Raw genomic sequence first — 1,133,046 nt, 5'->3', positions numbered from 1 at the left:
ATCGCGTGCCCTCCTTCGAGCCGTCACCCCGTTTCCCCACCCCCTACGCCCTCCCCTCCAGCAGCACTGTTTCCTGTGACTAAGAGCCCCTCATGGTTTGTCCTCTCTCTGATTTCATCTTGTTTCACTTTTCCCTCCCTCCCCCCATGATCCTCTGTTTTGGTTCTTAAATTCTACAGATGAGTGAGATCCTATGACGACTGTCTTTCTCCAACGGACTTATGACGCTTAGATGATGTTAGCCCTATTCTTACAGCATAGACAAGCCCTGCTACCTACAGATGATGGGACCAACCCGGCCTTAGCGTCTCCGGCCACCAGTCCAGGGACGGGTCTCCGGGTGTTAGAACGCACGTCACCATGGCAACACCCGCCTCGTGCTCAGCAAACACCGTCGCAGCATCATGACTGCCTTGCGTCCTAACAATGTGCGCCTGCACGCTCCCTACTCAGAGCCGTGAAGGGGTAGTTTAAACCTCGAGAAACCCCCGTGGGTGAGGTGAATGGGTCGCCGTCCTTCCGCGGGAACCTTCTGAAAATTCCATCGTGAGAGTCTGACCTTGTTCAGAGAAAGGAAATACCCTGTTTTCATCCCCAAGACATTCAACCAATGCTTCCCTGAGGTCCACTCATCCCACTGACCCACGAAACGGATGACTATCACGCAAAAAAACCTTCCCTTGTGTTTCGCGCCAAGTCCATCAAACACGGGTCCACACAAAGCCATGGCTTGGAGACGAGGGTTCATTGACCTACTCACGTTACTGCCACTTACGCATCCTCCCACGTCTGGCATTTTCAGGAGAAGTTAGGAAAAGAAATGCTGGATTTCCTTAAATTCCTTTTCTGTTTTTGACGTGAGCCTGCCCTTACTTTAGACTCTGGCGCCGCCCCCCGCGAGGCCGGTGTTGGTACGACGTACTCAACTTCCATCGCCAAGGGCGGGCTTCCAGGTTCACCACACCCCTGGCTTCTCCCTGCCACCTGCCACCCAGATCTGCACTCAGTAAAGGATGCCTGAAGTACCCAAGAAATGAGGCCAGAGATGTGAGAAACTCACCTGAGTTGACACAGTAGTTCATAGCGCGCAGAGCTTGACACAGCAGTTCATAGTGCACAGAGCCAGAGGAGAAATCCAGAGTTCACAAAGCGAGGCTCTGTTTGGCAATTCTCTGCTTCAACTTTATATAGAGAGATTTTAAAATTGATTCTTTACATCCATACATTAGTGTTTATGGAGCATCTACTACATCGCAAGACATCTGCTTGCTTTAATGCTCTCATTGACTCTACGTCGTGGGTAATACGGGATACGAGATGAGTGACGTTGACTTACACTGGTGTGCATGGGACCGGCTCTGTTACTCTCCCATCCACGACACAGCAGCTTCTGGTAGGACAAGTCTCTTACACAGAACAACTAGAAGTTCAGATAAAATGTAAATAAGAAAAGAGAGAGAAGATAAATGATAGACAGACAGGTAGGTATATGGGTGGGTGGGTGGGTGGATGGATAGACAGACAGACAGATCAGGCAGCCAGGATGTGAGGGACAAAGGCCCTAGAGGGAACTATGTCTTCCTGCTTTTCATTTTGGACATTGTCCAACTCTTGGCCAGACACACAGACCAGCTCTAAGTAGCAGAGAGAACAGTGGAGCTTTTCAGCAAGGTCACGGGGCTGCTGGAGCTGGAGCCAGAGGATGCATCCAGGATTTGCAAAGCCAGTATGAAGGAAAGGGGCACAGATGTGTGCCCGGGTCTCAGCGCCGACTTTCACCACCGAGCTCCGCCAGAGCAGAGAGCGAACGGTGACTCCATGAGACCAGTGTCACTCAGAACCGCACAGTATTTCTCAGGCAACATCAGTCATTCAAGCACAATTCATTAGGCGAGAAGATCGTTTGTTCCCACAGCCGTTGTGAATTATCTCAATCTTGGTGGCTTAAAACAATGGAAACTTAATCCCTCTCCGTTCTGGAGGCCAGATGTCAAAAATCAGGGTGCCAGGGGACTGCGCTCCTCTAGGAGGGACCCTTCCACATCTCCTCCAGCTTCTGAGGGACCCTGTTCTCCAGCGCTGCGGACCCCGTACTCCAGGCTCCGTCTGTCTTCACAGCATCTTGTCCATCTGTCTTCTCTGTCCCTCTTCAGGGCACTCACTGGGTTTAGGGCCCACTGTGATTAGTACGACCTTAGCACAATCCGTAATCATATCTGCAAAGACTTTATTTCCAAATGAGGTCACATTATTTGGGACCACGGGACCTGAATGCGGTGGGGGTGGGTGGTGCAGCCATTCAACCCAGTGCAGGGACCAAGAGGATAAAATAATAATCCAAAAGCTCACAGAGTCCCAAGTCACTGCAGTTATCATATACAATTTAAAATGTCTGCCGTGACTATGTTCAAGAAAAAAGACTCTAAGATGGGGAATTTCATCAGGGAATGGGACTTTTTTAAAGAATATCATAGATACTTTTTGTAATTTACTCCTTATTCTTCTGAAATACTTTATTTTTTAGATTGGTTTTAGGTTCACAGACAAATTCAAAGTACAGAGCATTCCCATGTGCCCCCTGTCCCTCCACACACAACCTCTGCCACCACCAGCACCCCCACGAGATGGTGCCCTTGTCACCACCGATGAGCCCATCGTCATCACCCAGGGCCCACTGTCTACACCAGGGACACTCTTGGTGTCATACACTCTGTGCATTCGCACAAACATGTGATCACAGGTACCCATTGTTGTGGTGTCACCCAGAACAACCTCACTGCTGAACCCCCTGGGTGCCACCTGCTTGTCCCTCCCTCCCTGCCTCCAACCACCCCCAGATGATCTTGTCCCATCTCTGTAGTTTTGCCTTTTCCAGGATGTCCGAGCTGGAATCAGACAGGAGGTTCTTTACTTCTTTGACTTTATGACACGGATTTAAGGTTCCGCTGTGTCTTCTCAAAGCCTGATGGCTTGTTCTAGGGCTGAATGATCTTCCATTTCCAGAGGGACCACAGCTTACCCAGCGCCCACTGGAGGACATCTTGGTGACTTCCGAGTTGTGGCAATTATGAATGAAGCTGTGGTAAACATCCATGTGCGGGCTCTTACGTCAACATAAATCTTCAACTCACGAAACCTATTTTCATGGGTTTTCAACTCATCAGCACCACTGCTGGTCACATGTAAGAGCGTGTTTCCTTTTGCGAGAAAGCACCAAACTGTCCTCCGAGGTGTCTGCTCCATTCTGCTCCCGCCAGCCGCGAGCGGGGTCTCCCGCCGACCCGCATCCTCGCCAGCACACGGCGTGGCCGGCCCTCTGGACCTGGGCCGTTCTCACAGGCATGCGGCGTGTCTCGCCATTGCCTTAATTTACATTTCCTTAATGACGCGTGACGTGGGGCATCACGTGCCATCTGTTGTTCTCTTTGGGGAGGTGTCCGAGGCTTCTGCCCATTTCTTAATCAGGTTTTTATCATTTTCTTATTGAGTTGTAAGAGTTCTTTATATATTTTAGATAATACAAATGTCTTGTGCAAATATTTGCCTCAAAATGTGACCTTCTGCCCAACCTCTTTAGCTGGTTCTTCCTGGAGCAGTTTTTAATTGTCATGAAATCCTGCTGATCGATTATTTCTGTCACGGATCATACGTTTGATGCTATGTCTAAATGCCATCGACCTACTCAAAGTCATCTTGATTTTCTCCTAGAATTGATCTTTTTAAAGGATAAAAGGAAAATTCTAGAACTGACAGATACAACCAACGGTAAGAACTTAAGAGCTTCAACAACTCGACAACATTCCCTCCTCTCCCTCCCCCACCACGACCCACATGCCCACTAGTGCGTGGACTCTGCTCCCTCTTATGCAGAAACCCCCGAGGTCACACAGGGTCAGGAGCGCTCCACCAGCCACCAGACAGGAGGGCCCGCTCCTCCCTCCCGAGGCCCACACTGACTCCGCCGTTGGTCAGAACCAGCCCATGTGGGAGGCTGTCCTCACGCACCTCAGGTCAAAGCCGGGCCCAGGCTCTCCATGCTTCCCGCCACCAGTGTCCCCTGCCCCTGGGGGGCCAAGCCGTCAGCCCTGCACACCCTGCTCAGCCCCCTCATCCCGAGCGTCATCCCTGCTGAGTCTCCCTGCACCTGCCACCTCCTTCCTGTGCAGCATCATGGTGTCAGAGCACCAGGCCGCCCCCAACCCTCGCCTACCGCCGCCTCTGCCCACAGGCTCAGGATCGTGGCCAGACCTTCTCCAACCCTGGTTGTGCCTAACTGTGCCCTGCAGAGCCACCCCAGTCCCACACACCACCCCGCCCGGCCCCGGGGTCTCCCGCTACATCACCTCCCGCACCAGCCGCCCGTCTCCTGGTGAACCCTTCAGCTCCACCTCAAACACCAGTTCCCCAGACACCTCTTCTGACCCCCGAGTTAAGTTAGGGCCCTCCGTCAAGACCCCAAAAGCCACGTTTCTTTCCTCCAGAGCCCTGGGTCGGCTGGTAACCACACGTTCCTTGTGGCAACCACCTGCTCATCCGTCTCACAGCCCACACCGTGGCCGCGCCTAGAGACACATTTCAAGAACCGTCCGCTTCCCGGGTGAATAAGCCCAACAGAGCCACTAATATGCCCGCGTCTGCGTTAACAAGAAACCGAGAATGACAAAACTGAGAGTCCTCCCAAACTTCAAAGCAACTAGATTGCTTGGTATTCGGGCGTTACTCAATGTCTCTGTAATGAAGCCCAAAGTTTTTCCATATTTTGCAGATCAAAACATAGCCTAGGAAACCTGGCAGGAGGCCCAAGCTGTGTGCCTCGCAGGTATCACATGTGCGTTCTGCCTGGCATGACCTCCACTGTGACCCTCAGGGAGATGGGGGTGTTGGGAGCCGCAGGCCAGAGCCACAGAAATGCAGAGCCCATGGACTGAGTGGGGACAAGTTCCTCTGTGACTCACAAGGCTCTTCTGGTCCAGTGACAGGACAGACATTGTGCCAGCAGAGAGGAAACCCCCGGGAGATACGAAGACCCCGGGCGTGCGAAGGGAAAGCTAAGACTGAGGTCACTCAGGCTGTATGGGCAACCGTGCATTTCCACGTCTCCATTCCCTTCCAGAGGAGCGTGAGCAACGGACAGAACTTCTGGGTCACTGCGTCGCAGACCTGAAGCCCACAGAACACAGTGTGTCAACTCTTGGTATTTTAAAAAGATTACAGTGTGGCCCTTCATGCTATCTTCATGCTTCCTATGAGAACTGCCCATCTGTGCGGGTCAAAACCACCCACCTGCCGTTTTTGTACACTGACCGTACCCGGGGCCAAAGGCTTGTGTAGACACAGAAGTGGGTTCAGACCCACCCCCAAGCCCGACTGAAATAGTGCCTTGCATGGGGGAGAAACACAAGAAGTGCCTTTTTTTACCCTGTAGATTCTATTTACAGGTTTCTATTTACAGACGTGGCCCTCCATTAATGGGAAGTTTATCTCGACGGTGTCATTAAGTAATCTCGAGGAGGCTAGCGCCGCTGAGATCTGGCCACAGCGCCCGGGGCGGGCATCAAGGGCACGGGCTCCAGGCCTGGCCGCTAAATTCGCTAATCTGCTGTCAAAGCTTCGTGACCCAGGCAGAATCTGTCCGACCGCCCCTGGCTTTGGCTTCCCCATCTGTAAAGCGAGAGTCTGGATGACATGATCCTGGTTTAAGCCCCCATAGGCTATGATTTCAATCCGGAACGCTCAGGCCCTGGGAAGGGAGCGTTACCGCACCGGGACAGGGTCACCAGCTGCTGGGCGCAGGACTGGATCCAGGAAACAGGCACCAGAGCCGCGGCCGGCCACGCCAAGAGGATTCCATTCTGAAAGCCCTTAATGGCTTCGAGATTACGGACAGTGCGGCCCAGCCATGTGGCTGAAAGAATGGTGGTTGTAATAAAATAAGAAAGGACGGAGGGCACGCGAGTCCATGAGGCTGGCAGGGCGGGCCCTGCCCTTGTGAGCAGGAGACAAGCCAAGTGCCCCTGGGCTCCAGCGGTGGGGGGGGGTGCCTGCTGCTGATAGGAAGTCGGCCAGCCCCCACCCCCCGCGGACTCTCAGCACTGGACGGAACAGTGACAATCGCCTGCCCCGTCCTCTGGCTTCGCCCCACACGTGCAGAGATCAAAGACCACACAGACTTAAAAAAACAAAGAACTCTCCAGCCTTACGTGGCTATGCAGGGAGTTTGAGCTAGAATTTAGAGATCTTGATGTCTAGCCCCTCTCTCTTTAGCCTTGAGGGAGAAGCGGTTCCCAGGTCAAGGTCAAGGTGAAGGCCATTGTCCAGTTCAGCACAGGACTGTGGCCAAACCCCCAGGGTGAGTGATGGGGTCATTTGCAGATGGGTCAGGTCAGCTGACAGGCTCACAGCAGAGGCTCTAGGGCCGAAGTCTTCAGTCCACAGGAGTCAGGAACAGCCACTAGAATCCAGTGTCTTCACTGGCATTTCTGGTCCCAGCCGTGGGGTCTGCCTGACTCTCGCACTTCAGAGGTACTGTAGAGGGGCAGGGGGCTTGGGCGATAAGATCTGGGCCTTTGCACAAGGCATGGAAACATGTCCCCAGGGGCGGGAGATCTTGACTTGAGATCAAGAGTCTGCTGGTGTTGGTTTTCCTCCGTCTTCCGCCGCTGGCCCACAAAACCTTTAAGACCTGCCATTAACAGATGTCCCCAGTTCTCCCAGCACAAGATCACGGCTTTGGCAGCCCACATGAAGATGTGGGATGAAGGAATTTTCTTCTCAGGGTTAAACAAAGGTCGAGACAGCACTGACCCGTGGTCCTCAGACAATGAGGCTCTGCAACATGCCCTGGCTTCGCACGAGGCCGGCCCGGCTGCCGAAGCCCGGCTCTCCCGCACTCTCAGGCACTGGGTCCTCACCACTCCCGGACTCTCGGGCTCCGTTTGGTGCGGTGGAACTTGCCGTCAGGGGCCTCTTATGCCAAGGGGTCCCCAGCACATGCACCTGCTCCCAGCAAGTCTGTCTGGGTTCACCGCTGTTCTGCCAAGCTGCTCATTCATCCACGGGCAAACTGACTAGAAGAACCAGATAATAACAACAAATGAATGGCCATATATTTGGTACAGGACTGATGGTCAAAGCGTGCACCCCAAAGACTGACATCGATGAGCTCTGTGACGTTGGCTAACACAGGAGTGCAGATTCCTAACCCATTAAAGTCAGGGAGAACAGAGTAGTCAAACAAATGAGTCACTAAGATCTATCTCACCTCCCAATGTCTGTGGCTCTGCTGGAATGCGGGGCCCATACAACTTAGGATCCAAACTGGGACCTATTAATAAATACCCTGGGGTCATAGACAGGTATCTACTGTCACCCCAGGAGGGGTAGTTTCCAGATGCCTGACCAGGCTCAGCAGGGGGAGCTGGTGAAACCCAACCTCTGGGGTGTCTGTGAATCAGGACACTGAGTAAAGACCCCCCCTTCTGGAAGGCAGGTGGCCATCAGGCAATCACTGAGGCCTGAACAGAACCACAGGAATGGCTGTCCTGGTGTAGACCATCAGCCTCGGATAGAGTTCCAGCACCAACTGGCCCGGCCATCCAGCTCACGGACAGCAGGTCCGGGGCTTCCCGGCCCCCACAATACCAGGGGCCAGTTCCTATGATAAATCTCTCACATAACCTGTCCATCTGCATCCGACCGGTTCTCTTCCTCCGCAAGACACGATCACACATCCCAGCTGTCATCCCCACACGAGAACCATCCAAGAACGGGAAGGCCTTGTCCCTGTGCTCTTTGAGGGACAGTGACCCAGGAGCCACAAGGCACAGACATGAGACACGGAAGGGGAAGGCTTTCTCTCAGTGACGCTGCTGTTCTGTCTCCAAAAAACGGTATTTTTGCTGAGTTCACGTCGTTCTGCCTCTTTTCCCCTTGGGCTCTGTACGTCGTTTTCTCTTATACACCACAGGTGGCTGCTTCCCTCCGATCATGTCACGGAACTCGAGCCTCTGTCACTCTTCTTTAAAAGCATTTCTCCTACGAGGATAGAACTTCCTCACTTACAGAAGACTCTGCCGGGGAAACACACATGATACACCAGCGACAAAGCATCCCACTAATGGATGGGCTATTTAGATAAAATTCTCCACGCGGCCCGTTGGGTATAAAACTGCAGATCCCAGTGCCTAAGGCCCAAGGGCACTGCGTTACTCATAAATTACAACACGACCTGTTAAATTTGGGAGTGATTTTCGAAAACTGGGCAATGTCTGAATGTGTACATAAACAAGTTGTTATGATTCCAGCCTAGGAGAGGCAGAAACTAGTCTCCTTCTCTTTGTAGAAGAGTTCTCCCTGGGCCTGGTGTAGAATAGACAGCCAGTAAGTACTCTTTGATTTGGTTGTTGAAAAGGAAGGAAAGAGGTAAGACATGTGGACAAGTAAGGTAAGACAAGTAAGACAAGTCAGGAACGGAACCTGCTTTAAAACTATGAAAAGTACAAATAGAAAGATCTGCCATGAACTGTTTTGATGTACAAATGAAATGGTATAAAGTATCAAAAATTAACCATAAATCAGTATTTATTATCCTCTGACTCAAATCATTCCAGTTCCTGAATTCAACACTACCTGTTGTTTTTAATTATCCGAGATTATCAAGTCTCATTCCGTCACTCTAAACTTCCTCGAGCTCTTGGGTCAGATCCGTCCGGAGCCCCGGCACCATTAAACATGACTGATCCCAAAGGGCTTTTATCTGTGTAGGCCATATCTACCCGTGCTTGCCACACTAGAAATTTAAGCCAGAACATTTTTACAATACGTATTTATGGATTCATTACAAAGTAACAAAAATGAAAGACCTGTTAGATGTTAACACAAACAACACGTCTGTGAAAAATGACGACATTTCTGGAAACAAGAAAACATCTAGAGAGGCAAGCTTTCACATTTTTGCAAACCTCCGCGATGCCCAGCTCAAGGAAAGAAGGTGGGCGCATGGGCCGCACGCGGCTGTGGCGGTCTAAGCTCGGGCTGTGTGTGGAGGAAAGCCAGCAGGCAGCCGTGGTCTGGCCCCCACACGCCCAGCCACACAGCGACATCCCAAGGGTGAGCCACGACCCCGATTTCAGAATCCGAAGCCACGCCAGCAGCGTTCTCACCCCGGCCACGTGTGCCTCTGAGCTCTGTCCCACACGTGGCTGGGTCCTCACCCTCCCGGAGCCTGGAACGTCACCCATGGGATGGTGCAAACCGTCCAATTCCACCCCTGGCTGCAAACACTCACATCACTGAAATGATCACTGATCTCACGAGTATTATGAAAATGGTTTCGATCCCTCGCCTCCCCAAGAACTATCAGAGGTCTCCTGGGGACCCCGGGTCACACCTCGAGCAGCACTGGGCAGCCTCCTGGGAAGCCCCGACCCTTCCCGGCCCTGGGAATCTTGCCGAAGGGAGACTTTGACCGGTAGCCACTAGGTGGCGCCACAAGCCACCGGAACCGTCCTTGCCCTTCTAAGGGGAAAAACCGATCAGTATCAGTAACTTTGAGAAGAAATCCAAAACCGCGTTATAAGACAGAGGGGAAAGATTATAAACACGTTTGAATAATTGTGTTGCCAACCATCTTTTGCAATTTTGGAAAAAAGATTATATTAACCCTAACTTGGCTCCACCTAGTCACAGTCACAGTATCTAACCGAGACGCATCCGTGTTAAAGACGTCGAGTCGAGTAACGGCAGGTTAGTCACTTGTAACAGCTCCTACAGCGAAAATAAGTTTTGGAATGTATGAAGGCACATGTATGCTGTGTATACACTGCGATGGTTAACTTTAATGTGTCAATTTGGCCGTCCCATGGTACCTAGATGCATGATCAAACAGCAGTGTAGATGTTGCTGTGAAGGTATTTTCTAGACGGGATTAACACTGAAATCCGTAGACTTGGAGTTAAGCAGATGAACCTGCCAGGTGTGGGTGGGCCTCATCCCATCAGGTGAAGGCACTGAGAGAGCAAAGACTGACTCCCTCAGAAGGAATTCTGCCGGTGGCTCACCTGCAGATTCAAACGGCAGCTTCTCTCTGGGGCTCCAGCCTGCCGCCCACCCTACAGATTTTGGACTTGCCAAACCCCTACAACTGTGGGCGAAGTTCCTTACAACAACTCTCTCTCCAGGCCTGGTTTTTATGTTTGATCTTGGTTTTACCTCCTGCTGATTCTGGGAACTCCCCCCCACCCCCTCACACACACACACACACACACACACACACACACACACACACTCACACACTGAAAACTGATGAGGAGTCCCATAAGGAATACCAGCCTGGAACAGAAAGGAATAATGAAGTCCTACAAGGTGAACGTGTAACCAGTTTTCCTCGAACAACTGTGATTTGACGGGCTCACTTCAGAGGGGGAAATTAAACTCCCATGGCTGAGGAAGGTGGGGGGTCAGGTGGGCGACCTCCCCACAGCCATCCAGGGGGTGCAGCTCGGGCTGGGAGCAGAGCTGGGGGCAAACCATCGGCGTCATCCGGGGAAGATTAAGGCTTGAGCTTGGCGCCAGGGCACCCCCGGAGTAAAGGTCCACCCACCAGACGCCATGAACCCTAATAATGTCCATGCACCCTGGAAACGGAACCCGATGGGTGGGAAAGAGTTTTCCCTACAGGGGATCTTCCAGACACAATACTAGGCTGTTGTCTAAGAGAAGGGACGACCCGTGGAAATGGCCCCTGCATAAGGAACAAAGGACCGGAGAGCAGGTTCGCAGAGACCTCCGTCACCGCCCACCGGACAAATCACAACGCAATAGTGTGTCCAGCACCACCGTCGGGGAAACACGGAACGCACAGCAAGGAAAGCCCCGCAGACCAACTGCAGGGCTGTGACGGCAAAGGCAGGAGGAAGAACCTGGAGCCCTCATGCACCACTGCTGGTGGGCGTTCCGTTCCAGCGAAGGCCGCACGTCGGGAAACAGCAGGTCCTGTGCACTGGAAGCCCAGAGCAATGCCCCAGCTCCACTCCCAGGCACGCACTCCAGAGAGAGAGAAGCAGGCGTCCACGCAAAACTGGTGCAGGAACCCAGCAGCATGGCACATGGCGCCCATGGAGGGGCAACTCCACTGTCCCGCCAGCTGGCAGCGGGAACTGTGAAATGCGGGGCATCGACAACACACTGGACAATGCCACTCAGTGAAATGTCCACGGTGGGGCAGGAGTGCTGGTGGGGACGTGGCTGCTTTTGGGGGTGACGAGGACGTGCTACAAGGGACCCCATGATGGGGGCCCAGCCACGGTGCTGTAAATCAGGGAACCCTATGCTTTGAACAGGTGAACGTACGGTTGGTGAGTTAGAGCTCCATGAAGCCTTTCCAGAGCTCAAATACATGCTGCCCCATTGAAATAAATAGAGGACAATCCCGACGGTGTCTAAGGAAACAGGAAGCCATAAATAGGTACAGATCAGATTTTTAAAGTAAGTAAACAGAGCTTTTAGAAACAAAAATGAGATAACCAAAATCAACAACAAAATGCAGGGATTTAACTGCCAATTCTGGCACAAAGCGAGATCCAGAATGTAAATCAGAATTCATGATCCGGAGACAAAAGTTACTAAGAACATAGAGAAAGACATAAGAGCTACAGAAGGCAGAGAGTAAGACATTCTAAAATATGCTTTATTAGAGAGTGTCACAGAGCCAAAACCTGAAAAGACAATGAAATGTTTCCAGAATGGATGAAAAATACCAAATCCACAGATTCCAGAATCCTAGCAAATTCCAAGCAGAAGATGCACAAAGAAATGCACACCTAAACTGGTCACACAAAGAAAAAGAAATCTGGAAAGCAAAGAAAGAGAGAAAACCTCTCCAAGAAGGCAGAAAGGAGTCCGGGCCAGGGGACAGCACAGTCCCCTGGCTGCCCCAGAGCAGTGACACGGGGGTGTGCCCGCCCCACTGGGACTGTCTCTGATACCCAGACAGCATCTCTCCCCAGACCAAAGGCAATGTTGTTGGTTTTTCAACAAGCAGAATCCTGGAGACTCTGCCACCAGCAGAAAGCACTAATGGGTGTGATTCGGACAGGAAAGTGACTCCAGGAGGGAAATCTGCAAGAGAAAAAAAAAATAAGCAAAGAAATTCACGAATGACCCCAATTCTATAGATATGTCGCTTCATGAAATTCATGGAAAATTGGTTTTCTTTGGGGTGAACTTTTTAAGACTTCCGTGATGTCCTAATGAGCTACTGATCACGGGTTATGGCACACTGCGCTGGAACCCCTCATCTGCAGGACTTATTTTGGGAAAAGAGGAGATGTGCACAGACTGATGAATTTTACTTGGGGCCAAATCCAAACATGGTTTTTTTGCACACAGCCCTCAGTCAAAATGGCATTTACAGCTTTAAAGGGCCATAAAAACAAAACCAAACATAAACAAAGAAAAACCCATGGTCTCCCCAAACCTAAAATATTAACTATGTGGCCCTTTCCAGAAAGAGTTTGCTGACTGCTGGTTTAGATTATCTAAATTACGGGGTGGTATTTGGCGGGGCGGGGGGGGTATTTCTTTTCTTCTCTGTTGTAGATGCAAAAACATGTTCAATTAAAAGAACAGTTTGTTTCTCAACGAAAAGCGCCTGTTTTCTCAGGCACAGACTATGCGCTCTCCGTGGGAGTGTGTGGGAGGGGCTGACTCGCAGATTCCACCCCAGGAACCGAGGGGGGAAGTGCTGTCCTTCCGCCTGCAGACATGGTCACCGGGCGCTCCCGGGAGGCTCCAGCTGCTGTCTCCCTGCCAGCAGCCGCGCTCCACCCAGCAAGGGAGCTTCTCCTTAGCACACCGAGCTCGGACGACAGGGTGGAACTGCTGGTGCGTGTGAACGTGTACGCGACAATTTCCAGTGGAAGTGCTTAGAGATCAGGACTTGTAAGATGCTCAGAATGTGACCTGAGAGTGCTCCGTGCACACACGCACACATACGTGCACGCACACACATGTGCACGCACACGTGCTCGCACACACGCACACGTGCACATACATGCACGCGCACACGTGCACGTACATATGCACACACGTGAACGCACATGCACACACACGTGCACACATGCGCACACACACATACACACATGTGCACACACACGCTGTAAATCAACTGAGGAACACGCCAATTCCCATGACACGTCAGCGTCTGTTTCTGGGGCTGCCACCAGGCTTTACTTTAAATCACCAGCCACCCCCCCATTTCCATCACGTGTCACACACGCGGTGTGCAGGCCCTGGCAGGGGAGAAAACAGATCCCGAATATTAACTCTTCTTTCTTCTCTCCAGAACCTCGATTCGACTCACTGTTCATTAGATTCCTGTAGCAAACAGTCTCGTGTCCATCTCCCTGACACGGATACTCCGCATACAAATATACACAAATGTATGCAAATTTATGCAAATATATGGACACACACACACACTCAGGGAACACCTTAGCTTGCTTTAGCCGCACAATTAGCTCGGACAAGCCCGCGGACTCACGCCACTGACCTGCCTCCTTCACACAGCACCAGCACCTGCGAGCGTGCCGCACGGTCCAGGGGCCGTGTCCCCGCTTGGTTATTCCTGCAGCAAAGGGAAAAGCTGGCTTGTTCCCTCGATTCTTCCAGCAGCAAATTCGGTTGGAACAGTCAAGTCATGCCGTCGGTGCTACCCCAAAACAGGACGCCCGTTTTATCTCCACGCTCACGTCGAGGCAATGGCGTTGTCAAAACCCGCGGGTCTTCCTGCTAAAGGCCGCCCGGGACGCCAGCAGGAAAAAACTAACCCAAGAGTTGGCTGGAGCCTATGTCCATGCAGACTGGGCAGCCAGCGTCCCCGGGGCCAAGCCCGGCTCACAGCTCGCCGCCCCACCTCAGCCTGGCTCAGCCTCCAGGAGAGCGAGGGGCCCAGGCCAGCTGCCCCGAGAGCCTCCCACTCTGACAACCGCCCCCCACCCAGGCTCCAGCCGTGCCTCTCCCAGGAGGACTCGGGCACACGCCCTGCTGGGTACTGGCCCTCCCGGTTCAGTGTCATCCACACGGCACAAGGGTCAGCCGTCGGAGCTGGGATGGCCGTGAGGGAAAAGCCTGCGGTGCGAGGACTGCAGGACAGGGGACCTTGGTTTAGGCTGGCCTCGAGACGGCCTCCGAGGGCCACCGTGAGACTCAACCCACAATCGTCCACACGAACCAGCCGTCACGGTTGGGCACCTGTGCTGTGCTGGGGACAGATAGGGAAGGCGCCCGGGAGCCTCTGGGGATGGGTGCGAACGAGATGCAGGCCTGTCTTCCTCAACACTGGGTGACACTGGCTGTGGGAAGTAACATTCTGCGCAGGCGTCCCCTCCGGCGGGTTGTTCGGTCGCCTGCACCGGGTGTAAGTTTTCTGGCCTGTTTCTAATAACCGGAGGCTGACAGCTGGCTTTTCCAAAAGGAATCCACTTACGTTCACTCACTAGAATGACTTCCAGTCCCTCCTCGCAGGCACACACAGAGGGGCCCCTCGCGTGTTAGGTCATTATCCCAAACACGTGTCGCCCCAGGACTTCGGTCACCCGTCCCAGGACACGCGTTACCTTTGAAAAGAAGCATGCATTGCCGTGCCTTCGTTGACAAGCACTTGTCGCATGATGCTACTTAAAATAATATGAAATGTACGGAAAAGAATTTGAAAACACATGACATGTGCTGGTTTGCTTTATAGTGGCTGTAACGTCATTTCAAATATTTTGCCGTTTACCTAACTCCGTGTCCCGAGTGTCACCGTTGTCCCCAGAGTGTAATGTCCCGAGTTGTCCAGCAGATGGTGGTGGTGCACGAGGACAGCCTGCCGCGGACCACGGGGTCCTGCCATTCTGGGGTGACCCTGGGGTCAAAGGGCCCTGCTGAGCACAGCATCCTGCCCACCCGTCCTGCCGTGAGAATCCAGACCCCAAAGCCGGCACTGATGGCCTCAGGGTCACCTGGACCGTGACGGAAACTGGAGAAGACAAAACCTCTCTCACGACCTCTTCAAGTCAGGGGCGGGCCCAGGTGTGCGAGTGTGCGCAGACACGGCCGTGGCACTCGGAACCAAGAAGCAAAACAGCAGCCCTGATGGAGCCACGGCGGCGGGGGACCCAGTGGGCCACACGGCCGAGCCCCGCTGGCCTGGGTCCCTGGGCCGCTCTGCAGCCACTGCCGTCCCGTCTGCTGTTTGCCTCCGTGGTGGTTGGTTTGCGTGTCAAGGTGACTGGGTCACAGGACGCCCAGATGAAACACGATTTCACGGAACAGCTAAGGGCATTTCCCTAAGGGCCCAGCACTGAATCAGAGACGAGTGAGGACGGTCGCCAGCGTGGGTGGGACGCACGCCGTCCACGGGAGCCCTTCTGCTCGGCTGGATCACGAACCCTCTGCCAACAGACGCCCGCTTCTGGGGCTTCGACCCGCACTCCTGGCCTCGGGCCTCCAGCCTGCAGGACAGGATCTCACGGCCGCCAGCACCTCCTCAGAAACTGCTTTCTAGAAATAGATGCTTCTTGCTGGTTCTGTGGCTCCACGGAGCCTACAGCAGCCTCCATCCTCGCCGGGCAGACTGGGAGGCGAGCCGGAGCACACCTCCAGATCCGGACAGGAGAGAAGACAGACTGACGCTGATGGCAGGCAGCACAGAGGTCAGACCCCCACCACCCGGCCCAGGCGGGGTCTCTGCTGTGACAGCAGCAGCTCCTCGACGGTTTGCACACCTGTGGTAAGGAACACACACTGCCTGCAGGCCAGGGTGCACACTGCGAGTGTGAGTGTGTGCACACGCACGTGCGCACGTGACCGTCATCCACCGTGCGTGCATGTATGCACGTGTGTGTGCACTGTCCGCTCTGTGCATGTACACGTGTGTCACCGTCCACCATGCACGTGTGTGTGCGAGTGTGTGTGCGCACGTGACAGTCATCTACCCTCACATCCTGGGCTAAGCTCGGGTGGTTTTTATTCTTCCATTCTGATTTATAATTGTAATTCCTTCCAGTCTGGCTCACAATCTAAGGGGCATCAGGGCAGCCTCCCCTGACTCTCAGGCCCTGTCCTGTCCATCCAGTCCCCGCTCACTGCCCGGGGAGGGGCGGTCCTCACATCTGTGCCCCCCCCCACCCCCAGCTGTGGCTTTGCATCTTCTCCTCAGCTCTCCCAGGACACACACCCAACGTCTGCTGGAGCGACAGCCGCGACGCTGCTGCGCCTTCTCTCCCTTCCGAGACCCTGCATCTCGGGTGCACGAAAACCAAGCATGGGGGCCTTTGAACTGTGCCAAATAAACAGTCAGTACCTAGCCGGCGAGAGACAGCTAGAGACCAAGACAGAGGCAGACGGAGACAGACAGGGCGGGGGCATCCACCCTTCAGGGCCAGGAATCAAAGACTGCCATGTCTCTAGTGAAAGATCATTCATACCTGCAGCTCTTTTGAAAAAAACACAGCGAGCAACATCAAAGAAAACTCTCTGTCAACATAAATGGTAGAGAATTAACAATAAATGTTCTTTTTCTCCAGTCCAGCGGCCTCCTTGAGCCACTGAGGCCACGAGTCTTCCCGTCTGTTCCTGGACAGCGGCCCGCCAGAAGGAGGGAACAGCGGGGAGAGTCAGAGCAGGGCCCGCGGGGAGAAAGGGCCTTTGTCCGCAGACTTCCACACAAACACACACACACAATGGACACTTGGCCTTCTGTGTCCCTGTTCCCAGGACATACAGAGGGAATCTGTGACAGGCAAGACAGGGGTGGAGAAACCAGCTTGTGCTCAGAACACTGCCTGGGAACTCAGTGATATCACGTATGAAATCCTTCCAGGAAAAGGAAGTGAGGGCAGAAGGGCCGAGAGCACACACAGCAGACAAGCGGCCACTGCCAAGGCCACGCCCATCCCCCCGGAACAAGCAGAGGCGGTGTGGTAGGCAGCCGGCCACCTCTCGGCGCTGCCTGCCTGCTCGCTGTCCCTACGGCGGCGTCCAAGGAGCTGGCAGGACTCTGCCGCCCAGACGGGAACTATGGAAACCAGGCCTGTGTGCTCATTCTGGCCCCGCAGGGGCCCTGGTCCCGTGGTGGCCAGCGGGGGCTGGGCACTGCACAGCACACTGCACACTTCCTCTTCAACACGGTTGGACAGACGGACGGACGGGAACACTGATTCTAGAGCCACACGGGGGCCCCCCTCAGGCTGTAAGTCAGACAGTTACCCCTAAAATCAGAAAAACCACCTGACATTTTGAGGAGTAAAAACATTTTCTAAACAGCAACAACCCCTGGGGCAGTCTTGACCGAAGGAGAACCGAGATCTTCCCTTCTCGGTCCTGGGGCTCAGGCAGGGATGAGGAGGCGGGAGCACTCCCGGGAGGACGGACACTGGGCCAGGACGTCGGAGAAGCTGCCGATGGCAGTCACGAGCATTCCGCCCCGACCTGCTGTCCACACGGGCGGGGACAGCCATGGCCCAAGCACACCACAGACCCCGGATCAGACCTCACTGCTTCCTGGTGCAGGGCCCGTCCTCACTCACTCACCCAGAATCTGCGGGCTCCCGGGTGCATCTGGCCTCAGAGCCAGGCAGGGCACCATCCCGGCTGCGGGGTGAGGGCCGCTCCTTCCCCATGGCTAGCTCTGGGAGGCGAGTCCCTCCACAGGACGGCGGCTCCGAGAAGGAGTGGTCGCTGCGATGGGCATTGTGTGTTGCAGGCAGTGGCCACAGGGTCCACACAAAGCACCAGGGGCGGCTCTTTTTTAAACGTGTAGAGACAGTGAGAAAAGACTGAGATGGATTAAACACACACCGAACACGTCCGTGCGTCTGCACGCGACGGGACATGCCCAGCGACACATGGGCGGAATGCCGAGGCTCTGCCAGGCCAAGTGGCGCCAGCAGGACGTAGCGGGAATTCCGAGCCCTGTGGTACGGTCACCCCGTGCCCCTCGGCGAGCGAGGGCAGCTGCGCACAGATGTAGAGAAACAGGCTGAGGGGAGAGCAACCCCCGGACGGAGACGGAGTTGGGTGTGGAGCAGGTTTTCCTACTGCTGGCTAAAATTGAGTGCTCTAAGGGTGCGGATGCTTCCTACAGATCGCCCTGATGATCTCCCCCGCTTGCGGAATATAACAAGCAAAACAAACTCGCAAAGGAAAACAGAGAGAGAGAGACAAACAGAAATAGACCCTTAACCGCAGAGAGCACCCTGCTGGTCCCCAGAGGGGAGGGGGTGGGGGGACAGTGGAAACGGGTGGGGGATGAAGGCACGCGCCGGGATGAAAAATAAAATAAAATAACTGAAAATAAATAAAAATTGCCCTGAAAGGAATACTGATTGGGATATACAAGGGCTAGAACGCGCACGTTCCGGGACGCGTCTGATGGTGCAGAGTGCTCCCCTGGGCCGCGCACGGGTCCTCTGAGACCAGCCCTCCGCTCTCTCGTGCGGGGTAATGGGGCTCACACCTGAGCTCCCCTGCAGGGCTCTCACCCGGTCCCCAGGGTTCTCCCAGCCACACACACATGGCTGAGCACCGGCCTGCTGCAGGTGCCAACGGAGAAGCTGGGACCAGGGCAAGGTAAGCCGGGCTGGCTCAGGGAGGACAGCCCTGCAGACACGCCCACGCGGGACAGTGATAAACACACAGTGAGAGAGCTCTAGCTGCACGCTGATAAGATCCATCAACGAAAGCAAAGCCTTCCAGCGAGGAGACGCAGCCTGGATGCAGGGGGAGGGAGTGGGCTGCAGTCAGAGGCCTTCTGAGGGAAGGGATGGAGGCCAGGAGCCCCAGGGAGACCAGGAGGCAGAGGCTCAGACAGAGGGGATCCCCAGTTCAGTGCTGTGTGGGGAACAGTGAGACAGCCAGAATGCCTGGAAAAGAGGAGGAAAGGCAGGAAGGAGGTGCAGAGGGCTTGGTGGGGACTAGATGTGGAGCCCCTCGGCCAGGGCCTGTGCTCCAGGCAAGGGTGTGGGCATGCACTGGGGACTCTGAGGGGACGATGAGTGGCCCTCCCAGGAAGGGCATCCCTCAGACAGGCGCTCAGTGTGACGACAGCAGAGGGTGAGGTGAACCCTCTCTGGGGATGTTTGAAGTCCTTGCCAGCCAGCCTTCCCATGCAGCACCACGGAGGCTCTAAGACAGCAGGGGAGCTTGTCGGGGGCGGGCAGGACGCTGCAAACCCGCACGAATGCCGCCAGAGGCCTGAACACCAGGCCAGGCCACCTCAGTGGAGCCCGGCTGGGTGCCCCGAGCAGTGCAGGGTAGGGTGGTGCCCCTGGGGTGTGCACACGGCCCGCCCGGAGAGGGGGCGGTGGGGGTGACAACTGTGTCCAGGGCTCGCGGACCGTGGGGTGGCCGTCATGCTGTCTGGCCTCAGACATGCTTACTCAGCCCCTGAGTAATAACCAAATGAAGCGGAAGCTTCTAGTTCACCTGCTCTCCGGGGTGTTGCTGAGTGTAGAGAACTCGGCATTACTGACGCCCAGATGCATGCGCCCTTGGGCATAGGAGCAGCAGGTCCACGACCGCTGGGCCACTTCCTAGGAAGGAGACCACCCCCCTTGGTGACGCAGGGGTTCCCTCTCTGTCTACCAGATGCTGGTCAAGGGGCGCTTTGGGCTGCTGGTGGGGTTCAGGGCGGTATCCCCACACCCAGAACAGACCTGGCCCTCACAAAGTGCCCCATCTTGCTGAATGCAACAGCTGGTCACCACGTGGACACGGTCTCAAGGCCCTCAGGTGGAGAGTCTGTCTTGGGTATGTCGGAACAAAGGCCACTCTGCTCGGGGCCTGCATCCGAGTGTGGGTTCTCTCACACCTGGATGGCGGGGCGGGAACAGATGTATGCAGGTGGGTGGGCTGTCCTGGGCAGGTGGGCTGTGGGGGCTCCCCCCCAGGAAAGGGCTGCTTTCCTAATCTCAGAAGTCAGGTGGCCCTGAAGGGGCCTTGCCATGTGAGTGTCCCCTTGGGGACCGGCCAACCCTACAACATGTCCATGAGGCCTGAATGAGACCCTGTGCGTGAGCTGCCCGGTGTGGCATCTGCCGTGGCCGCTCAGCCCGTGGAAGCTGTTTGTTCCCACAGCGGAGTGACAGGACTGGGTGCTTTGCAGTGCCTCTGAGTCTCAGTGATTTGCTTCGCAGGGACGGCCCAGATGAAACGTGAGCCGTGGCAACCTGTCTGGGGGGGGCGGTCACCTCAGCCGCAGCTCCCGAGTTCATTTACGAACTGGCTTGTGCCCCCTTTTATCCCAGAATGCTGTCGCCTACCTTTAAGGCTGACTACAACATGACAAAATTGCGTGAGTCCCACCCAAGCCAATGGAAGGGAAGGAACGAGAAGCCGGCAGGTGAGAGCCAACCGAGCAGCGGAAAGGCCCGCACGCTTTCCAGCACGGGAGGACCAAGTCAACCCCTGACGCCAGCCCAGGACTAGAACCCAACAAACCAACGGCCGGATTTGGGGGATTCTCAGAGGGAAGACCCAAATATCAACGTTGTCATTTACCAAACAATTTGCAAGAAATCTGGCTGGGGAAGTGGGCTGCCGCCGCTCGGAGAAGGCCATTCTAATTAACCCCGCGCTCGCGCTAATTACGCAGCAGTCCCTGCCGGCCACGGGGCTTTAAATACTGCATCTGCTTTGAGGAACAACCTTTAAAAACAATTTAATGAAAGAAAGAAAAAGGAAGAAAGAAAGAAAGAAAGAAAGAAAGAAAGAAAGAAAGAAAGAAAGAAAGAGAAAGAAAGAAAGAAAGAAAGAAAAAGAAAGGAAGGAAGGAAGGAAGGAAGACGAACGACTGATACACACAACACAGATCTCAAAACCATTGCATTGCCTGAAAAACCAGAAGGACAGAAAAAAGCAAATGCGGTGTGTTTCCACGTTTACGAAGTTGATCTCTAGTGACAAAGGCAGGATGGTGACCGCCCGGGGCCAGGATGTGGGGTCAGGCAGCAAAGGAGTCGGGTGAGGTCCGCAGGGAAGCACGTGCTCTGTATTTTGTACAGGAACTCAGGGTACCTGTATCCGGGCTCATAGGTATTTTGTCAGAAGTCATGGAACTGTATATGGAAAATGAGGCTATGTGGTTGTGTGTAAATTGTACCTGATAAAGTTGATCTAAAGTAATACATGAACTGAAAACTCATGTCCACACAAAAACCTGCACACTTTATCCATAGTTGCCAAAGCTTGGACCCAACCAAGTGTCCTTCAGCGGGTGGTTGAGTCAACTGTGGTGTGTTCAGACCCTGGAATAGTGGTTAATCCTAAAAAGAAATGAGCCACCCAACCATGAAGATACGGAGAAACCTCCAATGTGCTTCACCCAGTGGAGGAAGCCAGTCTGAGGGCTACTTACTCTGTGATTCCAACTCTGTGACCTTCTGGAAAAGGCAGAACTACAGACATAGTAAACAGATGAGTGGCTTCCAGGGGATGAGGATGGAGAGGGAGACTTGGGGATGGGAGGGGGATAGAGAGGGAGGGCTGGGGATGGAGAGGAGGGTTGGGGATGGAGAGGAGGGTTGGGGATGGAGAGGGAGGGCTGGGGATAAAGAAGGAGGGTTGGGGATGGAGAGGGAGGGTTGGGGATGGAGAGGAGGGTTGGGGATGGAGAGGGAGGGCTGGGGATAAAGAAGGAGGGTTGGGGATAAAGGAGGGTTGGGGATAAAGAAGGAGGGTTGGGGATGGAGAGGGAGGGCTGGGGATAAAGAAGGAGGGTTGGGGATAAAGGAGGGTTGGGGATAAAGAAGGAGGGTTGGGGATGGAGAGGGAGGGCTGAGGATGGAGAGGAGGGCTGGGGATGGAGAGGAGGGTTGGGGATGGAGAGGGAGGGCTGAGGATGGGGGTGGGAGAGGGGCAGGTGGAGCACAGAGGGTTTAGGGCAGTGAGACTACTCTGTGTGACCCTGTCATGGCAGGTAGGAGTCCCCACACATTGTGCAAACCCCTGAGTGTGCGACACCAACAGTGCCCCTGACGTGCACTGAGGATCTGGGGGATGAGGACGTGTCCATGGGGGCTCATCAGTGATGACAATGCCCCGACCAGAGGGGATGGTGGTAGTGGGGGGAGAGGAGATGGGGGAGGCTGTGCACGTCGGGTGGAGGGTGTACGGACTACTCCGTTCTGTGCTGCCTCCACAGCCGGAAGCCACACAGACCGGACCTGCAGGGAAGGGTCCCTGCTGTGCTCAGGTGCAGAAATTGCCTCTGATTTCCCAGCCCAAGGTCACTGGGTTGGACACTGCAAGCCTTGCTGAGTGTCTGGGTTCCCTCAGTAGCATGTAAGTGGCTTATAATAAAGAGCTCGTTCTTAGTGCCCTCCTTCACCCCACTCGGGGTGTGTGACAAACACAACCTCTCCAGGACGATCCAACTGGAGTAGCACAGGCAGCGTCTGCCACGACAGGTGCGGGACGAGAGGCGGCCCTGGAGACGTGTCAGCAGCGAGCACAGCACCACAGGGACCTGGGCTCTACAGGGACCATCACACCGTGCGGGCCCCCAGCAGGCAACGTGGCCGTGAGCACGGCATTACCTGCGGTGTTCGTGAAAACGCAAACTCCGGGCTCCCCGGGGTCAGCGTGAATGGAGCCGCTCATGTTGGGACCTAGGATTTTACATTTTTTAGGAGTTCCCAAAGTGCCTTTCCCGGACTCTGAGGTCTGAGAAGCCCCGACCCGGGGGTGCCTGCGGCAGGGTGTGCACGGCTGACCCGTCAGCGCTCCGATGGCATTGTTGATGATGCCAGCAATCCCGGGTTGGCAAGTACGGAAATGTGACCATTCGTGGAGTCGGGCGTCCGTACAGGTTCCAGTAGCAGGGGACAGACCCGCAACTCAGAATGGACGCAGACGACGTCCTGCCACTGCCTTAGTCCTACCTTTGCCAGCCAGCGCCAGGGGAAAGCTTTATGGAGTTTAATGACCTGCCGTCGGTGATCAGCGGTCAATGCCAGATCCCTCCCCGACACACTCCAGTGACTGCTTCTAGCAGGACTGCCTTGGGACACGGCTGCTCACTCCCTGTTGCTGGAATGTTTGGGGGCGTCTGCGGGAACCAGCAGGTCAGTCTAGGACAGCGCAGTGCCCAGGTCAATGTCCTGTTAGCGCCAAAGGGCAGGGTCACCAACCACCAGCAAAATGGTCCCCAAGGAAGGCGCTTGGTGGCCGCTGTGCTCTCTGAAGAATTGAGCACAAAAACTCTCCTTCACAAACACAGATGTCAATTCATCTGCTGCAAGTGGTTTTAAGAAAATCCTCCTTCCTCACAGGGCGAAAATCTCAGACCAGCGATGTGAGCTTTTCCCATACCCTCCGTGGGCCCCAACTTGTTATAAAGTTCATCACCTCCGTCTGCAAAGCCCCTGTGTTTTGTGGCATTACATCTAACTGAAAAGATGTGAAAGGCCAAGAAAATCATTCCAATCTATTATCAAAATCCCAAAACTCGGGGCGGGGGAGTGGGGGGAGGGAACTGCAGCTGTGCAAAAGTTCAGATTAAATTCTGTTTTTGCAGGGAAAAAAAGCCATAAGAAAACTAGAGATGGCAAGCTCGGGTCGGGGAGCTCCTGCGTCCCCCTAGCCTAAGTTACATCCCCCAGCCCCCCGCCCCATGAAACAATATTTTTAAGAGGAAAAGAAATAATTTCTTAAAGAGCCCCTACAAATTAACAATGGCACAGGCCCGTGATCCTGGGGAGTGCGAACTGTAAGAGATGTTTGGGTCTACAGACTTCCCTTTGTAGGAGTAAGTGACCGTGGAGACCCAGAGGTGTGGCCGGCATGGAAACCAACCCGTGCCGCCATGTGCAGGGGGAAGGGACAGGTGAGAGGGCGGAGGCATGGACAGGCGCCTTCTAAGTGTGAAGAGACCATCGAGCGTAAACGTGGGGGCTGGAAGGAGCCTCAGGAGTCATCATACCCTCACCCACCGAGGGGAGCCGCCAGCGCAGGCCTGGCAGGCAGGGCTGGCATCTCCGCGGCCCAGGTGAGGACGCTTCTGGTTTCCCAAGGGAGGGCACCTCACCCGGGGCTCCGCTCTGCCTGTCGGGGTGCGGGTGTGGGGCAGACAAGCAACTACGGCACAGATTCAGGAGCACTAGCATTTCCAATGATTTATTTCATCGTGGCATAAGCAGACACGGACAAGGCTTCACAGCAATTGCGCCCAGGCGCGAGAAACCGAAGCGGTAGCTCATTCCCTGCGCGTACAGCGTCCACGGGCCTAACCTGCGGGGAGCAGGGCTGGTGCGTCTCTACCCAATGCCCCCCTGTACTCTGTTCACGCTTGTTAGAGCCGTGGAGGGCTGAATCCTCCCAGGAGATGTGTCCAGCCTGTACTTCGGCTCCCCGCGAGCAGAGTCCCGGCGCGCGTCACAGCGGCACGCCCGGCACCAGAGCGCGGGGGCCTGGCCGTGCGTGCTGGCAGGTGCAGGGCGCAGGGGCAGAAAGGCGCGTGTGGCTGGAGCGTGTGCAGTCTCCCTTCCCAGCCCCATCACTTCTCATGAATACCACAGCCCAGGAACAGGGTAAGTGAGAATGTGAAATTTTTTTAATGCCCGACTACAACATTTCATAAGCTGCGAAGCGTCTAAAATAAAACACAAGCAGCCCATCGGCTGACATTTCGGCCCTGCAGGTGCTCCAGCGGGCTGTGGTCCCAACGGACCTCAGCTTTAGAAAATACAGCCAAGGACCTCAAACACAGGCCGTTTGAGAATCGCTCACAGGAAGTTACCCAAGAGCACACCCGAGGAGCCAGCATTACCAACGCCACCAGAAATGGCGCAGATGTGGCAGACGGCTGCGTTTCTTGAGTGTCTGCGGCAAAATGCACACGTAAGAGTTTGAACCGCAGCAGACGCGCAGCCACGGTGTCTGTGTGTCCTCTTAGAGGGCCCCCAGGGACGCAGAAACCCCACCAGCAAGGCCCAAGTCCAGCTTGAAAGCTGCCAAGGGTCGCTCGGGGCTCAGGTTGTTCCCAAGACCAAGAATAAACACGTAGAAGAAGACGTGGCCAGCCCCGTGTCTCTGTGGCTCAAGTGAACCTCCATGGACAAAGGGTGTAGGCTAGCCAAAGGCCGGACCTTTCTGTCCACGGCAGTCTCCCCGGACAAGCCCTCTGCTCGTTCGCATATGGGAAATGTCTGCGTGCAGGGGTCACCTGTGTGAGAGTTATGGGTGGTCCTACACACACCAGACTCGCTGGCCTCTGACAGATCAGTCTTTAGGAGTTTGCGGCAAAACGAGCAACCCCGGAATGAGAACAGTGAGGCATCCCTACATGGTGCTGGGTGCAGGCCTGAAGCGTCCCGTTGTCTATGCAAAGGCCCCTCCTTGGAGCATCAGCCATCAGGGGCACGTCTCGGCAGGGAATGCCCCCCAACAGCCCCTCCCCGCACCACGCAGTCCTCCACATCGTGGCCCCGGCCCCCACCTGCTTGCCTGACTGCTGCAAACCTTGTGGTTACAATTCCAAATACTGGCCCAAAAGCAAAATAAACTGATCCTAGTGGCATGTTTCTAGGAGGTATTTGTATTTAGAAATAAGATCCACGCTCTTCTATGTCCTCCCACCTATCCTTGCGTTTCCCTGGGCTTGCTCATGCATTCCACTGCAGCAAACCCTGGAACTCCAAGGCCAGTTCCCGTAGGAGTGATGCCAGGTCTGGGGCCGGCCTTTGTTAAATTAAATCATAAAACAACACACAGAACTCCAGCTGGGCACGGGACGCTGAGGCTGTCAGCACCCGCCAGCCAGCACTTCCCATGTGCCCCTGTAGGGACGAGCCTGCTTCGGAAATTCACTCCCACAGCATTTTGTTTTGAAACAGCAAACATCGCAGGAATGATTTCGTGAGCAAAATCACAGTGATAGTATTTCATGAATTTGAGAATTAAGGAATGAAAATATTGGCCTGGTTCCATTTCATATAAAAGCTTTAGCATAAATATAACTTTCTAGAGGGAAATGTGCTAGGACACAAGGCGCACATTTCTTTAAAAGAACATTGTTTCCTTTTGCTCTAACTTCCCTTTCTGCTACCGTTTCCGCGTTCTACTCCTATGGAAGGCCAGGCAAGGCGAAGTCTGTCCTTCTTTTCTAAGATGAAGAACCAGGCTGCCAAGATACCTTCTTGGCTCAGGAGCAGTCGTGAGTGAGCACACAGGTCACCAGAAGATACTCTAACAGAAATCCTAAACTCCATTCCTCTGGCTCGTGCATAATGACGCAAGCTAGTCATTTCCAAACACACTTAACCAGTCACTCCCATAACCACAGACTCTTTAGAAAGCATAACTTATTTCCCAATGACCCACTGTTGCCTCAGAGACGTCAACCCCCACCACTGGAGAAAGAAGGGAAAAGCAGTAAGGGGGTGCGTGATTTCCTCTGGTTAAGTGCCCGTGACTGTCAACATGCACTTTTCCTATTATAATTTTTTAAAATGGCCTTGATTCAGAATCCAGATCGGTTTGCCTCTATTTCTGAGCACACACTTTACCCTTAAATTCTTAATAAACAGTAAACTCTGTCTACACCTGTTTGGAAAGTAAAATGTAATAACAAATGAGCAATCACTTGGTTTCTTTTTAACGCTTGTGACCTCTCCAAGTACTGAAATTGATGTTAATTCTATTAGGGTTTTGGAATTTGATTAGAAAAAATGTAGTTTACCTGCTACTTACATTATAAATACACATTACCTCCGTCTTATGTCAGTATACTTCCTGTCACTGCCACATCTTCCTGCCACCATACTTGTAAAAATTAATCTCCCTCGTCAGAAAGGCCTAATACATCCTGCGAACATCGGTAACTAGTGGATTCCAAATGTGCCTACATGTTCGTCTTTAGAAGTGCCGAGAGGGGTTTCAACCTTCTTCTTGGGGGCGAGGGGAAGGGGCACCCGTTTCTTTGAGCCCGTTAGAGAACAGGAAGGTGGCTGCTCATGCAGAGGGCACCTGAGGAAGATTCCTTTCAAAACAGACAAGCATCCTTGGGGTCAGCTTTTGCTACTCATGGTCTGCTCTCTGAAGTAAGTCATTACTAGGACATCAGATATAATCATTAACACCCTTTAACTCAAAAATCTGTAAGCATTCTGGGTTGAAAGGTGAGATGGAGTGGCCCTTGAGAGGGGGTGAGGCCCATTCTGTGGGATCCGCAGCGGGCAGGGGCAATCCTTCCCTGCTTGCTGGACAGGAGACAGGGACAGATCCCACCTTTCATGCTTGGAACATCGGCAACTAACCCAACCCACACTTGAACCTAGGATGACATGAGCCTTTTCACTAAAGCAGAAGAAGTTTTAAGAGCTCTGCGTATGGGTTATGAGTGTAAACCTCAAGCCAAGAGAACTCACGGTGGCCTACTTCAGGGGCTCCCGGGGGGCGCGGTGGCCCTGAGCTATGTGCAGGGCCTTCTCCTGGCGCAGTTAGGAAGCTACTGTGCACACTCCCGTCTGCGATGCTCTCCATCCCACTCAGGAGCTCAAGCGCCCCTGAGCACCCCGGGACAACCAACGGGCACTCTGGGACCCACCCACTGATCCTGAGGCGTCATCTTCCACTTCCTCCTCCTTCTCCCTCCAATATCCCATGCCCTATTTGTAAGGTCACCTCTTTACACACACCTAACATATTGTGCCATTGACCCCGTCGAGCATAGCGGCGCAAAAGGGAATGCAGAATAGGGCAGCAGACCTTAAAACAGCATTGCAAAAAGTCTTCAAGGCCCCGAGACAAGCTTCCAACTTCAAAGGGTTTAAATGGGCCTCATGGACCGTGCCCCCCCCCGCCCCCTCCAGTTGGATCTCCGCCCACGGGGGCGTCCCTGAGGGAGATGCCCAGGTGGACCCCGGCCGCCCTACGCGGCACCCTCCTCGCCTCGGTCTGGCTTCTCCGGCAAGTTGAGCACGAACGGGAAGAGCGCGCCTCGCGCGTCCAAGGGGACTCGGAGCGGCGCGGGCTCGAAACTGCCGCCTTCGCCCGCGCCCACGTCCGCGCCCGGCTCGCTGTCCTGCGGGGGCACGAAGCGCCAGGTGCCTGCGCGGCTCACGCAGTAAATGGTGCCGTCCAGCGCCACGCAGCGGAAGGGCTGCAAGCTGGACGGCGCGCCCGGGGGCCGCAGGTGCGCGGCGCAGCGGCTCCACTGCTTGGCCAGGCAGTGGTAGCGGAACACGCTGACGCCTCTGGCCTCCGCCGCCTGCGAGTCGCCACGGCCCCCGCCCAGGTCGAAGCGGTAGATGAAGCCATCCAGGGCCACCATGGCCGCGGAGCGCTCCCGACTGCTGCTGCACGGGCACTCCTGCCACTCGTCGCGCCGCGGGTCGTACTTGAGCAAGCGGTAGAAGAGGGAGCCCCCGGACACGTAGATCTCGCCATTGCAGGTGGTGGCTTCGTGCGCCACAGCGAAGGCGCCGCGGGGCAGCGGGGCCACGGCGGCCCAGCGGTCGGCGCGCGGGTCGTAGCGCTCCACGCTGAGCAGGCACTCACCGCCCACGGCGTACAGGTGGCCGTCCAGGGCCAGCAGCTGCAGCTGCGAGCGCGCCTGGCGCAGCGGCCGCACGGTGCTCCAGCGCTCGGTGGCCGGGTTGTAGCAGAAGACCTGGTCCGAGGGGCGCGCGCGGCCGTCGGGACCCGCCGGCCCCACGCCGCCGGCCACGAAGAGGTAGTTGTAGAGCACGCACAGACCGCAGCCCCGCGCCGGCGCGCCCTCGGGCAGCCGCGTCAGCTCGCGCCACTCGCCGGCCACCTCATGCAGGTAGTAGACGGCGGCGTCGCTCCGGCCCTCCGCATCCCCCGACGGGCTCTGCGGGCGGCTGTCGGCGCGCTCCCCGGCCGGTCCGAGCGCGGCGGCCAGCAGGCGGGCCCGGCCGGCGCGCAGGCGGCGGCGCAGCAGCAGGTCGCGCTCGGCACCCGACAGGCGCCCGAACACCGAGGGCTCGCGCAGCACGTCCAGGTAGTGGTCGCTCATGAAGCGGTAGGCGGCGTCGCGCAGCTCGGACAGCCGCTGCTGCTTGGCCGCGCTCAGCACCTCGTAGCAGTTGGCCAGGCTCAGCTGCGGCGCCACGGCGTCGGTGGCGCGCTGCACGGCGCAGGGCAGCTGCAGGCGGCGCGCGCCCGCCACCACCTCAGCCACGTTGTCGGGTCGCACGCCCGCCATGCGCCCGCTGTACGCGTAGGCCAGGAGCAGCCGCAGCGCCGCCCAGCCCACGCCCTGCACCCGCAGCACGTCCCGGGACGCGCGCGCGCGGAAGTAGTCGCTGCGAGCCGCCAGCACCGCCTTGTGTGCCCGCAGCCGGCGGCCCGACACCTCGATGACCAGGTCAGGCTCCCCGTGCGCCGGCCCGACGCCCGGGGGCACTGGTGCGAGGTCCCCGGGCTCCTCAGGGGACACGGGCTCCTCGGGGGACACGAGCTCTTCCAGCGACGTGGGCTCCTCGGTGGACACGGGCTCCTCGGGAGACACGAGCTCTTCCAGGGACGTGGGCTCCTCGGTGGACACGGGCTCCCCGGGAGACGCGGGCTCTTCCGGGGACGCACGCTGTGCTAGGTCCCCGGGCTCCTCGGCGGACGCGGGCTCTTCCGGGGACACAGAATCCTCCGGGGACGCGCGCTGCGCTGGGTCCCTGGGCTGCTCGGCGGACGCGGGCTCTTCTGGGGACACAGAATCCTCCGGGGACGCGCGCTGCGCTGGGTCCCCGGGCTCCTCGGCGGACGCGGCGCAGGCGCTGCCGACCTCCCACTGCCGCTCCACCACCCGCTGGCCGCTGCGACGCGAGGGCGGGGAGGACGCTGCGCCTTCCGCCGCGGAGGCGCGAGACTGCGGCGGGGAGCCGTCCCCGGAGCTGAAGCACAGCGACGCGCGGAGACTGCAGGGTGTCTGCGCGTCGGGCGGCTGCAGGCTGCCCTCTCCCGGAGCCGCGGGTGCGCCGCCCTGGCCGCACGCTCCCTGCGCAAAGGCGCCCCCGGCCTCGGCCCCGCGGCCGCGGTCGTCCCCGGGGTAGAGTGCGCAGGAGGGCACCGGGTTCTCCATGGGGACGCTTGCTCGCGCCACCGCCGCAGCCGAACCCGCGCTCAGCAGCCCACCATGACCGCGCCCTGACTCGGGCTGCGCAAGGTCGCCCGTGCCTCCGGGGCTCTAGCTTCACGGGCTTTTCCTGGCCGGCGATCAGATTTCACTTGTGTGTGCACAGTTCCTTCGGCCCCCACACCGCTCCCCTCTGCCGCGAGGAGGAGTGCGTCAGCGCTGTGCAGTCTCAGCTGAATTTCTGAAGGAGGCACCGCGGCGTGGGCCAGCCCGGGGCCAGGGTCTCCGTGGCTTGGTCCCCCAGGCCGGCGCACCGATGCTTCCCCCCAGGTACGCGCCCACGGCCTCCGGGTGATCTGCAGCCCCTTCTCTGCAGCGCGGAGCTACCAAACCAGGGCAGGCCCTTTCTTCCTGGGCCAGCGTTCATCACTTTACTTTTCATCCCATCAGTCCCATCACTGCATCCCAGGACCAACACGTCCAAGGCCGCTGCCTCTAAACTTGAGAACCGGGATTTGAACTCCGTTCCCTGTGGAGTGCACCCCCGAGCTTGCTTTTATTTTTAAGACTCATTTGTGATCCGGATTTCGATTAGTCTCTATTAGTCTCCTGTCCGACTTCAGCAGCTCTGGTACGTCTGTATCCACACTGCTCACCCCCCCCCGGGGGAGAGGGTTGTCCATAAATCACTTGCCAGGTGGGTGTTAGAAAAACAGGATTCCTGCAGAAGCGGCCTTCCTCACTCATCCGTCCGGAGCCTCCTCCTTTGTTGGAACATCAGATGTTTCCAGACCGTGTCAGCACACTCTTGTTCCTGTTTGTGGGAGAGAGAGAGAGGGTGTTTGAGTGTGCACTCTGCAGCAGGGTCACCATGTGTCAGTGGGGTCTGCCACACTCCCCCACCAGTGCCACAGTAGGGGACCCACAGTGGGTGGGAAAGGGGACTGTGACTCGTCACTGCTGGAGAGTCGGATGAAGAAAATAAAGAGATCAACTTAGGGATTGTGTTCTCTCCTTATTCCTGCCCTGTTTGTGAGGTCAGGGAGGAGAACCCGGTTCAGGCAATGAGCTTTAAAAACATCGGGTTTCTCAGAGTTTGGAGGGGAGGGGTTGGGGGGATGGGTGAGCCTGGTGGTGGGTATTTAGGAGGGCATAGATTGCGCGGAGCGCTGGGTGTGGTGCATAAACAATGAATCTTGGAACACTGAAAAATAAAATAAAATTATTTTTAAAAAATAAAAACATCTGGTTGATCCAAACAAAACTCCCTTTTTTATGGGTAAAAAAAGGCAGTCAAAGGTCAACAAATTCCTATTTTCAGCCTAATGAGATGTGTATGTAAAGGACGTTCAGTGAGAAAGCACAATGAACCTTACTAATTTTACTAATACGTGACAGTTTTCCTACAGTCTTTTCCAGTTGGTTTAAAAACCAAATATTTGGAAAAGGAGCAGAGACACTTCTGCGGACTTGGCCTCGGAGGCTCAGCTCTGGAATCTGTTTGAACCCCTCGCTCTCAGAACGAGCCTCTGAAAAACCTCAGAGAAGCAGTTTTCCAAATAGCCCACATGCAGCCAAAGAAAAGCCAAACCAAAAAAAAGTATGTGTAAGGCAGATGTGAGCACCTGCAAGGGAATGATAACATATAATCTTCCCTAAACTGGCAAAACCCCAGCCTGAAAGGGGTCTTAGCAGTCTTACCATGAACATGAGGGGAAAGTCGAATTGTGTTCTAGCTTCCTAACGAAGGGAATACCAGCAAGAAAAACAGCAAACACAGCTTCGTTTTCCATTACTAGCTAGGATGTGTTAGCCTCTCGAACGAGATGGGCGGTTCTTAATCAGCTTCCCCCAATGTCTCCGGATTTCTGCCTGTCCTTCCGAACACTGTCCCCTGAGCCTGTCCTTCTGAAGATGGTCCCCTGAGCCTTGCAGAAGCTCGGAGTTGAGCATGTCTACCTTCTCGCCCTGAGCCTCCTGCTGCTGGGTTGCTAAAAACGCTTTCCCATTATTTTAGCAGACGTGTCTTCAAGTTGGAAATGCAAAACCTTGCATTCTCTCTGCCTCTCCTGTCCTCTGTCTTTTCCAGAAATCCTGTAGGGCAGCTTCCGTGGCAGAGCCACTGCACGGAAGGCCGTGGCCAGGGTGCACGGAAAGGCGGGGGGAGGAAGTGCTGAGCAAGCTGGATGCCTGGCCCACTGGGGCATGTGGGTCGCAGAGGAAGCCAGCAGGACAGACTCGCTCTGGTGTTTACTCAGCTGTGGCCTGGCCCCGCTGCAATGCAGTCTCTGGGCCGTCCACCCTGTCCCCAGCCGCCACGCCCAGCGAGGTGGCCATGGACATGAACACCAGAGCACAGCAAGGGAGAGCGGCAATGGGCCGGAACGCCGGGCACATGGCCCCCGGGAGGCAGCGGCACTCTGTCCGCGAGGTCATTCTGGGGAAGGTCTGATAAAACTAAGGTGTATTAACATATCTTACTAAAAACCGCATAAATACAAAGAAGAGACATTGTTCGAGTCAGGGGTGGGAGAGACGGGCGAGAGGGTCAAAGGGTGCGCGTGCATACGTGTGTGTGAACCCGGATGTCAGAAAATCGGAGAACCGGCTGTTAGGAGGCTCGTTCTTTATTTAACACGTCTGTGCACCGCCCAAGACGGTGGACCTCAGAGGACCAACCTAGTATTTTATTTCTTTCTGTGGCCTGAGAAAGGGTCCCAGAACTCCCTGGCTCTTTGGCTGACCTGACTCGTTAGACTGAATAAAAACCTAAGCCCTCAAGGTTGTCTTCATGTAAATCGTCACAGACCTAGAGAAGAGCTGTCGATGGGGACACCTCGCAAAGCTGACATCTGGCCCGCTGTGTTTGAAAAGCGAGACAGAATGAGGCCAATAACGGAGCGGGAGAGAAACCACCACAATCCCAAGTCGCCGGGGTCTGAGTTTTTAAAGTTTCTTTCCATGAATTTCTTGACTATTTTTAAAAATGATTGTATGATTTCCTAGGATGGACATTATTTATGTATCTAACATGGATATTAGTTTATTTAAAATTAAATAGGCTTCATTATAATATAGTTTGCTTAAAAGACTCTTGGTTTTCAATTTTTATGGTCGGCTTTTTGAAAAAACGTGTTTGTTTATAGACCCGGAGACGCATCTGAGCTTCTGCGACACGTGGCAGATTTCGTTGCTCGTAAGGAGTCCCTCTCCCATGTCGTCCGCATCCCAGCCAGCCTGTTCCACACACATCGCCATCCACCCCGTTAGGCCCGGAGTCCCCGGGGACGGCACCTGCACTAGGCCCACCGTGCACCTTCCCCAACACCAGAAAGACACCATTCTCCCAGGAAACAGCCAATCGTCAGCATGAGGTTCATGAACAGAGAAAGCTGTAAGTGCAGGAGCCCTCGTAGAGCCCCAGAAACCTGCAGGGAGCCTCGGGAATTCTATTTGGTTACAGAATGTGTTGATATGCGTCAGCTGTTCATACTAACACAGCTTTTCAAGATGATTTCGTCTTTGGGCCCCCGTTACAATGAGTGGGCAGGTCCGGAGGGGCCCAGAGCAGGCGGGTGGGGCGGGCGCCCAGGCTGCAGGCCGACCGACACTCTTCACCCTCAGGGCCCGGGTCCCCTTCCCTGGGTACCCGTCACGGTGCAGAAGAGACTTGCAGGAGGACCGTCCAAACGCCGGGAGCAGCATTTCCAAGGCCAGAGCTGGCCACGGGAAGCGTCATTCACAAAATACATCTTCATTCAGAAATGCGGCCCAGTAACACCTCCGGCCACGGTAAGTGAGTGGCGTGTGGGGTCTCAGAAGCGTGGGAAGTGGAGCCCGCGGAGTCCGCCTGCAAGAGATCTGTAATGTGCTCCAAGCAGGGAGAGACATGGAGAGTAAGAGGCCCTGAAGCCCAGGCCCGCCGTGTATCCTGTGGAGTTCAGAAGCGCCCGGAGCAGCTGGTGCCGGAGTCTGTGGGTAATTACATGAGTGTGGCTGCCCTTTGGTAGACCGAGTGACACCGATTAGGCTTTATTCCACCCAACAGTAATCTAGAATTCTGTTTTCACGAAGGACGTTTCTAAAAGACCAGATGAGCTGTGACATGGCCTGACTGCACAGGGGTAGTGAGAATGCGATAGCTAATGTCTCCATCCTGGGCGTGGGGCTGCCCCAGGCATGGTTCTGCTGGGTGAGCGACCTTACAAACACGCATAGGGCCTTGCTCTCATGAGCTCCGTTGTGCAGCAGAGGAAAGGAAAAGGGGGGCAGCCTCACCCACATGGCACGATGACGCCAGCACGCAGCTCCTAAGGGCCAGAGCCAGAACTGGAACCAGCACCTGGCTCACGGGCTCACACCGGGAGCCCAGGCCCGATGTCTCTGGAAGCGTTGGGTCCGTCGCTAGGGCTGACTGCGAGGGAGGTGACTTCAGCGGCATCCCCATGCTGGGTGGACTGAAGCCTCCACGTCTTCCCGAGCCCCGTCCGTGGCTCAGGACAACCGTCCACGGGGTCCTAGAAACTGGTGGCCCCGTCCCCCATGCTGGGAATAAAGCAGACAGAGGTGCACAGGCACCTGCGCTTTCGCGGGCGTTATTAGGGGAGTTACGATCTTTGTAATTTGAGGGGGTGAATCTTCAGCAGGAGGTGATGGGAACACGTAAACTCCTCGGGAATTTCCCAAATAAAAGCTTTACGTAAGAGCTATTCTTCAAGTCCAGAGTCCCAGGCCGGTGAAGCAGGCAGTGAGCTGCCTGTTCCAAGACACCAGATGCCCCGTGCCTTGTTCTGCAGAGCACGGCCTCAGGTCAGGTCTCTGGCTGCCGGGACATGGCAGCCTGCCAGCTGACGCAGGAGGAGGAAGGGCCCTGCCTCAGTGGGGCAGAAATCAAAGAAAGGCTTGTCTTCAGTTGAAGAAAAGGAAGCCAACTCACAGAGCACAACCTGGGAGATGGAAGGAGAGGCCCCTGGGTCGAGCCCTGCCTCCAGCCAGGTTCATTCTGGGGCTTCCGAGGTACGTGAGCTAATCAATTCCATTTGTAACATAAGCTGATTGCGTGGGACTCCCATCCCTGGAAACTGCAGTCTTCCTAACCGAAAATCAGAGCCTGCGTCACAGCACTGCGTGACCAGAACTCAGCACAGCACAATTCCTGCCCCCGGGAAGCGCGCACGAGTGAGCATTCCCACCATGGCCAGCAAGCATCGCAGACACCTGGACCAGGCCCGAACGAGCGCTGACAATCCCAGCCGTGTCCAGACAAGCCCTGTCACCAGCACGGCAACTCGGTGGTCCTCGCTCCTGACTCAGGACGAGGACTAGTAGGACAACCACCAGGGCCGTGATTTAGTAAAGGAGAAAGTGCTTGATGACCAGAAACCTGCAGTGACTAGTCTCATAAAACCAAAAACTTAGCAACAGATCCAAACAACGCCCAAGACCATTCTAGCTGTTCACCCTGTGAGCAGGCCACCCGAGTCCCCAGGGACTGCATCCTGCTGGGCAGGAATCCAAGAAAGCTGGTGGGAGCCTGGGATGGCAGCCCAAGGTGCCGCATTTGGCGGAGCTGTGCCCCCCACTCCCCAGGAAGCTCTTGCCTGCTGTGCCAAAGGCTGCGCAGCGAGGGGGTCTCTGTGTCCACACCCTTGACGTCCCCATTACCACCTGCTGGGAGGGAGTGAAGCGTTTAGAGAGATAAAATTTACAATAACCCAGGTGGACAGCTAGGTCAAAGTCTGTTTGAACGGATTTACTGTTCTGCTTTCTTCGTCAGATCATGGATTTTTTTTTTTTTTTTTTTCTAATTCAAGAGTTCAGAGATACACAGCACGTTAGAGCTCCAGGACGCACAAGACGTTCCTCTGCTGGTGATGTAATGACCACATGGGGGAGGGGAGCAGGAAAGGAAGAGCCACTACAGGCAGCTGAAGGGGGCGCCACGTCTTCCCCGCTGCAGCGAGAGCTGAGGTCTCTGGCCGCCATGCCCCTCCCGCCCCCCCGTCCTGTGTGCGCCCGAGTCACAGGCTTGCAGAACTGAACGGACGTGTCTGCGCGGTCCTTCCAGAAACCGTGGCCACCCCGGAGGAGCGCACCGTCTCCTCTAGGTTTCCGCAAGCGCCTTTGGACACACACTCAGAATATGTTGAAATAGAAGCGTTTGTCCCTGCAGGTCCAGATTCAAGAATTACAGATTTAGCCAAACACACAGCGTGAACACTAAAGTTACAGATAGAATCATGGAGCGTCTGGAAAGAGGCACGTGAATGGCAAGACCATGCTGCACTTTCTAGCTCTGAGATGCAATTCTGGGCAGTCTGTGTGGGTGGACTCAACTCTCCCGCAGTTAATCTGTTCTGCACATCTGCTGAAATCAAACTGAGTGTCCCCCAGTGATGGAAAGCTGGGGTCAGAAAGGGGCAATGACCTGAGCCAAATAAATCCCAGTTTTTCTCAATCACTCGACCTGTTAAATCCCCATGGATACCTCAACGTTGATAAATAATTAGCAATCTTCATTCCTTTCCCCATTTATTGGGCAGATGTATACAGAACTCCTACAATGTAGCAGGAAGCGTACCAGGTATCAGGAGGCATCCAGGAACCCAGCCGATGTGGTCCCAGCCCCCACCAAGGTCCCGGTCTAGGGAGGAAGGCAAGCCTGAAGCCATTCTCTGAATTCCAAGGGAATGAGAAACCTGTGCCATGAAGGAAACACACACAGTTCTGAAAGAGAATGATGGCTGGATTGTATTTTGAGTCTGGGATCAGGAGAGATTCATCTGAGAATAGGGAATGCACACTGAACCCCGAGAGGAGAGTCGGAGTCTCGTGAGACGGGAAGCACAAGAGAGGCTAGCAAAGGGGAAATTCTGCGATGGAAACAAGCTTGACCAGTTCTAGAAACAGGAGGAGGCTGGATGCACTGGGGGGCTCTGCAGGTCAGTGGACCTGTCACGCCCATGGAGCCACAAAGTCTCCATGACAGTGGAAATCCCTTGATAGCTGGTGGAGAAGGGAAGGAGGGTGACCTGGCGGTAACGTGATCAGTCCTGGGATTGAGAAAGATGGCTTTGTGTCCTTTTACACAGAAAGAATTCACTAAGTTGCTTTTAGACTGATTTTGCATCTGCCAAAATTACTCTACCTTAAAAAAGGAACTAGATTTACATGTATCTCTATGAATACATTTCAAAAACACAATTTTGAATTTTTGAGGGCTGGCGGTTTGTAGGAAGAGACTGTGTAATCCCATTTACACACATACACACACAAAAGAACACTATGTTTTGGGAAGAAGACAATGGCAGAGATCGGGTCTAGAGGTTACTTCCCAAGAAGGAAGGAAGGAATGGGGTCTCCCACCAAGTCAGTATCATTTGTTATTTTCCTTTAAACATAAAGCATAAAGGGCAAAAGGATAAGGTGTGACCTCTTTTTAGGATACTTCTGTAATTCTTATTACATTATTTATGATGTTTTGCTTTGTTTTTAAATTTAATTTACTTATTTATGTATTTGAAAGAGAGAGAGAGAGGGAACACAAGTAGGGGGAGCGGGAAGGGGAGAAGCAGGCCTCCCGCCGAGTGGGGAGCCCGATGCGGGCGGGGCTCGATCCCAGGACCCTGAGATCATGACCTGAGCTGAAGGCAGAGGCTTAATGACTGAGCCACGCAGGCGCCCCTTGTTTACGATGTTTGGAATATCTCACAATTGATAATTTGAGGTGTTATTCTGTGCGTTTAAATGGCTGTCAGTATTTATCAGTTAATGAGTCCAGCTTAGTCCTAAAAACTGATGGAAGCTGCAGCCTCACACATAAGTAATAGGTTCATCTGCAGGATAGGAATCCCCTTAAGTTGCTTGATTCCTAGTGCTGGGGTTAACTAACTTATTCATTACTCATTCGTTAAGTAACTTATTCAAGATGCTTAAAGTTCCAGTGGAATTGAAATATGGCAAAATTAAATAAAAGCTCACCTTTTGTCATCTTTAAAGTTAAGCCCTTGGTTTTATAAAGGAGCCTTGTCCAAGGTCACACCAGTTGCCTACAGAGTTTAATTAAAACCTGTGAAAGCCTGGGGCGTCTGGGCAGCTCAGTCCATGAAGCCAGCGGCTGCCTTCACCTCCGGTCCTGATCTCAGGGTCCAGGGATCGAGTACCGCCTCAGGCTCCCTGCTCAGCGGGAGTCTGCTTCTCCCGCTCCCTCTGCCCCCCCTCCCACACTCTCTCTCTCAAATAAAATCTTAAAAAAAAAAAAATGAAAGTCCCAACCCAGTGCCTTTTCCACTAACGTCATTTGTTATTTACTGCTGTTGGGACGAGCTGGAGAAGGAGGGACCCCTTCTCTCCCACGTTTGGCTTAGGCCTGGGGCAGAGGGTCCGTGACCCCTCCCACCGCGCCTGGGCACCAGCACGTCCGCACGGGCGCCGCACGGAGGCGGCTACTTCCCGGGAGCTTCGTCCTCAGCCGCAGCAGCCGCTGACCAGGAGCGCGGACTCCTCGAGGCCTGGGGACAAGGCTCACAGCGACCCGGCCAGACGTGCAGAACCGGCCTTTCTGTTGCAGGCCCTGCACGGTGCCAGGCAGAGATCGCGAAGAGGGACCACGCGGTGGATCCAAGTGCTCTCACCACGGGGTGTTTCCAGCCTCGGCGGGGCCGGCCTGGAGGAGAGGCAGCTGAACGGCTCGCTGACCTCGCAGAGGTGCCGCCGCTGTCCCTGAGGGCACCGAGACAGCGGTCTGTGCCCGAGCCCGGGGGCGCGGCAGTGACAGCTCCACATCCAGCGGTGCAGGATCTCCAGGAGAGCGCCCACGAGGAAGGTTCGCAGCTCCGTCCGGAGTCTGAACAAGGGCCCGTCTGGTCACCTGCTGTCTTTGCAAACCCTGACCATCACGAGGAATAGTGTTCATCAACGAGTCACCAACGTCTCCATTTGTGTGGCGTTTTCTCCGTGTGAGCTTGAGGCTAACGTGAGGGGAGTTCGGGGTGAGAGAGGAAACTGCAGCCTCGCAAAGATGGTGATTTGGGGGGAAAAACAAACAAATCCAGTCGCACTTGGCAAACGCCAACCACAGTGAGCCAACTGAGTTACTCTGGGGGGCTGCGGCTTCCCAGCAAGCCTGTGAGCCCCGGGCAGCGACCCCCGCCGTCTGCCCAGGGTTCGGAGTTCCGTGAAGATGTGGGAAGTTGCTGAGTGGAAAAGAGGGCTTTGAAGCACCGTGTATCCAACCTTGTAGACACGGGTCAGGCTGTAAGCACCTGCACGGTCCACTCTGTCCCCACGGCTCCCACATGATTGGCCACTTAGGTCATCCAGCCCTCATCCAGCATGGCCACGGTGCTCCACGTCTCGGACGGAAACTGCTCCAGAAAAGCAGAGATTTCAGGACGAGGACTTTCCAGAGCATCTCATTTGCAAAACATGGGAATAATAAACAGGGAATTTTACCACTAAATTACATATATTCCTACACCATCACTAAAAACCATTCTCAGGGTCTCCAAGCATTTGGGAAAAGGTCTCCCTCACGATGCTGAATTTAAAGACCGCGATCACAAGGTGGCTCATGCCATTTAAAGAGAGAGAGAGAGTACACAGGGGAAACACATGAAGAAAGACATGGAGAGGAGCGTCTGGTGGCACCTGGTGGCTCCGTCGTAAAGCACTTGCCTTCGGTTTACGACCCCAGGCTCCTGGGATGGAGTCCCACACTGGGCTCCCTGCTCAACAGGGAGCCTACTTCTCCCTCTGTCCCTCCCCCTGCTTATGTTCTCTTTCTCTCTCTGTCAAATGAATAAATAAAATCTTTAAAAAAACAAAGACACTGAGAAAAGTGCCAAAAAGTCTAAAAGCCTTGTTGATGTGTGACTTTTTTAATAATTTTAGGTGTCTTCGAACCGCCTCTCCTCAAGGTGTACTACCGTCAGGATTAGAAAACACACACACGCCGCTGTGTATATGTGTGTATGCATTCATGCCCGTGTGTGCACACTTCTGTGAGCACATGCACGTGCATGTGTGTGTGTCCATGTACAAAATAAAACCACGCTGGGTCTGGCCAGGCCCCTGAGAGGAAGGGCACTCGGGAAAGAAAGGAGCACACGCTCCTAACAGCCAGGATTTCAGGCACATTGTCCTGAAGATGATGCATCACTTTTAAGAGTCAAATTTTGCTAAATCTTAGGCGTGACTTGGGCCGCACATTTGCAGAGAAAACACGCAGACCTAAATCCTGCCAAACCTGACAGCCTCCAGCCCAGAACCTGTTCCCAGGCTCACCCAAGGGCACCAGCTCCCTGCCTTTCCCAGAAACAAGATAAACGGAGCCCACGGGGTCAAGCCACTGCGCAGGGCCCCATGGCCACGGAGCACGGTGCTGGGCTGCAGCCAGGATCCTGCCGTGCCCTCCTTACCCCCAGGCCCTATCTCAAGTCCAGGAATGTCTGAGCTCCAACTCTGTCAAGATGCCTACAAATCCCAGGACGCTGCCACAGACAGCCCGGATGACCGGTGGATGTGGTCTGCAGACTGGCGGTGTCAGCCTCGCAGCTCCCGGGTGCTCATCTGCTGAGAAAGGGGACAGCGGAGCAGCGGGCAAGGGTGCTGCCTCGCCCCCGAGCCTCGTGCTGCTTGCCGCTGAGTGCCACCCCGTGCGTCGGGGCTCCAGGCACAGGACAAGTGCCTCTCAGCTCACACTCCACAGCCCATGGCCACGTCCAAGCAGCATGAGACTCTGCACTGCAGTGCCCCAAGAAGGCCTGAACCCTGCATGGAGACACCACCTGAGCCAGGGGTCCCGTCGGTGGGTCACAGCCTTTGCTACATCAACTGGGCCTCTGTGTCCTCTCTCGGGATTTCTCCTCAAAATGTGGAACCCTTCCAGAAGGACTCAACAGTGGGGTAAATACGACGAGTGTTGGCACTAAGACACATCCTGGTGATGTCGGTCTGCACAAACGGAGGGAAGAGACTGTCCTTTCAGTCCTGCCTTCTTTAGAACATTAACTCCGGAGCTAGTACCATTTAGTCCGACGTCCATATTCAGTCCGAGGGACTCCTGTCTGCCCTGGAAGGGCAGGAGTGTGTACAGGGGTCAGCCTGTGCCCAGCGCCACAACGAGCCCGTAACGCAGTGTGACGTGAGCTGTTGCCCAGGCGCACTCCACATAGCTATGCTGCCCCAGGATGGGGGAGGAGAGTTCCCATCTGCACCACAAACCCCACCCCTGTGAGGACAGGGGAGCACCGTCCTCCTGGCAGACGAGGTTTCTACACCTGAGCTGCCCCATGCTCTTGATCAGGGTCAAGTTCTTTCTCATCATTTAGTCACGCAGTCATTCAACAAATATCTGATAATACAAGCCTACCAATGCCAGGCCCACGTGTAGGCCAAGCAGACCACAGGGAACAGGACACAAGGAATCCTGACACACAGGTTCCCGTCCCAGCAGGAACGCCTACCCCACATCAGCCCCCCACGCCCACCCAGTGTGAGTCAGGGGGAGGCAGGTGCGGAACCAGCTTCTTGGGGCTCCTAGTCCTGGCAGGGCGGTGACAGGCACACCCCAGCCATTAGAACCAGGGACCGAGGGAATGATCACAGACAGGGGACAGGTTGTAGGGGGACAGGCCTGCTCTGGCACACCGAGGGACCCTCCCCGTAGGAAGCCAGGTGTAGTTGGGGGCAAACAGAGCAGGACTTGAGAGGAAGCCGGGAGGACAGAACAGGCCCTGGGCCCCTCACGGAGGGAGCTGCCGGCGGACGGCGAGGAGCCGGAGCTGGATGGACGCACAGGCAGATTGCTGGGGCCTGTGGTCCCTCCCAAGGGGGCCATCGCTGCAGGTCATCCCACACTGTCCCCAGCAGGTGAGGCTGACTCCCCCAGCACCGGTCCTCCTGACCCGAAGCCACCACGGGGAAGGGAGCCCGTACGGCAAAGGGCAGTGCAGCTGGTCCAGGTTCTCCCCCCGGAGGACTCGCACCCCGGACCCCCGGCCCACCTTGCAGACGTGGGGTACACCGGAGGGCCCCGGGGAAGAGACCACACATACAACAGGCCATGACTCCTGTCGGGGCACCCCGCCCAGGGTTTGGAAACAGGAGCGCCCCTCGGTGAGGTCATCCGTGCTGCCCTTGGCTGAGCAAGGCCCAGAGAGCTGTCCCCGCATGACGCTGCCCAGATCTGGGAGCCGCAGACACACAGCTGTGCTGGTGGGGGACCGTCCGCAATGACCCGGGAGCGCCCGCGCGGGGGTGGCTGCAGCGCACACTGCCGCAGAGGTGGGTGGCAGGCTCGGCCGGAGGCGCCACCAGGAGCCGTGACTCCCACAGCTCCCACCGCTGTCAGGGTGCGTGGGGTGGCCAGGCCTGCGCTCCGGGACCCCCGCTCCGCCGGCACAGGGGCTCGCGGGCTGCTGCTGGGGTCGCCCTCATTGGCTCTGATCCAGTGAGAGGAGGCAGGGGTGAGGCAGGAGGTGTTCTGCCCTCAAGGGAGATGCGGGAGACACATACAGGAAGCAAGCCTTGCGGGGGCCGGGGTCAGAAGTAAAACCGGCTCCTGTTGGCGGGCCCTGCAGGGCTGTCGACCGGCAAAGGAGCTTCAGGGAAACGATCACATCCGGGGGGCACTCGCCATCTGTGAGGGCCTCCGAATATGGGGGGCTCAGCCAGAGTGAGGCCGCTTGGGCGCTCGAGGGCAGGCCCCGCAGACTGGGTCAACGACAGCTTTTAGAAATTTTCAGGACTTTCTACAGCAGTGGTGGAGAAAGGCAAGGCCCAGGGCCGCGACCTTTGTGGGCAGGCTGGCACGAGGCCAAGAGAGCCACGGAAAACCCACCAGGCCTGTCAGCCCATCACACTGGAGGAGCTACTGCGTGGGCCCCAGACAGCACTGGAGGAAAACAGGAAACGGGCTGAGAAAACCATCAGCGGCAAACACCAGCCACTTCTTATGGAAAAGAAAGGACGACTGGGAGGGGAGAGCCAGGAATCCAGAGGGCAGAGCCAAGAGTGCTGCAAAGTCATGGCCAGGAATGAGACTGGAGCCCGGTCCAGGAACCGCCCCGTCCGCCGGCTGCAGCGCACCTTCCCCGCCTGGCTTGGGAATAGGACAGTGCCCGCGCTGATGCATTTTCCGTGTCCACGTGGCTGGGAACTGCGGCCAGACACTCCCTCGAGCACCAGTCTCTACTTGCTGAGAACGTGACTGGCTAGAGGGGACTCACATTTAAATCCATAGGCTCAGCTAAGACAGATACCCCCCGATGCAGGGGGGCTCATCCAGTCGGTTGAAGGCTGGGGCAGAGGAAAGGTTGAGACCCCCAGGAAGAGAGAATCCTGCCTCTGGACGGCCTTAGGCTCCAGCGGCCACACCAGCTCTTCTGTGGAAGGGCTCTCGCCAGGAGCACAGCCTGTGGACTGCACACCAGCCACCCCGTGATCACAGGGGCCGATACCTGCCTGTAAGTGAACCTCTCTGTGCCCAAACACGGACATCCTGCTGGTTCCAACTCGAGGGTCCGCTGCTGTGGTCCAATCCCTGCCCATCACGGCTGCTGGATGTCTGGGGCAGACAGCGCCTCTCCTCGGTGTGTGGGTCTTCGTGTGACGAATGAGCTCAAGGACTAGGGCCCAGGGGGCCTGCTGTCCTCGATGAGATCCCGCGGTCTGAGCCTGAGCCATGGCAGGGTGAGATTTGGGGGCTGGATGCGGGAGTCATGCCACTGCACGTGGGAGGAATGTGGATTTAGTGGCGAGAGGATGGGCTGTGGCAGATGGTGTTTTCCAAAGATGGCCCCACGGACACGTCACACCCAGCATGATCTCCTCACAACAAGAGGGCATTCCTCCATGGAGGGGAGGGCCACGTTCCCCTCCCGTGATCGGGGCAGGCTGGGAACTGTGGGAAGTGCCGCAATGTGACTTCTAAGCCTCGTTTAGGAAAGGGCGTGCAGCTCACACAGCCCTATCTGCTTGGGACACAGTCCTGAGGAGCCGTGCCCCAAGATGGAAGAATTCCTGCACATAGACGCTGCTGGGAAGGGGAGGGCCCCCGGAGCGGCCACAGAGACAGACAGACAGGCTCCCGGGGCCCCAGCTGCTCCAGCCCCCACCTGATGGCTTGAGGCCGGTCTGGACCCCAGACACCAGAGACCAAGAGCCTCAGGGTGGTCCCAGCTCTCATCCTTCAGACTAGCCTATGTCCTGCAGAGTGGCACAGAGGTGAGCTGTCCCCACTGAGACCCACTCAGACTGTAGACCTGAGTAAATGGGTTTGAAGCCACTCCCTTAGTCTGCTCCAGCTGCTATCACAAACATACCATGGCTTTAATGGCTTGCAAACAACAGACTGATTTCTCACTGCTCTGGGGGCTGGGCAGTCCTAGATAGGGGGCCCGGCATGGCTGGGTGAGGGTCCTCCCCAGTGGCCGACTTCTCGCTGTGTTCTCACACAGCTGAGGGTAGAAAGAGGGCAGGCTCACACCTCTCTCTTCTCAATAGGGCACTAACCCCATTCAGGAGGGTACCATCCTCATGACCAAGTGGCCTCCCACAGGCCCCACCTCCAAATACCATTGCACAGGGGCTACAGTTTCACACGCCTTCATGGGGGACTTGAGAGACACCCCCAGTCACTGGAACAAGGCTCTCACAGCCCATATGGAGAACTGTGGGTTGCAGCTTTGACAACGGGAAGCCATTAAGCACCCCACGTCAGCTCTGTTTGTAAATGACCATTCTGACCGCGGCATGAGAAACTGACCAGAGGGGACAAGAGTGATGTCCAGTGACCCAGCAGGGGACAACTGCCACCGTGAAAGCAACAGGCAATGGTGGCTCCAAGGTAGCAGGGTCAGGGAGCACACACACAAAGGATTCGTGTCAGACTTTATCATACAACAGTAATAAGAGCGTTAAAATGGGCACTGATCATCCCACTTCATGATTTCCCTTTATGATTCAGTAGGTCTCAGTTCTGTAAATTTAATCCACATCCTACTCCAACAAATCCTAAAGCATAAAGCCCCATCAGTTTACTTAAAGGGAAAAACACAATTAATTTAGGATTAACATTATCTTAAGTTACAGATCATGACTCTCTGCTCTAGGTGCTCCTCCCTGGCTCTCCTTCAGTTTTTCTGTGTGTCCTGTTCCTCACCACAGGGCCTTTGCATATGATTTCCCCTGGAACTCTCCTTAGCCACTCTCATCCTTATGACCTGTGCTTTCATAGTTTATTCCTTTCCTTCAGAGCACTTGGTTTGTTACTACAGGTGAATTTACACGGTCCCATGCTTACCACCTTTCACCTTGTAGAGTCTCAGCCACAAGAAGTGGGGACTGAGTCTACCTCACTTGCCATTGTAGTCCTAGCACCTAGAATGGTGCCTGACCCACGGAGGCACTCAAAAAATATTTGCAAAAGAAGGAAATTAATTTTTAATTGGTCAACCATTGCACAAGAAATGGGATGGCTTCAACTTCCAAGGCACTATTTTAATATCCTTTCTAGCAGGAGCCAGGTTCTTGGCAAAAGATAAACTCCTAGAAGTTTTTATTTTATTCCAAAAGTTACTGCTGCTCTGTTTGAACTATATTGCAAATATGCACTGGGTACGGACACTATAATTTTAGCATAATTACAATAATTGCAAGAGAAAAACCCCAGTCAGGGCCACAGTGGAGACGGTAATCGCTTGAACTCCAGAGAAGAGCAGATATGACCCTGAGTCACCAGGGAAAGATGTGCAAAATGGCACAGTGGGTTTCTGATCTGCAAGCAGGAGGCCCCACAGGGCACCTCCGAAGCCCACTGAGGCAGCCATCCTCATGGGTCACACAGCTCAAATGTAGGGAAGCTTAGGGCACTGCAGCTGCCTAAGTGATTCCAGATGCCTTGCAAAGCTCTTCTTACTGAGCAATTTATGCTGTTGGCATTTAGAAAACAACAGAAATATGATTCCAGATGGAGGCGTTCAGAGCTTGGAGAGCCTCTGTTTTTTGGTACAGGAACAAAGACTCCAAAGGTGTATTTTAAGCTAAAAAGAGACCTTCACTTTCCCAGTGCCAAAGCTGCTGCTTGTATGGGGACCCATGGAAATAAAGTCAGAAGCAAGGGGGACTCTCTAGAAAGATGTTCAGAGACAATCGCTACAATTCCAGATCCTTCCATTCTCCTACTAACGCACAAAGTGCTCTGAGGGTTTTGTGCTCTGAGGGTCGAGGTAGGGCCTTTCCTGAATGAATGCCCAGATTATCAGAAAGGCAAGAGGGCCATATACACAGTCGCCCAGCCTGGAGGCTAAGATCCACAACATTCAACTTCTCTTCTCCCCTCCCAAACCAAGACTGCTTTAAATACAGGCAAAATCTTCTAACTCTTCTCATTGTGTTCTAATTATATTATCAGCAATGTCTGCACAGTTGACACTAAGAGCTCAAAAGACTTTTAATCTCATTAAAATTTTTGCTTAGTTATCCCCCCGAAGAGACAGTTGGAATAACAATTACCATAAATTTGCAGACAATGGCCGGTCTCTGGCAGAAATCTGAAGGCAGGGGGAGGCTGTCTTCTGTGGGTTTCGGAGTATGGAGAGGGGTATTCTAATAATAGGACGCCATTAGCTCAGGATAAAAGGCTCAAGGGCACCGTTGGCATCCATTAGGAGTTCCTAATTAGAGTCTGAGTAGCTACCACTTAATGAGATGGAGGGAAGTGGCCAGAGAACAGGCTGGGAACAGGGCGAACCCTTCATTCCCTCGATGCTCCAGCGGGATGAACAAGAATTTAAGACCTGCTGGTCACGAGCCTTTAGTGGTTTGAGCAGAAATGCAGCGTCTTACCAAACTGGCTTTTCTTTTTCTTTGCCCTTAGAATAAATATGGGGGGGGGGGGATAGAGTTTGAAAATATGGTTTTGTAAAAAATTAAGAGGTGGTAGAATTATCTAAAACTTTCCTGATTTAAGTTATGGAAATAGTCCCTCCAGAGCTGGGGACCCTCCCGCAAGAACTGCGCGGTCCTGTGCAGGAGGCAGGGGTCCCCAGCACGTGGGGGTGCCGACGGGGCGGGAAGCGAGGCTGGCACCGAAACTCCCTCCAGACGTGTTCTGAGCGATGGCGCGGGTGAGCCGGTTGCGCGCAGCCCGCATCCCCCGCCCCATCGTGATGTCGGGCACGTTCGCACAGGCCACCGGGCGCCCGGCTCCGTCCTGGGGTAAGGCCTGCGCCAGAAAAAAGCGCGCGCGGCGCACTGGCCCAGACCCCCGCCCCCCACCCCCACGAGCCGCGGCGGAGGCCGGCGAACCCAGGGGGGCTTGCGGTCCTCAAGTGCGGCCACAGGGCGCAGAGCGGCCGGAGGAAGAGAAAGGGCAACGCGCCGTGGACGTGGATCCCGTCCCTCCGCTTCCCCGCGTCCCGGTCCCGGAGAGACCTCTCTCCCGCCTCCTGCGGCCCCACGAACCGCGCGCTTCCGAGGCGCAGCGCGCAGGCCCGGGCCAGCCCCCAAGAACGCGCGGACCCCCGGCCGTGCCAGCCGCAAACGTGGCCACGGCGCCCCCCACCCAGCCCCTCCCCGAGCGACTGTTTCCCCGGTGGCGGTCACCGCGAGAGCAGCGCGGGGGCTCGTCGTCCTCGGGACGCAGCGCGGCTGCCGAGTCCCACCCGCCTCGCCCCACCACCGGCACGCCCCGCAGGCGGCGGCCACCCTCTTCCCGGGGGAGTCCTTGCGGATCGGCCTCCCACCTCCACGCCGGCGCCCCCGGGGACAAGACTGCCTCCCGCCCACCCCTCTGCCCACACCTCCACCGGGGGAGGGCCGCCCCCGGCCGCCTCCCCCACCTCGGCAGCCACCCCCTCTCCACCCCTGCTTCCCCAATCCTGCGCCTCCGGGGGCGTTTGGCCACCGCCTTCCGTCCTCGGGGCCCTCCCCTACCTCGCCGCTCTGCGACGCGCCCGCCACCCCCGCGCCCACCCGAGCGGGGACTAGGAGCCCCAGTCGGTGGTCTCCGGCGCGCATGCGCGCGGGCCTCTTCCCGCGCACCTGTGAGAGCGCCGGAGGCGGGGCGGCCGCCTCCCGCGCACCTGTGCGAGCGCCCGCGGGTTCGCCAGCATCCTCCCGCGCGCAGTCCAGCGCCCTGGGGGGTCTTCCGGCTCTTCCGGCGCCCCCGCGAGTGCCTCCGGGAGGGTCCTCCGCCGCTTCCCGCGCGCCAGCGAGCGCCCCGGGTCCCTCCGGCGCCTTCCCGCGCTCCCCAGAGTGCCCGGGGTGTTCCGGCGCCGCCAGGCCCGCCCGGCGAGTCCCCCTGCGCCCTCGCCCCCGGGAAGCGCGCTCCCCCAGCCCGCCGCGGAGCGGACGGCAGGGCCCAGGCACTGGGCACTCACCTCGGCCTTGGAGGCCCAGCCGCTCCGCCGAGCGCGCCCAGGCTTCGAGCCGCGGGGGCGGGAGCGGCCACAGCCTCCGCCGGGCGCGCGTGCACACGGGCGCGCAGCCTCCGGGCTGGAGCGCGAGCCCGCGCCGCCCCTGCCCGCTCCGGGGACGGGGCTGCGGCTCCGCGCGGGGCCCTCCTCCGCCCGCCCGCCCGCCGCCCGCCGCTCGCTTAACCCTTTCCGCAACCGCGGCAGTTCCTGCAGATGCGGGCGCTCCAGGCGTGGAGAGCGGCACCACCTGTGTACCCACGACGGCCCCACGCGGAGGGGCGCCGACGGCGAGCTGGACCCCGGCTGCACCTCGTGAATATTGCCTGAACCCCCCAGCCACCCCACAAGAAGCGAAGACCAGGTTTCCGCCAGCGCGCTGGGGTCTCTGCCAGAGGCCACACTCTTTTGGTCCAGCTGCCCCTCCCCCGCCCATCCTCTGCCAAACCGTGAGATAATGGGCTGTAGTGTGTATATATTTTGTGCGGGAAATTAGAGACGATGCATTGTTGACATATGTAGTGGTTGAAAACCTATCGCCTGCCTCCTTGTAGATTCCAGAATAAAAAAGAAAAACGTTCATCACGCTGTAGGAAACCCGGAAACTTGTTCTGTCCAGCAGTGTGGCCTCAAGCATCCCCAGCTCCCTTCAGTTCCGGCTGCGGGTGCAGCCACCGGGCCAGCCTGTCGGGGCCTCACGGAGAAGCGGACAGCAAGCTCCCCGGAGAGCTGCCCATGGACGGGGAAGACATTTCCACGGACTTCAGCGGCTTTTTATTCCTGCATACAGCTGCTTCCTGCTGGGGTCAGTTCTAGTTAACACCGGGCCCCCAGGGTCAATGCTATTTTTAAAGGTTTTGTGCAAAATAAGGTTGATTAGATTTCCACAGGCACAGAGGGCCTCAGACTCTGCTTTGTTTCAAGTGTTGCTTCTGACAGTCTTTGCCAGCTTACTGTGCTAGGAGGCTTTTGGATTTCAGGACCAGAGCTAAGACTATGAGAACATCCTTAATTCCTTCAGTGGCCAACCAGAACACACCCGGATTTGGATCCAAGGCAGCAGAAACCAAGCAAACCACTGGGGTATGTATTTTTACATCATTGGTTAACTCTAGCAGAAACATCTTCTGGGGACTGACATCATTCCCATCATGGCCCATGTGAATTTCGTTCTGTTCACTCCAGAAATACTCCAAAATCTCCTGGGATCTTTTCAGTGATGTCTCTTTACCTTCACGTGGAGCCCGTGTCACTAGCTCACCCTTCACCATTGACGCAGAGACGCCTGGAACACAGTTTAAACTCGTTTCCCCAGCTGTGCCTGCGGGCCTCGCTCCCATTCTTTCTCAGAGGAGCTTTAGGCCGACCCACAGAGTCAGAGCTCCGCGTGGCTTCCCCACCCACTTGTGTGGGTCAGTGTCCAGTGGCCGGCCACTAGCTTTCCCCAACCACTGGTACTCTTGCCAGTGAAGTACTGGCCCATCTCCTCCACCATTCGGCAAACTTCCAGGGGTCCGGTCATGTGTCATAATTAGTTTTTCTTTTCACTTCACAACGCTTGCCATATACTAGATTCTCGGTAAATGTTTATTGAATGAAAGAAAAAGTAAATGAATTAACTGAAAATATTCATCCATCCCCTACACCATCTGGCAGATAAGGTGTGTGGGGAGCCCCATCCATTTTCAGACTGTACATGTTTTATTTTAAAAAACATACTAGGGCCCCAGTATGGTCTATGGGAATTGTAGAGGAACGATCCATGCACTTAATGAGTTCCGTCAAACTACAGGGACCTGCAGAGTGCCTGAAACCGAACGTGGGACGTAACAACATCAAGAAGGACTTAACTTAAACATTAAATAACATCTATTTTAAGAGTACTTCAAGAATAGTATTTTACTATTTTCAATTTTCCACGGCTCAGAAAGAGCCAAATCGTGCATGGCCGATCTGAGGAAATGTACAAATACATCACTGCAGAGCTGTGGAGAATGTAAATGAAACTCGGAAATGTCCTGGGTAGGACGGTCTGCAACCCCCTGAATGCTGGGGTCTATAGCAGCCTGAGCTCCAGGCCTGGGGGACTCTGAGCCCCATTTGGAAGCTGCGTGGAGAAACCAAGAGAGCATGGTCTTGGAATTCGGCAGGTTGGATCTCAGAGCCCCATCCCACCATCTGCAAGTCTTGAGAATTTTGAACAAGAGACCTGACCTCTCCGTGCTCCGCTCTCCTCTTCTGTAGATCGGGGATATGATTGTTCCCTCCAATGGGGACAAACCGAGGTGATTCCGTCAGTGCTCTCGGTGCCGCGAGTCCTAAGTGCAGGCGCAGGCCAACTCCACTCCTCACTTCTGTTCTGAGTCTGTCCCCCCTCCTGGATGACTGTCAGCAAATGCACTCAAGCTCTCCAGTTCTGGGCTCCCCCAGACTGGGCTCATCATGCATGTGCAGGACTTAGACATAGACGAGGTACGTGGCTGTCACTGAGTCACCAGTTCTGAGCCCTGTTAGGACTTTAGATACCGTTTCCCTACTGGTGCTGATACCAGAAAGCATATAATTTCCCCAAAGGTTTTAATAACCCGTAAGAGTTTATGCATTCTTGCCTTCCAAAAAAAAAAAAAAAAAAAGGCAATTAAACTCCACTAACTGTCAGGAATCGATCCAATTGCTACAAACTACTTTGAGTCCCTTGGCATGAAAAATTAATTAGAATATCCTGCGTGGGTGTGGGAACAACACTCCGTGCTTCATGTAAAACGTCTGCCCACGTTGTACCAACGTGAGGCCATCTTCTCCACCAGGCTCCCTAAAATTCGCCTTTCCCCACCGCGACGGCCCCCTTCATCTCTGATGGACCGGGGGCCATTGGCACTGTTGGGAAAGCTACATCTTGAATATTGTGAAGTCCTTTCCCTCATGTCTTGAGTTTTCCCAAGCATCTAATTAGCCAGCGTCTGAGAAATTTACACTCGGGAGAGTATGCGCCTACGTCCCCCGAAATACTGCTGACGAGGGAGGAGGACTTATACGCACATACTGACAGCGTGCTGCTGACGTCACCCAGACTTTCATGTTACAGACTCCCCCCGCGTAGGATGATACCTGGAGCTCCTGATTTGAACGGGACAACCAAGACCCATCTTTTTCACCTTCTAGAGCAAGTTGTGACCACTGCTTGCCCATTCCACGGGAGGGTGATGCCTTGTTGTACTGAATGTCTCCCTCCCGCTGTCCTCCATCACACTCCGTGGGATGCTGGCGCCTGGCCTGTCCTTTCCTTCACTCGGCTGCAGGCCACCAGGAGGCCATGAATCTTTGTCACAGGAGTCGATACGGCAGCCACTAAGAGACCATTAAGCTCATGAGTGCTGATACTGGTAAACCTTCTTTTGGAAAAGATGTAAAAATTTAACAGTTATTTTAAAATATTTTCAAGGTATGTGTTCATAGTGTTAGAGCAAATTACTTGGAATGAAATCTGATTTCACCTAAGTCTACGTAGTAGTACATTCATGCACAAGCGTACGCATACTTGTGCAGAACACCTCGTGTAGATGAACACATGCACCACGTCAGAGCTGGGAATGTCTCCATTCTGCCGTGCAGGAAGGTGGCCTCCGGAGAGTTTAGCGTAACTCATTTGACGCGTGGTGGGTCAGGGATTCCCACCCCGTCCAGCCCCAAAGCCCTTCCTCACAGTGAAGCACGGTCTTCTCGAATGAATCAATCTAATCTTTGGAGTAAAAATCAAGAAGGCTGATGAGCACAAAGGTTCTTATGGGCTAGGTTGTGCCCCACTCCCCACAGAGATCTGCTGGAGTCCTAACCCCTTGGTAACTCAGAAGGGGACCCTATTTGGGGAAGGCAGCCAACCAAACATGAGGCCATCAGGGTGCCCTAGTGTGTGACGAGTGTCCTTCCAGGAGGAGGTTCAGTCACAGGTGTGGACGGGAATAGAGAAAGTGACAGACGCAGATAGGAATGACGGATGCCAGGGACACCAGGAACCCCGGAGGCCCAGGTTCTCTGACAGCCCTCAGACAGCGTGGCCCGTGACACAGGGGTGTCAGCCTAGCCTCAGAACGGCGGGAGCATCCAAATCTGTGGTCTACGTCCCTCCCCCACCCCTAGATGGTGCTGACTCAGGGCAGCCCCGGGAAACTGACACAAAGGTCTCGCGTCTTCTCTGTGCAGGCCGTGCCTTCCAAGCAGTCCGCCACGAGCAGTCAGGGGTTTTGGTTCTTATTTGAAATTGATTGTGGATGGTCCTTTCTAAAATACAGTAAAAATGAATTGGTAGAAAAAGGAGGATTTAGAAACGATGTACAAAATACGAAGCCATTTCCTTCATATGAAGCTAAAGGGGCCTAGACCCGGTCTGTGCCCAGCACACCGCACGCCACGTCCGGTGGGGGCTCTGGGAGGCGGCTGTGGCCCGGGCTGTCCCCTCCATCACGGACAACTCCAGAGCCCACCTGCCGACACGAGGGCGGCCAGCTGGTCCTTGCGAAGCCCCAGACCACAGCACTCAGAGTGGACGCGGGTGGACGTCTCCTGCCCACTTTTTCCAGACGATGTCTTATTCTGGAATCAGGCAATGCACTTGTGAAAAATTAGTCTGGGGCGAGGGGAGGGATGTCTGAACATGGTTCTCATCTCCGGTAAATCTTTGCAGAATCGAACAGCCTTCCACCAGACGGCTCTTCCCTGCTGCTCTCTGGGATTCAGCGGGCGCCGGGCAGCCACACCAGGAGAGCCTACCTGAAAGCTCTCAGGAAGCAGGATGCTCCTCAGTGTGTTTACAAAGTGCCGGACCCTGATGCTTGCCCTGCCGCTTCCCCTTGCCCGGCCGCTTCAGCCCTCAGCCTCCGGGGACACAGGCGGCAGCTTCTGCGGGAGGAAGGGTGGTGGGTGGAGGGAGCCCCCCTTCCTCTTGGCCGCCCCACCCACCACTCCTCGCTGTTTCCTTCTGCAGAGGGAGAGCCAGGCCACCAGAGGGCAGGGAGCAGGCGGCCGAGCTGGGGCAGGCCACCACCGGTCCAGCTCCACCTGCTTCCTGATGAGCTGCCTGCTGGGTCTCCCCACCCCCAGCAACCACAACCAGTGGGGTCCCACTCCGGAGTCTCGGTGGGAGAGGATCCCCGGGAAACCACTGGAATCATCAGAACGCGTGTGGCTCTGGACCCTTCTGGAGCCCCGCTGGGAGCCCCCAAGAGCCATCAGATGGGGTGGAGGGGGGTCCTGGTGTGGGAATGTCCGTGGCCCTCCCACAGAACGCTCCCCAGGTCCCGGGAGTGCTTCTGCCTGCACAGGGGCCCCCTGTCCCAAGCCGGTTCTGCCTCCTGCCCCAGGGTCTCTGCCAGGACTCTGCGGCTCAGTGGGTGCAAAGCTCCCAAAGCCGCTGGTTGGGGGTCTGTGTCCGCCTCCCTGCCGGGTTTCCTGTGCAGGGACAGCTTCCCGCATGTCTGCGCCTGAACGGACAGGAGCTGCATAGTTCTCTCCCGTCCTGCCACAGTCAGCCCGGCTGCCCTAGCAAATACCAGCCCTGCTTCCTTCCTTCGTTCCTCCGGCGTCTGGGGGCTGCGAAGTCCAGGGTCATCAGGGTGTGGCAGACCTGCCGACACAGGGAGGGAGGGTCCTTGGCTGTGTCCTCCTGTGGCAAGAGCGACCTCTGGGTCTCCTTCTCTGATAAGGACACTCATCCCGGCCCGGGCCCACCCTCAGGACCTCATCTGCCCTGACTTGCCCCCCAGAGACCCTTCTGCAGGCGCCGGGCTGCTGGGGTTAGGGCTTCAGCCGGTGAATCCGGGGCCCAGACCTGCAGTGCGTAGCAGGCCCTCGGAGAAGAAGGGAGGAAGACACACGCTGGCCTACCCCAAAACTAGCACTACTGGACTGTTCCGTTCTTTGTGCCTTTTATTTCCCCTTGAAAGTGTGCTGTTTTGCTCTTAAAACTGGAAAAAAAAAAAAAAAAAAAAACTAAACCAAAACTGCATGTGGTTACTTTGGACGAGTGTGTTAGGGAAGGAGCTCCACAGAGACTCTGCTGGCCACCCCGGCTCTACCGGCCCCTTGTTTCCAGCTGTCTCCTCTCTTCAGGGGCCCCCTGCTTCCCCCTACCCGGCCACAAGGTCAAGCCCCGGCCCCAGGCCTCTGCAGGGCAGGAGCGTTCTAGGAGGGTGCATTCTGAAGGGACAGTGCTCGCGCCCCGGGACCTACTGCCTCTGCCTTGTGCGAGGGTACAGGGTCCCCTGCAAGGACTCAGCAGGGGGAGCTCGGGCCGCTGAGCCGCTGGTGGACTCGAGAGCCGGTGCCTCCAAACCATGCCCCAGCTCCCTTAGAGAACAGTAACATATCCTGTGCACAAGGCCTCTGACCTGGGCTCAAGGGGCCTGCGTTTGGGGTCTTACCTGTGCCAAGTCCTTGGACATGGGAGACCCACCAGGCTGCAGGTGTGCTGTGGGAACACCTGGGTGGCTTAAGCTCTCAGAGCCCCCTGCTGAGATCAGGTCACCCTCACCCCTCCCACCGCCTGCTCTCGGCCAGCAAAGCAGACAGGACAGAGAAGAGGAGGTCAGAGAGCATGTCCCAGGCCTGGAGAAGTCCACCCTGGACCGCAGCCCCTCAGGGGAGAGAGGGGAGGCCGCGCCGTCGGGGAACCCTCTGGGGTCAGGCGGCACTGCGGTGATTCTGAACAGGGAGCTGCGCGCTGGGGAAGCTGCTGGGACACGGGCAGGCGGCTGGTGCGTGGGCTGCCGGTCACCCCCAACAGCAGGCTCTCTGCCCGAAGGAGGAGCCACCTTGTCCCCCACTCCCAGTGGTAAAAAGACCCTCCAGACTATTTTCCTGTGCTATCCTCCCCTTCTCCCTGAAAGGCCTTCATGGCCCACGACAGTGTGAGAAGGAAGCTGGAAGCCTTCTCAGAGACTCCCCGTGCGGCGGCCCGGCTGACCGCCCCTCTAGCAGGCCTAGTACTACACGCATCAACACTGGTGTTTTTAACCCACAGGACTGTGCAGGGTCCCTGTGGTTGCTGTGACAACTGGGGCCAGAAAACTGGGGCCATCAAACAATACCGATTTATTTCTTAGGAACCCAACCTGGGCCTTGCTGGGTAAAGTCTACCTGTTGGCAGGGCCGGGTCCTTCTGGAGACTTGAGGGGAGAACCTGTTTGGTCATGTTTGCAGTACTCGGAAGCCCTTTCCTCTGCTGTCACGGCCGGTGGCGGGCCACCTGCAGCCCCCTCCCAGGCCCGTCTGCTTCTCTGACCCGCCCGCCTCTCCCCAGCAAGGACCCTTAGGACAGTACCTGGGCCCCAATGATTCAGGCTCGTCCCCTCATCCCAAGATCCTTAATTGAGTCTCTGCTAAGTCCCTTTAGCTGCGTAAGTTAACACATTCATGGGAGCAGAGGGCGAGGATGTGGCCATCTGTGGGGGCCGTGACTCAGCCCGCCACCCGCACGCTGAGATGGGTGAGAGCTCCGGAGCCACCCGGCGCGGCGTGGACAGCGGCCAGGGGGAGCACAGGGTCCCAGCTGCGTGGGCGGCTCCCCGCAGTGTCCCCTGCAGGCAAGCAAGCCGCGCACTCGCTGGAAGACTGAACACAGTCAACAAGAAGTGGGGAAGCTGTGGGAGACGCAGAATGACCAGGGATGGCAGGGCTGCTTGCTGGACACGGAGTCCCGGGGGAAGAGGCGTCCATCAGGAGCCACTGCTGCAGGCCGGCCACACGCCAGGTATGGAGTGAGACCTTCACCATCACTTGGTTTAAATCCTGTCACCCTCGTGAGGCAGGAACTAAGTGCATTTCACAGATGACACAGGTGAGGCTCAAAGACACAATCTGCTCAAGGTTGGATGTTTAGCAAACCTATGTGGTAAAGCTCTTACTTGAACTTCAAAGCCCCTGGGGCGCCTTGGTAACGCAGTCATTAAGCATCGGCCTTCGCCTCAGGTCATGATCCTGGGGTCCTGGGATTGAGCCCCACAAGGGCTCCTTATTCAGCAGGGGACCTGCTTCTCCCTCTACCCCTCCCCTTGCTTATGCTCTTTCTCTCTCTTCCCCCTGCCTCTCTCTCTGACAAATAAATAAAAATAAATAAAATCCTGAATTTCAAACCCTCTGGTCTTAAACCCTTGTCTGTTCTTTCTTAAAAGTGAAAGGACGTCTCAGAATGCAGACACGGACCAGGCGGGTGGCTTCCAGCAATTTGCTGGTCAGTAACTTGGCCAGAAGGACGGTGGGAGCGCTTTCCTGGAGCAGGAAGTGCAGACACATATACCTCCCAGCACACCGCCTGCCTGTTCTTCCTGGAAATTCAGAGCCCCTGATGGTCAACCACGGCCCCTGGGGACCCCCCCAAACCCAGCCCGTGGATCCCCGTCTGAAGGGATTCTGTCCGGTGAGGAATTCCACAGCGGAGCCCCTCATGGCTCTCTGATTCCGTGGGAGGCCGAGCCCAAAGTTACCACGTGTATAGATCTGGTGTGCACGTGTGGACCGTGCCTAACACGGGGTGTGGCCAGCAGCAGCTTCTCTCTCTCTGAGTACAAATCCGTACCCGCTCTTGCTTCAATGAGCTCATTGCCCCGTTAGTCTGTATCAGGAGTTCCGGGTCGGGACCTAAACAAGGTATTTTTTAAATGTTTTTTAATCTTTTAATGTTTATTTTTAGAGAGAGAGTGTGTGAGCATGAGTGTGAGCTGGGGTGGGGGAGGTGTAGGGGAACAGCAAGAGACAGAGAGAGAGACAGAGAGAACCCCAAGCAGGCTCCACACCCAGCATGGATCCTGGTATGGGGCTTGATCTCAACCCTCAGATCATGACCAGAGCCAAAACCGAGAGTCTGGTGCTTAACCAACTGAGCCACTCAGGCCCCCTAAACAAGGTATTTTTATGTTCAAATTAGAGCAGCAGTGCTGAGGCGAGGCAGACACAGTGAGGAGCCTGGGACATCTGAGAACAGAGCAGGAATCCCATATGTTCACACCAAAAAAAGAAATCAACCAGCTGATCTCCAGGGGAGCACGAGAACACGGAGACCTGGTGTTCTGGCCACGGCACAGCAGACAAGGGGCTGTCCTGTGCTCCGGGGCATCCAGCAGCATCCCCGACCTCGGCCGGCCTGCTGCCCCGTCCAGTCCTCTGTCAGTGCCCCCCACAAGTAACGACAACGAACACGTCCCCAGACATGGGCAACTGTCCCTGGGGGGTGGGCAAATCGCCCCTGGTTGAGAACCACTGAGCTAGAGACGATCGGACAGGAATCCCACATATTGGGCACCACGGTGGGGAATAAAAAAGAAAAACAAGCAGTGATTATTTCCGATAAGCAGAAAAAAATAAACAACGCCTCCGTTACTTACCTACCCAGAACACAGCGCAGGGCGCTTTCCCGGGCCTGCCTGAGGGTGTGTGAGCCACACTTCCACACCCCCGCACCTCGGAACCTGTCAGAGTGGGGACGGAGCACTTACGGGTCATTTCTGATTCCTGTGCCCTCACTTCCCGGGGGCTGCCCCCGGCTCTGCGTGCAGCCACTGCCCCAAAGCAGCACCGGTGGGCAGCCAGGCACGCTCCCTCCTCCTCCGCCAGCATCTCCATGGGCCCGCCCCCTCTCGCCCCGCCCCCTCTCGCCCCGCCCCCACGCTCACCCCCCGCCCCTCCCCGCCCCAGGCTTTGCCTCCACCATCACGCGGCTTTCTGGAACACTGCACCTGCCCTACGGTTGGTCGTCCTCCTACGGCAGCTCGTTCTCGGGCTCAGCGGCGGCGCTCCACACAGGGTGATCCTTGGGAACCGAAGCCCCTGGAGACCCGCTGGGCCTCAGCTGGAGGTGACGGGGCGCAGACCCGCAGCCAGCAGGCCCCTCCTCCTGGTGATGCGTTACCATCACCCACAGTTTAGCACCGACACCGAGGGGGACATTCCCAGGTCACGTGAAACCTCTGATTTCTGTGGCCAGTCTCTATGTGGTTTTGCTTCCAACCCTTCTGTTTGCTCCGCGGCCTGGCCGGGTTCCAGGCAGCCTAGTTACACAATCCCGCCTTTGCGGAGCCCCAGCCAAGGGTCTGCGCCTCCCCCTCCTTCCCTGCAACCCCACCCCCCACCGGCCATCCCGGCGCCCGACGGTTCTGGTCATGGCCCTGGGCCGACTCTGATCAGGCCGTCCGTCACCAGCCACCGGTTTCTGCTGCTCCTGGCCAAGTCCCCTTCGGCCAGACTCCTGAGCTCCCTGAGCACACGGGACCTAGGCCATCTTCCTTGCACGGCAGTTGTCTTTAATAAAACCACAGAGTCAGACTCGGAATCTGCACGACAGGTCCAGAAAGCACACTGGAGCAGCAGGACAGCTCTGAGACACACACGTGGATGCCCTGTCACCGTGCGAGTTTGGCGGCAGTCGCAGCCCTCATGTGACAGGTGCTGAAGATGGCAGCCGCCCCTTTCCTGCCCTGGCTCTGCCCTTTCTCACGAGGGGACTAGGACTTGGCACCTTCGTAGGAGGAACAAGGGAACAAGTCACTGCTGCAGGTCCGGAGAGCAAGGGACACACCTGAATCCACCTGGAGGGACCAGTGTGATGTTCTCAGGCTGCAAAGAGGAGGCAGAAACGTGCCTTCAGGCCAGCAGGAGCTGTCAGATCCCAGAGAATCACCAGCCTGCTTCTCAGGGTTCATTCTCCCCGAGGATCTTCGGAGAGAAGCAGCGGGAACAGAGTGATGTCAGACCCAGAGGAGGGGCGGGCGGCGCCGGCTGTCCCTCTCTTCTTCCGCCCGGATCCACATTGCCCCAACCGCCCCTTGCAGGCAGGCGAGCATAGCTAGCACGGAGGAGGTATGCGAGCACGTGTGTGCGCGTGCATGAGCGTGTGCGGGAGCTGTGGGGGCGGGGTGTGAGAGAGAAGGGGTTTGGGAAAGCTTAAGAAGCGCTCAGTGCCCTGAATCGGAACCACGCAGGGCGGGGAAAGGGCAGTTACTGCCCAGTGCTCAGCAAAGTGCCTAGAGACGGTCCAAACACGGTGCCATCGGGGCGTCTTCCAAGGCGGTCTTCCTCGGAGACAGTAAGTGCAGCGGGTACAGCGCGCACACCGACCGCCTCCCTCAGGACCCCGCGGTGTAAAACGTCTCATAGAAACTTCCACATCAGCCGCAAGGCTAGCTGCTTCCGAACCACTTACCCGTAGAAAAACCCAGGTTTACGAAGAGATTTTGTGCACGTAAGATCCAGAAGTCACCAAAACTCTGCACGGTCTTTAGGGCCTAGATGATGTCCGTTTTACAGGGACTTTACAGGGACGAAACTGGCTGAAATGACCCCACCTCCCTCCGGATCTGGGACACGCTTACCGAACTGAGTATACAAAGTACCGATTGACAGAAAATGCTTCAGAACAGGACTTAGAAAATCAAATAGGATGACTGCAACTGCAGAAACCCCGTTTCTCGACAGCTGGTGGGAAATAGCACAGAAAGCAAGTCCAGTCGGCCACTCCTGGCCGGGGGAGCCCTTCCGTCTTGATGCGAGCTGTCCTGTGGCAAAGCCGAAAACTGCCCCCGCCCCAGCGGTTGCACAAAACCAGGAAGAGGACCCCGGGGTCTTGGAGGAAGACTCACCCGGGCCTTTGTGGCCAGTACGGTTGCTGGCTCCACACCTGGGGCTCACGAGGCTCTGAGGACATGTCCTCTCTCTGCCGGAACAGGGACCTCTGGCAGGCACCCCTCCTCCCCCCTCATCGCCCCCGTTCTGAAGCAGGGCCACAGAGGAAACGGTGATTTGGGAAAAATGCGTTCCCAAGGCTCGGACGGCGGGGAAGACTGTGCTCTCAGCCAAAGTGGCAGATACAGGAGGCCGTGCAGGAAGAGTCCAAGTGGATCAGGTCAAAACTGGGTCCCTGCAGAGGCTCTGGGACATGTGCAGGTCAGCACGGGGTGGGGGGGATCAGATCTGGCCACCCCAGACCAGCTGCTCCCTGACAAGTCACTGGGGGCAGAGACAGGAGGAGGTGGGGGTGCCCTGACCGGGATGGGGGGCAGGAGGAGGTGGACAGCAGAAGCAGAGGACAGCTGTAGGAAGACCTTCTCACTACCCCCAGGCGGCACCAGGACACCACCACCACAGGAGGCCTAATGTCCCCCTCGGGCGCTCTCCCAATGAGCCCCGTTACATGCGCACAGTTCCTGGCCTCAGGACGAGGTCTGCGCATCTCCCATCCCTGAAGCCCTCCAGGACATCCCCGTTTTCCAGACTTGCTGTCCTTGCTGCTTCTGGGGGTGCACCCAGCTGCTCCCTGAAGCAGCCGGGCCTCGTCCCATTCTGTCTGGTCTCCTCTCCACACGCCAAGTCAGTCCAGGTGGGCGCCCGCTCCCCGCAGCCAGGTTGGGGCGGCTCTTGTCTGGGCCAAGCTTATCAATGCTGTTTTCACCAGTAGGTACAATCACAGGCATCCAGAAGGCTGGGGCAGGGTGGGGGGAGCAGAGGGCCAGGGGGCAGGGAGGAGAGGCAGATAGGCCACTGCATAGGAGCAGGGGGAAGGCAGTTGGCCTGCACTCCTGTCGTACCCCAAGCTTCCCCAGCAGCCCATAATCTGCTGGGCCTTAGAGCTGGGCTACTCACCCCTGGACAGCTGCGGGAGCTGAGTCCCTCTTCAGGTTGGGTCCTGCAATATGGGGGCGGGGGCTGGGACCCCGAGGGCTCCCTACTGAGCAGGTGGCTGAATGCCCCAGGTGTCTGGGGACAGACCCGGGGCAACCCATAGATTTGCAGATGTGTTTGCGCCCCAATAGGATACCCAGCTCCCAGCCAACAGATGTTTCTAGGACCCAGATGCCCTCCCTTCTCCCCAGAAAGGGTGCAGACAGACCCATCCCACAGGCTCACCCTCTCCTGCCTCTCACCAGTTAGTCTAGCCCACGGGACGTGTCCACACTGCTCTGCTCCTTCAGGGGCTCAGAGCACCCACCTCCCAGCACGTGGAGAAGGCATGTGGACCTGCTCCTGCCCTCGCTGCTCCGGAGGTGACGGGAGGGTCTTGCCCTGCCCTGCACCCCGCCCACTCTGGATGGCCCTCCTCCTTGGCCAGGGCGCTGGCTGGCTTGGTGGGGCGAGCTGCCCGAACCTGCGGGGCTGTGGAGGCCGCCGCAGAGGACTGATCACAGACACGTACGAGCCTCCTCGGGGAGCCCTGCGTTCCGTTGCGGTTGGACCCTGGCTCCTTGTGGGCACCAGCGCCTGCCGCCAGCCCCGGCCAGGAGCCATTCTCTGCCTGCTGGATCGCTGCCCAGAGGGGCCCCATGTGGCACGGGGCAGGTCTGCTGCTTTGCTGGGAGTTTTTCCTTTGGAAACAAGACCTGAACTTCAGCAGCAGTGAAGGCTGGGAGATAAGAAGCACCGTCCCGGGGGAGGACATGGGAGGGACAGGGGCTGCTCTGAACTTTACCCCTCGGGGCTGCAAGTTCAGGGTTCGAGGCCCCACAGCCAGTGTCAGGTGAGGTCTCCCTAGCTCAGGAGGTCTTCTCACTGTGTCCTCACCCAGGGCAGGGCCAGGGCTCCCATCGCCCTCTGGACCTCATGACCTCCCACCTCCTAACACGGCCACCTCGGAGCCTGGGGTTTCAACACATGGATTTCGGGGGGTGCATCCAGCAAACAGCACTGGCCCAAACCCACCCCAGCTGTGGTCTGACACGGATGGTCCCAGGATGCCACAAGGGGGCCAACCCTGCATGGAGGCACGCAGACCCACCAGCTCAGGCCTTGGCCTTGAAGCCATCAAGGCTGCTGCCCCAGGGTCTGCGAGGGGCATGAGGGAGCCTGGCCTCGCCCCACGGCAGGGAATCCCAGCCTCCCCCCAAACATGGCAGGGGACAGACACCACATTAGGAGGAACTCAGGGCTCTGCAGGGGAGGTGCGTGAACAGAGAGACGACAACGTCCCCACGGGGGGGCCCTTCACCACACGAGCCCAACGCCGAGCCCAGCCAGGCTTCAGACACGGGAGTGTGACACATGGCGTCACACAAGGTTTGTCTAAATACGTCAACATCCGAACGCAGAGGTAAACCCTGGCTGGTACTATTTGGGGTTTACTATTGTTGTTTTTACTTATTTATGCCATAAGAAAACTTGGTGGTTTTGAGTTTTGAGATACTGAAGAAGACCAAACGCCTTTGGGTACCAAGGTTTCAATAAAGCGCACACGGGAGGGCTTGTGTTTTGTTCTGCCCGTGAACACACAGAGAAGCCCACGGTCTCACTCGGCGCGGATACCCGAAGCGGGTCTGCCCCCGATTCCTCTGCGGTTTACGTGGAATTCATTCCACTCGTGACATCACTCAAAGTGCAAACCGGCGTGTCCATGAGTCCTGGAGGGTCTCTCGGCACCTGCCCCAAACCACAACGTTCCCGCACACCTTGCACACCTCGTGGCTGTCTCTGGAATTCGCGCCAAACTCCCAAACCAGCAGGCAGTGCTCCCGAATTCCAAAGGGCCCCGCAGGCCACCCTCGACCGGCCGGACCAGAAGTGCCCCTCCACGTTTCAGGGCAAGAAAAGGCAATTCAAATAGTGTATGTTTACATAAAAAGACTTTATTGATGACTTAAGGTAGCAGCTAACAATTTAAGAAAGCTTGGGGAGATATTACTCTCCGGGGGGGTGTATATATGCACCTTGGAAAATATTTGGCTAAGTCATAAAATTAGCATTTTTAGTCATCTGTAAAGTGCTGAGAAATTTATCTCCAGTGACGCCTGCATTAATGGTTTTAAAGCACTAAGTACGACGCAGATACGTGAGCCCACGTGGCGCGTCATGGGTCTCAGCGCTCGGCCGCACACCTGGACATGATCCAAGTGATGGGGCACCTGGATGGCAGGGCTGCCCACCTCGGCCCGCGTCCTACAGCCACACTGACCCGCACCGGGGCAGAGCCGACCGGCGCCCCTTCCATGCGTTTCCTGCAACAGGGAGACACACGCCACTGCGGCGTCCGTGCCATCCGACGCGAGGAGGGAGGCAGAGTTTGGCGTTGACGCTCGAGTGTACACGTGGGGAAGGTACTAAGTGTTTTGGTTCAAAGCAAACATCATTCGTGAAACGTTACAGATCTCATTTTGACTAAAACGTTGACTGTTAATTTTTAATAGACAAAAATGCAATATAAAAATACTACTTTGTTAAAATATACAATACACACAGGACACCACTTTGGAAAACCCAGTTCACCTCAGAAAGCAAACCAGTGCCACAGACCGGGGTGTGTTCAGGCTTTCTTCATGGTTGCCAACTCCGGGCGGGAATTTACAGACAGTATAAATAGAAGCGGGGACTCCAAGCAAAGTCATTATTCTGAGGATTGTTACTAAGTGTCCACACTACTAACAGGCTGTATTTTGCCAGACGTTCTCAGTCCGCAAATTAAATTCTTGGGGTAATGGCACAGGGGTGGGTTGGGGGCCCCCGCGTGTCTGCGGCGGTCAGGAGTGCGGGCTGCTCTCCAGCAGCTCCCGACGGCCCCCCACGGGCCGCGCGGCTCTTCTCATCGTCCGCACCTGCTTCTGCTCCTGGAGGACGGGCACCAGCTCGCAGGAAACCACCACCACCGTGATACTGCACGCTTCTCCCCAAACACCCGCTTCCTCCTCAACCAGCGTGGACGAAGTCTGCGGCCCTGGTCACCGACCCGGCGGAACGCCACCCCCTCAATGGGCCCGGGGCTCAGGCACTCAGCAGGGGGATCTGCCAGACCATGACGGAGGCGGCCAGCTCCTCTGGGCGCTGCTGCCGGGCCTTCCTGCTCACCCGCCGGTGGCCCTGGCCCCCACATGCCACCAGCACCGAGCTGGCTTTCGCCCTCCTGGCCCGCCGCCCCCGGCTCGGCAGGACGCTGGGGAGACGCAGGAGGTCGTAGACCACACTCTCCTCCGATCTGGGCTCCAGGGAGCCGGAGCCCTGCGAGGCGGTCAGGGACCCGGACGATGAGGAGTAATCGCTTCTGTGAGTCCCAGAGCCCAATGAACCCCCCAGCCAGATGCCATCCACGCAGCTCTGACTTGGCCCGGGCCCCTCGCCAGGGGGTGCCTCCTTCTGCTCTTCCTCCGGGGCCTCCGCGCCGGGCGGTGGGCTGTCCGTGGGCTTGTCCTTGTCTGTCCTGACGGTGGCAGCGGCCATGACCAGGAACTTGACGGGCCCGTTGTGCGCGTGGTAGGAGACCATGCCTCTTCCTGAGCCATTCCGCACACGCCGCATGCAACAGACAGGGTCACAGGGCAATCAGCAAGCATCCCTCTCTCGTCCAAACCACGGAAACCCACGCAGACCTCGGATACCAACGGACAGCCTCAAACCAGAACAGCGCGTGGGCGTGTTCTCGTGGCCTTTTACTGAATGCCCACAATGCTTTCAGAGTGATGGTCGGGACTCCCGACACCCATGGTACAACAGTGGTCCCCCCACTCCCCGTACAGAGCTCCCCTCACCCGCACTTGAGAAACAGATGTGATTTTCCTAAGTCTTAATAGAAAAATAAAATGCCAGATATGTGTCTGTTTGAGGCACAAGATGCTTAAAGTGCCAGCAGCTTCCTGCGGTTTCTTGTTACACGAAGGCCCTGTGCTTTAGAGCAAGTTCCTTTCATGGTTTTAATTAAACTGGGGACTCTTCTTTCTAGCTATCTGATTTATTTACAGATGGGGCACTTTTCAACTTAAGAGTGGTGTGAAGTTAATTTTAAAATCTTCACCTAACCTAAGAGCACATGTCAGAAACTACCCAGAGGTCTATTCTGAAATAACGATTCTTCCCCATCCCCAAATGCCCTGACTCTACGGGTCATCAGGTGGGAACAGGGTGTCCACGTTTCAAGCGCTTCACAGGTCAGGTGACAGGGACATGGCTAGTGTGCACCCTTCTCTACCAGGTGCTTTAAGGCCCGAGGCCCATTCGTCAGTGAGCACAGTGGCAAGCTCGCAGGTACTGGGGGTGGGGGGGACCCGGAGGGGCAGGAAGGCTCAGACACCAGCGAGCAAGGTGTCCCTGATGTGACACCTGGGGGAAAACATGTCCGTGTCACCAAGGGAAGGTGAGCACATGCGTTTCCTACACGCCCATGACTCTGCGCCTGGCGTGTGCCCCAGAAGAATGCGGGCTGGTATCAGCAGAGGTGGCCAGGTGTACACGCGTGCAAAGGCGTCTCACTGCCAACAAGCATGCATCTTGGCAATAATGTTGAAACAAAAAAAGTCACGGAGGAATATGCATGTTAGGAGGCAATTCTAGAAAATGGGAAAAACAGCAAAAATACAATTTGGTTTTTGGGGGTAAAGACTGGCAAGACTTGAGAGATAAGTTGGTGATGGAATGAGGATACACAACTCAGGAGAAGGTTCTGTATGGCTCTGGGGGGAAGGGTGCCGAAGGGAGCACTGGCACATTATGCCCGGGGCGTGGGGTCGCTGGACAGGGACCCCTTCAGCAACTGCGGAACTGGACGTCGTCACCACCTGCGACTGTGTGTGTGCGCCATACACGGATCACAATAGAAACAGAAATGAGGACAAAGACAAACAAAAGGACTACTCAGCCCGACCAGGTGCCCCTGGATTCATGTAAAGATGTATTTACAACAGGCCCGCCACAGCTGACGGGAGGACAGAAGGGCGTCTGGAGCCAAGGAAACACTCTGCTGTTGTCATTAGGAAAAAACTGTAGGAACAGAATCTTCATTTCCATTCTGGGCAATTTCCTACAGATCTTTTTCTCTGAGACTTTTTTCTCCCATGGCTGACAGGACGTAATCAGTGTAAAATTTAAGATCTTGGTTTTACTCACAGAGCTCACGTTTCTCTGTATCGTTCATAGCTTTCCACAAACATCATTTTTACCGGCTTCGTTACCTTCTAAAACAGGAGCACAACCACTTTCTTAAATCTCTCTTCACCCCTGATTTTTAAGTTGTGTCCTGTTCTGTGCTAAGAAAAACTGAACACTTTGTCAAATATCTTTTTTGTATTTTGCTTTGTTCCTCGTCTCGGCTGCCTCCCGAGGCAGATTTCCGAACTGAAACATCGTGACTACAGACACACACACACACCATGTTCACGCTCATGTTCCCAAATCCCAGATTGCTTCCTGAAAAGACTGGACCCGTCTGATCTGCCAACACCGCAAACAAGCCTGTTTGGACGCTGAGCTTCCTTCTTTGTGATATAAAATGTAACAAGCATCCACGGCCACCAAGCAAAATCATCTCTAAATGACAGAGACTAATACGGGGCAATAAAGGGAACGTGCAAACACGTCCTGGGGTAAGAGTGTCCCTGGGCCGCTGAATAAGCACAGAACACAAGTGTGCACTGAGAACTCAAGTCTACACTGAAAGAAAACATATGAATTCCCACTGCATAAGCAGCTCCCAGCATGAGGAAGCATGAAGAGGGCTGAGTGACTGCCTGGGCGGGACAGAGGCCCGGGGGTATCTACTCACCAGTCACCTTGGGGATGCCCTGCAGACGTGGGACGGGCAAGGCCACGACGATGCCCAAGCTGGTGCCAACCATCAGCAAGCCGTGGCAGACGAGCAGGCTGGTCACCGACAGGCGCTGGTGCCCTGGACAGAGAGGGCAGTGGAGGGGGTCTCAGCAGCTGCGCAGTGCTGGGGGCAGGCGCTCGGTGCCCCACCTGGAAATGCCGCCGGCCTCAAGCCCGAATGCCCACCATGCCACCCGCGGCCTCCTAGGGCTCTCCGGCTACACACTGTGCTCACTTCCACTGCCGGGGAAGAGAGGGACCAGGGGCTGGGCTTCCGTCCCAGGCATGCCAGCAGCAGGAGCCACCAGGCCTTCCAGGAGAGAGGGGCTCCACTGCGCCCAGGACGTCCCCGCACATGACCCGCAGCCCCACTCAGCCATGGGGGACCTCCCGCAGCGTCTGCTGGAAGGGAGAAGGGCGCACCTGGGCTCAGCATGGGAAACGGTGTGGGAAATGTTCGCAGGGGACAGCAGAGTCACGGGGGCCAGCACGGCTTTGGCTGCTGGTCCAGTTTGGTTTTATGGCCACAGCCCCAAGGCCCAGAGACGCCGGACAGCTTGCCATGCGCAGGGCAGCCCGGAGGGTGCCGCTTGGCCGTGGGACTCGCCGGGACCATGCTAGGGCCACGCTTCCAAGGAGAGTCCCGAGGACTCCGCACGTCGCTCTGACGGCTCTAACACCCACATGCGGACAAGCACAGCTGTTTGCTCCCGAGAAGCGACCGCAGCATTCAAGACAATGTGCTGCCTCCCTCTGGAGACACGAAGGTCACCTCCAAGGGCTCTACGTCCCACCGAAGTCCATCTTGCAGAAAAAACACAGACACAAATGGTCTAACACCAAGACCCAAGGTAGATCGACACGACTATTTGTATGCACTTTCTTGCAACGACAAACACACACACACACACAATGAAAAACCAAACAAAAAACCCTAAGGCCCCCCCAAAAAAAAATCTACAAAAAAAAAAAAAAGATTTGGTTTTATTTCTCAATATAGACTTATATGTTGTTTTAAAAGCTAATAGTGTTTACATTCCCAGGAATTCTGGACATCTGCCTGTTTGAATGATGGTTTTGGAGACGGGTGGGCACCGTTTATTTTGCATACAAGTATAAAATGCCTATAAAACACACAGGTACAGGTGTGTGGGCACTTTCGGAAGCAAATGAGACCAACTCACAGCCAGTATGACTGAGTGACGCAGCACGTGTTGGAAGGCTTATCCGCAGGCTCCTAATAACACACCCCCGGAGGGAACAGAAGCAGCAGCGAGCCTCGCAGTGTGGGAGGACACGCACCAGCTGGGGCTCTCTCCAGCCCAGAAGAGAACCACAGCACGTGGGCAGGGCCCAGCTGCTGGCTAACCCGGGATCGGCCACCGACTGACCACTGCTGGCTAACCCGGGATTGCCTGTTCTGGCAACAGGTGAACTTGGCTTTGCTGCATGCCACCATAACCAGCACTCACCAAGCCCCAAACGTGTCACCCCGCCCCCCTGTTCCATATTCTTCTCTCCCCACATCCAACACATCCAACATGTTCCCCTTTCAGAGACCAGCCTTTCTAGAACTTGACCCCTTATCCTGTTTCTTCCGCATCAAAGGTAACTATTGCTCTCGCACCTGCTGCTGAAGCTGCTGACACTTTCAACCTTGTTATGAACCACCAACCACCACCAACCACCAATGAGCAAAACAAAACCTCCCACGGGTACCACCAGTCTCCCTCCCTTTAAACTATGGTTAAAGACATAAACACGTATACACAGGGTACCCGGCCAGAATCAACCTGCACTGAATTTGTGAGATTTTGACAACTTGCTTTACTGCCCACGTGGGCAGGGGACCCAGATAACTTCTCAGAGGTTTTCACCAGGCTTCTGGGCTTGCAGAATTTAAAATCCTATCAAACACATAAACTCAATTAAGAGGGAACTTGACTGGGTCAGTTTTTGCGGTTAGCTTTTCCAAACCAAAGTCTAATTTCAATCTCTTTACCTCCCTGGTTCCCACTGCTCTTCAAACGTCTGCAGCAAAGCTCCTCCCTCACGCATATGCACACATGTGTGCACACATGTATACACGCACACATGCACATGCGTGCACACGCGCTCACACACACTCACGTGCACACAGCTGCACCAACACATGCACACGCACACACCAGCACTTGGGCCTTGAGCTCGGCCGTGCCCTGCCTGCACACCTCCCTGCACGCGCACCCGAGGGCTCTCCTGGCTCCTGACACTGCTTCTTTCCAACTCCGCACACTCCTCTCACCTCCGAGGCTGGTGTCTGTGTTCTGACCCACACTTTCTGCCCTGCCTCCATCCCTCATCGCGCACCGGGAGGGACGCACTCCGCAACTGCAGCCCCTTTCCTGACCCCCCGTCCACGCCCCAGACCCTCCTTTTCTTTCCTACAGGCTGCGCTGCTCAGCAGCACCCAGTGTAGTGTCCTGGTTTTCCCAAACGAGCATTTTGTGACCCCATGTCTGTTGATGATTCTATGTTCTTCCCAGGAAACCCAGGTCCCAAATCTCAGATGTTCTGGCCCTTCCTCCCCTCATCAGTCTTGCCCCAGGGGACTCTGCTTCTCCCTGGGTTCTCACTGCTGCTTGCTCGCATGGGTCCCCACAGACCACAGGCGGGGCCCCACCGTCCTCCCCCACATCCTCCGCCGGCTGCTGCCAGGATGCTCCTTCCAGGCTCAGCCTTGCCAGACTCTTGCTTCTGTCCACCTTCCTCCCCCTGCACAGCTGCTGCCTGCTCGTGCACACACATGCGACACGCCTGCAGGTCCCAGCCACACGCTCACGTACATGAGCCACGAGCCTACAGGGGGTGGCCGGGGGCCTGCACACATCAGTGATGTGCTTACACGCAGTACCTACACGCATGCATACAGCAGCCACGCGTCTGCACGCACGCCGGCCAGTTGCTCACATTCAGCAGCTACTCACATGTATCAGCTCCATGTTCATATCTAACACACACTATCTACATCTCACACGCACCAGATACGGGAGAATATTCTAGCTACACACTCATATATACCAGCTCCGTGACACAGAAACACACACACGCTGGCCAGAAGCTCGAACAGACTGGCCACATGACCATATACTACCTCCAAGTGTATACCTGCTAGTGACACGCTCACACACCAGCTGCCTGCCAGTAATTCCTGGCTACAGCCTGAACACACACTAGCCACATGCTTCTGTATATGCAGCACACATGTGACACGCATGCATGTACAGATAGCTCCATGTTCACACATACCAGCCACGTGCGCACACTTGCTCCACGCATGTGCACACATCAATCTCATGCACGCACGCATTACCCACCCGCACACACACTAGCCGCATGCACACACACTAGCCACCTGCTGTCCCCACAGTCCCACTTCTGCACCCGCACCTGTTTTACCCCCTGTTGGGGCACCCTTCCCGCTCTGTGCCTGGGGGGCTCCCAGCCAAGATGCGGCATCTCTGGCTTCCCCCAAGAGCCCTCCCCGCCCCGGTGAGTCTTCTCCTTCTCTCTGTTCTTCCACGTGAGGTCCTTGTTCCCCTCGTCTGGTCTCATTGGGCTCAACTACAAGCAACGTCTATGGTAAAGGGCTTCTGACCTATAGGAACCGAACTGAGGCACAGACTCACCCTGTGTCCTTGCCCGGAAGGGGCCAGGCCTGCGCAGCATGCCCCTTTCTCCCCTGGGACCCCCCGGCCAGTCCAATTACCTGGCAGCATGTGGTGAACGGGGGTGGCTATGTTGACGTCCTGCAGGTGCTTGAGCGTCTCCGTGTGGAAGAGGCGAAGCGTGGACCCAGAGGTGAAGGCGATCCAGACGCCCACGCCAGCGATGACCATGTGAGCGACCACCATGCCCTCCTCCTGGTGGGCCTCCAGCTGGTTCTGGGGAAATCAAGGAGACGCGATGCTTGGGGCTCCGGGTACAGCCAGAGACTTACAACGGTGTCACCATCAGCCACCGCCAGCCCCCATACCACAACTCGACAGCCAGATGAGACAGCCGCCCTGTGAGCGTCCAGCTGGCACTCCAGAGGGGCCCAACGTGACCCCCAAGGACCTACGGCGAGGGGACCACCACTCCAAGGCCACAGACACCTCTGTCCCTGAGACACAAGGTAGCGACCAAACGGCACTCGTTCCGCTCCGAAGCAGTAGTCCTGTATTTCCCAGTGACCCTGACCCTCACAAGCTTCCGGAAGGCCTTCCCTCCATGGAGGTGGAGCCCAGGTCGCTGCCAGGTTGGCGAGCGCAGAAGAGCAGAGGAGCTGGAAGGTCAGAGATCATGAAGGCCAGCCTGCGCCCGGGGATGCTGGTGTGCAGCCCGTAGCCCCCTTCCCCAAACACGGAGCAGGGAGTGGAGGCCGTACCCCGGCCTCAGGAGAGCCCTGGGAAGGCCTGCCTGACCCCACTGCTCCGAGCGCTCATGGGTGGCCCACGGGTCTCTGGGTCTGCCCCCAGCCCTGGCCTGGTCCCCAAAGGCCACCTGCTACTTCCCTGTGGGACCAGGTCTTTCCCGAGCGTCTGGCCGAGCTCTGCCCCATGACCCCATCCTGACAGCCCTGAGCCACAAGGACCCATGAGAGGGGAACTCGGCCACAGCAGGGATGGGCCAGGCCTGGGCGGGTAGCGGGTGGCACCCTTGACAGGTCTGGAGGAAGGGCGAGCAGGGGTGAAGTTCGCAGAGTCGGCGTCAAGACGCGGCACCTTCAGAGCAGCCCCTAAGCCCCGCAGCCGATCAAATCCCACGCGACCCTGCAAAGGGCCGGGAAAGCAGACGGGCTCGCTTCTCTGATTGCTGGCCTGCTCCTGAGTGTCACGGAACGGGGGCTGCTCAGAGCCTGTCACCCTGCCGAGCAGGCGCGTTCACACGTGCTGTGTGCCTACCCCATGCAGAGAGGGGCCGCCGTGCTCTACCCCTCACCCACCCGCACCCTGCGAAGCCCTCCGGAAGCCCAGTGGAGGGCGAACATTTCCGCCGCAGTCGGGGGCAGAGCCCTTGTCACCTGTGGCCAGAGAGACCAAGACGGGGCGGGACCCCACTCTCTGTGCTGGCCTGGACCACGCCCATCACGGGAACAGACGCGGCCTCACCGTTGCGTGCACTTCTCAGGGAAGGAAGTTCCATTTCTATCTTTGGGGACCAGCACAGAATTCCTGAGGAAGCGGAGGGTCACTACACCCCACAGCCACATGTCTGCCCGTGGGGCTGATTAGTGGGACGGTGGCGGCGGGGGGGACCATGAGAGGCTGCAGAGACCGGCAGGCACCCCCGCATGTGCCCCCTCGCCCCTGCCAGGACAGGCCAGCCCTGCCCACCAGGACCCCCAGACATCACCACAGCACAGGCTGCTGGCCCTCAAGCGAAGCCAGCAGGCCCGGGGTGGGGCCCAGAACTATTTCTAGAATGTTCTCATGAGTGCTGGTGGGCCCTGTCCACCTTCAAGTTACTCATTTCCTGCTGTTGTCTTCCATCCTCTGTCTAATTGGTCACGTCACGCACCTCCGTGCCATGCTCCCTGAATGCCACGGGGGTGTCGGGGTGCGGGGGTCGCGCACGGTAACCACTGTGCTCCCTGAACGGTGCGGGAGAGCCGGGGTCGCCAGGGTCCGTGACGGCTGCCGCTACGCTTTCTGCACTTCGTGGCCAGTCACTCGTCTTCCCAGAGCTGTGCTCCCTGCAGGCCCGCGGGCCCTGTGGGGTTGGCCCCGCTGGCTCCTCCACGTGGGTGGTCTCCAGCAGCAGCTCCCAACACTGCTGGCAAACTGACCTTCAGAGAACACGAAGGTCAAAACGTCTTCACACATCAAATCCCTCAGCGGCTCGCCATCCTGCATGGCAGGGGCCGTCCCAACAGAAAGGACACGTGCGCCCCTGAATAAGCCAGCCAGACGCGCTGCCTCCCATGGGATCCCTCCAGTATGGTGACCCCGAGGGGCCTCCTCTGAGAGCTTCCAGGTTCGGGGGACAGAAGTCCCAACTCCTGGATGTTCCCACCACATCTGTGCCAACTGCACCTCCCACCGGGCCATCGGACGTGCCCACAGCCTTCTCCCACCCAAGATGCTCCAAGAACTTTCCTTTTAGGGATCCCTGCTCTGCTGGGACAGCCCGGCCTCGTGGGGGTTCTCGGGTGGGAATAATTTACATTGTTTCTGTCCTGCCCTCCATATTCTTGGCATCAAAGCCACAATTCCTCTCTTCCTGCCAACTGCCTGGCATGGCCAGAGCTCTGACCTGTCAGGCTTCAGGAGGCAGGGCTTGCGGGATGCTGGAGACGCACATCCAGAAGGAAACCCAGAAGAGCCACCTGTGACCAACGGGAGGCATCTGGACCTCGCGGGTCTGAGTGTGGCACCTGCTGACTTTCCTAGGGTCTCCCTTCCTCTGCCGCCGTCCTTGGGCTCACGCAGTCAGAGCCAATCTACCCTGGTCCGCACGGATCCACCACTCCCCTGACCACCGTCCGCCCGCCCTCCAGCTCACGTGGGGCTCCGGGCTGCAGGCTGACATCCCATCTTCTGAGACCCCAGAACACGCCGCCACGTGTGTCCCAGAACAGGCTTCACGCATGTCTTAAAACGCGTCTCAGTGAGCGCTGGCAAAACGGCTGAAGGTGCTACCCAGCTGCGCCGACGATCCTTCCCCAGGAGAGTGTGCACAGACGTCTTCCGAAGTCCACAATGTCTACGGCTTATGACGAGCTTGTGCAGGTTCCCACCAGTCACGGCAAGGTGCCCGCAGCGCTTGCACGGACGACGGGGGTCCTCCCCGAGCGGCCTCCTATCTCGAGGGCCGTTCACGTGCTGGTGGGATTTCCAGTCGGGACCTGACTCATTTCGTTGGCCGAAAGCAATACCTTTATTATCTGAGCTCACTGCGAGGGGAGGCGCGGAACTAGCACCGACGCCTCGGCTTCTCTGTCCTCTAGTAAGAACTCCTTCTCAGGACGTTAACTCTTGGTCACAGAGATGGACACTATTTTCTCCATTTGTCATTTACAAAACTTTTTTCTTGTACAAACACGTACACATACTAAACGGGAACAAAAAATGTTCTACAACTTTACTATATTCACTGTTTCTTTACTATGACAACTTCTAAGCATGGGTCATGCTCGGAAAACCTCCCCCACAGCAGAGTAATGAGAACATTCTACCGCTTTCCATCTAAGTTTGTGACTTTGTTTACGTTTTACAATTCCCTCCATCCAGAATGTGGAGAAGGATTAAGACCCGGGGCCTGCGCACGATCCCCTGCGTCCACGGGGCAGGATCTCTCCTGACCCTTCACTAACGCCAGCCTTGCACTGACCGGAACGGCCCCTGACCAGGGCCGATTTTCCCCATGTCCTCGAAGACCCTCTATTACGTTCATACTAAATGCATTTTTTGCAGTAGTGTCTGTGTCTGTTAGCAGCTCAGTAAAGCACCGTGCTCCCACGGACACACAGCTGCGCGGTATCTGCATCACCTGGTTAAGCAGACACATTTAGGGGACGTCCTCCTGGTGCGGGCCATGGGCCGGGGGTGCCCTGACCGCCAGCATCACAGCTCAACGGAAACGCATCCCTCCCGGGCCACAGACTCACCAAAAACGACTCACCTCTACTGTGTGCGTGTCGGTGCGGATCGTGAACACCAGGCCTCCGGAAGCCGCCCAGAGCGTGTCTTCTGCCATGACGAGGCTCCGAACTGGCAGGACGCCTAATTGTATCACTTCCTGAGGGTCGGAATTCCAGGATCCATCTTAAAAGAGAAAGTTAGTTTCATTCAGACTCCGCTATCCGTGCACAGGACCTGGGGGCAAGGATCACAGACCATATTTTGCTTGTCCTTTGGTGTTTTTAAGGAAGGCTTACACCCACCCTGGGGCTGGGACCCATGAGCCTGGGTCTCGGGTCACAGGCTCTACCAACCAAACCAGCCCGGCACCCCACAGACAGTTTTAAACAACAAGCAAAATACTGTCAGTAATTCTGAGGCTATCGCCTGGGTCTGAGTGTCCCAGGCTCGCAGAGCGGGCATCCTCGCCACGAGGCAACCAGAGGGACAGTGCACAGAGCAACGTTCGGACCCCGGCCTGGCCGCCCAGTAAGAACCACCCAACCCCGTCTTGGCTTCCTTCTCTGCAACACGGGGACAACTCTGCCACGCACCCCCAGGGCTGCGTGAGAGTGTGAGGGGCGACAAGGCGATCAGAGGCTCGGCACAGTGCCCGGCACACCCGTGTCCAGGGAGTCCTGTCATCTACAGTGACACGCACAGAACGACTCGGTCATCAGGAAGGCTCCACACCCGAGACAGCGTGGGACAGTGTTTACGTGTCCCCGTCACCGGCTCTCCCCTCTGAAATTCCCCTCGCCATGCATGATGTATCGAGACCGACCACGTTGTCACTGAATTTCAAAAAATAAAAAGCCAGAACTGAGGAGGCTTTCCTCTCTTCTCAGGAACTCCCTGCATTCCCAACACACAGGCAGGGATGAAATATTTTGGTTTGAAAATATTTTCAAAGACCTACTGAGGGAGGCTGTCCCACTGGACATGAAGTGTGAGTCGACGGGGACGGTAACAGAAAATATCAAAAGCCAGAGCTGACGCATGTTTTCAAAGTGATGGCGTAACTACCCTGGGAAACAGTAAAACGGATTCTTCAGTTCTTGAAGTAACCATCACTTAAGCCATCGTGCCTAAAAACACAACTACAGCTCTGAGTCCGGCCTCCCATCCTCCCGGAATAAGCCCTCTGAACACGGAAGGCAGCAAGGTCCCGGCTGCACACCGAGGGCTGCTCCTGGCTTCTGCAGGAACCACCGACCCTTCCAACCCGAACGCTGTTTGTGAGTGACCGTCCCGAGCCGAGCGCGCACATTCCAGGACGCCCCCAGGCACGTTCTGCATTTCGAGACGCACGTTCAAGTTATGACTCAGCGGCAGAGGAAACACTTCCACGCCGCGGTGCGTCCGAAAGATGCTCTTCTGCCGGATCCCCTGGGGCGTCGGGGAGGGCACAGCCTCGGGCCCTGGGCAGCAGGAGGCAGCTCTAGCCGACAGACCACCTGCCTGAGGACAGCCTCTTTCTGGAGTCTTCACCCCCCACCTGAGAGCTCCGCCGGGCTGCCCAACCGGCGGCCACAGGACATGCCGATGACATACTGAGCCGACACTTAAAAATCCAGCAATTTCCTACAGATTTCCAGATTTCAAGCTCCTTAAAAAGTTGAAGACTTGCAAGAGAGCTTGGCTGAGCAGCGGTGGAAGCATGAGGGCCTCCAGCCGGGCAAGCCTCCCCCCGCGGAGAACGGCTGTGTTCTGAGGCGGCTGTGAGGAGCCCTCCTTCCAAAGAGACGTGCAGCAGAGAAACGGGACCCGTGGGAACAGCCAGCCGCAGAAAGACAAGTCACGAGCGCTGGTGAGGCCGTGAGGGCAGGGAGCCCGTGGGCGCAGCCGGCCACGCCAGAGCCGACGGGGAAAGGAAACAGTGTCCCACGGTGACTATTCATTCGTACCTGAGTCAACAGGCACTTCTCCCTAAACGCCCCCGAGCCTGCACAGAAGCCGTGCGTCCCAGCTGCTGCACTCACTCCACGGGGCACGCCTGCTGTCCGCTGCCCACGGGAGGGCCACGGCCACCCCCACTCCTTCCCAGCTCCTTCCCACCTTCCCAGCTCCCCCTCCCGGGGGGCTGCAGTGGCCCTGGTGTCCTGGCAGGGCTCCCATTCCCCCGGACAACGGGCCCCCCTCAGGCTTGGCCCCATTGCCTCCCTGCAGAGGCTCCGACCCAGCGCCTCCCGGGGCTCCCTGGGCATCATGAGCACCCGAGGTGGGAGAAGTGGGACTCGCTCCCATCGACACCCACTGGTGATGAGCTCACGGTCACCAGAACCGAGCCAATAGTCAGGTTATCCCTGAGACGGTGACGGACAGCGGCCCAGCACCCGGAGGTCCCAGGGAGGGCCACGGGCAGGCAGACATCAGGAATGCAGGGGCCCAAGGGGAGCCGGGGAACCCACATTCCTTCAGGGGTTCAGCCCTCGGCTTCCACACACACCTGATCCTTGGGGTCTGCCGGGGCCGCCGCGGGACTGGGGAAAGGGAGGGTACCAATCACGGATGGCCACAGCGTCTGCAGGAACTCTGCCATGGGATTGGCGCCCCTGGAAGAGGAGCTCACGGTCTGTCGGCCAGGAGGACGCCGTCCTACCCTGAGGAAGTGCCCTCGGTGGCAAAGAGCAACTCCTGGGGACCGACCTGCTGCCCCGAGCCGGGGCTCCAGCCTCCAGAGCCAAAGTAAATGCCACGGCGCCCAGGCCAACCAGTCGCCACATCCGACCGCGGAGGCTGGAGGAGACGCTCAGAGAGGGGCGCGGGCTGGCCCGGGGAGCAGGTGGGGAATCCCGCACGGCCACGTCATCCCCAGAACGAGGGCGCAGGGAAGCCGGCTGCCACGGTGCGGTGAGCAGCAGGCGCTGGGGAATCGTAGCTCCCGGGCAGCAGGAGTGGGCCTGGGCAGGACGCAGAGCGGCTGGACGTCTCCGGCCTCCACCCCAGGAGCTGCGGCCTGGGGGCCCCAGGAGGCTACAGACCCGCTGTGCCCCTCTGGTGTCCCCGAACCCCCCGGAATGCTGGGCCACGCCTGAGACAAGAGGGAGCCTGAGGTGGGGGTGGGGGTGGGGGCGATGGCCAGTGCATGCGTCTCGGGGTTCCTGGCTGTAGGGCTGGTGCACACCAGCTCCAGCCACTCCCACGGGCGGCCTGCAGTTCCCCCCACCCAAGAAGACAAAGCCCCATGACCTGTGTGATGGCAGGGGCCACGAGGAGGCCGGGGTCCCGCCCATCGGGAGGACGCATGTGAATATCAGTACTTTGTGGAACAGGGACACGTCAGCCAGGAGACCCACGTCTGAAACCACTTCCCGCCTGGGCAGCTGGGGTGCTGGTGCTTCACACCGTCCGCTCGGGGTTGAGGAAGCCGCATGTGCCTTGGGACGCACGGTGACAGACATGGGGACGTGACCCAGGGACGTGAAGCTCTGTGCAGAGCAAACCCCCAGAAACACTATGAGAGTGGACGTGTAGACAGGCACACGGTGCAGACACGCTTACCTTCTGCCTTGGTGTAGACGGCTACGGCGCCATTGACCAGGCCAGCGTAGAGGCTCTGGGGAGTGCAGGCGAGGCTCATGACCGTGGACTTGTCCGGAGTGAAGAAATGCTGCAGACGCACCTTCTTGGAGCCTTGGCTGCTCTTGTACACGGAGATGCTGCGAGGGGGACCGGGAGCCGGTGAGCGTGTGCTCGGGGGACCGGCAGCTCCCACGGTGCCCAGCCCCGCCCCGCCCCAGCCTCCATGGGAACGCTGCTGCCACCGAGATCTCATCCCACTGCTGTGAAGGAGAAACCGTGGAAGAAACCACTTCTTCCGAGGTGACTTCACAGCAGGAAAACCCCTGTGGCGTGCTGTGAACGGGGGCAATGCTCCGCCCGCGTACGGCACAGACCACGGCCCTGTCCTACCCCAGATGTGAGCAGTCAGCTGCTTGGAAAACAGGAAGAGACAGGCAGGGGGAAACCGCCCGGTGGAACTAGAAGGTCCCCTGCGGTCACTCCCACGGGCGGCGACCTGGCCGTTCCTGCCGTGTGGCCTAAGCCCTAACAGATGGGCGGGTGACCCTCTGTCCCCGCTCCCCGAGCTCCTCCTCGGGGTGCTGGCAGCGGGCTCACCTCCCCTCCTCAGTCCCCAGGCAGACGGTGGGCACACCCGGCGCCCCCCGGGCCGCGGCCTCGGGCTGCACAGGCCGCTCCTCCGTGGGGACAAACACCATGCACAGGATTCGAGACTCCACGTTGAAGCACTCGATGACCTTGGGGGTGGAGTTTTGAAACGAGATGATGGCGATCTGGCCCATTTGGCTGGTGCAGCTTCCGATCTGGGTCGGGGGTTGGGGAGGAGAGAGGAACGCCTGGGCATCCACGGCACACCAACCCCTGCCTCCCGGACACCCAGTGCCAAGGGGACATTCCGGGTTGCCACGGGAACGGACACGCCTCCCAGACTGCAGAGCGGCTGACAGTCTGCTACCAGAGCCCGCCTCTTCTTTTCAACGAATGGGGTTACTTTCCCTTTTAATTTTCATAGCGAGAGCACAGTTCGGGTTTGTTTTTAATTCCTCTTTCTACCCTGGAGAAGCCACGTCCCAGCGCTGCGCAGCAGCGGAGGCCTGCTCGGCACAGCACGAAGGCTTCCAACCATGTGACAGTCGACCCCACGTCACACAGCGCTCACCCCAGGCAACAAGGACTTAAAAAGAGCACGTGTCACGTAGCCTCCCACATGGCCACCAGAGTAAGTAAGGCGGTGTGCCATGGCCCTGAGACCCTGGCTGGCCATGGGCACCCCCGTGAATCTATCTGCCAGGTCCCTAGGCACCCCACAGGCTTCGTGCCCAACATGAGGTCCAACCGTTTTCTCAGTGGGAAAGAGTCGGATCTGGTTAAGGGAAACATCGCCAGGACAGAGCGCTCAGGGTCCTGTAGGGAAAGCCGGCCTGGGGGCAAGGGCTCCCAGGTCCTGTTTCCTCTCGGGGTCCCACCCCCCTTACTCGTGCTATAATGTTTCCACGCTACAGAGATGCGTCCTGCCAGGGGAAGTGTGCCCACCCATGCAGCCCTGCTCTGGCTGGCGCGGACGCAGGTGGGGACAGTAACAGGAGAGGGAATGAGGCACCGACTACAGTCCCAGGATGGGAGGACTTCTCTGCTAAAATTCGAAAACCTCAGGGAAATAAGCCCATCCTCCTTCGCAGCTGGGCGCATGGAATGACCCAGTTACTCGGGCCGCTCCTTCTCGATGCTCGGGGAGGAGACCCGACCACAGAGGCTGGGGCTGTGGGAAGGTGGAGAGGTCACCCAAGGGCAGGGCACAGTGGTGGAGGACAGTAGGGCACCCATCAGGGAGCAGGTCCGGGGGCACCCCGGGAGACCTCAAAACACAGCACACAAGGACCATCTTCCTTTGGAAAGAACCAGAAATGCCCACTGGGATGGCAGCATAATTCCAATGTAGTATTTCATTTGGAACAAATTAATTTTAATTGCAAAGTTTCCAGTGTAAAAAGCCAGCACTGTCTTAGAAGGAGGAGAAGGTCCCATGCAATTCAACCACCCAAATTGAAGAAATACTTAAATTACTCTCATATTAGCTAAATTGGTTGTTTCTGGGCTGAGGCTACCCCACAAAGCTTTAGATGAAAAAGAAACATTTTAATTCCTGAGAATTGGACATTTTCCCAAAAGCATTCAGTCCCCTCGTGGGTGGTTTGGGACTTTCGTGTTTATAAACACAGCCCAGAGCACAGAGCGACCACCGCAGGGTCTGGGACCTTCTCAAGCCCACACCAGCTACGGCCACGGACTCCTCGGGAAGCCGCGCCCGACGCGCAGCGTCTTACCCACAGGAAGCCGTGCGCTGCGGCCAGAGAATCGAGCTGAGCCTCGCTGTTCGCGCAGGGTTCCGGGTTGTACGCCGCACACTCGATCTAACGGGGAGACATCAAACACCCACACGTCAAAAAGGGACCGGGAGGCATCCAGACGACAGTATCTTGAGTGGATGACAGACTTCTGACACTTAGTCACAGAAATGGCACATTATTACTTTTTAAAGGTTAAAACAGAAAAAAGAACAGATGTGGGTGTAAGCCTCAGAAATCAGCTTTTCAGAGGCAAACGTCAGTCTCCACTCTCGTATCTTCAGACTCCGGCAGGTGCCGCAGATGTCCGTCACGGGGCACACTGCCCCTTCCGCCCTCTGGCCTCCCGGGACCTCTGGGGCGGAGTGTCGGCCAGAGTCCAGGAAGGAGAAGTAGGAACAGAATGTCTTTGCTTATCCCGCACAGAAAGACACAGCCACGTGCCTCTGAACGCACCCTCCGCGATGCTGGGACAGACGGCCGGGAACACGGATAAACCCCGCGTCAGCCCAAGCCTGCTGTACTCCGGGCAAACATGAGGCCTCTCGCTGTGACCCACTGTGGACACTGAACACTGCCAGGCAAATGGCAGCAGAGTGGACAGGCTTGACACATGTGCCCTCATGTAACTAATAATGCCTGGACTGTCCCAGGTATGGCGCAGAGCCGCCACCTCCCAACGGCCGCTGGGCAGGAAAGCCGGCTTTCATCTCCACACTCTAGCAGTCTGAGTTCCTAAACAAATTCCCCCAGAGAAACGCGGACAGTGGTTGACTTGGGGAGACCATGAGGGACTCTGCCCAGACAAGGAGGCACTGTCTCCACACACAGTGGACCCCTCCTCCAGGCCCCCCGTCCATCACCTTGAACTCCTGCTGCTTGGCCACCGTCACTGGCATGTGTCCCACGAGGAGAGGGTGTCTTTCCTTCTTGATCTGATTCCCATCATCTTCCACACAGAACCACCCCATGTGGTTCTCCTCCTCTGCGGGTGTGTGAAGGAGAAACGGGGAAGGGCAGACCTGAGCCACCTGTGGGTCGACACGGCCCCGCAGGCCCCGGACGTGGACGTCACAGCCTACGCCAGCCCGCAGAGCTCAACGCTGTTGCAGGAGCACACTGTCCTCCCAAAGGCAGGCCTGGACGGTTACCGCTTTATTCTGAAAAGCATGTCCTGTCTCCTGTTTGCTGCCCCCGACTGCGAGGACGCGAAGGGCTGAGAACGTCCCATAAAGCAGCTAGAGCTGCTCGTCTTTGTCTTCAAAGCAACTGAGATGTTCAGATTCAAATACCATGGGCACAGCGAGAGCTGCCACGACATGCAGAAAACCATGGAATAAAACACGCAAGGGAGGCACGCCTGGCGGCTCTGTCGGTGACACATCTGCGGTGGACTCAGGTCATGATCCCGGGGTCCTGGGACCGAGCCCCTGGGACCGAGCCCCGTGTCGGGCTCCCTGCTCAGTGGGGACCCTGCTTCCCTTTCCCCCTTCTGCTCCCCTGCTTGTGCTGTCTCTCTCTGTGACAATAAAAATTAAAAAGAAAAAAGCACGAGGAAGCGAAGAGAAACTTTGCTCCAGAGCAAGTTGTCCATCTCGGCTCTGAAGGATGAAAGGAGTGGATTCTCGGGATTAGCTCGCCCTCATCAGAGAGTGCGCCGTTTCAGGCTCGCAGCCTCCAGTAAGAGCCTGACGTGACAAACCGTGAAATCGTCCCGGGAGACAGAGGGGTGCAGGCAGCGGTGGGAAGGCTCCCGTCCAGCAGGAAGGGCAGCCCTGGGGCCTGGGACGAGCAGCGGCTGGGCCATGTCCCCTCCGTATTTTATTTTCACTTAGTGACAACAGCACACGGGGCCTGTGTGTCACGGTGGGCTCGGGGTCACACACCGTGTATAAACGACATACGCGCAGGCCTATCTGACTCACGGCTCAACACACTGCAGGGCTGTGGACAAGCAGCGGAAACAGAATCACCAAGGCCCCTCGTGGCAGCGGGAACCGGGGACCTCCTGTCCGTGCGGGCAGGCTCTCCAGCGACCGCTCAGGGCTGCCCTGTGCGGTGGGGCGGGGAAGAAGGATGTCCCACCTGTGGGGCTGGGCCTCCCACTCAGCGGCCGCAGACCCGAGGGGCTGATCCGCACGTGGGGTCAGTGTCGTGGATGTCACCGTGTGGTTACAATCTGTTTTTCCTAGAATCCCTTAATTGTAATGTAGACATCGTAAAAACAACTGCTGCTGGGGGGCGGGGCACCTGTTGGCTCAGTGGGTGACGTGCCCCTCCTGATTTCGGCTCAGGTCCTAGATCAGCCCCGCATCGGGCTCCTCCCTTCCTCTCTCCCTCTGTCCCTCCCTGGCTCTCTCAATCAATCAATAAAATCTTTTAAAAACAACCACTCATGCTAGGGTTCATTTTTCCTGTTTGAGAACATTCTTCCAGGCTGTCTGGGGGGCTCTGTCGGTTCAGCACCCGACTGTGGATTTGGGCTCAGGTCGTAATTTCGGGGTTCTGGGATTGAGCCTGCATTGGGCACCCTGCTCCGCCGGTCTGCCGGTCTCCCCCTCCCTCTGCTCGCTCACATCGTCTCTCTCTCAAATAAATAAATAAATACTAAAAAACAAAAACAGAAGCAAACATTCTGCCGGGTGAGTGGGGACTCCACTGCCAGGGTCTTTCTCGTGCTGCTGTCCTCTTGGGCACGGACACCGCTAGCTGGAGAGAAGCAGCACCAGGATGCGCCCATGGCCCCCGCCTACACGTGCCCCCCGAGCGCCGTCGCCCCGTCTTACCCAGGGCGAGCTTGGCCATCTGCAAGCTGTTGAGCCAAGACTCTTTGATGGCGGGCGTGAAGGTGTTGAACACCGCTGTGAAGAACGTGGGCCGCCCCGACCTGCCGGGGGAGCGGAAAGGCATCGGTGCGCAGAACGCGGATCCCGTGACCAGCCCTGCCCACCCCACCCCTGACGATGCCCCAGAGCCGCTCTCTGAGCCCCGCCCGGGAGGCCGCCCACCGAGGGGCCACTGACTTGTCCTGCTTCCCCGGGAGCTGCAGCTGGATGCGGCAACAGTCCGCGGCGCGGATCTCCTCCTCCTTCTTCAGAATGAGCCTCTGTAACCCCGACGTCCAGTCGTGCGCCACGGACTGGTTCAGGTTCTGTGAAGGGACAGGCACGCGCGGTCAAGGTCTCACCAAGGCAGGACCCCAGGGAGGACGGAGTGCGGCTGGGGCAGGAGCCTGGGGGAGACCGACCTCCCATAGCTCCCTCCTAACACGACCCCCTATCCCGGGCTTGGGCGTCTCCAAAACGGGACAGAGGTTGAGTCCACTTGCGAGTGAGGTGACCCCCAAGGACGGTTCCCCCCCACCCACTGCCATCGCACTGGTTCTCAAGACCGGCCTGATTCTCACTCCGCGGGGAACCCGGAGGCCTGGCCTCGCCGTGACGGCGACCCAGATGTGGACGCGGAATTCTGCGCCGCGGGGCCCACTGGTTACCTGGTAGTTCCCTCGGAGGCTCCCGACGAGCTGCGAGATCTGCCCGACCACGTTCAGGTCATGCAGCAGATTCTGTAAGTCTTGATAGAGCTGGCCTGGCCCCACGTACACCTGGTCTGCAGACGAAGCAGCACACGGCACCAAATGAAGCCACACTCGTAGGCCGGAGGGTAAGACGCCGCGGGACCGAGAATGCCTAACAAGGGGCTCTTGCCAAGCATTCTGCGGTTTTTCCTTTTCTAACTTCTCATTTTGGAAGGACTTCAGACTCAGAAAACATTCCGAGCGTCCCCGTGTGCGCCCTTTTACGCCGCGTCCCGTGACGTTAGAATCTCACAGAACCACAGCACCGTCGTCAAACCCGCCAAGTCACGTGGACAGGACGCTGTTCGCTAGCCCGCATGCCATGTTCCAGTGTTGCCAGCTTCCCCGACCTCGTCCTCTGCTCCTGGACCCGACCCACAGCCCCGCACACACTTGCCTCCACTCCAGGCCAGGCCAGCTCCTGGGGCGCCCGTCTCCCAGGACCTGAACGTCGGGACCGAGGCAGCTGCGCTACCTCACAGAGCCTCTCACACTTTGGGTTCAGCTGACGTTTTGTCACTTGTATTTTTAACACTGCTGAGATGACATTTGACCGAAGCCAAATTTCCAATAACCGGTCCTCCAACACCAACACGAGCTCCCCAGTGCCCTTTCTCCAAGGGACAACAGGACACAGAGGAGAATAGCGACAGGCAGGGGAAGAGCCCCGTCCCCGCCTCGGGGCCACCTCTGCGTGGGGGGGAATAGTTCCTCACCCCTCAGGACTACGCCCCGTGCCCCTTTCTCCTGGCGAGGACACAGGCCCCACGCTGACACGCAGGCAGGACCCGATGCCAAGTCCCACGCGGAGCCCACCCTTTACGGAACACGCAGTCACAGCCACCTCCCCTTCCGCGTTCACGGAAACAGATGGCCTCAGGCCCCGGCCAGCGACCTGCAGGCCCAGGGAGCAGATCTGTCCACGTTGGATGAGGAGCGTCTCCTGGGTCTGTTTCCACGCGGCCAGTGTGACTGAAGCGGACGCCACCCTCAGAACTCAGCACCAGGCCGGGCTGGGGGGGTCGGCAATGGCTCCCGGACGAGAAGCAAGTACGCGTGCTACGAGCAGACGCTCTTCTAAGGGACAAACCCCCATTGAGAGAAAATAAAACTTAAAGCTGAAGCCCGTGATGGCTGGGATGGTTCTTGGGGCCGGCCCGGAGGAAACCAAGCCCCCCGGCCGGTTTCGGGCACCCCGTTGCGTGTCGGAACTCTCAACAGGGGTGCGCAAGGTGCCCTGCACGTTGGTCGTGCACATGGCCCAGCCAAGTACGCAGCTCCGTCTGTCCTCCCGTGTAGACTGTGTGCGGACACGCGTCTGCCTGCAAAACGGAGCCGTGCTTCCAACGCGAGCTTTCTACACGCGGACGCCGGACCACGGCAGTCCTCACTGCAGAAACGCCGTCTGAGCCATTTTTACCGGGATCTTTATGCCTCCCCCAGGCCTGATTTTTCAGGACTAATCTAGACAAATTCTATGACCGATTGCCTATCAAGTGCTTTGGTGACATTTCACAAGAGAGGGAGCAAGCTGGCCGGTGACCATCCGCTCATCACACGGCTTTTCCTTACCAGCACGTCCACATAACCTGAAGCGTCGGCGGTGGCCACACGTGTGCTTTCCTTATAAACCGCAGAATCCGTGAGCTCACCGGTGGCGAGGTCACTCCTGCTCCGTGGGCTGCGTCAATCTGCCCGCATCTAGCCTTTGGTTGAGTTGTTTAAACTGTCACACAGGAAAGCTGCCAACCCTCTCACCTTGAGCCCACGGCCCTTGAATTTTAACAGGGGCAGGTGTGGCTCACAGAACAGAGCCTTCTCCCCGAAGACCCCGGCCTGCCTGCCCTGTCCGGCAATCGCTGGTCTCTCCTCCAACATCTGTTTTGTCTTCTCAAGAATGTTGCGTCTGAGAGCACACGATATCCCACTTCTGCTTTTCATGGGCGTGAATAGGCAACTTCTGTGCACACAGAGGTCTGAGTTGCCTTGAGCTGGGGAGCCCAGCATCGAACCCGACTCGGGGCCTCGCAGGTTCAGTCCTGAGCCCGCCGCACTATCACGGGAGTGCGAGGAGAGCCAGGCCGCGCCGTAGGAGGCACGGAGACGCGGCCCAGCTCTGCAGTGCGACGTGAGCAGGGAGGCGGGCTCCAGCCCAGCACGCTGAGACTCTGACCTCGGTGTCTGCCCTGCAGACAGATGTTCCTCCCACGGAACTCCCACGTGCCCCGCGTGAAAGCACGTGTCTCAAGAGACAGAGACCACGGAACGCTAGGTCGGACGTGTCCACGGAATGCTAGGTCGGACGCGTCTCAGGGGCCAGGCTGTATTTTCCTTGTCGGATCTCACCACTGGGACTCGGGAGTCCCTCCAGGAGAACCCAGGGAGAAACTTGTGGGCACCTGGGCACAGGTGTGCCTTCCTGGCCACCTCAGGGCCACCCTGGGGCTAGAGGGGGTTGGCATGCAAGGCACGTGCAGCTGGCGTGTTACTGAGCTGCCTGTCATTCCCCACGACGCATGTGACATAACCCGGGGCCTGCTCGTTTCATTAGCTGCCGCTTCCAAAGCACTAGGCACCGGCTTGCTTCCTGTGTGTGGGCCACGACCGCCGTCTTCCAACAAGCAGACCCCCACGTGCCTCTCCTCCAGAGTCCGGGTCTTTCCTTTGTTGGGAAGTAGCACGCTCCCCCTGCTTTACCCAAGGGCGAGGAGAGTGGTGTTTTAAATCAGGAGAGCTTCCGGAGCTCCCCACACCTCCCCACCGGTGTGACCCCAGCTTTGGGGAGGAGTGGGCAAACAGTTAGCACGCAGACAGGCTAAAGCTGCAGGAGTGTTTCCACAGAACGTGTGTGCATGCTGGCAGTGCCACGTGAGAGAGGGACATGCCGATCTGGAAGTCCTCTGTGGTTGACACGGGTGCGCCACCTGGACGCCAAGAACTTGCCACAGCCTCCCCACCCCATACCTCCCAGAGACCCCGTGTCACTCCCGGATGCCGTCTCCGGCCACGACTCTGGACGGCGCACCAGCCCGGGATGCAGACACAGACCGTGGGAGTCTCCCTGAGGTCTTCGCAGCTTTCCAGGAGAGCAGACTTGGGGGAGCAGCCAGGCCGTCTCTGTGACGGGGGCCGGGGGCTCGGGGAGCCAGAGGCTCACACCATGCAGGGAAGTCAGTCATCCTGGAACCCCACAAGCACGCCACAGCTTCATGTGAAGGCCAGGGACCGCTGTCACCAAAGCAATCAGGGAGACGTTCCTCATCCTCTCCAGTCCCTCCCATGCAGCACCGGCCCCAAACAGTGCTGTGCTTTCCAAGTCACTATGGTCTCACTCGAGGCAGCTGCATCCCTCCCATCCTCTGACCTTGCGCACACCTCTGGCTCTCTTAGGAGGTGCTGTCCCTGTCCACAGGCCACGGCAAGCCCCAAGATGCTGGGGGAAGGCTCCCTGTCACCCAGGGCTCCCACGTGACAGACTTCCGAGGCCTGGTGAGTATTTCTAAAGTGCCCACAGCAAGTGGGGTGCTGCCTTCCGGGGTACCGGGGGCAGAGCTGGGGCTTCTGCTCCGCTGCCAACCAGCGCCTCTGTGCATCCCATTCTGGCTAAAACCTAACCCACAGCCACATCCCCCAAGCACGGCATCTGTGACTTGTCTACAGTTCACTTTCTGACCACAGCCCAGCCCTCTTCCCGCCCCAACTTCTCTCTCCAGGACCCTCCTCCTCTCCCTGCCCCTCCCCCTGCCCAGCTTCCCTCTCCAGGACCCTCCTCCTCTCCCTGCCCCTCCCCCTGCCCAGCCTCACCCTCTAGGACCCTCTAGAATCAAGGATGCCCAGGTCTCTGCCAGCTCATCTATAGCAATGACATGACTCCCTCCCTTATCCCTGACCCCTGGCACCCACCACCAGAGCCCCCACTTTGAAGCCGGACTGCAAAAGGAGGTCTGGACACTTTGAAAAGACTTGAACAAGAGTGGACACACTGGGCAGATGCTCTGGGGATGGGAGGGGACACTGGTCCAGCGGGGATGGTCAGGCTGGCTTTCTACTCCCCATACAGAGTTGCTGGTGGCGAGCAGGGGGCAGCTTTGCTCCTCAGAGCTGCGGTCCCTCACTGGGAGAGGGCAGGTCACCCCCGAGGCAGTCGCACCCTCTTCCCACAGCGGTTTGCTGGGGCACAGGGTGTGGCCGCTCCGGGAGCAGCAGATGCAGTTCCCACAGCCCCAGGAGCCAACAGCATGTGGTCCCCCAGCACAGTCCACCCGGCCAGGCTGACACCCACCACCCTCTTCCAGCACTAACTATGGGGAAGTGCTGGGCCTGGTCTCTACAGACCACAGGATCTGCTTGTGCACACGCACACTCGGCCACACCACTGTCCAGGCGTCTGCAGACCTCCTGCTCTCCTGGGGACCTGCTGAGAGGAGGCGATGATGGGTCTCTGCCAGGGAAGGCTCCTGAGGACAGGAGACCCACTTGCGTCCCCGCTCCAGCAGCACCGTCCCTGGAAACTGGGAGTGCTCCAGAGGCTGCCGCGGCCTAGGGCTGATCTGTACGGACCCTGCACGAGTCCGGCTGTGTCTGGCAAGAGGACAGTGTGTTTTCTGGTCAGCCCGGTCCCTGGGCAGGGTGTAGCACAGTGAGTGTGAACGTGGGGATCCCCGCCGGGCACCTCAGGTAAACCCACCTCACCACCGCGCTTGCCCTCCCCCAACCTGAGCCCCAACTCACAAAGAGGCCAAAAACAGGTCAGTCACTCCAGAAAGTAACACAGAATTTGGCGAAGGAATTCGGAAGGTCTGGAGGCTGAAACCAGCCATGGGCTCCCAGAGGGGCCTGGACAAGCCCGTGGACGCCAGCCTGCGGGCCGGCAAAGACAGCAAAGCACAGCACCAAGAAAGTGTCACAGCTCCGGCACGGACGCGGCCAGGCAGCTCCACGCTCCGCACGGGACTCTCCTGGGGAGGGGGTGGGGGGTGTTGGGGTGCAGACAGTGCCTCCTGCGTGCAGCTCCCGCGGGACCCACGGCAGTGGCCTCACCGGCTCCGGTCCCGGCTGCTAGGCTGTGACACCTGCGGTCTGTCTTCAGTGCTGATCAACAGACCGAATTCCCAAATGCTGAGCTCAGAGCTCAGTCATGCACACGGCAGAGAAGTCGCACAGCTGTTGAGGGAGCAACGACTCCTGCCTGACGTCTGCAACTAACCGACGGGTGACAAATGCAGAGAACCAGAAGGAACAGCAGCACTGTGGGGGCATCTGAAGCCCTTCTAGAAAACTCCGGAGACAGCGGAGACGCCCAGCTAGCCATGACTTGTGGAAAGACACGGTTTTATGCACGGAGCAGCACGGCTCGCTGTCCGTAGGCTGCTGGGAAGGAGACCCATGTTCTGGATTTGACGTGCAGAGAGCAGCTCGTGGTCTGGCCCCGACGACGCATGGACCCTCATTGCCGGAGGCGTGTGGGCGGGGCGGGACAGTCCTTCCCGCCAGTGAACCTGCCGTTGCCTGTCCCCCTGACCGGAAGCCCGAAAGCGCCCCACGGAGCTCTGGCTGGAGTTCAGTCTTCCAACACACAGAATTAGCACAGTTCAATTTGTTAAAGAAATTTTTTAACCGAGAAGGCATTTAGAGGGCCACATACTCCACACCCATCATTTCAGGAATTAGAGCTACAACTTGGATCCCCTCCACGGACAAGAAAACCAGGAGACAGAGGTCCGCACGGCTCAGGTGCAGCACTAAGGCAGGAACAAAGCAAACACTCGCTCCCACGGAGGCCGGGCACTGGGACCCCCCGACCCGCGGACTCGCTGCCCATGGGCCTCCCCGCTGCCTGCAGTTGTATGGCAACAGCTTGCTAAAACCCTGCACTTAAACAAGGATCGCGTCCGACACAGAGCTGAGATGAGTGACAGGTTCCGGAAGCGGGAACAGGAGCACGGGCCCAATGACAGCCTGAGGCTCAGGAAGGCACCCCTTCCTGGACTCTGGGGCCCAGAACACGGCTTCCCAGAGGCCTTCTCATCTGGAAAGCTGCGTCCGGACCATTCCCAATCCAACCCTTTCGTGGCCAGAGTCTGCTCATGATGGGGGATGAACAGCACGTTAATTCTCCCTCCCAGAAAGACCAGCATGACCAACGCATGACCAGTCCCCGTCATCCTGTCTTCATTTCTCCAGAAACAGTTGACGGAGTGATCAGCGATTATTCTATGTTCCTGCCCTGACTCCACACCTTGTTGTCCTGCATCCAGCCACGTGTGTCATGAAGCCATACGAGGAAGAGGATCTGCCAAGCGGCGTCTCAGTCTCTGGGGCCCACATGGCACTACACCACCCGGTCTGGGCCCTTCATTCCAGACAAAGCAGTGCCGCTGGCTGGAGAGCCACAGCGAGTGCCGCGCCATGGCCCCCTGCGATCCCGGGATAGCCTGGAAGGCTCTTGGAGTTCATGAGCCCGTGGGCGGCCCTGGACCCACAAACGGACCAGCGTCCATCCTCCAGAATCCCAAGGGAGCGCCACAGGCTGGAAGGATCCAGTCACAAAAACGCTCGGCGCTCCCCAGGCACAAGCTCCCTCCGTGCTCCAGGCGGGCGTCAGGCGAAGGCCAGTGGAAGGAACCAACGAGTCAACTGGCGCACATCGCCCGCCTCTGGCTCCTGAAATCCCGCTCCTCCTAACAACCAGCTCCAGAGGCGGCTCGGAGAAAACCGTCCCTTCTGACATCCCAAAGCATCCTGCACCCCGGGCTCTGTCGAGGACCGTATCCGAGCGCGTCAGCCGTGTTCTTGAATCCGTCTCCTCGGGCGTTGGAAGGCACCGTCGACTCCTTACTCATCAGGGGGTCGCCAGGACGCGGCGCTCGGTTTAGAATAGGACTTCGATAAACAGGTAGGTAGAAAGACGCAGTTTCATTAAAAATTTCATTAAACGGTGATTCCAATTTTCTCGTCATCTGCGCAACAAATACTCACGGGGCACCCACTGCACGCCCTGCCCCGAGGCGGGAGGGAAGCGATGGCAGCTCGGAGCCGCTGTAGTCTGCACACGCCCCTCAGTTACCAGGACCCCGAGTTCCTAACGCAAGGCACCGTGGTAATGGGCCGCACTTAAAGGGGGTGCACGCCTGCACCACGGGCCGCAGCATGGGCGGTGACACAGGTGACACCCACGTGTGGCCTCCACCCGCAACACGAAGCAGAACGCCACTCGATGGACGGCAGGCGGGTCTGGTCTTCAGCCCCCTCCTCAGGACAGGGTCCACACAGACGCCCCCGGACAACAGCGCTCACAAGGTTAGTGCTTGCTTCTTCGGAGGGACGGGAAAGGTCACGGCAAGTCAGAACGCAACTGTGTATGGCCCCAAGCACATTCCCAAGTCTCCTGAACTTAGGATGTCGCATCAAACTCCTCCTTAAACTGAAGAACGAAGAAAACCCGACACTCTCCCAAGGGACACATTTTCTTCTCGCCGACAACGAGAACTGCACCTGCCGTCACGGACGGAAGCTCGTGGGAACGTTTCCGGTGCCGTGTCCGATCTTCCGCGGCCGGTCCACTGTGAGCAGCTGTGCGGGTCTGTTCCTACGCAAGCTCCTCTGATAGACCCGCAGCCACACCAGGAATGTGTCATACCACATCCTCACTGACGTTGTGTGTCCCCTCGCTGATGACCTGTGAGAACACAGGGCAGGATCCATGTATCATGCGAAGTGTGTGCCAGCTGCTCCTGCTATCGCTGGGGCTTCCGCTCACAGCAGGTTTTCACTGTTAAGTTTTTGGAGAGTCAAATCACGTATGAGGATTTTCAACAGACAGGGTCGGTGCCCCTCACCCCGGAGTTGTTTCAGGGTCGACTGTATTTTAAAAATCGAGTCTCCCTCCCATATGCTTTTCCATGCTGCTAACGGATTCGAATCTCATTCTGCGTTAGCTCCATGGAAGTTACAAATAAAAACTCAATTAAGACAACGTAGCGATGCCGTGTACTGCCCAGTGTCCCTTCTACGACCAAAGCCGCGGGTCAGTGATTCTACGCAGGGACTCGAGCACAAGGAGGAAATCTCACTCGCGAATACCTTTTAACGTCGCTGCTGTTACAAACACAGGAAGGCACGGTGCTGTTTGCAAAACCAAAACGCATGTGGGATTTGCACCCGATTCTGCCAAGCAACTTACACAGACTTTTCCAAACATTCGAGATACACCAGTGGAATGTGAGTACATCCCAGAGACCCACGTCAGACTGGGAGAACCCCCTCCCCGCCCTGCCCGTTCAGCACATTCTCGCCGTGGAAACTCTGTGACTCACTCCGGGACTTTGATTATTTGCGGAGCCCATCGGCAATGCCTTTAAGGACTCAGCGGTCAGTGATTCAGGACTGCAGGACCCGTAACACGGGGCTTGGGGACGCGGTCTTCTAGGCTGATCCGCCACCCGAGGGACCAACGGCTACCGTCACACGAGCGAGAACAACGGGAGACCTCCCAGCCGATGAGACCTGATGCTCCTCAGGCCTGTTCTGTGAGTCCGAGCGGACGGGCACACGCGGCCGGGAGAGCTGCAGGCTTTAAAGGCACCTTCTTCTGAACACTCAGAAACAAAGTCATCTGAGAGGCTGTCCCATATATTTACAGCACGAACATTTAATATCAAGGCTCATTCCATGTATGAAAAGGCCGACTGCTGGTCCCCACTGTCTTGTGTGTTCCACGCCTGGGGCAGAGGCCGGCGACAGGGTGAAACTCAGCCAGGCTTTAATTGGATTAAAAGAGAGACAGGAGCACCTGGGTGGCTCAGTGGGTTAAAGCCTCTGCCTTCAGCTCAGGTCATGGTCCCAGGGTCCTGGGATCGACCCCCGCTTCGGGCTCTCTGCTCAGTAGGGAGCATGCTTCTCTCTCACTCTCTGTCTGCCTCTCTGCCTACTTGTGAACTATCTCTGTCAAATAAATAAAATTTTTAAAAATAAAATAAATTAAATTAAATTAAAAAGAGATGGAAAGAGGAAGTCACGAATACTGTAACACATTCAAAATCTCCAGTCCCAAGACCCTTCAGTAATTAAGACCACACACATCACACAGCTGTGAAGTCCTGCCAGTCCTGCCAGTGTCAGGACACCCTTGGCTCGTCTCGGCTGATCAGGACCCGGCACCCCCTCCCTGGGGAGATGGGGGAGAGCAGGAGCTGCACCATGCCAGGGTGCATGGCAGAGCCAAGCCCACGACCAAGGTCCCCACGCTGCTGGATGTCCATGCATGCTCGGGAGACGGGAGGCAGCGCCCTCCCTGCTGAGTGGGAAAACGCAGAACAGAAATCACAAACCTGGGGAGACGGCACGTCCCACAGGTTGCGGCTCCCCTGCCAACCCAAAGGGCACACGCCAGCAAGGTGGGCTCAGAGATGAGGGGCCAGTGGGCTCTCCGTCTACGTGTACCAGCCGACGTAAAACAGGGCTCCGAAGACGGTCTCGTCCAACAGCCCCACCATCCCCTGGGGGCCCCGGACACTGTGGAGGCCGAGAGAACAGGGGCTCTGAAGCTGGCGTTGACACGGCCCCAAGACACATGCACATGAGTCAAGTGTCACTTACTCGGCTTGGCGTTGGTGACCACCGCCAGGCTCTCCGGGGGGTGCACGGGGGGACACCTGTTTTCTCCAGTACCATCGCTGCTGCCATACTCTACCACGTCCACGTGTCCGAGAGGGACGCTCCACTTTAACAAGTACTTCCGGCCAGGGGACGCGATGGCGTTGCTGTCCGCAGTGCTGAAAGAGGAGGCCGCGGTGTCAGCATCCCTCCCCGCAGAAGTCAGGATACCTGTCATCCCTTGACACTCAGGCAAGAAACACGCCATTTGGTCCCACAGGAGACCTCCCAGGGGAGGGTAGGAACCCTTCACTGCCTAATCCAGGAGGACGGGGGAACACGGAAGGCTTATCTCCCAAAAGCTCTCGCGTTCCCACGAACGCTTAAAGGGGACAAGCTGGAGGCTCCCTGACGGACGGCTGGGCAGAGATGCTCCTGTGTTCTGGCAAAGGCTGCTATCAGGGGAAATGTCTGCTTCATATCAGAGCTCCTCTTTACTCCCGGTTAGAGCGAACCCAGTCTAATAAAGTCAAATCCTGCCATCAGGCTCTGTGATGAAAATACGTATGTAAAAATTAAATAAAACCATCCCATGACCTGTGCAGATTATTTTCTTCTTTGGCCACACAATGCGGTCTACATGCAGAGAACACACGAGTCACACCCACTCCGCAGGGGAAGATATAGCAGCAAACACCTGCGTGACCAGCACCGGTCAGGGCTGCCGGGCCACCAGCCACCTGAGGTCCTCCACGTGGCCAGGAAGCCCCCCTTCCCCCGCCAGGGGCAATCACTGCTCCTCATTTCTGGTCACTGTCTCAGTTTGCTTTCTGCAAGATGTATGTATCTTTTCCAGTCAAAATGTACACAGGAATAACCAAAAGGCCAGACGCTGTACTTTCAACTGAAACGCGGGACATGTTGGTGCCCGAGCTGCCCAACTTCCCTCTAACGTTGGAAGGCCTTACTTCTCCAAGTCTAGTCCGCGGAGGGAAGGGGAAAGAGGAGAAGGCAAAACTCAGACACTGTGTGCTCTAGGGGTTCTGCGGGCTCTGTACGTAAAAACGGGGAAGCCCATGAACTCGACCCCAATGTCTACTTATCCTGTTTGAATCTAGAACCTTCACTCCTGCTGAGGTTTGGGGGATCTTCCTATTCTGATAATCCTCGGGGCCGCTATAACATTTTGGCCTGACCGAGGTGGGTCCTCCCTGCACTGCCTCCCGGGAGTGTCGCTCAGAACATCTCAGTGGCCACGGAACAGCGTTCCCCTCTTTCCTCACTTTGTAGAAGGTTGTCGGAACCTGGGATCCCTGCCACAGCCCGGTTACTTTAAGGAAGAGCTAAATCTGTTTTTAAGGGTTTGTCCACTTCTTGCTCATCTTGAAAGTGTATTGTCAGCTTCAGGTGTTTAAAAATGACATAAAATTTTTCCAAAGACCCAAACTGAGCGAGGGGCATTTGCTGGAGCATACACCTGGGCCGCCCCCAGGACCCCGTAGGACAGCGAGCAGCCCTCCCGCTACATTCAGACAAAGCTTGCTTATGAACAGCAAACACGTGGGACAGGAAACACCCATGTCTGCACTGTGCTTCGCTGTCCACAAAGTCCTTTCACCGTGTGACCTCATCTTTCCAGTGTGTGCAGAGAGCTGACCGCTTCACCTGGAGGGGGGATGCTTCCTGCACAGTTAGGCCTGGAAACCAGTCTGTGCCATTAGCTTCCATGTGGCAGCAAGTGGCTCTCGGGATGGGAACACAGGGAGCAGAAGGCACTCCCTGCTGGGACGTACTGCTCAGACCTTTCCAGGGCCCCCAGGCTCGGCCCACGCCTCACTGACCTGCTCCTTTCCACAGGCGGGTGAAGGCAGTGGCCAAACCACGCTGAGCGTGGCTGCTTCCAGAGGTCTGAGTGTGGCCACGGCAAGTTCAACGATAAAGGCTGAGCCACGGATATGAATCAAGCAAATTCCTGACACGGGGCAGTGGTTAAAAATGGCACATTTTGGGGGGGGGACTGGGTGGCTCAGTCGGTTAAGCAACCGACTCTTGGTTCTGGCTCAGGTCATGATCTCGGGGTCGTGAGAGCAAGCTCTGCACCAGGCTCCACACTGAGCAAAGCGTCTCGAGATTCTCCTTCTGCCTCACCCCCACTCATGCTCTCTCCCCTCTCGCTGACAAACAAAACGTTAAAAAAAAAGGGCATATTTTCCAGACTTATTCTGCACCTGTCTCAGAGCTACTGAGGACGACGAGGAACCATAACAAACACTGACAGTTACCAGGCAGCCCCGTGCCGGGCGCCAGGCTGACAGGTCTGACGGTGGTCCTCAGCGGGATCCCCGGAGTCCCAGGCATCGCTGGCTTCCCCACCAGGACCCAACAGACTGTGCGCATGAGGCTCAGCGAGATGGAGCCCTGAGAAGGCGGGGCTGGAATCGTGCTGGGGCTGCACGGGACTGGGGGCCGGCCACCATGGGGGGACCACAGGCACCGTGCTGGCTCCCATCCGGGGGTGGGCTCATGGAGGCCCAGCACCCAGGCCCCCTGGGAGAGGGAGCCCTGACTCTCACAGGCCAGTTCCGTGCCGTTGCCACTCAGAGCACATGATGAGTTCAAGCTGCCCATGGTTTGGCACACACGTGGGAGCCCAGCGGACCCCCGAGTAAGGCCCCAGCTCACCGTGCACTGACCGTGGCACACATCAACACATCACTCAGCAGGAAGACACGGCGCTCCTTGGTTTTGACGATTTCTCCTCTGTCGTTGTACACAGTTTCGATCATGTCATCCGACCGCACGAGGTACCGATTCCCGCTGCTGAGAAGCTAAACATTCAAAGTCACGGTTGACACGCTCCCCACAACTGAGGTCATCAGAAGGACAGAAAGCATGAGCAGAAGTCTTGCAAAATACAGGAGCACAGAGCGTCAGAGCTTTGCCGGTTTCCCCTTTATGGAGAATTCCCGCACTTCCAATCACCCAGTATGCGTTCACCGCGTGGAATGCTGAGGGCGGATTTTATTATGTGCTCTCACAGTGTTTGGAGTTACCTAGAGTGAGGGGAGTCTGACCACCGCAGCCCTTGTACACACAGTTCCTCCAGCCAGGAGACACGGACCCAGGCACGGGGGGCCCACCTTTCTCACCCACAAGTCGTACACCTTCTCCTTAAATGACTTGCCCAAGTATCAGCCCCAGCCCTTACAGGCTCCTGTCCGCGGCTGGCCGTCCTCACTGTCAGCCTGTTCTCGACGTGCACACGGGGAGGACGAGGCCATGCGCACAGGTACGGGATCGCCAGCGAGGGACATGCAACCCTTCCTCGTCAGCCTTACTCTGGGTCCCACACACATCCCCAAGCGCTGTTACCAGAGCCAAGCAGGGTCCTAAACCACGTCCCCGGCTCTTAATGCCACATTCAGCTCACAGAAATTCCTAATCAAATTATTAAGAAAGTCAGGAAAAACCTGTTCCTCAAAATGCATTAAAGTTCTCGTCGTAATCCACAGAGGGTCACTGTCTGGGAGGACACTAGCCCTACAGACAGAAACGGAAATGACCTTAGCGATGTAAGTATGACACGGAATTACTCAACACCGGTTCTCACTGAACCTCTCCCCGTGGACCAGGGCCGTGAGCAGGTACGAAGTCCACGTCAACCCAGGCTGCTGTCCCAGGAGAGGGGCTCGCCAACGTAGAGCAGAAACACAGCTCTGCCCAGGAACTGCTTTCCCGCCGCGGCTCCCTCCCATTTTCGTGACACCCGCAGCTTAGTCCGAGCACAGACAGGTACAGGTGAGAACGAATGTGACACCCTCCGCTTTGGTCACGACCCTCTAAGAGGAAACACCGCATTTTGGCAGCGAGACTCAGACCCTGCGAGGGTGTCGTGAACGTGGGAGGCCCCTCCCCTGAGAAAGCGTGCCCGACCCGCCCGACGCACTCCATCGCCTTCTGAGGCAGGGCCTGGGCCGTGGCGTCCGCGCAAAGCTTCCAGAAGGTGAGTAGCGAGTGGCAGAAAGAAGGGCGCTTGTTAGTACACAGCACAGAGTCCCCGCACGGACCAAGGAGCCCGGTCAACCTTGTTCAGGTATCTCTCGTTTATGGCTTTGGCGACATGCTTGATCTCGCAGCGCTGGTCGGCGTCTCTCTTCCTCTCGTTCAGCTTCTCCGCTAAGGTTTCCAGCTCGGTCAGCGCCATCTGAAGGGGCAACCGGTCCGGGTGGCCTTTGGACGTGTTCTTCAGCATGTCCTGGGGGAGAAACACGGTCAAAGGAGTCATGGGACTGCCGGGGCGGGGGTGCGGACCACGGCCCACACGTGGTCTCAGCCAGAGGCCATGAGGCTCACACGCTCCGTCGGGGGAGGGTAAGATAAGCACGGGGAGAGAAGGAGAAGCTGAGTGACTCACGATCTGGCCACACACGGGAACGGCTCCTTTTGCACAAACAAAAGGAACTTATTAAATGGCTTTGCTAACGGAAAAAAATAGTATTTCCCAATAAAGGACACCATAAATATGAACGTGCCACATCTCAGAAACGCCCCGCCCTCCGTAACCATGCTCAAGGTCACTCCTAGCCTGCTTCTCTCCACCCGAGTTGGACCAACGGACCCAGGCCCCGGAAGTCAGCTTCCAAACACAGAGTCAGCGGCATCCCTCCCATGCCTTCACCCCGCACGCAGGACCCGACTCTCCCGGGGGCCGGACACCCTCTGTGCGCGTCCGCAGGCTCCCAGAGGGAAGAGGAGGCTGCAAGGAGGGGCCGACAGTCTGGTCACTGACAAAGTGGCACCACGCGCGTCAAACATGAGAGTCGGCTTTCAGGAGCAGCATCTGTGGGACAGTCACAGGCCGTCCCCTGCTCTGACACCGGACCCTGAGTGGGTCTCAGCTCACTCACGCAGGCCACGAATGGACTCTGCAGACAGAAACAGACGTGTCTGGAGGCACCCTTCTCACCTGGCCCCCCGATGCCGGAATTCGACGGTGCCTGCCTCACCTTTCCACCTGCTTTTCATCCGAAGGAAAAAACCTGCAGAAGCAACAACGTATTTCCACTCTGCGTGGGCTGTACAGACCCTGCTGCACGCCCGCGTCCCTACTTGTCACTTGAATCCTATCAAGGCAGCAGACTCCTCAGGAGAATGCCACCGGCTCCAACGGAACGAGCTGGCAGGGCTGGCCCCAGTGCCGACCACAGTCAGGACATGCATCACACAGCAGAGCCGTGGGATGATCCACCAACACCAGGACACAACCATGTAGGGAAAAAGGACGTCTGTCCTTCCGTCCAGACCGTGAGTCACACTTGTCCAACATGGGACAGATAACGGCATCGGGACACCTGAGACAAACATTCCTACGGGACCACGTGTCTCAACCCAGCAGGCCCAGAAAAGCCATTCAGCTTTACCATGGGTCAGGGAAGCCTGGGGGGTTCCAGCGCTACCAGTAACACGGCCCAGGAGAGCTGGGGTTGGCGCAAAGACAGGGAGAGCAGGTTGCCCAATGGGCCAGAAGAAGGGGTTGGAAGCACGCCAGTCGGCAGGCCATCCCTCCCCGCGTGCACAGAGCAGACTCAGAAGGGAGGGGACATGCCGTCTAGTCTTCCAGCCCGGCCGCCGGCCCCTGCAGTCTCCCAAGCAGCAGCTCCCGGGAGCATCCGTACTGGGAGTGGGGCCCCTGGACGACCCAGCCTCCCAGACTGCACACTCTGCGCCTGACCGTGCATTCTCCTGAGCCCCAGACCCACCCTGAGCCCCCCCAACCTGTCGGGGAGGTCTCAGGTCAGTCTCCTGAGTCCCAGGAGGACGGGGCGGGAGTCGGGGAGGAAGAACCATAGAGGGACTGAACTCACTCAGCCCAGGGTTACACGCAGTGTTCCTGGACCAGAATCAGAGAAATGTCACCCAAGACCACACCCTAGCTCTCAAGCACCATGAGGCACAGAGCCTGTCCTCTGGTGTTTTCGTTCTGTTCCCCATGGCCCTCCCACCTTTGCTAAAAATACCTATTTTGGTAATACCTGGGCCAAAGGTCTACTAGGACTTACTAACAGTTAACCAAAAGCTGACAAACGAGATTGGAAACCACATCCAGCTGTAACAAACAAAGAACAAAAACCTTCCGTGAGTGCGGCGTGAAGACCCAGCAGGGTCTCGGCACGCGCCGTGGACGGGGTGACCGTGGTGACCAGGGGTGACCAGGCACACACCAGCACACCACCAAGCGCAGTCTGCATGTGAGTTTGAACGCGCTCCACACGATCACAAGGCGGTCAGGTCTTTGCCCTTGGTCCCTGTGTCCCCCTCTAGCTAAAGAAGGAACTAATTGCTCCATCTTTCTTCCTCACCGAACTGCCCACCTGGGGCCTCCCACACGAGCAGCTGGAGGAATCAAACACATTTCCTGGGTATTCTGATGGCTTCTGTTATTAACCCTCTAGCACACACGGCGGAACCAGAACCTGGATCTGACACATACATACCACAACTGACGCTCGCTAGAACACGGACGTGGAAAACAGACAAAGACTAACTGCCCCACAAGACCAGCCACGGACACAGCGGATGTCAGCAGTCTGGGGTGCGTATTCTTCTTCTCACAGCTTTGTGACAACGCTGTCTGGGAGGTCACGTTCCACAGGGATCTGGTCGGTCACAGCAGTAGCTGTAACCTCAAGGGAAGGAGCCTGGGTGACGTCACCGAGGGCCAGGCCAGTCCACCTTCGCTGCGCCCCCAGACAGAAGCAATGCCGAGCCGCCTGACGAATTGGCGGAACCCACACCCGGGGGCTGGCGTGGGCTTTCCGCCTCCATGCGGCGGGGCCCCGGCTGTGGGGAGGGTGAGGTGTGTGCGCGGATGGAGCGTCCCACGGAATCGGTGCCTCACATCTGGCCTCAAAACCGGATTTGTTGGAAACAACACAGTCGGAATGTTCTTAGTTTTCAACCACGTCGGGTCCACGGGTGAGCCTCTCCACACGGGGTCTCTGCTCCCTACACAGTCTGTGGACCACGTTTACGACGGGCTCGGCTTGTCGGAGTCTGGACTCCGGCTCCCGAGTCTGCCTGTGCCCTCTGGCTGCAGAGGGTGGTTCTTTTCCACCTGACCCTAGACCCAGACCCTGACGGCAGCAGAAGGGGTCGGATTTCTTTCTGTCCCTGGAGAACCTGCATCCACCCCGTCTGCCCATGCAGGAGTGGGCCGGTGAGGGCCCGGGGCCGTGTCCACACTCGGGAGCCCCCGACCCTGCCCTCCCCCATAACCGCCCGGGGAGGGAGGAGCTCGGAGACGGGGCCGGGAGCACAGCGGCGGCGCACAGGCAGACGCTGGGAAGGGCGCATGTCCTTACCTGCAGCAGCAGAATGAACTGTGGGAACCTCTGTATGGGCTTCGTCATCAGACTGTAGAGCGTGACGCGGTCAGGGCTGGACTCCTGGCACTGCTGTGGGGAGAAGCGGATTCTCACACTGCGGCTAGCAGGGACCCCCACCCGGGGCCGTGGCTGCCCTTACCCAACGGAGACCGTGCGGCAGACCCCGTGCAGCAGACCGGCTGCAGAGCCCCACACCCGGCCCCGCCCGGGTGCTCGCGCCTCTGAGGGCCAGAGCATGCGGTAGCCGGTTCCGAGTGGAAATCTCCCGGGTTGGCATTCGATGCTCTCCGAGGGCGCCCAGTCCCCAGGCGGGGCTCGTCCCTCTACAGACACATCTCGGCCTTCTAGGGACTGACGGTTTCTGAGACGCTATAGCCACCCGAGAGTGCGCTGACAGAAAGGAAAAAAAGAGGCTCCTGGGGGGCTCAGTCAGTTGGACGTTCGCCTCCGGCTCACGTCCTGGTCCCGAGGTCCCGAATTGAGCCCCACATCAGGCTCCCTGCTCAGTGGGAGCCTGCTTCTCCCTCTCCCTCTCCCCCTGCTTGTGCTCTCTATTGCTCTCTCTTAAATAAATAAAATGTTAAGGAAAAAAAAAAGGAGAAGAAAAAAACCCTCACAGAACCCCAAACGAGAGACAGCAGGGCTCTTGAAGGCAGCCAGGCCCACGCTCTGGGCGAGTTCTCTACGGCAGCCACTGCTGGCCAGGCTTGGCTCTGGGGGGAGGGTCTCGGGGGAGGGTCTGGGGGTGGGGTGGGGAGGGGCAGGCTGTCCCTGAGTCTGTGTCCTGTGGAAGCTGCCCCAGGAGCAGCCACGGCAGAGGATCTCTGGTGTGAGGGCTGCCACCACCGTGCAGCAGGGGCCACCTAGTCCCTCGTCATGCCTCTGTGTGCCAGGGAGGGACGCGCCAAAGGCCAGACCACTGCACAGGGATGGGGTCTCCAGCTAGGGCAGCGGTGTGGCCGGATGGCAGAGTGAGGGCTCAGCCCCATCACCACCAAGGGCGACTCAGCCCTCTAAGACTGGTTCCCGGGTGGACCAGGACAACCCACACCTCGTCCCCAGGCCACCTGGCAAGCGGTCACCCAGCGGCGGGGGCTGCAGCCGCCCCCCCCCCCCCGGCGGACAACCTCCACAAGATAGTTACTACCTCCTCCAAGCAAGTGACCATCTGACCGTCTGTGTGTCCTTCCCCCAGAAGCTGCGTGGGATACGGAGAGACCACCGAGCGCTGAGACCCTCGAAGCGGGGACTGACAGGATCCCCCACTAATGCTGACGGGAGTGTAACCAGCTGGCGAGAATGGCACCCGCACCCGCTCACTGTGGTGGCAGGAGATCAAGAACTCAGTTCAAGGAAAGGAGCAAGCTTTGGCTCAGGGTTTATGGCGGGAGCTGGGGCCCCGTGCGCGTGAGGTCTGGGGTCGGTGGCTGGCCACGGTGAGGGGCCGTGGGCCAAATATCCCAGGTCAACTCCGAGTTGTCCACGTCAGAGGCACCTTGCCTCTCACTGGAGCAGGGACAGAGCCCATGGCTCACGGGGGGCTCATCCCTCGGGGATCAGCTCCCTGCTCAGACTCGAGGGGCCCGGGGGTCTCCACCCCAATCCTGAGGCAGCTTCCTCTGCGATCGGACCTTAGCTTTCCGTCTGCCCACCCCTCCGCACCCCTCCCGGGGTGTGCACATGGAGGTTATTTCCCGAGAGCCCTGCCACCCCTTAAGACTCACCTTCGCTTCCAGCTCTGCCCCAGCCCCTTGGTACCAAAGCTTGCGTGACCAATGGCACTCGAGCTTTACAGGCAACGTGCAGGAAAGCTTCACCACGAAGCATGTGCACACGGAACGCGTTATCAGAGGGTGTGAAAACCCAAAATGGGAAGAAAAACCAAGGGCTAACCTTTAAGAACTCGAGGAACGCAGGCTTCGTAGCACACGTTTTCTTGAGGATTGCCACCGCGGTGCTGAAATTATTCACGTACTCGCTGTAGGCGTCCAGCACCATGGACTTGGAAAACTGAAACACCAGAGAGAACGGAAAATCGTCAACGGCACGCAGAGCCCAGGGGCTCACACTTGTGGGACAGGAGAAAAGACTTGAGACCCGCGCCCCCACCCAAGACGGGACCTCTCAGTCGCTGGGATGTTTCCACAGGACGCACTTCCTTACGACCCCGTGTGATTTCCTTTCTTCTTTAAGCAAACTTGCTAGGACTTGTTTGAACAGCTGGTCGGTCTCCCCCCGCTCTGCCCGATGTGCTTGCGGGCACCCTTGCTCAGGCCCCCGACGGTCCAGCCTTCAGCTCAGCGGCAACCCTGACCAGACACCTGCCCTTGACGTCCGGCCGGTCCTCGCAACATGGATTTCACCTCTGGGGGGGCCGCCCCACAGGCCCCAACAGCCTGACTGGCGGGCCCCGAGGGTCCCCGGAGACGCTGTGGGGGAGGCAGGCCACCAATCCCCTCCTGCGCCCCTGGCTGACAGGCCATGCTGCTCCCTGTCCTGTTTCCCTAGAAACACCAAGCGGCCTCCCACTGGGATTCTCCTAAGATCCCACAAATTCTCAAGATACACAGTAAAATCCATCCGGGTATCTGACGCAACCATCGCTGACAGAAAGAAAAAATGCTTTCTGTATAAAAATCAACTACACTTTTTAAGGTTTTTCTTCCTTTTAAAGAAGTTACCAAGACAAATATTTCAAGAAGTGAGAGCAAATGCAGAGACCGACACGTACAACAGCCGGAAAACACAACTGCCGTACAACCACGCTGTCTCTCTTCTCTCTGTTCTCCGCGAGGACGCCTGCGGGGCACCAGGCAGACGCCGCAGGGAGAGCTCTGCTCCTGCGCGGTGCTCGAGGCGGCCTGTGACTCGCCCACGTCATCAAGCCCACGCTGTTCCACGGGAAGGACAAAGGCCTCCCGCATCCCAATGGCGGCGTGGGCTGCGGTCCACGGCTCCTGGACCCGCAGGCCTCCGACCGCCGCCGCCGGAAGCTGCCCGTCTACACAGAACACTCGCTAAGCCCAGCACACGGAGTTCACAAATGGACCAAGACAAAGGGTTTGGAACTGCCGGTGCACACCGGAAGCTGCTGGTTTCCAGGCAGCCGACCTCCTCCTCCCCCGCCACAAAATGTGAACGTGGACCGCCACGTCCCATGTCACCAGGGGCCTCAAGACTGCATCAGCGCCACAGGTCCCCAGGCCCTAGAGCACTGGCTGGAGGGAACATGTGGGGAGTTTCCACTGACCCTGATGGGGCAGGGAGCAGGGCGAGACCCAGCTGCCCTGGGGCTGGGTGGGAGAGAGCGGCACCCTGTCCACAGAGCCCTGGCTCGGCCACGAAAACCACACTCCAACTGCCTGGGGCTGCACTGGACAGAGCTGGTGGTGTTCCATGACACCCCGCCGGCCTCAGGACAGCGCCTGACCACGTGCCCCAGAGCCCCCCGCCACGGTGGCCACAGAGAGCAGCCAGGCCCACTGCCGATGTGGACCCCAGCACAAGTGTCCCCCAGGCACAGGCACGGGCGGGGCGCACCAGCCTACCGAGGCCACGAAGACATCCCCGATGGTTTCCACGGAGTCCCACTCGGCCACGCGGCTGGCCAGCGCGATCTGGAACATGCCGTGGCACTGCAGCAGCTCCTTGACGCGGTAGAACACTAGCCTCAGCTTCCTCTCGCTCAGCATCTTGGGCTCCATCTCAGACAGTGGCTTCTCGTATTGCTGACAAAGACACGTGGGGGCGGCACGGACACTGGAGGGTGCGTTGCAGACACGCGGAGAAACCCACTCACGGAAGTCACGGTTCATGCGAACCACGTGGCTCTCTGCATCTCCCAGGGGTCCTGCCACGCCAACCCCGTCCCGGCTCGTGTGTGCGCATGAACCCATGTGGGCGGACGAGGCCCGTGACACCCGCGTCCCCCGCGACACGACACGTCCATACCTCCAGAATCCTCTTCAGGGCGCCGACGTAGTTCTTCTCGCTGTCGACCACGGAGCCCAGGATGTACCTTCTCACAACCTGGTGATGCGCAGAAACACGGCAGTGAGCGGAGCACAGCAGGAAACGGAAATGTCACTTCTCGTGCAGGACAAGCTTTGCTTTGCTCCTGAGTCCTCAGAGCGGGAAGCAAAGGACACCGCCCTGGCCCTGAGGGTGCTGGATGGCACATTCCAGGCACAAAAACTCCTGGGCCCACTGCCACGGCCACGAGGTAGGTCCAGCCTCAAACTGTAAACGGTAGGGACAGCGGGACAGGCCACACTGCAGCCATGACATCAGCCGCCGGGAGCCGCAGGGCAGAGTCTCCTGGGCCTTGCGCTGGGCTGGGCTGCGGTAGCTCCCCAAGCGCATCAAGCCTGAGAGCCGCTCCGCCCTGACTCAAAGCCTGCGGGTGCTATCACAGGTCTAGGGACGTCGCTCCCGCAAACCGATCTAGGGACGTCGCTCCCGCAAACCTGTGGAAGCAGAATCGGCCTACGAAGTGAGAGGAGACCTTTCTGGCTCAAGAGCTCACAAGCGAGCACAGCCAGGCGGCAGAAGGCACGGCGAGGGGATGAAGGCCACCCCCCTCACCCTCACGGATCGGGTCAGTCGTGCCCGGGGGACAGCGCTCCGGCACGGTTCCTGGGAATGGCTGGACACCTGGCGGGGCCATCAAGCCTACACAGAGTCTAGCAAGTTCCTTTTGCCAATGAGTGAAGAATGAGCACAGAATCAGCAGGGCCTCTACACCCCGCGGCCCCACCCCGCCCTGCCCCTCACCCCGCAGCACCCGCACAACACCAGCAACAGAGCCCAGCGCCCCGCCGCGGCCGGACATGGCGTTGCCCACCATGGGGAGCTGGCAGTAGAGGACGTCCCAGGGCCGTACCGTCCCACAAAAGGTGACTGACAAGGGAGTGACCCTCCACAAAAAGGAACATTCAAACCCACAAAGCTAAGACAGAAACCAGTGCTCCTCGGGCACGCAAGGAGGTCAGGGACGCACTAAGTGCAGAAGGGTCTGCGGTGGAGAGAGGCCCCCGCGGTCAGGAGTCTGAGCGCCACGAGGAAGGCCAGACCCCACCGCCCAGTCACTCCCCAGACGAGCAGCGGCCTCTCTCCACCGTCCCTTCTCCTGAATTCAGATTCCCAGATGCTCCAAGTCTCCTCAGGTAGAACGTCTGGGGTCAAACCCAGGAAATTACAGACATTTGTAACAGTCCTGAGAGAACTCTGAGAGGCCAGGCCCCACGTCCTCTACACAGCTGTCCCCTGCTACGTCATGGTGTCCCACCTATGCCTGCCACCAGGGAAGGCCCTGCTTCATCCCTCACCACTGGACCCCATGTCCTCCGACAAGGGGACCCAAGTCCCAGTCACACTGTATCCCCCAGGAATGAGCACGGAGACCCCATCAGTGGTCAGAGCCCCACACAGCATAAGAGTGGGGTGAGGGGACCCAGGTAGACAGACCTCAAAGGGACATGGAGGGTGTTGTCAAGAACTCAAGTCCCCTTCTCCAGCTGGTGAGGCTGGACAGCGGCGGGTAAGCCACGAACAGGGACAGCCAGCACCCCGCTGCACGGGAATCGCAGCCGCTCGTCCCCAGGGAGCACCGGAGAGAGCAGGGCATTTACAGCTCACCCAACCAACAGACTCAGGATTTAAGATTTTAGGTTTGGGGATCAGAGACTTGGCCCAGGTGCGGGGCCATACTGTGCCGAGGGCATGGCGTAACCCCTACCACCGGCCTCCTGGGAGCCCCAGCGTCCTCCCGCGGGACGTGTACGTGACACGGATGGATGTGCGAGGACTTCATAACACCCAGCACGCCGCTGTCACCGGGTCTTCCTCCGCTGCCGACTCGCTCACAGAGCCGCACGACCCACGGACACGCCTCCTCAGCCTGCTAGCCCCGCACTCAGGCTCGCCTTCAACTCTGTGGGACGTTTGCTTCCTAGTCTGCAGACGGCTGATGGCCACAGACGTCCGCCCAGTGCGGCTCTCTGTCCAGGCTCCGACCCGAGCACGGTCACCACACTGCTCCGTCCCACACCACTGTCCACAAGTGTCTACCTCGCGCTGCGTGTTCCCACGACAGGCATCACACTGACCTCATGGAGAACAGCTCAGGGGCCCCCTGGAACCTCCAGCTCCACTCCTCACTCTGCTCCGGAGGTTTCTCTTCCTTTTACCCAGAGACCATTAACGGACACCACCGCGTTTTCTTCCCTCTGCTACCTGTTTCCAGAGGCTAAAATCGCAGACACCCCGTGGACTTCATCGGTTGTCGGAAATCTGCGTGCGGGGCCTGAGTACGCGCCATTTGCCAACGCTTGCCCAGCATCTCTAGCTAAAGTCGCCCTGTCAGGACCGGTATAAATCGTGCCCACACCCGTCTCCCGCTTACTCTGGCGGTGGTACCCCAAACACTCGTGGGCCAGGGAGCCCACGTCCAGGCCACACGGGGGCCGCAAGTGGGGGACGGCAGGGGTCTGACGGGGAGACACCGAGCTCCGTGAGCAGCCGGCACAGCCCCCATCCTACCTGCTGCTGAGACAGACCCTCAGGCATGGGCGTGAGGACAGCTTCTGGATGTTTGCAGTCAACATCAATAAATAAATTCTGCTCCTCTTCAAGACAGGATCTGTGATCTTAAAAGAAATCAGAAACGGTCATAACGCTACAGTGTGGTGACGACAACAAAACCCATTGAATTCCGGCTTTGGGAAGACACTTTGGTTTTCCGTGCTCAAGTTCCACCGGGCCATGGTTAAATGGAAACTTGGATGCGCCCAGAAAATACCCTTCCCACCCGAGGAACACAGTGTCCGTCGACACCTAAAATTTTCAATACTTGGAAGTTTAATTTTAAAAGGCAGGCGTGTCCTCTGAACACCTCCGAATCCTTCCACGTGTCGATCTATGCAACGCCGCACTCAGAACGAAGGCCAGCGGAGAGCCCACGCTTGGTCACCGGCAGAAGCTAAGGCAGACTCGGTGTCCTTCTGAACTCTGCCCTGCGCTCCGGGAAGCAGAGCTGCCACCACAGCAAGGTGCTGGGACCGGAACTCGGCGCATCTCTCAACACTCAGCTGTGCCGGCTGGAGACCAGAACAGCGAGGGTTCCACAGCAGCAGGAGCCCGGAAACCATCATACTCAGAGCTCCACACCGGGCTGCGCAGAAGTGTCTGTGAGGAGACTGTAAAAGCCCACGGTGACCACACCCCTGGGAGAAGGGCTCACGTCCGCAGCGAGGGCCTCACCCCGGGCCGGCCAGAGCGCAGAGCTGCGGGGCCCCCGTGAACGGCCACTTTGGAGGACAGTTGGGTGCCTTCTCACAGAAGGTGACAGTCCGACCCCGCAGTCCTCGGTCCTGACCCAAAGGACTTGAAAACGCGGGCACACACAGGCCTGCCATGGGTGCTCCTGGCAGCTGGCTCCTGACGGCCAGGGCTTGGCGCCACCAAGAATCCCTTCGGGAGCTGAGGGACACATTAACTGTGGTCCGCCCGGAGCGGGTGGTGTCCAGCGCTGCGGAGAAACAAGCCTTTGAGCCACAAACCGATGTGGGCACCGTACAGACATGTGCCACGCGAAGGGAGTCGGTTTGAGGTGTCTGCACGCAGCCGGGTTCCAACTCCGACAATCTGGGGATGCGAAGCCACAGAGACAGTGATGAGAGCAGAGGCCACCGGATGTGCGGCGCACGGAGGGACGAGCCAGCGGAGCACAGAAGATTCTTAGGGCGTGACGCTCCTCTGCGTGGCACGGTAACGGCGGGCACCTGCCACCGGCCCTATGTCCAAACCCACAGAACACGGCACATCGGACGGAAGCTGCGTAAACACGCCGCGTGGCCTCATCAGAAGTGACAAAGGCACCACGACGATGCAGGTGCTGGGGTCAGGGGTTTTGCGTGGGAGGAGGCTGTACACAGAAGATCTCTGCGCCCTCTGCTCAGTGCTGCTGTGAATCTAAAACTGACCTTAAATAATAAAGTCTTAACAAGAAATAGAAACGGAACCTTCTGGTATCCGGAACCCCCCCCCCTCGGGTTTCACGGATCAGTCCCAGGGCCACTGAGCCTGGGTGCGTGGGATGGGTTAAAAGCTCCACCTCCTTCACGACTACGCCCAGTGTAAGAACCACCAACTCAGTCCCGTCTTCCACTTCGCAGCTTGGGAAACTAAGGCCGTCAGGCTCAGGCATGCACCTGACCCACGGCCACCTGCCTCAGGGGTCCCTGTAGACCGTCTCCATGCCTGGCTCGGGGTATTCCACCTGTCCTGCGTGCTGGGGGCTGGCCTGCAGGTCCCGGGTCAGGGTGTAGGGTGGGCCCCTAAGCCCCGGCCTGGGCACCTGTCAGAACTGCCCATGGCGCCCCTCTCCCCCGGCGCAGGGGTTCATCCTGGGGGTGCCGGCAGGCTGCAGCCTCTCCCCAGGGCACATGCTGTATCAGAACCCAACCCCCAGCCATCGCCTTCCAGAGTAACCCACCGGGGCTCCTGACCCCCTTCCCGCATCTTGTTTCGAGATGCTGAAAACTTCACTAGGACTAGAACGCGTAGGAGGGTCAAGTGCGTGTTGACGCCGTGACATGCAGTCCCCGAGATATTCCTTAAGGAGACGCGGCTTCACGGTGCCCCCCAGGCACGGCGGTCAGCAAACGCTACCGTGCATTCGAACGCCTCTTAGAGCATCTGTGCAAGCAATAGGCTCCTGTTTGTGAAGGAATCCGTCAAGGTCCGGCGCCCGCTCCTGGAACGTGCACTCCCGGCCGCCAGGCAGGTAACCAGCTGCCTTGTAAGAGTGCACCGGTGCGAAGACATCTCATCCTCGGTCCACAGTGTCCACATGGCCGGTCCCATAGCTCCGGGGACGACTCACCCCCCACAGGGGCCTCCACATGCCGCCTCTCTCTCGGACGCAGAGAGGCTCCTACCCCCCCGGCTGAGAACCTCAGAAAACCTGAAACTTCAGGAATCATCCCCGATCTTTCCTCGCCGCCAAAAGGGTCCCTAAACTCCCAGCTTAGAACAAGTGCTCTCAGCCCGTGTCTTTGTGGAAATACACGTACACAGGAGAACCAACGCTCCGTGAACAGACCATCCGTTATCACACCTTGCTAAGAACAAACGACGGGGCGGCTGGATGGCTCAGGCAGTGATTCGTCTGCCTTCAGCTCGGGCCGTGATCCCAGGGTCCCGCGTCTGAGGCCTTTATCAGGCTCCTGGCTCAGGGGGATCCTGCTTCTCCTCTCCATCTGCTGCTCCCCTCCCCACCTCGCTCATATTCTCTTTCACCCACTCTCTCTCAAATAAATAAAATCTTAAAAAAAAAAAAAAGGAAAGAAAAGAAAAGAAAGGGAAAAAAAAAGAATAAAGTTGCGGAGAAGCCAGACTGACTGAGGTCGGACACTGAGGGAATTCTGGGGGCAGAGAGTGAAGCTCCAGGGCAGGGGTTCAGGAGGGGCTGGTGTGCTGAGAGGAGACCACAGAAAGAGAAGTGGAGTCCTCCGGCCACGAGAATTCACTCACCCTTCCGCTGCCTGCTGTCTGAGTGTGTGTCGGTCCCTGAGCTACTGCGCAGATCTGAGCACACCCTCCCCCGCCCCGGGAGGGGAGACCCAGGCGGCCTGGCTAAGTCAAACCCCAGCGACAAGCACAGGGCTGAGGCACCAAGTCGCTACAGGACGGAGGGGACCGGGAGGCCTGCGCATCGGCCCGAGCCGGGCCACACACCTGCAGCCATGAAGGACCTGGTCCGAATGAGGGAGCGGCCTCTCTTCACAGCAGCCTTCGTCTTCTCCAGCCCATCCTTCGTGCCCTCCCTGGCGGCCTTCATGAGCTTCTGCATCTGCAAGAGGAGGATAAACGTGAGAAGCAGCACCGTCGACAAAAATCTACTCGCTGCTTTTATTTTAAAAGAATACTGTCAAGTATTAAAACGTCCCCTCAGGTTGGCTTTGTGATCAGGGAGAGCTCGCTTGCTGTGCGTGTGCATGCGTGTGTGTGTGTGTGTGGCCTGGGCCATGTTTTGTGTGTTTAATAGAAAAGAAAGAAAAGCGAACTTAAACTAGCAGCCCCTCCTCCACCCACCGCAGGTAAGGCCGGTCCCATAGCTCCGGGGACGACTCACAGCCCCACAGGCATCAGAGGCACACAGAGTCACGCAGTGGGCCCGGGTCCCAGCGCACACACAGGACACGGCGCCCGGCTGCCTGCTGAGCTCCCTGGGAGGCAGGGCCATCGGCTCAGGGGTGCACACAGGCTGTGTGAGCGGTCACAGAAGGAGGACAGCCCGTGGGAACCCAGAACCCCACTTCCCACCAGAGTGCCGTGTAGGGGTTCCGGTTCGCTGAACCCAGAGCCCAGTGGCACACACCGGTCATCGGGGCGCCGGGCCACGACCAGCTGCTCTGGCTTCTCACCTTCCTTATTCTTGAAAACTCTGAGATCGGAGGTATTCACCATTGGGCTCCCAGGGATTCTTTCAGAGAAACCCAGATGTCCCCCTCCACACAAGCCAGCGTCCGGGCCAAGGGACCTCCACACTGCCCGCCACGCTGGTCCTCCCACCGATTCCCCCAACACTAGACACACTGCAACCCTGTCTCCACCTCCCTGCCCCCAGGGCCGGATCGGCACAGCCTGGGTCCCTCCCCAGGGGCATGCACTGGTGTCGGACACGCACTGTGACCCCGGCTGCCCCTGACTGTCTTCTAGTCCCCCAAGCCTCGACCAGCTGCAGCCAAGCCATGTCCACACTCACCGGGCGGGACCCTGCTCCAGCCTCCACAGGGCACGGCCACCGCAGCCCCTCTGACTCCTGCATCGGGCCTCTCCCTCCCGGGGACGTGCCCTTCACCGCCGCACCACCTCCCCTGCATCGGCTGCTGGGACCTCCTGCTCACAATCCCCACGGCTTGTCTGCCTGTGGGGCACCTCTGCTTCGTCTCCCGACCCAGCCCGCCTCCTTCTTACCCCATGCTGGACTGCTAAGCCTTCAACTTCACCAGACCCCAGTCAGGGGCCCCCGGACGAGAATTAGAGAACTGCAAACAGACGACCGAAGGGGACCAGCCTGCACGGCACCTAGTCCTCAAGCAGCAGCAAAGTCCCAGCACCTAGGGAACTGCAATGCCCGTCCCAGCAGCCAGGAAGCCGAGCCAGGGCCCTCAACCCGTCCTCACGTCTGCCTCTTTCTGGATGAAGGGGGTCAGCTTGGCCTGGCCCTAATTACATACCACGTTATCACTCCCTGCTCCCAAACACATTCTGCTCACCCGTGCCACTCCCTACCGGCGCACCTGCTTCCAAACTCCTCCACCAAGCTGGCTTCCGTCACGCCTCCCCCGTGACCAACGAATGAGCTCGCGATTCCCTGGGAAATCGCATCAGGCCCCAGACGCTCCCACGTGACCTGCTGCCTTGCATTGTGCACAGGAACCAGCCAGAGCTGAAAGGAGGGATGAGACTCCCAGAGTCCTGCTCCTGCTCCGAGAAGCCCAGGACACAAGGACACTCCGGAATCAAGCAGTGACTCTCATGGAAGACACTTCTAGGTGAACATCTGTTTTCGGTTAGACGCCACTTCACACACACGGACAAACCACAGGACATCGGCAGGACGTGGGACGTGGACCTGAGCAGCACTTGACACACACGGACAAACCACAGGACATCGGCAGGACGCGGGACGTGGACCTGAGCAGTACTTGACAGTGCCCTTTTAAAACACAGCTCCGGGGACGGCCGCCACCTCGCTCAAACCCCGCCGCTCCTGAGCCCCTGGGCCTTTGGGGCCCTTTAGACTCGTAAAAGTGCCAAGGGCCCCACGAGCTCTGTCCACCCGGCCTTCACGGGTCTACATTGACTGGATGGAGAGTTAACGTTGAGAAAAATATCAAGCTTCAATGAACACTCATTTAGAAATAATAAACCTGTTCTGGGTCATCGAAGTAGCATGTTCAGGGAAAATCCCTGTAGTTCCCAAACGGCCCGACAGGCGGCGCGGTTGCGCATGTGTGGGAATCTTCTGGGCATCTGAGAGACTGGATGCTGCAGGTGAGGCCGGGGGGTGACACCCCACAGAGCCTAGGGGACACTCCCGTCCGCGTGTAAGAGAACTAGACAGATGGGAGGGATGGTGAAGAGCGTCTCGCGAACAGTGGGAGCCGCTCCGCGGGCCGTGGTGACCTCTGGAAGCCGAGGACCACACTTAGGGAACCAGGATGGTTAGGACGGGCCAATGTCGCTGCCGTGTGGCCTCTCCGGGAAGCACGGCCTGTTTCCGAACACGCATGACCCACGCAGCTGGTCAAAGCACGAGCCGCCCTACCTTCCGTTCGTGCCTCTGCTTTAGCTGCTGAATCTCTGCGGCCCCCACCGCGGTGGCCATCAAAGCTCTCATCTTGCTCTCATAGTGCTCCTTGAAACGGGCTAGGTCATGGGAGAGCTACAGCACAAAGAGACACAAGCTGTTCACAAACGCGCGTCTTCCCGTCCTGAGACACAGCCTTACGCTGGCAGGATGCGGCAGCGGCATCTGGGGGACCCTGTGCCCCACGGGGAACCCTTAGTTCTGGCCCACCGACCCCAGGCGCTACAAAGGGGGAAGTCAAACGTGGGGGAAGAAGGAGCCAGACCGGGGACTTTTCTACGCCAGACAAAAGCGAACATGGGCACCGAAGCCTCTGGGACCTCATTCCCGTGCATTCTGAGGACATTAAAATGACCCAACATGTAAGTAGAAAAGGTATAAAATTATTCTTCTGTGTCAGCGCCAAGGCAGAAGGTACCCGAGTTCAAGACTGTCCCACATACAGGGTGTCGTGATTTGGGAACGAGCAGCACAGACTTCTCAGTCTCCAACTGACGTCACGTCGTCTCGGCCAGGGGAGGGCCGGACTCCTGCAGGCACTGCGCACGGGGTCGTGCGTCTCCGATAAGGAAACCGAGGCCTGGGGGCTTCTCCGCAAATGCTTCCCTTATTGACCCAGGAGAAGATGCTGATGCAAATGTTCACTAAAGCCTCCTTGAGCTGACTTGTCAAGCACAAGAGCACTCAGTGAGCCGTTCTAAAATCACGACTTAGAACGAGAACGCCTGGGCCTTCCCTCGGCCCGTCACTCCTGCTGGCCGTGCTGCCGGCCGCCCCAGGACGTGGCCAGGCTGGGGCAGGGGAGGGAGGAGGATGCCCCATGGTCACCTCGCACACAAGAGCCACCCTGTGGGCTGTCCACCTGCCGCGGAGCAGCCTCTCCCACGGTGCTTCGGGGCGTCTGCCCGGGAACCCAGTGGGCAAGGCAGGCAGTCTTGGCTCAGAAAGCGCGAGAGGCTCGTCGGCCAGCACCTGATCCAGCCACCGCCACTGGCAGGAAGATGCAGTGTGCTCCTCTCCTGACCCCAGCCCTAAGCCAGAGAGGCGGGTGCATGCACGGAATCCGGCCGCCTCCGCGTGCCTGCGGCCTGACGCGCGGCCTCACACGGGCAGCACCGGCAGCTGCGGACACGGCCATGAGCGCCCTTCACCCCCTTCCCCAACGGCACAGCCACGCACCATGGAGACCACGTGTCTCAGGAAGAGGGTCCGCCCAACCGAGTGCGTCCGGGGCCACCGCAGACCACCACCCAGCTCCGGATTTCACACTCCGGCCCCTGAAGCTCCTCCCCGACCCTCCAGGACGCACTCACACACGCGCACACGTGCACACATGCACACGCGCACACACCCCTCGGGACAGGAGGGGCCGCTCCGGGGTTCTGCCGTTCAGCAGCACGGGCCTCTCACAGACACCAAGGCCGTCCGCTCCACGAGCCCAGCGTGCCGTGACCGTCTGTGCACAACACAGGTGACACGGACAGTGGTCCCCGAGGCCGTCTCGGTGTGTCTCTAAGAACACCCGCCGCGGCTATGCTCACGACGCAAGCCGGGGCCCCCTTTGCTCCCGCTGCCCCTTCCCCACGCTAAGGGCCCCCGCATGGGAAGCAGCGACACGTGATGGGTGCAACGGCCCTCGTGCTCACGGCGCTAAGCTGCCCCCGCACAGCCCCAACACATACTTGCTTTCTGTGGCTGCTGCGCAGGAAGGACCTGGGGACCCCGTTCTTGCCCTCTGAGTCACTCTGCTCCTCATAGCTTTCGAACTCACTGGAGCTCCAGCCGCACTCCACAGAGCTGTTTCCGCCTTCCTCTCCGTTCTCCACGTCGTCATAAACCATCTCATCTGAGGGCGAAAAGGCCACAGCGAAATATGAAACGCAGAATTGGCTCGTTAGGGTCGGAGCGTGTGTGTGGCTTCACCCTAGCCTCGAGAGCTGGGTGGGAAGTGTGTCAGACCCCAGGGCCAGCGCAGCACCTCTGGGACGGGGCAGCGACATGAGGGGTCGTGAGCCCCCGTGAGCCCCCAGCCCCTGGTGCAAACTGAGGGCCACTGGTCTGTAAGAAGCTACCAGAACTGTCCCGAATGACCTGTCAGCCGTGCAAAGATAAATGCAGGGAACACAAACAGATAAGTGGATGACGGACGTATGGATGAGAGAGATTCAAATGGGACAAGGGAAGTTCACGGGAAACAAGTGAATCTTGCCTTGGTGCCAGCAATGGTTTAATAAATCTGCTTTTAAATGTTTAAAATGTTTAAAATTGCCTTTAAAATGTTGTAATTCTGTCTGCCATTTCAGAATTAGTAGAGACCAGAGGTCTGCGCCACCAAACACAGCGACGAGGGCTCTTTACCGCAACCATTCCCAAGGCTTTAATCTCCACCTTTCACTCTGTAATCTGTATTCTGCAAAAGGGAGCTCAGGGAGCCGAGCTGCCTCACGGGCATGCCCACGGCAAGGACAAAGTCTTGACATTCGTCGTGAATTAATGAATCCGCTTCCTTCCTAACAGACGCCAAGGCCACAGACTCACAGAAAGTGATCCTGTGATACGCCCTAACACAAAAATATGCAGATGGGATTCCTATTTCCAGTGCCGTGCTGCTGGGGACGGGAGTTTCTGGGAATGAAATGTCACTCTGCAGACTTCCAGGATGTCACGTCTCTCTGGTTTCTCTTATTAAACATGTGAGCATAAACAGTTATTTCAGACGAACATTCTCAAGCATAAATGACCCGTTAAGAGTAATTTCTGCTTAAATTATCACTGAAGGAGAGCTCTCACACCCTAGGCACAGTGGACTGCCTTTATCTTAGCAGTGTTAGCGCTCAGCGGTCAGGACGTGGGACAGCGACTCTGCTCCACGCTCTGCAACAGGCAGTGCTCTCTGGGCGTCCCCCGCGCACGGGAAGCTTCCAGGGCTCCACAGCGTCTCGTGAACGACAGAGGGTTGATGGTGGGTGAGCTGTAAGGCCCTCCAGAGTTCCCAGGTGCACAGAGGGACGCTTTCTGACCCTGGAGAGGAAACGCAGCCATGGGGCACGTGCTCCTCCACGGGCCAGTGAAGGGAGAGCTGGTCCACCGGCTGAGTTCTCCTGGGCCACAACCTCACTACCTGCCCCAGGCTGGGACTGTGCTGGGGGTGGCCACACCAGCCCGTGAATTCGCGTCATGCCACTAAACAGTGTACTCTACCCTGGTTAAAACAGTCAGTTTCCTGCAGTGTGCACTTGGCCGCAATTTAAAAATATGTAGATGCTCCCCACCGTACGGCGTGAGGGTCCGCTATCCTCCCAGGGCTGCGACGGAACTTCAAAGGCCATATTCCGCACAAAGCACGTGGGCCTCCGCTCTTCCTCGGACACATCTGTGTGTCCGCGGTTCACCAGACAGCCAAGGTCCCGGGCAGCCTGAATTCTGCAATTAGACTTCCAGGGAACCTCAAATATCTAGCGCCATCTTCACTGAACGTGTTTAATTACCAAACACTTTACGTGCACCAAAGAACACCATGGAGCCGGCAAGTCTGCGCGGCCCATCTACGCCACAGAGGCAGCAGCACAAAGCGACCCACGCGTGGCCGGAGCCCTGTGCCCTCCCCTAGATCAGCACAAAGCAGTCCCGGCCTGCGGCATCCAGTGACCTCGGAGGTGCCTGTCCAACGTCAAGGTACCTGCAGCCTACCCTGGGGGTCTTGCTTTTTGCTCAACCCTGCTTTTAAGCGTGCGTGTTTGTGAGTGTGTGTGTGTGTGTGTGTGTGTGTGTGTGTGTCATTTACTCATTTTTAACTGCAGCACAGCGTCTGCTGTAAGAATTCACAGTCCTATATGGATCCTTTCCCCAGGTGTGGGGCCACTGTGTTCCCCGCCTCTTCTGCTCTTTACAAATCGTGCCACAGACAAGCCCCCTTACACACGTGTCCTTGACATGGGCAAGAATTTCTCCAGGAGACACACCTGCCAGGGAACCACCAGTTTGTACCCCGTCTGCACGTTAGCTAGGTCTTGCTGAAGTGTTTTTTTCAGAATGCTCGTGCCACCAAACATCTCATAAGCAAGGAGCAAAGGCCACCGAGGGGACCAGGACCTTCTGTGATCCTAACAAGGGAGGGCGCTGGCTGACGTGGGAGTTGAAGCACACAGCATACACGTCGGCGCCCTGCACGGCACTGTCCTCACGGGGACACGGCTGGCTCTACCCAGAACGGCTGGCACCCTCACTAGGGAGACTACTGGTATACCTCTTGCTGGCATTTTGGTTTTGGGAGGCCCCTGATCACCCCGTCTGGGTTGGGAAGGGCCTACCTGGACGCACAAATTACCCCAAAATAAATTTCAAGTTTGTTTTTGCAGAAACTGGTCTTCAATCCCCACCTCATTTGCAGCGCACGCTTAAATAAAAGACCTGCGTGCACACTCCTCTAGAAACACTTCAGTGTGATTCCCGAAGAGGCCCAAATGTTACGTGTGTGTCTCCCTCGACGTGGGAACCTGGAGGGCAGGGACGAGTCTGTTAGCGGAACCTGCATCAGCGCCCAGCATGTGACAGCGTCCAAACACAGGGCGGAATGAATAAATTACCACGTGTTTTAACTCACCATTCAGTGCACTGGATGTAGATTACAAGGACACGTCCTGGATTAGCCTGAGGACGTTTCCTTCTATTAGGAGCCTGTAACACTGACTGAATCTTATCAAGTGCATTTTAAGCATGTCTTGAGATGAGAGTAAGGTTTATGTCCATTAGTCTAGTCCTGTGGAAAAGATGGTCAAAGAACCTGCTAACGTTAAGGGATCCATAAACCCCCGAGACAAATCCAAACGGCTAAGGTTGGCTTTTGCCTGTTTGTTGGGACACTACTGGATTTTGATTCTTCACATTTTCATTCGGATGTTCAGCATCACCCCTTTCGGTGAAGGGGGTTAAAAGCTTCTACTGAGACCCTCAGGAGTGACCTGCTCCTGTCCTCTACCGTCCATTGGAACTGTGTGTGGAGCAGAGGAACTGCCTGTCACCTGATGGTTCAGCCACTCTGAGACAAGGACACGGGTCTCAGTGGGCTGTCTGGCACATCAGTTAAGCAATTAATTCTAGATCGGGAATCATTATGCATTAATGTTTTCTAGGTCAGATGCAGGCCAAGTGTTTCAACTGAATGATACCACGTTGTTTCCAGAATCCCTTCACGGTGTTTATGAGTTTCTACTGATCCACTTTCCTTCCCTCCCTGCCTCTCTCCATCCAGTAACACCCTTTCTTCCCAACACTACCGGAGGCTTGTCTACTTTCATATTACTTTTACAGAACTGTTCTTTCGTTATGCTGATCACTTTCTATTCTTTGTTTTCTGTTTATCACTTCTGCTGCTACATTTTTTTAAAAAAAGATTTTACTTATTTATTTGAGAGAGAGAGAGATCACAAGTAGGCAGAGAGGCAGGCAGAGAGAAAGGAGGAAGCAGGCTTCCCACTGACCAGAGAGCCCAATGTGGGGCTCAATCCCAGGACCTGAGATCATGACCTGAGCCAGAGGCAGAGGCTTAACCCACCGAGCCACCCAGGTGCCCCTACCATTTTTATTTTCTTCTATTTTCTCTGAGTTCCCTCTGCTATTCTTTATATAATGGAGTTGGATGCTGGCTCATTATTTTCCTATCTTCTGTTATTAACAAATGCCATTGTGTCTATAATTCATTATTTTAAACTATCATAAAAATTTATGTAATGTTTTCACTATTATTCAAGTCAAATATTCTTAATTTCCATCCCGTGTTCAGCCTTGTCTATGAGCTAGATATTAGTGTTATTTTTTAATATTCAAGTGTTTCTTTTTATTGATTTTTTTTTAAATCAGAGAATGAGGCATGAACACTAATTCTTTGGCATTTGCTCACAATTGCTTTGAGGAATGCTATATAATTTTTACAAATATTCCATGCGTTGGAAAAAAAGCACGTTCTGAAATGATTAGCTTCAGGGTTCTATACGGGATCCTTCCGTAGACAGTATACCGTGCTCTTCTGTGGTTCACTAACTCTACATCCAGTATCCACAACCGTGGAAGGAGCTTTCTTAAAATCTCCCACTCTGATCACGTACTTAACTACAGCCGATTCCATCTCGGTCATGTTTTGCTTCATATGTTTGGAGACGGTCTTGTTAGGAGCACACAAGTTCAGAACGGTTACGGTTCTCTCTTGGGAAGGGCTCTACGCCTACCATTTTACAGACTAACGTCCAGTATATGAGAGTAATACTGGCTATTATATTTAGTTGGAACTGGCCTGTATTTCTCTTTCCATCCATTTACTTACAAATGTTTTGTATCTGTATTCAGCTGTCATTAAAATCTGTGCCTAGCTCTGTGAATTTATCCAACCCAAGATCTGGGTTTTTTCTTTTAGGGCCAATAGGACTCAATTTATCTTTACTATAAGTAGCAGTATCCTCAGACTAGCTCTGCCAGCTTTCCTCATACTATTCGCCGTCCTTTCTTATCCTATGTTCTCTTGCTCCTTACAACCCAGACTCAGGTTTTTTCCATTGGGTTAAATAACCTACTTCTATTCTCTTAGTGATCGCCCATAAATGCGGACCCAAACGATCACCGCAAAACACAGACAATCATCATTCACACCCTCTTCCTGAGAAACGCACAGAAGGCAGAAGCGAGCGTCAGCCCGCCTCCTCCTCAGATGGCTGGTGCCCTACCCAGGGCTTTAGCCCCACCCAGCGGCCACACTCAGGGATGGAACACCACCACGGGGCCGTCTTCCTCACTGCCTGCTTGGACTCTCTCACAGTCATTATCCGCTCTCTGTTCTCTCTACAGCTCATTAAGCTCAGTACCTTCTCCTTGGAATGCAACGTGAAATCGTTTTTAGAGTCTAGCAGTCAGTCTCCCCAATCTTTATCTGATATTGCCTTTGTTTCCCTCTTTTTACACACTCATGTTTTGGAATTAGGGGACTGAGCTGTGTGCGTGCCAGGGTATGGATTCAGGCTGGACCCGGCTTTAATTTTGTATTTCTGCAATCTGAGAACTTACGTCACTCTTTAATTCTGGATAAGTTTGAGGACTCATTTCTTCTATTTTCTCATTTAAGTCATTTATTATGTATATGCTGGTACTTAGAGCTTCCATGTTTTTTTACCTGTCCATTCCTATTTTTCACATCTTTAACTCTTTCTGCTCCTTTATGTTAATCAATCACCTCATTAAAGGCCTATAATAGAAGTACACACACCTGTGTGCACAGACCAATAATCCACTGCATGGCACCAAGGAGACGCTAGACAACGTACAAAACACGACCGTGAAACACACGTAAGCTGTGTGTCTGCACACTGTGTGCAGGCTAACTAGTGCCTTTTTTTTTTTTTTTAAGATTTTATTTATTTATTTGACAGAGAGATCACAAGCAGGCAGAGAGGCAGGCAGAGAGAGAGGAGGAAGCAGGCTCCCTGCTGAGCAGAGAGCCCGATGCGGGGCTCAATCCCAGGACTCCGAGATCATGACCTGAGCCGAAGGCAGCGGCTTAACCCACTGAGCCACCCAGGCGCCCCTAACTAGTGCTTTTTTATACCCAGAAGGAAACACTGATAACTGAACCCTCTAAAACTCGATCACAGACAATTCAAACCTGGTTCGGAGTCCGAATTCTCTCTTGGCACGTCATCATAAATGGCTTCTTCTGGATCTGGAATACAAAGAGGGAAACATGAAAACCTGACCCGACTCACCAAGTACAGTTTACACTGTTAGGACTGACCACAGTCTCCTATGATGCTATAATTATTCCAAAAGTCAGTTGGTAAGGGCTAATTCGTGAGACCTACGGGAGCACGACCATTGCTTTTGGGACAGGATGTTTTCTCGGGATGGAGGATGACCCGCTACTTGACCCAGCTGGGACTCTCACCGACAGGAAGTTTTGTGGTTTCCAGGCCAACACAGTCCATCATTTTGGGTCCATCTACGCATCTCCATGTGGCCCTTTAAAAATGTTTCTAAGTTTGAGAAGTTGATGTGTTCTGATACGCAAAAATACAACGGCGGTGTGCACAGTTTCAGAAATGAAGGGAGGCTCGAGCGGGGCTCTGTTGAAAGGAAGCTGTGAAAATAAACCGATCCTTCTGGGATATTCAGAACCACTGGCTAGGAAAAGCAGGCTTCGGCCAAGGGTGCGGAGGTTCGCCTGTTAGGATAAAATGTCTCCGACTGTATCATGTATCATGTGGACCATTCATCTCCTCCAAAACCGTAACAAGTTCTCTCAGGAAGAAGTGAGGCTTCTCCACGGGCAAACTCCTCACTGTGCACCGCGTGAGAAGGTCATGTGCAGGAGCCACGGTGAAACCGGAAATGCATTTACGTATGTGAGTGTGGCCTCACATGGAAACTGACCACACTACGGTGTTCCCGGCGACTAGACAACAACAAGAAAATGAGGCCGATACACTGAACCCCTCCTCTGACACGAGCCATTGTTCCTTTCCGGGGGGCGCCGGGGGGAGGTAATTCAGCGTGGTCCTTACTCTCCCGCTGCTACCAAGCCCCCACAGGACGGACGTTTGCCTCCTTGCAGTCGTATTAACTGCCATCGTGATGAGCATTTCTACACCATTAGAGAACACGAGGGACGCTCGTCTGCGGACCCCAAAACACCGCTGCGGGCTGCGCGAGCCCGCGTACGAGCAGGTTGTTCTTGACGTCTGTAGTACACACGGTGAACGTATCACGTACTTATGATTTCTCTAATAACGTTTTCTATTCTCTAGATTACTTTATTACAAAAATGCAGTAGGTAACACCCACATAGAATACAGGCATGCACTGTGTACGTGATCGGGAAGCTTCCCGTCAACAGGAGGCTGCTAGGTGAAGTTTTGGGGGAATCAAAAGTTATACCCAGATTCTTTTACTGTGGTAGAGTTTAGCGCACCTAACCTGTGTGTTATTCTAACTAGCTGCCTCTGATGTAATAAAACGAGTAACAGGAAAGTCAGACAAATTTTACTTTGGAAATAAATTCTCTAGAGAATTGGAAGATATTAATTTCATCCTGTAATGAACCCAATTTAGCAGCCCCCAGCAGAATCATCTACTTATGCTAAGTTCCTTGTTCGACAATGTCATAATTAAAACCAAAACAACACATTCTGGGAGATAATTTAACAATTAGGAGACAGTTAAGACAATTCTTCCTTGGAAGTCCATCATATAAAATAATGACACAGAAATTAGTGAGCCAGTGGATAATAAAGAGATAATTAGAAAAGCCATCTTTAGTTTTCTTTAAAAATTAAAAATCACACATAGTTAAAAATGCTGCGCTTTCTAAACCACACGTGGACCAGAAGATCTGGTCTGCCATCCGGACGGTGGGTTGGCTTACCCAGCCCCCCCCAGCCACCCATCCCCTTTTCAAAATGGTTGCACGAAGAAGCATCTTAGTGAGAATCCCGAAAAACCTATCTGGTTGATGTCCCACGGTGACTTGCTGACTATGGGCCCGGGTCAAAGCATCGGTCCCCAAACAGAGGACGGTCACAACACTGTGCGAGGAAGAAACCAATAAGGAACAACTACTTGCAGGGATGGGGTGAGCAGAGGGGTTCCAACGGGAGGAAAAGGAGGGCTGCAGAGAGCTGGGGACAGCACCAGTCAGTACTTGGGGTAAATGAAGATGTTTCTAAAGTGATTGACCTGAAGAGGCCCCGGGAATAATCAGCAGAACCTGACAGACACACACACCCCTCGGGGGGCCCCGCCCGGCTCTTGGTGGCTTTGGTACCTACTCTCCATCCACGCGGTGTTGGCTGGGTCTGCAACCCACCGGGCGAGGGCACTGTCTTCCTTGTGCGCCCGGTCATCGCTAAGAGAAAACAAACCACAAAATCACAACAGTGGACGCTTCCCATCATGAGGCCACAGGCTGTCCCCTCAGGATACCCCTGCTTCCCCGTCTGTACCCCTTCCGTTTCCCCGGATAGCATCACGGGTGCTCTGAGCTGAGCCTCATGTGTTCTGAGCTGCTGCCTGTGCATTTCATGGTGTGACACGCCTGTCCACACCCGCAGTCCGGACCTGTCAGAAGGACCCAAGTTTGGGATTCCCACCGTGCCATCCCACTCCACTTTCTCAGGGCACCTTGTAAAACCAACACTTAGAGTTAAGCCCTTAAAAAGCTAGTGACCTCTGTTCCACTCTCATCTAATAAGTGACAGGTGCTGGTGACCTTGCTCTGTATCTGCTGAGGCAGGGGACTCCCTCCCCCCAGCTCACACCCCCTGGGCCTAGGACGTGTCAGGGATAGATCTGATGACCCCACTGCCCTCGTGTGGGTAGCCCCAGCTGTGCCTTCCATCAAAGTCCCCCTGGGATTCTCAGTCCCCCAAACCAGTCACTGGGAGGCTGAGGGAGCTCCCATGGACACATGTAGGAGGCTTCTGCCCCCTCACTCAGTGGGTCCTAATCTGCACGTCCCCAGTTTAACACCCCAGCTGCGGCTTCTCAACACAGAGCCCAAGTTCGAACTTCCGCTCCATGCTACTGATGATGCCTCTGAAGGCTCACCATTCGTACGGCACAGGACCTGGCACCACAGACAGAAGACGACGTGATGTCCCTGCTCCAGAAGACCCCAGTGGTCTTCCTTTCCCTGCCAGGTCTTCCATTAGGTGCCATACATGGTGCCAACTGGAAAGCCACACCAGAGTGACCAACGGGCCTTCATGACCACCGGGAACAGGTTAGCGGGAGAAAGCAACACCACACCCGCCACCAGAAGTGAACACCGCTCACGGCACACCTGGCAATCCGCTCACTGCGCGGGGCCCCAGGGGCCAAGCCACGGGGTCTCACAGAGGGACGGCAATGTCATTTTGCAGGCGATGGAAGCCATGGCAATGCTTTACTTGGAAGAAGGAATCAGATTCCCTCAGCAGATGGAGGGCCACCTCGGGGAGAGGGACAGCTGTTGACAACACCGACGCAGCTGCGATCCGGGTCTCGGGGGCACGCGGTCTCGGGGGTATGCTGCGATCAAACACTCGGCGCCACGGAAAGCCCTTCACGGGACGGGACAGACACTGGAACGCGGGGTCAGCGCCCCGAGAGAACACGGGATGCGCTGGAGACCCTCCATATGGAAAAAAGAATCCGAGAGTTGATGCCACACTTCACAGTAAGTGACAGAGATGGGGGTGTCACTGCAGGACCGTCTCTTCCATTATCGTCACTTCTGTTTTGCTAAAAGGTTTCGTGAACGGTTCGATGTTTGCAAGACTGAGAGGCCTGGGGGGACGCCCTGTGGGTGCCTGTGAGGCTAGAACTTCAGTCAGTCCTGCACTCCGTTGAAGAATTTGTCACACTAAGAGAAAATTCTTACACCTTTTACATCTAAAATTACATCAGAATAACATTAAGCAAAAAAAGAGAAAACGTGAAGCAAGTACAGACAATATTTTAAACAATTCCTGAGTGTTTCCGTACGTTTAAACAAGGTCGCGCTTTGGTGAACAGGTCGGGGTTAGCCTCTCACGTCATTTCACACCCTTTTGGGTCTAACTCATCGTCCTTCGGCAGACGCACTCCCCAGAGTGAAGTTTACACAGCAGGGACAACGCGCCCCCCACGCGTTTTTCATCATACTCAGTCCTCATGAAGGGTCCTGGATGCAGCAGGCAACATTCTCGAGGTCATCCAGGTAGGAAGACCTTGCAGGTGTACACCTCTCTGCAGAGACCCCACTCGTCGGGGGAGGAGTGCGCCTACTCCAGAGGCCCGCCCCCTGCCCGACAGGAGAAGCCAAGTGCGCGTGAGCACCGCAGGCCAAGGCCACGGACACACGGCTGCACGCGCGATCGGGACGCCCTGGACAGGAGCCCGCGCTCTCACCGTCTGCTCTGCCGATGCCTGTGCGGACATTGGCTCACCTGCTCTCCCGTCTCCGATGCCCAGCACGTGCCGGGCACTCAGGAAATGCTGAGCAGAGGAAGATCCAAGTAACAAGTAAAGTGAACAAACAAGTAACGAGGCTACAGTGAACAAAAACGCACACCAGGGAGCAAACACAAACCAGGTAAGGTGGCAGACATGCCACCCCGTGGTGAACGCCGCTCAGACAAAAGGGCCCTTAACGCATCAAAGGTTCCAGAGGACAAAGGAGGAGACTGCAAATTGATAGAAGTTTCCATACCAGGAGATGTAACAATTAGAAACACATGCACCACCAACTAAGGGGCCCCAGTAAGTGAAGCAAAAATGCACAGAACTGAAGACCGAAAGGGGCTCACGAGGACAGCCGGAGACGTCGCCCTGGCAGCCCAGGGCTGGGACCGCCGAGCCGGAGAGCCGTAAGCACACCTCGAATCAGCCAGACCCGACCACCATCAGAACATCAGTCAGCCCTGTGGGCTAAACCACGGAGCTCCTGGGAGAAAACGTGGTGAGGCTGCAGCACGGCACTGACTGGCCGGCCCTTTACTGGGCAGGACGCCAGAAGCACAGGCAATACGAAAGGGAAAAATACGTAAGTTAGACTTTATCAAAATCGAAAACTTTTGTACAAAGGAAACTACCAAGAGAGGGAAAGGCAGCCCACAGAATGGGAGAAAACGTTCACAAATCACATGCCCAACAATGGATTAATGCTGAACATTAATGCTGAACAAATAAAGAACACCGAGAACTCAACAATAACCAAAAACCCAGGTCAGAGGTAAGTAAAGGACTTGAAGGCATCTCCCCAAAGGAGACACACAAACGGGCAAAAGGCATGCAGGGGGGCCCGTGTCGCTGCTCATCAAGGAAATGCACATCAAAACCACCACGAGGACCATTTCCCACTCAGTAGTACGACTATACTCTTTAAAAATGGAAAATCAGCTCCTGATCTTACGGAGAAGGCGGGACTGTCCATCGCTGATGGACATGTGACCGGCGCGGCCCCAGCAAAAGACGATTGGCTGTTCCTCAGGAAGTTACACACAGACTCACCCGAGACCCGGCTGTTCTGCCCACAGGTGCAGAGCCGAAGGGCCGGGAGCAGGCACTCGGGTGCTCAGGCCCCGGTGCCCACTTGAAGAGGAAGGCAGCCCTGACACATCCCGCAATACGGGGGAGCCTTGCGAACATGACCCAAAGGGAAATGAGCCCGACCCGGGGACAACAGCCGTGAGTCCAATTCCAGGAGGCAGCTCGATCATGCAAGCTCGTAGCCCAGCATGGAACGGACGCTCTCTGGGGCCGGGACAGGGGAACGGTAGATGACTACCCAGTGGGGAGTTTCTGTCTGAGAAGATGAAATATTCTGAAAGCAGACAGTAGTGACGCTTGTACAACAGCGTGAACACAAAAGAGGCCGCTGGCTTGTAGACTTAAAATGACAGAATACTACGTTATGTAGATTCTAACACAATTTTAGGACAGATGATGCAATGTGCCAAAACCCGCAGGACAGTACACTCGAAACAGGCACGGTGCGTGGTTCCCCCAGCACGGCTGCCCAGCAACTGCGCACGAGCACACCTACCACGCGCCCAGCACATTCCACGCTAAGCTTTGGTAAACCTGATCTTTATCTCTGAAAAACCCTTCGTCCAGCAGCAGAGGGGACACAGGAAATACGAGTGAGGGCACAAAGCAGTCTGCTGTATTGCAAGTGTGCTCGCACCGGGGTCCTGAAACAGGAGGAGGAGCTCGCCGGGAAGAGGGGATTTTCCCGGGCATCCATGCAGACGACAGCGTCTTTGAAGGCAAATGGCATGAAAGAAAGATCTACAATCAGATCAGTTTGGAGGACTCCAGATGCAAGGCGGGTCCCACGCGGTGAAAAGCCCCCCTCCCCCACAGGATGCTGGACCCTCTTTGACGCTAAAGCACACGGAGCCCAAGGAGGGCTGCAGCCTCCTGGTCAACCCGCCTGTGCCCCCATATGGCCTGTCTCCCCAGAACACAAGGGACAGCCTGTGGGGTCCTTGTATCCTGGAGAGCCCATCTTGGGAGCCCCGGGTGACACAGCAGGGGGCACAGAAGACACAGCCAGCGGTCCTGGACCTGGGAGGGAAGGTCTCGAGCTGGGGACGCGCCTGGCCGGTCACCTCACAGCACCGAGGACGGGCAGGCCAGCCCCCCATACGGCTGCATTCCACATCTCAGGAAAGGGGCATGAACTCAGAGCACGGATGGGAGTTAGTAAAGATACCTGCTTGCTGGATCCTCAGAACGTAAAGAAGTAAACTGGCTGTCTTCTGCTGCTTCCTGAGTTTCTGTGAGGAAAGAAAAAAACTCTATGGGTTTAGGCTTAGGGTAAAATGCTCAGGAAGTGGATTTTTATCCTTAAAATGCTTTTATATAATTTTTTCAATGACAAGCTTATCTTACCATAAAAATGATTAACTGACAGATTTAAAGGTTTTTCAGGTTTCAGATAAAATGTATTTAAAATAGGATTATAGTGAAAAGTGATACATAAAGGCCGTCTGAAACCGCTGGAATTAGCCGTGCCGCAAAAAAATCGAGTTTGAGCGACAAAGAAATCTGTTTCCTCTCAGTTCTTAACTTCTGCGTGGGAATCTGCGACTGTGATCTATTCATAGCAGCCTCCAAAGATCTCACAGGAGGAAGTCACTTCCATGGTATCTGACAGCCAACCTTTCATGTCCTCATGCACGTGCACACACACACTCACACACACGTGGGCACACGCACACACACACCGAGTCCATCACACGTGTCTCAGCCAACGGCTGTTCTCCCACCTCTGGGTCTGGTTTACCAAGAGGGTGATGAACTCAGGACAAAAGGCCATGAGCTCAACTGAGGATGGGCGCTAACAGCCCCACTGGGACACCGTCCACAAAAAGCCTTTAAGAGAGAAGCGACGGTGAGCTGCTATCCACGAAAGCAGGGCACAGTGTACTTAGCGTGGAGACCTCGGCCATAAATGGTCCCCTGGTCCTGCTCATTACTAACAAATGCCCTTCCTCGGTGGTGGGAACCCCCAGCAGTGCAGCCGGGGCCACATGGACACGGACTCGTGTTCTCAAGGCCACCGAATGGCAGTCATCTGCCACGGACCACGGGTCAGGTCAGAGGCAGGATCAGGATCTGAACTCAACCCTGCGCCCCCTTCCAAACACTGCTCTTCCACCACACCATACTGCCCCGAAGAATGACCCCCAGGACCTCCCAAAAGACAAAGCTACTAGACAGTGTGGAAGAAAGGACATGAACTGGCAGCAACCACGCTGCACACCATGATTGTTGCCCCATGGCTGGGCCAAGGGCATCACTCCCCACCCCCAAATGCACACCACCCAAGCTTCATCTCACTGCCCACCCAAAATGATATGTTCTTTCCCAGTGCTCCCCATTTCAAGAAAGGAGATGCACCCGGTTCACTGTGTGCTCAGACACGAGACCTTTGATGAGGAAAGCTCAGGAGAAGGTCTGCGCGCTCGGAAGTTCTCTCTCTGGCCACACTAACTGCTCATCTCTTGTTGTTCTGGAAAGATCTGGAAGCTCTTGCCGAGAAGCAGAGCCCTGTGAGTTTCTGGCCATTGGAGGACCACTAGTGAACAGAAGGGGAACCTCAGAGTCTTTTTTCAGAACAGGTTCGGGCAGCAGGGAAGAGAAGGGGTTCTGGTTCTTCCTGTTTCTGAGGGTCCAAATGGGGCAGCTTCCGTGCTAGGGGGCCTGAGCCTAGGCACAGCCAGGAGGCACCCCCAGGTCCATGGGAGAACCACAGGGTGCAAAGAGTTAAGAAGCTGGCCAGCTCACGGCAGGCCAGCAGCGCAGGTCCAGGCCTCGGACCCCAGCCCCCCCCCCCAAGTCCAGGCTTTCCCATGACCCCAACGGAGAGCCTGGTGCACCTGTTTGTCCTTGAAGGCTCAAGAGACAATCAGATCTGTCTTCCTGGCTCTGGGGACTTACCACAGTGTTTGTAATGATAGGGTTTTATTAACAGCTCTAGGAGGACGGCACGAAAAGCAGCCAATGGTTTTTAAATACACTAAGTTACTTAAAAATAAATTAGTATTTAATTATTAAAAATAACCAAACGATCTGAAAATAAGCAAATTAACACAAGAACATATTCCTTAATCTTTTTTTTTTTTTTAAGATTTTATTTATTTATTTGACAGACAGAGATCACAAGTAGGCAGAGAGGCAGGCAGAGAGAGAGAAAGGAGGAAGCAGGCTCCCCGCTGAGCAGAGAGCCCGATATGGGGCTCGATCCCAGAACCCTGGGATCATGACCTGAGCCGAAGGCAGAGGCTTTAACCCACTGAGCCACCCAGGCGCTCCATCCTTAATCTTTTTTTGACTGCATCGTCCACTTCCTTATTTTCAGATCGTTCTTAGTCTTTGGGCTATAAGATACGGACAGCATTGTGGATCATGGTGAACGAGATCACTGCCAATTAACACCAGGAAAACATACGGGGAAACATCAACCCTGAAAACCTCGTGCGTTTCCCAGTGTAAATTCGAGATTCTCTTTAAAGATGTTTTGTCTCCGTTGTGCATAACTGGGAAGGAAAGAACCCGTTTACTGAAACCTCACGTAATCCAAGTTATGATTCTGGGTCTAGGGGTGTCTCGTCCCTCAGAAGCCCTCTGCCTGTGTCCCCATGGCGTCTCCGGGACACAGAGCACAGAGTTCAAGGAGAGGAGACCTCAGCAGGCTGCGTTCACGGGGTCCGCTTTGCATAGAACACACCACACTTGCTGGGGGAGGGGGACAGTGCTGGGCCCTCAGGAGCGCCTGGACACCTGTGCCCGCGGCCGGGGTGGCAGGTGCCTGTGGCCTCAGCAGGAGCATGGACGGCTCTGCCTCGGTCCACTCTGGCAGCTCTCGCTGAGCACCCAGCACCGCGGCTCCCAGGGACAAGGCTAGTTCACGGCCCGCGGTGTGCAGAGAGGAGCGGGGGCGCTACCTTCCTCGTGCGGGGTCACAGCGCGGACGGCGACGGGGCTGGAGTAGGCGGGCAGGAGCAGCGGCAGGCTGCAGGGCACGGCGTAGCCACAGGGCACAGGCACCGAGTACCCGCTGGGCACAGGCTGGCTCCCGCTGTCATCCTCCGTGTCTGCACCCAGGGGCAGGGGCTGCTCATCCTGGAAGGGCGCGATGTCGATCACGGAGTAGGGGTTGACTCTCGCCGGGGCCTGGAGGGTGGCGGGTTCTGACGGGGCGTCCGTGTCTGTCCCCATCCCAACCTCACCTCCTGGAGGCAAACACACATGCATCAAGGTGTGGGCACCGCTGACCTGCCCCCCCGGGGCCCAGGCAACACTGGGCCGTCCAGGAGACGCCCACAGCTGGGGTGCTGAGGGGCGCCCCCAACTCTGGGGCATCGGAGAGGCGGGCGCCCACGGGGCCTGGTGGCTCCCAGCGCAGCCTCTACTGCGAGATGAGCAAGCGAGAAGCCGCTGAGCTCGGGGCCGGTCAGCGACGTGGAGAGGTTGCTGTGAGGGACGAAGACACGGAAGCCTTGCCCCACCCCGTCCTCCCGGTCAGGGAGTCCGAGCCGACGACGACCCCTCGGAGACCCAAGCGGGTTTCCCTCACCCGATGGCGCTGACCCCAGAACCATTCCACGTCCCCGCGGACTCGGCGTTGGGGCTGCTTTCACCTGCCAACACCCCCAGTGCCCCTGCGCACACAGACAGGAGCAGAAATGAGGGACACCCGGCCAGAGCCGAACCCGTGTCTCGGGTTCACACCCCAGAAAGGTCACGACCATCTCAGTCCCGGACGCCCACGGCCCCCGCGCCCATCCCACCGGCTGTGGGGCGAGGGAATCGCCAGGCTGTGCGTGCCGGTGGCCGTGGGGGGCCCACCTGAGCCGGAGGGGGCGTCTGTGCCCGCGTTCCTGGCCGGGGGGGCGCCCGCAGCCTGTCGGTCTGCTTCCGGAACCTCATCTCCGCTGTCGAAATCGAATTGCTCCCCCTCGTCGTCCTCGTTGCCGGCGAACTCGCGCTTCGCCACGTTGTCTGCGGATCAGAAGGACACGGTCAAGCCCGGAGGGAAGGAGAAGCGCTGGCAGCGACAGTGGACATCCGGGAGGCCATCCGGGAGGCCAGACAGCGGACATCCGGAAGACACCCATCTTCGCAGCAGGGCGAAGATGAAGGAGAGGGAAAATCCAGACACAGGGGCACCCATGACAGATGTTCAACCTCCTCACAGAACGGACGTGGCTCCCACCCCACGGGTCCCCAGAACCCCCAGTTCTGCCCACGCGGCCACCTGCAAAGTACATCAGAGGCAGGGGACCTCGTGCTCCCTGCGCACGTCAGACCACCCTGCAGACCTCTGGCCACACGTCCCTGGCCGAGGGTGTGCGGGGCAGGGAGGAGGGGGCTCGGCCTCACGGATGTCACTGAGGGGGTCTCTGGTGGGAACTGGGACAGGCATCGGAGACTGGCCATCGCAGGACTTATCCACCGGGATGAGGCCTGGACCCCCACGCTTGGCTCCAAAGCAGAGGGCAGGTGGACAGATGCCCAGGCAGCCTGTGAGGGGTCACAGCGCCCAAGCTACAGAGCTGGGGTAGGGGGAGGAGCAGGACGTGCAGGGGACAGCTCGGGAGGGAAGGGCCTTTTCCTCCTCACTGCACCCCAACTCTGGGGCACAAAGTCAGAACACAGAAAACCCCGAACTGGACATCCTTAACCACCAGCGCGCAATTCACTCGGTGACAACAAGACAGTCGGCTGGTGTCTGGTGCTCAGGCAAATCACAAAATATCAGAAAAAATCAGTCACTTTCCAGGGAGAAGCTCTGGGCCGTTCAGGTTACATTCCTGCACACTCACGGGAGGGGCCCCCCTGTGGGACTGAGGAACCCCAGACCCTAGAGGAATCTAGGGGGTTCCCTTATGAAGTAATGGGCAGTTTGGGGGGGGGGGACGTGACCTGCTGAGAGAGATGAGCTGAAGGTCAGCATGAGCAGAAATCACTCCCCAGCAAGCAAACCAGCACGCCCAGCGTGACCGGGTTTGCTCTGAGCGGCTGCTCAGAGGGCCCGAGGGACAGAGAGCTCCAGCTCTATGAGGCTGGGGAGGGATCTGCCGGGACAGGCACTAACTGCCCCAGGCCAGGTCCTTTCCAGATGGTTCCACCCCGACTTACCAGCCAAACGGCTGGTACACATGCCCAACTGTTTCCCAAGGCGCCTATGGGGAAACGTAGAGATCTGAACGTGGTTATTTTAGAACTGAAGACACGTGAACAGGATCAGAGGCCAGGGGTGGTGCATCTGCGGGCTGAGGTAACAGAGACATCAGGAACCTCGCCCTCCACACCCCTGGGCTGAAGCCGCAGGGCTCCCTTCCCTGTTCTGTCCCCGGGGCTGGGGTCCAGGTGGATTCCTGGGATGGCCTGGGGCCTTACAGACGATGGTAACGGGGTCACCTCCCCAGTCAGCAGGATGTGGGGTGAGGCCAGGCCGGGATGTCCCAGCACAATGGTGGGTTGTCTCCGCCCCTCCTGCTCTGCCCAGAGCCCCCTGAGCGCCCCTCGATCCCAGATCAGGGCCTGGGTCAGTAACAGACGAGCAGCATGGGTGCTGAGCAGGCTACGCAAACAAGCTTCCACGCCTCTGGGCCGCTGAAGGACACAGGCACCTGGCAGCTCCTGAGGGGGGGTGGGGGAGACTGGGGGGGGCGGGACAGTCCATATCAGGGTTTTAGGGTGGAGTCATTCCTAGGGAGGGAAGCTGACAGACGTGTGTCGACGCAGGAGTCAGCCTAGAAACTCTTTCCAGCTGGGGTCTCACTGTCCAGACGAACCACTGATGGTCCAAAAGAAAAAGTGGCTTTAAATACCAGATGTGTATTTTGTCCTTGAATCTTTGGAACCAGCAACACACTCTAAGGGGTCTTTCAGAGGAAATACTTTCTTATTGGTGATGAGAAACGGAGAACTCAGGCTGGCCCCTGCGAGGGGGCAGGCGGGAGGGACCTCTAGGCCAGAACGCCACGTCCATGCCACGTCCACAGCACACATGGGCCCCGCCCGGCATGCTGGGACTTCACCCTCATAGGCTAAAAGCAAGACAGTGGCAAATACTGACATGGAATCAAGGAAAGGCTTCAGAAAAATACGTCTTTAAAACATGTAATTCTGGGACGCCTGGGTGGGTCAGTTGGTTAAGCCACTGCCTTCGGCTCAGGTCATGATCCCAGCGTCCTGGGATCGAGTCCCGCATTGGGCTCCTTGTTCTGTGGGGAGCCTGCTTCTCCCTCTGCCTCTGCCTGCCACTCTGTCTGCCTGTGCTCTCTCTCTCTCTCTCTGACAAATAAATAAAATCTTAAAAAAAAAAAAAAAAACATGTAATTCTGATGAGTGTGCGCACTGGTGACCCTGTGGACGGTAGGTTGCCAATATTCACCGAAGCCTTCTAATTTTGTATATCCTCCATCTCAGAAATTCTACCATGAAATGTCTGCCTTGAGGAAATGATCAGAGGTCATCGGAATACTTACCCGCATGTCTTACAATAGAAGACAGAAGTCTCCAAATCATGACATGTTTACACAGTGCGTTACTACTGAAACCATTAAAATTATTTTGTTGAAGTTTATTCAGTAATTTGAAAAGAGGTTCCTGACACACTAATAGTGTTTTTAATTGGCCCTTTCATACTCACTTAATAGAAAATAACAAAGATTGGCGAGGACTGGAGAACTGGAACCCTGGTGTGCCACTGAAGGGGACGTGAACTGGAGCAGCCGGTGTGCACACCGTCCGGGCCAAACGTGGAGCTCCCCCACAGCCCAATACCTACTTCTAGGTGGGGATTCAGGTGGAAGCGTTAAAAATAGGCAATCAAGCAGGTACTTGTAGGCCCATGCAAATGTGCGACCACACATGTGTGCAACCATGCATGTATGCAACTGTACCAACATACAACCGCACACGTGTGCAATTGCACACACATGCAACCATAAGTGTGTAGTCATACATGTGTGCAACCATACATGCGTGTAACCCTAAGAATGTGCGACCACACCCATGTGCAACCATGTGTGCAACTCTTCAAGTGTGCAACCATACACTTCTGTAACCACAAGAATGTGTGACCACACGTGCAAACATGCACCATACAACCACACACGTGTAACCACACACGTGTACAACTGTACCAGCATGCAACTGTATACGTGTGACCACATGAATGTGCAATCACACACATATGCAACCACACCACTGTAAATGTATGAATGTGCAGCCGCACATGCATGCAACTGTACAAGTGTGCAATCACGAGTGTGCAGCCATACACATGTAACCGTATGAGTGTGCACCCACTCCAAGCAGCATTATTCACGACAGCCGAGAGATGGACACAACCCCAGAGTCTATGGCCAGATGAAAGGGTAAAGCAAATGTGGTTGACACAGACAACGGGACACACTCGGTCTTGAAACAGACAACCCTGGCCTCTCTGCGACATGGACAGACCTGAGGCCACCGCACCAAGTGAAACACGCCAGTCACCCAGGGGCGGCCACAGCGTGCCTCCCCTCACAAGCCGGCAGACACGCGGGCTGGGGAGGGCACAGGTGAGAGGCCACGGAGGACAGGCTTCAGCGTGGGAAGATGGACAGTTCTGGAGGCGGAGAGTGGTTGTGGAAGCACAACGTGGCTGAACTTCACGCCACTCAACAGGACACTGCACGACGCCGCAGGGGCACCTGGTGAGTAAAGCTCACCACCACGCAATCCCTTCGCGCAAAGACCAACCCAGGGCCCGTGCACTCTCGGGCCGCCATGAAGGACCTGCGTTTTCCTCTCTGCACTCCTGTGTTTGGCAAACTTTCTACAACAAGGACACTTCTTGTCTGTTCCACGGTGTACAAGTGAAACCACCAGACACCGTCCGGATTTGGGGGTGGACAGAACCTGTCCCCACGCACCAGTTGCGGTGACTTACGTACCAATTCCCAACCAATTCCGTCACGCGCCGAGCGAGGGGAAAGTACTCGCGGTCTGGGTTTTGGCTTTATCAGTAAGCGGTCAGCTTATTCACAGGAACAAATTGGTCACAACCTGTCTTGGGGCAATAAATCTCTTCAATGGAAAAACCAAAACTGACAACGTTTTCCAAATACCACTGTTTCCATCCCATAGGTTCCCGTTTGCCAGATCAACACGCAGGGAAATGACAACCAACTACACACACAAAGGCCAGGTGTGGGGTCGGGGGAAGCGATGGCCCCACTTAGCCACGAGAGAAATCACGCCGTGCACACATCCCACTCCGCAAGACAGACTCAGAATCACATGCCGGCTCTTCCCTTGGCCAATGCTCTCCTTGGAAGGGATATTCTATTACTGGGGCATGTTAAGAATTAGATAAAATACACCTACGTGACCTTGCAAACACTCCTATTAAAAAAGCCTTGGGGCGCCTGGGTGGCTCATTGGGTTGAGTCTCTGCCTTCGGTCATGATCTCAGGGTCCTGGGATGGAGCCCCGCATCGGGCTCTCTGCTCAGTGGGGAGCCTGCTTCCCCCTCTCTCTCTCTGCCTGCCTCTATGCCTACTTGGGATCTCTGTCTGTCAAATAAATAAAATCTTTAAAAAAAAAGCCTTATGACCTCTGACCCCATGGGCCTGAACCCCGGGCTCCCCCATGCAAGGAGAAAGGATTCCTGTTTAATGTGCTCAGGAAGGAAAGTGAGTGGCAAAGAGCTTTTCTTATGACCAACCCACACTGACAGGTCAATGTCACCCACAGTCTGCTGCTCCCGTCAGGGGCCATGCCCCTGATGGCTTTGGACAATGACTCATGTCCACCATGGCACGGTCACACACAGGGTCACACACAGGTCTCGCTGCCCTAAACCCTCTGTGTTCCACCTGCTCCTCCCTCCCCCACCACCCCTGCCGCCTCCCCACCACAGGGGAGACAGCTTCACAGGATGCTGGGGGATGTGTCCCCAAAGCCAACACCCATAGGTCATCCGCATCTGTCCCCTCCAGTCACTGGGCTGTTCCTCACTGCCACGTTTGGCATCAATGACGTTACACACTCCTGGCTTTCTCCCACCTATCCGTCTGCTACTTTCCACTGTTTCCTCTCAAAGACTGATTTGTGTCTCCCAAAACCCTATGCCGAAGGCCAAAGCCCCAGTACTCCGAACACGGCTCATGTGGAGGTCCCGACAGCGGGCCCTGGTGCCGCAGGACTGGGGTCCTCATAAGGAAAAGGGATCATGACACAGACACACATAGAAGGACGACACTGGAGGATACAGGGAGAGAAAGTAGGGAGGCCTCAGAGGAACCCGCCTTGCCCCCCCCCCGGACCCTGGGCCTCCTGCCTCCGGGCTCTAAGAGACGACATCCGTGGTCCTGTCCGCAGTAAGTGGCATGGCTGCCCAGGCAGGCTCTTCCTTGATGGACCCCTTCTTCTGCCCCCACGACGAGTGCTCCAGGGTAACCGACACGCTCCCCACGGGAGGCCAGGCCTGCCCGCAGCCTTGATCTTCATCGGCACAAAATCCACTGTCCACGTCAGACCTCCTGCTGGAGCTCTGGAGTCACATCCAAGGAGCTCTGCTTGGATTCCGGGAAGCCCCTCCAGCTCAGCCATTCCTTGGTCCCTCTCCATCCCTGGGGTGAGAGGTCCACAGCAGGAACCTGGGGATCCCCCCAGGCCCCGGGCCACTGCAGGGCCAAGAACCAACCCACGGAGGAGTCCCTTTGCTTTGGACTCTCCTCTTCCCGACCTCTGGCAACGTTCCTGATGTGTCCCGGGGCACCACCCAGAGTCCCGCCCACAGCGCTCCAGGCAGAGGAGCCCGGCCCCAACTCAGACCCCGTGCCAGGCAGGCCCTCTGGTCAATGCCCTGACAAGACAACAACCTTGTCAGCAAGTACAGCACCAGGGATACGGTCTGACCCGCAACCACCCTCCTCCCACAACTGAGCCCCCTGCCTCAGTCTAGCAGCAAACTGCACTGCTGGGGCCAGCGCACTTCCAAGGAAACGAGAGTTCACACTGGATTTCTCAGGTCAAAAAGGTCTTAGCATCTTCCCAAACTGCAACAAAGGCTAAGTCACTACAGGCTACAATGTTACATTTCCCACCAGGTACTTAGAGTCCTGAGCGGAGACAGGGAGGGAGACACTGCCTCCTCCCGCCAGGGCCGGCCGCCCTCTGCTCCTGGAACGCATCGGTCTACACAGCTGACACAGAGCCTGAGCTCAGGATGGGCTGGCTCGGGTCGCTCACCCCTCAGGGGAACGGAGGCTCCAGGGCTCAGGGACACGTAGACGCCCCTCCCAGGTCATCCCCTCTTCGAGCAGACAGCCCTCAGGGGCTGCTGAAAACCCACAAACAGGTCTGAAAGCCATGCCATGGAGGAACTAAGATGTTGAGGGAAAAAAATAAGAGAATATTCATTTTTAAGCTCAGAGATAAAGGCGACACATTTTGTCCCTGAGGCCAGTAAGACCACGTCTATTATGACACAAAAGCCTGATCCAAAATAAGATGTTTCTCTCATTTCGAAAGAAGACTATTTGTGCTCTATTTCTTACTATCATTAGAAAAAAAATAAAAGGGCTTTGCAAAGCAGCAGGCGCAAACAGCTCCCCCAACAAGGGGCCATTCACGGCCACCGTCCTTGTCGGCCTCCTCCTGGCTCCAGACATCCCTGGGGTGGCGGCTGCGTGTGCACAGCGGTGTCCCCAGAACAATGCCACCATCACAGGCCACCGCCCCTCCACCCTTCGCACACAGCTTCTGTTCTCTGTGTCCTGTTGGAGCCCCGACCCATCATCGGCAGGTGCTTGCCACCCGACTGTGGGTGAGGCCACGTTCCTCTGGCAACGGGACAACGGAGGGGTCCTCCTTCCCTACCATGGTGGGGGGGGGGTGCTAGGAGTCCTGGGAAGGCATCAGGAGACCACGATGCCTCCCAAGAGGCAAGACCATAAACTCAAGGCCCCGAGTGCCACAGCCAGCACAAGAGAAGGGACGGACAGGCTCTGGCCCCACATGGGTTCCTCCCAGACTCTGGCTCACTGCCCCTCAGGTCCTACGGCCTCCCAGCATGCTGGGGACACGCACATCTGTCCAGGGCACATGTCAAGGGAAGTCCCGGGGGACGGGAGCCCCAAGAAGACCGTGCCCTGTGAGCTGGGAGTGACAGCACCGGACCCTCCGCTGCCACGCCGTGGTCTCTGTGGTCTGGCCAGGACCCAGGATAGAGCCCCTCCCTCTCCATCCTCACATACAGAGCAGCCAGACAGGAAGGGTCCCTGCTCTCCCTGAGCGAGCCAAGCGCAAAAGGAGGCAGACCTGGAAACCATCCTGCTGCTCCACTCGCAGACGCCTGGGGCGGTGAGGAGCCTACCTGTGGTCTCTCAGTTAGGAGGTCTGCCTGTCCTCATCCCCACGTGGGTCTGCGATGGGTAGGGAGGAGTCAGACCTCACAGGACTCCAGGCAGGCGCTTGCCCCAAGGGGGTGCCCAAGGCCTGGCAGGAGGCTCAGACAGGGCACCCCAAGGTAAGGGAGGAGCACTGGGCAGGGAGGGGCTCAGAGTTCACCTCCTCGGGGCGTGTGGCCAGACCCTCCCCTTCTCCCCGAGGGCCTCCCCACGTTGGAAGGGGCCCTGCAAGACGACCGTTACCTTCAGGAGCAGGGGCAGGGCGGCTCTGGCTGGTCCATGGCGCAGCTGGGAAACCTCAGTCCTCGGATCCCTGTGGGAGGAAACCACGGTCACCACAGGTGAAGGGCTGACGTCAGCCCCAGTCACGGTGCTCACCAAGGGGCCAGCACCTACCCCCAAAGGATGGGCACTCGCCCCCAAAATCACACCTGTGAGCACGCAGAGTCCCCGGGGGCCTGATCTCCCCAGGGTCACAGCCAGGAGTTCCCTCCACACCCGGACTTGCTGGCAGACCCCTCCCAGCCTGGCACGAGGGTCGGGAGAAAGGCGCCTGGGGCAGACGGCTGCCCCTTCTCTTCCTTCAGCTTTGGCTTCGAATCAACAACTCACTGCCCAGGATCGCGGACCAGGCTGACGGTCCCCTAAGCCTTCAGTCGCTAAGCTCTGGGGTCTAGGCCAGGTCTCTGCACACCCAGCTTTATTCTTTTTCTTCTTCTTTACACTTTGTTTCCCGATGTGCTTTCGGAAGAAAATGAAGTCTGAGAATGTGAAACCAGCCACACTGTGAGGATGTTCGTGCCCAGCTCCCGAGGGGGCCGTCCTGTTGCCAGTTCCCTGGTTCGTAGGGGCTTACAGCACCGGACACCTGCCCGGCTCCTACGGCCAACGCCCAGGCTCTGAGGCGGCAAGGATAGCACCAAGGGCGGGTGCGGCGGTGACGATGCCCCAGCCCACACCTGCCCGTGGCGGGGTAAGCTGTGGGTCCCTTGCCAACACAGCTGCGGTGCCCACCATGCCGGCTCTCAGCCTGGACAGCACAAGGGAAGCTGGTGAGGGCCCCGACGGGGGCATGGCCCACACTGCCCGCACTGCTGCCCTCTGCACTGTGCTTCAGGCCTGTCCGCCAGCTTCGTCCCGTCTCTCCTCCAGGACACGGGCTCCCGTGCTAGCTCCAAAGTGAAGGAACGGAGGCGTGGAGGGCTTCTGGGAACCCACCCTGGGGGAGACCCAGGACACACGGACTTCCATGCTGGGGCTGCACCCCTGCCCTCCTACAGGCCACCAGGAGCACAGGGACAGCAGCGGGGGTGGCCTCGGCTGCTGCAGGGGTGAAACATCTGAACACAGGGGGTTGGGACAGGGCCCGGCACGCGGGGGCACCGGGTAGGTGGCAGCAGGCACACTGCGGTCCGTCATCTGTCCCACCATGCCCACCCCCGGCCCTCTCCAAGGATTCGATACAACATATATCCCGCGGGGGCCCACAGAGCCCACGGCAGAGTTCACCCTCCTGGCCAGAAACCATCGCTTGGTTCCCAAAGCAGAGAGACGCATGCAGACTGTGGCAGTTACAGGAAGAAATAATGCAGGTGGGAGCGCATCTCCCTGAGAAGCGGCGGCCTCGGGCTGCAGTGACCTGGTCCACAGGGAGAGGGACAGAGGCGCGGAGACCCTAACACTGAACTCCACAGCCACCACCCCAAGTCAGCCAGCAAATATTCAACCAACATCCACTGCATTCCAGGCACCAAGCGTGGTGTCTGCAGGGGTCACGGCCTGTGATGCAGCATGGACACAGGACGGGCATCTCTCCTGGGCAACGGGTGGCGGGAGGGACAGGGCGCATTTGTGCAGGGATCACATGGCCCTCGGAGCTGCATGGAGGGGAGTGCCTTCTCCTGCCACATCATCTCCCAAGGAAGTGAGTCCAAAAGTCTCCCATGCTTCTGTGTCCTACAGGTGAGCTTGCAAAGGGACGAGGACCCAGCCAGCAGTGACACGTTGCACTGCACACGAGCACGTCCAAGATGCCAAGGTTCCCACCGATGCTGGTCCCGCAAGGAAACGCCGGGCTGGTCCTCACCCTGGATCGGGCCCCGCCCGGCCGGTGCGCCTAGACCCCACAGGCACCTCGGGGAACAGGAAAGACGCGACATATCCGCAGGAAGAGGGGACAATGGACTCCACAGTCGCGAGAGGAAGTGAGGAAGAAGGGAAACGTATTTTTAGCCATCTGAGAGGTGAGGACCCGGGTGTGCAGCTACTCAGCGCTGTCACCACAGATGGGGTGTGGACACCCGGCATTTTTGGAGCCGCGTGGAGAACATCCCCAAACAACAGCACCCCAGGCAGCCAGAGGGGTCCTCAGGCTTTCAGGCAACTCACAGCTTTCTTAATGGTATGATCTCAGCACGGGTGCCCCTGGTGCGCGAGGTCAGCGGGGGACACGGGCATAGAAGACGTCCTTCCAGTCGGGGACAAAGGGTGGCGTTTCTGCCCCAGGCTCTTCCAGCAGGAGCTGGGACACACCAGCCGCCACGGCCACGTGGCTCCTCCTGTCTGAACACTGGTCACTCGTCCTCAACACTTTTCTTTCAAACCACAGAGCACAAATCTCACTAACGCCAGCTGTCCCTGAAACACCTGAGAACAGAGGCCAGCTGAGCACCCCGTTCCCCACTGGACGTGGACAGGACAGGACAGATGCCGCTGGGGTTCCGTTGCTCCAACGGCCACCTGCGCCACCGCGCCAATGCGCCCCACTCGCGAGGCCCCTGCAGGTGTGTGACCCGCTCCAGCTGCGGCGCAGGGACTGGAAGCCAGCCTCTGGCGCCACGATCTGTGTTCTGGACACTGGCGAGCGCCCAGCGGCTCGCAGCACGCTCTGTGACGCCGCTGTCCCCACAGCAGCGTCCATGGGAAGCTGCATTCCTGAGAAGAACCCGCAAACACACGCTTCTGCCCCCGGATTTCCGAGGCCAGCATGCACTCAACCCCGACAGCCTGCTCGGCACCCGGGAGGTGTCCTACCCCTCTGGGCCCTTCAGGCCACACCGAAAACCCCGCTTCCCCTGCAGTCACGCAGGGGCCAAAGCCACATCTCTGAGCCGTCTTCTGGTGGCACCTGACACGTGGCGCCCTCCCTGCGGACCCTCAGCGCTTGCAGACGGTGTTCTGGGGACCAAGCTGGACCTCAGCCGGCTCTGTCCAAGACTGACCTTGGCCAGAGCACGGAGCCTCGATGACATAACGTGGTCCTCCGACAGACGGCAGCAGGACATAATTCCAGTCTGGGCTGTGCGACTGCGGTCACTTTCCAATTTAAGCATCCTAATGAAAGACTGCATTGTGCACCCAGATCGCGGTTTTAAACAAAAAGATGACGTGTTCCATCAGAGCAAGAGCCCAGAGGCTGAGCCCCGCGGACCATTTCACAGGACTTGTCTGCAGGTGGTGTGGCTCTGCATCACAAGATGGTCTCTGAGGTCGGGGCAGCCCCCAGATACCCCACGTCACTTTTCTTGCTTTTTCCCATTGCAGAAATGCTCCCGAACCTTGGCTCCCACGGCATTTCTTTTGCATCTCATACCGTGTGTGGGACAGGCGAGCGAGCACCCAGGGCACGTGAGCGGAAGGACGCCGAGGCTCAGGAGGACAGACGCTTCTCACGGCCTGTGACCACAGCAACGCTCGGCATTCGGGGTTCTGAGGACAGCGGGACACTCCCAACCAGGCTCCCGTCCACAAAGAAGCAGCAGAGAGAACACGCGGAAGGGGGCGGGGGGCCTGGGCTCTGGGGACACCTGGCTCCCCAGACCTCCCCCAGCTGGACAGGGCTCTGCAGCTCCTGCCTGTGTCCTCAGCCACGAAACCCACCTGCGGGGGTCCAGCTGCAGGGCTGCCGGGGGTGAGGGGGGACTGCATCCCTGAGGCTGGAGCAGTGCCCCCAAGGGAACAGGCTCACTCACCGCACAGCAGGCTCAGCCCTTCTGAGCACACAACCTCTTGTGCACTGTGGCACCGGCGTGGGGGGGGGCTCCCTTACATCCACTTCACCAGTCTCCCCAGTCTGGGTCACGGAAAGATGAGTTGCAGGTAGCTGAGCCTGTGCCCAGCCCAGACCCATCAGAGCCCACCACCATCGCCAGAGCAAGAACCCACCTTGGCCTGTCCGAGTCACAGAGCGCCCAGCGTCCCAACCAAAGGGGCTGGCTCGGAGCACCGGCGTGGAAACTGCCTGGACAAGGAGCCTCGGACCCTCCTGCCTAAGAGGAGAGGACCCTAAGGACAGAACCCGGGGACGAGGGGACAGGGAGCTGGGCACTGAGCAGTGTGTGCCAGGAAACCCCAAGGGCCCACGGCAGGTGCACTCCCTCTGGGACTGCCTCTGGACAGACGTCACATCAGTAAGGCTCTTTACCCACAGAGACCGTGGAGGGACGAGGATAAGCACACAAGATTTCACGGCGCACATCTTGCCGGAATGGCACCAGCTAAGTTTAAATTCCACGGCAGACCAAACGCGCCAACCTCCCACACAGAACGTTTTCACAGTTAAGGTGACGTGCGAGGGAAAGGGAAGGACGGAGAATCTTCCCACACGCTTGCAGGGAGCTCAGCTGTCCGGGACTTCTAGCCCGTGAGCACCTGGGCTTTACCAGGGAGGCTGCGGTGAGGGTGAGGGTTAGGTTAGGGTTGAGGTTGGGGTTAGGGTCAGGGTTAGGGTCAGGACAGCTACGCGGGGCTGTCCGGTGTCCGCGTCTTTCCGACTTTAAGCAACGCACTCGTGTCAGACTGACGCCAACCCCAGTTCCCTTCCCGTCCTTTATTCGCTGGCCCCAGAAGACAAAAAACTAAGAGAAGCAAATTAATTCTGTGTCAACGGTATTAGAAAACCTATGGTTGCCAGCAGCTAAGCGGCTCTTTCCCAAACAGCCCAGGGTCCAGAGTACAAAGGTGAGGCCCCTGAGGTCGCATCCTCTAGCCGGAGGCTGGGCCGGGGCACCCCGTCTGCTGTGCTCAGCTCTCCACCTCCCTCGAAGCCCTGGCCCCTGGGTTGCCCACGCCCTGCACGCCCCTCCCCTGCACACTCCGACCTGGTCCTCTCTCAGCCTGCCCCCCACAGCTTCACCACCTTCCGCAGGCCCCATTCTGCCCCCAACCACGAGGGAAGGACACATCTTTCTCCTGGAAGCCTGTCCCTGTGGAAAAGGACAACACCCAGCCTCAGGAACAAAACCTCTGCACGACTAATCCTGAGTAGGAACGGCCCCCATTCATGGCCTGAGGAAACAGAATTCTGGGGTGTCCTGGGATGGAAAAGAATGACAGAGCGGTGACCGGTGGCTGGAGGGGCAAAGCAGGGACAGCCCAGTCGGGACAGTGGTCTGACTGAAAGTCTCAAGAAAAGGAGCCTCAGCTCATAAGAGAGGGAAGCTGGGGATGGACTGGGGGGGTGGGGGACGGGCTGAGGTGCTTCCCGCACCCACACTCTCCCTGACCTCCCTCCCTGTGGCCTGGCCTATGAAGCTCACCAAGCTGTGTGCTCCCCACAGTGCTCTGCACCCCTGCCTCCTTCCCCCTAGGACCACTACACCCCTGCTTCCCTCCTCCCCAGCGCCTCAAGCCTCTGCACCACTGCCTTCTTCCTCCCTGCCCCGGGCCTCCGCACTGGCTGAGATGAATCCGTCTGTACATCCACCTCCTTGTTTGCTGCTCTGCTCTCCAGCCCTCGCCAACCCTAAGTCAGGATGGGGCACCACTGCTTTCTTCTAGAGAGAGCGAAAGGAGAGCAAAGGGGCGCTGTCCCTCTCCACCCCTCCCTCGTGCCTACCCCACAGGGCCGGCTGCGGCTCCGGATGGGGCCACCGCACGAGGCCTCTCCAGACGGGGCTCCGTGTGGAGGCTGCGGGCGGCTGCATGCAGGTTGGAAAGAAGGAATGCACGTGACCTTCGAGGGATGCCCGCAAGCTCTGACGCAGGACTAACACCCGAGCCAAACCCTGCGTGTTTGTGGAGCTGAAACAGATACCTAATTGTGTACTTAGGGCTGCTAACAAGGCACAAAAGCCGGAGGTGGTTCACTTTCGAAACCTTGTAAGGAGGGAGGAGGAGGGAGGAAGGAGCAGGGAAGAGAAGGGGGAAGGGAAAAAGAGGGAGAGGGAAGGAAGGCAGGAAGGGGAGAGGCTGGGGAGGGAGGAGAAGGGGGGTAGGGGGAGGGGAAGAGGGGCAGCTGCAGGTGCTCCTGGTCTGGTCCTCATGTGGGCAGCTAGAGACTCAGGTGGGGAGGCCCCAGGACCCTGCAGACCTGTCCCCTCCCATGCTGTCCCTCCTCCCCTCACCTCTGCTTGGAGCATACTGCCTCTTCCCCCTCCTCCTCACCCCTCCTAGCCTCTTCTTCTACCCAAACTACAGAACTGGGATGTGGGGTGGGTGGGGGCTGCCCCCAGGGCTGGGGTCCATAAGGGCTCTGCCAGGATCCGAGAGGCAGCAATCCGCACCCTCTGGGAATGGGGGGACCAGATGAGACTCACAGATGGCAAGTGCTTCGGGACCACACAGCACATCCCCAGGGAAAGCTCCTGAGACGCCCGCCCACACGATGACCCCACCAACAGGGCTCAGCCAAGTCAGAACAACCTCGAGTTTTTTCCAAACCTCCCAATCACCTGGACAAAATTCCAATTGCTTCAAGTGACCACAACTTAGTGGGAAGTAAGTTAACTCTGTCTTTAACAGATAATGTTGCCCAGAAATGTTTTCATTAAGTGTCATGCTCACAAAACAAAACAACAAAAAGTTCCTCCTGGAGGGAAGAAAGCCTCCCCTTGCCTCCGCTCAAGTGAAGCCACCCACCCATCCCCACCCCCAGGCAGCCTGCCAGCAAGACGTCCCTATCTCTGATTAGTTCTGGTGCTGGTCCCCTTCCACAGCCTGCTAGGGCCACCCTGTCATTCCCCACACCCGCTGGGCCCCATCCAAAGATGGGGACGGAATACCCCAGGAAAGGGTCAGCTCAGGACGTGACCCCCAGTGAAATAGCAAGTCCCTCCCCTAAGACCACGTGCACAGAGATTTCCTGCAGAACGTGAATTCCAAGTTTAAGTACCACGTTGCAGACAAGGACACCAGGCCTCAGAATGGAAGTCTCTGGGGAGGCTCTGGGGCCAGAGTTCATGCCCCTGGTTGCCCGCTGTGGGCGGGGGGGGGGGGCTCCACATGGGGAGGGGCTGCCCCGTGCTCCCATTCCCACAGTGAGGGTGCCATGTACAGGAAGTATGCTGAGGGGCTCCCACAGAGAAGGGGCACCGTGCCGATGTGCCACTGCATCAGTCAGACCCAGAATAAGTACCATCACCCCATAGCACAGCAAGCCGCTCCTCAAACACCAAGGGCCAGCAGTTCTGCCGGGGGTGGGGAGGCCCAGCCCTACCTGCTTCCTCCTCGCAAGATGCGGCTCCCAACCCCGCCCTGGGGGTGCTGGGGCTGCCCACACACCCAACACCGGCTGGGGCCACACCGTGGACCCCAGGAAGAAGAAGAGCAGGGTGTCCAGATGGCACAGTCACTCTGCCACGCAGCAGGCCTGTGGCAGGGACGCAGACATAGAGCCAGCTAAGACTCCATGAGGCGAGAAGGAGCCCAGAGCGGGGAAGAAGGGACTGCTTCCTGGAGGAAGACTGAGAGGAGGAAGGCCCCAGGACGGAGGGAGAGGCAGCTCACTGGCTATGGGGACCTGCAGCTCCCCGCCAGGGCAGGGCCTCATCCTGGGCTCAGAGGGGACCCACAGAGGTGTCTGATCAGGTGACTGATGTGGCTGGAGCACCGGGGAGGACAGCCAATCAGATGGGAGGGCAACACTGGGGAGGCCACAGGGCAAGAGTGGAGGCTCATGACCATGAAGATGCTGATAACTGGGAGACTAGGGTCTCCATGACCAACAGCCCTCCAGAGTGGTGGGCATCTTCTCCTGGAGCCCCACCGAGTCTTTGGGTAGAGTTTGCATGACAGATGGTCCAGACAGAAAATAAGGAACATTGGCCTTCAGTGGTACATTAGACAAGACGGACTTAACACAGAACATTCACTCCCAAAGCAGAATGTATATTTTTCTCAGGTGCACACACATGTTCTCCGGAAGAAAGCACAGCTTAGGCAACAAAACAAGTCTCAACAAATCTAAGGAGACTGAAATCATATCAAGAACCTCCTCCAAACACAAGAGTATGTAACCAGAACTCAACCCCAAGAAAATGGGAAAAGACACAAATATGTGGAGATTAAATGATATCCTACTGAGCCACCAATAAGGGAAAGAAGAATCCAAAGAAAATCAGAAAAAATACCTTGAGGCAAATGAAAATGGAAACATTAACACCCAGAAAACCTATGGGATGCAGGAAAAGCAGTTCTAAGAGGGAAGTCTGTAGCAATAAATACCTACATTAAGAAACAAGAAAAATCTCCAATGAACAACCTAATTTTATACCTCAAGGAACTAGAAAATGAAGAACAAACTAAGCCCAAAGTTAGTAGAAGAAAGGAAATAACAAAGATCAGGGTGGAGGAAATAAAGACGAAAAGATGATAGAAAACCTCAGTGATATGAAGAGCTGTTTTTCTGAAAAGATAAAACTCGCAAACCTTTCACTAGACCTACTAAGAAAAAAAGGGAGAGGACTCAAAGAAAACCAAAACGACAAGAAGAACCATTCAAACGACACCACAGAAACACGAAGCACCATGAGACACTAACATGAACTATTATAAGCGAACAAATGGTCCAAACTAGAGTCCTTACAAACAACCTACAAAGACAGAATCACGAAGAAACAAAAAGTCTGAACAGACCAGTTACTAGTAAGGAGATGGAATCAATCATCAAAAACCTCCCCCAAAAAACAAATATCCAAGGCCAGACAGCTGCACTGATGAGATCTACCAAACATTAAAGTTAGAATGCCAATCCTTCCCAAACTCTTCAAGGAAAACAAAGAATGGGAAACACTTCTAAATGCATTTTAGGAGGCCAGCATTACCCTGACACTAAAACCAGACAAAGACATACAATGAAGGAAAATTACAGGCCAACAGCCTTGATAAAGCTGTAAAAACCCTCAACCAAAGAGTGCTAAGCCAAAACCAGCGCAACGATAAAAAGATCAAACACCATGATCAAGCGGGATTCATTCCAGGGATGCAAGGACGGCTCAACATCCCCAAAGCAATCAGTGAGACACGGCACTCACAGAAATGATAAGAATCAGATGATTATTACAATCAGTGCAGACAAATGCTGACAAAATTCAACATCCATTTATTAAAAACAAAACAAAACAAAACAAAACTCTCAACAAGTGGGTCTAGAGGGAACATCCTCCAACATAAAAAAGGGCCCCTGTGGTAAGCCTGCAGCTCACATGCCCTTCAATGAAAAGCTGAGAGCTTCCCCTGTAAGAGAAGGAACAAGACAAGGACGTCCTCTCACCACGTCTATTCAACATAGTACTGGAAGCCCTAGCCTCAGCAATTAGGCAAGAAAAGGAAAAAAAAAGGCATCTAAATTGGTAAGGAAGAAGAAAATCATCACTATTTGTAGACAACATGACACTACCTATAGAAAACCCTAAAGACTCCACCAAAAAAATGGCTAAAACTAATTTAGTACAGTTATAGAACACAAAATCAATATGTGAAAATCAGTTGCATTTCCATACAAAATAACAAATCATCAGAAAAATTAAGAAAACAATCCCACTTACAACCACATCAAAAAAAAATCTAAGCATAATTTCACCAAGGAGGTTAAAAACTTATACAATGAAATCTCTAAGACACTGATGAAGTAAATTGAAAGAGACACAAATTTAAAAAAAAAAAAAAGATATTCCATGTTCATGGATTGGAAGGATATTATTAAAATGTCCATGTGACCCAGAGCTATCTACAGATTGAACCCAATTCCTATTAAAATTCCAATGGTGTTTTTCACAACAATGAAACAATCCTAAAATTGGTAAAGAACCACAAACACCCCAAATAGCAAAGCGACCTCGAGCAAGAACAAAGCTGGAGGCATCACACTTCCTGACGTCAAACTACATGGCAAAGCTCCAGGAATCAGTAAAATGGTCTGGGAGCAGCATAAAAGCAGACACACAGAACAGAAGGGAGAGCTCAGAAATAAATCCACGCATGTTCACCTAATTTACAGCCAAGGAACCCAGAGTGCACACACGACAGTGTCTTCAGCAAATGGAGCCGGGAAAACTCAACAGACATGTGCAGTGTGTAAGAATGAAACTGAACGTTACATCACGACATACACAAAACTTAACTTGAAATAGATTAGAGACATTAACATATGGTCTGAAACTATAAACACCTAGAAGACAATAAATGCCTAGAAGAAAACACAGTAAGCTCCCGGACACCAGTGTTGGTGACAATTTTTTGAATTTGACATCAAAGGCAAAGGCAACAACAGCACATTTAAATGAATAAATAAATAAAGACTACTTAAAACTGAATGCTGCCACACAGCAAAGGAAACCATCATCAAAATATAAAGGTAACCTAACAAATGGGAGAAAATATTTGTACATCATGTATCACATAAAGGGTTAAATGCAAAATATATAAACAATTCATACAATGGTAGCCAAAAAACCACCTAACTAAACAATGGGCAGAGGATCTGAATAGCTTTCCGAAGAAAACCTACCGGTGCCCAAAAGGTATGTGAAAAGATGCTTAACATCACTGACCGTCAGGGAAATGGAAATCAAAACCACAATTCGATACTGCCTCCCACCTGTCCAAACGGCTAGTATCAAAAAGATGAGAGTCGATAAGTGTTGGCGAGGATGCGGAGAGAGGGGAGCCTCCCGTACTGCTGGTGGGAAGGCAAGCTGGTGCGGCCACTCTGGAAAACAGTGTGGTCCTCAAAAAACAAAAACTAGAACTACCATATGATTCAGCAACCCCCTTCTGGATATTTACCCTAAAAGAACAAAAACATGACTTTGAAAGGGTATGTGCACCCCCACGTCCACCGCAGCCTTATTCCCAACAGCGAACATGTGAACAACATCGGCGTCCACTGATGGCTGAACGGAAAGAGAAAATACAGCGTCTGACATGTGCAGGGGGTGCTCTCTGCTGTCAAGAGAAATTCTGCCATTTGCAACAACGTGGATGGCCCTGACGGCAAACTGAAATAAGAAAGACAAATCCCATATGATCTCATTTTATGTGGAATAAAAATGAGCTCGTAAGTACAAAGAACAGATCGGCGGTTGCCAGGGGTGGAGACTGGGCAAAATGAGCGAAGGGTGTAAGAAATCCAAAATTCCAAAGATACAATCCGTAAGTCATGGAATGTTCTGTGCAGCACAGAGACGAAAGCTAACCCTGCAGGATGGGGTACAGGTTCCCCAGCAAGCCAAAAGTAGAGTGCTCCTATGAAATCTTTCACAACAGAAATGGTGTAAACTGAAGAAGGAATGACCTTTCATTCATGTGGAAAAATGAGTGAGCATATCACACCCCAAAATTACTTCTCTCTGGCTCTTCTTAGGCCTCAGGACACAACATCCTACTGGATGCTCAAAATACATGGAGATAAAGGACAGCGGATGCTCACAGACACAGTTCAAAGCGCTGGTGGCCAGATGCGGAGAGCAGAGCCCAGGAAGGAGCTGGTTGGGGTGCATGCTGCCTATAGGGGTTCCCCACAAAACAGATACTGAATGCGATACCCACTTTTTAACTTTTTCATAAGAGGGAAATCCTCTTCAGGTTTCTTCCTGCTACTGGAACTTGGTAATAACATAGATCTTTGGAAAACACCATGAACTTTGAGAAGAGTGGGGGAGACTTGTAAACGAAAGTTGCTGAGGAGGTAGAAGTTCAGAGTTCCCCCAGACATAAGCATCAGCAGGTCCACTGCAAAAGGCACCTTCCTCAGCAGGTGGAACCCGGACTACCTCCTTCCCCCAGAAACCTCCTCCTTCGCCTTGCTCAGGACAACCCACAAGAGCTCGGACTTACCTCAATTCCTCCTTTCTCCCATTCCCAATATCGAACCCACCAGCAAGCCCTCTGAGCTCCATCTTCAACAGGTGCCCAGAACAGCACTAACCCCTCCTTCCAAGACCGCCTGTCTGGTCCACACTGGAGCCCATCTCTGCCTGAGTTCCTGGAAAAGCTTCATCATTGACCTCCCTTGCCCATCCTCAACCCTGTGTCATCTGAACTCAATACTGTAGCCAGGATGGCCCAGTGAAACAGGGTCCCACGGGGTCACAGCTCTGCAGTGGCTTTCTGTCACACTATTATCACCTCCCTGAGGTCATGTCCTAAGCTGTCTCCTGTGACCACAGGACCTTCTTGCTGCTCCTGCCCCAAGGCCTTTGCACATGCTTTCCCTTCCAATAGAAGGCTCTTGGTGTGATCTCACTCACCTTCTTTCAAACTTCACTCAAGCATCACCTTGCTAGTGAAGACCCACCTGGCCCCTATGTGACTATCAACCACCACCACCCTCCCCTCCTCAGCACCTCAGCCCTGTCTCTTGCTTTCCATTTCCAGACCAGTTATCACAGTCACCAGACCATCTCAGCAAGGGGGAAGTGGAGGCCTACTCAGATGGTTTCACCACGGACTCCCTCCAGTTTCCTAGAGCAGAGCCCTGGAGGAAAAGGTGACCAGAGCTCTTAAACAGTCAGGATGCCTGGGACAATGGGTCCACCTATGGCACCCTGAAGACCATCAGGAAAATAAGCCATAAGAGGAATCCACTTGGGGTGCCTGGGGACTCAAACGGTTAAGATACTGCCTTCGGCTCAGGTCATGATCCCAGGGTTCTGGGATCGAGTTCCACATCGGGCTCCTTGTTCAGCAGGGAGCCTGCTTCTCTCTACACCTCTGCCTGCCACTCTGCCTGCTTGTGTGCTCGCTCGCACTCTCTCTCTCTGACAAATAAATAAATAAATAAAATCTTTTAAAAAAAAAAAGAGGGATCCACTTGCACATGAAACCTTGAACCAGACACCTTCCTCGACTCCAGGGGAGCACACATACCTCCTCCCCTTGTGTGATGTGCTTATCTGGGAAAGCTGAGCAGAGAAGCATCCCAGGGTCCAAATCTCCCTCTGGCCAAGGTCCTGGGAAACAGACATCTCTCCTCCCTGCACCAGCCACCTGTGCTAGATGTCCGGCGTCCTCCTGTGCTGGGGCAGAATGACGCACCTGTCCTCTTTCCTGGGACGTCAACACAAACGAGGGTTTGCTGCACGGTTTTCAGGGAGGAGCCTGAAGCAGGAGCAGCCACCGCCCCCGATCGGTCTCAGTCTGGCTCGTGGAACCAGAGCTTGTGGAACGAGAACTCCAAGGAGACCGGTGTGCCCTGTGGCCTTGGAACCTAACAGCAGAAGCTGATATTTCAGTTCCAAATGAACACTGGCCTCTTCCACACAGCACAGCAAAGCGGAGAGAGGATTTCTCAGGGGTGTGGCTCTGGAAGAAGAGCTTCTGCCGGCAGAATTCGCAGAACCCACGCAGATGACATTTCGCAGCAGCTCCGCCCTGGGAGCAGGCGGGGCACACAGGGCATGGTCCACGCCGCCGTGGGCTGCTTCCCACCCCCGGCTGAGCCGCTGGCTTGAGAACCAAACAGGAAGCAACTTTCTTATCACTTGTGCAGCAAGAGGACGGGGCAGGCGGGAGCCCAGTCCCTGTCCTTGGGAGGGAGCAATCAACAGCCCACAACCTCCAGGCTGTCTGATCAGGCAACCCGGCCAGGCTCAGACCTGCTCACACGGGGAGTAAAAAGACACAGTGAATTCTTTCTACCCCAGCTCAAGGCTTCTCGTGGAGAAACGAACTCCGGCTCAGAAATGTGCTCATCATTAGCTCTGGAATTCCCTGGGTTGTGCCTACACTGGCCCACACAGGGGTCCCATCCAGACCGCTCAGCCAATGCCCTAGGGTTTCAAGCCACTCTCAAGCTGCCCTTAGAAAGGCAGGACCTGGTCCAATGAGGCAGACCAGCGGGGTGACTGTGTGTGCAGGAAACTCGGACCACATCCTCCCTGAACACCAATGCTTCCAAGTCCAGGCTTCCAACCTCCGCTCACTGGGCACAGAGCAAATCAGCGTGAACACGGCTCTTCCGTTCACTTGTCTCCTGTCCCTTCACATCAGCTCCAGTCCCCACTCCATTTTCCCTTGAGAGAAGTAAGGAAGAGGAGAGAATAGAGCGCTCCGCGTGCACAGCTCACTTCGATCCAAACAGAATGCCTTGGCCTTCCTCATCCGGGTAGCCCCAGGCTGCCCATACCAAGGAAAGAAACACAAGTTCTTACGTCTGCATGTGACTTTGCAGTTTTCCATTTGGTGTTTCTATCTCAAAGTAAATGTCCGTATTTCTTTCTTAAAAATAATAATGTCCATGTGTAAGGGTCTGGGTCTCCATAGCCAGACAGCACAGCTCTGGTTCAGATGAGGATGAAGACAGACCCTCTTCGCAGGAAGCAAAGCCCAGACCCTCAGGGATCCTGACACGCCTCACCGGTGATGGGTTCCTTTGCTCCGTGGAGCTATGCAAGGGCAAAGGATGCAGGCGCCCTCCACGGTTCATTCTGTTTTCTTCATGAATTCCCCAGGTCAAGTCACGAGTGATTCACTGGGTCAAGGTTTCAGAGCCCAAGACGGGCCACCAGGTGCGCAGCACCCCCACCCCACCCCCCACCGTGGGGCCTCAATTTCCTTTTTGAGCACAACGTGCCAATCCCCAAGCCCAACAGCAAGCACACTCCGTCTCCAGCTCTCCCCCCACAAAGGCCATGGGACCCTGTTACAGCTCTGAGGCTGTTTTACATTAAAAAATAATTTCTAATACTGGAAGAGGGTTCACGGAAGAGAAAAACATGAACACGCACAAAGGATTTTTAGTATTTCAAAAGATCATTTTCCCGTTAATTAAAATAGGAAATAAGGCACAGACACCCCTTCCCCTAGCAGGTACAATTCCCGGCGGTGACTTAGAGGAGAGCAGGAAATACAAGAGGAACAGAGGTTCTAATGACCCATCATTTCCATCATCGAGGTTTTGAAACTTCACACACACGCAAAGAAAGAAGCCCAAACCAGCATCTCGGCCTGGCAACGAGGAGCAGTCTGGACTGGAGGGACAGGGACAGACGGAGAACTAGTTTGTGTTGGCTGAGGCCGGTGGCACAGGAGAAGGGGCCCCGCCAGCTCTCCACCCAGGCCTCCCCTGTCCTCAGCCAGCAACCTGATCACAGCCCTGACCTGTCACAACTGTCACAGGGGGACACATGGCCACCCCCAGAGCCAGCCCTGCTCACACCCTCCTGCAGAACACACTCCGCTCTCCTGAAGGACCCCGGCAGCTCTCCGCAGACCTGGAATTCCACTGGTCCAAGGCTTTCATGAAAAAGGGAGAGGGCGACCTCCTGAATGGTTATCACCTCCTTTCCTCGTCTGTTGTATTTCTCTGCACTCACCTTCCTACCTGGGCAAACTGTGAGTCCCGGATCAACGGAACACGAAAGTGCTCGGAGACCTGAGTCTTTCCCTGCAGCCTTCTGAGGACTCCCTGTGCAATAAAATACTGTATCTCATGACGGGGTTTTAAAAGTATTATTCAAAGAATTATACATCCCAACTCACCTCGGTTTTAGTTGTTCTTCATTAGGCAGAAAGTTTCTGTGTAATAAGCCATAGGTACTACCTCCCAGCAATTTCACAAGGAGTAAACAGAAGCTCTGTGGGATAACCAGACTCACCCAGGGCTGGGCAAGCAGTTCCAGAACTCACCCCAGGGCTCCTCTAAAAGCCCCTTGAAGTCACCAGCGTGCCTCAATCCAAAAGAATTCCCAAAGACTCTCCTTCTGACTACACCACAAAAGAAACTACAGAGAAAATATGGCACTTAAGAATGTCTAGATGAGGGGCGCCTGGGTGGCTCAGTGGGTTAAGCCGCTGCCTTCGGCTCGGGTCATGATCTCAGGGTCCTGGGATCGAGTCCCACATCGGGCTCTCTGCTCAGCAAGAAGCCTGCTTCCCTCTCTCTCTCTCTCTGCCTGCCTCTCCGTCTACTTGTGATCTCTCTCTGTTAAATAAATAAATAAAATCTTTAAAAAAAAAAGAATGTCTAGATGATACAGACAGTAAATTTAGAGAAAGTCAAGCTCAACTTTTAAAAGGTAGAAGGCTATCCTGAATCAGTTTGAATTTTTCCTCTATCCTAATTCTAACCCTTTTGATGGAAAGACTAACCAGTTAGGAAAGAGCATCTTAGACAAATGACAAGACACCATCAAAGTCTGTATCTGATGACAAAAAGACATGATACACCGACCTAACCATGTTGGCCACTAAATCCTATCCCTGAGCCAGTCAGATGAATGCTGCCAGGTTAAGGAGCAAATGTTTTAAAACTACAAACAATAAATCTCATCTTCCTTCTCTAATAAAAGTTATTTCCTAAGAAACATGTTCAGATTACATTTTGTAAGCAATAAATGAACAGAGAAAACCACGCTCCCTGCAACGTTCAGCCTGTGGGGAAACTAAGTAACCCTTGCACCTGCGGAGGGGAAACTAACTCTTGCACCTACGGGGAAACTAAGTAACCCTTGCACAGGGTCCAGAATGCAGCAGGCTACTCCAGTTTTACTCTGTGGCTCAACTAGAGCCAAAAGAAAAGCCCCAGAGGTTTGGGGTTAATGAGAAGTTTTACCTCTAGCAAAACTGAGTCACGGCCATGAATAGTACATGACATCAAATATATCTGCTGTTGTTTTCTGAACGTTGATGCCCTGGGACAAGCTGAATCATTTACTCAAGTGTTTATGTTCAGAACTTCGGGTCCCACAGAGAAGCATGGCCAGGCGGGAAGAAGTAAGCGTCTCCCCACCAACGCCAGCACACCTGCTTCAGTTTCTGGGGGAAGGGGAAACACCTGTTTTTTAAGTAGCGTTTGCCTTCATCCTAAAGCAGGCCAATGACTTTGTCTTTGGAGGAAAAGGGAAATCACTCTTCCAAATAAACACCTCAACTCATCATTTCTCCTGCAGGATCCTGACAGCCCACTACCACCAACCCTGGGGACACGGGGACACAGGGCACAATGCTGAAGGTGGGGGCAGCCGCTCATGGGCTTCTTACTGCCACACCTGTGCGTGGCTGCGGGGGTTGGGGGGGAACGGCTGCTAAATTTGGGGGTGCTGCTCAGGGTCTGCTACCTGCACTGTCGTGCCAGGGGACAGAAGGCACCCCACTGAAGTTGCGAGGCTGCCTGTGATCCTTTACCCGCACTGTCTGTACCCAAGGGTGCAGGGGACACACTTCGGGAGCTGGGGGACTGCACTGGCCCATTACCTGCGCTGGCTTTGCGCAGGGGAGCTTGGAGATCGCCCCACTAAAGCTGCGTGGCCGCTCACGGCCCGTTACCTGCACTGTGCGCTGGGCAGAAGGCACAGGGAGCACCCCGCTGGAGCTGGGGCTGCACTGGGTCCGTTACCTGCACTGCTTCTGGGAACCAAAGGACACCTCGCGCCGTCTGCGCGCGGATCCGCAGACCTCAGGCGGCGGGCAGCCCGGGATTCACAGCCCGGCCGGACTGAGCGAACGCGCGAGTGTTCGGCAAAAGACAGGCTTTCAGAGGAAAAAACTCATCCGCGGCCCCGCGATTAACTCGCTGGACGCTCCCTCCAAGGACCCCCGCCTCCACCCGCCGGCCCGCAGCCTCCGCACCGCAAGCTCGCCTGCCCCTGCCCCCGGGACCCCTGCTCCCTCCGGCCGACACTCACGCCCCCACCCGGACCCCCGCTCCTGCCCGGGCCCGCATCGTCCCCCGGGATCCCCGCCTCCCGGCCCGATCCCGCCCCTCAAGAACCCCGGCCCGCCAGCCCGCACTCACCCTGCCGGGACCCCCGCCCGCCAGCCCGCACTCACCCTGCCGGGACCCCCGCCCGCCGTCCCTCTGAGCGCCCCTCACCCTGCCCCGCTCCTGCCGCCGGGGGATGCGCCCCGGCCCCGCCCATAGGGAGGCAGCTCCACCCCCACGCCCTGATTGGCCTGATCCGACGGTGCCGGGAGCCCATTGGATTCCGAGCCTGCCCGTCCTCGGCCGCGCTCCACCCTCACGCCCGCGCATTCCTGCGGGGCCACGTGGCCACCCTCGGCCCCTCCTAAGCCCAACGCCCCGCCTGGCTGCGCACGCGTGGGCGCGGGTGGCGGGGGGGCAACCTGGGGAGGGGCAGAGCCCTCCAGACACCCGCCCTTTCCTGCGGACCCCGCCGGCTTGCACGCGTGGGCGGGATGGCGGACAGAACCCCCACCCCCGACTCCTGGCCGTTCCTGCTGACCCTCGGGCTGTGCACGCGTGGGCGTGGGCGTGGGCAGGACCCCCCCACCCACTCACACAACACCGGGTCCCTGCCGCGGACCCTGGGGCTGTGCACACGTGGGTGGTGTCGGTAAGCAAGAACCCCCACCCCCACACGCACCCTTCCCCGCGGACCCTGGGGCTTACATGCGTGGGCGAGGGCGAGGTCGTGGGTAGGACCCCCCACAGACTCCTGACCCTTCCTGTGTCCCGCGGGTTTGCATGCGTGGGCGGGGTCGTGAGTGGGACCCCCCACACACACCTACCCTTCCCCCGCGGACCCGCTGGGGCTGCAGACTATGGGAGAGCACCGCCCCTTCCCTTCGGGAGCTCGTCCTGCCGGCAGGGGCGGTCCTGGCTCTGCAGAAAGTCAGCTGCTCCCAGGCCCAACGAGGCTTGGGCGTTAGGATACGCAAGGATCTCACACATTTACCAGGCAATTTTTTTTTTTAAGATTTATTTATTTACTTATTTGACAAAGAGAGATCATAAGTAGGCAAAGCAGGCAGAGAGAGGGGGAAGCAGGACCCCACCAAGCAGAGAGCCCAACTCCAGCTATGGGCTTGATCCCAGGACCCTGAGATCATGACCTGAGCTGAAGGCAGAGGCTTAACCCCCTGAGCCACCCAGGCCCCCCTTCCCAGGCAATTTTAAGAGCCTGAAACTAGTGCTTTGAGAGGGAAGAGCATCCCCTTCTGGTTCCACCCTTGGAATGGCTAAGTGCTTCTTAGGCTGTCAAAGCATCCTCATACTATGAGTCTGTGTGTGACTGGAGATGAACTCACAATGCTTGGGTTTGCGCCCAAGGGTCCAGCATGCACAAGAACGTCGTCCTCTGTGCTGTTGTTAACCAGCAGGATTTTTTTTTTAAAGATTTTATTTATTTATTTGACAGAGATCACAAGTAGGCAGAGAGACAGGCAGAGAGAGGAGGGGGGAAGCAGGCTCCCCACTGAGCAGAGAACTGAGATCATGACCTGAGCAGAAAGCAGAGGCTTAAACCACTGAGCCACCCAGGAGCCCCATTTTATAATTTAAAAAGAAAACAGATTATTGTTATAATTATGACTGAAGTGGGGGAACTTGGGACAATCTTTAGCAAGAATACAAAGAAACCACAGTGACACCTACAGAATGTTACCTGGTTACAGGTTAACAGAGGTGCTCCCAGCTGCTGGACTCCTCCCCTTCTTGCCCGAGTCTCTGAGTCATAGAAGTAATCTAAAGTCAGAATTTCAGAACTGCCAGACATCTTAGCGATCTCTGGCCCCATTCACTGGGCTTCTAGAACAGAACAAAGTAGCTAACTGTCACAGTTAATTTAAACATTAAGTACCCCTAAAGCTCAGATACTCTGTGTAAGTTCTTTCCCTGCAAATTTTGAGTGACATAAATCGTAGTCACAACATGTAAAGACTACAAGGGTTGGGAAGTAAATAACAGTAGGTAAGGGAATATTTTAGCGATATTTATTATTAGCATTTGCTCCTTTTGTGGAACAGGCTGAGCTATTTTTAAATACTGTTTCAGACTTGTCTTCCTGCTGTGAAGATACTGGGGGCTGAATCAATGAGAAAACTTATCTCCTTCCAATGACTGTAAAATCAGAAAAACATTACAATGTCTCTATTCCTAGGGTTATTTGAGTACCTTACTCAAAGGTCTTCCACCCAGATAATTATTTTAATAGACATAGGTTAAAAAAAAAGAAAAAAGAAAAAGGCCAGCTGAATTAATTCCAGCTAGCCACACGCTTGTTACATTTCCAGGTTACTAAGACCTGAGGTAAGAGGGAAAATAGCACCGTATGTAGAATAAACAGGGATTTGGGGTCCATTTGGGGACCCTACTTTGGTTTCTGACCCTGATAAAATTCTGTGTGACTTACATAGTCTCTAACCATATAAAAATGTGACTAATCATAGGCACATCTCCACTTAGGAGTTTGAAAGGGAGAACTCTACAAGGACTCCATGCGATGTATCACAGGAGCGAGCGCTCGGTAAGTCATAATCATGATTTGGGGCTGTTTATTGTCCCAGAAGAATGAAAACAGATTGAATCAACATTTCTAATAGATAGCTCACAAGCTTATTTTCAAAAACTTGAGGACAATATGACACATTGTTTTCACTCAAATTGTGTTTTGGGACCTATGAGGACAATACAGTAGCAGCATCGTAACTAGAAGTAGTTAAGACTGGCCTTCCCAATCCCATATGGCCATGCTGAGCCCCTTAGCTCAGGGCCACCAGAAAGGGCAGCTGCGGGTTGGTGGGGGGGAGCCACAGGCCAAGGCTGCAGGGTGTGGCTGGGGCGGGCAGAGCTCTGATTTGAGCCTTAATTCCTGTGCAGCCTCCAAGAGTGGGTGCCCTCTAGAGTGCCGTTGTCTCCGAGCCCTGGTGCGGTGAAGGTGGAGAATTCCCACTGCGAATCCCTCGCTGACTCTTGGGAGATAAAGAAAAGTTAGGTTCAATTTTAAACATTGAAAGACTTTCTGGTTTTCTTTTCATTATGTCTATGGTTCAATTCCCCTGTGGTCTAAGACTATAATCTATAGGGTTTCAGGTTTTTAAAATTTGTAGACTTCCTTCATGGCCCAGCAGACCGTGTATTTTGGTTAATGTTCTGTGAGCACTTGAATGCATTCTGTGTGTATTACGTAATGTTCTGTATAGGTCAGTTTGGTCGTATTTGTCACCAATGTTTTGTCTACGGTTTCTACCAAATATTGAGAAAGGTGTATTAGAATCTTCATACATCACTATTCTGTTCAAATTGTACTGGAGAATCTGCCCAGTGTTATGAGGCAAGAAAAAAAAAAGTGTGAGAATTGAGGAGGGAAGATATGACTATGCAGAGATAATAGGATTGTGTACATAGAAAACCCAAAATAAGCTACAAATAACTTATTAGCATTAAAGATGGAATTTAGAAATTTGAGATGGACCACAGCCTTAAACTATAAAATTCCTGGGAAAAATGTAGAAAATATCAATCTCAGGGTAGGACACAAAATGCACTAAGGACTTAAAGGGTTGAATCAGATCCATAAAAATGGGCCATTTCTGCTTATCTCATGAACATTAAGAAAATGAGAAGCACAGCACAGACTGGGAGTGAGGGTTTGCACACAAACTAAAGGACTTGCCAAGGAAGAGTTCCTACAAACCAACAAGAAAAAGTGTATTTAAAAACAAACATTTCACCAAAGATTCCCTGATGGCCAATTAGAACAGGAAAGGGGGCTCAACAGTAGAATGTTCAGGACGATCCAAGTGAAGTCCACAATGAGATACCATCACATGCAAACAAGAAAGTCTAAAATTAGACTGACCACAGCAAGAGATAATGAGGTTGTTGAGCAGCAGGAACGGGTCTACGAGCCAGGGTCCTCCACAGACAGAGAACCCAACAGACCCCTGTGCAGACTTAGAGGTTCAGCTCCCCCCTGAGAGCGCCACAGCCCCCCCGCTCCAGGGCTTTCTGACTCCCAGCCTTCCCCGGCATCCCACCAACCAAGCCCCTGCTTAAAACGTACCTCTCAAATCTGTCTCCTAGTGGCTCCATTTCTCTGGCTGACCCTGCCTCTAGACCTACTCACCGGATCTTGTCACTAGAATAGAGAGGAGCTGCTTAAGGAGATAGAGCCCTGGCTCCTGGGTGCGGGTCCTATGCTGCGTGGGAGGGCAGAACCAGCTTTTGGAACCCTATCCCCCAGGGCCAGGTCTCTGCTACCTCTCAGTGGGCGACCTTGGACATGTTACAAACTTCACTGAGGCCCCGTGTTCTCTTAGCTGCAACAGGCTGCTCCCAGCTCAGGGTGGGAGTGGAGATTAAATGTGGCCGCAGGCATGCACCTGCTTGGCACTCTACCCAGAGCCACAAGTGTGAGTGTTTGCTAAAGGCTCTGTCAGTGGTCAAGGGACAGTGTAGATGGTGTGATGGGAGAGTACTCAGCAAGCAGGATCCCAGCCAGTGCCACGCAACCAAGGACCACCGTGAAGCCTGGGGGCAGCAGACATGGCTCCAGGGAGGTCTCAGATGGACAGCAGCTCAGAGCACACAGCGCTGGGTTAAGGAAAGCTCCCCCGATGCCCTGGGCTGTGTGAGACCACTTAGAAGTCTCGGCCCCCAGTGTTCTCGTGTGTCTGGCTCTTCCTCTGCAGGTCTGAGCCATGGGAGTCCTCAAGCTTCCTCCGAGCCTCCCAACACCAAGTATAGGGCCAGACGCACATTGTGTGTTCAGTTAGTGTGGAACCCTACCCCAGTGGCCTGTCTTGCGGTCTGTCTGGCCCGCAGCCCTATCCCATTCCAACCCTCCAGCAGGTTTTCCATAAGCCCCTCTCCTCCTGTGCCATCCTTGACCCTTGAAGCCCTATCCCAGGGATGGTCCCCACTGTGTTTGGGTGCCATTCCCCACACAGCTTGCTGACCATGCCTGGCACAGGGTGGGTACACAGGACCTCCTAGGGGACGGTCCGGCCCACGTGGGCCACCAGGGGAGGGACTGGGCTGATCATAAGGGGCCGCAAAGGCCTTGGGGCACCACTCCCAGGGAAGTGCGTCCACCCTCTCTCCCTCCCCTCCCCTGTACCCCTTCCCAGTGCTCTGTCCCTGAGGACAGAGTCAAAGATGCACACTGGGGCAGAGCCACATGGTTCACTTCCCAGTGTGGCCTCCTTGCCAATCAATGGATCATTTTGTGTCTTGACAAAGTTCTCAGATTAAAAAAAAAACAAGCAAGTAGGTTAACAGGGACGCCATTCAAGAATCTGCCAGGAGGGGCTTCTGATGGGGCAGGTGGTCCTAAGTGGAGGAGGGTGGCCGCGCTCACTTTCTGAACCATGGTGATGGTCACACGTGTGCGCAGATGTCCACACTCAAGTACGCACGGTTCCTCGTATGTCAGTGGTATCTCAACAAAGCAGTTTGGAATGACTCAGAGAAAACGTGAACAGCCTGGGCCGCGACAACACAACCGGTCCTGAAACCACAGGCGCGCCCCCTCTGGTCCAGCCTCTCCGCATACCAGACCCTCCTCTCCTGGTGCTCAGGACTCTGCTCTGGGGAGCTCGTTTACATGCACACGTGTTGGACAGAGCTGGGTTTCAAGTCAGGTGGTTACAGAGCTGGGTTTCAAGGTCAGGCGGTTACAGACAGCTTCCTACTTAGAGCGGCCCAGTGGGACCCTGGTGGGCGGTGTGGCTGTGGACAAAGATGGCCTGCAGGACCGGGCTGGGAGTCATGAATTGCAGGGTGTCGAGCCCCCCCACCCTGTCTCCAGCTGCCAAACGCCCCAGAGGGACAGCGGGACACAAAGGACCGGAGGAGATGGTCTAGCTGCGTTAACTCAGTCCGGATCCCATCCACCGGATTGGAATGTGTGTCAGTCAGCGGAAAACAAGGGGCAGGAAAGTGGGGAGAGGGCAATCATCACGCAGGCGCCCTAAGTGCGGAGGCCGAGTTCTCTCCCTGTGCCCTTGTCACCACTCACCTCAAGCATGCGCATGTCCTGCCCACCCATGTCCCCTTGGAGGGATGGCAGGCTGCGTGGACAGCCGCTGTGGGGAGGGGAGAAAGCAGGCAGAAGAACTGGAGTGGAGTGTGGAGGGGCCTGGGGGAGATCAGGGGTTAACACTGCCCCTCTGTTTCAGAGGGATCACTAGAAGCTGGTGGGGAGAAGGAAGCATTGTTCCAGGCGGGAAACAGGGATGTTTTTGTTCCCAGAGCACTTGCAACAACGACTAAGCTGTTTTCTTGCTTTGCTCTGTGTCCAGTGGAAGGAGAGGCCGAGGGGGACAGCTCTAAGGACAGCAAGCAGCTTCTCAAGGAAACACCTGCGGCACGAGTGGGGGAGGAGGACAGAGGCTCCTTGAAGCCAGCGGGCTGAGACTTGGGGCTCTGAGAGCCATCGGAAGGGCTGCACCCCTCCTTACATGGGCACAGACAGCACAGCCTTTCCTCCCTACCCCCACCACCTCCCTATCCCCTCCTCCACCCTCTCCCAATCTCCTCCCTCTCTCCTTCTCCATCCCCTCCCCCAGCTCCCTCCCTATCCCCTCCCCCACACTCCCCCATCTCCCTCCCCCGTCCCTTTCCCCACCCTCCTCTCCTCCGGACCAAGCTTCTGGCAGAGCAGTTCCAAATTTGAGGAGCTGGAGCTGGGAAGAATTGTTAAAGAAAGGACAAAGGAAGAAGACTCCTATGGATGATCTAGAAGGTTCCTTTCTATTCCAAGAGCCCTTGTTCTACCCACAACAAGCTGCAGTTCTCAGTGCTGACAAGGACAGGTGTCATCCATGCCTAGCAAGACACACAGCCTGGAGCAGGCCACGACTCGAGGAGCACCTGTCCCCCAAACCTGTTCTCCATTAGTGAGAAGTTGGGCATCTGAGCCCCAGCCACACGTTGGAGGACAGCACTTGTTCTGATTCCATCGTCAACCACATCCCCCGTCCTCTGAGGACCACTAGGAGAAGCCCAGGGAGAGTGTCGTGAAGTACACCGGAGCACCCCGTGGGATGTGGGAATTCAGGTGCCCAGGGCTGCGGCTTTCCGCTCCCCGGGACAGGGCGGGGGGTGCGGCACTGGGCGCAGCACCAGCCGCCGACACAGAGCACGTTTGGGTCTTCCAGTTCACTGACGTTCCTCCCACAAGGATTCCAACCTCGAGCAACCCTGTGGGGCTGACCACCCACGCCTTCCCTCTCCTCCCATCTTAACTAAGTCCTGAGCCTGGGGGGGACCTCCCTCTGGCCCCTTCCTAGCTGCATGCAGAAGGACCTGTCGTCCTCAGCTCTTATCAGGGACAGGGTGTCCCTGCTCCAGCTCAACCCCATCTCTGAAACTTTCTTCCCCAGACCTCAGCCTCCTGGTTCAGCTTTATCTCAAAGCACCAGCAGGCCGATCCTCCTGACCCCATCAGACCCCCACCCAAACGGGCAGACACTCACACAGAGAGGACGGCTGGGGCTCCAGCTCTGTTCCCCAGAACCCTCCCAGGGAAGGCTGAACCCACCCCAAGATGCTCACATGTTCTAATTCCCCACTGCCGGGTCTGCCTCTCCACCTTCTACAACAGGTTCTCATCACACCTTTGTGATAAAATACAAAGCCTCCATTTCTCTGCTCCCAGTTCCTGACCTGGAGCCAGGACCCCCTTGCAATTTCCTGGGGGGCAGGAGCACATGTGATTGAATGAGGCGAAGAGGCATAGCTTCAGGTCAGGGCGGCTGGAGCTGGCATCAGAGGCGGGGCCCCTCCAGTCGCACCCCACATCCTCCGAGGAGCAGAGGGCTGGAGATGGATTTCGTGCTCCATCACGCCCACGTGAGGAATCCCCATGAAATTCCCAGCAGTGGGAACTCAGGGAGCCCCCGGGTCGGTGAACATGCGGGGTGTGGAGGGGGTGATGCCCCCCAGCCCCACGAGGGTCCTCCCAGACCTTGCCCTCTGTGCGTCTCCATCTGGCTGCTCATCTGCGTCCTTTACCCTATGCTGGGTTCTGGAATAAGCCGGCACGTGTCCGTGTTTTCCTGAGCTCTGTGAGCCACTGGAGCGAGTTCCTGAGCCCAAGGACAGGGCCGTGGGAGCCCGGGTGGAGAGCCACGCGGCCAGGAGTACCTGCGGCTGGTGTGGGGGCTTGGGCGGCCTGCAGGACGGAGCCCCTGGCCTGGGGACCATGACACTACCTGCGACACACAGTAGGACGCCCAGGGCTGCCTAGAGAACCTGCCGGTGCAGGAAATTCCCACGCGTGCCATGTCAGCAGTGCTGGGAGTGGCCCTTAACCTCACTTGGGGGACACATCTCGCTAAGGACACCAAGGAGTCTGGCCGCTCGCACCACCAAGGGCAGCGGGCGGGGCTGGTCTCCCTCTCGCTGGTCGAAACCGCTGCTCCCTCGGCCATGGCCGTGTGCCTTCCTGCTGAAAGCCTTCTGGTATCTGCCCTCCTCTGCCCCGGCCTCTCCTGCCCTGTGTGGAGCTTCCCTGAGTGCCAGCCCCCTTGTTCTCCAGCATCTTCCTTCCTCCAGGAAGGGGTACGCCCCATTCTCCGCCACCTGCAGGGCTTCTGGATGGCTTCTGGTGGAACCGAGGCTGGGCTCTGCCCTGTAGAAAGCTGAGGTCACCGGAGGAACAGAGGCCAAAGCAGGAGGGAGGCAGCCTGGGCTGTTACCCTGTCCCTGGTTGTCATCTATAGGCTTCGGAGACCAAGGGAAACACAGCTGTGGTGGCCCATCACACGACATTTTAAGCACTACAGTTACTCAAAAGCTTGTTCGTGAAAGAGGTGGTTCTCTCCGATTTCTAGGATGTGGGTCATTTCGGAGCAGAACGACCAGCCATTGATTCGATGAAGCCAAACCATCCCAAGGGACATTGCATTTGAGTTGCCCAAACAAACGGTCTCCTCTGGGCCCTGGCTCCCCCTCGGTGCACCTGCTCCCGGGAAGTCCCGCTCCCAGGCCAGCCGTCTATCCTGCTGAGCAGGGAGCCTGATGTGTGGCTCCATCCCGGGACCCCAGGATCATGAGCTGTGCGGAAGGCAGATGCTTAACCGACTGAGCCCCCCAGGCACACACACCCCCCAAAATTATTTCCGGCTGTGTTGTTTAACAAGCAGACCACCAGGTAAACAAAGAGCCCCACCCTTTCTAGCTCTAAGAAGCTGGCCCTTGCTGGGTTAGAACCAGCCAGGACTTGAAACCGCGGTAGAAGGGCTATGACTCAGTGTATGTTCATAATCTCGTTGTTTTAATTCCTTTTCTTTTTTTTTTTTAAGATTTTATTTATTTATTTGTCAGAGAGAGAGGGAGAGAGAGCAAGCACAGGCAGACAGAATGGCAGGCAGAGGCAGAGGGAGAAGCAGGCTCCCTGATGAGCAAGGAGCCCGATGTGGGACTCGATCCCAGGACGCTAGGATCATGACCTGAGCCAAAGGCAGCTGCTTAACCAACTGAGCCACCCAGGCGTCCCTTTAATTCCTTTTCTTATTCCCTTCCCAGATGAGACTTAGGTAAGGTGACTACGTTGTGGAAGATAATGCCGACCACATCATCGAGGGGGGAAACCTACCTTTTTCTAAAATCCCCTAAATATTCCCTCATCTGAAAACAGACACAATTAATTGAAGTAATAGGCCAATGGAATAGCATTCAGAAGCAGCAACATGCTGTGGTAATAAAATGTGCCCTGGCTGAAAGGAAAGGGACGTCTGTGTTCAGCTTAGTCGTGCTTCGGCTGGTCGGACGAGCCCACGAAGGACTGAGCTTCCCCGGTCTGCGAGCTGGCTGAGCTACCCCCGGCTCCTGCCCAGTCCATGGTGAGGGACCAATCTAAGAGTTAATGCAGGGAAGTGTGCTGCTTGGGTTGTCATCATTCCACAGGCGGCTCCCCAGAGGTGACTCAGCCTAACCCACAACCCAGTGCCCCGTCCCACCTGTCGTAGCATGTCGTGAGAATTGGGGTGGATTCCACTAACAGTACGCACAACAAAGGTGTGGATCGGAAGATCCAGTCACTGCCTGCTTCCTTACCACCCGGTTTAAGAAATAGGACGTGATTAGATCATATCCACGTCCCCATTTGTGTCTCCTTCCATTCCGAGGGGTAACAGGAATATCCCAAATTTCGTGTTTGTCATCCCTTTGCTTTAATTACCAACCTACTGTCGGTATCTTTCTCTCAAATGTGTTTTCTTCCATTTCCATGTTCTTGATCCTGGATGTAAGTAGAGTCACACTATATTTTTCTGAGACCTTTCTTACTTGAGACATGAAGTTCACTCGTCGTCAGCGCCCTGAAAGGATGAACCGATGAATGCACCAGAGACGGGTGCTCCGGCCGCTCGCGATGCTGCTGCTAGGAGCCACACGTCATGGACCTCCACAGGCGTGTCTGCCGGGGCACCCCTTCTGGCCTCCTAGGAGGGACACCCAGGACTGGAAATGCTGGGTCAAAAAGTGCACACACCTTCCGTGTCACTAGCTGACACCAGCTCCTTTGCAAATAGTTGGACCAACTTGAACCTCCACCCGCGGGGCTTACCTGCCTGTCTGACACGCGTGGAAACGCCCTTTGTCAGATAAGGAAGTTCGCACTCACTCCCACGTGCTGGGAGGTTTTCTTAATAAGGGGTTTGGCTTTTATGAAATGTCTTTCCTGCAGCTGTTGAATGAATGAATTACAGATTGAATGAATTACAGATTCCCAGCGCAGACTCAAAGGTCAGAGATTCTCGGACTTTGAAGGACTTTGGCTGGCTGCCATACGGGCTTCTTTCAATGACTGCTGATTCAGTTGCCTGATTTTTTGAAGGATTTTTTTCCTAAGTTCACAAGCGAGATTGTCATTTCCTTTCCCAGACTGTCCTTATCAAGTCTAAGCTAATCTCATCAACATGTGCAGGTTCTCTACTCCTGGGAGAGTTTGTCTAAAATCCGAGGCATGCTTGGCTGGCTTAGTTCAGGAAGCAGCCCTCAGACTCTGGGTTGGGGCTCCGGTCCTGATGTCAGGCTCCTGCTCAGCGGGGAGTCTGCTTCTCTCCTCCCTCTGCCTCCGCCCCTCTATGCGTGTGCTCTCTCTCTCTCAAATAAAAAAGTAAATATTTTAAGTAAAATAAAATTCGAATTCTCTCTCCCTTGAATAGTTGGTCGAATGAGCCCACAAAACCAAGTGCAGCTTCTGTCATCTTGCTGGGAAATTTTTACTTAATTTTTATGATGGTTTTTTGAACTCTCAGGTCAGTATTGGTAAGTTAGATGTTTCTGGGAATTTATCCAGGGATTCTAAGATTTCACCTTTATTACCATGGAGCTACTTCTGATATGGCGCTCTTACTGTCAGACTCTCTGCCCTTGGATGAAAGCGCCACAAACTCAGTCCAGAAACAACACCCGTTTATCCTCTGACACGTCCCTAGGTCAGAGTGAGGCACCGCTCTCACAAGGACAAAAGAAGACACGGGCAGGGCTGTGTTCCTTTCCAGAGGCTTCGGGGCAGATCTGCTCTGGGCATTGTGCAGAGTTAGACGGCATCGCCATTCCTTGACTTCATGCCCCCTCTCCTGTCCTTCAAGCCACCAGCTGTGAGCGGGGTGGTCCTCACAGCACCTAACTCCGAACACTGCTCCCTCAGCCCATACTAAGGACACTTGGGAACAGACGGGCCCTCCGAACAATCGAGGATGTCTCCATCTCCCGGCCCTTTTCCCACGTGAGGTCGCCATCACTGGTTCTGGGGACCGGGGGGATGGGCACACTTTGGGAGAACATTATTCTGCTACCACAGTCTCAAAGATGACTCATGTATTATGCCTCCTCTCTCCCTCCCTCCCTCTCCCACCTCCCACTGCCCTCTATTTTCTATTTTCCTTCGATCAATTTTGCCAGGGACTTTCATGCTCTCAATCTGTGCCAAATCTCTTTCATGTTCTATCTCTATAGTATCATTGTTTTCCACTTTATTAATTTCCACCTATCATTTTTACTTTCTCCCTTCTATTTACTTTTGGGTTGTTCTGTTATTCTATTTCTAATTTGCTAATGTTATGGAGCCAATAATCTTGACCCCTTTTTTATCTAATTATAGCATAGGAAGCTATAAACATCCCTGGAATTATTGCTTTAGCTGCCTCTCACACTTCTTTTTTTGTTTAATTAGCTTTCACTTGTAAGTATAATCCAATTTCAAAGAATGATTTATTCTAGAGTGTGAGTTTTAATAAGTATATTTTTTAAGATTTCTATAAATGTTTTTTAAATCACGTTTGTTGATTTCTGAGTTAATTGATCCACACTCAGAGAATATATTGATACAAAACCTTTCCTTGATGTTTGCTTTATGGTACATTATATCAACAGTTGTTTCAAATACTTTTAAAGCACTGCATTCTCAAAAGAAAAAAAAGAAATAAAACAATCCCATTTACAATTGCATCAAAAAGAATAAAATAACTAGGAAGAGATTTAATCAAGAAGATGAAAGATCTGTACATTGAAAACTGACATTGTTGAAAGAAGTTTAAAAGACACACATAAATGCAAAGATATTCTGTGCTCAAGGATTGTAAGAATCAATACTGTTAAAATGTCTATACTACCCACAGCAGTATACAGATGCTAGGCAAACCCTATCAAAATTGTAATGGCATTCTTTTTTTTAAAACATTTTATTTATTTATTTGACAGAGAGAGAGACAGAGAAAGAGGGAACACAAGCAGGGAGAGTGGGAGAGGGAGAAGCAGGCTTCCCCCTGAGCAGGGAGTCCAATGCAGGGCTTGATCCCAGGACCCAGGAATCATGACCTGAGCCAAAGGCAAACGCCTAACCACTGAGCCAGTCCGGGGCCCCTGGCATTCTTTATAGAAATCGAACAATCATAAAATTTATATGGAACCACAAAAGGCCCCAAATAGCCAAAGAAAGATTGAGAAAGAAGAACAAAGATGAAAGCGTGCACCCTGATGTGAAACCACCGCACAGATCTACACTACTCCAAAAAGAATGGCACTGGCATGAAAACAGACACATTGACCAATGGAACAGAACAGGGAGCCTAGAAATACACCCATACGTATATGATCAATTAACTGGAGGAAAAGGCCAGTCTATGAAATGGGGACAGTTGGCATCTTCATCAACAGTGCTGGGAAAACAGGACAGCCACATGCAGAAGAATGAAACCAGACCCTCTCTTACACTGTACGTGGAATCGACTCAAAGTGGATTAATGACCTGAAACCAAAAAACTCTCAGAAGAAAGCATATTGGGAAAGTTCCTGGACACTGTCTTTTCAATGATTTTTTGGATTGGACACCAAGAGAAAAGCAAAAATAAACAAGTGATACTGTATCCAATGAACCAAGTTCTGTACAGTCGAGGAATTAGTGAATGGAACGAAAATGCAGCTTTCCAAATGGGAGCAAACATTTCCAAAGCACAGACCTGCAAGTGGCTAATCTGTGAAATATATAAGGACCCAGACAACTCAAAAGCAAAAACCACAACAAAAACTCCCAATCTGATTGAAAAATGGGCCCAGGATCTAAACAGACATTTTCCTCAAAGAAAACATACAGGTGGCCAACAGGTGCATGAAAGGGTTCTCAGCGTCCCCCATCAGTGGGGAACTGCAAGCACCAGCCACAGGGAGGTCTCACCTTCCATGTCTTAGCTCGGCTATTACCAAGAACACAAGAGGTCACAAGTGTCGGTGAAGATGTGGAGAAGTGGGGGCCCCAGGGCACTGCTGGTCACCATGTAAATTGCTGCAGCCACTGTGGGAAACAGTTCCTTAAAAAATTAAAACTGGAGGCGCCTGGGTGGCTCAGGGGGTTAAGCCACTGCCTTCGGCTCAGGTCATGATCCCAGGGTCCTGGGATCAAGTCCGCATTGGGCACCTCGCTCAGCGGGGAACCTGGTTCTCTCTCTGCCTCTGCCTGCCTCTCTGCCTGCTTGTGTGTGCGCACTCTCTCTGACAAATAAATAAACAAAATCTTTAAGGAAAAATTAAAAATTGGACTATCATGTGATCCAGCAATTCTGCTTCTGCGAATACATCTGAATGGAACGAGAACACTAACTCGTAAAGTGGACCCTCCCCATGCTTACTGCAGCATTATTCACGGTCATCAAGCTACAGAAACAGCCTAAGTGACCGTCGATGGACAGATGGAGAAAGAAAACGGGGCCTAGACCCATAATGATATGTTAAGGAAAAATCTTGCCATTTGCAACCACACAGGTGGACCTCGAGGGCCTTAAGCTACATGAAATCGGTCAAAGACAAACACTTATACGTGGCATCTAAAAACCCCTGCGTAGGTACAGAGAACAGGTTAGTGGTCAGCAGAAGCCGGAGGGTGGAGGGAAGAACCACCCAGGTGGTCCCTCAGGGTCCCCAGCGCCAACGCTCGCCTGGGTCTGGGGTACCGGAGGGAGGTGGGCCAGGGTGCCCAGTCGGGAAGGGAGGTGGGCTCTGGGATCCAAGCGGGAGGTGGGCGGGGCTCTGGGGTCTGTGGGGATGCGCCGGGGGTCCAGGTCCAGGCTGGATGTGGGCCCGGGTCTGCGGTCTGGTCTGGAGTTGGGCGGGCGTCTCCAGTCTGGGGGTCCACGCCCGCTGCCCGCCTTCCGGTGCCCCCTCCCCCCGTCCCCAGACCCCGGAAGGGTCCCGCGACCGAAGCTCCACCTCCTTGGATCCCCTCCAGGGCTCATCCCGGCGGCGGCATTTCCGGGTTCAACCTCCCTAGGCCCGCCCACAGCATCAGCCGTGCCCAATCCGGATCCAAGGTCTCTCTGGAGGGATGCCAATCAGCCGCGCACCGGCTGCGGATTGGTTGCTGCACACGGTGGGCGTGGTCTGTGGGCACCGGGCTCTCCCAGCCTGCGCAGAGGACAGCGGTGAAAGCCCGTGACACAGATGACTGTCTTCCGAGAGGGTCATGGGGAGGGAACCATACGGAGGGGAGTCTGCGGGAGGGCGTCAGGGGGAAAGGGGGGAGGGGGTTGGACGGTAGGGGATCATGGGGGAGGGGGTCAGCAGCAGGGGGCACAGGGAGAGGAGGCACAGCAGGAGGGCACAGCCCAGAGGTGGCTTGGTGACCGCCCACGGTGTCACCTAGGGTTCCGGGGCGCCCCACATCAGGTGCCCTGGCGCTGCAGGGGTGGAGCAGTGCAGGGGCCTGCTTAGTGCCCACCCTGCACCGGGTGTCCTAAGGGACCCCAGAACTCGGGTGTGAAGGCCAAGGGGAAGAAGAGAGGCTGCCCACCGCCATGGCGAAGACCCCCGCCCTCCCCAGACCTCTTCCCCGCCGGTCCACGTCCCCCCGTGGGGGTTCTTCCCTGTGCGCCCCATCCAACCCCAGGGCACCTTCTCTGGGACCTTGACTTCTTGTTTGCTCCTTTCTTGAATATACTTCTTGGAAAATATATTTTCCCAGAGCCCAGAGACTGTCCATGTCAGGCACTGTTCAGGGTGCTGCGGACAGGTCGTGAACAGTCAGATGACGGGGGTGGGGGCAAATAGGGGGACACACAGCAGGTCATGGGACACGAGCGTGGGGAGGCAGGTGGTCAGGAAGTTTCCGCAGGAATGTCCTGAGGCCAGGCTAGCAGCAAACGGAGCAAGGCTTGGGGATAACGGGGCAGGGAGCACTCAGCAGCGGGGAGGCAGTGTGCCCTGAGGCTCCTGGGGGACGGTGTCTGCAGCAGGACCAGGGAGGGCAGACGCACAGATCCCGTCAGGCTGGAAACAGGCCTCCGTGTTGGGGCACGGGCCCAAAGGGGTTTAAGCGATGGAAGGTCACCAGCCTACGGGAGCAGAGGAGTGAGCCTCTCTGACCTCCATCTTAGAGAAGTCCCTTGAGGAAGCGGGGAGACCAGGTGAGTCCGTGGCTCCTAGAGAGACCTTGGCGGCCAGCGTCAGGACGGTGGCTTCCCAGGTGGTAGGAAGCAGCCCTCGGATTTCGGATGTATTTGACGACAAAGCAGAAGAGGTTTTCATGTTGGGCTCTGAAGAAGAGAAGTGTGGCCTGTGTCCACGGTGTTCTGGAAACCAGGGGATGGAGTTACACGGAGGAGACAGAAAGCCCTGAGAGGATGACCCCTGGGGTGGCATGCGGCACCCGCCCCATGAAGGTTGAGGGACCTACTGGACCCGGAAATGTAGGCGCCCATTCAACAGTGGACCGGGACTTAGAGTCCAGGGGACCGTGAGTCCGATAACCACTCACTTGTCCACACCCACAGACTCTCCTGCAATGAGAGTGAGCCCAGATGAGATTCATGCTGGACTCTGGGTGATGATGGGTCAGTGTGGGCTCAGTGTTGCAGCAGAGGTATGATCGGTGGGGACGTGGACGATGGCGGCCGAGTGTGGGGGAGAGGCAGGCGGTGTATGTGACGTCTCCGCACCTTCCCCTCAGTTCTGCCGTGAACCTGAAACCATTCTAGGAAGTTATGTAAAACATGTTAGTGCAAGAGGAGGGACTACTCGCTGGACTAATGTCCTCGATTAGGCTGGGTCTTGACCCTGTCCTTCCCTTCCGCCTTACCCCCCCCCCCCCAGCGTCCAAGCCCACTCTGGACTTGGCGGCTTCACAACAAAATCTTCCCAGAAACCTCAGAGTTTCCTCCTGCCCGAAGTCCTTACTCTCGATCAGACCAGAACTTGAAAGAATTGACTGCAAAGTCAGCCTCTACCTTGTCACCCGCGGCGCGTCTCCCTCTACCTTGTCACCCGCGGCGCGTCTCCCTCTACCTTGTCACCCGCGGCGCGTCTCCCTCTACCTTGTCACCCGCGGCGCGTCTCCCTCTACCTTGTCACCCGCGGCGCGTCTCCACCTTGTCACCCGCGGCGCGTCTCCCTCTACCTTGTCACCCGCGGCGCGTCTCCCTCTACCTTGTCACCTGCGGCGTGTCTCCCACCCCGACCTCCGTGTACCTGCTCCTATGTCACAGGACCTCACGTCCCCAGGTCCAGGGCAGGCTGACCAGTGTGCACCTGCCACCCGCTGTCTGCCCAGAAGGGCCACCTGCCCAGGTGCAGAGCCTGGCGAGCGATCCCTGTGCCTCCTGTCCACCCCCCCGCCCGCCCCTTGTAGCCTGCTCAGAAAAACCAGAGTTCTCCCTGCTGCATTCCTGGCCCCCACTGCCTTCCTCGTCTCTCACTAGAATTCCTCCAGGACTTTTAAAAAAGATTTTATTTATTTATTTGACACAGAAAGAGCAGGAGCAGGGCAGAGGGAGAGGGAGCAGACTCCTTGCTGAGCAGGGAGCCCCAACACCCAGGAGCCTGATGTGGGGCTCCATCCCAGGACCCCAGGGTCATGACCTGAGCCACAGGCAGACTTGTCGCCGACTGAGCCCCCCAGACGCCCCTCCTCCAGGCATGTTACTGAGCTCCCCACGTCCGCTCATGCTTCCTCACTCCCACCCCTTCCAGACTTCTCCTCGTTGTGGCCAAAATGTCTTTTAGAAATCTCAGTGCCGTTCAGAATCAGTGAAGTTAATCTGTCACTTTCAAGCTAAAGTGCAAAGTTGCAGGGACATATCAGTAGATGCGGAGGAGACGTTCGACGAAACCTAACACGTGCTCATGACAAAAACTGTCATCAGACTAGGAACAGAGGGGACTTCAGCTTGATAAAGGGGACCTACAAAAACCCTCTAGCTACCATCATGTTGACCCCGCATGTCATGCTGTCCCTCCCACCACTCTTTCCCACGTGGCCGCGAGTCCTGGCTCAAGTAACAAGGAAATTAAAGGTGTACAGATTGGGAAGGGAGACATGAAACGGTCCACAAATGTCATGATTGTCCCTGTTGGACACCTGCCTCCCTGCTCAGAACCCCACATCAGATTTTACTGAACACGAGGTACAACTCGGAGTCCTCCCGACGTCATGTAACCACGGACTGTTCTGCAGACACTTTCGTGCTGTCCCTTGCTCACTTTGTTCTGCTTAGTCGGACCCTCCCGAGCATGGAGGGTGGGCGTCCCACCTGCCCTTCCTTCCCCCCCCTCCCCCTGCCTGCATCCTCGTGCCGGCTCTCCCTTGTCCTACATCCCCTTCCCCACACCGCTCCTGTCTTGTCCGAATCCCAGCGCTTCTCCAGGGCTCTGGCAGAAGGTGCCCGCAGGGTTCCCTGTGGTTCCTTGTACGACCCCCTTGCACTCACCTGCTGCCCCCCAAAACAGGCTGGCTGGCCTTTCTAGAAGGTACAGGAGCTGCTCAGCCAGAAAACCTGCAGCGGGGAGTGGGGAAACATCTGTCAGTCTGGGGGGAGGAAGTCCGATGAGCACATGTCCAGCCCTCCAAACCTCGGCCAAGCCATTCTGAGGTGCAGTCTACATGGGTCCTTCAGGGACCCGAGCCAGACCGAGCACCCTTTGTTTACAGGGCGACCAGCGTGGTAGGGCATCTGATCAACTCTCCCTCCCTCCCTGTCCGACTCCTCCGGCTTCCTGGACTGACCTCCTGATGACACCACCTGCCCCCAGCTCCATGGCGCACGGAGTATTTTCACCAGCGACTCACTCTGCAGACGGAAAGCTCCCTGGTCCGGGGGCTGTTTCTCTGGCTCATGTGTTGAGAGACGTGACAGACACTCAGCACACTTTTGTTGTTTTTTATTGTGGCTGTGGTGTGAGTGAGTGAACCAGTGGATCTCAAAAAGATGGACAGGTGAGGACAGATATGGAAAGGAGGGAAGTGAGCTTTTAAATTAAAAAATGGACTAGAATCTGGATTTCTGGTTGAAGTCTGGCACACCCGATCCCTCGGTGTCTGACCACAGAGACAAATTGGAAGGTGCTAGAAACACCACAGAGAATGCGATCGTGGACAGGTTTCTGTGCTTCACCTTGTACCCACTCCCCTCAGCATTTAGAACTTTATTGTCAAATAAAATGCAGTTGATGAGCGAGAGTGGTCAGTTCTGTGAAGAACTCTCAGGGAGACTTTTGTCCAAAGACCTTGGAATTACTGAGGGCACCTGGATGGCTCAGGGGGTTAAGCAGCTGCCTTAGGCTGAGGTCATGATCCAGGGTCCTGGGTTCCAGCCCCGCCTTTGCCTCTCTGCTCAGCGGGGAGTCTGCCTCTCCCTCTGCCTCTGTCGTCCCCCTGTCCATGTGTGCTCTCGCTCTCTCTCGTCTAAATTAAATAAATAAAATCTTAAAAAAACAATTAAGGGCTTGTAATTTCTGAAAAAGTCCGTCTTGTCCATTCCAAATACTTTTGATCACCAGATTCCTATTCTAATCCCTCTCACTTCGCTGTAAACAAACCTTCATCCTGCGGCCTCACTTTTGCCAGCAGCTTCCTGGCATTTATCCCCCTTGGACTCCCCAGAACCCAGGTGGAGACTTGGGAGAGTCTGGTGTTGCGGGGAATTACAGGGGGGCTCCCCGCCCTGCCCCGGGCCGGGACCGCGAGGGGACAGCGGAATGAGAGCACCCGGAGTCTGGTTCCGGTAGAGCAGGCGTCACTCTGGCGGGTAACTTTGCTTCCCGGGCAGTCGGTCCTGGAAGGGCGTTCCCACGGATCTGAGGACGGTCCATCCCAGTCTGGCCCGGTGGGCTCGGTTGTCCAGATCGCTCAGGTGGTCGATGCAACCTGACTCAATTCCTTGGCTGGCGTCCTCTGTGTTGCTGAGAGCAAACGCATGGAGGCGGCCAGACCCCAGGGATGGCACTCGCTGCCTCTCCCCGCAGGTTTGCTGTTGAAAGGACGGCCGTTCCCCTGCCGCCATAGTGCACCCTTCCCTGCGCACACCACGCCTGTCCTCTATGGGAAAGTGCGCCCCTGGAAGGAGGAGGAGGCTGGGCAGCAGGATGGACAGAAGCGGGACACCTTTGCCGTGACATTCCCTCGCCAGCACCTGGCACATGCACGGTCTCCTGGGTCCTCTCTGGATAGGGACCATCTGGCTCCAGAGCCGACTTTTGCAGGTGCGTGGGTCCCTCGCAGCAATGCACAGTCACTACTTAGGATCCTGAGCCCGTGGTGCTGCTTCCCAGGCCTCGAGGGGCATGTGGAATCCCTGTGCTAACCTCCAAGCACTCTCAGCACCTGCTGGAGGAAGCGTGGGGGTGGGGCGGTGCCCTGGTGGCTCCAAGGGCCCCCAGGGTGTGCTCCAAATGCCTCCTGTCCCTCCCTATCCCTGCGTACCCAGCTGCGCCCCGCGGGACAGGTAGAACCTGCAGTGCAACAGGTGCACTCGCTGCCGCAGCAGGCGCCTTCCCACCTGCAGCCCCCTGTGCTCCACCCCGGCCCCACGCGGGGCGCGCACGCTCGGGCGGAAATATTACTAGCGCACAGACTGGCTGACCTGGGCAGCGCGGTGTCTTGCAGCATCGGCTAAACCCAGAGCCAGAGGATTTCTGCGCTGAGGTAGATGACAACCGCTGGGGCGGCGGAGGCGTGGCGTGGGGGGCGGGCGAGGATCCCAGGGCAGCCTGGGCAGGGGTCCCAGGCGGGGCAAGGGGTCTAGCCCCCTGCGTGGCTGCGCCTGTCTCTGACCCTGGCTGGGGGTCTCCGACCTACATCAACCCCGGGTGCGGGCGCAGACAGGGCTGGTGCGGCGGAGGCGGGACGGGCTGGTGCTGGGACGGCGAGCTGGAGTAGCTGGCAGAGACGAAGGAGGGGGCAGTGGAGGTGGAAGGAGCCACTCTCGGCTCCTCTGGGGCGGGCCCCTGCGAGGAGCCCAGCCTGGGGTGGGTTTACCTGTGCGGGGGACTCGGATTGGGGTGGATCTCAGGGTCCAGGAGCCCAAGCTGCGCGCGCAACTGGTGTGGGAGGGCGGAGGCACCACTTCTTCGGGGTCGGTCGCCGCCGCCCAGCTCTCCAAGAGGGAGCGCGAGCACCCGGCTTTTTTCCGGGGTGGTTGCTAAGCGCGGAGCTCCCGGCGCAGGGTTTTGTAACCAAGCCTCCCCCAGCAGCGGCTGTTCCTGTTCTCGGCTTGCTCGCTAACGATCGCAGAGAAATAATGAGGATGTAATTATTGCAGCCTGCGCTGCCAGGGGTGGGGGCGGCAGGCACGGGCTCTGCGTGCGCTAGCAGGTGAGGCCCGGCGGAGGACGGTGCCCCAGCCCACCTGGCCGCCCTCCTTGCGCGCACTGCGCCCAGAGCCTTGGAGCCAGCTGGACAGGGAACCTGGGGGTGCCAGTTAAGGGAAAGAGTTAGTTAGGAGAGGTCAGGAGGGGGCGAGGAGGCGAGGAAGGGAGGAGGCGGAGAGTCTCAGAGGTCAAGAGGGTCTGCAGGTGGAGAGGGGAGGAGGGCCCACGTGCCAAGGGGAGAGGGCGCAGGTGGGGAAGGGATAGGGCCCAAGGGGCGGCAGGAGAGGTCTGCAGATGGAGAGGGCGCAGGTGGAGAAGGGAGAGATCTGCAGGTGGAGAGGGCGCAGGTGGACGTGGGAGGGGGGCTCAGATGGACAGAGGAGAGAGCATGCCCAGGGGCTGGAGATTGGCGTGGGAAACTCGAGCAGCCTCTCTTCCTGTGACTCTTGCACACTTGTCAGCTGCTGTGATTCCAGCCGCCTCTGTTCTTTTCTTCCAAACCAATGGCGATTAGGGCTGGGTCTCGGAATTGGGAATCCGTGACTTCTCAGCACCGTGGTCTTGTATTGATGACCAATGAAGGATGGGTGGCGAGTTCTCCCTCGGTGGTGGTAATGCTGCCGGACTGGGCTGGCGTAGTTTTGGAGCGGCTTGGTCTGTCCCCTTGGATACAGGAGAGCTCAGGGCAGGACTTCAGACAAGGACTCTCCCTGGGGTCCTGGGCACTTGCTGGCTGTGTGTCCTTGGGGAGCACTGCGTGTGACGGGAACTGGCTGACCTGGTACTTATTTCAGATGGTGACTTAGTTCCGTTGGGGACTAGAACATCCCCAGGCTCTCAGCACAGCCTCTGGGAGGCTGTGTAGCACGTCCAGGGCCTCTCCCCCGCCCTGTCCCCCACAACTTGCAAGAAGCAACCCTGACTTCCGAGGTTCGCGTGCGTTACACCACCATTCTCGTTTTTCTTCCTTCGCATTCTCTGGGTGGGTCCTAGGTAACCAAAACATGACGAACTGATGAGAAAAACTGATTTTTTGGAGGTCAGGTTGTCACTCTGGTGTTCAAAAAAACTCAATCAGGATTTTCCAGTAGCCAAATTGCCTTGTGCAGGCACTGGGTGACTCACAGACTTGGCTCCAACACTCATTGTGGCGCGTGTGTACCGTTTCCTTTTAGATGATAAGACTTTTTCATGGCTTGGAAGAGAACAAGTTGGAATATTTGATGCCCCAGATCTGGCAACACGACAGCAGACTGGGGGCATATTGTCTGCTCAGGCACATCTGGGCAGAGTGGGGACCTAATGAACGAAAATGGGGAGAAAGTCCTGCCCTAAAGCTTGCTGCCCTTTTCAAGGTCAATGCAATGTCCTGTCATGGGCGAGGAGGTCCCGAAAGGCGGGATTAACCCCTTCATGAACTCTCCCCGGAAATCTCTGTTCTGGGTGAAGAAGTCAGTAAACCTTGGGTGACTTACTCTAGTGACCGGTCCTGTCCCAAATGCAGGATAATTGTAGGTTACAGGGCGAGCTCCATGAGCGACAGGAATGCAACCTCAAATCATCCAAAGTGCCAAAGTGCCCAAAATGAGAGTTTTCTCCCCGTGGAGATGTTTTCTCAGATAAGTGAGCTAAGACAAATTTTCACTGTGTTAATTCCTTTTCCATCCAAGAAACTTCACGTTTACAGTAGAGTTGTCCAAAGTGGTCCTGCCCAAGGCAGAAATAAACTTCTTTTTTTAATTATTTTAATTAACATATAATGTATTATTTGCCCCAGGAGCTCAGGTCTGTGAATCATCAGGCTTACACATTTCATAGCACTCACCATAGCACATATTCTCCCCAATGTCCATCACCCAGCCACCCTTTCCCTACCCCCTCCACTCCCCAGCAACCCTCCGTTTGTTTCCAGAGATTAAGAGTCTCTTATGGTTTGTCTCCCTCCTGATCCCTTCTTGTTTCATTTTATCCTTCCCTACCCCCCAAGTTCCCTGCCCTGCCTCTCACATTCCTCATATCAGAGCGATCATATGATAATTGTCTTTCTCTGATTGACTTATTTCACTCAGCATAATACCCTCTAATTCCATCCACGTCATTGCAAAAGGCAAGATTTCATTTCTGTTGATGGCTGCATAGTATTCCATTGTATATATACACTACCTCTTCTTTATCCATTCATCTGTTGATGGACTTCTAGGTTCTCTCCACAGTTTGGCTATTGTGGACATTGCTGCTATAAACATTCGGGTGCACGTGCCCCTTCAGATCACTACATATGTATCTTTAGGGTAAATACCCAGTAGTGCGATTGCTAGGTCATAGGGTACCTCTATTTTCAAGTTTTTGAGGAAACTCCATGCTGTTTTCCAGAGTGGCTGCACCAGCTTGCATTCCCACCAACAGTGTAGGATTTCTCCACATCCTCGCCAACAACTATTATTTCCTGACTTCTTAATTTTAGCCATTCTGACTGGTGTGAGGTGATATCTCATGGTGGTTTTGATTTGTATTTCCCTGATCATGAGCGATGTGGAGCACTTTTTCATGTGTCCGTTGGCCATCTGGATGTCTTCTTCACAGAAATGTCTGTTCATGTCTTCTGCCCATTTCTTGATTGGATTCTTTGTTCTTTGGGTGTTGAGTTTGATAAGTTCTTTCTAGATTTTGGATACTAGCCCTTTATCTGATATGTCATTTGCAAATATCTTCTCCCATTCTGTCAGTTGTCTTTTGGTTTTGTTGACTGTTTTCTTTGCTGTGCAAAAACTTTCAATCTTGATGAAGTCCCAATAGTTCATTTTTGCCCTTGCTTCCTTTGCCTTTGGCAATGTCTCTAGGAAGAAGCCACTGTGGCTGAGGTTGAAGAGGTTGATGCCTGTGTTCTCCCCAAGGATTTTGATGGATTCCTTTCTCACATTGAGGTCTTTCATCGATTTTAAGTCTATTTTCGTGTGTGGTGTAAGGAAATGGTCCAGTTTAATTCTTCTGCTTGTGGCTGTCCAATTTTCCCAACACCATTTGTTGAAGAGGCTGTCTTTTTTCCATTGGACATTCTTTCTTGCTTTTTCAAAGATTAGTTTGACCATAAAGTTGAGGGTCCATTTCTGGGCTCTCTATTCTGTTCCATTGATCTATGTGTCTGTTTTTGTGCCAGTACCATGCTGTCTTGATGATGACAGCTTTGTAATAGAGCTTGAAGTCCGGAATTGTGATGCCACCAACTTTGGTTTTCTTTTCAACATTCCTCTGGCTATTCAGGATCTTTTCTGGTTCCATATAAATCTTAGGATTATTTGTTCCATTTCTTTGAAAAAAGTTGATGGTCTTTTACAGGGATTGCATTAAACATGTAGATTGCTTTAGGTAGTGTAGACTTTTTCACAATATTTGTTCTTCCAGTCCATGAGCATGGAACATTTTTCCATTTCTTTGTGTCTTTCTCAATTTCTTTCATGATTACTTTATAGTTTTCTGAGTACAAATTCTTTGCCGCTTTGGTTAGGTTTATTCCTAGGTATCTTATGGTTTTGGGTACAACTGTAAATGGGATTGACTCCTTAATTTCTCTTTCTTCTGTCTTGTTGGTGTATAGAAATGCAACTGATTTCTGTGCATTGATTTTATATCCTGACACTTTCCTGAATTCCTGTATGAGTTCTAGAATTTTTGGAGTAGAGTCTTTTGGGTTTTCCATATATAATATCCTATCATCTGCAAAGAGTGATAGTTTAACTTTTTCTTTGCCAATTCGGATGCCCTTAATTTCTTTTTGTTGTCTGATTACTAAGACTAGGACTTCTAGTACTATGTTGAATAGCAGTGGTGATAGTGGACATCCCTGCCGTGTTCCTGACCTTAGGGGAAAAGCTCTTAGTTTTTCCCCATTGAGAATGATATTCATGGTGGGTTTTTCATAGATGGCTTTCATGATGTTGAGGTATATACTCTCTATCCCTACACTTTGAAGAAATTTGATCAAGAAAGGATGCTGTACTTTGTCAAGTGCTTTTTCAGCATCTGTTGAGAGTATCCTATGGTTCTTGTTCTTTCTTTTATTAATGTGTTGTATCACATGGATTGATTTGCAGATGTTGAACCATCCTTGCAACCCTGGAATAAGTCCCACTTGGTTGTGGTGAATAATCCTTTCAATGTACTGTTGTATCCTATTGGCTAGTATTTTGGTGAGAATTTTGGCATCCGTGTTCCTCAAAGATATTGGTCTGTAATTCTTTTCGGTGGGGTCTTTGTCTGGTTTGGGGATCAAGGTAATGCTGGCTTCATAAAATGAGTTTGGAAGTTTTCCTTCCATTTCTATTTTTTTGGAACAGTTTCAGGAGAATAGGTATTAATTCTTTAAATGTTTGGTAGATTTCCCCTGGGAAGCCGTCTCGTTCTGGGCTCTTGTTTGTTGGGAGATTTTTGACGACTGTTTCAATCTCCTTATTGGTTATGGGTCTGTTCCAGTTTTTTATTTCTTCCTGGTTCAGTTTGGGTAGTTTACATATCTCTAAGAATGCATCCATTTCTTCCAGATTGTCTAACGTGCTGGTGTATAGTTGCTCATAATGTGTTCTTATTTCTTTGGTGTCGGTTGTAATCTTCTCTTTCTTTCATGATTTTATTAATTTGGGTTCTCTCTCTTTTCTTTTGGATAAGTCTGGCCAGGGTTTTATCAATCTTACTAGTTCTTTCAAAGAACCATGTCCTAGTTTTGTTGATTTGTTCTACTTTTCTTTTGGTTTCTATTTCCGTGATTTCTGCTCTGATCTTTATGATTTCACTTCTCCTGTTGGGTTTAGGCTTTCTTTGTTGTTCTTTTTCCAGCTCCTTTAGGTGTAGGGTTAGGTTGTGTATGAGACCTTTCTTGTTTCTTGAGAAAGTCCTGTATCACTATATACTTTCCTCTCAGGACCACCTTTGCTGTGTCCCACAGATTTTGAACAGTTGTGTTTTCATTTTCATTTGTTTTCATGAATTTTTTCAATTATTCTTTAATTTCCTGGTTGACCCATTCATTCTTTAGTAGGATGCTCTTTAGCCTCCATGTATTTGAGTTCTTTTCAACTTTCCTCTTGTGACTGAGTTCTAGATTCAGAACATTGTCATCTGAAAATATGCAGGGAATGATCCCAATCTTTTGGTAATGGTTGAAACCTGATTTGTGATCCAGGTTGTGATCTATTCTGGAGAATGTTCCATGTGCACTAGAGAAGAATGTGTATTCTATTGCTTTGGGATGGAATGTTCTGAATATTTCTGTGGATGTCCATCTGGTCCAGTGTGTCATTTAAGGCCTTTATTTCCACCCAGGTGCCCCATAACTTTTTTTTATTTTAACTTGGTTAGATTTTAGTTCTTTTATTTCTCCAGAAAGGGATTTTATTTCTCTAGAAAGGGATTGTCTAATACCTTCCATGCCTTTTTCGAGCCCAGCTAGCACCTTGAGAATCGTTGTTCTGAGCTCTAGAGCTGACATATTACCAATGTCCATATTGATTAGGTCCCTGGCCCTCAGTACTGCCTCCTATTCTTTTTTTGTGGTGAGTTTTTCTGCCTTGTCATTTTATTCAGACGAGAATATATGAAAGAGAGAATAAAATACTAAAGGCGTGGCAAAGACTCCAGAAAAATATATGCTAACCAAATCAGAAGAGACCCAAAATTGGGGGGAGAATAAAGGGAGGAAAATACACACACATATATATATATATATATATATATATATATATATATATATATATATACACACACACACATATATATGTATATGTATACAAAGGGGGGGAAATATATATGTATATATGTATACAAAATACACACACACACACACACATATATATATATATATTAGACTGGTGAATAGAACAGAGACCCCCACTTGATTTTTGGTGTATTCTGATCTCTTAGAAGAAAGTACCTCCCAAAATTTTGAAGAAAGGAAAACCTGTATATACACAAAAATAAGGGTAAATACAATGAAGGGATGGGATATGTCTGTAAAGATGAAAATTTTTAAAAGTTTCTAAAAAAGGAATTGATACAATAAGTTGGTTGAAAAAAGAAAAAAACAAAAGAAGAGAATGTGATCAGATTGAAGACTAGAACAAAGCCATGTGCTAGATTTAGGGTATATTTTGATCTATTAGAAGAAATTGCATCTCAAAACTTTAAAGAAAAAAAGTATATGTATACAAAAAATAAGGTTAAATACAATGAAGGGATAAAATATGACTTTAACAATGAAAATTTTAAAAGATTTTTTAAAAAGGTATTGTTAAGATAAAATAGTTTAAAGATGTTAAAAGAGGAAGGAGGAAAAGTTAAAAAAGTAGAATAAGAAGAAAAGTAAACTTAGGGGTGTCTGGGTGGCTCAGTGGGTTAAGCCTCTGCCTTCAGCTCAGGTCATGATCTTGGAGTCCTGGGATCGAGCCCCTCCATCGGGCTTTCTGCTCAGCGGGGAACCTGCTCCCCCCGCCCCTGCCTGCCTACTTGTGATCTCTCTCTCTCTGTGAAATAAATAAAATCTTAAAAAAAAAAAAAAAGCAGAGAAAAGAGAAAAAAGTAAACTCAAAAATTTACCTTTCCAATACTAAAGGATGATGGGGAAAAAGCTATGAATTCTATGCGTTGCTTTCCCCGCGGGAGTTCCTCTGTTCTCCTCGATCGGTGCGCTCGGTCTGGCTGGATGGTGCTGCCGATCTCCTGCAGGAGGGGCCGTTGCCGTGTTTCTCAAGTGTCTTTGCCGGAGGCGGGATTGCGCCGCCCTTGCCGGGGCCGGGCTAAGTCACCTGCTCGGTTCGCTCTCGGGGCTTTTGTTCCCTGAGCGCTGCCCGTAGAGTCCGGAGGCCGGAACGAAGATGGCGGCCCCCAGTCTCCCACCGCAGAAGCCGAGAGCTCGGGCCGCTCCTCAGTGCGCCCTCGGGGATGAGCCGTCAGTCCCTCCCGTCTCCCTGGTCTCCGGCCACGCTCCGAGCTCCCCGGCCTGTGACGGAGCATTTCTGTCTCTGGCGCGCGGCCCGTTTGGAGTCTCCAAACCCCGCAGACTCCTGCCGTCCTCCCCCTCTACTCCCCTCCAGAGCAGGAAGGTGAGTCTCCCCGGATCTGCCACTTGTGTGGTCCCATCTCAAAGAGCAGTGGCCGGTGCCTCGGACCACGGTTTAGGGTAGCCTCCAACGGAGAGCTCACTCCTTGGCTCCATCTCTTGCCGTGGCTTCCTCACTCCCATACCTGGGGACTCTGCGACACTCAGACACCCCCGGTTCTTCTGTGACCCCGCGGGTCCTGAGACCACGCTGTCCCCGCGAGGGCCCCACCCCTGCTTAGCCTCAGGAGCGCCGTCCCTCTGTGGAGGTTCTGATTTTGTGCTCTGCGGCTCTACCGCTTGCCGGGAGCCGGCCCCTCCCCCCGCGGTCTGTCCTCCGGTCAGTTTGGATTCACGTCTCCGCACGTCCTGCCTTCCAGAAAGTGGTCGATTTTCTGTTTCTAGAATTGCTGCTCTTCTCTTCTATCTCCTGCTGAGTTTGTAGGTGCTCGAATGGTTTGATAACTATTTAGCTGAACTTCTGGGACCTGATGCTATTTCAATCGCTGCTCCTCCGCCATCTTGCTTCCTCCCCGCCTATATTCTTTTACCACTATTCGTCTGGTTGGGTTACCTGTGATTTAGATGAATTAATAAGGTTTCATTTTTCTAGAACTCCAGTTACTTTACATTATTTCTTCCTGGTGACACAAATATGTCCCCTGATGGAAATCTATTGCTTTCTTATTTGTGTCTACTTCATTTTTGAAATTGGGGGGCATTCCAAATTAAGTATTAAAAGCAAAAATATGCTTTGCAACATTTTGGCTACTTGGGATTCCAGATGCCCAGAATCCAACCACTTCTGAAATTAAGGGGTTCTAATCTGATCAATATTGTTAGAGGATTTCTCAGGTCGTGTGTCCGCACAATGAAATTGAAGAAATGGTGTTTTATGATTATATTTGAGGACAACTTCATGATTACCCGAGGAGTTGAAGGACGTACACTGTGAATATAGATCGTAAAGGGAAAACAAGCAAATGCATCACGTATTGACCCTTGGAAAGGATGTGCCGCGGTCATTCATTGGGTACAATAAAAATAGATATGATTCATGCCGTTGGACAGATGGGAGTCCTCCCAGAGCACTGCCAGGATGCCGGTTCAAAAAGCATTACAGGCTACTGTGCAGGAAGTTAGTAGGCAAAACATCTCAGGCAGTTAAAACTCCTCCTTCATCCCCCCAGTCTCATGCGCAAGCCCTTTGCACCCTGGGGCCCTGTCCTGGCTGATGTGCAGCCTTTCAGAGGTCTCGTTTTGCAGGTGCTCATGAACACACGGGATCAGCAGGGGGCCCGTGTTTCCTCATGACGGAAACACTCCTGCACAGGGAGCTGGGCCTGGGGTGGGTTTGTAGGGTGTCGAGATTCCGGTTCACGTCCTGCACTTTGGGGCGGAGCGCCTGCCTTTCCAGCACCCCCGCCCCCGTCCGGGACAGATCCCGTTGCTGTCCGCCTGCGGCTTCTCGCCAAGGGTGCCGGACACCATGTGCAGTCCCCGTTGTTCCCGCCCTTACCCTGCGCCCTGGCTCCATCTGCTTCTGAAGAAGCTGCTGGCGGTGAGCCTCTCATGGGCCCCGTCTTGGCCTGACTTGGTGCCCTGGGGCGGGGTGGGGGGGTGCCTGCCCAGCCCTGCCGCTATTCCGACAGCTCCTCCCGTGCGCCTCGGAGAACGTGCCTCCCCGAGTGGTTGCAGGAGGTTTTCCTTGCTGGGTGCAGGTCACACTGGTTCATGAGCTCTCGGCATTTCTGGGTGGGTCTTCGAGGAGAAGAACTCTCTAGGAACAGCTTGTTAGGCTTCTGTTGAATGTCCGGTGCAGCACGAATTCGCCCTTGGGTGACTGCTGATGTCCTTCCGATGGTCACCTGTGCCCACCATTAGCGCTCAGCTGTGGTTGGAGACCACTGGGTCCTGAGACCTCGTTGTGCCGAAGCGTCATTACTGCTCGAATTTTGCTTCTGTAAACCAAGAAATCTCCCCCAGTTTGAGCTGGCTTTTCTGTCCCTGAGAGTCAGGTGGAATATAGGGGTTTTAGTTCCCCCAGAATGTCCACATTAACATTTTCATTGTGGTGGGGGTGCCTGGGTGGCTCAGTTGGTTAAGCCTCTGACTTGTTCTCAGCTCAGGTGATGTTTTTATAGGGTCATGAGTGCAAGCTCTGCATGGGGTTGCCTGCTTGCTATTGGGCCTGTTTAAAACAAAACCAAAAAACCCCGATGTTCATTGTGGTAGAAGACTTGTCTAGAGGGAATATTTTTGTCCGATGCATCTTTGTGTATAGCCATAGAAAAAAATCATTGCTAAAAAGGAGTAAGTGTTTGCCATGAGCCTATCCATAAAATTAGAGCAAATGCTTTATTTTGTTTCTCCAAATTTTTATTTAAATTCTGGCTGGTGAACATATACTGTAATATTGGTTTCATGAGTAAAATTTGGTAATTCATCACTTATGTGTAACACCCAGTGCTCATCACAAGTCCACCTTAATACCCATCCCCCACCTAGCCCATCCCCCACAGCCCCTGATCAGGCCTCAGTGCTCTATAGGTAAGAGTCTTTATAGTTTGCTTCCCTCTCCCCTTCCTCCCCTTCTTCCCCTTCCAATATGTTCATCTGTTTTGTTTCTTATATTCCACATAGGAATGAAATCATATGGTATTTTTCTTTCTTTGACTGACTTCACTTAGTATAATACCCTGTAGCTCCATCCACATCATTGCAAATGGCAAGATTTCATTCTTTTTGATGACTGAGTAATATTCCATTGTATGTATTCATGCCACGTCTTTATCCATTCATCTGTCAACAGACATCTGGGCTCTTTCTAGAGTTTGGCTATTGTTGATAATGCTACTATAAACATTGGGGTGTAGGTATCCCCTTAGAATCTGTATTTTTATTTCCTTTTGGCAAATACCCAGTAGTGCAATTGCTGGGTTGTAGGGATCTCTATTTTCAACTTTCTGAGGAACCTCCATGCTGTTTTCCAGAGTGGCTGCACCAGCTTGCATTCCCACCAACAGTGTAGGAGGGTTCCCCTTTCTCCACATCCTCGCCAGCATCTGTCGTTTCCTGACTTGCTCATTTTAGCCATTCTGACTGGCATGAGGTGGTATCTCACTGGGGTTTTTTATTTGTATTTCCCTGATGCTGAGTGATGTGGAGCATCTTTTCATGTATTTGCTGGTCATTGTATGTCTTCTTTGGAAAAATGTCTGTTCATGTCTTATGCCCATTTCCTAGCTGGAGTATTTGTTTTTTGGGTGTTGCATTTGATAAGTTCTTTATAGATTTCAGATACTAGCCCTTTATCTGATACGTCATCCGCAAATATCTTCTCCCATTCCATAGGCTGCCTTTTAGTTTCGTTGACTGTTTCTTTGCTGTGCAAAAGTATTTTATCTTGATGAAGTCCCAGTAGTTCATTTTTGCTTTTGTCTCCCTTGCCTCCAGAGACATGTCTAGTAAGAAGCTGCTAGGGCCAAGGTCAAAGAGGTTAGACACTGTTCTCCTCCAGGATTTTGATGGATTCCTGTCTCACACTGAGGTCTTCCATCCATTTTGAGTTTATCTTTGTGTGCGGTGTAAGTGATCATCCAGTTCCATTCTTCCGCATGTTGCTGTCCAGGTTTCCCAACACCATTTGTTGAAGAGACAGTCTTTTTTCCATTGGACAGTCTTTCCTGCTTTGTCAAAGATTAGTTGACCATACAGTTGTGGGTCCATTTCTGGGTTTTTTATTCTGTTCCATTGATCTATGTGTCTGTTTTTGTCCCTTATGATTTTATCTCTTATGATGACAGCTTTGTAATGGAGCTTGAAGTCTGGAATTATGATGCGTCCAGCTTTGCTTTTCCTTTTCAAGATTGCTTTGGCTATTTGGGGTCATTTTTGGTTCCATACAAATCTTAGGTTTATTTCTTCTAGTTCTGTGAAAAATGCTGGTATTATTTTAATGAGGATTGCTTTGAATGTGTAGATTGTTTTGGGTAATACAGACATTTTAACAATGTTTGTCCTTCTAATCTATGAGCATGGGCTATTTTTTCCATTTTCTTTTGTCTTCTTCAATCTCTTTCATAACTGTTCTATAGTTTTCAGGGTACAGATTTTTACCTCTTGAGTTAGGTTTATTCCTAGGTACCTTATTGTTTTTGGTGCAATTGCAAAGAGGATTGATTCTTGGTTTCTCTTTTTACTGCTTCATTAGAGGTATATAAAAATGCAACAGATTTCTGTAGATTGATTTTATATCCTGTGACTTTACTGATCTCATGTACTACTTCTAGCAGTTTTTGGGTGGAGTCCTTTGAGTTTTCTACGTGTCGTCTGCAGATAGTGAAAGTTTCTTCTTGTTGATCTTGATGATGTTCTTTTTGTTTTCTGACTGCTCAACTAGGACTTCTAGTACTATGTTCTATAGCAGTGATGAGCATGGACATGTGTCCTGTTCCTGACTGTATGGGAAAAGCTCTCAGATTTTCCTCATTGAGGATGATATTAACTGTAGGTCTTTTGTATATGGCCTTCATGCTATTGAGGTGTGTCCATCTATCCCTATTTATTGAGGATTTTTAAAATCATGAATGGATGTTGTACTTCATGAAATGCTTTTTCTGCATCTATTGAGATTATATGGTTCCTTTTCTTTCTTTAACATGATGTATCATGTTGATTGATTTGCGAATATTGAACCATCCCTGAAGCTTGGGAGTAAATCCCACTTAATCATGGTGCATGATTCTTTTAATGTACTGTTGAATTTGATTTGCTAGTATCTTGTTAAGAATTTTTGCATCTGTATCTTTGGAATAAATATCCAGTAGTGCAATTGCAGGGTCATAGGTCTGTATTACCCAATTCCTTAATTTCTTAAGGAATCTCCACACTGTTTTCCAAAGTGGCTGCACCAACTTGCATTCCCACCAACAGTGGAAGAGGGTTCCCCTTTCTCCACATCCTCTCCAACACTTGTTTACTGTCTTGTTAATTTTGGCCATTCTAACTGGTGTAAGGTGGTATCTCCATCTGTATCCCAATGTTCATAGCAGCAGTGGCCACAGTTGCCAAACTGTGGAAAGAGCCAAGATGCCCTTCAACAGACAAATGATAAGGAAGATGTGGTCCATATACACTATGGAGTATTATGCCTCCCTCAGAAGGGATGAATACCCAACTTTCGTATCAACATGGATGTGACTGGAGATTATGCTGAGTGAAATAAGTCAAGCAGAGAAAGTCAATTATAAGGTTTCATTTACTTGTGGAGCAGAAGGAATAACATGTAGGACATTGGGAGATGGAGAGGAGAAGGGAATTGGGGGAAATCGGAGGAGGGAGATGAACCATGAGAGACTGTGGACTCTGAGAGACAAACTGAGGGTTTTGGAGGGGAGGGGGCTGGGGGATTGGGTGAACCTGGTGGTGGGTATTATGGAGGCCATGTATTGCATGGAGCACTGGGTGTGGTGCATATACAATGAATACTGGAACACTGAAAAGAGATTTTAAAAATAAAAATTTAAAAAAAATTTTGTATCTATGCTCATGAGGATATTGGTCTGTAATTCTCCTTTTTGGTGGGGTCTTTGGATTTGGGATCAAGGTAATGCTGGCCTACTAGGATGAGTTTGAAAGTTTTCCTTCCATTTCTATTTTTTGAAACAGTTTCAGAAGAATAGGTGTTAATTTTTCTATAAATGTTCAGTTTAATTCCCTTAGGAAGCCATCTGGTCCTGGACTCTGGTTTGTTGGGAGATTTTTGATGACTGCTTCAATTTCTTTGCTGGTTATCTGTTCAAGTTTTCTATTTCTTCCTGTTTCAGTTTTGGTAGTTTGTATGTTTCTAGGAAATTGTCCATTTCTTCCAGATTGTCTAGGTTGTTGGCATATAATTTTTCATAGTATTAAAATTGTTTGTGTTTCTTTGGTGTTGGTTGTGATCTCTCCTCTTTCATTTATGATTTTATTTATTTGGGTCTTTCTCTTTTCTTTTTGATGAGTCTGTCTAGAGGTTTATCAATTTTATAAATTCTTTCAAAGAACCAGCTCCTAGTTTCACTAATCTGATTTGTTTTGTTGTTGTTTCTATATTTTTATTTCTGTTCTTTTAAAAAATTTTTAAAATTTATTGTTTTAAAAATATTATTAAAATTCAAGTTAGTCAGCATATACTCTATTATTAGTGTCAGAGGCAGAATCTAGTGACTCATCAGTTGCATGTAACATCCGTGGCTCGTCCTATTCAGTGCACTTCTTCATGCCATCCCCATTACTCCAAACCCCCCACTCCCCTCCAGCAAAACTCTGTTCACTATAGTTAAGAATCTCTTGTGGTTTGCCTCCCTCTCTGTTACCATTTTATTTTTCCTTCCCTTCCCTTATGTTTATCTGTTTTGCTTCTTAAATTCCACACAGGAGAGAAATCATATGGTATTTTTCTGTCTCTGGCTTATTTTGCTTTCTGCTCTAATCTTTATTATTTCCCTTTTTCTGCTGGATTTAGGCTTTATTTGATGTTCCCTTTCTAGGTCCTTCAGGTATAAGGTAAGGTTGTGCATTTGAGACTTTTCTTGTTTGCTGAGGAAGCCCGTGTTACAGTGAATGTTCTTCCCTCTTAGAACCACCTTTGCTGCCTCACAAAGGTTTTGGACTGCCATGGTTTTGTTTTCATTCGTTTCCATGTATTTTTTTTATTTCTTCTTTAATTTCCTAGTTGACCCACTTATTGTTTAGTACAGTATTCTTTAACCTCCATGTATCTGTTGTCTTGCCAAATGTTTTCTTGTGGTTGACTTCAAGTTTCATAGCATTGTGGTCTGAAAATATGCATCATATGATCTCAGTCTTTTTGTACTTGTTGAGACCTGACTTGTGACCTAGTATAGGATTTATTCTGGAAAATGCTCCATATGCCCTCGAAAGGAATATGCAGTCTGCTGCTTTAGGATAAAATTTCTGAATATATCTATTATGTCTGTTTGGTCCAGTGTGTCATTCAAAACCCTTGTGTCCTTGTTGACTTTCTGCTTAGGTGATCTGTCCACTGCTGTGAGTAGCATGTTAAAGTCCCCTAATATTATTGTATTATCAATGAGCTTCTTTATGTTTGTTACTAATTGATTGATATGTTTCAGTGCTCCCCAGTTAGAGCATAAATATTTATAATTGTTAGAGCTTCCTTTTGGATAGACCCCGTGATTATAATATACTGCTGTTCTTTGTCTCTTGTTACAGTCTTTGATTTAAAATCTATTTTTTTCTGATATAAGCATCGCTCTCTGGTTTTCTTTCTCTTCTTTCTTTTTCCCCATCTCCTTATTTTCAATCTGGAGATGTCTTTGGGTCTAAAATGCATCTTTTGGGATGCCTGGGTGGCTCAGTGGGTTAAAGCATCTGCCTTTGGCTCGGGTCATGATCCCAGGATCCTGGGATCAAGTCCCACATCAGGCTCCTTGCTTGGCAGGGAGCCTGCTTCTCCCTCTGCCTCTGCCTGTTTGTGCGCACACTCTCTCTCTCTGACAAATAAAATCTTTAAAAAAAATGCATCTTTTGTAAGCAGTGTATAGATGGGTCTTGTTTTTTTATCCATTCTGATATCCTATGTCTTTTGATTGGAGCATTAGTCCATTTTCACCCAGAGTGATTATTGAAAGATATTAATTTAGTTCCATTGTGTTACCTATAAAGTCACTCTTTCCTGAGATTTTCTCTAGTTCTTTTTATTCTTTATTGCTTTTGGTCTCTCTTTCCCACTCAAAGAATCCCCTTTAATATTTCTTGCAGGGCTGGTTGAGTGGTCATAAACTCCTTTGGTTTTTGTTAGTCTGGGAAACTCTTTATCTCTCCTCCTAACTGGAATGACAGCCTTGCTGGGTAGAGCATTCTTGGCGGTAGACTTTTCCCTTCAGCATTATGAACTGTCTCCTGGCCTGCTAAGTGTCTGTGGAGAGATCTGCTACAAACCTGATCATTCTGACCTCGTAGGTTATGGACTTTGTTCTCTTTGCTGCTTTCAGGATTCTTTCCCTGTCTGTGTATTTTGTGAAATTGACTATGATAGGTCTTGGTGATGGCCAGCCTTTGATGAATTTGATGGGAGTTCTCTGTGCTCCTTGGATTTTTATGTCTGTTTCCTTCTCCAGATTAGGGAAGTTTTCAGCCATGATTTTTCTCAAATAAACCTTCTGTTCCTTTTTCTTTTCTTCTGGACTCCTATGATATGAATGTTATCATATTTTAAGGAAACACTGAGTTCCCTATGTCTGCATTCATGATCCAGTACCTTTCTTTCCCTCCTTTTTCTCAGCTTCATTATTTTCCATAATTTTATCTTCTCTGTTCCTGATTCATTCATTCCTCTGCTTCATCCATTCTTACTGTCAATGTATCCATTTGGTTTTGCCTCTATATTATAGCATTTTTTAGTTTGGTCTGCCTAGTTTCTAGGTCTTCTATCTCTGTGGTAGGGGACTCCCTGGTGTCTTCTGTGCTTTTTTCAAGCCCAGCTAGTATCCTTGTGATTATTGTTTTAACTTCTGGTTCAGACATATCACTTTTATCTGTATTGATTAAATCCCTGGTTGTGACTTCTTCTGTTCTTTCCTTTGAGGTGAATTCCTCTGTCTTGTCATTTTGTCTGGGTCTCTGCTATTTTTGTGTGTGATTGTTGGGAAAGCCTATTGTATTCCTGTTCCTGAGAGTATGTCTGTATTAAGAAGAGATAAAAAAAAAAAAAAAAAAAGGAAGCCAGAGCTTAGGTGTGATTTTTTTTTTTAAGATTTTATTTATTCATTTGACAGAGAGACAGATCACAAGTAGGCAGAGAGGCAGGCAGAATGAGAGGTGGAAGCAGGCTCCCTGCTGAGCAGAGAGCCTGATGTGGGGCTCAATCCCAGGACTCTGAGACCATGACCCAAGCCAAAGGCAGAGGTTTAACCCACTGAGCCACCCAGGCACCCCTTAGGTATGATTTCTTAAAAGAGGCTAAATCCTATCTCCCCTAGAGCTGAGGCTTCACAGGACGCTATGATGAGCAGACTTGGTGCCAGTTCTTCTTTCCCCCAAATCAACTCTCCACAGCTCCTACCTTCCACAGTGGGGCTGCTTTTCACCCTCTAGTTGTGCAGTTTTGCTCTCCCAGTCCTCAAATTGATTGATTTCTTAGGTCTGTAAAAGGATTTGATATTTATTTTGCTGTGTTTGAGGAAGGAGGCAAGCTCAGGGTCCCTCTATTCTTCCACCATTTTAACCCCTCTCCCACAGAAAATATTTAAAAAACTATCTTTATAAATGTAATCAGTCATTGGCATTAAAATGATGTACACCAGGGCACCTGGTGCTGCAGTCAGTTAAGCGTCCAACTCTTGGTTTTGGCTTAGGGCGTGATCTCAGGGTCCTGGGATCAAATGCCATATTGGGCTCTATACTCAATGGGGAGTCTGCTTGGAGTATCTCTGTTCCTCTGACCCTTGTCCCCATTCCCTGTCTCTAAAATAAATCTTTTTTTTTTTAAAGATTTTATTTATTTATTTGACAGACAGAGATCACAAGTAGGCAGAGAGGCAGGCAGAGAGAGAAAGAGGAGGAAGCAGGCTCCCTGCTGAGCAGAGAGCCCGATGTGGGGCTCGATCCCAGGACCCTGAGACCATGACCTGAGCCAAAGGCAGAGGCTTAACCCACTGAGCCACCCAGGCGCCCCAAAATAAATAAATCTTTAGAAAAATAATATATATTATACTGTGCACAAAAGTAAAAATATTGAAATGATTCCCACAGGGCCCCTGGAGTATACATTGTAAGCTGGGCAAAATAAAATGGTCCTCTTGTGCTAAATGAAACTCTGTCCTTCTGATTTTGCAGAGCCCTGGGCAGCAGGACCCATGTTGGCAGCGTAGGCGGTGACCAGAGTGTGGGCTCTGGAGTCACACCTGCGGGGAAGCCCGGGGGCCTCAGTTGCTTTCTCTTGGAGACATTTAATAGCCGAGTTGTAAGGTTTAAAGGACACCCGCACTTGCCTGGGTTTGCTGCTCTTCCCAGTCCTGGCGGTTAGCTCAGGCTTCACCCGACGTTCTCAAGCTTCTGTTTTCTGTGCGCCTGCCTCGCTGGTTCTCCTTTGTGACAGGGTCTGTGTCCGTCCCCCCTGCGGTCAGAAGGGACAGTGGCAGGCGGTCCTTGCCCTCCAGAGGTTCCTGTTCTGGCGGGAGCCATGGACATGGCAGAACCAAGCCGTTGGCCTCACCCAGCACTTAACAGTGGTGCCTGACGTGGGGACACGTGGAGCCGGGACCCAGGGGACCAGGGGTGCACGGGGCCTGGCTAGCCTCTGTCTGGGGTGCGTCTGACTCGGTCGTCCAGGAACAGGGGTTGAGGCCTTAGGTGGGGACTCAGAGCGCTGTCTCCTGCTAGTCTTCCCGCTGTCACACCCCAGGCCCGTTCATCAGCCTGAACACAGTGGATGCACCGTAAGGGGGTCCGGATCCCCCTGAAATGTACAAGTGACAGGCTGCCCAAGGTGGCCAGAGGCGTGGGGTGGGTGAAGACCCAGCCAGGCTCTGGCAGCGGACCCTGCAGGGCCCGGCAGACGTGGAGTTTGGTGGCCCCTTGTGACGAGGCCTCTGGGGAGTGGGGTGAGGCTGGCCCTGTCCCCTCGCCAGAGCAGCCCAGAGTCACCCCACGGTTGGCCCTCTTGGGTTTCCCAGGGCAGTCTTCCTCTCAACTGTTCTATTCCCTTGTCCGCCCAAGTAGGCTCCTGCTTATCTTGTTTCTCACGATTATTTTTAGAAATGTGGCAAAAGCCACGGTCCTTCTCCTATGATTGTTTTGTCCCAAACCCCCACCTTAGAAGAACACAGATTACAAGCTTATTTGGGTCAAGTGTTGTCCTGTCTCTCTTGCAAACATGCAAACAGTGGCCTTGAGAGTTTGGAAGACTCTACAGTGTGGGACACAAGCCAGGAGTAATGGCATCGCTGTCCACCTGTGATTCCTGGGACGGGAGGATGGTGGCCCCCTGTGCCGTGTCCCCTGGGTCCCCGAGCCTGGCTGTGACAAATGTCTCTTGGGAGCAGTAGTCACACTAGGGTACATTGGGAAGGCTCAGGGTTCTTTAGTGTTGTTTCTGGGCCACTATGGCCAGGATTTATTTATCCTGAAGCTTTGTCAGTAGGAAGATGGGGGCTTCAGTCACTCGGAAGAATAGAGGTTCTTTCGATCGTCACTGTGCTTAGTAAATACTTCCTCCTAGGAAAGAAGAGTCATGAATTTCTGTGAGGTAAGAGGTTTCACTGAAGGTCTTCAGATATTACGAGCTGATCCATGAGGAGTGAGATGTTCTAGCTGAGGCCACTCTAGAGGGATCAGGAGGGAGGGGGGCCTGCAAAATTGAAGGGAGTCACAGAGAGTAGAAGAACTAGCCAGTAGGTGCAGTCAGAGCCCAGAATCTTCTTTGTGTATTTGTTTAACTATTGCAGGCGTAAAGAACTTCGCAGTGCATCCAGTGGAAATATATCTATTTCTCAAATATGCTTGTGCGTCCTTATCCAAGATGATCCAAGGTCACAAGGTGAGATAAATAATCATTATTTTCCTTAAGGTATTTCTTTGTTTGTTTTTGTTTTTCTTGTTTTTTTTTTTTTTTTAAGATTTTATTTCTTTGACACAGAGAGAGAGAGAGATCACACGTAGGCAGAGAGGCAGGCAGAAGGGGAGGGGATGACCTAAGTTGAAGGCAGAAGCTTAATCCACTGAGCCACCCAGGTGCCTCTCCTTAAGGGGTTGTAAAAATACATACCAAGTAGGGTGTGTTTTACAGTTGGCCATGGACACTGGCCCTGTGCATGCACTTGTGTTGGGACAAGCATCTCCAATCCCTGAGAGAGCAGTGGAAACAGTGTCACATACAGAGTTGACCCTTGGGCGACATGGGGGTTGGGGTGCTCGTCCGTGGCCCATGTTCAGATAGCCCCCCCCCATATGAGTCCGGCCTGGGATGTTGTATGTGTGGGTACGCAGGTGATGACGTGACACAAAATCTTGCCACACAAAATCTTGCCCTCAAAGATTTTGCATCCCGTGATGAGATTTCCAAACAAAGACAGGGACACACACCTACACAACAGATGGGTTTATTAACTGTGTGGTGTGATGGTCATTTACTCCTCATGAAGTGGAAGGGGATTGTCATAAAGGTCTCCGTCCTTGTCTTTACACTGAGCAGGCTGGGTAGGAGAAGGGGCCAAGGAGGGGTTGGTTTTGCTGTCTTGGGTGGAAGAGGCAGGAGGCAGGAAACACAGTGTACTTGGTGAAAATTCACAGAAGCACATGGTCATTTCTGTCTGACTTTTTGCTTGTTCATGTCTCTCTAAATGTTTCTGGATGGGCCCAGTCCTCCCTCCACCATTCGCTCTAGTGTTGCTTGTCAGTCCCAGGGTCGTAGAAGGGTCCATGTTGTAAAAAGAGGCAGAAGCAGTCTTGGAGAATCAGGCCCCTTCTGCCAGATCGTCTGATGTCCGTTTATGACATCTCGTCTCCGTCAAGTTGTCTTCTGTTAATTGCCCTGGTGTGGTGTCCATTTGCTCTGAATTTCTTCAAGATCCAGATCTTAAAACCCTTCGCTCCTCAGTTTTCTTTTCCTTCTTCTCCTTCTCTCCCTCCTCCTCCTCCTTTTTGCCATATCCATAACCTCTTTCATGATTTCCTTGATTGGCCCTAACATAAATCCTATGAAGTCATACCCCAAATCTAGACCGTTCCCTCCCCACGGGAATTTGTTTGGGCTTGATGGTTTTCATGGCTGTTTCTGAAAACAATGACGGTGTCTTCAATGGTGTCATCCTTCCAGACCTTCATGATGTTCTACTGGGGCTCTCTTCCGTAGCCTTGTCCATCCTTTCCCTACAGTACCATGTATAATGACCCTTTTTAAGGTTCCTTATAACCCCCCAGTCTAGATGCTGAATTAGAGGTGTTTCTTCAAGGGCAAACTGAGCACTTCAGTGCCTTTGGTGTTGAACTCCTGGGGATCTGGGTGGCCAGGGGTGTTGATTAATATCAGAAGAGCTTTAAAATGCAGTCCCTTACTGGCAGGGAATTTCTGGCTTCAAGGATAGATCACTGGTGGAACCAGTCTGGGGAAAGGTTTCTTGTGTCCAGGCTGTCTTGTTGTACAACCGAAAGGACTAGCGGCTGGTGCTGATCTTTTCCCGTCAGGCCCCGGGGGTGACGGCAGCTTTATGGATAACGGCGAGCCTCAGCATTAACCCTAGTACATTTGCCCAGAACAGCAGAGTTGGCCTGTCCCTTCCTGCTTTAAATATGGCTGCTCGCTTCTCTTCCTTATAAATAAATGTCATTTACAGCACTTTTTTCCCCAGAATAGGATACTTTTGTCTGCACTAAAATCCTATTAAATATACTCTTTCTCCTCAATGATTTTTTTTTTTTTGGCAACTCTGTTGGGACCCCACAATGATATTTTAGTGGCATCTGGGAATCTGCCTAAGATTGTCTCTCTCCCTCTCCCCCCTGCCCCTGCCCTGTCTCTGTCTGAAATCTTAAAACAAACCTGTAAAATGAATAACAAAGGGGGTATAAAGACATGCCTAGTGAAAATTCCTTTTAACGTAAGTGAGCTAAACATTCCAATCAGAAGATGTGTGTGACCGAATGGATAAAAAATGGACACATCTGTCTGCTGCTACACGAGACCCGTTTCTGACTGAAACACACGTACGGACTGAAAGCGAAGGGATGGAGAAATGTTTGTGAAGCAAGTGGACGTGAGAAGGAAGCTGGGAGAGCAGTACTAAGACAAAACAGACTTTAAAGTGAAGACTGTAAGGAGAGACAAAGCAGGGCACTAGGTCATCCTAAAAGGCAGTCCAAGAAGATGTGAAAATTATATTTATCCACCCAGCAGGGGAGCACCCGGATACGTAAAGTGACTGTTCATAGACGAGAAGGAAGAGGTCGATGGAACTAAAATCATAGCAGGGGACGTCAACCCCTCACTTACATCAGTGGAGCTAGACCAGCCACAATCTACGAGGAAACTGGCCTTTAATGGCTCATTGCACCTGATGCATCTAACAGAGATATCTGAAACATTCCATCCCCAAACAGCAGAATTCACATTTGTTATTTCCAACTGCACATGGAACACTGTCCAGAACAGGTCACATATTAGACCATAGGCCATGTCTAAACAGATTTAAGAAATTGAACTCCGGTCATGCATCTTTTCTGACCACGATAGTATGGAACTAGACATCAGCCACAAGAAAAAAATCTGGACCAGAGATACACGTAGGCTAAATAACGTGCTACTAAAATATGATAAGGCCAGTCAGGAAATCAAATAGGAAATGAAAAATTCATGGAGACAAAAATGAAACACAGTCGTCCAAAATCTCTGGGATGCAGCCAGAAGCTATTCTGTGGGAAGACTGTTGCAGTAAGTGCCAGAAGGAAGCAGGAACGCGCGGGAAGCAAGAAAAAACTCAAACAACCTAACCTCACACGTGAAGGGCTGGGGGGAAAACGCCCAAAGCCAGGAGAAGGAAGAAAATCATAAACCTCAGAGCAGATAGAAATGAAATAGAGATGAAAAACATAGAGCATTGAAACCAGGAGCTGGTTCTTTGAAAAGATCAACAAAAATTACAAACCTTTAGCAGAATCATAAAAAAAAAAAAAGACAAGTAGATAACAGAAGTGAAGGGGGAGAGAGAAGAACCAACACCGCGGAAGTGCAAGGGATCCTAAGAGAATGTTGTAAAAAATGTGTACGCCAACACATTGGACGACCTAGAAGGAATGGATAAATTCCTGAAAACATACAACCTCCAAAACGGAATCGGGAGGAAACATAATTTGAACAGACCAATGAGTAGCTATGCAATTCAGTCCCTAGAAAACCAAACCAGAGCAGAAACAAAGAACAAAAACTCCCCAGAAACGGAAGTTCGGGACCAGAGGGCCTCCTGGGTGAGTTCCACCAGACAGTTAGGAAGCGCGGCCCGAGACGCCCCGCTCTTCCGGCCTCCAGGACAGGAGGGAACCTTCCAGGCTGGCCCCTGCGGCCGACCCACCCCGTCCTCAAACCGGACCGCAACGCCAGGAAGAGGAACACGGCCCAAAGCTCTGACGGATGCGACAATCCCCAACAGAAGCCAAGCGAAGCCGACGGCAGGGGTGCTCCAGCGCGCCGGTGGGTTCCTGGAGGCGCGTCGCCCCCGCCCTGTCTCTGCGGCCTGTCGCATCCTGCCTGGTGCTGTCCCTTCTCTGTCCTCCGTCCACCGCGTGACCCTCTGCTTCCCGCCCCTCCTGCTGTGCCGTACGGGGCATCTTACGTTTCTTTCACGGAGTTCCTCATTTCTGAGGTTCGGTGTCTTGTCGAGGGTCACCTTGGTGTCCCCACGCTTTCCCGAAGGCCCATGAGCACCTTCACGACCGTTCGCTATGGAGCACCCGCTGTTCTGTCCCTTCCATCTCCGGGACTGTCCTTTCCGTCGGGACAGCCATCGGCCCGCCTCTCGGGCCTGTCTCTGTGTTGGGAGACCCCCGGTCTTCTGCTCTTGGAAGCGGCGGCCTCCTGCAGCGGGCCGTGTCCCTGTCCCCCACAGCCTGGCGCTGGAGGGGAGCCCGTCTGCGGGTGGCTTGCGTCCGAGCGGCTTTTCCTTTCAGTCCACGTCTGCCCGTGCTGTCGGCCAGTTGTGGCTCTGCTCACAGCGTCTGTGCTGCTGGGGAGCCCCGGGCAGCGAGCGGGGGGGCAGGGGGGGACTAGGGCCGGACAGGGAGCTCTCGCCAGGGTGCCGCTGGTTACACAGGCTGGCCGGTGGGGCGTGGCACGTGGGGCGTGGCTGAGGCCGGTGGGCGTGGCCCGTGGGGGCGTGGCTGCGGCCCGTGGGGGCGTGGCTGCGGCCCGTGGGGGCGTGGCTGCGGCCCGTGGGGGCGAGGCTGCGTAGCGGCGGGAGGCAGGTGTTAGCAGAATCTGTGCTGACCCCCCGCGGGGCTCAGTGAGGCAGGGGTGACTACGGTGCCCAGACTCGGCTCCTGCCTGTTCTGCCGAGGTGGATGGTTAATGTAAACCGTGGTACTCACCAGGCCCTCTGACCCGGAAAGAATCCCAGCAGTTCCCATTTTGTGGATTTCTAGCTCTGGATCCTTTATATACTAGTTGCTCTTCTAAACCATGGTATTCCCCCTCCCCCCCCCCGCCCCCGGGCCCCAGGGCAGATGGATCTGTTCCCAGTCTCCCGTACCTCCCCTCCCGCTGCGGTTCACAGCACTGGGGGGCGGCCTCCCTTTACGATCGCGTCTCCATCTCTCTGTCTCTCCACTCTCCATGTGATGTCTGTGGACAGATCTCTCAGTTTTTCAGGAGGAATTTCTGTAAACATCCGTGTAGACCGGTGCGTCCGTGGGGGAGGGGAGGTCATGGTCCTCCTACGTTGCTGTCTGGCACTGGAACCGTGTTCATCTCTTGATTTTCAGAATTTGTTCCTGGGTCTGCTGAGACCCGGAGAAGCCCCCTCTCTCCCATGGGAGGGACTGGGCCCCTGGGAGAGGGGAGTTCTAGCACCAGAGAGGACTGGGAATGGCATCCCCCCTCCCAGGAACAGTAGGGAGCTGCTGACTGGGACCTGTGCCTTCAGGGAGAGGGAACTCATGAGCTGCCCCAAGGTAGGATCCTCAGGCCTGTCAGTGAGCACCACGCAGGGCCTCCTCTGTCCACGCAGGCGCACGACTGGGTAAGAGATGGTGTTTCTCCGAAGCAGAGGTGCGCAGGGTACCCCCAGGGCAACTACCAGCTGACGACCCGCCACAGATTCGCAGCGGCTGTTACCCTGCCCTAGGTCAATGCATGCCTGATTTACCCGATTGTAAGCTTTTTTTTTTTTTTTTTTGAAAAAAAATAGGATTATAGACAAAAGTTCTTCCTTTTGTTACAAATTAGAATGTGTCTACCAATGTAGGTGAACTTGACTGAATTCAGAAAAAAAATCAGGTTACTTTTCATGTGAGTAGATCTGTCAGCAATATGCGGCCGGGCTGACGTCCTCATCCCTGGTGTGACGGAGGGCACGACAGAGGATGGACCGTCATTCCTCAAGCACGAGGAGTGGTGGTCAGGATTTCTCTGACTGTTGCATTTTGTTTCCTGCAACAGACTTTGTCATGGGAAGTACTGGCTTGTGGTCCTTCAGACTCGCCAAAGAAATGGGGACTTCTACCAATTTGTCCTTGGTCTGTGATGCCCTGGAGGAGCCCTGGGCCGCAGTTGGGGGACCGCCACTGAGAGCCCTGACCTGCAGGTGGTGATTTGGGCTCAACCCCTTTTTCTCAGCGGGGGATGCATCCTTCAGTGGCACTGGGGTTTACCGTGACCTACTCCCAAACCCTCTTAACGTCACTGTTCACGATCTGGAAGACATCAGGTCTGCCTTCTCCCTGCGCAGCGTGTGGGCGTCACATGAACGCAGTGCAGCTTACTGTCTCCATCTCTGACCTCTGTCTTTTCATCCCTCCAAGTCTACTGGTTCTTGCAACACGTGATCACTCAGATTGTTCAAAATGCTTTTTATATCAAAATGCTCTTACCAGGGCGCCTGGGTGGCTTAGTGGGTTAAGCCTCTGCCTTCGGCTCAGGTCATGATCTCAGGGTCCTGGGATCGAATCCTGAATCGGGCTCTCTACTCAGCAGGGAGCCTGCTTCCCTCTCTCTCTCTCTCTCTCTGCCTGCCTCTCTGTCTACTTGTGATCTCTCTCTCTGTCAAATAAATAAATAAAATCTTTTAAAAAAATGCTCTTACCATTTTTTTAGTCACTAATTCAAATATTAAATAAAATAGAATAATTTATCTGGCACACACCATTACATCTCTTATGCTAATAAAAATACAACAATTATAACCCAATTTCAAATAAAAAACATAAATGCCTAATGCTCTGCCGTTTGGATCTCGTGCACAGCTCTTTGTCGCCTTTGGTTTTCAAAGTACATTCTGTAATGACGTTCATTACACCGTCCGTACACCGTCCATTGTTTTCTATAATTCTTATTCATGACACATGCCAGGTCATAGTTCTCTGTAGTTTTGTACACTAAGTATGTACAGTGCCATATTCTACGTGAGAATCAATTCTAAAAGCATATGGGTATTATTATCCCATTTTAAATTAATTTTTTAAACTGAAGATAGAAGAAGAAAATAGTTTACAGTGATTTGTGAATTGATTTCTTTGTCATGTACTTGGCTCTCTCCTGTCAGCCCGTGCAGGACTCAGCTGGTCTGAAACGTTTTGAGGCTGTGGTAACCCTGGCATTTTGGGGATATCGTAGATTTGGTTATAGATATTGCAATAGTGAATCAAATGCATTTTTTGGTTCTGCAGTGCATATAAAAATTATGTTTATAATACAGTGTAGCCTTGAAAGCAATGTAGAGGCCTTAGTTTAAAAATACGTGATTCAGAAAAATGTGAACCATCATTTAGTCTTCACTGGTAGAAACCCTGGTGTCGTGGCTGATGGCTGCCGACCAGGGTGGCAGTTGCCGAAGGTTCGAGGCTGTGGCAGCTTCTTTTTTTTTTTTTAAAGATCTTATTTATTTGACAGAGATCAGAAGTAGGCAGAGCAGCAGGCAGAGAGAGAAGGGGAAGCAGGCTCCCCGCTGAGCAGAGAGCCCGACGTGGGGCTCGATCCCAGGCCCCTGAGATCATGACCTGAGCCGAAGGCAGAGGCTTAACCCGCTAAGCCACCCAGGTGCCCCCTGTGGCAGCTTCTTAAAAGAAGACAACAATTAAGTTTGTAGCGTGTGATGCCATTTGATAGCACTTGACCCACAGAAGAACTTGTGTCAAAATCGAAGTTAATCCTCCCAAACCCCTGCTACTGCTGTTGTATCAACTTTTATGTGATATTTGAAATCGTCTGATGTCATTTCAACATCTTCACAAAGAATGGATTCCCTCTTGAGCAATCACTTTCTTTGCTCATCCAGAAGAAGCAACTCCTTACCCACGAGCCTTCTATCATGAGCCAGAAGCAGTTCCCTCCCATTCTCAGACCTCACTTCTAGCTCTTTCCATCACAGCTGTGGTTACTTCCTCCCTGGAATTCTTGAATCCCTTAAAGTCCTCCATGAGGATTGGAATCAACTTCCTCTGAAAATGCTGATGCTTTGACCCCTTGCCATGAATCATGAATGTTCTTAATGGCATCTGGAATGGTGGACCCTTTCTAGAAGGTTTTCCATGTGCATTGCCCAGATCCATGAGAGAAATGACTATCACCTTGAGCCTTATGACATACATTTTTTTCACCTTTTAAAAAAAGCTTTTAATTCCAGTTAACTTACAGATTTGTACTCTGAAAACTCTGAAAACACTTATGAAAGAAATTGAGGAAGACTCAAAGAAATGGAGAAACGTTCCATACTCATTGATTGGAAGAACAATTGGAAGAACAATTAAAATGTCTATGCTACCCAAAGCAATCCACACATTCAGTGCAATCCCTAACAAAATACCACCAACATTTTTCACAAAGCTGGGACAAGCAGTCCTAAAGTTTGTATGGAACCAGAAGAGACCCCGAATAGCCAAAGGAATGATGAAAAAAAAAAAAAAAAACCCAACAAACCCAAAGTTGGTGGCATCACAATTCCAGACTTCAAGCTCTATTACAAAGCTGTCATCATCAAGACAGCATGGTACTGGGACAAAAACAGACACATAGATCAATGGAACAGAATAGAGAGCCCAGAAATAGACCCTCAACTCTATGGTCAACTAATCTTTGACAAAGCAGGAAAGAACATTCAATGGAAGGAAGACAGCCTCTTCAACAAATGGTGTTGGGAACACAGGACAGCCACATGCAGAAGAATGAAACTGGACCATTTCCTTACACCACACACGAAAATAGACTCAAAATGGATGAAAAACCTCAATGTGAGAAAGGAATCCATCAAAATCCTTGAGGAGAACACAGGCAGCAACCTCTTCGACCTCAGCCACAGCAACTTCTTCCTAGAAACATCACTAAAGGCAAGGAAACAAAAGCAAAAATGAACTATTGGGATTTCATGAGGATAAAAAGCTTCTGCACAGCAAAGGAAACAGTAAACAAAACTAAAAGGCAACCTATAGAATGGGAGGAGATATTTGAAAATGACATGTCAGAGAAAGAGCTAGTATCCAAAATCCATAAAGAACTTCTCAAACTCAACACCCAAAAAACAAAAAAAAATCCTTTCAAGAAATGGTTTCACTCATTTGTGGAGCATAACAAATAGCATGGAGGACATGGGGAGATGGAGAGGAGAAGGGAGTTGAGGGGAATTGGAAGGGGAGGTGAACCGTGAGAGACTATGGACTCTGAAAAACAATATGAGGGGTTTGAAGGGGCGGGGGTGGGAGGTTGGGGGATCCAGGTGGTGGGTATTGGAGAGGGCACGGATTGCATGGAGCACTGGGTGTGGTGCAAAAACAATGAATTCTGTTATGCTGAAAATAAATTAAAAAAAAAAAAACGGGTGACAATAAAAATGACAACAATTAAAAAAAAATGGGCACAAGATATTAACAGACATTTCTGCAAAGAAGACATCCAGATGGCCAACAGACACATGAAAAAGTGCTCCACATCACTGGGCATCAGTGAGATACAAATCAAAACCACAAAAAGATCCCACCTCACACCAGCCAGAATGGCTAATATAAAAAACTCAGGAAACAAGAGATGTTTATATATTTATTTGAGAAATTTGTATGTATATTTTTCATCCATATCTATACATGTCATGTGAGTAATTCTTTTCACCGTGTTCAATTAGCCAACACAGAGCACATCATTAGTTTTTGACGTAGTGCTCAGTGATGGATTCGTTGAGTAGAATATTCTTTAATCTCCATGTATTTGTAGTCTTTCCATTTTTTTTTTCCTTGCGGTTGACTTCAAGTCTCATAATGTCATGGTCAGAAAATATGCATGGCATGATCTCAATCTTTTGTACTTACTGAGGCCTGATTTGTGATCCAGTATGTGATGTATTTTGGAAAACATCCTGTGTGCACTCGGAAGGAATGTGTATTCTGCCTTAGGATGAAATGTTCTGAGTATATCTGTCAAGTCCCTCTGGTCCGCTGTGTCATTCAAAGCCCTTGTGTCCTTGTTGACTTTCTGCTTAGATCATCAGTCCTTTGCTATGAATGGGGCGTTAAAGTCCCTACTATTGTTGTATTATTATCAGTGACTTTCTTTATGTTTATTTTTAATTGATTTATATATTTCAGTGCTCCCAGGTTGGGGGCATAAATTAATTATGATATGATGACTTCTTCATCTCTTGTTACAATTTTTATTTAAAATCTAGTTTGCCAGGTATAAGGATGGCTACTCCCGCTTTCTTTTGAAGTCTATGAGCTTGACAGATGGTTCTCCATCCCCTCCCTCTCAGTCTGCAGGGGTCTTCAGTCTATAATGAGTCTCTCGTTGGCAGCATATAAAAGGATTTTGCTCATTTTTAAAAAATCCATTCTGACAGCCTGTGTCTTTTGATTGGAACATTTAGTTCATTAACATGCAGAGTGATTATTGATAGATATGAATTACCACCACTGTATTACTTGGTCAGTTGTTTCTGGATACTTTCTCTGTTCTTCTCTAGGCTTTGTCACTTTTGGTCTTTCTCACCCCTCAAAGAGCCCCTCTAATATTTCCTGCGGGGCTTGCTTAGTGGTCATTGGTCATGAACTCCTTTAGTTTTTGTTTGTCTGGGAAGCTCTTTATCTCTCCTCCTGTTTTGAACAGTAGCCTTGCTGAATAAAGATTTCCTGGCACCATAATATTCCCTTTTAGTATGTTGACTATCTCATGCCACTGTCTTCTGGCCTGCCAAGTTTCTGTGGACAGATCTGCAGCTAACATTATTTGTCTTCCCTTGTAATTTAGAGAATTCTTTTCTCTTGCTGCTTTCCAGATTTTTCTTTATATTTTGCAAATTAAACTACAATATGCCTTGGTATTGGTCTGTTTTTGTTGATTTTGATGGGAAATGTCTGTGCCTCCTGGATGGATGTCTGTTGGATGTCTGTTTCCTTCCCCAGATTAGGGAATTTTTTTCAGCTATGATTTGCTCAAATAAACTTTCTGCCCCTTTCCCCTCTCTTCTTCTGAGACTCCTACGGTACGGATGTCATTACACTTTATGGAGTTGCTGTTTCCTAAGTCTACATTTGTATCCAATATCTTCTTCCCCTCTTCTTTCCAGCTTCATGATTTTTCCATAATTTTATCTTCTGTATCACTTATTTTTTCCCTCTGCTTCTTCTATCCTTATGGTCATTGCATCCGATCAGTTTTGCATCTCAGTTATAGGATTTTTTATTTTGCCTGCCTAGTTCGTTGGTCTTTTATCTCTGCAGCAAGGCACTCCCTGATATCGTCTATGTTTTTCTTAAGCCCAGCTAGTATCCATTTTATTGTTGCTTTAAATTCTGGAGCAGAATGGGAGATATTACTTATATCTGTTTCAGTTAGATCTCTGGCCCTGACTTTTTCTTTTGGGATGAATTCTTCCATCTTCGCATTTTGCCTAGGTCTCTGTCTTCTTTGTGTTAGAAAAGCCTGTTACGTTATGTAATGGCTTTATGAAGAAGAGGTCATATGCTGTCCAGGGCCTGGTGCCTCAGGAACTGTTCCTGGTTGTGCTGTGTGCACGCTGCAGCTGTGTTGTGGGTATAATTTGCCTCAGGTCGGTCGGCTGCAGAGTGTCTCCTGCCTGCCGTGGGGCGTGTGTGCACCTCGGCTAGACTGTGGTAAGTTCTAACTAGGCGTGTTCTGGTCTGCTTGCTGAAAGAGACCTGATGCTATTTCCACTGGAGCTGAAGCTTTGCGGCACTCTGCGGTCAGTGGACATGGTGTGTCTGGGCAGTGGGCGTGGTTTGTGTTGGTCCTCTTGGGGAGGGGCCGCTGCTCTGGTTCCCGTGCACGCCTGTCCTAGAAAAGGAGCACCTGCTGAGTGTGGGGGCGGAGGGGGCTTGGTGTAAACAGTTTAGGCCACCACTCTTGGCACTGTGCTGCTTACTAAAGTTAGTTTATGCTGAGGGGCAGGGGAGAGAAATGGCCCCATTCTCTTCCCTTGTCCCAGAGAGGGGAGTTTGTACCCATTGCTGTCTGAGAAGCGCCCCCTCCCAAAGAGCAAATAATTTCCCCTTCTGTGTCCCAGGCTTCCCTCAGATCCCTGCCTTCACCCTGTGTCCAGGCCATCTGTCCTCTGGGCAGTGCCATGCACCTGTGTTCTATCCCAGGAAGGCCAGTTGATTTTTAAAACTCAACTTAGGGACCTGGTGTAGTGGGGACCTATGCTGATCCTCTGGGGGATGGTCCCACTGTGCTGGGACTGGTGCAGTTCTGTCTCAGAAGGGCAGTTGCACCAAAGCACAAGGGGGTGATGTTGGAGTAAAGTACAGCAAAGAGCCAGTGTCCAGCTTCGGCCACCCTCAGCAGGCATCTCTGTGCGTATGTCTAGGGGTGGGGGATGGTAATGGCACCTGCTGGCTCTTGTCCCTGCAGAGCCGATGCCGCCACTCTGAGATGCACCCCAGGAAGGGGGAACCATCTCTCCCAGTGCCTCCCAGGGGACCCTTCGCTCACACCTACCATGGGCAAACTGCCCTCCTGCACTGGGGCAATGCAGTGCCCACAGGCTCACATGGGCCATGCTACGGGTCCCTAAACTCCTGTCGCTGATCCGCACTGTAAAAGCTCACAAAACTCGGCCCTTCTCATTTTCCCAGTCAGTGGCTTTGGGAAATGTTTTCCTTGTGCAGTCCTCTGTGCACTCCTCTCGCTCATGTCTCTGTCTCTTTTTCCTCGCTCCATGATCAGGGCTCCCTTCCCTCGACAGCATCTGTAGTCCTTTTCTCCCCCAAATCACATCTTAGCGCCTCCTACCATCCACGACGCGGCCTCTTGTCTCCGTCTGGTTGTGCATTTTGTTCTGTCAGTGTCAAGTCCATTTCTTGGGTGTTCAGAATGACTTGATATTGATCCCAGCTGTGTTTAAGGGATGAGGCAAGCCTAGGGTTCTCTTATCCCTCTGGTATCTTACTTCCTCTCTTTTTTCCCCATTTATAAAATTGTGCTATTGTATTCCTTTCCTTGTTGAAGGTTTGCTAACTAGTTGTCTCCTCTGCTTCTCTCTCACCCTCCTGTTTCCTGCTCGCCGGAAGCCCGGAGAATGAGATTACAGTTAAGATACGTCTGTGTTCTGTACAATCTGATCACCTGCCCCAAATCTAAAAGGCAGTTTCTTGGCCATCTCCGTTCAGTGGCACCTCTCTCCCTTGGAACATAGAGCTGCCTTTGAGATGAGAGGATCGTGGCCAGCGGGAAATGGAGGGGAAGAGGGAGGTGAGCGAGCGGCAGAAGACCGGGGAGGCGGAGACAGCTGGCGGAGAAGCTCGGGGGACGCTAAGAACTGGGTTTGTTGTACATTTAAACGCAGAGCCGATGGGTGACTTAGGTAATTTGGAATGTTAATGATTGACCTCGAAGTCCGGTCTGAGACGGAGTCCTGGCCATGGCCCCTGTAAGTTGTGTGGTTCACGCTGACCCACTCACGGGCGCCCGTCGCAGGGGGTAGAATTCCCGTGCCGTGGCCGGTGTGAGCTTAAGGGCAGGAAGGTGTTCCGTGGGGTGCCGTGGCGGGGAGATCCTCCGCGTGTCCATCACCGGGGTCCACGGATGGGATTTCCGTGGGTCGGATATCATCTCGGTGATGCGCGTGGGTGGGCGGGGACCGGTGTGGGAGGGTGTGACTCGCGTTTGGGCGGACAGATGTTAAAGGAAGGGCCTGCGTGTGGTGGCAGGTAAGTGACGGTGTCTTTCACGGAAGAAGGCGGGACCCAGAGTTTGGCATCTATGCGTCATATTCATTTCACTTATTATTTATTTTTTTACATTTCTCAGATACTTTTCTCTGAAAATGATTTTACCATCAAAATCTATGTACACGTGAATTAAACATCTTTATTATTAGGGTAGAGTTGACAGAATGTCCCATTAGTTTCGGGTGTACAGCACGGTGCTTCTAGAAGTCTACACTGTGTGCTCGCATCTGTCCCTGCCCCGTGCTGTCCCAACACAGCTGGCCACATCCCTACGCTGTATCTTTGATCCTCGTGACTTGCTCATTCCAGGACCAGAAGCCTGGCTCTCCCACTCCTCTTCGCTCATTTGCCCATCTGTGCAGCCCCGCTCCCTCCAGCAGCCATCAGTTCTGGGTGTGTAGAGGTCTGATTCTGTTCGTCTGTTCATTTGTTCTGTTTTTTTAGATTCCACGTACAAATGAAGTCTTACATTGTCGTTCACTGTCTGACTTATTTCACTTGGCCTAACGCCCTCTAGATCTATCCACTGCGTTGCAGAGAGTAGGCTGTCGTTCTCTTCTATGGCTGAGTATATCCCGTCGTGTGTGTGTGTGTGTGTGTGTGTGTCCGTCCCCTTACCCATGCCTCTGCCGAGAGACGTGTGGATTGCTTCCATTTCTTGACATGGTTAACAATACTGCAGTAAACAAGGAGTGCAGTATATTTTCGAATGAGTATTTTCATTTTCCTTTGGAAATACCAAGTAGTGGAATTGCTAAATCATATGGTATTTCTATTTTTAATTCTTTGAGAAGATTCTACACTGTTTTCCATGGCAGCTGCGCCAATGTGCATTCCCACCAACAGTGCACAAGGGTTCCTTTTTCTCCATATTATTGCCAACACTTGTATTTTCTTGTAAAATAAGATGTGCCAGGTATTCTCTCATTATATTAAAGAATATTCTTTATTTTTCTTTTTTAAAAAGATTTTTATTTATTTGAAAGAGGATCACAAGTAGGCAGAGAGAAAGGAGGAAGCAGGCTCCCCATTGACCAGAGAGCCCAATGTGGGGCTCGATCCCAGGACCCTGAGATCATGACCTGAGCCAAAGGCAGAGGCTTAACCCACAGAGCCCCCCAGGAGCCCCTTCTTTATTCTTTTTGATAGTGAGGTTGAGCATCTTTTCATGTATCTGTTGGCCACTTTATGTCTTCTTCAGAAGAATGCTCAGGACCTCAACCCACCTTTAATTAGATGGTTGGTTGGTTGTTGAGTTGTGTAAGTGCTCAATATATTTTGGATTAATCCCTTTTCATATATATTATTTGCAAATATATTCTCGCATTTAGTATGTTACCTTTTCGTTTTGTTGGTTTTCTTTGCTGTGCAAAAACTTAGGTGGTGGTGATAGTGTAGTCCCCATACTGTGTTTTTTGCCTTGTTTACCTTGCCTGAGGAGACATAGCTAGAAAAATGTTGCTTAGGCTAATGTCAGAAATTACTGTTTTTTTTGTTTTGTTTTTTTACTAGGATATTTATGGTTTTTGTCTAACATATACCTGAGTTAATGTGTGTCTAATGTAAGAAACTGATCCAGTTTTATTCTCTTGTATACACCCACTGGTCTTCCCAGCACCACTCATTACTGTCTACCCCATACTCTTTCTTCTTTGGGGTCCATTAAGTGGCCACACAAATGTGAACTTCTGGACTTGCTAGTCTGCTCTGCTGTTCTGAGTCTGTTTTTGTACCAGAACCATACTGTTTGGGTTATTACAGCTTTGTAATAGAACTTAAATCTGGGATTGTGTTACCTCCAGTTTTATTCTTCTTTCTCGAGAATGCTTTGGCTACTGGGGGGCTTTGGTGGTGCCATGCAAATTTTAGTATTATTCTCATTTTGTGAAGAAATGCTGTTGGGATTTTGATGGGGATTGCACTGAATCTGTGGGTTGCTTTGAGTAGTGTGGACACTTTGTCAATATTCACTTTCCAGTCTAGGAAGACGGAATACCTTTCTGTCCAGCTCTGTCATCTTCTAGTTCTTTAATGAACGTTTTGTTGTTTTCAGAGGACAGTCTTTCAACTTTTTGGTTAAGTTTATCTTGTTCTTTTTGGTGCAATTGCAAAGGAAATGGCTTTTTTTTTTTTTAAAGATTTTATTTATTTGAGAGACATAGATCACAAGCAGGCAGAGAGAGAGGAGGAAGCAGGCTCCCTGCTGAGCAGAGAGCGTGACACGGGGCTCAATCCCAGGACCCTGGGATCATGACCTGAGCTAAAGGCAGAGGCCCAACCCACTGAGCCACCCAGGCGCCCTGCCACTAACATTTCTCGAGAGGGAGAAACAGCAGATGGCACCTGTGAGAGGCCAGGGGGTCTGGATTTCTCCCAGGAAGTTGGAGGAGCAGGGGACTGCTTCTTCTTTGCGAGGTGACGTCTGCACACTGGTTCCCCAGCCACCAGGCGGTACCGAGAAGGCAACTGCTGGGAACACTACCTTTCAGGGAGACGTCAGACTCTAACCCCAGGGAACTGGGATGCACTGGGGCCCAGAGTCCCCTCGTGTCAGTGACAGACCAGCGCAGGAGATGGGGACAGGACGGTGGGCTCTCCTGCACCCGGCTCTGCTCAGGGCTCCCTTGAACTCTCGGGACCCTTCCCTGTCTTTCCATTGTTGGGTTTGCCGGAGGCCTGCAGAGTCCGCTGAGCCACAGTGCCCCCCTCCCCTCCCCTCCCCAGGCGTGGTCTGGCAGCCTGGCCCGCCTTCAGCAACATTCCTTTACCTTAGTGGGATGCCGCTGCTCTGCTCTGTCTTGTGGTTCCCCCAGAATCTGGATGTTTAATCCTAACCCCGCAGCATGCTCGTGTCAGGGTGGAGGGCCTTTGGCGGTCAAGGGTCCGAGAGGGCTCCCAGCCCCTCCTCCATTAGAGGACACGGGGAAGAGGCCTTCACGGCGCAGCGGATCAAGTCCCAAGAAGCCCTAGTCCGTGTGCGCAACAGTAGCCCAGACGCACTAGAACGGCCGAGTCCCGACGGCCCCTCTCGGTAACTCCACCTGTGACCCACTTGCCCCGGGCTGTGTCCCCAGTCATCCCTGCTGTATCACCCCCAGTCCTGCCGGTGCTCCTGCTGGGGAAGGCCTTTGTACCATCCTCAGCAGGTGTCCCAAGTCCCTCCTGGCTCAGTGGCAGGAGGCGACGGTGGGATGCAGCCGGGCTCGGGGCTTGGGTCCCGGGACCCTCGCTGTTCTCGACCCTGTGCTGGAGAATGCTCTGCCACGCTGACTGGGCTATGAAGTAAACGTGAGGCTACTTGAAAGCATTAATTCATTAAAAATAACATCCGTCACACGTTAGCAGTTTATTTCATGAAAAATAACTTTTCTAAAACCACAGCATCGTGAGCAAATCGCTGTCATCTCTGCCACTTTGTCACCATCCACTGCGGCTCCTGCTGTCCCTGCGCTGGCCCGTCCCGGCATCGGCAGTCCCTGGAAAACCAGACCGCGAGGGCCCGCGTGCAGACGGTGCACAACGCCCGAGTCTCTCGGGGACGGAGCTGCGGTCGTGCGAAGCCGGGATGTGTTCAGGATCCCACGGGGGACGTCAGAGGCTGGCAGCACTCAGGGCTGGGCTGCCGGTGAGCACAGATGTGGCTGGAACCCGAGGGACAGGTGAGCTCGTCCATGGACAGAACATGACAGAGGACAGGTTCTGAGGATCAAGAGGCCGACAGAAAAGAGGGAGAAAGGCAGGAGGGCCCCCTGTAGGAGGCGGCTCTGGAAGTGCTTACTCAGCCCTGGCTGGGTAGGGGATGGGGGAGGTCGGGGGCCTGGGGGTGCGGTGGAACAGGGGAGGGACGGCTGGCGCGGGTCTGGCTGGCACGGGTCTGAGGAGAACAGGACAGGAGGAAGCTGAGGAACCTTCTCCTGGAGATTTTCTTGCAAAGAGGAAGTGGCAGCTGCGAGGGATCAGGCCATGTAAGGACGTTTGGATGACGGGAGCCATCACTGCACGCTGGCTGCTGACTGGTGTCCTCCGGTGGGGAGGGAAGACGGCCCTGCGGGACCCCGTGTGCGGCGGGAACGGGTGAACGCAGCGGCCGCAGGTTCAAGGCCAGCATGAGAGGCCCCTCTGATGGTGAGAGCTGGACGTTCCCCGTGGATGCCTTTGGGTATCTGTTGTCCCGAAACTGCAGAGAACTCCAGAGGCAGCGTGGCCCTGGGAAAGGCCTGGATCGCTAGGCGGCGGGCCAGTGAGGGTATGACCGGGTGTTAAGGAAGACCCACCAGCAAGTGTGTGAGGACCACGCACGGCTGGGACCCCTCCCTGGGCTCAGTCCCTGGCTCTCCCCACATGTGCTCTTACGGGGTCACCCAGATCTGCCAAACGTGTCCTCCCCCAAAATGCTACGTTCCCAGCACCTGGTAATACTTGTTGGGCTACGTACTCCGTGCCCGTTACCACAAACTCAGATGGGATCCGTGAGCCACGAGGTACATGGACATCCTGGCGTGTGTACACACACGCACGCAGACAGGCTTCCAGTTGTGGGGCTCCCGTCCCATGCTCCGGAGAGACCACATGTCACGCACCGTCGGTCCCCACCGGGGGGAGAATGGCCAGCACGTAACCCCCCCAGGGGTTGTGATCTCCCAGTGGCAGTCTGGATGTCTCGGACGGCCTCATGCCTAGGCTGGGGGACTGAGGCGCGGGGCCAGGCCATCCGCAGGTGTGTGGTGGTGAGGCCGGGGGAGTCGGCCCAGGTCCCCACCGGCCTCATGGAGCTTCGGGACGGTTCGAGTGGGGTTTGCGCGTGAGCCCCTTGTGGTGCGGCCCACTGTGCTGTGGCTGGGGGTCACCCGTGGACCGCACAGGAGTCCCCGAGGTCTGCGATGGCTTCACACGGCCACAGACTACGTTCACAGGTTTATGAATTGCAGGAATTTAGTCCTATTGCTTATTCTTTCAGAATTTTGCAGTAAAAGCAAAATCAAGGCAAACGATAAACAACTCCGACCACCTACTACTAGTATTGGCTTTAATCGTGGTAAAACACATGTAACGTGAAATGTACTCTCGTAGCCGTTTTCAGGTGGACAGGACAGCAGCACGGAGCAGGCACACCGGGGCCCACGGTTGCCACTGCCCACCCCGGGACACGGTCCTCTTCCAGCCTAGCCATCTGTGCCCATGAGTCCCTGACTCTCCCTCCCCTGCCCTGTGCCCAACAGCTGGGCTCCACTGGGCTGAGCTGCACTGGGCTATACTGGGCTCCAGTGGGCTGGGTTATGCTGGGCTGGGCTGTACTAAACTGGGTCCTCTTGGGTTGTACTGGTCTGTACTCCCTGGGTCTGGCACTCACTGCTCCTCCACACGACCTCTCAGATGGCTCCCTTGGGCTTTCCACAGCTCGGTGGGGCCAGCAGTTGGCATGGAGGAAAGGCAAGGGGGTCCAAGGCCCCAGCGAGCTCCACAGGGAGAGGAAGTGAGGCCACCTCCAGGGGCACAGCACCAAGGCACCAGGAGGAAGAGGCCACGTGCACCTGTCTGGAGACCCCGTCCCTCCCAGGAGCAGAGCCAGATGGAGCCCATGTCCCTAATACCAGGCCACGGTGCAGCTGGGACGCTGGAGACGGTCCAGGCAGGTGGGTGTCTCCTGCGCTGGTTCTGGGAACAGGTATGCTAAGGGTCTGGAGTATGAGGGAGGAAGAAGGCAACGCTGGGGGATGGGGACCACAGTGGGAGGAAGCCATGGGCCAGGGCGTTCCTGATACCTGGTACAGGTGACCGCAGGTGCCTCCCAGCTCGTTCTGCCTGCCCAGGCGGAGCTCGTGGCCACGCGGGGGCCTGGCAAGGCGCGAGGGCAGGGGACCTGTCTCCCCCCACCCCCCGTGGGAGCGGGGAGGTGCACCTGCAGTGGGGGCTGGGAGGACAGCCCCGGGCTTCAGCTGAGGGAACTAAGAAGACGGTAAAGAGAATCCAGATGGCTGGAGAATGGCCGAAGGCTCTGCCATGTTTGGGGGTGAAGAGAAGGCGTCCTCCAACAGACGAACGTGAGGCCATGAACAGCCGGGCCGGGGGGACCGTCAGGAACACGCAGGTACCACACGGCACTTGGAACACATCAGGCAAAACCTGACAACTGTACAGAGAAGAGCACAAGTTGGCAGCTGTGGCTGGAGGTTTCTTATTCTCTTGTAAAAAGGAAACATTGCAGGGATATGAAGATTTAAACACATTTGTAAGGCTAAGCTGTTAGACCTACGTGGGACTCCGCATCCAACAGAGACGACGATTCTTAAAAGATGACGTGGGATGTTTATAAAACTGGATCTCGTGTCGCGAAGACTGTATTTAGCAACGAAGGAAAACCCAGTAAGTGCGAAGCAGCCAAGCGATCACATCCTCGCTTGCGCAGGACGGCGGTTTCCAGCATCAACACCAACAGGACGGATCTGTAAAACACCACATCTAGGGGAAGAAAATACTAAGTAATACTGGGGCCTAAAAGTAAAAACCTAACAGGGTTAAGAAATATTTAGAACTGAATGAAAATGAAAACAAATGTCAACACAAAGATAAAGCAGTTCTTCCAGGAAATTCTGTAATTTCAAAGTGCAGAAAACAAGAAAACTGCAAAAAAACCCAAATATTCAATACAAACATTTAGAAAAAAGAAACTGAATTAAGTCAAAGTAACAGGAGATAATAACAGAAATAAGTTGTTGAGAAAGTGAAAGGGTTAACAACAGGAAACTCCTACTACTTGGGAGCTTTACTAACATAAACAGACCCCGAGCAACACTATCAACAGCAGAAAACGGGGCGCTGGGGGCTCCGTCAGTTAAGTGTCCACCTTTGGCTCAAGTCATGATGCCTGGGTCCTGGGAAGGGTCCTTCCGCTGCTCCGTGGGGAGCCTGCTTCTCCCTCTGCCTCTGCTTGTGTTCCTCTCTCTCCCTCTCACATAAAAATCTTTATTTTTTGTTATTTTAAGATTTTACTTATTTATTTGACAGAGAAAGAAACAGCGAGAGCAGGAACACAAGCAGGGGCAGAGGCAGAGGGAGAAGCAGGCTTCCTGCCGCGCAGAGCGCCCGATGCAGGGCTCAGTCCCAGGACCCTGAGATCATGACCTGAGGCAAAGGCAGATGCCTAAGGACTGAGCCACCCAGGCGCCCTCAAATAAAAGTCTTAAAAACAACAAGAACAACAACTACAACCAGACAAGGAAGCGCAAATAAACAAAACCTACAACCCCAACAACTACGGACACGAGCTTTGCCAAAACAAGAACAACGTATTTTAAAGTTACACATTCCTCAGAAATGCAGCCGAAAGGCACGTTTTTGTGAAAACACAAACGCTACCACTGCAACAAGAACGAGACACAGAAGCCTCTGCACAGAGCAGTGAAATGGGAACGAGGTGGCCCTTTCCCGAGGGGAAATGGGCCATGATCGTGCAGGGGGAGGGCGTGCCGCCCAGGAAGGCAGGGAAAGGCGTCTGGTTCAAAGAGGGGCGGGAAAATGGAGTAAGAACAGGGACGGGCTTGGAGGGAGGCAGGGGCAATGGAGGAGGACAGACAGGCAGACAAGGGAAGACGGACCCACCCACGCCCACCCACACCATCAGTCTCCGTAAAGGCAGACGCACCCAGGGCCGCCTGCGGGCCACATGCTCCTTAGGTTGGAACAGAGCAGGACCCTGTGCTCGCTGTGCCAGGGACACGCTCGGGAAGGCGCCTGATGGGAAGTTACCCGAGCTCGGAGGCGGCAGCGGCCCCAGCCCAGCCTGAGGCTGGGTTAGTGGCCGCAAAGGAACGGGAGGCCGATCTGAGGGAGACAGGGCAGTGACGTGGCCACGTCTCGGTGGTCACCCAGCAGCCAGGGACCACGAGAACACAGAGGACTGGCCACGCTGCCGACAACCTTGCTTCCGTGGTGGCTGCCTTGGGCAAGGATGGATTTTTACCTTAAGTTAAGCTCCCAGCAATCCCTACGAGTCCCCCCACGGTGTTTGCCTGGGAAAACCGGCAGGTGCACATGGAGGGGCTGTGGTGGCGGCCGCGTGCCTCAGAGCCGGAAACTGCCCGTGACCCAGCAGCTGCGCGCGGCAGCCAGCATGCAGGCCGAGCGAGGCGCACGACACAGCGGGGGCAGAGACCCAGGGCTGTGCGCTCCTGAGACCCAGTCTGTGCACAGAGCCCACACGTGAGTTGGAGCAGCCAGGCCCCAAGGACGGAGCCTGCACGGTGTGGCTGAGGGACCTTCTAGAACAGGCCAAGCCGTTCTGAGCTGGAATGTGCAGTGGTTGCTGCGTTGGCCTCTGGGGACACAGGAAGCAGGGCCGACAGGGACGAGTCTAAGAGACTCTCCGTGAGGCGCGCACAGGGCACTCGAGGGCAGGACCTGTGGTGTTCAAGCTCCGTGATGGCCTGCGGGAGGGCCGCGGCCTTTCTCTACACAGACTGGGCATCGGAAAGGAAGTGGGACCCGATGACGACCTTGTTGCCCGGGCTCTGTGCTGTGGTATGGGCTGGCCGAGGCGCAAAGCAAACTCAGGAGAATAGCAAGGACGGAGGGACGGTGGGACAGGCCGGAACTCTGCAGAGAGATGGTCCGGGGACACCAGATATGCAGACCAGACCGACCGACGGGGCCCTGTGACACGTCCAGACACACGAGCGCAAGTGAACGCTGTCCGTGTTCCGGGGGAAGTTACTAACCGGCTGCTCAGGGAGGGCAGGGGGAGCTCTCCTCTCCGTGGGGACAGACTCAGAGCTGGCCAGTGTCCGACCCCGGCGTACACGTGGAGAAGCTTCTGGAGGATTCTAGCTCCCACCAGTGCAGAGCAGAAACAGGCCCCGTCTGCATCCCAAGGAGCCACACATACAGGAAAAAGAGTTGCTTACACCGCCAAGTTTCGGGGTGGTTTGTGACCCTGAAATACCATAAGACCCAGTCGTACCACAAACAAGGGTGAGTTCCAGGGGCACGGGGAAGAGGAAACTACAGGACTAACATCCGATGACACAGGGTGGCGTCTCTGGGACACAGAATGGGGAACCCCCCCCCAGTCGCCAGCAGCATAACCCGCGAGATCAAAGTTAACTTGATGACACCCGTGTGAACGGTTCATGCGACATGGGGTAAACCGTGAAACGAACAAGCGGCAGAAGACTGAACAAGGAGATCTGCAATTAAAAAACGTGCCTAGCACAGACAAGAAACTTTAGCACATCAACGTTCAGAAAAGGGACAGGAATTCCAGCGGAAAACCAGGCACATGACGTTATGACGGGCACAGACAATGGGGCCCCAAAGATGTCCCCATCCGAACCCCCTGGGGCTTGCACAGGTGTCCCCATCGTGGGGAAGGGGCTCTGCTGCGGTGTCCAACGGTCTGGCCCCGAGCACCAGGTGGATCCAGGGTGAACACAGACACCCTTGGAGGTGGGAGGCCTGCTCCCGGGGATCCTGGGAAGAGGGCCTGGACCGGAGGAGGCTGAGCAGGGCAAGGGCCGTGCAGCACACCCTGCGGGCAGCACACCCTGCGGGCAGCGCACCCTGCGGGCGGCAGTGGGGCCGGCCTGATAGTCGGCGGCGAGGGGTCTCTATCCCGCCACGGGGAGCAGCAGACTTCACCAACAACTCAAAGGGCCCCCCCACGGCCACCATGGATGACCCCGGCTCTGCCAACACCTGCGTTTTGCCCCTCGAGACCCCCCCCTGCACAGCAGAGCGTCGGGACCACAGTGCAGGCCCGTGCCGCTCGACACGCGAAGTAACAGCAGCAGCAGGACACCCACAGTGGTCTGGAGAAACCGGCCCGGGAGACTCGCTCGGTCATCAGGAGTCTGAGAAGCAGCTGCAGCGCGCGACACCGGTCCCCAGCCTCCAGTGCGCGGGGCAGAGTTTGACGTCTCAACCGCGCCAACCGTTCCTGTGAGCCGCCGGGCAGACCCAGAGTCTGCTGCCTGCCGACCCGGGCTCCCCGCTCCTGCAGACCCCGGCACGCCATCCCCGCTCTGGGGTCCGGAACAGGCGGACGGTGTGGGTCACCGGTACGGGGCCTGGCGGCCCCCGTGGGGTTGGCACGCTGGATGCCAGGCGGGGCTCAGAACCAGTGGAACGTCCTCACAGCTACTCGGTGCGTCTTGAAGCAAGTCCCGAGGGGAAGAAACACCCCGTGTCTGCACCCACCACCCCGGACGCGATCTGACCACCTGTCTTCGCGAGCACTTGTTCTGTGTTCCTCGCGGCTGCCACGGCAGGCGTCCGGACCACCGCGCCGGACAGCACTGCCCAGTGCCCGGGCCAGTCCCTGGGACCACCGTCTGCATCCCTTAGTCTGGAGAAACCACCCACACCAGAGCAGGACGGAGCGTGCTAGGACCCGACCGCCGCCTACAGCAGGTGCAGAGCCAGCCTCCACCGGAGCTACATGGAGGGAAACCCGTGCTCCCCGCAGTCTGTGCTTCTGGCGGGGTCCTCCGCCTGCCGTGCTGGCCGTGGACTGAGGACACCCTTGAGGCTGTTCCCCTTCTGCCTCTCACTGCCCCCCCACCCCGCCCCACCAGGAGCCTCCTGTGTCGGCTGCAAGGGCTCCTGCCCCCACGTCCTGTCTCAGAGGCTGCTGGTGAGGGAATCTCACTGGGGACAGAAGCAACCTCCTGGGAAACCGGGGAGTGGAAGTGACAGGGGGACTCTGATGGGGGCCACCAGAGACGTCCACCCACGGCCCAAGAGTGGGACGGGCTCCATCCCACACCGGACGTCTGAGAACAGAGACAAACCTCTAGCTGTTCTCCCCCAGGAAGGGGCCCAGGAGGAGGCCGCTGGCTTCAGTGTGAACTTTTAACAGAGAATGAGGACTGTGTAAAGCGCCGTTAACTCTGTCCCCACAGCCCCTACGCTGCAGCCTGCACAGCCTGCAGTGAACAATCAGCCCACGAGGCCGGGGGCCACATGGACGCTCTCGTTTCAGTCTCCTGCTGAAGCAGAGGCACGAGCCCTGGGCAGGGAACCGTGTGGCCTGGATGCTGAAGGCGACAGAGGTGGTATTATTTCCAGGACGGTCAGAACACCCACCCATGAGGCGACCGTGTTGAGAGCTAATGCGTCACAGACTGGGTTTGGTTTCCAGGTCCTGCATTTCACGCAAGGCGCATCAGAACACCTCGCTGCACTGGCACCAAGAAAGATGAGAAGGACGACTGTCGGCTCACAGTTCTGTGCTCAGCTGGGCGGACCCTGAAGCCCTCTTGGAAAATCAGAAATCTGATTATTCTGAGTCGCTTCAGAAACGTGTGAGCCCTCTACACACACACACACACACACAATCTAAAAAAAATGGTAGCTTAGATGAAATGAGTAATTTTCTAGGAAAAAAAATTTTCTAGGAAAACAAAAACAAAAAAACCAAGATCAACCCCAACAGAGAGAGAAAGCTTAAAGAGACCAATTTCCAGAGAAGAAAGTCGGAAATTCATCAGGGAGCTCCCCCACCCCAAAAAGCGCCACACGATGGTTTCACGAAAGACCTACCACATTTGCGCAGGCTGTAGAGAGCAGAGTTCAGTTTGCTTTTAGCAAGCACGTAAGCGCGTACAACATACGTAGAACTGACACAGACGGGGTGCCCGGGGCTCCGCTGGTGAAGCGTCTGCCTTCAACTGAGGTCATGATCGCTGGGTCCTGGGATCGAGTCCCACATCAGGCTCCTTGCTTGGCAGGGAGGCTGCTTGGCCCTCTCCGTCTGCCTCTCCCCCTGCTTGTGCTCTCTTGCACTGTCAAATAGATACATAAAATCTTTAAAAACACAAACACACACAAAAAACAAAAACTGATACAGACAAGCACCGATACGTACAAGAGAATTTTAGACCAGTATCGCTTATGAACATTAATGTAAATTTCAAAATACTGGCAAACAGATCCCAGCAGTCAGAGAATCACGGCCAACAACCACATGAGATTTTTACAGGAATACAAGGGTGGTTCGATCCTGGGAAATCTCTCAATATCCTATGATGCGTCTAAAATGAAAAACTATGCAATTACCTCCACAGATGCACCGGAGAAAAAAGAGAAAAACTAACAAAATTCAGCACTGTTGTAATTACAAGTGCTTTGGCTGACTGAAGGGCATGAACGCTCTCCAGTGTGAGGTCTGCCCCGACAGAGGCCGGCATGTCCGGAAGGGGCCCTCCTGAGGGATGCCCACGGCTTCCCAGCGGTCTCTGCTACTGCTGCATGTCAGCCAGTGTCACCACACAAGGGAAACACAACCACAGGCCTGAAAATTAGAAAAAAATCTTCTCCAGGGCAGATATACAAATGTCAATGAGCTAATGAAAGGATGTTAACCGCCAGGGAAAGGAAAATCATGGGCATCACAAGATCACTGCGCGCCCACCAGAATGGCTCCAGGGAGACCGGCCGACGAGGCCCAGGGCCAGGGGGAGCCTGGAGCCTCACAGCTGTTGGGGGGGAGCGCAGCTAGTGTGTCCACTCCCAGAAGCCGTCCTGGACTTCCACACAGAGAGACACGGTGTCCCAGCAGGTCCGTCCCCTGCTCACACCTGGGAGAAAGGAGACCACGTGTCCTCCCGAGCAAGTGTGCAGGAACGATCCAACAGTGTCGTCCACGATGGCTGAAGGTGGGCCACCCCCGAAGGGCGGAAATGTGCTCTACCCACAGAAGACAACCTCCCTGGCCATAACAGGGATGCCGCGTGGCCACACGGATGAGCCCAGAAGCCTCGCGCCCTGTGCAGGACACCATTCACAGAACACCACCAGCCGCGTCCAGAACTGGCCCACCTGCGGACAGAAAATAGATTCTTGGTTGCTGTGGCCGGGGGGCCACCAGTGGCCACAGGGAGCAGCTCCTGATGGTGTGGGGTTGCTCTGGGCGAGGACGGCGGTCAAACGCAGACATGGTGATGGCCGCACGGTCCTGTGAACATTACAACCCTGAAACACACACTTGAAATGAGTGCGCTGAAAGGGACGTGAGCTATGGCTCGAGACAGCTGTGAACGCAAATGGAATCAGTTACCGATGAGGAGGGGAGGACGCAGGGTGCAGGAGGGAGGGGGGCGCAGGGTGGAGGGAGGGGGGCTCAGGGTGCAGGAGGGAGGGGGGCGCAGGGCAGAGGGAGGAAGGGAAGGGCTCAGGGCGGAGGGAGGGAAGGAGGGAAGACACTGCTCAGCAAGGGTTTGAACAGGAACCATGACCGTGTTCTACTGATCCAAGCAGCAAAATCAACCCCAAGGACTCGAGAAGACTCAGACTGAGAGCAAACAAACAAAGCCGACCACCGTCTCTTCCTTTGTGATGTCGTGTTAGTCCCCACAGGGTCCGTCATCAGTTTGATGTCATTCGTGTCCCATGATGCAGTGTTTGCGTAGAACACCCAGTGCTCCGCGCAGTCCGCGCCGTCCTTAGTACCACCACCAGGCTCCCCCAACCCCCCACCCTCCCTCTGAAACGCTCGGTTTCCCAGGCTCCATAGTCTCGCACGGTTCATCTCCCTCCGACTCCCCCCTTCTCCTGTGGTCCTCCACGCTCTTCCTTACACCCCACAACTGAGTGACACCACGTGATAACGGACTTTCCCTGCTTGACGTACTTCCCCAGGCCTGTCCGTGTCGAGGCAAACGGTGGGCGTTCGTCCTTTCTGATGGCGGAGTCCTCCTCCACTGCGTCCGTGGACCACATCCTCTCTGTCCCTGTCTGTTGAAGGCATCTTGGCTCTCTCCACAGCTTGCTAGACAAGAAACGACAGATACCGGCGAGGATGTGGAGAAAGGGGAGCCTCCTGCACTGCTGCTGGGAGCGCAGGCTGGTGCGGCCACTCTGGAAAACGGCACGGAGGTTCCTCAGAAAGTTGAAAGTGGAGCCACCTTATGACCCAGCAATCGCACTACTGGGTATTTACCCTAGAGATACAAACGTAGTGACCTGAATGTTCACAGCAGCAGTGGCCACTGGCCAACTGTTCTCCAGAGAAGGACCCGATCATGGTGTGGGGAAGGGGACTGGATCTGGCCACTCTCGGGGAGACGCCCTCAGGCTGAGGCATAGAACACAAGCTACCACCCTGCGGCAGGGGTGCTTGGGCAGCCCCATAGATGAAGCGATCCCAAGCCTGGTTCGTACACACGGAAGGTTGGAGCGCATGTCACTGCTGATGCCGTGCGGCCGTGTTCACTGCCCGAGATGGGGCAGGGCTGGTGCTGCAGGCAGGAGGGTCTGACGTCGGGACAGTCTGCGCACAACCAGCACATCTCATCGCCTCATTTCCACGTACCAGCCCTCACTTAGAAGGAGCACGTCCTTGAAGGAACGGTGGAGTCCAGTGCAGGGACAGTACACAGAGGGGACACTGGGGAAGTACGGCAGTGGTCGGAAGCAACCGCGCCAACCGTTCCTGTGAGCCGCCGGGCAGACCCAGAGTCTGCTGCCTGCCGACCCGGGCTCCCCGCTCCTGCAGACCCCGGCACGCCATCCCCGCTCTGGGGTCCAGAACAGGCGGACGGTGTGGGTCACCGGTACGGGGCCTGGCGGCCCCCGTGGGGTTGGCACGCTGGATGCCAGGCGGGGCTCAGAACCAGTGGAACGTCCTCACAGCTACTCGGTGCGTCTTGAAGCAAGTCCCGAGGGGAAGAAACACCCCGTGTCTGCACCCACCACCCCGGACGCGATCTGACCACCTGTCTTCGCGAGCACCTGTTCTGTGTTCCTCGCGGCTGCCACGGCAGGCGTCCGGACCACCGCGCCGGACAGCACTGCCCAGTGCCCGGGCCAGTCCCTGGGACCACCGTCTGCATCCCTTAGTCTGGAGAAACCACCCACACCAGAGCAGGACGGAGCGTGCTAGGACGTCAGTCTGGCGGCAGTGGCAGCGGCTGGCGTGGGGGCTCCAGGGTCCCACAGACGCGGCTGCTGTACGGGGACCTCCCGCCCGTCCTGCAAGTTCACGGGAACTCCACTGGGAAGGGGCAGCAGGGTGCGGGCGGGAAACAACACGCACCTGGTTTGGGGGCCCCAAGCATGAAGGTGCTCTGATTGCGGCATGGGGGGAGGCCCTCAAGCTCAAGGCCGGCCCCACTCACCCCTGCAGCTCATCCTGGGGTAGGGGCTCTGTGTCCCGCCTGCCGAAGCCTGGGGTCAGGGGACCCATGCACCTGTCAGGACGTCTGACTGGTGCCGAGCCTGGGCCAGCCCGAGCAGGAGGCTACAGCACGATTACAGGGTCACGAAGGGATCCGCCACCACCCGGGAGCCCTGGCGGGTGACCGGCCAGTCAGGGGATGTCTTCACCATCCGATGGCATGAATGCAGAATGAGGCGGGCTTCTCCACTTTGCTGCTGGCCACACGCGTGTTCACTGGATGGAACAAAGAGCAGGCGGGTTCCTGGGAGGACAGAGACATCTAACGATACTTTCCGTAGTGTCACCCAAACTGACGGCACTGACGTTGGCACCCACAGGGCAGAGAGGCCTGAAGACTGTCACAAGCCCTGCCAGCAGCTCAGCCAGCTTCCAGGCACTCCGGTTCCTCACCAAGAACACCCCCCACGGCCACCCCCACCACGCCCCGTCCGGAACGATCTGTTTGCACATGTTGGCGAGTACCAGCTCTCTGAAGGGACCTTCTCCACGGCTGGCTCCAGACTCTGCGTCTGCTCGTCCCTCACCCGCTGTCCCACGCCAGGCACTGTGGCTATGCGGACCGGCAGACACAGACCCCGCCCTCAGCAACGCGGTCGTCTGGGAGCCCGGGCTGTCGCTCTGTCAGCGGGCAAGGACCTGCCAGTGGTCGTCCTGTGTCCTGAGCTGACGGTTGGCAACCTCAGCTCCGACACCAGAGGAGAAAGTCCCCGGGGACGCATGGCTGTCCCACGTCTCCCAGAGGCAGGTCAGGTTCCTGATGTCAGTCTGTGAAAACAGACCTGCAGGGTCCCCGGCATGGCGCCAAGCAGAGGCCTGCGGCCCAGAGCTGAGGCGTCAGCGGTGTGCGGGACACTTGGAGGGGCCCGGGATCTACAGAGAGAGACAGGGGCACGGCCCCCCGCCCGCAGAGTGCTCAGGAACAGGGGAGCAGGGGCGGGGGCAGAGAAAACGCGCTCCATCCCCTTGGCCGGGTTTGTGTCCCCACCTTGAACACCACAGCCTGGCTCCCAGGAGAAAGCTCGGGGCCGCGCGCTCATCCGGGACGCGTGACCTCCGCCTGAGGCCCAGCTGTTGAGCCCACGTCCTCGCTAGGGGCACAGCTTCCCCCCCGGACACCCGGGCCAGGGCAGTCCAGCTAATGCTGCCAGGCCCTCCCGACTCCCGAGTCCCCAGCGCCTCCAGCTGCCTTGTGCGCCCACCTGAGGGGGATACGCAAGTCGCTCACTGCCCGGGCCACAGGGGCCTTTCTGCTCAAAGCCTCAGCCTCGCACTAGCTAGCGCAGAGCCCGGGAGGGGCCGCATCCCCGGGAAGGCACTGCCAGTCCCTGCGCAGTGACGGCACGCGGTCCTCCATCCACTGGGTTCAGACGCCTCTTTCTGCACAGACAGGCTGCTTCTGTGTCCCTCACAGTGTCCCTGGTCGGAGGGAGCATGGACGTGGGGGTGGGGGGGGCGAGCTCCTGCGCTCCCTGGCCTCGCCCTGCACAAGAACAGCATCTCTGTGAAGATGCAGGGCGTCAAGGGGGAACCGGGGAAGGTCCAAGTCCTCATGCAGGTCAGACAAAAACGAAGGGGGCGCCTGCGGGGCTCAGTGGGTAAAGCATCTGCCTTTCTCGGCGTCCTGGAATCAAGCCCCGCATGGGGCTCCCTGCTCGGCGGGAACCCTACTTCTCCCCCTGCCCTCCCCTGCTCACGTGAGCTGTCAAATAAAATCTTCTTAAGAAAAAAGCTAAATACTTGGTACCGTAACCCAAATTCTTTTTTTTTTAAGATTTTATTTATTTATTTGACAGAGAGATCACAAGCAGGCAGAGAGGCAGGCAGAGAGAGAGGAGGAAGCAGGCTCCCTGCCGAGCAGAGAGCCCGATGTGGGGCTCGATCCCAGGACTCTGAGATCATGACCTGAGCCGAAGGCAGAGGCTTAACCCACTGAGCCACCCAGGCGCCCCCCGTAACCCAAATTCTGAGCAGAGATGGAGCACCCATCTGCCTCCCCCTGACGCAGGAGACCTGCACGGATGCGGACGGTATCGAGAGACGAGAACGGACATCCTTTCGAGTCTATAAACTTAAGTTACTTTATTACACTTCCGTCCTGTCAGAAAACACCAGTCGCACCAGCTCCACAAGACAGCGTGTGACCGCGGGCAGCAGGAACGCGGGCCTTCCCAGCAGTCTCTGCAGGGATGTGGCGCGCCGGGCACTGCCGAGCTCCACAGCATGTCTTACAAGGAGATAAATAGGTATTGCACATCTTAACCTAAGCCCGATCCGAGAATCGAGGCAGCAGCACTGAGGACACGGCCCTGTAAGCTGCGGGTCCCGGGTGAGCGCAGGTCGGGCATCCCCACGACCAAGAAACACGTGGTTTTTGCAAACTTGTCTAAGGGACTTCCGATAATAAATAAATTTTTAATTGCACGGTCATGGCCAGAAGGAGAAGCGTGTGTGGGCCCCCACATGTCATGAGCTGCAACGGCCCACCTTCCTAACGTCTGCACTAAGGCTTCGCAGACCTACTCTGTGCCTGTGTTCACGGCCTGACGGACACCCACTGGGGGCCGCCCCCCTGGAAGGAGGCGCTGCCGCGGGGACAGAGGTGTCTGGGAAAGGCAGAGAGGCTGGCGAGCTCCAGAAGTGGGATGCCCAGGTCTCCCCACACAGGTGCCAGGCTGCTGTAACTACCGCCGGGCGTGGCATGGACAAGGCGATGGCCTCGGGACCCACCTCCAGGCGCCCAGCAAGGGCTGCTGCACAGGGAGCCAGACCACCGGCCTTGCCGTCCAGCCCTCAGCGCACAGCAGAAGGCAATGGCTGCCCCGCCTGGACACCCGCAGAAACCAGCCACCAGCCACAGAACCCACCGGCAACTCGGTCTACTTGAGACGGTTCTCCGGTCCAGACAAACCTGATACCCACACACCTCCCTTGTTTGCCGAGAGCGCCACGGAGCATGCACACATACTTCCTGTCCTCCTACAGATGCCCTGACCTACAAGCCTTGCAGGCCTCGCTGTCTCGCACGCTCCTGTCAGGCTGGATCCAGTCCCAGGTGGAGGGCCCTCCCCGTGGTCTCCACGTGCTCTCACCTCCTGACATGCGTGTGCACAGCGGGCCGCGGGCTTCACGCAGGACGCTCTGACGAGAGGCACAAACAGGACACCCTACCAGCCCGGGGCCGGTCTCTCCAGCTAAGTGGGACACCATGACTGGACAGGACCTAGGACACGCCGACCGTGGGACCAGAAAGACCACACTGGCGGCCACAGCGCCATGGACGGGAGCCCATGGCCCGGCCTTCACCCGCCACCCCTCGTTGGTGCTGCTCAGGGCCCCACACAGGCAGGCGTGCAGGAACAGAGCACAGCAGGCAACCGGGTCAGAATGGCAAAACCCCGCCCCGGAAGCAAACTGCGCCTTCCAGAACACGCGGCAGCTGCGTGGCAATTTACACACACGCCACGGTGGCTCGGACCTGGAAACCATGCTGGGCTCAGAGTCTGTGCTGGGGGACCGTGGCGGGGTGGGGGCGCCAGTGGGCCCGGGGGCAGGAGCCGGAGTGCGCTGCGGTCTGGGCCCTGCGGCTACTGCCCCTTCTTGGGCGGCACCTGGCCGTCGGCCCCAGCAGGCCGGCTGCTCCTCGGTGCGGGCTGCGCGAAGTTCCAATCCACGGGGTGCAGCAGCTGCTGCGTCTTCTTGTGGGTCCAGTAGGGGTTGATGACGAGCGTGAGCAGGCTGAGCCCGACCAGGAAGAGCGCCAGGTGCAGCCGGTGCAGGCTGCCGAGCAGCCCGTCCCAGTGGCGCAGGCACACCCACCACATGTGGTAGGTCAGCACCATGCGGCAGTGAAACAGGTGCACCATCAGCCACTGGTTCAGCCTCCAGAGCCGCGAGTCCGACCAGCCAGCCTGTGGGCAGAACACACGCCGTCAGCGCTCCACCCCCGCGTCCCCGCACGTGCATGCCCTCCTCTCCCCGGGGTTCCTGGGGGATGGAGCCGCCCGCGTGGATGCACGGACGGTGGGGCCCTTCTGCTGTCCCTCCCATGAGCAGCGTCCGATCTTCTCTCCGGTCTGTCTCCCCGCAGAGCCCACATGTAACCCAACCACACTCCAACCAACGAGCTCCCACAGCACCGCAGCCGGGAGGAGGGACGTGGAGGGAGACACATGTATCCTGCCTGGAGTTCCCATGCTTTCTCCCCAGGGGCCCATGGACACAGGCAGACGCAGACTTTCCCTGAAACAATTAAATTTACACTCAATTGGTTTCCAAGAGTCGAAGCCAAAAGTGAACAGAGAACTTGACGATGGCCCATAAGATAGCAGATACGAAGGTGGGACCTCACCAGGACCAGGACAGCCGGGCACCGGGACAGCCACACACCACATTCCAGCACCCCCCAGACCTCCCACAAAGCAGCCTCTCCAGCCTTGTCTCTGCTGAACCCAAGCTACAAAACCTCCCCCAGGAGCTCCGTGCTGCAGGTGGCCCCCAGGGTGGGCAGGCAGCGTCTTTTTTGCAGAAGAAGCTCTGAGCGGGCCGCAGAGCATGGCCTCGGGAAAGGGAAGGGCTGCTCTTTAGGTGCGTCTGCCAAGTCCTGAAGAGGATGCAGAAAAGCCCGAAGACGTGGGAGGACTCCTGACCTCTCACGGCATGAAAATGCGTCCACGCGGCTCTGACCCGGGAAAACAAGAATCCATGGGCCTGATGACTCGGGAGAAATAAACTAATAAAAACAGAAACTCCCCTGTTGTCTGAAATACAGTGAACTTACCCAAAAATAACTGCACAAAACCTCCACGTGGTCCACTACCTCAGAGCAGACGTACCTGTGCATGTTTTCCAGTCGGCTGACGCCCCATCAGTGTGACACCCCACAGAGGCATCCTCCCACTCCGGCAGAGTGTAAACATGACAAGGACGGGAAGCGAGGACGGGAGGGCCCACAGAAAGGCCCGTGGAGGCTCCAACAGCGCGCTCCCTCTCCGGGCACGCGTCCTCGGACCTCCCGCGGGCAGCCCGCCATGGAGTCTGCAGCGATGGACACGGCTGTGCTCACGCAGCGCACCACCTTCAGACCCTGCGGGCAGCGTTTCCCATGATCACCAAGTACTTCATTTGCTCCAACCCTGTGTTTGGTGCCACTTAAGGGAGACCAGAGCCACGCGCTTCCCGTGGACCCTGCTCTGTGGGAGCGATAAACACGCAGGAGTCAGGGCCAAGGCACAAATCCAAAACAAGTGCGGCCCCTCCAGAACGAAGGGACAGGGAAGAAGCTGAGACCCGGAGATCTGTGTTCATCAGTCCTGACGGCCATGTGACAGGAGGACAAAACCAAATGTGTCTGCTAACTGGTCTGTAAAATCAGAGGGCGAGGCTACGGTTCTCTGAGGCTCCTGTCTGAAGGAGAAGCCACGACGGCCGTCAGCCCTCCATCAGCAAGAACCAGGTGTCCCAGCACTCCAGCATGCTCCAGTCTGGTGAGAAACAGTGCGGATGGACCCTGCCAAGTGGCCCCATCCCAGGTCCACAGGCGGCGATGGACAGCACCCGGCACTGGCATGGGCGCATTGTTCACGTGCCCTCCTCTGACACCTACTGGTGGCACCGGCTGTAGCCTGGACACACACAGGTGGGGACACCTGGCCTCAACTGCATGCATGGGCTCTGCTCACCTGTGTGAGCTCCACTGGACTTGGCTACACTGTTTCCCATGGGAACAAAGCATATGTCAGCCCCGCACGGACTGCACCTGCAGAGCTCAGTCCATTGCCCGCATCTCCTCCCCTGTGCCTGCCTGCAGCTGGCAGAGCACCTGATTCCTACCAACGAGAGTGTGTATCTTCTGTGGGGTTGTACAAGGAGACCATAGGTACACACTGCTCTAGCACAGAAACGCAGAAGGTTTGATGTTTCCCAAGTCAGATCGCTCCGTGGGAGAGAGGAGGCTTCCCGTATGCAAACTCTGGGGGACCCAGGACAGAGCACGCCTCCAGGCCACCTCCCCATCACTCCTCCTTCACACTGAGCAGCACGGACTCCGTCCCACTTCACCATTCCCCCCAAATTCACAGAACGAAGGTCTCTTCTCCGTTATTCCCCACTGCTAAAGTGGCCTTCTTAAAATTATTAACGTTCATATCACAAATACAAACTTGTCTGCATACAGTAATTAAGTTCCGAAAGCTCAGAGCTTGAAAACTGAGCCTTCTTCAGCATAACTCGGGCACCGTCAGCTCGCGTCCCGTGTTACCACGTGCTCTGAGCAGGGACAGGGACAAAGTCACCGGTGACGGCCCATACAGAGCCTGCTGGGGGCAGCTCTGGCTCCCGGGGCTAGAGTCGCATAGCACATGTGCCCAGATGCTGACAGGACCCCACTCACAGCACGGCCCGTCCTCTGTGGGCAAAAGTTACCCCGAGGTTCGAGTCCTGGGCCTTTCGTTCATTGACTCTAACCTTCCAGAATCAGTCAAGAAGGAAATGGCGGAGAACAAACCCCTGCTGGAGGAGAGCCGGTGGTGTTTGCTGACTCCGCGCCTGTCCTTTGCTATCTCAGCAAATCAGACCTGACGGTCCAGGATTTCCTGAACCCGGGAGCCCCGCTGCGCATGACTCTGGCAGCTTCATTAAAAGCTTAAAATGATTTCAATACTGTAGGCCCCATTTATTTACATGTAATAGGAGGAAAACCTCAACAAGAAACAGCACATCTAGAAACCTGCCCTAAGCTGCCCCAACTTGAGGTGCAGTTCTGGTGCTGGGGTCCGCTGGCTAGGCAGAGGGTGAGGGTGTTAGGAAGCGAGCAGAGATCCCTTCATCCATCCTGCACAAATAGCACCCAGCAAGCTGTAGAGACAGCAGAAAAATCCAAAACCAAGTCTCTCTCCCGTGCCCACATGCCGCTGGAGTCTGCCTTCGTCCCGAGGACACCGAGGACCAGAGGCTGGTGGCCATGCCTGTCCCAGGCGGAGTACATAGGAGAGATATCTGTGAAACCATTCAACGCTGATCACCACTAGGGACTGGCAGGAGACAGGGAGATTTTTTTCTCTCTCTTATAAGACGTTCCTTCCAAAAATAACAAGAATTCCATAAAACTAATCGTCCATTTTCTTGAACACATGTGTTACATCGCAGGCCCGTCTTAAGGCGCAGGTCCCTGCTGACCATGGCGGTCCAGCCCATCCCTGCGAGCAGGCCTACGGGGGCACATGGGAAAGGACCGAAGGACCACAGGCTGTCTGTCCGGCACGGCCCCGACCACAGCCGACCACGATGCTGGTGCTGTGCTCACGGCCAAAGAACACAGGGAAGTCACGAGCCCTGCTCTCCGTCCTCGGGAAGCCCCTCTCCGTGGGGAGGACACCCACAGGGAGAGAACGGGAAGCCGGAGGGCACAGGCAGGACACACTAGAGGTTCCCGAGTCACGGCTTCTTATCGCCACGACCCACCACTGGACCGGTAGCCTCCGTGGCCACTCAGAGGTTGGCTGGCTTGGCTTCCACTCCATTTACGGTCTCCAACCTTCCCCCAACCTTCACAGCCCAAGGACCTCAACCATCCCCAAACCCCGCATTCTGACGCTCTCTGCAGGGGCTCCATGGAGCGGCGGCTGCAGCTCCCAGCACGCGCCCGGGTTCGCGGGCCAGCCCCGGCACCCCCTGTGCCCGTGCTGCCCGGCCCGCCCACTCGCCACGGTGCCCGTCCCTGCCCTCGCACGTCCTCCTGCGGCACCGGGCAGAGCCACCCCAGTCAACAGCGGCGAGGCCAGACACCAGCCTCGTGCCCTGCAAGCGTCTGCTGCGTGGGAGGCGTCCGCCCACGGACATGGTAATTCACTCCACGTTCCCGAACCGCCTACCCCAGGAGACCTGAAGGCTCCGAGGAGTCTTCCCGCTTCTCAATTTTCTCCTGAAGCTCACCATGGCATTAGGGACTGCTCAGGGACCTGAGCCATCCATGGTGCCAGCATCAGACATCTGCTCAAGGAAAAGCAGCATTTCACGTTTCATACAAAACGCTCTGCAAACAGTGAGCCGAAAAAGACGGCAAGAAACGTGTGCTGGAGAAAGAACTCTGGAGTCTTGCCTGGACGCTTTGATATCAAAACGAGAACCAAGATTGGACGCAGGACCCACACAGGTTCCGAGAATACGCTTTCAGAAACAAACAGGCCACAGATGCCGCACAAGGGAGGGTGTGAGGGCCTGACGCCTGGGGCTGTAACACAACACTGCATCTGGAGACACAGAGCCACACGGCACGCGAGCGGGGACAGACGCCGGGACACGGCGGGCGGGAAGCCGGACCCAGCCGCCCGCAGGTGCCCCGGCTCGGCACAAAGCCGCTTTGTGACAAATCCGAAATCTGAGAGAGGCTTCTGCGTGCGAGGGGCCGTGGGCCACCCTCAACACAGGGGGGAGGGACCCTCCTGCAGCATAGGATCAGGAGATGACCCCAGAAGAGGGAGGAGCTGGTGCAGGTGTCCTGCATCCCAACTTCCCTGGGGGCTCGCGGAGGACTGGCCTCGGTCCGGTCGGTCCTGGAGTTCTGACAGGTCTGGCAGGGTCCAGCTGCCATAACCCACGGGAAAAGAGGCAGTGGCTGGGCTGGCAGACCCGCGGCTTCCGCCCCCCATTCCAGTTCCACATGGAGGGGGCACACGGCCCGGTGGCCCACAATCCCCCAGGAGGGACAGAGCCAGCAGAGAGCCCAGGACTTCCAGCCGGGCTGAGCAGCGGGGTCGGGTCTGCGTGGGGACAGCATGCAGAGCCTGAGAGACGGTCCGGCTTTGTCTGATGCACAGACAGCAACAGCCTCGGGCAAGCGTAGACTTGGGCCAAGGTCCACCTCCAAAAGCTGACCCCAAGGGACTGGGCGTAAATGTATCTGACAGAGAAGGACGAGTAACTGTCAGGAAGATACAGGTCACTGAAGTCACGAGAACGGCACACGAACAAAACGAGTTCAGCAGAGACAGAAGATGCTTAAAAAAAAAAAAAAAAAGTCCCAAAAGGAAATCAAGGAGCTGAGAACACAGTAAAGGAACTGAAAATTTTACTAAAAGGCTCACCAACAGAGCCCCAGTTCAACGCCATCTGTACCGAAATCACAGTGGCGCTCTCTGCGGAAACAGGAGAAACCATTCTAAAATTCACAGGAAACAGCAGAAAACCACAAACGGTCATCTGAGCCTTGAGAGAGAACACATGGAGGCACCACAAGTCCTGAGTTCTAACTGTACGACAGAGCTGCTCCCAACGGCACGGTGCTGGCGCGAACGCGGGCACCGAGGCCGGAGCCCGGAAGAAAGTCCACTGTGGACACTCAGCTCGTCGGCCACGAAGGGGCCAAGAACCTACAACAGGGAAAGGACTGTCCCTCCGAAGGTGGTGCTGGGAACACTGGGCCACGTTCCTACACCAGACGCTACAGTCAGGATGGGCCGAAAGCTCACACGAAGACCGAACACTAGCAGTCCCGGAAGGAGACAGGGACAGAGCTTCACGACCCTGGTCTGGGCAACGACTGCCCGGGCTCGACACCAAGGGCACGGGCGAGAGAGAGACGAGTAAACTCGGACTGTGTGAAGCTGAAAGGCCCCAGCGGGGGGAAGGTACCCACAAACCTCGTGAGCAGAACACGCGGCTCTCCATTGCGGGAAAAGGACTACAGGGCGCGAGGGGAGAGAAACCTCTGGTTCGAACACGGCCCAAGGCCGTGGACAGTTTGGAGGAGACACATGCACGGCCCACAGCCGCATGGAGGTGTCCAAGGGCACCGATCACCAGGGAGAAGCAAACAGAAGCCACAGGGGCCCGCCACACGCGGCCAGGATGGCCCGAATCCATGACACGCAGGAGACCAGGGCGGACGAGCATGCAGACGCCGGGACCGGCCGGCGTCGCGGGCACGGGAGGGGGCAGCTGGGGGCAGGACAGCACACAGGTCAGCATCTCGGAGAACCACCCCATCACCCGGTCATCCCACTTCCAAGCACTCTCCCCAAACAACACCTGCCCCCAGGACCTCGAGGAGTGGCGAATGCCTCCCCATCTCACAGCAGCGCTATTCGCCACGGCTAAGACGTGCCCCCACCCCGGGTTCCTGCAGCGGATGCACGGACACACCACATGGCTGCCCGGGCTGGGTGCAAGAGAGGCAGGGGACACTGATCCCCGGGCAGGGCTGGGAGCCTGTGAGATCCACAGCGATTACAGCGAGGGACACGGAGTTCAGCCGGGAGGAGCTACCCATGGACTCCGACACTGTGACTCAGTCTGGGGTGACCGCGGAGCACAGCACCCACAGAGCTGTCATCCAGGCATGCCACAGGCCAGGCCCCGCAAACCGCCGGGAATGCTCACCTTTAAGAGCATCCAGGACACGCAGGTGAAGGGGGTGCTGGCCTCCAGCAGCAGCGTGATCATTGCCAGGTAGTGGCCGGCTCCCAGGTTCACCACGGAGCCCAGAAAGCCAAGGAAGGCGAAGAGATGGTGGATGGCCAGGAACAAGTCAAAAGTGCGGAAGAGTGCATTGGACAGGTGAACCGCCACGTTCTCGAAGAAGAAGAAGCCGGTGGCCGTGGCGATGTGGAACCAGCACCAGTTCTGCTGGCCGCGGGCCTTGTCGGTGTGCAGCACGGGGTCCGCCAGCAGGGCCCACAGGCCCGCCGCCGTGCTCTGAACGCCAAACACCGCGCGCGTGGCCGCCAGGTCCCAGAAGACCTTCTCTCTCGCCGCCAGAGAGCGGTACGTGGCATTGAGGGAGGATGACAGCTGGTGACAGACCACGAAGACACCCAGGTAGAAGGCGAAGCCGGCGACTGCCAGCGTGGCGCGGACCTTCCAGGAGGTGTAGTCCAGGTCGAAGATGCTCTCTGCTGTTCCCCCCTCGCTCCCAGGAGTCATCGTCCTTGCGGAGTCTACCATGGGCATCCCAGGAACACAGTGTCAGTGTGGGGGCCTCGGCGGTCCGCATGAACTCACGGAAACCTGCAGAAAGGACAGGTCACTCCAAGTGGACGAGGCAGGAGCGAGCCCACAGCCGCCTCCAGCGTGACCGACATGCTGCTGTCGTGAAGATTTCCACACCCTCTTCCCCATAACTGAAGGCACACAGACCCCACAAGAGAACCCTGCCGGGGGCCCTGCACAAGGCCAGGGGCGGAGCCAACAGCATGCACCATCCCAGACCCGACCGCGGGCCCACCCAGGGTCACGCCACACTCCCGGGGGTGACATGCGTTCAGTCACGTGGCTGCTGGTTCCGCTGCAGCTTCCTGGCCAGGGTCATCTGCAGTCTGAAGGGCTGCTAGCATCTGTGGTGCCAGCGGGGGCATGGCCACGCGCCAGAGCCCCGTGTCCCACGGGCTAGCCTCCCATGCCTGTGGATTGTGGCAGGTGCTCACAGATGCTCCATCACGAGCACAGCCCTTACCATAACCCCAGGAGAGCCTGCATCCCTGATCTCGTCTGCTGACCTGCCACACAGCACCAAGTCCACCCTTGGTCCCCCGTGGGAAGCATGCGCAGGGCCTGGATCAGAGGGGGCGAGGGCAGCCGCACACGCCCATGCATGGACCGCAGGAAGGACCACGGAAACTGCTCTCCCCGCGGCTTGGTGCTGGGTTCCCACCCTGGACCACATCACCGTCAGGGTCACGTGTAGCTCTCCAACTCAAGTAACTCCACTTCTGACCATGAAAACAACTCCCTCCACTTCATCCGTAAAAACATGAACGGGGCACGTGACCCAAGGGCTGTGGGTAGAGATTATCACTGCCCTGTTTCCAAAACTCCTATTCTCCTACCAATGGCTGCCTGTGGGAAGAGAAAATGTCACGAACACGCTTACTGACCAAGAAATACGTTCAGCGGAAAACGCCGCTCACTATTCTCTGTAACAACGTGAACACAAAAGTTCATTCTTCCAATGCCCAGAAACATGAACTATCTCCTCTCACAACCAACCGTCTTCCTATCCCCACGCAGGTTCGACAAAACTTGGAGATCACGTGAAAAGGAACCTCAAATCTGATTTCCAGGAGCGTTAAGAAGTGTCCTGCCTCCGTGTTCGAAGACAGCTGTCATAGGGGTGACACTAGTTAGGAAGACAGACGGACCCCAGTTACCCCTGGAAGAACGTCGTGCAGGTCTGTGCTCCCGGCAGATCAAGTCTGAGCCCGGCGCTTTCAGGACCCCATGCTGCACCCCGCTCCCTGCTCCCGCCCTACTGAGGCTTCTGCTTCCTTGGAAGCCCGTCTCCCTTATTACTTCTGGGCTTCTGCTCCTCCTGGGTCCCCTACCTCAGAGTCCATCACCTCCCCACCCATCAGCCCCTCTAACCTTTCAGATCTCAGCATCCGTGCTGTTTCTCCAGAAGCCCTCTCAGACCAGAGCAAGTGCCACAGACCACCCACCCTCCGGCCCCTCCACCACTGTATCTAGACACATGTCTGACCACTGCTGCTGGGACCCCAACCTCCCCCAGACCAGCAGCTCTCAGAGCCCAGAGCCGTGCCCACCTGTCCATCTCTGCACCCCCACTGCCTGATCCAGCACTTGGCACAGAGGACGAGCTCAAGAAGCACTCATTGAACATGAGCACAGATTTCAAATTACGCGTACCAGTCAAATTTACCTAAGTTTGGACATGTTTTGTTTGTAAAAGCGCGAACGCCAGAGTCTCAAGTCTTCCAAACAAGCTCCCTATGTCGGACTTCAGAGAGGGGACCCCAGGATCAGGGGCTCACCAAGGGGCCTCAGGGGCCTGGCCTGCAGGCGCCCCCTGGGTCCCCCCAGCTCTGCAGGGGCTTGCCGTATTGGGCACTTCCCCGGGGAGCCGAGGGCTGTCCCCCACATCTGGCGAATGATGAGCTTTCAGGGGAATCGGGCTGCCCACAGCGCAGCCATGACCCTCTGACCTCGGGAGACACCATGTTGAGCGGAGCCTAGAGCCACAAGCATTAGACCAGCTGTCAATCTGTGACTACTCAGCAAAAAGCAGCAAAACGGCTCTTCTGCCCGGACAGTCACCACGACTAGTCAGGATGCAGAGAGTACTAGCTCGTTTAACCCAAACTACAAAGGAGCCATTTCTAACCACTGAATGCCTGGATTTGATAATGCTCCCAGAATCAAAGGCTAAAGCCACGGAAGTGTTCGTTTCCCTATTTCTCAGTGAACACGAGAACTCCTCCGGGAGCAGGAGTCTGATTCAGGGAGAAAAGACGAGACCACACTCATTCGCTGACTTTGCACAGGCTGGCGAGGGCACTTGGCTCTGGGTACCTGTGCACAGGTGTGTGCACGTCTCTCCCCCTGGATGTTCTGACATCTCAAAACCTCCCTGCCTGGGGAGACTGCCCGCCCAGGCCCAGCCCACTCTTAGGGAACAGTAAAGCAGGGAACGGACCCATCAGAGCCTGGCCTCCCTCACCCTCACCACACCAGGCGCAGCACCCTCTGCCCTGCCTCCCCACCGTCTGCACCAGGAGCAGCGTTCCTCTGCCTAGATCATCCCAGGCTGCCACCCCCATCGCCCAAAGCCACCGAAACTGTTCAAAGCAGCCAGTCCCGAATCATTCATCCCGTCCTGCCTGCCCATCCCATGAAAACCCCATCGGAGATCATGGTCTCAGTCCTCCCCTGCCTCTGGACCTAGTGCTTCCCCCGGCAGGGCCCAGCATGTAGGTGGCCCGGCGTGCCTTCCTCTCTAGGGCCCATGAGCGTGCTGACCTTGGTTTTCCGGAGCCCCTGCCCCGTGCCCTCCTGCAGCTGCACTGGCCCCAAAGGAGCACCCAGAACAATCTGGTTGTGCAGTACATCGCCGGCTCACCCCCGAGAGTGGGGAATACGACATGTACAGGCGCCGAGCCACTTCCGGCCAGCCGTCTCCAGGGCTCGGGAGCACAGTGACCAGCATAAGGCTGCCCTGGCAGAACCATCAACTCTGAGAAAACACAGACTCTGCCCAAGACTGCTTCTTGTACTTTTCCCCAAGTCAGTCACGAGATCCGGGCTACAGTTCCTACTTCACCACGATTGCATCAATGTGCTTTTAGCCAAGTCATCGAACTCCTGGGGCGCCTCGGCCTTGAAAGCGGAGGGGCCCCGTGACTCCAGGACTCAGGCTCGCCCCAGTGGAAGCGGCCAGGACAGGTGTTATTCAGGGAGCCCCGGGTCGGGAGTGAGGGACTCGGGGGGGCCAGGGCCCAAGGAACACAAACAGTGGGTTCTGATCTTGGTTCCACTACTCAGGCGCTAAGAAAACATGTTTCGCAACTGTCGTGGGCCCCGGTTTCTGACGAGAACAAAAAGCGTACACAGAAATGCAGGACAGCGGGACGGTGCTTACTAACACGAGGCGCCTATTACGTGCCAGGCACAACGCACTAGGTCATTTAGTTTTTGTTTCCAGTTTCCCTAGCAAGCCCAGGCCCAACCCCCTTGTTCTGGACTGGATCGGCACCTGTCAGGGGCCGCGCAGCTCCGGTCCCTGCGGCACGCAGATCACCGGCATAGGCTCTGCCAAGGGCGGGTGTCTCCCCTGCCTGTGCAACACATCCGGGACGGGGGCACCTCCAGACTCTGCCTTGACCGCCCTGGAGTGACGGTCTGCGTGGCCGGGTGCCTGCGGCAGGTGCAGAGCCGCTGTGCTGGCACGGTCTCCAGTCCCCGTCTGGTCACAGAAACCGTGGACTCGGCAGTGGGATGGGTGAGTATCTTCCTTCTCCCAAACAGATTAGCGGAACCTGTGTCCCATGTGCCTGAACGGTTTGACAAGCGAGCAGATGCAATTAAATCGCATTATCCTGCTGGAGAGAAACCCTGAAAGCAGGCCCCTGTGAGCCCCGGTCTCCTGCTGCCCCTCCTGCCGTCCCTGCTCCCCACCCAGCAGCAGGGGGACAGGAGGGGACCTAAAGCTCTGGGAGGGGAGCCCCCGTGCACCGTCCTGGGCGGTTATGGGGCAGGTGGCCGATAGCCAATCACGAAGGCTCCTGAGTGCTTAGGATGAGGCTGGAGCACAGGCTCGTTCCTTCGGCCACATGCGCTCGAGTCCCTAACAGTGCGACCCTGAGGCAAGGATGGGAGGAACAGGGCTCGGGGGAGGCCCACATAAAGCAGGCCGTGGGCGGCGCAAGCACTGCCCTGGGCAACGGGGACTGGCGGCAAGGGCTCAGGAACCCAGGAAAAGCCTCGGGCTCCAAAGGGCACACAGCGCACATGCGGCTGGCGGCCAGGTCTGCGAGCCTCCTGGACAGCGTTCTGGGACGGTCTCGGGTGGGAGCACAGAGCCGCAGACAGCCCGGAGCTGGCACAGACGCAACAGTGAGAGAAACGGGGACAGCTCACCAACACCCCGTTCTCTCCCCATTCTGATCCCCACGCCGGCTGCAAACCTGGCCTCATGGGCTCCGACACAGCTGCCACGTGGTGTCTCCCAGCAGCCGGCACCACGGGTGTCTCGGGGTCTGCTGAGCCGGGCCAGGAGGCTCCAGCGAGGGGAGCCACCATGCGACCACGGCCAGGCCGAGGGTCACAGGAACCTTCAGGGACCCAGTTGGGGCAGCAAGTCGGCCTCCCTGAGCCCTGGGGAGGTACTGCCATCCCTTCCACAGTGTCGCAACGTGACCCAAATCCCTGCACCCACAAAACCAGCCAAGCTCTGTTCCAGAAAGGCGGTGCAGACAGGGTGGGACAGAATGGCATTCCTCCTCTTATCTCCTATTGGCCTGCCAGCTGGACCACAACCCCCTGACGGCATCCCCCAGATGGCACGGGGGACACTGGGTCACCGCTGTACCACTGCCGCATGCCCACCCCTGAGGTGGGAGGGCTTCTCACGTGGCCTGGAGTGCAGGCGTCGTCACAGCTCCCTCCCGGGCACCCCAGGAGGCCCAGTGGCTCACACTCAGCCCTTCTTCTCCGTGGAAGGCTCCGGGGCCCGGGCACTCCAGCTCTGCCTCTCCGTGGTGGGAGAGCGGCAGCCGGGAGGTACTGGCTCCTGGAGGGCCGAGACTCCCGCTCCCGACGCTCTGAGGGCCTTCGCTGTCTTTGTGAAGAATCTACCTACAAACCACATCTTTGTCTCTTGTGTAAGATTCAGTGGATCCAGCAGACGCACTGCATGGAACCAGGCATTTTAAAAAAGAATTCCTGAGTGAGAGTTTCAGGGCTGTGGCGACCCGGCGGCCGCGTCTCCAGGGATGGGATCTGCCGCCACCAGGACCCCAGCAGCTCTATCTGACACCCACAGACGAGTTCATGGAGGACTAAAGCTACTGCACGGATACCAGCATTTTCCTATCTGACTGCGATAACTAATCAAAACTTGGAAAAGAAATAAAAAAGATGAAAGAAAAGTTGAATGCTTTCCTGTCCACCCCGAGGATCACCAGACTATGCGAGAGGTGATGGTCACTGGCCCCTGTGGACCAGCCATGTCAGCCGGCGGGGTGCTAGGTCCAAGGACGGCACCAAGGGGCTGTAATCTCCCTCCCTCTCCGCCCAGGGGGAAAGAGCCAATGCAAAGGCTGCGGTTCCACCAGCGCCCGCGAACCCCACGAGCTGATCCGGGCCCTCCCCTCCTTCACTGGCTTGACTGGCGTTGTCTGCCCGCCGGGTCCACCTTCCAGAGATCGAAGTAACTGACGTGGGCTCCCCATTTGTGTGAGAATTACGTTTGCAACATTTTGAGAATTGTACCTTGGCAGCGTGTAGAACTATCTCTTCCAAAAGCCAAAGAAACAGAGATTCAAGGAACAAAATTTAGGAACCATGAGCAGCGTAAAAACACAAAAATAAAACTCTGTAACCCCCTAAGGCAGCCCCGGGGCGCACGACTGCTCTGGGTTCGATCCTTCGCTGGTACAACCATTTCACTCAATACAAACCTCCCATTTTTCCCCATGAAAAGGGATCAGGCACACACACCCCACCTTGCTCCTGCGGCTTTCCTTTCTGCAGTCTGGGACTCAGTTTCCCCTGTGAATCAACCCTACTGTACAGAGCCTTTCCTCTGGTCCCCAGACCCGTCCCCGCCCAGAACTGCTCTGCTCCACCCCACGCCTCACGCTCAGCTTGTTTTTTAGGGACAGCAGGTGCTCAGCAAGAACCTGCACAGAAAACAGGGCCTGGAAGCTGCTCCTAGAAGGCTCACAGCTGCGGCCCGGCTCCTTCCCGACCCCCAGCACTGACCTGCACAGGGCTCCCCTGGACGCGGGGGGCTCCCCTGCACAGGAGTAACTCGCAAACCCGGTGGCTGGAGCCCTGCCCTGCGCGTCCCCGCCTCCCATTCCAAGCCGGGGCCTGCCCCGTGCCGCGCGCACCCACACAGCGCAGCACCGGAGGGGAGCACCGGCCCGACCCCGGCGGAGAGGAGGCCCACCCCGCGCGCTCGTCCCGTGACCCGCTCAGCCCCGCGCTCCCCGGTCGCGCACCGCTCTGGCACTCACCCGCTGCCGCCGCTGCCGCCTCCGTCACGACCCCGCCGCAAACACAACCGCGCAGGCGCACCTCCGCTGGGCGGGGCCTATGGCGGGGCCGGGCGGAACCACGCGCGGCGGGGGTGGGCGGACCGGACGAAACCACGCGCGGGGGGGACCGCCCCGGGGGAAGTTCGCGGACCGGAAGTACGGCCCCTGCCGGGCCTCCTGCCCTCTCTGGAGTGCGCTGATGCCGGGTACCCTTGTCAGGTCCCGGGATGACCCGGGGAGAAGGGAGTCTCTAGGGAGGAGGGGGAGTCTGAGCGGACCGCGCGGAGCCCCTGTTGGAACCCCACCGCGACCCTAGAAGCCCCCACCGGGACCCCACGGAGCCCCCAGCGGGACTCTGGAAGCGCAGGGCTGCGGCCTGGGAAGGGGAGGGGAGGGCTGCGCGGGAAGCCCCGGCCCGCCTGTGGCTGTGACCATCTGAACCCGCAACAAGGAGCTGAGGCCGTGAGCGCTCACGCCCAGTAGCACCTCCCCGGCTGCCCTGTGCTTGCTAAAGGCCAACCGCTCCCGACCTTCAGTCCGGCGCGGGGAGCGCCCGCAGCGTGCGGCCCAGGTGCGGGTCTCGGCGGCGCGAGCGTGAGTGTGAGCGCACACCCCGTGTGAGGCTTGCAGAGCCCGCCTCAGCGTCCTTTGGGGGGTCCCCTCCCCGGAGCAGGGGCTGTTACCTCCCCCGGACCCTGGACAAAGGAGACGAAGTTGTCTATACCGGCTCGGGGTTTCCAAAGCTTTTCAGGGTGCACGGCCTCAGAGGTCAGCTCTCGTCTCCTGGCCCTCAGAGTCCGCATCTGTGAAGCGGAAAACAGGCCGTGTCCACCTTGAACACGTCTCAGAGGTAGACGTTGGGACAGGAACAGCAGCTGGCATGAGCATTGGGCACCTGCTCCTTAATAACAAAAATAATCGTCAGATGATGCGTGGAAACAGGTTTATGAACTGTGAACTGGGTGCAAAACCTTAGGTGTCCTTGCGTCCACCTTCCAGCTAAGGAAGACTCTAGAATGAGACTTCTAGGGAAAAGGCAAAGTTTGCTGCCCTTGCCTGTGGCCCTGATTTCTTTCACGGTTCGCTGTACAAGGACCAGCCCCCAGAAGACAGAGTCGGGGGCTTCGAATTGGGGGTTTTGTCTTTGAGCATAGATGGCCAGGCTTTGGAGAGCCAGGAGCAGCCCGTGCGGTGTGTAAAACACCTGGCTCTGCAGTGAGACAGACCTGGGCTCCCGAACCCCCCGCTTCGAGAAGTTGGTGTGCACCCTTCGAACCTCAGAGCCGTGACCTCCCTACGGAAACGTGGTAGCGGCTGGTGGGTGCTCTGGGGTCTCCCCAGGGCTCTGACTCATGGGGCGCAGGGGCTCCCTGTACCATACAGCAGGGCCCTCACCCCTGAAAACCCCCACTGAAGCCTTTTCTTTCTTTACTGGCTTAACTCCCCAGACATTTTGTATTTTTATATGCTGATCTTACTTGTTATTTTCTGTGTCTCTGACCAAAATGTGACCTGCATGAAGGGGGACTTGGTTCTGTCCCCCTTCTATCCCCAGCACTTAGGGAAGTATAAGGAACAAGGATGGTGCCTTCTACTCTGCAGTCTTTAAAGTGTAGTGCCGTCGTGCCGAGGTCGGTGCTAAAAACTAGCCGCAAGGGATGCCTGGGGGGCTCAGTCAGTGCAGCATCTGCTTTCAGCTCGGGTCATGATCCCAGAGTCTTGGGATCAAGCCCCACATTGGGCTCTGCTCAGCAGGAGGCCTGCTTCTCCCTCTCCCTGCCACTCCCCCTGCTTGTACTCTCTCTCTCCCTCCCCGACAAATAAATAAAATCTTAAAAAAAAAAAAAAAAAGAGGCAGGTAAAGCTGGTAATAAATAACCAGGTGGAACCCCGAGACTGAATAAAATGCAGCCTGATTTCTGCGCACACACGACCCACGGGACTCTCCTCCCACGGGGCCCCCCATGTGTCCAGCCGGGTCCCTCACCTCCTCCCTCCCCTGGAGAGGACAACAGATGTACACGCGTGAGGCACCCGGGCAAGAGCGTTCCGAAATGGTTCACCTGGGCCCTGTGAGTCTGGCACATTCTCAGGGGCTCGTAGGCGGACCGGCATGTCTCCTCGGTAAGAAAACCAGTGCTCAGCACGGGTGAGGCCAAGGAACTTGTCTAACTACCCTCAGTGGCCGAACAAGAAAGCTGAGTTTTGAAACATGAGGCGATGAGGTGTTTGGAGGTGATAGAAATGGGCTCTTTGGGGGAAGGGGACTGTTGCAATGTTCCCTTTCTGTTCTGATGGTATAAGCAATACAGGCTTGGTTAAGCAAAAGACAGATTTTTAAAAGACAGCGGCAGAGAGCTGCTGAGCTCTCTCTTCTCCTGCCCATAAGCAGCAGCTGGGATGGCCGAGTTCTCACGGGGAGAAGTTCCCTGCTTTAGACCAAGGGCTTCTCACTGGAGAGCTCGGTCAGCTGTGTGGGAGACAGATTCCAAACAGGAATTCAAGCGTTGGACCCTGGTTCATGATCTGCAGACAACAGACACCCCCCCTGCCCCACAGGAGTCTCACGACATCGGTCCTTCCGGGGGTAGGTGCCCTCCCCAGCTCCATGGAGCTGCTCCCAGACGGGCTCTCCTGGGGGTCCTCTAACCCCAAGTCTCGGATCTAGGGCTCTGCTCTGGTCAGTCCTGCTAAGCGACCCCCGCCCGGCTGCTGTCACCCTGGCCTGCTTCTGCAAGAATGCTGTTCGGCTGGTCCAGCAAGAGAGGCCTGGCCTTGGTGTTGCCCAGCTGCCAGCGCCTGGACACACACCCGCTTGTGCCCGCTGGCCGCAAAGCCCACCAGAGAGGCACCCTACTTACAGTGCTAGTTTCCTGAATAAAATCCACATCAGCATTTTTAAACAAGTGTTATGGATAATATTTTCTTCTAATAAATATGGCGCCATGAAAGCATTTTCGAAGGAAAAAAACATTTGTCCAAGAAAACTGCATCTTGCTGGAATCACTCCTGCTTCAATGAGTACTCGCTATGTCCGCCTCTTTGTTCTGAGAAGTGTGATCTTGAACCACAAGCCACGGTGCCTGAGGCTCACGTCCAGGGTTTTCCGAGGGCTCAGAACCTGGCTCCCCCTGCCTCGGCTGGTGGTGTGACCTTGGAAGGGCTGAGTAATGTCTGAGCCACAGATGTAAAAAGCTGAGACTGATCTCAAGTCTCTTGGAACACCACGTCCTCTGCCGAGTGCCTGTTGGCTAAGGCAAGGCAGGCTCTCTCTGTGGAAAATGATGACCTGCGACCTAATGACTGTCATCCCCGGGGCACAAAGAATCTTTCCGTCTCGGTTGGCCAAACAGAAGACCACAACAGCCAACATTTAAAAAAAAAAAAAAATACCTTGATAAAGACTATGTTTGTTCAAGGGCCAGGAGACCAGGTTGTTCTTGAGGGCCTATCCAAGCAGGCCACTGTCTGCCCCACTTCTCCTGGGGGACATCGGGCAAGGTGGGCACCTTCAGTGTTCACAGCTGGTGAGGTGGGGGGAGGGGCCTGGAGATGCTGCCACCTTCCCACGCACATGGATCGGCAACAAGGAACATGACAGGGCCAGTGCAACCCCACAGAGAGCCTGGCCCAGCCCAGGGCACCGCCTCCAGTCACACACTCAGTCCCGAGGCAGAGAGGCTGCCTTCTCCCCCAAGCCGGTCTGGCCAGTTCCAGCCCCTGGCGTAGCTTCAGAAGGTACTCGGGGACCTGGAGAATGTGGGGAGCTCTGAGAAATGTGTAAGTCCTGTCGGCAGGGAGGTAGAAGCCCTTGGATTTCATTAACCTCAGATACTAGTTTCAGAACAAATTTACGTGCTCAGAACTTGCCCTCTCTCCCCCTACACAAAGTGTAATGTGATACGGAGTCAAATTCAGGGGACACCTGGGTGGCCCGGTTGGCTGAGCAGCGTCTGACTCTTGATTTCAGCGCAGCTCATGATCGCAGGGTCATGAAATTGAGCCCCACGCCTGCTCCCGCTCTCTCTACCAAATAAGTAAATCTTTAAAAAAAAAAAAAAAAAAGAAATCACGTATAGAGGCATATAAAAGAAAATAGAGATTCAGTGTCTTTAAAAAGGCGGGTAGAGGGGCACCTGTGTGGCTCAGTCGGTGAAGTGTCTGCCTTCAGCTCAGGTCATGATCCCAGGACCCTGGGACTGTCCTGGGATAGAGCCCTGCATCGGGCTCTCTGCTCAGCCGGGATCCTGCTTCTCCCTCTGCCTCTCCCCTCCCCCTGCTTCTGCTCTGTTTCTCTCAAATAAAATCTTTACAAAATAAAATAAAATAAAAAACAAACGCAGGTAGAATGTTATGAGGTTGGCGAGCCCACCAAGGGGGCTGGTTGGTGAACCTGCCCGACGAGGAGAACCTACCCGAGAGTCTCCTTTCCAGTCCAGCCCCCAGCAGCCTCGCAGAGGTCGGATGGAGAGGCAGGAGGGACACCTGGCAGAAACCTCCAGCGGCGATCAGGAAACACCCCTCCCCTCCAACCGCTGTTTCCTCCCCTCCTTGGAAGGAGCTGAATCAAGGCCAAGGCGAGGGAGGCGGCCCCAGCCCTGCCCTGCTCGTGGAGGGGCCCCAGGGGCCGGGTGACTTCCTGCTCGCTGGTCAGGGTGCTGACTCCTCACTGGACCAAAACAGAGCCTCTCTGACCGTCCTAGTGACCTGGCAGGCACGCACAGGACAAACCAGGCCTGAGTCACACGAGGAAGAGGGAGGAGTGAGGACCGTGGGCTCCCGCCGGCTCAGGATGCCCATCATCACAGCCTCGGGCTGCTGGGCGGGCCTCTGACCTGAGGGAGAGGTCTTACCAGCCGCAGGTGCCCCCGCACGCTGACCCGCCCCTCCCCCCATGCCGGTCTGCGGGGGAGGGGGGCGGGCTGCACCTGCTGGTCACAAGTGCCAACGAGGCTGCTTTATCCTGTGCACCTCAGAGAAGGCCTTTTGCTCGTTTCTACCGATAAAGGTCAGCCGTGAAGGTCAGTTAGCTCTGGCCTGCAGGCATGTAAGAGCGGAATTCTCGTCAGGACAGGATCTACTCGGAGAGATCACAGACGCCCAGACACCGGGGACTGACCTCAGAGCAGCCGCCCTGCTAGAGAGCCCGAGTCGCGCATACAAGCCTTTGTCGGAGCGCAGGTTTCCGGAGCGCGTTAGCGGGTAAACGTGAGGCTCCTGTTCCACTGCACGCATCCCCAAAGGGGCAGGATGTCGTCTACACCACGCCGTGTTCTCAAGGGAGCGAGGGAGCTCGCGAGTCGGCCGCTCCCTCCGAGTCACGTTTGCGGCCGGGCCCGGGGTTTCACTGTCCAGTCTCGGGACGCGGTGGCTGCGAGGCCTCGCTGGCCCCCGGGGGGCGGACCGCAGCCCCACCCAGCACTGCCCCGCGCCGCTCCCTGCTGGGCTCTAACCCGCCCGCTCAGGGCGACGCCAACCTCCGACAGCCGGGCCGCCCCGACAGCTGGGGCCGCGGAAACGACCCAAACCCGCTGGTCCCCCGTGGGCTCGCCGTTCCCCGCGAGCGCCGCGGACAGGCTTCGCCGCACACCCCGCCCGCAGCCCGCCCTCCCCGCACAGCCCGTGCTGCGGCCCCGGGACGGGGGCCTCCTGGGCCCAGACCTGCGGCTCCAGGCTCCGTCCCGCACGACCGTCGTCGCGGGGCCCGCGTGTCTCCGACCCGCCCAGAGCCACCCGGGGCGTCTTCGAGCAGAGTCCGCTCAACGCCACACCGACCCTTTCCGAGGAGCGCCCTGGGGTCTCGTGCCCGCGCCGGCCTGACGCGCAGAAAACGCAACCCGAAGCCGCGCAGGAGCGAGGGTCCCGGCGGCGCGATCGCAGCGCGGACCGTCGAGGCGCCCGCGCCGAAGCCTCCCGCGCTGCGTGTGGAGAAGGGCCGCGGCCGCTCTGTCCCGGCTGACGCACGGCCGAAGGCAGCACGTCTGAGAGTCGCACGTCGGTCCCCACGGGTGGTCCGCGCCACATCACGCGCCGCCGCGGGGGGGGACGAGACCGCGCGCGCCCGTGCCTCCGCCGCCCCGCGCCCTCCTGAGCGTCCCTGGCCTGGCCCGGGGCCCACAGGGCCGAGAGGGGCCTGCGCAGCTCCCCGCGACGGCGCGGACCCGTGTCTCCGGCCGGCGCTTCCCGCTCGCGGCCCAAGCCTGGCTCAGGCGCTCCGTGAGGAAGGGGCGAAGCTGCGCGCCCAGAAGAGCCCTTCCCCGGCGCCCGCGTCGGTTTTCCCGTTCACGCGACGGAGCCGGCGCCCTCGGGCTGCGCACTGAGCCGGGCTGGGCGCGGGCCGCTGCGCCTCCCAGTCCTTCCGCCTCCCGCTCCGCAGCCGCACGGGCCGGCGCGCCGAACTCCCGCGCCCGAGAGCCGAGCCGAGGCCGGGAGCTTGGCCGCCGGAGTCCCCGCGCCTGGCTTGCCCGCGGACCTTCTCTCCCCGGCACCGCAGGCCCCGGCCGCTGCGGGCGCCCACGCTGTCCCCACGACGCTCGGGCCGCCGGGGGCGGCGTGTGCGGAAGGCGGGACACCGGGGGCGCGGGCGGCCCGTCTCCGAAGTCGCGGCTGGGGGTTGCGGGAAGCCGGGGTCCCGCGCGCTTACCTCAGCTTGACGTGTGGCCTGAACCCAGGGTCGAGGCGGTTTCCCTGCGGCGACGACGCGAGCCTGTCAGCGCGCGCGCTCGGCTGCTGAGGGAATCGGAGTGGATCCGCCTCAGAGGGCCGCGGGCCTCACGGGCGCGCGACGAGCCGCGAGAGGAGGAGGCTGCGGGGTTGCAGGAGGGGGTTGGCGCCTCCGGGCTTCGCTCTGAACGCGCCCAGCAACATGCGCGAGCGCGTGACGAGGTCGAGCACGTCTGCGGGAGCGCGTGAGGGCGTGGGCGCGTGGGAACGTGCGCGAGGGCGTGGGCGCGTGAGCATGACGACGCGCACGTTTGCGGGAGCGCGTGTGGCGCGTGTGGGTGCGTGAGCGCGGGAAGGAGTCGCGCTCCAGGCACGGGGGAGTCTGCGGCGTGTGGCTCCGCCTGACGAGGAACAAGAGTCTCCCCTGAGGGCGCCGGGGCCGAGTCCGCCGAGCCTCTGACTCTGGGTCGCGGTCCCGAGTTCGAGCCCGCGCTGGGTCGGTGCCGGGTGCGGCGCCCACTTAGGCAAATGCAGTAAAAGTGAAGCTGAGGAACCAGTTCCGCGAATAGCTTCCACCGTCGCGGACAGGGGACCCGAGACCCCGCGCGGGGCGTCTCCAGGTCCCAACGGAAGACGAGGCCGCGCACCGGGTCGCAGACTGCGCTTCTCCGTCGGGAGGGCCCGGGGCTGCGGGCTCCATAGTGCCCGGCCGGGGGCCGCGCGGCCCCTCCTGCCCGAGCCAGGCCGCGAGGTGTGACCAGGGGCGGGACGTGTCCGAGCGCGCCCCAGCCAGCCCAGGGGCCGCTTCCCACGCACGAGGCGCCCCACCGCTGCCCCGCCCGCTGCCCTGTGGGTCTCCCGCGACTCGGGGGGACGGTCAAGCTCGCACGGTCAAGCTCGCACGCGGAGCGAGGCCCTCAGGACGGCCCGGTCCTAACAGGCGCCGCCAGGGGCGGGAAGGCTCTTCGTTTTCCCAAAGGTCGCGTGCGGTGTCCGCGTGTCTCAGCTGCGGGCCAGCGCGGGAGCGGGTCAGCGACAACCGGGGAGCGCGGTGAGGGTCGGCCGGACGCGCCGGTCCTCGCGGCCCAGACAGACTGGGAGCAGACGGTCCCCAACGAAGCCTGGCTGCGGGGTGCCCCGAGGCCCGTCCTGTGGGGCTGGGGATGTCGCCGCCCGTCTCCGTCCCGGCACTCGAGTGTCCACGACGGTTTTGGGAAGAGACGTCACATCCTCCCCAGCATTGGCGGGGACGCAGAAGATGCGGGGAGCACCGAGGCTGCCCTTTAGGTGGGTACGGGGCTGACCCACGTGGCTGGTCGGTGCAGTTCGGGGGCCTGGGGGGTTGTGGGGGCAGGACGAGAGGTCCTCTTTCAGGCCAGTCTGCGCTCCAGCGCGTGAGGTCAGCCTCAGGAACTTAAACGTCAGGTTGCAGTTCTGCGACAGAACGTCTGCAGGGCCTGAGAACCAGCATTGTGGGCATGGGGGTCACTAAGGCACCACGCGCGTCCACTCCACAAGCACTCACCCAGCGCCCACTGTGCGCCCAGGTTAGAGCCCCCCCTCCGCTGCCCCCCCCCCCCCCCAAGCGCCCAGCCCAGAAGCAGAAGAGTCCACTTGGCCAGGTTATCCCAGGCTGAACGTGTCCCGCCCAGACTGGAGGAGGTGGTGCAGGAGGTGGCCCTGGGAGGTGACCAGGGCCTGGGAGGGAGAGTCTCTCAATGGGACCAGCGTCCTTCTAAAGGACAGGACAGACCGTGCTTCCTCTCTCCGGGCTGTCTGCCCTGGGAGGGCACAAACCAGCCAGACACGGGCCCTGGTGGCATCTGGAGTTCAGACTTCGCCTCTGGAACGGTGATGGCCATCCCACGGGCGAAGGCACAGCTGCCTCCATCATCCCGTCCATGATGTGTGCGTAGGGCACGTGCGTTTCCCCGGAGAATAAGCTCAGAGGATTCCCTCGTGCACCCTGCTTGGAAGTGTCAGCGGTGGAATGTGTTTTCCGGGGTGGGGGGCGCAGTTCAACCCCTAAGAGGGCGTCAGGAAATCCAGACCCACGAAATCCCTCCGAGGCCACACGGCCCCTCCCGGGGCTGCTTCCACCACTCGCCACTGGGTGGTGCCAGCGCGAAGGCTTCTGGTCCAGCTGCCCACCCCAGAGCGGCTCCCGTGGTCGGTGGTCCGTGGTCCGTGGGGTTAGAAGCGTCGTTCCATATCTCAAGTTGTGATTTCATCGTCAGGACATTTAACTAAATACACCACGTGGGGAGTCCAGCCACAGCTGTGGGGGACAGCCAGGCAGGGAGCGCGTGGTCCTCTCTGCGCTACAAGAGGGAGGCTCACAGGTCACAAGCCTGGGGGTGGCGTGGAGGGGGACCCGCAGCCGGCCGCTCGCCGCTCCCCCCACCGTGATTCTCGGTGCTTGTGTCAATGGTGGGGGGCCGGGGGGCCCAGGCGGGGAACTCCTACAGATCCAGGCACAGAAAACAAGACACGTAACAACTTTGGGGAATGCAGGTGGGTCTTGCACTGTCCTCCTGCCCTCTGTACCCGCCGCAGCAGCCTTATTTCCTTCTTGGTTCTCTTCTTGTGTGTGGGGGGGGAAGCAAACACAAGGGGAGAAGGTGCACAGATGCTGAGAACTCATGGGTCAGGAGGCATCGTTCTGGAAAGTCCTTCTGCCAGGGACACAGAGGGAGCCTGCAGAGGCCCACGTTAGGAATGCCATGGGGAGCTCAGGGAGGGCTCCGCTCCGGTTGGTGGGGCTGACCTTCTAGGGGTGGCAGTCTCGCCCTGTGCAGGCATGTGGCCGTGACAAGCCCCATGGCCAGGCACCTTCTGTGGCCGGAAGGGCTGGGTCATGCTCAGGCTGAGAGCGCATCCGGAGTCCTAGCGACGACGTGGAACCATGATGGTGGCCGCCTTGCACACGGGGCATCTGGCGGTCAGGCACGGCCAGCTCGGACCCTGCTCTGCTGGACCACTTGGTGGCAGGGGGTCCTCGTGACGTTCTTCCATCACACAATGGGAACCATCACAGCCTGAAGATTTAAACATGCTCACGTGTCAGACAGTCCCCGGCAACACGGGAAGTCACCGCCATGGGTGACCCCTGGCCAGCACTTCCGAGGGCCGATCAGGGAACAGACTTCTGGCTGCAACAGCGTCCGTGCCCGGGATGCACGTATGGCGCACGGGGCCGGCAGGATTCGCCGTCTGAACCCTGGATGTGGGACAGAGAGCCCAGTGCGTGTGCCCTCAAGCACTGAGTGGCTGACACACTGTTTTCCCACCAGTGTCTGCTTTTTAGGAAACCAGTAAGGCCGGCATTTTCTTAAATGGCCTGGATCGGGGCGTCTCACCAGTAAGCTGCACCGAGCTCGGTTACGTGGGCTCAGGCAGTGTCTGCTCCAGTCTGCCTTTGCTCTGACGTCGACACTTGGATGAACTGTCCTCTCCTGACCCCCCCCCCGCCCGCGCGCAGCCCCGAGCCCCCCGCAGCCCCCCTGCCTGCACACAGGCTGGCTCTTCCCCAGTCGCAATTCGTCTTGTGGCCTGATTCAACTCCTCTTTTTGACAGTTTTGATCTCCACTCCGTTTACCTCCTCTTTAAGGTCAGTGACTGACTATCGTTCGCGATACTCTATTGTAGACTTGGAAGTCAGGTAGAGTTACGATCTTCAGTGTTTCTCGTCACAGATGTCACACGTGTCACTGAGTGTGGTGACACAGAGTAATGAAGCCAACAGTGGAGGTCATGCCTCAGTCCATACGGCACCTGATCCTTATGCCAGTACCCAAAGCCACCGTATCACACGTCCAAAGAAAGGAAGCAGAAGTCACCCACCGTATTAATTTCTTGACCGTGGTGCATCTTCGTGCTTGAGTCTCTGCCTGTGCGGCCTCGGGGCTGGGTGTGAGCATCACTGCTAGAACATTTCTGTCAGCGGCTGCCCACCTCGGACATGTGTCTTTGGGGAAGACATTTTCCGTCCTGGAAGGAATGGGTGAGTTTCATTCTCTAACTCATCAAGCCCTCGAGCGATGTTTACTGAGACCTCCACTGGGCTGGGCCAGCGCCGAGTGATGCTGCTGGGCTCGTGTTGGGATCCTTCCTCCCTAACACGTCAGGTGGATGTCTCTGTGCTCAGGGGTCTCTTCTGTTTATGGTACTCATTCTGTGCTGGGCCACGTGCTGGATGCTGAGGGTAATGACAGAGTGTCACCTGCATACAATTCAGTGCCCCCTCCCCATGGCCCTGAGGGTCCAGAGGTCATCCACTGTCCTGATCCTGCCACGCCACCTGGGCCACGGCTTCCCTGTCCCAATGGTGACCTTCACCCCGTGGGCTGGCTCATGTTACTGCCTTTCCTGGGGCCCTGCCACCACCAGGACCCAGCCCAGGGGCTGCCTTCTCCTGACCTTGTGGAGCTGTCATAATCTCAACTAGCACTATGCCCCCCCATCCAGCCAGGCGCAGACCCTGCCTGGGGGTCCTCGGTGTCTCCTGAGTTACTCCTCACGATTCTTTATTACCATTACTCATTGATCTTTTCTCTGGGGTGGCCGTGTTGTGTCAGTTTAGCTAAGCCAGAGCCACGTCTCTCAGACTTCCCTTCACGCTGGATCCCAACTCACACTGGGGATGTGGGGGACTCCCCTACCATCTGGAAGGCAGAAGCTGGAGCAGCCACTTTGGACAAACTGTTTTCATAATACTGCTTGAGAAGCACTGAGGCCCATGTGTCCCCTTCCACCATGCAGCCCTCCCAGGGCCCATCATGGCCTTGGGAGCCTTTCTCTCCATCCATCCCTCCATCCATGCATCCCTGATTGCTGCGTATGAAAAAATGCAGATACAATTTGCGGGTGTGGATGTATTATCCATGGGAAAAGCCTTTTCCTTCTCTCCGGCAGGTGTGTGGGTGGGGCCGAGTCTGCTAATCCAGTCAGGAACTGAGCGACCGGGAGCTGGAGTTTTGGTTTGGTTTTGTTTTGCTTTGGTTTCTTTGGGAAATTGCAGTGAAATCACATAGTGAATTTGTTTGTGTTGAAAATCAGGACCTAGAAGTTACTTCGCACCACCTGGCTCAACCTGCCTAGCGACTTGTGAGCTCAAAGCATAATGTTCTCAAATTGTGGCCACAAAGAAGTCAGTGAAAAACAGCACCCCCGGTCCTGCGGCGACCAGGGCCCACCTGCGGCCGCCGCCTGGTCCTGCGGCAAGGGCTGCTGGGTCTATAGATGGAGAGGTTTGGGTGAGGGAGGGGCGGGGGCAGGCTGGCTGCAAGAGGACAGGGGTGAGCCCTATATGGGGAGAACGGAGTCCTCGGGGACGATGGGAAGTTGAGGCTATATGGGGGAGAGCTGAGCCCTATGGGAGCAGAGTGAAGCCTGTGGGGGGGAGAGCTGAGCCGAGCCCTTTGAGGGGAGAGCTGAGTCCTATGGGGGGGTAGAGCTGAGCTTAATGGGGGGAGAGCTGAGCCCTTTGCAGGGAGAGACAAGAGCCCTCATAGTGGGTTAGTGCTGAGCACTATGGAGGTGGGACTTAAACCCTGGTGGGGGGACTGAACTGAGTCCAGTGGGTGGGAGAGCCGAGCCCCTGGGGGGTTGGTGAGAGCCGGCCTGAGGTGAGGTCGAGGCTCCTCAGCTTTGGCAAGTACAGTTCCCTATGAGTTTACTTTTCCCCTTTTATAAGAACAAAGCAACTGAATTAAACCTGAGATGCTCTTTGTTAATCTACTGCCTTGAGACCAGGCAGAGGCTGCGGCAAACGGGAACAGGATGAAATTTACCGTTTCTGCACCCAGCGCCCAGCTGACTGGGCTCCTCCTTTCTCCCTCGCACTCCGCTCCCGCGTTCCTTTCTTCCCCTCGTGTGCAGGTTTAGGTGTGTGAGACACGTAATGTGAAGTTGTCTGTGCATTAAAACCAGCATTAGATCTGTAATTTGCTGAGTCCGGAGCTAGTGCGGAGAACCTCCCGCCTGCATGGGACCCCATTGTGCCTGATGGGTGAATCCTCACGGTCTACACTAGCAGACGCCCAGCTTCCTGGCCGGGATGCTCGTCGTTTCTTGCTGGGGCGCTGGGCTGCAGTGGGGTGGAGGAGTCTGGGGGTCTGTGGATGGATGCGTGTGGGTGACCCCCTCTGTCCAGGCTCCCGCGTCAGCTGGTATTTTCACACAAACACTAGCTGGTTAGAGGCAACGATTGGCTGATTTTAACTAAGGATTAAAATGGAAGATCTGTGCCTCCTCCGTGTACGACGTTCACTTTCTTGGTAGAGTTTACAGTCGAGCCGTACCCCGCCGGCCAGGTCAGAAGGGAGCCGACAGTACACAATTACAGAAAACTGGTTTTGTCAGCTTGTGCCAAACTGGGCATAGTGTTGTCTTACCAATCCCTGTGCACTTAAATTTCTGAGCGAAAATCAATATGCAGAAACAACATCGACTCGATGTGTTCGTTAGCTCAAAACTCAGTGTTTCGTGGTGGTTGTCACACTCGTCATGGGCAGTCGGAGTGAAGGCCGGGAGGAACCTCGGCTTCATGGCCTGGGCGCCCTCCCCCTGCGTCCGATGGGAGTGGGGAGTCTCATTCCATTTGCCGGGAAGCCAAAAGGTCCCCAGGTAGCTCTAATTAAAGACGTTTCACCTTGGGAAGTCTGCTGGCCCCGGGCCGCTGCTCATTAATGCCCGAGTCCGCAGACAGGTTTGCCGGGTGTCCGTTTCCGAACTCAGATGAGGCTCTGCGCTCCACGTCTTCATGCGCGTCCCGGTGAGAGCAGGCTGGCGCTTCCGAATCCGGTGTGTCCGCGGATCCTGGGCCTTAAAATCTGGGTCTGTGTCTCACCTCCGGAAGCTTCCCTCAGTCTTGATTCCAGTGGAGGATGGGCTCTTTCTCAGGGAAACTGGTCACTTGAGATGAAGGATCCAAAAGCCTCTAGCATTTTGATTTGTTCAGAGCTTCTCAGGAAACCACCTTTTTCTTCGAATACAATGAAAACAAGCTCTTACTGAGAATCAACCATCTGACTCGTTTTGCAAATTTTTACGGAATTACAGACCAAATATCCTTAGTGGGTACAAGACGGCTGAGAAAGGGTGGGCAGGGAGAATTTGGCGGGTGCCAGAGAAGGTCGAAGATTCATCAGGATTCAGACCCAACGTCAAGAATGGAAAGTCACCTTCGAGCAGCGGGAGCCTGTGCCGGGTGCCTCTGTCCAGGAGGGGACTTGCCAGCCCCGTGTCCGCTGACCCGGCTGCGAAGTCCCCCGTCCTCCCTCCACATGGCTCAGCTCCCAGGGGCACTAACAGACCCCACGCTGAAGCGACTGCAGTGAGGGAATTGTGGAAATCACGGAGAGCACAGGACTTGGAAGCAGAAAGAGCGATGTTGACAGAGAGGTTAAGACAACCCTGCCCTCCCGAGGACCTCCTGGCACGTAGAGTCTCTGCTGTTCAGGGCAGAAGCTTACAGCTGCTGGGGAAAGCCATCCTCTGGGATCCTTCTTACGCCCGGTCTTGTCCAGTGTCCTGAGAAGGCAATGTCATACCTGTGACTTCCCCGGCCACCTCTCAGGCCAGCGCTCGCTGAACCCTGAGGAGGAAGGTCATGTCTCCCTCTGGGACCGAAATCAGGCCTCCTTACTGTTATCTGTACTGATGAGATCCCCCCGCCCCACCCCTGCTGAGACCCCCAGCTGTGCTACCCAACAAGTGCCACCAGCATCCGTCCCTGCTCCGGCTCCCAGGCCTTGGCAAGTCGGGGGTAAGATTTTCTGATTTCCCAGTTTCGCCCTTTGGCCAGCAGCCACCTAACAGTAATAGACCGGCTTGTGGGCTCATAAGTAAAACAGGAGCATCTGTGACTCTTCGCAGACCAAGAATGCTACTGGTAGTTAATGAAAGTGCACAGTCGTGACTCTCTCCAGCATAGCGCCCAGTACCTAAATGTTGTCCAATAACTACGTCATGAACCAGCGAATGATCAATGGGAACACAGAAGAGTTAGACGCATGGGTTCACCCGATGGTCACCCTCAAGTGTGTATAAGAGTATCGTGTGTGTTTACCGCCATGTGCTTTACTGGTTGCCAGAGACCCAAAAGCAATCCCGTATTGTCCCCGCGCTTGGGAGGCTCACAGTCGGGTCCCAGGCCTTAGTGTGACCCAGGACGACAGCTACAAGGAGGAACATCATTTCAGGGGAAGAAAGAAGAAAGCCATCATGTCGCTTGGGAGGGAGAAGGGCGGCACTCCAGGGTCACGGCTGAGGTCACGTGAAAGCTCAGCAGGATGAGTCCACGGGACCCGGGGCAGGGCAGGGGCCATGGCACAGCTGTGACGCAAAATGAGGCAGAAATTCGCAGCCGCTGGTGACTGTCATAGCAGGGACTCTGGTGCATGGTCAGTGGCGGGAGAGGGGTTCAGAGAACGCAAGGCCTGGGTGCTTGAACCCGGAGCAGCCGTTTGGGGATCGGGACTGTAGAAACAGCATTTTGGCAGTGGTGGGGGTCAGCTCAGTAGAACATGGTGCCGGGCCGGCAGGGAGCGAGGGCCCCAGAGGACTGCGTGACGGGTCTGAGCAGGGTCTCAGCTCCTAAGGAAATGTGCTTCAGGCCAAGGACCTGCATTTGGAGAGAGGAGGGAAGGGGCAAGGGAGAGGCCGGAGGAACGGGCCAGGGGAACATAGGGCCCTCTGAGAGGCCACCCAGGCTTCGCAGCCCAGTGGGGTGTCTGTCCCAGGAGCTTGGAAAAAGGACGTGCCTGTGGGGACGTTCACAAAGGTGTGTATGCTTTGAACGTGGCCCTCACGGTCACTGAACCTCTTCTTTGCAAAATATGTTGTTGGTAGAAAATAGGATTTTTCACACTCTAAGTTGCAAAAGACCATAGCAGTGTAATGAGATCACCTGGAAGTGGATTTTCTCTGGCACCGGATTTCACTGGCACTACTGGTTTGGAGTACGTCCATCTTGTCCATTTTAAACCATAGCAACGGCTGCATGAGGTGCGTTTGGGAATTCGAGGTGGTGCTACGGGGCGGGAGGCAAGGCCTGGAGTTGCGCCTGCGAAGTCGTGGCTTCCCTCCACGTCTGTGAAGTCGTGGCTTCCTTCCGTGTCTGAAGTCATGGCTCCTTCCCCGATAGGGTGTCCGCGCGTGGCCCTTCGCCATTACGAAGAATCAAGTGACATTGGTCTGGACACATTAAGTGTTGCCGACTTCCGAGCCACAGAGTAAACGTGGACTAAGTAAGATAAAGAGCAGAAATCTTTCCAGTGTCTGAGTTTTCAAAAGTAACTCACATACAATATTGGATGACGGAGAGCGAGCTGCGGAGGGGCAGACAGCTGCGCCGGACTCTTGCTAATCATGCTCCTTGCTTCGCCGCCGCTGCTGCTGCTCTTAACTGACAGGTCATTTCAGGGGAGCCTGTGGCTGACAGGACAGGGCCCCGTATATACCCGCCCCCGTCTTCCCTGGCACCGACACCGTATACTGGCCGGTCAGTCTGTTACAGCTGACAAGCCAGAAGTCACACATTTAAAATGAAAATCACATTCCTTGACGTGATTATCTGTTTTGTGTGTGTTGAGTTTGAGGAGTTCTTTATAGATCCTGGATATCAGCCTTTTGTCTGTACTGTCATTTGCAAATATCTTCTCCCATTCCGTGGGTGGCCTCTTTGTTTTGTTGACTGTTTCCTTTGCTGTGCAGAAGCTTTTGATTTTTATCAAGTCCCAAAAGTTTATTTTCGCTTTTGTTTCCTTTGCCTTTGGAGATGTGTCTTGAAAGAAGTTGCTGTGGCCGATGTCGAAGATGCCCATGTTCTCCTCTAGGATTTTGGTAGATTCCTGCCTCACGTTGAGGTCTTTCATCCGTTTTGAGCTGATCTCTGTGCGTGGTGTCAGAGAATGGTTGAGCGTCATTCTTCTGCCTGTGGTTGTTCAGTTTCCCCTGCACTGTTTGTTGGAATGCAAGCTGCTGCAGCCGCTCTGGAAAAGAGCGTGGAGGTTCCTCAAGACATTAAAAATAGAGCTTCCCTATGACCCAGCAACTGCACTACTTGGTATTTACCCTAAAGATACAGATGTGGTGAAAAGAAGGGGCACCTGCAGCCCAATGTTCATAGCAGCAACGGCCACAGTCGCCAAACTGTGGAAGGAGCTGAGATGCCCTTCAACAAATGAATGGATAGAAAAGATGTGGTCCATATACAGAATGGAGTATGACTCCGCTGTCAGAAAGGATGGATGCCCACCATTTACATCGACATGGACGGGACTGGAGGAGATTATGCTGAGTGAAGTAAGTCAAGCAGAGAGAGTCAATTATCATATGGTTTCACTCATATGTGGAACATAAGGAATAGTGGAGGACCACAGAGGAAGGGAGGGGAACTGAAGGGGAAGAAATCAGAGAGGGAGACAACCACGAGAGACTCTGGACTCCAGGAAACAAACTGAGGGTTTCAGAAGGGAGGGGGTCGGGGGAGGGGGGGACGGGCATTAAGAAGGCCATGTGTGCAATGAGCACTGGGTGTTCTGTGCCACGGATGGATCCCTGACCTCTGCCTCTGAAACCAGCGACGGACTACATGTTGGCTCATTGAATTTAAATAAATAAATAAATAAAAAGAATATCACCAAACTTTCTTTGCACTTTGGCTGACTTCTGGGAAAACAGCATTAAAATGTATGTGGATAAAAGTGTAAAATTTTCAGCGTAAAGCCAAAAAAATTAAAACTTTCCTGGAAGAATTATGGGATTAACAATGCGTATGTACAAAGCCTTCCTTTTGCTTTTTGCAAGTGTGTTATGGACAGTAACGGGGTAAGTGGAGAATACATCTGCTGGGTGTGTGTTCTCAGTGTCTTTTAGACATGGTTTCTCTCGGCCGAAACGTCTGTAAGTCAGGCTTGTCGCTGAGTGCGGTGCGAGGGAACGACCCCTGTACGGGTCCCCTCCCCGGACGGCCCTGTCTCACCACATGTCTGAAGCTTCTGCAGGACGCTCCACCCACTGGATTGCCCTCACTGCAGGCGATTGGAAATGAGACTCGGCGGTCCCAACCCTCACTGGAGGCTCTTCCTGTCCGTCTTGCCATGTCCATCGGAGCAGGTGGAGGGCAGGAAAGCGTACGAAGCGTGGTCCCCAGTGAGCACGGGGGCCAGGGCCTCCTGAGCTTGAGATCTTCTTCCTCAGGACCTCTGTTCTGATGTCCTCGGGGGTTGGAGGGACGGACTCAGGAAGGGAGCCCCTGCATGGACATCAGCAACAGACGAGAGAAGGAAGCCCAGGCGGGACCGATCACGTGGGTCGCAGGGGAACCAGCGCCTAACCAGCCTGGGGAACGGCCCATTCCAGTCCCCGAGAGATGAAGCACGTGGCACAGCTGTGCTGGCTGGTGGCAGCTGGAGCCTCCCCGTTCCGGGCGGGGCTGAGTTGCTGCAGGCACAGTACGGACCCTGCCTCCCTTAAGCCCGGGCCAAGACTTGGCGTCATGACCTGATGACGTGTCTCTTCTCAGTGCAACTTAAGAGAGTCTAAAACAACCATTAGCTAAATTCCGTAGTATTTATTAATTTCAAACTCATTTTAATCTGTGCATTTCTGCATACATATGAAATCTGTAGCCTTAATAAGTGTCCATTTCTTCTTAGTAGATAGACTGAGGATATTTCAACAATGAAATAAATCATGGGGGAAGGGTGCCATTGTTCTGTGATAAAACTCTTTGGTCTATATAATTTTTTCCGAGTTCAAAATAACACGAGAAGTCACTCCAATAAGAAGTAAACATTACTTTTCTCAAAAAATTTAATTGCAGAACTATTTACAAGAGGTGAGTGTCAGCAATACAGAAATCAAATGAGAGAGGCATCATCAGAGAGGCATTATGGAGAGGACGGCGGGCACGGTTTTCTCGGGATCGGCGGAGAGTGGAGAGTCATGGACACGGAGAACTGAAAGGACAGAACGCGGCAGAGCCTTAAAGAAGTGGCCCACATTCGGAGAAGGGGTTATTGACAGGAAGCAGGGAGGGGCAGCGATGGAAAGCATACATTGTACATTCACGTCTGGTATCCTGCATGCGACCGAAGAGAATTTATCAAAAGAACTGTAAAAGCATGAGAAAGAGAATTACATAAAATAGTTTAATTCCAGGGAGGGGAACCTTTGTACAGATGTTGAATATTTGGCACTCTGTTCACCGTCATTGTTGATATGGTTTCGTATGTGTATATATTTTTATATATTTATTTATATACTTTGTTTTTAAACTTTAACTAAACATCTAGTTTCCTGGTTCTAACATTCCTTGAATTTCTAGAGGAGGCATTGAGTTCAGTCCTTAGGCCACACCTGGGTATTTTGGCATGAAACATGGAGGCGGGTGGGTGAACGGGTCTCTCGACAAGAAGGGCCTGTCCGAGAGGAAAGTGGCTTAGCGTTTGGAAATCAGAGTTAGGAGTAGCCTAGGGTTCACGACTGGTGGTGGGGAGACCTCTGAGTTCAGCAAACCAGTGATAAGGTGGAGGGAGAGACACACGTGCTGAGCCCTTTTAACGTGATTTGATCCTAACGTTGGAATGGCGGGGGGTGGGTGTAGTTGGGGAACATCAGACAGTGGGTGCGTGGCCTCTGGAAGATGCCACCCCCACGGCCTTAGTGCTTCCGTCGTGCGTGTTAGCGGAGGGTGGAGGGCATGGCCTATGGAGACCACAGTCTCCTGGAGCAGATCAGTCTGTCCTTCAGTCGGAACACGAACGGGGCGCGCGTCTGTCGTCCTCAACCCCACCCCCCCGACCGAATACATGAGAGCTTGGACCCCAAGCTCTCAGATTCGGAATGAGCACCCATGATGAAGAGTCACATAAAATCTAAGAAAGTAGGGTGGTAACCCTCTGTTACCGTAGTTCGTGTACATACAAAATACTTTAAAAAGTAGGTTAGAGTAGTAACTGCCATTTCCTTGGCCAAGAAGTCGTCTGTCACGTGTCCAGGTTGACGCTCAACACGGTCTCTTATTTTGCTGCTGGGTGAGAAGGCCGGGGTTAGGGGAGCAAATCAGGAACGTATGGATGCTTTTCAACGCCACGGGGTGGAAAAGATGGTTATTTCTTGGAGTGTCCCCATGGACCACTTCTGCGTTCTCCAAAGAGTGAGGAAGAGTAGTCGTGAAATGCCAGGCTGTGAGGGCAGCTTCACGACCTGTGGCGGTCCTGCTGGTCTGCCCGACTGCGATCAGGCATGCCCCGGCCTCCACGACCTTCATCCCTGCCGTGCTTCCTGGACTCTCTCCCTGCATCTAGGGCACAACTGAGCCTGAGTGAGGGTGAAAAACCCACGGTCTAATTCTGGTTGGCGCTGGTCCTCTGACATATTCATGAAGGGGCCTGACGCAGGCAAGCATCGCATACCTGGCAGGGGGTTGTTGGCACGAGGGCCACGGCGGCTCAGCCGTCACTCCTGCTCACTCCTGCTCCCGAAGAGCTCGGAGGACATTAGAGCCCACGTAACCTCAGTCTTCACCACCGATCTGTGAAGGAGACAAGGGACAGGAGAAAACCGACGTGAAGTTTCGTCTGGCTGATGTATGACCTGGAGCTGGGGTATGGGAACAGCCGGCTGGCCATTCATTTCCAGAACATTCTGCAGCTGCTCTGCACCCAGGCATGGAGCAGGGGTGTGTGAGGCCCCCTCCTCCAGCGCTTCGCTCACTGCCCACGCCGTGCTGACCGTCAGCATGGCCTGGGCCCCGGACCAGGCAGGCTGCCAAGTCGGGGCGGCCGGGTTAGCCCTCAGCAACCAACCACGTTCTCCATCGCCTCCGCTCCTGGTTTTCTAATCTGTTTTCAAGGTTTGGACTCCTGTATTCGACCCAAACTTTCAAATAAGTGTAAACAAATGCGCAGATAAAAACAAGAGAGAACCCGCAGGAAGTTTCAAAGGAGTCCAGGGTGGGCACCCTGGCCCGCAGCTACCTGATTAGTAAGTTAAATTTGCAATAGAAAGAAAAATAAAATCCGCGGTCGAGGCTTGAGAAGAAAGCAGCACATGGCAACAGGTGGAATTTAGCCATTTAGGCCCGATTCTGGGGGGAGCAGAATCTGTGCTTGATGGCAGGAGCGTTCCCGTTTTCAGAAGCGGGGGTCCAAGGCCGTTCCCGGGTGCCCTCCCGCATGGGGGCATGCGGGCGGGACACGTCACGTGTCCATGCTTCCTGCTGCTGGCCCCACTGGGAGGTTGGGTCCCCATGCTCACGAACGCCAGCCTGGACGCTCTTCAGCTTGGGGACGCACGGGGTCCTAAGCGGATCCCCCCTTTGGCCGCCGGACCTTCTGTCCACTAGGGCTCTGGGCACAGGGCTGGTGGCTCTTCCCCGCAGAAGGGGCTCAGCACGGCTGCCTCTCCCCTGAGATGCTCCATTGGCCTCCAAAACCCTGGGCCACAAGACATCTGGCTTGACTGACAGTCTGGCAAAGACCACGATCCCCTGAGACCCCTCCCTCCTCGCCACCAGGGGGTCTGGCCCGAACCAGAGAGCTGTCCCGACAGGTGTGCACTCCGCGGTCACCGTGTGGCTGCAGTGCCTCAGCTTTCCGGAGATCCCTGCCCAGATCGGGGTGGGGCAGGGGTGACTGTCGGGCCCGGTAGTCGGTGGCCACACATGGGAGCAAACACGCAGCGTGGGGGCTTGACGTGAGGGAGGGAGACCGTGCTCAGAAAGGCAAGTGGCAAGGTGGGCAAGCAGGGACACGGACTGCAAGGCGAGGACGGCCGCCCACACGGCCGTGAGCCCTGAGACTGTCTTCCGATGGCACGTCTGGCTGCTTCTGCGGGAGCCTGCACGGCGGGTCCCTCCACTTTGCGGGTCACTGATTTTGTGGCTATGTGTGGTTTGGTTTGGCTTTTTTTTAAAAAAGGGACCCTTAAATATAATTTTTTCTCTAATGATACACTTTGCTCTTTACTGCTCTAGAAGTCTTTAGTACTGACCTTGAGGGGAACACAGCAATGGCTCCTTTCAAACAGAAATGTGAATTTTTGGTATCATCCAACAGTTCCATTCTTTACACCATTCAGGGATGGCTCTACGCGTTTGCTGAGAACGCTGTAACCGTCGTTACGGGTCGCAACGCTTACGTGACACATGGCGAGGACAGGTGAGGTGGCGTGGGATGGGTTACATGGAAAGTGCTCTTGTGGACAGGTGACATTTGGCTTCTCTGGGTCTGGGGGACGTCAGGATGCTGTTCCTCGTCCTCGTGTTTCAGTGTCGAGAGTCACCTGGAGCCTTCAGTGGGGCAACGTCAGCTCGTGGCTGTGAGCCGTATCGTTTCCCACGTGGGGTCTCAACAGTTAGGCTGTGTCCTCCAGGAACGTAGCTACGGGGTCCACGGGAACCCTCTGCTTCCTTCCATGATGATGGCCACAGGGCGCGGTGCGTGGGCTTCTCCTGCCATGCTCTCCGGCTGGCGCACAGTCTTCACCGGAACCGTCTCCGCACCGTGGTGACAGCTCACACTGTTGGCCCCGCAGGGTGTGGCTGCTCGCAGGGCCTGGAGGAAGTTAGCTGCACTGACGCACTGTTCCAGACAGCTTTCCTGTTCCGGACGCGCACACTGAGCCCACGCGGCTCGCCGCAGATCCTGCGGGGGACGTCCCCGTGTGGGAACTGGGGTAGTGCACTTCATCATGGAGCGTGACGGGGCGGCCTGTCAGCGCCGGCGGTGGCTGCGGCTGCACGTCCGTCACACGACCTTCTTTGGGACTCGGTGGACCACACTGGGGTTCGCACACGTCCCCCAGCGTGCATCAGCGGCTGCTGTCGAATGTAGTGGTGGGTTAATTTGCTCATCTCCGCTGTTTCGGTCTAGACTTATTGGGATTTTAAGATAAAAAAATGAGGATACAACACATAAAAAAAAAAAAGCCAAATTCAGTGAAGACTTTCATTGAAGTCAGGATCAGAGAATCTGGGACACAGAATAATTATTGTCTAATTGTCTAATTTGTTGTTCTATGTTTCGTACAAGCGCATGGAAACGGTCAGCCCGGGGACAGGCGTGCCGCTGGCCTCCGTGTGTGCGTCTTATGCTTCCTCTTACTTCTCTGGGTTGTTTCCAAAGAGCATTTCACTTGAAGTAATACATCATTTTTAAGTCTAAAATGCCAATACTTGCGAGTACGCTTGTTTTTAACGAGTACAGTGACTACAGGGAGAAGCATCATTATTGTCCCTTACTCAGGATTTAGGTATTTACTCAGGTAGAAAAGAACACTTTCAATACTCTGGGGAACGAGGGTGCATTGATACAAGAATATTTCAGGGATTTTTTTTTTTTTTTTTTGCATTTTTTCAAGGATATACATTCGTACTGATTTTTGCTTCCAAATATATTTTAAGGCTGTTTGGTAAAATATACCAGATATGAGGCTCAATTTACAGGGTTTTTTTCTTACAGGGAACTCTTAACTACTCAGCTTTAAAAAAGTAAAACTTTGAAGCTAGACATGCTTTAATACCAACTATGCCCCAACGAACCGAAGCTTCTGGAATGTGGAGTGTGAGGGGAGGGAAGCCTGGGGGCGGCCGGGACCCCACTGGGTGCAGCCGACGCCAGCGGGCGGAGCGGGGGATGGGTACAGGTAAAGTGCCGGTCGAGCTGAGGGAAAAAGTGCTACAGTGGGTAAGCGGGGCTGCTCTGCACGGAACCCCAGGGCGGCGGGGAGGCCTGGGTTTGGGGGGACACACCCGCCTCCAGGTGCCATCCTGCTTTCGCCTGGCGTGACGGCGAGCACCCCGAGCTCGGGGTCGGACGGAGAAACGCGACAGGCTCTTCCTCCGGAGACGTGTCGGAACAGGGACGCGAGAAGCGTTGGAGGGACAGTCACTGCACCTACATCTGATTGTACCGACGGAAATCCTGCGCATTCGAATCCTTCCTGCCTTTCTCTGGTGCCAATCAGAATTCTTAAAACTAATCACTTTTCTTAGAGTCTACGGATGGGAATCATACATGTAACCTTTTTTTTTTCTTCGTCATGTCTAAAACGGGCAAGAAATAGATTCCTGACTTCAGCAATACTGCATAGGACAAAAGAATTCTGGAAAAATACGAATGTAAACTACATTTCTTCTTTACCATTTAAACTGAGATACTTACCACTCACATTCATATTTCTTAAACTTTGTACAACATCACAACTGTCATTTTAAACAAGCAAATTTTTTGGGGGGGTACCCTGGAGAGTGAACGGATAGAACAGCTTGAGGATATATATACATCTGTAAAAAAAATCACACGTACAGAAATGGGGACACGTAGAGCCGAGACGTGTGATGTAAGTTACAAAGGAACAAGACCTACAACGAGTTCGGCGTCAGAAGGACAGCCACGCTGTTTCTTTCCAGACTCCTGCTGGGAACACCAGCCTTGCGTAAGACTTTGCTCTCTCTTCATGTGTTGCTCCCTGGTGTGAATGAACAGGCAGCGGATTTTTTGATGGTGTAGACACTGTGCTAGGCATGTGAATGGGTTCAGATGTGGAATCCCCTGGGTTTCTGGAGAACTGCATGGCAGGGAGCCGGGGGCCTGGAGAGATGGCTTCTCATCACCGGACACTTGACACAGGGACCCTGGTGACGGGTCAGCTGGATTTAGGGAGAAGCACCCCCCAGGTGGAAGGGGGCAGAGGGGTCTGTCTTTCCTGCCCTTCGAGCTGGAGCACCTTCCCCCGGGGGGTCTGGTGACCGGTGAGATGTACCCACTGAGTTTGCTGTTTGTTACTCTTGCCTCTAGCTATCGCACGATTTATAAAAATATAAATAACAAAATGTCAGCCGGGTTCCATCTCTCGAGGTGTTTCTTGTTATCCTCTGAGAACAGAGTGGCTCGGTGAGGTGTCCCCACGCATCGCCATCAGAGCTGACGGAGAGTCAGACCTTCCAGGGGGGAGACGAAGAGGAGGAAGCTGTTCCCGCCGCGAGCTCGGCGGACTGCGGAGTCCAAGCATTCCAGTGTGCGCGGAACAGAACACGACGGGCGGCTTCGGCGGAGGAACGGGAGGGAAGTTACCGGGCCGGTGAGAAGCTGTACAAGCATTTTGTTACAAAGCAGAGAGAGGACGGTGGCGAGGGTCGCCGCCGTCCCTAGAGACGCGTCTGGGCCTCGGGAATGTAGATCTCGATGCTGTCTGCACGCTCCGAGGCCGAATTCTGGCGGAAGGACGCCGCCCTCTTGGCCGCCATGAGCCGCCTCCGGGCCTCTTGACGCTGTCTGTCCGGCAGGTCCAGGGACTTTTCCCTCGTGATGGGAAACTTCCCTTTGGGGGGCTTCTTTGGTATCGGAGGGGGCACCTTTCTTTCTTCCTGAAAAGCATCACAAGTCAAGAGTGGGGCCATCAGAGGACAGCAGCACCTGCCCGTGAACCCGCCCCAGGCGGGGGTGACTACGAGTGGCATGGGACACCCCCCGAGGGCCCGAATTGGCCCGGCCCCATGGCCCACCCCGCGGCCTGGCCACCTGCCCGGTGGTCCTGCCCGTGACTTCTCACAGCCTTCCTCGGTGGGTATTGGGGTCTGGTGACAGCGTCATACTTAAGGAACTCAAACCCGCCCCCGAACACTGCCCGTGTCCTCGGTCTCTGCTTTATTCTGATGTCGTGCCTAGGGTAGCATCATCGAGCATTGGCACACGCCTGCCACCCAAGGTCTTGAGCACCCGGGGGAGTGTGGCAGATGACACTTGACACCCCTGTCACATGCTGCAGTCTTTTCTACGGACTCCGGATTCTAAGGGCCTTCCTGGAAACCATCTTACGTGCGGGGCCATCAGCCAAATCCCTGTTAGGGCCCTAAAACCCTTTGACGTTAACTAGATGGTACACAGACTCACATGATTACTTCATGTTCTTAAAGAAGTCACGAAAACAGGTGTATGCCTTTTCTAGAAAGCTCCGGGCCACAGTCATGCAGCGCATGTGGTATGTAGTGCTTGTTACTGTTCCAGAGACACGTCTGTGTCCCTAACCCTGCTGCGTCACTCACTGCACACCCTAACCGGAAAGGCTGGACTGGAGGCGGACTGTGCTGATGGCAGAGGGCTGACAGGGCTTTACGGAGTCGACTGGCCCCTTCCCAGGAAAGGGTGCCTGGCACAAGGCCCCAGAACCCCTTACTTGTCTGAGCAGACGCCTCGTTGTTGGGGGGAACTCACCCCCTCTCTCTCTCCAGCCTCTACAGAAACCCAGAGGGGCCGGACTGGGGGCACGTTGTGGGGAAGACATGCGGGGCAGACACCAGTGGCCAAATCTTCCACTGCAAGTGTTGGCTTTGGTAGAAGGCTTGCTTTGCTGTCTGACACTTTATTCCCACGACTTATTCTAAAATGGCTTGGATCGAGATGTTTTTAAAAAGTAGGGGGTGTGGTACCCGTGACTTGGTCAGCTGAGTGGCTGACTTCCAGTTTTGGCTCAGGCCATGATATCAGGGTTGTGGGATCTAACCCTGAGCTGGGCTCTTCACTGGATGAGGGATCGGCTTGGGATTCTCTCTCTCCCTCTCCTTCTGCCTCTCCTCAGATTAAAAAAAATTAAAATGACTTGGACCAGAAGCAACACCTTCTTCCTGACTCTCGGGCGGGCATCTATGACGATGGGGTGACTGGTTCACTGAGACGTTCAGCTCTCTCGGAAGTTGGTTCCTGCGCCGGGCACATGACCACCTAGCTCGTCTCTGCTCAGGAGCCTGCAGTAGGGGCTGCAGGAAATACATGGGAGCAGCTGTGGGGGGGCTCGGCCGTGCACAGGGCCCTCAGCCTCCAGTGTCCCAGGGTAGGGAGGGCTGCCCAGGTGGCCGCAGATCTACAGAGTGGACTCGCTCAAGAAACATAAGCGCGGGGCCTCTGCGGTGTGAAAGAGCCGCCCATTGTGCACACCGGGGTGTCTGTCCGCCCCGGCAAGAGGCGGTCTTCAGCTAGGGGCTGCTCCCTGTGCGTAGCTCAGGCAGGACGGACGCTATCAGCTGTCAATTGCAGAAGAATGAGAAACATAGGAGGGTTCCTGCCTGCCTTTAGACTGCTGGCTGAGTTCTATGTTTAGTATTTTATTAGAACCACATTGGCACCGCTGTACTTGTGACCTCCTTCACTTCAAAACCAGAGCACTTATGGGACTTGCCTACCTATGCTGTACGGCTCACAGAGCGCCTACGGCTGCCTACTCCGCTCTGCCCCACTGTCTGTGTGATTTGTCATGGTCTGCCGTGGTGTCAACGGCATCGAGCCCCGAACTCCAGGATGGCCGGGGGCACCCTTGTGGGCACGGCGCTGATGGCAGTGATGGCTTCTGCTCGGGCTCCCCACATGGCCATCCGTCCTGTACTACAAGCTACCGCCACGGCTTCCAAGCATGCTGGGTTCGTGTCATTATTTTATTTTGACAATGTCTATCTTATGTTTACTTAGATCTTTAAAATGTGATAGGAAATCAATGTGTTTATTGCTGGTTCAGACCCATATGTTAGTCCCCTAAAGACGAAATCCAAAGGGAAGATGTGACTGACCTTAAGGGTTTAAATTCAATGGACACGTTCAGGTACTTAAGGGCGAGGCTGGGAGATCTAGAGGGAGTTTTAATCATCAAACCATTCACTGAAGCTTGAAATGTTTTCTTGGCTTCGGCTGGAGATAAGCAACTGAAACGTTTATCTCAACAGGAAGCAGTCACTGTGACCAGACCTGACACACCCCTGTGGAAAAGCACCTGCGTATGATCCCAACAAAGGTGTGATGAGGACAGATCAGAGGGCAGACCCTGCGTGAAGGGAGACTCTAGATCTGCTTGTGGTTTGCGGCTAAAGCCCAAGAGAGCCGGCAAGAATGAGCCTCCGGCACCCGGCCGGTGACTCCATCCCTCTGCACACACGTGCCCGGTGACGGCTTGACACGGGGTCGCTAACCTGAGACTAGGAGCCCATGGCATGGAGCGTGACTCCCGCAGCCGGGCCGGGCCGGGGTGCGAGGACGCCGGGCAGAATTACCTTCCTTTCGGGCGACTCAACGACGTTCCAGCCGCCGAGCTTCAGCTGGTGCAGCTCGTCGAACTTCATGCTGACGTCCTCAACGGAGAGCTGCAGCATGTCCCAGTAGCCTGCCAGGTCCTGGGACGTGGGTCTCGGCATGGCGCTGGGGTCCTGCCAACACACGAGCACAGCTTACAGCCCACTCTTCCCCGCACGTACCTTTTAGGGCCTTGGGTCAGGGAGACGCCCAGCTAATTCCGACTCCGATGCAAGTGTTCGAGTGGGCTCGCAAGGGCCCGGTAAGCTGGCACAGGTATCTGCTGACACACTGCACGTCCCCAAATATGGACAAGCTACAAAGTGTGTAATCCCAGCTCTGTGATATTCTGGGGGATGAAACGCTGTGGGGACAGTAAAAGGATCAGAGATTGCCTGGGGCTGGGGGGAGGGACACACGGGTGGGACACAGACATTTCAGGCAGGGAGACTACTCTGCATGATATCATTCACATCACGGTGCGTTCGTCCAAACTCACAGAGCGCACGACACCAGGAATGACCCTCATGTGCGCCCTGGACTCTGGGTGATGGTGACGTTGTCATGAAGGGTCTCTGACTGCAACAGAAGCACATTCTGTCGGGGAAGAGGGTCATTTGTAGGGGCGGGGGAATGGGAAATCTCTCTCCCTTCTCAGTTTTGCCGTGAACCTGAAACCGTTCTAGAACAACAACGCCTATTAAAGAGGATACGTGCACTATGTTCATTCCTTGCTTCCTTTCGAAAATGCTTTCTTAGGTGACGCTCAAAGTTTCCCGGTACTGGGCAGTTCCTAAAAGCCACGAGATGGCCGCATCTTCGGTCTCCCTGGGGGGCTATTCAGCAGACTGGTGCCCGGGACCGGGACACGTGTTCTGCAGTGGTGGTGAGGCTGGGCTTGGAGCTGGTTCTGTGCGGCTCTGGCACATCTCGGCGCTAAATCCCACGGCCAGCGCGGCTGCACAGACGCGGCCCCTGTTTGCTGTGCCCCCGCAGAGGGAGGACGGGGACACCCGTCCAAGATAGGTGCACAGTGGATTCATCGATAGGTCCCGCACGCACAGGGGAGGCCGCAGAGCCGCACGCTGGCCCCAGGTGCACGCCGTCCCAGGGCGCGGGCTGCATCCAAGTCAGATGGCTTTCCGAGATGAGCGCCCCCATCTGCCCACGTCCCCTGCCCGTGTGAGGCTAGCTGCTTCGCCCTGTACCTGCCTAGAGGCACAGGGGCTGGGACCCCGGGTTAAGTGTGTGGGTGTTTCCGCGGGTGGTGTCTTTGATTCAGTGGGAGGCTATCTCAGATTCAACTGAGAAATTTTGGTGAATTTGCTTATAATGTGCAAATTTCATCTTACTTGTGAATTGTTCCCAGTAAGCTCCACGTCCTTTGCCTGTGTCAAAGGTCCGATGGACTATGGTCCATCGGGGCGGCGAGACAGAGCCCCGCGGTGCTGGAGGCTGGGCATCTCAGATCAGGCCGGTGTGGACGCGTCCTGGGGGGGCCCTTGTCCAGGTGGCCGATTTCTGACTGTGTCATGTGGGGGGCGGCTGCGGGATCTGTGGGGTCCCTTTTGTAAAGACACTAACCCCATTCATGGGGACTCCACCCTGATGACCTCATCACAGCCTGAAGGCTCCATCGCCTGACGTCATGACTCTGGGGGACACATTCAGTCCACATCACGCTGGCTTGACACCCTTATCAGAATGATCGCTTGGCCCCCAGCCTGCCATGTGCGACCCGCCAGCAACCTGTGTGGGTGAAGGTCAGGGGGAACGAGCTGTGTGTCCGTGGAAGCCGGGGGGATACGGGCATCGGCGAGGGGGACAGCCAGCCTCCAGGGAAGTGTCTTCATGGGGGCAGCTCCGTCCACCAGCCAGGGGGGCTCGTCCCCTCACGTGTGGGAGCCTGACTCAGTTGCCGCTCCTGAGGAAAAACAGCACGACCGTGTGATAGCTGGGGCCGCGATTTGGCAGTGACGGTGACAGGACCGGACCCTGAACATGCTTGCGGCCATCAGGAAGGAAGTGGGGCGGGAGGAGGCTTCTCACACCTGGGAGGCATGTTCCGTCTGCACTGGAGTTTCGAAGGGGGGCTGTGGAAGTCTTCTGAACAACTTCACCAACCCGACGAACCTTTGCTTTTTGTGGGTTTGGGAAGGGGGACACCTGAGTGCGTCTGCAGGAGGTGGCGCAGTGACCCTGCTCATCTCCGAGGTCAGGTTGCTGGGCTCGGGTCATGTCCTTAAAGGGAAAAGCTAAGAAGGTGCTCCTAGCGAGATGCAGGCTCCCGGTGACCCAAGGTTGGACATCGCCCTGCTCTGCTACTCTCGAGGCAGGGGTGTGGCTGTGTGCAGCCGCCGGGCACACCCAGTCTCTGTACCCCGTCCTCTGCCCTCTCCTGGGTGGGGATGGCCGCATGCCTGTGGGGGGCCGTGCCACCCCCTCCCCCAGCACAGCGACACAGTGCTGTCTTTCCCCGCTAAATTCTCATTCTGCAGAGTTTGGTGGTTTGTTGGCCCGGCCGGCAGAGGCCCCACAGCGTGGGCTCTGGCTCCCGCCTTCCCAGCTAACGTCCTCCAAAGGGCACATAGGGGACGGTGCTGCTGCTGGCATGTAGGTCTGGAAGGGACTATGCACTCTTCCCAGGCTGGCTGGGGATGCCGGGCTCCTGGTCCATCTGGGAAGCCCGTGTTCTGTAGGGTACGAGGGCCATTGCTTCCGCTCGGCTCTGCGCCCCGTGACGCGGCCAGTATCCGATGCCCTTGCCTTGGACATGCTGCTTTGCTCTCCATCTGGAATGTCTGGGCTCTGGCTTGTCTTCTGGGCTCATTCCTTTGACGTGAAACTGGTCAGCCGCCTAAGTCCTCCAGCTAACGACGTGGCGTCTGCGTGCACCCCAGCGTCTCTCTCTGGCCAGGCCGCCTCAGACACCCACCCCTCCTGCCCCCCCTGCTGCAGGCTGGTTTGGGTGGGTGCGTTTTTTTTTCCCCCTCGAATCCTAGATAGAATCCAAAACAAAAGGAAGCAGCCACACTGTGTATATTAGAGCTCAGAAAAGGACTTTTTGAAGGTTAGGATAAAATGCAATTGGACATGTGTAAAGCATCCAAAGTATTTGGATGGATGATTAAAAATCTAGTATTAGCTGCTTCTGGCACACAGGACGTGGACACTTTATAAGCTCGAGTAACATTTTTACATGTTTTTACTGCCTGTTCGGTGCGTTAGGTAGTGAGTTCCTAAAGACGGTGAGTACCGATGCTTACCCAACTCAGGTGACACATACGGAGCTCAGTAACTGCCTAAATCCGTCCCTTTAAGGACAGTCATCAGACAGGGAAAAGCAGGACATGCTCCCCACACACCACAGCTGGGGACGTCGCGGCCGCACGTCCCTCTCAAGGCGCACGGACCCTTCCTGCCCCCACTTCCTAATGGGGGTTATGATCTCCTGTCCCGGGAGACACGAGGGCCACTTTGTACATTTTGGGATGAACTCCAATGGGGTTAACTGGAAAATACTAGAGAAAACATACTTTTAAACAATCCTAATCAAGAGGGTGAGTCGGCAGCTCTGGTGCACTCTGCCTCCTTTGATGTGTGAGAACATCCGGTAAGTTCGCGTCTCCTTACAGGTTAAAACAACAAAACAAAGTCACATCGTGAGCACCATCGCTCCCCTGGTGCACAGACCTACCTGCATTTTAACGATAAGTTTGCGCTGAAAGAAATCCATGTATGGGTTTATGAAACAGTCTGTGCGGTGATGTGAAAGCTCCTTCGTTACTTCTACAAAAAAGTCACACGGCTATGTGCTTTCATCAGACAAAGAACGTGTGCGCGTGTACACAGATGCCATAAGTAAGCGTCAACCTACGTGTGGGTGTTCTTTCTCTTCAACGTTCAGAACAGTCAGAGCCAAGTTTAAAGCCAACTGTGCTGTCTGTTCCTGGTATCTTCTTTTCCGTCCTGACTATGACACAGAAAGCCCCGATTATTCTACAGTCTCTCCCAAATCTCTCTGAATGCTGCTGTCAACGCGTTGAGTCAAGCCACCCCTCGTCACGGTCTTTGTCCCGGACATCACAGCTGTTCCCATCCCTGTCCTCCTAGGGCCTTGGGCAGGTGGACCGTGCAGCGGAAAGGCGCCCTAGGTCTCTGGGGGGCTGTCCCCGTGCCGCTCCTCCTCTCCCCCAGCACGGCCTCACAGTGGCCTCTTCACCACCCTGAACCCCAACCCAGGACGTTGCTTGAATTTGCTCCCTGCTCTGCAGGCCCCAGGAGCCTCCGGCCGAGCAGCGCAGAGACCCCGCCCCCTCGGCTGCCCCTAAGGGCTGAGCACACCTGAGATCCACTCACCATGTTCTGCTGGCACAGCCAATAAAACTGCTGGAATTTCTGGGACATCAGAAGCTGCGCGCTCCCCACGGCACTCCTGATCTTACCAAGAACTGTGAACAGAACAAACAAAACATGTTTAAAACTGGGTCAGCAAGAAACCAAAAGCAAGAGTGATGCACGGGGAGTCAGGTTCAAATGCCTGAGTGAGTCTCCCCCTTGTCAAAACTTCGAATTTGCTGTGCGGGGCACGGCCACGGACGGAAGCTTTTTCCAGGCCGGCCTGTGTCCGGGTTTAAAGGAAAAGGCAATGACGTGTAAGTACTACCAGCTGTGAAGCTATGACTGGTCAATGCTGGGACGAGTGTGGCCTGGATGGGTGGTCTATACCGCAGGAGGCTCTTCTCCTAGCGACGCTGCTCAGGGGAGCTAGAAGGTGAGGCATAGGTAGGAACAGAAAAGACATTGAGTCCTTCTTACTTTTTATGGCCTCCACAAAAATGAAGATGGTAATTCCTAATTTCTAGGAAATCACATTGGACTCGGTGACCTCATTGGACTCATGGGAGTCGTCTCTGGGGCTCTGAAAGCGTCTACCCAGAGGAAGGAGCTGTGCAGGGAGAGACTGTGGCGTGCTTGTGACCAGTCATCTCCCAGCCTTGGGCTCTGTCCAAGCTCCTGCCACTGGCCGCGAGGCCCCGTGGGCAGCCACGTCACTGTCACCGTGCTGGGCTCCCATCACATTCGACTCACCAACTGATTCCCCAAGGGCATTTGTAGTGACGACACCCTTGCCCCCCGGCTCCCGTGACCCCACTGTGACATGACAGGAAGTCTCCAAACGATTTCTAAGTCATGTGACTTTAAGCAATCAAACGCCACTTTTTAAACAAGTGACTGCTGTAGTTTTGTCCATGGAGAGGACTTAACACACTGAAGAAGCGTGGGGTGACCACTTCGGGATGGAGTTCGGGGGAACGCAAGCCTGTGTGTGTGACGTGCCGGGTCTCTGCCCCAGTCCTGTGACCTCTGGGTGGCTCCAACGCCTGCCACCTCCGTCCCCTGTCCTCACACGGACCAGTCCTTGCCAGGCGTTAGCGCCATAATCATTTGGAAACTAATAGCTTCAGCGGATCCCAACTCAGAATACTCCACAAGCATTTGGGAATCTGTGGGGACCCGTTTCCTGCCTCCATACCCTGAGCCCAGGCCCCCTCCGTCCCTGAGACACAGAAACAAGTTATGCACAGGGTTTCGGCAGGCGGCGTTGTGGAGCTGGAGCGGGTTGTCCCCACCGGCTCACTTCCGGCTGCCCTGCGGCTCTCCTGCAGACCCTCCGGAGTGCATGTGTCGAGGAATGGAGGCAGCCTCTCTGGGGGCCAGGGGCTGGGCCTCGATCTCCGGCCTTCCCGCCAAGAGCGCCACAGGAGCCTGTATTTGTGAACGGCAGGTGGGAGGTGGTTACAGAGGGGCTGTTTCCCTGGAGATGCGCCCGTCCTGGAAGGGGAGTAAAGAACCGTCGCCCTCCCACGCGGGCTTGTGCCAACCCACCATTTCTGGACTCCCGGCCCGTCTCAAGAAGAGCGCGGACCAGAGCTCGAGGCGCACCAAGGATGAGCTTGCGTCCCCCAGCTTCTTGTTTGGAGGGCTGTCCTGACAATGCCCCTGGGGCGCCTGTGCCGGTCCGCGGGGCACACACGACTGTCGAGGCCTCGTGGGTGTCCACAGAGGGGAAACTGAGTCCAGGGGAGTAAACCCCGCTCCCCCCACGGCCCCCACCATTTTCCAAATGCAAGTGACTATAACCCGCGGCCTCTAAGCCGAGCGCCTGGGAGACTCCTTCAGTGTGTGTAGACCCCGCGTGGAGGAGCCGAGCGCTCCCCAGACAAGCCCCGCCGTTGCTGTGCTCCCCCCGGGGCCTGGCGCCGGAGGAGAGGGCCAGAGACCGAGGTGGGGCCGGGCCTCCACATCCACGTGACCAAGTGCTACGAAGCGGTGCGGACAGAAGTCCCAGGCATGACCCCGTGGGTGGGTCCGAGACGTGTCGTGGGCGCCAGCGGTCCCCGCAGGCAGTGCTAGTCCATTCCCTCAAAAGCGAAGTGCTGGAATCGGGCATAACATGTCCTTAAAATGATTTTCTCCAGAGTAAGACGATGGACTTCAACGCTTAATTCAATTTGTCTTGTCTTCCCATCTGCCTGGGAGGACCTCACCTTGCTGCTCCCCAGAGTTTTATTATGAACAACCTCACACACACGCAGGATCTGAAAGGAAGGCGCCCGCATCACTGCGGATCAGCAATTAGTAGTTCGCCACGCGCGTGTTTATCTTCCTGAACGAGCTGAAGATAAGCCGCAGCCAGCCCGTCTGTCACCTGCCGTGTCCTGTGCCTCCGTCACGTCCTTATCCTTCCGAAGGCGGGAGGCATTCCCTCACGCATCTAATTCTGCACCGCTTCTCGAATATTAACAAGGTGAACACGTGTGGCTTTAATAAAAGTGAATAAATTAGAAAACACTGTGGCATCCTTTCAGACTTAAAAAATGTTTTCATGCTTCTTGATCCCCGGGCCCAGGTGTGTTCTGCCAATCTGTTTTGAAAGGGGCTTTCCTCCCCACAGACCCTCCTCCTCGATCTGATTTGCCAGGCAGCAGTGGGCCTGGAGTGGTGGTCAGGATCTGGGGTTGGGGGAGCTGGTGCAGGGGGAGGGGGAGGGTGCTGGGGTTCAGGACTGAGTGTGCCCTGAGGACAGGTGGTGGGCAGGTGCAGCATTAGGACAGTGGGCAGCAGTGCGGATGGGGGGCAAATGCTGGGATGCGGGGAGATGAGCAGATGCAGGGACAGGGGTGGGCAGGTGCTGGGACGGGGTACGTGGGAGTGGGTAGGTTCAGGGACGGAGCGGTAGACAGGTGCAGGGAGAAAGGTGGCGGGACAGAGTCAGAGCATCTCCTAGGAGGGGTGAGAGTACTTTCCCCTTCATTCACATTTTGATCCCCAAACTGAACGCGTTTCCCCAGCTCTGCTCTCACTGCTGCTGGGAGTTTGCGCGTGTGACCCCTGTAACCTGTAAGACTTGATGAAAAGATTTGGAGACATGGGTTTTGATCAGGCTGTCACTTCAGGAAGACAGACATAGCAGCGATGACAAAAGTGCTCCTTGGTAGGGACCAGGTTCCCTCAGACGGTAATTAGAAGTCAGTCAGTTTTATATAACTTAGTTTTAGTCCCTAATTTTCATATTCTTCTTAAAATGTAGTTCAACAGAAGTACGAACACAAAGCACTTCAGTTTATAGCCTTAACTCAGCATGGGTAGACGGCACACTGCGTGGGATGCGGGGTTAGTCTGAAGGGTGCAAAATGATCGCGGCTCGGGAGAGACGGGGAACGTGGCAGAGAAGGTCACGATGTGACTGCTAATGGCGAGAGGGTCTGCCTCTGGGCGAGCGGGGACAGTTTCATCCAGTACCTTTAATGCGAATACCTTCCCATATCTGCTGAGAATTGGAAGTGAAAAATTCAATTTATTCTTTTCCACTATACTCCCCTAATGTCGTCATAGTCCCGACACTTGGTTTCCAGAGCTGCAGGTGAGCTCCCGGAACGCGGACTGATGAAGAGCCGGACGCGGCGCTGGCCTCCAACGCGCGAGGAAGTTTGATTCGCTCCCTCACTCCCTTTCATTTTTCATACGTCCTCTAGAATTTCCAATTCTTTCTAAATTTGCTATGAAATGCCAGGACAACATTTACGCTTTCAGAAGCTGAAGTGGATTTTTGTAGAATTTGCATCGTTTGAAAAGATCACGGGACTGTTTATCTCCTCTCGGGTCTCTCGGGCTCCCCCAGGACTGTTCCAATGGAACAGGTGCGGGAAAATCACTGTTTGCGCTGATGTCCCCCCTGCAGGTCTCACGCGTCACCATTCTTGTGTTTATCGTGCGCATGTGTCTTTGCCCACTCCAGTGTCCCGTGGCCCTTTGGAGCCTGGCATGTGAGGGACATCCCCCTGAGCACCTACCCGGGCTGCTCGAGAACCTGCAAGCCCGTCGGGAGGCCGGTGGCGGCAGCTGCACAGTCTGCTGGGCCCCAGGGCTGGGGCGGCTGCGGTCATGTCTGATTCTGCAGTTTTCATTCCTCTGCTGACACGAGGCGTCCACCAAACTACAAACACAGGGGTGGCTTCTCTCCGGCCCCTGTCCTCCTTGTGCCTGTGCACTCAGGGTGGCTCTGAGCAACATGTCCCTCTTCCCCATGCCTGCTGTGTTGTCTATGAGCTGGGCGTGGCCCCGCCTGGAGGTCACAGCTGGGAGCCCGGGGTCCCCCTCTCTCTGCCGGTAAAGGGAGACCCTCAGACGAGGGAATCGCTTAAGCCCCCATTTGGGTTTAATCTAACTAATATAAAAGTCCCCAAATATGAGTATAGTAATGGTTTCCAGTCCCTCCAGGACGGGTCTTTAATGACTTAACAAGAGGAAGGCCGCTCGGACATGACTAACTTGCACCGCATTTACGTGGGCTCCTGATGCTTTTCATCGACCACACAGGGCCGAACGGGTCTCACTTCAGCCGATCAGCGCCGTGCGTGAGCCGCGACGATAAAACTACAGTGTGGAAGAAATCAGTGCACGTGATGGGAGCTCGAGTTCTGCTTTAACAAGCCAGATTAACGTAATCTTCTTTTTAAAGGTGGCCTCACCAGTAACCTTCTGTTCTCAAAACAAGTGCAAGCATCAGAGCTGATGTTTTAACACTTCTTAGGGAAATACCTCACGTTGATTAACAGGGCGCCGGTTTCAGGTGCGAAGGGCACAGAAGCCCACAGCCAAAGTGTTGTGTCATCTTCGTCCACAAAACGGTCACACGTCTGCACAACTTCAGGAAAGAAATTAAGAAAATCACAGAAAGTATCAAGTGCGTCTACTCTCTGTTCTCTGCAGCCGAGTCTTCCAGCAAAGCCGTCATGTTTAGTCATGAACCAGGACTGGGACAAGCGCACACAAAGCAAATCATTAGTTGAACTCTCCAGGCTGGGCGGGTGGGTGCACCCAGGCCCCCACGTGAGGGCGACGGGAGGTCTGGGGGGTTAGATTCGAGCGTTTATGAGGGTGTGACAGGAGTGTGACCGTCCCCGTCCCTGACGACCGTCCACCTCGTTCTTCCTCCTGTTCCTGCTATGTCTCCGCGGCACAGCCCTGTGCTGGACACGGGCAGTGAAGGCAAATGCAGCAAACAGCGTCCCCGCACCCAAGGAGCCAGAGACCTCCCACGACAGCAGAGGCATGGCCCCGGGAGGACTCCGCAGCGTCCTGTCCTCTGAGGAATGCATGTCCCCAAGGGCAGGCAGGTGCCGAGTCCATGTCAAAGTGAAGTTCCTCTTAAGGAGCCTGGAGACAGGGGTTCCTGTCCGTGGAGGGGCTTCCCCCATCCACCCCTCTGCTGCCCCTGCCGTGCAGCCGAATCCGACGCCCCTTCGAGGCCCAGCATCATGCCACCGTCTCCATGAAGCCTTCCTGGAATTTCCGCTGGTGAAAGCATCTCACACCTGTGAGTTTCTTAAGCTCCCATCTGCATGTCTCCCACTACACGGGGGGTGGGGGGAGGTTCTCCACTCGGTATACATAGTTCTGTCCCGGTCTCACTGATCCCGGGCATGGCAGTCCGTGTCTACACTGTTGGTCACTCCCCGTCAGCCTACGGTCTGTGGGGTGGCAGCCGGCTCAGGCACGTACTCAGGAAGTATCTGTTGAATGTTCACAGCAATGAGAGAATCCAAGAAGATCCCAGAGCTTCAGGAAAGGTGTTTAGGGAAATGCAATCGAGGGCAGCAGAAATTCGCTTTCTGCTACAGCTCATTGAAGAAGAACGTGCTTTCCAGATGCCTCCGATTAAGGCGGCCAGAGTCTGAGTACTGTATTTCCCACGAGGATGGACTCTCACGGCCGATCGGGGGTCACTGCTGGCCACTGAACGGAATTCCGTATAAAGTAGCTTTATAGCACTGTTCCCAGAACTCTCCCCAATGCCCCCAATGACAAGATAATCATGACTTACCAGGACAATGCGTCAGGGATGAAGCCTTCCAACTGTTAGATCTTTTGTGTTTGGTTTGAGAAGGAATTTGCCCCTTTTTCCCTCTTCATCTCCGGTGGCCGAGCAATGACGAGCTAAGTCTCCATTTTATCTGCCCAGGGATTCTGTCTGGAGCACAAGCGGGTGCCACAGCCACCGGAGACCAGAATGAAGCAAATGGCCAAGGACCAGGACTCGACACGCTCTACGCTAGGCAGAAGGTAGTCCACAGGAGTGCAGACTGGAAGGAGGCAATGCGGGGAGAGGGTGCCCAGTAAAGGGACCCTGGGATTTGATAGCCTCCAGCAGCCCAGTGATGAAGCATAGCTTTCGACAGGAGACCATCCTGACCTTGCCTCTCGACTCCCTCCCCGTACTCTGTGGGATCTGGGGGGAGATGCCAATCTCCTTAGGCCCGGGTGTCCTTATTGTTAGGATGGCGACGCTGCTCTCCACGCACCCCAGCGCAGGGTGGTGAGCGCTGAGCGAGGTGTGCAGAGACCTGCCCACAAGATCTGTCATGGGATTCGTGCTTGGTACGTCGTGGTGTAGGGCTCTCTTATTTTAAAACAGTATCCCTTTTTAAACTAGAATTCTTGGAAAATAATATTGCATTATACTAAAATAACTACATTATTTTTAAGGGCATGTTAAATATGGAAAATCATGGTAAGGTAACGAAAGCTCTGGGCCTCCTTCCAAACACAGCAGCGTCTAGTGTCTCCTATTGTCCTGCCCACAAAGGGGGGCCAAAACTTCTTGGATGTGTCCTAAATGATGTAACATCAAATGATGAGAGGACCAAATGCACAGACACATACCGAGCTAGAGCGGACAAGTTCGTCTTCTGCGGGGTTCTACTGCAGGAGGGCGGGGACATGTCCTGGCTGACCACCCCGTGGGTCGGCCCGTCCCAGGCCCCGGAAGAATGCACACCGACCCCAGGCGCACAGCGGGAGCCCACAGCCTGACTCCGATTTCGCATCAACTTAGGCAGTTTACTTTTTCCAAGTTTTGTCTTTGTGATAAAGACCGTAAATCCCTGCAGACATTAAGTACTGATTTTGCCAAGCAGAAACAGACCTACGAGTGAGATGAGTGATTTTTAAATATCAGAACTGTGAGTCATTGTTGCACTCAGTGTACCCTGAACGGGTAATACATTTGGACAAACGCATGAGCCCATCAGCCACAGCCGGGTGGGGGGCAAGTTCAAATGCTTCGCCACGGCCACACTTCCTCAGAAACACCCAGGGTCTCCCACCCACCCCGGTGAACAGTGTGTGCGACGTGATGCTGAAGAGAGGAGTGTGGGGGAGGAGAACTGGCGTATGTCTCTCTTCCTAGGCTAACAGGGAAGTTCTGACTGCGAGCGATCGACACGCCAATTAGGTTCTGGGCTTTCTGGACCCCAGGAATCATACTCTTACATAAGTCCACATAATTTCATCATCGTCTTTCCATGTGCAGGGCAGACAGACCCTATCACAGCAGACATCGAGACATGTACGGAGGCCCACAATTCCCAAGGACGCCAGCCATCCTTCGGAACGTGAGAATTTAGAGTCCAGCAAATGGACAAAGGAATTCATGGGAAAAGAAAAAAGAGAGCATGACTCGTCGAGTCAAGACATTCAGAAATGCCTCTGTGAAACCATATTCTGGTCAAGGCAGTATTAGTTCCAGGTGGGTGACAATTACTCTCGGATCCTTGGTCTATCCACAAAGACAGGTGGTGTTTGTTTAGAAATCACATAGAGCAACTCTGACAATGTGCAAGACAGGATTCTTCAGGTCAGTGGGAGGCAGGTGCAGAACGAGGACTGCTGTCCCTTTCTCTCCCGAGAGGCAGAGGCCCGTCAGAGCCAGAAAGGGGCTGGAGCAGTTGTGCTCTGCGGGCCTGGTCAGGAGGTCACACGGACTCCCACCCAGCACGGTGATGGGGAGCTGGGTGCACACTGCCAGGGGGTTGGCTGGCTCAATCTCTACTCATCTCAACCTTCTCTTTGGCATAAAGCCAACTCAAGGGGCGCCTGAGGGGCTCGGTCGGTTAAGTGTCTGACTCTTGGCTCCAGCTCAGCTCGTGATCTCGGGGTCCTGAGATGGACCCCGGGTGAGGCTCAGTACTCACTGTGGGGTCTGCTTGAGAGTCTCCCTCTGCCCCTTTCCCTGCTTAAGCTCATGCTCTTTCCCTCAAATAAATAAATCTTAAAAAAAAAAAAAAAAGCAAAGCCAACTAAATTCCTTGGAAACACAGGGTAGTAACGATTCTGGAAGCCAGTGGGCATCCTCCACAGCCAGTCACTGCGAGAGTTCAGGAGGAGAGGCACATGGAAAGTTCAACCACACCACCCACGCCGCGGTCAGTGCCCTCGGGCTCGCGATCTCACAAGACCCCAAAGGGTCCCCTTGAGCATGCCACGGCGCTTCTGCCCCTGCCTTCTGGGAGCTGAGCCCCTGCCCATTGCCCGCTCGCTCTACTGACCAACAACCGGCGCTAAGAAGCCTGGGGAGGGGGTAAGCTCTTACTTTCCTCCGAGAGGTCGTTCTCCTCTGCATCTCTCTCCACGTCCTTACACCAGCCTTCCATCCTCTGCGTCTCCGCGTGCAGCAGCTTCACAAACCACGAGCCGTCCCTCCGGCACGGGGACATCCTCCCAGTGTCCGCTGTCTCGATGGATGGCTCCAGCCAGGGGTCCGGCGGTGGAAGGTTGGCAGTGTCCGTGGGGGTCCTGTAGTCCTCTCTGTAACTGAAGAGCCCCTGGGTCCGAACAGTCCTTACAGCCCCATACTGGGTGGGCGTGCTGGGCTCCGAATGCCGCTGGAAGGATGGCCCAAACTGCAAGCCTTTGTCCTCCATGGTGACGTGTCCCGGGAAGCCCTCCAGCTCCAAGTCTGCTTGGACGGCGGCGGTCACACTGTTGGAACGCTTGAAACGCCCATGTCTGTGGGGGAGGGAAGGAAGAGAGAGGGGAGGCTTTCGGAGCTGACTCTGCGGCGAGCCCACGCCTAGCTGGTTGAGGACACGCCTGCCTACGGTGAGCACAGCGCTCTCGGGGAAGACATCGTCCCGTCCTTCAGCTGCTATTTCGGCATTTCAGCCGCGAACGAACGTTGGGTTTTGTAATTAACCTCTCACATCTACCCAAGTCTCAATGCCTAAATAACGGCCCTGAAGACGGACGGGCACTGCAGGGAGCAGTGAGGATGATGCACGTGTCACCCGCAGCTGTGGCGCAGTTCGTTCCGTTGACAGACCTGCCCCGTGCTGCTCGGATGCAACAGGAAGGCCAGGTCACATCCTTTATGTGAATAACTTCTGCACCCCCACGTTTCAGAACGTGAGTCTCTTCTCCTACCTGAATAACTTAATATTATCCCCATTAAGTCTTTTATGCAAAAAAGGAATCCAGATTCTGACCTGAGCAGGCTTGTGTGCTGGAACGGCCCCCAGGCCCACGCAGCCCGTTACCGAAAGGATGGGCAGGGAAGGGCTCATGATGGGAGTCCGGACGCTGCGGGTGAGAACCCTCTGTGTGTGGGGGGAGGGGGCTACTCCAAGCAGATCCCTAACTCTGCATTTGGCTTCTCACCAACAGAGCCCTCCTCTGGCAACAGCTGTGTCTGCAGCTGGCTAATGAGTTTGCCACTTGGTGTCTTTGCTGGAGGCAAAGGAGGAAAGAAGGAACCCATGATGGGAATGGAAGGCTGGAGGGCCGCAGGTCCGGTCCCCGCGCAGAAGCTGTCTGCGGTCTAAGTGCTCTCCAGGGAAGCTGGGAAGCCAATAGCTTATAGATTTCTTTGCAATCACAATCTTTATTGGCTGGGTCCCAGCGCCCACCACGATGAGCACCGTCCCCCAGGACTACGTGCTAACTGACGTTGCAGATGTGATAATCCTCTCATTAGATTAGTTTTTTATGAAATGTACAAGATGTATTTTTTTTTAATACAAAATAATCATCTTGTTCTCGATACAAAAATCACACCACCATCATAGGCACCTCTGTATTTTATAGTTTGAAACCATAGTATGCTAAGGTCTTAAACTTCCTTCCTTCGCTTTCTCTTTCTTCGTTTTACTTTTAACATTATTAGGTAAGGAGATGTGCACCCAGTTCCACCTCAAGCTCCCCCGTTCTCCCTTTGGGGGAAGAACTCTGGCTCTCAGGCCCGTCAGCCCCTCACTGCCCAACTTCCTGGGCAGTGAATCACTTGAGAAAGAATTACTCCCCTGCCTCTCACAAGAACAAGACATGAGCAGATGTTAATTCACACTTGAACAGTATAAACTGCAAAGTGTAATTATTTGACCCTCTTCCCACACACGGCATGATCACTGATGGCCAGCGGGAGCTAGACGTGTACAGCTGGGCCCCTAACAGATCACTCTCGCTGGGGACGTCGTGTACCGCGCTGGGGCTGAGTTACCGCTTCCCGTCTTCCACCTGGACGCCGACAGAGTGGTACTCCCGAAGGCCCCGGCTCTCCGTGTCGGAGTCTGTGGCTGTTTCCACCTAATGTGACACAGAATATCTTATTTTAGAACCGAGACAAGGGACCTGGGCAGGGACTGTTTTCTGTGTGTGTGTGTGTGTGTGTGTATGTGTTCATTTGCTATAACTAATTACACATTTAGTTAGTGCAGAGATGCACTTGACCCCGTAAAGTCACAAAAAAGGGGAATGCATTCATAACGGTGTAATTACATTGCTACTGTGTTTCATCAAATTTCACATGACAACTTGAACTCAGCATTGCACTCTGATCTCTCAAATGTATGCCGATGAAACTGCTTAGTTCCACTAAGGCAAAAAATAGGCTTCGTTGGATTGAGTGATTATAGGACTTAAAAGCTCTTATCACGTGCTGCAGTGAAGAAGGTGAGTACCACAGGAGCCAGAGGGAGCTGACAACCACACACGCGATTTACTAGAGTCACACTGGTGGCTGCGTCCACGCACAAAAACACACGGAAAGGAATTTCAGCGTGCACTGGGACACGGAGGCCATCTCCCTGCTGCCCCTCCACACAGGTGTCTTGCATCTGCTAATGGAACTGTGCCCAGCGAGGCCGTGTCAGAAGCCTCGCACTGCGCACGGACCCTTCCTGTGGTTCTTTTTTTTTTTAAGCTTTTTTTTTTTAAATTTTTTATTTTTTTAGCGTAACAGTATCCTTCCTGTGGTTCTATCTGCCCAAATTGTCTCCCAAACCCAGCAAGTGCTGTGGGGCCATCCGCGGGGCAGAGGAACATGTGAGGGGTTGCTGATACAGTCCGTTTTCTAAAACAAACAAACAACAACAAAACCCGAACTCGAGGCACAAGAAGTCTGCGAAACCGAAGGTTAGTTTAACCGTAAAGATCATCCTGGCTGCTGCGACATCCCTTTCCTGCATCCCCGGAAACGCTACCTACTGCAGCTGGGGGACCTTGACCCTAGTCGGAAATGTCACACCTAAGTTGTAAACCACATTTTCTCTTAAAGACGTTAGTGATTACCATGAGGACAAGATACGAACCACTCGGCAAACCATTCTGACACCCTGTGGGGACTTTGGAGAGTCGGTGACTGTACCTTGTGGTTGCCCTATGGCCGAGCTCAGGCCACTGAGCGCTGACCTGACTAGCGGCAGGAGAAACAACACTGCCAACACCGCTGTCTGTTGTGGGCTCAGCCGGTGCCAGGCCTACACCAGGAGCATAGTAAGCGCTGCTGCGGGCAGCGTCCATGACCTGCTGTGATCTCCTGCCACTCCGAACAGCTGAGGAGTCAGAGAAGGTGAGTAACTTGCCCAGGGGTGCACAGCTCTCGGGGAGCAGAATGAGGATGCACGCCTGCGTCTGTCTGACTCCAGCGCCGCACTCTGTTCTGCTGCTCTGTGACCAGAATAGAGACAGCCGGACCTGGGGCTCCTGGTGAGTTCGCGAGCCATAGAGCACAGCTGGGCACACCCCCCTTCTGACTGGCAGCACCTCGCACGCACACAGGGAGGTCACACCCCCTCTGTGGTGTGTGGTTGGACAGCGAGATGAGGACACAGGTGACCACAGGAGGACAGACGTTCTGGAGTTAGATCTGGAGCCTGATCTAACCTTGCTGCTGTCTGTGCGGGGGTCATGGCTCTGACATACTCTCCTTCCTGGACGTGGGGATTGTTACTGTCATGACTTTACATGGAAGACAGCAGTAACAGCCCCCACATCGAAGAGGTCGTCCTATGTCAGAGCAAACAGAGCTGCTTTGTGTTTTAATTGCTTGTTTTCCATTTCAGGAGCACCCGACTTATTTAGTCTCCCATGGAGGGGTCGTCTGGTTATTTCCTGTTCTGCCACGATGAACGATGCTGGCACAGGTGCACGTCTGTGCGCATTTTATGCACAGTCATGGTGTTTGTGATTTCTGGACCAAAAGTATCGCTATGCTTTACAGTTCTGGTAGAAATTGTTGAATTCGATGGATGCGTGACTGGGGGGATCAGTGCACATATACAATTTTAGAAAGATATTTGTAATGGAAAGAGTGGTGGTTTCTATCTTGGAAATATTCAGAACATTGTCTTATTTATTCCTCGTCCGGGATTCTAGTCTAAGGAAATCACCATCGGTTCTGGTAGTTGTGAGAGCTGCTTGTCCCCGCGCTACTGACCGGGTGAAACAGGGCAGGGGTGAGGCGGGGGGGGCGGCAGCAGAGGGTAAATTAGGCTTTGCTCACGACACGACCATGAGGCAGCACGAAGAGGATGGTTGTGAGGGCTACGCCACGGAAGGTGCTCATGGTCCCATGCACGCTAGCAGGTGGCATGAACAGCAAAATCACAGGACGTGCATGTAACCACAGCCACGGACACACGCCACGTGAGTGACTGAACACACGACCAGGTAACACCATGTTGTCTCCTTTCATCCAGGCTCCACATTCCCTGCTCTAGGAATCTCTCCCATTCCTGGTGAAGGAGGAGGGTACAGCTTTGGGGCCAGAGTCTGCTACGAATGGACCACGAAACTCTCAAGGAGTCTCAAATTTTTTTGAGGCTTTTCTTCCTCATTTCAGAACCGAGGGGACGTGAGACCCTTCACTGGACCAGAGTAAGTCTCCGCAGGAAGCAGACAGGGAGAAGCTATCGCAGCCAGGGCCGACACACTGTCCTCTCACCCTCACCTTGACTGTGAAGACGGCCAGGCATGCGGCGACACGGACACTGAAGGGGGAGCTCACAGACTTATGTGCTTGTCACAGGACACTTCTCTAAGAACAAGGGATGCTGTCTCTGTGTTCAGAAGGCGAAGGCTGAGGGGGATGATAAAATCACATATGGTCTGGGCGAGCTAAAGTCTTCACCATTTCAGAAATCCTGGGAGCAGAGACCCTTACACGGATAGGAAAAAAAGCAAATTTAAGACAAGGAAAGGAATTAGTGCTTTGCACAGTGGAAAAGAAATCAAAGGAGTCTCTTCCCAAGAGGAGAATCAGGCTGAAAAGTCAAGGGATCTTAAAAATTGTGAGAAAGGAAGGCATATGTTTATTTTATGGGGCCAACCACGCTCTGAGCATTAGGAAGGAAGATGTCTTAGCAGAATCACGTGTGATAAGTGAGCTCTTACTGAAGCAAATGTCATGTCTGCAGGGCTCCCTGCTGAATGGGGACAGCCATCTCCCCGGTTGCTGCCGTGAGTGCTGGGCGCCGTCCCAGAAGAATGTCTGAGGTGTGCAGAGCCCGGAGCCCCGCGCGGGCCTCCCTGTGCGATGGCGGAGGCTGCAGGCTACCCACATGCCATGACGACAGGCGGGAAGGAGGACGTTTTGAAATACGTCTGTTACAAAACAAGGAGCTTGGTTTGTGTTGGCTGGTGTGTGTGCACGTTTAAGTACCTGTGTGAACGTACGCGCGTATGTGTGTGAGTGCGTTTGCACGAGCAGGCACATAGGTGAGTACATGCACATGTGAGCGTAAGAACACGTGTGTGTACTTGCATGGGCAGCTGTGCACATGTTAGCTGTGTACACACATGTACACACACGAACATGCTTGAACCTTTGTGGGCATTAGCACATGTGCATGTGTGGTTGTGCACGCACATGTGTGCAAGTGACCTGCGTGTATCCACGTGAGTGTGCCGGTGTGAGGACGCAGGTACCCGTGTGCGCATGTCTGTGCAGACATGTAATCCTGAGTGCCCAGGAGCAGGTGCATTGAGTGTGAGTGTGAGCGTGTGCATGCTGGGGTGTGTGAGCTGGGCAGGAGGTGGCCCCAGTGTGCCCTGGCCCCTCTCCTGCACAGCAGGCGTCTGCGGGAGGTCAGAGCGGAACCAGCCGCAGTCGGAGCCCCGCCTCCACAGCCCCTGGGAGGAGCATCCAGGCAGAGAGCCATTACCAACTCCGGGGGCAGCTCCCCCCATCTCTGCTGCCTCCATCCAGATCACTCATGCTCTGCCTTCAGAAGCCAGCGCTGAGCTGGGCAGGTGCTGTGCCTCTGAGGCCCAGCGGTCCTAGTTCCCTCGGGGACCTATTATAAGTCCAGGAGCGAAAGGAGCCCTGCCTGCCTGGCTGCAGAGAGACGCCCCACGCAGCATCAGCACTTCCAAGAGCAGGTGGCGGGAGGCTGGTCGGAACGTAAAATGGCTCAGAAGACCTGCAGCGAAAAATCCGCCTTGTGGGCAAAATGGTGTTCTCGCAGCTGGACGCTTGAGTTGAGGAATAAGAGGCCCGTGGTGGCAGCTCCGTTCACCCCCAACCTGGCGATGTCAGAGCAGTGATCGCTCCCACTTTACAGACAGGGCGACGGGGGCACGTGGGCCCGAGGAATCCCTGCACACTGACCCAAACCGCCATGTCTGGGAGCAGGAGACGTTTCCAGCGGACAGTCGCAAACACAGACACGTGCACGAGGAGAGGACAGATGCTGCAGGGACACACACGCCACAGATCCACAGACCAGGGACACAGGGGAGAGGCACATGTCAGCAGAGATGAGGAAACGTGAGGGAGATACCGCGGGGTTGCCCACGGCCCCATATCACCAGGCCAACCCGTGAGGAAGGGCTTGGAGCTGCACCCGCAGCCCTGCAGACATGGGTGGGAAATGCGAGGTGGGTCTTCTGCCCCAAGAGCAGGCCACGGCCGTGAGGTGGCTGAGTGTGCGTGGAGCTAGCCGTCTCGCCCTATGAGCGACAGGACACACGGAATGGGGGCAGGTCGCTCCTGGCCACACAGCTCGGGACGCGCACCGCACCGAGCCCGCCTGTGTCCTGTCTGGGCAGTGGGCGTCACAGGGTCTTCCATCCTGCCTGCAACACTTACCGGCCATGACCCTCTAGGCAAGCCACTCACCCCCGAACCTCAGTTTCCTCATTGGTAACTTGGATAATGCCTGGCCCCTGTGGTTATGATGAGATTATAACGAGACTGTGCTGGACAGTTGGGGACATGGCCACGACCACAGCCTGCTTCTCTGCTACTTCTGCATTGTGTGCCTTTGCTGCGTGGACATGCCGGCCACTCTGCCGGGCCCTCCACGTGTCCAGGGTCTCGCTCTGCTTCAGTGGCCCCTTGCTCTACGTCGCTGTCAGCTAGCTCCCTACACCTGCTTCGTTTCATTTCTTTGACTCACATTTGTGCTAAAACCTGAGTTTCTCTGACACTGTTTTCTATCGGCTCTTGGAGCCACCAAGTCCGGTAATGGCAAGGGCACAAGCTCGCGCGGCGCCGTGCATTCCTCCACCGCCACGGACACAGCTGACCCTCGCACACGCGCACTCACACCGTGTCCACGGAGCACTCACCACCATCACCCGTGCACCCACTTATCCGACACTGACCGAGCACTTGCTATGTGCCAGGCACTGTGCTAGGCGCTGGGTGGCGAAGGCGGGGGGCAGCTGGGTCTTCAAGGACACGTGGTGCAGTGGGGGGGTGCGCAGGAAGCCTTCCAGGGAGGGGTTAATGTGGGAATGGCTGGGGACGGACGGGCTGGCAGGGAGGAGATGGACGTTTGTGGAAGAAGGGCGTGGTTGCCCGAAGCAGAAAGTGCCACGGGGTGAGGAAAGTTGTCGGGGCATCTGGGAGATGACGTGGAGGTGGGGGGGCGCCCTCAACCGGCAGGTGACCTGCTGCTCAAGTAAAGTCAGAAGAGGACAGTCCCGCCCTCGCCCCAGGCTGGCGTGGCAGCCAGGGAGAAGCCTGTGGCAGGCGGCAGGTGGCCGGTGAGAAGGCCAGACATGCACGGCGCCGGGAGCGTGGAGTCGGCCTCATGCATCTGAGCGCCCCACACATCTTCTCTGGAGCCGGAGGGAGCGGCGTCTGAACCTGCTCCCTCCCTCGGACCAGCGCTGGGGTCCCCGCAGCCGGTCACTTGCTGGTCACTTGCCTATTTGAGCCCCATCCTGGTCCTCATCAAAGGGGGAACTGATTCCACCTCACTGGGGGGCGCGAGGGCTCCTTGCTGTAATACGGGGCACCTAGCATAGTGCCTGGCATATAGAATCAGGACAGAGAGAGGTGGCAGAGCAGTCGTATGAGAAACCCGAGGAAGGGGAGGAAACAGAAAGTCATGCGTACTCGGCTCTGGAGGATCTTCGGTACTTACATCTGACCTTGGGTATGGCTGATGTTCTGGGAATTCGGAATCCTAAACAAAACAATGAAGCCACAGTGTGGGGACCTGGTTCAGAGGACCTAGTGAAGCGGGCAGTCGCCCCAGCCTGCGCTCCCCCATGTCCCCGGGATGCCCAAGCCATCGAGCCCCGTCATGCCAGTGCCAGGCACACATGGCTCTTGGGCAGAGCTCCGCTCACCCTCCTCCCTGGCCACGAAGCCTTCTGATTCCGGGACTTCTGGCTGGATGCAGGCTGAGCGGAGGAGTGACAGGAGGCAAGAGTGGCCCACGTTTGCGGAGGACTCCGCGAGGACCCTGGCTGTCCGTGCCGATATGACCTCGCAGGGCAGAGGAGCTGAGGCAGGGCAATGCCAGCGTGAGGCGCATCCCATGCGGTCCCTCGGGGAGCGGTCTGGGGCCTTTGGGGGTGTGGGTCTGCCCTCGGGGGTCTGTAAGCAGGGGACCCGGCTCTGCCACCACAGCTAAGCACCCAGAGCGCCCTGTGGCCAGTGGGGACGTGCTTCTCGCAGCTGGGGCGGAGCAGCATGCCTCTGTGTGCACGAGGAGGCCTCTGTGACCTCTACCCTGTATTCCCGGCCCTTTCCCCCACTGCACTGCTGGAGCACAGGACGGCAAACCTTTTGAAAAACTGGGTTTCAACCAAAAACCATCCTTCCAAAGTATCAAAATAAGCTGTCTCCACACTCGGTCAGCAGCAGGCATCCCTTAGAAAGTGCCCTGGGCTGGGCATATCTGGTTGGCAGGGGCAAGCATGACACGGGGACCCGAGATGCCCTGGGGTGGTCCCTGGCTGGTGGCTGGCCAGCGGGCCCCGCGGCTGAGAGCTCAGGCGTCTCCTGGCCCTTGGAAGCTACGCTCCCTGCTAAGGACCCCGGGGCCGCGGGGCCGCTGAGTGAGTCCTGCTATCGGCAGAGCCCGTGCGGCGCAGGGAGGCTACCTGGATCCCGATGGAGGAGCGTCTGCTCTTGAGGAAGTCCTCGGCCTTGGACACCAGGACGGCCTTGTCGGTGGTCCGCACGGAGCTGCTCTGGCCCTCGGAGGTGAGGCGCTGGGCTGCGGCCGTCTCCAGGGCAAGGCTCATGGCCTTGGTGCTGTCCAGACTGTCTGTGGAGTTGTAGAGGCCGCGGCTGTCCTGGGGCCACGGGGACACCCGCTGGGCGCGACTGTCCTGGTAGGCGTCCTGCGTGGACTCTGTGCTGCTCTGCGCGGTCACCGAGATCAGGGGCTTGGAGGTGGTGCGCGGGGGGACGGGTGGCGGCGTTTTCTTGTAGTTCGCGTAGGAGATGGCTGTAAGGAAAGTCAGTGTGCCGTCAGCAGATGCAGCCTCCCTCCCGGACCCCTGCTCGCCCTCACGGCCCACGACCCATGAGCCTTCTCAGAGATGGTCCACGCAGACGGACTCACAACAGTGGGAGATTAGAAAGCGCCCCCCCAAATGCCATAGCAGTGACCACTTGGGGAAACTTGGCTCAGCAGGACGGACAGCAGCCACGAGACCGTGTCCACGCAGGGGAGCGCCCCAGGCAATGCTCATGGTGAGAAGCGGGGCCTACTCTGCTGTGTGCAGGGAAAGGTGGGGGTGTTTATAAGGAGATCCTGTGTGTGAGAAAAAAGTCAGACACACAGAAAACCATTCATCAGCTCTCACTGAGAGACAACGGGGGGACTCCTGTCTCTTCTGCTTCTATGCATGTTGCCCAAAGGCTTATGATGAGTCGGTATTACTTTTCTAACGGAAAAGCAGAGAATGTGAGAATCAGAGCATTTGCTCCCTGTAAGGACACACTTCCTGGGTCTACAGTATAGACGGCGGTTGCAAAGGGACCCTGGCTCTCCAAACACGCACCGGCCGGCCCTCTCACACCCTGCCCCTGCCTGTAGCCCGCCAGCCCGCCGCCTCCCGCCCACACGCACTCCCCGACTGCGGGCAGCCCCCCGAGGGACAGAAAGTGCCTCTGGACGTGAACCCATTTAAAGGTCTTCAAAGGTCACCCCAAAGTCATTACGCATAGTTGCCGGGACCTGGGTGTCCTATGTCTTTTTCCAGTAAGATGAACGATGCCATTTTGATAGGAAAGTGTTCTCCGTTGCAGTTAATACTTCTTCTTTGTCTGGAACGGAGGAACTCACCACGGGCTTCGGCAACGGACGCCTGCAGCACGGCCACCACGACGACCAGGCGCAAACACGCCCACCCAGTCCGCAGGGTGTGAGGACCCCTGCGTCGTGTGCGCATCCACACCTGCACGCACGCCTCTCCGGCGGGGGCTCAGCCTCTCTGGGAGGACAGACGGGGCGAGGTTCCCCCACGAATTTCAGAAGCGGCCAGGACGGGTGTCCTGCTGCGGCGTCCTGCTGCGGCCCAGGGGAACACGCCATTTCCGCTCTTCTGTTCTGGGGACCTCCACGCGTTCCCATTTCCTGCCTCCCCATGTGACGGGGTAACCTGTGTCAGTGGTTCTCCTAATAAATAAAACCTCAAACCTCCTAATAAATAAAACCTCATTCCAAACAGAAATTCCAAACAGAAAACAGAAAGAGTTTGTCGCGTCAGGAAGACTTGAGTTTGAGGCATCAAAGCCGCACGTGAAAATTTGCGCCGTGGATGCATTTTGAAATCGAGGCATTGGAAGAGGATCAGGAAGGCGGGAACAGACGGAGGCGAACCGCTGTGGGAACAGGCTTCGATCTCTGCACCAGAGAAACGTCGGAAATCACCTTTTTTACTTTCCTTTTTTTCTCTTCCTTACACTAGACCTCAGAAGCCGGCAGACCCCTTGCTCTGCTGGACGCAGCCCCCTTCCCCACTCACCACCCGCCTCTGAAGCCCAGCCTCATGGATCCCACCACGCTGGGTCCCAGATCTGTAGAGACCCACTGGACGGTCTGTACGGGACTCGGCACATCAGGTGGGGGTCTGCGGAGTGCAGGACGGGCCACTGTGGGGCTGCAGCCAGAGAAACCCCAGAGGGGTGCCCCGGTCCGCTGTCGGCGGTGCCCCACCTCAGAGCTGCTAGGAAGCCCCTTCCTCCCGCCCTCTGGCTCTGGCCTGGCCCGACAGCAGGGCTCCCACTTGGCCTCGGTGTTTAGAGCCCTGCCACCCACAGTCATCGTCCCCTATGACTGACACCTGGCTCTGTGTTTCGAGGGACAATGGCCTCAGCTGTGTCCTCCGTGTACAGGTGCTCGCTGGCCGGGGCTGGTCAGCTCCCCGCAATCTAGTCCTCTCTTCACAGACTCCTGCACAGGTGGTCAGGGGCCGATCCCTGGGTACAGGGACTGTCCCCACCTCATTCCCCTGTACCCTCCCTGTCCCCCCTCGCCTGTACGGCCCTGGGGACTCTGACCTGGGGAGTCTCAGACTCTCCCATTGTGTACGTCTGTGGGTCAGCCCTGGGTGCTCTGCTGGGGCGATCACACCTCCTCTTTCCCCGGGGGGCATTGGCAGGGTCTGGAGGACATTCTTGGTGTTGTCACGGCCAGTGGGGTGAGGGTGCCACCGGGATCCAGTAGGAAGGGACCAGAGAAGCCATCAAACCCCGTCCAGGGCACACCACAGCCCCCTGGTCCCCCTATAGAGCTACCCAGCTCAGAAGGTCATCGTGCTGAGGCTGGAGACACAGGTTGGGGGATCACGTCACCTCTCTGGGGGGACTCCTTGGCTCCTCGGGGAGAGGAAGGGACATGCGTGTGGGCAGATTGTCCTGCAGTAGCTTGTCATTTCCTCCGGTCTGGCCATCAGCTTCGGCCATTCCCTCTTGTTCCTAGTCTGGACGAGGGTCACCGCCCACAGTGTGTTTCTCTCTCCTTGACGGCGGTGGCCAACCGCAAGACTTGCTTCTCCCCCAGCTTCTCTGAATCCTACTCACAGTGTCAGGGTACACAGTGCAGACACCCGAACACGGGGACTGACCGGGGAAAGCTGTGATGAGAGCGTGCCGAAGGCAGAGCTCACGCAGCCACACAGAAGCCGAACTGTCCAGCATTGCTGCTTGGGTAAGCGAGTCCTGCTCCCGGAGGACCCGTCCGCGGACGCTCCAGGTGGTCAGTAAGCCAGGTAAGCCAGCCAGTAAGCCAGGCGCCGGGCACACTGCATGGCAGGCCCACCACACAGGGAGCTCCCGGGAGGAAACTCCACTTCTGAGAGGACGCCACGTCTCGGTGGTGGCAGGGTGACCATGCCACGTCTCGGTGGCAGCCGAGAAATATAGGAACACAAAGAAGTTACTTCCGCCGTTTAACATGGCTGCATAGCTCTTGGCCCACGTGGAGAGGAGTCGAAAGGCACTCGGGAAAATACCAACCCGGCATGGTCCTCCCGCCGGTCCGGTCCCCTCCACAGTGGAGGACTGCATGTGCATCTCGAGGACCGGGACACGTCGAAGGCACACAGAGCAGACGCACCTGCCGGGACTCCAGTTCCAGTGTGGTCACCCCTTCACAGCCATCTGCAAACATCTCCCTCCACCTGTGCATGACAATACGTCTCCCAAGTGCACTTGGTACAACTACACTTCCCACGTGGACACTGTACGTAGGAACGACATGACACGTGCCAGGCATCTCCACGATCACAGCGGACTGCAGCATCGCGTCTCCTCGCCCCACAGCGCATTCGCTACAGGGTGATGACATGAGTTCCGAAATCGACTTCTTTCCGAAACGGCAACAGAACGACGTTCTTTCCTGCGAAACTGATGGACACTGGGCAATGCCCAGCATGTGTCAGGGACGACAGACGTCACTCAGGCCGGGCCGGTGTGGCAGAGTGACCTCTTCTGGGGGCGCGAGAGACAGATGCTGTCTTGGTGCCCTGCCCACATTTGATATCACTGCCCTGCGCTGATAACCACTGCAGGGGAGCGTGGTTTGACGCCGTCAGTGTGGTCTTTTGGAGCAGGCGCACACGGGAGCGCGTTTAGGGCGGCTCGGAAAAGCTACCGACCGGCTTTGGTCAAAGACCCTCTTGTCTGGAAGAGAGATGTTCTCCCGCAAGCCAGCCAAGCCCAAGCACCCCGTGTTCATCCAGGCTGCTCTGGTCCCTACTAAACCCCGTAGGAGGTGTGTCCAAATAGAAGCTTTCCCATTGCTTAAAGAAATCAGCTGCCTGCATGACCATTACTTTCCCCGCCCAACAGTGGAGGACATTTTGCAGCAGCACGGAGCCAACTGACGGAGGACACCCACAGCTGCCGGCCGTCCTCTGTCCCCATTGTACTGAGATCCACTGGCTCCACTAAACATTTGTCTGGAGCCCAAGACGCTGGCTCCTTCTGATCGCTCGTAATCAAATTGAAGAGAAGGGCAGAAGGGCCAGCATCCGCACCAGAGCCTCACAAAAGCCCAAGAGAGAATGACCCAGGACTCCAGGAGAGCTTTCTGGAGGAGATGGGCTGCGGCTAAGTCCTGGAGACGGACGTGACAGGTGGTGTGGGGAAGGTGGGGCCAGTCCGGCCGGGCATCGGGGTTCATCCGCAGGAACTCACGGTGCCAGACACAGGTGGCAGCGCCTGTGGGATGGGGGTCTGGAATCAGTGGGCCAGGAACTACCGGGGAGATGTGGCCCCTTGAAAAGATGGTCTGAGCTTGTCTGATTCTCCCCAGGGCTTGGAGGCTCTTAGGCATGAGGGACGGATTATACTAGCTTTCTAGGGAGACCATCTTGTTTGTTTTTAAGTGTTATAGAGTTTTCTTCAAATGATTTACTTTCTGGGAAAACAGCAAATGGACCTTCTACCACTCGCTCTTCCCCCAAATGGGAGAAAAGTGTTGTTTAGTGTCCACACACTTGTTCTGGTACATTTTAGTCGTTTGGTGTCTTGACGTTTTATTGCAGTGCACCTTCCAGGACACTGATGCTCCTGCTCCGATGTCCCAAATCCACGGTGGCTGAAGACATCTAGGAAAAGGAAGTGCTGTACATTTCCTTCTGGTTCTAACGGCCCTGAACTGACCTGACTCTTCCCTGCTTCCCACATAAAATGAAGTAACTGGGATTGTGGACAAAGTAAATTCTCTCTGCCCCGGTCTGCTCATCCGTAAAAGGGACACACTCAGGACGTCTCATTATCTGTTGTCATGGGATGGGAGATACAGCCAGGGGACAGGCAGCCGCTACGGTGTTGGCCACATAGAACCATCCCTGCGTCCGTCCTCCAGGAGAAGTAACCCGCTCGCGGCAAGTGCGCACCGGGCGGTGCCCACCATCTGCTCCCCGTGGCCTCCTGTGTGTTTCCGAGGTCTCTCCACCCACGGTCCTCCTGGGAGCGCGTGCACGCGGCCGCCACTGGGCGGACCTGGGGTGAGCACGTCACACTCGGTGCCTCCCCTGAGCCGCAGACAACCCCGCCAGCTACTTGGCATTTGGACTTCCATTTCCCAGATGAGAGAACGGGTTCGAATGGGTTCAAACATCGGCCTCAGGTCAGCCGCGTGGCAGGACGGGGACTTCGGTGCCCTCCAGGTGTCGGTTAGGAAGATGCTTTCCCTGACCCTGCGCTGAGCTCAGTCTGATTTCTCATGGCTGGGTCTGACCTTATTCCTCCTTGCCCGCTGCAAAGTAAGTGAAAGAACCATTCATCGTTTCAGCAAGAATTTCCTCTTAATAGGATCAGTTCCGAGCTTTCTAAAAAATAAAAACACATGAAAGGCATCTGGCAGGAGAAGGAATTTTAGACTGCACGCCCACTCTACCACGCGAGTCGTTTGAAGGGCTGTGAGCCGATGGGCTTGAGGCGGACTCAGAGGAAATTAACTGCAATTATCTCTCCATTCTTCACATGACGGAAACCAGTGAAGCCATTTTTGGGACAAAGGCCTTCTAATATTTGCTTACTCATCTAATGAGACATTTCCTCGGTTCATAGGAGGCTCAGAAGGGACCTGGAGAGCCGGCCTCACCGCGTCGTGGGAGCTGAGCGACAGGACGGGCACTCCTCCCTCCCGCCAATCAGCCGCCTCTCAAAGAGTAAAACTTCTCATGGGAAATGTTCCTTCTCTGTTTTAGCTGACTAACAGTGGTGTTTGAAGCCCGCCCCTTCTCAGCATGGACCAGCTGTCTAGCGAGGGGGAGGATGCTGTTGCTCCATGAGCTTGTGACTAGCGTTGCCAGCCGAGAGACCCAGACCCAGCCAGCCCACAGCCGAAGTTTTCTCTTGGTGCTTGAACACAGATGGGAAAAAGTGCTTGAACAAACAGGACAAAAATGTCTGTTTATAGGGTTTTTTGGAAACAGCTAACAGTTAGTTGGTGAACACTAAGTCCAAACACTGTATTATTTTGGACACAGATGCCTGCATTGGATCTTCCAGAAATCCTAGGACATAGAAGCAGGTCGGCAGTGTCCTCAGTCGCACGGGACGCGAAGACTCGGGAACCCTGCAGCCTCGCAGCCGGCGTTGGCATGGTCAGCCCGTGTCACGGCGTCTGCTGGGCTCTGGGGCCTGCTCAGGGACAGTGTCGCCTGGGGCTGCTGTCCAGAGCATCAGGCTCCCTGGAGACAGCCAGGATGGCCAGCTAAGGGCTCAGGGAAAGTTCTGGTGGAAGGTTTGAGGATTTCCCACCTACTCACCCACATCTCCTCAGAGGGAGATACGTGCATGGTGGGGGCAGGGGGGAGGACACATTTTTTTAAGCCCCTGAAAATGCTTATTGTCCGCGTGATTCTGTTTGCAATGGTCCCACCATAAATCCAACACACGGATTTAATAGACATAAGCGATACTTACTATTTCGAGGATAATGAATACTATGTAAGTTAAAGAAACATTTAGAAATACCCACAAAAACTTCCAGTCCCCCAGATACCAGACGCATTCTCACATGTTAGCATAAGAGTCGAGATGGCATTTGTATTTTAAAATATAAGATGCGCATTTGATATACGTCTTGACTGTACCCACTTTCTCTTGGGGGCCCTATGTCCATATGACATGGTCCCTCATGGAATTTTGAATGGGACGTTTATAGCAGAACAATAAATCACATTTATATTCCTGGTTAACTGAAAGCTTTTGAGTTTTATAATTTAAAAAGTGTCAGCTGTCAGCGTTCAGTAAATTAAAACTGCAACACACAAACTATTTTAGGTAAATAAAATAATGTTGAGACAGAATTTTTGAAAAACTAATGTAAATCAGTGTTTTCACTGATTTGTCAGTCTGCTCCTGTGACAAATATTTGTTGGTACCTATGATCTTGTGGGACAGGATCGTGTCTGCCTAAATGGAATTCCTAAATGGAATTAGAAACTTGGAACTACAGTAAAGAAAGAATTTAAAATGATCATTTGATCATGTTATTTTGCTGTTAAGAATTGAAATAAACAATTAAGGAAATCATTTTATATATTCAAGAAAAACATTCAATTATTCAGCTGGCTAGTTTGGGGATAATAACTGTCTTAATTCTGTGTATGTGAATACACAATTAGAATATACTCACCAGAACCAATACTTAATAATTACAGGCATTGTTATCTATCATTTTCTATATGCATATCAGGCAAACCTTAAATGCAACTGAAAACTGAAAATTTAATTTAGCAATATAATGCTTCTGAATTCTCTGCCAACAGAGAAAGTTTTCTAAACAATCACTTAAGATTTATTTAAATATCAGTGATCAAATAAGAATTTTGAAATAAAAGTGAAATAATTATTTAACTTAATATCTTAAGGTGTCTGAAGATCTATTTTTTAAAAAATTGAGTTCAGGCATAAGCATCCTTTTGGTTTTAAAAGCCAGTCATGGGTTTCTTTTACTGTGTGTAAAACAAAACGGAAATCTCTGATGGCTGTTCCAGTGGCTTCCTCGTTCCAGGGAGGGAGATTCCTATAGACTGTGGACCCCGGGAAACAGACTGGGGTTTCAGACGGGAGGGGGTGGGGGTTGGGCGAGCCTGGTGATGGGCATTAAGGAGGGCACGGCCTGCAGGGAGCACTGGGCGTTACACACAAACGATGACTCATGGAACACTGCATCAGAAACTAATGACGTCCTATCTGGTGACTAACACGACGTCGTAAGAGAAAAAACCATATACAGCTGTGTCTTCTACTCCAATTGCAAAGTTAGTTTGGGTTTTGCTTGTGTTCCTGGGATCGGAGCAGCTGGTGACACTCATCCTCAAACCCCAGGATCCAGGGAGGGAGGCGGCTCAGCAAAGTGCCTTCCTCCTCGAGTATACTTGGTGCCAACAACTCCCTCTGTGCCATCAAGAAAAGGTTAATTACATGATCTAGGAAGGAAGGAACCATGCACAGAATCCAGTTTGGGAAGATTTCTGTAAAAATTGCATCAAGTGAAGGCAGTGAGGCCTGAAGGGAATTGTCTCAGGTCGATGAGTTCTTCCCGCCCAGAGGCGAGTGAGCGGGGCTCGGAAGAATCGTGTGAAATGGGTACTTTCCCAGATATATGTGGGGTGGAGAGAGCCTCATCTGGAAACCCTTTCTGAAGACCTGCCCAGAGCCCTGGGTCGAGAGAGCTGCAACCAGGAGCAGGTAAGAGAGGCTGCCGTGGCCGGTCGCACCGCCAGCAGCCACGTAAATGACCTAGCTTCCGAAATACCTCAGTCTCTGGATATCAGTTAAAAACCAGCTCCTGTGTTAACACCAGCTGAGTCTCCAGTGTCTGACGGTCCTGCACGGTGATGGGTCCCCAGGCGGGGAGCACGGCCTATGGGGCTTCTGCCTCCCTGGACAGCACTGGGCTAGAACATTCTCGCCCTGCACAGTCGCGTGAGTACGTATGCACCAGTCCGTTCCGCAGACGACACAGAGCACACAAACTGGTCACTAGGACTTGCCTCTAGGTCTTCAGAGGGTTGGGTAATGGATCTCTGGAGGGAGAATCTGGAGGGAACACACTTGATTTGAGATCCGTTAGTTTGAACAAGATGAAACTAAGGGCAAGCCAATCTCCATTGTTCCATGGTGTGGGGTCATCTCTGAAGCGAACACTGGGGTATTTTAAATCCATGCCTAGTAATAAGCCATCCACACCTCGTCTTCTGGACACTGTTTCTGAAAGCAAGCCTTGCTAGGCATTCGCAAGCCAAAAAGGAAATTTAAAAATTAGCACTCCATCACAGAGATAACAAATCCGTAATCAAGATGGAATGTGTTTCCAACGGCAGGTGTCACCGCTCTGTTTGGATGTGAGAGCCACACTTAAACTTGCTGCCCTCTGTTAATTAGAGCCTCAAAGATAACAGCGTAGAAGGAATTACAGCAATCAAGCTCATGAATGTCTAAGTGAGAGCCTGCGTGGTGGAGAAGCCGAACTCTGAAGGTGAGAGACTCAACGTAAGAGATGAAAGCCGTGTTGACACCAGAGTTAATGTTAGTCTCAGGGCATCAGCGTAAGTCCAACAGGACACAGAGGCCACAGACAGTCTCCCCGAAGTTCAGAGAGTGATGCAGGCCGTCCAAGTCCTGGGCAGCACGAATGGGCTGGCAGCAAAGACCTCTGTTTCCAACGTGTTAATTAGCAAGAAATTACAGAGTAACCAGCATTTAGCATCTTGTAGACAGTAAAATAAAGTCATGACAGCTGTTCCGCTGCTCAAGACACTTCCTGTTCTCCTTTTAAATATTTAAAGCTCACATTACATAATAAGAGCGTGGATTTTCCAGAGAAAACTTGTGTGTGTTTAGTTTCATGTGGGACATTTACTGGTGAAGGGTATTCAAGCTGTGCCAGAGTTACGGTTTTGTCCTCAAACTTCGGGAAGGGGGTGACATCATGGATCCTCACGTGTGGCAAATGGAGTGTGTGTGGATGATGATCTCTGTAAGTTAACGTATCAGGAGTCACCACCGTCCTCTTGTTCGTGGAAAGGAAAACAATCTTCCATGAAGAAGTTAGTAAGTCGATCAGGCAAATGCTGCTTGTGAGGGGGAACCACACCCAACGCCTGACTCCCCCACCCTCCTGACGCTCAGAGTCGCACGATCGCATCGTAGACGGGCCCGCTTCTCCGCACAGTCCCATGAGGACGCTGCAAGGCCCACTCCCATGGTAGGCATGACATTGCCATGATCTCAAGGTGACTGTGATGGGAAATAGGGTCATCGACCCCGAAGCCAGGGCTGACCGTTGACATGCACCTGTGGTGTGTCCCACTGACAGTGACCGGTCGGGTGGCTGTGCCCGTAGATCAGAGCTTTCCGGCTGAATTCCCTGCGGACCTCCAGAGCCCGCGGGAACTGGCGGGCACTAGTGGTGTCACCAGCAGGGCAGGAGCAATGCATGTGGCCGGGAAGCTGGTGGCTCTGGGAGCACAGAGGGATGGTGGTGACGGGTGCTGTCCAGGCAGCATCGGGAGCTGAGGCGTCTGCAGAAGCAGCCCTGCTCCTGACCGACTCGCAGACAAGGAACACGGACAAAGCAAACATGAGGTGGTCAGGGAGCGCCTGCTCTGTCCTCGTCGATGACACGTCGGCTCCAAGTCCCCCGTGGGACCGGCACTGGAGACACTGCGGAGAAGGGCTTGGTGCAGCCCTCTGTTCGCTGCAGGGCCTGGAGAGAAGAGCAGGCGAGGGAGGACGCCCACCGGCCGCAGCGGGACGTCACCGCGCTCATCAGAAACCGCTCGCGCACTCAGGCCTGCTGGCAGCTCCCACGCCTGCATTCTGACTTTACCCTTCATGAAGAGGATCCCCTGACCCCGAGTCCTGGAGCTAGAGAAGCAGAATCCCCACTCCAGGGTGAGCCCAGACACACCCTGCCGAGGGCCCCAGGTGAGGTCGGCACAGTGACAGGTGCGTCCCTGACGTGTGTGCCTCTCCTGGACCTTGGTAGGTGTCCTGAACGTTAGAGAAACCCCTGTTCTCCTGTCCCTGTGTCCCCGCGCCTGTGCCCTACCCAGGGTGCAGGCAGCACACCAAACCTAGTCAATTATTAAAATCCATTTGGGGAGGTGCCTGGGGGGCCCCATTGGTGAGGCGTTTGCCTCCGGCTCAGGTCATGATCCCAGGGTCCTGGGATCGACTCCTGCATGGGGTTCCCTGCCCAGCGCAGAGTCTGCTTCTCCTTCTCCCTCTGCTTGTGCTCTCTCCCCCTCTCTGTCAAATAAAAAAATAAAAGCTTAAAAAAACAAAATACACATTATGTTCTAGGGGGACAGACAGGATGGACTGAGGACAGACTCCAAGCACCGCCCCGTGCATAAGCCCAGCCAGGTTTCTGCCTCAGCGCGCCCTGTGGTCCGATAGCCCGTTAGCACCTGGTGAGCACAAGGGTTAAAACGCCGAACGGAAGCACCATGTCCTCAACGCCACAGCTGCCTGTTAACGTACGGCTGGAAGCGAGAGCAGCCGAGTTCTCCACAGAGGGGTGGTGCTCGCAGGCATTTGGGGCCGGACAGATGGGCCCGTGGCATTCCAGCCCCGTAGCTCCGGCCTCTTAGGAGATGCCCGGGAGCGCGGGCCCTGCTAGCTTAGAAGCTAACCCCACGGAGCGCAAGCTGTCCCGCAGCCGGTCAGGGACCTCCCCGTGTCATGCACTTCAGGGGGTAAAGGCTGCACTCCTGCCGGGGGCTGTGCCTGTGTTCGCAGCGTGTAGGGATGACGGAGCGACCTCCCAGGGCCTCGGGAGGCCGGAACCCCAGGCTAGAGAAGGACGGCTGTGGCAGACCATTTTCAGGGGGAACGGTGTCCTGCCTGCCACAGGGAAATGTCCCAGCTGGGGCCTCCGGGTCTACGCCTCGGGCATCACCTCTCTGGGGAGGCACTGGAGGCCTGCAGGGGGCCGGGGAGCTGGGTGCCTTGACCTAGAGTGTGAGCCAGGCCGAAAGCTGCCATTCTCATGCTGCTGAGGATTCTGACCCCTCGTGACCTTTCCGATACCACTGATGTGGCCGCACTCATTTGCATTGGCCTGAGGGCCGCCCATGAAGACACGTCATGGGAGTGGAACAGCCTCTCTCAGTCACACACTCATGTCCCCGGCTCCTCTGAGAGGATCAGAAAAAGATGGGACTAGAGTGTTTGCGGGGTCTGCCGACCCACCTACCCCAGAATGGACCGTGGGCTGAGCACTTGCGACAAGGAGAGCCTTTCTTTGTCGGCACCAGTCCCCAGAACACTCGCCCTGTGATCCCGAAACTGTGTGGGGTGCAGACTGTCTTGCTCTGGATGCTGGAGACGTGCACTTGAGGCACCGAGGCGAGTCCCAACGTCTGCACTTGCCCCCATGGGACTGGGGGCAGGGACTGGCACCACGCTCTGTCCTCCGAGCCCCAGCAATGTGGCTGTAGACCCTCAGAGTCTGCCGCAGGGACTGCCGCAGGGACTGGCACCACGCTCTGTCCTCCGAGCCCCAGCAATGTGGCTGTAGACCCTCAGAGTGGCTCTCGAAGAGTGGAGTCCTGCGCCTTGAGTGGCCCCACGTGCCATAGAAATTCATCTTCTTCTAGTACCGTTTGCCAGAAGGCATGTCTTTTGGGAGTCCTCTCAGAGACAGCTCAATCCCAGTCTGCAGAAGGAGCAGGCAGGAGTGAGCTCCTGTCCCCACAGTTAAGGTCTACGCTCTAAGCTCATGCTGCAAATACTCAGCAAAGAACACAGCTGTTTTACGAATCGTAGAACATCATGTACGGACGTGTAAGGCCGAGCAGGAATTAAACGTCAACTAGCAGGTCTTGGAAGAGAAGCTGTGAATGTTGTATTTATCGATGCACACACACGTGCAGAGCCCCTCAGCCTGTCCCCATGCTGCTCGCTCTCGTGGTACGACGCACCTCGCTGGGGTGTACCAGCGTTCGGCGCAGAAGAAGTCCTTGCGGGTCGGACTCGGTTGATGGCGCATCGTCAATCAGAGTGGGGGCAAGTGAATGGCGGCCCATAAACCAGGACGCTGATCGGGAAAATGCCGGGGTTCTGTCACAGGCAGAGACATCTTAAGGAGCCTGCATGTGAGCCTCCCCATGGCCCCTGTGCGGTCGCCGCTCCTGTGGGGTCGCCACTCAGGAGCTCAGTGGACCTGGGGTTGCTCCAACGATGAGGTTTCTGTGCTTCACCTAAAGAACCATTTCCTTCCCAGGCTTCCTGCTTATGCCCAGGTGAATCTGACATGACCTGTCTTCTCTTCCGCATCCCTCTCCTCCTTGGCAGCCGAAGAATCACAAAGAGACCAACAGAGGGATAAAAGGACCCGTGATCAATCCACTGGGATCTTCCACTCATGTCTTAGGGTTAGAAAGTGCAACATCTCCATGGCCACGGTAGCGTGAAATAAAGCCCATCCTACGTTCTTGACACATAGGAATGATACACGTTTTCTATATTCCACATGACGATTTCTTCACCATGCACGACTCCCACCTGTCTGTCATGGGAAAGTATCAGCAGAAATAAAACCCACGGTCCAGGTCCCTAACCACACACCAGCTCATGGGGATTGAGAGTGTGTGCACACACGTGTGGGCCTGTGTGTGAGTGTGAGACAGTGTGAGTGTGTGCCTCTGAGTGCATGCACACATGTGTGTACATATGCATGAGATAGCGTGTGCATGAGTGTGTGCATGAGTCTGATAGTGTAAGTGTGTGCATGTGTGTGAGCATGTGTGAGATAGTGTGTGTGCCTATGAGTGCATGCACACATGTGTGCATGCATGAGGTGTGCACGCATGTGCAAGAGTTTGAGACAGTGAGCATGTACACGCGTGTGAGCATGCGTGTGTGAGACAGTATGTGTGCCTGTGAGTGCATACACACGTGTGTGCAAGGGCACGAGTGTGTGCACATATGTTCAAGAGTTTGAGACAGTGTGTGTGCATGCTAGACAGTGTGAGTGCATGCATGAGAGTTTATGCATGTGTGTACTGTGTGTGTAAAAGTGTGTGACTGCGCATGCGTGTGAATGTGTGTTTGAGACAGTGAGTGCGTGCATGAGAGTGTATGCATGCGTACACTGTGTAAGTGTGTGACTGCATGTGTGTGTGAGAGTGCGAGTGTGTGTGCATGTGTGTGAGACAGTGTGAGTGAATGCAAGTGTGAGCATGTGTGTGTGAGAGTGTGAGTGCATGTGTGCACCTGTGTGAGCGTGCATGTGAGAGTGTGAGTGTGTAGCATTTTCAGTGTCTGAACAGTAGTCGAAGGATTAGGCTCCAAGTAATCCACCTGGTTCCACCCTTTCCTCCAAACTCAGGACTGTTCCGCGGCCAAACTCACTGCGTGTGGCCTAATCCCGCTCCTAAAAGTAAACAGTAAATGGCCAGCACTCACTGAAAGTCTGAATTTTGAGCAGCTCTGGCGTCTTCGTGAAGACAGAAGGAAAGTAGTGCTGGAATTTTTCTTCGCTCGCAGAAACGTTTTTGAGATGTGTGTTTCGTTGTGGCCATCGTGAGTTTTAGAGAAGGGCAGGCTCCTTACCTGTGCGGAGAAGGAGAACTCAGCTAGGAAGGACGGCAGGCAACGATTCTGTGGTCGGGCCGCGGAGTGCCTCTCCTCAGGGTGCATGCAGACATTGTCCAGGGGCGGGTTGGGGCGCAGCCGCCCGCACCCCGGGGAGAACGCCACACCTGGCCGCCACTGCAGGTAAGTCTTCGGGGATCACCTGCACATCCTCTTCCTATGGTCCTTCCTGTGGCAAGCTGGCTCTGGGCTCCTCTTCTTGAGGTTTCCTTGGCGGAAGCCAGCTCTAGGGTAACCTCAGCTGGACCCTTGTGACAGCCTGTGACAGCCTGGACTCGATAGAGTATCCGGCAGTCCGGGTGGGGTGGGACGAGAGCAGAGACCGCAGAGGACGGTGGTGGGAGCCAGGGACAGGGTCGGTGGGCCTCTGGGAGCTGCAGTCCTGATGAGGCCCCATGAGGCCGGGAGACTCGGGGGGCCCTGCAGAAGGGACACGGAGATCTTGGGCAGCAGCAGGTTTCTGGGGGCCTTCCTGCCATGTGTGGGTGTGGGCCTCACCAAGCCCTGGGCTCACCCCAAAATGACAGAGGCTGAGTCTCCCAGTGCACCAGGCAGGAGGGCGAGGCACTCAGAACGGGGGTGGGACGCTGGTAGGAGAAAGTAAATTATGGGGTTCTGTCTTGCAGGTCTGCTGTGGACAGTTGGGGCAGTGGCCCGTGGACATGCGAGGCCGTGGGAGCTGGTGAACGGGGACTGCCCATAGCGACAAACAGAAAAGAAGAAAAGCCCAACTGGGTCATAGCCAAGCACACGGGAGTTTAAATATTGAATTTAAAATATTAAGTCAGTGCAAAATGCTCCTGTGAATGGATCTAAATATTTCATAGACTGTAGATTCTCAGGTCAATTATTCATGCGTTCAGCAAATATTTATGGAGTCCCGTACTGTGTTGGGGTAGATGAGGCGATTGGGGAACTAAAATCTTCTGGAGTGTTTCCCCCCAGTGCCTCGGGAATGGTTGTGACCTTCGGTCAATCCTCTGAATTCTATCAACTCAAGATAAACGAGGTCCTATCTGGCAGTTTTGTGACTGCTTTGGGTGGGATGTCCCAGCCTGGGAACACCGGTGCTGTTGGGGAATAATTGCGGGGTTTGTTTCCAGTGGGTTCATTGGAGCTGGTGGGATCAGATTGGTCATGGTGCCAGAGAGGCCACTGGGAGTAGCTCCCACGAAGGACAGCCACCAAGAGCAAACCGTGGGCTTCCTGATGCCACATCCCTGCTGTCACGCTGCTGGTGGTCTGAGACCCCGGGAGGAGGCATGTTCCGTGGGACAGCAGTGTCGCGGGGGACCCCAGATCAAGAACCCTTGAGAGACGCAGCATTACCCTGCTATCGCGTGTGCACGAGGGAAACTCATCCCGGAGCACAGTCCGTGTGCGTCCGACAGGTCCTTCCTGCCCCGGGACGTGCAAGGCAATTCACAGGTGATGAATTCAAGCCCCTTCTAAGTGTGGACACTGCTCTGGGCGTTTCTGATCGCACGGTTCACCATTCCTAACTGGTGCCCGTTCTCACGGCCTCACATCCCCATAGAGGAAGGCAACACACAAGTAAAGATTAAAATAGTTCCTGATCTCTATGAGAAAACCCAATACTATAAATATGGGGCACTGCACTTAGCTGTAGGGAGAGATGTCTCACCGTGATGCCGGCCGGCGGGAGCCTGTGCTCCTAAGCTTTCTGTGTGCTATGACTCCTTGGTGGTTTGGTGGAACCTACAGCCTCCTTCTCAAAGTCAGGGTTTAGCCACAAAAAATAAAATGCAGATGATTAAAAACCTTGCATTCTACTGCAGTTGCCAAAACAGTCCACATCTTTGAGATACAGATGTGTGTATTAATGCGGCAAATGATGAGCTCTGACGGCAGGACGGACGAGCATGGTCGTTTCTGAGCCTGATGCACTCAAGGGATGTTTTGAAATGGCATCAAGAACCGAGTGGCGGTCACTCTCTGGAGTTCCATGCTCGATGAAGTCATGGACATGGCACTCGTGAGTGTTTCCTGTTGCCCACATCCGTAACCAAAGCAATTCTTATGGTCAGACATTCATAAAAATAAAGATTCACTTTTAAACCCATCAGCATTCATGCAGCCCTGACTCTTGACTCTATTAAGGACCCCTGGACTCCAGGCTGGGACCTCAATTCCAGAGCAGGTGACCTCTGCTGAGAGACTGTCTGCATTTCTCATCAGTTCCCTGCAGGGCGTGAGCTGTCGACTCATCCAGGAGAGCGGGGATGGCTCCTACCCAGAGCCACATGCTTTGACCCCACAGACCTCCACGGTCCTGACCGCCTGTGCTGGGATGAGCCCTGTGACCGCAGGCTATGTGGCTGCTGAGTCTCCGGTGCCCTGCTGCTGCTGGTCACTGCCGGGTCACCTCTGCAGTCTGACCTCGCCCTCCCTTCTCTGTGGGGCATTTCGGGCACTCGTCATGGTCGTCCTGTTTCTAAACCGAGTTTGCAGAGTCTTGTTTGCCTTCTGGCTCCACTCACTTCTGACAGGCCTGGTGGACCCGTCCCCTACCACGTGTGGTCCGGTAGCAAAATGCTGATTTCCCAATTTGAAGAGTCAGGCAGGATGAATTCTCTCCTGCCCATGGGAGGGTCAGCTTTGTGTTCTAGTCAGGCCTTCAACTGATTGGATGTGGCCCACCCAGACGAGGGAGGGCAGTCTGCTTTCTCAATCCTATTGATCCAAACGTTCATTCAGCAGAAAGAAAGCAAACCTCGCAGAAACATCCATGATTGTGTTTGACTAAATATCTGGCCAAGTCAGGCTGACACACAGTCAATGATCCTAAGTGAGATTTTCCAACGTTCCTCAGAATGACAATGCTTTCATCCTCTATCACCAACGCAGAGCAGAAGCCCGCCAGCCACTTGCAACACAACGGGAAGGACGTGGGGGTAGTAAGAAGTCTAATTCTCTTCCACTCATGTGCCATGTTTTAAAGGATCATTTTAATAAAAGGCTAATTCTCCAGAATCTAGAAATTCCTAACTAGAAACCATTTTTGTATAAGTCCAAATTTGTCATATGAAATTGTCTCAAGTGTTTCTTGGAACCCAGAAGCAAAGAATGAAAATTTGAAGTTACAAAAGTAACAGATCAATTATAACTTTTAATTCTGTTTTAAAGACGATATATGTGAAATTATTAAGTCTGCATAATCAATAAACTGAAAAGTACGGACAGGAGTTTACGGTCGTGTTCCTCCCATTTCCAGTGTGAGGTTTGTTTTTTTAAAGATTTTTATTTAGGGGCGCCTGGGTGACTCAGTGGGTTGGGCTGCTGCCTTCAGCTCAGGTCATGATCTCAGGGTCCTGGGATCAAGTCCCGCATCGGGCTCTCTGCTCAGCAGGGAGCCTGCTTCCCTTTCTCTCTCTCTCTCTCTCTCTGCCTGCCTCTCTGTCTACTTGTGATCTCTCTCTGACAAGTAAATAAATAAAATCTTTAAAAAAAAAGATTTTTATTTATTTGAGAGAGAGAGAGAACAAGTTGGGGGAGGGACAGAAGCAGAAGCAGACTCCCCACTGAGCAGGGAAACTGATGCGGGACTCGATCTCCGGAGCCCCAGATCACGACCTGAGCCGAAGGCAGAGGCTCCACCAACTGAGCCACCAGGCGCCCCACCGGTGTGAGTTTATGTTCTATGTCATAATAAGGAAAGAAAACTAAAAATTCACTTTGGGTGATCTGATTTAACAGCATTGTTACAGGATTTTTTCTTCCTGAGAGAGCAAAATTATTTTTTTCAATATTCTCATGTTTTATAATATTATGAATTTAAATAACTTGTCTAAGTTATTAAAAAGCATAAGTTAAAAAGTATAACTATAACGTTTTTTAAACTAACAAGTAAGGACTAAAATCCATAGTATCAACGCTTTTACAACCTGTATAAAAGACAGTGTAAACACATAGACTAGTGCATACGGCTGTAGCCTCACGTGGTGGGCATCTAGTATCTCTACATCTTTGAAAGAGAAGCACATTTTTTAAAGAAAACAAAAATTAGGATTTTGTTGTTTTAATAATTTTTTTGTTAGAACTTGTCTGATCAGGGAGTAGGAGCTAACAAATTATTTTTTTCAAAGATTATGTTTATTTATTTGTTTGAGAGAGAGCACAAGTGAGGGGGTGCAGGCAGAGGGGGAAGCAGGCTTCCTGCTGAGCAGAGAGCCTGATGTGGAACTTGATCCGGGGACCCTGAGATCATGACCTGAGCCGAAGGTAGACACTTCACCGATGGAGCCACCCAGGTGTCCCAAGACTGATGATTTTATCTTGGCATCTAAATTGATTAGGAGAATGAATCAGAGAAGGCTTCCTGGAAGAAAGGATCTCTGAGTTGCATTTTAAGCAAAGCTATGAATGACATACAGAAAGCCGGGCAGCGGGATCTGGGTTGGGCAGGGCATATGCAAAAGCAGTGAGAAGGTCTCAGGGGGTGGGCACCAGCCGGGGCGCCCAGGGCAGCTGGGGGGCAAGCCTGGGTCAGGTCATCGAGGGTTGTTGTCCCCACAGGGGACGGAGCCTTTGCTCCCTGGTAACAGGAAACTGAGAGGGTGGCAGGAGGGCACACTGGGGCTAGGCTGTATTTTTTATTACATCTAACTGCATTCTATGTATTTGGGGGGCTATTTTTTTAGAAAGAAAATCAGAGGCATGTGGAGGGTGGGGTGGAGAGAGGATAAATCCAGAGACAGCTGCTCGCTGCTCCCTCCATGACGGACAGAACATCCCCCTGGGTCTCCAGCCACACCGCCATGCTCCCGCCTGCTCCAGTTGTCACCGATCTCAGGTAGGGACGGGGGGACAGGGTCAGCCGCCGACAGTCGTAAAGTGTAAGTCTGGGGTATGTGGGTCTCCTCTCCGTCCTGCTGGGACTCAGCCTGTTGGCCGGTTTGGAGACGGAATGGAATGGAGCCCACGACTGGGGGTCACTCGCTCTGCGGTCCCCTCCCCCCTGGCATGTCAGTGCCCGGGGAGTGTTTCTGAGGGAGGCGCAAGGGTGGCTTGAGCACGGGTTTCGGAGGAGAGAGCGCGCTCACCCACCACCTGCCCGGGAAACAGGCCCCTCCGCTGCGTTTGGTAACTGCACAGTTTCGCCCCCCAGTCCCCAGGGCTGGGACCGTCTTGTGCCTGTTTATCCGGGAGGTCATGGGCACATGTGGATAAAGTTAGTAGATGATTCTTGACTGTCGTCCAAGGAATCAGGAAATTCCCATCCCACAGACGACGCCCCACCTTTTCGACATCCAGCCTGCAACCCGGACTTCTACTGGAATGCAAGTCCACGGGGAGAGCAGAAGCCCCACGGAAGCCTTGGCAGAGACACCGTCAGGCTCCAGAGATCTTGGTGCTACGGGCCGCCTCATAAAGGAGGTGAAAGTCTTTGCAGTTGGCCCTTGCCCCTGAATTGCCCACGCACCGGTTCCTGCGGCCACGCAGCTGGAGACGAGCCTTTGGCAGGAAGTCTGATCCTGCGGTTGCGGGAAGGGGAGCCTCCATGTCCCCTTGCCACAGCTGAGGGCTTCTCACGAGACCCCCGTCCGGCAGCCTCCACGGGGTTAGGCTTCCCGTCACCTGGAGGAGTTTGGGTTCATGACAAGGACTAGCTTCACGTGCCCAGCAGGGTGACAGGTTCCCCATGCTTTCGAGGACACAGACATCTACTCTGGGCTCGGGATACCTCGTCCACCCAACCCTCCCCCAAGGTCCGCAGCCAGTACTTACTATAATATTTATAGGATTTAGGGTCACGGCATCATGATCCCATGACGGTAGACAGGAGAATGCCCACACGCCCAGATGTCTACAGTCTTGTTCCTGGGCCCTGTGTCACCTTCCATGGCAGAAGGGATGTTGTAGGTGTGATTAGGTTCAGGGTCTGGAGATGGGACCATCCCTGGGTTGAGTGCAGACCCAACGTCATCCCAGAGTCAGAGAAGGGAGCGTGGGGACAGAAGCAGACCGAGCTGTGGCTGGGGGGCTGAGGAAGGCAGCTGAACCCTAGAGGCCCAAGGTGCTCCTGGAAACTGAATTACGATGGACCCTGAGGGACAAGTTACTGTGGAACTATAAACAATAAAATAAAAAGAAATTTATGGCTGTTTCCTCTGTCATGCTTTGTATGGATTTTCCCTTTGTTCTAATAACTTCTAGAATCGGTTGTGACATTTGTTGAAAAAACTTTTGACCCAGAGAAAAATCATTATAATCTAATTTTATGGCATTTTCCTCCATGGTATCAATAACGTTCTCTCCCCAGAAAGATCGGGAGAAATGCATATTTAGACAAGTAAATCTCTCTGATAAATCATTTCGTAGACGAGGAAGAACCCATGTGTGAAATGAAAGTTAGATGTTTTCGAAACCACTTCATGGAAGGACAGGACAGTAATCAGTCTGCAGCCTTTCTCCTAAGAGAGACAGTGCAGGACAGACGTCTGTGGCCGTGGGTCGCCCCGCAGAGCGCGCGCCAGGCCCCACGTGCGCTCCCCCAGCACCTGAGCAGAAGGCCGTTCCGGCCGAATGGCCACATGCCCTTCAGGGTTCAACACAGCTGCCCTCCAGCCCCCAGACAAGCAACGCGCTGACAGCATCGATCTGTTGGTTGTCGCTGGCAGGGGCCGCTGAAGCGAGCACCCATCCGCGGGCATCTAAACCACAAAGGCCACCACACGTCCCAGTGTTCTCAACACGCTTTCACACCTCTGTCACAGTTTGTGACTCCGAGCTGTGTATTTCGTCACACGAATGCATTTGTTCTAGGGGACACAACCCAATCCCACCAACTTCCACTTTTCAAGCTTGCCAAAAGAAACATATTTAAATAAATCTTAGATTTCCAGATAATCACTGTGAGTAAATTTGAAAATCGTTTTCTGTTTTTTTTTGGAGTTATTTTCCAGAGACAGTTGTAGAACCATAGAAGAAAATCAGTTTGTCAAAATGCTCTCTCTTCACACACACGTACACCCCCGTGCCTAGAGGACAGCGGTGAGAGGTCAACGTTGGAATGCTGCCTTCTGAGTGTGTTAGGACAGAACCACTGCCTGACAGACAGGGAGCCCTGGGCCGACCTGGAAGTTCGGGGGCATTTCCGTTTTGTGTAGTTGGGAAGTTTCTCCCGTCTATCTTTGTTTTTCTGCATGAGGACCCTCCGTTTCTTAGTATTTTCTCAGTCTCACTAAACGGACATTTGCTGCCTGCTCAGTTCTATGGAGGACAGGAGCACACACAGCGCTTGCAGTAAAGCGGGAAGCGGAAGCATGAGAGAGCCCTCTGCTCTCCCCTTCTTCAGAATGGCATTCTGTGCTGGGAATCTCCCCGAGCGATTTTTGCTTCCTCTCTTAACCCGATTCTCAGACCCTTCCCTGACCCTGGCACGGCCCCACAGCCCCAGCCTGGAGGCAATCTTGACTCCATAACCAGGCCAAGATCCGAGACAAATGTGGACTAGAAGTGTGTTCTGTGCTTTATCTGGTGCCTACATTTTGGGAACACAACAATGTACTCGGGAAAATGATATGTGCATAAATTAGAATTTCAGTCTGGGTTCTGCACGGGTTCTTACATTATCTCTATGCAAACAGCTTTCTTTCTCTTCTCCCACAATGACAGCCCTAAACACAATGAAGTCATTTCCTACTGGGTAATTACGGTTGCAAAGCCTTTCTGAAGACCATCAAAGTGCTCACTTGTCACTCGCTCATAAGAGACATTCAACAAACACCAGCAAAGAGATCAGCCAACATCTCTGAAAGTGTGTTTTTTAAAATGCGGGGGTTGTGAAGCTCACCACTTCCCTACATGTGGAACGTGGTCATTCCCCACCAGGGGCAGAGCGGGAAAGGTGATCCGTGACTGCGCTGAGGGGAGGCAGGGACCTCCTGAGATCCAGGGCACGTAGGAGGAGGGCCAGAGGCTCAGCCCCGCCACCCACGAAGCCTGCCGAGATGGTGCCCCGGTAACTGCCATGGCCTGGCCCACGTCCACGGAGCACATCCATGGTGCTGGCCTCTCCGTCGCCACGGCACCCTGCTGTGGGAACCTGGCACCCCGTGGCCCGGTCCACTTCTTCGGAACACCTTAAGCCTTCCTGGTCAAAACAGGTCACCAAACCCCCACATGGGTGCCACAGAGCCACACAGAAAGATTGCTGAGGACCCACACGCACTTTGAAAACTAGCTGCTAGCTCCCTGCACGAATTAGTCATCGCGACCGCTTCTTCTGAGCACCGAGAGTCGGGAAGTCAATAAGCCTGTGGTCCGGGGCGAGGCCCAAACGCACTTCCTGCTCTCCCACCGCACGCTCTTCCCAAAGCGCGCCAACAGCGGCCCTGCTGCCCGCAGGCCAGTGAGACCCCCTTCTGGAGCTCCCTGTCCCGCCCCCACTCTGGTCCTGCGCTTGTTCGCCTGACACTGTCTTCGCCATTTTCCCACACTGGTCCCTTCCTCGCTCTGCCCGGAGTCAGAGGACCTTGTCCCTTGCTGCGGCTGCTTTCTGAGTTCGGGTGTGCGCGGCCCGGACGGCGTTTCCTGCATACCGTGTCGCATGGTCTGTCCGGGCCGCGCGTACTGGTTGCGCCACCCAAGAGGGAGCAGAGCCGTGAGCTCTCGCGCACCAACGTGTGGTCCCGGTGGTGGACATTCCCGGGGTGGATGCGGTTTTCCAGAAGAACGCAAGCCCGCGTGACACGGAGCCGCAGAGTGCGGAGATGGTCAGCAGACCCACGCGGGTGACAGGTGTGCTCTGAGCAGACTCGTGGGTATGAACCGCTCAGACTGGACGCGATGAGGAGGGAGCCCAGGGGTCCGGGCGTGACCCTCAGGTCTGACCGCGACCCAGTGAACCTCGGGCTGAAGTTAGGGTTACTGTCCGGATGTCAGCGCGTCAGCCCGTTTCCTACAGAAACCCTCACGGAAGCTGCACCAGATTTTTTTAAAGAATCTTGGTACTGAGATAACATCCTAAGCAGAAGAAAGGTCAGTCGTGAAAGAAACAATTCCAACCCCACCACGAGTGTGACAACGCGCCGAGAGCCACTTGGCAAAGGTACGGAACCTCTGCGGAGTGTCGCTCCCCTGCGTGGAGGTGCTGCGCTCCTCTGGGAGGCCAGACGGGCACCCTTACCTGCTGCGGACCGGATGGTCGCGGCGGCGTTGGGGGGCGTTGCGGCCGGAACACACTCCTCGTCCTGCGAGTAGCCGGCCTGGATGGCCCGGAGGTAGCTGTGGCTCCTGGTTCGGAAGCAGCCGGGGAGGTCCAGGGCGTCCATGGCCTGCGACTCGGCCTCGCTGAAGACCGACTCACACACCGACTCGAACTGCCCGTTCATCTCCGCCTCGCTCATCTGCAACAACAGCGCATAGTCAGTGGCGAGGCCAGGCCGGCGACCGCGGCCAGGTCCGCCGAGAACGAGAGAAGACAAAATGCACCTGCCCCAGCGCAGTCTGTGCAGTGCCGTTCCGGGAGCCGGGCCGCGTGGTTCTGTCAGGCTTAGGGGTGTCTTCCTGGGCTATTTCTTACCAAACACTAAGAACAACCGTCAGTTCCAAACGCTCCTGAACTTCCGTGCAGCCCACGGAAAGCCTGACGGGTGGCGGCTGGGGGCGGCAGGTTTATGAGAGGCTGAGAGTGTGTGAGGTCAGGATTCAGACGGCCGTCCCCCTCTGTGCGTCCCCAGCCCCTCTGTCACCTCTCCAGGCTGCTGACAGTGGCCAGCGCCAGAAGTGGAGGCCACAGTTGCAAACACACGCTCAGTCTGCTTCTGGGCATCATCATGGAAACCCACCACATGTCTGGCTGGTGGGGTTTCGCCCTGTGCACCCCAGCTCTGTTGCTGTTGCGCTGGGACAGGAGGAGACTCGCCTCCTCAGATCATTTGGCAGGGAAAGGAGTGGTTTGCAAGCCTGCAATGTAACTTCCAGGTCGAGAGTCACCCTGGGAACCTCAAAGTTCCAAATGTATCAAAATAAATCTCCAGGCTTTGGACGGGGGTGGGGACACGTGCGCACAGGGTCGTGACCGTTGGATTGGCTGGAGGGCCTTGGTGTGGGGTCTGTGACACCGGCAGGGGACACACTTGCCCTGAGTTCCCAGGGCTGTTACTCATGAATTTGCCCCGAGACCAACTCGCAGTTCTAAATGGGAGTCCGGGGGGTGGGACGCGGTGCTAACGGCAGCTTAGAGGGAGGGGGTGGGAGGAGAGACAAGGATTTCAGGAATGAGAAGCTCATGGTGCACGGCTGCCCCCTGGCCTGAGGACCGGAGGCTCCCTGGGTGGTTCAGAGTCAGGCTGAATGGGCCGCTGAGGAGGGAGCCCTCTCCTGCTACTCCCACAGGTTGGGTCTGCCACTTGCGTGAACCCTGCGTGGCTTAACAGGTGCGTGTACGTAGGACGAGGCCGATGGGTGAGGGCCGAGGCCCACGGGAGGCCAGGAGGGTGTGCGTGGGCTCCAGGCTCAGTGGGGAGGCACCGGGCGGTGGGAGCGCCTCCTGGGTTTGCACTGTCCCCAGATCGGCCGCTGTTCCATCCCTCCTGCCGTAGGCATTCGGAGGGTCTGGGGTTAGACCTGAGACACCTGTCCCACTTCCCAGGTGGCTGCTCCCTGCCGAGCCACGGAGCCCAGCAGCCGCTCGTCCCCAGCACATCCCTGCACCACCGGCTGCTGCGTGCACACCCACACCTTCCCGCAACCCGGGGTGGTGCCAACCGACAGGCACCAACAGGTACGGTCTGAAACGCCACGTCTGTCGCCGTCCTCCGACCTTTCGTAGAGTGAAAGCAGGTAAAAGACCCCGACCACCCCTGTCACAGGGAAGCAAATGCGGTTTTTTCTAAACTCTCTAACTGTAGACCTGACTGCGGCTTCTTTGGTGTCACCTGAGGTTCTCGGCACACTAGAATAAAGGCTCCTTCCACTCGGCACATCGGAGCACGCTGAACCCGGCCTCTGGTGGTAGAGACGCTGGGGGACGGGGCCCGGGGCCACAAAGACCCATGGTGTAAGGGGAAGAGTCTCCGGGTTGTGCGGCAGAAAGGACCAGAGGGAAATTACAGGTGAAAGCGTCAGTCTGAACAGCCTTTGGGTTCCTGAAGCCGGAGAGGGACAGACAGAGCTAACACTCGCATCATGATGGCCCCAGCTCCTTGGAGAGCAGAGCACGGCACACACACGTGCTGGTTTGAAACACGGCATTTTCAACGACACACTCTACCAAAAAGCTTCAATCGCTGCATATCATGTATGTTGAAGATCCACGTTAGACAGCCGGAAGAGGCCCAAATCTGAGTGGTGTGGCTCGAGTCTGGTGGCAGGATTTAGCGGAAACCCTGCTCAATCCCACTCCCTCCTTCGAGGAGAAAATCAGTTTATAGACAAAGGACTAAAATTTCAGGGAGGCCCACTTGCTGGCACTATAGCCACACAAATACTTCCGGGAGGTTCCAGAAGGAAAGTTGCCTTGTTCCTCCCAAAGAACTGGTCGAAGTGACCTGCTCTCTGAGAGCTGATATGTTCACTGAGACTGAGGGAGACTCAGAAACGCAAATACAATGTCACACGGGGACTCGAAATGCGGCTCAGCCCCCGGAACCCAGGATGACACTAAGCGCCAAAGTTATGGCGACAACCAGTGTCCTTCAAAGCTTCCTCGGTCTTCTTTTGTGAACCGTAAACTCAGAAACACAGCTAGACCTGCTTCTGGAGAACGTGGACACCAAGGAACCAAAGCAGGCAACATCAGGAAAATGGGGGATGACAGAGTGACTGTCCTGCATGTGGCGGGGCAGCCTTGCAGAGGTCGTGACAGATGGCACCCCTGAGCAGGCACGACGGGGTATGGCCACGGAGAACCTGGGCCTGGTGTGGGCCAGTGGGAACAGACGCCGGTGTGGCCGCTGTGGAAAGGGGGTGGTGGGTCCTCAAGAAATTCAAAGAACTACCCCAGGACCAGCACGTCATGTCTGGGTATCCATCCATGGGCACAAAGCAGAGACGAGAACAGTGACCTGCAGACCCACGTCCTCCCCGTGGACTATTACTCTGCCTGCCCACGGAGGAGTCTGACACCTGCTCCGATGGGGAGGGACCTGGAGGGCAGGATCCAAGGGAAAGAAGCCAGGTCAGGCCGAGCTGGGAGTGGCGCCGAGGGCGAGAACAGCAAGGAGACGGAGCCTGGTGCTCCACGCCGGCAGGAGGCGGTGTCTTGGGCGTCCACAGACGCTCACGGGGAGGGGTACAGGGATGCCACTAAAGCTAGGGGCTCCACGGCAGCTGCGTCACGCCTCCCAGTGGCCCCAAGGGTGTGTGCCTTCTGCCTGGGGCCTCCGTCTTTCTCCCACAGAGAGGCGTCAGGGGGAGACCTGGGGACCCAGCGGCCTGCCACTTTATACCCTGGGATGCAGCCGTGTCCTTGCAGCGTGCCTGGAGAGGGCTGGGGCTCATAAGGAGTGTCTGACCCCAGCAGTGCCAGGACGCATGGGCAGCTGGCATCTGCGTGGCTCTGGGACCCCTCTGGGGTGGGACGCTGGCCCTCCACACATGGGGTGTAGGCATGTGACAAGGTGACACAGGGAAGGAGGCTGCTTGGGGTGGTGGGCATGGAGGGGATGGGAGGGGGCTGTGGTGCCGTCTGCTCATCTCTGTGGGCAGCTGGGGGTGCCGGGCACAGACATGAGTCCCTGCTCAGCCCTGAGTGTCAGACAGGTGACCACCTCGAGACCCGGTTCCTGCCTTGCTGCTTGGTGTCCTCATGTCCGTGTACAGCTGGGAAGGAGCTCCAGGGCACGTGGCCGAGTGTCGGTCTGCCGGGAACCCACAGTGCTCACACCCCACTGGGTGACCCCTGGGTGACAGTAACGGGCAGAGCCATGGCAGGGATGGGGACCTGCGGGCTCGGCAGGGCACACTGCTGTCTTGTCATTATTTGTCAAATGATGGAGGACTGGACGGTGTTATGGTCTTGCTCTAAGTGCTCTCTGGGATGTGGAAACCGTGGGCATTCTTCCAGCCACGGCATAGATTTGGCCAGACAGACCGTAATGCAGAACGTGGACGTATGTCGGGGAGGGGGCACAGTGCAACCAGGACAAAGCCCACTGAGGTATCTGGAATGGTGGGGACATGATTCTGGGAGTAAAAACCCTGTTTGGGGTCTCGTCAGATGAACTGGCAAGCTGGTGTGTCCCAGAGAGCTTGGGGAAGGTTGGCCATGATGAGATGCCTGGAGAGCGCAGGCCACACAAGCAACATGACGTGTCTTTCTAGTACTTTCCAGGACGTTTCTCCAGGGGAGAGACTTTGGTTAAAGATAAATCCCACCACTCAGGCTAGTCCCCGGGAAGGTGTAATGTCCCGCCACCACTGCAATCCCAGTGCCCCTGCTGGCAGGTCCAGCGTCCGCCCAGATGCTCCACGCACCGACGTGGACTTGTCCCAGGCTCGAGAGCTCAGAAACGCCAGACCCGAGTCCAGCGACTCAAGTTCCAACCACTGCATGGCTGTCGGACGAGTGAGTCTCATGAGGACTCAGTCAGACCTGTCGTCTCGCTTCTGCACCGGAGAGAGCGCTGCGCGTTAGGAGTGCAGAGTATGGAGCCACTGCAGGCACCACTGCAAGGCGCTCAAGGACACTGCGGGGTTCCTGGGGCATTGCCCCACGTGCACTGAGCTCCGTTCCGGGAAACTGCCCCCTCTTCCTCCTCCCCGGGGTGGCAGGTCACAGCGGCCGGGGTTTCATATGGAATTACGACAGATTTGCTTCCAGGGCTGAAGCGGCCCTGTCCACTGCCAGGGCGCCAGGGTTCTTTTAAGTAACACTTTTTTAAAAAAAGAAATCAGAATTAAAAACTGAGTTCAGCATGAAGTCTGACCATAGAACTCAGCAATCAGAGCGACTTAGAACTCCAGAGGTCCAGGCCTTCAAAACCGGTGAAGCCCCACATGCCCACCTTGTCTGCCGCTGCTCCCGTCTACAGCGGTGAGTACTTCCCAACAGAGAACGGCGGAGGGACCTGCTACTTTTACTGACGTATTTTTGGAAATCCTGGCTCGGGGTCACCAAAGACATGGCATTGAGGATTGCGCACGGGTTATGTTCCTGCCACGAGGGAAGCTGGTGGCTTTCACGAGAGCATCTGCAGAAGCGCGCTGTGCACTCAGGGAAACCTGTTTGTTGAGAGCCAATGAGAACCAACGAAAAGCAGAATCGGACCCACAAACAGAGAACGAGCTGATGGTTGCCCAGGAGAGGGATGGGGGGATGGGAGAAACGGGTGAACAGGAGAGGAAGGTGCAGGCTTCTGGCAATGGAATGCACGAGTCAGGGAGACGGAAGGTGCAGGAAGGTCTGTTACGTCGTGACAGTGGGAACCGACACAGGACAGCACAGACGCAGTTACACTGTGGGGAGCTCCCCAGGATGCAGAGGGGGTCCGGCCCCTGTCTGAATCTAATGCGACACTGGGGGTCAACTTGACTTAAATAGAAAAGAAAAAGAAAGAAAGCAGATCCTGGAGGAGTTGCCCCGTCTGCTATGAAGTCACCCTGCCCCCTGCCGTAGGTCCTGATAGGGTCACGTCTGACTCCGAAGTCGTGTGTTGGTAAAGGAGGCGTTGCAACCAGAAGGGAAGCTCGAGTTTCAGGAGAAGCCCGCTGGGAGGGTCCTTCTCCGGGGGTGGGCACGAGGTGGAAGGTGCCTCCTAGAGTGCCCTGTTCAGTTAGTAACCCCTACTGTCATCTTGGACCTTCTCGCTGAGCGGGGCGTCTCCCCAATTAACTCGATAATTACGGTAATCTGGCTGCCGACCATCTGTTGCTGTTTCTATCATTACGTGCAGGGACACGTGAGGTTAGGCTGCGGTGTGGTCCCCGGTCCCCGTCTGCCCGGGGCTGAGTGTCAGTCCAGGACGGCCCTCGTGTGCAGTCAGGAATGGTCTTGAGAGGGAAAGGTCCACTGGAATTCTCTTTGCTGAAGCTGGAAACCTAATCCTGTTTTTAAAGAAAACCAGCATCTGAGTTGATGAAAGAGGTCATGTCTGTCTTCAGTTGTGGAACAGGAAAAACCCAGACTGTTTAGTAGAAAAAGTCCAGAGTGCAACTCTTTGATGAGAAAAAAAAACTTAAAATGAGCAGACTCTTGCTTTATAAGGCATTTAAAGCCTTTGGCAAAACCGTCTTCAGCATATTTGAACCCCTGGCAGGCTCCCGAATGGTCCTAGCACGTCTGTAAGCAGGAGGGCTTTCTAGAATCACGTGCTACTGGTACTGTTGCTATTACTCTAGTAACAATACTGGCTGGCACTGAGTGTGCAAGGACTGTATACTTCTCTTCCCAGAATGAGAGTCACCATCCATCATCCCCCGCCCATGAGTGAATGCAGGTCACCCCCGTGCCTTCCTGTCCCCGCCAATGGGGAAGGGGAGGTTCTCGTCAGCTGAGGGACCCACAGGGAGGAAGGGAGCCGGGCTCTGCCCCAGCCACACCCTAGCTGCTGCTCCGCAGGAAGGGCAAGAAAGCATCAGGTGTAAGCCTGAGACCCATGGGGTGAGCTCCTGCACTGCTTTTAACTGAGCTAGAATGAGTAAGCGACCTGTTTAAAGTTCCAGGCATTCAGCTCTTATCGCTCCTATTCGTAGGGCAATTAGAAGCGCCGGCCACAGCTCGCTTTGCTCAGGTGAACTCTCTGAACAGTTCAGAACAGGAGGGAAGCCTGCTGGGCTCCCTGCCCCTCCAGCAGTCATGCCTCTTGCCCCCGACTGAAACCTCAAACACGGCCACTCGATCCCGGGGTCACTGATCCCACCTGGCTGCTCGAGGACCGAGAAACGGGTCCTGTGCGCCCGGCAAACTCGGCTCCACACCCCGGATTATTTTCACCTCCTCTTACTGGATTGGCAGAGCTGCCAGTGGGTACCGGGGTGGAGAGCCACTGCCTTCAGACCCCGGCTGTCATGCACCTGCCCGGCCCCGCCCCCCTGGGGAAGGAAGACAGTCTGAGCTAAGACAGCAAAGCAGCCTGAGAGGTCACCCCTGACGCAGAGGAGGCCAGTGTGCAGGGATGCCATCGCAGGTGTGGACAACTCAGGGTTCCAGGGTTCCCAGGGGTAGGTCAGAGATGGTTCCAGGCAGGAACGTCCTTCTGCTCATGGACTTGCCCCCAGCAAGCAGCCACTGTGAGGACACGGCGTTAGAGACTGGACCAGAGAGAGAGGGGAGGGAAGGCATTCCCGACCTGGCTCACACAGCTGGCCTGACTCAGGGTGCTGACGGCTCTCATGTAGCTCTGGTTCCGCGAGCGGAATTTCGGGGAGTTGTAGCTGGCCGAGGGGTCCAGGCCGTGGCCGGCAGGCACGTCGCTTGTAGCTTGCAGGTAGCTCTGGCTAAAAGAGAAAAGAAACGAAGAGAAAAGGTGTTCTGTGAACATGCACACGGAAGGGGCAGAGCAGGGAGGCTCATTCCAATCCACACCAAGAGGCCGTTGGGAAGTTTCCAGCTGGATGTGTATCTTTTGGTGGACATCCCAGCCTTAGGTCCACACCGCAGGCTCAGTTATAAATGCAAAGTCGTCAGAAGTAACAGGGGATACTGTTTACAAAGCTGCTTTGAAACCTGACTGTTTGTGGCCAGGTAACGAAGTTAGGATCCTTCCACGTTCACAAAATGTGCTGAAAAGAGCTGTAACTCACACAGCACAGCACTGGACATGGCTCCTGAATTTAAGCCCAAAACCCGAGAATCTTACAAAAATCATGTTAGCTTTTGGCAACTTTACACACTCAGAAAAATAAAAGGAAGGCCAAAAGTCTTCCCTTTGGTTGTAACTCATGCACAGTTGTGCGGGTCACGCACTGCAGCAGAGAGAAAGAGCAGGCTGGGAGGCCACCCCGCCTCACCCTCACAGTGGCTGTGTTCCTCCAAACTCCCTTAAAAACCAGCATTCTTTGATCCCCCTTCATGCTATGCTCCACCGTGTTTAAAGACGGGAAACCTGTGAGGGCTTGTGGTGGGCAGAAAGGTCAACTTAGCTTAAACTTCTGGTCCAATGAATTCCGTTTCAAGTTCTGCAGACCATATTTTGATAATAGAGTAAATATTCATTTTATATGATCCCAAGTTGCAGTTGTTAAGACCAGATGTAGTGAAGCCTCTTTTCTAGTTTGGGTTGCAGTGGGAACACCAACAGGGTCAGTGCACGCACCTGGATATAAAAATGGGGAGAAGTACTCGATTGCTAAGTCTGACTCCATTGCCAGTTAAAGTTTGTTACTTGCTTTTCGGAGTAAATTCCTGATGTAATTTGTTTTCTCTGTGATTTACTTCTTTCTGTAAAAATGGGTTAGCAGAGAGAAACTTGGTCTCAATTCTAAGTTCTGATTAAGCAGTGCCCATTTATTACAGATTTAAAGTCTGTATTTCTTTCTTTCTTCCTTTTTTAAAAAAACTTTTTATCTGTTTATTTGACAGAGATCACAAGTAGGCAGAGAGGCAGGCAGAGAGAGAGGAGGAAGCAGGCTCCCTGATGAGCAGAGAGCCTGATGTGGGGCTCGATCCCAGGACCCTGAGATCATGACCTGAGCTGAAGGCAGAGGCTTTAACCCATTGAGCTACCCAGGCGACCCTAAAGTCTGTATTTCTGCCAATATTAATAATACTTATTTTTACATATCAGTAGAATATAATTTATATTGTAAATTATATCATGTCCATTTTTGTTTTAAAACCAGGCATGTAGCACATTTCAGCTCCCTTCACTGAAAACAAAACAAAACAAAAAAAGAAAGATATTAGCTGTCATACAGCTGGTTCTAATTTTGTAATTTGGGCATCTAATATGGAGTGGGCACTCTTCGCCTAGGCTCCTGGTTTGATCCCACAGCTCCAGCTGGCAGGGGCCAGACTCAGGCGTGGTCACCCATCCTGAGTGCCTCAGGAAGTGGCCAGAGTCCATGGGAGCAGTGAGACGCCAACGGACTGCCTCCTGGACTGGGCTGCATGTGGGGCTTGGGGTGGCTTGCACAAGTGGGTGAGGTGCGTGTGAGCAGCTGACCACCCCCACCCAGCCAGGGTCTGCGTGTTTTCAGTCCAGTGTTGTGTGGGGGAGCCTGGAACCCTCTGGCTAAACCCTGACTTAGGCTCTTGGCCTCACTTCTGACTTCACAAAAATGCAAAATCTCTGCATCTCCCCTCTCCTTGTGTTGCTTTGAAATGGCTCATCTCACACTTCGCATTTCTGCCAGTTGGTGCCAATTTCTTATTTTCTTGCCATATACTAGCTTTCCCTTCTAATACCACCACCCCCTTGTCATCTCAGCGTTCTCAGATAAAGGGTCTCAGGGCCCCTGAAAGATTGGGTCTGTCTCTGTCTCCACACTTTCAGCTCAGTGGCTGTGAGGGAAGAGATGTCCTCAAAATGAAAGCAAGTGACCCTTTTGGTGGCTTCTGGATGGCACTCACACCCGAGGAAGTCTATGTTTCTTACATGTTTCCTAACACCCTGTGGTCTCTTTCCTCCAAAGCGGAGCAGTTGTCACTGTAGAAAGCTAAACACATTTTTTCCTCTGAAACATTGACTCACGATGGCTCACGTTTGCTACAATATTGTGCTGGATATGCCCGGAAGCATTTGACGTAGCATAAACTGGACACTGAGTCACTGGTGCCGGCTCACACACAGTGTGCAGCAGAGCCAGACCGTGCCGCCAGTCAGCTCCCAGATTCATGCTTTTAGCCCCAAGATTGCAGCTGCTGAGTCAGAGAAGCAGAGAGATATATGGCCCTTCGTTTCCATATATCTTAAATAGTTCAAAAAACCCCTAACTTCAGCCTCACTTAAGAGGATTTTTGGGCAACCGTTCAGCGTTTCTCAATACCACCATGTCCCAGAGAGATAGCTGTCCAAGCCGATCACACATCTGGAGGCTGAAAATCAGACCTGACGCTGAGGGGCACAGGTGGGCTCAAAGCTGATGGTGGGCTCCTTCTCCGGCACACAGCGTGCATCCCCAAGCCCCTGGGACCCTCACTCCAGGACAGCCCTGTGCCTCTGCAGAAACCATCCTAGGAATCCCACCTCATTCTGACAGCCCCTCAAAGCCCTGTGGTTATTCCCGAAAACGGAGAGTTCCTGCTTTCGGGTCCTGGTTGCCAGGGGGAGAAGCACATCTTCATGTCTAGTTTTGCCCTGGCTTAGAGAATAAGAAAAGGAAACCATAGGAAGGTTTCCAGAATAACACAAAGATACCTTTTTCTCGTTTTTCCCTTTGGAATGACAGCCCTGCTGGCCCGTCCCACCAGTGTGGAGGCCCAAGTCAAAGGCTGTCAGAGGGAGACGCGGGGGAGCAGACGCGGCTTCCCGGGATCCCCATGTCCCCCCACGTCCCCTCATGTCCCACCCCTGCATCCCTTGCTGCCGGTGGCTGTCCTGGGTCTGTGGGCTGAACCCCGGGCTTGGGGCTCCTCCCTGACGTCTGGCCCCGTGAGACGGACGGACAGAACCGAGTCTATGCGAAGCAGGCCCTGCCTTCAGCGACGCCAGTCCCGTAAGCAGACAAAGTAGATCCCCGACGAAGTAGCCCAGGCCTTTCTCTCCGGCGCCGCAGAGGAGTGGTAAGCACTGTGCAGGTTGTGGGAAGGGGAAATCTGCACTGAGTGTGTCCCTCCCAGAGCCACAGGCACCCTCCATGTCTGCTCCGCACGAGGGGTTAGGAGGTGTGTCTGCTGTCGTGTCTTCCCCTGCTTGGGGCACAGGCTCCGGCCCCGAGCTCAGTCGTGACTGTTTCCTGTCTTCAGGATGGTCCGTCAGAGGGGCAGGACCCCGGAACAGGCCTGAGCCCCAAGACCGAAGGGGGACGCGGAGCGTGGTCGCTGGTCACCCCAGGGGAGCTGGAGGGCAGGAGAGGAAGGGCCACCTGCGCACGGCCCGGAGTGGAGGCGGCAGCGGCCCCAGGCAGAGCCATCAGGGTCACACACCCCACTGGGGAAATGGTGTTGGGGGATTTGGGGCAGAAACTAGATGGCGGCAAAGGTAAAAAAAAAAAAATGGTAGTGCAAGTGACCGTTCTGAACAATTTATCGAAGCTGTCCAAGAAGAGGAGAGTGCAGGGGTTTTCTGAGAAAAGTCACGAGTTTGGGGGATGAGCCAGTGTATTTTTAGAAAGTGAGAGGATGTTGTGGGAAAGAGACCCCAGGGGGTGGTGGGAACAGCCCCCCATGTGAACACGGCACTGCAGGCACTGGGCAACCCCCCGTGTTCCCAGCGCCCCACGTGAACGTGGCTCTGCACGCGCACCCATCCCGCGGCAGGTGACGGGTCCCGCGGCGCACTCCGCGACTGGCGCTGGGAGCACACGTGGGGGCAGCCTGTGTTCCTGCCCACTCGAGCCCGTGTCCCCACAGACAGGTTTCTGCTCCTTGTGGGCGTCTGCAAAGCGCGACTCGCAGCAACAGGACCTAACGTGTCACGTTTCCTGAATATTCAACACAAAAGGCTTAGGGGGTGCCCAACATGTGGGGAGCACTTGCTTAATGGTGACAAACATCCATTTTCTTTGTCTTTGGAAGGCCTGGATGTGGGGAGGGGACCCAGGGCAGCGGCTCTGGTGTTTGGTCGCGATGTCTCGTCCGGCAGGAAGCTGATAGGGAGGGGGTGGCCCATATGGGGCCCCATTTTTCCCTGTAAGATTTTGTCCCAACAAAACACTTCAACTGTTTAAACCTTTTTGAAGAGAATAAAAACGAGATTCCCCCCCCCCGAAATAGAAATCCCAGAACAGAGCAATAGATACGCAGTCTGTTCCTACCCATGGAAACCAAGCTGGTGTAGGAAGGGCAGAGCTCCAACACATGCCCAGGCCGCTCTGTGGGCGCGGTGACCGCACATCCTCTCAGGGATCGCGCTATCCTTTGTCCTAACTGCAGGGTGACGGGGCTGTCCCCGCGGCTCTGCTTTTCATTCCACCTGCATATCTTCCTTTGTGACTTGACCTTCCAGCTGCCCCATTGTAAAGGCTGGGTTATCTGGCTTCATGTTTTTGTTCTGTCGGACTTCTCTGTGGGTTCAGATCCGTTGTCAGATGGGAGCGCGTTCCTTCACTCTGGGGCTGCCACCTCCGGTTCTTACGGGTCACTGGATGAGTGGAAGCAGCGCCTGTGATGCGGCGCTGACCTGTTCTCTTTGCATGGTTCTTCACCCGGGAGGGTGACGAGGGTCCTTCACCCAGGGGACCCTCGGCCATGTCCGGGGACAGGGTGGGTTGGGCGGGGGCATCTAATGGTAGAAGTCAGAGATGGGCACAGGGGGCTCCCGACAGGAGACCATTGCCTGGCCCCAAACATCAGCCGTGCCGGGACGGAGAAGCCCAGCTTACTCTTGGACCAAATTCACGCCATCTTATGAGCAGACCGTCTCCAGCCAGCAGCATCCGACCCACAGTCTCCTCAAGCACACGCTGAGCATTCACTACAACAGATTAGACTTGGGGCCCTAAAACAGACCTTAACAAATGCCGAAAGAACAGAAATCACACCACGTGTGCCGTCGGACCGTGATGACATCAAGCTAAAAATCAGTCACAGCGCGGTTTCTGGAAAACCCCTAAGGACTTGGAGGTTAGACAACAGTCTTCCAAATCCCTCATGATTCCAAGAGGAAGGGTTTGGATGGAGACGGAAGGACGCCGTGTGCAGGGTGAGGGCGGGGTGGCTGTGCTGATCCTCAGCCATAGGACAGAACGGAATCTCGCCATGTGCGACAACGTGGATGGACCGAGAGGGTGTAATGCTGAGTGGAGTAAGTGGCCGAGAGAGAGACAAACGCCACAGGGTCTCACGCATATGTTGGATCTAAAAAAACAAATGAACACACAAAACCCAGAAACAGACTCTTAAGTACAGAGAACGAGCCTGTTGTTGCCAGAGGGGAGGGTGGCGGGGAGCAGGTGACGGGGCTCAGCAAGCACGGACTGCGGGTTGTGCGCTTCCCAGCTGTCCATCGATGGTCCAACGAAATACAGTTGGGAAGGGGCGCCTGGGGGGCTCAGCTGGTGAAGCGTCTGCCTTCGGCTCAGGTCATGGTCCCTGGGTCCCCGGATCCAGTCCCACGTGGGGAATCCCTGCTCAGCGGGAAGCCTGCTTCCCCCTCTCCAGCTCCCCCTATTTGTGCTCACTCTCTCTCCCCCTCTTTGTCAAACAAACAAACAAACAAATCTTTAAACAAAAAGAGGAAGAACTACAGTTGGGTTTTGTATATTTTGCTAGCGCCCTGGCCTCAGTAAATGCCATTATTTGTTCTAGTATTTGTTTTGTACTTTCCTTAGGTTTTCTGTGTGAACAATCTTGTTGTCTGAGATAAACAGAATAAAGCTCTACCTTTTAAATCTCGATGTTATTTATTTATCTTGCTTGTCTTATCTTGCTCCACTGTTGTCCACTCTAATGTCAAATAGGAATGATGAGGGTTGATGCCCCAGCCTTTACCTAATCTTAGATAATCTTAATATTTATACTGGCTCTACATTCTATGCAGACATCCTTCCTCCTTCCTCCAGCTGAAGGAGCTCCCTTTTCTCCTGGGTTTGCTGAGAGCTTTCTTTTCTCCACATGTTTTGATAGGATGATAACACGTTTCTTCTCCATTTGCTAACGTGGTGGATCCCTTCACTGATACTTATTTATTTACTTCCTTCCTTATTTGTTTATTTATTTTAAAAGATTTTATTTACTTAATTGAGCGAGGGAGAGCGAGAGCGAGAGGGTGAGCAGAGGAAGGGGTCGTGGCAGAGGGAGAGAATCCCCACGCAGACTCTACCTTGAGCACAAGGCGGAGCCGACCTGGGACCCCAGGACTCCTACCGGAGCCGAAACCCAGCGTCAGCCGCCCAGCGACCGCACCACCCCTGCGGCCGCCCTGACTGATAGACGCAATCAACCGTGCTTCCCGGGAACGAGTCTATTTGGTCACGAAGAAACTGTGTTCGGTTCTTTTTATACATTATTGGATTTGATTGTTAATATTTTGTTCATTTAAAACAATTACTAATTGCCTCTGTTTGGGTGGCGTTTCGGTACCGCACTCACGGGTGCCAAAATAAGCCGAGAGGGACCCTGCTCCTTCGCCCTCAGGTGACTGCGTCTGTGCACGACAGGTCGCAGCCTCCTTCCGCGTTTAATGGGATTTAACAGTGAACAACCGCAGCCAGAAGTTTTCCTTGTGAGGATGTTTTGAACAATGACTTGAATCTTTTTAGTCCATAATACAGTTGTACAGATTTTCTAGTTCTTCTGTGTAGGTATGTTTTTCAAGGAATTGGTCCAATTCATAGAAGCTGTAGAATTCGCTGACATAAATTTGCTTACAGTTTCCTCTTATTTTCCTTTTAATCTCTGTTGGATCTGTAATCACTCCTTTTTCTATTCCTCATATTTGTAAAATATATTTTCTCCCTTTCCCCTTTTTTAAAGTGATCAGTCTTGCTAAGGGTTATCAACTTTATTAATCTTTTCAGAGAACCAATATTTGCTCTTCAGTTTTTCTTTATTGGTCATTTTATATTTTACCGATTCTCCTCTATATTATCCTTCTTTTAGCTTGGATTTAATCTGCTCTCTCTTTGCTCGTTAAGGTAGTGGCCTAGATTGCTGTTCCTAAGCCTATTTGTCTAACAGAAACATTTAATGCGTGTGGAGGCTGCTTTAGCGGCACACACAAACCTGCACATGCTGGGATCCACCGTTGTTCAGTTCTGGACAACTTAGGATTTCCCTTGCGACTTTTGTCTTTGACCCGTGATTTATCCACAGGTCTGTGGTGAGCTTTTCTAGGTGTCGTACGGTACCTTCTGGTGCTCGAATCACACATACACCAGTCCACTTCTCCTTATTCTGTGCATTACTGAGGCTGTTTCTTCCCCAACATTTTACCTCTCTTCTTCAGCTTTTATATCCGTTGATTTGTTTCCAGATACCAAGACTTCCCCTTTGGCTTTCTCAGTCTGCCCTTAAGGAGTGAATTTCTCACTTCACATCAGGTGCTCCTGTTCCTGAAAGGTGAGCTAGTTCTTCCCACTGTCTGTTCACTCACCAAGACCAGCTTTTCCTGTGAGACACAGACCCTTTACAAGAGCTGCTTTCAAGTTCTTTTTGGATCATTTGGGGCATGGCAGGTTCATCTGCATGTGTTTCTTGCTAGTGAGCCTCACGTTGGTACAACTTTGCATGGCTTTTTCCTTCATCTTCCTTAGGTACAATGGATGTTGCTGACAGAGACTCTGGATCCTGTTATCTTCCTCTGAAGAGTGTTGATTTCTGTGCCGGGGGGTCATCCTGAACTGTGGGTGCGGGGATTTACACATTCACAGGATGGACCCGTGGAAAGCTCCAACTGCTCCCCAAGTTTAATATTCACTATGTTTTAGATATCTTGCTATTTTTAAGACACCACAAGTTGCTAGACTTTAATCCCTAAACATTTTTAAAAATGATTTTATTTACTTATTTGACAGACAGATCACAAGTAGGCAGAGAGGCAGGCAGAGAGAGAGGAAGGGAAGCAGGTTCCCCGCTGAGCAGAGAGCCCGATGCAAGGCTCGATCCCAGGACCCTGGGATCATGACCTGAGCCGAAGGCAGAGGTTTTAACCACTGAGCAACCCAGGCGCCCCTAATCCCTAAACCTAATCCCTAAACTCATTTACAGAACTACTACACAGCAGTTCAGACATGCCTGTCTGTGTCCTGTCCATGGGTGTCAAAACTATGAGGCCTTTGCACAGGGGGGTTGGACATGATGGTCTTCATGAAACCACTTTAGAGATGAGTTGACGCCCTGGTTGCAGAGCCTTCAAACCCGCTTCTCTTCCCCTCCTGGAGAACCCAGACAGGCCCCATATTCTTTTCATAAGCTCCCTTTCTGCTTACTTAAAGAGTCCTATGTAGAGCTCCTTTGTGAGTCCCGGGAGAATTTGCATACGCTCATGAGCGTTCCATGTGACGACAGAGCTGTGCACCCTGGGCTGTTAGTGCTCAGAGTCACCACAGAGCCCACACCTGGATTCATAGGGAACGGTGTCTCTGAGGTCAGTCCGGCTCTGCCGAAAGGCTCCCTTGGGTTCATTTTTACTTAAAGTCTTTAAATTGGCCTCACTACGGACATCTCTACCAGGAAGTGTTGAATACAAGTAGAATAGAAGATATCAATTTAATTCTTTGAAATTTAACATTTCTGAGGTTTGTTTTTTTAAATTCAATGGACTATAACATCTTTCCCATAATTTATTTTTCCAAAGAGACACAAAACACAGGCCAGGATTAGTGAACTTCTACAAAGGATCAATGTCAACAGAGAGGGACCCAGGGGGACGGAGACCAACCTCAGGCAGGACTGAAGCTGAAGGGGCCCCTAAAAAGGTTTTCTTCTCCAGCGTTAAAATGCTCTCCCCAGTAGGTTTATCCAGCAAAATGAGTCATTCATCTAAGGAGCATTTATTGGTGCCTATCACAGAAACAAGTTGATTGAATCATTGCCCCTTGTCCTCAAGGAGCCGGCTATGCTGCCCATAAATTTTAATGGAATTTGATTTTCTGAAGGATGTTTTTAAAGAGATCCAATGTCTTTCAGAAAATCTTGTCTTTGTCCTACTTCAACTGCTTTACAGTTCAACTTCTGAAATGTGTTTTAAAGGAAAGTGGCAATATTGTGAGGGGAGTATGAATTAGACTGCACTTTAAGGAAAGCAGAGAGCTCAAAAAATCAAAGAGAAGGTGTTAAGGAAAAGTTCCGACTACTTACCCTCCACATACGGGTGTTGGTATCTCAACATTAACAGATGTAATGTGTCGAGATAGATGAAAAGATCTGCTCTCAGCACAAAATTATGTGTCTGCAAGCCTTCAGAGATTAAAGTAATGAATGGAAATATGAAAAATTTTAAAATAAGGGATAGATTTTTATATAAATATCGTATATTTATATGTACAGTACGATGTAGTACGGAACTCATTGGAGATCAATTATTATTAAATACTGAGTGAGTCACAGCCACCTTAAACACGGTCTGGACACTCCTTGAAGGTTAATAATTTCCCTAGGCCCACGTTTACAGGTGGCTGCCGGGACAGGCAAACTCAGGGAGGCAAAAAGCACATCCGTGGTTGCTGGGGGCCGGGGGCTGACTGCCCGAGGGTCTGGCTTTCTTTTCGGTGTGAAGACATGTTCCACGGGCGATCACAGTGAGGACCGCACAGCTCTGATATACAACGCTGTTGACTCGTGTGGTTCCCATGGACGCATCGCACGGTGTGGAAATCGTGTCTTCATAAAGCTGTTAGAAATCAGATACGAAAAGTGCTGTGTTTAGTTTCATAGCATTTGGGTCGGAGGATTTAGGCAGGCCCCGGAGAGGGTTCAGCAGGGAAACAGTCACCGCAAAGCTTCCACGAACACTTCTGTTGTCCTGGGCGTTGGTTACAATTCTCCAAGGAAGGTAATCAGATAATCTGATAATCAAGCTCGTTTCATAAAGGCAAGAAAGTCTTGGCTGAGGGGAGACAGAGCGCCCCAGGTCTGAGCTGTGATACAGCGGAGATTCAAGCACAGAGACGTCACGGCCCAAGCGTGTATACGTTACTTTGTGTCACATAGAAGCATTTTAAACATTTGCAATGGATCGTCACGACTGCATGATGAGTTAACATGAGCACAAAGCCTGTCCCGGTTTGTTTCCAGAACAGAGAGCTGGGCCATTGCTGGCTCCCGTGGCAGAGCTACCAGAGGACCTCAGACTCCACCGCCCCCTTAAAAAACGGAACATGATGTCAGCTGGGGTGCGGGGTCTGCAGGGGATGAATGGCCAACGAGACGAGCAGGGTATAAAAGCCTTAAACTTCTAAATAAAGAAGTCCTAGACTGGAGGGGCATTTTAGGCAAACGAGGATGGAGGATGTTTCTAAAGCTAGTGTGAAAAGTTCAGGCTGGTCTCAGTCGATGGTCAAATCTGGGCACTCAGGAGAAATCCTCGCTGTCATCCGCTTTAAGTTGTGAACAAAGAAAACTCGGGGGAAGCTTCTCAAGGATGTCACAAATCTCATCCTGCGTTCGCCATCCACAGGAGCGGTGACAGAAATGCAAATTAAGTGTTTCCACCAGCATCCCCGTAAGTTCTTCAGCTCCCTTGAAGAGGGAGGGAGGAACGGTGAGAAGAGCAGATATGATGCCAGAGGACCTGGGTCTGAAGTCGGAGTTTCGTCCGTGCGCGTCCTTGCAGAAACGGCGCAAGCAGCTACGTGCCTGGTCCACACTTCCTTCCCTCCGCTATGAAGACCGTGCTGATGCCTCCCGACGTGTCAGGGGCTTGTTGGGAGGGTCCGGGAGTCCAGGCCGTGCAGAGGGGGACGCTCGCTGCGGTGTCATGCGCTCTGCCCACGCCCGCTGCCGATGCTTTTGTCTTGAATATTGTTTTATTCTGCTCGGGTGCCCGCTGCACAGTGCGTCATTAGTTCCTGACGCAGAGTTCACTGGTTCATCAGTTGCTGGTGCCCCTGACAACATGTGGCCGCGGGCTGCTCGGCACGCCATCACAGGGACCCCACGGTGGACAGGCCGATGCTGAGCTCCCTGCTTACAGAGAGCCGCTCCTGTGCCAGAACTTTCCATCATCACTCACAGCTACGCCTTCTTCTATGTTTGAGACTTTGTTTTAAAACCAAGGAAATAGGTCTTCTCTTTATAAAAATTTCTAGCAGTTACTGGTTTGTATTTAAAGGCTGTGTCAAGGAGACAAGAAAAACTCCCTCAGTGAATGTGCAAATGCTAACCTGTCCCCCAGGCCCCCGGCGCTTGGGAATAATGCAGGGTCCTGGACCACATTTGCAGAGACGGCTTTAGGATGTTCCGTAAATAGAATTCTAGGTGATTCCATCGGGGGTGGTCAGTGGACCAGACCACACTCGAGAAACACAGATGCACGTGGATACAGGGGTAGGGACCCATGGCAAGACTTTTCAAAGAACGTGCATTTTTATCCGTCTCGCCCCCAAAAAACAACCGCACGAATGAAGCATCTTTCCACGCTGTCGGCCGGCTGGGATGCCCTGATGGCAGGTTATGTAGCCACGGGTCCCGGAAGACAAGCCTCCGGCCACGCAGATCCTGACCATGCATGAGCAGCATCTGGGAAACAACGAAGCAAATCTGAGGTACTCACCTGTGCGGGTACCTGCCCTGAGCCCCTCCCCTCAGGCACGGAGCGGAACCGTGCAGTTCTGGAGTGGCTGATGGCGGTCCCCACAGAGGTGTGAATGGGGCGGCCTGGGTGTCCCACGTCGGGGTGGAGAGGGAGCACCAGGAGCGCTTCTTGCTGGGAGCACTGAGTTCAGTACTTGGCACTGGGTCTCATCAGAGAGTAAATGTTCAAATACTGAACAACAGCTTCCTGCCTGGAGAACGCTGGGCCAATGGGCAGGCTGGTTCAGAACGGCCAAGTCCACCCGCCGCCTGGATCCCCCGGACAATCACGGAGACAGGAAACCCTGCTGGGAGCCCCCGTCCGAGTCGGGGGAGCAGGACCGCAGACACACACAGCTCCTCATCCCAACACCGCTGGCCAGGACACCGGGTGAGTGACTCAGGCCCCCACGCTCAGGTGTGTGGCTTCCAGACTCTGAATGGGCCACGCATTCCAGTGACCAGACTTCCAAGTGCCCAGAAAATAAAATGTTCAGAAGAAGCCTGACAAGTAGGACAGAAGGATTGTTGCTGGCTGGGCCGACCGACTTCCATGGTGTCTAAGTAGAAGCGGATACGCTAGCGAGTTAATTACATTAACACACCAATGAGTGCGTCTAACGAACACACCATCACTCATTAACCGGTTACCCATTTATTCGACTACGACTCCCCGAGCAGACACACGCGTGTCGTGGTGCCAGGCACAGAGGGAAACGTGCACACAGCGCTTCCCTGCCGCGGCGGCAACACCGCTGACAGACCGCAAACTGCCAAGCCTCAGACCCTGAAGACCGAAGAACTTAGGGTCACATTCAATTCCTCCCTCACGAGGCAGTGAGCAGGAAGAAGACAGACAAGGGAATCTGAATGTAAGGGAAACCAGGTGCATCCCCTGGGATGAGAGCCCAGCCCAGCCCGGCGCCGGCGACCCCCCCTCCCCCGCTGCGGAGCCGGTCCGTCCTGTCGGGTACACCCCTGCGCGCCGGTCTGCCCTGCCGGGGAAGGCGCACGCTCTGCCTCAGGGAGGCGGGTGCTGCAAGGCTTGTAGCTGGTCCCCCCGCCCAGCCTTGTGGCCCTTCAGCCTCATCCCACACCCCCGACCCCCCGCCGGAGCCAGTGTGTAGCCAACCGCGACTCTGTCCCTGGTACAACCCCCGTGCGGCGCTGTGCCTCGGAGGCGGAACCACGGCCTTCCAGAGCGGGATGTTCCTGAGCGCCCTGCAGAGGTCGAGGGGCCAGACCCCCACCCTGGACATCTCATCAGGGTCCTCTGACCCTGGGCCCCAGGGGAGGTCTGCTCACCAGCCACCCTCCAGCAATGACCCTGCTGGGTGGTCTAGCCATCGTCTGCCCCCTGCCACGTGTCTCTGCTCTCTAGTTCCCATCATGCCCCCCTCCCCTCGTCTTAGAGCCCAACCGCCCCCCGCAGCAGCGCCCCACCTGCTGTCCACACACCTCTGATGGTCCTGACTGAAGTCTGCCTTACTGCATAGCATTCGCCATGAACACTTGTCCCTGAGTCCGATTATCTCACGCATCTGCTCAAACCCTGGGGTCCCTCTGTCCCTCAAAGTAATATGGCAACAGGCCGATAATAACGTGACTTTAGGGCCTCCACACCATGCCCCTTCCTCAGGCCCCTCGCCTCCCACCTCACCTCCTCCTGGCTTCCTGGCTGGCTCTGGTTGAGCTGGACCCTGCTTCTTCCCCAATTCTGAGGTGTGTCCTTACCTCAGGCCACTTGCTTCCCGTTCTCCTGCCAGGAGCTCCCTCGTCCAGGAGATCCACACAGCCAGCTCCCTGGGTACCCCCAGCCACACTAGTTCAAACTGCCACTGCCCACCGTCCACCCCTACTCCCCTCCCAACTCCGTCAGACCCCCAGGTCAGCGCGTGCTTCCTGTGGCACAGACTGCCTTCTGTCACACTCATTACAGATCGGCGGTTACATCCACTGCCTGTCTCCTGGGTCAGAGAGCGAGGCCAGCGGGGCTGGGTGGTCTGTCTCATTTGTTCATTCCACATCTAAGGCAGATAGGACAGTGCCCGGCCCGGGACAGGAGTGCGAGAGCTGGGAACCGAACGCATGGATGGATGAATTTCTGCCATCACTGGAAAAGCAAATCCCCTTCCCGTCACGCTCGGTCAGCTGAACAGGTCGGCCCAGACCGGTTGGGTGCCGTCCTGCCACAGCGGGGACTGTCTGATCGTGGCACACACAGAGCAAAGGAGAACGGAGATGCTGGGTTCACAGTGATGCTGTCTGGGCCTCCGTGGACTAGTGCTTCGCGCCATGTCTAGCCCTGGACACCTGGTTTTATCAGCCGGTTCATTCCCTACTTAGCTGGAACATTCCACATTCAAAACCAGAGATTCCTGACAACGTGCAGCCTCTGAGCAGTGGTCTGTCCGTGGACGGCTGAGTTTTAAAGAAAGGCCCAATTTCGGTGATGTGTATTAGCCACAGTAGGTCGTTACCGACAAGTATCACTGTCATCCGACGCTTCCTAGTCACGCGCGATTTCGCCCCCTACATTGCATGGGTTCACTTGGCGCACACTTACTGAGCACCTAGCACACGTGAGGAGCCACGCCCAGCGAGAAAATTATCCTCGTTCACCGACTCACTGGTCTTCTCCTCCAACTAGTACTTACTGAATGCTTCTGGCAGCGCGCTGTCCCAGGAGCCAGGACGGTGGCGGCACGTGTGACCAGAGAGCACTCGTCAGGGAGATTACAGGGTGTGACGTGTGGAGACAGGCTGTGGCCGTCCAGGTCGGAGGCAGGGAGGCGGGTCGGCGGAGAGATGCTGCGATGCTCCAGCTCAGAGGCAGGACTGGGGAAGCAGAGGCCGGCCATGCTCTGGGCCTTGCCCCGCAGGACGCAGGGGCAGACGAGAGCAGAGCTGAGGGCCGTCCGGAGACCTCCTTACTGTTCACACAATTGTCTTTGTGGCTTTGTTTAGGGGCATGTCCTCCTTCGTTTTCTTACACCGCAGTCAGAATGGGACCTGGATATTTCTATTTCTCAGAAATTCTTGAGCTCAAAAAAAAAATTTACGTTTTCTAACCTTTGCTTTGGCAATAGTTCTGACCTACAAAACACCTCCAAAAATCCTGCAGAGCCAGCACACACCCTTCACCAGCATTCTGTCACATCGGCAGCGCACAGCGTCACGGAGCCATTAGCAACACAGGACGCTACAGGCAGCTCGCCGGAGTTCTACGTCTTCCCACCGATGACGTTTTAGGGTCAGGATTCAGGCCGGGACTCCTGCTGCCGTTGGTTGTCCGGTCCGTGGTCGCCTCCTGCCTGCAACAACTGCCCCACCTTCCCTGCCGTGCACGACCTGATGCTTTGGAACTCCACCGGTCACCTGTTTTGTAAAATGCCCCTTCTTTGGGACCACCTGGGGGCTCAGTCAGTTAAGCAGATGACTCTTGGTTTTGGCTCAGGTTATGGTCCTGGGCCCCTGGGATCGAGCCCCGTATTGGGCTCCCTGCTTAGCGGGGAGCCTGCCTCTCTCTCTCCCTCTCACCCTGCTGGTGCTCTCTCTCTCTCTTGCAAATAAATAAATAAGATCTTAAAAAAAAAAGTCCCCTTGTTGGGCTCCGTGACATCTCCCAGGATGAGCCGGAGGTAATGCACTTGGGGCAGGAATTCCACAGAAGTGATGTTGAACTTTCTCCTATACCTAGGGGTACCTGGGGTCCTGGTCTCTTAGAGGTGTGTGTGAGGGTGCTGGGTTCATCCTCAGTGGAGTGTCGATGGTCCCCCGGGAATGTCTCTCAGCGTGGTTTTCTCTCCTGCTCACATGTCCTGCTGCGGTCGTGGGCGCTGCAGGGTGGCCTCGTGGTGACCTTCCGTCCCTGGCCCTTCCAGCCCAAGTGTTCTCCTACAAGGAAGAACTGTCCTGCTGCCCAGGCTGACCATTCTGTCAATAACAGTAAAGTCAGCCCGGACTCCGGAGCTGGGGGCTTCCGACCCAGCGGTATTCACTAGCCGTGGTCTGGGCCGCTGGGAGCCCCTGAAAGCTGCTGTCTGCATCTTTTCAACCTGCTCCCGCCCCGGGCTGAGCACTTCTTCACTTTCTGAAGCCACCTGGTAGTCCCCATCTGATCTGGTGTCTTCTCTGCCCTACACTGGGGTCAGACATTTGTCCAAAGAGCACGACGGGTTCCTTTTCCTGGAGACTGGTACTGAGGAATCAAGACCCAGCTGCTGGGTGCTGAGTGCTGGGTCCTTGCTTCCGGGCCCTCAGCACACGGCGTGGGGAGGGCTGGGTGTTAGCCCCGCACCACAGGGGCACCCACGTCAGTCCCAGTGTCCGGATCTGGTCTGCGTCTATGCGCATCAGAGTTCCCACTCCCCGTCCGATCCCAGTCAAACGCCACGGTTCTCACCTTCCCTCGCGGGTAAGGTCTTCCCCCGACAGTGAGGTGTGTGGGTCTCACTGCCACCCCATTCAGTTCCCCGTGGGGGCTTCATACTCGTCAGCTGTGCTACAAACTCTAACCCACGTGCCCTGAGAAGCGCGCATCCTCCCTGGGGCCCCGAACCTGTAGGATCTGTCTTTAGCCTCAACCCTGTGGTCGACGTGTTTCCCAAAGTCTCCGTCTGGCTCACTCCCTTCTCCCCCGGCCCCACCTTCAGCATCACCATGTCTCTTGTGTATAAGAACCTCACTGGCTTTCACACCTATTGCGTTTGGGGTGCTTGTTGATTTCAGCTGATTGTTTATGGCTTGGGCCCGTGGACCATGAGCATGGTTCTACAGACTGGAACCTCCTCGAAATGTGTCCCCAGAGGGGCGTGGGGTTCCCTTCACGCTCACTGCCAGTTCCTGTTCCTTGTTCTTCCCACCACGTCCTGTGGGTAACTGTCAGTCCTGGACGCACGGGTTGAGGGGTGTGATGGACTCCCGCATCCTGCGCTGGGGGAGGAGACCGTGAGCACGGCAGATCGGGGATGAGCGGAGGGATCGGGAGTTATTCTGGGGCCAAGTGCAGCTGAGAGGCTTACCAGACATCTCTACGGAACCACAGCTGGGCAATTTCCTATCCCATATGGAATCCAGACAGAAGTGAGAGGTTCATGGGAAAATCTGGGTGAATCAGCCCAAAGATGATCTCTGAGACCGTGCACGTGGGCAGGGTCATGCAGGAAGGTCACAGAGAGAGGTCAGAGCCCGAAGTGGCGTCAGAGACCCGGGCGCTAAGTGCTGGCAGGTCCAGCCAGAGGGAGGGGTGGAAGCCGATCCGTGACTGGAATGCAGGTCAGCGTCCTTCTAGACGGAGGCTTCATTTGTGCAGAGGGTGGGGGGTTATGCAACCGGGAGACACGGCAGCAGGTCCTCCGGAGCAAGTGGGGAGGGGAGACCCGCAGAGGCTGTGAGCGGCCATCAAAGCGGGGAGCCCGGGGTGTGGCTGTGGAGGGCTGGGGACCAGGGAGCAGAACCCCCGAGGAGGGGCCCTGCTGAGGCCAGCAGGTGCCTGACCTGGGGTGTCACACCCAGCATCTCGCACCACACGTACGACAGGAGCGAGTGGAGACAGTCCTCACGCGAGAAACAGTGCAAACATGTCACCGCGTGTCCCGTCCCTGCATCCCTGCACCTGCTGCCCCCCACACACATGCTCTCCGCGGGGCGTCTGACCGCCCCACCGCACCCCAGCCTCTCCCGTCTGCCTCCCGGGCGACGCGCCCCTCCCAGCCAGGCTGGAACTTCCCGCCACACCCACTCCCTCCACCTCACTTACTTCATCTCCTGGCCTTCTGGGCCCCTCGCACCCGGCTCCTCCGCGGGACCTGCTCCTGCTGGGGTTGGCGCGACCCCCGGGCTCCCATCTCCCAAAGGCTCCCTGCGCACCGCGGCGCGGCTCCCCGCCCCTCCGGCTCCTCTTCCATCTTTCCGGACACTGCTTGGCAGGCAGCCCTCGCTCTGCGTCCCGCCTCTGCTCCGCATGTTCCTGCCGGGCCTGGGCGCCCACCCACACGGACTCATCACACGGCTCTTTTTGTGATAATTCCCCAATACACAGCCCCGCCGCGGCCACCAGGACGGGCTACGTAATGTTGCAGCAACAGAGCCTCCGAAACACGGGCTCCAAATAAACCAGGTTTATTTTCACTCTCTGCCACATGCCCACCGTGAGCCATCTGGGGACTCTGATCTATGCTGTCCTCTCTCTGGGACTCAGGCTGAAGGAAGCACGGCTCCCCGAAACTGCTGGGTGCCATAGCCGAGGGAAAGACGGTTCTGGAGGGTCAGGCCCATTGAGAGGTGACGCCCGTCGCTTCCCCTCACTCTCACGGGCCACATGCCGATCCCATGGCCCCTCAACCCCTGGCGGCTCGAGTGTGCCCCTCCCCCACCAGCCCAGAAGGCAGAGGAGGACAGGTGCTCAGTGGGCGGCACCGGACTGGGCAGATCTGGGCCGAGGCGGCCATCCGGCAGCTCTCTCCTCCCTGGTCAGCAGGACTGTGCACGCGCTGCTCGTCTTCACCATTTCAAGCTCCACGTGCCCGGAACGGGACTCAGCAGGCCGCCCCTCTTGACCCTAGCCCATGAGAGCACCTGCGACCTTGGGGAAGCCATCGCCAGGCTCTTCCAGAGACCACGCACGCACACCATAGACCTCTCCGGCATCTGACCCTTGCTCTCCTGCCTCCCCCCACTGCTCTCACGGCCTCCCTGGTCTTGACAGACACTGAATCGTACCCATGCAGTCAAAGCGATCTTTCCAAAATGGAACTCTGCTAGTCTGCTTGAAAAATTTCAAGCAGGACCTTCAGGAAAAATATTTTAAGAAAATTACTTGCCTAACCAACAAGATTTCTGGAACACGGTTCTGGTAAAGACGGCGCACGCCCAAGAGCCCCCCTTATTACCAGCAGTAACCCCGTACGACTGAGCCTGGCTACACTCTCCTCGAAGCAGTGCAGCCCCACAGACGCTAAGCACCAGCCCCGTGTCAGGGTCACTGAAACACGTGCCCTGTCCTGCAGGTCAAGTCCGGGGAGCGGGGGAAGGGGAGGACCAGATTGTTCCCTGTGAGGCCACCTGTGCCTGGGAACACGTCCCGCCCTGTAGGGTAACAGCCACCAGCTGCACAGGGTTTTACCAAACCACACAGAGGTGAACCACCCCTTCAGCAGAGAAACTGTCCCCACGATCTCGACCTCCCGCCGGGATTTCTGGCTGTGGTTCCGAGAGCACGTGCTTGCTGACCTACTGCTCTATGAATTGAGAGGCACGTGCTATTTACTCAGGAAATGTGCGTCCCCTGAAATTCAACAGTGTAAGTGTGCCGTGCATGAGGTCACCAGGGCCCGGCTGGTCGCCAACGGACAACACGACCAAGCACTGAGCGTCCCAGGGCATCCCCGGGTGTCCCGGTGAGGAGGCTGCAGTGGAGTCTGGAAGCCGAGGAGAACACAGACGAGGGGAGTAAGAATCATCGTCTCAAACGTGCGGGGACATGGCACGGGGAAACCATCACTGGGTGCTTCATCGGAAGTCACCCCATGACGACCTGGCGCCTGTGGTGGAGAAGCCCACCTTCCACGCGAGAAGGAAGGGGAAGGCCCCTGCTGACACCTCACGGGCCTCTGAGACCCGAGGCAGGTCTTTACGGGCAACGCCACCTGCCCTGCCCTCGCTCTGCCCGCGAGGCGCTCCCCGGGTGGACCAAGGGGCGATATCAGAGGACAGCGTGGGATCCGGGGAGGGACGTGCATGAGAAGGAACTGAGAAGGGAGCAGGAACGTCGCGGGGGGAGATATTCACCGCATCATGATCCCTGCAGGGATTTTTAGGGAAGGCAGTGAGAAGCGGCGGATGAGGGCGATCGCTGTGTGACCGGGAGAAGCCGTCAGCGGGTGGGCGCTTTGCAGCCCTGGCCGGAGCACCTGCCGGGAGTGGGAGGCTGGACTTCCAGCACACGCCCACCCGGCCGCCCATCCTCCCCCCGCCCGGCTCTTCATGAGCATCTGTCACATTCGTTTGTGTCCTTTTTGAACAAGTTCACTGTGAAAGGTAACCTAGTTTGCATTAAAACTATTTATTTGTTTATTTGACAGACAGATCACAAGTAGGCAGAGAGGCAGACAGAGAGAGAGAGGGAAGGAAGCAGGCTCCCCGCTGAGCAGAGAGCCCGATGTGGGGCTCGATCCCAGGACCCTGGCCTGGGATCATGACCTGAGCCAAAGGCAGAGGCTTAACCCACTGAGCCACCCAGGCGCCTGCATTAGAATTATTGATGCAGAGGCCAGAAGCACAAGCTCCAGAACCCACAACAAACATCCACAGCCCAACAAGCCGTCTCCCCTCTGTGAGGGTGGGGATGCCTCTCTTCTTCTTGTGGAGCCAGGATGCTTCTGGAGCCATGACGGGTGTGGGGCCAGAGGCGGCAGCAGGGGGACCGGTCTGCACCTCCCCTGGTGAAGTGATCATATGGTGATACCCCGCAGGTCGAGTAGACACTCAGGGTGTCTGGTTTTGAGCCATTTTAAGCTTCCAATTCCCCAAAGAATTGTGCAGGATCTGAAGACACTGGGGGAGTGAGCCCCCGCAGGCGATGGTGGGAAGAGACAGGGTGTGGGCAGGAAGAGGGGAAGCGGAATCGTGCCTCTCCTGCTAGGCAGGGAAGGAAGGAGAGGACAGCCTCAGGGTCGCCCAGGGAACCAAGAGATGCTCTGGGCAACAGGCCAGCTGTAAGGGAAGGGGGGGCCCTTGCTCGTCTCCTCCTTCCTTCCTGCCCCAGTGCCAAAGGGCCGGCAGTGGGAAGAACGAAGTGGGGGGCTGTTTGTGAGCATCGACGCCCGTGCTCCCCTCCTTTCCCCGCAAGCTCCTGGCTTCACAGAGGGAATGGAGGGGAAGAGCCCTGGACCGGAGAAGAGGCAGAAGTTTGAAAAGAACCCAGAGTGTCTGTGTGGTGTTTGACGCCTTATCTGTAGGGACTGAGGCTATCTCAGTAGCTTAACCTGCTCACTGCTGCCAGGATGGCCTGGGGTGGTTGCCAAGTGCGGCAGGGCAAGAATGCACAGAACATCTCCATTCTGAGATCCCAGTGTCCTGACGACCATTTAGCCAAGCCAACACCAGAGCGCGCGTCTTTGGCTCCACACTTCAGTGTCAGGGAGGACCTGCTGGGACAGCTTGCGGAGCCAGGTCAAGGGCTGGGTCCCAGCAGTGCCAGGCAGTGCACATGGAGGTGGGGCTCTGGGAGGTGAGGTGAGATGGACACGGGGAGTGTCCGTCCCCAGGACCGGAGCACAGGAGGGCGGATTTCAATTCTCGAGCAGAAGTGGTAGGATACATAGGTCATAAGACGACGTACCGTGCAGAATATGACTTCGTCTGTTTTAGGCAAAGTGGTCTGGGCTCCTGACGAGTCACAATGAGCACCTGCGTGAGTTGATTCATGCACAGATAATGGAGGACTGGAGAGGAGGCTCCAAGGGGGGGGGACACAGAGCTCTCAGTACTTGCTGGCAGAATTGCCATAGTCGTCTGGTGAGAAAATAGCTGCTACACGTTTGGCCAAAGACTCCAGTGTGAAACACGGGGACTGAAACCACCTTCAGGAACACTGTCCGACAGTCACCAGTGTGGATCAGTGCCATCTTGTAGGTGCTTCCATATCTTGGCAGAGCGGGGGCTGTCTCTGGGATGAGGTGAACAGTGTTCCCGCCTAGAGTTGTGCTGAGGTCCTAACCCCCAGTACCACAGAGTGTGACCTTCTGTCTCTGTGAAAAGGGGGTCGTTGTGGATTGGTCATGAGGATGAGCTCAGTGGCGTGGGTGCCACTCCAGTACGAATGGTCCTTCCAGCTGAGGAGACACCACTCCAATGGGAGGTAGAGGCTGGAGTGAGGAGCTCACAGGCTGCAGAGCGGGTGGGGACACCAGGAGCTGGAGCTGACAAGGAAGGAGCACATGCCAGAGGCTCTGGAGGGGCAAGGCCCTGCCAGCCCCTGGGTTTTGGCCTTCCAGGCCCTCAGTGCGTGGTGCTGTTAAGAGCACGGTAGACTCTAAGCTTGGGGGCCGCTAACAGACCCCACACCGCAGGCTGAAAACCAACAGATGCTGACTTCTCACTGTTTGGAGAATGGAAGTCCGAGGTCACATCCAAGACTGGAAAGTGCAGATCTGGTCTCTGGAGAGGAACTCGTTCCCAGACAGCCATCTAACTGTGTCCTCACATGGCGGGAGGGGCGAGGGGCTCTCTAGATTCCTCCATAAGGACACTAATCCATTCCTGGGGGCTCCCTCACGACCTCATCCTTGCCCAGAGGCCCTACCTCCTGACACCAACACCTTGGGGGTTAGGATTCAACAAATGAACCTTGGGGACACACTCAGTGCCTAGCAGGCAGCCCCTAGGGAGGTAATAGAGATGCTGTCCCCCAAAATATCAACAATGATGCTGGAGTCAGAAGTGATTTCGGAGAGGGCTTCCAGTTTAGAAATGCTTCAAACTCATTCATTTTGCTCCACCAGGGACGGAGGGGCCCTGGTGACACTGACAGACCCCAAGCACCCCCAACGTGGGTACAGTCTCCATGTACTCTTGCTCTGTGTGCCTCGTCTGAAACACACTTCCAAGGCACAAAGTGTGGGGGAACACCACCAGGAATGATTTCGCTTCTCTGCTTTAAAACACATACACAATGATATTTCTACTCATTGATAATGTCTAATAAAGCTGCTGAGCATAAATTTATTACTACGGCAACTTTACAACACAAGTCTATTTCATTTTTATATTCTATTATTATTGGAAAAACAACACTTAGGGATTACGAGAACCTTAGAACACAATGAAATGGTTTTCAGTATCTCTTTTATGTCAACACTAATACATGCTTTTGCAAAAATTTAGAAAATATTTAAATGCAAATAAAATTCAGCCACAAATCTACCACCCAGGGATGATCATTATTCCTATTTTGGTGACTTCCTGTATCAGATTTCTCTGGCTGTGTGTGATGGGTTAATTTTATGTGTCAACTATGGTCAATCTATGGTGCCCAGACATTTGGTGAGATGGAAGTTTAGATGTGATTAACATCTAAATCAGTAGACTCTGAGTAAAGCAGATTTCTCTTCAGATTGGGTGGGCCTCATCCAATCAGTTGAAGGTCTTAAGGAAAAAGAATGACCTCCTCAAGGAGAAATTCTGCCTCCACACTATCTTTTCACTTGAGCTGCACCATCAACTCTTCCCTCAACTTCCAGCCTGTCAGTTTGCTTTGCATAATTCAGACTTGCTCACTCCAAAATCATGTGAGCCAATTCCTTAAAATCAATGTCTCTCTCTCATCACACACACACACACACACACACACACACACACTCACACACACACACCCATTGGATCTGTTTCTCTGGAGAAGCTGGCTAATACACTGCCTCAGTACAAATGTAGAGGGTTAAGGCGACACTCACGTCTTAGCTCACACTAGAACTGCAGGTCGAATCCAGCACATGGGCTGGGTCCTCTGCTCACAGGCTCACAGACGGACATTATAGTGCCAGATAGCCTGAGACCTCATCCGCAGGCTTCTGTGGGTTGTTGGCACTACTCAGTTCCTTGTGAATGTAGGAAGGAGGTTCCCCTTTCTTGTTGGCTGTTGAGCTCCAAGAGGCCTCGTGGAGCCTCCCCTTCCATGTGGACCCCCCCATGTTTGAGTCATGAAAGGCTTTTCCAATCTTTCTCCTACATCAAATCTCTGGCTTCCCTTTCTGCTACCACCAAACAAAACTTCTCTTCATAAGTTCATGTGATGAGGTCCAGCCCCCTGGATGACGTCCATTTGCCATATAGAGTCACATGCCTGAGAGAGGGGTTTGTCATGGTATGTACTGGTCCCAACCACACTCACCACAGAAGAAAGTCATCTTAGGCTTCTGCCCGCCACACAATCTTTGCAGTTTTTGCTATGAATGTTCCAATGTTGGGGCCTCATGGGGTACAGAAATCTTATTAACACTGCAACCATTTTGTTATACAATGAAAAATTCTTTGTAAATATTTTTTATTGATTACAAATAAGTGAATCTATCATTTTGTATGTTGATGGATGTTTACTGTTTCTAATGAATTCTTTACTATAAATAATAGCAAAGAATTAGAATTTCTTCTAGGGCTTTTTTTTTAAAATTAAATCTTTTATTGGAAGTTGACTATTTCCTTAGGATCCCATAAGTGGAACGAATATAAAGGTTTTTGATATGCATTGCCAAACTTTTCAGTGGAAGAGATTTAAAAAAATTTTTATCCTAATGAAAATACTTATTTCAGAAACAGTTTAGTTCATCAAAACTTCAGTTTTTTAACTCTGTGAAAATTATTTCTGTAATTTTTCATTGTGTAGATTTAGGTGCCTAGTTAATGCCCTAGCAATGTTTACATTTACTTATTCATTTATTTATTTGATAACTATCTTATTTATATACTCTGCCCTTAACACACAGCTATTCATTGGATGAATGAATGAATGAATTCATACGTTATGTAAGATACATCAAAGACGACAATGAATTCCATAGAACACATTCTCTACACTACATTTGGGGGCAGCACATGCAGAAAGACTCACTGCCGCTTCAAGTTCAGTGTTGGGTTTTATGTTATTTAATTTTGCCCCCAAACCTTACAGATTTGCCTCCGCTCTATTCTCTTCATTCAGCGTGTTCTCTGGAAATAGACTTTCAACATTGGTGGACTCTGACTCATTAACAGAAACCCTCTCTGCTTGTCACAGGAGTAGCAGGGGTGCTGGCATGCTGTGGACAGTTTGAAGTCTATGAAAGTGAAGAGACTGACTTGTGTTCAGAGAATGATGCTTTCAACACCCTTCAGTGTTTAAAGGTGGACAACTCTGTCCGTTACGCTGTTAGAGCTCTGTCACAAGGTGTGAGAACTGAGAGAACACTTCAGTTGCTGAGCAGGAAGGCACACATCAGGGTTAGACGAACAGCCGAAAAGTGCACAAAAATAGCTCATGGGTGGCCTGAAGAGTGATAAAGTGCCTTTTTCAGCTTTGAGAATTAGTGCAAGTGACTTGACTACTGGGGAAATTGAGAGCTCATTTAATCAAAAATGGGAACAAATGGGGAAAAAAGGAAAAATAATATTTTATGTATATCTCTAAATCTAGTTCCCTGCCAAAAGGGCTAACAAGGAAATGTGACTAATATTAAAGAATATCACACATTATAAAATTCTTAAAAAAAGTAATTAAAAGGGAAAAAATAATTAATAGTGGCTCTATTTATCCTAGCAAGTGTGTCTTTCCTTCAGTTAATTCATTCCATCTTGATCAAAGTGGAGATCAGAACAAAATTGCAGAATATCTACAAAGTAGTAAGGATGAAAGCATCATATCTTATCAGAAGAGATGCAGCAAAAGATACTCTCTTAGGAATATTCATTGTCTAAACTCCCTCACTAAATAGACAATCAGCTGATAAATGAGGGAAATAACAATAGATCTAAGGAAATAAAAAGAAATTAACAAAAGCATAAATTGATTTAATGAATAAGAAAACAGGAAAACAATAGAAAGTTGACAAACCAATAAAGAGCTGATTGCACAGTCTGGCTCTTAAAACACCACATCCCAGAAGCCCACCCTCCTTTCTCAAGATGGCCCCAATGCTGATGGACTGTTGTAGCCTAAGGTATGTCCCCAGCAAGCTGATCTGTAAGAACATCCTAAGACCCTCTGTCCTGAACCTGAATGGTTTCTAGAGATGCGTGGATTGGCAATGGATTTCTGCAAAGGGACCCGTATTTGGGATAAGGCCACACTGTCTAAATAAGGAGATTCTCAACCCTATTCTTGAGAAGTATGATCTTTCTAAGATAGTGTCATGTTATGTTTTTAGGGAACAGGGCAGTTGGACAGTCTCAACAGAATGCCTACCCCTCAGGCCTATACAGAGGTAGAGAGTGAAACTATTCCTGGGTTAAGGGCACAAGTGAACCCATTAATAAAACTAATTTGGAAAAAAAAACTAATTTGGAGTTATCGCCCCACTAGTCAGATACTTCTCGGCCATACTGATGAAGGTGAAGATTCGGAGGCAGATGTGACCCGAGAGTTCCCCGATGCCGCTACCCTGGCCAAGAGCGGGGCTGGCAGCTGCACAATCACAGAGAAATACCTTCTTTGCGACATTCTACAGAGTAGTGAAAACCCCAACAATAAGGTAATGACAATAAATTAGAGCCCATCTACTCACCGACACCCAGACAAGCACAAGGACGATGTGCTCAGTGGATAGGTGTGCCGTGAAGGAGGCACATGATGGCTGTGTGCCAGGACTCTGACCACCCTGACCTTCAGCCTCGAGTGTTACATGTGGGAACGTGCTGTGCTACACAGAAAGGGAAATCAGGGTGCAGAGGGGACCGAGGCTGGAGGTCACCTGACCCAGAGATGGGGAAAGCCCCCCGGATCATCCAAGCAGGCCCAGTGTCACCACGTGAAAGTCTGCAAAGCAGAGAAAGGCAGAGGGAGTCAGAGGTACAATGGCTGAGATGAGGCAGGAGAGGCTGGGGAAGGGGAAGGGATCCTCTGCCACATGTGGCTTTGAAGACACGGGCTGACACATGCATGTGGGGGCCCACAGAGACTCAGCTGACGGCTAGCAGAGATAGAGGCCCAGTTCTAAGGCTGGGACAAGGAGACAGGACCCCATGCAGCTCTCTCAGAAAGGAACGCAGCTCTGCTGTCCCATCAAGTTAGCCCAGGAAGACGCATGTTCGGCTTCTGACCCACAGGGCCCAAAGAATCAGATGATAAATCTGTCTTATTTTAAGCTACTAAATATGTGGTAGTTTCTTATGATAGCCATAAAAAACTAAAGGATGGTGGAGAGAAAAAAAGGAAAGGACATTGGAGTAATATGTACAGTGTGATCTCATTTTTGTTTTAAAAATAGGTACATGTATACACTTCTGTGCAAACAAATTGTCTAGACAGTGCAAAACCATCAGCAATGGCTGCTCCCAGAGACATGGCAATGGAAGAGACAGAACGACGTTCCACTTCATATAGTTCTGTGTTGTGTTAGCTTTCTACTGCAAGTATAAATAATTCTGCAGGTTAAAATCAATTTAATCATGAATTTAATTAACAGATGGGTGGCGTATCTGAGGCCAGCCCTGTACCATGCGGACGCCACTCTTGGCCAGGTTGTGAGGGCTCAGGGTCCCCGGGAGAATGTCCTGCTGCACAGGACCACCCAGACCCACGTTCCTTGTCTGCACGTGCACCGGCATCGTCGGTTAAACAAAAGCGCGTGTTCTGGAGATTCTGGACGCGTGGTTCCTGTAACAGGACGGGACAGGCACTGCCGCAGCCCAGCGCCGATGGCCAGAACGAGCATGAGCGAGCGAGAGAAGGCAGGGTCCGAGCGACAGGACCGGCCACCAACGAGCTTGCGCAGTGACACACTCAGAATAGAGAACAAGTGGACAGAAGAAACAAACTGTGAAATTTCAAAAGAGCAATTTTTCATGAGCCTTTTTTCCTTACTTAGTTTTTGATTTGACTTTTCAAAACAACTTTTGCTTTTAAAGATTTTATTTATTTATCAGAGAGCGAGCGTGCAAGAGCGAGAGCACGTACACAAGCAGGGGCAGCTGCAGCAGAGGGAGAGGCAGGCTTCCCGCTGAGCAGGGAGCCCGATGCGGGACTCGATCCCAGGCCTCGGGGGTCATGACCTGAGCTGAAGGCAGATGCTCACCGACTCAGCTACCCGAGCCCCCCTGACGTGACTTTAGAAACATCAGAAGAAGGAAAAGAATCTGAGTGTGACTGGAGTCAGCATGAACTGAAAACACAAGAGCCGAGCTGAGGTAGAACGCTGGGAGCTTCCTAGACAAACACGCTAGCTGAGGATGCATGGGGACGGTCCTCGCACGTCCACGAGGAGAGGAACAGGCAGCGAAGTCGAGTGTGTGCCCCTCTTTGTGGGCTCGCAGCCCACTTGGGCGACGACCTGGGCCCCAGCAGCCGGGCGCCCCGCCTACCTTCCGCTCCGACAGCACCCTCTGGTGAGAGACCCGGGGCTCCCGGGGAGGTGGGAGGTGGGGCTCCCGCAGGGACAGAGAGCAACCACCCCCCTCCTCTGCTGAGTCCAAGATCCGCAGGTCAGCAGCAGCGGAAGCCTCGAGCCTCCTCCACACGCGCGGTGCCCATTAGCGGAAGAGCTGCCCAGGTGCCGTGTGGGGCATTTTCAAGGAGCCTGGCATCTGGTCTTTTCGGGACTAATGTAAAGAGGGTCAGGAACTGGGTGGATGTGAATCAGCTTTACACGTGGTTTTTAAGTTGATGATCTTATATTTAGAATCTCCACAAATGATGCTTTTACTGGTGCCCTTAATAGCAGCTCCTTAATCAAGCGGTTAGCGGTGACTTCTGAGAAGTCATTCACGAGAAGCTCGTCCTGCGCACTCACTCTGTGAGTGCGGAGCACAGACAATGTGCTACACGACGGAGAGACATGACAGTGACACATGACACCTCTTGCCCTCGCGAGTACACAGGCGATTGGGGGGGAGCTAACAAGTGGCAGCGCTAAGCATGGGGTGCTCAGGGAGCACTCTGGGGGGTGTCTGACCTAGGGAGACTCCCAGGAGGAGGCGGTCCCCAGCTGAGCCCCAAAGGACAAGCAGGAGCACGGCAGTGCGGGGGTGCTGGGGACAGATGGGCATCTGGAAGTGGGAGCTGTTCGGGAGGGCCAGAGTATAGACCTCACTGTTCGGACACAGTGAGAAATAAGGCCTCACAGGCTCCTGGGGCTGGATCGTGACCAGTTTGCCATGCGACTCGGCTACAAACTGGATGGTCAGAGCCGGCAAGTGGAGGGGAGATCGGCACAGGGCTCAAGAAGCAGGGCTTAGAGCTGCTGTTTGAGAGACGGAAAGGAGCTGCGTGGTCTGACGGAGGCTGTGAGCCCCAACCACAACCGAGTCCCAGTATCAGGAAACAGCAAGAAGCCAAGATCGATGTGCTAGAAATGAAGACGCTGGCTTTGAGGGACCCCGTCACCCTTCTGGATGGGTCCTGAATATTCTGCAGGCCCTGTGATTGCTTCCAGAGGCTTCTCAGGGCGACTCCACCACATCTCCGACGTAGACCTGACTCCTCCCTGGTAGCTGAGTAGTCTGACCATTTGTCATGGACCAGGGGCTTCCGGGACACCCACAGAGCAACTACCCAGCTAAGACACACGACTAGGCTACTCTGGAGGAAAGGGGAGCTCCCTTGTCCTAGGGCAGGCTCATGAGCCAGCAAGGACACCTGAGCCCATCTTCCGAGGCAGGTCACCCGCCAGGCAGGCAGGCAGGATTCTCTTCTGATCCTCCTCTGGATGGCTTCCCCCAACCGACCAGCCAAGCGGGAGGGAGCAGGTGCTGGGAGCAGCTTGTGTCTCATGTTGCCTGGATACGCACTCACCAAAAAAGAGAAGTGAGGCAGACCTACGCTCCCGTCTTCCTGTCCCAGAATAAAGTTAGTCTCTCGGCACAGAGGAGCTGCTTGCACAGATCCTTAGTCTCAGCTCCCATCCTTTGGTTTTGCAAGACGCCGTTTTTCCAGCTCTGGTTGGGCGGCTGGATCTGACGGCGCCCCCACTCTTGGCGCAGGTCTGTGAGTTCTGGCAGATCCTGGAGTCACGACCGAGGCGCGGAGCTCCTCCGTTCTCTGCTGGGGCGCCCGTGTCTGCTGCTACGGGACGGTTTCATCGCACCTCGGAGAGCTCCTTTAATACAAGGATGTGGCCCCGCGTGTGGGCGGGGGTCTTCCCACTTCGGTTCTGATGACCCAGCACTTCCCGCACGTCCATTCACGGGAGCCCTCTCCCGCCGTCCCGCCTTGGGGCTCACGAGGTTCTTCTCTCGGGGCTTGGAGGGTGTCACTTCCTTGTCACTTTCCTGGCTCCTAACATTTGTGATGACAAGTCGGCCCCAAGTCTTCATTCCTCTGTATGTAACGGGTTTTTATTTTTCTCCAACCGTCCTCGAGCATTTCTCTTAGTCCTCGGTTTCTGGCAGTTTGAATACGATGTGTGTACATACAAGTGGGGTTCTCTCTCTCGTATTTACCTTTCTTGAGACTTTCTGAGATTCTTCCGTCCTTGATTCAGTGTTTCTGTCTTTGGGGCATCCACAGGGATCGAATCTGGAACGACCCTTCGGTCCTGCCTGCCCTCAGTTGCTCTCACGGTCCTGGTTCCGTGTCGGCCGCTGCGGCAGGCACTTCCCCCACAGCTCCTACGTGTTCCTTCCCACTTCCGCTCCCCCCACTTTTCTTCTCTGAGTTCCTTTCGGTAACTTCTGCAGACCCACCTTCATGTTCACGGGTGTGTTAACGGCGTTCACCGATGAGCTCCTCAGCAGGGGCCTCGCTCCTGACCTGAGGTCTGTCTGCTCTATTTCTGTCCACCTTTCTTCCACTTCTCATCGCTCTGCTGGCCCCGCGGTTACAGACGCATGTCATCCCCTCTTCCAGCAGGCCTTCTGCCATGTGAACCAGGCATCTAGATGGTCTCTCTGACAGCATCATGATCCCTGTCCTCTCCGTTCTCTGGGTTGCTCTGTCTCTGGAGAGCGGCTTTTGTTTGCTTTTACTCTGAAGTTTGCTGGGGCGCTGGTCCTCCGTGCAGAACGGCAGAGGCCGAGGTAAGTGAGGTTTGTGTTTGGGAGTGGACACACCCCGTGTTCTTCTGGACTGAGATCCTGCCGCGGTGGCCGATGGCTTGGGGTGACACGGTTAGGTGTTTGCCGCCAGGCCTGGCCGCGGGCAGCCCCGTGTCCGTTCGTGAGGGCTCTTCCTGCTCCTCCCAGGGGACGAGCAGCCATTCAGTACTGGGTTAAGATCAGGGCCTAGGACTGGGGGGCGGAGGGTTTTCCTCCCTCTCTCCCCGCAGGTTTACTCATGCGCCCTCAAGTGGGTGATGGCCCTACTCCATAGGAAGGTGTACAGGCAGGGGTCCCAGGGGTGGGGACCTTCAATGCAGGGGTAGGGGTCATCCGCTAGACAACTGTCCCAGCAACCTGGGTCGAGGGGCTCTCTCCGGCTCCAGCCCCCTTCCTACCCAGCGCAGGGCCGTCGAGGAGCACATGGGGGCCTGTGTTCACCCCGTGGGGCTGGGGCTCCCAAGGATCCACCCAGGCAGACTTCACGAGCCCCACAGCCCTCCCTGCCGCACCCCGCTCCACGTGGGGCAGCCCTTGAATCCTAGCCTTCTGGAGCCCCCTGGGGCGCCCTGCTGCCTGGGGGTCTAGTGCCATGTTATCCGGCCTTTTCCCCCGATATCGGGGAGGCACCGCCGGGCATTCTGGCTGTCCGCACCCCAGGCAGAGCTGGAACTGTTCACCCACTGCTTCGCTAGATGCCGTTCTCTGGGGGTTTGTGAAGGTACCTGCTCTGCTGCCGGCCACCCAGTACACAGCCCTACGGATGCACGGTCTGTTTGGTACCTTTGCTGCTCTAAAGAGCCGTGTTGTTCCACAGCTGCGTGGACGGCACACCCGTGTGGTGAAGCTGCTCACCTGATGTGGAGAAGGTGCCCAGCAGGCTTCTGCCCTCGGCCCCCGCTGCATCTACTTCCTCTCACTCCTTAGACACAAGCCGCCTTCATTACTTTCTTGTGTTCTTCTGCGTCTTATGCCATACAAAGTGATAGGGATTTTCTTACTCCCCCATCTGCATTATACAGAAAATGACATGCTTTATATTGTTCTACGCTTCGCTTTTTAAAATTAACATAATCTGGATCTCGCCGCTTGAAGACATGCGAGTCTGACTGGTGTTTATAGCCATGTCGTGTTCTAGAACATTCTATGACTATATTCTGGGGTCTGCATGTCTATTACTCAGTCAGCCCCGTGGCAGTGGATTGTGGGGTAGATTCTGACGGTCCCTAACAGTGTTGTAATGAATAGGATTTTGCCCACATCCCTCCTTACAGGTGCAGGCACATCCAGGTCACAAGTTCCCCGAAGTGGGACCCAGTGCCTACAGCTGGGCGTCCGGGCGACTGCCAACGGCTCATGATGATCTACAACGACAGAGTAGACATCACTGGATTTTGTACATCTTTGTGTGCTTTTCAGGAATTTCTTTAAAAGAAGTTCTTACACTTCTCGTTTTAAATGGTACACTAAAATACTCTCCAGAAAGTTTTAATAATTTTTAAGATATGTGAATAATCATTTTCTGGTCTTTATCCATATTTATATTGTGTTTTTTTTTCTTACTGATTCGTAAGGCATCTCTCTACATGGTAAGAACATAAATGTGTGACTGAAAAGACAAAACATGTGTCCAGGTCTCAATTACTATTTTATCTTGGTGATGGTACTTTTAGCTTGTTGGCTGGTTGGTTTGCTTTTACTACAAATAAGTTTTTAATTTTATGAATTCAAATCTGTCCTCATGTTGTAGCTTCTCAATGTGGAGTCATGTTTGTGTATGTCTCCTCCGTCTGAAAATCACGGAACAGTCACACGCATGCACACGTGTACAAGCCTATGCACACGCCACATACACACATTCACGTGTCAGTGTGCACATACATATCATATGATACAAACATACCGATAGGAGTCTTTTTTTTTTAAACAGGATTCACACTGAGCATGGAGCCCACCGCAGGGCTCAAACTCACAACCCTGAGATCAAGACCGGACCCGAGATCAAGAGTCACTCACTTAACTGACTGTCCCAGGCTCAGTGCACCAGCACGATTCTTAGATCTCCTCGCCATCTGAGTTTATCTTTACATATGAAGTTCTTAAAATAAGTCCTCCTTCCTCTATAAATTTAAAATACCTCCTTCCTAGGAGATGACTCAGAGATGTTCAGAATTATTAGAGCTTTGACTTCTCAATTCAACTAAGCAAAAAAAAAGAAGAAAAAAAGAAACAAAACCTCAAAGGCCCCCAAATGAAATCAGTCAGTCTACCTTTCCTACTAATCAGATATGAGTTCTGCAAATCCAGTATCTCTAATACAAATACACAAGCTGATTAAAAACCCGGCACACCGGATGCACAGTCACTGGAAATCTACCTTTCACCTGTAGTCATTCCAGCTGGTGTCCGCATGTGGCCGGCGTCTGTCCCAGGTGTGGGTCTGACCGTCCAAATGAGCACTCGGTGCAGGACAGCACCGTGACACGTGTGCGGGATTTCGGCTGTTTGCGCTGGACTCTTCTTTTGAGCGTGAAGCTCTTCCCTCCCTTGCTCATCCGGAGAAGGCAGTGAGGTGAAGGCGGGAGTTCTCATCTGTACAAAAAGGACGTCTGTTCAATTATTAATGAGAGGATGGGTTTTTTCTTGGTTAACAGCAGAAAGGCAAGACTGTGTTCAACAGAATCACCGTTGCAAGAGGTCACACATTTTGAAGGAGAATCTTCAGCCTTTACAGAAAGGATTTCGTATTCGATGGCATAAAAGGACTGATAACAGCCAATTAGAGATTCAGTTTTCTTCCAGGTCTTTAGCCCCGCAGATGGAAAACGAGGGGCTGGTCCAGTTCATTTTCTCTGTGCCTTTACTGTGATGGGGAGCGGCATATGGTTCCTGAAGTTTCAGTGCACCCATGTGATAGTTCAGAGAAAAGAGTGTAAATCCAGGCCTGCCACGTTGGAACTGAAGTATAACTACCACGTCGTGCTGTTGCTTTTTTTTGCATTCTTAAATACTGTTGCCAGAAGTCGTCCGTGCATACCAGAGGAGCACAAAACCCAGAGGGGGTCAGCAAATGGGAATTCTTACTTTTAGCTCCTGAATCAGCCTGTCACCTGGAAATGTCTGTCAGCCACCCTCTCCTGGGGAGGTTCTATGGTACAGACAGGGACACGCTCAGGGCACTGTGAGATCAGAGGACTTCAGTTACATTTGAAATGCAACTTAAGAACTATGAGTTTTACTTCGTCTTTGGGTGTAGAACGAACTCTAGAATACAGAGGGTCTGCTGAGGTAGTCGACTGCACACGTCACATACAGCGGGCCCAGGGGCCTGCACACCTTCCTATAGCAGCGCCGAGCAGGTACGAAGCAACCACAGGTGGGGGGACCACAGATGGGGGACTGGACTGCAGGCTGGGGGACCACAGGCGGGGGGACCACAGGCAGGGGAACCCAGGCAGGGACCACAGAAGGGGGACTGGACTGCAGGCTGGGGGACCACAGGCGGGGGGACCACAGGCAGGGGAACCCAGGCAGGGACCGCAGATGGGGGACTGGACTGCAGGCTGGGGGACCGCAGTCGGGGGGACTACAGGCGGTAGGATGGGGGTGAGGTGATGGACAGGTGTGTTGTACAGCCACCTATCTGTTCTGCAGAGCCTGGTCTGCTCATCTGGGAACCTGCACCAACCCCCTCATGGTTTCCTGCTGCTCCTCTGACCACATGGTGATGATATAATGAAGTACTCCTTCCTTTCCCTGTAATGCCCGCTGGTCTCCACAGGCACAGTCCTGCAATCCTCTGGCAAACATGCTCACTCTGGGCACGGGGTTAAAATCACTACTTTCATGTCAAACCCGTGGTCACTTCGGGGACGTTCTGCATCTCACTTCTCTGAGCTGGGGTCATGCTGCATGAAATGGGCAGAATTATAACTTCCCTGAGTAAACAGTCGAATTTCTGTGATGTCACTTAAAATGAAAATAAATGAAATCACATTGGAATGTATAAAATTCTAACCCGAAGTAAAATGGGGTCCGATGCTGACAGGCAATGACAGTAACAACATGATGACGTATCTCCCATCACGTCACCGTGTTTTCAACATGCTAGCCCCAGAGAGTGACTTCCGGGAGGTCCACGCAGCTGGCGGAGCAGCAGAGGGCCCCTGCTGGGCATGGCCCCATGGGGACTCCTCATGGGGCACCGCCCTTCCCATCCTGTTTTCTCCAGGGCACGGTCAGGTGTGGGAGTAAGAATAATATGTACGCTCGCAGAAGAGCTCTGTGCCCCGACACTAGCTGGAAGGACGAACAGAGTGACTGGGGCTGAATCTGGACTGGGACCAAAACGGTGGGGCACCACTGTGCCATTCATTCCCCTTCTTCCACCGGCCCTCAGAACCATCAGTGCGTGGACGGTCAGTATCTGCATTACGACGTTAAGTGACCTTGGTCTCTTCCTCACTCTGGGGCTTGGGAGGGAGTTCTCGGTGTCCCGGGTGATGCTGTGGGTTCTCCTAAGGCTGCCTTGTGAGCCCTGCCCCTGGGCTCCTGGTACCTGGCCCCGGGGTGGCCAGGTGAGGGGGTGCGAGGGATGGGCAGGTCTCCTCCGCCCACTGCGGGGTGACATGAGCTCCGTGGCGAGGACAGCTCCACGATGGGCACATGGGATGCTGCGGGAGTGCTCCCCAATGGGGGGGTGGCAAAGAGGGGATGGGGGGGACTCATTAACACGAAAATCAAGTTATTTGGAAACTACCAGATCCCTGCTCACCATTAAAACACAACTTTTCTTCTTTTTTTTCTCTCATTTGGTTTGCTTGAAACATACACACTTGGGACAAGAGTCACCAGCTTTCAAAAAGTCAGCTCAGGTCTGTGGCCACATGCCCAGGGGCCCTGAGCCCCGAGCCCCAGACCCCAAGCCCTGGACCATGTGTGAGTGTCAGCAGCTCAACCCCCAGAGCTGTGAAGCACGCAGCTTCCTGGGTGTCACTGTCCTTGGGGAGGGTGATGGTCATTCCTAATGCGCATGTGGGACTCCGCAACCCAGAGTAAAGATGGGGAGGCTGGCGGCCAGTCTGCTGCCCGCCCGTGGGGTGGAGGTCAGGTTCATGGCCGGGCGGCTCTGCATGTGACATCCCGCAGGACAGTGCTCTGGGGACACCTGTTTCTGTGCTCGTCCACGCCTCCGTCCACAGCATCCTGCCAGCCCACTGACGCCGTCCCGAGTGGCTTTGCTCCAGTTGGCCCTGATGAGTATCCCTGACTGTCCTCCGCTCTCTGTGTGGGGCAGAGCAGGCACATGTGTACAGTGAGGGGACCCCAGTGTTCCCAACCCGACTGCTGTGCAGCTGAGCTAAACCCAGCAGCAGAGACACGGTTGGCCACAGTGAAGAGTAACATCCAGCCGGGTTGAGAATCAGGATGGGGCGTCTCGCACGCTGCCGCCAACGCCTACGTGGTGGTGTTGGGAGAATCTCCACGGTTTTGCCTATGGCCGTGCGCACCAGGCACGGGAGGGGCGCCACAGAGACCACGCCTCGGTCTGGGGCTCCGTCCTCCTGCTCGCGGGTTATGGTGACTGGTCTGTGCAACAGCGGGAAGTGCAGAGACGCGGATCTGGAGGCGGAAGCTTCATGGTGGAAGAAACTTCACGGGGACAGTGGCTGCTTGCGGGGGGCGGAACCAGAGCACTCATGGGTTGCGGACCCCCAAACAGCACTGGGTGCAGGGCGCGGGCCCGCTTCTATGTGGGCTGTTTCCCATAAACACAGCAAAGGTACTTCCGCTGTCCTAAAACCCCGTGACGTTCAAGGGTCAACCCTACACGCAAGGTGAGTGGCAGGGACCAGACACACAGCAATGTGGGCATGAGAGCCGTGTTTTCAAGTTCATGTTAACAGTCTACTTCCCAAACGGTTGTCCTTGTTTGTACTTTAGAAAGTAGTTAAATTCATCAGCTCCCTGTCTCAGGACAACAGTGTAAGCATGCACTGTTGTACCTGCACAAGCCGTCCCACAGCCCTGAAAAACCCCTACTGCCCACGAATGTGCTAAGAAGTTTTTAGTGCACAAGACACACCCGACAGTGATCTCCGCACACGCACGCTCGTTCCCACCACTACGCAGCCGGCACGGACGGGTCTCACCGGGGACGACAGTGGCTTTACTGAGTGGATGTGGAAACCACCCAAGTAAATAATCAAAGGTCTGTTTTTCCTAAAGCTCTTGAAAACTGATGGCCCCATATCTACTATTTGCAACTCAGACACCGAGGGTGGCCCCGACAGGCCGTGTGTGCACGGGGAAGACAGGAAGGCGGTCTTACGTTTGGAGGTCTGCCAGCGGCCTGGGTCCCATGGGCTTGAGCAGGGGCTCTGGCCGCACGGTCGCCGTGGGGGACGTCTTGGGGCTGGAGTCGGACTCTGCACTCTCCTCGTCGCCCATGGCTTTGATGTAGCTCCCACTTCGCATTCTCCTGCAGGGGATCTCCTCGTCTTTGGCGCCCGTGGGGTACCCTGCCCACTCATCTTGTGGCACCTAGGGGAGAACAGACACACATGCATCAGGCGTCAACGAGAAGCCCGGGCTCTTCGGGACACAGACCCTCTGTGGTTCTGTGAAGCCACACTCCTTATGGCTGACGTGAGGAGAATAAGACGGACGCTTGCTGGCATTGTCACTCAAATCCCAAAAGGACACTCATGTCCAATTACTGTTTTGTCCCCATCATAAAAGTGACAGTTAAACATGGAAAAGTGACAAGATGAGAGGAACGCCAGAGGGAAAAAGCCACTTGTAGTCCCAGCACCTAGAAAACAACACTGCTCGTGTTTTAGGTTTATTTCCTTCTGGCATAAAAGGAAATTAAAATTGTCTTTGAGAAGACTGGGGTGGGGGGCGAGCTCCCCAGGGCAAGGAACAGGACAGCAGCAGCAGAAGGGGGGAGCAGAGGGGAAGACGGGCTGTGTCCTGGGGCTTCACCCCGGGGGTGGTGGAGCTCAAGGGGTGTGGGTGTGCAGATCCTGGGGATTTGGGCACAGGCCCCACAGGCCCCCCTCACACTGCAGGCCCCAGGCTCTGGGCCAGGCTCCCAGCCTGATGGAGACTGGGACAGCAGAACCGGAAGCAGGTGAGCACCTGGTACTCACCTGCCACACCCAGGACCTGAGCTCCTCACTCGACAGGAAGCAAGAGGCATGGGACTAGCCCAGCGCCTGCTGCCCCCAGTGGTCCCTCTCCCTGCCTCCCCAGGCTGAGTGCTCTGCAGCTCTGCACCGCCGCGGGGAAGGCTCTGGGGGACCTTGACCCCTTCAGGCAGTCACATTTACAAAAGCAAGACCACGCCGCAGGCAGCATCGGGCGCGGAGATGCTCCCCGTGTCTGTGGCACAGGTCCCACCCCACGCCCAGGCAAAGGGCCCCCATGACGTGGTCTTCCCGCTGTAGGTGACAGAGAAAGAAAAGGACAGAATCCCACATGGGAAGCGTCTCCAGGGCGGGCACTTTCCCGTCATGAAGGGTTTGGATGCTTACGCATTCTCTGTGGCGTACCCCACAGGAGGCCTCCCTCCCTGCACTGGGCTGAGCGCCCCGCCAGGTTCCGCATGCCCGTGGGGACCTTTTACTTCTCTCCTGAAAATGCAGACTGTAGCCTGGCTCTGGCAGACGGACAACAGCCACACGGTGGCCCAGCTCCTCCGTGGACCTGGTAAGCTCCACCTGCCAGCCAGGACACTGGTGTGGCAGGTGCCAGTGTCTAGACCTTGGGAAGCCCTGCAGTCCCCATGGGGATGGTGTCAATGGATCCTGTCTACACTCTCCTGAGTCCACACAAGGTCCTGGGGCCCCAGCGGGACATGCAGTGTAGCCGACCCTGACACTACAATGAGGTATGGAAACTTCCACACAGTCATTCAGCTGTGCCCACGTGGCGCTGCGCAGTGAGCAGACCCACGCAGGCTGGTCCCGTGGGCTGTACAACAGTGCGTAGCTGGGCGGCCCCTATGGCCATGGGGAGGCTCTGGGGGACCTCTGGCAGGCATCGCTGAGCTCCTTGTGGCCTGATGTCCCATGCGGGTCTCCACGCGGGTGTAGACAGGAACGAGGCCATGTGCATAGAACAGGAGATTCTGTTCACAGCCTCTGGCCCCGAGACGTGGCTTCTGGGAAGGTGTCCCGAGATGGCGAGCCACGGTGCCGGGGCTGGTGACTGCTGGTGACTGATGCGTCATGGTCACAGGGGAAACCCGGAAGGGGTCCTCGATGAGGTAGCTTCAGTTCTCACAACAGGTGCTGCTCGGCCCCCAAAAACAGTTGTGCAGAAGAATACGTATTTAGCTACGGAAAGAGGTTCGGAGGAGAAAGCAATTTTTAACGTACCGTCTGCACTCCGTTTTCTATACTTTAAAAATAGACGTGCTTGCAGGATGCACGGAAACACAGCTGGGAGGGTGTGGGACGGGGCCAGCGCCGGACGGGTGACGATGGGCTCCCCAGTCCGGTCCCCTCACACGTCCGTTTCCTGAAGTTTCCATCTGGAGCCTACAGCACTATTGTGGCAGATGATAAACTTTTTTTAATTTAAGAAAAATCAGTTCTCAGTGACAACACCTCTCAGTAGAGGAGACACAAAATACTTGTGACTTAACGGAGGTGAAAGACACAGTGCAGGGAAAGCGAGGGGTCAGGGGAATCTGTGGCCAGAGAGGGCATCTGGAGAGGCTTCCTGGAGACAGGGCCCTGGGTTCTGACTCACTTACATTGGAGCACAGGCGGGCAGGCTCAGCAGCGCAGGCTCCCAGCCTCCAAGGAGGAGGGGCCCCTTCTGGGGACAGCTCTGGGGAGGAGCCGGGAGGCCGGCTGGGGACAGATGGGAGAAAGGCCATATGCCACAGAGACACACTCCTGTTGGCAGCTTTAGGAAATTTCTGTGAATTAACAGTGTTTCCATTAAAAACAAAAAACAAAAAAACAAAAATCAAAAAACCTACAGAGGTTTTTTTTGGCCCCAGCAGCCGGTGAATTAACTAACCAATGAGACCAGCTTGCATTTTTGCTGTTACTGATTTAAGAAGCCAATTCGCAGTCTACAACGGAAGAAATTTCAATAGCGAGAGTGTGAACCAGAGTCAAGTGCAGGACATGAACACTGAACCCAAAGCATGTGCCTCCCGCCCAGCAGGAGAACGGAAGAGCCACACCGAGACGCCTCGAGGCCTCCATCCAAGGATCTTTTTGGGGCATCACAGCGTCAAAACCCTGCAGCGGCCGCAAGCTCATGGCCAATGCTCCATCCCCGCCATCAGGACGTGGCTCCGGGTTTCCAGTGAGCCAGTACCCAGATGACTTTCTCTTAAGAAGAGCCACCAGCCTCTGCAAATCCAGTGACCATCGATGCCCCTAATTACCTCCCTGCGTATCGTGATGACGGATATCTGTAATTTCCAAGTGGGTGTCTTCCCAGGGTTGACTTTGGTGCCTGTTTTGGTGCATCCCGTTTCTTGCTGCAAGGATACGTCAATGCTGCGTGTTCGAGTGCGCTCCCTCTCTCTCAAGCAGCAAGGCATGGGCTGACAAGACCGGCTCCTTCGATAACATTCTCTGTCCGGTGGGGAGATCAAGGAAGAAAAACAGCAAGCAGCACCATGCTTCCCGGAGGGAAATGTCTCCTTCCTTCATGCAACATGTGTGTTGTTTTGAGTGCACACTGAGTGCATTTGTCACTGTGGACGGAACGGACAGCAAGACAGCGGGGCCTCTGCATCCCGGATTTGCACGGTAAAGGACAACCGCTCTGAGTGGGGGTGGCCTCCAGATGCCATCAGGGAGATATGGGACAGCTGGGCCTGTCACACCCACGGGAAGCAGGACCGGCATCCCCGGGGCCAGAGAAGCTAGTTTTTGGGAAAGGGCAAAGCAATCCCACCCAACGGAGAACTGGTTTGCGTCCTGTGTGATTCTGAAAGTCCGTTTTCCTGTCCGCAGTTACTGAAGCCTTGACTCTTCACTCTATTTTGTATGTAAATCAAAGGGTGTGTGAGTGTGCATGTGTATTTGCAAAGTTTTAATGAACAACAAATTTTTCAGGAATGCACCTAACCGTGTAAATCAAAGGAAGGGAGAATTTCGGTTTGAAGTTTTACCAAGAATTTTTGTTTACCATTTCCAAAAATCCCAGCAGCAGATGAATCCACTAGCCTCTGTAACTCCCCCATCGGACTAATCAGTAGCCCAAAATTACGTGAATCTCCAGCCAGAAACCAGCTTCTGAGTTCTTCAATTTGTACACCTTTGTCATTGTGCTCATTTTTATATTAGAATTCGTGTTTTCCATTAAAAGTTCTCTTCCCTTTATTTCTCTGTTAGGGTTTGGATACATAAATACACACAAGTTCAAATAGCGTGTATAGGTCATAATGTGTAGGTTCACTCTAGAACAAAGGGATGTGATGAAATATCTATTATAAACAAGACACTTGTTTCAATGAGTGTTGGAGCCATCGCTGTGGACAGGGAAGTTATTTCCCCCATGTCCCGATGTGTCATCAGTGCAAGGAGTCTGGAGAGCGTGTAGGAAGCTTACCATGCCCATCTCCTAGGACGCGTGCAGACCCTCGTAGGAAGGTCTCCGCTGAGCTTGGAGATGGGGAGGCTGATGAGGGCAGGACATTGGACACAGGCAGGGACTGCAGGGGACGCCGTGCTTGCTCTCCAGCCTGGGCGAAAGGATGGGCTTCGCAGGATCCCAAGTCTACCTGCTTCTAAGCTTCATGCTCTTTGGTTACACCAGTGGTTCCAGCTGGGGGCTCGGGTTTCTGCAACTAGGACACTTGGCAACATGTGGAGACAGATGTGTGTCTCCCAAACAGGGGCACTGCTGTGGACAGAGGCTAGGGAGGCTGCTCAGCGTCCCCGTGCACAAGCTAGCCCCCCACGAGAGAGAGCTGAGGGGCTCCGGATGCCGGCAGGCCTCCCACTGGGGGGTGCGTGTCCTGACTGGCAGGACGGTGCCGATGTCGCCCCAAGTCAGCCGCAGGACCCACGTCTCCTCAGCGGGCAGCAAAGTGCTTCTTTATTTAGTTCTGGGTTGTGGTTTTTCCTCTGCAACACCACTCAGCTGTCCAGGTCACTTTCTTCAGCCGGAGCTGCGTCTGCTTCCCTCCCCGCTGCGGCCAGGATGGACGAAGGAGCAGAGGCACGGCCCGGCCTGGAATTATGGGCTGCACCCAGCGCCCCCTCCATCCCCGGCGCACATCCCAGTGCTACCTGCAAACCACTGGGCCTCATGCAACAGTCTCTCCTCCAGACCCAAAGGAGCCTGACGCCCTGGGGCCTTCTCGCTCTGTCACAAGCGACCTTGGATTTCCTACTGTAAATGCCTACAAGGGCAAGGTCATTCTTTTTTTTTTTTTTTTTTAAAGATTTTATGTATTTATTTGGCAGACAGAGATCACAAGTAGGCAGAGAGGCAGGCAGAGAGAGAGGGGGAAGCAACTCCCCACTGAGCAGAGAGCCCAATGCGGGGCTCGATCCCAGGACACTGAGATCATGACCTGAGCCGAAGGCAGAGGCTTTAATCCACTGAGCCACTCAGGCACCCCAAGGCAACATCATTCTTAACTGTAAACCTGGATGACACACAATGATCGCTCCTGCAAAAGCACGGGTTTATACCATGATTTCTAATTTCCAAGATGCCTTTGTTACCTGATCCTGACTCTTTCCTGACTCTCAGCACAAACGGACACCCACAAGATCGGCCCGGGGTGGTAGATACCCGAACCCCAGCAGCCTTCCACAAAGACTATTCCAACAAACACTTCCTGAACGTTTGTCACCTGGACAGGACGATTCCAGCATCCAAAGACGACGCATTGGAGTGGGGCCCAGGGCAGGGGGTCATTCTGTGGGCCTGGGATTCATGATTCCTGCCCCTGGCCAGGGGCAGGGGGCAGAGGATGGCCGTGGGATGGCCGTGGGACGGGTTCCTTCCTGCTTTGGATCTTGGGCCTGGGGTCTGCAGCGGGTGTGTCCAGCCAGCACTCTGGCCCCCGGGGGTCCCGTCTCTACAGTGCCTCTCCCCAGATCCACCCAGCTTCCCCTGTCCCCGGCACTGGTGTGGTGAGCGTCCCATCCTTTATAGGCCCTCCAGGTCACCCCCTCGTAGGGGACTCCCCAGCCTCATCATGGAGACACCGTGCAGGAGAACAGCGACACGGGACACTGCCCTAGAGATTGCTATATGGTGAGGCAACGGGCCAGGCAGCACACAGACACCCTGTGAAAGGCAGAAGATGGGGGGATATGGCAGGGAAGAGTGTCTTCCGCGGGGACTCGGGGACAGGAGATGCCGTCACAGAGCCCATGTCACCAGGGACGCACCTGGCTCAGCAGTGTGGCAGTAAGCCCGCCAACTGCAATTTCTGTGTGACTGAGATGCCAAGCCGTTCCCATGGTGATGCGCTGGGGGGGTAGTGGGGGCACAGGAGGCCTGTGAGCAGGTACAGGAGTGGTCCCATGATCCCAGCAACCCCACAGCCCCAGTGCTTCTGCGGACTGGCCCCAGGTAGAGCACAAGTTCATGTGGGACAGGATGGAGGGGAGCTGGGCTCGATGTCTGTCGCCCCTCGAGGCTGTGAGTTCACGTCCAAAGTGGCTTCAGAGGGATTCCAGAAATGCTTCTGGGTCCGATATTTCACTAGAGGCTTGGAAGTGAGCCCGCTGCCTCAGAGTGACCATAACACTAGACCACAGTCAGTCCCTGGCCCAGGTTCCCAAACCGGGGCCATCTGGAAACAAATGCCTTCCTTCTGTGCTGCGGTGGGCATGTGCTCGGGGCAGAGTGGCCGGGCCCAGGCCTCCTCCCCCGGCCACATCGCTCAGGTCTCTCCCTCTTCTCCTGATACTGACGGGCTCTCTGGGACGTTTGTCAGAGTGCTGTGTTCCGGAACCCCAGGCTCCTGAGGACGCAGGGGTCCCATGAGAACACGGGCCAGGGGCTCCCTGCCCCTCTGAGGCCAGGAAACACTATTCCCTTGTCCAGGGGACATTGGAGCAGCTTCTATTCATGGCTTCCAAGTGTCCTGCACATGGTCACTGGACAGGTGAACTGGCAGTCCTCCAGTGCAGTCTCTGGGGAGCATCTGGCCAGCCACCAGCGAGGGAGCACATGCAGCAGGGATGGGTCAGCGACCACCCAGCCTGAAGCCCATGGGGTGTGCAGGTCAGAGATGGTGGTGTGGACGGACTGAGGCACAGACTGGTGAGTGGTGTGCCAACCAGGCAGAGATGAGGACAGAACCGGGGCGGAGGGTTGGAGGTGGCCATGTCCCCAAGGTAACGCATACTCTCAGCCCGGGACTGCGGTGGCCCTTTCACCACTGAGTCACAGGGAAGCTCACAGCCACGGCTATTGGTCTACTGGGGCCCCTTTCAAACACTTCGTGCAGAGATAGCAAACAAGCTCTCTCAGTAAAAGATGGTGGTTTTCCTAGACCACAGACACAACCTGTGAGTACAGGAAATCAGGAAACGTGGCATTTTCCAGAAGCCCTGTTGTCTGTGGCAAATGGAAGAGTACTCAGCTCCCTGGCCACTCTGTCTGCCAAGGTGCGTGCTGGGGACTGGCAGCCCCCAGCCACGCTTGGACGGCCCCACTGTGCGCCGGCTGCTTCCCACGGCTTCCCGCCATGTCAGCATGGGACTGCTGCCTATCAGGCGCTGGGCGAGATGCTGGCTTCGAGGCCGCAGCGTCAGTACAGCTGGGATAAAACCACGGGGTCGCCAGGATGGACCAAAAGACAGGGGAAGACAACTGAGAGAGGAGAAAGTGGGTTGAGGGGGACCTGGGACCTGAGGAGCAATGGGGACGGTAGGTCCATGGTCAGGGGACCACGGAGCCACGTTCCTGCCTGAGAGGCAGGTGCACCTGACATACCCCACTGACCCCACCCCGGGCCGGAAGCCCCTCCCACCTTGGTGCAGTGAGAGCTCCCTGAGCTCAGGGCCATCATCAGCTCTCAAGCACATGACATTTATTTAAAGTTTGACCTGAGATGCTTTGTCCGCAGAGGGAGAAAATGGGAAAACGAGCCATTTCAGAGAATAAAATGCATCCTAATTTTCTTTCAACCCTGTCTGCCGTCTGCTCCGACCTGCTTCAACACAGGAGAATCCTTCCTGCACCGTGTGGGCTGTGCACTGTGCGAACCAAAGGTAGGGTAATGAGCTGCTCTTTTGCTCAGCCCCCGGTGATCCTGTCTTCAGTGAGAAAGAAGCGAATAGAAGTTAGAAGCATTTCTTCTTCCCTTCTTGTCTTTTCAATCTAATTCTCTAAAATCCACAGACAAATTCTTCCTCTTCCCCATCTTGTAGCCATGACTAAAATCTATGCTTGTGAAATCTTAATGTTTTGCAGGTTCAATGCAGGCAGCACGGGAAGACATGCACATGGGCTGAACATGGGTCTGTGATGCCCCAAGACAACTGGCCTGGGAAGGCAGGAGCATCATCAGTGAGGTCATGGCCATAACTATTTGCCCCGTGCCCCGTGGTGACAGCGGAGGACAGCAGGACAGGGAAGGAAGGCACGGAGCTGCATCCCTGCTCACCTCTGCCTTTGCGCACGTGTGGGTCTGTCCACTGAGACACGACTCCTCATGGACCCCATCTGCCTCGCCACTCCCCATGCATATGCGTCAGAACCGCCCGTGTCCTGGGCTCTGGAGCTCACACTTTGCTGGGGGCAGCCCCCTGCACACCCCAGGAGAGCTGTCCTCACTGTGCATGTGAACAGCGGTGCTGGGGAGGCTCTGGGAGGGAAGGGGGAGGGGCAGCAGGTCCTGCATGGGATGCTGAGGCATAGGATGGATGCACATGCACTCACAGCACAGGGGGGCCCCGCAGCTGGGGGGCCCCATTGCCACGGGCAAAACATGAGTCACCTGTACCAGGATGCCAGTGTGGATGGAAACAGACCGTGGGAACACCGTTCTCCCAAAACCGGTTCCTCAAGAGACAAGCAACACACGTGCACAAAATTCAAGGAAAAAGAGAAAGAGGATGAACCAATTGATGGGCTTTTCAGAGCCTGATGAACCTGTTTCCATGGAGGCCCCTGGTCGGGATCCAGGTCCAGACAAACCGTTAAAAAGATGTTGTGAGGGGGTGGGTCAGGATGGCGGAGGAGTAGCAGGCTGAGACGACATCAGGTCGCAGGAGATCAGCTAGACAGGTATCAAACCATTCTGAACTCCTACAAACCCAACGGGAGAGCAAAGACAAGAAGAGCAGTGATTCTAGAAGCAGAAAATCGACCACATTCTGGAAGGCAGGACGTGCGGAGACGTGAATCCAAAGCGACGGGAGGACAGACTGCGGGGGGAAGGGCCGGCTCCCGGCAAGCAGGGGAGCAGCAGAGCACAAAATCAGAACTTGTCGAAGTCTGCTCCACGGAGGGATGTCACTCCAGAGGCTAAACTAGGGTGGAGCCCTCATGGGAACAGCGTGGTTTCAGTCCCGTGGGGTCACAGAAGGATCGGGGTTTGTCTGAGTTGGTCACAGAGCTCACAGGGATCGGAGTGGGGAAGCTGGCGGCAGAGGCAGAGCCGAGGAGTGAGCTCTCCGCTCGGGCTTACCTTAAACTGTGATCTGTGGCACAGTTGAGCCACTGCACTTCAAGCAGGGACCCCACAAGTGGCAGAACTGGGGAGACTCACCTTCCTCTCTGGGAGGAGCGGCAAGGAAGCGCGGCAGGAATCTGCCGGGTTTGGAGACTCCAAATGGGGCCACACCCCAGAGACAGAAACTCTCAGTCACAGGCCGGAGGGCTCGGAGCGGGCCGGAGACCAGGGAGACGGGAGGGACTGACAGCTCATCCCCGAGGGCGCACTGAGGAGCGGCCCGAGCTCTTGGTTGCTCCCGCCGGAGACTAGGCGGCTGCCATCTTCGTTCCCGGCCTCCAAAGCTCTACGGAAAGTGCTCAGGGAACAAAAGCTCTGAGAGCGAACTCGAGCAGATAACTTAGTCCGGTCCCTGGCAAGGGCGGTGCAATTCCACCTCTGGCAAAGACATACGAGAATCACGGCAACAGGCTCCTCCCCCAGAAGATCAGCAAGAACATCCAGTCAAGACCAAGCTCACTGATAAGCTGAGAACTGCAGAAGTCCAGAGACAGAGGAAAGCAACACATAGAATTCATGGCTCTTCCCCCGCATGAACCCTAAGTCTTACAAAGTTAATTAACTCTTTAAAATTTTATTTTTTTCTTATTCTAATATTTTTACCTTTTCCTCTTTCCTCTTTTAATGTTTTTTAAATAGTTTATCTTAATAATACCTTTCTAAAAAATTCTTTTAAAACCTTCATTATTATAGTCATGTTTTATCCTTCAGTCTAACTTTATATTTTGTATACATATAGGGTTTTATTTTTTCAAAAAAATTTTGGGATACAATTGCTTCTAATAGATCAAAATATACCCTAAATCTAGCACAGGGCTTTGTTCTAGTCTGCAGCCAGAGGAAATTCTGCTTTTTTTCTTTCTTCTTTTTCCAACCAACTTATCAATTTATTTTTTAGAATTTTAAAAAATTTTCATATTTAGAGTCATATTCCATCCCTTTATCATGTTTATGCTTATTTTTGTATATATATGAGTTTTTCTTTCTTTAAAATTTAGGGAGATAATTTCATCTAAGAGACTAAAATACACCCAAAATCAAGTGGGTAGCTCTGTTCTGTTCATCAGTCTAATATATATATGCATATATTTTTTAATTTTTTAAAATTTCATTTTACCCCCTTTTCTCTCCCCCCAGTTGGGGTCTCTTCTGATTTGGTTAGCGTACACTTTTCTGGAGTCTTTGCCACCCTTTTAGTATTTTATTCTCTCATTCATATATTCTTATCTGGGTAAAATGACAAGGCAGAAAAACTCACCACAATAAAAGAACAAGAGGCTGTATTAAAGGCTAGGGACCTAATCAATATGGACATTGGTAATAAGTGAGATCTAGAGTTCACAAGGACGATTCTCAAGATGCTAGCTGGACTCAAAAAGGCATGGTATATATTAGGGAAACCCTGTCTGTTGAAATAAAAGCCCTTTCTGGAGAAATAAAAGAACTAAGATCTAACCAAGCTGAAATCAAAAGAAGCTATTGATGAGGTGCAATCAAAAATGGAGGCTCTTAGTGCTAGGATAAATGGGGCAGAAGAGAGAATTAGTGATACAGAAGACCAAATGACAGAGAATAAAGAAGCTGAGCAAAAGAAAGACAAACAACTACTGGACCACGAGGGGAAAATTCGAGAGTTAAGTGATACCATAAGACGAAACAACACTAGAATAATTGGGATTCCAGAAGAAGAAGAGAGAGAGGGGCAGAAGGTATACTGGAGTGAATTAAAGTAGAGAATTTCCCAAATATGGCAAAGGGAACAAGCATCAATATCCAGGAGGCACAGAGAACCCACCTCAAAATGAGTAAGAAGAGGACCACACCCCATCATCTAATAGTAAAACTTCTAAGTCTTAGTGACAAACAGAAAATCCTGAAAGCAGCTCAGAACAAGAAGTCTGTAACATACAATGGTAGAAATATTAGATTGGCAGCGGACTTATCCACAGAGACCTGGCAGGTTAGAAAGAACCAGCATGATATAGTCAGAGCACTAAATGAGAAAAACATGCAGCCAAGAATACTACATCCAGCTAGGCTATCATTGAAAATAGAAAGAGAGATAAAAAGCCTCCAGGACAAACAAAAACTAAAAGAATTTGCAAACACCAAACCAGCCCTACAGGAAATATTGAAAGGGGTCCTCTAAGCAAAGAGAGAGCCTAAAAGTAGTAGACCAGAAAGGACAGAGACAATGTACCGTAATAGCCACTTTACAGGCAATACAATGGCACTAAATTCATACCTTTCAATAGTTACCCTGAATGTAAATGGGCTAAATGCCCCAATCAAAAGACATAGGGTATCAGAATGGATAAAAAAACAAAACCCACTCATATGCTGTCTACAAGAAACTCATTCAGACCAAAGACACCTCCAGATTTAAATTAAGGGGTGGAAAACAATTTACCATGCTAATGGACATCAAAAGAAAACTGGGGTCACAATCCTTATATCAGATAAATTGGATTTTAAACCAAAGACTATAATAAGAGATGAGGAAGGACATTATATCATACTCAAAGGGTCAGTCCAACAAGAAGATCTAACAACTTTAAATATCTATGCCCCTAACATGGGAGCAGACAATATATAAACCAATTGAAAGCAACATGGATGGGACTGGAAGAGATTATGCTGAGTGAAATAAGTCAAGCAGAGAGAGTCAATTATCATATGGTTTCACTTATTTGTGGAGCATAACAAATAGCATGGAGGACAGGGGGAGTTAGAGAGGAAAAGGGAGTTGGGGGAAATTGGAAGGGGAGGTGAACCATGAGAGAGTATGGACTCTGAAAAACAATCTGAGGGTTTGAAGGGGCGGGGGGTGGGAGGGTGGGGGAACCAGGTGGTGGGTATTAGAGAGGGCATGGATTGCATGGAGCACTAGGTGTGGTGCAAAAACAATGAATACTGTTATGCTGAAAATAAATTTAAAAAAATCATTAAAAACAAAACAAAACAAAATCAAAGAAACACATCAACAATAATACAATAATAGTAGGGGACTTTAACACCCCCTCACTGAAATGGACAGATCATCCAAGCAAAAGATCAACAAGGAAATAAAGGCTTTAAATGACACACTGGATCAGAGGGACATCACAGATATATTCAGAACATTCCATTCCAAAACAACAGAATACACATTCCTCTCTGGTGCACATGGAACATTCTCTAGAACAGATCACATCCTTGGTCAGATATCAGGTCTCAACCGGTACCAAAAGATTGGGATCATTCCCTGCATGTTTTCAGAACACAATGCTCTGAAGCCAGAACTCAATCACAAGAGGAAATTTGGAAAGAACTCAAATACATGCAGGCTAAAAAGCATCCTACTAAAGAATGAATGGGTCAACCAGGAAATTAAAGAAGAATTGAAAAAATTCATGGAAACAAATGAAAATGAAAACACAACAGTTCAAAATCTGTGGAACACAGCAAAGGCAGTACTGAGAGGAAAGTATATAGTGATGCAAGCCTTTCTCAAGAAACAAGAACGGTCTCAAGTACACAACCTAACCCTACACCTAAAGGAGCTGGAGAAAGACAGCAAAGAAAGCCTAAACCCAGTAGGAAAAGGGAAATCATAAAGATCAGAGCAGAAATCAATGAAATAAAAACCAAAAAGTAGAACATATCAATGAAACCAGGAGCTGGTTCTTTGAAGGAATTAATTAATAAGATAGATAAGCCCCTGACCAGACTTATCAAAAAGAAAAGAGAAAGGACCCAAGTAAATAAAATCATGAATGAAAGAGGAGAGATCACAACCAACACCAAAGAAATACAAACAATTATAAGAACATATTATGAGCAACTTTATGCCAGCAATTTTGACAATCTGGAAGAAATGGATGCATTCCTAGAGACATATAAACTACTGAAAGTGAATCAGGAAGAAACAGAAAATCTGAACAGACCCATAACCAGTAAAGAGGTTGAAGCAGTCATCAAAAATCTCCCAACAAACAAGAGCTCAGGGCCAGATGGTTTCCCAGGGGAATTCTACCAAGCACTTAAAAAAAAATAACTAATACCTATTCTCCTCAAACCGTTCCAAAAAATAGAAGTGGAAGGAAAACTTCCAAACTCATTTTATGAGGCCACCATTACCTTGATCCCAAAACCAGACAAAGACCCCACCAAAAAGGAGAATTACAGACCAATATCCTTGAAGAACATGGATGCAAAAATTCTCACCAAAATACCAGTCAATAGGATCCAACAGTAGATTAAAAGGATTATTCACCACGACCAAGTGGGATTTATTCCAAGGTTGCAAGGATGGTTCAACATCTGCAAATCAATCCATGTGATACAATTCATTAATAAAAAAAGAACAAGAACCATATGATACTCTCAACAGGTGCTAATAAAGCATTTGACAAAGCACAGCATCCTTTCTTGATCAAAACTCTTCAAAGTGTAGGGATAGAGGGTACATACCTCAATATCATCAAAGCTGTCTATGAAAAACCCATACCGAATATCATTCTCAATGGGGAAAAATTGATAGCTTTTCCCCTAAGATCAGGAACATGGCAGGGATGTCCACTATCACCACTGCTATTCAACATAGTACTAAAAGTCCTAGTCTCAGCAATCAGACAACAAAAAGAAATTAAAGGCATCCAAATTGGCAAAGAAGTGGTCAAACTCTCACTCTTGGCAGATGATAGGATACTTTATGTGAAAAACCCAAAAGACTCCACTCCTAATCTGCTAGAACTTGTAGAGGAATTCATTAAAGTGTCAGGATATAAAATCAATTGCATTTCTATACACCAACAGTAAGACAGAAGAAAGAAAATTAAGGAGTCCAGCCCATTTATAATTGCACCCAAAGCCATAAGATACCTAGGAATAAACCTAACCAAAGAGGCAAAGAATCTGTACTCAGAAAACTATAAAGTACTCATGAAAGAAACTGAGGAAGACACAAGGAAATGGAAAAACGTTCCATGCTCATGGATTAGAAGAACAAATATTGTGAAAATGTCTATGCTACCTAAAGCAATCTAAACATTTAATGCAATCTCTATTAAATACCATCAACTTTTTTCAAAGAAATGGAACAAATAATCCTTAAATTTATATGGAACCAGAAAAGACCTTGAATAGCCAGAGGAATGTTGACAAAGAAAGCCAAAGTTGGTGGTATCACAATTTCAGACTTTAAGCTCTATTAAAAAGCTGTCATCACCAAGAGAGTATGGTACTGGCCCAAAACCAGACACACAAATAAATGGAACAGAATAGAGAGCCCAGAAATAGACTCTCAACTCTATGGTCAACTAATCTTTGACAAAGAAGCAAAGAATGTCCAATGGTAAAAGGACAGTCTCTTCAACAAATAGTGTTGAGAAAACTGGACAGCCACAAGCAGAAGAATGAAACTGGATCATTTCCTTACACCACACATAAAAATAGACTCAAAATGGATGAAGGACCTCAATGTGAGACAGGAATCCATCAAAATCCTTGAGGAGAACACAGGCAGCAACCTCTTTGACCTCAGCTACAGGAACTTCTTCCTAGAAACACTGCCAAAGGCAAGAGAAGCAAGGGCAAAAATGAACTACTGGGACTTCATCAAGATCAAAAGCTTTTGCACAGCAAAGGAAACAGTCAACAAAACCAAAAGACAACTGACAGAATGGGAGAAGATATTTACAAATGACAAATCAGATAAAGGGCTAGTATCCAAAATCTATAAGGAACTTTTCAAACTCAACACCCAAAGAACAAATAATCCAATCAAGAAATGGGCAGAAGACATGAACAGACATTTCTGCGAAGAAGATATCCAGATGGCCAACAGACACATAAAAAAGTGCTCCCCATCACTCATGATCAGGGAAATACAAATCAAAACCACAATGAGTACTTCCTCACACCAGTCAGAATGGCTAAAATTAACAAGTCAGGAAATGACAGATGCTGGCGAGGATGCAGAGAAAGGGGAACCCTCCTACACTGTTGGTGGGAATGCAAGCTGGTGCAACCACTCTGGAAAACAGCATGGAGGTTCCTCAAAAAGGTGAAATAGAGCTACCCTATGACCCAGCAATCACACTACTGGGTATTTACCCTAAAGATACAAATGTAGTGAATTGAAGAGGAACGTGCACCCCAATGTTCATAGCAACAATGTCCACAAGAGCCAAACTGTGGAAAGAACCTACATGTCCATCGACAGACGAATGGATAAAGAAGATGTGGTGTGCTGGGGTGCCTGGGTGGCTCAGTGGGTTAAAGCCTCTGCTCTTGGCTCAGGTCATGATCCCAGTGTCCTGGGATCAAGCCCCACGTCAGGCTCTCTGCTCAGCGGGGAGACTGCTTCCCTTCCTCTCTCTCTACCGGCTTCTCTGCCTATTTGTAATCTCTGTCTGTCAAATAAATAAATAAAATCTTTAAAAAAAAAGAAGATGTGGTGTGTATGTATGTGTGTGTGTGTGTGTGTGTATGTATATATATATATATATATAGGAATACTATGCAGCCATCAAAAGAAATGAAATCTTGCCATTTTTGATGACGTGGATAGAACTACAGAGTATTATGCTGAGTGAAATAAGTCAATCAGAGAAAGACAATTATCATATGATCTTAGTGATGAGGAAGTTGAGAGGCAGAGCAGGGGGCTTGGGGGATAGGGAAGGAAACAATGAAACAAGATGGGATTGGGAGGGAGACAAACCATAAGAGACTCTTAATCTCACAAAACAAACTGAGGGTTGCTGGGGGTGGGGGGGAGGGAGAGGGTGGGTGGGTGATGGACCTTGGTGGTGTATGTGCTATGGTGAGTGCTGTGAAGTGTATAAGCCTGATGATTCACAGACCTATACTCCTGGGGCTAATAATACATTATATGTTAACTTAATAAGTAAAAAAAAAAAAAAATGTCGTGAGAAGTCGGGAAAGTGGAATGTTGACTGAATCTGTGAAACCCCTACAGGATTGTGATGATTAGTGTCCGAGGCAGGGAGCACAGTGATGTTTTAAGGCCAAGAGTCCAATGGGGGTCTTTTAGAGGTAAACTCAAACCAGCTTACTTGGAGGCTGGATTTCTCCCTACCTAAGCCACAGGGGATTGGGGTGATGCATGGAGGCGACCAGACTGGCCTGGAACCGAGCCTCCCTGAATGCATGGTGAGCGTGTGTGGTCATTCTAGTACACATTTGTCTTTGTAAGGGCTGATATCCTCCATGACTAAAAGGAATTCAGAACAGAGGCTGGAGGACAGAGATAGCGTGTGTGGTCATGGGAAGAACAGGCAGGAGAAGCGCCAGGGTGTGCGGCCGCATGGGGGCGTGTGCCAGGACCCACGTCCTGGAAAGGGGCAGGTTCTGCAGGCAGCCACCTAGGGGCCCAACATGGCAGTGGGAGCTTCCTCGAGAAGGGTCTGGGCACACTTAGCGAGCAGCAGTAGAGCCTGCTTCTCCAGGCAGGACCTGAGTGCACCCTGAGTCTGCCTAATTCCTCTAGATGGGGGCAGGTAGACATTTTATATTTGTGTAGGTTTGGGGCTCGCTGACCACAAGCAACATTTACACCTCCCCCATTGCTATAAAAGTATTTCACCCAGCTATCAATTTGCACCTTGGAGTAACTCTGCCTGTGAAAGCAATTTGGGTGGTGTTTCCTTTCCAGACAGAATGGCCGGCTTCCAGACAATGTGCCAGGATGGGCCCTGGATCTCGGTGCCCGCCCGCCTGCTGGAAAGGGTCGCAGGCACCTGTCTGTGCCAGGAACCGAGTGCCCGGAAACACGGCCAGCACTGAGAAGAAGCATCACTCATGCTTCAGCATGTACGGAGGACTGTGATCTTAACACAAATTCTATATATATTGAAGAAAACCTTCACACCTGTAAGCTTTGCCAACAGCTGTGTGAGCTCCTGGAAGTCACAGCAGAGGCATCCGTGAACGAAGTGGAAGCTTCCCGGGTGTGCTCAGCCATGGCGTGATGGGCAGGCAGAGGTGCGGGGTCACAGAAAGGCAATCCACAGGATGCCCAGCCGCCATCCGCCCACCTCCGTTTATTCTGGCCCTGGGTAGAGTGGGTGACACCCACCCCGGAGGGCCAGGTCCGTGCTGCCCCTGACCACGTGCTCCAGCCTCTTATAGACTTCGAGCCGCTGCTCCCGGGTCCTGCAAGAGAGCCCCGGTAGCCTGCCAGCTGCCTCTATGCAAAGGCACCTCTTCTCTGTTGCTACATCATCTGGCACTAGAGGCACCTGGGAACGGCCTGCTCGCTTTAGGGTTGTGGACTCAAGGGGACCAGGAGCCACTCAGAAGCCATCCCGGAGCAGGCCAGCCCACCCATGCACGACACCCACTGCCAAGGCCCCTTACCTGCAGATAGTGGCACGGCCTCAAGGATGGTTTGACCTCCTGGTGGACCAGGGGCTTATCTAAGTTCAGGGAGCTCTTGCGGTAAGCCTCCTTCGCCTGGCTCACGGTCAGTGTGGACCAGGAGCTCCGTTTCATGTACTTGGTGTCGGGTGTCATGGTCAAGCCCTCACAGGCCGAGCACTTGACGTCACTGTTACTCTTGGACGTCTTCAGGGACAGATCCCCAAAGGGGCCCGGGAGCACCTCGGGGTAGCAGTGGGAGACGTGGTCCACGTGGTGCCTGTTGGCCACGCTGGACGTGCGGCAGGTGCTGTCACTGTCCAGGTTGTCGTCGGAACTCCACCAGCTGCTGGTGCCTGACCTGTGCTTGCCCTCTGGCTTCCGCTCCTTGCTTTTACTCCGTTTGCCGTGCTTCGGGTGGTGGCCATGGTGCTGGTCCTCCACCCGACTGTCGCCCTTGGTGCCATTCACGTTGCTCTTGGAAGAGCCCTCGAGGGAGTGGGACTTGGTGAAGAGTTTCTGCACAGAGTGCACGAGGTGTCGGATCCTCCCTGGGCTCTCGCTGCGCTGCTCAGTGGCCGTGGACGTCCTCTGGTATTGCAGCGTGTGGAAGCCGTCCCGGTGCAGAGGCAGCTGCTTCTCAAACTGGTCCAGAAGGTTGGCCGGGATGCGGTTGACCCTGGTGCTGGCGTGGGACACGGCACAATCGTCCCTTGTGTCATAGTGGGAGCTGTAGTGCATCCTGGGGAAGGTGCTGCTGGACATATGGTCACCCAGCACCACGGGCATCATCATGCACTCGGAGTGGACAGAGCTCCCGGGGGAGCAGCGGTGGTGGTCCATGGGGCAGCTCTCCACAGGGCTGAGCAGGTAGGGCTGCCTCCCCTCCTGCCCATGGTGCAGGAGCTCATGCTCGCAGTCCTCGGGGGCCGCCAGGCCACAGGTGTGGCCTGAACACAGCTGTGCCTGAGTCCGGCCCCCAGGGAGCCCCTTCATATTCCTAGGAGCAGGGGAATATCTTCCTTCGTTGAAGTGCTGCGTTGGGGACCATGAGTACTGCTGGTCTGTTGAGAGAGCACAGAAAGCCATTTAAGACGAGGTGGGGACAGCAACCAAACCCTTACTTACGTGTGGGACACCCCATGCAGAACTGTCTTATCTGGTAACCGGGGGCCATTTTTGGGCATCTGAGTGGGTACTCATTATTTTCATACCATACTGACTGCTCTGAATCACGCGCCTATGAAGAAGCACCGACTCTGATACTCCCAGTTGTTCTAGTCGACACGGCCAAATACGCATCGCTGGGTAGATGCATCAGCCTCTGGACAGCAAGATTTTGTGGTGTTCAACAGATACACGGTTTGTGGGGGAAATGAGTTACATTTCAATCAGATTTGTGTATTGTGGCTCCGGCTAAGAAGTTTACAAAGTAGCACCTCGTATTTACTTAGTAATATTCCTCCAGATGCCAATGGGCTATAGGCCGACTTATGAACCCCAAAGCCCAAAGCCGCCTGCTGGTCTCCCAGTGGGAGAGGGGGAAGCTTTCTTGGGGCCATCGGTCAGTCAAGAGGAGGACTAAACCAGGATGTCCTGACCTTTCATCACAGATACTTGGTTCTGAATGGTAAGAGTTTATCCAATACAGAAAAAATGGTTCGGTTCGGTGGGACGTATACTGTGCCTGGATGAGTTGTTGGGACTCACTATCGCGGAGGTCACTGGGTTCTGGCTAGGGAGGTGACTGAGTGGGGCACGAGATGCTGACTCCCAGACATGGGCTTGTTGGGGTTCGGGCCTCCGTTCTGCCACCACGTGGTATGTGATTCTGAGGGTCGGGTAGGTGGGCCCGCCATGTTCCCCATGCTTCCGTGCGCTCTGAATGTGATGGGGAAGCAGGACACTGGCTAAGCACTGGGCAGGGTTCCTGGACGACCACACTCTCAAGCGTTCTCCCTTGTCTGTGCCATTATTACCGTAAGTGTCATCCTTTCAAACTATCTTGGGTCAGCACTGACCAAGTTCTGGGTTTATTAAACCCAAGTGTCTGGACTCCAGGATTCCTTAGAGAAGCCTCTGGCTTCATCCCTGTTTCCTGCTGACCCACACTTTCTGTTTCAGACCCAGTTCAGAGCTGGCTTCTGAAGGTCGCCGCACAGATGCAGGGAACAAAGACTCTGTTACACCATAGGACATACACACATGCATATCTGGTGTATAATACACATATTATACATACAGAAAACAAAGACTATTAGAGTCATACGCAGGTACTAGGTACAGCGCGTGCATGCATGTGTCCTATGCTGTGTGGTACACAATGTGCGTGTAAACCATGCTGGGAATTCAAGCGCTGTTAGGATACGTAATCTGCACAGACAGTGTGTACGATGAATCTATCCACAGGTAACAAACGTATACAATGTATGTATCACATGACATGCGCAAGAAATGCAGACACTATCGCAGTGTATCATATGCGTATGTAGCGTGCATATCTAATGCCTACACCCACATGACGTGCCCACATACAATATAACATGTATAACATGCAGGAAACACTGATGTGGAGGCCTACTCCCGCAGGAAACAGGTGGGAGACCCATGAGAATGAGCACCCGGGGGAGGGCCTGTGGGGTGAGCCCACCCGGCATCTGAGGGCCCCAGCCTCCTCCTCAGGCTGGAACTACACAGTGTTCTCTTCTGGAAAATGGAGCCTAGCTAGCTCCCCAGACACACCCGGGCTATGGCCCTTTCCATGGCCCATACCACCTTCCCCACGAGGCCCACTGAAGCTGTCGAGTCATGACTCTGGACCCCGGGGTGTCCCGGAAAAGGCAGGGACTGGGAAACATGGAGACAGACCGCTGGTGCTCTCCTGGCTGTGCTCCCCCAGGCCCTGCACGTGCTCCCACCTTCTCCTCTGCCCCCCGCCTTCATCCCAGGCCCCTGCCCTGGCTCAGACCCTGAGTCCTTATCATCATCAGCAGCTACTCTCCTCCCCCCACGTCCTTGCACACGCCCAGCCAGTTCTTCCCCGCTTAAAGGCTCACAGCTTACCGGAGTCCTCACTCCTCAACGGCACACAAGGCTGCCCCTGGGACGGCTGGCTCAGCGATGTGCGCCGGCTCAGAGCACAAGCTAGAAACTGTGTGTTGACCGGATGGGCCAGCCCCTGCTGCACCCGTCCTAGTTCCCGGTGTGTGTGGCTTTAATCAAATGGAACCAGCCCCTATTTCTAATAGTTGCCCTCTGGGCTCCTTGCCTGCAGAGGCTGTGGGCTGTGGGCTCCTTCCCAGTGAACTATTTCTAATAATTTACTCTGCAGGACCCACTCCAAGGCAATCCAGCCTCAGTCCAGACAGCATCAAGAGAGAGTGTCCACTGCTCACGGTCCTGGAGGCTTGGGTCCAGACACGTTGGGAGCCGGACTTCAACGAGGTCCCTGTGCCCCACTTCCTCGGGAAGAAAGCTGTCTGCTGCCCCCTGCCCCGGGGCTCCCGCATGGGCCCGGGCCCCCTCCCCTCCCCACTCCCTCCCATCAGTTCAGGCCAGTTAAGCAGTCCCACCCGCCTGCCCTCCATCCCCCTCGCCTGAGAGGTGCCACCAACGGTGTGGGGTCAGGGACACACGGAGATCACAGGACCACCCCCAGCCCCCCATAGCAGACCCCAAACACACACCCCAGGCGATTGTGGAAAACATTTAAGAAACCCAAAAGACTCCGGACTTGTCCCAGATTATTTCTAAGTAATCCTCTCAGTAATCTTCATAGGAAACATCACCTCCTTCCAAACGATCAGTCCAAGATGTGGGTTCAAAGGGTCCCCCTTGCAGGCTGTGGACTGCCAGCTGTCCAGGCCAGCTCACATGTTCACATGTCTCACAAGGCAGGGCCACAATCGCACTGATCCCCAAGGAGTTAGGGGCAAGGCTTGACCCCCCGGGAGCAAGGGACAGCAGCAGCGACGGGCCTCCGAGCACGGGTGGGGTAGTCTCCTTCCAAGGGCAGCACAGAGACCTCACCTGCATGTCCTCACAGTGAACAGCCTCCCCCGCAGGGACCCCTATCTCCAAGGACAGCCCAGCTTCTCTAGTTTGAGGGGCTCCCCCGGGAGAGCTCCCGGCATCTTCCTTTCTCCGCAGATAAACTGTAGCCGGAGCACTTTAATACGTTAGGAGGGGATACTTGAGATTATACTATATTTTAATATAATTAAAAGCAAGTTTTCAAAGGAAATTCAATATCCAGTTGATAAATAGGAAAACTACGTGCTGGAATCCAAACGTTCCAGCGGCGTAAATTGTCGCTATTATCTTTTGCTTTATTTCCCATTAGCACATAATTTAATACAATTCTAATCTTCCTCCATATTAAAAAGCGAGACCATTACTGCCCCACTCATGTATCCTATTTCTGCTGAATGTTTGGCCTCGAAGCTACGTTTTGAATGTGGCGACATAAAAGAACCGTACGAAAGATACAAGTTTAGCTGAAATGAATTAAATCTGATCGTGCGGCGCGTCGGGAGCCCACTCTCTTCTCTCCATTGCGGGACTGAGCAGCCTGGTGCACGCGCAGAAACAGCTCCACAGCCTCCGAAACGTAAGACACTAATAACTAATAACTAATAAGACACTCATAAGAAAATAAGGCGTGTAAATAATGGCAATTCTGAGATGTGTCACAAGGACTGGGGCTGTCAGTGTTTTTTTTTCTTTTTTTTTAAAGTCAACATGACACAAAATAAATACTTTGGGCTGGCGGTTTCTCTCTGTGGAAGTGGGGTGACAGGCACCAAATGTGGAAGGCACCTTAGCGCCCTCATTCCTAGCTACTCACGACACCGTATTTTGTTCTGAAGCAAGAGAAAACAGCAATATCCTCATTATCCACTAACTTCTCCCCAAATCAAAGATCGAATGCGGAGGTCCATCTCACTGCTGGATTTCAGAGTGTTGGCATTCTCATTCTAAAAGGTGTGTTTTCAGCATAGAGATAAGAACTCAAAAGTATGCTAACATGTCTGGGGCGGTCTCTGTGTGTGGGCGCTGTGTGCTGGGAGGTGGTGCTTGTCCACACGCTGCGGGGAAGCCCAGGCTGGAAGGGCGGGAGGGGAAGGGCACTGAGGTCGTACACACACATCTGCCCAAACACACACACGCACACAGACTCAGAGCTGGATGGACCCCAGTGTGCAGCTCTGTGTGGCATGCTGCCAGCACCAGCTGCTGAGGGCTGGGGGACGGTGGTGTGTGGGGCCCCAGGGGCTCTTTCTCATTAAACTGGGTTGGAGGTTCCACACTAAGCCCTAGCCTGAGCCAACCAGGCTGGGCACACACCGTGGCAATGGACCCAGTCCCTGGTTTTTGAGAAAGCGTGGAAGTGTGCGTGCACCCTAGCCCTGGAGGGTGTAGTCACGGGTTCTGTGCCCCCCGCCCCCACGGCAGACACCCTGAGGTCCCGCCCCACTGAGGACACCCACTGGGTCTCCCTCGGCCCGCAGTTCACCTAACGCAGGTGAGCCCCCCATCTGTACTTCCTTTTTTAAATTTTTTTATTTATTTTTAAATTTATTTTATTTTTTGACTATCCTTTTTTAAAACGTATTTAAACTCAATTAATTAACATAGAGTGTATTATTAGTTTCAGAGGTAGATGTCAGTGAGTCTCATAGAAGGCCCAGGGCTCATCCCATCACTTGTCTTCCTCAGTGCCCATCCCGCAGCCACCCCACCTCCCCACCGCCTCCCCTCCAGAGACCCTCACTTTATCTCTTATGGTTTGTCTCCCTCTCAGTTTTCATCTTATTTTACTTTGCACTTTCACCCGAGTCTCTGTCACTGCTCTTGATGCCCACCCCCCACAGGAAAATCCACAGGTGGGAGCGAATAGTAAAAAGCAAACCACACAAGACAACACTGCGCTACACTGACGTTGTGAGCGGGCTGTGGAGCTGCGTGCCAGACAAAATCCACTTCGCTACTATGTTTTCCCACAGTAGTTAAACTTACTGACAATTCTTCTGTCCCTGTGCAGAATTGCGAGGGGCCCCTGCTTTGTCCCTGGAGTTGTCGTGGCTCCTCTTTTCTGCCACCTTCATCCTTCACACGTTCCCCACCGACCTGTTCTTCCTGCTACCCCCTCCCCCCGGGTGGCTGCTGGTGGGACCTCAGAACACACGCACAGGCTGGAAAATATGGTAAGAAATAGCCATGGGGCCCTATTCCTGTATTCACTGTGTGAAGGCATGAAAGACATGTCCCACCATACGTCAAGAAGCCCCATTAACAAAAAGATTCCTCCAAAGTTTTCACCAAAGACTCCAATATGTGTATGCTGGCTACCACAGAACATGGTGGGAGGAGTCAGTGACGGTCTAGGCAAATGGATGGGTGTCCCATATTCATGGACCGAAGACAACTCGGTTAAGGGGCAAACACTCTCCAAATTGATCTGCAGACTCCACACAATTCCTATCAAATCACAGCTGGCTTCTTTGTAGAAATTAAGAGCTGATCCTAAAATTTACACAGATTAAAAAAACAAAACCAAACCAAGGGAGTAGCCAGAGGTGGAAGGAGATGGGAAAGCTGAGAGCAGAGATAAATGGCATGATGAAGGGAATCAATGAAACCAAAAGTTGGTTTTTTGAAAAATCAATAAAATTGACCACCACTGATGACATAAATAAAATGATTATGATAATATGACAAATGTAGACAACCTAGAAGAAATGGATGAATTCATGGAAACCCACAAATTATTTCCAGAAGAAACAGAAAATCTGATCAGACCAATAACAATAAGAAGACTGAATTAGGAATCAAAACCTCCAACAAAGAAAGACCAGAACCAGATGGTGGGTTCTGCCAAACATTTAAAGGAAAATGAATGCCAATCCTTCTCACTCTTCCAAAAGGTTGAAGACGTGAGAACACTTCCTAGCTCAATTCCATGAGGCCACCATAAGCTAATATGGAAACCAGATAAAGACATCATGGGAAAAGAAATTATAGACCAACAGCCTTTATAAATACAGATGCAAAAGTGCTAACAATGTACCAGCAAACCCAACCCCGCAGCATGTGAGAAGAATTCATACCACAGCCAGGTGGGTTTATCCTGGGAATGCAAAGGTGCTTTAACATACAAAAATGAATATATTACAACAGACTAATAGGACAAAGGGCAAAAACATGTGACCAATTCAGCTGATGCAGAGAAGGCATTTGACAAAATTAAACAGACTTTCATGATAAGAACACTCAGAAAACTAGGAATACAGGGGGATTTCCTTAACACAATAAAGGTATTTATATAAAAAACTCCCAGCTCTCCTCACACTCAGCAGTAAAAGACTGAGAGATCCCTTCCTGAGAAGAGCAGGAAGACAAACTTGCTGGCTTTTGCTGCTGCTGTTCAACAATGAACTGGAAGTTCTAACCAGAGCAGTTACATAAGAAGAAGAAACAAGACATCCACATAAGAAGAGGAGAAATGTCTCTATTTGCAGATGACACACTCCTGTATAGACAAAAATCCCAGATAATCCACAGGAAAGCTATTTGAGCTAATAAATGAATTCAGCAAAGTTGTAGGTTACAAGATAAAAAAAAAAATCCGGTGTGCTTCTATGGCCCAGAAAATACACAATCCAAAAATGAATGAGGAAAGCAATTCCATTCACAATAATACCTAAAAGAAAAAAAAGACGTAGGACTACATTCAACCAAGGAGATGAAAGATTTGTATCCTGAAAACTAGAAAACACTGTCAAATAGATTAAAAACTTAAATACGTGGAAAGACATCCTGGGTTCATGGATAGACGACTTGTTATTTTATGGTTTTGAAATTACCCACAGTTACCTACAGATTCAACAGAATGCCTGTCAAAATTCCAGCTAGCTTTTTTGCAGAACTGGAAAAACCAATCCTCAAATCCATACGGAAATACAATGAGTCCCACATAGCCAAAACAATGTGCAAAAGAAGAACAAAGTTGGAGGACTCAAAGTCCTGTTCCAGAATGTACTCTGAAGCTACAGTGGTGAGAGCAGGGCATACGACCACAAGGCTGGGCATGCGGCCCACAGATGAGCTGAGGGTCCAGACAGAAACCCATACATCTACGGCTGGTTCATTTCTGATGAGAGTACCAACAGCATTAACAGAATAGCCTTTTATAAATGGTCCTGGGAAAACCAGATATCTGGGTGCAAAAGAACGAAGTTGTACTCCCTACCTTCCACTATATGCAAAACTGAACTCAGGGGAGGAAGCAAGATGGCAGAGGAGTAGGAAACTGAAACAGCATCAGGTCCCAGGAGATCAGCTAGATGGGTATCAAACCATTCCAAACACCCACAAACTCAGGAGGAGATAGAAGAGAAGAAGAGCAGCAATTCTAGGAACAGAAAATCAACCACTTTTTGGAAGGTAGGACGTGCAGAGAAGTGAATCCGAGGCCACGGGAAGATAGACAGCAGAGGGAGGGGCCAGCTCCCGGCAAGTGGGGGAGCAGCGGAGCACACAATCCGAACTTTAAGAAGTTCTGAGCTAGGGGAAAGCAACGCATAGAATTCATGTCTTTTTTCCATGATCCTTTAACCTTTCTAAGTTAATATTTTTTAATTTTATTTTTTTCTTATTCTATTATTTTAACATTTCCTCTTTCCTCTTTTAATTTTTTAAAACTATTTTATCTTATCAATACCTTTTAGAAAAATCTTTTAAAATTTTCCTTGTCATAGTCATATTTTATCCCTTCATTGTATTTAACATTATTTTTTTGTATAAATACAGGGGTTTTTTCTTTAAGATTTTGGGATACAATTTCCTCTACTAGATCAAAATATACCCTAAATCTAGCATATGATTGTGTTCTAGTCTCCAGCCTGATTATATTCTCACCTCTTTTTTTTCTTTTTCTAACCAACTTATCTTATCAATTCCTTTTTTAGAATATTTTTTAAATTTTCATCTTTACAGTCATATTCCATCCCTTTATCATGTTTACCCTTATTTTTGTATGTATGTGTGTGTGTGTGTGTGTGTGTGTGTATATATATATATATATAGATAGATAGATAGATATAGATATATAGATATAGATATTTTTTCTTTCTTTAAAATTTTGGGAGGTAGTTTCTTCTAAGAGACCAGAATACACCTAAAATCAAGGGGGTGGCTCTGTTCTATTCACCAGTCTAATACATATATATATATATTTTTTTTTTTTCTTTTACCCCCTTTCATCTCCCCCCAGTTGGGGTCTCTTCTGATTTGGTTAGCGTACATTTTTCTGGGGTATTTGCCACCCGTTTAGTATTTTATTCTCTCCTTCATGTATTCTTTTTTTTTTTTTTTAAAGATTTTATTTATTTATTTGTCAGAGAAAGAGGGAGAGAGAGCAAGCGAGCACAGACGGACAGAGTGGCAGGCAGAGGCAGAGGGAGAAGCAGGCTCCCTGCCAAGCAAGGAGCCTGATGTGGGAATTGATCCCAGGATGCTGGCATCATGACCTGAGCCGAAGGCAGCCACTTAACCAACTGAGCCACCCAGGCGTCCCATCCTTCATGTATTCTTATCTGGATAAAATGACAAGGCAGAATAACCCACCACACACACAAAAAAGAACAGGAGACAGTACTGAGGGCTAAGGACCTAATCAATACAGATATTGGTAATATGTCAGACCTAGAGTTCAGAATGACGGTTCTCATGGTGCTACCTGAGCTCAAAAAAAGCATGGAAGATATTAGAGAATCCCTTTCTGGAGAAATAAAAGCCCTTTCTGGAGAAATAAAAAAAACGAAAATCTAACCACCTGAAATTTAAAAAAGCTATTAATGAGGTACAATAAAAAATGGAGGCTCTTAGGATAAATGGATAGGATAAATGGGGCAGAAGAGAGAATTAGTGATACAAAAGACCAAATGACAGAGAATAAAGAAGCTGAGCAAAAGAGAGAAAAAAAACTACTGGACCACAAGGGGAGAATTCGAGAGATAAGTGATACCATAAAATGAAACAATATTAGAATAACATGGATTCCAGAAAAGGGGGGGGGGGGGCAGAAGGTGTATTGAAGCAAATTATAGTAGAGAATTCCCCAAATATGGCAAAGGGAACAAGCATCAAAATCCAGGAGCACAGAGAATCCCCCTCAAAATCAATAAAAATAGGTCCATACCCTGTCATCTAAGAGTAAAACTTACAAGTCTTAGTGACAAAGAGAAAATCCTGAAAGCAGCCGAGGACAAGAAGTCTGTAACATACAATGGTGAAAATATTAGATTGGCAGTGGGCTTATCCACAGAGACCTGGTAGGCCAGAAAGAGCTGGCATGATATATTCAGAGCACTAAACGAGAAAAACATGCAGCCAAGAATACTACACCCAGCTAGGATGTCAATGAAAATAGGAGAGAGATAAAACTTCCAGGACAAACAAAAACTAAAAGAATTTGCAAACACCAAACCAGCCCTACAGGAAATATTGAAAGGGGTCCTCTAAGCAAAGAGAGAGCCTAAAAGTAGTAGACCAGAAAGGACAGAGACAATATACAGTAACAGTCACCTTACAGGCAATACAATGGCACTAAATTCATACCTTTCAATAGTTACCCTGAATGTAAATGGGATAAATGCCCCAATCAAAAGACACAAGGTGGGGCGCCTGGGTGGCTCAGTGGGTTAAAGCTCTGCCTTCGGCTCGGGTCATGATCCCAGGGTCCTGGGATCGAGCCCCACATTGGGCTCTCTGCTCCGCAGGGAGCCTGCTTCTTCCCGTCTCTCCCTCTGCCTGCCTCTCTGCCTACCTATGATCCTGTTTGTTAAATAAATAAATAAAATCTTCAAAAGGAAAAAAAAAAGACACAAGGTATCAGAATGGATAAAAAAACAAAACCCATCAATATGCTGTCTACAGGAAACTCATTTTAGACCCAAAGACACCTCCAGGTTTAAAGTAAGGGGGTGGAAAACAATTTACCATGCTAATGGACATCAAAAGAAAGTTGGGGTGGCAATCCTTACATCAAATAAATAAGATTTCAAGCCAAAGACTAAAATAAGAGATGAGGAAGGACACTATATCATACTCAAAGGGTCTGTCTAACAAGAAGATCTAATCTATGCCCCTAACCTGGGAGGAGCCAATATATAAACCAGTTAATAACAAAATCAAAGAAACAAATGGACTATAATACAATAATAGTAGGGGACTTTAACACCCCCCTCACTGAAATGGATAGATTATCCAAGCAAAAGATCAACTATAAAGTACTCATGAAAGAAATTGAGGAAAACACAAGAAATGGAAAAATGTTCCATGCTCATGGATTAGAAGAACAAATATTGTGAAAATGTCTATCTACCTAAAGCAATCTACACATTTAACACAATCCCTATCAAAATACCATCAATTTTTTCAAAGAAATGAAACAAATAATCCTAAAATTTATATGGAACCAGAAGAGACCTTGAATAGCCAGAGGAATGTTGACAAAGAAAGCCAAAGTTGGTGGTATCACAATTCCAGACTTCAAGCTCTATTACAAAGCTGTCATCATCAAGACAGCATGGTATTGGCTCAAAACCAGACACACAGATCAATGGAACAGAATAGAGAGACTAGAAATGGACCCTCAACTCTATGGTCAACTAATCTTTGACAAAGAAGCAAAGAATGTCCAATGGTAAAAAGACATTCTCTTCAACAAATGGTGTTGGGAAAATTGGACAGCCACATGCAGAAGAATGAAACTGGACCATTTCCTTACACCACACATAAAAATAGACTCAAAATGGATGAAGGGCCTCAATGTGAGGAATCCATCAAAATCCTTGAGGAGAACACAGGCAGCAACCTCTTTGACCTCAGCTGCAGCAACTTCTTCCTAGGAATATCACCAAAGGCAAGGGAAGCAAGGGCAAAAATGAACTATTGGGACTTCATCAAGATCAAAAGCTTTTGCACAGCAAAGGAAACAGTCAACAAAACCAAAAGACAACTGACAGAATGGGAGAACATATTTGCAAATGACATATCAGATAAAGGGCTAGTATCCAAAATCTGTAAAGAGCTTAGCAAACTCAACACCCAACGAACAAATAATCCAACGGACGAATGGATAAGGAAGATGTGGTCCATATACACTATGGAGTATTATGCCTCCATCAGAAAGGATGAATACCCAAGTTTTGTAGCAACATGGACGGGACTGGAAGAGATGATGCTGAGTGAAATAAGTCAAGCAGAGAGAGTCAGTTATCATATGGTTTCACTTATTTGTGGAGCATAACAAATAGCATGGAGGACAAGGGGAGATGGAGAGGAGAAGGGAGTTGAGGGAAGTTGGAAGGGGAGGTGAACATGAGAGACTATGGACTCTGAAAAACAACCTGAGGGTCTTGAAGGGGCGGGGGGTGGGAGGTTGGGGGAACCAGGTGGTGGGTATTAGGGAGGGCAAGTATTGCATGGAGCACTGGGTGTGGTGCAAAAACAACGAATACTGTTATGCTGAAAAGAAATAAAAAAAAAAAAAAAGAAATGGGCAGAAGACGTGAGCAGACATTCCTGCAAAGAAGACATCCAGATGGCCAACAGACACATGAAAAAGTGCTCCACATCACTCAGCATCAGGGAAATACAAATCAAAACCACAATGAGATCCCACCTCACTCCAGTCAGAAAGGCTAAAATTAACAAGTCAGGAAACGACAGATGCTGGCGAGGATGCGGAGAAAGGGGAACCCTCCTACACTGTTGTTGGGAATGCAAGCTGGTGCAACCGCTCTGGAAAACAGCATGGAGGTTCCTCAAAAAGGCGAAATAGAGCTACCCTATGACCCAGTAATTGCACTACTGGGTATTTACCCTGTAGATACAAATGTAGCGAATTGAAGAGGAACATGCACCCCAATGTTCATAGCACCAATGTCCACAAGAGCCAAACTGTGGAAAGAACCTAGATGTCCTTTGACAGATGAATGAATAAAGAAGATCCGGCACATATATACAATGGAATACTATGCAGCCATCAAAAGAAATGAAATCTTACCATTTGCAATGACATGGATGGAACTAGAGGGTATTATGCTGAGCAAAGTCAGTCAGAAAAAGACAATTATCAGATGATCTCCCTGATATGAGGAATTTGAGAGGCAGAGTGGGGGGCTTGGGGGGATAGGGAAGGAAAAAAATGAAACAAGATGGGATTGAGACTTTTAATCTCATGAAATAAACTGAGGGTTGCTGGTGGGAGTGGGGGAGGGAGAGAGGGGTTGGGTTATGGACACTGGGGAGGGTATGTGCTATGGTGAGTGCTGTGAATTGTGTAAGCCTGATAATTCACAGACCTGTACTCCTGAAACAAATAATACATTATATGTTAATAAAAATTTAAAAAATTAAAAAATTAAAAGAAAATTAAAAAAAATAAAACTGAACTTGACGTGTGCAGAGAGCTAAAAGCAAGAGATAAAACTATAAAATTTTTTGAAGAGAACATGCATGTATTTCCTTGGTAATGTGAATTAGAAATGGCTTTTAGATATTCCATCAAAAGTATAGGAAAAAAATAGAGACAAAATGGACTTCCTAAAATTAAAAACTTTTGTGTTTTTAAGCAGACACGAAGAAAATGAAAAAGCAACCCACAGAATGGGGGAAATTTCTTGCAAATATGTATCTGATGAGGAAATTTTATCTAGAGTATATGAAGAACACTAACACCCCAATTCCAAAAAGAGGGAAATAACCAAAATAAAAAATGGGCCACGAGCTGAATAGATATTTCCCCCGAGAAGATACACAAATGGCCATTAAGTTTGTGAAAAGGTGCCATCTGGGAAATACAGCCGAAACCACCGTGAGATGGCCCTCCCCATGCGCTCCATGTCTGTGCCAGAGGCGGACGGTGACAGGTGCTATGAGCACACAGCAAAGTCCACCTCATGTGCCGCTGGGCGGGCCATGACATGGTGCGGCTGCTTCGGAAAGCGGTCGGGCAGCTCCTCACGAGAGTGAACAGCTGTCACAGGCGCCAGGGCTTCATCTCCCAGGCCCCCGGCCGAGAGGCATGGACGGGTGTGTTCTTAGCCGCGTTGTCCACAGCAGCCCCGGACCACACCGAAATGTCTGCCGCTGACAAGCGGACACATGATGGGGGGCCCATGCCTTCAACGGAGTATTACGAGATGCTGAACCCCAGGTGCTGAGCCGCGGCCCACACGAAAGGACATCACAACACCACGGAGTGGAGAAACCAGTCCTGTGGGACCCCAGACTTGGGCATGGACAGCAGTTGTTGGCGGCCGGGGGCTGGGGCCCGGGGAGTCATTGCCAAGGGTGTGAGCAATGCATCCAGAGGTCTGTTAGGAGATGAGCCCTCCCAACAGGAGGGACGAGCCAGAGACTGCGGACAGCCGTCCTGCTGGACACGGAGGCCACCCCTCTCCCAAAGCGTGGTCCTTTCCAAAGTTTGGGGCTGTCCTCTTTCCTGTGCCCGAGCAGAATACGCCTGGGGCCTCCTCTCAGAGGACAGAGGCCTGAATTATGAGGGTAAAATCCTATCCCTGGAAGAGCAGCTCCCAGCATTCCCAATAACCAGAAAAGAAATGGCACCGTGACACTCCCTGGCCCCCCAGAAGAGAAGGGGCGACCCCACGGCCTCCCCGGTTCGGGCTGTCACCCGCGCCATGCAGAGCCCCCATGTCCTTTCACGGCGCATCCAATCTTATCACAAAGCTGGGCGCTGGGCCCCGTGGAAATCAGACCAGGGATCTAAGGGGAATTTAGTATGTTTTCGTTCCTCTCTGCTCCGTTCCGGCTGGGTTGCTGGGACTTCTGTGTTGGTGGAGAGGGGGCGAGGCCGGTCTCGTTGAGTGTGATAGGGGGCTGGGCTGCACACCACGGAGCGCTGGTGGCAGTAGTGGGGGACTCCCTGCAGCGGTTTCCACCCGCTAAGACACGTATTTGGGGTGGATTTTGAAGGGAGAAAAGGAAGAAAAAAATTGAGCGTGAAGAGCATGCGAATGGGCAGGAAAGGAGGAAGGGAAGAGGCCGAGAGAGGCGCAGGGACGTGGTGGACCTGCCTTCGGTAAACTTGTAGCAGCCCTGAGCTGACCACACCTGCCCCCCGCCCAGGGTCCTACCTCCAGACCTCGACTGGTGTGGGGCGTGCGCCCCTCTGAGCAGCCACTGCTGAAGTCACACGGCCTGAGTCCCAACCAAGGCGACACCCTGTCTTCTCTTGCTGCCCAGGTTTCTCTGTGCAGCTGCCTGGCCTCCTGAGACACCACCATTCCCGAAGACCCTCTGCAGTAACGTCCCCCCAACCGTGCCGAATGTTCCTGAACTCTGCCACGACAGCTCAGTTGTGCCTTCTCTGAGCGGGAAAGACTGTGTCTTTCCAGGGACATTTATCTCACTCGCATATCCCTCCATCCTTACACCTGAAAGCCACACGTCCCACACCTACAGGGCACCATGCTTGGTGGCTGGTGTCGGGGACAGAAAGTAAAGGAGACAGTCCTTGTTCTGAAGAAGCAAGGCCTAAAATGCATGGTCTTGTAGGAGAAACAAGGACCTAAGCCGATCGCTATCCCCGAGGGCTTCCTGTGCACGGAGAGGGATGTGCAGTGCAGACGAGAGCCCAGGGCGAGAGGGACGGGGGCAGCCAGGAGGGGATTCTGACTCACTGCCCATAACTTACAGACAACAACATCGCTGCCCTAGAAAGGTGACCCTCCCGTGTTAAAACCGCTCAGCAGAGTCCATGCTCTGGCTGGACCCCGGTCCTGACTTCTGCTGAGTTTTCCAGACTCTCAGCTCTTCCACTGAGTGTGCACAGCTCCCTACCCGTAGGGAGCTGGACGCCTCGCAGTGCTTTCTCCTCGCCCCAGAACTGATGCTCACAAAAGGATTAATTCTGTAGAGGGATGAACGGGCTGAGGCCAACCGGGTGTCACAATGTGACTGCGTCCTAGAAGGACAACCATCTGTCTAGGCTTAGACTGGTGGAGGGCTCATGCCTAGAGTGCAGGGAAGCAGGATCATGGCTGTCCTCGCCTGCCACCCTCGTGGTCCTTGTCAAGCCTGCCCACCCCCTCCCAGGTGAATCTGTCACCTCCTGGCCACGTGCTGCCTCCATGCTGGGCGTGGGGGTAATGAGCGCTCTCAGGACCCAGCAGCTCCCCAGCACCGCGCCTGCCTCTCTCAGGTGACGAAGACGACTCTGTCCTTCAGTCACAACGAGGGATAGTGCATGAAGCACACCTTAAAAATATTTGCTCAAGTGAAAGCAAATCCGTGGTGTTTTTCCAATCATACGTACTTGGACAAGAACTCAAGACGGTGTGAGTGTCTGCCAGGCACACCTACTGGACCCCTGTGACCCATGCACGTGCCGTTATCCTGCACCATGACCCCTGGGACCCACCACTCTTCGGGGCTGGGGCATGAGTGATGGTTTCTGGTCCATCACAGGGCGGGGAGTGAGGACAGTCCCCGTGTTCTGGTGGCGGAGGGAATAAGCTACACCCCCTCTCTCGGGTCGCGTGAAATCCAGACACTGAGGCACTTCATGCAGGAGCTGCCCCATGGAACAACCAGGTCCCCGGGCATGACGACCAGGTCCCAGTATCCCCCCGGCCTGCAGTTCGTGATGGGGCCTACCACGGTCCCTGGGAGGACATTCTTGTCCTTTGCCAGCAGCCACCGCACGGACGCTGATGCTCCTGTCTCCCTGACTTCCTCATGCACCTGTCACTCAGCGGCCACTGTGATGGCCCGGAGCATCTCCTCCTCCTGACTAGAGAGGGCGGGAGAGAAAGACTGCGTGGGGCAGAAGCATGGGCTTGGGTGAAGGGAACCCCATGGCCAGTTTGGAAATGGAACTGCCTGGAAGGAAGATTGAATCCGCTCGAATCACAATTACAACTAATGTTCAGGACGTTGTTATGTCTTAGCCTCTGTCCACAGTGCAGCACGCCTGCTGCTGGTCGCACATGACACCACCCAAAACAGAAGCTTCGGGACCTAGCCTGGCTCTTGGACGAGGAGTTCCAATAGCATGATCAATCGTTTGTAAGATACACAAGTAGCTTTTTTTTTTTTACTCCCGCCGATTCCACACAGAATATCAAAGTTCTAATTTAAAAGGAGAGCTACACAAAGGTGGCTTTGATGGTGAATGTGAGCCAGACTCAGTCATTCTGTTCTGTAGGAATTTCATTATATTTTCAAAGAAGCATTTAAGGTGAGCACATTTGCAACTTAATTGCACTTAATTATCAAATGACTTCTTATTTATGAGCCAAATAAATAGCTTTCAGATAGATCTTGAGTCTATCTCTCACAACAACGGCTTCCAAAGCACAGAAGAAATCACTACCAGTTGTAAACCCAACCCCATTACTCATGAGCCTGAAGTCATTTCTGGCTCTTTCTGGTCCCACGATATGTGCTTTGTGAAATACATGGCAAATACACAGCTTCACAGGAGCAGTTACCATTTTTCCCCAAACATCTTCTTCCTACAGTTCCTTTGATGCAAATCACAGAGGCTCCTTGATTTAAATCAATCAATTTTTCTCTCTTACCTTTTCCATAGGTTTTGATGATTATCTCTCAGTTTCCTTTGACAAAAGTTTGTAACCTGTCAGAAACGTGTGTTACCAATTCCCAAATGCATATATCAGAATCCAGAAAAAGAATGATTGTTCTAAAATATTTGATTTTTGAGAATTATTTCATAAGCAATCAGTTTTCAAATAGGAACTCATAGCAATTTTTAAGGTAGTATTGATGACTTCCTCATTTTATAAACTTGAAGTTTAATGAAAATTAAGTTAATTTTCAGCTTTTAGGTGACAGAAGCTCATCTGTCCATCCTTGTATAAACATTTTCATTTAAAATCTGCGCTATCCAACTTTCTACTGGACAAGTCCCCAAAGGCAAGGGAAACAAAGGCAAAAACGAACTATTGGGAATTCACGAGGATAAAAAGCTTCTGCACAGCAAAGGAAACATCAACAAAACAAAGAGGCAACCCATGGAATGGGAGAAGATATCCGCAAAAGACAGTACAGACAAAGGGCTCACATCCAGGATCCATAAAGAACTCCTCAAACTCAACACCCAAAGAACAAAGAATCCCATCAAGAAATGGGCAGAAGACATGAGCAGATATTTCTGCAAAGAAGAAATCCAGATGGCCAACAGACACATGAAAAAATGCTCCACATCACTCATGATCAGGGAAATACAAATCAAAACCACAGTGAGATACCACCTCACACCAGTCAGAATGGCTAAAATTAACCAGTCAGGAAACGACAGATGCTGGTGAGGATGCGGAGAAAGAGGAAACCTCCTGCACTGCTGGTCGGAATGCAAGCTGGTGCAGCCACTCTGGAAAACAGCATGGAGTTTCCTCAGAAAGTTGAAAATAGAGCTACCCTACGACCCAGCATCGCAATACTGGGTATTTGCCCTAAAGATACAAACGTAGTGATCCGAAGGGGCATGTGCACCTGAATGTTTATAGCAGCAATGTCCACAATAGCCAAACTATGGAGAGAACCTAGATGTCCATCAACAGATGAATGGATAAAGAAGATGTGGTATGTATATACAATGGAATACTACGCAGCCATCAAAAGAAATGAAATCTTGCCATTTGCAATGACATGGATGGAACTAGAGGGTATTAAGCTAAGCAAAATAAGTTAATCAGAGAAAGACAATTACATGATTTCACTCATATTTGGAATTTAAGAAACAAAACAGAGCATCATAGGGGAAGGAAGGAAAAAAATAAAGCAAGACGAAATCAGAGAGGGAAAGAACCCATAAGAGAGACTCTTAGCTGTAGGAAGCAAATAGAGAATGGCTAGAGGGTTGTGGTAACCGGGTGACAAGGATGAAGGAGGGCACATGATGTGATGAGCACGGGTGTTCTATGCAACTAATGAATCACTGACCTCTACCTTGGAAACTGAAGATGCTCTCTATGTTAACCACATCAAATTCAAATAAAACCTTAAAGAAAACCCACGCTATCCAGCAGGCAGTAGTCAGACAGTACCTGCTATTGCTGATGGTGTGTGGACATTAGGGGACAACACATTCTCTCACTAAATCACATGACAGCCAGGTGACACCAGAGGGGATTTAGAGTTCCGCCTTGTCTTTTCCTGCCATCAGTGACTAACGACTGGGGACATTCTATCAGGGAAAATTTCTTTGGGGCGAATGTCTCATTCGGGAATGTGTGGGTCAGGTCTGCGGATTGTGTGAGTCCCCATAGGTCACCTGTAGGCAAGAGGAGCAGCAGAAGCAGGAGGCACAGCGGCAGAACACGCCTGGGGCCTCAGCGGCATTGGGGGAGAGAAGACACTGCATGCTAACGGCGCGTCTCCCCACCGGAGAGATCCTTGTGCGGGGCAGTCCTTGAACACACTCACAACATTTGAACAGAGCTGTGAACTGAGCCTTAAGTTCTTCATTACAAATCAGAGAGAAAAAGTGTTTCCACAGATCGGTCTCTCCTTTCTACTCATTTTTTTAAAAAGTTTAGAAGTCGAAGTCAAAATATTTCTGCACATCTCTTTGACTCAAACAGATGTATTAAGACTCAATGTCAGCCCTTAAGTCAGGACGTGCTAAAGTGCGACTCCTTTCTGACTTGAGGGGGTTTAAAAATCAGCACGACCTCCTGGGGAATAAAGAAGGCAAAGTCTTAGGAGCCATGAGTCTCCGTCCGGACAGCCAGATGCCTAGAGTGACCATGTTGGATAGGAAGAACCATCAGAAATGAATTTTGCACAAGGTCATTTCTGGTAAGATTAGAAAAGTAATTTCTTCTTTGCTTATTTACTCACATGGGGACGTACTCCTAGGATTTAATTTGATTCTATAAACATGAAGGCGAAAGTAAGGTAACTTGAAAACAAAAATACGCAGTGTGGGGCCTAAAGACACACTGCTCCAAAGATGGGCCACTCTGGCATGGACGTCATTTTGAGTTAAGACAGTAAAACCCCAGCACATTCCACAGAAGCTCTCCGGCTCCCCATTGGCCGCCTAGATGTAGGCTGGAGAGGAGAGCCGGCACCGGGACGGGCACCCGAACAGACCCTTCTTTTCCTAAGAAGCCTGTCTGCACAACAGGGCAATGTGTGTTCTCCAAACCCCTCCTCCCAGCTTCCTGCCATCCTCCCCTGGGGACCCCCAGCAGACCTTGCATCATGTTGCCCAAGGAATACGGGATTCCCGTTGTCTCTGGCGTGTCCACGTCTGTGTGAATTCCCGTATGCAGGCTATTAAACTTGATTTTCTCCTGTTAATCTGTCTCATGTCCATAGGGTTCTTAGTCCAGTGGGAAGGACCTAGGTGGGGACAGGAACTTCCTGCTCCTGGGCAGGAGCAAGAGAAAGATGGGTGGGAGCCATGACATGGCTGCAAGTGAGGCTCCCACACGTCCCGAATGCCGGCTGCAGCGTGATTCTCACGCGCGTACAAGGAGAGAAGCAAACTCGACTTACCCACATGCTCGACACACACGCATTGGCCAGAAGAATGCAATTTCAACATCAAAAGAGAACGCTCCCCTGTATGTCTTCTTAGAGAATATACTTTTCCCGCTTTACTGAGATACAGTTGACATGCATGCTCAGTGAGTCTGGGGTGTCCAAATGAAGACTCGGTACATGTGTGCACCGTGAAACGCTTACCAGGACGAGGTCAGTTAGACACCCTTCCCCTTCGTCCTGCAGTTACCGTATGTCACTGCAGCGGTAAGAGTGTCTCATCTCTCCGTTCTTTGCAACCTTCTGCCATCACACACCCATCACCTGTGGTCCACAAGCTGTACCTCAGGTCCCTTAGCTGCCCCTGTCACTGCCCGTGGGTATCTGCCAACCAGCACCTTCCCAGTGCCCCACCTCAGGGAGGGTATTGGAAAACAAAAAAGGGAAAAAAAGGAAAGGAACATCCCAAATGCTAATATCCTTAACATTTAAATAATTTATGAAGGTAAGAAAAACATTTCCTTGGAAAAGCTAGCAGGTAAGATGAAAATAATTTCAGACCCCAAAACACAAATTATTAACAAAAAGCTTTAACCTCACAGAAAAGTTAGCCTAACAATGTTAACCACCAAATTACACGAATAAAATCTCTCAGAAGTATAGATCCAGAAACAAAGCAAACGAGCAAAGGCAAAAAAGAGAGAAGAGAGAGGGGCAGACGGAGAAACAGGTAACTCTAGAGAACAGACTGAGGGTCCCTGGAGGGAGGCGGGGGAGGGGCGGGGGAACAGGTGCCCGGCGAAGGAGGGCACCTGCCGTGAGGAGGGCTGGGCGGTGTGTGGAAGGGATGAATCAATGTATTGTACACCGGAAACTAATGAAACACCGTACGCGAACTCTGCTGGAACCAAAATAAAAACATATTGAAAAGAAAAGAAGTACACATCCATTTACCAGGCTGTTTCTCCCAGAAATTCGTCCAGGAGAAATATAGAACCAAGAACGGAAGACGGTCCCATCTCATCATCACCTCTGCTGAGACGCATTCCTGGTCAAGAGTGTAAGAGTGCACACAAGTGCACACGCACCACACACACACACGTGCACACCCAACCACATACCCGCATCTGCACACCCACCACACGCGTGCACCACACACGCACGCACACCCAACCACACATACCCGCATCTACACACCCACATCACACACACACTTGCACACACACCATACACACACGTGTGCACACTCACACCACACATACACGTGTACACACCCATACCACACATACCTGCATCTGCACACCCCACCACACACACACATGTGCACGCACACCACACACACATGTGCACATCCATACCACACACACCTGCATCTGCACACCCACACCATATATACACACACACATGCGCACATTCTCTAATAATCTCAGTATTTAACAGGTGCGCATGGTTAATCAATTTCAAGCAAACGCTCACATTTTTGGAGAAAGGAATGCAGTTGCTTACAAAAATAAACTTCAAAAAACCTAAAAAAAAAAAGAGATTCAGCAGACTGAGGATAAACGGGGATTGTAGAATACATATGGGGAATTTATAGTTTCTCAACATTTATTAAACACACAAAAAACTGGACTGAACTTTGAAGGTGAACCATGTTGGAAAACGAACGGGACTTCCGTTCCTAGCCCTATCTGGCACCCGCAGTCGAGACGAGAGGGGCTGTGCCCCCAGCCAGCTCAGAGGCTCCGCCGTGTGCGTGTGAGGCAGGGTCCTCCCGCCCTGAACCACGGCCACTGTCTGGGAGGAACGCTTGCTGCAGACCATCGTTAGCAAGGGTCATGACAGTCATCCCATGGGACAGGCCGTTATGGACACACGACTGTCTGCTCAAGCTGGGAGCCGTGGCCGGCTTTCTCACGCACAACGGGCTCGGCCTCATGGCAATCGGACACTCGGCACGCTGGCGCTGGGCTGGAGCGCGCGGCTGCCTGGGGGCCCGGCTGGCTAGGGAGAACACTTGGGGACGATCACAGCGTGCTTCGGGTGGGAAATGCTGGCTTTAGTGCTTTTGTAAATGCAAATTTATCTCAGCCTTAGAGGATCTCTCTAGTCTCTCGGTGTCTGGCTTCTGCCAGAGCCCTCGGTCCGTGTCACTGCTCACCGTGGAGAAAACCGGCAGGAGGGGAGAATATAGGAAAATGACTTTCTGCCATCAAACTTCTACAGACACCAGGACCGTTCAGTCACACGAACGCTGGAGCTGGGGAAAGGCTCTTAGTTCTCCCTTAACAGCAGCGTTTATTGGCCTGGAAGTCACCTAAGAAATTCAAGCTCCTGTCTGTCTGCTCTCTCTTTTTTTTTAATCTTTTTTTTTAATTTATTTTCAGCGTAACAGTATTCATTTGGTTTTGTACCACACCCAGTGCTCTGAAAAACAATCCGAAGAGTTTGTCTGTCTGCTCTCTTAAAGGTAGACTAAACCCTGCCCTGTTCCTACAGACCACAGGCTGCCCCCTCTCGTTTCCTGCCCCTTTCCTCTGCCTTGTCCTCCCGCTGGTGGGAGGCCAGAGACCCCCTCGGGTGCCTCTCTTGCTCCTCTGAACCCGTGGGGCTCCCTGCTGCTCAGAGGATGAAGGAGGGCCTGCCTTCCACAAGGGCATCTCCATATGCTCTCCCATCTTCCAGAAGATTCTTTCCTGTTCGCCCCCACTGTCCTTCTCATCTGTAACGGCTACTTCCTGGCCAGACTGTGCTGACCTGCACAACTCACTGCACTCAGAAAGCTCGTGGGCCTCCCGCAGCTCCTCCCAGTGCCACCTGCTCTGGGGCCCTGGGCCAGGAGTTGCCGTATTTCTTTCAGTACCAACTTTTGAAAGAAGCAAAACGAGGATCTACCAAGACCAGCACCACATGGCCACTGCCATTTGGCTTTGATTTAGGTAGTTGTTGGATGAAAACCGGTCACTCCTGCTAGACTATAAGTCCCATCAGGACAAAGGGACCTGTGACACATTCTCCCCTTTCCAGGCCAGACTTGTCTGCGCCTCTGCCCACCAGGCCTCGCCCCCCACCTGCCAAGATGTGAACAAGGAACAGGGGTTGTAACAGCTCAAGGTCACATCTCCAGGACCCCGGCCCCCGCAGGCCCTGCCCGAGGAAGCCCAGCTCCCAAGAACTGCCCTCGTGTCCAGCAACACCTGGGGACGCCTTGGTGGCCGGATCCTGAGGGCCAGGAGCCCAGGCAGCAAGCCCAGGGCCACAGGGACCACCCTGTTCCCGGGTTTGCGGTTTTCCCTCCAGGCTCCCCTGAACCTGGGTGGCCCCTGCCACATCTTGCCCTCCTGCTTCCTTTAAACCCTCACCTCTGCACAAATCCCGGGGTGGGGGGAGTCTGCACTGGCTCCTCTCCCGTTCCAGGAGGTCTGTCACCGATTGGAGCCTCTGCTGCCCCTTTGCCCAGTGCCCGCCTGCTGATCTCTGATCCTGGGCCAGTGACCATCAGGTACTCAGAGTGTTTGTGGAATGAATGAATGTGGAATGAATGAGGGAATGCTTTGCCTCCTGACACGTGTTTACCTAATGCTTTGCACTGGCTGCTCCCTTGAGCCCTTTCAGAGGGAGACAGACCGTGGGGGTTCCCTGAGCTGGACTAAGGGAGCATTAGGCTTTGGCTGGGATCCCACACACCATGAAGCCACCTGCCTCCATGTCACCTAATCTGCATGCTGTGGCCTAAGCCCCCTATGAGGCTGTCCACCCAACTGCACCTGGGGTCACCCCACACTGGTGCTTACACTAAGTGCCCTGCACCTGCCCTCCCTGCACCTGCTTCCTCCTGACTGACTGCAGGAAGGTGATTGAGCTTCATCATCTCCCCAAGGGCCCTTTGGTGATAATGAAGTTTTCATTTAAAAACTGGCGTTGTGGGGCACCTGGGTGGCTTGGTGGGTTGGGCCGCTGCCTTCGGCTCGGGTCGTGATCTCGGGGTCCTGGGATCGAGCCCCACGTCGGGCTCTCTGCTCAGTGGGGAGCCTGTTTCCTCCTCTCTCTCTGCCTGCCTCTCTGCCTGCTTGTGATCTCTCTGTCGGATGAATGGATAAAATCTTTAAAAAAACAAAAACAGGGATGCCTGGGTGGCTCAGTTGGTTGGACGACCGCCTTCGGCTCAGGTCATGATCCTGGAGTCCCGGGATCGAGTCCCGCATCTGGCTCCTGGCTCCGCGGGAGTCTGCTTCTCTCTCTGACCTTCTCCTCGCTCATCCTCTCTCTCACTGTCTCTCTCTCAAATAAATAAATAAAATCTTTTAAAAAAACAAAAACAAAAACAAAAACAAAAACAAACAAAAAAACTGGCATTGAGTTGAGAAGTAAAATGTCATGGAAGTGGGGCACAGAAGGAAGATATAACAGAGAAGAGGGAAGAGGGGGTGAGTGCCACCACGTCAGGGGCTATGGCTCAGGCCAGGCCAGGTTTGTCGCTCCCTGGGTAAGGGCTGAGGAAGGGACAAAGCACAGAGTGGGTGACGGACACCCCCAAACCATTAAATCCATGGAACATTCCTGCAGAGAGAAGTGCCTTCCTGACCCACGGTTGGACTTCTGTTGTTTCCATCCCAAGTGTGTGGCAGGCGGGGAGGCTGGTGCCTAGGCTCCCGCACAGCTCCGTCTCTCAGTCCCTCGAGCCCTGATCTCTGAGCTTCTTCCTGATTCATCCTGATTCATGGTTCAGATTCGTTCCGTTACCGAAGCCGCTGAACTGAATAGTTTCACCCAGTCGGTTCACTCAAGAGATTTCTCTTTATAGGCAAGAGCTGGAGTGGAGAGATGGGCAGATGGGCGGGCCCGGGAGGCTCAGCTTCTAGGAGCTGTTGGCAGAGGTGGGGGCAGGAAGGGGGCCCGCAGGGGTGCTCTGATACGAGGCTGTGATTACTGAGGAAATCAACAGAAGGAAAAGACCGAGAGCTCTGCCAGAACTCACAGACTACCTAAGTCCTGCCCTGAGGACCTGCAGGCCTACAGAATTTGGGGCAGTCACAGACTGAGTGGAACTCGGGACTCTGTCTTGGGGGTGCACAGCGGGGATGGACCAGAGGTATCCTCGCCGTCTTCCGAGTGGTGGTGCACAGCCCCCTCCCAGGTCTGCTTGCAACCTCCAGGATGGCCCGAAGACCACCGGGGACTGTGTGGGGTGGTTTGGAGTGTGTTGCGGACGTATGTCCCCATCTGTGTCCTAAGGCAAGGGAAGGACTCTAAGGCAGGTGGAGGGTGGAAACTGGCTGCTGGCCAGTGATGGCCACAACTAGGACACCTGCAGTCTGTCCCTGCACTGGACCCCTGAGCACCCCCATGCATGGACGACAGGAGAAGCCAGAGCTGCTTGCCCTGTTTTGCTGTAGGATTATCAATGTCAAGGTGCCCTGGCAGGACCACAGACTCTGAGCACCAGGAGGGAAGGACAGGTGACCTCTGACGCACTGCTCTTCCCCCAATTTATTTGACATGAGGAAGCTTTAAGGTCTGGGAAGGTCATCTTCAAGGTCATTCTGCTGGACTCTGGCCCGGCCAGACTGGACACCAGCGCTGGTCACTCCTTGGTCAGTGGTCTCTGAGCCCCACCTGTCTTTTTTCCGGCGGCTGTAGTGAAGACCAGAAGCCAGAAGATAGAGCTGGACCCTACTTAGTACGCACAGCTTTCCCCGAAGTTTTGTCCCATGACTCGTGACATAGTATTTTCTCACACAAGGCAACTAGGAATAATAAATGGGCATTGTTTGCTAGCAAGCCTGATTTATCTGCTCAGGAAATACTTGGTGCCATGTAATTTGAAGGTGTTTTGAATTATCATCCAAAAAGAAGTAATTTCCAACTCCTAATTCTGCTTGCTCAACTGTTTTTCTTTCTGCCAAAATAGAAGCTTCTGCATTACACCCCTGGGTTTCATTGGCCTCACTATAAACGCGACCCGTAACCCTCACGGTGGCCAGGCTGGGAAGGTGGTTGTGTCTCCATCGCACTGAGGACAAAACTAAGGCACAAAGGGGATAGAGAGAGCTGCTGGTGGCCACACGGCCAGAAACCCCAGGCACTGATCTTAGCTGAAGATCTGCGGGTGCGGTTTGGTGTGAGTTCTGGGCTGCTGGCATGAGCCGCACAAATGTCTACTACGGAGCGAACAGTAGGTCCCCACACCGTGACCTCCAGGACAGCCTGCAGCTTCCCACCTGCACCCGAGCCCACCGGCAGGGTGAGGTCAGCCTTCCTGTGCTCAGCTGATTCACGCCACTCTGGGCGACCTGGACACACAGAAGGGCTGTGATTCTAGAACACAGGCTCATGGAAGAGGAGATCTGCCCATCCCTGGAGATCCGTGATGCCAGGAGCTTTGGTGACTGGTAACACGGTGAGTGCACCAAGGGTCCTGCAGGCCCATCAGGCCAGAGTCACTCTCTGTAGCGACACAGGGGCTGGCAAACGCTCTGCGTTCACTGCACTTGGTAAGCGCTCCCTGAGCTGTGGCGGTGCTGTGTGAAGCGTGTGGACAGCTCCAGAAGTCCTGCGATGTTCCTGCAGGGGGTCTGCATCTCCCCTCCAGCCACCCCGTGCCCCAGTGCCGGTCCTCGCTCCTCTGCATGGACCTCCGGCAGCCCCTCCTGGGGTCCCCGTGGCCGGCAGCCACCGTGTCCTGGCCACGGGGGCTTCACGACCAGCTTTCTTACCCCAGAGCATAGCTCCAAGATCGCCGCTCCTTTAAAGGAAAAGCCAACCCACCCCACGGTCTCTGAATTGTTTCAGCAGAACCGCTGAACTCTCCAGCAGGGGAGGCCCCTCGGAATCTGTCCTCGAGGACTTTCCTCCTTATTTCTCAGGCTCCCTTCAGCTCAGCCTCCATTCCCGCTCTCCCCTGGCTGGGCCTGGCATCCGGGTGCCAGCATTTACGCTCTCCCTTCTCCATTTCTGAAGGTCCAGGTCCTTCCGTCTATCGGTTTCCTAGGGAGGCTGTAGCAAATCATGGTGGACACAGGCACTTAAAACAACACTGGCCCAGCCAGGGAGGAGCCTTCAGGTCCCCGCTCCGCCTCACAACTCCTAACGAGCTGAGCAAATGGGAAGTGGACAGCCGTCAGGGACAGCTGAGAACAAGGTCGCAGGGTGGCCCCCTGCCCCCGGCTCTGGAGACACAGAGATCACAGCCTGTCTGGGCAGAGACCAATGCCAGGGGAAACTCCTGCACTGCAGGCTCGCTGGGAATGAGCCTGAGAACTGAGTCCCAGGGGAGCCCCCACAGTCTGCTGCTCTCCGGGAGCCCCGGAGAGCTCCGGGAGCAGGCTCACCCCGTGGAGAAGGAGCCCGGGCGCTCCAGAGCACTTTGCTCGTCCTAACCAGGCCGCGCTTGGGGAAACCGGCCACCCGGAGCTAACTTCCCGGGGTGCTCTCAGAGCTGGACTCACCGACGGGAAAGGAAACACCAGCTCGGGCTCCCCGGGCCTTCCTGTCCCACCTAAGTGGGGGGAAAGTGCAAAACGATTCAAAACAGTGAAACAGAAGCCATGTGAGGTCACAGCCTGGGGCTCACTGGAATGCCTGTGACCCATCACGGGGGCACAGAAGGCCTCCCCTCCCCACACCAACGGGCTCGTGCATGCCCGGGGCAAAAGCAGCCCCCAGAGGACACCGTGGCCTGATGCCAGCCGCTGCAGCCACCGGCAAACACAGCCCAGCTGCTGGGCAAGAAAAAGCTATGAAAACTCACGCCGAAGACGTTTACCAAGGACGGCATGTCCAGCTTCCCGAGAAGGTTCAAGGCATCCTGGGGACAAGCAGCACAGTTTGAAGAGACCTAGAGCTTCAGAACCAGGATCAGACACAGCAGGAATGTTGGAATGATCACATCGGGAATTTAAGCAACTAGATTAATATGCTAAGAGCTCTGACGGACGAGTGGACAGCATGTGACAGCAGATGGGCAGTGCCAGCAGGGGATGGGGACTTTCAGAATCTAGAGGAAATGCCAGAAATAAAATACGCTGTCACAGAAATTAGGAAAGTCTTTGATTGGCTCATCCATAAACTAGACACAGCTGAAGACAGACTCTGTCTTCATTTCTTAAAGAAATGTCAAGAGAAACTTGCAAAACTGAAATGCAAAAAAGAAAATATAAAATTTAAAAGACAGAACAGAATCCCCAAGAACTGTACGATGATTCCAAAACGTGTAAAATACTCATAATGGGAATACCGGAGAAGGAGAAGGACGGAAACGACTGAAGAAATTTCTGAAGCAATAATGGCTAAGAATTTCCCCAAGTCACTGATGTGTGCCTGCCTCAGATTGAGGGAGCTCAGAGAACAAGGAGCAGGACAGTTACCAAAACCCGACATGTATACACACCACATCCAGACACTGGAGCTCCAAGTCAAAAACAGTATTTTAAAGAAGCCGTAGGAACCAACACTTCCCCAGAGAGGAGCGAGGGGACGGGCTGCTCTGGACCCCTCTTCGGGAATCGCAGCAGCAACTGGAAAGCGAGGGAGATGTTTACTTGTTAGAAGAAAAACAACCCCACGAAGGTACAATTCTATCATCAGTAAAAGGAAAAATAAAACAAGGGCTTTTCTCAGACAAACCAAAATTGAGGGGATTTATTCCAGGGGACCTGCCTTGCATGAAATTTTAAAAGTAACTTTCAGAAGGAAGGAAAATGACATAGGTCAAAGACTCATTCTAGCTAACAAGGAAAAATCATTAGAAAATGAGCAAATAGAAGTACGATAAACACTTCTTGAATTCTTAATTGATCTAACAGATAACAGTTTGCTCAAAATGATAACAGCAAAAAGTACTCAGTGATCACAGCTTACTTGAGTGGAAAGAGGGACATAAGGAGTAAGACAGGGTACTTGGGAGCACTCTGTCATGAGCCAAGTGTCCTGCGTGTGCAGGACCTGTGAGAGGACTTGGGTTCACTGGAAACCAATACTGCAAACTCTTCCAAAAATCAGGAAGGAAGCACAATTGTTATGTGAAGGAGGGAGAGAAAACAGAATCACAAAATGTTGAACTGAAACCAGAGAAGTCGCAGAAACACTGGAGGACATAAAAAAAGACAAAGAACAAGGACAAACAATAGTAACAGTAACAAACCTGGTAGATATTGATCTAACTATACCAGTAATCACTTTAGTTTTTTAAAATTTTTAAAGATTTTATTATTTATTTGACAAGGAGAGAGAGTGTGTGAGAGAGAGAGCACAAGCAGGGGGAAGGGCAGGCAGAGGGAGACGGCAAAGCAGACCCCCACTGAGCAGGGAGCCTGACACGGAGTTGATTACAGGACTCTGGGATTGTGACCTGAGCCGAAGGCAGACGCCTAACCAACTTGAGCCACTCAGGCACCTCCTGTAATCACTTTAAATGGTATAAATATGCTAATTAACTACCATGTTAAAATGCTTAACATCACTCGGCATCAGGGAAATACAAATCAAAACCCCAGTGAGATCCAACCTCACGCCAGTCAGAATGGCTAAAATTAAAAAGTCAGGAAATGACTTGTTCTCCGCAAGGATGCGGAGAAAGGGGAACCCTCCTACACTGCTGGTGGGAGTGCAAACTGGTGCAACCACTCTGGAAAACAGCATGGAGGTTCCTCAGAAAGTTGAAAATAAAGCTACCCTCCGACCCAGCATCGCACGACTGGGCATTTATCTGGAGGTTACAAACGTAGTGACCTGAAGGGGCACATGCTCCCAGTGTTTATTGCAATGTTACCAACAACAGGCAAATTATGGAGAGAGCCCAAATGCCCCCGGACAGATGAACAGATAAAGAAGAGATGGTGAATATATATACCAGAATACTACTCAGCCATGAAAAAGGGTGAAATCTTGCCATTTGCTATGACCTGGAAGGAGCTACAATGTATTATGCTAAAACGAAATAAGTCTGTCAGAGAAAGGCAAATACTGTATCATCTGACTCATATGTGGAATTTAAGAAACAAAACAGGTGAACATATTTGAAGAGAAAAAAGAAGAAGAAAAAAGAGAGTATTAGGAAACCCTTAACAGAGAGCAAACGAGGGCTGACGGAGGGAGGGGTGGGGGTGGGCTGGATGGGGGAGGGGCATTAAGGCGGGCACTTGTGATGAGCACTGAGTGTTGTATGTACGGGATGGATCACTAAATTCTACTCCCGAAACAATATTACACTGTGTGTTAACTAACTAGAATTTAATTTAAAAATAAAAAAAATAAAAGAGATGGTCAGAATGGATAAACAACAAAACACAGCTGGTGTTCTGTCTACATGAAACCCACGTTATACTAAAGGGAGACAAACAGGTGAGAAGATAAGGGATGGAGGAAGCCATGCCATGCTAACACTCATGACGAGGAAGTGTGTCAGCATATTAATTTCAGCGAAAGTAAACTGTCAGAGATAACGAAGGCCATTATGTAATGGTAAAGGGTTAATCCTCCAGGAAGACATAACAATCCTTAACATGTATGTGCCTGGCAAGAGAACATTTAAAATACACAAGGCAAAACCTGAGAACTGAAGGGGAAACAGAAATTTACTGTTACAGTTGGAGAAACGGACGGATCCGGATGGCAAAAAAATCAAAGGACACGGCTGAGTTGAGCGTCACTTTCGGGTTGTTGGACTGGACGACGTCATAGACTGACTCGCTTAGCAGCAGCAGAGCACGTTTTCTTCTCTTGCTCAGAGAGAACAGTCACCAGGACAGACCATACTCTGAGTCACGAAATAAATTTAAAAGAATAGAAATGATACAAAATATGATCTCAGACAATAATGGAATTAAGTAAGAAATCAGTAACAGACAGACAGATGGAAAATACTTGGAGATTATACCACACACTTCTAAATAACACAGATCAAAGAGAGAAGTCTCAGAAGAATTTTATAAATATTTCAAAGTAAATGAAAACACAGCATCAAATTTGTGGACTGCAGCAAAAGCAGGACTTAGAGGAATGTTCATAGCATCGCATATATTGGAAAAGAAATAAGATATAAAGCTAATAATCTCAGCTTCCACATTTGGAAACTGGGCAAAGAGGGCAAGTTAAATATAATGTATAATAAAGAAAAGAAATAATAAAAATTAGAGCATAGGTAAATGAATGTGAAAATGTGAAATGAAAAGATAAAATCAATGAAAGCAAAAGGTGACCCTTTGATCTTTGAAAGATCAATAAAATCAATAACCTGTTAGTCTAGTTCACTAAAAAAAAAAGAGAGAGAGAGAGAGAGAGAGAGAGAGAGAGAATACCCAACTTGATACCATCAGAAATGAAAATGGGGCCATCACTCCTGATCCTATGGATACTAAAATGATAGAAAAAGAATATTAAAAACAACTTTAAACCCACAATTTGATAACCTGAATAAAATGGACTAATTCCTTGAAAGACATAATCTACCAAAACTCCCATAAAGAAAAACAGATAATCTGAACAGATCTGTATATTAAAGAAACTGAGTCAATAATTAATAACCTTTTAAAACAGAAAGCACCAAGCTCAGAGGGTCTCCTGGAGAATTCTATCAAATTTTTAAGGACGAAATTATACCAATTCTCTAGAGTCTCACTCAAAAAACAGAATCAGTGAGTATACTCTATAACACTTCCTATGAGGGTGGCACTACCCTAATCCCAAACCCAAGACACTACAAGATAGGAAAACTACAGACCAGTATCTCTCATGAACCTAGATCAACAAAATAGGAGCTACTTGAGCCCAATGACGCATAAGAAGATTTACACACCATGACAAAGCACATCCATTCCAAGTACGTAAAACTGATTCAAACTCTGAAAATCAATTAACGTCCTCCCTCACATCAAAAGGCTAAGGAAGAAAAGTCATATGATCATATTGATCATAGATGCAGAAAAACACATGACAGAACGCAGCACCCGCTTACAGAAAAAGGAACTCCCGCATCTTGGTAGGAAACACGGACGGAAAACCTGCAGCTGGTTTCGTACTTAATGGTAAGGAGCTAGATGTTTTCCAGTCAAGATCAGAAACAAGACGAGGGTGTCGCCTCTTAGCTGCTCAGCACGGCACTGGACGCCCTGGCTAAGGCAGTAAGACGAGAGAAGGAAGTAGAAGGTATGCAGTCTGGGGAGAAAGAAACGAAACCCGTGTTATTCACAGCTGATATGATTTTTTTTGTAGAAAATCCAGAAGAATCATTAACGATTCCTGTAATTGACTATAGCAACATCGTGGGGTGTGTGGGCAACGTACAGAAGTTGCTTGTTTTCTTATTCACTGACCGGGAGCGACTGGATTGTGAAATTAAAAACACAAAAGCACTGACATTGGTGCCGAAACCTGCAATAGGTTTACATCTAATAAAACACGTGCAGGTTCTATACAAGGGGAACTATGAAATTCTGATGGAAGAAACCAAAGACGGCCTGGAAAATGGAGAGCTATGCTGTGTATGCAGATGGGAACACTCCTTATTGTCAAGATATCCGTTCCTCCCAAATCATCAATTCAACCCTAATTCATGGATATGGACAAACTGAGCCCGGTTTGTGTGCAGAGACAAAAGACAGGGAGAGCCAAAACAGCACTGCAGAAGAGCACTAGAGAGACACTCTCTGATCCATGTCCTACCTCAAAGCCACGGTCACCAGGACAGTGAGGTAGACCGGCAGTCCAGCCGGTCTGAAGGCTTAACTTGCTTCAAGTCGACACACTCCTGACTTGCTGCCCCAAGGCCGGTGCTCAGTAACACAACCGACTCACTCTGAGATCTGCAGAACACTGGACCTGAGAGAGGAGGACCAGAATGTTCCCAGGCCAGTGAGCCTGCCTGAAGATGCCTCGGCTTTCTGATTAGCCCAGCATTTTTTTAGCAAAATGTTTTTCTTTTTTAGGTCACACGAATGATTGTACTCAACTCCCTTTGTGCCCCTAGAGACCTTGCCCTCATTTGCAGGAAGAACAAAGTCCTCCCGCACATCACGGAACAGGAATCAGACCCCCTCCCACAAGCCTCTGGCTCTGAGATAACGTCTGTGGCCAGCATCATTGAGGCTGCACGTGATGAGACCTGCTGTGGGCCTCTGCGCTCCCTTTGCCGAGTAACTGCCCTAACCCCCCTTTAAAAACCCCTGGGCCAGGAGCAACCTCGGAGTTGCTTTGGGACAAGAGTTCCCCCTCTCCCCAGGTGGCCAGCCTCCTGAATAAAGCTCAAATTCCTTTCCAATCCAAAACATGTCGCTTGAGTCATGGCTTTTTGAGTGAGGGGCAGTGGAACTTGGGTTCCATGATGGTACTGAGCCAAGAAGAGACAAACAGAGCAACGGGACAGAATACAGAGTCCGGAAAGAGACCCAGATAAACAGAGTCATTTAATCTCGACAAAGGAGACAGCCAATTAGATGGAGAAAGGGGAGTTTGGTTTTTGTTTTTTAAATGGTGTCAGAATAACTAGATGTCCACACGTAAAGGAAGAAAGGGAAGGAAAGAAGGAAGGAAGAAAGGAAAGAAGGAAGAAAGGAAGGAAGGAGGAAAGGTGGGTAGGTGAGTCTGGAAGCAGACCTTACATCTTTCACAGAAATGAGCAAAAACTGGATTACAGACCTAAACCAAAGAGTACAGCTATTAGAAGGGAACACAGGATAAGGCAGATGAGTGTTTAGACACGACACCAAAAACCATGATCATGAAAGAAAAAATTGATCAGGTAGATTTAACTACAATTAAAAACGTACTCATTATTCCCCAAACTCGAAGGCAACCACGGTGTCCTCCAGCAGCTGAATGGGTAAACGGGCTGTGGTCCGTGCAGACAGTGGGGTATGAGCACTGAGTGACAAGGAGACATGAGCTGGGGAGCCGTAGCAGGACAGGAACATCGGATGTGTACCGCTGAGCCGGAGAAGCCGGTGGGAAAAGCTCCCGACTGCATGACTCCAGTCGTACGATATCAGCACAAGGGCAAAGCTTTCAAGTCCGCAATGAGATGAGGGGTTGCCTGGGTTTGTGGGGGAGGAGGGATGAAGGGTGGTGCTTGGAGGACTTCCAGGACGCTGAGCCTGCTCCATGTGACCCCATGATGGTGATGGATGACCTCAGACGTCTGCAGAGACACAGGATGCATGGCACCGAGAGCAAGCGTGGGCGTAACACAGACTTCAGGCAGGGAAAGCGGGCCACACTCGTACTGCGCTAATGCAAGACTGAATGAGAGGGAAACCGGGGTGGGGGCTTGAGATTTTTCTGTCCAACTTTTAAATACACCTAAAATGGCTCAAAATGATAAAGCCTATTAACTGAAAACAAAACCACCCCCCAAACCCAACACACACGTTTATCTTAGCACTGTGGCGCTCAGAAGTCTGAAATCGGTTTCGCTAGGTAAAACAAGACGGTCGGCGGGGTCGGCTCCCTTTCTAGAGACTCGGGGAGTGTGGTCTTCCTGCCTGTTCTCACGCTGAAGGCCACCAGCATTGCCGGCTCATCCCTCCAGCCCATCTTCAAGGGCAGCGGCAGCTGGCTAGGTTCCCCACATCACATGTCTTTCCTTGGACTCTTCCGTCCCCTGAGGGACCCATGACCACACTGGGGCCACCTCACCGTCCAGGACAATCACCATGAAGGTCCACTGATTTGCACCCTTAAACTCCCTTTCACAGTTACATGTGTAACTGATGTGTTCAGGTTCCGCGGATCAGGGACATCTCCGTGGCAGTCATGCTGCCGGCCATGTCTTGTCATACTATCATGTCTGCTTCTTATTTGCAAGCACATTCTGCGTCCCTCTGTCCCTGCATGTCCTCCTTGGGTGGCAGTTCTTCATGTATGTGTTTACATCCCTCCCTCCTCCCCGAGCCTCAAGGTCAGGGTCTGGCTCTTATTCATTTCGCTTGGCCACAGTGTATGACTAATCGGCACATGATGCATTACTGATGCATTCAGACTGGGCTGAAGGGTTTCCTTGCATACATATTATACATGTTCCTAAGATGTTACAGCCAGTCTTTGCTGCATGTCTGAGAAAATCTGGGGCAGAAAACACTGGATCGTTTCCCTGTGTATTTGCCTGATGCTCAGGTGCGTAGCCGCAAGAACACAGGTAAAGAGCCGACCATGAGGGTCTGCACAGTGCACAGCTCCAGCGATAGGACAGTGCTCACCATGCAGAAGCCCATTCCTTCAGACAGATCCTATAGCAGGCAGTAGCCCTCAAGGCTGGCTGCTCTATGAGGCATCTGATTTCGCCCTCCTCTGCAGATGGGAAGGAAAGGCTTAGAAAAAGGGTATCAGAGGCCGGGCCTGGTGGAGATGGTCCAAACTGGGGCCAGGACCGAGTTCTGGGATCTGGGGACAGGTCCAGCTCAGCCCCTCCCCAGCTTTGCATAAGAATGACCTCTAATGCCTGACAAGAGGGTTAGTGATAACCCTGACAGCCCCTAGCCCTGTCCCTCCAGCTGGAGAGGCCTGCAAAGCAGTCCAGCAACCACAGCCCACATAGAACCTTGACTTTGGGGTCTGAAACATGATTCTTCTCGAGGCGAAGGTGGAGTAAGAAGGGGAGAGGAGCAAGTCAAGGACACAACAAAGGCAGAGGAAGGGGCCTCGGGGGCTCCCTGGCACAGAGGACTGGGGGGATTGGGGGACCCTCTGAGCAAAGACTCCTGTTAAAGATGAAATAAAATATCGAGCCAGAAAGAGAGCCTTCAACGATTTTTCAAACTTTAGAACTCAGCCTCCCTCAATCCCCAGCCTGCCTTGCCTGCCTGGAAATTGGGTTAATCAACCTTGTCATGCAAAACAGCAGACTAGAGACAGCGGGTCTACCTGGAGCACTGTTTGCCTCGGGAAGCCGATGACTTCAAACGAAGATTTCTATATAGACAGGGATGCTATTTATGGAATTTTGGTTTTCAGGGGCAGGATGGGATGGGCACAGCATGAAGCGAAGTTAATTTCTGTTCTTTATCAGAAATCCTGTTTCCCCCCGTCGTGGTGGTTGTGCTCCTGATCTCTGGCAGCTGGGGGCACGCTTGCCGACCTGCCCTGGACAGTGAGGCCCCTCCCGGGGGCCGTGCTTAGTGTCCGAGCTGCGTGCCACCCCAGGGCCTGCTAGTCAGGACAGCACCACAGCTTCTAGACACAGGTGACCTCCCAGCCACGGCCGGTCCCGTGTGAGTGACGCTGAGCACGTGGGAACCACCAGCAGCGGTAAGGACACACACACACATGTCTCCACACACATGTGTGCACATGTGCACACATGTGAGGAACACATATAGTAAATAACAATTATTTTTCTGTAGTTAGAAAAGGTGAGTTAGAATAAATGCCGCTCACTTTGACTTACTTGGATCCAGAAGAGCAACAGAGTTTACATGTGATTATGACACTATTTGGAAATTAAGAAATGGAAGTCTCCAAAATTAAACAACTTACTTAAATCCACAGTAAATAGCAGGGAGAAACCCAATGTCTACGATCTGCCCCAAGAACCACTGGAAACCCTAAAACTTCCGAGGACCCGAGTCCGAGCCACGGCTGGGTCATTCACTGCCCATCCGTGGGCTGACGAGATGCTTGGCCCTTTGAGACTCCATTTCTGTCCTGGAAACAGGAAGCGCCCAGCACGACTCTGCCACCAGTCTCCAGGGCTGCGCAAGTGTCTGTCAGCTCTGTTCCATGTGCCCTACCTGTCTACCACCAAATGCGTATTACGTCATTCGCATTGTCCTTTTATAATGAGCTCTTGAAAGTTCATTTCTAACATACACTGGTCTGACACAGCAACAGACTATCTGAAGACAACAGCAAACAAAAAACCCACAAGAGCTAATACCCGGTACCCCAGAAAACGAGAACGAGGCCGACAGATCTCACTACCACCCGAATGCAATGTGGGACCCGTGGCCGCTCTAGCTCAGGCTGCGCATCCGCAAACTTAACTTCGTGCCCAGCTGCAAGAGTCCGTGGTGCGACGAGTCACGGTGCCCGGGAACGCAGCACTCAGTACTCGGGACATAGCCACGGGGCTGCCACAAATCAGCACGTCTGAGATACGCCAGACTCTGCAATCCAGCGGAGGCCATCCATTTGAATCGCTTCCAAATTTTTCCACAGATGTCGTGTCGACAACACGGCCTACAAATCTGCCTGGCGAGGAATTCAGTCCGTTGTCAGCAGCAACCGGCGTTCGCTCTGGCAATTTCCCAGGTGCTAACACCACACCACAGAACGTCATTTTGTTCGGCACTCCCTAATTCCACATCCCTGTTCCAGCACTGCCCAAGGACAGTCAGGGTGCTCAGGGCTGTGTGAGACACACACAGGTGTTCCTTGCATGTGCGGCTCCGGAGGCAACAAGGAGGCGCTCCGAGCGCTCACGGCGTCCCGCGGTCCTGACCATCCAAGCGTGAGGGCGGCCAGGCCACAGAGGACGAGCGGCACGCGCACCTGCTCCGGGCTTTTGGTTTCAGCAGCCGCGCGTTTGCGTGACGACGAGGAGAGGCCCATGGGATCCCCTCTCACCTCTGCAAAGAGCAGTGGGAGCTCTCACCAGCCCGGCGGGAGAGGCCGTGGTGGGCACACTGTGTGTGGTAGGGACCAGTGGCTGGACGGCAGGGTGTGGACAGGTTCCCAGACACCAGGCGGGTGGGCCTGTCCATGCTGGGGACGGAGGGTGCAGTGTCCTCTGCTCCCTGCCCTATCACCGCGGCCTCAGGTCCACTGTGGGTGTCCTCACTGGCTTTCTGCCCTGACAGCCAATGTCCCAGCATCCCTGTCTTACTCTCTTAACCCAGAGAGGCTTCTCCCTTGCCCGCTGCTACAGGCTGTGTGTGTCCCCAGAGTCACATGCATAATCTCACTCCCAGTGTGATGGCATCAGGAGAGGGGCCTTCGGGAGGGCATGGGCTCACAAGGGAGGAACCCTGGGATGGGGTCAATGCCCTCATCAAGAAACTCCAGGGAGCCCCCAGCCCTTTCTCTGAGCCAGGAGGCATCAAGAAGACGCCGTCCAAGAACCAGACAGGGGCCTCATCAGATGTACAGCTTCCAGAACTGGAGAAGGGTCTGCTGCTTAGAAATCCCCGTTTGTGGGGTTCTGTCACAGCCGCCTGAGGGACACTTGCAGTCCCCACCCCACCGGCCTCTCCCCAGCATTCCCGAACACCGTGCGTCCTCCTGCAGGCACCGTGAAACACGACAGCTCTGGCACCTTCTGTGTGTGTTAGACTCGCACAAGCTTACGGAAGCCCCATGGCAGCCCGTCCCCATGAGCAGTTGGGGACGGTAGTCTGTGCAAGGGGGTGTGTGACCCCAAGAGCAGGGTGTCGATTCTCCTGGGGAAACACCTCTCAGCATTGCCAGCCTGCTCTTCCTTCCAGAGAAGCCAGAATCCTGGGTCATAAAGGAAAATCTACCCCCTTCTGTTTGCTCCCCTGGTTGGAAGAATAGCATGTGGGACACGAGGTGCCAGAGGCCTGATGGGCCATCATGCTGCTGGGCTTGTGGTCCCTGTGAACCATGGGCACACATACTGTTGGCTGGGAGTCCGGGTCCATGCAGGCCCCTGCCCCGATGTCAAGACATGCTCTTGGGGACAAAGAGAGGCCCTGCTCTAACCACGGACAGACTTGGGGGCTATGGGGCTGCCCTCCTGACCGTGGTGGCCCATTCCCAGGGGGCAGCATGAGGGGTGCTGGGGAGCCATCCTGTGGGTACCCCACGTGCCTCTCCACACTGTTGACCCCTCTTCCTAAGCTCTTGCCCTCTGCCTCTGGAGCCCTCCCCGGCCGTTGGTGGTGGCCTAGCTCCAGAGGGCAGCCCTCTGCAGCGGGGGGTCCCAGCAGCCCTCCTGCCCTCCCTGCCCGGGCCCCACTCCTAGGGTCAGCATCAGGACATCCACCGTGGGTGCACACTCTCAGCTCAGCTGCATTCATCCAGGTGTGTGTGCTCCGGGGACCTCATCCCCTCAGGGACCCCCATCGCCCTCCTGGGTGTGGCAGCTGCCCCGTGAGCTCCCTCTGTGTCCTCACCGTGGCCCCTGTCCCCCTGCAGCACCCTTTTCGTCCTTAAGCCACGTGAGGCAGTTCAAGCTCAACTTTTCATTAACAGACACTTTCTCAGTTGGTCACACCAGGCCTGCAGGTGTCTGGTGGCACCGTCCTGGACACCACCATGGGTCTGGAGGGTGGGGGACCAAATGCTCCGGGCAGCTGAGCCCCGGGGAGGGCAGCTCCAGCCAGCAGCCAGTGTCTCCCTCACTCCAAACAGGAGGAGGTGCTCCTGCCCCAACGGCAGATGGGGCTGTGGTCGCCTGGTCACCTGGGAGGCCCGCTCCGACCACCATGGCTTGCCAGGCAGGGGCCCGCCTTCTTTGGTCTGCAAATGAGGACCGGACCTGATAAGCCTTGAAAGTTGCTCTTCTTAAAATGTGGCAGCCCCGGGGAATGGACCTCCTGTGGCAGGAAGCTCGAGCTCGGCTGCTCAACTGGCAGGTACGATGGGCTCTTCCTCGTGCGAGAGTGTGTGAGACCTCATCTTCAGCAAAGAGCACAGGACAGAGCCACCAGAAGCTCTTGGCTGGAGGAGCTCCGTCCTCCTCGGATGGATGTCCATGTGGATGACATGGACAAGCCCAGTGGCGTGTCCTGGGCAGCTGGTGTCCACCGTGCCACTGGCTTCCGTTGTTGGAAAGTGGAGCACATTACTGCTTCCGTGCTGCGCATGACTGTGTGGGGACACCCAGGGCCCTTTCCTTCTCCTAGAAACAAGACAGAGGCCCCCTGGGGGACTCACTTCGGAGACACTTGTCCTTGGCGTTCTGGATTGGGAACGTGCTCCAGCAGGGTCCCGTCGTCTGGCAGCAACCTTCCCATGTGCTCTGCACTTGTCTCAGCTCTTAAGATCTGCGAAGGGCTCCTCCCAGGCCACATCCTTGGCTGCAGTCGGCGGGAGCTCAGCTGCTCTGCCCACCCTCCCTGTGCTGCTCACTGCTGGGGCTTGGCTGCTCACGTGCGCCCGTGGCTGCCCCTCCAGGGCGCCAGGAGGTCGGGCTGTGCACCGCCATGTGCCGACAGCCGTGCCCTGGCTCCCCACTCCTCCCGGGGCATCACCTGCACCGGGCACTCTTAGAGAGGGTGTCCATCATGGTACCTATAGGGAAGGCACCATGGGCCACAGAGGTCAGTGCACCGGGGGAGTCATGGTCCCCACATACACACACGACCCCCCACCCTCTCTGAGGCCTTCAGTGTCTACCCCCACCCTGACCTCTCCACTGGATTCCCACCATGCCCCCTTCCCCACCTTTGAAACACCAGCAGGAAGGCGGAGGACTACAAAGAGGACGAATAAAACCTGTTGGGACGGGGACAGGCTCCAAACAGGCCCTGAACACCGGAAGTGCCTGGGAGAGGCAGGCATACATTCCAGGCCTGTCCCCACCCCACCCCCATGCCGAGCATTTACTTCCATACAAAGGCTGTCATGAGTGGTCCCGTCTACTCTCCCACAGAGCAGGACTTACTGCACACTGCTCTCTCCGTAGGCCGCAACCCGACTACCTTTTATAAAATTCCACTGAGTTTTAAAAATGGGGTTTAAACTGCACTTGCAGATTCCATAGTAGGTAGGGGTAACAGAAAGCAGAGAGCTCATCAGTGATATTTTAAAAAACCTGGGCTACTCAGAATTAACCTTCCTTTGTAGGCTGGAGGTGGCCTTCTGGGAAGACTGGCGTAAGAAACAAACTTAGGAGGGTTGAATGTACAATCAGGAAGGAGAGGACATTTTGTGCTGGAGAGAGCCTCCCGTTTCAGACCCTCTGCAGACACTGTCACTTGCCATGTCTCCTTCCACCAGCCTCGCTGTCTAATTAGGTACCCAGTCCCGCTTCTCTGCTGCTATCTGCACGGCGGTGTGTGCACGCGGCAGCTGCCTATCTGACCCTGCTCTGCATGGAGACACTCTGATGAGTGTTCCTTAAAGCAAATCTAAATGCTTTGCGTGGCCTGAAAGAACCATTCTGAAGGGATCCGGAGAGCATATGCACGGTTATCTGCATCCTTCAGTTGAATGTCTAAATAGTGTTTTGTGCATAGCAGGCTTCAATAAATGCACGAATGAGCAAACGTGTGGGTGGACGGGAGGGCAGATGGATGGGTGGATGTGTGGATGGATGGACGGATGGATGTCTGGATGGACGGATGGATGGATGGATGGATGGCTGGATGGGTAAGATGGACAGATGGGTACTTGGGTAGATGGACAGGTGGACGGGTGGATGGACAGGTGGATGGGTGGGTGGGCAGATGGATGAATGGACGGTTGGGTAGATGGATGGATGGATGGATGGATGGATGGATGGATGGATGGACGGATGGATGGCTACATGTGTAGATGGATGGATGTGTGGATGGATGGATGGACAGATGGACAAATGAGTAACAGACCCTTGAGCCCCTTGGTGACCTGAGACTTGTGATTTGTAGCATGCGACTTTATGCAAGATTTATTTCCATGTGATCTTGGGAGTGGGGTCATTTCTGTGACTTCTTCTGGATCTCTGAGTACTTGCTATAAAGTGTTCCTCCTGATCTGGAGGACGGGGTGAGGTTCAGGATCTCTGAGTGAGGAAGACTGTAGCACCCACAAGGGATCCCACACCTTCTTCGAGGCTGGCATGTGCCAAATTAGGAGGGGCTGGTGTGCACACAGATTGCGGCTGGGGGGGGGCAGCATACAGCACCCATGACAACACAGTGTGTTTATGCCACTCTCCGTTCTGCCGTGGCTGGTAGCCTGCATGTCCACCATGACTCCTTACAGGCTGGGCCTGGCCCACAGAGACCCCCGGGGTGCCCCACATTCTTTGTGAGGACACAGGGCCACACACCATGTCCCAGGCCAGGATCCCCATCATCGAGAGCCACTGAGGAACTTGGATTATCACTTGTCTTAGCAAAAAGTGGTCATGTTGATGTAGCCTAAGTAGTCTTCAGATTAGAGAAAAATGATGTGAGAGCCAGGGACGTGGCAGGCTGGTGTCCACGTGCATCTGCCATCAGCTGGGTTTCCAGAACCCTCAGCCAGGAGACTTGCTGGACTAGACCACCAGCCATGTGAGTCATTCATCATCACTGACTCACAGTGGCCACGCTCTGTCATCACGCTTGGGTGCTGCAAGCTGTTGGCTCTGCAGCAGGCCACGGGCTTCGGGGCTCTCATTCTCACATACCAGACTTTGAAGTATCAAGGCGCGAAGGTTTAAGAGGGGATCACTGGACGCTCACGCTCTCACCTCCAGCCCTAATACGTCTCGTGATTCATCACAATTTGTGGGAATGGTGATGTTTAATTTAACTGGTGATGTTCTGCTTAGGAAACTATATAAAATAAATAACTTGGATTATATTTCCAGGGTGAGGATAATGCAATTCCTGGGTTAGTTTTAAGTTTGTAGGGTGTTATTTTATTTAAAGTTTTTGTGTATAGTTGCACGGGGGTGGCTCAGTTCGTTGAGTGTCTGGCTCTTGATTTCGGCTCAGGTCATGATCTCATGGTCGTAGGTCGTAGGACAGGGCTCTGCTCTCACTGGGGCGTCTGCTGGAGAGTCTCTCTCCCTCTCCCTCCGCCCCTCCCCTGCTCACACGCTCTCTTTCTCTCTAAATAAAATCTTAAAACCTCTTTCACATGTGCACACAAGCTCATATTCTTCTCTAACGTAACTACATGTTGGTGTCTGAGAGCAACAGGCCATGTGCTATGGGTGCAGCAAGTTCTCCGGCAGTGTCTGGACTGGGTGCTTTTCCTACAGGAGCCTGGGGACCCCAAGGTGGGCAGGTCTGAGGCCTCTGCCTTGCCTGTGGGCTGACACCAAAGGTGCGAGGGGCCCTGATGCCAGGGAGCCTCCAACAATATTGTGAGTCAAATGTTTAATGCTAATTACAGCCAGCCTTTCTTTTATGCCAAATTTATTACTTGGAGTATGCATGCTTTTTATTCTACTCCAATAAGACTGGGAGCACATGCTTCTGAACTATTCAGCAGATTTTGAGGTTCTGCTCTGCTCACAGGACACACTGACTGTTGTGTCCGTGTCCCGTGATTCCCACAGAAGGCCTCCGCCACCACAGAAACCTACGTTGCGGCTCCACACTGTGGCGGTGATGGGGATGCTTGTACCTGAGGATGGTGTGCTCTGGGCTTACCAGTGGCCTGGGGGGACAGCTACTGACAGAGGGGAGGCAACGACTCAAGGCGCATTCTACACATAAAGGGAAGAAGTCCTGTTGCTCAGATCAGAAAGCTGTGCAGGTCTGCAAAGAAGACATCCAGATGGCCAACAGACACATGACAACAGCCACATCACTCGGCATCAGGGAAATACAAGTCAAAACCACAATGAGATCCCACCTCACACCAGTCAGAATCGCTAAAATTAACAAGTCAGGAAATGACAGATGCTGGCGAGGATGCGGAGAAAGGGGAACCTCCTACACTGTTGGTGGGAATGCAAGCTGGTGCAGCCACTCTGGAAAACAGCATGGTGGTTCCTCAAAATGTTGAAAATAGAACTACCCTATGACCCTGCAATTGCACTACTGGGTATTTACCCTAAAGATACAAATGTAGTGACCCGAAGGGGCACGTGCACCCGAATGTTCATAGCAGCAATGTCCATGATAGCCACACTGTGGAAGCAGCCGAGATGCCCTTCAGCGGATGAGTAGATAAAGCAGATATGGTCCATATACACAATGGTGTATGACTCCGCTGTCAGAACAATGAAATCTTGCCATTTGCAAGACATGGATGGGACTGGAAGAGATTATGCTGAGCGAAGTAAGTCAGAGAAAGAGAAATACCATAGGATTTCACTCACAGATGCAGTTTAAGAAACAAACCAAAAAAGCAAAGAGAGGCAAACGAGGTAACAGACTCTTAACCCTGAGAACGCAGTGATGGGACCAGAGGGAAGGAGGGGGCAGGTGAGGGGGACGAAGGAGGGCACCTGTCTGATGAGCGAGGACATGCCGAATCACTGTGTCACATGCCTGAACCTAGTATCGCACTGTATGGTCATTACAGTGGACTCACGATAAAACACTTAACAAAAGAAAGGTCCGTAGGCCAGCGCAGCAAACACACATACGGAGAGCGCCTGTGCACGTAGGCTCTATGTCTGCTCTACCTGCAATTCCTTGTTATTTATCTGGCCCTTAACTCCGTCTTGGGTGTCAAATGCACAGTTAGCCTTCTGTGCGAGAGCAAGGTGTGTGACACTTGGTGTCCTCCTGAGGGAGGGCTCTCTGCTGTGGGACAACCCCACTGGGCGCGGCTCGGCTCAGACAGAACAGCCGCGAGGTCGAGAGACGTCTGAGTTTCAGCTGCGTCGCCTTCATGGAGGGGGACAACCAGGCAGACTGGCCATGGGACCGACCCTGTCGCCGAGGTGCTGGGAAGAAGGCAGGGAGCGTGTGTGGGGGTCCTCGGAGACGGTCCCTTCCTCTCCTCTTCCTCCTGCATCCTGCCAGGCAGCCGGAGCCACCTCGTTTCCAAAGCCCCCAGGCAGCTGGAGCGGCATCAGCACCAAGCCGGGACAACCCCCCAACCTCAGGGCATCTGCTGCTTTTCATTTTTCCACAAACCACGAAGCTCCCTGGCTGCCTCACACTTGGTCAGATAATCCTGGCTCCTCCCCCCAACAGCTGACCTTTCCTTTCCTCTGTCCCATAAGCCGCGCTGCACCAGCACAGGCCAGCACCCCACGAATCAGCCGGATTCCAGCGCCCTCCAGACCAGCCGTCCAGTTCCGCTTAATTCTCCAACCGAACGGCAGACACCCCTGTGGATTCCTTCTACTCGGTTTCCAGGCACATTGGCACACGAGTGTGCTTACCAGGCACGTGCACTCGAAGAGGGAAACCCTCACACACGGAAAACCTTCAGAACCCAAACACAATCCCGGCAGTTCTGTGTTTCCAGGGACTGAAATTTGCAAATGAATTTAGTGGTCACCGCAGTCACGTTCCCGAATGACGGGGAGGAAAGCCAAGGTGCCCCACGCCCAGCTTCCCTGCATGCACGCTCTACACTCTCATTCCCGCGGATCTCTGAAACAGTCTCTGGCACTTGGCTTAGTTTGCTAGCAAGGGACGTCCAGGAACCCTAACTGTGGTAAAAGTAAGCATTTGTCGACTACTCACTGTGATAAACCTCGCTAAGGTCTTACATTATCAGATCTAATTTACTTCGTAACTCTGTGTATGAGGTAGGAAGTAGTTTTATTAACCAACCCTTTTCTTTAAAATAAAAGAAAAATAAGTACTTAAGGAATCAAAGTCACAGGGAAATTAGGGGACTTGCTCCGGTCTCCAAGTGGGCACTGGGGTCATCAGGAGTGCAGCTGTCATGATGGGCAGCGGGTGACCCTACGCAGGCCCCCCCATGCCCCCACGCCCCCCTCCTCGTTCCCAAACACTGCATGCAACGCAAAAGAAATTTCCTTTCTACCACCTCAGCTTCTGCAAGACAATCTCTCAGTGGCTTCTGAACTGTTTGATGAGGTTCCAGAAAACAAAATGCATTCAGAGCCAGAACCTCATACACACACACACGCCATCTCCCCAAACGCAGTCTGCCCTCGTTATGTAAGATGCACTCTGTGTTTCCCCTTCTACACATCTGATGTGTTCCTGTTCTTTATATTCTTTTTCACTTAAAAATTGCTGGTAGACTTCAATTCACAGCCCATCAGTGCAACCCACAGTTTAGAAATCAGTGTCATGTCCGTGTAGAGGAGCAGAAACAGGAAATAAAATCTCCTGGATTAGGGAAAGGTCAACGCGATGGGCCGCATCTTCCGTACTAAACAACACATCTGCCTCCTTGTCTGCTTCCCTCCTGATCCATTTCCACCCAAAGCCACGTCACTTACTGCAAAACCATCACACCTTATTTTAGAAGGTGCCAGCCTGGGAAAGTGTCACTTCAAAAGGCAGAGCTCTGAACGGCGGACAGAAGGCTTGGTGCTTGAATTTGCAAGTCTGTGCGTGTGTGCACGTGTGCATGCAAATACACATCCGGAACTGGCTTGCTTGCTTACGGATTTTCTGTGGGCAGGCACGCTGAATGGCGCCGAGAGCCTCTGGGAGGCCGGGGTCAGGGCGGAGGGGGTGTCTAGACTCCTTACAAGGAGCTGGGGGAGACCCCACACATCTGGCTGGGTCTCTGGCAGCGAGGCCCCTGTGGGGAGTGTGGGGCTCTGCTTGCCCTGAGGGGCGCTGCTCTGCTCCCTGGTCTGTGTCCGTCCTGCAGCTGGTCCCCCCACTGCACGACCCTTTGTGCCAGGAGCCCCGTTTCCTACCTTGCACCCCCGGCCCCTCATAGCCACCATGAGTCCTGCCGGCACCACGAGGCCAAAGCCTGGCTCGATGTAACCACTGGCCCCATGTTTGGATTCTTTTATTCAGGAGTTCGTCTAGCTATCCGGTGAGTGCTCTGAGGATTTTGTTTTAATGATTTCAAAGCAAAAATCTTGTGAATTTCATACCTTCTTGGTTTTTGTGTATATATATATATATATATATATATATATATATATTTTTTTTTTTTAAAGAAACCCTCAATTTCAGTACAAGGCAGGGGGAGGGTCTGCAATGGAGGTTCCCAGCTGATGGCAGGTGCATAAAGTGTCTTCGACAGCCGCCCCCTGGGGCCCAGGGGACGTGTGTGGCATCTCCGCAGACACCAGCGTGCTTGGAGCCAGTGGCCTCCCCGCAGAGCCGTGCACCCCTGAGTGCGGAGCCCCGTGGGCCTCCACAGGGCAAGATGGACACACACCATACAGCTGTGTCTCACTCCTCTCATCTTCCAGAAGGAGCTGCCCGCACAGGACAGTGTGCCGTTCTGTAACCAGGGCGCACATTTCTTCCGAATGTGAGCTCTCTGATGCCCCGCACGCACACTCGCGGGATGTATGTGCTATGGGCTGCTGTCAGGACACCAGGTCAGGACCAGGAGCATGGCAGGCCGACGCTGTGCCCTATGCCAGGTGGGCTGTCCTGCGGGCTGGTGTGTCCTCTGTCTGGCCCCGAGCCTGTCCCCGCTCGTCCCCCTGGGCTCTGGTTCCTTGGTCTGCACGGATCTGATTTCTGTCCGCATTTCTAGAGAACACCGTCCCCACCTCTCCAGCTGTGCTGGTTTTCTCGTCCATACAGCACGTTGGCTTGTGAGCTCCTCCTTCACGCCCCCACCTCGTGGAGCTTGCTAAGTCGGGGAGCCCGCTGGTCACTCGGTGGGTATGTCCCACACAGCAGAAAAATTAGTGTCACTTGAATGAAGGCTGCTATGGTCTGAATGTCTGTGTCCCCTCCAACTTATAGGTGGGAGCCTACATCCAAGGTGATGGCATGAGGAGGGGGGCATCAGGGAGGTGACAGAGAGTCCCCGCTTCCCGCCGGGCAAGCACCTGGGATCCCGGGAAGGAGCCTCGCCAGACAGCAAATCACGAACACCTTGATCTCAGACCTCAGCCTCCAGAGCCGTGAGAGACGAATGCCACTGTTCATAAGCCACCAGCCCACAGTCCTCTGTCTGGCTGACAAGGACGATGAACCAACAAGGACGATGGCGTGCAGGCGTGGAGGTAGGCAGGAGCCAACCAAGAATCAGTGTTTGGAGAAGGAGCCCACTCAGGGAAAAGGTACGAGAATCCATGTCACAGCCACCAAACTCAGAAACTGTGCAAATTAGAAATGGACACTTAGGGGGAAAGCTAGGAAAGGCATTCCAGAAATTTAGAGTCAAATTCCTAATATCCTAATAATATTAGTAACTTTAAAACTAATTTTGGGGCGCCTGGGTGGCTCAGTGGGTTAAGCCGCTGCCTTCGGCTCAGGTCATGATCTCAGGGTCCTGGGATCGAGGCCCGCATCGGGCTCTCTGCTCAGCGGGGAGCCTGCTTCCCTCTCTCTCTCTCTCTGCCTGCCTCTCCGTCTGCTTGTGATCTCTCTCTGTCAAATAAATAAATAAAATCTTTAAAAAAAAAAACAAACTAATTTTGATTTCTTTGCAGAGCAATAGTGACAACATGAAATGGTCACATCAGATTCCTCTTCTGGGATGCTCTTTTCACTGACACGTAACCTTTTCCAGCTCTTTCACACATGTGACGTAAGTACTGGGGAGCAGGGCAGCCCTCTGGGGCCTCCGGGTTCCCATGGGTGGCTGGGAGGGAATCCAAACATCCCTGGCGCATGGGGAGGACACAGGGAGGGCGTGGAAGGATGGAGAGAGGGCTCCAGAAGCTCTGGGTACAGCAATGAACACGCTGTTGCCATCTAGACAGAAACGAGGCACCATTTCCATGGTTTCTAGAAACTTCCAGGAATTTACCTTAAGGGAGTAAGTGTGGACGGGTTACAACACTGCATGTCTGCAAGACGGCCAGGATGGCACGTATCAGCCTCTGAAGCGGGAGCGCCTGAGTTGGGAGCTTTGCTGTGCAGGCCTGCCGGCACAGGGGGTGCCGCGGGATGAGGACACCCACACGGGCCAGGCCGCAGAGGCTCTGTGTGTCACGGGCACCGTTACTCTAGCGTCCGAGCACCTTTCACAACATGCGTCGTTTGCGCACTTCCTCAGGCTGCGCCTCCTGCGATACGTACCGACTCTCCTTCTGTCCTTTAACCTGCCCTTCGGACAAGTTCCACTTTGCAGGTGACCCAGCGTGAAATCGGGGTGCGCCCTGCAGTGCTCAGAAATGCTGGCGAGCTGCTGACTCTCAGCAACCAATTCAAATAGCTTGAGAGCCCAGAAGAGGCTTCTGTAGGCGGAATGACTCCGACAGGGGCCGGGTCACAGCACGACCTGCAGAGCAATTTAGTTTCCGTGTGTCCGAAGGTCCTCCCTCCCACATCCCCCTGGAAAATTGGGTTTTTCTCTTCTATTGTAGCCTTGTAAATGCGCTAAATTAATTCACTTCCATCACTGACTTGAGATTAATTGCCCAGAAACCTTCTTTATCTTCCTACTTTCCTCCTCACGCAATGATTTCCGCACCTGATGATACGGCAGCTTCTGCACTCACACCCTAACGACGCCCGTGATGGGTCGCAGCCTGAGCACGGAATTCCTCCCTGAGTTGTCTGTCCCTGAGCCAGTGCCGCTCGCCTGTCCTCAGAGCTCTGAGAGACTGAGGCCCGTCAGGGAGAAAAAGACGGGCGATCTGAAGGGAGCAGGGCAAACGTGGCCGGGCGGCCGTGTGGACGGACACGGCCCGCACTGGCCACAGAACGTGCTCCTGCACTCGGACAGGACGACCATAGCATCTCCACGACCACAGCACCAAGGGCCCCACGGAGCGTCTGCCCCAGGACTCGGCGCAGGGCAATCGGAGCGCCGCTCATTTAGGGCAGAAGGGCCTGTAAAACCCCATCCAGCTCAGCCCCTCAGTTCACAGAGGAGGACATGGGCGAATTCCATACACAAAACAAAACCAAGTCCGGAACACGGTGTTTCCTCCTGACTTTCATTATTGTAGCCCTGGGGGCATCATACAGACCTTGTCTCCTCCTGCCGCCCACCCCTCATCCCATCTCCCGTGCACCCCCCAGTCCCCCTGGTGGTGCACGTGGGCTGCGCGCGGGAACACTACAGGCGGCCTCACATCAGAACATGGAGACACAAGAAACAGGTCTCGGTATTTCTAACACTTCCTGGTGGCACTGGCTGGGGACAACCGCAGCTGAGACCTGGTGTCCTGGTTAGTGAGCTAAAAATGATCGCTGGACCCATGTGCCCCTCCCTGACCCAGGGGACCTCTGCCTGGGGTTGTAACACGCCTTCCTGCCATGTCCGTCTTGCACCTGCCCGTTCCCCTCCTCGTGGGGAAACTGGATGTGTGTGGGAGCTCCCTAAGGCCACCGGTCCCCAAACCTCTTCATTCTCTTGGACCAAAGCCTCCAGAATCTGGCTGTCCCTTGACATTCTTGGAATCTCCGTCCCCTAATGACCAGACTGTAGAAACACCTCACCAAATGCTTCTGTTCCTAGACAGTACGAGGCTCCTCATCACAGAGCTGGAATTAGCATTTTCATGGGATTCGGCTGCTCTGGGGAGCATCTCCCAAAGATGAGAGCGAGGTCTCGAAGAGCTTTTGTACGCCCTGCAGCATGAGTCTCAGGAGTCTGGCGGGCAGGTGAGCCCGGTGTCATTACAGAGCAACGGATAAACTAGATGTGGGCAGTCCATACGGTGGACTATCACGCAGCCATGAGAAGGAGTGAGCTTCTGTCATTTGCTACGGCGTGGGTGAACCCTGGGGACATGACCCTGAGTGAGAGAAGCCAGGCATGGCAGGACTAGTCCTGCAAGGAGCCCAGTCAGAACAGGAGCCTGAGACAGGCTCAGGGAAGCAGAGCATAGGGTGCCGGTCACTGTGCTGGGGGAGGGGAGCTACCGGCACCTGGGTGCAAAGTGTCTGCTGTGGAAGAGGGAGAGTCCTGGGGGGAAGGTGGTGACAGTTACCCAATGAGGTGAATGGACCCCATGCCCCTGAATATACACTTAAAAATGGCCTCAATGGTCAATTTTAGGTTGTATCTATCTTACCAAATACAAAGAATACTTTCTGTGCACTCCAGCCTGTCCCCCCTCCCCTGCACAGACACCCTCTCTGGGAACACAGCCCCAACAAGTGGCCCCGTGCAGGCGCCAACTCCAGCCGTGGGTCCGCGACACCGCCAGCGAGATGCAGACCCCTTCCACCCCTGGACCCTCCCGTTCACGCTCAGCTCACATGACTATGGCACACACCGAAACTCCGAGTCCGGGACTCAGCATAGGAACATGGGGGGACCTGTGTTTCCGGTGTGATCGCCATGATCTTGTGTTCCTTTTGTGCCACCACTCGGTCATCTGTGCCCGTCCGTGGTGCCAACCCTTGCGCAACTACGCCTAGCATGCTGCGAGCAAGCTGAGAAAGGGCATCCGTCTCCCCGGGAGCAGACAGGCTCTCCCTGGGATGCCCTGCGCCACGGAGGGGTCAGCCTCGAACCCCCGCAGGCCCCCGAAACACAGGTCGGGGATGTGCACTCCTTGTGTTTTGGGAGGTCTCCCCCGTTCTGAGAGACAGTCACAGGGAAGAACGGGCACTGCAGACACAGTCATGACATCAGAACCGTGTGCCTGTGAGATGCGCGCGAGCTACTCCCCAAGTCCCAGGGAAACAAATCAAATCGCGCCCTCCCTGGGTGCTGCTGGACACCTGCTCGCTAGTGACTGTCACCAGAGTGGAACAAAATTCCAACGAGGAAGCTGGGACACTCTCCCATAAGGAGGGAAGATGACTTAGTTTGCATGTTTCTGAGAAAGAGGAGAAAAGACTCTGTAGGAGGCCGGTGAGAAGCGCACATGGAGCTCCGTCGCCCGGTGGAACGTCCTATTGTTCTTTGAGAACTGCACCTATGTTCATAGTTTAATTGAAAAGAAAGCTTTTTTTTTTTTTGCCTCTACTTTTCTTTAAAAGGCATCACGGCTTTATACAAACGGACTCCCTCCACTTACAATATTATTCTCAAAGACGATCTAATGGGCAACAGAGTCACTGGCTACAGGGCTGAAATCAACAAAGAAAAACTCAAGTTCAAACAGGAATCAGCCTGTTGATCTGTAATTCAGTTCCAAGCGCTGTGACAGCTCAGGGTCATCGGTGACCTGGGAGAGGAGCTGGCGAGCTTTCAGGCTGGCGACCGTCATGGCGAGTGGGGGGCAAAGGGCCGAGCCACGGTGGGGGTGTTCTCTCAGTCACCGTTGGACAGTGAACGAATTCAACAGCTCATGTGTCTTACAGAAACACGGGCCCCTTTTCACCTAAGTGTGATCCACGTCAAGGGGTCATGGCCAAGGGATCAAGATGGCACTAGCTTTGTCGTGTCTGTGATGATGTAAGAGTAAAACTGGCACAGACCCTAACTAAGGATATACCCTATGACAGTGACTCGAAGCCCCCCCGCCCATGGCACCCACAGCCTGGCGTGGGCCGGGCTTGCCCACAGCAATCAGTGGTCTGTGTCCGTGAGGAGCCATGTGGAGAATCGGGAATGAAGACGTCTTCCCTCCTTGGGTAGACTCAGGGAGAGTTTCAGTCATGAAGAAGCAAGGGACAGACCTACCGTTTTACCCGCGTACCAATTATGGCACTGCCTGCTTTAATCATTATTCATAACGATTAGCTGTCTTAGCAATTGGTCTGCCGTGATCTGCAGCAAGAATGTTCTCACCTATGGCTTCTCCACACTCTCCACGTTACTTACAACACTCACACATCTCATCCAGCTCTTTAAATTAGGGCACACTGAAGCCACACTCATGCTTTGACCATTTTTGGGGTGCAGAGAGGCGCTGGACCCGAGGCACCCCCAGGGCTGAGGTGTGTACTCTACCTAGATCGTCCTCTGCCGGCCCCGGAAAGCTGATGCCGGGCTGGACCAGGTCCCCGCCCTCTTCCTCTGCAAGAGAGAAACAGAGTCATTCTTCAGTGCATTCAGGGCAGATGGCCGTTTGCTCAGTGCGTCTCCAACACTCTTCACCTGGACGCCCCAATACCACAGGCTCCTCACAATTGCTCAAAGGCCACGGCTCAGAGCCACGTGTGGGCGCCAACTCAGGCAGCGCATCCGTGGTTCTTAGCTCTAGCTTGGGTTTAACCACCAACCAACAACCAACGGCCAGACTGAGCTCTACGCAGATTTATGAGAACTCGTCTGCAGAGCTGGCCGCGTTCTGTGTCCCATGGCTGCATCCTGCTCCCAGAATACCCCATGAGCACTGCCTCGCCCAGGATAACACTTCCTCTCTTGTCCAGAAAGTTCTAGACTGAGGTCGTCTTCATCCATATTCAAAGCCTGCAGTTGCCACATTAATGCTTCGTATCAGTTAATCTTAGGGCAGGTTCTTCCCGAACGTGAATTTCGTGTCCTTCCGTTGGGAGAACACTTTGGGTTGAGGTCACTAGCACTGACCTCCACTCACTCGCTTGCACACCTCACAAATGCAGACCCAACCTTCTTACATAGGTCCTGGGGGCCATCCAGAGGCCAGAGAGACACAGAGAGCTGTGTTCTTCACCGGCTGTCCCCCATGGAGCTGGGGTGGAGGAGCCTGGCAGTCCCTGCCCGCCTCTGCTGGCTGCCCTGGGAACCACCTGTGCAGCCCCAGGGTCCCCAACTCCACAGCAAATTAGAAGGGAGAGGTGGAGACAGCTGGTGTCCCCAAGGAGACAGGCAGCTTCGGGTAGGGACTCTAGTGGAAACACAAGACGTGTGTAATACTTATGTCACCACCGTGGTAAGTGTTCCATAAATGTAGTTTTCCACGTGCGTTTATGCAGGCTTTCAATATTCATGAATGAGTTTTGAGGCAAGTATTCCACATTTGCATCCCACTAGTCACCGTAAATGCAGTTAGCCACAGTGTAGTCTGCAAAAGGAGTCATTCCGGGGCATTGCGGTCAGATCCCCGCAGGCTCTCGCCATCCAGCCAGCAAACCGCCGTTCCTGGTCACTGTAGGGGACGTCAAGAAAGGCTGGCCATGGGAGCGGCTAGCCGAGCTCTCATGCAGATCCGTGGTACAATCTCATTCTAGGGGACCTCCAGCCAGTGCTTTTCAAAGTTACATGTATGAAACTGTGCCACAACAATAATAAAGCGCTGGACCAGGCTAGTATGTGACAAGCAAGTTACTTGGTGTGATCTGACCACGCCCCCTTTCTGCGTGGCTAACAGCAGCTTTGCACACTTCCGGGCTGTGTCTCCCTGCTAACGAGTGGTCTCGTCCAGCGCTGGCCAGTCAGACAACCACATTAGGTAGCATGTGAAAGCAGAGATGACTATGTTTTCATGTGTTTGGAAATATAATGCAATATAATGTGAGTTCTAATTAAATACAGTTGCCATGGGGACTGTGGTCACGTGGTCCGTGTGACCAGCTTGAAAGCAGCCTGTGTTAGTTGGGGAAGTGTGGCATTAGCAGAATGAACCCAAACAACCCACCTTCCACTTCAGATTGTTTTCTCCGTAAACACACACACACAGCAAAGACAGGGCAAGCGAAGGGCACGTTCACGTGGTACGGCTTGTTGACACCACAAGTACGACAGGTCAGCCAACACACACACACACACACACACACACACACACACACACACACACGCCGGGCACACAGAGGCCATGCACAGGACGCTTGCATGTGCCCACACAGCCGTGCGCTCACAGAGTGCGAGCTCCGTCGTGTAATCACCCTGCAGCTGGACGCGGGGACCCATCGCACTATTTCGAGAACACTCCTCCCCGGATGGCGGGGGAGTCAGACTGAAGGTTGGTCCCGAGTCTGAAGGGTGGCAATGACTGTGTGCTTTGCCTGTTCCTGCCCTTTGTCAGACAGACCGAGATAAAATGAGGCCCAGAAGCAACTCAACTAAGCAAAACCATCACAGTTGAAAAAAAGAAAAAACAGACAATGGGCCGAGGGTAAATGCAGCCAGCAGGTCCAGTGGCATCAGGAGGGCCTGTGGGTGTCACTAGCTGTCGCAGCCCCGCCCCACCCCACCCGGCGTGCTGGTGTGTCAGCGTCACTGGGGTCCCGCTGTGTGTACCCCTTGCCCCCACCCAGTCCCTTGCCCAGATGTCTTGCCCTTCCCAGAGTCTGCCCAGGGGGTTATCAGACCTGCAAGGGGGTACAGGCCACACCGACCCCCTCTGACTGCCCCACTGATGCGGCACCCCCTGAAACCTGCCCTGGCGCATGCTCGCGCCCTCCGCCGTCTCTCTTCCACCCGTCAGTGCACAGGAGCCGAGCTCTGCCCCACTGAGGTCCACAGACAGGTGTCCCGGGAGCAGCCAGTGTGCGTGGGTGTGGCGACAGGCTCTGCACCCGACCTTCGGAACCTGCAGCCAGGGAGCCGCCCTGACCCAGCGTCTCAAGGTCCCACCCCCAAAACCGATACCCCCATAGCCAGGAGGGGCCGAAGCAGGGCAGAATGAGGTGCCTGATGAGTCAGGGCTGGGAAAGCAGGCACACCTTCTTCGGATCGTGTGTTCACACTGCCTCATGTTTTCCAAGCAGAAACAGAAACGTGCCATCGACCCGAGCATCTCGGAAACCCTCTACAATGCACGGAAACGATCTGATGACTTTGGTCTTCACTCTCAAGGCCCCTGAAGGGGCCCCAGCTGGGGGCTGGATACTCACAACCCCTCCAACTGAACCCACCCCTCAAGCTGTTTGTCTTTTGTACCAAAGCCCAATGACATCAGTGTCCTCTGACGTGTGACCCAGCGCGGCTGCTGCGCGCTTTGGGGAAGAGCACCAGTCAGCCTTCAGAGGCTTGTGTAATGACACTCCTGCTTGCATGTTCTGAGCGGAGTGGCAGACACACCTGGGAGTGGCCCAAGGAGCCCCAGCGGCCGCAGGCACAGCGGGACACGGGCACGTCCTCTACGGCCTCTGCCATTGCAGGCGGACTCCTGCCCGCACCCCAGGGGTCTAGGAAGGGGCCGAGATCACCTGCGGGGGTGCCAGGCAGTTCACCGCCCTGCTACCTTCCCCAACACGAGCTGAGGATGGCAGTCACAGGCAGCCGGGCCGGCCGCTTCCTCCGTCACCTCTCCGCCTGTGTGCCATGCTCTGCCATGATCGTGTCTCGCTCAGAGGAGACTGCTCCGACATTCCTCAAGAGGAAGTCCTCATCTTGGACTCTGCTTGGAATGAGGTAAAACCCGCTGATGAAGGGGCAAAAGAGACCAGAGAAATGATTTGGGGTGGGGGAGGGACAGACGGGCCGAGGAGCCCCAGGTAGATGAACTTCAAGAAGAAATCCAGTGTTCGTGGAAGTCAGTGGGCATTTCGCTTCTATCGGTTCATCTATCGATCTGTCTATCCAAGACTTATATGAGAGAGAGAGAGTAAGAGAAAGAGAGATCGTGAGCCAGGCCGAAGGGTAGAGGGAGAAGCAAACTCCCCTCCGAGCAGGGAGCCCGATGTGGGCCTCGATCCCAAGACCCTGAGATCATGACCGATCTGAAGGCAGAGGCTTCACCAACTGAACCACCCAGGTGCCCCTCTTTTTATTAATTAATTAATTCATTCATTCATTCAAGAGAGCAAGAGTAGAGAAAGAGAGAGCCTGCATGTGAGCGGGGAGAGTGGAGAGGGGGAGGGAGAGAGAATCTCAGGCCGACTCCAGGCTGAGCAGGGAGCCCGATACGGGACTTGATCTCACGGCCCTGAGATCACGACTGGAGCCAGAATGAAGAGCTGGACGCTCAGCGACTGAGCCACACGGGCGCCCCTCAAGGTCTCTCTGTGAAGCAGGCTCCCGTCTCAGGAGCCATCCAAGAAGGACAGTGCTGAGGCCGAGTGACCTTCTGCAGTGTGTGGTGTGACCCTGTGCTCTTCCTCCCCTGTCAGCACAGCAGGCCCACCCTTGGCTCTTGGAGGATGCACAGGGTCCCACAGGGGGTCTGGTGGCCCCAGGGCCTGTCATGTGCTCTCCCAGCATACAGTGGGGCTACGTAACATCTGAGACCAACTTGATTCACTGAGTCGGACTTGGACAGTGAATCACAGCATCTGCTTGTGGACACTGAAGACCCTCCATGTGCCCAGAGGTGGCCCTTCTGGGGCAGAAACGTGCATAGGGTGTTCACAGGCAAACCGCTGGTCCTGGAAGTTGGGAGGAGGCGTGACCTGCTCTGTGGAGAAGCATGGGCACCCAGCACGGTGTGGCTGCTGAGCGGAGCTAGGGTCCCCCACAGAGACACGGCCCCAGGGGGTCAGAGCCAAACACTGGACATCAGCACAGGCACTGCACAGGGTTTGGCTTTGCTCAGTGCACAGCGCCAACTCCCCACCTCCTCCCGGGGGTGCTCAGCTTCCCTAGGACGCTTCCTTGCTCCTGGCCACGGCCGGTCCCATGACCAAGGGGATGGATTCAGGGGCAGCGGCCGAGCTGGGTCCACAACCAGAGAGTGAGCCAACTTCTGGAGCTGCCAGCTCACTCCGAGAGTGGTCTGGAGGGGTGAGCGCCTGACCGCTCAGGGCAAGCCACCACCGGTGTCCCTGTCTGGGTGTCTTCTCTCTCCCACTGCACACACTTCGCGGGAGTTGGTGGCAGATCAATCCTGGAAGGTAGGGATTGGGGCCAGGACCACCCACGGCTAGAAGCGCACCACCCTCTGTGTGTCTCCACGACCTGTTATTATGGAGACGTTGGGGGGAGAGGGGCTACGTACAGTGATTGATGGTGCACCCGCGGGGTCCTGGCTCCCCGGGCTCACTTTACTGTCATGATCACCGTGGTGAGGCAAGAACCATCATCTCTACTATGATGGCCTTGGGGAGGGTCCGTTGCGTGTCTGAGGTCACATGAGGGACAGGTTCCTGTGAAGCCGCACCTCTGACCCTTCGGGGCTGGGCTCTTGCTGGCCACGGACGGCGGCCTCTGTCTGCATCAGCATCGAGGGACCCGCGTTTCGTAAGCACCTGACCTATGAAGCCCTGTTTCCACTCCGCGTGTTTAAACCCTCCCACGTGTGGGTAAAAATCCCGCCTCCTGGTGGAGAAGGTTTGTGTCCGATCACACCAACTTGGAAATGATAGAAACAGGAAAGGCTTCAACATTGTAGGTCGAAGGAAAACCACTCTTTGTATATGGACAGGGACACTGCTCATAAGAAAATACTGGATTTCCCAGCGTAAAGGAAAACAAGAACCTGAAGTGGCAGGTGTAGCCTGCGGAGCCGGGACTGTGCCCGTTTCCTGCTCCCAGCAGCACAGCCACGAAAGCGCATGAGTAATGGGTCAGCGAACCCGGCGCTTCCGTAGCAGCGGGAGGGCGGGTGCACGTCCCTCCCAACCGAGAAGGGAAGTGGCCTGCCCCCGACCCCTCCGGAACCCCGAAGTCCAAGCTGCATGTCGGAGCACAAGCCTTCAGAGGGACAATCTCACTCCCAAATGCGACCGACACAGAACCCCAAACTGGAAAGCAGCGTGGAGATGGGGAGCGCGTGAGGAGGGCTGTGGGCCTCAGCGCCCTCTGCCGTCCTGCACGAGCCTGGGGCTGGAGGGCGCACACGGGGGCCGGCAGCAGCCCTGTCTGAAGAGGACAGTGGCCTCCTTTGACCGTGGGGACAGCAGGCTTTGCTCCGATGGGGGCAGAAGGGAAAGATTTGCCATTAAACGTAGGCTTCACCACCCCGCTGAAGTTCCTCAAAGACCACTCCTGGCCCCTACGTGGTGCCCAGCTGATCCCGAGTCTTCCCTCAGAGGCGGCCCCTCTCCAGGTCTGTTCTGTTCTTTTCGGGTCCTAGGACCCACTGGGGCTCCTCCCCCAGAGGGCTGGACCCGGTCATCAGCATCCTTGCCCAGGTCTTGCTGCCTCTGTCCCTTTGGCGGCTGCACACCGTGTGCTCCCGTGCGTGTCATGCTCCACCCGGAGCCTCTTCCCCTCGCTCAGACCCGCCAATGTCAGCCTCCCCCAGGATGCTCACCCCCTGACGGGGGTGTGGGGGGGAAGCTGGTGGTCAAGTGAGTGGGTCTGTCTGCGTAGATGAGTTTTCTGACCATGTGGCCGAGGTCAGGAAACGCCTGACAGATAGCAAGGAGCCTCGCAGGGTCACTGGTGTTACCGGCGCAGGCCTGGGGATGCCCCCAGAGTGCAAGGTGGTCCCAGACTTCAGGCATGACACACGACAGCTGCTCCCCAGACTCCATGAACTCTGCTGAGAAAGTTAAGTTGCCACGGAGTTCGGCACTCCGACAGTCTGCCCGGTTTCTAGAATCTTCCCATTCTTTAGAAGTTTACTTTTAAAAAAAGCACACTCAAGCCTACATTTTAGCCGTTTCCCTAATGATGGGATCTGAAGGCTGCTTAAATTAAGAATTCATTTCTGCTCCGTTAGGACAAAGACACTGATTAGCCTTAATGTTCGCTTCCCTTCTGTTCCAGTCACAGCTGTGCCATTCAGCCGCTGCCACGGTGATTACTGACAGCGTTTCTCTGAAAGCCAAAGAAACGCTCACGATTTTAATTTTGGATGGAGGATCAGGTCTCAGCAGAAGCAGCCCCTAAAGTCTGCAGAATTCTCACTTGTAATTAAATGTCACTTGAGCCCGGCCAAGAGAACAACACAAGGTCACTAGCGCGTCGAACTCGACCCAACTCAGGATGACCACAAAGGTCTCTGCAAACAGGTGGTGGCCTGAGCACCCACGTGGCACGGGAGGGGAGTGTGATCACCTGCACAGCCCCGCCTCCCGGCCCAGAGGTTGACGAGCTCAGCGTACCGCCTGCCACCTTCCTGTGAGTTATAATCTTCCAAGGAGTTCACTTATGACCAATAGCGCCACCCACACTTGCATGTCCCTGGACCTGGGCTAAAGATTTATACCCACCATTTCCATCAACATGGATGGGACTGGAGGAGATTATGCTGAATGAAATAAATCAAGCAGAGAGAGTCAATTATCATATGGTTTTACTTACTGGTGGAGCATAAGGAATAACACGGAGGACATGGGGAGATGGAGAGGAGAAGGGAGTTGGGGGAAATTGGAGGGGGAGATGAACCATGAGAGATTGTGGACTCTGAGAAACAAACTGAGGGTTTTAGAGGGGAGGGGGGTGGGAGGTTGGGTGAGCCTGGTGGTGGGCATTAAGGAGGGCACGGACTGCATGGAGCACTGGGTGTGGTGCATAAACAATGAATCAGGGGACACTACATCAGAAACTTATGATGTACTGTGTGGTGACTAACATAACCATAAAAATAAAAACAATAAAATAAAATAAAAATGCTGAAGTAAGAAGGAGACTCTTAGTTATTTAAATCTCTAAAGGCTTCCAGATGAAATGGTACCATTTGCTGTTAAAGTTGAACATTACTCAGTTCCAAAGTGACATTAGTTGTATTTTATATGTTTTAAACCTAGATTCCAAATGAGTGCGCTGTTAAATCCTTTGCACTACTTTCTGTATTTAATAAGGTTTTATGCCAAAGTTTGCTTGAAGATTTGCCCACCATGGTTAAGCTGGAAGTACTACTTTACAGACAAAGAGAAGGGTTTCAGGAAGCTTAGGAGAACCTGGCCTTCACCCATGAGTTACTACTAAGTGCATTTACAGGACGGGAAGGCCTCCAAGATGCACACGGCTACTTCTGTGTCTCTGATAGATGGGTCGTTCCAATGCTTACTCACAAGAAGTCCTAGGTAAGGATGCCACAGGCCGTGCAGAACACCCAGTTAGATTCGAAGGTCAGATACTCAAGGAATAATTCTGTTTATTATATCTATGTGGTATCTGTCATTTGTCTGAACTTCAATTTTACAAAAGGCTCTCTGTGCTTTCATTGGCTAAATGTTGGCTTGACACCCCCAAGAAGACGCTCAGGCCTGGGGCATCTCCCAGAGACCCTGGCTCCACTGGGGTTGGGGGTCCCAGGCGGGTTCATTTCATGGCCCCAGAGCCCAGACTAGTGTCTAGCCAGGGTGGAGAACCGCTCACTCAGTGGAATGAACCAAAGTAATTTACTGAAGGCCCCAATCCTACCTTCTCCTCCTCCAACTACAAATATCACACCTGCCATCCAACCCCAAGGGGCCAGCCACAGGCGGCAGACGTGGGCAGCATCCATGGGCAGCCGCGGTGGCCAGCGCGCGTGGACTACAAGGGTCCCCAGCACGGCCCCACAGTGTGCAGGTGCACCTGGAATTACGGGTTGCGTGTGAAGACAGGGAATGGGGTCCTCCACTGCTACCCTCCCTCTCAGTCTCTCTGCTATGCCCCCTGTTATCTGGAGAGTTCTTCAGGCATTGCTACGTCGAAAGAACCCAAGACGTTAACTTTGACATACTCTTCAATTCTGTATTTGACATGTTGCCTTAATTTTCTACACTGGATGAGTATCTGGCATCTGGCTTTGCCTGTTCACCCTCCACGGGATGACCTCCATGCCGTGTGTCACGGGCTCCGACACGCAGGATGGACAAGGTTCTGGTTATGATCGCACCTCGCCCAGGATTTCACACAAATGACTAAAGATACACAGCGACACTGTTTCTTTCCCTTTTAAAGTATCCGCCTGCAGCACAACAGTCTAGTAAACTAGGGTACGAAGCATAAAGCATTGGAGACCTTTCCACTACTGTAGAAGTTCCTGGTGTAATGTTCACGGAAAAGTGGTGTGCAAACTCTGTGCACTTTGTGACCCTTGCTGTGCGTTGAGGAAGGATGGGAGGCATTTACTGGGATGGCCACAGTCAGGGTCTCTGATTGGAGGAGAAGCGTGACCTTTCGCTGTCCTCCAAGCTCCTAGCACTCTGCAGATCATTTTTGACCAGCGGGTTGTGTTTTAGAAGCACAACAGAATGATGGGACAGCCTCCCTGTGAATCTCCTTCATCAGATGAGATGGTCTGGAAGGAGGAGGGCAGAGACACTGAGCTGGGAGCTGGTGTGGTTCCTGCCCCCACGGCAGGCAGTGAGCCGCTGCTGGGGGAAACCAGAAGCCCACGGGTGGTGCATGTGGGCAGCTCCCAGTCCAGCACCGGAAACAGCTCCCCAGACATTCACCATGTGTAAGAAACACAAGGAAGGGGAAGAAGGGGTAGACCGGTGTGTCTCCTCGGCCGTCCATCAGTGACTCACATGCAGCTTCTCAGGCACTGAAGAGGGCAGCTTGGGAGCACACACAGTCCTGAGAACGGTTGTTGTTGAGCCTCTCGCAGACCCTGACCACTGTGCGGGAGGTAGAGGCACGTCACGCTGGCTGTCACCTGGCCCTGCCGGCATCTCTGTCCCTGGGAACCCCTTCAGAAAGACAGTGTGGGGTGGTGGCTACCCAGAGGCCAGGTGACCCTCCTGCCCGAAGCCAGAGGTCCAGGCCCCCACCCCTTGACGCCCCCCTCTTCTGTCTCAGACATGCAGCCTGTCGTCCCCACTCATCCGCTAAGTGTAGATCCTTGCCTGGGAGGAGGCCGCTCGGTGTGGGAACGCGGAAGCCAAGAGGCTGTTACGCCCACTGTGCAAATGAGGAGGGAGAGCTTCAGGGACGTCAGTGATTAACCTAAAACCCTGGGAGGTACAGGGGACATTTAACACTGTGTTCGTGGTGTATAACTGAATGACTCCGTACTTGCACGCTCTGCAAACCGTCAGCACCACGTGTCTGGTTGGCAGCCACTGCCACGCACGTTACAGCATACCTCGGTGACAGCGCTCCCACAGCCACTGCACGCAGGAGCGGAGGCCAGACCCAGGGCCCACCCTTCTCTCTGGCTCCCGAACCCACCTCTTGCCAGGCTTCACACCGGGATCCGCTGCTCAGCCATCAGCCAGAACCCCTGCAGACATGCTGGGAGGATGATGAGGAGATGAACGTGTGCCTGTACCACTTCTCCTTGGCTTTCTGGATCTTTCTTAGGTGTCCACGTGCCCACTGTCCTCAATCTCTTCTCTAAAGCACTCCTTTTCTGGAACCGAAATCTGGGCTCAGAAAAGAGCTATGACCAACTCATTCATACTAAACTGTAAATGGCTGCCAGCAAGCTTCCCCAAGTGCCCACGCTACATCCTGTTCTGCCTGATGGTGGCCAGTACCAGGTCTCTGTCCCCACTCAGAGCCATGAAGCATTTGAGGGTAGCCTGCTTTTAAGGGAAAGGTCTCAAAAGGAGCCTTGAATCTTCCATCCCAGGCCACACCGCACGGCAGCCATGAGAGACCCAGGCCTATCGGGGAGTCCTGACCTTGCCCAGGGACCAAATACTGCACACAGCCTGGGGCTAGTCCTACCTTACTAAAATTCTTCCTTAAACCATCATTGAGAAGATGATATTGTCACACATACTACTGCACTAACCTGAGCATTGCCTGGAAACAGAAGTTGAGAGGGATGGTCTCCTGGCTTTCAGCACCACTGCCTCCTTGTCACTCTGAACACTGAACACCTGTAGACCTTCATCCCAGAAATCCTCACTCCGCAGACACCTACTGACCGACCCTGAATTTGCGGCATGGTGACCCGTGCTTGGGGCTCATAGCCTAGAGGCAACTCACACAGAAACATGAGCTCTGTCCAGCGACGTGAGTTCAGGCAGAAGCACCACAGGAGGCCTTCACATGGTCACATGGATTAGGTCAGGACTTCACGGGGCGAGTTACTTAAAAAAAGGGATTTTTAGGGTTGCCTGGGTGGCTCAGTCATCAAGTGTCTGCCTTTGGCTCAGGTCATGATCCCGGGGTCCTGGGATTGAGCCCCACATCGGGCTCCCTGCTCGGCGGGAAGCCTGCTTCCCTCTCCCACTCCCCCTGCTTATGTTCCCTCTCTCGCTGTCTCTGTCTCTGTCAAATAAATAAATAAAATCTTTAAAAAATAAAAAAAAAATAAAAATAAAAAAGGCATTTTAACCCCACAAATTCTGCTTATGATTTATGTTCAGTTATTGTACAGACGTGAATAAACTCGTAATTATATATAAAATTCATTACATAAATCTATTAAAATATTTCATAGCCAAAATTTTATGTTTATTCTTACTTTCTGAAAGAAAGCAACTTCAAAAATTTGATTTGTGGGTGGTTGTTTCAGACCCTGGATCTTGTAAATAGCCACTTTCAGGACTATTTAGCCATAAAACTAAATTTTGATCTATAGCCCCAGGCCTAGCCATTGTTCACTGTTCCTTTGGATATTAATAAAATCGAGAAACATTTGTTTAGAAATGACAGATGAGACGGGGTGCCTATTATTCATTGACAAATTGTGCCCAAGGCATCATCCTTCTTGTTTAAATACATCACCTGTCACGTCGACAAGTGGGAACCCTAATAGGTACAAGTTTTCACGACAACACCGAGATGGCAATCATTCTTAAAGCCCTCGGTTTCCAGATCCGTTTTGGTTTAACAAATTAAGGAGCCGTACCTGAGATGCGCCACAGGCGGACGGTGCACGCTGCGGCAGCCAGGCTGTTCTGTATTGTCTCAACCTCCCCAGAGGGCTGGTCCTGTGGGGTCCCAGGGACATGAGGGACGTGGGACCAGCACGGACGTGCCAGGTCCAGCTGCTCCCCGGGAGCGCATGCCGTGACCAGCGGCCACAGACACGTGTTCTGACACTATGACACAGACACGCGATGCTCCCACTGCCATGTTCACAGGCAGCCTGTGCCCCTCCAGCAGTTCCTGCTCTGTAATGAAAATGCCATCTGACATGGGGTTCTCAGGGGTCACTCGGGAGCTAGAAGAGCAGAGTGACAGGGTCCACGGGGCAGTCCCTCCCCGGCTTAGGAGCCACATCCTGAAGGAAGCCTAGCACCAGCCTCCAGGCCAGGCAGACAGCCTCCCTGACCTTCCCCTCCCTGGGGCGGAGCTCTCCTAGGACTCTCCAGAACCCTACAGGCACCCTCCTAAGTCACAGAGACCCCAGGAGCTCACGGCTCTGAGCAGCTATCCGAGCTGAGATTTCTGGGTTTGTCCTCAAGGACTCTGTGCTCCACCTGTCTGAGTCCTGCTGCCGTGAGGAACGCCACATGGGCTGTTCAGCTTCCCGCCGCTGGACCGTGAGGGCCGACTGCCCCACATCCCGGCGAAAGCATGCCCTTGCTTCTGTGACTGCAGCAGGGAACGTGAGTCTCACCTGCCATCTGTAAAATGGGGACCGAATGACGGGAGAAGAACCTCTGGGATGTCCCTGAGCAGAGGACGTGGCACTAACATGGCCTCAGCATGCGCGGCCTTCTTCCCTGTCCTGACTTCTCCATGGAAACCCAAACAGCTCTCGGGAGAGGGGACACTGGTGTCCCTTCCTCCCAGCGTGAGACAGCTGAGACACTGAGGATGGTCTCTGTCCGGAGCCTGGAGCCCAGGGAGCGAGAACCAAGAGATGGATGGGATGCGGAAGAACACAAACATGGAGTAGGGACCCTGAAGATAAAGACCGTTGACTTCCGGATTAGTCCTCTATCTGCAAAATGGGCCCACACTCACACCACAGCCATCTGTCAGCGCTTGAACTAGGGTGCTCTGGAGAAGGACCAGGAAGCACCAGACGTAACGAATCACCTGAGCTCACGCTGGCTGTGGAATAGAGTCTTGGCAACGGTCTACTGCCATCTCCGCCAAAAGAAGCATTTCCTCTGGAGCCTCCCACTCAGATGCACGCTCTTCCTCCTCCCCTGTCACACATGACCTGTCGTGGCCCCAGTGTCTCTCAAAGGGCTCTCTGTGAACCTCGAAGATGCAGGACTGCTCTTAAAAACATGTTCTGCATTTGGGGCACCTGGGGGCTCAGTCAGTTGAGTGTCCGACTCTTGATTTCAGCTCAGGTCATGATTTCAGGGTCGTGGGATCGAGCCCTGTGTTGGACTCCTTGTTTAGTGACGAGTCTGACTGCGGTTCTCCCTCTCCCTCTGCCCTTCCCCACCCCCCAGGATAAATAAATAAATCTTTAAAAAAAAGAAAAAAATTTTTCTGCATTTGGGGTTAGATAAGTCCTGCCTGGACTTTAAGGTGGAAAAGCTTAAGTGAAAAGCAGCAATTCATTAACTGTTTACAGTGCACAGCAGGTCTGGCTAATCAACCTGGTCTAAATTGTACTTTAAAAAGCTCATAATTAACTAGCAAGAAGAGAGAAAAGGAGGACAAAAATAAATTTTTACAGAAAGATACTGGGGCGGCTACATTAAAGTCACTGCGATTCCCAAGCCCCTCTCTGGAGCCTCCCATGGAGCTCCACAGGGCACGTGTTCTAGAAGAGGGACCGTGGGGATGCCTGGTGTTAACGCTAGTCCCACCGTCAATGTCCTCGCTCTCACCAGCATTTAAGACAGCGTTTCCTTGCTGATGTGGCAGTCACGGCGGCAAAACAAAGTTCCAACAGGGCAGACATAAGGCAGGGAAATAGCCGAGCGGTCAGTGGGTGGGGACAAAGCTGCATTCTGGTGCAGGGAGTCCTGGGTACCGATGACTCAGCTTGAGGGCGAGAGCCAGCGTCCCCAGCACCACCTGTGTCAACCCCATGACTCAGATACGATGACAGCCACGGAGGGCTGGGCTGACTTGTCCTGCATCACCTGTAAGAGCTCGTGAACTAACAGCAGGAGAGTTTCTGTAGCAAACGCCACAGTCACACAAAGGTCCTGATAGCTCACAGTGCACCCGTGTCTGTCGTAGTGGCAGGAGCGAGCAGGAGGAGCCCAATGACCCCACGTCAACTAGAAGCTCCTCCAGGTTTCCAGGTCAGGGCTCTGCACTCTTGCCAAATGACTCGGGCCTCAGGCTAGACAATTACTGCCCCTCGAAGTACGTGTGAGGTCATGGGGCTCTCCTTGGGGACAGGACCTGCTGTGTGCAGGGCTAAACCACCAGGCTTCTAATTTGTCTTTTGTGTGTCTCTGGGCAGTGAGGACCTACAGAACTCTAAAATAATCACGACGGAGCTTTCCTCTGCAAATCTGCGGTGCTTAATTCTGGAACTCAGGAGTGTGGCTTCTGCTGGACCGGGTAAATCTTCCCGTCTCTGTGCTCAAACACAGCATCTCACTGGGAACTGGAACAGCCCACAGTTCAGACCAGTTAGAGCTCATTCAGAGGCCTGCAGGGCTCATCAGGGTCCCCACGTGTCTGGTCTCTGTGTGGCCACGGGGGACCTCCCCGGCTGCTCTAGGACCACACCTCTTCCCCCGACTCACTCAGCAGCTCGGTGATCCCCATGGTGTCCAAACTTGCGTGCAAGCCCGTGGACTCCTGCCCTTTAAGAGAAGGATTTTAATTCTGAGGGCTATTGTGACTGCTAGTTCTGAATCTCAGAGGCCCTAATGACCAATCTTGAGCAAATGACCTTCTTGAGATTCACAGACGCGTCCTGTTCCCGGACAGCTCCAGGGGACCCAGTCCCTCTCTGTGAAGGGAGACTGTGGCACGTCCCAACAGCCCACCTCTCCCTCCTTTGGAGAAGCCCCTGCACGTCTGCCCTCCCCGCCTCTCTGGCAGTACCTGAGCCTCCAGGAACAACATGGTCACATTCTCCCCGTGTGCATGGTCTCCCTGCGTTAGTACGAAACCTCGCAACTGTGCAAGCGGCATCAGGTCCGTGTAGCTGGGGTTCTGCGCACGGCGGTCCCTCCCTCACGCGCTCCTCTGTACAGCTCCAGCGGGGGTACTTCCTCCAGAAAACCCCCAAGACTCCCCCCAAAGTGCAAAGCCCCATGTGGTCCAGGGACCCTCCCACCAGACAGGAAGCATGCCTTCTACGATGTCCTCAGGAGTGCCCCAGGGGCTCCCTCGGGGCCCCTGTGCTCCAGGCTCCGACGGATCTGTGGGCTGCAGTACCCACCTAGCGCTGGCCTGAGGTGCCAGGGCCCACCGGAGACTGTGCTGGGTGGGAGGTGGGTGTGGGGGCCTCGCGCTGCTAGAGGACAGGAGCAGGGTGTGGGGGCCTCGCGCTGCTGGAGGACAGGAGGAGGGTATGGGGGCCTCGCGCTGCTGGAGGACAGGAGCAGGGTGTGGGGGCCTCGCGCTGCTGGAGGACAGGAGGAGGGTGTGGGGGCCTAGCGCTGCTAGAGGACAGGGCTCCACCCCCAGTGCTTAGCGCCTCCTCCAGGTGACCGTCCCCGGCTGTGTCACTCGGACAGGGGAGCGGTGGGGCCAGGAGGAACTCTGGGCAAGGCAGGCAGACCCCAGGTGCCTTGTCCATCAGAGCAAGAACCTAAGTGTTCGTCGCGGGGGGTCTTCCTCATTAGCTACAAGACATTTTATAAAGCTACTGTGAGTTCTGGAAAGAATCCTAAAAAAGGATATAATTACTTAACAGAGCAGGCATCAATAGATTCTATTATTATATCTGTAAATTCTTTAAAAAGTCACGCAGTGAGTTTCAACACATGCCAAACTGTTTGAGAGGTAGAGCTTCTGATGCTAAGCAGAAGCCCGGAGGGTCGGGACGCACGAGTGCCTCGCGGAGCTGGGGGCTCTAGACCCACTCCAGGCACGAATGGTTCATTGCTTTGGGCCTGTCTCGGTATCAACAGGTAGATCAGATGGCTTTTCACGTTCCTTTTAAGAGGAAAACTATGACCTGGAAAGCCAAGTGCTCTGAAGTCAAGTGTCTGCTAAACCCACAGGTCCTCACGTACGTACTGTGTGAATGAACTAGTTTCCCCCAAAGGTTGGGTAGGCCTGACACCACCCAGCTGTGTCTGTGTTTGGAAGGTGCGTTCCTTCGAGCCCCGTCACAAAGACAGCAGCAGCATCCTCGTCTTTGCCAGTGTGAGGAAAACTCGATTTCCCATGAAGCCTGCCCGGAAAGGGCCTCATGGCTTTGTCACCCAAAGGCTTGTGACCTTGTGTCCTCGTGCACCGGCTGTGTGGGAGATGCATGGACACTAGATAGGGGGAGGTTTTAAACACACTGTTCTGCTTTCATTTTACTTTGTTAACATGAACTCTCTTGTTTGGCAAACCTTTTATAAATGATGCAGTGGGCCATCCAAAGGACAAGCTGACCTGAGTCTTTGCTTAAACAAGTAACTTCTTTCTTGGTTTGTTTAAAGCAAGAGATCTGAATGCGTGTGCCCATCCTTCCTTGTACACGTGTACTACTTTGTAGTAATGCGGCACTGAACGCAACAGAAGAAAGAATTTGAATCCGCCCTGAGAGATCCCCTCTCTGGTTCTTTTTCAAGAAAGCAGAGGAAAATTCACTTAAGTCCCAAGCCGGCCCTGAGAGCCAGAAAGCACAGCCCTGCTGCTGGGAACGCTGAAGCTGTCCCCCAGCCATACAGGGCTCCTCCGTGATTGAATGGCAGGCAGGAAGAGACATGGGCTCAGGGAGGTTTTACTAAACGTGCGGGTCACATGTCTGCTCACTGCAGGGCGTCCTTGGGAAATCACATCCCACACCGGCACCACCCAGCGCAGACGCGCAACCGAGATATTTGGATGATGAATCCCACCAGGTAAATAACTCCAGCTTTCAAGTCCTCCCCTCCAGCCAAAGGTTGTTTGCTGTTCGCCCCACATGGTCGCCGAGTGCCGCGGGGCACAGACACCTGCCAGCACGGGTCTTAGGGGATTGGGGGGAGACATAAGAAGAGACGCCTGCAGAATCAGTGATTTTCCTCATCTCAGCTGGTCGACCCTTCGCATAACAGGAGCAATACGGGAGACAGAATCAATGACTGACCAAAACCAAGGAGAGAACGGTGCCGCTCGCTGCTTCCGAGCAGCACTATGTGAGGGGAGGTGGGACGTACGGCCTTTACTTTTGCTTCATGAGTCTGTCCTCCACGAGTCAACCCTGCCCCCACCCCTTCCACGAGGGGTCTGGCCTTCAGATGCCCAGCTGTGGCACGTTATTGCTAGATAGGCTGCAGAGTCCTCAAATGCGGCGGCAAATCCTCCAGCTCCTCAGGGCAAAGCGTCCTGCTCAGCAACAAATTCTCACCCCGAAACAGCCCAGGCCAAGCGCTCTGTGCCGGGCAGAGTCTCACGCGGTTCACCCACTCATCAGAGGTGCCCCTTACGGTTCCTGTTTGCACTTTCTGGTGACCGAACAAAGCTCAGGAAGCCCCTTCAGTTTATGAAATGGAGACTCAGTTTAGACTCCTTGACTCTGAGACCTGCAGCCTCCCAGGTCCACGGGAATCATTCTCTGGTTTACCTGCCTCACTGGGAGCATCACTAGTCTGGCCATCCCTCGGCTTCTTGGGACGACCGCGTGGTATTATGGGTCCTGAGCTTACTAAATCAACTTGTCTCAGCTTCACTTTGGGGAGGCTGGTGACTGTTCTCTGGAGGTTCTGCTCTGTGCACCATATTTGGCTACAGCACATCTGGCCCTCCATCTGCCTCCATCTCATGACACGCCTGAAGCTGGCCTCCTTCCTCTGCACCTGGCTGGTGACTCATCTTTGTCAAGATCGGATAGGAAATCCTTCCTGGATCACCAAGCACAGGGATGCCCTGCTCTGACACTGGAGAGCCACGTAACGTGCAGAAGACACATGTACGCGGAGAGATAGACAAAATGAGCAAGGTCTTGAGGCAGAAGAGCGGCCAGGAATGGTGGACATCTGAAGGCTCACCCAGGAAAGCTGGAATCCAAGGCCATGGTCTTAATGCTCTGAAGAAACTGGGAATGTTACAGAAACCACAGACAGACTCCCAGAGAAAATGGCTATGTCCACACATGACACTTTGAATGTGAGCTGAGGTCCTCATAGCTTGATAATACCCACTTGCGTCCTCCTGGGTGCAAATCCCCAACGTAAAGAGGCCTGGAAACTGCTCATGGGACATCCCGGGTGCTCAGATGGCAAGTAGGCTCTTGTGGGCCCTGAGTCATCAAACCCACAGTCATCCGCACATTTACACACAAGAAAGTGAACATCAGGGTCATAAATAAGCTAGCCGTTTGGGGTCCCCACTCCCCTGAGCAGACTGGTAGAGGCATGCTTCCGACTAATGCCATGGACAGTTGGAGTGTGAGACATCGGACGCCAGGTCAGACGATGCTCCAGACAGACTGACGTGGCCCAAGCCACTTGAGCTTTCAAGCCCCATGTCCCAGCCAGAGCAAGATTCCTTACAGCTTAAGGGTGAATGGGGAGAGGGCACTTGAATTGGGTCCCAGGGGATGGTAAGGTAAGTGGAGATTTATGGACACAGGGAGGGGAGAGCGCTGTGTGGGTGCACAGGGAGCAGAAACATGGGGCGGTCAGCCTGTCTCAGCGTCTGCAGAAGGGGCATTTACCACAGACAGGTCCAGAGAACGCTACCTCTGCTACGTCTGTCTTGGTATCTGATGTCGTGGTTTATACACATCGGCTCTTATCCCAAGATCTCACCGAAGCAAACAGGGTAGGTCTCTGGTGCAGACAAGCATCCGTCCATCTGTCCAGCACCTCGGCCATGAAGATCCAGGACCCCCCTTCTCCATTCCACCCACACCTCCACCAGGGAGGACACTCAGTGCAATGAACCAAACCCTCTGACAGCCGAGGGCTCTCTGTCTAGCACCTGCTGGGGTAAAAAGGTAAATTCTGCATACAGGAGGCGCTCTGTTCTGCACGAATCACCCAGGACCGGCCTGTCTTTGTGTCTGCTTGGATTCCCAAGCATCGCCCGAAGCAAGCAGATGACGACACTCAGTGTTACTTGGCAAAAATGGGCCTTCTGAACAGGGGCCTCCTCAAAGGCAAGTCTGGGGGAGACGGACCAATGTCTCAGGAGCGTCTCTCTGAGGGTGACGACGCTCAGGTCTGCACTGGGGGGAGGAGCTGAGAGGAAGCACGTGACCCAAATATCCACCCCGGTCCCCGCGGAAACTAGCCTGATGCAGCCGACACACACACACACGCTGGCTTGGCCCAAGTCTCAGAAACTGCGGAGGCCGAGGAGTCAGTCAAGTGACAGCCCTAGGAACACAGGAAAGACGGATAATTACCCACACCCTAAAGGAGACTGACTCCTCACGGGGGTCTAAGTGAGCCGTGGATGTTACCAGGATTTCCTTGCTTTTCTCACGTCTGTGTGTACTGAGTCCGACTGCAGGGAGACCACTCAAGGCACCTGAAACCCCTTCAGAAGCTTGTGAAAATGAGTCACAAGCCTGTTACACGGAGACACCAAGCCCCCGTGCATTCCTGGGCGCGTCTTCTGCCTTCCCTCTGGATGTGGGAATCGTTAGCCACGTAAAGGACGATGTCATGGGCTCTGTGTCCCCCGGCTTCTGCTCTCACTGTCCCGCCCGTCCCAAGCCTAGCTGAGCTGTGACAGTCCTTGAGAAGAATGCTGCAGGCCCCTTGTCCTTCTCTCATTCTGAAGGAAGACTGACCAGCTCTGTCAGCTGCGAGATCCCACTTTGGAAGAGTAACTACAGAAAATATTTTTCTTTTTAATGAAGAAAAGGTACTGCTGAGATTTTCTAGAGAAAAATAAAAGGAACCTGAAAATTGAATCTTTCCACTTGGTTAGTGAGGGTAAAAGTTCTATAAATCACACTCCAGAAATACCATCAAAGAGCGGGTGAAAGTAATTCACTTTGGCACAATTTCATTGGCTTTCCAATGCCCGTGGAATGCTAGCCGTGTCCTGTCATCAGACAAGGGGCTGCTGGGGGCGCACCCCTGTCCCGGGTCCCAACAGCAGTCTGGTCTGGAGAGAGCCCAGAGCCCCCCACAGACTTGAGAAAGGCAGAGACCACTCAGGGCTCTGGAGTGGGCTCCTCTCACTGAGTGGACAGTAATGAGTCCCTGCCCTTGGCTGACCCGCCTAAAATACCCAGCGGTGAAGTGGTGGGGCTACTTCAGAACAGAACGCTCGGGCAGCCAGTATTCCTGTCACACCGGCCAAGACGCGGCACTCGGCATAGACCGCACATAACGAGGCATTCAGCTGCCCCCTGTGATTTCTCAATAGAGGCCACTGAGTTCCAGGGAACACCCACCTCCTGTGTGGTGCACGTGTCAGGTGTGATGTCAGGTGTGATGTCAGGTGCACCTGTCAGGTGTGATGACAGGTGCATGGGTCAGGTGTGATGTCAGGTGCACGTGTTAGGTGTGTGTCAGGCACGTGGGTAGGTTGCACATTTCAGGTGTGTGTGGCAGAGGTTGTTCTGGGCCTCAAGGACAGAAAGCAAAGAAAACAGACACAGTCTCCAGCCAGCTGATGACCGCTGCTGTGGCTGGAGGTCCGAGCGTGAGCATGGGGCTGGCTCCCTAACCATGGCCTCCAGCCACACATAGACTGGCCCGCTCTGCCTCCTGTTCTGGTTGCTGTTGACAGCAGCAGAAGCCTGACCCATGTACTGGGAAAGGTCCCAGCCTGTGTGGGACCCTCTGCAGAGCCTGCATCTCTCTGCCTCCTTCAGAGAAAATACCTGTTGAGCCTCACTGTTCCGAACCTATAAAAAATGGAGTAATTGTTTGACTTGCACAGTCTGCCATTTTGCTTGATGGGACCCCTTCTCAGCCCTCCCTCCAGGACGCCACACCCCAGATGCCATCCTTTCTGTCTGCGGGGCTGTGTCTCACCTGATCTTTGCTGCGTTTGCTCTAGAGAATAATGCTTGAGAGACTCTCCTACAGTGTAAGTCAGACGATTATGTTCCTTGCCGAAAACAAACACCAGAAATCCCAAATGACGTCCAGGGCCAGCAGAGGCGACCTCTGCCATCAGCACCCGCACCCCGCTCCCTTTACCCCTGCCCCTAGCTGGCTTGCTCTCCCGCCCTGTTCCCCCCAGCTCCCCACACACCTGCTTGTGGGGTCTTCCCTCAGCCTCCTGCCCATGGGCCCGGCCATCTGCCTACACCACCCTGAGCTCCAAGCCTTGTGGCCCCCCCGTCCCATTGCACAGACAGGTTGTGGAGTTACTCCTCCTGTTCCTCCTAAGACTCCCATCCTGCATGGCAACTTGTGGGGAAAATAGGGAGCTTTTATGATCTTCTGTTCACTGTTTCACCGATCAGACAGCTTCGGGCCCGGAGTAGTTGCTAACTACATGTTTGTCAAATGAAGCTTCAGGATGATGGCTGAGCTGGATGCCAACGTGGTTTGGATGGCGGATCTCCAACAGAGTCACACCCCACTGCCACAGCCGAGGACACAGAGGAAGGAGCTGGGGCTGGAGCGTCTGATCTGTCCCCTTCCCCAAGATCTCAACCATAATGGTAGAATTTGGACCCAGAGAGGAGAGGCCTATGGAGGTCCCCCGCAGCTGCTGGATGTCCCCTAGAGCGGGCCCCTTGTCACGCCTTGCGGCTCCATGTGAATCCCTTCCTGTATCGAAGAAGAGACGCTCATCCTGGTGGGCGGCAGGTCCTCCTGGAAGGGCCGGGGCTGAGAGGTGGGCAGGGCCTCAGGCTCCCCTCTCTCACACAGAGGCTCGGGGCAGGGGTCGGCACAGCATCCATGTTGTTGAAGGAGGGGACACAGTCTCTGGCCAGGTTCTCAGGCCCCTGAGTAGTAGCTGGCCTGCCCCCTGGGGACGTGGGTGCTGGGGACATGGGTCAGAAGGAGCCAAGGCATCGTGCGAGGGAGGAGATGATTATCACAGAACGCTGGGCTGGAGCTCAAGTGTGTGAAATGTGGCAGACGGCGCTGGCAGGTGGGTCCTTTCTGCTCTGATTCTGTGAAACTTTGTCCTCAATCGCTGGAGGGTTTAGTCAAGCATCAAGTGTCTAAGAGAAGGTAGAACAAGATGCCAGTATATAGGTTCTTTGTCTGTTCCCAACGCTCCGCCTGGCTCACAGCTGGGCTCTCCTTCAGAGGTAGGAAGCAGGGGACGTGGGACGAAATAGTGTGTGTACTCCAGCACTGATGACGTTAAAAATACTTATCAAGTGTCATGTCACAGCATCGGCCACCTAGAATGAACCGCATCTGCCGCTGGGAGCCAGCAAGGCCGTGTCCCTGCAGCTTGGCTGAGTAAACGGCCCGGGGCCAGGGCGGTGGGGACACAGGCCAGCCGCATGGCAGCTCAGAGACCATCCACAGAGCCGGGAACGCTGCCTCGCCCTGGCTAGCCCCCGCGGAGTTTTCTCGGGCTCCATACTCGGGCCGTCCGTCACACAGGACGGTCGCAGAAGCGTGTCCCCAGATGGTGCCTCTACATGACCGGCACACGTCACAGAGGCCTGCTGTGGTTTAACTGCATTTAGGGCAGCAGTGCCGACACTCAGGACCACCCAGCTTCCCCGGGAGATGCGGCGCGGGGCTCCCAACCCTGAGCACGGCCTGAGGGAGCAGAGGCTGGAAGTGAGTGAGCCTGTGGCGGCCCACCTCACGGCACGGCCTCCGGGGAAAGGAGGATCCTGACAGGGAAGATGGATCCTGACAGCAGAAGATCAGGCACAAACCTCAGGAGTGGGCACGTCCTCCAGCTTCTGAACAGAGATGGCAAAGCAGAGTCCTCGTCGTCCGCGGCACGGGGTTGGCCCCCAGTCAAGAGGGTCCGAGGGGCAGGCGGCTGGGTCGACGGTCTTGCCACAGGAACCGCAACAGAGCCCCCTCCTTCTCCTACACCGGTCTCTCTAGGCGCCGGGCTGCAGCGGTTTGTGGCATCTGCCGGCCGGCCCGGCTCTCCCGTCCCGTGCAGGGGCCGCTGGGTGCATCGTCCTCACGTCCCAGGGCCTGACATGCACAACCTGCAAAGGTGTCCGCCCTCGAAGGGATGATGGCAACGGCTGCTGAGTGCCCCCCCCAGCACCCTCGCGCCTGACCTCGTTCTCTGCAGATGGGGTGAAGTTAGGATGGCGGATGGGCCCGGAGGCAGTGGCCGGTGTTCTTACAAAGACGGGGATCTGGACAGAGACAGGGGGAGAAGGCCATGCGACCAGGAGACGGGGACCAGAGAGGCGCACCAAGGACTGTGAGCAGCCACGAAAGCTGGACTCTTCCCCAGAGCCTTCAGAGGGGCGAAGTCCTGCTGACACCCGGCTCTGGGGCTTTGAGCTCTAAACAGTGGGAAATGCCCTCCCACTGTCTGAGACCCCAGGACACAGATCTGGCCAGGAAGGCACCGGTTGCTGAGCCCTGGTATTCCTGATGTCCCTTTGTGGAACTGAGACTACGCTAGGGTCCTGACCTGTTAGGATGAGGCATCCGAGGCCTCAAATCCACAGCATTTGAACAGATCTGGGGATTCTCAGGGCCCACTGGGATTCCTAGGCACACACGGGCCCAGCCTGGTTTTATCTTCCCTTCTGAGCCTGGCTGGCTGTCTTGCGCAAATTATTTCTGGAGACAACATCACCGGGGCTTGGGCTGCAAGCATCCCCCATTCACCCCTGTGCAGAGCTGTCTGGGGAGCAGGCCCTCCCCTAGAACGGGGGCGGAAGGATCAGCGCTCCACTGGCTGGATAATGACTTTCCATGATTTTCAGCAGCAGATTTTCTTTTTCTTCAGATAAGCTTGAATGATGAATCACACACTTGTGTGCTCTCCTGACTGCAGTGGCCCCAAGGGCCTCAGCAAGCGCGGAACCCCGGAGCCCCACAAAACACACTTTGAGAACCACTTCTCTCCCTGACGCTTGGTGCGCAGCCACACAGAGCAGCCTCCCCACGTCCCCGGTCGCACAGAACTGTGCCAGACTTCGGTGCTCCTGGGCTAACACACAGACCCCGCGGACCAGAAGAGCAAAGAAGGTGTTTCTAGTACTTTCCTCACATACTTGCCATCTTTCAGGAGCTCAGCGAACCTCAGGGAGCACTTGCCGGCGCAGAACCCGTGCGGGTGTGGGGGACTGGGCTCGGGCTTGTCTGGGAGCCGGCGCGATGGGGAGCGGGTGGCATGGAAGGTCAGCACCCGCATCCAGCTGTAGCTCCAGGGGCAGCCCAGAGCAGGGCAGCGGAGGTGGGGGTCAGGGCACAGAGGAGGAACTTGGGGCATGGCAGGTGGAGGACAGGGCAGCGGAGGTGGGGGTCTCAGGGGCGGGCACTTGGGATGAGAGGCCAGCTCTGGGAGCCAGGCAGAGGGGGGCTCCGGGTCTGCTAACCCAGGGTGCACAGAGGTCATGCCTGCCTGTGGAGGGCAAATACAGCAAGGAAAGCAGGAATCCAGGTGCCCATGACAAGGTCTCCACACGGTCCTCGGCTTCCGACGCCGGTCCTCCTCTGAGGCACAGCCGTTACCCGCTCGTTCCTGCAGGATGTCAGACTAGTCCGGGTATCCCCCATTCACTCACGCTTCAAAATGCTTGGTTTTGTCATCACGTCCTAGACACCGGTGGGAATGCAAACTGGTGCGGCCATTGCAGAAAAGACTGGGGAGGTTCCTCAGAAACCTGAGACTCGCACGGCCACGTGGTCAGCAATCCCACGTTTGAGCACTATCGAAGCAAACAGCGGCGTCTCCAAAAGCTGTCTGCGCCCCTGTGTTCTAGGGCTCGTTCCCAACAGCCAAGACACCAGACCCACTCGAGTGTCTGTCGCCGGCGGGGTGGGGGATGATACCACTCAGCACAAAACAGGAGGAGATCTTGCTGCTGCCCCCCACGGACGGACCCCAGGGGCATCATGTGGACTGAAGTCAGACACGTCGTGACCTCGCTGGTACGCAGAGTCTTAAATCGCAGGATTCAAAGAAGCTGATGGCGAGACAGGGGTCCACAGGGGATGGGGGGGCATGGGAGAGCTTGCTCAAGGGCTGCTGACCTCTACTCAGAACCCGAGCAAGTTCTGGGCTCCGATGTACACGGCGGTGACCAGGCTCCGTCATGAGCCGAATCCGCACTCCTTTCACAGAGTGCGTGTGGGGTGCTCTCAGCGCACGGACGGGGACTCCGGGGGTGATGGCGTGTTCTAGCCTGTGGGCGGGAATCTGCTCCCCAAGTCCGCGTGGGTCAAAGCATCACATTGCACACTTCAAATACGTACAATTTCTGTCAACTCTATCTGAGGAAAGCTGGAGAAGAAAACCTAAAAATCAGTTCCACCATGAGCTCTCTCCTAACTTCCGAGAAGTACGGTCAGACCATATGTTTTTCCTAATGATTTCTCCATCCCCCACGTCAGCACACAGGAGCTCAGTGTTCCCGATTCCAGCCGCTTTGTAGAGAACAGTAATTACCACAAATGTCCAACTTCATGAAACCACACACGCGTGAGGGGCTGAAGACCCCTTCCCTTTCACCGGGAGTCTATGCCGTCTGACTTCTGTGTTTATCAAAGAAACACAAGTTTCTCATTACTCTGAAATGTTATCACTGTAAAGTACTGTACGCCCCGAGTGTTGGAATTACATTTTTATCACATACTAGATGCACAGAAAACTCAGCTTTTGAGATGTCTGACAAAGTTATTCCTTGGTTTATGATAAATTGTGCTAGGAAAAAAAAATCCTTCTTAAACCACTATGCTTCCAAAATGTACATGTATTTCCAGTGGGAAGATTTCCACTCCAAAGAAGGGAAAAAGGGAGACAGTTATGTCCCCAGGAGTCATGACATCGGGGTGTGCTAGAGGAAGGTCAAGTACATATTTTCACTACTTCTGTTTTGCTTGCATTTTTGTGGCACCAGATTATTATTATTTTTTAACAACTTAATTTTATTTTTTCAGTGTTCCAAGATTCATTGTTTATGCATCACACCCAGTGCTCCATGCAATCCGTGCCCTCCTGAATACCCACCACCAGGCTCACTCAACCATCCACCCCCTCCCCTCCAAAACCCTCAGTTTGTTTCTGAGTCCACAGTCTCTCATGGTTCGTCTCCCCCTCCGATTTCTCCCAACTCACTTCTCCTCTTCATTTCCCCATGTCCTCCGTGTTATTCCTTATGCTCCACAAGTGAGTGAAACCAAATGGTAACTGACTCTCTGTGCCTGACCAGATTATTATTTTAAACTGTTCTAGCCAAAGTGATCAAGCTTTTCCTGGGAGGCACAGACCATTGTTCAAATTAATAAAGACATATACATACATGACTATCGACTTCACTCCACCAACTGGTTTTCCATGGCATTCGAAAAGCTCTAGGTAAGTCCAAACGTGATAGGACACAGGGGGCTGATGATCAGAAAAGCACTAAGCCAGACAGCACAAGGACATGATGCCTCCTTTTTCTGTTCAGAGAAGAACGCTCTCACACCCTCCCCTGAAATGCTTGTTCAGAAGAGATGGACGTTTCGCACGAAGTGTCACCTCCCGCTGTTCACTGCCTCTGCCACTAGGTTTCGGTGTCTCCCCCCAAAGGCCCAGACAGTGCGGCTCACGGTGGGGAACTCCGCTCCTGGCATTAAGTCCTGGTGTGAGTGATGTGGAGTGAAGGGAGGAGGTGCTGCGAGGGTTCCTTCTGGAAACCACGGCCTTGCTGGCGTGCTCCATCCCCACCTCAGTCTCTGCAGACGGGGTGGGCACACAATGATTCAATGGCTCCACGACCATCTGGTGGCTGCTTGACAAGGCAGCTTGTGGAGACCCTCAGGGGAAGCTATACTGACTTGCTTTCTCTGCACCATGCGTGGAGTCCTTCTTCTTGTTTGCACTCTCTCCAGTTGTTATGCAGCCTCAGTGATCTCTCTTTTTTTACTATCCCTGACAGCTACGAGAAGTACCCCCAGGACTGGCAATCGCTCCCCCAGAACTGCCAGGTCACAAAACAGAAAGAAAAACAAAATCCGAAGAACTCAGTGAAACAGGTCTTGTTGTGGCACCAGGCCCGTCACTGAGGACACCACTCGTTTCTGCCTGTTTTCCCATCCTGGTCCTGGGTATCCCAGACCTGCCCCTAGGGAGGCCTCTGCTGACCCAGCGCTCGGTGGGATGGGTGCTCCCACCAGGCTGGGCCTCACCAGAGCCCAGCCGCAAGCCTGGAATGCTCGGAACACTTACTGGGGAACGCAAGCAGATTCGGGCCCCACGATGGGACGCGGCGCCTCAGGGCCCAGTTCTGGGACTAGGGCTAAGAGTGCTGCCCCCGTCAAGGGGACAGTGAGACCACCCAGATGGTCTCTAGGGGCAAAAGCGTCACTAGGGCTGGCCAGGGCCTGGAGAACTGCAGAGTGGGCTCCCGAGGGACCCCTGGGACCACGGCCGTCGCCTGGATGTCCAGCAACGTCGGCACGTCTCCCCATGTGTGCTCGCTCGTGCACTTGCCCACGTGTGACCTACAAAACACACGGCGTGCCAGCTCCTACTTTGTGTAGTTGCTCACGAGCAAACCAGCAAGCTGGGCTTCTTGTGTCCTCAGTGCTCAGGACCCTGCGCCACAAGCTCAGAAGTCCCCGTGTGAGAGGACAAGGAGCAACGACCGCTGTAGTCACTGGCTGGAAAGCACCATTTTCTTCTTGCATCAGCCCTTTGACGGTAAAATGGATCCTATAAGTCATGTGCTGCCGTGCCTGGGGGCCCGGGGGTCTGGCGTGTGTCACGGAGATAAGGCTTCTCCGGAAAGCAGCCCGGCCTCGCGCCCGCCGGCCATCGCTCAGACCCGCCTGCGCCGGCTCCCTCGGTGCCGGTTGCCGAGCAACCCACGCCGTTCAACCCAGTCCTAAAGGCTGAGCCACAGCAGAGGAGGAATTAAAGAGATTTATGTCTGCCTGGTACCACAATAGTGGGTAAAAACCGTGTTTTCTCCAGCACGGACTTGGCTGGACTCCCTCCTCCTCCTTGTCCAAGTTCACCGGCTGGGTCACATCTGCCGTGCACGGACACGCGATGCTAGATGGGTTTCTCGATTTCAATTCTTCCCCAATTTCATCTTGCGTTTTATGTTCTATAGAAAGTGTGTTCTCTGTGCCCCTGTGAACTCAAAGACTTTTGTGTGCAAAGTACACTGACTGAGAAAACACGCTGGTTATCCACACGACTGGGACCACTTCCCCCCGGGGGTCGACGCAGCCTCGACCCGTAAAGTCTATTCTCCGATTTAAAAAACAAATGATTTACTCTTGATTCTGCCTCAAATTCTCCAAAGAGACTGTACCACAAAACAGATTTCATGTCTTCAAAGTTAAGAAAAACGTTACCCTGCTCTAATGTATTACAAAATGAGCCGCAGTTATCAATCTGTCTGTAGAAAGGGGTAACACCTGCCATCCCGGAAGGCGGTCCTGTAAGGTAGAAACCTAACTGTGCATTCACCTGGGCAGCAGTGGCCCACGGCGGGGCTGCTCACGTCCGCGGAGCTCGTTCTACTTCACCAGTGGGGTGACGTCACCTCAGTCCCCAGGGACTGTTGTGGGGACACGGAAACATAATACAAAGTCCTAGCCAGTGTCTGGACCAATATTTGTCTAAATATTTTCTCAACTGAAAAATGAAAAAGCCCATTAATACTTGTTTACAAAAGCAGGACTAAGGTTTGGGTTTTCATAGCTAACCCAAACAACCAGTTCTCAGTCCAGCGATGAACCCCTCGGGCACAGGGTATTAGCTGGGGAGCATTTGGGGGAGCGGTCGTGAATACAAAATCCTTTTAAAGGGAGGGAATCTGTTTTCAAACACATGGATCGCAAGGTTTCAAGGGAGCAGGGACGGAGAGAGACCGAGAATTTGGGAATGACCCTAGGGAGGGGCTGGTGGTGTCCTTGGGTGTCCTGTCCATGTTCTCCTGCCAGAGCCGTTCCCTTAGCACCTGGGAAGGAGAGTGCTTGTCAACCATCTTCCATGAAATGCAAACAGGTCTCGTTCCTAAACCTTTCTTGGCACCTTTTGCTCCCCATTAAGAAAACAACAGGATTTAAGATGCCAACAGAGAGTCACTAAATAAAACTGCGGATCCTGTCAGGCTGACCGGCCTGCTCGTGCTTCGCATGCACACACAACTAGTCAGTTTTAAAAAGAATATATGCTTGGCACTACAACTAATTGAAGGGAGAAATGAATCCAAGTTCATATGAAGTCTTCCTGACAATGACACACGAGTGCACTGAGAACGGGACATCTTTCGAGAATACCTTGGCTGTAATATTAATTGTGGGTAATGACTATCATGCCTTCAGAGAGGAGTAAGATGTATGTGACAAGTGACCATCTCTCAGCACTGAGAACATCAAATCTTAGAAGAGCACAGTGACCCTCGTGCGTATATGCCCTATCCAGTGGGGGGTCTCCCCAGCGTACAGTCGGGTGGGAAGGGGGCGAGGGCGTGACACAGAGCCCAAGTACGCTTCGTAGCTGAAGAAGGCTCTGTCCAGGAGCTTCCTTTCCAGCTCCTCTCTCCCATCCTTTGAGCCTGGGGGCTGAAGGTACCACACATGTCCTCTTGCTAAGCCTGCACACCATCACCACGGCCAAGGAGCTCAGTGAAAACCCTGCCTTCCCCTGAAATGCACCTGTGACCTTAAGCCCGGCAGGTGACCTATAGGGTTGTCCAGGTACATTCTGTTGGAAAGTCAGAGCTTGCTTATGTGCTGATTAAAAGTCACAGACACAGTCACATACCATTTTGCAGAAACCTTTAGGGCTTCATTAGCGCCCAGAAGTCCAACCACTATCCACAGCACCAACAAAGAGCCCTCGCCGGGAGCAACATGGGACCCCGCTGCTGCGGGAGGTTAGAAACTGTGAGCACTTGTCATCTCGTCTGGTTTAGCACAGTGACAGGAAAGGGACCATACACACCGGAGAAACTCTCACCTGATCAGGAACTGTGTTATCTTTACTGCAGGAAAATGCTCAGTTATTCAAAACAGCAACCTCACCTAAATGACTAAGTTGCAAAGAATTCAGAGAGACTGCACATTTCCAAACCCACCGTAGGAAGAAAACTCCGGTCTTGTTATGACTGAGAACGGACAAAATCGAGGAGCCGCCAGTTCTGTCATTCTCCGCATCTTAGTTTAAAGCGATCGCACGAGCTGCAGAAAGGCACGTGCCCTTGGAGACAGGGAGCGAAGCCCACCGGCTGTGCAGGCACCGGCCCTGGACTGCTGTCACAGAGACAGACCCAGAGGGAGAGCCGTCCTCAGGATGGGGGACGGTGCGCACCAGAGGGGCCGCAAACTGTGACTGTGGACTGAGGCGGCCACTCTGCGCATTAGCAGAGAAGACGGAAACAGCAAGTACGCTGGAAGGAAAGGCACCTGGAATAAAGATGCCATTTTTAGTAAACATCAGATATCAGTTTATTTCAAAGCGAGGCTGGTTGAAGCTCTGTTTGCAAGGAGCCATCTGTCTTGTCAGAGCGGAAGCTCTGATTCGGTGCCATCAGCTTTCTCTATTAGTATTCAAAATGGGTCTTTAAGCTGCTAATTATGGATCCAAACCTATGTTTCTAGGAGACAGGGTACACAGAATCATAGGCTGGAATGCACTTCTTGTTACGGTTTTTCTTCTCGCGGTTTGCACAGCCTGCACGAGACGAGACGCGAGCGCCACGCTGGAGTGAGAGCCGTGAGCTCTAAGCCCTGGTCTCTCCACAATGACTCTTGCGGCTGCCGGCCCACGACCATTTTCATGGGTTATAAAGAGAACAACCTGGTGGATTTAGATCTTTTTAAAACACGTAAACAAGTAAAATGAATCAAACGGGATGGGAAAGGATAAACCAAAGCGCCCGATCTCACATATGTAACCTGCTCGTACGCAGGAGACCCTTCAGAGTCTCGCAAGCCGCTACCCTGGGCGTTTTTCCCCAGGGCCCCTGAAGCTCGGGAGAGACCGCGACCACAGTTTCCGTGAAGCTGGAGACCCGCAGCCTCCCAGCAGCAGGGAGTGGAAGCTGGGCGCAGACCCCCGTCCCCACGGACTCCCAGAGGCCTGACCACGCCCCTGAAGCTCAGGCACACAGAATCCCCCATGTTTGGCAAGTGGTGGGCACGTGAGCATTCTAGACCACTCAGTGATCCGTCTCGTGTCTATTTTTTAAAGAGTATGGTTAATGTTTCTTTGGTGGCAACATTTTTTTTAAATGAAGAAGCTTAGTTTGTTGCAAAAAGGGATGCCTCTGACAGTCATTTTTAAAGTAGCTTTTACCATTCCATTGGCCATTTCCAAAGCTGTACTGTAACAATCCCAACAGTCCCTTATTTGCAAGCAACAAACTAGAGACTCAAGTCAATCTGAACAGCTACGTGATCGCCTTGAAAACACTTGGCTGTAACACTCACATGACGCTATTCATTTAGTAAGACTGACAGAATTTCACTCATATTTAAAAGGGCAAAATGAACATTACAGCGTTGGCAGCTTGGAGGAAGCGTGCGTATGGAAATGTTTCTCTAGAACCTGCAACACTGACTCTGATTGAAAAACACACCCTTCGGGGTAGGGAAAGCGCCGGCACATGGTGTTTCAGAGATGAGAAAGCTCCCTATTTGCAAAATACTGCAGAATCTCAGCTTTCTTGGGAAGGGCTCCTTCCAAAAGCCATTAGGTTTTTTTCCAAATGAAATGGAAAATGGCAGAAGGAAGTCATCCATGAAAAATTGCTGGAAAAACCCCCACCAGTCACTCAACAACAGGTTCCTCAGAATAAAGTCAAAGCCTCACTGACTGTTGAACACAGCAGTGTTCCTTTTCTCAAGTGGGCACCCTGTGGTAGACGGGGACACACTCCAGAGTGCCCCGTGGTAGACGGGGACACACTCCAGAGTGTCCAGCACAGCCTCTCAGCTAGTGTGCCAGTGTCAGGCCACATGGATGTGAGAATGGTGTGTGAGACACACCCACCACCTGCCTTCCCGGCTCGGGGTCCCCCTGGGACGCCAACACCCAACAAGAAAGAACAAGTGAGGGGAGTTTAGCAGGAAGACCTTTGGCACACGGACTTAGCAACTCTCAAGGCGACTTAGCTCAGGCTGGGGTCTAGAAAGGCTTCCCGAGGACAAGGTATTTAATGAGAGGGGAAATGGGTTTCTGTGCCTGTGGGGAGGTGGGATGGCCCCAGAAGTTCTGGTGGGGGCAGCAGGACACAGGGACACATTCCTTCTGCTTCAAGAGAGCCTGAGGAGGGGAAGAAGAAAGGCTGCGGGAGTCTCTCCGCCTTCGGAGAAGGAGGGCGTGCGTGGTTGTACTCAAGCCCCTGAGTCCTTTGTTCACGCCTGATCAGGCATAAACAGGACTGGCTGATACATGCATCTTGTCTTCAGCTCTTTTCCCCAAATCTGGGGTCCCAACTGACACAAGGTGTCTGGGTGTCAGGTTACCTCTGGCTTGTGGCCTGCGGCCCTTCTGTCACCCACGGGGCTGCCCCCCCACCGCTGTTGAAACCAGCTGTCTGCACACCAAGCCCCCACCAGGCGGTGCTGGGAGGGCTCCCCACTCCCGCCTGCCCCACCCTCCGTCACCAAAAGTAGCGCTGACCAGGCTGGATGCCAGGTATGCGCGGAGCCCTGGGGACAGGGCGCTCACCCTGTCCCACCGCCGGCTGCCCAGTGGGCAGCATCTGTCTTCTGCCCAAAATCCAGAGGCTCAGTGGGTGACATGAGCACACACACAGGTGGCCAGCTCTCTGCTCAGCTCAGAAGCCTCCTCCCCCAGACTCAGACTCAGTGAAGGTGCTCATTTCAGCACTGGCGAGCATGTGACCCCTGGCTTCTACAGAGCTCAGTCCCAGCTGTCCTGGGGCCACTGTGGGGTGACAGGGCCACTGCGGGGCGTTCCTGGGACCACGGGGCCAGGGCTGGGAGGGATGCGCAGCCCCCGGGCGAGCTGGCCTCTGCCTGGGTGCCTGGCTTCCGACTGTGCCCGGCTGGCTCTTCTCAGGGTTTGCCTCCTGCTTTCCTCGCAGAGGCCGCTCCTAACTGCTTCCCACAAGAGGGACGCCTCACCAGCCCCAGTGAGAACGTGCCCAGGCTTCAAGGCCTGGTTAGCCCTGGAGCTCGAGAACGTACAGGCACTTTATTTGAGAAAAATCTGCTTCCCTTGAAGTCAACACCTGCTACGAAGCAGGCTGCGCTTCCCCAAGGCATGTGAAGCTCCTGGTGCCACCCCAGCCCACGGGCCCGCCGGCCATGCGGGGCGGGTCCTCGTGGCCAAGATGCTGCTTCTCACACGCGTGTGCACACATGCCGCCGCCTCGCTGACGAAGGAGACCCCTGTCCTCTCCCAGCCAGGACGTGCCAGAGCTGCCTCTTTTTACCAAGTCTCGTGGTTCTGTCATTCCTGGGATTCAACTTTGGGATGTGCCCTTCGACAGTGGCCATTCGTGCTGCTGTTTCCCAGACGCAGCACCGGGCCCATGTGGTGCGCCCCGGCCTGTCTCTCACGCACTGGGCGAGGCATCCGGCTTTCTGTCTCCACACGTGTCCCAATTCTGAGACATACCAATACCCCAAAGACAAAAATATCTTCACGCATCCGAGGACCCAGTTTCTATGGAGACTGAATTCAAAGTGAATGGTCTAATGAGAGGGGTTTTTTTATTCGTTTTTGGTTTTAATAATTTAAGTCTGGTGCTTTCTAGTTTGGGAGCACACCAGGACGTCTGCAAGCCTGCTGTGATCCCAACACATGCCTCGTCTGGAATCGCACATTCTAATGACAGTCGGTGACAGCTGACTGCCATCGCCGCACTTTTGCTGACCCTTACAGAAGCTCTGATGGCCCAGTAGGGTCCTGGCTTCACCCTTGTGTGCTCTGATGAAGCTTCCTCTGTTCCCTCTCAGGCCCAGACGTGGCGCAGAGCTGGGTTCACCGGATGCCACAGACGCAGATTAAATGAGGCTCACGCCTCCCCAGGGACCTTGAGAGATGTTTGGTGAGAGGACACCGAGTTCGGGTTGCACATGATGGCGGTCTGGGATAACCCACGTAATTCCTGCATCTTTTGCTGAGAATCCACATCATTCTCAAGGCGATCACACGCGTGGGCTGGCATGCGCTCCATGGGGTCACTCGTGTTAGAGGGAATTAGATTGACCCTGAGCACAACCCAGTTAGGAAAGTGAATTTCATTATGGCCCGTGCTCTCCTGGAGCTGTGCGCAGTGCGCACGCAGGAAACACTGTCTTTCCTGGGGGAGGGAACTATGATGGAGGGAACAGTGTTGCTCACACATGATTGATATTCACGCACCCCCCCACCATGTTCATGTTCTGACCCGGGGCCACCCCACCCCTAGGACTCCTGACTGTCCCCCGTTCCCCAAGTCAGCAGGGCGTCGCCCACCCATGCCTGCGAATGTCCTCACTCCGCGCGCCTGAGCATGCTCGCTCCACGGTGCAGCCCCGGGCTTCTCTCGGATGGGACCTCTCATGCGGCATGTCTCTGTGCTCTGCCTGCTTCCAGCACTCTCCATGCTGTGTGATGGTCTCCGCTCTCTGAACGGTGGGTTCCTGTGCCTCATTCACTCTGCCACGCTGCCTGGTGGGCTTACATCCCTACAGGCTGCACATGCCTGGACCTGGACACCTGTCGAAGATGATCCAGCCACGCCCCTTGTATGAGACCAGTGGTTCTCAAACCTGAATGGACCTCCTCCTCCAGGAGTCTGATTCAGAAGGTTGGGGGAGGGCCCAGGAATTCGAACTTTTTTTTTTTTTCAAAGATTTTATTTATTTGACAGACAGAGATCACAGGTAGGCAGAGAGAGGAAGGGAAGCAGGCTCCCTGCTGAGCAGAGAGCCCAATGTGGGGCTCGATCCCAGGACCCTGGGATCATGACCTGAGCCGAAGGCAGAGGCTTCAACCCGCTGAGTCACCCAGGCGCCCCAGGAATTCTAACTTTTAAGATATTCACAGGTGAACCCAAAGTGGTTGGTCCAAGGGCCACGCTTTGAGAACCACTGATCTACACCAGGACATGGAACAGCCATCACGGGAGCAGTTCCTCCCGGCTCGGAACCGGTAGACGGTGCCTTTGCTGGGAATGTCCCCCCTGTCCCGCCTTCCAGTCTGTCTGACACACCTGACGCAGGGTCTGCAGAGGCAACACTAGTTCCAGATTCTGCTGGCGGCCGGTGTGAGTTGTAAAGGAGACGGTATAAATCAAGCCTCCCCCCCACAACGGCTCACCAGAGTCGCGTGCCTTGTTGGAAGCAGCCTCTCTCTCCCAGCTCACTGTCACGGCAGTGCTGGGGACAGATACAGAAACTGAGGTGTGCGTGTGTGTCCAGCAGACATGCTGGGTGGAGCCATGTGCTGCCTTGCCCTGGCAGAGGCTGACATGGGCTTAATTGTGTGGCAAGACTCTGAGACCCAAGGGGGTCTCGTCAACACGGGCTCACGGACATGCCTGTAACGCGTTCCTTCGATGTGGGGAAGCCAGAGCCTTTGCATATAGTAGAACCCCATGAGAGCGTGACTCGGCTCTTCATCCCTGTCCGGGGGGGACTGCAGTGGGGTTCGGCTCTCTGTCGTCTCTGTTTACACCACCAAGAGCTAGAGAAGAGTGGATGGCGGGCAGAGGGGCTGGAGTCTCGGGTGCGCACAAGGTGGGGGGTGATAAATTCAGACAGGCCTGGGCTGCTGTTCCAAAGTGGCCCAGTGGGACAAGGAGTCCTGGAGGTTAGTCCTATTGACTTGGAGGGAGAAGGGCCAGTTTTAGAGCTCATGTCAAAATCTGGATTTTCTCCACGACTGGGCTTAAGGAAGTCTCAGTATTCCTAACCCAGAAAAATCTCCTCTTGAGAAGGCTCTGACTTTTATCTAAAATCATGGTGCATATCTTCACCTCAGACAGTCATGAGCTGCTGCCTATATGGGGCACTTGTAATTGGGAACACACTGTGCTGAGCACACACGCTTTACCCCTTTAACCCTCAAAGTCGTCAGAGAAGTTAGCCCCTGTTCTTACTCTGGTTTTCAGAATTTGGGGTGGGACAGCTTATGCACCGTTCACCAGTCCCTCCCGGGGGTGAGGAGGAGACAAGCTCAGGTGTGCCGGCTGGGGGGAACGAGCCCTCACAGGGGGGGTTCAGGGTTGGGGGCGCGCACACAGGCCCACCCTGCCTGCTGAGTCCTGCTCGAGTCTGACTGTGCTCAGTCAGTCCTGACGTCAGGTTTAAAAAAAAAAGCGACCTACTTGTTCTCGAGTCCTTTGAGAGAATAAGTGTGATTCAGCAGTTGAGTCCTTGTTTACAGGAGGGTTAGAGAAGGGGTCTGACAATACTTACTCTAAGAATGGCAGGACATCTACCGGCTTTGCTTATCTAAATTTGAGCCAACACCACTCCAAGCGCTGAGCGCGCAGCCAGTCCCGAGCTCCGCATGTCTCTGTGCGAAGAAGAGTCTTCCACGCTCGGGCCGGATTCTGCCTCCAGACCGTCGGAGAAAAGCCCCAGGTCCTCCCTCCCAACGGACACGGGGCGTGTGGGCCAGTGAGGCTGGGGGCCGGGGTAACATCTGGAGCTACCTGGAGACGCGCAGTTGGTACCTTCCCTGTGCTTTTCACTCTTCCGGGGCTGCGCGGGCAGGAAGAGCCCCCACAGTGAGCGGCCTCGGGTCGGGCACCCACACTGAAGGCCGGGGCAGCCGGGGCGGGCAGGGTGCCTGGCCGCGTGACGCGGTCGATGCCCCTCAGGGCACACAGAGCCTCTCAAAGTCTGTCGGGGCTGCTGATGCCAGACACCAAGCACTCCCGGTCCGCCCGTCCCGACACTGTCCCCTCCACCAGCCTCAGCCGGGTAGATGGTGCTGGGGGCCGGCAAGGGGCCTAAGAACCCTTTGCTATTCATGCACTTTCAACCTCTTTCCTCCTCAACGTTGGTCCTCGCCTTCCTCTCCCATCTCCTCTTGAGCTTTGTTACCGAGACCCTGGAGCCTAACCTCCCAGCGCTAGTTCCTTTCTTTCTTCCTTCCTTCCTTCCTTCCTTCCTTCATTCCCTTCCTTTCTTCCTTCCTTCGTTCGTTCCTTCATTCCCTTCCTTCCTTCTCTTTCTCTCTTTCTCTTTTCTTTCCTTCCTTCCTTCTTTCTCTTTCTCTCTCTCTCTCTCTCTTTCGTTCTTTCTTTCCTGTTTCCAAACTCACCCCTGAGCAACAGTGACACAGGTAGTTCCTGAAAGAGAATGGCAGCTGAGGTCCAGGACACTGGCCTGCTCCCAGGGGGCTGCTTTCTGACCCTCCGGGACACTCGTGCGGTGAGGCGGCCCATGGAACTCCGCTGTGCTGACCCTGTGCTGTGCTACCCAGTCTGGCTGGCTGACAGCTAGATGGTGTTTGCAGAACCCCGGGAGAGATGCAGCCTGCTCTGCACTGAATGTCGGTTTCCCCCCAAATCCTTGTTATACCCTAACCCCCCAGGTGATGGTATTGGCGGGCTCAGGAAAGTGGTTAGGTCGTGAGGGGGGAGCCCTCATGATGGCGGCAGTGCCTTAGGGAAGAACCTGGGCGAGCCCCTGGCCCCTCCTCCCTGTGGCCCATGGGGAGAAGACGTCCATCCACAGCTCAGAGGAGAGCTCTCTCCAGAAGCCCACGGTGCTGTGACCTTGATCCCAGACTTCTCACATCCCGAGAGGTTCCCAACAAATTTCTGATGCTTATAAGGCACCTAGTCTGGGATGCTGTCCCGGCGCCCCAGACCAAGGTGCCGCCCCCGAAAGCAAGAGCCGAAGCCAGACCCACAGCGACCAGCAGCAACTCAGCACAGACTCTGCATTTCAGAAGTGGGGCCGAGCCTCCGGGGCTCCTATGCTCACTCCACGCTCTCCAGTTACACCTGGGCCTCAGGAGAAGAGCAGAAGCACATTTCATTTTCCGGAGAAACAGCTTTTTAACAATACGCCTGTTGGCACCCTCATGAGTCCTGCATGGGGGCTGGAAGGTGGTGGCCATTTGGCCTTCCGTGCTGGTACACAGAGCAGGCCCTTCACCGTGAGGCCCGTTGGCCACGGGGACGATGCACGGCACGAGGAGAGCCGGCGTCTGCAGGCTCTTCGCACCTAGCTGGGCTTGCACGTGGGAGAAGGAAAGAAGGACACGAGGCTTGCTCCACGGACGGCAGGGAGAACGGCCAAGGGACTCGGCTCTTTGAACAGAGCCCCGGAACAGCAGCTCCTCAGACATGTCAACAACCAGACCCACTCGGTCTTTTTGTCAGCCACTCCCAGCCACACCACTGAGCACAGCGTCCTGGGAAAAAACAGCGGGTCGAGTAGGGCAGGTGTGGACGGTGCAGGGATGAAGGGCTTGGCTTGCAGTCAGAGAAGACTTGAAAGGATGGCTCATCCGCTGGTCAGCACATAACCCTGCCCCGGTACCTCTCTGGGCTCTACTTTCTTTGCACATAAAATACTGACCATTACTAAGTTTCTTTGCTGGGCGATCAAGAAAATTAAATGAGATCATGCATGTAAAGTACCCCGCATGAGATGTATGAGATGTCCAGTGAGCACTGGGCATTAAGATCAGCGGTGATTTGGGAAGGTATCTGGAACCAATGTCTGCTTCCTGACGCAGAGGACAAGCAGTGCAAGTGTTGACACCTATGAACATACCAAGGATGGATGGAGATTTAGGAAAACACAGATGGTGATTATCTCTGGGACATGGGAGTCTGTGCAAGCGTTTTCCTCCCCCCCCCACTTTTTTATAACGAGTTCTTAAAAATTTCATGGCAACAAGAAATAAATAGTCTGGGATTCACAGAGACCGGATGTCTCGTTTCAAGTTTCTAATGTGAAGGTACGATGAGCTCTCAAACAGAGAAGGAAGTCACACAAACACCAATCAGTGCTCTAACCCAGAAATCACAAGAACTTGTTTTACGAAGCAATTTTTAAAGGACTGATTATTACAGTGCTTCTTCTGAAATAAAAACTTCTTTTTGTACTTTACTCATTCTAACACTCGCTCCTCTATTTTCTTAAATAGCATTTTTCTGTCTCTCAGGCTCTTGAACATGTGAGTGAAAAGACACAAACGCCAGAGGAAGAGGACTTCTTCTTTGCTGTTCAGCTGCAGGGACAGCTGGCGCCTTCATACAACTTTATTCTCTAGCATTTTCCTCAGCCCAGACACTTGGCACATCTATTATTTAGAACTGCGATGTCAAATAATTATAGTCGGGAGAACCATCAGTAGGAAGGAGGAAGTTGGGAAGGGAAAATCAGCACCAAGACAAGGACAGAAGTGAGGACGCGCTCCCGGATGACTGAGGACGGGCGTGAGGAAGTGCTCCCAATAGCCCACATGAAGATGACCGTGATGAAGTGCTCCTGGCGCCTCCATTAACCCCGAAGGCCCATCCAACAGCCCTAAGGTCTCCTCCTTTGCTGGGTCCCTACAGCCCTGTACACCTGCACGGTGCCATGACATCGTCACGAGGACTTCTCAGGTTAGGTGTTCTCTCTCAGCAGTTGTCACATGAGAGCTGGGTTCTGGCTTCTCACAGTTCGATCCTTCACAGTGAGGCTGGAGCCTGGTTTCTGAGGGCCTGGCTGGGTGTTCCCGGTTTCCACCTCATGCGAAAACCTATGCCTTTCAAAGGGTGGTCCCTGGACCACGGCATTGCCTGGGCCCTTGTTAGAAATGGAGACTCCCATTTGTCCCCAAGAGCCCCAGGACCAGACTCTGCACTGATAAGAGCAAAACAGAAGAAGCTCTGTTCCCAACAAAGGACACTCCCCAGACAGATCCACACACAAGACCTGCTTTCCTTTGCTGCCTTTCCCGGGCAGTCCTCCGGGAATGCTGGACTCCGCACGGGCTTCGTCTGTTTGCAATCACCCTGGGGGGCCGGCTTCTCCATCTGCTTTGCGAAGCCCTCTCTGGTCGCCAAAGGGGAGCGAACACACCCGCCTACGCACCCCGTCACACCTTCGCTCGTTGCTCTGCTGGTTATTTTGCTCATTACACCGGCTCGCAGGCCCGGCTGCACATTCCACCCGCCGGGAGCTCTACACACTGTCCTGTCCCAACCCCTTCCCAGTCCGGGCTGCCGGAATCCAGGCGGAAACCTCCCAGGGGATCCTCAGGCTCAGCCTGGGCGGAGGGTGCTGCTGCAGGGCTGGCTTGGCTGGTCCCTTACTCCCCCCCCCCCCGGGCTCTCTGGAGAGGGGGAGGGAGCAGGAACAATGACCATGGCAGGATGAAGGCGGAGACACACCACCCTGGGGAGCGGGGGCCCTTCTGTGCTGAGACCCACAGGATCGCTGCTCCACTTCCCGCGTGCATCTGAATGCGAGCAGACGCTTTCTGAGAGCCCACGCCCTGTTCGATCTCATCTTTCAGTGCCCAGCCCTACCACGCTGGAGGACATCAGCGGATGCTCCAGAAACACCTGCATGGGGCACACAAGGCTACACGGTAGCAAGAGGCAGGGTGCAGACGGGATGGGACCCTGGCTTGCCACGTCCCCCCACTCTATTTCTGTTACTATATCACAGTTACTGACGCCATGCACTGAACTTGAAAACTAGTGATCGGGCAGTAACATAACTGTAGAACATTACATCTGGAGAAAAGATTTAAAAGAATGAAACAGAAATATCCAGGTTTTCAAGACAGCTGCTCCAAAGCTTGTTGTTTGAATGTACGTCCTTTGAGCTATGGTGTTTGAGTCTGTGAGTGTCAACAGTCTGCCCTGTGACCATAAAGTGAGAGCACAGGGTGGGCGTGAGTATCCGGGAAAGAAGAGACTGCCGTTAAAACTGCCGTTAAGTGGAGCACAACAAATAGCACGGAGGACGGGGGAGACGGAGAGGAGAAGGGAGTTGAGGGAGATTGGAAGGGGAGGTGAACCATGAGAGATTATGAACTCTGAAAAACAATCTGAGGGTCTTGAAGGAGAGGGGGGTGGGAGGTTGGGGGAACCAGGTGGTGGGTATTGGAGAGGGCACGGATTGCACGGAGCACTGGGTGTGGTGCAAAAACAATGAATACTGTTACGCTGAAAAGAAATTAAAAAAAAAAATGAGAAGGAAAAACCCAGGAAGGGTGACGGTGGAGACAGGGACGGAGAGCTTGCCAGCACACTCGAGAAGGAAGGGGAAGTTCCACTATAGAAATTGTTCAGAGGAAAGGTGTCAAGCAAAACGAGAGGAGGGAAGGCATTAAATATGGGAATGGTGAGTCCCTCATCTCCAGAGACAGGAAACCCCCAAATCTCCAGTTAAATAACAAGCTCATTCGATGGTGTTCTGGTTCACGGCTGAACCCTGGAATCCAGCGCGAGCATCTCCTGGCACGGGCTTAGCTGTGTGGCCGTGTCCCTGCCCTACTGCCAGAGAGGACGTGGGCCCTGCAGATGACATGGGGGTGGGGGGCCAAGGCCACGCACTCCCCCTCCCTCGCTACTCCATGTGCGCAGAACGATCGCAGGCATGGAGAAGTCACAGAACTGTCAGAATACGTTAGTTATGAAGCTGGCGCACGCCTCCGTTTGATTTTAAAAGATCAAGATGGTCGTCTATTTCTAATTAGTGCCATTTATCACTGGATCTGACCCAAACACGTTACTCATGCTCCCTTGCAGAAAGACACGCGGTGACATGAAATGACACTAATGAACCAGTGGGGGTCACAGTAGAAATCAAGAATGCTGTGTGATGCTCTAAGTGCATACATGGGGGGAGGGAGTAGGGCTGGAAAGGGTACCCCGTGTTCGCCTCCTGCATCTCTGGGTGGAGGGAGTATGTCTCCTACAGCGATCCTGAATTACTGCTGCAACGTGAAAAGAACTTTACGTTAGTTTTTAAGTATATGTTCGAGCCCCCCTTATATAAAATAAGAGTATCATTAATGGTTGGGTAACAGTGGAATGAAGCAAGTATTCGGTAAATGAGCAACGAGGCCAACCGAATGCAGTTAGGAAGGAAACTTCCACCAACGTGAGTGCTTCTTTTCAAAACTTTTCTTTCTTAATGGAAAAAGCCTTGAGTGTATCTACGTGATGAAAATAACCAAATGCAGGGCAGTCTGGGTCACAGGTAGAATCCTAATCACTGCGCCTGTCAATAGCGTGCGAGATCTATGTACTAACAGGTCACCTGCTCGGTGAAGGTGAGAAGAAGCCACGGGGCCAACCACAGCCCCGGAGCTTACACAGTTCCCGTTCCTGGACAGCTCCTTCCCGCGGAAACCCGCCAGTGAGTGCAAGCCCTCTTTCGCCGCACCCTATACTCTTGGGGAACAAACTTCAGCTGGAACAGTGACCCAAGTAGGAGTTTCACTTGATGCGAGGTCTTAGGCAAACCAACCTTCACCCCAGCAGGCACCTGACAACAGCGGAGGCATGAGGACATCTATGTTACTTAGCACAGATGTCAGGAAAGGTGCCGACGGTGTGCCATTTTACCAGACAATGGTAAGCAGCATATCCATAATTAAATCTCCAGAATTTATTAACAGTCAGAACACATGTTAATGAGAAGATCAGCACTAAGTAAATATGACACATCAATTATATTAGCACATCTCTTCATCCAAGCATTCCTTCCTCAAAACTGTGTTTCTTGGAGCTGGATTTTTATTCTCAGATTACATGCTAATAGTACACACTAGAAATTTCCTTTTGGTGGCTTTCTATATGCTTAAACTGTACCCATGGAATATTTCGTTTTCAGCATAAGCCCCTACCTACCATTTGGCTACAAAATCACAATGCTGGGAAGGTGATGGTGTAGACTGAGGATTTTCACACTGTTCCTTCGATCAGAGACATTTCAGAAGGCGTCCTCCAACCTGAGCACGATAGCAACCATTTCAAATGTGTAACGACCTAAACGGTCATCAAAATCTGAAGTAAGATAGTACTAGGCACTTCCATGAATCCTCCAGTTATAAACACAGAGAAAGAACCTCCAGCACCATGAATTGATAACTACGTAACACTGAACCCACAGATGCGGGTTTGACATGATGCTGTCTTTATCCCATGAATGGAGCACGGCACTGGCTGGGTGAGCCGACGTGCAGACACCCACAGGCGTGGGAACTGTACAGCCCCTCCCCGCCAGAGCACAGAGGAAGCAGCCCCTTGTCCAGCCTGTATCAACAGGCTCAGCCACATGCCTATTCACAACGGCCCATGAGCCTCTCAGTTTCTGCCGTTTTCCCCTCTCTGGTCTTAACTTACTCGTCTGGGAAATGCACATGGTGTCCCGCTTGAGAGCAAGTTTCTTTCAACTGTTCTCCTTTCCCTCCTGCGGAGGAGCTTCTAGTACTTTCTGCCGGTGGCACGTCCCACACACAGTCAAGTGTGCCTCTGTGCCATCTAGCTGACTTCTACCTGTATTTTTGAAAAGTTTAATGCAAATTCGGGGTAGAGTATATGTCCTCGTGTGAGAGCTCCTCAAAGTTAGCCTAGACAGGCCTTACGGAGCAGAAAGTCTGCTTCGAGGGAAGCTGAACTCAAGATCGGTGCCCACTTTCCATCACAACTGGAGGTGATGTGTACGATCTGATGTTTGGTGGGGCGACCCTGGGGTTTCTTCCCCCTGAACTTCCACAGACGTCTTCCTCAGATGAAGGGAGCAAAAGCCAACACTCCCGCTTCTCAGAACAATGACGAGCGAGCAGCACCGCACTCGGCGGCAGAGGACGGCTCAGAGCCAAGCACGCGTATCCATCCCGGCTCTGCAGACCACCTGTGCATCGCCTGCGGCCACGGCCCTCGGGGTCCCCCCACCCACACCCCAAGCGAGAACAGCCTCAGGAGTCTCCATAGGTAGTGCTGCCTTGTTTTACAAAATTGTTTCAGTGCCTGGACCTGATCTCCATCCCGACAAGTATTACCAGAAATGGAGCAGCCAAGTCTCCTGACCACACGGATGACCACTGCCCACGTCTCCCCTTTCCCGCTGCACCTGGACCCAGCCTGCCAGTCCTTTAGAACCAGTGGCTGTTTCTAAGTGGCTAGCTGTATTTGAACAAAATGTCCCTATTTTCATGTCTTTATTTAAAATATTGTGAAAATTATGTTGTCTCTGAAAAAGAAAAATAATATTAGGGTGTCCGTATCAGACTCCATTCAAATCCCAGCTACATTCAACTTGGGAACCATGGTTCCCATAGCAACGAGCGCTGTATTTTTAGCGAATGTGGCTCCTTCCTTTTCTCCCAACCTCATTGTCTTCACAGTCCACACGCGCAGAGTGATTTTCTGAAGGAGTCTGTATGGAGGGACCCAATACCACCCTCAGAAAAAATCTCTGGGTAGCACTGCCCTGTTTCTGCTTGTCGGATAAAACACGTCTCATCTCCTCCTCTGCTGCTAGTTTCATTAAAATATTTTCTACATAATTAGTTCTTCTTAAAAAAAATTATTCAGTGGAAAGTGAGAGGTGAGTCACCACTTGCATATACGCGCCGTGGGTTTGCTTAAGAAACCAGAATTCTCTGGGTCTGGATGTGGTTCGGGGAGAAGGACAATTTTATTTTTTCCCAGAAGCTCTCTCAGCGGTCCGTGAAAACGGCCTCCTGACGTAAGCATGGGATCTGGTAGGACGACCCCACAAGACCGTCGGAACTGGCCTGACAGTTTTAATTCTCAGTGGCTGAGAGACCAGTATTCCTCCTTGTACTCAGGACAGGGCTGGGCAGCAGAGCCCAAGCTAGGCCGAGAAACAGAGAGAAGCACACACCACAGCAAGCGTGAAACCCCCGTCAGCCCAGCGTCGCCCACCACACGGTGCCTGGAGGCCCGTCCTCCCCCACCTTGCCTGGGCAGCAGCTCGGTCCCCGCACAGTGGGCATAGGGCCAGCTGGGAGACCAGCTGCAGCCTCGGAGGACAAAACAAGTATTTTCGGAGTGGAAACACTTAGCTCATAATTTGGCAAATCCCTTGCACAAAATTAGTATTTTAACTTCAGCCTCTTTCTCTGCTCCTGACAAAAATGTTCCTTTCTGATGCAGGAGGAAGGTATGTGTTTACCAGGGAAGTGGCCAGAGCTGGAGGGATTGTTCCTCAGGCGCAGTGCGGCACGCTCACACTCACGCTCTCTCCAGCACACAGATGTGCCGGCAAGGGGGTGGCACCCGCCCTTACCATGGACGGAGGTCAACACGCAGTCCCCAAGTTTGAGTAACTCCATGTGGTCGCACAGCTACTGTGGAAAATCTGGGGTGTGAGGTCAAATATCCTGACCCCAAACTACGCCTGTTTCCTACATAAGAGAACAGATCTCCACCATAAATCGCCAGGATACCTCACAGCAGGCAGGAGAACGAGGGTTGACGTGGCTCTTAAAACGTCAGCAGAACTAAGCTTTGGGAAAGAAAAGAGAGGGAGGACACATCTGATGGCTAGAGCCGCTGGATGGTGAGACGACGGTGGCGATGGCCCGCGGCCCCCACGTTTTACGGGGCATTCTCTCATCCCCTTCCTTCCCTGTAACCGCCCAGGTGGTGCCCTGTGCAGCCCTGGACTGCCATGGCCAGATGCACAGACACACCCCTCGGGCATCCCGGGTGGCTGGGAAGGCCCTCCCACACCCGGTCTAGGTTCCCCGACCACCGTCCCGGCAACTCCGCGGAGTCTGGTAAGTTGCTGGGGAAGCTAAACGCGCTGTTGTCAGGGTCGCTCCGGCACGTTCCGTGTTTACCAAAAGAGAACCCAGTTCTCTTTTGTGAGTGCGAGTGAGCTGCTGAGCTGGACTAAGTCCCCAACCCCAGGCAGTGGAGCAGACACATGCGCCCCCCTGCTCAACCTGGGGGCTGCCCCTCCAGGCACAGCAGACCCCCCCACAGGGCTGGCTTTCAAACTATTTATGTTTATTTGGGGGGAACAGATGGGCCCCATTTCCTTTTCTTCTCTCTAGTAATATTTACATCAAGGATCTCGCTCGTGGTTTTCAGAGAAGCTTTATCCAGTCCTTGAGTGGTAACGTCCCCGAGGGGGCGGAAAGAACATTGGTTAAAGCAGATGACACACCCGTAGTGGAGAACAGTCACAACAAATAAACAGATGTTTGTGAAGTTTGAGAAAATCTGGATTCCCACAAACCTGACCGTCCACCATGGAGGACCACTACCTTCCCAGGATCTGTGCTCCCGATCTAAGAAGCCAGGCTTGATGCCCATTCCTTTACCTTCAGCATCTAGCCGCTAGTGAGGGGACAGGGGGTTGCTGGAGGCGTGTGTGGACACAGAACGAACTCCCAGAGCAGGCGGTCGGCTGGTTCTGCTGCCCCATGCTCAGTGCATCTGCCATGCTGACTAGGACCGAGTTTCAAGTGCGCCATGTAACGCAGAGGCTCATGGGCTGGCTCACCGGACAGCGGTGTGTGCATTCCAACACATAAGCTGGGGATGGCCGACGCAATCATACATGAGTGGCCACAAGTCTCCGTGTCCAGAACGTGTTCCAGTGCTCAGCTGTCTGCACCGCTCTGCGGATTACATGTGTGCTGTGGCCAACGACGTGTGCCCCCCCACGTGGTGGCTGGGCTGCTGCAGGACGAGCCATGATGTCCGAGAGGACTCCCCGGTGGGCTCTGTCCCCAAACACACAGGAGGTATCTTAAGTGATCTGTTTTCAAGGCAAACTCCCATGAAAGCTCACGGAATGCAAGCCCAGAGAATCTTCCAGAAGACACGTGAGCTCACTGCTACAGTTCTCCTCTATCCGCAGGTTTCCAATGCGTCACAAGTGGAACACCTGGTCAGCTAAGCCAGTCTCGACATGTGCGATCAGACGTCTTCCCACAAACCCGTGACTCAGACCAGAACAGAGAATGGGCCTCCAGGTCATGGAGGCCCAGCTTGGTGCCGTCTCCTGTGGGGCCACCAGAGGTGGATGGAGAGGCTGGGACTGGCCCATGGCCATCATCCTCCACAAGCTTTTGCAGGGGTGCTCACCGTTCCCGCTGAAATGCCTCTGCCGTCACCCATCTTCCTGTACACGCCTGGCCTCAGCCTGGGGATCCGATGATCTGGGGTCCCAACAGGGAACAGGATGAGTCAGTTCCTGCTGAACCCAGTGTAGCCCGAACGGCTTTGAGGGGAATTAAATGTGCCCTCTGGGCTCACAGACCAGGCATTTATTTCCAAAATTTCACGTCATGCCAAATACAGCAGACGTCCAAATGAATAGCTTCCTATACGTGCTTCCAATGTGAAAATTTCAAGTGTCTTTTTACTCTTAATAAAAAAAAAAGGCCCCTGACTTCCCAGAAACAAAAATAAAGAGATAACTTCATAAATTCATCACCCAGCAAGCTTTACACTGTATCCCCTAGCAGCCCCCTCCCCCTCCCAGGTCAACGATTCTGGGGGTTCTCTGAAGAGGTCGTGCGCCGTGGATCTTCATGGGACGATTACAAACACACACGTGGACGACACTGAGGCTTCCCCGGTTGGACGACGATCCTGAATCTAGTCCATTAAGTCGAGCTTCCTCCTCCCCAGCTCATGGTACGGCACACAGCGTTTCCTGAATGCAAAAGCAGTTTCTCAGATTAAATTCAGCAGCTGCTTCTGTGGAGAAAGGGAAATCAATGAGGAATTTTTAAATGCTCTACTCTTGATCTTGGCAACTGGCCTTCAGAAATTGTCTGCTCCAGCGGAATACGGAGGGAAAAGCAGAAAGAGAAACACCTGTTTCCATAAGGAGGATGTGGTGGAAACAGCCCCAGATGATCCCGCTGCCGTGTCCCAGCCCCTACGATGACTGTCACGGTGACCAGCCAGCACGGGGTCCCATGCCGGCTGCAGCCCCGGGGCTTGACGATGCAGCAGCCAGGCTGCAGGACAGACGGTGAGCCGCATTCTCCCCAGCCCCCGGGAAGAAAGATGACATGAGTGCCTGGCCTCCTCGAGGAGGGGAACAGGGACTGGCGGTCCATGGTGGCACCGGGCTGGAAGCCACGCCCGGCTCCCAGCGCCCTCGAGCAAGCAGCACGGTCACCCAGCAGCCATCTCACCCCTTTGCCTCTCTGGCTCTGGCCTCCAAGCTCCCGGAGCCTCTCCCTCCCACAGCAAGGCTGCCCCTCCTGGTCCTACCGTCTGTCCACGCTCTCTGACGCAGGACCACCCGCCTGGACGTAGGGCTGGCATGAATAAATAGTGTAAAGAAATAAGTAATTGATGAAGAAGTAAGTAAAACTCTTCCTCAAGTAATTGCTGATGTGAAATATAGTGATTTTTCAGCCTTTAAAAAAATCTGGGAAAAAAGTGAATTGGGGCTTAAGCACGACAGCTCTCGTCCTGTGTCAGCCTGACTCCAGACAGACTCTTACTAAAGGCCCTGGACGCCTGCAAGAGACGCTCCCTCCTGCGGTTTACACACCAGTGGCAGGACTGGCCAGGAGCTGTGGTAGTAGCTGCCTTGGCTCGGGTCTGGGGCTTGTAGGATCGCTTCTAGACTTACAGGCAAGTATTTCCTTTGCCCCCCGTGGTGGGGGTCCCGGGAGGAGTCCTGGCTCCGTGCACGAGAGAACCAGGCTGGCCGAGTGCCGGCCACTCACGGTCATTCCTCACGTCTCCTACTTAAAAAGTTGCTTTTTGTTCTTGGTTAGCTGTTGTCTTTTATGTAAAAACTAATAAGTAGCTTTTTAATAACTATTGCTTTTTAAAAAAAAAAAAAAACAGTGGATGCCACAGTTTAAAGCTGTTTCTGAGTGGAAACAAACTGTGGTAAGGAAAATCCTTCAAATGATTAACTTTAGTTTTTCTTCACGCAGGTAGGGGAGGCAGACCCTCCACGTTTCTGGCTCTTACAGACAGGAATGTGCCGAGACCCGCAGCCCGAGGCTCAGGTTAAGCTTCAGGGTCCTGAGGCTGGGAGGCACTGCGGCCTTGTGGGAGGCACTGGCCACCAAGCACGTAGGCCCCGCGGTTCTAGACACCAGCACCCCGGGCGCCTCCTGCCGGAAGACTTCCCAGCACGTTTGGAGCCCTCAGTCTTCTACGGTTCGACCCAGACTGGCCTTGCAGGAAACATCCGCACGACCTCCTTGTGTTCGAGAAAGCACACCCATGTTCACAACATGCCACGTTCCTCCATGAGATGCCACAAAACATCCCAATATTTAAACCGTATTGTGATTTTATGCTTTCTAGCAAGGACAATTTCTAATGCCTGTTTAAAATCTAAATTAAAATCCAACCAGAGGAATCGCCGATCCATGATGACATAGAGAGACGGAGTCTTTTTGCAGAGCATGTCCTCTTCCAAGTGTGCCCCGAGCCTATTCAGGAGTCACCTAACGATGTTCTGAGGTGAATGCTATGGGGCTGTTCATGGTCCTACATCGTCATATAACTGTGCTCATTAAAAAGGGATTATATTTTCGCATAGATGTCGTACCTCCTCCTTCTAGATGTTCTCATTCCACTGTGGTCTGGTGCACAGTGGAGAACGGTCAAAAAGGGCACAGAGAATATGCAGAAAATGTGTTCTGGAAACAAGCCCAGGGATCTGGCGCCAGGTGCGTTGATGAAGACAACGTTCCCTCATGGCCGTTGCGCTCGCAGACAGACCAGAACGCCGCGACTCCCCCCACGGAAACGGAAGGGTAATTACGTAATGTGATAAAGGTGTCATTATCACTATAGTGACGGTCACTGCACTTCATAAACACAAAGTAACACCAGCTACCTCAAATTTGCATACTGTTCTATGTCCAACATACTGCGATAAAAATAAAGAAACAGATCAATAAAACGTATTCTGAGCATGTAGTTCTGACCTCATAGATACTGGCCCAGTCGTCTAGGCTGAGTTAGAGGAGTATTACATGAGTATCACATGAGTATTACATGAGTATTACGTGAGGGTTACGTGAGTATTATGTGAGTGTTACATATTACATGAGTATTACAGGAGTATTCTGTATTACTTGAGTCCTTTTTTTTTTAATGAACATAAAAATGCTGCTTTGCTGCCACAGAGGAAGGGCCGCTGGGGGCAGGCGTTGCCCGTTTTCCCTCTATGGAGGAGGATGCTTCTGGACTTAACGGGTTGGGAGAAGTTGGGAGGAGCGGGAGGGCTCTGCTCTAATTTGGCATCAGCTGTGTGCCCACTGCCTGGCCTTCCACACCGACAGGATGGTTTTAATCAACACCGATCTACTAGGTTCCTCCCCCATCTCCGGGGCTACAGACGGTGGCCTTTAGGAATTGTGTTCTAGTAAGTCGTTAAGAGCATCCCACAAAAGGGCAGTATTTGGCATTGCTGAGTGATTTTCAGCCCGCATGTTACCAATAAATCAATCCGGCCTCTCACTCTGTGGGTGTTCCCTCGGGACCCCGAGCCCGGCCTCTGCCCATCTCTGCACCAAGCCCAGTGATCACAGTAAAGACTCCAGTCCGTCTGGGAGCCTGAGCGCAGGGGGTGAGCATCAGTAAACTGGGGGGATGGCAGGCTGGGGGGAGGAGCTCCCCCAGGGAGGGAGTCTGTACCTGGTGCTCAGGGAGTCTGTGCCTGGTGCTCAGGGAGGGGAGTATGCATGCAGCCAGAGCTCCTATGTGCCTCCTGCTGTTTACAAACCTTGCTCCGATGCACTCCCTGTATTGGACCAGCTGTTCTTTCTTTACCATTTATTTAAATTCCATTTAATTAACATGGACACTATCACTAGTTTCAGAGGTAGAACTCCAGTGAGGCCAACCATCTTTCTGTTCCTGAGATCAACCTGGCTGGGTCAAGAGTGATCACCGTATTAAAATTAAGAGTATTCGCATGTGTGGAATATACACACTTCTTATTATATACCCATAGTTTTCTCACCCTGGGCTGTTTTCCATCTGTGATCGTGAATAAAACTAACTTGCAATTTTCTTTGCTTATACTGTCCTTGGCCTGTTTTGGTACCAAGAAAAACATGATTCATGATATTGGCCAACTTTTCCTTCTCTTGTGCTCTTCTGAAACACGGCCTTTAAGTTTCCCTTCCTTTTCCACTTACAATGTTGTTCACCTCCATGTCCCTCTTTCTCCGCCTCTCTTAGTCAAAGAAAACTAGAGGTTCAATTGTTTTTTATTACGGATTTATTTCCTGGTAACTGGCTTATTTGGTTTCTCAATTTACTCTTCGGCCAATTTTATTTTTGTGTTTGTCCTTTTTATTTACATTTTAAAATTCATTGTCATGAAATTGCTCACTGTTTTTTTCTTGATCAATTTTGATAGACGTTGTTCTACTTTCAAGGAATCAGCCATATCTGCTTCCCATTTTGATTTTTTCTTTTATCTTGATCATTTTTCCTCTCTGTTGAGTGCACTGTATTCCTTTTTCTAGCTCATTTTGCTCCTTTACTTAACTGATTTACTTTCCATTATCCTTATCATTTTTCAAGAAATGCATGTATGGATTTTTAAAATTATAATCTAAGTAGCATTTTTAGTTCTCTTCCCGCAAATACTGATACTACTTCATTTGATGTTATTTACTCCAAATATTTTGTGATGTTTGTTGTGGTATCAAGTTGTGAATTACAGAGAATATTTCCTTTGGCATCTGATTGCTTCTACAAAAATGGATGTGTTTGCTCAGGTTGTGGTTTCTACTTTAACCACATAATGTTTAAAGCAAGTACTTTCATCATGTTTTTTCTTTAACATTTTGTGGTTAGGTTTTATAAATGTTTCACGTATGCCTGAAGATGTTTATTCCGTATTTGCTGATACTTAGTTATATTACATTTGTCACTGTGTCTCAAATAATTTATATCTTCATTACGGTGTCTTTTGTTTTTGCCTTTTTTTTTTTTTTTTAGTCAGCTTGAGTTACCTGTTTCTAGAGAAAATTTTATATATATTTTAAGATTTTATTTATTTATTTGAGAGAGAGAGAGACAGAGCGAGCTAGAGAGAGAGCATGAGTGGAGGGGAGGGTCAGAAGGAGAAGCAGACTCCCCACCGAGCTGGGAGCCCGATGCAGGACTCAATCCTGGGACTCAGGGATCATGACCTGAGCCGAAGGCAGTCGCTTCACCGACTGAGCCACCCAGGCGCCCTGTTTCTGGAAAATATATTAAAGTTTATTATGAATGTACACTTGTCAATTTCTTTTCTCTTGCTTACATGTGAATTTTTGCAATATTTCAAGCTTAACGAAAGGTTGAGTTTTGGATATCTGGCACCGGTATTATTTTACTGTAAGTAATTTCTTGCCCAGATGCAGAAGTTTGGGCAGTCGTTTCTCTTCCATACTTGGGAGCTCTACTTTGGCCATTTTGCAGCAGTTGGTCGTGGGTCTGAGCCTTGTGCCTGGGAGACTCAATTTCCAGCGGACTGTAGGAGCTTCTGGGGGGCGCAGACGGTCTTGAGTGTGACCAGGGTCTGCTCGGGCGGCAGCTGCAGTTTGGGGGAGGACGGTGTCTTTGGGGGAGTTGCTGGCCACCATTCTCTGGCTGTGGCTTCCTTGTCATTTCTGGGAGTATTTTCTTCTGGAATTCCTGTTCCACAAATGTTGGAGTCTCACAGTGTCCCCACCTAGATCTCAGTCCCTGGTCTGTGCTTCTCACATCTCTGTGCTTCTTGGCTTTCTTCCGGTCACTCACTTGGAATTCCCTTCCCGACGCACTGAGCATACTCTGTCTGGAGCTGGTCCGGCTCCGTATACTGTTCTTGAGTTTTAAGGGCTGTATGTTCAAAGTATTTGGTTTTCTCACTTTTCATTAATGTGGTTGGATTCTCACCTTCTTTCCCTCATCATGTGGATGGACAGGTATTACTCTCCTTTTTTTCCGTGTGGCTTTTCCCAGATGTATTCTAAAACCGTCTTGTGCTCCATCAAACACTGATGATGTACTGTATGGTGACTAACATAACAAAAAAGATAAAAAATAAAATAAAACCATCTTGCAGTGAATTGCAAGGCACCTGCGTGAATTCCTCTTCTGGTTGGTAAGTCTGCCTCTTCTCTTCCCGGTCCCCGAGCTCCAGGTGCTTCGTCCTGGGACCCTTGTCCAGACAGGCCCCGCCGCACCGTGGTGGCTGGGAGCTGTTGCCATGAGGACATCGACACCGGGCGTTCGGCTCAGGCCAGGCATCCATGACTCTGCTGCTTAGGGCAAGTTCTGTGTCTTGCTTCTCGGTCTGTTCTCTCCAGGTTTTGGGCACCGGGTCTGGTCTGGCCCTTTGGCAATGTCCATGTTCCCTCCCAGGCCCGGAAATTTTGGCTGAGTCCAACTGCTCGGGTCTGCGCTCCTGTAGTCCCGAGGCCTCATCCCTCATAGTCGGTGTGTGGGGCTTTATCTTCCAACGGTTCCTGGAGATGCTGATCCCGATGCACTAGTCCCCACATCCTGATATAGGGCAGGAACCCCAACTTGTCATCTGGGCAGCCCCTGGCATCCAGGTGATGCTTCAGGGGCAAAGAGACTGCACTCCGGGCACCTGCGGGGCTCCAGCTTCTCACGGCCCGGCCACATGTCAATGGCTTCCTGGCTCCCTGCAGGGATGTGCCCACTTCCCAGAATGACCACACTTAGGAAAGACTCCTAAGTCTTTCCCCACATGCTGTTCCCCACAGATGCTTATCCCAACTCCATTCACCAGCCAGCGTCACTGGTTCCAATACTGCCTAGAACCCCAGTTAACACTGTTATCCTCATCTGGTTTCCAGGGGCAACAGTGACAGAGTTAACACGAGGCCACGTTCTCAGCTACCAGGGGACATCCTCTACCAACGGGGGCTCGTCTACACGATCCACATTTCTCTAACACATCCACATGCATAAGCTTCCATCCAAGTCAGTTCAAAGACTGATGCACAATGTCACAGCATCTGAAGCTATGATGTTAGGTATAATATATGTCACACTGTTCAGTGTCGAGATGCAATGAAAAAAATAATTATGTCTCCAATGCTGTGAATGCTGTATACGTCTGCTATGGAAAACAGTCTGGATAGTCCTCAAAAATTAGAACTAGAACTCCCACATGATCTGGCAATGCCACTTCTGGGTACACATTCAAAGGCAATGAAAACACGATCTCTCAGAGAGATCTGCCCCACCCCCCACCCCGTTCCCGGCACCATTATTCACGGTGGTCAGGACACAGAAACCACCTCAGTGCCCATCAAGGCAGGAAGGGATAGAGCAGATTTTATACACATATAGGAGATTACTCAGCTGTAAAAAGAAGGAACCCTGCCATCTGTGACAGCATGGGGCTGCCTTGAGGGCCTTCTACTGAGTGATATAAGGCAGACACAGAAAGACAAATACAGTCTCACTCACGCGTGCAAAGGTCAAAGTCACGCCGGAGGCTGGGCTCGGGGACCGGGGGGAGTTGTTTAGGGTAAGATCTGGCAGCTAGAGGCAAGTGAGTCCTGGGCGCTAACACACGGCACGATTATGGTCAAGAACGCCATCTCGGAACTTCAGCATGGCTAAGGGACAGGTCTCCCTTTGCACAAGAGAGAGATGATGACGACATGACATGACGGACGGTGGTAAGCACGTGACACACAGGTGTGTCCAATCAGCACGTGTACCTTAAACTGACATAATGTGATACGTCAATGTATCTCATTAAAAATGAACCAGTGTTTTTGTTTGCGAAGTGCTGTATGAGTTTATAAGAACTGAACATTGAAGTATTTTTCAGGCTGTGGTAAACTCCATGCCCCATGGCAGTTGCCATCTCACCCATTTCCGAGGGTCAAGTTCAGGGGCATTAAGGACATTCATGCTATTGTGAGGCCATCGCAACCATCATTTCCAGAACTTTCCATCTCCCCACACTGAGCCTCTGTCCGCATTAGCCACTCACCCACCTGCTCCCCAGCCCACGGCGCGTACCACCTACTCCCATCTCCGTGGACGTGCCTCCTCCTGGGACTCCTGTGAGTGGGACCGCACGGGGCTTGTCTTTTCACCTGGCTTCCATCCACTGGCATGGGGTCTACAAGGTCCGTCCATGCTGCGGCATGTGTCAGAATGTCCTTCCTTGTCGAGGCGGGTTATATCCCCTCGTGTGGATACAGAACACGGAATACTTTAATTTTCATTACTTCCCTTGGAAACCACAAGCATCCTTTATCCCAAACTGTCTGTATGCTCTAGCTGAAGGAAAACGAGGTAAGTGGCTAGCAAGGCCCCAAACTCTAGCATGTACTCAATACGTATGTTTTAGTGAAACCTATTGTGTCCTTTAAATCAGGAATTAGAAAGCAGGCCAAGGAACTGGCATCTCTCGGCTTTAACACGCTTCTTACCTCCAGCAGACAAACACCTATGAAGAGCTAAGTGCCTAGAAGTCTCTACATTTGGTCAAAAGAGGGAAGTATTTACAGGCTGCTGTGTTTCCTCTCAGGGGCTTTAGGGCCCCCGTCACTCTCCTGGACACAGACACTGTCCGGTCACCACCTTAAGAAAACAGTTAAACAGGAAACACTCAGCCCACTCAGCTACTTGAATTGTCTGGCTATTATGTTTGTCGAACTTGGTCGAATCACGATGTTTACAGTAGGAGCCGGTCTATTTCCAAACACTTCTTGATCATCTCAGGCTAGTTTGAACACATGATATTCCTGCCTTCCTGCTGTTCCACTCTGGGGATGCTCACCCACAGGCAGGTCTCATCTCTACAGAGGTTATTTAGGATTAATGATCATTTCTTTGACAACCAGAAGTAGTTCCAGCGACGTGGCTACTTGATCAGGCCGCCAGCCCCCTCAGTCCTCCCTGCTTGTGTTCTAGCTGCCAGGGCTCCCCGCCCACGCTGCCAATAAAGCACTGTGCCAAGCGGTTAGCCTGAGCGGCGATGTCCACGAGAGATGCACAGGGAAAAGCAGGTGCCAGCCTTAGCCGCCTGAAATCATGTCAGCCAGCTCAGGGTTGGTACGTGGAGACTGTTTCAGAGCCTGTACCCTGCCGTGCCCCGGGGTGGAGGGGCCATGAGTGCTCTGCTGTCAGGCCGCGCCGTGCTGATGGCAAATGCACAGGCACAGGGATGGCGGAAAACACAGATCCACCCTCCCCCATCCCTGCCGCGGTGGTCCCTGGGGATGTACACTTCTGGGACCCCTGCACCATCCCCACCCAGGAGCTCTGTCTCATGTATGGACACGCTGGGGAGAGCAGTGATGGAATCAGCCTGAGGGAGCTTATGAGCGTCACATGCCTGTTCACACTGAAACGTGAAACTCTGCTGCTCCAACTTAACCACAGAGGCTAACCCACCGACCCACCACCACCTCGGCTGCTGGCACTTACTGGTTCGCCCCCTGTTCTAGGAACAAGCCCCCCGAAAGACAGACTGAACCTCCATTGTTGGGGTCACCCAGACATCTCATCTTCTCCTGTGTCTCAAACTATCGCAAGGAGCGTCATGTGCTCTGACGAGCTGCGACGTCACTGCAGTGACCCACACCCAGGCGCACAGACCCTCACAGACACAAGGCAAGTCCAGGCTGTACTGAGAGGACTGGCTTGTCCTCCGCAGGCAGGGCCCATGGCCACTCATGCCCGTCAGCACACACACACGTGTAAGCCTTCACGGAAGTCGGGGCAAAGACCATGTATCTTTTCAGCTTCTCCGTGACTGTACTACTCCATATCAGAACATGCTCTCCAAATTTCTCATCTTAATAAAATACCTAACAGTACACTTAGCTGGCATGCCAGGGAATGAGACGGTCCTCAAAAGGGGCCTTAGCATACACATAAAGCAAATACTTTGAATCAAGGAATCAAAAAGTGCCCAATTCAGAACCTTTGAGTCTATAGCAAGTCCTCAAAAGCAGAGAAAGAGAAAATAAATGAACATCCTTCTCCACAGCTGGAAGCCGGCTAATAAATCCAGAAGACATGATTCAGTTAGAAAATCACCGTTTCCCAAAGCCAGCGTCCTAGCTGCAGCTGGCAAGGAGCCGTGTGGACGCGGAGCAGCGGGAGAGCCACGTGGGGTCAGCTGTCGCCCCCCACAGGACGTGGTGCGATGGGGACCCACCTTCACAGTGAGAGCCCAGGCACGTGGCGCTTGGAGAAAATCCGCCGTCACCCAGGGCGAAACCACCCGCTGTGCAAGCCTCACGGCGCACCTGTCAGGAAGGACACAGTCCCCCCAAGTGTTCTTGCCGAGCAGTTTAACCTGAATCTATTCCGGACATGGTCTCTGCATTTGGGGGCCTCTCCTGGCCCCAGGGCCTTCCCTTTCCAGGACAAGAATTTTCACCATTTTCATACAAATCCCTCGAATGCTGTGGGTTCGCTTCCCTGTTCCCGCTTTTGCTGGGAGGCATTGGGCGCTGCCCACTGTCCGCCCTGCTGCCCTGTCCTCTCTGTCCACAGTGGCCATGGTGGCCCTGCAGGCGCGCACCTGCCTGTGGCGCTTTCTGCCTCCCTACCAGCCCCATGGTGGACCCCATAAGCCTCCTTCATGCTTTGCAGCTGCGGCCCTTTCCCTGGTCCTCCTCAGGCGACCTCACCCTGCAAACTGACAAGCTGCCTCCTCCAGAAGGCCTCCAGGAGCTCTGGGTGGGCAGCCCTCTCAATGGGCCCGAGCCGTGCGCATGTCCTGGGAGGGCAGCCCCTGCCACAGCTGGCTGCCGGTGTCCTTTGGGGCTGCGCCAGACTAAGAACCGTGTGCAGTGGGGACCCTGCCCAGGACGAGCCCCTGCCTGGCAGCCGGAGGGTCACGGATCGGGATGTGCAGTGGGGAAGCCCGCCGCATGTCCACCTCTGGAGTGTGCCACTCTGTTTCAGCCTGCTGGCAGGCTGTGCTGTCCTCGGATGGAACAGCCCAGCATGGCGACTCACAGCCCGGGACCAGCTCACGGCGCATCCCAGCAGCTCATCCCACGCTGTCCCTTAGCTGACTTCTGGACCATCCCATGAGCATTTAATCCCTTAGCATTTTTTGTATTTGAACTGTTTATTTCGTCTTTCCCCGATTGACAATAGAACCCAATACCCAACCCTCACCCCCCAGTTGTGGCCATTTACAGCTTTCCCGAGTTCCTGGAAACCTAATGAACACTTACTGTATACCCCGCAATGAGTGGGCGCCTCAGCCAACTCCTGCCACCTAGGCAGCCACAGGTGAGTCAGGCCTGCGAGGCTCCCCTCACACCTGCGCGCTCCCCTCCACCACGCACCCCTCCCTTCCCAAAGACAGCCTTTTTCAAACAGTGCTCTGCCTTCATGGAATCAAGAAGAAATCAAGACACAGACTCGTGTTAGGTCTCTAAAGACAGAAATGGGATTTCCCTGGAATTATCTGATCCGTGCTCCCTCACAGACGTCCCCGCTCTTCCCAAATCCTCACGAGCTGTGCTGTGACGTCGGGCTGCGGAGGCCTGCGGAGGCCTGCGGGCAGTGGGGCCCATGCACCGGAACAGAACTCTTGCCGGAACCCACGTCCTTCCCATTGTGAAAAACAGAATGGGCTCTCCCACCGCAGGTCCCCTGGCGTGTTTTCTACTTCCTAGAACTTCTCAAGAACGATGCCAGTGCCTTAGCGATCACGCTCATGGGCCATCACATCCTTGGGATGGGGGCATCTGGGACTGAAATTGAAACTGCTTTGGTGCAGTTAAGTTCTCACCTGTCTCAGACTTCGTTTCTCTCCACAAACACATGTTCTTCCCCTTCTGCTGTAGATGGCTCTTACTGACAGAGAGAGCGGGTCCCGGAGGCCTGAACAGAGTGTCTTCCCTTGGCCTCTGCAAGAGCAGCAGACCCACGCCGCTCGGTCCTCTCGTGTCCGCTGTCACGCAATCTGTAGAGGGTGGCGGCCGGAGCCTCGTCCCAGCTTGCCGCCAGGGGTCCAGCCTTACTGGTCTCCGGATCAGGGTACGGGCGGGATTGCCCAACGCTCCCTCCAGGAAAGGGGCAGAAGGGTCTGGGACACGGGCCACAGATGCTGATACCGAGCCTGGTGGTCTCAGCGGAGCTTGTGGTGGGGGGGCAGTAGGCCGAATGAGGACTGTGGCTACAGGACCTCGTGTGTCAGTGCAAATACCCCCACTGTCTCTGCCCGCGACTCTGGCCTTGAACTCGGGGGAAAAAGGGACACAGGAGAAGTAACAAGAGTCATGTTCCATCACAGCTTGATGGGAGGGCAGCTGGGGAATGACCTCAGTCAGGAGCCCAGCGTGGCTCTAGAGCACGGAGCCTGCACCCGCAGCTGGGGTGACCCGGCCCACCCCAGGGGACAGAGGCCTCCCCCTTCAGCCTCAGCAGACGCTGAGGGGCTGCAGGAAGACCCACGATCTGGCTGCTGGAACTGCAGGAAGCTTGCTGCCTAGAGATGGCACACCTCTCCTTCCTGGTGACCTGGAGACATCAGGACCTCATCAGACCTCAGCTTGCCACCTGTAAAACGGGGAGAGGCTCCTCCTCACCCTGCCAGGCGCTCTGAGGACCAGGTGGAGTAAGGAATGTGGCCTCACCCTGATCCCGGCGCACAAAGGGGACCAGGGAGTGAGCGCCATGATGACTGCTCGTATCTTCTCACGCCTCTTTTACACATGCTAAATATGTAGGTTTCTTTCTTGGTCACCGTGAATTCCAAGTGGGGCTTTCTGCAACCTTTAGTCTCCTGGGTCTATGGAAATACAATTTTCATCACAGTTCAGCTCGAACCAGTGTTACTCTCCTCCAGTGGAATACTGTGGCGTCAAAGTAAGAGAGAATCTCGCATAAAACTGGTTCTCCCTTTGCAAGCTTTGTTGGCCCAGGTACGAGTCCCGTGTGGACTGCTCAGTTGTCCTCATCCTGGGAGTCTTAGAATTTGATGTTGGCTGATGAACTGCTGTCAGAAGCAGACTCAGACCACAGCCGGCAGATGCTAATGCGTGCGAGCCACATACGCCTGTTTTTCTCTTTAAAAGTGCTCGATGAAAAAACTCAGGGATGAGCGACTGGAGGATGTGTCCTCAGATCATCACAGACCTTGTCACGCAGCACGGATGAGCCGCGCTCCATGGTGGACGGTCGTCCGGGGGAAAGGAACCAGGTCCCCCGTCCACGCGCCGCAGCAGGCAAACGTGTGAGGCGCGTCCTGGCCGTTTCATCACCTTCTACTTGTCGGCGTTGGGAGGAGGTGAATTCTCTGTGGCAGCTCTTCAGCTGGAGAGATCAGGAGATACCTCAGCCTCCCAGCGTGCGGGGCTTCAATGGGGGCAGCTGCGGGGAGGGCCCCCTGTTAGCCAGACGGACAAGGAACCAGCGCAAGGAGTGCGTGGCATTTGGGAAACACAGGGACAGAACAGCTGTTTGGGAAGGAAAGGACGTTTGGGCAGGGAGGATTGTAGCTAGAAGGACAGAAGCAGCCCAGAGAGTGTGGGGTTTGGGTTTGAGGTGAAGGTAACTCACTAAACATAGAAGAAAATCCCTTTTATATATTCAGGATATACTGCAGATGCCTTCAGCAGTTTCGAATAGGGAAGTGATTTGCATGAAGGTGCAGTTCAGGAAATTTTGCATAGGATGAACTGGGGCGGGGAGAAGTTCAAAGTGGGGAGACAGTCTGGGAGGCCAGTCCAGGGCGGGAGCAGAGATGATCTGGAAAAGGCTAACAGAAATGGATTACTTTTCACATTCATTTACCTAAAACACCATGAAAGGAGATTTAACTCCTTGGATTTGGGGTCTTACGTGGAGAAGGAAGTCCACAAGGCCATCCGTCCGGCTACGTGACTGGAAAAATAATTACTTCCCTAAAACACACCAGAATTAAATCCATTCACTGGAGTTTTTTCAATGATCTGAGAATGTTCTAGAAAGTAATAGTTCGCAGGTTTCAGAACATTTAAAGGGAAGTGACAGGACTTTTTCAGACCATGGAACTTAACAAATGACTTAGCCCTACACGCTGGATATCGGTTTCTTCAATGGTGTTCAGTTGTGGAGACACTGCATAGTAATTCTTTCTGGCCAAGCAAGATGGAGATTTCTGCAAATGCATTCTAAGCAGAATGCGGTGCATGTGGGAGCCTGCCTGCAGAGTCTTCCGAGATCAGTGGAGTGGAAGTCTGCGCGTTCCTGAGAATGAGGCCATCGTGTTCTTAAGGGCATCTGACTCTGCACTGTGTGCACCTGGGGGTCACCTGAAGACACAGACCCTCCCCCACACGGTGCTCTCCATCATGTCACTCTGCACTTCAGGACGAGGAGCGGGAGTGGTAGTGGTAGCTGTGTTCTGAACATGGAGTATTTCGTGAGACCAAAGGGTGCTGGGGTTCCTGCCAGGGGCTGTGAGCCTCCGAGCTCTTGCCAGGAAGGACAAGGCCCTGACCAAGCCCCTCAGGTACACTAGCTACGTCTTCATGGGCACAGGCAATTTCTCCGAGATCATTCCAGGGCCCTCAGGGGTCTGTTCAAAGGCCTCCCTGGGCCCGTCTGCATGGATGCTTGCCAGCGGGAGGTGGCCCCGGTGCGGTGCGGGAAGGGAGGGGAGCTAGCCCGCCAACACCACTTCTGCTCTGTACTTCCTGCCTGCTCTCCTCCTGGCTCCACCTCCCTTCCGTCTCCACGCATTTCCACCTGTGGTTGATCTACTGCACTGACCCGGGCAGGGGACCACGTACTCAGCCTTCACAGCAGAAGGACAGAAGGACTGGAGTGAGAGACAGGTTTTGCTTCTGCTCTCCGGGCCCCGCACAGAGGCCACGAGACGGCTTGCATCAGCCTGCTGCAGGAACGGCCAAGCAAGGTCTTCAGGGAGTGTGCACCGAGCAGATGGCAGGTGTGAAACAGCACGTCTCTCCCTCCTCCCATGGCTTTCCTCAGCTGAGCGCAGGGGCGTGACCTGCGGTGCGGACAAGACCCTCTGTGGCATAGACCTCAGGCGTGTCTTCAGCAGAAGCCCCAACATCTGCAGCCCCTGGGGTCCCGCCACGTCAGAGCTGGGGACGCTCCAACCAAGGAATGCGGCTCTTGGAAAAGCACGTGTACAGCTCAACGAGCATTCACACCAACAGTCCTACAAGAGGTGCGTCTCCCTTCACACTTCGCAACAACAGCTGGGGACAGACCGGTGAGCAGGAAGCACAGCCGCCCACTTGCAGAACCAAACCCAACCGCGGAGATGCGTGTCACATACGGACATCGTCTGCCCAGGAGGCTGCCCAGTGTTTGACTGCTCTTTCCTCAGTAAGTGCCTGACAGATACCCAACGCGACTGTGTGCTGTTTGTCTCTCCGTCCACCTTTCCTCAGCAGGGCCGGCAGGTGGAGACCAGGATTTTGGCCGTGGGAGGAGTGCTCGGTGTTGCTGGAGCTCCAGCTCCGCATCCACAAAACGCCAGTGACAGCTCTGACTCTGTAGCCTCCGGGGAGGACCACGGTTATGAGAGTGCACTGCGCTGTGGGCGTGGGGAGGACCACGGTTACGAGAGCGCACTGCACCATGGACATGAGCCACAGTGTGCTCTCCAGGCCCTGTAGCCTCCTGAAACCTCATGGACACAGATGCGTGCGTGGAGCATGGACTTCCGACACTCCGCTCGTCACCGGAGATCAGTCTCCAGGGAGGTCACGAAAAGAAGCTAGGAAGTGTCGTGTCGGTCCAGTGAGTAAGCGCCACGCAGGATCTCGCGTGGGAGACTGACGCGGGGACAGCATGGCTCATGTTCAAAGAGAGCATCTGAAAAACCCTGAAAAGAGTGAGCAGTCCCTCTGGCTTCCATTTCGCACAGCCCATCCTATCTCGACCCCGACAGAAACATCTGGAACTCTTCTGGAGATGTTCCTACTTTGAACCTCCCCCACCCTGGCAGGACAGCCACGTCAGTCACTGGAAGGTCACCGGAACCCCATCCACACTCTTTCCCTTATGGCCGCCTCATCTTCCCAACCCAAGCCCCTTCCTCCAAGCTTCGTCTCCACAGATAGCTCTCTCCAGCCCTGGACATTTGAGTCTCCTTCTCTGACTGGGGCTGATGGACTTCAAAGAGCTTTACGAGAACATGTTTCCCAGAGAGAGGGTATGACACCCGGTTCTCCTTTCATAGGGTCCACACTTAGCTAAGCCTTCTGATCGCTGGCTTTACATCATAGCACCCTCTTGGTCGGTGTTTTGGGGATGGCTTCTTGCCACTTAAGGTTCTCGTTGGACAGCACGTGACAAATGAGAACTCCTCATTAGTAAGTAAGTATGCAGTTGCTACTCCATTTCTGTGGCCGTGGCCCTCCACGGGGCCCTTCGGACGCACTCATGTACCCTCATGAGAGTCGCACACAGTCTGGTCTTGTCACCGTGCTAGACCAGACTCTGGCGCTGGAGACACTGGGGTGCTTTCCTATGTCCGGAGGTTTATAAAACACAGTGAATCCAGTCACTGACGACCAAGGATTTGAGCCCCTGTAGTATCACTTCTCCACCCAGAGAAGGGCCTTGAAACATTTCCTATTTCCTGACTTTAAGACAATATTTTTTTCTGTGATAGACATTTCTTTTCCATTTCTACTATAACTGCACTTAACAGATTTAGTGGGAAATAGCCAACAGCACTTTTGAGAATCTAAACCTAATATTCATAGTGATTTTTGCTGGTCCTTAAATTTATTTGAGTTTTCCTGGAAAAATCTTGTTTCCATGTTTTTTTCAGCAATAAAACGACATTTCCCTTCCTCTGACAGGTTAGATTCATTTATAGCACAATGAATAGTCATTCATGCCTACATCTCTCTTCCCCACACCATCCATTCACCCGTTCTGCTTTCCTCATGGTTCTTACTTGCGCCCTCATTGAGAAATGCTGTTAATGAGTGGGTGACAGCAGGCGGACTGAGTGAGGCAAAGGACAAGACAGAGAAGATGCACTGTTAGTCTGACGAAGCCATGGTCCAGGGGAGAAGACAGAGGGGTGAACGGAACACAATGTCATGGACGCTTAAACTGAGATTTGCAAGAACATTGGGGGCCGAGGAAAGAAGGAACCCACTGTGCAGGGAGGGCACGGACATTCCCAGAATGGCAGGTTTGAGTTGGGTGTTGGAATTTTCCCAGTTGGGGAGAGGGAATTCAGGGGGATGGATACAGCATGAAGTCCCGTGTGCTTGGGACACGCATACCACTTAGAGGGGCTTGTGATGCAGGAAGGATGGACTAGAGCCTTAAACTTAGGGATTTTTTCCCCCGGGGGCCCAAGAACAGTACCAAGGACTCCACGGTTCTAGGCGTGAACTGACTCAGTCTTCACAAAGAGCACTTATCGTAAGCCCATGTTTCCCAGACCAGGACACCAAAGCAGAGAGAGGCAGAGGGACTGACCTGGCAGCTCATGGCCGCCCACAGACTGTCCAGGATGTGCGAGGCCAACCTAGACCCTCCCCTCTATGTGTCAGGGAGCAGCCTGGGGGCTGCTAAATTCACAGGATATGACGAACACACTGGCAATGTGACAGACAGAGCTGGGACATGGGAGAGGTTCCCAGAACCCTCTGGAACACCCACGTCTACCTCAGATGGAAGAGGAAGAGCCAGCCTAGGAAGGAGGGTTAAGAGAGATAGCGGTGAGGGATGCCTGGGTGGCTCAGTGGGTTAAAGCCTCTGCCTTCGGCTCAGGTCATGATCCCAGGGTCCTGGGATCGAGTCCCACATTGGGCTCTCTGCTCAGCGGGGAGCCTGCTTCCTCCTCTCTCTCTGCCTGCCTCTCTGCCTACTTGTGATCTCTGTCCATCAAATAAATAAATAAAATCTTTTAAAAAAAAAAAAAGAGAGAGAGATTGAGAGACAGCGGTGGATGTGGCCTGAAGAGGAATTCATTATGAGGCCTGGGCAGCAGAGCCGGGAGGGAAGGCTCTGGAGGAGGCAGGGTAGGGTGTGGAAGTGGGCACAGCTGAGGGAGAGCACACAGGGAGCCCCAGCCACCCCAAGGGCTGTGTGCAGGAACAGAGCAAGCAGCTCCATGGAGGGGATGACAGCTTGCTGGGACGTGGGCCCTTGATGAGCCGCAGGCAAACCCAGGCCCCCACGAGCGGACTGTAGTCTCCTAGCGCAGGACTAGACGCAGCCGTGACTGGACGCAGGTAGCAGGGACGTGGCGGTGCACACAGCATGTCGCTGGTCCAACAGTACAGTATGGACCAGCAGGGGCACGAACACATCTAAGGTTAAGAGGCAGAGTCCATTGGGAGGGATTACCTTGAAGCCCAGGACTTTGTACTCAGCTTTCTGTAAAACTCAAGCTCTGGGCAGTTGGTGAAAATAATTCCAGAAGCTACTTAAATGAAAGCAGAAGCAGGTTTGTGAGCTCGGGGGAACATGTGCTGTGGGCATGGCTGGAGGGGAGCAGGGGCCTGAAGTAGGAGGGGCCGGTGGAGGCATGGCTGCACCTGCCCAGGCCAGTGAGGGCCAGGCCAGGCATCTGGTCCACAGGCCACCTTGTCCGGTCCTTCGAGGGTCGCGGAGGGCAAGAGCGAGGCTAGAGAGAGAGTCAGCAAGTGTGGGCTGCCAGGCTCACCCAGCCGTACCTGGCCTTCGGCGCTGTAAGGGTCACTGACTCCTTTTTCTGGTGCTATCAGTGGAAAGCTGTGTTTGTCAGCACCGAAGTTCCCTACCTTCGAAACCACCAAAAGTGCTGGGGTTTTGATGACCCCGTCTCTGCTCTCTGGAACCTGTGATGGGACAGACTTCAGCAGCTGTGCAGGGTATCGTGCCGGGTTAAGGCACATGATGAGCCCTGACTTTCCAGCTGAGCAGCGGAAACGAATGACTGTGGCAGAGCAATTAGCACGGACACTTCCTCCTGGGAGGCGCTGGGTGGCGGCCCCAGTGGACGTCGGTGTTTTGCAAAGCTCGGGTCACACCTGGCAGGCCTCTGCCATGCTGAAACTGGGCAAATAAAAGCTTGCGTCAGCTGCAGAGTCAGATTAACCTATAACACCACTGAATTATATAACAAGGTAACTAAAAATACCCTGAAATATTTATTTCTACATCTCCGCTCGCGCCAACTGTTCCTTCTAGGACAACACTCCTTAGGATGAGAACTAAGGAACCGTAGAAGGTGCACAGGGAGGCTCACAGGGGCGAGGCATCTTGGGGACCCCTAGATAAAAGTCTGGGGGCTGCAAATGAGGAGCTCGGCCTTAGCTCCTGGAGGCGGGGCCTGACGCAGGACGCCTGCGGCGGTCGGCACAGACGCTGCATGTGAAACACGGTGTGTGCTGTGACCTCTCCTTAGGATGTTTACAAGGGCAGCTGAGCTCACCGCAAGATGAGAGCTGGCCTGACTCCAGAGTCCCAGAACCCTTGTCACTGAGCCCGTCGGAGGACGAGCTGCAGAGAAGTGCCCTCTGGAAGACGTCCTTCAGCTGCCCATCAACCCCAGGACACCAAAGCAAGTCATTTCTACAGAAATTGCTGAAAGGGGGCCGAAAAGCAAGACGGTGCACCTAAGTAAACACTTGAAGGGATGAAAGCTGATGAATGTTTAAAACACACTGTTTGCTTAGCTCTGACCTCTCTCCCCAAGGGCTGGCCGGATCCCGGCACCCCACACTTGGGTGCACCCTCCGCGCCACTCCCCTGCACGTCGAGGGATCCTGGCCTGCCCCGAGGCAAGCACCATTCTGACAAACCCTCACTGAGGGGCACGGAGGGAGGCTCGCAGTCCGAGTCCCAGGCAGAGCTCCTGGGGAAAGCACCCCGTGTGGCTCACAGAGAAGACGGACATCTTCGCTGGCCACGGTCTGCATGCTGGGAGACAGGCTTGAGGAGAGGGAAAGTCCCTGCACACCTTACTCGTGCCTCTCTCTTCCTGAACGGGCACCTGGGGGTTTCTGGAATGGGACTTTATTCTGGGGCTCACTCAGGCTATCCCAGACAGATAGGTGCTCAGGATAGTGACCCTTGAGACGGGACACAAGCTCCGTCCAACATGAGGGGCTGGCTGGTGTTCCAGAGGTAGACTGAGTTCTGGAAGGGAGGCCATGCGGCCCCTTCTTCATATGTGGATTCCGTTTTCAGAGCACTGGCTGATGCTTCACCAACAGACACGAACAGAACATCCATCCTCTTCAGCACACCCACGGACCCCACAGGCCCAACACGTTGTCAGCGTCGGCGCAGAGAACGAGGGCTGCCACTCTCCGAGCCTGTAAGATCTCAGCAGCGAGTGGCAGAGCTGGTCTTCTGGCTACCATAGCGACACGGCCACAGTGAGCAGAGGGATGGCCTCCGAGTTAGGGCCTGCCATGAGCTCGCCAGCACGCCCCAGGTCTGATGTCACCGGAAAGTGAGGTTGCACGGAAGTGGACGACCTAATGCCGAACGTCTTCGCGTGCCTGAGACACACACTCAAACTTGGAAATGAGAAACGCTGGCTCCTCCACACACTGGTTTAAGACTTCAGATTGCTGAGAGGGCGAGACTATACACAACTGTGTGTGGCAACGCCCCCATCACGCCAGAAAGCTGCATCCTCACCACCTGCGAGCTCCCTAAACTGTCACCACCCAATGAGGACCCATGAGCAGACGAGACCCACCAATGTCCACATTCTCTGGTCCCCCAGATCAGTGGGGAACTGACAGGGACATCATATTCCCAGAACAAGGAGGGAAGCTGGGGCATGGGGCTTGCTTCTCGCCAGAAGAGGTTGTGGATATGTTCCCAAGGGCGAGTGGACAGCATCGGGAGCTCTTTGCAGGGAAGGGAACATCCTGACGACCGCAGGGAGCGTCCACTTTGAAAACGGCATGAAGGGAAATGGAAACTGTGCCAGACGGGCAAAGCAGAGTCGGTAAGAGCATGAGCACCCCGGACGAGAGCCTCACCTGGCGGCTCCGGAAGGAAAGGGCGAACTGGATAACTGGCTTGACAAGATCCCAGAGCAGCTGCCTTGGGGCCCGGGGGGAATGACTTCCTCCCCAGGGACATGTGGCTACACCGGAGATCGGATTGTCATGATGGCCATCCCGTGGGCGAACAGCAGGCAGGACAGCCTTTCCCCCAACACAGAACTATCGGGCCCAACACGTTAGTGGAAACATTGTTGCGAAGCCTGAAGTAGAGCAGTCAGTGAGCTCCGCAGCAGCTGCTCAGTGACAGCGGCACCATGAGAGTCTGCGCAGACCAACACCTCCCTGAAGCCATTGCTGCACAACCCTAACAAGACCAATCTGTCTGCATTTGCGGAAAAGAGCCTCGTCTAACAAACATGCAAGGCCCATTCCGACGCATGTGTTTGTCCCCTTGACTCCAGTCATCTCAGGGATGCCCAGGGGAGCCTAAATGTGCTCGTGTACCATGCCGCAGGACACGGCTGGGTCACCACGGAGCCCACGGCCAGTGCAGCTGCTCACCTGGGAAGGGCTGACCACATCCCCTGCTGTGTCTGCACAGGTGCCAAGAGAACCCCCATTCACTAGGCGGCCCGTGTGACTCCTAACCGGTTTCTGCACAAGATCACGATTAAAACACAAACTTAACATGAAAATGACCTGTCAGTTTTAGGCACTCTCGACAGGACTACCTGCTTTCCCTCCGTCGCACCCCTATATGTGGCTGGATAATGACGCTCAAGAGAAGGACCAGGCAGGGATGGGGTCAGCGGGGGAAGTCTGGGTTCCCGCTCCAAGCCAGCAAGTGCACTGAGTGCTGCAAGCTGGGGGGAGGGCAGCAAAACCCTCCTCCTGAAGACACGGGCAAAGAGCAGCCCCCACAGACCATGTCCGACTGAGGACAGCAGGATTTGACTCCTCGGCCCCCGTGAAATCACCCGGTCAGTGAGCCAGGTGTCCCAGCGGCGGCAGGACTTCCTAACCAGGGGTCAGGAGCCTTCTTTTCCAGGCCCTTCCACAGCTCTGGTTTCAGGCTTCTCCTTGAACACTCAGAGCCCCCAGTGAGATGACAGGCATCGCTCTTCATCCCCTCAGACCTGCCATGGTTTTTTCCCTGGGGGATTTCTCAGCATTGGAGCAATCTGTTAGCTTCTACAAGTACCCGAGGCTGTGCTGGCCCTTCTCAGGTCCTTCAAGGTGGACCCCTGACTGTGAGGAGGGATGGGCATACGGGAAGAGCCGGTAATACAGCAACTCCCTCCCCTGGATGAAATTACATCATTTCCATTACTCCCTCCCCTCGATGAAATTACGTCATTTCCAAACACGATCAACTGGCTTGTGAAGGGTCTTCATTTAAGTCTAGGGAAAGAAATTCTCAAACTCATGTGAGCTCCTAAAATAACGGAGTACAAGGAAGGCTAGACACACATGGCAGACCCCCTTTCCCAGATGCCACTTCTGAATTCATCACCCTACGTAGCTTCTCATTGGACCTCGGGATGCCCCCAGATCTGCGAGACTGCGTATGCTGTGTGCTGGACAAGTTCCGGCCGCTGGAAACAGCAGGTCAAGACCAGCAGGTCCTCATCGCCCTTCTGTCTTCGTGGCATTGGGACTCGCTCCATGCCTTCACCTGTATCCGCCCTGGGATTCTAGATGAGACACACATCTCTGCTCATGGACACACTGTCCCTCCCTCTAGACGCCTGCTACCCCCGAGCCAATCCGCAGAGGACACTGTGCCTCAACTCTTTCTCAGGCAACTCCTTCCCGCTATGCTCAGAACCATCAATGTGGTCCCACAACCCAGCTTTGAAAGTCAGGGCCCAAGCCTTGGGTTCACAGCTCTGGACACATGGGTCCCACAGAAGCTTCTGAATTCAATCCTGCACAATCAGGTCCCCTGGATACTTCCAAGTTCAGTCCCGGACAAACAGTCCCATGGACGTGTTTGAGTTCATCTCTCCTAGTTTCCCAACATGAACACTCCGATGTAGTCTATGGAAATTCTCTTTGTCCTCAGATGTTCCTGTCCTAAAGGTTCTTCCTACTCTTGGAATGTCTCCTTTTTTTATCCTGATTATGTTTAATCCAACTCACTCCTCCAGGTCTAGGTTATATGGATCTGTGGGTGCCGCCCCAAATAACCCCAGTGCACAGTAACTGATGCCCTTGGGGCCCTGGCAGACATTCCCTGCCCATCCACCCACCTTAGATCCTGCCATGTAGTTGCACTTAGATCTGTCCCCCAGGTCGTGGCTGCATTGGCCATATATGAGGGCAGGGGTGCTGTCCTGTAGAACAGCACATCACACTTCCGATGGGCTCAGTCTGTGGCTGATAGCTTCAGATAACAGGTTCATAAAAGGGGTTAGGGCTTAACCCTGCCTCTTCTCTTCCGAGGCAGAGCCCCTGGACAAGTGCCAGTGACCCCAATCTCCACATCCAGACAAGAGCCCCGGGACACAGAGGCTGGTCACTGAGAGCAGGTGAAGAGGTGGGCGAGAACCCAATTACAGGGCAGAGACCCAGCTCTCACGGCCGGCAAGGGGCCGAGTGGGTCCTGACGCCCATGCAGACAGAGTTCACACAAGTAATAATTTTGTAATTGCCATGCAGGAGGCAGAGATCCCAGAACAAGCGGCGGGGTCAGAGGTTAGCCCACAAATAACTGTGAACTGACGCTTCAAGTTCACCGCCAGCTGCCTCTCTGTGAGCTGCCACAGGAAGAGATGTGTTTTGTCCAGCGAAAGCGTAAGAACAAAGAAAAACACAATCATTCCAATAAATGGATAAAGAGAGGTCAGGTACGGAAGTCTGGTAAAGGAAACGAGACACGGTCACATCGCACCAGGGATGGAGCGTCATGTGCACCGACTGCGGGAGCTGCGTGAGACGCTCCCATCTGGTTTCGGCCGACAGTACTGCTTACAGCAGAGATCACTCCAGATTACATCGGTTTACAGCTCCAGAGCCCACTTACTGATCTTGGACTAGCTTTTCTTTTAAGCTGCACAGTCCACAAAGGCCGCCCTGAGCCCATCTACGGGTAGAAGGGGCTGCTGGCTCATTCCTGCTTTGAAGCACTGTCACGCCAAGTCAGTCTGGACTGGAGCCTTAACGTGAGCACATCAGCAAGGGCTGCCCATCCCTCCCGTGACTCAGTGTCCACTTCCCTGTGCTCCCTCCCTCCCTGCCTGTGGCCATAGTGGGTTAGCTTCTTCTGGGGAAGAGTCTGGGCTCCTCATCTCAGAGAATGATGCCGTCCTGAGGATGGTCTGAGTTTAATCCCGGGGGCGCCCCACCCTGCTCTCCACCTGCTTTGTACCTGCACCCGCCCCGCTACTCCACTCCCAGCCAGAGGTAGGCTGGAAAGCCGGAGTCCGAGGAGAACGTTCTGGCAGACGAGCTGTCCTTGTCTTTCTGTCGCAGCCATTCTGCAGGTCTCAGACCCAGAAAATGCAGTCACTCGGCACCCCCTCTCCTGCCTGCTGAGCGTGGCTCAGGGAAACACAAGCGACCCACGCAGCCCAGACTCACTAGCGATCCGAGCTCTGAGCCCCAGCTGTCCTCCACGCTGTGTCCCTGCCCATCTGTGTTCCACCCCGCCACCCTGCCTCTTATGTGCTCTGACCCCAAACAGTCACCTTGTCCTTCCACAGTCTTCACTCTGTGGACCCTGCCGACTCCGCGGGGTCTTGGGGCACGTCCCGCCCCCTCTTTAGCCATCTCTGCCCCCTCTTCCACCACATCACATCTTGGAGGAGGCCGCCCCTCCACACCACCATTTCTCACCCAGGTCCCGGCCCCATTTCTTTCCCTTTTCAGTGAAAATGTTCGTGCTCTTCTCCCATCACGAGAAGAACGCCTCCTTCCGTACATCCTTACTGTGTGTTCCCACAGCGTTCTCACCTACCACACACCCCAACTCCCCACAGCCCGGCACCCCTGAAACCACAGACACCTGGCCACATGGGTTGCACTGTCATCTAGGAGCTGGTGGCCTCCCTCAACAGTTCCACTTGTTTGCTGAGCCCCAGGCCCCACGGAGGGGGCCTGCAGCATGTCTCTGCTCAGATGCATCTCAATCGGCTAGCGCACGCCCTGAAGATCAACACCCCCGAAGCGGACATCAGTGGATCCTCAACAAGCTTGCTCCCTGCCCGGTTCTCACCACAGTGAGAGGTCAGACCCTCCCCCCGGGGGCCCTTCAGAAATCTAGCACCGTTCTCCTCCCCCACCCCTGCGCCATGTCCAGCCCATCACCAAGGAACTTGGGCGGAAACCCAGCACCTGACTTTCTCCCCTTTCTTCCGCGCTTCCAACATTCAGCCAGGTCATTTGTCTTTAAAAATAAATTCTGGCAAAAGCTACCATTAGACCACTAAGTGCATAGTTCAGTGGTATTAAGTACATGCACAATGTTGTCCAACTATCACTAATTCCAGAACGTTTTCACCTCCCAGACTGAAGCTCTGCAACCATTAAATCAAGTATCCAATGCTGATTTTCTAATGATTCCAGAGACTGTCAGCCCACGCCCTTCACTCTGCTCCCAGGGCCACTGCCAAGGTCCAGCTGCTCCCAGTCTCTTCAAATTTATTTCATTTTTTCTAATTAAAGATTTTATCTTTATGTTATTTTGCATGCACAAACTTTTACAGAAATCAAATACCAAAAGGCCCATCAGAAAGTCTGCGACCCTAGGTCCCTCCCCATTCTGAGCACCCGCCCAAAGGCAGCCAGTTTCTACTCTCCCAGCGATGTGCCGTAATGTTATTCTCCATATCTGCTGTGGCCAGACTAGACCCGTGCGCTGGGACAGCAAAGTTTAGCTTTGAGCTACATGTGTAACACCTGTAATCCTTGTAGTTCTTTCTCTCACCGTGACAACACTGTAACCTGTGTTTGACTCAGTATTCAGTACAAATATTATTTCTAGATGAATACTGTTCACAGACAACTTGTGTAATAAGGTAACATTATATTTCCTTTTGTTATGCAACTTTTTTACTTTCCCTGGAATTATTAATTACTTTACTTTTTAATGTCTCTAATTTCTAGGTTCCTATTATTAACACAGCCCAAAATTCCTAACATGATTACGTTTCTTTCCGTGAACGTGGTCAAACCTGCAAATCTGCCAGTTCTCGCTCTCTGTAGACCCTGCCCTCTGCTCCCCCTGCACCAGCCCCGTGTGGACTCTCCCTCACGGTCCTATCACCTTTGCTCTGGCCTGTTTGGAATTCTGTTCCCAGGGTCCCCAGATCTGTCTGTTCATTGCTTTCCTGTCCCATTTTTGGATCATCATGTTCTGACTCTTCCTAAGGGCCTGCGTAAGGGAAGAGAAACTATGGAAGCTTCCGTGGCTGAGGCTTTTAGTTGGCTCTCAGGCTGGGCAGGTAGCTGGTCTGGGTGTGGAACTCTAGACTTGACCCCATTTTCCTCAGAACTTGGCAGGTAACTGTGCATGTGCCTCTGGCCCCCAGTGTCACCCCTGAGGGGCAGGTTGCCATTTTGGGTGTTGACCTGTCTTTTCTTACTTACTGAAACCCTGTGGGCTCCCCAACTTACGCCCAGTGTACAGAACTCTTGGTGCTGTGGTCTCTACCTCTTCCAGCTGCTCAGGAAAGCTGATACGGCATTTACATCTGGAAACGTATTTTGGGTCTGGTACTTTTTCTAGAATTTTTTTTTAGGTTGGGGGGATGATTTCCTGCTCTGCTTTCTCCAGGTCTTTCAAGAACTTTCTGGTGGTGGGTTGGAGTTTCTGGAAAGATACTGTAAACATGTTATCTTTTTATTCTTTGATTGTCTTTTCCTTACTTTTCCAGAATTTATCTTTCAATTTTATCTCCCAAATGTTATGTAGATTTAACCATATTTTCCGTGATCACGTTTCATTTGCAGGAAATCTCGCGTGCTCACTGAACACTCACTGTCCCCGGCGTCCTGTCCATGCCAGAGACTCCTTCCCCTCTCGGACGGGTGTGGTCAGTCCCGCTCCGCAGCTCTCTTCTGCTGCTCTTGGTTACTTCAGTTCCCGGTTCGGTCTCTCTGAGTTTGCGAGAGGCTTTTCTCAAACTCATGGTGCGCACTATGAGATGACTCCAGTAAGCGCTGACAGCCACAGGGCCCCGAGCACTCAGAAACTTTCACTGGGGATGCTTGCTTGCCCGTGGCTCTGCAGCCGGTCAGTGAAGGGGTCCCTTGAGCCCCAGCTGGGGATGGGAAGGCATCAGCTGCTTGTACACCTGGAGAAGGGGCCTGGGGAGGTCCTGGCTCACAGCACAGGCTTTCTCCTCCTCCTCACTGTTATTGTGGAACACTTGGTCCCCACTTCTGTGCTTGTCTGCAGAAGAACCTGGCTCTCGGGCGGATTCTCCAGCTGCTGTGGGCCAGGCAGGGCCTCCCTGGGTTCCTGGGTGGGTGGGGATGTGCGGTCCAGCTGCTCTTTGCAGATGTCCCCATCCTCATAGCTGCCTGCTGTTTCCCCTTCTGGAGCCTTTCTAGGGAGAAGCCCTCCTTGGTGTGCATCTCCGCTTCTTTTCCCTTTCTCTCTGCTGGCTTAGCAATGCTCCCATATGCCCATGTCTGCGAATTCCCGCTGATTCTCTTCCCTTCTCCGTGGATGGAGCAGGGTTCTTGTGTGTAAGAAAGGCACACGTCTGGCAGGAAGGACGCTGGTGTTGCGTCCCCCTTGCATACCTCCACGTCACTCCCAGCCAGACTCATTTTTTCACCAGCCTACTTAAAATGCAAATCCTCTAAAAACTCCCCCCACGTTCAGGATACACCTGAACCCCCCTCTCACCAGGCCCCTGCTCTGCACACAATGAGCATGGACAGCCCCCTGCCCTCCTGAGCTCAGCAGTCGCTTGCCCTCATCCTCCCAGGGATTCCTTCCTCTCCGTGCCCCTTTGTGGGCAGCTGTCTCCTGTCTGCCCTTCACACACAGGAGAACGAACGTCTCCTCCTGGGAAACCTGCCCTGACCCCCCCCCCCCCATCCAGTGTGGAAATCCCTGTGTCCCTCAGCAGAGACACACATTTCTCTCCCATTTCCCTAAGCCCTTCAAGAGGCCATAATAGCTCTTGGATGAGCAGGCAGGGAGAGCATGTCTTGTCTGGCACTTCCGATGTCCGGCACAGTGGTGAACGAACACTGAGCCTCACGAGATGGTTTTGAATGAGCAGGTGAGTTTTTAGTTACGGTTGGCTTGTTCCCGATTTAATCCCATTGACCAGGCCTCCTGAAAAACTGCTCCTGGGGAGCTGGTCTGGACACTCTGCTCTTGCTGGGGTTGAGGGGAGGGGCTGCCAGAACCGTCCCACAAAACCAGCTGTTGTGTTTATTCTAGAAACGGGTGAAGAACGTTTCTTTACCATTCACAGGAATTCCACGTCAGAAATTTCCTTACGCCTGAGAGTCCAGACCATCTTTGCTTCTGCCCAAGAACTGGCACGCCCTTTGTGACACAGGACCATAAACTGTTTGTAACTATGGGTCCCTCCTCTTCTGCACCCCGATGGGCTGGAAGCCCAGAATCGCTGGTTGGACAGTTGTCACAGCCGGTCAAAACGCTCATGCCCTACCCACGTGCCCACGACCTCTCTGTCTTACTCCCACCTCTGGTCCTCCGTACTGTATTATTCCCATTCTTTTCTACAGAAGCATGTGATTCCCCTTCTCCTAAATGCTCCCTCAAGCAGTCTGTGTAACGAGGCAAATGGGAGGTACATAAAAATACTGTGTGTCCCTGAACCCAGGGGCTGAAGCTCTCTCCACAGTGTGCTGGTGCCCAGGGGAGGGGCTCTGGGGGGTGAGAGGGGGCCTCTGTGACGGGTCATGCCCTTGTAAGGAGAAACTCAGAGCTCTTGCTCCTCCACATTTGGACACACGAGGAGATGCTGTCCGTGAGGCAGGACGACCCCGCACTGGACGCCGAAACTGCTGACACCGTGGTTTTGGACTTCCAGCCTCCAGACAGGGAGAAATGAATGTCTTCCGCTTGCCCTGGTCTGTGCTGTCCTGTTACAGCCCCTGAGCCGGCGAGAACCACAGGAGAGCACACGTGAAGGCCGCGGCATCTGAGAAGCCGCTGCTGGGTAGAAGGCACCCGGGAGAGCAGGCAGCGGCAGAGCGAGGGCGGACAGCTGGCAGCTGAGTCCAGCCCGTGCAGCCGGTCCGGGGCTGAGGCAGGCCTCCAAGGCTGAGCCTGAGGGGACCCCAGCCTCCGTAAGGGGCAGGGTCTCGTGTTGGGGCGATGCCCACCGGACGTTCCTGCCAGGGTCTGAGGCTTCTGCACTCGGGTGAAACGGCACAACAGAAACACGTTTTCAAGCCTCATTGTCCGCAAGGACAGGGCCGTGGACACTGGTTCTCGCCGGGTCCGGGGGGCGGACCGCACGCCAGCACGTGGTCCTCACATGACAGAGCCAGGAGAGGGCGGGGTCGACAGGGACGACACAGCCCACCCTACCACCCCTACTCTTCCCCCAAACACAACTCAGACAAGGTCACCGCCTCTCCTGACGTCCACACACCCTGAGGTCATGGTAACTACGATCCCTTGCCCCAAACACAGACTCAAACACTAACTTCATGAGTCCAATGTAGTACCTGAACCAGAGTATTCTCTTTCCCGACCCCCGACAGAGCTGGTGAGTAAAGAAAACCCCTTTATACTCCATTCACACATCGCATCACTCCCCACAGCCCCGGGGTCTTGAGACAGGCTGCGCGCACCCCACATTGCAGACATGTCGCATGCGAGGCGCAGGGACTGGAAACAGGACCACGGGCTCCCGCCCGTCAGAATCTGCTGCAAGAGGTGGCTGCGGCTAATGGGCTCAGTCCTCTGTGAAGAATAAATAGATTTATGAGTTTACTCAGCTGGAAAATGCCTTCTGAGAACTGCCAGTGGTCTTCGGGCAGCCACGGACTTCCTCCTTCCTGCCACCATGACATCGGGGTGGGTGGGGTGTGGCCTTCCAGGTCCCGAGAGGTTCTCAGTGCTCCTGGAGGCAGTGAAGCCAGAGCCCCTGGATCCCGGGAATACAGGATCCCATGGACGACCCCAGCTGTGGGGTAGCAAGGGCACACGTGGGTGGGCAGAGCGGATGTGGAGCCATTCACCGAGCCATCGTGCTCTTTCTACGGTGAGGGGCAGGAGAACCACCCCCTAGCCCGGGAGCATCGCCGCCCGAGGCACAAGCTGGTCAGCCTCACCCGCTCTCCGAAGACACAGGGCACCCATGTGGCACACTGTTCTGTGGGGCTCTCACCATAGCCCCCAAAATTGTGTCATTGGTGTATCTATAGGGCTGCTCACCGTGTGTTCCATAGTCTCTGGCACAAAGTGGGGCAGCAGCACAGGCTTTGTTAAAGGAAAGCATCTGGCAATATTTGTGGTAATAAAATTTGATATAAAATTATTTAATTTCCTCTGGATAATTAAACCTCCCAGATATCAAACCTGAGGAAGACTACGGGGGCCTGGGGATGGGTGAAGGGTGGTGACCACCCATGGGGCTCCAGGGGCCCAGGGCCTTGCCCAGGGCGCTCTGGGGCCCTCCATCCCCATCCGTGGCAGTTGGGGGAGCGGAAGACCCGCAGCTCGCAGCGAGGCAGACCCAGACACGCATGGGACACAGTGATGGCGGGGTTGGGGGGGGCGGTCCGAGGCCCTGCTCATTCTTCAAAGAGCGCTCCTGTCCATAAATGAGAGTCTGCTCTCATTAACAGCCTTCCCAGGGCGTTTTATGTACATAGAGAAGTTTAGACTGACGTGTTACAAAAGTGACGCCACATGTGCTGCTTTATTAGATCAATTAATGTAATATCAGAAGTGTAAGTTCTTAATGACCAGAGTCTCCCCCGTCTCTCCACAGACACACACACGTGCGCACGCACACACACACCTCCTCTCTGTACTTTCAGTGCCCACAGAGCTCTACTTCTTTGGACGTACTCAAGTTTACCCACTTAGTCCTCTTCGATGGGACAATCACAATGTCCTCTAACTTCTTACTATGATAAAAACAAATTATCCATATTCTGTACATGCGTCTATGTATATCTCTTTCTTTTCAAGATTCCATAAATATATACTTGAAGGCTCCTGTGTTTTTCATTATTCTAAGTGTTGGAGTTTGGAGGGGAATAAGAAATGTACATTTTGCATTTCCTCATCATAAATTAGAAGAAGTGGGATTCCTACCTCAAGGTTTATGCTCATTTTAAATTGCCAAACTGACCTGTAGAAATGTTTAATATACATAATATACACACAAGGAACATGGAACGTGTATGAAAATGACAGTGTGTGACAGAGCTACAAAACTAGGTATTATACATTACACATATAGGAAAGCTCACTCTTCTGCCTCTCCGCCAACACTGGTAACTACCCGTCTTTGCCACTTTGACAGGAAGCAGTGGGATCCCGCTGGGGCGTGCACAAAGGGCATGTGGTTCGTGGGGAAACTTGCCGCGCCCGGCCGCGCACTTACTCTCGGGGTCTCCGTCTACCACCTGTAGCGGCCGCTCTTCACTCTTCTACGGTGTCTTGTAAAGCTTCTTATTAGGTTAAGAATATTGGCTCTTTCTTAGTATCTGCTAGCGAGCCCCCTATTTTACTTTGCTTTTAAGCCAAATGTTGACAAAAAAGGATTTCCTCCGGAGAGTCTCACGAAATCAGATGTAATAGGCTTTGTCCCCCCTGCCGTCCTTCTCTTCTGGAATCATCTCCTAAACAGCCTAACTGGTTCCAAATGACACCAACATCCCCAAACTGCCTTCAAACTCTTATGGTTTTATTGTCTCACATTTAACTTTTGAGATCCCCTGGGATTTCCGTTAGGGAGGAATCCACTTGCTTTCTCCCCAGACAGCTCTCCCTCTGTCCCACGAGGCCACAGGCACCACGTTAGTGGAAGGGAATCCAAAGTTTGCACAGTCGTGCCAGGTCGCAAGGGCTGGGAGGGCCACACCAAATCCCCACGGAACGCAGCCACCTCTGTGACCTCCCGGTTCCAGCAATGACTCCGAGCAGCAGTGCATGCGTGATGCTCTCCTGCGTGGCACTTCAATGCAGGCCACACTGTAATCGCGTGGAATGACATGGAAAAGGTGTAGCCACTATCTCGCGGAGAGCCTTGTTTAAACATGCCTTTTGTGCAGGGTCATCTTTTGCGATTCTGTGGTCTTAGGCACGGAGCTGTATTTTCCCAAGACGACTGCTTCCTTCTGTCAGGAATGGTAACTGGAATGCTTCTGGGGTAGCGTACGATCACACCGCACAATCTGTGAACATGTGGTCGCCGCATGGCCCCTGGGTCGCTGGCTCGCGGCGAGCAACAGTGTGGCTGGGGGCCCCAGCACGTGCGTGGCCATCGCCGTGCACCTTTGCCAACACACCGCCGTTGGAAACACCAGGAGATTCCCCTCAGAGACTTCAGGACTCACTTACAGACTTCCGTCCATGCTCACGTGCGGGTGGCTCATGGAGCTACTTCTAGGACCCGTGTGCGTGGCAAGGCCGGGGATGTGAGCAAGAATGAGAGGAGGCGACCCGAGAGCTTGGGCTGGATCTGTGCTCAGGAGACCCCCAGAGGGGAGCCTGTTCCCCCAGGAAGGACGCTTCACCCAGCAGCGGGGCTGGGAGGAAGGGGCTCATAGCTGTGCCCTCTGCCACGCTGGCCGCTCAGTCCGGCTGGCTCCTCCACACCCTCCGCACACAGCTCAGTCTCTGCGCTCAGGGCTCCTTCTTGCAAGGGCTGTGCCTCCCCTCCCTTCCTTCCCTTGCCAGAAAATAAGTGCTCTTCTCCATTTCTCCATGTCCCTGCCTGGTGAGGACCTGGTTTGTAAGAGTCACAGTGGCCACCATTAGCACAGGAAGGGAAGAGAAAGAAAAGCGACTCTCTGTGCTGGACCCATGCCTGCCCGCCCGCCCGCCCGCCTGAACGAAAGGGTGAATGCAGTAAGAGGAAACACGGTGAGAGGTCTGCTTGGTTTGAGTCCTGGCAACGTCTTCAACTTTTCCGTCTGTCTGTGCATTGTTCCGATCAGGGATAACAAGGAAACGGCTAAGTGGGGGTCGTGCTGATGACATGCGTTCACAGAGACGAGCCCTCAGGCTCATGACGGCGCCCGGATGGTGCTGCACACATGGCGGCAGGAGTGGCAGACAGGCGCGGAGATGTGGACGGCGGGGCTCAGGCTTGGGCGGGGGCAGAGCCCGCCTGCGACCCCCGGTAGTGTAGGCGGCAGAGGTGCTGGCACGCGGCCCGGGCTGGGTGTGCGTGTGCACAGTACCGCTTCGCCCCACACGGACACAGGTCAGCTGAGCAGGTGTCACACTGGGCACATCTCCATGTATAAAAACCCACTATTCGTGTGCATATGAGTCCAGAAGATGGGAAGCTGAGTTGTGTGATGAGTCACTAGGACGGGTGTGGCGTGCACTCTGCTGAAGACATGGTCCCAGCTGGTGTCTCCCGGATAAGGTCCTCCCTCAGGACCCTGGTACCCCCTGTCACCAGGACTGGACAGGCTGGAAGGAACGTCTTGCCTGTGACCCGAAGACCCGAGCCCCTGCTGGGTGGTACCAGGGCCCCCTTCCTGAGATGCCCCTCCCCTGGGACACTGTGTCCCGCATGGTGCGGACCGATGGGGGCCAGACAGGGACACTGAGGCAGGCCTTGCAGCTGAGGCCGGGGTGTGCTCTGACTGTGCCCACAGAGCCACCGGAGCCTAGCCGCCATGCCCACATCCGGGAAGTCGGAGTTGCTCCCCTGCGGCAGACACCCGCTGTCTGCGGAAGGAGGCAGCCGCGTGAACCACATTTTAGTTTTACATTACGACTAGGAAATAGCAATGTCCCGTTCTTCTGAATCCATGTCTCCCAAGGGGGAGACACGCGCTGTCCCTTTCCTGACTTGGCGTCTCATGGAGGTAAGTCCTCTGCTAAGGGAGTCATGTTAATGGCGGCTACAGGTCCAGCAGCACAGACCTTCCTGCACACCCGCGGACATCACTCGCTGTGGCTGCTGAGGTCCTGGTGGCTGGGACCCTCCCCTCGCTGTCCATGGTGCTGCTCCCCCCACCCCGGCAGTCTCTTCCCGGGAATGCCCCTCTCCGCCATCTGAGGGCTCCACTTGCTGAGTCTGGAAGCATCCTCAGGGCGTGCTCCATTCAGAGGGTCCGAGCCCCAGAGCCAGTGGGGGGTGAGAGCCAGAGCCCACACAGGACTGCACACTAATGGGTCTCTGACGCCTAAACCGTCCTGCAGGGATGGGTCATGGAGCACGGCCCTCCTGCGTGCTCTCTGGGCATGTGCCATTATTTGCATTCCCTTTATGGTGAAGTCTGTGTCATTTGAAAAACACAGACTCTGAATTTAGGAGATCGGGGCTCAGTTCTATGATCCTGCGGGGGCGTGTTAAGAATCACCTTCTCTGGAGTGTCATAATGAGGATCCCGGAGGTGAGGAAAGGGCCCCACAGCCATGCTGGGCTCAGATCCCCTTTTGTGAAATAAAATATTACCTGAGAAGAAAGCGCCCACCTCACTGCCTGGCACACAGGGGGCCAATTCACAGGCTGTGGCTTTACTTACGAGTTTAGTCCTTAAACCAGTCCAGACGACCCAGCTCTTGAACTCGGTAACCGAGGACCCTGCCACGGTTCTGACCACCCGATCATCGTTACCAGGATGTTTTCATAACATAAAGTAAAACTAATGACTGTAAACAAGATGGATGATTACAGAATCATCCAAACTCAGAGATGAAGGCAGAGTTCAAATCTCTGGGGCCCAAACCAGTGTGCGCGTTCTCTGTCGGTTACCGGCCCGCAAGAAGATGTAATGTTTAGAGATGCGGCAGCAATGGCTCCTTCCCCGACGGTCGCCGGTGACTCGATCGAAGCAAACAGAAATATCCACCCTTCCCTGTTTCAGAACGACTCCCGAAGCCTCTGCCCAGTTGTCCTGTCGGCCTCTGACAAGGAGAGCTGTGTCAAATTGAAGCCATTAAACACTGGGAGGCTGGACAGGACATGTCCCAGGACGGGGGCAGAGCAGATGACAGCCTGGGAGAGGGGCTCAGCCTGGCTGGCAGTCCCCCTTTCCCCCAATCCCCCCATCCCCCCACCCCCCCAGCCTCTCCTTAAATCTTGGGCTGCATTTTGTGATCCATTGGGTGGTGATGAAGGGAAATAAGTAATGTTCCCACTGGAAGGAGTCTTTCCAGAGAAGGCGCTCTGCATCTACCCCTCTGCACAGTGATCTGTCCACACACCAACCCCTCTGCACAGTGGTCTGTCTGCGTCCTGCAGAGTCATGGTTACATACCGATGGCCATGCTCTCAGAAAAGAGAGGTGCCCCACACCGAAGCCATCTTCCTTGAAGGGGCTGTAATCTGTGCAGAGAGGCAGCTGGAAGGCACGGTGGCGAGTTGGGATGTCCTGACTGTATCTGAGTAAGTCAATTAGAGGACTTCATTTAGGGCCATCAAACAGAGTGGGTGAGGTCTGGACAGACACAGGATGGGTGTGTCCTCTTGCCCCTGAAATCACATCTGAGTCCGCCCAAGCCGCTGTGACAAAACCCCACCGACCAAGGGGCTCAGACGCAGTGGACACACACTGCTCACAGCTCTGGAGGCTGGGAGTCTGAGGTCAGGTGCCATGATGGTCTCCTCTGGGCCACCATGGCCTGCCCGCCCCACCCCCCCGTCCTGGAAAAATGGCCGGCACAGGCAAGAAGCAAGCCCTGGAGACTTGTGCGTGGCCTCCTCCCATCACAAGGGCTGCCCCCTTCCCCAGCTCCTAGGCCCGTCCCACGGGGGGTCACACACATTCGGAGGTTGCATAAACATTGGTCTATGACAAATTCTACTACCACCCGTGGACAAAAATCTCACCTTGGTGACGTGGGTCATCTCCCACTGCTGCCTTGCGCCCCAGATGCCCAGGCCACACCTTATCCCAATGGACTCTGCAGACACGGCCCTGTCCAGCCCCGAGATGGTGGAGGCTCGTCTGTCAGACGACAGGCTGGGACATGAGAGCTGCAGGGGCACGGACCTCAGCAGAAGCCTGTAAGCCCCCCAGCCACCCCCTGTGCTGCCTCCGTGACCCCACACTCACTCTGTGGGATATACTCAGACTGCTCAATTGCTCAGTCCAGTGGAGGTTAATGTGAATGCTCAGATGACCTAAGCAAATTCCACCTGTGAAGGTGTGCCCTGTGCCCTGCGTGCAGACTACCTCCCCTGACATGTCCCATTTAGCCCTTCAGTTCCACAACGAAGAGAAACCACATGTCCAGGATTTCCCATGTCGGAACAAACTTGTACCATCTCTATCGCAATGCAGTAAATAAAAAATCCATCATAAAAATATGGGAGACACATTGTAACTCTGCGTCTCTGCTCCCAGTCTCCCTGACCCAGCCCATCCATCGTCCTGGAGAACGTTCAGATACTCTGAAGGTAAAGACATCTGTGTGCGCACCTGCTCCCACTGATACCGCTGGACGGGAAAGTTGCGTGACTTCTCTGCTCTTTTTACTAAGTGCCGATGGGCTGCCATGGGCAGAGGCCAAGAAACTCCCGGAGACGCCACGGCGGGGGACAGCCTCCCCGCAGAGAGGTCACCGCCCTGTGTGTGTGGCCCGCACCTAGAGCTCGGTCCCCAAGCTGCTCACCAGCCACCTTCCGCACCGTGTGGGAGGGAGGCGCAGGGGGCACGGGCACATCTGTGCTTGTCCTCCGCAGGGCTGACCCCAGCAACACTTACAGAATGGCCTGGCCTTCCCGACTCGCCCTCCTGCCCAGAGTTTCTCCCTGGAAAACTTTTCTCCAACGGGGAAAATGGATCTTATTCCCATCACTCCACTGCTGAGCCCTGAGCTCCTTGCTGGCTGCTGTTTGCAAAGTGTGGTCCTCGGCCCAGAACCGTCAGCCGGCTGGGGACCTGTCTGACCCGGGGGCCCCTCCCTGGAAGCACAGGGGCTGGGCTGGGCACCCAAGTGGGGCCAGCTGCGTGTGCCGTACCAAACCCCGCAGCTGATGCTGGTGCTCACAGAAGTCTGACAGCCGCTGACCTGGAGGCCTGTGCTTGGCGTCCCAAGTAACCTGATGTCCAGCCGTCCCCCCCAACCCCCGCGAAGCCTCTTAGTTCCGGCCACGTGTTCAAATGGCTGAGAGTCCCTCGTCACTTCTCCCCTCTGAGCCCCTGCGTATTGTTCTGTCTGAAATAATCTTGCTTTTTCTCCTCAGGGAACCCCACGTTATTTTACAGAGTCATCCCCAAAAGTCTATTCCTCTCTCCTCTAGTTTTTTACACTTTGGTTGGTCTTACATGCTAAAGTGAAGGCATCAAGAAAAATCCCAGAGTCAAAATGACTTCTGGTGAGTCCTCTGTTCTGGAACTTGACACGCCATGGCCCGACGTAGGTTGGGCAGACAGAAGACAGAAGAGCATATGGGTAGGTATTTAGATGTTTAGATTGGATGCAGACACATAGACATGACAGATCACTACGGACGTCCTGCTTCATAAACCTCTGCCACCAGGAGGGAAGGGACAGGAAAGGATGGAGGGAAGGACAGATGAAGAGTTTAAGAACTATCAAATTTGATCCAGTGCTTTTTCCTATTTAGCAGCCATATTTGCTCATGATCTGTTTTGCACAAAAAAATATGAAAAGGAACCACTTACCCAGAGTGTTTAGGAAACCCACAGGAAAGGACCCAAGCAGATGGTGACGATGATAGTCATTCACTGCAGAAGTGATGGGCTTGGACTCTAACTTGCTGGAGGCCACGTGGGAGGAAGGGAAAGTCAAGGCTGCAGGTGGGGTGGGGGGCAGGGGCTAGAGCTCTCCAGCTCCGGTGGCCGTGACCCGCCCCAGGGGTCCCACCCCCACACCTGCAGTCAGGAGCCTGTTCCTACAGCCTACAAGAGCACGCCTGTGCTGGCAAGAAACATTTCCTTTTCAGAGCTTGGTACCGTCCGAAGCACATCCCACCCTCTCACTGAGTGGGCGATTCTCTGGGGCTCGGTTTCCTCATCGGGAAAGGGACATATCTTACGAGTCAGCGAGACAATTCCATGATCCGCAATAAAGCATTTAGAGTATAAGAAACAGAGTATAGAAAATAACTATCTGTTTCCCCTTCCTAAACTGCTGATAAGTCAAACACTCAGCTGTGATTCTCTTCTTCAAATGTGGAGCCCTGAACTCGCCCGTTAGCAATGATTTATTCACCTCAAGCTTCAACATCCAGTCTTATTACCGTCAAATTTCAGAAAACACAAAGACTCTTTAAATCCCTCCTTTTCCCAGCAAGCCACGGGCAGGGAGAGGAGAGTTGAGCTCAGGGGAGGAGATTTCCAATCAGGAAGCTGCAGACGTCTGCTGCGTGTGCCTCCCGTTGTGGCTGGGCCACCACTGGCCTGAACCAGCCTGCTGCTGCTTTCCGTTTTTCTGCTGCGAGCACAAGAAATGCACTTGACTTCTGTCAAGCTGGTGAGCGCACGGACTGTCCCCTCTGGTGTGGAAAATGCACAGAGGCCCCTGGCCAGCATCTCGGGTTTGGGCAGGAGGTCCGTGAGCCGTGCCGAGGGTCCTTGCAAGCAGCACCATTACGTGTGTTCCTGTCCCAGTGCTGCTTCTGGGCACAGGCCAGATGGCGAGGAAAAATACAACTTTTCTCTCCCTCAGGAGTGGTCATGTGTATTGGGGAGATAAGAAACACACACAGAACGATTAGAGAAATAAACTGAGACAGGGTGTAAACCAGTTTTGCTTCAGAGGACAACGACGGTCATAACACAAGGAACAGACGTGGCCAATGTCAAGTGCTCGCGGCCGTGTGCTGAGCACATAAACACACTGATTCACTAAATCTTGGAACAACCCGATGTCCGCGGTTACTAACCATATCCTCGTTTCAAAGATGGGGAAAGTGAGGCATGGCATGTCCCAGTAGCTTGCCCGAGGCCAGGCAGCCATGGACCAGCAGGGCTCACCCACGTCTGGCAGAGAGCAGACACATGGGTTTGGCGGGAGTGGCCTGGGAACAGACGCCCTCCGGACGGCTTCCATACCTGTGACTGCCATCGGCGCTCCTTCCACCAGCAGCAACCACAGGATGGCCTGAGGCCACTTTTCCTCTTTTTAATTTACTTTTTACCACTCTCACTTGAAGCTGAGGGACGAGGAATAAATATGAGGTTTACGACTCAAGCAGAGGCGGTTCAGTGTTACTCGAACAGAAGGGAGGCATAGAATTCCCCACCCCCACCGTGTTCATTCCACCCCAAGTGTGTGAAAGTGTAAGGGGGATGGTCCCTGGGGAGGGGGGCTCTTCAAGGCCCCATGATGGGGAGCCCGCCCGGCCCGAGGGCTGGGGTGACCTTGTGGCTCGTGGACTGTCAGGGACCCAGGAGGACTATTGCGGCCTTGGAAGGGACTGAACTCTCTGGCTATGCTCTGAGGGGCGGCAATGAAGCTGGGCTGGGGACTTTAGGGAAAGGTAGGGTCAGTTCCGGGCAGAACCGTCCAACCCCTGGCAGAGCCCAAGGCCGGCAGCCACTCAAGGACGGTGCTCGTTAGCCCGGGACGGCCAACAGGGCCGGACTGGGAATTGGAAAACATGTTGCCAAACAGACGAATCCAAGGGGAGCTGGACCGTGAGAGCTGTAGACCCCCCCATGTGGAGTCAGCGTCTCCACATCCGGTCCTTTGCCCCATCCTCCCGCGACCGTCTTCGGCCTATGACACGTGCACTCCTCTCACTTTTCCTCTCCTGCGCTATTTCACTCGTGTCCTGCCTGTTTCTCTCGTGCTTCTTCACCTCTAGAAGAGCAGACTGGCCCCCCGCAGGCACTCAGACCCCATCCCTCCCTCCCTGTGGGCACAGGATCCCTGTGCATGTGCCCAGCGAGCGGGACACTCAGGAAACAGGGTTACAGGGACACAGGCTCTCGTTTATCAGGTAGACTCTTCAGGCCCATGTTGGCTGGGGGCTGGGCCTGGTTCTCCTCACGAGCTTATGGGTCAGGCCCCGTCCAGCAGTCCATGGTGGACACCTGGCCATGTCTGGCTGGTGTTTCCCCCTGTCTCTGGCCTGTGGGCCCTGAGGAGAGGCTGGGAAAGGCTTTGCTACAGAAGAGCACGGAGGCTCAGCCGGGCTTGAGGGAAGGCTGGGCTCAAGCGAGACGACAGGTGCTCCGGGCAAGGAGAGCGGTCTCGGGAGAAACCGGCCCCGCCCGCGCCCCCGACTTCCAGCCTCCAGGACGTGGGTGCGGAACGTCCACGGTGCTCCGTCCCAGCCCCGCCAGCAGAGTAACACACCAGCCGGGGCACTTGGGTGAGAAGCCACATGTCCGCTTGTTGGGGGCGGGATTCTGTGTCATCCGTGTATCCTCCCCTCCGCCAGGGCCCCTGTGGCCGGCAGGGGCTGCATGTGCAGGCCCTACCCGGTCCCTGGGAGGCCGCGTGCCGGCAGTCCGGTATTCACAATACCCCGGGACGCGGACGAGCGCCGCTGTTTAAGGAACGAGGGGCTGGAACATCTATGGAAGCCTCGCTGCAGGACAGGGAGCCTGGAGCTGTGGAGGCAACGCAGACTTTGTCAGAGAATCTGCCCCAGCGGCCGCAAGGTGAGGGGACACTCATGCAAATGCTGAAATGGTGCTCGGGTCCCAGGGCTGCACACACGCACGGGCCACCACGCACGTGGACTTGGAATCCTAGACGCTGCGTTCAGTCTGCAGCATATCACATGGTCTATGCAACACAAGACGTAAGGATGCCTGTGAGCTCGCGGGAAAGACGAAGAGGCTGTGAGACCCACATTCACCGGCCCCCGAAGTTACACCCACGCTTAGCACGCGGGGTCCTGCATCCTGCGTCCTTCACCTCTCCCTCAGCCCCTCCCAGAATGGTGGCGCAGCAAAGACACGGGGATGCAGACCCGAGTGGCACTGTCTCCCGTGTGGTCTGGGGGCCGCCGGCCCCAGAGTCCCCTGAAACCCGCCCGAGCTGACCGTGCAGCTCAGCCGGAGCCCGAGGTGGTTATGCGTGCCCACTGCAGTGTGTTGGGGAAAGCAACACAACTCAACTCCCCTCCCAGCGCCCTGCGGTGGGCCCAGGCTGCTCCCGTTCCTGCTGGAGGAAAGCACCAGAGCTTGAGAACAGTGTGCGCCCGACTTCTCTGCCTCGCCCAGCTCCCGCTGACACTTCGTCCAGGACTGCCATCCGGACATCGGCCTCGGATCCTGGTGTTTCTGCTCGAAACTCCACATTGAATCTCGATGTGCTGTGAACACGTGCATGCTGGAGTGACCGTCCGAATCACGGGGAAGAACTCGTAAGTAATGGCTCAGGTTTTGTGTTAGAAGTGGCTTCTGTGAGATACCACTAAATCCTCTTCATCACAAGACCAAGGTTCAGCAAAGCTTCCAAGCGCAGCAACGAAAAGAACCTTGCAGGAGGCTTCCTCGAAGCCTGACCTGTGAGCAAGGGCTCTCCAGGCTCTTCCGGACAGCAGCAGCAGCTCCGGACAGGGACGGGGCAGCAGGGCCCCCTCCTCGGTCGGCCCTGCCTGCCGGTGGGCTGACCTTGAAGGACTGCGGTTGTCGGGGCAGGACCTGATCTCGGAGGCTCCCGTGAGGGTCGGGGGGGGGGGTCACAAACCCCACAACACGCACGCTGAGTTTTGTGTGATTGGTGGATCTGTGAATTTTCCCAGACGGCAACATGTTTTCAGACGATTCTTAAAGAAGTTTGGGATCCAGAAGAGGCTCCAAGAGAGCAGCCCTTAGGCTTCGGGTCCCAGAGGGGACCCTCGGAGACCGTGTGTCCTGCACCACATGAGCCGCTGTGACCCACACCCACGATGACCTGCAGCCTCCACGCTGTCCCATGTGTTTGGTGGTAAATATTGTACAAATAAACATCAGAATACTGACAATTCAGGAAATGACTTTTAAAAAATGGGAAAACTTCTTTTTTGAGAAAACTTTTAAACACTTTGTGACTTTCATGAACTCGGGGAGCAGGACCCGCTGTCTGGTGCACAGGCCTGGAACTCAGACCAGCCTCGGGTGGGCTCTAACACATGGGCCAGCACAGCTGTGGCAGATGCCTGCTCTCCCCGCCAGCAAGGCGATGGCCAGGACCAGCTGCTGCGGGACAAGCCTGGACAGAGGCAGACTTGAAGCTCTCACCCCTCAGCCACAGGCCTCCTGTTTCTCTTCCAGGGCAGTGAAGGCAAAGGGTCCGTCCGCATGTCCAGCTGAGCTCCGTGCCCCGCGTGCGGCCTCCTGTGCTGATCTGAGTGTGCACCCCACCCCCCGCAAGGGTGTCCAGTCCTGGGTTAATTCAGGAAGGCTGGTGGCGGGGGCTGAGTCTGTAGGAGACGGGACCTCTTCTGCTTGTGCAGGTGCGTGTGCCCACACGGCTCTCAGGACGGGTCGCGCTGCCAGCACGGAGGACAGTCAGGAAGTGGCAGCCACGCAGCAACACGGGCTCCACTGGATGAGCGGGGTCCCGCAGGGGCGCTCTGCTCATGGATGTGTGTGTTCTCCCGCACAAGCACTCCCACGGGGCCGGGGCTGCCCTCCCGGGTCCACGGCGCTGTGCCCAGTTCGCAGGGGTGCAGGGCTCCGCACGGCTGTCCACAGGCTCCTGGGGTGCGATGTGTATGTCCCTGGGGCCACCTGCCGGGGCCTGAAGGGAGCAGCTGACCTCCCCCCATCCAGGAAACTCCGTTCATGGGGGCAGGGAAGGGTCTTGCCCATCAGATCCCACACCGTGGACCAGAGCAGCCGACCGAGCCAGCGGGGCCCTCCTCTCAGTGTGACTGACCTCCACACATGTGTCCTCCTGACCTCCTGACTTCTGTTCGGAGCCTTCCCCGGAGAAGCTTATCACTGGCGACCCTTCCTCTGCCCCCTGTGACGTGGGGCTGCAGGGCCATCTCTCTGACAGGAGGAGATGAAGGGGGAGCAGCCCAGCCCTAGCAGGCACCTGCCGTCCGGAGGAGGACACAGACCACGTCCTCGGGCTACAGCCAGTTCCAGAGGCAGATGTGTCCATGTCTCTCGCTCTCTCTCGGGCCGCGGCCACAGCCCTGCCCGGGGACTTCCTCGGGGCCTGCCTCTGACGGCACCCTGTGGGCACATAACCACCTAAACAACTCCGGGGGGCAGCACAGCAGTGGGGACGCAGATGAGGAAGTCGGCGGCAGGCCTCAGCTCTGCGGCCAGGGCCCTCCCGCTACGCCCCCGCACACCTGTGGAGCCTGTCCGGGCCCTGCCCCTTCAGCTCCGCCACTCCCCCCCCCGCCCCCGGAGAGTAGGCTGCCCATGTGCCGGCTGGCTGGCAGCCCCACCTGCAGACGGGTTGTGTGCGGCTCACACAGCATTTTTTAATGAAATACTTGCCAACATCTATAAATGAGAAGATCTCAGACAGAAACCAGATTTTTGGTTTTCCTAAAGCTTGCAGGGCTGGCAGCGTGGGCCGGCGTCGGGGTGGGGCCGCCAGTGCTGGGCTCAGGGCTGTGTCTGCTGGGCAGGGGGGCTGCCCACCAGGCCTCCATGGTCCCCTGCCTGCCGTCCCCGTCCCCACGCACGCAGGCCACCTGCTCCACCTGCAGCATTCAGGCTGCCTCCCTGAGTGTGGAAAGGTGGCAGCATAGAGAAAGATTTCACGGTAACGGTGTGGAGGGGAGGCTGGCTGTCCTTGGTGTGCGGCCTGCACCTGGGAAGAAGCCAGGAGATCAGTGCCCTGCCCAAGCTGCTTGCTGTGTCTGCTGGAATGGGGCACACGCTGCCTCCTACAACTCCAGACAAACGCTGTGAGGCCCCCGTACCGTCTGCCCTCGAACTCTGGGAAACCTAAGCCAGAGATGTTGGGAGCTTTGTCTCAAGATGTGGGGGATAAAGGGAGGGTCGAAACCCAGGTCACCTGCTTCAAATGCGGGAGTCCCCTTAGCTGTGCAGCCTGGCCCAGGACAAGCGCGGGTCCCAGCAGCAGAGACGTGCACGCAGCCGCAGCCCGGGGCAGTCCTCACACTGACCCGTCGGAGAGCACAGTCTGGCTGCGGCACTTCTCCCTGATTCTTCAGAAGTTCGTGGGGACACCCAACTGGGCCACGGAAGCAGAGAGCCGGCCACCCACTCTCTTCCCACGCGCGCCTCCCTGCTGAGCCCGACGCGGGCCAGAAGAGTACGGCGTCTCCGAAAAGGTGAAGCGGGGGTACCTGCCTCCACCTTGCGTGTCATGAAAGAAATTACTCCTTGAACTAACGGAGCACTTCTCACTTAAGAATTCTGTTTGGGGAGGCAAATTCTGGCGGAATGGACCATCTTCCATTGGCGACTTCTTGGTACAGATGTAGTCACCGCTAACCAGCCGCCCACTCGGGGTCTTCTATAGAGAAGACGCGTCACACACTGATCAACAGAGACGTCCAAGAACCAGCCCCAGGCGGGCCTCGGGCCCGACCGCTGGTCCTACACATCGAGTCAGGGACGCCAGGCCAAGACAGAGAACTCAGGTAACGCCACTGACCTACAAGCATGAGGCCCGCGCAGAAGCTGGAGAAACCCCACATCCCACAGCCCCAGTTAGGGGGCACCGAGCAGAAAGGAAACCCGAAGGTCAGCCCAAGCCAACATCTGCAGAAAGAACAATGACCTTTAACGGCGACGCACAGACCTCCTTCTGTTTTCATTTTATAAATTGGGAAGAAAATCTACGTCCTTTAATCTGCAGTAGAGGCCCTGAAAGGTCGCGCCTCAGCCGCAGGAAGTCTTGTTAGGGATGACCAGACCCTGAATGTGAACCAGGACACCCGGCCACCAGTGCCTCCTGACGCTGCCCCGTCTCAGAACTAACATGAGGGAAGTCAGCGGGACGCGCACCACGGTTAGCGCCTGGCGCCGGCAGAAACTGTCTCCGGTCTTACTTAGTGAGTCCCCAAGGCCAGTGCCCGTCGCGGTCACCGCAGCTTTTCTGTTCCATTACAAGTATTAACCTAGATTGAGGCCCCTGATGCAGGTGACCACACCTGCTAGCTGAGGGGCGCAGAAGAAGGGCCTCCCTCCTGTTCTCAGGGTGAGATGTCAAATCTGCCCTTTTCTGTGATTGCCCACTTCCTGGAAGACACAGCTCATGGGTCTCTGACACAGGTGACAGGTCTGGAGCACAAGGAACCCTCTGCGGGCTGGGAGTCACGTGGGCCACCAGACCGGCTCCAGCAGAAACTAAGTCCGGAGCTAAGAGCAGGACCAGACCCTTCATCTCAGACAGCGGCAGGCATGTGTCTTGGACCTCGGGAGCGTGCACAGAGCTCTAGAGAGGACAGCGGAATCACCCTGTGGTCCAGGGCCTTCCAGACTGACAGCATCTCTCTGCGCACCCCCAGAGGAATGAAACCAAGACTTGAGCACTTAGTTAATGATTCTGCGGAGACTTTCTAAACAGGATAAGGTCATCTGGGTCACCACCCTGACAGAGACCCCAGCAGACCCGGCACGTGACTGCCAGGAGCAGGACGAGCTGTGCGCAGAGACAGTCTGGAGTCGTGCTGGGCTCCTGGCTTCCCTCCAAAGTCTCTGCCATGCCCGGTTCCTGGGAAGCTGCCCAGGGTGTCCCCCGACCCAGGAACCCCCAGCACCTCCCTCCCCCCACCAGATTCCTGTATCTCCGGCTTCACTGAGTACAACTTCTCGGCTGCCTGTGCTGTCCTCGTCCTGACTGCTCTCTGGGAGCGGCCCCCAGGCCCTGTTCTTGGCCCACTCAGTTGCCACAATCTTTTTCGATCTCCCAGCGCCTCTAGATGCCAGAGTGCTCCAGGCAGGCCTCTCAGCGGGGCTCAGCCTCCCTCGTGCAGCCGTCTGCAGGAAGCGTCCATGTGGGTGACTGCAAACTCCCCAGCCTGACACAGCCAAGCTTGACCCACACTTCCCTCCAGGGATGGCCGGGCTTGGGGCCCTGGGAAGGTGCCTTCCTCACGCCTCAGCTTAGTGAGGCTCCTGTGCCGCAGGGAGCTCACCGTCCCCACCCCACTGTCCAGGCCTGGCCTTCAGGAAGCAGCCAGCCGAGCCACCCTTCTATAACTGAGCTGGGACGGCAATGGCCTGTCCTCTATCCCAGCAGCCGTCAGAGACTGTCCCACCTGGCTCTTCACCGACTCTTCCTGCTGTGCTCACCCCACCCCCGCGACCCCGGCCTGATATCCGCCTGTGGAATCCCTCGTCCCCTCCACGCTGTTGTCATCCACCGTTCTTCCCTCACACTGCGATAGCTCACGTGCTGTTCCGCGTCCCCGCCTCATCCCTACTCTCTGGAAGTCAGCCCCACGGGCAGAACTGCCCATGCTCTGCACGATGTAGCACCAGCACTCAGAGAAGGCACTGGGGGCACGCGCGCTGGCCCCACCCTCTGAGCGTGACCATGGGAAAGCATCTGTGTGTCGGGTGGGGCGAGCTTGCAGGCTGGCGAGTGGACTGGCCACCAGCTCCGTGCACCCCCCTGGGTAGATGGCCAGCCCTGAGCACATGAGAGGGAAGCAGGAAAGTCCAGGCATGCTCATGCCCTTCCGGGGAGGTGCAAACCCCTCCCCTCCCTCAGGGCATCTCTGTGGCACCTGTTCCCTCCTTTAACATGGACAAGCCAGCAGACCGAAGCCTCACTGCCCTATGTGGAACCACGGGCGGTATTTTCAAAGTGCATTTGGGCAAAGGAAGCTGCATTTGGGTGTGGAATGTAACATGCACATTTTGCAGAGAGAGGAACAAAAACGTCAGAACGACAGCATCATCTGAAAGCCACACGCAGGACGTCAGTGCGTTTCTTCAGTGCACCTGAGGGTGGGAAGATGGGCAGCGACTGTCCTGGTCCTTCACTGGTTCTTGACCACGGCATTGAGGACACAGGTAGGCAGGGACAGCGGGCAAGGCGTAAACAAGGACCAGAGAAGGAGGATGGTTGGTGGGAAGGGAGGGGAGGGGGCTGCACACACTGTCCCTTTCCTGGGAGGTCTGCCCCACCATTGGTTGTTCTTCTGCTTCCTTGGTTTACTTGAATTCTTCCCCGCTAACCGGTTGTGCCCTATGTTTGTAGGCTACGGAGAAGCAGCACACGCCTGCCTGCCGGCCGCTCGGGGAGCAGAGATCTGGGCAGCACATTCCAGGTGCGGGCATGGTGTGCTCCCTGCAGAGAGGACCTGGAGTGTCTCCTTGTTTCCGATCAGAGAACCCAAATCTGCAAGGGTCCCGAGCGCCATGCTGGGCAAACAGGCATCTGGGGCTGCATGGAGTGCGGCGAGCAGGTGCCTAGCCAGCACTCAGGGAACCTCCTGGAACACACGGTTTTGCATGGTGGGAACCAGGGAGCACTGGGCATGGGGCTTCCTACCATCTGGGGAATTGGGGAGGGAGGCGAGGTTTTGAGAATCATCACAGAGCTCCACATCTTATTCTGTGAGAGTTGAAAATCATCACAGGCAAGAGCCTGTCTTTCCTTGTAGCTACTTGGGGAGGAGTAAGTGTTTATCAAGTGTGCTTTCTGGGGGAACGTGGAGATGTTTTCTCCACGAAGTGCGAGGCCCTGAGGGGGGGAGCCTCTGCTCTTCCTGACCCCGTGGTTGTTCTTACTCCCATCAGTAACTGGAATAGGGACGGTAATAGCTCAGGCGTCACTGTGATCGTTGTACTAGCGAGCGGAAGAGAAGGATCAGGCACCAGCAGACCCATGGGAAGGCCCAGTGGATTCTACGGGAAACAGTGGGCACTGAGCAGCCCAGCCATGATCCTGACCACTCATTGCCACCAGGAGAATGCCCCTGCAACTCATTCCTTCAGAGGACAGTGCCCACCCCAACTCCCAGGACATGCCAGATCACATTGGGGCCATCCAGCCCAGAGGCTCTGATGGAGACACAGGACTGCTTGTCCCCCAGGCCACCAGTCAGGGCACATCAAACCTCTTGAGGAGGAGAGAGTCACACATTTACTTGGATTGCCCGTTTCCGCGAATGTCATGAACCAAACTCAGGTTGCAGAATGAACTTTTTATGGTGAGGTATCAGTAGAATAACTAGGTCTCCCATTGGGTCGGGGCTCACACTCTGATGGTGCCATGTGGCCCCCGTCATCAGCACACCCACGCGCCTCTGCTCAGTGCGTGTATGCTGAATGAGGGTGCGGGGGCCGGGGGAGTGGGTTAGAGACCGGTGTTATCTACATGTTGCTGACTGTTGGGTGTTGTCTGCTATTCTAGAACACTGTATCCTGCATTCGACGACAATCACTTGTGATCGTGGTTGCCAAGGCCAGGTGCCCTCGGGGGTCCTCTGTGCCCTTCCCCCACGCTCTGCCAGGCGTGCGCGATACTGCATGTGCTGTGTGAGGCTGTGGGGACCGAGAGGCCAGGAATGGCCACACCAGCAGCCTGCAGCGCAGACATGGCCGGCCTCCAGGGTCCTGGGGAGACGTGGCCCCAGTCGGGGCTGAGCTGCGGTTCCTGACATCTAGTCTCACACTTGTAGACGGGTTTTTCCTACTGATGTTCTCAACTTGATAAAGTTTTAAAATCTAAAAGAGATTTTGTTTCCGTGACAGTGACCATCTGGTCTCTTGAGGCAAGCAGACAAACATGCTGGTGTCACCCACACATGTCAGAACAAAGGACAACAGGGGATCTGGGACAACACTCTGCAGACCTTTTCCCTGTTGTGGGCCCCACTGACAGGAGCCTCCCCCAAGATGCCGCACCGAGACGGCGGCAAGTGGCATCAGCTGCTCAGTACGGGGTGTGAGTCCTCCTGTGAGCTCCCTGGGGTGCTGTGTGCAATGGAGAGAGGTCGGGGGGCAGGAAGCTGCAGGAGACTGGTCCACACCACACCCCACACCACAGGGGAGGGCTGGGCCCCTGCTCCAGAGGCACGCGGCTACCCGTCCACCAAGCTTTCGCTTAAAATGCTATTTTTCATCTTAAATATAAATAGGGGAGAGGAAAACCCCCAGAATCGCTCCCTAGAGAGACCCCATTCGGGCCACTGGCACATTAAGACATGGGCTCCATCTGCGTAGACCACACATGCTCCACTACGAATGCGATCACAGGGTCCTGGTTCTTTCTGCTTTGCTTTACCCATGGGAACCATGAATGTGCATGTTTCCACCCTGCTCCGTGTTCATCCACGTCAGTGCTGGGGGGACCGCATGCTATGTCATTAGAGGACTATTTTCTTCGACGTGAATTATCTCCCGCTGTTGAACCCGTCATGCAGAAAGAACATCCTTTCTGGGATTTTCCGAGAACTAGAATGCTTGGGTCAAGTCAAACGAACTGTTCTAAGGCACACAGGATACGGGATTTTCCTCCAGACGTCAGCGCTCAGGTTTTCCCTCTCATAAACACCGATGGCCCCTGTCGCTCTAAAATTAAAAATATGGTAAGTGGTGACAAGGACTTTTTCCAGGTGGTTTTTTTTTTTCAATTTCTACTTATTTCATTGCTAATAATATTGAAATTTTTCTCATGAGCTTATTAAATTTGTACATTGTGAAATAAGTGTGTGTCCCTTTGTGGATCTTTTTTCCTCTAGGAATATTAACTTGTACTTCCCATGCTGAATCAAGACAGTGTTTCCTATACTGAAGTTTTTGTGTCACTACATTGCAAATACGTTTCCTGTTGTGTTTCTGCTTTTGATCTTATGATTATTTATAACCTATAGAAATTTCTTATGTTAAGTCAATGATTTGTGCTTATTAAAACTCTAGTTTTGGGGTGCCTGGGTGGCTCAGTAGGTTAAAGCCTCTGCTTTCAGCTCAGGTCACGATCCCAGCATCCCAGGATCGAGCCCCACATCGGGTTCTCTGCTCAGCGGGGAGCCTGCTTCCCTTCCTCTCTGTCTGCCTCTGTCTACTTATGATCTCTCTCTCTGTCAAATAAATAAATAAAATATTAAAAAAAAAACCCTCCAGTTTTAACAAAATTTCACGCTTATAAAGCCTACCCCAAGAATGGCCTCAAATTCATCGTAGTTCTTGTGTGTTTGTGCCTAACGAAACCCTCTGTGTGCCAAAGATAAGCCAGGACGACAGAGCTGGGTGGATGGATGAAGCTAAGAGACACACAGGGAAGCTCGTGTCCGCCGTGGTCTCAGATGTGAGGTCTCTGGACAGCTCACCCCAGAACGGGACAGCAACGGAGGCCAGGAAGCTCTCCATCCACGGAGCAGTGATAGGCCCCTTGGCAATGTCCACAAGCTTGTCCAGTCAGAGCTCTGTACACCCGGGGTTTTTCACCCCTGATGGGGGATTTCAGGGACACGGGACTCGGTTCCTGCTGCATGGCTGAGATCCAAGTCCTGGAAATCTAGCTGTCCGTGTCCTGCTTTCCTTGAAACCCTGTCCATGCTCCCTGGCATTGGGTGGCAAGGTCAGTGGAGAGGTGGAGAGGCGGTGCCTGCCATGCTGCATGTGTGGCAGGCATGGGCGTGCAGGGGAAATGCATGTCTAGGACCCAGCAAGGGAACCACGGACTCTGCAGAGAAGTCAGAAGCCGTGCAGGAAGAAGGCAGAGCAGGCTGTGCAGCCAGGGTCAGGGTTCAGAGCCTCACCCCAGCAGCAGAGCAGGGAGGGGCTGAGGCTTCTATGCTCCAGGGGCCACACAGTGGCTAGTTAGTTGTTCCAAGGTGCAAGTGTCTCAATGATCCTCCAACAAGCATCTGAAGAAGGCTAATATCATGGTGCAGTGACAGGGACCCATCAGGGGTGTGGAGAACAGTCAGGGAGGAAGGGAAGCAGGGCTCTGGGGGAGGACAGTCGCCCTGCGTGGGGACTCCTGACGGAGAGGTCGTCCCTGGCTGGGGAGTTGCCTGCACCAAGTGCAGGGGTCATGAGTGCTTGGGGTCTGCCGTGCGTTCCCTCACTCACCGCTCTGTGATGACAGCGCGTGGCAGAAGGAAAACCACGTCCCTGGGATGTCGGGCCACAGTTCTGATGGCGGAGGCGGATCCAGCAAACCCTGGTCCCACGGACCACAGTGGGACATGGAAGACACGGGGTAGTGAGACGAGGCAAGAACGACCCCTCGCGTCAGCCGTCACAAAGGGTCCTTTCCCAACTGACAAACGGCAGCCAGAAGGGCTTACAGCTTCAGCGGGAATGGAGTCAGGTTGCATAGCCAGGGAAGGGTTGCGTTGGACGGGCCAGGGGCTGCAGGGCAGGACGGCGCGGGGTGGAAACAGGACGCTCTGCAGAGATGAGCACAGAGCCCGACCCCTGGGACCAAGGCCCCGTCCTTCCCGGCATCTCAGCGTCATGAAGGCCTCGAGCGGCTGGGGACGCCGTGACTTCTTCCTGTGTGTTAATCAGCTGATTTTACACATATAAAGAAATCACCACCTTACCAAGGAGCCGTTTTCAGTATGAAAGCCATATTTTTTCCCATTTATATTCACTTTAAGATCATATTTGTTTCAGTTGCCAGGGAAAAAAACAGAACATCTATAGACAGAACACATTCCTAAGAATGTGCCTGGAGATACAGGCCAATGTGTTTATCCTGAATAGTAAACAGACGTGAAGAATATACATTTTGGTCTGCAGAATTTCTCATATGGCAACACCAAGATTTTAAACGAGTCAAGGTGTGTCTGAGTTTACGCTTCTGTGTGCAGCGTCGGGAGCGCCGGGTGTCGGGTCCGTGACCACGGGTGCGGGCCAGAGGCTGACAGCACGACCCCCCCGCAGCAGCCCTATTTCTTGAACGTCTAGTTCACCCATCCCATGTATGTTAGGATTCAGTTTTAATATTCGGTGGCTCAGTGTACAACTCCGTCCTCGCAGTGCCGTGTCTGCACGCTGACTGCAAGGAGCGGCGCCGCTGGACCCATCGGCCCTAAAAATGAGAGCTCTCTCCGAGGGGCGCCTCCCCGAGACCACTCCTGGGAGCAAAGCCCTGAGTCGTTACTCACCATTACAACTCACTGTAAGTTCCAGAAAGTAAGTGAACACCAATGATATTTCCCATTGCACCTACCTCTAAGCAAACTGACAGACCCAGGTGTCACTCTCCAGGGTAACTCCGGGTACATCCAGAAGCCCACCCCGACATGCTGCACGGGTCCCGGAGGCACAAGTGGGACCAGGGATGGGGTCGCCTGGAGTTCCCTGCCCCCTCCACACTGTGCATCCTTCCTGGAGGGCTGCTACTGCCCTGACATCTACCAGGGCGCCGTGAACACGCCCACTGGATTTCACAGCGGCCGACTGTGAAATTATTAATTGTAGTTGGACGACAGCATCTCACACCCACAACCACCGAAGTCCCAAAACGTTCACTGGAAGCATCTGTCTGGTTCCAAGGCCTATGCCCCAACCATCATGCTGTTTGCCTCGTTGTGAAATGGAAATTGTTATCGGTCTGTTCTATTGCCCAGGATTCCGGGCACAGATCAAGTGAGTGAATGCATGTGCACTTCTGACCGGACTGTCATTCAGGGTACAGTCTGTCTTCTTGAAATAATTGACATACTTTAAACACATTAAAATGTACGAAACAGGAGGCTCCATGGGAAAAAATGGAAGTAATAACAGAAACTGTTTTCTTTTTTTTTTTTTTTTAAAGATTTTATTTATTTATTTGACAGACAGAGATCACAGAGAAGCAGGCAGAGAGAGAGGAGGAAGCAGGCTCCCCGCTGAGCAGAGAGCCCGATGTGGGGCTCGATCCCAGGACCCTGGGATCATGACCTGAGCCGAAGGCAGAGGCTTTAACCCACTGAGCCACCCAGGCGCCCCCAGAAACTGTTTTCAAGGAACTGAGAGATACTTTGATCTAGGGTGAAATTCTTAATTTTGAACTAAATGTGTCTTAGCTTTGAGCAGCCAGGACTAGATAGGGGAAAGTACAGATCGCAGTTCTCCACAGCTGAGGGAAGGGCTTAACGAGTTTATGTGGAGACGAAAAACAGAACAAAGTGACAGTCGGCTCCGGGAAGAACTGCCCCTGTGTCCACATGGGACGGGTGCCAAGCATTCTTCCCAAAGTCTACTTCGGGGCACCTGGGTGGCTCAGTTGGTTAAGTATCTGACTCTTGCTTTTGGCTTAGGTCATGATCTCAGGGTCATGGGATTGAGCCCCACACTGGGCTCTGTGTTCAGCGCAGAGTCTGCCTCTGCCTCTCCCTCTGCCCCTCGGCCCTGCTCTCTTTCTAATAAATAAATAAAGAATTTTAAAAAGAATGCCAGGTCTATTTCACATAAAAGTCACTGAAGCCCAGGGAGTTCCCTCGGTATTAACAAGGCATCAAGTCACCCGTGAGGACAGCTAACTCTCCACAGCAAGGACCTCTGCAAGGATCCAAGTACCTCTAAACTGTTCCCTGCGGCCTAATGGCCTCCACGCCCAATCTAGAGGCACTTCAACGTGATTCCTTAGAGGGGAGCCCTCTCAGGACATCTGACCTGTAAGTCACCTTGACCAGGAACAGATCCTCGGCCGTAAGTGGCAACACGCATCCGCACAGAGAGCCGGGCCTTCACACTTCAGTCTCCTCCGTATTCATTCAACACACATTTGCGCCACACCTGCTTTGAACCAGGCAGACAGCACGTGCGGAGACGCATAAGATCCCAGGAGGACAGATCCCCTCGAGGACGGATGTTGGTGACAGTCCAGCTAAGGTCACGGTATCGAGGAAGAAGAGTCACTAGCTGGTACTGAGCATAGACACGGACACTCTGTCCTTGACATGTGACCTCATGATCAACTTACAAAGGAAGCATAAATGTTCCCATCCTATAAACGTTCTCACTCTACAAAGTGGGTCAGTAAATTGCTCAATGTCCAGCCACTGGTGGATGATGAAAGCCTGAGTCCAGAATGCAGACTTTCAGCCACACTGGGGCCCAGGACAGCAGACAGGCTAAGCTCCGTCTCAGCCAGGAGGAGCTTCCCTGGGAAGGGATGCCAGCTCTTTATGAACAATGGACAGCTCTGCACCAGATACTCATACGACACGAGGGGAATGTGAGCTGCCCAGTGGGGAGAGCAGATATTGTGAACAGAGCACGAGGTACAAAGGGCTAAAGATGGCAGGAGCCCCACGGGGTAGGGGGGCAGCTGGGTAGCCGATGAAGACAGATCTGTGAGTTTCAGGGGCCCATCAAATCCCTTGGATAACGGGAGCCAATGTCAGGTTGCCAACCTCTTATCTTGCCAAACAATGAAAACAAACCCACCATTTTTATATTATAAAAGAATAAAATAATATAAAAGAAATAATCTCAAAATAAAGAATGGTCCTTTAGCTTGAATGCATTTAGTTTTTGTCTTTTAAATCTCACCACACTATTGCATCAGAAAGACTGAAATACTTAGGAATAAGTTTAGTCAAGGATGTGAATGACTTATACTCTGAAAGCTCTAAGACACTGAACGAAACTGAAGAAGACACAAACAAGTGGAAAGATTCTCCATGCTCACGGTTTTGACAATTAATACTACTAAGATGCCCATACTATCCAAAGCAATCTACAGATTCAATATAATCTCTTTGAAAATACCAATGATTTTTCACCAACTTAGAACAAAGAATCCTAAAACTTGTATAATAGAACCACAAAAGACTCTGAGTAGCTAAATCAATCTTGAGAAAGAAAAATAGAGCTGGCGGCATCACGATGCCAGACTTCAAGCTCTACTACAAAGCTGTCATCATAAGACAGTACGGCACCAGCACAGAAACACACACAGATCCATGGAACAGAACAGAGAGCCCAGAAGTAAACCCACATCTATGGGGTCAATTAATCCGACAAAGGAAGGAAGAACATGCCATGGTGTCGGGAAAACTGGACAGCCACAGGCAGAAGAACGAAACTGGACCATTCCCTTACACCACACACAAAGACAGACTCCAATTGGATGAAAGACCTCATGTGGGACAGGAAACCCTGAAAGTCCTAGAAGGAAACATGGGTAGTAAGTTCCTGGACATCGGTTTTACAGTATTTTCCTGGACCAGTCTCCTCAAGCAAAGGCAACAAATCGAACATACACAACTGGGACCGGGAGCCAGAAGCACCCGCACGTGCAGGAGACTGTCCGCAGATGACCGCACAATGCCGTTCACGAGCGAAATCAGACAAAGAAAGGAACAGCTGAAGCGGAAATAGGAACTCTCGTAAACACGGAGAACACACTGACAGTTTCCAGAGGGGATGCAGCTGTGGCTCCAGGGAAATGGGTGTAGGGGACGAAGAGGTACAGACTTCAGTGATAAAATCAGAAGGTCGCTGGGACACCTGGGTGGCTCAGTTGGTTGGACGGCTGCCTTTGGCTCAGGTCATGATCCTAGCTTCCTGGGATCGAGTCCCACATCAGGCTCCTTGCTCAGCGGGGAGCCTGCTTCTCCCTCTGCCTCTCTGCCTGCCGCTCTGTCTGACTGTGCTCTCGCTCTCTCTCCAACAAATAAATTAAAAAAAAAAAAAAAAAAGATCGAAAATCAGAAGGTCGCGAGGACGGAAAATACCACATCGGGAATATAGCTAGTAATTTTGTAAAATCCCTGTCTGGTGACAAACGGTAACTGGACGTTTTGTGGGGACCGTTTCTCAAGCATCAAGTGCTGAGTCAGCACGACATGCCCTAGACTAACCAGGTGGTGCAGGTCAGTTGTGCCCCCATACACGCCATCAGTCAACCTCACACAATTTGTGGAGGCCGGTGAAAGCTTCGTCACAGGCCGGCCCCTGCCCGGCCCGGCGCTGGATTCTGGAACCCCCTGCTGTAAGCAATGTACTCTGTGGGGAACTGATGTGCTCATGGTTGGCTGAATTGTGACTCCCCAAATTCAAGTGTGGAAGCTCGCACCCCAGGACGGCAGAACGGGACTGTACTGGGAGAGGGGCCTGTGGACAGGGGATGGAGGTAAGACGAGGCTGTTGGTGCAGCCCGAATCCAGTAGGGCTGGTGGCCCTACCAAGGCACACCAAGGATGTGTGAAGACAAAGGAAAGACCACGTGAGGACACAGAGGAGACCACGCCCACTGCCCAGCAGAGAGGCCACAGAAGGACCCCACCCAGCCACCCCTGGATCAAGGGACTTCCCGTGGTGAGAATAAATTTCTGTTATTTGAGCCAGTCAGTCCCTGTGTCTTGGTCTATCTGGGTGGCCACAACTGACACCAAGGACGGCGGGGTGTGGGGGGGTGCATATCCACACAGGCATTTACTTCTCAGAGCTCTGGAGGTCAGGAATCCCAGGTCAAGGTGTTGGCAGGTTCCCAGTTGGCTGAGAGCTGCTTCCCGGTTCATGGACGGCGTGGGTCTCCGATGACAGCTGTAACCCATCATGAAGGCATCCCACCCACCCTCATGACCTCATCACATCCCAAAGGCCCCACTGCCTTGGACTACCACATTGGGGTCAGGATTTCAATATGCGAACCGGGGCGGGGAACACGTTAAGCTCACGGCATCCTGGCTCTTTGTTAGGGCGTCCCCAGCAAACGGATGAGCTTCTCTCATATAAAATACATAAGTGAAGCCTTGACCAGAGGAGAACAAACACCATCGCAGCAAACTCCCTGTTCCTCCCTGTTATTGGCACCACCAGACACAAGGTGTGAGCACTCGTAACGTCTCCGGACGAGTGTTTCCCGTGAAACATGACTTCTGCAGGAACCGTCTACTAGGATCAGCACGGGATCCTGTTCATGAGCGTGTGAGCCAAAACCTCCGGGAGACATCTCTAGACACGAGGTCAGTCTGTTGGCTGCCACATTTGTTCCCTCCTGCCACCGCCCGCAGGGAGCGCCAGGCGCCCACGCGCAGGGAAGTGGTAGCTTCGACAAGCAGGGTGGTGTGCTCGAACTCACAGCCCCGTCCCGTGGAGCCAGAACACACATCCTGGGCCCACCATTCAGTGTGGTGTGCGGAGAGACCCGCGACGCCCCTCCTCATGCACAGGCTGCTCCTAGAAGCACCCGTGCAGGGATCCTCGCCTCGTCCCCCTCGAGGATTAACAAGTGGGGCCTGAGGCCGGTGCTCATGAGAGGGTGAATTTGCCAGGTGCAGGCGCCCAAAGCAGGCGCCCTCCGGAGAACGGAGCGGGAGTCGGCCTGCGAGCCCTTGAACTGTCCTGCCAGGTAAGAGCATCCTTCCTCGTTTCTCCGGGACTCGCTGCGCTGGATCCTTGATGCAGACACTGTGATTTATGGGCAATGACTATTTTTGTTCGCCTGGGACCCTAGGCCATGCGGAGTCAGCTGACCTCTGGGGCGGGGGCCAGAGACTGGGTATCTGGGTCGGTCACAAGGGTGCGTCATGCCTTCGTGACCGCCTCCCCTGCCCCCCACCCCCTGGCAAAGCCCCGCACACAAGCCATGTGTGTCCCTGGGAGTTGTTGCCGGACAAGCGCTGAAGCTGCTTGGGCTCCAGGGGCTGGACTCTGCCCTCCCACCTTGTGCCTCTGCCGATTTTAACCGTTCCCCTTTTCCGGGTACGTGAGCAGGCCCATGATGGATTTCCGGGGTCCTTCTGGAGAACCCTGAGCCTGAGGGTGGTCCTGGGGTCTCATCTGGTTGAATAACAAACAAACTGTCATCTACTAAGAACTGGTTGAGGCTTGCGTCTCAGCTCAAGGAACACGAAGGAAAAGGAGAAGAATCAGTGTGGCAAGAACAGATTTCTCAATAATCTGTGAGCACCTCAGTGGGAACACACGCCCAAACCTAACACTTAGAGAGAAAGAAGAAAGGGTTGGGCCCACACCTGGTCACTGCCTCAGCTCCGGAGGGAGGCGGCCCTCGGGAAGTGGCTGGACGAGAGCAGAGGGAAGGGTGTTTCAAGGGCCGTGGTGACCTTGCGCACGGGGAAGGCAGGTCCCACTCCGAGGGAGGACGCCGTGGGGCACTGCGGCACAGATGCTGTGGTTTATAGGCTCGTCCAGGGGCACTCTGAGGCTCTGTTTCGTCACTTCAGCTGCCGCAAGGGGAGGAGAACAGAGCGGGAGCCGAGCGGTCTGGTCAGGAAGCTCGGGGTTCCTAAGCTGTGAGGCGAGCACAGCCGGCAAGCCACCTCCCTGCTCGGGCACGTACGGGGATCGGACTTTCTGCCGCTGCCCCGAACACGCCACCCTACCGGAAAACAGCACAAAACAAGGGGAAAAACAAACACGAAGGACCCGTAAACTCCAATTCTTAGGAGCCACGAGTCTCCCTCATTGATGCCCTGAAAATCCTATACGGGGTAGCGTGGTCATCAGTTATGGTCCCAGCTTCAACGGGACTGTCCTTTTCTACTTTTTAAGCGAGGGACTGCGTCCATGCTCCGGGCACAACACGGCGCTCAGCTGTTCGCACTGTGGAAGCGTGACCGCAGCTGAGCCAACGGACGCCTCACGAGCTCGCATAGGTCCGTGTGCCCCGACTGCCTGACACCCGCTCGCTCACCAGGTTCCAATGGTCACTCCGGACTGCACACCCTGCGGCAGGTCTGGGCACCGACTCCTCCCCCAGGTCAGCGGCTTTGTCCCCTGGACCAGTGCCTGGCCGCTGCCTCCTGCCCCTGCTTACCTGTCCTGCCTCGGTCTCTGAGCGCGTGTGCTTGGGTTTCACGCGGAGGGAGATCAGGCAGCTTTGTCCTCCTCTGACTTCGCTGCCTTGGCACAACGTCTACTCCCTCCATGTTGGTGCAAACAGCCGGACTTCCTTCTTCTTCCTTCTTTTAATGGCTGAATCAAGTTCCATTTTATATACACAGTTTCTTTGTCGGTTTCACCAGGTCCTTTATCCACTCACCCATCAGTGGACCCTTAGCTTGTTTCCCTCTCTTGGCGACTGACTGATGTTCGAGCAAACTGTTCTTAAATCATAAGGACACGCGTTGTTTTCTCTACTCCCTGGTCCAACATGTATTTGTTGGGCGACTGCTGAGTGCTGTTACTGCACTGTGCCCACACCAGGCAGCATGCGTTCCCAGAGGGCAGAGTCTCCCCTGACCCCATCTCAGTTCCCGGAGGGCGAGGACCGGAGGGGCAGCCTGCTGTGCTGGGCAGGTGTGGAGAGAGGGTACACTTCCCACCGCCCCCTCCTGCAGCCTGTGCCGGTCCTAGCAGCCTGAGCCCATGGGCTCTGCCTCTGCCCTAGGCACCTGGGCCCACCTGTCACCTTGCTCGTCAAGTGCCCCCTGCCTACCAAGGAGCGGTCTGGGGAGAACTTTGCCCAGCGCATCTGCAGGACCCAACCACACCCACAGCTCGCGTAGCCCTGGGGAAGAACTTCGCCGCCTGGCCACCCTTCCGTCATGGCCCGGGCTGCGCACACAGCAGGTGCTGAGTGAAAGGCAGATCCACCACTGCGAACACTTGGAGCTGTGGGACCCGCCTGCCCAGCCCCATGTTGACATCTTGAGTCCACAGAGGAGCGCAAAGGCAGCACGCGCATTCCCACAACCACCCGCCACATACGAGCCCTGCCAGCATGCCAGCAGCTCTGCTCGGCTTCGGGATGGCTCTCCCCACTCCCACCCCCAGCTTGCCTTCTGCCTGCGTCCAGAAGGATTTGGGAGCGGATGGAGACCCAGAAGGCTGGATGGGTGGACCTGAGCCTTTCCTGCCCTTGACCCCTCGCCTCCCCTGCCCAAAATCAACCCCCACGCGTGAGGTCGGGTCCAGTCCTTGCTCTGCCTGCTGGCCTCACGTGAATGGATGCCAGGCCTGCTCCCAAGCTCCGTCTCTGCGTCCGGCCTGCCTCAGTGCACGTGAGCTTAAGGATCCTATTACGGATTCTGTTCTCCCTGTGCTTAGCGACTCCATCCGCTCCTCAGTCCTGACCCCACATCCCACCTGCACTTCAGTCACCTTGAGCAACAGGGTCCCTCCAGGCTTTCTCTCCGGAGTTGGAGCCGGAGTTCGCAGTTCCTTTTTGGTAAACAGGCTCAAGTCCTGCTTTTCAAGACTTCAGCCCTCTGGGCAAAGATACTGAACAGGAACAACAGGACTTTGCAGATACCTTATCGACATGCTGATTGTTGAAAAAGATCCTATTAAGGACCCCCCCCCCCAGCTCTGATGGCTGATTAACAGCCGGCAGCCCCCTGGAGCGGGTGAGTCTCCCCCTGCAGGGGTCCCACCCACAACGGGCGGGGCCCCCTTCCCCGCAGGGTCCCAGCTTCACTGTTTCTCCTCACTGCTCAGGCAGAGGCGTGTGCACGTGTGTGCGCACATGCGTGTGCTCCTCTCCTGTGTCCCTGTCTCACACGCATGATCTCACGTAGTCAACCTGGACGGGAACAGCAGCGCTTTCCCGCCGCGCCACGAGGCAGGTCAGCCGCTCACCTCTCCGGGAGGCTGCATTTCTACTGACGCTTCTCTTTCGTGGCCTCACCCGGCCCCCCACGGTCAGTGAAGAGGCTGGGTAGGACCAAGCGGGAACATTGAAATGACAGTTAATTAATTCGCAAAGTGCAGTCCAAGGATCAAATGGGCTTGGGGAAAATGCCCCGAGGCTGCCTGACATCTGCTTAGTTCAGAACTGCCTCCCTGAGCCCCGCCTTGCAAAGGGCCCTTCATTTCTGACAGCCCAGTTCTCAGGCCTTCCTGTGTCACCGGGCCTTGCCACCGCCTCTGGCCCGGCCTGCAGTGCGTCCCGTCCCCGCGCCACCGAGGCAGCAGTCTGAGCAGACCTGCTCTGCGGGGGAGCCTCCCTTGCCGCCCCACCAGGTGGAAGCCAGACCACGAACAAGCTCTTGTCCGGGGAACCGACCTGCCGCCACGTGCCCCAGCCTGCAGTCCCCACGGCTCTGCCAAGCCCGGGACCATCCCTGTTCACGCCCGACCAGAGGTCACCACGCTCACAACGCGTCTCTCACCCCCTGGCACGGCAGGCTCCTGTGTGGGGCGAACCTCCTCACCTGTCAGCCTCCAGCCCAGTCTGCGTCCTGAGGAGGGCTTTCCCGAGACCCCACACAAAGCGCCGCCCCCAGCAAGGACCCTGCTCCCATCCTGCCACCTGCTTCCTCTGGGAGAGCGTCCACTCTAGAGCTGTTCTGGACAGCTTAGCGCGTTCGCCGCCGTCACCTGTCTCTTCCTCGACCATAAGTCGCACGTGGCTGTGGGCTCCCGGCTGGCCAGCGCTATACCCTTGGCCGGAGCCCCGCCTGCACACACAGCTACTCGCTAGCGCCCAGCAGCGGGGCCGGCACCCCCACACCCTCGTCCTGCGGCTGCAGGTATGCCCATTTCTGTCCCTCGTGAGGACCAAGGACACGGGTGACACTCTTTCTCCTGCTAAAGACTCAGCATTAGCTCAGCCACTGTGGGATAAATTCCCAAAGTGGACAGTAACGTGGTTTCAGAAGGTATCTGATGGGTAAGTGGGTGCTTGAGCATAAGGAAGGAGCGCTAAAGTGTGTTTCCTAACTGGCTGAGGTGGAAGCACGTGTGACGGTTTCATTAATATGATTATTGCTAATAACGAGATTATTTCTAGTTCATCCATAAGATGTACATTTGAGCTTAAATTAAAAATTTTCTTGTGGCTTCTCCTGCTAACTATATCAAAACTAAAATGTGAAACTACCTATCAAAGGATATTTTCCTTTCTACAGATGATTTTGTTGGATAGGAAATATTTCAAAAACTGCTACATGTTTAACCTCTACTATATAACACAGGTCACAACAAATGTATTTATGATGCGACAACACAGAAAAGCAAAGAATACATAAGGAGTATACATAAACTCTATACCATGAAGTACACCAGAGGTTGGCAAACCATGACATCTCATGGGCCAGATCTGGCCCACTGTGTTTTTCTAATAAAGTTTTATTGGAACACATCATTCATTCATGCATTGTCCAAGGCCCTTTACACACTGTATCAGGGACCGTGTGGCCTCAAAACTAACATATTAACCATCCAGCCATTCGCAGAAAAAGTTTGCTGACCCACCACCTCATCATTTCATACCAGCACTGTAGTTCAACCACTATAAACACTAATTGTTTAATTCAGACAGAAGCAGGGGACCCTCCATGTCACACGTTAAAACCTGCATTGTGGTGCCCAGCGATTCGCGGCATTGGAGGAAAGCACATCCCGGACAGCACCCCAGTCTTGGATTAACCTGGAGCTCATGACCTTGGTTACCTCACCCGCAGGCCAGAGCCTGCACCACGCCCACCGATTTTGGCTCTGCCTGAGACGGACCGGTAAGGGGTCTATCACATGCCCACGAACTGTGCATCTTCTTAGGATGCACCTCACCCTAGGACCACCTCCAAGAACAACCCCAGGGGTGATATTCGCAGCATGGTTAGTAAATGGCCTGGGGTTAGCCCACCTTGTTGACGTGCTCCCAGAACGGGCAGCAAGAGAACCACCGAGGGTCACCACGCCTCACCTTGGCTTCTCCGGGAGCCGCTGGTCAAGCCTGGGCTGACAGGCGGGCCGCGAATCCATGTTTGCCTGCAAGACTTCTGAGGACGAGCACACAGCACAGATCCTTGTACCAGGTCAGTAGTACTCATTCCCTCCCCATCTGATTTCTCTGAGCCAACACGTGAACTCACACATCAAGCTGACACTGTACGCAGAGCTGCTGACAGAAGGATTCTGTGAAATACAGCTCTCCGGATTGCAGAAAAGAGTGGTCTATGAAGATGACATTCGATAATGATTTGATTACAAAGTATTTTGTGTAAGAACAATCTAACAAAATTAAATGTGCTGTAAAATGAAAATGTGCCAGAAGAATTAAACGTAGCTCTCCTGGAAAATGCTGGTGGATACAAAAGGCATTTAATTTTTTAAACAAGAAGTTGAATATTCATGTGTTGGGATGGGCGCTGGGAGTTATACACAACTAATGAATCACTGAACATGACATGGAAAACTAACGATGTGTATATGTTGGCTAACGGAACATAACAATAAATAACCAAATAAAACCTAATTTTGTGTACACCTCTGGATGTTACCGTGTCTACACCTAAGGGGACTGGGTGCTTGTACTTTAAACGAGCCACTGTGACATGTTTATATAGTCTCCCATAAATATGTATTCTGTCACTGACTCACAGGATCCCAGAAATTTGAAAAAGAGGTTCTACTTTGTATCTATTACCAGCACTTCTATGGAATCCTTCCAACAGGGCTGTGAGTTCCATATTTTCCCAAGGTGTTTGGACCAGAGAGGAGCATGGTAGCAGGGAAAACAACTCTGAGCTCAGACCCCTTGTATTCAGGTCCTTGTCACCCATGGGTTGGTGGCTTAATCCTGAGACTCAGGATCCCCCCACACAAAGGGAGGGGGCTCATTTGAAGCTCTATTAGGGTTTCTACTTCGGGAAAACAACCTTCCGGAGATGACACATGTCCTCATGAGGCTTGGCTCATAGCAGAGCTCCCAAAGACTGGGCTGACATTCTAGAATGATTGCCCTGATAGCTCCTGACAGCTCCTCTCATCAAAGTCTCCAGGTTCCTGGAGGACCGTCTCCAGCACCCTCTTCTCCTTATGTTTCCAAAGTGGGTACAATGCATCCCTCAACTCTATCTCTTGTTCTTCCCTCATGACTTTCCCGTGGGATGGATCCTGTTTTGCAGGCGACTGAGGGGCCCCCGGCTTCCCCACTGGACTGGAGGCCCTTGAGACTGTGTGAATTTCAGATCGCACTCCCTATGCTTGGCCTTTGGTAAGTTTGTTGAGATTTCTTGAATACGATTCAGTGGTTTGGGTATATCTAGCAGCAAAGCTACGCCAACAAGCTCACCAGCGAAATCCAGCATGTCTGCCTTGCCCCATCCATAAACTCTGCACCTACCACCCGCTACCCCTCATCCTGACCTCCCCCAGACCCTGACACCTGTTGGTCTACTTCCCCTATTATTGGGTTTGCCTCTCTCATCTAAATGGAAACACACAGTTCGTGGACTTTTGGGTTTGGCTTCCTTTCCTTAGCATAAGATTTCCAAGGTCCATCCCCAGTGTAGCATGAGTCACAACCTCATTCCTTCTCCGGCTGCGGCGTATTTCACTCTGCGGACACGCCTCCTTTGACTCATCTGTTCATCCGTTGGTGGGTATCTGAGTTGTTCCCACTTTGGGCTGTTATAGAGAGCACTGCTGGGAATATTTGTGTTCACGCGTGGGCGTGCACATGTTTCAATTCTCTTGTGCATGTACAGGAACTGAAGCAGCACAGTCACACTAACTCCACGTCTAACTGCATTTGGGAAACTTGGGAAACTGCATTTCCCAAGAGCCTGCAGCATTTCACGGTCTGGTCAGAATGTGGGTGAGGCCCCGGTCCCTTCTCGTCCTGGTCCCCGAGTTGCCGTCTGTGCGTGTGATTAGGGTCATGCTGACGGTGTGAGGCCCACCTCCCTGTGGTTTTCATTTGGATTTTTCATGTGCTTACTGGCCGTTTCTGTATCTTCTTTTGGAGAAATGTGTATCCAATTCTCTGTGCACTTTTACATCAGGTGGTCTCGCTGTTGAGTTGTGCGAGTGCTTTATACACTCCAGGTACGAGAGCCTTACAAGGCAGATCTTCTGCAAGTGTCTCCTACATTCTGTGAGTTAGTTCCACTTTCCTGACTGATGGCATCCTCTGAAACACGGAAGATTTTAATTCTGAATTCTTTTTCTTTTTGGTGTCATCTGTCCCAGTGCTTGTGATGTTATATTCCGGAAAGCACCGCCTAATGCAAGGCCATAGAGACTTACATCTACGTTTCCTTATAGGAGTTTTACTGCTTTTTCTTTTAGATTTCGGCCTTTGGTCCACTTTGAGTTACTCTTTGCACAGAGTGTGAGGCAGGCCCGTTTCCTTCAATAAGCACAACAACATGTCGCACAGTGCAAGCAGATGCAAGCTTCTGATTCCCGTTTGTTGAATAAGTGTGCACGTGTGAATAAGTGTGCATGCGTGAAAACAGAGAGAAGAGCAGAGCCCACTTCTAGGAAACCTGCGGTATGTTTTAAAATACATTCACTCGTTTAGGTTCCTGAGAACTGAGAACAGAAAGCACATGTGTCAAGTTTCCCGCTGTTGGACATGTGAGGGCCCTCCCTGTAGGCCGTGCACACGCGAACCAGCAGGAACTGCACATAATTCAGTCTCACGGGCTCCCTCGAGGCAGGGGATGCCATTCCCCTTCTCCACGTAGAAGTAATGGCAAGCTGAACGACTTCCCATAAGCCTTACAAGCCGGCCTACCTACCCGGGCATCTGCAGAAACAATGGCAGGAACCAAAGACTCATCTGTTACTCCTTTTCAAACCCCTGGGTCTGAAAGCTCAGGCTGACCGCAGGCAACCCCGGCGCCAGGTCAAGTTCATTGCACTCATGATGCAAAGGCCCTGATGCCTCTAACGCCCTGGCTTAGCAGGAGAAAGGGACCTGACATGCCGTTGGTTCCCAGCAGGGGACGTTCAGGAGGGTGCCAGAGGGTGCTCCTGCGGGCACCAGTCATACCGCCGTCTGTGTGCCCAGCTCCCCCTGGAGGTGTGCCCCAGGCAGCCCACACTCCCGCTTACATAGCCCCCAGCGCTGGGAATACACCAAGCACCCCCCGTGCTGGTATTAGCAAGGGGCACACGAGGCAAGGTCTGGGCACAAAGTGTGGTCCACAGTCAGGCGTGCTGGAAAGAACTGGTCAGAAAGCATTTTTATCCCGGAAGGGATTCACACCGCGAATCCCGAACAAATCTCCATCCATGTGTTTAGCTTTCCGGTTGCCCCTCTGCTGCTTTCTCTCCACCGTGTTCTGGCTCAGTGGTCTTCTCGCCCATACAATGAGCCAAAGGCATCTTCCAGTTTCTTGTGAGAGAGAAAATGACCTGAGATTTCATCCTCGTGAGCTCTTCCTTCTCAGGGCAGTGAGCAGCCTCAGTGAGCTTCTGAGAGCACCCAGGGAAAGAGAGCAGGAGGGGGCGTGATGGGGAAGCTGTGCCACCCGCCGACCCCAAGACCTGACCACCCACGCCCACCTGCTGGTCCTCACCGCCTGGGTCCCACATTTCTTCTTAAGCTCTTCGTGCCAGCTTCTCTCTTAACTCAGGACAGGGGAACCTTAAACCAACTTCAAGGGAGTGATGGCCCTGACAAGGCCTGCAGCCCACCCGGACTGCCTGGACCGCCCCAGCGTGACTCCTGACTAGCTAGCGCCTGTGCATTGGGACCATGGGCTGGTGGCCTTGAGAAGGATGCCCGCCTGTACATACAATGATGAGGCTCCCTTTTCAGAATATTCATCCCAACCCTGAATAAAGTGAACCCATCACCCTTCCCTGGGGGTCACGGCTTCAGATCTCCTTCTTTGCTGCAGAGTTTCCTTTGTGCAACAACAGCTCAGCTGGGGTGGTTTCTGTGTGAAGAGTGAGCTCATGTGAGTTCGGTCACAGCAGCTGCTGCCCCTGAATGCCCAGGGGTCACCCAGAAAGACGCCAGGAACTCATGGGTACCACCCTGGAGATGATGCGTCTCCCCACACTCACACCATGTCCCATGGCCCTGCTGGGCACAGCCACGGAGACTCCCGCATCCCCAGGCCATGCAAATACTTTTGTAAAAGAAAGGGAAAGCAAATTTACATTCCCATTCAGGAGAAGTTGTGTTATTTTCCTCATTTCCCCCAAATTCCTCTAACTAAGGCAATGCAAAGGTGAGGAGGGTAGAATCAAAGGAAAAGGAAGCTAAGCCCAGAGAGAGGGAGGCTGAACGGCCTGGTCACAGGGTATGTGCTTGTCTGCCACAGGCCTGTGGTAACTGGGCTCCCACAGCGACTTCGCGCGCTGGGGCTCTGCACCTCATCCAGCAGCAGGTTCGGCCCCCCAGAAGCGCAGCCAGGAATCCCGCAGCCCACTGAGCCTGCCCTGTGGGTCCCGCCATCCCCCGAAGAATGAGGTCACCCTCCTCTCTCTTCCCGTGAGGGGAGGCACCCCGTCCTGGAACAGTCCATTCCTCTTGCTAATAACCCTCCAGCCCCTACCCTCCATCTCGGAAAACCTACACTTTGTCTGTCTCCCGGAGCCCCCTCGACTAGCTGCCTGATTGGCCAATCACTTCACAAGGCCGACTAGGTGGGCATAACGCAGCTGGCTGGGTTCCTGTCATCCGATTGATGTGGGACACAGACAGAGGCAGAAGAAAATTATTAAATTTCCTTACCTACTGACAAGCGCTTGAAGCAGGTAGAGTGGCTCTCCTCTAGGGACTCAAGTGCCCTCACCTTAAGGCTTTGCTAAAGGACCTGACCAACCCCCTACCCCCAACCAGGATCCTGTAAGTACTTTAACAATTCCTTTAGGAAACTTTATCTCTAAACCTCCAAGATAGTGTCGACAATCATTCCCAAGCATATGGCCCACTGATAGACATCTAAAGGGTCTCACGAGAAGGTTTTATTACTGGTAATGAATAACCTTTTCCCCAGACAACAGCTAGCCCCGCAAGGTCCTAGAAACCTTGCTTCCAAAATTCCTTAGAGACTTACGCCATCCCTAATCCCCTCCCCAACTTACAAGTATATAATAGACCACTCCTCACATCCCCGGGGCAAGAGCTCTTCCTGCCACAGGTCCTGTCCCTGTGCTTTAATAAACCACCTTTTTGTGCCAAAGACGTCTCAAGAATTCTTTCTTGGTCATCGGCTTTGGACCTCACCCCACCGAACCTCACCTATGTTCCAGAACTTCATCACGATGACCAGAGGGCAACGTGCGGCTGGCTCAGTGCAGACACACACGCATCAGAAGGCCCCAGGGGAGGGTCCCGGGGCCTCTGCGTCCTGCCCAGGCCCGGACCAGCACGGTCACCTCGAGCATACCCCTGTTTTCTAGCAGCGGTGTGGGTGCTTAGAGAGATCCGCTTTCTTTTCCGTCCAGGAGATGATGGCAAAACTCGGCTGTTAAAGGTTTGAGAGAGAAGCTTTGAGCCTTGGTGTGCTCCATCTCCTGCACCACAGACTTCTTCCCGGGGGCCGAGGGCAAGAAGGAGAGCTTCGTGGTCAGCATCTGGGAATACTGTGCCCCAGCCCATAAACCCGGCCTGCGGGCTCAGAGAGGCCACCAGCGGCACCGCCACCATCCCCCTCCTCCCCCTTCCTCCTCCTCTGTCACGGGACCCCCAGCAGCCACTGGCTGCCACAGCCTGACCCTAGGCCTGGCCAGGGACTCCTATGAACTGTTCCCTCTCACTGCCCCCATTTGTGCCGTGAGCTCAGTAACCCTGTATTTTGGGATGACCAAGTGAGGATTTGGAAATCTTGAGTGAATTGGTCAAGTCATTTTTCTTTTAGTTAAAGTCATGTTTTCTGACTGTAGAATCTACAGTCTATCTCTGTAACAACACTACACATTTTTACCTTGCAGGAAAGATAAGAAAGAGAGCATCTATCTCTATGACACGTGTTACCATCAGCTCCTGGTGCTGTGTAAAGAAGAGTGAGAGCCCGCTGCTCTCCACCCTCAGCTGAGAGGTCGCCCAGCCCGTGGCCTCACGCAAGGGGCCGGTCCAGGTGTCCCTAGCCCACACCTGCAGGGCCCAGGGCGGGTCCCGACATGCCAGAGGAGCAGAAGCCACGCAGGCTGTAGGGGGCACAGGGGACCCTGGGGACGGTCAGCTGGTGAAGGCACAGGCTGAACCCAATGCAGTCCCCCCTCCCTGAGCATTCCTGGCCTAGGGAAGCTTCCGGAACAATGGTGTCTGGTATGTGAGTGCCAATAGGAAGCTGCCCGCACAGCAGATGTTTGTAAAGAGCAGGGTCTGACCTCTGCAGCCTCCCGCCGTCTTCCTGTCCCCTGCCCTCCCCTCCTTCCCTTCCACTCTTCCTTCTCAACCCCAGAGCACCACGGCACACCGTAGAGCTCAGCTGTCCCGCTGTTCCCATGTCAGCACAGGGATGGCGTCTCCCCTAGAAGTCTCGGTAACAGGAACAGCAGCAAGGAAAACACCATAGGGTCCACCCTTTGATGCTGGGAAGACATCCCCAAGAGAAGTAGGCGTAAGCCCCACTTTCCCCCGTGGGCATGAAGGTGGGAGGATGGGGGGCCCTCGGGATCTGCATCCAGAATCCAGAATCATCCCGGAGCTTGGGGGCAGAGGAGCCAGATCACGAGCCCAGAGACTCTGTCCCTGGGCCACGTGCATAGGTCACGTTAGCGGTGATGTCCTCTCACCCAGGGCTCGTGATAATGCAAAGGACACGGGCACCTACCCTCACGGGCCTGGTGCTGCACGCCAGATGCCAGGCTCCCCGTCTGTGTGCTTCTCTGGGTGGCCATGTTCCAGCTCCGATGCCACTCACTACATCCCCCCAGCGCCCATCCTGCCTGGGAGTCCATGTTGGAAACGATGCTCTGTATGCGGGTCCTCTGAGGTCATCAGGAATACCGGGTTTTCTTTCTTTTTCTAGTTTCTTCATCCTGAGCAAGTCTTTGTTTTTACCCCTTAACCCTTCTAAACCCTATGACACGCTGTACCCTCTTCTGCAGGGCACTGAGCCCCGTCCACAGCCAGTGTCTCCAGACTTCCACCTGCTCATTCTGCCTGGACCTTGTCATGTACACACTAGAAGTGACCCCCTTGCCCTTCAGGAATGTGCAGCGTGGTGTCACTCAAGGGCAGGGACACTGACCTTGGGTTTCCTTCACCACGTGTCACCTCCTCTCCCAGAAGCCTCACTGTTCTGTGCAGCTGAAATGGGTGCCCTCCCCAAGATTCAGCCCTGAGTCAGCCCACTCGCAGAAGACAGGATTATCCTGAGGAAGTAAGACCACTGCCCAGTCTTTGCACAAAACCCAGGCGTGCCGGGCTTGTTCCACGGGGTCAGGCTGCATCCCCGGCGGGTCCCTGCGCCTTGGACCGGCCGGGCAGAAACCGTGCCACCTTGTCGTGGCCCTGAGACCACAGCATAGGAAAGGTGGGGTCTCAGAATCGATTTTGACTCTCTGTTCCTTAGTTCGGAGCAGTATCATCAAGTTCAGCCAACGTGACCCCCAAGTCAAATGTCCATACACGCACAAGGTCGAGTTAGTGTCTCCTCATTCTTCATCTTACTTACTTACTTACTACACTGGCATTTTTAAAGCGGATTATCAAGCCAGAACTGACATACACAACACGGAGCGTACTGCATGCACCTGACTTGACGAGTCTGGACACAGGTGCGCGCCCGCGAAGCCATCCCCACAAGCACAGGAACATCCACTCCCTCCCCTCCATGAGCTTCCTTGTATCCCTCTGCTCCGTGAGTGTGCACACACACGTGTGGTAGGAGCGTGCCACGTGATTCCCACCATCCACACAGGGGCCAAGTGTCCCCCACAGCGCTGTTGCCCACATGCTCTGAGCCCTGCGGTGGGGCCCAAAGCTGGCCCGTCTGGCAGAACTGCGGCTCTCGGCTTGCCAGCTTGCTCGTGCCCAGACCACCTCCAGACTTGGTTTCTGGATTTCAGGCTGGACCATGAGCACAGGCTAGCCGGGTCTGCGGAGAATGGAGTGTGGAGCACAGACACGCATGCGCGCTTTCCCGCTCAAGGAAGCAGGGGAGGGTTGGGATGAGACCAGGGCGGCTCTGGAGAAGCTGCCTTGAAAATGCATGAGGGAATAAAAGGGGAGCAGGGAGAGAGGGCGGCTCTCAGGCCCACAGAGGGTGGGTGCCACGTGAGTGGCCCCAGAGCACAGCCCCTGCACCTGCCAAGTGCCAGGAGGCCATTGGGACACTTCCAAATAGTCTCTGATTTCTCCTATGTTCACTCCAGGGACGGGACCGTCTGGTGAAGAGGAGGAGATGGCCAGTCTGTGAAGGGTCCCTGCACAGGGACCTCAGGGGTTGTGTTTACAGTGCAGTGTAGGCTCTGACCCAACAGCCCCCTTGAGCCCCTACAAACACCCTCAATGCCGCTCAGAGCAGGTGGGCACACTCCTGGGTGACCGGGTGCTCTGGGAAGGAAGGGCCCTGCTGGGGGTCCAGCCGGGAAGACAGCAGCCAGGCTGCATAACCCCTCCCATAGCCGGGGGCGCTCCCCACCCCGGCATGGGCTGTACCAGGCACGGAGCCCACTCCGCTATGCAGGCATGACCCATGCTTGGCCACAGGCAGTGCACAGCTATGGAGCCCAGGAACCATGGCACTTCGCCCCGCTCAGGGTGGGACAGCCATACGGGACTCATACCAGGCCCTACCAGATGTGATGGCAAAAGAGGAAATGCAGGGAGGGCTTGCAAACATGGTAGACCACGGACATTCCCAGTCACCAGCAAAGGCGCCATGGGGAGAGAGGGATTTAGTGTCCCCTGATCATGTCCAAACACAGTTTCTGGGGAGGAGCACAGACCCACGCGTGGAAGAGGAGGCTGTAGGCCCGCCAGGAGCACAGCCAGGCGGGTAGAGGAGCGTGCGGCAGAGCGCGGCTCCACTGTCTGGGAAACTGTGCTCTGGGACCTCTGAGACACCGTGGGGCGACCTCATGGCCTGTACTGATGGCCGGTGAGCAGAACCCTGGAGCATCCAGTGTCATTTCCCTGCCCTGGTGCGTGACGGTCACTGGTTATCAACGAGCAGACAAGCATGTGATTCCCCGCCCAGCGGTGAGGCCGCCACGGCAAAGACCAGCCACGCGGCAAGTACTCCTTGAGAACAGGAGCATCCAGACCCCCAGGTCCCCAGGGCCAGGGTGGAGCTCGGGTGCCCGCGGGCTGCCCACGGACGGCTGCACCCCTCGCTAGTCAGCAATGCATCTCCCCCTGCAGACGAGTCGCTTCGCCAACCGTGGCCATGAATGACCGGCCACGACGCCCACCAGACATGGCGTGGAACAGGCACTTCGGCGGAACCCGATCTGTCTCGGGGGAACCACGGCTCAGCTGCATTCAGCCGCAGCCCGACACCAGACAGATGAGACCAAGCAGGGAGGTGACCTCACTCCAGAGCAAGACCACCCCCTTTCCCACGCCACATAAGACATAAGATCCTCCTTGGGGAGGATACCCATTACTCAAAAGAAGCTTCTGGTCTGGGGGAAAATACCGAGGAACAAGACAACAGATAACATGTCCTTCAGGCCTCTGTGCTGGGTGTCTGCTCAGTTCTGGACACTGGCTTGGGTACTGAGAACACAGCGGCCGAAACAGCAACATCCTAGTAGGAGATAGACAAAAACACTGTGTCTCTGCTTTTACTCAGAGTGTGTGTGTGTGTGTACGTGTGTATGCACCTGTGTGTGCAGGTGACCCTGGAACTTGGGGGGAGGGGCACCCATGCCTCTGTGCAGCCGGAAACCCATGTACAACTTCTGAGCTCCCCAAACCTAACTGCTAACAGCCTCGCGCGGCCTAGAGGCCTCACCAGTGACACAGCTGAAGGACACAGATGGCGTGGGTCACGTGCTATTCGCCGTGTTCTTACGATATGGCAAGCCAGAGAAAAGACGATGTCGGTAAGAAAATCATAAGGGAAAATTGTAAGGCACATTTACAGTATGGAACAGCATTTATCAAAAAAATCTGAGCATAATCGGACTCGCACAGTTCAAACCCGTGTTGTTCCAGGCTCAGCTGAATCCGAAAGACGGGATCATTGCTACAAAGGCAAATAGAGTAGAGAAGTCTCCCTGCCCTAAAATCCCCGGGCTCTGCCTGCCCCTCCCTTCCCCCCCAGCCCCTGGCAGTCGCTGATGACTTTTTTGTCTCTGTAGCTCTACTTTTCCAGAAGGTCGGACAGTTGGAATCACACAGCACGTGGCCTTCTCAGACTGGCTTCTCTCCCTCAGCGATGTGAGTGTGGGGCTCCCCCACAGCTTCTCGCGGCTGGACGGCTCATCCCTCCTCAGCTCTACGACATTCAGTTATCGGGACCAACCAGCTCCTCCATCCAGTGCCGAGGGTATCTTGGTTGCTCCCAAGTTCTGGCGATTGTGGCTAAAGCCGCAGGTCTTGGGAGGACATGGGCTTTCACCTCCCCTGCGCGAGCAGTGAGGCACGTGTTGCAGAGTCACGGGGTGAGACTACTTCAGATTCGTAGGAAACCACCCAAACGTCCTTCCCAGGAGCCGCCCAGTTTGCACTCCCTCCGGCGGTGAGCGAGGGGCCCTGCCGCCCACACCACGGGTGCCGGGCAGGGTTTGCACTCGAGCAGGTCAGCTCCGAGACGCACGTGGACACGGTAAAGATTCGGGGAACATCAGGGTCCGTGTGGGGGGAGCTCAAGGGCTCAGGGAAGACAAAAGTATCAACTACAGGGTCAATAGCAAACAGATAGCATTTGAGACTGCAGGAGGGATGCTGTAGCCTGGAGAACAAACACGAGCTGAGCAGAGAAAAGGTCCGAAGATGGGGATCTGGGCACCAACAGTTTCGAAGCTGGAAGGACACCAAGGACCTAGGGAAGGCAGCTGCGAAGAAGTAGCCAATGAGGGAAGATGGGCATGGAGAGTCTGGTGGTGTGGGTGGTGGTGAGGCCTTGGTCTGGCCATGACCCCGGAGCAACCGACGGGACAGAGCGGAGGGCCAGGTCAGCAGAGGGGGGGACCCGAGGGTCACGGCTGTCACCACCACAGAGGTGGTGCCACAGAGAGGGGCAGCGTGCCAGGTGCTGACCGCCGTAGGCAGGGGGCATGCCTGCGAGGTCAGCAGCCCCTGGTGGCCACCGGGGTAGGGTCCGGCTTCACAAGTACTGTTACTCCTTTGCCTCAAGAAGAGGCACAGCATTCTGAGAGACTCCGCAGTCTTCCAGGCCTGCTTGGTACGAGAGACCGGGGAAAGAGTCTCGAGTTGGCATGGCTCTTAAGTTGACACGGCTAACGCAGGTTCCAGGAAGTACTGCGGCCACACGGCTGATGTGGGGACCACAGTCTGCCCGCGAACCCCAAAGACTCCCTGGGCTGCTCTGGCGGGACCCTGTTGCCCTACTCGACAGGCGTCCAGGCCCCAGCACAATACTCGGCATAGGGGAGACCCTCAGGGAACGTCCACTCCGCGGACTGTCCTCAAAACCCCAAAGTGGACACTACGAGCTCTTTAACGCACATGCATACACACTGTTGGGAAGAAAGCACCGACCTGTGAAACTCTAGGATCATTATATGTGGTTGGAAATGAACTTTGAAAACTAGATCTGGCTTAATCCAACCAAATAATAAGACATTGAAAAGAGGGTATTGATCCTAAAACGAAATATCATTTAATCTCAGTTGTCGAGGATCTTGGGAGATGAGGGCATTGTGGCATGCTTCTGTGATTAGGTGAGAATGGAGCTGCTTTCACAAGGGAATTCCAGAAATTCAAGGTACCTCTAAAGCCTGACTAGAAGAACTTTCTTCCCCCTCCTACACCCTCGCAGCTGATGCGGGCTCTGGGCGGCGGAGGGCTCCCCCAGCTTCATCACACCACCAGGGCCCCCCTTCCTCGGCCCTCTGGCCTTCTTGCCGACACACTGAGCCACATCGCCACAGACATGGTTCTTGTGACGGGCCCTTAGGGAACTGCTGGGCTGCCCCCCTCCCTCTCTAAGGCGCGGAGGCCAGCCTTCATGCAAGTCTGCAACATGCCGGGTCCAAGGGCTGATGCTGGACAAATCAACGCTACACCCTCCCGGCATCAAATTTCCCAGAAGCCTCTAGCAGTTTTCTCCATCCAGTCACTGGAGTGTTGACAGCGAGTATGTTCCCCCCGTTCCCCAGAAACCGCTCTAGAACGTGAAACTCCGAGCAGTGTCTCCCAGTGTCACAGGACGTGGATTTTGCTGCTGCTCTGTCCTCTCTGACAGTTCTTCAGAAGGCTGAGTGGCGACGGTCGCCGAGTGCGCTCATGACAGAAGATCACCGCCACAGAAGCCTCCCCATCCGCCTGTAGAGTCCGGCCTTAGCCTGCAGCCCCTGTACCTCCATATAATGCAGGACACGTGTTTGCAATTTTAACAACCAAGTAGCATTCTTTTTTTTTTTTTTTTTAAAGATTTTATTTATTTATTTGAGAGAGAAACAGTGAGAGAGAGCATGAGTGAGGAGAAGGTCAGAGAGAGAAGCGGACTCCCCGCGGAGCCAGGAGTCCGACGTGGGACTCGATCCTGGGACTCTAGGATCATGACCTGAGCTGAAGGCAGTCGTCCAACCAACTGAGCCACCCAGGCGTCCCCCGAGTAGCATTCTTAAGAATCTTGTACTCACACAGATAGGCAGGAATGTAAGACCTATTGCACTCAAAAGAGGAAAAAATACGTAAAAAATTACCTTGTCTAAAAAGCACCACTATTACCAGAACATATCATCTGCAGGGCTAAGTGTGGAGGGATAACGAGCACAGGTCCCTTGTTCACACAGCAACAGTGGAGCATTAAACCAAGTGCAGAGCCTTCCTGAGTGTGGGCCTTTCACACCAATAAAGTGCACATCACTGCAGGCCAGTGTCCTAGGGATCAGGGTCAGGGTCCCGCAGGATCAGGCCGGTGCTACGGGACCAGGTCAGTGTCCTGGGATCAGGGTCAGGGTCCTGGGGATCAGTCCAGTGTCCTGGGGATCGGGGTCAGGGTCCTGGGGATCAGGGATAGAGTCCTGGGGATTGGGTCAGGGTCCTGCGGGATCAGGCCAGTGTCCTAGGGATAGGGGACAGGTCATTGGGATCAGGGACAGAGTCCTGGGGATGGGCGACAGTGCCCCAGGGATTAGGGACAGCGTCCTGGAGATTGGGGATACTGTCCTGGGGATAGGGGACAGTGTCCTGAGGATGGGGGACAGTGTCCCGGGATTAGGGACAGTGTTCTGGAGATTGGGGACACTGTCCTGGGGCTGTCCTCAAGGAAGACACCACCCAAAGAGCACAAGGTGCCCCAGCAAGGAGGTCAGCTCCTCCTTCCGCAGGCCGCCTAACTCAGTGATCAAGCCAGAAGTCTTTAGGCTGGTTGGAGGTAATTTTTTTAAATTTTTCTACTAATTATATCATATTATATCATACTTCTAACCTGTGCTCAAAAACCATGGATATAGGATTTTCAAGTAAGATTTCAAGTAAGATTCAAGCTGATTTCTGCGGGAATTCGGTGACTTTTCTGTTGCTAATCATGGTCCCACAGTGAGGCGAATGTTTGCTTTTACTTCACACAAGAGTAGGGCGGACCCCCAGTATGGAAACTGCTGGTGTCCCGTAGGCACGTGAGCAGTTTATACCGAAACATCTCATTTTCTATAGTCATGTATTACAGCTACCTTGTAAACATTCACTTAAATTCATTGTATTTTTCTCCTTATTTTCTGGGATTTTCTTTACTGCTAATCTGCTTTGCCCAAAGCTTCATACAGGAATCACTCTGTTTCAGGAGCTGCTTGGTTTGCTCTTTAGTTACCAGAACTCACGGAAAAACACTTTCAGTTCTTGCTTTCCTAGTGCTGCTATTATACTACAGGGCATTGTTTTCCACTGTATTTCTTGTATTTGTGGCCAAATATTTCCCAGCTGGTTATACTGAATGCTGGCGGCCCCCCTGCAAATTCATTTCTGGGAGCCCAAGCCCCAGGGTGATGGACGCTTTGGGAGGAGACAAGGTCATGAAGCGGAGCCCGCAGGATGGGGTCAGTGTCTTCATCAGGGACTGCAGAGCGCTCCCAGCCCCTCCCGAACGACACAGCTGGAAGCCACTGTCTGTGCCTGGGGAAGAGGTCCCACCGGCCCCGGGACCCGCCGAGCCTTGATCCCCGACGGCCGGCCACCAGAACCGGCAGAAGTCTACGTCTGCTGCTGACGCGCCACCTGGTCTGCGGTGCCGGCTGGGGCAGTTCGAACGCTCCAAAACCAGTGCTGGGGATTTTAAATTTTTTTCTCTGCGTCAACAGACAATTATTGCCTAAAGTCTGGGTGGTCCTACAGGACTACCTTACACAACACGTATGCCCACCCACAACTCGTCTCGAGAGCCACTTCCAACACGCTCGATGGAAACTGTGCCCCCCCACCTGCGTCGTGCCTGATGTGGCATGGGGGCCTCGGCGAGCACAGGGACGCTCTGCCGTCACCACGGAGACCAGCTCGCCTGGGCATCAGCAGCCTCAGACAGGCGTAAGTCACCGAGTGTCATAGGGATCCAAACAGCCTTTCTAGGAGCTGTGACATGCTGTTCTCCCTGCATTTCCTCCACTGCACTGATTTACTTCCCCAATATTTGAGGTTTTCAAGAAGCCCAGGTTCAGCTGCTCTGATCAGGGCGATGGACAAGCGAGCCGGTGTTAACGACTTCCGCAGCAGCAGGCATCTCACGCAGGTCGCGGCGCTGCACCGTGTGGGGATGAAGAGTCCCAGGCGGTTTGTGGCAGTTATTTCCACTGTTCTGGCAAGAAGAAAGTGCACACGCGTGCGGGTGGCCAGTGTGCACGGCAGGCTTCAGTGACCTGCGCCCAAGGTGAGCGCTCGCTCATTTCTACTTACAGCAGGGATTCTACAGTGTAGTGAGGATGGGCAAAATGCTGATAAATAAAATTCAAACTTGCCTTTATTAGGATAACATTAAAGCACAAACAGACAAACCCGTGACTCGGGGCGGGCCGGGAAAGGAAGGCTGGACGCCGCAGGTCTTCCAGCAGCGTCTCTCTCCAGCCCGCCGCACGAGGGGCCCCTTTTTCTCGTCTTGCTCTGGGCCTTGCGGAGGAGGCAGCCGGCTCCGGGAGCGGCCGACATGCTCACGGGCCGCACGGCTTCCAGGAAGGATGGAGATCGGCCTGTGGTCTGCAGTGGGAAGTATTACAAAATGCCGAGACTGGGCTTTGGGGGCAGAATGTGTCTGGGAACCCTCAGGAGGACCTGCACAGGGAGCCTGGGATAACCTCGACATGATGTCACTCGTGACCTTCCTTAAGAAAACAGATCTGGGCCCTGCCAGGTTTCGTTCACGAGGTGGACCAAGGCCGCCCTACCCCTGCGGGTGCCACCCGCCCACACACGCGATGATGGCAAGAGCAAGCCACGCGTGGGGCCCCCCTGTGGGGATTCCCTTTCTGTCTTCTTAATGCATTTAGGGCAAGGTCCCCATTGTACCCCAGAATTAAAAGAAACGGGAGTAAGATGTTGTTTGGGCTGAGCTAGCCAAGGAGACACAGAAAGTGCGTGAACACAAACACATCCACCAAGTATCCCAGAAGATCCCAAACGCTCCCGTGAACCTCCCCGCAGTGCTTCCCGCAGGGGCCTGGCTGTGGGCTGGTGGCCGGCCGGGACCCGGGTCTCTAGAGGCCCCCGATATGGACGTCAGTTGGCTCCTTCCTTTCCTGGGCTGTCAGGAAAGGTTTTCCTGCAGGTAGTGAAGTTCCTCCTTCCCCCTTCATGGGTGGAAAAGGACAGGAAAGGAGAAGTAAACCCTACCTAGTGTCTGGTCTCGCTAGTTCTCAACGAGCAAAAGACCCATGGGGGGACTAAAAGGGACACAGCATGAGGAAGCAGGAATGACCTTGTCAAAGGGATTTTGGACACGGTAACACTTTTTGTTTCCCTCATCACACAGTTTGGGGAAGAAAAGCTCTCATGGAAAGGACTGCGGTAGGTTTGGAGCAACATGCTCACGTACTAAGGTGAGCGCAGAACAGCGTGCTTGCCATGTCCACTGAGACATGTGGAATGAGGCCAGACAGGGGTGTGGACATGGAATCACACTCTGCTGGGAAAGGGCTCCCGGAGCAACCAGCCAGCCAGTCCCCTTGTGACATCGTGAAGTTGAAACCAGGCTGGGTTTAGTGTCAGTGCCGGGAGACGGGAGTGAGCTCCCAAGCACTCACAGGACAGTGGTCTGGGGCCCGCGCTGGGCTCCAGAGTTGCTGAATCACAGACATCGATCTGGGTCCTCGAGCCCAGGCCATGGCTTGTTCCGATTTAGACCAAGACAAACAACGCTGGAGAGCATCTTCCCAACAAATGGTGCATATTCCAAGTACAAAGACCACAGTAGCGTCTTGCCTCCCACAGTGAATGCTTCTCATCTAAGCCCAAGGACCCCAAAGATGAGACATCGTTTCTAATCTCTGCTGGGTCTTAGGGCAAATACACACTTTAACTGACAAGTAAAATCGGGGCCCCTCCGTAAAATCGGAGTCTGTCCAATGTAAAGACACAGCACGTCCTCACTCTACTGAACCCACCACCCACGTTAATCCTGTAACGTCACAACTGTGCTTCTTGGAAAGAAGCAGAGCATGAACAATAAAGTAATTGCAAGAATAATGATCATCATGATGAAAAGCCATCTGCTCCAGATGATTAGGAAATGGACCAGCACATGAAGCTCCTCCCCCAGTCCTGCCCCTTCCCCAAGCTGCTCACGGAGACGGGTGAGGCACTGGACCGCAGCCTGGGCTTTACAGCGGGGGCAACTCTGTCCTTGCTCTAGAGAACGGCCTGCTACAGACGATTCCACTGAGGGCACGAGAGTGGCCTGAGAGCGTCCCCAGCTCCATCCCACATGGCACCTGCGTCCCAGGAGTCTGCTGCCAGGGTGCAGGGCCTCACCTGCTGCACACAGATGTCCCAGGACGCCGGCAGGTGCTCCGAGCACAGGTGTAGCGGCCTCACCAGGGGACAGGGGAATGAAGCTGTGTTAAAGAGAGTTTTTAGGACCCTACATTGAAGGGATTCATAGTCTTCAGGGAGCGCTCCCAGCAAGGCTCACCTCGGCTGCTTTCCTGGCCGGTGGGTCAGCCATCTGCCTATGTGATCGATTCATTTACTCATTCTTCAACTCATGCAGGAAGTAAATACATAATACGTGAATAGATTAATAATTGGCTAATTGCCCTGGCTTGAACTGAATGATTAGGAAAATCTTGTCCTTGCTCACAGACCAGAAAAATCTGTCAGTTAAAACAAAGCACTGAAAACAAATTTAAGAAGCTTAAAGTAATTGTAAAAATGTATTTTAGAAAGCACTTGTGTCAAAGTGCTGGGATGAGCTGGCCGGATGTTGTGGTAAGAAAAGCATGGGACCGGGGGCGCCTGGGTGGCTCAGTGGGTTAAGCTGCTGCCTTCGGCTCAGGTCATGATCTCAGGGTCCTGGGATCTAGTCCCACATCAGACTCTCTGCTCAGCAGGAAGCCTGCTTCCCTTCCTCTCTCTCTGCCTGCCTCTCTGCCTACTTGTGATCTCTCTCTGTCAAATAAATAAATAAAATCTTAAAAAAGAAAAGAAAAGAAAAGAAAAGCACGGGACCAACCTGGGGCTTGAACCAGAAGCATTTCTTTGCTTGAAGCTCTGGAGGCCACAGCCCCAGATCGAGAGGTTAGAGCGGGGCCGGTGCCTCGGCAGCCACAGCAGCCGCCGCGTCCACAGCCATCACCCCAGCTCCAGCCTCCCCTGCCCGCACACGCCCATGTTTCCCCCTTCTGTAAGGACACCGGTCACGCACGATTAGGGACCCTCCTGCTGCCAGTGAGACCCTGTCCTAGCCGACGACATCTGCAAAGACCGCATCTCTAAATTGGCTCACATTCCAGGTCCTCAGGGCTGAGACTCCTACGTATCAGTGTCCTCTAAGGTGCCCTTGAGACCAGAACCCATCGAAGTATCTTTCGACACTGGGGTTAACGATGAGCCTGGTAGCTGCTGAGGCTGGATATCCGGCAGCTTCACCGATTCCTCCCTCCCTCCGCCTTGCCCCCCTCCTTGCCCTCCTTCCTTCCTTTCCTATTTTGTTTAAACAACAGGGCACTTTGCTGTCTCACGTTCCAAGATGCCCAGATGCAGGGCTACTCACCCAAACGCAGGGCCAACATCTGGTCCCTTTGCCCTCTGTCCCCAGCACCCCCACGCTGGCGTCTAACCCTAACCCTAACGCTGGCAAGTTCAGTCCCCTGAACCTGTCACAGCAACAAATGAAAACTTCCAAGAATTCAAGGAAGGGACCGCTGGGGCTGGTGGCCGGGGCTGGGGATGGAGGCAAGTTGGCCCCTCAGTGCTGAGTGTCTGCCGCAGACAAGGACCCGTGTCAGACGCCTGAAGTAAGTGTTCGCTATATACACACATGTGCGCGCGCACACACACACACAGAGAATGAACTCAGCAGCTGTCCGTGCACCATCTAGGGCCGAAACATAAAACTGTAAGACAACAGTAACTCAGCCCTGGTGTCCCTAGATGCGCAAAAAATGTTATTTTTTAAAAGATCTGATTGATCGGTTGATTTGAGGGAGAGAGATTTGAGGGAGGGGAAGCGGGAGAGGGGGAATCTGAAGCAGACCCCACACCCCCGGCTCAGCTTGGAGTTCGAGGCGGGGCTCAATCCAGGACCCTGGGGTCATGACATAAACCAAGTCAGACGCTTCAACCAAATGAGCCACCCAGGTGCCCCCAAAATGTTATCTTTTGATAGAGAATCTCCCAAATACTTTATCAAACAACAGATCTATAGAGTAATGATTTTGACAGATTTTAAAAATAATATATGACTCCTGATCTTCTCACTGTTGTAACACATCATGCATTGTTACGGCAAAGAGCTCCAGAATAAGCTCACTTCCACCGGCTGGGAAAGGATTTGGCCTTCAGTGCAAGGAGAAAAATCTCTATTTTCTAAGGGTTATTTACAAAAAATATTACACATGATTAACTAACTTAATGGTCATTACATTACAGTGGGTAACCCAAAAGCTCATGTTGCTTCAAATTCTAAGGCCAACAAATATGTATGTTTCTTATGATACATTATCATGGGATATTATTTAAATTTTTAAAGTCTATAGATAGATAGTGAAGTTTTATCATGTTACGTGGGAAAGCTAGTTAGGGCAGTGTCAGGAAGTGAGAGGCATTGGGAGCTTATCTTTGATGCTCACTAATGAATCCGAGGGAAGAAATAATCATTTAGGCTCAGATTTCAGCCCGGACTAACCAGGGGCCTTGCCCTCGCTGTGCTCCCATCACATGTGATTAAGGCCTCTCCTTTACATATGTAGATTTTTTCCTTGAACCTTTCCTTACCCTCTGATTGGAAGGCACTTTGCCTTCTGCAAGACCAACCTGCCAGCTGGGAAGAAATAATCATTTAGGCTCAGATTTCAGCCCGGACTAACCAGGGGCCTTGCCCTCGCTGTGCTCCCATCACATGTGATTAAGGCCTCTCCTTTACATATGTAGATTTTTTCCTTGAACCTTTCCTTACCCTCTGATTGGAAGGCACTTTGCCTTCTGCAAGACCAACCTGCCAGCTGGGGCGGAGTCCGGGCTCTGCAGGACAACACAGTACGAAGCACTCCTAGCCCTTCCTCACCGTCTGTGTGGACCCCGTGCTTTCTCCACCCAGACTCCATGGCTTTAGTCAGCCTTGTGCTTCCTGGAAGGGACCTTTACGGGAATCTATCCTCATGACTGTTTGTTCCTGACTCTTAAAAAGAGGGATTTATGATTCCTGTCGTGGGGCCGAGCGTTTGGGGAAATGGCGTGACTCTCTGCAGACCACAGAGGGATCACTTATTTTTAAACGTTCGTGGAAACCTACAGAATCCAAGTAGTAAAGGAGGTCAATTCTTTTTTAATTCTAAGTGACAATTTCTTCATTTACCTGCTAAGTCCGCACTGCATAGTATGGCACACACAAGGGGAAGGTCAGCACGGCAACCGGGTCCAGGTGGGAACCTGTTACTTCCCTCAGTTTCTGGACGAGGCTATGGGCACCTTTTCCAGAGGTGGTGTGTCTACATGAGCACACACACACAGGTGTGCCCCCGGGGACAAGGTTCCAATAGTCAACACCTGCTACAGCCCGGGGACCCACCAATCGGAAGGGATGCTGGGCAGAATCTGCTCTCAGTCCTGGTCCTGGTCACAGGATGAAACACAAGACACATGTGGTTCGGAATCTCGTTACTTTTTAAAGATTGATGTATTTACTTCAGAGAAGGGCGAGGCGCAGAGGGAGAGAGAATCCCAAGCAGACTCCCTGTTGAGCACGGAGCCCGACCTGGGGTGCGATCTCACGACGCTGAGGTCATGACCTGTGCCGGAACCAAGAGCAGGAAGCTTAACCAATCTGAACGCCCCTGAATCTCATCATTATTTATGAGATAAAGGTCTCTGAAATCAGTTCCAGCCGCACACAGGGACCTTCCTCACGCGGCGGGCTTCTCAGCGTTCATCATCCAGATGCACAGGAAGGAGAGCATCTGCTTGAGCTGGACACTGCCGTCATTTTCAGTCTGTTGTTCCACGAGCCTCACTGCAGTCAAGAGCCCTGTCTCTCTCCATGCGATCGCACAGGCATTTCCGCGGGACAAATTCCAACTTAATTACTGTAGACAAACGGAGTGTGCATTTTATCTGAGGTGAATACTTCTTGGGGTAAAACACAGATAACAGGAAATGGGCCATTTTCACACCACTTGTAAGAGTCCAATTCAGTGGCATTCATTCCATTCACAATGTTACGTGATATCCCCACTGTCTACTTGGGGACGTTCTCATCATCCCAAACAGAAACTCTGTGACCATTCAGTAATTACCCTCCCACTCTCCCCCAGCCCCTAATTCCAATTCACTTTCTGTCTCTACGTGTTTTCCCATTGTTGGGTTTCATTGGGTGTTTTGGATACCAGTCCTTTACTGGTTATGTGTGTTGAAAAGATTCTGTCAAGAATGCAGTTTCTTGTTTCTTTCTCTTAACAGGGTTTTTTGCAGAGCAGTGTTTAATTTTACGAGGCCCAATTAATCTTTTTATCCTCCCATGGACTGTTCTCCAGTGTTGCATCTGAAAGGTCATCACCAGATGCAAGGTCACCTACACTTTCTTCTATGGTAACTTCTACAAGAGTTATAGTTTTGCATTTTATATTTATTTCTATAATCTATTTTGAGTTAATTCTTGTGAAAGGTGTAAGATCCAAGTCTAGATTTTTGGCTCAGAATACAGTCTAGCTTGGTGAATGTCCTGTGTGACCTTGAGAAGAAGGTATATTCTGGAGGAGCTGGATGAAGCAGTCTACAGAGTTAGGAAACTACTGATTTAATCTCCTAACTTATTATATATCTGCTGAAATTTTCCATTGTTTCTTCAGTCAGTTTCAGTAAATTTTCATTTTTGCAGGAGTCTGTTCATTTCTTTTTGGGTTTATCTAACTTGTTGCTATATAATTATTTGTAGTATTCTCTTATAGTCCTTACTCCTGTATGGTCTGTAGTAACGTCTACACTTTCATTTCCGATTTTACTTCTTTATGTCTTCTTTCTTTTTCTTTGTTAGTTTAATTTAAGGGTTTATGTTTATTTAAAAAAAATTTTTTCAAAGAATAAACTCTTGGTTTGGTTGCCACTGTATTTCTATTCCTGATTTTAATTATCTCTACTCTACTACTGATTACTTTCTTTCCTTCTGCTAGCTTTGGCTTTCTCTAGTTTCTCAAGGTGTTAAGTTACGTATTGACTTGAGATCTTTTTAATGTAGGCATTTACAGTTATTAATTTCCCTCTGAGCATAGTCTTTGTAACTGTTAATAAATTTGGGTGTTTTCATTTTCACTCATCCCTAAGTATTTTCCACATTCCCATGTGATTTCTTCTTTGGACCATTGGTCGTTTCAGAGTGTCTTGTTTAATTTCCCCATACTTGCAAATATTCTAATTCCTGCTATTTCTAGCTTTACTCCATTGTGGTCAAACAGATACTTAGTGTGATTTCAACCTTTTAAAATGTACTGAGACTAGTTTTGTGGTAAACATATTGCCGATCGATCACAGAGAATGTTCCCTGCCCCCTTGAGAAGAATGTGTGTTTTGCATTTGTTGGGTGGAGTGTTCTGTATTTGTCTGTTACATCTAGTTGTCTAATAATGTTCATGTTCTCTACACTTTATTGACCTTCTGTTGAGACATCTTATCCTTTATTCAAAGTGTATTGAAGTCTCTAAGTATTATTGTTAAGCTATCTGTTCCTTTCTTCAATTCTATCAATATTTTGCTTTATATGTGTTAGGACTCTGGTGCATATATCTTTTAAGTTGGTATAATTTCTAGGTCAATTGACACTTTTATCAATATATAAATGTCCTTTTGTCCCTCATTTTCTCCATTACTGTCTTTTGTGTTTAGTTGATTTTTTTTGTTGTTGTTGTAGTGAACCATTTTGACTTCCCTTTAATTTCCTTTTGTATAGAGGCACCTGGGTGGCTCAGATGGTGGAGTGTCTGCCTTCACTTCAGGTCATGATCTCTGGATCCTGGGACTGAGCCCCACATCCGGCTCCCAGCTCAGCCGGGAGTCTGCTTCTCCCTGTGCCTCTGCCTCTGCATGTGCTCGCCTGCACGCGCTCTCTGTCTCAAATGAATAAAACTTCTTAAAAAAACAAAAAACATTTCCTTTTGTATATATATTTTTAGACATGTTCTTTGTGGATAAGTTTAGGACATTAGGGTTACATTTATCATCTCAGTTTGTAACAGTGTGGTTCAAATTCATACTAAATTGACTTCAATGGCATACGAAAGCTCTCCTCCTGTACAGCTCCAGCCCTCTTGCTGGGTTTTCACAAATTATGGCTTTATACAGTGTGTGCCCAATAACGTAGATTTATAATTCTCTGCCACATAGTCATCTATTAATTACTACAGGAAATTTACAGATGGAGTTACAGCCATCAGTACAATAATGCCAGCTTTCATACGTCTCACGCATTCACATTCACGAGAGGTCTTTTCCATCTGAAGGCTCTGATTTACCATCTACCGCCCTCATTTCCAATGACTCCCTCCAGCATTTCTTCCAGAATAGGTCTCGCAGTCTCAAACTGTCTCATTCTTAGTTTATATGGGACTGTCTTAATTTTGCCTTCACTTTGAAAGGCAGTTGAAGATACTGAATTCTTATGTGATGCTTTTCCTCCAACAGTGACATCACCTCCTGACCTTCCAGCCACCACAGTTTCTGAGGAGAAATCAGTCTATAAGCTTTTAAGGGTCCTCTGCACATGAAGAGCTGCTCCTCTTACTGCTTCGAAGACTTGACTGTCATCATTTTTCTGGCTTCAGTGGTTTAATTGTAGTGTGTATTTGTGTGGCTCGCTTTGTGGTTAGTCTACTGGGAGTTCATTAATCTTCTACATTTTTAATTTTTTTTTCCTCCAGAATTTGATTGGTTTTTATAATTTCTATTTATAGTCTCATTGTATTCGTACATTTTTTTCCCAGTTTCCTTTAGTTTTTTGAGCATATTTAAGAGAATTGTTTTAAATATGTTTGCCAGCAAGTCCAGTGTTTGGGCTTTCGAAGGATCTTTCCATTCAGTTTACTTTGGTCCTTAGAATGGGTCACATGTTCCCGCCTCTTTCTATGCTTTTTGATTTTTTGTTGGCAACTAGACATTTGAAGGTTATAATGTGGTAACTCTGGAAACCTTCCTCCAGGATTATCTGGTGGTTTTTTTGGTCTTTGTTTTTTGTTTTTCCCTTCTTTTCTTCCTTTCTCTCTCTTTCTTTCTTTTCTTTTGTTTTTTTAAGGCTGCAGTAGTCTATTTGATCACTTTGCCAACTTTCAAAAAGACTATCTTCTGGGGCGCCTGTGTGGCTCAGTGGGTTAAGCCTCTGTCTTCGGCTCAGGTCATGATCTCAGGATCCTGGGATCAAGTCCCGCACTTGATCTTGACTCTCTGCTTGACTCGCACTTGACTCTCTGCTCAGTGGAGAGCCTGCTTCCCCCTCTCTCTGCCTGCCTCTCTGCCTACTTGTGATCTCTGTTAAATAAATAAATAAAATATTTTTTTAAAAAAAGACTGTATTCTCTGTAATATGTGGTCACTAAAGTCTCTTCCTTAGTGTTTAGCCTGCTGGTGTTTTGACAGAGGTTTCCCTGGATGACAAAAACTAAGAAACACAAAACCAAAAAGCAAACAAAAACTCCGATCCCAGTCTTTGCAGATTTTCTCTGTGTGGGGCAAAGTTCATCACTCGGACCAGGCTTGCAATGAGCCTAAAGTGAAAACTTAGTCTTCTCAGGGTTTTCTGAACATACATACTAATCTGGGTATATACGTGGCTTTCCATATTCCCCATTAAAAATGGGTGCTGCGTGTGCGTGTGTGTGTGTGTGCGCGCACACGTGTGTTTGTTGAAATATGCAGAGCACAAAATTCGGTGAGTGGGTGGGGTGAGGGCAAATAAAACTTTTACAAAGTTTTTTTTTCACCATTTTTAAGCTGTCTTTTGCTTGATGAAGCTTGCCTGATAAGCATTAAGTTTGCTGTGAACTTTCGAGTGTTTTCCAGGCCTCTGACCAAGTTGCTCTGACGGTTACCATGTGCCTCCCTTCTTACATGGGGGGGACGGGCCCTTGGAGCGGCCCCCACCATCCTGCTCATGCCCCTCACTTCTGTGCATCTCACGCTTCCCTTCACAGAAACTATCAGTCACGGGAGGGGGCAGCTAAGGCCTTCAGCCTAGCACATTAAGAAATGTTTTGAAAATAAAACAGTTCGTGAAAATTTTTCTTTCACCATTAAAAAGGCTGAGTATCTGTTCACATGTTCAGAAATCATTATTCCATATTCGCGTGGTGAAATATGTCCGCTCCACAATCCAGCTAAGTGCAGTGAACGCACAGACACAAATCCCTGAGCCTCGGGCAGGGGGTGATGTCACTCCTGCCTCGGAGACCCTGGCGCTCACATTCAGACTGGGGGCACCCACGCAGGAGGGAGACCCAGCAGGAGGAAGGGGTCCATGAGGGAAGAGGGTCCAGCTGCACGGAACAGGGGAAGTCTCACGGAGATGGGGGCTAGGTTGGCGTGGCTCAGGCACGTGGGAAGTGAATATAATTCAGACTCGTGTCCTTCTTGCAAATTCTTTCTGCTCTGATTCATCTGACTTTCACTGACTTCTTTCACTGGCTTTTACAAGACACATAAAGGAAGATACAACTCTCTGTGGCCAATTTTGCAAGCATCTCCCACCCCAGCTAAGAATTAGGGAGGAGAAGAGCATCATTCATAAAACAAGGTGAGGAAAGAGGAAAGTGTCCTTATTTCAGAGACCATCTTCTCAGACATGAAGAAGGAACACCTGTGTCTGCTGAGACAGCTGGGGAACTCGCGCAGGGGACACAGTCTGCTCTGTCCTCCGGCAAGCTGAACGTTCAGTCTTGGACGGTCAATGTCAACGGGATCCGTGAGACTCACTCGGGTGCCACCGCCAGGTGTGCTGGTCACATCTGCGTGTTGCTGCCCACATGGAGGGATGAAGCCAATTACTAAATGAGGGCTTTAAAATTGCAGTTATCCTTGGAAGGAAACTGTAAACCCTGGTGAAATGATTCACTTTGTAAGGTCCTGAATAAAAATTCTGATCTCATGACCGTCCCCCAGTGAAACCGCAGCTGTTGGCTGTAGGAACCAACCAACCAAACAAACAAACCCAACAAAACAAAACAAAACAAAACAAAAACAAAAAAACAAAACCCACAGAAAACGACTTTTGAGCCAGGAAAGAAGACCACATTCTGGGGTAATCTGCTAACTTCCTGGTAATAATCCAGAAATCTGAATTTGGAATTTAAAAACTCCATTCAATAAAAACAGTTCTGAACACCAATTAATTGTGCCTTGCTTTGCTAGGTCCTGTGAAGTACACTAAGGAAAACAATGCACTTTCTTCAGAGGAGTAGAAATGGGATCAGACACAGGCTCACAGAGAACCCCACAGGTTACCTGGGCTACTGGGACCAGATGCCACGCGACGTCCTTTCATGCACGTCTCATAGGGGGCCCACTTTCTGAAGAGGCAGCTGCAGCCTCAGGAGGGTGAGCCCAAACAGAACCTGTCGAGGGCACAGCCAGAATGGCACCCGTGCTTGCTGAGGCCCACGCCTCTGTTTTAAACAAAGTTACATGAGGAAACAATGGGCTAACTACCCTGAAAATCTTGAGGACTCGTTATTTTAAGTAAAGCATAAAACAGACACAATCTGTACGAACCCATAGGGCCACACTGAGGGGCTCGGCTTCACGTCCTCGCAAAATCAAAACCACCAAGCCCTGGGCACTGCGTAAGCACCGTCTCTGATTTCTACTACTTGCTAATGTAGCCACACTCTGTTTTCTCTTTTAAAGACAGAGATGAAGCTCCGGGTCGCTACGTCTCCTGCCATGGTCACCGACTGGGAAGCTTTAAACCCAGTCATCTGGCACCAAAGTCCAGGCAATCTGGCCAGGCGTGTGCCCCATGGCGTCCCCCTGGACAGGACCCGGAAGGACATTGTCTACTCTTGGGGTCACCTCTACGGGAGGGCTCCTGCCATGTTTTATCCTGTTTCACCACTGAGGACTCCTCCCACATAATTATTCTCAGTCCTAGCTGTTGGCTCGCAGCAGTCTTATTTCGGGGATATGAATATGATTACTTCCTCACGCCCTGTCTCTGCATGACTGACAGCAGACCGCATCGACTGGGAGCTGGGACATGTGCCCTTTCAGTCTATTCCGGCAGTGCGGGGCTGTTTAGTACATGTGAATTACTAATAAGGGTGGCCCACAGAGTACTGACATGTGGGGACAGGGCCCCAGATGTCGCTGCTGCCAGTGTTCCTTAGCTTTCGGTACGCTACTGCCTGTGACTTCACAGAACGCCTTGTTGCCTTACCACTCCTGAAGCTCTACTGCTCTCCTACAAGTATCGAAAAACTATTGAAAAATTTTTTTAAGTACAGTCGTGTGAATTTAAATTACTTTATTGCATTAATAAAAGAACATGTACCACTGGTCCCTTCCCTTGCTCTATTTTCTTCTTTTAAAACACAAATGGGTTATTAGTGGTCTCAGTTGTTAATTAACTATCATTGTAGTTGTCTCCCTTCAATGCTCTCACGTGGCTGTAAGCTTCTCATCGTTCGGTTCTGGCACAGGCATATTGTCCCTACTGTGAAGCTCTCATTCACCACTTTCTTCATACGTAGCAGCCCGAGAACCTCAGTTCTCTTCCTCGTCCAATCCCGCACGGAGGCCTGTGAGCATAAGCGGTCCTCACTCCTGCCCCGTCAACGGCGCGGACAGCCACCTGCCAAGCGGCCTGGGGCCCTGGGGAACCAGCGCTGTGTGACCCGCCGCTCTACAGCCCCGCTCCTCCCTCAGGCAGACGCGTCCTCCTCCCTGTCTCGGACACACTGACCACAGGGGCAGACTTTCTTTGGGCTTAGGCCATGACTTCATGAACAGTAAAATGGCTTCTGCATCGGAAAACACACACACAAAATTCTCTCCTCTTGATTCCACCAGCTGACTTTTGACAAGATGTTGCAAAGTCTGAGTGCTCGGGGCATCTTCTGGGAGTCCTCTCTCTCCTACCAAGGGATAAATGCCCACTTTTCTTAAGAGTGCATTAGCTACCGTCTCCATCTGCTCAGGAGACAGATGCACCTTGAAACCCCATCTCCCTCAACTTTATACGTGGTTCTTGTAAGGGGAAGAGGCCACTGTGTGTGTGTCAGCAAAAGTGCCTTATAGGACACTCAGAGCAGACCAAAGGAGGTGTGTGTCAAGTGCCAGATGCAGGGCTTAAGGAGCCTATGTAAGAAGCACTCCCAGACCCCAGAGACTGGGTACGGGGAGCAGAGTGGCCTGTCTCTCAGAGTCTCCCTTCTCCTGGGTTCCGTCAGACCTTGAGCACCTGTCTGTGCTGGGAGTCACCACTGTGTGTTGTCTGGGCTGTTTGAGTTCAAAAGCACAGACAGAAGAAATTTAGTGATTCCCCATTAAGAAAAGTTGGACCTTATAAAGGGGAAAATACCTTCTTTGAAGAAGAGTCTGTTCATGTCTTCTGCCCATTTTATGACCGGATTTTTTTGGGTGTTGAGTTTGAGAAGGTCTTTATAGATTTTGGATACTAGCCCTATATCTGATAAGACATTTGGAAATGCCTTCTCCCATTCTGTAGGGCTTCTTTCGGTTTTGTCAACTGTTTCCTTTGCTGTGCAAAAGTTTTTTATCCTGATGAAGTCCCAATAGTTCATTTTTGTCTTTGTTTCCCTTGTCTTTGGAGACATGTCTAGCAAGAAGTTACTGTGGCCAAGGTTGCTGCCTATGTTCTCCTCTAGGATTTTGATGGATTCCTGCCTCACACTGAGGTCTTTCATCCACTTTGAGTTTTTCAGTTTCATTCTTCTGCATGTGGCTGTCGAATTTTCCGGGCACTGTTTGTTGAAGAGACTGTCTTCCTTCCATTGAATGTTGTTTCCTGCTTTGTGGAAGATATGCTGACCATAGAGTTGAGGGTCCATATCTGGACTCTCCATTCTGTTCCGTTGATCTGTGTGTCTGTTTTTGTGCCAGGACCATGCTGTCTTGATGATGACAGGTTTGTAACAGAGCTTGAAGTCTGGAATTGTGATGCCACCAGCTTTGGCTTTCTTTTTCAACATTCCTTTGGCTGTTTGGGGTCTTTTCTGGTTCCATACAAACTTTAGAATTTCGTGTTGGTGGTACAGTGGTGAGCATAGCTGCCATCCAAATTTTAGAATTTCTTGTTCCAGCTCTGTGAAAAATGTTGATGGTATTTTGATATGGATGGCACTGAAAGTGTAGATTGCTCTGGGCAGTATAGACATTTTAACAATGTTTATTCTTCCGATCCATGAGCATGGAATGGTCTTCCACTTCTTTAAGTCTTCCTCAATTTCTTTCATGAGTGTTCTGTAGTTTTCAGAGTACAGATCCTTTATGTCTTTGGTTGGGTTTATTCCTACGTATCTTATGGTGTTTGGTGCAATTGTAAATGGGATTGATTCCTTGATTTCCTTTCTTCTGCCTCATTGTTAGTGTATAGAAACAAAACAGGTGAAAAAATGCTCAAAAATACTGGGCATCAGGGAAATAGAAATCAAAATCACAGTGAGATACCACCTCACACCAGTCAGAATGGCTAAAATTAACAAGCCAGGAAGTGACAGATGCTGGCGAGGATGCGGAGAAAGGGGGACCCTCCTAAACTGTTGGTGGGAATGCAAGCTGGTGCAGCCATTCTGGAAAACAGCATGGAGGTTCCTCAAGAAGTTGAAAATAGAGCTACCCTATGACCCAGCAATCGCAGTACTGGGTATTTAACCTAAAGATACAAATGCAGTGATCTGAAGGGGCACGTGCACCCGAATGTTTATAGCAGCAATGTCCACAATAGCCAAACTATGGAAAGAACTTAGATGTCCATTAACAGATGAATGGATAAAGAAGAGGTGGTATGTACAGACAATGGAATACTACGCAGCCATCAAAAGAAACGATATCTTGCCATTTGCGATGACGTGGATGGAACTAGAGGGTATTATGCTGAGCGAAATAAGTCAATCGGAGAAAGACAACTATCATTTGATTTTAGTCATATCTGGAATTTAAGAAACAAAACAGATGAACATTGGGGAAGGGAAGGAAAAAAAAAAGGTAAAAACAGAGAGGGAGGCAAACCATAAGAGGCTCTTAATCATGGGAAACAAACTGTGGGTTACTGGAGGTGAGTGGGTGGGGGGCTATGCTGACTGGGGATGGGCATTATGCGGGGCACGTGATGTAAGGAGCCCTGGGCGCCACATGCAACTGATGAATCCCTGACCTCTGCCTCTGAAATCAATAATATAGTATATGTTAACTAAGCTGAATTTAAATTTTAAAAAATTTTTAAATTAAGAAAAAAGAAGAAGTTCGTTGAAAAAACAATGAGGAGAGAAATGAGTCACTAAAGCCAAGAACAACACCAGGGCTTCACACCCTTATCAAGACCTAGACAATTAGCCTTAGGCATTCTGTTGCTCAAGGTCACAGGTCCGCCCTCCATATGAAGTCCTAAAGGAAGAACGCCTCCCACTGACCTTCCTCCTCTTCATCCCACTGGCTTTCCCCTCCTCTGCCAAATGCCCTTCCTGCTACGCCGTGGTGGGGGAGGTGTCCACCAACCGTCCATCAATCACAAGAGAACATTCTCCAGCCTAGCACAAAGACCGCTAGGAAATGTCCCTGAGATGAGAGAATTCAAAGGAAATGTATGCCTTACGCTAAGTTTACTAAAAGCAGGCAGAAATGAACCGTGGTCAGGTTTGGGGACAAGTGTGAGGAGTATGCCTGTGAAGGCAGGTCACTGCCGGGGGCCTTCCCGGGGGTGCAGCCCCGGGGGTGGATGGGAAGCACACAGGCCCTGCGAAGAGACCTGCGCGGGGCCCCCGGGGTTCACAGCTGCTGGTCGGGGTGGTGCCTTTGGTTCCGTCCCCTGGGAAACAGGTCAGCATGACTGTGTGTGTTCATAGGACTGCAATGAGCACGTGGGGAGTTTTCTCATGGAAAATGCTGAATCCAGTCTCAGACAGGTGTCCCCAAGTACAGCCGTGCCCTCTCCTACCTCCCCTGCCTGCCACACACCTCCTCTCACGCACATACACACGTCCGCGTGAATCCTGGCAGTCAGCGCCTAAGAAAAACTGCCTCGCTGTTACTTACAAAAGGAATTTTTGGCCTCCCTGTGTTATGACTGACCCACAACACACTGCACACGTGAGCTGTGTGTGTCCCAGTGGGACTGGGTCTGTGTCTATACCCACGACACCATTACCTCCAAAAACATTCCTATGTATTTGTAGACTTGTGCGCGTTTCGGTGAGAACACGTGACACAGCATCTAGCATGTTAACACGTCTTTGTGGGCACGACACGGTCCCGTCAGCGGCAGGGGCTGTGGAGAGCAGACAGCTCTCCAGGATGCCCCAATCGTGCCGTCAGGACTTCACAGCACGAGCAGTGGTCCCTTTCCCCTCCGCCGGCCCCGGGCAGTAATTCATCCAAAACTATGGTTTACCAATGACATCGCACTGTTCAGATCACGACGGGGGAGGCTCTTCTGAAACACTCTTCCTGCCCCTGCCCAGCCGTCCCGGGGGGATGCCTGAACCCTTTCAGCAGGCAGCTGTGTGAGCGACAGAGGCTTCCTGCCCCTGCCTCCGTGGGGCCGATGCCCTCATCCAGTAAAGACAGGCCTCTGGCTCTCTGCCTAACATGGGACGGGAACGCACAACACGAGGACAAACAGCCAGAAAACCCTTTCCCCCGCCTCTCTAGTCCTCTGCAGTCTGTGATGACCCTCTTCTTTGTGATACGGGGACCTTGCTTACAGCCCACATGCTTCCTGGTGCCAGGCAGAGGCGCCTGGAGGAAAGGCGGAACGCGGTCCACTGGACAGCAGTGAGGACAGAAAGCACTACTGGCATCAAGCCTCTCATGCCCGCAGGGGCTGTCCAGAACACTATCACCTTCAGTGAAGGCTTGGATGGGAAAGGTTCCAAAGCTTGCTCTCTGCACCAGAGCCCAGCCTATACAAGAGGGCAGGTTCCCTGGGAGGAAATGCAGAGGCTTTCCAGCCTGAGAGAGCACTGGGGAGGTGAGAACTGCTACGGGAGGGGCTGGGGAGCTGCATTCAGCGGGGAGGCAGCTGGCTGGGGGCCACTAGGACCCTCTTCCGTGCCCTGATGGTGATGGGCCCCCTCTTGGAGCTAGAGCACTCCAGCGCCGTGTCCTTAAGCCTGAGCCACAGGAAAGCCACTGGGTGGGGAGCCCGGAGCAGAGAGACCTGTTCTATCCCTGCCCAACCCCATCAGCGGGGGTGAATTCATGTAGAAAACCAAGATGACCACACCAGACCTCACCTACTAGATTGGAGGGGGCCATTCCTCTTTCCCACTTTCTGTCTTCCCAAATATGAGATCCCATGGAGTCCACAGTGGCCCAGAACAGAGCAGACCCGCCTGGAACCTAGCCAGGCAGCACTCAGCAAACACCTGCTTTAGAAGTCAGGGACAGGGGGCGTCTGGGTGGCTCAGTGGGTTAAAGCCTCTGCCTTCAGGTCAGGTCATGATGTCAGGGTCCTGGGATCGAGCCCCGCATCGGGCTCTCTGCTCAGCAGGGAGCCTGCTTCCCCCGCTCTCTCTGCCTGCCTCTACACCTACTTGTGATCTCTGTCAAATAAACTGGAATCTTTAAAAAATATTATCTTAAAAATAAATAAATAAATAAATAAATAAATAAAAAAGAAGTCAGGGACAGTTCCCTTTCTCATACTCGGAGCCCCTGCTGGAGGCTGTGGTTCAGGATGCCAGGTGGTCTTCCCGATGCCTGGCTCCCCCTTCAGTGGACAGATACCTGCCCCGGGCTGACGGAGGCCCGCTGTCTATACAGCCAGCGTCAGATGTAGCCGCAACAGGGCTCACGCTTCTCCAGACATCTGGTGGAGGCAAGACAGGCTTATAACCCCGGGAGGCTGTGTAGGCAAATGCCAGCGGAGGGAGGAGAGGGCTCAGCAGCAGAAGCACAGCTGCGATGTCCCTTTCCACACCTCTTGTCCCCACAACTCCAAGGGCTCAGACGCCCCCACAGCAGGGGCCAGCCCACGTATATGCCATGGGGGCCTCCATTTGGGGCATTGCAAGGGACCCTTCATAGGCTGACGACAAACCCTACTGTGACTGTCTCTGGAGACGGGGCCTTTGGGAGGCAAGTGGGGTTTGGTCCGAAGTGAGACCGGGGGTGGGGTCTGATCTCGAGCCTCCGGCCTGCGGAGCTGTGTGCAGAAGAGGTCTATCCTGAAGTGCCCACCGGGATGGTCAGGGCAGCCAGGCCAAGACTGAAGTCAGCCAAATGGCTGAGGCACTTAACGCTCCTGCGAGAAAGCCTCTCCTGACCAGCTCCTAACCCATTTCTGCAGTGCAATCCGGCGGGAATCGCCATGACGGTAATTATGATATCATTTTGGCTTCATGAGCATTTTTCTTCCAAGGAGCTCACAATACTTTAAAAAAAAAAAAACAATTTAAAAAATATCAGGTAGGGAATAGTCTTACTGCACCTAATTTGCAACCAGCGTCAGAAGACGCTTTCAGTGAACATCCTAGTGGGAGGTAAGCTGTTGGTTGTTGGGGGGAAAGGTGAAATCTAATTCTTAGAATAGCGGTTTGGTAATTATGGACTGCTTTCTTCATGTGCTTTGTTTTATGCTGAACTTGTATAATTTTGTGTTCCTGAGATTAACACAGGGAAATTATTAAACATCATTATAATGTCCCACAAAATTAAAATGAGAGCCACGAGTGACAAAGTGCCATCAAAACGTGTTTGCAGATTTCATGCCTGCTTACTCCTGGGAAAAGCTGAGGCTGGCCAGATGACCCCGAGGCCCCGTGAGCCTCCTGGGGCAGCAGCCCTTGAACATGGTCTGGAGAGGACGGTTTGCTCCCACGCAGTCTTTGCAAAGGCATGACGACAGCCACCAGCCACCCCAAGTGGCTTGGAGCAGGACTGTCCAGACTGAACTGAACTTGCTGATTTCTTTTGTTTTTGTTTTTGTTTTTGTTTTGTTTTTCTTATTCCATTTTTTTTAAGATTTTTATTTATTTATTTGACAGAGAGATATCTCAAGTAGGCAGAGAGAGAGGAAGGGAAGCAGGCTCCCCACTGAGCAGAGAGCCCGACGTGGGGCTCGATCCTAGGACCCCGGGATCATGACCTGAGCCGAAGGCAGAGGCTTAACCCACTGAGCCACCCAGGCACCCCCTGCTTATTCCATTTTTAAAGGTAAGAAAACTGTACATGACTCAGGGGGCTCCCCTTCCATCTTTACTGAGGGTGCAGGTCTGGCCAGACATCACCGACCCCCTTAACGATCTCCTCTCTCCTTGCAACCCTTCGGGATTTTCCACCCATGTCGCAGCAGGGGATGGAGCTCCGGGGTCTGACTCCTGGCCCTGAGGAGGTGGGCCTCCTCACCCCTGTTCAGGTGGCCAGTGTGCTCATCCCAAAAGACCCAGTCAGCACATCTATGCTGTCATCCCTTTTTCTGTGAGCTAGCCACAGTTAGCATTACATTGCTTCCAAAATTATCTTTCCAAATGAAGGGTTTTATTTTAAAAGTTCTTATAAAGAGTGCTTCCCCCTTTTAGTAATTTTAATTACTGCTCATGACAGGAGGGAGGCCTGTCCTGGAGTTGCACACCTGCTGTAATTATGCAGGTGAGAAGCAGCAGGGCTATTCCCAAGGACATTCTCTAAGATTCCTTCCCTAGGCTCCCTTCCAACCACAGGCTGGGGAGATGCGCTGCCTCTAATCTTTGGAGCCATGGGATCACACTTCACTTAGTGCCTTCCTCTGTATCCCCGTACAGCTTTGTTTATGCCTCACTTGCAGAATTCACCAGAATATGGACTTGGCTTCCTATGCACCTCCCTTGCTGGCCTGTGCTAGTTGCTAGTGCAGAGTTTAGCACAGGGCAATACTCAACACTGCACGTTGGACAGATGGACAGATGGATAGGTGGATGGATGGATGGGTGGATGGATGGACAGATGGATGCATGGACATGTGGATGGATGGATGGATGGATGAGGAAACAAATGATCCTTGTACATAGATTAAGAGACTTTAGGTTCTATTCCTTCTACTTGAGTATTTATAAAGATGTTGAGATAAAATTATTCCCAAGGACCCTCAGTGCTCATTACTGACTACTTGTCCCTCGTATCCAGGTACCCGTGCCAAGTCTCTCTTCAGTGATATGTGCAATCTGAAGTTCCTAACTGAAGTTCTGCTTCCTAGAGGAGATGGCTGACAACCTCGGACCATCCTCATCCTAAAAAGAAGGGGACATGTAAGTTTTTGTAACATATGTATATATGTGTGTATAAATCTATGTACACACACATATATAACTAACTTACAGAAACATGTACATGTGTTTCACTGGACACCCACAAGGAGCTCCTCATCACTTGACTTTCCTGTCTTTATTGTCACGGACTCTTTCTTACTAGATGCCCCGGAAGCCTTTCTCCCTCCCTTGAGTTCTCGTGGGACCTGCACCGCAGAGAGAAAAGGAAACTGTCTGCCAAGAACAGACTGTGTGCGGCCCCAGGCTCGCAGACGTCCAGGTCCCAGTATGCTCCTCACCAAAGACTGCAGTCGGTTCAGGGGTGGAACCGCCGGCCCAATGTCATGGAGCCATCAGCAGGGTCAGGACTCAGGCTAAAGTCTGTCTGAGCCCAGGGTCCTGAGCCACTACCCCCTGTGCCGCCCACTGTGGCACACAGCCCTCTCCCACAGCCCTTTGCACCTGCCACAGCACCTGTCCCACGCCACTCGAGGGACTGATTCACTGGACACTCCAAAGGGTCTTGCTTCTTCAAGCACTGACTTTTTAAAGGAGGAGTGAAAAGGCTCTTCTTTGTTCCTAGTATTTGTCAGAATTAAGGAGTCAGTAACACTTCACAGAAGTATGAAACCAGCCTACAAACTGCTCCAGGCGTGTGTATTCATGTAGCATCTCAGAAAGAATTTAATGAAACACGCGCTTGGCAAGACAGCCCACAACGGAGACTACACAGGTTCAGGAGCTTTCCCTCCTGAAGACGCACAGGTGGATGGAGGCTGGGGAACGTCCGGTGGTGACACCTTCCTCTGACCTCGATCATTATTATGAAAATGCTCTTGGAAGTTACAGAGCACATGCAGCCAGAATTCTGTGGGAGACCGAAGGCGCCCTGACAGTCTCCTTCCAGCACACACGGAGTGTGCGTGTGCAGCTACAGCTGAGGTTCTGGGAGAGAACTCAAGGTGGCTCATGCTTCAAGGACTGCTGGCATTCAGGAGAGCTGGTATCTTCTACGGACACTGACCGTCAGGCTCTCAGCCGTAGGAGATCACAGCTCACCTGCAGCACAGGGTGAAGCCACAGCCCTGTGGCCAACTCGTGTCCTCCATGACCCCACAGCCCAGAAGTAGTCTTTGGAAAACCAGTGCTCACAGGAAAGATTTAAAACCCTTGTGCTAGGGGCGCCTGGGTGGCTCTGTGTGTTAAAGCCTCTGCCTTTGGCTCAGGTCATGATCCCAGGGTCCTGGGATCGAGCCCCACATCAGGCTCTCTGCTCAGCAGGGAGCCTGCTTTCTCCTCTCTCTCTGCCTGCCTCTCTGCCTACTTGTGATCTCTGTCTGTCAAATAAATAAATAAAATCTTTAAAAAAAACCCTTGTGCTAATAGCAGACCAAAAGAAACCCCAAACCAAACCAAAACAAGGCTATTGACAGACGTATTCCAAGGATTTCATTAACTCGCTGCGTAACCTTCAGAGGCTCGCTCGTACCCCTCTGCTTCACTCTGCCTACCAGCTAAATTGGGGTAGTATTTCTCATCTAGCCCACAGGCATGTTGTGATGCTTCCTTAATTAAGGCTCCTAAAATGACTTTTAACTCCCAGGTGGGGCTGTGGAGAAGGTGTGCAAATGACGGATTCTGCTTTAAGCAACACAGCACCTCTCTCTTCTTGTCCTTGGAATAAAGGGATTGCCACACAGATGCGCAAGGACGGAACTTCTGCGTCACCTGCCATCGGATCGATGTCCGCGCCACAACAAAGCCTCTGCACCACGGAGCAGGTTGCGCTGATATTTTCAAGGGACTTAACTGCCTTTTACAAAAACCTTTCACTCCTTAGGAGATACGTGTGTGTGTGTGTGTGTGTATGGATAGGCATTTCTGTCTATGTTACACACATAGATATGTACAGAAGTCACTTTAAAGACAGTGAAACAGGCCAAGTGAAACCTGCATGGTCTGCACTATGATCCTCAAGAAAACACCAGAGCATTATTTTGGGTGTGCCCCAGAATGCACCCAGGGGTAACAAACTCCTTGTCTTAGGTGTTTCATTAAATCCAATGACAATTTCCTTCGCAGTCTGTAGGAACAGGAAGGAAAGGAGGTATTCCACAGCTCACTGATAGAAAAGACTGCACATGATTTTGCACATGAAAATATCTTCCACAAGATCAGCTAGTCCAAGGACAGTGCCTCGGAGGCTCACAGACTATACGAAGAAGCCCGTGCCACCTGGAGGTTGTGGACGTGGCCCTGCAGTGGCATGTGGATGGGTCTGTGAGCCGGCTCCCTGGGGGCAGAGTAGGTTCTGTGTGTAAGGAGAGGCAGGTAGTGGTAGGCACAGTGATGGGCACCCCATCTCCCCTGCAGGGCAATGCGGGACGGGCATCTCCCCACTCTCCTGACTCCCACTAACATGCACCAATGCACGGGGCACAGCGTGCAGTCCAGTGCCTGGAGGAAGGTGCCTGAGAAGACCTTCGAGGCCACCCTGCAGGTGGCAGGTCCTCGGTGTGCCTGGCGTGCAGGCTGTCAGCACTACGGCTCTTCGGGACCCGGGCCAATGCAGGCTCTGTCATCTTCCACATGTGGCTTCCAGGGTGGTCCCTTGTGTCTCCATCCCACCCGCCAGCAGACGGAAACCACAGAGATGCAGGGTTTGCAGGAGGTTGCACGGCAGCTGGGCTGGCGCTCTGTCTGCCACAGCTGGCTGCAGGGGAGGCTGGTGCGCCCAGGAAGACAAGAAATGAACTTGGAGGTCAACTAACCAGTCTCTGCCACTGTCATATGTGTGTTGGGGTCAGATGTCGGACCCCCTTATAGTCTCCTGTTTGATGTTTCCCTTTTCCAATTACTTTCTTCACTTCCACTTACCATTATCTTCCTCCAAAGAGCTATAATTACTTCTTTATTCTCACATGGATTAACTCTCTTATGGTAAAATCCTAATTTATATCATATTCAAACACACCTTATATACTGCTGCATAACAAATCACTCCAAAACTTAGTGATTCAAAAACAAATTAAATGTTTATCATCTTGCACGTGTGCGCATGCGCACACACACACACTGAATTACTTCAGTGGGTGGCTTTGTATTTTAAAGATGTGGTAATGGAGAGTAAACAGCTTGTTTATTCTCTGAATTTTAAAAATTCAAGTCTGCACTGACCCAGTGGCTTCCGTGTTGGGGCCCTGTGCCGGCTCTGGGGACAGTGCGCTGAGGTGACACGGCCTCGGTGGAGGGAACACATGCATCCCCAGTTCCACTGAAAGTCAGGATGTGACAAGTGCGAAATTCTTTAACACACGGTCCCACTTACTCATCAGAAAAATGGGGAAAATAGTTCCTAAAAAGGAGACACTGTAACCCCATCACCAGCCACCTCGAGGTGGCGAAGGAGAATGTGAACCACAGCCCGCCTTCGGCGACGTCCTGATGCAAAGATGGGGTTTCTGCCAGAATACGATGAAGCTCACTAGCAAGTGTGATGTGAGGAAGGACACCCCAACACAGGAGCACTCCAGGAGCCACGCGGTGTGCACAGGTGTGTGTGGGGGGGTCGGGGGCTAACCTGAGACACGGCTGGCTTCTCCATGTGAGTCCCTGTGGACTGTAGGAAGCAGGATGAGGAAGCAAACCTCCTCCTTTCCTGGGCCGGGCGGCACTGGGACCAGCGTAGAGGACTTCCCACCTGGGCTGGGGTCTCAGAAAGACCACCTCCTTTACCTCCAACATGGGATCATGTCCCACCAGCCTCGTACTTGCTTCGCATCAAAGTCAGGCCAATGTAGTTCCTCACCGCCCCTATTTCTTATAAGATAGGTGGATCAACACCCACAGACAGAAATAGTCACAATATCCAATAAAAATAAAACTGTTAAGACTCAGAGAAGGACACCCTGCACCTGCTCCTCTCTGCTCCAAGGTGTGAACAATGGCTTGTTTGCGTGAATGGGGGTCAGCCCCTTACCCCCTGACTCTGAGAGGTTCTGCAGGTAGCAGGCAGGAGAAATGTCTTCTGTTCAAGCCAGAGATTAGCAGCCCAGAATGCAAAAACAAAAAAACGCAGCACAGAATAAAATGGAAAAATATGCAGATTATTTTAGGAGAAACTCCAGAGTCAATGGAAGATAATAGGAAAAGTTCCTGTTCCATTAATCCCGCTGAGACAAACTGCATATAATGCAGGAGAAAGCAGGAGGCCAGACACAAGAAAGGAAAATCAGCCAGAGGTCCGTCCTGGGGTAGAGAACAGTCTGTCTGCCCTAGAGGAGAGAGAGAGGTCTGTGTCCTGGGTGGGGGGGAGAGAGAGAGAGAAAGCAAGCGAGCAGTCTCTCTGTCCTGAGAGGGGAGGCAAGATGTCTGTCCGTTCTGGGAGAGACAGCAGTCTGCACCATGAGCCAGGGCAGGGGTAGGGTGCTGAGTCCCTGCGCTGCACCAGAAGGGGAAGCGGGGTGTGGTGTGTGTGCATGATAGGAAAGCAGACAGGAAAGAGTGACAGGGGAGCCCCCCACAAGCCCAGAGGCCTCCAGCCTTCCTGTCTCCCACCTGTGCCCCGCCCCCTGTATGAGCACCAGCCTGCAAACACTGGCAGGACATTCCCTGCTCCCACCCCCATAATAGCTAGATGGTGACCACTGTAAGTGGTTTATACCCTCATGGGGTTCTTATGCTGATAGGGACTGAACATTTTTAAGTGAAAGGAGAATCTGGGAAGTAGTTTCATGGGATGGAAGGAGCAGAGAGATTTGCTGGTCAGACAGCCCCAATTCAAACCCTGCTATCACTAGCAATGACATGCATGTGCTTGGCAAAATTCTAAGTGCTTCTGAGTCTCACTTTGCTCGTCTATAACATGGGGAGAGGAGTATTTACCTAGTGTGTGTATTTTTTTTTTATTTATTTGTCAGAGAGAGAGAGAGAGGGAGAACACAAGCAGGGGGAGCAGCAGGCAGAGGCAGAGAGAGAAGCAGGCTCCCTGCTGAGCAAGGAGCCTGATGCGGGACTCGATCCCAGGACCCTGGGATCATGACCTGAGCCGAAGGCAGCGGCTTAACCAACTGAGCCACCCAGGCGTCCCCTAGTGTGTGTGTTTTTAAACGGCGATCAAGGAAGACAAAAACAGGGTGAAGAATAAGAGCAACACATTAAAAACAGTAACAAATGTGGTAGACGTTAACCCTACAGTAGCAATAACAACTCCGAGCGCTAATGATCTAAACATCCCGAGGAAAAGAGATTGTCCAAGAGGATCAAAAAACAAGACCCAACTCTATGCTGCCCACAAGAAAGCCACCTTAGGGGCACCTGGGTGGTCTAGTCGGTTACACGTCCAGCTCTTGGTATTGGCTCAGGTCATGCTATCAAGATCATGGGATCAAGCCCCACTTTGGGCTCAGTGTCCCTCAGAAGTCTACTTGAGGTTCTCCCTCTCCCTCTGCCACCCCCTCCCCAAGTCACGCACACTCTCTTTTCAAATAAATAAGTCTTTAAAAAAAAAAAAAAAAGAAACCCACTTTAAAGATAAAGATAATAATAGGCTCAAAGTAAATTTATGGAGAAAAATGCACCACGTTAAAAGTACCTAAAGCTACATTCATGGCAGACAGAGTGACTTCAAAGCAAGGAACATCACAAAGGATAAAGAAGGGCATTCCAGAATTCTTCAAGAAGACCTAACAATTCCAACATGCACGCACCTAGCAACAGAGCTTTCTCAAACTACATGAGGCAAAAACTAACAGGAAAAAAAAAAAAGATGGATCCAGCACTAGAGTTGGAGACTTCAACACTCTATCCTCAGAAATGGGTCTACAGGCAGGAAATGCGTAAGGGCACAGGGGGGCCCAACAACCTCACCCATCGGTGGGTTATAACCGACGTGTCTAGGCTACTTCATCCGACCACAGCAGAGTCCACCTTCTTTTCAAGACCACACTGAACACCGACCACAACAAAGCACGTTCGGCGCCAGAAGACACACCCCGGCTGGTCTGAAGGAGAAGCAGATGGCGCTGGGCACGTAGGGGAGCCGGGAGCCCCACGTGTATTCTTTCTTCCACTACTTTCTGCAGCTTTGTCGTCTCCGTGGCTTCTTTTCACTTGACTTTGGCTAACTAAATCTGCTCTCAGGAGATGGGTGACCGCTCAGGTCACATCAGGGGGCCCGACTCGTCTGTTTCTCCCCACTACTTGTATCTCAGGTAGGAGCAAAGTCCTACCCTAACCATGTCATTGAGATCTCGTGAATTGAACCCTAAAGCTTGTTAGTTACATGCTGGGCACAGAACCCTTCCAGTTGCCTCCTGCCCCAGCTGGCTCGGTCCCTGTATGATGTCACATCTTCTCTCCCCCGATCTACCCTTTCATCTTTCTTGGGTGTGTCATAGATAGTCAAGAAATACTGAACTGAATAAAACCATCTTACGCATCTTAGGAGAAAGTCTCCCAAATTACATTTGCTACTGAAATTAGAATATTGATTTGGAGATCTCCCCTCATTATCCTTTGTTAGCATGCAGCAGAGGTATTTCTGAAAAACTGCCGTGATATCCTGAATTTCCTGGGGTGGGGGGTGAGCTCTGCTGGGATTTCAGGATCTCATGAAATTTAAGCTCAGGCGGATACATTTGTAAGAAGGCTGCATGAGGGGGACCTGGGGGACTCAGTGGGTTAAGCGTCTGCCTTCGGCTCAGGTCATGATCCCAGGGTCCCGGGATCGAGCCCTGCATCAGTCTCCCTGCACAGCATGGAGTCTGCTTCTCCCTCTGTCTGCCACTCTGCCTGCTTGTGCTCTCTCTCTCTCTCTGACAAATTAATCAATTAATTAGAAACACACTGCATGAGGGAGACCTGGCAGTATATCTCCAAGGCAGCAGTGGAATCTATATGAACATATGTCTAGGCAAACCCCACAGGACCACATGTTTCCCGGGGTGCACTGGGAAATGGGGGAACATGACAAAGGTTGATACTAGACACACACTCTGACTTTAAGTCAGGAATAAAAGCTGCGCGGTATCAACTTACAGCTCTACAAGGAGAGAATATATATTTAACGTTACCCAGGGTGCACAGGAGCTCCAAGAGTACAGAGAGGGTAAGCTCGCAAGACAGGCTCAGCCAGAGACAAAGAGCAGGATTAAAGCGGCAATGCCAAGTCTCAAACCAAAATCATCATCTGTTAAAACATGACTTCTACGTGTCATAATATACTCATGATTTTTATTTCCTCCGGTTCATTAAAAAACAGAGATGCTTCCATTTTTAGCAATTCTATGACAAACATACTGTTCTGTTTACCTCTCCGATCTCCAAGTGCTTGCCAACAAACCTTTTGCTCCTAATACCAGTTACTAAGACAGAAACACAGTTAAATCCAGAACCGGGTTTCCGTCAGGCCGGGAATGGTGCAAGATCTTAGCTCCAGGATCACGCCGGAGCACACAGGCATTACTCGCACCAGGGCAAAGCCAGAGCAGCTCTAGATCAACGTCAAAGAGAGAACAGATTCAAAGCAATTTGTCTGCCTTAGAGGTTTTTGGTTTTTTGTTTTTGTTTTAATTCAGCAACTCTAATGCATAGATGGCTAGAATTTCCTATGTCCTGATCTGTGTTGGAAAACTTACACGATTTTCTGCAAAACAAGCCAACAAGCAACCAAATTCATTTGAACGTTAAGGAGCAGTGACCATCCTGCAGGATCTATCCCTTCCTAAACTACCACAGCCGTGCGCATGCACGTTTGCACAGACACACATGTGCACACTGAACCCAAACGACAACCAATGTGTCAGGCTTTAGTCCACATTATAGAGCCTACACTTTTCTTTCTGGAAATAATTTACTGGGGCTTGTAACCGTCTCAGTAAGTTGCTGTGGGTTAATTTAAACATAAGCCCCAATCCTATGAGCACTCCATGTTCTCGCCATACTAGAGAGTGAGTGGTTTTCCTCCAGAGTGCATTTGTATAAATCCGGGCACTTTCCCCACATTGGCCACGGCACCCTAAGTTCACCATAAAGGTGGCTGGAGCCTGGAGACACGGGGAGGTGGCGCAGTGTACAGAGGACTCTCCCTGTGAGGGACCAACTGGGGCTCCATCTCTCCAGGCCTCGGAGACACGGTCCCATTGGTGCAGGCCTGAGCAGGATGACACACAGCCCCTCGCATGCATGAATGCAGCCTGGGTCCCATGCACCCTCGTCGGTGGGGAAGAAGGAAGGCTCGCGTAGGTCACTGAGCTGCTCCACTCAGAGGCCTGGCCTCCCACGTGGATGCTTTCCTCCATGTTAGAAAAGCGGAAACAGGGTGAGAGCCGAGCTCTCAGAGCTGACGCAGATGAAGCCCACTTGAGCCCCGAGCTCAAGCCTTTTTGATTTTGACTTCTACCTACAGTGTTTGCTGACACATTAGAAAAGGAAAATGTGAGTAGATAAGTCAAAAATGGGAGTAATTAAGGTGTCTTTATAGTGTCTCACTTCTTTAAAAAAGTCCCTGTGTCCCAGCTATCTTTTCCATTTAAAAAAGCAGTACTTTTTGTAGGGATCAGCTGAATTATGTCCTCAGAAAGCTGTGTCTCATTGTCTGTGTAACTGGACAGTTGGCTTTTATTGTCCCGCAGCACCAGGACAGCAGACATGAGTGCCACCAGCCCGAGTGTCTCTTGCATCATCTCAAGGACAACTTCTACTTACAAACATGTTCTTCCCAAGTATCTTCTTCAAGCTACTCTAAAGGCACAATGTTACATTCATTCGTTAGTGTCTTTTCTAAATGGGATTGGAAGCACTGAGAAAAATAAATCATGAAACATTGTTTAAAAATAAATATACAAACTGTTATCCAACTATGAATACTGAGACACACAGTTCAGATGGCAGATACCCAGAAATTTCAACTAACGATACTTTTTTTGTCTATTCTATTCTTATTCCACTATGGAAGCTGTTGAGAATGTGATCGATGAAATAGAACGTCTACTTCAAAAATACAAGTTCTCATGCTTAAATTTCAGGTGGAAATGGCCTTATCTGGTAGAGTCTGTGCCATATAAAACTGTAGCAACATTTTGGCAAAACACCAAAAGCAAGATAAATAAAGCCATTTGCAGGTCATTAAGTCCTGGGAATTTGGTGCAGGGAGATATGCAGGCAAACAGAGATTAATGGAAATGAGGAAGGTCAAGAACGAAGAGGGACAGAGAAGATTTTTTGGCTAAAAGGGATGAAATGAACAGACACAAAAAATGGGTGAGTTGAGGATCCTTCACTTGTGTGAGAGCGGTCATTTCTTCTTGGAGTAAATCCCTCCTTTGTGCTGGTACAGAGACCAGCGCCATGACGGGCACAGTCTCCTGGTGCTGGGCCTCATTATACGGATAGGCTCATTTTAATGGGCTTCTTGGAAGCAATTTAGAAAATGACCTCTAGCCACCATGAAGCCATTTGTCCCAGGGAAAGTGCACTTAACTACTTAACTGAAAAAGCCACCGAATTCACAATGTGTGTAGTCCCGCCCACTGGTCTGAGGACTAGGCAATGGCAGACTTTATATAATACTGCCTGTTACCAAAAAAGCCACAAACCAGCTACAGAAAGTTTAGAATTTATGAAAAATGCAGACATCTCCTGGAGTTCTGTTATACAGATAAACACCCTTTACACCTCGGTGCTTTATCTGTGGATGGCCCTGAGGCCCTGCACACAGGCGTGCACCGTGTGGCTCCCTGTACTACTGGAAAGGTGGTGACGCGTGAACTGACAGGCCATGCAGATTTCATCACATGGGAGACACAGGCTTCCACAGCACCTCTTCCCGTCAGACTTACAGGCATTTCCAACTGTTTGCTTGTATAAATAAAGTTGCACAAAAAGTTGGCTTGGAAGCTTTTGCTGAAGTTTTACTTTTTTTCATAGATAGAGTCCCACAGTGCATGGGCATTTTCACAATGATTATTAGGTATAAAGAGAATTTGTTACTAAAAAAAAAAGTTGAATAGTCTACGAATTTTATCAGCATCATCCCTGTCACTTAACGGAGTTTAAAAAAAATGCTGAACGGAAAACTAGAAATTAGAACAAAGCAAAAGAGCATCAGGGATGAAGTAAACTGCCTTTTGCAACCACGGAAGTAATTCATGGTTTCAGTAAATGAAATCAAAGGAAATTACATTTATATTTTATTTTAAAATAACTTGCATTCTATAAATTAAAATAATTATGTTACACCTAAAGAATCATGTGGTTCATGCAAAGTCTGGGACTCTGGAAAAGGAAATGGAAGGATGAAGGGGAGGTGGGTTAGGGGGTGGGGAAACGGGGTGACGGCACGAAGGAGGGCACGTGATGTGATGAGCACGGGTGTTCTACGCAACTGATGAGTCACCGACCTCTGCCTCGGAAACTACTGTACTGACGCTTTCTATGTTAACTGAATGTAAATTAAAAAGGAAAGAAAGAAATGGGAGGACGATAGGCCCGGGGTAACAGGTATTAGCTGTTACCTGTCCAAAGCTTCCTAGGACCCTATTGTGTCAATCTCAGGTTTCTCCCAGAGCAGCTCAAAGAAAAGAGTGACAGAAACAGGACGTCTCCTGTGCCTCTGGGACCCCTTCTGGCAACCAGAGTCGGGGGACAGCTTGGGGAGGCTGCTCCTGCCTCTGTCGGGCCGTGGGTTTAAGATAAGCACGTGGTGTGCTACAGTCTCACCCAAGGGCGACAATAAAGAGAGCTCAGAGCCGCTCAGCCCTGGAAGGTGCCTCTGTTCCCCGATGCCGGCTCAGCGCTGTGGTCCGCCCTGGGCCCTGCTGGCTGCTGGAAGTTGGCGTGTGGCCACCCGCCCCGGGGCCAGGAGGGCTGGGACTGTGTGACAGCAGTTCCTGAGCACCTGGCCTGAATCCGTCTGGGGAGTCTGAAGGACGAGGAACCACATCAAGGTCACGATGACAGGAAAAGCCGGTGGAGAACCTGCAGTTGCCATAAACGAGGGGACAGGGGCATGTGGCTCAAACCCCAAATCTGAGAGCACGTGTGTGCTGACTGAGACTGCTAAGTCAGCACGGCTCAGCCATCACAGTCTGGTGACCAAATGGAAAAACGTTTTCTATTTCTGTATATTTGACCTCTTACCCTGTGTTGGGCATCATGATGAGACCTTTACACACACAGTTGCATGTAACCCTGACGACACTCTGAGTTGGGTACTGCTACTGTCCCAACATTGCAGAGAGAGCTCAGCAAGGCCACCTCCTGCCCTGGGTCATGGAGCATCTCTAGGGTCCCGTGACTCCAAACCCAAGCTCCCCTGACGGCTTCTGACACAGTCGAGGGATGCATTCCTCAGACAACCGAACACCGAATTCTGAACTGAATTGCATGGCCCCGAGCCCCAAGAATGTCCTCCAGGATGCCCCCCAGGGTGCCACTGAAGGACATTCACACTGCAGGGGACATCCACAGACATGAAGGCGTCTGCCACCTGATGCTTCCCCCTCTGTCCCTGTCACCCACACCTGGTATGTCAGGGAAGGACCACACTCTGGTCCTCTCCCCTCCTTCGTGTCCATGACTCAGGAATGAGCTCCATGGTTCCCGTCCCTTCTCAACAGAACAAAATCCTCCTCCTTCAACACACACGTCAAGTGTCTCTTTTCCCTTGAGGGTTGTTTTCTTTAATCTTTGAGCTACAGTCAACCCTCCTTCCTTTACATACTCCCTAAATACCACCTGCTCTTAAGTCCTCCTATTATATCCCTTCCTTTCTACACATGTAGATTGGGGCGCATTTTGTTTTGTTTTGTTTTTGCTTTCAAATGCAGGGAAAATCAGTATCTGTTAACTAAAGGGATATAAATAAATACTGTGACACAGGCAGGTGTTTTGATTTTCCCCAACTAAATATTCATGGGTCACCCTTAATTGCAAGGGAAGAGATGGGAGGGAGAGGGAAGAGATGGGAGGGAGAGGAGAGGAGACAGTCTGCAGGCTGAGAGCATGGCTGGCTCCCGTCGTGAGCAGCAGACCTCGTGGAGATCTGACCCATAGAACTGGCCAATGGAGAGGAAACCCCAGAGGCGTCTGAAGGAGTGAGTGAGCAACCATCCCAGCTGAACAAGAGGAATCACGCGGGTTGTGGAATCAGAAAGAAGATCTGTGTACAGAGGAGTCAGGAACACCTAGCTCTCCCTGCCCATCCATGTCCCCCAACCCTATGCTGCTCAAGGGAGACAAGTTTTCATTCATGCTGTGTCTTGACCCTGGTGTGGTGGACAGACTCTAGGTGGCCCCTGGGGTCCCCATAGTCTGGTGTTTGTGCCTCTCTGGGAACCCCCTGCATGTGGGCAGGGGCTGTGACTTGACTGTAAGCAAGCCCATGCCGTCACTCCTGGGCCTGGGACATTTTAGGAGGAAAGATGTCACGCTGCTAGCAGACACTCCAGGTTCTCTGGCTCTAGTGAGGGCTTCAAGGACATGGCAGCCATGGAATCCTACCACCATGCCCAGTGACCTTGGGAGCGACGCTCCATCAGACAGGCTGACCAGTGAGAACGCAGTCCCGACTGACAGGTTGACGGTCATCTTGTGGAGATTCAGTTCTGCTGCACCCAGACCCCTGACCCAGGAACTGCGACATACAAAATGGGCATCCTCTTAGGGCACTTGTTTCAGTTAATTTTTTTTAATGCAGCAATTAAAAGCTAATATCCCTAGAATTCCAACTTCCCTCCAAAGCATGTTCTTTACATACCGGTTAGGACCCGGCTTCTCTCTGATTCAGGGTTTTCAAAATGTTCCCTTTTCTTACTGTTTGATGAATTCAGTTAGGGCGGCCCTTGTGTTTGTGTGCCCATGTGCTCACACAGACAAAAGCATAGATCTTCATTGGCAGCGGGTATAAAACTTTATGAATTGAAACTCAGTTGAGGAACCTTCTACAGCACAGAATCAATGAGTTGACAAACCCTAGTATCAAAATAATCGAAGGACTATGAGGTTGGACAAAGGGCTTTTGAGATGGAGAACTTCTAATTTAAGATTACTACAGTCTGACTATCAAACCACAGCCACGTCACATCTCTCTTATCTGTAACTGTGCGCGAGTCCCACTTAGAAAAGTACCTATTTTCCAGCCTGACTGGGATGTGGCCGACATATAACCTGTCTCAGCTCCAGCTGTGCAGCACAGCAATGAGATGTATGCATGTACTGCACAATCACCACAACACTCACTACCTCGCAGCTGGCTTCTTTTCTTTTTGTGATGAGAACATTTAAGATCTACTTTCTTAGGGGAACCCTCCTACACTGTTGGTGGGAATGCAAGCTGGTGCAGCCACTCTGGAAAACAGCACGGAGGTTCCTCAGAAAGTTGAAAATAGAGCTACCCTACGACCCAGTAATTGCACTACTGGGTATTTATCCTAAAGATACAAATGTAGTGATCCGAAGGGGCATGTGCACCTGAATGTTTATAGCAACAATGTCCACAATAGCCAAACTATGGAGAAAATCTAGATGCCCATCAACAGATGAATGGATAAAGAAGATGTGGTGTATATATATACAATGGAATACTATGCAGCCATCAAAAGAAATGAAATTTTGCCATTTGCAATGACATGGTTGGAAGTAGAGGGTATTATGCTGAGCAAAATAAGACAATCAGAGAAAGACAATTATCACATGATCTCTGATATGAGGAATTTGAGAAACAAGGCAGAGGATCATAGGGAAAGGGAGGGAAAAATAAAACAACCTGCAATCAGGGAGGCAGAGAAACCATGAGAGACTCTTAATCATAGGAAACAAACTGAGGGTCACTGGAGGAGTGGGAAGGATGCGGTAACGGGGTGATGGGCATTAAGGAGGGCACCTAATAATGAGCACTGGGTACTATATAAGACAATGAATCACAGACCTCTACGTCTGAAACTAATAATACATTATATGTTAACTAAATGTTTAAAAAAAAAACGAGAGGAAGGTTTTAAAAAATCTGCGTTCTTAACAACTTTCAAGTATGTAATGCTACATCATAAGCCACAATCGCCATGCTGTACAGTGGACCCCCAGGACCTGCTCATCTTAAAACTGGAAGTTTGTGCGCTCTGACCAAGGTCTCTCCATTTCCCTCCCCCGCCCCTGGTAACCACCACCTACTCTCTGTCTGCGAGTCTTTCTCAGAGTCCATGTGTAACTGATATCATGCGGCACTGGTTATTCTCCACTTAGGCCGCTCCATGTAACGCCCCCGAGGTCCATCCGTGTGGTCATGATGGCAGGATTTCCTTCTTTATTATGGCTGAGTCATATTCTATATATATTTTATACCTACTTGTGTGTATTATACATGCATATAAAACATCTTTATCCATTCATCTGACAACAGACACTTAGGTGGCTTTTGTGTCTGGCCTGCCGTGAACATGGGGTGCAGACATCTTTTCAAAAGTTAGTGTTTTCATTTGCTTGGATAAATACCCAGAAATAAAATTGCTGGGTCGGAAGGTAGCTCTATTTTCAACTTTCTGAGGAACCTCCATGCTGTTTTCCAGAGTGGTTGCACCAGCTTGCATTCCCACCAGCAGTGCAGGAGGGCTCCCCTTTCTCCGCATCCTCGCCAGCATCTGTCATTTCCTGACTTGTTAATTTTAGCCATTCTGAGTGGTGCGAGGTGGGGTCTCATTGTGGTTTTGATTTGTACTTCCCTGATGCCCAGTGATGTGGAGCACTTGTTCATGTGTCCGTTGGCCGTCTGGATGTCTTCTTTGAGGAAAAAAAAAAGTCTAGGTAGGTCCTGGCTCATTTTTCAAACTGGATTGTTTGGTTCTTTTGCTGTTGAACTGTACAAATTCTTCACATATCTCGGGTGCTGGCCCTTTATCAGAGACATGGTTTTACATATTTTCTCCCATTCTTCAGGTTGCCTCATCTCTGGGCGGAGGTTTTCCTTCGCTACAGGGAAGCTTTTCATTCGGCGCAGGCCTGTTTGTTTAGTTTTGCTTCTGTGCTTGCTTTGCAAATGTCTATAGTTAAAGTTGATTCCCTGTGTAAATAAAGTTTACTTCTTCACAACTGCTAATTTTCTGTATGTTCTTTTCCCCAGTGTGAAAAGGAAGACATCACTTCTGCATAGTGGTCATGGGCTTATCGATGTGAAGGACGTTTCTGCATTAATAGATCTCCTCTGAGAAGACTGAAAGGAGCTCATGTTTAAGTCAAACGAAAGACTGAGCCTCTTGCTGTCAAATGGATCTCCGACACATGATACATCCACCCAATGTTAAAACCACACGTGCACAAAATGCAACACTGGACAGCTGGACCAGTGACTGGGGAGAGAGTAAGATGAAGCTTTTCTTCCCAAAACACAATCAGCTACACAGGGATCTCTTTTCTTCAATAAACACATGGTTTGACTTAAGAAATATATCATTTTTATTAAAGCCTGACTTTTAAGGATTCATCAAGATACTGACAGCACTAGTAAGCAAATAAAATGGTATGAGGATCTTTTTCAGCTTTCTTCAAGTTAGCATAGGGATTTAATTGATTTGGAATTCAATTGTTCTTCCTGGCAATTATTCCTTCAGCCGACAAGGAGGGAAATAATTGAGTATTGACCGTGTTTAGGATTATGCAGATGGGACCTGGACAGCGGAGGCTTGAGAACTTAGCTCTCTGCAGCCAAGGACCATGCTGCATGCTTCTGCTCTCTGTCGCAGAACTGGAGGCTCACAGAGGGCACATCTCTTTTTTACCTCTGTATGTAAATACATAGAGAGCCTCAAGGACTAAGTGTCTCGTCCAAGGTTATTCTGCTCTTTGGTGGCAGAGAAAGAACTAGAACACTACCCTTCTCTCTCCTGTGCACCTGCTCTGCCTGTGTCTTGACCCTGTGTCAGAAAGCACGTCTCCTGCATTCTGGAACTGGATGCCGCCATTAGAAGTGACTATTGACTAAGACTAATTATGAGTCATCATTGGTTTATTCTGCAGGCAACCTCGTAACCTCCCAATACCCCGTCCAGAACCACGTTCAATTAACTGAGATTCAAGAGAATTTTTCTAGCACAAGGTTTTACAATCCACAACACATCTTTGTTTGACTTTGCTTCTATATTATTGGCCCTGACAGGTTGGGGAGAGGCTCACCTTACATGAACTGAGGCAGGGGACCAGGGTTGAGAGCAAATGGACCCTGGCCACTGATCTGATGTGACCCTTGTGAGTTAGGTCTGCTGGTTCCTGCCCCTGAACTTTGCCACACCTGCACCTGCCTGGAAGGTCCCCACACTATTCATCTACCAGGCAACACTCAGATACCCTTCACCACTAGGGTCAAGATTCATCTCTCTTGTAATCATTTTTTATAATCTACCTGCTTCCTGATGAAACTGGCCATTCCCTTTGGACACTAAAAACCTGTAACAGTATATACTTGTTTTATATGTTTCTTGATTTATTGATTTCTCCCTACAAAATCTCCCTGCTCTATTACTTTCTGTATCTCTAGTGCTTAGTATAAAGTCTAAAGAAAACAGGTGTCTAGATATTTGTGAAATAATAATAATAATAATAATAATAATAATAAATAGAGCTTCTAAATATTTGGCAAAGTGGCCGTATTTTCCCAGATGGATCTTCCCCTTCAGGATGGAAAGGATATGATATATGATATAAATCGCTCCTGTGTCCCAAAACTTCATTAAGAAATCAGCCACACTTTGAATTAACAATTGCATTTCTATGATTTCTAGAATTTGCCCTAAGGAAATAATCATGAATGAGCTTACAGATAAAGCTATGAATATATTCATGAAGGTATAATTTATATTAGTAAAAAGATTAGAAACAGCTTAAATTTCCATTAAAAGGGGATTAATCCAATAAATCACAGTGGGCCAACACAATGGGATAACACATAACCACTAAAAACGGTATTCAGAAGCATATTTAATGTTATGGAGTAGAGTACACAATTCTTGGCTGAGCAAAAATGCAGGTAATGCGGAAGGACGTGTGGTGAGACCCCATCAGCAAACACATCTACTTGCTGCTGAGGACGTTCCCAAAGGCCTGCTACAAAGTAGAAAGCCGCGAAACGAAGGCTTTATTTTATTCATCTTCAGGAGATCAACTATAATGCTGTCTTCCAACCCAAGGTGCACAAATAATTTTTGCTGAGAGAAAAATGTATCAATTAAAGAATCCAAACAAGTTTATGTTTGTCATAAACACTACAGTCAAAGCAATGCAACAAAATTGTGCCATGAAGTGTCCGTGATGGGCTTTGTTCTATTGGCAATATGGCCTTGCTCGGGGGCGTGAGGGCGCGCTTCTGTGGAAGGGGACAGAGAGCAGACAGCCAAGTGTCAGCAACACAACCTTCAGGCTCCTGGTCCTCGGGCACGCGGCCCGCACCTGCATCAGCGAGAGAAACACGTCCAGGGCAGAATAAAGGGCCAGTGTGTGTCAACAGCTCACACGGCAAAGTGAAGAGTCACGGCGATGTGACCTCAGTACCCCTCCTTCTCGGGACGCCCCAAAGCAGAGGTCCACAGGCTCGCAGAGACGCGGCCCGTGAGCCGCCATGTGACCCGTCACGGCTCCACATGAACCCACGCGTTAGCCCCGAGCTCTGATGCTGAACTATCACTCCTCCTCGTGTTTGGGGGGTGAAATACTGGTTGTGTGATGTTTCTTAGAAGCTGTTAGAAAGAGCTGTAACAGTCCAGGAACCCTACAGTGCATGGTCGCTGGCCAAGTAAGTCAGCAAGTCAAGTAAGTCTGAGAACACCGCCACGCAGAGCTGGTGGCCGTGCACCGGGTCCCAGGGGCAGGCGGGTGATGGAAGGCTCCTGCTTTCCTTTCCCCCAGTTACACTGCAGTGTTCTCTTTCATAATAGGTCAAAATAAAGTGATCAGAAAATTTTTTTTAAAAACTAGCATCCATAAAAACCAATCAAAATTGATGAGCACTTCTAACAAGTAATGTTGATTTTTTTACCAAAACTGTATCTTCTTTTAGTCCTTACAGAGTTCTCCAGAAGTCCTTACTTTACACGGAATTTCCTGTGTTCTCCTCTTTTTGGATTGTGGACGAATACCCAGAAGCCCAGAACAGCAGGCACATACTCTGACCTTTTCCTTGTGAACTTACATCGGCAGAGCTTCCGTGTGCTTTTTGGCTCCGTGTCCCCACAAATACTGGAGAAGGAAACCTTACTCCGTTCTCATGAAAATGATGCTCTCATGACTTCCGCGCATCAGTACTTGACCTCTGATGGAGCAGCGAATCCTGGCCCTTCGCCTTAGCACCACCGTCCAGGCATCCCGGGAGTGTGCTGTGTGCACCTGTCCCCTCGGCATTGGAGCGCCAGCCTATCAGCCGGTCGTCCTTTTCTTATCCCGAATGCTGTGCCTCAAGCTACAAAGTGTGTTTGTGTGTTTGGTGCTCTCTGCTCTGTGACCCAGCACCACGAACTGCGGTTGGCTCTTTGCCTTTCTGAGCCCATTTACTTAGTGCAAACTGAGGGATTTGGACCATGATCTTTAAGGGCTCCCCCCAATAAGATCATGATCCAGTTACCTAAATGCATACGAGACCAGAGCTGAGCCTGTGTGATCAGGAAGCTACGAGAGCCTGCAGTTGTAGTCAGATGCCACCAGACCCAGACCCAGACCCTGCAGACCGTGTGAGAGGGAGAAGGTAAGAAGTGGACGGGGACGGCCGCAAACCAGATGGGCAGGCATTCCAACCGCGGCGCAGCAGGGAGTGCTGGCCGTGGCTGTTCCACTACCACTGCTGCCTCACAAAGGACTCACGGAGAGTGCCTGATAGAAGTGACCTAGTGAAGAAATTAAAGAAATACAGAGCTTCTCTAGGTCACTAAATTAAGAGCTAGGGAGTTCTCTGGTCTTCTCCCCGTCCTGGGTGTTTGCTGTAAACTCTAGTTTGAACTGAGCTTGGTCGTTATTTAAAAATACAGAAATGAAAACAGCTGCCTCAGAAACTCAACCAAAGACCTCACTGTATGTTTCGTCTTCTTATAGACGCTGGTCGATGGCCGCGCTCCCACGCGTGCACGTGTCTATGTGTGCGTCTTCATTCCAAGACACTTAACACTAGGGGACGAACAGGTCCTTTTCACCTCATCTCCTACATAAATTAAAATATAGTTTAAAAGTATACTCTCCATAAATGTGGGAAAAATCCAGGGCAGCCTGAGACGTGGTCAACAGGGCCACCGGGCTGAGACACCGCAGCGGTTCTCTGAACAACGGGACGTTCACACGTGGGAAGTCGTTCCGGAATGGCTCTGGCTCCGGGCTGATGTCCACATCAGAAGGTCACTGATAAGCACACACCAGCTGTCCAGAGTCAGAGCGGCCTCATGGCCTCACACGAGGTACTCACCAGGACATGCCCTGAGGGCTCCCATCAGGGAACATATCACAGACATGCCAGCCGCGGCCCTTGGACAGAACCTCACCCCTCACAGGGATTCTGTGATGAGCTTATCACCATTTAACATGCGGTGTCCATCCCAGTTCCTCAAAAACAGCTTCTCAGGGAGCACCTTCACATTGGCTGCAGAATTTGGGTTAAATTCACGTCTAGACCAGCACTCTCAGGCAGCAAACTGGGCATCTGTGTACAGCCAGCACGCCTTCCAGAAGGCCCCTCTTCCTGCCCCGCGGCACCCTTCGGCACCCACAGCCGGCTGTGGCAGGATGCTGCTGGTCCTCTCTTGGTGTAAACCTAGCCAAGTGGTAGCACGTACACGTAGAGCCGTAAGACCAGACGAGCAAGGTGCCCACCTCAGCAAGGTGGTAAGAATGCCCCTGCTCCTGCCACACGGGTGCCCATCCAAGATCCTGCACACTATCACTGTGTGTGACACTGGAGTCCGGGGCCATGCCTCATGCTCCCCAGGCAAGCACTTGGCAGGACGGTGGCCATGATGTCTCCTGACTACACAGTCCGAGGGGCCTCCCGCTGCTGCCCTGTTATTCCTCGCCCGGGGCTCATCAGTCTTGGTGGCTGGCGTGCAGGCCTGTCTCACAACCCAGGTCGACAACAAGTCCCTCCCACACGCAGCCCTGGGCAGCTGACTGGAGCTATCGTCCACTGATTCCCATCGTAAGCCTCGACTCTATGCAGGAATTCAGAAGAACCAAGGTCACGTCCCCGGGGTCAGGTGGGTTTTGTCATGGGTCTAAGGCAGACACAATTCACAGCACTGAAGTATTCACAAACTACAGCTGCTTCCAGTTCCCCCGGGAACAGCAGGAGAGCTGTTCTTTTCACCCTCTTGTGGTCCTAAACCACCATGACAAATTGATGAAAATGGTGTATCCTTTTGCCCGTAAAGCACAGATGGGCACTTCCCAAAGTTCTGCACAGAGTTGTGGGCTAGTCATAGACCGATGGCTCTTGGTCTGTCTGAAGGAGATGCAGGAGAAAATCCACAGGATGACATGAGAAGGTGCCCCTGACCTGAGTGCCAGAGACCCTGCACACCTCAACACCATGGTTCCTGAGTCTGGTCCTCCTTCAGGTCCGGCCCATCATTTAGTCCAGATGCCTTTCCCACGGCCAGGGCTCGACATTTGGTTAGTCCTTCCCACAAATGAAATCACTTGCTTCCTCTCCGACGTTATCAGAAAGCAAAGTGAAAAATGTTATGGGAGGGGCGCCTGTGGGGGGGCTCAGTGGGTTGAGCATCTGCATACAGCTCAGGTCACGATCCCAGGGTCTGGGATCGAGCCCCGCATCAGGCTCCCTGCTCAGTGGGGCGTCTGCTCCTCCCTCTCCCACTCTCCCTGCTTGTGTTCCCTCTCTTGCTGTCTCTCTCTGTCAAATAAATAAATAAAACATTTTTTTAAATGTTATGGGATTTATATGCTGTGTGTGCCTTTCTTTCTCCATGAGACATCACTGGTCTGAAAGCCCTCATCCCCTGGCTCACTGCCCTCCGCACAGACCCTCTCCATGTAGTTACCTATGTAACCTTAGGGCTTCAATGGCCAAAACCTGAAAACACAGGTGGACGGCAGAGCTGTTGGTTCAAGTTCCAGCTCTTAAACGGGGGTGTTCCCACCGCTTCTGTCATTACATTAACTGTCCTAATTCTGCTTCATGGTACCTAAATAACTATTTTAGAATTTGTTAAGATGGAGAATAACAACACAATTCTAATTTTATTACTCAGGAGCACTCAGCAGCGCGTGCATTAGAAGAGCCAGGCCAGGCACCATCATGGAACCGCTATTAGTGCTCGGGCACGTTCCTCCTTGTTGGCTGACTTTGTTTCTCTAAGGACTACTCTTAATCATATTCCCAAGTATTCCCACCGAATCACTCCCACAAGGACTCAAATGAAATTTCCATCTTACTAGGGAGTCACTGAGCCCTTGTTTAAGACAAACCGTGACCTACAGGTCTTTCTTCTGTCACCTTATCCCTAAACCCCAACTCAAGCGCTCATGACGGCAGTGGTGCAGGGACTGATGGAAGGTCCACGCGTGTGTAGAGAGCCTCTGCTCTTCTCTCTGGTCTTCAACAGACCAGGATAACAAATCTGGCAAGTTTCTGCTCTGCAACGTTCCCTATGAGTCCGTCAGCCGGTCAGCAGAGCAGGAGCCCGAAAGCAAGATAACAGGCGTCTGCATTCCTACCACACACCAGACACTCACACAGACACAGCAGGTGCCATGACGCAGCCAGCAGGGGAGGGCTCTGACTTTCCACTGGGGACGGGGGACTGTCAGAGCGCAGAGGAGAAAGCTGATGGCTACTTCTCCCAAGACTCCTGTCTTCTTACCCCAAAGTGCCTCCTCGCCTTATGAACTGAGACAGCCCCATCTATAGATCACTCATACATCAAGTCCGACTGCCCGGGAGAGCTGCTATTCATAGGATATCAGTGATCATCAGCACCGTGACGATCATCAGCCACCTGTCACGACTACTGCTTCAGTGCTCGGGTTTTCTTAGATGCACATCCCTGCACCTCTCCCACACCTAGAATAACGCGACGGAAAACCAGAGACCGAGAGTCAACAACTGAGCAGAGACATGAGCAGTGAAATACAACATGCACCCGTGTCCCTACCCCGGACTGGGCACCGCGCCAGACATGGTCATTTTCAAGACTGCCTTGAAATGAGGGCACTATTGTACCCATTTTGTAGATGAGGAATTTGTTTCAGTGAAATTACATGATTTGTTCAAGACCGACGGGTCCTACAGGGGGAGAGCCATTGAGTTCTAATTTTGTATTCTTTAACTTAGGGTCTTTAACTTAAACTTAGGTTTAACTTAGGGTCATTTGTACATTTATCACTGGTTCATTTAATTGATAACTTACTACTGTTTACTCCGGGAATAGTTATCCTGCCAAAATGAAGTACCACGGACTTCATGAAGGTGTGGGGGAGGGGCGTGAGCTGGAGTCACAGAAGTGGGTCATCCCCCATTACAACACGAAAAGTCAGTTTCCATCTGCCTTCTTTGCCGCACGTCTAATAATGTGAACAACAGGTCAACAACGCACAGCGCCATGGAAACCAAACTCAGGCACGCGCGCGGTACCCAAAAAAGCCCAGCCTCTTCACGCGAAGCCCTCAGTGTTGGCGTCTGCCTGCGTGTGGACAGTCTGAGGTGAGAACCCTGGGCCCACAGGGTTCACTTCTCTGATGAATCATAAACGCTGGGATACTGGCTTCTGACTCCTGGCCCACGTCCCTTCCTACCGGACTCAGAGAATCTGTTTCTCCCCAGAAACTCGGCAACCTTGGATGTGAGGCCGGAGTCTAGACAGAAGACATGTATTTCAAAACTGTTTTCTAAAGCAAAGCCAGGGATTTTGTATCTCAATGTCAACACAGTTGTGACGATGCATAATCACGCACACTGAAGTGGCCGAAGGTGTGTCCCACCTTTCTGTCGGTTCCAGCTCTGAGAGCTATGTTCCAAGCAGCCCGACTTGTGCAGCCTGAAGCCACTCTGCGGCAGCCATCCGAGGGGCCTGCACCCCGTCTCCCCTTGCGCTTAGACAAGCCCCTCTGACTTCCAAGCTATAAAACAACCAGTTCCATGGGGGACAGCTTCGTTTAATGGTCAGCTGCAAGCGGAGTCCAAGGGCAAAGCGGCCTGTTGAAGTGGGGGGGGCATGGAATGGGAACTCCGTGGGAACGTAACAGGACAGAGGAAAACTGTTATCTGTCGCATGCTAATAGCTGAGGCCTTTCCTGCAACCTTTCCCTGGCCCAGGAACACAGATTTTAAGATTTGCCATTTCTTCCATGGGAGCCTCTCAACAGCCCCACGAAGAGACAATTATGGGTCATTTATTTTTATTTTTATTTTGTTAGAGAATAGGGCCCTAGATCCAGTTTGCTTCTGTGGGTTCAAGACCCCTGCCCGCTCCACCACGGGTTCCCTCCTGCTCTGAGAGCCCTAGCCCCTCTCTGCAGGCCCTCAGACGCCTGCACTGACTTCCAGATCCACCGCCCACACTGGGCACTGGAGAGCAAGACCGGGTGTAGGGCCCACCCACGAATTACGTGCCCAATACTCCCCTCAGAGGCCAGCGCATGAAGGTCAATGCTGTGAAAACCCCAAGCGCTGTGATTCTTTACATTGCTAATGAGATGAACAATCAGAAAAAGCAAAATTATGAGCATATATCACTACTCATCATAAGGGCTTTCAGTGAAAACAGTTTCTGCTTTCTTTCAGCCACTTAAAAAGACATATAATATCTAAAACCCAGTCAAACGTATGGAATACAGCACTGGAGGGTGGACGAGGGAGGTCACTGTCTTGACCTTGGGCTCAGGTTCCCTTCTCTGGGAAACACTGCAGACAGACACCCTCCCCAGCAGGAAGGGAGTCAGCAGTAGGGCAGAAGAATGGGGAATGTGGGTTTCCTTGGGAGCCCCAATTGTGCTAAACTTTTGACCACTCTCAGGCCCACAGCAGGGCCTCGCTGCGGCTCTGTGGGTCACCCCCCTACCAGGAGCAGGTCTACATGGGCCATTGGTCCTGGGCACTCACTCCCCCAGAGAGAGAGAGGCTTCCTTGTCCCTAGGACATGCTGGTACCCTCCAGTGCAGAAGACACCTCCCCAAAGCATCTCTACCATGTGTGCCAGAGGGGAGCCTAGAGCACGGGATTAGAACTCAAGGAAAATCAGTCATGAGCTGAGATCATTTAACGTCTGGGTAGACACTTGGTTATCAAGAAATAGAAGCCCTTGGCGTCTCTACCCTCCTGCAACTTCGGGAGGTAGGACGGATTCTCTTTGGGATGCGTAATTCACGGCACACCAGCCCAAAGACATCACGTCTGGGGCGTTCCACACCCACCTCACCAGACAGCGTGGCTGACGCTGGAGTATCGCAACATCGAACCCAGAAGATCAATGTCAGATGCTGTTTCCATGCGCAGTTTCTCTCGTTAGCCCTTTCTTAGCACTGAAAAGGAGCTTGTTATGAATTCCAGGACGAACTCTGGTTTCCTCTTCTTCTACGTACTCAACCGCGTACCTTCCGTTCATCCTTTCATCTCCCGAATAGGCTTCAGGGTGCGGCGAACAGGTGCGGGTTCAGCAACAAGAGAACAGACGGTACTTTACCTACACACACTAAATCTCAAAACTGGTATTGAAACTGCTCCGCAGCCAGACGCCCAGGGCCTTTATTTACTCCCTGAGCACATTAATGAGGTAAAACTGCTTCCATGCTAGCTGAATGCCTGAATCTCAGACACTGGATAATCCAAAAATCTGAAATGTGCAAATTAGGGTTTACTTGTGCGTTTTATATCATTCTGGATGAATGCATAATTGTGACCACGTCTCAGACACCAGATGGTCCACGCAACTCATCCCCATCCTCGCTCTGTTCTGTCATGTTCAGTGGCTGTGGCCTCACCCCCAATTCTAAGTGTGGCTGACAAAACTGCCTTTGTTGGTGATGAGACCAGATATCTGGCGCTGAGTTTTATGCATCTGGCTCAGAAACACACAGCTGTGACGGGTACAGGGCTGGCTGACCCCGGGTATGAAGACGAGGACAACACAGCCCCTGGGCTCACGGTACCCTAATGCAGGCCTGAAGAACCTCGTGCTCCAGGAGCATCCGCGGGGGAGAACGTGGGAGGAGTGCAGGACAAGGTGTGACACAGGGTCTCTGATGGGAAGTCACAGGGCTCATCAGCAGCTGGGGCTTGAGCTGACTCTGCAAATCTCTTCTTGGACTTCCTATTTTTTTTTATTTTTTTTAAAGATTTTATTTATTTATTTGACAGAGAGAGATCACAAGTAGATGGAGAGGCAGGCAGAGAGAAAGAGAGGGAAGCAGGCTCCCCGCCGAGCAGAGAACACGATGCGGGACTCGATCCCAGGACCCTGAGATCATGACCTGAGCCGAAGGCAGTGGCTTAACCCACTGAGCCACCCAGGCGCCCGGACTTCCTATTTTTTATAAAAAGTATTACATGTCCACTCTGCTCCCAGCCGTGCAAACGCTAACGTCTGCTGAGATAACAAATGTAAGCCACTCCTGGTGTCCCTTCTGTGTTCACCTCACACACACACACATGCACACACAGACACACACAGATATACAGATACACATGAAAAACACAAAACACATGCGTACATGTACAGACATATACCTGCACACATATGTATTTGAACACAGAGAGATGTATATGTGCCCTACACACATACACAGAGACACACATACATATGTAGACATGCACACACAGGTACGCACATATATACAGGCACAGACACATGTGTGTACATACACAGAGACACACGCATACACACGTACATGGGTATGCACATGCATGTACACACACAAATATACTGACATGCAGACACGCACACATACATGCATGGGCACATATGTGTACATGCACACACAGAGACATGTGCATATGTACACACATGCACAGGCACACACACACGTGGTCCCCATGCACTACCCCCTTTCCTGTGCCCATCACACTGCAGTAAATCCTTCTAAGTCCAGAGCGTACTCACAGAGTCCTAAGTTCTCAGATGGAGACCCAAATACGGGGGGCATGTGCAACCTGTGGCTACATGTGTGCAAAAAGGGAAGGTGTGGTGTTTATAGAAGACTGAATGTGGGGTGCAGGTGGTGGGCCGGGAGGGGCGCTGCCAGTGTTGGAAATAGGAAACAATACAATCTGACAGGGGCTCTGGGAGCAGATGTTCACAGCTGGCTATAAATGCTGAGCAAGGAGGCTGGGTTCTCTTTTGGGGACCCCAGGAAGGGAAGAACAGAGAACCTCCTTCTTGCTTCACACCCTCCCCACCAAGAGAACATGGTCCAAGTGAATCTGTGCCCATCTTGAAACCAAAAGGGTCCAGATTTCTACAAATATTTCCAATAAATCTCGGGTTCTTTGTGTAAGCACCTGCTTACACAGGTGTTTACACAATGTACCACGTAATGCCATGTAAGCCACATGTATAAAAGAACTGTGGCCAAGCGAGCAGGTAGACTTCGGGAACTTGGCCAGAGTCCCGCAGCAGACAGCAGGCAATGCTCCCGTCCAGGACGCCCCAACCCAAGGAGCCGCTCTGAGAGTCCTCTGCCCCCGCCTGCTGTGACCGGCTCGCCCAACAGGACCCTGTGCGTGGAGATAAGGGTTTCTGTAGCGGGCTCTGGGATCTGTCAGTTTCTCCCTACAATCCTGGTTATTTTCTTGCTTTCCATATTGCAAGTCTATTCTAAAGTAGATGATGGCTTTAGCTTCTTAAAGTCAGTATTCTTTTTTCACTGAATAGTGACTTTATTTATTTATAAAAATCCCGAGGGCATTTCCATACTGTATTTTGTGTTATCTGAGCCTTTTTTCCTTCTGTCTCTGTCTCTCCCTCTCCTTCTCTTTTATCCCACCTTACACTGAACACATGCTGTTTCCTTACCCAACCCTCCCACCACCCCGCATCTTCTCAGCAACTTTGAGGTGTTACTCTGAAGCCTTCCGGCATCTGTGCTGACGAGGAGACGCCTCTGGGGGTCACTGCAGTGTAAATAATGTGCACATTCCCTTTGGGGATATTTCAGATTATTTGTCTCTTATATTCCACAGTTTCATTTAATTGGATGTGCATGTGTTTTTATTTACTTGGTTTTGGCATCAGGAGTCTTTAGATAAAAAAGGCACAACAAATTTCTTCAGTTCTAAAAAAAAAAAAAAAAAAAAAAATCCCAGCCCTTCCCTCCAAGCAATGCCTGTCCTCTGTCTCCCGCAGGTGACTTACCTGCAAACACGGGCTTGTGTTGGCATGGGCCATCCCCTATGCTTTCTCATTCATGTCTCGTATCACCCTTGGGATTTTGATGCAAAACTCTGGGTAATATCCTCACAGCTGTCTTCTGGTTTGCTCATTCTCTGTTCAGCTCTGTCTACTCTGCTTTATGGTGGATGGACACAGTCATGAATTTAAATGACATTTCTTGGGTTTGGATATGCTGTTTTTTTTTTTTAATCTGTCTTTTTATCGTACTAGATAGGTATTTCATTATGGTTTCTTTTCCTTTTAAACACCAAGGCAGTAATGCCAACGCGCTCAGCACCTGCGCAAGCTGCCATTTCTAGTGCTCGCTTAGTCTTCTGCCACATGTTCTCATCCCCCTGAAATGTCTTTCTGTGGGCTATAATCTTTTATTGCCTGTTTTAGGAAAGGGGGAGTCCTACATAGTCAGAGATTCTGTAGATAATGTGTGATTTTGAGTCTGCCACAGCCCTTGGGTTCTGATAGTGCCCTAACTGATTTGGGAACAATTTTCACATTCATTTTGCCACACGGTCCCTCTGCAACACACAGGTGCTGGGAACTCAGATCTCACACCTGTGCCTCTAGTGTGCATTTCTTGCTGGTTACTTTATATTCTACCCATGACCCTGGCAATGTAACCAGCTTCCTAACTTTCTTGCTCAGTGCTTTCTAATTTTTTCCTCACATATGGGGAAACATGCTGAGATTCTGGGTTTCATTCCAGGGGCAGAGTCCCAGCACCTCCCACAGGTGCAGGGGCTCCCACATCCCATACCTGCCCGAGTGTCACCACTTCATACCATCCCTGTGTCCCCTTCTGGGTTTTAAGTTTCAGGGGCCATTGTGGCCTTGAGTCCTGCCTTTCCTCTGGTTTTAAAGTCTTTCTTCATTCTGGGAACCTGGAGGATTGCCTTTCCATCACTCAAGCTCGGGTTTGCACCGAAAGCAACTGTGACACGCAGTTCCATGACCTCACAGTGGGAGGAACAGAACCTTCTAATGCCCTCCAGCCTGGTCTTTTAAGACCCAACAGTTTTCCTTCTTGTATCCTCCACAATATTTTCTGATTTGTATGAAAACACCAACCATTCTGAGGTCCCAGAAGACAGACTGGCTGGAATGGAACTCTGTTTTCTCTCAAAAGCCGGTTGAATTCTTCAGTTCCTAAGCAACACTAATTTTTTCTAGAGTGCCTGGCACATGTTGAGAACTTAATAAATGCTGGTTATCTACCACAAACCTCCAAGAATAGCAAACAGAAAAGACCATTTTTATCCAAAGCATGTAATTAACAAGGTCTGATCTCCCAACAAGAGGGGGCAGCAGCTGGAGGTGAGGCACTGAGGCCCTCTGCTTCTGTGAAAGCAGAGGGGGGGCTGAAAGGCTTCTTCTCAAACCCAATATGCCCAAGCTTTGAAAAAGCAGCCTTCCTAATCTTCCCCAACTGCTGAGAGATCTTAACATCTCAGGATGGTATCTACTCAGTGAAGGAGAGAAACAGTGTGGAAGTTGTACCTCCTTTAGACTCATTTGTAAGGAAAATCTTCAAAAGTTGTATTTAAAAAATCAGGAACACAATGCTAGTAAATACAGGAAACATTTGCCACTTTTTTTCTCACTCGTGAGTGAGGAAGAGAAGAGGTAGCTGGGGTTCCTTCTGCTTGTAGTGATACGTATGAGTCTGCCCCAAATTCTAAGAGCGGTATGTAACTTGTGTCCAGAACGATCAAAGGAAAAACTAAAACCAAACCAAAACACATTTAAAATGAAAGTCTCTTATCTTGACCTTTTTGTGATTTTTTTGAACCTGAATTTTGTTTTGCCATCAGGATTTCAACAAATATCATTTCCCAAATACTCCCAATATATGTTGATGCCTTCATAAATAGACGATTTTTTCTGAAGTTATAATCTCCAGGCATCTATCACAAAAATTCTTTCATGCTAAAATCCATCCTAATATTTTTGTAGCATTACTCTTTTGTAGCAAATTTATATTATAATAGCTTATTTTTTTAAAGATTTTTTTAAATTTTTTTATTTATTCATTTGACAGACAGAGATCACAAGTAGGCAGAGAGGCAGGCAGAGAGAGAGAGAGGAGGAAGCAGGCTCCCTGCTGAGCAGAGAGCCCAATATGAGGCTCGATCCCAGGACCCTGGGACCATGACCTGAGCTGAAGGCAGAAGCTTAACACACTGAGCCACCCAGGCGCCCCTATAATAGCTTATTTTATTCCTTCGTTTTAACTGGGTTAAATCACATAGATGTAAGACATTGTTATTATCCTGTAGGGGATCTCAGTTAAATTTTCCTAAACCTTCCAGGCACCATCATCTGTCTTCCCACATTAGCAAATCTATGGGCTGGGAGGGCAACTCAAACCATAAAAACGTTCACAAATAGGCATATCCATGAACAGACATCTGTGGTTCTACCACAACACTCCCTGTGGTCTACTTAAAAAGCAAGTGCTGTCATGTACCTGCCAATAAAGTTTGAAAAGGTTCATACACTCTTAAGTTATTTTCCTGTATTAAATTGATACACGTGAAACCTCCCGAGATCCTTGCAGTGTCAAGATAAACTAGCTAAGTGATCTTGTCGCTAGACAGTATCGTCTGGAAGACAAGAACCACAAAGAACACGACACACACTGAGGCAGTCTCACGTGAAGTCCTGTAGCAAATCATTAGAACGAGAGGCTCTTAGTAGATTTTAAACTGTGGGTTTTTCTCATCTCCAGGCTGGCAGAGCACTCTGCTGAGTGCGTCCCTGCCACTGGCAGGTGAGTCTGTCTGACCAACAAGCTCTTCCCCCTGGAGCCCCGCCCCCTTCAGAGGTACCGTCTGTACTTTCTTGCGGGGAAGAAAGACACCAAGAAGTAGCCACAAACTCCATTAAACATTTTTCTCTCAAAATCACGGTCATCCAGATGTTAGAACCCATGCAAGGTGGGAAGCGTCAACAAACCCACACACGGAAACCGCCGTCTACACGTTCGGTGCAATTACACATTCAGGTTCTCTGCAAAACACACCACGCCTCTGCAGGGTCCTCGCTCGGAGCACGCTGAGGTCTCCAGCACCCCATAAACTCTGCTCCTCCGCTCTCGGCTTGATGGAGATCATCATCGGAGACGATGCTAATTATTCAGTCTGCACCCAAAGACCTAGCTCCCTCCCAGAGAACAGATCGTTAAAATGCAAATAGGGGTTTCCCACTTCACTGGTTTAGCAAAGAAAGACTGTTAACAGCTTTCTGACAAGAAAGAGAGAAGCTTAAATGAGTTGATGCCTTAACCTTGTGGATGGAATGAGCACAAGGCACGGGGATCTGAGCCTGCCTTGTGCAAAGGCCTCCGGCTCTGATCCTTTCTGTGCCATGGCCTTTATGAGTTAACTGATGGAAGCTGCTGGAGAAATTACTGAACAAAAAAACTGATTTCAGATTCCACTCACTGCACCCAAGCAGCTCTCACTTAGACTAATTACTTAAATGATTTAAAAGTGTATGAATATGCATGGTAGTGCTTTTCAAAAAATAAAGCCCAGCTGAGACCACGCCATCAAATTTTTCCTGCCTTCCTCTGATTTGGAGCAACAACACTTGCATATCTGAAAGCACTGGGCTGGCCGCAGAGCCTCAGACCAAGGTGGAAAAGAGACGGCCTGCAAACACGGCCTTGGCCTCCCCGACCCCCACGGGCCCCTCGGCGTGGACAGCCAGGACAGTTCTCTGCCTGAGTAAAGCATGTTTGTACATGTCTGTGTCTTGGTCTGCCCCCGGAACAAGGAGGGGCACCGCTCTCCCTCTTCTCTGACATTTTTCCACCTTTGGTGTGGGGCTGATTCTCTGGGATGTGGATGCTGAGCAAGAGCAGGTCCCTGGGGGCCATGCTGGCCACTATCCAGGACAGGCGGATGCAGGGATGACATCTAACGGGGTGGGGCTGGGGGCTCAGGATCTGGGTTGGGGGTGCTCCAAGGGGTGGGGGCATGCAGCCCTGCCCCTGCATGGATGGAGGTCAGTGGCGGGGGTCCCACCACAGGTGTGACTACAGGAACACACAAACACCTGTCCCTGAGCGAGAACTCCCCAGGTAACACCACCTCGATTCATCCCACAGCCTCACCCAACCGCACAGGCCATACTGATTTGTTGGAACCTCATCTGCCCTCTCAGGACAGCGTGGAGCAGCAGACAGTTAAGACCCAGACTCCACACGACACACACACACTCTGCAGACAGCACACGCTTGTGAACAGGCTGGCGGGAAAGCGGGACGCCATGGGGTTCAGGCACAAGGCAGCGGGCTCTGGCATTTCTCCGGGACCTGAGTGCACTGAAGACTCCAGCAGAAAGCACGTGTGGGCACAGCAGAGACGACTACACAGGACAGCAGCGTGGGAGGTGCACCGTCCCGGTGTGCGACAGACATGGAAGATACCACAACAATAAAGAACAAGACGCCCCAACACCCGGAGGACACACACAGGCTGGAGAACTCCGCGAGCACCCCACACCCTCCGGGTCAGGAGGCTGCTGCAAGCCTTCCCAGCAGCTGACACTCCCAGACCCTGGGAACCCCGGGGTCTCGGCTCTCCTGCAGCCCGCATGGTGCAAGTTACTGTGCTTTGCTGCGGCCGTATCAATGCACGGTGTGTTCCGCACACGTCACAGTGAGAAGGGTGAGGACTTAGTCACCCACAGTGCAAACAACAGTGTTTGATGGAATGTCTAGGTCACCCCAATAGTCACCTTCTCTCTCATCTTACGGGTACAGATCTCTGGGGGAATGCGATGACATCTGCATGGCACGGCGCACACACTAGCCATTCACATTTGGGCATCCTGGGATCCTGCCCTCCAGAAGCCATCACTCCCCGCTGGGGAGAGGCCAGGAGCTGGTTGCTTGGACGCCGAAAATCAAAACTCAGATGAATTTGGAGCCCCCGTTAATGGAGGTTCCGTCCTAACCACATGCTCTCATCTTCCCTATTGTGATTCTGAGAAATAGGACAGATTTTGGGTCTCACTACTCTGGAATATAGTTAAATCATTCAGGAGCTCTACTTCTCACAGTATCTCAGATGCATGGATTCTGAGCTACCGTGCATTGTCTAATGTCACCAATGACCAGCACGGTTCCTGCTATGTCCCTCGGATTTGCACATTAATAATACAGGAGGTTTTCCAAGGTCTTATTTCATACAAGGTCTGTCAGCACTTTGACTAATACATTTAAAGCCAAGAAATACATATTTTTAATGTCACCATTTATTACCTGGAGCAACCTGATTAAAATTTCTAAATCCAAAACAAAAAGGAAAGGGTTATAATTTGGTTGTGATTCAATGTTCCTCTAGCGATGATCCCGTCTTGCCTAAAGCTCACCATGCATACCACACAGACGGTTTCACCCGCTTTCCATCAAACACTACAAAGACGCGCACTCAGACCCGCCTACCGCCATCGTCCCCCTGGTGCCCCCGTAGTGCCCACGAGAGGCAGCACACTCACCTTCCGGCTCCCCGCAGAGGGTGCACTGGGACTCTGCAAACAGAAAGAGAGAGAGGCTGTTACTAAGGGGTCTCGGTATACGGCTGCAGACCTCACCCCAGCGGCTGGAGGGACAGGATGCCGACTGCCACTGTCCACCCGCCCCATGGACACCGCGGCCCTCTAGGTACTCGGCCAGCCAACCCCGCATCTGAGCAAATGTCATTGCAGAGAACCTACCACAGCAAATACTTCATACAGTTTAGTAAACTGACGTTCTCTGTCACAGGCACGTGCACACATTGCACGTTCTCACGGCTGTGTACAGCTCAACACAACTGACTTAGCTGAAATAAATGGTGTATTTTATCAGCTAATCTAATAAATAAACCTTTACTTTGATGACAACTCTGTTATATCTGCTTTCAGGCACAAATAAGCATGAGGAAAAGGATGATCTTATCCTCCAGTACAAACACTCAGCCTATAATCACAAACTGTCCTCAGGACACAGACCCGTCCCTCTGTGTCAGACTCTGCAGGACAGACCGAGGTGTTTGGGGGTCGCAGCACTCACCCACACGTCAGAAAATTACAGCAGTAAACACAAGTGCAATGCCTTCCAAGATACATATTCTTTGTGGGAAAGAAGTCAGACTTCGGGGCCACGTCCGTCACTCTGCACAGGTGACAACTTGCTCCCTGGGCTCTAGAATGGGGACACTGGCATCCTCCACGCAGGGATGGGAGGCTGAGTGACAAATGGTTCAAGAAGCCCATCAGGTGGCCAGCCCCAGGCACTCGGGGGGATGCCAGCCTCCTCCTCCAAACCCAAGGAGCAGCAAAAGGCTCACAGAAGAGACAGCGTCTGGACTGAGTCTTGAAGAACAAGTAGGACTTTCAATAGAGAGAAAGATGGGAGGAAAACACTGCAGTCAGAGGACAGGCACGGAAGTGTGCTTGGAGGACAAGCTGGTGGGAGTCGGTGTCCCATGCGGTGGGAGGAACACATCATGCACAGTTTGGGGAGGGAACTGAAAATTACAGGAGCTCAGACTTATTTTTCATATAAAATCAGGAGCCAAGGATGGTTTCTGAGAAGGAGTGGGGAAGTTAGTGATTCTTTAGTTGGATGGCCTGGGTATCCAGGAGGGCCTGGGCGGGGACAGGGAGGGAGCCCGAGTATCTACACTCAGCCAGCCCAGCAGGGACATGTGGGTTCGTGGGCAGAGGTGGAGGAGGGACAGAGGGGTCTGACGGACATGGCAGAGAAGGCAGAACTGTCCTTTAAAAAAAAGTGGACTCGGAACTCATCTGACTTCTTGGACATCAGTCTGATCATATCAGGGGGTATGTGTTGGCCCTTCCCGACAGGCCCCGAGCTCAGTATCTGCTCCAGCTGTGGGGCTGGACTGACCGGGCCTCCACTGTCTGATGCACAAAAGTGAAGCCCGGAGCTCAACGACTCTGCATCGCAAGTGGGTGAGGCCAGAAAACGGGGACCCAGAGTTTCTGAAGAAGAGAGTGTGACCGGGCGCATGGGAGCTTGTGCCCTCTGACACCATGCCAGAGCTCAGTCCAGGGAGCACACAGACACGGTCCAGGATGGAGGCGGGGGTAGGGTGATGGGGGCACTGGGCACAGCACCAAACAAGGGTGCAACCCTGCAACGTCCATGGCTGGCATCCGCCATTAAGGCGCAGGTAAGCCACCAGCACACGCCACCCCCAGCTGAGGGTCTACAGGAAACAAAAATGAGGGTCTTTCACTGGGGGACACAGCGACATCCCAGGAGCTCACTCCAATTCCCAAGGCCCCTGTGCTGCTCTGGGTTTCAGAAGATACAGCACTGTCCACCCTCTGCGTGGTCACTACGCGTACAATGCAGAGTGCATTCCAGACAGTGGTGGGAACCCCTCATCACCCGCTCTGTGGATGTCGCCACTGTGGCTGTCGGCATTAAAGGACCTGTATGAGGCCACACGATGGCAGAGTCCCCAGCCCTGGCTCTCCTCACAGTGACAGGATAGAGCAGAAATGGAACTGATCCCAGGGACTTCGGGAGGCATGTGTGTCTACGGGGAAGAAAGAGGTGACAGCTCAGGTCTCCCCAGTGGACCACAGAGCTGGGGAAGGGGACTTGGGGAGGGGCAGCCATGACTTTAGAGTCTCGCACATAGGAGAACCAGATTTACCTGTCAGCTCACCTCAGCCAAGACCACTGTCCACCCCTGCCCCTACATGGGACCAGAACCCAACACCAGGCTGCTAGAGCAGGAGGTGAATCAGAAACAGGCTTTTACCACTTGTTGTGGTATTCTGAATTTGCACCAGAACGGACCCACAGACACAGGACTCTCTGAACGTCCAATCCCCAGCGCAGGCGGGATATGGTCAGAATCACCCACCAGGTTCAGAGCACAGTGACTGCACAGTAACACCTAGAACGCAGGAATTGATATCTTTGGTGAACTCAAATTCTGTGGGTCAGAGGGCACCAGGAGTCTGAGAAAAGGTGTCCCTTTGGCCACCGGCATGTTAACTTCTCTAGAGTCCAAGTCTTGTACAAATGTCATTTCAAGGTCCACCATTAATGCCTCTAGGCCTTTATCCTTAAGTTATTTCCAACAAGATCATAGCTGAGAAACCATCATTCCCTGTGTTCTAAGTGAGTCACTCTGCACTTCCCTTAAGTCCACGGGAGCCTCCCGCCCCAAGCTGCAGGATGACCAGGGAAGCAGTGAGGTTTTCCCGTTGTCTACAGCACGTGCGTCCTTGGGGAGCATCCTTGGGGAGCCCAACTCCGCCATGAGGTGAGTGACCCCAGAAGCACCCAAACTCTACCTGCTTGAGTCTGGAGTGTAGAAGAAGGGAAGGTCCCGGGGTGAGGGAAACCCACCCCCCGGTGCACGGAGGACAGCCGGGTCAAAGCGCTAGTCCCAGTTTGCAGAGATCGCAGACACGGCCTTCCCAACCATCAGAAAGACACTCCAAGCTGCAGGTTAGCAGCTCCCCGCAGCGTGGGAGGCCGAGGGCCTGATGAGGTAGGGCTGGCTATGCCGCAGGCTTCCTCCCCGGTGGCCATGAGCCTAGGCTCTGAAGGCGCTTTCCCTTCTGGACCTTGCTTCCCGTCCACCCTCACCCACCAGGCTGGGAACGAGTGAAAGAAAGTGAGTGCGACAAAGCACGGGGCCCAGGGCTGGACTGGGCTCCATCACAGGCAGTTCGGGCACCATCTCTGCTCTAGAACCGCGGCCATCCTTGGCCACCTTCACACCCTCCATCATGCCAGGCTTGCTCCCACCCATGGACCCCGTGACAAGGAGAGGGGCATCCGTGGCCCTGGCCTGACGGTATCTGATTGACAACAGACCGTCTTCCCTGAACAACATCCATTAAAAAACAGTCCGGATGCAGACTGGAGTAAAACTCAATATACTGTGAATTCATCATCATTAGCATGGAGTCTCATGTAAGTTAGGAGAAGACTCTACTAATTTATGCTAATTGACATAGGACAGAGAATTCTGCCAGGTGATTTCACGTGCACATAATCTGTACTTGGACCAGACGCAGCCGGCAAGAGCAGGCTTGCTCCCCAAGCTCCAGACGTGAGCGGTGATAGCCTGGTCCACCCTTCCCGTGGCAGAAGGTGTTACCCTGTTTCATCGGCCCAAGAAGAGGACACGGCTGCATCTCTGGTGTGAATCCAGAGGCACTGTATCTGGGGCGGGCCCTGTGGATCACTGCAGGTGTTTTTAGAGGTGGCTTGGGCCAGGGTGGGAAGCAAGCGCACGTGCAGTGACTCTCCCATCCGAAGGCGTGCTGGCCCTGTGACACCCCCACCCTTGCTCCCACCTCCGTGACTGCCAGGGCTGCAGGAGGAGACATGGAAACCGTCCCCTGACCTCGGGAGCCCACTGAGGGAGTGGCTGACAAGCACCAAGCTGCTCGGGCTGGTGGTCAGACTCCCAGCATGGCCAACTGCAAGATCCCTGGGAGTAGGACCCACTTTGCAGAGCCCATGGAGGTGAGGAATATCGGTGCTGGCTCTGCAGAGTCAGCCTGGCTCCAGTGCCAGCAGGCGGCCCAGCCCAGATCGCGTTCACTGGGGGCTGGGCTGAGCAGACAGACAAGGGGACAGCAGGCCCAGATCTGCAGCAGGGAGTCTAGACGGTCTGGTGCTGGGCTGCCAGGCCAACCAGACTCGTTGGCTACACCGTCCACTACCTTGGCCTCCCTCCCACTGGGGCCATGACTAACAGGGCCAAGGTCACGCTCGGACATCTGTCCTCCCAGTCTCAAAGCTGCAGGGGGCCTCCTGGCACTCACCATAGAGAAATGCTCCATTCGGAGAGCCACCCGGGGCAGAACATGAAGCCGTCCTTTGAATGGGAGGGGGGGGCGGGGTCAGACCTGCAGACGCCACGGAACCATGGCGTCCTTGTGACTGTGAACACTTCCCAAACCAACAAGGAGCATGACAATGGTGACCCTCCCCACAGATCCTAAGGAACAAGGCATGCGCTCACCCACACACTTACTGGGATAGGGAAACGTGACACTACGATTTCACAGACACATGATAACGTGATGGTAGGTGGACCAGGGATTGATTCAGCAGCTCAAATAACCTGACTGTGCATCGACTGAACTCAGTCATCACGTGGTGATACTATGGACTCACCACATCAGGTGGTAATACTATGGACAAATCTCAAACATTCAAAAAAAAAAAAGAGAAAAGAGGAAAGCCATCCATGGGCTTCTCAATTCTATTTTTGGAAGTGTATTCTTTAATATTTGTCTAACACATACTTCTCCAGAGAGCCCACCCTGCTCAGCGCCATGCACTGGCCATACAAGGCTATGATAGCAAAGCCTAGAATGACCCATGGTGGATTTTTATCAGAGGTTATTTCTAGGGAGGTACAGCAATGGGAGGGGACATATGGGTCAGGGACAAGGGGTATCAAATGAAGCTGTCAGGGAACATATGCCCACTTTTAATTTGAAAAGCTTTTTAAAAATGCAAACAGTTTAAGTGAAAGGGAAAACATATTTCTGGCCCAAAGTAAGTCCCTAAATATTAGCTGCTAATATTATCATTCTCTGAGTTTGCCCTCATTCCATTTTAAAATAAACAGCACACAGTTTTACTATCTAGGAGAGAGTAGTAGATTCTACCCCTAGGGTTGTTCCACAAGTAAATGAGGCAGTCATGGAGATGCCTTATCCCCAAACCCAGGACATAGTGATCAATCAACAAGTGTTAGCAATTTCATAAGCATTTTCACTGATTATTGACCTATAAATATAAGAATCCCGTCACATGGGATAATAACAGTTTTTACAGAAGAGGCAAGATGGCAGAGCAGTAGCAGGCTGAGATGACATCAGGTCACAGGAGATCAGCTAGACAGTTATCAAACCATTCTGAACTCCTACAAACTCAGCAGGAGATAGAAGAGAAGAAGAGCAGCAATTCTAGGAACAGAAAATCAACCACTTTCTGGAAGGTAGGATGTGCAGAGAAGTGAATCCGAAGCGACATTTGGGAAGATAGACCACAGGGGGAGGGGCCAGCTCCCAGCAAGCAGCGGAGCAACAGAGCACAAAATAAGAACTTTTAAAAGTCTGCTCCATGGAGGGACATCACTTCAGAGACTAAGCCGGGGTGAAGCTCTCATGGGGACAGTGTGTTCTCAGGTCCCACGGGGTCACAGAAGGATTGGAGATGTTTGAGTGTTGCAGAGCTCGCAGGTATCGAGGCGGGAAACCGCGGCAGAGACGGAGCCAAGGAGTGAGCTCTCCGGTCGGGGTTACCTTAAACCGTGATCCGAGGCACAGTCTGCTCTTCAAGCAGGGACCCCACACGATCCGGGAAGACCCCCTCCCCCCTCCTCTTGGAAGAGCAGTGTGGGAGCACGGCAGGAATCTGCTGGGTTTCGAGACTCCAAATGGGGCCGCGCCAGAGACAGAAATGCTTGGTCACAGGCTGGGTGAACTTGTAGCACAGCGGGAGACCAGGGACACAGGAGGGATTGACCCCTTTTCTCCGAGGGTGCACTAGGAGTGGGGCCCTGAGCTCTCAGCTCCTCCGGCTGGAGACTGAGCAGCCGCCATCTTCGTTCCCGTCCTCTGGAACTCTACTGAAAGCGCTCAGGGAACAAAAGCTCCAAGAGCGAACTGAGCAGATGACTTAGCCCGGCCCTGGCAAGGGCGGCGCAATTCCACCTCCAGCAAAGACACTTGAGAATCAAGGCAACAGGTCCCTCCTGCAGAAGATCAGCAAGACCATCCAGCCAAGACTAAGCTCACTGATCAAGAACAGTGGACTTCCAGAGGAGGGAAAGGAAAGCATGGAATTCATGGCTCTCTCCGTGATTCTTTAGTCTTGCAAGTTAAATTAAATTTTGTTAATTTTATTTTTTTTCTTATTCTAGTGTTTTTAACTTTTCCTCTTTCCTCTTTTAATGTTTTTTAAATAGTTTATCTTAACAATACCTTTCTAAAAAAAATCTTTTTAAACCTTCATTATTATCCTCAATTTTTTATCCTTCATTGTATCTAACTTTATTTTTGTATACATATTGGGTTTTTTCTTCTAAAAAATTTTGGGATACAATTTCTTCTAATAGATAAAAATATTCCTTAAGTATAGCACAGGGCTTTGTTCCAGTCTCCAGCCTGAGCAAATTCTCTCCCCTTTTTCTTCCTTTTTCCAACCAACTTTTCTTATCAATTCCTTTTTTAGTTTTTTAAAATTTTCATCATTACAATCATATTCCAGCCCTTCATCATGTTTATACTTAATTTTGTGTATATATATATATATAAGTTTTTCTTTCTTTAAAATTTAGGGAGGTAATTTTTTCTAAGAGACCAAAATATACCCAAAATCAAGTGGGTGGCTCTGTTCTATTCACCAGTCTAATATTTATATGGATACATTTTTTTTACCTTAAATTTTTTTATTTCTTTCAGCATAACAGTATTCATTGTTTTTGCACCACACCCAGTGCTTCGTGCAATCCGTGCCCTCTCTAATACCCACCACCTGGTTCCCCCAACCTCCCACCCCCCACCCTTTCAAAACCCTCAGATTGTTTTTCAGAGTCCATAGTCTCTCATGGTTCACCTCCCCTTCCAATTTCCCTCAACTCCCTTCTCCTCTCCATCTCCCCTTGTCCTCCATGCTATTTGTTATGCTCCACAAATAAGTATAACCATATGATTATTGACTCTCTCTGCTTGACTTATTTCACTCAACATAATCTCTTCCAGTCCCGTCCATGTTGTTACAAAAGTTGGGTATTCATCCTCTCTGATGGAGGCATAATACTCCATAGTGTATATGGACCACATCTTCCTTTTCTATTCATCCGTTGAAGGGCATCTTGGTTCTTTCCAGAGTTTGGTGACCGTGGCCATTGCCGCTATAAACATTGGGGTAGAGATGGCCCTTCTTTTCACTACATCTGTATCTTTGGGGTAAATACCCAGTAGTGCAATGGAAGGGTCATAGGGAAGCTCTATTTTTCATTTTTTGAGGAATCTCCACGCTGTTTTCCAAAGTGGCTGCACCAACTTGCATTCCCACCAACAGTGTAAGAGGGTTCCCCTTTCTCCACATCCTCTCCAAAACATGTTATTTCCTGTCTTGCTAATTTTGGCCATTCTAACTGGTGTAAGGTGGTATCTCAATGTGGTTTTGATTTGAATCTCCCTGATGGCTAGTGATGATGAACATTTTTTCATGTGTCTGATAGCCATTTGTATGTCTTCATTGGAGAAGTTTCTGTTCATATCTTCTGCCCTTTTTTTTATATGATTGTCTGTTTTGTGTGTTTTGAGTTTCAGGAGTTCTTTATAGATCCTGGATATCAACCTTTTGTCTGTACTGTCATTTGCAAATATCTTCTCCCATTATGTGGATTGCCTCTTTGTTTTGTTGACTGGATACATATTTTTTAATTTTTAAAATTTCTTTTTACCCCCTTTCTTCTCACCCTGATTTGGGGTCTCTTCTGATTTGGTTGGTGTACATTTTTCTGCAGTCTTTGCCACCCATTTAGTATTTTATTCTCTTGTTCATATATACTTATCTGGATAAAATGACAAGGCGGAAAAACTCACCACAAAAAAAAGAACAAGAGGCAGTACCAAAGGCTAGGGACCTAATCAATATGGACATTGGTAATATGTCAGATCTAGAGTTCACAAGGATGATTCTCAAGATGCTAGCTGGGCTTGAAAAGGCATGGAAGATATTAGAGAAACCCTGACTGGAGAAATAAAAGCCCTTTCTGGAGAAATAAAAGAACTAAAATCTAACCAAGCTAAAATTTTAAAAAAGCTATTAATGAGGTGCAATAAAAATGGAGGCTCTTACTGCTAGGATAAATGTGGCAGAAGAGAGAATTAGTGATATAAAAGACCAAATGATGGAGAATGAAGAAGCTGAGCAAAAGAGAGACAAACAACTACTGGACCATGAGGGGAGAATTCGAGAGATAAGTGGTACCATAAGATGAAACAATATCAGAATAATTGGGATCCCAGAAGAGGAAAGAGAGAGGGGGGCAGAAGGTATATTGGAGCGAATTATAGTAGAGACTATACCTAATATGGCAAATGAAACAAGCATCAAAATCCAGGAGGTGCACAGAACTCCCCCTCAAAATCAATAAAAATAGGTCCACATCCCATCATCTAATAGTAAAACGTACAAGTCTTAGTGTCAAAGAAAATCCTGAAAGCAGCTTGGGACAAGAAGTCTGTAACATACAATGGTAAAAATATTAGACTGGCAGCAGACTTATCCACAGAGACCTAGCAGGCCAGAAAAAACTAGTATGATATCTTTAGAGCACTAAATGAGAAAAACATGCAGCCAAGAATACTATATCCAGATAGGCTGTCATTGAAAGTGGAAGGACAGACAGAAAGTTTCCAGGACAAAACAAAAACTAAAAGAATTTGTAAACATCAAACCAGCCCTACAAGGAAATATTGAAAGGGGTCCTCTAAGCAAAGAGAGAGCCTAAAAGTAGTAAACCAGAAAGGAACAGAGACAATATACAGTAACAGTCACCTTACAGGCAATACAATGGCACTAAATATCTATCTTCCCTATCTCTCAATAGTTACCCTGAATGTAAATGAGATAAATGCCCCAATCAAAAGACACAGGGAATCAGAATGGATTAAAAAAAAATCAATAAGCTGTCTACAAGAAATTCATTTTAGACCCAAAGACACCTCCAGATTTAAAGTGAGGGGGTGGAAAACAATTTACCATGCTAATGGATATCAAAAGAAAGCTGGGGTGGCAATCCTTATATCAGATATATTAGATTTTAAACCAAAGACTATAATAAGAGATAAGGGAGGACACTATGTCATACTTAAAGGGTCTGCCCAACAAGAAGATCTAACAATTTTAAATATCTATGCCCCTAACATGAAAGCAGCCAACTATATAAACCAATTAATAACAAAATCAAAGAAACACATCAACAATAATACAATAATAATAGGGGACTTTACACCCTCATCACTGAAATGGACAGATCATCCAAACAAAAGATCAACAAGTAAATAAAAACTTTAAATGACATACTGGACCAGATGGACATCACAGATATATTCAGAACATTCCATCCCAAAACAACAGAATACACATTCTTCTCTAGTGCACATGGAACATTTTCCAGAATAGATTACTCCTGGGCCACAAGTCAGGTCTCAACTGGTACCAAAAGATTGGGATCATTCCCTGCATATTTTCAGACCACAATGCTCTGAAGCTAGAACTCAATCACAAGAGGAAAGTTGGAAAGAACTCAAATACGTGGAGGCTAAAGAGCATCCTACTAAGGAATGAATGGGTAAACCAGGAAATTAAAGAAGAATTTTAAATATTCATGGGAACAAATGATAATGGAAACATAACTGTTAAAAATCAGTGAGACACAGCAAAGTCAGTCCTGAGAGGAAAGTATATAGTAATGCAAGCCTTTCCCAAGAAACAAAAACAGTCTCAAATACACAACATAACCCTACACCTAAAGGAGCTGGAGAAAGCACAGCAAAGAAAGCCTAAACACAGCAGGAGAGGAGAAATAATAAAGAGCAGGTATGAATGAAATAGAAACCAGAAGAACAGCAAAACAAATCAATGAAACTAGGAGCTAGTGCTTTGAAAGAATTAAGAAGATTGATAAACTCCTGGTCAGACTTATCAAAAGAAAAGAGAAAGGACCCAAATTAATAAAATCATCAATGAAAGAGGAGAGATCACAATGAACACCAAAGAAATACAAACAATTACAAGAACATATTATGAGCAACATTACATCAGCAAATAAGACAATCTGGAAGAAATGGATGCATTCCTAGAGATCTGTAAACTACCAAAACTGAACCAGGAAGAAATAGAAACCCTGAACAGACCCGTAACCACTAAGGAGATTGAAGCGGTCATCAAAAATCTCCCAACAAACAAGAGCCCAGGGACAGACAACTTCCCAGGGGAATCCTACCAAACATTTAAAGAAGAATTAATACCTATTCTCCTGAAACTGTTCCAAAAAATAGAAATGGAAAGAAAACTTCCAAACTCATTTTATGATGCCAGTATTACCTTGATCCCCAAACCAGACAAAGACCCCACCAAAAAGGAGAATTACAGACCAATATCCTTGATGAACATGGATGCAAAAATTCTCAACAAAATACTAGCCAATAGGATCCAACAGTACCTTAAAAGGATTATTCACCATGACCAAGTGGGATTTATCCCAGGGCTGCAAGTTTGGTTCAACATCCACAAATCAATCCGTGTGATAAAATACATTAATAAAAGAAAGAACAAGAACCATATGATACTCTCAATAAATGCTGAAAAAGCATTTGAAAAAGTACAGCATCCTTTCTTGATCAAAACTCTTCAAAGTATAGGGATAGAGGGTACATACCTCAATATTATCAAAGCCATCTATGAAAAACCCACAACAGACATCATTTTCAATGGAGAAAAACTAACAGCTTTTCCACTAAGGTCAGGAACATGGCAGGGATGTCCACTATCACCACTGCTATTCAACATAGTACTAGAAGTCCTGGCCTTGGCATTCAGACAACAAAAAGAAATTAAAGGCATCCAAAACGGCAAAGAAGAAGTCAAACTATCATTCTTTGCTGATGATATGATACTATATGTGGAAAACCCAAAAGACTCCACTCCAAAACTGCTAGAACTTGTACAGGAATTCAGTAAAGTGTCAGGATATAAAATCAATGCACAGAAATCAGTTGCATTTCTCTACACCAACAGCAAGAGGGAAAAAAGAGAAATTAAGTAGTTGATCCCATTTACAGTTGTACCCAAAACCATAAGATACCTAAGAATAAACCTAACCAAAGGGGCAAAGGATCTGTACTCAGAAAACTATAAAGTACTCATGAAAGAAATTGAGGAAGACACAAAGAAATGGAAAAATATTCCATCCTCATGGATTGGACAAACAAATATTGTGAAAATGTCTACATTACCTAAAGCAATCTACACATTTAATGCAATCCCTATCAAAATACCATCAATTTTCTTCAAAGAAATGGAACAAATAATTCTAAAATTTAAATGGAACCAGAAAAGACCCTGAATAGCCAGAGGAATATTGAAAAAGAAAGCCAAAGTTGGTGGCAACACAATTCCAGACTTCAAGCTCTATTACAAAGCTGTCATCATCAAGACAGTATGGTACTTGCACAAAAACAGACACATAGACCATTGGAACAGAATAGAGAGCCCAGAAATAGACCCTCAACTCTATGGTCAACTAATCTTTGACAAAGCAAGAAAGAATGTCCAATGGAAAAAAGTCTCTTCAACAAATGGTGTTGGAACACAGGACAGCCACATGCAGAAGAATAAAACTGGATCATTTCCTTACACCTTGTTCCTTAGACTCAAAATGGATGAAAGACCTTAATGTGAGGAATCCATCTAAATCCTTGAGAACACAGGCAGCAACCTCTTCGACCTCAGCCGCAGCAACTTCTTCCTAGGAACATCGCCAAAGGCAAGGGAAGCAAGGGCAAAAATGAACTACTGGGACTTCATCAAGATTAAAAGCTTTTACACAGCAAAGGAAACAGCCAACAAAACCAAAAGACAACTGACAGAATGGGAGACAATATTTGCGATCGACATATCAGATAAAGGGCTAGTATCCAAAATCTATAAAGAACTTCTCAAACTCAACACCCAAAGAACAAATAATCCAATTAAGAAATGGGCAGAAGACATGAACAAACATTTCAGCAAAGAAGACATCCAGATGGCCAAGGGACACATGAAAAAGTGCTCCACATCACTGGGCATCAGGGAAATACAAATCAAAACCATAATGAGATCCCACCTCGCACCAGTCAGAATGGCTAAAATTAACAAGTCAGGAACTGACAGATGCTGGCGAGGATGCGGAGAAGGGGGAACCCTCCTACACTGTTGGTGGGAATGCAAGCTGGTGCGGCCATTCTGGAAAACAGCATGGAGGTTCCTCAAAAAGTTGAAAATAGAGCTACCCTACGACCCAGCAATTGCACTACTGGGTGTTTAACCTAAAGATACAAATGTAGTGATCTGAAGGGGCACGTTCCATTTTCTTTTCTTTTTTTTTTTTTTTTAAGATTTTATTTATTTATTTGACAGAGAGAAATCACAAGTAGGCAGAGAGGCAGGCAGAGAGAGAGGAGGAAGCAGGCTCCCTGCTGAGCAGAAAGCCCGATGCGGGGCTCGAACCCAGGACCTGGGATCATGACCTGAGCCGAAGGCAGGGGCTTAACCCACTGAGCCACCCAGGTGCCCCGCACGTTCCATTTTCAAAATATTTCATTAAGCAAAAGACTGTTGGGTGCCAGCCTTTCTCATCTTTTTTTTTTTTTTAAGATTTATTTATTTATTTGACAGACAGAGATCACAAGTAGGCAGAGAGAGAGAGAGAGAGAGGAGGAAGCAGGCTCCCCGCTGAGCACATAGCCCGATGTGGGGTTCGATCCCAGGACCCTGGGATCATGACCTGAGCTGAAGGCAGAGGCTTTAACCCACTGAGCCACCCAGGCGCCCCCTTTCTCATCTTTTAATGTGCACACCAAAAATACAGAACAGCAGTAAAATGGCAGAAAAATTCATTTGGGCTTCTTCAATACTTGAGGAACACGAGAGCAGAAATCACACGAGACACGAAATGCTCAGGCAGCAAGCCGACTGCATGCGGGCTCCCCTCTCGGTGACGGATGGCCACAGTGTCATTCCCTCAATGAGATAAGTGCACGTAAACAGAATTCCAAATGAACCTGTTTCATGTAAAATGTGAACATGTGAAGGCAAACCTGGAAATCAGTAGCTTTCATAAAACGGTGTGTCAGAGGGGACCAGAAGTGAAGGCCTTGTACGGATGTCTGGAAACCATGGCTGGCTGGTCATGGACATCTACTAAGGATGCATCACAGCACATACAACTTCATGATCATTGCTGATGTGTGATGCTCATATATCAGAGGGTGCCTCCTGCCCTCCTTCCCCTCTCTCTTGAGTACTGAGGCTCTCCCCCATTCCTCGTGGCACTGGTGTGAGAGGGATACAGTTGTGACCAAAAGCAGGAAAACATCACTGGGGAACATCTGACCGTCCACAACTGTGGGAGCGGCAGGTGCACAGCACAGACAGGAAACCTGCCAGCTGCCCCGCACCGTGTCCCCTGTGAACTCACCTCTCAGCCCTCCCCTTTCCAGGCGTCAAATCCCTAAATGTCATATTGGACTCAGGAATGTTTCTGGGAAGCTGATTCTCCTTCAGAGTAAGCTTGACTTAAGAAAGTTAAATAACTGATGGGAATGTCTGAAGAAAAACAGGGTCCCGATATTATTCACTCAAGTGTATGCTCACTGGCAGGCAGAGATGCGCTGGGACTGGGGGCTCACCGTAAAGTAAATGGCTCGTCTGTGAATAATCAATGGGTCACTCTATTCTCTGCCATTTTTGTGTATGAAACGCAAAGATCCTCACGCCTCCAGTCTTATTAACTCCCACGACAGCTCTGGGTAAATAACCAGCATCCTTAGGTCTTTCGTTCAGTCAGTACAAGAGGAGCCTGCAGAAAGGAAGTTGCTGGCCAGTCACGCAGGCAAGTTCATGGCCAGGACCACAACTGACTTCCGTTTGTTTGCAGGAAGCTGTTCTTGAAAGACATCCATGGCGGCCATGAATTCTGAACATGAGGTCTTCTTGGCACTTCTGTCCTTGCCATCAACAACACACATAAGCCGCTCTCCACGTTACTTTAGCCACTGTCCAGGGGACAGTGGGAACAAACCTTGTGTTAAGCCTGATTTCTGGGTTCCAAGGACCTTTCCCAGCTCAGTGCCAATACCATGATCCTCTCTCCTGAACACCAGCAGCCCAGGGTCCTGCTCGTGGCCTGCATGGATCTCCCCTTCCCTGAGCCCAGGCTGGAGCGCTAGGCCTGCCGAAGCTTGACGTGCAACCACAGCAGAGCCCCAGCGTTCGTGCAGGGATGCCTCCCCAAGTCCAGGCCACCCACTGCACACTCAGTCACTCTCTCGCACCACAGCGCCCCACCCCCAGCATCTGCATGGTCACTGCTGCCCAGCACACCATGGCCTCCTGATGGGTGTTCCTGTGGGCCACCAGGGGTCCTTGGAGCACACACACGTCTGTGCTCCTTGCAGTCAGGGGCGGAGGTCCTCACCCCCACACTTAGCTCATGGAGCATAACATCTGTGTGATGCCTCTGTGTGTAGCCTGGGTACGAATTCCCTTCCCGCTGAGGGCTGAAAAAGGTTGTTCTGCCGCATGCAGGGGCCACTCCGTGTTTATCCGTTTGCCCATCTGTGGATGCTTGAGACACCTCTGCTTTCAGGCCACGGTGAGTCGTGGTGCTATGAACACAGTGTGCAAGTACCAGATACCCGGCGTCTGTTCCTGGAGGGCATGTCCTCTAAAGTGTGGGGGCTGAGCCATTTGTGCTAGGGACTGAATGTTTGTATCCACCCCCCAAAATTCACAGGCTGAAATGGAGTCCCCAAAGTGACAGCATTAGGAGGTGGGACCTTTGGAAAGTGACAAGGTCATGATGGTGGAGCCTCCAAGATGGGCTCAGCGCCCTCATCCAATGGACCCCAGAGATCTGCCCCCACTTTTTGTACCACGTCGGGACAACCCAGGAGAGGTCCTCTCCAGGAACCGACTGCACTGACACCTCTCAGACTCCCAGGCTCCACCCCTGTGAGGAAACCCAAGTTTCTGGTTTAGAAACCCCTGCCCCAGTTACAGAGTCCAAACCAACCAAGACCGTCCTTCCTGCTGCCACTGAGGTGAGCCACCAAAGACACATGTATGGTTCTAACCCCGGGGACTTCTGCTGCCCGATGATGCCACGCTGACCCCCCACTGCTCAAGCCCAAACTGGAAGAGTCCCAAATCCTACCAATTACATCTGCAGCATGGGAAGTCAGACGGACCGGTGGCTGGGCTGTCCTTTGTTTTACTTTGTACAGATTCCAGTGCTTAAGGTGTTTCAGCCTCACAGCCAAATGGAGAGCAAGGTGCAGGGATGTCCGCCAAGTCCCGACCTCCCCGTCTCCAGAGCTTCCCCCACCCCCATGCCCACAGGAGACGGCACACTTGTCAACACTGATGAGACATGCACACTCCTCATCGCCCGCAGGTTCCCTTGTGGTGCCGTACTCTCTGCGGGATTGGACAAATGTTCAGAGTCTCTTACCCACCGTTACAGTGAGTTGTATCTACCGTCACAGGGTCACACAGGGTACCTTGCCCCACAGATGTTCAGATGCACTGTTTTCACTCAGCGTGGATGGTATGTTTGGGTCCCTCGTGTCTCATCGTGACTCACAGAGTTGACCGAGGCTAACACGGAGGGGTAGGGTTTGATTATTTCCCTTCCCTCCTACATCTGACTCATCATTAGTCCTCTCACACTGCAAGTCTAGGATTCATCATGAACCCACTCCCTGCCTCCATCCATACTGCCAAGGCCATGTCCCCAAGTGACCTGGCACTGACCACACAGCAGGGAGCCTCCTGGCTGTTCCCAGGTCCAGCATGGAGTTCAAGGCGCCAATTCTGCAGTGCACGTCCGACTGCGCTGCACCCTCTGGGACGCTCTGGCCGGTCCCCCTCCCTCTTAGGAGAGCAGCTGAACTTCTCCCAATGCCTGCAAGGCTCTGACCCTTGCTCTTCCGATGCTGGCACTGGCTACAGGGCTCTGTCCTCAAAGCACTGAGGGAGAGGTCTTGCATCTGCTGTACCCTCTCCAGAATGCTCATCTTCCAGACCTCCACACAGAGCTGCCTCCCCTGCCATGAGAGATACACCCTAGACCCCTCTGCTGTCCTTCTCTATCCCTGGCCCTGGCTCACGTCCAGGCTGAGGCCCTGGTGCGCTTGGAGAAAGCTCTGACATTGCTCTCCCCCGCGCAGCAGACCACGACCCCAGCCTGCCTCCTGTTCCTCGTGCTCCTCTGTCTCCCAGTCTACAACAGTGCCTGGCACACAAGAGACACTCGATGAAAGTGGGCTCAGTAAATCAGAATGCTCACGGCTCTCCTCACCATGAGGAGTGGCATCAGCAAACCGCACAGAATGTGCGCAACGGTGGGGACTCTGTTAGCCAGCGGTAAAGCGGGGCCACGTGCCGTGTCTCAGACAGGACACAGCACCTGCGAGGCCCAGGCTAGAAGATGCACCAGACAAGGGCGTGAGCTAAAGCAGGAGGGCGGGGACACGTGAACAAACAGGGAGATGGACCAGCTGCACAGTGTGATGAGAAACAGAGCCCGGGGGCAGGCAGCCCCCACTCAGGGACCACTCGTCTGCCAGCATCTGAGAGCCTCGGAACACAACTGTGCCAGGCTGACCTCTCCGGCTCCTCTGCCCGGCACCTGCCTCTGACTAACATCTGGTGCTCGCCCCTCCCCGAGGACCAGTCCCGGCTGCCAGTTCCCACCAGTGCTGCACAACCAGTCACTGCTTCTTCCTTTGGGTCACAGGGTTCTTTCCCAGTCAGTTAGTGATGGAGGGGGGTGTTCCTCTCTCTCAACTGGATGTGTTCAGAGGCCAAGGCTGGGTCTCCCCAGAACCTGTGCCCAGATAGGTTTCAGCATCAGAACAATCTTTGAAAATAAAGACTCCATTCCCTCCTCCCCAAGATTTACATTAATTCTTGTCAATCCAACATCATAACGTTGACATTCCGTATGTGTTCTGTGTCATACCAAACTAGACTCACATGAATATGTAGTCACTCGCCGGAGTAGTGCTTCCATACGGATCTAGTATAAATATGCAGACACATGTATGGGTACTATATTATATATAAAGACATAACATATTCAAACACAAATACAAATACATAAAAACATATATAATCATATGCACACTTCTGTTTGAATGCCTCTCTCCTACAAATCAGCACACAGAGATAGACTCGCACACAGAAGTGCGTGAGTGTAGGCAGCGTTTGTCCTCCCACTGTGGAATGGCCCATTAACAGGTGCTCCTGCTCCGGAGACTAAGTGTTCAGTCATGTTCCGTGTAGACTTCTGATCATCACAATAAATACTAGCCACAGAGGACTCAACCTAATTTATTGTCATCAAACTAATGTGAATCTGCATGAAGTAACAAAACCACGACACAGTCTACAACCCCAGGAGGACTCGGGTGGACGATGGGCAGGGACCTGACCGCCAGCCCCACAGGTAATGGCAGGTCCAAGCCACTTCCACTTCCATAATCCATTAATATTTCCACTGGGACCTTTTGCATCAAATATCTTTTCCCTGGCATCAGTGTGTCCTTGGTTTGTTCAAAAAGTGTCAGCAAAATATCACTTATTTTTAAGCCTAAAGCTTTCTTTGTTCATGGCAAGGTAATCATTTATCACAGCAGGAACCGCAGGAGTGGATGAGCAAGGTGTTATTTAGTACCATGGACAGAGGCTGTTATTAATCTGTCCCATCTGGGATCATTCATTACTCATACGGCTGTGCAGGAAGAACTCCACTGTAAAATTTAAAACAATATTCACTAGGTGGTGGCTGTCATACTTTAATTTTACTTGAATTGGTATTTTCTATTTTTTGGCCCATCGTAGCCTATTTCTTCTCCATTTCTGTCACTTGTAGACAGTGGATGAAGTTGAAAGGCAGTTAAGCCTACCTGACAAAGTATAGGGTCTTTACAAATGTTTTTGAATTTATCTTGAATTTATTTTTCAAAGAGAATAAGTCCTTGTGATAGTTCAGACTATGAAATATTACCTTGATTTGGGGCCAAACATAGCTATAATGGAAGCCTTGTCTTCAAGTCTGAAAGGGATTTAAAAAATACGGACACCTAAAATTATATTAATGTTGCAACCCTGTGTAGGAGGGCACGAGTGACCCCCCAAATTCAGAGGGGCAGCTGAGTTGAAAAAGGCGGAGTTGAAATGTTGCTAACAGGTTCATTGAGATCTTGGCAGCCAGGGACAAGTCATATCAGTAGAAAGGCACGGAGAGAAGGAAGAGGGGTGAAAACCTGAAAAGCAATAATAACGTAGCTGAAAGCATCATCAGCCCAACTTCTTATGGTACTGAACAGCACCAGGATAGGTAGGAACACATGAACAGATTTCCAGATTAGACTGAAAGTATCTAGAACTCTTTCAGCCTTAGAATAGTTTCTCTCATTAATTTATTTTGTTTGGGTCAATCATGTACAACCTGAACATTAAAGCAACCAAATTTAATAGGTGATTACAAAGTGTTCAGAAGACACATATGGGGACCCGATTCATAGCACACTTAATGTATTTGAGGACCCAAATGTGTTCATCTGAGTTGAAAGGTAGCCATATGTCATACACAAATAACAGGAACAAATTTCAACACAAAATTTAAATATGGAAGTTAAAAGAACATTACTCCCTTGCTCTAATCCTGTCAGTAGGTCCACTTCCTACATGACACAGGCTTTGCTTGTCAGGAAGAAACAGAAAGTACCTCTCTCTCTCTGCTAGGCTACACCTGACCCACAACAGACCACTCCATGCTCTCTCACCAAGCCAGGCTGTTCTGTAGCGCTGGGTGCTCGCACATGCTATGTATTGTTCGTGAGTGTGTCTTTCTGCCCTTCTTTGCCTGGCAAATGACTCCTTCTCCTTTTTGCCTAGCAATTTTTTAAAAGAACAGCTCTGTTCAGATATCACTTATATACCATTGACTTCACCCATTTACAGAGCACAGTTCAATGGTTTTCAGCATATTCATGGAGTTGTGCAGTCAGTACCACAATCCATTTTAGGACATTTCCATCCTGTACCCTTTACCAATCAACTTCCAGTCCTTCCTCTTCCCAGCCCCTGGAAACCACTCATCTAATTGCTGTCTACCCTTGACCATTCTGCACAATTCATGTGAATGGAGTCCTACAGGGTTTTAATATGTGACTGGCTTCATTTAGAAAAATGTTTGCAAGGTTCATTCTGCTAGAGAATGCGTCAGTGCTTCCTCCTCATGATTGTTAGGTAAAGGTCCACGCTACGGATATATCATCATCTATTGGCCCATTTCTTGGTTGTTGGAGTGTTGGGTTGTTTGCACTTTTGACCATTGTGAATATACCCCTATGAGTACTCACGTACAAGTATCTGAGTGGACCTGGGTTTCATTTCTCTTGGATACACACAAAAGAGTAAATTTCTGGTCATATGGTAACTCTATGTTTAACATTTTGAGGAAACACCAAACTGTTTCCCCAAGTGGCTGTACCACTTTATATTCCCAACAAACAGGAAGATGTGAGGGTTCCACTTTCTCCATAGTCTTGCCAACACTTATTACTGTCTCTTTGATTATAGCCGTCTCAGTGGGTATGAAGTGGTGTCCCCCAGTGACTTTGATTTGTGTTTCTCTGATGTGTAATGGATTGCACACATTTCCACGTACTTATTGGGCTATTTGTATATTCGCAGAAATATCTATGTAAAGTCCTTTGCTCATTCTTTTATTGACTTATTTGTCTATTATTGATTTATAAGAATTCTCTGTAATGTCTAGACACATGCCGTTATTATGTATATGATTAGCATTTTTCCCTATTCAATGGGTTTTCATTCTCACTTTCTTGATGGTGACCTCTGAAACACAAACATTTTTAATTTTAATAAAACTCTATTAGTCTTTTTCCACCTTTGTTGCTTTTGGTGTCCTATTGAAGAAACCGTTACTTACTCTAAAAATCCGAAGATTTGTATTCATTGTTTTGTAATTTCAGCTCTTACATTTAAGTCTTTGATGGATTTTATTTTAAGTTTTGCATATGGTGTGAGATAGGGGCTCAGCTTCATTCTTTTGCATGAGAATATTCAGCACCATTTGCTGAAACACTATTCATTGCTTACGATTTATTTTAAATGTCAGTCGTTTCAGAAGTCACCTGTAATTGCCCAGGATGACTTAAATGGCACCTCTGTGTGTTTCCAGAGCATCTCTTTCCAAGTAATACCTGAGTCGCATTAGAACGATTTGTCTTTCTTCCTCGGGAGATTACGCATGCTATCTGTACAGCTGTCGGTGCATATCTCAGTCCACATCATGCAATGCTGAGTGAAAACGGTCTTCGATACATTTACACAATGACTATTTGAGCACCTGTGTCGTGTGTCCAACACTGGCTGGGAACTGGAGGAACAAAGCTAACTTGTGCAGAGGAGAGATACCCATTTGCACGTGTGAATATACCGTGGACCAGGGGCACCTGGGAGGCTCAGTCGGTTAAGTGTCTGACTCTGGATTTTGGCTCAGGCCAGGATCTCAGCCTCCTGGGATGGAGTCAGGCTCCCTGCTCAGTGGGGAGTCAGCTTTTCTCCCTCTCTCCTTCTGCCCCTCCCACTCGTGCTCCTTCTCTCTCTAAAATAAATCAATCTTAAAAATAAATAAATAAATAAATAAATCCACCCCGAAACTGCATCACGTCCTCTGAAACAAGAAAGAACCACCAGCATATAGAAAACCGCCAATGTCTGGCCACACCTGAGGCAGGGCTTGGAACAGGAAGGTCACCCAGGGTCAGATTCTAAGATTTTTAATCCACTTGTGTAACTTGCTTAATAAAAGAAAAGGTGCCTGGGAGTGGGCCTGCATCCTGAAGGACAATGAAGCTATTTTAGGCATTTAAGCAAGGCGGTTATATAAATAAATTTGGATTTCAGAGTGATTTCTCTGTAGCTGGTAGATGAGCATCTGGAAGAAAGACCAGAGAGGTAAGACAGCGACTGCTTAGGACTCAAGAGCACGGTGCCGGCCTCAGGCTGGAAGGCCCCTTCCTTGCAGGCGGACTGTGAAACATGGGGAAACAATGCCTGGATAGTTTTCTGGTTTATTGTTTTTGAAATCTCACTTCGGAAAAAAGCGGGCCATGCAGCGAAAATCCAAGGAGCTAGGCAGCCACCCAACCTCTCACACTAATGTGTCGAAACTAGGAAGTAACTAATCTTACAGCTTTTCGTGAGAAGGACAGGAACAGGCAACGGGAGCACAGAGCTCGGAACGTGATCGCTGGCAGAGAACACTGGGCTGCAGGTAAGAACAGGGAAGACCAGGGCCACTCAAGCCAGCTCCTCTTCCCGCCAACACCACACAAGCACGCGAACATTCTCGCCGGCAGATAGGCTCCCACGGACATGCTTGGGCGCCGCTGGGTCCTCCTCCCCAGAGGCCAGCCGCCAGCCTCCCACCTCTCTGACTCCTTGTGCTCCTCCTCTCTTTCTCAAAACAATGTGGCCAGCCAGCATCAGGACTGGGATTGGGAGCCCAGTCTGTTTTTCTCAGAGCAGGGGCTCCCTGTCCCCCACACCACATGACTCAGGGGAGACTCCTGGGCAGTCAGCATTAGAAATGGCCACAGTTCTCCAGTATGCGGGTTCACAGGGACGTGTGCACAGAGAGACACACGGCAGCTTTAGTAAAGTAAACAGATGGCAAGACCCGACAGAATCCCATTTTCTCTACATGCGGGCTCTGAGGGGTACAGGCTCCTGCCCGGAGAGACCCAGCAAGGAGCGGGTCTGGAGGGAGGCTCTGGAGGCTCCCACCGGCTCCCCACTTGCTGATCCCCCTCCCATGTTCGTTTAGCACGAAGGCTGGGAGCACTTGCTGGGACGCCGGCCCCACACTAAGTCACTAAGTGCCAGGAGTGTCCTTCCACGGAGAGAGGAACATGCACGCAAATAAAATATAACAAAGCAAAGTGGAAAATGGGAGGAACGCTGGAGTTCGCTATCAGGTGGTGGGGTCAGGAACGTGTTTGCAGGGAGCAGACATTGAACCAGCCTGGGAAGTTCTCATTCCTTCATTCACTGCAGGCTTCTCCCTCCCAGGACTTGCTGCAGGAGAGGAAGGGAGTAACAGGAATCAATGTAGTGTGCCACCTGTAGCCAGTGCTCCCAAGGAGAGGGGCACAAAATGATAGGAAAGGACCTACCTCTCCAGGTGGGGAAGTTTCTTTGAGGAAATGACCTTGAGCAACATTCAAGAGGAAACAGGGTGGGGGAGGCATTCCAGAGAGGAATATTCTATGGCCCACAAGTGACCCGGCCACACCGGCCTGTCCCCATGTGGACAGGAGACAGACAGGTGACCCAGGAAGCTGAGGTGCCGGCCACCCAGCTGGTGACCTCCTAGGCGCTCCCTCTCCCGCTCCAGTGCCTCCTCCAGTCTGGGAGGGCAGTGTAGACCTCGCAGCCTCGTCGCTGCAGCCTCCCCAGTACCCTTTCTCCTCTGCCCACCTCACACCTCACACAACTGAGCCAGGCCCTTCTCAGTCCCTCGGTGCCCAGAACTCAGCCAGCAAATTGGATAAACTAATTAGTGCTTCCACGTTAATTAATTTCTGTGGTTTGCGTAAGCTGAGAGACTTCTGTTCCTGTGTCAGTCCCTTCAGGTAAGTTTATCTACAAATTAAGTCCCGTCACACCGCATTACAGCGCAACGCCAATCACCAGAGCAAGCCTTAGATGCGCGTCTTCCCCGTGGAGCCCTCAGAGATAATCTCACATCGTAAGGAAACACTTAAAACAGAGGCAATGCCCATAATTGATGTAAATCGTCATATGAAAACTTCAAAAAGATTTATTAGAAAAGTCACTTGAAGAGTGTGACAGCTGTATTTTTCTCCGTATTTCTACGTTGTGAAAATTTAATCACCAGATGCAAGACTGGAGGTGTTGCTGAGCTAGAAAACAAAGTAAGGACAATCTGAAGGTTTCCAGAACCTATCACTTCTTTTAAAAACACTTACCTATTTTTGCCGACTTAAATCTAAATCACACTCACGCTCTGAGAAATCACAATTACGCAGTTAGTACAAGTCACTTCCGTCGGTTAAAATGAAACCCAGGAGAGTTTGGGAGGTGACTGTTTCCCCCCAGGACAGACTGGCATCGAGGACCCCCAACGCACCACGCTGGGCCTGCTGCCGTGGTCCTCGAGGCAGGCGTCTGCGTGCCAAACCGCAGGGACTCCAAGGAAGACATAAATAATGCTTCAAGGCAGGAGGGAACCCTCCGCCCAGTATTACACTAGCAAAGCATTAAAAACCGTGTGCACCACGCTTGGGATCGACATTGTGCACGAACTCAGCTGGGACAGATGGAAGCCCCAGCCACACCATCTCCTGAGATTAATTCTCACCATCTCACACTTTACGTCAAAGATAGGAAACGAAACCAAATTCATGAGCAGTCCCACAGTCAAATTCAGATCACTGAACAGAATTTCAAGCCTTGTTTTCAAACCAGTCCCTGACATGGGATTTGAGAACTGAAATAACGTCTTAAAGGTTGAACTGTGGTCCCCCAAATTCACATGTGGAAGTCCTAACTGCCCCCTCCCATACCCATAGGGTCACTGCAGATGGAATCAGAGGCCATTTGACAAGGTCATCCGAGTGTCCCTACTCCAGTGGGACTGGTGCCCTCATACAGAGGGTCACGTGCACACAGAGGTGCACACGGGGGAGCTCTGGGTGAAGACAGGGCTCTGCCCGAGCCACGGGGCCACCACGGCAAGGTGGGCCTGCCACAGACCCTCTTCCCTGCCTTGGCAGGAGCCCGCACTGCTGACCCTGGATGAGACTCCCCGGGTCAAAACGTGGGGCCCCAGGCATCTGCTGTGTGAGCCCCAGGTTGTGGTGGTTCATCACAGCAGTCCCAGGAAACCAATACGGTCCCTGATAGCAATGACCACACAGTACCTTCCCCCTTGGAAGGAAGCTGGGACACTTTCCTAAACTCAGGCTTTCTTACAGTTTTAGTCTAGAGAGCAAGGAAGCACTTCCCGCAGACGGTTTGTCTTTGAAAACACGTTCACTTGGGAGTGTCACCAGCACCATCACGAGCCAGCAGCCGGAGCATAACCCCAGGTCCTCCCAGGGTGGTGAGGCTCACCCTCGCAGACATCCTGCGACATCCATGATTTCTCTCCTCTGTCCACACCTGCAGGATGCCATCCCACCCAGAACACAGACGTGCAGCTTTGACTGTGACCCCGTGGGCCCCACGCCTCCAGTATTCAGCATGTCTGGTCAAGGAGGGAGTGAGACCCCTGAGGGAACCTTCCATTCTGCATGTCTGTTTCCTTTGGTCGCTTAGAACGACAACTGACAGGTACTCAGCAGACTCGCTGCCCAAGACCGTCCATCAATACCCATCAGCAGAGCAAAAAGTAGACAGCAGGGCCTTCCAGTGTGGGGCTCAGGACTTTTGAGGCTGAGTCTCACCTCGACCCCTTCCCAACATCAGTGGCTCTTCAGCGCACCCCGAAGGCTTCGTGGCCAGTCACCACCACCCCGCCCTGTTGTACATTCTGTGCTCGGCCACAGTGGCCACCACCAGGATGCTGACAGGTGGGACTTTCCCGTAGCTGATGAGACAGTCACAGCACCTGCCCTCTTGGGATGGCAGCTTACCCTGCTTTTAAATCAAGGGCCCCGTGGAGCAGAGACAAGACCAGATCTACCTTTGAAATGATGACCGCATGGCCCAGGGTCCAGCACACAGCCAACGAAAGTCAGCGGAATATGTACAAGGTACGCACATCACTACACAGCAGCATGGCTCCTCAGAGCCCAGAGGGACAGAGCTCGAGTGTGCAGCCCTTGATCGATGGGCAAATTGAGTATATCCATAAGGTGGGACAGCATTCAGCCATAAAAGGAACGATGTCCTGATGCCTGCTACGACACAGATGGACCTGGACAGCACTGTGCTGGGTGAAGGGAGCACAGGAGTCCAGCAGGACGCATGATCCACTTTCTAGGAGATGTCCAGAGCACACCGTCGGTGGAGGCAGGAAGCACACCAGTGGCTGTCCAGCGCTGGGAGGGGGAGTGATGGTTCACAGGCACGTGATTGCTTTTGTGTGGGACAAAAATGTCCTAAGTTTAAATCATACTGGTGGTGGTTTTACAACCCTATAAATACACTATAACTCATTAAATTGTATGCTTTAAAGGGTAAACTACATGGTTTGCTGATTATATCTCAATAAAGCCATTCAAGAAAGTTGGTGGAAAAAAAGGATGAGCAAATGAGCCAGTGGCCTCAGACAAGTTCCTGAACATGCTGCCTAAATCCTTCCTCCAAGAGCGGTCAGCCCTACAGCAGTGCCTCAAGCAGAAATAAGTCCATGACGGCACCATGTCGATGGAGCAGCCCAGGGACGAGCACCGACAACCTCCATTAAAGGCCTGGAGGACGCCTTCACTTTGCAGTCCCCGCCTCATTCCGCCTCTTGCGGGCCTGCTGCTGACCCAGCCCATCAGATGCTGTTTGAGGGACAAGACCGGTGGGTGCAAGGTCAGGTGACCCGGAGGAGACCTTGTGTTCCTCTTTACTACCTGTAGGTCAGCAGGGTGGTCACCACGACGATGGGGCTGGAGAAAAGCCCAAAAACGGAGACTCTGAGAGAAAGGGGAGTGGAGTGTTCCCAGCTGGCTGAAAGCATCAGGCTCCAGAGGTGTGGCTCCTTGGGGTCCACGAGGAGAAGGACATCCCAGCTCAAAGTCCAAACACCAAGCTCCAGCCCGGAACAGTCATTCCCCAACGGTCGCTCCACGCACCAGCAGACCAGATCCCACAGCCGACAGCCCCTGGAAGACGGTAGTGCAATGCCACGTGTAGCTGACCACAGGGGTCGGCCACGACCAGCCATAAATGTGACACCGCTAAGGTACAAATGCCCAAAGTGCACATCTCAGAGTCTTCTTCAAACTGAAGGAAAAGGAGTTCATCAAAATTCAGATTCACGGATTATGTAATACTTCCAAGTTCCTACAGCAGCTCTTTTTTTTTTTTTTTAAGATTTTATTTATTTGACTGAGCAGAGAGCCCGATGCGGGACTCGATCCCAGGACCCCAGGATCATGACCTGAGCCGAAGGCAGAGGCTCCACCCCCAGAGCTCCCCAGCGCCTGCAGCTCTTTTGTATATAACAAAACGCAGAGTAGGAACAGAGTGAGGGTTGGGATGGAAGACCGGACTCCATGTTCCCCTGTAGCCACCCCAAGAGCTTCAGCACTTTGACCAAGTAGGAACTGCACACTGGCTCTCAGAGCCCTTGTCTTCCAAATAACAGTGGTGGTGACTACATGTGACAGAGTCCGCTGTGGGGGGTGGGGGAGAGCCGTACTGAGACAGAGTCCCATACCGTACCATTTGCCTACATAAAGTGCGCCATTCGGTGGTTCTGAGTATACTCACAGATCTGTGCAACCACAGCCGCCATCAGTTTTAGAACATTTTCATCACATCCCAAAGAAATGCCATACACGTCCGCATCTGTCAACCCCAGGCAACCACTGACCTACTCTCTGAGAAGCTCCGCCTCTTCTGGACATTTTCTGGAATGGAGTCCTGTAAGACACGGTTCCTGTGCCCAGCTTCTTCCACTGTTTTCAAGGTTCTCCCATGTCGTAGTGAGTGTCAGGATCCCACTCCTTGCTGTTGCAGGAAAACATCCCATAGTAGGACACACCACCATCTACTGGTCCACTCGTCAGCTGACGGCCATCTGGGTTGTCACTACACTTCGGCTATTGTTCATAACATCGCTTTGAACATTTATGGGTAAGTTTTGTGTGGGCATAGGTTTCATTTATCTTGGGTACAGATCGTACGAGTAGGCCCATGGGCCATAGCCCAGCTCTGTGTTTACTCCTCCGAGGAACTGCTGGACTGTTCTCCTCGCTGGCTGCACCATCACTTGGTCCCCTGGTCAGTGCATGAGGGCCTGACTTCTCCACACCCTCGCCGACACCCCGAATCATTGGACCCTTCATTATGGACATCCTAGTGGGCGTGAGGAGCATCTCGGGCTATTCTCCTGCATTTTCCTGATGATCTGCAAAGGTATCGGGCACCTTTTCATGTGCTTCTCAGCTACTGCTTATCTCCTTTCCCTTTTAAAAAAAATTGGTTTATTTGTACTTTGAAAAATTGACTTGGAGGAGGTCTTTACATATCCTAGATACAAAATCCTTATCATATACATAATGGCAAATATTTCCTCCCACTCTGGGTTTTCTTTGCACTTTCTCGATGGTGCTTTTTGAAGCACAACCTTTTTAAAATTTTTTGATGAATTCTAATTTATCTGCTTTTCCTGTGTTTTTGGCACTAACATCAAAGAAAGCACTGCTTACTCCAAGGTTATGATCTGCCTCTGCTTTATTCAAATGGTTTTAGTTATTATATTTAAAGCTTTGATTCATTCTGAGTCATGAGTTTTTATCCATTTTATGAAGAGGAGACTCAAATTAAGTATTTTCACGTGAATACCCAGTTGTCCCAGCACCATCTGTTGAAAACGCCAACTTTTTTCCACTGAGTTGTCTTGGTGCCCGTGTTGGAAAGCAACTGATCATAATTGTGAGGGTTTACTTCTGGGCGGTCAGTTCTATCCCGGTTATTTCTGTCGGTCTTTCTGCTGGAACTATACCATCTTGATCACTGTAGCTTTGCAGTAAGCTTTGAAATCAGAAAGTGTGACCTTACCAACTCTTTTTGGCCATTTTGGCTATTCTGAGTCCCTTGAATTTTCAGATGAGTCCTAGGATCAGCAGGTCAATTTCTGGGGGAAGAGAATCAGCCGGGGTCTTCACAGGGATTTCTAAGACTGGGTAGACCAACTGGGAAGTGCTGTCAGTTGCAGTATGAAGTCTATCGATCTGGTCCATGAACGTAGGACGCCTTTCCATTAATTTCATCTTTTTAAATTTCCTTCCACAATATTTTATAGTTGTCACAGCATAAGTTCTATACTACTTCTGTTACATTTTGCTCACTGTTGGATTGTTCATGGGATGTCTACATAAATGCAATTTATTTTTGTATATTGATTTTGTTTCCTGTAACCCTGATGAACTCAGTCATTCTAATTTTTTGTTAGTGGATTATTAATGCAATCCCTCTCCTTTTTATAGGTCTATTCAGATTTTCTATTTCTTATGGAGTCACTTTTGAGAGTGTGTGTCTAAGATTTCATCTATTTCTTATAAGTGATACATTTATTGGCTTATAATTGTTTATAGTACCCTCTTAAAATTAAAAAAAAATTTTTTTTAAATTCAGGTGAAATTCACATAACATAAAGTTAACCAAAACCACCCAGTGGCATTTAGCCCTTCACAATGCTATGTAACCTCTGTCTGGTTCCAAACATTTTTATCATGTTTATCAGAGTATCTTCCCACATTCTGGATGCTACCTTAAAATTCTTTTTCTTTCTGGAGGTTGGTTGTAATGCCTCTTTATTCACTTGGATTTTAGCAGTTTGAGTTGTCTCTCATATTTTCTTCACCAGTTAACTAAAACCTTAACAATTTTGTTGACTTTTCTTTTTCAAGAATAAAGCTGGGGGCCTCAGTGGGTAAGTGTCTTTCTTCAGCTCCAGGTCATGATCTCAGGGTCCTGGGATTGAGCCCTGCATGGGGCTCCCTGTTCAGTGGGGAGTCTGCTTCTCCCTCTCCCTCTGCTGCTACCACTGCTTATGCACTTGCTCACTCTTTCCCTGTCAAATAAATAAAATCTTTTTTAAAAAAAAGAATAAAGTTTTGGTTTCATTGAATTTCTCTGTTGCTTTTCTGTTCTGTATTCCATTAGGGTAGTCAGGAGGATGAAGTGAAACCTTGGGTGTAAAGGGGTCCTTAGAAATGAACTTGTGTATAAGCATTTCTCAATTCAGGAACATTTTACTGGATACTTTGTATCTTCCAAGCAGGCTCATTCTCAGGTGCTCAGGACTTGGCAGCAAGTTTCCTCCTGGACGGTAGGAAATGCTCCATGAATGCCAGGTAAATGCTGAAGGAGAAGTAAGATAAGCTGTTGGAGAGTAGAGATCTAATTCTAAGCATTCTTATAATTTAAATTCTGCCTACCACGATCCCTCAAACATTCTGTGTGCCTGAAAACTATCATTTTGATGAACTGATTAATTTGAATCTTTCTTCATATCAATTAATATCAAGGAGACACATAAAACAAGAAATCAAAGCTGAAAATATCCTGAGGGGCGCCTGGGTGGCTCAGATGGTGGCGCATCTGCCTTTGGCTCAGGTCATGATCCCGGGGTCCTGGGATTGAGCCCACATCAACCAGGCTCCCAGCTCTGCAGGGAGCCTGCTTCTCCTTCTCCCTCTGCCCCTCTCCCTGCCTGTGCTCTCTCTCTCTAATGAATAAATAAAATCTGAAAAAAAAAAAAAAGACAAGAAAATACCCTGAGTGTTCTTCACGACAAGGACCCTGAGGCTTCTTCCCCATCTCTGGCTGCTTGCTGGAGATGAGCTACGGATGGTGCTCAGTGAGTATCTGCCTATTGTGCCCCTGATTCCATTCCTGGAGGTCCAGAAGGAAACGGTCGAACTCACTCGAGGTGGGTTAAACCATCACTGCAAACCCTCCATAATGACGGTAGGGGGTAATTTAACCATCGGGGCTCCCCATGTCAAATGATGTCCATCCATTTGATAAATCTTTTTTTGGGAACCAGATAAGTCAGTGCTGCTGACTTTGTGGGTATCTCTGATGTTGGAGCCACCCGCGGTTTTTAATAAATCTCATCTTAAAATGCTATCAGCCTGTCAAGAAGACAGTTAATAAATACATTATTTTAGCTTGGATTTCTCTCCTGCTCACAAAAAGGAAGAGGAAGCAAGGATCAGCAATTCTAGTCATACTATTTTTTTTAAACAGCCCTTATTATACAATGATTTTTTTCTTTAATATTTTAAACTTTCATTAGTCGTCTGGTAGAGAAAAGAAAAATGTCATCCACCCACTAATTGGTTCAAACTCATCCTTTTTTGTCCCGCCCTGTAGCCCTGCTTTAAAAATGCAGAACTATCGTCTTGTTATGTCTCACTGTAGTGACAAACAGCGCCTTTGGTTGGAAAAAAATGTCTCCTCATTACCTTGATTTTCATTACTTTCCATCAACCAAGACAGAACAGAATTTATCCCCTAATTATGTTACTACTGTTTACATCACACTGTTTATTTTATATCCGATTCAGGGAAAATAGGAGCTTTTTGGTGGGAAAGAGAGAATGATGTATGTATGATGATGAGGGAGAAGGTGATAGTCGGTAATGTGGAATTATACAGCATAGCTTAAGGAGAGAATTAACTCAGAAAATCTATCAGTGGTGCCACAAAAATTAGGACAGAAGCCTAATTCCCTCAAAGAGTGATGGAACTCTCCAGAATGCCAACACTTCCAACTGGAAGTAAAACATGGCCACTTATAATCATCACTCATCCTTTGCAGTAACTGAGATCTTCTTCATGCTCTACTTGAAAACTCAAATGTGCTAACACTAGGCATGCTTCTTGGTGCCCTACGGATGTACGTGACCCCTACGAAGCACTCTCGCGTGCACTCATGCTCCTTGAAGCCAGAGAAAGCGGAGAAGTAGCTCCCTTCCCAAATGAGAAGGAACGGAGCAGCGCCACAGACAGGTAACAGGCTCCTCCCCGGGGAACGGTCCTCAGGGCATGCATTCCCACATAGATCAACCCACCCGCAGGCAAGCATGCATCTTCTGCAGTCTTACTCAGGGACCGCAGGCCGTCAAGAGCACCATCACTAAGCAAACCGCGGGCATTCGAACTTCTGCTCTCCTACCACCCATGATATTAATTCCCAACCGGGTGTTGTGACTCTGTCCTTTCTCAAACTGGGATGGTCCATCCATGACTTCCTTCCATTCTGTCCCTCTGCAGCACGTTCTTCATTAACGTCCCAAAGCTCTTCTGTTGACATAATCAACTGTTTCCCACAAGGGTGGAGGTCATCTTCCCTTGCTGCGTGGCCTGTTTCCATTTTGAGAGCACAGTGGGCAGCAGAGCAGAAGAGCAGAGACCGAGCTCTTGGAACCCTCCTGCATTCTTATCCATGAGTTCTAGTGCCTTTGAGTCTGAGGAGGAACGCACGTTCCCCAGTTAAGTTCAGAAACGGCCACGTACATGGAAGTATCAGCAGCAGCAGATGGTTCTTAATTCATTAGAGAATATTATGTATAATTCAAGGCTAATTAGAAAGTCTTGATAGTAGCAAGAATAGCAAATATTTATGGACTTGTTTTCTCTGCAGAGATGCCTAGAGAGCCCACAGTGCATGTGGTAAGGAGACCCTGTCCATGGGGTTGAGTGGAGACTCGCCGTCCTGGCTCACGTGGGGCTCAGGCGCGCAGAGCAAGGACGAAACCGGACACCTGCCAGGAACCGAGAGCTAAGGAGAAAGCCATGGGGAGTGAAGAGGGCCGGACTCCTGGGTTATGTCCATCCCTCCTTCCTGCACCCTCTGCCACGGCTTCTCTGGGGAGCAGAGACGAGAGCCCCTAGCACAGACACCAGGGTGACCGGTCTGATTCAGGACATGAGCACATCAGTCGCACGCCGTCCACAGTCCTGGTTTACAGGCTGCCTTGAGTGTGACTCGTAGCAGCGCTGTCCTCTCAGGAGCATCCTGGCTTGGGCGACAGGAGGGTGCCGTCACCCCACCCAGAGGCCGGCTTAGTCGGGCACTCGATATTGCCACTGCTTTCTTTCAGGTTGGTCAGGAAAGGCCTTGGGAGATTTAAAATAAAAAGGAGCCTCTGGGTGACACGGGGGCCGGGGGTGGTGGTGAGGAGGGCCTGCAGGGGCAGCGGGGAGGGAGTCTGGGAGAAAGCACGGCAGGAGGAAAGAGTCCTCCGGAACCTGTGGCCGCAGCACGGCACACGGCGGCGGGTGGCTCGTAAGGGCAGCGGTGGGAAGGGGCCGCGGCAGGGTCTCCGCTTCCATCTGAGGAGCAGACTCAAGTCTCCAACGGAGGCTCAGCAGAGGGGAGGCTGGGCTCTCCCTGTGGAACAAGAGCGGGCGGCAGAAGCACAGACACGGCCCAGGGACAAGGGGGTAGCTCGGTGCTTCCTCTCCTGGAGGCAACAATCACCAAGGCGGACGCAGGAGGCAGCAGGGGGCTTAGACCACCCCGGGCCATGGCGATGATATGCTCTGTGGTCCCGAAGAACCTCATAAATGCTGATGGGCACAGCCACATTTATAGTTCTATTCTCCCAGGAGCGACAATAGCGTTCCTGTACCATTTAAAGTGTACGGCACAGAGAAATTAACTCACGAAGCTGGCTCAGCTCTGCTATTAGAAACCTGAGAAACACGTCACAAAAAACTTAGGGAACAAGGTCACCGATGGATACGAACAGAAAATTCCAAGTAGAATCAAGACAGTAGAAATGCAGTGATACAGGATATTAACAATGCCGCTAACGCAACGGAGATGCACTCTGCAGGACTCAGGAAGCAATACTAGGAAAACAATTAAGGTGATCACCTTCATAAGCTAGTAGCTGGGTATGGCCGATTATCTTCGCAATATAGAGTCAAAGGATATTTGACAAAGTCTTAACTTGCAAAACTGATTGAAATTTTTATGGAAAACAAACAGATGTGGATCTCCTTAACTTAGTTTAAACGTTTATCTATTATAAAGCAATGAAGGTTTAAGCCTGACGTTGACACGCAGATATGAACCCAAGTAATGCATCAGTGAACGTTACATCAGCTACATTTCTATCAGCGAACAAAAAGGGCATCATATCATTACTCAGATGAGATGATTTTCTTTCTAGAGAAACCAAGATCTCAGATAAATGAACAGTTTATTAAGGTGCTGAATACTATTTGGTGGTTTCCCAAATTCTCATCATAGAACAAAGGAGAGAATTTAGGGGGCGAAGTTTCTATCTTAGAGCAACAGTGATAACATAACACATGGGGTAAACCTCCAGGTGTTTCCTGTGAAAAGATGAGCAAATTAAGAGGCATGAGGTGTTGGGGAGGAAAGAGTGCCTGCTCTCCACGGGGTCATTCTGTGATGAATTAAGAACTTTAAGCAAAATGCCAGCTACAGGAGAAAGGCAGCCCTTGACAAAATGACACGCACAAGTAAAGATGTTGGAAAATGTCTTAAAACAAAAACCAAATGCAATCAGGTGTGATGTTCCTTGCTGGCCCTGGTGCTATATAGCCCAGCTCTAGGTGACTCCTCCAGGCAGCCCTCCATGATGCCCACCTCTGCCTGTCGCCCCAGGCTGCCTTCTTTGTCTGAACTACACACGGAGGCACCCGGGGCACAGAGACTCCACCCAGGTCGTCTCTTCATGGCCAGGACAAGTGAACCAGACACAAACCCATCTTTGTCAGATGAGTGAATAACGTTAAAAATGTGAAGGATGGTATTACTTGACATATAATCTGAAGGACACACGTTAATGCTCCCTGAGTCCCAAGCACAGAGAAAGGGTCTTTCCTATGCTGCCCGTGGGGACACAAGAGACACTCCCTAATGTCCCTCTGGAGCTGACAGCCACCACAGGTTCAGCTCCTTCTTTTCCTAGGCGGTGATGGACCCAGACGTGAAATGACTCCTAGGTCCTAAAGGACTGTCACTAAGGAATGTCGAGCGTATGTCATTTTGCTGCTTGTCCCTGGTTTCTTTTTTCTGCACAGTCTCTCAGTCATCACATTTGCACATCTAAACTCTTATTTATGCGGAAAATAACTGTGTACCACGCCGGTGTCTGCTTATGGCTGTGAGCAGGTGCAGGCTCTGGAACGCAAAGCCCTAGCTTCTCGGGGAGCAGAGCAGGTGAGTCCGAGCGACCCAGGGAACTGGGACAGGGACCGCCGAGCACTGGCTTCTGCAACAGAGGAACACGGATGAGCTCATGGGACAAAAGCGTAAGAAGCACGTCGCCTAACTTGTCTACACATTCTGAAAACGGCAATTTGGATGGAAGAGTAATCTACAGCATGGTTACAGAAATTTTCATGAATTTTGGATTTGAGGTAAACCCTAACAGCTTTAGGTTATAAAGTAAAATCCTTTTTTGGTTATGCAAACATCCTTTACACTGCCATTTCTTCTCTTTCAGGTCTAATTGAAGGCACCATTTTTTCGAATCATGTATTTTATGGAAAAACAAAATAGTTCACTGCACAGTGTTTACCAGCACTGGAAAACCCCTTCTCGTGGCCGCAGACTAGACGGTTCACGTTTTAGATTGTTGCCCCCGACGGCAGCCATCGATGGCCTGAGGGCAGACCCCTGGCAGGGAGAACAGCCACACTCGGAAGCAGGTGCACCGGGACGCTCCAACAGCAGCTCTTCTGAGCTCAGCTGGAACCCCTCAGACTGCAGCCACCCTCCCTTGCTCCCTGCAGGGCCCGGGGTGGATGGAGGACAGAGCCTTGGAGGTCCTCAGTTGGGAATGCCCCAGGACAGACCGCGAACACTGCTGCATTCCAGCGAGCCATCTGCCCTCCAGCCACTGGGAGGGGAGCTGACTGCTGCGTGGAAGGGGCAACGTTGAGAGGGACACTGCCGTCCAAACAGAGGAGGATTCGGGTGGAACCATGTCCCACATGGCAAAGCCACCGGTGCGGGGGAGTCAGGCACACAGGGGCGGGTCCGGGCTGGCACGGTCAGAACCTGGGGCTGGGCCCCCAGGCGACACTGGGGAGCTCCCGGTCAGTGGGTTCCTGGCAGCACTCCTCTGCCCACAAGCAACTCCACTCGCTGCGCAACACTCCGCAGGACAGGTCGCTGAGAGGGGAGACTGCCACAGAGGAAATGGGACTCGATGCCACACCTTCACCCCCAGAAGGTTCTCTGTGGGTGCGCTTCACTGACGCCACTGCTCCAAGCTCACAGCCGAAGGATGCCTGCACCTCGGCAATGCTGTGTGCCCTCGGCTCACCGGGGAACACCCCTGCCCCGCTCCAAGGTCTAGTTTCTTGCTTCCTCTAGGCTGTAGGCGGCTTTGGGTGTGTTAAATACCAAGCCAATTAGGCCCCAGGCCAGAATGCACGTGTTCCATCCCCAGTGAACACCCCCCTCCCAACCTCCCCGTGAAATCACAGGCACTCTCCAGACTCCACCTGCAACAATGCTGCGCCCTTGAATGCTGCCCCTGAGCCCCGGGACAGGACTAGATCCCTGTCACACTGTCCCTGCAGGACCAGGCACGAACTGCCCCTAGACCCACAGGGACAGCCAGGATCCAGGAGATCGTTGGGTGGACCCCCGGCCGCCCACAGGCTGTCAGACCTAAACATGACAGCAGGATCCAGAGCACGCATGTCTCAGAGCAAAGGTCCTGAGCAGGACCCTGCAGCAGGAGCTGGGGACACTGGGCAGACGGACTGAAGGCGCGCGGGGTATGAGAGGTCGGGTCTCATGCAGGAGTGTTTCCAAGCACCTGCACGAAGAATCCATTTACTTCTACAGAGAACCCTAGTGTCTCACGTAAATATGAAAACTCACAGTGGACACAAGAGACGGACAGACTGCGCAGTTAATGCGAAATAAGCACAATTCTTGGACCAATATTTTTCACCTTGTTCTGCACCTTGAAAAGCACGAAATCCAGGCAACCCAGGGTGTGCGCCCGCTCTGCTGCCCGGCACAGCCTGTGCGCATGCCCAGACGGGGGCGCGAGCAGCCTCCCCACCCCCAGGCCCATGGGGTTGAGAAGGGGTGAGCAGGACGGGCTCCTAACAGCGTCCCACGGATGGCATATGCCCTGACTCCCTCCCTCTATTCCATTTCTCAACCTCCTGGGAGTGACCTTCAGTCTGGAGAGAAGGGGACCCCTTCTTCCTCCTGTATTTTCCCCAAAAGGATGGAGTGCCGGCTTCAGCTCTCTGGGAGTCTGCCTGACGCCAGAGCCTCCGGGGGAAGGAGAGCAGCCCCGAGGCGGGAGCACTGCCTTCACAGTCCCAGGCAGATGCCTGTGCCTCATGGGAAGTCAGGCACAGACCCAGGCCCTGGATGAAGACTGGCCCCCTGCCCGTGGAGCCTCACAGGGTCGTGCTTGGGGGTAAAGCAGCCAGCCACAGGGAGAGAGCACCTCATACAACCCCGTCTGTGCTGGGCACACCCCCACACAGGATATTGGCTGCCTCCATTTACTCTCTGGACATGAAGTCTTAGCTAGACATTAAAGGATGAGGGGCAATTAGCTACCCAGCGAATGCAAGAGGTTTTCCAGGCATGAGAAACAAATATGGCTAAAGCACAGATGTGTGAAAATAATCTGGTGCGTGTTGGGACCGACGGGCAGTTGCAAAACGGAGCAGGGAAGATAAATCTAGAGAAATGTCATGGGAGGCATTTCATATTGTGCTCGAAGCTGAGTCTCCAGCCCAGATACTTCAGACTGCTCTCTCTGGTCGGCTTGAGGGAGGCAGGATGTCATCCTCTTTTAGGAAGTGACCTATGGTGCCCCCCAGGTCTCCTCAAGGCTTGAAGCAGGATGGGCGCGCATGCACAGGGACGCCACGGGCCGAGGCGGTGCTCAGGCTGGCCCCACGCTCTGCAGCTCTCTCCGGCCGCAGAGTCAGGCAGACGGCCCCCATCGCTCCACGCTGCTGCAGACGTCCCCGGGAAGCTGGGGAGCTCAGCGCTCGCGGCAGCGCCTCAGGAAACGGCCCGAAATCACCAGCCCAGGATCTGTGGAAACGGTGGCGAGGGCGCGGAATTCTGGCTCCTTGGAACACACACACCCGATTTTAACTCGGTCTCCATGTGAACCTGACAGTTCTCCCTGCAACGTGGCTTTCAAAGATTTTCATCCTTCCCTTGAATAAAGTCAATGTGGGCTTAAGTCCACGCCCTCTCCCCACTGAAGAATAAATTAGAAAACCTCCCTTAACGTTGAATACCTTGTTCTTCTTTCTCTCCACATTCAGCATAATATCATCATCCTGTCCTATTTCTGTTCTTTACCCGTGGCCTGTGTGTGCGGTGCAGCTTTTGGTGACTCTCCCGCGGAGCTCCCTGACCTTCCCACTTTTCATCAGTGCGCGCCACTGTTAGCCTCGCCCCCTGGGCCTGCGTCATCTATGAACTCAATCAGCACATGTCCAAACCCTTAGTGCAGACCCCATGTCCTACTGGATCTAATTCTGGGCCTGAGGGAACCCAAGAGACACCACACTCCAAGCATGCAGTGTACTTTAAGAAACAAAGACATTGAATTATATTAACTGTGGCCCAGAATAGAAAATCAGTATCAAAAGTATCTGCTAGATGTTAATTTGAATAACAGAGAGGGAAGGTTCTCTCTGGGCTTGGCAACCTACAGGAAGTGAGCACACGAGATGGCCTGCCCGGGCCTGGCAGCTGGGCTGTGTGGAGACATATGTCCGCCAGGCCACATTTGGCCACGGGCTAGGCAGGCCACCTCGTGTCCTGTCAGCATGCCCTCTTCCCTCCTGGCTCCTGCTCTGTGTTCTAGCCCAACCGTCTGCTTTCCACCAGCCCTGAGCCCAGCCTACAGCTGACCTTGTGCCTAACACGACAGCCCTCTATAACCAGGCGCTCACCCTGCACCGTCCGCTCCCTGCCACTGTGTTCCCCAAGTGAGCGCGTGGCAATGTGGCGGCTGCCCTGGAGGGGCTACTGTCCCCTCACAGAACATCTGAACCACAATCTCTGGCCAGTCCCCGGGTTCTCACGACCACTCACAGAACGGTGTCTCAGTGGAACAGCCACATAATGACAGCTTAATTATGACAGTTTAATTGTTTCCTGTAACAAGCTGCTTCCTGGAGCCCCTGGCCTGTTGAGCCCCTGGCTGCCCCTTGATTGCACGGAGACCGAGAAAGTGAAGGGAAGCAAGATGCTGGCACCGTGGACAGCCTGCTTGAGCCTGGCCCATGCCCGGAGAAGTCTCATGGCAGAATGTCCTGAGTTTTAGCAGCCTCTTTCCTGCACTTTGTATCTTAAAGATGCTTCTGTTTAAGATGTAATAAGAAAATCAGCCTTTCTAAGGGACCCACCATGTGTCACAGGCTGCAGGACAGGCTTTTCTGGGATCGGTGCAGCCCTGCTTCCAGAGGAGAGGACGACCACACTCACGTCCTTCATGTCCACGTCAGAAGTTGGCACCAGGTCCTCAAGGGGATGTCGACTCCCCTTCCCAGTGCAGCCCACACAGCTCTGGGGACAGTTCTGTAGGTGTCTCCCTTCCGTGAGAAGGGGGCTAAGCTGCATCCCCAGGGGGAGGACAGGATGAGAGGGTGCCCTGGGATGCCCTGACCCTTCAGCAGGCCACACAGGGAGCCGTCCACCCCGCAGACACCCGCCCCATGACGGTGTGTCCGCGGACGCTCAGGAGCTATCCCTCTCCTTGTGCCGAAGCTGTCTCTAAACAAAAGTGTTCCCTGAAGTAGCACTGGAAGTGTTGAGCACCAGGAACTCTCGTGTGTCCTATGACAATCAAAGGGTCCAGCAACGAGGCACTAGTCAGGAGAAAGCCGAAAGCTAGGGGTGCCCGGTGACAGGAGGAGCCGTGGGCCCCGAGGGGACAGAGGCACGAGCCTGTGATGGCAAACACGTACAGCAGAGCTACAACCAGGGTAGGAATGGCACAAACTGTGGGTGAACACAGAGGAAGCCACACATGAAGCCTGGCACGGGTCGGAGTCGGGGGTGGGGATGCTAGTCACTTCCCTCTCCTTCACGCAGCGTCGTGCTAGATTGCTACGATGCCGGCGCCGCAGGGCGATCCGTGGAGAGAGCATTCGCCGGGGTCTACTCTGCCAGGGAAGGAGGCACCCAACAGCCACCGGCAGGGGATGGTTCACGGCGAGCCATGGCTGCGAGCCTACCACCCCCCAGGTGTCCCCTGGCATCCCTGCAGGGCCCCCTCATGAATGAGGAAATCCGTCCCCACCCTTGTGAATGGGAAACAAAGAGCAACCAAAGCGAGACACGAGGGCCAGTGCCAGCGAGCCCCAGCAATGCGCAATCCCCAGGATTTGGGTCATTCATCCGCGCACATCGATAGAGGGTCACCGTGTGTGTGTGTGTGTGTGTGTGTGTGTGTGTGTGTGTGTGTGTGTGTGTGTGTGTGTGTATAGTATGCGTGCACATGTGATTCAGTATGGGAGATGCAGTCCCATTCTCCCTCTCTGGCTCCATGTCTGTCCCTCAGCAGGGCTGTAGTCGGAGCTGAGCGGAGAGGGCTCCGGGTCCGATGCAGGCAGCCTATGTCTGTCCCGACTCCGCTACAGAGAGTGGTCTGCTGTGTCCTGCGAGGTGAGGGAGCCCATCCGTGCGGCCAGCACAGCTCTCTGGACGGCAATGAGGCCACGGCCACGGGATCATGCCCACGCCTCCGGGGATGCCATCCCCACCTCACCCACAGATCAGGACGTGAAGTCCTGGGAGCACGGTGGGCCTGGGAGTGTCCCAGGAAAACAGCTCCAGATTCGGTCCACAGGGAGCTGGGAGCGATTTCCAGAGAAGGAAATGCCGTGTTTGTGGACTCGGAGCCAGAGTGACTCCCTTGAATTGCCAAGTGAACGCTCGCCCTGAGCGGTCGCTGGAGACGGGCATCTTCTCTCTCCTTCCACAAGAGCCAAAGGCCGGAGGATGAGTGATGTGAGAGAAGGCATCACTGACCAAACCCCACACGGTGGCCTGAGGTTCTGACTTTGGACAAGAGAGCTGCTTCCTGCTGTCGCCTGGAGCGAGCTGGGCACGAGGCTGCGTCCAGAGCTCTGGGAACAGCTGCGCCCCAGGACCAGAAGCAGCTCCACGGAATGGAAATCATGCACCCTTGGGGCACTGGAATTGCCTTGGGAGCCATCAAAGCTGTCCTCCTAAGGCTAGAGTACGGGACAAGCCGAACTCCACTGCCATGAGAGCGGATGGGCCGCTTGTGTGGGAGTGAACGGCTTATCGCCAATACAGGACGCAAAACAGCAATGGGGACACGTCGGGACTTAAAAACTGTAATATTTAATAGTACAAAAATGGGTTAGTTAATTAATAATAATTTAAAAATCTGAGGCAAGAAATACTAATTGAACACTTGGCATATACCGTGTGCCCACGCAGAACAAGGCACCACACACGATAACAGAGCCGCTCCCCGTCTTTCTGAAGTTTAAAATTGGGGGAGGAAACGACAAAAAAACAGTGGAAAAGCCCATGAATGAGAGTTACAAGTTTCAGTGACACCGTAAAGAGTTGGGAAGGGGTCGTGGTCACTGCCTGATGGGGACAGGGACGGGAGCCTCTGGGAGGGGGGGCAGGCAAGCCCTCACCAAGGGTACAGTGACCCCGACAGGGACGAAGGGAGCAGCTCTACCACAGAGGAAGGCCCTGTATGGGGGAGGCTTGCGGCATGTGCCAGAAGCCCGAGGCAGGAAAGGGCCAGAGGGAGGCCAGTGGAGCCAGAGCCTCAAGGAGAAGCAGGGAATGGGTGCAGACGCAGCAGGCAGCCTGGTGGGCCCAGGGGCCAGCGCTCAGAAGCCAGCAGAGAGCGAGCCAAGAGAAGGTCTTCAGGTGGGTGATCATCCCCCCCCGCCCCGGGGACCCAGCGCCCCCAGCCTTGGGTCCTAAGTGCTGGCGAGGGATGATGTTGTTGTTTCAAGATTTTTGTATTTATTTGACAAGAGAGATAATGAGAGACGGAACTCAAGCCGAGGAGCTAGAGAGGGAGAAGCGGGCTCCCTGCTGAGCAGGGAGCCCGACATGGGGCTCAATCCCAGAACCCCGGGACTATGACCTGAGCCGAAGGTAGACACTTAATGACCGAGCCACCCAGGGGCCCTGGGAATGTTTAACCATAAACTGTGGTCCTCAAACACTGTGCACACCTGGGCATCTGCACCACACTCGCCAGGGACGTCCCCGCGGCACCGGCCCTTCCTACCCCCTCCGGAATGTGCAGATACGCAGTCAGCCCTACTCTGCACCCACAACACTTCTCCGAATTTCAGGCTCTCCCATGTACCCTAACTGGAACAGTCCCTAAGGCCACACCTTTCAGGTTTGAAGGCAAAAGGAAGTCTACCCGAACTTAATCCATCCTTCAAGGTTGGGTCAAGCTCTCCTGGGACCCCGGAACTCCCAGGCACAGCACAGCCGGGCTCCCCTCCCCCAAGTGGAAAGGACTCCATCTGAAAACAGGGACTTTGGAAATCTGTTCACGTCCCATGCTTCTGTCGGCTGCTGTGGCCTCGCCCCTTGGCTGGGCCTTCCCAGGGACCTAGCAGAGACTCACGCCAGATGCACGGCAGCGTGTCCCAAGCGTGGACCCCACGCTCAGCACACAGCAGGTGTCTGGTGGCCGCAGAGGACCTTCTCGTCCCCTAGTCTCTCCCCGTGCCCTTGGAGTACGCGCTTCACGTGGAGGGACGGCCTCTTTGGACAGACTCTGCACTCGGGAGCCCTCCTTCCCTCTCGCAGCCAGGCAGTCACACCTGTCAGCTGCACAGGGACCCCGACTCCACCCGGTCAGATGCCCCTCGATGCCAGCTGCAGGGGGTCTCCTGCACTCTCCTCACTCTCCGCTTCCTGACAGAATGAGCAGCACTCCCCTTGGGAACTCATACCATGGGGGGTTTGGGAGGTCTTCCCCTGGGATCAGAGGGTCAGCATGCAAAATGCCGGTTGGCCCTTGCTCGGGGGACAGGAAGCCCAGTGACATCCGAACACAGAGAGCACACAACAGACCCTAAGGGCTGCAATTAGGGCTTCATCTCCTATGGAAATGACTGGAACCATCAACTTGGTGAGTTAGTCTTCCTGGAGGACACAGTCATCTGTAGCTCCTCGTTCTGGGCAAATATAGCCCTCCTCGGCTCTGGATAAGGTCCAAACTCTGGGAAGGCTGGTGGTCAAGGCCACATGTACCTGAGCTCAGCCTCGTAAACATAAAACTCATCTCTCTCTCCAGTCCACAGCCTGTAGCATCACCCCACCCCCACCGTCTCCTGCGACCTGGCCGTCTCCTCCCCCACCTCGTGCATCTATATCCCCATCCTGCCAGGTGGGTGGCAGGGTCTTGCCAAGGACAGGGGAGTTGAATTCCTTCTACAGAGCCGAAGGGACTAGCCACATGCTATGTGCCAGCAGCCCGCACATCCTCTGGGACTCAGAGCTACGGACAGCTGGGTAATAGATACGCGACGCCATGTGACACAGGTGTGTGCACCACACTCTACAGTGTGCATGTGCACGACACAGATACACATGCACGTGTGTGTTCTGTGGCCTGTTTTCCCAGAGGTAAAAACTACAATCACCTATGGGACGTACATTGCCAGTGCTGCAATGACCCATGAAATTTCCCCGACTCCGAAGTCTGCACCATTGCTGTTCCCTCCTCAGCCCCAGGCACCTCCACACACAGGCCCAGTAATTGTCCCTCCCGTGTAGTTCTGAGCCAGACTCTATTCTGTCGCTTGTTTTTAATGTCTCCCTGCATGTAACCGTGTAGGGTTGGTCTGTTCTCTAGAAAGAGTCATCGGCCCCCCTTGCCTTTCAAATCCTGGTTCCTGGACCAGCAGCATCAGACCTACTGAGTGAGAATCTGCATTTTAAGGAAATCCCCACAGGATTCATAAGCGAGAAGAAGCGAGTTCGAGAAGCAGTGACCTGGCCTATATTTTCTGTTGCAACACAAGCTTTTCTGAAGTTGACCAATTTTCCAACCCTTGAAAGGCACACACTTACTGGCAGCCTTGGAGGTGAGCAAGGACATCGCGGCTACAAACGTATCCCCTCCTCACACCAGTGAATGGCATGTAAACTGTCCCTGTTCGGTTAAGTGCCTGAGCAGGGTGCAGGGGACACATGGGAACAAAGGAGACAGCTTCTGGGAGACGTTGGCTGCGTTACGGTCACCATGATGCCACGTCGCCAGAAGTGAGAACAAGAGAAGAGCAGTCGTCGCAGACACAGTCAGGAGTAGGACAGAGTAAAGGGACTTATGGGATCTCGGCTACTGGCTCTGTCACCCACTCCTTCTTTGATATAAATACGAGTCTCTGTAAAGGCGGGAGGCGCGCTCCAAGAACGTGAGGAAAAGATGCAAGAAAGCGCTGGGGGGACGAGGGGGCACCTGACAGAAGGCGCCCCGCAGACACTTCTCTGCAGGGATCTGGGAATGGAGCTCCTGCTCAGCACACGAGACACACACACAGAAAAGGGACTTCAGAAAGGCCTTCCTCCCTTGAAATCTTACGCTCTCAGGAAAATGTGTCTCATGGGCGATGAAAGGAAGGTACACACAGTAGCATCACTGCATCACGAACACGGGGACATAACCCACAGTGTACCCTGAGGGGTCCGTGATCGACCCACTGACCCAGCGCGGCTCCCGACCACATTACCAGACACTGAGCCAGTGACCAGCAGGGACAAAGAGGTCTCCAGGAGACTCAGGAACGACCCCACAACCCACAACCCTCGTACCCCTCGCCATCCATCAGCAGTGTCCCTTGGACGCTGGGTGTGTCCTCTCCTGCTGGCCTCAGGAAGGCTGCATATCAAATTAGCAGATTTGGAATAATTTCCTGAAAAGTATATTTGGTAGGTCTCCTTCTCCCTCTGACAAAAGGTCATGACCTCACATTATCAATAAACCTCAACTCAAGCCCTTTAGGTTGAATTTTGCCCCACACATCCCGGCCTCTCAACCTTTCCTGACTCAGCTCTCCGCACTTCCCAGCAGCTCCCACTCTGCCCTGCGTGCTGGGCTCAGCTGTGCTCCCCGGCTACAGGACTCCTGCCCCGCCCGCCCCGTCACTGCTTCCTTCCACAGCCTGTCGCTCACTGTGCGAAGGTGCACCTGTGTCCCCAACAGGATCCTGAGGTCCTCAGGACCAGACCCCTCTGAACCTCACAGACACAGCCTTTGAAGACACCCGGGAGAGGGTGTGGGGGAGACCAGACGATAAAGGGAGGATCCCTCTGGTGACGTCACTGGAGAAGCAGGAGGTCCCTGATGGCAGGGGGATCGGGAGGCACTGTGGACAGAAACATGCCCCTCGTATGGGCCAGTAAGCACGGAGCACACACTCAAAGGGCAGCCAGAGTCCCGTAAATCAGCCAACCAGGGGATGTGGAGTTCCTTCCTGGCTGTAGGGATGGGACTCCTAGAAGCGACAATGCGTACGACACCGCGTGCCAGCGAAGACGTGGAGCTCCCATTCGCGCTGGCAGGAATGCGCCACGGTGCGGGCACTCTGGAGGACAGCGCAGAGGTTTCTCACAAAACTAAACACACAATCCAGCAAATACACTCCTCGGCATTTACCCAAAGGACTTGAAAACTTATAACCACACAAAATCTTTCACACAAATGTTTACAGAACATTTCCAAGTTTATGTACACTTCCTGATATTTATTGTTATTTACAGTTCCACGTTTATTCAGAATTGCCAAAACTTGGAAGCAATCAAGGTATCCTTCAGTAGGTACAAGGATAAATAAACCATAGTCCACTCAGACAACAGGATATTATTCAATACTAAAGAGAAATAAGCCTTCAAGTCATGAAAAGTCACAGAAGAACCTTAAATGTCTATTACTTATTAAAAAAAGTCAGTCTGAAAAGGCTCCATGCTGTGAGATTCTAGCTCTGACATTCTGGGAAATATAAAAATACAGAGACAGTAAAAGTGCCAGTGGTTGCCTGGATGGAGGACTAGAGGGATGGAGAGGGAGGGTTGGGGATGGAGAAGAGGGTTGGAAATGGAGAGGGAGGGCTGGGAATGGAGAGGGAGGGTTGGGGATGGAGAGGGGGTGCTGAGGATGGAAAGGGGGTGCTGAGGATGGAGAGGGAGGGCTGGGGATGGAGAGGGAGGGTTGGGGATGGAGAAGAGGGTTGGGAATGGAGAGGGAGGGCTGGAGAGGGAGGGCTGAGGATGGAGAGGAAGGGCTGAGGATGGAGGGAGGGCTGGGGATGGAGAGGTAGGGCTGGAGAGGTAGGGCTGGGGATGGAAAGGGAGACTTGGGGATGGAGAGGAGGGCTGGGGTTGGAGAGGGAGGGCTGGGGATGGAGAGGAGGGTTGGGGATAGAGAGGAGGGTTGAGGATGGAGAGGGAGGGTTGAGGGCAGAGAGGGAGGGCTGAGATTGGGGGGTGGGAGAGGAGCAGGGGGAGCACAGAGGGTTTAGGGCAGTGAGACTACTCTGTGTGACCCTGTCATGGCAGGTAGGAGTCCCCACACATTTGTGCAAACCTGAGTGTGCAACACCAACAGTGACCCTGACGTGCCCTGAGGATCTGGGTGCTGAGGACGTGTCCATTGTTCACCAAATATAAGAAATTTACCCTCTGGTGGCAATGCTGGTGTGGGGGAGACTGTGTGTGTATGGTGGGGGGCATGTGAGAAATCTGTCCACTCTTCTCAATTCTGCTGTGAACATCAAACTGCCTGAAAAAAATCTTAAATAAAAAAACTCACCCGCTTTATACGACTAGAAGAAACAGGAGAAGTGCCCTGGTCACCCATCCGCTGGGGTGGCCGAGACACTGCAGCAGGGCAGTGGAGACAGATGTGTCTGAGGCTCCCAGGCCAAGACGGAGCAGGACCCCACACTCAGAGGCACTCTGCTCCCAGAGCTGTATAGGGTCACCCGCCCCCAGGGCCCCTGTGGATCGAATTCAGGAGGTGCTGGGGGCAGGAACCAGACCCACCTGCCTATAGGACACCTGCAGGCCTCCTGATGGGGCTCACGGTAAGGCCGGCTGGGTTGAAGCCTTTGGCTTCTCTCTCCCATTTCCTCCCTACAGCAGAGGGCGGGTTCCTAACCGTGGGGCTGCACTCAGCTCTTCCACGTGGCCTGACATGGGACTCCAGCACACACCCAAGTAGCTCGTGGAGAACAGGCCTGGGAGGCTGGCAGGAGGGCCTGCAGGAGCGCAGGGCAGAGGGGAGGGCGAGGGTGGCGGGGGCGCGTGCTGGGGCTCAGGGCAGTGGGAAGGGCTAGGTTGGTGGGGTGTGTGCGGGGTGCTGGGTGAGGCTGGCAGAGGCACAGGACAGCAGGGAGGGCGAGGCTGGCGGGGATGTGTGAGGAGACACAGGGCGAAGCTGGTGGGGGTCCATGCCAGGACGCAGGGCAGCAGGGACGGCGAAGCTGGTGGGGGCGCGTGCAGGGGTGTAAGGCAGTGGGGAGGACGAGACAGGCAGGAATGTGTGCAGGGGTGCAGGGCGAGGTGGGCAAGGATGCCTGTGGGGGTGCAGGGCAACGGGGAAGGTGAGGCAGGGGTGCACATACACCAGAACTGCGCATGTGCCCCTGCACCGGCATCCTGTCCTGCAGGGGCCCGTGCGCCTCCCACCCACTGTGATGCGGCAGGGGTCACTCACGGGCCCCCTTATACTCCGGCCCAGCGGCAGGCGCTGCCCCCTGCCTGCGTCTCCTGACGGTGAGAACTTTGCTGGGGGCTGGGCAGCGACAGTTAACTGCGTGTGCTCCAAAACTGGGCTGGGGTGCCCCGACATGTGACCAAGCACAGTTCCTGGTGTGTCCGCGCAGGCGTGTCCGGGTTCACACTGAGACCAGCAGGCTGCGGCTAAGCAGTGTGCCCTCCCGCCCCGGTGTGGCTGGGTCCTGTCCAGTCAGTCCAAGGCCTGAACAGAGGCAAAGGCTGACCATCCCCAGTCAGACAGAATTCCCCTGACAGCCTTTAGACGGGAACAGGGACATCAGCTCCACGGGACAGAGACGGCCAGCCTCCAAATCCATGTGAGCCTGGCATGGCCGCTTCTCTGGAGAACCAATCCAGGGATCTCTCTTCGCCCTCTCCCTCCCCTGTGCCTCCCCTGCTCTCCCCCTGCCTCCCGCTGGCCTCTGGGTGGTTACTCCCCCAAGGCTGGGTCCCTTATCCTACTGGACTCCAGTAGGTATCATCAGCGTCCTTCCTGACAGGGGCAGTGCCACAGAGCTCCATGCACCTGCTGGATGGAGCTGACCTCCAGCAAGAGCAGCAGCACTGTCACCACTGCTCAGAGCCCAAAGCGTGCACTGTCCCTGCATGGCAACAACAGGCAGAGACAGGGAGCAAAGCTAAAGCCACTGCTTGTTCCGAGTCCTTGGGGCTCCGGTCACAGCCAGGACGCATTATAAAATCAGAGTCCAGGCTCCCGGATTTCATGCATCTCTAGATAGATCCAGGTTTCGAAGGTCACGTCCGCACACTTCCCCAAGGCACCAGCGCAATGTCCGCCATTTATGGCCTCCGTGACGTGGAAGCTGTGAGAGGTGGGGAGCACACGGGAGGCTCCTCTGGGGTCTGCGAGGGCGAGCGGCCCGAACGTCTCAGCAAGCCAGACCCGAGAACAGTCACGTTGCTCCAGCAACACTGTCCCCAAGGAGCAAGAATCCAGATGGAGAGTTTTATGATGAAAAGCATCGTGGTATGAACGGAAACCCCATGAATCATCCAACAAGTCTGTCCTTGAGGACATAAAATGAAAAGCCTCATTTTAACAAGCACCAAAGATAAATTAGGATGGAAGCAAGGGGCCGTGCTCAATGATAAAAGGACAAGCAGGAGCAGGAGACTAGCAACATGTGGGGAACCCTGGCTGGAGAGGAGGACAGACGCCCAGAACACAAGAGGAGGGCACGGGTGCCGTGGATAGCAGAGCCACGGCTGATGTGGACGGTTCCTGGACCGCCCGCCCGGGCACGAGACCCACGTCCTCGGCCTTCCTGCTGCCTCCGGTCTTACCAGGCAGTTTTCACCGGGTCCTCTGGGGGATGGTCCCAACATCCCTCACTGTTCCCGGGAATGAAGGAGACAGAGGCTGAGGGACGAGTTCTCCGGTCCCTACTGACCAAGTGCCGCTGTCAAAGGAGACTGGGCCCTGCAGCCATGACCTGCGCACATTCCAGGACTTGCCAGGTCTTTGCCAATTTTCTGTTCACATCCTCTTCCATCACAGGGAGCGCTGGCCCTCCTGAGTCTTCATTACAGACACGGCAGGGGCAGGAGCATGGAGCACACAGAGAAGTCTCCACCAGAAGCTACTGTCTCTCACTACGAAGGACAGGATCCACCTCTGGCCCTAATCTGACCGAGGCAATCGGAGTCCCTGAGACAGTTTCGCCCAGATCTCATGATGTCTCCAAGCCGAGCGCGAGTCTCAATGTCTGCTCTCAGTCAAGTGTCTGCTCTCAGCGAGCGCAGACATAGAGGCTAACCGTCTGCGTCCATCGGAAGCCCCTCCCATCCTGTACCTGGACTCTCGCTGTGGGTTCTTAGTGCATTCCTGTACCTCGTCTGTCATCCAGAATTTTAATGTAATATCTACTCATCTGTAATGTGTGCTCACTTCCATTTTTCTGCTCAGTAGGAGAAAAAGGAATTGCTACACAAATTAATAGCCAAACAGATTACAAAGGAGAAGCGTGACCTGTTTGAATATCGCAATGTGCATATTTATTCATGAAAGTAGGCTTCTAAATGGTATCTAATCAGCCATGCTTTTAATAATTCCCACTCACAGTGAATACATTAAAATTTCATTTCTATAAAATTACTCCATAGTCCGAAATGTTTCTCAGTAACTCAGACTGTCGTGTGTGTAAGTATTTCAGTTTTCTATCACTGCTTCAGACAAGAGTCTCACTGTTTCAGACAGACTGTCGTAACTTTTCTAACTAAAACATTCCCAAAAGCTGAAACTTCATCTTTATTCTGCCCCTGAGGTGCTGGTGAAAGTTTTAAGAGCAAACGTGAAACCGCTCTGACAATGAGCTCTCACTGGGCACAGACTCTTTACCAGGACACGACGGACAAGGAAAGTTCCGGGTTCAAATACCTGTTCCAGGTCTCAGAGGAGCTGAGCTCTCGCACCCCACTTGTGCGCTTGCTGCTCTTCTGTGTGTCACGTCCGAGAGAGAGGAGACATGATGGGTGTGTACTGGGTGCTGGGGACACAGGTGTGCTCACCGCCATCTGTGACGTCAGAGCAAGCGCCTGGTATGGTCACCGCCAGCTGTGACGTTACACACGGTGAGCACCCAGCATGGTCGCCGCCATTCGTGACATCGCAGTGAGTACCCAGGGAGGTACGTACACCCCTGAGGCCACGTGCTGGGATACAGACTCGTTGCGCTGTGTGATCCCACCATGGCTCCCAGTGCACACGAGTCGTGGGGCTGCTCGGCTCCTTCACCGCTGGCCACCTTTGAGTCTCACCTTTCAAAGCGAGAGAGATCACGGTGTCCACCAGGCAGTGGCAGAGCGAGGACTAAGGAGACACCACATAACGGGCCCCCATGTGGTGTCCAGGCCCAGAGACTGTCCCAGCAGCGGCAACAACATGGGGAAAATGATGACCATTAGCAGAATTTTAAACTTCGAAAAAACAAAATAAAAATAAAGCGACAGCAAAAACCATCCAGAACATGGCTGATGTCCTTGACAACAAGGACGTCAAACTTTCCCGAGGTGTTTTTGGTAAATACTGAGTGTGGGGTAACAACAACATGGGGCCTCGACAGACACCGTTCCTGGCCCCACGTTCCCTTGCCCTGTTCCTGTCATTCCCATAGCTGGGCGGACGGTGCCTGTGAGCAGTAATGGAACCGGGGTCCCCGCTGAGCCCTGTGGCCAGCAGGACAGTGTGTGTGTGTGTGTGTGTGAAAGCCCGGCAGGGGCCCGTGTCAGACCGTCGGGTAGAAAAGGCAGCCCTCGAGCTCAGATGACTTTGCAACGCTCCTCACTAAACAGTCTGTGCTTTTCGACGTGAGCACACTTCCTGGAGGCTTGGCCCCAAAAGGCACAGTGTGGAAACCCGTGACGGGTCTGAGAGTGCACAGGGGATGAGGACACAGGCCGGGGCAGCTGTCTCCTGCGCTCTGCCCCTCAGACAACTACGTCCCGGACGCTCCAGGTATACCTGAGCCTGGTTTCGCACAACGCACTCTGCACCTCGGTCTCACGTCCTTCTCATGGAGCATGGGCCAGGTTGCGGCCTCAGGGTTTTGGACAGAGGGACAGGGCCTGCCTTCCTACTATGGCCTGCTCCCTCCTTCCATGCATATCGGCCACAGCCCCTGTATCTGTGTCCCCAGAAACTGTCAGTTGAGTCCTAGCACCCAGCACAATGGTCCTGGAAGGGTGGACCTCTGGGGGTGATGAGGAGCCCTCGTGATGCAGTTAGCGTCCTTGTCCCTAAATAGCCTCGCCCTCCTCCACGTGAGGACACAGCAAGAAGATGCCCTCACAAGCCAGGCAGAAGCCCCACCAGACACGAGGCGGCCGGCGCTCAGTCCTGGCTGCCAGCAGCTCAGGTTCAGCCCCTGTTGCCCAAGAGCTGCTGGGCCCGCCGCATGTTGTGTGCACAGCCCCAGCTGACTCAGGTCCTGTCTGTCTCACGGGACGGGCGAAGGATGGACACCCCCATCCTCCCTTCCCTGGGGTGATCGGGTGTGTGGTGTGGCAGGTGACACAGGGAGCTGCTCTCTCCCTCTGCTGGCAGGGACTCCCATGAATGCCCCTCTGGTCACACTCTGATCCTGGGGAGCTCCCCGAGTGACCCTCCAGTCTCCCTCTGCTCCTGGGGAGCTCCCAGAATGCCTCTCCAGTCTGCTGGCTGGGGCTGCACTCCCCCAGTATGTCTGCCTGCCCCTTCCTGGCTGACAAGTGGCGGGAATCCCTTCCTCTGACTGGAGCCAGGGGTGTGAGAGGGAGCATCCCTGTCCCTGTGCCCCATGGTGGCCTTCTTGCCATGCTCCCTTCTCCCACCTTTCTCTTCTCACAACAGCCCCAGCCCTAAGGATCTCAAGCAGAGAACGAGACTGCCTCTGCAGGGTCTGAGTCCTGAGCTTCCTTCCACCAGCTCTGCCTCCCGCCTGTCCTGCTCAGAGGACACCTGCCTTCACCGTCCTCCTGGATGAGGCCTGTAGGTGCATGGACAGGGAGGGAGGCTCTGCGTGGCTTGTGACTTCTCACACTTCCCTCCAGGTCTCTGTCTGCAGAGCACACCTTCCCATCTGCTCTGGGGCACCTGGAACCCTGGGCAGTGTCCGCTGGCCATGACTTCGGCCTCCGTGAGCCATGTTCTTGCAGATCCTATGCTACAGCTGAGGTGGTGGAGGGGTGCATGCAGAGCTTGACCCCACTAACCCCTGTCCCCACGCCAGTGCCAGGGCAGGCAGCGGGCTGCCTGTGCTCCTATATGCAGGAACACGTCAGGATAGCTCTCTCCAGGTGGTGCTGGGACAAAGTAGTTGTCGTTTCCAAACACGCCACACACTAGACCAAGAAAAGAAACCTTTCCCCTTTCAGGGAAACGGACAGGTCATCAGGTGGAATGGGGAGATGCCCTCGCTGTAGTTCCCCTCTTGCGGCGGTGCTGTGTGAGAGTACACGTCTGTGGGTGTGAGGGTGCATGCAGGCATGTGTGCGTGTGACCATGCGTGTCAATGCTCACATGAGTGTGTGTGAGTGCACATGTAAACGTGAGTGTGCACGTGAGCGTGTGTGAGCACTGCACCTCGGTCTCACATCCTTCTCACGGAGCACGGGCCAGGTTGCGTGAACGTGGTGTGTGAGCATGAGTGTGCATGTGAGTGTGTGCGTGTGTGTGAATGAGCATGTGGGTGGTGTGCAAGTGCACACACACATGTGCACACAGCACACACAGCCACACAGACGGTGTTTCCTAGGCTGGCATCCGTTTCTTCTCTGTGGAGGTTCTGGGAACACACTCTGGCCGGAGCTGCCCATCTCCAGGCCAGCAGCCGAACAGCCTTCAGACCAGCCTCCAGGGATGCCCTAGCAACCGCACAGGCCCTGGGCCCAGGCTGGCAGGAGGCCTGCAGGCCTGGGGTGGGGGGACGTCAGGCGCTTGGCTAGTCCTCTCAGGGGTCCCCTCAGGGCTGTTCCACACCTGATGCCCACTGCCCCGTGGTCTGGGCTCCACACTCCCACTGAGCCCCACCTGGGGCGCAGGGCGCGGGAGCTGCTGCCGTGCCGGCCAGGGGGCTTTCAAACAGCAGTTGTCACGTTGGCTTCATTCTGTTTGCTGCTCCGCCTCCCTTCAGCTGATCTAGGGTTCTGGAAGCTCCCAGTCACCGATCCCTTGATGAGCACAGCTCAAACTGTCCAGCAGCATCGCCTGGACACTGTCCCACACACTCAGAGGTCTGGGCAGACCTCCTCTCAGGAACAAGCCGGCACTGCTGGAGGGGAACGCGAAGATCCGGCCTGGCCAGGCCCTGCAGCCCACGAGAAGGGGCTCAGAGTAAATCCTCAGCAGCCCCTCACGTGAGCCAGCATACACACGGAGCAAGCCTCTGTGTGCAGGTGCACAGGACAACAGGGGAGCCCGCAAAGCGGCAACCAGGCCGGACGCTCTGGCAGTGTGGCCCGCCCCCACCGACTTGCATGAACCTGCTCCAGGAAGCGCGAGACCCCGACAGGGAGAGACACCCACCCAGTCGCCTCCTTCACTTCCGAGAATCTCAGAGAAGAAATACACGGGGACTCTGGAGCTCGCTGGCCTTGTTTCCCTGCTGTCATCGGTGAGGAACCGAGCAGGGCCTGGCCCAGGAGTGGATTCTAGAAGGTTCTGTTGTCCCGTGCAACTGCCTCCCTACTGGGCTTTCTGAGGGATAAGGTCTCATCAAGGAGCTGTCCAACGCCAGGAGCAAATCAACTCCCCAAACTCCTCTTCCCGCCGGACTTCCAATGACTCGAAAATCAGCCCTGGAGTGAAATCGAGCGCCACAGAGACCCAAGCACAGTCACGCTCAAAGGCCTGGCAGAGATTCTAAAATACACAAGATCACAAAAGAAACCGAAGGGCTTTTCTCTTCACTTTTCTGCACTCAGTGCAGCCTTGGAGCCGAGCAGACACCTGTGCAGAGGTCAGAAGCTGAGCTGCAGTCCCTGCTCGGGCTCCTGCTCGGCCGACCCAGGGGGAGACAAGGTTCTGCTCTCAGGGTCTCCTCCTGCAGCGGGTGCACTGCTGGGAACCCACTGCAGACCCCCCGCCAGCAAGAAATCTCTACCAGGGCGTGGAAAGGTGGGACAATGGACGGACAGCGAGGGGGACACACAGCCTCCACCAGACTCATGGGGCTCCTTCCCCAGAAACCTCCTGGAGGGAGCAGGAGAGCCCAGGGAGGCCGGGAGGCAGAGAGCTCTGAGCGGGGGGAGGAGGCACGGGGGCATAGGTACTGCCAGGGACACCCTGGAGGGAAGGGCATGCGGCACGAGGCCTGTCCTGCTCCCAGAGACCCTGCAGCTGCCGTGCCGGCCTAAGGCCAGCACCCCCAGCTCCCTGGCAGCTCACGTGGAGGCCCCATCCAACAAAACGGGGCACACATCTTCACAGCTGCCCCTCACAGGCTCCCCAGCACAATGCCTGCAGTTCCCTCAACTGGGAAGGTATCCCCCCAGTTGACAGAGTCATGGCCTCCCTGTGTCTTCAGCTCTGTCATCCTGTGAGGGCCACTGCCCAGACACACCCCTGTAAACACTTGCTTGGGACCAGGGATGGACGTGTCTACCGCTGTGCCCCATGCTCATGACTCCGTGACAAGGATGACCACGCCCAGCCTGGAGACCGTCCGTCAATCCCATGCGACATGTGCCGAGGGATCATGGAGGGTAAGGGCCAGCTCTGTGGGCGTCAAGAGGCAAAGCTGTGTCCCCGATTCCTATGCCAGAGCCCTAAGCCCCAGGAGCACCGAAAATGACCAAAGTGCTTACAGTAAACAGAGGCCCCCCAGGGTGGCCCAAATCCAGCAGGTCCGATAACTTTATAACAGGAGGAGAGGAGGACCCAGGACACATGTGTCTATGGGGCAGGCAGAGGCCTCAGGAGGAACCAGCCAGGCCCCAAGCTCAGGCTCTGTGTCACCAGTATGTGAGAGAGGAGGGGATGGTTTAGGTCGCATGTGGGGTCTCCGTTCTGGCGGCCGTGCTAACAGATGTGGGCATCACGGGGAGGGAAGACCCCTCCTCTCTCTCCTGGTCTACTCCTTCACCCTGTTCACAGGGCCAGCACATTTACTCTTCTGTCAAATTGTGACTCCATGACAACCGTGGCTTTGGGTGACTGGGACCCCAGCACTCAGCCAGAAGCAGGTAGTGGTCCATGTGCCAGAATAGCAGTGAATGAGAACAGGACGTGCTTCGATCTAGGAAACCACGTTCACCAGTGGCAGTCAGAGCATTACAGGGCTGCTGCCATGTCCAGGAGAGGCTCAGGACCACAGAGCCCGGCACGGGGAGAGCCTCTCCTGGGACGCAGACCACACACTGGGCTCATGGTCAGGGACACGGGGTATCGTCGCGGCACGCACCTGCAGCAGATGTTGATGACCTCCAGAACAGGAGCGTGCATTTCTGGGAAGAGCCTGCCTGTGCTATTAAATGAAGGTGTGCTATGATGGGTGTGCTCAAAAGGTCAACCAGACAAGCCCCGAAAGTGCCCTCCAGAGTACACAAGTGGTTTTGCTTCCCTGGGAGAGAAACCTGAACTTCAGGGCAGCTGATGGGGAAGGGTATGGGGTCCAGAAGACCATCATCATGTGTGTGTGCACACGCGTGACCTCCCTCCTGTGCAGGTGCATTATATACGTGTGCACACAGTAGAACAAACCATTACAGCAGCATCAGGGATAATTTACGGACACAGCGCTGTAACCCTGAAGCCCCCCTGAAGACCATGAAGTCCACAAGAGGAAGAGAAGGTCTGACCCATCAGCAGTGATGTGTCGTTCATGATCAGATGGGGAGGGTGTGGCCTCTGCTTACAGCAGTCCGTGGACAAGCCTGCAGACGGCCGCTGGAGGAAGCCGGAAATGAAAGCAGATACTCCCTGCTCTGGGGTGAAATGCACCTGCACCTTCTGGGAGACTCAGAACCACTCGGTGCTTCCTGCGGCCACTGGGCCTCGTCTGGAAGCACTTCCGCTGAATGACGTCTACCCCTTGGAACCTGACAAGGCCACTAGAGCGTCTCACTCGATTCTGGGAATGCCACGCACACCTTGTCCTCATGTGAGCACGTAACTAAAATGTAAGTGTTCTTGGGCCCCTGGGGAGCTCTGTCGGTGAAGCGTCCGCCTTCGGCTCAGGTCATGATCCTGGGTTCCTGGGATCCAGGCCCGCATCAGGCTCCCTGCTCAGCGGGGAGTCGGCTTCTCCCTCTGCCCCTCCCCCTCTTACATCCGCACTCACTCGTTTTCTCTCTCTCACTCTCTCTCTCTCAAATAAGTAAGTATTTTTAAAAAATGAAATGTAAGCACCCTGAAGCACGATAAACGCACTCGTCATCTCGGTTGAAAAGTAGAACAGAATCCTTTGGAAGACATTTTAAAAATCATTTTCTAGAAATGCCTCGATAAGAATTATTTCTGAAATCACTTTCAGTTATAAAATAAGTACGCCCTGGGGATGTGACGGTGACTCTAGTTAGTCATACCCCATCGCAGGTCGAAAGTGGCTGGAGAGGAAATCCCAAAAGCTCCGATGCATCACTGTAGCTGACGATTGCCCAGACTCGTGTGGGGGCGATTCTGTGACACACGGATGCGGAATCATCCCAGTGGACGCCCGACACTCACACAACGTTGTATGTGAATTACACCCCAGTAAGAGAAAGAATTCTCTATGCTATGCTATGCTACAACAATAGATCTGTAGAAAGCATTTTTTCAAATAGAAAAAAATCACTTTCCTAAAAGGATACTTATGAGAAAGCTTTCTGTCCTTACATACCACGCCGCCCTGGGACTTATTAAGGCTCCCCTTCAAAAAATACTTCACAACCCTTTTTATCGACAGTGTGTCAGTCCATATGCTCTGATGCCACACACACACCCCAGCCACGCCTTCAGACTCCAGACAGACACAGCGTCCGGGGCGCACTCCTGACGGGTTGTGAGAGCTCCTCAGGGCGAGCAGGGGCCACACAGCCGTCTCAAAGCCCAGGCTGGGTGAGGGAAACCCTCCCTGCAGGCCCTCACCCTTCTGACCCACATGCTCCCACAGACCTTCCGTGGCCGCCAGCTCAAGGCACCAGCCACGTTCAGGTGCCCCGCGATGGTTTGCTGGCCCACAAATGTGGTAAGGGAAGGGAGGGAAAGGGAGCCAGAATCCCACAGATAAAGACCTCCGGAACTTTCCCCACCTAAGGACACAGAAAGGCCCTGCCCATGGAGAGGGGGCAGCCTTGAGCAGAAGGTGGGGCAGCAGAAGGCCAGCAGCCATGGACATCCTCCCATCCTGGCAGCTGACCACTCCCAGCAGCAAGAAGAGTAGGTAAATCCCCCGTGCGCCCGGGGCTCTCGGTGCACGTACATGAGGAATGTGCTTCTGGGGTCTCCCTGTGGTGCTCAGAGCCTGAGATGGAGATCGGAATCATAAAAGAGGGTTCTCTGGGCATCATGGGATCCTAAATTATAGGTCAAAGTTGGGTTGGTTTTTTTTTGTTCCCATTGGGATAAAGCAGCACCAATGGTGTACAAGTCCCCAGGACTGGCCTAGGCCAGTGCCCAGCTGTGTTCCCCTGCTCACAGCTACGCCAGCAGTCAGCACTGGGGGATGGCAAGGAGCTCACGCCTAGACAACCCCATCCCCGTGTGCAGAGGCAAGAAGCCCGCATCGGCACGTGGAGGACTCCCAGGAAAAGCTCATCCCGGCCCATCCAGCTCTGTTCACACGGCTGGCCTCAGAGCTTCCACATGTGAGAGGATGCCGCCCCAGCCCAGGGGACAGGCCCACTGTACTCTGACATGGCCAGCACCCTCCTTCTGCTGCTGCTGCTCTCCAGAGCTACAGAGGAGGGCCACCAAGACCCTGCAGCCCACCCTTGGGCACGCAGCTACCCAGAGAACCTCTCACGGCCAGCACCCACCAGGCCAGTCGCATTTCCCTGGATTCCAGAACCTTCCCTGTGATACAAGTTGTGCGTGCTCATGGGATTTCTGACACATCTTCAAACTGGCAAGACGACAGAGTATGTCTACACTGCAGGGGAAAATCACAAGTGAGAGGGGAAGAGCCCACCGGGACCTAGAGGTGCAGCTGAGGGGCTGGGCTCAGCCCCCACCCTGACGGCAGACCCAGAAAGAAGCCGGCACTCCATTCTGCCCCGGGAAGGACCTGGGCAGGGGATCCTCATGCGGGTTCCCCGCCCACTCCTGCCAAACTGAAGGGCAAGCTTTCCAAGTAACGGGAAACTAAAATAGCAGACTTGCCAGCAGTCCTCCGGGCAGCCCAGGGGCTCTGATCTCTGCAGCCCACAGCCAGCCACAGCCACGCATCCGGATCCATCTTCCAGATGAACCACAGACACTGAGTGGGATGGAGAGCCTCACAGTTCTCCTCCTGGGGGAACAGCAGGCCCCGCACACCTGTCTTCCTCGACACAGCTGCCTCGCTCGGTGGGAAACCGCCCCACCCTCGCCCTGGGTCACAACCTCCCTCCACTCCTCGTGGGCTCTGGCTGATGAGACGCATCTGTGGAGGCTCACGGACCCTAACATGTACCCACTGTGGGGACATCAGCAAGCGCTGGCCTTGGGGGGCAGGGCGTGCGTGGCTACACTCTCTGCCTTCCCCTCAGTTCTGCTGTGAACCTGAAACTGCTCCGAAGTAAGTCTTTAAAAATAAAGAGTAATTTAAACACAGAATGAAATCAAGCCCATTGTGACAACCTATTCTGTTTCATACAAGAATGTGCGTGGGGTGTATACACAGAGTTCAAGTGTCTCAACAGATTATCCTTTCTACTTCCTTCTTCGTACTTTTGAAAAAATCGTAAAATTTTCTTACAGGTAAAAAAATCTACTTAAACCCTTAGGTACAAATAAAATTTATTTATAAATTCAAGTATCTGTAAGACATTCTACTAATTAAAATGAATATACCTACAGCCTTGAGGAATTGTGGCCTATGTGGGATATGGTAGGGGGTGACCCTGGCCGACAGGGCTCTGCCCTTGTTTCCCTGGAGCTGGCGGGGTGCGACCCCCAAGCTCCACACAGGGAGGCTAACCAGGACGGCCGGCGGGCAGGGCCAAGGACACGGGCTTCTCCTGTGCCGAGACGGGGAACAGCGCGCTGACTGCACACGTGGCCAATGATGGCCTTCCCGGCACGAAGCTCATCTCAGGCCCTGCCCTCCCCTGGACCACGGGATGGAGGTGAGCAGAAGGACAGCACGCCTGAGCTCTGCTCCCAGCTGCCAGGAACACGGCACACCTCTGAGCGGTTCTCCACACCCACAGGGAACGTGTGCGCGACTGACACAAGAAACATGGGGTTCCATTTCCCTGAAGCGCGCCGCCCACCTACACTCAGGTTCTGCAAAGGCTGGTGTTTCCTAGGTCAGAGGACCCCTGCCCTGGGGGGACAGGAACCGTCCCCCGACATCAGCCTGCCCCTCCAGGAATAAACCAGGCCTTCAAGTCTGTGCGGCCCCTCGTCTCCTCTCCGTGGATGCCCCCGTCCTTCCTAAACCCTCCAACTACCCCCTGCCCCGCCAGCCCCCGCCTCTCCTGGCTCTGCCCAACTCCCCCCTGCCCCGCCAGCCCCTGCTGCCATCCACTCTGCCCCCCTGACGTGTCCGGGGAGCTGTGTTATCAAGCGTCTACTGAGTACCTCACAGGAGGATGTCCTTGACTTGCGCCAAAGCTGACCACAGCCGCGAACCTCTGGGAAGGCTTGGTGGCACCATTTGCACACCCAGAAACCCAGGCACAGCACGGTCACACAGCAGTCGCCAACTGTGCCTGAACGGTTAAAACTACGGTTTCTTCACTATGGGAAGTGGCGCTTGGCTGGTCTTTCTCTAACGGCTGCAGAGTCAGATCGATAGCCTGAACATTACCGCAGGTCTCCCATGTGCTGACCGGAAGTCAGAATCTGCTGGACGCCCACGCTGGTTTTTGCGATGAATGGTCCTCTTCCAAAAATGCCCCATGTGCTGACCGTCCTACTCAACGGTACTGTGGCTCAAATCTGGGCGAATGGCCGGTTTTACTCTTCTTCCTCTTGGGGCTGAAGCTCCTACCAAAGGCTCCTCGGTTTCCACACACAACACGTGATCTCGTGCTTTCAGCACCCATGAGAACATTTGCCCAGGTCTGAATTCTGTGTAAAACTAATTCGAACAGTTGACAGTGTCCTGACACGTGACCCAGGCAGGACTTGGTATGACTAGGGACATGCTGCCAGCTCTACTGGGTGTCTGTCACTCTGTTAAGCATTCAGAGGGACAAGTCAGTGGCTCTTGACGCCGTGGCCGGGACAGCCCCCCCACGCTTCTCCTCCTGGTGCGATGGGGAAACATCTTTCTAGAAGCTGACGGCTGGGGCACTGCACCAGCCGACTAGGGTCCAGCTGCTGCCCACAGGGGAAGCTCCCCATACTTAGCTCCCTCGGGGCTGCGCGCAGGGTCAGTCACGGCGCCTGTGCGGAGGGCTCAGAAAGCTCACAAGGTCCTGGGTGCTGTTGTTACTGTCCCTCGTTTTCCATGCAGTTAATACAGGGCCTGTGCTATTCTGGTGACTCGATGTCGTCTTTGGAGGTGCCCCACTGCTGGCCTGCAGCTGCGTCCTGACGCCGCCACTGAGAATAGCTCCTGTCCAAGCTGAGACCAGGCCCAGAACACCTGCTCCTGTCCCCATCACTGGGGGCCTGAGCTCATCTTCTTTGGTTTGGGACAGGGTGTGAATGAAGGAGGAACCCACACTGCTCCCCAAGCCCCATGTGGTATTTGGGGCAAACACATAAAAGGCCCGTCTGTCGGGCTATGGGGTGGGAGCTGCAGGGCTGCTGCGGGAAGCGGGGAGGACAAGTCACGTGAGTGGTAATAGGAAGGCCCAGAGAAAAGCCATGTGGGAACCCTATAGCTAGCTTCAGGGAGCCCCAGAGATGACGCTGTCATCTGAAAACCACCCCACGCACATGCACAGAACTGCTCCCTCTTTATAATCCTCACAGGACCAGCCCGTCCTACTCCCCTCGGGACTGTCATGAAGCTCCAGGAGGAAGGTCCCTGGACATTGCTGTAAGGCACAGATGTGTTGGTCATGACTGCACATGGCTGAGTGTGCAGTGACCTGCGTGGAGAGCTCCTTGACGTGATCAGTTTCCCCGTTGCAGACTCTGCACCAACCTTCATTATAAAAACAAGGAGATGCATTTGCTACCCCAAAAGCTACCAAATTTCCCAGACACGTAGATGTTATGGAACACACGTGACTAATCACCACACACTGACTCCGTGGCCAGGCACCACCCTCCATGCTGTGGCCGTATCAATCCCTTTTTATCCTGACACCAACCCAGTGAAATTGCTTTCGAAAACCCTTCCATCCAACAGATGGGGACACCAAGTCACAGAGAGCAATGATCTGGCGAGGTCACCCAGCTGAGAAGATTCGGGAAGGCAGACTCCAGGGTCCCAGAGCTGACTCAAGTGGAACGTGGGACCACGTGTACCGTGGACAGGTGGGAAAAGGGGCCGCTGTGGTCAGGACCCACGTTGTGGGGGAAGGCGGCCGAGGGCACGTCTCGAGGGAGCGAGTGGAGTACGGCTCCATCAGCCAGGAAACCGTGCGGCCTGTTTCGGAGCGCTGTCCGTGGGCGGCTCCGAGGCCTGTCCTGGAGTGTTTGCGACCAGGCTCTGGGTCTCCCGGTATCTCCTTGAAAGCTAGTCTGTGGTCTTTCTCCCACCCATCTTGGATTCTACTGCTTTTCTGTTTGGTTTGCGGCGTTTCTTCCCGCGCTGTGCACCGCTGAAATAGGGATCCGGCAAGGGAGTGACCAGACCGCAGGGCAGGCTCTTCGCTGGGATGAGAGCCTTCAGAATGCTCATCGAACAGCCTCCACATCAGAGAACCCTCTCGGCTCCTCAAGTGTCCTGCCTGCCCCGTTGCATGGAACGGGGGCTTCTTAGCAGCACCGCTGGGACCCATCTCGTGTCTGCAGAAGACCCAGCCTTGCAGGAAAGGCCCCGGCGCCCAGCCACTCAGGATGATGGCGCTCCTACAGCCTGGCACAGCACAAGGCCGAGTGCCTGCTCACGGACTGCCCCCAAGACCCCGGGGGTCCCGGACTCCATCCTGGGAAACCACCTCGCCTATCACTTCACAGGAGAGCAGACAGCGAGGCTCACGGATGGTGTCTGACAAACTGTCACCGGTGCCCCTGCTGTGGGGCCCTGCCCCGCAGCCCCTCCTGTGCATCGAATCACTCCATGGCTCTTGGGGTCAAGCCGTTCCTTCTGGCCTAGAGCAGATGGCCACCTCCTCTCCACGGCGTGCAAGGTTCTTGCTGATCTGAAGGGGAGGCACAGAGTTCCCTCGGGAGTTCGGTGCATCTGGATTCAGAGGGAAGAGCCACGCTGGCTTCTGTGGTTAGGGGTGAAGCAGGTGGCCTGTCCAGCATCATGAGCCCGGGTCTAAACAAAGCTGCACCAACCCCCTTTGAACCAGGCCTAGGGCTGGGCCCGCATGCAGTGAACACAGCTGTGCCTGCTGTCCCTCGGGCCTGCCTCCCTCCCAGACTTCCCTCCCGCAGTCTGTCCACCGGCAACGCACTGCCCATCCTTTCCGCACACATCAGCTCGGCTCCCCTCGTGGCCTCTGAGACCCGTGCGACTCAACCCCAGCTCAGGGCCTGGCTGGACAATACTCACTTATTTTCTCAGACTCAGATCAACCTTGTCCTACAAAACACTTGTGTGTTTGTGCCCAAGAGGAGGAAGTTACACTTCTTTCCCACGTGTCCCACAGATCACTGTGGGGAGTGGCCTCAGCTGCACCCATCTGCCTCCCTCATCCTGTGCCTGTCCACCCACATCCCACACGGCAGGCCCTGATCAGTCGGGGACTGGGGAGAGCACGAGGTTGCTCTGTGTCCCGGGAGCTCTCCTACACGGATCCCACTTACCGCTCGCTGTCCCACTGTTCGGAGGGATGCTTTCACCCCATTTCACATCTTGAAGTGATACACCTCAAACATTCTGTACCCAAGAATGTGAAATTATCATCACGTTGTCCTGAGATGTACAATTTCAAATGCTACATTGGAATACAGTTTTCCAGCGAAAAGCAACAGAACTCCCAAGAGACTCCTGCAGGGTGTGCAGAGATCACACGGACTCCCACAGAATTCACAACCGACCTGTTCCCTGGGTTTCCCTCACTGCAGGTCCACGCCCGCCCCATGAGTCCCACGGGAAAACTAGCGGGACTCCGGCCGATCTCCACCTGCCCTCTGAGAGTCTTCTTAGTGTTTCCTTCCGTTTCCACTACATGACACGATTTAGGGGCCTTATTCCTGTGTTACGAATAAACAAATGAAGGCTCAGAGACATAAACAACTCACCCAAGGCCACACAGCTAGTAAACGGCAGACTCATGCGCCTGCCCGGAGGCTCTGTTCTTGATGGAGATAATGACCCGAAGAGTAAGCTTCCGTTAGGACAGGTGCCTGGAGCAGTGGCTGCTGACACTGTGAACAGGGACTGAATGGAATTTGCAGGTCCTCCTTTGTGCGGTGTCCAAGGCCACACTGCAAACCACCAGTCCCCGTGTCCCCCTGGCCAGTGTCCCCGCCTCTCATCCTTAGCGTGAAGACACTCGTGGTCCCCACCTTGCTGCCGGCCACCATCGCCACACCACAAATGTATTTTTCATGCTTGGAACACGTCTGGGTGAGTAAGCATTTAAATTACTTTGAGTAGTGTACTGTGTAGACCAGCAGTACCCACTGATCCGGTCCAAGGTCCATTCTGGGAAATGTCTGCACACACACGCACTAAGTGCTGAGCAAGCTGTAATCTAGACCACTGCTGGGCGAGTAACAAGTGACATCCTTCCCACTGAGACTATTTCACTCTACCTGTGAGCCCGTCCTTTCCTAAAGCTGCCATGGTGCACGGCCTCCGCACGGGGAGCTCCCTCCTCATCCCACAGCCACTGCCCCTCGCCGTGCCCCTCACTGCGTCCCCAGACTCCGGCCACTCGGCTGGCATTCTCTGTCGGCCACAGACACCATGGAGCGTCCAGCCAGCCTCCACATGTCACCCCCCGACCCGCGTCAGACCTGAATGCCCTGTGTGGTGTCGCCGCCCCTCCGATACGGGAAGCCCACGATCCCTCTTGCACCAACACCTGCGTGCGACCACCTGAGCCGCGGTCCCCTCTGGTCTGACGTCTGCCTGTGCACTTGGTGCGTCCCCAACGTTCCCGGACTCGGGCCTCTCCAACGGCTGTCTGTGCTCCTACAAGTCTGTGAAGCCACCACATGGCGTCCCTGCGCCCCCACAGCAGCCGTCTCTGTGTGGGACATGCGCTGAAAACCCTCCACCTGCCCTGAGCTCTGCGGCTCCCATCAGGGCCTTCCACCTCACTGGGCTTTCAATGTCATACTCTGACTTTTCCCAGCTAGATTCTAAGACCCAAGAAGCTAGGAACCTGACCGTTAAAATTCCTTTAAATTCCTTCAAGAACAAAACAAAGTCTCATGTATATAAAGTGTCCCAGAAAAGTCTGTTTCCCCAGATTATCGTACTAGGACAAGTTAGTGGAGACCACGCACATGAGGTGTCAGGGATGACCTGGGGGCAAGTTGGCTGGTGAGCTCAGCTGGGCAGCCGGCGCGGGAACTGGACAGCAATCGGCTGAACTGAAGGATGTGAGGGACTGTGTACTGACGGCCACTGAAGCCAACAGCACTGTGGTCATGTCATGTGATGTGGCCGTGTCTACACGTGTGGCACGACCTTGGGAGGCATGCTTGAAGCACCATGGTGTTCAGCACACTCTAGTTCTGGGCCATGCCAACGCGTGTGCCCTTGTGTTCATGACACTGTTAGACGTTTTGAGAAGAAACCCAGACACCTGGAGCTCGTCCACGCTGGAGCTGTCCTCCCCCGAAACCTCCCCCGCCTGGGCAGAGCCGATGCTGACTGGGCGGGTCCACTGTGTCCCCCAGGACGTCTTCAGTCTGCCCTTCTGAATGTGTTCACTGAATGTGTCAACTTGGCGGGGGCACACAGGGAACGCACGTATGCGGTCACATGTCACGGCGAGCGTTGCCTGTGACCGGGTTTTCAGACTAGCCTTGGGTAGGCAGACGGAGCAGAGCAGACGGTCCTCCCAGTACCGGTGAGCCTCGTTCAACGAGGAGAAGGCCTGAAGAGAACAGAAAGGCTGAGCCTGTCTCCGGGAACAGAGAACGCTTCCTGCCCGCCGGCCTCCAGACAGAGACCACAGCATCCGTGCCCTGGGGCGCCAGTATGCTGACTCGCCTGCAGCCGGACTTGCTAGGACCCCAGGCAAGGCCAGCCCTCGCAGCAGCGTGCGCACCCCTGCCTCCTGCAGCTGCTTTTACGGAGGCTCCGGCTACCACTCCTGCTCCGGTGCACGTCCGTCCTCACAGACGTCCTCCTCCGCTGCAAGCGCTCGCCACCACCCTCCCGCACGCCGGCCGGAGACCCAAGGTCAAAGCCATGTCTTCCTGTCTTGCCACCCACACACGGCCGGCGTCAGACACACGGAGCTGAGGAAGGGCTGCTGCCTAAGGAGCCAGAAGCCTTTGAAGGTGAGGACTCTGACCTGCAGCCGGTGATCCTCCCGCTTTACTCTCGCTGGCATGTTCCATAAACGCTGCCCTTGCTGGAGGCCCTGCCGCACCCCTCCCGTTTCCCCAGCATCAGCTGCAGGATGGCTCAGGAGGGCCAGCAGCGAGCGGGCAGTTAAGGCAGAAGTCCTAAATGCCAGCCTCCCTCCCCTAACATGTCACTCTTCCTGCCCTTCCTGCGCAGGGGAGGAGGCCAGGCCTGGCTGCAGACGGCCACTGCCGTGTGGTACGTGGCACTCACAGGTCAGGTCGCCCCCCACCCAGCTCTGACTTTGTGGGACATGCAGCGGCCACACAGTGTGTGCTGGGACCCGGGGCTGAGAACAGACCAGAGAGGTGGTCTATGTGAACAGAGCAGTAGTAACACGGAGCCTGGCATCTCACATGCAGTGGATTGAACACAAATGCTCTTAAACCAAAGGTTAGTCCCTTCCCCAGAACAGCCCACGGGAGCACTGCTCTCACCTCCTAGGATGGGCTTTGTGAGCGCACAGCCGCGAAGCTTCCTCCTCTCCTTCAGCCCTGATTCTCGCGGTCCCCTAAAATGCGGCGTCTACCAGCCGACCCACGCAAGGAGGGGGAGAAACAGGCGCTGGGTTTGCGTGGGGTCCATGGTTTGTCGTGGGAGGCAGAACTCACAGGCTCACGCTGCCTCCATCGCGGTCCATGGCTGGAGCCCACCAGAGCCTCTTCTGACAACGTGCCGACCACAGGCACAGCCCATCCTCGCGGGGGCAATGGGCTTTCCCCTTCCACCTGTGTGTTCACACAGCGTCTGCTCGTCAGGACCGAGTTACGAGATCCTCTCCCCACAGACCATGAGAGACGGCGGATCTGTGGGGCCAGGGGGGCTTTCCGGACAAGCTCCACAGCCCGACTCATGCCTGTATTATGCAGGCATGCGTGTCACTAAAAAACAGAAACTCTGGCTTTCTGGGAGAAATAAATGGTCATTTCTATCCCCGTGAATCTGGAAACAAAGAAGGACATTTATGTCACCACGAGGGCCTATCTGCGTTATTGCTCAACTCCACGGAACCGGCAGGAACATAAGACGGGTACCCCATAACCCTTGGCAAGTACTTACTTCTCCATTCAGATGAAAACAAACGAGATCACGTTTTACTTTAATCGGTTCATATCAAACACCAAATGTTTTCATTGCTTTTCCACAAACAAGAATCCCATCTGTGTTCCTAAGGGAAGGCTTTGGTTTCTCATCCACCATTTCGTCGGCCGTTTCCCCATCACTGCGCAGGCTGAGTGTTCCTCAGCCTGTCCTTGGCGTTCCCCGGTGCACGGGTAAGGCTATGCTCTGAACCCCAAAATGTCTGCACTATTTAGTTGAAAAAAATGCACACATTTATGTCGCGCAAAACTAGAGCAAGTGCGTCGTGTAAACGGACACGGTCGTCAGTACCGCATGACCGTGGGATGTATTTCAGGAAAGCTAACATTCGGCTGCAGTCGATGTACAAACCCAGATTTATTTAAGACCACTGGGAGGCCACGTGGAGAGATCATTTAATTGTGTGGCCCTGTATTTATCTCACCTTCCCGAGTTAGAAAGGAAAATGTGTTTTTAGTATTAATAATGCCCAGTGAGCATCAACATGGCAATGAAAGTGCGCAGCTCACTCCAGGAGGTCACAGTCCTGTCCGGACCACGGCCCGCAGCATCCTGAATGTGGATGTGGAATGTGGAAAAGCAAGATGTGGAGTCTCTGTGGAAACCCGGGAGCACGTTCATCCCGCTGACTTCGACAGGCCGCGTCTTCTCTCTCCGAGGGCTGTGGACATGTTTCTGCACTGCGAGCTCCAGGACGCCTGACGGGAGACGGGCCCTCTGGAAAGCCGCGCTCGCATCTCCAGGCCGCACCTAACTCCTCTGAAATAGTAAGTCGTCGCGGAAATAACAGTAATGCCTCACACGGGATTTTACTTTCTTTGGGCACTTAAGGGATTAAGAAAGTAAGTACATAAAGCACTCCAGGCTCTGTGGCCCGGTGCGAGGGGAGGGAAGGCACTTGATGTTTCCTTCTGGAACCGGTTTCAGCGTGTGTGTACACACTTCACTCCTGATGCAAACCGGCCATCTTCCGCAGAGGCACAGAATGAATCTGGAGGGCCCTTGAGCAGGGGACACAGAAAGCTGGGACCAGGCGTCTCCAGAGCGGACCACCCGCCCAACATGAGGAGCAACCCGAGGGGGCGCAGAGGACACGTTCGGCTTCCCTCGCGGCCAAGAACCGAGAGCTCGGGCTGCTGAGGGGGGCACGGTGACCCAGAGTCAATGCGCCTCCTGTACGTGCACCGAGACAAGCAACTGTCTGCCCCAATTCACCCTTCGTCACCTTCAGACAGTCCTCTGGGGCGCACGGTCCTCTCCGAGGGGCCCTGGATCCCCACTTTAGTGGCCACAGCTGGACCCTGACGCCATCCTTCGCTGGTCCCTTTGCTCGTGTTCAGGCCCCATGTCCTGTGACTAGCAGGCACCTGCCCCCGGGCCATCACCAGGGCCCTTCACTTGGAGACTTTTCCCTTCAAGATGGGCACCACAAAGCATTAATGCCTGCCTTTGACGGCTTTACCAATTTTCTCTGAGACTGAAATGTAATGGAATTAAATGTTGGCTAAGAGGAAAGGCACCCATAAGCAAAGCTGCAAGTAAGACACTGAACCAGCACTGCCCATGGCGGACGTCAGCAGCCCGTGAGCACGAGCCCGGACTCCGGTCTGCATGGGTTTCGGGGAACTGGGAGGGCACCTCCTGGCACCAGAGGTGCAGCATGGCCAGGGGACGCCTGTTCTTCTAACCGGAGGAGCTGATAAAACACTGAGGTTTGCTAATGTAATTCTTCCCCCGAACAAAATACTCCAGCCCCATATGGAGAAAAGATAAACATGTGGTTTCGGCAAAGATTCCAAAATAAAGTGCAGCTGTGGGACACCAGGCGTCCGAACAGCTGAGCCAGGGGAAAGGATCCAAACGCGCCCACTCACACTCTGACCCGCGAGTGCCGGGCATCGCAGGACCAGGAGCTTCAGATGAAACACACAGTGGCGTCCTGATTGCCTCACAGTAAACGAAATTCTCAACCTTTCACGCATGTGGGCCCACGCCTGGGCTCCCAGGGAAGCTACACTTCCCATTCACAAAGGTCAACGTGACTCAGCAAAACCTCCAAGCTCGGGCCTCGTGTTTGCCCCAAACAGACAGTGTATCTCTGCTTCCTTAAACAAAATGACCAAAGGAGCATTCTGAGTACGAAAGATTAGAAAGAAGGAAGAAACTTCCCAGCTTTTCATGAGATTGAAGTCATCTGGCTCCGCATATACTAGAAAGGTAACATCGACAACTTTCTGAAATGTCCTTTGTCTGATGATTTTTAACCTTTTATGAAAAAAAAATTATATAACCCTACAGCAAATAATTCCTTTCCAAGAGCACTGTCTTCTTTGTGAAGACTCTGTATCCCATCCAGCTGTCCTAACTCAGACTCAGAAAAAACTCTCTTCCTATGTTTTAGAAATTCTAAATTGGTTTGTTCCTTTTGCATCAACACGTGTATAATTACATACATACATCATATGTGACATGTCAGAGCACTATCACATTACATAGAATATTATGTAATAGAATTCTGCACACGGCTATTTCTCTACTTATATACAAATGGAGGGTTGGGCTATGGCGACTGTATTGTCATACACCAGGGAGAGTGGAATTATAAAACCGTGACTACAGATCAGCATGGCCCCCAGGGCTGAGAGGCTCTTCCCAGATTCCACAGCCTGCCCACCACGTCTGTGCACGTGACCTGGGAGGGCACCCAAGGTCCCTCTGCCCACTGCCCTGCTGCCCGGCTTTGGACATGCTTGGCCATGCCTGGTTCTGGCCACCTCCTGTCCAGCCTCTCCCTGCTCATCTCCTGAGGATGTGGATGGAACGTGGCCACCACTGCCCACCCTGGCTCAGAGGTTCCCACAGGACTGAGGTGACTGTCACACCCCCCCCACTTTCTCTCCTGCTCTGCAAGGAGGCATCACAGACACCTCTAGGCCATGTGTCCTTGTTACCTTGAGCATCCGGCCTCACAAAGAAGCAGCAGAGGAACCACAAAGGGCAGTGGACAGAGACTGATCGGAGCCGAGCTTGGATTTAATCACTAACCCAGTTACGTGCATGAGGATATGGGGAGGGAAAGATCTCTGAGAACCGTCCCCTCCAGCAAGGACGGTTTATTGCTTCATTCATCTTGGCTCACCTTGCTTTAATAGTCTGAACAGATGTGCGGAGCTCACAGGAGGCTGGGGAAGGTGAGAGGGAGTCAGCCCCCAGCTGTGCCCGTGGGAGCCCACGATACACCCACAGCCACACAGTAACATGCATGCATGCCGTGGACACAGGGTAACAGCTGAAAACGTGGTCTGAGGCTCAGCTTGTCTAGGTCCAAGCTCCACATGCTCCGCAGGACACCACGTGCTCCACAGGACACCACGTGCTCCGCAGGGCACCATGTGCACAACGACTAAGTCCCCGCTCCCTCCATGCGACCTTCTAGGAGAAGGGCTCACATGGCTCAACACCATCTCAAGGTGGGCCCAGAGCCGGCTTCTCCGAGAGGCTCCTCTTTAACCATACACAGGCTCCAAGATCTTGACCAAACCAAGTCACAGCAAAACCCGAGGGCTAGATTTCCTGCACACACCATCTAGGTCCTTCAGACTGTCCTCCACACCCCGCCCTGAGGGGCGCGCACACACACCTTGAACGTTGGGTCCCCACTGTTAATGAGAGCCAAGTTGACACGTGACACGCCACTTGGATTGCCAGAAGTAAGTACACCGGGGATCAAATAAAGTTTTATCACTGAGTTTTCTTTTCTTTCCTTTTTTATAAATGAAGGCTCCGTCAGCCCACAAGTCACTGCTAAAGCAATTTTTACAGCTGTTGTTCCCCCAGGGTCCCTAGAGATACACGCCATAGAGGCTCACAGAAACCAAACCCCCCCAACACACATCACGTCTGGATCTCCTCGTGACAAGCTGTGGGCCCAGGGTCACCTGCTTCTGTGGTTAAAAAAACAAAACAAAAACAAAACAAAAACAAAAACAAAAAAAACCACCAAAGACATGAAGACATTTCTGGGCTCACCCTAGGTTGCTAGTGGGTAATTTATAACCCGTGGCCTAAGTATCATTACAAAAATTTCCATATTTAACAAAACAGGTTTTCCCAGGCTGGGAGACAGGAGGTGGCAAATTGCGGGGGTGGAGGAGGAAGCCTAGATTGATTTGATGGGAAACCGAGTTTCTTTTTGTGTGTTCATCGGAACTATCTACTATTCTCTGATGACCCTGTAGAGAAAACAATGGGATTTTCATTCCCAAGGGAAAGACAGGAACTGATTTCCTTGTCACTATACCAAGAGCAGCAAATGAGCCACAGGCCTCCATCAGCCTCTGCAGCCTCGTGTCCTGCCCTTCATGCATGCAGGGTTCCCCACGGACTGTGCACCCCACAGAGGGATGGGGACAGGTGCCAGGCCCCGATGATGTGTATGGAGACTCCCTGCACTCCCAAACAGTGTACTTCTTCCTCCTGCTTATCCCTCTCCCTAGATTTATGGAAAACCCAGTTCCTAGCTGGTCTTCAGCACTCACTCACAGTCCATGGGGCTTCCCTACCCGGGAGCCTCCTTGGTGTTCAGACCCTGACTCTGACCCCATAGCAGCCGAGGAATGTCTCGGACACCAGCACATCTCTTGAGGTGGCACCCAGGAACTGGCTCAGCCCAGAGCTCACGGGGGACCAGACCACGTCCTTCACATGCGATCTGGTGTCCCAGGCCCACCTGGAGGATGACAGGTGTCTGTCAGGTGGATGGATGCCCCGTACAGCAGAAGACCAGGAGCCGGCAGGTCCAGAGTCCCCAGATTCTGAGAGTTTTTCACATCATCCACCCAAAGGAATGCCACTGTTGTACGTACAAAACAGCTTAAATTACACGTGGGTTAGTTTTAGGTGTTAACCCAGCGTGGGTCATTTAGAATCGTCCCCTAGGAAACAAGGCGGCTCTTACTGTGAGGGCACCGTGGGGCTGCCATGTGCTCTACCTCGGGCCACCCATGGAGAAACACTGAGGGCTTGACACGCGTGCCCCGCAGCTGGCTGTGAGCCAGGCATCTGCCAGGGCCGCTTCTGCCTTGTCGTGCCCAGCCCCTCCCTGCAGGGCTGTGACCACACGGCCATCACCACAGTGGCCAGAGCAAGCGGAGGAAAACAGACGGGAGCATCGTGGCAGAACATCCAGGTAGCAGCGACTCTGAGGCCGGCAAGCTGCGTGGCTCTCCCATCTAGGAGGCTGTGATCCAGCTCACGGAGCCTGGGGAGTGATTTCGTCCTGTGAAATCAACGTGTCCATTTGGTTTTTTTCTTTTGTTTTGTTTGTGGAAACATTTATTAGGAGGTTTTCATAAATGCTGGGTTTTTCCTTCAAACAGAAGATGCTTAAATACCGCCATCCATTCGTGGGAAGCTGGGCGCCATCCTGGTCATCACAGGGGACCTTCTGTTTCTGACCTGATTACATTATCATACGATGTCGACATGAAACCTCACGTCCCCCAAAAGGATAAAATCATTGAAATTCCAGACACCAGTAAACTGGAGACATCCGGCACGAGTGAGCTCCCCGTCTATGAGAATGCCTGGGCGAGCAGAGTAAGGCTGTCCTTCCCCACCGGACGGGACCCTCCTTCAAAGCCCAATAGCCGGAGCTCAAACCAAGCGCTGACCTCTGAGATCGGACCGGCCGGGTGTAGGCCTTGGCTGGGCCGAGGAGCAGGTCGGTAGACAGGTGCACACCAAGCCAGGTGCACACACGGGTGACCTCGCCTCCAGCCCGGCCCCCTGTGGGAGGGAGGGTGTGACACAGGGAAGGGCGGCAGGTGCCCGAGTGAATAAACCGGGGAGCCGCCTCCACAGACGAAGCCCAGGAGAATATTGGTGATGTTCCCATGAACCAGCCAAGTTTCTTCCTGGCTGTGCTGGAGGGAAAAAGTCCACAATGACAAAAACCTCAGCAGTGCACATGATCCCTCCAGGTAAAGTGTGCTCTTATCTAAAATGTGGGAGAAACACTAAATCTTCCTGCAAACAAGTCACTTTATAAAATTTCACATAAATTAGGCATTTTAGAAACAAAAAGCACAGGAGAAAAATCAAGGTAACAAGAGCTACAAGTTTTGAAAATTTGTGTCTTTTTTTAAATGAAAAAGCAAATCTTCATCATTTTATTTGTAAAATGTTCGTGGGAAACCACCGAGCTGGAAACGTAATTTTGACAAATAAAAGTGGATTCCATTTACTATAGCACCAAGAACCATAAGATACCTGGGAATAAACCTGACCAAAGAGGTAAAGGATCCGTACTCGAGGAACTACAGAACACTCATGAAAGAAATTGAAGAAGACACAAAAAGATGGAAGACCATCCATGCTCTTGGATCGGAAGAATAAACATTGTTAAGATGTCTATACTGCCTAGAGCAATCTATACTTTTAATGCCATTCCGATCAAAATTCCACCGGTATTCTTCAAAGAGCTGGAGCAAATAATCGTAAAATTTGTATGGAATCAGAAGAGACCCCGAATCGCTAAGGAAATGTTGAAAAACAAAAACAAAATTGGCGGCATCACATTACCTGATTTCAAGCTTTACTACAAAGCTGTGATCACCAAGACAGCATGGTACTGGCATAAAAACAGACACATAGACCACTGGAACAGAGTAGAGAGCCCAGATATGGACCCTCAACTCTATGGTCAAATAATCTTCGACAAAGCAGGAAAAAGATATACAGTGGAAAAAAGACAGTCTCTTCAATAAATGGTGCTGGGAAAACTGGACAGCTACATGTAGAAGAATGAAACTCGACCATTCTCCTACACCGTACACAAAGATAAACTCAAAATGGATAAGAGACCTCAATGTGAAACAGGACTCCATCAGAATCCTAGAGGAGAATATAGGCAGTAACCTGTTCGATATCAGCCACAGCAACTTCTTTCAAGATACGTCTCCAAAGGCAAAGGAAACGAAAGTGAAGATGAACTTTTGGGACTTCATCAAGATCAAAAGCTTCTGCACAGCAAAGGAAACTTAAAAACAAAAGTGCTATTCACACCAACGTACAGCAACCGAGGGATGCCGTCACGTCCTGCTTCCTTCATTGAGAGATTTTGACAACCGGACGGTGCCCGGAGACAAGGACACCCTCGAATAAGCACCTGATGAAGGAACCAGTCAGCTAACTTCATCAGCACAGCAGAGTTCACGCCAATAACGAGTAACAGACTGTGCAAGTCCGTGGTGCCTGTGTTCCCGCTCCGGAGCCTATGGCGCACCCAGGTCAGGGGATCTGGGTCCCCGTTGTTGAAGGAGAGGTGGGGAATAGTGGGGATTCTTCCCCCAGCAGAACCTGCCGGGCCAGCTTGCCTGAGGGGGGACCTTAGCCCCCTTTCCCGCAAAACCTGCGACCACGAGGCTCTGCCTAGCTGAGAGCTCGCAGCTGGGTCCTCCAGGAAGCCCACACTGGGCTAAAGCTGAGGACAGGCTGACAGTGGGCATCTGGGGAGGCTTCCAGACACCTCCGCACTAGCACGCCACATTCACTGTGTTTTGGCCTCAGGGAGGCAGCATGGAAACGTTACAAACAACGTGGTGGGGATATGCAGGACGGGTCCCAGATCTCAGGTCTCACTCTGGGGACGCAGCTGCTGGTAGCTTTCGTCCCTTCATTCTCACTTCCGGTCTCTGACCTTCGGGCCCCAGAAGAGGCCCCACGGACGCTTCGGGAGTTCAACGGCAGCCCCGTGACACCTTCCATAGAGGTAGCACAGGCTGAACCTCCCACAGGGCTGAGTCCGGTCCGTGTATCCCAAAAGGAGAAGCCATGGGCAGTCAGGGGACATCTGTGGCTCCCACATAAGATGTGGTCGCAGACATTGTCATGGTGATGGAGCCCTTGGGAAACGTCTTCTGCAAGGACCATACTGAGCACCAACTGATGAAGCCAGGGTAGGTGGGTGCAGAGGTCCACTCAGGGGCCACAGCCCAAGGCAGCCCTGGGGCTGAGCAGACCAGCAGCCTTCCCACCTGTCCTCTGTCCCTGTCTTATTCTCAGGAAGGCTGATTCCCCACTCACCCCCTGCACCTAAGGAAGCCACACTACCTTCCCCAAGGACATTAGACCTGCGTATTCTCCATTCCCCGCTCCCCACCAGGCCCTCTCGCCACCCCGTCCCACCTGTGCCCAGCTATGCAACGATACTCCATGTGCGGAGCCCTCTGCCCCTGAGCCTCACACGTAGGAGTGCCCTGCATTGGTGCTGGTGTCCCCTTGGGATGGGTCCCAGCACTGGGCCTGGGGAATCAGCTGCTGGTGGCACCGGGGTCCATGGGACCACAGGACCACGCCAGGCTCCAGAAAACCTCCTGGGACGGGCGCTGCCAGCACCTACCGCAGCAACGTGACTTCAGTTCATCCCATTTCAACCGCTGAGTATGAGACATTTTGGTCCCATTTGGCATCACTGACACCACAGTCTGTCCTCGTGACTTTCCCGAGGCCGACACATGGCGGTGGCAGCACCCATGGTCAAACGTGGGGCTGGTGGCCCCACTTCGGTAAACACCAGCATAATTCAGTAGGCACAGAGCCATGCAAACAGCCACACTCAGCCTGTCCTCCCTGAGTCGGGGGATTCTACACAGATGACCTATTCCAAAGCTGCATCGCGGCTTGGAGGTCATGAAATGCACAACAAAGATACACCCCAAAACCACTGTGAACTCTGAGCCCTAATTCGGTGTTGAGACGTGTGCATTTTCACATTACAGATCATTCATGCGAAAGAGCACACACGATTATGAGACCGCTGTACTGTTTAGATTCTGAAAATTTTGAAACCCATTTGATTTTCCCTGTATTTGCAATTTCTACTCCTGATAGAAAGTGAGGGAGTTGCCTGTTTTCCTTGAGTCAGAGGAAAGAGCTCCCTGGAAGGATTTGTTCTCCCTTGCTGAGACCTGAGTTCCTGTCCCTGAGGTGACACCGTGTCCACCGCGGCTGTGGGCAGACCTCATCCACAGCTCATGTCACAACCGCGGAAAACGCGTCCTCACAGACACCAGCACACAGCAGGCATATGTGGTCTCCGACCAGCATGCTGGGCAGGTGCCCCCACCGACACAGAGGGACTCTAGCCTACATGCGAACGAACTCCCGCCAGGCCATGGGGCACGGACCAGGCCCTCTGGGGAAGCACCAGCTCCCATGGGGTCCCACGCACTCACCGCACCAGAAGCATACCTGCCGGCTCCGTGCAGAGAGGTCTGCCAACAGTCAGGCCATGTCGGCGCGCAGTTGGTTGGCGGACTTTTAATGTGGCTGTGAACATGCTTCCCCAAGGGGGTGGTCACGCACGTGTATGGACCCTGCCCCTCCCAACCTCAGGCTGAGGCCAGCGCAGCTGCTCTATCGGCTTTGAGCGAGTTTCGGCTTCCCGATCCCCATTAGGGAGAATCTTGGATCCTGAAGCTGAGAGGCTCAGTAAACTTTCCCGCTGCCTGAAAGACTGAAGCCGCGCGTCTGCCCACCGCCTGCACCCTGGCAGCGCGGTGAGGGCCCTGGGCAGGGGAGGGTTACTTACACAGGTGTGGGCCAGTGGCTGCCCCCCAGGAGCACAGCTCTGCACAGGGAGACAGATTTGTGCGGACAAATGACCACCATTCAGCCCGGGTGTCACCACGAGACCTTCGTTATCATTGCTGGTCACCACAAAACCAACCCTGTCGTCGTAGGCCGGGGAGAACACCCTGTCTTCTTTGGATGCCGTAAGCAATAGCCTGCACAGAAACAGACCCACTAGATACTCTACAATCATACACTTTAAGCAAGATTCTTGAGACCATGGTCTATTTTTGCTAGAAATTGGGTTGGGGCATCATTCGTTAAGTGAGAACCCTGTGGTGTCATCCATGCTCACTTACCTGGTTGCCAGAATGAAGTCTGAAAACAAACATGACCCACGTGGACACAGAGTCCAGGCTGGTCTTCAAAACACTGGAAAAGGCTGTGTCTCCACACCCCCCCGGGGAGATTCTGTCATGACAAGACCCAGGGCTGTGTGACTTCATGCTTTAGAAGGTGCACTTCACCGACCTCGGGGCCCCCAGCCCCGCAGCGAGCCTTCTCCAGCACACAGATCGAGGTAAAAGCCAGAGGGAGAGCCGCCGGGTCTCCTGGAATCTCTCTGTGGAAGAACTAAGTCACTGCCTAGAAGCTGGTAATCTGAGCGGGAAATCCAGATAAACCCCCGCACTACCTCCTTCTCCACTGACAGCGACATAATCACAAAAGACTCCTCAAACTGAAAAGAAATCCCCAAGGCTGGAGAAGGTCTCCCATGCACACATCCCGGAAAACAGGAAGGCAAGGCTCACTGTGCCCTGGCCGGGCCCCGAGGGTGCTGTCCCCTGGCTCCCATGGCTTGGAGAATCTGGGGACAGGGGACTGTGTAGCCCTGGACATGCTGGAGTGTCCAGAGAGTTTCCACCAAGGGGATACCCTTCTCTACAAGTGTTTGCCGCAACCAAGTGTGGACCTCTAACCCAACAAACTGCACATTATGTGGCCGCGTGGCACCCAACAGCAGGACGAGGGTCCAGGACTCCTGGGGACCAGGTGTGTGTATTCCAGGCCACTCCCATGGTCACACCCACGGGAGGACTGTTTTTACTGTCATCATCAGCAAAAACAAGGTGAGGGGATCCCCCTCGCGTTCAGATGCCTCTACACACACAAGACACCTGATGCTTTCACAAGGGGCACCCTCAGTCCTGCTGAGAAAGGACCTGGGGCACCTGGGTCAGGTGACCTGCAAAATGACCTGCAGGGAATGGCCAGGTGGGATGCCGTTCACCCCCATCCACAGGAATCAGGAAAGCCAGGAAAAGCCCTCACCTATTCCCTGAATGCTGCCCTAAGTCCCCATCTGTGACGGAGGTCACAGGACCACAGCCCAGCACGACCTCGCTGACCACATGTGGGATGAGAACGTACTTGGAAAGACAAAGTGTTTCCTGGTCTCATCTCAGGGACTTTGGACCCATTTGGGTGGAAGGCTGAGCATGCCGGAGCGTGCTGGTTACGAGCAGTTCAATTTCACACGTAACTCGCTGGAGACCCGACAACAAGAACCATGGCTCCCGGAAGCCAGCACAACGTTCCGATGTAATCAAGTCTCCATCACTTTGTGCTGATTGATTTGCCGTGTGCGATGCACCCCAGAAACCAAGACACGTCCTCCATCTCACAGAACACACCGATTCTGGAAATACAGTTTCCTTTAAAAACCACCTTCATTCTTCCTGATACCTTGTCTTTACAAAGTTTATCAACAACATTTTCTTTAAAGGGCAAAAGAATAAGAGACATTTGAGAAACACAGAGTGATCATCTGACTTCACAGTTGGAGCAAGAACAAAGAAAAAAATCAAAATTACAAGAGGTTCACAAGTAAATGTAGGAGAACCACAGCATTTTCTGTGTTTTTTAAATCAGGTAACTTCTTAAAAGTCATAAAAACCCCTAGAAGATATAAAATGACAGGTCTGCTTTCTTCCTCTCAAGTGTAACAGGATGGCACCCACTGTCTCTTCCAGAACAAACCACTCTCTTCAGTGCCAATGCTCAGGACCCCGCATCTGCACAGAAACACAGAAAGGAAATGACCCCCTTTCGGAGGGTCGCGTACCTTTGAACAGGGTCAGTCCGCGGAGAGTGCCTTTGATTTTAGTCAGCTTCAGTTCCATGGGGCAGGCCCGACCTTCTACTCATGTCCTTTGTTAAATGGGAGGGAAAGGTTCCACTAAAGTGATCCCCTAAAGTGATCAATACACAAGAAAGTAAAGTGTACAGTTGTCGGTGTGCACTGAGTCATGACAAACTTCCAGGGGCTGGTGTGAGATGAGCCGCTGGTATCCACGTGGCCCCTCACACAGCCGCCAGTTGCCAAGGGCAACGCCACCACCCACCACGCCGTGTCCATGAGCATCAGGGACTGGTGGCGGTCAGTGGCTCTGAGCAACTTGGCAAAAGTGGGGTGATATCTACAGAAAGCCAATCATTCAATCATCGTTGCCCATGAAAAGAGCAATTTCTACATATAAAAACAGATTATAAAGTGACTCGTATACATCCCCTACAGTGTATAGTCATCTACTGAATTGATTAGTCACCCCAAGTTATTCAGGGCATGGTGGTATCAGCTGTCAATCGCGCATACATCAAAGTCGGCATTCTCAAGCACAGATGAAACATTTCAGCACACACGTCACAAGGGGAACAACAGACCACAGCATGCTCAGCCCACATAGACGCGCACACGCAGTCACGGTACCTGCCACTGGCTCGGGGCCATGCAACGTGGGAGCGCCGACACTGTGCTCTCTCAGCTCTCGCGCTGCAACAGCGTAAATGGGAGCCACAGCGCTATTCTAGCTCATTAATAAAATAGTAACTAATTTATGTTAACTGGCAAGGTCAGACTGACCAAACATGGCGTCAGGGACTCTGCCAACGGCCCGTGAGTGCGCGGCAGCACGGCGCCTCAGGAGGAGCGAAATGACCTGCCTGGCTGTGTGTGTGCACGTCTCGGCTCTGCCGCCCTGTCCCTGCATGCGCGTGGGGCGGGAAGCTTGTTTCTCAGGGCGCAGTGTCCTCACCTGGAAACCAGCACCTGTGCCCTGCGTCACGCAGATGTTGCTGAGACAGAACAATGAGCAGGGTAACGTCTACCTTCCTGGGTGCCCCGGAATGAGCGGCAGCTTAGAAGCCCCTCGTGCGCGGCCCGGGGCCCACCACACACTCAGACACGTGAGGCCCCTCGTCTCCTCTCGGACTCGCGTGTGAAGCAGTTTATGGCAAGTGTGTAAGTTAGGAAAGGCCAGGCACCTGTCAGTGGCTTATTCTACGTGATGCTGTCATGTGTTATTTTTAGTTCGACGAAGAACCTGCCACTTAGGACCTACGCCAAAGAGGACCTGCTGGGGGGAGCCACTGAGACCGACACAGCAAGTGCATGTCAGCCTCCGACGCTGCGGCTCACGGCAGACCTGCCGGCCACCAGGCCTGCAAAACTCAGTCTAACACGGACACTGGTCAGTGCGGTTTGCGAGTAGGTGAAAACAAACTTCAGACCTACGTGGGCCACAGAACAAAAAGTTGAGATGTCTGGGTTCTGATCATAATTTAACCCTCTGAGCTTGTGTCCCCAAAGGTGACACTGAATTTCTTGGGGACACAGCCTCCTGGAAGCAGGGGCCTGTGGCTGTCCTATGGAGTTTATGCTAGTCACCAGAGTTGATGGAGCCCCCAACTGGCCTTAAAATGAGAACTATGTCCCCTAAGTCACATGGTCCATCATGTGCACATGCCCAGTGTGAATGTGCACTGGGCAGGCAGTGCCGTCTGGCTCTCCTGTCATTGTGTGTGTGGCCTCAGCCGTTCCCAGACCCCAGAATGCTGCATTCTCGCTACTATCAGTAAATCCAAAAGCCCAGGACAGACCAAAAGAGAAAACAGAGCAAGTCAGAATATCCTTGATTAACTGAATGCCAGCAGCTCCTCCGAGAATCCCTACACCCCAGCAGCCCCAGGGTACGGCCACAGCCAGACCTGGGCGGAGCTGGGGCAGAGAGAACCCACGGAAAGGTTAACTGTTGAGATGGGTGACGATGACCAATGGCACAACTAACCCACTCAGGACGTCGAGTGAACAGCACAGTCGTCCTGAGGCTCAGCCTCTTTGTGCCAGCAATGGAGAGGAGGAGGCCCATCTGCTAGTGCCACGTGGCGTCACGTCCACACCATGTGGCTCTTAATGAGGCCACCAGATGGGAGCTCCCAGCAGCCATCAGAGGCACTAAGCTGGGGCACAAGGACCAGATCTCAGGGACCGTGGGCAACGCTATCCCTGGAAGAGTATGGGACAGACGACCTCTCTCATGGCGTGCTTTGGAAGTTGGCAGACCTCCCCTCCGCCCCCAACTCTGCCATTCAGCAGCTATGCAGCGCTGGACAGCTTACTGCTTTTCCCCAAGGCCACCCAAGCCACAGAGCCAATCTCGGGATCGAAGGAGGTCAAGATACAACTATGCAGCCCTGGCTTTGGCTCACGACAAGGTCAAAAGCAGATGTGGTTTAACTGCCCGCCCCAAGGCAGCATCCAAAACAGCAGCCGCTCCCCACCTCCTGGGAGATCCCAATGTGGGGACATCTCCACAGCGGCTCTGGCTCTCTCAGTGAGAAAGGGCCAAGTGGGAAGACCACACACACCCAGCTCCTGGCATGAAGGCAGACCCTTGCGGGAATCTGGGGAGGCAGCTCCCAGGGGTTCGTGCCAAAGGAGGGATGGCCCGGTGCCTGGAAGGCTCACGGGATGGAGTAGCGGAATGGTGTGCTGGTGTCCTCCTGGACGCTGCCGGCCAGCGGAGGCTCGGGGGGACAGCCCTTCACACTCGCACGCCCCCCTTCAAAGAGTGCTCAGCTATTTTAAGAGCGTGACTCACTGAGGGGAAGTCGGAGTCGTCAGGGACAGGGACGGGGGAGGAAACCGCAGCTGCAGAAGCAGCCCCGGGCCAGAGGAGCTGCAGAAGCCAGGATGTCAGAGGCCCAAGTAGGGCGGCTTTCCCAAGCTTATCCCCATCAGGATGCGACCGGGGTAACGGTGCGGGCGAAGGAGTCAGGGGAGTCAGGTGCCTGTGTTGACTGCCGTGACACGGTCCCTTATGGCACCCAGGGCTCTGAAGCCTCTCCACATCTGCACTCACCTGCCAGGGTCACCATCCCCCTTACATCTGTCCATCCGTCTGCTGGCTCACCCAGCGGTGTTTACTGAGCCTCATGCATCCATCCGTCTGTCCACTAGCTCAGCGGATATTTTCAGAGCCTCACACGTCCATCCGTCCGTCCGCTCGTTCACCCAGCGGGCGTTCACTGAGCCTCATGGTGTCAGGAGGGGGGCTTCCAGGAGGCAGTGAGGTCACGGGGGTGCAGTCTTCATGATGGGCTCACTGCCCCCGTAACAGGAGACATGAGCTCCACGCCACCCACATCAGGACTTGGCGAGAAGACAGCATCTACAAACCAGGAAGACCTCCTCCCCAGGCCCTCGATCCCAGGCGTCCAGGCTCCAGAACCACGAGCGAGCATTAGGTGTGTTTACAAGCCCTTGACTGTGCTATCCCATCAGCAACACCCCAAGAGACACACTCCCAACTGGCTGGGAGAAGACACTGCCAGCCAGACTCGAGGTTTTGGTCACCAGTGGTCCCGAAGACACGTGCAGATCTGTGTGTTTAGAGGACAGAGTGCTCAACACAGGCACTATGAGGCCTTTTCAGAAAGCTCCATGGTGAGCAGTATCCAGACCCTTCCTAGGGAAGGAGGCCTCTTCCCTCAGGTGACAAGGTCACAAGTCCGATGGTGTAGGCGGGTGCCACCCTGAGGGCAACCATGTCCATCGCCCACTCCCCCACTCCCTACCACTGAACTCACACTAGCCCCGGTGCAGGTGTGATTAGAAAGGAGAGGAGCAAATTCAGGACACAGGGTGGAAGGAGACATGGGGAAGGCGGAGGAGGGGAGCTGCTGGAGGGGAGCTGCTGGAGGGGAGCGGGCGTGGGGAGCCCAGGCTGGGGCAGTGCACTGGCGCTGATAGATGGGAGTGAGAAAGAAAGAGGCAGCAAGCCATCCAGAGTTGTCTCACGGAGCTGGACTGACCCCACAGCATCCCACAGAGCGGGGGGCTTCACCTGCTCACTGAAGTCTCCATGGCCACATGGCTGATCCTGGGGGCATGGGGTCTCTAGGGAAGCCAGCGGTGTGGCCGTGTGTGGGCGTGCAGGCTGTGCACACACAAGCCCGCATAGAGAGGGGGCAGGCCATGGGCCCAGTCTCAAACACAGCATTTTCAGCAATGTAGACCGAATGTCTGTGTCCCCCCCAAAACTCACATGCCGACACCTGACTCCCAGATATGATGGGATCGAGGGCCTTACAGAGGGGGTGAGGTGTGAGAGTAGGGGCCCTGTGATGGGTTCAGGGGCCTCATCAGAGAGACCCCAGAGTCTACAGCCTCTCCTCCATATGATAACATGGAGAGAACACACCGTCCATGAACCAGGAAGGGGCCTCACCAGACCCCGGATCTGCCCGCACCTGCATCCTGGATGTCCAGCATCCAGAGCAGAGAGAAGCCACCATGTCTGGGGTGTTCCGAGAGCCCGACGGACAAGACAGGGCTCAAGGACAGAGTCGCAGGATGATGAGGGACAGACAAGGTTCGCAGGCGGAAGTGAGAGCACACCTGTCCAAGGAGGCAGGTGCACACGAAGGTGGAGAAAGCACAGGGGAGGCCAGCGGGTCTGGTGCTGCCGGTCCACATGGATGCGCTGGCTCAGTCCTCGGGGCCACGAGGGGCCACGGTGGGCCTGGGAAAGCAAGGCCAGTACTGAGGGGGACGCACACGTCAACAGGGCCTGTAAGAAGCTCCTCACAGAGCCACGAGAGTAGGTGAGCTAGCCACAGAGTAAATGTAATGGCGCAGCAGGGGGCTGAGAAGAGTTCCCGGAGGCCCATCGAGGATGGGCCAGAGATGGAGAGAAATGCAAGAGAACACCAGCCGTGCTGCGTCACCGAATCCTAACAGGAGGGGACGGGCCAACAAGATCTGAGGGGTGGAACCCAAGAAAGCCTCTGGATTGGCCAGAACATCCCAGATGACAAAAGGGAGGCGGCTTGAATTAGCAGGCTGGAAGAGCCAGGTCAGGGTCAGATGGGAGGTGAACAATGGCAGGGAAGGCGAGCAGAGAGCTCGCCTGGGGACCCACCCGCATCTCGTCAAGCATAGGAAGCCCAGCCACCACCTCTCTGTCCGGCTCTGGCTTCGGCCATCTCACCTTCGTGCCATGAGAGCTGAGCCCCTGCAGTCCTGCTATGGAGCCTCTGGCTGTGGGCAGACGCTCCCAGGTGCACCTGCGGACTCCTGGGGCTGGGAGCAGTGCCTCCCCCATGATGAGGCCTCAGCAGGGGTGAGGGGACAAGTGTTGGCCACAGAGACCGTCCACTGAGTGCCCCAGCTGCTTGCCCAGGGATCTGGAGAGCAGGTGACTACATTCTCCAGAACCACATGACCCGGGTGTTTTAAACATGGCTGTTCTTAACAATGGGGTATTATGAACTTACACTCACATAAATTACGTTAAAGCCAAGGTAATAAATCCTAAAACCTGGCAGCCCCTGGTTCCTGCCCTACAGCGTCTGGCCAGCTACAGCCCTGCAGTGTGAGCCCACGGTCTGTCTGCGGTCTGTCCGCAGAACAGGGACACTGCACTCTGCACGGCGCCGGCCGAGCCTGTGTTCAGGGATGCTGAGCCGCTGGCCCCAGAGCAGCCGTGGCGGGCGCATGCATCCCACAGACATGGGCAGAGCCCGTGCTTTTCCCTCCATGGTGCCCGTGCTTCACGGACACGCTGCTGGCTTCCAGCCGCAGCAGGGGTCCACGCCGAGCTCTGAAAGCAGGGAGCTCAGAGGATGCTAGCAGAGACACCGGCAGTTCAAAACAGCCTGAAACATGGGAACTCTGCAACCTGGAAAACTGAGGCCTGCAGGGGCTTCTGCTGTGTCCGCCGCACGGAGGCCCCACAGGCTCCGGAGCCAGAAGGTGCGGCGCCTGGCGGGCCCGGGAGCCGGTGCATCTTCCCTCCTTGCTTATTTCAAAACTGGGGGGGGGGTTGCCTAGCAACCTGCCTACACAGCATCGCAAAGCCACTGCCTGAAATAAAGTCCTGCAGTACACGCTTTTTTGGAAAGTTCCGCTGCACAATTTTAGAATGAATTTCCGAAGGTTTCTGAATGACATCACGGGTGCTGAGGAGCAGCTGGCAGAGCAGGTCGCTGCGCCCTCTCCGTTTCCCTCTCCGAGAAAGTTGGGGGACCTCCCCGTCCGTCACAGTCCTCACCAGCCTCACCCAGTGAAAGTCCGGTGACCTTACAGGGAGACGACGGCCCCTGGGAGGCGGGAGTGGGTCGGAGGAAGGGATGGGATGGCTGGAGGACGGCCCGTGGCGCATACGCTTGCACACTTGTTCAAGGGCGTGTGGCAGAAGCCCAGTGTGCGCCGTCACAGGGATGGCAACGGAGATGCTCGGGGCACAAACATGACTAGGATGTCCTCCAAGCGTGCAGCCCAGGGTGCTCCCCTGGTGTGGGGTCATGGCAGAGTCACGGGGTATCAGGGAGGCGACTAGGGCCACAGGGGCCTGGGGTAGAGTCACAAGGGCAGGACAGTGGCCACAGACAAAGTGACAGGCTGCTGAGCTGCCCCTGCCGCAGACCCATCGTGACAACACTCGGGTGTGCCTTTCTCCTCTGGTTCCAGACAAGCCATTCCGTCATCTGCTAGGTTAGCAAGTCTCCCCTACACGTGACAAAACACGACTCCCCATCCTCCCATCCAGAGAGCGAACTCATCAGAATAAGCACCTATGACCTCACAGAAAGGGAAAGCAGCTCTCAGGGGTTCCCGGCATGGGCTCTATTTGCACACACAATGACAGCCTTGCTGTTACTGTTTCCAGGTCTGGGGCACAGTGGAGGCAGGTGCTACAAGTTCAGAAGTTCCCAGGAGAGGCCAGGGCCGGGCAGGGGCCCCGAGAACAGAGCCCTCTCCCACCCACAGCCACCCCTGAGGAGCTGCACGGGCGCCATGGCAGACCCTCTGCCATCAGCTCTGGTAACAGCGCCGCTCCACCTTCCTCTCCCCGTGGGCCCCTCAGCGGGGCTGGGGAAACCGCGTGGAGCTCCTGCATCACAGTGAGGGCCACACGTGCTCTACAGATGGGGACAGCAGGGGCAATGGCACCAGTCATACAACCAAGCTACCCGAGCCAGTGCTAGCAGGACCTGGTAATCACTGATTAAGAGGTCAAGGGTCAAGGAGACCCCTCGGCTCACCTGACCAAACTGCATGGAAGGGAAGGCTGCCATCCTGAGACAGGACATGGAGCCGGGAGAGCGACACACAAGGAAGATCTTGAGTCTGCCATCGGATGTGCTAAATCTGGCGTCAGAGGGCGTAGGACAGCACCAAGCCAGTACTGGACTAGCGTGTCTGGCACCCAGACGCCTGATGCGGGACATACGAACACAAGAGTTACAAACAGGGCACAATCACAGTGCTGTCCTTAATCCGTCTGCCTGGGACAGAGCCACGGAAATCCCGGAGCAGACCCTGCACAGGTGATCCCACTCATAGGGGCTGAGACAATGCCATAAGCACCCGACTGGCCCCATCACTCTGTCCTGTGCCCTCCTGCTTGGCTGCACAACACCAACATGGAGGAAAGCTCTTTTCTTGCCAGAGAGTAAATGACATTTCCAGGTGCCCAGGCCACAGGGTGTAAGTGTGCACCCAAGTTCTAGGCACCAGGGTGTAAGAGCAGCAGTGTGTGGAATGTTTTAGAAGTGACCAGAGTAGTCAGTGTGCCTTCAGGAACATGCCTGCGGCGACCACATCTGGGCCACATCCTGGCCTCTGGCGCCACATGGATGAGGGCCCTTCCCTCAGGCAGCGGCAGAGAACTCGCAGCAGTGTACTCGCACCGACTAACAGCTAACACACTGGCCCGGGAACCCCTGTGTGGGGTGTGTGCGTGATTATCGAACCTGACGTCTCAAGCTGCCATGAAGTGTCCCGTCACAGCCAGCTAGTAAGTGCGGCCAGGTCAGTGTGTGTGCCTAGATTCGAAGTGTGCACAGGAAAGCACGCTGGCTCAGTAGTCGTGATGTCATGGCACCCGCTGGACAGACAAGGAGGCATTACAGAAATGGCGACTATTTCCAACTCTGAGAGACACAGACTTGACATCAAACCTGTTAACTACCATTACATACACTTGGCAAATGTCTTCCCGTCGGGGAATAAACGGGTCTAGGCATCCACCTGGGGGACTCTGGGCCTCTGAACCTTAGGAAACCATTTCCTGGAAGATAAGTGTCATGTGGGGATACAAAGAAGAGCAGTTTAAGGTACACATGTGCATGTATGTGTGTAAACACGTGTGTGCATGTAGGAGTGAACACACGTGAATGTCCGTGTGTGTGAACATGTGTGTGCATGTGCGCATGTAGGAGTGTACGTGTGCGGATATGTGTGTATGTGTGTGAACATGTATGTCTGCATGCATAAGAGCGTGCGAGTCTGCACATGTGAGTGTGTGTGAACATGTGTGCAGGACTGTACTACGTGAGTGTGCATGTGTGTGAACACGTGTGTGTAGGAGTATATGCATGTGAATGTGCAGGCGTGTGGTGGTGAACGTGCATGTGCATGCATGAGTGTACACGTGAGTGATGTGTGTGCATCTGAGTGTACAGGTATGCAAGTATGTGCACACGCGTATGTGTGGTGCACTGCATGGACATGCAGGTGTGAGTGCAGGCATGTGCCTGTGAACTTTGAGTGCACATGTACATGTCGGTGTGTGGGTGTGTGCGATTGTTCACATGTAAACATTTATGTATACATGTGAACATGTGTCTCTGTGTGCAAGTGTACACAGGTGTACACATGTACATGTGCGTGTACATGAGCACACATGTGTGCAAGTGCGAGAGTGTGTCAGTGAATGCGCATTATGTGTGCAGGAATATGCACATGTGCAGGAGTACCATATGCATGAGTGTGTACAGGTGTGCGGTGCATGTGTGAATGTGTGTGTACATGGGCATGCACATGTTTGAGAGCATACATGTGAATGCAGATGTGCGTGTGCATGTGTGTGAGTGTACTGTGTGTGCAAGAGTGTGCCTGTGTGCATGCATGACAAGAAGGGTCAGGTTGCATGCCGTTTTTACCTTCAATCCCTTGGCCACACGCCACCGTCGTCTGGGACCGGTGGGGCTCAGGGCAGCCTTGGTCTGGGCACCAACACTGTTCTCTGCGAGAAGGGAGCACGACCAACCCCCCAGCCTTGTCCCTCCCTGGGGCTGCACTGCTTGGCTTGGAAAGAGGCAGGTCTGAGCAACGGCGCAAATCACCATGAGATATTGCCTCGGAATCTTGGAGAGGCAAGATTCATTCCTCCAAAACAAACTCAATTCAGTCGAAAAATGCTCCATGGTGGAAGAATGTCAGGAGAGATGGGAAGACCCCAGTGGCACTCAGAAGATGCTCAGAAACCAGCTGAAGTGTCTCGACAACAGCCAGCATCTCTGGAGAGCACCCCCCACCCCCAGCGCTCTTCATGGGCACGTGGCCACGAGCACCACTGACTCCTTCACGGCAAAGACCAAACTCCAAGACTCTATGGCGACAGACTTCCAGAGCACCTCCCACAGCCACATGCCTCGGCATCCCGGCAAGCCTGCCCACATCCCGCATGCAGTCAGAACTGTGCTCTCACGGACAGCAGCGCGGGGCCGTTCCCCGTGGCCGGAACTGCGTGCGTGCGACGGCGAACGCACACGCACCCGCGTAAGCAAGCAGCTCGACTCCCAGGAAAAGGTGGACCGGTCGTGCCCCAGAAAGGAAGCAGGAGCCCCGGGGGCTCTCCAGAGCCAGCTGCGATGCCGGCCCCTCCGAATGAATCCACCCGCGGCAGACGAAAGCCGCTACGCTCTTGACTGACATAAACACAGAGTAATTAAGCCTCCTTACGGAAGGGTGCGTGGGATACGGCTCTGATTGCCACTGTTCGCGCTCTCAAGGCGGAGAGAGCAGAGCCGGCGTCTGTCTGGGGGGAAGTCTGTGTACGTAGCTGCGCTTCAGCAAGCGCGGAATAGTCTCAAGGTCCCAAATATTTCCTCATATGACACAAAACCAATTTTAATTACACTTATTGGCCTTAATACCTGAGTGTGTTTAGTTTTACATACCAAGAGGGGGAAATTCTGACTTTTGCACTTGTTTTCTTTGCCTACTGATCTTTTCCAAGACATTCACCTGTTCTCACTGGCCTGCCGACCACGTGTCATTCACACTGAGCTCCTGGCTTCCCCCCGGGGCCCCGGGACACCCTTCTCCTGTCCTGGGCACATCTCCACTGCACCACAGCTAAGGAAACAAGGAGAAAGCTGGTTGGGCAGAACCTCAGATGCTGACGTTCCCGGCCTTCTTCAAGAGAAACACTGCGCTGGGGGCACCCACCCTTAAGAAGCATCACGGGGGCACCTGGGCGGCTCAGTCGGTTGAGTGTCCGCCTTCTGATTTCAGCTCAGGTCCTGATGTGAGGGTCTGGGACGGAGCCGCATGCTGGGCTCAGCGCTGAGCATGGAGTCGGCTTGGGCGTCTCCTTCCGCCTCTGCCCCTCCCCTCAGTCATGTACATGCCTGCGCGCTCTCTCCCGCTCTAGATAGATAGAGATAGATAAAATCTTTGAAAAGCAGCATCACGAACTAAGGCAAAGTGCAGGAAGGGAGCTTGAAGCAGAGAAAGGCTATGGCCGGAAGAGGCACTGCATGGTAAGTCCTAGAGGAAGGCTGCGGTCAGCCAGACGCGGCGAGTGAAGCAAACCACCAGAGCTCTTGTTTACGGAGCACCCGGGACGCAAGAGCAGAATGGCAGCTGCATTCCGACTCCAGAAGGGTAATGCAAAGGCTGATGAGAGTCTCTCGGGAGCCAGAACTGAAGCGCGGCCACAGCATCTCCCCACCTGCAGTGCCAGGCAGTGACCCTGTCCCCTGACCCCAGCGGGCAGAGGTCCCTGGGCTGAGCTTGCTCAAGGGATGGAGAAACCAGGAATGTGTGTCGTGCCTTCTGTGGCACCTGCTGGGATCCGCACACCCGGTCCCCGCCGGTGTGGCGCCAGCTGACCTCACGCAGAACGGCAAGTGTTCGAAGCTTGAATGTCAAAGGAGCAGCATCAGGATTCAGGATGAGGTTCCTTGTAAACTGGGTGACTCCAGATCCCCCAACTCCGACGTGGCCATCACAGAAGACAGAGGCTCGGCCTCTGTGAACACCCAGCCGCGTGCTTTATACAGCTTGGGGCAGCTTCAGATGGGGGCCCACGGCCGACCCCCCAGTGTCAAACCGGGTGGCCGCATTTGGACATTTGAAGGACTGAAGGCATCACAGTAATGTGCAGGGTAAGTACAAACATTTGAGCAAAATATAAAATACACAGCAAAACAAAGGACAGCAATCCTAGGTTCAAAGACACGATTCTCCCTTGGGGACCTGGTCTATCAATTCCTTTATTTTTTCTTGGTCACACAGTGACTAACACCTGCCCAAGAGATATGGGAATTTTTGTCCCAAAAGGAATCTATTAAAACATTGGTTTTTTGCATGCTCCTCTGTTCTGTTGAAAACAGTAGTGGTGACTCCCCTTTTAGGTGAATTATCTGCAAATAAAGAGCTGTTCTTACTCCGAGACAAGGCAAAGAAAGCGACAGAAGAAAACTAAATACCGAATTAAGCACATTTAAATTCTCTTGTTTCTCTTTCCTGATTTTTCTTTCTTTGCCTTCTTTTCTGCTTTCTTTTTCAACGGGTTTGTGTTGGGTTTTTTTTGTTGTTGTTGTTGTTGTTTTCCAGAAAACACGAAAGAAGCAAAGCACTAGAAGACTGGCCAGACTTGGCCGTGTGCATGGAGGAAACAGCCTCTCCCCAGATGAACATATTTTCACACTATCCACACTTCACTCCGGGAAAGGACTAAATGAGCTTAGAGATTTCAGTCTGTGGAGTTTCTGAAGAACATTCCACTGTTTCTTAATAATCACGGCTGTAAATGTGTGCGACTCAGCAGAGCTAATGACTTAAAGTAATGGTAATGGTCTGGCAAACTAGAAAGGCCTAATTTTGATGGATTGGTTCTCATTAGAGTCACATTCCAAAATGGCTGTGGAAAGTTAAAATCAAAGACATCAGTTTGTGGCTTTCACTCATGAACAAAAGAAGGAAAGAAAACATAACGCAGAGTAAGTAAATAGACAAGAACTCTCCACTTCTCCCGTTAGAGCGGGACTCTGTGTGCTCAGTGAGCAGCAGAGGAAGACTTGGGTAATAAGCACATGTCCACCAGGCTTTCTGCTCTGCACACGGAGACAGAGTGACTGTGACACGTGCTCTGCTGATTCAATAAGCCCATGACTTTATATGAAGAGGCAGACAACACATTTTGCAGAACCCTCACTTGACCCTGTTTATCGGCCCGGCGTAGAGGAGGTCTGATTCAGAAGCAGCCAAGGTCAGAACTTGATTTTCCCTTCTGAGCAATGGGACCATTATCCAGACACACTCTGAATCAGGACCTGGGCCTGTCTGCGCAGACGGAGAGCAGCCAGCTAGTCTGGCTGACGTCACGTGACGCAGGAGTCCGAGCAAGACGGACCTCTGTCAGTCAGGCACAGAGGAGACTGCATGAGGTCAGTTTCAGAGCAGAAAACAGAAGCATTCTGTCAAATGCAATACTCTTGAAATCACATCTTCGCTTCTGCGAGACGCGTAGGCATGAGTAAAGGAGGTAAATCTCATTTTTAACTCTCTTTAGAATGACTTACACTTTCAGTGAGTGCCAAGTACAGCATCAAGGAAAAATGTTTGGGCACACATCCACACTTCAAAGACCTGCCAACTCATGTTCATTGTCATTTCAGAAGCAAATGCAGAGCAAGATGGACAGCTGCTCGGAGGAAACGCACAGCCCCTAAAAGGCAGGCAGTGATGGAGCCTGGCTGCCTGGCTTGGGATGGGGCCGCTCACGTCCGCTTCTGGGGAAGAGGCTGGTGCTGGAAAGATACAGAGGAATGGGGGACAGGTCCCCGTGCCTCACTGCTTTGGATCTGCTTGTCCTCCCAGCCACCTCATCAAGACACATGCCCACACCAACCCTTCCTGCATGGGAACTGTCCACCTCTGACAAAGACTTCTGGTCAACCACAGCCTTGCTCATTGCTTTGTCTTTCACAAACCATTCAGAGAACAGTGTCAAGGATGCAAAGGAGCAGAAGATGCCGCCCCAAAATGGGACCATAGGAGCTCAAGACACACCACAAAACGTGCTGCTGGGCCGACTGATTATTGTGAGCAGAAGGTACTGGAAAAACGCAAGTGCATGGAGAGGCTTTCTCTGAACGCCCCTCGTCTCCCTAAAGACAGACCCTCCGAAGGAACCAGTGGTCACCCATCCCCTCTCTGGAGTCTGACCGGCCCGGGGGATGGACGCTTGTCACAGGACAGGAGACTAGATGTCGTCGTGTAAGGGCCTACTTAGCCAGAGTGATTCCATCCGGTTAAACAGTGATTTTGTTGTTTATGCAGTAAAACTTAAACTGACCCTGCCCCCCCCCCCCCCAGAGAACTTACCCAAAAACAAGTCCCAGAAACCAGTCCCAGGTAACAAAGCCCAGATACAAGGGTGGGTCAGGCCAGGTGGAGACATCCGATCAATGGGGGCACATACTGTCTCCCTAGGTACCAAGGAGTGTGGGTCCCGCCTTTTGGGCGCCAATTCTGACCAAGGTGATAGTCTAGTTCAAATATCTACTAGGGTATATTGTAATTCAATTGGCCACCCGTGTGTGACCTAGCAGGACTGTGTAGCTTTCTCTGTGTGTTACAATCTCATTGGCCACCTGTGTGTGGCCAGGCCCAACCGCATGGCCCTTGCCCTTTAAAAATTAGTTGGTAAGGCAAGGAGGGGTCGCCTCTTAGTAAGGGGCAGCCCCGGCCGGTCGGTTTGATTCTTGATGCTTGGCGCGAAATAAAGCTTTGCTTGACCTTCGCTTTGTATCAGTCTCGCTCCTTTGATTACAGACGCAACAGTCCCACCCAAGACTTTGTCACCAGCGGCCATGCCTCCCCAGCACTCTTCCCAGGGCCCCGTGTCTCCTAAAGTCACGCCTCTTCACTTTGCTGCACAGATGGCATTTAACCCTGAATCTAGGCTACCGTGGGGAGCTACTCACCCCCCCTCAGTCTCTCCTGCATGAGCAGGAACTGTGTGTGTGAATACACGTCTGTCTTTCTCTCCTCGTCTGTCTTTTATTACAGAGGTTTTGACCAAGAACTCAGATGGAGAGAGAGAAAATTACTTTTCCTCCCCCACAAGGGAAAAAACTGAAGACATGTTTTCTTGTTTTACCAGAGCCAGATAATAGAATATAATAGAAATCACTGTTATTCAGCTTCTGAGGCCCTATTTATCCTATGTGAACATGTAAAGTCTCTCTGAGGCGAGATGATCCCTTCCCCTCTGCATTCTAAGTGTTCAGCAAATAAACGGACCCAAGGGCAACTGGACACATACTTTCCACAACAACAAAAAATGTTAATATCAACATTTTACAAAGAATTCTTAGAAAATTGTAAAGAAATCACTAACTCTCAGAGCAAATAAATTAAAATTTTACAAATAAAATTTACAAAAGAAATATAAGTAGGAAGTAAATATTTGCACAGGCATGTGCCTCTCTAGGAAGCAAAGGGATGCAAATTAAAACAAGACGCCATTAGGGAAACGTTAAAAGTGATCTGGAACGTAAGGCCAGTGGGGCTGCAATGGAAGCAGTAGTCATAAAGCGCCCAGAACACTGCCATGTTCAGTCAGATGACTCACACTGGTCTTTAGAGATCGTGAGCCTTAAAAATGTTTGCAACATTTAATCCTGTAATTTTACTTCTAATAATGAATCCTGATGAAATCGCCAGATGGGAAGTCAAAGGTTTTTGCACAAAGAGACTTCTAGAAACAATACCAATAGTAGTTTCTAAAAACTAGCGTAACCCACGTGCTGAAGAATGACATAGTTGAGTAAAACTGCCTTCACTGGGGACACAAGCCGCACTCATGAAGAGGACCTGGGAGGGACTCCGTGCAACGGGGAAACAGGGACTAGGTGGTGTAGATGAGGAGAGCGGGCCAACCACGTCCAAAGGGTGACAGCGACAGCTGTGCAGGTGTGTTCGCACACCTGTGCAAACACGCCAAACACCACAGAAGGAATGACACCAGCCAGATAAGATTATCTGAGAACGCAAGACTGCACAGTTTTCGTGGTGATATTATTTTTAAAGTCAGAAACAGCGGCTGACAGAGAAGCAGTGGCAGGGTGAAACACAGAGCGTGGTCTCTGGCGTGCCCGGTGCCCACAGCGCTGCTTACCTGGTCTGCAAACATGCACCCTGCGTTTCACACCTGACGTTAATGACTCACGTCTGCTTCTCAGAAAGTTCTGTGTTCCGTCCTCTTGTTGCTCTTCCAGGACCTCAGAGAAGCTCCCGGTGCTGAGGACACAGCAGGGACGGGCCAGGGACACCATGGGGCAGTCTGAGGACGCAGCAGGGAGTGGCTAGGGACGCCATGGGGAGGGGAGGGGCTGCTCTGCTGCCTTCACATTTCCAGGGAGCCACAGAAGGTGAACTGGAATAGTGTGCCCCGCCTGCAGCCTGCATCTCTGGCCCTCCCAGGACTGTCACTGAGCACTGCACTGTCCCAGGGCAGACCAGGGCCCCTCGGACGGGCCTGGGAGCACAGCAAGCTTGTAGCACCCAGAGGGACGATGCTAAGAAGCCAGAGATGAGTAACTACGCCCCATGCAACACTGCCTGCCCCATACACATGGAGACGGCAGGAGACATCCTTAAAAAGCTGAAGGAACATGATGGCCAGTCCACAAGTCTGTGGTGTGGGGAAATGACCTTCAAAAAGAAAAAGCAAAATGAAGATATTTCTGGGCGAACTGAAAGGGAAAGAATTTGTTGCCAACAGAGGCCTGGGAAAGCCAGTCTCGAGGGAGGAGGAAAACGATCCTGGACAAAAACGAGGAGAGGAGTGAGAGAGTGAAGAGCTAAGAAAGGCACATGTGAAGGCAAACAAGCGTATATAGACATCAAGTACACGGAGGAAGACCGCTGTCCTGCTGCGCTCAAACACTGCGCAGAATTTGAACTTATGACTGGAGGGAACAGAAGCAGCTAAAACGTGGAAGGCTTCAGCACAGCCATGAAGTAGTAAGAACAGTCCACCCCGTTAACTTCCGGGCACGGAAAGACAGTGTGGCTCTCGTGGACACCGAAAGCAGGGCAGCGGTGGGGCATGCCAGCGACACGGCGACACGACAAGAAAAACTGATGCTGGTCAGCAGGAAAAGAACAAACAACGTCGACTGCAAAGCGCAAAGAGCATGGACGTGAGACGGCGGACTCGGACAGGAAGGTCAGACCGACAAAGCCCCAGAGCAGCGTGTACGGGGACAAGAGCGTAAGGACCAGAGCGGGGAAGGCCTGGAAGTAGAAAGGCGGGAGGAGCTGTGCATGCACGTGTGAGCCCCGGGAAGCACATCTCCACAACCGACCCGGCGCACCATGAAGCCGCCCCACCGGCGAGACAAGAAGGGAACCTCGGGATACAGCCCAGAGAAGACGAATGGTCAGAATGTGCCTGTCTCCCTAAGCTATGAGCACCGCAAACTGACAAATCTAAAAGAGAAAAGTAAACGTCGATAAATTTGATAGATGAACTTGACAAATTACTCAAAAAGTATCAGATGGATCTGAAAGACGCAGACAAGGGGACTGATGAGCTACGGATGTGCGCAGAGCCCTGCATCCAAGAATAAGACACCTCCCCATTCTCCGTGTCCACAGGACACTGGCTGAGCTGTCCACACAGGCCGGACCCTGAGTGGTGCCCCAGCAGGCTCCAGGGCCAAGGCACTCCAAGGTCACAATCCAAGGTCACGCTCCACCTATGGTGCAATGGAATTTGAACTTCATTATAAAAGAGATAATTAGTGAATGAGCAGCTACACAAGGCCAGGGAGTACATGTCTAAAAGTTCCTTGTCCAAAAAATAGTTTGGGGGTAATTAAACTGTATTTTGAGCCACCGGTCATGAAAAGTACAAGCATCCAAACTCCCTGACACCGCGAGCCCAAGCATTAAGAAGCGTCCGCACGGTCACTGCGAGCTTACAAGCCGGGAGGCTAGCCGTCACCAGTTTCTCCCAACACCGCAAGAAGTTCAAGAGCAGACGGAAACCAAATGGAAAGTAATAAGGTAAAGGCAGAAATTAATTTCACAGAAAAAAGAGCTTCAAGAAAATTCAACAAAGCCAAGAAAATCGTTTTCTTTAATGACTAATAAAGTTCATAAACCTCTATTAGGTTTAATCAGGCAATGAACCAAAGCAGCTCTCAGTGTGCACAGCAGCAGGTCAACCCCACGGGCGTCCCAGGATTCTAAGAGGCCGGCAGGAACAACATCACGTCACAGATTCGTAAATTAACTGAACTGGAAAAATTCCTTGAAAACCACAACTTACGGTAACTGCCACAAGATGAAGTAAGAAACATCAACAACCCTGTGTCAGGTAAGAAAACTCAATCCGGAATTATAATTCTTCACGTAAAAGGATCCACGAAAGCAGATGGCTTCCACGGAAATATTTCCAATTTTTAGGGAATAAGTACCTCCAAGAGTTTGTTTGGAAGTCAGATTAACATTCATTCCAAAGAACAGGGCTTAAAAAATGAAATTAGGCAATCTGTTATAAACAGACAAATGTGTTGTAAACTCCAACATGCAAAAGTACTAAATGAAATATTACCAATTATTATGCAGTATTTCAAAGGGTATTTAAAAAATATTGGTTTCAGGAATGTAAATTTGGCTTATCTTTCAAAAATCAACCAATTTAACACTATATTAAAGAATGAAGGCAAGTTATATATTCCTCTTGATAAGAAGTACTAGACAAAATTTGATTTATGATACAAAATTTAAGAATGTCAGAGATAGGGGGCGCCTGGGTGGCTCAGTGGGTTAAGCCGCTGCCTTCGGCTCAGGTCATGATCTCGGAGTCCTGGGATCGAGCCCCGCATCGGGCTCTCTGCTCAGCAGGGAGCCTGCTTCCTCCTCTCTTTCTGCCTGCCTCTCTGTCTGCTTGTGATCTCTCTGTCAAATAAAGAAATAAAATCTTAAAAAAAAAAAAAAAAAAAGAATGTCAGAGATAGAAAGTTTTCTTCACCTGATAAAGAGCACACACATGTCCTGCAGTAAACATCATGTTTAATAAAGAAATAGCGGAAGTCCCCAGCCCTAGCTGAATTCAGGACTACAGTGTGGATTCCCAGTGTCACCATTTCTGTGCAATTGGCTCCTGGAGGTCCCATGGAATAATGAAGCTTAAATAGTAAGTTATAAAACGACTGGGGGAAAAAAGTAAAACTGGCACCTGCAGCCAACTTACTTGGGATGTACAGTCTGAATTACCTACTGAAAAAAATAGAATAAATAAGTGAATCCAGCAATGTTACTAGAAAGGAGTTAGTGAAATCTTATTGTTCTGTAACAACAACGACTGATGAGAAAACTACGTTTGATCTACATCTTCAGTAAGTTGCCAGTCAAATCCCAAGGAATTAGTCTTTGTAAACTGGACGCACTGATTCTAAATCTCCTGTGGAAATGCAAAGTGCAGGAAGGGGAAGGCAGCCACGGGAAGAATTCACAGGAGCACCCCAAACCATGACACGTCATAGGCCGCGGAGGGTGCATGGCCCGGCACAGGTGCGACCAACCACAGGCAGTCGGGAAAACGCCTGGCGCGAAGCCACCAGGATGTCAGCCGATGTCGCGGGCCACGGGACAGTGCACGACCCTTCAGGGAACGCTGCTGCATGAGGGGAACAGGCACGCCCCCAAACAGGCCGCTTTGGCATGAGGTCTCCCTGCAGCTGAAGGCAAGTCCGGGTGCCCGCCCAATGACCTGGCTGCCTGTCTGCCTAAAAGCTGGACACAAACTCGCAAATGTGTCCCTGCCCCTCGACCAGGAAGGACAGACGTTGGTCACCGGGGACACTCCAGACCTGTATCAGTGGGAGAGGAGACAGACCAGGGGAATCTTCCTCATACACGACTCCAACTGGCCACTTCTCCGTGTGTCTCATCCACCTTCCCACCCTTGGCCGCCCAACACACTCAGGGTCCTTCCCTGCCTGGTCACTTCTGTACTCACTGGCTGCCCCGTGCTCAGATGCGGGGGTGAGCCAGGTTCCCACCATGCCTGCAAGTGACCCCCGAGTGCACGCATGTGTATGTGAGTGATGCAACACTGTAAAATCCTGTCTGTCCTCCTCTTCCTGAGCTTCCTTTCATCCACCTAATTTCACAGGCCCTCAGCTGGAGAACCTAAGACGTCGAGGTAAAACACTTTTCCCTCCCCAACTTGGAGCATTTGGATGTCCACTTGGAAAGGGAATGAATCTAGACCCTGACCTCACCCCGTGTGCACACACGCGTGCACAGAGCTTCAGGCATGTTACAGATCTAATATGAAGGTAAACTGTAAGCTTCTAGAACACAGCCTCCGTGCTAATGCTAGACGACAACACAAGTACTGTGGGGCTGCGTCACCTTTAGGAACTCAGGCCACCCAAGATGCTGCTGGTAGAACAAAGAGACACCCCACAGAGTGGGAGAAGATATTTGCAAAACCTGTGCTTTCAAAGGACTCATATCTAGACTACGTAAAGAAGAAGTCAGGGAACATATCATATAAGATGGCAGAACATCTGCAGGTGATTTCTTAAAAGAGGCTGTCCCTACGGCTGATAATGGCAGGAAAAGGAACTCAATGTGACTGATGTCCGGGACCTTTATCTTGAAGGCACAGTGGGGTGCCGCTAAATGCCTCCTGGGGCGGCCTGAAGGGCCAGGGTAGCACCGGGCACTGGAGCCGGTGTGGAGTAGGGCAGGAGCTCCAGCCTGTGTGTGCAGGAGTGCGGACCGACCCCCAGACCCTGCTGGACATCAGAGCTGGACACGCAGAAACCCCCCAGAGCACATCTGCAGACTCCCCAGATGCACGCACAAGGCAGGCCCAGCAGGAGCAGCTGCAAGAGTTCCAAATGAGGGGGAAAGGCAGAGGAGGAGGAGAAAAGGCATCCAGTGACCTCGCAACGGGTGACAAGTGGTGGTGTAGCCACACGACAACAAGGGCCTGAATGAGCTAGCAGCCTGTGGACACGCCGAAGCTGAAGCGCCACACACTGAATGCAGGGAACAACCCCCAAAAGTGTGTGCTCGAGGTCCTGCAATGCTGGAAACCTCAAACTGATAGGAGAGAAACTACAATAGTGGCTACTCTTGGGAGCAGTGACTGGGGGATGCTGATAAAGTTCTAGCTCATGGGAATGCCCGGACACTTCAGGCAGTGAAGTGTCCACCTTCAGCCCAGGTCACAGTCCTGGGGTCCTGGGATCAAGCCTCGCATCAGGCTCCCTGCTCAGTAGGGAGCCTACTTCTCCTTCTCCCACTCCCCCCTGCTCATACTCTCCGTCAAAAAAAATATATGTATATATATATATGTATAAATATATATATATTTTAGTTCTAGCTCGTGGTTCACATGGTGCTTCCATGGCTCTGTTGGCTTTGTCAAAACTCCCATGTTCGTAATCTGGATGTGTGAATTCTTCCACAGGTGCCTTTCACCGGAACGTCTACTTGAGACTAGAGAGAAATAAAAATGTGAAGACAGAAAAAGCTTCATCTCTTCCAAACAGACTACCTGTGAGCCGTCGCAGGGAATGCTCTCCTGACACGCTGTGCAGACTGCAGAGCTGTGACGCCCCATCTCTCTCTCGGGCAGCGACAGAAATGCTGGAATTGTGTGGAACTGTGTGGAATTTCAATCATGCCTTGACAACAAAAGCCTTTCAGATGACGTCTGTATTTACAACAGAAAGGAAAGAAACACAGAAACAGTGGAAACTAAAATGATCTGGGCCCACTATTTCTGCATCTGTTGCGGGAAGGAGGACCAGCTTGCAGGAAAGGGTCTGTCTTCTGTAGCATCCGGAGCCGGCCCCAGGGGCAGAATCAGAGAAGGCAAGAAGCCTCCCCAGGGGTGGATTAAAGATACATCACGGAGTCAAAGCGTACTCAGACCGGGGAGCGGCGCTTGGAAGCCAGGAAGAAAGCAGCCCGTGAAGGCATCTGTAATCCTGGTGGATCTTGCCAGCCATAAGAGCGTCTGTGTTTCCGAACGGTGTCCTGTGAAACCTCACCGCAGAGCCTCTCCGGCCCCATAAACAGTAATTTTACCTTCTGATTTGTTTTTCTCTTTAATCATCCACTCGAATGCTCTGCTGCATTTTCTATCTGTTTTCGGAGAGTCTAAGTCTATATTCATTAGCTTCATAAACGCCTTCCCCGCACGCGGCCGCAGAACTGCGCCCCACTGGAAATCATCTCCCTCTTCTCCGCGCGCCTCGCCTCTGCTCCTCCGTGACCTCCCTCACTCATAAGCCTGATGTAATTGCTCCTGCTCCGCATGTCTGGGAGAGAGCATGGATGCCGGCCACGGCAATTACAGCTCCGAGAAAGGCTGGCGGTGGAATAGTGCCCCGACACGTGGGACCCTGAAATTCTGCCCGAGAACTTCCCCTTCCCACATCTGCTGCGAGGGTCACACGACACCTGTGTGCACGGGATGGGAACACGCCATTCAAACGGACCACTTCGGCATAAGGACTACTTTGGGCCAAAGAGAAATGAGAAGCAGTAAATGTTGTCAAAGCAGACCCTCCCCCACACTGGGAAGGACGGAAGTCAATCACGGGGGACGCCCTAGGCCCTTATCAGCTGGAATCCACAAAATAAGGTTGCTCAGCACGGCCCTGACCCACCGGTACTCCTGTGTGCATTTGCCTTCCCACAGTTGGCACCGAGCGGCTCAGGGTCCTTTGCTTTGTCTCGTCTCTTCCGTACGAACTCAGTGTGGTTTGCTGAGACGTGCTCCGAGGCGGCTCCCTACCCGCCGTTGGCAGCCTCACGTCTGCACCCCAGTGTGTGACGTGCGTGTTGATGAGCTCCTGTGTGTTTTGCTCACCGATCTGCATTTTGTCCGTCTGTCCCTCCCAGACAGAGTGCAGAGGGCAGAAAGATGTTCTCCCCCGTCCACGAGCCCTCATCCCTGGGCTGGGAATGGGAGACACAAAGCCAGGCGCATGCACTGCTCTGCCACGACGCTCCCAGGGACCCCTCACAGCGTGTGCACAGAGCGGCAGCTGGGATAGGCTCCCCATGTGCCTGTGAGGCTGGCCCCCACGGCGGAGTGGGTGAGCAGCCACGCCAGCAGCCTGTGGACGCCTTGCCGGGAGTCACTGTCCTGCGTCAGGTGCTGTCGTGAACTCATGATACCAGGGACCTCCAGTCAGGGGACTCTACTGAAATCACCTGCACACTTCTTCCAAAATTCCCCAGTCAGAGGCATAAGCTATATGCTGAATATCCACGTCCCCCGTAGATTCATGTTAAATCCTAACACAGCTGGTGGTGTCAGGAGGGGAGGCTTTGCGGTGATGAGGTCTTGAGCGTGGAGCCCCACAATGGGTTAGTGTCCTTCTGGAAGAGACACCAGGGAGTCCCCAGTCCCTTCTCCACGAGGATAGAGCCGGGAGATGCCATCAGTGGCCCAGGAAGGGGTCCTCAGCCGACCCCGGATCTGCCAGCGTCTTGAGCCCAAACTCCAGGCTCCACAGGTGCAAGACACAAGTGTCTGTGCTGCATGAGCCGCTGGTCCATGCGGCTCTGCCGTGGCAGGTAGACGGTGCTCGGAGACCCAGGAGGTGACCCTGCCATGGCTTCTGGGATAGAAATCACAAAGCAAGAAGCAAGTAGTTTGGTGACGACATTGCGTTCAAAGAGTTCCAACGGTAAAGCCGCAAGTTAAAAAGGGGAAGTCGGGTTTGGGAGAACGCTGTCCTTACCGCCGGCCACGGGGATGCCCTGCTGCGGGGCTGCTCTCACACGGAGGTCGCTGTTTATAGGCTTCCCAGCGTTTCCAATACCTTCGCTGAGGTTTTCATTTCATTCTTAGAGCAATGTCGTGCAGAGAATAGGAGAGATTATTTTTCCCAGCCCCAAAAGTGGTGAGAGCTCCTGTCTCATGGGGGGGGGGGACAAAGTGATCAGGAACCTCGCCCTGCACCCCACACTCCAGGGTGTGTCCCCACGAGCTGAGGAAACAGCCCTTCCTTCTTGTGAATCTGCACTTTCCTGAGAAAACTTCTAGGGGGCAGGGAGGAACCATCTGGAGGGGTGCCTGGCCTGAGGACCCCCCAGCTGCCTCCTGGGTGGGCTTCTTTCTCAGAGGAAGGTGTGGTGGTCCGCACATCACAGCTCCCTGTCTGCAAATCCCCCACAACCTGCCCCCGGCCTAGAAGCTGCCCAACCCCCACTGGACAGACGCACATGTTCCTGAGCCCCCGACTATCTGGAGAAAGCAATTCCCATGGCCAGTGAAGGGCCGATGCGCACCGCCACGAACATGGCTGCACAGCAACTCGGAGAAAAAGGCGCATCCCCATCTCTGCCTGTCGGTTCCCGGTGGCACAAATGTCACGCCAGATCATCTCGCACAACTTCCCACAGAACCGCACTTGCCCGGAACAACACAGAGACCCTCCACCGAAGTCAGTAGAGAGCCCAGCCCCACTTCAGGCTCTCTCCAGAGTCACATCCCGCTCTGCTGGCTTCGGGGCACTCTGGAGGGCAAGCGCTGCTGCGTACGCCTGCCAACACGGTTGTCATTAGATTTTAAATTGTAAGGCATCCACACCTCAGAACCCGCGACGTATTTATTGTCCTTTTTTCACAAGAGAAAGAAAAATTTATATAACCTTTCAACTTACTGCTGAACTACCTTATAATTCTTAATTCTATTATCCAGTTATTACAAAAATCTCCACAGCAACCCCCTGAACTTCAGAGATCTTTGGATCCTTAAATTAAAAAAAAAAAAAGCAAAGCTATTAGTCCAACTTTTTGAAGCGCTTCAGTGTGGAGGAGTATTGTCTGAATTGTGAGACCACAGGAAACAAATTGTATGCACAGGCAGGAAATGGAAATGCACTCATCCCCTAGGCAATGGCAAATTACTTGGAGATATGTTTTTCAGATCTGTTTTCAAAAATAAATGAAAATAAGCTAATTATTTACAAATTCTTCTATATGAAATTTTTGTAGGATGCCTACTAATTATAAGGTTAGTATCAGTTCATTTTGAAAAGTTTGGGGAATAGTTTTTAAAGTACAAAGAAACAATTTAAAATGCAAACACAATTATCAGTCTTCTATATTACTATTCCCATTCAGGCTTAAAGCTTATATTTTTCAGGAACGCCTGAGTGGCTCAGTGGGTTAAAGCCTCTGCTTTTGGCTCAGGTCATGATCTCAGGGTCCTGGGATTGAGCCTTGCATCGGGCTCTCTGCCCAGCAGGGAGCCTGCTTCTCCCTCTCTCTTTGCCTGCCTCTCTACTTACTTGTGATCTCTGTCAAATAAATAAATAAATATATTTTTTTAAAAAACCTTATATTTTTCAGTTAGCTTTATATCCTTAAGTGTCTTACTCATACTATTAAAAATTATCCAAAAATACGACCTAGGTTGTCAGCTCTGGCACATAATTCATCTTATCAGTGCTCTATTTTAAAATTTTAAGGTTGTTGCCAAATTTTTTATAATATTGATAAAATATGTGTCTTTGGTTATATCACGATCATATCATGTCTTTGATTATATCCACAGAAAAAAATATTCTGGAATTGGTCTCTTAAAAAGGTTATACCTAACCAGATCCCCACTACTCCTGTGAGACCCGCCAGACCTTATCACCAACACTTTGCATGGACCGGAGCTTTGTCTAACATTTGTTTCCTTTGAATGCCAGCATGACTTGCATCTGCGGGTGCTGACCCGCGTGCCCGGCGGCAAGCTTTACAAACTACAAGAGGAATCAGATGTATTGGATTCCTTCTGCTGAAATTCAGTTGTGACATCTTAAATTATTTAAATAAAGAACATTCTACTTTTTCAGGTCCCAGTTAAAATGGGCACGCCTAGCCCTAATCACAGCTAACCGCCCGCTCCTTGTCCTCCTGTGTCTCCTCCAGCAGCCATCCCACCATGTCTGGATTCAAGCTCCCCAGCACGCCCCACAGTGGCCGCCTCTCTCAAGGCAGCCACACATCCCCACTACTTCCATCCTGAGCCCCCAGCAAGATCTTCTACTGCTCAGGAAAGAGGGTCAGAGGCAATCGATGAGCGTTTCCGCTATACTTATCCATGAAAAAATTAGAGTATTTATAAAGAAGAAGGAACGTTTCTGATTCTTGATGGAACACTCTGTCAGAGACCGCGAGTCTGGGGTAGGGAAGCGGACCCCCAGGGAACACTGAGAAGGACTCTGGAGGCCAGTACCCACCCCTGGAGGGGACAGAGGGAGATAGGAAGGCAGAGCTGGAAGCTCCCAGGCACAGGAGTGGGGTGGGATCTGTGGGGCGTCCTTGCTGGGGCCTCCAGGATCTGTCGCCCGCAGCAGGTGCCAGGGCAGAGGGAAACCCGGTGGCCGGTGTGGGCTGCGGGTCTGGGATGGGTGATAAAGCCTCACAAAGAAATTGCCATCTGTTCATGTGAGAGCAAAAGCTGTAGCCTGAAACGTTCCAAGTTCATTAGTAGAAAACAGTGTAAGTAACAAGGGGCTAAGGTCATCAATAAGTTGGAATGAACTAATAAATACATAAAATAAGGAGACGAAGCATCACTGAGGACCTAAAACAGCTTTAGAACCAGGCCACTCCCCAGACCATGAAACGTGGGCTGGCAGCAGTGACACCCACTGAAGATAACCTTGAGAAAGTTTCTCAAGAGTAGTCTGCTGAGTTTGGGGGACGGCCAGGTGGGGTCAGGGGACGAAGCCGCCTGCTGGTGGGGTACTCAGCACTTGCAAGGGGTGTCTGCCAGCCCCGGCAGACAAGCCTTCGGTGCTGCTCATATGGGGTGGGGCCCAGCGTGACCCACCCCCAGGCCTGCAGACCCTCATCCCTTCCTGGCCAGCCTTCACATCCACTCCTCAGGACCCAGACTCTGTGGGAGCCCCAGGGGGAGCAGACCCAGCATCTCCCACCCTAAGCCATGGTGAGAAGTGGGGACCTGCAAGGAGACAGCCAGATGCACTGTGGGAGGAGCACAGGGCCTGGATAGTTCCCGGCGCTGGTCCACTCTGCACCCCACTCCAAAGCACACCTGGAATCAGCAAGCAGACCTGGGGTACCACTCTGGGTCTCTCCCAGGTGACAGGTGACCGACAGAGGTCTCCAGAAAGTCCCCTGGGAGCTAGACTTGCCCAAGTTATGTATGACCCAGCTAGGAGATGCTGCTGGGAATTACACACAGGAGATTGAACCCCGAACCCATTTTCATGAACATTCATGATGATTAAGGGACCGGAAACTGTCCCTTCTGAATGTTTGATGCAAGACGGTGATGCCCTCGTGGCGGTCGAGTTATAAACTTTACTGTAAAAATGCATTATTGACATTTTTCATCTTCTAGTGGAAAATCCTTTTGCTGGGGAGGTTCCTAGGGCAGAAAGAGCACTTGGCGGAGAACGGACGCCAGCTCGCACTACAGAGAGATGAGACCCAGCACTTTAAGTACCAGGGGCATTCACACTTGGGATACTGGGAAAGTGTTTTTATTAAGCCAAACAGAACTTTAAAAATTACCCACTGTGATAACTTAGAGGTTTCTACTCTCGTGTAGGTAACCTGTACTAGAGCAAAAACCTCTACATTACTATTGAAATTCAACAACCAATTTTACTTAACCCAATATGTCCAAAACATGTTATTTCAGTGTGTAATCAATGTAAAAATTGTGGGATGTCTAGCTCTGGACAATGCCTGGAGGTCACTGGATCCACACCGTGTCGGGACAGTCATGAAGGCCTGTGGCCTCCCCAGTAACACGATCGTTGAGGTCTTGCTCAGGTCTGTGGTTTGGTGGGTGAGATGGACTGAAATGTGTCCCCCAAATCCCTATGCCAAGGCCCTAACCCCTGTGAGTGTGTTTGGAAACAGGACCATTCGGGAGCTGATCAGGGTTAAAGGAGGTATTCAGGGCAAGACCCCTGTGTGACAGGACTATTGTCCCCACAGGAGGAGAAATGCACATGAGGCTGGACGTGGGAGGCCACAGCAGGAGGGCAGCATCTGCTGGATGAGGAGGGAGGCTTCAGGATCAACCGAGCCTGTGACACCTCAATCCCGGACATGCAAGGTGTGAGAGAGGTGCCTGTGTGTGCGTGCATGTGTGTGTACACGTGTGTGCATGCGTGCACGTGTGCATGCATGGGTGTCCATGTGCGCACACCTGCATGTGTGTGAGCGGGCGCACAAGCATCTCTGTACATGTGTGTGCGCACACAGTGCATGTATGAGTGCACACACACGTGTGCGTGTGCATGTGCGCGCATTTGTGTGTGCACGCAAGTGTGTGTGTGTGCACATGCGTGTGTCTGAGAGCCGCCTCCTCCGCAGTCCTAAGGTGCGGCTTTCTCCAATAGGAGCTTGGCGTCTGACATACCGCACGAGCACACCAGCCCCAGGCCTCCCTGTGCCTCCTCTGCGTCCCAGTGTCCTGAGAGATGCGCCACGAGCACACCCCTCGCTGTCACCCCCAGAAAGGCTCGTTCTTGAAACGTCCTCATACTTGCTGCTAGCACCACCCACTTCTTAGGGAATGGCCACGGGAAACAAAATCCCCTTCCATGATCCAGGGTGAGGAACGGTCTCGACGCAGCTCATAAAAACCACTTCAAGCGCTACCGACTCACGGAAAGGACTGTCCTGTGGGACAACAAGGCATCCACAGCTGTGAAGCTTGTTCAAGTCTCCCCTCACGGAACTGGGTTCCGGGCCAGATTTTCAGTTCTTGCAATCGGCTTCGGTGCTCACGGCTTTGTCCAGGTGCCCCAGAAGATAATGACTTATATCTACTCGTTCAAACTCAAAACGAAACAAAAACCCACTCTATTCCAAGAAGTGCCCACACTCAGGTTACTTTCCAGCTCCGCTGAGGTATGTTTGAAAAATAAAATCGTATATATTTACAGTGTACGGGATGACTTAATATGCATATACACTGTGAGGTGATCGCCACAGTCAGGTTAATGAGCCCATCCATCACCCTCCAGGCTATCTTTTTGTCATGGTGGCTACACGGGGCGTCTTCTCGCTTGACAATGTGCAACTGAACAACACAGCTGACCACAGGCCCAAGCTGTGCATTCCGTCCCCAGATCTCATTCCCATCCTACCGAAGTCTGCAAACTGTGGCCAGCACCTCCCTGCTCTCCCCCCACTCCAGCGCCTGGAAATGCCCACGGACGCGCTGCTTCCGTGAGTCCAGCCTCTACGTTCCGTGGGTGAGTGAGATCACAAACATTCATCTTTCTCTGATCTCCTATACTGTGACCCTGAAGATCCATCCACACTGTCTCAAATGGCAGGATTTTCTTCTTGCATATGACTGAGTAATATTCCATTGTGTGTCAAGACCACATGCTTATAAGACCAAGAGCAGGAATAAAACTGTAAAGACAATTCAAGGAAACTACATATGTGAAGGTGCTAAAAACCCCTGGGAAAGGAGTTCTTTCCATAGCTGCACTAGGAGCAATGAATGGTCTCCAGCAAATTAAAGTGAAGAGTTATAGGATAATCGTACCAGAAGGTTCTTTGGTCCAAAAAGTCACAGTCAAACTTTAATCTAACTGAGGTCTTTCCTTTTATTTGACTAAAATCCTACCTTGGATTACTCTCCAGTGCTTTGTTCACGGTGATATGGGTGATATTTACATGCATTTCTGGCCTTTGTGATGTTGGAATAAGATGACCTATAGACCACATGATCAGGTCATCAGAGTGATTGGGTCCAGGCCCTTCTTAGTCCCAAATCAGCTTTCTTTCTTTTTTTTTTTTTTAATTTTAATTTTGTTTTTTATAAACATATAATATATTTTTATCCCCAGGGGTCAAATCAGCTTTCTAATTTGGGAGGAAGAGTCACAATCATTTTTAAATTTTTTATAAAGTTGGTACTTCATTTTTCCAGAAAATGAATATCCATTAGGCGTCATCCTAAGTCCCTTTTACAAGAAAAAATAAAACAATTTTTTGTTTATATATGAACACATATTTCTCAGGATGATTTCTCCCACCAATAACACACAGAATATCATGATCATCCTAGCTCAGCTTCCTGCTTTTACAGAAAGATGAATTTTTTAATAATCTTCTAAGCACAGTATTATACAGAGCTATATGAGTATAAGTTACCATAAAGAAATGTGTTCTCAAAAAACCCCAAAATATTCAGTACTTATTGCTGAAACCTGGAGGTGTTTAATTGTTTTGATGGCAATTAACCCACTTTTACTTCTTTCTGAACCACCAGGAAATGTCAAGGAACTTAATATTACAGGAGCCTGATGATACGGTTAAGTTCATCTATCCACCGAGGGCTGCAATACTGGAAGGAGGTCTAGTATTGGGTACAGGCTACAAAGTAAGCTGATTATCTCAGAGATTTTGCAATAAAAACTACCAAGAAGAATATGAACATCTATGAAATTTAAGTCAATTGTCAAAAGCCCTGCCTTCTATTTCTACAGTGTGTCTCTTTTAGATACTACAGTAGCTTTCTACTCTAAGGCAAATTGCTTGTTGCAATAAACACATATAATCAAAAGCTGTCGTTCACTCTAAGATATGCTGCACTACCCTCCCCACATCCTCTGGGAAGAGCCATTCTATTCTTGTTTTAGTCTATGTTGACAGTTAAATGCAACCAATATTCTTTAATTGTTGGCCAAGCTTAGATACAACTGATACTTTCAAATCCACAACAATCTGGCTTCTGAACAAACATGCAAACATTCTACATAAAATATTCGTCAATCAAAACCAGCAGGCTATTAAAGGAACATCATCATCACATAGGGTATATCCGAGAAGGAGAAGACTGGCATGGCATTAAAAAGCAAACAGCATAATTGATAAATCAAGGGGATAAAACATGCTTATTATAATAGATGCCCCCCCAAGAAGCATAAAATTCAAAATTTTCCTCTTTTTTAAAAGATTTTATTTACTTATTTAAAAGTGAGAGAGAAAGTGAGTGCACGAGCAGGGGGAGCAGCAGAGGGAGAGGGAGTAGCAGACTCAGCAGGGAGCCCAACACGGGGCTCCATCCCAGGACCCTGAGATCACGACCTGAACCAAAGGCAGACGCTTCACCCACTGAGCCACCCAGGTGCCCCTCAAACACAGTCCTAAAAACCTTTCACAACAAGAAATCAGAAGAAATGTCTTTGACATACGGACATCTTACTGGAACCCCCCATCAAGTATTCTATCAGTCCTTTTGTGAAAGCTACTCACTTCCCAGCAGCACACACGTGTGCATGCACACACACCACCCCTCACTTGTAGTCGCAGCCGCTGAGGGACCTCTGAGATCCACGGGTAGCACTCGAGAGAGTCTAACTTTCCCTTCAAAGGTGGATTCTTGCTTTTATTCTTCTACCATACCAACGTATTTTGTATTTCTCACATAATTAAAAAGACATAAATTGCCTTGAAAGGAAGGAAATCTGTGTACATCCTTTTCAGGAAAATCACGTGTCTGTGGAAACATGGGGAGCACAGGTCCCACGGAGCTCTGAGTAGGCCAGGCTCCCATGCGCCCTGGGCGCAGCTGGACTCACAACCCACCAAGTGCACCTGCGGGCACCACTCTGCAGGGAGCTCCTCCGAAGGGTGCACGGACCCCGCCACAGCCAGTGGAGGTCCATCTCCAGGCTCCACGGGCCTGGGGTGCTGTCAGTCCCTGCTATCTCCCCAGGGCGGCTGCAGTGATGTCCCCAGCCTATCACGGGGCACCAGCTGAGAGAAGATTCCTCGCTCCTGGTTGCCATGGTAACGGCGATGTTGGGGTAGGTGTAGCCCTGCAGGACTGCAGAGCTTCCAGTGAAAACCACTTAGGGACGATCCCTTCCAACCTCAGGGCCAGCAGTGGCCGCTCTTCAGGGAATCCCAGCACCTTTTTTTATTTTGGGGGCACCGGGAACCATGGACTTGACCCCTACACCCCATGTGGGCCTGGCTCATTTCAAGCCAGCCCATCATTTTGTCCTGCGAGGTCACTTCATGTCTTCCACTCTGTTTCACTTTGAATGTGAACGCCTCTCACTGGGGTGTCCCTTAGTACTTTTTGAATAAGGAATGATTAAAACATAAGTAATACATAAAGCCACATACATACAGAAACAAAGCAGAACATGAAAATTCCCATCACTTGAAAACCTACTTCAGCAAATAACTCTTTTTAAATCAAGGGAGACGCATCGGGCTCTCTGCTCAGCGGGGAGCCTGCCTCCTCCTCCTGTCTCTCTCTGCCTGCCTCTCTGCCTACTTGTGATCTGTCTGTCAAATAAATTTAAAAAAATAAATAAATAAATAAATAAATCAAGGGAGAGATGGGTACCCTTGTCGACTAGAAATACTCATCACAGGTAATTCACTGGCTTCACTGGGTGCAGGTCTGCTCCCCATGAGCCTCCCGACATCCGTATGAAGATGTCCATGCAAGGGAAACGCGGAGGACTGCTTAGCTACAGTTCTAATGAGCAGCTGCGAGATGGACATTCTTCCCTCATTCTACAAGTGGGGGCGTCTGAGGGTCTGGGAGCTTCTGGCCTGTTGACTTCAGGGTCAGTGCTTTTAACCATAAATGTAGACTGTGCTGGTGAAGTGTGTCTGTCCATCACAAGAGGTGTGTCCTGCCTAGAAAACTGGCAGGACATCTGTCCTCACGTAAAAAAAGGATACGCATGCACACAGGACACACAAAACATACCCAAATACGCCCAAACCCACACCTGACCAGTTCCCCACTCCAGACACAACTGTTTTGCAGATTTGGGAAAACAAAGAAAGATGAAATCAACTACACCATTGTGTGTCCCCCAGGAGCACAGATGATGCCCGCCACTGCGAGTCAGGGCCACCGAGGAAGTGGCCCTCAGCAGTGAAAATGTTAACAAGATGGCTCCCTGCAGCATTTCAGGAAATTTCACAGAATTATAGGTGCAAATGTTAGTGATGGTTCCTGCGTTCTAAGAAAGCATAAAATTGCCTTTAATTTTTCATCACTTTTCCTTTCTAAGACCATCCTAGATGCGTGACTCCAATTTTCATGGCCACACACCAAGACAAGATGGGTCAGTAGATGGACTTCTGAGTTTGTTCAGATCACTGGTTCTAGAAACATGGCTGTGTCCCTTGCCAAAGCATTTCTACTGCACATGGTGGAGTCAGCCTTGCTCCCCTGCACAAGGCCCAGCCCGACCTGTGGTAAGTGCGGTATTTCTGTCCAAGTGCGGCTTGCATTCAGGACTTATTTCTAACACTGATTGTCCAGAAAGTACTAAAGGCTGTTTCCCCCAACTCTTTCCAACAATGAGCTTTTTAACACAGCCTTTATCAGACTATGATGCAGGCATGTGGAGTGTCTGGGACTCTGGCAAACCTCACGAAATCCTAGTGTTGCAAGATCTTGAACACAGGCTCCGTGTGTAAAGCCAAAGGGCCCAACACTCCGACTGTGGTTGCTCCTTTCAACACAGGCAAAGATATCAAAATAAAGAAACTGGTTGTTTAAACAGAAGGATAAGGATATGTCAAAATATGGTGTATGATTTATTCATCATTGAAAGAGTCAAAATGATAATTCATATCTATTGACTATCAACTCAGACAAACTCTGGATGGAGCCTTGAACGACGGTCCACACCCCCCTCGCCTGAAAGGGCTGGGTTCATCTATGACTCTCGCTCACACAGCTCCTGAGCTGCGCTCTTCGGACCAGGTCTGCAGGAGGCTTCCACATTTTTCTGGAAGCTGCATTTTCAGAGGTTCACAATAAACCAGCACGATCCCATCCTCATATCCTCATAACCCCCCACTTGACTGCTGGGTTCCTGCACAAAGAAGGGAAACACAAGGGCCACAGAGCCTCTCACCTTTGTCCTGTGTCTTCCCCAGGCGGTTGGACAGAGAGTGGGGGCAGCCTCTGCCTCTGGGGGCAAAATGGCCAGGCCTGGCCCTGGACAGGCTCACCCCAGAGCAGGGAGCTGTGCCTTCACAAAAACCCCACAGATGCTTACACCCCATGAGAAAGACAGTCACACATGGGGTCCACTGAGGCTGGGCTCCTCTTTGGCTCTGGCACCCATAGTGACTTCCATCCAGGGTGTCCCATCGGCCACTCACCTGGGATGTCAGGCAGAGAGCTGGGTCCACCCCCCTCCCAGGACACTGGGGGACCCCGGGGATGTCATGCAGAGCCCAAAGGACGGCTAACAGCCAGAGCGTCCAGGGAAAGGGCACCCCGCCAGCCAGGTAGGGACTCAGGTCTAGGGTAACACACAGCCTGTCCCCAGGCCTGGGGCTCTGTTTTCCAGATATTCTCACGTCCTGACCTCTCATGCCCTCATGGCCTCCGTCCCAGAGACATGGAACCCTATTTCCAGAGGTTCTCTGGAGCCCCTCGCTGTCTGCAGGGCGAGGTCAGGTCCGCCCCCAGCCAACGCAGCCATCCTTTTCTCCAGCGTGGTGCTACTCATGAGGGCAAATGTAAACAGACATCCCACATGGAGAAGCTTCGGAAGAACACTGCGTTTTACAAATCAGTATGTTGCTGAGACTGAGAAAATCACGTGGTGAAAATTCAGCGCCCACCAGTCCCAGCGGGCCGCTCACCCACCTGCGACGCAGAAGCCGTGGCACCACTGGGGCCAAAAATTCACCAACTCCTATCAAGTAACAGCACAACAGTCAATTTTCCAGTTTTCTTGTTTATCATAAGACGTGGAAAATAAAACCCAGACTTCCGGAACCGGAAGTGTCCATGGAGTGATACACTATTCGGTGAGGACGCAGCGGGAAGCAGGAAGCCCAGCACACTCGTCCTGTCTCGCCTGCGCCACCCCTGCCCGTCCATCCATCCAGGCTGCGCAGCCCACCCACAGGGCTCCCAGCACCACTGCTCCGCAGAGGTACCAACACATTCTGCTTTGGGAAGTAGGCAAAAAGGTGGAACCTTGCAAGTCTAAAATGTGCAAATAAATCAAAGTGCACGCCTAACACAATAGCCACTCCTTATGATTTTTATCTGATAAAGCATGAAAACATAACGCACCTTATTTTCATACTAGACTTGACTATGAGACCAGACAGCAAGAGGAAAAACCCCTATTTTCCAGAGCTCGGTTGGCTTTGTCTGCGTGTGACTGGAAACAAGTGGTTACACCGAAGTCAAAAGCAATCCAGGGCTCCTCACCACTGCAGCCGGCTCACCGCCCAGAGCGCCTACGGCTGGCTAGAAAACAGTATGATTCCATTATAGGAAATCTACTTCAGGTCATGGGAGAAACTCATTTTTCCACGAGAAAAGGTCTGATCGAGAGCTGAGTATCTCAGCGTCTGATGCGCAGCCTTGCAGCCCTGAGCGAGAAGCACACTCGTAGATCGCTCGGGGGTTGCGCGAACTGCGGTGGTGATCATGGTGGATGCTTGGGGGACGTGAGAGCAGGAGCCAGGTGGTACTACAGAGAGCCCACGCCCATCCTGGGACAGCGGAGCCCGCGTGCCAGAGGTGACAAGAAACGGGAGTCTAGGCCAGAAGCCGGGATCGTGGACAGGAACCATGATGGGAAATGGCCCTCCGTAGGCCTGCCAGAGCGTGAGTCTGCAAGCCAGGGCTCCCGCTCACCCTTCCCAGAGGCTGCCTCCCTGTCGCCAGACACAAGGTGCCTAGAAGAGGACGTCACCTGGAACAGAACCACTGAGAGCACAGCACGTTTCCGACAGTGGTGAAGCTCGTACGCTCACTTGTGGTTCCAACACAGAGGCGCTGAAATGTCAGGTGAGCGAGGCTTGGCTTTCTGCAGCGACAGAGTGAGATGATAGGGTCAGAGGCTCCCGCACCAACTACAGAAGATGATCAGTGAGCGACAGGGAAATGCATCAGTCATCGCAGAGTACGTGTGCCATATGTTACAGGCTGACCTTCCAGAGACCAGCAGGGGGCAGACAGAGGCCGGGGGGGTCTCCCCATGTGGCTGTCTCAAGCCCAGCATCCTCGGATGTCATGGGGACCGATGAGATGCACAGCGTGGGCCCCGAGAACAGTTGCTGACACACAGACCCCCGACAGTGAGACTGGAGACCCCCGCTCCCGGCTCTTAACCAGCCAGAGAGAGTAGCGCCAACCCCGTTACACATCATCCTCCCTCCAAAAAGAAAAACACAAGACAAGAGATGTAGCACCTTTACTTGCTCTAAGGAGCTACTCAAGAACATACAGTCGCTCCTTACATGTTCTTTGTTTTGGAGGAAGGAAGTTTCTTACAAAAAATTACTTTATGCAAGTGGGAGAAAACAGAGCCAGGATACAGAGGGAAAGGTGATGATAATGCTTAACACTGAGTAGTGAATGACATTGACAAAGTATCAAAGAAAAACACATTTTAGGATGTATTCCAAAAGGGGAGACACTGAGAGAGACAGAGACGGAGAGATGGAAGGGCGAGGCGAGGAGGGAAAGAACAAATACAGCACTTTGCTACTGTTGTTGCTCATTAGGGAACAAATGAAAGGTAACTCACAAATTATTTGAAAGCCTCACTCAGGTTTATGATGGTCACTCCTCCAGGTCTCAGCCCAAACACATGACTCCCTAACGTTTTGCCTCCAAGTCATCAAAGGTCCCAGGCACTGCCTGGTCAGCCTCTGGGAAGATGGTGGGAACGCATGCCCAGGCTCTGCCCACCAAGCCCCAGTCCTGCTCTGGCCAGAGGACACTTAACTATTAAGTCTCAGGTGTCCCTTCAGTAAATTCGAACACTGTCCCTTATCCCACAGGGACAGAAATCAAACACTCGGGAAGCACCTGGGAGATTTATACTAATAAGAAGCATTGTTTGCTTACTTTTTCTTTATGCTCTTCAATACAAAAGATACTTTGAATTGAATTGCTATAAAAGTAGATGAATGGGGATGCCATTTGGTCTATAGTTCATAAAACCATCAAAAGCCCTCATTCAAAGATTCCAAGTCAATTATCTTTTTCCTATTGGCCAGTTTGCACAGAAAAGATTCCAATCCACCTGGAATCACCACCCCCCCCCCCACGTGTGTGTAAGCACCCCTCCTGGTAACGCTCTGTCCCTGAACCTCGTCAGATGCCCCAGAGTACCATGTCCTTGACAGGTAGTGTCACACGTGTCCCCAGGCTCCTCCAATTCGATTTAGAGCCTGACAGATCTTTGTAATCAAAAGTGAGGAAATGGATGGTCAGGGGAAACAGAGAAATTCTGTTTTCAAGATTGAATTAAACTTAACAAAAAAAGTTTCTCAAGAACAGGGGCAGGAGGGGGGCTCCCACATCCTTTACCCACTAAACATGTCTCCCCCGAGGGTGAGCATTTTGACTGGAGGTAGAAACCAGCCATGCATCTGAGGAGGGCACACACGAATCAGGGAAACAAACATGAATGCTTTTACTGGTAAGAAACATTTACAATGACAAAACTATTTAGGATAAGGAGAAAAAAGGTTTTTCCTAATGGAATTCAAACGCACAATCCACTGTGGGAGAGGGGTTGTGACCTTTCCATTCAGTCCATCCCTGCTGGGCGCGGCTGAAGCAACATGTTCCCAGCGTCCGTCTTGGTTGTCTTCCCAACAGCCCACTGGTGAGCACCAGTCCACTCGGGGAAACAATCTGAAATCCAACACGTCACCCTCCACCCCAGAGTTTTTGCTGTCCTGACCACAGATTCCCAGCCTGGGAGGAGAGACCAGAATGCGCTGCCTTGTTGCCAAAATTTCCTCCCTTTCTGGAGAGAAGCCGGTCTGCACACATGTGCATGAAAGGGCACGGAGCTGGGTTTCAGGGTGCTCAGGGAGGCTAATTCAGTTGTGAAGCAAATGGTTCTCCCCCACCCCATGCACAGTCATGCCGGCCTAGTCAGTAGGAAGAGCTGCACATTTTGCTGACACTCAGCACTCTTACGGCATGGAAGGGACAAGACAGGCTCATCCTCCATCTTGCTGCATTCTTCCATCCGTGAACTGCAAATCCAGCACAGAGGCCTCCATCCCAGCATCTCCGTGCACGAGGGAGCAACTGCGGGGGGCACTGATGGTGAGACTCAGGCCACCATGTGTCTGACCCAAAGCTTAGCCTGTGGCCCTATGGTTGGTGTCATGTTGAAAAAGGAGCATTCTGCCCCTGGGAGGTCAGGCCAGTTTGTAACACACATCTAGGCGATCCACCAACACAGGACGGCTGTTAGCAGATTGTGGAGGGAAGCTATCATGCTCCTGGCCAGAGGCACGGCGGCAGCCAAGAAAGGATGTCAGCCAGCACACATGGTCTGTACTTCCCATATCCCTGTCAGACTCCCCCAGGTCTGCGCAGACTGACTTGACAAGTGTCCCCACAGAGAGCTCCGCACCCCACGGACGGTGGCCAAGCCCGCCCCTGGCAGAGGGTGTGGGGGGCCCATCCCCACCCTCCTTGGGGATCAGCACTCATACGGTGCCAATTTTGCCTGAGCCGGCCACGAAGTCTCTGACTTGTGAGGACGTTTTGAATTTCCAAGCCTGCTGCGATTCAGGAGGCAAGTTCCTGTGGTTGTCAGATGCAGCTCAACAGGGGCCTTTGTAGCAGGCTCGCTGCACAGTGCAGCTTGAGAACACGGACCACCCCTTCTCATCTCCACGATCTCACACGGAGCTCTTCAGACACAGCTATTCCCGGCCCCGGGGAGAGGGGAGTGGGGCCTTCCTGGAGACTATGTGGAAGCCGGACCAGGACCAGCACCAACCTCTCGTGGCACAGAGCGCCGGCTTCCAGCGTGTTTGGTTCCGGTCTCGGGGCCAAGTGCCCTGTGAAGTCGAAGCAGGTCCAGTCCGGGATCCCGCAGACTGGGCTGACACGGGGAGGCTGCCTTTCAACCTCAAGGCAGAGCCTCTATGAGGGGGTGGAGAAGCTGGTCCAGCCTGGGGAAATGGAGTTTGGAGGGGTGTCACTCACGGGAGTCAGCAGTGGCTGTGACGGCGAGCCGTGCACCCAACAAGCCCGCACCGCGGCCCAGGGATATCAGGCCCCTACAAGGCCCCAAGCCCCAGCCCTTCCCACCTGACGTGCTGAAGATAAAGAGCACAGTGGGGCCTTAAGGAACAAAGGATTACCCGTGATTCAGGAACTGATGAGTACGGAAGCTCAGGAATTTTCTAGACATCGTGGAATTAAAGTAGCACGCTCAGCACACATGCCGTAGGCACTCAGCACACGCTCAGCACACTCAGCACACACTCAGCAGGCACTCGACACACAGTCAGCAGGCACTTGGTACACACTCAGCACACGCTCAGTACACACTCAGCAGGCACTAAGCATGCTCTCGGCACACACTCAGCATGTGCTCAGTACACACTCAGCAGGCACTAAGCATGTTCTCGGCACACACTTGGCACGCACTCAGCACACACTCAGCAGGTACTTAGCTCATGCTCAGCACACTCAGCACACACTGAGCAAGCACTCGGCACACACTCAGCAGGCACTAAGCATGCTCTCGGCACACACTCAGCACACACAGCACACACTCAGCAGGCACCACCCCAGGGCTGCACAGGGGATAAGTAAAGATCCCTGCCAGGGAAACCCTCATACTATTAAAATAGTTTGCAGAGGAATGAAGAACTTTCGTGATTTCAGCAACTGTGGCTTCAAGTAAAACTCTCTAGAAGAGATTGCAAACCCAAAGGCTCAGTCCTCTTCTGGAAACGGAAGGTCTCTGCAGGAGGACATGCCGCTTTAGGCCATCTAGGTACAAAATAATATAGACCAAACCCATTTTTAATTTGCCAACCAAGCCCTACATGGGAAGGATCCCATATTTTTTTTAACATTCTTTTTTTTTAATTTTTTAAATTTATTTTCAGTGTTAACAGTATTCATTGTTTTTGCACCACACCCAGTGCTCCATGCAATCCATGCCCTCTCCAATACCCACCACCTGGATCCACCAACCTCCCACCCCCCTCCCCTTCAAAGCCCTCAGATTGTTTTTCAGAGTCCATAGTCTCTCATGGTTCACCTCCCCTCCAATTTCCCTCAACTCCCTTCTCCTCTCCATTTCACCTTGTCCTCCATGCTATTTGTTATGCTTCACAAATAAGTGAAACCATATGATAACTGACTCTCTCTGCTTGACTCATTTCACTCAGCATCATCTCTTTCAGCCCCATCCATGATGCTACAAAAGTTGGGTGTTCATCCTTTCTGATGGAGGCATAATACTCCATAGTGTATATGGACCACATCTTCCTTATCCATTCGTCTGTTGAAGGCATCTTGGTTCTTTCCACAGTTTGGCGACCGTGGCCATTGCTGCTATAAACATTGGGGTACAGATGGCCCTTCTTTTCACTCCATCTGTATCTTTGGGGTAAATACCCAGTCGTGCAATTGCAGGGTCATAGGGAAGCTCTATTTTTAATTTCTTGAGGAATCTCCACACTGTTCTCCAAAGTGGCTGCACCAACTTGCTTTCCCCCAACAGTGTAAGAGGGTTCCTCTTTCTCCACATCCCCTCCAACACATGTTGTTTCCTGTCTTGCTAATTTTGGCCATTCTAACTGGTGTAAGGTGATATCTCAATGTGGTTTTAATTTGAATCTCCCTGATGGCTAGTGATGATGAACATTTTTTCATGTGTCTGATAGCCATTTGTATGTCTTCATTGGAGAAGTGTCTGTTCACATCTTCTGCCCATTTTTTGATACGATTGTCTGTTTTGTGTGCTGAGTTTGAGGAGTTCTTTATAGATCCTGGATATCAACCATTTCTCTGTACTGTCATTTGCAAATATCTTCTCCCATTCCATGGGTTGCCTCTTTGTTTTGTTAACTGTTTCCTTTGTTGTGCAGAAGCTTTTGATCTTGATGAAGTCCCAAAAGTTCATTTTCGCTTTTGTTTCCTTTGCCTTTGGAGACATATCTTGAAAGAAGTTGCTGTGGCTGATATTGAACAGGTTACTGCCTATGTTCTCCTCTAGGATTCTGATGGATTCTTGTCTCACGTTGAGGTCTTTTATCCATTTTGAGTTTATCTTTGTGTATGGTGTAGGAGAATGGTTGAGTTTCATTCTTCTACATATAGCTGTCCAGTTTTCCCAGCACCATTTACTGAAGAGATTATCTTTTATCCACTGTATATTTTTTCCTGTTTTGTCGAAAATTATTTGACCATAGAGTTGAGGATCCATATCTGGGCTCTCTACTCTGTTCCATTGGTCTGTGTATAAGCCAGTACCATGCTGTCTCGGTGATCACAGCTTTGTAGTAAAGCTTAAAATCAGGTAACATGATGCTGCCAGTTTTATTTTTGTTTTTCAATATTTCCTTAGCAATTCGGGATCTCTTCTGATTCCATACAAATTTTACGATTATTTGCTCCAGCTCTTTGAAAAATACTGGTGGAATTTTGATCAGAATGGCATTAAAAGTATAGATTGGTCTAGGCAGTATAGACATCTTAACAATGTTTATTCTTCCCATCCAAGAGCATGGAATGATCTTCCATCTTTTTGTGTCTTCTTCAATTTCTTTCATGAGTGTTCTGTAGTTCCTCGAGTACGGATCCTTTACCTCTTTGGTTAGGTTTATTCCCAGGTATCTTATGGTTCTTGGTACTAGAGTAAATGGAATTGATTCTCTAACTTCCCTTTCTGTATTTTCATTGTTAGTGTATAAGAAAGCTACTGATTTCTGTACATTGACTTTGTATCCTGCCAGATTGCTGAATTGTTGTATGAGTTCTAGTAGTTTGGATCAACCAGGAGATCAAAGAAGAACTGCAACAATTCATGGAAACCAATGAGAATGAAGACACTTCAGTCCAAAACCTATGGGATACAGCAAAGGCGGTCCTAAGGGAGAAATACATAGCCATCCAAGCCTCCCTCAAAAAAATTGAAAAATCTAGAACATACCAGCTGTCTCTACACCATAAAGAACTGGAGAATCAGCAACAAATCAAACCAACTCCACACATAAGAAGGGAAATCTTCAAGATTAGAGCTGAGATCAATGAGGTAGAAACCAGAGATACAGGAGAACATATCAATGAAACTAACTAGAAGCTGGTTTTTTGAAAGAATCAATAAGATCGATAAACCATTGGCTACACTAATCCAAAAGAAAAGAGAGAAAGCCCAAATTCATAAAATCATGAATGAAAAGGGAGAGATCACAACTAACACCAAGGAAGTAGAAACAATCATCAGAAGTTATTATCAACAGTTATATGCCAATAAGCTAAGCAACCTAGAAGAAATGGATGCATTCCTGGAAAACTAGAAACTCCCAAAATTGAACCAGGAAGAAATTGACAACCTGAATAGATTGATATGTAGTAACAAGATTGAAGCAGTGATCAAAAACCTCCCAAAAAACAAGAACCCAGGACCTGATAGATTCCCTCAGGAATTCTACCAAACTTTCAAAGAAGAAATAACACCTATTCTCCTGAAGCTGTTTCAAAAAAATGAAGCAGAAGGAAAATTTCCAGACTCTTTCTATGAAGCCAGCATTACCTTAATCCCCAAGCCAGGCAAAGACCCTACCAAAAAGGAGAATTTCAGACCAATATCACTGATGAATATGGATGCTATGAGTCTCAACAAGATCCTAGCAAACAGGATCCAACAGCACATTAAAAAGATTATCCACCATGACCAGGTGGGATTCATTCCTGGGCTACAAGGATGGTTCAACATTCGCAAATCAATCAATGTGATAGAACAAATTAATAAGAGAAGAGAGAAGAACCACATGGTCCTCTCAATTGATGCAGAAAAAGCATTTGACAAAATCCAGCATCCGTTCCTGATTAAAACGCTTCAAAGTGTAGGGATAGAGGGAACATTCCTGAACTTCATAAAATCTATCTATGAAAGACCCACAGCAAATATCATCCTCAATGGGAAAAAGCTTGCAGCCTTCCCGTTGAGATCAAGAACACGACAAGGATGCCCACTCTCACCACTCTTGTTCAACATAGTATTAGAAGTCCTAGCAACAGTAATCAGACAACAAAGAGAAATAAAAGGTCTCCAAATTGGCAATGAAGAAGTCAAACTCTCTCTCTTTACAGATGACCTGATTCTTTATATGGAAAACCCAAAAGACTCCACCCCCAAACTACTAGAACTCATACAACAATTTAGCAACGTGGAAGGATCCCATATTTTTTAATGGGATCAGTCACAAAGTGTTGGGAAAAGAGCCGGCCGCACACTCGTCTCTGACACGGGCTCTATTAGGTACAGTTGCCTGATGGGTTCTTGCAGAGGTGCTCATGGCTCTCAGACTGACGCTCGTATTCACGAGTGTTTAACACTCAGTCTACGTAACGCAAATTTAGACACATAAGTCATGAAAAAAAAAACTCACTGGAGATGTCAGTGTCATCTGAAGGAAATGAACGGCTCTGGAGGATCTGATGGCCACAGGAAGCAACACCCTGGTGAGCTCTCCTAGGGGCTGGTTCCCACCATCTCATCTAGCTGAGGTTCTAAGAGTCTCGACCCCCAGGCCAGGCACATCCCCCTCCAATTGTGACGCTCCCCGAGTACAGTGTAGCTGCTTGGAAGAGTGTCCAGGATGTGTGACCTTGGGCCCACAGAGCTGCTCCTGTGTGGTCCCCGGGAACCTGTGTTTGGGGCTGAGTCCCAGCCTCCTGAGTGAGGAGCAAGAAACACTGGCTGTGTTTGCCTCCATCCACGTAATGTAGTGTTTCCCTGACACGGCTTTGGGATTCTACTGAAGCCATTTGTCCCAGGCAGGGGTTTTGCCCTGAAATGAATGTGGCTTTTTTCGGCAGCTGAATGAGCACTGTGGGCCGGCAGGGTTCCCCTCACTGCCCCCAGACAGCTGGAGAAGAGCCTGAACAGAAGACTAAAGCAGCTCCCCGAGGCCTACCCCCCAACCCCAGGCCCCCTAAGGGACCCAAGCCCGCATGGCTCACAGTCCATACACGTGGAACCTCTCCTCAGAATCCACCGTCCTCCCGTACGTGTCAGGAATGCGTCTCAGGGTAAATGCAAAGCCTGTCGAAGCATGGTTGGGGACTACACGCCAAGCCCTCTCTTCAGTCAGCTGAGCCTTAATGGTGACGGCTGAGAGACAGCAAGGAGGGCAAAGCCACGGAAGATCAAATAAACCTTTTCAACATGTAGCAAGATTAGAGAATTTGCTTTATAATTTTGTTGGGTCTATTCCATCTGGAAAAATATATGTACTCATTAACCTTGATTTTTAAAATGTTTGTCCCCATGTGTACATGATTGATATTTATGTCTGTTCTTCTAAAGAACAACTTGAAACTTGAACAGAGCAAATGCTGCCCATGAGGGGATCTGGGAGGGTATGAGCTGAATGGGTGCTGAGAGGCTCGGGTCACGACTGGGTGCACATGCCATCCTGCAGGTGCTCTGCCTGTGGGTGTGGCGGGCACAGTCCACACCTGGCTCCTGCTTGGACCATCCTGCTTCACCTCACAAACCTCACAAACCACCCGAGCCCAAGCCCATCTTACGAAGCCTCCGTCCAGAATGCTAGTTTCTGACTTCACTCTGACCCACTCCGCTCACGTCTCCATGGCAAGTTCCTGCCATGTTCAGCCTCTGTGCCCACTCGGATGCTCTCTGGGTCTGACACTGGGAATCCGTGTTTTACTACATGTTTCTTGGTAGATCGCACACTGTGCAACAGGACACCTTCAGCAGAGGTCCGTCCATGCTGCAGGCTGTTGTCATGAACGTGCTCAAGGCCCAGGGATGTCCCCACAGCACCACGGCTCTGCCATGCTTTGTTCACGGGCCTCCTTCAAGAAAACAGGTCAAAGAGATGATGTCAGGTTTGCTCAAATCTCTTCTCGATGGGTATCAAGAAGGGAAGATGGTTGCTCAAGTCTCCAAACCCCACGAAACCTTTCAGAGTGTGCCAGGAAGCTCTGGGTTTATCTGAGGACTACGCAGCACGTTTTCCTTTCAGCTTTCCTTTGGCAGAAGAAATCCTGGCATTTCCCTTTTGCATATTAAGCCAAAAGCTACTGGCTGTTGATGTGGTTTGCTCTGGTTTCTGTGTCTTCCCCTCGGTTGTGTTCAGATTCAACTGAACCAACAGACTCAGTTCCTACCGCATCCCAGATATTTACTGGATATTTTCAAACATATTATCTGCCCCATTCTCACAGCAGATACAGAAATGGCAGGACTATGGGAACATTCAGAGCCTCCTGTATGGCAGCACAGCCCCCAGATGGTAGAATTTCATTCAAACCCAGGCTTTCTGACTCCAAGTTTGCCTCATCCCCAACCCAGCTGAAGCCTGTCAGGATGACCGCCGACTCACGGAACCGAGAGCGCTGCGGAGTCGTGTGCGTGAAGATGCGTGATGAGTGAGGAGGGACGGTCCCACAGAACAGCGGCAGAAGACGGCACGCCGCCTGTCACATGCTCTGCATGCACACCCAGGGTGCTCTGCCCGCCGAGCTGGGCCGGCCGGCAGCGAGCAGGACCCTGCGCCGACAGACTCAGATGGCCTGGACGTCTTCCTCAGCTCTCTCAAGTTAGGGCCGAGGCTGGAGTCCGTTACTGGATGCCTGTTGTTTCCAGTAAGAGACCCTCTGCTGGAGGCTGTGCCCTTCGACACCACAGCTCCTCAGGAGGACACATGTCTCCAGCCTCCTGAGACTGCACAGACTCCCCCACCTTCTTGTCTGGGGTCACCAGGGACTGAGCCATGCGGTGGCTCCCTGGCACGGTGCCAGGCAGGAACCTTCCCTGGGGAGGTGGGGGACAGGAGCCCCATCACACCCCATGCTGAGCACACCCAGCACAGCCTATACGCAGGACGGAGCTATGGCCAGAAATGAACCCACATCAGGAGGTCCGTCTACAGAGAACGGTAAGGGTGTATGTTTCTTTCTTTTTTTTTTTTTTTTAAAGATTTTATTTATTTATTTGACAGAGAGATCACAAGCAGGCAGAGAGGCAGGTAGAGAGAGGAGGAAGCAGGCTCCCCGCTGAGCAGAGAGCCCGATGCGGGGCTCGATCCCAGGACCCCGAGATCATGACCTGAGCCGAAGGCAGCGGCTTAACCCACTGAGCCACCCAGGTGCCCCAAGGGTGTATGTTTCTAATTGGCCAGTTTCAGAGCTTAAGCACTAGGCTGGCACTGGTGTGGAGTCCCGCGCGAGGGGCACAGTCCCGACCGCACGCGCCAGAGGTCTGTGCTCACAGACAGGGAGCACATGAACCTCACCGCGGCAACTCCGTGTCCTTCATTATTTGGATTTTATCGCTGAGCCGAAGGACTCTGCAGAAGTCCCTCGTGTTGGTACCACTCCTCAACATCTTGTAGAGTCTGGATAGTGTGAGGTGCTGGCTACAGACACGAGCTCGTTTTGTGCCCGGAACAGCCTTGAAGGTAGTGTCTTCGTCCACCCGGGGCTATTGCAGGACCCTGAAGACCTGCTGGCGCACTCAGAACCAGGAGAACTGTGCTCCTCACAGTTCTCAGGGCTGCAAGTACACAATCAGGTGCGCGTTTGGCTGCGGTCAGACCCTCATCCGCGTGGCCGACTCGGGCTATGTCCTTACGTGCAGGAGGGGCTGGGTGCTCTGTGGGGTCTCTCCTCGAAGGGCACCAATCCCATCACGGGGACTGCACTCCTGTGACGCCATCCCCTGCCAAACACCATCCCTTGGGGTTATACACCCAGTCCACTATAGGTTACTATTATTACCCCAAATATCACACAGAAAATCAGAGTCCCCAAAGATGAAGAAACTTGCTCAGGGTTGCGTGGCAAGGAACTGGTAGCAGGATTGGAAGCCAAGCAGCTTGGCCCCAAGATCCGTGCCCTTCCTTCTCCAGAGAACGGAGGGAAATGCTTGTTGGGATTGCTATGGGGAAGTACATGCCACTTGGCTAGACACTCAGCCAAAGCCTGACGTGTTTTCTTGATGCTTAAGTTATTTTCCACAATTTGATCACTCTGCATCCCAAGCCCCTGCCACATGTGGGTGCTGGGATCTGTGAGGCATGAAGGACAGAAAGTAGTGGGCGGGCATGGAGCCTCATCCAAGGGGCTCCCCTTCCAGAAAGGGCTGACGCTACCATGCTCAGATGCACACGCCAGGACAAGGGTCCAGAACCTGCCTGAGACTGGCAGCTCCAGTGGAAGTCCTTCTCAGCCAGCAGACTCAGCACAACTGGTAGCCATGCCCCAGCCCCCAGCCACCCTCAGGGCCACAGAGCCACAGCCATGAGGAGGTTCCTGTGAATGTGGAACAGCAAGAGAAATTCAGCCAAAAGTCTTCCATGAACATTGAAAGCAGCCGCCTGCCAATGTCTGACTTGTCACTACGTCCCCCTAATCTGGACAACATTGTTGTCGGCTCCCTTGCACCTCAAATGAGCACCGTTGATGGATATGCGCTCACAAAATCCCCTTACACTGTCACCATCAATCACAAAAATCCCTGTCACACCAAACCAGTAAGGACTTTTTAAAAATACTCAAACACTTAACTTTTAGGAAAACTCATTATGTTCTCCTCTTCCCGTTTCCCGAGAGACTAGTAAAAAGCCAGAAAACCTCCCCACGTCTCAGAGTTTGGGGACCACACCAGGAAAAGTCTGCAGACGTATGCGATGATTAGACTGAGTATTTCAGCAAAGACTCTTCCAAAAACTCTTCATTCTCTTCATCCTCCCCAAGGTCCTGCTCTGAACAGTGTCCACAGTGGCCACATACATCTGTTTCCCACTCTCTTACTGTGGTAACACAGAGCAAACAGAAAACCTACCATCTGAACCACATTTCAGTCCTCATCTCAGTGGTAGCCCTTACGTTTATACTGATAAGCCACCGCCACCAGCAACGCCATCCCCACCACTCTTTCCATCTTGCAAAACCGGCACTCTGTCCCCACAGAACACGCCCCCCCCCACATTGTGGCACCCGCCATCCACACTCTGTCTCTATGGATGCCTCCTCCAGAGGCCACACAGCGTCTGTCCTTGTGCATCTGGCTCATCTCCCTCAGCACCATGGCCTTGAGGTTCAGCCATGCTGTGGCAGGCGTCAGGATCCCACCCCCTTTTTCAGGGCTGAATACTACCCCACTTTGTGTACAAACGCATCAAGTCCATCCATGTACCCATGAGTCAACGCCACCTGCTTCCACGCTCAGCTTCTGTGAATCTTGTGGCTGTGGGCGTGGGTATAGCCTCTACCCTTTCATATGAGCGCGGGGAGTCCTGACATGAGCACTGTTTCCCTGAAACACAGCAATAAAAAGGCAACGAACACCAAGCTGGGCTTCATGGCTCTATTTAGAAGATTCCAATTAGCCCTGATGTGTTCTGTGTTCATTCCACTGCATGTCTTGTTTAAGGAAGAAGAGTGGAGTCCAGTACTCTGATCCCGTGCAGGGCTGCGGTGTTGCTGAACTGCAGCTCAGACGGGCCCCCACAGGATGACAGGCCGATGCCTTGTGGCCCCCACCGGCCTGGCTGGTCCCCACACAAGCAGGTGTCCATGTCCCAGGCCGCCCCACCTGATGGGGTTTCAGCATGCCAGGGATGACAGCCACGTGTGCCGCACCTGGACGCCCAGGGCACACGTCCCCAGGCTCTGCCCCTTTTCTTGGCCATCTGCAGTGACAGGGGCCATCAGTCCAGTGCCAACCCCGTGCCAGGCACTCACGCCAATGAGCCTGCAGTCACAGACCGTCTCTGCTTCGCAGAGGAGAGAGCAGACCCAGAGCCACAGAATGAATAAGCAGCAAGGCCGCTCTGTCACCGCGCTTTAACAATACCGGCAAGTTGGCATTTTTGATGCATGTGTAGTAATTCCCCACACTGAACAATGCACAGAAAGTTACATTTTACTAGGAAGGAAAATCCATTTTCCATGCAGCTAACGCTGCCTCCTAAATGCTATAAACAGACCCGGTTTACTAGATGCACTGCCGTCGTCCTGCTCACGGCTAAGGCTGTGCCAGAAGGACGTGTGTCTGAGGCGGGACAGAACCCCTGCTCGCGGGGCCCTGAGTGTCCTATTCCGTAGGGAGCCCACGCGGTTGTCCTCTCATTTCAAAGTCTCCCCTTGAAGGGGCTGCTCACAGGATGCCCATCACAAGTGGCGATGGACAGCCGACATCAGGCGCGCTCGTCCACAGAGTACGCTGTGTTATCGCCCTCCACAGCCCTTCCGTGTCTGCTCAACACTGCACCGCGGACACGGTGATTTTCTGCACAGCCGGTGCCTGGAAGACTCTGGAGCTGAGAGGGAGCACAGATATGTCTGTCCCACAGCCTCTGGTGACCCCCAGGGGGAAGCCTGCAGGGCACTTCTATCTGTACCTACTATTAACTGATAAATTAGAAATGCCCGAGCATTTTTATATTAGCTACTTGGACCTCAGACAATGGTTTGACTCTCTACATTATTCCAATTCCATCTTATTCTCTATCTGGAGGAAAAAAACCTCTTAATCCCATCAACCCTAAGGGAGTCACCTTCTGGAACTGGGCAGGATGGCATGGCTCACGGGTGGCCTCCACTGGTACAGGGACGACCCCCTCCCTGCACAAAGGCTGAGGACTCGCCTAAAGTCAGCAACCTTGACACTGAGCCCGGGGACCACAGAAGGTGCCCTGGTCCACGTGAGTCTCTGCTGCAGGTCCATATGCGGAGGGCCGGGGAAGTCACGGTGGCCCCAGGCACAGCCCGTGGACAGGGTGAGGACGACTCAGTGGGATCTCTGGGTTCCAGTGCAGACACAATCAGGGCTTCCCGGGGAACCCCAGTGCCTGGACAGCAGTGGGGAGGACAGAGGCCAGGTGCCTGAAAGGAAAGCGTCTCTCTGCGGGGGCGCGCACTTGTTTTCAACAACCACACAAGCCCAACTGCGCCAGCCAAGACAGACAGTCAGCTCAGTGTGAAGGTCTCGCTACCGGCACCTACGGAATCAAGTTTCCTTCCTCATGTCCTTGTGCGCCCCCCAGCAACAGCCCCCCCGGGCAGCCCCCACACTGGAGCTAAACCCCTTCCCTCCATCTCTGGAGTGCGTGCCTTCAAGAGGGCAGGCGGGCTTATCTCAGCACTGCCGTCCTCCGGCCGCAAGGTGCCTGGAATGAGTGTCCCCTCGGCTTTTCAGCACAAGATAAATGACCACGGTGCCTCCTTCACACTCAGGACACATGTCTCTCCCAGCTCTGCATCGTGACGGGAAGGGCGTGATCCCCACATGGAAGGCCTCCCTTGTGCAGGTGGGTGTACGTGGGCACGCACACAAGAATTAAAAAATCTCAGGACTTGATGCTGACACGGGCCATGCTTGACAGCCCTCCTGCACACCCCGTCATGCGGCCCTCACGCTGGGAAGCTGGCAGGCTCGCTGCCTCAGCCCCCCTTTATGCCCTCCTCTCCCATTCTCTCAGGGGAGCTGATGGCAGGGATCCTCCCTCAGCCAAGGAGGGAGTCCTCACGGCTCTTCGGAGATCCTGCAGATGGAGGGGCACGAGGTCTCTCTCACTCTCTGGCAAGGGATGCAGCCTAATTAAGACTAATTAACCCCCCAGCACGTGCTGCTTATCCCTGAGGCCGCCTCACCAGCAAGCCTGGGCTGCATGCCGCAAGATGCGGAAGGAGACCGCCACTTGGGCCTTCGGGATCCACAGCACCTGGACCCCAGGCCCTCAGCACAGCCCAGCAACCATGGGGCTTTGAGAGCTGCCAGCCAGCTCTGAGGCACAGTGGCCTCCCTTGTCAAGCAGGCCACGGGTGACGTCCTCCTGGGGGTCTGGGTCATCACCTACCGAGCGTGCATAGGCCTGGCCAGTCTAGAGCACACGGTCCAGATGCCAAGCAGCTCGGGGTCCATCGAGTGAGGGTGCAGGTCCCTCTGTGGATGTCCTCTGCCCCTAGAGCTGCTGCTCCCACATACACCACAAGCCTCGGCAGTTGCAGGGAATGGGACGTAGCCCACCTTGGTTCTGCACGGACCCTGCCACCAGCCAGAGCACAAACCTCCCCTTTCAGCAGCCAAATAGGCCTGACTGCGTCACAGGCCCGGTGACTGTGACATTCTATGTTCTTACTGCTGTGGCTTTGTGACTCATGTTGTGTTCCTCTCCACACGGGCTCTATCCGCCCATCTATACCCCTAACAATCCTCTCTGTGGAAAAGGGGAGGGGAGCTCCAGGGGCCAGGGCACAGGCCTCCTGACTCAGCTCTGAGGGCCTCTGAGCAGCCTTACAGAAGCAGCTCTGGGACTCAAAGGACTCAGATTCTGCAGACAAATTATACAACAAAACAGCATCACTCAGAGCACCTGGTCCCAATTCCCCAATAATTTCATCGGGATCTCACAGAACAAACACTTTCTTGTGCTTACCCTTCAGGAGAACATATGTCTATAAGCTTTCAATATCTACAAAACTTTGCAACCATATCGCAGTATTAAGTGATTCACCCACTCTGAAATCATACTTGTGGTTCACATCTGTCATTCCAGAGACTTCATTTCCCTTCCCCGAATTAGGGAAGACACGGCCATCACACTGATTTAAGACGCTCTTGATTGGCCTCTCTCTAAATACACGTATAGCAAATGACAGTACAAAGGGCTGATATCCAAGACCTATAAAGAACTCCGCAAACTCAACAATCAAAAAACAGATAACTACATCAAAAAAAATGGGCAGAAGCCATGAACAGACACTTCTCCAATGAAGACATACAAATGGCTAACAGACATATGAAAAAATCACTAGCCATCATCACTAGCCGTCAGGGAGATTCAAATCAAAACCCACATTGAGATACCACCTTATGCCAGTTAGAATGGCCAAAATTAACAAGACAGTTAACAACAAGTGTTGGAGAGGATGTGAAGAAAGGGGAAGCCTCTTACACTGTTGGTGAGAATTCAAGTTGGTGCAGCCACTCTGGAAAACAGTGTGGAGACTCCTTAAGAAATTAAAAATGGAGTTACCACATGGAGAAGAATTAAACTAAAGGTCAACTCAAAATGGATGAAAGACATCAATGTGAGACAGGAATCAATCAAAACTCTAGAGGAGAAAATAGGCAGTGACCTCTTTGACACTGGCCACAGCAACTTCTTGCTAGACACATCTTAAAGACAAGAAAAACAAAAGCAAAAATTAACTTTTGGGATTTCATCAAGATAAAAAGTTTTTGCACAGCAAAGGAAAGAGTCAACAAAACTAAGATCCAATCCACAGAATGGGAGAAGATATCTGAAAATGACATTAGAGATAAAGGGCTGGCATCCAAGATCAATAAAGAACTTCTCAAACTCAACACCAAAAACCAAAGAATCCAGTCAAGAAGTGGGCACAAGACATGAACAGACACTTCTCCAAAGAAGACATACAAATGCCTAACAGACACAAGAAAAAATGTTCATCATCACTAGCCATCAGGGAAACATAAATCAAAACCACAATGAGATACCACCTTACACCAGTTAGAATGGCTAAAATTAATGAGACAGGAAACAAGTGTTGGTGAGGATGCAGAGAAAGGGGAACGCTCTACCACTATTGGTGGGAATATAAGCTGGTACAGCCACTCTGGAAAACAGTATGGAGGTCCCTCGAGATGTTAAAAATAGAGCTACCCTGCAACCTAGGAATTGCTCTACTAGGTATTTACCCCCAAAGATACAGATGTGATGAAAAGAAGGGACACACGCACCACAATGTTCATAGCAGCAATGTCCACAGTCACCTAACTGTGGAAGGAGGCAAGATGCCCTTCAATGGATGAATGGATAAAGAAGATGTGGTCCATACATACTATGAAATATTATGCCTCCATCAGAAAGGATGAATACCAACTTTTTTTTTTTAAGATTTTATTTATTTATTTGACAGAGAGATCACAAGCAGGCAGAGAGGCAGGCAGAGAGAGGAGGAAGCAGGCTCCCTGCTGAGCAGAGAGCCCGATGCGGGGCTCGATCCCAGGACTCTGAGATCATGACCTGAGCCGAAGGCAGCGGCTTAACCCACTGAGCCACCCAGGCGCCCCTGAATACTAACTTCTATATTAACATGGACAGAACTGGAGGAAATGATGCTGAGTGAAATAAGTCAAGCAGAGAGAGTTAATTATCATATGGTTTTGCTTATTTGTGGAGCATAAGGAATAACACAGAGGACATGGGGAGATGGAGAGGAGAAGGAGTTGGGAGAAATCGGAGGGGGAGATGAACCATGACAGACTGCAGATTCTAAGAAACAAACTGAGGGTTTTGGAGGGGAGGAGAGTGGCGGGTTGGGTGAGCCTGGTGGTGGGCGTTAAGGAGGCCACAGACTGCATGGAGCACTCGGTGGGGTACATAAACAATGAATCCTGGAAGACTGAAAAAATAAATTAAATTTTAAAAATACATATATATACAAGAAGATTTATCATATACCATTTTAAAATAAAAATGATTTTATATTATACAATGTTACAATATGATTGTTTATTATATTTTCTCTTAATTTATGTAAGAATTAAATGTTCCTTTGTCTTGTGATATTTGTTCACTATTTTTGTTTATTTGGTTTTGCTCCTGAACATTTTATGTGCAGGTAGTAAAATATGCATAACAAAATTTATGATTTTAAGCCATTTTTAGGTGTACAGTTCAGGGTCATTAAGTACATTCACACAGCTGTGCAACCACTATCAGCATCTATTTCCAGAACTTTCCGTGTTTCCACACTGAAGCTCTGTCCCCATTAGACTCGCACCCTATCCTCTCTCCAGTGCTCTCGCCTGCCACCGACTCCCGTCTCTGTGGACAGATGTGCCTGCTCCAGGGAGCCCTGTGGGTGGGACTGCAGAGCTCCTGTCCTCCTCCGCCTGGTCTGCCCCATCTGGTGTACCCCACTGAGCATCCTGTACTCAAGGCTCATCCCTGTGACAGCAGATGTCAGAATCCCCTTCCTTTTCAAGGCTGAGTAATGTCCCGTTTGTCAAGACTGGCTCTTTAAATTTTTATTTATTTGTCAGAGAGAGTGAGAGAGAGCACAAGCGGGGGAGCGGCAGCCAGAGGGAGAGCCAGAAGCAGGCTCCCCGCTGAGCAGGGAGCCCGATTTGGGACTCGATCTCAGGACCCTGGGATCACGACTTGAGGAGGAGGCAGACGCTTCACCGATGGAGCCCCCCAGGCATCCCCAAGACTGACTTTTAATACCTATTCCATAGACGTGGATGTGCCACTTTCTTTCCCAATAAAAACATTTTGGAAATCATGAATATGAAACGTTTGGTGAAACCACTTCACAAAAGCATTAAGAGGAGGCCAAGTGGTGGGCGTCCGCCCCCAGGGATGTGCCGACAGTTGAAGGCTCCCGCTCACTCAGTTTGCAAGAGCAGGTGCAGCAGGCTCCCCTCGTCCCTGCCCACTGCCCCTCAGCAGCCCTGCAGCCGGCCCCTCGCGCACATCCGCTCGCTCAGCGCGTGCATCGTGCCGCAGCAAAGCAAGGCCGACCACAGCCGCCAGGGTCACGGTGAGGTCCACGTCTGGCGCTCACAGCCCTCAAGAGGCGCGTGTGCTGACACTGGGGAGGGCGGAAGATGCCCGGACGCAGAGCCCCAGGGAAAACCACGCCCTTGCCAGCAGCAGGCGGAGCCAGGCAGGTGAGCTAACAAACAGGGCCTGGTGCTCAGCGGCACAGGTTGGAAGCAATTAAAATGTTTTGGTTAAAACGGGCTGCTTAACTGAGGGTGCGGAGGGGAGGGGTGGGAGGTTCGGTGAGCCTGGTGGTGGGTATTGTGGAGGGCACTATCTCACAGAGCACTGGGTGTGGTGCATAAACAATGCATTCTGGAACACTGAAAATAAATTTAAAAAATAAGTAAACATTAAAAATAAAATAAAATGGGCTGCTTTAAGAAACTGATTTTTAAATGCTATTGCCTGTAAGAAACTTAAACCCATTTCCAAATTTAGACTGTCTCTGCAGAGCATGGAATTCCTCAAATGCACATCTTTGTAGCCTCACTCTCCCCTGCTCCTCTGGTCATGGAGGGGCAGAGGGTGAAGTCCTGGGGAGGGAACTACTGGGCAGATGGCCACAGGCTTGACCATGCCTGCCAACGGGGACATCTGAGCACTAGCCTCCGAGTCATGCCCTCGGACTCACTGTTGCAGCTCTGTCCCCTCACGTCAGCCCTACGACACAGTAGAAGCAACGTATTTTTATTGAAATAAGGGCACTGCACATAATCAATGCGTACTAAAAAGAAATTATCTCAGTTTGAGTGAATGATCTTCAGAATGCCCAAGACTGGGTAATGACATAAGACCCGCACTATTTCTAAACACCGTTGTGCTCACTAACCCTCGGCGCCCAAACGTCAGGACACCTTCAGCAAGTGAACGGACTGACATCAAACAAGCTGCTCCATCCCTGGGGGCAGTTCAGTGGCAGAAATGCTCTGCTCCCCGGTGCTCGCCTCAAATTCTCACACAGAAGCATCACAACAACGTCTTTCGTCTCCTGCCGGCGTCCACGCTGCCCCAAGCTGCTTACAGGGCATCTCCACTGTGGCCCTGGGCACAGAGGGGGCTCTCGGAAGGAGGCCTGGTTTCAGAACTGGCCACACACTCAGCTCTGCGCCCTGGGATCTCCGCACGACACACAAGTCACTCCCTGTTCCCTTCTCGCCGTTCCGAAGCTCTGCGAGCAGCTAACAGAAAGTGCTGACTTCCGGAAGCACTCCGGGAGCACTCACGGCCGCTACTACAAGGGTCTGAAAAGAAAGAACAAATCTAATGAAAATTTCAAGGCACATAAGAGCTTTAGAAAGCTAGATACCAGGAATGTTAACAGTGCTGAGAACTTTCTTAACTGTCTTCCTTCAAAGAATTTCTTTAAAAATGTCATAATAATAGTGCTTTCTACAATGTACATTAGCCGCAGAGGGAAATAGTCACAAAGTGCTCCCTTATGCCCCCGAACGAGCTGTGAACCGCAGGCTTCACCCACCTGCCAGGAGCCACTCAGCACATTCAGTAAACGGTAATCCACGAGAATCGCACTGGTGCTACCTACGACGTCCAGAGCGAGAGAAGAAAACAGCCATCTACAGGGCCTTGTGGCAGGTCCCAGCAGGGGCAGGGGACCGTCTCCGCACACAGGCCGTTCTCCATCGTGGCCGGCACACAGCTTGGTGGCATCCACTGTTTCTGGGCCTCGGCAAATGTTCTCAAATCCATCCACCAAGCTGAGAAAGTGCATCCCTGTGTGAGATGCCCGTCGAAGAAGGAAGGGCACCCAGACATGCCCCTATGTTCCAAAGTCCATTCCAGGGCCAGAGGCCAGCGAACGCCGAGCTGGCACCTTGTTTCCTGTTTCACACCTGAGGTGACTGACTTCCACATTAGTCCCCTAAATCTTCCGAATGTTGCTGGAAACACACTGGTGTGGGTACGCTTCCCTGAGGCAAGTATGGCAGAGCCGGGCAGCTGGGCTGGACGCCAGGGCCTGTGTGCCCCAGGGAGAGAGGTGCACCCAGATTGTTGCACATATGTGTGTCACTCTAAGAGAGAGCCAGACCCCTGTTCCAAAATGAATGTGACCCACGGGGGTGGGGTTTTCCGATGAAAACAGTGAGGACGCAAGAGAAGAGGCAGGCGTGCAGAGGCTGAGAACCTGAGCCATTAGCCCCGTGTAGAGACCCATGGCCGCAAACGCCCACTCAGGTACCTGGCTCCGCTCGGAGCATCACACAGGCTTTGCTGCGCCAGGAGGACATTTCCAAGGCACAGCAGGTGGGTGTCTCTGCTTCACCTTTTGGGCTCTGTAACATGGCGATCCCCCCAGCTCCTGACAACACACATGACCCAGAAGGCGCTGTAAACCCCGGCACTGCCGAGCCAGAACCCAGTGTCCAGGGAAGGAACCCAGGGAGAATCTCTTAATCTGGTACTAAGTGTCCCAGGTGTTTCCTACGATGGGAGCTGAGGGAAGAGTCAAGCTAGTAGTCTGAAGCAGACAAGAAAAGCCGGCCAGAGGCAGAATGCAAACACACGCCCGAACACACCCCGAACCCAAGTGTCCACCGTACTTTCCGCATCTTAGGGAAAACATTCAGGGTGACATCATTTCCAAACAAACTCGTTTTTAAAAAAACGTTTCATGAAGCACTTTCTTCATTTAACTTGCAGATCTTGACTGCAGAAAAATAAACTCTAAAGTCATCAGGCACTCCTGGCGCCACATTCAGATGGAAGCAGTCTCTGTGGAAAGGCGAGAAAACATTCTCCCCACAGACATTGCTTAGACATCTCGGGCTTACCATCCATCAGGAAAAATGAGTTAACTCTTATTAACACATGCAATTACTTTATTACTCTTTTACTCTCATTTCTAGAATTATCAGGTTTTTTGTTTTGTTTTATTTTGTTTTAATATTGAAAGGGAAAAGACTATCTAAGAAGGTAGCCTTTCGAGTTTTCTTCCTTAGCACGGGACGATCCTGCCCGGACGGCTGCTGAAGCGGACAGTGATAGTAGTAATCCCACACGCTACGCACCTGCTCCGAACGCCCTCTGACATGATGTTACTCTGAACATCTGACCTGCACAGCTATCTTCAAAGGTGGGTACTCAGACCCATTACCACAATACGTGAGACTCACGGAAGTAAGCAACCAAGAAATGAGCTCCATATTGCTTTCTACTCGGTAACCGCTGTGCCGACAGCAAGAACTGGCCCACTAGGCACCGCTGCCCTGGCAGACGACAGGGCTGACCCCCAGCCACGTGCGATGCAATATGAGTAGTGGGCGTGGTGGGGCGTGTGCGGGCAGTGGGTGGCATGTGTGGGCAGTGGGCGCGGTAGAAGGGCGGGCACGGGCAATGGGTGCGCTGTGGGGTGCAAGGGCAGTGGGCACAGTGGGGGACACGTGTGCGGGCAGTGGGCGTGTTGGGGGTGTGCACGGCCAGGGGTGGCGTCCTCAGCTTTGACAGCGCACGTGTCAGTGAGTCCGCACAGATGGACTCCAGCCACACAGGAGGACTGTTCCTTCCTGAAGTTAGTCCAAAGTCAGTCGGCCTCCATTCACGGGCTTTGGGGCCCCTCACCTATAAAACACCAAGCAAAGGAGGACAGAGGAACCCATGTCCCTCCTCTGAAGGAACATCAAGGTTATTGCTCTAGGCAGCATATCTGTGTCCCCAAAATCCGTATGTTGGGCTCTAGCCCCCAGCGTGGTGGTGTCAGAAAGGGGCCTTCAGGAAGTGAGGAGCTCATAAGGGTGGAGCCCCCAGGAGTGGGGTAGTGTCCTTGTCAAGGAGATGCCACGGAGCTCCCAGCCCCACCCCCACACGAGGACCCAGCACAAATGTGCCACTGGAGAGGAGGGCAGCTGAACTGGTCTGCGCTGGCACCTGACTTTCAACCTCCAGCCTCCAGCATGGCGAGAAGAAGCTGGTGATGAAAAGCCTCCGCCTGGGGTGTCCATGGTCACCTCAACAGACTAGGACAGCAGTCTATAGATATGTCCTCACATGCTGGCTCCCCGTCTGGGCCGACCGGCCCGCGGAATCCCTGGGGTGTCACATGGGAACAGTGATTCTGTCTTCCTGTCCCCTCCTGGGTCAGCTCTCCCCACTCAGAACAACAACCACACTCACACAGCAATGACCGCAACAAGCACCCCAGAAACCCTCACCGGAGGGTCAGAGACTATGCTCAGAAGACACTCTGTACACTGTGTGTCACGCTCTACCGTCCTCAAAGAAGCCCTCTGTGCCCAGTGTCTGCTGCACGGAGGGGCCCGTGGCAGCTCTGCCAGGGAGGGCACGTGCAGGTGTGGTGCCCAGCCCCCAGGGTCCCCAGCACCCCAGAAACACACGTGGCTGAGCATATTCCAAAGGCTATGGAGAGACCCCTCCAGGAGCCTTCTGTGACGAGCCATGGAGCCTGGCTGCAGTTCACTAGTGTCTCCATAGAAACAAGCCTTATTGGAAGATGGGATAGCGTCAAAGGACTAAAAAATTTAAGCCTCAGCAAAAAAAAACAGAGAAAAGCGTTTGAAAGATTTTTTTTTTTAACCCAGAAAACAAGATGAATTATTCATTCTCTGTACCGGAAGCGTTTGGCTCCACCATCCCCAATTCATCACGGACCCACCTTCAACTTCCAAGTGTTGTTAGCGGCCTGGGAAGAAATCCTTTCTTAGCATAATTCAAGGGAAAATGCCTGAAATGATTCAGCCTTCAACTACACAATCTCAATCATGTTGAAAAGGTCCACCCTTCCCGCTGGCCCGGAGACCAGTAGATCATGACCATCTCCCCACACAAGGACAAGAGACTCAGCCAAGCTTCACAAAGCTCAGGTGTGTCCACTCAGGGGCTCAAACCGCAGTTCCCCACCCTCATGTCCATGGGGCCTCAGACACCACTGGGCCTCAAGCCTCATTGTAAGTGTCAGCACTCCAAGCCCTGGGGCACATGCCTGCCTACGATGACGCATTTTCTGTGTCTTCGTGGCTGGGAACTGGAGCCAGACACTCCCTCGAGCACCAGTCTATACTTGCTGAGAACGTGACTGGCTAGAGGGGACTCACATTTAAATCCACAGACTTGGGTAAGGCAGATCCCCTCCCCCGATGCAGGGGGGCTCATCCAGTCATTTGAAGGCTGGGGCGGAGGAAAGGTTGAGACCCCCAGGAAGAGAGAATCCTGCCTCTGGACGGCCTTAGGCTCCAGCGACCACACCAGCTCTTCTGTCGAAGGGCTCCCAGGCTGACCTGCACACTGAGCACTGGCCACTCCATGATTCCCTAAATAACCCTGTCCTCCATACACACACCTGTTGGTCTGTTCCATGCCCCGTGCTGCATAGTGAGGGACTGAGCGGGATTGGCTGAGCAGGGCCGGGACCGGCTGAGTAGGGCCAAGACCTTTATGAAGACGTGCCCAGAGACCAGCTGCCTTCCTCTACAACATCCATGCCCCATGACTGTAGCCCGCCCTGAGTGCACTGCATGGGAGTGACCCGAGACTCTCACACTCTGGGCCTTCAATCCCTCTGCTCCAGCTCTATCTCCAGACCTGGTCCCCGTGTAAGCTGGGGGGACACCAGCATTAAGATTCAAGCAGCAGCTCAGATGGACGTGGCCTCCATAGTGGGGTCCCTGGAAGAGTCCTGACCTCCTCCTCCCTTCAAGGACTTGTCCACCTATGTGTGGGGCACAGCTGGCACAGGTGGCCGGCCACAAACCCCTCCTTCTGAAGGGAACACCCTCGCCAGAGCCAGAGCCAGAGCCAGAGCCCTGGGTTCCCCATACTTCTAGCTTTTCAACTCTTTTTTCAACCCCATACTTCTTTCTTTTCAACCTCTGTAAGACCACGGCTGGACAGATGGGTGAAGCCAGGTCAGACGCCAGCCAGGCCAATTCCGAAGTCACTGATAGGCCTCAGAGGGTCAGGCCAGCTCACAGTCCACACAGGGACACCAAACAGCACTTCTCCAAAATAAGAACACAATGTGGGAGACCTGGGAAATATGAAAATGCAGGAGCTCCTTGTGGGGAAAGCTGCTAGGAGGTCTAAGATGGTGACAGCAGAGCCCCAGGGTGACACGAGCCAGGCAGAGTCAGCATCACGGGACAGGGGCTCACAGGCAGACCAGGCTACCCCATGTGGCTAGTCTGATGGAGCTAGGTGTGCATGTCTCAAAGGCAATAGGACACACAGAGGGCTGCACCCCAGGCGTGGGAATGCACACACTGCTCCCCAATGCCACATACATTCTGTCATCCCAGCTGAACAACTGGAAGATGAAACTCAGCAGGGGAGTGAGGGGTGGAAAGAGCCACCCAGGAGCATCTCGTGTGAGGCCTGGGGTTTCAGGCATCAGAGGAGGAGAAGGAAGAGAAGGGGGAGGAGGAAAGACAAGGCGAGGACACGGAAATGAGGAGGGTGGAGAGGACGGGGCCTTGCACAAGACAGCAACTGCTCCAGGAAAGATGCACATGGAGCCGTGACCTCACACCCACGAGGACAGCAGGCTCGACACCCATGATTTCCCTCTGGTCTCAATGTTGACGCAGAGCCCACATAACAGGGCAAGCGATGACATAGACAAGGAAAAAACCCTACAGGGGCACTTGGGGGCTCAGTCTTTAAGCCTCTGCCTTTGGCTCAGGTCACAGTCCCAGGGTCCTGGGATCAAGCCCCACATCAGGCTCCCTGCTCAGCATGGAGCCTGCTTCTCCCCCCACATCCTGCTCCCCCTGCTTGTTCTCACTCTCTCTTACTTGCTCTCAAATAAATAAAATCTTAAGAAAGAGAGAGAGAGAAAGAGAGAAAATGAGAGAGAGGAAGGAAGAAGGAAGGGAGGGAAAGAGGGAGAAAGGAACGAAAGAGGAAGGAAAGAAGGGGGAAGGGAGGAAGGGAGGGGAACCCTCAAACATAGTTTGACAAATTTTCAAAATTTCTGTTGAAAAACAAGTGTTCGCATGTGTATGCACGCACAGCAAGACTGGACAACTGAGAGCTAGTGGTATGGGCAGCAGATAGATGAGTTTCCTTGTTTTTCCCGATGACTTTATTGGTTATGGTTTGTAATAATTAGCTGTGATTACAGTCAAGAAAGGAAATAAAGTCTGTGCCCAGGAACGCTCTCCTGGCTTCAGATTCAGTGCTACTCTGGAGAATCTCTGTGTGCTTATCACAAACGTGTGTCCCCAAGCTTGATCCTCACAATTCCACTGTCCAAGCCTTCTTTCTGGAATTCCAGCGATCCAGCTGCCCCAGTATTTCCCAACGACATGCTTACAAGCCCGGATGCAGATGCGCTGGCTCTCAGAGACTGCCCACGTGGGCTCCCGCCTCTCCGCTCACCGTCCGTCGGACAGTCTGGCTCCCACGCTTGCCCAGAACCCCAGCTATGCAAGTCCCGGGATGAGTGGGAGACCCTAAGGGACGTCTGGTCCATATCCAGCCCTTGAAGCTACAACCTCGGTGCTGGCAAAGGGAGCCTGGCACTCCAAAGGACGGAAAATATCCTTCTGAGGCACATCATTCAGATTTGCACCCTGGTCACTGGGATGACTAATTTTAAGACAAATTCAATAGGAGTATGAATGGACTTCCACACAGAATTCCAGTAACAGGAGCCCTCAATAAAGAGAGAATTATTTTCTCTACGTTCAGCTTTTGTACAAAACTAAAAACACCAATCAAGAGAACAAAACTAAAAGAGCCAGCCTCCAGGATGCCCAGGAGTTAACTTGTTTTGCCAAAGGTCCCAGCTTCAGTCTCCACAGCCGCCACGTGCTCCAGCGAAGGGCTGCGCTGTGCCTGGCCTGCAGACCCCCAAACCCTCCAATCGGTCTGTCTGGGGGCCGCCCTGCACCTGCTGCTGCGGACCCTGCCTGAAGGGAGACACCTGAGGGCAGAGAGGCAGCCTGTGTGCACTCCAGGGCCAGCCCACCCCTCCCGCACCCCTCCTCTACCCCCCAAATCACAGAAGGTTGCAGATCAACGCAAGGCAGGAAATCATGGGACAAGAATCAGCAGGGATATTCTCCAGCAGCTCCAGACAAATGCTCTGGCCTCTGTATGTATGTGCGTACACACACACACACACCACACATACTTACATGCACGGGCACACACACGTACATGTACATGCATACATACATGTACATGCACGTGCATGTATATGTATGTACACACGTGTGCATACATGCACATGCACATATACACCTGTGCATGCATACACACATACATATATATACATACACATACAAATACACATACACATATACGCACACATGCATACACATATGCATGCGTACACACATATACATACATACACATATAAATACACATACACATATACACACATGCATACACATGCGCATGCGTACACATACACATATACACATACACACACATATACCTGCATACACATATAAATACACACACGTATGCACACACATGGATACACATGCGCATGTGTGCACATACACATATACACATAGACATGCCACACGTACACGTGTGCATGCATACATACATATATACACATACACCTGTGCACATGCATACGCATACACATACACACATACACACATGCACGCACAAATACATATACGCACATACACACACACATATACACATGCACACATGCATACACATACACATGTGTACACACATACACATATATACACATATGCATACATACACATACACACATATATACATACAAACATGCACATATACACATGTGTGTGCATACACATGCATATATACACATACACCTGTGCACATGCATACACATATACATACAGATACACAAACACACATATACACATACATTCACGGGCACAACAGGCATGTGTACATGTATGTATATATTTACTTATTTGTAATTGGCCGTGAGAAGCGATAAGTCCTAAACACAGCGCGGCTCTTTCCCTCGGGCCCTCTCTCCTCTTCCTCATTCCGCTAACTCAGCATGAATAGGAACGGCATTTGTGGGCCTGGAATCAGTACAAATCCTCAATCTTTCAACACATTTCTAACCCCACAAGTGCACAAAGGCCACGAGTGCTCCCCGCCAGGACAGCCAGAACAGCCAGTGGCGGGTGCTGCGGAACCAGTCACAGAGGTCTGGGTGAGCAGGGGATGCCAGGGAAGGCAGGTAAGGCCGGCGGAAATGTGCCCCAGTTCTCCCAGGGTCCACGGTTATCATGGAGGGCAACCTCCCTCTGGGCGACGGCACCCTAGAGGGGCTCACAAGAGAAAAAGAGACATTTGTTTCCATAATGAGACCTGGCAGAGCCCCAGACCCACAGCCAAAGGAGGCCGGGGCGGCTCAGAGACTGCGGGTTTTATGTTCTCACTGGCTAGGGTGTCCATGGCCCCTGCGCAAGCAGTGTCCATGGAGCAGGGCTGTGTGGAGCCAGCAGGTGTCCGCAGCTGTCTGTCCCCAGAGACTGTGGGGGAGACGGGACTGAGTGCTCTCAGTCCACAAGGACACATGCACGCCAGAGCGCTCGCCCCTTTGTTGTATTTTCAGGCACGGAACACAGTCACATAATCACTTCACATCCAGCTACCGTGTGACCGCCCAGCAGGGTCGCTGGCCAGCTACCGTGAAGTGGAAATAAGCCCATGTCACACAGACGAGGAGAAACGAGCTCTCACATTGGGGCGGAGGGTTCTCCCTGGCATGGCCCCTCCTGGCCCGTGTGCCATCCCGAAGCACACCCCCCAACACACCGCCCTGCAGAAAGACAGACAGGCAGATGGGCGCTGAACATCAGGGTGAGCGCACAGCAGTGGGACGGAGTGCTAGAAGGCTGGGGCCACAGCTACCTCCCTTTCATCCCCATGCCTCCTGCTGCTGACAAGGAACCAGGGAAGCCTCACAGCAGGTCCTGACGGGTAACATCCCCATTTCTGGAGCAACATGGGGAGGGCTGGACTGGGGGGCGGGCGCTGAGGGGTGTCCACACACCAGTGGCTCTTTCCAGGCTGGGTAACACGGTTGCCAAGGAGCAGAGACAAGAGACAGACCGCAGGCAGAGGTCACAGGATTGGCAAGGTGGGAGGCACAGTGGCAGAGGACAGGGGGATGGACTACGTGGGGGGCGCAGCGGCAGCAGGCAGGGAAATGGGCAAAGCAGGGGGCACGGAGGCACAGGGCAGAGCAACAGGTGACTGGGGGTATGGTGGCAGAGGGCAAGGGGATAGGCGATGCAGGGGGCACAGTAGCAGAGGAAAGGCAGGGTTTTGAGCTTCAGGATCTGAAGATGATGGAGCCACGAACAGAAGGCCAGAAGATGGGGGTCAGAAGACAGGATGTGACAGTTCACACTGCAAGCACACTGTGCCCAGGAGCCAACGTGACAACGTCCAGGTCTGGGAGTGAAGCTCTGGCCAGCTGGACACACGCAAGGCTAGCATTGCCCCTTGGGGTCTAGCTTGTTGAGGTGACAGTGGGAGAAATTAGCTCAGATAGAAGAGTCAGAGCGAGAAGACCGAAGAGGAAGAGGAGCCAGAGAGGACAGTGAGAAATACCTCCATCCCGAACGCACAGAGAAGAGGGGCCGGGCACACAGCGGACCGAGCAAGCCACAGAAGGCCCGCTGTGCCAGCCTTGGAGCGGGGAGCCACGGCCAGGGAGGCAGGCTCATCGGAGAAGGAGAAGTGTGCAGGGTCCACAGCCACCAGCGGGGAAGGGAAGGAAGGCCAAGTTCGTAACAGAAGTCAGCAAATCAGAGAATCAAGGAGCTGGTGCATTGAGGGCACAGTGCTCTGCAGCGGTGGAGAAGGACTGAAACACCAACATGGAGCCTCTGAGGCTCATGATCCTGATGTTGCAGGGGAGAAGGGCTACCCAGCAGACAACAGGGCACAATGCCCTGGGGGAATGCGTGCAGTCTTTCCAGCACTTTCCTACTCACGGCATGAACACACAGGCAAGCACCACTGGTTAACCAGGGAGTCAAGTCCTTACTGATTCCAAGGAGCCTTCCAAGAAGTAGAAATGCTGCATGATTTCACAACCCAATACAATCCTTTAGCCCTCTACTAAAACCAGACCAGTAGGGTGGAGAAGAGAGACTCTCTGCATTTGGATTTTGCATTTTGCCTGGAGCATGCTTCTTTATTAGCCACTGAGACAAGTGAGTCACTTTCTATCTTAGGAAAAAACTCATTGTGATACAAAATAAGACTTTCTCTTTTTTTGTTAAGGTACATTCATAGTTCTGATTTCTAACTTGGGGTAATTGCGAAGTCGTGCACTGATGCTTGTATGAGATTAATGCTCCAAAATTCTCTCTTTACTGATCTACTCTAGAAATGTGTGCCCCAACAAAAGACTAATAAACATCACATAAATTGCCCCAGCTTAGTCAACCATGAAAATCTGATCCTCAATGATTCGTGATGTCAGTATAATTACGAGGGAAATGGCCATTTCTAAATTCATACTTAAGATATTCATAAGACATTAATAGAGGCATACTTTTTGGAACAAATGAGTTCAATTCAAAATATTCAGAGGATAAATTTGGGTAATGAAGTCAAGACAAAAATGAAACTTTATACAAGAGCTAAAATGACTTCAAAACCCCATCATATCTGGTGGTTCCTAAAATGGAGCACAGCAGAGTCAGAGCTAGAGGATGCTGCTGCCCCTGCCACAGGCTTTCCATGGCGCTGGGCTTCAGCATCCCACTGGGGGATGCTTCTCCTTCACCGAAGGAGGAGCTGCATGGCCCCCACCAGCCTTCGTTGAGGATCCTAGAAGTCACGGGCCTGAGAACATGGCCTCTGCCCTTGTCTATGGCGCCTGAAGTCCCTGATATAGCTCCCTTGTGGAATATTTCTTTTAAAATTTAGCATACTCCCCTCCAAAAGTGACTTTCTTTGAGGAAGAGAGAATTCTATAATTGACTACAATTCTACTAGTAAACCTGCAGTCAAATCTCGTAACTAAGTAATCAATTGTGGTCGAGATAGTTCCGTTTTTGTTAATGCATTTTGATATGTATTTTTTTAAAGATTTTATTTATTTATTTGACAGAGAGATCACAAGTAGGCAGAGAGGCAGGCAGAGAGAGAGGAAGAAGCAGGCTCCCCACCGAGCAGAGAGCCCGATGCGGGGCTCGATCCCAGGACCCTGAGATCATGACCTGAGCCGAAGGCAGCGGCTTAACCCGCTGAGCCACCCAGGCGCCCCTGATATGTATTTTAACATTTTAATATAATATACCATAAGCCCATAACAGAGTCTTTAAAAAATAAGTTTTACTTAAAAAAAAGTCTACAAGAAGAAGACCAGAAAAGACCACCTGATTCTACCCTACCCTCATTTTAAATGGCTCCGGGAATTGTCTACTTTCAATTCTGCTTTTCCCAAATCAAATTAGTCACCACTGATTATCTCCCCAAAGTGGCATTTTGTTACTGCCGGTTCTTTTTTTTTTTCATCTAGATAATATCTTACAAAAAGGAAACAGAGTATGAACATAAGTCCTCTTGCATGATGAATGCCTCTGGTTACCTGGCAGTCCTTAAATACGCCATTTGAATCTTTTTCTAGTAGCCTGACACAGCATGGAGCCGACACTGGGCCGAGCCTCGCATGTGCCAAATGTTGATTCTTTGGCAAGTATGTTCCAGAGGCATGTGCTTCCCCTTCTGAGTGTAATCGTCCATGAGCTATTAGCTTGCCCCTGAGAGCCACACTGCCCCTCAGTGCAGATACAATATTTTCTCCACTAGTATCCCAGACTACTGCTCCCACCCTTAACCAGATCCAGAAAATACTATTACCATCCCCTGCAAAGATACTTTTTTTAAATAAAGAGAATGTATAAATGTGAAGACCAAAAAGAGTCAAAGAATGGAAAGAAAAAATTAGTTTAAAAATATTTTTTCTTATTTTGGGAAAATATCTATGAAACTGTTTTTGAATTATGAACATAACACACTTCAAGTATGGTTTTTCAATCTACTAGTTGAGTTCTATCTCCAAAGGATTAAAATAAAAAGCAACAGGATCACGTTTATGTAAAAGGCACGCTGCATCCAACGTAGCCGACTCCTGACACAGGACGCCTCTCCACCTGCCTGCCAGGCATCCTGTCCCTCCACAAGGGGGGCAGCAAGTCCCACTGTCGTCTACTCTTCGGAAGTTTGTCTTCCGACACGGTCCGTGGGCATTTTCCTGTCATCCTGATTAGGACAGAAGAGCTCAGCAGTGTCTCTGGGATCATTCATTCTTGCTGAGGCCAGAATATCTTTGCTCATTATTCTTTCTCTCTTTGACACCATGGATGACATCCACTTTAGGACATGTGGCTGCATTTCCAGTTTTATAAAGTTCCTAGTGCAGTCAGCAGCCTGCACACGGAAAATATTCAACAAGGCATGAATGAATAGAATGGAACCAGTAAGGAAAGAAACACACTATTAGTAATTTTCTCTTGAAATACTAATTTATCCTATCATGAATCGGAAATTTCATAACAAGTCGCAATGGCTAACACGATTACTGAGCTTTTACTATGTGAGGGAACCTGCGAGGGGTACCCACGGATTAACATTAATATTATCTATATCCCTATGAGATGTATGTTACTGCTATTATTAATATGGTCATTGTAATTATTTCAAGAGCTAGCAAACAATAAAAAATGAAGCAGGTTCAAACCTAATTATTCCAATTGAGAAAACAAGTGCTATAATATATTAATGCAAGTTTAATTAAATTTTATAATCATCTCCTGAACAAAGTTGTATTTAAAAAAAAATTAAAAAAAAATAAAAAATAAAAAAAAATTTTATATAGCAAACATAATATCTATGTATACAAACTGAAGTAATATCATTTCATATTGCTAAATTATCAAGATATAAACAAAAACATTCTTGATCTAGGTATTTAGAATTTCAGTCATACATTATCCCCTTAAGGTAATACTTAACACAATATAAATCCAGTAATATAAAATACCGGTCCATCTTTCAGAGTGCTGCATAAATGGACATGACCTAATATAAATTTGCCACTTAGAAGTTATATTTTTCAAACTTAATGGTATTATCATCTGTCATTGGTCACTAGAACTGCGGATCCCTGAAGAATGGTGAGCTAAGCAAAGCACCCACTTCCAGGGGCCTTTATCAAGCAACCAGTATGTGATCAGCACCAAGGACAGAACTCAGTGGACATGACCTTTCTCTTCAGCCTTAACGTTTCATAGGCAACAAGGAGTTACTACCTCCTTAGTATTTATCTCACTCTGAGCACGCTGCTCCACAACTGATGGTGATTTCCCCAGCATGAGGAGTCCACCTTCCTAAACACATCCTTCGTGAGAGCCCTACATGGAGAGTGACCATATGAGCTTTATAGGGCACTTGAGGAAGGAGGTAGCCCCAGGGGAGGACAGCTCTGCTTCCCTCAGATCAGGCATTTGCCTCAATAGTTGATAGACTTTATGAAGTATCTGCCACATGCCTAATGGCAAGCTCAGCATCTGGTGGAAAACAAAGCTACAAGAAGCTCGAGCATGGACATCCACACCTACAACATCCAGGTGCCAGGCTGCCATAAGGAAGTGCTCAAGGCCACATGGTAATAAGGTGCAGAAGCTGAATCCTGCTCTGGCCATTGTCATGCACTCAAGTTCAAAACCCATGTTCTTAACCAGTCTCTCTCTCCCATAGACCCCGTTTACCCACCTATAAAACCAGAATGATAAAAATAATGCAGCATGAACAGTATTAACAATAATGCCCACCCACGCTAACATGAGGTAAGAGAGGACACACACACACGCATATGTTAAACTATCGTTTAACCACCTCCCGGACCTTCACGGCACCAGCCAGCAGTGAACACCTTCCCCACTGTCTTTCAGCTTCAAATGACTTCTCTCAACTCTGGTATAAAACTGCCAACTGAACTTGAAAGTCCAATCGAAAACTATTCCCTGTGTGAAACTGTCACCGATCCTTCAGACCCAGATTAAACTGACTTCATGTCCCATGTCTCTGTTGCACTGTGTTTGGACCTTGTTAGGAACACTTTCTTGCTTGGTGTGTATGGCTATTTATGTCTATAACTATCTTCCCAACTGGATTATAACCTCATTCGACATATGATTCATATTTTGTCTCTGTATCTCCATCACTTAGGAGGATTCCAAATTCAGACTTATAGTCCGTAAATGTTCAAAAAATAAATGCATAACTATTAGAACTTATACCCTTGTTGGGGATTCTAGCTATATGAATAAAATCATAAATAATGGAATACAGTAGCTTATAAAGGACAAATGAGGGTTTAACATACTGTCTGTTACTCAGTAGGTGATTGTTAACTTTTGCTAACCTGATTTTATATCTTTTGAAACAGTTTCAATAATCTTGAGGAAACTGAAGCGTTACTACTTCTTAGATTTATATATGTAGATATATTAAAATAGTACTTGAGAGAATGAAAAAAACAAGTCACAAACTCAGAAAAAATATTTGCAAAACATGAATCTCATGAAGGACTGATATCAAAAGAATTCTTAAAACTCAACAAGAAACAAAAAACCCAATTCAGAAATGTACAAAAGACCTGAACAGACACCTCACTGAAGAATGCATACAGATGGCAAATAAGCATATGAAAAGATGCCAACATCAGACATACAGCTACTTTGGAAGACGGCCTGGTAGTTTCTTGCAAAGCTAAGCATACTCTTACCACAGGATCCAGCAATTACACTCCTTGGTATTTACCCAAACAAGCTAAAAACTTATGTCCACAAAAAAACCGGCACACAAATGTTTGTAGCAGCTTTATTTACAATTGCCAAAACCTGGAAACAACTAAGATGTCCTTCAGTAGGTGACTGTGTAAATAACTGGGGTCCATCCAGACAACAGATATTATTCAACACTAAAGAGAAATGAGCTATCAGGCCACGAAGAGAGATGGAGGAACTATAAACGCACATCAATCAGTGAAAGAAGCCAGTCTGAAAAGGCTACACACTGTGTGATTCCAACTCTATGGCGTTCTGGAAAAGGCAAACTACGCAGGCAGAAAAAGATCTATCGGTGGTTGTCAGGTTGGGGAAGGGAGGGGTGCACAGGCGGAGCATGGAGGGTTTTTAAGGCAGTGAGACTGCTCCGTGATTCTGTAGTGGTGGGTTTGTGTCTTCATGTATTTGTCCAAACCCATGGGATGAGGGACACCAAGAGTGACCCTGATGTAAACTATGGACTTTAGTCAATAATAACGTAGCAGTGTTGGTTCACCAACTGTAACAAAACATATAACACCAATGCAAGATGTTAAAACAGGGAAAACTGGGGGGGTGGGGGTGGAGACAGGTAGAAACCTGCTCTTTCTGCTCAGTCTTTCCATAAACTTAAAACTGCTTTTGAAAATACTCTATTGGGGTGCCTGGGTGGCTCAGTGGGTTAAGCTGCTGCCTTTGGCTCGGGTCATGATCTCAGAGTCCTGGGATCGAGCCCCGCATCGGGCTCTCTGCTCGGCGGGGAGCCTGCTTCCTCCTCTCTGCCTGCCTCTCTGCCTGCCTCTCTGCCTGCTTGTGCTCTGTCACATAAATGAATGAATTCTTTAAAAAAAAAAAAAGAAAGAAAAGAAACTACTCTATTAATTTTAAAAAACAATGCTGGCTGCTGTTCTTATTAACATTATTAATAGCATTCTAGAAGAAAGATGTTCTGGAGCAGGAGAAATTGGTGAGCCAGTGTGTGGAGGGGGCTGGCAAGGTGGGAACCTACAATCGTCCCCATTTCAAAGTCCAGGAGAAGGTGCACAGAGGATCACCTGCCCAAGGACCCAGCAGATTCAAATCCAGCCCCTGAAGCGGAGAGCAACCAGGAAGGAGGCTACTGAACTTAAGAATGAGTCCGCTGCACGGGGGAGCCAGGGAAACAGTCACGGGCCTGCTTTCATTATGTGGGAAGAAGTGCCCATGAGGGTGCACCCCATGCTCGCCCTTTGTGGACAAGGCTGCTTTGATCCAGTGAATCCTGTGGAGACAGCTAAGTAGCCACCGTGTGAGGCCAACGTCTCCACAGGAACATTTGAACAAATATCTTAAAGGTTCCATGAGGCCAATTTTAGTATAAAACTTAGATGTGGAGTGCTGGCAGATTTCCCCATAAAGGCTGCACCACAATTGTCAGTTTAAAAACTCCTGAGTGTGCATCCTCGTGAGCCTCGTGTGAGCGTGCAAGCCCAAATCACTGTTATGGTCATGCCCTGGAGAACTGGAAGGGGGCCTGAGAGGGAGGATGTGTGTATCAGATACTGCAAGCCTGGGAAAAAGTGGAGCCAAGGGCTGAATTTGGACCCAATGACCTTCTGCCAAAAGTATCGTATTGCAGTGACCCTCAGAATCCACAGTGTGACTCTCTGTAACAGCAAAGGCTGACCCCGCCCCACACAACCACTCAGCTCCTAAAAGCCATGGAGGTAGCATCAGGACTGCGTCCTAAGACCAGTTCTTACTGAGTGTGATGGGCAGGACGTGCCCCCCAAATTCATATGAGGTCTGAACCCCCTAGTACCCTATAATGTGCCCTTACCTGCAGACAAGTGTTTGCAGACAGAATGGTTAAGATGAGCTTACAGTGCAGTCAGGTGGACCCCCGCCAGCCACCGGTGTCCTCATAGCAAGGGGCAATTCGGACATTAATGTACAGAGTAAAGGTGAAGGCAGGGGTGAGGCAATGCCTCACACACCAAGGATGCCAGCAAACCCCGGAAGCATATGTTAAACTGGGAAGCTGGGAACCAGCCTTCACAAGGAGCTCACCACCCCCACACCCGACACCCTGATCTTGGCCTTCAAGCCTCTGGAATCAGAGATAAGAGAGTCTGTTGTTCAAGCCTGGGACAGCAGGGCTTTGCCACGGCCACCCTGGGAGAAGAGCACAGAAAGGATTGAGGCCTCTCACAGTGAAGATGGGCTACATTTCCCCAAATCTACAAATTGCTAGGAAGGAGGCAACAAAGTTTCTAATGTGCATGGAGCCTGAAAACTGCAGACAGGTCAAGACAAGGAGCACGCGTGGCTCTTGACTCCCTCCCCAGCGGGGAAGGCTTGCTGGCCTGCCGGAGGTATGGGCATCAGTCCCCCTTCCCAGGACGGCCTGGGGGCTCCTCTCCCCACACGGCCCAGTAACCCTGGGTTCTCCAGGCCACTTGCGCATTTTCGAGAGAGCACTTCTGTTTGTAGGAAGCACTTTCCCATTGGTGAGGCACTCTTTCGGCCCGCTCTCAAACCGCACTCTCTCTGGGTGACCCCTCCACAGACATGATGCAGGACTCCGGACTCGGCCGCAGAGCCTCGTTGTGGGCACTGTACAAAGGATGGCTCTTCCCCGTGGGGCCGGGGACGAGCCTTCCACAGGTGCTCAGGCGCTGCCTCCGGAAAGCACTGGCAAAATTCAGCTACAGCTAAACTGAGGTGTTCCGTGGCCGATGTGCGTGAAGAGAATAGGCAGGAGCCCACCAGCTCTGCTACGTCTCCCGCGGCCCTCTGACTCGCTTGTGTGCAGAGCTTCTGGTGTCCAAACCCCACCAGAGATGAGCCGGCAACAGGAGGATGATGGGCAGGAGACCACATGGCCGGGTCACAGGTGCGGCAAACCCACAGCACCGTGGCTCCCACAGGAAACCGGCCCACGGCTCCACACACACCGGCCACACTGACATCGCCTGTGCCTCCCTCCCACACACACCTAGCCGAGACAGCCCAAACTTTCAAAGCAACCTGACTGATGAACAAGGCTGGAGACCCTCCCAACGCTCTGCATGGCCCACTCATTGGAGAAAGGGTCTCGTCTCTTTGCCATGCCCACCAGGACCCACGGCCTTTATAGAAAGCAGCACATGGGAAACTCTGGGTGTTGTCCTAACAGAACGATGTGGTTCAGCAGTGAGGGCATCACCAGGGAGAGATCGCCAGGGAGAGATTGTCAGGGAGAGGCAGAGGATGACAGCTGCTCTCTGACACAGACAACAAGGATGTGCTTGGTCTCCGGGTGCCCCAACGCCCAGCCGCAGGGTGAGGGCTCCCGGGGCATCGAGCACAAGCTGTCAAGTGCAACTCGCCCTTCTGAGTCCATGCAGGACCCCAGTGGCCACCCAGCGGTGCACCGGAGGCTGTGGTCCCTCCGCTCTAGGGCCCTGATTTCCCTCGGATGCAACTATACCGAGTTAATGTAATCCCAACGAGTAAACCAGAGGCCATGTCAAAACTCACCCCATGCCTTAATCATCTGATTACCAGAAAAACAGATGCTGGGAACCTCCCTCCTTTCCCAAAAGCAGGAGGCCTGCTGCCCATTTCCCACAGGGTCACCAGCACGTCCAATATGCCACTCCGCATGGTGGCTCATTCCAGCAAAGGGAGTCAGGGGCAGGCACCCACCCAGGCTTCCTCGTGGCAAGAGAGCCAAGACAGATGGACCAGGGGCCAGGAACTGCAGCCCGGCCCAGACTGGGAGGGTCTCATCCACCTCACCACCACCCCACATTTCTGAAGTTCAGCCGGCAGACCTAGTCAAACAGTGACCACGCTGTGCCCCCAGCAATGCTGCACTGCACACTGTCTGTGATGGTAAACCCTGACCATGCATCTGCTGTGGTCTGTCCTCTGAAGAGCCCGCGAAATGTGAGAACTGGGTGTGGCCGATAGAAAGGATGTTCTATGTGCTTGGATGGAAAAGGGCCCCGGGAAACGGCGGTGGGTCTCAGAATTTGTAATGCTGTGCACTGAGCCCGTGTCTACAAACTATGGGAGCCACTCATCCAGGGAAATTTCAAAGTCTGGGGTCTACAGACTGCACGGCGGCCCCACCCAGTGCGCCAACCATGTCCTCCACACACCAGCCCAGGGCCTACCATCTCCTTCACAGAAGTAAGACACAAAAGCTGTTTGTAGGGGAGACAACAAACAAAAAGATCTGGACAGTGAGAGTAAGAACTCAAGGTACTAACTTAGGGTCCGGGTGTCATTCTCTTAAATTCTGAGCACAGGAGCTGGTCCTCACTTGTCCTTCAGTCACATACCCAGATCTGTGTTTTTAACACTGGCATGAAAATATCTTTATCCTAGTAATTTCCATAAACAAAGGCCTCATAACCTCAGTGCTCATTGCAGAGAAATACCCTTCAACATGATGCTTCCTCTATTGCACTAGCTATAAAACTGTACAATTCCACACAATTCAATAAGGCAGATGATTTGGCTATTTTTTAAAATATCCAGTATGGCTTTTAAACATTTTGAAATTTATGCTAACTTTAAAAAGGGAATGTGAATTCATACATCCCAAAGGCAGGAGAGAAGAATGATCTCAGATATTTTTCTAGGGCTTCTGTTAGAGAACTGTTTTGGGAAAGTTGAAAACCCATCTTGAACTGGATAGCATTATTACTTAATTAAAAATCATGGCTTTGTAACTGGCTTCAGCTGTGGACTTCTTCCTCCATAGGTGAAGAGCCTTTCTGCGATGACGATCCTGATGATATGAACTCAGAGGTCCAAGAGGAGAGTGGTAAGCAGTGGGATAGAATGAAAAACCCTAAGGCGCCACACAGACACTCCCTAATTAAATTAGTCGCGTGACAGCACACTCCCCCGGAGATGATCACAACTCGGCTGGTGGAGGACACCTGCAGACAGCACACTGTGCACCCGTGCGCACATGGCTTTTGAACTTGCTGCCAGGAGAAGCACACGGGTTTGCACTTCCAGCACACGCCTAGCACACATAAGTCCCCCTACGTGTGTGAGAAGAGAAGCCATGATTATCTGCCCTCCAGGAACCTGCTGGTGTGGACGGTGTGTTCTGAGCACTTTCAGTGAGAATCCTGCCTCTCCAAGACAGGACGAGGATTAGAGTATTTGTTGGATGTGAGAGGTCACCAGGAGGAGGGCAAGGGGAAGTGACATCGCGCACCTGCCCAGCACACACTGGGTACCCAGCTGACAGAGGCAGGAGTGAGCGAGGCTGGGGCCACCCTGGCACGGTCCTCGGAAGTCCCACAGGGAGCAGAGCAAACGTCCCAATCCCAGGAGCAGTGCTAATAAGGTTCCGCAGCTCAGCTCTGGAGTGTGCCTACGTTTGAGGACACACGCGCAGAGATTTCGGGATGTCAGGAGGACAATGAGCGAACTGGCATGGGATGCTCATGGAAACAAACTCTTAACAATTACATGGATGGAGACTGCAGGGACCTCGAGCTGTTTGTCTCAACAGGGGCCCCATACCCGCCAGGGTCTCATCCAGGGAAGGGAGAGGAGGACGGAGTGAGAGGAGGCACATGCATCGCACCGCCCCCTCGACTCCATCACGGACGGCTCTTCAGTCAGAGCCCCTGCACCACCTCCCTGGGCTACAGGTCCTGAACAGCAAAGATGGGGCCTTGAGAACCCGGACCCTGGACCACGTGGCTCACAGCAGCCACTCCTGCCACCAGCGCTCGCACAGCACGGACAGGCCCCACGTGCCAGCGACGACACACCGCCCCGCTGGGTCTGCCCGAGCCCCCTGTGCCCACGTGCCTGTCACCCCATCAGGCTTCTGGAACCACATCAGAGAACACTCTGCAAGGGGTGCCTGGGTGGCCCAGTGGGTTAAAGCCTCTGCCTTCAGCTCAGATCACGATCCCGGGGTCCTGGGATCGAGTCCCACATCGGGCTCCCTGCTCAGTGAAGAGTTTGCTTCTCCTTCTCCCTCTGCTGCTTCCTCTGCTTGTGCTTCCGCCCTATCAAATAAATAAAACCTTAAAAAAGAAAAAAAAAGCACACTGCTTCTTTGAAGAGTCCCTTTCTTGGCTAAGCACGTGGGTGAGTAAGGACAGTCGTTGTGCTGCTACAGGCGTGAATATGGATGGTGAGTAAGGAAAACACACCCACGTCACATACACACGCATGCACACGCCTGGAGCGTGTGTGCCCCGCGCCATCCCAGCAAGCTGGGCGGGAGGCCGAGATGCATTAAAGAAGGATGAAGGTTACAACTGGAGGAGGTGGGAAGGCAGCGGGATAAGGGATGTGGGAAGCGAGGCATGGTGAGGAGAGAACAGGAGGCGTGTGGCTCTATTTGCAGGAAGAATGGAATGAGGAGGAGGGTGAGAGCCCCTGCCACTGGGCCATCCAGGGGCACACGTTCTGCTGGGTTGAATCCTGGGCACCCTGCGCCCAGCCCAAGCGACGCCTCGAGGTCTCCAAGAGCAGCTGCAAGTGGGTCAGAGCAGCCGTGACAGGACCCCACCCAGATCCAGAGGAAGGGGTGTCACCAGAGAAGCTACCCGTGAAGGTCAAGAGCACCAGAGCGAGCACAAGTGGTGACTCATGTTAGATTTACTCAGGCTTCCAGCAGGGTGGTGGGTACTTCTCTCCCCCGTGAGGAAAAGCTACCGGGAGCGCGCAGCTCGGTGACGGGGAGCTCAACAGGACGACAGCAGTGTAACCACGCCAAAGCTAGTGGCAGACCACCACTCGTCACCCTCCCCACCCCTGCTCTGCAGCCAGGCCCGGAGAGTGGGAAAGCCGGGCCATGCACTGCCAGCCCAAGGCACCCAGGGGAAGGCACGGTGCCTCACTCTGGGGCCCACGGTGTCGCTCACCGTGGGAACAACATCCCCACCTGGGGTCCCGGCTGCAAGGCGCTGTCTGCCGAAGGGGTCGGATTTCCCAGGCATCCCTCCAAGTATCAGCCAAACCGGAAAGGGGCACCCGCAGGGCCTCTTGGTGCCAGGCCAACGCAGTCCAACAGCACCCAGCAGGGCCTGGCCTAGGCAGCGATGACACACGGACATCCACCCTGGCCTGTCAGGAGCAGCAGAGCATCCCCTCAGCCCTCCCTGGATGGACAAACTCCTTCACCCAACTTCAGTTGGGGGTAGCTAAAGGCCCCACCCCGTGTCCTTTTCTGTGAATGAAGGGAAATTAAAAGAAAAAGAAGAAACCTGTGCCTTTCTCACCAGCTCTGTGTTGGGAATGTGAGGAACTGCGGGATGGACCGGGGTCAGCCACCCCTCCCGCCGCCTCCACAGCTCTGCAGGGACACGTGTCCCAAAGCCATGTCTTCCTGCAGATTTCCGGGGTGCTCGCTGGCAGCGGACAGCCCAGGAGGGGTCGCTGCTGACACTGGTGTGGGACATCAACATGCCTCCTGTGCTCCTTGGAGCTTCTAGGGCCCCCGGGGCTGGGCCAGGCCATCTACTGCTGGGACAGCTCCGCTTACGGGCTCATTTCTGCAGTGTCCTTTCTCTTGCCCATCATCTACCGCCAGTGGATGAGGAAGGAGAAAGCTCTGTCCCCACAAGCCCTGACACCACCTCCTCCCGCAAAGCGAGGGGACAAGCTGCCAGAAGGACCACGGAAGGACTGTGCCCATCTACAAATCAGCTTAGATGCAAACAGCAGGGCCAAGTAATGAGAAAGAAGTCCCAGAACCAGCACACTTTCCTCAAGTGACTTCAGGGAGCAGCTTTGTGATTTGTGAAGAATATGGGAGGACGCGCAGCATCAGGAAGATACTTTCAAGCACAAGAAGAAAACATTTGCAAAACTCGATGTGTTCACTGTACTTTGACTGGAAACCCTTGCTTCCCTCCTGTGGCTACAACTGTGTGTGTGTGTCTCTGTGTGTCTGTGTGTCTCCGCATGTCTATGCATCGTGTGCATGTCCACGTGGTGGGGTCCTTCTGGCAGCAGCCACTCACCCGAGGCCACGTCCTCCCTCAACACACGTCCTGGCTCCCACTGATCCTACATGAGAACTGCAGGCAGGGTCGTGGGCGGTGCGTCAGGACAGCACTTGGCACTAACCAAGCACGGACTATGGGAGAGCTGGTCACTCTCATGTTTATTATATTTACAAGATGCAAAAACCTCTTAAATGTCCTGCTCCCCGTACACCGTATCACCACATGAACGGTGCTATGTCTAACAACAGACAAGCCCTCAGTGGAGGTAAAATAAATCCATGTGGAGAGAACAGGGCTCTGAGTCTCGCCGATATGTCAATCCCATCCTTCTCTCCAGAAAACGAGAGTCAAAATAACCAAACTCCCAGTCCTTGGCTCTCACAGGTGGTGGTAGTGGCTGACAGAATAGACCGTGTTCTTCTCCAGAACCCTCCTTCTTGGGGCCACCATCTTGAAAGATAAGCTCGGGGTGGCCAAAGGGTGTGGAACATGTGTGGGAGGCCAGCACCCTGGGGAGGGGCCGTGGGCAGCCATGGCCCGAACAGGACCCCTGCAGGCCCTATCTTCCTGTCTGTGCACCACCACCCCCGCTCTGCCATCTGCCCGCGCTCGCCTCCTGCCCTTCCCAGCCAACCAGCGCCTCCTCAAGGAGCAGGGCTGAGCCAGCATGTGGTCCAGAGACAGGAGTGAGGCTCTCTCATCGGCACAAGGCACAGGGGAGTGTGCAGGGCCCGAGTACTAGCTGCCGGGGAACAGCACAGCATGCGTGGCTTCACTGGCCTGGCCACGAGAGGTAGCATCCCTGTGGAGGGATCCCACAGGCCCTCACCTGTGGCAGCCAAGGAGTACCAACTTACTGGAAAGCCTGAGCTGAAGGGGATGGAGCTGGACTCGGCAACCACGTGCTCACAGCCAGTGTCCTGTCCTCAGTCCCCACTTGTCCTTGTCTTTTGTAAGAATACTAAGGGGCAGCGTCTGGGTGGCCTGGGTCAAGATCTGGAGGCGGGACACCCAGAAGGACAGGGAGGCTGCGTCAGAGCTGTCCACCCACTGTGGATGGGACAGATGGTATGGGGAAGACGTGACAAGCTCACCTTTGCGACCTCACAGTGAGACGCTGGTGTGGAGCCCATGACCGGGACGCTAGTGCAGGCGAGGCAAGGGACAGGTGCATGTCTCACAGATTACCCGAGAAGAGCAAAGCAGATGTGGCAGGTGGAGTCAGAGCTCAGTGTGGTCCCAGCAGGACCTGTTGGGGACAGTCTCTTCCTCCGCCTCCTGCTGCTGTGGACAGCAGCTACGTCAAGCCAGCGGGGCTGCAGCCGTCCTGGCTGTGGGCACCCCACAAAACCCATGTGCAACCTGGAGACGAGGGGGCACACAGGCAGGGTGTGTGTCCTTCTCCACTCGATCCTCAATGGGAGCCAACTAACAGATCAGGCCCTGAGCAACCACGGTGCCAGACACCACCTACACACGACACCCCATGGGAGCCTCCGAGGCAGCTGGGAGACCGCTGCTGAGCCAGCCTGCCCGCCCCTCTGGGGTCTCGGAAGGAACTCTGCAAGGTGCCACCCTGTGCTCTGATGGGCCAGAAGGACAGCTGGTGAGCTGCAAAAGCACAGAACTCAGGAGGGCTCCCCGGGGATGCTCGGAGCCCACAGTCTGGACTCATTGCCCCGTAGAGTGCTCAGGAACTCGGATGCCAAGTCTCAGCACGTGGAGAGCCAGAATGGAGGCCGAGGACAGGACGAATCTGCACATGGCTATGTGTGTCCGCGAGGCCATCAGATGGGAGAAGGCCGACACAGAGTCTTCCATGCCCCACGAGCCCTCAAGAGCAGACGCAGCTGCTCCAGGCCGTCCCTCGGGCCCGAAGCACAGCCTTGGGGAGCCCCGCTCCCTCCCAGCAAACTCAGAAGCAAACTACTTCGTGCACTCTGGTAAACAGCAGAAACACACGATTCCGCCAAAATATGTCGCTTCTGGTCCCTGCTGAATGCGGTGCCTTTTTTTACAAGTCTGTGTGGACCAGAAGGCCATTTCACAATGACTTGCCTCTAAACAGAAATGTTGACTTTTCTCCTGACACTAGTCAGATGAAGAATGCTAATTTTACTACCAGTTATTATCTTGAGGTAATAATAAATAAGATAACGAACCCATGACCAAATTTCTGGCAACTGCAGGCTTTTGAAAATAACTCACTGAGTCAGAGTTTCAGGCACAAACCTTGCTGAATGCTGGGAAGGTGCGCAGACGCTGAGAGGTGAGGAACTCTGCATTTTAAATGCAGACAGTGAATAAAGGAAGCCCCAGCTCATGTATGGAGGGTGTTTATTCAGAAACACCCTGTATGTGCTGGACACCGGGTCAGAAAAGCATGCCGTGGGGAGGTGTCTGGCTTTATCTCCAGACCCACACCCCGAGGAAACTGTGAATGCACAGCACCCTTGGGACCCTGCCTTCTGTAGCTCCCATGCTATGTGCATCGCTCCCCAGGCCCACCCCCTCCGAGGCCCCAGGGGCGGAGTCTCCGCATCAGCTGTGTGTGTGATTGTATGTGCACGCGCACGCACGTGCGTGGTCATTCCGTTCCTCCTAACCAGCACCGGGCCGCTGCAGCACACGGGGGCCGACGGGAGTGAGAGACGCTCTCTCGGAATTGGCTCCAGAGTCGGCAGAGCTCAGTGTCCGTGTGGGGACAGCGTGTGGAGTTCCCACTTGGGCTGCATCAACACTGTATTTTTTGGAGAATGTCAGCAAAAGCCACTAATGCAAAGACTCACTCATTTAAGAAAAAGCTGGTATCATTTAAACAAAAATGACATTGCTTCAGAAAAACAAAACAGCACTCCGATGTTACCAGTGCTGGTTTCGTAGAACGAGCATGGACAAATAAAGCCTGTCTGCCAGATGCACTGGGGCCTCACCCTGATTCCCGGGCAGATGCTGTCGCCCCAGAGAGCTCTGTGTTCATCTTGCGGGGACAGGTTTCCAACCTGAACACTGCCTGACCACTTATTTTCAGGTTATTCACTCTGGCTTTAGCCATAAATAAATTGAAGGAAGTTGTTTAAAAATGCAGGATTCATTGCTTGCAAACAGCTCTCAGATTCAGTGCTGTAGGTGGAAGAGAATGAGGCTGCCACCCGGGCAGGCATCTGCTCTCCCCGGCCTGAGACCTCCCCACATGTGCAGGCTCTCTCTGGGAGACCCCGGGGCAGGGGCACGCCTGGCCGTGTCTGGGGGAGCGTGCCACGCTGCGTACAAAGCCCACATGTAGGGAATGGCATTCGTGATGAGTGGTCCTGGGTGAGCACCTGTTGCTAAGTACAGCATGAGTCACAAAAGACAGGAAAGTCCCACTGACTTGTTCTATTTTCTGATCAAATTAAAGGCCACAAAATATTCCACTGTAAGGCTAAGACCGTCTGTGAAGACACAGCTGAGCTCTGGGGACAGAATTATGAATGAAACAGTCAATATTCGCCTACATATGGGCAAACCAATAAATCCTGGTGGATCCACAGAACACCCACCTCTAAGGCGTCTTGGGCATTTGTAACAGGAACTTTTAAAACCAGCTACTACGTAGATGCCTGAGTTAATGCTAAAACCCCTTTACTGACATTCCTGTTCATAGGAACAGGGCGAGCCCCTACTCTTCAGAAGCATGCACATTTTTGCACAAGGTAAAGCAAATTAAAAAAAAAAAAAAAGAACGAAAGAAATGCCGGCAAAGCAAGACAAGCAGCCTGAGAAGCAGCCCCTGAGGAACGGCTCGTACCCCCGTTCAATGCACCTCGTCCCTGGCTACAAAGTTCCCTCCCATAAGGCCCCCATGGGGGTCAGAGCTGGAGGCTCCAGGCTCCCGGGGCACCTCCACTGGAATGTGTGCTGCACAGCCTCATGGAGACCCTGCACCTCTGTCAGCCCCGATGGAGCAGAGGCCAGCGACGTGCCTGGCATGAAGCGCTGGAGTCTCCTGCCTTTGAAGAGGCTTCGGTTTTCATGGCACCAGGGCAACTGCCTAGCACCTCCGCCAACAGCTTCCTCCTTGTCTCCCGGCCCCTCCAGTGCAGCTGATCAGCAGCACTGAACACCCTGCGCTCAGCATCACAAAGAAGCTCCACCACGGGCTTCTCCCTCTCCCCGGCGTGCATATCAGAACATGGGTTTTGATAACTGCAGTCCCTGGATTTCCTCGTTCCCACTGGGACACTGGCGGCAGTGGCCTTGCTGCTGCGCCTTTGCTGAAATAAATGGAGCGACCAGAACAGTTCCTGCATTACAAGCCGCTCCGGTGTTCAGTCATGATCGGAATAATGGTTAAGTGGCGACTGAACTCGTGCTCGCAGAGTCACGGCAGCGGAGCTGTGCACTGCGAGGGGAGACTGGTGCCCCCAGCCCTCCACAGTGATCAGATGCTCCCTGGATGGCAGCGACTCTGCCCCCGGCTTCTGCCCCAGCGTCCACCAAGGGAGGAGGATGGACTTAGAAAGGCCGTGCAGCCCACGGCTGGGAGGGAGGCAGCGCAGCCCACGGTGCAAAGTACGGAGAGGCAAGCTGCTCCCAGAGGTGGGCCGGCGGGGGGCTCATTGCCGCGGCTACCTACTGATGCCAGCACATCCGTGCAAGCACACACCGAGGCAGGAAAAGTCAGAAATGAGTCATTCTGCACTCACCAAGGCAGGAGTCCTGCTGCCCTGCAGGCAGCATCCAGAGGCGGAGAGCAGGCAGCTTCCCAGCCAACAGGGAGACGTGCGCTCAGAGAGACGTCCAAAATCCCTGCCCCGGGAGAAGGCCGGGGCCGACGGAGCGCGCGCCTGAGGAGCCGGCCGGCCACAGAGCCCTGGCACACAAGTGCACTGCAGCGCGCTAGCAGAGGCTTGCGATGCATGTCCCATATATTCGAGCACACCGGAAAACATGGATCTGGAGTGCACTCCGTGTGGACGTGGGGGCCGCCTGGCACTGAGCGGGAGAGGGAGGCTCTCTCCTCGTAATGCAATTAGCCATGGAGACGGATGCCTTAATTCCGTGCACTGCTGTCCCCTAGGACATCAATTACAGAAAGCAGGTGCCTCTACCTCCTGTTTCTTCAGATAAATGTCTATAATCTCATTTCACAAATGGTCCCTATTTAGACAGGAACCACCTATTGTGATGATATCATTTGCTCTAGTAGCCATAAATGGACAACTTCCTAGGGAGCGTCAGCGCTCTGGCGACATGGGTCTTTATAAACGTGAGTGTGCGTGCCGTTCGGAGGCCCGTCCGCCAGGCAGCCTCTACTCCTGATGCAGAGAGCTCCCCAGCATCTGAAAACTTACAGCAGGACAGGAGAGCCCTCGCCTCAGATAGCTCGTGTGGCCTCCAGGCACATCCTCCCAGGGGACAGTGCCAGCCCCAGCAGGGACAGGAGGGGTCAGCATGGCAGGGGACCCACAGGCACCTATCATGCGACCCCTGCACCTGCCTCCATGACAGCCCCTGACAGAGAGGAACGGGGTGCTCACTGCTGCCGTGAAGGTCCGGGCTTCAGGGCTGCTGCTCTTTAAGGCACTGGAACGGCATCCTTCCTGGACACCCCACAGCCCAAGTCTCTAGTCGGAGGCGGGACCACAGCCCAGCGATGAGATGTCCAGGGACGTGGACATCCCTCCTGGACCCATGAATGGCGATGATGTCTCCACAGCCGGGCTGCCATCCTGCTGAGCAGCTGTCTTTAAGGGAACGTCTGGAATCGCCCCTGAGCTGAGACTATTTATAAACACCTTTGGCTCCGTCATCGTGTGTGCCCACGAAGAAAGAGGATGGCAAGAATCCAGTGCAAGGAAGATGCCCGAAGCGGAGTCTCCACGTGGAGATAGTAAGGGCAGATTTCATAACAAAATCTCCCAAAACTCCCCCTGCGCTACTCCAGAGACCTGAACAGGTCACTTGGAAAATGCAGGGTTTCCGCCACACTGTTCGCCACAAAGAAGACTGAGGAGGGAATGAAGACCTCAGGTTTCCCACGTTACACCAGCGCATTACTGCAGAATGTGCCTGGGGGTCAGCCGTGCATGCGCCGGGGAGTCGGGGACTTCTGTCCAATTCCTGGCCAAGGTCTGCAGTGGCGGAGGTGGGGCGAGCCTGCAATGGGTTAGCCCGTGTCCCTGGGACGCACTGCTGAGAATCGCAGAACACAGGGGGTCTGTGGGCTGGAATACATGCCCAGTCCATGAGGCCCAGCAGGACGATCCAGGGAGATCAGGACTCAGACTCTCCTTCCCAGCACAAGCGAACCCACAGTGAGTGAACCCACTGGAGTCCGCACCAACATCGTGTCAGAACACCTCGAGGTCGGCACCGGGCCTGACCTCTGGGGCTGTATGCAGATGGAGGCCTGGAGCGGGCAGAGCCCTCGCAGATGGATGGAGGGCGGCCTACCACCGCTTACATAAGCGTTAGGGGTCTCCTTCTGGGGGGCTGTCCCCTTCACCAGTGGGTGGGGTGGACAGTGTTCTCCAGATGTACATCCACCTGAACACTCAGAAGACGCATCTTGAGATGCAGACACTGTGTATTCACATCCACAGAGCGCAATGTCCAACAGCAGGCGTCCTTGTTAGGGAAGAGGCCAGAGAGCCCCAGAGAAGGCCAGGTGGCAGGAATGATGGGACAGGCCGTGGAAGGCCACGGAGTGCTGTCTGTGCAGAAGCTGGAAGCTGGGATGGCCTGGCTCGGAGTCCCTCCGGGACCCACACAGTGACTCCCATCTCCAGAGGCGCCAACAATAAATGTCTGTTTTATGGCCCACATCTCAGGGCTCTGTTCGCACAGCCCAAGAAACCAACACAACCACGTATGTGCTGAGGCATCTTGGGGTCTCTCCAGGGCTCAGGTCCCTGACCCAGAGCAAGGATCACAGATGTCCTGGGGACTCTCCAGGCCCAGATCCAGGTCCCTGAGGTCTTGCCTCTTGGGTCCCCAGTCGTCCCAGCAGCTCTGCAGGTGTCTTCCCAGCATTTTTCTGACGCCCCAAAGTCTGTAAGCACATCGGAACCTCCCACTGTTCATAAGTGTTACCATGTTCCTAATGCCAGCAGAATCACGATGACCAGCGGTCACTGGTCATGAGTCCAGCCAGCCCGTGACCCCCGCCAGGCATTTCACCTTATAGAGGTGGGTCCACGGCTCCCACACCAACACGGGGAAGCATGTGGCACTTAGGCAAGGGTCTGCTGCCATGCCCCACAACACGCATCTATGGAGGGCACCTGGTGTGCTGGGACAGGTGTGGACAAGGACGGAGCAGCCAGGAGCAAGAGGACAAACAGTGTGGATCCGTGGACAGCAAAGGCATGGGCTGCATGGGCTTGTGCACGGACTTTCTCCAGTTCTCTGTGAACATGTCTTCTCTTCCTCACAACTGTGTAAGGTGTTTTCTCTAGCTCACTTTATTGTAAGACAATAGAACAGACATACAACACATACGTGGTAATGGACCGTTCTCGGCCAGACCTCAGGTCAGCGCTGGACGCTGGGGGGTAAATGTTGGGGAGTCAGAGCTGCGCATAGAGCTTGACTGCACAGGGCTGTTGTGTCCCAGGCCACGCGCTGTTCAAGGGTCAGCGGCACAGATACCCCATGTTGGGAAGCCTGTAGATGGACGACAGCAGGACAGATGTGCATCCTTAGCTCAGGTGAGCCCCACCACCGTGAGGCTGGTGCTCCCTGTGCCCCCACGTCACAGAGGAAACAGAGACATGGGGAAGAGGGTGAGAACCAAGCAGGGAGCCCATGCGGTCTGCTGGGGTGCGGCTCCAGAGCACGCGCAGGCAGAAGGGCAATCGTGTCTCCCGCGGGCAAGCAGGCCGCAGAAGCAGACAGGACAACACTGGGACCAAAGGAGGCAGGTGTGTGGAGGGAGCAGCACAGCGTGACACATCGTCCCCAGAAACAGGCGCAGACAGGGCTGAAGCTGGGAGGGGACAGTTCTGGGGCCTCGGGGCAGGTAACGGCTGCATCGGGGTGCCAGTAGCCGGGTCCCTCCCCAGAATAGGAGTTCCGTGTGTGTCCTCAGAAGGAAAGGGACCGCACTTAAATGCTCAGTAAAGGCTCACTGAACTGAATTTATACTTCCTGACTTTATTAGGTCCCTTGAGGTAGACACAGGTGGGTGCTCTTATCATCAGAAACTGACCTTCGAAGGTGTCAGGTCACCCACCCAAGTGCCTCTTGCTTCCCAAGCCTGTGACACGAGGGCTGGCCCGTAACTGCCACTTCTTGACCGCTCTACCTTCTACCTGTTATCTGAACCCCAGGCTTAATTAGAAGCAACTAGGAGCTCTAGTGAGGAGCCATGGCACAGACATGTCAAGTCGGCCCACGAGGATTACAAACCTGGACGTCAATCTTTCTATTGGACCTTGTCTCCACCAACACAGATTCATCCTGTGGAACCACTCGGCCACCTAGGTTGTCCCAGGGCCCCCCAGGATTTGAGGATGGCCGTACATGCAGACATAACGAGAACTATGGCCACAGGTCCCACTATAGGATGTGAATCTCAGAGCATGGAGTCTCGTGGTACGGGGTGGCTCTGTCTAGGCCACAGGAGCCAAGATGCCAGGCAGCGGCATGTGGCTAGGCATTAGGTCCTCTGTCAGCTGGCGTTCTCCAGAAACAGAGGCAGCAGGGAGAGACAGAGGCAGACAAGAGCAGACTTAACACGGGAAGGGCTCAGGTGCTTCAGGAGGCCAGGAAGTCCCAGCATCTGCCAGTGGCGGCATTCAGCCTGAGTCCAAAGGCCCTGGAACCTGTAGCCACACTGTGGGAGAGCAAGAAAAGGTGGATGTCTCAGCCTGAGAGAGATGGAGACACCCCGTTCCTCTGTGCACCCCACACCACCAGCCTCTACAGACCCTTCCCAGCTCACCCCCAGCAACAGTGTCTCACCAGCTCTCTGGGCCTCCCAGTGACACAGAAATTCACCTTCACGGGTCCATGTGGGCATTCAGGCCGACTCCCACAGCACAGGGTCAGCAAGAACCTCTCTGGGAAGCACCATCTCAGTTCCAAACAGCAAACATGAGACCCAGTATTAGTAAATCAGGCCAAATGCCCCAGGGCAGTGCTGCCCTGACACGCTCCTCTGGCTCCTCAGGACCATCACCAGGGGACACAGCAAAGCCCCGTGCACAGCACTATCCCTACAAACTGCTGCATTTGCCCGAGGCCGTCACTGGGGTGCCCTTCCACTATCACAGACACCTGCAGAGCCACAGGACAAGAGAACACATGTCCGTGGTCCTGCAGGTTTTCCTCCGGTCCCCGTGCCACGCGGAGGAGGTCAGAACTGGAAATCCGTGAGCCTGGATCCCTCTACCCTTTCCGTGTGTCTCCAGCCTTCGGCAGCAAAGCGTCACAGGGACCATATTCACTCCATCAGATGACAGCGCGTCTTTCCTTCTGTTCTCAGCCTGCACTGCTGGTGTCAAAGGAATAGTCACAACCCTTACAGATGAATGGCCACCAACTGTCTGCTAACCAGTCTAAGAGAGTGGTGACGCAGAGGCTGTCCTGTGTGTGGTCCCTGTTGCAGCCCCCAGAAGATTCTGCTGGGTTGAGAACAAACACTCCCATCTTCTCTCAGACGGAGACATCAGACACCCAGAGACAGCAAGTAAACCACGGGGTTTTAGGGGCAGTGTCGCTTCTACCTACAGAAGGGAAGAGCGGCCGATCCCTCATTTATGCTGTCACAATGGATGAGAGTTCAGCAAAGCCGAAAACGCAGGCGGCCTCGGAGTGCCCAGAGGAACACGAACAAACTGCCACCCGCAGTGACTGAGTAGGATGAGGAGTGAGACGTCCTCACGGTACCCTGTGACCTAGGCTAATGCACGCCCCCATCCTCCAGGTGCCCGGCGACGCACTGCGGCCCCAGGGTCGAAGCCACCCTCAGACTGAAGGCTCGCGCGGGCTTGAGGGACAGCACTCTGTGGTACCGGGGGGTCCGGTGGCCCTGCATGTCTCTGGACTAGCCCCCGGGGGCCTGGACTCTCAGGTTGAACAAACACATCTCCAGTCTCTGCAAGGGGATTTCAGCTCCGCACTACCGCCGCTCTCAGTGGAACATGAAGGCAGCGAGGGTGAGCTGGGGGTTGTACTCCCCATCCCAGGTGCTACCGGGCTCAGGGACGTGGCCGCGCGCGCACCCAGGAGACGCCCCCAGAGGTGCAACTGTCCCGGAGCTGCAGCTACGCAGACCTAGCCTGGTCTGCCTGGTCTACCTGGTGGCTCCTGCAGCTCCAGCCCGTCTGGGTCGGAACCCGAGTGCCACTCCTCTGGCCGCCAGCACAAGGCTCCTGGGACTCCCAGGGGGGAACCCCGCGTGTGCACGGCAGTCAGATCTCCGGGGGCAGCACCCAGGCTCCTGGTGGCTGCTGGAAATGAAATGTTTTTCTCCCGCCCTGGAAACAGAGTTTACTTTCCACTGTTCACATAAGTGGGAAGTGATCATCTTCACAATACAGACAAAACACATTTTGTTTATCTGGGGAAAACATACACACAATCGTCCTCACAACATGGTTATTTCTTCTGTGGTTAAAATCACCACCACGTTCTCTACACTAGCTCTGTAGCAAACAGAGAACAAAGAATAACTCCTTGGAATACCTATCAAAACCTGAAACAATCCTAAAATTTAAACCAAAAAGATAAACACAAATAAATTTTAAAAATAAGTTAAAAAAAGAGAAAGAAGAGAGGGTAAGGGGAAAGCTGGGGCAGACAGAACAGAGAAGGCCGCACGAGGCTCTGGGGCCAGTCTCCCCACGGGCACCGGGTGCCGAGTGAAGCTGCCAGCCGACACGTACTTGCGGGAGCGACTGTCCGGCAAAACGACCCCGCACGGCACATCTGACCGAGGCCACTTCAGCCGAAGTTACAATGCAAACAATATGGGCAGGTTCCCTTAAAACACCAATGAGAGGGTTCGGGTTGTTTTTTTAAACAGACAAACAAACCTCTAACACTCTACTGAGCAGCCTGAGGAAGCGATCTAACAGTGCGCGAGGCCCGCGCAGCCTCCCTGGCCCTCAGCGCCGATCCCCGCCCCCAGCTCACGCAGCCGTTTCCGCACAACGACAGGCGCTCTTGCCCCGTCCGTGTAAACACAAAGGAGCTGAGGTCTATACGGAGCGAATTAATGAAGTCAGAATCCGGGTTCAAACCCAGCTCTGCCGGACCCTGGTGTCCTTCCCTCCGTGCTGAACCCTGGGTTGGCCTGGTGGGACTGGCTGTCCTTCATGTCCCACACAGGAGCCACGCTGGACTGGGGCTCATGGAGCTGCTGGACGGTGGCCAGCCAAAGGCGCCAGCAGGAGGCGATCTCCAACGGCTGCAGGGGCACATTTGGTGTGGACGGGGGAAAGGCACTCGGCTTCAGAGTTTTGACAGGAAAGGTCCACCAACAGGACGAGTAAATTATGCATCATGGAATCTTAGCAAGAAGTACAGAGCGTAAGTGGGAAAATACATTGTCTCACCCAAAGACGAAATCAGATAAAGCCCTAACATACCACAGTAGAGGACGCAGGTCATGTCATTCAACGCATGGGGAGGAAGAGGAGGCTGAGAGTTCGGAGGACGCGATGTCCCTGCCCTCACGGCGTGAAACGGAAGACAGGCACCGGTTTGCCAGTCAAGGGGGCTGACCTAAAGTCCTTGATGAGCTCACCCTCCTCTGCTTCCCCCGAAACAGACCTCGGCAGTCCCAGACGGCGAGGAAAACGACCACAGGATCTGAGACAGCGGCCACGTGCATGCGCCCTGTAACAAATTCCACCAGCAGCCCTGTCACACATTCTGCAGATCAGATTCTTGGTGACATGTTTTGGGAAGTCACACATGCACGACCGTGTCTCCAAGAGCATGATGCCCGGCCATTCGTGGCCATGGGTGCCCGCTACCAATTCCGTGTGTCCTGGCTAACGCTCAGGGAAGGAGAGCTCCATCTGTGCATCATGCGCTAAGAAGGCAGTTCTTACGGGGTTCTCGTGCTCCCTAGAAAACAAGAAACATTACTGAAAACACCTGACAATGAAAGAATCCTTCTAGGGAAGTTATGGGATTTCTTTACAATTGGATTATTTGGGAGGAGTTTGGTCTCAATTTCCAGAAGAGTTTAAAAATCTTGACCATAAATAGAATAGCGCTAAACGAACATGGCACAAAGCCATAAATCCAAGCGTTCTAAACAATTTTAGTGCCTGAGGAGAAATTAGTCAATTTTTGCCATTTTATGTAAAGTAAGCAGTCATCATCTGATAATTCCTGGGTGTGCAGCCCAAGAGGGGAAGGGCAAAATACCGTGTGTGTTTGGTGTTTTATTTTGTGAAGGAATCCCATGGAGAAACGTAAATACTTGCAGAACTACATCTTCTAGTCCACAGCGACTTGGGCCATGTAATGATACTGTTGATCAAACCTCATGAGTACTTGATGGTCAGACAACCCCTGAAGACTCACAGTGACACACCCAAGCTTCTCGTCTAAGAATGAAACTCGGTCACTGATTACAGACATGACGACAGTGGCAGGACCGTGACGCCCTGCCTGGGAACACGTGCGCAGAGCCTGGGGAGCTGAGCACGGGTTTCTGTGGGTCTCTCCACCTGCTTGTGTGTGCTCTCAATCCGCAAAAAGAAAAAAATTAGTAAATAAAGGAACCTTCCAAGAAACACTCTGTGGCCAAACCGTTAGCTTCCAGCCTCGGCACTTCTGATGACGAACAGCTCCCCCACAGTCAGACGTTAGACCTGAAACCAGGAACACAAGCGAGTCTAACACCAAATTTGTTGTAGCACTAACCACAGATTTCTTTGCACAGAAAACCCCAAATAAAAGTTAAATTCCGCAAAAGGACCCTTTTCATCTTTCAGAAACGTCCACCCCAAAAGCACGTGCTCTGAAAGCCTGTGGAGCAGTTCTCCATAAATAGAACCGGGAGCCATTCTGCCAAGAAGGAGAAATGACAGGAACAATAATCCAAATAAATTATTAAAGTTTTGTTTCTCAAATATTGTAATGATTTTTTGCTGTTTGCCAGCCTGCCAGGGCAATTCATTTGGTTGCCATGGTGACGTCCTGCTTGGTTCCAGTATGTCCGCAGTGAGACTGTGCGCCCTTTCCAGCTTGACCCAGAAGCTGCCCTGTGTCCTGATGCACTGGCCTCAACCAGGTGCTCCCCTCACCCCGGGTCATCGAGGCTCCATTGACTGGTTTTCTGAGACAGTCTCCATCCCTCCCAGGAGGGGCCTGCAGGACAGAGTTTAGGGCTCACACCCACCCTACAGACTGTCCCCATGCAGGTCAGACTTGCACAAGTTCCCTCCTCCCCAAGCTAATGTGCTCGCTTGTATGGAGGACACAAGAGTCCCACGTGTCAGCTCAACCCTCACGAGACATGTTGGAGGAAGGCAGTTTGTCGATGAGGAACCTGAGATCAGAAAACACGAAGTAGTTTGCCCAAAGTGATTAGCTGGTCAACAGGGAGAGAAAAGATCCCACGCCACAGGTGATGTGATCCCACATCATGCACGTTTCTGTTTTGACTTTTTTGAATAACCCAAAATTACAAAACAAAACCTAGAGCATCACCTTGCTGTTACAAAAATGCAAACCGCAACATACATTATGTACTTTTCCTTGTGTCTGTAAATACACACACGGAGGAGGCTAAGGTCTGATCAAATAATCACTCTACAATGAAATGTCAATTTACATTTCTCCTAATAGGTCCGCATATTTGCCTAACCCGGGCATCCGTTGCTTTGCTGCACAGATAGGCACCTGGGGAAAGACGAGAAGTCTGAGCAGTGAAATTGGATGGATTATAGCATTTCCCGTCTCTGGGTGGACTGTCACCACTCAGGGTTTTAGAGGACGCCTCTTGGAAATAGCATTACAACACCTCGACGAAGCCTATTATACGTAAGCCAGCCCCTAGGGAACCCCCCAGAATGAACCAGGTAAACTACCCACGTAACTAGGCCAGTCACAACAAGCAAACCTCCCCAGCTAAGTCAATTAATTACCCAAACAGTGGTTTCTAGGTGACCATGATCTCCGCCCCCTCGCAGCTCTGCCTCACGGCCCTGGCCCTCCTTCCAGGGAAAATCAGAACGCCGCCTCCCCTAGGAAATGCCCCCACCCGAGCAACTCCTTCTGCACAACACCCGGGACAGAGTAACCATGGCCAGCAGCGCTCCTCTCTCTGTGCGGTCCTCCAGATCCTCACGCGAAGTTTCCACGAACACTTCACACTGCACGACCTCACACCATGGTCGCCTGACACACGCACGATCCCCCTCCAATTATCTTTGAGGTTAGGGCTTACGAGTCATTGGACTGGGATGATCCCACCACACTAGACATGCCCCCTCCATCACGTAGGTCCTCGTGTTTGTGGAAAGGACATAAAGAGAGGAGAGGAAGGAGGAGGGAAGCAGAGAAGAGCGATTACTCGGTAGTGAAGGGCCCATCGGACACATCATTACTACCTCTCCTACAAACACGGTGGGGGGCAAAGAGCCCATCACAGCAAGTGCAGCAGGTCGGGGGCCAGACGCTCCCCATGTCCCTGCCAGGAATCCCCAGGGGCTCAGTGCCCTCCACGAGGACTCCAGAGCTGTGTCACCAGGCACGAGGCCAGGAGCCCTACAGGGATCTGCATGATGTATGTGTGGGGGGTGGGGGTGGCTTCTCCCTTTGCCTCCTCGGGGGATACCATGGTGGGCAGGACGTGAGCCGCTGGCGCCCCATGGTGCAAAACGAACATGACAAACGCGTGTGGGGGCGGCTCACTGAAGCTCGTTTGCTTTCAGACACACAGCACATCAGAATCAGAAAACGAGAAAACGTCCAAGCTCTTCCGGCGGGCTCCTCTCAGTTCAGCGGCTTCAGAGAGGCGCCGGCTTGTGCGGGGGTGCACAGGCAGTGGCTGAGCAAGGTGGGCCCCTTCCCCACCCACGACGGCGCTCTGAATCCCAGTTGTGTCTTGTTAGTGCCTCTTCTCGGCGCGCCTTCCTTCACCGGTGGCGTTACGATCAGCAGAACCTGCCTCTGCGCTTTGGAAATAACACGGTTCCTCCGCGCACGCCTGTGGCATTCGACCACCTTCTAGTCAAGTGGAAGAGAATCTCGTGTGGAGAGAGAACGAGGCCACATCCAAAACGACACCAGCAAGTGCTTCTTTCAGCTGCAAGTACCACTCGGAAGAGGTCTCTCAACAGCACCCAGAGAAGCCCGCCCTCCCCCGGGGGGAAGAGAGCTCCAGGAGAGCCAGGCACCCTGTGTGCTGCGCGGGTGGCCCGGACGCCCTCACGACCATGGGCCCCACGCTGCCCTCACCCGTCCCCAGAGGCCCTCACAACCACGGGCTCCACGCTGCCCTCTCCTGTCCTGGGACACTTTCCAACATCTGCCCTCTTCCAGTAAAGCTGGAGGTGCCACCGTCCTCTCGGGCTGTCACAGAAACTGTCAGAAGCACATGAAAAATGCATCTTCTTTCCATCCCCTCCACAAACTTACCGAGAAGTCCCCAAGAACTTGCACTTGAAAGGAGTTTCTGAGAAAAGAATGAGGATTTCAGCACAAACATGTTCTTAGATGTTGTTATACAGAACAACAAAAAATGGAAAACAATTTAAATATCAAGAACAGGGGCTGGGTTGAAAAAATACTATCTGTACATGAAATGCTATGCCTTTATTAAGAGCACTTAAAACATTTGCATGTGCACATTTATAGTTTATGATTCACGTTTAAAAGTTGGTTAATACCACATGCATTCTAGAAACTCAAGTCTGCTTTCTGAAAGTGTGTAGACAAGGTCAGCACGCACACGTCTGTGTCCACTCATGCCTGTATCCATGCGGGTCTATGTCCACACATGCTTGTGGCTATGTACATGTGTGTCTATGTCCATGCACTCCGGTATTGACATGTGTCTTTGTCCACACTTGTCTGTGTCCACATGTGGCTGTGTCACATGAATCTGTGACAGTGTCCATGCATGTCTGTGTCCATGCAGGTCTGTGTCCATGTGTGGCTGTGACTGTGTCCACATGTGTCTGTGTCCATGCACACCTGCGTCCATGTGTGTCTGTGTCCATGTGGGTCTATGTCCATGCGAGTCTGTGTCCATTCAGGTCTGTGTTCACATGGCCTGTGGCTGTGTTGCACATCTGTGTCCATGCACACCTCTATCCACGCACATCTGTGTCCACGTGTGGCCATGGCTGTGTGTGGGTCTGAGTCCAGCCATGGCTGTGGCTATTCCCGCGCACATCTGTGTCCACGTGTAGCCGTGGCTGTGTGCACCGTGGAAGCAGAGACAGCAAAGTACAGACCGTGCTAGTTACAGAACGGCCAGATAGGGGATGCCAGACTCACTTGTCTCTAAATATCCCATATTTCCCAAAGGAAACACTATTGACATAACCAGAGAGACAAACACAATTAACTTAACTTTGACTACCAAAAGCAAAAAGGTAAGTTCCATTGTCCTGTGACATTAGCTAGGGCAATGGATTCTGACTTGGGGCCCCTGTGCAGCAGGCCAGGGGGCAAGGGGCCGGAGGGGCATGCCTGCCTCTGTGAGGGACTGGAGCCACAGAAGCAGAAAAGGCCTTCACAGGCAACGTTTACATTTGTAATATTACCCATGGTCCACAAATTTTGTCTCAGTAATTTAAGAGATAATGAATATAAAATCCTTACAGTATAAAAACTCAAATGCTCAGGCTTTTAACAAATTATTGATGACATCCTCCTCAGAATCATTCCCCTAGGATATATTCATGGGAACTCAACCTAAAATGGGAAATGTCTTCACAATGACCGATGGAGAGCTTTGTCAATCTCTTATCAATCTCATTTGAAACATTCTATAATTTACTGTATTTCCTGAAAAACTGAGTTCCAGTTGTGACTCCAACAGTAACAGCATTGCTATCTTTCTACTCTTCAGTCTGCTCATGGCATTTTAATACAGTTGTGAAAATCACTTACTCATATTTATGGGCACAGTGAATTTTAAAGTCAGAGACTCCCTAGGAGAATATATAATTTGAGATACTCACTTTGTAGAGAAAGAGGGAGAGACCAAGAGGGGAAGGGGTGTGTGACAGGGCTGCCAGCTTCAGGGGCTGGGTGCCAACACCGTCATGCAGCCCGGACCTGGGCCTTCACCTCCCTGCTTCTCTGACAGCAGCTGGGTACCAGCTCACACGGCCCGGGGAAGCACAACACGTCCATCTCTGACTTCTGCTGGTCCACGTCACTTCCAGCAGAGCAGGCGGGCCCCTGTGTGGGAGCAGCACAGTTCTCACAGGGATAACTGTGGCTCTTCCTTTGTGCTCAAAGGGTAACTAAGGGGACACATGGCTTATGAACTGGAGGTTTCAGAATCAGCGGCCCCTCTAACAAGAAGAGGCCCAGGGCAGAACAGAAAGAATAACGTGGACGTAGGTTCAAATTCTACCTGCTTTACTTACTTCCTGCAAGATCCAGGATGGTGGCTGAATTTCTGTGAGCCTCTGAGTCCTGCTTGGTAAACAGAGATAACGACCTAACGTGACCAAGGATAATGAGAACGTGTACTGGGCACCCACTGAGCAACCTGCACATGCTACGTACAATTTCACTCAAACGTTAAGCTGACACCGTTCAGTGCATCTTACTTTGTAGGTTGAGAACTTGAGCCTTAGGAAGCAGGACAATTTCCCCAGGCTCCGACAGTTTCTAACAAACACATAACGCAGGTGGGTGGCCCCGACCCTACACTGTACACAGTCTTTGTCACTATATGGGGCCCACCCCAAGCGCCTTAAGGGTCTACAATTCTCAAGCACAAAGGAAAGATTAAATGACATTTCCTTACTCAGGAGAAAAATGTCGATCAATGGAATAAAACTGAGAATCCAAAAATAAACCATTATAAGTGATTTTCAACAAGAATGCCAAGACAGTCCTCTGAGGAAAGAAATCTTTTCAGCACATGGTGCTCACACAACTGGAAACCCACATGCACAAAAATGAAGCTAGATCCGTACCTCACACCCTGTGCAAAACTGACTTAAGATGGATCACAGGCCTAGCATAAAACTCTCAGAATAGGGTGTGGGAATAGTCTTTGTGACCACAGATTTGGCAATGTTTTCTTAGATATGAAACAAGAAGCTCAAGTGATTGAACAGAGAAATAGGTCAGCTGGGCTTTGTCAAAATTCACAACTCCTGTGCTGCAAATATACCATCAAGAAAGTCAAAGTCAATCCACAAAATGAGAGCAAATATTTACCAGTAAGAAATCAGTACGAAACTTGTATCCAGAATATATCAATCATTCTTACTACTCAATAACAAAAAGACAAAATAACCCAATATTTAAATGGGCAAAGAATCTGAATAGACATTTCTCCAAAGGAGAAGGCAGTTGGGAGAATTGGAGGGGGAGACGAACTGCGAGAGACTGTGGACTCTGAGAAACAGAGGGGTTTTGGAGGGTTTTGGAGGGGCGGGGGGTGGGAGGTTGGGTGAGCCTGGTGGTGGGTATTAAGGAGGGCACAGATTGCATGGAGCACTGGGTGTGGTGCATAAACAATGAATTCTGCTACACTGAAAGGAAATTAAAAAAATAATTTAAAAATTTTTAAAAAAAGAAAAAAGATCTATAAATGTCCAGTAGGCACACAGAAAGATGGTCAACCTGACAACCATCAGGGAAGTGCAAATCAGAACTACAAAAAGATGTCTCTTTGCACTCATAGGATAAAAACAGACAGATAGTAGCAAGCACTGGCGAAGAAGTGGAGGAATCAGAATGCGCTTCTGTTGCTGGTGGGAATGTAAAATAGTAGGAGGCGCTTCAGGGGGTTCCAGAATACGGGAGTTATTCTAAAACCCGGCCATCACACGCCCCTCTCATCACCCAAGAGAACTGAAATCACATGTCCACACACATACTGTTCATAGGAGCACTGTCTAAAAGCTGGAAACAGGGACGCCTGGGTGGCTCAGTTGGTTAAGCAGCTGCCTTCGGCTCAGGTCATGATCCCAGTGTCCTGGGATTGAGTCCCACATCGGGCTCCTTGCTCGGCAGGGAACCTGCTTCTCCCTCTGCCTCTGCCTGCCTCTCTGTCTGCCTGTGCTCGCTCACTCTCTCTCCCTCTGTCCCTGACAAATAAATAAATAAAATCTTAAAAAAAAAAAATAAAATAAAAAATAAAAAAAAATAAAAGCTGGAAACACAGTGTCCTTCAGTCAATAAATGGATAAACTAAACATGGCATTATCTATACAATATAATTTTACTTGACAATAAAGAAGTACTACTATGTCTAAAAATACAGATGACCCTTGAAGCCCTACTAAGTGAAAGAGGGCACACCAAAGACCCCGTGCTGTATGATGCCTCCTGGATCAAATGCCCAAAATAGGCGAAATTATGGGGACAGTAGGTAAGTTAGCAGTGGCTGGGTCTGGGGGAGGGAAGAGTGGACAACCACTATTGGTCCAAAACTTCTTTTGTGAGTGATGAATGTTCTAGAATTAGAGAGGTGATGGCTGCCAACTCTGTGGATACACTAAAAGCCAGTGAAATGTGGATGTGAAATGTGTGACGTTTATGGTATGTGAATTATACCTCAGTAGGGCTTTAATAGAGCGGGAAGCAGATGCAGACCAGGGTCTCCCATCCGTGCACAGCACTGCACCCCCGCTATGCGGACGAGGCACTGACAGAAATGGTTGGAGGAAACCGATGGGGGGCTGCAGGTGCACCCCAAACCTGGCAGAAAACTTGGCAAACCACACGTCCCACATTCCACAAGCCTCTCTGCTCATCAGGAGCTGGATGGAGGTGAGAACGCACTTCCATCCATAATCCTGCTTCAGGCAAGATTTCAAGGGGAGGTGTAGAGGGAGCAGGCCGCGTACACGTCTGTTCATACCACACGCACTAGCACATGCCTCACGGGCCTCCGCATAGAGCAGGCACAGTGGTGTCCAGTGCCCACAGGTCACTGTGTCATTACCTGGGGCCTCTCCAAGACGTACTGTTTCCTTCAGCAGAGGACGAGACAGTGAGCGGGCGCTACGTCCACGCACACCGAGAGTGCTCAGTGCACAGCAGCTGGGAAACTGGGTGGGGGGTTAGGTCACAAACCCAAACCAAAAAAAAAAGAAACTACTTCCAGCCTAGATGCCAAATAGAGAGTGCACCGTGGTAAGATACAGATTTTGACATTTTTACGGAAACAGCGAAGCAAATGTTTTCATAATGTACAGATTCCACTGCACCCGATTAGAGATTGCATTAAAGGCAGAACAGAAATGAAAGTGGTAGGGAAATAAAGGTAATTAAACTCACATTATGCATCAAAACTAATGTTTCTGTTAATAAATTCATGGCTTTATTCTATTTGCCACTAATTTACAAGTAAGTGGACAACTTTCATACTGCTGGGCTGCTTTTCATTATTTCTAATAAAAAGTCCTCAATAAAATTGAATGCATGTTTCTTGCATACTCTCATCTACCCCCTCCTTTACCAATTAAAGCCAGAAAAGGGTTGACCTCCTGCCTCCCCCACCCTGACACCCTGGGTGGAAGCCAGCCCCGTGGCACTTGGGCCACAGACAGAGGCCCGACAGGGGCCGCGTGGCCCTCCACAGAATCCTGGGTGGGCAAGCCCTCTCCGAGGGCCTCAGAGTGTCCTGTGCCCCATCTTTTGACAGTCTTCCGGGTGCTGGACAGAAGAGGGAGCCCGACGGAGAAGCCCTGGCCCCTGGAGCTGGCATTCAGTTGAACGGAATAAGGAACACCACCAGTATGTTCGCATCCTTGCGGGCAGATAAGAGGGAGAAAGAGATGGCAGTGCTGGGCCCGTGACCCACGAGATGATACGTCAAATGGCGGCAGCAGAATCAGGCCAGGGGGAAGCGGGAAGAGGCAGTGAGCAGCACGCAGGGCTAGGCTGAGCCTGGTGCAGACCAGGAAGACTGGCAGGGCTGGGCTGAGCCGGGAGGACGCCTACAGGAACCCCGGAGCGAGGGACCGGCCAAGTGCACCATGTTGAGGAAGCGACTCGGAAACCAGGTGCCTGGAGCCCAGTGAGGAGAGAAAGAGGCACCTGGGCCAGGGCGTCGGTCTGTGCCAACCTTGCGAGCCCTTGGGGATGTCAGTTCCTCCAGGAGCGAGATGGGAAGCCACTGGGGTTCTATTCCAAGGCATGTTTAACCTGTCACATCACTGAAGGATCCCTGGAGTACCTGATGAAAGCAGAGAAGCCCGGGGACGGAGGACAGCAGCGGGGACCTGGAGCCCAGCGAGGCCAGCGGCACACAGACGGAGGGTGGAATTAGATCAAACAGGGGGAGGCATCAGACTCCCAGGCTGTCCTTGCTTGCTAACCTTAATTAGTTCACTTTAGTTAACCTTAGCTAGTCAACCTTAGTTAGCCTTGGTCAGTTCACCTTAGTTAACCTTGGTTAGTTAGCCTTAGTTTACCACTTGACTGTGGCTAACCAGTTAAACTTAGTCATGGCTAGTTAGCTGTGGTTCACTGACTTAGTTAGACCTGATTAGTTAACATCAGTTAACCACAGCTGATGGCCTAGACGGAGGAGTGGCAGCTTTGCCCCAAGCCAGTCCTGGCCAGGGCTCCACACCGTGTGTGGAGGGCACGTGCCGGGCAAATGCTGGGCTCTCCCAGACGCGATGGGAGACTCGTCTCCGATTAGCACTAAAGCTGCACAGCTGGGACCACCCGACAGGGGAAGGTGGGTAGAAAGGGGAGAAGGGAGAGTCGGCTGCTGAGGCACAGCCCCGAGAAGGGAGCCACTAGCAAGGACACATCAGCGAAAGAGAGGACGGGCAGGAGGAGCTGGAGCCCAGGGTGCAACGGAGCAGCAGGACACCCCCCTGAGCGTCAGAGGGTGACGACAGGAACATGCGGTGGGAACCACTGGGGTTCACACTGAATTTAACAGGGAGACCACGGCGACCCCACAGGGAAGGTGATGCACCAGCCTGAAAAACAGAAAGGCGGTGGCTGGTGCAGAGAGGTCCTGGGGGACCGAGTGCATGGCGGGTGTGAGGGTGGGGAGCTGAGGCACTGACGCAGATCCACGCTTCACAAGCAGAGACCTGCTGGGGCTCCGACATTCGGGATCTGGGGCGGGGACGTGCCCTCCGAAGGGCCAGGAAAGCACAGTGTCGGGCCAGGCTCTGTGCCCCTCCCCAGCCATGTGCAGCAGTGTGGGGCAGGGGGAGACGAGGGGCCACACTGGCAGGGCGGAGGCTGTGCGAATATGACAAAGTCAGAAATGGGCAGGCTTGCTGGGGCACGTTTGCAATCATGGACACTTCTGACCTTCCACAATCTTAGCTACTCGTTCTCCCGGGATGACGCTAAGCGACCGGGAGTCACAGTTTGCTGTGTTTCAAGTTGTAGCATTACTAGTCCATCCCCACAAAATCACACTGAGCCTCTACTCTGCATGAAGCACCCGTGGGAAAGGGACAGACAATGCACAGGACCAAGTCCGACCCTACGGGGACGGGGAGAGAGCCCATGAGGTATGAGACGCGACAGCACAAGCAGAGGGTGCTGCCCACAGGTTAGCCCTGGGTTCTCCAAGTTTCTAAGAACCAGAACAAACAGCCAAGTCACGTCACCGCCCGCAGAGCCCCTCCATCTGAGGTGATGCATCCCCCGTCCTCCCAACAGCTCTCAGTCCCATTACAGGCATGTGTCTTGCTGTACGTGGCTTCATTCGCAGGCTCCGGCCTCACCGCCTATCACTCTCTAAGGGCAGGAACACGCGAGATGCAGGAGGGGCCCAGACCTGCTCAGCACCTGAAACCTGAGACTGATTCATCCAGCTCACAGGCATGTGCATGTCTCACAAATGGTCATGGGACAGGCTTCTGCTCTGTCCCCTGCACATCTGCTGACGCCCACCAGGACCAGTCGGCCCATCCCATAGAGGAACCCCGCTTCCGTTCCATCACTTTCCTGCCGGTCCAGCGTCATCCCTCGGCACCAGCTGCTAGGGCTCCACTAGCAATCACGTCCTGAGGATGCCCCCTGCATGGCAACTGGAAATACCTTCCACTGGGGTCCCAGAAGCCCCAGATGCCCCACTGCACATCTGTCTGTAATGCTGTCCCCACCCATCAGTCAGGGAACTCTCACGCATCTTTGAAGATCACAGAAAAATGGTGCATCTTTATGCTTTTCTCTGACTTTGCTGGCAGAACTTCTGGCTTTCCTGTCCTGAGCAGGAGGCTCTAACACCCTGTCCACTCCTGTGAGAGCAGGACCCAGTCACCGTCTGCAGGTGCACCTGCCAGCGTGGATGCAGGGCTCACCTGCCTCATGTCCCAGGGCCGCACCTGAGCTCCCTCCCAAGTGCTCCCTAAATGCCAGCTGTCCATCGCTGAGTGGCACTCTGTGCTTTTCTCTGCCATCTCCACGAGCATGGCACACAGAACACCCAGCCAGGTGCACCACTGTCCTTTGAAGCTCGCTTTGACAATAAGTGATGTGACAAGGATTCAAGGTCATAAATTAAATCCAGTGTAGTCAAGAAGAGCCTTTCCTAAAACCTCCAAGGAACCCAGCCGAGATCTGTTTTTTCAGGAGTCACGTGGCTGGTTTGCTACCAAATGCATCCCGACCTTGGCAGAATACTGACGCACAGGGTGGACACCGATTTCCCCGCTGGCCCTGCTCTGCGGCAATGGCTGCTGACATCCGTAGCCCCCGTCAGATGAGTGGTCAGCCCCAGGTGGTAGATGGGGACAAACCAGCCCGTGTGGGGGACGCAGATCTGGGAAACCCTGGATTGCTCACAGCAAGTGTGTGCAGACTCACACTGGTCAGTCTACCCACTCAGTCTGCCCAAAGCCCCCCCTGCAGACACCCAGGCCACAGGACCCTGCCTGACATGCGTGGGTCCCCGTGCTCACAAGGCAGGGGGACGGCTCCATCTAGGGGACACAAAGACGCTTCAGCAGCTAACTCTCAGAGGATCTGTTCTCCATCCCTAAACCCCCACAGACTACGCTCACTCTGAGGACGGGCACAGACATCACTGAGAGTCTCCCTTATTTGTGGGGATCCTGCCATACCTAGAGCAAAGTCCTGGGGTATCCCGCCCCTTGGGAGGACCCACATGAGAGCCGAAGGTCCTCCTGCCTGTGAGCTCTTTCCAACAACGTCACTTGAGGGTACCTCAGACAAGCAGGTGCACCTGCCGCTCGGGCCATGCTCCGGCTCAAAGGCAGGCCAGCAGCCAGGGGCAGGCCCATCTCTGTTTAGCCATGGTCTTCATGAGTTCAACAGCGAAGTTACAATCAGCACCGCCGTCGGCTGTCTGGTCCAGAGCACACAAAACGTGGCACACTGTTTGAAGGAGTGGGTCCCTCAGCACATTGATGGCAACAAGAAGGAACGTGAAGTGTGAGCTGGAAGCCAGGAAGCCAGGGCACGCGAGGTCCCCACGTGTGGTGATCAAACGCACTTTCGCAGCCAACGCGAGCCATTTACTCCCTTAGTAAAACAGGGGGAAAAGTCTGTGTGTCAGGACAGGGGTGAGTCATGAGCTGGTCAGCCTCAGGGGTGTGCAGGGACGGCGCCATGTGGGAGCAGCTCCAGCTGAACCCCCACAAGCAGGTCTGGGGGGCCTGGCAGCTCCCCGCTGAGCCACGTGCTACGGGTCCGGAGACTAACAACAACGCAGCTCCTGGATGAAGCCCATGGGAGTCAGGCAGGACAGGAGGCAGCGCTCCCCGTGGGTTTCATGTCTCTGCTGACTGAGGCTGACATCCCAGACGCACGGTCCCTCCAAGCCGCACTGGCTGGCGTCCACGTGGAGATTCCCACAGGTTTCGTCCAAGGAAAGCACCGTGGTGAGAGCACCTCGCAGGCCGGGACAGGTTCCTGGAAGATCACAGTTCCTCCACCCGAAGCCTGCTCTGCCAGGCCAGGTCCCCGGGGCCAGAGCTGGATACGACCTGCAGGGACGCAGCACGTCCTGTTCTAATGGAGGGGTGTGTGAGCCACCGTGAACACGGGGGCCACATGACGTGGACTCGTCATGTTCTCATGGAACTGCAGGATTTTGTGGCCAAGAAGCTGCTGACATGAATGAACACACATAGTCCCCCTCCGCCCGCACGGACACTGACCCCCTCCGGCTTACAGGCTTCCTTCCGAGGCCCGACTTCACACACTCTTCGGAGCAGAAACCAGAGGCAAGACGGGGGTGAAATTAAACCATGGAGCACAGAGGACTTTCAGTTTCTCCATATTAGTGAAGTCAGAATAGGATTACTTTTTGAGAATTAATATTTATTTATTGCCTATAAAATGCTGTTGAATAATTCTCTCGTTCTGCCACTTGATTTCCAAACTGGTGTCTAACAAGGGCCCCGGGGATGTCGCTGGAGGCAGCGGGCCGTTTTCCTGTTTCTCTCCCTCAACATTAGGGAGCGGTCCTCAGCTCCCCGCTTCCTGGCCCGGCAAACCCCACCCAGAGATCCAAGGCCATTCGTGAAGACAAGCCCAGAAGGGAGCCCCACGGTTCTTAGACGACAATATTATCTGGCAAAATCACCCAGTTACAACAGCCACAACAAAAAAGGGGCCTTGAGCCTCTGACGTGGGCCCCTGCTGCGAGGCATCCTCACGTGCAGGGGGTTGGCACCGCGTCCTCAAAGAGACAGGAGCAGGGGCGCCTGGGTGGCTCAGTGGGTTAAGCCGCTGCCTTCGGCTTGGGTCATGATCTCAGGGTCCTGGGATCGAGTCCCGCATCGGGCTCTCTGCTCAGCAGGGAGCCTGCTTCCCTCTCTCTCTGCCTGCCTCTCTGTCTACTTGTGATCTCTCTCTGTCAAATAAATAAATAAAATCTTAAAAAAAAAAAAGAGAGACAGGAGCAACCCGGGGCCGCACATGTGAGTATTTCCGTGCAGTGGACACACTATGATAACAGAGCCAAGTGGCCTATCCCAGGCCCACCTGGGCCTTCCTGGTTCCTGAAGCGACTTGACTGAAGACTGCCTATGCCGGAAACAGGCCTCCAGCCCAGCTGCAAACTCCGCTCAGACCCGGGGGTCTCAAACGTGGTCACCAGCGATGTCAGTGTCTTCGGGGAACTCGCTGGAAACAAAATCCATCACCTGCCACCACGGCCCCCCAAACCCATGGAATCAGAAAGGCAGGGTGGGGGGGAGAGCAGCGATGTGTGGAGAAGCACATCAGTGTCAGGCCAGCAAAGAGCCCACACCTTGGTTATTTTAACGGCCTCAAGCAGTGACAAAGGTGTCCTGGCTACGTGCCCCTCTCCCACTTTGGCTAAACTATAGATCAACAGCTCTTCAGGGAAGACATGCTTCTAGCTGAGAACTGGAGCAACTCCCAGCCCGGCAGGCATTATAGACGTGGAACTGTTGTGCGGAAGGGCACCAAGGAACGAATGCTTCGAGCACGGCCTTTTCCGACCTGCAGGACAGGGAGCTGAGTGACATCGCTGGCGTCCCTCCATGCACCAGCCAGACGAGGACGTGGATGCTGCTGGCCAGGGGCACCCTCAGAAGGCTAGCACACGTTCTGGTTCCCACAGAGGGAAAGTATTCTTCAACAGATAATTAGGAGCAAATAATCTTGTTATTTTGACAGCACTGAAATTCTGAACAGTCACAGAATTACTCAGTTTTGTGGCAACTACTCCATTTACACGTCCTTAGCAACCTCCAGGCTAATGCCCCGGTCCCCCACACAGGCCTCTCCAATTCATGGCCTCCTCTCAGCCTGGATGATCCTTCTAAAACAGAAGGTCCCCCCCTCCCTTCCCATGGAAGACGACCAGTCAATGGCTCCTTATGGCACTGAGCACCATGGCCTCCCCGAGCCCACCAGGCCTGGCTTTCCACCCTCCCAGGAAAAGCCATTCCAGACAGGCCTGTCAGTCCCCAAATGTAAGACCCTCACGCACATCCACATGCCTTGCAGAACCATCTCCCCTCCACCAAGGGTGAATGTCTCCCCACAAGCCTGCAGGTGCAGGATCCCGGGGTGCCAAGCACGTGGACTTTGTACACCCCCGCCACAGCTGACCACAGCGGAGGGCGGCATCTTCACTTCCCTGGCTGCCCCCAGAGTGTCCAGGAACTCTCGTAACAAAGGCAGGGCTGTGAGGGCGACAGGAGCGTGGCATCCGAGCCCCAGGCACGGTCTGGCCCCCGACCTCAGGTGACAGCCAGACCTGCCTCCCCGTCCCGTGATCAGTGGATGCCAACCCCACAACGGCCATGGGAGCAGGCGGTGGGAGAACTTGAGGTCGCAGGGATGTACTAGTGCCATCCCTGCATGGGCTCACTGGCATTATCTGCCCCTGTGTGCATGCAGGGCCCTCCCTGGGACGGCGAGCTCCACAGTTCACTCTGGCTCCTGCAACACAAAACCAACAGGCCACTGTCAATCCTGGCACCACCGTTGCCCACTGCCAGCGCAGGCCCCAGACGCATGCTGTTGGAGCACAACATGGGGCAGCCGATGGAGGCATAACGATGCTCTAATCGTGGGCAACATTGCTGGGCTCAAACACGACATGGTGAGCAATGCTCATCTACTCTCCACACCCGAGCTGTCACTCGGTGTGACTCCCAGGACCGTGATGCTTTCAAGAAAGGTGCACAGAAATGCCAACCTCCACGGACCAGGCGCCACCCGCCACCCTGCAGAGCTGAGAGCACCCCTGCAGCCCACGTGGTTGCTGTGCACAGGCCACAGCCTGGACATGCATGGGCCATCCGCCGCCAGCACTGCCCTTCGTGGGTACTATGAAAACCTTCAGTGCACACAGGCCTAAAAGAGAAATGGATCAGAACATGTTTCCATCAACAGAATAAAGCCGTGCTGTGTGTTCACGCTCAGTCAGCCTTTTAATGTGCGTGTCAGTGTCAGCACATTAGGGCCACTGTGCCTCGTCTGGCTCAGAGTCCCTCGCAGGTGCACAAACTCATCTGCTTGGGGCCTTTGCTGGGCATGGAAGTCAGTCTACCTGCCAGGACCATGGACCATGGGCTCCTGCAAGAACTTTTCCGCCCACAGACACGCCTATCCCTGTTTGCAGGAACAGCGCAGCGCGTGCTGACCATGGGGGCCGAGCCTGGCAGCTGGCCAAGCACCTGCCAGGCTGAGGTGACCCAGGAGACCAACACCATCCCCATCTGCATGGACGGGCCATGCATGAGAAGCCCTGACACGTGGGGGGATTCATCACCAAGGGCACAAACTTGAAGTGGACGGGCCAACGTGTTCACTGTGGGTTGAAGGGTCAGGTTTGGGAAAGAGCCACCATGTCTGACAAATTGCGGCCACCCAGAATTCATTCCTGATTGTAACGGGCCCTTTTATAAAAGGATTGGTTTTAAATCTGGTGGAGGAATGTAGGAATCAATGACAATTTTTATTTCTGGTGCAATTACTCTTCATAATAACATACTAACTGAAGCATTTCTAACCTAGTCCCGCCGCCTCTTCCAAGTGCAAAGGGTCTGCATGCCAGTGCACGATGCTGGCACGCCGCCGCCACAGGTCCGCCTTGGTCAGCCCGCCTGTGAGGGACTAGCGGCGCGAGCAGAAGCAGACGGCCCAGAGCGCCCGGGTGCAGCCTCCAGGCCGCCTGAGCAGACGCCGCAGGAACAGGAGTTCTCACTGTCTTGATTTCCTCAGACTCTTCTCTGAAGGACACTGAATGTCACATGGTGAGGGAGGCAGGTAAACACAGAGCGGGACACACAGGGTCACTCGGAAGGGGGAACTCTTGATGCTGTAGAAGCATCCACTTAGAAAACACATGGGCCCCTCCAGCACATGCCCGGAGGAACTTGAGAGACCAGGAGCTGAACACCAGGGTTCATGGGCTGAGTAACTTTTTCCAAAATTTTTTTTTTTTTTTTTTTTTTTTTTGACAGAGAGAGAGAGATCACAAGTAGACAGAGAGGCAGGCCGAGAGAGAGAGAGAGAGAGGGAAGCAGGCTCCCTGCTGAGCAGAGAGCCCGATGCGGGACTCGATCCCAGGACCCTGAGATCATGACCTGAGCCGAAGGCAGCGGCTTAACCCACTGAGCCACCCAGGTGCCCTTTTTCCAAATTTAAAACAACAGAAACAACTTAAATTTTCCTGGGTGCCATGGAGTTCTCAGACCACGGGCCCTTTCTTGGACATGTCTTCAGAGCCTCCCATGCCCAAGGGCTCAATTTGGTTCTGTTTGGACTTCTGCCTCCAAGGGAGCCTGGACATGATTCACACAGCAGCACTGCGGCTGCTAAAAGCTCTGGTCAATGTCAGGTCCGTGGACAAAGCCATTACAGCGCAGTCTGGCTACAGAGCGTCTTGCCTTCGGCCGCTTGGAGGACTTCGGCAGGACAGCTGCGTCCATCAACTGGAAGAGCAAAGCCACCCAAACAAACAGAACCCAGAATACGTGTTCTGAATTATTCTAGGGACATACTCGAACACATGTAAATGAATTCACTCAAAGTACACGGTCTACAGATTAAAAATTAAAAATATTCTTGGAAGAACATTTTAGGTCCCATGCTTTAAAAATAGTGCTTCTCGCCTAGAGTTTAAGGAACGACAGAACACACAGTGTGTCACAGCCGGGAGTGCGGCATCCTGAGGATCCCGCACGGGAACGCTGGCCGCCCGCGTGCAGGCGCCCTCTTTCCTGCAGCCAGCACCAGAGTTTCAAAAGCCTCGATAGATTTTGCTGCATCTACTTAATTCTGAATAAATCACTTTGAAAAATACATATAAATACTTTCATAACACGTCAGGAAAAAGCTACAACAGAACTTAAGCATTTTAGAGACTGAGCTATGGAAAACATACCGTCACCTGTTGCCTCTGGAAAGGGCTGAAATGAGCCGGGGATTTGGGGCAACAGGACGTAAGAGGGTCAGGGGAAGCTGGTGCCCCAGTCCTCAGCACCCGAGCAGTTTGCATGTGTAAACTGTATGAAGAAGGACGATGAACCATAATGCAGACAACCCTTACATGCTCTTAAAGTATCCCTCTTAGGGAAAAAAAAAAGTGGATTTTTTAAATTTCTGAAGTTCACTGAGAATGAAAGTCTAGGCCCCAGCGACGGTGCACCCGTAAGCTTCCCACAGCGTCTTCTCGGGACTCCACCAACTGCCCCTGTGGCTCCCGGCCACGCTGTCTTCCTGCCAGCCTTCATCAGACTCAAACAAGCGCCTGCTCGTCCAGCTCCGAAACACATTCCCAGCCCCACTCACCCTGCACCAGGTCTAAGAGCCTCCTCGCCTCACAGACAAAGCAGTGTGTGCAGAGGTGACACTGAGCACCCACCTCCCATTCCCTCCAGTCCATTCTCAGTGGCATCTGTGAAGTCGCTGGTGCTGGGGTCTCCTGCCGCCTCCCCAGCCCGGCATTAGCCTCCGGCCACAGAAGAGGACCGGACCCCTCCACAGTGGGACATGCTGACCACAGCATCCTATTCCCACCAGCGGCGTCCATGACATACCGCTGCCCCGTGTCCTCTAAACCCCAACTCCTCTCAGCTTCCCTCCCTCCATCTGTCCCCGCTCCTGAACGTTGGTCTTTGTAGAGCTCAGCTCTGGGTTCTCCTTTTTACCAGAGGGCTTTCCGGGAAAATCCCAGCCACTCTTGCATCCCGGTTAACGCCCCGATGCTCCTGCCCACCATGGCTCTAGCCCAGAGCAGATGCCCCATCGAGTCATAAGACTGCCTCCTGGACTGAGAGAGGCCATAAGCACGACATCAGCACCAGACCCTGGTCACCTGTGTACCTGCCCCCACCCCCAGGGGCTCTCGGCTGGGGTCCTGTCAGCACGTGAAGGCAACACAAACCTCCAATGGCCCAAGCCAGACCCAGGAGCCACCCTGGATCCCTCCTACTACCCACCCTTCCGCCGTTGGCAGCCCACCTTCCCACGACCTCCTGCCACCTGCTCTTTGCTCCCCAATGCTGGCCACCGCCAGGATCCTATGGGGGGCCCAGAACACTTCCCCTTCCCTGGTCCTCCACACACACCTCTTGCCCAGCCTCTTCACAATGGCCTCAGGAGCTTCCAAAAGTATAGATCTCACTAGAGGACATCATGTAAATGACCCACCAGGGTCTTCCTGTGCCTTTCATAGCCCAAGCTCCCGACGGTGGCTGACAAGGTGACCTGGCCACCCCAACCTCAGGCACTGCTCTTCTCACCTGCCTTGAGAGGCTCTCAGCCTCACCCCTTCCTGTGGGTGTGTGAGCACACTGCACTGTCCCAAGCCACATCGCTTCCTGAGACTTGCCGCACTGAGAACCCTGCCCAGCCCCGAACTGGCACTCCACCAGAATTACTGCACAACTCCCAGCATGCTGGTCTGTGGTCATTCTGTTGTCCAGCGTGTCATAGCATGATAACAAACGGCCACGTCTCATGTCCTCCTGCCTTCCTACCTTCCCTGAGAAGTAGCTCACACTTCACAAACCATATCTAAATTCTGGAAATAAGGAGTCCTGACCATCACAAACACACCAGCCCCATAAACCAATGTGGAAGAGAATCATGTCCAGCTTCTCCAGTACGATCCTTACTTGGGTAATGTTTAAGCACAAAACATGGATGATTTTTAATCATTTATATAATGGACATACCAAAGAGAGAGGAGAGTCCCGATGTTGAGTGATAACCTTTAGAATTTCAAACATAAGAAACAATGAGAATATATTTGTTGGGTGGCGGTAATCACAATGTCATTTTAACACTTCTGATTAATCTTGTGGGCATTTTCATAAATAAAATACTTACAGAATAAATATACACGATTAACACTGAAATGTTAATCTATACATTCAGATTTTTATACATGAAGATTTATACATAAATGTGCTATTTTGCTTGAATAAGAAATCTGCGCCATTAGGAAAACAACCTAAGTGTCCACCAACAGATGAATAAAGAAGAGGAGTGCAGGTAGACACAGACACAAATATGCTTATGTATATTTATTTACACATACACACTGGGCTGTTACCCTCTGTGAGATGTAAGGAAATCCTGCCACTACCAACAACACGGATGGACCCCGAGGGCCTACCTCTCAGTGAGATAAGCCAGACGTAAAAAGACAAATACCGCACACATGGCCTATATGAGAAATCTAAAAGCAAAACAGAACAACACAGGTCAAGTCCTCAATGCGGGCAGGGAAAGCGGCCGTGGGGAGGAGGGAGTGAGCGCAGGTTGGCAGAAGGCCACAAACCTTCAGCTATAGGATGAGCCCGGCCCAGAGATCTCACTGAAATGCAGTGACCCCAGTCAGGAACACTAATGCGTAATGAAATTCGCTGAGAGACAAGATCTTAACCGTCCTCACCACCAACAAGGGGACCGTGTGGAAGCCGACCAACTAGATGGTGGGGGCCCCGTCACGATGTGTATGCATGTTAGGTCACCGCAATGTGCACGGATATTCCTTACAATTTTATGTCACTTATACCTTCACAAAGCTAAAGTTAAAAAAAAAAAAAAAAAAGAAAGAAAGAAACCTGAGTCACACCAAATATTTTATAAGGTTTAATTTCAGTTTTCAATATCCTGATACAATAGCTAAACAGTAACAGAACTTCCCATGTTCTTCTACTCCTGTTGCAACGCTTCTCAGTGCGCTGAGGTGGAGACGGGTGTGGTAGCGACCGAAGGAAATGGTGTTCGTGTGAGTAACCTGCGAGGAAAAGAAAACCATTAGAAAGATCTGTGGCAGAACCAGCGGCTCCAACTGCAGGCAGAGGGGACGAGAGTGCACTTACCGCTGGGGTCCCAGGTGACCTCACCCCGAGGGCACATCAGGGAAACTGAACCGTCTTCTGCAAACCCAAACAGCAAGACATTAGCAGAGTACCCGCTCTTCAGGGTCCCAGCAGCTGACATCACTCGCGGGGCTGGGGAGGGGTGTTAACAGCAGGGTTACCGGGACGACAGATGGAGGGCTCACACTCGCACTGGGCTGTCTGACTGCACACACCGTGTCCTTCAACCCTGAAGCTCCCCGACCCCTGGCCTCGCTACTGTCTCCCGGCAGCTTCCATGCTGCACCCCTCCCCTTCCTGTGGCCCCAGCCTAGGCCACAAGCTACTGCACCTGCTGTGGCTGCTCACTGTTATCAGGAAAGGTGCCCACTCTCAGAACAGCTGCACCCCATGTCTCCTGTATCCCTCTTCCCTCTTCCTAACAACATCAGTTAAAACAGCAGTCAGAACCCACGAAGCGTGGCTCTAGTGTTAGTGGCAGGAGAGGTGGCTGTGCACCAGGCAGGACCCAAATGCTGGGGAGGATTCTCCATGCTCCCCACGCGAGTACACTGGGGCCAGGATTCCACACTTGGGGCTGCCTGCCTCTCCTGACGCATTGGCCACTTCCACCAGAGGGTCCATCGCTGAGTCATCAGGACAGCTCTCTGTTCGCAGACTTGCTTACGTCACAGGAGCCTTACTGTCTAGGTGTCCCTCCTCCTACTAGAAAATGAGCTCCTTTGGAAAGGACCATATGTTAAGGATCTCTGCCATCCCAGTGCCTGGCACGCAGCAAGTTCAGAGTGAAGGTTTGCTAAAGAGACAGGGGCCCGAGAGAAAAGCATCACAAACAGCCTGGAGGCCAGGTCTGCTGCAGCTCGAGTGGCACAGGATGTGGTGCAGATGGGCAGTGAGGCGGAGCTGGGAGCAGAGGACAGGGAGCAGGAGGGCTGCTCCTTAGAAAGCCACGTACACCATGACGTGAGAATGTTCTACGAGAAGCCAGTTAGGGCTGACAAGCTCATGAAGACAGGTTTTCCCCTGGAGACAGAGCCCACAGAATGGAGACACCGCCTCAGGCCTATTTCTGGGTTCAGGTCATTATAATCACAGCTGCACATGTGTACCCACACGCAGACACAGAAGTACAAACACGTGCGTGTAAACCCACGAGACGCATAAACAGGAGATGCGTAAAGTGACTGCATTTCTGCATGTGTGTGCACATGCGTGTGCACTTGCACAAGTGCACACGGAGAGAGGCAGAAGCACTTCAGATCTGGAAAGAAGCAGAACCTTAGAAAACGTGGACGCCTACATCATATGCCTCCTGAATTCAAACAGTCGGCCCAGTCACCCAGACTGCACCCCAGGACTGCACTTCTGGCTTCTCTCTCAGCACAAGGACCCACACCGTAGGACGGGAAGCAGGTCAGTCCTTAATCTCAACAGCGGGGGTGCTAGGGATCAGTGGTCCAATCCCCTGAGATGTAAGACAATGTCCGAGGTTCATCTTGCACAGGTGAGTTCTGGAAAATTGCATGGTGACCTCTACCCCTCCTGCATGGGCATAGAAAACAAACCCCCCATCAGCGTGCAAGAGCATGGGTCACCTTGTCACTCGGTTCTGCCTCCAACCCCACACACCAGCAGGAGAAAGTGATTTGTTCAAAGGCCACAGGGCTCCCTGAGGCACCCATGTCTCTGTGGTACGACGGGAAAGACCAATGCCCACAGCTGCTGTCGCCTAGGGGACCTGGTAACGCACGAGAGAAGCTCAAGCATCTCCCATGGGGGAGTCATCGTCCACTGAGAGCTCAAGCCACAGGGACCTCATCCCACCCAGGCTGAACACATGCTGTCCCTGCCTTGCCCCACGGCAGCTAGATGGAGGTAAATAAAGACCAGTGGCTGGAGGTCAAGAGAAAGAGAGACAATAGCCCACAGCCATCCCCATTCATAATAAGGAGCAGGCAGCCAAGAATTTGCTGAGCAGTTTGACAGCAACCTGTTTATGAAAACGGTAAAGTTTGAGCACTTGCAGATGGAGGGACTAAGCAGTATCTGAAAACAGGAATGCACACCCGCTGCTGCGGGAGCAGGACATCCCCCCACAGTTAGGGGAGAACCAACCTCAGGGACACGCGTTATGGCAGGCAGGTGGCTGGGTGCAGGAGAGTCGGTGCAGACGGGGATCCTGCTGGCAACAAAACCACAGTGCACGTTGGGGGGCCTTGGCCAGGCCCGTGTGGGCAGACGGGAACCTGCCATGTGCATGCTTACAGTCGGTGCCCCACTGAGAATGCGGGTCAGTCATTTCCAGTGCATCGTCCTGTCAGGTCGGAACGGGTCTGCGACCCATGACCACAGATAGGAAAGCACGCCCAGCCTGAACACCCCCCCGCCCCAGCCAGTAACAGCCACAGAGCCGGGCAGGTGCGAAGGAACACCTTCCATCAAACCCTCCCAGATGAGATTCTACTTTGTATCTTCAAATACCCTGACCTTTCTGGAAGTGAGTCAGGACACACTTTCTAGAAAGAATCATCCAGAATTTAAGAGAACTCCTTATTTGTAGAAGCTAACATCCAGATGTGACCATTGCACTTTGGAAGTGCCCCCCTCCGACACTCTCATCTCCTCAGAGGGTGTCTGTCCCTCGTCCCCTGGTGTCCACACTAAATGGTGCATCTCTCAGTGGCACTGTGTCCTTGGAAAGTGGGAAAGCCAGGGTCACACGGACACCTGGGAAGGAGTACTTGGTGCCTCGGTCCCTCAGTCATGATGCCGGCATGAGGCCCCTTCTCTGTGCACAGCAACCATGCGCCAGTCACATGCCGCTCACAGGGACAGCCCCCAATACCCCCTCCATGTGGGCAATACCTGAACGCTCGCTCAGCTTTGTGGGTTTCAGTGGGAACAGACAAGCCTTCTTGAAGAACTTCACTGCCAGAGGGAAAAGAGCATCTACGTTTGCATCGGATTCTCTGCCCCCAAGGGTGAGGGAACCTTGCGGGGGGTGGGTGGACAGGACAGGGCTCAGGCACCTCACACCTTGTTCTGGACTCACCCCTGCACCTCCCGGTCACCACCAACCAGTTCAGTCACTGGGACTGCATGGCTTCCCCCAACACATGCAACCCTGCCACACCAGCAGGGACTCAGGGAGGGAGGTGTCCCAGGAGGCTGCTGGAGACAGGCACAATAGGGAGCCAGACAGTGATGGGCCCACAGGACCCACCACAAGGAGAGAACACCGCACGCACCACAGGCCCCACGCTGGCTGGGCGGTTCCAGGCACAGAGTCAAGAGACTCCACGGGGTCCGCAGCCTCTCCCACAGGAAACAAACGCTCAGAAAAATCATCTGAACTTAAGTCTTATGAACTCTGTGGGTGAGTTCTCACCATTTTACAGAATTATCTGTCTCGTTATCTCTCTTTATCATATCGTTTTTCCCAGGCCTCTGGCTGCCTGAGGTCGAGACAGCTAAGACAGGTTTCTGCCTGCCCACCATCTGTGGGTCTGTAATAAGGGGAAAGTCACTCTGAAAACTAGCCCAGGGGTGTGAGCTGCACTGGCAGGCTATTCCCCATTGCCAGCAATAACGTCTCTGCTGTCAGACAGGCGCCCCGACCGCGCCACACACCCAAGACCATTCCCGCCATCAGGAAGCAGAGTGGGCCATTTCAACTGTTCTTCCCTGAACAAACACAAGATACAAGAGACTCTGTATTCTGTGCCTGGTGGCGTACTGATCTCTCTTTGCCTGAGAAAAATCAGCAATTCCACACATCAGGACCCTTCCTACGAAGCCTCTTCCCGCTAGAGGAAGTCCTTAGACGCTGCATACCGGCCACCCCTACCTGTTCCCGGAACAGTGAATACAGACTCTAGAAACCTAAGGCCATCATGGGGAGGAATTCTAGGATAAGCCAGTAAGGATTTTCACTCTAGATCAAACACTTCCTTACCAGCTGACTTGTGGTAAACTTTTTTCTACCTGTGCCTTGCAGCCTCTGCATCTAGGATAGGTGTAGACTAGCCGTGGGCCCTCCTGCGGTAGGTTCTGGTGACCACTCAGCCTGCTCTCAGGGACCCTGACCAGCCAGCACGTGAGTGAGGGTGAGGCGGCTGGACGCTGGCCCCGTGGAGCTGCATGGACTCACTCCTCCAGCAATCCCGAGTCTGTAGCAGACTATGTTCTGCACCACAAGTGTGGACCGTCCGGTCCTGCAAACCCAGAGCTGGATGCAAGTGCTCTCCTCTGTGCCTTGTGAGTTCTGGAAGGACTCTCCCGATGGTCAGAGAACCAGCCTCATTTTTGCCTAAGACAGTTTGATTGGGTTTTGGTTCCTTTGAACTCGAGGACTCCTAAGATCAGGGTATGAGCAGTACGACCCCGGTGAAGGCCTACTGTGCAGGTGACACTGGAACTAGCACCCCCAGGTCTCAGACACACACCAATGGAGCCAACCTGTCACACGGTCACAAGTCCTAAGTCCCCACCCGTTCTCTGACTCAGTGCAAAAAGAGGGGAGACCATGTGGGTGAAGCTTTCCCAAACCTGTGGCTGGCCACGTGGAAGACCTTGCTCCTAGAGGATGGACCAGAGCACTGCGCTCAGACAAAGAAATCAGCGAACAAACACTTGCAGATGGAGAGAAGCCTGCCTTCAGGCCAGCCACACCTCGGGGAGTCTGAGCACCTGACAACACAGGTTCTTCTGGGCTCATGTTTCTGGCCATGCTGTAGCATGCCTCCTCGCCTCCCACCACAACTGGCTACTCTGGAGGCCAGAACCTTCTTCGTAATGGGATGGCCTCCCTGTATTTCTAAAGCAGACAAATGAACAAGTTCAACTACTTGCAAGACCATCCACAGAAGCTGTTCCACTACTCAAATGCTTGAATAATTGTATAATTTACTTTTTACTGGAAAATGACGCACGGACACTACAGAAGTAGTTCCACATCCCTCTCTCATTCATATCTGTGTCTGTGTCCTGATCAATGTCTTACATGTTGACAAGAGAAATACTGTGTTTCCATCCCCCTCCAAGCATGCACACAGGCTGTCCTAGAAGGAGGACCTGGGGGAGAGTCTGTCCCCTACAAGGCATCAGAGCTCATGACCCAAGGCCCAGACGTCATTGGCTGGATTGCCAATCCTACCTCTGTCCCTAGCTCGGCAGGAGCAGCAGGTGAGAGAGTACAGCCTAAACATAAACTCCACTCATTCCTATAACCACACCGAAGCAAACTCTAGAGTAATCAGGATCCCAAGGAAAATAAGCCACATCCCCTGCAGACGTGGGGATTACTAACTCACCTTCATGCCCAGAAGCGGCCTCCACCAGCAGATGAGGACGGCAAGCTGCTCTTGAACCCTGTCCACAGAGGGCAAACGTTACACTCAAGACACAGAGAGAATTCTCTTTTACATAAGATTCTGGGCGAAAATCTTACTTTGTGGAGTTGTCCTGGGTGGTGATACTTTGCAGGGGAGACACGCTGGCCTGGGGACCATCACCTCAAATCTTGGCACATGAGGGAGAGAGGTTTCTGTGTTCCAACACCAAGCTGCCACCCGTAAGCACACGTGAGAAGGCAACATGACGTGGCGTTTCTCAGGGAGGAACGTGGTTCCTATTCACTATAAAAGAATAACGCCTACATGATAGTGAGCAGTCACAACAGGGATGACGGGACCTGCACACACTCAATGACTCTTCCAAACAGGACAGGCCAGGAGCATGTGTAATGGGACTGACCTGCTCAGCAGCTTCCTCCTGGGCTTCGAGAATATCCAGCACCCACGAGCACCGCGTCCATCTCCCCGCCAGAAGTGTCGGACCTGCCTTCCCACTGCTCTTCACACCAGCTACTCCAGCTGTGCCAGTGTGCGGTGGCTCACGCGGCACTTCACGGTTTGGAAAGTAAATCACACACAACAAGGTACCAAACAGTGCTTTCATGGGCAAGAAGATGAGATCTCAAATGGTGCTGTTTTAGCTGAAGTGACCATTGAAATGTGTCTCCTCTGAAGTAACAAAATACTTCCATGAATAAGGTCTGGAATAAAGTAGCCAATTAATATAAAACTTATGAATTTGGGTTAAGTATCATGTGTTACTTGATGTAGAAGTCTTCAACTTGATTGTGAGGACAAATTCACCTTAATTTCCTACAGCCCAGTTTGTGCAGAGCAAGGCAGGACGAGAACCACAGTCTCTGGGGTCTCTGGCTGCTGGGGCTGCTGGGGCTGCTGGTCGACCCCAGTGTGTGCATGCTTACAGAGCATCCAAGAGCTGCAGAGCTGACCAGCAGGATATTGATGTGATGTCTTTACAGGAGAACTTCCCAACCTGATGCAAAACAGACCCACAGGCAGATACCAGTGGTCACATGCAGTGCTCAAGTTTCCCCCTTTGGAGCCCGGCTCACTTACACACTCACAACCACCTGTATCAGTGAGAGGAGAACGCCCTAACCGTGTGAGCACATGAACCAGAGCAAAGCATGGCCGCATAGAGGGGCAGTGAGGACAGGGTCAGGCGTTTGCTGTAAGAGCCCTCGAGAGAACATTCTCTGCTCCAACTATCCCTGTAGCAGGAAAACAGCCCCGGGCAACACGAAGCAATGGGTGTAGCTGAGCTCTGGTAAAACTTTCTTCACAGAACAGGCAGGAGGACACAGACTGCAGTTCACTGGCCCTGAACTCGGGCCATGTGAGGGCTGGGATAGGATGTGCCTGTGCTGTGCAGAGATGGAGGAGGGCACATGCCCAGCAGCGGTGGGTGCAGGGACGCTCTCCAAAGCCCTGGTGTATGGACACCCTAGGAGACACAGCAAGACAAGTCACCACTGGCGCCTAGACATAGCGGAGAGGGACAGCACCATCATCTATTTTCTTGGCAAGGACATCCCAGCACGTCCCATGTCAGGGCCACTGGTGACCGGCGTGAACAGTGTGTGGGAGTAATGCAAGGGACCTCTGCAACAGAGACATCAAACACCTACCTGCTCCCACCCCTTCTGATGCTTCTGCCCTCTTGGGAAGTCCTGTTCCTCCCCTCACGCGCTCATGTCCAGCTGCATTCAAGACCAAGGTCCCACCCAACCCCAGGGATCACACTGTGAGCTCGTGCCCGCTGGGACTCGGCAGGATCCCGTCTCAGCCCCGCCCACCGGCACGCCAGCCTCTGCGATCCTCTCTGGCTCTTTCGTCGGTGCATATGCTTTTTCTCATCAGTTTACCAGAGGCTGCAAAGCTCTGCTGTATTCCGCATGCGGGACTACCCGGTAGGCATTTTTAACAAATGCTTAACTTTATCACACCGATGACTTAGTTCCAAATATATACAGGGAGTTTCTAGTTTTCCAGGAATGCATCCATTTCATCTAGGTTGCTTAGCTTATTGGCATATAACTGTTGATAATAACTTCTGATGATTGTTTTCTGTTTAATTCCAGAAACAGATGGAACTATAAGAAGAAAGTGGGCAGGTGTTTAAGCTCACCGGGGACAGAAAGCAGACAGCTGTCAGAAGAGCAGGTCACAAGGCAGCAGTTCAAGGTTCAGTGCCAAGAGGGCGCCACAGAGCCCAGCTCCAAGCCCATCGGAGAAGCCCGGGACAGGCTGCAAGAGGCAGACCAGCTTGTAGAGGCTCGCTGAGCACCTGGCCCTCGTTCACAGAGCCCGTACAGCGGCCCCAAGGCCCTGTCTCCTCTGAAAGCCGTTCTTCCTGCTCTGAGCCACCCCTGGAACCACTCTCGAATTTATTTTAAAAGATTTTATTTATTTGAGAAAGAGAGAGAGAAAGCACAACAAGGGGAGGGTCAGAGGGAGAAGCAGACTGCCCACTGAGCAGAGAGGCCAATGCCGAACTCGATCCCAGGACCCCGGGATCACAACACAAGCCGAAGGCAGTCACTTCACCGAACCCCCCAGGCACCCCCACTCTCGAATTCAGAATGTGTTCCCACGTCCATCTACACATGACGAGCTAAAGAACAAGAGAAACCCCCTTGACAAAATTCACACAAACCCATATGTGAAACCATGTGTCACCAGCTCCCAGCTCCTCGTCAGTGACTCCAACCCCCAGGGCCACCTGTCTGAGCTTGCTGTCCCGCCTGTATTTACACCCCGAGGGAAATCACACCAAGTGCTTCCCAGTTGGGATTTCTGAGGTTTTAGTCAAGTGTCACTGGGGGCTATTAGAACAAAAAGTCCTAGAGACCGTCAGGAGCTCATTCTGCAGGGAGAAAGGCAGTGAGTAAGGCAGGGAATTGGGGAGATATTTTTCTGAGGTCCCGCAAATCAAACCCCTGAGGTGGCTGCCTCCTAGCTAAGCCCTCCCACTCACAATTTCTGTAAAAATCTCACTAAGCTCCACTGAACATCTTTACCAGAATAGGAGCTTTCAGCTACCTGCACGCACATACATGGGTGTTTATAGCCAGACAGGTGGTGTGTAACCAAGTAAAAGATATTCTTAATAGTCTGTTGAATATAATTCTTCAGCTCGTGGACACAAACCACAAGAAGAACTGCAGTGAAGCCACAACACTCCTTTTTTAATTTAAAGCAGTATCTGGAAACTTGCTTTGAAAGACAAATTCCACGTTTATCCTTCAGTTGCGTGAAATCAAGTGTGCAGAAATGCAAGCATCCTAAGAGCTTGTTAGTGACAAACCCACGTCCAGCACAGTCTCCTGTAAAGCTCCTGAGAAGAGAGATGGGCCTTTGCTATTGATTACTCTCTAGTTTAGAGAACAATCTCTAAAATGCGTCTCACTTTCCCTTGCAAGTGCCGGGGTTCTGTAAGCAAGGGCTACACGCCTCAAAACACGGGAGACGTGGCCTATTTTGCACACGGGGCAGGCTGGAATGAATGGGGAGCAGGGAGCTCGGGCTCTTCACAGTGCGAATTCCTAGCAGAAGAAAACAAACCCCTGAGTTAAATGGGGGTCATGACTGCCTGCCACTGACACGGACTGTGACTGTCCCTCTCTGTCCACTTCCTGTGCGACAGACTCCAGCTGGGGGAACACCCAGCACAGACAGCTCATGCCCTCCCTCCAATTTAGATATCCCCCTCATCATTCATCCTTACAAAACACTGCAGCGCTTCCGTCCAGGTCTGCTTCAGGTATTAACTCCAGATGATGGTCACATTTTCGACAGTTAAATCCTCCTTCAGAATGTCTACTCGGCGCTCCTTGGGTCAAGTGAGCCATTACAGGAACAGCCAGTCCTGCTCACCACCCAGGGAGCTCACACAATGATAAAACAGAAACCGGGTGTATTCTCGATACTCACGTAGACTGGGCCTTAATTAACTGAAGGTGAATCTATTTCATGAAGGCAGGAGGAGTGAGCGTGGGGGACAACAGGGCCGGGCAGGCAGGGAACTTGGGGGCGTAGGCCCCTTGAGGGGGCAGCACGTGTTACAGTGAGGACAGCCGCTGAGCCCAAACGAAGAGGAGGATGTGATGCTCAGCTTTGCACGTCCGCAGCTGCAGCAGGGCCCCCCATGCCAACAACGCGTACCCACTAAAGCCCCACAGAAACAAAGGAGGTGAGATTACAGCCACATCCCCCTGATGGTCTCTGGGGGGTCCAGGGACGGAATGTGAGCAGCCTTCCTGCCTCGTGCCCAGGGGCCCTCGGCTCCCTGCCCTCCCTTGCTCCTCACTGGCCTCTGACGGGGCTGTGATGGTTGTGAGGCCTGTGCTCTCGCTCATACCTTTTCAAAGTGTAGCTGAGTGTTCACTTACTCAAGATGTACAACCAAAGGGGAAAGGAGAACTGTTCCCACTAACAAAGGCACACCGTATTAAGCATTTGGTAGGATTTCAAGTTATGTTTTTATGTGTTATGCTTTGTCTCACGTGGGAACAGCGAGCCATCTAAATTACAACGAATCAATAAGAAAATATGATTTTACATACAAATATTCACTGTTCCCTTTTCAAGAATATAATTCTTATTAAAAGTTGCTACAAATTACTATAATATGATCATAATTATGTTAAAATCACACAATATAATTAGTAAAAGTCTTCAATATCTCAGGGCTTTGTACACATTAATACATACAAGTTGAAATATAAATGTGCAAAAAAAAGCTAAAATAGTTCATCATCCTCATAGAAACTAATGGCGATCCATTTTGCAAATGACCTTCTTAAATTTTTGCAATAGTTCTAAATGGTAACTGGAATTTACATCTTGATCAAAATCTTGACCCTCAATTTTAAAAATACCTCCTAATTTCAGAAGTAAAAAGTCTGATGGTGAGATAGATCAGAATCTGGCTTCGCTTGACCAATTTGGATGAAAAATAGATAATCCTTAAAAGTTTATTCTGGCCTGGAGAATATATGTTGTTTTCAACTAATTACATGAAAGCATGTGCTCACAGCTTCCCTAACCTATCAGACTGCAGGGAACACATCAGCTCCCATACATGGGGCACCTGATTACCAGAGAGACAAGGCTTCTTCAAAAACCAAGCACCAGAAAATGTGTACCCCACCATTACAACACATTTTCTCTTTTAAAATGCCTTTGCTAAAAAAAAATCTGAGAAACACAAATTCTCTTAATTCAGAGCTCAAAATAAACCAAAACTCTGTTCCTAAAATCACAACTTCAGTTAAGACACAAAATACATTTCATGACGTGCCCAAATCAGCCTATATGGGGTTCTTCGTAAGGCTGCTGGGCATTCCTACTGCTGACACCCACACAGGATGCTGGAGCCAGCGCACCAGCCTGCCCACAGGTTTTGCCCCCCACCCCAAAGCACCCACGAGAAAGACCCCCATGAGCACCTTCATCTTTAAAGGGAACCCCACAACGTGAGGTAGCCACACTGACCAAGACAAGGGGAACCACACAGACGTTGTTCCTGCTGGAATGTAAAGAAGTCTCCCGACTCTGTCCATGACCAAGATGTCTAGTAAGACGCATCAGGGGCTATCAGTATTAAAGGACAACGTAGTGCAAACCTGTGGAATCACTATGTTGCACACCAGAAACACATGTATCAACCAAAATAAAATAAAATAAAATAAAGAATTGTCTGTAAAAAAAAAAAATAAAAGACAGCATGAAAATGCTGGTTCTTTCTCTTCACCTGCTACCCTGCTACCTTGAGGCACAAGGCATTGAGCAGGAGGAGGTACTCAAGGCAGCCACTGGGGTGTCCTCCCCGGAAGGCCCCTCTAGAAACTTCTCGGCACGGGACACAGGAAGTAACAGCCATGCACACCTGGGGTCACCTGGTCCTTGGCCGCACACATGGTGTGGTGCGCCGTTCTCTTGAGTAGCCCTGATCCCTGGTCGGCACTGTTGGCCTGCTGCCCCTTGACCTCCTCTATAACCTGAGCTCTAATCCTACTGGTCGCAGGACATCTGGAGCACTGTCTCCGGAAATACCATTTGGGGACTAAACTCCACAAGGGGTGAGAATATGACCAGACAGATCATCGAAGCTGTGGGGTCTGGAATTCCTGGGGCAGAAGCACCATGTAAATGTTAGGACGTGTGCCCTGCTCAGGCGACGATGCAGACATCCTTAGGAAGGAGGAGGCTGATTTTCCTGGCCTTCTTTGAAGATACAACTTTCTCAGTGGGAGTCACAGAAAGAAACTTCATGTCGACAAAATCAAGGTCAACAACTGTCCCCAGGGAGCGCAAGCAAACACTCTGTTAGGGAATCAGCAGAAGGCCTTCCTCCCAGCACAAGATGTCAGCAATTCTCATCCAATGTGCTATGAACCCTTCACAGATTGCCAATAAGATGTTTTCCAACTTATTTTGAAATAATTACAGATGCCCATTAAGACAGATGCAGAGGAGTACAGAACGGCCCTGTGTACACCTCCCCGGTGTGGACACCTAGTCCCCACACCCAGGAGACTGGCACAGGCACACTGTGTGCACGGTGGTACCGCCCTGATTTTGTGTGTGTACTTCCATAGCCAGCCCCACAGTCAAGGTGTGGAGCCACCCCCTACGGTGTTACCCCACGGTGCCGATGGACTCTGGTCGCTATGTGACACTTGTGTTTTCACACGGCTGGAGGACGTGAAACTGGACGCAATTCTGAAACGGACGATTCATACGGCGCCAAGTGGGTCTTACAAAGCAGGGCAGAGAACGATGCTGAATAGGGTCCAGTTCGCTGGTGTACTGTCGCCCTGGCACCAAAGAAAACTTCTACATTTGTCAGAACATGGTCATAAATCCATCTGATGGCCAACCTGGGTGGATAATTAGTTCCACTCCACAACAGGCCCAGAGGATTGGCAGGACGGCCGTGGACAGACTCCGATTCCTTCACATGCGCCACCTCAGACTCACAGGTGTCATGAGGCAAAAAAGCTGAACGCGCGCATCAGGGGCATCAGATTCCAGAATATCACTTAAATGCCTTCCAGTTCGACCTCAGCTAGTCCTAGACGCACAGCACATGCCAAGTCCATACCAGAACCGCAAGGTGCTTGGAAATCCAGAGCCCACCTACTGTGTGCTGCGCACAACAACAATCTCGAAACACAACTCAAAGGAATAACGAGGTGCTGCTTTTAGCCTACCCAGTTTCAGAAGACAGGAGACACATTAAGACGGTCGGACACCGGGGAAGCTGCTGTGAAGGACTCGCTCACATTTGCTGGTGTCAACATAGATCCGTGCCTCCCCAGGGGGAACAAAGCCTGGAAATATGCAGCAAGAGATACAAACACGCAGACACTTTCAGCCCGTATTTCCACTTCTAGGGACAACGCTAAGGAAACTTTCGTTAGCACAGGCAGGTTAGAAATGATGGTTTTAATATCATAGAAGCCAAAAAATTAAAAACAACTTAAATGTCAGTTCAGTTCTCACGTGCATTGGGCATTGGCCTCATGCCAGGCACCACCGTGGGGATAAAACATGAGTTTAAGAGATTTGAAATATATTCCTGGTATTAAAAATATTATAATGGGGGGGGCCACTAAGTAAAAAGATAATTTCCATTAAAAAATGACAAAAATACAACTGGGAAAAGCTTCCATGTCTGTATATCATCCCTGAGACAACACTGTGTCCTCGTTCACTCAGTGGATCCCACTTGGAGCCCAGCTGCCATGCTGGTGAACCCAGGCCACGCTCCCTGGACGAGCCAAGGGGCCAGGGCCAATGGACCTGGGTGAGGACAGGCTGCAGGCCTCACAAGTGAGCATCTGGGCCACCCCATCCCAACAAAGTTCCAGCGGACCACAACCTTGTCACACACCAGGGCTGTGAACCGCCCCACCAAGCCCACTTCTCCCTCAGCCACCTGCAGATGTGTCAGAGTTGCCCCACCAGCAGCCTGCCTGCTGTGACATCTATAACAGGACACAAGCCTGGGCCTCCTTGATAGCATGGGCGATGAAGCTTCTGCACTTTTCTCCAGGCACCTACCCAAACCAAGCAGCCACAAAAGCCACCTGAAGGGGAGGTCACAGCAGGGGCACAGTAGGAGAAGCAGATAATGAGGGCATGTGTCAGGCACATGGCTCCCACACATACACAGCAACCATGCGCCCGCACAGCCGTGATCACGTGTGGGGTGAGCAAGACCCCAAGAGCCTTCCATCCCAGCCTGGCAGGGGAGAGCCCCCTTGGAAGGGAGGCAGGACCTCCAGGGAGTATGCGGACACCCCCGCCCCATGGGATGAACACCAGCTCAGGCCTGGGTCTGCCCACCCGCGTGGCCACATTCCTGGCCAGCACATGCCTCTAGAGTGTAAGGCCACGTTGAGCCCACGCTGGGCTGCAGAGTACTATAAAAGTGTATGTGGGAGCACAGGACACATGCCACCTACCGGCACGCCAGCTCTAGATACCAGCCCTGGCGACACAGACGTGGGTGTGTGCGCGCAGTCGGTCCCTGACAGGAGCCACAGTAAATGAATCCCATCACCTGTTATGAGCTCCTTGAGGCTGTTCCTTCCTCTCAACCTCTTGGCATCTCCCTGTATCATGCATGACCCCTCATTTTACTTTGGATTGTCCCCTTTTTAGGTCCCTTTTAAAAAGGTAATGGACTTGGGAATCAGGGGACATTACCAGGTGCAACTGGACTCAAGCTTTAAACCCCACATCACAGCCCCCCACGGGACACACAGCCCCTCCAGGATACATGGTCCTCTCCCACAGGACACACGTTCCCCCCTATTGCGGGGTGCCCAGGTCCCCCTCCTGGGGCACATGTCCCTCCACCCTGGGAACTATGGGCCCCCAACTGTGGGGCACCCAGACCCCTTCACAGGATACAAAGGTCCCCCCTCCCTGAGGCATCCAAGCCCCTCCCGCAAAGGGTACCCGACCCTCCCCGAGCTGACACTGCTCACCACACCCCTCCCATGTCCAGAAAGGGAAAGCAGACACGCTCCTCTGTTACTGACCTTGCCTACCTTCCAGTACTGTTCCTAAGGAGCTGTTGAATATTGTGCCCTACTAAAATCCGGTCTTCTTTTAAAGCTTGGCTCTTTTTAATGCAAACCATTCATTTCTTGCAGACAGTTTTCTCAGCATGGGTTTAGTTAAACATGCTCACTGTGACTGTCTCACTGAGACCTCGTTCCCCTTAATTATAGCATGAGGTCATGAGACCATGAAGAAGTACTGAGAACGCTCTTTGAAAGTCAACTAGAAAAATCGTATTTGTGTAGCACTCTTTTCTAAGTGTGGCAACAAAGAGCTCTGGTTCTGACCACCAAGGAACAAGCCCTGTCCTCACGTCTCGTTAACTGTGCTCGGCACTCGGGACGCCTCATCTGTAAAGTGGGGTGACGGTGGGAGCAGAGACAGGTGCACGGAAGCCGAGGAAATCTCACGTGGGCTCAGTGCAGTCCCCAGAATGAAGGTTACGGATATTGTTGATCACCCAGGGAAATGAGCACCTTTCAGAGAGGAGTCAATTTACCGGGTTCTTCCCGTCCTGCTTCAAGCTCAAACACACTCTTACACTGACTGCTTTCCTGGCCAAGCCTGCTGTTGAACCCGAGGGCATTAGCAGTCACCACCGAGCCTTCAGATCTGCTTCTGCGAGGTTTTCAATCACAGATTTCTTCTTTGCTTCTTGGTCTCGAGACACTCGCAGAAATTCTGGGGGAGAGTTACACTTGCGTATCCTCTAGAGGAGTACAGAAAGAGATGGCTGGCTTGCTTCCTGCCAAGCTCGTGACCGTAGTAACTCATAGAGCCTCAACATTGTTCTGAAAGCTGAAACAGCACAGCAATGCTTAAATCCATTCTAAGGTATTGCTTGTTCTACCTTTAAGACAAGTTCAGCTTTCTTCCTTTTTTGTCTCTAGAACTCAGAGATTTCAAGATACTTTATGTCAGAGCACCTCATAAACAAAAGAACTCTGATAAATAATGGTGTGTCATAAAAGCGTTTTTACAGATGAAATATTTGAAAAACTATAATTATTATTTAAATATTTTGTTGCCAAAGATTGGGCTAAAAATTATAAACATGAAAAAGAAACCCATGGAAATAACATGAAATTATGTTTTTTGTTCAAAAATCGCTCAGCAGGCTTCTGGTTGGCACAGTGTCAAGTATGAGGCTTCTGGATAAAGACAGAGGAGAGAAGCTGCATCCAGCATTATCCTCTTCTGATCATCATAAAATGAGAAGTGAATAGTAAAATCAACTGCTTTCTCCAAAAAGAATCAGAGACGTAAATAACGAAGTTGGGATCTGGAGGAGCAGCGTGCCGGGACCCAGGAAGTCAGTCGGGACAAACAAGCATCAGAAGAGATACATGCTGAAGCCACGTTCTCGACACAGAAGATTCAAGAGGAGCACACTGACATCAAAAGGAGGAAATGAGGGGCGCCTGGGTGGCTCAGTGGGTTAAGCCGCTGCCTTCGGCTCAGGTCATGATCTCAGGGTCCTGGGATCGAGTCCCACATCGGGCTCTCTGCTCAGCAAGAAGCCTGCTTCCCTCTCTCTCTCTCTCTCTCTGCCTTCCTCTCCGTCTACTTGTGATCTCTCTCTGTCAAATAAATAAATAAAATCTTAAAAAAAAAAAAGGAGGAAATGAGATCAGAAGAGCCAGAGAAATGATAACAAATAGGATGGAAATCATCCGTGACCCGGAGAAGTGTCATGGCTGGGAGGAGACGCGACAGACATCCTTGCGTAAAAACAGAACAGGAGACGGAATAAACGTGGAGAGAACAGACAAGGCACTTCAGACAAGAAGTAAGAACTAAGAACCACGGCAGGAGCAGCCCTGTGTTTGCTCATACAGCTGTACCAAACCCTGATGTTTGCACCAGGCAAACACTGATGCTGAGAAACACCCCAATTGTGTAACTGAGACCCAAGTAAACATGTTTAAATGGTATCCCCCATGCAGATGTTATCAGCTGGAGAGCCATGTTTAATTCCATCAGTGCTCGAGGTAAATGGGCCCCAGGGATGCCACAGCAGCCACGTGACCCTCAAAACAGAAACCAGGCTGTCCGTGGCCCCATTCGCACACCCACAATGCAGGAAACATGACACCTGTGGACCTCCATGGCTGGGGAAGTCCACATTCCAGACTCAGGCCATGGAAAGGCGAGCATGAAATGAGCTCTCAAGAGGAGGAAGTGTGTGTCCCAGGAACATACTATCAGCCCAGTTTTCCTTTGAAAAGAAGAGCAAAACACAGACATTCTCAGCTGGGGAGAAAACCACAAAGACCCATGGCCCATGTGAAAAAGAACCCCTTACTAATAAAATCAACTGTCTGAGAGATCAAAACACATGAGGCAAGATGGTAAGGCCACAGTAAAAGGGGTGGCAGCCAGCAGAGGACCCACGCTGAAGGGTTAAGTCTCTTGGGGGCTGGTTTCATGGTGTAGATACTACAGACCTCAGCCGCGAGACACACGTACACACTTATGTGCACATGGTCCACTTCTCACACGCAGGCACATGTGCATGCACAGGGCCCACTTCCCACACACATGTGCACATGCATGTACATGGTCCACTTCTCACACACGGGTTTGCACACACATTGGGCCATGTCTGTCACATATGAGTGCACATTCAGTCTATGTCTCACACATGTGTGCATGTGCACATATGGTCCATGCCTCTCACGTGCATGTACATTCACACACAATCCATGTCTCGCACGTATGCATGTGTGTGCACATGGGGGGTGAGTGCACACACATGGTCTCATGGAGGGATAAATCTCATGCACAGGGGACAGGTGCATACACAGTCCATATCTCACACATGTGTGTGCAAGTGCACACACACGTCTCATCCATGGGGAATACGTGCATGTGCACAGTCCCCTTCTCACATACGCATGTGCACGGCACGCACATGGTCCATTTCTCACACACGCATGTGCATGCACACAGGGGCCACATTTCACACACATGTGCATGCACACACATGGTCTACAACTCAGACGGGGGTGCGTGTGCACACACACGGTCCACTTTTCATGGTAGAGGAAAGAATATAAGAACACTACTCTAATTTTTTCTAAGCTTCCCTGTATTGTTCCAATTTTTTTCTTTTTTCTTTTTTTAATACTTAGAAGGGCTTTTAGGAGATTAATTCCATTGGGATGAAGAGACATTTATGTCAAGAACAACAGTGACTTCAGCTTTATCTCAGCTTACTGATTCTATTAAGACTGAACAGTTATAATTTTATATTTTTTAAAAATAGACTACAAAGAATACATCCCATTTACTCAAAGTATTTCTGAAGTTTGCACAATTTGGATTTGGAGTTTAGTGATGGTTATTCTGGAGTGGTAGGAGTTCTGAGGAACATCTTCTCCACAGCGGTTGGATGTCTCATAACCTGTATCACTTTGCCTTTTCTTAAACAAGATAAACTAAAATTTTAGGAAAAGGAAAAATATCCAGATATTCCAGTATTGCCTTGTCATTTTCATAAACTAATTTCCATATCTGAATTCACTTTCCATGTGAATTGATGACAACTGATCCTTCAATCTGAAAAATACAGCTCCTAGAACTTGATGCCTCTAAGTGCACCTCCCTCAGAAACAGCAGAAGCAGCAGTCAAGAGATATTTTTACAGATCAGGCTCAGACAATCCTGATTCTCATTTTTGCTCAGATGACTATTAGGCAATGGAGAGAATGGTCCACCACATGTATATTGCCTGCCACCTAGCCATCCCGCACAGCTGAAGAACATGGCAAGTAACAACTTTGAACATGAACTCCTGCACTCATCAAATGTTACTCTCTCTGCATAGGTTCTGGGTCTGTAAAGGATCCCAGAGAGAAGTAATGGGAATGATGTAAATTGGTATGACTTTATTTTATTTTACTTTATTTACTTATTTAGCATTTAACTAATCATGATCAATCCTTTTTATTTTACTATGTCATGTTAGTCACCAGATAGTACATCATTAGTTTCTGATGTAGTGTTCCATAAGTCATTGTTTGTGTGTAACACCCAGTGCTCCCTACAGTCCGTGCCCTCCTTAATACCCACCACCAGGCTCACCCAACCCCCACTCCCTGCCCTCTAAAACCCTCAGTTTGTTTCCCAGACTCCATAGCCTCTCATGGTTCGTCTCCCTCTCTGATTTCTTCCCAGTTTTCTCTCCTGCTATGATCCTCTGCATTTTCCCTTAAATTTCACATATGAGTGAAACCATAAGATAATTGTCTTTCTCTGCTTGACTTATTTCACTCAGCATAATCTCCTCCAGTCCTGCCCATGTTGATACAAAAGTTGGGTATTCATCCTTTCTGACAGTGGAGTCATATTCCGTTCTGTATATGGACCACATCTTCTTTATCCATTCGTCTGGTAAAGGGCATCTCAGCTCCTTCCACAGTTTGGCTATTGTGGACATTGCTGCTATGAACATTGGGATGAAGGTACCCCTTCTTTTCACTACATCTGTATCTTTGGGGTAAATACCCAGTAGTGCAATTACTGGGTCATAGGGTAGCTCTAATTTCAACTTTCTGAGGAACCTCCACGCTGTCTTCCAGAGTGGCTGCACCAGCTTGCATTCCCACCAACAGCGTTAAGACTATGACTTTATACGTCTAAGTTCCGGGATATGCATTTCAAAGAAAACCAGACACAATGCCGTCTACACACCTGATAAATGTTCTGTGTTCACAGAAGGCATCTCATGGATGTGGACGCAGCCGATGATGGTGTGAAGCGTCCTTCCCAACACACCAACTCCACGGGGCATCCCTGCAGCGCCAAAGCCAGGGCACCCGAGAGTCCAGTCTTCGCGTGCTGCTGTTCAAGGATACACACTGAGGAGACAGGACTCCAAACCTCAGCCAGAGTCCGCTGCCTTTCTGTTCCTGTGGTGACACTGGCCCAGCCAAGAAGAGCTCTGTGTTCACACAACAGCAGGAATGATCCCCCGAAGCGGCGGGCGCTCTGGGGAGACCCTGGCCAGCCAGGGGCAGAACAGCAGGATGCAGTGGTACACAAGGCACAGGCCAGGGAGCTCCCGCCGACAGGTGTGTATGCGGCTCGTTTCCCAAGAGCAAGGCAGAGGAGGGGAGACTGTCAGTGCTGAACAACAGCAGGAGAAAGCAAATTCCATCCTGCCACCTTCTCTGCTGTCCCCAGGACCCCAGAGGAAGTAACAGCTTTGACTCACAATTATCTGTCATTTTTCAAGGTATTTCTATTCGACTGTTACCACCCTGAAAAATAAAGGCCTTGGAAATTCTCATCACCACATCATCAAACCATGAGCCTCATTTAAAATAAATCACTCAGACTTTTCATAAAAGTGCTTCAAGTTATTTTAATATTTTTCTGAAACAGGTACTGTTGGTAAATAGCTAATCCTGAATCACAGTATTGGTTTCTGCTATATCTGCCGTCTCAATGTTCAACAGAAATAGGTATAAGCCATTTCCTTTGGGGAGCATCTGGGGATTCCTTCTATAATTCAAGCAGTGCATGGCTGGCATTTCTGTTATGAATCCTATAGGAAAAAAACTATGTATATATGAAGTAGAAATACTAAAATCCCCAATGCAAATCAGAAAAGATGAACCACTAAACTCTAAAAACTTGGGTTTCCATTGTGGGATGTATAAATCATTATTAAACATCTTTTAAGAGGTCGAAGTATTTAGTTACAAAATTACTAAGATTTGATACTCAGCAAGAAATGTTTCAAACAATTGGAGATGGGTCTTAACTTAAATTAAAAAAAAAAAAATCCTAATGCGTCACAGAAATACCAACATTTCAACACTTCAGTGCAATCCACTCCTCGATTCCAGCCCAACTCCCCCCAAACAGTTGTCTTCCATGGTTAATTCTGGTTTTCTACCAGATACAAGTGTGTCTAAGACAATAAAAACACTTTATTTTTCAACTGCGTGTAATCCTTTTCGTTTATCCAGTCATTTACAGACATGTTCATGGACGCGGATATGATGGCATTGAACAAAGCAGCATTCGAACTGCCCTCGGCACTGACAGGTAAGTTAATAGGAGTCCACTTCAGGTATAAACATACGACACACGCCATGTGAGACCAACTATCCCATCATCTGATTTGCTTTAGACATTCTGTTTCCTAAGTGACTAAAGCAAAACGCACTCGAATGTAGAAAACCTGATAGTCTATGAAGTGAAACAGGATGGCTTTTTTGGTCTGCCTTTACCTGTCCCTTGAATACACATTCAGACTTGCTTCAACACACAGTGTCGCATCTGCATGATGACTGTCCTGGGCTCCCCAGTGCCCCAGCCCCCCCCCCAAATGCCGATGCTGCTTGCTCCCCCGGAGACAGAGGTTCAGCCCAGCAGGTAAATGCAGCTAATGAGACAACAGTACATCTGTCCAAAATTCACGCACACCTGCTTGGGACTAGCAAGCGCCACAGGCGTCAGCATTAGGCAAGTTCCACTGGACCACGTCCTTAAAGAACTCAGTTTAGAAAACTTCCCAAGACACACTTTATTAAAAATTACAACAGGGAGGTTTAGCTCAAGTAATTTCTGCCGACTCCCTGAGTCCCCAGTATAATTGCTGGTGACGCCATAGCTCAGTGGTGACTTCCAGTAGAAACACATCAGCTTTGCCCTACAACCACCGATGCATCCCCTGCTGGGGTCCAGCGTGCTGCTCTAGCCTGAACCCTGAACGTCCTGCTGTACGCTAAGTCAACTCTGAGATTCCACATAACAGGGAAAAACTACCAGACGTGGTCTGCTGTTAGGAACTGGCTCTCCAGGTAGTCACACGATGAACTGTGTGTCCCGTCACCTAAGGCACAGAAAGCCAACATGGAAAATGGTCGATCAGCTTCCTGATCTGGTGTCTCAAGCTCCATTTGTAAAGAACTGTTCCTTTGGTGATGGCCACGTAAAAACCTATACTTCCGGGAGGCTTAGGAGTATATGCTGCTGCCTCTGGGCAAGTTTCAGAAATGTTCCTGAAGAAGGTGCTCTGTTACTGAAGGGAAAAGGAGGGCAGGGGCTGGGAGGAGAAATGGGGAGAGGCTGGTCAGAGAGCACAGATTTCCAGGCATAAGAGGAGGAGTCCGGCACGTGACTCAATGGCTCGGGAGAACGCTACTGTGTTACCCCACCTGAAAGTGCCTAAGACAGCGGAGCGTACAGGCTCTCAGCACATACACAGAAAAGTGAACTCTGAGAAGTGAAGATGTGTTAACTGACTTTACTGCATAGGCGCGTCACAATAATGCATATCAGATCACTGTTACACACCTGAATGGTATGTGTGCCATATGTCAGGTATAGCCCCACGAAGCCAGAAGAAATAAAATGCAGCAAGAAATGACATATCAGGAATTAGCGATGAGACAAGAAACTATGAGCCAGAGAGGACCAGGAGAGACATAAACCAGGGGAAAACTGCGGGTGGGAGGCAGGCAGACAACGGGGACTCCCTGCATGTGGGATGGGTTGCTCAGGACCGTGCAAAGTTCCTTGGGCCCCCAGGAGCGAACACCGTGATGCGGGCATCATGCGTGGCAGGGCCACCCCCAAGTCAACAGCAGTGACGCACAAACAGACACACCAACCAGTAAATCTCACACCACCACGAGGACGGAGAGGAGCCTCGCACAGCACATAGGCCGAAGATCCTACCATGACATCTAAGCCAACAGAATTCAACGCTCACCTGGAAACAGGGTGCAGAGGCATGTGGAGTTTTCTAATGAAATGGTAAATACCTTCCTCAAAACTCGTCAACAAGTGATGGGCATTAAGGAGGGCACGGCCTGTGTGGAGCACTGGGCGTTACACAAACAATCACTCATGGAACGCTGCATCAAACACTAATGATGGACTGTGTGGTGACTAAAACGACATCATAAAAACTGATAATAATAATAACTCACCCACTGTGAATTTCCAGCTACACTTTATTACATGTAAATAATAATTCAGTTATTTAAGAGCATTAAAAAAAGTAATTGGTAAAAATTGCTTTTTAAAATGACAAGAGCACCTTGGGGTCATGCAGGGTTTCCTCTGGAGACACTCTGCAGTGATGAGCAGGGTTTCTGAACCCCAAGACACAGTCACAGGATTACACATCTCATATGATTAACCTGCACTTGGAATCTTTGTCATATGATTACCCTGATTTTGAAATTTTAAACTAGGAGCAGTTTAAAATATTAGCAATTATTCAGTTGTGGAATCCTTCTTCTGACACTCTAGGAAGTGGGCAATTATTGCATGTTATGCTTCCGAGGATTGTGGAGGTTTGAACATGGCCCTGAGCCTCACAGGGAGAGCTCGTGGCATCGTGCTGGCCGCAGAATGCACGGGGACAGCAGAGTCTTCAGCACATCTGGGAATGTGGCAGAAGAGCAGGACTCAGGTCCAGGCAGATATATGACCCCCGACACCAGAGGGACACATCAGGCTGGAGGGTCAGAGCTCAGGCTCAGCAGTATCTAAAGGTCAAGAGGTGGCCAGCAGGTGGCATCCAGGAGGGAAGGAGACATATGCAGCCCAGTGGACACCAGCTTCTGGAAGGACTGGTAGGTCAAATACTACAAAGGGGTCAAGTCAGGGCTGGAAAAACAGAGATGTACGAGGAGTCTGCTGATGATATATTGTGCTGCCAACAAGGTTTTAAACGAAGAAGAAGAATTGCATCTCAAATCCTTCATGTGGAATGAACGGTGAGGAAGTAAGGTTAGGCAGCTAATAATGTGAGGCTGAATATTAGCCAAAGCTTTGGAGAAAAGGGTGAACATTACCCTTTACCAACAGACTTCTGTGGACATGGTTATTTCCAGGTTTCACAGTGACCCTGAAGCTAAAATCTATATTCTCATTAAACACACACATTTATAAAATCCCCATCACCCATCTGTGGGCAATCCAGTGCCACTTTCTGGTCTGAAAACGAAGGACACTGAGCAGAAGAGAACACTCAGGGAAACAAAGTATTCCAAATAAAGTTCCACCACATGAGACTGCGAGGCTACAGAGCACAAGTGCAGGAGAGTCTGCGGGAGCCAGACAGGTGCAGGACTCTCTTCTTCCTAACACAACAGCTGCGCGCGCTCACCTACTATAACCCACAATCCAAGAAGCCATATCAGGGGCCAAAAGTCCTTGGGAGGAACCTTGCTGCAGCTACAGCTGCTCCACTCCTGACTGTAACGTGTGCTAAGTAAGTACATTGCTACAGGGACGGTACAGGTGAGATGGGAATGAGCACCTGAAAATTAAGGAGACCTGCTTATCCGTTCTTTGTCACACTGGAAAGAAGGCAGCCTCGAGGAGCCACCTTAAAGTGCAACTGAGATCCACAAACATGGCAACGGCGTTTACGAGCAGAAATGGGGCCCCTTCCATCAGAAAGGATGAACACCCAACTTTTGTAGCAACATGGACGGGACTGGAAGAGATGATGCTGAGTGAAATAAGTCAAGCAGAGAGAGTCAGTTATCATATGGTTTCACTTATTTGTGGAGCATAACAAATAGCATGGAGGACATGGGGAGTTAGGAGAAGGGAGTTGGGGGAAATTGGAAGGGGAGGTGAACCATGAGAGACTATGGACTCTGAAAAACAATCTGAAGGGTTTGAAGGGGCGGGGGGTGGGAGGTTGGGGGAACCCGGTGGTGGGTATTATGGAGAGCACGGACTGCATGGAGCACTGGGTGTGGTGCAAAAAAAATGAATTCTGTTACGCTGAAGATAAATTTAAAAAAAAAAAAAAAAGGATTAAAAAAAAATAAAGAAAGAAATGGGGCCCCTGTGAACTTGGACTGATTTCAACCCCAACAGGAGAGCTGAGGGCAGCCACTCAGGGAGGACAGCAAGATTCCCACGAGCTACAGGGAGACCAGGGAGCGAAACATCTGGACAAATAGGGGGTGTGTCCTTGCTGTCTGCTGGCCGCGTTTCCAGGGCAACCACCAAGCACCAAGGATTAGACCAGAGAAGCTGGAAGGTGGGGGTCCAGCAGGTTTTCAAGCAGTGGGCCTTGCTCCTTGATTGTGCGGTCACGGGATACTTGACCTGCATGGCACAAGGGGGAGGGCAGTGGACATGCTCCCCCAGGGAGACCCTGCAGGTGTGCAGGGCACGACACCCCCTCACGTCCCTGTCCCTCGGGAAACACACCCGACACATGGACACCTTCCTTCCTATGCCTGGGCCCCCATGTGAGGCCATCGAAGCCAAGGGCCAGGACTGCACGTGAGCCCACCGCAGCCCACCTCCAGCAGCATCCGCCCAGCAGGGAGAACAGCAGAGAAGACCCAGAAACGTCCCACAGAGCACAGGAAGCAGACACCAGGTATTTGCTCACATCTTAAACCTCCCCCTTTGGGCCACTGATGAAGCCTAACCACATGGTGCCGACAGGACGCAGGTGCCCGAGGGACACCGACTCCTTCTTCTGCCCTCCTTCCAAACTGGTCCGTGAGCAGCATCTCCTGACACTTGGGGGAGAATCTCCACTGTGACTCGTCCTTCAAGCAGGAAATCCTCAGTGCTGTGGCACGGCGGGCGGAGAGTTGCAGGAAAGCCCCACGCGCTGTGTAAACACGGAACGTGAAGAGCAGCTAGCGCTCATGCCAGTCTGAAGGAGAGCTGCCATGAGAGGCACGGGACGGAAGGAGCCGTGCATCGGGTCCCACGTCACCGTGGGCACAGCCGATCCCAGCAGGTGTCCCTGCTGGCCCCAGACCCCCAAATACCATCCCCAGGGCTGGTTTTTACCCCACCAGGAGCAGCATCTGAGAGGAACACACAAGGGCAGGGTTTGGTCAAGGAACTCAACATCTGGGGCTCAGGTCAGAACATCCACGGGGTCAGAGTTGGCTCAGGGACCCGCCCTACGTGGTGTGTGGATGAGGCATGAGCTCCCCTCATCCAGGCACGGAGGAGGGGCACTGACGCCAGCAGACGGAGACATCTCCAACGACCTTCCCTGGACAGAGGACCAGTTTTCAGGGAAATGAACCCAATCCTGTGACTCAGGATACTCTGTTCACAGGTATGCCTTGGCTTATCAGGATTTCATTTTATGGAACATCATAAAAAGTCCTGTATAAATGTGATTGGTATATTGTCATTCAAAACATGATTTCTCTCTGCAAAAGTTTCTGTGCATGAACCCCCGACTCCCTCCATGCCTGGGAACCAACGGGGAAGCCAATGTCTGTGAGACACGCGTTACCCTGTGCTACGGCTCCCGTTTCTTACACACACAAATTAAAGTTCTAAGGAATTAAGTAACTTGCCCACAAGGCACTGGATCTGAGCAGAGACCCCGGTCAGATTCAGATGCTCATGTATCAGCCCTGCCAATCACCACCACTCAGCACCAAGAAGTCCCTAAGGGTCAGCTACTAAGGGTGGGGCTGGACGGTCAGGCAGGCTCTCTCCTGAGCCGTTGCCAGAACACCCCTCCCGCGGGTCAGAACAAGCCCCACGTGACACCAAGCTCTGCCAGGACCAGGGAGTCCAGACGGGCACCAGCACGGCCGTCGTGGCAGAGACATGGGACAACATTACAAACACGCCCTGAAGCGCTTTACAGATACTTGCATTCACTTCCCTCCCAAGGGTTATCAGGAAGTAACCTGGTTACTGGGACCTGTAATTAAACCTAGGTTTAATTAAACCTGGTTACTGGGACCTGTAATTAAACCTAGGTTTAATTAAACCTGTGTCTGGGACACTCAGCGTCCATTCTGTTTAAACTTGACATTCAGATAAATACACACGGGCAACAGTCATGGTGAGCCAACACCTCGTGGCCTGAGTGTGAGCAGATGCAGCCCCACTCAGGTCATGCCCATAGGATGACACCAAAGACCCTGGGACACATGTCTACCCTGCTCTCTGTTCCTTGTTATAGCAATCACTTACACAACACGCAGCAAAGCAACTACAGCTAAAAAGCCTAACACGCCCATGCTGGCTTGTGTCTAAACCTGTCCTCCTCCTACAAGTGCCCCACGGTGGCTCAGAGGGCAGTGACACACTTGTTCAGCACCATCCTTGCTAGCGTTCTTGGTCCTCTTACGGACAGTGTGTGTGGGCAGCCGCAGTCCGGTGGCTTTGCCATGGTCCAGAGCTGCATAAGCTGAACCTGTGCCCCACCCTCAGAAATAAGGCTCCCATGACAACCAACACCCGGATGCGGTGGGGCCTTAAGGACATACCGTGCGTGAAGCCCCTGGTAGAGTCAGGCCATGAAGGAAACACTCCTTGCCATCTTTAAAGGTCCCCCAAGCACCAGGGCAGAGCAGGATCAGAAGCCAACACTCAGCCACCAGCCCCGGATGCCAGCACTGACCATGCGTCCATGGCACCCAGGATGAATCCGAGTGCATGGCAGGGTCCTTGTGTCACAAATGCCAGCAGGTCATCAGCACACAGAGGGGACAGGTCTTAAGACTCAGAAACCCTCCAATTTGCAAGTACGTCCACAGCACGTATTTCCTGAGAGAACCTGACATCATAGCAAAGCACTCTTGTTCTTGAACCTCCGCACCTTCACTTCCACCAACAGAGCCACGGGCTTCCCTCACAGGGCTGCATTTTTCTCCATATGACGAAACAATCTGTATCACTTCATAAATATCCTTTATAAACTACCCCCTGAACAGAGGCCCATGCAGTAAAAGGCACAGCTGCAATTCCAGTCCTTGGCTGAGCGCTGAGCCCTCTCTCCCCTCAGCTCCAAGAACTAGGAGAGAAGACAATCCACGCTTACTCCAGTCCAAATGGGTGTAAAACACACATGTAAAAACAGGAAATACTGAGTGCCAAGAGCATGCTGCACAGGGCTCTGAGCATCTGTGTGAGGTACACCAGCACTTGGCATGCTCATCCTGAGCTAGGCGCCACCGTGGCCCCCCAGTGCCCCCACACCCACTCTGTGACTGAGAAGCAGAAGTGCATGGTCTAGGCTGCCACACGGCCCATGGACCCGATCTGGGCAGGGACTGGACTCAGGCAGCTGGGGTCCTCTCTGAAATGCCATACATGCTTGCTCTCCATGCTGAGCGTGAGCGGTCAGACCAGACTGGATGAGCGGAGAAGGGGGCAGCCAACTCCCCAGCAGCACCCGTGGACAGACCAGGCCTAGAGAAGGCTTTCTGAAGCAGGCATGGCAGGGTCTAACCACAGTGAATATGGCAGGAAATAGACAAGAAACTTGGGATATTAACTCTATTTCTATTCAGTATTAAAACTCAAACTCCTCGTGAAACACAACACATGGAATGGGAGAAAATATTCTTAAATCACACATCTGAGAACAGACTAACCTCCATAATCTACAAAGAACTCCTACAAGTCAACAAAAACAAAGCAATTCAAAAATCAACAAAGGACTCGAAGGGATGGGTCTCCAGAGCCAACACCCAGACGGCCCATCAGCAGGTGAGAGGATGCTCGGGTCACATCCTTGGGGAAACTGAACTCAAAGTCAGCATGTACTGCCTCACGCCCCTTAGGACAGCCGGGAAAGAAGTGAGAAGTGCTGTGGACACATGGGAGCCCTGTGCAAGGCTGACGGGGATGGGCAGCAGGGCAGCCTCTGTGGACAATCTCGTGGCTCCTTAGTTAGACACAGGATCCGCATAGGATGTGGTAATCCCACCCTGGCATGGGCCCCAGGGAACTGAGAGCAGCCCGGCTGGTGCCTGCCTCCACAGACATCACAACACTGCTCACGGAAGCCACAAGGCGGGAACCTCTCGAATGGGCACTGACACGGGAACAGCAAAGTGTCCAGACTGCCATGAAGTAGGTGAAGGAGGAGGACGTGCTGACACCTGCTCTGGCCAGGTGAGACCACACAGGTCAAACATTGCATGAGCTAATGATGATTTCCTAGAATGGGCAAACGCACAGAGACAGAAGGCAGAACGTGGTCACGGAGGCCACGGTCAGAGAGCAGGGTCTGGTTTGGAATGATGCACAAGTTCCGGAGAGGACAGCAGGGATCTTCATGCAACACCATAAATGTACTTAATGCCCCTGGATTTGTAGACTTAAGAATGGTGAAAATGGTAAATTTTATGTTTATTATCCACCATAAAATCCCTGAAATTCTTCTATGTAGAATTAAACAGCCTCCCTGACCTTGCACACCTACCCCTCAGGCATTCCAGCCACAGAGTGCCCATCCCTCCGGGTGATGCACACGTGCACCTGCACGAGCCCCCACCTCCCCAGCCGTGCTGTTCCCTCCATCCCTGCGGATCTGGCCCCTACCCCAGGCCTCCCCTGCCTGCTGGCACTCTCCTCCCGGAATGTGGTCCAGGCAAGCCCACAGGCGGCTTCAGACTGACGCTCCCCCCACCACCAGCCACCGCAGGCCAGAGCAGAGCGGATTCACCTGCACACAGACAGTGTCCACAGGGGCATGTGTTTATAACCACTGACAGACTGCATCACAGGGAGAAACTGGAAGTAAGCCCCAGCGTCACAAACCCCAGACTGTGGTCCAGGGCTTCCTGGGGTACAAGGGTAATCCCAGATAATTTAAAATTTCAGGGAAAACACAGCAACTACCAACATCTGTTAGGCCACAGAAACCACTACCTTAAGGGAGAGTTCAGAGTTTCATCCTTAAATCATACTGTGTTCCTTGCAAACGGGTCCTATTGTCATGTGGCTGGGATTCAGGTAGTTCTTTGTTCAAAGCAAATACAGAGAAACGTTCAGTGTGGAAGAGGAAAGGAGAGCAGAGGGGTCCAACCGCACTCCACAGCTGGAGAAGCTGTGAGTGCCCACAGGGACACATGTCTTTCATTATTAAGCAAATATGGCTGTTTAAGAACAAAATGTGAATATCTTTATTTCGATTTACACGTGTTCTTACTGAGGTACAAATGATACGTAACATTAGTTTGAGGCATACAACATAATGATTAGATAATTGTACATATTGCAAAATGTCACAATAATCCTCATCAATGTCCATCACCACATACAGTCACAAATTTTTTTCTTGTGATGAAAACTTTTAAGACTGACTCTCAGCCACTTGCAAATATACGATTCAATGTTATTAACAATCACCACCATGCTTTATATCCCCAAAACTTAGTTTATAACTGTAAGTTTGTATATGCATTTTCTAAACAGCTATGACCATATTAGGATTTAAATACTTATAGCAAACTGCTGAAACCTAACAACCTAGTAAAATGAACTGGTAGGTATTTATTTTGGCCAGGGGACTGTGAAAACCTTACTGAGACACTAGGATGGGCTTCCAGCTTAAAGAATTCAATGAGGGTTGGCCCTACCAAGCAGGTGGATGGCTCACTGTTCCTGATAATAGAGAAGGACTGAATAGGGACACCTGGGTGGCTCAGTCGGTTAAGACGCTGCCTTCGGCTCAGGTCAGGATCCCAGGGTCTTGGGATTGAGCCCCGCATCGGGCTCCCTGCTTGGCAGGGAGTCTGCTTCTCTCTCCGCCTCTGCCTGCCACTCTGTCTGATTGTGTTCTCTCTGACAAATAAGTAAATAAATAAAATCTTAACAGAGAAGGACTGAATAAATCCGGTACAAAGACTTTAACCAATGCCATATGTCAATCAAGATGTGTAGACCAAAGTCCCCTCCTTTTCCTACGAAACACTTTTCTGTCGGTGTTGAGGTAATGCACGTTTTCACTGTGCATTTGCTGATGGCATTCAGCGGAGCACATGTGTGTAAGCGCACACTTCATGAGACACACAGAGGCCGAGCCCACTGCCCGCGCAGTACTCATGCACGGCCCATGCATGGCAGCTGTCATGGGCTGTGAGGGTCACACCAGAACACCTGTATCAAGAGAGTGTCTGAGGGGCGCCTGGGTGGCTCAGTGGGTTGGGCCGCTGCCTTGGGCTCAGGTCATGATCCCAGGTCCTGGGTTCGAGCCCCGCATTGGGCTTTCTGCTCAGCGGGGAGCCTGCTTCCTCCTCTCTCTCTGCCTGCCTCTCTGCTTACTTGTGATTTCTCTCTGTCAAATAAATAAATAAAATCTTTAAAAAAAAAAAAAAAAGAGTGTCTGAGACACACCAAGGAAGGTGCACACGACCTGAGAGAACGGCTGCGAGGAAAACGCTGGAACATCTTCATAGTCCTCATGCAAACCATCCCATTCCTCAACCCTACGGTGTGATGACGGGTGACCTAAAACATTCATGCACAGTCTTTAAAGATCCAGAATATGCCGCACAGACTTCATGCACATAAACATAAATTACTATAATAAGCATTTATACATACATGTTTTTCTTATAAAACAGACAAGAAACCATCACCTAAGATTTTTCTGCAAGTAGAAGTACTTGATTTCTTTATCATTTTGACTGGATTCCTAAATCTCTTGAACTTACTTCTTAGAATCTAGTTCATGAGGGGAAAAAAAAAAAAAAGGTCTGCAGATTCAATGAGAAAATCCAGCTCACAAAGGGACACAGGGTTTGCGATGGCGACCCCACTGCACTTTCATCCCCTGCGGGGACCCTGTGCCACAGCACCCAGGTCTCGTGGCACCATCGCCCTCCCTTCAGGGGCACAGGCTCACCCCAGAGACACAGCCAGTTCTGCTTCAACCACAGTAAAAGGAGTCAAATGAATTTCTGGTTTCCCAGTGCACATAAAAGTAGGTTTATACTATACCACTGCCCCATGAGTGTGCAACTGTGTTATGTCTAAAACACTTAAAAATATTTCATTGCTAATGAAAATATCTAACAATGCTAACATCGTAAGTCAGCTGCCAGCAAATTGTAACCCCTGAATGCAGATCATCATAACAAACGTAACAGTAATGAGAAAGTATGAAATATTGGGAGAATTACCAAATGTGATACGGAGACAAAGTGAACAAAGGCTGCTGGAAAGACGAACCCTCAATGTGTGAATGTGTCGCGTCTGCCAAGCAGGATGAAGCCCGGGGCACCCGTCCTCAAGACAAGCACCGGCCCAGCCTGTGGACGAGCAGTCTGCTGGGTTGACTCACAGCAGGCACAATGTCTGTGGATCCCGGTCCTTCCTGATGCCCAGGGGGCAGCCTCATTTCCCAGGAAAACACATGTAACCTGACGGGAATGCCACCATCACCAGACCCAAGTACATACGAGCCGCAGTGAAATCAGGAGCACCTTCTGTTCAAAGGACAGCTCCTCACGACACCTTACTTCTGCCCCTGTCACAAGTCAGATGCATGCCACTAAGAAAAACATGACGCCATCACCCAGTGACAGCGTGTTTTAGGAAAAGAACCCAACACAGACCATGACACCTGCTCTCTCGAGCCTCAAATACTCCATTTCTTTCCTCGTGGGGAGATGCTCTGTGGGGCTCTCCCTGGTCTTAGCAGCTGTTCTCCCAACTATTTGGAAATCAGTATGTTTAATGCTCTCATCTCCATTTGCATAATGCCTTTATTATTTTGTCATTATAATCCCATTAGAAGAGATTCTCATTGCCATTAGGATCCTTTGTGGAGTTGCCATGACTTCTTTTGAAGGACTGTAATAAGGCTGAACCATCTAGATGCAGGAACAGCCATCACTACACCCAGATTCAAATTTCTTCTGCTTGTCTACAGTCAACACAGGGACTACACATCCGCTGACCCCTTCAGAGCCCAGAGAGTGAGCAGGAACTGGTCTTTCACTATTCACACTGCTGTGAGGAGTGCCACGGATGCCGAAGAGAACATCAAGCCCACCAGATGCGGGGCAGGGAGAGGCTGCAAAGTTATTTTTGTAATAAGATGTCTTGTACGCTTTTTGCAATTAGCATTTCAGAGCAGCATTATTTTCATCTTGGAATATTTAAAGAAACCTGGTTCAATAAAACATACCAGAAGTTAAGTTGCTTTGCAAATGCATTTAGAGCTTAGGAAACAAATATCCCTTGGAAATGCCTTACCAAAGAGTTTGCAAGGAATTAGGACCAAGCCAAGCCAAAAACCCAGCTAATCCCTCCGTCCCAGACCACCCTCCCCACGGCACCCAGACATAAAACCCTCTCAATCAACAATCCACGAAAAGGAGGACGTGTTCTCTAGACTCTATAAAGAATAAAGACAGTTTCACAGATTTTGTAAGGTATGAATGAAAACATATACTCTCCCACAATCACTCAGAATAACCCAACGGAGGCATGAGCTCAAAAGTAAACACATGAAACCCACTGGCAGTCACTGAAAGCAGCAGCTTCAAGTGTCCTTTGCTGGGGAAAGAAATTCTGCACTATCAGAATGTGTCACATCGTGGGAGCCAGAAACCACTGGCTGGGAGTCTGGACCGTGTCACGCTACCATCTGCCACATGGTAAGACCACCCACCCGTCCATCTGTACACAGACTCAGTTTCCTGCCAGTCAAGAAACAGGTGTGGACATCAGTTGCTACCAGAAACACTGAAGGTAGGAGGTATTTGCTAGAACCAATCTCTGGCCATAGAATGATTTCATTTTCTCAGCACCCAGAGGTGGGACAGAAAGAGAGGAGCCAAGCTAGGAAGCCTCCACCTACTCTGGTCCACGAAAAGTATCTACAAATCACTGGCAGGAGAGGAAGAGGAACAGGTGAAGCTGCTTTCTTGTAACGGAGAGGGCCTGAGTTTACAGCAAGTCATAAATCATGGCTACCTGTCCAAGTCATAACTCATAAATTTTAATAGGTTTATTAAGAAACATTTCACTAACTGTAAAAAGATACTCATTAACACGATAGCCAAACTCTGGAAAGAGCCCAGATGTCCATCAACAGACAAATGGATAAAGATGTGGTTCATATATACAGTGGAATATTATGCAGCCATCAAGAAAATAAAATCCTATATATACAATGGAATATTATGCAGCCATCAAGAAAATGAAATCTTACCACTCGCAATGACATGCATGGAATTAGAGGGTACTACACTAAGTCAATCAGAGAAAGACAAATACCATACAATCTCACTCATATCTGGAATTTAAGAAACAAAACAAAGGATCACAGGGGAAGGGAAGGAAAGCAAGTAAGATGAAATCAGAGAGGGAGACAAACCATAAGAGAAAAACTGAGGGTAGCTGGAGGGCAGGGGTTGGGGGGTTGGGGTAATTGGGTGATGAGCATTAAGGAGGGCACATGACAGAACGAGCACTTGGTATTACAAGCAACTGATGAATTACTGAACTCTACCTCTGGAACTAATAATACACTCTATGTTAATTAAATTGAACTTAAGTAAACATTTTTTTAAAAATAAGTAAAGTGCACACTGGGTTTTAGCATATTTACAGACATGAGCAACCATCAGCACAAGCAATTCTAGAACACTGACATCACTACAAAAGGACACCCATACCCGGGGGGGCATTCCCATTCTCCACCTTAGAGACCAGCACTTGGTTTCTGCCTCAGTGCCCCGCCCACTCTGGACGTTCCCCACACATGCAATCACAACACGTGCTTCCTTCGTCCAGTTGCCGAACATCATGCTTTCAAGGCCCATCCGCGCTGGGGTGTGCACTCTGCTCCTTCTGATTCCTCATACCCCGCTGTCCTCGAATACCACACTTCATTCATCCATTCATCTCTCACAGACATTGGGATCGTTCGCTCTCTGGCTGTTAAGAATAATGCTTCTCTGAACGTCTGCGTACACACTGGACGTGGCTGTGTGCTTTCAGTCCTCTGCGCCTACACCTGCGGGTGGGACTGCTGGCCCCCAGGCAGCTCCATGCTGCACATCCTGAGGGACAGCCGACTGTCCTCTACCATGACTGAGCCATTTCACGTCCCCACCAGCGGCACCCCAGAGCGCCACCTGCTCCACGCAGGGAGGGCTCGCTGTGCTCCGTGGTTTCCCAATCTCTGTGGTCATCCTAGTGGGTGCATAGTGGTATCTCACGGACGTTGGGACGTTCACTTCTCCAGTGGACAATGATGCGGGACATCTTTTCACAAGTTTATTTTATATCTCAATATCCTCTTTGGAGACATGTTTATTCAGAAACTTTGTCCACTTTACAGCATTTTTAGACTCACAGAAAAACTGAGAAAATACAGCGACCCCATATACCCAGTGACCCTGCCCGGACCATGCCCAGTTTTCCCAGGATCAATACTGTCAGCAGGGCAGTGCGTTCATGAAAATTAATGACCCAACACCAGCAAGCTATTACTAACCCCAGGGCATGACTTACTCTAGGGCTTACTCCGTTGCGCAGCTCTACAATGTCTGATACACGCATAATGCCATGTGTCCACCATCACACCCACACCCACCTTTTGTATCACCCCATGGGTCTTGGATAGCTTGTCCCCTTATTTTTTGTTCTGTCTTCTCTTGCTTTCTAGTTGGGGAGTTTCCGTGGACATCTCCTCCAGACCGTGCACTCCCGCGCTGGCAGTACCCAGTCTGCAGCCCCAGTCCGGCACTTCCACTCCCAGCATCTCCTTGTATTCTTTCTCTGAGTTCCCCTCTCTCTGCCGACACCGTCCATGGCTGTTCACTTTTTCCATCGCAGCCCTTGGCCATCCCAGTGTGACAGTTCTGAAATCTTTGCTATAGCCAAGTCTGCTGCTCATCTCTTCAGACTATGCTTCTGCCTCTCACCAAAAACTCCGGAACACCAGGCAAACACCTTCAACGGGAGGTTCTGAGATTCCCCTGCCTGGGACTTGGACAGTTTCGTGTTTACTGCAGCTGTAGGTCAGGATGCCAACATTTCCTCCAGTGTTCTTGAGCTCTTGTCATCTCTGGGTCTCCCTTAAGACTCCTTCTTGAGGAAGGCTGAGTCTGGCAGGAGACCCCTTAGAGGTAATCCTGTTATTTGGGAGCCCCACTGCCATGGCAGGAAGGTGTGAAGCAGGGAAGGGTCCCCAGCGCCATGGTTCTGTTTCAGCCTTGCACTCAGCCTGCTTTCCTGGGCTGTAACTGTCCACCATGTCCCCACACCCAACAAAGGAAGGCAAGGCACACCAGAGCTGGGCATTCTGCTCAACCCCATCATTCAGGCTCTGGGGAAACCCACATCCATCAGGCTTGGTAAAATAATTTTCCATTGATGGCAGGTCTTATTAAGAAGGACAGAAAGCGGGGCGCCTGGGTGGCTCAGCGGGTTAAAGCCTCTGCCTTCGGCTCGGGTCATGATCTCAGGGTCCTGGGATCAAGCCCCGCATCGGGCTCTCTGCTCTGCGGGGAGTCTGCTTCCTCCTCTCTCTGCCTGCCTCTCTGCCTACTTGTGATTTCTATCTGTCAAATAAATAAATAAAATTTTAAAAAAAATTAAAAAAAAAAAAGAAGGACAGAAAGCTCGGGACATCCTTCAGAATGGTAACCTTCCCTATTCTCCTAGCCAGCGAGTGGGGTATTCCTTTGGTCCTCACCCTGAGAGCCTGAAAAGGCTCCTAGAGGGAAAACTCACAGGCAGAGAGGGTCCCCAAGAGTTCAGGCCACTCTTAGAGTCCAGACACCTGTCAAGGTCAGGTGTCACCACCAGCTGTGCCGCTAGAAGGGCCTGTGCTCCTTGCAAGCTGTGGGCTCCTGGACGCACCTGTCCATCCGTCTGTCCAGTTTCAGGAGTGCAGATTTGCCCTCTGGCCACAATTCTCCAGTGTATCTAAGAAAAGTTGTGGGTTTTCAGTTTGATTAGCATCATTCTTGCTGAAAGTACAGAGTGATGACTTCAAACTCCTTGTATAGTGAATTGGAAACGCTTGGTCCTTGTCCCTTATCAAATACACGATTTGCAAATATTTCCCCCTACACTTCAGGTATCTTTTCAGTTCCAAGATGGTGTCCTTGGAAGCCCAGATTTTCCAATCTCAACAAAGTCCAATTATCTAGGGAAGTCTTGAGTCTTGATTAACCCTGCCAGGTTCTGAAATCATCACTGAAGACCGTGGCCAGACCTGATGTAAAAGGAAAGACACGCTACGAGCAGATATCTCTAAAGTTTATGGTCAAACAGGCTAAATGTAGGCAAAAAGAAAAAAAACTTAACTTGTTTAAAAGAATATTGCATTGAAATTTTATATTTGCTTAGAATGTCTTAATTACGTTACAGTCAGGATGCTCTGGGGTCTGATATGCATTAGAGCAAATGCACTGAAAATCTCAGGTGTGTTAGTAAGCCTGAAATCGAGGCAACAGAACATACTAGAAACTCAGTATAGCTCAAGTCTGTAACATCACTGACTTAACTGAATAATTAAAGCATTTTCATACACTAAATATTAAGAGCATTTTATTAAAGTAATTACATCTTTTTAAGGACATAAAAATCATATATTCCCCATTTCTTAGTTACAAGGAGAAAGCTCTTCTTGGTTTGAAAAAACAAACAATAACATACTTTTCCTTGCAAAGATTTTCTGGTAAATATCCTTATAAAATCTAATCCAATCATGCACGTTTACTTCAGTCCATAAAACAGTCCTGTTCCCTTCTTGCCACAGAACAAATCTAGCTAAGCTCAAGTAGGTGGTAACACAGGAAGAGTACGTCTGACGTCCTTAAGCAGTAGGTGCTGGTAAATGTTTATTAACTTTCTGATGTGAACAATGAATAGCACTGGGGGCACCTGGGCAGCTCAGTTGGTTAAGGATCCCACTCTTGGTTTCGGCTCAGGTCATGATCCCAGGGTCATGGGATCGAGCCCCCCATGAGGCTCACAGTCAGCACAGAGTCTGCTTGGGACTCTCTCCCTCTGCTCCTCCCCTGCCCCAGTGTCACGCATGCACGTGCTCTCTAAAATAAATAAATAAATATTTAGAAAAAAGAATCAATAGGTCACATTTTTTTTTTAAGATTTTTTTATTTATTTGTCAGAGAGAGAGAGCGAGCGAGCACAGGCAGACAGAATGGCAGGCAGAGGGAGAAGCAGGCTCCCCACCAAGCAAGGAGCCCGATGTGGGACTCCATCCCAGGACGCTGGGATCATGACCTGAGCCGAAGGCAGCTGCTTAACCAACTGAGCCACCCAGGTGTCCCGGTCACATTTTCTTAATAAGATGTTTTTCTCATTGTAAATTCAATAAAACCTACAACCTCAGTGCAACCCACTATTGCTCCAAACCCACCCCTGCAAAGTTTTATAAATCCATCAATAACCACCATCACCAAATTAAGACCACAAAGAAAGGCAGGATTGCAGCCAGATCCGGCAAAGAGCCTCTCGTGTCAGCGACAAAGGAGCGCAGTTCTAACATGACTGCAGGTGGGTATTTCTGGGGAGTGAGCAAGGCTGAAGCAAAAATGGTGAAGACTTGTCAGATCCTCACCCGCTCATCAATGATGGGAGCAGCTTCTCTGCTGAACCAGATGAAGTGTTTGAACATTAAAAGAACATTTCCTCAATCTCTGCTCTGTTTACAACCTGATGGTACAGACCCCACTGGTTTTCGAGTTTAATCCGCCCCAGTGACAGATCCTTCCCCGTCGTTGGCTCACACGGTAGCGGAAACCACAATCAGGCCCTGAGAGGAAGCACGCCGGTTCCCACAGCAGGGACCCCCGACATGCTGATCCCAGACGACGGAGAGGACATCACTGAACAGAAGTGCGCCCCGGGTGCAGGGCTCCCCACAGGTGTGACAGAGGCAGAGCTCCCACAGCTCAGGTGATAGTGAAACACTCAGGGAGGACTCGACGTGTTCTGAGCTTTGGTTACTTTGTGATATCATTCACAGTTCTGAGACTGTATCACACACATCTCTCCACAGACTTTCTATTCTAGAGCAGGGTCAGGCCCGCAGCGAGGTAGCATGGAAAACACTGCCCATGCGCCTCCCACCCCGCCACGTGCACAACAAGCTCCCGCCATCCGCATCTCCAGCGGAGGGACAGACGTCATCACCCAGTGCACAGTGCACTTCAGGGTCACCCTTGGTGTTGGGCACTCTGTGGGTCCAGGCACATGTATAATGACATGTACCTAGCATGACAGGGTCACACAGACTAGCTTCGTTGTCCCCAAATCCTCTGTGCCCCACCTGCTCATCCCCCCTCCCCAGCCACTGTAGTATTTGATTTCTAAGCGGACACCAAATTGCCTGCATGTGGCGCTGCAGGCAGGAGGAGTGCGCGCCCACTCGTGGCGGCCTCTGTTCCATGCCGCCAGCAGCAGCACCCAGCCCCGCGCTGGGCAACGCAAGTGTTCTCCAGTCCTTACAAGGTTGGGCTTTCCTCTGTCCCACACCTGACAGAAACACACGACAGAGCAGAAAAGGAAGACGGGAAGGTCAGGCGCTCGCCTGCTGCCTGGCTCTCTGGCATCTACCAGGGAAGGCCCTCACGCAGGAGCTCCAACAGGCAAAAGCAGGGGTGTGCATGAGGCAGAGGTGGGCTGTGGAGGCTGCCGTGTGAGTCTGTTGCAAACTCAGCCAGCTCCGAGTCGTTTGGGCCGTTCTGCCGTGCTCCTGTCCCATCACAGGGGAATAATCATTCCTAACCGCAAGTTTCCCATGGGATTAAGTGAGTCCACACATCACAGCCACTGGCCCAGTGCCTGGCAGGTGCTGAGCTCCCAGGAAGTGTAACTGGCATCATTATTCTATTATTTTTACTGCTTTTATGGGGGCTGCATTCTATAAATACAATGTCAATGAAGGTTGCAATTCAGATGCTGTCTGAAGTCACCAGATTAAGATTAGACACTCAGAGATTATCAAAAGAGAGAGAGAGAGAGAATAAAACAAATGAATTTCAGTGTGTGTGCACACAGGTGTGTGAGTGCAGAGACGAGTGTGCACACATGTATGTGTCTACAAAGAGACTAACTCGGACAAAATGTGAAGAAGGAAGCTCACTAGAGGCAGGAAATACACCACCACCACCACCACCACCACCACCACCATCATCATACACCTCTATGCTGTATATACCCTTCCGGCTTCCTCAAGGTTTCATCAACGGGTAAAACAAACTTCTTTCTGAGATATCTGTGAAGCAGATTCACACAGATGTTCGTGCATCTCCTCAAAGTACACAACCCATCCAAGGAAAAAAGCCACAATTTGAGATGACTATGCATTTAGATGCTAAAGCACCCTTGTCAGATTTCGAATCTTTCCTCTTTTCAAACTGAGTTCTAGGCTATCCTACCATGATCTTTCCACAGAGCTGCTTCGCACATGTAAGCCAGAAACTCACAAAGGAATCCACACAGACCTTCCTGAGCTTCAGTAAGCGGTGACTCTTTCTCAGCTCAAATGAGTAAGAATAACCCACTTATTCTCACAACCACAAAGGCTCAGGACACAGCAGGCACAAATCTCTCAAGCCCACATGTCATCGGACCCTTCACATTAGAAGTGAACAATCTTGAGCTGGGCACACCCCATTTGCTCAAGGGTAGGGTGCACTTCACGAAGTGTGAACCGCCACCAAAACAGGTGCTGAGGTAGCCCAGGCATGGGCAGTGAGAACAATGGCATGGACTCTGGGCCAGCAACCTTTCCTCAAACCCTGTGAGCATCTGCACGATGAAGAGGGGTGGGTATCCAGGGCCGTTTTTCTCAGCATCACTGAAGAGGGAGAGATCTAAAAGCTTACAAGAAAACAAATCATGGCGACTCACAACACATGTACTCCTCACTTCCGAAAGTTAATTTTCCTTATATTGCCTTATGAAATATGTATTTTCACGTACTGTTAAATATGTGTGAATCCACATGACATTCCCTGTCCTCTGACACTGCTGTTCCTACTGTGATCAAGGGAGACGGTCCTGTGATATTTCCTTCCCCTGCTGTGGGCTGAAAGGGTATGTCCCCCCAAATCCCTATGTTCAAACCTAACTCCCAAGGTGGTGGGTTGGGAGGGGAGGCTTAGGGAGGAAACAAGATCGTGAGGGTTGAGCCCCCATAATGGGGTCAGTGCTCTTGTCAGAGACCCCACAGAGCCCGTGGCCCCTCTTCCAGGTAGGACACAGGGAGAAGACACCATCTGTGTACCAGAAAGAAGTCTGACCACACCTGGATTGCTGGGGCCTTGATCCCAGACGTCCAGACCCCAGAACTATGAGAAATAAACACCTGCTGCTTATAAGCCCTCATTTGTCTGCAGTGTCCCATCACTGCTGCCCGATGGACTGGGACAGCTAGGGCCAGAGCCTCTGTTCAGAAACCAAAGTTCTCAGGTGTTTGCTTCAAATGGCTGCTGGAACCAACAGCCTGGTCATCATCCTGTAAAAGGTGGTGCTGGGGGTGTTAGAAATTATGTGTGGCCTCTTGTGATAGCCACCCTGTTCATCAAGATTGAGAGCCATTAAAGCAAAAGGAAACCAACCTCCTTGAGGCCATGAACATGGGCCAGGTGTCTTACCCAACCTGCAACTCAGCACACCTTTTGGGACAGATGGCTGCACGTTTATAAAGACTAGCATGAAGACTGCTGACGTGTGGACTCCGAAGAGTATTTCTAGGTTCACAAGACCTGTGGGCAGCAGTGGTTAAGTGCCCTATGCTGGACAGAGTGGGGCTCTGGCTTGTCCATGACCATGGCAGCTCAGGAGAACCATGGCCCCAGCCTGTGACATCTCGATGGCATAGGTCTCCAGAGAGGACACTACTCTCCTCCAACTGACATGGCCACAGGCTGTACCAGTGTAAGAACCACACCATCCTGTCGTCAAGAGCTGGCTTCCACTTCCCCTCACAGTAAGTGCAAAGGCCTCCACCATGAGCACAAGGTGGGAGGACATCCCAGCAAAGTCTGCAGCAGGAAGCCAAGGACAGGCCTGCGGACATGGGTTTCTAGTGCCGACTGGCAAGGCCTCTGGACCCACAGCCAGGTTCACAGTCACCTGCATGGGTGGCGTCCAGAAGCCCACTACAAACCCCAGGTCAGACTGAACCAAAAGTAGGAGGCTAGACAGAACCTAGGAGAGCAGTTGGAACTTCATAACGTCCCTTCTTTTATTAGGGTATGATTGACATGTGAAAAACTGTACATGTGTAACACATACAAATGAGTCTGGAACATATATAAGTGAGTTTGGGAAAATATATCCATGAAACCATCACTACCCTTGAGGCACGTTCCGCGACCAGGATTTCCTGCCGGCCCCAGGACGATGACGACGAGTGTGCGCCTGTGTGGTAAGAACACTTGATGCAGATCTACTTTCTCAGCAGATCCCAAGCACACAGCACAGCGGCGCTGTGAGCTGCACGAACCACGTGCCAGAGCAGATCCCCAGACCGTGCTCATCTTCAGGACTTGGACTTCGTGTCCTGTGACCATGGCCACCACATCCCCCACCCCTGGCAACAATGGTTGGCTCTCCACTTGGACAGGACTATTCGGGACTCCTCACGTAAACGAAATCATGCTGCGTTTGTCTCTCCGAGTCTGGCTTAGCCATGAGCATGACCGCCCACAGCCCGCTGCTCAGAAAAGGAAGCAGCTTCCACCCTGCTCCACCTGTCCCCACATGCTGTCCAGCCATAACGCTCCTAGCCAGAATAATACACTTTTTCACTGATGTCTTGTTTAACAAATCCCTCAGAACTTAGTAAAAATATCCACAAGGAAATCTTAATGCAGACTGGAAAATAATGAGCCATCGGGGAAGCAAAGTCTGGTGAGGGCTGGGATAATCAGAAGTGAAAGGAAAGCTCTCACAAGCACTAACCTCGGAAGTCTTGTTAGCATGCACCTTTCAATCTCCTTCATTCTGACTACCCGTGTCTGTAAACACAGTAGCCTCCAGCAAGAGCCCTAGTGGCCCACGTGCAGATCCAAAGGAGCTGTCACACGCGGGATTGGCCTCATCTGCACACCCACCCATCACCCTGATCAAACAGCAGTTTCCTCACCCAGTCTCACCCATTTTCATGACAATTTCGCTACACTCAGTTTCAATCAGAATCTGCCTTCTTCCTTCCTAGGATAAGCAGAAATATTGGGATAAACAAGCATTCATAAGGTTAACAATGCCAGAATCTGAAGACAAATTTCTTCTTTCAAATTTCCCATCATTTGGGGGTAGTTTAAGGTTGAAAACGTGAAAGAACAAGAGAATACACCATGCCCAGGACTGTGGGCAGCACAGGGACACTCCCAGCTCCGCCCCTCACTGGCACCCAGGCAGCACTGCACACCCGCATATAAATCAGGTCAAACTTCAGTGAACATCGCACACACTGGGAGCGTGCTTCCCTTCTGGATGGAAATGCACTGCCCACCAGCAGCTTCCCAGAGTATCCCAAGGACACATGTAATGGGCAGAGACATTCCGTCCAGTATTTTTTCTTAGGTTGTAGAGTATCAGAAACAAGGTAGAAATCCTACAAGTTAGTTGAATAATCCTTTAGGCACACAATATTATAAATAATACATTAGAGAACTATGGAAAATATTTACAGTACAATGTTCAAGCAAGGAAATTAAAAATAGTATACATATTCTTCTATTTACGAAATTCACGCACAGAAAACATGAAAAAAATAAGAACCCAAAAAATAACAGTGATTCTGTCTCAGAAGAAAACGTAGCTGAGATTTTCCTCTGGCTTAACTTCATGTCTTCATTTTCCCACGAGGTCCATGCAGAGTTTTGGTCCAACATGCAGATTCAGTTTGGACTGACTTCTTGTTCTGGAATCACCTGCCATGCCCTAGGTCTCCACAAACATGTTTTCTCAACAATTTAACAGAGAAAATGCTCCTTTCGTAAAACTGCACTGTGACAATTACAAGAGGTGATCTGACTGAAGTGCTCAAAAAATAGTGTTATATTTATGTGTTATTTGTGTCATTTAAACACTGTGAGAAAACGATACTGAATGTTTTCCTCTGGAACGTGCTCCACTGTAGGTCAGCATCCCTGTCAAATTCTATCACATCAGACGAGTGAGACAAAATGGGTCACGTTGTATTTCTTCGTGTCTGATAACACGGCACTGAGGAGCCACACCTTCAGATCACAACTCACTCCAGCTGGGCATGGGACAGAACGTCCGCATGGGATCTGTACCTGGGGCCAGCCCGCCGCCAGAGCCGTCCTTATGCAGCCGCACAAGCCCTGCAGGACACATGGACCCTCACAGATGCCTGCGGTCCTCTGGGAACCCAGGAGGGAGGACGCTACATCCATCTGCCTTGTTGACAAAATGTTCAGTTCAATATGGCTGTGCCCAGAGGAATAACTTCCAGGGCTCTGTCTTCCACTCTCGGAAAAGCCAGTTTTCACTACTCTGCAGCCGTGTGGCCGGATGGGTGGTCTGTAGGTGGATCCCAGGGAGTCCGTGCATACACCAGTGGGGGCTGTGTGCACTACCAAGCCCAGTGCTCAGGAGAGCACATCTCCCAGCTCATCCTGACACGGAGCCCCTTCCTCCCTACAGTCCACTCTGCAGCAGTGGTGCACAGCAGACCATCTATCCACGTTCCCAAGGTCACCTGAAGCCGGTTCCGGGCGTGGGAGGTGGCTCTTTGGGGACAGGGGAGAGAGTAGAAAGAGGCCAGGGGAGTAGAATGCACACAGCTAGAGGAGGGTGAGTTCCACGACGAGAAATGCACAGACTCTGTGAGTGTGCGAGTACCTGTCTGCATACGTGTGCCCGTGGTGCACACATACTCCCGTGTTCTCCTACCCAGGGCTGGTGCTGGCCTTCGCATCCTCCCTTAGCCTCCTTTGCTGGATCTTGTCCATCCTTCTGAACTTCGGTCGCAGGGCTCACTTTTTAGGCCTGGCTCTGTCCTCCTCCCACCCTCACCCGCCGCCGTCACACAAGCCTTGGCTCCAGTTACCTCCATGCCCATAACTCCCCATGTCCTTCTCCAGACTCATACCCAGTGGCCTGTGTGGGACTTGTCCCTGAACCCCAAGCAGGCCACACAAATGCAGCAAGGTCCAATGCTGAATTCTGGACTCCCACCTGACACCTGTTCCCCTTCCTCCTCTCAGTAAATGGCAAGTGGGTGCTGATGATGCCTGCGTCTGATGCCTGCCTTGTCCCCAAGCCTGTCACGTCCACAGACCACACGGCATTCCCATCAGGGGATCCTATCAGCACTCGTCCAAAGCATGCCCCACCCTACTCAGCGCCACAACCCCAAACCGTCCACCATCTCTCCCCCAGATGTCCGTCCGCCCCACCCATGGGCCTCCCTGCTCCTTTGTGGTATACTATGTGATACAGGTCAAGACCTTGTCAGCTCAAGACCCTCAGAGGCTCCCCTACGTCATTCACCCCAAACCAAAGCCTGTGTCATGTCGGCATGATTCTGCCGCCCTCCCGGCCACTGGAGTCAGGCGCTCTGTCCGTGAGTCTTCCTAGAGAGCTCTGTGCCCCAACCTGGGTCTGCACAACCATCAGCATCACATCAGACCCTTGTTGGTGTCACCTCCTCAAGGGGCCAATGCCACTTCCTTCCAGAACCACTATCCCCTCTCTGAGCTCCTCCCCGCCTCCCCATCCTGATGGGTTCCCTTCTTGTCACCCATGACGCTGACACATTTTGTGTTCAGGGCTGACTTGCAGTTGGCTGCCCTGACCAGGAATGAGCTCCAGGAGAGGAAGGGGCTCACTGGGCCCAGAGTCCTTACCCTAGAGCCCCCAACAAGGCCCGGCACAAAGGCACTATCAGATAAGAGTTCCAGGAGCCACAAAGCCAAAAAGACACCAGGTGGGACCCATGGGCCTATAAGCAAACAACAGTCACGTGCTTAATAAGAGTGGCAGCGGGGACTTGGATCTCATGGAGAACGTGCCCTGTTACATGGCATCGGGTAAGCTCTATGCTTCTTGGTCCTTGGTTCTGACCAGCAGCCAGCTGGACTGAGTCCCCTGTGGCCCCTCTTGCCTGAGACTGGCCACAGCCCTCAGCAGGCCCCAGGTCTCTCCCTCCAGAAAGTGTCATCTCATTTCCTGCTCACGAGCAACTCCGTGGACTTTGTCACTTGGCCCAAAAGGAGCTGCCAGATCCTTGACCATTGCCAACGTAACCCACTGATGCTGTGCCTATAAGAAGCCTCTGGGGCAGGCCTGGGGCACCAGCTTCTCGCTGCTACCATGTCTTGGGTCGCTAGCCCGTCCACTGTCCCTGAGCCAGCTCTTGGCAGAAGCCAAGAGCTCTGCATTGGCTACAGGATGCCTTAACTTTGTCATCTCGCAAGGGCCCAGAGAAGACGGTGCTGTCAACACACACCTGTCAACAGGACAGCCTCCACAGGTTGGGGGCACGGTCCCACCTGCCGGCTCCTGGCCATCCCACTGGTTCCTGTGTCTATGGTAGTGAACTGTAGGCTTACCACTAACAATTCACCAAGTTCAGCTTCTGCTATGCTGCTGTGTGCAGGTCTTACTCCAATTTTTAGAAATAGAGGCTATCCAAGCATGCAGCCTCAGACCCCTCCCTGGACATTTGCCCGGCATGCTGATGTCCCCCTAATGGCCACATGGCCTCAGACCCCTCCCTGGACACTGCCCTGCATGCTGACGCCCCCTACTTGGGCACACAGCCTCAGACCCTGCCTTGCACACTGACACTCCCAGCCCCTCCTTTTCCCATTGTTCATTATGAGGGTCTTGGGAAATCAAGAAAACCACCACACTGGCCCTGATGGAGGCTGTGAGAGGCTTCTTCCTCCAGGCCGAGACCTGCCCCACCTACCAGGAGGGGCCCTTCAGGGAATGCAACCCTCGTTGGCATGGACACCAGCCTCCCCAGGACCCCAATGACCTGGAGCCAGTCCTTCATGGACTGACCCCCGTCAGTGTGGACACCTGCCTCCCTGGGACCTTATCAACCAGAAGCTCACCCTTCAGGAAGTGTAAACCCCCCCCCCCCCCGCCATTGGTGTGGACACCAGCCTCCCTGGGACCCTGCCGACCAGGAGCTGGTTCTCATTTGCTAGAGGCTGCAGAGACCCAAGTGTGTGGGGACACCCAATAACAGGTATGGGGGGGTCCTTGCACACTTAACAGCTGCTCCAACCCCTGCTGGTCCCATGTGCCCTGGTCATCCTAGAACAAGCCTCTCCCTCTAGCACCCAACAGATGCCTTCCTGGGGCACATGGCCATCTAATGCTCCTGAACAAGGGTCCCCCTGTGACAGACCCATCTCTCCGGGCCGACTGCAATCCCCACTCCCAGCCCTGGGTTTGGCACACAGCAGCAGGTTAACAAGTGTGATGAGCGGATAACAGCTCTTTCTAGGGTGACTCTGGACTGAGACCAAGACCCCACCAGGCTGGATGTATTGTCCTTCCTCCATACAGAGCACCCAGAGCGGGTGTGAACACTTTCTCTCTTCCTCTGCAGAGATCCTGTTTTCCAGGATCCACAGCACAAACACAGAATACAAAGAAGGATCTGATCTTTAACCTGAAGGCCAGGGGTCTGCAAACTGCAGATGTCACCTGCTTTTATAAAGCTTTATTGGAAGGCCCTTGTGCTCTCTTCACTGCTCCAAGTGCAGGACCAATGGAAGAGAGGGGCAGGCCCGGTGCAGGCCTGGCAGGGCTGGGGTAAGCGGAGAACACAGGACCCCTTCTCTGAGAATGAAGAATCTCAATGCAGCCCAGTAAAGCCTGCAGCCCGCACCCAGTGGGACAAAGCTACAGTACTCGCACCTGGGATCAGGCAGCCTGCTCTGGAGGACTGGGCCTGCATCTTCCTGCAGAACACCAGTGGGAATGCCCACCCCTGCCCCAGCCTGTTGGGGGGGGGGGGGTTCTTCTTTTTAGGGAATGGGCTGCCGGCCAGCCACAGGCCCTCGCTGCTGCCACACTGCAAAGACAGAAGCCTTCCACGCAGACGCAGGAGCTCACGGCGGGCGAGGATGGCACTGTAGGGCGGGGGTCTCCTCCGAGAGAGAGCAGGAGTGGCGCTGGGAGCCGAAGACCGGGCCAGGCACCTGCTCCTAGGCCTCCCGCACCGCCAGGCCGCCCACACCCAGCAGGTGGTGCTGTGGTGTAGCCCTTCCAGAGGCTCTGGCCTGGCAGGTGCTCAGGTCCCAACCCTCAAGCCATGCGGGGCTCCTGCCTCCCCTCTGCCTTCCAGCACACTGGACTGAGCCTCAGGACTCAGGGTGCCCCGCTGCCCAGGGGGGGCAGTCCCTCGGAAAACAGTCGACGCAGAGCTGCTCGCCTGGAACCTCGCCTCTTCCCACGATGCTACGATCTCTCAAAGCAGACAAGACTCGGTCCAGACAGGGAAGGTGTTCCTCCCACGACGAGATGCCCCACCACTTGTCTGCTTTCGCCTGCATCCGCTTCTGGTTTCTTGGGCTCCCAAATGTAACTGAAGAAACGAACCAGAGATGTGGACAAGGGCCCATATGGGAAACTCAAGGAAACCGTCACTGCCTTCAGATCCAACCTCCAGATGCGGGCCTTATCACGCACTTCGGCTCAGCCATAGACGGAAGCTCACTGTCCCCATATCCCTCCTCCTCCCCTGACCCTCTGCACTCTGGTTAGTGGCTCTCTGCCGGGGCTCATGCCTGATCCCCACGCAGGGACGTGCAGCAGCGGCTGGAGGCACCGACTGCACAACTGCCGCTGTGCGCCCCGCCACGCACGTGGCTGCTACGGCCAGCGTTGTCCCAAAACACCGACAAGGCCATGGCTGACGGACCTTCCTCCAGAAACTGCAGCCCCCCATTCTTATTTATTTTCTTGAGGGCTACATTCAGTAATATGCACAAACCATTTAGGAAATTGCAATGAAGCAAATTTTGGAAACATCAGAGTGACCGATGGTGGCGTAACGTGTGCAACCCACTGCCCGCCGTCCTCCCTGCGCCTAGGAAGGGGGTGACATCGCCAACGGGAGGCGCATCAGGGACCACCACAGAGCTAACCTCCACTCAGGACACTCACGCAGCTTACGAAGCCGCAACCACTTCAACCACCTGCCTTACTGATATTAGAGTTTTAAAATTTCATTTAAACCGGAAACAAAAGCAGGAAAAGTCCTATCTAGTCATTCATTGTCTTCAATGCTGTGTGAACATGAAACAAAAAATGCCACTTTTCTCAGAGAAGCATTAAATTATTCAGGCAGAGTGCAGAGTTTCAGGAGAGCGGACACACTGTCTGCTGGAGGAGGGCATTCTGCAGGCCTCCCCTGAGGTCTCGGCTCAGGCACAGACCCCAAGTCCACGAAGGTCACACGCTCCAGCAGCATGGAACCCAAAGCCACGGTAGCCACAGACCCAGCTGCATGGTGCTGAGACCTGCATTTCCACACTCTGCGTGGCCAGTCCCTACCCCCTGTGGAAGGGGCACGGGAGGCAGACAGGGACCCCGAGGTGGCAAGCACACACCTACCCAAGGTGAAAGGGCAGAGACCACACGGGCATTAGCACACGTGGAGCACACTGATCCCCCAATTTCCAATGAGAGGAATGAATCCCTATGTCTCCCTGTGGACCTGCCACGTTCTCCACGGAAACACGGAACTCCAACCCCACCAAGACGGACGAGACAGACATCGTGACAGACGGATGTGGGCTCCTGCACAGTCACACCTGAGAGAGAGAAGCTGGGAAACATGAAAGCACCCTGTGTGCATCCCCGTCAAAGACACTGCAATGCTGGATCCCTAACCTTGTGGCCCACACAGTGCTGCTACTGCAGACTTTCCGGGAAGAAATCATTCTTCACAAAAAAAAAAAAAAAAAAAAAAAAGAATGCACTTTAAACACTGACGCTCTTTGCTCCTTGGGAGAACAGAGCAAGAAAACAGCTCCATGCAGCCTTACCCTCACATTTCCTGACGTCAATAGTCATGCCACTAGAAAACGAGGAAATCTCCAGGGTGCAGCTCTAAACACGGAGATGCTACACGAGATGCTCTGGTCAAACGCGTCAAACTTACTCTTTCCCCGAGAAGATGTCTTTGAGGACTGTTTCCCAAGAGGGAGGACAGTGGACGCTGCTCCAGGGAGGGGGCACACGCAAGTGACACACAGGAGGGGAGGGATGCTTTGTAAGGGAAAGGGTGTCTGCAAATGATGGCCTCGCTTTGAAGAACTGTTCATACTCCCATCAATTAGTCAGATAAAGGAAAAAGAAACACGAGAGGTCAGGTTTCTGAGGGGGCATTCTGTGCACAAAATCCCAATTCTCCCCAGTACAGGTGTCTGTCAGGGAAACCCTCTGGAGAGAGTAGATGAGCTGACAAAATGGAGTATTCAGTCCCTGGATGTGTCATGAGCAAGTTCAGAGCATGTCCGAGAAACTGGGGAAGATTAGCCCCAGCCAGCACCCCTCATACCAGCATCCAAGTCCTTTCTCATCAGGGGGCACCCAGGTCACCTTCCCGACTAGGGCAAACTATGCAACAGAGTTCACTGCCAAATGGAATCTATGCCCAAATAAACCTATGAAAACAGAGTGCATTTATGTCTCTGATCTCAAGATAGTCCTTTGCAGGCAGAGGTTGGAGTTTTCACCATGGACATTCAAGACAGAGAATCAGAGATGGACACTGAGGTCCTGGAGTTCGAGGGGATGGACTTATGGATAGAGAGTTCTAATATCTTCACTAACTCTTGACCATTTTAATCCAATAATTCTTCACTAAATAATATCTTAAGGTGTAGTGTTAGCTCTCTCACGTGATCTGATCTGAAGAGGCCCTCCTATGCGTAAAGTTGTAAAGCCCAGCCATGAAGTACACCCTCTCAGGCTGTCCACCTCACAGATAGCCCACGGCCACACAGCTACTGCTCATGGCACATGTGGCTGGTCCACATGGAGGTGTCCCGCAGCACACACACACGTAACACCTCCTTAATCGTGCTTCTCCTGGTTACCTAGTGTGCGGGAAAGCATGCACACAGCCAGCTGGGGCTGCTGTCTTTAGAAAGGCTGTTTGCAGAGATAATCCTTGTTGGTATCTTGGACCATGACTGGTCAATGGTTCTCTACCCCAATACTGATGGAAACTTCCCTAAATGTTAAGACTCACACACTGTGTCTGAACTCTTTGTTTTTGTTTTTTTTTTGTGTGGGGTTTTCTGTTTGTTTTGTTTTGTCTGAACTTTTGTACAAGGAGGGTTATGTCTAGAAGGTGTGGATACCTTCCTCCCGGACTCTGGGACTTCTGTGTCTGTGATCAGCCCCCAAGCAAAGCTTGGACTCCTGGCTCAAGCAACAACTTCTGATAGACCACACTCATGTGGGGAGAAGACTTGGAAAGTCAGCATGGTATCTCCCAGGCTCTCCCCCCATGCACCCTTCCCTTCGCTGAGGTTACTTCATACCATGTCCAGTACTAAACCTTCTCTGTTAAGACTACCTACAGAGGCCTGCAAGTCTGCTGGAAAAGCACCACACCTGAGCAGAGCGGTGGGTTCTGGGGACCCCGGGATAGCTGGTATCAGAAGTGGGATTTGCTAGCCGGCCACTGGCTCAGTGAAATACAACACGAGCTTGTTTTAAAGGGATGAAAGCATGGGAAGTGTCAAATCTCAATGTCTGGGAGGCTCCTGAATCATCCCTGGCATCAAACAGCAGCTCTGTTGTCAACTGAAAGGCAAACGTCATGCATACAATTCAACAATCACAGATCCAGACCAAGAAGAGAGGACCCACTGGGTCCTTGGATGGTTCTCAGTGGCTCTGGCTAAGGCAGGCAGGAGAAAGCACAGCCCGGTGATCCCTCTGGGTTTCATGCTGTCCTCCAGGTTGGGGGGAGAAAGACCTCACGCATTCGAAAAGTGAGCCTGGACTGCCAAACAGTGTTACGTTTGTGTTACTCTCTCCTTTATGTGGGGAGAATAAAGGTTAAATCAGGTCACAGGAGTGGAACTGAGGTTTAGAGAAACCAGGAAAACAGGAAAGAAAATACTCCCAACAGCTGCTGCGGCCTCCCCCTGCTTTCCAGCCATGCCCCAACCCCGCCCCCAGGCAGCTGAGATGCTGGCCTGGGAGAGACTAAATTCCATGCTAAGGATTTGAGGAAACTTTCACAGAATGTTCTGGATGTCAGAAACAGACCCAGTCTGCATTACTCACGATAGTCCCTATTATTCTGTACCACTGGAGGGGAGACAGGAGGCGAGGGAACATCCAGTTGGGGACACACTGTTGGAGTTCTGACAGTTTCTAGTTTGCTAACAAGCTCTCATTAAATCAGAAGTCTGCCCTGAGAACCTGGTGACTTTCCAGGCTGATGTGCATACTCTTGAGTGGAAATTTAGACCCTCAGATGGACAAAACAAAGGGCTTAGGAGAGGTCTGCTTGTCACCTGGGCTAGAACACAGCCATCCAGCCACCACAGCTTCGTGGCTTACAGAGAAAAACCACCTTTTGTTTGTGTGTGTGTGTGTGTATAAATCCTAGAGTCACAGATTCTGGCTATCAAACCTCGTGCTAAGCTAAACCCGCAGTATCTGCTGTGAGATGTTTTGTTCTCAAAACTCGTGCTACTGGGCTGAAATCCAGCAAAATCACTGCTAATAGACACAATTCAGACTCAGGGATGGGCAGACAGAAGACCTAGTCCAGAGGGGCCCCTGCACCAAAAACCCAGAGGCTGGCTAGATGGCCAGTGTCCCAACTGGTGCCCATAGGAAAGGGCTTGCTCTCTGTGGGGACCATATGGTCAACTCCACATTTCTCATGCAGAGAAAAACCACATCTCCAAGGTGCGATTCCTGCAAATTCAGAAAGCCGGGGGGGGGGGGGCAGAGACCCTATCACAAGAACGATGGCCTTCCACCCACTCCTGACCCCTAGGCCCCAAAGTCGCCAGGAACTGTGTTTGGTCTGACTCTCCTTCCCTTGCCTCCCCTAATGTCAACCCCACCCAAGCAGCTTGATGATTAAAAGGAAGTGATAAAGAAAAAATGGTCCATATATACGTGGACTATTACTCAGCCATCAAAAAGGATGAAATCTTGTATTTGCAAGGAAGTGGACAGAACTTGAGAGTATTATGCTAAGTGAAGCAAGTCAATCAGTGAAAGACAATTATCATATGATCTCACTCATATGCGGAATTTAAAAAACAAAACAGAAGATCATATGGGGCAAGAGGAAAAAATAAGATGAAATCAGAGAGGAAGACAAACCACAAGAGACTCTAAACTCTAGAAAACAAACTGAGGGCTACTGGAGGCGAGGGGGGTAGGGGGATGGCGTAACTGGGTGATGGGCATTAAGGAGGGCACATGGTGGAATGAGCACTGATATGCACACAATATGCAACTGATCAACAATTAAATTCTACCCCTGAAACTAAAAATGCACTACAGGTTAACTAAATTGAATTTAAATTTAAAAAAAAATTAAAAAGGCAGTAGTCTTTCCTAGCATTCTCACTGTATCAGCACAATAAGAGGGGTCAGGGTATACAACACTATGTTAAACTTCCCTGATAATTCAGGATTTCACCTTGACCAAAACCGGAATGAGATGTCCTTGCTGTTAATGTTGTAGAGGACATGATGTCAACAAACACTTGTCCCTCTCTTGCTCCCAACCCATTCTGACAGAAGGTCTGCTTGAGAATAACAAACAACAGGAAATATGTAGAGTTAGTTACCAAATGGGTCACACTGATTTTGTAATGGGAAAATCCCAAACCCAGCCACTGGAGACACATGGGGTTGGGGGAGGACATTAAGTACCATGCTGTCTTCCCAAGCCACTCCCTGGAACTGCCCAGGGACACCATACACGCCCAGCCCTGCCATGACCACAACCTCTGATGTTGCCCATACTCGGAGGTGAATACACGTGCACCAGAGACAAGGAACACAGGAGTTTACCTCGGGGCAGCCCCTGAATCCAAGTACCAAGCTCAATGATGAGGGCTGCACAAAGTGGAGAAGTGGACAGGGTGGGGTCTGGGAGAGATCATGCAGGGCTGCTGCCCTGAACAGGCATCAACAGCATGGGGAGTGTGTGGCATCCTCCTGGGACCCTGGGAGCAGAGGGCATGATATGCTGGCTCCTGGGCTCAGTAAGCCTCCTGGGTGGATGCTCCACCGTGCTGTGATGAGAGACGGCTGAAGCTATGTGCGTCCTGTGTGGTCCCGGAGCAGCTTGGGAAGCACGGCTTCCTCGAATGCGGCTGCACATGCTCCTTCCTTCGGTGATTATGCCTTGTGTCCTTTGCTGCAGTAAGGCATCACCATGAGCACCATCACTCAGTACCACATGCAGAGTCCTGGGCTCCTGGTCTATGGTCAAATCTGGAGGATAATCTTGAGGACTCCAACATTCATGCTGAAATGAACTTTTGGGTACATGAGGAGAAATAAACTGTATTATTAGATTTCATCCTGCCTCCCCCCACAGTAGGACCACAAGCTGGTTGAAAATGGCAAGTAGCTCACACGAGATCTGCAGCCCAGCTCTGTGTGTAAGGGTCCAGCCACTGCACCCACCACCTGGGAGGGTGCGTGAAGCTCCTGCCTGGTCCCTGTGCCCCACACAGGCTAGGAAGCAGGGGGAAGTGCGTGCTCTCCGGGGCACACTGGAGGGCTGAAATGAGCTTATGCACCTGGAGCTATCTGAACAGTACCTAACATATAACAGGGGCTAGTCGCTATTAGTTCCCTATTTGTTTAATCCAAAAAAACAAAAGCGGGGCCACTATAGCCTCCCATGGCTATAAGCGGGATCTGAATCCGGCTTGATTCCAAAGTTGTGTTTCTTAAGAAGCACAAAATAGACACTTAATTTTTTTTCTTTAGCATTTTTTTCTCCATGACACAGGAGCCATGCACACTGTAACTGAGTTCCATGTTCAACAGTAATCTTCCAAAAATTATTTTTAAAACAAGCATGTGCCCTGGTTTCATCAAAAGCTCACGGTGCTCTCCCAGACAGTACCAAACCTGAGAACATCCACTTGAGCAGAGACTTGATGCTGGTACTATCTGGTGGTGTGTGAACATATTCCCAGCGTTATCAGGTGCTTGCTGACAAATGCTATGCACCACATGTATGCGTCAGTGTGCCCAGTACACACACAGGTACGCCACGGTGCTGCATACAAAGTGGCACATGCGTGTGCCTCGTACGTGTACTCGCTATTTACTGCACATGGCGAGTGTGTGCCTAGTGCACATGTGTGCTCTACCCTGACGAATACATGCACACGTATGATCCGTATCTGTGCTTATACTACACAGTGCATGTACATGCAGTGTGTTTGTGTTGCATGGGTGCATGTGTGTGCCACGCACTGTGGTGCACATACGTGCACAGTGCATTGTGTGCTGGTGCTGCACGACGTACATGTGTGTGCTGGTGCCACGTGGCATACACACACGCACAGTACATTGTGTGCTTGCACCTCTCTTACACGCATGTGCATAGTATGCACGCGCGCCTTGCTGCATGGGACACGTACGTGGGCAGTGAATACATATGTATGTTCTGCACGGTGTGTGTGTGCAGGGCTCACAGGTGTGCCAAATGCTGCAGATCCTGCACAGACGATACAACAGAGCTCACAGGGCCCCTCAGACCAGTGAGTCACACCTCAGGTTCAACGAGGGAGCCTCACACACACAGAAAACCTGCCTGGGCCCCGAGTCTGAAGCTCTGAGTTCCACCGCGTTCCGTTCCTGCTCCCGCTCCCCACACTCACCCCAGCCAGAGGAGGCACGCCTGACAGCACAAAGTGTTTTATCTGCAGTCCCCGTTCACGTCACTCAAGCACCTTCTATGCTGCATTATTATACCAATTTTAAAGGTGAAATGGAAAATCAGAGAATTTAAGTAAATGTCAAAAGAGTCATAAAGTAAGTAGCGAAACTCAAACATTAAAGCCAGGTCTTCAGGCTCCAAGCCCCACGGTCTTTCCATGGCTCTTGTGGCCTTCATTTAAATTCCAAGCATTCTTGTTGCTTTAATACGAGCCATAGGCACTTTTAATTTTCAAGATGAACTGCAATCCGTTCTATCCCAGGGTTTTCTTTATTGGTAGTTGTGGGGTCTGGCCAGTGTGTGCGGTCCCTGCATCCATGTCTGTGTCAGCAGCCTGGGATGGTCCCCCACATTGCCACCACTCTGCCACCCACATCCCCCACATCTGTCACCCACTCCGCTCACCGGCAGGGTCTGACAGTGGCCTCTGCAGCCCTGTCACTTTTTCAGAGACACACTTCAAAGGTTTCTGAGCATAAATATTTTATTTTTGCAGGACAAACATCATCTGCCCCTGAAGTTCAATCCTTAGTGAATTTCTACCACATTTTCTGTCACATCTTTCAAGTCCTCTCATGGCCTCCCCAGACAGGAGATTCCCCTGGCCTCTACTGCATCCTGTGCTCACCCTAGAGCCCCACGGGCCTGAGGCTGAATGGGGTAAATGTGGGGCAGAACCCCGCTATAGCCCTGCGGTGGCCACACAGCCACTTACAGCTTCTGACCAGACTGTGTGCACCAGCCGCACAACTCCCTTCCAGCAGCGTGCTGAGAAGGGGGTTCTACACACAGCCCCAACAGCCATCCTGGGTCTCACTCCAGCCCACACACCCTACCCGACCACAACCCGAACCCCAACCCACTCTCGTCCCGCTACGCCTTGTGTCAGATCTCTAGGGCTTGGACCATTTCTTCTGCCCACATGGACCTCGCTTCCTACCCTGTCCTCTGGAGAATGTCTGCCTATCCTCAAAACCTGCTGGACCACTCTGGAAAAATGTCCGTGGCTGTTGCAGACAGAAGTAAGAGTGGGGCCCTCTGCGTGGCCACACCCCCATCTCCTGTGTAAGCTGCGGACTCTGAGAACAGACGCTGCTGCCTCTGTTCCTCAGAACCTGGAGCAGTACACGACATGTCATTAAAACCTCGTGGAACTGTCTGAATATAGACCGAGCCCCCCATGCATGTACAAGTCTTAGCCGCTGGTGGGCATCACAAGGTGGTCCTATGATATACTTTGTGCTTTCTTACAGAATAGAATAAACCCAGTCTAATCACTTGACTTCACAATATGCTCTAAGAGACGTAGAATAACCACCCACAGGGCTCCTGCCTCCCGGGCTCGCATCCCAGCAAGGCCACAGGACTGCGGGAAATTCATGCGTCCTGCAGCTCAGGGGGGTGGAGCAGCCAAGCTTCCCACCCGTGACCCTTATGACATTCAAGAAAACCTGCATTAGGGAGCATCCCTTCAGAGCTGCTTCCCTTACATACTCATGGAGAAAACAGTTCCTTGGGGGGAAATGAGTTAATAAAGAGAAAAGATTTTAAAATAACAAAAGACTTATTGTGTCACTTCCTTTTTGATCCCAACATGGGCTTTGGTGGCGGAGCACCATGTTTTTCAGTCAGCAGTAAAGACCCAGCATGTGCCTATAACCATCCCCGGAGGCCACAGAGCAGACTAGCCTCCGGTGGGTGACACATGCAATGCGTTCAGCTTGCTCAGCAGCAGGAGTCCTCAAAGCAGTGGCAGGAAAGCAGCCTGAGCCCCTCCTGGCCTACATGTGAGCAGCTGCCCCAATAAACCGGACAACCTCTGTACGTAATAACATGTTTTGCAAAAGCCAACAGTAGCATCACCCTCAGGCTAGCTAGTAAGGCTTGAAGAACATTCCTGAGAGATCTGGAAAGAACACCCTGATGAAGGGGCTGATATTTTGGGATATTCACGGAGAACGTCAGCACACCGGGATGTCAGCACAGGCGCAGACGCCTGACCACCAGCTCTGGGGCCTGCAGGAAACTTAGAGACAGGAGAAGGCATTTAGAAAGGGCAGCATTGATCGTGCACTGGCACCATGCGAAATGTTAAATGGCCCAAGCTAGTGGAATGACTGATGAGAATCCTTCCAGACACCGCCGGGGCGTCCTCCTGGTGGGGCTTTATTTTGTGGGGAAATCTGTGGGAACAGTGACTGACCATCCTCTCTGTCCTATCCCCAGGCATCTACAAACTCCTCATGAAGTACAGCTCTCCCTATACCTCACAGCTCTGAGGGTGGCCTGCAGGGCTCTGGACGGTAGCCCACAGGGCTTCCAGGGTGGCCCACGTGGCTCCCACGGGTGGCAAGCACAGTTCCCAGGGTGGCCTGTGTGGCGCCTGTGGGGGCGGGGGGTGGCCCATGTGGCTCCCAGGGTGGCCCACATGGCTTCTAGGGTGGCCCTCATGACAATATCTCCAAGTGTCCTTCAATGACCTGGCACTTTACCTCGGGCCAGGCTTTCTCTGCGAGCAGACAGGCAGGTGGGCACGCCACCCAGCTCAGCAGTGGTCCCGGGGAAATAAGCACGTGTCCACTGAGCAGGGGGCGTTCCTGAGAAACAGAACAGGCATCCTTCTGGGGTTTACCCGCTGGCTCCTTCAGCCTTTATGGGAGAACAAAGGCATGTGTGCAGAGGCCACGGCTCCGGGCAGAGAGGAGGAGGAGAAACTGGGACACGTGCCGAGCATGGCTTCCCTGTCCCCATGCCATGCCCACCCCACCAAGGACTCGCTGATCCCTGGGGACTGTGTGGGTGTAAGTTCAGAGGCTGAGGGTGCAGCAGGGCATGGGGAGGAGTCTGGCAGAAGACGGACCTGACTCTGGATCACAACCAAACCACTCTTGCGTACGAGGATGCGCACAGCCCTGGGAGCCACAGCTCCCTCCTCAGAGGAGAGGGATGGCATGCCTGATGGGGTTTTGGAGCATTGGGGTCTTGAGCCAAAGATGGCCAAGGAAGAATTCTTAAGACATCTACAGTGCAAAACAGTGGTTTTAGGGGCGCCTGGGTGGCTCAGTGGGTTAAGCCGCTGCCTTCGGCTCCGGTCATGATCTCAGAGTCCTGGGATCGAGCCCCGCATCGGGCTCTCTGCTCAGCAGGGAGCCTGCTTCCTCCTCTCTCTCTGTCTGCCTCTCTGCCTGCTTGTGATCTCTCTGTCAAATAAATAAAAAAATCTTTAAAAAAAAAAAAAAAACAGTGGTTTTATTAAACACAGGGACAGGACCCTTGGCCAGAAAGAGCTGCTACTCCAGGGCTGTGAGGGGTGGCTGATTAATACAGTTTGGAGTTGGGGAAAGTTAAAGGCCAAGAAAGTTTCCAAAGGACGTGCTATGCTGAAGAGGACGCACGGGCTCCTGGGGCCCGGCTCTTGTCAAGCTAAGGTTGTTCTCTCCTCCAGTGAGGCACTAACACTCAGACCAGGGAGCTTCCTCCAGGAAGGTTCTACTCTATTTCAAGTATTTGTCAGTGAGCTGCAGGTTCTAAGGAACACAATTTTATCTACATTTCCTTCTGCTTTGTTCTCCAAATCACCCCCACCAGACAGGGATTTGGGCAAGAATTAAGGTAGACAGCCTTGAAGATGCCCTCATGGGCCACTTAGTAGTGAGTAGTGAAAACATCAATTCCTCCCCAACTCCTCACAGTAGAGTGAAACAACAACCTCGCCATGTCCTTCCCAATATCCTCTACCTTTCCCCAAGATAGTCAAAGATCACACAGAAAAATCATAAAAAAAGGCTTTTTTTAAATTTACTTTTTTTATTAACATACAATGTATTATTAGCCCCAGGGGTACAGGTCTATCAACAGGTTTACACACTTCACAGCATTCACCATATCACGCACCCTCCCCAATGTCCATAACCCAGCCACCCTCTCCCTCCCCCCCACCCCTCAGTTTGTTTTGTGAGATTGAGTCTCTTATGATTAGTTTCCCTCTCGATCCCATCTTGTTTCATTTTTCCTTCCCTACCCCCCAAACCCCCTACTCTGCCTCTCACATTCCTCATATCAGAGAGATCATATGACAATTGTCTTTCTCTGATTGACTTATTTCGCTCAGCATAATACTCTCTTGTTCCATCCACATTGTTGCAAATGGTAAGGTTTCATTTCTTTTGATGGCTGCATAGTATTCCATTGTATGTATATACTACATCTTCCTTATCCATTCATCTGTTGATGGACGTCTAAGTTCTTTCCATAGTTTGGCTGTTGTGGACATTGCTGCTATAAACATTCGGGTGCACGTGCCCCTTCAGGTCACTACATTTGTATCCTTAGGGTAAATACCCAGTAGTGCGATTGCTGGGTCGTAGGGTAGCTCTATTTTCAACTTCTTGAGGAACCTCCATGCTGTTTTCCAGAGTGGCTGCACCAGCTTGCATTCCCATCAACAGTGTAGGAGGGGTCCCCTTTCTCCACATCCTCGAAAAAGGCTGGATTTTAATGAAGAACTCAAACACTGAATTTCTTTCAACTTATTGGTTACCCTAATTTTCTTCATCCCCATATTTCTTAACTTTTAATTTTGCAATGTTTCCGACATACAGAGAAGCTGCAGACACAGGATTAATCTCCAGATTTCCCACACATGACGCTTTATCACGTTTAAGATTCATTCTCGGTCTTCCATGCATTTTTTCTGAACCGCTTGAGACAATACTACAGACAGAACAGCCTAGGGTGACTCGTGTTTCCTGAAAGTGGGGGCATTTCCGTGGTCAGCGCAGGAGATCGATCTGCCAGTTCTCCCACTCCCATGTATCAACCGAGACCGCACACCACACTCCCTCCTCACGTCTCTGGTTTTCTCTAACCTGGAACCATTTCTCGGATTCTCTCTATATATTCTGAGAAACTTCCTCCTTAAAAACTTAATAAGAGGGACATCAAGTCTGGTGGGGCTTCACTGCCTTTCGGTGAATTACTGAGCATGTGAGATCCCGAGCTCACACACTCCGGGGAACCCCCTCGGCCCGCGGGGCTCCAGGTGTTCATGAGGCCCCAGCCGTTCATGAGGCCCCAGCCAGCCGTGTGCAGTGTCTGGGCCGACAGCACATGCGGGATGCCATGGGGGATGGGGGGGACAGTAGCTGTTGACAGAGAACAATCAGGATAACCCGCCCACCCCACACGGAGGTCTCTGAATGTCTGTCTTCACTTCAATGTTTCCTAGAAGGCATTTCTGGTTAAGAGAATGTTCTTCAAATAAAAGAAAAATTATAAAATATACACAAGGTAGAGAATCATGTAATTTCTTTCCACCCACAGGGACCAAACAGTACTCCTCAAAGTTTCTCTCGGACAAGACCCCCCAAAAGGACTCTGGTGAAAGACTGCCGGTAGCTGGACGAGGGAAGCAACATTTTAGGCATCGTGATACACCACACTTCATCGAGATTCCAAGAATGGAGATCAAAGGTATAACGGGATTATAAAGGTTTTTATGAGAGAAAAATGTCACATGGGCCCTTTCTTGTGTAACTCCACAGTGTGCCCGCTTGTGGGGCCACAGCACGCAGAGAGAGGACAGGCCCTACGCCCCGTCCATTCCAAGAGCAGCAGGAGAAAGGAGTCAGAGGATGAGGGATGCCGCACGGACACAGGGAATTTGCGTTCCAACTGCAGGAAGAACATTTTCAGGAGCCACAGGTTGCAAAATCCGTAGCAGTAGCATCAGAAGCCCGAGCATCTCCGTGGAGCCAGGGAATTTAAAGAACAGCGTGAGGTGGCATCTTACTGCCAATGTTCTGGACCCTTCTGAAAGCTGGGAGGCCAGTGAGGGACAGGGGCCCCCTCCTGAGGCTGGTGTGCTGGTTTAACCACTGTGGGCGCTCACTCACCTGGTGTCCGCGACACACACAGAGCTCAGACTTGGAGGTCAGTGGGGCCACAGACTCAAGGCCCTCCCACCAGCTCCCCTGTGCACTGGCTCACACGGTTCAACACATGCACATGGGTTTGCTGTGCTGCAAACATTCCCCTGGGCCCCTGCCCACACCCCAGGAGTCCTTTCCCAGAGAGAGCTCTGTGATCCCACAGCCTTCCTGGGCCTTGAAGGAGGGTGTGCACTCCACCCTCAAACCCTCCCCAGAGCCCACAGAATCCCCCTCTCCATGCAATCCCCATGGGAATCTTCAGTCTAAGACCACCCGCCCATCACAGGAACCAATGTCTGAGCCTCCTTGTGCTTGCAAGGACAGGACTATCACTCGCGCCGCTCCATGAAGGGCTCCTGGCAATAGCCCCAAAGTGTGCATGTCGACTGCTCTGGACCCCATGAGGGTGTCTGAACACAGTGACACCTGTTCTGGCATCTCTTCCTCACTCCACGTCCTCTGCTTCCTCGCCGGGTCCCCAACAATAGTTGAGCCCAAGTGCGCTTCTGTTTTAAGTCACCAAGCCGTGTTCCTCCACAACCTACATGCCTGCCCAGCTGACTCCTCCTCACATACGACACGGCCTCAAGCGTGCTCTGCAAACCTCTCCTGCCAGGCTCCTGACGTATCAGCACATGCTCCCCGCGGACCCCGACCCCGTGGTGCTCACAGTGTGCACAGCATGTGCTCACCGGCCGCCTCCCCAAAGCAGACATCTCACCTGCCTTCACAGACACCGCAACCGGCAGAGTCCACACAGCGCAGCACAAACGCAGTAAACGTGTGAGATCCATAGGATCGCACTGCAATCCGTTGTCTTCGTTTCTGTCAGAAAGGTAAGGTGCTATGCTGTGTGGCTGTGGTTTGGGCAGGTACTTCTGTAAACGCTGAGCAAAGACCCTGGGATTTGCACATGGGATTCAGAATCGTTAGCCTTCAACCCCTGCACATACATCAGGGGGCGTGTCTCGGGCTGAAACACACAGGAAAATCATAGGGCAGACGCACACCAATTCACTCCTCCTTGGAACACAGCACAGAAAAGCAAAATCACAATAGAAGGAAAAATTAATTTCTGAGATGAAAAAATAAAACCACACAGACAAAAGTAATTTGTTCAATGCATTTCAGTGACGTTGGACATGGATGTGTCCTATCTTGGCAACCCACTTGAGGGTGGAAATAACTCGCCACATGAACTGCAGCAGGGCAGACCAATCCCTCCAACAGGCGCCCTTGGACTTGGGCCTTACAGTTGCTGGACAGCTGCAGGGCATCAAGGCAAACATCTGAAGGACACACACAGGGATCTCCCCGTGTCAGCCCCCGACTGCTGCTGCCCCCACATGCACAAATGAAACCGTCCATGAAACCAGGCGTTGAGACACATACTCTTTAAGGCCTGTCCATCCCTGGACCCCCAGGGCGCCAAGCTTTACTTGCACTGAGGGAACTTCCCTTATCCCAGGAACACGTGGAAACCCTCACACTGGGTAAGAAAGGGACAGAGAGTGCTCTCCAGCCCCATCACCAACAGAACCCCCACATGTGTATCCTGTTGTGTTCAGTGGCTCCAAGTGACAAGTGTCATGCTGTGGTCTGGGTGTGGCCCTGGCTACTCAGATGCCCCCACTGTAGGCGGGCAGCACCAAGTCACCCCAGTGGCACCAAGGCAGTCCTGTGACATCTGCCCCGTGGCCACCTGCTGCCCCTCCTCCATGACACCTGCCAGAATGCCGCCACACTGCAGACAGCAGGTCTGTGCATCACGCCCAGCAGACTTGGCCACAGCACAGCAAGAGATTCACCTAGAGGTGTAATGTGGCCACATGGACCGAGCTCTGGTTCAAGGGCCATGGGCTAGACAGCGAACAGGGAACCATCCCCATGAATGTCCAGAACTCTCCAATACCTCCCAACCCCAGTTCCTTCCCTCAGCCCTGAGGAATGCCCCCCCCCAACAAAGATGCAATGCTTGTTGCCCTAATGACCAGCACACAACATGCCTCAGACCCCACCTAGGAGGTTATCTGGGGCGTCGTATGTGACAGCAAGCAGACAGACACACGCACCACCCAGTGGGCTCTGACAGAGGGTCCCACAGCCTTGTTCCACCTCGAATGACACTGAGAATGCCAGACTCTTGAATAGTGCAGTTTGACCTGAGTGGTCCATGTAGCCAGGGTTGTTTCCCCATAAATACAGCAGAATCCTCTGTCCCCTATGACCTTCTCAATCATGTTCTCTGTCCTCTAGCTTACTCTGTCTCAAGAACACAGGATATAATGCACGTAGCATACAAAATGTGCATGGACCAATGGTTTATGTGATTGATAAGGCTTCTGGTCAGCTCCAGGCTATGAGTAGCTAAGATCTGGGGGATTCTGACACTATACATGGATTTTCGACTGCACAGGGGGGGAGGGTGTCCCTGACACCCGCCCCCCCGGACACTGGGGCCCTAGTAACTGTGACTCATCTGACAGCCATGTCTACAGAAGAAAGTGCTTGCTACAGAGCCTCCCACAAACCCTCACTCATCCCCGTTCTCTCAGCTGACGGCGGTCTGTAAAAAGCGGTTCTCCCTTGGAGAGGATTCCCGGAGCACACAGCACATGGTCACATCCGTCCTGACTTTTGCTCAGTCACCATCAACTGGCTGACCAGTGGGTTCTGAGGGCCCTGCTGTCCAGCCCTGGGTTTCAGGGCAAGAGTCTGCTTGTCTCAAATTGGCCAGGAATCTGTTTTAAGCCAGGGTGGCTGGCACACAGACACAGAAATGACCATCCCGAGGAAGGCATTTCCACTCAGATTCCCGGCCACAGGAGGCATGACCCAGACACCACTGGGGAAGCACCCAGTGTGTCAGGAGAGGAAAACAGGGGCAAACCCTTCCGTGTGGTTTCCTCAGGAGCACAGGCAGGGCTGGGGGTGGGGCAGCCTCAGGACTGGCCGGTATGAATCCTGCAAGTGGCTCTGGCCTCAGGGTTGGTCCCTCGCTGTCCACCACATGGCCCTGGGATGAGGGTGGCAGGCGGACATGGCCCAGGTGCGAGAGCGCATGGAGGAAAAGGTTGGTATGGGCTCCGGGGCTGCTGGCCTAGGAACTGCCCCCGAACCCTCCAAAGGAATGTCCCTACAGAGCATACAAGCTCCCAGATGTCATAGTATCAGAAACAAACAGATGTCAGCCTCAGAAACAGGTGTATGGTGACCAACACACCATCCCTCCAAGCCAAGCCCAAGGGACTCCACATAGCGAAGGCTGACCCCATGTGGGAAGGAGACCACGTCCATGGGCACATCCTGCTTCTCGGACCTCCAGGTTCTCCACAGGGTGGGTGTTGGCAGCAGGACTTCCAGGGTTGCCAACACCCCATCCTGAAGCCCTCGGTTCTCCCTAAGGATGCTGTTGGCAGAAGCAGGGAGTCCATGGTCAGTGAGCGCCTCCCTGCTCAACCACGGCCCTACCAGGCCATGCTTTGTGGACCTCACCCACAGTGACTCCTGCCTCAGGACCACTCCCAGCACGGATACCAGGGCTCACTGGTGGGTCAAGGTGAGTTTGCCCTGGGCTCCCACTCAGGTAATGACCAGGGATGGTGGATTTTCTGTGTCAATGTGGCTGGACTGCTGGGTGACAAGCTATCTGGTTTCTGTTCTGGGAGAGTCTGTGAAGGCTTTTACAGACGAGATTAACATCTGACTTGATGACTGAGAAAGCCAAGAGCTCTCCCTGGTGAGGGTGGGCCTCGTCCAATCAGTTGAAGGTCAAACAAGAAAACTGAGAGAGGGACTCCACCTCACTGCCTCCACACGGGGCCCTGGCTCTCCTCCTGCCCTCAAACAGAGCATACCATCAGCTGTCCTGGGGCCCCAGCATGCTGACACCCCTGCAGATCCTGGGACCAGCCTGCCTCCATGATCACGAGGGCCAGATGCCTGGTGACACAGCAGTCAGGCTCCCTCGCTCTTACGTGAACGTGTGTAACAGGTATATGTGTTTAAATGTATGTGTACGTGTTTATATGTATGTGCACATGTGCGCATGCATATGTGCCTTCATATGCAAGATGCATACATGTAAGTGTTATGTGTACATACATGCGTACACAGGAATGTGTCTTTAACTGTGTATGTTTGTGCATGGGTATGTGTACATGTCTCTGTGTGTACACGCAAGCACATTTGTGTGCGTATGCATACATATGCATGCATGTGCTTGCGTGTTAGTGTGTACACATCCACATCCTACTGGTTCCGTTTCTCCAGAGAACCCTACTCCCTCTTCAGACAGAGGCGACAGAAATGCTCTGTGCAACATGTAGACAACCTAGGAATATTAACCAAGCTCTCTTTATGCACCTCCAAAGGACTGCCAGGGTTCTGGGCCCCCCAGAAAGCCACCCTTTCCCAGCACGACACACAGCACAGCATCCTTCCCTGTGCCTGGCTGTCCCACCTCCCTCCAGAGATAGGAGGCAAGCCCCTTCCATACATAAAATCCTAGTACATCCACAGCACTCCACGCGGCCATCCGCATCATGTTCCTCTGTGACTGTCCTGATCCATACAAGTACAAATCCACCTGCCAAAGGCTTTATTCACAAGTCACTAAGGACAATTAGGAAGGGGCAGGCAGTGACCACATCTGGAGGTCTCTGAAATGCACCTGCAGTTTTGCCCACCCACGCCCCTGCCCAGGCTGGGGCATCTCCAGCAGTGGCCACAAGCCTGCTACTCTGCAAACCACCCAGACGGCCTCCACCCCCATGCTCCCACCCTGGATCTTAGCCCACCTGTGGCAGCCAGCAGTTGGGGATGTGGTGTCTATGAAAACACACCCTTGAGGACGGAGACCTCGACTTTCCACACTCATAGCTAGTAAGGCACTGCATGTGGACAGAACTGAAACAGTGTGCGTCTGCTTCAGAACATGGATGACCATCAGAAAGCACAGGACACATCACTAACACTGACCCCAGTGGACAGGCTGATGGGTCCTCACTCACTGCGAGATACAGAAATACTGTGTGTGCCCCTCTTTCAACACACACGTTCCCGAGCTCACATGTTCCTGTGTGCAATCACCAACACCTGCACTGGGCTTTACACACACACACACACACACACACACACACACACACACACACACGGGTGAGGACTGACTCAGAGCAGCAGCAATGGAACCTTTCCCTAACTTGAGGGGCACGTAACTGCCGGTCTCTTTGGAAGAGAATGTTTGCTTAAACTGATCCTGAAATCACTCAGCAGCCATGCGCGCCTTCTGTGCAGCTGCTACACTACTCAGGCATGTGGATAATAAAATGCAGACCTTTGGCAGTCTTTGATTGCTTAATTATTTTAAACACTTCTCTCTGAGACATTTTCCCTTAATTAGTTATGTCTTCCTCCCCCATTATGTCCCCAGTCACAGGGCACCAGTCATCTGATAAAAGCCCATATTCAGTTCAGCTCAATTTAACAATGTTTTTACTGACGGTGCACTGTGTACCCTGTATGAGAGGGTCACCAGGATTGGTCAGGTGCCACCCTGACCCCAGGGGACCCTGCTGGACATTAGTGCCCCCCAGTGGAACTCACAAAGCAATCACAACCCTTCTCCAGCAGAGACTCTGCCCATCCGTCCAGCAAGAATAAAACCCATGCACCACTCTGACGAAGAGTCCAACTTCTCACTTACAGATCAAGGCATTCTGACACATCAAGGACATCTCAGCTCAGTGCAGAGCACATCACGGCTCCAGAAGCCAGCCTTGGGCACCACACACAGCCCCTGGCTTTTCTGTAGCCCAAGGCCCTGGCTTCACTTCCCCAAAGAAGCAGTTTCTTTCTTTCATTATCTGTGTGTCAGCTGCTAATATTCCTGCACATCACCCAGCTCACAGCTGAGGGAAGGGGTGTCCTAGACCAAGTGTGTGCAGCATGATTTACGTGCGGCCTGAATACCTGCTTAGCAACGAAGCTGCAGCTGCTAAACAAGCAGGCCCCTGTTGGGAAAATCAATCGCTGTCTTTATCTGAAACTTTCCTTGAACTTTAAAGCAAGGATATTAAAACACACACTAAAACTATTTCTATTAGGTATGGTTTGTGATTGCAGATAATAAAAGGTTCTCAGACACAAAGCACACCAAAAAATCACCCTGAAACTTATATTTGGACAGGGCTTAAGAATTTATTTTTAAAACTCCATAGTAAGTTCCAACAAAGACAAATAAAGTTATAGTGTAAAAAAAAGCTTTTACCTTTAATGCAGAGTCCTTTTACAATAAAATCCCTGGAAGTTGGTCTCTCCAAATCCCCTTCACCTGATTTACCCATTCCCCCACTCCCTCCCCTCAGGCAATCGCTAGTTACAGAATAAAAAAGTCATAGGGTTGAAAAGCACAGCACAGGGAAGAGAGTCAGTGAACAGAGTCAGTAACGCTGTGACAATACTGAACGCGACAGACAGTGACACCATTTATTGTGGTGAGCGTGTCATAACACACAGCACTGTCAAATCTCATGTTATAGACCTGAAACTGATGATACTGTGTGTCAACAATACTTCAGGAAAAACTAATGAAATGAAATACAATGTTTTCCAGATGAATATGAAAACTGTCTTCGATCTCAGAACCAGAAAGCCGGCATGACTTGAGAAGCCCTCAGCCTCCACTCCTGTCAGGAGCTCAGGACTTGCCTCTGTTTTACTGAGAGCCTCCCCGAGGACTCGGCAGGTGTCCTGAGCACGTCATAGAGCAGAGCCCGCTTATGGTTTGAAGTGGCATCTGCCCGGTAGCTCCAATACAACCTCCCCACTCTCATGAACACAGACACAGTAACACTGAAAATGGGACCCACGCTGATAATCAGCGGACAATCACCGGCTTGAAGAATCAACCTGGTGCCCACAGCAGACCGGGTTTGAAAGAGCAGCCCTGACCCAGCTACACCCAGTGTGAACCCAGGAAAGGCCCCATCCCTCTGGCCACTCTCACCCTGCACACCGCTCACTGCCCACTCAGAGGTGGATGAGGGAGAGCAGAGGCCAGCAGCAAGAGAAGAAAGGAGGTGCTTCCCCCAGGGGTGTGGCATCCACAGCACGGCCCCCTTGCAAGGGTGGGGGGAGACGATGCTCCACAGGGGTCCTATAATCACTTTCAGGAGAGCGTGCCCTGCGTGACTGGGGGGATGGGCCCCAAAGCTAGACTGGTTCCCATGTGCATGTCCTCTGTCCTTGCCCTTTGCCTGCTTTCACTACAATAAATCCCAGCCATCAACACAACTACACACTGCATCCTGGGAGTCCTCTTGAGAATCACTGAGCTAGGGGTGGGCTTAGCCCCCCCACCCCCAGGCTAGCTACAGACAGGGGATGGAGAAGGTTACTGAAACAGCTACCCAAGCTTAAAGACTTTTTGAGTTTAAGATACTTCTTCGCAAAGGGAAAGAAAAGTTCTGGACAAACCACAGACCGTGGCACAGGAGACACTGAACAGGCACTGGAAGGGGCAGTCCCCATGTGCCCTCACCCCACATGCACCTGCTCCATGTTCCCCATGGTTACATGGGAGCCCAGGGCCATGTCAGAGCAGATGACCTGCATTTCCCCAGCTGTTCTTGGGCAGGGTAGGCTCATGGGCTCCCCTCTCTGCCCCACCCCACCCCGGCCAGCCCCCCATTCTTCACGGAAGGCAAAAGACTGTGAAATACACTCAACCTTCTTCCTGGGGCCCTATCACAGGCCGCATCCAACACCACATCCCCCCGCCCCCCTGCATCCCACCATCTTAGGCAGGATCACGTGACAACTCTCCCCCCAACACAGCAAACCAGCTTTAATCACAGCATCTAACTGTATCAATTTCATATCAATAGTGCGCTTTTACATGTGAAGATTTTTTACTCCCAAAATATGGCTTCTAAAGTGCTATCTTATATTTTATAAATATAATATTTTATATCCTATATTTTATAAAATAATATGCTTTGGTATTTTCATTAACTTATAAAATTTACTATATGATTGTATCTCTGATTCAAGCTGCTTTGTGATAACCCAAATACCTATGTAACTAAAAGGCTATAAAGGAAAAGGATAGCATAATACTTAAGAACTTGAAACCAAACCACCAGGTGGGTCAACATAATGGTCTTCCTGAAAACAAATCTACAGCAACGACCAGTTTATCTGCAAGGTATTAGTGTAGTTCCTTGTTCAGAGAGCAGACTGTTGTGAAGCCCTGCTGAAGACCCCCCCCTCCGGAGCAGAAGTGGACATGGAGACCCCATGAAGCCTAATGCACCGTCCTTCCCAAGGAACCACATCCACACACTTTGACCCATGAGACCAGCAAGAGGTGACTCGGCCAGGCGGCAGACTTGTGGCATGGCAGGCACTCAGTAAGCCCTACTTTCCACTAAAGCCTCACCAAAAAACACCAACCCTCTAAATTTTAAGGAACCTCAAGTAACTACATCCAATTAGCCAAGGCACATTTTAATACATTTGGCTCAGGTCAAAATCTCAGGATTGTGAGTCCGCGCTGGGCTCCACTCTTAGCGGGCTGCCTGCTTCTCCCTCGGTCCCCCACCCCTCTTCTCTCTCAGATAAACAGATCTTTAAAATAAAGGAAGAGGGGCGCCTGGGTGGCTCAGTGGGTTAAGCCGCTGCCTTCGGCTCAGGTCATGATCTCGGGGTCCTGGGATCGAGCCCCACATCGGGCTCTCTGCTCAGCAGGGAGCCTGCTTCCTCCTCTCTCTCTACCTGCCCCTCTGCCTGCTTGTGATCTCTCTCTGTCAAATAAATAAAATCTTTAAAAAATAAAAATAAAAAATAAAAAAATAAAGGAAGAGCCTTAAGTCAAAATGTTTGAGCTTGTACGACACACACAACAGCTGCACGACTCAGAGACTGAGATTTAACCTGGGGAGAGACCAGACACTTGAGGAAACTCAGTTGGATTTCAAGTCCACGACGCCCACACGATAGCGTCAGACACCTCTGCCGGCTCCACGCATCACCCACAGCTTCAGAGACAGACGCGACCTATGGGCCGGTGTCTACGCAGGACGTAAATCCCCGCGAGCGGTCCCCGAGTTCAGACAGCCATGCAGACAGTCACGCAGACATTCACGCAGCCGCTGGGTCTGGATTTACTCATTCCTGAGCAGCTGCTCCTCCGGAGAACAGACCTTAGAGACGCTGCCCCAGGCCGTGAGGGAGACAAAGACCCGGGGTAAGGAGCAGGTTTCCTAGGCAAACGCAGGTTCCCAACATCAGAACCGGCTCAGAAGTTGGGGCGCTCAGGGTGCGCGGCTGCTGTGTGTGAGGCGTCTGCCTCCGGCTCAGGTCGCGACCCCGGCGTCCTGGGTTCCATCCGGATGGGGCTCCCTGCTCGGCGGGGTTCCGCCCCCCACCCCGACTTGCGGCTGTCTCCGACACACACACGAGGTCCTGAAGAGCAGCAGCCGCGGCAGCTCAGCCCCGCCAGGAGGCCGAGCGTCGGGCTCGGCGGAGAAGCCGGGGACGCCGCTCTTCCTCTCCCGAGGCGCCACGGAAGCCAGCGCCCCGCACGGCAGCCCACGCACGCGGCCCGGGGCCCGCGGCAGGCGGCGTCTTGCCCCTCGACGGGCAACGGTCCGGCCGGTCCCGCCGCGGCCCCGCACTCAGCCCGAGACAGCGGCTGGAACACCCCGCGCCCTCCCGCCTGCGCCCAGCACGGACAGCCTCCCCTCCCCCCGGAGCCCGGGGCCACCCAGGGGCCCCCACCAGGCTTCAGGGAACGGCCCCGCCGGCAGGCCGCGCCCGCGGTCAGGACGGCATCACGTCCACCTCGCTCTGCAGGTCAGAGAGGTCCCGAGCTGGGCTGGCCCAGACCCTGAGCTCCCTCACCGCGCGGCGCGGCGGCGAGCTCGGCCAGCCCCGCTCACCGGGAAGCGGGCTTCCTCCCGCTGGAAAGACGCCTGCAAGCAGCGACCCAGTCAGCCCTGGACGCGCGGTCGCCACCAATCCCCACCGGAGAAGCGCCTACCTGGCTCCACGCGCCGTCGCCCACAGCACCGAGGCTCTGCGCTGGCCTAAGCTCTTCCCTCACGCGCGCGCTATTGCGACGCATCTTCGGAGGGGACGCCGGCGTGAGGGGCGGGCCCTCAGGAAAAAAGCGGGAGAGAGATCACGCTCTGCTCTCTGCGGGCGAGAAGGCGGCCTCCGCAAGGCCTTGCCGGGACGGCTCCTGCGGACTCGGACCGCAGACTTCGGGCTCCTGCTGTCCTGACTGACCCCAGACTTCCGGCTCCTTGGGGGCCTGACTAACCGCGGACTTCCAACTCCTTAGGGGCCTGACTGACCCCCGACTTCCAGCCTCCCCGGGGCCCTGACTGACCGCAGACTTCCGGCTCCTTGGGGGGCCTGACTGATCCCGAACTTCCGGTCTCCCCAGGACCCCGACTAACGCAGACTTCCGGCCTCCCCGGGGCCCCGACTAACGCAGACTTCTGGCCTCCCTGGGGCCCTGACTGACCGCGGACTTCCGGCTCCTTCGGCCGTGACTGACAGTGGACTTCCTCCAGAAGTGAGAGAAGCCGCCGCGGAAGCCAGAAACAACAAGGACGAGAGTCGGTGAAGCTCCCTGGGAGAAGCAGCGCCGCAAGCACATGTGAACTCGGGGAGAAGGAGGCGCGCGTCCACGCCCGACAGGGTCTTGCTTGTGGAGACACCGAAAGACCAAGAGCAGCCGTTCCCTTATGGACACGCAGGCGCGCTCAGCTCAGGGCAGTTACCTCAGGAGGAGACGCCGGCGGCCTCACGAGCTCTGGGCCCCCAATGCCCTCCTGTACCGAATGAAACAGACGGGGAGGGGCAGTGGGAGCCGAGGGATGCGAGTGCGGGGAGGGGTGCTGGTCCCCGCATCCCCCGGGTCAGCCGTAACCCAGTGCAGGCCTTCAGGAGCTCAGTCCCCGGCTCCCAGGACCGCCTCGCGGTGCCGGCGGTGACCCTCGGCGCAGGAACGATCACTGGGGCTCACTCAGGACCTTCCCCCTTCGGTTCCGGCGGGCAGGGGGGCTTAGGCTGGATGAACGGATCGATCCAGCCCACCGGCTCTCTGCCTGGACGGACCAGGGGTATCTCGTCTCACACCGGAGGAACTCGGGGTTGCTCACAAATGACAGGCCCTACAGTGACTTCTTGTTCCACGAGAACAACGCAGACTCCTGAGTGAGAAACTGAGGCAGAGGACGAAGAGGGCAGGGCAGACTCCTCCACACCCAAGTGCAGGTGGGCGGGCCACACCATGGGAGTAGGGCATGTTGTGGGCAGACAGGCCCCGGACAGATCCTTGGACAGAGCGCTGGACAGAGGACAGGTGGACGGAAGTTGGATCCGGATCTTCGCCCTCAGTCACAAGATCCCCCCCAGAACCCCAGCCATGTCGGTGCTCCAGGGATGAGCTCCTCAGAGGAACTGAGGGCGCAGGACCCGGCCCCCTAAATGCGCCTGGGCACACTCCCTAAACGCACTCAGGGCACACCCTGCAGCCACAGCTCCGAGGCTTGGGCGCAGACTCCCCCAGCCTCGGGCAGCTCTCCGCCACAGACCCTGTGTGTCTCTGCGGGGCTCCTGAAACAAACCAAGCACTGTCACCATGGTGGCCTCGCTGGGCACCTGGAGTCCCTCTGCTCCCGTGGAATGCAGTCCAGGGATCAGCACCACCCGTGGCCAGCACCGCGAGGACCAGGAGGTGGACAGAGATCCAGGCTCCGAGCTCCCACAGTGAGAGCCTGCATGGAAAGCTGCACATATTCCCAGCCAGGAGTGAGTCCGGGTGCCCTGGCAGACTCACAGCCCCGCAGGTCGGAACCACACAGCAACACCCCAGGAAGTTTGGGGGGGGGCGGTGTCATGAAAACAGGTGGGCTCAGACACCAGGTTCAGTCATGAAACAGCCGGTGGAGATGCATCCAAACTATGTCCGGCCTCACGCCACAGAACTGTGTGTCTCCCCATGAAACTGCCACGGAACCACAAACCTCCGTCAGCAAATATACGTACTTGCCCCACAGAGAAGTGCCCGCTCCCGGGGTGAGTGGGACTGGAACTGTACTTCATCTCACCTTCCCAAAGGGGTGACATTTTTCTGCTCAGCACAGAGAGGCCAGCTAGGCAAAAAGCCAGCCCTCAGGGTGAGGAATAAGACACATGGAAGAAAAAACCTGTTTTGGCCTTAAAACTATTGATCCATAACTTTCATTCTGGCACTAATTAAATAGCACAACTCAGTTTCTAATAAAGTCAGTTTATGAAATAAAACCCTTTCCAGCAGATGAAGATTTGTTTCTGTCCCCAGCCAGTGGACTGGGAAGGAAGTGTCCCTCGCTGGGCTGCAGAGACACGGGCAAAGCATCAAGGATATCCTCCTGGCTTCTCCTCAGCCCCTCGCCTTCCCACAGCCGTCCCTACCATCCCCACTGTGAGTCACAGCACAAGGCAACCCACCTGCACACCTCAGAAGCTTTTATAAATAATTTCAGTATCTGGGTAAAGGAAACTTAACTGAAATGTGGGTCTTTGACAGAAGTGACATTTCACCCTAAACCTAGTCTGCTCAAATGTCATTCACCTGACATACTGAAAACCATTCAGCACGCCACAGGGGTGGATGTCCCACTTAACTGGGCATCTGTTTGGCACCAAAGCCATCTGCAGCACTTGCCCATCTGATCGTGAAACTCCAGAGGCTGAGGAGGCGGCCCCTCACTGGCACCCCTGGCCTGTACTGCCTGTCTGGCACTGTGTTTGGCAAGGAATACCTGTGTCAGGAAGGACTCATTAAGAGTCACTGAGGTATCACATACAGACGTAGAGTGAACACACGTATTTGCATCCCAGCAAAGTATTGAGCAGCTGTGCGAAAACATGGAAGAGTCACCTGTACCTTTGGATCTACTTGTTCATCTGCAAAATGGGGTGATGATCCCTATTGCACAAGGAAATTGAAGGACTTGCCAAATCGACCGGAAAGAGCCTTTTAAACTAGAGTCACAGTAGAAATACAAGGTGTGATGCCCACTGTCACTAGAGGGCTCAAATTCCATGCTGGGAGACACAGATGTATGCAGAGCTCTGGGAACCACACACCCACTGAGAAACTACTACCACTCGTGCACTAGCCTCTTCTGCCCCAGGGATGGGGAACCAGGTCCTCTTGAGATAGAGCTGTGGCAAAGAGCGCAGACTCATTCACTGATTTTCCTGACATGCCCAACAGGAAATTGAAAGCTTTTTAAAACCTAGGACTGACCAAACACAATCACCCCTGCTCTTTCAACAACTATGCTCCCTCTGTATTCCGAACTCCACCTGCAAATGGCCCCAGTGGGTGTCCATGTTTCAATAGCCATGATCACTGAGAAGTTCAATAATGTGTAATTAAGCCTCCAAAACCTTATGTAAGAGTGCATTGAGACTCTACATCCAAACAGACATAATAAAAAATATTTGCTCAACTTATATAGAATTTTTTAAGCTAAATACCCTGTTACAAACATTCAACTTCAACCCAAGAGTTTATTTAGCCTATACACAACTGAACAGTGTGTCCCCCCAGGGAGAATGCACGCGGACCATACCCTGCTGACAAACACCTCGTGCCATACACATGGAAGCACAGGCAGGAGCCAGTGGCCGAGGTGCAGCTGAACCAGCTCTCCCCAGCTTTAAGGGCAGGGGGCCAAGAATGCCTCCTGGACCCACACTTGGCAACAAGTTGTGAGGGCACTCAGAGCACAGAAACCGGGCTTCCTGCCTCGGCTCCCACTGCTGGACACTGACCAGTGTCTCGTGGGCAGGGACCCAGTGATGATCAGAGTCAGTAACCCTTATGCCTTCAGTGAATACCACAGTGCATGTCTGCAAACACACACAAGTCAGCTCCACAAAACATGTGGGAAAACCTAACAATTTTCCACCCTGATTTTTATATACAAATTATTTCACATTTTTCATTCTGTCATGTAGGGGTATACCATCTCTCAAAAATCAAAGGCTGCCACATGCTCCACCTGCTTGAGGTATCCTGGCTCAGTTGTTTAACGTCAAGCTTTGCAGAGGACACACCACTGCTTGATGACAAAATCAATTCATTCTTGAAATTTCTTATTCTTAGCTGTCGAATAGGCTGTCTCCCAGGAGACACGGGATAAATGCTGCACGACAGTGGAGCTCAGGATCAGAACCCCAGCCTATTGTGTATCCCAGATACAGGAGGATCTGCAAAGCTTACGACATCCCCAAATGACATGGCAATAAAGCAACTCCAGTGATGATCCAAACAAGGAAGCTTGACCGGCAAAGAACAAAGCATCTCCCAACCCCCTCACTGCTCAAGAAGCATATAACCATAGTCTGCATCTCTTTCATGGGAGGCTGCCACCATGTGTTAACCTGATCTTGGTTATTCAGAAACTGCACACTAATGTTGTGAGAAACAAGAGAGATGATAAGCCACTCACACCGTGAGTCACATACAGCAAGAAAACAACATCCCAACTTCCACCACCTTTACAGTAGAAACTGCCTATAAAAGCTCAAAGACAGGCTAACTTTAGTGCTGAAAATAGCCAATCATAATATAATGATGTTTGTGAAGGAGTCACTGTCTAAGAAGGTTCTAAACCAACAGGAATGAGCACCATTTTGGTCCAAAATGGACTATTGTAACTGGATGGTGTCCTTGGGTTCCACCAAAGACCAGCCAGGGGGAGTTCAGATGCAGGGAGCCAGTTTCCATGAAGGGACACAGATTATGTGAAACACCTGACCTCACCCCACATGCTGGTCAGACACAGCTCCCTCAAAATGCGGTTGAGCGAGGGAGGGGTCCTCAGACCCCTCAGCAGCCATTCTGATCAAGGTTGGTATGGGATTTGAGTCCAAGACAGCCACTAACATGCCAACCATCCACCTGCATGGTCCACCACGTCAGCCACTCTTCCCCGCAAATGGCGCTCATCCCGTGCACAGGCTCAACAGCAGGGCTCTCCAGAGAGAGGGCAAACTGAAGGCAGACAAAGGGTCAAGCAGTCTCCAAAACAAGAAAAGGGAACAGTGGTTAGAAGCAAAGCCTGACGTAAATGACTTTAAAATGCAAGAAAGCCTCCATGCGCATTTGTGATCTTGCAAGTGTTTCTTCTTCACGACATAAACACGCGCTGCCTCCCCAACTCTCTGTGTCCCTGAGAAGAACATGAAAAATAAGGCAATTTGCGGCGCTGGTCACAAGAAATCACTCCAGCTCTGTGTATCAACCAAAACTATCATGAGTAATCAAGATACCACGAGAAGACGATGTTCGTCATGTCTAACCCAGAGAAGGACCACTTCCGATGCACCATCAGATGTCACTCATCATAGTTTGTCACAGATCTGCTAAGTACATTGACTCCATAACAGCAAAAACACCTACAAGTATGTGCATCTTCTCCTAGGTCCTCAGCTTGACAAACAGAGTTAATGGAGTATATACAGCATTTCAAAAATAACTAAAGAACAAAAAGAACATGACAGCCATGGCTCATCCCAAAGCTGTTCTGTTCTTGAACTGTGGTAAAACACACATCCCTTAAAATTTACCATCTTAACCATTTTTCAGCATACAGTTCAGTGACACCACACTCAGGTCATATAAGCATCTCTGCCGTCCACCTCTAGAACCACTTTCTTTTTCCTAAAGTGAAACTCCTGACCCACTCCAATGTTGATCATCATCAAAAATATGAAAATACTTCTATATAGTCACTAAAGTAAAAAAAAAAAGTTCATTCTTGTTCATAAGGAACTTTTATGTTTATTAAAATGCAAAAGCAATAACCATTACATCTGAGTCTGAAGAAATTTCTAAACATTTCCTAAATAATTCAGCAGCTTCAGACATACTGAGTCACATTACACAGTAAAAACCAGAATGCACACATCATTCAATTCTGAACGAACTGACACTTAGAGTTATCATCTCAGCCGACTCTACTTTCCTCTCATTTGATATGATTCCTTCCCCAAACCGTGCCTAATGTCATAGCTTTGGGTCTTCTACAACCACTTCTATAATATAAAAATCTTCTAAATAAATTGCCTAGCAAATGTCCTAAATATTCAAGTCTTACTGGGAGAATGCTTTCTTGGTTTTAAAGGTTGATTACTTGGATTCCTACAGAAAGCAAATAAAACATCTGAATTTGGCAGTATTTCACAAATTAACTTGAAACTTCTTATATAACAGAGTGGTTAAAAATACAGAAAGCTCATTTCAACACTTAAATTCCAGTCAGAGTCCCAGAGAATGGCATTTAACTTTTAATTATTTTTATCATTAATTTCGTGCTTCTTAGATTCAGAAACTTGCCTGGAAGATATAAACTAATCATTCCTGCTTTAAACTGCGTTGTAATCACTATTGTTGATGGACATAGTTTACAGAAATCTTTGTTTCTTTGTATGTGACCTATTCATATATTTTTGTTACTAAGCAAGACTTCCAGAATATAGAAAGAGACTCAAAAAATACCTAACCCTGTTCTCAAAAAACTTCCCTGTAAGTGTGCTCAAAGTCACAGCTAATGTATGTCTGAACAGGTGATGTAACAGTGGCCACTACTATTGTTGATAAAATAATAGGGTTGGTGATATAACCTGTCCATGATCATAAGTAAAAAAAAAAATAAATATCCTACTTTTCCCAAAAATACTTGGTGTTTCACACTGGAATGCATAATACAGAACAATAACTTACTGACCACTTTAGAATGAGATTTTAATAATCATGCTAGCTAGTTAATATGCTGTTTATATTAAAAGCAGAGTACATCCCAACACATTATACTCTTCTGACTCCCACAGAGTCCATTATGGTTCATTTTATTAAAGCTGGAAACATAAGGAAATGTCAGCACAACTCTGTTTTATACCCAACACAAGTATCCTGGGATGCAGACAGACATATCTGAGAGGACACAGCTGATCCCAGGAAGGAGTAATTCTCAGAACTAGCCCTCAGCAGAAAAGACAGACCCTCCCATCTTTTCCTCAGGACCTGCTATTTCTTTGATGAAAATGCCCCAAACTAGAAAACCCACGGAGGAGAGTAACTAAGACAAAGACACATAGAACAACAAGCTCCATGTGATCTTCATGTTTGTTTGTTTCTGAACTTTAACACAACAAACTTCCAAAGCTTTCTTTTCAGGAACCAGCACTCCCCCATCATGCTTCCTTAAAAGTAATGCAAACGACCTCGCCTACAACCTCCAGCCACCTGTATCTGTGAGCAGTCATATGGCATACACCCTCCCATTGCGAGACACCCATCCTTCTGTGTTTTCATTGAGACCCTCAGGACTTTAAGCATAGACCATCTGCCCGGCTCCCAACCAGACTGCTGGCAGTCTTGACGGTGAACGGACCACCAAGGCGTTCCATGCTAGCCAGTAATGGTGCTCTTCCTCAATGAGGAAGCACGGCCAGCAAAATCAACGACTTTGAAACTCACATATTCAACTTCGAAAGATAACCAGTTTCCCTTAAAAATCCAGGACAACTATCACCTAAATCTATTTGCTCCATCAAAAACAGATCTTTGAGCTCAGGCTATAACTCACTGCAAAACTGAACACTCCAGTGTTGTGCTTATTCGGTCAATAGACAATCTTGCCCTAGAGCAGCAGCTATGAAAACAAGACACCTACATTATACAGTCATATTCCTCAAATTTTCCGTGTCATACAACCTATGCTCTCAAAGCAAAAGAACAAAATCTATTTACCTGTATTTCTGTCTGGTAAGATACAGCAATGCTTCTGCAAAATGCCGGGCAACACCTGTTTCAAAACACATAAATAAAACATATTTGGTTATTGTTCAGATAGAGAAAGGTATCTCATTCATGCGGTGAGTGTTTTACTAATAAGGTCGTTCAGTGCTGCAGAGTCCTCACGCGCAGAACGCTCTAATAAATTAAACAATACAGAAAAATTTTGATGACATACATTTTTCATCAGAAAGGTTAATCAGGTAGGTGTGCTCATTGTAAATGCTGTTCCAGAACGGTAATGCTGTTCTATTTAATGTATGCCCCTAATGGGTCCTGGGAGTACTTTGAAAGCTGCTCTCAAGGGGCTCCTACAATAAGGCAAATGGTCCCACCAATTTGTGTGATGGCTTTTAAAATATTAGATGCAATTAGAGCCTGAAAGTGGAGGACTGCTGGGGCAGTACAGTGTACCGGGCCTGCTTCGTAGGATCTAAGCAGAGATGCTTTCATCCAGGGTGAGTCACAAAGAAGAATGGGGAAGAGAAGTCTGTGTTTTCAGTCAAAGTTTGGTAGTAAATGATGAAGGAAATATCTTACTTGATAAGGGAAGGTGGAAGTAATAGGATATGGCTTTCCCTAGAAAATTCAGCACTGTGAGCACAGACGAAAAGCACCTGCAGTGAAGAGATCTCTGTGGGGATGTATGGCGGTGCGTTCCAAACTCAACCAGAGCAAAGGCTGAGCTTCCTTCCTGAACTCTCCACAGATGCAGCTGCAGCCATTCCTCCCAAACTCCCAGCCCAGAAGCAGGCATTACTTATCCTGGAGCAAGGACTTAGTGGAGAGGGAGGGAGAGGGGAAGATGGTGCACAGGGGCCCCACCCAGCCCCTGCCCTCAACCGCCTTGGGCCCAGGACTCACACAGCTACTTCTGACAGATGGGACAGCAGTCACAAAGCCTCCCTCTGTGACCCTCCTCCATGCCTCTGCCATCCCTCGGCACTGGGGAAAGAATAATTCTCGCCCAAGTATCATCAATTGCAGACAAGACAGCATGACCGATTTTCAACTCTAAACAAATCTAAGAGACAGAAACAAAGCAATAATCAAATAAGAACCCACTAAATCCAAAATGTGGAATTAAAAGTTCAAAAAGACATCCCCCACTCCTGTAAGGCTAACAGTTTAGTTGGGACAATGAGGGATTGATGAAAATACCAAAACACACAACACAAAGTCAATGTCATCACTTAACTCCACCACCTGCACCAGGGTTCTCCACTCACCAGGTCTGAAATTGGCATCATTCTGGCATTATTCTCTCCCTCACTAGCCCCTACCCTTCAAGGTCAGATAAGGAAATAATGCACACACGCACACACATGTATACATGTACACATGCTCTGGGTTCCCTGGGAATCTTCAATCCTTCTCATTCCAGGACCAATACACTTGTTCACGGACTTTTCCACCAATTTCCAAAAAGCCTTACAGGTTAATACCAGGCCTAAGAAATAATGTCCCTCAAAAAAAAAAAAAAAAAAAAAGAGGAATGGTCTTGTGCATCGGAGACATGCTGCAAACAGCGTGATCTGCATGGAGGATGGGAGCATGAGTCTCCACGGTGATGTTCAACCAGGTCCTGCAAGTGCACAGCCCTCCTGCATTCCCAGCCCCTGTAAGCACCCAGAGGGGGCATGCTGGCCGGTCCACTGCAAAGCCCCTGGACTGGTCTCCCAACCCGCAGTCTCCTCCCCAGTGACATATCAAACATGCCGCTTCTAATTCTAAGGAATTACTAGCAACTGCTACACCACAGAAATGTTCACAATGGAGGTACAGGTGCATCCCTAATGTCAATCTTAGCTCCAAACTACCCAGCTGACTCCGTTCCACAAGGGCCCTTCAAGAAGCAGAAATGGAATCTGGATCCATTAGCCACCACACAATCCAGCCAATACCTTGGTGCTGGTGGCGTTTTCATCCAGATGAGCTGAATTCAAGGTGACATGATGAGGGCCTCACAGAAGGTCAGGCACGGGAACCAGAGGGGCGCATGAAGTGAGGTCAGGTGACACAGCAGGGAGGAAGGGAAGGGAGTCAGGAGTGGAGCTTGGCACTTGGGTTAGCCCTACACAGCAGAGGCACTGTCTTCCCCCAGCTAACCCCCATCACATGTGGCAGCTCTAGACACCTGGTCCGGGTGTCTGGGCAGTGCACAGAATCACTGGGAGGGACCCAAGTGGTAAAGTGAGGTTCCTTTCAGATTCAGTGATTCACACCTAGGGCAGGGGCACATGCACCATCAGTGCCTTCTGCAGAACTAGGAAACCCCCAGGGCCTGGATGTGCTACAACAATTGCAGCCCCTGCAGTGGTGGGGGCCCTTCCAGGGGTGTCCATGTCATGTGGCCAAGTTGTGTTATAGAAGAGCTTGAAAGCCATGGATTTAGGCAAACAAACCCCAGCTTATGGGACAAGTGATTCTAAAATACTATAGTGGCGCCCACGCCCAGCTCCCCTTGGTTAATCCTCAATGGCCTTCTGTGCCCGACCCTCTGATCCCTCCACTCCAGCTGTCACATTCTCCCACTCCCACCCAGATGCTGCACCACCTGCCACCAACCTGCCACCAACCGACACAGCCACTTCCTCAGTACAAGGTTCCACCAAGGCAGCCCTCCTGCCCATCACAACCGTGGATTCTGCAAGCAAGCTGCATGGCTCTTCTGGGACCTCAAGCAGGAGAATATTAGGGCCCAGAGAAATTACAAACAGTCATGGGTAGAATTCACCTGCAACCTTCCTGAGGGCAGCCAATTTGTGTTCAAAAATGGCAGACACACGTAATCTTGACAAGTCCCTCCTAGCTGTAGCCATAGGTGAGACACTGGTGTTCAATCTTAGAAAAATGCCTCGTGTACACCTCTGCCTCCTCCAACATGGGCTGAGGGGGCAGGAAGGTGGGACTCCCATGTGCATCCCTTGATCTCAAGGGTCCCTTCCTGCCTATTCTAGGAGAGCATGCGGCCGCTGAGGTAACTGGGGGACATTGGGCAAGGCACACCACAGGCAGCTGGGGTCAAACAGCCTATGTCGAACCGACGCCCAGAGTCTTCCGTGAGCACCTGCCCAAATGCCCATGAGCATGACACCAACACCACATGCTTTAGGAGACCACAGCTGCTAATTACATCCTCCATGTCCTCTGTCCAGAGTCTTCCAACTGAAAATCTATCCCTAAAACATCAATTTCAAGGTTTCACTGCACCCCATGTCCTCAGCCCTCTCTGGGGGTGCCTTCTTTGATGCATGAAGTCAAAAGTGCTGGAGCAAATCCTGCTCGTCCAACACTGCACTCCCCAGTCCACAGGCTCAGTAAGGGTGAGTCAGTGAAGACAATCAGAATTTGAAATATCGGCCATCAGGTGCACGGTCCACACCTGAAGTACTTGCGAGACTGTGGGCGCCATATTGGATAGCACAGACAGCAAACATCAGCATCATTTTTCAGATGAAGAAAACAAAGTTTGGAGGTGACGTCCTGTGTCAACTACACCCAAATTTAGAAATAAAGAATCGTTTAAGTGCTGTTATTTTGTCCTCACCACTCCGCAGTTTCTCTGGGCACATGCCCCTTGTTCCTGCGTGGTCATTCTGGCTGGTGTCACGAGAAGCCAGGCGTGGACTCAGCAAACCATGTTTGCCTGAAGGTCCTCAGAGCCTTGCTTCCCTGTGGTTCCTACAGCAAGTTCATGTTATGCCCTTTCCATCTCAGGAATATACCACACAATGCAACGTGCCCCCCAAGCATGTGAGCCTACGACAGATGTGTTCTGTGGCGTGTCGAGAGCACAGGTTTACACAGAGTCACTCCAACAACTCTTACTGGATAATTTCACGCTTTGCAAAGAGCCGCAGGCTTGTTCCCACAAGAAGCTGTGTCTTGTGACTCTCATGAATGAGACAGACAGCCCTTCCATTTCACAGGGCGAGGACTGAGGATTCCCCCGGGTCTAACAGGCCTCTCCCTCACACACCCCCGGCACTCTCCCGGGCCATGTGAGAGGCAGTTAGGAGATGATACACTGGCCGCAGGTCGCAGAGCCAGACTGAGGCTGGGACCAGAGCTCCCACAAGCTGGCCCCCACCTGGCTGCCACCCCAGGGTGCGGCACACCACTCGTGGGCTCAGCTGCATGCAGCACAAGGAGATGGCACTGCCAGCCATGAGCTGTCTGTCTGCAGCAGCCGCCTGGAGCAGCTGGCCCAGGGAGACAAGCGTTCGACACACAGTGCGCCTGTCGGCACACGGCTCCCACGAGACCACATCCAGGGTGGCCGTGAGGGAGCAGCAAGTCTGCACATGTTCCCACACGTGGACGAGGAAGTGCTCACACGCTGGCAATGTTCCTCACTCATGGTGCAGGCTGTCCACACACACACACAGGCACAGGGTCTGTGACCGAGCACAGGGTCCCCGGAGCCCCAGACACCAGCATCAGGACTGTGCTCTGGGGCAAGCCACGCACCCCCAGCATCCTCATCTGAGGCATGTCTAGGACATGGGGGCCCACGGGGGCTTTCTGCAGCACAAACCAGCAAACCAGAGCAATCTCCCTCAGTGAAGGGCACACACTCCACGTCATGCTATGCAGGTGCTGGGAAAGCACAGAGTGCCCGGACGGCCAGCCGGTCGCTGCTCAAGGGCTTAAGAGCCCAGTGGACATGCAGCGCCAGGGCTGACGGTCCCGTGCCAAGCGCCTGGCACATGCCGAGCATCCATGTCACGTGAAGTGTTCACACCGCAACACAGAGAAGGGACATGAACCCTCTGGGAGGTGATGGGTGCGTCTGTGACCGTGATTACAGGGATGGAGTACGTATCCAAACACACTCCTCACACTATGCAGGTCAAACAGTGCTGGGTCTCGTGTGTCAGCTGGGAAAGACTTCCATGCCAAATGTTCAATAAAGTTTTCTTGCGCCTTTAAACACACAGGCACACGGACACACACAGACACACACACGGAAATACACAGTACATTTCTACAAAACCCGCCGTGACACTGGCGCTCGCTGGCCAGGAAGAAGCATCTTTGATGAACCACCACACACAGGGGATGCTGCGTATCTACACAGCAACACACTCAACTCGTCCATCCTTCCACACACGGTCCATCGGGATCCTAAGTTGGCAGAGTGGCTACGGGACAAATCACACAGAAGAGCAGAATGTGTGAGCACCCATGAAAAAGACTTCAACCTCCCTTTGACAGGTAAGGAGCAGAAAGAGGGCCTTCTTAGCAGAGCCAGAAATCAAGGATGTGACTGTCCCCTGACAAAGCTCTGGGCGAGGACGCGCATGGTTCGGGGCTCGGAAGCACAGCGTGTATCCAGAGCAGGCGTGGGGCAGATGAGCACAGGACCCCTCCCCACACCCAGGGACACGAGCCAGAGGGGACCAGAGAACAAGGGGCTGGGGTGGCGTCCTGGGGCTGGAAACAGAGAGGCTGGTTACAAACCTTGCACACTCAACCGAGCTGCCTCAGAGCCCAGCTCCAGCTTCTCTCGGGAGAACAGCGGGCGGTCAGCTCCCCCAGCCCTCACATCCCTGAGCAGGACACCGGGATATTCTCCTCTGGAGACTAAAACAGGCAGAGAGAACATACCTCCGGCTGATGTTGGCCTTCCAGTTAAAACTGGCTTGCCACTAGATCTGTGGAAAATTCCACCAGCCAATAAGCCCCACATACTCACCAAAAACAAACTCTACATCAATGTTTAATGTCTCACACTTAATGAAGACTCACAGCTGAGTATTATCATGCATTTAAAGAGACCCCCACTTTGAGAATGACAGACAAAATCAGAGGAAACAGAAACAGTACCAGAAACAAGAGGACTTTTTTTTTTTAGATTTTATTTTTATTTATTTGAGAGCAAGAGACACCTCAGACGGGGGTTGGAGCAGAGGGAGAAGCAGGCTCCCCGCTGAACAGAGAGTCCAGCATGGGGCTCGATCCCAGGACCCCGAGATCATGACCCAAGCTGAAGATAGAGGTTTCACGGAGCCACCCAGTGTACCCTAAGACCCATCTGAACTCAGTCTTTACCTCATTATTCAAAACGTGTCCAGGAAACCTGGATAAAGGCCAAAACTGGGCTAGGAGTAAGAAGCAAACTCTGGTCCAATCCAGAGTCACTTTCTGACAAAACATTCATAAAGGGTGGTAAAATGAGGAGTTAGGTCAAAGGCTTCTATTTAAGCAACGGGAATGAAGACGGCAGGTGTTAGTGAAGGAACAGAGGGCAGAGCAGGGGAAGAGGACAGAAGAACAGACGCTCGTGGACATGGCTGACGTCGCGGCCAAGGAGCAGCAGCCGCTCAGGGAGGCTGACGCAGGGCTCTTCCCAGCAAGGGCGCAAAAGCAACCAGGCGCCTCCACAGAAAATAATGAACCTTGACACACAGCTTACAGCCTCACAAAAATTAACTTGAAATAAATCAGATTAAATGTAAAAGGCAACATTCCAGATCCCCTAGCAGACAACAGGGAAGAAAACCCTAGATGCCCTTTGTCATGGGGATGGCGTTTTAGGCACAACAGCAAAGGCTCTGCCACGGAAGAAAGAGTTGGTAAGTGGCACTTCACGAAAATTAAACACTTCTGCTGTGTGAGACACACGTTCCAGAAAAGACAACAAGGCACAGACAGGAGAATATGTTTGCAAAAGACTCATCTCTTAAAGCACTATTATCCTCCAAATATGCAAAGAACACTTAAAACCCAGCAGGAAAACACACAAGTCAATCCAAACATGAGCCAAAGAACCTGACACACATCTCACCAAACATCTCACCAAAGGAGTTACACAAAAGCCTAAGTGAGACACCCCCCCACCCCATGCACCTGCGGAAATGGCCGGCATGCAGAGCACTGACCGCAGCACATGCTGGTGAGGAAGTGGTGCCCGGGGCTCCCCCTCACTACTGGTGGGAGGTAGACTGGTGCCGCCACCATAGAAGAGGGGTTGACTGCTTCCTACAAAACTGACCACACCCTTCATATACAATTCAGAAATCCTGCTCCTTGCTATTTCCCAAAGTGGCTGAAAAACCATGCCCACACAAAACCTGCATGTGGATTTTACAGCAGGTTTATCAGAACCCCAAAACCTGGAAGCAAGCAAGCAAGCAAGATGTCCTTCAGCAGGTAAATGGATAAAATGGTCCTTTCAGACAATACAATATTATTCAACACAAAAAAAGAAATGAGCCACCCAACCATGAAGACATGGAGAAACCTTCAATGTGCATCACCCAGTGGAGGAAGCCAGTCTGAGGGCTACTTACTCTGTGATTCCAATTGTGTGACCTTCTCAAAAGGCAGAACTACAGACACAGTAAACAGATGAGTGGCTTCCAGGGGATGAGGATGGAGAGGGAGACTTGGGGATGGGGGGGATGGAGAAGGAGGGCCGGGGATGGAGAGGGAGGGCCGGGGATGGAGAGGGAGGGCTGGGGATGGAGAGGAGGGCTGGGGATGGAGAGGGAAGGCTGGAGATGGAGAGGAGGGCTGGGGATGGAGAGGGAGGGCTGGGTATGGAGAGGAGGGCTGGGGACAGAGAGGGAGGGCTGGGGATGGAGAGGGAGGGCTGGGGATGGAGAGGAGGGTTGGGGATGGAGAGGAGGGTTGGGGATGGAGAGGAGGGCTGGGGATGGAGAGGAGGGTTGGGGATGGAGAGGAGGGTTGGGGATGGAGAGGGAGGGCTGGGGATGGAGAGGGCTGGGGATGGAGAGGGAAAGTTGGGGATGGAGAGGAGGGTTGGGGATGGAGAGGGAGAGCTGGGGATGGAGATGAGGGTTGGGGATGGAGAGGAGGGCTGAGGATGGAGAGGGAGGGTTGAGGATTGCAAGGAGGGTTGGGGATGGAGAGGGAGGGCTGAGGATGGAGAGGGAGGGTTGAGGATGGCAAGGAGGGTTGGGGATGGAGACGGAGGGTTGGGGATGGAGAGGGAGGGCTGAGGGTGGGGGGTGGGAGAGGGGCAGGTGGAGCACAGAGGGTTTAGGGTAGTGAGACTACTCTGTGTGACCCTGTCATGGCAGGTAGGAGTCCCCACACATTCGTGCAAATCCCCAGAGTGTGCAACACCAACAGTGACCCTGATGTGCTCTGAGGATCTGGGTGATGAGGACGTGTCCATGGGTGCTCATCAGTGGTGACAATGCCCCGACCAGAGGGGATGGTGGTAGTGGGGGGAGAGGAGGTGGTGGGATGGGGGGGCAGACATCATTTGTCCCCAGAGATCTGTGCCTTTTGCACAATTTGCTATTAATGTGAAACTGCTCTGGGGGAAAAAGAAAAAAAAAAGATCTCCAAAAAGAATTTTTCCTTCACATGAAACATAAGCATTTCTGGGAGGACAGGAATGGTTTCAGCATACAGTGAACAGAGGTCCTGCTATGGATGCCCTTACCTACCGGCTCATGGCTCTGACTTGGTGCCCACCCCCAGGGCCTCCCCTGGATCCTTCCTCCTTGGCCCTGACAGACCTTGCTGGGCCCTGTAGGCAGGAAGTCTATGACCTCCACAGATTTGGGATGACTTCACTGCCCAAATCTCCAGCATGGTTGATGTGCTCCCTTAGGTTGAGAAGCTGTCTGTGAATTGCTCTGCAAAACACACAGGAATTCCCAGACACGTACCACCTGAAACACTGATGATTCCACATCCTGTTATGGAACAGAAAGAGAGAGGTCAACACAAACATTAAAAATCAACTCACCAGACAGAATTAATAGCTCCCCTTCATGGCTATGGCAGTAAAACAACAACAGTACCCCACCAAAGTCCCCCTCAAACCACAAAAGCATCACTTCCACAGTCACAGACACACAGCTCAGGACATATGTGCAGAGTGAGGTCAATGGTCCCCTCATCCTAGGCACGTGGCCAGGGGTACATAAACACCCAGGGGGACAGGAAGCCCCTCCAGCTGCACCATGCCTTCGGTCCTGGGAGCTCTTCCCGACACAGACCCCTGCAGGAAGTTGGCACAGAGACGCTGTGCATCATGGCTGTGATGTGAATAAGTGAATGGATCCATGAACCCTGTTGCACCACCAAGCATAGTCACATGATCTGAACATCAGAATGAAACGCCATTGTCAGTGTGGTGGTGCAACCATCTTACGGAGGCCAAACAAGGTTCTGCCTGTGATTTTAGGGGAGAAAGGGAAAACCCCAAAGTCACTCCACTGTAGAGAACTCTGGCTGAAATCTCATGGAGGTGCAGGTGCCACACAACCAAAGTACCGACGGTCAAGATCCCCAGGCTGTCCTCAACAATACTGTGTCTGGTGTTAAAGCAGTCACACCTGACGCCCTGCCAGAGGCCATGACCCAAAGCAAAACCTCACACCCAACTCCTGTGCTGTTGGAAAGCACTAGGAGCTGGTGAGGTTCCCAGACCACATGCTCCGGAAGCCTGGGTGCCACTCAGTCCTCAAACCAAGGAGCAACTTTCAAAGCAGAGAACCATATGTTGTGTGAGCTGTAGAGTATTTCCACCCATGATACCCCTCTAAGTGCGTGACGGACACTTCCCGCCTGAAAAAACTGTTCTTTGCAACAAGGGCAGAGGACCCAGGCGGCCGCCTCTGCGCACTCACATGGCACATCTGGTGCCGTCCATGTGTGAAAACACAAGTAATCAGCAGACGTATAGAATGGCACTGTGATCAGAAACACCATCTTTCCTCCCCAACGTCCTCAAACACTTTCTCCAGGGTAGTCAAGCTGCCACAGATGGCTCACGTGGCCCAGCTGTGTGGTCCCTCTGGGTGGAAACAACAGCCCCGTGTGAATGTTAACTGTCCAGCTGTGAGCCTAGCTGTCCAGCTGTGTGCTTGACTAGCCTCAGGGTGTCCAGATAGAACCCTGGCTTCTGCCTGCGTCTGAGGTGTTTCTAGGAGAGACAAGCACTGGATCCCACTCCTGGCCCCATGGTGCACGGTCCTGTCCCATCCCCTGAGTGCCTCAGGACAACAGAAGCTGGAGGAAGGAGGGACCTGGCCCCCTTTTCCTGCTTCACTGCAGCAGCTGTGACACCTTAGCACGTCCACTGCCCTCGGACTGAAGACGGACCCGCAGTTTCCTGGTCTTTGGATGCCCCTGGGCCTGCAGATGCAGACTGTTGGCTTCTCGGCCTACAAAAGTGCATGAGCTGCTTCCCACACTAGATCTCGCCTCAGACAGAGACAGAGGGAGGCTGGCGGCTGTGACATATGGACACACAGATGAATTCTGCTCTGGAGAACCCTGACTAATGCCACAGACTTCTCCAGTTCACTGCTGACAAGCTCACACCCCACTGTGTCTGGATGCCTGGAGAGGAGATCCTCAGCCGCAGGGCCTGGAGGACCCGTTCAGTGGACCCACCTGGTGAGCGGCCTACGCCGACACCTGATTCCACAGGCCCGGCTTACGGTGCCCTGTGAGGGAAGGCGGCCCAGGCGGACCAGCCAGGGACTCCCATGCAAACAGTTCATCCCAGGCTCGCCCAGGGAGGGACAGGGCTATGGGGAGGCAGAGGTCGCTGTCCACAGCAGGGGTGCTGCTCATGCACTTGCATGGCTTCTGGATTATTCCCAACATTTTACTGGACAACACTGAGAATTGCAGGAGCTATTCTGACTCCTGAGTCCTGCTCACTGTGGGAAATCCCGGAAGGACGGGGTACAGGAGAGATGGCCCTTCCGTGGGACAGTCAGCTGGGCAGCTGTGTTGGGGGTGGAAGTGCAGAAACAAGGCATCCGCGTGAGGTCCCAAAGCCAGGGAAGCCAGCCGTGACGTGCCCTGAAAAGGATGATAAGAGGAGGGGCTGCAGGGCCGGCCCTGCCCTGGGAGCAGGGCCTCCACGCTGCCCGGTTGCTCTCTGCTCAAGAAGTGCCTCCTCACATGGCCCCTGTATCTGTCCTCGTTCTGGGAGCCAGAATAGCAAGAGCCCCTGTGCCCAGCCCTCCCGCTGAAGGCTGGCTCGAGAGAAACCATACTGATCTGGAAAGGTAGCCCCGGGCTCATGGGGTGCTGACAGGGTCTTTAGGATGTAGAAAATGAAGCCCCCCACAGCAGCCTGCCCTCGAAGCCTCATGAAGGAGTCAAACAGCCCATTTCTGAAAGTCCTTGGGCTGCACAGGGCGGGAGGCCTTGTGCCAGGAAGCTCCAAGACACACACGTGCTTTGTACAAAATCATCACACCCCTCAAAAGTGAGAACAACTAAGAAAAGTTGCAGATATTTCCATTCTTGTAAGAGAAGCCATTTAACTTAATTTTACAGAACATTTATCTGAGCTTAAAAATAGCAGAAACTGGCACATAATGAGTTTGGACCAGCTGTTTCACTACATTGGCCCTCATATTTGTTTTTCTAAATTTCAGGAGCTATTGATTGACGAAGTTAGGAACTTAGGAACTAATTAAGAGCTCACACTGTACCAAGAGCTCTGAAAAGGCATAACAATTTAAATGATGTGAAGAAATATCATTTCTAACTTTTTTTAAATGAGTCACTGAAATGACTGGTCGTCTGGCTCCACCACTGACAGGCTGTCCTACAGATGGCAGGCCGTGAGTGTCCCAGAGAATTCGATCCACACAGGGACGTAGGCCTCTGACACTTCAGAAAACCTAAGGGCTTCAAAGAGCTCCGTCATTCTCATGGAAGTAGGGGTAACTGTCTCCTCTGAAAGTTCAAGAATATCCAACATCTGATTTATAAAGTACCTACCGGACCCAATACCCCTCTCATCACACACACCCCCCCATGCCAGGACCCCACAGAACCGCAGGGATTGGGATCACTGGCAAGCCTTCCTCACTCAATCTGCCAGTGTGGGACCCCATTGCCTTGACTTCTGGCTCCTTCCCAGTCTCCGCTGTGAATCCTTGCCTCTCCCTGTCTCTTGTTCTGCATGCTGAGGACACAACCACCAGCTCCTCTCCGTCACCCCTGGGCCCTGGTCCTAAACCCTGAGCCCTCAGAGAGACACACACAACTGCCTACTTGATCTCACTCGCATGTCTCATGGGACCTCAAAATTAATTTGTCCCCCAAAAAGTCTCCCCTCCAACTGAACTCCCTGCACACATGGGGCCAGCGCACAATCCCTGGCACAGGACCCTGCCTCGCCCTGCAGTCCTCAGTCCTCTGTGGGAAGCCTGCTCCCACCGTGGCAGACCTGGCCAGGGCCTCACCACCCACCCCACTGCTGTGCTGTCCCAGGCTACCAGCACCCTCATTAGCCCAGCCCCCTCCTGACCAGCCTGCCTGCTCCCACTCTCGTGGTCTCATAACTGGTCCTCAGAGGCACACCAAGGTGATCCTCTAAGCCAGTCTTTATGTCAGTCTCGGCCCAGAACACTCTGACAACTCCTCAGAGCACTTGGTCCCTAAACGCCCCCAAGCCCCAGAGTTCTGTGACAGGATCCAATGACCTTAGGCCCACTCAGGAGTTCAAGCCACACCAGCTCTTCCATCAGCCAAGCACACCCCAGGGACTTTGCACGTGCTGCCCTCTGCTGGCAAGCTCTCCTCCAGGGTGTCCTCACTGACCACTGGCCTCAGAGTCCAGCTGAAGTCTCCTCATCAGTGAGCCCTCCCCCACTTCTCAAGAATGCTATGGCTCTGCATCCAGTCCTCCACTCTCCCTCCGACATACTGCCTCACTGCTTGCACAGCCTGGGGCCCCCACCTGCATCTGTCTGCTCTCCATCTGCAGAGAGGGAGCAGAAGCTCTGGGGAGGCAGGACTGTCTGTGGTGGTCACAGTGTGACCCCTGGGCACACAGCTGTGGCTGACACATGGCAGGCCAGAAAAAGTGTCTGCTGTGAACAGTAGACTAATGCATACGGGTCGACTGTCCAGCTTCCTTGGGTCCCACGACCCTTTAACACAAGAGGACCTGTGTGCACCTGCAACAACCTCTTCCCGCACAGCAGGGAAGGGGGAGCTGCTGCGCCTGAAGTGTGGAGTCCAGAGAGCACAGGGACCCTTTCCCACTGCCCCCCAAGCAGGGCCCGGTGGGACCATCTCCTGGGTGACCTCTGAAGGAAGTTCATGGACACAAAGGGCTCGGCGGCAGCAGGAGTAAGCTTGCAGGCAGAACGACACACAGTTAGGACCGCGCTGACCCACACCGTGGGCTTCCGGGCCACCCTCACTACAGTCCTGGGATGTGAGCCCACGGGGCCCCCACTTTAAAGGTGCCCTGAGGGGAGGAGTCAGGATGGCGGAGGAGTAGCAGGCTGAGACGACATCAGGTCGCAGGAGATCAGCTGGACAGTTATCAAACCATTCTGAACACTTACAAACCCAACAGGAGATCGAAGAGAAGAGCAGTGATCCTAGGAACAGAAAATCGACCACTTTCTGAAAGGCAGGACGCATGGAGAAAAGAATCTGAAGTGACAGGAAGATAGACCGCGGGGGGAGGGGCCGGCTCCCGGCAAGCAGTGGAGCAACGGAGCACAAAATCAGAACTTTTAAAAGTCCGCTCCACTGAGGGATGTCGCTCCAGAGACTAAGCCGGGGTGAAGCCCACGCGGGGACAGCGTGGTCTCAGATCCCACAGGGTCACAGAAGGATCAGGGGTGTCTGAATGTGGCAGAGCTCACAGTATGGGAGTGGGGAAGCCACGGCAGAGACAAAGTGGAGGAGTGCGCTCACAGCTCAGTGTTACCTTAAACTGCGATCCATGGCACAGTCCACTGCTCTGTGAGCAGGGAACCCACAAGTGACAGATGGGGGGACACCCCCCGGGAAGAGCTCAGGCAGCTGCGTGGTTCAGAGGCTCCAAACAGGGCCATGCACCAGAGACAGAGATGCTCAATCACAGCTCTGGTGAGCTCGGAGGGCGGCGGAGACTAGGGAGACGGCGGGGGGGGGGGGGGGGTACTCATGGCTCATCTCCAAGGGCGCACTGAGGAGTGAGATCCCGAGCTCTCGGCTCCTCCAACCTGAGACTGAGCGGCCGCCATCTTCATTCCTGTCCTCCAGAGCAGGAGAGAAAGCAGTCAGGAAACAAAAGCCCCCAAGAGCAAACTTGAGCGGATTACTTAGCCGGGCCCCTGGCAAGAGCAACACAATTCCGCCTCCGGCAAAGACACCTGAGAATCACTGAAACAGGCCCCTCCTGCAGGAGATCAGCAAGAACAGCCAGCCAGACCAAGCTCACTGATCAAGGAGAAGAGAGGAATTCCAGAGGAGGACAAGGCAAAGCATGGAATTTATGGCTTTCTCCCCACAATACTTTAGTCTTGCAAAGTTAATTAATTTTTTAAATTTGTTTTCCTTATTCTAATTTTTTTGGGGTCCTCTCAATTAATGCAGAAAAAGCATTTGACAAAATCCAGCATCCATTCCTGATTAAAACACTTCAAAGTATAAGGATAGAGGGAACATTCCTGAACTTCATAAAATCTATCTATGAAAGACCCACTGCAAATATCATCCTCAATGGGGAAAAGCTCACAGCCTTCCCGTTGAGATCAGGAACACGACAAGGATGCCCACTCTCACCACTCTTGTTCAACATACTACTAGAAGTCCTAGCAACAGCAATCAGAAAACAAAGAGAAATAAAAGGTATCCAAATTGTCAAACTCTCTCTCTTTGCAGATGACATGATTCTTTATATGGAAAACCCAAAAGACTCCACCCCCAAACTACTAGAACTCATACAGCAATTCAGTAACATGGCAGGATACGAAGTCAATGTACAGAAATCAGTTGCTTTCTTATACACTAACAATGAAAACACAGAAAGGGAAATTAGAGAATCGATTCCATTTACTATAGCACCAAGAACCATAAGATACCTGGGAATAAACCTAACCACAGAGGTAAAGGATCTGTATACGAGGAACTACAGAACACTCATGAAAGAAATCGAAGAAGAAACAAAAAGATAGAAAACCATTCCATGCTCTTGGATCGGAAGAATAAGCATTGTTAAAATGTCTATACTGCCTAGAGCAATCTATACTTTCAATGCCATTCCGATCAAGATCCCACCGGTATTTTTCAAAGAGCTGGAGCAAATAATCCTAAAATTTGTACGGAATCAGAAGAGACCCTGAATTGCTAAGGAAATGTTGAAAAACAAGAATAAAACTGGCGGCATCACGTTGCCTGATTTCAAGCTTTACTACAAAGCTGTGATCACCGAGACAGCATGTTACTGGCATAAAAACAGACACATAGACCAGTGGAACAGAGTAGAGAGCCCAGATATGGACCCTCAACACTATGGTCAAATAAACTTCGACAAAGCAGGAAAAAACATACAGTGGAAAAAAGACAATCTCTTCAATAAATGGTGCTGGGAAAACTGGACAGCTATATGTAGAAGAATAAAACTCCACCATTCTCTTACACCGTTATGCAAAGATAAACTCGAAATGGATAAAAGACCTCAATATGAGACAGGAATCCATCAGAATCCTAGAGGAGAACATAGGCAGTAACCTCTTCGATATCAGCCACAGCAACTTCTTTCAAGATATGTCTCCAAAGGCAAAGGACACAAAAGTGAAAATGAACTTTTGGGACTTCATCAAAATCAAAAGCTTCTGCACAGCAAAGGAAACAGTCAACAAAACAAAGAGCCACCCACGGAATGGGAGAAGATATTTGCAAATGACAGTACAGACAAAAGGCTGATATCCAGGATCTATAAAGAACTTCTCAAACTCAACACACACAAAACAGATAATCACGTCAAAAAATGGGCAGAGGATAGAAACAGACACTTCTCCAATGAAGACATACAAATGGCTATCAGACACATGAAAAAATGTTCATCATCACTAGCCATCAGGGAGATTCAAATTAGAACCACATTGAGATACCACCTTACACCAGTTAGAATAACCAGAATTAGCAAGACAGGAAACAACGTGTGTTGGAGAGGATGTGGAGAAAGGGGAACTCTCTTACACTGTTGGCGGGAATGCAAGTTGGTGCAGCCACTTTGAAGAACAGTGTGGAGATTCCTCAAGAAATTAAAAATAGAGCTTCCCTATGACCCTGCTATTGCACTACTGGGTATTTACCCCAAAGATACAGATGGAGTGAAAAGAAGGGCCATCTGTACCCCAATGTTCATAGCAGCAATGGCCACGGTCGCCAAACTGTGGAAAGAACCAAGATGGTTCATTCAACGGACCATTCAACCATTCAACGGACGAATGGATAAGGAAGATGTGGTCCATATACACTATGGAGTATTATGCCTCCATCAGAAAGGATGAACACTCAACTTTTGTAGCAACATGGATGGGACTGGAAGAGATGATGCTGAGTGAAATAAGTCAAGCAGAGAGAGTCAGTTATCATATGGTTTCACATATTTGTGGAGCCTAACAAATAGCATGGAAGACAAGGGGAGAAGGAGAGGAGAAGGGAGTTGAGGGAAATTGGAAGGGGAGGTGAACCATGAGAGACTGTGGACTCTGAAAAACAACCAGAGGGTTTTGAAGGGGCGGGGGGTGGGAGGTTGGGGGAACCGGGTGGTGGGTATTGGAGAGGGCACGGATTGCATGGAGCACTGGGTGTGGTGCATAAACAATGAATACCGTTACGCTGAAAAGAAATATAAAAATAATTAATTAATTAATAATAAATAAATAAAGCCAAAAATTGATAAAAATAAATTAAAAATAAATAAAGGTACCATGAGGCATGGCAACATCACAAGACCGCGGAGCAGCTCAGAGCCCAAGAAGGCACAAGACCTTCTGCCTCAGAAACCACACTCCTGCCACTGTGGGCAGGGCCGACCTTGCCCCATGTGGTCTGGTTCAACGCCGCTCAGAATCCTGATCTTAAGGATCCGAGTGTGCAGCTCCCAGATGCCAGGGGGTAACGGCCACAGGGATGAAGCTCGCTCGCAGGTATCCACGTCCCGAGCACCTGCCACGGGGCAGGACGGAGCAAGCACTCCCTTACCGCCCTCTCAGGCTTCTCCCACAACGAGCGCGGAGCTCCCACTGACATTTCCTTGGTTCAAAGTGCAGTCCCACGGCGCACCCATGACAAGAACACCCTCTCCCTGCATGCTGGGGACGAGGCAAGAATCACTTCCCTATCACGACCACGCCGTCACCGCCTGCCCTGTCCTGGAGGACAGCAGAGTGTTGAGTGGTAAGTTAGCACTCTGCTGGGCACGGTGGCATCCTCCGCAGAGTTTCCAAGTCCAAGGGGAGCTCCAATGTTCCAGAATGAACACGGGAGCCGTGTAGAGGGATGCTACAGTCACGCACTAGCATCCCAGAGCTGGAACACCGACCACAGAGCTGGCTGTGTGCACATCGTCCCAGAGAACATTTGGGGCATGATCACACAGACCCACAAACAAGAGGGCAGGTGGACTCGGTCATGGCTGAATCCCACTAGGAAGAGTCCTGCCATGGCTTCCAGGTCTGAGGCTGGCCCCAAGGCTTCGCCTGGCAGCATATCTGTGCCCAAGACCATGGGACTGACCTAATCAACCTCCTCGTCCCTCACGTTGTTCTCCTTCTCTACAGTAGACAAGAGTGTGTATTGGCTCCATCCATTTAATTAAAGTTAATTAAAGTTATTTGCAGTGTAAGAAGATTTGAGTGCACAGAGCATAGGTAACGGAGATAAATCACACGTGCGTGTTCATTTAATTGATCACATTGGCTCGGTTAAAACGCATGGAACGATTCCTCTTCAGGGTTATTCTCGACAATTTTTCTTCCTTTCTACTGAACGTGGACATGTTTTATTAGTTGGGGTTCTCTAGAGAAACACACCCCACCGGATAGCAGGAAATACACACACATATGTACGTCTGTCCGTACACATACAAGGGCTTCTCAGGCCCCTACCCACGTGAATTACTTGTCGCAGCTCGTGGCAGCCGTGAGCGTGACCATACGAGAGTCTGCGTCCCTGCTTCCAGGCTCGGGGTCACAGTGAGAAGGGAACTCTGGTTCACATGGCAGGCCTGTTGGCTTCTGAGGGCCCCCCCCACAGCTGCGGCTTAGGCATTCCCTCCCAGGGGCTGTGGGGGTCCCCTTCTCCATGGCTTCACCCACACCTTCCACTCGCGGGGGTTTGACAGTAACCACCATGGTGGCACGAAGTCACTGGAGACGCACTCACACACTTCCCCCTGTCAGTGGGGTCCCACGCACGCGCGCGCGCGCGCACACACACACACACACACACACACACACACACACACACACACACACACGCACTTCCCCCTGCCAGCATGGTCCCATGAGCGAGGGCGCGCGCACACGTACCCACACACTCCCGCACGCCAGCGTGGCCCCCCCAACACACACATTCACGCACCTCCCCTGCCAGCGTGGTCCCAGGCACGCACATGCACATACACACACTCACACACTTCCCCCTGCCAGCGTGGTCCCCCCCACACACACACGCATGACCTGCTGTGCCAGTGGCAGCTGAGAACTTCAGGACCCTCCTTCTATGCCTCCCTACACCACCCTGCGGCCCCGGCCCCTGGCGTGGTCCACGGGCCTTCCCGCTCCCAGCTGGTCATTTCGAGTCCCTGTGTAGTGTGACGCCTGTCTTTCAAACACCCTGTTCACCATGTATGTGAGACACACCCTGCCTACCACCACCCCTCGTGCGCTCCCAGGTTTGGCACCTGCCGCTGGCCTCCCTGGACCCACGCTTACCTGGGGAGGGAGACAGGTGCAGAGAGGGACCCCGAGACCAGGGCTTTCGTCCCCCTCTGTGGCCCAGCAGACGCCTGCATCTGGCGGAAACTGCTGCGGGCCAGCTGCCTACAGCCTGACCACCCAGGGTGACAGTCACCAGGGAGGTTCTTTGGGGTTTCTCTGACCTGCGAGCCCCTGACTAACAGCTGGGCGGTTTATATTCCCCACACAGCCCAACATTTCTGATGCTCAGTTTCTCAACTCCGCCTGGTGACCTTTCTTCACCTTTCTATGGAAATATTTTCCAAATTAAGTTTGAATGGAACACCCTCCTTGACTCCTTCACACCACAAAGGCCTCGCTCACCTTTAACTTTCAAAGGCTGTTGCCTGCCCGCAGTGCCCCACACGGTGTCCCATAAATGGGACGCAGCCCCCAGAAGACTGTGCCCTTTCTTACACCTGCATAAAAGGTACAAATGTGTCCTGAGCATTTGAAGAGCAGCTATGGGATGGGGGGAGGGGTGGCAGACATGTCAAGCCTGTCCCCAGAAGAGCGCCATGGGGAGGGAGGGGGCAGACCTGCAGCCCCCCAGGTATGACAGCAGGACAGAAAGGGGGTAGATATGTCCCCAGCAAAGCCTGGAGCAGAATGAGCAGCGGGTTTCCAGGAAGGAAGTCTCAGGGACAGGCCAGGTGAAGGCGCTCAATGCTCCAGAGGCCAGGGCAAGGATGGGACAGATGTGGGGTGGAGCAGGTTGGGCAAGGGTGGATGTGGAGCGCTCCCAGGGAGGGAAGACGCGAGGCTAGAGGCACACGCACAGCAGAGGTCCAGGGTCTCAGAGTTTACATTCCGTCCCACAGTGACGGAGAGCCTCTGGAAACCCAAAGACATGACGACCACGTATGCAACTTAAGAAATGAAACAGAGGGGCGCCTGGGTGGCTCAGTGGGTTAAGCCGCTGCCTTCAGCTCAGGTCATGATCCCAGGTCCTGGGTTCGAGCCCCGCATCGGGCTTTCTGCTCAGCAGGGAGCCTGCTTCCTCCTCTCTCTCTGTCTGCCTCTCTGCCTACTTGTGATTTCTCTCTGTCAAATAAATAAATTAAAAAATCTTAAAAAAAAAAAAAAGAAATGAAACAGAAACAAGAGGTAAACAGAATCTCAACTACAGAGGGGAGGTGGATATGGGGGTGGGGGAAGCAGGTGATGGGGAAGAAGGTGCGCACCTGTCGCGATGAGCACCAGCTGATGGACGGAGGAGCAGAACCTCTCCATCGCACGCCTGAAATGGACATTATACTGTATACTAACTACCTGCAGCTAAACACGAAGACAAAGAATTTGAGGTGGCTCCCATTTCTAACCTCCCATTAGTCTAGAATGGTGTTTTCCAAACTCCATTTGGAGAGTTTCCGGACCAGAGAAGATGAGGGAACACGAAATATCGATCACATGCCCGCCGTGGTGACGATAACTAACACACTAAGGACTCGAAAACGTCCTGCACAAAGTTCCACTCTGATATGGGATGTGTGTGACACACGTGCTTTGTTATCGGTTAAATGTTTCCTTCGATGTTTCTCTCAGAAACTACATGTCTCAGGGTCATGATTCTAAATAGCTGTGCACTGAGTGATGGAAATGCGGTGATCTTCGTGGTGTCCCAGGCCGGCCCTCCTGGCTCTGGGTTGTGCACCCCTGACCCGATGCCCCACAACGAGTGTGTGGAAGGCGAGCATGCAGCCTAGAGGTGCTACAACGTGACAGCCCAGGTGAGGGCAGGTGAGGGCAGGTGAGGGCAGGTGAGGGCAAGTGAGGACAGCGCTGCCAACACTTGCCCAATGTGGGAACAGGATTCGGCTCAGAACATAGCTGGAAAGCTAGTCTTCCTACAAAAAGGAGCAGAATTAACCCAGCCTATCAGCACGGTCTACACCACTCACACGATCAGCTCACAACACAGCAACACACACAGACGGAGGTTAAAGAATGTAACGGAGCCATGCTGCTGCTGAGAACAAGGAGGGAGCAAACCTCAGGGCTGCCATCTACAAAACTCCACTCAGAGCATCCCTCCGAGCTGCTGTTCCTACACAGACTGAGGCAGAGACGTTGACAGAGCAAAACAACATCCCAAAGTGCCAGCTGCAGGGGCGCAGAGAGCAACGCCAAGGAGAGGAGTCACTCAGGGGGGGCGTTCACAGCTTTCAGTCATGAGCGAACCGAATTAAATAAATCCCACAGAGTCTCATTCCCTGTCCGCCACAGGTAGTGATGCTGAGGTTAGCCGTGCAGGGAGGCCCATGCGTGTCTGTGTGCAAACACGCACACATGTCTTCAGGTAGGTACTTCTCATTCAAAATGTCATGGACTGCCTTCACTGAGTTCTCCAGTAAAGAATCATCACATTACAGAGAAATGTCTGGACTGGAGGACATGACTCTACTAATGATACCAAGATTTTACCAGACAGAATGGGTAAAAAACAGGTAATTATCCTAAAACTACGTATTATACACACCACTACAGGTTTGTGTACGGGAAAAACTCAAATGTTTCTGTTAAATAAACTCAGGAAAATTGGGGGGATGCAGTCATGCTTTCAAAATACAGTAATCTGAGAAGTGGGGTACAGAAGAGAAACCAGATACTCTGGTGAAGTATTCTACAATCTGAAAATTACAGTCCCTTATAGAAACCTAAGGGATAAATTAGATTCGTGGTCACGTAAAGCCCACGAAGACCTATCACCAGTGGAGAGAGTTTCATAGCTCAAATCAAGATTGTCTATTAATTTTCTGAAAAGGAAAATTCCCCATTCTAGGTTGTATAACTTTGCTGAATTGTTTTAAAAAGGAATATTCTACTTTAAAGTATGTGAGATTAAATTTATTATCATAAGTCACCTTGCATGTAATTTTTGCAAGTTCTTTAGCTTTATTGCCTTAGCTCTGTGAAACGGAGGTGGACGAATCTTCCTCATTTACAAAGGCGTTCACCGAGCACCCACCGCGCAGGTCCTGCGGATGAAAGCCAGCTGTCCTGTCGGAGAGGGCCCAGTGCGACTGGCCACAAATCACCACCGTGAGCGCTGGTCCAAGCGGCATTCAGAGCAGCATGGCTACGCGTGAAGAGGCACCTGCCCCGGTTTAGGAAGAGGGATTTCTCAGAGGAACTTGCACCTGTGCTGAGCCAATAGGAGAGAGAAGATGTCCAAGATGAGGGGAGGGGACACTACTCTCAGCAGTGTCCTCGTACAGAGTCACCGGCATGAATGACAATGTCACGAAGACTGTGGAGTGGCCGCACGTGTGACAGTCATCACGGACACCATCCTTTCCGAGTCTGGACTCGATGCAGGTCAGCACTGATGGGGTCTCACAAAACACTGGCAGATACGCACCTGAAGAGCTCGGATCGAGGAGCAAATCTGGAGAGCATGAGGAGCTTAGAGGGAAGAATGTCAGCAGCAGAGGAACTGGCTGGGAGGACAAGGTGATACGCCTGAGAAGAGGGAATAAACCTGATGGAATGAGGTCAAAGGGCATACATGGGGAAGAAGCCAAGAACACAGTGAACAGAAAAACCCCGGCGGGAAGGACACTTCCCCTCAGCCTCCCAAAGTAAATGCAAAAGAGGAAAAAGGGAGAGCATAGTGGAGACAGAGGTATGGACAGCATCCGACCGGGGTTCTTCATGTGAAATACGAGAGCATGTTGCTTACGGAGAGCAAATGAATGAAGGAGACGGGGAGGCCATGGAAGAGAGTGGAGACCCAGAATCTCACCATAGGGAGAGATGGGGTGGGAGAACGGAGGTGCATCTGGACAGGGAATAGAGAAGAAAGTGCTGGTAACAACGTGGGTACAAATTGGAGACAAGCTGAGGGGTGGGGTTGAATTTAAACCAGCATTATCTGCACGGATATATGGTTTTCCTTTGCAGAAATCATCTCGTGCAGGTACTGAGCAGTTCAGTTACGGAATTATCCCACACTTGGAATTTTGTCAAGGAGGAAAATGAGAGATTAGGAAGGGGGATGGTTAGGGAGGAGGCCATGGCCAAAGTCATGGCCAAGGTCATGGCCAAAAACAACAGATTTGTGAGGGCCCGACTCCCCAGGAATGATCCTGAAACACAAGATGGGGCAGACAGAGAAGTCATCACAGGGGTCCAAGGACTAGGGTCTTCAAACGGCACAGGGTCACCAGGGTAGGAAGAGGGGCTCACAAGACAAACCAACACTGGGTGAGAAAGTCCCTGCACGGGGCAGGGGAGTGCTGGCAGGGAAAATCCCAGCAGCTTACTGACAGGCACCACCGGCTACTTGGCTGTCCATCCCTGAGTGCTCCCCGGTACCCCTCAGGCACAGCCTGCCATTTTGTGAACATTCCAACAACAGAACAGCCACTACCTCAGGGCTGGTGATCACGTAACCAGAAACTGCAAATTACTTCTGGGAGGGCAGAAAGTTCTCCGTCAGCAACCAAGAGGGAAACAATTTATGTTTCTCTGCACATGTTCTTGCCCCTCAGTGAGTGAACAATCAAGCCCAAACTGAAACCATCCTGGATTCCATCTGGGATCCCACATGAAATGTACTCAGATGGCATCTATGTCTGTGTAAAATATTTAAAGTTAAATAATTAAACTCTCGAGTTTTGTTTTGTTTCTTAACACACAACCTTGCTAGATTTGGTCAGTAAGGACACTGGAAGCCCCTCAATCTATTTATTTTAGCTTTAGTGAATAAAATATGACAAATAAAACTTTATATTATTAAGGTGTACAATGTGATGATTTGATAGACGCACATAGTTGTGAAATGATTCACACAACCCAGTTAACAAACACATCAATCGCCTTGCTAACTCCGTGTATGTGTGTGGTAAGAACACTGATGATCTCCTCTCAGTGACGTACCCACTGTAAACATGCTAACAGAACTGAGGGAGAACCATGTCTTAAGAAGTAAAGGCAGGTCTGATGACAATGCTGAAAGAAATAGAGAATAGGAATAAAGGGAAATTATTTTTTAAAACATAAATTCTGGTGCTACAAAGTAAAATAATGAAAATAAAAATTTACCCGAAGAGCACAATAGCAGCTCTGTGCTGGCAGAAGAAAGAAACACAGACTTGAAGACGGAGCGATAAAGATTATGCAAACTGAAGAAAACACAGTGACAGCCTCAGAAAGGTGAGACACTGCCAAGCCCACAAACACACACACAACAGGATAGTCAGAAAGAGGTGAGAGGGATGGAAAAGATATTCAAAGAAATAATCACTGAAAACTTCCCAAACTTCTTGAGAAACAACACAGGTTGTTTCTACTCAATAATGTAGAATGGGAGTCCTAACTGGGACAAGTAGGCCACAAAAATCAAAGGCTCCCAAATTAGAAAGGAAGAAGATGCAAAACTAGCTTTTATTGCTGATGACATGATTGTGGGAGTGCTAACAATACTGACTCCATCTCTGGCCCACCTTCTTGTTCATGTTTGCTCGACGACCTCTTTGGGGCCACATGTTCCAGTTTCCCCTGGTGATTAACACACACATCTTGTAAATGCCTGCCCAGGCCAGGACAGGAAGGCTTGTTTGGCCTCCCATGGATCTGTTGGCAGTAACACAGTACTCTCCCCTGCTGCTGCAGAGGTGGTACCTCAAGATTCAGGTAAAGGCTCGTCACTGAGATGAATGCAAGTGCTCGCGGCTGCATCTGAACCTCTCTGATCTCATGACAGTGCACTTCTGCGTGTCCTTTCGTGCTATAAAATCTGTGGCCTGAGCTCTAGATTTTGTGGGGAATCTCTGCAGCTGTCACGGACCACCCCCCCCCCCATTAGCTGTCAGCAATGACCCTGAATGAAACTCTAGGTCAACTGTTCGGAGTGGCCTCCTTCGTTTCCCAGTCTCAAAGTGCCGTCCCAGTCTGGGGGATATTTCACTGCCCTTCCTCCACCTCCTAACACATGATCCTATATGTAGTATATGCAAACAATGAATCTTGGAACACCACATCAAAAACCAATGATGTACTGTATGGTGACTAACATAATAAAAATAGTAATAATTGAAATAGTCTAAGAAACCCACTGAGCTAAAAACAATTAGAATAAATGAGCTCACCACAGTTGAAGGATACAAGATCAGTATTAAAAAATCAATTATAATTCTATACACTTGAAGTGAGCAATCTGTAAATAAAACCAAGGAAACAATTCCATTCACAATTGTATCAAGTAGGATAAAATACTTCAGAATAAATTTAACAAAAGAAGTGAAAAACATGGACTCTGAAAACTATAAAACACTGTGGAAAGATTAAATATCTAAGAAATGAGCAGACAGTCCATGCTCCTGGGCAGAAGACGTCACACCATTAAGGTGCCAATACTCCTCAGACTTATGTATAGATTCAGTGCCTTTCAGAACCGAAGTAACTTCTCTGTAGAAATTAGCAAGGTGATTCTAAAATTCACATGGAATTGGAAGGGGCCCAGAATGGTCAAAACAGTCCTGAAAAATAACAAAGTAGAAGGACTCATGTCTGGACATCTAAACTTACCACAAAACAGTAATAACCAATCCTGTGGCAAGGGCACGAGAACAGATCCATGTAATACCCCTGAGAATCGAGATGTTAACCCGTGCACTTTATGGGCAACTGAGTTCCACCAAGAGCGCCCAAACCACCCAAAGCAGAAAGGAGGCGTCTAAACACAAGCACCGAATGACTAGAGAGCTGCGTGCCAGAGAATGAGGGGGACCTGGACCTCACACCAGACATAGGTCAACTCAAAATGCATGAGGGCTCAGCTGATACACCCCCCAGAAAGATGCATAGTGGTCACACTTCCTGACTTTGGGTTTGGTGTTAACCGATGACAGAAAAGACCTAGAAATGGATGGTGGGGACGGCAGCACAGGAACATGAACGAACGCAATGTTAGAAATGGTGGAACTGAAAACGTGATTTATTTATTTATTTATTTATTTATTTATTTATTTATTTATTTATTTATTTTTATGATGTTATGTTAGTCACCATACAGTACATCATTAGTATTTCATGCAGCATTTCATGATCCATTGTTTGCATATAACATCCAGTGCTCCATTCAATCCATGCCCTCCGTAATACCCATTTTGTTTCCCAGAGTCCACAGTCTCTCATGGTTTGTCGGTCCCTCTGGTTTCCCCCTTTCATTTTCCCTTTCCTTCCCCTAATGTCCTCTGCGTTATTCTTTATGTTCCACAAGAAAGTGAAACCATATGATAATTGAATTTCTTTGCTTGACTTATTTCACTTAGCATGATCTCCTCCAGTCCCATTCATGTTGATGCAAAGTTGGGTATTCATCCTTTCTGATGGCTACGTAATATTCCTTTGTGTATATGGACCACATTTCTTTATCCATTCATCTGTTGAAGGGCATCTCAGCTCCTTCCACAGTTTGGTGACTGGGGACACTGCTGCCACGAGGCCAGCATTACCCTGATCCCCAAACCAGGCAAAGACCCTATCAAAGAGGAGAATTTCAGACCAATATCCCTGATGAATACAGATGCCAAAATTCTTAACTAGATCCTAGCTAATAGGATCCAACAGTACATTAAAAAGATTATCCACCGTGACCAGGTGGGATTTATCCCTGGGATGCAAGGATGGTTCAACATTCGCGAATCAATTAATTTGATAAAACAGATCAGTAAGAGAAGAGACAAGAACAGCATAGTCCTCTCACTTGATGCAGGGAAAGCATTTAACAAAACACAGCATCCTTTTCTCATTAAAATTCTTCAGAGTATAGGGATAGAGGGAACATTCCTCAACTTTGTAACATCCAGCTATGAAAATTCCACAGCAAATATCATTCTCAATGGGGAAAAGCGGAGAGCCTTCCTTTTGAGATCAGAAACATGACAAGGATGCCCACTCTTGCCACAGTTGTTCAGCATAGTACTAGAAGTCCTAGCAAGAGCAATCAGACAACAAAGAAAAATAAAATAAAAGGCATTCAACTTGGCAAAGAAGTCAAACTCTCTCTCTTCACAGATGACATGATATTCTATGTGTTTTATGTGGAAAACCCAAAAGACTTCACCCCCAAACTACTACAACTCATACAGCAATTCAGTAATGTGGCAGGATACAAAATCGATGCACAGAAATCAGTGTAACTGATACACTAACAATGAAAATACAGGAAGGGAAATTAGAGAACCAATTCCATTTACCATAGCACCAAGAACCATAAGATACCTGGGAATAAACCTAACCAAAGAGATAAAGGATCTGTACTCAAAGAACTACAGAACACTCATGAAAGAAATTGAAGAAGACAGAAAAAGATGGAAGACCATTCCATGCTCTTGGATTGGAAGAAAAAATATTGTTAAAATGTCTGTGCTGCCCAGAGCAATCTACACTCTCAATGCCAACCTGATAAAAATTCCACTGGCATTTTTCCAAGTGCTGGAACAAACAATCCTAAAATTTATATGGAACCAGAAAAGACCCTGAATCTTCAAGGAAAGGTTGAAAAAGAAAAAACTGGGGGCACCACATTGCCTGATTTCAAGCTGTATTACAAAGCTGTAATCATCAAGACAGCATGATACTGGCATAAAAACAGACACATAGACCAGTGGAACAGAGTAGAGAGCCCAGATATGGACCCTCAACTCTATGGTCAAATAATCTTCGACAAAGTAGGAAAAAATATACAGTGGAAAAAAAGACAGTCTTTTAATAAATGGTGCAGGGAAAATTGGACAGCTATATATAGAAGAATGAAACTCGACCATTCTCTTACAACATACACAAAGATAGACTCAAAATGGGTGACAGACCTCAGTGTGAGAGAGGAATCCATCAGAATCCTAGAGGAGAACATAGGCAGTAACCTCTTCGATATCAGCCACAGGAACTTCTTTCAAGATATGTCTCCAAAGGCAAAGGAAACAAAAGCGAAAATGAACTTTTGGGACTTCATGAAGATCAAAAGCTTCTGCACAGCAAAGAAAACAGTCAACAAAACGAAGAGGCAACCCACAGAATGGGAGAAGATATTCGCAAATGACAGTACAAAGGGCTGATATCCAAGATCTATAAAGAACTTCTCAGACTCAACACCCAAAAAACAGATAATCATGTCAAAAAATGAGCAGAAGACATGAACAGACAGTTCTCCAAAGAAGACATACAAAAAAGACATGGAAACATGATTTTAAAGTTTATCTGGATGAGGAAACACATTGAGAAGAGGGGATTACCCCATCCGACATTACCAAACAGTCCCGAAACAGTAAGATGTGGCTGCAGCGAGGGAAGAAAAGTCCGGAAGTAAAGCCAAGGACGCATGGAAACAGGGCTCGCTAACACCTGCTCGCTAACACCTACATCTACAGCCCGATTAAAAGGTGCACAGAAGACAGATTCCCGAGCTTGGGTGGGGTACTGGAGAGCGGCTGGCAGAACACGGTGGGTCCCGGACCTGGTCCCTGCTCTGAGTACAGGTTCAGACCCAAGGACTCCTGTTTCCACAGGGAAGGGACACGGATGATGCGTGGTATGGGTGGAAACATCTCCTTCATCACAGATACTAAAAATCCAGAGTCGGATGAAGAAGAGGCCTGAGAGGACTCAGTCTTTGCTGCCACTGAACATTTTGGGGGAAACAAATGGGATTGTTGGGCGGCTTCTGTTTATTCTGAAGAATGAGAGGAAAAGACGTTTGGCCGTGGGGCTGGGTATGCTGCACTCACAGGCCTCAGAGCAGGGAGGACCGCCGCTGGGTGTGCCAGGGACCTGCCGGCCCCCCAGGGAGGCGGGCCTCAGAGCCCCAGGCTTGCCCAGCACAGCTGCAGGGGACAGATCTACAGTCCCCAGCCCGTCCCATAGCCCAGGCCCATCCCCTCTTGGCCCTGGCTGCGAGCACAAGGCACCAGGGCAAGGATATCGGTGGAGACACCCCAGAGGTGGGGGACGCCCCAGAATACACTGAGCGCGCTTCCGGAAACCCTTCACCAAAATGCGGCGGGGCTCCAACAGTCCCGAAGATAAAGAGCGCGCTGCTGTGGGGCGGGGCCTGGCGGGGGCGGGGCCATACGGTCCTCAGGGCAGAGGGATCCAGGATGCACAGGCCGGGCTTGGGGGCTGACGCTGGAGGCTGTGGCCCACGGGCCCCACCCCAGAGCAAGTCATAACCCAAGTGGCAGGGCACACAGCAGCTGTGGGAGCCCGCCGAGGCGCAGAGGCAGATGGTAAAACCCGGAAAGACGGTGTGACAAAGCAGAAGGAAACCAGGGTCACGTCGTCCTAGGGAAGCCAGAGAGAACGTGTAAAGAAAGCCAGGGTTTAGTAGACACAAACTGTCCACGCAGCCACTGAAGAATCCAAAGAGGCCCTAGAATTCCACTTTCCACATCCAATCCCAGCTTCATAAATTAGTCTTGACGTCCTCCCCGGCTGGGGCGCAACCCTCTGTGCTGTGGAGGAAACCAGCAGGCCCCGCTCTCTATTCCCGCCAGCCCCTTCCCGGGCCCAGCCTGGCCTCGGGCCATGTCCCGCACAGCGGGTGCTGCTGGGGGCCCGCTCGGGCACGAGCAGAGGATCTGCATCCTGACAGGGTGATCCAGATTCCAGAATAACCTTCAACACCATCCAGCTTCTTGGCCAGTTCTCGTCCCATCATGTTCCAGCTTCCATTCAAAACAACATGTGCACAATCATTATGAAATCAAAGGAGGCTTTTCGTTTTCTCATTATATGTATTAAGTTCAACTTTCTCCTGCCACGGGCGTGGGAAGAGACGTGGGAAGAGACCTGGTGGTCTTGCGATAATTGAAAACCCCGTGCTTCAGACATGGCTTTCTTCGTAGTGACTGTGACTGGCCAGCCCTTTCCACAGAACAAAATTAAGAAGCATCTATTTTAATGACTGTACTTTCAAGCTCTCAGAGTGCAAATATAAAGGGCATTTTCTTTTGCTAAAGAAGGCAATGTGCAGCACTGCCTCAGAGAGAAAGCTCTGGGAAGGGGACGGCGTCAGGGAGAGCATCGCTTCTCTGAGGAAGAGCAGGTGGGCGCATCAGGAGGGGCCCATAATCACGCTTGTGCCGTAGCCAGGCTGAGAGCTTTAGAGAAACAGCAGTCAACAAGGAAGGGCAAGTCCGGTGACTCCCAAGCTCGCAGGAACTAGCAGGCGTGGCTTATTGGGAACAAAAGGGGAAAATAATAAATGGTCCAGAATTATGCAAAGCTGCACACGCACATACAGCAAGAAGAGGAGGCGACCAAGGGCCCTCAGGGTAGAAAAGAGGATGCCAGCCGCTGGTGGGACCTGGAAGAGCAGGTGTGGGCAGGGCCAGTCACCAGGCTTCAAGCGTCTGGTTGGCTGACGGGGATGTCTGCAGAGAAACGGGGCATCCTTTTCCACTGATCAAAATCAGACCAAATAGTAATTAAAACTTTCCTAAGGGGGGGAATTTCATTTCCTCAAATTCTCCTGTGTCACGCTGATCACAGAGGACCCAAATACCAGGAAGCTTCACGGCAGGAAACCAAGTGAAACCCGCACTGGAACACCATTTCCAGACAGTCCGACATGTCCAGTCCACGGTCGCCTTCTTTCTAGGCCTTCCTGGCTCAGGGTGGCATCAGACCCACAAGCATTCCACCCAGAGGAGGGACACACCATTCACAGGTATGATTACAAGACGGTGGGCTGAATGCGTGTCAGATGTTCAAAACCGACACACACGTCCTCGGGGACCAGCTAACATCCCGAAGAGGCTGACGGTTGTACTATTTCTGAAGCCTTCCTTTAAAATCACCTTCTGAAAGCACAGCATATCTCTCAGATTACCCACCGTGGTGCCAACCTTCACTCTGTCCTGCTGATTTGATCGGAAGCTAACTCAGAGTGCCGGCGCCCACGGGCCATGACGTGGGGCTCCCGGTCCACGAATGCTGCGTCACCCGGGGAACACGGGGAGCTTACTGCGACGGGGAAGACGCTCCATTTCTCTGCCGGGAAATGATTACAGAGTCGCGATGACTACATTTTCTGAATCAAACATCAGAACAGATGTATGTGGTCTTCCCAGTGCGAGGGTCCCACATCTGAACCCCCGAGCACCCCCCAGTGAGAAGCGACCCCCCACCTGAAGTGTAAGTCCCTGGGACACACACTCACATGTGTCATGCCTCAAGACACATGAAAATAATGCCTTTCAGTATAAATGAAAATCATTTCTTTCCCTTAAACACCTTTTTCTCACGGTATCCTTAAGGTTTGCTATACTCCCTAAATATAAATAACAGGAATAAATATGAAAGTTTTTAAATTAGCTGGAAATAAAACATATAACCATCTTGAAAACTGATACCTTTAAATAACCTATAAGTATTTATTATATGTGAAGTGATGGACACAGGATGGGTGAAATTTATAAGGAATTTTAAAAACAAACTGAAAAAAATTTATTTACTTGAGAAAGAGAGCGAGAGAGAGTGCATGAGAGGGGAGAGGGTCAGAGGAAGAAGCAGGCTCCCCACTGAGCAGGGAGCCCAATGTGGGACTCGATCCCGGGACTCCAGGATCATGACCTGAGCTGAAGGCAGTTGCTTAACCAACTGAGCCACCCAGGTGCCCCTAAACTTAAAATGTTAAACTTATCTTGCTAGATGCTAACTCTTTTGAAATGAGTATAAAATTAATACAAGTGTCACAAGGGAGTAAATATGTTCAAAATAAGTAAAGACACACCAAAATGTATCATTTACTTAAATAATGCTGGACTCACATCTTAAAATTCTGAGCTCAGGTCCTCGAATTTTATTCAAAACAGAATTACTCAAAGCTTCGTTTTCCCCTTGAGAAACCAGAGTGCACAGAGCTTGCATGCTGGGAAATCTGAGACAGCCACCCCAACGTAAAGCCTAGATGACAAGGTAAGGTAGCATCTCACATAAATAATATGAAACTACAGACAATACTGGGTGATTTATTCAGAATCATTAAAGCCCACATCCAAAATTGTGCACGGTTGTGTATATCACTAAAGATTACTGTCACCAGCCTCAGTTTGAATTTAGAACAGAAAAATCCATGGGACATAACTGTAAAAATACTGTCCTCTTGCTGCCACGTAATCCAGACATTAAAACGAAGTAGCACCATAACAAGACTCAGACCTTCCTCCTCCAACTGTTCCTTCTCCTTCCCACCAAATGAGAAAAATAGGAACTTAGGAGCTAACGTTTGCTAATGAAAACTATCAGAGGCATAAAGTTGTGATAATTACACAGACCTGAACTCCACACATTCCAACATAAAACTATTTTTTTTTTAAAAAGATGCTTTGCATGTGGGAAACAACAGAAAATACAATGTTTCTCTCCCATGAAACAAACTCAGCTTTGGTAGACAAAGATAAAATTTAATTTGCAATTCTGCCTTTGAACCCAGAAGTCAACTGTCACTTTATCAATGGTGACAGCAGGTAGACAGTATACAAATTGGAGTCACAGAGTTAACGGTTCCCAGATGTCTCGTACAGACAAGCCCTGTTAGAACTCACGGACAAGGCAGGTCTCAGAGAATTGGGTTTATCAGAAGATGAGGGGTTGGGGACCCCCCTTATGTGGCTGGGAATTAAAAACTATGAAATATTTAACAACAAGACTAGACCGATGGGCTCACTGCCTTGCACCTGTGCAGGACCCTCCTGAGCGTTCCACCCCCACAGGTGTGATGTCCGCCTAGAGCCCTCCCTGGATGCCCCCTGGATGCGGGTGGCAGGAGGTGGGATCGGAGTTAGCGGGCAAGCCAGGGCCAGCATTAGCACCACTGGTAAGAGCCAGAGCCGTGAGGTTCTAGGACGACATTTAAAAACTTTAGAACAGCACAGGATGAGAAGCCTCATCAGATGCGTGCTTCCAGTCAGACTCAGGGCAGAGAGGGATGGGGCGCTCTCCCCCAAGAGGGGAGCAGTGCTGCAGGTGGGGTGCATCCTGCCCAGGCCTAAAACCAAGCAATTCAACAAACGTTACACACCCCAAAACTCTGTCCTAAGACCCTACTTTTATTCTATATACAAATTAAGAAGAAACCCATGAAAGTCACTGGACGGGAAGATTCGGCCCTACCAAACACTCCCCATAACCTACTGCTGATGTGGCTTGAGCAGGGAGGGCCAGGAATTTTTAAGCTGTCCTGGTTTTAAGGGATCGAATTAGACAGCTATCCCCCGCCATGTGCGCACAGACTGCACCTCTCCCTGCAGAAGCACACGGAGGAGCTGCACTGGGGAGAGAGCAGGGAAAGCCGGCAGGGGGCACCCAAAGCCACACGGAAGTGAGCCGGCAGCAAGCTTTGTGGAAAGAGAAGGCAGCCCAGGCAGGCCAGCTGTTACCGTGATTATAAAACCCTATTTAAGCACAGACTTCATCTTTCCCCCACAAGTAAATCCCACATGAAAATGTATGGGGGGGTGAGCAAATGTGGACAGTTAGGGAGGGTGAGTCAAGGGAGGGGTATGGACCGCAGCATCACACGGTGTGTCCAGACGGCACCTGCCCTGGGGTGTTAGAGAGCATCAGATCAACATAGAAACGTGTGAGGCTTAAAAGTGGTCTGGACACGGGACTGTTAGTGCAAATCAAGATGAGTCTCAGAAGTCTAACTGTGAAGTACCATCTTAACACCAGTCTTAGCAGCCAGAAGCTAATGTCGAAGCATGAGGCTGGGGGCAGGAGCTCGACATTTAGCAGCAGGAACAACTCCCCAGTGCCCTTCTGTGCTGCCGGCCTCCAGCGGGGACAGCCGGGAGAGCCACACGGGAACATTTCCATCCCCCAAGCAAGCAGACATACAGACATTACAGCAGCACACGAATTGAGGGCAAAAGCGAACATGGGACCTTGAAGTGGCTCTGGTTACCCAGAGGACAGCGAGGTTGGGTGCCAGAGGGAGAGGGCCCTCGCCCACTGGAGGGGGACAGACTGAAAACTGCCAATTCCAGATTTGAGAATGGATGCCGGACATTGCTACTAAGAACAGATTCACATTTTCAACAAGTTCACATTTGAGATCCCTAAACCCGCTTTCCAAGTCTCCCACATCTGGGAGTACAACATAAAATTTCAAAAGGGGAAGAAGTGTTAAAGAATCCAGGTGTAAGCTTCTGTGGCGGCCGGACGGGACCGGAGGGATGACGCTGAGGGAGCGAAGTCAAGCAGAGACAGTCAGTTATCATATGGTTTCACATTTGTGGAGCATAAGGAATAACACGGAGGACAGGGGGAGATGGAGAGGAGAAGGGAGTTGGGGGAAATCAGAGGGGGAGGTGAACCATGAGAGACTGTGGACTCAGAAACAAACTGAGGGTTTTGGAGGGGAGGGGGTGAGGGATGGGGGAGCCTGGTGGTGGGTATTAAGGAGGGCACGGATTGCATGGAGCACTGGGTGTGGTGCATAGACAATGAATTCTGGAAAACTAAAAAGAAATTTAAAAAATAAATAAAAATTAAAAAATAATTCAGGTGTATCATTTATCTTATTACCGTAAATGACAAGAACATTGGCTAATGTAAATGTTAACTTTAGTTTAAAATGCCTGACTACAAGCCCATATCTTATTGTGCTTTGCCATATCACACTTTCTAGATGTTGCTTTTTTGGCAAACGGAAGATCTGTGGCAACCCCATGCTGAGCGAGGCCATCAGCATTGGCTCCCTTCAAGTCCCTGCGTGGCGCTCTGGTAACAGGCACAGTACTCCAAGCTCTGTCGTTACAGTTGTGTTCGTTATGGTGATCTGTGGACCAGGGAGCTTTGCTGTTCTCCTGTAAGTGCTTTGGGGCATGGCGAGCGGCATCCACACGACAGCCGATTCGATCCGTCCGTGTGTGTCCTGACGGCTCCACCCTCAGGCCTCCCTGATCCCCCCGACGCAATAATGTGGAAATCAGGCCAATGAATAACCTACACGGGCCTCTACGTTTCCAGCTGAGCGGAAGAAGCTCGCGCCCCCACCTGAAATCCAGAGCTGGTGCGACGGAGCTCAGCAAGGGCTGTGCTGGGAGCAGAGCCAGGCTGAGAGCGAGGCTCCTGCGGCAGAGAGCCGGCCACACTGTGAAGGCAGAGGAGAATTCTGGAAGGTCATTAAAGGGCGCTCCACTGAACACGTGGACAAGAAGAAAGGGAAACAGGTTTACCAGTGATACGGAGAAAGCCTGAGTGGTCTGGATGGAACACACTCCCCTGAGCCAAAGCCTGATCCAGAACAAGGCCCGAAATCTCGTAGGCTGAGGCAGGCGGGGAAGCTGCAGAGGGAAAGTCTGAAGCCTGTGGAGCTTGGCTGGTGGGATTAAGGGAAGCAGCCGTCGCCCTGACATGAAGGCCCAGGTGAGGCCGCAGGTGCCCATGGAGATGCTGTAGCAAGTCACCCAGGAGATCCCGCTCAGAGAACTCAGGAAGGCGGCCACACTCAACAACCGACTGCCAGTGTAGACCAAACAGCCTTCTGTAGGGAGACGATGCCATCTAGGACTTTCACAGCCAGAGACAAGTCAATGCCCGGCTTCAGAGCTGCGAAGGACAGGCTGGCTCCCCTGTGAGGGGCTGACGCAGCTGGTGACTCTAAGTGGAAGCCAGTGCCCATGTCCCATTCTGAAAATCCTAGGGCCCTTCAGCATCGCACTCAGTCTACTCTGCCTGGGCCCTACAAATGGAACGATACGGCCTGGATGATGGTGCGTCTGTCTACAACATGGTTCACTGAATACGGTAAACCCACCGTTGGGGCCAAATGCTCAGAGAACAAGATTTCTTTCAAAACACTGCTGCTCGCTGACAATGCACCTGTCACCCAAGAGCGCTGATGGAGACGGACCATGAGAGTAACTTGGTTTTCATGCCGCTAATGCAGCGTCCATCCTGCAGCCCATGATCAAGGAGTCATTTCAACTTTCAAGTCTTCTTACCGAAGGAATGCATTTCGTAAGGTTACAGCTGCCATAGATGGTGATTCCTCTCATGGATCTGGGCAAAGTAAAAACCTTCCAGAAACAATTCACCATTCTAGATGCCACTGAGAACATCTGTGGTTCATGGGAAGGGGTCAGAACATCAGCACCAAGAGGAGGTTGGAAGAAGGGAGTCCAACCCGCATGGATGACTTTGAGGGTCCAAGACTTGGTGGAGGAGGGAACCACAGACGGGGCGGAAGGGGCCAGAGAATGGGCATCAGAAGAGGAGCCTGCAGACGGGACTGCACCGCTGTGCTCTCGGGGTCACACTCGAACAGACGAGGAGCTGCTTCTTGCGCAGGAGCACAGAAAGTGGGTTCTTGAGGTGGAATCCATTCCTGGTGAAGATGCTGGGAAGACTGTTGAAATGACGACCAAGGATTTAGAACATTCCGTAAATGTAGCTGATAAACCAGCGGCAGGGTATGAAGGTCTGACTGCAGTTTGAAAGAAGTCCTACTGTGTGTGAAACGCCACCACACTGCACTGCGCACGGCAGAGAAGCCTGCTTCTCTTCTGCAGAGAAGCCTCTCCAGAAAGGAAGAGTCCATCAAGGCACCAAACTTCCTTGTTGTCTTAAGAAATGCCGTTTCCTTGTTGTCTTAAGAAATGCCGCAGGCTTCCCACCCTCAGCACCCACGCCCCGATCCATCGGCAGCTGCCAACATGGAGGCAAGACTGTCCACCAGCAAAGAACGACGACTTCCTGAAAGCTCAGATGACGATTAGCATTTTTGAGCAATGAAGTACTTTTTAATCAAGGTATGTACACTTTTGAGACGTAACCCTAATGCACACTTAATGGGCCACAGTATCACACACACAGCTTTCATACGCACTGTGCAACCACAAAGCCCTTGGACCCCCTTCACTGCGTATTTGCTTCACTGGGACGGCCTGGTATGCAGCACCAACATCTCCGGCGCAACATGTCTGAGGTTTTTCATTTTAAATAATCTCTTTATTTAGAAGTAAACTATCCATATTAGGCCAGACATGGCCATTTGTCATTAAGTGCCATGAGCTCCCAAACACAGATTAACACTCCACATTTTATGACTATGATATTTGTGATATTTACTGAAAGGAATATTGTTTGACTGCATCCCTGAATGTTACATTTTGTCATCCTGAACTCCCAGTGGGCAGAAACACATTAATTTCATCAAAATTAAGTTAGAATTATGTATCAAAGCATCTTTACAAATGACCAGAGAGTTTCTTTTGCAGCCACTAGATCAACCCTCATCTATTTTTTTTTAATTTTTTTATTATGTTAGTCACCATACAACATGGACAGGAGTGGAGGAGATCACGCTAATTTAAATAAGTCAAGCAGACAAAGTCATGTATCATATGGTGTTACTTACTTGTGGAACAACCCTCATCTCTTTTTCTGGCTTTGGAGATATTCCAGATCCCTGAGACTTTATCTCCAGGAGATATGGACACCATCTGAACGCTGGAACACAACCCAGTGTGGGATTACCTACACTGGAAAGACAGTAAGAACTTACTCTTTCATCGTGAGCCAAGGTCACCACATCTTAAATATAGGAATTTAATCATTATTTGTTGTGCACGTCAATCAAGCGTCAGTGACATGGGAACTCGTGTGGAACTGAGCCACTCAAGCCGGAGAGAAAACGTGCCACTGGCACTAACACATCCGTGGGGCACCCCCAGCCCCCATCCAGAGGGGGAGGGTAACACCATGCTTGACCTTCACTCCCAGCCCAATACCATCCCAACCAGTGAATTACACCGGCCACTTAGCTGTTCTGGGAGCAAGAGGAACGACACACAGCAAAAAAGGCTCACAGGAGTCGCACGCTCAAGTGTGACAGCACACAAACACCATGTCGCGAATAAACACAGCAGATGTACACCTGCCATCAGCGTCGCTGCCTTTTTCCTATCTGACTTGGACACTAACCGTATTCTCTGCAACAACGGAAAAGTACTTTGACTGTTTCCCTGATTCTATCAATTAGGTGTGCTCACAAGAGAAATATAAAACAATACCAAGACCAGTGACCACTCACAGTCCTGGATCAGTGAGTGTGCCCACCCCAGACTTCTGCAAACTAGCAAAATCAACACTTCAAAAACCGAGGCTTCAAATTCAATGTGGATTCGGAAACGGCCTGGGTGCAGTTGATTCTGAGTCTTACTTCATAGACAAGACACTGAGGAACAGAAAGCAGTAAGCGGATTTCCTAGGGCAAGGCCATAAGTCCAGGAGTAAAACCGCAGCCCAACACACCTGGTGTCCTGTGCTTCCTCTGGGGCACCTGCAGAAAGGGCCATCGGCCACAAGACACAGTGCTTGCTGCCCGGGTCAGAGCGCCAGAGGGGACCGTCCAGCACGTATCTCTTCCTCTTGGCCGGACGCAGTCTTCTCCTGCCTACAACACCCTGCTCTGTCCTCAGCTTCTTGCTCTGACAGTACACGGAGGCAAGCGAGTTAATTTCTCGACACCCACATATCAATCATTCCCACAGCTAAGGCAGTATTCGAAGGAGAGGTTTTCATTGATTCCAAATTCAATTATACTTAGGTCTACTAGAAGAGCCACAATCATGATAGGTTCAGGAAGCTGTGAAATGATTGTTTCTACATATATTTTAGAAGAATTATAGAAAACTGTGTTGAAAACACTGATGCAGGAGATTGGGATTTCTTTCAAAAATCTCTTAATTTAAGCAGTTGGTGGCATGAGAATTTATGCATAACTGCCTTTTGAAATAATTTCCTAATGATTTCAAAGAAGATAATTTGCATTTATTTACACTGAGCCAAACAGTATTATCTGAGGGATAAAATGGCATGTGAATTATCAGCAGAGAATAATCTTTCAGCAAAACAGCAAAGCATCCACCAGGAAACGCATCTCCACTGGAGCGTGGGCACACCCTACTGCTCCTGTGACACAGATATGGAGCAGGTGCCATTCTGTCCTGAACCAGGATCCACAGTACACTTACCCAGCTTGCTACATGAATACTTTTAATAAATGGTTGCTATGGTTAAGACTGTCAAACACATTTCTTATAATCTTCTGAATAATTCTCCAGCTTGTTTGCAATTTTATATTCAACTTCATATTAAATGGTGCGAAGTTTACAAAATTCCTATTTAGAATAAAATGTGACCAGCTGTCTTTGAATTTATTTATCATTCTTTCATTCAACAATCCCTATGGTATAGCAATAACAATGCTAGGAACTAGAGATATAAGAAATGCTTGCTTCTTAAAAGAAATGTCCAAAGTAGGATGCCAGGGTGGCTCAGTGGGTTAAGCCTCTGCCTTCAGCTCAGGTCATGATCTCAGGGTCCTGGAATAGAGCCCCTCATTGGGCTCTCTGCTCAGCCGGGAGCCTGCTTCCCTTCTCTCTCTGCCTGCCTCTCTCTGTCAAAAAATTAATAAAATCTTCAAAAAAAATGTCCAAAGAGGATTTGGAGTTAGGCTTCAAACTTCTTACAGGAGTATCTGGAAACTCCCCAGCAAGTGTGAGGAGAGAAGCATTCAAGTCCAAGCTGTAAGTTTAGAGTATGAGTGAGAGTGACGAAATCAAGGACCACATCCAATTCTTCTTTCATTTTCAGTTCCTTTATAAATCAGCTCTGAGCATTAAGATTAGTTCAGTCGAAAAAAATTAAAAAAAAAAAAAAAAGATTACTTCGGTCATAAATGTTGCCTCCAAAAGACTGAGGTAACTCTAGTACCAGGGAAATCCCGTCCACACAAGCACAAAAGAACAGATGGCCAAGTTCTTCTTCCCAATTATCTATGTACTAACTGAAAGTGAAAAAAAAAAGCCTTCTGTACAATAAAAAAAAATTAACAGACTTCAAAATTAATATAAAAATATGAAAACAAAGATAAAATTTATTTCACAGATAAAATGAGCCATATAGAAAGTCCAAGAGACTCTACTAACAAACTAAGATGCATGTATTGCTGGGCACTAAGTTGGTAATAAAAATTTGGTGGCATACATAACAGAGGAGTAACCAACTGCAACAGGCAAGAGTGTTTTTAAATCCCCTTTAGGAGCTAAAACTATAAGATACTTTCCTAAGTGTAAATCTAATCAAAGTTGCCCAAAATTGAAGTGTAATAAATAATATTTTGAACATGAAAGAAATCCTGAATATATGGGCACATATTTTTGCAAATATTATAAAGCTACAAGTTTTCCATTATAACCTATAAATTCAAAATTTTTGAATCAAAATCTCAATCATGTTTTGGAAAACGTAATAAGCAGTTTTCATGTGGATAAGTAAGTGGTTTAGAATAATTAAAATAATTTCTGAAATAACAATGGGGAGATTTGCTCTATCAAGTATTCTGTTTTGAAGATGTAGTAATTAAGAAAGGGAATCATATCCATAGTTTTAATAAATAAACCAAGGAAACAAAAGAGAAAGCCCTGGAAAAGACCCATTCCTGTGTGAAAAACTGACATGGAATGGTGATATATTTCAGACCAATGAGAAATTGATTTATCCAGAAAAAACAGATTACTCATTTTGAAGAATAAAGTTTGATCTATCATCCCATACCCAAAAAACCAATTCTAGGTAAATTAAGTATGTAACAGTGTGAGATGCAAACTTTAAAACCTCTAGAAGAAAAAAAACATTGGCATCTTTTATCATATCAAGGTATGGAAGTCATTCTAAAGCAAAATTAAAAAACAAAAACTGCAAAACAGAAAGAAGTAGGTTTTAAATTTTAACTGAAATTAACATTTTTTAATGGATGACAATAGATACTATAAAAGAGGTTACTAAAGAAGTCATAGATGGCAAGGATTAGTATCTCAAATAATAAAGAACATCTATAAATTAATCATAAAAAGACAAACCAATAGAAAAATGAGCCAAGCGTAAGAAGAGGCAATTAACATAAAAGGAAATATGAAGAGTCAATAAACCTCAGAAAAATACGTGCAAACTCATTAGTAATCAGGAATTTAGAAACAAACAGAAAAATACAATGAGAGACTATTCCACAGGATCAGGATGCCAAAATATTAAAATCTTAAAACGGCAATTGTTGAATGAGAATGCAAAACAAAAGGAATTCTCCTACAATGACAATGACGGAACACCACATTTTACATCAAACTAAAAGTAAAATTAATGGAGATTTTCTTACCCATAAAAGTCAGAAGTTCTTTCTTTTCCAATATATATTCTAGAGCAGGTTCTCAGACTTTAGATTGGATCAGAATCATTGGGGGGCTTGTTAAAACCCAGATTTCTGGGCCTCAAAAGCAAAGGTTTTGATTCAGGAGGTCTGGGACGGGGCTCAATAATTTGTAATTCTAGTATGTTCTCAGGTGATGCTGATGGTGCTGGACCTGGGACCCCACGTTGAGAACCACTGCCTAAAGTGGACAGTGTCCAAGGGGACATGGGAGCTATTCACTGCAGCTCAGCTCCACAATACTGAAAACTCTGGAAACAATTTCCATCCCCTCAATCACACTGAGGAAGGATAATCAGAGTCATTCTCAGGAACACAATAACCACGCAGTAGTTTAACATTTAAGGCTAAACACAGCCGTACAAATAGATCTCTACCTGAAAACACCTGTAGAACAACTCTGCATATTATTTCTGGACGCACAAAGATGTCATCTACAAAAAAAACATGCCTGGAAATATACACACCAGATGCATGACAGAGACCAGCTCCAACATGGGAACACAGTAATGGGATTGAAGAAAGTAAAATGGATCCCCAAAGAACCACATCCTTAGTGCTTAGAAAAAGTATGAAACACACTTGGAATGGCATTAAGATTTAATAAATACAAGGAGTAGTACAGGGGCAAATATTATATTGTTCTCCCTTCATAGGTGTGCCCTTGAAACGGTGTATAGTAAAATGAGGAAAACAGTATATTAACATAAACCATTTAAGAATTAAATGCACGTAGGTAGATGAATGCTTTATGAAACCATTGTATTTGGATAAAACCTACGTCAGAACACCAATCCTTTGGCTTTGCAGCTAATGAAGAGCTTCTCAACTAGCGATTCCCTCATCTGATCAACAGCTAGATGTCTGCTGTCTGCCAGTCCTGGGCACCTGGTCCTCAGGGAACCCAGGTGTGCCCAGAGCCACATGCACTGGCTGTCCTGGCAGGGATATGGGGTATGAACTGGGGCATACATATAAAGACAAGCTTTTAGTTGAACCTTATAAAAGAGGGGAGATTTGTCAGGTCCAAAAGAGAGCAATCACTACTGGCAGAAGAGACACACCATGTGAAGCAGTGAGGGACGGGGGAGTTGTTCCCCTGGAAGCCAGGTTCTGATCCGGGGGCCACTGGGAGAGGAAACAGCAGATGACACAGAAAACTGATGAATAAAGACAATCATCCCCAACTCAGCCGCCAGGTCAAAAATCCCCAAAGTCACCTATGATTTCCTGTTTTCCATCACACTCACATCTAATTAACTCATCATGCAATTCTGCTTGCTCTACTGTCAAGTGAACCCAGAAAGGGACCCTGTTTCCCACGTCCTCCACCCACACCAGCTGCCCACCATCACCCCTCCTCTGGATTGGCACAGGCTGCTGTCTGATCCCTGGGCTCGCTCTGCTACGGTCTCTCCTCTGCAGAAAACAGAAGAAAGATGCTGCCAAATGTGAGTCAGACCATGCTCCCCGCCCACAGCAAGCCAACAGCTGCCCCTCAAGATGAAAGCTAGACTCAGCATTGCTCCTGTGTCCTGGAAAGCCCTGGGCCATTTGGCCTAGGCCACCTCCCCCATCATTCCCTTTGTTCCAGCTGGTCTCTGGCCACATCACACAGTGCCACCTCAGGGCCTTTGCACCTGTGGCTCCCTCTGTTTGCAATATTCATCTACCATGAAAGACCTGCAGGCTCTCACCCAAGTCTCTGTTCAATGTCACCTCTGCTCAGTGAAAGAGGCATTTCTACCTATGACACCCTCGTTGCTCTCTTTACCCTCCTCCTATGTTATCCTATCTTGACAGAAATTACTGTTTCGTTTATTATTTCAGTATTGTTTACTTATTCTTTGTCTCAACAACTAGACTTTAAACAGGGATTTACCTGCCTGGTCCTCATCACCAGGAAGCATGCATGGGACATATGTGACACAAGGAAGTATTTGTGGAATAAATGAGTGAATGAACATTCATTATGTTTACATTTTTGCAAAGAAATAAAAGAAGAAATGACTTAACCCCGGGTGATGAGTTATGGATTGGATAAAGAAGGAAGAATACATATTTACCTTAGCTAAATCCCTGAGTGGGCACCCTGTAAAAGGTTCAGTGAAAAATACAGACCCCTACATGTTCACTACAAGCCTTACAAAGCTATTTACTCCAGGACAAGTAAATTCATTCCATTGGGATGGAAAAGCCACGGTGATAAACAGATGGAGAATCCTGGAGACGTCTTTGAAGCTGAGGACTGTCTTTATTGTTAAACCACAGCAAATCAGTCGAGAAGACCTGCCATTTGACAGTATCAGTGGAGTTCATAGCGGCAATGAGTTGCTGGTAATTAAAGTGATTTTTCAGCAAAACCTGGGAAGTCATCCCAGAACCCCGTTCTAATTTCTAAACCGAGGATTTGAAAATTTACGTAACAGAGGCCATACTTGAAATGCTGTGATGAGGGCTACTTCAGGAACACTGGAAAACTCCTATAAGCCATTATAGAATCTGCATCAAAGCAGGAAAGAAAAATCAAGAAATAGTTACCCTTCCTGATTTCTTTCTTTAATTGGGAAAAAAACAGTCAAAAACAAAAACCAATTTAGGATGCAAAAAATCACGTTGGCTACAATAACTTTACTTTTATCACATTAATGCTAACAAACTGAAAAAAAAAAAAAAAAGGCAAAACCTCAATATTAGAAATGCTCTGAGGAATGCCCAGGTGACTCAGTCGGTTAAGGGTCTAACCTTGAGTAATGACCTCAGGGTCATGAATGCAGCCCTGCGTCAGGCTCCACACCCAGCAGGGAGTCTGCTTGAGATTCTCTCCTTCTCTGCTCCTCCCCTGCTTGTGCACGTGCTCTCTCTGTCTCTCTCAATAAATAAATAAGTCCTTAAAAAACTTTAAAAAACCGAGAACTATTCTGAGAAGCATCTTTGAAGCCCCACCTTCCCCGTGTTTGTGCATGTGACGTAACCAGGTCCTCATCCCAGCTGTGTGTGCACCTTTCTGCTCCGGTGTCCCTCTCCTGCTGGGGCCAGGAAGGAACCTGTCACTCCAGCTGCTGAACACCCAGGACCCCGGATAAAATCACAGGCAGAAACGAACACAGGGTAACCCTGGGATACTGCCACTACCTTAGACTTGTCAACACCGTTGTCACCAGGGGCAGTCAGGTGCCCTGATGCCAAGAACCCCCACACCAGATTCATGCAGAAAGTAATCTGGGGTCGGGTCAGGAGGCTCAAATGTGTGGTCACTGCCCACAGGGATTCTGTGCGGCCCACATGTGCTGAGCCCTGAGGTCAGACACCCTTGGTTCAAACCCAAAGATCTGCCACTAACCAGCTCTTCTTTTAAAGGTACAGCAAAAAAAAGAAAAAAAAAAAGGTGTGCAAATCAAACTTTTTAAGAAGGACAATTGTTAGAGCAGTTTCAGGGTTATAAAAAAAAGTACAGCGTTCGCATAGACTGCTTCCTCACCTGGCTTCTGGTTCCCCTTCAATGAACATCTGATACACATTAGTATGTTGGTCTTGACTCAAGTCCACAGTATACATCAGGGTCTCTCCTGCTGCTACATATCTTATGGGTTTAGACAAATGGATAATGATATTATCGTATCAGAGTAAGAGAGACCGTATCCTACAGTATCCTACAGAGAAGTTTCACGGTCCTAAAAACCCTGTGTGCCCCCCTTTTCATCCCTCCCTCTCACAACACGGGCAACCACTCAACTTTTTACTGTCTGTGTAGTTCTGCCTTTTCCAGAAGGTCACATGGTCGCATTCCTACAGGATGTGGCCTTTCCAGACGGATGTCTTTGACTTAATAATATGCGTGAAGGTTCTGCCATGTCTTTCCAAGGCTTGATGGCTCCTTTCTATTTAGTGCTGACCAACAGTCCGCCGTCTAGACAGACAACACTTTGTTGTTCATTTCTCCATCCACCTCCTAAACGACTCGTCAGTTGCTTCCAAATTTGGAATCATGAATAAAACTGCTATAAAAATCTATGTGCAAATTCTTCTGTGGACACATGCTTTCAACTCCTGTAGGTAAATACTGAAGAGTGTGGTTGTGGGAGCAAATGGTAGAGTATCTTCAGTTCTTCATGACGCTGTTATGCTGTCTGAAGTGGGCGCTCCTCCCATATTCCCGCCCACAGTGAGGGAGGGTCTCTGGTCCCCACCTCCTCTCCGACACATGGTGCGGTCGTGATCTGGACGGCGGCCATCTCGCTGGCGTACAGTGACATCTCCTCATTTTAACTTGCATTTCCCTGAGGATGTATGACGTGGACCTGCTCTTCATACATTTATCTACCATCTATATACAGATGTTTACTTGATTTTTAGCAATATATTTCTTCTCTGATGATATACCCATTCAAACCTTCAGCCAATATTTTGAGAGAGAGAGGAAGACCTTAAGTGGGAAGGGCAAGGGAGAGAGAGAATCTCAAGCAGGCTCCACACCCACCATGGAGCCCAACCCGAGGCTCAATCTCATGAGCCTGAGGTCATGAGCTGAGGCAAAATCCAGAGTCAGATATGCCTAACTGACTGAGCCACTCAGGCACCCACCCCTCCTTTGCCCATTTTTAAACTGAGTTATTTATTGCCGAGTTTTAAGGATTTTTTGTATGTTTTAAATACTAATTCTTATCAGCTGTGTCTTTGGCAAATATTATCTCCCAGTCTATGGACAGTCTTTTCATCCACTTGACACTATCTGTCACACAGCAGAAGTTTTTTTTCTTGTTTTTTTTTTTTTTTAATGAAGTCCAGTTTATCAGTGAGTTCTTTTGTGAATCACATGCCTTTGATGTGGTGTCTAAGATAATCATCAACATAACAAAAGTCGTCTGGATTCTCCTAGGTGTTTTTTTTGTTTTGCATTTTACATTTAGGTCTGTGTCCATTTTGAGATAATTCTTGTAAAGGATGTAAGTATGTGTCTAAATTTATTTTTCTGCATGGGGACTCCAACTGTCCAGCCCCATTTGTTGAAAAGACCATTTTTGCTCCATCGTGTCACTCCTGCCCCTTCATCACAATCAGTTGAGTGTATTTATCTGGGTCTCTTCTGGGCTCTCCATTCTGGTCCACTGATCCATTTGTCTACACATTCACCAAGACCACACTCTCTCTATTACTGTTAGCTGTATCTTTAATGAGTCTCGGAGTTGGCAGAGCCAGTCCTATGACGTTGCTCTCCTCCTTCATTATTGCACTGGCTATTCTGGGTCTTACGCTTTTCCACAGAAACCTCCGAGTCAGTTGTTGTTATCCACAAAGTAACTTGCTGGTATTTTCACTGAGGTGGCAATGAATCGACAGATCAAGCCGTGGAAAACAGCCATCATACCAACACCAGGTCTTCCTATCCACGAACACGATGCAACATCAGTCCTTTATTTTGTTCTTTCACTTATTACACAAAGGTTCTGTAGTTATCTCCAAATAGATCTTATACACGGGTCATTGGATTTTTTTCAAAGATTTTATTTATTTATTTATATGACACAGAGAGAGAGAGAGATCACAAGTAGGCAGAGAGGCAGGCAGAGAGAGAGGGGGAAGCAGACTCCCCGTGGAGCAGAGAGCCTGATGCGGGGCTCGATCCCAGGACTCTGGGATCATGACCTGAGCAGAAGGCAGAGGCTTAACCCACTGAGCCACCCAGATCCCTAGTTCATTAGATATTTATGTAAGATTTTTTAAAAATTTCAAATTCCAATTTTTCATTGCTGGTACATAAGAAAGCAATTGACTTTTTCATATTATCCTTATATCCTGCAACCTTGCTATAATTACTTTTTAGTTCTGAAAGTGTTTTCGGTGGACTTTTTTTAATTTTCTACATCAACAATCATGCATGTCAAAACAGTTTTATTCCATCCTTCCCAATATGTATGCCTCTTTCCCTTTTCTTGTCTTATTGCATTGTCCAAGAATTCTACTACAAAGGTAAAAGAAGTGGAGAGAGGAGGCATCCTTCCCTTGCTCTTGATCTTAGAGGAAAAGACTCTACTTCGTCACCATTACATATGAGGTCAGTTGTGCTGTTTTTGCAGATTTTCTTTATCTTGTGAAGAAGCTCTTATATTACCAGTGTGTTCTGAGTTTTTATCATGATTAGATGTTAGATTTTGTGAAGTGTTTTTTCTACAATTGCTGATGTGGTTATATGACTTTTCTTATTTGATGTGTTGATGTGATGGATTCCACTAGTCAATTTTCAAATGCTGAACCAGTCTCCCATACGTGAAATAAACCTTCAACTTGTTCCATGTGCCTCAGAAATTAGAAACTTAAGTCCTTCTGCCATTGTCATTCCTTCCCCAATCAAATGAAATCTGAGTTTCCATTGGGCACCAGAAACCTACCTGGAACCTTTATAGCACCAATGCAACACACTTTTCATTATCCTCCTCTTGATGTGTCTTTAATATCAGGCACTAATATGCATCCCTCTGTCCTTGAAACTTATCTCCTGCCTTCCCCAATATGCCAACTTCCTGGTTCTCCTTCCACTTCTCTGGTCACTCCTTTTTGCTGATTTATGCATTCAACAAACATTTCTGGAGTTCATACTAGATTCTCACCCATGTTAAGTGTTAGGCATATAGTTCAGTCCCAAACATACACACCTTGCTAGCAGAGCACTCAAGTTAGTGGAGAACAGAGGCATCGTAGAGAAAATGCTTATAACATGGTATTATGGGTGACATGCCCCTCACCACCAAAATATAATGAAGTCTTAACCTCTAATACTTCAGAATGCGTTATTATTTGGACACAGGATCTTCACAGAGATAGTCAAGTTAAAGTAAGGGTGAACCCTAATTCAGGATAACTGGAGTCCTTAAAAAAAGAGGGGGGGCATTTGAACATAGAGACAGATATGCACATAGGGAACAAGAAGCAAAGAGACACAGAAGAAGCCATCTACAAGCAAAGGAGAACCTCCCTCCTAGTCCTTAAAGGGACCACCCTGATGGCACCTTGACCTTGACTGCCAGCCTCCAGGACAGTGAGACAATATATTCTGGTTGTTTATACCACTAACTGCGCGGCACGTTGTCAGACCAGCCCCGACAAACCAACACACGTGAAGAAAAGCACTGCACAGACTGATAAGAAAGTGCTCAGCCCTAAGGACAAAGTGGGCTTGTCACTGTCACCCAACACAAGTGCCTGTGCTCAGGGATGGAGGACAGAGCAGTGGATAACAAGACAGCACATTAGGCATTTTAGGACACAGTAGAACATCCTTCTGCCCTAATACATCCTAGCCATGAGTACGACTGTCTCCAAGTCCTCCCGTCGAGGCACTGCAGCAGGGGATGGTCTTGGGGACCCAACACAGTTGGATGAAGTGCTCCACTCCAGCTTCTCACTCTGCTGTCGTGACAGCTCTAAGCTCTGAACTTCCTCTTGACAGCACCTACCTACATGTGTCAGGCGTCATCCCTACACCACCTCCCCCAGATTTTCACACCACATCTGCATCGGGCGACCTGGAGTCCAGCACCAAGTCTGTACACAGCAAACATGGGACAAGGTCCACCACTGTCTGCAGCGGGAATCCCTGAATCCATCTGCAGACTCAAGAGTGCAAACAGCATGCGATGAAACGAAGCCTTTTGTAAAGCCACAGGAGATGCACGTGAAGGAAGAGGAGTCCCTCATGGTACGAGCGCAGTGTTCCGGTTTCCCCAGGAAAGGCTCACGGAAGGCACAAAGCCTCACTGGGCTCTGGTGGGGAGTCTATCCTTGACAGAACTGCGGAAGCGGCAAAGATGCTAACTTGACAGTAGATGCTATAATCAGTGCAAACCCTGTGTCCTGAGAACGTAATTCTGTCGGCAATTTATACGAAAGCCTAGGAAGCAGAAGCGCTTGATTTGCTTCACTGCAGGCAGACACTCAGTTAAGCTCGTAGCAGAAAGAAGAAAATGACCCAACAGAATCTCAAATAGAATGAAGCTGATAATTCGCTAAAATTTACAGCCAATAAACACACAGAAGGCAGAGAAAAGTATGATGGTTTGATTGGATTTGCCATTAGTCTTACCTTCTTGTGAGAAAGCTAATGACTGAGGGAGAAAAGCCGATCCAAGATTCCTGGCAGGAGGTCATGGTGACCTCATTACATGCAAGATAGAGGCAAGAGAAGCAGGTGACAAGCCCCGGGTCCCATCAACAGTGCGTCCTGTTTAAACTTCGAGACCTTGGGACAAGGAATGGAGAGGAACATGTCCAATCAGACAGAGCAGGGTGGGAGAGAAAGGCGATTCCATCCTCCCATCAAATCAGACCCCCAAACCATAGAATGTTGCGATGGGCTGTAATTGTACCGCTCCCAGCACAGGCCAGCAAGAGGGGAGCACCTCCTCCAGCCCTCACAGAACGCTGCAGCGTGAAGGGGTGAAGGGGCCTGTGTGCGGGCATCATCTACCCACTGGCACAGCAGCGGGGAGCTCCTGCGTGGAGCCAGGCCCACCTGCCCCAAATCACAGCTCCCCACACACGCATGGAATGGCCTGAAGAAAGTGATGGAACCTTCCTAAGACTCAGTGTCCTTGGTAACAACAGAGGGAGAGCAGTAAAGACCCCTGAGGGTGCGCATACAGGGTCACCAGCAAACAGGAAGCCCGTGCCAGACAGTCAGCAACTGCAGCTCCCAGCACAGCCCAGGGTCTGCCAGTGTGTGACGGCGGCGTGCATTCAATACACTTTGTCCAGTGAACAGGGGAACCCAGACACCCACCCATCCGCTGCCACGGACACCGCACCAACATCCGCAAACCTCCTGGAAGCGCGTCTGAAAATTTGGATAGATGGATGAGAAAAGACAGTGTGCTCCTACAACAGGGTGCGGGGCTCACTGTCCTGCAGAGCCCACAGACCCTATCAGAAGACTGTCCGCAAAGTCACGTGACAAAACACACACAAGACAGTCACACTGAAGTAGTCAAACATGTCTAATCATGATGCACTGATGATACAGGAGGTGCATTGGCATGTCCGACGATCCCACAGCAGGTGTGACACTGACACTGATTTCAACACATGGAGGAACTCACTCCTTCACGGAGATGCGCCAGCCCCGACGCCATGTGAGCCGCCCTCCGCCCCTCCTGGGGAGGCCACGGTGTTCCTACCTATGCCGTGGTGGCCTCCGCTGGTGCGCCTCGGAAGTGTAAGCTCCCACCAGAAGCTCCTGGAACAAGGATGGGGTTCCTCCTGTTCGAGCCCATGGTCGCGAGTCATCTGTCGACCCAGGATGTCCGTGTAGCCCAGTTACAAACCCCTGCTCTAATTAAAGCACCATGTCTTCATGTTCCTGGAAACATTTCAAGGGCCGTAAACACGTGTTTTTTTGTCTCATCTACCTTCACGTTTCCTGTCAACATTACCACAGTATCATGTGGGTCAGCCAGGGCCCCCATGAAATCACAGGAACCATCCAGGCAATGACATGGAAAGGAGTGGGCAGGAAGAAGAAAGCAGCAGAGATGGGGTCGAGCCGGGGCAGTGCCTGGCCCCAGCCTGGGACCAGAGTGGCAAGAGGTAGTCCCTCTCAGGTCCCTTATCTGCAAAGAGAGTGACTAACGGAGCTGGAGTGTACGTGGTGAATGCCACACAGTACTCCCCAGAGGATGTCTCGGACAAGGTGACAACAGCCTCAGTGACCCATCATGTCTCACCCCATGTTTTAGAAGATGATCTGAATTATCTGGGTGACATGCAAATCGATCAGACACACAGGATGTCAGGAAAAGATTCGGATGACGTGCCTGCCTCGCAAATCCCTGATGACAGGCTGTGCCCCGAAATGATGACCTGGAGCCCGGACTCCTGGAAAGGTTCTCTGTATTAGAGCTAACAGAGTACCACTGCAGCATCCAACAGACTAGTGGCGCTCACTCAATGAAACAGGATTTCATAAACTCTATACACGGGGCGCCTGGGCAGCTCCGTCGTTAAGCCTCTGCCTTCAGCTCTGGTCATGGTCCCAGGGTCCTGGGATCGAGCCCCGCATCAGGCTCTGCTCAGTGGGGAGTCTGCTTCTCCCTCTGCAGCTCCCTCTGCTGTATGCTATCTGACAAGTAAATAAATCTTTCAAAAAAAAAAAAAAAATCTATACATAGCCAAGGCCCTCAAAATCTACTGAAGTTAAGAACATACATCCCTTTGAGAAATTACTGTCTATCCTACCACATATCCTGATGATTTCCACCAATGCAGGACATTTGGCAAAACCAGCTGCTCCTCTGAGCATCGCTATTAACAAAAATAAGAGGGCAGCTAGTGAGTTACAAACAAACATTAGTGCTCTGAAAAGAACTTTCTAAGTATTTGTAAATTTGCTAAAGACACTAAAGCAAATGACACCGGACAGTGGTTATCTGCTCAGACGCACAGTCCGTACCAAGGCAGGGCTGCTCGCTCCATCTCCTAAGGGCAATCCGGAAGCCGCCCAAAGCAGAAGACTCCTCATCACCAGGGCAGCACCAGTTGTCCTGGGCTGCGGCAAAAATGCAACAAATAAATACGTGTGACTTGATTCGACCTGTCACTTAAGGCGGTGGCAGGAAGGTCACAGGGGTACTGGCGGGGACGGACTCCCACCATCTTTGAAAGTAAAACCTTGGATGGGTCACCAAGATTAGTTTTAATATATGCATTTACACTTGCCTACAGTGGGAAGTCACTGCTGTGTGACGATTTCCACCCTATTGATTTTTTTTTAATTAAGGCAAGGATAAAGGTTAGTAAAACATAAGTCCCCAAAATGTGTCCTGAGAGCCAAGCCTACATCTGAAAGAAACAAAAACAAACACCTTTGAACTCAAGCACAGTAGAAGAACTTTAAAAGCTCTTTCGTTAGGCTTCCTTCTAACGCAGATGTCTGCTGCACAGAGATACAAAGAAATCGATGATCGAAAAAATGTTGTTGTGATAGAGAAACCCCTTCTGGAATCTAGAAAGTGTATCTTCATCATCTGCTTGAACCTCCCCAAATTTAGTAACATGACTCCGTAAATGCTCTCTTCACACAATTGTTTTAATGGTATAAATCTTGGGTATTTCGAGGAGGAGGAAAGAGTAAAAGATGCGTGAGAAGAAAATTGTTAACAAATGTTGTCGACTTATCTCTAAATTTTTTTTAAAGATTTTATTTATTTGGCAGACCGAGATCGCAAGTAGGCAGAGAGGCAGGCAGAGAGAGGAGGAGGAAGCAGGCTCCCTGCTGAGCAGAGAGCCCAATGCGGGGCTTGATCTCAGGACCCTGGGATCATGACCTGAGCCGAAGGCAGAGGCTTAACCCACTGAACCACCCAGGCGCCCCAATTTCTAAATTTTTTAATGTGAAAAAAAAATTATTTTTAACTCTCACTTTAGTATTACCCAAGACAGGTTTTGTTCATCGCTAAATCCTACCGTCCCACAGCGCTGGCCAGAGTGTTTCGGATTTATTCTAATAGGGGCCAGAGAGATGCACAATCAAGTTCATGCTGTCGTAAAATAATTTTCAAAATAGATAAAGCCCAACGATGCACATGTTGGTTTCTGGTGGAGTCTCATTTCATTACTTGTGTTCCATAAAAATGCCAACATTTACCGGGGTTATAAAACGACAAACTTACTTTACATGCGCACACACCCCATCACATACGCATATATGCGGATGCCAAAACGTTCAAATATTAGCTGCTTGCTCCTAAAATTCTTAAATACTTATCTTATGCTTTCTGGGAAACAGCAAAAATGGTAAAAAGTTCAATGTGTTTCCTTTCTAAAGTAAGTTAGAAAATAAAATTGAATAAGGGGAAATGATTCTTTCAGGATGACAGTAGCAGCCTTTGACTTCTACCAGCAACAGATGAAAAGTTTAAAGAAATGGCTAACCCAAATTCATCACAGCTCCTTCTACGAAACCAACCCAAACTAGAGAAATAAGACAGTTTGATACCAGGAATATCCGACAGGCAGATGATAGCAAGCCCCCTGAGAGAGTGACAGACATGAGTGATTGCCCCACATTCCTGCCGCAGTTATCTCACCTGTTCACAGGAAATTTTCATGGGCTCCTCACTGGCAGGACCACTGTTCCACTAAACACAGAGGAAGGGTTTACAGTGGAGGAAAGCCCACACTAGAAGTGAGGGACAGAACATGGAAGGTTAGTGAGAAATGAGCATCCCAACCATTTCCCACTCTGCGCCCTCCTAGCTGGAGCATCCCATCAGGGGGACAGTGACCTGCCATCTGCCCTCTGGCACTTAGGCTTCATTCTCAACTCGAACTCCCTGGAGGACAGAGATCCCACATCCAGAGACAAGAAAACATCAGAATACACAGGAAACATCCTGCTGTCCCCAAAATGCAGGAGTCACCTCAAAGACTCCAGGCACTGAAGTAAAACGACAAAGAGTCAACACGGGGGGGTGGGGTGCAGGGGTTTCAGTGGGCAGGTGTGGCCCTCAGGAGAGCGAACATTAATACTGATGATGATGACGGTGACACGTGTGTGAGGAACAAGGTCAGTCAGTGTATATTGAAGCTTGACTCGATCATGACACCCAAGGAGGAAGAATGAACAGTGTTTTAACAAGAACGCATCTGAATGCCAAGATAAATGGAACTAAATATCCACTCGCTGGTTTTACTACAAAGAAACAAACGGGTGTGCTTCTTCCGGTCAGTATCTGTCTGTTCCCAAGGGCAATTACATTCTCCCTTCTCCATTCTCTCCCTGAAAGCCAAAGGGAATGAGAGTTCAAGACGAGTGGACACTGTGAAAGCAGGGACTGCTTAAAAACAGGCTCAGTCCGGAGTGGGTCACGCACGACCCACCAGCAGGGTCTGAGAATGTAATGGGGACCAGCTGTCACAAAAGGTTTATTCCAAAAGGACAAATTAGCCAAATCTCCTAGGAGCTCAGCGCACAGACCCAGTCCCTGTCTCCTAGGAGATGAAACCTCCAAATAGTCCTCCTACTTACAATGAAAGGCTTTTTTAAAGATTTATTTATTTATTTCAGAGAACATGAGAGAGCAATGTGCACAGGGGCGGGTGTGGGGGGAGAGGGGGAAAGAGAGAATCTCAGGCAGAGTACAAGCAGAGCCCAGAGACCAGCTCAGGCTCGATCGCATGACTCTGAGATCATGAACTGAGCCAAAACCAACAGTCGACGCTTAACTGACTGAGGCTTCAGGCATCCAATAATGGAAGTTTTTAAAAGGAACATACATTTTTGGTAATATCACAGACCAGGTCAATAAGTCATAAGAAATACAGGATTCCAAACCTTTAAAAAAAAAATACCATACTCCTTGTCGTGTTCCTGATCTCAAAGGGAAGGCTGTCAGCTTCTTCCCATTGAGGATGACCTTTCAGTAATGTGGCAGGTTACAAAATCAATGTACAGAAATCAGTTGCTTTCTTATACACTAACAATGAAAACACAGAAAAGGAAATTAGAGAATCAATTCCATTTACTATAGCACCAAGAACCATAAGATACCTGGGAATAAACCTAACCACAGAGGTAAAGGATCTGTACTCAAGGAACTACAGAACACTCATGAAAGAAACCGAAGACACAAAAAGAAGGAAGACCATTCCATGCTCTTGGATAGGAAGAATAAACATTGTTAAAATGTCTATACTGCCTAGAGCAATCTATACTTTCATAGCCATCCCGATCAAGACCCACCGGTATTTTTCAAAGAGCTAGAACAAATAATCCTAAAATTTGTATGGAATCAGAAGAGACCCCGAATTGCTAAGGAAATGTTGAATAACAAAAATAAAACTGGGGGCATCACGTTGCCTGATTTCAAGCTTTACTACAAAGCTGTGATCACCAAGACAGCATGGGACTGGCATAAAAACAGACACATAGACCAGTGGAACAGAGTAGAGAGCCCAGATATGGACCCTCAACTCTATGGTCAAATAATCTTCGACAAAGCAGGAAAAAATACAGTGGAAAAAAGACAGTCTCTTCAATAAATGGTGCTGGGAAAATTGGACAGCTACATGTAGAAGAATGAAACTCGACCATTCTCTTACACTGTACACAAAGATAAACTCGAAATGGATAAAAGACCTCAACGTGAGACAGGAATCCATCAGAATCCTAGAGGAGAACATCGGCAGTAACCTCTTTGATATCAGGCACAGCAACTTCTTTCAAGATATGTCTTCAAAGGCAAAGGAAACAAAAACGAAAATAAACTTTTGGGACTTGATCAAGATCAAAAGCTTCTGCACAGCAAAAGAAACAGTCAACAAAACAAAGAGGCAACCCACTGAATGGGAGAAGATATTTGCAAATGACAGTACAGACAAAAGGCTGATATCCAAGATCTATAAAGAACTCCTCAAACTCAACACACACAAAACAGATAATCATGTCAAAAAATAGGCAGAAGATATGAACAGACACTTCTCCAATGAAGACATACAAATGGCTATCAGACACATGAAAAAAATGTTCATCATCACTAGCCATCAGGGAGATTCAAATTAAAACCACATTGAGATACCACCTTACACCAGTTAGAATGGCCAGAATTAGCAAGACAGGAAATAAAGTGTGTTGGAGAAGATGTGGAGAAAGTGGAACCCTCTTCCACTGTTGGTGGGAATGCAAGTTGGTGCAGCCTCTTTGGAGAACAGTGTGGAGATTCCTCAAGAAATTAAAAATAGAGCTTCCCTATGACCCTGCTATTGCACTACTGGGTATTTACCCCAAAGATACAGATGGAGTGAAAAGAAGGGCCATCTGTACCCCAAGGTTTATAGCAGCAATGGCCACAGTCACCAAACTGTGGAAAGAACCAAGATGCCCTTCAACAGACGAATGGATAAGGAAGATGTGGTCCATATACGCTATGGAGTATGATGCCTCCATCAGAAAGGATGAATACCCAACTTTTGTAGCAACATGGACAGGACTGGAAGAGATGATGCTGAGTGAAATAAGTCAAGCAGAGAGAGTCAATTATCATATGGTTTCACTTATTTGTGAAACATAAGGAATAATACAGAGGACATGGGGAGATGGAGAGGAGAAGGGAATTGAGGGAAATTGGAGGGGGAGATGAACCATTAGAGACTATCGACTCTGAAAAACAATCTGAGGGTTTTGGAGGGGCAGGGGGTGGGAGGGTGGGGGAGCCAGGTGGTGGGTATTAGGGAGGGCACGTATTGCATGGAGCACTGGGTGTGGTGCATAAACAATGAATTTTGTTACACTGAAAAGAAATTAAGTAAAAAAAAAATCAAAAAGAAAAAGAAAAAAAATACCATATTTCTGGAAATAAAACCAAGTCTTAAAAAAAATCTAAAACCACATGAAAAATAGGGGCCTTAGGGTACAATGATACAAAGGAGAGTCACTAGATTTTATAAAAGGGACTCCCTCAGCTGGATAGCCATGTTTGTACCTGAACTGTTCTAATCAACAGAAGCACCTCCCCCGTACCCAAAACCAATGTCCCAGTCCCTGTCATGCAGGCTCGTGGTAGACAAGATGCCTCCATACAGGGTCTGGAAAGACTGTGACCCTGGTAACGGTTGTAAGGGGCATACATCCCAAGATTATAACAAGTTATGAACCTAGAATACTTAAAAGGAAGCATGATTTTCTTAAAATGTTTAATTGAAAGTATAATGCTTTACAGTAACTTAAAATACAAGGGTTTTACTTGTTTTATAATCCCTGTGGTATTTTGTCTGTGTTCATCAGTAGGCTCACCTTAGGAGAAGGAAGAATGAACTTGAATGTTTGTAAGTGCCTGGATGCATCTTAATTGGTATTTCACTGTTCGTAAACTTCTGGTAAAACCCACTATGGAGTAATTAACCATGCATACAATCTCCAAACATGTAAGGAAAGGCAGCCTATGTGTCGCTAAAATAAAAATTAATTATTTAATAAATGCACAAAATTAGTTGAATAAGCAAAATAAAAACTGAGTAACTATTCTCCCTGAAAACCCCCTGCAGCACCAAAGAACCCATGAGGAATTCATAAATCTTCTCTTCAGACTCTGACCAGCTAGACACTGTAATTACATCCACACTACAAACATACATTTAGAATAAAATAACTGTGAGAGTATTTTAAAATACACTGATGTGGTGAAAAATATTTTTAAAGATAAGAAAGTGACTGATATGCAATAAAAAAAGCCTCAACACATCCTATACCTTACCAAAAAAATCAAAAGTAGTAAAAAAAAAAAAAAAAAAAAAGTTAAGAGACTGAAATGTAAAATTTAAAACTATAAAACTTTTTGAAGATATTACGGGACACAGTCATGGTGGCCCTGGGGCAGGCAGGGTTCTTAGAAGAACCCTAAAAGCACAATCCACAAAAGATAAAAATGATAGACTGCACATTATTAAAATTAAAATATTCTGTTGTTCAAAAGACACTGTTGAGAACAAACCAGACAATTTACACCTGGGAGAGCAGATTTGCAAATCACGGGCCTGACAAAAGATGTGTACCCAGACTATGCACAGAAACATTAACATACAAACAGCCCATTTGTCTAAAATATTTAAAGCCACGTCATCAGAGAATAAAGATCGAGAGTAAACACATGAACAAAGGCTCAGTGACATTAGTTACTGGGGAAGTTCAGTGACAAGCTGGAGGGAGACACCGTGAGAAAACTACACACACGCACACATAGTGCGCACTGACCCAGCATGTAGAGCGGGCAGGGACACACGCCAGGTACCCTTCGCCCTGCTGGAAGCAAGGCAGACGCACAGGCACTGAGGAAGGCGGTCTGGCAGTTCACAGGAAGCCACACACACACACTTGCCGTTCAACTGGCCATCCTTCTACCAAATGAAATACATGCGAGGTGAAGAGCCACGTTCACTTGAGCCTGCACGTGACAGCTACAGCAGCTTTGTTCATGACTGCCCGAAGCCGGGAGCAGCTCACATGTCCTTCTACAGCAGAACTGACAGAGATGTGAGTGCATTCATACAATGCACTACTACTGAGCAATTTTCTTTAAAGGAACGGGGGGCACACAGCAGCGTGCGTGAATCTCAGAGGCATTCTGCAAAGTGAGGGGTGCCAGGACCAGAAGGCAACATAGCAGGTAACCGCCGTGCACAACATTCTGGAGAAAACAAGCACACAGCACAGAAGACACCAGCGGGTGGTGCCCAGAGGGGGCAAAACACTCAGAACGGGGGAATACCGGACACAACCAAAACATCTTAAAGGAGGGTTCTACCCCTCAAATATTCATATTAAGTAGTAAAAGGAGCATATAAACAAGCTAACCATCCACCCACAAAAGCTCCAAGGTGAAAGGCAGAAGAAAGCATAACAGAAATTAAACAGAAAAAAAGTGCACAACAGAGATGACCCAACAGCAGCAAAAGGCTAGTTCGTGAGAAATTCCTGCCAGAATTATATAGAATAAAAGAAAGAGTCAATAAATTATATCTCAATGGAGCTGTTATTATTGTTCTTAATTATTAAAAAAGTAAAGGCACTAAAAGCCAATATCAGTGAAAAGAACAGAACTAAAAATAACACAAAGATCAAAGATCATAAGAGACACTAAAATTCTGTCAACAAATTTGAAAACTAAGCTGATACAGATAAGTGTCGATAAACACAGTTCCCCTGAAGTGTCTCAAGAAGAAGTAGAAGCCCTGAGTATTCCTAAAATCATTATAGTTATTGTCCGTGGTTTTAAACCTAAGAAAACTCCAGGCCCACGTGGTCTCAAGCAAAAGTTTTACCAAATATCTACGGTAAAAGAATTCGAGGAGGAGAGGGAAGTTGTGAGAGGGATAGAGGACCCTTGAATTCATCTAGATATCCATCAAATCATTCTGGACACCTATGAATTCATCCTGAGATCTAAGAGAACTGCTGGGGTTCTACAAACAGAAAATCAATGACTTTTTACACGGTAGGAGGTGCAGAGAAGCGAATGTGAGGGGATACACTGGAAGATAAACCGCGAGGAGAGGGCGCCTCCGGCAGCAAGCGACCAGCAAGTGGTACAGTAGATGGCAAACCTGGAACTTCAGAGGTCTGCTGAGGATGTCCCTGCCAGAAAGGTGCTCGGGTGGCAAAGCGGGCAAATCATAGCTGCGACAGTGCGGTCTCGGGATCCCCGGGGGTCACAGAAAGAACAGCAGTGCCTGAGGGCAGAAGAGCTCCCAGGCACTAGAGCAGGGAAGCCGGCTGCAATCAGTGAGCCCAGGAGTGGGCTTTCAGCTCGGTGTTGCCATAAACCATGACCCAAGGCAGGACCCGGCAACTGCTCTGCAAGCAGGGGCCCAGCACATGACCGAAGCGCCGAGTCCCTGCTCCTTCCCGGGAGGAGCGGGGCAGGTGTGCGCAGGATTGGCAGCGGCTCCAGGAGCAGGGGCCCAGAAAGCAGGAGTGCGGCGGCGAGACCCCCACTCCCACTCCCCTGGGAGGACTGGTGCAAGGGAGCACACAGGAGTCTGAAGACTTCCACACACACAGAAGTGACTGCTTTTCCCTAAGGACACACTGAAAGGGGGGCCACGGGCCATGACGGCTCACCTCAAGGGCTGGAGATTGGCCACAGCTATTTTTATTTTTATTTTTTTCATCCTCTAAAGCAGCACAAAACGCCTTCAAGGAACAAAAGCCACCCAGAGCAACCAGAAGCAGCTCACACTGAGGCCAGCCCCCTGCAAAGAGTGGTGCCATTCCACCTCAGCCAAGACACCTAGAATCAGGGCCACAGGCCCCTCCCCGAGAATCCCAGCAGGAACATCAGGCGAAACCATGTTTATGATCACGCAGAACTGAAAAACTCCTACTCCAGGGAAAACAGTGTATAGACTTCAAGGTTTTTTCTCATGAATCCTCAGTCTTTCCGTTTAAAATTTTCTTTTTCTTTTTTTTCTTTATTCCCTTTCAACTAGCTTCTTATTTTATCAAATCTTTTTTTAAGTCTTTTTTACATTTTTTACACTTTTACATTTTATATATTCTTCATTTTGGCTTCCTTTCACTGTATTCAATTTTATTTTCGTATATACATAAATTTTTCTTTCTTTACAGTTTTGGGATCAAGTGTCTTCTAACAAATAGACCATAATACACCCGGACCAAACATATTGCCATGTCTGTACATGTCTTTGATTATATTCTCTGTTTATTCCCTTTTGTTTTCCTTTTTTTGGTTTCTGATTGCTACTGACTGCCCTAGTGTATATTTCACTGAGGTCATGGTCAAGATTTTTTAAATTTTATTTCTATTTTTTTCTCTTAGTCTTCCATTCTTCTCTCCACAAAATGACCGGAAGGAAAAATTCCCAGGAAAAAAGAAAAGAACAAAAGGCAGTACTCACTACCAGAGACTTAAATATGGATATTGATCAAATGATGGAGCTAGAATTCAGAACAACAATTATAAGAGATACTAGCTGGGCCTGAAAAAAACATAGAAGACACCAGAAAATCCCTTTCTGGAGAAATAAAAGAACTATGATGTAATCCAGTTGAAATAAAAAAGGGTATTATTGAGATACAGTCAACAATGGAAACTCTTATTGCTAGGATAAATGAGGCAGAAGAGAGAATAAGTGATAGAGAAGATAACATTATGGAGAACAAAGAAACTGATCAAAGAGAGGTAAACAATTACTGGACCATGAAGGGAGGATTTGAGAGATCAGTGATACAATAAAATGAAACAAAATTAGAATAATCGGTATCCCAGAGGAAGAAGGGAGAGGGAGGGAGAGAAATTGAAAGAGGAGTGAGTAGGGGGCAGAAGGTATATTTGAACAAATTATAGCTGAGAACTTTCCTAATCTGGGCAAAGACACAGGCATTCAAGTCAGAGGCACAGAAAACCCCTCAAAATCAATAAAAATAGATGAACACCCCGACATATAATAGTGAAGCTCGCAAATTTCAGAGATAAAGAGAAAATCCTGAGAGCAGCTGGAGACAGGAGGTTCTTGACCTAGAAGGGTAGGAACATTAGACTGGCAGCAGACCTATCCACAGAGAACTGGCAGGCCAGAAAGGGTTGGCATGATATATTCAGGATGCTAAATGAGAATAATATGCAGCCAAGAATACTTTGCCCGGCTAGGATGTCATTCAGAATGGAAGGAGAGATAAAGAGCTTCCAGGACAAATAGAAACTAAAAGAATTTGCATTCAGTAAACCAGCCCTGCAAAAAATATTAAAGGTGACCCTATAAGTGGAGAGAGACCAAAATTATTATAGATCAGAAAGGAACAGAGACAATATACAGAAACATGGACTTCACAGGTAATACAATGGCACTAAATTCGTATCTTTTAATGATTACCCTGAATGTAAATGGGCTAAATAACCCAATCAAAAAACACAGGGTGTCAGATTGGATTAAAACTAAACACAACAAAACAAAACCCAAGACCCTCCCATATGCTGTCTACAAGAGACTCATTTTTGACCCAAAGACATCCCCAGACTGAAAGTGAGGGGGAGGAGAACAATTTATCATGTAATGGACATCAAAAGAAAGCTGGGGTCACAATCCTTATATCAGACAAGTTAGATTTTAAAACAAAGATTCTCGTAAGGGATTAAGGGGGGCATGATATCATATTTAAAGGGTCTATCCAACAAGAAGATCTAAAAATTATAAATATTTATGCTCCAAGTATGGGAGTAGCCAATTATACAAACCAATTAATAACAAAATAAAAGAAACACATGGAAAAAATACAATAATAGTAGGGGACTTTAACAGCCCACTCGGCAATGAACAGATCATCTAAGCAGAAGTTCAACAAGCAAACAAGGGTTTTGAATGACACATTGGACCAGATGGACATCACAGATATATACAGAGCATTCCATCCTAAAGCAACAAAATACACATTCTTTTTGTATGCACATGGAACATTCTCCAAAAGAGATCACATTATGGGTCACAATTGAGGTCTCAACTGGTAACAAAAGATTGGGATTATTTCATGCATATTTTTAGACCACTATGTTCTGAAGCTAGAACTCAATCACAAGAGGAAATTTGGAAGGAACTCAAATACTTGGAAGTTAAAGAGCATTTTACCAGGGGTGCCTGGGTGGCTCAGTGGCTTAAGCCTCTGCCTTCAGCTCAGGTCATGATCTCAGGGTCCTGGGATCAAGTCCCGCATTAGGCTCTCCACTCAGCAGGGAGCCTGCTTCCCCCATTCTCTCTGCCTGCCTCTCTGCCTACTTGTGATCTCTCTCTCTGTCAAATAAATAAATAAAATCGTTTTTTTTTTAAAAGAGCATTTTACCAAAGAATGAATGAATCAACCAGAAAACTAAAGAGAAATTTTAAAAATTCATGTAAGCAAAGAAAATAAAAACACAACTGTTCAAAACCTTTGGGATGCAGCAAAGGCAGTCTTAAGAGGAAAGTATATAACAATATAAGACTTTCTTAAGAAACAAGAGTCTCAAATACACAAGCTAATCTTATAAATAAAGGAGCTGGAGGGAAAAAACAGCAAATAAAGCCTAAAACAAGCAGGAGAAGAGAAATTAGAAAGATTAAAGCAGAAATCAATGAAATAGAAACCAAAAGAACAGTAGAACTGATCAATGAAACTAGAAGCTTGTTCTTTGAAGGAATTAATAAGATCGATAACCCCCTAGCCAAACTTATCAAAAAGAAAAGAGAAAGGATACAAATTAATAAAATCATGAAGAGGTGTGATTATAATTAACACCAAGAAAATAAAATGAATTTTAAAAACATGTTATGAGCAACTATATGCCAACAATTAGGCAATCTGGAAGAAATGGATGTATTCCTAGAGACATACAAACTACCAAAACTAACAGGAAGAAATAGAAAACCTGAACAGACCCATAACCATCAAGAAAATTGAAGCAGCAGTCAAAAATCTCCCAACAGGGGCGCCTGGGTGGCTCAGTTGGTTGGGCGTCTGCCTTCGGCTCAGGTCATGATCCCGGGGTCCTGGGATTGAGCCCTACATTGGGCTCCCTGCTCAGCAGGAAGCCTGCTTCTCCTCTGCCCCTCCCCCCGCTTGTGTTCCCTCTCTCGCTGTGTCTCTCTCTGTCAAATAAATAAATAAAATCTTTAAAAAAAAAAATCTCCCAACAAACAAAAGCCCAGGACCAGGAGGCTTCCCAGAGGAAGTCTACCAAGCATTTAAGGGAGAACTAAGGGGTGCCTAGGTGGCTTTAGGCTCTAGGCTAAAGCCTCTGCCTTCAGCTCAGGTCCTGATCCCAGGGTCCTGGGATTGAGCCCTGCATCGGGCTCTCTGCTCAGTGGGGAAACTGCTTCCCCCTCTCTGCCTGCCTCTCTGCCTACTTGTGATCAAATAAATAAATAAAATCTTTAAAAAACAGGAGAACTAATATCTGTTCTTCTCAATCTGTTTCAAAAATATAGAAATGTAGAGAAAACATCCAAACTCTTTCTATGAGGCCAGCATTACCCTGATCGAAAAATCAGACAAAGACCCCACCAAAAAGGAGAATCACAGGCCAATATTCCCATGAATATGGATGCCAAAATGCTCACCAAGATACTAGCCAAGAGGATCCAACAATACCTTAAAAGGATTATTCACCATGACCAAGTGGGATTTATTCCTGGGATGCAAGGCTACTTCAACACTCAAGTCCATCAACATGATAGATCACATTAATCAAAGAAGAGACAAAAACCAAATGACCCCCTCAACAGATGCAGAAAAAGCATTTGACAAAATCCAGCATCCTTTCCTGATTAAAACTCTTCAAATATAGGGATAGAGGGTACATGCCTCAACATCATAAAAGCGTCTATGAAAAACCCACAGCAATTATCATTCTCAGTGGGGAAAAACTGAGAGCTTTTCCACTAAGGCCAGGAACACGACAAGGATGCCCACTCTCACCACTCTTGTTCAACACAGGACTAGAAGTCCTAGCAGCAGCATTCTGACAACAAAGAGAAATAAAAGGCATTCAAAAAGGCAAAGAAGTCAAACTCTCTCTCTTCGTAGATGACATGATACTTTATGTGGAAAACCCAAAAAGACTCCACCCCCAAGTTACTATATCTCATACAGCAATTCAGCAATGTGGCAAGATACAAAATCAATGCACAGAAATCAGTTGAATTTCTAAACACTAACAATGAGAGAGAAGAAAGGGAAATTAAGGTATCAATCCCATTTACAATAGCACCAAAACCCATAAGATCCCTAGGAATAAACCTAACCAAAGAGGTAAAGGATCTGTACTCTAGAAACTACAGAACACTCATGAAAGAAATGGAGGAGGAAGATACAATGAGATGGAAAAACATTCCATGCTCATAGACTGGAAGAATAAACACTGTTAAAAGGTCTATGCTGACCTGGGAACAAAGCAGATGGGAACTGGGTATGTTCACTTACACATAGATTTTTTCAATAAATAAGGTACTTCACTGTAAATGTATTTTCTCTATTTCATGGTTTTCTTAATAACATTTTATTTTCTCTAGCTTACTTTAAGAATGCAATACATGATACACATCACATACAAAGTACAAGGTAATCAACCACTGATGTGATCAGTAAGGCTTCTGGTGAACAATCTGCTAAGCGCAGTTAAGCTTCAGGCGAGTCAGATGTTCTATGTGGGTTTCTGACCATGCGGAGGGCCGGTGTCTCAGCACCCACACTGGTCAAGAGTCATCTGTATGATGATCTCAACAGATGAACAAAAAGCACTTGTAAAAATTTAAAATCCATTCATGATTTTTTGAAGTACTTAGTAAATTAGAAACAGAAAGGAACTGTCAAAGGAACATTTTATGGTGATGAAAACCATACAAATGTGTCCACTGGCAACACGTCTTTCCACTAAAATAAGAAAAATGAACAAGAAGGTTAAGTATTAGATTCCAAGTAGTTAAAAATCTAAAGGTTAAAGGCAAAACTGTAAAGCTTCAGAAGATAACAGGAGAGATGTGTGGCTGTTCTGTGTATGTGAGGCCCACCCACCCCCATCTGTGCCCCTTGCCCTAGAGCTGAACTCTGAGGGCTCCCCCACACACTGCCTTCCCCTCCATCCAGCAAACCTGTATTTAATCATGTGATAGGAACATTACATTAGCTACAAGCGTCTTTCCAGCATACTAAATACATATTTAGCAACGAAAAGAGAAACAAGCATATTTCCAGCAGCAAAATACATATTTAGCAAAGAAAAGAGAAAGTTTTCAACTTAGAGTATGAGACTACCCTCCTTCTAGTCTGGCCACTTGGTTTCTCTCTCCCAATAGCCGGACTTGCCAAGATACAGCCCGGATTGTTAATCATGTCACCAGCATGTTTACAAACACATTTTAAATACATTCGGAACAAAAGTGGAAGTTAAATACACAAAAAATATTCATTATTCAGCCTGGTATAGTAGACACAAGAATTACAGAATCGGGGGTGGGGGCCACCTGGGGCCTCATCAATGAAGTGTCTGCCCGCATCGGGCTCCCTGCTCAGTTGCAAGCCTGCGTCTCTCCCTCCCCTTGCTCAGGCTCTGTAGTGACCCCAGAAGGAAGGCACTTGTTACTCTCTCTCCAGGCCACTCGTGGGCATCGTGACTGTGGCAGAGCCATTGCGAGTGTTAAGGTAATACACCAGCCCCAGACCGAGAACAGCTCCCTGCTGCCTGAGATAAAAACAGGAATTCCCCAAGCTCTGCTCCTCAGGTGATGCCGGGACCCAGTGCGAATGCAGCAGTTACTATCACCTGCCGTGAAAGTGATGAGCTCGCTGCTCTCTGATCCAGTGACACATCTTGCGCTAGATCTCTGACACTCTAGCCATTTGTGAGGAAGGGAAAGCCAATGCCAGATCTAACACTGTGATTCAAGGCAACATGCCTGACCGTCATGGCTAATTTCCTGACCCATAAAACTGAGAAAATGTTGCATAAATCATACACGCTCTGTGTCATGATGGAGAACATGCAAGCATAAGTACCAGAGAGTTCCTGTGCTAGTTAAAATAATGCTTCTGGCTTGAAAGTATGACTTTTCAGAGAAAACAGACACATCCTTTATCAAATCAACTGCAGAATGAGAGCAGATATAAATGAAAAAAGTAAAAAAGAAAAAAATGAGAAGAAAACCTAGGAGGTCATATTAGGGCCTGGAGTAAGAAGACACTTATTAAGTAACATAAAAAAATACCTGTTTACATACAAAAATGATAATTATGATAAAATTGAAAGTAACAGTAAAAATGTATCACTTGGGAAGTGAAAATCACAGTGGAAAAATAACTGGAATCAAAGCTGGATTTACAGAATATGGGAACTATTGCTATGTGGTTTTTCTAAAAACTCTAAGGATGACAACTCATTAGAAAAATGGGTAGAACATTCGAATAGCATCTTGAAAATGAGTCAAGCAGCCAAAACACGTACATAAAGGCGTAAGTGTCATTAGTCATCAAAGAATGCAAATGCCAACTAAAACCACAATAAAATACCCCTGTAAGCTCCGCAGGATGCTTGAAATGAAAAGCCTGGAAGATACCGAGTCCGCTAAAATATGGAGCAGCAGGAATTACCAAACACTGCAGACAAAAGCATACACCAGTAAAACCACTCTGGAAAACCAGAAATTTCTATTCAACCTGAACACAGGCAAACCTAGGAACTGGGCCATTCCAACTATATACCCGAAGAAATACAATCATATGATCAGCAATAGACACACAAAGCCATGTTCAAAGCAGCACCACCCACAATAGGAAACCTGTAAACTAAATGTGCACCAACAAGAGAATGGATGAATTGTGGTAAAATCACACAGCAGAAACTACACAGCAATGACGACACAGACAAATGTCAAGTGGGAAAAGAAAATAAAAGGGAACACATTCTAGGTTTATCCTCAGAATGCAGGCTTGGTTCAACATGTGCAATTAAATATTGTAACTTACCATATCAGTAGAATAAAGGGCCAAAACACACAACCATCTCAAAGGACATCTGACAAAATTCAACATTCTTCATGCTAAAAACACTCAACAAACTAGGTAAAGAAGCTAATTCCCTCAACCTGGTAAAGGGCAGTTATGAAAAACACACAGCAAACTCACACTCAGAAGACAGGCTTTCCCCACTAAGATCAAGAACAAGACACGTGTGTCTGTTCTCACCACTTCTATTCAACATAATGCTGAAGGTTCTAGCCAGGACAATAAAGAAAAAAAATAAGATATATACACATCGGAAAGGAAGGAGTTAAAAAAAAACTATCTCTGTAAGTAAGTAATATGATTTCTATACAAAGAAATACCTAAAAAATCCATTTTTCAAAAAATTAGAACAAATGAGTTCAGTAAGGTTGCAGGATACAACATAAGTCTACAAAAATCTACTGGCAATGAAGAAGTCAAACTCTCTCTCTTCACAGATGACATGATTCTTTATATGGAAAACCCAAAAGACGCCACCCCCAAACTACTAGAACTCATTCAGCAATTCAGTAATGTGGCAGGATACAAAGTCAATGTACAGAAATCAGTTGCTTTCTCATATACAAACAAGGAAAACACAGAAAGGGATATTAGAGAATCGATTCCATTTACTATAGCACCAAGAACCATAAGATACCTGGGAATAAACCTAACCACAGAGGTAAAGGATCTGTATACGAGGAACTACAGAACACTCATGAAAGAAATCGAAGAAGACACAAAAAGATGGAAAACCATTCCATGCTCTTGGATCGGAAGAATAAACATTGTTAAAATGTCTATACTGCCTAGAGCAATCTATACTTTCAATGCCATTCCGATCAAGATCCCACCGGTATTTTTCAAAGAGCTGGAGCAAATAATCCTAAAATTTGTATGGAATCAGAAGAGACCCCGAATTGCTAAGGAAATGTTGAAAAAGAAAAACAAAACTGGCGGCATCACGTTGCCTGATTTCAAGCTTTACTTACAAAGCTGTGATCACCGAGACAGCATGTTACTGGCATAAAAACAGACACATAGACCAGTGGAACAGAGTAGAGAGCCCAGATATGGACCCTCAACTCCATGGTCAAATAATCTTCGACAAAGCAGGAAAAAATATACAGTGGAAAAAAGACAGTCTCTTCAATAAATGGTGCTGGGAAAATTGGACAGCTATATGCAGAAGAACGAAACTCAACCATTCTCTTACACCGTACACAAAAATAAACTCAAAATGGATAAAAGACCTCAACGTGAGACAAGAATCCATCAGAATCCTAGAGGAGAACATAGGCAGTAACCTCTTCGATATCAGCCACAGCAACTTCTTTCAAGATATGTCTCCAAAGGCAAAGGAAACAAAAACGAAAATAAACTTTTGGGACTTGATCAAAATCAAAAGCTTCTGCACAGCAAAGGAAACAGTCAACAAAACAAAGAGGCAACCCACTGAATGGGAGAAGATATTTGCAAATGACAGTACAGACAAAAGGCTGATATCCAGGATCTATAAAGAACTCCTCAAACTCAACACACAAAACAGACAATCATATCAAAAAATGGGCAGAAGATGTGAACAGACACTTCTCCAATGAAGACATACAAATGGCTAACAGACACATGAAAAAATGTTCATCATCACTAGCCATCAGGGAGATTTAAATTAAAACCACATTGAGATACCACCTTACACCAGTTAGAATGGCCAGAATTAGCAAGACAGGAAACAACATGTGTTGGAGGGGATGTGGAGAAAGGGGAACCCTCTTCCACTGTTGGTGGGAATGCAAGTTGGTACAGCCTCTTTGGAGAACAGTGTGGAGATTCCTCAAGAAATTAAAAATAGAGCTTCCCTATGACCCTGCAATTGCACTACTGGGTATTTACCCCAAAGATACAGATGAAGTAAAAAGAAGAGCCATCTGTACCCCAAGGTTTATAGCAGCAATGGCCACGGTCGCCAAACTGTGGAAAGAACCAAGATGCCCTTCAACGGACGGATGGATAAGGAAGATGTGGTCCGTATACACTATGGAGTATTATGCCTCCATTAGAGAGGATGAATACCCAACTTTTGTAGCAACATGGACGGGACTGGAAGCGATGATGCTGAGTGAAGTAAGTCAAGCAGAGAGAGTCAGTTATCATATGGTTTCACTTATTTGTGGGGCATAGCAAATAGCATGGAGGACAAGGGGAGATGGAGAGGAGAAGGGAGTTGGGGGAAATTGGAGGGGAGATGAACCATGAGAGACTATGGACTCTGAAAAACAATCTGAGGGGTTTGAAGGGGTGGGGGGTGGGAGGTTGGGGGAACCAAGTGGTGGGTATTAGGGAAGGGCACGGACTGCATGGAGCACTGGGTGTGGTGCAAAAACAAGGAATACTGTTACGCTGAAAAAAAAAATAAAATTTTTAAAAATAAATAAATAAATAAATAAAATGGGGGGGAAAAAAAACGGGCAAATGACATGGATTTTCCACCAAAGATACACAGATGGCCGTCAGGCACGTGAAAAGACGCTCGACACCATCAGCCACCGGAAAGCCGTACGTGCGAACTCAGAGGCAAGTGTCCGGAGGACGCAGGGAAGCCGGGACCCCGCTCTCTGACGGCGGGAAGGCAAAGGCGGGCAGTGGCTCTGGAGCACGGACCCAAGCCCTCCATGCTTGGGACTCACCCCCCAACCCAGCAATGCCGCTGTCAGGTGCACACCCGAGAGCGCAAAAATGTCAGTGCACACAAAGCATCTCTACACGAATGCCGAGAACAGAAACGTTCGTTAACAGCCAAGATCTGGACACGGCGAACACGGGATGAAGGAGACAGCGCAGCCAGGTGACCGAATGCCAGTTGGCAGGGAGAGGAAAGGAGATGCGTGCCACCCCACAGGTCCATCTGGAAAACACCACGCCCATTAAAAGCAGACGGGCACGAAGTCCACACCTCATGAAACTACCTTCACAGGAAGCGTGCAAGCAGGGACATCCTAGAAGACAGATGCAGGTCGGCGGCCACATGGTGCTGGAGCACGGGCGGGACCGGCAGGAGGGGAAGGCTGGGGGCCCGAGGTGTCTTTTCTGGGTAGAACCTGTCCTAAAATTGCATGTGGTGACGGGGTGCATCGGCACGAATACACAAGCAGCCAGGGACCTGTGGTTTTAAGAGCTTCGTTGATTGCTCTGCAGAGTGTCTGAACACGGTTGCTAACGAAAGATCACACACACAGGAGAATTCCATTTACGAAAGGTCGAATACAAGCAAGACCCGCGCGTGTTGCTGGAAGCTGGTGCAGTGTGGGCCCTGGTGGGAGAGGAGGCGCGGGGAATCCCAGCCTCCTGCCATCTGGGAATGTTTCCAGCTGCAGCTGTGAAGGGCTCACTCCCTTCCCGAAGCTTCAGGGGGCTATAAACTTAAGGATGCACAATTTTCTTAAGGCATGCTATATTTCTATTAAAAGTTTCTTTTTAGGGCACCTTAAGGGGTGGGCAGGGGAAGTGTCTGCCTTCAGCTCAGGTCATGATCCCAGGGTCCTGAGATCGAGTACAAGGGGGAATCCCTGCTCAGCAGGAAGCCTGCTTCTCCCTCTCCCTCTGCCCTCCCTGGCTTGTGCTCTCTCTTGCACGCTCTCTCTCAAATAAATAAAATCTTTTTTTTTTTAAGTTTCTTTTTAGAAAAGTAAGCTGACTTACACATGAGCCAGTCCTGTTTCTGTTCAGTCTCTCTTCCTGACCTACAGATACACCTTCCTTCTAATTCCCTGATCTCCACTGAGAGGCTGAAGATGCAGCAGTGCTCACGCTGAACCACGAAGTGCGCCAAATAAATGGGAACTAGGGACGAGTACTCAGCACCAAATACTTACATCAACAGGAACCGGCAACCGTCAGGCCCTCTTTAAAATCACTTGCATCTGGCATGCTACCGCACGTTACCTTTGCTGTACAGCAGCTCACCTACCGAATAACCCATCACGATACAGGTCTAACACAAGCCAGGGAAACACCAACAGTTAAATATATCTTTCAAATAAAGTCACGATTATTGGGGCGCCTGGGTGGCTCAGTGGGTTAAAGCCTTTGCCTTCGACTCAGGTCATGATCTCAGGGTCCTGGGATCGAGCCCCGCATTGGGCTCTCTGCTCAGCGGGGAGCCAGCTTCCTTCCTCCCTCTCTGCCTGCCTCTCTGCCTACTTGTGATCTCTGTCAAATAAAAAACCTTTAAAAAAAAAAAAAAAAAGTCACGATTATTGAAAGCACTCATTTGTTTGTAAAAGAATACATATGAGGGACGCCTGGGTGGCTCAGTTGGTTAAGCGGCTGCCTTCGGCTCAGGTCATGATCCCAGGGTCCTGGGAACGAGTCCCACATCGGGCTCCTTGCTCGGCGGGGAGCCTGCTTCTCCCTCTGCCTCTGCGCCTGACACTCTGTCTGCCTGGCTCCCACGTGCTCTCTCTAACAAATAAATAAAATCTTTAAAAAAAAAAAAAAAGAATACATATGAAAGAAATGTAAAGACAAAACAGAGCAAGGAGATAAGGGACTGAAAACGTCACAAGGTTTTCGTTTTTAAGACTTCTATAGGAAAACGTATTAAGACCCCATTAAAAATAGATGTTTGGGATATCATAAACACAATAGCACCAACAGCACCATTTTCTACCTCCCCAAACACAAAAAACGCATCAAAAGGTGCAAAGTAGCAAGTTACTCATGAAGGCCACGTGCTAGCAAACTCAAGGAGGAGGCAGCCTATGAAGCCCAAAACCTGAAGAAGGTCAGAGCAGCTGCATGGCACCGTGTATGTGGGCACAGGAAGGAGCCAGTGGGCGCTCCTGCAAACGCCACAGGCCAGCCCGAGCACACAGGTGCTGCCCCAAGGGGGTTCACCCAGCCTGACAGCCAGCAAGCACAGAGGCCTCAGGAAACGGCCCCAGGACTCCTGAATCTGGTTGCACAGCCTCCCTTCAAGGACAGAGCCCCACAGTCACAGCTCAGCAGCATGGCGACACTGAGGCTAAGGGAAGAAAAGGTAAAGATAAAACTGGGGAACAGAAACAGAGCCAAGAAACCTCAGAAATCATGCTGCCATATTTTTAACTCCACACGCAAACAACAGCAGGGAGAGCTCATGGAGAGAGAAAAGCCGTCTGCAAAGTATTCAGCAAAAGCCAGGTGACACAAAGATGAGCAGCGGAAAAGCATCAAGGTCAAGTCTGACTACGTTATTATAAGAAACAAAAGAGCAATATCCCAGTAAGGCTGAAAACAGAATTGTTTTAAAGGAGCAGAATGACATCCCCACACCATGAGAGCACCAGAAACGCAGGTCCACACAGAACCTCACACCGGCACCCACTACTCTAAACACGTGCAAGACACTGAGGATGTGAGGCAAGATGTCAAAGAACAAACCAGAACTGGAAGAAGTTAGGAACAAGCTGACGGGCCTTGGGAAATAAAGGACAGCTCATTTCGGAAAGGAGGCATCCGCTAGAAGAAACCACGGAAACCACGTGTGGACAGAGACAGGGGTGGTTAAAAAAAGAAACTTTAAAACAAACAGGAGGTGCCAACTATTAAAGGCAAGCAAAGAAAATGCAAAAGAGAGAGAACAGGAGTCTGCAAACGTGAGAACTAAAGTGGTGGGACAGACGTAATTCATGAGACGTTGACTGAATTTCACAAAAAACAGGTTTGGCAACACAAGTGAGAACCAGAGAAACCAACTTGGAGGAAATGACGCCATGACCTAAAATCCCATCACTGAACATGGAGAAAATTAAAGCCCACTGGCATCACCTGGAAAGGTAAGTGACTGGTCCAGGAAGTGCACAGACTGCCTGCGGCTGCCAGCACCGTGTCTCAGCGGGGAGCCCGGACACGACCCAGGATGAAGGGCTCAGGGCAAATGCTATGAATGCACACGTGCTCAAGGATCGGGGTCTCCGTGAGCCTCCTCTGCAGAAACTACAAGAGAGCACACTCCACAAGTCATGACAAGGGGGTGCCGCGAAGACTGGAGAACAGAGACGAGATGTGAACAGGAAAAGTACCAAATTCAGTGCACAAACGTGCCAACAGTCTGAGCCATAATCCAAAATGGAGAACAGTGAGAACTCAGGAAAAAGACTTTCCGTGGCTTCCAGCAGTCATACCGGTGGTCTTCACCTTGTTATGCTAAGACTGCCGGACGCACAGCATAGGACAGAGAAGACACCTGGCCATCCATCGTTCCAACTGTTATCTCCTGTGTGCTTGGAAATCGGGATTTTCAGCATGGAAGGAAACAGACACAAATGCAACACAGAAGAGGCGTGGTGAGCAATCCAGAGTCCTGAATTTGAGTATCCGTATGAATGTATAAAGCAGTCTGTCTAAAAACTCACATGTGCGTCCAGCTGAAGTCTAGACACAGCGACTGACCTGTAGCAACAGCGTCCTGAGAAACAAGACCGTCTTCTCCAAATACCACTTTCACTAAATAAATCAAGTCTCCTCAGACACTGGCTAATTCCAAGTCTGGGACAGAAAATGGATGGTGTGGACATCAAAGACCCTAGAGTCGGCCACTTACCCAGAGAATACAGAAACAGTAATCCTGAGGGGTACAAGCACCCCATGTTAGCAGCACCATCAACAATAGCGACTTTATGGCAATGAATGGAAGAGGATGATGCGGCATACGTGCATGACGCAGTGTCCCTCAGCCATCGAGAAGAACGAAATCTCATCATTTGCACAGACACGGATGCAGCTAGAGAGCGTGATGCTAAATGAGACAAATACCGTGATTCCACTCACAGACAGGAGGTAAGAAACAAAACTAACGAGCAAAGGAGATATAAAGGAGAGACAAGGAGCAACAAACCAAGAAACAGACCCAACTACAGAAAACACGCAGAGGGGACCGGGGGCGGGGCAGGACGGAGGGAAACAGGTGACGGGGGTGCAGGAGGCGCCTGCCGTGATGAGCGCTGGGTGGTGTGCGGAAGGGATGAGTCACTGTATTGTACGCCAGAAACCAGGGTTACACTGTATGTTAACTGTACTGGAACTTAAATGAAAACTTAAAAATAAGTAAATAGACTGCAGACTTCTGTCACGGGCTCAGAGCCCAAGTCGGAGGTGGCCCCACACACCCCAGCCAAGACGGGGGTCGTCAGCACCGCTAAAGCAAATAACCACACACTGAAACACACCACGGGTGTTTAATCCATGCGATTTTATTATTTTCTAATGAGCTGGTCTCACAGTGATGGGAATTCATTCATTATTTTGGGGCCCCGGGTGGCTCAGTCGGTGAAGTGTCTGCCTTCTGCTCAGGTCATAATGCAGGGTCCTGGGATCGAGCCCCGCATCGGGCTCCCTGCTCGGTGGGGGGGGTCGGCTTCTCCTCTTTTCTCCACCCGTCTCTCCACCTACTTGTGCTCTTTTAAATAAATAAATCTTCAAAAATAATTCATTTATCTTGTCTTTCCTACATGAACTGTTGCATCATATAATGAAACAGAGTAAGTGTTTCAACACAGACTATCCCAAACTATGGCTGATAAAGACTAAAAGGTTATCATTTTTTCATCTCCAGCAAATTAATGGACATAAGCACTGACCACGGACTGCCGCTAACACCATGGAGAGCAGCAGGCACGACGGGCCCCCGTCACAGGAACACACCAGAACCCCCCATCTTGCCACAGGAAGGCACATGAGCCTGACCCAGCCTCTGCACCCAGCTGCAGGGCCCAGAATGTACAGCGGACAGAGGAACGTGCCTGTGCACCACGTGAGCACACGCGGCAGGATGTGGACTCCAGGACGCCGTCTGGGCTGAAGGGCCCTAGAAGGGAAGGTGCTGTATACTAAGAGAGACGTACAGACACCTCTGGTGAGACAAATGGCCAGGACTCAACCACAGAGTCGAGGATACACAGGAGCAGACGGACCCGAGGGGTCCCAGGAAGAATGTCAGCAGCCAGGCCAGAGGGGTGGGCTGCTGGAGGGGGCACGGCAAGCTCTGGAACCGGCTCTTGACCAAAGGCACAGTGACAAGGGGGTCCCCACAGGAGAATTTACGAGACCATGTTTGTATGTTCGTCTTTCTGGGCACGGCGCTCACCAGGTTCAAACACCAAATGTGACGGGTCGATGAGTAGACGTATATGCGTCACCGCGAGCTTATCGAATGTCGTCTTTTGCAGGTTAAATGCGAGTCCTAAAGACCACCACATTATGTGTGTGCAGGGCTGGCTCACAAGCCCAGCTGTGCTCCAGAAATCTCTAGAAGCATCAAACACTCAGATGCCTGGACCCCACCCCAAGACAAGGGAACCAGAATCAGAGTGTTTCCGCTCTGGCCATGGGACTCCTGAACACGACAAGGCCTGAGCTTGGACAACACTGAAACGGGAAAGTACTTGGCCCATGCAGCATTGAAGAAAGAAAGAATTACTATAAAGTAATGACCATAATTCACAGCAGGCTTCCGTTCGTGGATTTCGGAGCTCTAAACTCTAGTTAGGGAGGGACGAGGAGACACAGCATGAACCCCCAAGGCTTTCCCGGATCCGTCAGGCATCCCTGCGGGAATCCGCATGCACCTAAGGTCTGCCTGGGGTCCATCCGGGGTCTGTGCCAGGGTCTGCGCACACCTGGGGTCCGTCCAGGGTCTGTGCCAGGGTCCGCGCACACCTGGGGTCCGTCCGGGGTCTGTGCTGGGGTCCGTGCACACCCGGGGTCCGTGCCGGGGTCTGCGCATGCCCAGGGTCTGTCTGGGGTACGTGCTGGGGTCCCCGCACGGCCAGGGCATCTTCTAGCATCCTCCACCTTGCCGTGTCCACAAGAGGGAAGGGCTTCTAACAGTGCTCAACACACACACTGAATTCCCATGGGTGTCCAGCTCCATCCGCGGCTGGGGAAGCAAGGCACACCGGGGAGACGGGCTCAACCTCAAGCCAAGTAGGAAAGTGATGCTCATCCCACTGCGTCCCACACCATGATGCAGTCAGGGAGGCGGGTGATGGCCACGGCAGGCATCCGAGGAGAGCCCTCAGAGGGGAAGGCTTATTGTTCTGTCCCCTGGCCACTTCAAGGACATGGAGCTTCTGGTCTTGCTGGAACCTGGTTTTGTCAGTTCAGCAAGCTGACACGTCAGGCTCCGGGGGCGCCAAAAACGGACACCGTCAGACCTGCCTGCTGTCTCCGGCGAGCCCGCCCTGCCAGTCCACGACAAGCTCTGCAGGAGCCACAGGACGAGCTGGCAAAGCCCCCTCAAGGGACATCATGAGAGCCCGGCGAGGGCAGCCGCCGTCCTCCGGCCCACCGCCGCGGGAAGGGCGGCCCCTCACAGCTGCAGGCGCACAGAGTCCCCCCATGTGGGATGCCCGCGTCTCCCTGTCACAGAGGAGGATGCCGAGACACAGATGGGGCTGGGGACTCTTTGGCGCCACAAGGCGCACTTTCAAAGCCGGCCTCACCCTTCCGAGACGAGGAAAGCACTCCCCAATGGGGCGGGGATGGGACATCCCAGCATGTGCTCAGCTGCAGAGGCTGAAGAGAGGCGGAGAACCCAGACACGGAGAGGAAGAAAACGACAAAGGGAAGTGAGCAGATGTTCTGACCCTCACTTCAGGGGAAGGGACATGAGAAACACAACAGGTCCCTCAGGGCCATCCTTAAAGCCAGAGCCGGTGAACGTGCACTCGTCGGAAGGCAGCTGGAGGCCAGAACCATCCCCCCAGGTCCGTCCGGGTCACACCGCGCTGCACTTCAGGCCCCGGGAAGCTCGCTACCACCCGACAAGGGCCACAATCTCCCTCCATGGAACATCGTTCTAGATAAGAGGCAAACCCGCCAGGAGCTCATTTAACTGGCCTCCACCATTCCCGGTCCTCGCTGTCCCCCTGGCCTCCACCATCCCTTGGGTTCCCACTGTCCCCTGGGCCTCTGCCATCCCCTGGGCCCCTGCTGTCCCCTGGGCCTCCCACTGTCCCCCGGGTCCCCGCTGTCTCCTGGGCCTCCCCCATCCTGAGTCCCGATGCCATGTGGCTCAGGAGGGGCGTGCCGAAGGGTGCTGTGCCCTCTGAGGACAGCCTTCCAGACAGGGCATCCTTCAAACCCCGCATTATGTGGGCAGGTCCTCCGGCCCCCAATGCCCCTCGAGACTCTTGGGGAACCTCCTTCTGAGACCTCAGGGCAAGCCTGTGTCTCCCCTCTGATGCAGAGACGAGATGCTTCCCACACCACAGTGCTGGGTCAACAACGAAGTGACAGGCTTGTTCCGCCTCATCGTCCTGGCCCTGTTTTTACTCCATCCGGCTCCTTAGAATTAGGTCAACAACAGTATTTGTCACGAGGTCTCGGTAAACTACCTCCAGAAAGCTCTCTTCCATAACAGAGAAAGGTTCCCAGCCACCAGAGAGGAGTGGATGCTCACAGCCTAGCCCACGGCTGCCAAAAGACGCATCCACAGGAGTCTCAGAGCACCAACCGCGCTCCAAATCTCCCTCATCACCATGACCGTGATGCTGATAAGATGCAAGTCTGAACCACTCCAGGCCGTTCAGGAGATTTTCAACACCCTCACTTATGGGAAGCTCCTGTGTTTGCCCCAACTCTCAAGAGCAGTGACCACTCTGAGAATCTGGGGTCAGAACATGCCAACGTGGTCTCATCACGTGAATCCACGACATGTTCTCCAGCAAACCAGTCCACCGTCTCCACGGGGAGCCTTCCTCCACAGCACACTGGGCTGGTCCTTCATCCATTTATGCCTGTGACCTCCAGGGATGGCCGTCCGCCAGCCAAGGACAGAGCCCGAGAGACCACACCCACGCCTGGATCGTGGACAGCAGATGGCACATTCTAGTTGTTCGAGTCCCTGCTCTGTGGCCGCTCGTCATGGCGGCCCAAGGTAAGTGACAGAGATGGAGAGCACGTCTGGGGGGAATCACATATGTTCATCCTTAAGTTACCTAAGCCACATGCAGGCCCCATCGTTCCCGCCTGATCCAGAAGGAGCCCCCCACATGTCACCAAGGAGCTGTTCCTGCCACCTGCCTCAGTGGCCATCGAAGCATGACGGCCCAGGCTTGGCAGGTGACGGCCTCTCCCAGAAGGGCTCTGCAGGGTCTCCTCCCACAGGCAGACCAACCTACAAGAAACAGGCCTGGAAGCACGCGTGTGAACCCATCTGCATGTCTGCCATTCCGCACTGCGCTTCAGGCGAGACCTCCAGTGCGAAGCTCTGGACAGGCTCCGTGCGAAGCTGCGACCCACACACTCTTCCAAAATTCCACCAACGGGACACCTGGCTGGCTCCGTTGGCTGAGCATCTGACTCTTGATCTGGGCTCAGGGCATGATCTTGGGGTCAAGGGACCGAGCCCGCATCAAGCTCCCTGCTCCACAGAGCCCACTGGAGCTTTCCTCCTCCACCCCTCCCAGTGGCCGGTGCGTGCCCATCTCTCTTTCTCTCTCGCTCGCTCTCTCAAATAAATACACCTTAAAAAAAAAACTAACTGGCCATCTACACTGCAGCAAACACATTTACCAATTCAAACACGAGTGTATGGTGACCGGCTGGAGCCCAGACGTTTCACAAGAGGAAACCCCAAGGTCACTACCACACCGACTGTGTTGTACTGGGGGGTCAGAAGGCGCACCCTGCAGCGCTGCGGGTCTGCCGCGGACGGCAGGACAGGACAGGTGTATCACGCGCTGGCGATTCCAGCAGAGGCAGCCTGTCTGCTTCGAGAACTGTGGGCACCAGAAGCACGAGGAAACCATGACATTTAGCTGTGGAACCTAGCGGCCGCCAAGTACTGCCGGCCCGGCTTCTGCCGCGTGCTCCCCTTCTCCTCCCCATCAGCGTCTGTGGGGTACATGTGTCTAAATTTAAGACCAGAGAAAAAGTTCTTAAGAACAACACAGCTGTTGTGTTACTGTTCTGTTCTGTTGTTGCAGATGGTTCTTTAAATCTAGGTGTTTATTTTGTTACGTAAGGAAGGATCCATTCGTCCTGGGAGAGAAAGTCGTCAGAGGAAGGAAACGGGTCTCCACACCCTGGAGGAAGGTCTGCATCTAACACACTCACGCAGCAGGTGCACATGTGTTCCAGAGTGGGGACTGTGCTGCGGGGGTCTGGGCGTCACCTGCAGCAGGGGACACACCGGAGGGGTGGCAGCTATGGGGAGAAGGCCCCAGCCAGCAGGTGCACAAGCCGACTTGAAAGATAACGGCCACCATCACGAACACACTGATTATCATTCTCTAAGCATCTCAAGGGTCTGGCAACTCAACCCAGCGTGGAGGAAGGAGGAATTGTAATTCCAGGCTCACATGAGGGACGCCTGAGGTTCGTGGAAAGAGCCGGCTGGAAGCACCCGGAAACTGCACAGAATGACAACGCCCAAGGGGGAGCCGCCGCTCGCTCCACAGAGCCACTAGACGTGCCGTCCGGCCACGGGCAGGCACACTAGGGAGGCGAGTGTGAAGGCCCAGTGCCACGACCAGCATGGCTCTCCGTTCCGGTTACCCGTGTGATAGCAAGTGAAGGGGCGAGGGGCCGCGGTGGGAGGGCAGCCGTTAAGAGCAGACCGCAGACCCGACAGCCAGGGCCCAGCCGCCCTTCAATGAGGCTTTGACTTTCCACCGATTTCTCCCAGAATGTGTCCAACCCCAGATGCTGGCTTCCTAGATTTAAGAAGTAATATTTAAACAGAAGCAGGAGACATTCTAAGGAGCTAAAGAAAAACTGAAATATTTAAAATAGTAGCTAATATCTTAAACCAGTTCCTTATGTCATTTAACTATTCAGTTGTGCTGTGAACCAAGTTCAGTGTGGGCTCCCAGCCTGATCAGAGAGCTGGTCCTTCTCGGGTTGCGTGTAGACAGACACACACCCAAGTACATACTCACACAGGCACCCAGAGACACCGTGAGACACATACAGACACACTTGCTCAGAGATACACACTCACACTCATAGACACATTCACACTCACACACACACCCAAATACACACAAGCACCCTGAGACATGAACACATCCGCTCACAGGATTACACCCACACAGACACACGCTCACAGGCACCCTGAGACATGCACACATCCGCTCACAGGATTACATTCACACAGACACACACTCACAGGCACCCTGAGACACGCACACATCCGCTCACAGGATTACACCCACACAGACACACACTCACAGGCACCCTGAGACATGCACACATCCATTCACAGGATTACACCCACACAGATACACACAGGCACCCTGAGACACGCACACATCCACTCACAGGATTACACCCACACAGACACACACAGGCACCCTGAGACACGCACACATCCGCTCAGAGGATTACACCCACACAGACACACACTCACAGGCACCCTGAGACACGCACACATCCGCTCACAGGATTACACCCACACAGACACACACCCACAGGCACCCTGAGACACGCACACATCCGCTCACAGGATTACACCCACACAGACACACACTCACAGGCACCCTGAGACACGCACACATCCGCTCACAGGATTACACCCACACAGACACACACCCACAGGCACCCTGAGACACATACACATCCGCTCAGAGGATTACACCCACACAGACACACACTCACAAATACACATACAGACACACAGGCCCTCACACACTCAGACACACATGGACACACTCGCACACACACACACACACACTCGGACACCCACGCACACAAGAACACTGAACATCACAGCCATGCTTGACTTTATGAAGTCTCAGTCTCGAAGGTAAGTGTTTTTGAGAAATAAAGCAGAGCACATTTGGGAAGATACTACAAATAAAACCATCAGGATAAGAGCGGTCTAACCTGTGAAGCTGGGAAACTCAGGCAACAACGGGGACATGACCCCAACACTGTTTCTGAAACCTGCTCTTTCTTTACAGAGATTTGGTAGAGGAGGACAAATCTTTTTTTTTTTAAGGCAAAAAGATCCAACTCCCTGAAAGAAATGTAAGTTAAAATGCAGGTAAACTGCCCACAGTGAGGGAATTGACAACTGTTGTTTTATGTTGTTTTAAACTAGAAATAGTTGGTTCCCACAACAATGTCCTGAATACCAGGTTTGTGGTGCTGGAAAATAAGACACGTACTCCTCAGCCTGGATCTGCCCCAAATCTCTTACAGACTTCCTGAGATGGGAGCACTTTGTCCCGTCCCGTGCGTCTTTTCTCCAGCTCATCTGTTTGCCTTCAAAGCACGTAGACCGAAGCACTGTGTCCCGCACCTGCTGGGGTCTGTCTCTAAACCCTTCTCGTGTCCCTCACGCAGCGCTCCTGCCTCTTCCTCAGCCTGGGCTCCTGGATTCTGGCCAAGACGGAGCTCTTTGGGGGCACAGGTTCAAAATGACTGAATATAACGGCACCCTGAGAGGGCTCTTATGTCCTCGCCAGCCCTGAGTGTCTGCAGGTGGGTAATTCACACTGGAATTCTACATTCATGATTCCTATCCTTTGGCTATTCAGTTTCTAACAAGGACGACGTCTTAATTGTGTGTATATGTGTCACTGCATGGAAATTAAGATTACGCATCCACGTCCTACTGAGGAATCACCAGCTTCAATAAACAATTTTTTCCACTGCTTTAAAAATCTAAAGGAGCTAGTCCTGTGACATTCTGAAAATAGACATAGATAAAATACACAGATAAAAGAGGAAAAACTTACACTTTGCAACGTTTTCCTGGAAATGTAGAAATTTTGTTCAAATTCATGGTAAAACAAACTCTCCAATGAGGAGAGCCAAGCACGAGATTACATGACACGTCGATATCATAGCGACAAAGCAATGGCCCCAGCGATGCCCACAGTCAATCCCAGAATTTGCCAACGCAGTACCTCAAATGGAAAAGGGACTTTGCCTATGGGATTAAGGGCTCCAGGTTCGGGGACCATCCCGAGATAACCACATGCGTCCGTGAGAGCAGAGACGGTTTCCTGGTTCCCAGGACCAGAGATGGGAGGATGCCGCCAACAGCCAAGGACTGGGGAATGTACGTGGGCCTCTCTGGGAGCTGGGAAAGGCCAGGAGCCACCAGAAGGAACCAGTGCTGCAGACATCTCGACATCAGCCCAGTGAGACTGTGCTAGATGCCTGACCGACCTACAGAGCTCTAAGACTAAAAATTCATGTTGTTTAAGCCAACACATTTGTGGTCATTTGTTACAGAAACAAAGTTGAATTCTCTCAGGACAAGGGCCCAGGATGCCTATGCCAGCACTATGCCTCCCCAAAACTTCTATGAGTGATCTGGCCACATCAACGCTCCTGACATCACCAGAGATCAGCACTGATTACATACGTGTCACGAGAAAACGGCGACGCACTATCAACGCCGTAAGAAGTACCAGCACCCATACCCGGTGAATCCCAGTCCTGCTGGCGGCAGCTGGAGAACAGTGGTCCGACATGTGGACTGGCCTCGCACCCACGCTGACTTGGAGGTCAGATTAACGCACTCGTTACAACGGTGTGCAACGGTGGACTGAGCAGGTGTCATTCAAGGAGCGGACTTCAGGGGGGGAAGGCCCATGTCCGGGAGACCATCCTGCGCCCACTCCTCCACCCTCAATGATCACACAGCACTTCCACGGTGGCACTTTTCCCAAAAGCTAAGCCATGCACCACCCTCCAGGGACTGTGCACAGCTCTACCTCCTCCAGAATACGTTCGCACACAACACATTGTTGTTAGGGATACAACATGCAGTTGCAAAAGGAAGAAAGAGCTCTGACATAAATGTTTACCAACAAAGTCAATGCACAGGGGAGAGTGATGCCAGAGACCGCCGCAATGAGCATTTTCCCAAAACAGGAGTTTATCCAGCGTGAGAACAGGGAACAGCCTCGTTCTCAGGAAATGGTACTCCAACAGCTAGTCAGCCAATTGGTGGCAGACAAACAGCCCTCGCCTGACACGTAACCGAAATGAATCAGAAGAATTACACGCATGAGTGTAAAAACTGAAATAAAATGTTAAAGTAAAATATGGCTGAATGGTTATGCAAATTTTGGCAAAGGAAGACTTTTTAGCATTTTCCCAAAGTCAGAATTCATGGAGGAATACATTCGCAGGCATGACTGTGACAACTTACTTCTTACATATATAAAAATCAAGAACTTTGCACCTGAAATGGCAATTTGAAGAAGCAAAAAAATATCTGGGTCATAAAAACATGAAAAGAGCTAATACCATATGGTCTGGATTTCAAAACAGTAAAATAAATATCCTAATAACACGGACATGAGTAAAAGGCCCTACACTGTGCCATTTACACACAAAGCAAAAGGCAGAAGTAGGGAAAAGTATGTTCGGCAAAACCACTAACCAAAGTAAACGAATCTGCCAAGCACAGATCATCAGACGAGCCCACACTCATACAGAAAATATAAAAAGCGAACATTGTTAGGTGTGCAATCTACGTGTGAGGACAAACTTTTTGTAAAACCTGTACTGAAATGTGTGCTGAAAATCCTTAAAATCTTCCCTCTTTTAAAACATTTTAAGGTCACAAATATGTTCTAATAGAGTAATTAGCTGAACAGAGGTGATCTGTCCAGGCGTCATTCACATTAACAGAGAAGGGGACACATTACCGGCACCTGGCTGATGCCCATACCATGGTAGACTTCATCGCTATTAAAATATTTTTACATATTTTTATAGACAAGGAGAGTTGTCCTAATATACTGCAGTGATTTGTTAAAACATCTGTTATAGAAATAATTGGTATAATAGTTTTATTAATACAAATTGTGTGTATCTACAGATAAGGACATAGGAAAATATGAAAACTAAACCAAAATGTCAATAATGACCATCTCTGAATCTTTTATTTATGTTCATTTTTCCATGGTGAGATATGTTATTCGCATGGTTTTTTAAAAGCCAACAAATAAAAGATTTTACAATTATAGGGGCACCTGGGTGGCTCAGTCATTGGGCGTCTGCCTTCAGCTCAGATCATGATCCTGGGGTCCTGGATGCAGCCCCGCGTCATCCTTGCTCAGCAGGAAGCCTGCTTCTCCCTCTCCCACTCCCCCTGCTTGTGTTCCCTCTCTCGCTGTCTCTGTCAAATAAACAAATAAAATCTTCTTTAAAAATTTGCAATTTCCAGGGGCACCTGGGTGGCTCAGTGGGATAGGGCCTCTGCCTTCGACTTGGGTCATGATCCCGGTGTCCTGGGATCGAGCCCCGCATTGGGCTCTCTGCTCTGCGGGGAGCCTGCTTCCACCTCTCTCTCTGTCTGCCTCTGTGCCTGCTTGTGATCTCTGTCTGTCAAATAAATAAATAAAATCTTTAAAAAAAAATTGCAATTTCCAGCAATGGCCACGGTTGCCAAACTGTGGAAAGAACGAAGATGCCCTTCCACGGACGCATGGATAAGGAAGATGTGGTCCATATACACTATGGAGTATGATGCCTCCATCAGAAAGGATGAATACCCAACTTTTGTAGCAACATGGACGGGACTGGAGGAGATGATGCTGAGTGAAATAAGTCAAGCAGAGAGAGTCAATTATCATATGGTTTCACTTATTTGTGGGGCATAACAAATAGCATGGAGGACAGGGGGAGATGGAGAGGAGAAGGGAGTTGGGGAAAATTGGAAGGGGAGGTGAACCATGAGAAACTATGGACTCTGAAAAACAATTTGACGGTTTTGAAGGGGTGGGGGGTGGGAGGTTGGGGGAACCAGGTGGTGGGTATTGGAGAGGGCACGGATTGCATGGAGCACTGGGTGTGGTGCAAATATAATGAATACTGTTATGCTGAAAATAAAATTAAAAAATTAAAAATAAATAAATAAATAATAAAAATAAAATAAAAATTTGCAGTTTCGGTGTTCACAATTTCTACAAGTAAATCTCTGAATTAGCTAGCTAGAAGGTACTCTCACAAATAATTTGTACAATTTATCCTTAATACATAGGTACTTGCTGAACTAAAAAAGTTGAAATATTTACTAACACAATCACTAGCTACTCATCATCCATGCCCGAAGTCCTTGCGGGTAAACGTGATCTGATTGTGCGAAGGGAGAAGACTTATGGGCTTACAACCCACACCCCTCACTGGAAGAGACGGCGAAGGGAGACAGGAGAGGAACACGCTCTGCTATGGTCAAGGGAGAGTCACAGACGAATCACAGCCAGAACCCAGGTTTCCAACTGCCAGGCAGGTGCTGGACACCCGTCCACGCCGAGCCTCCATTCACCCTGCAAGGCCAGAAACTGGATTCTCCACCAACAGACAGGTGAGATGAGGACCCCCTGGCTTTCTGGCTAATTAGGGAGAAAGTAAAGAAAGCACCAGTAGGTTTAGTTCGTAAGAAATTAAACCAAATTGAATTCACACATTTAATAAAGAAAAAAGCATTTGGGTTCGTCAAAGCTAACGAGAACCTGCACTAAAAACGAATGGCGCTGCCCAATGAAAAGGAATCGGCTTTACGAGGGGCTGCTTCTGGCGCTGGTAGACAGGCCCGCACTTGGTGCTGCTCTGTTTCTCACCCTATGTAAACTTCGTCTCGGAGCAACACAGACCTGTTCACAGTTACCTGGAGGAGAGGGAATTTTCTTTTGCAAAATAACCCAGATTTCCACATTCCAAATTAATGCGGCTTGATGCAGCAGCAACACTAAGAACATTTTCTATAATTCTCTTATTTTCGATGAGACAAATCTCAAAATGCAGCCTGTTCTCGTCCTTGTCTGAGCACAACAGAACCGTGAATTTTGCTTGGAGTCCGGCCTGAGGGCGGCCCCACGGCCAGAACTGGGTCATGTACACGGAGCTGCGGTATCGACGGAAAAGATTAGCATCCGAACGACTCCAGCAGGCTGCTTCAGAAACATGCTGCCGTCCCAGAAAATCCAACGTGCGTTTTCCATATGATCTATATGAACGAATTGCATGCAGACCATTGACTGTCCTAAGAGCTCTCATGCAAAGACTCTTCCTACCAAGAGAACCGCTGAGCGAGATTATGTCATCACCTTGGCCTGTGTGCTCAGATCTCGAGGATACGGAAGTATGACAGACTAGATCACGAGAGCAAAGCCAGCTTCCTCGACCGAGCACGGCTAGTGGGCAGCCTGTCCTGGCAGTGCAGGGCCAGTCCCATGGAGGGGACCGGGGAAGAAGGGCTTCTGACAGCTCCTACCCCACGGAACCCGAAGGAAGGACTGTGTTCTTCCCATGAATTAACCACCTCAAGACTGTTTATGGAAATACAAAATCTCCTGCGCCCAACAAGGTAGAATGCCTGGGGACACTGAGATCCTTAAACACACACCTGTCCGAGAGGGAGGCATCTCGGGCGGCCGACTGCGGCTTTCAGTGCTAGAAGACATGAATCGAGGCAATCACAACCAAGTCAGGGGAAGAAAGGAAATAATCAGACCCAAACAGGTATCAGCGAAACAGAGAAGAAAAAACACCAATAATCCATGACAACAAAATCTGGTTCGGGAGATCATTAAAATCGACAAACCTGACTGATGAGGAAAAAGGAGAGAAAATTCAAATTCACGGCATCCAGACCAGAGAAACAGGTCCTCGGATCCTGAAGCTAGGGGGGTTCTGAGCAACTGGAAAATGTCGGGGTGTTTCTCAGTGGGCGGGCGGGGACAAGCATCTCTGCAGCGACCCTCGGCAGCCACAGCCGGGAGACACGGCCAGGCTCACCGGGGAGGGAGGGCCCATTCTGGAGGCCGGAGGTGGGGGAAGCGGCTGAATGTCCCCCACACCCAGGACCGCCCGGCCCCCAAGGATTACGCGGTTCAGAACTGAGGAGCACCTTCCCCACGGCTCCCCAAGGGGAGAGTTTGCCCTCCTGAGGCAGAACCCGACAGGGGCCTCCAGGTGCATCCACTGCCGGCCGTGGGGGCCAGGCTCGTGACAGAGGTGGCGGCAGCAGGGGGTCCTGGGGGAGGCCGGAGCCACGGCTGCTCCCTCAGCTCTGCAGTCCCCTTTGGGATCAAGCATCTTCCCATTATGGGGAGCTGCATCTCGTAGGGGGAGCTGGGGGTGTGGCGTGCGGCTGGCAGGCTCCGGTGACGGCCTCCCTGGGGGGCTGCCCCGCACCTCGGACACTCGCCACGTGGTGAAGGACTCCACCCCAAGGACAAACACCCAACTGTCACCACCGACAGACTGTCCCCAGAACACTGCCCCATCCGTGGAGGAGAGAGGCAGTGGTCTGTCCCTGGGGCCTGGCAGTCTGCCTGAGCTCCAAGCCCGGAAGCGGCCTCAGGGGCGGGCTCTGCTGACGCAGTGCCGAGGGGAGTGTAACAGTGAAAGCCAGGCTGGCTCAGTCAGACGGGCACGGGACTCTAGATCTCAGAGTCGCAGTTCAAGCCCCACGCTGGGTACAGAGATGACTTAAATCTATAAATAAACTTAAAAAAAAAAAAACACTATAAGTTAAGACAATTAAAAATTAAACAAAAGGGACAGTTTATCTTCTGCCTCTCCGAAGGCTCTTACATAGACTGACGTCCAATGAAGGGCAGCCGTGTTCCCGGCTGTGGGGAAGTCAATGCCACCTCCTGAGAAGACCAAGGAGGCCGAGCAGGTGTCAGCGAACAGAGATGTACACGTGTGAGGGGCCCCAAGGGACACACCAGGGGACGCAGGAGACAGGAGCAGCTCTGAAGGGTCCACGCAAATCTTACCACGTTCATCCACACAAATCTGTCCGGAGATAGGAGAACTCCGGACGTGTCCTCTGTCGCCCCTGAACATCGGAGCAAAGGCGTCGTGTGTGGGGGTTGCGGCAGCGGGAGGGGATGTCACAGCCTGCGTCACCTGTGTTCGCAGGGCAGGAGAGCGGGGGCACCGGGGAGCGGGGGCACAGCCCGCGGGGCCTTCCTGAGCACCCGGCTCTGGGTGTTCCGGGAACGTGCAGCAGTGACACGTGTGCGTCCCTGCTCCGCTGTGAGCGGCTCTGTGCCCCCAGCTCCCATGCTCCCACCACAACGCCACATGACAGCCTCCAAAGACCACCATAACGGAACGAGAGCACAGCCACTCTGCTCAGCGGTTCCCGTCCCAGCCACCACAGGCCCGTGCACACACTGGGCACACCTCCCACAGCAAGTGACCAGCGGCGGAGACCCCACCGACCTCCTCGCCCCCCACCACGTCCTCCAGCACCACAGAGCAATAAGCATGGTGCCTCCGAGCAGTCAGCACGGCGTCCAAACACCAGAGCCCCTCCCCGCCCGTGTCCCCACCGCCGGCCTGCGGGACATGGGGAGCACAGAAGGGACATTACCTGAGCAGTCCCCATCGTGGCTGGGCTGGTACAGGCCGAGGGCGTCCAGCGGCAGGTGCTGTGAAGCTGCACGGGGCTCAGGGCCGTGCCTCACGTGGTGCCAGAGCCTACGGTGAGGAATGAACAGAAATGGGGAAGATATGATAAAAAAAAATAATAATAAGCAACCTCCCCCCATGGAAAAGAAAACACATGGAATGTAGATAGAAAACATGAGTCCGAACAATAATTAGAGCCACTGGGAGCCGGGCTTTGGCAGAGATGCTGTCTACACCAAGCAAGGTCAGGTCGGTTTAAGACCCTGAAACATGGTGTCTATACGCGCAGACCTATGTCCCCAGGGCGGAAAAGAGGTCACTTCTCCAGCAGGGCAGGATGAGACGAGACATCGCCTCCTACCTTCAGACCCCGGAACCGGAGAGAAGTGAAAGCAGCAGACTCTGAGCCAGGGCTGCGGCTTCCCGGAGAGGCCGTGGGCGGGGCGGTATTTGTGGCCGGGGCCAGCCCTGCGGTCCGGGAACCCAGGGCGGCACCAGGCTGTGAGCTCGCTGTCCGTGCAGGGCAGACCGCCCGGGAGCCTGCGGAAACGGAGGGTGCCAGGACATTGTCCTGATCCGTCCTAGCCCTCCCGGGCAGCCGGTGCCCAGCACGGCACCCCGTCAGCCATGTGCGGAGGGGGGTCTCCTCCAGGAGACGGTTGGTAGCATCAGGCGGGGAAGACCCGAAACACTTTGTTCCTACGGGGCAGCTGCCGTCCCAGGACGCGAACCCACAGTCCGTTCACGCACCCTAGGAAACCGCCCTTAGGCTCAGCAGCTTTCCGGGAAGGCCAGAGTCCCACGTGCAGCGCTGGGCTTCCGGAACGCCCTCGGTCCCCAGAGTCTCTGACCAGACCCATTACTGGAGGCCACTCGCTTCCTTTCAAATGCACGAGCCTCCTAAGGCAGGAAAGCAGCTGTGTCTCCCGTGGGCGAGCATGTGCCAAAGACCTGACTGTAAGGCCCACACGCCCCGGAAGGCGCTCGCCGGTTCCCGAACCCATTAGCAACCTGCCGCAACTGTCACCTAAGCTGCGGGTATGATTCCAGGCATGTCCTCCTAAAACGCCCAGAGCAACAGCCCCCTTCTTGCTGGCATTACTCACGACCGGAACCAGGACTTCTCCTTCGTTTCCCTCCTGAAGACTCACACGGACCCTGCAAACCCCTTCCTGGAGGGCACCTGGGTTGCCTCCGGTTTTTCCTGATGCCTGAGAACTCCGCACATTTCCATATGTTTCTCAGTTAGTTTGTGCAGAACACACTTGTGGGAGTGGCCTTAGCAGATCACAGGACATGCGTGTGCACCCCGCTCACTGGGTCTGCTGTGGGTCTGCACTGGAAGGAGAGTCCCCGCTGTTCTCGCGGATCCGGAGGAACTCGCGGTAGGACTCCTGACCAGATGTGTTCCCACGCAGACCGCCTGTTCCACACATGTGTCTGCTTCTTTGGGGGAGTTTCTAATGACTGTGTATCACCCCGTATATATTCCAGACCCCTGTCTGCTCCCACACTCCTCCTGCTTCCCATGCCCTTACTTCCTCAGCAGTGGCTCTCAAGAAGTCAGACGGGCTTACTAGGATTCATGTGCGAATCAATCACTCCCTTCTTTAAGGGCTTCTGTTATTAGAACAACCTTCCCAATTTCACAATTCAAAAAATACATTCGAGGGGCACCTGGGTGGCTCAGTGGGTTAAAGCTCTGCCTTTGGCTCAGGTCATGATCCCAGGGTTCTGGGATCGAGCCCCGCATCGGGCTCTCTGCTCAGCAGGGAGCCTGTTTCCCCATCCCCCTCTGCCTGCCTCTCTGCCTACTTGTGATCTCTCTCTCTCTCTCTCTCTCTCTGTCAAATAAATAAATCTTTAAAAAATACATTTGGGGCGCCTGGGTGGCTCAGTGGGTTAAGCCGCTGCCTTCGGCTCAGGTCATGATCCCAGGTCCTGGGTTCGAGCCCCACATCGGGCTTTCTGCTCAGCAGGGAGCCTGCTTCCTCCTCTCTCTCTGCCTGCCTCTCTGCTTACTTGTGATTTCTCTCTGTCAAATAAATAAATAAAATCTTTAAAAAAAAAATACATTTGACTAAATTTTGTTATACCATTTGTACAACTATTTCTAATGATGTATCTGTAAATTTGAGTTGCAAAGTAGAAATTTTCCATCCAATGGCTAACCGATTGTCCCAATAAATAGATTTGCTGAATAATCCATATTTTCTCCACCAATCTGAAAATGCCATTCGTGCAGAAAAGACTGCACTACGGGTCACTTTACCTCCAGGAGCACGGGGACACCTGCTTCTTTCTAGGAGACCAGAACTCCCACCGTTCAGGCTGTCTTCAAAACTCTTCCTTAGACAATCTTAAAACTTACTCTTCCGCCTCGACTTTATCATCCCTTAATCAAATCCCCATTGCCCACCTTCAGTGCCCCCCACACAGGAGCGTGACTGAAAGTGTATCACACACACACACACACTCACGCACCTGACGTGAAGCGACAGGTTTTAATACTGAACTTGCCATTCAAGGGTCTCTCCCTCCCCAGCACTCGGTAACGTTTTCTGTCCCTTACAAGGATCCCATAGTTTGGGGGTTTCTCCCCTATAGACTTTATCCTGTTTTCTCCCACGGTGTCCTGTAGGGCCCCCCCTCCTGAGAATGACACGTTTGGCCATCACATACGGTACAGTTCATGATATTTATTCACTGACCTTCTATTTGTTCTACGTCTCCATGTTCCTACTTACCCAGGAGACTGTATGGCCTCTTCCTTTTTCCACTGGACATTTCTAACATTTCCTGTCTTTTACTTTCCCACGTAACCTTAACTGGAGACCCCAGAATCACGGGGGCCAGGGGTGAGCGTGCTGGTGTCGCCACTCTGATCCACAGTTTAGCAGCCCCAGCCACGACTCTGCTTGCTGTGGGGTTTCTGGTTAGATGCCGAAGCCTGGTTAGGAAGTGCCCTGCCGTGACGTGTAGACATTCAGCCTAAGCCGTGGCTGCGGAGCTTCAGGACACTCAGGGTCTCCCGACACAGGCATGCGTGCACTGTCCTCCCAGCGGGCTCTTCTTATCGCACCTGCCACAGGGCTGTTACTGAACCTCTTCCACTTGTGGGACAAAGCCCATGTGCCCAGGTTAAACACACACCTAGATGCGATTTGCTAGGATTCTGTTTATGGAATTTATATTTATATTCTTAAGTGAAATCAGCCTTTTTTCTGCTCTATTAACAAGTTTGGGAATTACTCATTAAAAGAGAGTGATGGTTAAACTCTGAAATAGTTTGGACAACGCACAATCATCCAATCAGAAATTGGTGCAGAATTTACCTATAAAACTGATCCTGTGGCTTTCATAAAAGTACATCTAAGAAAATTTTTAATTTTTTCTCATGGTTACTGAACCGTTCATATTTTCTAGCTTTTGTTGGATCAACTTATATCATTTACATTCACCCAAAAAAAAAAACGAATCATTTCATCTCCATTTTCAAATCTCTCAGTAAAAATGTCTGCAGATTATACAGCCCTTTTAGCCACTTGTGATTCTATCACAATCTTTATACCTAATTCTTCATATTCTTAAATTTGCTCTTCATTGTCTTTACGAGTCTTGCACAATTTGGCTATCTGCAAGACATTTTTTAATGTTGTTTGTGGTTGTTGTTGGGATACTGAATCCTTTGTTATATGTTTTATGTGAGTGTAATTAACACATGTTCTTTTATAACATGAAGAATCCACATTGTATCTAATCCGACCTGAATAAACAGAATATTTGTTTTTATGTCTGAGTTTCGCCCACCTATGTTTATTGTGATTACTGATAAACTAGACTTCCATTGCCCTGAGAGTTCACATTTAATGTTTTTCTTTGTACTTTTTTATTCTTCACTGCCTTATATAGGATTTTTCACTAGATAGGGTTTTTCCTTAAATAGGATTTTTTGGTGCCTATATTTTATTTCTCCCTCAACAGTTTTAACACATGCAAGTATACATATATTTTCCTAGCAAAGCCATTAATCAATATGTCTAATATCCTCTGGAAGACAACAACAACTTGGGATGCTCACACGCACCTCCAAGTCCACAATGCCCTCCCCACAGTGCAGCTGTTCTGACATTACTGCTGTGTGGATACCAAAGGAAAATGTATCACTTATTCTAAAATCAATACTTATAAATGTGTCCTTGACTAGCATCCTTCTGGGTTCATTATTCCTCATGCTCAAAAATATCTTGTTTTTCTTTTGACATGGTCTCTGCATGGTAAACCGTCCAGCTCTTTGTGTGTCTGAAAAGGTCCTTCTTTTGCTTTCAATGTTGAATGACAGACAAGATATAGAATCCAAAAAAATCCAACAGACGGCTTCAGGGACATATTGTTCCTTTGAGCAATTTCTCATTAGTCTATAAGCAATTCCTGTCTCTTCATAGGCTGCTCAGCATTCCCTCTTTACCCTGGTCCTGCTGTGTTGTGCGAGGATGGGTCACGATGGGCCTCTTGTCTTCACTCTGGCCTAGCAGGCTGTACAATGTTTCTGTACCCACCTTTTTAACTTGAGTTTTTACTTAAATTCCAGTCAGTTAATATACAGTGCAATATTAGTTTCATATATACAATACAGTGATTCAACACTTCCAAGCACCTGGTGCTCAGCAGGACAGGTGCCCTCCTTTCGTCCCATCACACCACCCCCCACCTCACCTCTGGGACCATCAATGTGTTCTCTGTAGTTAAGAATATGTTTCTTGCTTTGCCTTTCTTCCTTTTGCTCATTGTTTCGTAAACTCCACTGAGTGAGATCATAAGGTATTTGTCCAGTTGCACAATTTTCAATCTGAAAACAGTGTTCCTCAATGTGGGAAGATTCTCAGACATTTTATCACAAATACTGGGTGAATACTTTATTCCTTTCTTTAGCTTCTATCAGAATCATCTTCTGCCTTTCAGATCTGTGCACTACATCCCTGGGGTTTCTCGTGTTCTTTTTGTGCTTAGTACTAAGAAATTTCTTTTTTTTTTTAAATTTTTATTCATTCATTCATTCATTCATTTATTTTTATCAGCATTTAATGTATTATTAGCCCCAGGGGTACAGGTCTGTGAATCGCCAGGTTTACACACTTCACAGCACTCACCATATCACATACACTCCCCAGTGTCCATAATCCAACCACCCTCTCCATACCCTACTCCCCCCAGCAACCCTCAGTTTGTTTTGTGAGATTAAGAGTCTCTTATGGTTTGTCTCCCTCCCAATCCCATCTTGTTTCATTTTTTCCTTCCCTACCTCCCAAGCCCCCACATTGCCTCTCAAATTCCTCATATCAGGGAGATCATATGATAATAGTCTTTCTCTGATTGACTTATTTTGCTCAGCTTAATACCCTCTAGTTCCATCCACATCATTGCAAATGCCAATGTTTCATTTCTCTTGATGGCTGCATAGTATTCCATTGTATATATATACCACCTCTTCTTTATCCATTCATCTGTTGATGGACATCTAGATTCTTTCCAAAGTTTGGCTCTTGTGGACATTGCTGCTATGAACATTCAGGTGCATGTGCCCCTTCAGATCACTACATTTGTATTTTAGGGTAAATACCCAGTAGTGCGATTGCTGGGTTCATAGGGTAGCTCTATTCCCAACTTCTTGAGGAACCTCCATGCTGTTTTCAGAGTGGCTGCATCAGCTTGCATTCCCACCAACAGTGTAGGAGGGTTCCCCTTTCTCCACAGCCTCACCAACTTCTGTCGTTTCCTGACTTAATTTTAGCCATTCTGACTGGTGTGAGGTGGGATCTCATTGTGGTTTTGATTTGTATTCCCTGATGCCGAGTGATGTGGAGCACCTTTTCAAGTGTCTGTTGGCCATCGGATGTCTTCTTTGCAGAAATGTCTGTTCATGTCTTCTGCCCATTTCTTGATTGGATTCTTTGTTCTTTGGGTGTTGAGTTTGAGAAGTTCTTTATAGATTTTGGATAGCCCTTTATCTGATATGTCATTTGCAAATATCTTCTCCCATTCTGTCAGTTGTCTTTTGGTTTTGTTGACTGTTTCCTTTGCTGTGCAAAAGCTTTTGATCTTGATAAAATCCCAATAGTTCATTTTTGCCCTTGCTTCCCTTGCCTTTGGTGATGTTTCTAGGAAGAAGTTGCTGTGGCTTAGGTCAAAGAGGTTGCTGCCTGTGTTCTCCTCAAGAATTTGGGTGGATTCCTGTCTCACATTGAGGTCTTTCATCCATTTGGAGTCTATTTTCGTGTGTGGTGTAAGAAAATGGTCCAATTTCATTCTTCTGCACGTCGCTGTCCAATTTTCCCAACACCATTTGTTGAAGAGACTGACTTCTTTCCATTGGACATTCTTTCCTGCTTTGTCTAAGATTAGCTGACTGTAGAGCTAAGGGTGTATTTCTGGTCTCTCTATTCTGTTCCACTGATCTATGTGTCTGTTTTTGTGCCAGTATCATACTATCTTGATGATAACAGCTTTGTAATAGAGCTTGAAGTCTGGAATTGTGACACCACCAACTTGGCTTTCTTTCTCAACACTCCTCTGGCTATTCGAGGTCTTTTCTGGTTCCACATAAATTTTAGGATTATTTGTTCTGTTTCTTTGAAGAAAATTGATGGTATTTTGATAGGGATTGCATTAAATGTGTAGATTGCTTTAGGGTAGCATAGACATTTTCACAATAATTTGTTTTTCCAATCCATGAGCATGGAACATTTCTCCATTTCTTTGTGTTCTCCTCAATTTCTTTCATGAGTACTTTATAGTTTTCTAAGTACAGATTCTTTGCCTCTTTGGTTAGATTTATTCCTAGGTATCTTATGGTTGTGGGTGCCATTGTAAATGGGATTGACTTCTTAATTTCTCTTTCTTCTGTCTTGTTATTGGTGTATAGAAATGCAACTGATTTCTGTGCATTGATTTTATATCCCAATACTTTACTGAATTCCTATATGAGTTCTAGCAGTTTTGGAGTGGAGTGTGTCCCACTCCTGGCCAGGGATTGGGAGGCCGCCATCTTCATTCCTGTCCTCCAAAGCTCTATGAAAAGCGTTCAGGGAACAAAAATTCTGAGAGCGAACCTGAGGAGATTACTTAGCCCGGCTCCTGACAAGCACGGTGCAATTCTGCCTCCAGCAAAGACACTTGAGAATCCGCAACAGGCCCCTCCCCCAGAGGATCAGCAAGAACATCCAGCCAAGACCAAGCTCACTGATCAAGAACAGCGGAATTCCAGAGGAGGAGAAAGCAAAGCATGAAATTCATGGCTCTCTCCCCATGATTCTTTAATCTTGCAAAATTATTTAAATTTTTTTAAATTTTGCTTTTTTTCTTATTCTAATTTTTTAACTTTTCCTCTTTCCTCTTTTAACATTTTTTAACTAATTTATCTTAACAATACCTTTCTTTTTTTTTTTTTTTAAAGATTTTATTTATTTATTTGACAGAGAGAGATCACAAGCAGGCAGAGAGGCAGGCAGAGAGACAGGAGGAAGCAGGCTCCCTGCTGAGCAGAGAGCCCGATGCGGGACTCGATCCCAGGACTCTGAGATCATGACCTGAGCCGAAGGCAGCGGCTTAACCCACTGAGCCACCCAGGCGCCCCATTAACAATACCTTTCTTTAAAAAATCTTTAAACCTTCATTATTATAGTCATAGTCTATCCTTCATTGTATCTAACTAAATTTTTGTATACATATAGGGTTTTTTCTCCTAAAAATTTTGGAATAAAACTTCTTCTAATAGATCAAAATATACCCTAAATCTAGCACAGGGCTTTGTTCTAGTCTCCAGCCTAAGCAAACTCTCTCCACTTTCTTTTTCTTTCTTTTACCAACCAACTTATCAATTCCTTTTTTAGAATTTTTTTTAAATTTTCATCTTTACAGTCCAAAGACCCCATCAAAAAAGAGAATTACAGACCAATATCCTTGATGAACACCGATGCAAAAATTCTCACCAAAATACTAGCCAATACGATCCAACAGTATATTAAAAGGATTATTCACCACGACCAAGTGGGATTTATTCCAGGGCTGCAAGGTTGGTTCAATACTAAGAAATTTCTTCAGCTTCATCTTCTAGTTCACAAATCTTTTTTCTGCTACATCTGATCTGCGTATGTCCACTGAGCTTTCATTTCAAGGGCTCCAATTTTTATACTATTTCTAAGCACACCCCCTCCTACTCTAGCTGCACAGGTGTCCCCCACAGCACATGGGCTGCAAATAGGGATGCGGGAACGGTGCTGCCTCCAGGATCCAGGCTTCATTAGTGACATATAGACCATGCTCTGCTTTGCATTCTTGAAGCCTGTGTGTGTGTGTTGATTTCTTAAAACCAATTCTTTTCTTTCAGCAGGGAAGAATAAACATGGAAAGTTAAATTTATATTACAATTATACGGTGCAAGTCTAAAGGAGGTTGGAAGGTCTAAAAAGCTTAGAGGTGCTGCCGATTGGGCCCTCACCAAGGGGCGTGCTCTCTTGACCTGAATGTTCTCCCTTGGCACTGGGGAGCACTCCTTTCTCCCTCCCCCAGCTCTGCATACTCAGAAGAGCCGAAGAGTCTGAGGTCTCTCCAACATAATCTGAACGAAGATTATGTAACCACAGATGACGGTCCATAACCTGCAAAGTGGAGAGGACAGGACTCCCCTCACAAGGCAGTTGTAAGGGTTAAGTAGGTTATTCATGTAAAGTCCTCAGAACATGGGTGGGAACATCCTAAGACTCAACACATGTTGCAACATATGTTTTTGCAAACGTGGGAGGAAAAGGGTTAGCCCAGAGTTTATGACCCGTGCAATGTGGCCGATTAATTCAGTTATACTACCTGGTGTTCGCAATGTCTATTCTAATTCTCATTGCTCCTAATTTTAAGGAGAAAGAAAACTAAATTCCCATTGTAAATTTCTGCCTTTTTCATGGCATCCCACTCATATTTTACAGATGAGATTGGGGGTCTTTTTCTGAGTGTTCCTCCAGTCTACCCTTTAAATTTTTTTTTTTTAATTTGATAGACAGAGATCACAAGGAGTCAGAGAGGCAGGCAGGGAGAGAGAGGAGGAAGCAGGTTCCCTGCTAAGCAGAGAGCCCGACGCAAGGCTCGATCCCAGGAATCTGGGATCATGACCTGAGCAGAAGGCAGAGGCTTTAACCCACTGAGCCACTCAGGCGCCCCTGGTCTACCCTTTAAATGTACTTTAATGGGAACCTGCCCTCTATAATTCAGCATGTTTTGTCTTTCACGTGATATGTACACTTGGATGGCCTACTTTTCCTCAGCTCTGTCCCCTCATCTCTCACACTCAAAGCAGCCATGAAGCCTTTTTCTGGGGCTCCAGAAAGTTGAGGGGGAGGATGAGAAGCAACTCCTTCCTGCTTACCTAGGAAAATGTGGACTCTCCCATCAGCGAAGAAAGGAGAGACCTCAGACTCTTCGGCTCTTCTGAGTATGCAGAGCTGGGGGAGGGAGAAAGGAGTGCTCCCCAGTGCCAAGGGAGAACATTCAGGTCAAGAGAGCACGCCCCTTGGTGAGGGGCCCAATCGGCAGCACCTCTAAGCTTTTTAGACCTTCCAACCTCCTTTAGACTTGCACCGTATAATTGTAATATAAATTTAACTTTCCATGTTTATTCTTCCCTGCTGAAAGAAAAGAATTGGTTTTAAGAAATCAACACACACACACAGGCTTCAAGAATGCAAAGCAGAGCATGGTCTATATGTATATTTTATACACAAGGTGTTTTCCCTAATAAAAAGAAATAACATGAATATGGGAATCTACTTTCCAAATCACAAAATATTTTCCCAATTACAGCATACATACATGCAAATGTAGCTATCACACCAAATACTACTTACCTAACTTCTAATATCCAAAAATATTTTAACTGACCTTCCCAAGATATCTCAGGTACTTTTTAGTTTTTGAAAAAGAATATGAGGGAGCCTGGCAGGCTCAGCTGGTTGAACGTCCACCTCTTGATTTCGGCTCAGGGCGTGATCTCAGGGTCATGAGACTGAGCCCCATGTCAGGCTCCATGCTCAGGAGGAAGTCTGCTTGAGATCCTCTCTCCCCCTCTGCCTTTGCCCCTCCCCCTTCCTCTCTAAAAAATAAGTAAACATTTTTTAAAAGGCTTATGAATCAATATGATATCTATATGATAACAAGAACTGAAGAATATAATATGTCTGCTCTAATGATCCCTTAATACGAGAAAATACACAAAGGTCAAACTATATTTAGTTGGCTGGAAGGTCATCTAGTCAGTAACAAAAAGTCTCTTGTTATGGTTAAGAGATTATAGCAAAGCATAACTCAGTAATGCCAAAACCCAATCCCAGGGCAATCTACTTACCCCATTTTCCCATGTACGTGATGCACAGAGACCAGTCATGCCCTTGCTGGGCCCAGCAGCCACAGCAGTCATCATCCTTCTTTTCCAACCAACATGAACTAACCGCTTTCCCATTTCCACACAGTGGAAAAAAAGCGAACATGTTCACAGGAAAGTGTACAGACCTCGACCCTGATGTAATTCTAAATGCTACACATCAGGCTACGGTCAGAAGGTATGACAGAAACATAATGTGAAAATAAGTCACTCAACACCATCAGGCAAGCGCGATGATAGCAGTATCCTTCCTCTAGGCAGTAAATTACAGGCACCCACTTAATAGCAAGTTTCTCCGGGTACAGAATGAGACTGTGTAATCAAAATTTTATATACAAAGATGTGTCCTCACAAGCACTACCAAATCCAGTCAATGTGTCATCAGTGGGAGTTTTATTCCAAGCGCGTCAGCATCACCATGACTGTTCCTTAAATTTACTTTTCCTGCACTCCGCAGCAGCATGTCTTCATTTCAATCTGATTTCTCCATCCGGTTTGGAAATTTAGTTCATATATTCATGTATGTTGTCAAAATATTTTTTAAGTTTATTATTTTTTTAATAATCTCTACACCCAACGTGGGGCTCGTACTCACAACCTGAGATCAAGAGTCACGTGCTCCAGCGACTGAGCGGCCGTGGACGTCTCCTATCTGGTAATCTGTTCCCCCATCTTAACGACACCTGATGCAGTGTCCTTAGCACCCGCAGCAAGGGCATGTCACCGATTAACTCTGTTTCTATCTGATCCCCACGTATCACATCACTCTAGGGTTACAGAGTTCACTGAAATGTTCATGGGTCTCTCGTTAGTAGCAAAAGAACTCAGCTCTCCACTACCTTCTCTGATGCATGGCATCTTCCCTGCCACGGAGTGATGCTTCCTCAAGTACCTGCTCCCTCCTCTCACCTCCACTGTCCCATCTTCACTCTGACTGCTCTGCAGGGAGAGAGCAGAGTGTCCCTGCAAGGCTGGAGGTGCACCAAGCGCCACGGGACAGGGATGCACACCGCCGCTTGGAACAAAGTCACATCCAAGGGCTGAGGCTTCGTCCACGGGCCTTCGCACCAGCGCAGCAGCAGCCCGCGCCGGGGTCTCCAGCCTCTGCCGTCACGGGAACCAACTCCCTGCCATCAATCTCCGTAGACAGAGACAGAAGCGAAGATACACAATGGATCGGCTCTGTGTCTGGGAGGGCCTTGACCATATGCATCTTAGTAGCAATCACATGGTGCTTGGTGGCAGGTAACAGAAAAATGAGCTCAAACCCACCTAATAAGAAAGGCTGTTTACCAGCTCATGTGGATGCCAAGTGCAGAGCCTCGAGTTGCTCTGATTCCTAGCTCCATGACGCCAAATACATGTGAGTCCGATCTTCTTTACCTTGTGATCACACCTTCGACCCAAAGCCAACGACTCCTCACAGTGGCAGGATGGCTGCTCAGAACCCCCCCCCCCCAGATGTTTTGCTCACCTCCAGGGAGAGAGTATGAGTTCTAGAAGCAACCTTAGAAACAAGGAAACCTCTTTATCAGAAACCCCTTTCCAATGTCGGAGGCTTGGGTCAGGTTACATGCCACTGGAACACAAACCCACGGCCACGTGCACAGCTCGCGCCCCACAAAGCCCCTGGGCTACCCTGGGACTTGGGGGTGTGGCAGCGGTGAAGCTGCGGGCATTCCAACAGAGACCAGGGTCCTGACGTCGCGTCAAGAGAGCAGAGGATCCATCGCAGGCCACACCTGCAGCCTCCCCACAAGCTCTCACTTTTCCACAAGTATTAAAGCAAGACAGCCAAGTGGGCAGCTACCCAGAGAGCTATGCCACTGCTCACAACACCCCGTACCAGTAAGTCTGGTTATTGCATTGAAATGTGTCCCTGAGTAAGACAAGTGCGTTTCTAAACGCTGGAAATGTCTCAGAGGAGGACTGAGTGCTACCCGGGTTGGTACAGTGAGAGAAACGACACGGGACAACATTAAGACATCAATCCGCAAATCCCTGTGAACTACTCCTCTTCTGTCTTCAGTTTAAAAAATCATTAATAATTTGGGCAAGAAAACTCACACCTTTGCAGATTCTCATGTTGAAAATGGTACTAAATTTGGTTAGTAAACAAGATTATGGGAAACCGTGATGTGGCACACGCCGTAAACCAGAACTGTAGAAAACGATTCGCAGTGTAAGGAGGCTCACTCATGGAATGTGCTTCAAAAACCGTAGGTGCAAACGGGCTGTGTGTGAAATCCAATTATCAGAGCATTAAACTGCAATCGTTTTATAATCGTATTGCCATTAGCATAACATGTGTAATGGTGTGTGCCGGAGAAGTCACTCTATGTTTTGCTTAATATTTTAACTAATGACTAAAAAGATAATAAGCAGAATTTCATTATAAAATGCACTTTGAACAATCTGAGTGATCACTGTTGCAAGAACCAGTAGACTTGGAGGGATGAAAAGACAGAGGTCAGAGATGGAGACAGTAAGCTGCACTGCGTTCATGTGACGCCCACACGCTGCGCAGGGAGAAGGCAGACCTGATGTCTTCCAGATCGTGAACAGTGACGTTAAGAGGGTTTGGGAGTAGGTCACGGTAAACCCCAGTGCCACTGAAGGATGCATCCCCCGCTGAGAAAAAGGGGTTGAGCCCAAATCACCACCTGCAGGTCAGGGCTCTCAGTGGCGGTCCCCCAACTGCGGCCCAGGGCTCCTCCAGGGCATCACAGACCAAGGACAAATTGGTACAAGTCCCCATTTCTTTGGCGAGTCCGAAGGACCACAAGCCAGTACTTCCCATGACAAAGTCTGTTGCAGGAAACAAAATGCAACAGTCAGAGAAATCCTGACCACCACTCCTTGTGCTTGAGGAATGACGGTCTCCATCCTCTGTCGTGCCCTCCGTCACACCAGGGATGAGGACGTCAGCCAGGCCGCGTATTGCTGACAGATCTACTCACATGAAAAATAACCCGATTTTTTTTCTGAATTCAGTCAAGTTCACCTACATTGGTAGACACATTCTAATTTGTAACAAAAGGAAGAACTTTTGTCTATAATCCTATTTTTTTTCAAAAAAAAAAAAAAAAAGCTTACAATCGGGTAAATCAGGCATGCATTGACCTAGGGCAGGGTAACAGCTGCTGCGAATCTGTGGCGGGTCGTCAGCTGGTAGTTGCCCTGGGGGTACCCTGCGCACCTCTGCTTCGGAGAAACACCATCTCTTACCCAGTCGTGCGCCTGCGTGGACAGAGGAGGCCCTGCGTGGTGCTCACTGACATGCCTGAGGATCCTACCTTGGGGCAGCTCATGAGTTCCCTCTCCCTGAAGGCACAGGTCCCAGTCAGCAGCTCCCTACTGTTCCTTGGAGGGGGGATGCCATTCCCAGTCCTCTCTGGTGCTAGAACTCCCCTCTCCCAGGGGCCCAGTCCCTCCCATGGGAGAGAGGGGGCTTCTCCGGGTCTCAGCAGACCCAGGAACAAATTCTGAAAATCAAGAGAGGTAACTATAACCCCTATCTGTCAGACTCTGGGTCCCGCCTCTTCCGTGAAAGACACCATCACTTATCTGCCACCACACGCAGGCCCTTCCTTTAACATCTGTCCGCCCAAACGCGAGTCACACCCTCCCACACCGGTCCCCGCCCACCCATGCGCATCACCGAGATGATATCCGACCCACGGAAATCCCATCCGTGGACCCCGGTGATGGACACGCGGAGGATCTCCCCGCCACGGCACCCCACGGAACACCTTCCTGCTCTTAAGCTCACACCGGCCACGGCACGGGAATTCTACCCCCTGCGACGGGCGCCCGTGAGTGGGTCAGCGTGAACCACACAACTTACAGGGGCCATGGCCAGGACTCCGTCTCAGACCGGACTTCAAGGTCAATCATTAACATTCCAAATTACCTAAGTCACCCATCGGCTCTGCGTTTAAATGTACAACAAACCCAGTTCTTAGCGTCCCCCGAGCTTCTCCGCCAGCTGTCTCCGCCTCCCCGGTCTTCTGCCGCTCGCTCACCTCCCTCTTCCCCTCCATTTCCCGCTGGCCACGATCCTCCTCATCTCAAAGGCAGCTCTATGTTCCAAGGGAGAGAGGTGCCACTGAACGGAGATGGCCAAGAAACTGCCTTTTAGATTTGGGGCAGGTGATCAGATTGTACAGAACACAGACGTATCTTAACTGTAATCTCATTCTCCGGGCTTCCGGCGAGCAGGAAACAGGAGGGTGAGAGCTTAGTGTTTACAGAGAGGACACAAACACTCCATGCTTCCAGCCCATCAGGAAAATCCAAGGTCACCAAAGACCGTCACAGAGGAGGGAAAACTCCAAGAACAGGACGTTCATGAAGTGCATGCCATCTGAAAAAGGTGCCAAAATTCTGGGCCGCAAATTATTTGAGGTCCTCTGCCCGAGCCAGGAGAGGTAGGAGAGAGGCGCACAGGTTATAAGGGAGGCACCGGTGCTGTGGGGAACACTGGGGTTTACACACCCCAAATCTTGCAGCAGGGGTCAGTAAGAATCTCTGCTGACCCCTCCTTTCAGCCTGGCTCTTCTGTGTCCTGGCTGCTTTGTAATGAGAATAATCTGGTATCCTTCCTTGTACATAGCACTGATTTAGAAAACCTCCTTTGTGAGAAGAGGGACGTGACATTTAAACCGTAAGTGGGTGGGAAAGCCGGCTGCCTCACCGGCCAGTGGCCACAGGCCCAAAGCTGCTTCGTCGACTGTGATTTCTCCGAGCTGTGTGAGAAACAGCTCAGAGAAAGGAAACAGAGGTCTGGCTTCCAACTCAAGCACCTAAAATTCTAGCAAGTCCACAGTGAACAAGGTCAAAGCCCTCGTGCTTGTGTCTGATCTCTCTGCCCGGGGGGCACCTGGCCCTCCTTCAGGACCACCTCCCTCTCAATCCACATGGGCACATGCCCCACGCCAAGGATGGGCCCACGATCCTACCCCCACACGTGGCAACGAGTCCAGAGGTGCACACGCCACTCAGGGACCAAAGGATGGTCGCTGCTCCGGTTTTTGCTGGAACGAATGGGAATGACTGTTAGGGTGAGGTCAGGCTGCAGCTACCACAGGCTGCCAGGTGGAGGCCACCTGAGAGAAGGCATGGGGGCGTCAGGAGGGGCTCAGAGCACCCACACCCTAATGACATCATCTGAGTCCTAAGGTCCGGCTTCCATGATCCTATATGCAGGTCTCATGCACACCCTGTTTGCAAACCATGGTGACCCGAGTATCTGTCACTTGTAACAAAATAACCCTACCTAATTGAGTAAGCTACAATTCTATCGTAGTAAAATATTGGCTGGCATCTTCTGGTTCTAAAATCTTACCTTATGCCCAATTTTCCAGTGGGGTTTCCAAATGGTCTTGGCAAAGGAAATTAGCAAAATATAGCATCTTGTCTTTTCTACCTTCAAAATGGAAGGGCTAAGAGGGAAAACCAAGCGAGAACTAACAATCCAGGTTGAAATCTCAATTATGTAGTTGCCCATAGAAATGTAATTATAAGTGTTGGTTAGGTTCCCAGCCTTGTTCGTATCCAAACAAATGAGAAAAGACTAACTCACAGGATATAGAGGACATGGAAAACTATAGCTTAAACATCAGAGTGCAAACCCTTCTGGAACCTTAGACACTGCAGGTGGTTAGCACCAAGGACGCCGTGAAACACAGCTCTCCTGACTCCCCGGAGCCTCCAGAATTTGGGAATGTGTCGGCATTCCCAGGAAGAGCAGTACAGAGAGTGCAGGGCGAGTGAGGCATGGGAACGTAACGAGAAGCATCCCAGATCAACGGCTCCTCCTCAAGCAGACTCGCAGCTTTGTGGGCAATCGTGAGGCCTGGGAAAGGATCCTGACGGAGGGAGGGAGACCGGGGCAGGACCGTGGAGAAAAGCGGAACGGCCATTTCTCGAGACCTGCTCCTGGTACAGCTCCACCAAGACGTTTATCCAGGGCATCGTAAAAGGGGAAAAGTAACTTCTGACAGTTGCAGTTCACTTTGGGAGCAAATCCCACCCACTCCTAATTCCTTGAGTGTCTGAAGCTACAGGAAAAGGAGGGGGAGTTGGTATAAATCGGTGTAGGACAAGCAGTGCCCTTTCCAGATAACTTAAGCTGAATTAGAGTGAAAACATCATAAAAAGTTTCAAGTATCCCAAGGGATAAGGAAGGCAGTAACTCTGCACCTTCAAATACACTCGTGTGAATTTCCCTGCAAAAATTCAAGGCTGCTGAACCCGTGTTACTTTCTTCAATGGACAGCACATTGGAAAGTACAGAACGCGGGACCAACCACAACACGTCCACCCCTCCCACTGTCACCACAGTCCCAGTATTTACTCCAAAAGGGAAGGACGTGGATGGCTCTGGAACCGGATCTAGAGGCCCCACAGAGACCACGACCTCACTGCTGAACAAGCCCCAGGGCCAAAGTGTCTGCGGAAATGGAGCCACGCAGAGTCCCTGACGCACACCTTCCTGCTGGTGCATGCGGGAGTCGGAGAACTGGAGACACATCTGAGACAAAGAGGAAAGTGGTTCCCTGAAAAATCCCACAACTGTGGAACTGAAACAGACTTCAAGGAACCTTCTGGAACAGCTCTGCCTTCTAGAAATTCAATGACCCACTGTTAAATACGAGGCTTCCCTTTTTTAAAGATTTCTATGGCGAGAACTCTGCATGGACTGTCGCAGAAACGTTCAATCCCCTACAGCAGAGAGACGCCTGCCTCCTCTTCTGAAGCAAGAGCTATCCACAACTTAACCTCAAATTTCTCTTGAAAGCCTGTGGGTTGTATTTCCTTCCCAGAGTCAGGAGAGTGTTCTTTCCCACCAACGGCGCAGCGCAGACAGAACGGGCTTGTTCCCGACGCTCGTGCTGTTCAGTGTGAGTATCGTGAAGTGGGAACAGGAAATTCAAGGGGAGGTACACTTCTGCGGCTCCAGCAGGGGGTCCCTCCGGCCCACGCGTTTCTGTTTTCCAGGAAAGGCTCAGCGACTGGGACGGCCTCTAGACACCGCATGTATCGTGGGATTGGGCTTGTATGGTCAGACAACAGCAAGCCAAGCTCTGAACGCACAGGTTCCATGACCCCCGTCCGCGAGGCCTCCGCCTGGCAGTCCCCCCATCTGGTCTGGTTCTGGAGCTGTCCCTGGGCCTTCCCAGGTCCTCCACTCTGCAGCCCGCTGATGGACACCTCGGAGGGCCCGCACACCTTCCACTGGTAACCGTGGGACACGTGCACGTCTGACGTGGTTTACGCAGACTTTCCAGTCCGCACAGCGAGGAACAAAAGCAGGAGCAGAAACAGCGATGCTGCCCGAAGTGCACCCTGACCATAAGGGGAGAGAAGGGGTCCTGTGGAGTGTGAATCCCAGCCTGGGACAGATCATTCCGTGCTGGAGAAACACGGGACGCTCTGTGTGCAAGACGGGACATTGGGGCCAAACCTGCAGGGACCCGAACGGGACAGGCGCCAGGGCAGGCACTGACCCTGGGGCGCAAGGACCAGCTGGGACGACAAAGACTCAGCAGATGGTGGAGGAAGATTTCTGTGAGGTGCAGACCCTGGCAGAGGCCAGGAAAGCCGAACTCGTTTCAGGCCAGAGGGGACCCCGTGATGACAGGGACCACGTGTGGGAAAGCCGAGGCCATCATGGGAGTGAGGGTCAGCACAGGGGTCAGCACCGGGCTCAGTGCAGGGGCAGCATCAAGCATCCGCGTTGGGAGGTGGGCCTGGATGCCAGAAGCCCGCACTGGCCATGACCACAGCCAGCCTGGAAGGTCAGTATGAGGCAGACAGCCACTGGCGCCCCCCACGTTCCTCCAAGGTTCCAGCAGTGAGTGGGAGCCACGCGGGCTAATGGCTCTGGGGCAAAGCTGCTGCTGCTTCCGGGTCTGTGGTCACACCGCATGGGGCCACACCCTCCAGCACTGTCCCCACGCCCTGGGGACTGAGGCCCCCAGCGAGGGCCCAGATGCCACAAGAGCCGGGACACAACACTGAGGCCGTCACACCACAAGCTCACGGGACACCTCCTGAACCCTCGCGCAGGCTGTCCTCGTCCCCACAGTCTCTGCCTCTCTCACCTCCTTGCCCCTCCAGAGGACTCGAGGCCCTGGAGAACGCCCCACACTTCTCCCTCGGTGCCTTCTCTACCTCCTTGGATCCCGTGCGTTTCTCCTCTCCTGAACGTCTGTCCTGGAAGTCCCAACCACAGGTGTGCTCACCGCGCCCAGCCTCCGCGTGTCTCCACGCCCATTCCCTTACCGCACAGGGGCCACCCCCACAGGGCGAGAACCGTCCCAGAGGGTGGGGCCCTCGAGATGTTACTCGGGGTTGAGACCCTCCAGAGCCCGCGGCCCCTAAGCCCACATGTGGTTAAAGGCTCACAGGAGCAGGCTTTCATCCGCTGTGAGCTCGGATGGGGGGATGCCAGCCTCGTACCTACCCCGGACTGTCACACAGACGGGACATGCACTAAGGGCTGAAAAAACTCGTGGACAGGTCAAGTCCCACATGCTGGTCACCATCACACAACCAGGGTAGAGAAGATAAGCATGACATGGCCCCAGGGCAGGCACCCCCTGACACCACCCCGGGGCGGGGGAGAGAACACAGACACCAGCCTCCTGCGACCGGGGCCCGAGCTGACCACAGCTGTCCACCCGGAGACTCCCGACACCTGGCAGGTGCAGACATCCCAGGCCTGTACCCACATGTACTGCCCTGTGCTCACCGAGCCACGTCGTCCACATCAGCTCCTCGGGAAGCAGCCATCACTGACGTGACACGCAAGGTTGGCAGGTCGTTCCCACGTTTCACAACTGTCCCCAGTCACCTCGTTAATTTAACGTGCATGTGTTCTCTGGTATTTACACTCCCTCCCAATTCAGGGAAGACGTGCGCCCTGCAGAGCCTGCCGAGGACGGGCACCCATGGGGTTAATAGGGACCCCAACATGCCTTGGTTTCCCTTAACAAAGAAGATAATATGCATCTAGAAATCAAGATTGCGAGAGCCACTCTTAAACTCCTCACACTGTTTTCTCTCAGGGCTGCGTTTTGCTGTATTATTTTCCCATATGGCCTCATTAATTCAATAAAGTTATATTAATAAAAATTACTGTTTAATGGCTGCTTTCTGTGGGTCAGAACGCCGCATACGCAAAACCAAGCACATGCCCAGAGTTCTGGGAAGGGAGAAGGAAAGGCTCCGGAGAGACGGTGACAAGGTCGCACTGGTCACAGTTTTTTGGGCCATCAGTCTGCAGGCAAGAACGTACAGGGTCTGCGTGGGGAACAGCCAACTGGGAAAGGGATCAGGGAGTCTCAGTCTTGACCCAGCCTGAGGGAGGTCAGGGCTCAGGTGGGTGACAAGACGACAGAAGGTCACCGGGAAGAGAGTGTGATGCAGCAAAGCGGGGGGGGGGGGGGCTCCCGGCAGGGGTGCGGCACACCTCGGGGGCCACCTAGCAGGAGCAGGAAATAATCCCCCTCGGGCCAGCCAGGACCGTTCACCTCACACTTCCCAACACATGTCACCAAGGCACGGCCACTGCGAGAACACACGTGGGCATTCACACACACCTCGATGGGTGCAGAGACATGCATACACAGACCTACATGGGTGAGCGCACACTCACACCCACGCCTGTGTGTGTACGCGCCCACGTGTGCCGTGCATGCCTGCATGGGAGTGTGCTGACAAGCGTGCACACACGTATGTGCTGACATATGTGCACACCTGCACACCCACACACATGAGCACAGGCAGCTGTGCGAGCCTTCTCTGGTGCACACACACAGATGGGCACACACGCACGTGCACATCTGCAGTCGGGCACACACACACATGTGCCTCTACTGTGGACACCAAGCATCTCGTCACGGCACCGCAATGCTGGGCAGCCGGAAGGGGGCCCTCCCCATGGCTGGAAGGTCCAGGCCTCTGTTCCCAGCACACGGATGCAGCAGGTGTGAGCAACGTGGGGGTCCTTCCCGGGAGCTGCACGGTTGTGTACAAGTGTGCAAACAGTGTGCAAACAGCTCCCAGTCCAGCTGATCCCCCTTCGAGTGTCAGTACTAAGCCGACATCATAGGGCTTCTTAGCAGCCTCTCCGACTAACCACCTTGTTGTCTGTAAAGCAGCTCGGCCCCGAACTTCGCTAACACACAGTCCGACGACTCAGGAACGTTGGAAATGCCGCACGCAGCGGCCCTCACATGGTGTGGGGCCCCCGCAGCGTCTCGTGTCTGGGAACAATGTGGTCTGCAGGAGGTCAGTCTGGGTGCCAGCACAAACTAGCTCCAGCAGACCTGAAGAGCCGGGTGTGGCGGTTTCCCGAAAAAGCGGCCCTACTTTCAATGCTTATGAAACGTCCCCCAGAAGCACGATCTTCCCTATGCATTTCTGTGTAACCGCAGCGTTCATTAAGACAAGCAGAAATGCTTACTCAGTTACTGTAATTACAACATTAATTCACCACACTTCAGTGCTTTTAATAATCCAAAGTGAGTTCAGTTAATATCAACTATTTCACATGCATCATTAGTGAAATGCATTTTTGCAAAACGTGCCTTGTCATCTCATGGGCCACATCAGGTGCACGGAGCCAGCTCCCCGCACCACATGAAGCTGGATCTGACAGCATCCCACCACCTTCCCAGTGTTAGGTCCTCTTTGACCCGGGACCCTTCCGTCCTGCCTTCTCCAGGCCTGCAGCCCCAGCACATCCCAATGGGAGACAGTGACAGCTGCATCTGGGGAAGGGACTGAGAAGTGGGCTCGGGATGAAGTGGGGGGAGTGAAGGATTTGGTGTCAGCTCCCCAGGGAAACCCTGCTTCCACCAGCAATCTGCAGCACAGGCCCACGGGAGACGTGCCATGGGGGGCACCTCCAGGAACCTCAGACCCAACACACATCCAGCCTCCTCCTGTCACTTGAAGTCCAAGGTGAGAACGCACAACCAGCCCCAAGGTTCTGGGGAAAGCCTCCATGGGAAGCCCATCACAAGTGTGTACCCTTAGTGTGGACGGACACAAGCACCTGCTGTCTGCTCAGTGTTGGGCTCACAGCCCCAGGAGTGCAAGGACAGTGCTGGCAACGCAGTCGGAACGTTCAGAACAGACACCACCACGTGGACCCCCGAAAGGACCCTGGGAACAGGGAGAGTCACACAGTCACATCACAGCTGTGGGTGGGGGCCTGGAGCTCCCGGCCCGCTGGGGAGGTTTTTAAACAAAACACGCTGACGGGGCTGTGCTCCGAGGGACCTTTGGGCATCTCGAGAGCCCAGAGCAGTGGGCTCGGAGGACAGGGCAGCCATCCACTCGGACTGCAGCAGCGATCAGCGAAATCCAGCGGGAGTCCGAACTAAGCAGCCCCCAGCATGACAAGACCACCTCTTGCCCATCTCCTCTCTGCACCCCAGACATCGCAATAAAGAAGAACACCAGAGCCAGGACAGAATCCCATCAGCAACACATATCTTGAGCATTTCCTGGAAAGCAGAGTCCCCGACACTGATGGGCGGCGATACAACCACTCCCGGGACGGGCCAAAGAGAGTGCACGCTGGAGACAGGAGTGCAGACACCAGGGGGCACTGGGCTGCCAGAGCACAGCCACGTTGTCAGGGTCCGTGCACAACTCACCCACCTGCTGCACTCACCCACACCCCTGGTCAATGCGCACACGACGGCCACCTGCACAGAGTGACCAAAACCACGGGTCCTTCAGTGCAGTTGACCCCTCGCGGAGAAGACGCGTGTGTTAGGGGAGCTCCGGGCAGGCATGGGGTCCCGCACATGGAGCAACACTGTGCGGCACATGAGACAACTATAAACGGAGCACCGTGTGCATGAGGCCATGTGTCGTCGACTAGTTGATGAAATGCAACCGAAGGCTCCCGGGCACCTGGGCCGTGTTCCCCGGGGAGCCGCGGTTCAGCCGAACAGAGGTACAGGGGCCTCGTAAACACACACTCCCAGGGACAAGAACCAGCCGTGCCCAGACGCTGAAACGAGAGAACGCGCTTGGGGCTCCAAAGCGTCGGCCCTCCCCCCGCAGCGGCGCAGTGCTAAGTCGCAGGAGGCGCCACAGGACCTCACAGGGGACGCAGCAGAGTGGCCCCTTTGCCACTGTCACCCAAGGCCAGGGAGAGCCCCCCCCACACCACCCATGGCGGCTGACTCCAACCCCTCAGACCACTGGGAACGAACGCGCAGAAACCAGCAGATGTCGCAGGCCGCTGCGGGGAAGAGCCCAGCCGCCACGGGGCAGAACGCACAGGCGACGCTCTGTGGAAGTCAGCCTGCGAGACCCGCTGGGGGACTCGACTAGGTAACGGCGTGAAATGCACAAAATGCAAGGACTTCGCAGAAGCTGAGACGAGAAGACAACGGCAGGAGCTCCGGCACATGTCCCACAAGAGCTTCGGAAGGAAAACCCGAGAATGCGGAGGACAGAGAAGAAAACTCCCCCAAGTAAAGGAGAAGCAGGCCTGAGGGTCAGAGCCTGTTGGGCACCAGGAGGCGTGAACAGGAAGCAAAACAGACCAACACGGACACAGCTTCCCACAGAGACGCATCCTTGTGACATCCCCTGGGCGGGGAGGTGGGGCAGGACGGTGACCCCTGTGCGGTGAAGGGGACTCCCTGCTAACAACCCCGGGTGGTGCGGTCACCGGCTTCTAGGAAGGTGGTTCTGAGCTTTGATCCCAGTGCACAGTAAAATCAGATTTCACGTGGGAACAGACGTATTTTCAGTCACCAGAGACTCTACAAGCCTCCCCACTCACAGACGTGAACAAAGACTCCTCGGGGAAGAGGAACAGAAGTGAAGGAGAGGTCACGGGCCGGGAGCCTGTGGTGAGTCATGCCCAAGCAGGGCCAGCGGTGAGCCACGGACCCGCGTGCATGACCCCAGGTGGAGGGCGCCCACGGAGGGGGACAGGGATGGAACGACGGTGTCCCCCTTACAAGAGTAAGACAGCAACAGAAAAGTGTGACTCAAACGTGTTCGACTTAAAAACCCCACCCCGCACACAAAAGTGCAAACCTCAATAAAATATTAGCAAACTGATTCCTGCCGCATATCAAAACAACATGTCCAAACTAGGAAATGGAAGAAGGGTTCAGCATTTCATTCGAAATGTATTGAAGAAGGCAGACGGGAACCCATTCACACAGACGCTGGACAAGCACATGACTAATTCCAATACCATCCCTGGTTTTTTACATAACTTGTATGTTAAGATTAAAGAGGAATTTGTTTCTTTTCCTTAAGTCTACCAGTGATTATTTTACATTTAACTCCATGCTACCTGTCTTGAGACATTCAACAAAACAGAAAAGTTAGGAATAAAACGGTGGGAGGGAAAAATAAAATGAGCACTTAGAATTTATCTACTTCGAAAACCCAAGCTGACAACCTATTAGCAGCCCTTTAATAAGGAAAGGAACACAACAGCACAACCGAAAAACTGGGGGAAAAATAGGGAACTGTCACTTGTTAAATAATACCTAACCATCCTACACTAACATCCAACAAAATTATATTTGTGCAAGTCTCTAGGAATCTCGGAATTTTAACCCACTGAGCCACCGAGGCTCCCCTAGTAATCTCAGAATTTTAAAGACAACAGTGGTGTGTTACGGCCTCATCAGAGGGGACGACACGGAAGGTCGCTATCATCTGCACAGGTAGATACGGTGCCTCCCCAAACCCACACGAGTGCTCACGGACTCAGCAATTACACGTAGTTAGAAAGAGACGTGTGCGGTAAAGACTATTACAGCATCACTTATTCTAGAAAAAAACAACCCAGCTATGCACACATCGACGGGGATGGTTACCCAGATGAAGCTGCGTCACCCCCAAAACCCAGGTGCATGTGAGACAGCGAACCAGGGGACCCAGGGCCGTCGTGGACCCCAGTGGACCCCAGCGGACATGACAAAGACATGATCAGGTCAACGACGTCAGATGCCAGTAAAGGAGACCCACACCCCATTTCGGTGTTTGGTTTCCAGGTGACGAGGCATGGGGACTACGGCCTGGGTCCCACGGGCTTGGGAACACGCACCCCGAATGCGGAGGGGAAGCACACCCACACACGCAAGGCAGTCCTCCGCGGGGTCCCGAGAACAGCCCGTGCGTGGCCGCTGCGTGTGAAGGGGCAGGGGCGCAAGTGGGCGGGACTGCCAGCCACGGAGCAAGTGGCGGAGTACGGGTGCCCTCTGCGGGCACGACTCTCGAGACCTGCCTGAGGTGTGAATGAGCCCCAACAAAGAGGACATCTGTAAAAGAAAGTGAGACGCTGGCGCACACACGTCGAATAAAAAGGTCTACGTGGTACATGAAGCGAGGAAACCTGCCACAGAACCCTGCGGCCTGATCCCCGCTACGCTGGAAACCTACACGGGACATGGGTGCATCCGTGCACTCAAACACCGACGTCTCACCCCGTTGCAGCCAAGGAGGACCGGAACCTGGAGGCCTGCAATGCTGCATTCAACTCTGAATTATCTGGAACATTCTAAGTGTTTTAAAAAACACTCTCCTTATTTGAATTGTTTTCATTTGGGACTACTGGCGGGAAGGGAGCAGGGACAGGGAATTTAAGGGCAAGTCCTCAGCCTCGAATGCCCTGGCCTCTCAGCATGGGAAGTAAGCGGCCACCTCACCGACCCAGGCCGCGCCTGTCATCAGAAACAGGACAAAATACCACATGACTTTCTTTTGCTTTTCGATACTCTCTGAACTTCCTACTAGGTGCTCCTCTCTTTCCGAACTTGGAAGAGTAACATAAGGTAAGTCCCGCTTGCCTGATACACTAAACCATCCCATGTTAACGGTCAGGAATGGTGGTTGGACCGATGTCAGGTCCAACATGTCTGATGCAGGGGAAGAGGTGGGGAGAGCCCGTATTCTGTCTGTCTCCCAGACAGAAGCAGAGGAGTGGGAAAGAAGCCGTGTCCCACCTGCAGAGACCAAACGGACTCAGTTGCAAGCAAAGCCACAGTCTGGTGTTGGGACGACCCGTCGTGTCCCAACCGCCCGTGTCCCCTTTCTCCAGGTGTAACCCCTCAGACAGGCGCCCACTCAGCCAGGTCTGTGCCCCAGCCTTTATCCAGTCTTCTCCCAAGTGCAAACCATGAAGGAAAACTGAGAAGGGTCCAAGCACACACAAGGCTGGGGAAAGGACACACACAGGACATGAGACTCCCTCCTTGTCACTTGGCTCAACCTGTCCCCAGCATCACGTGACCTTAATGTGGCTCCAGCTTCCTCACGTCCCAGCAAACCCCTGCCTGCTCCCTTGAAACACACAGGGCCCCAACAGCTTCAAGGCCTGCTGTCCAACATCCTTGCCCTCCTCAGAGCTGTCCCCCAGCTCTGTGTCCAGGCAAGATCTGACTCCTCCATGGGCCTGGGACAGGGACCCTCCCTCCTCCAGCTTCCTCTGTCTCTGTGGCTCTGAGGAGGACAGAGAATGGGCTCCCCACACCAACGCACACATGAGGTCACTGGTCCACAACGAAGCCCCTGAGTGAGCCACAGACCCCAACACTCCGAGAGAACGGAACCACACACTGTGCACAGCAGCTCAGCAGGGAGCAAGGAGTCTTTCTGGGAGACTGTCCGTGCTCGGGATCCGTGACCATGTGGGACCACTCACCCGGGAGACTGTTCACGCTCAGGATCCGTGACCACACGGGACCACTCACCCAGGATACCCACATTCAGCAGAGACCCAGGAGCACAGCCATGGGCCACATAAGCAGCCCCATGACCAGCCCCGTCCGGGCAGGGCCTAAGGCTGAGACACCTTTGACACGGCAGAGCCCCGGCCTCCCAAAGGGTTGCATGCAGTGAACCAGGGAGCGGGGGTGGGGGGAGCGCTCATGTGACCCTGCTGTACAGAGGGGCAGACAGACGCCAACATGGCCTCCTCGGAGAAATGCGCGCTCCATATGCACTGCCTGGAATCCTGGGCCACCGGCTTCTGGGTGTCAGGGTCACGACGTCACCAGAGCTGAGCCACTACCGGCTATCACATGTGATCAGGCCGACTCTGGTCCCTCAGCCCCCAGTGTCACTGCATGCGTGTTCCTCAGGCATCACGCACCAACCCCTCAGGCACGCTCGTCCTGCTCGTGGATCTCCTGTGTGGAAATTCTCCTGCAGGCCGAGTCCATTCTGCGTGAGTTGCCTGTCTCCTAGGACCCCCTTCTCACAGCCCTGGAGGCTGGGAGCCCAGGACCCAGGTGCTGGTGATGGTCCCCTTCCCGGCTGGTGGCCCCACCTATGCACTGTGCCCTCCCGAGGCAGACAGGGATTCTGCTGGGTCATCTTACGGGGGCACTGACCCCAGTGTGGAGCCAAACCTCAGGATGTCACCCAATCTTCCCTCCAATGACACCCACTCCCAACACCGTCACACTGGGGTCAGGGCAGCAACACATGAATTTTGAGGGGACCGAACATCCAGTGCATAGCAAACCTCCCAGAAGGGAACCTGCAGCACGAGGACTGAGCACCTGGGAAAGCAGGGCCCAGAGCAGCCGAGAACGCGGGCCAAGGGGACCCCCGGCGTGGACGGGCTCCCAGCCAGGCCAGCAGGTGCGGCTCCTGGGAACCACCTCATGCCTCCAGCTTCCCCCGAATGAGGGGACAGGAATCAGGAGCAGAAGTGTTGGTGGGAACACCTGTCCCAAGTCTGAAAACCTGCTCCAGCTGAAGGGCCACCAACCGGGACCAACCAGTAGGAACGCTGCCGTGGCACAGAAAGCTCGCCAGACGGAGGGATGTGAGACGCGGACTCCCATCAGGATGCTGACAGCGTCACAGATCCTACAGCAACTACAGCCCAGACATGGGCAACTTCAAAGAAAAGGCACAAAAGATTTTCAAAGGGAAGAAGAACCCACTCGTACAAACTGTGTAAAAGCCATATCAGGCAGGACAAGAAGCCATAGGTCAGGAGGTTCACTTCATGAAGGAAAACTCAGCCAAGGAGCTTCAAGAACTTGTTATCCAAGATAACATCCACGTTCCGTAGCTACTTTGTTACAACAACAGAACAGCAAGAAGGGAAAGAGGGAGGCTGAAAGGAAAGGCATTATTTGCACTTACGATCTGACAAAGAGATCCCGAAACACGTCCTCCACCTTCGGCTGCAAATAGCTCAAGGACAGAGCATCCCTCCTCAAGGGCAGAGAGGCTGGTCCGGCGACAGGGCCGCTGAGCCCAGAGGCCGAGTGGGCACCTCCCACACACCAGCACTCCCTCTGAGAAGCTAGTTTTCATTGGCAAAAACTAAGACGAGTTTTACGGTTTTTCAAAATCACTCCCTTGGAGTAAGCTGAGCCCAAGGAGATGCTCCCTGTTGCCCATCTCTGAGCCCTGCATGCCCCAGCTGCACCTGCCACTCAGAATCCGTCCCTGCAGCCAGTGGAGTATCCCATTTCTAAGAACTATTCATGTGTGTCGCACACACGGGCTCACAGCCACCTGTTTGGGCCTCGGAGCCACCCCAGGTGCTCGGAAGGCTCCCACATGAGCAGGTGCACGCTGGCCGGCGTCTTTACCATGCGGAGCTGGTGGGGGAATGACTGGGACAGTTTCTAAAAATTCCGCTGACGCTTCTCTCCAGATCATTCTTCCAAGAATCCTGGATTCTGACAACACGCTGACAAGGACAGGCTGTAAGACCCTGGAAAGAGCCTTAAAACTCAGACAACGGGAGCCGCAGGGACGGGGTCAGCGCCACTCAGCATCCACCTTGCTGAGCACAGTGTCGGCACAGAGAGGTCTCCCAGGCAGGCGTGGCCGGCGTGGCCAACGTGGCAGGGAGGACATGTGAGCCCCATGGATGGCCAGCCATGAGCAGCACGTTCCAGAGAAGCATCACGCCACCGCAAGAAGCCTCCAGCTCTGAACTCAGTCTCTCCCCGGGTGCATCCTCACTGAGCAGGGAAGGGAGCAAGGAGGCCAGTGCAGGGGAGAAGTGTAGCAGGACACACAGAGGTGAGTGCAGGAGGGACCGGGCAGGGTCGACGGGGAGGGTTCCACCCAGCAAAGGGCTCTGCCTTTCAAAAGAGCTCACAGAGGGCCTTGAGGACAGCAGAGTGATGACATCGTCCAGACACCTGCACCTGCATTCCACGTCCCCCAACACAGGACCGACACCGTGCCCACGTCAGTCACGACACCACGGCAGCCACAGGATCAAGGTGCACAGACAGCACTGGTCTGCAAAGACACTCATCGTGGGTTTTGGCAGGATTCCAGAAAACTCTTCCATGTACACATATCGACGTTTCTATATCAACACCTGAAATCCTTCTCTGTGAGTTTAATAGCGGCAAATGACATAAAATGTTATATAACTTCTGTTGAAATTTTGAAGTAACACTTTTACATCCTCTCCTCTCACACGTACCAACAGGAATACAAACGCCACACCAACTTCACGGCGACTACTGTTCGCCGGGAAACAGGGGAACAAGTTCATCTTCAGTGGCTAAAATGTTACGTTCTGCATTTTGTCCTCAAATTCTTATTTCCATTCCACCTTCCCTCACAGACTTGTATCCTACCGTAATGCATGTTTAGTTTTAAGACTTCTGTGTACACACACACACACGTGCATACACACACATATGTACATATGATCAGAAACATATTTTCAACTTCGTGATAAATACTCTAAATGGTAAAAAATTCTATCGGATTAAATTATCATTACTCTGAAAGTTATATAATTGAGCCTAAAATATAAATACACTAAAATTTCTGATAAGTATTAAACACTAAAATTTAACAGGCAACGCATCTCTCAGTGAGATGGAGAGAGATCACGGGTCCCTGTCCCTCATTAGTGAGGAGGACAGCTGAGCACGGACTGCTGGACGCTGTCGGCCCCGAGACACTTGGATGGGGACGATGGTGCCATGTCCGGTTACAGCAACGACTCTCGATGGCTGCACATCCTTCAGAAAGCGGCACCTTTCACCAACAAGTATTTTTATTAATTGTCCTATTTCAGTTATGTTGAAAGTTAGAAATTAGAAACCAGAAATTGTTAAAGCCATAGCTTTCCTCTTCAGCAGCAAGTCCGACGCGAGCACTGCCCCTTCCTCTGAGAGCGGCTTCTTACCGGGCAGTGCATGACAGCAAGGTGGTGGTGGGACGGCGGGGGCCACGCGCATTTCAGGAAGCATGGGAGGGGCGGTGTGAGAGCCGAGAACTCAGACGTTGAGGGTACTAGGTCTCAGGAAAAAGCACGTAAGAAATGTAAGATCAGGGGATTAATGCCCTTTGAACGATCCCGTGTCATGTGTTCCTGAAAAGGTGCTGACACTTTGGAAGGATTAGCACTGAGCCCTGAAGACACCTGTCAAGACAAAACAGTAAAACAGAGGCCCTCTCGTATGCAAAATGTCAAGAAATTCCATGTCTTTTGTACCCATCTTGTTAAGCTCAGGAAACGGTCACACGCAAGCAGTATTTTCCCACGTACACAAGATTGTGACATGACTTCCAAAACACGGACACAAAGACGGAACCAAGACAGATGGACGTTCCTGTGCATTTTCATTCCTTTAACTGTGCTCTCGCTGAAACAAGGTTCCCAGGAGCCACATGGACACAAACCACCTTCCGTGGCGGTTCTAAGCCATGAAACATGCCTGATTTTCACCCGCGCAGCACCCGCCGACACACACCCACAGGGAGCTGGGGTATCTCGCCAGGTGGGAAGTTAGAGGGAACATCGGCGAGCACGCGGTGCTAGAGCCTGCCTTCATCACTGTCTCGTGATGTCCCAGAGAAGGCGGACTCTGCAGTGGACCTCTGTGAACTAGAGCAGCCCTCCCACTCACCAGAAACGGAAGGCCCCCCCCCCCCGCCCCCCGCTCCAACGGATGCCAGTGTCACGTGGAGCTCTCTCTCCCTTCGGAACAGGGCAGCAGAGCCGACCAGCATCTCTGCTCCAAAGGTATGCACTAGGGCATGGAGGCGGGTCCCTCATCCCTGGCCCCTGACAGCGAGCGGACACATCATGAGAGCTGCAGGTGTGCAGGGACCTCCAGAGGGTCCTGGAGAAGGATGACGTCTAAGACATACTTGTACCCTTGGAAGAGTCACGGAGGCACGTGATGGGCAGAGAGTATGTCCTCGTGAGTGAACACGCTGTACGTGGCACAAGTAAGCCGGCAGCCACCAAATGAGAAAAATCATTGATGATGTCAGCACTTGGGATTCGCTGGGACAGCCCTCAATCGCCCTGGCATAGAAACCATTAAGTCCAAGGCGCTAACGTGCTTGATCTGAATTTTCCGTAACAATAACTGAACCTCATCTCTCAACTCCCTTTATCAAGAACTAAAATGTTTTACGGAGCATTAAAGTTACGTGGTGTGTGGAGATTAAGCACGGAGGATGCTTAGCTTTAAAATATCAATCCACACGGAATAACAAAGTATCTTAAATTTCAGCCCTTTGGTAAACACAATGCTTACAAGTCTGACCAGACAGAACGTTACTTGTCATCAGTTCCAGAGAGGGCCTGGGACCGGCATGCTCCAAAGGGGACTCCAAGTGACACGCCGATCCAGACATCACCAGTCACTCCGAGTTAGGTAGGGTGGCCCCCAGAAGTGAGCAAACACCCTGTAGCCCCATATCTTTTGGATGAGGGGGCCATCATCTCCTAAGTGCATTCAACTTTTTAACACAAGAAACAAAAGCCACAGCACAAGCGGCTGAAAGAGCCACTGCTGCAGGGCACCCTAAGAACACATTGGGAAGAGAGGGGCAGTGCCCATGGCGACAGCCATACAGGCCTGCAGCCAGGCGCCACGGGGCTGATTCTGTGGCTCTAGGAAGTCGTGCCTACACGTGTCCTCGATGTGTCTGACCAAAACTCTGGGTCCCACTGAATTCCCTCTTCCCGTTGGTGCTGATGATCTCAGGGCCCCATTCCCACCCTCGGGCTCCTTCCTTACGGTACTAACATGGTCACGTGTCGGGGGCTGGGAGCACTGAGTCACTGACCAGAGAACTTGGCCTCAGCTGCACGGAGTCTCAGACACTTTCACGTCACCCCTCGGTGTTAGCACTCTTCACCCCTTTCTCTCTCTCTCACACCTGGAGGAAATAGGAGTCACTCTGTGCCATGCCCTTCACCCTCCTGTGAGCATCGCTAGGCATCAAACTTACAAAAACACATGGTAGGTACTTCAATAACAATTTTATAAGGATTATAATATGTTTAATTATACTGTCTTAAAGGAAATGTGCTACCAAACCTAATTTCCCCTGCTTATTCCTCCTTGTTTTAACGTGAGGCCTTGTGATTTTAAAATCAGTCAGTGCCTTCCACCCCACCTCTGCTGGGCACCACGGGATGAGGGAATGCTTGCCGTGGCCCACACGGGCTCGGCTGGACAGGAGGGGGAAGATTCTCTTTCTCTACATACTGTGTGCAGTAAATGGGAATCCCTTCCCTAACTTCTAAACAAAATGATTTTTAAAAGGAAATGGGTTTCAGAAGAGAAGTTGGTCTAATGCTATGACAGACCCACAGAGGTGGCCGAGGCTGTCACATGGCAAGGTGGGCTGTGGGGGACAGTGAGAGCTGCTGTTACTACCACCACTAAACTACACAGATTAGAGCAGGATGAACACCCTTGACCCCAGGCCCGGGAGTGACCCCAATAATCCACACATCTGGATATGAAACAGCGACAACCAGAAGATCCATTCTGAGCTTGGTTACTATGGGCACCAGGCCTTGCGACCGTTAGACCATAAGGGTTTCTGGAAGTGTCCTCCTCTACTTAAAAGGGAGACTGGCATATGGTCCCGTGAAATGACTTGGGCCAAGGTATTAGCAAACACTGTCCATCCCCTCTGTGAGAAGCACTTGCTGACCATGTGCACTTAAAAAAGTACACCTTTGAGGTTTGAGTATTTGCATAATATTTGGGGGGAGCATGGCCAAGGAAATCTAATCAGAAAAGTAGAAAGACACATGACAAAGTCTTCAGATTTGGGGGAAATTTAAGCAATCACGGATACAAATTAAGGGATTTTGCAATTACCGCCCAATGTTCACTGACACGAGAGGAGAATGTGACCAGCCTCTTCACCACAAAATGAGTAAAGATGCTACAGCAGCGTGAAAGTCAGTACAGGGGGCAAGTATCAGAATTCACACCCACACGTGCATAAGCCCCTACACCGGGTCCGTTTGTACTGCTTCCTCTGAGAACATGTTGTTGACTTTGTTCAAAGTCCCAAAATAAACAGACCACTGATAGGTAACATTTTACGGTCTCAGCGAGGAATGCCTTACAAAAAACAGACCCAAATGTCCATGTGGAATGACCCATTCCTGAGTTACCATGTTTTTTACAACACATCCTAGTAAACCAAATTGGGCTTGTGAGTCCGATGTGATGTCCTGCAGTGGACAAGAGAAAGCAGTCCTCATCTGGTTGCACGACGCATGAGCCCAATGACCACCACGGCCCCACCTGGGACAGGCCTTGACAGCATATGTCCACAAAGCATGCAAGTCACTGAGCCTGTCACACGTCCATGTTCGCCAGAGCCAACTCGGCCAACGGAAGGACATCGCACGGACCAAGTCTTCACCGCCAAGTGGAGACAGAGGTACAGGCCCAGCACCTTTGCAGAGTCCACAGCAACTGCTAAGGCGGCACCTGGTGCAGCACAAAGTCAGCTGAGCAGACGGCAGGACTCGGGGTGGGGTAGCCTGGAAGTCGGGGAGCGCAGGGCTTTCTGCACACTGAACTCCAGCCTCGAAATTCAGTTTCTGGGAGGACAGCCTCTTGGTCATCAGTCAGAAAATCCTAAGCTGTGGGCTCTATGTGGGCCGTAACTAAAGAAATCAGAAGTGCAACCTCCTTCTCTGGGTGGGGACACAGAGGACGCAGAGTGGGAGCCATGTCTCGGCTGCTGACGGCTTGCTTTGCACACCGGAGCTCGGCACGCACCGCGCACGCGCTGCGATCCGCCATTTTCAGAGGAGCCACGCGGCTCAGCATTAATTCCATGACTGTAGACAGACAGCTCAGCACCTTGTGCTGGGGAAATTAACTTGAATAAATAGGAATAATGTATGTTTCTTATTTGTAAGATCATACAAGTACGTCACAGAATAATGTGGAAGATGTTGGAGGTACTGCGAGAAGACATCATGCTTCTACTGTTAGAAAAATGACACATGACTCGAAGGCATCATCGTTCACCCCTACAAACAGGCTTTCCTCGACGGTGTGCTGTTTGGACACGGAGAGCACTCTCCCTGTACAGAGCGGCTTTAACGCCTCGGCGGGCACACACACCCGCTGTGCAGAGACCCCAGCATCTCCCCGTGGCTCTCGCCACGAGGCTTCACCGCGTCCATGGCGTTTTCGGCAACACGTCCAGAGGCTGCCGGCGGAACCTGGGGACACGGGGAGCGGGGCTCAGCTGCCTCACCTCTGCTGGGAAGAATTCCACTGAATGCAACAGGCGCTTGTCCCGAAAGGATGTAGAGTAGGAACAAGTCTTCTGTCCCTGGTCTGGACCACCCTCTAGCTCACGGGGCCACACAAACACCATCTGCAGAACCAGAGGTTCACACTCCATCAAAATCATTCAGATTCTCCTCGTTTCCCTCTAGAAGTCAGCAACTCATCAAGATTCTGAATATTACCTGAGAACTACTCTTCTCTTCCTTCCCAAACCTCATGAAGATTTACTCATAAATTTAAAAAAGACCAATATCCACACTCGGAGGCTTTACAGAGACTGTGTACAGTATCACTTCACCAAACAAATGAGATCCCAGCTTTCTTGGTTTGAGGTTAATGTGTAGAGCTTCCTGCACCAGCTGCTACTCCCCGGGCAGGGCACCCTCTCGTGTGAGTGACCGCACCTCTAACCACCTGGGAACAAGCCCCCCTTCCACACCCCTGCGGGATAGCGCATGCAATTCCAGAAGCGAGGCTCCTTCCTGCTGAGGCCCAGGGCCACCAGCGCTCCACGAATTTTTGTGTTTGTGCAATCTCCACTTCAAACTACCACATACCCCTCTTTGGGACTTTGCTGTTTATCATTATTCATTAACCAAGAAGATTTCTGTGCTGATTTCCTTTCTCTGGAGGGTCTAGAGAATAACACTTGCCGTCGTCAATACTGACTGACGGCTTCCTAGTGCCAGAGGCCGGACCTCCTCGCCCGTGCACCACCTCCGAATGATCAACAGTCCTTGGCCGTTGCCCCAGCTGGCAGGGGGGGCGGCTTCTCCAAAGAGGGACGCAGCCACGGCCCCGCTACAAGTGCTCCTGGACACCAGGGTTCGGACCTGAGGCCACGGCACTAGAAGCCAGGGTTCTCTGCAGGCTCCACAGACCCTTTCCTCCCACCCCACACACAACCCAGCATATAAATAACAATAACGGGACGATTCATGAATTTTATATTTTAAAACATCCTAATTTTAAATCTAAAGTTTTCAAATCCCTATAGCTTCTGAGTGGTTAGTGGTGCTAGGTTTGCAACGCTGCGTTGGCTTAAGAGGTTAGACCAAGATTAATCAATTCCTGTCACTTCTGGCTTCAGGAGCAAGACACTATGAACCTACAAAGACTAGGAAAAACCTCAAGTCATTAACTGACCCAATAGCAGCGTTGTGCCTGCATGACCGTTCCCGCCCAAGCACGTCGCTGACGCCACCCTAACAAAACGGTCCAGGAATGGGGCCCGCAGAACACAGGCCCGCGGAGAGACTCCAGGAGGGATCAGGGACACAAGTTCCTTCTGGAAGTGCGTGGGGCAGACCATCCTTCCTTGTGTTACAAAACTCGTGTCCATTCCACTTTCCCTAATCAAGTGATAATAAAAAGATCTCAAGTGCGTTCAAACACATCCGCTAGTGACAGGGCACTGTAGCTTCAGTCCTTCTGGCCCCGTTCCCAGAGCAGGAAGGAAACCAGAAAACAGAACCAACAGTGTACGACTGTCCATCCTTCCCATCCACCAAGTCCAGGCAGCACCGTGTAATTACAGATCAGATGAGCACTGTTCTTCCAAAGGCATTACTCTTGGGTTGTTTCTTAAACTGTAAAGAACAGCTTAAACATTCAGATGAAGAAACTGTTTATTACCACAGGGCACAAACGAAATGTCTTCCAGATGATCGCGGTTACTGAGTTTGATTAAAACAACAATAACAAACCTGTTACCAGTCGCTAATATGAAAACCATTCACCCTGCAATTGCACTACTGGGTATTTACCCCAAAGATACAGATGGAGTGAAAAGAAGGGCCATCTGTACCCCAATGTTCATAGCAGCAATGGCCACGGTCGCCAAACTGTGGAAAGAACCAAGATGCCCTTCAACGGACGAATGGATAAGGAAGATGTGGTCCATATACACTATGGAGTATGATGCCTCCATCAGAAAAGATGAAGACCCAACTTTTGTAGCAACATGGACGGGACTGGAAGAGATGATGCTGAGTGAAATAAGTCAAGCAGAGAGAGTCAATTATATGGTTTCACTTACTTGTGGAGCATAACAAATAGCATGGAGGACATGGGGAGATGGAGAGGAGAAGGGAGTTGAGGGAAACTGGAAGGGGAGGTGAACCATGAGAGACTGTGGACTCTGAAAAACAACCTGAGGGTTTTGAAGGGGCGGGGGGTGGGAGGTTGGGGGAGCCCGGTGGTGGGTATTATGGAGGGCACGTATGGCATGGAGCACTGGGTGTGGTGCATAAACAATGAATTCTGTTACGCTGAAAAAAAATTAATAAAAATAAATAAATAATTAATTAATTTAAAAAACCATTTACCAAGCACTCTCACTCAAAGTTCTGCTGCAGTCACAGAAAATGTCCTGTGATTCTTGTTTTCTCAGTGTGTAGTTTAAAAATGTTTTCCAGTGTCTCTTTTTACACAAAGAATAGGTGGGCAAGCTCCTCACACGTACAAGAATTGGCTGACTAACCAATCGTCTATGTGCATTTCAGCCTCCCTGATGCCTGGCCTTACTCCAAGGACAAGGCTTGAACATGCTGGCATGTCCCCGTTTCCCTGCTGGAAATGAATAAACGTTTGTACAAGAGAACACGCACAGTCAGTACCAGGAGCAGAGCGGCGGATGAGGTCCTGGCAGGGACACGTTTCCTTTTGGAAATACAGTGCACAAACAGGAACACCCACACAAAAAAGAAGAAATGCAGCCAACAGAAGGGACATGAACAAGCTTCTTGAACTTAATTTCTCTTTTGTAGAAGTTAAAGTACTGGAGGAACTTTATTATCCACCCCCTCACCACCCAGATTTGGTCCGGGAGCCCTGACACAAGCCCAGTCGTGGTGCCAACAGGAGGAAGGACTACTTCTCCTGCATCACTGGTCTCGTACAGTCCCTTGCTACAGTCCACCCCAGTGCTCACACTTCACGACCGAGGCCATTTAACTCACTAATGAAACAGCACGTAAGTAAGTTCTCCAAAGCCTTCAAGTGAGCAAGTGAGCCCGCAGGAGGAAGGGGCCCATTGCGACGGCATCTGTGAGCTGTTGGAAAGCTAGCAGTGATTTCCAGGATGACATGGTACTTTGGAGCTGGACTCTGGAAGGCCAGAATTTGGTTGGGGAATAAGTGAACTTCATCCTCTGTAGATGTGCAAGGTCTCCACCATCAACTGCAAGGACTGCTCCAAAACATCCTGCGTGGTTCTCCTCAACCGGAAGGAAGCGTGTGCCTGGAAATGTCTACCCCAGCAGCCTACAGCCATGGCGTATGCAGACAAGAAAGAGGCTGAGACACCACACGGTCATTAATCCACTATCAAAATACCCCTGCTGGGCTAACCCAGGGTATACCACAGTTCAGTCCTGGAGATAACAGACAGATGTATTGGTCAATGAGCACCATGACTCACACAGAAAAAGGTCTCCAACGTAAGCACAGCTTTAACAGACCTGAGTGTGCACAACAGGGGTCCAGCCCACCCCATAAGACAGCTGGGAAAGGACCCGGAGGACTCTGTTGTACATCCCACACCACAGATGTGTGCGTGCATGCATGTGCGTGTGCGGCTACAGCCATGTGTGCAGGTGTGCAAGCTTGCAGGCATGTGATGGTGTGCATGTGCGGGTGCATGTGCCAACATGCACACATGCGCCAGGAGTGAGGCAGAACAGAAGGAACAGCCCTTCGCATGTATTCCCTCCCCTACAAGGTACCCTTCCCACTTCCTCAGCCTCCTCAGCCTTCACAAGTACAGTACAAGCCCACCAGCCCTGAATGCAAAAGTCCAAAATTCAGAAGGTTCTGAAAATCACAAGTGTGTTGGCATCTCATGTGGCGACAAAGCCTCACTTTTCTGCCCTTCCCAGAAAGGCAACAACCAGTATGCACTCATGTGAAGTAATTCATCTCTCCTTACCCTGTTTTGTAAGAATGTCACACGTTCTACTGCAGAAATATTAATATATGGGGAACAGGACGCTGCCCCAGATCCCATGAGAGTGGCAGCACAGGCAGAACATAATAGTAGAAAGGAAGTCCCCTCTGGGGGTGTAACTGAGGGCACCTTGACCGTTCCTCCTAAAGCAGCAGCCCCTACACTCTTGGGTTACTGCATTCCTGACTTTTTGTTTATAGCATTTCTACTACCTGATATCATTTACTTATCTATTTACTTATTTATCATACACTCCTGCAGAATATAAGCTCTGCGGGAACAGGAACGTCTGGTTCAGGCTGTAGTCCCAGAATTTAGTGTTTGGCAAACACCACAACTTCAGAAATACCTGACTACAGTTTACTTAATCCAAAGATTTAAAGCTACACAATTTTGAAACTACAGTATGCATTATCTAAAGAATTCAGAATATAGGAATAGATGTTGCCACATGTATGAGGATGACTTTGAAAAAGAAGAACTTCTCCTGTGTCCTGGTTCTACCAAATCTCATCTGTGGGCACCTGGAATGTCCCACGAATAACATGGTCCCTTGTTTATTCATATGTGAAACAGAGAGAGCAATTCCCATCACAGAGAGAGGGAAGGACATTCCAAGCCTTAAGGCACTGCAGAAATACTACTCTGGTCATTTCTGTGATGGAGCTGGAGAGCAACATCAGTTTTTTGAAGTCTCAGGTGCTTAATTTCAGTATTTGTTCCATATGTGGTATTTCAGCCACCCAGGCAATGACGGTTTGTTAATGCAGCCCAAACAGAGACAAGGCAGCCAAGAAGACCAGGAGCAACCACAGCTGCCCTAACCTTGCCCACAGAGCAGGGACCCCATGCAGAGAGGATCAGGCCACCCCACGCCCAGCTCTGCAGCTATGACTCATAAATTTTGTCCCAAGGGAGAGGCAGTCCATAAGAACAGAAAACCCCAATGCTCTCCCCAAAGGAAGTAGCTTTATTTGAAACATTACAATAAGTTTGAGCCCAAGAACACTCTCAAGACGATGGATTTTTAGGAGAAAACCAATGAAGAGGAGGGTGGTAGCTCTATGAAAGTGGTAAGTTAGAACTCAAGGCAAACAAGGTTACCAGAAAGAAGCAGGGAAAGAAGAATCCTCCTGGCTCAGACAAAATCCCAAATACTGACCTCAAAAACTATCACTAAAACGGGGCCCAAATAAAATTGGTTCAGACTATCGCATATTATACCACTGGACATTAGAGAAGACACCAGAGCAAGGAGCTGACAATTAGTGAAGCCCATCAGCTGTAATATCAAACGAGACAGAAACGATACAATAGAGAAAAAGAGGCAAAAAAAAAAAAAAAAAAAAAAAAAAGCAAGCAAGCACTGAAAGCACTCTTCTCCAAGCAGCTACTCTAAAAAACAGCTTAAAAAGCTTCACACTACAGGGGCGCCTGGGTGGCTCAGTGGGTTAAGCCGCTGCCTTCGGCTCAGGTCATGATCTCAGGGTCCTGGGATCAAGTCCCGCATCGGGCTCTCTGCTCAACAGGGAGCCTGCTTCCCTCTCTCTCTCTCTCCGCCTGCCTGCCTCTCTGTCTACTTGTGATCTCTCTCTGTCAAAATAAATAATAAATAAAAAATCTTAAAAAAAAAAAAAAAAAGCTTCACACTACAGGGGCACAGACTTCATGAAAATAGTGCAGCCAAGTATTAAAAAAAACTAAACAAGAAAACAAACAAACAAACAACAAAACAAACAGCAGCAAGCCCCAGAGGAAAGATGAATATTCAGGGTTGCCACCTTCTCCAGATTTTAAGATAAAATCATGATACATGCAAAAAAAAGGGGTGGGGGAGGGGATATAGCCACAAAGAAAAAAAAAAAAAAAAACAGGCAATAGAAACTGCCTCTAAGAGACCCAGACATTAGATTTAACAAAGACACGAAGGCACGTATTACAACTGTGTTCAAGGAACTAAAGGAAGTCACACGTAGAGAATAACTAACAATACCTCATCAAATAGCATCAATAGCATCAATAAAGGCACAGCAATTGTAAAAAAGGAACTAAATGGAAATTCTTGACTTGAAAATTACAGTAATTGAAATGAAAAATTCACTTCAGTGTCTCAACAGCCAATCTGACTTGCAGAAAAACAAGAACTTTGAGACAGGTCAATGGAGATTATGCAATCTGATGAGTAGACAAAAAAAGGAATAAAATAAAATGAAGAAATCCTTTAAGAGATGTGGGACATCATTAAGTAAATCAACATATGTGTTATGGGAGTACCAGGAAGCTAGAAGCAGAAAAGGTATCAGAAGAAATATTGGCTAAACACAAGTTTCCAAATTTTGATGAAAAACATTACAAACACATCCAAAAAGTTCAACAAAATTCAAGTAGGGAAAATGCAGAGATCCACATCCAGACACACCATAATGCAAAAAGCCAAATACCAGGGAAAAAATCTTGAAAGAAGCAAGACAAAAATGACTTCAGATACAAGGAACACCAAAAAGATAAGCAGTTGAAATCTCATCAGAACAATGGTTCATTTTTGAAAGGCGGTTTTGCTGAACAGAAGACTCTTGCTTGACAGTTAATTCTCTCACTTTCTGGTACTCCCATAACAGTGAGAACACTTTCAGCCTTTTGACCCCAGAAATGTAAGATAATGGATTTGAGTCCACTAAATTTGTGGTAGTCTGCTACAACAGCAATAGAAAACTGAAGCAACTTATAAAAATAACTACACAATTATAAAGTACAGTATAAATACATTTTTTCTGTATCTTTCCTTAATTGATTTTATAAGAAACTGCATAAAACATGCATGTATAATTATACCTATAAATATTTACACATACAATTGTACATACACACAATGTATACACATACAATTTATCTGCTTTTCCTTTTGTTTTTTGTGTTTTGGGTATCATACATAAGAAATCACTGGGTAATCAAGAGTCACAAAGACTTATGCCTAAATTTTATCCCAGGAGTTTTATATTAGCTCTTGTATCAGGTCTTTGATTTATTTTGGGTTAATTTTTATATATGCCGTGGGAGAAGAGTCCAACGTCATTCATTTACATGTGCTGCATGTATAGTGGACCCAGCATGATCTGTTAAAAAACTAGTCTTTCTTCGTTTAACTATCTTTGCACCCTTGCCAAAAACACCCTTGGCATTTAGGCATCAAGTCAGACAGACCCATGGGATGAAAGAGGACCCAGACAGAAACCCTTGCATATATGATCTGATGATCTTTAACAAGGATGCTGAGACTATACAACTTAAGATAGTTTCTTCAACAAAAAAAATGATGGCAAAATTGGAAAACTTCATGGAAAAGAATGAAGCTGGACTTTTGCCTTATACCATATACAAAAATTAGCTCACCTTTTAGCTGACCTAAAACTATCAAACTCTTAGAATAAAAAATAGGTGAAAACATTTATGACACTGTTTTTGACAATATTTCTTGGATATGACGCTAAAGGCACAGAAAACAAAAGCAAATATATATAAATGGAGTATGTGAAACTTGGAAGCAACCGAGATGTCATTCAGTAGCTGAGGATAAATAAACTGTCCACCCAGATAATGAATTATTATTCACTGATAAAAAAGAAATGAGCCATCATGCCCTAAAAAGGCACTGAGAAAACTTAAATTGCATATTATTAAGAGAAGGCCAATCTGAAAAGGCTGCATATGGGATGATCTCCACGACACAACATTCTAGAAAGGGCAAATCTATGAACAGGGTAACCACTATCAGTGGTTTCCAGGATTGGTCGCAGGGGCAGGGGGTGGGGGAGGAGAGGTGAATAGGCAGAGCACAGAGTGTTTTTAGGACAATCAAAATAGCTTTGTGATACTATAATGGTGAATACATGGGCTTTGGGCAATAAAGATATGTCAACATAAATTCATTAATTTTTTTTAAATATCATTTTTTTTTAATTTCTTTTCAGTGTTCCAGAATTCATTGTTTATCCACCACACCCAGTAATACTCTGGTAAGGATGATGATCATGGGGGAGGCTATGCATGTGTTGGAACAGTGGGTATATGGGAAATCTCTGCACCTTCCCCTTAATTTTATTGTGAAAGTTAAAGTGGCCATAGAAAATTTTCTTAATTTATAAAAAACGCTATTTTGATTAAAAAAAAACTGTTCGACCTAATAAATGAATTAAATAAGGTTTCAGAATACAAAATCAAAGCACAAAAATCAGTTGTATGTCTATACTAGTACTGAACAAGCTGAAAAGGTAATTAAGAAAATTCCATTTACAATGGCATCAAAAAGAATAAAATAGGAATAAATTTCATCAAAAAGGCAAAAGACTAATACTCTGAAAACTAGAAAACACTGTGGAAAGAAATTAAGAGACTTAAGTAAATGGAAAGACATCCCATATTCATGGAGTGAAAGACTACTGTTAAAATGACCATATCCAAACCCAAAGTGATCTTCAGAGTCAATGCAATGTCAATCAAAATTCCAATGGTAGGATTTTTTTTTTTTAAGCAGAAATAGATAGCCCCAGCCTACAATTTATATGGAATCCTTGAGATCCTGAATAGCCAAAAGGATCTTGAAAATGAAGGACAAAGTTGGAGGTCACACACTTCCTGATTTCAAAACTTACTACAAAGGTACAGTAATAAAACAGTGTGGTATTGGTGGAAGACATACAGAACAAGGGAAAAGAAAAGAAAGTCCAAAAATCAACCCTCATGATATCATCAATTGATTTTCAACAAGGATATCATGACCATTCAATGGTGGAAACAATAGTCTTCTCAATATAAAATCCCAGAAAAACAGAATATCCTTATGCAAAAAAAAAAAAAAAAAGAAAGAAAGAAAAGAAAAAGAAATTGCACCCTCACTCTACGCCACTTCCAAAACCTAATAACCAGAATGGATAAAAAAACTAGAGTTAAAAATGTAAAACTCTTAGAAGAAAACATACAGTCAAAATATAAAACTTTTCTCTATCAATATACAATATCAAAGGTGTGAAAAAGAACTCCACAGAATGGGAGAAAATATTTGCAAGTCATATATCTAATAAGGGATTAATATCTAGCATATATAAAGAACCCTCAAACTAAACAAAAAGATCAAAAAACGACCTAAGGATTTAAATACCGATTTCTCCAAAGATGATCTACAAAGGGAAAAACAAAACAAAACAAAACATGAAAAGATCCTTAACATCATTAGTCACTACAGAAATACAAATCAAAACACAATGAGATACCACCTGACAGCTAGACGATGGTTGTTACCACTCCTGGTTACACACACTATATCAGCACCCCCAGGTACACACCCACAAGAATGGAAATCACTCAGAGAAGCTTGTATACCCGTTATTTCACAGCCACATTATTGTCAAAAGCCAAAAGTGCCCATCAACAGATGAATGGATTAATAAAAACAATAGGCACACAAAATGGATTATTTGGTGTTAAAAAGGAATGCAGTGCTGATAGCTGCCACAGCAGGGGTGAGCCTGGGAGACATGCTCAGGGAGATGAGGCAGACAGGAAAGAACAAGTGTGGCATGACCGCGTTTGTAGCATGTACCCGGAACAAGTCAGTTCCAGGAGTCCAAGTGCAGAACGATGGTTATCATGGGTGGGCAGGGGGCGGCGGGGGGGGGGGAGTGTTTAGTGGGATCCAGTTTCTGTTTGGAATATTTTTTTAAAGTTCTGAAAATGGATAGTGGGGAGGGTTGAAGAACATCATGAAAAGACATAATACCGGGCGCCTGGGTGGCTCAGTGGGTTAAGCCGCTGCCTTCAGCTCAGGTCATGATCTCAGGGTCCTGGGATCGAGCCCCGCATCGGGCTCTCTGCTCGGCAGGGAGCCTGCTTCCTCCTCTCTCTCTGCCTGCCTCTCTGCCTGCTTGTGATCTCTCTCTGTCAAATAAATAAATAAAATCTTTACAAAAAGAAAAAAAAAGAAAAGACATAATACCGCTGAATGGTACACTTAGAAAGGGCGAGAATGGTAAATACTACGTTAGGTATACTTCAGCGCAAAATCTACAAAAGGAACACGGTGCTGACCCCTCCCACATCTGGGGTGAAGCATAAAGACCTCCTGGCAGGTGAGAGGACCCATCCCAAAGGACCCTTCTATTTCTATGCAAAGTCCAGGGCGGAAAGCTCCAGAGAGACCAAAAGTACATTTGTGCTTTCCAGGGGATGTTGGGATGGAGTGACTGCCCATGGCTCAGAGCTTCTTTGGGGAGGGGTGAAGATGTTCCAGAACTGACAGTGGTGATGTCTGCATAACTTGTAGACACACCTGCAGGCATGGAGCTGCACGTTAAACAGGTGAATTGTACGGTACGTGACTTACCTCTCAAGAAAACTGTTATATCTTTAAAAAGGAAAATGTGCCATATCTATCACCAGTGTTTGCCTACACCCAGGACACCACCGTGTACGTGGTTTTGCCAGTCAGCTGAAAAGCAGAGAATTCTATCATAATTAATAGTAGTGGGTATGAAGGTAAAATACGGAGTTTATCATATGTTCCTTGTAAAGTTGACATTTATACATTCCCGTTTCCCCTGACGTTAAAATATCGCAGGACAAACAGTGCCTAACCAGCGCTGGGCCTGCTGCTAGCTGCGGGTTTAGAAACAGTCCTCCTGTTGGGGGCCTGCGCTACCGTGGGAAGCCACCAGAGCTACGTGCACTATGGGTCCCAGGGCGTGGGGAAGCCACTGAAAAATCTGTAACTAAGATTCCTAAACTATTTCACTGGACTCCAAGGAATAGACAACAGCTCTTTTTTTTTTTTTTTTCTTAATAAATGAGGAACAGGATTTCAAAGGCAACAGAAGACCCCCTGCAGGGTCTACAGCACTGAACTCCCACGTCCCCAGAGGCTTGCCCGTGCTCACATGAGCCGGCCTTGGACACCTGACTTGAAGTACGCCTCCTGAAACCTGAAAGCATCCTTTTCACTAGAAATTCTTCCCCGTGTTCCAGTTACACGCGGCAGCTCTCTGTCTCCCTGCCGCACCGCTGCTCTAGCCCCACGGTGGGTCCCGAGCCTTCACCAGGGACGGAGTGCATGCATCCTGGCAAATTCACACGCTGACTCCGTGACCCCCTGTGGATAGTGGGGGAAGCATCCTTTCAGAGGTGAGTAGGCCTGGGGATGGAGCCACCATCATAGGGCCCAAGCCCTTGCAGGAAGAGACCCCAGAGACTCCCTCACCCCTTCCTCCACCATATGAGGACATGGAGGAAGACACCACCCACCCACGAAGTGGGGAGAGGGCCTCCTGATGATCCCTGGCCCCTGGCTCTTGGACGTCCAGCCTCCATAACCACGGGAAATAAGTGTGTGCTGTTCATGTCTGTGCCTTCTTGTTAGAGTGGGCTGAAAGGACTAGGCCACCTTCCAGGGCACAATTATCCTCATTTCCAAAACCCGCCTCTCCTCCCTAACACGTAGTGTCGGTATTCGCTGGAAAACCAAATGCATGAATGAACTCATTTCAAAATGAGAGATCTGCTGTGGATGCCGATGCAAACGGCCCGCTTTCAGAGGGGCTCCGAGACCTGCCGAGAGCCGGGAGCTCCTTGCCCAGCCTGCTCCTCCCCGAGGACTGAGGGTGAAGCCACAGGCGTGCCCCAGCCCCTCTGGAACCCTGCCTCACGGCTACTCCGCCGGCTGAAACAGACCCTTCTTCGCAACAGAAGCTGTAAAGCTCAGCTTCTGAGACTCAGGTCCAAATCATTCTGGGAGGACCCTGAGAGGCTCTGTCTCTCCTGCAGAGCTGATGCTTCCTGAACACACTTCATGCGGCCCAGGCCGTGGGCTGCCGGGGTCGTGTCAGCTCTCAGGTCCTCAGCTGTTGGCCTCTCCAATGAACATGGTGAATTCTGAATTCCCCGGGAGACAAGGCCTTCATGCTAGTACATTCGCTGGCTCGGTGGCTGACTTCTCAGGGGGATCCTGGTCCCCAGATACCTTCCACAGCAGGCATCAGCACAGTGACTACAACCGTCTGTCCTCTCTGGTGCATCTGGGTTCAGGGTGGGGGGCACTGAGGTGCTGCCTCAAGGCCCACACGATCCCCCTCCAGGTCAGGAAATGTTCTGGGCTTTCTCTCCAGAACCAGCTCTGAAGAGGCCTTAAGAGCTTCTCTCAACCGCCCCCCCAACCTTTCTCAAGAGTCAGCTGTTGGCTCTAATGGGCCTCAACTCCTCTACTCCTCTAGGGACTCTGGAGGGAGTTACAAGAACCCACTCCCCCCTCCATAGGCGAGGTGGATCCCGGGATCAGTGGCTGTCCTCCCCACCACCATCCACAGTTACGCTCCCCATTCTCACCATCCTGCTCCCTCCTGGCAATCCTGATTTCCCAGTTAGACTATCCACATGCTGCCCTGCATTTCCTGCACTGACATGGAGGTGAGGGGTAGCCCTTTATCCTCCAGGCACCTAAGTCACAGGATCTGAATGAGAGCACAGATGGGCACTTGAAAAAAAACAAAAACTGAGACAAAGGAAATCCAGAAGTAGACATACATGCCCAACAAAATAGGAAGTTCTCCCTTTAACTTTTGTTAGGTGTTGAGATTTGGAACTTCCCCCCGCCATTATGTGGTAACTAGACATCAGACCGCCCTCTGAAACTGTTCACAGTGATTCAGCCAGTGGAGGGGCAGGAGAGGAAGAGGGAGGAGCACCCGTGCACCCTGCCGTGGGACCTGAGGATGGGCGGGTGCCCGGGAGAGGAGCAGCCCACGGGCCCACAGACACGCTTCCGCTGCAGTATGTCGAGCCTGCTACAACTATAGGCACACTCAAGAGTCAACATGAGGGATTTCTAGACTTGACTTCAAATCAATTTTTAATGTAAGACTCCTGAGATGTGGATGGCACTGAGATATCACTTTGAATTCATGAATTTATTTTTATCATGCTTTGATAAAATAAACATCCCAGGACGAATGCCTTCGAGCAGGGATGCAATCCTGTTTTGTGCAAGAGTGACATCTCCAGCCTCTCCTGGCATCACCCTGAGATGTGTTCTAGGAATGCTGCAAACTACCTCCAGCCGTCTGCATCATCTTACCTGGACTCCGTGGAAACCGACGACCTGTAGACGCGTCTCTTTTCTGTCATAAAGTCTGCAACACACCTACTCAGCAGGCACAGGCCGCGTGAGTGAACGCCCCAAAACTGGTAGGTCTCTGCTCTGCTGTCCTTGCAAACGCTGAACCCTGCGGAGCTTGGGGGTACTGTCCGTGGTGCTGAGCCATCGCCTCACAGAACCGAGCTAGCCTTCAGGCATCTGCACTGGTCCCTCTTTCTGCTCACATGTGGGACGCTTGGGACGACTCAGCTAACTCACCTAGAACACTATACGCTGTGAAGATTACACACGGAACTACTACCCATGTGGAAGTCCAGCACCGTCACAGACGCTCAGAATCAGCAAAGATGACCATGAGGACTGCGCTTGCTTTTCTACAGCTGAACTGAGGAAGGATTTAAGTTGAAGATTTGCAAGGATGTTGTAAACAGCAGAGTGGACTGAGCGGTGTGCCACCCCCATCCACATGGCGAAGCCCTAACCCCAGTGTGACTGTGTCTGGAGGGGAGGTCTTCAAGGAGGCAACTAAGATTCTAGGAGATCGTAAGGCTGAGACCATAACTGATGGGACTGAGGTCCCTAGAAGAAGAGGAAAAGACGTCAGGAGCAAGAGTGTGCAGAGGAAAGGCCGCGGGCAGACTCGGGGAGAAGGCAGCCGTCTGGGACCAGGAGGTGGCGCCGCCAGCCACCACCCCTGATCATGATACCTCGACCTCAGAGCTTACGAGAACAGAAATGTGTCCTGTGTGAGCCCCCATCCCAGGTCTTGGGACAACGTCCCAAGCGGACGGACACACTCAGATAAAATACGCATGAATATGGACCGTTTATGTAATGTCCTCTGCAGGGGAATCTGTGAAACACCTGCTTCAGCCAGTTCCGTGCTAAGAACAAGTGAAACTCAGGGGCGCCTGCGTGGCTCAGATGGTTAGGCCTCTGCCTTCAGCTCAGATCATGATCTCAGGGTCCTGGGCTCCCCAGCCCCGACACTGGGCTCCCTGCTCAGTGGGGAGTCTGCTTTTCCCTCTCCCTTTGCCTCTCCCCCTGCTCCTGCTCTGTCTCAAATGAATAAATAAAATCTTAAAAAAATGAAATTCAGAAAAATAAACAGAAATTGTAATTCAAAAAAAAATTATATATTTTACCTTGATTTTCTGAATTATTAGTTTATCCTCAAAAGAGGTAGAAGATCATTTGAAAAGAAACCTGTGTCCTTAGTCTAGCTAAAGCAGTTTTCCAGTAAGAACAACAATATTTTTATATCCGGATACAAAAGGATGAAGCCTATCAGTGAGCCCGCATCCTAGCCCTGAGGCCCTTTGCCTATGCCAGCGGGAGCTGCGAGAACTTGCTTTTAGACCCTGGGGAGCGCCAGTAATCCCATTGTTCCCTGCGAGACCTCAGACCACAGCATCCCTGAGCACAAAGCACTTGTACCCGAATCTCCGCTCAGCTACAGCCTGTCCCACAGCATGACAATTGGCCTTGCAGGCTTCGTCCTCTCCCTCAGTATCTCCAAGGTCATCACAGAGCATCACTCCACAGCCCACAGCATCACAGGTGAGAAGAGATCATTTGTAAACAACGAGTTAGTGTATGTTAGAAGTGAAAGGTAAGATTAGTATTTCTGAAGGGCAGCTTAATCCAAATGAAGGGATACACTCGCCAGCCCCTAATGATGATGATCACAGTGGCTCGTGGACACTTTGGTCCTGCCGAACAGGAGAGATGCATGGGACACACGGAGGGGAAGGCTGCTGCTGGCTCCTGACCACGGTGGCCCAAGGACGGGGGCCCTCCATGTCGCCTCCGACGGGCCAGAGGGTCAGACGTTCACTCAACTGTGTCCCATCCCCCCCAGCCTACCTCCTGGTCTGACCTGATAAAAGTCAGGAATAATTCAGGGCTAGAACGTCAGTTCTCACGTGGAATAAACAGTGTTTCATAATGTTCTAATACCCTGTATCTAGGGAAAATAACTTGCATATCAGTTGTGTATCTGTTATATTACACACCATTTTTTTAAGATTTTATTTTTATGTAATCTCTATACTCAGCATGGAGCTCAAACTCACGACCCCAAGATCGAGAGTCACACGCTGCACCAACCAAGCCAGCCCGGCGCCCCTAGTATGTAACATCTGCAATGTGATTTAACCCTAAGAAGCTTCCGTCAGGAGAGACAAAGTCAGACATCTTACCAGCATGTATGCAAGTAGGTCATTCACACACCTGAGGTCGTCACGGTCTTGAAGGTGAAAGACCACATTCTGAACACACCTTGTTTCCACGTGGCTCTTTCCTCGCCCTTCCCCTCCTCCCCCAGCATCACAGCACATACTGTCCCGGGGGCCCAGGCGGACTTGTATTGTCCACAGGGGGTTTAAAGAGAATGTAAACATGTGGTCACAACGAAAACTATGTGCTGGCTTGCACGTGATCCAGAAACAGACTAAGCACTGGCCTGTCGGCAAACCTCAGGGAATATGGCAGGTGAGTAGTACGGGGTCCTGTGCCCGTGAAGGGAGAGCGGGGTGGATGACAGGCCTGCGTGTGGGCCTGGGTCCTGCTCCAGGCACCGTACTGACGACCGAACGTGCAGCTCTGCTCTACTCTCACTGCAGCCTGCACAGTGAGCAGGGTGAGCGTCCCCTTGCAAGGAGGGAAAGCCGCATTCAGATTCCGTGACTTGGCCCAGGCTTACAGCAGTCGTGGCAAGGTCAGAATTCCGACTCAGACTTACATGGCCTCACACCCAGGGTCGACATGGCTATTCCAAAAGATCTTGTAACACAAGCGGACACAGATGTGTCCCCAATCGAAACAAGTCTACGGACAAATCACAAAACGCAAAACACCGAGAGTCCCAGTTCCACAGGTTGGGACCGTGGAACAGCTGAAATCGGGACGTCTTCCGAGAAATGGTACGAACAGGACCAGTCTGGGGAGGGCTGAGGGGAATCCACACAGGAGCGGAGATGCTGGAAGGAGCTCATTCTCCATGTTAGGGCAAGATCCTTGGCCAGATGGGTTTTACTTTAGATAGAGAAAACGCCTGTGTGTAAGAACCACCCACTCTGTGTTCCCAGAGGCAACCTTTTACCCTGTGCTTTCGGTTTCAGAGGGGAGACGACCATTCCCATCGGCGCGACACACCATCATACGTGACAGGTGCACACTGTTTCTGTGATTCCAGGCAGAGAGAAGGACCTGCAAACCCATTTGCAGGGATGCACATTTAATGTGTGAGGGCATATGATGAATCTTATGAGCAAAAGTTCTTACCGATTACAAAGAGTACGTTTTTTTAAATTATGAGAGATGCTGTAGATCCCCGAAATGGGACCCCTGCCCCGAAACTGCGAGATGACATTAATAGAATTTATTTGAGGAGTTCCAATGTGTCATCATATATTCTAATCCTTTAAAACCCAAGACATAATAGGACACATGAAGGGTTCCAATCACATAGCTTCTTCAAAAATCTGCACCTGTCATAAAAAAACACCCACAGTAACTATAAATGACAGGGGCAAGGCAGTATCTGCAAGAAAGAGAAGTGGTGCCGTGCCGGCTCCTCTGCAGTGGTTAAAAGGAGAGGACATTACTCAGGGACATCGGACACTCAGCATTTCCCCAGGTGCTTCTTACTGTGGTAAAACACACAAAAGAATCACCATCTCTGCCTCTTTTTAATACATAATTTTACTTCAGTTTTTTATTGTGTTATGTTAGTCACCATACAGTACATCGTTACTTTCCGGTGCACTTCAGTGTTTTAAGGGAAGCTCCACACCCAGCGTGGGGCTTGAACTCGCCATCCCGGGATCAGGCGCTGCATGCTCTGGCAAGCCAGCCGGCCGGGGCCCCCGGTCTTCAGCTTGTTACAGCAAGAAGCCTCGCCCCGGCCTCCACCGCATCCCTGCTGGGTCAAACCACTCACAGCACAGAGGGGCAGCTCGCACGCAGCACCTCCACCGGTGTGAGAGCCCTGGGGCAGCGCCACCACGAGCCCGGGAGCCCGCTGGAGTGCAGCCCCGGCCCCCGCTAATCTGGCACGTGTCCCCGCACCCGCGGCCACCAGGCCCGCCCCACCCCGTGCTCGGCATCTCAGCACCAGCCGCACGGCTCCGAGACGCTGGAGCAGAGTCACCAGCAGACAGCACTGAGCTTCCTCCAAGTAGGCCCGTGGTCAGGGCGCGGGGTTCCCAGCCAGCCTCAGCCCCCGCCCACACCACACCAGGCTGTCTGTGTGGCACTGCCGCCCACTCTCCACAGCCGAGGCCCCACCTCACCCCCAAGTTACACTCGTCTGGGCACGTCTGATGGCACCGCAGGGAGCCTGCTGCTCTCCGGGACCTGCTAACCCCAGTCATCCACTGTGCACTCGGGACGAGCACGACCGCATTCATGGGGACAGAGACACACTAGCAGGTGGTTTCCTGCCCGAGGGCCAAGCAGCCCTGGGACAGCAGAGTCTGGGGGAGCCTGACGCCCTGCGACTGGGAGCCCAGCCCAGAAGGCTCCAGCGGTACCTCATACCCCTTCTTCTCCCAGCCTTCCCACCAGAGACCGGACGTGTCACAGCACCATCGCACAACACATGTGCGCATGCTGACGTGCTTCTCAGTCTGGTTCGTCAGCACATTCTGCCCCTCGCACACTCACCACTCGCTGTTGGGGTTACAGCGAGAACAGTTAGACTCTGAACTCATTACTTCCAAGTGCATGACAGTTGCCATACTAACTGCATGTCTGTATGTGCAAAGAACCAGCTTTTTTGGGGGGGGGAAGATTTTATTTATTTATTTGACACAGGAAGAGAGAGATCACAAGTAGGCAGAGAGGCAGGCAGAGAGAGAGGAGGAAGCAGGCTCCCTGCTGAGCAGAGAGCCCAATGTGGGACTCGATCCCAGGACCCCGAGATCATGACCTGAGCCAAAGGCAGAGGCTTAACCCACTGAGCCACCCAGGAGCCCAAAGAACCAGCTTTTTATTTCATTGATTTCCTCTCCTGATGTTCAGTTTTCTATGTACTTATCTGCACTCTAATCATTATCTTCTTCCTTCCGCTAACTCCAGGTTGAGTTTGCTATTCTGTTTCTAGTTTCTTAACATGCACAGTGAGAATCACCAGGGAAATGCAAATCAGAACCACAGTGAGATTCACCTGATACCTGCCAGAATGACTAGAATAAAAAGGACAAGAAAAGACGAGTTTTGGTGACAATGTAGAGGAAAAGAAATCCTCCTGCACTGTTGGTGGGAATGCAAGCTGGTGCAGCTACTACGGAAAACAGTGTAGAGGTTCCTCAGATAATTAAAAATGCAATTACCATATGATCCAGTAGTTCCACTGCTCAGCATTTACCCTAAGAAAACAAAACGATACTTTGAAAGGTATATGTGCCCTTATGTTTACTGGAGCATTACTGACAATATCAAGATATGGAAGTAGCCCAAGTGTTCACCAAGAGATGAATGGATAAATAAGAAGTGAGATGGAAGGATGGATGGATGGATGGATACATAGAAAGATGGAAGATAGATGATAGATCATGGAAGGATGGATGGATGAAGGGATGGAAGGAAGGAAGGATAGATGGATACACAGATGGAAGACAGATGATAGAGCATGGATGGATGGCTAAATGGATGGAAGGAAGGATGCATAGATGGATAGACCTATCTATATGCAAATGGGTTTGCACATAGATAGATGGAAGATAGATGATAGATCATGGAAGGATGGACGGATGGATGGATGGAAGGAAGGAAAGAAGGAAGGAAGGATGGATACATAGATATATGGAAGCTAGATGACAGATCATAAATGGATGGATGGATAAATGGATGGAAGGAAGGATGGATAGATGGATACATACATAGATAGATGGAAGACAGATGATAGATCATGGATGGATGGATGGATAGATGGATGGATATAATGAATACTACTCAGTCATAAAAAAGGATGAGATCTTGCCATTTGAGACAACATGGATGAACCTAGAGGGTATCATGCTAAGTGAAATAAGTCAGAGAAAGACAAATATCAAATTATTTCATTTATATGTGAAATATAAAACAAATGGATTTAAAAGTGAAAAGCAGAATCAGACATATAAATACAAAGAACTGATGGCTGCGAGAGGGGAAAGGCAGGGGAACTGGGCAAAATGGGTGAAGGAGAGTGGGACATACAGGCTTCCTGTAGGCAATGAAGAAGCCAGGGGATGAAAGGCACAGCAAACAGAGTCAGTAGTACTATAATAGCACTGTATGGTGACAGATGACAGCTACACTTATAGTGAGCCTAGCTAACACACAGACCTCTTGAATCACTAGGTTGTACACCTGAAAGTAATATAACAGTGTGTGTCAGCTATACTCAAAATATTTTTAAGATGTACAGTCAGGTTGCCGATTTGAGGTCCCCCCCCCTTTTTTTTAAACGTAGGCATGTGAAGCTCCGAGTTCATCTCTGAGTACTATACTTACCCACCACCCAGTGAGGTTTGGCGTATTGGTTTTGTATTCATTTGTCTCTGTTTTATTTCCCTTGTATTCTCCCTCAACTCACTGGTTATTTAGGTATGCTGCTTAATTTCCACTGTGTTCTTTCCTTTGTTTTCCTTCCTTTACCGACTTCCAGTTTTATTCCTCTGTGGTCAGATGACACTTGTGTTATTTCAATATTCTGAAATTTACTGACACTTGCTCAATGACTCTGCACATGACGTATTTGCAGAATGTCACACGTACACCAGAAGAGTGTGTGTTCGCTGCTGGGTGGCAATTCAGCATATGTCTGACAGGTCTACTGGTTTTCAGTGCACTTGGGTCCTCTAGCTCCGTGCTGCCCTTGTGCAGGGCTGTTGTATGGAAAACAGGTTCCTGACATCTCCAAGTATCACTGCAAAACTGCTCATTTCTCCAGAACAAAATCTACTTTTAATTCTGTCACTGACTCTTCATATATTTGGGATGTTCTGCCTATGTGCTTATGATTGTTACACTTTTTTGATGGATTGAACCTCTTAAAGGTATGTAATCCTTCTTTGTCTCTAGAATGCCCGAGTTTTAACTGGACTCATGGCACTCTAGAACAGGGGCCAATGTTACAGTCTGTTTTATAAGACTCCCAAGCTGGAAATGTTTATATTGTTAAACAATTGAAAAAAAAATATTACATGACTTGTGGAAATTACATGAAATTCAAATTTCACTGTCCATATTTTATTGAAATGTGAAGAAGTTGTTCATTTATGTGTGGTCTAGGGCAGCTGTCACAGGATAATGGCAGAAATGGGTAGTGCAAAAGAGGCCATATGACCCACAAAGCATAAAGTATTTATCATCTGACCCCGTACAGAAAAGGTGAGTAAAGTCCTGCTGTAGGATAAAAACTGCCTCTCCCAGAATATGAAGAGAGGAATGGCCATTTGACTAAGTTTTGAATGGTTAAGATGTCAGCAGAAATCTTGTATAGGACTCCTAAAATATGTGCTTAACAACGGGGAGTGAGCACATCTTCGTCTGTTTCTTCTTGCTGCTAGTAAAAAAGCGGATACGATGGCTGGATCTCCAGCATCCAACCTGGCCCGTGAGTTAAGACAAGTTCAAGATGGCAGAGCAACAAGACCGAAGCAGCCCAGACCCTTGATGATGTAGGAATTCCTACAGAGCCCAGGATGTCCCGAATGTGGCCCTTGCTTACATTATGGAAAAATTAATCACTGTCTTTAAGTCACTATCCTTTCGATATCTTTTTCGGAAGTTGTGTTAGAACCCAATAAAGACGGATATTCACTTGCCCACAAAGCTGGTTTATTTCAAAGTCAATGGCATGGCAATTAAGCCACAAGTCATGTATTGGCAAGTGACTATTTTGTTCCTAGCACAGAAGTCAACAGAAGTCACTCTATCAACTGTGGGACCCACACAGCCACAGTCCCTTGGTTAGGCCGTCTTTCCTTTTTCCATCCGCCGTGTAACAGACCCAAGATCACTGTCCACACTCTGTACACAAACAAAAGGAAAACAAGGTCTTCACCAAAATTCCACATGAAATTCATTTATTATCAGATCGTCCTAGTCCTAGAAGCGCACTTGAAAATCGTGTAGTTCAAGTTACCGCTTCTTTTTGCCATTGTATTACATTTCAAATAAACTTGTACACAAACAGCCCCATACCGAGAAGCTCACAGCAGAATCTGGGGGGGGGGGGGATGGCAGCCTCACCCACTGGGCCTCCCAGTTAGAAAGTCACTTGTGCAAGGCTCCAACTTGAACATTCTGTAAATGACAATTCGAACCTCCCCATAAAGTCTGCTCACCACCCCGAGTTGCCACCGAGTCTTATTAGTTACAGCCTCGAGCTTCAGTTGCATCTCCTCTGGCTCCTGAGAAACAGCTTTTCTTTCTAGACCTTCACTTTGCCTTGAATAGGTTAAATCACCAACTATCTGAATCTGTGAGTGGAAACTAGCACGAATTTTTTTTACAGGGTCTGTGGTCTGTGTTGGTGATAGCCAAATGGCTCTCGTCCAGGTCACGCTGCTATTGCTGAGGGAATCTGTACGTTGTAAGCGCGGCCTCACCTGCTTAACAGGCAGCACCGGTCACTGACCTACTGTTACCAGAAGAGTGTGTGTCAGGGCCTTACCTCATGGTTCATATGGGACAGGTTGCCATTGCGTAGAATTAGAAAAGCCGCTGGCCAGTAGCACCCGGCTTTATCACCTACAGTGCAACGGTACCACCAGAACTCAGGTGGGAACACAGACCACGGCAGCTCTGAGCAAATCCAAAGACCCCAACAGTTACTTCCTAGTCCTTCATCTGTCAGAAGACATGGTGATTACTTTAGAAAGAAACTGACAGTCCTTTTTTAAGCACTGAAATGGCATAAGTATATGGTACACATTTATGTACATTTTGATGTCATTTCTTTCCCTGGATTGACGAATTCATAGGAAGTAAGGAAATTACTGAGTAAGGATTTAGAAGGCATTATGATTAGAAGTAATTCTCTAAACAGAAGCTAAAATAAAGATCTCGCCCCACACACTTGCTCATTTTTCTGCAGGGAGAAGGCTTTCAACCCTGATTCCTCAGTCCGCCATCTCTGACCAGTCTTTGTCGAAATGACACAAAAGAATGGCAAGCAGGGGCTCGGAGCAACAAACCCTGGAACTCTGTTTGGACAGAATGTCATGATTTCTGGAAGAAGGAATCATGGCTCAGTAGCTCACCAACAATATTTAAACCATAAAAACTAAATCTGGTTATGGACTAGGAGCTGTAAGACACAAATGTCCTACCAGAACGAACTCTCAGACTCTCCAAAGTGGAGCTTTCCTCTGAAGAGCTGGAAGCCTGGGCAGATACGGAATAAACCCTTGCACTCCGGAAACCACCTCATTCACTTTGCAAGATTGTCATTTTGGGTCATTCTCAACGTTGTTTTGAATAAGGAAATCACCAGCTAAGGTTTAATGCAATTAGGAAGATTAATTTCAGTTCCCCCAATTCTTCTTACTCTCTTTAAATCCAGCTAATGAGTCCTGAGTTCTCTGTCCTACAGGCACGTGAGCCATGGCGGTCGGCACGGATCTCCCCACCCATGAGCACAGCCCTCCCGCTCTGGAAGGAACACACCAAGCATCCTGTAAGTCAGGACTGCTCACACCCAGCCGGCCACGTAACTCCCCCTCAAGACGCCACCGTGGGTCCTTCTCTCCCAGTGTTCGCTCCGTGAAGGACCTCTGACAGGACGGCGGCACAACCAGCACCGCGTCCGGTTCAAGCCGTTTCTCATGGCGACACCTAAGCAAGGAACTCTTACCTTGACAACAGAAGTATTACTGAAGATGGTAACGCTGCACTTTGCTTAAATAAGACACAACTCCTGGAAAATCAAGTTTCTCAGTAAGTGTAACAACAGCACGTAAGAAGAGCGGCGTCAGCCCCCGACCTAGGGTGGTGAGGCCGTTATCTCGGCTTACCCATGACTCTCCATGTGCCTTTGTAGCCTCACCTTCGTCCCCTGGTGGGACCCCATGTTCCCTTCTACCCTTACCCCCAGACTCCCGAAATCCCCAGATGCTGATTCCAGATTCCCTAAACGAGAGGCTCTTTCACTGAGTGGCCCTTTGAAGCCTTCTGAAGACTTACTAAACCACTGCAAACGATTTAATTCCTGGAATACTGTAACTGCCCTTTTAAGTAAAACTGGTACCTCGTTCTTTTAAATGTGCTGGATGGACGGGGGACGACCTCACCCACAGGAGGCCCATCCTCTGGGCTGAGTCACTCAGGTCACAAGGCGGACGGTGCCCCAGCAGGCAGCAAGGCAGCAACTGAACGAGCCATTAGTGGTCCACCGTCACCCTCACTGCTCGACTCTCACCCACTCCACTTACCCCAGAATATCTCATCCTAAAGTCATCTATCTTGTGCAGGAATGCCGGTCTTGACCACTGTCTCACCTGTCCCTACAACAAAGATATGTACCCGAGGGAGTTAAAATGCTTGACACCCTGTGAGCAGGAGGTTCAAGGGTTTACACAGATAATGCAATTTTTTATTACTAATTTTAAACATAAAAGGTAAACGGTCACCACTTGTGGTAAGGACAGAGCTTTTCTCAAAATGTGTCTTTGATAATAACAAAAAGAAATAAAACATTCACCTCAAGAAGGAAGATGAGCAAAAAATTGAATAAAATAAAAAATAAAATGTATCTTTGAAAAAATATTCCCTCTTACTAGGCTGAAAGTGGGTTCAGCATCACTTCTAGACTATATTTTGGGTTTTTTTTAATATTTTATTTATTTATTTGACAGGCAGAGATCACAAGTAGGCAGAGGCAGGCAGAGAGAGAGGAGGAAGCAGGCTCCCTGCTGAGCAAAAAGCCCGATGCGGGGCTCGATCCCAGGACTCTGAGATCATGACCCAAGCTGAAGGCAGAGGGTTAACCCACTGAGCCACCCAGGCACCCCGGTTTGTTTTTTTTTTTTAATAAGCATGAGAAACCATCTTCACAGAGACAGTGTTCTGTCATAGCAATATCACTCCAGCGACTGATTCCCATGATGTTACACACCAAAGCTCACAGCGACCCTTCCTCTGTTCCCAAGGAACCACCAGAGGATAATGTGATTAGGTTCTCCTCCCGTTTTGTTGAAAACACAGAATTCAGAACACCCTGATACACACCAAGACATTGAGGGCTGTTCACTCTGTCACTTCGCACACCGGTATTCGGGACTTCCTAGAGATGTCCATGCCCTCCCCTCCCCAGGTCTTCCCCAGCCGGGGCTCAGCAGCAGGAGCAAGAGGAGGAAGAAGACAAGAGCCCTGTGAAGGGGGCTCGGTCGCCTGTGCTCCTTCTCCAGCACTGCTTCTAAGGGGTGGGGGGAACATGGGTCATGTTACATGTTTTGCTGTGTTCTGTCTTCTGTAACACAGGGTCCTGCCCACGTATAACACGTGTACAGCCACACACGAAGGTTCTGCCCACTGTCCTCGCCAAAATGCCTGCTTTCAAGTACTAAAGTGAAATGCTCACCAGGACAATCACACAAAGGACTTACTACTACTCCAGCTCAAAGCCATCAACACTCTGGTTTTTCAGTATGTCCATCCCCACCTGAGAAACACTAAAACCCACTGATTTGTTTTTTTAAATAATGCTATGGAGAAACCAAGAAGATGATAATCTTACAGAATTTTGGCCAATGTCATTTAAATAACAACAGAGAATTAAAATACATTCCAAACAGAAAAGCCCAAATATTATAAAACAGTCTGTCTGATCTGGGGTGATTGAGTAATTAAATTTACCTAGCCCCTTTTCCATCAGAGACCCTACTGAGTAACCGTAGAGGAATCTGAAGAGAAAGGACTGCAGAGATGAACAGCAGGTGAGACCCAGCCACCTACAACCATCCCCAGGCACTGGGAAGAGGCGGCCAGAGCAGAGGAGCGGGAAGCTGGATATGAAAGGAGTAAAGCAGGTCAACTCGCCCGCGGGAGCTCCAGGATGCCAGGCCACGGGGCCGAGACAGACACAGACGATGCAGGGCAAATCGAGGAGAAGGGCAGTGATAACACTGAATTAAAACAAAGGAAAAATGCCTTCTAATGTCTCTAGCAAAATTAGACTCTAGAATTCTATACCCAGCCAAACATTCACACATAAACAGGCAGACGGGCAAGATCGGAAAAGTTACCCTCTACTCTTATTTTCTTAGTACATTACTTGAAGTTGCACATTAACAAAAGGAGGGTGAAAATCCACACTGACAAAGACAAGAAATGGAAAGAACAGTAAATCTAAGCCAGGAGGGAAAGGAAGAGACAAAGAGACCCAGGGCTGCCCTTCCTGCCCAGAAGGCAGTGAGCTCGAGCAAACAGGGTCTCTGGAAGCAGCTCCTATGCATGGGTCAGTTGAGGGCAGAACGGGAGGTTTCAGGTGAGAAATGCAGCATTTGGAACGTAGCTGAGAGGCAGTGAAGAAAATGCTCGAGAAGGAAAAACCGTCAGAAACTTCAGGTGGAATGAACAGCCACCTGAGAAAGGAAATCATCAACATGCACCAGGAAAGCAGCTCTGCCCTGTCTCTCGCCGTGCAGACACTAGCACGCACACACCCCAACACACACACCAGCACATGCGCGCACACGTGCACACACGCCAACACATACACGCACCAACACACACACACACACACACACGTGTATTTTCACTTTCAACCCTCTGAAAAGCACCGAGTGTGACCACAGTCACCAAGCACGACCGCATGGCATCAACAACGATGGGCACACTGGCAGGCAGAAGTGAACCAGGAAGGGAAGGAAGCTGGTAGGTGTTACTGTTCCCACGGTAAAAATGGTTGTCAGGTGAACCCACCAGGAGCTGATGGTGAGAAGCAAAGGAGGGAACTGTTAATTAAGGTAACGAGTTAGCAAAGAGAAGGATCCAAAAGCAGTGACTTCCTTATGCTGAAAGAAGGGGCAGATGCGAGTAGTTAGACACGTTAAAGGGGATTAGTGAGGAGACTAGGAAATCACCCTGAGAAGTCCTGAAGACACAGTAACACATCCAAGCGAGTGACACAGTGAAGCCGCCGCGGTGATGCCACGATGGCGGGCACGTGTCCAGCCCAGAGAACGCACCCCAGCAGGGGGCCCCGCCGTACACCGTGGACTCTGGGCAAGGAGCAGCGCAGGATCCCCAGCTCTGGCTAGTGTCGGTGACAGTGGAGCTGATCACCGGTGGGGGCTACAGGAAACCTCTGCCCTTCCCTCTCTGTTTGCGTGACCCTCAAGCCACACTCAAAAACTTGGAGTTACATTCTCCCCCACTTCTAGGAAGGAGAGGAGCAAGACACTGCTGCTTTCCACTGTAATTCCTTCCACATCATCTGATTATGGCCAAAGTTAATCTAAAACAGATGTGAAGACAGATAAGATGAAGGTTTTCCAGTCCTCCTATTCAACAAGGAAATAAGTGTGCAGGGTTTTCTCCACCTAAAGAAAGGTCTTCATTAGCATTTCGCAGTTTATGCGGAAAGTACAAATACACAACTGATTTCCTTGAAGAAATACTAGGAAGGCTTTCAATACCACCAACCCCATCACAGCATCCTGCCTCCTCACCCACCCCAGCACCGATGGACTCAGAGCCAGGCAGACCCCGTGCACCCCAACCAGCTCGGAACCCTCGGGCAGTTACCATCTGCGGCTTTGGTGCTCTCAGTTTAAAGCAGACTGACCACAGACATACGGCCCACGGTTCTCCTTTCTTGTGGGACCATGGCCAGTTTTGGTGCAAGGGTGATACTGGCCTCATAAAGTGAGTTTGGAAGTGTTCTCTCTACTCCTCCCTTGGGAAGAGTTTAAGGAGGATTGGTACTAATTCCTCTACAAATATGGAGAAGAACTCAGATGTGAAGCCATCTGGTCATGGGCTTTTCTTTGTTGAGAGGTGCTGATCACTGTTTCACTCTCCTTCTATGTTACTGGTCCATTGTGGCTTCCCACTTCTTGAATCAGTCTTGACCGGCTCTGCGTCTAGGAATGTACGCATCTCCGCCAGGATCCCAGCATGCTGACATATAATTACTTGTGACAGTCTACACAGTCCTCTTCTTGCCGGGCATCCATGACAATGTCCCCTCCTTCAGCGGTGATTTTACTTATCTGAGTCTGCTCTCTTTCTGTTGCTCCATCTAACATGTCAACAGGAGACCTGCTCCTGTGGCGGTCTCATGGAACTCAGTGAGACACCACACGGCCTCTAGCACCACACCTGCGTGCTTGTTCAGGAAACACAGCCGAACCTCTATGATCTTTAATGATAAGAGCACAGCCGACCCTTTAAAAACACAGTGGTTAGGACAGCAGAACCCTGTGCGGTCTAAAATTCACATATAATTTCTGACTCCCCCAAAATGTAACTCCTAATAGCCTACTTTTGACCACAAGGAAGTCTTACCGATCACATGAGCATTCCATTAACACATTCCGCAGGTTTTATAGATCATATGCTGTATTCTTACAACAAAGTAGGCTGGAGAAAATAAAATATTATGAAAACCATAAGAGCAAACAGATTTAGTTTTGTAAAAAAAAAAAAAATAATAACATGAGTGTGAAAGGGTCAAATATATAAATTAGATAAGATCTTGCTGAACAGCTGAAAGTAGCGATGTTCAGAACTGAGAATAACTCTAGAAATCATCTATGTGGTTCTGAGCACTTGGAGGTGGGGCCCCCCAGCTAAGGCGGATGTGTGCGTCATCACGGCGGAGGGAAGGGACAGGAGCAGAAGGGGAACTTAGTGCTAAAGTCAGCTCAGCAAAGCGGTCAGGGGATGCGTGGGAGTCAGGTGACCCACAGGCAGAAGCACCAAGTGACTCAGCTCCTGGGGGACGCTCCACAGGACTTCACCATGACTCAGAGACACTGTGTGCACAGCACCCCACAGGAGGGAGCACACCTGTGATCAGGTGCAGCTGGGGCTCTCCCCCCGAAGAGAAGGTCCCATGACGACAGATCTGGAGGAAGCAGACATGGTGTGAGAGGCATGCAGAGAAGCTGAGCCACTCCCAAGCTGCCTGCATGTGGACGCGGGTAACCAGACACACAGCACTTGGGGCAACCATCTGAAGGCGAAGCCATAGAGACCAGAAACTGGGAAGAACCATGGAAGTACGTCCTTTTGGAGAATTTCCAGAAAAACCTGCAAGTAATACTTCAGATGTGTCACGTGAAAACTTGTGGCACCATCTAATTCAATAAATACATTCACGGTCTGTTTCAATCAGGAAAAATAAGACAGTCTCTCATAATGATTCCTGGATTGAAACAAACAAACAAAACAGTTGAAAGGTAACTTAAAAATGCTTTCGCATTAATATGGGAGACGCAGTATGAGCTGCTGAGTATCATAATTTCTAGGGTTAAAGGACTCTCACTACGTGCGCACGCAGGGGCTCAGCAGGGGGCTCCGTGCTGAGGAACAGGGCAGAGCTCAGTCTAGCACGCAGCCACAGGAAGGGAACCCAAATGTCCAGCAGACTCTGCTGTCACCCAGCCCCAACCCCCAGCGGGTCATCCAGGCTCCCCAGACCTCAGGATCCTCAGTTTCCTGCTGCTCTCCATGCACAGGTGCAGAAGAGAATGACATCATCGTCACTCCACCAATGAGATGACTGATACTCACAGACAGTCACGGCCAAATCCACTCAGCCAGGAGGTCAAGAAGTGGCAGAGCCACCCGGCCTCACGTGTTCTCCATCATGCCCCACAGATACCCCGCAACTGTGAAAACATACAGCTGAGGGCACACGCATTTGAGAACACCTGGAAGAAATGCTCTGATGGCTTTTAAATCCACTAGGAGAACAGACTCGGCCTCTGATAACAAAGTGAATCTGACACAGAGTTTCTGGGGAAAGGCATCCAGCTTCCCACCACTTTCAACACTAGCTGGGGTTCTGCTAAAACATGACTCTAAAATGGGAAAATCAAAGACATACAGTCTCTAAATCAAAGACATCTGATCTTAGCTTCAATAGTGTAGGATTCTAAACTCCACCCGGCTCATGGACCACACATGTGGCCTGGGAGGCCAGCGCCAGCTCCCAGCGGGCAGGCACAGCACAAGACACTGAAGTAGCACATTCCTGGGCCTCATCCCGAGTGGTGTTCTGGAATCTCCTGTCAGCCAGTAACACATGACTATAGCATCTCTTAAAACCCAGCAGGAAATAAATCAGTCTCATGGAACTACATCACTGTCAACACATAATGATTATTTTTAAGAAAGCTCATTGTGGGGTACCCCCGATATTATTTATAACGCTAACTAGCCATTACATGATAATGGGTTCATGGTTTAAGGTATCTTGTATAGGACATCTTCTGAAGGTTATAAGCTAATTACAGAAATGCTGAAAGGAACCAGAGAGTAAAGGAATGGCCAGAGTTGGAGGAGGGAAGCATAGACATTCCAGGATAAAAAGGGCTTCAGAGTTAGATAGGAAAGAGAAATGGACACAGATCGAGGGAGAAGTGTAGCACAAGAAACAGGTTGATACAGAATTTTCCAGATGGGTGATATGACTTGTGCAAAGGCCCAGTGGCAGGCAACAGTAAACTGTGAGCAGGAATCCCGCATGAGCAGTGTTTGCTCCATAAAGCTTCACGGGGAGTACCCCAGGAAAGAGGATATTTTGCAGCAAGCTTTGAAAGCCAGAAGGGAGAAATCTGGATTTGACAAAAGGCAACAGAAAGCAGCATGCAGAGAAGTGACATGATAAAAATGGCCTTAGAAAGATTATCCCAGCAGCTGTGTGTAGGATGGTTTCAAGCTGAGGGAGACTGGAGGCGGAAGCCTGCTAAGCGAATGTTCTACTAATTCAAGCATCGTGGGGGGGAGCGTCGTCGGGTGCGGAGCCTGGAGGAGGGAAAGAGCAATTCAAGCACCATGGGGGATGTTGTTGGGTGCAGAGCCTGGAGGAGGGGAAGAGCACTCCTACAGGGCGGAGGAGCTCTGGGGCCACCCCCAGTTTCCCCACCTATAAAATGCCAGGCTTGACCAGACACTTCTCTTTGAGCACTCTGGGATCCCATAGATTCTAGATGATCCAAAAGACGATGGAGAAGATCTCCAGGTGAGCTGGATATGAACAGAGATTGGGGAGAAGGAAAAGGAAAAGCAAATCCCAAACCACACTTAAGCAATGAAACCTGGTTTTTGCAAACTAAAGTTCATGCATATAGTATTCTTTTAAAATCCTCCTAAATATACAATTACACCTATATTACCTAAAAGTAGATTAGCGAACATTCCCAGGCAGAGGGTTAATGGTTCCAATCTCACTAGAAGCTCAACACTGCCCAGAATGGCACCATCCGGCCCAGGCAGAAGCCTTGGGGAGCCCTTGATGCTCCCCATACAGCATTTCCTTGGGCCTGGAAGGCCATTACCTCCGCCCCAAACACTGCTCCTGATTCCTACTTGTTCTTCAGAACGGACCTGAAATGCCACCTGTGCCCCCACACTCCAGGCTGCCCGTCATCACAGGACCACAGTGGACTTGTGATTATAGTTGGGATTACACTTCTAGGAACCGGTGTTCATTTCCTTAATATTTATCTCCCTCCACAGACTCTTCCTCCAGCCAGGGCTGTCTTGTTTCCTGAGTATACACGAAGCCACCTCCCATGAATGAACAAACAGTAACGTCCTCGCTTGTGTCCACCAGATGGGCACCAAAAGTACCTTCTGAAGGAGAGTGATCACCAGATACCTAGAAATTCACCCAAACTCACCCCGATTATTACCAGTTGCTAGGAAGGAGGCACCTTGGTCAACCTGACTCTCGTTTCCGGCTCAGGTCATGATCTCAGGGTAGTGCAGGGAGCCCCACATCAGGCTCCACACTCAGCATGGAGTCTGCTTGTGCTTTCCTCTCCACCCCTCTCTCTACACTCTCTCTCCCACCAAAAAAAAAATATTTTAAAAAACTGCTAGGAAGGCTTACCAGAGGAATGGAAAATGCATGCCTGGGGACAAGGCACGGGCGCCCTCCTAAAGTCCACTCTGTCTGCAGACATCCAACAGCTGTGTTTTCCTTCCTACGGGAACAGAGAATGCTAACCCCATAGGCCTTGCCTCTAACTTATGTTCACTCAGCCCTCCACAAAAGGCTTTGCACACAGAAGAAGAGTTGAGACATGCAGAAAGCCACACTTCAAGTTTCTTAGGTGTGCGATCGCTGTCCTACTGGAAGTGTGACTCCCTACTGTTTAAGGAGATATTGGTCCCTTTGTTTAAGATACAGCAGAAGTTGTCAAAGTCCAGTGGAGCTGAATTCAGCAAACTCTAGAAGTGTTCTTAGATGGAGCTGGCAACTGGATACGGCAGATACCACCAGGGCCCCACTGAGCCCAGGTCAGGTTGGACGTATCATTCAGACATGGCTGGCTCCGGAATTCCCGCAGGACAAGCCCAGCTTCTCTGGACACCTGCTCACCCTCACTCAGGACCACTTCCTCTTGGCAGGAGTGATTAATGGCAGCGGCTCACTTGCACTGAGGCCTCCCCCGAGGAAAAGGGCTAGAAGCAATGAAGGGAGTTACCAGGGCATCACTTTCAACAGGGAACCAAAGACTATCCTGTCTTGTTTCCACAGCTCTCTCAGGGACCTTGAAATGCCTGACCCGTCACAATTACACAATCAGGGCCATTATCCCTAATTGTGGCTGACTATAAACTTACCAAGCTTTCTCTTTGCATTTATTTTTAAATACTGCAAGGAAAATAATGATTATTTATCTCATTTTATTATGTTGGATCATCTTAGGGGACAGGCATCCTGTTTAAAAACTGGTAAATCTCCATCTGGTTCACTGATAAATTCTTTACTTGATATTTGAACAGATGAATAAAGAATTCAGAGAAGTTTCCGGACTTGAAAACTGACGGCACCTACTGTTATTTCTTCTACCTTCTCTCTGTGACCGCCTTCAATGTTAAAGGCTCCTCCCTTACTCCTGCTTTCTCTGGGGTGGCCTCACCTAGAACTTCTTGCTTCTCACAGATTTGCCTGTGATTTCTGAAGACCTTCAGTGATACCTGCCATCTCACAGAAACTTTCAGCTTTTCATTCCTAGAAGGAAATGTTTATAGGCAAACTTACGATTTAAATAGACTTCCTTCTTCCCAGGGACTGATTGCCCCCATTTCCCTACAAAGCTTCAGTATAAATAAATTGTGGCCATATTAGCCCAGAAGGAACATTAAAGGACACTGAGTCTCAAATCCAATAATACATTCAAAGGATCATTCGCCACAATCAAGTGAGATTATTCTGGGGTTGCAAGGATGGTTCAATATTCTTGAATCCATCAGTATGATACAATACATTAATAAAGGATTAAAAAAATCCTATGACCATGGAGGACAAGGGGAGATGGAGAGGAGAAGGGAGTTGAGGGAAACTGGAAGGGGAGTTGAACCATGAGAGATTGTGGACTCTGAAAAACAATCTGAGGGTTTTGAAGGGGCGGGGGTGGGAGGTTGGGGGAACCAGGTGGAGGGTATTAGTGAGGGCACGGATTGCATGGAGCACTGGGTGTGGTGCAAAAACAATGAATACTGTTACGCTGAAAATAAATTTTAAAAAATCATATGACCACCTCAATAGATGCAGAAAAAAAAACTGACAAAATTCAACATCTGTTTATGATTTTAAAAAAAAAAAACCTCAAAAAAATTGTTTAGAGAAAGCACATCTGAATGTAATAAAGGCCAAATATGAAAAACCCAGAGCCAACATCTTCCTCAATCATGAAAACTGAAAGATTCTCCTCTAAGATCAGGAACGAGACAAGGATTCCCATTTCCACCACTTCTATTCAACACAATATGAGAAGTTCCAACCATAGCAATTAGACAAGAAAAAAGAAATAAAAGGCATCCAAATGGTAAGGAAAAGTTAAATTATCACTATTTGCAGATGACATAATACTATATTTGAAAGCCCTAAACATTACACCGATAACTATTAGAAGTAATAAATGAATTCAGTAAAGCAGCAGGATACAAAATTAATGTACAGAAATTGGCTGCGTGTCTATACACTGATTATGAAGTAGCAGAAAGAGAAACCAATAGAACAATCTCCTTCACAACTGCACCACAAAATAAAATAAAATACCAAGAACGAACTTAACCAAGGAGGTAAAAGACCTTTGAAAACTATGAAGCAAGCAGTGATGAAAGAAACTGAGGACCATACATATGGAAGATATTCCTCCTCACAGATTGAAGAACCAATACTGTTAAAATGTCATACTGCCCAAAGCAATCTACAGAGTCAATGCAATCCCTATTGAAATACCCAAAGCATGGGACACTTGAATGGCTCAGTCGGCAAAGCATCTGCCTTTGGCTCAGGTCATGATCTCAGAGTTCTGGAATCGAGTCCCACGTAGGGCTCCCTGCTTAGCAGGGAATCTGCTTCTTGCTCTGCCTGCCAATCTGCCTACTTGTGCTTGTGCTCTCTCGTGCTCTGTCAAATAAATACATAAAATCTTTAAAAAATAAAAGACCAAAATCTTTTTTTCACAGAACTAGAACCAATAATACTAAAATTTGTATGAAACCACAAAACACCACAAATACCCAAAGCCAGGCTGAGAAGATAAAACAAAAAGGAAATAATCCCATATTTCAAGAAATACTACAAAGCTGTAGTTTTCAAGACAGCATGGTACTGGCACAAATAATAGTAACACAAATCAATAGAACAGAGCAGAGAGCCCAGAAACAGACCCAAGCTTACAAGGCCAAGTAATTTATTACAAAGGGGCCAAGAATACACAATGGGGAAAAGCCTCCCTGTTCAACACGGTGTTGGGAAACTGGACGGTATATCAAGGGGAACAAAACCGGACCACTTTCTGACACCACACACCAACTCAAAATGGATTAAAGACCTAAATGTGAGACCCTAAACCATAATGCTCCTGAAAGAGAGCACAGGCAGGAATTTCTTTGACATCAACTATAGAAATATTTTTCTAGAGAAGTCTCCTTTGGCATGGGAAACAAAAGCAACCTTCAGTGACTGGGACTACACCCAAATAAAGCACCTGCACAGCAACAGAAACCAGCAATAAAAAGGAACCTACTGAACAGGAGAAGATATTTGCAAATGAAACATCTGGCAAGGGGTTAATATTTATAATATATAAGGAACTCCTACAACTCAACACCCAAAAATAATAATAGTAATCCGATTTAAAATGGGTAGAGAACCTAAAGGATTATTCTTACAAAGAAGACAATCGATGGCCAACAGACATTATAAAAAAGACAACCAACATCACTAATTATCAGGGAAAAACAAATCAAAACCATAATGAGAAATAACCTCATACCTGTCAGGATGACTGAAATAAAAAATACAAGAAACAACAGGTGTTGGCAAGAAAGGGGAGCCTCCTCTGCGCGGCTGGAGGGAATGCAAGCTGGTGGGGCCGCTCTTGAAAACAGTGTGGAGGTTCCTCAAAATTGAAAATGGAGCTACCGTATGATAATTCCTTTACTTGGTATTTACTCAAAGAAAACAAAAACAATAATTTAAAAAGATACACAATCCCTCGGTTTATAGCAGCATTATTTACAATGGCCAAGATATGGAAGCAGCCCACGTGTACATCAACAGATGAACGGATAAAGAAGGCGTAACACACACACACACACACACACACACGAATATAAAGAATGGAATACTACTCAGCCAATAAAAAAATGAAATCTTTGCCATTTGCAACAACATGGATGGACCCAAAGGGTATTATGCTAAGCGAAACAAGTCAGAGAAAGACAACTATCATAAAATTTTATACATATAAGGAATCTTAAAAAATAAGAGTCAAACAAAAAGCAGACTCACCCCATAAATACAGAGAAGAAACAGGTGGTTGTGGGAGAGCAGGTGGTTGGGGGCGTGGGCAAACTGGGGAGAGGAGAGTGGGATGTACAGACATCTGGGTATGGCATGAAGGTCAGGGGATGAAAGGCACAGCACAGGGAAGACAGTGACACTGTAACAGCACCTTGTGCCCCCAGACTCAGCTACACGTGTGAGCGCAGCAAAACTCTGTCCTAGCGCTATGTTGCACCCTGACACTACTGTAACATCGTCGACTATCTGCAAAGAAGAAGAACCCTGAGCCTTCCTAACATGCCCTAGTGTGTCTACTGCTCCCAACAGATATTTGTCACGGCCAGGGTCAGGGTTGCAGGGGACACGGCACAGGGGACCACCATCCTCCCGTCCCAGGAATCACAGGTGGACAGCGACACCATTACTCCTGGCTTATGTCCCACGCTGTAGAGTCTTCCAAACTCTCAAGGCCACTGTTTGCATGTTTGCGAGAGAGACAGGACAATACTTGACCCAAATAAGCTTGTAATCTGTGTTCTTCTAAGGTGGGGGTTTGGGACAAAACAATCATAAGGAAGGACCGTGGCTTTTGCCACATTTCTAAAAATAATCGTGAGAAACAAGATAAGCAGGAGCCTACTTGGGCGGACAAGGGAATAGAACAGTTGAGAGGAAGACTGCCCTGGGAAACCCAAGAGGGCCAACCGTGGGGTGACTCTGGGCTGCTCCGGCGAGGGGACAGGGCCAGCCTCACCCCACTCCCCAGAGGCCTCGTCACAAGGGGCCACCAAACTCCACGTCTGCCGGGCCCCGCAGGGTCCGCTGCCAGAGCCTGGCTGGGTCTTCACCCACCCCACGCCTCTGGCCACCTTGGGCAGCCTGTCACTTGTACATTTCAGGGGGATCCGGACCCCCTTACGGTGCATCCACTGTGTTCAGCGCTGATGAACGGCCTGGGGTGTGACAGCGGGAAGACTGGCAGGAGACGCCGCTCTGAGTCCCCACCTACGGCCTCAACCCCTGTTCCTGGACGACCGAGTCAGACACACCCCAGACAGAGGCTAGCCAGGCCCCGTGCACCCCTGGTCCCCTGGGTCCCGGCTCCACGTGTCCCCACATCAGGCACCACTGTTAAGTGCTGGGCGAGGCCAACGGCTCGGTTCTGCCGTGTCCATGGCTCCCGCCAGACCAGGAACCTCTGGAGGGCGAGGACCGCCTGCCACTGTCCCTTCTGACCGCAGGGGGGATGGACACAGACCCTGTCACAAAGGAGAACCAGCGAGGCAGGCGCACAGAAAACAGAAGCTTGAGAACGTCGGGTGAAGCCTGAGCTAACCGCCAGGACTGGGAAGAGCAGCAAACCCAGGCAAGTGCGGGTGTCCTTTAAACCTTACAACTCGGCTATTAAATGTCTCCAAGAGAAAGCAACGAGGACAGGGAGGGAGGACCCTGAGCCGGCAAGCTGAGAACAGGGATGGGGGAGAGACGCCCCTGAGCAGTCATCAGAAATGCGGCAGGAGCCTGTAACACGTCAGACAGCGATGGCCCGGAGCGTCGGAGGCGGCAAGACCACCAGGACACACATGTCCGCGGGGAGCGTGGTCGTGGCTGTGGCGCTGCTCTCGGCACCTGTCTGCCCGCAGAGGCTCCGGGGGCCCGAGCGCCCACCCTGCGGCAGCTCACCTTCTCCAGCCCCGTCGGACAGCTCAGGATGGGTCGGTTTTCAGACACTACATTTAGCCCAGTCGAATTCTTCTTAAAAAATGCCATCCCGTGCTCTCTGGTCCGCTGCGAAGCGCAGGGGGAAAGGAGTGTCAGGGAGGGCTCGCTGGCCGGTCCGAGTGCCTCGGGCGTATTTTGGGAACGTGGAGGGCATACAGGTGGGGGACTCGTGCTCAAATGTCTGATCATCAAATACAGAGAAGGGCGGCCGTTCATTATTTTTAAAATCATAAACTATTGTATACGTTGAGAAAAGTGACTTTTAGTTTGCCTTTTTGTTACCCTTGATTAGTGATTCTGGCCATTCTCAGATGCTTATGGACCAAACTATTGACTCCATGAATTTCCTGGTTATTACTTGTCCATTTCTATGCACTCGTGAAAATTATCTTTGTCCATAAAGGTTATCAAGCCATTTGTAAGGACAAGAACAAGTGTGCCTCCAAGATCACCCCATGTGCCATTAGTCTTCTCCGGGTGGGCCCAGAAAAGTTTCCTAACGTTCCTTCCCTTTGCTCTGTGGCTCTTACACTTACAAACCCCGTCCTGGGCCACGATCAGTGCACACTTGTGCCCTTTCCCGGTCGTGGCGAGGGTGTCACAGGGCAAGCACTCACACCGTGCTGGTGGGGACGTCCTGCTCTGGAAGGAGCTGGGCAGCAGGTTCAAGTTCTAAGCACATTCACACCCACTGCGGTGAGCCAAACGGCCCCCCGGGGACAGCCGCTCCACTGCCTGGAACCCAGCAACCCACCTTATTTGGAAACGAGATCTCCGAGAGTCTGATTCAAGTAGGAACCCGGAGATGAGCCCAAGCTCCCAGGTCATCTGAGTGGGTCCCAGATCCAATGACAAGAGAGCCTCAAAGAGAGAGACCGGAGATGGACAGGGGACACAGACAAGAGGCCACGTGACGACGGAGGCAGAGATGGAGTGACGGAGCCACAGGAACCCGCCCCCAGTCAGTCTCCTGACTGGCCGCAAAAACTGTGGTGAGCAACCGAACACTGAACACCGCAGAGATGCTTGATAACAGCGCATACTGGAATGTATGCTGCAGGGAAATCCCATCAGAGAGCATTCTGAAACTGTGGGCACATTCTCAGAAAGGAATATAAGTGAAAAAAGAAACACGGTAGTTCCCAATTTCGGTTGAAAAAGGAAGAATAAGATAGGAAAGAAGCAAGTCAGAAGCAATGATTGTTTCTAGGTCACGGAATCACTGGTGACTTCGACGTCATTAATGTGTGCTCCTCTATAATTTCTAAATATTTAGCAGATCCAATGACTGGAAAAAGAAAATATATGAATGTCCCACAACTACCCCACAATTTCTCTACCAGCTGAGGGAAAAGACAACCATTACCACAGAAGTGAAGTTTGTAAAAGTGGAACACATACAAGAGGTATTGGCAAGAAAGGACCCAGTAGCAAGCACATGCATTACCGAGTTCGACAGCAAGACTCTGACCTCCAGGTTCTGCCTGTTCTTGTTCCCAGGAAAAACACAGCATACTTCTCTAAGAGTATTCTAGATGGAAAATAGAGGGAAATTCTAAAGGGTTGGAACAAAAGCTCACAGGCAGAGGCAGAGAATAGACTGCACCCGTCTGATCATTAGTAAGACGAGTGGTCCTTCATGATGCTGTTAACTTTATAACACTGAGAATCCTCGTTCTACCCAACGTACCCGTGGAGATAACTTCCGTACAACATACTAGGACATGCTGTAGGAGGATACAGGATCCGAGGCCCCTCATCTTCCCTACAGTTTGCACTCAATGACCTAACAGGGAAAAGGTCAAGTAAGCATCTTCTCTTTGGGGCATAGAAAGAACAAACACATTTGCCTGGCTGCGGTTCTGATGCTCCCCTTCCACCATCCCCCTGCCCGCCCAGCCCCGCGTCCAGGTGCCCTGTAGGTGTCTGGATAAAGAAGCTAAGCCAGCTGCGTGATTCAATCCAGAGCAAAGCAAGGCTGAGATGGAGAACAGGTGCCACAGACCCTTCTAGTGACCTGTCACTATCAGTCTTGCAGGTGACAAGGTAGGTGACAGAGGCCAAGGGAAAAAAGTGGTCTGTGCCCCCAGACTCTGCCCCTCGGGGTCCTCCCGGCTCCTCCCTGTCCTGCCTGGGTGAGAATGGTGAGCACAGTGACCCTGGAAGGTTCGTGTGAGGATGGCAGAGCCGCAGACAGAAAGAATGTGGGTCCAGAAGGACCATTCTAGAGAACACAGTCCCTATCCCAGATAACAGTGTACCTGACCAGAGCTGGAAGCCAAGTTCTTCTTGTCCCATCCAGCACTACAGAGGGACCGTCCCAGCAGCTAGCTGGCCCAGCGGAGGCCAGTCCTCTTCCCCCAGCAGCTGTGCTCACACCTGGGAATAAAGGCTCGAGCATGATAGCCACCTGCCCTGGGAGGGGTTAGACCAACCCAGGGAAGACCCCGTGCAGAACGGGGACAAACCAGGATCCCCCATGACATTCCACCCACCTCCCTTTATGATAAGAGCAACACATCCTGTTTCAGTCACTGTGTGTGGGACCATCCATGTTTCTGATAAAACAGAAACAAAGGAGAAAAAGCTGGCCCTGTCCCAGCATTGCAGATGAGCTTGTCAGTCCTCACCACTCGGCAAACACGGACTGAGCACCAGGGCCCAGCAGTTTTTAGGGCCTTGGGACACACCAGTGACCAAAATGCACATGTCCCTCCAGCTCACAGGGCTGCCGTTCCAGCCAGAGGCTCCTCTCCCCAGCTCTGCCAGACCACAGATGTGACCCCAACACGGCCCCTCACCCGTCTCTCCTCATCTCCCCCTCGGTGATGTGCAGACCTCCCGGGGCTGCTGTGCAAGGGAAGAGCACAGCACTGGGCCTTACACACTCAGCAGCGCGCCTGCCACCTACAAGGGCTACGTGGATGCTGGTGATCACAGGCAGGGAACAAACATCCAAAAATAAGGAAGTAAACCATTCAGCGCGTCAGACAGTAACCAGGGAGCTCGAGAGTGCGGGAGGCACAGGCCGGCCTCCCTGACAAAGCGCCGAGTGGGGTGGCTCCACGCAGGGAGGGTGACCGCCGTGTCCTGGGAGCACGGAGGCCAGGCCGGGAGCTGTGCAAAAGCCCAGTGCCGAGATGCGCTCCAGCCCCAAGCACAGCACAGGGGGTCCAGGCTGAGCAGAGCCTGTGAGGAGAGGCACTCAGACAGCTGACCAGGTCGGGTGCCGTCTGCTGTGAGAACCGCTGTAGGACGCTGCCCTTCACTCTGAGCACTGGACAGGAGATGGGGACAAACAGGGTCCCCACCCCCCCGACTACTATGTCTCTTCTGTCTCTCCTTTGTGCTCCATACGGAGAAGCTTCAGAGATATGGGGTGAGAACGTACTCTTTGTAATCTCGTCTTGTCCCATAATGTGAGAGGAACACCTGTTTCATATGAAATACTTAACTTCCATCTGCTCAGTGGATGTGCACTTTTTTTTTAATGTGGCTATAACAGAGAATTTATCGAATTTCTTATTATTCCTATTTTCCAATATTTTAGTATAACATAAAACCGGACTGAACATCCTTTCAGTAATTGCCCATAAATTCATGACTATTTTCATAGGATACGTTCACAGAAGTGAAATTGCTGGGACGAGTTATACACAAAAGTAGTTTTATTTTATATGAGTGCTACGACTCTCAATAAAACATCATTAGAGAAAAAAGCAAGGAGATGACTTGAGGACAACAAAATGCCACTGGTTGTTTTAATGAGCTACGTAGACCCTCTTTCACAACAAAAATAAAATTTTAATCTAACTAGAGGGATAATCTAGCACATTTTATTGTAGACCCAAGAATGTCATATCCTAAAATGACCATATTAAGTTCAAAAAAACAACATTCAACTGTTAAAGAAAATTGCTAAGTTGCCAATAGATTCTACACCGCTTTTAAGAGTCAGAAAAGAGATGCTCAGAAATTTGTTCAGAAATTGTCAAATCACAAAGAATGTCAGAAAAATGGATATTTTAAAAAGCCAGAAGTTTCATATTCTAGCAAAATTAAAAATGTACCCAAACCCACTGATGCACATGTCACATCCCACATCTCCAACATCCTCCCACACAACTGAGAAGCCATGCGTGGAAGCTGGTCAACGAGGAGCCTCTCCCGCAGGATACCAGGGAGGGAACTTAGAATTGGATTCACTCACTCAAGCATCTATTGAGTAACACGACTTAAAACACTCACACAGAACGGGGGGCTGGCCAGATCCTCCCCTTCACTGCTCCTCCTCCACACCATGGACAGAGCTGGGCAGCGGGCACATGCAGGCATTAGCAGCACAAATAAGGGTCTTCCAGGGAACGTTCCCCAAGAAAGGCACAGAGAAGCACAGGGATGACTTGCTTCCAGCACGGAAGGACTGGGGAACCTGCCAACAGGGACATCGCAGTGAAACAAGGTCTGAAAGGACAAACCGAGGAAAGCACGGAAGAGACACAGTGGTTACGTGTGGGCAGAAGCATGGCGTCATTCCGCTCATGGCCAAGTCAGGAAACAGGGAACAAAGCAGGGACGGGATCCGAGAGCAGAGCCTAGAACACCACAGAAGGAGCTGTGGCGACGAAGGAAGGGAACCAGACGTAAGGTCAGGTCTGCCAGGCTGAGCGTCTGCTCACCGCTCTCGTTCACACGCTGTAACAGACAGTGAGACAGACGGGGTCCAAGGATGCCCGAGGCCAGCGCCTCCCTCCAGTCCGTCATTCTGAGAGGCGGAGAGAAGGAAAGGGTAACCGCGTGCACTGTGAGGGTTAGCACACTCGTCGGTGCACAGGGAGAGTTACCGAGCCGACCTTACGGGCTCAGGAAAGTTACTGTCATGGCTTCAGATCTCTTACTCGGAGGCTGAGTGCTGCTCCAAAAAGCATGGGTAGGAGACAGAGCCTGGACATGGCCTTGGGGTTGGAGAGCATAGCCATGAGGACACCATTCACCCGGGGTCACATTCAGACCACACGGCCACTCCTCCTGGGCCAAGACAGGTTCATCACTAAAAAACAAGCGTGAGAAGTCCACCGTGAGAAGGTGATCAAGTCAGGGCCAAGATTTTGGGGGTCTCACAGACTTGGTGAACAGGAAATTCAATCAAGTTTGATGCCCAAAGAATTATGTGAACCCCCCTGGTTGTCATACTTGTTTGCTCTGATTGTCTACTGCTGCTTGGTTAGCATTTTTGGCCTTGTCCTTTGTGGTTAAGTTGGGTCAAAATATTGGAAAGAGGAGACAAAACAGATAAACGAGTAAAAGATGACCAGAAGTAATAAATTCTTAAGGTTTATGGGAGTTCAGAGCATTGCTTCATTACGCACAATACAGGATGGCTCAGCCCGGTCCCCAGTTTACTCTGGGATCTGAAATGGTCAGCACTTACTGGGCGATTACTGGACACACCGTCCTAAGTGTTTGACGCCCATCAATTCGTTTAAACCTTGTGACAAGCCTACAAAACTCATTTGCATCCGTCCCGCTCTTAGTGACAGGGACTGAAGTATATGGAGATCAAACCAACTGAGGCCCCCGGGCTTCCCCGCAGCTGTGACTCCAGAGCCCACACTTTGGTCACCGCCTACGCTGCCAACATGGGTCCTGCTGCCCAGGGCTCTGCAAAATCAGAAGGACAGAGTTTCATTTAGCACAAGAGGACCGTTTTATTTTGCCTGGTTTACAATGTATACTCCAGGGGCCCTGTGGGAATCATTTCAATATTTTTACTTTTGTGCAGAGTACAGTGCACCTCATTGTAAAGACAATGACCAATTACATTTACAAAGTTACTCTTTAAAATATTTCTGCGATTTTATGGATAATGCTTATTCCTCTTTGGAATGACTCTTTTATTCCCTGTGGTTACACACAAAAAGGTATATCAAACAAAAATATCACCTCAAGATGGACAAACCCTACACCATGATGAAAGCTTTAATGTGGACATTCTGGGGGAACTAAAACCCCTATATTCCACCTGACTCTCAGGGACAGAAAAGCCAGCTCAAACTGGGGGAGATTTCTTGGTTTACAGAAGCGAAATTCGAGCAGTAATGACGCTTCGGCACAACGAGGTCTCAGGACCCAGTGGTCTCCAACCACAGCTGAGCGCTAATGGTGGGCACAGGTGACCATCGGAAGGACATCAGCAGTCACCCAAGGGCGAATTCGTGCTGCACCGGACATTCAACAGAAGCCTAACAAGCTGTTCCTAGAGAGTTCTTCTCCTCGAAGACCCACCCAGAAATGCCGAGAGCTCATGAACCAGTGTGACCTGCACCCAGCAAGGAAAACCTCCTGCAACCACTCGGGGAGGCACGTTCTCCGAGGCGCACGGGAGGAGCTGTCGGAATAGCGGCAGGGCTGGGCAGGCACCCCCCCCCCGCCCCAGGGCACCAAGTCAGGCCAAGACGGGGCCCATGAGAGGCTCACCGCCAGCAGCTTCTTCAGAAGCAGACGGAGCCAGGGCGCAGGGTAAGGGCGGGAACAACGGGGACTGCACATGGTGTCCGGCACCCTTGGCGAGAAGCCAAAGGCAGACAGCAACGGGATCTGTCCCGGACGGGGGCGGGGGTGCTGGAAAGGCAGGCGCTCCGCCCCAAAGTGCAGGACGTGAACCGGAATCTCGACACCCTACAAACCCACCCCAGGCCCAGCTCCCTGTGCAGGAGTGTTTCCGTCATGAGGAAACACGGGCCCCCTGCTGATCCCGTGTGTTCATGAGCACCTGCAAAACGAGACCTCTGAAAGGCTGCACATCAGCCAGGACAGGGCCCCAGGGTGCAAAGGGCTTGCGCATGAGACTGGGGGGATGAAGGAGGAGTTTTAACTGCCTGAGATGTTTTGCCTACTAACTTCCTGCACAGTAGCCTGTAATGCTTTTAGAACCGGCATCCTGGCAGTGCTCTGGGAGGACTCCCATCTGTCCAACGGCATGAATCATATCTATTTTTATTGTACCCAATGAATGACCGCGGCACATCCTTTCCAAGGGTCAATACGTGATGCATTTGCTTGTTTTCCCTTTACGATCTATATTCACAGTGTACGTCCTTCAACTCCTTGGATAATTCATCTAAATCACCAGTAACCCAAGCCATACGAAAATAGTGGTAAAAGAATAAATGTTTATTTCTGCCTCGGGCAAGACCACTTTGGACAACTCTACTGTAAACGTGAAGTTTCTTGGATGGAAAGGAATAAAGCATTAACAGAGTAAAAAGTTGGCTTAGCTCACTTATCTGAGAAAACATCTCCACGGGGAGAAAACTCTCATTTTGGGCACTTCGGCACTTTGGATGATTTGAGGTGGCATTCCTGTCGCTCATGGAGCTCGCCCTGTAACCTACAATTATCCTGCATTTGGGACAGGACCGGTCACTAGAGTAAGTCACCCAAGGTTTACTGACTTCTTCACCCAGAACAGAGATTTCCGGGGAGAGTTCATGAAAGGGTTAATCCCGCCTTTCGGGACCTCCTCGCCCACGACAGGACATTGCATTGACCTTGAAAAGGGCAGCAAGCTTTAGGGCAGGACTTTCTCCCCATTTTTGTTCATTAGGTCCCCACTCTGCCCAGATGTGCCTGAGCAGACAATATGCCCCCAGTCTGCTGTCGTGTTGCCAGATGTGGGGCATCAAATATTCCAATTTGTTCTCTTCCAAGCAGTGAAAAAGTCTTATCATCTAAAAGGAAACGGTACACACGCGCCACAATGAGTGTTGGAGCCAAGTCTGTGAGTCACCCAGTGCCTGCACAAGGCAATTTGGCTACTGGAAAATCCTGATTAATGAGTTTTTTTGAACACCAGAGTGACAACCTGACCTGCCAAAAAATCAGTTTTTCTCATCAGTTCGTCATGTTTTGGTTACCTAGGACCCACCCAGAATGCGAAGGAAGAAAAACAAGAATGGTGGTGTAACGCACGTGAACCTCGGAAGTCAGGGTTGCTTCTTGCAAGTTGTGGGGGACAGGGCGGGGGAGAGGCCCTGGACGTGCTACACAGCCTCCCAGAGGCTGTGCTGAGAGCCTGGGGATGTTCTAGTCCCCAACGGAACTAAGTCACCATCTGAAATAAGTACCAGTTCAGCCAGTTCCCATCACACGCAGTGCTCCCCAAGGACACACAGCCAGCAAGCAAGCGCCCAGGACCCCAGGGAGAGTCCTTGTCTGAAGTCCTGCCCTGAGGTCTCCTGTATCCAAGGGGACAGACCAAGCCGCTCCAAAACTACGCCAGCCCAGTCCAGCAGCATTACCACCACCGAGGGAGAACTCGCCACCCATCCTTCATTGGTCATCAATACAAGACCACGGCACTGAGAAGTCTCCGATTTCCAATTCCGAGACCCAGCCCTAATCGCCATTGGTTTGGAAGAAAAGAACAGAGGCGGCTGGAATCACAGCAGCTGACAAGTGTGCAAGAGTCACAGGAAGAGAGGCTGCTCGAGTTTCCCACGCCAATCTCCAGCCCCTGGGCATGCTCTCTCCTCTGTCCATCTGAGCCCCCCTCCCACGTCCACCTGCGCCCTCTCCACCTGCAGATCTCTCCCTTCTCCACCTGCGCCCTCTCCCCTCCCAGAACCTCTGCCCTCTCCATCTGCAGACCTCTCCTGCCGCCCCTTGGGCCCTATCCCTTCTCCACCTGCGCCCTCTCCCCTTGGCACGTGGGCCCTCCTCCCCTCTCCACCTGCAGACCCTCTTGACCTCTGAGACTCTCCGCCTCCTCCCTTCCTCGCCTCCTCGCCCCCTCCTGACCTCTCCTAACTAACTCTTTCCCTTAACTGGCACCCCCAGGTTCCCTGTCCAGCTGGCTCCAAGGCTCTGGGCGCAGTGCGCGCAAGGAGGGCGGCCAGGTGGGCTGGGGCACCGTCCTCCGCCGGGCCTCACCTGCTAGCGCACGCAGAGCCCGTGCCTGCCGCCCCCACCCCTGGCAGCGCAGGCTGCAATAATTACATCCTCATTATTTCTCTGCGATCGTTAGCGAGCAAGCCGAGAACAGGAACAGCCGCTGCTGGGGGAGGCTTGGTTACAAAACCCTGCGCCGGGAGCTCCGCGCTTAGCAACCACCCCGAAAAAAGCCGGGTGCTCGCGCTCCCACTTGAAGAGCGGGCGGCGGCCACCCCCTCCCCGCGCTGCAGCCGCCGCGACCCCGCAGAAGTGGCCCCTCCACCATCCCTGGCCCGCTCCCCTCGCAGGCGCAGCCCCCGTTCCCGGCCCTCACTGAACCTCCCCAATCCCGGTCGGCCCACCTGCGCCCCCGTCCCCTCGCGGCTGCCCCGCGGGAGCCGGACACCGCCCCCTCCTCAGTCTCCGTCAGCTCCCCCAGCTCGCCGGCCGAGCGCCGCCTGTCCCGCCTCCGCGGCGCCCGCACCGCACCCAGAGCCCCAGAGCCCAGGGTCCGGGGACCCCCGACCGCGACCAGCGCTGCGCTCAGCCCCAGCGAAGGACGAGGCCGCCCGCGCAGCGCGGGACCCTGTGCCCAGGCTGCCCAGGGGTCCCTGCCCGCGCCCCACGCTCAGCCTAACCCCGCGCCCCGGCCTCGCGACCCCCCGGGGTTCGCACCTTCTTCAGCGCAGACATCCTCGGGCGCTCGTAGTTCAGAAGGTGCAGAGCGACATGGCGCGTGGCCCGTCCGTCCGCCCGTCCGTCAGTCCGCGGGGCCGCTGCCGCCGCCGCGCGCTCCAACCGCGCTCGAGCCCAGCGCACGGTCGGAGCTCACCGCCGGCGCCTGCGCACTGGGCGCCCGGGGAGGCCCGGCGCACTGGGGGGCGGCCGGCGCGCGGCGGCATCTGGGGAGGGGCCAGGCCCGCGCCCGGGGGCGCCCAGGCCTGCGCGTCGCGCCCCCGGCCGCCCCGCCCCGCCCCGCCCCGCCCCGCCCGCCGGCGCGCAAGCCACGCCCCGGACGCCACCTGTTGCGCGGAGCGCAGCGGGGCGCAGTAGACCGCCGGGAGCGCCAGGCGCCTGCAGCTAGCCGGGCAGTCCCGTGGTTCCAGGCTGCCCGCGCGAGCCGGAGCCAGAGCGCGGAGAAGTTAGCGCGCGGATCCCACACGTGCCTCAGCACCTGGGAAGCAGCACCGCGCTCGGGATCCGGAGGAGCGACACGCGCACCCGTAAGTCCGCTCCGGAGCCAGATGCTCTCCAGCCAAAGGGCACAGGAGAACGTGCGTGCGCCAGGCGCTGGCGAGGGAGTGTCACCGCAGAGGTGTCCCGCTTCTGTCCATCCTGCTGCCCAGCCTCCTCCTCCTTCCAGGGGCGCACTTTCCCGTAGAGGACGGGCGTGGTGTGCGCAGGGAAGGGTGCACTATGGCGGCGGGGGAACGGCCGTCCTTTCAACAGCAAACCTGCGGGGAGAGGCAGCGAGCGCCATCCGTGGGGTCTGGCCGCCTCCGTGCGTTTGCTCTCAGCAACACAGAGGACGCCGGCCAAGGAATTGAGTCAGGTTGCGTCGACCACCTGAGCGATCTGGACAACCGAGCCCACCGGGCCAGACTGGGATGGACCGTCCTCAGATCCGTGGGAACGCCCTTCCAGGACCAACTGCCCGGGAAGCAAAGTTACCCGCCAGAGTGACGCCTGCTCTACCGGAACCGGACTCCAGGTGCTCTCATTCCGCTGTCCCCTCGCGGTCCCGGCCCGGGGCAGGGCGGGGAGCCCCCCTGTAATTCCCCGCAACACCAGACTCTCCCAAGTCTCCACCTGGGTTCTGGGGAGTCCAAGGGGGATAAATGCCAGGAAGCTGCTGGCAAAAGTGAGGCCGCAGGATGAAGGTTTGTTTACAGCGAAGTGAGAGGGAATAGGAATCTGGTGATCAAAAGTATTTGGGGGGCACCTGGGTGGCTCAATGGGTTAAGCCGCTGCCTTCGGCTCGGGTCATGATCTCAGGGTCCTGGGATCGAGTCCCGCGTCGGGCTCTCTGCTCAGCGGGGAGCCTGCTTCCCTTCCTCTCTTTCTGCCTGCCTCTCTGCCTACTTGTGATCTCTCTCTGTCAAATAAATAAATAAAATCTTAAAAAAAAAAAGTATTTGGAATGGACAAGACGGACTTTTTCAGAAATTACAAACCCTTAATTGTTTTTTTAAGATTTTATTTATTTAATTTAGACGAGAGAGAGCGAGAGCACACATGGACAGGGGGACGGACAACAGAGGCAGAGGGAGAGGCAGACTCCCCGCTGAGCAGAGAGGAGAATGCAGGGCTGGAACCCAGGACTCAGGATCATGACCTCAGCCTAAGGCAGCTGCTTAACCCCCTGAGCCATCCAGGTGCCCTCAGTAATTCCAAGGTCTTTGGACAAAAGTCTCCCTGAGAGTTCTTCACAGAACTGACCACTCTCGCTCATCAACTGCATTTTATTTGACAACAAAGTTCTAAATGCTGAGGGGAGTGGGTACAAGGTGAAGCACAGAAACCTGTCCACGATCGCATTCTCTGTGGTGTTTCTAGCACCTTCCAATTTGTCTCTGTGGTCAGACACAAGGGATCGGGTGTGCCAGACTTCAACCAGAAATCCAGATTCTAGTCCATTTTTTTTTTGCAGATTTTATTTATTTATTTGACAAAGAGAGAGATCACAAGTAGGCAGAGAGGCAGAGAGAGAAGGGGAAGCAGGCTCCCTGCTGAGCAGAGAGCCCGGGGCTCAATCCCAGGACACTGAGATCATGACCTGAGCTGAAGGCAGCGGCTTAACCCACTGAGCCACCCAGGCGCCCCTCTAGTCCATTTTTTAATTTAAAAGCTCACTTCCCTCCTCTCCATATCTGTCCTCACCTGTCCATCTTTTTGAGATCCATTGGTTCACTCACTCACACCACAGCCACAATAAAAAACAACAAAAGTGTGCTGAGTGTCTGTCACGTCTCTCAACACATGAGCCAAACAGAGAAACAGCCCCCGGACCAGGGAGCTTTCCGTCTGCAGAGTGAGTCGCTGGTGAAAATACTCCGTGCGCCATGGAGCTGGGGGCAGGTGGTGTCATCAGGAGGTCAGTCCAGGAAGCCGGAGGAGTCGGACAGGGAGGGAGGGAGAGTTGATCAGATGCCCTACCATGCTGGTCGCCCTGTAAACAAAGGGTGCTCGGTCTGGCTCGGGTCCCTGAAGGACCCATGTAGACTGCACCTCAGAATGGCTTGGCCGAGGTTTGGAGGGCTGGACATGTGCTCATCGGACTTCCTCCCCCCAGACTGACAGATGTTTCCCCACTCCCCGCTGCAGGTTTTCTGGCTGAGCAGCTCCTGTACCTTCTAGAAAGGCCAGCCAGCCTGTTTTGGGGGGCAGCAGGTGAGTGCAAGGGGGTCATACAAGGAACCACAGGGAACCCTGCGGGCACCTTCTGCCAGAGCCCTGGAGAAGCTCTGGGATTCGGACAAGACAGGAGCGGTGTGGGGAAGGGGATGTAGGAAGAAGGGAGAGCCGGCACGAGGATACAGGCAGGGTGGGGGGGAAGGAAGGGCAGGTGGGACGCCCACCCTCCATGCTCCGGAGGGTCCGACTAAGCAGAACAAAGTGAGCAAGGGACAGCACGAAAGTGTCTGCAGAACAGTCCGTGGTTACATGACGTCGGGAGGACTCCGAGTTGTACCTCGTGTTCAGTAAAATCTGATGTGGGGTTCTGAGCAGGGAGGCAGGTGTCCAACAGGGACAATCATGACATTTGTGGACCGTTTCATGTCTCCCTTCCCAATCTGTACACCTTTAATTTCCTTGTTACTTGAGCCAGGACTCGCGGCCACGTGGGAAAGAGTGGTGGGAGGGACAGCATGACATGCGGGGTCAACATGATGGTAGCTAGAGGGTTTTTGTAGGTCCCCTTTATCAAGCTGAAGTCCCCTCTGTTCCTAGTCTGATGACAGTTTTGTTTTTTTTTTTAAGATTTTATTTATTTGACAGACAGAGATCACAAGCAGGCAGAGAGGCAGGCAGAGAGAGAGAGAGAGGAGGAAGCAGGCTCCCTGCGGAGCAGAGAGCCCGATGTGGGGCTCGATCCCAGGACCCTGGGATCATGACCTGAGCTGAAGGCAGAGGCTTTAACCCACTGAGCCACCCAGGCACCCCTGATGACAGTTTTTGTCATGAGCACGTGTTGGGTTTCGTCGAACGTCTCTTCCACATCTACTGATATGTCCCTGCAACTTTGCACTTTAGCTTGAAAGTGACAGATTAACTTCACTGATTCTGAACGGCACTGAGATTTCTAAAAGACATTTGGCCACAACGAGGAGAAGTCTGGAAGGGGTGGGAGTGAGGAAGCATGAGCGGACGTGGGGAGCTCAGTAACATGCCTGGAGGAGGGGCATCTGGGGGGCTCAGTCGGTGACAAGTCTGCCTGTGGCTCAGGTCATGACCCTGGGGTCCTGGGATGGAGCCCCACATCAGGCTCCTGGGTGTTGGGGCTCCCTGCTCAGCAGGGAGTCTGCTCCCTCTCCCTCTGCCCTGCTCCTGCTCTTTCTGTGTCAAATAAATAAATCTTTTTTAAAAGTCCTGGAGGAATTCTAGTGAGAGACGAGGAAGGCAGTGGGGGCCAGGAATGCAGCAGGGAGAACTCTGGTTTTTCTGAGCAGGCTACAAGGGGCGGGCGGGGGGGTGGACAGGAGGCACAGGGATCGCTCGCCAGGCTCTGCACCTGGGCAGGTGGCCCTTCTGGGCAGACAGCGGGTGGCAGGTGCACACTGGTCAGCCTGCCCTGGACCTGGGGACGTGAGGTCCTGTGACATAGGAGCAGGTACACGGAGGTCGGGGTGGGAGACACGCTGCAGGTGACAAGGTAGAGGGAGACGCGCCGCGGGTGACAAGGTAGAGGGAGACGCGCCGCGGGTGACAAGGTAGAGGGAGACGCGCCGCGGGTGACAAGGTAGAGGGAGACGCGCCGCGGGTGACAAGGTAGAGGCTGACTTTGCAGTCAATTCTTTCAAGTTCTGGTCTGATCGAGAGTAAGGACTTCGGGCAGGAGGAAACTCTGAGGTTTCTGGGAAGATTTTGTTGTGAAGCCGCCAAGTTCAGAGTGGGCTTGGACGCTGGAGGTTGAGGTGGAAGGGAAGGACAGGGTCAAGACCCAGCCTAATCGAGGACATTAGTCCAGCGAGTAGTCCCTCCTCTTGCACTAACATGTTTTACATAACTTCCTAGAATGGTTTCAGGTTCACGGCAGAACTGAGGGGAAGGTGCGGAGACGTCACATACACCGCCTGCCTCTCCCCCACACTCGGCCGCCATCGTCCACGTCCCCACCGATCATACCTCTGCTGCAACACTGAGCCCACACTGACCCATCATCACCCAGAGTCCAGCATGAATCTCATCTGGGCTCACTCTCATTGCAGGAGAGTCTGTGGGTGTGGACAAGTGAGTGGTTATCGGACTCACGGTCCCCTGGACTCTAAGTCCCGGTCCACTGTTGAATGGGCGCCTACATTTCCGGGTCCAGTAGGTCCCTCAACCTTCGCAGGGTGGGTGCCACATGCCACCTCCAGAGGTGATCCTCTCAGGGCTTTCCGTCTCCTCCGTGTAACTCCATCCCCTGGTTTCCAGAACACGTGGACACAGGCCACACTTCTCTTCTTCAGAGCCCACATGAGTCAACGTGAAAACCTCTTCTGCTTTGTCGTCAAATACATCCGAAATCCGAGGGCTGCTTCCTACCACCTGGGAAGCCACCGTCCTGACACTGGCCGCCAAGGTCTCTCTAGGAGCCCCGGATTCACCCAGTCTCCCCGCTTCCTCAAGGGACTTCTCTAAGATGGAGGTCAGAGAGGCTCACTCCTCTGCTCCCGTAGGCTGGTGACCTTCCATCGCTTAAACCCCTTTGGGCCCGTGCCCCAACACGGAGGCCTGTTTCCAGCCTGACGGGATCTGTGCGTCTGCCCTCCCTGGTCCTGCTGCAGACACCGTCCCCCAGGAGCCTCAGGGCACACTGCCTCCCCGCTGCTGAGTGCTCCCTGCCCCGTTATCCCCAAGCCTTGCTCCGTTTGCTGCTAGCCTGGCCTCAGGACATTCCTGCGGAAACTTCCTGACCACCTGCCTCCCCACGCTCGTGTCCCATGACCTGCTGTGTGTCCCCCTATTTGCCCCCACCCCTGTCATCTGACTGTTCACGACCTGTCCGCAGCACCCTGAACAGTGCCTGACATGGACAGTCTCTGGGCTCTGGGAAAATATATTTTCCAAGAAGTAAATTCAAGAAAGGAGCAAACAAGAGGTCAAGGTCCCAGAGAAGGTGCCCTAGGGTTGGATGGGGCGCACAGGGAAGAACCCCCACGGGGGGACGTGGACCGGCGGGGAAGAGGTCTGGGGAGGGCGGGGGTCTTCGCCATGGCGGTGGGCAGCCTCTCTTCTTCCCCTTGGCCTTCACACCCGAGTTCTGGGGTCCCTTAGGACACCCGGTGCAGAGTGGGCACTAAGCAGGCCCCTGCACTGCTCCACCCCTACAGCACCAGGGCAACTAATGTGGGGCGCCCCGGAACCCTAGGTGACACCATGGGCGGTCACCAAGCCACCTCTGGGCTGTGCCCTCCTGCTGTGCCTCCTCTCCCTGTGCCCCCTGCTGCTGACACCCTGCTGCTGACCCAGTCTCTATGACTCCCTTTCCCTTGAACCCCTCCCTCTGACCCCCCCCCGTATGGCTCCGCCCACTACCCCTCCCTTTAACCCCTCCCGCGGACCCCCTCTGCTGACTCCTCCCTAAACTTACAGTGTTGCATTTCAATTATCTGTCAATAAAACTGGGAAAAAAATAAATGCTTCCCTTTCTTCATTTGAATATTGATGATGAAATGGTAATGAGGAGATATGGTTTAATAGGGCTCCTATGAGACTGGAGTTCCTGCATCTCCTGACTTTCTCCTAAGGCACCAAAACCAAGAACTGGGCTAACCCAGAATTCAGTCACTTCGCTCTGAGCATGCTCCAAGCACCCCCTGCCACACCGCCCACGGCCACGCCCACAGCCCCCGTACAAGCCAATCTACATCCGGAGCGCGGCTGATTGGCATCCAGCGGGAAAGAACCCAGGTCCCGGTTGGGCGCGGCCGTCGTTGTGGGCGGGCATAGAGGGCCGGAACCCGGAAGCGTGGCCGCGCGGCTCTGGCCCTGAAGCGGCAGGCGCGGGGGTGAAACTGGGGTCCCGGGATCGCCATGGCCACGCCGCGGCAGCACGGTACGCCGGGTGGGGGTCTGGGGGCAAAGCCGGGCGGCGCAGGTGCGGAGCGAGCCGCGCCCAGATTCTGCTCTAGGACCCAGTCCCCGGACCCCCGACCTACCCTCCCCGGGACCCCAGAGCCCCGTCCACTTCCCCCCCGGAGCCCAGAGCCCCGTCCACCTCCCCTTCGCATCCCAGAGCCCCGTCCACCTCCCCCCACCGCATCCCAGAGCCCCGTCCACCTCCCCCCCCGGAGCCCAGAACCCCGTCCACCTCTCCCCCGGAGCCCAGAGCCCCATCCACCTCCCCCCGAGCCCAGAGGCCCGTCCACCTCCCCCCCCCATCCCAGAGCCCCGTCCACCTTCCCCCCGGAGCCTGGGACCCGGCCCATCCCCCCACAACCCCAGAGCCCTATCCACCTCCCACCCGGAAGTACAAGTTGCAAGTCCCTGCGAAGGTTTGGGGACCCCCCGCCCCACAAATCCCATATTCCCTCATGAAAAGGTGTTCCTTCCTCCTTTGAGGTCCCACAGGTCTTGTCTCCTCTGTCTAGAGCTCCTGAACACCGGGGCTGGGATGCAGATTCCAGAGATACCTGGGTCCCTGGGGTCCTGCCAGCCCACCCAGGTGGTCCTTCAGGGTCCCCAGCGCCAGCACTCTTCTGGGTCTGGGGTACCGGAGGGAGGTGGGCCAGGGTGCAGAGTCAGGAAGGGAGGTGGGCTCTGGGATCCAAGTGGGAGGTGGGCGGGGTTCTGGGGTCTGTGGGGATTGCTGGGGGTCCAGGTGGGGCAGGAGGTGGGCCTCCTGGAGCTCCGTATGGGAGGTGGACAGGGCTCTGGGGTCTGGGGGCATGGCCCGGGGTCCTGGGCTCCGGGTGGGAGGTAGACAGGGCTCTGGGGTCCAGGGGGTGTTGGGCCGGGGGTCCTGCACTCCATAAGTTAACTCCACGTGTGTCCTTGTGGTGAGAACTTTAGGACTTTCTGCAAGGCTTTCAAACAGAGTACAGGGCGTCATACGCTATGGTCCCAGGAGTCACTGAGGCTACATCTGGAGGTTTGTACTTTTGGCCACTTTCCTCCAGTTCTTCCCTCCACCCTCCTGGCTTCTGCTGACCACTAACCTGTTCCCTCAACCTACTCAGGGGTTTTTAGATGCCACGTATAAGTGTTTGTCTTTGACTGATTTCATGTAGCTTAAGGCCCTCGAGGTCCACCTGTGTGGTTGCAAATGGCAAGATTTCCTTCTTTCTTAGTTGCTGAGTGCACCATCACATGAACATACTGCAGCTCTTCATGTGCTCCTTTGCCCTGGGTGCACCCTTAGGCTGGTCCGCGTCTTCGCTCTTGTAAGTAGTGCTGCAGTGAATGTGGGGGTGCAGACACCTCTTTGAGCTCCAGATTTCGTTTCCTCTGAAGGCACATTCCAAAGTGCAGTCACTTGGTCATAGAGTAGCTGCATTTGTAACTTTCTGAGGACTCTCTGTGCTGCTCTCCAGGGTGGCTGCTGCACTTTGCCTTCCCAGCCGCAGTGTGAGAGGGTCCCCTTTCTCGAATCTTGGCCAACACTTGCTATTTTTTGCCTTTTTGATGGTTGCCATTCCAAGGGCTGTGAGGTGGTCTCCGGCCGTGGTTTGGATTTGCATTTCCCTGGTGATGAGTTACCGGCCCTCTGCGTGTCTGTTGGCCATCTGTGTGTCATCTGTGGAAGAATTCCTGTTAAGATCCTCTGCCCGTCTTTTAATTAGCTTGGTGTTTTGCTGTGGAGCTGTGTACGTTCTCCATCCATTCTGGGTATGAACCCCTTTCAGATGCGTGACTCGCAGGCACCATTTCCTGGTCCCCAGGCTTCCTCCTCGTGCCTGTGGGTTTCTCTCTTGTGCAGAAGCCTTTGGGTTTGATGTGTCCCCTTGTGGATTTTCACTTTTGTTCCCTGTGCTTTAGGTTTCCTGTCCAAAAATTTATCACCAAGACCCATATTGAAGAAGCTCTTTACCTATGTTTTCTTCTAGGAGCTTATGGTTTCAGGTAAAAGTGAAGGTTTTTGATACATTCCTTATGTTACTTGGATTGGTTTAGGCCATGATTATTTATTTTTTCTTTTTTACATTTAAAATGGATGTGGATTCACCCTTTGAAATGAGAAGTCGAGTGTCCATTATAGTTAACAAGAACTTGCTTGAAATAAGGAAAGGAAACTAATTTCCCAATAGGCAGAATGTGGAGAGCAGTAAATAGCGTTCTCATCTCAGCGGCTTCCTTTATAGGAGAACACTGTGGGGGCGCCTCCCTGCCGTTCTGCACCCCGCTGAGTCCTGACTTCTACCTATGAGTTTTAAAAACAGATCATCACAGGTTAAAATGGCTTAATTTCTAACAAGTCAGATGTTAGTCTCCAAAGTGAACATTAAAACATCTGGAGTGCTCAGGCCGTTCTTCCACACGCTGGAGGCAGGAGCAAAGACCGTGGGCTTTTGAGCAGGCCCAGCCCAGGTGGCTGGCCTGGGTCTCCGCAGCTGGCTGCCAGCGGGAGCGCCCTTCCCTGTCACAGCGGGGCTCCTTCCCGGACCGCACAGTGCTCTTTCCCTTCATCCCCTTCTCGCATCCCGGTGTGCTTGGGACCCTCCAAGCCTGACACATCAGCGCTTCCCTCTGCCAGGAAGCAGACTCATCTGCATCCACCTGGTCAACTTGATGGAACCCTCGCAGCTCACCGAGTTGAGACAGTCTGAGGTCCTCAGTTGCGGACCTTCTTCTCTAGAAACGGCCTCCTTTGGCCATTGGACCGGTGATAGAATTGTCTGAGTGAGGTTTTACGCCATCACGGTAGGAGGGGTGGATTAGTAAGTCTCAGAAGTCTACAACTGAAGTAGGAAACAAAATAGTGGTTTTGTGAGTGCTTTTAACCAGCTCATGGAAGAGCTTGTCTCTGGGACAACACTTGTGCTTCCAGAAACACCTATGGGGGCGATTGTAATTGGAAAGATGGTAAGCACTGACAACTTGTGGAAGCCTCCCATTTGTGTGGCGGGCGGAGAAGGCCGTGGCTGGTGCAGACTTGCCTCACAGTTCTGCTCTCTCACTGCCCAGCCCCCTTCAGAGACCCGGGGTCGCCTGCAGAACTCTCACTTCACGCTTGCTCACACAGCGAATGTTCTGGAGTCTGCTGGCTGTGCGTGGCACCCCGTTTGGGCCCCGGAAACGCAGCAGGGAGTGGAACACTTTTGTTCTAGGCAGGTTCCAGGCTCTTCCTTTGGGCCAGGGTCACGGTTGTGGCCAAGCCACATCCTAGGAAAATGTCCACTCTGGCCCAGACCAGGAAGGTGTGACGGGGTGGGCTGGCCGGTGGTCTGCAGCCACGACTCGAGGGCGTTCCTTGAGGGCAGAGTGCTTCTGCTAGGTTGTGAATCCTCCCGAAGCCCAGTTTTCCCCCGAGACGGTTTGTAGCGAAACTGTGGGATTCATGGGAAAGACATTTGGCCTTTGCAGCCATATGATTTGAGTAAGAAGCAAAATTTTTGTTTTTAATGTGCTGTTTTGTGTGGGGAGGTGTGTGAAGGGTACTAGCAGGTGTCTCCCGGGCCAGATTGCAGGCCTCTGGGGGTCACAGGCCCACCTGAGACGAACAGCTCTCTATAACTGAGCTGAGGCCCACGAAGGCCCCCAGGTCGTGAGTGGGGGTTCAGGTGGCTTCCTTTGTGCTGGGGGAGACCAGGTGACTCTCCAACACGTAATCACATGCCGAACGGGGTGGGGACCGGCTGGTTGCGGGGTGCCGGCGCGGGAGGCAGCAGTCCAACGGCTGGGAACAGAGCCGGCCTCCAGGCGGATTGGGCGGTAGCTGCCGGGGTGGGTGCGGGAGGCTCTGGGGACGCAGCGGGGTGCAGGGTGTCTGTTCCCATCTCACACAGTGCTGGCCTCAGTAGCTGCACAGCGAACTCTTCACACAGTGACTGGGCGTGGTGCCCTGTCCCCTGACCTGACAGGTGCTTCCTGGCTTTCCAGACAGTGGCCTTGAGCAGAGCACCGTGTTCCAGCTACTCAGCCGTTCTGGGAGAACCTGACCGTGTACTTCTCCGAGGGCCGGCTCAGCTGTTGGGCCCTGAGCCGCGCACGGGAGCTCTTCACATGAGGACGCCGCCTCCAAGCCGGGGCACCTTGTCCTCCCCACCGCTCTGCAGTGTGCCTCGGACACAGTGTCCCTCACCCTCCGCCCCTGTATCTCCGAGCTGAGTGGCAGGTGGAAAGGATTAAGCAAATTGGTTGAAGTCAAGAACAGGGCAGAACGCCTGTGCCCCGGCTCCTCTCTCTCACCCAGCATCCCCCACCCTTGGGGCCAGTCGCTTTTTGTTAACCTGAAGATTTCTCATCCAGGGGAAGTGGTCATCTCAGCCTCTCATGCTACCAGGGTTATGCGAGTGGCCGGGCCTTTCTGCCTCCACGCACGTGCACGTTCCCTGGGATGATGAGTCCAGTCCTAACCTGTGTGCACCTGCCCCGCCGCCTGGGCCCCTCAGGCACACACCCGGTGGGGAAAGTGTGTGTAATGCATGCGGTCCAGCTGCTTCTGGACGAGGCTTTGCTCCTGTCACGTCTGGTCTTCCCAGGGGGCGCCTCTCCTGCAAGCGTGTGGCCAGCCGAGGCTTTGGTGCCACAAGACCCTTATCCTCCAGGGACTCTCACTGGACAAGAGCTGAACTGTAGGTGGCCTCAGTCCCAGCTGGCCCAGCCTTCTTCCTCTTCCCCGTGTCCTTGTATCTGAGAGAGGGCTGGCCGGTGCCAGGTGGGCTCTTGGAGCCCAGCTTCATCCTTGTGCCTATGAGCCTTCTGCAATAGAAATAGCCTGGCTTTACTTACTCAGCTAAGCTGCCCAGGCAGAGGCTGGAACAGCACCCCTACCCCAATGTTCCAGCTCCTGTGATGGTGTGCACCCCCATCACACACAGCGGCCCTCCAGCTTGTCACCACCAGGTTCCTGTCCGAATTCTTCTACCAGACAGGCTTCCTGTGCTCAGAAAGCATTTCCTGAATGAATGAGCCAGGGAACAGACAGACAAATGGCTCCATGCCGTCGGTGAATCCCAGTCCCCGCTGCCCAAAGCAGCCGTGTTGGGGTAGGACCTGTGAGCTGGTATACATTTCCAGCACTGGGGCAGGGGGTTGTTTGCCTCCATAAAAGACAAATCTGAAAATGGACAGGGTCATTGTGGGAAGGGGCAGGTCCAGCTTGTGGTTTGGGTTTTGTGGGTGGGTGGAGACAATAGGGAGTAAGGCAGCAGCCCTGGGGGACAGAAGTTTTCTGAGAAAACTGGACGTGGGGACTGACCCTGTAGTCTAGAGATGCCTGGTGGGTGGTTACAGACTGCCGTCTTTGGGATTAGACACAAATCAGGTTGGGGTATGTGGATAGAGCGGGTTCTATCCCCTCAGACCGGTTGCAGCTGTTCCAAGGGAGGTAGGCCCCCTCTATCCCCTGTAACCCTTAGTTGTCTCGTCTGTAGGCTGGGGGTTCTTTCACGATGTGGTGAGTCAGGTGCAGCTGCAGGAGGGCACGGAGCAGGGGCTCCGGAAAACCAAGGTCAGCACGCTCCTGGGCCCTAGAGAGGAAGGCACGCCAGGCCGCCCACATGCTGGGCCCCGCCGGGGGAAGCACTAGGTCCAGAGGCAGGGGAGGACTGAGACCATGATCTCCGATGGGGTTTTCATGGGATGGGCAGGCAGGACGGGATGAATGATTCGGGACTGGCTGCTTTGAACAGTTTCGGTGGCTTCAGGCGATGGGGGTGGCAGCCTGGGATGATCTAGGCAGAGGAACGCTGCTCCTGGTGCGGACGGTGGGGAGGCAGGGCAGAGGGTGCTGCGCCTGGTGCGGTGAGGGTGAGGGAGGCCAGGCTCTGATGGGTCCGTTCCCTGCTTTGCTGTTCCCTAAGAATGGGCTGGGCCTGGGCGGGCAGTCTCCCCAGGCAGCAAGCTTGGACCTGGGTTTTTCCCATCAGTACAGTGTAGAAAATATGTTTTTTTTTTTTCCTTATAATTTTCTTAATGATGTTTCTTTTCTCTAGTTTCCGTTGTGAGAATATACGACGTGCTACACAGAACAGACAAAGTAAGCGTTGGTGGATTGTTGATGTTACCTGTCAGGCTCCTGGCTGACAGTAGGCTGTAGTGAAGTTTGGGAGTCAGAAGTTATACAGGGATTTTCCGCTGCACAGGGGTCTGTGCCCAAACCCTGCGTTGCTCGGGGCAGCTGCACACTGAAGACCAAGTGCAAGTGGCTTGTGGTAATGTTGGCGCATCCAGATGATTCAGGCGGGAGAGGGGTGAAGTGCGAGGTCCAAGGTCACAGCCCAGCTGACAGGGACAGAGTGGCCAGGCCAGCAGCGTGGGAACATGTCATGCAGGGGGAGGCCCCAGCGTGTCTGGCTTAGGGGCTGGAGAGCAGGCCGTAGCACCCAGCCTCAAAGACACAGTAGCAGGAGGCCTGGTCCCTAAGTGGAGTTGGGTTTCAGGACAGCGAGGAGCAGGCACCTCCCAGTCTGTGTCCTCCCTGAGCCACTCCTGCTGGTGACCCGGCTGCCAGTCTTGCCTTGCGTGCTGTGGGTGGAATCTGGGATCTGGTGGGTGAAAAAGCCAACATTCATGAAACTGCACAAAGTAAAAGTACTGGACTAGACATGCTCGGTTATCCTGTATATCCAGGATAGTAAAGCAAGTTTCTGCAGGGCCTGGGAGCCTCATTGGGCTGCGCTCGGGTCCCTCGGTGTGCTTGGTGAGGCCAGGAGATGCAAAGCCACCTGGCCCGTGTCCCTGCTGTGTCCCTGGTGGGAACACTTGTGGCTGGGACAGCTCTTCTGACAGCTGACACAGTAAGTCAAGTTAGAAAATCTGCAAGGAGATATTGAGGACAAAGTTTGGAATTTTTTTAAATGTAAGAGTTTGGGGAGAAAATGAATATTCAGTGTCCACATAACCCTTAGATGGGAGAGCACATTAGACTGGTCAGGGAGTAAGTTCCTTTTGTGGCCCCTTTGAGCGCCATTTCTGGCTTTATTTTGAACAGTGCTACCCTCTTTTTTTTAATTATTTTTTTAAAAGATTTTATTTATTTATTTGACAGAGATCGCAAGTAGGCAGAGAGGCAGGCAGAGACAGAGAGGAGGAAGCAGGCTCTCTGCTGGGCAGAGAGCCTGATGCGGGGCTCGAACCCAGGACCCTGGGATCATGATCTGAGCCGAAGGCAAAGGCTTTAACCCACTGAGCCACCTAGGCACCCCATTTTTAAAAATTATTTTTATTAACATATAATGTATTATTAGCCCCAGGGGTAGAGGTCTGTGAATCGTCAGGCTTATATACTGAACAGCACTCACCATATCACATACCCTCCCCAATGTCCATAACCCAACCACCCTCTCCCTGACCCCCTCCCTCCCAGCAACTGTCAGTTTGCTTTGTCAGATTAAGAGTCTCTTATGATTTGTCTCCCTCTCGATCCCATCTTGTTTCATTTTTCCTTCCCTACCCCCGGAACCCCCCACCCTGCCTCTCCAATTCCTCATATCAGAGAGATTATATGATAATTGTCTTTCTCTGATTGACTTACTTCGCTCAGCATAATACCCTCTAGTTCCATCCATGTCCTTGCAAATGGTAAGGTTTCATTTCTTTTGATGGCTGCATAGTATTCCATTGTATATATATATATAACACATCTTCTTTATCCATTCATCTGTTGATGGACATCTAGGTCTTTCCATAGTTTGGCTATTGTGGACATTGGTGCTATAAACATTTGGGTGCACGTGCCCCTTCGGATCACTACATTTGTATCCTTAGGGTAAATACCCAGTAGTGAGGTTGCTGGGTCGTAGTGTAGCTCTATTTTTGACTTTCTGAGGAACCTCCATGCTGTTTTCCAGAGTGGCTGCACCAGCTTGCATTCCCATCAACGGTGCAGGAGGCTCCCCTTTCTCCACATCCTCGCCACCATCTGTCATTTCCTGACTTGTTAATTCTAGCCATTCTGACTGGTGTGAAGTGGGATCTCACTGTGGTTTTGATTTGTTTTTCCCTGATGCTGAGTGATGTGGAGCACTTTTTCTTGTGTCTGTTGGCCATCTGGATGTCTTCTTTGCAGAAATGTCTGTTCATGTCTTCTGCCCATTTCTTGATTGGATTCGTTGTTCTTTGGGTGTTGAGTTTGAGAAGATCTTTATAGATTTTGGATACTAGCCCTTTATCTGATATGTTGATTGCAAATATTGTCTCCCATTCTGTCAGTTTCTTTTGGTTTTGTTGACTGTTTCTTTTGCTGTGTAAAAGCTTTTGATCTTGATGAAGTCCCTATAGTTCATTTTTGCCCTTGCTTCCCTTGCCTTTGGCGATGTTCCTAGGAAGAAGTTGCTGCGGCTGAGGTTGAAGAGGTTGCTGCCTGTGTTCTCCTCAAGAATTTGGGTGGATTCCTGTCTCACATTGAGGACTTTCATCCATTTTGAGTCTATTTTTGTGTGTGTGGTATAAGGAAATGCTCCAGTTTCATTCTTCTGCATGTGGCTGTCCAATTTTCCCAACACCATTTATTGAATAGACTGTCTTTTTACCATTGGACATTCTTTCCTGCTTTGTTGAAGATTAGTTGACCATAGAGTTAAGGGTCTATTTCTGGGCTCTCTATTCTGTTCCATTGATCTGTGTGTCTGTTTTTGTGCCAGTACCATACTATCTTGATGATGACAGCATTGTAATAGAGCTTGAAGTCTGGAATTGTGATGCCACCAACTTTGGCTTTCTTTTTCAATATTCCTCTGGCTACTCAGGGTCTTTTGTGGTTCCATATAAATCTTAGGATTATTTGTTCCATATCAAAAATTGATGGTATTTTGATAGGGATTGCATTAAACGTGTAGATTGCTTTTGGTAGCATACACATTTTCACAATATTTGCCCTTCCAATCCATAGCATGGAATGTTCTTCCATTTCTTTGTGTCTTCCTCAATTTTTTTCATGAGTACTTTATAGTTTGCTGAGTACAGATTCTTTGCCTCTTTGGTTAGGTTTATTCCTACATATCTTATGGTTTTGGGTACCATCGTAAATGGGATTGACACCTTAATTTCTCTTTCTTCTGTCTTGGTGTACAGAAATGCAACTGATTTCTGTACATTGATTTTATATCCTGATACTTTACTGAATTCCTGTATGAGTTCTAGCAGTTTTGGGGTGGAGTCTTTTGGATTTTCCACATAAAGTATAATATCATCTGCAAAGAGTGAGAGTTTGAGTTCTTTGCCGATTTGGATGCCTTTAATTTCTTTTTGTTGTCTGATTGCTGAGGCTAGGACTTCTAGTACTATGTTGAATAGCAATGGTGAAAGTGGACATCCCTGCCGTGTTCCTGACCTTAGGGGAAAAAAATGTCAGTTTTCCCCATTGAGAATGATATTTGCTGTGGGTTTTTCATAGATGGCTTTCATGATATTGAGGTATGTACCCTCCATCCCTACACTGTGAAGAGTTTTGATCAAGAAAGGGTGCTGTGCTTTGTCAAATGCTTTTTCAGCATCTATTGAGAGTATCATATGGTTCTTGTTCTTTCTTTTACTAATGTATTTTATCACATTGATTGATTTGTGGTAGTTAAACCAGCCTTGCAGCCCAGGAATAAATCCCACTTGGTCGTGGAGAATAATCCCTTTAATGTACTGTTGAATCCTATTGGCTAGTATTTTGGCGAGAATTTTTGCATCCATGTTCATCAACAATATTATTCTGTAATTCTTCTTTTGGATGGAATCTTTGTCTGGTTTTGGGATCAAGGTAATGCTGGCCTCATAAAATGAGTTTGGAAGTTTTCCTTCCATTTCTATTTTTTGGAACAGTTTCAGGAGAATAGGTATTAATTCTTCTTTAAATGTTTGGTAGAATTCCCCCTGCGAAGCCATCTGGCTTGAGCTCTTGTTTGTTGGCAGATTTTTGATGACTGCTTCAATCTCCTTACTGGTTATGGGTCTGTTCAGGTTTGGTGTTTATATGTCTCTAGGAATGCTTCCATTTCTTCCACATTGTCTAATTTGCTGGCATATAGTTGCTCATAATATGTTGTTATAATTGTTTGTGTTTCTTTGGTGTTGGTTGTGATCTCTCCTCTTTCATTCATGATTTTATTAATTTGTGTCCTTTCTCTTTTCTTTTTGATAAGTCTGGCCAGGGGTTTATCAATCTTATTAATTCTTTCAAAGAACCAGCTCCTAGTTTCATTGATCTGTTCTACTATTCTTTTGGTTTCTATTTCATTGATTTCTGCTCTGATCTTGAGGATTTCTCTTTTCCTGCTGGGTTTGGGCTTTTTTTGCTATTCTTTCTCCAGCTCCTTTAGGTGTAGGGTTAGGTTGTGTACTTGAGACCTTTCTTGCTTCGTGAGAAAGGCTTGTGTCGCTATATACTTTCCTCTCAGGACCGCCTTTGCTGTGTCCCACAGATTTTTGAACAGTTGTGTTTTCATTTTCATTTGTTTCCATGAATTTTTTCAATTCTTCTTTAATATCCTGGTTGACCCATTCATTCTTTAGTAGGATGCTCTTTAGCTTCCATGTACTTGAGTTCTTTCCAACTTTCCTCTTGTGATTGAATTCTAGCTTCAAAGCATTGTGGTCTGAAAATATGCAGGGAATGATCCCAATCTTTTGGTACACAGTTGAGACATGATTTGTGACCCAGGATGTGATCTCTTCTGGAGAATGTTCCATGTGCACCAGAGAAGAATGTATATTCTGTTGCTTTGCGATGGAATGTTCTGAATTTATCTGTGTTGTCCATCTGGTTGGTGTGTCATTTAAGGCTTTTATTTCATTGTTGATCTTTTGCTTGGATCATCTGTCCGTTTCAGTGAGGGGGTGTTAAAGTCCCCTACTATTATTGTATTATTGTCGATGTGTTTCTTTGATTTTGTTATTAATTGGTTTATATAGTTGGCTGCACCCACGTTAGGGACATAGATATTTAAAATTGTTAGATCTTCTTGTTGGACAGACCCTTTGAGTATGATATAGTGTCCTTCCTCGTCTCTTATTATAGTCTTTGGCTTAAAATCTACTTTATCTGATATAAGGATTGCCACCCCAGCTTTCTTTTGATGTCCATTAGAATGGTAAATTGTTTTCCACCCCCTCATTTTAAATCTGGAGGTGTGTTTGGGTCTAAAATGAATTTCTTGTAGATAGCATATCGATGGGTCTTATTTTTTTATCCATTCTGATACCCTATGTCTTTTCATTGGGGCATTTAGCCCATTTACATTCAGGGTAACCATTGAAAGATAAGAATTTAGTGCCATTGTATTGCCTGTAAGGTGACTGTTACTGTATATTGCCTCTGTTCCTTTCTGTGCTATTATTTTTAGGCTCTCTCTTTGCTTAGGGGTTCCCTTTCAATATCTCCTGTAGAGCTGGTTTGCTGTTTGCAAATTCTTTCAATTTTTGTTTGCCCTGGAAACTTTTTAATCTCTCCTTCTGTTTTCTATGACTATATCCCTAACTGGATATAGTATTCTTGGCTGCATATTTTTCTAGTTTAGTGCTCTGACTATATCATGCCGGTTCTTTCTGGCCTGCCAGGTCTCTGTGGATAAGTCTGCTGACAATCTACTATTTCTACCATTGTATGTTACAGACCTTGTGTCCCGAGATGCTTTCAGGATTTTCTCTTTGTCACTAAGACTTGTAGATTTTACTATTAGATGACGGGGTGTGGACCTATTTTTATTGATTTGAGGGTGTTCTCTGTGTCTCCTGGATTTTGATGCTTGTTCCCTTTGCTATTTTAGGGGAGTTTTCTACTATAATTCACTCCAATATACCTTCTGCCCCTCTCTCTCTTCTTCTGGAATCCCAATTATTCTAATATTGTTTCATCTTATGGTATCACTTATCTCTCTAACTTTCCCTTCATGGTCCACTAGTTGTTTGTCTCTCTTTTGCTCAACTTCCTTATTCTGTGACATTTGGTCTTCTGTAGCACTAATTCTCTCTTCTACCTCATTTATCCTAGCAGTAAGAGCCTCCATTTTTGATTGCACCTCATTAATGGCTATTTTTATTTCTACTTCATTAGATTTTAGTTCTTTTATTTCTCCAGAAGAAAATTTTATTTCTTGAGCAAAGGATTCTCTGATATCTTCCATGCCTTTTCCGATCCCAGCTAACACCTTGATAATGCATCATTCTGAACTCTAGTTCTGACATATTACCAATGTCCATATTGATTAGGTTCCTAGCTGTCGGTATTGCCTCTTGTTCTTTTTTTTGTAGTGAGTTTTTCCGCCTTGTCATTTTATCCAGGTAAGAATATATGAACGGGGGCGCCTGGGTGGCTCAGCGGGTTAAGCCGCTGCCTTCGGCTCAGGTCATGATCTCAGGGTCCTGGGATCGAGCCCCACATCGGGCTCTCTGCTCAGAAGCCTGCTTCTTCCTCTCTCTCTGCCTGCCTCTCTGCCTACTTGTGATCTCTCTCTGTCAAATGAATAAATAAAATCTTTAAAAAAAAAAAAAAATTTAAAAAAAAAAAAAGAATATATGAACGAAAGAATAAAATACTAAAAGGGGGCAAAGACCCCAGAAAAATGTATGGTAACCAAATCAGAAAAGACCCAAAACTGGGGGGGAAAAGAAAGGTCAAAAAAAAATAAAATAAAAAATAAAAAAAAATATATATAGGGGCGCCTGTGTGGCTCAGTGGGTTAAGCCACTGCCTTCGGCTCAGGTCATGATCCCAGGGTTCTGGGATCGAGTCCCGCATTGGGCTCTCTGCTCAGCGGGGAGCCTGCTTCCTTTCCCCTCTCTCTGCCTGCCTCTCTGCCTACTTGTGATCTCTGTCTGTCAAATAAATAAACAAAATCTTAAAAAAAAAAAAATATATATATATATATATATTAGACTGGTGAGTATACCAGAATACACCCACTTGATTTTGGGTGTATTCTGATCTCTTAGAAGAAACTACCTACCAAAATTTTAAAGAAAGAAAACATACATATATGTATGCAAAAATAAGAGTAAACATGATGAAGGGATGGAATATGATTATAAAGATGAAAATTTAAAAATATTCTAAAGTAGGAATTGATAAGATAAGTTGCTTGGAAAAAGAAAAAAAAGGAGAGAATATGATCAGGCTGGAGATTAGAACAAAGCCATGTGCTAGATTTAGGGTATATTTTGATCTATTAGAGGAAAGTGTATCCCAAAATATTAAAGAAAAAAAAAGCCTATATGTAAACTAAAAATAAGTTTAAATACAATGAAGGGATAAAATATGAGTATGACAATGAAAATTCAAGAAGATTTTTTTAAAAGGTATTGATAAGATAAAATAGTTTAAAATGTTAAAAGAAGAAAGAGGAAAAGATAAAAAAATAGAATAAGAACAAAATAAAATTTTAAAAATTTAACTTCAAAAGGCTAAAGGATCATGGAAAGAAGCTGTGAATTCTCTTTGCTGCTTTCCCTTGGCTCTGGAGTTCCACAGATCTTGTTTGGTGAAGTTGGTCTTGGCTGGATGTTCTTGTTGATCTTCTGGGGGAGGGGCCTGTTGCTGTGATTCTTAAATGTCTTTGCCGGAGGTGGAATTATGCCACCCTTGCCAGGGGCCGGGCTAAGTAATCTGCTCGGGTTCACTTTCGGAAGCTTTTCTTCCCTGCGCGCTTTCCGTAGAGCTCTGGAGGACAGGAACGAAGATGGCGGTCTCTCAGTCTCCGGCTGGAGGAGCCAAGAGCTCGGGACCCCACTCCTCAGTGCGCCCTCAGAGAAAAACCATCAGTCCCTCCCGTCTCCCTGGTCTCCTGCCATGCTCTGAGCTCACCGGCCTATGACCAAGTGTGTCTGTCTCTGGCGCACAGCCCCATTTGGAGTCTCCAAACCTAGCAGATTCCTGCTGTACTACTCTTCCAAGGGTGTCTCCCCGGATCTTGTGGGGTCCCTTCTCAAAGAGCAGTGGCCTAACTGTGCCACAGATCACAGTTTAAGATAACCCCGAGCAGAGAGGTCACTCCTTGACTCTGTCTCTGCCACCAGCTTCCCCGCTCCAATACCTGAAAGCTCTGCGACACTCAGACACTCCCAGATCCTTCTGTGACCCCACAGGACCTGAGACCACACTGTCCTCTTGAGGGCTCCACCCCTGCTTAGCCTCTGGAGCGACGTCCCTCTGTGGAGCAGACTTCTAAAATTCCAATTTTGTGCTCCACTACTCCCCTGCTGGTCGGGAGCTGGGCCCTCCCCCGTGCTCTATCTTCCCGTCACTTCGGATTCACTTCTCCGCACGTCCTACCTTTCAGAAAGTGGTCAATTTTGTGTTCCTAGAATCACTGCTCCTCTGCTCTTCCATCTCCTGTTGAGTTCGTAGGTGTTCGGAATGGTTTGATACCCATCTAGCTGATCTCTTGGGACCTGATGTATTTCAGTCTGCTACTTCTCTGCCATCTTGCTTCCTCGAGCACTACTTCCCTCTTAATTAAAACTTCAGAAAGCTTGCCAGCTCTTGCTTAAATCTTAGCTAATTATTCTTTCATTTATGATTCTATTATGAAGCTCATTAAGAAACTATCATTCATTAAATTATCATATTATCCTGAACTTTCCTTTCTTATGCAGTGATAGAGTGCTATTATCAATTTATTCCTAGATTATAGACAATGGTTAAATACCTTGCCTCGTTATTGAGATAAAATGCAAAAAATAAAATATTGACTGTTGTTGAGAAAGCTGTGTGTCAGCTGGTAGGTACTCAGCAGATGTTCAAACATAGTCTATCCTGAAAAGAGAGAACTCAAAATATCCCATTGCAAGAGTACAGAGACCCTGGTAAATTTTAACTTAAAGTGTTGAAACCTGCTACATCCTCATCAGGATGGCAGCAGGGGTGGCGTGGCCCAGGATTTGCTAAGGTGGAGGACGTCTCTGTTCTCGCTGAGCAGTGAGTGGTGCATGCGTGTCTGTCGCTGGTGTGCCCTGGAAGGTTTGCCCCTTGCTAAGGCATCGGTGAGGTATTGGGCACCAGCACTCAGCCACTAAGCTTCTATTAATATCGTTTTCCAGTCTTGGTTTTGTTTTTTTAAGATTTTATTTATTATTTGACCGAGAGAGACAAAGTGAGGGAAGGAACACAAGCAGAGGGAGTAGGAGAGGGAGAAGCAGGCTCCCCACTGAGCAGAGAGCCCAAAGCGGGACTCCCATCCCAGAACCCTGTGATCATGACCTGAGCCGAAGGCAGACGCTTAATGACTCAGCCACCCAGGTCCCCCCAGGCCTGTTTTTGATAGCAATTTTCAATTAAATAAGGTTTCAAAAATCCTGGCGACTCTCAATTCTAGATAATCACTTTTCCACTTGTATGTCTGTTCACTGGAAACTCTATAAAGCTATGTCATAAACCTATTTCTGCGTTTTCCTCTCAACATTTTTATTATTTTTTAAGATTTTATTTATTTATTTGACAGAGAAAGAGAGATCACAAGTAGGCAGAGAGGCAGGCAGAGAGAGAGGTGGGAAGCAGGCCCCCTGCTGAGCAGAGAGCCTGACATGGGGCTCGATCCCAGGACCCTGAGATCATGACCCGAGCTGAAGGCAGAGGCTCAACCCACTGAGCCACCCAGGCGCCCCCTCTCAACATTTTTAAGGTTATGTGTCGCTATTTTGGGGTCCCTCTTATTTTTGTGTCATTTCAGGGAGTGTGGGGTCCCATCGGTCTTACTCCTTCCCAGTGACATCCACCCTTTAAAAGACAGTTTTGGAACTGATTTCCTTCCTCACCCTCCCAGATTAGTTCTACACACGTTCTATTTTTCCTCTCCAAGTCCTGCTTTTCCAAAGACACTGGTTTCTAGGGATAAAGACAGAGGTTTTGATATAGTTGCCTAGAGAATCACAATGAGTGAACATTTCTACTCTCACCCATTACAAGCTCTCCAAATGTACAGTGTGTATTTATAGAAATAGGTGTATGGCTTTGCCCCCATTTTAAGTGAAGTAGACTGTGTATACAAATATTGAGGGAATGCGTATTACTTTGTGATCAGACTGAACTTTTTTTTAAGAGAAAACCATTCCTGATATCGATGGGATGCTTTTTCTGTACCACATATTTTTACTCATCTTTTATTTTTTTCAGAGTGGGATATTACACAAGAAAAAGTTCCTATCTCCATTTCTTTTTTCAGAAGAGGCTTTTCAAATGGAACACGAAGGCAGTTTGCCCCAGTCATGAGATAGCCCAGTCAGCCCATGTGGGAGCCCGCTCCCCTGCTTCCCTCCAGACGCGTGCTGCTCACCGGCACCATCCGTGGCCTCTGATGTATAGCACATGAGAGGGCCATCCTTGCACCTATAATGCCTTCATTAAAAGTGGAACATACTCTCCCTTTTCTATACTCAACTGTTAGATTTTAAAACCAGTAATGGCATTGAAAAGGAATTCATGTTCACTGTGCCCATTTCATGGTGGGAAATGCTGGGGCTCAGCTCATCTTAACCCAGTGTCCTACCCAGCAGGGGTGGAATGGAACGTTTGTCTCTGCCTTGTAAGAAATCACCCAAAACTGTCGTTTCTAACCAAAACTCTGGAAACTTCCCTCCCATATGTCGCTGGGTACCACCACACGTTTCTTGTCAACGTCATGCAAACAGGCTGTTTGTCCCCACCGTTCCAGTTGGGTGACGGTCCCAGGCACATGCCTGGAACCCGTTCCGCAGAAGGCAGTGAGAACATTGCCCCTCAGCAGATGGTGTCAGAAACACACTTGGTACCGGGTCCCCTGGTACCGATGATGTTGTAGAACATTCAACTCAATACGAGTGCATGAGGAATCTTTCACTGCTAGGACCTGTGGTCCTAAATGCTGATGTCATTAGCATGGACCGCTTTCCTTCACCCCAAGGAGCCCCCTGCTGCAGAAGGGGACCCCTTCCTCCCTGGGAGCCGCCAGCTGCACCCCAGTGGGTTCTCTGAGGAGTCACCACTGCGGAGGGAGCCCTTTGGAATTTCGAAACCAAATTCTGTTCTTAACACTAGAACGGGTCAATGGGAGTTATTCCTAGTAGGGACGCCTGCCACCCAGTAGTGGGGTGAAACTGGGAGGCTGAGTGTCCCCACACCCCCAGCTGTGGTGGGACTGCACCGCCCACCAAGAATCTGGAGTCCCCAAGTGCTGGCTCCTAGTGATCTGGTTTCTGCCGCTCGGCTGCCTGTCATCCTAGAGCGACTCTCTCCTGTTCTGTTGAGTCGTTTCTAAATTTACAAATTCATTCTATTAACCTTTCCCCTCACCTTTTCCAGGATGCTATTTTGAGATTCGTGCCTGTCCCTTTCCATACTTCCATCAGGACAGAAATATTTATTCATTATGACAGCTTTTTTCCCAGTTAGAGCAGAATGCCAGCTAAACTCAACACGAGCGTGTGCAAGCCAAGCGTGTGTTACTGACTGCAGCCGTGAGCCCGTGCAGGTGCACTGGAGTGAGGGGCCAGTGCTGCCTGTCTCCCGGTGGCACACCTGGCCCTGGGGCCTGCTGTGTGAACTGCACGTGGACCGGCCCTGTCAGGGGACATGTCGTACCCAGTGCCTGAACCCCAAATTCAAAACTGGCTCATAGTTGGTGCTTTACAGAGAAACTCAGAAAGATAAGAACGTTGGAGGGAAGAAAGACCACTTAGAAACCCACAAGTAAACCCCTGAGTTCATACTCACCACCACCCAGGCCTGCGGCCCTCTCTTCCCAGCCTGGCTCCTGTCCCATGTGTCCACACCTGTGGGCATGCCAGGCTGCCAGGCCTGTGGGGAGGGGGTCCTCTGGGCTGGGGGTCCCCTGTTGGGAAGTGCAGGGGCCCTTGAAGGATCATACTGGGGATGTCCTCTGATGGACGGTCCCGGGAGTCCTCTGATGGACGGTCTTGGGGGTCCTCTGATGAACAGTCCCGGGGGTCCTCTGATGGACGGTCCTAGGGGTCCTTGGGGGACAGTGCTGGGGTGGGTCCTCTGATGGACGGTCCTGGGGGGACAGTGCTGAGGGTCCTCTGGGGCACAGTCCTGAGGGTCTCCTGATGGATAGTGCTGGGGGTCCTTGGGAGGACAGTGCTAGGCTGTCTTCGCACACATTTCCATTTCTCTCTGGTGGTAATGTCAGGCTGTGTCTCTGTTTCATACAAAATCCGCCTGTGACTTAAATTGCCATGAATAATTCTTCCTTTTCTTCTCTTTGTTAACTGGCTGTAGTGTTTGTGGGAAAAGTGCTGAAGAGGCTTTTCCCTCGTGTTCCCTGCAGCCAAGAAAAGAGCGCACCTGTGACTCCAGCGTCTGACAAACCAGCCAGGAGAGTGGCCGCTGAAGAGGTCCCCAGGTTGACAGGTGAGGGGCTTGCGGGGGTTGGGGGGGGGTCACCATCGGTTTCCTGGCAACAGCCTGCCCCGGAGCAGGAGGCTCTGGCTGGCTGTAGGGTGCTGAGCTCCAGCACACACTCAAGTCCACTGCGCTCCGGTAGAGGAGCCAGGGCTGGGCCCTCTGTCAAAGACCAGTTCAGGACTCTGCTAGGTGCTTGAGTTCACTTGCAAACCCTTCTCTAGTCCCAGAGATGACCGGTGAGCCCGCTGGCTTTGTCTGTCCTCTGCCACTGTCACTCTGTCCCGGCACTGCCTGGCTTGTGTCCATGCTGCACGGGCTCCTGACAGCTCTCCTGCTTTTGTCCCTTATCCACCGGTCTTTGGCACGGGTCTGTCTGAGCTCCTCAAGCAGGATGATGGTCTGCAGTGGAGCCTTGTGAACTGGTGCCCCAGTAGCACAGGGTCTCCTGCTGGGAGGGAGATGCAGGGAGACCCCGGGTGAGGTTGGACACACACAGACCATGCTGTGAGCCCCCATCCTTGCTTCTGTTTCCTCTGGTGTGAGCCTGCACTGGCCTTTGTTCCCACGTGACTCTGTTCCTGTCTGCAAGCCCCGCGGAGTGACCATGATGGAAGGGACAAGTTAGTTCCTTGGACACACATATGTGACCACGCACCCTTGGCTTGACCTCAGCAGCCGGCCAGGAGTCCCGCCACTGTGCTTGCTGCCCCCGAGGCCGGCTCCGCATGGGCAAGCCCACAAAACCCGCTGGCCATCAGCCAATGCAGCGGGTGCTGTGCTGGTGCGGGTGGGTACAGGCGGTCACGGAGGACAGGCATTCCCTGACCTTTCACGGACAGGGTCGCTACAGGTGTGCTGTTCCTCCAGGACAAACCCACATGTGCCGCGCTCCCTTTCCATGTCCTTGCCCTGTGCCGGGCCGTGCTGATGACGGTGCCCCCTCCCAGCTCCGTGGGGACTCCTGGCTGTGAGGGAGCCACCACTGCCTTGAGCAGGGCCCAGCGCACGGGGATGTCCCCAGCACCTGCACCAACCCTAAGGAATGCTGTGTGTCCCTTTTCAAATGACCTGTACCTGTGAGCGCTGAACCGTGTCCCCAGGTCCTTCATCAAGGCCCCAACCCCTGTGCCACAGGATGTGCTTATCTTTGGAGACTGGTCCTTTAGGAGGTGGTGGAGGTCGCGAGGGCCGCTCCTCACGTGGTACGACTGCCCAGGGCCAGTCACGAGAGGTGGTCGGGACACAGACCCGCACTGGGGGCTGAGCACGGGAGCACCTGGGGAGAGACAACATGTACACGCTGAGGAGAGAGGCCCAGGAGGAGCCTGCTGCCAGGGGACCCCAGACTCCTGCCTCCTGGCCCTGAGTGACACAGGTCTCTGCTGCGGGCCTCCAGCCGGAAACACGGCTGTTCTGGAGTCCACACGACCCAGTTCAGGAGGCGGAGTGCTGCGGGGAAGGCGTGCTTCCCCTGCTTTTCTCTCCAAATTTTACTGAATTGACATTCGTAATCTTGGCCAAAATGTTGGCTTTAGGGTTTGGTTGCATCTTCTTCCGTCTTGTAACTGGACAGCTGTACCAGTGATTAGCCACCAGGGATAAGGCTGGTGGAACATCAGACGAGGGCGTCTGTGTCCACGTGCATGAGCTCACGCCTGTCAGAAGCGCACGGCATCCCCAGGGGGACAGGTCGCTGCGGGGTGGCCGTCTGCCACACTGCCCTCGCGGGCCTGGAGCGCTGCTCTTCACACGGATGTCACGGGGTCAAAGCCAGCGCCGTGACTCTGGGCCTTCCGTCCTGAGCACAGCGAAGAGATGGCTCTGGGAGTCGTGGCAGCTCCCGTCTGTGCTCCACATAGGGAGGGCTCTAGCTTCAGGGGCTGGGTCCGTCCTGTTCCCACACTTCGTACAAGGTGCTCACACTCGCAGGTGGCTCCGGAGCCTCTGGGCAGTGTCTCTGCACCATACTTAGTGCTCAGTCCCTTCGTGTCAGCAGGTCCCTGTTAATACCGCCGTCAGGTGTGGCGACATTAATTAATCATGAAAATACCATTGTGAAGTTCAGTTCGGAGCGTGTTCGCAACGCGGAAACCACTGGTTCGCACAGCCCCACAGCTGTTCCTTCCAGGAGGCACATGCGGCAGTGCGGGGGTCTTCTGGGGTCTCTGAGCACCAGCCATGCCATCCATGGGCTGGGCTGTGGTTGGACAGCAGAGGCACAGAGTCCCCGTGGAGTGCAGAGCCAAGGCCAAGCCTGCGACACTGAGGTCAAGACTGAAGCTGAAATCAAGAGTCCCACAGTTAACCGACGGAGCCATCCAGGCACCTTAATTTATTTTTTTTTAGATTAAATTCACTTAACCTCAAGCTTACTCTTTTAACCATTTCAGAGCATTCAGCACAGTGATTTTTAGTATATTCACAAAATCGTGCAAACACCCCACTAACTCCAAACATGGTTATCGCTCCGGAAGCAGACCCCATACGCACTCCCTGTCCCTAGCTTGCCGTCCTGCAGGTTTCTCTTCTGCACATTCCACACACGTGGAGTCCTTCGCTCCATGGCCTGTTGTGACCAGCTCCCTCACTCAGTGCTGTGTGTTTGGGTCTGTCCACGCTGTAGCGTGTCTACACTCACTGCTCTTGGCCACTGGATACTACCCCATTGGATGCCTAGAGGCTGCTGTGTCTGTTCAGCACTCGAAGGAGGGATATCTGGGTGGCTTCTGCTTCTCGGCTGGTATCAGTGACGCTGCCAGGAACATCTGTGAGCAACTGTGGGCGTGGACATGTGCTTTCACTTGTCCTGGGCATGCACCTGGGTGTGTGCTGGTCCCATGGTAGCTCTAAGGACAGCCACAGTGTTGTCCCTGGTGGCCACCCCACAGGACACCCCCAGCAGAGGCATGAGGGCTCCCATTTCCCACACCCTTCCCGCATCTGCTATTTTCTGTTTTCTTGATGGCGACGGCCCTAGCGGATGTGAGGTTGTATCTCAGTGTAGTTCCAATTTTCATTTTCTCGATGACTGAGCACGAGAGCATCTTCTCATGCATGTGTCGGCCGTCTGTGTGTGCAGAGACATGTCCGTGTGAGTCCTCGTACAGGGACTGTTTGTGTTTTGTTGCTGAGCTGTGAGAGTGGCTGTGCTCTGGATGCTAGACCCTGGTCAGATGTACGGCCTGCAGAAACTTCCTTCCACATCGTGAGCTGTGTCTGCACTTCCTTGATGTGTCCTTGGAAGCACAGAAGGTTTCAAGTTCAATCGGGCCTCATGTATCTATTGTTTTTTCTGTTGCCTGTGGCTTTAGTGTTATATCTAAGAAACCGTCGTCAAATCTAAGGTCCCAAATTTTACATCTCAGTTTTCTGGGAGTTTTATGGCTTTACCTCTGACATTGATGTCACCGATGGCCTCTGCGTTACCAGGTGTGTGTGGTGTGAGGCAGGGGTCGGGATCTAGCCCTTCTCCGGCGCATTCTTGTCCCCACACTGCGCGCACCACAGGTTGTGTTTCCCACTACATGGCCCAGGCACCTTGTCAGGAACCAGCTGGGTGCCGATGTTTGGGTTTATTTCCGGGCTTTTAGCTCTAGTCCGTTGGTGTGTGGACTGTCCTGTGCCGGGGTCACATTGTTCTAATTACAGCTTGGTAATAAGTTTGGAAATCAGGAAGTAAGACTCTTTGCACTTTGCTCTTTTTCAAGCCTCTTTGAGCTGTCAGGGTCTCTTGCAGTTCCACGGGATTCGTAGCATCAGCCTCTACACTTCTGGGGGGAAAGGCGACTGGGTTTTGATACAAACTGCGTTGAATGTGCAGAACACGGTGGCGGAGGAGGGGTTCCCATCTTAACAATATTCGCTTGTCCAGTTCATGAGTTTAGAACAACCTTCTGTTTAAGTCCTCTTTGATTTCTTTCAACAGTATTTTGTAGCTTTTGTTATAAATTTTACACTTAAAAAAGGTTTATTTCCAAGTATTATATTCTTTTTGATACTGTTGTAAGTGGAATTACTTTCGTTTCTTTTTGGAATGTTCATCGCTGGTGTTTGGAAATAATGTGAATCCTCTGACCTCAGAATAGGCAAATGTTTCCTAAATACGGAAATTCAGGTTTTCGTGTCTTGTTCTTGTCTCCTACAACTTTGCCAAATTTACTACCTCTAACAATTTTGTGTGCATGTGTGCATGTGTGTGTCTTTAGCGTTTTCTACATTGAAAATCATGTCATCAGTGGGGAGAGATGTTTTACTTCTTCCTGTCCAATTGGGATGCCTTTTCTTTCTTTCTCTTTTACTTCTAGGAACCTCAGTGTACCCTTGAGGGAAAGTGGCAGGGGTGGGAGTGCTGGTCTCTCTGCTGCTCTTGGGGAGAGGATCTAGGCTGTCCTTCTGCACAGGATGTCCACAGTGAGCTCTGCGCACATACCCTTTGTCAGGCTGAAGTTTCCTCCTATTCCTAGTTTGTTGAATGCTTTTTTTTTTTTTTTTTTTATCATGGGAAAGCAACATACTTTTGTGAAGCAATATGCCTTGGAAATTTTGAAGGAAAAACAATTTATTTGTAGCTGGAAAAAAATCTTGACCAGGGCAAAACGGTGAAATCCCGATCGTATGGACAAAACTTGTGTGAAGCTTCTGTAAACGTTATTTTGAGAATTCCCGTGGAGGCACAGTGCTCCTGAAGGAGACAGCATGGTGATCATCAGAGTTGTAGGGGCCCATATCTTTGTAGGGTTGAAAGAAGGAGGCCCAAGTGAAGAAAGTTGCCTTTATCAGTGAGTTCTCGGATGCGCGATGGGGAGAATGCTCTTTGTGGATAGGACACAGCGTGGTAATTATGGTAATCATTCAGCCGATTTACTGATGTTTGTTCACCTCACAGAAACCCTTTCCCCTTTCTGGTATTAAGAGTACTGATGGTTCCACTCGTTAAAGATAGGGGTGTGATGTACAGATAGACAAAACAACCAGTGAGTATGCATTTGGTAAATTTCTTTAACTCAGAGGCTCACATCAGACCTTTATTTTCATTATTGCTCTTACTGTCTCTTTAATTGATTGGTATGTGGCACATATTCCAAGTCCTACAAGTCGTCCTGCGGGAATTCCCGTGACCGGCAGCAGCCTGCATGGCACAGGTCCCAGGTCTGCACCCGCTGTCCAGGTGATCCTTCCGCTGTGTGACTGAAGCCTGCCCTGGGCCCGCGAGCTCCTCTGCCAGCTCCTGGTGGTGGGCCCGCCCCCCTCACAGGCAGGCAGGGTCACCTCAGGTCCGCCGGGGCTGGACAGCCACGGTGTTGGTGTTGTGGCTCCGGACCTGCTGTCTGCCTTCCACTCAGATCATGTTCCCAGTGTCCTGGGATAGAGCCACACATCAGTTCCTTGCTCCATGGGAAGCCTGACTCTCCCCTTACTTGTGGGTGTGTGCGCTCATTCTCTCTCTCTCTGACAAATTAAAAAAAAAAAAAAAAAAAATTTGATGCCACCCAGTGTTGGAAAGAGCGTGGGAGAAGGCGATCCTATAGTTCCCCTTCTAGAGCATGCATCTCAGAAGCCAGCGAGAGGAGCTTACCCTTCAGACAGTCCCGTCAGCAGGGATTTCTCTGAAGAAATCAGTGGTCAGTGTGCAAAGTTAGCTTCGACAAGGACAGTCAGCAGCTGTTTGTGGATCAACCTCCACGCGTGAGATTTGGAACAATGGTTAAATTATAATTAAATCATAATTTGCCAGACACGTGGAATATTATGTAGCCATTAAAGAACTGCGTAGATGTAAATGTATCTTAATACACTATTCTGTCATGTACTAAGTTTTGAGTGATATTATATGTGTAATGTACAGACATATAATAATATATGGGAAGAATGATCGCATTAAGATGTGTGTGTATACACAACGTATGCGGGTTGTTAGCACACATGGAAAGAAAGTTCCGGATTATGCACCAAAATGTTAAGAGATTCACAGGGCAGTGATGAGAGGTATGCTATGTGGAATAGACCTTTTTCTGCTTCCTACTCATGACTTAAATTTTTCTATCATTTTGTAAAAATCTAGAGGCTAAATAATCACAGGTTCTTTCTTTCTCCTGGCTGGACATAGGGCTGGTGCGACTCTGACAGGGCGCTTGGCCTGCTGGCCCTGTGCCAACGGCAAGACTGGGTCTCACAAGCTATTAGGTCTCATGTCTTCGGGGCATGAGGTTGGGAAAGGGTGCCAGGGCCAGCAAATGTCCGGTCACATGATGCCATTTTCACTGTCCCCTTATCTTCTGCAGATGAGGACACCAAGGTCCCACCTCAAAGGCGACTCTACACGGCAAGTTTACCTCCTGAGGGGTATGTCCCTGCTCCGCCAGAGCCACGGGGCAGCCCAGCCTCCGAGGACACGTCTGGCAGCGATGACACGGGAGGAGGGTGCCAGCTCCCAGGTGAGGTGTGGCTCCATGGTGTCCCACTCACACAGACACATGGTGGGAGGGTCAGGTGAGCATGTCCGCAGACAGCCACATGCTGGGCTCAGCATATCTTGCAGTCCATGAAAAATGACGGGCAAACAGACTTGGGTGGGAGGGGATTCCGCCAGAATGGGTCCAGGGCTGTCATCGTCTGTAGATTAGGAGAAGTCTGCCATTAAACACAGCACAGTGTTAAAGGTACTTGTTTTGGTTTAAGTAGAACTTTTTTCTTGATTTTCCAATTTTTTCAGAATTTCTGAGATTGTGTGCAAATTTTGTAATCACGGAAATAACTTCTTTTGCATCTGTTTTATGGAAGAACCGAAAGAGTATTTTGCTTTCGTGGTTGAATGTCCTGTGAATGAAGGAGGGTAAAATGCCTGCTTTGGTGTGTGCACTGGGATCACATGAAAGCGGAACAGAGTGGAATTGGGAGATGTCAAATAAAAGTTTACCCAGATGATTTTCTAACAAGTATAAACTAAGAAACTCTATACTCCAAACCTTAATTAATTTGAGTATCAAGGAAATGTGGTTTCCTTGGACGTTGATCTTCCCAAGTCCCTAATTAAAGGATCAGAAACCATAAAGCCAGAAAAGGGGTGGCGAAGGAATGATGTAGTCGTCTTTCCAAGCCCTGTTAAAAATCTTTAGAATGTAATTGTTAGATGAATAAATTATTTAATGAGAAATTTTAATGACAGTCTTCTGAAGATGAGTGACTTTGGTGAACATACTTTATGGGTACTTAGTGTATTCAGTAAGAAAGTGGGGGACTCAGTCCTGTGCCATGGGACACAGTTCTGCTCCCCAGCAACAGCGCATGGTTAGCACTGCTGATGAAGCCAGCAAGGGCCCGGCTGCGTCTGGAACCCCTAGGTCAAACGCTTGCGTCTGTCCTGTGACCGTAGGCCCTGAGCTGGAGTGACGCCCTCACAGGAGGTAGAGGGATGTTGGCACAACTGGGCAAGTGCCTCCCACCCAAAAGCTGCCCCCCACACAGGCCAGCTGGCCCTGTGCTGTGGCTGGCCCGACAGCTGCCCACGGCTGTGAGCGAAACCATGAAGACCAGGGGGCTGCCTGCCTACCGGCGATGCACGGTAACCTGGCAAATTCCCTAGTGCGTTGGGTGACGTTGACTGCAACATTGTTACAGGATACATGTCTGCAACTTGTTGGGCAGAGTCTTTCTGTTAATTGTCTCGTCCTCTGTTACCTGTTGGGGGCGTGGGTCTTCCTTTCCCAGAGGTTGTGATCGGGGAAGGGCCTGGTGGAGATGGGGGTGATGGGACTGCGTCCCGACCCGTCACCCTCTGAGGGGAGCGTGGGCAGGTCCAGCCCTGAGCTCAGTCTTATGCACCGTGCTCCGACCATTCTGCCTCGGGACCCTGTGTGGCTGTCTGCCATGGTGGTCTCTCCGCAGCTGGCTGAGTCCAGCCTCCTCACCGGCCAGGGTCTGGGCTTGAGGACATGATTCTTTCTGGAGGCCCTGTGAGCTCGGTTTCCTAACTCCGTGCTGCTGGAAATGCTGCCCGCTTTTCTAGAAGAGCTTCAATTAGCTCACCCATCAGATTGCAGCTGGGAAGTCTGTATCTTTCCCTTTTCCACTCTTAGAACCCCTCTCTGTTCCCATCTACTTTGTTTACTGTTTATCAAATGTTTCCTTCTCCTTGTCAGCCCAGGAAGTGGGCTGCTGCAGGGCACTGGAGGCGGTAAAGTTGGAGGAATGTTCACGCAGGCCTCCTACCAGTGGTCTCCAGTGTGAGCGAGCATTCAGGGAGGCCCATGCACCAGGTTCTGCGCGGTGGGTGTGCAGGGGTGAGGGTGAGCAGCAGCTCAAAGCCTGAGCGTGTGCCAGGTGGGGGGTGTGCAGACCAGGAAGCTGCAAGGAGTTGTCCTGAATCTTTCTGTTTGTGATTTTAAGCAAAAAGAAGATGAGCACTCACATTGGAAAAGAAGAGTCAAATTGTTTCTCTTTTTCCAAGAACCACTTCTGGCCGTTGACTTCCACTGTGAATATGCAAGACCAGTAAGTCAGTGACGTAGTAGCTTGGAGAAAAATTTAGGAGGAAAAGGGCGACTCTGTCCTGCTTTAGTGTCCACGGGTGGCTGCCGGGCCAGTCGTTTGTGGCCTGCATGTGTCTGCACCATCACCAGGCACTTCTGTGGGACCCGGCCATGGCCCAGAGCACCTGAGTCCCGGGGCTGCCCAGGGAGCCAGCGGGGAGCCCCCGTCCTGGTCGTCGGTCATCCCATGCACACCCCCCCCATCCATTCTGTACCTGCCCCAGAGGAGGTCCCGTCCATCTGGGTCACCCCACACCAGCTCCACTGCCTGCATCCTCGGCCCCTGGCATGAATGCACATGGGGCTTGTGAACCGTCCTCACCGGGTTTGTTCCAGGCCCACATGTGTCTGCTGTGGAGACAAGCACGCGCTTGCCAGACCTGTGTCGCGGGTGTGCTCCTTGCAGTCCGTGCGGCCCTTCCCATTCCATGGGTGACCTCTGTGTGTAGCATACATGGACTTGGAATTCTCTGGGGCGTAGTACCTGTTAGCAGTGGGCCAGTGGGTGTGCCGCAGGGAAAGAGGAGCTTCGTCAAACCCGGCAGGTACCACCGGGCCGCAGGATCCTCCTCCTTATATTTGATTCACGCAAATGCCTTGGTACGGCTTTTGAGAAGAAGAAATCCATGCTCGCTCCTTCCTGCCTCGGACACCCGCCATTTCTGCTCTTGCCCACGTGGTTTTGCACATTATTCTCAACAAGCCGGTAAACGGTAGCCCGTCCCCCTGTACAACAGACGCCGTCCTTCTTGGTAGCTCTTCCAGGGACAATGCTAAGTGGTTGAGTCCTTTCTCCGGCGGGAACAGTGTTCTGCTCACCGTCTTGGTGCATCCCCAGGAATGCTGTCCTCTGTGACATTACACAACCCAGGACCCTACCATGAAGGTGTGTCTCCCACCCCCCCGGGCAGCCAGGTAGCAAGTACTGTCCATCTTCAGAACGCAGCAGCTCAGTCTAGTCCCCAGCACAGCCTGGCGGGACCCTGGGACTCAAGTGCCTGCTGGTGGGAACATGTTCATGAGAGAGCCACAGCCTCCTCCTGACGCCCCACGTTCATCCCCTGAGCGGCTTCCATGTCGCCTTCAGAGGGAGAGATGTGCAGAGTCTGGGCGTGCCCGTGTCCTGGGTTCTCATGGTCCCAGCCGGTGGGAAGTGCTCTGCGGTGCTGGTGCGCCTACAGGAGGGAACATCCGTCACTCTGCCCCTAGGCTTAGGGGAGCGCTCCCACTGTGCCGAGTCAGGTCGGAAGAATGCTGTGCATCTCCTTTATGTCAGCACCCCTTCCTCTAGCAATATCATCTGAGTATTTCATTTTTAATGAGGTTAAAGGCCTGGAGAGTGTTTTTTGTTGCTAGCTTGTTTTTATAAACTATCGTTTAAAACTTTGTTCTTCGTTCACTGTACATCCCTGATGTTTACATAAAACCCAGGTGAAAATTTGTTTTAGCATTTGGTCCTAGAAAATGCTTTGGTTGTTAGGACTGGTATGCTGCTGCTTATTGGACAAAGTGTGGTTTACTCAGGCACTCTCTTTTGCTTTTGCTGCCGGGGAGCTCAGAGTATAGTCTTTTTGTAGTCTTTATTTAGTTGCAGTTGTTTTCCTTGATCTTTGTTCTCTGATCCTTCCCTGTCCCCACCTCTCAATGCTTGGGTCATTCCTTTTAGATAGAGTCCTTATGATGTTGATTTGTGTAAGCTATGCCCTATGGTTTTTGGAAGTAGATAAAGTAAATGGTATTCAACAAGGATGTCTCTTAACTAGTAAATGCCTGTTAAATGTTTGTGCTTGCCATGTGGTTAGGCCCTGGGGCCACAAAGACAGCACACAGGGCCTTGCCTGAGGGGCTCATCACTGGGAGACCGTGAGCAGCTGGGGTGGGGCATCGTAGGTCATCTGGCACAAGCACCAGCGAATGCCGCGGGAGCACAGGGTGACCTCGGGGTCGCACGTGTGCAGAGGACACAGCACAGCGGGCAGGGCCCCTGATCCTGCAGAGAACATGGCTTGGGGACGATGGACAGAGGGCAGCAGGACCACTGGTGGTGTGTGTGTGGCATGCAAGCCAGCTGTGCTCAGCATGGTAGTGGCTGAGCCCGCTCTGGGTGGGGACAGATGAGTGGGCGGTGAGCAGTTCCAGATCAGCACTGAGGGGCTTTGGACAGTATCCCAGGAGCGGGCAACCTTTGGGGTCTGGACTTGGCATGTCTGGGGCACAGTGAGGGAGAGAGAGTGCCGTGACCTGAGCCGTTGGTGGGTCATGGAAGGAAGGTGTTCCCCAGAGCGGCAGCCAGATGCGTGACTTTCCTTGAGAGAAGGGAACTCCGCCCGTCAGTGCTCCTGACCCCGGAGGAGCTGCGGTGAGGATGGACAGACCATGACTGTCATGAGCATCTCTGCTTCTGGCGAACTTGGCTCTCACCCTACGGTGCCTCCCGCGTGGAGGTGAGGTGCTCACACAACCATGGGCATGGCAGAGCTTGTCCCAGGAGGGCGTCCGCGCCTCAGCACATGCTGGGGGCAGGTGAGCCCCACACCGCACTGGGAGTGGAGATCGGCCGGGAACACCGTGTGGTGTGAAGCTGCTGTGGGGTGTCCCGTGGCCGGCGCACTTCACACGCCCCCGACATGACCGTTTGCACTTGCACCGTGCGTTTCCTAGCGTCTCCACACGCCCTGGTTGGCAGCTCTGTGGGCCTCGCTCATCCTTCCCGAAGGAGGGTTCAGGGCCCCGTCAGCCTCACGGCATGTTAGTCTTACAGCAGAACCTCGCCTCTCACATTTGTCTTTGTGGCTCAGTGACTGTGCACCTGGCTTCCTTCGGCCCCATGTTCAGTGAACGCTTCGAGCCGCGGAACCAAGAATTGAGCTTTTCGTCAGGCGGCAGCAGGCCTCAAACCCCCGTGTCTGTGGAGACGGGATCGTGTCAGGGACCGGGATTTCTGCTCCCGCAGGGAGCTGAGCAGCCGCTGGGGAGCCTGCGCGTAGAGGTGATCTGAGCGCAGGACGGGTCCTCGTGCGCCCACCTCGTTTAGACGTGCCTTTCACGGCCCCCGCTGCCTGCACCCCCTTCCCCGAATTAAATGCCCTCACCCGCGGTCCGCCTCCATCTGCCCTGGGACGCACAGCTGTGCCTCCCTCCTGCCGCTGCCGTTCGCCACGGTGAGCTCTGTGGCTTCCCGAACATCCTGTCGCTGTCAGGACACAAGTTCCTGCCGGCCACGGGCACAGATCGCGACCTGGAACCTTGAGTGGAAAGTTGACGTGTTAACACAGGATGTGAGGCTCCATCTCCAGCCGGTTCTGTGTCCTCCTCTGATCTTTGTTGCCTTTGTGTTGCTAAAATGAAAGTACTTTGTCTCTGCTGCCCGAGGAAGTACTTACGGCAGGAGAGTGGACGATGCAGGGCGTACAGCAGTGAGGCCACTGACCAGAGGCTTCGAGGGAGCGTTGTCCACACGTGCCCGTGCACACGATGGCCTCGCGCAGTTTTCCTGTCTCTGGGCTGCAGTACGGAGGGAGTTTCCCTTCCCACAGCACACAGATCTGTTCCTACTGGGTTTTTGGGCAGCTGACATCTGTTTGCTGAAAGCGAGTTGTCCGGCAGTTTCCGCGCGGCTGGAGGTTGCACATTGTGCGCCTGCGCTGCTGTCCGGTCTCCTCTGAGCACGCGCACACACGACTGAATGGTTTCTAACTCTCAGGAGCTGTTCACAAACTGCCTTCCCAGAAGCTCCGTCAGCCCACAGTCCTGATGTCTGCCTAAGGGGGTCGCTTTCTCCCAAAGTCCAGCCTTTTCTGCCGCAGCTTTCCGCCCTCCGCCGGGCAGCATGTCCTGCTGGTCGCGCGAGGGGACTGCGTATTGGGACGTCCTCCCCGAGCCGCCGAGCTTGCTGGACAAACCTGCCTCTGCAGAGATGAGCTTTCTTCACAGGCAGGCACACTGTGTGCATGGTTGAAACACAGAGGACACAAGGCAAAAGGATACTCACACGTTTCACGTTGGTGAAAGGGAACTTCCCAAAAACGTGGCAAGCCTTCACCCGGGCGGAACTAGCAAAACAGAAACGATAACACCGCATGGGAGGAATAGAGACGACCGTCTTAATAAACCTATGAAAGCACCCCGTTATGGCTCCTTACTTTTGGAATTTTTATGTGAAATGTTTGATCCATCTGAAATATGTTTTGTTAGAACAGGTGTAGGTCCATCTCTCTTTTTTTTTAACCAATTTATCCTTTTAAATTCCATACCATCTCTTGAATTATCTGTTAATTCTCCTTAACTTTTTTTTTTTTTAATCTTTGTTGGAGAGCAAATTCCTACCTATCCCTGGTCTTCTTGACTCTCGTCCTTGGGACTCTCTGACCAGCCCTCCTTCCCAGCTGCACCAGTGGCGTTTGGGGCTGGATGGGCCTTGCGGGCCATTGGGTGGACAGCAGAGCCACAGCCCAGCTGAGGGGCAAGCGCAGATGCCGTCCCTGCTCCTCATACCCTTCCCGGAGCCCCTTAGGCGCCCCAGGGCCAGGACCCTGTGAAGGGGGGTCGAGTCGCAGTAGATGTGGGCTTGGGGAGTGTGGCAGGTGCTGTGGGTGCGGGGGGACACTGCCTGTCTGTACTGGACAAATCTAGCCTCTCCACCCGTTCTCATCATTGTCCTGGTTTCCAGAAGAGTTCCGTCATCTTGAGAACTCCCCAGGGTTACTGACCTGCAGACTGGTCAGCTGTTAGTGCTCACGTAACTGTATACATTTCTCTGTGACTGGCCCCAGCCCCAAGTGCCATGTATTTCATGATGGCGCCCACTGCTTTCCATTTCTCTTCTCTCTTTTTGCTGGGGAGACAGGGAGGAGGGAGTCCCAAGCAGGCTCCCTACTCAGCATGGAGCGCACGATGCAGGCCTCCCTCTGCCAAGCCTGAGGTCATGATCCAAGCCCAAATCAAGAGATGGCTGCTCCACCGACCGAGCCCCCAGGTGCCCCTTCTAGTTCTTACAACATGTTTTATGAACTTTCTGTAGACCCCAACGTTTGATGAGGGCTAAAAACCAGGAACTCGGTCGTCTCCCTGCTTACCGTTACCGTGATGACCAGAGAAACTGCCTCTGTGAAGGCACTTTGCCCTGACACGCACCCGCCAGGCCGGCCCCCCCTTGTGTAGAGTAGTCAACAGCTGGCATAGCCTTGACCGTGAGCCTCTTTCCCTCCAGTGGCTGCTGTGGGTGTGTTTCTCCTTCCCACATGGACGTGTTCGTCCAGCCGTTCCTCCTTTTCCTCTGGCTTGGCGCCCCAGAGTTGGGGGGCACGTGCTCCGGGCCAGAGCTCAGTCCCCGCAGCCTTGTCCCAGAAGGACTCCGGGGCAGTGGGCCTGAGATTATGAGTACAGGCCACCTCTGCCACTTGGGGACCACTGAGGCACCCGCGCCATCCAGAGAGCCATTCCACGTCAGCTGCGCCCAGTTTCTTACCCTGAGACACGCGGCGAGGTCCCTCCAGCACACCAGGCCGGCTGCAGCCTCTCCGGGCTGCGTTCCCTCTTCCCTGGGCTGACCCCCGCTGCCACCTGAGCCCACAGATTGTCTCCCCAGCAAAAAGTACATTTAACACCCAAGTGATGCCATGACAGCGTATACCACGGCTGCTTAATCTCTTCAGGACATGGGATGTATCTTTGTGTCGATGGTGCCAGCCTGCTCTGGGTCACCACGTTCACACTCCACAGTATTTCGTTATCACAGTTCTAGTGACTCTAACAGTTACAGTCTGCTCAGTGCCAACAAACTGCCCTCTGGGTTTCCTGGCCTCTCGTTTCAGTGACTGAAAATGCTCCCTGGGTTTATCAGGGGTCTTCCGGCATGTTCCCTGTGGCTTATTGCTTTTTTTTTTTTTTTTTTTAATTCAGTTAGCCCGCATACAGTGCTTCATTCATTTCAGATGTAGTGCTCAGGGATTCATTAGTTGCATAGAACACCCAGTGCTCATCACACACGTGCCCTCCTTAATGCCCATCCCCCAGATACCCCATCCCCTCACCCCCTCCCTTCTGAAACCCTCAGTTTGTTTCCCGGAGTCCAGAGTCTCTCATATTTTGTCTCCCTTTCTGATTTCTTCCCCTTCAGTTCCCCCTCCCTTCCCCTGTGTCCTCCATGCTATTCCTTATGTTCCACATAGGAGTGACACCATATGATAACTGACTCTCTCTGCTTGACTTACTTCACTCAGCATAATCCCCTCCAGTCCCATCCATGTCGATGCAAAAGGTAGATATTCATCCTTTCTGATGGCTGAGAATACTCCATAATGTATATGGACCACATCTTCTTTATCCTTTCGTCTGTTGAAGGACATCTTTGTTCTTTCCACAGTTTGGCGACCGTGGCCATTGTTGCTATGAACATTGGGGTACATATGGCCCTTCTTTTCACTACATCCATATCTTTGGGGTAAATACCCGGTAGTGCAATTGCAGGGTCATAGGGTATCTCTATTTTTGACTTTGAGGAACCTCCACATTGTTTTCCAGAGTGACTGCCCCAGCTTGCATTCCCACCAACAGTGTAAGAGGGTTCCCTTTTCTCCACAGCCTCTCCAACACTCATTGTTTACTGTTTTGTTAATTTTGGTCATTCTAATTGGTGTAAGGTGGTACCTCAGTGTGGTTCTGATTTGAATCTCCCTGATGACTAGTGATGATGAATATTTTTTCATGTGTCTGTTAACCATTTGTATGTCTTCTTTGGAGAGGTGTCTGTTCATGTCTTCTGCCCTTTTTTTGACGTGATTATCTGTTTTTTGAGTGTTGAATTTGAGGAGTTCTTTATAGATCTTGGATATCAGCCCTTTGTCTATACTGTCATTTGTGAATATCTTCTCCCATTCCATGGGTTGCCTCCTTGTTTTGTTAACTGTTTCCTTTGCTGTGCAGAAGCTTTTGATCCTGATGAAGTCCCAATAGTTCATTCTTGGTTTTGTTTCCTTTGCCTTTGGAGATGTGTCATGAAAGCAGTTGCTGTGGCTGATGTCGAAGGGGTTACTGCCTATGTCCTTCTCTAGGACATAGAGGATGGATGGACTCCTGTCTCACATTGAGGTCTTTCATCCATTTTCAGTCTATTTTCATGCGTGGTGGAAGGGAATGGTCCAGTTCCATTTTTCTGCATGTGGCTGTCCAATTTTCCCAACACCAATTGTTGAAGAGACTGTCTTTTTTCCATTGGACATTCTTTCCTGCTCTGTCAAAGATTAGTTGACCGTAGAGTTGAGGGTCCATTTCTGGGCTCTTCACTCTGTTCCATTGATCTATGTGTCTGTTTTTTTGCTGGTACCGTGCTGTCTCATGATTACAGCTTCGTAATAGAGCTTGAAGTCAGGCATTGCGACGCCCCCAGCTTTGGTTTTCTGTTTCAACAATCCCTGGCTATTCAGGGTCTTTTCTGTTCCATACAAATTGTAGGATTGTTTGTTCCAGTTCTGTGAGAATGTCGATGGTATTTTGGTAGGGACGGCATTGAACGTGTAAGTGCTCTGGGTGGCACAGACATTTTCACAATGTTTCTTCTTCCAGTCCATGAGCATGGAGCGTTTTTCCTTCTTTGTCTTCCTCCATTTCATTCAGCAGTGTTCCGCAGTTTCTAGAGTACAGTTCTTTTACGTCTTTGGTTAGGCTCATCGCTCTGACCGTCTCCCTGGCTGGGCCGGTTCCCAGCGCGCTTGCGAGAACGTTGGTTTGAGAGTCCCACTACAGGCGCTCCTCCTTCTTCAGCCTTCCCCTGCGAAGTCTGACTCCCTGCTTGGTTCACGGCTGTCTCCAAAGCCCACACACGTTTGCCATCACATTACAGGGGTTCCTCACTCTTGAGGTTCCTGTCCCATCTGCCCAGTAACTTTGCCCTTCACACTCCCAGGCGGGGTGCAGGGCAGGTTTGAAACCCAGGAGCAGGACCTCGGTCTGCCTGGCTCTCCTCTGGGAATATGGCAGCGAGCTGGGGCCCCCTCCCGGTGGGTCCAGCTCAGGACACTGACTGAGCAAGGTTGGGTCTCTGGTGAGCCCCTCCGGATGCGCCAGCACGTGTGTCCGCTGGCCTCTGCGCAGCCCGTTCTCAGCGGCCCCCACCACCCCCACACCTTCCATGGCACTGCTGGGATCCTGGGTGCTTCCCTCCCTGTCCCACTCACGGACGTCCCTCCCGAGGCTCCCACATCCCCGGCATCCATCGCTGTGCCATCTGTGTGACCTCACACAGGTCCTGCCCCGACCCGCAGTGAAGGCTTGCGGGGCACACCTTCCTCACTGTGACCTGCTGCAGTCTACAGTGTCCTTTGACACATGCCCCATGAGGCCCCTCTGGCCCAGCCTGGGATTCCTTCCTCATGTCTGTTCTCTGCCCACCAGTGTCTGCCCACTGACATCTCTGTCATCTTTCTCTCTCCTCTGGATTCACTTTCCTTGCCTGCCTAGTAGGGGTAACAACCCAGACATGTGCGCCCGGGAATAAGCCCAGCCATAGGGTCGATGAATCTTGGGACAAAGGAGGTAAGAATATGCAATGGGAAGGAGCAGTCTCTTCAAAATACAGCTGGGATGACTGAACAGCTCCACGCAGAGCAATGAAACTGGGCCACTCTCTTATCCACACACAAACAAACTCGAAATGGATGTAAGTCCTAAATGGGAGACCTAAAGCCATAAAAATGCTAGAAGGAAACATGGAGGGAAAGCCCTTTGACATAGTTCTTATGAGTAATTTTTAAAATTTGACACCAAAAGCAGAGTCAAATAAGAGTAAAAAATAAAATAACCTACTGGTTGGGCGCCTGGGTGGCTCAGTGCGTTGAGGCTCTGCCTTTGGCTCAGGTTGTAATCTCAGGGTCCTGGGTTTGAGCCTTGCACTGGGCTCTCTGCTCAGCAGGGAGCCTGCTTCCCCCTCTCTCTGTCTGCCTCTCTGCCTACTTTGATCTCTCTCTCTCTCTCTCCGTCAAATAAATAAATAAAAGCTTTATCAAACCAAAGATTTTGCACAGTGAAGGAACAAACAAAACTAAAAGGCAACCTACTGAATGGGAAAAATATTTGCAAAGTATATATCCAATAAGGGGTTGATGTTCCAAATATAAAAAGAATTCATACAACAGTAGCCAGAAAACAGTCTGATTGGAAAATGGGCAGGAAGACATGAACAGACATTTCCACAAAGAAGACATCCAGATGGCCAACAGACACATGAAAAAGGGCTCCACATCACTCAGCATCAGGGAAATACAAGTCAAAACCACAGTGAGATCCCACCTCACATCAGTCAGAATCGCTAAAATGAACCAGTCAGGAGACGACAGGTGTTGGAGAGGATGCGGAGAAAGGGGAACCCTCCTGCACTGTTGGTGGGAATGCAAGCTGGTGCAGCCACTCTGGAAAACAGCGTGGAGGTTCCTAAACAATTGAAAAAGAACTTCCCTATGACCCAGCTCTTCCACCGCCAGTCCCATAACCACAGGGAATGGAAACGGGATCTGATGCCTGCCTCCCACGTTCCTGGTGCGTTACTGACAATCGCTGAGACACGGAAGCAACCCTGAGTGTCCACGAAAGACTGTATCGCATGCATCCAGCAGGACATGGTTCAGCTGTGAGGAGGGGAGGGGTCCTGCATTCGCAACCATGTTGATGGGCTTCCAGGGCGTTGTGCTGAATGGAGAGTCTGAGGGGAAAGTTAAATACATGGTTTCATGTCTGTGGAATCTAAGAACAGAAGGCAGAGCCCTGGAAATGGAGCCTAGGGAAGTGATTGCTAGTGGTTGGGAGAAACAGGGAGGTGGGCAGAGGGTCGGATTTTAGCTGTATGATGAGTCAGGCGTGGGTTGCCCGCCATGTTGAGCTGGGGAGGGACGCCGTGGAGGAAAGGGCTCATGCAGCACATGTAGTAATAATACTGCGAAGCGTCCTTGCCCAGGGTTCCCATGAAATGCTAAGGTTGCAGCCCCTGCAGCACATGCCGAAGTGTTCCCAGGGAGGACCGGGCATCCTGAGCTGCAAGCTTCGGGGCCGCACGTCCACGATGGCACCTGAGTAGGCCGACGCCAACTGTCAGCGCGCCAGGCCACAGGGGCGGGGCCACGGGGAGCGTCCCTGCCGCACTCGGGTTCAGAGCCCTGCAGGTGCGCGGTCTCACTTGACTGCTGTCCCCGTGCCTGGCTGTGCTCTGAGGTTTTGTGACAGGCCTCCGTCAGCGGCACCAGACAAGAAGGAACATCACTGAGCGGCAAGCCGTGGGAGGTGCCAGGAGGAGTGGAGGAGGAGTGTGTGGGGTCTGAGACCCGAGGGCTTACTGTGTCTGAACCACCTGGTCTGCCAGGCTCCTGACCTGCTTGGGTTGCGTTTTTCTCATCTGTATAATGAGGGGTTTGAGTAGACAGTTTTCTGAATTCTTTCCCAGTTTTATGGGTGAGTGCATTTAGATTTCCTTGAACTAATTGTCCTGAAAAGTGATAACGGGTAAAGAAGATTCATGAAATTAATTCTAACACAGCGTCTCTGACCCCCCTCTGTCTCGCAGTGAGTCAGCGACGCACACCGCAGGCTCGCCAGCCAGCGAGGGGGTGTGGCAAGCAAACTTGACACCGATGGGGGGAAGCAGGCTGTCCAGCAGACAGTGTGTTCCCAAGAACACGGAGGCCGAGATGAGATGGGGCCAAGCCCAGCAGGGCTATGCTTCATTCTGCCCACAGTCACCGTGGACAGATAGCAGCCCATATCCGAGTCTGCTTTCCCCGCTGTGTCCCCACGGCCTGGCCTGACCGAAGTCGGCCAGAGAGACAGGAGTGTCTTGTGGTGCTTTCCGAAGGCATCAGGGAACTGACAGGTGCACAGACCACATTCTCCCACTGTGGCTGGCGAGACCCTCCAGACTCCACACTCTTGGACTCCATGTGACCCATTCTCCCGTCGTCACACGGACACAAAGTGGGTTACCGGTGACCTCTGGTTTCATATGGGATTTCACAAACCCTTCTGCAGGGCAATTTACATCTTCTTGTAAATTATCTAAGAAATAGGAAATAAAAAATACTGAAACATGGGACAGGGGTGTGTGGTTCCTGCCATCGGCTGTGGACACCGTACAAGAACGGTAATGTGGAATGAATTCTACTAAGCCTCTGCTATACCCTGAAATAATGAGGTGGTGCCAGAACCCCATGAATTCTGCACGTAAATCCCACTGCATTCCCATACTTGGTCCTGTTCTGAATTTCCGCATCCTCAGAGCCTCTAAGAACACAAGTTTGCCCCAAACCAGTCATTGTGAAGCAGTAGGTGTCCATGCATGAGCCAGTGGTGGGTCTCTACTTCTGGCCAGCACACCTCGTGAGGGAGGCTTCACACCCAGCATCCTCCAGGCCACCTTGTCTCTGGTGGCATCTCTGAGAGCTTCCCAAAGCCACCAGGGTCCCAGCCATCCAGGACCCTACGTGAGCTTTCTGGTAACCCAAGGAACCCCGTTAGGAAACAGTCAAGGAACCCAGATCTCCTCCACATTCATCCCAATAAGTCTGATAGGGAGAGAGAATCCCTGCATTAAGAGGGTGTCTTTCTGGTTGTGCGGCTAACAAGGAGGAACTCTGAGGATCCCGCAGTCTAAGTGGACCACATGTCGCTGTATTTCTGGTTCCAAAAGACAGTTGGTGCCCATTTGTGGAGAATAGGAATAAGCAACATTTGCTGTAGACGTCAGAGCACGAGGAGCTCTGCAGTCTCGTGGCTGGATCTGAAACATGAGCTCTTTACTGAGAACCTAGTGTGTCAAACATCGGAGAAACAGAAGAGGCTGAAACGCAGCCCTCAGAGCTCACAGGTGAGTAACAAAGCTGATAACCTCCTCCCACACTGTTGCGAGTTTCTAGTGGAAGGAGAGCTCTGGGGACGAAGGAAGCAGGTCTGAGCTGGGCTTGGCAGTAAGCAAAGGCGCAAACAGGAACAAGTTAGTTTTAGGAATGAAGAATCCTAAGAAGGTCTGGCGTGTTCATGTGAAAAGTGTTGTAAAGGGTCAGGTTTATCATTTCAGCATATTTTTGTAAGTTATTTTATGTTACTAGGAGTTCTGCATGTAATCCAGCCAAACGGCTGCGTTCTGTTCTGCTGCTAAACGTGGTTACGTTCGTTTGTGTGTAGACGTTGCTCGAGGGACATGCGTGGTCTACAGGTTGTTCTGAAGCGTTAGCACTTACACACGTGGATCTTCATGTTGACTGTGCCACCTGCGTATCAGATCTCGTTACTGACACACGTTGCTGTTCTTCAAGAGCAGGGTTGAACCACGTGTGGGTCAAGCTAGGTTGAATCAAGAGGTTATCTTTCAGGCACGAATAGGGCCAACAGTCACTAAGCCCCTGGTGGCCGTGCCAGATGTCCCAGGGCAGGGCAGGAGGCAGGCAGGCCAGCAGCATGTGATCTGGGACCAGAGAGCACGCTTGGCATCTGGCTAGCGGTCGGCCGGTCCTGTCTGCAGAGAACGGGTTTACACAAGGAAAATGTGTGCTCGGGCACCTCGAGCATCCGTGCGAAGCTGCCGGTGCCGTGGGTCTGGAGGACAGGGTGGACCTTGCACCGTGTGTGAGGCTGCCTCCATCATGCAGCGTGGAGCCGTGGTGGGAGAGGGTTGGTGTGTCCACACTGGCCGTCCACATCCAGCACCCGGCGGCCAGCCCGGGCACCCTCCCTGCTCCTTGCTACACATCTTTCCTGGAGGTGAGAGGCAAGAGACAGGTGCCCGGTGTCCCCACACCTCCAGCTCAGGGAGTCTGGGACACGGACGCACCTGCCTGGCACACAGCCTGTCCACTTGGCCTGTGACTTCCTCGTCCCTGGGCCGTCTTGTTCTTGGAGGACATAGTGACTCCGTATAACTCGTCTCTAGCTCTGTATTCATTGAAGAACTTCAGTGTCTCTTTACTTTCACTGTTTTCATTACTTTCCTGGTTTGCACATTCTCTAGAAGAAATTCCTCTTCACCTAATTTAACTTTCATGAGTTGTGTCGTGGTTTTAACATTTTATCAAATGGATCTGGGATTTTATTGGCATATATTAAAGCACTTATGTTATTAATTCAAAGCTTTCACCAGTTTTTTGGTCATTTGATTGGAAGTTATCACCAAGAATTACTCTAAGGACGGATTGTTTTGAGAAGCCCATATCTGAGTGTTCTCGGGGTGACGCGCCATCCAATTATTCTCCCGCTAAGCGCCTCTCAATTTTCAAGACTTGAGTTTTATTTTCCAAAAGCATAGAATCCAAGCCTATTCACAACTAACATAGAGAACTGGGTGGTGATTTCAGCGTCAAAACCCGTTTCAGAAGCGAAGGCAGGAAGTAATGAGGCTGGGAGACTGGTCTCGCGCACTGACGCGTGTTCGTCACATTCGTGTAGCAACAGCTCAGAGCCACTGTTTGAAGTGCTTCTCGGAGTGAAGTGACCTGACATCCGCTGGGCACACAGCCTGACAGAGGAGGAGTTTGTTACCTGCACTGTGGTGTCGTGGTTTTGGTCTTGGAAGGAAGAGTTGGAGAGAGCCTGGATCTCAAGCGCACCCCACCACGGAGCCCTGTCCCGTGACCCTGAGGTCGCCCCCGGAGTGGAAATCCATAGTCTGACACTTGACCGTGGAGCCGCCCTGGGCCCCCCAATTGTAGTGTGAAGCCATGCGCTTTTTTCCATGGCATGAAGGTCCCGTGTGTTCTTCCGATGTTATTTGGAATTAAAACCTAAGTTACCCCTTGAGCTGAAGCAAAGCTCAGACGCGCCTGTCGCGGCCACTGCCCCGTCTTGCTCTCTTGTCCAGAGCCAGCTGAGAAAAAGAGCAAGCAAATCCATTTTTCAAAGGTACAGCCACCGCGGCCCTCTATGCAGGCTGGGCCGTAGGCCGGCCCCTGCCTGGCTCTCCCGTGTTCCCATCCTCACAGTCCCTGGTGGGGGAGGGCCAGCCCCAGGAGCCAAGCAGCCACATCCCAATGAAACAGGGACACGTCCCCCAACCCACACCCCATTCTCCCCTTGCTGAATGTGTGCAGTCAGCACCTGTCACTGGCCAATACTGTCCTGAATATGAGGCAGTTCCAGGGACACCTGGGGGGGTCAGGTCACAATCTCACAGTCCTGGGATCGAGTCCCGCTCCACCGGGAGTCTGCTTCTCCCTCCCCCTCTGTCACTCTCTCTCAAATAAATAAAAAATCTTTAAAAACAAGAGAATGTACTTCGAAGCATCCGTGTCTTCCTATTTTCACAAGGACTGTCGTATACGGGTCAGATCGATGCTGACCGTGAGCTTACGGCTTCACACTTAGCACCAGGACAGCATTGAGGCCTGAAGGGTAATCACTACGTGCATTCGTAGCCTTAGCTTTGAATCTAGAATGCAACTCGTATTTCCTGTAAAATATTTAGCTTTTGTGGGGCACCTGGGTGGCTCGGTTGTTGGGCGTCTGCCTTCAGCTCAGCTCGTGATCCCGGGGTCCTGGGATCGAGCCCCACATCGGGCTCCCTGCTCGGTGGGAAGCCTGCTTCTCCCTCTCCCACTCCCTTGGCTTCTGTTCCCTCTCTCACTGTGCCTCTCTGTCAAATAAACAAACAAATAAACAAAACACTTAGCTTTTTTCTGATGCAGCATGGGGCAGCTGTGAGAACCGGACTTAGCCGGAAACTAGGACTATTTTGGTCTCTGACTATTTCCACCACAGCAGCTCGTCGGAAAGCGTGGAGGCGCCAAGCAGTAGCTGAGAGAACTTGGACACATTGTGATTATTTTTAAGATTAGCATTTCTGAAAGGTATGTTTTGGAGATGGCGGCTTTTCAAAATTAGTGTGTTTCTCAGACTATAAATAGGCCACTGGTTCCCTAATATAGATGTTTCCATAGCTTTTACTGTGCGTGAAGGTTTGAAGAAGGCAAGATTGCAGGTGTGCCCTGGGCCCGTGAAGACGGAACATTCTAGAGTGTGGAGGAGCACGTGTTTGGACAAAGTCCCTTCACAGAGCTGCAGCCCAGCGTCTCTTGTGAGATGGAAGGTTGGGGTAGCAGAAGTCACAGAAAACTAGCATTTAAGATACCTTCCATTGTGGAAGAACCTTGCTTTCGAAGGGCAGGGAGCTTGCGGGATGGAAGAGAAAGACACAGCTCCAGGCAAGTTGGGAACTTTCCATCATCACATGGGTTTCGTTTTCCACCTGCCTTCTACCTCCGTGTGTCCGTCCCTCCAGCCCACCCAGCAGATGGCTGCCGACCCAAGCTGCTCACAGGTTCGCAGTGGAGACAGCCCGCCCTTGTGAGGTTACTGCCTGGGGACAGTGCGAGGGTCCTGAGACAGAGATGGAGAGACAGAGATGGAGAGAGACAGAGAGAGATGCAGAGACAGAGAGACATACAGACAGAAACACGGAGACAGAGACAGACAGAGAGACAGAAACTGAGAGGGACTGTGACAGAGACAGACAGACAGAGACAAGAGATGGAGGCAGCCCCTGACTGATGGAGCACAGCCCCGGAGCCGTCCCTGCTGCCCCGTGCTCAAGGCCTGGGCTTAAGGGTGAGCCCGTCACGGCCCCTGGCCTCTGGGTAGCCCACAGTGGCCACTGTGTGTAGGTGACAGCTCCCTGAAGTGAAATGAAAGCTGGGGCATGCCGGCCGTGCCCCGGGCCCCCGTGGACATTCCCCTCAGCCCAGTGTCGTCGGGACCAGAGCCCATGACATCAAGTGAGGATGGATGAGAGCCTGGTCTGGTCTGAGGGGTGAGGGGGGCGCCTGAGGAAAGACCCATTCACCGAGGCCGTGTGGAGCCCGGGGAGGCCAGGCTACAGGCAGAGCTGTGACTGCTTGAGGACAGGGCACGAAAGACAGGTCAAGGGATCAAGCTCAAGGTGGGGGTGTCAGGACCAAGGATGTGTGGTGCCCCTAACACACCACAGAAATGTCATCGGTCACCATGAGCAGACGGGGCTTCCTGCAGTCGACTGCACTGGCCTATCATCTCCAGGCTCGGCTCTGCCCCTCATGGCCTGTCCCACCTGCGTCCCCTGCTCCTTCATGAGGGCTCGGGGGCCACCACTTGCCACATGCAAGCCTTCTCGGGCTGACAGCAGTGGCCCAGCCAGAGGTTATGATGAACCATTTAGAACATACGAAATTATGGAAACATTTTTGAAGGTTCTGAGTTAAAATATATATATATATTTTACTTCTCGTCTAACCAAGAGATGAGAGGAAAGAACCAGATCATTACTGTGGTGCTTCACCAGTTCTTTTCCCATAAAGAAATACTTTCTACCTAGATCTTTGCATCAAAAATGTAAATCCCGAGCCAGATGCCATCGGGATTCCGTGCGGGAGTTACACGTTGATTTCTTCCGCAGGCTCCTAGCTTGGGCGAGAAGGTCGCTGCCGTGGACTGATGTAAGATTCTGGCCGCGCCGCCAGACTTCAGGGCACTCTCGTCAAGGAGCTCTTACTGTGCACCGACCTTCGCCGACTGCGGACGCACCCGGTGCCACTTGGCGGAAAGCACCGGCTGTGTGAGGTGTGCGCCCGGACGGAGGGGACGTGTCCGGGAGTGGTTCTGCTCCGGCGGGCTCCGGGACAAAGCCTCTGTGTGGGTCACGCTGGAGACGTGTCCGGGGTGGTGCTGCATTGGCCTCCACTGCGTCCTTGCTACCCCTGCCTTCCATCCAGGACCTCGCGGGGTTTTGTGAGTTTGACTCCCACCCCCCAGGACACTTTCTTCCTTCATCTCATTTGTGAAAATTATTCACCAGCACCTTTTCTCCTCGGTTGTCTGATGTGTGTGCCTGGCCGTGGGGTTCTCACCACCTTCGTAGCAGGTTGCCTATGCTGTTTTCTGTGTTAGCTCATACGTAGGATACTCTGCCCCATACTTCCTCTTCCAGAAGCGTCGGGAACTGCGGTCATCCCGTGGCGTTCGGACCTGAGCGTGGGAAGAACCTCATGTACACACTGCAGCAGGGGAAGGGGGTGTCTGGAGCACCCCTGGCCCTGGCCACCTGCTCCCCCAGCAGGCACCCCCCCAGGTCTGGGTGTTTTGGGGTCTTCACGCAGGGAGCTCAGAGTGTGGAGCTGTGGCTCAGGCAGGGAACAGTGCAGGGTGGGGGGACCTGCTCCAGCCCTGTAGCATCACGGGACTGCTGTCTGCAGTCCCTCACTCACTGTCATTATCTTGTGGTCCCCGATCCATGTGGTCGTGTGCCGGGCGCTTCCTTCTTGGGGTGGGGCCCCTCCCACTGCAGGGCTGTGCGCTCACCTGGGCACGGCCATCCCGTGCCGTCTCACAGGTGTCCTGTGTTTGCACGAGCGGCTGTGGTGCCTGCCCATTGACTCTGCCTTCCCTCCCCGCTCCAGTGCTCCGTTCCTCTCCTTTCCGCCCCGCCAGGATCTCCCCCGTGGGCGTCGCACGCCTTTCCCAACCTCCGGAAAGGCTTCCAGGATGTCACCCCGTGTGCCATGTTCACTGTGGGTTTTTTGTGGCTGCCCTGTGTCAGAATTCTCTGCTACCATTCCTGCTTTGCTATGAGTTTTTATCATGTGTGGTTTTTAAATCAGCTACTTTGTATCCCTGGAACCTGTGGACATTTATGGGCAGGATCACCTGCTACTGTCCCATCTCAGAAGGTCCCCACCAGGGTCTGGAGAGAGGACAGTACACCCCGTGTCTGTTCTCTGGGAACACCTGTGTAAGCTGGGCATTAATCTTTTCCCTAAATGCTTGATAGAAGCCACAGGTGAATTGACCTAGACCTTAAGTTTTTTTTTTTTTAAAGATTTTATTCATTTATTTGATAGAGAGAAAGAGAACACAAGTAGGCAGAACAGCAGGCAGAGAGAGAGGGGGAAGTAGACTTCCCACCAAGCAGGGAGCCTGATGCAGGGCTGGATCCCAGGACCCTGAGGTCATGACCTGAGCCGAAGGCAGAGGCCTAACCCACTGAGCCACCCAGGCGCCCTAGACCTGAAGTTCTTTTAACCGGAGATTCCATTTCTCTGAGAGACATGGGACTAAGCTGTTCTATTTTTTCATGCATCCATTTTGCCATTTTGGTAAGTTGTGTTTTTCTCAGGATCCTCCATCTCATACAGACTCATTTATTTGTGTGGAATTGTCCACAGTGTCCTGTAGCGGCCATCAGCCTGTACGCACATGCCTCCACCACCTGGCCGGTGGCTCGCACCTGCCCTGCCCCTCCGCGGCCTGTCTTGCCGGTTCATCCGTTTTCCGTCTTCAGGGTTGACTTGTCTCCGCTGCACCATTTTCCCTGTCTTTTCCGCCCTTGTGTGCATTTCTTCTACTTTCACTGTGTTTCACTTGCTCTTGTTTTCCTGGCTTCTTCAGGTGTTTCCATCATTGGTTTATAGCTTTCTCCTGACGCATTTAAGAGTATAAATTCCTGTTTAAGTAGAATTTACTCACATCCCATATGTTTGGAAATGTTATAATTTCATCAAGTTTAAAATAAGTTCATTTTTTTAAATTACAAAAACAGTATTTGCTCATTGCCTTAAAGTTGGAAATCAGGACAGTGCAGTAGGAAAAAACCCAACCTATGCTCACACCGTACAAGGCAGGACAGCTAGCATGCTGGGTGTGGGCTTACAGTACCCTAGTGTCGTTGTTTCCTTGCACAGAGTGCACACACATGCACACACCTGCCGCATGGAACAGTGTGAGGCACTGAGTGTGCGTCGTTTTCCTTGCACAGAGTGCACACACACGCACACACCTGCCGCATGGAACAGTGTGAGGCACTGAGTGTGCGTCGTTTTCCTTGCACAGAGTGCACACACACGCACACACCTGCCGCATGGAACAGTGTGATGCACTGAGTATGCGTCGTTTTCTTGCACAGAATGCACACACACGCACACACACACACCTGCCACATGGAACGGTGTGAGGCACTGAGTGTGCGTCATTTTCCTTGCACAGAGTGCACACACCGCGTCTGTCCACGTAGAACGCTGTGTGGCACTGATGGTTTCATGGCATCTCTGCAGCCCCCTCTCAAACAGCAGATGGGCAGTGTGCTCACGCTCAGCACCCAGCACGGGAGATAAGCCTCTGAGGCTGAGAGCAGCAGGTGGCGAGGCTGGAGGAGCTTGGAGGAGGGCGCTGCTCACGAGGACCCCGGAGGATTCAGCGTGAGAAGCTGTGGGCGCAGCACACCTGCCGTTGCTCCCCAGGTGGCTCTGCTCTGAGGTGTGAGATGGTGGGACAGCCAATGATTCCTTTTCTCCACGTGAAGGAAGGCAGGTACATACGAACGATGAGGGGAAATTTATGTATTTCTTTTTTTAACCGGACCAGGGAAATTTAAAAAAATACACGTAGTTCCATGAGGAGCTGACTTTTGAGCGTTTGTATTTCCTGAGAGCAGCTGCTCACAGACCTTGTGACTCAGCCTCGGTCTGTTGGCTGCACTTGGCGGGCCCCACGGCCGACGTGCTTCGGACGAAATAGCACAATACCATGCTCAGTTAATCCTGCATGACTGAGGAGGGGCCTTCAACGGGGGGACCTGAGGGCAGTCTGGTGTCACCGTTTCACATGGAGTGGCCTCGGCTCCGCACTCAGGTCACGATTGTGCCGGGGTTCACAGGTGTGGCCGTCATGTTGTCAGGAGGGCCAGGAGAACTCACTCAAAAGGTAGCAGGGACACTTTCTCCGTGTGCACGCACAGCATCTACTTTGGCAACGGCACGGAGCCAGCAGGATGGGGGCTCAGGCCCGCGATCGGCCGCTCAGCTGGAGAAGCGGGGGTGGGCTGCGCCATGGCCTGGCGTCTGGAGTGCAGGGCTGGGGGGTGATGTGTCCAGAGCGCCAGCACCGGCCGGTTCCCGTCTCTGTCACCTGGAGAGGTGGGTGAAGAGAGAGGCCACGAGAGAGACTTGCATGTGGGCACAACCGTTTGTGTGTGCGTTTGTGTGTGCGAGCAAAGCCAGAGGTGGAATTACAGCCTGGAGTAGAGCATACGGGGAGGGAGAGTTTTACTCAGCACAGTAACCGTGCTTGCGCCGTGGCCCACAGACGTCACACACTCTCTGACTCCCCACAGTAATCCCACAAGGGTGCCACTCGGGAACGAGAACTGCCCAAACACGAGACTTATTGGTGAGGGTTGTGCTCCTGGGGCCACTTGGCTGGGCCTGCAGAGTCGTTGGCTGGCGTGGACCCTGTCTGTGCCACCTCCAAGGGGTGGGGGGACACTTGCGGCCCCCGGGTGCAGGACTCCCATGGCTGCTGTGTCAGCTCTGTGACCCTCCCAACCACCGCCGTCTGCGAGCCCTGCCCGATGCCGTGCTCTCGTCAGAGGCCTGGGGGCGGGTGCACAGCTGACCCGGTGCCGCTGACTGTGAGCCCAGGCTCCTCCTTCCTTTCTGGCTGCGACCTCGTGCTGGTTCCTGCACAGGACCTGTTCCTTATGACTCGTGCTCACATCCGAGTAACTCTTAGTAGGCACCAAAGTAAAATCTCAAGAAACAGGAATTAACATATTTTCTCCACGGCCACAGGCCTGAAATTTCACTCCCAATAAAACCGCAATAGCTCTTGCATCCCCGAAACCTCACGTTTGCCACGACCGCAGCAACAGTGGGTGTGCGCAGTCTGTCCTCACGCGGGCCTCTCCAGAGGAACGTGCCCACTGCACGTTTAGTTCCAGGGAAGTCCCAGGTTCTGCGGTCAGGTGGTCACTTGAGATAAAGCTGAGAAGCACTCAGGTGACTATTTTAAATTCCTTTTCTACTGAATCTGCAAGATTCTAACGGAAAACTTAGCCTGCTGTGTTTGTTGTGGTTCCATTGTACGGAATGCCGTTGTGTTTGAATTTGTTTTTGTAGAGGAGGAGCTTCCCGATCCACCGAAGAGAAGAAGGGCGAGAAAACATAAATCCAGGAAGAGTTTTAAAAATCCCAATAATGATCACACGGAACCAGCAGAATTAGAGAAACAGCAGAGTCTTTTACAAGAAAAGTCGCAGCCACAGCCCACAGATGGCCCCACGATCAGTAGAAATAAGAAGAGGAAACTGAAGAAAAAGCAGCAGATGAAGAGGAAGAAAGCTGTGGGTTTACTCACAGCAGCCTCTGGCCGCAACTTCATGTACCAGCCCGAGGAGGGCGACAGCGAGCAAGGAGCGGCAGACAGCGGCGGGGACGACGAGGGGGACGATGAGGAGGACTGGGCAGACGCCTGCGGGGAGCACCAGGACAGGACAGATGCCAACGAGGAAGACGTTAAAAGTACCGATGAGAAGGCAGATGGGATCCTAAACTTTCTGAAGTCGACACAAGAAATTTATTTTTATGATGGTATGTTTTTTTACCGTTCTTGTGAATAATGGTATCCATGTATGTGGAAAAAATAAATACAGTAAAAAGTTTAAATGCTTAAAATATGGAACATTAAAACATTCAGCAGTCAGAGTAAGTCATTAGTTTTGAGGTCAGGATCAGAATCTTTAAACTCTCTCCAGTACGGCCGGAGGCGTGCCAGAGAGCGGCGTGGCCCCACGCGGAGCCGTGGCCCCTCACGGGCTGGTGTCCGCGTCCCCACCGCTTTCAGCCCGATGTCAGGGGTGTGGTGCTGTCAGGAAAGGTAAGTGCGTTCCGCAGGGCCGACGGCCTCACGCTTGCCTCCGGGAGCTGCTCGGGCCATGGTGTGAGCACGGGCGCGCTGTGGTTCACTCCCTGCACGGGACTCACGGATTTCAGGTTTTCGGGGAGCATCTTTGAGCAGCTCTGTGTTGCTGCAGGAGGTGGAAAAGGGGAGCAGATGCATTCTCATGGGTGGTAACTCCTCGCACTGGTGTCCATTGACTGATGCCGACCTCAGGATGAGGAAGCAGCAGGGGCTGTCGAACCGCCTTGTTCACCCCAAGGACAGAGGCGCTCGGCACGGACGTCGCCTGCTCTGACGATGTTCCAGTGGGTTCAGGGGCTGGGGTGGGTTTGGTGAATCCTGATGTGAACAGGAACTTGACCTTATGAACCAGACTGAGAAATACTGGCTCTGGGATAATTTGGGGGATAAGGAACTGATTTACACAAGGGTGTAAAAATGCCCTTATTAATAGATCAGTTTTACCCTTTCACCTTTAGCACGCCTGTCAGTGCTGCGTCTTGACAGGGTGAAAATGGACTTAACAGACCCAGACGAGGGTAGTGGGAACACAGTGCTAATAGGCACAGGAGCCTCAGAAAGACCTAAGTATGGGACCCGTTGCCTGTGAATCTGGGAGGTTCTGCAGAAAAACACCCAAGAGGGTAGTCCCCAGAGTAGGTGACACCATGTGAAGGCCGAGCGGTGCTCCACAGCCTCCTTCCCCTGGGGGCGTCTGCTGGCCATGCATGTGGGCACAGGAGCAGGGTGCAGGGAGGGCCGGCTGAGCCCTGGGAAGCTCACCCACTGGCACAGCTTCAGCCACAGGCAGACCTCGAGGGGGAGGGGAGGCCCAGTGGCTGCCATGTGTGGTGTGGAAGGAGAGCCAGGGAAGCAGACGCTCAGCGGGTCCCTCAGAACCTTTGCCAGATGCTGCACCGTGGGGCAGAAGGTAGGGAGATGCCAGGAGCTTTGATGACACGGTGGACCTCGGCAGTTTCGGGGTGCTGACGGGTCTGACAAGGGTTGAACCCTCGAGCACCCCAGAGGGCCACACACTTGGAGCAGGGGTGGGTGGGGGTGTCCGCTCAGTCCCCACAGGGGCGGGTTTGGCCAGACCACCGTCAGACTCCATCCCCACATTAAATTAGCAGGAGAAACCACGAGAAGAACATGCAGTGGAGACGTTGATGTTATCAGACAGGCGTTGAAAGAGCTGTGATTAATAAAAAAAAAAATAGAAAAGGTGAAAAAATTGGAGAATTTCACCAGATAGCCTCAATCTATTAAGACAGTCAAATGGAAATTCTGAGAAGTATGGTCACTGAGACTAAGATCTCCATGCTGAGTGTGAGCAGGAGGTCGGTTCAGCACGAGAGAGATCGGTGGCCAAGAAACAGGCAGACTGGGGCTCACAGGCGCCGCGGGGGTCGGGAACAGGTCTGACACGTGTGCGTGTGAGTCCAGGACGGGGCGCTGGGGGCGTGTGCAGAGATAGCTGGGAGTTCTCCCAAGTTGGGAAAGGCCATCAAGTCATAGACTCAGAATGCTGTAGGAACTCCAGGTGGGATTAATGCAGAAAACATACCCAGAGCACTTGCCGTGCAGCGGGAGTGGGGGCAGGGGCGCCCGAGGCCAGTCCGCAGAGCTGGGCCGTGTCCGGGGCCCTGTTGCCGCCCGGGACTCCCAGCAGCATGTCTGAAAGGTGTTGCAGGACAGGAAGGCGCAGACAGGCAGGCCTCCTCCGGCTTCAGCAGCGCCTGTTCGCTGCTCACAGTTCGCGTTCTGCTCGGATGGTCTCTCCCAGCAGCTTGGGTGCAAACGGCTTTTTCCGAGCAGACGTGTCTGGTTGGGGGCTTACGTTCGCCCGACGAGAGTAAACGTGAACATGTGTTTCTGTGACCCTGGCTTTGCTCAGGTGCCTGCACGGATGGGGACTCAGCCGTGTCCTTGGAGGCTTGTCAGGAGCTGCTCCAGCGTCTCGAGGACCACAGCGTGTCCCCCTCCGACGTGCTTCTGGTGGATCACATGAAAACACTGTTGCTCTTGCGAGACACCGCGAGCCTGCAGCGCGCCCTGGAGAGGTTCCCGGCGTGCTGCACCATGCCGCCCGGTACGTACACGGCCCCTAGGGTTTGCCTCCAAGACCCCGCTTGGCAGCAGAACAGCCCAGGGCGGAGCAGCGGGGCATTCGCGCAGCTTGTCGGGACACGGGAATGTGCGTGCCGTAAGCACGACTCATGGGATGGGCGCAGAAGGACCTGTGCCGTCTGATCTTCCAGACGGCGAGCTGCGAACCATTAGGGCCAGACGTCACCCGTTTAAATGTTCCCCCTTCCCTTCTTTCTCTGCTGTACTGCTAAGAGGTTAACTTTCTGCTGCTGAATACCTTGGAGACAGATGAATTACAAGATGACTTCTCTCTTGTGCATCGGCCTTTATAGGGTACCCATTCCACACAAACCTCCAGGTGCTGGGCCAGCCGTGCTCAAGTCCTCCCAATGCCATGGGGCTGACTTCATGTCAGTAGCTTGAAATGGGTGGTGGGGGGATATGAGGCTACAGGAGTGTGCAGACAGCCAGGATCAGAAAGCCAGGGCTTTGTCTGGAGGACTGCCATGCAGAGCCCCACACCTGACCCACACCAGGCATGTGGCTGAGTGAATGGAGCTGTTCTGCCGACTTCTCCAAGAATGTCAGAACGGCCATGCTAACCATTTCTACTCAGAAACCTCATGGTGCAGCTGGAAGGTCAAGATTAACGTAGTATCAGATCAGGTGAGAGGATGGTAAGGCCATCCCAGTGTGGCGCAGGGATGACAAGCAGGGGAGTGACAGGGACTATCAACATTTCATTCTCTAGCTGGGGTTGCCGCTCACCGAGCAGGGGTCCTGGAGAAGCTGCCCCCCAATGTCCTGAATTAGCGTGTTTGTTGAACTTCATCAACGTCTTCCTGTTCCGTGTTCTGTTCTCAGCTGCTGGATTCTTGGAGAACGGGGCAAACAAAGCCCTGCCCTTGGGTGCTTGTGTCCTGGCGGGGAGACGGGAGACAAGGTCGGGAGCAGACGCCAGTTGTATGCGCGCTAGACAGGAGGCTCATGTCCCGGTGGGGAGACGGGAGATGGGAGACAAAATCGGGAGCTAGCACCAGCCTTGTGCGCACTAGACAGGAGGCTCGTGTCCCGGTGGGGAGACGGGAGACAAGATCGGGAGCAGACACTGGCTGTGTGCATGCTAGATGGGATGCTTGTGTCCTGGTGAGGAGACAGGAGACGAGGTTGGGTGGAGACGCCGGCCGTGTGTGCGCTAGATAGGAGGCTCGTGTCCCGGGGGGGAGACGGGAGACGAGGTTGGGAGCAGACGCCGGCCGTGTGTGCGCTAGACAGGAGGCTCGTGTCCCGGGGGGGAGACGGGAGACGAGGTTGGGAGCAGACGCCGGCCGTGTGTGCGCTAGACAGGAGGCTCGTGTCCCGGGGGGGAGACGGGAGACGAGGTCGGGAGCAGACGCCGGCCGTGTGGATGTGAGATGAGCCCGCAGAGAAGGAGGCCCCGCAGGAGGAGATATTCTGGCAGCCGGGGACAAACGCACTGGACTGGAGTGTGCTGGAGGTCACGTGGGAGCGGGTGGTGGGCAGGACAGACGGGATAGAGGGTAACGTGGTGCTGGTGTCGGCCCGAGTGCAACATGGCCCGTGCCATGGCTACGGGCTTCTGCTCCCAGATACAAGCAAGACTCCCGGCTCTCGAATTCGACCAGAGTGAAGGGTCAGGAGCAGGAGGCTGGGGGCCTAGCTCACAGTGAGAGAAGCCATCTGGAGGTGTGGAGGTTCAGGGAGGCTGTGCAGGTAAGAGCTGCATCGGGCAGTACCAGGAGAGGGATCCTCGGGAGCCAGGGTCACATGGGGCCAGGTGGGATGCTGGCTGGACACCCGGTGTGGGACTGATAATGGGGAAGGTTGCCAGGGGCCACCTTCACAGAGCAGAGAACGTGGAGGAGAGCACAGAGCTGTCTGGGGACCCCTGCAGGAGGAGGCGTGGGGAGCCTGGAAGGGAGTGTGCGGTGAGCACCGCGGAGGGGAGGCTGATGCTCCTGGAGCCCTTCTATTGAGGGGCCACAGCCCGGCGCAGTTGGGCGGCCGGAGCTTCCTGAGAGGCTTAGCTGGTGTCCGCACTCAGTGCTGGTTCTCCTGCGTGGAGCAGACTTGAGTTTCCATCAGGTTTCAGCTCAAATTGCAGAAAGCTAGTTTTATTAAGTTAAACAAATATAAAGTATTTATGAGATAAAAATAAATGATTTTAAATTCTCAGAATTTGTGCTGTGTTCCTCCCATGGAGGCCTTTCTTCTGCCTTTCTCTGTCGTGTGCTGGCAGTTTTCGGCCACACGTGGGGATTTAGCAGGGATGTTTCTCTCATCTTCTTACATCCACGTCACGGGACAAGTTTCATCACCAACACGCTCCCTTTCCCCACTCAGTGGAACTTAACTGACAAGCAGTTGAAGCATTTTTCTTAGAAACAGAGTCCCCGTTAGTGTGCGTAGGAGATGCGTTCTGAGCTTTTCTGCCCAAAGCTACTTTGTAGATGGAGTGTGTTACGAGCGGTGAGGCCCGTCTTGGGAGGCCGGCATGTCTGATGTGGGCATGTCGTGGCCTGCGTGGGCAGCAGGCGGTCTGGGAACAGCAGCATTTGGGGGCGGCACAGGTGCCTCCCCACCGCTCAGCCGTTACCCTTCCTGACTCTGGGGGGTTCCTGGCTGCACCCCAGTCAGTCTCCTCACACGGTCCTGCCTGTGTTTGCCAGCTGAGGCAAAGCTGGTGCACAGGAAAGCGGGCTGCCTCCTTGACCCCTTATGGTTCCAGCATACAGGTGCCACGGGGCCGCCAGGAACCTGGGCCTCTACTGCATGTTGTCCTGTGACCCTCCTCAGCGCCTGGTGAGGGAGCGAGAGGTCAGGGGCCAGGCTGCTGGCAGGGGGCAGCAGGCACATTTGGAATGGCCTCTGCCCTGCGCCTCTGTTCCCAGCGGGTGGGGGCGGAGCTCCCTGCGCAGTTGCCTACAGCGGACCAGGCTGCAGGGGTGCTGGCCGCAGGTGGCTCCCGAGGGCAGTCCACGCTCGGTGGGGGCTGGGAGGCCGCTGTGCGTCGGTGGCAGCCTGTGAGGAGTGTCGAGTGGTTAGGACGCCTGGCACCTGAGCCAGAGAACCTGCACCCAAAGCTGGGCAGGCCCCTGAAGCGGGAGAGGGGCGGGTTGAGCCAGAGGCCGGCTGCAGGGAGCAACGGGGCGATTGCGCTGGTCCTGCATGGCCACGCCTCTAGGGGCTCTGTCTCCAACCCCTGAGGGCTCCCCTCCCCTGCGTGCACGCCACCGCCTCCACTGGGTCTCCGTGTGCCTGTGGCTTCCCCTGAGCGCCGGTGGCGACGCTATTCTGTGGTGGGTTTCTGACACAGCCTGCAGACGGCTGGCTCTTACCCGACGGAAACACCGACCCCCAGGATTTCTCCGTGTGCCGAGGGCTCACGTGCCGCGGCCGGTATCACTTCGGCGCCAGAGCCGAGCTTTATTGGGGTTTCTGCAGGCTCTGCTCGGAGCCAACAGCTAGTTTCTGTAAGACCGACACGGGCCGTCTTTGTCTGGGGTTTTCCTGTGCTACTTTATTTTCTGTTTTACGTTGTGTGCTTGCTTCCCAGACCAGGCCAGAGTGCTCTCGGCTTTCTTTAATTACTGGATCTCACACATCCTTCCCGAGAAACACCGGGAATAAATCAGTGCGTCTGGAAGAGCAGACATTTAGCAAGAAAATTATCAAAGGCAAACATGAGGCCAGCAGAGACATTCCTACAAAGAAGACAGAACTCCCCCCCGCTTCTGTTGTAACCCGGAGCCCGGGAACTATGAAAACATCCCAGCGCATTGTTTGTTTGTGTGTTGTACACAATGAGCAACACGCAATCCGAGACTTCGAGAAACTGGGATAAAATGGACCTTTCTCAATTATCGGAAATTGCTGTGACTTAGATTACTACACAGTGATCCTGTTTCTTTGATTCTTGTAAAATTTGAAAATGGATGTTCTGTTAAATGTAATAGACTGTATAGTTTGAAGTTGTTTATTTTTATAGTCATATAAACTTGTATTTGAAACTCTGTGGGTTTTTTGTTTGTTTTTTGTGTTTTTTTTAAAGATTTTATTTATTATTTATTTGACAGAGAGAAATCACAAGTAGACAGAGAGGCAGGCAGGCAGAGAGAGAGAGAGAGAAGCAGGCTCCCTGTCGAGCAGAGAGCCTGATGCGGGACTCGATCCCAGGACCCTGAGATCATGACCTGAGCCGAAGGCAGCGGCTTAACCCACTGAGCCACCCAGGTGCCCTGAAACTCTGTGTTTTAAGAACACTTTATGGACATTAAATGTTGTGGTTTAAGTCATATGATTCTGGCCGAATTTATTATTTTCTTCCTTGTTGCCTCTACTCTGCTTTGAGAACATCAAGAACATCATTTTCCCAGTCTGACCTTTCCTTTTGTCCTGGTGATAGTCACCTGTTTGTAGGATTACTGGGTTCTAGAAACACCTGTCAGCTGGCGCACAGTTTAGGAGGTCATTAGCTTTATCCATGAAAATGTATTTGTTCATTGTGGTAAAATATGCATAACATGAAACTCATCAGTGTACAACTCAGTGTCCACAAGTAATCCGCAGTATCGTGTTCAGGCTAAACAACATTCCGCAATATGCGTATGCCACATATTGTTTGCCGGACATCTGGCTGTTGTGATTAGTGGACACCGTGCACAGAATGCTGCGTGGACACGTGTGTTCCCACCTCTCAAGGGGTAGGGTTGCTGGGTCTGATGGTAACTCTGCATGCAACTTCTCGAGGAAATGCTGGTCTGCTGTCCACGGTGGCCACACCATCCTGCATCCCACCAGCCCTGCACGGAGGTGCCATGGCCCCCACATCCACACTGACACTCTTATCTCCTGTTTCCTTGGCGGGAGCCGTCCCGAAGGCAGCAAAGTGATGTCTCCTGTGCTTGCAGTCCGCATCTCCCAGGCGCAGATGCTTCTCAGCATCTTTTCGCCTGCGTGTGGACCATTCTCTTTTTCAGGGAAACACCTGTTGAAGTCATCGTCCATTAGTGAGCTGGATTATCTGGTTTCTGTCATTGGATTATAAGAATTTTTTATATATTCTGAATACTAATCCCTTATCAAAGAAATGGTCTGACAGTGTTTTCTCCTATTCTGTGGCCTGCCTGCCTTTTCTCTCTCTTACTACTGTTCCAATTGTTTACATTTTGGTGGAGTCCAACTTAGTTATGTTTTCCTTTCCTGTGTTTCCTGATGCTTCATATCTAGGAAATAATTGCCAGATCAGTATCATAAGGTTTCTCCCAAGAGTTTCATAGTTCTTCATAACTCTTATATTTAGGTCTTTGATCCATTTTGAGTTAATTTTTATATATGGTATAAGCTAAAATCCAATTTTATTCTTTTGTGTGTGGATATTCAATTTTCCTAGGATTGTATGTTGAAAAACCTGGCCTTTCCTGATCTTGGCACCCTTGTTGAAAATCATTTGACTGTGTATGGGAGGGTTTATTTCAGCGTTCTCTGTTCTATTCCATTGGTTTGTATGTCTATCCTTATGCCAGGACCACAGTTTTCATTACTCTAGCTTTGTGAAAGGTATGAGACCAGGAAGTGTAAATCCTCTAGTTTTGTTCTTTTTCAGTTTGTTTTGGCTATGTGAGGCCCCTTGAGATTCCATTGGAATTTTAGGCTAGAGTTTTCTATCTCTGGAAAAAATATGTTTGGTATTTTCATAGGGATTGCATTGAACCTGGAGATCACTTTGGGTGGTGTGATCATCTCAACACTATTATTAAGTCTTCCACTCCATGAACATGGGATGCCTTTCTGTGTATTTACGTCTCTTTCTAAATTCCCTTTAACAATGTTTTGTAGTAGTCAGTATACTAGTCTTTCTGTCCACCATTAAGCTTAGTCCTAAGTATCTTATTCTCTCTGATGCAGTTGTAAATGAAATTGTTTTCTTAATTGCCTTTTCAGATTGTTCATCACTAGAATAGAAATGCAACTTATTTTTATATATTGGTTTTGTATCCTGCAATTTCGCTGATTAATAGTGGTGTCTGTGTGTTCTCCCTAGAGTTTTCTCTATAACATGATCATATCAGCTCTGAAGGAGATCATTCTGTTTCTTATCTTCCAATTTGGATGCCCCATTCTCCAGAGATCCTCTCCCCTCATCACCCCTCCATGTCCTTAAGAGATGCCTGTTCCACTAACTAGAACCTTCTGGAGACAGATTGGGACAGCCAGTATTTGTTACCTGTTCTGGAGATCCATCAGTTTGCAACTAGGTGCTGTGAAGCAACCTGAGCTTCATAAAAGTCAGTAAATGGAGCCACTAGCTAGACCTGGACACGAGCATAGGCCCACACACCCCAGGGCTATGACCAAGAAAATGATTGCCCATGGCCAGAGTGGGGGCATGTCCTAAAGGAGGCATTTTGGGGAGGACACATCTTAAGGTGGGAGAGGAGGGCAGCATCACGGGTCACTCTTCCTGAAGTCTGGCTCCTCCCCGCTCTGCCCCAAGCAGAAATGTCACCTGCACAAGTGTCCTACCCATCCGCTGCCTCTCCCTCTCCCTGAATAGTAAGTCAACATAGAATGTGGGTGACGTCTGAGACCCAGGAGTCCTGCCCCGTCCTGCAGGGACAAGGGACCACTCCACAGGCGAGATGTTAGCTGTTACTTGCCTTCAGGGTCTCCCTGACTGACCTCGGGAAACCTGTCTTTTCACTCTGCCAGGCTGTGAACCTCCCCTCAGTGCCTGTGAATTAATAAGCCATGTCTGCCAGAATGAAAATATTGACAAACTCATTAATATTCCTGTTAATTCTCACTTTCTAATTTGTGTCTCTTAATTGTGATCCATGTACATTTTTTCTGTGCATGGCAAGTTAATACACAGTTGATGGAGAGGAAAACCTCCAGTTGGCAGACAGACAGGGCCCTTTATTTGGTCTCTTTCCTCTTACTGTCAACTCCCTTCCTCGCCCCTCCCCAGGTCCGGTTTTACCTTCTTTGTTTCCCAGGCCACACCCAAACGAACATACTCAGGAGCGGGGAGGAGGGGCAATCAGGCCCGTGAGTTTATATTCTTATTCAAAGGAGAAAAAAAATCCCTCTTCTACAGAACAAAGGCAAATAAATCCTGTCTCTAATCTGTCCGCCTAAAAATGGTAATCTGTTTACCACCATGGGGTTGAAGTTGGGTAATAATTAGGTCAATTTATTGTTTATAAAAGTGCAGGATATTCACAGAGTCCATGTGACCTGTGCTCTGTGAGCCAGTCTTGACAGGGAAGGAAGCTCTCGGGAAATGGGGCATCTGTTAGCTTGCTGGGATGCAGACTGGCGCCTCAGAGAAAAGCCCGTCCACACCTTCCCGCCGTCAGAGAGCCCAGAGGCCTGAGAGGAGACCTCGGCATACACACAAGTGTTTTCTGCCCCCACGACCCCAGGCTGCCGTGTCTTCAGAGAAAAGCTGTCCGGAGTTCACTGGCACCGCTTGGCCGAATCTGGATTTTTCTTCTGTGTCCAGCACGTGCTTGAGCCCTAGCGTTTTCTCGAGGGAGCTTGTCCTCTCCTTTGGGAACACATTCTTCAGAGACTCTGATGAAAGCCTTGGGGCTTCTCCAAAATTAGGAGCAGATGTACACATCCACCCCACCACGCACAAACATCACACACAACTTCAAAGAGGCTGCATATTCCCCCAAACCCATTCACCACTGTGTTAGTACTCTCCTTCTGCACAACAAATTACCAAAAAAACAGTGGCTTTAAGCAGCACCCACGTAGTCCCTCCCTGTGTCTGTGGGTCAGGGCGCAGGCACGGCACCTGGCTCATGAGCTCAGGGTCTTCCCAGGCTGTTGGTGGAGCTCTGCTCCTGTAGTTCAGGACTGAGGTCCTGGTTTTCTTGCTGGCTGTTGGGTGGGACATCTCTCAGCTCCTTGAGGACCCCCATGTCCCAGCCGTGGACCCTCTGAGTCCCTCCTGACCTGGCAGTGACCCTTCAAAGCCAGCAGAACACTCTAGGAAGAGCTGAGTCTTTGCCAGGGCTCCCTCTGATGGATTGGGCCCCCCTGGGATGCTCTCCCTTTTGGTTAACTTAGAACTGATGATTGGGGAATGTCCAGGCACGGCAGTAAATGTAGACAAGCCTTTTTTGGGCTCACACTGCTCATAGGGCACCTGGCCATGGCAGTGTCGGCCATACATGGGATGCCTGGTGCATGTGCACACGAGTCACAGCACACGCAGGTGCCCCAGGTACATGCGCATGAGCCAGCACGCGCGGATGCCCCGTGTATACACACATGAGCCAATGAGCCAGCATGCACACGTGCCTCGTATGTATACATGCAGGTGTCCCGTATACACACACACACACACACACACACACACACAAGTCACAGCACACGCAGGTGCCCCAGGTACACGCGCATGAGCCAGCACGCGCGGATGCCCCGTGTATACACACATGAGCCAATGAGCCAGCATGCACACGTGCCTCGTATGTATACATGCAGGTGTCCCGTATACACACACACACACACACACACACACACGAGTCACAGCACACGCAGGTGCCCCAGGTACACGCGCATGAGCCAGCACGCGCGGATGCCCCGTGTATACACACATGAGCCAATGAGCCAGCATGCACACGTGCCTCGTATGTATACATGCAGGTGTCCCGTATACACACACACACACACACACACACAAGTCACAGCACACGCAGGTGCCCCATGTACACGCGCATGAGCCGGCACGCACGGATGCCCCGTGTATACACACATGAGCCAATGAGCCAGCATGCACACGTGCCTCGTATGTATACATGCAGGTGTCCCGTATACACACACACACACACACACGAGTCACAGCACACGCAGGTGCCCCATGTACACGCGCATGAGCCGGCACGCGCGGATGCCCCGTGTATACACACATGAGCCAATGAGCCAGCATGCACACGTGTCTCGTATGTATACACGCAGGTGTCCCGTATACACACACACACACACACACACACACACACACGAGTCACAGCACACGCAGGTGCCCCATGTACACGCGCATGAGCCGGCACGCGCGGATGCCCCGTGTATACACACATGAGCCAATGAGCCAGCATGCACACGTGCCTCGTATGTATACACGCAGGTGTCCCGTATACACACACACACACGAGTCAGCACACACAGGTGTCCCGTGTACACATGCATGAGTCAACACACACAGGTGCCCTGTGTACGCACACGAGTCAGCACACGCAGACGCCTAGTATGTACACACGCGTGAGTCAGCATATGTAGATGTCCCATGTACACATGCGTGAGTCTGGGATTGTTGTAAATATTCTACGATTAACTCAAGGGAGTGCCCCGGTTGTGGGACCTGGTGCAGAGTGGCGGTGGGACTAACCTAGTCCCAGCGAACGGACACTGAGTACGCCCCTCCCAGATTATGGCTTTTATTTTGGGAAAGCCAGGCAGCCGTCCGCAGTTCTTCAGCCCAGATTGTTAAAGTCCCCCAAGTGAGCCCCCATTTCTCACATCTTGATCTTATCTTCCTTTTTGCTACTTAAATATGGGTTTCCAGAAAATAACATCAAGATGGACTTCAAATGTTAGACTCTCTTCATTTTTCTCCCTTCAGTGGATGCTTCAAGAAACACATTCCTAGAAAGCAAACACACCATGCAGAGGCGGGCGTGTGACCGCGGACGCTCCCTCTGGGTCACGAAGCCCCTTCCATTTTACAAGAGAAGCTGGAGGCAGGGGCTGGGGTGTGCTCAGTGCGGCCCGTTCAGGTAGGAGGTAGATTACGAGATTTAGGTGTGGGTACAAAGTGTGGGGAACACGCTGTCGGCATCCGGGGAGAGAGAAATCACCTTCCAGGGAGATCTGGGGAGAGACGCAGTGTCTGAGCCGCTCCCTAAAAGCCAGGTCGGAGGAGGTTGTCTGGGAATCCTGGAGGAGGGCCGGGCCTGGCTGTGGCCGAGCAGGAGGAAGTGGGGAGCGTTTCCGGTCCCGTGGCTGTTTTCCATCTGCACCAACAAGGCCATGCAGGGGACTCACGAGAGCTGACACACCTTTGCCAGAAATTACCGCAAGACTCTCTCCCCCTCAAATTTAATCACTACGACCCTTGCCGGAAACATATGTGTCTGAAAGTAAAAAATCTTGTCCTAACGGACTGGAACATTCCAGCTCAAGCGTGGACAGTAACTGACAGCAGCCGCCCGTCCGAGGCTGTTCCAGGGAGCAGATCCCAGGGACGTGCCACACCTTCATGTGAGCTCCATCAACAGTGGGGGGCGCACACATTTTCACCACGATGGTCTAGTCCCGGGGCCTTTCCAGGAGGGACGGGGTAGCCACCGTCTTACCACGCACAGGACATTTGCACGTGGCCATTTCCCAGGTGCCACTTGACCTTCAGATGTCCCAGCGAGCCTGAGACAAGCCCGCGCAGAGCCAGCTCCATTTCTCAGTGAACAAAAGGCAGTTTCTTCGCGTCTGTCAGGAGCGCAGTTGGTCATGTCTGCAGGGGACAGCAGTCCTTGCTTCTGTACCAGGGACTGCTGGCCTGGCAGGAAGCTGGTCCCCAGCAGCAGTGTCGCCCTGGGAGAGGGAGACCAGATGTGGGCAGGGGGCGTGCGTGGCCCTGAAGACAGAGGCCCCTTCGTTGGGTCATGTGCACATCGTGGGGCGGAAACGCACACTCATCTGAGCTGCTTCGGGATCCGGGTGCCTGAGGACAGCGAGGAGGGGTGTGCGCTGCCGTTGAAAAGAAGCCCATGTTCCAGCAAGCTGTGTGCATGGGGACAGTCAGTGCCATGTGGGGGGCGGAGCCATGCGGACCAAGTGTGGAGGAGGCCCACAGGCCAGAACCCGGGGTCTCCTGGCCACACCCGAGGCGGCCAGCCCACTGAGGCTTGGGAAGGAAAGGTCCAGAAACAGCCTATTCCCAGGTCCTCAGTCAGCCATCCTGATGGTCACTTTATGGAATAAATAACCCACATCAGCTCTGGTGGCAGAAGAGGAAATTTTCATGGCCTTGTTATTTGGTTAAAACACACTCGGCCAACTGAGAAAAGACAAGCAGGGATTTCCCGCAGGCTCTATTCACAAATAAAACGGGGCCTGAATTGTCGTTATTCCACTGAAGTTGATGAGGTGTGCGGACGTGAGGTGCGGGAGTGCGTGCAGACCAGCCCGAGCTGGCCCGTGGGGGACAGGTGCGGCAAGCTGGGGTACGGCGGGGACCGCCCTGGCCCGGGGGCGCCTTCCCCTGTGCTCTGGGAATGTGGGGCGCAGCCTTGCGCTCGGGGTCAGTGGGCTTCCTGGGAGGCCAGGCCCCTTGGCACGGACCGCGGTAGCTCCCACCACCCAGCGCACAGGGCCAGCAGCCCTTGTGTGATGCTGTCCACGCAGGAGGCCTTTTCCCACCTCCACATCTCTCCTGAACCTGCTGCTTGGGAGCCACCAGCACAATTAACCAAGGCCCTCAAGCTGAGTGACCCGCCCTGGAGGGGGGTTTCTTTAAAGACACAAGCTCACAACGCACAATGATGAGAAGGGAGAGGAAGCAAAGGCACTACACCTTTGGAAGGGCATGAGCCAAAGAAAAGGCCACACGCAGATCAAGAACGATCATGGGATAAAGTGAGCAGCATGATTAATTCAGCAGCTGGGGCCCAAGACAAAAAGGAGCAGCCGACCAACCACACCACCAATCACTCAACACAGTTTATTCAGAAGGACACCCCACGTTGTGAACTGAGTGCCCCCCCGCCACAATTCACACAATGAAGTCCTAACCGTCAGTGGGACGGTGTCAGGAGGTGGGGCGTTATGAGGTTTACTGTGAGAAGAGGAAGACCAGCGCTTGCTCCCTCTGCAGCACGTGAGCACACGGCGGGAAGGCACGTCTAGAAGCCCGGAAGAGACCTTCACCAAGAACCGAATGCCAGCACCTTGATCTCAGACTCCCAGCCTCTAGAGCTGTCTACTCTGTGTAACCACTCGGTCCACAGTGTCTGAGCGGACTAAGACACAGGCCACGCTAAGCCAGCCAGAAGCTCAAGATTTGACTAGACCAGGTTCTCAAGAGGAAAGGTGGAGCTCAGGGCAGAGGTAAGGAGGAGTCCTTGGCAGTCCACTAAGAAGCTTTCTGATCCCTAGACCTTCACTCCCCAGCTCAGTGCAGCCAGTGACCATGCCTTCCATACCCTAGCACAAGACGGAGCTCAAGTCTCTCGAGAACACAGAGCAGAGGCTCCGAGGACGGGGTCCAGTGCCGCCAAGAGCAGGGCTCCCAGCTGACACCGAGGGCATCAAGAGTGCTCCCTGCTCTGTGTTGGGATTGCTGCTCAACCGTTTCTTCATCGCACCCCTGCGGTTCATACTCTGAAGCCCAGGAACCACTCCTCCATGCCACCCACCACATCTAACCTTGTGTTTCTCTGTGACATTGACCATTGTGTTTGCCTGCAGATTGCGGCGTACCCTGGGAGAGGTGCTGTCTGATGTGGCTTGTATCCGGTCCTTGGTCCTAGAGCCTAGTGTTTGGCACAGAGGAAGACAGATGAATAAATGAAGGCCTAGGATCCCACGTAGGTCGTGCGGAGAGGATGGGGGTATATGGCATACCATGGACCAGAGTGGGAGGCAGGAACCGGCACCAGGGACTCCAGAATGGGGTGCACAGTTGAATCTGAAGGAGACCCTCCATTCCAAAGCTCAGGAAGCCAACTGTGCAAGGGACACATTTTGCTGGTTTAAAATTCCAGAGCTGAGCTGGACAGAGCTTTCTAAGGTCCTTGGGAGGAAAAAAAAAAAAAAAAAAGCAACCAGAGGGTTTAGAAAGCTGCGTCATGCCAGGTGTTGGTGTGGCTGTTAGAATAATGCGTTAGGTGGACACTGGCATCACAGACAGAGCACTAAACACAGAGCATTGAACAGAGAAAAAGGTAAGAAACATGGTGAGATGTTCACATAAGTTAAAAATGTGCACACATGAAACAACAGTACCAATTTGGCAAGAATATTAAGATAAAAGGACAAGCTGTAGAATGACCATGACAGACAGATTGGAGTGATGTGGGGAATCAAGGAGAGAGGTGGATAAGTGATGGTGAACGAGAGTGAGCAGGAGAAAAGTCTGTGTGTGGATCAAGAGTGATCACGAGGGATGAAATGAGCAGCAAAATTAATTCAGCAGCTGGGGTCCAAGACATAAGGGAACAGACAACCAACCACACAACCACACCTAACCAACCAACCACACAATTAACCAACCAAACAACCACACACTAACCAATCAGCTAACCAACCACACACCAACCAACCAACCACATAGCCAACCAGCCACACAGCCAAACAAACACACAGCCCACCAAACAACTACACAAACATCCACAAACCTACCAATCACACAGATAACCAAACACATAGACAACCACACACTAACCAACCAACCAACCATTCAAACACATAACCAAACAACTATACAACCAAACAAACAGCTACACACTAACCAAGCACACAACTAACCAAACAACCACACACTAACCAGCCAACCAACCAACCAACCAGCCATGCACCAACCAACCAACCAACTATACAACCAAACAACTACAAACTAACCAACTAACCAATCACTCAAATAACCAACCAAACACACAAACAACCACACACCAACCAACCAACAATGGCACAACCAGCCAACCACACACCAGTCAACCAACCAACAACACAGCCGAACAACCACACAACCAACCAACCAACCAATAGCACAAACATCCGGAAACCAACCAACCAATCACACAAATAATCAACCAAACACATAGACAGCCACACAACCAACCAGTCAGCCACTTAACTGATCAACTATACAACAGACATACCAAACAAACAAGCACACAAACCCCAACAGAGCAAGCTACCCAACATGGCAGGTATTGTGGTTGACTTACAATTTGAAACATGAGATCTGTTCTTTTGTAAAAATTGGAAATCTCTGAGAGAAGGGCAAAAGAACTAATGAAATTCATATTAGATTTTTTAAATGTCAAAAGAGTCCAGGAGAGTCCTGCATATGCTAATAGGCACAAGGAAAATTATCTGCAGGCTTAACTACTGTTTGCTGTGTTTAGTTCACTTACAGCCAACTATAGCTCTAGGATGTCTGAGTACAGGGACAAAGTGAAATTTAGGAAGTAAGTTGTAGCTAGAGCCTTGGGTCTGGAGATGACAGAGGCCTTGTCTGTCAGAAGGTGTGCGGCCAAGATGAAGAGTACTGCTGCTCTTCCCAAGGACCAAAGACATGTGCCTTGGACTTGGGCTGACGCTGGGTCCAGCTGTGGACCCAGACTCTGCAGAGAAACTTATGAAGACAGGAGAAGATGGCTTCTGGTTTTCTAGTCTGCAGAGCTCTCAGCAGCCTTGGGTTGTGAGTGTGGCTAAAAGGAATTTCTTATGAGAATGCAGTGCCGAGTTGCCAAGTTGGAAAACTGTTTACTTTTCTAAAACAGCTCCTTCGGGCACGTATTGCATGGAGCACTGGGTGTGGTGCATAAATAATGAATCTTGGAACAGTGAAAAAAAAAGTTAAATTTTTTTAAAAAGCTCCTTCAGATACTCACTCATGTTCTTAGTATGCATCCTCTTTTTTTTAAGATGGATTTTATCTATGTACATAGCATTTTCAATTATAAAAAAATTCTACATTTATTCATAAAATTGCTAAGCAACATTGAAAAGGGGTTCAGGGAGGCATGTTTCAGTGACAGAACAAAAGGGGAGACATGAGATGTTCCCATGGATTCCACTTGAGGTCGACCATCTGCCACTGAGCCATGTGCTGTAGCAGCCAGGACTCAGTCCGGCGTGTGCCCTGTGTTTTCCCCTCCCGGATCACTGAGAGCGGCCTTCGTGTTCGTGAGCTCTCCTCCTCCTTGTCCTGTTGGCCTTGTGACCCACAGGAGCCTGGGAAGGGCCTGATGGGAGGAGGCACGGAGAAACCACAGCCCAGCAGTGGAGGCTGAAAGCTGCCCGAGCCACGACGCTCGGGGGGCCGTCCGCAGACTGAGCAGGGGCCTGGTGCTGTGAGCACAGTGCGAGCCTGGCCCAGGTTGTGGTCCCTGCAGGACAGACTTGGTCTTGTGGGCTCCTACTGCCACATCACCGCGGGGGAACACCCTGGATATGGAGGAGGGGCTCGCTGAGGGTGTAGAGGAGGCCAGAAAGCTTCTCCTCTCCCCCTTGGGTTCCAGGCGGAGGCCCTGAAGGTTCACCCACGGAAGACAGAGTATCACGCAGGAACAGTGCAGTCTCTTAGCCGGTGGACCACCCACCCTCGCAGGAGAGGCTCCCAGGAGCAGCTCCAGGGCTTTGCAACCCGCGCTCACACTCATCTGGACAAAGGAGGAACAACGGCAGCCAGGTGACAGCCCAGACGAGCAGAGTTCGGAGGCTTTCACGGGCGGCAAACAGAGACGGCGGACACTGAGGAACTAATGCGGTTATGAGTATGCGGGACCGGTGTGCCCGCCTAGGGTGGCCGGAGCCGAGCTCTGCCCTCCTCTTGCTGGTCTGCGAGCGGGGGACGCCTTTACAGAAGAGACTGATGTCCTGGATTTAGGCAAATGTGGGGGGGGGGGGTGGCAGAGAGCTGCTCTTCCTCACAGGACTCCAGCTCAAAATCCCCAACACGACCGGGGCGCCTGGGTGGCTCAGTGGGTTAAGCCTCTGCCTTCGGCTCAGGTCATGATCTCAGGGTCCTGGGATCGAGCCCCGCATCGGGCTCTCAGCAGGGAGCCTGCTTCTCCCTCTCTCTCTCTCTGTCTGCCTCTGCCTACCTGTGATCTCTCTCTGTCAAATAAATAAATAAAATATTTAAAAAAAAAAAATCCCCAACACGACCACATGGCCAGTGTTGACGTGGGTGCTGTGGCCCCTATAAAGGGCCCTCAGGCTCCCTCTAGGGCCGGTCGGCTGGGGTGCGGGGTGCCGGGGCTGCGGGAGCAGGCCTGGGAGGAGCGGGCCGGCTGCAGGAGGCAAAAACGCTGCAGAGCAGGTGGGGGACACCTAGCGCATGGCTGGCGGTGGCTCTCCTGGAAGTGACGTTGTCTGCTTTGTCTAGAGTTCCCTGCAAGCTTCTGCACAAGCCCAGTGGACTGCGGACAAGAGACAGAAACATCACCTCTTCTGGAAGGTCAGGGCCAAGGGCCACGTCCTGGAAGAGCAGGGCCCTTGTGCACCGAGATGTTTCCTTGGAGCTGTGAGTGACGAACCAAAGTGCCGACCACGTCCCTTCCCTGGAAGAGGGGCAGGAGGGGCAGAAGCAGGCTCGAGCCCTTTCCTGGAGCAAAGCCCAGGCTCTGCGCCTGTTTGCAGAAAGAGCTACCACGTCCTTTGCCCATTTGTTCACTAAGTTGGTTGTTGGTTGGTTTACCGCACATTTTCGTGACTCACTTCTAGGTTGTGTGAGGTTTGCGACCCGGGTCTCTTCGGGCCGCTTGGACTCTGCAGGCCTGGGCAGCCTCTGGGGATAGAGCCACCTCTTACCCAAGCCCCGGACCGTAAGGTATACCTGCCTGACCTCGAGTGACCACGCAGACCGTGTCCCACACCGTGACCGGGAGTGGACGTTGCTGTGCGCTGGTACCCTCCCCCGCTGTCCCAGAGATGCCCTTGCGGCCGGGACCTGAGCGTGGTCACGCCACGCTGGGGCCATGTCTTCCCTTGGCGCCCACTCTGGAGAGACAGGCCTGTGGTCCCTGTGTTCTCCACGAGGCTGCTGCTCGCTCTCTTCTGAGCCCGCATCCCCGTGGCCGGGGTAGGTGGGAAGGCCTCCACCTCACAGTCTGTGTAAACCCGCTGCCACCGGGCGCCTGTGGGCATTCTGTCTCCGGAGCGCTGCCTGGATTGCTCCCGCTGTGGCCAATGGTTTCCCGGACTGGCCGCACACCCTCCTTCCCTGCTCTGCCTCCCTCCCCATCCCTCCAGGAGAGACGGTGTGATGTCACCTCCATGGGGATGGGCGAGGTGCGCTCTCTCTGCCTCTCTTTCTGTGTGTCTGTCTCTCTGTCTCTCTTGCCCCATATGGACTCGTGGAGTTTCCTTGGGCCCACGGGAGCCCTTTCAAGCCGGCCCCGGTGTCCTGCTGGCGTGCTGCGTCTTTGAGTGCGATCCTGCTCTCCGAAAGCTCAGCTGTGCGGGCGAATCTCATGCTTTCCGTGCCGCAGAGCTGGGACCAGCCATTTCTCCAGGGAGCAAAGGGGTGATTTTTTTTAAAATACAGATCTCAGAATCAGAATCAGTATTTCTCAAAGCCCTTTTCCCCACAGGCCCCCACCCAATGTGCTGCACAGTATCAGGTGGGCTTGGGGTCCCTTCACCCCCAGAAACCTGAGCTGTTCCTGGCACGCATAAGTGCTGACTGAAGGAAGCCAGAATGTCAGTTTTCTTTCTGCCCCTAGACTGACAACCTGAGCTGAATTTCAGCCCAAAATAGTGTGCACGGGCTGGCAGTGTCTAATTCGACTTCACTGAAATACCAGTTTTGTGTGAATCCGCCCACTGGGAAGAAAACGGAACGAGGCAGGGAGGTGCGGCCCCGAAGCCATGTGTTCTTCTGAGATCACGGAGCACAGGCGAGGCCGGAGCACCGAGGGTTTAGAGTGTCAATACTCTGGTGTTTCATTTGGCTCAAATTACTTCCCTCTGTTTTTCTACCGTTTTTAAGCCGCCCTGAAGCTGGGATCCCGGATCTATTTCTAACCCCCCTGCAGGAGATGCCACTTGTCTGCTTGCATAAGGCCTCCCGGTGTTTTAATTTGGGATCTTCTCATCACGAAGAAGCATATTTTCAGGCTTTGCATCTTGGCCTCCTCCTCTTGCTTCATCAAGTGATACGCGATCATAGCCACCCCCGAGCTCTGCCGCCACTGTGGGGCCATGCGGCACAGAGACTGTCCTCACTGCATCGGTCGGTCCCCGTGCACCCAGCCCCTTGCAGGTTTCCAGTCACCGCTAGTAAAACAGCAGCCGCCATCAGCGTTGCTTAGGGCTGCCAGCCCTGTCCGTCCACGCAGGCTCCTGAATTCCGCACCCTACGGAATCTGTTCCTCATGCCCCAGGGGCTGGACGTCCAAGCTCCGGGTGCCAGCTCGGGCCCTCACTTGGCAGAGAAGGGCCCTGGGTCGTCCTCCTTGTGCTGTCATCCTGACCACCCCGAGACCTCACAGGACCACTCTCCTCTCCTCCCAGACCCTGGGTGCGCATGGTCCTGTGGGAGGTTAGGGCCCCACCTGCGAAGAGACTCAGTGCACAGCACTGAGCAGCCCTCAGAAAATACTTCATCCTTCCCAGGGCACCTGTGCAGCCTCAGCCTTTGTGACACCTGCTTTATAGACCTGTGGACCAACAGGTGGACAGACATAGAGGTGGCAGGAGCTGGAAGGTTCAGCCAGGAGGTGGCAGGCCCTCTGACATCGTACCCTGCGTCTTCGCCTTCCTCAGGCTGTCGTCCTGTGAGCATGTGAGCTCTGAGGTACTGAGGGCAGTGGATGCCCAGCTCAGGACGGGCAGCTCTGTGGCTGTGTCCGGGCCGGGCTGGCACCAGGGAGCCCGGCTTCTGGGTGTCTGCTCCCCGAGCCATGCCAGCAGCCCCTAAGGAAAATGTCTGGAACAGATGCTAAACTTGGAGGGACAGGCACAACTTTGCAGTCTTCCTCGGATGGCCCCTAGAAGCCACACCTGAGGTCAGACCTCAGGCCCAAGGTAAGAAAGACGCCAGCTTTCCCTGATGTGTCCTTGGACCAGGATGTGGCCCCGACATTTGGAGCTGAGAGTGGGCGCCAGGAGCCATGTCCCCAAGGAGACAGTTCTCTTGTTCTTCTGAACAAGACGGCTGGGCCCGGCATCCCCTGCAGAGCTGGCAGGACAAGCCCAATGCCGTGGGTCCCTACTGCCCACACCAATGCCCACACTCTCCCATGCAGGTGCAGCCCCATCTCAGGTGTGTGGGTGCAACAGGGCTTAGCATTTTCCCAGGGGTCGCAGAACATCTCAGGGGTGGATGGGCAGGGTGCCCTGGTGGACGACCCCCGCAAAGCACAGCCCACCCAAGGACGCCCTCGTGGGCACCACCTTGAAGGCCATGAGCTTGTGCCTCCAGATCTGGACAGAGAGACATCCTCCCTCACTCCGGGTGTGTTAGTGGGGCTCCTTGGGTCTTCAGCAAGCACATCCACCGTGCTTGCTAATTTGTACCTTGGGGGTTTTGGTAAAAAGCACTTTTGCATTTCCAGAGCTCAAAGACCTGCACTTTCTTCTCTTTATGATTTTACCTGCTGCGTCAAGTGTTTAATCCAGTGTAAGTCCAGGTCTGATGGTGAAATTAAGGATCAGGCTTCGTTGTTTTCTCCATGTAATGAACAAGTTTTCAGTCTCGAGCTTTAAAACAATGTGTCCTTTTCTGGGGGAGATTGTGGTATGTCGTCCTTATTAAGTGCCGGGTGTCCCATACGACTGCGGGTCCATGTTTTCCTATTTTGTTGTATCGATCTACCTGGTCCTGCACAAGCACGCAGCCTCTATTAGTTAGGCCTTCTAGTACGTTCCACTGGGAGGGAAGGAGAGTCCCCTTTTGCTTTAAATTTTAAAACTGACTTTGCTCTTCATGTATTTTCATTTTTCATGTAAACTTCAAATGATATTTTTGAGTTTACCTAAAATTCCAGCTGGGGATTTTATTTGCATCGCAAAGAATACGTTTGAGTGGTGTTGACATCCCTATGATGTTATGTCATACCCAAAGATATATATCTGTCCATTTGTCCAGATCTCTTCTTCTGTCCTTCAGTAGAGCTGGACAGACTCCCTAAAAGTCTGGTGCATTCTTTCTTAGGTTAATTCTTGATTCCTCATCCATCAGATATTCATTCCTTTAACACATGCTCACTGGGTGCTATCAGAGTCCTTAGCACTAGGGATAGTAATGAAGAAAACAACCCAGGTCCCAGCCCTGATGGGGATAAGATTCCATAGGAAAATATGGAATATAAGGCATATTCTATAGATTTATGAGGATGATTCCTTACTTATTTACTATATGTTTTATCTTTTACTATGTTTCTACAATATTTTACTACAAGAGCATGTGAATACATTTATTTATTTGCCATCATGTTTCTAGTTGACTATTGGTGATGTAGAAGAGTGATGCTGATTTGTAAGCTAATCTTGGATCTGGCAACCTTGATGAATTTCCTATCAGTTCTAAAGGTGCATCTGAAGGTACAACTCTGGGGGCACCAGGGTGGCTCAGTTGCTTGAACGACTGCCTTCAGCTCAGGTCATGATCCTGGAGTCCCGGGATCGAGTCCTGCATTGGGCTCCCTGCTAGGCGGGGAGTCTGCTTCTCCCTCTGACCTTGCCCCTCTCATGCTTGCACTCTTTCATTCTCTCTGTCAAATAAATAAATAAAATCTTTAAAAATAAATAAATAAAAGTACATCAATTCTATTGCAGATTCTATGTAGAGGAGCTAATCAGCTATAAACAATAACACTTCATCTCTTTCCATCTTTAATATTATTATTTTATTTTCATGCCTTATACCTTTGGCCAGGATATCAAATGTTCTATTAAGCAGTAGCAATGATGCCAGGGATCCTTATCTTGTTCCTGATTTTAGATGAATTACATAAAAGTTGTCTATCAATTGTGATGTGCCTATTACTGGTTTTGATATGTTCCCTTTTTCAAGGTAGCAGATGTCCTTCTATTATTTGTTTCCTGAGACTTTCAGAGAAGGGTTAGATGTCACTATGGGAATTTTCTGCATTTATCTAGATTATGACTTGATTATTCCCCTTTAACGCATTGTGTGCTATGGTTGTTTAAGAAAAGTTGTCACAATTGTTTGACAGTCTTCCCACTGAGAAGGAGAAGCTCTGTTCCCTCCCCTGGAATCTGGGAAGACGTGATTTCTTGGACCAAAGGGCAGAGTGGAATGCCTCCACTGTGGAGTGATGTTGGGTAACTCTCTAAGGCAGGTCAGTAAGTCCGCTCATTCCCTGGGTTTTTCCATCTGGGGGAAGCTGGCCACTCTGTTTGGAGGTCTGAGAGTACCAGGCTCGAGAGACCAATGCCAGCACTTGTGTCAAGCCCCTAGCCCTTAGTCAGCATCGACTGCCAGCCACGAGACTGAGCTATCTTAAAAGTCTGTATGGTTGGGCCTTGAGACAACACCACAAAAGATACCCAATCAGAATTGTCCAATCTCCCCAGATTTCTGGCCCATAAAATCCTGAGCAGTGCAAGCCTAGGCTAGTTTGGGCCTAGTTTGTTATGCACCACTAATAACTGGAACATATGGCTAACTTATCAATAGATTTTCTAGTGTTCATTAATCCTTGCACTCACAGGATGAACCCTACTTGATCATAGTGAGGAATTTCCTTGTGTCCCAGGGACTTGGATAACTCTGCTGATTGGGGACCTTCACATTCACGTTCACAAATAAGGTGGACCGTACTTCCCTTGCTGTCTGATTTGGGACAGTGTGTCACACAGCTCTCCTTCAAGAGCATGTCAGACCCACAGTGGCTTCACAGCACGGCCACCCTTCCTCTGCTGCTCCCATGACAACCTGGCATGATGGGGACCTCGCCGCGGCCAGGACCCTCCATGTGCTCAGGTCTCCCCATGGGCATGAACACCTGCATGTGGTCTGATATCTTTCCTGCCCAACTTTCCTCTCACTCTCCTGCTGTAGCTGTTAGACTTACTTGATCTGAAGCTCTCTCTGCCCACCCCTGCTCTTTCCCCCTTGTCTGGTGTTGAGTTGTGTCCCCCAGTAACCCACATGCTGAAGTCCTTATGTCCAAACCTCAGAATGTGACACTTGGAAATAGGGTCATTGCATATATGATTGGTTAAACTGAGGTAAGGTCATACTGGAGGAAGGTGGGTCCCTAACCAGGTAAGACTGATGTCCTTGTAAGAAGGGAAAATCTGGACACTGACATGTACACAGGGAGAGCACCACGTGAAGACAGATGCAGAAGATGGGTTCATACATCTCCAAACTGAGGCACGCTAAGATTTCCACCAACTGCCAGATGCTGGAGAGCAAACTAACACACTCTCCATCCTTCACCGACTCCTCTGCCTGGTCACTTATGTCTCTGATCCCTTCTAGGTGTCTGCTTTCTGAGAACCTACACAGACACAGTGACTTTTTAAAACTTTTTTAATTGGAATTCTAGTTGGTTAACATATAGTGTAGTATTGGTACTTCATATAGTGTAGTATTGTACACATATAGTGTAGTATTTCAGGAGTAGCGATCAGGGATTCATCATTTACATACAAAACCCCGTGCTCATTCCATCACATGCCCTCCTTAATGTCCATCCCCCAGTTATCCCATCCCCCCACTTGCCTCCCTCTCTGTTTTCTTCTTATTTTTCCCTCCCTTCCCCATGTTCATCTGTTTTGTTTCTTAAATCCCACATAGGAGTGTTTCTCTGATTGAATTATTTCACTCAACATAATCTCCTCCAGTCCCATCCATGTCAGTGCAAATGGTGGGCATTCACCCTTCCTGATGGCGGAGTCGTACTCCATTGTGTATATGGACCAAATCTTCTTTATCCATTCGTCTGTTGGTGGACGTCAGGTTCTTTCCATAGTTTGGCTACTGTGGACATTACTGCTATAAACATTCCGGTGCACGTGCCCCTTCAGATCACTACGTTTGTATCTTTAGGGTAAATACCCAGTAGTGCGATTGACGGGACATAGGGTAGCTCTATTTTCAACTTTTTGAGGAACCTCCATGCTGTTTTCCAGAGTGGCTGCATCAGCTTGCATTCCCACCAACAGTGTAGGAGGGTTCCCCTTTCTCCGCATCCTCGCCAGCACCTGTCGTTTCCTGACTTGTTAATTTTGGCCATTCCAACTGGTGTGAGGTGGGATCTCGTTGTGGTTTTGATTTGTATTTCCCTGATGCCGAGTGATGTGGAGCATTTTCTCATGAGACACAATGACTTAAAGCCACACCAAGACTTTATGTTACATTAGAATGAGCAAATAATCATGGGATTGCCTACAGAGCATCTCCACAGAAAAGGTTTAAGAGACACTGTAAACAAAACTAAAGGTAATTTCAGATGACCTCTCATGAGTCTTGCTGATCTAGTGCACTACGAGGGAACAATGTTATGGGCAGGAATTGTTTTTGTATCACCAACCCAAAGAAAAACTGAATTGTGATTCCCATTAAAGAAGTAACTTGAGCTGGGTTTTTGCTTTATAAGTAAAACTGTGGTATATTCAACCTGACTGCCTGTATCAGGGTTCTCCAGAGAAACAGGACCCAAAAGGGAGATATGAAAAAAAAAATTATTATAAGGAAGTGTCTCACACTCTTAGCCCAGTAAGTGCAAAGTCTACAGGGTAGGTGGCTAGGTTAGAGACCCAGGAGACCCTGTGTTCCAGTCCAAGTCTCAAGGCCACGTCTGGAGAGCTATCTTTTGCTCAGAGGAGGACAGCCTTTTTGTGCTAGACGGGCCTTCAACTGATTGGGCGAGGCCCACCACACTAGGGAGAGCAATCTGCTTACTCAAAATCTAGTGATGTAAATGTTACCCTCACCCAAAAACCACGCTCACAGAATAGCATTTCATTTAATATCCGAGCACATTCACACATAAGACCCGCCATCATGCTGCGTATCTGAAGAATTATAGAGAATTTAGCTTCCATGCAGTGTGGATAATAGGAAGCAGCTCACAGAAGCATGTTGTATGGTGTTGGCAGTTCAGAGACAGAGCCACAAGGGGGCACAAACCATGGTGGGGGAACGGGAAAGGGAAGGGAGGGGAGGGAGCCAGATGTTCTCCAAGGTGGGGGACACCCTGGTGCACGTGGCTTCCGCTATCACCTGTGCAGAGCTGGCTCTCCCTGTGAGGGCGGTGGGAGCGCTGTGTGGTGGTAGCTGTTGGGGGGAGGGAGAGACCATGACCAGCGCCATGTGCGCCAGGTGAAATCCCGTCTAGCCACCCTGTGAAGACCGGCGTAACTTCTGAGAAGGAAGTCCGTGTTTAGGGGCCTCCTGTGATTTTGCCATACAGCATTTTCCAGAGGAACAGCTGGAATTGGGGCCCGGAGGCTGAGGAATCAGTCTCCTCGGCCACACTGTTGATGATGAGCCCAATACAGTGGAAAACCTAATTTGCATCTCAGGACCCTGGCATCCACTGTAACCTAAAAACCTTGCTCCGGGGCTTCTCCCTGAGGGTGGCTTTGCAGGCTGGCATGCCCTGATACCCTGGACGCATAGGCTGAGGCCGCTCCCCCATGCTGGTGGGATCGACACAGGGGGTAGCCACACTGTGCGCCGGTGCCTCCTGAGCCCACGGGTGCATGTGTGTGTCTCCCTCTGCCTCTCTGTCCTCAGTCACAAAGCCACTCCATGTGTCCGCATTTGGCCCAGGGTGGGTGACATGGGGTTCACCCGCATTTTCGTGGCCCTGAAGCCACAGCAAAGGTGACACACTCACCCTGGAAAGCAGAGGAAGAGTGACGTCCCCCATCATGGATGCCACACAGAACACGGCATCGGACAGTTGACAATGGACATTATTATTGCAGATGAATATCGCGTTTATGACAGCCCACTGGACATGTCTTAAAATCCTTGTAGATATTGGAGGCTGATGGGGAATCCTTGTGACTCCGGTGGCCGGTGCGCGAGGATGCTGCTGGGGTTGGGGACCACAGGAAGGAAAACGCCACTTCCAGGCTCATTGTTAAAGGGAGTTAACGTTTCAAGTTAACGTGTTCCGTGTTTGACGTGAAGGCAATCTTCACGTTAAAGATGTTGGGATAAATCCTGTTCATGCTCCTGTCTCGCAGGCAAGTCGAGGGTCTCTTCTACAGCGGCTGCACAGTTTGGGGAAACGGCCGTATCTGCCGTCAGGACGGGGATGTTTTCTGCGGCTGAGAGACATGGGCGTCATGACCTCAGAGCCGCTTGTCCACGAGGAGTCCTTGGTAGGACATGCACTTTTCCGCTCGGTCTTCGGCAGAGATCCGTCGGAACGGCGTTTCCGGCCCTCCTGCAGGTAGACGGCATCCAAACGTGTGGCCTGGCATCGGTTCAAGGTCAGGACATGTGAGCCAGAGCCCTGGGCACCCGTGGATTCTGGGCTTCACCAAGACCATGGAGTGCAGCCCCCGGTGGTAACCACCTGTGCTGTGGCCTCGGCCATGGGCATTAGGGCTTGTCTGGGTGGACATGGTGGCATCACTAGAGGTGGGGCATTCTGACCCAGGATATGTGTGACCCCACCCCGTGCGGTCATCATGGACGCAGACGTCCCTCAGAGTCACAGTGCGGGGGCCTCAGTGTGCGTGCCAGGCTGCTCAGGCGCCGGGCCTCTGCTTCTCGCTGGGACCGGAGTCACAGCAGCGCCGACAGGACGGTGGTCAGGAGTGAGGGAGACCAGCTCCATGGTGCCCAAGTTGAGCTTCTGGGCTGGGCTTTCCAGTGGGAGAGTCTTGTGTCCCCGGAGGCCGGCTCGCACCTGCACTTCCGGCACGTCCGGGGGCCAGGGCCGCCACGTTCCGGGCAAGCACGTGACCACTAGGAGCACGCGGAAGAGGCTCTGCCCCGCCGTTTCTCCTGGGGCAGGAGGCTGCTGGGCCTGGCCCTTCGAGGAAGAGAGGGGTCGGGGTGGCAGGCAGCATCTCGCCCCCTGGGGACAGCAGGGGGACAGGGCTGGGAATGGAGCGAGCCAATGGGAAATGCACCTGTCTGGGACCATACATCAGTCCCTCAGATGATGTTTCTTTTCTTTTCTTTAAGATTTTATTTATTTGACAGAGAACGAGAGTGAGAGAGCGCAAGCAGGGGGAGCAGCAGAGGGAGAGGGAGAAGCAGGGGCGGGGCTCAATCCTGAGACCCTGAGATCATGACCTGAGCCAAAGAGAGGCTAAACCCACTGAGCCACCCAGGTGTCCCCTTCTGAAGCTGTTTCTTACCCCAGAGTGGAACCAAGCTTAATTCTGTTTTTCATTAAATGTCACTTTAGGCAAATATCCCAATTTTAGTCTTTGTGAGATCTGGAGATTTTAATGGCAGTTTCCTTGTCACTCCTGATGATTTTTTTTTTTAATCTGTGGAGGGTTACTCTGAATATATAAGGGAGCTGCAGGTAGGGGAAAATTCTAATTTTCTCCTTTTAATTACAGCTTTGAATGCCATATTGAGTTTGTTCAAAGTCCTTCTCACTTCTAATTTAGTAGAACTGATTCAGAGAACACAGACTCCTCCCATTAAGTCTCCTAATGGCTCATGAAAGTCTTAATTAAGCATCTACTAAAAAGTGAATGAGTTATGATAATTTTGTAATGGCTATCACCTGTGGAACAACTAATGCCAAACATTTGGAGAAAGAATTTATAGTAGCTCCTGCTTTAACTAAATGATAAGCATTTTTCCGCTAGACTTTGTGTGGAAGTCACCGAGTAGAGCAAGTGGTGATTGTGGACCCGCGCCAGGTCACCGACGTGTGGCCTAGCACCTGGGTGCAGTCCGCTGAGCCTACGTGGCCCTTCAAACAAGCACAGCACCACCTTCCACTAAAAACGAGAAACTGGGGTGAGCCAAGCTTGATTTGGATCCTAAGTAGGGACAGAGAGAGAGTAAGAGACACCACGAGTGAGTGTTCAAAATATTTGGATTCTCTACCGATTCCTATGTGCACGTGCCCTCCTGTCCATGTGCCACCAAGTCCACGGGGCAGATGACACACAGAATCATGGATGAGAAAATTCCCCGAGGTCCCGGGACACCCTTCATGGAGGTCCCAGAAGGAGCAGTCTGGTGCTCGAGGCGACAGCAAGTGTCATTGTCACGGCTCAGGGCACACGCAGGTCCCAGGAAGCAGGTGCCAACATGGACGGCTTGTCTGAGGCCAGCACCTACCTCTCTGTGAGCAAGTGGGGTTGGGGTGGGGCCTGTCGACTGTGTGTCCCCCCAGTCTTTGTGTGCAGTGCAGGCCTCCAGCACAGGACGCGTGAACGTTGAGGCAGGCAGTGGGAAGGGGGATTAGGGCCTCGTAGTGACAGAGGCCATATGTCTTTGCCTCAAAGGAAGCCAGTATTAGGTGTGGTGTCCCGGCTCCCGCACATGTGTGGCTCTTGTTCGATGTGCTGGGAAGTGGGCACAGGACGGAGGTCAACAGTGTGAGGTGTGTGTGTGACGGGTCACTTTTAGCTGAAAGCAAGCCTTACCAAAATTAATACACAGACACAAAGACCTACTTGGAAACCCTTGAGACCTATTTCTGGGAGGACAGAGATGTTTTGATAGACTGGTGGTAATGTGTGTATCACGGAACACATTGGGCCAGATGTTTTCCTACAGAGCTCTCTGGTGCCCGCGACCTCTCAGGGCTCCCGGCGCTCCCTGACCTTCCCTTTCCTAGGCAGAGCTCCCATTCCTCGGCCTGCCTTTGAGTTTCTGCCCAACTAGGTAAGCCTGGCTGCCCCCTGCTCCAGCAGACTCTGAGTGAGGACACAGCGTCGCCGGTCCTGTCCCGGGCGGCCCTGGCTTGTTCTACAGCAGCAAAGACAAGGACCTCCCATGTCGATGGGGACACCCAGCCTGGGATGGATGTGTGTGTGCGCTGGGGGAGGCCCATGCTTTCCCCACATAGTACCTTGAGCCCCACCACCACCACCACGGGGCCCCCTGACTGCCTGACCTGTGTCAGTCAGGAGATTTTGGAGAGCAGTGACTCCTCCAGCTTGCAGGGTCCGCAGACCCCTCGGGCCCCTGGCCCTGCTCCCCAGCCCTCCCAGCACCCCTGTGGCCCTCCCCCCTCACACAGCACAGACCCTGCCTTCTGGGGAACCCAGACCCAGATTCCGTATCTGTGCAGTTATCCACAATGCAGAACATTCCTGACCGCAGAATGGGGACGGTCCAGGATCCTTAGGGGGTATCTCGAGCACAACCTCCAACCAGATGCAGAGTCTCTGAATTCCCTTCCAGAGGGTCCCCGGGAGGCTGGAACGGGGGGTGCCTCGAGGTGACTGCGTGGGTGCTATACGAGACCAGAAGCACAAGTTAGCAACTGGCTGGGACCTAGTTCCAGCTTGTGCACAGGAGCTAATCACTGGATTTCCGTAATTAAAATCACTTCCAGACCTCGATACTCGTTTTAGGGATGTCCTTAGTGGTGTGGAGGTGAATTAAGGGAAGGCACATCAGCGTGACCGGAATCTCAGCTCCAACACTTGGCAATGGGTTCCGGGCTTCAGGATGGCCTCACAGGTGTGGCGCTCCCCTCCCAGCCCGGCTGCCTGAAAATACTCAAGTAATGAGGGAGATGGCGAAGTGGCGATTTTTTAAAATCCGCACGCACACACACCTTCTTTGTCTGCGTCCTCCACGAGTGACATCGTCTACACGAGCTCTCTCGCCGCAGAAACCAGGTCTCTCTTCATGGAATTACAAGCTCAGACTGCACACCCTTCTCCCTGTACAATCAGTCTGACAATGTTATTAAACTATAATTTGAATGATATTTGAAAAAAGGTCTTGTAGGTGTGGAGAAAAGGGACCTTTCAAGAGATGCCTCGGGGTACAGCTATTAACCTTTACCAAGCCAATTAAAGCCACCGGCATTATAATTGTATGTAAATGAACTCTGCTTGCATCAGCTTCCTCCTTGAGGGCCTTAGGGGGTTTTGGGGATTTCTTTTCTTTCCTAATTTTCCATTTTGAAAATGACGCTCTGCCAACACCGTTTACACGTGGCCACCAAGGAACACCCTAAGAGGATGTTTAATGCATGGAGAGTGTTCCTTTCAGCATTATTAATTACAGGCTTATCCCATCTTGAAGACTCTCCCTGCATAAGAATTACTTCAAGGAAATTTGAAAAATAAACTCTTGGTCAGGTTCCTATAAATTGTGCCACACGTCCGTCTACATGTAACACTTCGACTGCGGTGACTGCTGGGTCACAGCCGGGTCACAGCCGGCCCCGCTGGGCGAGGGGGGAGCAGGGGCTGGCAGGGGCTCTCCAGCCAGGCGGGAAAAGCAGACATCTAGCCTGGAGTGTTTTGTTGAATTTCAAATCTCCCTCAAAACTCCCTCACCCTGGAAGCCCTTGTTTTGAAATCTTGGTTGACACGGAGCCAGGATGTTTAAGAAACATAACATGATTTCCGATACTTTCAGATGTGAACTGCTTTAAGCTTTTGTTGGCTTCTGAGAAAGTCAGATTGGAACAACCAGTCCCAGCTGCACCCAGACTAGATGATGAATCCTGTTCTATTCCCACAGCAGCAACACGCAGAGCGTGGACCGGCAGGGTCTGAGCCCAGGTCCCCGGGCAGGTGCTCACCGCCCGGTGAGGGCCCCACGGGCAGAACCCAGTCCCAGGCTCACCCCCTCCTCCATCAGCGGCTCCTATGCCCTCTCCACCAGGAACAAAGTGGGCAGGAAGTACGGAAGCATGTGAGAGGGGCGTCACAGCCGGAGAGCCGCGTTTGGGGGAGCTGAGGGACGAGGCAGGTCGTTCTCATGGGTTTTGGGTCTGGGAATGTTTCAGAGTCACAAGAGAACCACACACATGGGGGCCCCCACTCTCCCACCCAGGGTGTTTGCCTCGCGTCAAAGAAGGTGAGCTGAAAGGGAGAAAGGTCGTTGTGGCCAGAAGGGGGTGCTGGCCCCTCATGTGCTCCTGCAGGCTTCTGGAGTCGCAGTGTATATGGGTGCAGGGTGCAGGGGTGAGGGGTGTGCTGGGTATCGGGCCTCAAGGAGCCGCTGCTGGCTGGGTTCACGTGTCAGCGGCTCCGGAGGGGACTGGAAAATGAAAAGTTTGCCAAAATAAAGAGTTCATAATTTTGGTACAAAAACATGGCATCTGCTGTGGTTTTGTGAGCACACACCCTGTACGGGCTTTGGCCATGGAGGTTTTGGGTGAGAATCCGTGGTTTGCCTCTGCTCTGCATGCACGCGTTTGTGGAGCCCGTCCGCTCCCCCTCCATAAAGCACAGAGCGGGCACAGGGGTTGTGGGCCCGGGGTTGGCAGTCCCCAGGGGCACCCCGAGTCCGCGCCCGCGGGAGCTTGGAACACCACGGTCACTGTTGCTCATTATCCTCCTAAGCCTCTTGAGAACTTTCCTGGGAAACATAAGCTTAAGAAGTAAGAAATATAATGAAGGTCAGACAACCAGCCAACGGCAGGGTTGGGAATTCAGAACTGGCTGCCTTCTCACCAGGGGCCCTGATCAGTCCTGGTGCTGCTGTCCAGCTGGGGCGGTCACTCCTCCTGAAGGACAGGTGACCTGTCTGATGTTTCCTGTGTGCCCAGAGCAACGGCCCAGAGGCTCTGAATTATGCTCTTGGTGCAAAGTGCTTTTCAAATCATGGTTTATTTATTTATGTCTGGGTTCTTCTAGGGAGCTGTTATGCGAACATTATAGATTGAAATCTGCAGCCACCAAGAGCAGGCTGGCCAGGCGCCAAGGCCCGGGCAGGGGCGGGTGACCCAGCCCTGGCCACGCTTCTCTCTGCATCTGGGGTGCGGAGACGGGTAGTATTATTACATGTGATGTGAGTACTTTTCCGCTGGAACAGAAAAACAAGTTTCTTAGCGGGTACCCTGTGTGGGATGTGGCCGTGGCTTAGAACCAGCTTGTGTCACGGCCTTGGGGAACACAGGGAGTGAGTGTCAGGAACCCCGGCAGCCAGCAGGGCAAGCCTGTTGGGTAGATGTGGGTGCTGGAGCTAGGCTGAGCCTGGCAGCCGTCCAGGACAATGCAAGTCCTGCCGTCCCTTCATTGCCTCCACTGCAGATAAACTGAGGTCCAGAGGCCACCTCTGGGAGACACACTGGCTTCCCTCAGTGTCCTGCTGAGACGTGTCATGAGCCCCTCTCTCGTCCTGCATCAGGTGGAGAAGCGGAGACCGTCCCAACGGGCTGGGGCTCCCACGGGCCCTGGAAGGTGAGGGGCAGGCCCAGCGGCACAGAGCCCTGGGAGGGCAGAGAGGTCCTGTCCTCCTGATACAACCGGCGAGGGCCGACCTTCCTGAAGGTGGCAGGTGGCAAGCCTGTGTCTGGAGAGGGAGCGAGTCCCGCCACGCAAGCCATGCCTGGGACGGGTGGGCTCCCTGGTTCAGGATGGTCTGCGGAGAGAACTGTGCGGGCAGCGCAGGCTCGGCACCGAGGACCGGTGCTTCTGCAGGAGTCTGTGCTCCGCGAGCACCGCACGCAGCCCTCCGCCCTTCCTCTGTGGGCCCGCCACGTTCAGCCACAGTGGGAGTTGTCGCTGCAGCTGATCCCCGAAGGGTGACCCGTGTGACTTTGCGGTAAGCGGGACAACAGGGCTTCTTACGGCCGGAGACACGCTCACTCGCAGTCACAGGCCAGGATATCGCCCTCGGGTTTAAACTCTACACCAACAGCGTGAGCTGTGCAAAGTGATTTCGAAACGACCAGCGCAAGACAAACCCGCTGTGTTGGAACACGGTCTTGCCCCCGAGGAACTCGGAAAGCCCAGATATGAGCACAGGAGAGCGTCGCTGCCAGGGCGGGACTGACCGCACTAGGAAGCCCTGCTCCTCCCCAGCAGATCGCCTGCCTCCTCGGGACGGCGTTCACGTGGCCAGACCGCGGTTCCAGACCCGCGGGGGGACCCACGGCGCAGCGGCTTCCGGACTCGCGGTTCCGGACCCTCGGCGGACCCGGGCGCTCGCGCTTCCTCCCCTGCAGGCCGCCTTACTGCGTGTCACGAGCGCGGAGTCCCGTGCACCGCAGAACGGACACCTGCACGGGTTAGACGCGCCCCGGGGTCCGCAGCTGCCCTGTGGGCGGGAAGCCGTCGACTGCCG

The 1,133,046-nt window shown here is 52.3% G+C and overlaps 6 protein-coding genes, 3 long non-coding RNA genes and 1 pseudogene across 33 annotated transcripts; 4 read left to right on the top strand and 6 right to left on the bottom strand.

Moving 5' to 3' along the window:
- Window positions 1–24,135: 24,135 nt before the first annotated feature.
- On the bottom strand, window positions 24,136–58,364 carry KBTBD11 (kelch repeat and BTB domain containing 11). 8 transcript variants are annotated; one of them, XM_047713533.1, is made up of 2 exons: window positions 58,218–58,364; window positions 24,136–30,890 (listed from the first exon to the last, which is right to left on the bottom strand). In XM_047713533.1, exon 2 carries the CDS (start codon window positions 30,080–30,082, stop codon window positions 27,911–27,913), a length of 2,172 nt encoding a protein of 723 aa, XP_047569489.1. In that variant the 5' UTR covers window positions 30,083–30,890; window positions 58,218–58,364; the 3' UTR covers window positions 24,136–27,910. The 8 variants fall into 8 exon arrangements, with proteins under 8 accessions (XP_047569489.1, XP_047569464.1, XP_047569478.1 ...); XM_047713508.1 differs by lacking the exon at window positions 58,218–58,364 and adding an exon at window positions 57,867–58,089; XM_047713522.1 differs by lacking the exon at window positions 58,218–58,364 and adding an exon at window positions 57,978–58,075.
- A 4,709-nt stretch (window positions 58,365–63,073) lies between these two features.
- ARHGEF10 (Rho guanine nucleotide exchange factor 10) lies at window positions 63,074–139,194 on the bottom strand. Its single transcript, XM_047713479.1, is given in 29 exon segments — window positions 63,074–64,724; window positions 66,986–67,108; window positions 70,778–70,952; window positions 74,674–74,816; window positions 78,177–78,334; window positions 78,795–79,000; window positions 80,522–80,608; window positions 81,406–81,527; window positions 83,329–83,429; window positions 83,566–83,693; window positions 84,036–84,151; window positions 93,717–93,892; window positions 96,396–96,541; window positions 97,798–97,968; window positions 101,075–101,167; window positions 102,992–103,108; window positions 104,647–104,826; window positions 105,050–105,127; window positions 107,639–107,745; window positions 110,837–110,951; window positions 113,436–113,552; window positions 115,160–115,323; window positions 121,126–121,182; window positions 123,284–123,360; window positions 127,693–127,756; window positions 130,430–130,717; window positions 131,334–131,486; window positions 139,142–139,160; window positions 139,162–139,194. Coding segments are annotated over 29 exon segments (4,005 nt in total). The 5' UTR covers window positions 139,180–139,194; the 3' UTR covers window positions 63,074–64,218.
- Window positions 139,195–157,240: 18,046 nt separating this feature from the next.
- On the top strand, window positions 157,241–166,053 carry LOC125090637 (uncharacterized). Its single transcript, XR_007124404.1, has 3 exons — window positions 157,241–157,410; window positions 159,261–159,321; window positions 163,100–166,053. It is a non-coding gene; the product is annotated as an uncharacterized LOC125090637 (long non-coding RNA).
- A 46,139-nt stretch (window positions 166,054–212,192) lies between these two features.
- LOC125093945 (uncharacterized) lies at window positions 212,193–225,049 on the bottom strand (annotated as a pseudogene).
- A 2,047-nt stretch (window positions 225,050–227,096) lies between these two features.
- Window positions 227,097–247,269, bottom strand: CLN8 (CLN8 transmembrane ER and ERGIC protein). Of its 7 annotated transcripts, XM_047713439.1 has the most exons (4): window positions 242,509–242,528; window positions 242,463–242,465; window positions 235,418–236,044; window positions 227,097–228,951 (listed from the first exon to the last, which is right to left on the bottom strand). In XM_047713439.1, exons 3-4 carry the CDS (start codon window positions 235,985–235,987, stop codon window positions 228,628–228,630), a joined length of 894 nt encoding a protein of 297 aa, XP_047569395.1. In that variant the 5' UTR covers window positions 235,988–236,044; window positions 242,463–242,465; window positions 242,509–242,528; the 3' UTR covers window positions 227,097–228,627. The 7 variants fall into 7 exon arrangements, with proteins under 7 accessions (XP_047569395.1, XP_047569370.1, XP_047569423.1 ...); XM_047713414.1 differs by lacking the exons at window positions 242,463–242,465; window positions 242,509–242,528 and adding an exon at window positions 246,945–247,269; XM_047713467.1 differs by lacking the exons at window positions 242,463–242,465; window positions 242,509–242,528 and adding an exon at window positions 244,517–244,539.
- Window positions 240,278–249,441, top strand: LOC125093944 (collagen alpha-1(I) chain-like). The gene is made up of 8 exons (XM_047719754.1): window positions 240,278–240,382; window positions 240,502–240,651; window positions 240,826–241,048; window positions 241,566–241,697; window positions 242,294–242,735; window positions 243,044–243,146; window positions 247,773–248,745; window positions 248,906–249,441. The coding sequence occupies exons 1-8, from the start codon at window positions 240,278–240,280 to the stop codon at window positions 249,439–249,441; spliced, it is 2,664 nt and encodes an 887-aa protein (XP_047575710.1).
- An 11,554-nt stretch (window positions 249,442–260,995) lies between these two features.
- Window positions 260,996–1,044,044, bottom strand: DLGAP2 (DLG associated protein 2). 5 transcript variants are annotated; one of them, XM_047713358.1, is made up of 16 exons: window positions 1,043,874–1,044,044; window positions 963,451–963,557; window positions 875,117–875,171; window positions 607,836–607,868; window positions 430,732–430,797; window positions 377,710–378,773; window positions 359,992–360,203; window positions 322,957–323,104; window positions 315,852–316,071; window positions 292,222–292,571; window positions 291,255–291,296; window positions 285,101–285,186; window positions 283,199–283,614; window positions 274,621–274,712; window positions 270,243–270,395; window positions 260,996–267,572 (listed from the first exon to the last, which is right to left on the bottom strand). In XM_047713358.1, exons 2-16 carry the CDS (start codon window positions 963,463–963,465, stop codon window positions 267,354–267,356), a joined length of 3,171 nt encoding a protein of 1,056 aa, XP_047569314.1. In that variant the 5' UTR covers window positions 963,466–963,557; window positions 1,043,874–1,044,044; the 3' UTR covers window positions 260,996–267,353. The 5 variants fall into 5 exon arrangements, with proteins under 5 accessions (XP_047569314.1, XP_047569342.1, XP_047569323.1 ...); XM_047713386.1 differs by lacking the exon at window positions 430,732–430,797; XM_047713367.1 differs by lacking the exons at window positions 875,117–875,171; window positions 963,451–963,557; window positions 1,043,874–1,044,044 and adding an exon at window positions 685,727–685,790.
- Window positions 733,435–736,862, top strand: LOC125090595 (uncharacterized). Its single transcript, XR_007124393.1, has 3 exons — window positions 733,435–733,445; window positions 736,508–736,513; window positions 736,658–736,862. It is a non-coding gene; the product is annotated as an uncharacterized LOC125090595 (long non-coding RNA).
- Window positions 796,005–801,872, bottom strand: LOC125090589 (uncharacterized). Its single transcript, XR_007124390.1, has 4 exons — window positions 801,687–801,872; window positions 801,550–801,607; window positions 796,238–796,294; window positions 796,005–796,152 (listed from the first exon to the last, which is right to left on the bottom strand). It is a non-coding gene; the product is annotated as an uncharacterized LOC125090589 (long non-coding RNA).
- Window positions 1,044,045–1,050,344: 6,300 nt separating the features above from the next.
- Window positions 1,050,345–1,116,599, top strand: ERICH1 (glutamate rich 1). 8 transcript variants are annotated; one of them, XR_007124378.1, is made up of 7 exons: window positions 1,050,365–1,050,459; window positions 1,068,700–1,068,831; window positions 1,075,107–1,075,259; window positions 1,098,242–1,098,712; window positions 1,100,920–1,101,114; window positions 1,107,241–1,107,425; window positions 1,116,392–1,116,599. XR_007124378.1 is itself a non-coding variant. In XM_047713301.1 (6 exons), exons 1-6 carry the CDS (start codon window positions 1,050,438–1,050,440, stop codon window positions 1,101,766–1,101,768), a joined length of 1,092 nt encoding a protein of 363 aa, XP_047569257.1. In that variant the 5' UTR covers window positions 1,050,345–1,050,437; the 3' UTR covers window positions 1,101,769–1,104,684. The 8 variants fall into 8 exon arrangements, 7 of the variants coding, with proteins under 7 accessions (XP_047569257.1, XP_047569266.1, XP_047569292.1 ...); XM_047713301.1 differs by lacking the exons at window positions 1,107,241–1,107,425; window positions 1,116,392–1,116,599 and adding an exon at window positions 1,101,650–1,104,684 and having other exon boundaries at window positions 1,050,345–1,050,459; XM_047713310.1 differs by lacking the exons at window positions 1,107,241–1,107,425; window positions 1,116,392–1,116,599 and adding an exon at window positions 1,101,650–1,104,684 and having other exon boundaries at window positions 1,050,362–1,050,459; window positions 1,098,245–1,098,712.
- The last annotated feature ends 16,447 nt before the right edge of the window (window positions 1,116,600–1,133,046 follow it).

The sequence above is a fragment of the Lutra lutra genome, chromosome 2 (assembly GCF_902655055.1).
Source record: "Lutra lutra chromosome 2, mLutLut1.2, whole genome shotgun sequence".
In the NCBI taxonomy this organism is placed as follows: Eukaryota; Metazoa; Chordata; class Mammalia; order Carnivora; family Mustelidae; genus Lutra; species Lutra lutra.
This window is presented reverse-complemented; position numbering and strand designations above follow the sequence as displayed.

Coding starts and splice junctions, on each gene's coding strand:
- KBTBD11 (XM_047713533.1), bottom strand. CDS start 30,082: ATGGAGAACCCGGTGCCCTCCTGCGCACTCTACCCCGGGGACGACCGC.
- CLN8 (XM_047713414.1), bottom strand. CDS start 235,987: ATGCCCATGGTAGACTCCGCAAGGACGATGACTCCTGGGAGCGAGGGG. Junction 228,952..235,417: donor TGTCCTGGATGCTCTTAAAG/GTGAGCATTCCC, acceptor TTCTGCCCACAG/GCTGGCTGGTCGGACTCGCG.
- LOC125093944 (XM_047719754.1), top strand. CDS start 240,278: ATGCGGCTGGCGGCCAGGTCTGCGAGCCTCCTGGACAGCGTTCTGGGA. Junction 240,383..240,501: donor GAGCTGGCACAGACGCAACA/GTGAGAGAAACG, acceptor GTCTCCCAGCAG/CCGGCACCACGGGTGTCTCG. Junction 248,746..248,905: donor AAGCCTGGCTCAGGCGCTCC/GTGAGGAAGGGG, acceptor CCCGCTCCGCAG/CCGCACGGGCCGGCGCGCCG.
- DLGAP2 (XM_047713358.1), bottom strand. Junction 285,187..291,254: donor AGCCATACCCAAGGTCAGAT/GTAAGTACCGAA, acceptor GTGTCACATTAG/GTGGAAACAGCCACAGACTC. Junction 267,573..270,242: donor TTGAGTCGCCCGAAAGGAAG/GTAATTCTGCCC, acceptor GATGCTTTTCAG/GAAGAAAGAAAGGTGCCCCC.
- ERICH1 (XM_047713301.1), top strand. CDS start 1,050,438: ATGGCCACGCCGCGGCAGCACG. Junction 1,075,260..1,098,241: donor AGGAGGGTGCCAGCTCCCAG/GTGAGGTGTGGC, acceptor TTGTTTTTGTAG/AGGAGGAGCTTCCCGATCCA. Junction 1,098,713..1,100,919: donor AGAAATTTATTTTTATGATG/GTATGTTTTTTT, acceptor GGCTTTGCTCAG/GTGCCTGCACGGATGGGGAC.